The following is a 1,153,433-nucleotide window of genomic DNA, read 5'->3' as shown; positions in this document are numbered from 1 at the left end:
CATCAATCTGGAAAATGCCTCACAGTAAAATAATGGTCATCTCTTTCTAAATTAAAATGGTATCATAACACTGTGGGATGATATGCATAAAGTTGTTAACTCCTCTAAGTAAAACATTAAAAAAGGAAAAAACTCTTTCTCAGATTTGGTATTTATGAAGAAGCTATGCCTTAAAGAATTTCAAAGAGGCAAAGATAATTTATTTTACATTGGAAAATAATTAAGATGTAGCAGACCTCTTAATCCTGTTTTGACAGCAGATATAACTGGTAATTAAGTCAAAATAATGGAAAACGAAGAATGTAGTCACTACCTTTAAATGAAAGAATGAATAATTTTCAGTTAGACTTTTCTGAATAGAGAGTATGAATAATAAGCATAAGATAGATACCATGATCAAGGAGATGTCAAAAGAAAAATGTTTTACCGGTTCCCGGCGCGCCTTCCGCCCAGAGATGAACCAAGAGCCGCGGCACGAGAAGCAGAGCCTCCCGCCTACTGACTGTGATCCTGAGGTCTCCTAACCCATTTTGGCACCAGAGCAGATTCTTGCAGCCATGCATTTTGACTGCGAACTGAACTACAACCTCGTGCAGCCCGAGAAGGGATTTTTTCCCTCTCCACCCCATTTTTCTTAGCGAAAATGGCGGCAGCGGCGGCAGCCACGCGGTGAGAGCCACCCTCTAAGACCCCTCAACCAGGAGGTAGGACTCTCTTTAGTGACGTAGCCTGTAGGTGATCCTGGGAGGGGAGGTGTTCCCGGCGCGCCTTCCGCCCAGAGATGAACCAAGAGCCGCGGCACGAGAAGCAGAGCCTCCGCGCCTACTGACTGTGATCCTGAGGTCTCCTAACCCATTTTGGCACCAGAGCAGATTCTTGCAGCCATGCATTTTGACTGCGAACTGAGCTAAAATATTAGAAACCCAAAACCGCGCGGCCGCTATTGCGGCCGCGCGGACTCAAAGTCTTCACCTTTACCAAGGAAGAGAAATTATTAGATGATGCTTATTCAGCAGGCCTGATTGTTGGGGAAAATTTCTAATCAACAATAGTGAGTTCTGTATGGAAATATGAAATGTACTCAATATGTAGAGAGAATAATGGGAATATCATCAGCTACTTAGATGGGGGGAGGGGTGGGAGGGGGGTTTATTGGGGTTCTTGGTGGTGGAACGGGTGCACTGGTGAAGGGATGGTGGTTTAATCAGTATTTGACTGTGACTTAAACCTGAAAGCTTTGTATTTTTTTTGTTTTCACCGTGGTTCAATAAAATATTTCTTAAAAAAAAAAAAATGTTTTACCAGTTGATGTTGATCCAGAGCTCTGCAACTGGTTCTATTATTTCTGGTAAAGGATATAAGAAAGATATGAGATTTCATATACACTTTAGCTAAGTGTAAATGCAGTACATTTAGTGCCTGAATATGTCTATATAGGACATAATTAAAGTTATTAAATTAACACACAAATACCTCATTTGCCTACTAGTAACTGCACCTAACTCATCTGTCATGATATTCTGGAAATACTACCATTGGTAACATTATAGTTGTATAGTATCACATCTGAGAAAGAACACCTTGAGTAGAAAAGAATATGTAATTAATTCTTTACTGTATGAAATGGAATAGAGACCAGAGAATTTGATATATTTAAACATATCAAGGAATTCAGAAATATGCAATGAATTAATGAGCTGTCATCACAGAATAAATAAAGACCAGAAAAAAACAACTGTTGGAAATCATAAGGAGAAAAGGAAATCTCCCTGTAACATTAATGAGAATGTGACTTGATGAAGCCATGAAAAGAAAGCAGAATGAATATTTCTCTGAAATTTAAAAAATAAATACTTTATGGCCCAGTTATTTCACTTTTGGATATTTATCTGAAGTATATGTAAACATAGATTCAAAGAGAAATTTGCACACAAGCTCATTGCAACATTATGCCTACCAGCTAAAATCTAGAAGAAATCTGGGTCATCGTTACCAGATAAGTGAATTAATAAAATATATCATAAATACACAGATATAAACACACACTATGTCTCAGCAGTTCAAAAATATGTAACCACTGGCCATGACATGTGGAAAAGGAGAGTTCTGTAGTCAGTGAAACGAGGCAGGCAAAATCAAACATTATATGATTACACTCATAAGTGGTAGATAAAGAAACAAAGAAAATTTTTAAAAAGCCCCGCCAGATATATAAGAACAGTCAGGTGTGAACCCAAAGCAAACAAAACAAATACAAGCTGATTTATTTGGAGGTTAAAGATAGACCAATATCACTAAGGCCTCTGTCTAGAAATGATACAAGAAAAATTAAGCATTACAAAGGACTATATGTCAAAACCAGGTAAGAAATATAAACAACAAATGCAACTATCGGTGTTGTCTCTATTAATGAAATAAGTGTCTAAAATTAAGTGTAATAAAAAAATTTCACATCATTATTATAAGTCTAGTGATCATGAAGGATGTATGGGCTATTGAAGAATCACATACTTGATCATCAGCTACTAATACATTATATTGACAACTTATGTTAAGAGTTTTTCATTTAAAAATTACTAAGAATAAAATCAAATTCTTCTAAGAAATTATCATTAAGCATCCTAAAAGAATGTTTTAAATGTTGATCATTATTTTTCTAGTCAATGAAGTTATAAAGTCAGGCTTTGTATTCCAAATATGCCATCAATAAATAATAGAAATTTGTATGAAATTATGGGTATAAAAATTTTTTTCCAATAAAACATTGAGAAACTTATTGATACTTTATAATTGATGGCATATATTCTCATAATAAAATATGCAATATTCATATTGTTTTATAGCTTATATGTAATACAGCTACATTAAGAATGTTTTTAATTCACTTGTATCACTTGTCATCCTGTAGATCTCCGATTTGCTCGAGCGGGCGCCAGTAATGTCTCCATTTGTCCCTGTCGCATGCAAGTGTAGCCCAGTAGTATCTGCTCGACCCAGGAACACGAAGAGCATCAGACCATTGTTCAGGGTTTTGAGGAAGAAGTCTGACCATCTCGTAGGTGGGCGGCCACACGGTCTTTTGACATCCCATGGAATCCAGTTGATAACAGCTCTAGTCCAGTGGTCATATCTAAATCACATTACATGTCCGGCCCACTGATTTTCAATGTCTTGGCAAATGAGACAGTGTCTCTGATTCTTGATCATCAACGAAAGTCGGGACTCCAGATTCCTTCTCTCACTTGAGTGAAAGGTGATATTCCAAGCATAGCTCTTTCAATTCCTCTTTGGGATACCTGAATAGCGTTCTCGTCCTATTTTCATAGGATCCAGGTCTCTGAGGCATATGTTAATGCAGGAAGAATGGTGTAATCAAAGAGATGTGCCTAAAGCCAGAGGTTCTTCTTCCTTTTAACCACTTCTTAGAATCTTTTTAATGCATTCCACGCTGCTCTCTTCCTCCTGTGCAGTTCTGGCACCAAGTCGTTCCTCATGTTGAGTTCTCAACCCAGGTACACATAGCTGCTGCATTCGGAGATGTTCGTTCCGTTAAGAGCAAATGGAACATCAGGGACTAATTCGTTTTTCATGAACATAGTCTTAGTGAGATTCAGGTGTAGTCTGACCTTTCCACACTCATGATCGAATTAGGCCAGCATTTGTGCCGCCTGGCTAATGTTTGGTGTTATTAGATAATGTCATCAACAAAGCAAAGGTGATGTAGTTGCTGACTGTCTATCTTCACTTCCATTCCTTCCCATCAGTTGTCGCAACATATTCTTGAAGGTGGCACTGAAGAGTTTCAGTAAAAATGGTGTCGCCCTGCTGAGTCCCTTGTTTTACATCAATGATCACTTTCTTGTAGAATGGTGAGATCACGGTGGTGAATCCGTAATACAGTTTGTGGAGGATCCTGATGTACTGAGTTTGAACACCCTGTTTGGCTAGGGCTTCGATGATCACTTCAGTCTCAACAGAATCGAAGGTCTTCTTTAAATGGATGAACATTAGACAGAGCGGCATCTTGAACTCTCGTGAAACTTTAATGAGTTTTGTCACTGTGTGGATATGGTCGATTGTACTGAATACTTTTCGGAACCTGGCTTGCTCTCATGGTTGTCCTTCATCTAGTGTTCTGCCTATTCTATTCAGGATGACTCGAGTGAACCACTTGTAGACAATGGACAACAGCAGATTGGGCGATAGTTGCCCATGTCATGGATGTCTCCCTTCTTGTACAACAGGGTGGTCCTGCTGGTTTTCCATTGGGACAGAACCTTGCATACGGACAGGTAGCATGTGAAGAGCCTAGCCAATGTATTGACAAGTACTGGCGGTAGATTATTCAGGTGTTCCAGTCTGACCTTGTCTGGACCAGGTGCTGTATGCGTCTTTACTGTCTGTTGGGGACACTGTACTGCAGACAGGAATATTTTCCCCCTTTTCAGCTACCTTCTGGAAATAATTTCAGAGGCAGTTTTCCTTTTCTCACAGAAGCCTAGCTGGTCTTTGACATGCAGATCTTAGGTGCTAGCCAAGCCTGACTTTTGACATTGTAGATTCCAGGCTCTGGCCCAGCCTAGTCTTTGGGATGTAGATTTCAAGTGCTGCCTAGTCTCCTAGTCTGTAATTGACATGTAGATTTCCTGTGGCAGCCCTGACTGGTCTTTGGGATGTAAATCCAAGTGCTTTTAGCCCAAGGAAGGTTTTGGTTTTGGTTTTGTATCTTCTTTCTGGAAGCCTAGATTACTGGCCTGCAGATACAAGGAAATAATGTTGCCTCAATGTTCTTCCTGTAACATCTTTTGGTGCCTTTAATGACTCAATGTATTGCGCCCTTTAGAAGTGCCATGATCAATAAAAGGAGATGCCTTTGCCAAGAGCCAGAGAGAGCCTTAGTCCTCCATTCAAGACATTTTTTCTGTGTGCCTTATCTCAGCGCCTCCGACCACACGAATATTCACTCAACAACTGACGAAATGGCATGTCGGATTTCGGAAGGGAGAACATTGGGAACAACATATCTATCCTGCGTAATTTGGTATGTGGGCAGGTGAACGTGGCTATTGAAGAAATATAAGTAGAAATTGTGAATAAACCTCTCCATTGCCCTTCTGGAAGATGTGATAGATCCATCAGGAAGTTGCAGGGCAGTCATCATGCTCTTGTAGTTGGCGAAGGAGAGGCGAGCATTGCAAATACTTTTCCGGCTTCTGCTGCATCTGCCAACACTGCTGCTCTTATCTTTGAGGTCTTCCTTTATCGATTCTCTGCACAGCTTTGCGAGCTCAGACGTTAGCTTGTGATTGCCTGAGGCTCATGCCAAACCACATTGGCGAATAAACTCCAGGGTTTCTGAAAACAGGTGTCTGTTTGTGGCTTTCCCAGTCTTGGCATTCTTCGTGCAGTCATGGATGTGCTAAATTAGTCGATCGTATTCCTCATCAATGTTGTCAAAGATGGTATCTTCCCACATTGCCACAATGGTGCCAAAGAGCTCCCAGTTGGTGGCCATTCTGGGAGTTCTCTTCTTAAAGTTAAACTTTGCAGCCTTTCCCTCCCCCCCACTCTGTGAAGTAGAATTTTGCATGAAGGAGATGGTGGTCCAATCCTGTTCGGAATTTTCAGACAACAGTTATATTGGTCAAGCAAAACCATTGATTGAATATGGTGTGGTCAATTTCATTGTGAAACTGTTCACTGGGAGAGTCCCATGTCCAACGTTTAGATTTGGCCTTCTGGAACTGTGAGTTACCACAGATGGTCTTGGTTGACATGATGAACTCAGACAGTCTCTCATCCTGATCGTTCTATTCTAGGCCATGGGTCCCAATGTAGAGTTCTTCAAGCGACCTTCTCTGTCCTATCTTGATGTTAAAATCACCAACAATGATCTTGTAGAATGTGTGGTCTTCTTTATAGAACTTCTCAGCTCCATGTAGAACTTCTCAATTTCTTCTTCATCATAGTTAGATGTTATTGCGTAGATGATGAAAATAGAAACTGCTGGCAGTGAGCCACATCTATTCAACCATAATAGTCCAATTCGGGTTGTTAGACATTTGAATGAATCAATGCTTGTGGCCAAGTTCGTGTTGACAAGGACACCGACACCAATACCACCGACACCCCTATCGTCGCATGTTCTGAGGAACAGTTCTTCTCCAGCGTCAAAAATGGCGTGATGTGATCAACGCCTTCTTATCTCGGTCACACCAATGATGTCGTACTTGATCTTCCTCGCTTGCACCATCAGGTCCTCAATAGATGCTTCCAATGCCAGCATATGTACGTGTGTTGAAAGTACAGTCATTTTAATCTTTCATTTTGGCAGTCTAGTTCATCCCTGTGATTTTTATCAGCCTCTCCTTAATCATCCTTCTCAACACTACCATATTGGGGGCTCTTTTAGTGACAAGAGAATGAGGCCCATTTTTGTTACTGTTTTTGGCATTCAAATACACCCCGGGTAGCTTGCCAGGCTCTGCCGTGCGGGCAGGATACTCTTGGTAACTTGTCGAACTCTCTGAGAAGGATGGAGGCTGTTAGGGTTGCCTGTAATCGCCCTTACAGGTGTTCCCATGGTTCACACCATATTTGAACCCCATCAAATATGGTGCAGTAATTATGGAAAATGGGTATTGAGTGTCTTATGATGTGTCTGGACAGTGGCCCAGAGCATGGCATTGGCTGGGTAGTAGTTATGTTTTTAATTCATATATATTATTGAACTTTTGAAAATTTTACTTTTTAAATAATCTTGGATATAAATTGGGGAAAATTAATATAAACTTGATTAACATCAATGTTATAAATTTTCATAGGGGAAAAATGTGGTAGTTCTCTCTAACGCTATTGTACAGAGCAGTTTTTCCTTTACTGATGTTTTAGAACTTTTTTTTTGGGGGGTCACACCCGGCTATGCTTAGAGGTTACTAAGCATAACCTCTACAAAGAATTAATCCTGGCAGTGCTCGGGGAACCATATGGGATGCTGGGAATCAAACCTGGGTTGGCCACGTGCAAGGCAAACGCTCTACCTGCTGTACTATTGCTCCAGCCCCTGTTTTAGAACTCTTGAATTTTAACTTTACAAACTTGAGAAAAGTATACCAGTGATTTCTACTATAACAGTGTAGACAAATTTCTGAATGCTTACTGATTTTTTCTATGCTTGTTCAGTGAACTAGCAAACGAGAAATGCTGAAATGTTCTATGATAGTTTGGAATTTTTTTTTCTGGTTCTATATATCGCTGCTTTATTTTTTCTTAAATATATTTTATTAGAGACATAAATATTTAGTGCTACTATATCTATTTGCTCTGGAAAAGCTATTATTACAAAACCTCCTTTATTTCATTTAAATTCTTTGCTGTGAAAGCCATTTTGTTTAGTAATAATATAGTCACTTTATATCCTTCTTTAGATTAGTGTTAATATGATTTTTTCTATCCCCTTATTATGAATCCACAGAATCTAACAACCATGACTTTTAATTAAAGTGACTAAACATTTACATTTAATGTTATTATGAATATGCTTTAATTTTATTTTTTTATCTTGCACTTTTTTCCATTTGTCTCATCATTGCTATTTTTATCTTTTTCTACAGATGGGATTAATTACATTTTATAATTTATTTTATTTTAGTTGGTTTATTATAGTAGCACTTTATAAATTTAATGGTTTTCTGTCTCACAGTATATATCTTTAATTTATCAACTGCCCTTAATTTTATGGTATGAACCTTCTGTATAATGTAGGAGTATTGTAAAACATAATTCATTTTACTTCCTTTCTGGAGTTTTGCTCTGCATAGTTTGTTTTAATGTTTCTTTGAACCTTACAAACATTTTTACAACTTTCATTTTAAATAGTTTATTATTCATTAAATAATGAATAATTTGATAACAAGATATATCAATACCCAGTTACAATTTTCAGTCATTTTTTTTGTTTCTTTTGTAGATGTTTTTCCATTTGAAATTGTTTCCTTAATCCTTAAGTTCTTATTTATATTCAATTATATTAACTACACTTAATTATGTTATGCATACTTTTCAGCTAATTATTACTGTTAGCTAGATTTATAGCAAATGAAGTCTTTGTTTCATATTTAGTTTTACAAATATTTGGGCTAAAATTATATATTGACAGAATTAATTCCTTTATACATTAAATATTTTTAATCTATTTGAGATTGTTTTGTTTATGATGACAAATCTGATATTTTTGTTTCTTTGTATGTTTTGTTTTCTTTTTCTTTGGCAGCTTTTGTATTTTTCTCTTTATTACTGAGTTTAAAACAAGTGATAATGTTTTGCCTTGTAAGGTTCTTTCTATGCTTGTGTATGGAGGGCACTGGTCAGGATTTGTTTAGCTTTTTGGATTTGGAAATTTCTCCTTTGATCAAATTTTTACAAATTTGTCTGCAAATTATTCAAATAATTTTGGTGCCCCCCTCCTTTTCCTTCTCTTCTAACTACTCCAACAATATATACATCAACATACTGATGCTATCCCATCACGCTTTGCTCAAGTTTAATTACTTTCTTATTCTTTCACTGGATAATGTCCATTGCTCTACTTGCAGCAACATCTGCAATGTCTACTCAGCCATTTATCTTATTTTCATCTCAACATTATGTCTTTATCTTTCCTGTTTGGTTTCTTGCTTGGTTTTTTGTTTGTTTTAGAATTCAGGCCATAGCAGTGGTTCTCAGGACTTGCTCCTGGCTTTTTGCTCAGAAATAACTCTTGATGCACTCAGTGAATCATCCTGGGTGATGAGGATTGAACCTGGCTCACTTTTCTTCCCAAATATTCAGCCTAACTGCCCCATTCATGATAAGCACATTCATGTATCAGAAAGAGACTAAACTGTTGTACTCTCTCTCTGATGATACTAGAAATTATTTTTGTGTGTAACACATTTTATCTTAATTTGGATGAATATTCTATCGTGATATGAGTATATATTTGCATAAAATACATTTATTTTACATAAATATTTTATATAAATATATCATATTTAAGCACTTGACAATAAGTTGGAGACATGATGCCTAGTAAATAAAAAAACTAAATAATATTTTCATGCATTACTTTAGTTTAATTGCTAGTGTCCTACAACTGGTTTTAATTGACTTACAAACACAAGCTATGTACAGTTTTTCCAGCTCATTTTGTGATTACACACAAATAGCTTGAAATCAGCCACTTTGGGAATAATTATACCACAGATGTGAACAGTTTCTGAGATTGGTAAATGTTGCATATTGCTATCGTCTAGATAGAAGCAGTTTAAACCTATAACCAAATTTCGGAAATTAGTATTGCTATGACTACAGTAACCTAGAGGTTTTGTGTAAATATTGGAAATTCAGTAACAGTTCCTTAAAATAGCAAAATAAAAAAGTAGCATTTTCAGCTTCATGTCCTTTAGTATTCTTTAATCTGAGCAGTTTCACAGATTGTCTTTTATGACCACCACATTTTGGCTGAGCATATGCCAACTAATTTGTAGATTTCCTCACTGTTTGGATATACACAATTCATAACTAGGTTTGAGTTAAACTTAACTTTTTGGAACTCGGGGAAGTAATACCATGTTCTTCTCAGTGTGCCTTATTTGATGTTTATAATTATTCAATAACTAGTAATATTAATGTTGATTACATAGTTAAAATTATGCATATAAAGTTTCTAATCCTGCCAATTAATCCTGAGATAAAACAACAAATTTAATTTCCTTAAATGACACAGTCAACTGAAAATCCATGTCTCCCTCAAGCTTAATCTTGTCATTTGGTAAAGTAATTACCATAATCAGTCTTGTAAAATTTTAAGTCAAATTATTTTATTTTTATATAAAAATACTCACTTTTTATCTATAATGTAAATGTCAAAACTCCACAATTTATCCTTCCACTTTTCTTCCCAAATATTCAGCCTAACTGCCCCATTCATGACAAGCACATTCATATCTCAAAAGCTTTAGAATTCCTTATTCTTATGAGGCATTACCAGAAATTCACCAAAAGGTTGATTATTAATTTATTTTAACTTAAGACATCAATAGTTAAACCTTCCCTGTCAGTTTATATAAAATAGTGATTCTCACCTCATCCTTATTCTTCTGTTTCCTTATCGATTTTGCTATGGTTTGCACCCGTCAATGACATTAATCATCAGTAAGTAACTTTACTCTTTCTTCACATTTTTGTTTCTTTTACATGAAATGGTGCAATGTTTAGAAGACCTTTTTAGAAGAATTTTTTTATATTATACCATATTGCTATAATATAAGAAATTTATTTGGATACGTGACTAAAATGTTCAATAAATAAAGGGGTAGCACTGTTGCACTGTCATCCCGTTTTTCATTGAGTTGCTCAAGCGGGCACCAGTAACGTCTCCATTGTGAAACTTGTTACTGTTTTTGGCATATCAAATATGCCACGGGAAGCCTGCCAGGCTCTGCGATGCGGGTACTATACTGTCGGTAGCTTGCCGGGCTCTCCGAGAGGGACAGAGGTATTGAACCCTGGTCGGCCAAACTCCCTACCCACTGTGCTATCGCGCTAGTCAAATGCATTTATCTTTGAATTTTTCTTAAAGACTGATAACTCAATATGCTAATAACATCAAAGACTGCTCTTAAGATCCATGTTCAATTTTATTACATACCAATAAAGTCAACCATTGTGTTTTGTTTTGTGTGTATGTGTTTTAGGGCCACGTCTGGAGCTATAATTTACTTTGTAATGGTATGATTTTCCAGAACTTTACACTTAAGCTAAAGCTTAAAATATCTATCACTATATTGCACTATATATATTGCAATCCTTTCAAATGTTACTGGTGTCTATTAAATAATCCTTATGTATGTAATTAGTTAATTAAGAACTTTGCCCCTCCACACATAATTATTTTTAATACATAAAAATGGTATTTGTAGAAACTAGAAAAGTAATCAGTTTTTCGTGGTTAGACTTCCTAACTTTGCACCTGCCTATATTTACCTCCTCAGGGTTCCTTAAACCACAACTTTGACTTTAGAAAATAATATCAGAACTGTATAATAAAAGTTCCTACTTATAAATGGTAATACTGAATAGCAAATATCAACTTTGATATTTCCATATTTTTCTCTCATCTATGTCATGGGTAGATAGAATACAGCCTTCTTAAGCTGTTTTTTTGTAATCAATTTTCCATCTTTAGTAGGTTATAAAACAGTTAAAAGATTTTAGAAGTTAATTGATTTTTTTTCATTCAATTAAGTCACACTACTTTTACTGACTTTTAACCATAAATTCACTAGTTTTACTTTCTGAATAAAAAAAAATCCATTAGTTGTCCTTTTTCTTTTTCTAAAAAATGTGTTCTAATGCTTATATTGTTTTCTTGCTTCAAAATATGTTTGATTATTGAATGTCATTCACTTTTAGTTTCTTGGCGGAGCGGGGAGGGGGGTGGCCGGGGGGAGTGGGAAAGGGATTATTTAATCAGTATCATTCTCAACAGAACTCTAGTGCTTTGAGTATTCATGGGTCTAGTCCTCAAATCTCTGTTCTGTACTTGGTGATACTTACTATTCACCTAGTTTTAAATATCACCCATAATATTCTAACTCTCAAATTATTTTTCTAGCCCATACCTCTTTATTGAACACCTGGAACTATTTACCCAGATGACATTTGGATGCTTCTGCTTTGATAAATTATAGCATGCTGAAACTAAAGTATTGTTTTTCCCTCCAAAAATTGCTCTCTAGTCATTTTCTCTTCAGGGGATTTTAGCCTTTAATTTGTTCAAACTTGTCTTGTTTGTCCTCCATCTTTTTCTATATCGCACATCTACATTTTCACAAATTGCCACAGAAGAATGATTTCCAGCACAATTTTGAAGACCAGAACCTAAAAATAGCTTTCACTGGACAAAAAAATAAAATAACTGTCAGAGCTTTATTTCTTCTAGGCGATCTTGGAAGTAATCCAGTTCCTACATTTTCCAGACTCTTGCTTTCCTGCCTTCTTTGGCTCTTGTGTTGTTCCTCTACCATCAAAACCAACAATGAATCACCTTCAAATTTTTCACTCTTTCTAGCATCTGCTTATATAGTCACAAGTAAGTCACAGATCTCTTTGACTGACATTTCTGGTTTCCTCTTGATAGCATACTAATAATTACAATGGCCCCACCTGTATAATCTAAATAATCTCTCTTTCTCATAATCGTTAACCAAATTTAACTTTATTTGCCACATAACTAAACTCTACAACTGTGTAGCTATTCTATTCTTTATCTCGATCCATATTTTATTTTATTTTATTTTATTTTTTTGCTTTTTGGGTCACACCCAGTGATGCATAGGCATTACTCCTGGCTCTGCACTCAGGAATTACTCCTGACGGTGCTCAGGGGACCATATGGGATGCTGGGAATCGAACCCGGGTTGGCCGTGTGAAAGGCAAATGCCCTACCCACTGTGCTATTGCTCCAGCCCCCCATATTTTAAATTGAGATAAAACAAAAATGGACAAGACTCAATAAATCTCTCTTCATCATTGTCCATAGGACACTTCACTTTAACTGCACACAAACTTAGATGACTTTATTTGTCTTAATAGTCTAGAAGTTTTCCATTAGACATTGTCTATTTTCTTTCCTTCCTTTCTTCTTTCTTTCCATCCTTCCTTTCCTTATTTTAGTTATTTTAAAGTATTCTATGACTAATTGTTGTATGTGGTTGTTTCATCAGTAATTTTTTTCCTTTTACTTCTGAATGCTATTATATTGTGAGAATATACCATAACTTATCAATATTATAATTTTAATAGACATATAAACTGCTTCCAGAATTCAGTTTTTGTGAATAAACGTTATAAACATTCCTGTTTGATGGATATTTTTAGTTTCTTTTGAATAATTAGGAGCAAATTGATGAACCAAAGGAAAACTAGCAATATTTTGTTTTCAAGTTATTTGGAATACTTCAAATTAGAAAACATGTGGTCAGTGATAGTTCTTCTACCAGGTCTTTCCATTTTATTCATACTAATTGAAAAACTAAAATTTAAATAATATTTATGGTTATTTAATGTATTTAACACTTTCATATATTCCACACTATTTTTATTTTTTATGGGCTTCACTGACTAGTTCTCAGGGTTTACCCCTTGCTTTGTACAAAGGATCACTCCTAGAGATGCTTTGGTGACCAAATACCTTGCCGAGAGATCAAAACGCAGTTGGCCACAGGCAAAGCAAAAACTTTACCTCCTGTACTATCTCTGCAGACCCTAATGGTTGATCATTTTCATGTTAATTTGCTAAGTTGAAATTTAATTTTGTGTTTTTAAATGTTTTATTTTTGACTTGAAAATTCCCTGTTATTTTAGATAAAAGTTGTTTACCACATATTTGCATTATAAATATTTTCTTTGTCTATAGTAACTATTTTGTCAATGATGCTTTTGATGAAGTTTTGGTGTGTTTTTATACTTCTTTGCAGAAAAGGTGTTAGATGCATAATCATATTTATTATTACTATAATAGTTATAGGGGAACAGTTTATGCTTCATAGAAAAATATTGGGGATGGTATAGAGATTTCTCAAATGTCTTCTGCCCTACATCCCCCAATAAGATTCCTACTGTCCCTGTCACTGTAACTGTCATCCCGTTGCTCATAGATTTGTTCGAGTGGGCACCAGTAATGTCTCTCATTGTGAGACTTATTATTATAATAAGTCTTATTAATAATAAAATAATAAGATTCCTACAGTTGTTATAATTGACACATCACATTGACACATCGTTTTACACCCAGAGAACTGATGAACAGTCTACATGCTTTTGTTCATGCTTATGAAGTCTAATCCTTAATTTTCCATGAGTAGTTTTCCTATACTTTTAATAAAAACATACTTCTTTCACATTTATTTAGACAGCCATCCTGTTACACTCTCTTTTAAAACTTCAGTCTTAAATTCTTATGCTTAATATTATTATTCATATTCTTTTAAAACTTTTATTAAAATTAATAAGGTGGTGGATATTGGTGACACACTTTGCAGTGCTCAGGGCTTACTTTTGGTTCTGCATTCAGGGATCATTTCTTCAGGGCTCAGAGAACCGTATGGGGTGGTGAGTATGACCATATGGAAGGCAAGGCCCCTGCCTGCTGCCCTATCTCTCTGGTCCTAGGAAAATTATTTTGTACATTATGAGCAAACATAGTTTATTTTCTTTTTTCACTTGAAAATTTCTTCCTATTTGACTCCAATTATGGTTTTATTAATTCTTTTTCCCTATTTAGTTGCTTTTTCTTTGTTGATAAATATTTGGTCATTTTAGTGTTGATGTAAGTTGGTTTTTAAAAGATTTTGCCAGCCAAATAAAGTTTAAATTTGGCCTAAAGTCAGTAGTTTCAACTTTTTCCTTTAAAAGAATAAAAAGGTAACTTGCCTTTTGGGAATTCATATTTTGTGCCATGCTTGATACTGGTCACAAGATAATTTATCTTACTTGATTAAACTATATTTGGATTGCTTTAAATTTAATATTGGAATAATTTAACATACTATTAATATTAAACTATAATTAATATTAAAAAATCGCCACTTTCTGTGATTTTTCTGATCAATATAAAATAAAATATCATAGAGTCAACAACAATATAATGTCAAGCTTCTATTACTGAAAACACTGCTTGCTTATTTATATTCACTGTTTGTTCTATTCATAGAATTTTCCCCTTTATAGAAATTTGTAAGTACTGGAGCAACAGCACAGCAGGTAGGTCATTTGCATACAGCAGACCGGGCCTGATTCCTCCATCCCTCTCTGAGAGCCTGGCAAGCTACTGAGAGTATCTTTCCCGCACAGCAGAGACTGGCAAGCTCCCCGTGGGGTATTTGATATGCCAAATACAGTAACAATAAAGGGTCTCATTCCCTAGATTCTGAAAGAGCCCCTAGTAGGTCACCATCACCTTTGGGAAGGATGAATAAGGAGAGGCTGCTAAAATCTCAGGGCTGGGACAAATGGGAGATCTTACTGGCACCCTCAAGTAAATCGATGAACAACAGGATGACAGTGATACAGTGATACAGTGATTAGAAGGTATAAATTTATCATAGTTTTATCTAAATGATAATAATTTCATTAGGAATTCGGTTACATGTGAGATGAGAGAATCAAATATTTAAACTAGTATAATTGTTTAAATTGTATGAATTGATGAGTCATAATTTATAATACTATTATAAATATTTTTGTCTTACAATATATTGCACAATGCCCACCATCAGAGTGCCAATATCCCTCAAATACTGCCTATATCTCTAAGCTTTAGCTATCTGTTATGTTGACAATATCTCAGAGTTTTTATTTATTGGCCATATGTATTCCTTTGTTTTGCTTCTTTGTATGCCACATACAAGTCTCATCTTCTTGTATTTGTCCTTTTCCCTTTCTTTTTTTTTTAAATGATTTATTTATTTTTAATTAGAGAATCACCGTGAGGGTACAGTTACAGATTTATACACTTTTGTGCTTATACTTCCCTCATACAAAGTTCGGGAACCCATTCCTTCACCAGTGCCCATTCTCCACCACCCGTAAACCCAGCGTCCCTCCCACCCTCCCCAATCCCATCTTCCCCCCACCCCACCCTGCCACTGTGGCAGGGCATTCACTTCTGTTCTCTCTCTCTAATTAGCTGTTGTGGTTTGCAATAAAGGTGTTGAGTGGCCACTGTGCTCAGTCTCTCGCCCTCATTCAGCCCGCCACTCCCTTCCCCTACATGGCCTTCGACTACAATGTAGTTGGTGATCGCTTCTCTGAGTTGCCCTTTCCCCGGAACGTGAGGCCAGCCTCGAAGCCATGGGGTCAACCTCCTGGTACTTATTTCTACAGTTCTTGGGTATTAGTCTCCCACTCTGATATTCTATATATCATAGATGAGTGCAGTCTTTCTATGTCTGTCTCTCTCTTTCTGACTCATTTCACTCAGCATGAAACTTTTCATGCCCATCCACTTAACTACAAAATTCTTGACTTCCTTTTTTCTAACAGCTGCATAGTATTCCATTGTATAGATGTACCAAAGTTTCCTCAACCAGTCATCCGTTTTGGGGCATTCGGGTTTTTTCCAGATTCTGGCTATTGTAAACAGTGCTGCGATGAAAATACATGTGCAGATGTTGTTTCGATTGTACTTTTTTGCCTCTCTGGGATATATTCCCAGCAGTGGTATTGCTGGGTCAAATGGGAATTCAATATCTAATTTTTTGAGAATCGTCCAAATTGTTTTCCAGAAGGGCTGAACCAGTCGGCATTCCAACCAGCAGTGAAGAAGGGTCCCTTTCTCCCCACATCCTCTCCAACAGCGGTTGCTTTTGTTCTTTTGGATGTGTACTAGTCTCTGTGGTGTGAGGTGGTATCTCATGGTTGTTTTGATCTGCATCTCTCTGATGATTAGTGATGCAGAGCACTTTTTCATGTGCCTTTTGGCCATTCGTATTTCTTCCTTGGTAAAGTTTCTGTTCATTTCTTCGCCCCATTTTTTGATGGGGTTGGATGTTTTCTTCTTGTAGAGTTCAACCAGTGCCTTATATACCATTGATATCAACCCCTTATCTGATGGGTATTGTGTAAATATCCTTTCCCATTCTGTGGATAGTCTTTGTATTCTGGTCACTGTATCTCTTGCGGTGCAGAAGCTTTTTAGTTTAATGTAGTCCCATTTGTTGATCTCTGTTTTTACTAGATTGCTTAGTTCCGTGTCACCTTTGAAGATACCTTTATCTTCAATATCGTGGAGGGTTTTGCCGACCTTGTCTTCAATGTACCTTATGGTTTGTGGTCTAATGTTGAGGTCTTTAATCCATTTTGATCTGACTTTTGTGCATGGTGTTAGGTCAAGGTCTAAACCCATTTTTTTGCATGTGGTTGTCCAGTTGTGCCAGCACCATTTGTTAAAGAGGCTTTCTTTGCTCCACTTCACATCTCTTGCTCCCTTATCAAAGATTAGATGATCATACATTTGGGGTTGTGTGTAGGGATATTCCACCCTGTTCCATTGGTCTACGGCTCTGCCTTTGTTCCAGTACCATGCTGTTTTAATTGTTACTGCTTTGTAGTAAAGTGAGAGGTTGGGGAGGGTGATGCCTCCCATCATCTTTTTCCCAAGAATTGTTTTAGCTATTCTTGGACGTTTGTTTTTCCATATGAATTTTAGGATTGCTTGATCCATTTCTTTGAAGAATGGCATGGGTATACTTATAGGGATCGCATTGAATCTGTATAATGCTTTAGGGAGTATTGCCATTTTGACAACATTGATTCTCCCTATCCACGAGCAGGGTATATGTTTCCATTTCCTCATGTCCTCTTTGATTTCATGGAGTAGCGTTTTGTAGTTTTCTTTGTAAAGGTCTTTTACTTCCTTGGTTAAGCTGATTCCGAGGTACTTGATTTTCTGGGGCACGATTGTGAATGGGATTGCTTTTTTCATGTCCCTTTCCTCTGCCTCATTGTTTGCATATATGAAGGCCATGGATTTTTGGGTATTGATTTTGTAGCCTGCAACTTTACTGTATAAGTCTATTGTTTCTAAGAGTTTCTTAGTAGAGGTTTTAGGCTTCTCTAGATATAGTATCATGTCGTCTGCAAATAGTGAGAGTTTGATTTCTTCCTTTCCTATCTGGATGCCCTTAATCTCTTTTTCTTGTCTAATAGCTATCACAAGTACTTCCAGTACTATATTGAAGAGGAGTGGTGAGAGTGGGCATCCTTGTCTTGTGCCCGATCTCAGAGGAAAGGCCCTTAGTTTTTCCCCGTTGAGGATAATGCTTGCCCTCCCGGCCCCGCTTCCCGCCGCCTGGACTCCCCAAGACCCTCCAGCCACCCCAGCCCGTCTCCTCCGCGCCCCAGCTCCTGACCTAGCCCCCTAACTGCGGCCCGTCCTTTTCCCTTTCAACTTTCTTCATTTAACATGAAACCTTTCCATTCCATCCAGGTTGCAGCAAAATGTAAGATTTCATCTTTGGTTAAAGCTAAGTAGCAATCCATTGTGCATATATACAAAATATAGGTATGTACTTATCTGTCAGCAAATTTATAGTTCTGTGCTCTTGGTAGAGAATAAAATGTTGAATTTCTGGTAGTTCTAGTTTTAAATTTTGAATTCTCCATGGTGTTTTCCATATTCTTAACAAGATGACAATCCCAACAACTTCCTTTCTTCACCACCTTACTGAGAGCACTGGTTGTTCTCTGACTAGGGTCCAGGGCATGACAGTAAATGTTCCTTGATTCTCTGAGTGTCACTGTAGTGTTCACTATAAAAAAAATAATAGGAGCAGCTATTTTTATTAAGGGAGATATACAGAGGGTTCAATTGTAGCTATACTATGTGCTTTAGCCAATAGCCAACCTTCCTTCCTTCCTTCCTTCCTTCCTTCCTTCCTTCCTTCCTTCCTTCCTTCCTTCCTTCCTTCCTTCCTTCCTTCCTTCCTTCCTTCCTTCCTTCCTTTCTTCCTTCCTTTCTTCCTTCCTTCCATGTTGTGACATTAGATGAACTTACCTAGCATCTCCAGGTTTAGTGTCTCTGCAAGCTACCCAGTAATACACTCCAATGTTGGGATTTGGTTGCTGCTGCTACTTGTTTAATGAGAGAGAAGTTGCTAGACTTGATCACAACTCTCTTTGGTTTACATTTTTTCAATGGGGCCCGCATCCAATATTATACATTTAATTTAATTTGTTTCTTTCCCCCCATAGCTTTGTTAAGGGAACAAATAGAGAGTTCTCAGTTTACTCACTTTTCTGCCATCTTGGTCCTGACTTCGGGATGAGACAGCTTTAAGAAGGATTTTCTATTAAGGATGTGAAGAAGAGGCCCAATAGGACATAAATTGGTGATTAAGAGGAATATATGGTCTTAAATATTCTAACCAAAATTATTTTGCTATTATTCATACTTCCTATTAGCTTCTATAGGCAAAGAGAGATTTGACGTGTGACTTGTTTTTGGATTTGTATAAAAATGACTCTTTGGTGATTATCTAGATTTTAAATGTTAAGTAGACATTACAAGAAAGTATTAGATGGAAAATTAAAACTCAGTAAGTTAAAGCTGCGGAAGAGCAGAACCTATGTAGATTTTTTTAGTTTATTTGTTTATGGCAGAAACCCAGCAGTGCTCTGAGTTTACTCCTAGCTCTGTACTCAGGATCACAGAAAAAAAAAAAAAGAATACAAAGCTGAGGTGCAGGGGAAGGGACCAATAAACAAAGACAAGTACTGAAGCTAAGTCAGCCACATACAAGAGTCTTACCTGCTGTCCTGTCTCTCCAGCCCAAGATGTATGCTAATTAATAAAGAGAAAAAGGAAAAAAAATCAATAGCGGGGGCAGGGGGGAAGAAAGGAGTTAAAGGAAAAGAAAATAAGAAAGTTATCAAGGAAGCAAAAACAATAAAACCAGAAAGAAAAGAAGAGAATGAAAGAAGGAATAAAAGCAAAGAATGAAGAAATAGGAGATACAGAGGGAAGGAAAGAAAAAATGATTTCTTAATAATAAGACAAATTATTTTTAAAAATAAATATGTAATTATCATTTTCAATTTGGATTGTTTTATTTTCAAAGCTTTAAAGAAAAATTGAGGAAAATCAAAAGACAAATTATTGCTAAAAAAATTTGACTTTAGGACTATTGAGAAAAATAGTTTGTTCATTAAATGATTATCTGACACTACTGTTGAGAAACATGCTTACAGATTTACATGGCAATGGGAACTTCTTTTTTTTAAGATTTGTGAGCCAGGAGTTATGCCTGAGCACCACAAGGTATAAGCTTCCACTACTCTCTCCTCCCAGATATGCCATTTGACTTTTTCCTTTTATTATTTTGGTTCATTCTTTCATTAATATCAAAAATTAATTTTTCTTTGGAATGTTTTGAAATAAAGCATAATTTCCTTGCTTGAAGGCTTCAACTTAAAATAGAATTTCATTATAAGCAATTGATGTCGTAACCCTGTACTAATGTGAAATTGAGCTAATGAATGAGGATTAAAGGATTAAAATGTTTTTTTTTAAAGAATAAAAAGTTCTGGTTCATCAACCATGGTTTTACCTCATATTATGTTTATATAAAATACTCTTTCTGTTTGTAAAAACTCATTGATATGAAAGCTTTATGTGGATGGAAAACATATTATTTATGATGACATCTGCATTTGTATGTGACTGTGTATATTTCAATACAAATACATAAATGAATACTTACTATTTTTCAACGTAGGAATGATAGAAATGTTCAATAGTTTAGAAGAAATCTGATCTTAGTCCAGTATAAGGGCTGGAGTAATAGCACAGCAGGTAGGGCGTTTGCCTTGCATGCAGCCGACCCAGGTTCAGATTCCTCCGCCTTTCTTGGATAGCCTGGAAAGCTACCAAGAGTATCTCATCCTCACGGCAGAGCCTGGCAAGCTACCTGTGGCATATTTGATATGCCGAAAACAGTAACAGGAAGTCCCACAATGGAGATATTACTGGTACCCACTCGAGCAAATCGATGAGCAATAGGATGACAGTGATACAGTGATACAGTCCAGTATAAATAAAAAACAACAGAAAAATGTGATACAGCAGGGAATCCTGGAAGATAGCAGCTCACCAGAGATCTTTCTGGACCCAGTATGAGTCAGTTCCACCCACTGGAGCACCTCAGATGGAGCAGTTGTGCGCTCTCTTCCTGCTCCAGACGAAACCCCGATGGCCACGAGCTTCCAGAAGCAAAATCCAGGTATGCGGGTTCAAGGACTAAGACTCCAGGCCACACGGAGGCAGTGGAGGCAGGCCATCCCTTCCAGTCTTCCCCCTTTCCCTTGGGGTCCTGACTGTCATGCCCTCAATCTGCCTCTAGGCACCATCTCAGTATATCAATGGCCTTGAACCAGAGACTCCAAAAAGAATCTCGAAATGGATTAGCTCACTCCAGAGATGTCTCTGGACCCCAACCGTTTACAGTTTTAGAATCTAGACGCACATAGCCACTTTCACAGATGTGTGACCTCTCATGGTATTCATAATAAGCTATAGTAACTAAATTATCTATCGTCTGCCCTGGCAGACAGCCTTGAATGGTGGTGGGAAAATTAGAAATGATGGTGACGTGAAGGTGTAATGGTGGTGGGATTGGTATTAAAATATTGAATGTAATCATTAATGTGAACAAACTTATGAAAATAAAATTTAAAAAATAAACAGCAAAGTGTCCTGTATGTGTTTGCTTGCCCAGAGCACACAGACTCTGTCTAGCACAAAGCACTTTTACTTCTCAAGGGCGTATTTACTTTTTATTATTGGTTCATTTTAGTAAAATTAAGCTCTCATTTCTGAAAAGTGCTAGAATTCTTAACAATCATTCTGTGCTCACTTAAAATATCCTTATGTTAAACAAAGCCTGGAGCTTACTTTTGTTTTTAGGTGATTATCCCATATTTAGAATTTACTATAATAATGATTTTTCAGTGCCCTGATTAATAGTTACATATCTTTCTTATTTTTAGCACTCAAATTATTTTTGGAGATAACTACTTGGAAGAAAGTGACACAGAATCTTCTGACCCCATGCCAGGCTGTCTTCATGGGGTCCCCTCAGAGGGGTGGCGGGTTGAGTTTCCCTCTCCTCTCCAAGCAAAGCCCCGGCAGCCAAAAACCTCCAGAACCCAGCCTCAGCCTTGTTCAAGGCCACTCTCCACACACTTGGATGAGTCTCACACATGAAGGAACTGACAGGAACCAAGGTATGCGGGACACATGGATGAGATCTCCTACCCTGCTCTGATGGGGACTGGGCCTCTTCCAACCAGATTCCCGGTTTTCCTGTAGCTTGACAGCCACACCCACAAACTGCTCCCAGCACCACGTAATCTCATCAATGGTCAAGATCCAGAGACTGTAAAATAAAGCTCCCGGAAGAGAGTGATGCAGAATCTCTCATGGTAGAACCTGGCAAGCTACCCATGGCATATTCAATATGCCAAAAACAATAAGAATAATGGGCCTCATTCCCCTGACTCTGAACTAGACAGGGATGAACGGAGACCTTACTGGTGCCTGCTCAAGCAATTTGATTAACAACTGGAGGACAGTGATACAGTGATACTTGGCAATTGGGTAACACTCTTTTATTCTCTCATCTTCAAAGCAGATGATGTATGTAGCTAAATATGATTTGTATACTTGCATTTGTGATTAGCTTACAAATAGTATAGACTGTTTCTTTAGGAAGTCACAATACAAGAAAGTCAAATTAAGCAACTAGCACTTTAGCATTTTCTTGGGTAACTCATGTTAATGTCAATGACTATAGTTCAACAACAATAATTCTTTTAGGATAAATAGCATATACCCTATCAGTTCATTAGACTGGCATAATGACTCACTGAGTTAAAACTTCAGAATATATTGTTTTATGGTTTAAAAAATATCTTTGTGAATTGGTGATCCTTGTGACAATTGACTAGATGAGTTAGAAGTTGTTAGAAATTTATCAAAGTCCTTATTGTCCATAAATTGTTTTTACCCTCAGGATAATCTAAATATTTACTGAATAGGTTAGTATTATAATATGCAATAAGGGGATTCGATAGAACTCCATTATTTTATCATTCATTATTATAATAAATTATCCAGAACATTCATTGCTAAAGATTGGTAGTCTCAATAAGATTTGTGTTATGTGCCCTTGATGATTGATAACTGGGCAAGAAGTTCATGAGCACAAGCTTTAAGGTGGAAGCTCACATGCTATGAACAATCACTCATCAGTCTTGACTGAGAAACTGACCAGAGAAAATATCAACACTAAAGCAGGTTACCAGATAACTCAAAATCATATGAACAAGAATTGACTTATAGAAAAGTAAATATGGAGAGTGAGAACTTGTCAAATTACTTGCCATATTATTAGTCTTATTTTTGAAATCCTATTTTCTTATGAGCATGAAAAATACCCTTCTTTATAATTTTAATAGACTTGAGTCTGCTTACATAAAGTGAAAGGAACCTTTCTGAGTAGTGTCTTAATTCAAGTGATGGCTTAGAATTCAGGGGAAAGGTGTATCAATTTTGTTATACTAAAAATTCTGAGAGGCTGTTAACTGAAAATCTATGCTTTAACTGAAAATCTATGCTTAACGAAATAGTTTCTAGATAACTATACTCAGAATCTATATTATTTGACAGCTATTAACAGCTCTCTGAACTAAAATGGTCTCAAAAAATAAGTTGTGAAAATTAAACAGGGCTCAAACATTGCCAGATTTTCAGAAGTTCTTTTTTGACACAATTAACCTGTTTGGTGTTAAAATATGGTCACTTATTTTTAAAAAAGTTCCCTTATTTTAACCCTAAACCAAAACAAAAGGTTTAGGGAAAATTTGAATTTTTAATGTCAATGTATTTTCATTAATAATTGCTATAAAATTAGTTAAAACTTTTCATTGGTCTAAGATTGGTGATCAACTAATGCTAATCTGAAGACAAGTGGTTTTAAGCAGTTTTAAGAAACATTGAATCAGCATTAAAAATTAGCTAATTTTCTAAAAAAAAAAAAAAAACACAGGGATAAAACTCCCAAGTATAGTTGTCGTTGGGCTAAAATCTCTAGGACTTCTCAGATTGGGAGCAGGCAGTCCACCACCCATACTGCCAGAAGCCTCAGCAGCCACACCTACACCCCACAACTTCTGGCATATAAACTGCTCAGCTTCACAGCTTCATGACTAATGTCAAGAGACACCAAGCTATGGAATCATCCCAGTTTGACAGCTCTTAAAGGGCGCCGCCGCTTATGTGGCAACAGGACATCTTCGAATTCTACAATATTGACAGTCTACTAAAAGCACAACAAATTAGATGGGAGTGTAGAATAGAAGCCAAACGAAACTCAATAAGCAAAAGCAATAGACAGAAGGCTCAAGTAGCAACAAAAAGCTCTGTGAATCCTCAGACAATGACTTCAATGGCACCATTGTGAGATGTAACAATTTTCACAAGTTTCCTTTAACTGCACTATTTTTTTGATAATTGCATTTGCCATTTTTTGGTAAGAAGAAATATAAAATAAGTTATTTTGTTCCTGTTTAGAGGATGTGCTTGGGAGGCAGGTGGGAAACAGGCTGGGTAGAGGGAAGATAACACTGCTGGTGGGATTGGTATAGAAATCGAATCCTCAAACAACTATATTATGAATAACTTTGTAAACCATGATGTTTACGTAAGGTTAGTAGAAAATCAACTAATTCTCAACAAAATGCATATTTGGGCATGTTCTAATAAGTTATAGTATCTGCCAATGTTAATACTGCTTCACTCACGGCATCATTAGCCCTAGTGAAGGCGTGCCTCTTCTAAGATGGGGATGTGTAGGTTGACATCCTGCTTTTTCTGTGTTACCAGATCTCTACTTCAACTATTTGCGCTTGCAGTCTCTTATTTCATAGTAATTGACCCCTAACTTTGTCTCTAAACATCTACTAAATCTCTTCTCAATAAACAGAAAACACTCAGAACTGAAAATATCTGAAACTTGCAACCTCTGAAGAGATAATGAGTCAGTTACATCCCTCTTTTTCTGAACAACTTACAATATAACAGTGTGTCATATTAAAACAATGAAGCCTACTTCAGTCAATCAAATATTTGACAACTAGGAAGATAACATCTCATCTATGTAAGAAACAAAAATTAGCTGCACTACCAAGTTACAAAGATTCTTATTATGTCAGCACAAATTTGTCAGAGAGAAGGATAAAATTTAAGCTTATTCTTTCTTCATGTATCATTATATCAGTATATATCAGCACAGATCAATCAGTTATTGTTTGCTAGAAGCTTCTTCATGACACTATCCTAATGGAGATACTTGATTGGGTATATTTAGAAGTGATAAAAATGGAAAGTTCAGAGGGAATACTTTAAAAACATAATCTAAATTGCAATTAATCACTCTCAGTTATAAATCATCTACCAAAATGTATAAAGATTCCAAATGTAAAATTAATCATAAAAAAGTGTGAATGGCTATGGATCTAAAGAATTAATTTGTGTTCACTGAAACAGAATTAGTTTCACCTTTTGTTCTATTATATCTTGCCCAAATAAACTGTAGAAAAGATAAGTTGTAATAAAAACCAAGAAACATTTTCATCATTTCTGCATACATATTAAGCTCTGAGAATCTTGCTATGACCTAATTTATTAACATGGTCAGAGCACAAATTTTTATTTTAATAGTTTCTTTCATCCAAAATATATTAATGAGTAAAACATTAAAACAGAGAATCTATAAAAATATGGATGATGAATAAAAAGCTGTCATGGAACAGAAATTGAACTGTTTCTAAATAAAATACTTTTTCAAACTGTTCCGTGAAGAATCTGGCTTCCTTAATTCATTTTGAATATTTACAAACCACTCTAAACCTTTTGGGAACCTGAGCAACTGAATGAAAAGTTAGTTCTTTCTCCACTTTAATCAAACATTTCAGCATGAATTCATTTACTCAATTCTAAGGGTCATTTCCTCTGAAATTATCCATAAATCTTCTATGTCTTATGTTAGAGAACTGTAAAATTTAACAACATTTTTTAAAGTCTGGAAATTAAACTTTGCTGAATTTTTAATGGAACTCTACACAATCTTTTGAAAAGTTATTAAAATACTTGCAAAAACTTTTGGAGGAGACTTTGTGATATATTGATGATATACAGGTTTTTAGCCACTCTGATTTTTTCATTTCAAAAAAATTAAAAATCATTTCTTTACTCCTTTAGAATATTTTTTAAATATTCTTTAATCTTTTAAAATTAGACCATTAATCTTTAATAAATATTCTCTTCCCCATTACTAATATGCTCTATAACCAAGGATAAATTATTCACATATATAGGCTTTCAATAAAGATTATGGGTGTTTACCCTTTATAAAGATTCTGAAAATAGTTATGCATCAAAATGTAGGGGCCAGGAGCAAGTACAGCAGTTAGGGTACCTTGTTCTTGACCCGGGGTTCAATTCTAGGAACCAGCTGGCCTCCCAAGAATTGCCAAGGTATAACCCTGAAGGCCCCCAAGCATCTCTGTGTGTGGAATTGAAAATCCCTGAATACTGTAAGGATGTTTCTGGTGGTCCCAAACTCTACACTTTCTGAGCAGCAACTCAAACTTGCCTCCTTAGGCTCTAGCATTAAACAGAGGCTCCAATGAATGGATATCATTAGCAGTATCCTATAAACCCCCTAAGGAACACTTGGGAGACTCTTTCTGCATTTTTTTAATGACCGTGCATTTTTAACTTCCAAGCTTGAGGTTGTTAAATAAACAAAATAAGCAGCAAAGACAGTACTTACTGTATATTCCTCATTCAGCTTCCTTTCCTGTTAATATATTACACTGCTGATTTGTTTGTCAAAAGTCAGGTATTAGCATTACATAAATATTATTAAATAATTCTTTAGCATCTATTTAACTTTGCCAGCTTTCTCTAGACTCTTCTTCTATCTTTAAAACTAACCCCAGATCACAATTGCATTTAGTTATAATGTCCTCTGATTCTGTTAAACCAACATGCTTTATTGTGAGTTTCAAAATAAAAGGTGTGTGGGCAGGAGGCCATGTGGGGGACAAAAGCTTTCGGTGGCCAAGAGCCACCTCCCCAGGCCAGTCAATGACGGCGGTGACAGATGGACAGAAGACTGGGGGAATGGAGAAACTGGGCCTGGGACTTGGGCTGGTCGGCAGTCGGGTTATTTCTCACTCCTCCCCAGACATATTTCGATCTCTCCCTTTATGGCATGACCGTAGTCATCCTTTTGGTCGTAGTCCCAGTCATCATAGTTCCATCATCCTAGTCTCCTCCTAGACCTCAAAGTCCTCTCTTTCATTGCATCTTCTTCCTCATCTCGAAATAGTCTCATAGTCTCATAGTCCTCTTCTTCCAGCCATCGTCATCATCTAGTCTTCCTATTAGAACTCAAAGTCCCAAAGTCTCAGTGCTCTTCCTAGTCCCCAAATTCCCAAAGACCCAAAATCTCCAAAGTCTCAGTTCTCACCCTCCTAGTCCACAATGTCTAGTCCCCTCTTACCCCTTACAACATAGTTATGAAGAAATCATGAAGGGTGGGGATACACAAATATGGGGGTGAACATTATCATAGCAACAAACAGATGTAAAGCCTGTTCAGGAGATTAACTTCAAGAGATTAACTCAAGAACAAAATTTCATCTAAGGGTTCAGCACTCCAGATTCCTAGGAGATCCTCTCAAGGGCAGGATTCCATCCAGGGTATATTACTTTCTCTTTTCCTTAGCTAGTAATCCATTTAAACAATCATAGTAAATTTATTTCTTATAATATTTCTAGTCACTTTGTATGAACACAGTAAGAGATATATATTAAGCTTAAAGGTTGGCTCTTCCTGGGGACATCTTGCTATATATCCCAGACTACAGTCCTCAGGCCATGTTAGTATTTCCTAACCCTAGCAGTGTCCTTATTCAGTTACTTCTTTTTTGGGTCATGACAGAGTTTGTTCCATGACCATGCTCTTAACTTACTATACTTACAGCGCTTAGCTTGTCTTCTTTCGATGCCAAGGGTAGCTCACAGCTTGTCCTGGGTCCTTTGTCGGGTCCCTGCTTTTGAAGTGCTAGAAACTAAGGGCAACTGAGGCTTAAGTCAAGTAAATATGAATGCCTAGGAGTAAATATTATTTTGGAGTCAATTAACTCCCATGTTAAAAAGCATTGCATGAACTGTCTTCCTGTCACTGTCATCCCATTGCTCATCGAGTTGTTCGAGCGGGCACCAGTTACGTCTCTCATTGAGAGACTTATTGTTACTTTTTTTGGCATGTCCAATATGCACGGTACTCTCGGTAGCTTGCCGGGCTCTCCGAGAGTGGCGGAGGAATCGAACACGGGTCGGCCACATGAAAGGCAAACGCCCAACCACTGTGCTACTATACAAAAAGGACATTGCTAAATAAACCATGCAAATGACATGAAGGAAAGACAAAAGCCTATAGGATTATTAGTGCTTGATGGAATTGGGTGTGCCTTAGGGGCACTGTTGAGGGAGTAGTTCAATAAACCTAAGCTCCCTGTGGGAGGAGCAAGGACAACCCAATGTTATCCAATGCTTTATAAGTCCTTTTTTTTTAAAAAAAAACAACTTCATGATTTTGACAATTTTTAAGAAAATGGTATGGTTTTTACTAATTTTCTTTTCGTATATATCTAATTTTTTATGGATATGAGCTTACAGATTTTGAACAAGAATATTCACAGATATTATGTATTCATTTTATTATATAATATCAAGGGTAATTTGACATATGTATGACTTTTTTATGAAGATATTTACCTCGACTCATTAGCTAAAGTGTTTTCGGTCATATTTCTCCAACATGAAATTTTCATTTTTTTTCTTTCCATAACCTATTACAAAAATGTCACTAAATTTAGTCGGCATTAGACCTAAATAGAACATTCTCCAAATAATGCATCCAGGTGACCAATTTGCAAAAATTTTTATCAGCACATAATAGTAACACTAATAAAAATAAATAAGAATGAATCTATACCTTAGTATTAGAGAATTTGTGATTATAGGGCAGATCAATGTACAAAATGTAGCACACTTGTCTTACAAATGGCCTATTCAGGTTCTATTACTGGCACCACAAGTGGTTCTTCAAGCCCACCAAAAGTGATCCCCGAGAATAGAGCCAGGAGTAGTCCCTGAGCACAGCTGGTGTGGCCCCAAATCAAAGCAATTCACAATTTTATGATTGTACATGAAAATGATCAGTAAATTTTCAGGAAGAATCTTGGAATTAGAAAGCAACCCCTTTAAAATTTGTCTACTATTTTTAGCGTTAATCATGAATGTTGTATGCTAACAATTTTCAATGTTTGTTAGAATTCTATAAAAAAATAAATTGCCTCTTCTTTCCCATTGCTTTACTGAATCATTTATTTATATCTGCGTTTATACGCAATAGTTTTTTTTTATAATTTATTTATTTTTAATTAGAGAATCACCGTGAGGGTACAGTTACAGATTTGTACACTTTTGTGCTTATACTTCCTTCATACAAAGTTCGGGAACCCATCCCTTCACCAGTGCCCATTCTCCACCACCCGTAAACCCGGCGTCCCTCCCACCCTCCCCACTCCCATCTCCCCCCCACCCCACCCTGCCACTGTGGCAGGGCATTCCCTTCTGTTCTCTCTCTCTAATTAGCTGTTGTGGTTTATACGCAATAGTTTTTTTAATCAGTGCAGTTTCATGAACATTTGCTTTAATCTTTGTTTTATAATTTTATAATTTGAAATCGTCTTCATTTATTATGTTGTTCAATGATGTTTAAATTTGACCACTGAGCTATCTCATATTGGGTTCAGTTTCCTTTCAAGAGAACCCATCAGGACTCGTGCTACATGTTATATGCATGTATTTATATCTTTACTTTGTGTCCATAAAGAATAATACATCAGGCTTACCTTTTTAATCACCTGTCTTAGCCCTAAAAAATCCTCATATATCTATGAAGAACTGATCCCTTTTATTAAAAAAGCTATATGCATGAGTTTCCTAGAGCTTCCATAATCAGTATTTTTACGGTTCAGGAAGTAAGAGTTTCAAAATGAAGATAAGGAGTTATTACATTTAGGAGACTAAAAAGGAGATTTGTTCTAGATGCTCCTTTTGCTTGTTGCTCCATGGAAATTACTTGTTTGTTTCTTCATTACTCCATATTCTGCCTGTGTCAGCACACAGATTTTTTCACTAAATTTTTACTTATGTGTCACTCTATGTCTTCTAGGGTTTGTTTGCTTTATTTAGCCTCAACTCTCAAATGCTGCTCTGTGGGTGGAGGGCAAGCATGTTGGGTAATGAACTCAGTGCCTAATACATACAAGACATGTGCTTCCACACTTTTTATTTTGTGATTTTTGTACATTTTATTTTAATAAAGTAGTTCACAATAGTTCATTACAGATAATATTCAAACACCAAACCTACCAGTGAGCATCTTCCCACCATAATAAGAGGGAAGTGTGTGAAGGTTGTATTTCATTCTGGAGCCATTTAAGCCTTTATATAAGAAAATACAAGCAAGTATGTTAAAACCAAACAAATGTGTGCTACTTTAGGTACATCAGTGGGTTAGGTCACGTGCTCCAGGAAATACTGTGAGATTCTGCATCGCTCTCTTCTAGGAGCTTTGGTTTATAGTCTCTGGATCTTGGCTGTTGATAAGATTACATGGTGCTGGGGGGCAGTTTGTGGGTATAACTGCCAACCTACTGAAAAACTGGGGAACTGGGGGTAGGAGGCCCACTCCTGATCTGAGCAGGCTTGGAGATCTCAGCCTTGGGTCCCACATACCTGGGTTCCTCTGCTGGTTCCTTTATGGCTGAGGCTCATCCAAGCATGTGGAGAGTGGCCTTGAGCATGGCTGCGGCTGGGTTCTGTAGGTTTTTGGCTGCCAGGGCTCTGCTTGGGATGGGGAGGGAAACTCAACCCGCCCCCATCCAACGTGCCATGGTGAAGACAGCTTGGCACGGGGCCAGGAGATTCTGTGTTGCTCTCTTCCAGAGTGCTCCCACACTTTAAGCTATATCCTTATCTGTCCTCTCCTGTTCTGGAAAGAACATCAGTTATTGGATATAGAGCCTATACAAATATAGTACAACATCATCCTCAATAATGACAACTTCAAAAATGTTTCTTTTAAGCAATATCATCTTTTGAGATTCTGGTTGCTTTTGAATCTTTGAGCAGCATTAATCAATTCACTGCATTATTCAGAAAATGGGCTGGAGCAATAGCACAGCGGGTAGGGCGTTTGCCTGGCAAGTGGCCAACCGGGTTTGATTCCTCCGCCTCTCTCGGAGAGCCCAGAAAGCCATGGAAGATATCTCCCATGGTAAGCTACCCGTGGCATATTCCATATACCAAAAACAGTAACAACAAGTCTCACAATAGAGACATTACTGGTGCCCGCTCACCTGGGCCTGATGACTTAACTTGGTTCTGGGATAACTTTTGTATAGCAAACTATGGAGGACACAATATAGTGCTTATAGATCATATTTTACAAAGTAGTTTTTCTGTAATATATATAGTAATTTTTAACCTCATGATAGTATTTTTTTATTTCAGTTTTTTAATTTATTTTTGGGCCACACTCAGCTCTGCTCAGGGCTTGCTCCTGCCTCTTCACTCAGGGATTACTCCTGGTAGGATTTTGGGGACCATGTGGGGAGCTGGTATAGAACCCTGGTCAACCGCATACAAGGCAAGTGCTCTACCAGCTAAATCATGGCCCTAGTACTTAAACTTAGAGATTTTAAGGGGTAGGTGAGTACATTATTAATAATCATGTAATGTTAGACCTGTATCTTTTAAATTATAAAATTTTGATTTTTAAATGATATTTTTAAATGATAAAACTGAGAAAACTTTGATTTCCTCGGAGTATCATACATGACCTGGAATAGTTCTAAAATCAACAATTGAAGTTTTACTCTCTGTGTAAACTAGAGTATATTTTCTTAAAAATATATTAGCTGTTATTAGGGAATTAAAAATAATAACATTAATGTTAAAATTCTATTGAACATTATTTATTGTGTTTTGTATAGCTCTGATTACACTAAAGTATTTTAAAGTGCCCCCCAATTTTAGGAATATAAATTGATTCTGTGAAGAATGTGCAACAGAGCTTTGCAGCTGAACATATTTGCACATAAAAATCAGCTTTTATTGTGTTCTGATACTTCAAAAGAGCTCCAAATTCCTCCTCAAGTTATATTCTCATTTTATATTTGTCTCCAAAGCCCATTAGCACTCACCAAACTGTAAATAATTAGAGGTTTGGAACCTACTGATTAGCTCTGGTTTGAAGGGTTGATTCAGTATCAGGCAAGCACAGTTATAAGCAAGTACTTTGGGGTGATGGCTTGGAGTGGATAGTGAGTGGGCTGATTAGGCTATTTGTGAAAGTATCTATTTGTGAGTCATATCCACCTCATAGTAAAAATTGTCTTTGACTGCAATTCATCTTTCAAATTCCCGCTTTGCTGTCATGTCTGCTGTGAAGCCATTTCTGACATCTGCCAGAGGAAAATGTTTTGTAAATAACTTCATTCTTAAAGGAAAAAAATTACTGAAACTGTTTTATAATTGTATAAGAAATACCAGATTACTTTTAAAAAATATGCCACAAAAACCACACATTTTGAAAGATAAATAAAAATCTGAAGGATCTTTTGAAACAGATATTTTCTTCCTTTATCCTCAGGTATATATGTGTATTATTATAAAGCCAGTATATTCTTGATATTTTTTATTGCAAAAGATTTTATAGAGAAAAAATTCTATATGTATTGTTTACTCATTGGTACTTTTCTCAATAGTACACACCAGAGATTTGTGACTTCCAGTTCTTTTTGAAAAGCATCTACTTGCATAAGATTGAAAGATATTTCTGCTTTAAAGGTTGTATTTTTATTTATTATTGTTATTTTTTCTTTTTTGGTCACACCCAGCGATGCTCAGGAGTTACTCCTGACTCTGCACTCAGGAATCACTCCTGGCAGTGCTCAGGGGACCATATGGGATGCTGGGGATTGAACCCGGGTCAGCCTTGTGCAAGACAAACACCCTACCCGCTGTGATATTGCTCCAGCCCCAAGGTAGTATTTTTAGTAGGTTGTAACCAAATTAATTGGTGGAATTAGATGATTTATATTTATTTCCAGCTGAAAAGCTATTTTATCAATATGGAAACAAAATCCCTGAAGTTATATTAAGGATTATGTTAAAACAGTTACATATTTTGATGGAAAATATTTAGCAATATGAGTCAGCTTGACTCAGAGTCACTTGTGTGAGGTATTCTGACATCCAAATAAGCACATATGTAAAAGGAACTTTATGTTGTGCCTCCTATTATTCTCATAAAGAACACAGGTGTCTAATGATATTAAAGAAATAGATTTTAATTGTCAAAAAATAAGACAGGCTTTTCTGTAATTTATAATACTGTAGAGTTGCAAACTATTTTTGGAAATATATGGTCAAATTAATAGTGGTTCTAATGTATGATCAACCATCACTTACAACTAAACTCATTTCTTCACTCAGTTCTTACTAACACTAGAAAAATTACTTAAATATTTAATACCATATATAAAGCAAACAATTCTTAATTCATGTAGCTTCTATTAAAATTAAACATGATATCATAAATAAAAATTATTAGGTCATTTAGATATAGAAATATTTTTGTTATCTTCATTCTCCCCTTTCTACTCAGAAAAATATTGGGAAACAATCTTATAAAATTGCTTAAGACTTTATGATTTTCTTCCCCTGTATCTCTGAGGAAGAAGGATACAAGGCAATGTCACATCCGGATGACTACAGACAAGAAATCAGCCATCCATAAGGTAGTGAAATCACGGTGAAGACTACATTCTCCTGATACATGTAACTGAAGGATATCACGAAGGATTACACAGTGACTAAGAAGTCTTTGGAGCTGCAAAATTCTCTCAACTGCGAAACCACACATGGGAGCAAGAATGTCCATGGTGCTATAATGATGATGTTATCAAGTGGATGCAAAGGATGTTACTGTATTACCGACACCTGATCAGTTTATTCTAGAAAGCATGAGATGAGCGAGGAGCGGCTACATGACCCTGATGTGACTTTTAAATCCCACTAACTTAAACCACAAAACACAATGTACCAGGAAACATAAAAGTTCACCCTGTTCTGTTGGTTTTTTGTTTTGTTTTGTTTTGGGGCCACATGTGGTGGTCCTTAGGTATTACTCCTATTTTGTGTTCAGGAATCATTTGTGGCAGGCTCAGTGGATTTCATGGGGTGCTGGGGATTGAACCCAGGTCACCTAGCAAGGCAACTGCCCTTTCTGCTGTACTGGGGACCAAAGCTTGCCTTTCTGATCATAACCATAACGTGGCTGATAAAAATGCAAAGGAAATATGGAATTAAATATCCAAATTTTACTTTATAGAAAAACAAAAAATAATTTGACAGGTAAGATTTATTTTTCAATATAAACTTTTGTGTTATTTCCCAAATGAAACACTTTACTTCATAATTCCTTAAAATGATTGTAAAAAAATAAAAACATAGTTGCTTTAATCTATAGCAGCCTTCACCTATATTCTGATTTAAAGTTTATTTAAACAGTAGAATTAAAGGGAGAGTTGTTCAAAAACTAGAACAATTTTCAGAAAGTAATTTAAAATATTAAATACTCTCAAAATCAAGTGGCATGACCATAGAAACACCCTTTGTATTTGACTGATTCCACTTATCAGTAAAATATAGCATAGGTATTGAATGTCTCAAGTACAGAGTTCTACTTAAGGAACATTTAGTGTTTTCTTAGTACTGAAGCGCTCTAAAGCTCCTCCTACCCTAGAGAATTTGAGGTATTTTATATATTATATTATGAAGTAAGTCTTAGTCTTGCAAATTTAGAAAACTCTCTTGATCTACTATATTCCCCTTTTTTTCTATTACCATGCAAATAGGCAATCCTTCAAAGGATAATCAGAAATGGATACAAGACAAAACATCTAGGTAAAACAATTATCTAATTATGTCTTTTTTATTTAAAGAGCTTTCTCTGTTCACAGAGTAAATTGCAATATTCTTGATATAATATATTAAAATCTATGCAGACTCTATTAATGGCTTTTAAAAAAATGCCTTCTTCTGGAAGGTTGATGTGGCTCAATTGGTAGAGTTCATACAGTGAATATATGAAACCCTGGTTTTGAGCCCCTGAACTGAATTCACCCCTAAAAAAATGTCTGTTAAGTCTTTTGTCCTCTAGTTGATAACAATATCAGCAAAGAAAATGGATTTTCTCAGAATCAGTGTCCAGAGTTACTCCCAGCTCTGTGCTTAGGGATGCTATGCTCTGGTCAAACCTAGGGTACACTAAGCCTTTTGAACGATCTCTCTGTCCCCCTGATGAAGCATCTGATTAAAAACAAAACAGAGATTTTCTCTTTTTTCTTATATGACTTGAGGGATGTGTTGGATTATATTGAGAGGGATATCTGCTTAAGACCGATCATTTCTACACACTATGTGGTATATTACAGACCTTGAAAGGGGTATGGTTATGGACCGGAGGATAGTACAGTGGGTAGGGTGCTTACCTTTCAGGCAACCAACTGATTTTTATCTCTGGCATCCCAATGTGGTCCTCTGAGCACTGCCAGGAGTAGGTCCTGAGTGCAGAGGCAGAAGTAGCCCCTGGAAACTGCTGGGTGTGGAAAAAAATAAATAAATGAAAGCAAAACAAACAAAAAAGAAAGTAGTATGTCTTACTTTATGGGAAGATCAGCTGCAAGAGATATTGACGTTATGGAGCCTCATCTTCTCAGCAGTTATATTTCATGATGAAATATAAATAACATAGCAATATGGTTTTATGCAACAATTTCTGTGAAATTACCACATACTTACAAGAAAATGTCATACTCAGTAGACTATCAAATAAACTTTATAAATTAAAAGACTAGATGTTTACATCGTGGCAAATTCATCAAGAGAATTCCATTATATGCTACTGGTTCCAGGGCCCAGTTACTTTTTCCTCCGTGATGTTAGTTTCAATTCCATTATGCTCAAGTTTGCTCAGTTTTTGTTCCTCTAATTTTAACTTAAAAGAAATATGCTGAGAAATACGAATTTAATTTTTGAATATCTACATCAGCAAAATTATTCAGTGCAATTTCCTTAGTAATAAATGAAGCAACTGCTCCTTTATTTCCTAATTAACCAACATTATTTTTAATAAGCAGCCATCTTTTTTAGAAAAACTTAACTCACTATCTATGGTTTATCTTTCACTGGTTTAATTTTGTTTGTTTTATTTTGTTTTGGGACCACAGCTAGTGGTACTCAGAGCTTACTCCTGAGTCTGTGGCCCAGGATTCACTCTAGGTGGTGCTTGGGACACAATATGGAATTTTGGTGAACTCCCATAAGTCACATGAAAGGCAAGAACCCTACTTGCTATACTATCTCTCCTGCCTTACCTTGTCTCATCTTGTTTCAGTAAAGTCAATAATGTTTCAATTTCACTTTGATTGTGTATAATTATATCAGTTCTATATTAACGCATGCTTATATATTCTTGACCCACTATGCATATTATTTGTTGCTTTTGTTGTAGGTGTTTACACCTGGTGGTGGTAGTTTCTGTATGCCTTTAAACTAGAAAAGTAGCTAATTTGTTTCACATATAACATCAAATATTTAATTTCTATAAAATAGTCAGTTTTATATAGGATATATAGAAAAATATCCTAATTTTATAAGTGGAAATGATTCACATGTTTTATTGTTTCATGTATCCACTTTTGAGCAATTTAGAACTTACATTTAATTGTATAATGGTATATTTCAAATATATATACTGATTATTACAGCCATGCAAATTATCTTTTAATTTAGGCAAATAGAAAATAATTATCTTAAAATTTGTAATATTGATCGTAAATTCAAATTCTAAGCACAAATCAGTGCACTTTTAAAAGTCCAGACCTCTATTGCAGCTTCTCAGCTCTCATGGGGAAACAATTATGAACAGTATGCAAGCAGTAGGTGTGAGTCTGTTGTATTCATAAAACGAGCAGATTTTTTTCTGTGTAATTTGGCACACAAATCAATTAAAATTATACTGCTTCTTTACTTTTTCCTTTTTTATTTAGAGATGCAACAGTGGTCTTCTTAAGAATTTGAACTTTGTGATAGCTTCCATACTCAGGTTTTTTGTTTACTACTTTTTAGTGAAAGGTAAGTTTTAAACTTGACATGTACAGCTAGAACTTAATGATTTTTTTTCTAAAACTGGATTTTAAGGGGCATAAGAGAGAGGGTACAGAGAGTTGGACACAATCCATGCCTGCAGTTGACCCAGGATGAATCCCTGGACCACACACATGGTCCCTTATGTCCTGTCAGGAGGTACCTTTAGCACGAATCCAGTAGTAAGCCCTGAATACCAACTGGTGTGGCCCCCCAATGAATAATAATGGTGATAATTTTAAAAAAATAAATGGAATTTGAGTACTTGGGAGAAAATGGCAAAGTTGCTGCACTCAGCTGTGCTTAGGTCTTACTCCTGTCTTTGTACTCATGGATCACCGCTGGTGATGTTCTTTGAACCAAACGTCATACCAGAAATAAAACCAGGTCAACTGTGCACAAGAAAAGCACCCTACCTGTTGCATGATCTTTACAGCCTATAAATGATGTCATTAACCAAATGCTAATAGTTACTTGTAAAACAAAATTAGAAAAAAATCACTCAATGTGCTTTATTCTGTAGCACTGTAGCACTGTCGTCCTGTTGTTCATCGATTTGCTCGAGCAGGCATCAGTAACGTCTCCATTGTGAGACTTGTTGTTACTGTTTTTGGAATAGGAATCCATTAGGAGTGGATATATTGAAGACTGATGTGTAAAATATTTATGGCTCCTGGAGGAAGATGTGGGCAGAAACACAGTTACCATAGAGAAGGAAAAACTAGTGTAGTCAGTGCAGGGAGCTGTAGGCACATGTTTCAGAAACCCAGGTAAGTTTGCAGTCAGATGCTCGTGGGCGAGGATGTTTAGGAAACGAGGCCAAGGAGAATTCCTTATGGCGACAGGAAAACACTTGAGATCTCAAAGTTCGGGTGGTGAGAGGAGACGTGAAGTCAAAAATTCTTTCATGTGAGTTGATTGATGCAGCCTATGCAGATTTCTACTCTGCAGTTGAAGAACTCAGCAGTGAAGCAGAGGAAGATTGGGACGATCAGCTTGAGTAGGTTTGGGACTAATGGCTTTCTTTTGGCTTGTTCCCAGGCCGCTCAGGTTGTTTTAGGTTGAAATAGTGGGAATGGGGCTGGAGAGAGTGCAGAGAGGGCTCATGCTTTGCCTGCAGAAACCCTGCGTTTGATACCCCTGACTTGCTTCCCTAGACACTGAGATGGTAGTAAGCACAAAACAAGAAACAAATGGGGGGGGGGGGAGTGGAAATAGGAGCTAGTGGTCTGGTCTGACTGCAATAACTACTTTCTGCTAATTTTAAAATCATCATCTGGCCTGTTTGTTCTTTCAGGCGGGGCAGGGGAGGGGGGTCAGTTGGTCCATACAGGGTTTACTTTTGGCTCTGTGCTTACTGATCACTGCTGTGGGACTGCTGACCATTTGCAGTGCTGGGAATCAAACCAGAGTAGACTGCATGTGAGGGAAGTATGAGAGCCTCTGTATTTCTCCAGCCCCTCCTCTCCCCATTTGAGTGAGAGGAAGACGAATTCCAAAGTTGTCTTCCATGACTCTGATCTAAGTGACTTTGTCCTTTTCCTCCCAGTACTGAAGAAGCCAGTGAGCTCTTAACTGTAGGTTCAGGTCTACTATAGAAATTAATTTGCTCTCTTAATATGGGATTTTTCTCCTAATTTATCTTTGGAAATTTTCCCTCAAAATGCTGTTTTTCCTGACAGTGTTCTGTGCTGGGAATCAAACCCAGGCTCCTTGCATGCAAAGCACATTCCTTTGAGCTGTGCTTTATTATGACTATTAAAAATTCTACATATTTTTAAATTTTAAAAAATATGATCAAATAAACTTTGACAGTATAAATAGTAAGGACATTCCCAAATGTCAAATTCATTTTCCCCTTGTATATTAACTTCTATTGTTATTTAAAGTAATCAAAGAGCTTCATCACTAATAAAGTATTTTAGACTTTGTCCATTTAGCCAAGTATTTAAATGAATCACCAGAAATAAGGTTATGGATTAAATAGCTCGAATAACTCCTGGTGCATTTCTGTCTCTGTGGGTAAAATGTTAGTTTAAAGAATAGCTGAGCTGGTCTTTTTCTAATTTGATTCTAATAACTGTAAGCCAAAAACCAAGAAGGCTAAAATGTATAAATATGTAAACATGTGGTTAACCTCAAATATTTAAAGTTCTGGGGTTTTGCTAACAGAGGGGATCTAAGCTTTAATTAATTCAAAAACAAGGAAGGAATTAGTTAACATAATACAAAATAGAACCTTTTTAAAGAGCTAATGATCTAGTTACTCCACCTAAAGAGATGAAATTATTAATGACTATATACCTTTTTTCCAAAACAAATAAAAATAGACTTTAAACATCCTAAAACTTGCACTTTTCAATTTTAAGAGTTTTTAAATATGCATCCTGAAAAGTGGGCTGGAGCGATAGCACAGCGGGTAGGGCATTTGCCTTGCATGCGGCCAATCCAGGTTCGATTCCTCCTCCCCTCTTGGAGAGCCTGGCAAGCTACTGAGAGTATCTCCTCGGCACAGCAGAGTCTGGCAAGCTACCCATGGCGTATTCGATATGCCAAAAACAGTAACAAGTCTCACATGGAGATGTTACTGGTACCTGCTGGAGCAAATTGGGATGACAGTGACACAATGATACAGTGATCTTGAAAAGTGTTATTTGCAGGTTTGCTTGCAGTTTTGGTGATTTTAAATTTTTCATTAATAGATAACAAGAATTTAGGCAGCCTACTACGCTACTATCCTGGCCATGTCTTGCTGTTTTGAAGTCACTCATTGAAAAGAAGAGCTGAAAACATGTGCAAGGTGGCAATTCAACAAAACTACCTGAAGTGAGACAATGAAACAGGGTAAAGAACAATGTCTGGAGCTTGGGATGCTATGTTCCCCGTATCAGGAGAGTATTGTGTGCACCTACTTCCAGAACATACCATGACAATGTTGGTTGCTTAAAATTAGATCGTAAGATCCAAAGAGAGGGATACAGTGGGTAGGATGTTCACCTTCCACAGGATCAACCCAGGTCTTACCCCTCTGTGGTCCCTCGAGCCATACCAGGAGTGATCCCTGAGCACAGCTGAGTATGGCTCCCCCCCAAAAAAAATAAATAAAAGATTACATCAAAAATGCTTTCTCTCCTTTTCTTTTTCTTTTTTGTGGTGCTGGGAACAAAACCCAGGCCTCAGGCAAAGAAGGCAAGTGGTTTATACTGAGCTAAATCCTCACCAATTTCAGAGGTTGCATAGTAGTTAAGAAGAGAATAGAAAGAAAACTAAAGGCCAGAATATAGAACAGAGGGCAGGGCATTTCCTTTGCACACAGCCAACCTGAGTTCAACTTCTGACATTCCATATGATCACTGAGTACTCCCAGGAATAATCCCTGCGTGCAGAAAATAAAAAGAAAATAGTCTTATTTCAGGCAAAGTCACTTTACTTGAGGGAAAAGAAGGAAGGTCTTATCATGCAGATTATCACAGCAGTGCTGAGCAGGAAACTCTAAATCAATTCTTTAAAATCCCACTTTGGGAAGACACTGAAACCACAGTTTGACTAGTATTAAATGTTAGAAACGCATCATCAGTTACAGCATCTTGGGCCTCTTGGTTATATTTTTCTTTCTTTCTTTTTTTAAAATTTCCACCGGCTCAGCCTAGAGAAAGACACTTTGAAACCTGCATATGCAGTTCCACTGCCACCCCCTAGGGACTTGCCATCTCCACAATCCCAGGGAACCTCAACAAAAGACAACCTCCCCGACCTTGAAGCTAGTTAAGCAAGTCCATCCCGGGGCCTCTTTTATTTCTGTATAAATCCACCATAAAACACAGGCCAAATGATCCTCATTAGCCTCTCTAGGGCCTTGTGACATCCACCAGGGAGCGCTCTCTTTCCAATTAACACCAGTTCAGCCTAATTCTTCTCTTGCACTTTCTTTCTTTCCGTAACCCTGTCCCAGACTTTTCCCTTTCTAAACAAGAAAACTAAAATGATTTTCAACTTGTAAAATTTCCACCTCTTTTAAGGAGTGACACGTGTCCTGGATAATATTTGAGTGCAGAGAAGGATATCTTAATGGGAAAAGAAAAATTTACTGCTTGACAATAACAGAGGATTCTCTTTAAGAGTATCCAAGAGCATCATTCTTAAGGAGTATAATGTTTCCTGGTAATTTTAGATGATATATAGAGAAGGTAACAATAGAGTGAGCCTTCAAAAGGCAGGGGTGGGAGTGGGGGAAGAGAGATACTTTATACTTTCACTCAAAAGAAGATAGAAGAGAGTTAGCACATAATCAGTACAGGGAATGTGAGGGAGGCCATCAGTTAGGGGGCTCCTTAACAGCAAATTTCAGGAAGCCATAAAACCAAGAAATGTTTGGGAAGACAAAGTATAATCTGAAAAGTAGCTATCCTGCCACTCAAACCCAAATACCCTCCAGAAATAATTCACTGCAGGAACAATTGCCCTGATAAGAATGAGAGAATGAAGGAGCAACCAGAAACCAAGGTTCATTTTTTATTTTAATTTTTTAGGTTACACCCAGTGGTGCTCAGGGTTTATGTCTGGCTCTGTGCTCAAGGACCATTCTTGCAGGGGGTTAGGGGACCAATATGATTTGGCTGGTGGGTCATGCAAGAGCCCTCCCAACTGTACACCTCCTCAAAGTTCTTTTCTTTGATGACCTCTTAGCAAAGAATCCTGCCTACACAGAGCCTAAGCTAGGCACTGTGAAACCTATCATGGATATTCATCTTTCCAAAGCAATGCAGAGATTTTCTTTAGAGATCTTGTACCCCTCTTTACATACATACTCTTTAGTTTTCTTCTTTCAATAAAAAAAAAAAATCTCCATATTCAGTTGAATGGGTAGCATCATTTAAAAAGTAGTGGTTTCCATAACTCTTTTAGATAAATCCCTCAAGATGAAAGTTGGTACTGGCTTCTTTTCCTGAGAAGATCATAATCCTATCTCAAACTGAGAACCTCAGCACCCTGAAAATCCAAGTGGCAGGGACACATTCCAAGACTGTATAGGTAAAGTAGGTCAAGATGTAGCTGGATGTTCTTAGTTGGATTGGTAGGACCTTAGTGTCCCCATTATGTAGGAAGCTTGTGCTGACTTTACCTGACCTACCCATCGTAGGTACACATACGATCAGTAACATCATGGGGAACCATCCAGGAGTGATGTAACTATCTATATTACAGGAACTACTTCCCATTCTATGATGTTCATCTTCATGTTCTGGCTAACCATTGTTAGCAAATAGACAATTGAAAAAATAAGTGGAACAAGTAACTTGCAAAAATATCATGCTTTGAGAGGAATTTAAAAAGAGTCCACAAGACCAGAGCTGAAGCATACTACCTGGAACCAAGCTGCCAAAACATTGTGAAATAAAGACTTGAGGAAAGTAACATTCAGTGAGAAGAATGGAAAAGGTAACTAAAACCAAACAAAGATGATTAAATAGTTTTCAACTGTGACTGGAAATCATTATTTGGTATCACTGATGGCTGGTGGGTGTAATTTTATTATTATTATTTTCTGGCAGTGTTCAGTTTGGTGGTGCTTGGATGCCACAAGGGCCATACCCAGCAGTGCTGGAGAATAGGAGGGAGGGTGAGGGATTGAATGCAGAACCTCACATACGCCAGGCATTTTCTACCACTTGAGCTATCTCCTTTGATAGCTGCATGATTTTATTAAACAAAACTTCTAGAAAATTAGTTACAGAGAAATGGCATATAATACCGAGTCACAGTAGTAGTTTTGCCAGGTAGTTGCTGTGAAACATTGAAATACAAGTTTATTGATAGCGTCAACAAACAAACTTAAAGAAATGTGGGCTACACACACACATACACATACACACACAAAGGTGAGACCAGAACAATACTACATGTTGATTAAAAAAATGGAGGGATGTATGGATTATGATTATGGACTTGGAAAGTAATTGTATAGCAAATTATGTCCAAAATGAGAAAGGAATGGGGATTGATGGAATTGAAACATCTGTGTGTTTGTGTGTGTTTAGGGGTGTGTGTGTGGGTGTGTGTGTGTGTTTGTGTGTGCGCGTGCACGCACACATGCTTTTATTTAGGAGCTATTTTCTTAGCACTGATTCTTTGTCAAATATTCAAGGCATTTCCAAAATGTATATTTTATTACTTCACATTTAATTGAGGAGATTTAGTGCTTCCCTCTTTCAAACAAATCCCCTCAGATGTGTTTCATTTCAGAACAAGTACTGGGAGGCCTTTTAGCAAACAGCGGTTTCCTTAGATGCTGACTCAGCTTAGGTGATGAGGGTAATCTCTATGCACAACAAAACCATATGAAGACAAAACAAGTTTAACAGCTAAATTGTAGACAATTTGACACTCAATAGGTAAGCTTTGTAAGTCTTATACCCAGAGATTTTTAACTTTAAAGGTTGCCTGGTAGTCAGTACTGCACTAATTGGAATTGATTTCATGTTGTACTAGCTACTCTACATACTTTAAACCTTAGATACTTCTAACTGCTAGATTAAGGTCACTGCGTACAAAGTAAAGACTTTGGTTGGGCACTAATGTTCCAAAATGTAGCATAATATTAAGCACAAGCAAAATGTAAGTTGCATACAATGAAAGTGTATACCTATAGACTTTGAAATTGATAAAATACTCTTCTAATTTACTATTTCATGAAGTTATTTTATTCTGTAAGAAATATTGACATATATTTTATTTAAATACATATATTTCCTCCCCCCAGTTATCACTCACTTTTCTTGTTGACTCAATTACCTTTGTTTTACTTGCATTTTAAAATATCCTGGCTTAAGACAGAGACATAGGTCAGTGGTAGAACATTTACCTTGTATGAAGCCTTACCAATAGCAATGCTGCACAATTAACTTGATAAATAAAATTCAGTATCTTGGGCTATTCAGACTGCATTTAAATACAAAAAATATCACTCTTTTCAGGAGAGATGATATTAAATGAAACTTCCTTTGTTTTACTTCTTTCTCACTAGAAATGCATTCACCATAAACACTCATAACCAGTTAAATTATCTTTTTTTTTTTTTTTTTTGCTTTTTGGGTCACACCTGGCAATGCACAGTGATTACTCCTGGCTCTGCACTCAGAAATCACCCATGCCAGTGCTCAGAGGACCATATGAGATGCTGGGAATCGAACCTGGGTCGGCCACATGCAAGGCAAACGCCCTACCCGCTGTGCTATCTAAATTATCCTATTTTTGATAAATAATTTTGCTACATTCAATTATTTTTAACGATGAGATCTTAAATATTAAAATATATATTTATGGATTCTTTCTATAATCTCAATACTCTTCTAGATGTTTTAGAACTGAAATAATAAAATCTAGACCACAAACTCAAGATTTAGCAATCTAATTAAAACAAATTAGAAACATGCTGAGAATAATAAGGACCAACAAATATATGTTGTGGTGTGAAATGATAAATCTACTCTGGAGAGTCATTAATTCAGTAGATATCTACAAAGCTCATTTCAGCTATTGCTTAAGTGTTGAGCATTTGGTAGTGAACAAAATTGAGGACCATAAAGGCCTTAATGTGGTATATAGTGCTGGGGAACAAATAGTAGATAAACATATACATTGAAGTGTGGAGAATGTTAAATATAAACAGAAAGGAGAAAATAAATATATGGAATATCAACAAAGTGGGGTTTATAATTTTGATAGGATGTCCAGTGAATGATTCATTGAGTATAAATTTAATGGAAGAAAAAATTAAAATCTCTATAGCCAAAAAAGTACATTGTAGGAAGAGGGAGGGTCCAACCCAGAGGTAACATGGCAGGAATATGTTCAGGGGACAAAACAGTGGGAGTAGAATGAATGAAGAACGAATATTGTATAATCAAGTCAGGGAGGTAAAGGAAACAAGATTATACTTATGGAATGTAGGATAACATTGGTTTGCCATTTATCCCTGATTGCAGGGAGCTTAGGATTTTTGCGTTACACTATTCAAAGTGTTCCTGAAGCACTCCTATATCCTATATCTTTAACATCTTTGTGCTCTGCTTTCTCTATGTGTTAATCACTTATTTTCCCTAAGCAGTACCTGTGACTTCTAAAGTCAAATTTCTCAGAAATCTCTGATTTTATATTTTGTTGTTGTTGTTTTATTTTTTTATTTTATTGAGTCACTGTGACAAAAGTTACAAAGCTATCAGGTTTAAGTCTCAGTCATATAATGATCAAACCCCCATCCCTTCACCAGTGCACCTGTTCCCCCACCAGGAACCCCAACATACCCCCCATCCACCCATCCCCGAACCTGAGTGGCCAATGATCTTCACTTTATTCTCTCTATACTTTGGATACATTTAATATTTCAACAGAGAACTGACTATTATTATTTGAAATTTTCCCCCAACAATCAAACCTGCTGAAAAGGCATCATTTGGTAGTTTGTTTTCCATTGATGAGAATGAAGATTATAGGAGCTCGCACGGCCATGACAGCAGCCACATGGTTTTGGATTTCTGTTGCTTAAACTCAGTTTACAGTCTAGATGCATTTCTATAAGTCTCTGGGTGCCAAAATGGGTTAGTAGACCTCCCGGATCATAGTCTTTAAGGAGCAGAGGGGCCGTGTTGTGCGCAGCTGCTCCGGATCTCATCTGGGCCTGATTTTATATTTGTAAGTGGAAATTTTTTTTTTTTTTTGCTTTTTGGGTCACACCCGGCGATGCACAGGGGTTATTCCTGGCTCTTCACTCAGGAATTACTCCTGGCGTTGTTCAGGGGACCATATGGGATGCTGGGAATCGAACCCGGGTCGGCTGCTGTGCAAGGCAAACGCCCTACCTGCTGTGCTATTGCTCCAGCCCCTGTAAATGAAATATTGCTTTTCTCCTTCCCTTATGTCCTTTTGAATAATTTACTTTAGAGCAATGTCCTTTTTGTACAGACACAGGGCGATAGATAATGCTATGCTTTTTTAACTTGGGAGTTAATTGACTCCAAAAAATATTCACTCCTGGGCATCTGTTTTCTCATCTTAAGCCTCAGTTGCCCTAAATTCTTAGGACCCCAAAAGCAAGGTCCCAATGAGGGAGTGGATGGACCCAGGGCAAGCTGTGAGCTACCCTGGCATCGAAACAGGCTAGACCAAGAGCCATAATACTTAGCTATAAATTAAGAGCACCTTCATGGACAAATTCTGTCATGATCCAGAGAGTAACAACTGGATTAGTACTCTGCTAGGGTTAGGAAAGACTAATCTGGCCTGAACACTGTACTCTGGAATCTATAGCAAGATGTTCCCAGGAGAGCCACCCTACAAGCTTAACATATCTCTTACTGTGTCTGTACAAAATGACTAGAAATATTATTAAGAAGTAAATCTAGGATGATTGTTTATGGACTAAAAAAAGGAGAAACACCCCTAGATTGTATTTCGCCCTTAAGCAGATCTCCTGGCTGCATGAGATCTTTGTCTTATCTTAGAAGAGCTACCCTCAGAAAGAAGGGCTTTCGTATGTTGATTGTGCTAACTGACCTAGGTGTAGTTGCTACCCCCAGTCCTTGGATGTGAAGGCTAGACCAAGGCTACATGACAGAGTGCGGAGAGAAAAGCATGGGGGGCAGGAGGAGATGAGAATGTGGGGCAGTGTGAGACTGGAATGGGGCACTTAGTGAGACTGGAACGGGCGTGGAGAGAATGGAATAAAGGGCAGCTGATCACCAACCAGCCTGGCAGTCCTGTTTCCTCCATCCGTCTGTTGGCGCCAGCTGCAGTCCCAGGAGGTGAAGTGACTCATGGTCACCAAATATACATGGTGGGTAAGAGAGACCACCCCACAGCTGATGTTCACTGATTTATTTTGTGATTACACAGTGGAACATTCTCAGCGCTTGGAATAAAAGAATTTTGAGATGATCAGAGACAAAAATAATGAAGCAGATAAAGAAAAAAAATCTTTCTAAGGATTTGATATTTGAATTCAGTTTGGGGTTTTTTTTTTTTTTTTTTGCTTTTTTGGGGGGGACTCACACCCAGCACTGCACAGGGGTTACTCTTGGCTCATGCAATCCGTAATTACTCCTGGTGATGCTGGGGGGCCATATGGGATGCTGGGAATCAAACCCAGGTCAGCCACGTGCAAGGCAAAGGCCCTACCCACTGTGCTATCGCTCCAACCCCAATGTTTGAATTCAGTTTTGAGTGTAAATAGACTTTGAATTAGTCTACTACTTTTCGTTAAAGTCATAGGGGGAATTACTTTTGAGTCTTTGAAGGTAAGAACACAAATGTGAAATAGGAAAAGGAAACAGTCCAAGACTGAGTAGTCATAGTGAATATAATTTACTGGTGGCCTTGAAATACATAAAAAGAAGGTTCATATGGGATAAAATAGAAAAGGAGTGAATCTTAGTCATGTTAGATCTTGAGAGCTTGAATCAATTAGAGAAAATCAAGTAACTGCCCTAACCACACAAAAATATAGACCCAGAAGCCTAGTAATATGAAGAAAATAGAAAAAGAAAGCTGATTCTATAATAATTTAGAAATTCAGAATGTGTTGCTTAGTCCTCAAACAGACTTTTAATTTCTTTCCTTGGTTTGGAACAGGAATTGTTTTTGTATAGTCTGAATACAGCCATTAAGAACATGTAAGAAATGTATTTTGGGTAATAAATGACAGCAGAACTGAGGAAGTTCAAAGAAGGATAGGGGAGGTAGAAATAGGATAATAAATGCAAAAAGAATTTAGTAAGTCAGAAAAACTGGAGTTTTATTAAAACTTCCTAACAATTTGATATTAAGAATATTTCCATGTGTTAACATTTACTGCAGTATAGTAACATACACTTCAGGTTGCCTCCCACTGATTCTTCAGCTGTCAACATTTTGAGATAAACAGTGTTGTGAAGCCTGTTTTTCTAAAAGTAAAATAAAAAAGATACTTTAATGTTCACCTCCTACTGCCTCTCTGACATGGAAGGATTTTCACATAGGTTGAAACAGGAGGCAAAATAAAAATTGCTTTTACTGAGCCACTGGACTGCGAAATGCAGTAACTTTCTAAATGGCAACAGTAGAACAGTGTTTATGACTGTGGGGGATTGCCTTACTACAGGGTTCTCTTTTAGGTGAGCCCAAAACTTGTGAAATTCTGTTTTCTATATGTGACCTTCAGCAAGTAGAGAAGATGGAAGAAAACTTTTAATCTTAACTGGTTTACAAAGGAATCTCCATTAATTGGGTTGTCACTGTCACTGCATTTTTAAACTAAATGAAATCCAAAGCAGCTACATACATGTGTGAACAGAAAAGGTTTATATTTCCAGGCCAAATAAAAAAGTGGGGGCAGTTTTGTGAACAGGGATACAGAACAAGAGCATTTCCATTATGCTGAAAAAATTAGTCATAGTCTTTATATGTCAACAGTTTGCTGCAATCTTTAATGAAACAACCTTTACATGGTGTGACCTATGATTCAACAACCTCACATGTTGAATTACTGATTGGGAGAGAATGAAAAGAAATGTTCTAACATAAGGACTCTCAAAGTATAGTATACAGATCAAATCTGCTATCTCACCTCTATTTCCAAATATAAAGGTTTGTTGAAATACAGTCATATGTATTAATTTATTCATTTCTAATGTGTTATTTATACATGACTTATTTTACCACACACTGGTAGAGTTGAGTGGTGGCTATGGAAATTGCATGTCTTACAAAACTCTATAAATTTCCGATGGGTACTTATACAGAAAAAAGATACTTTCCCTCTCCTAAGAGGCTCACTACCTGTGAGAATCACTCTACTGAAAGGCAATATGAACATTCTGTTAATGGAGTGCAAAGGAAAAGGGAAGGAAAAGTAAGTGTTGGAGATAAAACAAGGAAAGAACTCGTTAACCTTGTGTAACAGTTTTTGAGTATTGCTGTCAATTTTTAGCTTATTTAAATATTCAACTCATCACTGTACTATTTTACTTCTTAAATAAAATAGGTTTGTTTCTGAAATTTTGATACTATATTTGTTTTGTTTTTATAAACCAAACTAATATAAATACAACTAGCATGTGATATCACAAATAATGGTTAGGAATACAATTCTTTATTAAGGCAATGAGAAATATGATGCTATTTTCTTACTCTAAGCCCTTTATACTATAATATCAATAGTGGTTTCAATCTATCACTGTATCACTGTATCACTATCATCCCGTTGTTTATCCATCTGCTCAAGCGGGTGCCAGTAACATCTCCATTGGTCCCAGCTCTGAGATTTTAGCAGCCTCTCCTTACACGTCTTTCCATGTGATTGGAGGCTCTTTCAGGGTAAGGGGAATGAGACCTGTTATTGTTACTATTTTTGGCATATCGAATATGCCACAGGGAGCTCGTCAGGCTCTGCCGTGTGGACAGGATATTTGCAAGGGTCTCTGAGAGGCCAACCCGGGTTCGATTCCTCTGTCCCTCTCGGAGAGCCCAGCAAGCTGCCGAAAGTATCCTGCCTGCACAGCAGAGCCTGGCAAGCTACCCGTGGCGTATTCAACATGCCAAAAACAGTAACAAATCTCACAATGGAGACATTACTGGTGCCCGCTTGAGCAAATCAATGAACAACGGGAAGACAGTGCTATGACAGTGCCACAGTGCTATTCTTGGCATATCAGTGACATTAAGTAGGAGATGTTGCACTGCTGCTTTCACAGTTGCATGCTCCAGAAATTATAAAATTTTAATTAGGGTGGTAGAGCTGGACTTGAATTTTTAACTGGGTGGTGATTCTGGAGTCCAGAAGCATCTCTGCAGCATGCTGCTCTCTTCCGAGATTTGTGACTGTTAATGTGCTTATATGGGCCCAGAGGCAGTTCATGGGCTTGACTGCCAGGGACCCGGAAATACAGGGAGTTGAGAGGCAGGGGCCTATTCCCAACTCTGGGAAAGCCTGGAGATTTCAGTCACAAAAACCACATATCTAGCTTTTTCATCAGATTTTTCTCATGTGTGGGAAACTCAGGATGAGCCTGTGAAGTGTCTGTGAGCATGGTGGTGATTGGATTCTGGAGGTTTGCACCTGTCAGGGTTCCTTTGGGGAAGGTTTAGAGACTCACCTGCTCCCGTCCAAGGTACCCAGATGAAGTCAGCCTGGCACTGGGTGAAGAGACATTTCTGCAGCGTGTTGTTCTCCTTGGACATTTATTTGTGAGTCTATTTTTCCAGTTTAAACCTTTTAAAGTATACAGTTAAGTGCTATTAACTAAATTCATACTATTGTGTATCAGACAACTAGATCTTTTAATCTTGCAGAACTGAAGTGCTTTTATATTGAACAACTGTATATAGCTTCTCCAAGTTGAGCTACAAATGTAATTACACACAGACTTATTTCTCTTGATATAATGTATCCAAGTTTCATCCAGGTTGTAACATGTGACAGGACTATGTGAATAACATTTGTCTATCCATTAGTTTGTTGGTAGATTTTAGAATTGCTTCTATCTCTTTGTATTTGTAAATAACACTAATAAACATGAGTCTGCAGATAAATTTAGGATGCTGTGCTCAATTATTTTAATCCCACATTAGAAATAGGATTGCTAATTATGATGTAAGAGAACTTTATTTATAATTTTGGAAGAATCTGAGTTTCACTTCCTACAGTGACTATACCATTTTAATTCCCTTTCACAGTACACAAAGTTCCTAAATTCCTCGTTTTTTTTTTTCAGAGTTTTTTTCTGTGTACCTTTGGTAGTAATATATTGCTGGCTATGACAAGTTGATCCCTCATCTTCATCTTAATTTACTTTTTTTCTAATTTAAAAGTTAATGATTTTTTCATGTGTTTGTTGGGAAATTATTGTTTTTGAAGAAATGTCATTTCAAGTCCTTTACCACTTTTAAACTGGATTATTAGCTTGTTTTTGAGCTTAATTCCCCCTTTCTACCCATATGTTAGTTTCCTTACCTCTAAGTGGATCTCTCATCCAATATCGATTAAGTGAAGTATCACCAGTATACCACCAAATGAAATGTTTTAATAATAGTTATTCCATAAAATGACAGCAGAAGCTATTTTTTAAAAATTGAGGTGGATATAAAAGCAACAAAAACTCATGTTGACTAGGATTACTAAAATGTTCAAAATCTCAATGAATATCTTGCTGACTTATAGCCTAGTTGATTATAAAATATATCAAATAACTGTAGCACTGTATCACTGTCATCCCATGCGAGTGGGTACCAGTAATGTCTCTATTACACTCAGCCCTGAGATTTTAGCATCCTCTCCTTACTTTTCTTTCCCAACGACTGGAGGCTCTTTCAGGGTCAGGGGAATGAGACCTATCATTACTGTTTTTGGCATATCAAATACACCACAGGTAGCTTGCCAGGCTCTGCTGTGTGGCTGGAATACTCTCGGTGGTAGCTTGCTCTCCGAGAGGTATGTATATATTTGTTACTGTATTTGGGGTATGATTATGCCACAGGGAGCTGGCCAGGCTCTCCCGAGCAGGTTCTTCAAGAGGGAGAATTAGCCTATTAGGTGCTTTCTGTAAGCGCTCCTTGGAGCTTGGTTTTATAGTCTCTAGATGTTGGCCCTGATGGGATTACACAGCTCCAGGGACAGTTTCTGGGTGTGACCGCCTAGCTACTGGAAAATGGGGGATCTGGGTGGAAGAAGCCCAGTCCCGATCTAAGCAGCCTTGGAGATCTCAGCCCAGCCCTGCACACCTGAGTTCCTCCACCAGCTCCCCCATGTGTGAGGCTCGTCCGAACGTGTGGAGAGTGGCCCTGAGCATGGTCATGGCTGCTCAAATAACTATTTTTTTATAATGTATGATTCTTAATAAGCTAAGCTCTCTCTCTCTCTCAAACACACACAGACACAGACACACAAACACATAAACGGACACAATTCTTATGGATACATGTGTTCCTGGAATTTGTTTTCTTTAAAAGTACAGAGATAATTTCCACAGAAGTTTTGAGTTTATTCTCGCCTATTACATATTTTCATACATTCAGTGGAAATTGGTAAATGTCTAAACAATTTGTGATGAAATACAATGATAATAAACATAGCTTTATTTAAAATATTTCTCTTTCAGGGGTATGGTCCTGCCAGCAGGTCAACCTGTACTTGCGGGGCAAATGCAAGAGCAACCTGATGGCACCATTAGTCTTCCTGATACCTCAAAATTGCCACTGTGATTTTGGCTGGACCCCAACAACTTGGGGCCAAGCTTACTAAAATATTAAACGGTCAAAGGTTAGATATGTGGGAGCCACACCCGCAAACCACCTCCAACTCAGCTACAAAAGCTCATTTGTTGGCCTTATTTCAGAGACCCATAAATCTTGAAAGAGATCAAAACCTGCAATTAAGGCTGCTGGTGGACTGCAGAGCATATAGCAATAGCTTATTTCTCTGGAAAAGATGGAAACAAGGGCCATGATCCAGAGACACACAAAAGAATCTCCGAGCTGAGCAGCTTACTGCAGAGATGCCTCCAGACTTTAAGCCAGGCCAACTTCGCCAAGATCCCTCAAACAGGAGCAGGCGTCATCCCTCCACCTGCCCCCTGAAAACCCCAGCAGCTGCCAACTTCCAGAACCCAATGTGAAGTGCATGTGCACCGCTTCAGTGACTGCAAACTCCAGGCCTCAAGGGATAGGGGATGCACTGGCCCCTTCTCATCCCCCTGTCCCCATGGGACCCTGGACGTCATACCCACACACTGCCTCTGGCTGCTACTTAAGCTCCTTAACGGCCATCATCCAGAGATACACAAAAGAATCTCTGAACTGAACAGCTCCCTGTAAAGATTTCTCCAGGCCCTAAGTACCTAAAATTTTAGAATTCTATGAGCACGTGACCGCTCTCGTGGCCACACAATATCTTCTGCTATTTATAATTAGCAATACAAAAGAAAGTATGGGGGAAGATTGTCTGCCGTAGAGGCAGGGAAAGGGGTCCCATGGGGGTCATACTGCAGACCTTAGTGGTGGAAGATGTGCACTGGTGGAGTGATCGATCAGTGTATGACTGAAACTCAAACAGGTAAGATTTATTAACTATCTCATGGTGATTAAAAAATAATTAAAAAATAATAAAATAAAATTAACATTCTGAATAAAAAAAGTAATGTGGAGCTCATGCCCATTTAATCAATGGCTGAATAAATAGCAGTGCTCCTACATTAAAAAACAATAAAAATAAAATATTTCTCTTTGTGAGTGAGAGAGATAAGATAATGGGTAAGGTCCCTGCCTTATTTCTGTCACAGGTTCAATCCTTGACACCACATATGATCCCCCAAGTCTTGTCTCCAGAATGATCCTTTTGTGAAGAGCCAGGAATAAGACTTCATAACAGTCAGGTATGGCTGAAACACAAAATAACAATAATGATAACAATAATGTATTGTTATTTAAATGGTTACAAATAATATTTGCTTAGATAAATGAAATTTTTCAAATTACACCTTTTTATTTTGAACATCTCCTTTTGGAGGACAGTCTAAGCTCTTTCATAGCGTGAGCCACAAATATCAAGGCATTAGATACTAGGAGGTAAACTGCAAGAAATTTCTGTAACTGAAAGAATTTATCACCAGCCTCTATGTACTTTGGGCTACAATATACAGTTATTTCCACTTGTTAGTTTATAGACATTTTGTTATATAGATTTAAGGATTATTAAAATAAGTAAAACTGAAATAAGACAGCTATAATCATCTTATTTTATTGAATAATTATAAGAGTGCTATGTACAGATAAACTATAAAATATAGATACTGGTCTACAAAACTGAAAACATACTATTTTAGCCAGAAATAACTTGGTGGGGTGGGGGTGGGCAAGGGGCATCATTATTTGGTTGGTTTTGTTTTATTTTAGCCTTGTTGACTATTCATATTCCTTCCTTGCAGATTTCTTTCTGATGTGAGAAGAGCTCTATGTGAAAGTCCTTATTAATAAAAAGGTTACTAAAAGGTTTGCATTTGGAGTAAAGTGCACATTGAAGTGCAGTTTTATAGTCTGAATTGAAAAGATTATCACTTAATATAATTATCTATAAAATTAAAGTGACATTTTATCATATATTATAGTTGGTCAAACATGCAAGGTTCTTTCAAATAAATTTGAAGAACATGCTTAGTGTAATTTGGTTTAATTAAAGAAAGATACCTGATATATGTGAAACAGAGTCAGACCTCCAGAGTCATCAAAAAGTGAAAGGTGATGTCATAGTGCCATTGGCCAGAAGGTAAGATATGTTCTTTGTCACACAGGAAGTCACTGGGAATAGTTCCAGATCCCACAAGTGGAAACAAGAGATTGGTGAAAATATGAGGGGTACCTTAAATATCCAAAGATCTATACCTTAAATACATTTTGTTTTTAGGAAATAAAATACATATTATGAAGGAGGAAAGAAAAGATTGGTAGCAGCTTAGTACTTGAGTTACAGCTAATTTAAATTCTTTTCTTTACACTTTTATCTTCTATATACTCTATAATATGTACTGCTTTCATAAAATAATTTTAAAAGTAGTAAAACTACAGAGAAGCCATTGTATCCATATTGTTGTAATCTTTTTATTGCCTTTAGAAACAATTAATTTACCCATTTTTATTACTTTGGGTCTCATTTAAAAATAACTATCTTCTATTTAGTATTGCTGGCTGAAATATAAAATGTAAGATGACAGATAGATTTTAAAATTGAACAACTTAGATAAAATGAAATGTGTCTGTCAACTTTATTGCAGAATACTTTTAAGTTTTTGCAAAAATCTATAAACAAAAATAAACCATTAAAATAAGAATCAAATGATAATAAACATGTATGGTAGGGGAGAAAATATAATGTGATAAAGTGAGAGAATCTAGGATAATAGTACAGTAGATAGGGCACTTGGATTGCATGCAGCCAACTTGGCTTTCATTCTTGGCATCTGAAATTGTTCCTCAAACACTCTTACGAGTTATTCCCAAGAACAGAGCTAGAAGCAAACCCTGTGACCTCCCAGATGTGGCCCAGAATAAAACAAACCAAAACATTAAATTATAAAAAATAGAGAATAGGGCTCAGATACAAACATAAGGAAAGATCATTGATATCTAACGTCAAAAATACCAAACTCGTGTCTGCTAAACATATGGAATGAAGATTGCCAAGTCTTTTTTATGGTAAAAATAAATTCCTCTAGTACAGCTCTCAAATTATATCAAGAGATCCAGATTGTTCTTCCTTGAGTTTTTTGCTGAGCTTGAATCATCTGAAGAATTCACTATTCTAGTCAAAAGGTCAGACATTTCTTCCTAATAGCAGGTGAGAAGTTCATTGATTGGTCAGTCTTTCTGTTGTGGATCTGCAAATATTCCCTTGGAGCACTTCAGAAAACTTACTCCCGCAAAATAATTTTTCATATATTTCACTGTTTCACCCATTTTCTTTTTAGAGTTGGAGTTTTTACTTTTGGGGTCACACCCGGTGATGCTCTGGGGTTACTCTTGAATTTGTGCTCAGGAATTACTCCTGGCGGTGCTCAGGGGACCATATGGGATGCTGGGAATCGAACCCAGGTCGGCCTTGTGCAAGGCAAATGCCCTACCTGCTGTGTTATTGCTCCAGCCCCTAGAGTTGGAGTTTTTAACAGAGCAACCTTCATAGACATTATTCCTAAATAATATCAATTATAAGGAAAATTTGATACCAAAAAGGCACCATTTTCTACACTTTCTTTATCCATTCCTCTTTTCTCTGTGGCTTTGAAACTAATCCAGTCAAGAGAAGTATTTATTCTTCTACTCCCTGAATCTGGGCTGGTTTTGTCTCCTGCTTTGGTCACTATGAGACGTTGCTAAGCCTCTGATGGTCTTGCACCCTTCTCTCTGTTTTACAAACCTGTAATTGCCATGTGAATAAGCCCAAACTACCTAGCTGAATGGAGACACACATCCCTGTTATCGAGCTCCATAATTAGTGAAGTCTCTAGAATAAACTCATCTCCAATCAGCCCATCAGAGAAACATGAGCAAGTTTAAGCAAAGTCTGTCTTGACTAGCCCAGAACAGCAGAGTCTCCTGATTAAACCATAGGTTCATGACCAAAAATAAATTATTGTTGTATTAAGTCATTAAGTTCTGGGATGATTTGGCATACAGAAAGCTAATCATTATTTACTCATCTCCACAAACATTTAGATCAATTCTTGGGAGTGCAGGGAGTAAGAACAAACAGTACCTTTCTTCATATTGAGTTCTGTACTGTAGTTTCCTTTTCTCCCAGTAGACAGTAGCTATTCAGCCAATTTGAACCACATAAGGGAGGAAATTAAGATCTAGGCCTCTGCTCCCAGAGGCTCTTTCCTTTCATTGCAAATTTACCAACCTCTCAGTAGTGAGTGTTGTTGTATGCCAAGTATTATAACACAAAAGGAAATAAGAACATTTTTAGAAATATGACAATGTTTAGCATCTTGACTGTAAAGATAGTATTATAGATATATGGATATATTGATATGCACATATAAAAATTTAATAAAATATGCACATTAAACATACACAATTTTTCATATCAGTTATAACTTAGTAAATATTAAAAACACTTTTAAACTGGGGGCTGAAAAGACAGTACAGAGGTTTAGGGTCTTTGTCTGGCACACCACTGACCTGGGTTCAATCTGTGGCTCCAAAGATGGTCACCTGAGCCCCACCAAAGTGACCCCTGAGTAGAGAGCCCGAAGTCTTGAGCAGCACTGATTGTACTCCAAAAGCAAAAGATAAAACAAAAGAAAAATCACTTTAAAAGTGCTATCATACTCTTTCCCAAGGGAACTAGACTTCACCTAAGTTGAACTCTACTAGCTGCATCTCAAAGTAACCTCCCATAACCAGATGGTGCAGATAACTTCTCTAAAAAATGTTAAAAACAAAATTGATCACCAGATTTAAAGGAGAGTAGAAATATCCTCTTACATTCCAAGGACTGCAATAAAAGAAATCCCATGGATCATGATGACTTAGTCCATCTGGGTAAAGTCATTCTATGTCACTGAATCGGAGGCCTCGTCTATTAAATAATCATGAAAATACAACTGACCTTTCTAGTGGATGAAAAAGGTAAACAATGTCTGGCACCAAAACACTGTGTCTACAATCTCCCTGTCTACAACCTGCCAACACTATATTAGAACTTAAAATTATATATCATTTGATTAAAAGAAATGGTACAGAAGTTAGGGTGCTGGTTTTGATTAAGCTAACCCCACAGGTCGCTCATCTGCCACCCAGTATCACCAGGAGTGAGCCCTGAGTTGGAAAATGCCCTAAATACCATATGGTGTGGCATATATCCTAAATATAAATTTTATATTATGCTTCATTGAGTGGGAATTGGGAACTCTGTTCCTCTTTGGTGAGTACCTTAACTATTTTTGTTGGAGGAGAGAATTAAAGCCTGTGTATACATAATGTGCATATGGCACTTCACATATAGTATGATTACATACATGTCGATGATGGAGATAGCAAGCATAGATAAATTTTACAGAAGTTGGAATCACTGAGAGTGAAATCCCAAATAGTTAAAAGCCAAAGTATGCAATTTTAAAGAATGTAATTTTAAACAAAGGTCTTAAAAATTTAAAAATATGCCACGGAGAACTTGTCAGGCTCTCCCATGCCAGGTACTCAGCATAATTAATTGAAACACATGGCAGGGGCCAGGAGAACTAACGCAGGGATTTAGAGAGTCTGCATGTAATTCTAAGATCATGAGTTCAATTCCCTGGTATCTCACATGCGCCAAGCATGGTCCCCACAGCTCTGCTCTTCGTGATCCCTCACCATAAGTAGTTTCCTGGCCAGAGTAGAGCCAGGTGTGTGTGCCTCATAGCCAGGTGTGTGTATCACTGGTCAACATGATATCTACAACAACAATGAAGGGAATGGGGCAGGGGAGGGAATGAAAACCAAATAAAAACTCATCCTTGGATATATCACCATGTTCTAGTTGAAGACCTTAAAATCTTCCAGGGAAGAAAACTAGTCACAAAGCGATCAGGAAGTTATCATAAACGTTGTAAATAAATATTAAATGTAATATCTAGATTTTTTCCAGACATTATGACTTTCTAACAGTTACATGAGGAATGGCTTATTATAGTTCATTAGGAGTATGAAACATATGTGAGAGCTATTCTGTCACTAATTTTAAGCAAGTTTTAGACCCTATATACAAGTATATGTATAGATACACACTATATATACACATGTGCATGTGTATGTATGTATACACACATGTATGTAGGTATTGCTAAAAAGAGTGCCCAGGAAACAATATAAGTTCTATGGATAGATAACTGGATAAGCAAGATGTCGCATCTATAAACAAGGAAATAATATTCCCTTAGAAATGAAACAAAATTCTAAATAAAAATTAAAAAAAGAAACACAAATTCAAAATAAAAGAAATAAAACAAATTCTGACATTTGCAACAATTTACATCAACCTAGAGAATATTATGTTTGATAAATTCATACAAAGATTGAAAGCAACATATAATTTCTCTCATGTTTACATAAATAATAAAACTGAATAAATTAAGAACATTTTTTTAGACTATAAATCTAAGTTATATACCAAATGGAAGGGGTGAGTAGGCTGGGTAAATTTGTTAAAAGCTGTAGAGTTAGGCTTTCAGTGGTGACCTTAATGTAGTAATTAGATGTTGATTAATAGTACTGTATACCTGACACCTATATTTTATAAATAATTACTAATTTAGTTGTCCAGACAGTGTCAAGGTTATGCTTTCTAAAAAAATGTGGTTATTTTGGCCAGAGCCATAGTATAATGGGTAGGGTTTTGCCTTGCATAGAGCTGACCTAGGTTCGATCCCTGGCACCCCTTATGGTCCTCTGAGCCCAGCCAGTAGTGATCCCTGAGTACAGAGTCTAAAGAAAGCCCTGAACACTGCCTGGTGTGGTCCAAATACAAAAACAAAAAAATTGAGAACAGTGGATTTTATTTCATTGTACTTCCCTTTATAAATTAAACTCTTAGCGACTCAGTTTATTGATTTATGAAATTAAGACTATAACTCTTATTTACAAATTGGATTATAGAATTAAAAGAGATAAATATGCACAATTTATTATATCAGTAGACGAAGAGGTAAGAACTAATTAAATGTTAACAATCATTGCTGTTTGAATGTGTAAATTAAAAACCAAAATATAATTATCATTAAATTTGTATAAAGGAAACACAATGTAAATGTACTTTATTTACATTGTTATCTAAAAATCCATTTCATTAAAAGATTATATATTTTCATTCCAGTTATTTGCTAACTTTTCTAATGGTTTAGAACCAGAGAGATAGTACAGTGGGTAGGGTGCTTGCCTTGCACACAGCTGGCCCAGGTTGAATTTCTGGCATCCCATGTGGTTCAACAAACAGTGCCAGATTAATTCCTGAGTGCAGACCCAGAAGTTACCCAAGAGCATCGCCAAGTATGGCCCCAAAACAAAACAATACAAAAAAGTTCAAAATGAGAAATTATTCTAACATTCAATTTGGTTGTATATACACACATAAATCTAAATTATATTAGGGACAAATAATTATACCAAGTTATTTACAGGTTTATTTTAGTAATATTTATGCTAAATATCAGCTTAAATATTTTATATGTAATAAACACTCAATGATAAATTTGTTAATTTCAGAACATTTTTATAGAATACTGTATCTGCATCATTTTATTTTTGAAATAACGTTTCTTACAATTTTAACAAGGAAAAACTAAATTACAGAAATAAAATAATTTTGCTAATACATTAAGTAAATGTCAGGTTCAGAATTTGATTTCTGATCTTTAAACTCCAGGACCGATGTTCTTTTCACCCTATAATGTTTTCCTTCATAATTATCACAATTAGCATTCTAAAAGAATGTTGATATATCAAGTTCTACATTCACTGGCAATTAACAGCATAAAATGCCATTAAATTAATATGAGTTATTATACTGCAATAATTGAAGTGAATTAATTATCCAACAAATCTAGTTCAGCTTGCTAGTCATCAATGATTATGCTTTTACTAGTGTCATATCAATTTAAATTGTATTTACCCAGAAAAAAAAACTTTTGTTGTATATTTTTCCTGTCCACCATTTTTTCACTAGGTGAAATAGAAGTTGCTGGTATAATATAATAGAATAGCCAAGAAAGTAAGACATATTTTCTTGATCATATACCAAGAATTAGAATTATGTATGTCTATCTATGTATTCATCCAACTGGATTATTTAATATAAAACTTTAATGTATGTCTTTGTATTTGAAAAATGCCATTAAAATTTTGATGTGAATGGCAGTGAATATAAAATAATTTATATAGAATTATTTTAACACTGTTGAGTCATTTAATAAATGAATACAGAATAGTTTGCCATTCGTGGTGTCTTCTGTTTCTTTTTGAAGTGATTTATAGGTCTCAATAACTTATTTTCTTTGTTAATTTAATTACTAGACATGGAACAAATGCTGATAAAATTTGTATAGATCCATAAAACTCCCAAATAGTCAAAGTAATTCTGAAAAAATTAAAGATGGGAGCAGGTGCACTCCATGAATTTATTTAACACTTTCATTTTCAAATGTGACACACTTTGTAAAAAATTTAAAACATTTATTTATACTTTACTGTAGTTTAGTTAACATGACTATAACAATGTTAGCACCATGACTATGATGTACAAAAGGATTTCAAATCCACTGCCGCACCAAGACACCCCCACCACTATCTTCATCACATTTAGTGATCCTTTTCCTTCTCCTCTACTCCCTTGCCCCAACATTTTCTAAATTTAAACTATACTGTTGCTATAGTATAGTAATTAAAACACTGTAGTACTGAAAAAAATCAGACTTTCAGATGAACAGAATAGACTTGAGATCACAGCAGTAAACCCTTAGTTACATGGACACTTAAATTATAGTAAAGGGGCTAAGAGCATAGAGGGATGAAACCTTTTTTTAAAAAAAATGGTGCTGGGAAAATTTGGTAGAAACATCAAAAAAAATGAAATGCAATTGGATTACAACCTCACCCTACACCCCAAAAGAATTCAAAATGAAAAAAAAGAAGTTGAGACTACAACAGAATCCATGAAACAATTTCAGGAAAACAAGAGTCTATGACAGTGACTTCAAAGGTGTCTTTAGTGATTCAATTTCATTGGCAAGTATATATATTTTCCAATTAAATGCTACATATAATGTTTATTATTAATATTCACATATTTATTAATTATATTTATGATATATTAAGAATTGAGAGTATTTTAATAGTGCTACACTTTATGCATGAATTATATATATAATAACTAAAAGCAGAAATAAACAAATAGGACTACCTCAAATTCAGAAGGTTCTACACTGCGGAAGAAAGTACAACTAAAATAAAGTTATCTTAGAAAATATTAGTACACTTTGTAACATCTGAAAAAAGATAATATCCAAGAAGTATAAATCATAAAAATCAACACAACAGATAGACACATGCACTCTCATTAGAAAAATGGAGAAAAGAGATGAACAGTCACTTCTCCAAGGAAAATATAGTGAGACAACAAACAGGTAAAAGTGTTCATCATTCCTGATTATCAGAAACTGAGAAGCAAAATGACAATGTCATATCACCTAATGTCAGGAAAATGGGTGTATATTCAGAAGTTCAGAAATAATCTGTGCTAGCATGGATATGGTAGAAAGGGAACCCTCATTCACTGCTGTGGGATTGCAAATTATTTTGGACTTGTGGAAAACAAAATAGAAACTTGTCAAAAATCTTTAATTAGAGACCCCATATCATCCAGTAACTGCTCTCCTAAGTAGCTAGTCCAAGAACAGAGAATCTCTAATTAAAGAAGTTATATACACAGCGCAGACCTATCTCTGGCAATATTTCTTTTTGGTCTTTTTGGGTCACATCCAGCAATGCTCAGGGGTTACTCCCGGCTCTGCACTCAGGAATTACTTCTGGAAGTACTCAGGAGGACTATATGCGAAGTCAGGGATTGAACCCAGCCCGGTCACATTCAAAGCAAGCGTCCTACCCACTGAACTATTTTTCTAGCTACCTGATAGCATTATTTAAAATTCCAAGATCAATATTCAGAGTCCCCAAACAGTAGAGAGTATAAAGAAATTGTGATGTGTGTATGTGTATATATTTATACATACATATACACACATGCACACACACATATCACAATGTTCTATTAACACAATCATATGATGAAATCTTATAAAAGGTTGGATGGAATTAGAAGGTATCAAGAATCATGTTAAGAGAAGTAAGTCCGAAGGAAAAGAAATAAAGCAAGGAAATAGACAACAGCCAATGTAAAACTCTTAGGCTCTCAACATTACTGCTTAACAAAGTGGGGCTAGGGGCAAGAGTTTAGGAGTGGGAAGGGAGAGGTACAGTGGTGGGAGGAAATTTACACTTTGGTGGTAAGAGTGCTGGGGTAAAATTTTATGCCTAAAATATAAGTATCAATTCTACTATAAACCATTTAAACTCAATTAAAATGAAATGGTGTATGTAGCTGACTAAAGAGAAGAGCCCACTTAAAGTGCTAGTATTTTCAAAAGTATTAGCCTCAATGCAACTTAGGATTCCATAAATTTTGTTGGGAAAAAAGTTAAACCGTGTCAGTTTATGAATCTGCCAGACATATGGATCTAAATATTGTTAAATATTTATGTTACATGGCCATTTAGGCTTCTATATTGAGTTAAGAATAAAAAGAGTAAATAGCATAATACAGTAGAAAGGAAAAGAACAAGATAAGCAAATTTGAATCCTAGATCTACCATCAATAAGATGATTTTTTGCAAGTCACTTAACTTTCTGAGAACTATTTGCCCTTGTATAAAATGATGCCATTAATCACTAAAAAATTTGCAAATATGTGTAGAAATATGTTTTGTCTTCACTCGGGGTGCCCCAGTGGGGGTGGATGAAAACACCTTCTACCCCAAGAGACCCAGCCCTGGCAGCCAACCTCCACTACCCAACCATCGCCATGCTCCAGGCCACTTTCCAAACTGCGCGGCTTCCTACTCATTTTTCATAATTACCACACCATATTTGATGGAGTTCAGACAGTAGGCAACAAATAGTAGAGAGTTATATATATATATATATAATACATATATACATACATATATACATACACACACTCATACACACACACATACACATACACCTCATGGAGAGCCCGGCAAGCTACCGAGAGTATCCTGCCTGCCTGCACGGGCAGAGCCTGGCAAGCTAACTGTGGCATATTCAATATACAAAAACAGTAACAATAGGCCTCATTCCCCTCACCCTGGAAGAGCCTCCAATCATTGGGAAAGATGAGAAAGGAGAGGCTGCTAAAATCTCAGGGCTGGGAGGAATAGAGACATTACTGGTACCTGCTCGAGTAAATTGACTAACAACAGGATGACAGTGATACAGTGACAGTGATGTGTAGAAGTGGCATATAAATCATATATCTGTTGATATATGTGTGCATAGCATTTTTATATGATTTAGGCATTATCTATAGTTATCATGACTACAAATGACTACAAACATCAGACTTTTGTGGTAAAGAAAAATGATTTTTGCATATAACTAAGTTACTAAATTTGGCTGAAAGTAATCTATCTGAAAATGCTCACCTAAGGACAACAGTGACATATATAGTTTTCACTTACTCATTGTAATCGCCAGTCACTGTTATTGCCAGTTTTAATTAAATAACTAAAACCTGCTCCAAAAAATATAATTGCTAAAAATTATAAATAGATGGGGGTTGGAGGACAAAAATTATAAACAGAAAATAATTACTTTAAAGTTTATTTATTTTTATTTACTTTACTCATGCTTTTATTAGATCTTTAAATATATTTATAGCAAATAATTTAAAGGTGTTTTTGTTGGTTTGTTTTTTAATTTTATTGAATCACTGTGAGATATTGAATATTGAATATGTATTCAATATGTAATCAATATGTATTCAACATGCCAAAAACAATACAACAAGTCTCACAATGGAGACCTTACTGGTGCCTGCTGGAGCAAATCAATGTACAATCGATGAGTGAGTGAGAGAGTGCAACACCGTGAGATAGTTACAAGATTTCATGTTTGTTACAATCACACAATGATCAAACACCCATCCCTCCACCAGTGCACATTTCCCACCACCAATATCCTCGGTATACCCCCCTTTCCCACCTTCCTACTGCTTCTATGGCAGGCAATATTCCCCATATTCTCTCCCTACTTATTTTCAGCATTATGGTTTGCAATACAGATATTGAGAGGTTATCATGTTTGGTCCATTATCTACTTTCAGTACACATCTCTCATCCCGACCGATTCCTCCAGCCATCATTTTCTTAGTGATCCCTTCTCTTCATCAAACAAAGAAGCTTCTGCACTTCAAAAGAAACAGTGACCAAAACACAGAAATAGCCCACAGAATGGGAAAGAATATTTACCCAATACCATATGATAAGGGATTAATATCCAGGATATACATGACACTAGTAGAATTGTATAAGAAAAAAACTTCCAACCCCATCAAAAAATGGGGAGAAGAAATGAACAGAAGTTTCCTCAAGAAAAAAATACAAATGGCTAAAAGGCACATGAAAAAATGTTCCACATTGCTAGTCATCAGGGAGATGCAAATCAAAACAACAATGAGATATCATCTCACACCACAGACACTAGCACACATTCAAAAAAAACAAAAGCAACCTGTGCTGGCTTGGATGTGGGGCGAAAAGGGATGCTCCTTCACTGTTGATGGGAATGCTGACTGGTCCAGCTTTCATGGAAAACAATATGGACAGTCCTTCAACAACTAAAAATTGAGCTTCCATATGACCCCGCAATACTACTTCGGGAATTTATCCTGAGGATGCAAAAAAAAGCACAGTAGAAATGACATCTGTACCTAAATATTCATTGCAACACTATTCACAATAGCCAAAATCTGGAAACAACCCAAGTGCCCTAGAACAGATGACTGGCTAAAGAAACTTTGGTACATCTACACAATGGATTACTACACAGCTGTTAGGAGAGATGAAGTCATGATATTTGCTAATAAATGGATAGACATAGAGAATATCATGCTAAGTGAAATGAGTCAGAAAGATAGGGACAAAAATAGAAGAACTGCACTCATTTGTGGAGTATAAAATAACATAACATGAGGCTGATACCCAAGGACAGAAGATACAAGGGCCAGGAAGATTGCTCTATAGCTGGAAGCCTGCCTCATGCGCAGAGGGTAGAAGGCAGTTAAAGTTTATTTTTTCTGGAGTCTTCTGAAATATGAGTCTTCTGAAATAATAGTTATTACATGCTGTTAATCAATGTGTTCATGTTTACAAAGTCAACGGAACAAAGCATTTATTATGTTATAGTTCTGTAGTTATAGTTCTAAAACACTTTTAGAAAGAAACTGTACTTTATTGTCTTACGTGAAGGAAGATGATCCAAGTATTACTTTTTTCATCATCTAAATATAACTATATGGCTCTGGATAACCTCAATAAGAAAATATAATTTAAGGTGCCCAAAATAATAGCATATTTTAAAAAGTAGCTCTAAATTATATTGTAAAGTAAACATGGTAAGTGAAATGAGTCAGAAAGAGAGGGATAGACATAGAATGATTGAACTCATCTGTGGGATATAAAGACAAAAACAAAAACATAATCTGAGACCAGTATCCAAGGACAGTAGAAACGAGGGCCAAGAGGATTGGTCCACAGTTGGAAGCCTTCTTAAAGTGCTGGGGAGAAGGCAGCTGGGATAGAGAAAGGACCACCATGAGAATGATAGTTGAAAATGATCACTCTGAATAAAAATTGTATGCTGAAAACTTAAACGAACAAACATGATAACCAAACGAAGACAGAGAGATGGAAACAGAGACAGAAAGAGACAGAGACAGAGGAAGGAAGAAGGAAAGTGCCTGCCATAGACACAGGATGGAGAGGAGGGTGGCGGGAGAGAAACTGGGGACATTGGTGGTGGGAAATGTACTCTGACGGAGGGATGGGTGCTGGAACACTGTATGACTGAAACTTGGGCCATGATCAGCTTTGTAACTGTATTTCACAGTGACTCAAAAATTTTAATTTAAGTTTAAAAAAATCAATACTATAGGAAGGAAAATTACTCTACATTCTTTTGTCTAACAATGAAATTGACAGGACACAAATTAACAGGAGAAGAAATGAAATTTAATAATTATGGTTTACCCAGAGACATACTATACAAAGAAGTAACCAAAGCATCACATTTTACTAGTTATATATGCAATTGTGAAAAATTGGCATGACAAGGAAATGGGGCTGGGTACTAAATAGTGAAGAAGCAGGATATACTTTATTTATATAATATTTTCTGTCTTAAATTTCCTATATCTTATCACAAATGTGTCTCTCTACTTTCTGGTACAGGGGAGATTTTTACATCTGGGGGACTTATTTCCTGTTTTCTGGGTGACAGAGGACTGTCAAAGTGTTCTTCTTTTCCCAATTGTTTCCCAAGCAATAAGCATACCAAAATGGCACATTTTTAGATAGCTTATTATGAATCACATCACATGCACAAAAATAATTTGACTGATTCATCATAGATGATTCCATGTTTGTGAAGTCATTGAAAGAATCCTGGGAAGAGATGCACAATAGCAGGCCACCACAGAGTAGAGAATATATTATTCATGCATAAGGTGTAGCTATATTAAAATACTCTCAATTCTTAATATTTTTATTTTGTTTTAGAAGAAAGAATAAAACATCTCTTGAGTGGTCTGTTAGAAAATTTTATATTCAAAATATGTAAGTTTTGGGGCCGGAGCGATAGCACAGCGGGTAGGGCGTTTGTCTTGCACGCGGCTGACCCGGGTAGGATCCCCGGCATCCCATATGGTCCCCCAAGCACTGCCAGGAGTAATTCCTGAGTGCAAAGCCAGGAGTAACCCCTGAGCATCGCTGGGTGTGACCCAAAAAGCAAAAAAAAAAAATGTAAGTTTTATCTGAAATCCTAGGTTTTAAAATAGTCTAATTTCTGTTCACCCTGAGAATGTCTGCTACATTTGACATTTGACTTTCATGCAGAGTCATGAATAAAAAAGTTGTTCATGCAGGACAGGTCAGAAATAATATTCTAAAAACATGCCTATATGTGTTATATGCTATATATCTGTCCAGATAAATTTTTCTTTCTTTATACTTTTCATTGTTCTACAATAAAATATATTAGCTATTATTAATAACCAAAACTAAAGCTATATAACTCAAAGTGCTACAGAAAATAATTATTAACTAGCTAGCATTCAAAGAATACTAATGATTGACTAACTAGTCACAAGTGGACACAAAGGATTCAACACAAATTGTCAAAGCATTTTTTATTCCTTAAACTTCCTATGACTATGAGTTGTTTTTTCCCCTCAATTCCAATCCAAACATATATACATATTTATAGAATTACCACATCCTAGTTATTGTGATGGGTTGGAGCCATAGCACAGCGTGTAAGGCATTTTTTTTGCCTTGCATGTGGCCGACTTGGGTTTGATTCCTCCGTACTTCTCGGAGAGCCGAGCAAGCTACCGAGAGTATCCCGTCCGTATGGCAGAGCCTGGCAAGCTACCCATGGTGTATTCAATATGCCAAAAACAGTAACAACAAGTCTCACAATGGAGACGTTACTGGTACCCGCTTGAGCAAATCGATGAGCAATGGAATGACAGTGACAGTGACAGTGATAGTGACATTTATTGTGATCATCATGGCATGAACATGTATTTTACAGTTGATTCAGTATAAAATCTTTTCAGAAGATTCTAATAGTTCCAGTGTAGGTAATGTGCCTTGCATGAACCCCACTTACTATAGTTTTGGAAATAGACTTTTCATACTGACCTTTATTGATCATATGTTCTCATGTACAGTAGGAATGGTTTACTAAAATTGCCATTTTTATAGAAGAGAAACATAATCACTTAGAGAAAGGTATGTTATTCATTAAATGCATGTTGTAGTTGTGAACGTGAAAGATAAATTGTTAACTAGAGGAGATAAGGCAAAAGGAGAGCACATAGAACAAAATATGTGTAAGAGTTGTGAATTATCTAAAACACAGGGAGCTATAAATATAGTCAATAAAAATTGGATTCAAAATGATCTCAATAGGCAGAAATGAGAAGCATAAGACAAGATGCAATTTCACAGGAGCAAATATAAATTCCTACATTTAGATTCAAACAGTTGGTTTTATATAAATAAAAAGTGGGAAAAAACAGGATTTATAGCAGTTCTACTGAAAAGAAAAATGTGAAGTTTTATTTAGCTTCAAGTTCAATAGGAACTGACAGCATGACACTGTAGCTAAAAAAGGTAATCTAGTTTTAGGCTGTTGTATGGTTCAGAACAAAAGAAATTACGGTCTCTGAGTGCTCTGTATTTATCATATTAAATCCAGATTATTGTTTCCAGTTTCATATTCCACACTTTCAGAATGACACTAACCAACTCAAGGGAATCCTGAGTTAGATGAATAAGGTGGAATAATATTTCAAAAATGACAGACAATGCTGGGAATATTTTTATCATGGAAGAGATGGCTTCAGGGGTATACAATAGCCTGTATCAATGAAAATATGAGATAATTAACTTTGGGTATACAAGAACAGAACTACACCATCAATACAGGTAAAACTAAAATAAATTCTGGCTCACTGGCAGGATGACATCTCTAATTGTGAGATGATAGTATCTTAAGGTAGTGTGTATGTCATTAGTGTAGCCAGCTGTATATTAGCTTTATGGTTTGAGAGAGAAAATAAATTTATAAGGAACAGGTAGGGCGTTTGCCTTGCATGCGGCTGATCCGGGTTCGATTCCTACGTCCCTTTGGAGAGTCAGGCAAACTACCGAGTGTATCCCGCCCGCACGGCAGAGCCTGGCAAGCTATCTGTGGTGTATTTGATATGCCAAAAACAGTAACAAGTCTCACAATGGAGACGTTACTGTTGTCCGCTCAAGCAAATCGATGAACTAACAGGTTGTCAGTGCTACAGTGCTACGAATAAGAGTAGAATGTTCTAGATTTTAGTCTTTAGTAAGACAATGAAAAAGTATTATTTATAATATATAATGTATTATTTATAATATATAATATATTATAAATTTCATTTGTCTTCTGCATTTTTAATTCATGCTCTTTTTTATTTTCATTTCTGCTTCTTGGGTCACACCTGGGAATCCTTAGGTGTTACTCCTTGCTCTGAATTCAGGAATTCCTCCTGGCAGAGCTTAGGAGATCATATGTGATGCTGAAGATCGAACTTGGGTCAGTCATGTGCAAGGCAAATGCCCTACCTGCTGTGTTATTACTCCAGCCCCAATTTATGCTCCTTTAATATCTGCTTTTACACTTTTATTTTTAAATAGTTCAATGAAGCTTGAGGGTAATATAAGTTGCACATAAAGTGTGTAATATGATTTATGATGTAAATGTGAAAAAACATTATCAGTAAAATGAATTAACTTTTAAAGTATTTTCACTCACCTTTCAAACTTCTCTACTAAAAGTGCTTGCATTCTTACACAAACACACTGATCTGTCACTATTTTCTTCGGTTGTTTCTTTTTTGGGGGGGAACACTTGGTTTGTACTCTGGGATTATGTTCAAGGATAACTCCTCATGGGGCTCTGGGGATAAGAGTGATGCTGAGAATTAAACCCGAGGCATGTGCATGCAAAGCAACTGCCCAAGTGCTGTACTATATCATCTCTAATAATATGTCACCATTAACTTATTAACATTTTTTATTGTTATATATGGATCCCGTTGCTCTTTGATTTGCTTGAGCAGGCACCAGTAACATCTCCATTGTGAGACTTGTTACTGCTTTTTGCATATTGAATACACCACGGGTAGCTTGCCAGGCTCTGCCATGCGGGCGAGATACTCTTGGTGGCTTGCTGGGCTCTCAGAGGGGGGCGGAGGAATTGAATCCAGGTCAGCCTCGTGCAAGGCAAATGCCCTACCGCTATGCTATCACTCCAGCCCGTTACATATGGATATAATCATAAATTTTTACTCTTTTTTAACTATATTCTTTCATTCAGCATAATTATTTTCTGATGAGTTCACATTATTATGAATATCCATAGTGCAGTCACTTTTGTTTCTCTGTAGTGTTTTTTTGTGGGGAGAACCTCTCAAGCAATGCACAGGGAGCCCAAGATTCACTCTTGGTGATACCCAATCAGCAAGGTCAGATAGTTCAATGTTAAGACACAGTGATGCAGGGCTGCTCAGGCACAGATAGAACTGGAATCACCAAGGCCGTGCCCAGGTTGCTAGAATGCCTCAGAACTTCCTGCAGAGTTGTTCGGAGGGACAATATATTGATAGAGATCAAACTTTAAGACTTCCTCATGCAAGGCATGCACTGGCCATTGCAGCTATCTTTTTGGCTCTCCTTATACTTCCAAGTAAATTAATTAGTCTACATATGGGGAAGACACAAATATGAACCACACCTCAAATATTTCATTCCTATGGAAGCTACGGCAGAGAGCCTCTTGCCCGCAGGCCTGGCTGTCTTCCCTGGGGCTCCTCAGAGGGGATGGGCTCCAGCTTCTCTCCCTGCCCCGAGAAGAGCTCCCGGAGGCCAAAGACCACTAGAACCTAGCCACAGCCATGCTCAAGGCCCCTCTCCACATGTTTGGATAGGCCTCACGCATGAAGGTACCAGCAGAGGAACCCAGGTGTGTGTAATCCCATCAATGGCCAACATAAAGAGACTTAAAAGCAAGCTCTCAGAAGTGATATCTTATAACCTATTTTTCTCTCTGGGAGAAACTTGCAAACTACTGAGAGCTTCTTGCCCAGATGGGACAGCCTCACAAGCTTCCCATGGTGTATCTATATGCCAAAGCCAGTAACCAGCTGAATCTCATTCCCCTGACCCTGAAAAAGCCTCCAATGTGGCATCGTTGGGATGGTCAAGAAGAGAGAGGCTTCTAAGATCTCAGGGATAGGAAGAACATAGAGGTGAGACCACTCGAGTCACTCGATGATCAACGGGATTTCGTGATTTGTGATTCGTGATGAAAGCTACATGTAATCTCAACATTGTATTGAATAGCCACAACTGTGACATTATTCTCTATATGAATCACTTAGTCCTTGGGCACAGAAGTCATCTTTTGTAGTTGGCTGGAATCTATTCCAATGCAGAACTCAAGCTCTGTTCTTCAGAGGTGCTGAAAAACTACATGCCATTGGTAATACTGTGCTTTATAATGCAATTACTGAACTGAGTAAATAACGCAGGCACCAAAATAAAGTGTATTAATGAAGTAATTATATATTGTATTATAGAAAACAAGGCACAAGAGACATACAAGCTGAGTTGTTCCAGGTAGGCCAGATCTCTGGACTGAGACCTTCGAAGTCTTCTCAGGATGAGGGTGGGCTGAAGCCCCAACATTGCCAAAGTCTCAGCAACCCCCCACCCCCACACCTGACTTCCTCTGACATAGAAATGGTCCACCTCCCCAACTAATTTCAAAGAGACAACAAGCTGCCAAATCATCCTGGTTGCACAGCCCTCGACTGTATGGTTGCAAAACTTCACAGTACTGACAACCCATAGGAACACGGTGAGTTAGATAGGAAAGTTGTGTATAAGGCCACTAAATTCAATGAGCAAAAACCATAATTCAGACGGATTGAATAGCTCAGTAGGTACTCAGATGATAGCTTTTGTAAAACCATTATAAGATACAGTTTGCAACAAGCAAAATAAATTATTTCATGCCTGCCAAGAAGGCAAGCTTAAGGGGATGGATGGGAAACATTGGTAAAGGTAAGGTCACACCAGTAGAAGAATTGGTATTTGAACATTAAAACCTAAAACACCCATATTATGAGCAACTTTGTAAATCACACTACTAAAATATTCAAACATTTTATTAAAAATTAAGTGTAAAAGTTACCTACTTTTGATGCCAATAAGTCCTAACTTCAAAGCAAATAGGCATATATGATTCTTTATCTCCATCCTCACCTATAAAGTCCCCACTTCAATCCATATATTAACTGTTACAGTTGTATTGAATATGGTTATTCATATTTCACTTTGCCTTTTTTTGTTGTTTATTTTGGGTTTTTGTTTGGGGTCACATCTGGCAGCACTTAAGGGGTCACCTTTGGCTCCATTGCTCAGAAATCACTTCTGAACTGGCATGGGAGACCACAGGTGGGGCCAGCAATCACAATTGGCTTGAGCACATACAAAACAAACACCTTACCTGCTGTACTATCTCTTTAGATCTCTCTAAACATGCTTATAAATTACTTCATTTGTTTACAAAATTATTTTTAATATGGGAATCATTTCCTTTATTATAGATGGAAAATATTATAAAGACATTAAGCAATTCGTGAAAAGTTACACAACTACTAAGTTTTGATTGACATTAAGGCTAGGTCGTTGGTTTCATCTCTGGGTTTCCATTATTTGTCATTCAACTTATTGCAAACTCACTATCACTTGTATCACTTGTCATCCTTCGTCGATTTTTTCGAGGAGGCACCAGTAATATCTCTATTCCTGGAAAAGGATTCAGCACAATTAACCATATCCACACAGTGACCAAATTCATTGAAGTTTCGTGAGAGTTCAAGATGCCGCTCTGTCTAATGTTCACCGATAAAAAGAAGGCCTTTGATTCTGCTGAGACTGAAGCGGTCATCAAAGCCCTAGACAAACAGGGTGGTCAAACTCAATACATCGGGATCCTCCGCAAGCTGTGTTATGGATTCACTACCAGGATCTCACTATTCTACAAAGAAGTGATCATCGACATAAAGAGAGGAGTTCAGCAGGGCGACACCATTTCACCAAAACTCTTCAGTGCCACCATTGAAAACATCATGTGATGACTGGAATAGGAAGGAATGGGAGTGAAGATAGACAGTAGGCAAACTACACCACCTCTGCTTCGCTGATGACATCGTTCTCATAACACCAAGTATTAGCCAAGTGGCATGAATGCTGGCCAACTTTGACTGTGAGTGTGGAAAAGTAGAACTGCAGCTGAATCTCATGAAGTCAATGTTCATGAGAAATAGACTAGTTCCTGATGCTCCATTTGCCTCAACGGAATGAATATCTCCAAATGCAGCAGTTATGTGTACCTAGGTCAAGAACTCAACATGACAAACAACCTGCCACCTGAACTGTGCAGGAGGAAGAGAAAAGTGTAGAATGCCTTCAAGAGCGCTGAATAAGTTTTTAAGAGGACTAAAAACCTCTGGCTCTGGCATATCTTGTCTACTCCACCATTCTTCCTGCACTAACATATGCCTCAGAAACCTGGGCCCTACAAAAACAGGATGAGAACACTATTCGAGTATCCCAAAGAGGAATGAAAGAGCTATGCTTGGAGTATCATATTTCACTCAAATAAGAGAAGGAATCCAGAGTTCAGACCTCCATCACCGATCAATAGTCAGGGACACTGTTTCATTTGCCAAGGTGTTGAAAATAAGATGAGCCGAACACATAATACGATTCAGAGATGACTGCTAGACTAGAGCTGTTACCAACTGGATTCCACAGGATGTCAAACGACCATGTGGCCACCCACCTACGAGATGGTCAGACTTCTTCCTCAAGACCCTGAATGAACAGTTTGATGCTCCTCGTGTTCCTGGTGTGAGCAGACACCATTAGGCTACACTAGCATGTGACAGGGATGAATGGAGACATTACTGGCTTGTGTTCTGCCAGTTTTATTCAAGATGACTTGAGTGAACAACTTGTAGATGATGGATAACAGGCAGATTGGGCTATAGTTGTCAATGTCATGGATGTCTCCCTGCTTGTACGACAGAATGGTCCTGCTGGTTTTCCATTGGGACAGAACCTTGCATTCAGACAGGTAGCGTGTGAAGAGCCAAGCCATGTATTGATGAGTACTGGCAGCAGATTCTTCAGGCGTTTGGGTCTGACCTTGTCTGGACTGAGTGCTGTATGCTTCTTTATTGACGAAATGGTGTGTTGGATTTCAGAAGGGAGAACACTGGGAATGATATATCTATCCTTTGGAATTTGGTATGTGTGCAGGTGGACGTGGCTATCAAAGAGATCCTAGTAGAAGTCGTAGATAATCTTTTCCATTGCCCTTCTGGAAGATGTGATAGATCCATCAGGATGTCAGAGGGCAGTCATCTTGGTCTTATAGTTGGCAAAGGACAGGCAGGTGTTGGGAATACTTTTCCAGGCTGTGGCCGCATCAGCCAATACCGCTTCTCTTTTCTCTTTGAAGTCTTTTTATCTCTTCTCTGCACAGCTTTGCAAACTCAAACATTACCTTGTGATTACCTGAGGCTAGCGCCAGAGCACGTTGGCAAATGTGCTTGAGAGTTTCTGAAGACAGGCAACTTTTTGTGGTTTTCTCTCTCTGCATTCCTCGCACAATCATGGAGGTGCTGGACCAGTCGATCATATTCCTTGTTGATGTTGTCAATGATGGCATCTTCCCATACTGCTGCAATTGTGACAAAGAGCTCCCAGTTGCTGGTTGTTCTGGGAGTTCTCTACTTAAACTTTGCAGCCCTTTCTCCCCACTCGGTGAAGTAGAATTTTGCATTAAGGAGACGGTGGTCTGATCCCGTTTGGGATTTTGGGACAACAGTGTCATCAGTCAGGCAAAACCCTCGACTGAATATGATGTGGCCAATTTTGTTGTGGAACTGTCCACTGGAAGATTACCATGTCCAATGTTTAGATTTGGCCTTCTGGAACTTCTAGTTACCGTGGATGGTCTTGGTCTACATGATGAACTCAGACAGGCTCTCACCCTGTTCATTCTATTCTAGGCCATGGCCTGGATGTGGAGCTCTTAAGAACGACTCAAAATCACTATCATCATATGAAAAATATGGAAACTGGATCAGATAGTTCTTTAGTAGGTGTCATCTTGCACACTCCATAAAAGGAAAAATAAAAGTCTAATACAAATGTAGCAGATGTGACATTAGCACAATGGGTAAACACTAAAGCACAAGGTCCATCTGCCTCTGAGACAGCATCCTATTCCCTAGATTTTCCAATAGCAAAATATTTTATCTACCCGAATTTTACTCATTTAAGTTTTTAAAATAAAGTTTTTATAGTGTGAAGAAAATAATAGATTTCATGTATAATTCTTTTAAAAATGATATAATGCTAGTGCACACTTTTCCAAAAGCAGAAAATATACCTTCCTCTTTCACTCGCCTGACTCATATATCTATATTAATTAAATATGGGACTGGAGCGATAGCACAGGGGTTAGGACATTTGCCTTGCATGCGGCCGACGTGGGTTCGATTTCTCTGTCCCTCTCGGAGAGCCCAGCAAGCTACCGAGAGTATCTCTCCCACATGGCAGAGCCTGGCAAGCTACCATGGCATATTCAATATGCCAAGAACAGTAACAACAAGTCTCACAATGAAGACATTACTGGTGCCCACTCAAGCAAATTGATGAACAACAGGACGATAGTGTTACAGTGCTAAATAATTATGGGGTTAATAGAACAATACATTTTATGGCTACAAATTCATGATCCATTTTCTAATTTTCAAAAATATAACTTTCCTAAATATGAAAAAAATTATATTAAAATCCATAGTAGGTTATGACCCATGCTTTGGTCACATAAGTTTTCAGCAGTTGAATTATACCTATAATTCATAGTTAATTGTTTGCTACTTCCATATTTAGTGTATATTTAAAGTATGTTTACTAAGCATGAAGATATAAGCATTTCTAAATTTATTTCTGTATTAGTTTTATAGGCCATTATCCTTGATGTGATATTATTTACTCAATGAATTAAAAGTGCAATGATTAGAAAACAAAAATGATGGAAAATGCAAGTTCAATTTCCCTGGACACACTTGCAGAGATGATTAGGAGTTACTAGTGATATTAACTGAGATACAGAGCATGGTCCATGGAGTTCCCTTCAAATCTTGTCACCATCATGGAATATCTGAATTTCTTTCAGTAGTAGAATTGTTTCTGGCGTAGGGTTGGGGGGTGAGTGAAGAATTCTCCGTAATTGTAAGATTGGCTAAATAGTCTTAATGATTGTTTGTAAAGTTAGCAATGCTGTGCACTTTTTCAACTGACCATGCTGGAGAAATTGTATATATATATTTAGTAAGCTTCATTTTAGGTTTCAGAATTTAATGACAGGTTCAAGTGATGTTTTATTAGCGAGTTATTTATACTTCTGCTTGCATGCATTCTAGTACTTTCTGCGAGATTTACCAGTGTCTTTATGTAATCAACAATAAAATGTGTTTTGTATAACAAATTGGTACCACATGACCTCCAAAGCAATGGGTTAGTACAACCAAGGTCCGTTGGCTGGTTGGAGATACAGAGTGAAACATAGATAGGTCAGGAAGACAGTCTCAGAGGTGGTAGAATTGGATTGATTGTTGAATGTTGAGAAGTCTGAGTGGGAGAATTCCAGGGTTAAGAAATAATAAGTGCAAATAAACTGAATAGAAACAAACAGCGTTTTCAAGAAATAGAAAAGAAAATTTCAGAGTGTGATTAAAAGGTTGAGACAGGAGGAGAAATTTAGAAAATAATGTTATAGAATGCCAGAATTTGCTGTGCAGGACACTGTGATTCATGGTAAAGAGTCTAGGTTTTATTTTAAATATTTTCCATGTGTATTTAACCCTTTTAACTCTGTAGCCTGAAGCCAAACTATCTCATAACCAAATAGTTAGAGGTTAGTCATAAAAGAATTCTGTACAAGAACTTATTGAGAAAGTACTAGGGACACTTATGGAGAATCAGGAGAATAATTTGTGAAATTAGAGTGAAAAGCATTAAAAATGATTTTGATATTTGTATCAAAATATTGAATAATACTAGGGCAAGAAAATGATGGCTAAAGTTTACAGCACAAAGCCTATTGAACAGGACTTGAAAGCACATTTTAAGAGGAATAGATTTGATACAAATTAGGGGTATTATAAATAGTATAAAATGAAAACCTGTATGCTTATGACCACAGAGTGGCAAGACTGAGCTTGCCACATGTAATTTTCATTTTTTTTAAATTCCTTTCTTTTATTTCCTATCCAGAGAATATAGAACAAGTAAAATACATTTTCCATTCTATATAAGTGGCTTAATATTGGTCTTTTTATTAATCCCCAGTTATTTTTATGCCTCTATAATTTTCTAGTCTAAATCTGTTGCTGTTCTTGTTGCTGTCTTCGTTCTTACTGTTGTCCTAGAGGCGACCCTGGGAACTTATGGGCTAATCTGTGCCTGGGACACAAGTCCAAGGCCTTGTGTATATAATGAATTGGACACTCTATCTCTGAGTCCACATCCCAGGACCTTACATTTTTATATGAATATAAAAGATTTTTAGCAATGTCTATCTATCAACTATTTTAGTACTCTTTTAGTCAAAGTAATACGGGCTTCACTAGTAATCTTTCTTTTTTTTTTTTTTTTTTACAGATCCATACATCTTTATGCTCATGCTTCCCCCATACAAAGTTCAATAACCCATCCCTTCACCAGTGCCCATTCTCCACCACCCGTAAACCCAACATCCCTCCCCCCCTCCCCAGGCCCGTCTCCCCCCACCCCATCCTGCCACTATGGCAGGGAATTCCCTTTTGTTCTCTCTCTCTGATTAGGTGTTGTGGTTTGCAATAGAGGTGTTGAGTGGCCATTGTGTTCAGTCTCTAGTCTGTATTCCGCCCGCCTCACCCTTCCCCCACATGACCTCCAACCACATTTTACTTGGTGGTCCCTTCCCTGAGTTACCCAGAATGAGAGACCAGCCTCCAAGCCATGGAAACAATCTCCTGGTACTTATTTCTACTATTCTTGTGCGTTAGTCTTATAGTCTGTTATTCTATATTCCACAGATGAGTGCAATCTTTCTATGTCTGTCTCTCTCTTTCTGACTCATTTCACTTAGCATGATACTTTCCATGTTGATCCACTTATATGCAAACGTCATGACCTCATTTTTTCTAACAGCTGCATAGTATTCCATTGTATAGATGTACCAAAGTTTCTTCAACCAGTCATCTGTTCTAGGGCACTCGGGTTTTTTCCAGATTCTGGCTATTGTAAACAGTGCTGCGGTGAACATATAAGTGCATATGTCACTTCGACTATACTTTTTGGCTTTTCTGGGATATATTCCCAGCAGTGGTATTGCTGGGTCAAATGGGAGCTCAACCTCTAGTTTTTTGAGAATCGTCCATATTGTTTTCCATAAGGGCTGAACTAGCCGGCATTCCCACCAGCAGTGTAGAAGGGTCCCTTTCTCCCCACATCCTCTCCAACAGCGGTTGCTTTTGTTCTTTTGGATGTGTGCTAGTCTCTGTGGTGTGAGGTGGTATCTCATGGTTGTTTTGATCTGCATCTCTCTGACGACTAGTGATGTAGAGCACTTTTTCATGTGCTTTTTGGCCATTCGTATCTCTTCCTTGGTAAAGTTTCTGTTCATTTCTTGGCCCCATTTTTTGATGGGGTTGGATGTTTTCTTCTTGTAGAGTTCAACCAGTGCTTTATATTCACTAGTAATCTTTCTTACTGCATAATGACGTTCCTTGAAATCTCGATATATTTTATTTGCAAAACCATAAAAGACAAGGACTGAAATAGTAGTAAGGTTTTTGGATTTATATCAAGTGGCAGAGCACTAGCTTATGTTCTAGGTTTTGAGTTTGTTCACTGGCACCTTATATCTTCTTATATATATATAGGATATATATATAATATATAATATATATATAATATATATAATACACCTTATATATATATTGGGAGTTTATATATATATTTGTTTTTCCATTTATATCAAGTGGCAGAGCACTACCTTATGTTCCAGGATTTTAGTTTGATCACTGGCACCTTATATCTTCTTATATATAATATATATAATACACCTTATATATATTGGGAGTTTATATATATATATATTTGTTTTTGGATTTATATCAAGTGGCAGAGCACTATCTTATGTTCCAGGATTTTAATTTGATCACTGGCACCTTATATCTTCTTATACATATATTGGATATATAGAAGGTGTATTATATATGTATATATATACACCTTATATATATATTGGGAGAGGCCCTGGTGACTTCTGAGCACCGTTTGATGTTGACTCGATTTTTATTGGAAGAATTTCCCAGTTACTATATAATATCTAACTGGCATCACAATAGAGCATATAATAATATGCTGCATATGACATTTATCTGTGTATATATAATTTGAATTTGACATAGCTTTGTTTTATCTCTTACAGAGAAATTGGAAATAATCAATTCTTTTATTTATCTTTTTTTGTTTTGTTTTGTCTTCAGAGCACATCTAGCAGTGCTTGGGGAATGCTGTGGCTGTTGCTCAGGGACCACTTCTGCAGTTATTGTTGCACAATGTACAGCTAGGGAGTGAAACCCGGGCTTCATGCATTCAGGATTTGGCCCTCATTATAATTCTTAAAATTCACGGGGAGGATAAATCACAAAACATGTTCTTTTGATTTTTAATATAGAAAGGTAAAGCTCCTTATGGATTTTACCTTTAATATGTAAATTAACAATATTTTCAACACTAAACAAAGATCACCTGTTTAGTAATCATATGTGCTAAGTTTGAATAAGCAAACTTTAAAAGCTTTATATATACTAGCAAATTTAGAAGAAAATGATGAGATTTTATCAAACATAACATTTAAAATGTTTCGTGTGAACTAAAAAAGTTGAATAATAAATTTAGTTACCACTCTAAAGCACAGCAGAGCCTGGCAAGCTACCCATGGTGTATTCGCTATGCCAAAAACAGTAATAACAAGTTTCACAATGGAGACGTTACTGGTGCTCACTCAAGCAAATCGATGAACAGTGGGATGACAGTGCTATGGTGCTACCACTCTAAAGTAGTAGAATAAATATAAACACTTTTTTAGCTCAAGTAAAGCTCAACTTTCACTTTTATTTGTTCAGTTATAAATGCATAATTATTACTGAGCCAAGGTAATTAAAAGATTATCTTCATGGACCAAAAATACAGTCCAGGACACCTACCTTGCATGTGACTGACCCAGGTTTGACAAGGTTTGATCACCCATATCACATAGAGGCTCTTAAACACTGTCAGGAGTGATCCCTAAACACAGGGCAGAGCTATGAGTAAGCCCTGGGTACCACCAGATGTGGCCCCCAAATAAATACGTAAATAAAATCTTAATTTAGAAAACTATAAAACACACATGCATACATACATGTGTAGATAGATAGATAGATAGATAGATAGATATTATATAATTTAAGGACACATTTGGCAGTGTCAGGGATGACTCCTGGTTCTGTGCTCAGGGGAAACTCTTCACGGTGCTTGGGGAAATCATATTTAGGTACTGGTGGTTAAACCCAGGGCAGCCAAGTAGAAGACAAATGCCTTACCTGCTATATTCTTTCTCCAGCTCCAGATCCAACAATTGACCATCAGAAAGAAAATGATGAACTTGGAAATGTTTGATAATTGGTATACAAATACTGACTTTTCATGCTATTATAGTTTTGGGTCACAATTTTGGGTTACTTTTTCTTGTTAAGGAGATCTATGTTATATGATTTCATAATTAATGTGACACTATCAAAAATTGCCATGTTTACCTTTTAGTTAATTTTAATTAAATATTATTTAATTTTTTAAAATTTTATTCACTTTAATTTTATTTTTGAGTTTTTTTATGCTAAAGATCATACCGAAGGCCTCAAACATGCCAGACATAGACTCTATATGTTGCTGCAGCTACAGCTCTGGGCTAATCATTTCTGACAGGTCCTTTTTAGAGCAAAATTTTACATTACTATGGAAGATAACTTTCTAAGTATTAAAATATTTAAGTATCTAACCCACTTTCAGTACAGATGGCTATGTGATGACTTACTGAAAGCATTAAGGAAGAATAAACCGATTCAATAGTCTGAGTTCGTGCTTTCTCCTCATGCATGGAGCCTGAGTTTGATCTCTGGTAACACATGGTTCCCTTCCAGTCAAAACTTGGATAGCTCCTGAGCACCACAGCTTGTGAACCAAGTAACAAGCACAAAACAGAAAGAGAAGAAGAGAGAAGAAAGAGAGAAGGAAGGAAGGAGGGAGGGAAAGAAGGAGGAAGGAGATGAGGGAAGAAAGGACCATGTGTTACCATGAACAGAGTAAATAGAGTCTTTAGGGTAATATGTTAATAATGAAAATAAATCATAAATAGCATGATAGTGGAGTTACATCATAGATAATTGCTATATAGAACTTAAATGAATCAGTCTAATTTCACTTAATTCACAAATATTTTTAATTGGCCTCAATTGTTATTAGCTTGATCATTCTTTTTGACAAAAAAAGTGTCTTAAACTTCTATGATCCAAATTATTTTAGTCGAATTTATCAAAGTAGTCATTACATGTGCACTTTTCAACAAAATACATCCATTGAATATGCAACTTTCATCATGAATTAAAAGGATAAAAACCTAAATATAATCTGCAAGTCAATTAAATAGTATCTGTTATTTATCCTAAAAAGATTACCAGTTAAATTCTTCATTTCTGAAAGAGACAGACATAGAAAGATTGCACTCATATGTGGAATATAAAGTAGCTGAGAGGTACAAGCTTACAATGATGCAATTTCTGGCAGATATTTCTCTGGACTTAGTTACTAAACTACTAAAATACAGAAATCCAAATCTGTGCGGCCGCTAGTGTGGCCTCTCGACCTCATATCTCTTCATTCTCAGCAATGGAAAACAAATTATCAAATGCTTTCTTTTCAGCAGGTCAACTTTAGGGGGGAGAAACTCCAAATCAATAATAGTGAGTTTTTTGTTCAAATATTGAATGTAATCAAAGTAAAGTGAAATTTACAAGTTACACATACAGGGTGGGGGGCTGGGGAGGTGAGGGGAAGTGGGGGAGGTATACTGTGATTCTTGGTGGTGGAATATGTGCACTGGTGAAGGGATGGGTGTTCAAGCATTGTATAACTGGGACTTAAACCTGAAAGCTTTGTAACTTTCACATGGTGATTCAATAAAAGAATAAATTTTAAAAAAAGAAAAATTGGATATTTGTACTTAGTGTAATAAAAAAATTCTTCATTTCTTAAATTTTTGGAATAATTGTTTTAATATTAGATCTTACAGAATCATCTGCTTATGAACAACTATTGCGCATATTTCAGATGCTATAAAAATAGTGATGGACTCACCTGAGTACTGAGGATGACAGTGCTTGCAGCTCTTACTTCCTATATTTGGAACAAAGCAAATGTTATTATTAGCCATTATTAAGCATTATTGATAGATCTTCATGATGTCACTTTGCCAGGATATTTTCAAGCCACTGTTGTCTAAGTAAAAGCTTTTACTTGAACTAGAATATAATTTTCAACCTTTAGGTATTTATATTTGGACACAACAAACCACTGATTCCCTGTTGGATGTCCAAATTATGAACGCTCCAGAAAAAACTTTGAGTATACTAAATTTTAGTGCTCATTTCCTAAGGAATTCATTACAACTGCTCAAACCCAAGTGAAAAATACCCAATTTGTTCAGAAAGAAAAAGAGTTTCGATCAGGACAAGGTTTGATTCCCTACCCATCTCCTCCTTACCCCCCCAAAAAAATAAAGTCATGCTTTTTAAAAAATAAACGTAATGGTTACTAATTTTGAAAAACATATTGTATCAATATGTTTAATGCCATTATACAAATTAGAGAGCGGTATTAACCTTAATTTTCACTTTAAAATATGAATTTTACTAGTAGAAATTGTTTTTTTAGGTTTCATGTGGCAGGCTAGTAGCTTGGCTTAAATCAGAACTAAGGCTTGCAAGCCACTTACCCAGAACCCATACAATAATTCTTGAAGTGTCTCCTTTATATAATCACAACAATGCAAATAAATCATATGAAAGATATTTGTCTTTGGTCCAGAAATATCTGCAATTATAAAAACCCTTTGCTTTCCAACCACAGTGACCATGAGATTTATGAGATTCATTGGGAAAGGGGTTGCACTTTAGAATATTGCAATACTCTGTCAGCACTAAAAAATTAATGATTCAAGAAAACGTCTGCAAGACAAAAAAGTAATGGAAACACTCCATCGTTCAATAATCACTCTGGTATTTAGTATTTCAAGATGGCTAAGATTGTTTCTAATGTATCATTCTTCTAAAATGAAAAAGTGCTTTTAAAAAAAGAGGAACCGAGGTGTTTTTTAACCAGAAATTGAAAAAGGTCTCAATATTGTCTCAGCAAATGAAGCAACCACAGCCAGTTTCCTCTTAAACTAGTATGCTGGGAGAGGTACAAAAGGCAGAAGCTTTCTATAATTACAGGATGCAAAAAGCTAATTGTTTAATATAGTGAAGTTTGATTAAGAGATTTGGAAAGGTAGAATTCAAATTAATATCTAATTATCTTAATTCATAAGGTACACTATTAAAGTTTCAAATATCATTGGATTGTTTTCAAAAGATGTTACTGTGTTATTGAATTTCTCGTCTATGTTTCAGACACAGTTCATGGAAACAGATCCATTTTATACTGAGTGCTTCCAAATAAAGGAACCAAGGATTGATAAAAACAAAAGAACTTTGAAAAGTTTGAAAAATTAGAAAACATGTTCACCCAGTAGCAGAAATAAAGTTGGTTTCTGTGTTCTAAAAGAAAGTAATAATACAATTATTGCTTGGATATAGGAACAACTACGTATAATACATATGTATACAATTAAAGATATGTGGAAAATATATTTTCCATAATGTCTAATGGAAACACCTATAACTGGATATCTAGACCAAACAGTAGCACTGTAGCACTGTCATCCTGTTGCTCGTGATTTGCTCGAGTGGGCACCAGTAACTTCTCCATTGTGAGATTTGTTGTTACTGTTTTTGACATATCAAAATACGCCATGCTACCAGAGTCTGGGAGCTTGCCAGGCTCTGCTGTGTGGGCAGGATACTCTCAGTAGCTTGCCAGACTCTCTGAGAGGGCTGGAATAATCAAACCCAGGTTGGCTGCGTGCAAGGCAAATGCCCTACACGCTGTGCTTCTATGTATAATGAAGATCTGTGCTTGTGTGATTAATAAAAATTCGGTGACTTTGATAATTCTTTTGAAAGGATATGATTTTATTAGAATCACCAGCATAAAAGTTATTTCTTTTGTGTAAATATATTATTAATCACTTATATTGTAGCTACTGCTTTAGGAGTCTAGATACAAAAGATCTAGGGATATAATTCAGACAAATTCCTTCATGGTGTGCATATTTAGTGGGAGAAAGCCAAAGAGAAAAAGTACTCGTATACCCGTAATTTCATGCAGTTGCAAGTGCACTGCTATTAAATAAAGCCAATTGAAATATGACTGGAGTAAAGGGCAAGGAAAGAGTGAAACTTTGTAATTCAGGAGAAAAGAACTCTATAGAGAATGATGTTGAAGCTGGATTATGAATGCTGATTATTATCTGATTATATTGCCCATGGAAGAACTGTGCAGTTAACTAAGGATCAAATATAAAAGTCCAGGAATAGGAAACAATTTAGGTTTTCTAAATGTCTATTTGAAACTTCAGCAAACTTCAGCTATTATTTGTTCTCTCATGAAACATAGGCATAGCATTACTATTGCAGGTCTAAAAATTCAGATTCTTTTGCTTAAAATAATTTTAAATGTTATAATTTCTTTGTTTCTGTTTTGGAGCCCCATCCAATGACACTCAGGGCTTACTCTGGATCCTGCTCTAAAACATCATTCCTAGCAGGTGCAAGGTATCAAACCCCAGTCTCCTATGGGCAAGACAAGTGCCTTATATGCTATACAATCTCTTTGGGTCTGGCATAATGTAATTTTAAATGATTTTTCCCATTCCTGGTTCTATATAATTCCACTAAAATAAATAACAATGTGCCCAAATACACTTAAATTTGGGAGGCAAAATAAAGTGGTACTATTGTCTTGGGAAGACACTTTATAATTAAGAATAAATTTTAGTTGTTCCATGTTTTGCTTAAACACATTAATATATAAATAATTTTCTACTATAACAGTACAGAAAATTAGCAGGGATATAGCTAATTAAAAATAATTTATCTATATTAATTTATCATATATCTATATAATTTTATAAATATAATTTTATGAATATAATTTGTGTACTTATATGTATGTTTAATGCAAATTAAAATAAGAAAATTAATTTGGTATCAATGATTGTAATGGTGATGTTTTCACTATGTGAAAAAAAAACACCTTAATTTGAAAATTTTAGAGCATTTTAAATGTATATTTTGATGGTTTGTCATGCAATATAATTTGTAATTTATAAAATTATCTTACTCAAGCAAAGTTTTATTTTCTGTAATTGCTTAACAACAGTCTACACACAAGTTTTTCCTTAAATTTCCTTTAATATAATTAATTAAAAGTTGCATGAAGAAATTTGAGAGATCAAAACAACTTTTAAATTTCATGTTGTGTTTAAAAATTTAGTAGACATATATTCTATGTTATATAAATAGAAAGTAAAAACTCTATTATGATCATATACTTCTTAAAAATTAATTTGTTTTTTTAAATGCACCATATGTTATTCCAATTTAAAATAGATGGAAAATCTAACAATTGTTCTAGTCTGTTATCCCACTAGTATTAAAAAAGTAAACAGGGCATTTTTTTTCTGTAATCAAGCAATCAGTAAGAGAAACTTCACATTGCACATGAAGCCATTTGATATTAATAAACATTTAATTCTAATAATTCCACAGTGAATTCCAAAAGTATATCTTCTATTAAATGTTTTATTAATTAGAGCACATCACACACAGTGAGGATGGATTAAACTTCTTTCTTCTACATCATTGAACTATAGAAGTTTAAAAACAAAGGTAGTTTTTAAAAAATAAAATCTATAATGGGAGATGAAAACTCACAGGAGATCAACAGAGCCAGTTTCACATGTCCCCCCGAGCTCTGATTCCTCCCCCATGCTCCCAGGTGACATTAATTTCCTAGCTGACATCTCAACATCTCGACTCATCAAATCTCACATTGTTCAAAGTCATACATTCTGTCATTGGGTGAAGATGGTAGGGAAAGAAAAAGCAATTCCCTGCGTAACCATTTAGAGACTGGCAGGAAGCATGGGTGGAGGAGGTGGGGAGGTAATATCTAATTACAAAAATTCATCCTCAGCACAGCATGAGCAAAGCAAAACCAAAGGTTTTTTTTTTTAAGCCCACTAGGTTGAATGAGTTAAAGCATTAATACAAAGATTCACCCAGCTTCAACCATTCTAAATTCACAAAGAATGACTTGAATAACACCATGGTGAGGGTGTTTAATGGGCTCAAAGAAACCGTAGTGCAGGTAGTTGATAAGAGTCAATGAAAGTATGAGAGCCGAAATGAAAAAAACTATAAACAGAAATGACAGAAATGAAGCGTACGATATCTGATACAAAAAGCTCAATGTAGGGGGCTGGAGTGATAGCACAGCGGGTAGGGCATTTGCCTTGCACGCGGCTGACCCGGGTTCGAATCCCAGCATCCCATATGGTCCCTTGAGCACCGCCAGGGATAATTCCTGAGTGCATGAGCCAGGAATGACTCCTGTGCATCGCCAGGTGTGACCCAATAAGAAAAAAAAAATTTAAAAAGCTCAATGGATAAAAAAAGTTCCTTTCTCAAAAGGAGAATAAGATTAAGGAGTTCCAAAATGACATGGGGAAACCTCCAGAAAACAATAGAAGTTGAAAAAAGTCTAAAAGGAAATGAAGGGCACCCCCGAGAACTATGGGAAAGTTTAAGAAGAACAATATAAGAATCATTGGAGTCCCTGAAGAATAAGGAGGTAAATTAATTGAAGAACTAACAACGTAATCCTGTGTTGTTATTTCCCAGATCTGTTACCCAGATCTAACAGGTGCAATAGTTAAAGTAGTCACAGCTAGGAATTTCCATGATCCAAAGAATACAGTTACCTGGATGTATGAGACACAAAAGTTCCCAGTAAAAATAGATTCAAATAGAAAAAAAAATCCAAGACATGGTTCAAAACCAAGGCAGTCAGAATGTTACAGCATCAAGATAAAAAAAAAGAGAAATTTACATACAATGAAGAACCCAGAATATTCACAGCTGATCTGGCAAACGGGACTCTCTGAGGCAGAAGAGAAAGAAGGTTTGATGAGTAGAGCTGTTGAGATGTTATCGAGGACATTAATTTTACCTAGAGGTTATGGGAGCAATAGAGATTATGGAGAGTGAAGCCTGTCCTGTTGACCCAATCTGCATGTTCATCTCTCAGTTTATGCTTTCTGTTTAAAAGTACCTTTGTGAGTGCAATTTCAGCTAATTAATAAAACATTTATGGATTGATAGCACAGTGAGTAGGGTGTTTGCTCTGCACATGGCCAACGCAGGTTCAATTTCTCAGTCCCTCTCAGAGAGCCCGGCAAGCTATCGAGAGTATCTCACCCTCAGGGCAGAGCCTGGCAAGATACCTGTGGCATTCGATATGCCTAAATCAGTAACAAGAAGTCTCACAATAGAGATGTTACTGGTGCCCGCTCAAGCAAATCAATGAACAATGGGAAAACAGTGCTACAGTGCAGTAAAAAACAAACAAACTAACTAACTAAAAACAACTCAGTGAAATGAACACCTCACCAAGAATACTCTATCCAGCTAGATTATCATTCAGATTTGAAGCATCAGTACAGAGCTTCATTGGCAGGCACAAGTAACTCATAGCCTTGAAATCAGTTTTGTAAGAAGCCTTTAAAGAGCTGTTTTTTAAAAGATGAACTTCTCAGCTTTTGAAACTGAGTGTGGCATTCACTCATGGCACTTGTGATCCCCCTCTAGTAGATTAAGGAAGGTTTGCTTGCTCCTAGTTTGCTATGGGATTTTATAGGTTTTTCCTAAAAAGTTGGGATTTAATTTATACTGAAAGTCTATATCTAATAATGTTTTTACATCTATAGAAATGTTTATTATAATTGTATAGTTATTAATGCATATAATTAAGCAATATTTAATATAATATTTTCTAACATAAATCCAATATCCTTTATTAGGATAAAACACACTTTTATACTTTTATATACCTATTCAGATTTTCCCCTTTAAGTGTTCTTCATTCTCTTCACTGGAACTAAGCTGTGAATTTGTTGGATTTGTCAAGGAAGAAAAGAAGGAAAGAAAGAGGGAAGGAAGGAGAGAAGAAAGGAGGGAGGGAGGGAGTAGGAAGGAAGGAAGGAAGGAAGGAAGGAAGGAAGGAAGGAAGGAAGGAAGGAAGGAAGGAAGGAAGGAAGGAAGGAAGGAAGGAAGGAAGGAAGGAAGGAAGGAAGGAAGGAAGGAAGAAATTATTGAACTCTGAAAACAAAGATTTATATTGCTCATTCTCCATTTCTATGCATAATCTAAGCTCATCTTGCCAGAAACTTACAGATGACTATGGTTAGAAACACAGATTCATGTTGTTTCTAAAGATTCACGTTAAATCATAATTAAGTCTCTGATTGAATACTATCTGACAATTCCTTATTCCCCACGTCAATTCATTCAGTATTCTCATTTCTATGTTATGTATCCTTCAAAATTCCATTTACGCTATTTTATTAATGGCTAATAACTTCTGTCTCACAGCCAAAACAGTAAATAGACATTAGCCAACTATAACAATCCATTTCCATTTGTGCTTCTTCTGTCTCCCTTCATTTTTGACTATGCTTCTCTCAAATCCAGCACCCATTCTGATGCTTTAGAACTTGTATTTAATGTTTTCTTAAAGAAATTTGCTCTGCAATTTTTTCCTCTCTCTAATGTCATTAGTATTCCAACTCATCTGTTTCTTCTTACGAGAACACAAACTGTCACTGTCATCCCGTTGTTCATCTATTTGCTCGAGAGGGAGCCTGTAACGTCTTCATTTGTCCCTGTAGTGTGATAGTGTAGCCCAATGGCGTTTGCTTGCTCCAGGAGCATGAAGAGCACATTGTTGTTACTGTTTTTGACATATCAAATACATCACGGGTAGCTTGCCTGGCTCTGCCGTGTAGCTTGCCAGGCTCTGCCATGGCAACACAAACTAAAATTATTTTTATAGTATAATAATTTCCTTCCCTTAATACATTTCACTATATTATATTTCAATTGCTATTAATAGTAAAACAATTCCCCAAAGGAAAGACTACGCTCATTATTTTCAATGTCTCATCTTTTGTTTTCTCTTTTGAATATTCTAATCATGCTTTGATACCAGGTGAAATACTCCTTTAAATTACTGCTTTGTAAAATTCAGTTGTAGATATTTAATTCATATCTTGCAAAAATTAGCAGCATGACTTGTTTTATTTTTTTAATTATAATTATTGCTTTGCTTATTTATTATCTTTGTAACAAGTAAATTCAAAGATGAATAAAGAAATAATGATCACCCACACATTTTTATCTCCTGATATAACTGAAAATGTAAACAGCTTTTATCTAAGTTTCATTATATTTCTTCATTGGTGTATCATTCAATCTTATATTATCATAAATAGAATCTGTACAATGCAATTTGGTTTTAAAAATTGGAACCATGCTTTCATATTTATGTAGATTTAACTTTGTCTTGAAATGTGAGAATAACATTTCAAACAAAGATATAACAGATTTATTTAAATTTTTTCTCTTTTGTAGGTCTTTCTTGATTTCCTGTATCAAGAACAATGTTGGCATAATTTATATCATTGTTAATAAATATACATACATGTCTGCATTACAGAAGTCAAAACTGAAAACAAAAGGCTAAATTCATGGTTCGCCATTTTAGGAGTAGGAGAAGAGGGTTAATAGAAAGGACTAAGAGGTAGAGATGAGCTACTGGATTGACCATGTTTAGTACCTTCTTTCTCAACCTTTTGAGACCCATTTTAGTTACTGTGTAGTTTTCTAAACATGAGGAAAAAAAACTATTTATCTACCAGGTCATCTTGCATGTTTAAAGAAGTTTGCTTTGCAGAGAATAGAGTCCCCCATCCTGTTGGGTTGACCATTAATAAATTTTTACTAATTCCCAAGGTATAAATGCCACCCTGGTATCAATTGTAAATCTCTGGAGTTACAAGTCAGAAGGATACAAAATTGGAGCCAAAGTGAAACATAGGCCAGCTCATAATTGTGTGGTCCTAGTAGTTTGCACAAAACTCACCACACAAATATGAATGATAAATTAAGACAACACAATCTAATATATGAAGAAGGGACACTCAGTAACATACATTGCCTGCACTACTCCTGTGATATTATCTATTTCTAGTGTCTTTTGGAAAAGGAGCTAGTGACAATCTTTTTAAAAAAGTTAAGATATGATAGTCATCAAAATAAATTATATTTCTCAGAACTTCAGCAGGTCCCAGAAGCATAAACTGTATTCAAATTATTCAAATTCTTCTTCACTTATTGTTTCTTGCATATTTAGTCAAGGCTTTAATGGAATGAACTATTAAGTACCAAGGGTTTGGCAAGCTGTAGTTCATGTATTTTCCCAACCATTATTATCTCTGAATACAAATAGCCCAGTTAATACTATGTGCCCCACACATATTCCTTCTTTACAGCCCAATGAGCAAAAGCAACATATTTGTTATGGTGATCTAGGCAGATATCCCTTCTCCCATTTAGTAGTTTCTTTTCTTTGGTCTATGGGCAAGTATAATCTAAAATAGTCAAATTATCATCACAGTTTCAAGTTCAACAAAGATTTCCTTAGATAGGAGCTGGAATTCCAGAGCAAGAAAAGCCTAAATTGTGGTGATTAGAGAACTATTAATGTGAGCTTATAAGAATAAACAATCTTTTATTCTTCGACTGATGTTTCTATTAGGAACAAGCACCACAGCATATTGCTTGTTCCCCCAGCACATCTTCTGCATTAGAAACTGTCAATTCTTTTTATTCTATTAAGATTCAATTCATTCTTCTGGGTAATAGAGCACAGACTTAGACTAAGAATCATGTGGCATTGTGTTCCTGTTTTTTCCTTCCTTTCCCTCATCAAATGAGATCATTGATGTGAAACAATATTATAGCAGAGGTAGTGGCTAAAAGTCAAAGTTTCCCCATCTACTTAAAGAGTTTTTTCTGTGATGGATGTCCTCTGCAGGGATGCACATACTTGCCTTATGGGCAGTCCCCCAATTCCACCCACCTATTTTTACCCAGATTTCCTTCTCCCAGATATTTTAATAAAACTAGAAATCCTTTTCCAAATAATAATGTATGTAATATCCTAAGGGCTTGCATTATAATTATCCTACTGAGGATTTTTGAAGCACTATACTATTTTCTTATCATTCATAAAGAACTATAAAATCATGGAAACTTCTTCATTATACAAGCAGTATTTAGAGAGCCTCTCCATAGACTTGTCTTGATCTCTTGCTCTGTGCTCACTGAAAATTGAATATGCTAATGATAATGAAAACTATTGTACTTAGAATTCTTATACTGGCCGTCTCCAAAGCCGGAGACTCCCACTATGCTCAGTTTCTTATTTTTAGTGGTAAATAATATAAGAGATTATAACCACCAGCATTCTCCAAATATTTAAAGTTCGAAATATTTCATATAAGTGGCAGGTTCTTAATTTTCTAAAGCATATTTGTAACATTCGTGTTTGTATCTAACTAGGGAGTTTAAGGCATTTGTCACTTCTCACCAGCTCCACTTTGCATAGTGTTAATATAGATGAAACTGTCATGTTCTAAGACAAAGGATAATGGTCTTTGATTTTTCCTGCAAAAATAGTATATTTCATTGCTCTTGGGCATTGAATTTTATACATACCACAGGTTTTTTACCACTTGGGCAACTCCCCGCCACCCGCCCTCCAAGAAAAGACCTGAATTACTTGATTCTTCATAAAATTGGAAATTGAAAAAACACACTTACTAATTTCGTAGCCACCCTCAAATTATAGAGATTGTATTATTTGTTCCAGTAAGATATTCCAGAAGCACTGGAGCCGTGATTAGATCTACTACTAGTTTAAATTTATGGCAGTATATTTTCATCCATTAAAACACACTCCTTTTTATTTTACAGAGGGCACGTAAATAAATTTAAATTTGAATGGTGAAATAAGGAACTCCTACTTGAGTCATTTACCTTTTTGCTTGTCATTTGGCAATGTTTTAGTAAAGTAAAGTGTAAATGAACGATTTTGTATTCAACTAAGCAGTCTTGCAAGCAAAAAGCTAAACACCAAAAATAATTGAGTCTGCAAAAAAACAGTGTTATTCATAAGATCACTTTGAGTAGAATATATTAGAGTTGTGCTATTATAAATACCCTAGTTACATGTAGCTATAAAACTTTAATTGAAATTAATTAAAATTAAATAAATATAAAATTCAGTGCCTCCATCATGCTAGTCAGACTTTAAGGTCCATTCACCAATGACCCATTCATAAGTGCCTACAGTATTAAAGAGCATACAATCTGAATATTTTCATTACCACAGAACAGTACGTTGTACATACTCTGTGCCAGAGTACAGGCTTCATTGAACACAAAAGATTAGGAAATTTCAACAGCTATGGAAAACTTTGAATATATTAAATAGCTGGAAAAAATTACATCCACTCAAAACTAAAAATATTATTTCTATTTGGAAATAAAACTAAACCAAGAGAGGACAAAAAGGCAAAATAGCAGTAATACAACATTTTATTTTTAATGAGAAGAAAATAGAAAAAGTGATGGGAAATACAAAACTCTAAATGACTGCTGTAAATAATAAGTGGAAAATAAAATATGTCATTGTAAACTTGGCTTATCAAATAGAATTTAAGTGTATGAATAGCCACTGAGATTTGGAGATATAACTCAGTGGTAGAGCATATACATTGCATGTGTGATACAAAATTTTTATAACGGATGAAAAGAATTAATAAAAATAAAAGATAAACATTAAGATAGACTCAGTAAATAAAATTTGTTGTTGTGAGATAATAAAATAGAGTTAGCTAGAGATAAATAGAAAACATACTTATTTTACATTGCTATCAATATGAAGTAGTACAAGTGTAGCATCTAGAATAAAAATGTAAGCTATAAGCTTTATCAAATATAAAACAAGAAACAAACCACATATTTAAACATTCTGTGGTGGAATTTTTGTTGTTTTTGTTGTGCCACACCCAGTGGTGCTCAGGGGTTACTCCCGGATCTGCACCCAGGAATTACTCCTGACAGTGCTCAGGGGGCATATGACATGTCAGGGATTAAATCCTAAGCAGCGATGAGCAAGGCAAAAGCCCTACCCTCTGTAGTATCGCTCTGGCTCCCAACAGTTTTTCATGAAAATAATATTCACATGTATACTGATGATATTATAAATAAGGATGAGATATTGATTAAAATAATAGTTTCCAGATTGTCTTTCAAAACATTGAAAAAAAACCCTGCTTTATGCTATACACATTCAAATAAAGCTTTTAATTTACATGTGTTAAGAATTAACAGGTGAAAAAAAGCTCAGAACAATTGCAAACAAAAGAGAATGGACTTATGTGTTATCAGACAGCCTAAATTTCAGTGAAAAGCCCTGGATGGTATACCATGAAATCTTTAGATGTACAAAGTTAAATGATCTCAGTATTAACTGATATGCTTCTAAAACATATTAAAAGAAAGAGAACTTTACATAAATTTTCTATAATTGATACCAGAGTTCTCTTAATATTGGAGGCAATTATTATTAATGTGATTATGACACAAGGATTGAAAATAAATTTCTTCATAGAATTGTGGAACTTATTTTAAGTTAAAATTTTCATTTTGCTTCTAAACTGCCATTTTTAGGACTTTCAGGTTAAAATTCAGCAGTCTAGCTCAGCAGCCCAGTTCAATTTCCTAACAGTTATCAGGAAACAATATTCACTCACTGATTTATCTTTTAAATGACGAGGAAGAACCAACACCTTGTTTTTCCCTTATTAATAATTAAGACAGAAACAGGAAGATCATGTGCAAGAGTTAAATAAAAATCCATACTCCAATTTTCTATCTATTGACTCTAGTCAATTACATAAAAGTTTCGAACAAATGTCCTCTGATTACCTAGCCCACTCCCCTCCTTGATTCTTTCAAATTTCCTGGCAGAACATATCTTAGCACTGTCTCTTTGTTTTGGAACCAAATTCTGGTTTCTGTTTCTGGGTATATGCCTTCTTTATTATATTATACATTATTTCTAAAAAGGCAAGAAGCACCTTGAACACATTTGTAATGACAACTGAAATTTTGCATTGAGAAGGATTCCAAGTGTATATCTAGATGAATATTTTCATAAAAAATATTCTTATCAAGACAGGTCAAAGCTGGTTTAGTTAAATAGTAACTCTTTGGTTGTGAAAAAGGAAATTATGAGAAAAAGAGACAATTCGGTTCCGGCTCGCGCTCCGCTGGGATTTGAACCAGGTGGCCATGTGTTTGCATGGCCGCTTTGCTGCTGAACGACCAACATCCAGAGCCAGCTAGATTACTTGTAAACCCAGCAAGTGCTCGCAGCCATGTCCCCAGACTGTGAACTAAGCTTTTGCTTTATGCTGCCCCAGGAAGGGAAATGATGAAATTTCCCACTTAAATCTCCATGTACTTAATTACTAAAACACAGAAATCCTAAACCGCACGGCGGTTTTAGTTCTCATTAGTGGAGAACTAATTATCAAATGTTTCCTTGTCAATAGGGCTGTATTTTGGGGGGATAAACTCCAAGAAGAATAGTGAGTTCTGTGTTGAAACCCCAACAACAATAGTGAGTTTTGGGTTGAAATATGGAATGTAATGAAGGTAAAGAGAAAATGAAGTGAATTTTATCAGTTATGCAGGTGGGGGTGGGGGGTGGGAGGTGTACTGGTTTCTTCTTTTCTTTCTTCTTTTGTTGGTGGAATATGAGCACTGGTGAAGGGATGGGTCTTTGAGCATTGTATAACTGAGACATAAGCCTGAGAACTTTGTAACTTTCCACATGGTGATTCAATAAAATAAATTAAAAAAAAGAGACAATTTTTATTTTATGTTTGTGTTTTTGCATGTATTCATATGTTATTTTGTGATAGTACTTACCATAGATAATCATAATGTACACTATAAATGTATTTCATAATAATAAATTTAAAGTTACTCAAAGTATCACTGTATCACTGTCATATATTCAAAATTTATTTCCCTTAAAAAGTATATTTCCGGGGCTGGAGTGATAGCACAGTGGGTAGGGCGATTGCCTTGCACGCAGCTGACATGGGTTTGAATCCCAGCATCCCATATGGTCCCCTGAGTACAGCCAGGAATAATTCCTGAGTTCAGAGCCAGGAGTAAGCCCTGTGCATTGCCGGGTGTGACCCAAAAAGCAAAAAAAAAAAAAAAAAGTATATTTCCCTTAAAATTTTACTAAACTTTAGTCCTGAATTAGGAAATGATGTATTTTATAAATAAGCAAGTCAGTTTTATCATATTTAAAAAAACGACTAACTTTGGAATTCAATCTTGGTTATTATATACATATTGAAATGACTGCTTAAAAATTCTAATTATTTATATTCACTTAAACATATTTCCTCACTTTTTATAGAAGAAAATTTTTTTTACTAAAAACCAAAATTCGGTGTGTGTTTGTGTGTGTGTTTGTGTGTGTGTGTCTGTCTGTCTGTGTGAGAGGGGAGGGGCTTAGTTCAATCAGTACAGCACATCCCTAGCATGCAACAGACCATTAGTTTCGTTCCCCAGCCTCATGGCACACTGAGAACTGACAAAGCGCATCAATGTCAGGCTAACACTACTGGTGGGGGTAAATCACTGGGATTAGCTCCAATCTTCCATCCCAAGAACCACTGGGGCAGCTCTATCTTTTTTTAATTTTATTGAATCACCGTGAGATAGTTACAAGCTTTACTATTGGGTTACAATCACACAATGATCAAACACCCATCCTTCCTCCAGTGCACATTCCCCACCACCAATATCCCTGGTATACGCCCCCTTTCCCACCCTACCCCTGCATCCATGGCAGACAATATCCCCCATACTCTCTATCTACTTTTGGGCATTATGGTTTGCAACACAGACAGTAAGAGGTCATCTTGTTTGGCCTGTTATCTACTTTTGGCACACATTGTGACCATGCAAGTGGAAGCTCTATTTTTTTTTTATTTTTATTTTTATTTTTTTTTTGCTTTTTGGGTCACACCCAGCGATGCTCAGGGGTTACTCCTGGTTCTGCACTCAGGAATTACTCCTGGCAGTGCTCGGGGGACCATATGGGATGCCGGGGATCGAACCCAGGTCGGCCGTGTGCAAGGCAAACGCCCTACCCACTGTGCTATCGATCCGGCCCCTCTATTTTTTTTTTAATGTGGAGTACAGTCATTACAGTTTAAACCTCAGCTCACCAACTTTAGTAACTTGGACAGATTACCTTTCTACTTCAGGATTCTCACCTGAAAAGTACTATAGTAAACCCTAAATTGTTGAGTTTTAGGAAAACTCAAGTTATAAAAAGTTTATGTTATTCTAGTAATGCCTAGCATTTAGTATGCACAGAATTTATGTGAGTAACAAGTAAATAAGATATAAGGCACAAATATGAATCCTTGCCTCATAAAGGTAACAATGGTCTTGCATATAAACATCTTCCTTTATTAGAAAGTGGTCATTCTCACCTTTTACAGAGAGAGGAAAAGATATTTACATAATCAACAACTTCAGATGATAATTATTTTGTTATTATACATTAAAAGTAAAATAGGGGCCAGAGAGATAATGCAAGCACACTTGCAAGGGTGCTTGCCTTGCAAGTGGTGACCTAGGTTAAATTTCCGGTATTCCATAATTGTCCCCCAAGCACTACCAGAGGGATCCCTGAGCAGAGAGCCAGAAATAGGTCCCAAGAAGCACTAGTTGTGACCAAAATCAAAACAACCTTTCCCCAAAGAGAATATAATACAAGCTTGACTGTCTTACAAATAAATGTTCACTGTACCACTGTATCACTGTCGTCCCATTGTTCATCTATTTGCTCTAGCAGGTGTCAGTAATGTCTCCATTCATCCCTGTCGTGTTCAGGGTCAGGGGAATGAGGCCCATTATTGTTACTGTTTTTGGCATATCGAATACACCATGGGTAGCTTGCCAGGCTCTGCCATGCAAGATTCTGCATCATCTCTTCTGGAAGCTTTGTTTTATAGTCTCTGGATCTTGGCTGTTGATGAGATTACTTGGGGAGGGAGGGCAGTTTGTGGGTGAGTGGGTGTGACCACTACGCTACTGGAAAACTGGGGATCTGGGTGGAGGAGGCCCAGTCCTGATCCCAGCAGGCTTGGAGATCTCAGCCACGGGTCCCACATACCTGAGTTCCTCTGCTGGTTCCTTCATGTGTAAGGTTTGTCCAAACGTGTGGAGAGTGGCCTCAGCATGACTGTGGCTGGGTTCTGGAAGTTTTCGGCTGCCAGGGCTCTGCTTGGGGCGGGGAGGAAAACTCAACCTTCCCCCCTCCACGGAGGTCCTGGTGAAGACACCCTGGTGTGGGGGCAAGAGATTCTGTTATAACAATAAATGTTATTGGGTAAAATACTTATGTAAAAATAAGATGTCAATAAGTGTTACAAAACAACTGCTGTCCTTTTGGTGAAGCACTGTAATGGGAGCCACAGCAGATGTGCTGAGATCATACTCCTAGCTCTTTGCTCAGGATTTACTCTTGGAAGTTCTCAGGGGTCCATGGATTGAAACTGGATTGGCAAATTACAAGGCAAACACCTTTTCTTCTGTATGTCTCTCTCTGTTCCTGGTCCTATTAACTTTTATAAGGTATTTTAAACTATGACAACTATATCTGATAAAATTTTAATACTGGAATAAGTTTAAGAAGATTGAATAAGTTACTTTTTGAAACAATTCCAGTTTTATCCCAAATATTGATAACATACACTACCCATAGGTAAATATTTTCTAGTGTACTTCATAAGACTTATTTTATATACATTATTTTATCTGAAGCTTAATTCTAAATTTTACTTTGGAATTGAAATTAAAATTTAAATTATTTTTAATTTCTTTTTAGTTTTAATTCATGTGTTATGTTGACATTTAATGCCGGAGAACAAAATTTCAATATATCCTCTATTATAGTAAAAAATGTAAATAGAGAATTTATATATGTTATTCACATTTTATAGAAAAAGGAAAATGACTAAGAGAAGACCACTCTTGTTTGTAAGATAAAGAAATTTGATTATGAAAAGAAACATAATAGTGTAGCAATTAAGGTACTTGCACTAAACAACAGCTGTTATGGCCCACCCACCAATCCCTGGTAAAGAAAAGGAACATTAAAGCAGGAATGTACTGAGGGGTAAAAAACTTGCCTTACATGTGTAAGGTTTTCCATTCAATCTTTGGTGCCACAAATAAGAGAAGACAGGAGAATAAAAAGGAGGGGAGGAAGGAGAGGGGAGAAGGAGGGACGGGAGAGCCAATGAGATAGTAAGGTGCTTGTTTCACCAAGAATGATCCTCGAACACAGAGGCAGCACAAGACCTGACCAAAGCTAGCTATGGCCCCCATCAACAAATGAAGAAACACATACAGAAGAACAACCTTGAGGTATTGAATCCGAAATGTTGATTTTCCTTCATTTTTTTTGTTTTTGGAATAAAAGAGGTTTATATAGGAAATATGGAAAAGAAAAGAAAGGGAAAGAGGGACTATATAAGGATAAAAAGAAAAATCCCAAGTTGATGTGAATAATTCTAAAATTAAATACACTGAAAAATTGTTTTTTCAACAGTAAGGATCTCAAGATTGAGGTGTAGTAGAGGAAAGTGGTTTATCACACATCATGTAAACTATATTTAATGATTAAAAAATGAATCATATGAACACCTAATATAATTTTTCCTACTTCCAAGGACTCATACCATGATGCTAACATAAATTGCATACCTGACTTCTCAGTTAATTCTTTGGTTCATATTTACCTGTAATGCTATTGCTTAATTTTATTTTATTATTATTCCAAAACAAGTAGAATTTCACCTTTCCTAATGGGTTTCTCCTGTTTAATAAAGTGATTTAATAGGCCATACTGAAAAGCTTATGCTTCACCCTGTTTTCATTAAAGAAACATTTCCTAATTGTCAATTGTACTAGGGAATGTGGGCAGGCATTTTTAAAAGCCCCATAGTGATATTGGGAAGAGAAATATACATCAGTGAAACACTAGAGACCAATTAAAAGGCAACAAATCAGTAAGCCCATGATTATGTGGTGTAATCAATATGCATGAGTACTAGGAGAATAAAAAATTAGGGAAAATAAGTCTGGGATGTAATTAGGTCTAATTACATTCCCTGATAATAAGCTTGATCGTCCGGTGGTGATTTTACATTTATTGTTTGAGGTCATGAGGATATGGTTTATCCATTATTCATTCTATGTTGTAAAGACTTCCCTGCAAAGTGTTATTTTATTCAAGTATAGAATGTTCTTCGTATTGTTCTCTATATTACTTCTTTCTTTATTGCTAATATGCAAGGCAATTTGGAGTTTTGAATAAATGCTTCGCATTTTCTTGATATACATGTTCTAAAATATCGATATAGGACTCATGTAAACATTAGAAATTTATGGAAATTATAGATGAAAAGATTTCTTTCCACTTAAACTAACCAGAAAAGCATAGATTAAAATGTAGGTAGGTATAAGTAAATTTCGAAGATAATGAACTCATCATAGTATAAAACAATGATAATTTCAAAAATATATTTACCTTTCAGTACCTTTCTTAGATTTGTCAATAAGTAACATATTTTATTTTATGGTAACAGAAACAGAAGGTTTGAAGTAAAAGTCATATTTCTCCTCTTGCCCTTCTTTTCTAAAATTAGAATTTCAGCTCTCTACAGTAACTCATTAAACCAAATTCATTGGTTTAAGGTATTTATTATATTTATATGAATATCTTTTAAGGCATATATTAAGAGAATTTGTATAATTCTATCCACTCCAATGTAAACTAGCAATTTATATTTTTTTCTTTTCCAAGCTATTTCTCAAAAAAATGATTTTTAAATCTATTTTAAATGAACATCTGATATTTTACATTCTTACCATATATACTTAATGTTTTTCTCAATATTATTCTTTTTAAATTTTCTATCATAAAATTGTGGACTGGAGCAATAGCACAGTGGGTAGGGTGTTTGCCTTGCATGCAGCTGACCCAGATTTGATTCCTCCGTATCTCTCAGAGAGTCTGGCAAACTACAGAGAGTATCCCGCCTGCATGGCAGAGCCTGGCAAGCTACCCGTGGCATATTCGATATGCTAAAAACAGTAACAATAAGTCTCACAATGGAGATGTTACTGGTTCCCACTCAAGCAAATCAATGAACAATGGGATGACAGTGCAACTGTGCTACATCATAAAATTACAGTGACATTAGATATCTTTTAAAGTCCATTCCCTTTATTTTTTATTTTCTTTGAGATTTCAATATTGAATTTTAATCCTTATCTTATATCTTCCATGTAAAGTATTTGGGCACTTACTTTTATGTTTTTCAAGTTTTCTCTAACTTTAGATAGTTATTTCATTTAAAAAAAATTAGCTTTAAATAATGAAAATTGAAGTTGTTTTTTAATATTATAAATAGCTATGTTTCCCTCAAACATAATGAACATATCATCTAAATACATTGGCAGTTCAAAGATGTCACTGTCACTGTCCTGTCATCACGTTGCTCATCGATTTGTTAGAGCAGGCACCACTAACATCTCCATCGTGAGGTTTATTATTACTGTTTTTGGCATATCGAATACACCATGAGTAGCTTGCTTGGCTCTGCTGTGCGGGTGAGATACTCTTGGTAGCTTTCCAGGCTCTCTGAGAGGGACCAAGGAATCAAACCCGGGTTGGCCTCGTGCAAGGCAAATATCCTACTTCTGTGCTATCATTCCAGCCCGAGTTCAAAGATAACATAAGTTATTCAAAAGTCCATTTTTTTTACATTTGTATTTCAAGTATTGAAAACAGTCTCCCAAGTGTAGACTTGTTTTCATAGGCCAGACAAAATTTACATAAATGACAGAAACCTGCCAATTATTAAGTTTTATGAATCATTGTGTAAGGCAGCAAACATGATTAAAAATGAAAAGACCATATCACGAAAAGTACTTTGTTCATTTATCTTGACAAATTTAGTTCAGAAGCATTTCTTTGATAATGCTTCAGGGTAGATTAGTAAATTTCTTCTAACACATTTTGTGAAAATAGTTTAGTGTGAGCGATAATGAAGTCTCACTCCACTTCTCAGCTAATGATTTGCTGCTGAGAAATGGAGGAATATTACTGGATATACACTGAGAATTATGGGGTTTTCAAGCTATGGAAATGACATTTAACAACTTTTACTTAATGGGGAACTATTTTATCTTCCTGGAGTAGGCCGTAATTTCATGACCATAACTTTAAAAGCCTGAGGTGAAATTTGAGTGTCACTATAGCCAAAACTGAAATATTAATGAATGAAACACATTTGCAATAACTAAATATGCTATGATAGCAGGAAGTAGTCAACTCAATAGACAAAGTATCTTTTTATAAGAGCTATAACACAAGAAATTAAATTCAATATCTATATTTTTCCTGTGAAATGAACATTTTTCTCTCTTTCCATTTATGCGAATCTGTCCAACAGCATTTTGTATTTTAGTTTTGTTAGTAGTTAATAAAAAATAATTTCGCAAATGTAATTTTGGGAAACAGACTTACAGAAAACAATTTACAGGTTATTACAGGATAAGACTTATCACCTGATTATGCACATGACTTCTCAAAATCATAGCTTGGTAATAAAGAATATTTTACTCAGGGAAGAATTAAGCTGGAGACTAGTAACAGACTAAAATAACATCTTACCGGCAAATTATATGTTCTGGGAACTACTATTTTTATTCAGTCCCTGTCTTACAATACAAATTAATTTGTTTTGTTTGTTTTGGAACCACACTTGGTAGCTATCAGGACTTACTGCTATCCTTACAACCCGAGGTCACTCCTTGAGTGTTCAGGGAACCACATGTGATGCCAGAGATCAAATCCGGGAAGGCTGCATGCAAGGCAATCTCACTCTGTACTCCTTCAAATCCCCCAAGACATACTAACTTAATTCAACCTTTCACTTAGTAAAAAGCAGACTATATAGTAATAAATATGACAGAATTATATAGTAATAAATAATAAAATTGCTATGCCTAGAAAATATAGGAACAAAAACTAAATTTCTTTTTGCTCTTCAAAAGTAATTATACTAGCTCTCATCATTTTGGGTTTCAAGTTTCTATTAAATTTGCTCTTTTCTACTCTTTTCTTCTTTTCTCTTTGCTATACACTGGCTTTCTTTTCAATTCACTATTTAAAATAAACTAAATATTTAAAAGTCAAAAATTTAAATATATTTGAATCAAAGAAGGTTGAATGCCTAATAACCCCCAAAGATGGTTGAACTCATGTGAACTCATCATCTAGAGGAAATCTACACTCATGTTAGATAGTACATTTGTAATACAAATGACTCTTATTTTCTCAGTGTCATGACAAGAATAATCCTTTGAAATTTCCTTTGACTCTCAAATATTTCCCAGTGGGAAAAGTTAATTACCTAGGAAGTTAATGAAAAACATTAATTATCTTTGAAACATAAAGATCAGGAATTGGTTTAGCTTGGTATTATTTCATCAGTGCTTTTACTTCTCCTGTCTATATCATATAACCCTCATTATTTCAAGCAACATAATTTTAAAATACTAGATTTTAGAAATAAGTAGGAAACTCTCATCTTAGAAGGTAGACTGGGGAATGGGAAGAACCTGGGGACACTGTGGAGAAAATTGACACTGGTGGTGGGATTGATATTGGAGACTGTATCCCTGAAAACTTACTAGAAATAACTTCATAGAAACTCTAGGAATAAGGAGGCAGTACATAGTATATATAGTATGAATGGAAAAGACCCCAACCACAATAACTGTTTCCAGTGCAGTTTTCACCTATTTGTGGGGTCGGAAAAAAAGGAAATGTCAAACAAACAGCAGTTAAAAGAATTCTTTTTTTCACTTAAAAACCACCTCCAATAAATATTTCAAGATCTTCTATCTAATAAAAGTAGTAACATACCTGTAAAAATGAAATATGAGAGAGGAGTAAAAATGGACTCGATTAATTTTATTAACGAGTTTCTTGTTATTTCCATTGTATTAAGTTTAGATAAGTTTAATATAGTTTCCTTTTTTCTTAAAATTTGGAATTGGCTCATTTTAAATAGATGTTATTTCTCTAGTTGTTGTTTGATATTATTTCTCAATTAAACATTTGGCTCAAATCAGTGTTGATCTAAAATGATTTTCCTTTTTCTTTTTTGGAATGGGTCATGCTTTCTGAATTCTTCTTTAGTTAAGTAATTTTTAATTGAATCCCAAATATTTTATGTATCATATTTTGCTTCTCTAGGTTCTATTTTAGTATTTTAGAGGAAAAAGAGAGTAGGCAATTAGATTATCACCTTGTTTTCAATGGTGACATTTCAGCGTAGCACTGCAGCACTATAGTCCAGTTGTTCATCAATTTGCTCGAGCAGGCACCACTAACGTCTCCATTGTGATACTTGTTGTTACTGTTTTTGTCATATAGAATATGCCAGGGGTAGCTTGCCAGGATCTGCCATGCGGGTGTGATACTCTCTATAGCTTGCCAGGCTCTCTGAGAGGGATGGGTATTTCAGCGTAGTACTCAAAATGATGCTTTTGATTGTAATTTAAATTATATTCTTTACTCTATACTTTTAAATAAAAGTGGGAAGATATTTTGAATTAAAATAAAATTCAAACAACATCAAGTATCTGTAATAGAAAACAGATGGATAATAAGTATATTATGATAACACAAATTAAAAGAAGAAAAAATGCTGGCAAAGATGTCAACAGTACAAATGCTGGGGAAGAAGGCAGTTGAATAGAGAAGGCACCACCATGACAAAGATATTTGGAAATGATCACTCTGGATAAGAACTGTGTGCTGAAAACAGGTAAAGGAACAAACATGATAACATCTCAGTACCTGTGTTGCAAACCACCACCACAATGCCCCAAAGGGAAGGGGGGAGGAAGAGAGAGAGAGAGAGAGAGAGAGAGAGAGAGAGAGAGAGAGAGAGAGAGAGAGAGAGAAGAAAAGTGTCTGCCATAGAAGCAGAGTGAGGTAAAGGGTAGTACAGATGGCAGGAGGGAAACTTGGGACATTTGTGGTAGGAAATGTACACTGGTGAAGGCATGGGTGTTGAAACATTGGATGACTGAAACCCAATCATGAACAACTTTGCAACTGTGTATCTCATGGTAATTGAATAAAAAGGTAAAAGAAGAGAGACAAGGTACAGGCAGGACTAAAAGAAATGAGAAGTATCTAAGGATTTCATTAAGCACTTCATGAAACATTTCCTAACTTTAGTAAAGGCCTGAGATATCCTACATTATCTCAGGATAAATCCACAATAGGTTATATCAAGTGGGTTTTTCCTGCAAGCCAATATGACTCCTGCAAAAACAGGAGGAAATGGGTGATTTAATATTAGTACATGTTACGGGTTTTGGAAAAGATAATAAATAGAATTTAGAGATCTGTTGAAATACCACTAGTTAAGTAAAAATTTTAAGGTGAGGAGAGAATTGAAGCTTAAGGGTGCTAATAAACTTATTACCCTTGGTTTTCAGGTGAAGCAGCTAGCTTTGATTCTGTTTCATTGAATAACAACAGAGCACAGAAGATTGGCTAGCTTTGTACTTTAGGTTAATTTTTTTTGTTGTTTTTTGGTGACCACACCCAGCAATGCTCAAGGACTACTCCTGACTCTGCACTTAGGAATTATTCCTGGCAGTTCTAGGGAGATCATATGGGATGCTGGCAATCAAACCCAGGTTTGCAATGTGCAAGGCAAATACCCTAACCTGCTGTTCTATTGCTCTGGCTCCTAAATTAAATTTCTTGAAAGAAGTGCTTAAAATAAAAATTTGGGGTTTTGAGGAACACAATCAGTGAACAAGAAAATCTATTGACTATAGAATTGAAATTGATTAACTATAAGCTTCTTAAATCCATTTCTTGAAATTTGTTACTGGTCTACACTATTTGAGTGTGCATTACAAAAAGCTGATGAAAATATATAACCTTGAAAAAGTGGGTGTCAATGTGTGGTATGCAATATGATTTTGAAACTATATGTGTTCCACACATGATTTAACAAAGGTAAAACCTCCATTTAAATTCTGAAACTCGGTAGACACCATAAATAACCTTCTTTGCTCATTAAAACTACCTCCTATGTGGGACTGGAGCGATAGTACAGCGGGTAGGGTGTTTGCCTTGCACGTGGCTGACCCGGGTTCGATTCCTAGCATCCCATATGGTCCCCTGAGCAACGCCAGGAGTAATTCCTGAGTGCAGAGCTAGGAGTAACCTCTGAGCATCGCCAGGTGTGACCCAAAAAGAAAAAAAAAAACTACCTCCGATGCAAAACTTTTGATTAAATAGAATTTATGTTTTTTTTCCCAATCTTATTTTCCTGATATCTATAAAGTATTGCCTGAACTGTATGGTTCAATATGACATACCATCATCTTGATGTTACTCTCATTAGACAAAGGAAATAAAAATAGAAAGTATTTCTTAGAAGTTGTGTTGTATGAATTAACAAAACCACATGTAGCTGGCCTGGAAGTTGGCAAATGTTAATCTAGATGTGGAAGTCCTGTGCAAAGCTGAAAAATGGGAGATGTATTATTCTGCAGAAGAGGAGAAAGAATATTGGGAAACACAGCATACTATGTCAAATTCTTCACTTTTATGTTTCCGCCTCCAAAATGATTTTCACTGTGTTCAGTAGATACTGACCGTGAGTCTAAATCCAGTGGGGCTATATAAAATGCATTCTTCTATGGCACATCTCAGCAACCTCTGGCATGGTTTATTTGTTACCTTCTATAAATATTATCCTAGAAATATTATCCTAAGGATAATTACATAGCTATCTCCTTGTTTTCTTTGACTTATCTGCCATCGACTTTAAAACTTTACTTTTCAATAAGCTAGAAAGTTCTGGAGTTTATTATGAGAGGTGCAATAGCACTCTTTGTTATTTCTTTTCACTGCATTTCATCCCCTATGGGAAAATATATTTCTTCTCACTCCTCTCCTTATTTATGGCACCACAATTCTCTGTACCTTCTAGTATTTCCCATTGCAACTAAAAGCACCAATGTGTTACCAGGTGGAACAATTTCAGTGCCTAACATAGTTTTTAATTTATGGTAGATACTTGAAAGATACTTTGGAAGAATAAATAAACCTCTGAACAAATTAGAGGCTAGCATATACATTCAACGTAATGTCCTTGCACTTATTAGAGATGAAAATTTAAGATCTAGAGGGATAAAGTCTTTTTACAGCAGCATATAATAGGCAAAGATGTAAACAAGGTTTACTGTTTGTAAACTATGGTCTTTGACAAATTTAGGTTATACATCATTGTAATTTTTATCTTTTTTTAGTGCCCATTTAACAAAAAAGAAGAATCTTCAAGAAGACAAGCAAGAAGAACACAGAGAAATAAGAAAGCGTAGGGACCAGGCAGTAGTACAATGGATTAGGGAAGCTGCTTGTATGTATTCAACCTGGATTTGACTCCCAACACCCCTAATGGTCTCCTGACCATGTCTAGGAGTGATATCTGAGCACAGAGTCAGGAATAAGTCTTGAGCATCACTTGGGTGTTATTCCCAATTTATTTTTAATTGTGAAACATAATTTTACAAAGTAGCATATGTGGGAAACAAAAAGAGAAAATGTGGACTTTTGAGAAAATGTGGAAATTGGGGAAATATTGGTGCTGTCAAAATAAAGGTAAAATAATAAGCCTACTGTGAAAGAATAAGCTTAAACTGGTAAAAATCTATGAAAGTTTTTCAATTAACTTTAGTGGGTGGTTCTTGATTCAAAATGAGAATTGGAATCTGAGTACAACAGCAAAAAAAGGGTGTGTTAATATAATAATTAAAAAACCACTACTGAGCTGGATCAATAGCACAGTGGGTAGGTAGGGCATTTGCCTTGCATGCTGCCGACCCAGGTTTGATTCCCAGCATCCCATATGGTTCCTCAAGCACTACCAGGAGTAATTCCTGAGTGCATGAGCTAGAAGTAGCCCCTGTGCATTGGCGGGTGTGACACCCCCCTGCTAAAAAAGAACAAAACACTACCTTAATGAGAATTTTTCTTGGCAATACTTATCTGTACTTTTATTAATAAAAGCTAAAAGTCACAATACTAGAAAGTCTAATAATGACCATCTTATAGAAAATTATTTTCATCAGCTCTGCCTCAGGGGTCTCAAACTTCCTTTGACCACAGTTTTATGATAATTATCCATTCTACGCATTGTATATATGTTCACATCTTATTGGTCTTTATAAATATGCTTATATGATTCTTCTGGGGTTTTGAAATAAAATGTTCATTTTCATAAGTCTGGGTTATTGCAATTGCACATTAATCCTTCTTTGAATGTATACACTGGCCATTCTTATGCCTTCTCCAAATTTGGTTGGAGAGATTGGTTGGAGAACTTTTCTGCTGGTGAAATTGTTCTTAGATTTGATAAAGTTTTTATAGTCCATCTGCTTCAGAAATACAGCAAACACTGTTGAGCAGAAGGTAGAAGAAAGTTGAAGTCTGGATTTAGTCATAAACATTGCAATGGAAAATTTAAGATCATGAATTATGTTGAATCTACAGGAAATCCCTCTGATTTGAAATGATTTCATGTGTAGGATTGTATCATACTAACTGTTGTCTTTTCAAGAGTTAACTCATTATCCGGAATAGAAAGGCACTTGATAGTTTTTATACTTTAACGTTTAACTATCATACATTTTATCTCTCACTACAAAATAAACATAATTTAAAGTTCAACTTCTACTAAAATAGAAACTTATCTATTGCCTTCATTTAATCATGAATTAAAACTCAAAAAGCTTTGGGAAAAAAAAAACTATCAAAGATTCCAGAACAAAATGCCTCTCTTTAGTATTTACAAAGTTAAAACCTGGCACGGATTTTTTTTGGTAACAAAAACAAACAAACAAAGAAGCAAAAACAACTAAACCAAGCAAATCAAAGCAAAATCAAAAACACACACATACACAAATGTAGACCCAGTGTGGACATCCTGTTCTAAAATATTAGAAATCTAGGGAATTATCTTGCTATTGAATAGTGTGCCACATAATTCATCACTATTGTGAAGTGCTTGTGTCTGCTTTTAGGGAAAATACAAAGCAGGACTAGCTATTATACCAACATAGCATGATCTCTGCAGGCAAATATATCAGCAGGTGGCAGAATGCCAAGCTGAAACAAACTGCCCAGTACAAGTCTGCAAAATGATAACTTTTAATCCTTCTGAGATATATGGTGGTATAACATTTTAACTATTTTCCTTTCCTTATTTTTAAAGGGTTGCTTTAAATTCCTGTAGATGACAGATTACAGATCCATATTGTTGGATACATTTTTTCATCCTTAAAACTTTTATTCCTCAATTGAATATTTTCCCAGCACAAACATTTTCTAAATTGCTATGGAAGCTCAGTATAAAGTTCAGAAATTGTAAAAGCCATTAGAAAGTTTATGTTTGGAAGCAAAGCAAAGAAAAAAGTGACAACTTAATCTGGGCTTACTTTATGAGGAAATAACCATCTCTCCTACACACATGTTTACTTTCCTGAGCCAATTTCATCATATTATTTTAGTTAACTTACATGCTGATATTTCTCAGTAGATGATTAATGTTTTTACAGGATTATTCCTGCACAGGAGAGCCTGTCAAGCTACCCGTGGTGTATTCATATGCCAAACCAGTAACAATGATGGGTCTCATTCTACTGACCTGAAAGAGCCTCCAATGCAGCATTCTTGAGACGGACGAGTAAAGAAAGGCTGCTAAAATCTCAGGGGTAGGACGAATGGAGACGTTACTGAGACCTGTCAAGAAAATTGATGATCAATGGGATGTATTGTGAATTTCAAATTCCTTAATAACTTCTCTATGATTATTTTCAATGAACATGAAAATATAAATGAATACTCATTAAAACACTAATGTTCAAGAAGACACATGTACGTGCATTATATATATATATATATTTAAATATATTCCATTTGAACTATATTCCTACATAGGTCTGTTTCCTTGCCGTTAATTTTACATAGTGGGCAATGTAGTATGAAAGTATTTGCACCCATGAGTACAGAAAAGTGAACTCTTACTGTAGTGTAGAAAATAGAATTTGCCCCTTTCAACTCTGTTGAAAAAAATTAATCATTTCTCTCAAGGCTCTCAAAGTGTGTCTCAAATTTGTGACTCAGCAGATAATTATATACTATGGATCTTTACATCTATTGTAGTATGTTGACATGAAAAAAAATCCTGCATTAGAGAAAAACCTTATATTAAATGAGGTCATCAATTTCAAAGAAGGGAAGTAACCTTTGCTGTCAAATGCTGTCCACTTCTTCCAGTCCATGACTCCTTCAGTTTCCTTCACAGCCTCTACAGCTCTGTAGTTCTTCATAGACATTATTATTCAGCCATGGATTTATTCATTCAGAAACTCATTGAGTGATTCTAAGTGCTAACAGGTGAATCAGAGTGGTGCACAAGGAGACATGACCACATAAATCCAAAAATCATGTTAAAGACTGTCATCATATTTAAAGGAAAACCCAGTGTAATAGATGAAAGAATAATTAAAATGGTAAAAACAATGAAACTGGCTGCCAAGAAAATCAGCGCTGAATTTAAAAAATTTTTAAGTGAAAATTATTCCTGAGGGGGTGATGAAATGTGAGAACATATTTCCTTCTTTCTCTTTTTCCTGAAAGCTATAATCTACAGGCCAAATAACCAATTAGAAACTTTGACTGAAATTGTAGATAGAATGAGGTATGCATCAGAAAATCCTCACCAGCAAGGGGATTTATTAATCACCTCAAATTCTACCACGTCAAAAACCTTCCTTTCATAAAAATTGGGTTTTCTTATTCATTTCTAAACAAACTTCTTCTTGAGGGAATTCAAGCATGAATTTTCCTTCTATGATATGAGTCCATTATCTTCCACTGCTATTAAAGATCTTTCTCCCCTACGGACCCAAGGGGCACTCTCCCATCGATTCCGGCTAAGGGAGGCTCCCCTGGAAACCCTGAACTGCCTGCGCTGCGTGGACGCGCCTCTGCTCCTCTGTAACGCCGAATCCCCAATCAGGTACTGACAAACAGGATGGGGACTCCGCCTACCGAACTGAGGGGCATTCTCCCACCCGCCTACCTCGCCCTGTCCCCCAAGAGATAACTGGGGGCGTGGTCTGTAGTGCAGGGGGCGTCACCTCAAAAGGGGGCGTGGCCACTTGCTGGAGTTTGAATTTTTCTTACTTTACATACTCTATAACCTGTTTCTTTGAAAATCACCCTGGCCAGCTAAAATCATTTTTCACAAAAATAGTCCTTTAGCTGAGTTGAACTTCACAAAAGCTGTCAGTGAACAACAGAATCTCCACAAACTCCTCGTAAAGACAGCATAGCCTTAAGTCATCACTAAAGGCCCCACAGAAACCAAGAGGAGCGCCTGAGAGTAAGGAAGTACTCTGGAACTGGAACAAAGCCTCCAACATCAACTTAGCACCAACAGAATCCCCCCTTCCCCCGGAAAAAGAGCGAATAGGGATAGACAACCTACAGGCTACAACTCTAGACTTCCACAACAATATGAAGAAACAGCAAAAATCCCCCCCACAAAGAGAAGATGAAGAAAAGATTACAGAAATCTCCAAAGGGTCTACCCACATACTGGACCTCTCAGAAAAAGAATTCAGAGAAGAAATCTTTTTTTTTTCTCAAAGTTCTCAGGTTTATGTCTCAGTTATACCATATTCAAACACCAACCCTTCACCAGTGCCCATATTCCACCACCAAAATCCCAGGTATACTCCCCGCCCCCCAACCTAACTGTATAACTGATGAATTTCACTTCATTTTCTCTTCACCTTGATTACGTTCCATATTTCAACACAAAACTCACTATTGTTGTGGGAGTTATGCCCCCAAACAAAATAACCCTACTAAGGAAGCATTTGATAATTAGTTTTCCATTAAAAGATTGTATGATTTTAGGTTTTAGAAAAGGTCACGCAGCTGCTAATGCGGCCCCGTGGTTCGGATGTGTCCCAGTCCCGAATCCCGGAGCCGTGTTAGTTGCTGCTCAGTGTCGCCAGGGCTCCATCTGGAGAAGGTGTGCTGGTTGCACCTCCTCCTTCCGGCTCCCCGGTGTTGCTGGCCCCAATTCGGATCCGGGACATTTTCCAGGCCGCGTTGCTCACCAGAATGCCTGGCCACTCAGAGAAGAAATCTTAAAGAGAGTCGATGTACTCAAAGCAACCATGGAGCAGACATCCAATAAATTAAGGGAGGAGATGAACGATGGTTTGGAATGGTCAACCAAGAAAATGCAAGAAGAAATGAGATCAGAAATTTCAAAAAAATAAAAATTAAAAAATTAAAAAAAAAGAAATTTCAAAGCTACAAACAGATGTCACAAAGCTACGAACAGAAGTCACACAAATAAAGGAGTCGGTAGATGAAATAAAAATCTCAGTAGGTGCCCTCAGCAGTAGAATGACTACAGCCGAAGACAGAATCAGTGACATTGAAGATGAGCTCCAGAAAGCTTACAGACAACAACAAATAATGGTAAAAGACCTCAAAATGGTTTTAGAGAGAATCAGAGTCCTTGGGGATGACTTCAAGAGGAACAACATAAGAATCATTGGAGTACCAGAAGCACAGGGAAGTAATCCCAATGAAAAAAAACACAGTCAAAGACATCATTGCCAAGAATTTCCCAGAGCTGAAGGAGGCAGGCATCCAGATCCAAGGAGTCCGAAGAGTACCAGCAAAAAGAGACCCGAATAAAAAGACTCCAAGGCATATTATAGTCAAAATGACGGATGCAGTGGATAGAGACACAATTCTGCAAGCAGCAAGGTCAAAGAAGGAAACCACATACAAAGGAGCACCCCTCAGATTTACAGCAGACCTATCAGAGGAAACCCTCCGAGCCCGAAGACAATGGTGGGACATAGTGAAAAAGCTCAACGAAATGAATGCCTCACCAATACTTTATCCGGCTAAACTCTCACTCAAACTCGAAGAAACCATACACTATTTCTTGAATAAACAACAGTTCAGGAACTTCATAGACTCAAAACCAAACTTAAAAGAAGGACTAAAGGGGCTATTGTAACTCAAGGAAGAACCCCACAAGAACAACAAACCCCACAGAAAGATGACAAAAAACACCATGACAATAATCTCTCTCAATGTCAATGGCCTAAATGCACCAATTAAGACACATAGAGTGACAAAGTGGATTCGGAAACTAAACCCAAGATTCTGCTGCCTGCAAGAAACACACCTGAACAGTCAGGGCAAACACAGACTCAAAGTCAAAGGATGGAAAACAATCCTGCAAGCAAACAACTCCCTCAAAAAAGCTGGGGTAGCAATACTAGTATCCGACAACATAGATTTCAGGTTGAAAAAGATTAGGAGGGACAACGAAGGTCACTTCCTATTTATCAAGGGATATGTGCAGCAGGAAGAAATCACACTCTTAAACGTATATGCACCTAAAGAGAGACCGGCTAAATACTTAACACAACTCCTAACAGACTTTAAGGAGGACATCACTAACAGCACAATAGTAGTCGGAGACTTCAACACTGCCCTATCACCTCTAGATAGATCAACAAGAACAAAACTCAGCAAGGAAACACGGACTCTGAAGGAAAAAATAGAAGAGAGAGGCGTAATAGACCTATACAGGGCTTTACACCCCAAAAAGAAAGAATACACATTCTTTTCCAGTGCACATGGAACATTCTCAAAAATAGACCATTTACTGGGACACAAAACATATCTCAATAAAATCAGAAAAATAGAAATTGTATCAACTATCTTCTCAGACCACGATGCACTGAAGATAGAAGATAATCACACACAGAAGCAGAGAATCAAAGCAAACACCTGGAAATTAAACAGCTCAATGTTGAACAATAAATGGGTCAGGAAGGAAATCAAGGAAGAAATCAAGAGATACCTCGAAACAAATGAGAATGAAGACACAAGCTACCAAAACCTATGTGACGCAGCCAAAGCTGTGTTAAGGGGAAAATTTATAGCTCTGCAAGCATTCCTTAGGAAGGAAGAAAGGGTCTACATAGATAGCTTGACTTCACAGCTCAAGGCCTTAGAAAAAATCAGAAAAAGGAACCCAAATCAGACCAAAGGAATGAAATAATAAAAATTAGAGCAGAAATTAACGACCTGGAAACCCAGAAAACAATCTGAAAGGTCAATGAAACCATGAGCTGGTTCTTTGAGAAAATAAACAAGATTGACAAACCACTAGCAAGACTCACAAAGAAAGAGAGAAAACCCTAATAAATCAAATATGCAATGAAAAGGGGATATCACAACAGAAACCAACGAAATTAAAAAGATTGTCAGAGACTACTTCGAAAGCCTGTATGCCATGAAACAAGAGAACCTAAAAGAAATGGATGAATTCCTTGATTCCTACAATCTCCCAAGACTGAACAAAGAAGACTTGTAATACCTGAATAGACCCATTAATATTAAGGAAATTGAAGCTGTAATCAAAAATCTCCCCAAAAATAAAAGCCCAGGTTCAGACGGATTCACTGGCGAATTCTTCCAAACGTTTAAAGAAGACCTGTTGCCAGTTCTCCTCAAGCTTTTCCAGGAAATTGAAAAAACAGGAACATTCCCAAACAGTTACTATTAAGCACACATCTCCCTAATACCAAATGGAAACAAAGACACCAGTAAGAAAGAAAATTATAGACCAATATCCCTGATGAACACTGATGCGAAGATCCTCAACAAAATATTAGCAAATAGGATCCAACAACTCATCAAGAAGATCATACACTATGACCAAGTGGGATTCATCCCAGTGATACAAGGATGGTTTAACATTCGAAAATCAATCAACATAATCCATCATATCAACAAAAGTACAGATAAAAACCATATGATCATATCTATACATGCAGAAAAAGCATTTGACAAGATCCAGCATCCGTTCATTATGAAAACCCTCACCAAAATGGGTTTTGGAGGAACTTTCCTCAAGATAGTCGAAGCCATCTACCACAAGCCTATGGCAAGCATTATCCTCAATGGGGAAAAACTAAGTGTCTTTCCTCTAAGATCAGGCACAAGACAAGGATGCCCACTCTCACCATTTCTCTTCAATATAGTACTGGAATTACTTGTGATAGCTATTAGACAAGAAAAATAGATTAAGGGCATCCAGATAGGAAAGGGAGAAATCAAACTCTCACTATTTGCGGACGATATGATACTATACCTAGAGAAGCCTAAAGCCTCAACAAAGAAACTCTTAGAAACAATAGACTTATATAGTACAGTTGCAGGCTACAAAATCAACACCCAAAAATCCATGGCCTTCCTATATACAAACAATGAGGCAGAGGAAAGGGACATGAAAAAAGCAATCCCATTCACAATCGTGCCTCAGAAAATCAAGTACCTCAGAATCAGCTTAACCAAGGAAGTAAAAGACCTCTACAAAGAAAACTATAAAACGCTACTCCATGAAATAAAGGAGGACATGAGGAAATGGAAACATATACCCTGTTCATGGATAGGGAGAATCAATGTTGTCAAAATGGAAATACTCCCCAAAGCATTATAAAGATTTAACGCGATCCCTATAAGGATACCCATGACATTCTTCAAAGAAACGGATCAAGCAATCATAAAATTCATATGGAACAACACATGCCCACGGATAGCTAAAACAATTCTTGGGAAAAGATGATGGGAGGCATCACCCTCCACAACCTCAAATTTTACTACAGAGCGGTAACAATTAAAACAACATGGTACTGGAACAAAGGCAGAGCTGCAGACCAATGGAACAGGGTGGAATATCCCTACACACAACCCCAAATGTATGATCATCTAATCTTTGATAAGTGAGCAAGAGATGTGAAGTGGAGCAAGGAAAGCCTCTTTAACAAATGGTGCTGGCACAACTGGACAACCACATGCAAAAAAATGGGCTTAGACCTCGACCTGACACCATGCACAAAAGTCAGATCAAAATGGATTAAAGATCTCAACATTAGACCACAAACAATAAGGAACATTGAAGACAAAGTCAGTAAAACCCTCCACGATATTGAAGATAAAGGTATCTTCAAAGATGACATGCAACTGGCCAACCAAGTGGAAACAGATCAACAAATGGGAGTACATTAAACTAAAAAGCTTCTGTACCACAAAAGATACAGTGACCAGAATACAAAGACTATCTACAGAATGGGAAAGGATATTTACACAATACCCATCGGATAAGGGGCTGATATCAATGGTATATAAAGCACTGGTTGAACTCTACAAGAAGAAAACATCCAACCCCATAAAAAAATGGGGCGAAGAAATGAACAGAAACTTTCCCAAGGAAGAGATACGAATGGCCAAAAGGCACATGAAAAAAGTGCTTTACATCACTAATCATCAGGGAGATGCAGATCAAAACAACCATGAGATACCACCTCAGACCATAGAGACTAGTACACATCCAAAAGAACAAAAGCAACCACTGTTGGAGAGGATGTGGGGAGAAAGGCACCCCACATTACACTGCTGGTGGGAATGCCGACTGGTTCAGCCCCTTTGGAAAACAATATGGACAATTCTCAAAGAATTACAAATTGAGCTCCCATTTGACCCAGCAATACCACTGCTGGTAATATATCCCAGAGAAGCAAAAAAGTATATTCGAAATGACATCTGCACTCATATGTTCATCGCAGCATTATTTACAATAGCCAGAATCTGGAAAAAACCCGAGTGCCCTAGAACAGATGACTGGTTGAAGAAACTTTGGTACATCTATACAATGGAATACTATGCAGCTGTTAGAAAAAATGAGGTCATGAACTTTGCATATAAGTGGATCGGCATGGAAAGTATCATGCTAAGTGAAATGAGTCAGAAAGAGAGAGACAGGCATAGAAAGATTGCACTCATCTGTGGAATATAGAATAACAGTTTAGGAGACTAACACCCAAGAATAGTAGAAATAAGTACCAGGAGGTTGACCCCATGGCTTGGAAGCTGTCCTCACATTCTGGGAAAAAGTCGGCTCAGATAGAGACGGGAACTCCAAGTAAAATGTGGTTGGATGCAAAGCTGGAGAAAGGTGAAGTGTGCTGAATGTAGACTAGAGACTGAATACAATGGCCACTCAACACCTTTATTCCAAATCACAACACCTAATTAGAGAGAGAGAACAAAAGGGAAGACCCTGCCACAGTGGCGGTGGGGTTGAGTGGGGAGGTGGGAAGGATGCTGGGTTTATTGGTGGTGGAGAATGGGCACTGGTGAAGGGATGTGTTCTCGAACTTTGTATGAGGGAAACATCAGCACGAAAATGTATAAATCTGTAACTATACCCTCACTGTGACTCACTAATAAATAAATTTTCAAAAAATTTTAAAAAATGCACTTAAAAAAACACCCCCCCCAAAAAAACACCCCCTCCAAAAAATAAAGATCTTTCTCCACTTATCATCTTGATCTTCCATTGTCATTTTTGAGCAGTAGTGGAATTGGATCTTCAAGGTTACATTTAGATAGAATAATTTGGAAAAATTTGCATCTGGCATATTTAAAAATGTTCTTGTTAATCGTTTAGAAGTAGATATATTCAGCAGGATATAAGCATTGTTTCTCTAAAAATGTTTGTGCCATATCTAAAAGTACTAAATTAAGACTTTCAATTTTAGTCACCATACTAGCTCTGTCCCCCTTGCCTCTTCCCTTTAAGTTTGTATGCCACAGCAAGTTCTCAAAAAAGAAACCCTTTAATGAAATATTTAATATTTGACCACCATCAGAAAATTTCAGTCTATTCATAGAAACATTGTTCCATCCCTGAGTTATCACTGACCCTGAATTGTATAACAAGTCTCAACCCAACCAACACAGTCTTTTTATACATTTTAAAAGGTACAACAGAACAAAGCGTTGACACATTCGAACTATGTTTCCTTCCTTTCTTACTCAATATCTATCTAAAATTCAAAATCAACATTGTTAATTGCTACTCTTTAGGTTTCAGAGATAAGTCTTATCTTTGAAGTCATCTCCTTAATGCTGTGCATTTCCAACTCTGAGAGATAGTCAGCAATTCTGGCAATTCCTTTTATAAAAATGTTTTTCAACATGATTAATATTTGACTTGTGGTCTGTGGGAGATTATTTTTAGGGAAAAGCCTTACTGCTAGAACAATATGAAATCACTTGTTAATATTCCTATGCTACTATTTGTTTTAATGAATCAAAGAAGTGAAGCAAGACTGTTGTCTATTCTATAGCATCAGTGTTTGCACTTTCAAATAATACTTTAATTTTCACTTGGCCCAGGTTAAGTTGTTTCCAGTAGTCAGTGCATTCAAAAACTGATGAGTATACAAAAGTATTCAAATACAGAAATATGAAAGTTGTATCCATAACTGAATTCCCCTTACTTTGGAAGTGAATATTTTTAACCTTGGTAGTCTCTAAGAATTACCAAAATATAAAATATTTCCAGTAAGATGCACCATCATTAGATCTGCAAGAGAAACACATTTATGATTAAAAACTAGTATTAAATCAAATATTCTTTTATTACCTGTCCAAAGACAAAACTAAGAAAAGAAAAGACAGCTACACATAGCATCAACATATTTCATTGCGCTTTTAATCTTCCCAAGACATGGAGTAATTAAGATACTCAGAACTTGCCAGAGACTTTTTTGAAATGAGTGAAAGGTTTGGTTAGAATATAGAAGCCTAGGTATCTTAGGGGAATGTTTCAGACTGACACTAGAAATACTGCCAGGCAATTTGAGAGAAGACAGTTTTCTGACCAAAGTTACAAAAATCACCAAGCTTGTGGCAGTTTTGTAAAGGTGACAAATTTACCCTTGATAACCTCTGGCAGCTATTTTTTCTGTTGCTTTCAGGAAATGGTAATAGATGAAGACATGGACACTGCGATTTAGATTTCTGCACATAGATACATAGGAGACTTTTAATCTCTTTTTGGTGAGCTGTGTGTCAAAGGATGAGGCAGTTAAATAAAAGGTAATGAGATGAATTTAAAGCAAGCATTTCTAAATTTTTGCATTGCATTGAACAGAATCAAATCAGGTTGAACTAATGTATTTTTCTGATGCTGATTTTATTACAAAAATATTTCAATACATTTAATGTTAATTTTCATAGTACATATAAAGATTGATTTTTGCTATCTTAACAAAACAGAATTTCCTTTATTCCTCATTTCTACATCCTTTATCACTATGTTGCCATTGCCTTTTGAGTTCTATTCCTTCTCAGGTAGAGTAAAACAATCAAGGATAGCTTATATTCCCTTGCTAATCTACTGTCTACATAGATATATATTCATTGTTAGCAAAGGGATAATCTATTCTAATTAAATGTTATTATTTTATTTTCATCAGTTTTTTCTTTTATGTATATTAATACCTTTCTTGTATATTTAGGTGCTCCTATATTGAGTTCATAAAATTTATTAAAATTTCATCCTGTTAATACAATAATCCCTTTCATCGTTATATAAAGACCTACTTTGTCTGTTATTTTATTCTTTATCTTAAAGCCTACTCTGTTTGGCAGAAATGTCGTTTTGACTATTTTGTTATATTCTATTTGCATGGAAAATCTTTTTCCATACATGTCTTTGCTTTCAATCTGTTTGATCTCAGAAATGAAGTGGGTCTCTTAAAAACAATTTACAGTTGAATATTGGTTGATTTTTGATCATCTACTCTGTCTCTGCATTAAAGAATTTAGGCCATTTAAAATCAAAATAGGTATTGGTATGTGTTGACTATAATTTTTATATTTTAATTATTTTTCGTATAATCTTTGTATTTTTAACTCCTTTATTTTATCTTCAAGTTTTTTATTTTATTATTTCCTATTTGGCTTACTTGGGTTTCTTTATCTTTCATGTATCCATAATACATTTTGATTTGGCAGTTACTATGAAGCATTTGGAAACTTCTCGAACTTGTAACTAAGTATTGTAATCAGATAATTACTTAATTTTGATAATATGCTTGATGATAATAATCCATGTTTGAAAATTTTATTCTCCTTATATATATATATTTTTGATCATACACACCAGTGTTCAGGGCTATGAATTCTGAGAGCATACCATGTGAGGTGCTAGAGATTAATTGCCTTTAACACTATACTAAATCTCTGGTCCCCATATTTTATATTTTTGGTATGACATATGTATATATCATATCTATGAACAAAAATCCAATAATTATTACTATTTAAATTTTATAATTTATAACTTTGATACTTTTATGCATTCACAATAGCTAAAACTAGTTTAGCTGTCTTCATTATAACATTCAAATACTCCAAATTTAATTATTATTTACCCTTTCCAGTGAGATTTATTTATGTTTTCTTATGTTTCCCTGTTACTCATTAGTATCCTTTCTTTTACTGCTTGTGAAAGTCATTTTACCATTTCTTCTAAGCCTGGTCTCCTAGCCTTGTGCTCCTTTAGTTTATACTTTTCTGAAAAATCTGTATACCTCTTCCAGTTTAGAAGGATGATTGAGCATACTTGCTGAGCAGCTTGTCACTCTGGCCTGAGAAGTTTCTGTTGAAAAATCTGATTATAGTATTAAGAACATTCGCTTCCATATGACAGTTTCTTTTTTACTATTGATTTCAACCTTCTCTTTCTCTCTCTGTCTCTCTGTCTCTGTCTCTCTCTCTCTCTTCTTTCTGAGACATCTAGAACAAACTTATCAATGATTGATAGTATCCCATAAATCCATTTTTCTCCACTATATTTTATTCTGTCCTGGGGTTTGGAAACCGTTTTTTTAAGGAATGTTTAAAAATCTGTTTCCAGGAGTTGGAGCGATAGTCCAGCAGGTAGGGTGTTTGCCTTGCTCCTGGCTGACCTGGGTTCAATTCCTGGCATCCCATATGGTCCCCTGGCTGGAGCAATAGAGCAGTGGGTAGGGCCTTTGCCTTGCATGAGGCTGACAGGGGTTGATTCATCCACCCCTCTCTGAAAGCCCAGCAAGCTACCGAGAGTATCCCACCCTCACAGCAGAGCCTGGCAAGCTATCTGTGGCATATTCAATATGCCAAAAACAGTAACAAGCCTCACAATGTAGACGTTACTGGTGCCTACTCGAGCAAATCGATGAACAATGGGATGACAGTGATACAGTGATATTTTATTTGTTATTCTTCTCTGACTGGATGAATTGCAGTGACCTCTATTGTAGTTCACTAATTCTTTCTTCATTTAACCCTGTTTAACTCCTCTGTTGATTTTATTTTTAGTTCAGTTATTGTACTTTTTAGTTTTGTGATTTATATTTAATGTTTTATTATATGAGTTTTGGGGTTTGGGAGGTGGGAGTACTTCTGCCACACCTACTAGTGCTCAGGGCTTGAACCAGCTTCTGCTCAGTAATCATTCCTGAGTGCTCGAAGGAACCTTTTGTAGTGCTAGGGACCAGTAGAGGCTATGTGCAAGGCAAATTTATTAACCCTTGAACTAACTCTTCAGCCCTCTATCTCACTTTTAAAATTAATAGTCTTAGTTCTTTAATCAATTTCCTTATTTTTTGAGCATCATTATGAATGCTAATCTAAATTGTTTATCAGGTGAATTGCTTATCTATGTTTAATTGAGAACTATTTCAGAATTTTACCTTATTTTGTGGTAATATATTTTTATTCATTTCATTTAATCTCTGTGTTGGGTTTGACACATTAGGTAAAAGAGTAATGCTCTGTAGATTAGTATTAGCAGGTAGCCTGGTTTGAGGTCACTTTTGTTTCTCAAGTATTTGTCATTTTCCAATTTGCCTGTGTTTTTTATTAGTGGCTCCCAACAGGTGAGAGTGTGCTACACTTTTTAATTAATCCCAAATGCAAGATTTCTGGCAGTTCCTAGGTGAAAAGTTATTGTAAACTGCCCCTGGGCAATACTTGGGAAGAATGTGGTGAAGACACTTCATAGGATGAACTGGGAGATGGTATTTTGTGTTTCCTCTACATTTGGTACACAATTAGAGCTGTGGGTTTGAAGTGTGCTCCTATGTCTACTAACAAGTGAGTCTTTGTTATAGTCCTGAAAAACCTGAATTGCAATTCTATTGACTATTTCTTTAAGAGAAGTTAGCAATTTGGAGCAAGAGTATGAAATTCAGGTGTATTTTGTGGACTTTGCAGGTTTATAAAGAGGATTAGATTCTTAGATATGTGCTAAGCCAGAAAACTGATTCTCAGATAACAGATCTTAGTAAGTGTGTTGATAGATTGTTTTTTCATGGAAAGATTGGAAAAATGATAAATTTCTTTTCCTGCCCCTACTGCATTGTGCATCAGATTAATAGCATTGTAGCATTCTTAAGAGGTCTTATGAGCTGCTTCTTTGCTTGCTGTATTCTTATGGTCTCAGATATCTGCCTTACTGGCTTTTAGTTAGGTGTTTGTGGGGCCCTTCTCTGATTTAAAAGTTGCAACTTGAGATGTGAAATCTCAACACTGCATCTCAGTGATTAACTGATATGTAATATAATGGTGATGGGTTTTCAGAAGGAGCAAGTTCCAACCATTTCTACCAAATTCAATATGGGTAATGGTGGCATTCATTTTCTCATTAACCAGTTGTTCAGAAATTCTTTATCTCGTTTCTAGAATTTTTAAAAAAGGTATTGCTCTGAGTCCGGATGTAAATTTATAGTGTGAATAGAAAAGAATGAACTCAAGAGACTCTAATAACACAATGTTTAACCAGAGAAGTTGGCAATATATTTATAGAATTAATTCCATATAGGGTAATAAAGGTGAAAGATAAAGATATAAAATATTCAATATCTGGGATTATACGTGTCACAGAGAATCTTGGTAGTACTTTAAGCTATCTCCTATTATTAAGGTTTAATGTATTAGTTATAATATATTTTTAAAGATTTCTTTTGAGACAATCTACAGAATGGGAAAGGATATTTACACAATACCCATCAGATAAGGGGTTAATATCAAGGGTATATAAAGCACTGGTTGAACTCTACAAGAAGAAAACATCCAACCCCATCAAAAAATGGGGCGAAGAAATGAACAGAAACTTTCCCAAGGAAGAGATACGAATGGCCAAAAGGCACATGAAAAAAGTGCTCTACATCACTAATCATCAGGGAGATGCAGATCAAAACAACCATGAGATACCACCTCACACCACAGAGACTTGCACACATCCAAAAGAACAAAAGTAACCACTGTTGGAGAGGATGTGGGGAGAAAGGCACCACACATTACACTGCTGGTGGGAATGCCAACTGGTTCAGCCCTTTTGGAAAACAATATGGACGATGCTCAAAAAATTAGAAATTGAGCTCCCATTTGACCCAGCAATACCACTGCTGGGAATATATTCCAGAGAAGCAAAAAAGTATCGTCGAAATGACATCTGCACTTATATGTTCATCGCAGCACTGTTTACAATAGCCAGAATCTGGAAAAAACCTGAATGCCCTAGAACAGACGACTGGTTGAAGAAACTTTGGTACATCTATACAATGGAATACTATGCAGCTGTTAGAAAAAATGAGGTCATGAACTTTGCATATAAGTGGATCGGCATGGAAAGTATCATGCTAAGTGAAATGAGTCAGAAAGAGAGAGACAGACATAGAAAGATTGCACTCATCTGTGGAATATAGAATAACAGAGTAGGAGACTAACACCCAAGGATAGTAGAGATAAGTACCAGGAGGTTGACTCCATGGCTTGGAAGCTGTCCTCACATTCTGGGGAGAGGGCAACTCAGATAGAGAAGGGGACACCAAGTAAAATGTGGTTCGAAGCCATGCGGGAGAAGGGTGATGGGTGCTGAATGTAGACTAGAGACTGAACACAATGGCCACTCAACATCTTTATTGCAAACCACAACACCTAATTAGAGAGAGAGAACAAAAGGGAAGACCCTGCCACAGTGACAGGGTGGGGTGTGGGGGAGATGGTATTGGGGAGGGTTGGAGGGATGCTGGGTTTATTTGTGGGAGAGAATGGGCACTGGTGAAAGGTTGGGTACTCGAACTTTGTATAAGGGAAACATGAGCACAAAAATGTATAAATCTGTAACTTATCACGGTGATTCACTTATTAGGAAATAAATTTAAAAAAAGATTTCTTTTGAGATTTATATTGGAAAACATCATGAAATCATCCAAAGACAAGCTGCAAACAAATTTAGAGTATCAGAAAAAAAATTATTAATTACCAGAACAAGCCCAGTATTCAAAGAGAATAAACAAATAATTCTACCAGATTGAGGACATTGAAATTATACTTGACATTTAGATTACACTTGCACCTTTGAGAAAGTGCAGGGTGAGATAATTCCAAAAGTCTACTGAAATGTAAGGATATAAGCGAAACTACTTACCAGATTCATGGAATATAGGGCAGAAGTGGCTCTGAATGGGGATTAGTTGAACTTGCTATAATATGCAGAATCTGTTTAAGAGTGTCAAGAGGGCTTATGTATGTATTCATTAGTAATAGAAGTTGGTAAGAGCAAGTGATGCTTGCTTTATAACAAATTAGAGTCATAAGAAAGACAGCATACTATTCTCAGAAGATAAAAGAAAAGTATACACCATAGAAATAAAATATCATTATTTATGCTTAGTGCCTTGAGGTCTCTGCTCAGGTCTCTGCTCACAATATGAGTGGAAATAGTTTTAGAACTATGACATTATATTATGTATAATTGTTTATATTAAAACACACAGATTAATACCAAATTCAGTGAATACCAAAACAAATATCAGAAACAAATGCTGATATTTCTAATCATGTGCATAGCTTTTCATCACTTAAAGCGAAAAGACAAAATATTATTCTACCGGGGCTGGAGCAATAGCACAGCGGGTATGACATTTGTCTTGCACGCAGCCGACCTGAGTTTGATTCCCAGCATCCCATATAGTCCCCTGAGCACTGCCAGGAGTAGTTCCTGAGTGCAAAGCCAGGAGTAACACCTGTGAACTGCCAGATGTGACCCAAAAAAAGCAAAAAATAAATAAAATAAAATAAAAAATATATATGTATATATATATGTTATTCTACTCTGTGAGTACAGAGATGCATGATAGCTTTGGCCACTTTGAAAGGAAATAGAAAGATAACACGAGGAAATAGAGGAAACTAATCACTACAAAGCTTGTCACATTAAGATTGGGTACTCCTTACCAAACTGCTATTATCACTATGTCATAGAAAACCCACTGGCCTCATAATGAATGCTGAGAGATTCTTATCAAATTTCTTGCTATAGAAAATGTTTATGAACAGATCATTTGTGCTGACAAAATTTTAACTTGGGATTTTTGTTTTATTGGAATGCCATATCTAGCAGTGCTCAGGACTTAATCCTTGCGATGAGCTCCAGAATAACACCGAGCACTATACAAAAGAGGGACCATGTGCAGTGCCTGAGATAGAGCCTAGGTTGGTTTGTGCAAACTAAGGGTATTCTACAACATATTTTATGGGCATTAAATAGGAAAACAACAATTAATCATTGAACAAACCAGAGAGAAAATGTCCGAGAGCTGCAATGTTTCTGGGAGGAACTAATAATTTCTCTGTTTTCTTAGGATTTATCAGTGGCCTAATATTTAAATCAATAAGGACCACAGTTTTCATTGACTGTAATTAATGTCAGTAATTATGATTTCTAGTTCTGATCATTATTATAGAACATGTGAGGTGGCAAAATCCGTTTCCTGATTCTTTACCCTGTAACAGATACAAGAATCATCTTTCCATGACTTCGTATACCTTCTGTTTATTTCTATCTCTCTGATTAGAATATTATATAGTTATACATTCCAATGTATTTATCTGATCTTTCTTTTCTTAAATTCTAAAGAATTTCTAATATTTAAAAGAAATTTAAATCTTTAAAAAGATTTGAAAAGTAAACTTTTAAAATCTTCCAGAACATTCCTACTGTTGGCAAGTTGCCTGCAGATGTCATTTAAGTGCATTAAAGGCCATAATCCAGAGACTCACAAGTGAATTCTAGAACCAAGCAGCTTGCTGCAGGGATGTCTCTGGACCCCAGTTATTTAAAATGTAAGGATTCCAGGAGCACACAGCCATGTGACATCACATAATATATATGTATATTTATGCATTTATATATGTATATATATATATTTACTTTTTTGTTGAATCACTGTGAGTTAGACCCTTACATACACCTCATACTATTCATAACAAGCAATACAAATAATAATGATGGTGAGAGGTATAATGGTGGTGGAACTGGTGTAGAAATATTGAATATAATCGATTTTTATGAACAACTTCGTGAAAATAAAGTTTAAAAATTAAAAAAACACTCCTAGTGATTCTCTCATATACATTATTAAATACATTTTAAGATTACCCTAATGTAATTTAATTTAAAAGAAGTTAAATTAAGCACCAAACTTGAGGGGGGGTGGGACAGAGATGTCCTATGCTCCCTGTAAGTATGGTTCATTTTCTATGATTAGACTTGAACTTATCATTATCACAAAATTATTATATACATAACAGCTCATGGTTAGCTTTGAATATTGTGTGGGGTTTAGACAAATGTCTCTTCACACATATTTTGTGCTAGGGTACAACACAGAATTTTTTGCCTGCTTTAAAATTGCTATTTCTCCCTTTCTCCCACTGCTACATAACTACTGATCATTTTTGTGACCATATTTTATCTTATTCAGAATGCAATATAGTTGGATTCATTTAATATATAGTGTTAAGATTAGTATTCTTTAGGTTTAAAGATGTGTTTCAATGGTGTTTACTTTTCCTATATAAGGCTCTTGGTTTGTTCTCAGGACCAGAAAAAAATTAGAATGAGATTCTTTATTTAATAATGTGCACTTAGGTTTTCTACATGTATTTTGTTGGCTTGATTATCTCTATCTATGTCTTATTCTCTTAACTGTCTTTCATGGAACATATGTTTTAAATTTTAATGAAGTGAAAATTATAAACTATGTGCCTTTTATATTTTATATAAAAAGTAATCAACATATCCAAGGTCATTTTTGTTTTTTCCTATATTTTCTTTTAGGTATGTTATCTATCATAAATATAAATAAATTTAACATTTAGGTTTATCAACAATTTAAAATTAACTTTTAATCTGCTATGTCAAGATTACTTTTTTGTATGTGGATATCCAATATTTTATAGTATTGTTTGTTCAAAATACTAATTTTTGTACACTATATTATTAGATTGTTTATCAGAGTTGAGTTTTCTGTATTTATGATGACCTGTTTCCAGGTTCTTTACTCTGTTCTATTGATGTGGGTTTTTTTTTTTATCCCTTTGCAGCAGCATGTTATCTTGACTTCTGTAACGTTATATTTTTTCCACCTTCCTTTTTTCTACCGCCCATCCCACTATCCATACATAGCAACCACCAAGCTGTCCTTAACCTCTATAAAAATGAGTTTAAAAAAAATCCCACGTGTAAAGAAGTAATATGGTGTTTGTATTTTGCTTATTCACCTAGTTTAAGTCCCTCAAGGTCATGGTATCACAAACAGCATGATATCACCAAATTTATGAACAATACTATTCTGTTGTACACATTTTCTTTTTTAAAGTTTGTTTTAGGCACTGCGGTTTACAAAATCATTAATGGTTAGGTTTCACCATTCACCCATAAATGGGCACTTAGTTTGTTATCATATCTTGGTTATTAAGAATAATGCTGCAATAAACATATGGGATAATATATCAGTTCAGTTGGTTTTTCGTTTTTTAGTTTTTTGATGAAGATCCAGAATTGATATTGGTATATTATATGCAGCTCTATTTTCAATTTTCTTAAGACCTTCCACTGTTTCCAATGATTATTTTACCAATTAACACTCTATAAGCAGTATACAGGGTTTCCTTTCTTCACATTCTTGCTAACAATTACTGTTTCTGGTATTTTGGATAATAGACATTATAAAAGGTGTGAGATGATATCCCATTATGGCTTTAACTTGCATTTTTAAATATTAATGATTTTAATCCTGCTTATGTTATCATTTTATATAAGCATTACAAATTGCCTATTCAAATATTCTGCTCTTTTTTTAATAGATTTTTTTTCATTAAGTTGTATGAGTTGGTGTACTTTGTATATTGATTAATACTATGGAGTTGGCAAACATTTTCTCCTATTCAGTAGTTTTCCATATTTTCTTAATGCAGAGGTCTTTTTTATTTAGTGTAGTCATTTTAGCTTTGCTTCTTTTGTATTTAGTGTGATCATTTTACTTTTGCTTCTTTTGACTGTAGTGTAGACTTTAAACGCCATCATCGCAGATACATATGTGTAGGACTTTACTACCTATGCTTTTGTTTTGGGATTAAGGTTTTGATCTTATATGCAAGGAGTTTTGTTTGTTTGTTTTGAACCCATTCCTGAGCGTACTCAGGGATTACTCCTGGCTCTGTGCTCAGGAATCCCTCCTGGTGGTACTCAAAGGGCCATATGTGCTGTGGGGGATTGAATTCTGGTCAACCATATGCAAGATAAGTACCTTTCCCCTGTAAAGTCTCTTCTCCATGGATTCTCTTTCAATCAACTTTAAAATTAAATTTCCGTGTATGGTATATTATGAATGTTTAGTTTCATTATGTGCTGGGGTGATAGCACAGCGGCAGGGCATTTGTCTTGCATGCGGCTGACCCAAGTTACAATTCCTCCGGCCCTCTAAGAGAGCCCGGCAAGCTACCGAGAGTATCCCTCCCACACGGCAGAGCTGGCAAGCTACCTGTGGTGTATTCAATATGCCAAAAACAGTAACAAGTCTCACAATGGTGACATTACTGGTTCCTGCTCGAGCAAATCGATGAAAAATGGGATGACAGTGACAGTGACAGTGATAGTTTCATTATTATGCATGCATTTGTCCCAGTTTCCTGAACATTTAATTGAATAAGCTATCCTTTTCCCCATTGGTTCATTTGTCTTAAATTACTTGATGCCTTTACATATGGGTTTATTTTTGTTATCTTTTATCTCCTCTATATATTCTTTTATTCAAGATCACACTTGTTTCTAAAAATTTTGGCTGAATATTTGACATGACTCAGAATGATCCCTCCAAATTTGTTCTATTTTCTAAAGATTTCTTTTTTTCTTTTTTTGAAAGTCTGCAACTTTTTATTTTAATCAAGGCATCACAATTTACAAAGTTATCATCAAATTCTAAAACAGCCTCTAGGACTATAAAGTTGCATTTGGTATGATGCATGATCCTTGCCCCCAAATTATAATACATATTAAAAAGATATCCATAGGCATGTGCTAAAGGTGATTCTTTTTTTTAATTTTTATTTTATTGAATCACCATGAAAAAAATACAAAGCCTTCAGGTTTAAGTCTCAGTCATACAATGATTAAACCCCCATCCCTTCACCAGTGCACATGTTCCACCACCAAGAACCCCAATATACCCCCCTCCCACCCACCCCCCACCTAAGTAGATAATGATCTTCACTTTATTCTCTCTATACTTTGAATACATTCAATATTTCAATAGAGAACTCACTATTATTGTCTGGAATTTTCTCCCAACAATCAGGCCTGTTGAAAAGGCATCATTTAATAATTTATTTTCATTGGTGAGAATGAAGACTCTATGAGCTTTAGGAGGTTTTGAATTTCTGATATTTTAGTTCAGTTCAAAGTCTAGATGCATTTCTGTAAGAAGCTGCTCTGGGTGCCAAGAAGGGTTAGAAGACCTCTCGGATCACAGTCTTTAGGAGCAGAGGGTCCATTCAAGAGTGGCAGCCCTGGATCATATCTGGGCAGAGGGCGTGCCCTATTTTCCAAAGATTTCTTTGACTATTTATGTTTGTTTGTTTTTTCAATTTTTGCGGTGTTATATAAAAGTTAGGATTGCTTTCCTACTCTTCTTTAAACTTCCTTTAGCATTTGATAAGTATTAAAATAAACTTGTCAATTGTTTTGGGGATTTGGGACATATTAGAAAATTAATTTTCTAAACACTGTCTTAAATGCTGCAACTTTTTGTGTAGCTGTGCTTAAAATTGGGTAGTATCAGTTTTCCAACAATGTTCTTCTCTTTCAAAATCATGTTAGCTACAATGGGTCTTTTGCTTCTGTGCATAATTTTAGAACTAGTTTTTAATTTTAAATCTCACTTGTTCATTTTAACTGATTTTCTTGTATTTGCCTTACATCTGACAGTTCAGATAAAATTTCATATATTGGTTTCAGAAATATATTAGCAATAATTTTTGAATTTTCTGTGTATACAATAAAAAATTTCTATGTATACATTAGAAAATATGTCATATTAACAAAGACAATGTTAGTTTTTTCTGCCTAGGCTGTGTATTTTTCTATTTATCTCTCTCTTACTGTATTTAATTAGGATGGTTTGGATAAAACATTAGTAAACAATTCACTATGCTTTTTGTTTAGTGGAAAAACACAATATTTTATAGTTAAATCATTTACTATGAATATTTCTTTATATATTGTCTATCAAATCAGAAAGCTCCCCTTCTATTCCATATTTATCATAAATTATTTCGAAGAAGTGTCAAGTTTGCTAAATTGTTTTCTGCATCTATGGAAAACCATGTGATTTTTATTCTTAAGACTACTAATATGATTTCGTGTTACATTAATTAATTTTCAAATGTCAAATTAACCTTCCATACCTAGGATGAATTCCACTTGCCTTTTTTTTTAATGCACTGTCAGATTCAATTTGCTAATATTTTGCTGAGAAATTTTGTCTATGTCCATCCATGAGAAAAATTGGTCAATAGTTTTATTTCTGTGTAATGTCTAAGTCTTGTTTTTATGTTAGAATAATAATGTTCTGATAAAAAAATTAGGAAGTATTCACACTTTCATCTTTTAAAGGACATTATAAACATTGTTATGACTTATATTTAAATGTTTGGTAGAATTTTTCAGTCAGCCCATCCAGATTTCTGTTTTGGAAAGTTTTTGATTACTGATGAAGCTTTAATTTTCTTAGCAGACATTGCTCTATTACATAGTCTTCTTGGTGAATTCTAGCACATTGTGTTTTTTAGGAAATTGACCCATTTCAACAAGATTATCAAAATTATGGGCAAAATTGTTCATCACTGTATCACTGTCACTGTCATCCCATTGCTTATCGATTTGCTTCAGTGGGCACCAGTAACATCTCCATTATGAGAGTTGTTGTTACTGTTTTTGGCATATTGAATACACCATAGATAGATTGCCAGGCTTTGCCGTGCAGGAGAAAAACTCTTGGTAGCTTGCCGTGCTCCCCCCGAGGAACATAGCATTCTTTAATTAACTTTGTAATATTCACAGACTCTGCAGAGAAATTCAGTTTTTCATTTCTGATACAAAGACCTAGTGTCTTTTCAAAGTGTATTTTTATTTATTTCTCTTAGCTACCTTAGTTAGAAACTTACTGATTTTGTTAAATTTTTCACAGCCAGTTTTTAGATTATTGATTCAAGCTAAAATATATTTTAAAATGTATTAATGTATTTTAAGTTATTTCCAATTTTTCAATTTTATGAATTGCTCTTGCTGTGGACTGGAGAGATAGCAAAGCAGGTAGGGTGTCTGCCTTGCACGGGGCCTACCCGGGTTCTATTCCTCCTTCATCCCTCTTGGAGAGCCTGGCAAGCTACTGAGAGTATCCTGCCCGCACGGCAGAGCCTGGCAAGCTCCCTGAGGCTTACTCGATATGCCTAAAATGTAACAAGTCTCACAATGGAAATATTACTGGTGCCCTCTACAGCAAATCAATGAACAACGGAACAACAGTGCTACAGTGCTACATGAATTGCTGCATTTTTTTTTAAACCCTCCCTTCTCAGTCCCCCTTCAACATGCTTTAAGCCTCCTCCGCCCGCCTCCTGGTTTTCAATGCTGTTTTGGTCCAAGTACAATTGTTGTAGTTATGACTTTGGGATGGTTCTGTTTATTAAAATCCTGTTGCTCCTACTAAAAAAATAAAAGCAAACAAACCTAATTTTGGATTAGCGGAAGGATCTGGTATTGCATATTTCCCTTACTTCAATTAAATGAGGCTCCGATAATACCCCCAGGATGTTAGGTAAATAGTTTCTCCTGAGGGCAAAGTGCCTGAAGAAAAGCAGAGCACTGCATTTTATTTATGAATTATTTCCTTCCCCTCCTTTTGCCAGAAGTTCAACGGGATTTTTTTTCTTTCTCCAGATTTCACAGAGAGAAACTGGTCAAACACTGGAGATGTAAAACTATGAAAGATTTCAGCGACTGTGTACTCCTGAAAGTTTTCTCTTAGATTTATTCATGATGAGTTTCCAGAAACTTGTTGGCAAATATTTCAATTCCCTGCCACCACCACCACCACTCTGGGTACAAATTTGTGCTCATGCGTTTTTGCTCCTTCAAGATTCTCTGCCTTGTCTATCAATTTTCTTAATTTGGTGAAGTGCGGCAGTAATTTGCCCTTTTCTATGGACCACACTCTGCACTGATGAATTTTAGGAATTGTTGATTTTTTTTTATCAATTTCTATAAGTTTTTACTTGTTTGGAGGATATGGTGACTTTCAGTTTCTTACATATTAGGTTACAGAAACTGGGTGTCTTGTGTAAATTTGAGTATGCATTTTGGATGCTCAGGGCTTACTCCTGGCTCTGCACTCGGGAATTACCCCTGGGGACCTTATGGGATGCTGGGAATTGAACCCAGGTCTGCCGTGTGCAAAGCAAATGACCTACCCACTGTACTACCACTCTAGCCCCTGGAATATTTATTTTTTCTTCCAGATGTTTGTAAATCTTTTTTTTTGCCCTTGTAATTACCCTTGTAATTTGCCCATGTAATTTTTTTTATAGTTTATTTTTAATTAGTGAGTCAACGTGAGGGTACAGTTACAGATTTATACATTTTTGTGCTCATGTTTCTCCCTTACAGAGTTTGATAACCCATCCCTTCACCAGTGCCCATTCTCCACCACCAGTAAACCCAACATCCCACCCCCCCTTCCCAGTCCCGTCTCCCCCCACCCCACCCTGCCACTATGGCAGGGAATTCCCTTTTGTTCTCTCTCTCTGGTTAGGTGTTGTGGTTTGCAATAAAGGTGTTGAGTGGCCATTGCGTTCAGTCTCTAGTCTATATTTGGCCCGCATCATCTTTCCCCCACATGACCAACAACCACATTTTACTTGCTGTTCCCTTCTCTGAGTTGCCCAGAGTGAGAGAACAGCCTCCAAGCCATGGTGACAACCTCCTGGTACTTATTTCTACTATTCTTGGGTGTTCGTCTTATAGTCTATTATTCTATATTCCACAGATGAGTGCAATCTTTCTATGTCTGTCTCTCTCTTTCTGACTCATTTCACTTAGCATGATACTTTCCATGTAGATCCACTTATATGCAAACGTCATGACCTCATTTTTTCTAACAGCTGCATAGTATTCCATTGTATATATGTACCAGAGTTTCTTCAACCAGTCATCTGTTCTAGGGCACTCGGGTTTTTTCCAGATTCTGGCTATTGTAAACAGTGCTGCGGTGAACATATAAGTGCATATGTCACTTCGACTATACTTTTTGGCTTTTCTGGGACATATTCCCAGCAGTGGTATTGCTGGGTCAAATGGGAGCTCAACCTCAAGTTTTTTGAGAGTCGTCCATACTGTTTTCCAAAAGGGCTGAACTAGCCGGCATTCCCACCAGCAGTGTAGAAGGGTCCCTTTCTCCCCACATCCTCTCCAACAGCGGTTGCTTTTGTTCTTTTGGATGTGTGCTAGCCTCTGTGGTGTGAGGTGGTATCTCATGGTTGTTTTGATCTGCATCTCTCTGACGATTAGTGATGTAGAGCACTTTTTCATGTGTCTTTTGGCCATTCGTATCTCTTCCTTGGGAAAGTTTCTGTTCATTTCTTCGCCCCATTTTTTGATGGGGTTGGATGTTTTCTTCTTGTAGAGTTCAACCAGTGCTTTATATACCCTTGATATCAACCCCTTATCTGATGGGTATTGTGTAAATATCCTTTCCCATTCTGTAGATAGTCTTTGTATTCTGGTCGCTGTTTCTTTTGCGGTGCAGAAGCTTTTTAGTTTAATGTAGTCCCATTTGTTGATCTCTGTTTTTACTAGATTGCTTAGTTCCGTGTCATCTTTGAAGATACCTTTATCTTCAATATCCTGGAGGGTTTTGCCTACCTTGTCTTCAATGTACCTTATGGTTTGTGGTCTGATGTTGAGGTCTTTAATCCATTTTGATCTGACTTTTGTGCATGGTGACAGATCGAGTTCTAAGCCCATTTTTTTGCATGTGGTTGTCCAGTTGTGCCAGCACCATTTGTTAAAGAGACTTTCCTTGCTCCACTTCACATCTCTTGCACCTTTATCAAAGATTAGATGATCATACATTTGAGGTTGTGTGTGGAGATATTCCACCCTGTTCCATTGGTCTGCAGTTCTGCTTTTGTTCCAGTACCATGCTGTTTTAATTGTTACCGCTTTGTAGTAGAGTTTAAGGTTGGGAAGGGTGATGCCTCCCATCATCTTTTTCCCAAGAATTGTTTTAGCTATCCGTGGGCGTTTATTGTTCCATATAAATTTCAGGATTGCTTGCTCCGCTTCTTTGAAGAATGCCATGGGTATCCCCATAGGGATCGCGTTAAATCTGTATAATGCTTTGGGGAGTATTGCCATTTTGACAATGTTTATTCTCCCTATCCATGAGCAGGGGATATTTTTCCATTTCCTCATGTCCTCTTTTATTTCATGAAGTAGCGTTTTATAGTTTTCTTTGTAGAGGTCCTTTACTTCTTTAGTTAAGCTGATTCCAAGGTATTTGATTTTCTGGGGCACAATTGTGAATGGGATTGCTTTTTTCATGTCCCTTTCCTCTGTCTCATTGTTTGCATATAGGAAGGCCATGGATTTTTGGGTATTGATTTTATAGCCTGCGACTTTACTGTATAGGTCAATTGTTTCTAAGAGTTTCTTACTAGAGCTTTTAGGTTTCTCTAGGTATAGTATCATATCGTCTGCGAATAGTGAGAGCTTGATTTCTTCCTTTCCAATCTGAATCCCCTTAATATCTTTTTCTTGCCTGATGGCTATTGCTAATACTTCCAGTACTATATTAAAGAGAAGTGGTGAGAGTGGACATCCTTGTCTTGTCCCCGATCTCAGAGGAAAAGCCCTTAGTTTTTCTCCATTGATGATAATGCTCGCCATAGGTTCATGGTAGATGGCTTTGACTATCTTGAGAAAAGTTCCTCCAAAACCCATTTTGGTGAGAGTTTTTATCACGAATGGGTGTTGGATCTTGTCAAATGCTTTTTCTGCATCTATGGATATGATCATATGGTTTTTATCTTTACTTTTGTTGATGTGATGGATTATGTTGATTGATTTCCGAATGTTAAACCAACCTTGCATCCCTGGGATGAATCCCACTTGGTCATGGTGTATGATCTTTTTGATGAGTTGTTGGATTCTATTTGCTAGTATTTTGTTGAGAATCTTCGCATCGGTATTCATCAAGGATATTGGTCTATAGTTTTCTTTGTTAGTGGTGTCTTTGTTTGCTTTTGGTATTAGGGAGATATGTGCCTCATAGAAACTGTTCGGAAGGGTTCCTGTCTTTTCGATTTCCTGGAAAAGCTTAAGGAGAACTGGCAACAAGTCTTCTTTGAATGTTTGGAAGAATTCGCCAGTGAATCCGTCTGGACCTGGGCTTTTGTTTTTGGGGAGACTTTTGATTACCGTTTCGATTTCCTTGATATTTATGGGCCTATTCAGGTATTTCACGTCTTCTTGGCTCAGTCTTGGGAGGTTGTAGGAGTCAAGGAATTCATCCATTTCTTTTAGGTTCTCTTGTTTTGTGGCATACAGACTTTCAAAGTAGTCTCTGATGATCCTTTGAATCTCCTTGGTTTCTGTTGTGATGTCCCCCTTTTCATTTCTGATTCGGTTTATTAGGGTTTTCTCTCTTTCTTTGTGAGTCTTGCTAGCGGTTTATCAATCTTATTTATTTTCTCGAAGAACCAGCTCTTTGTTTCATTGATCTTATGGATTGTTTTTCGGGTTTCCATATCGTTAATTTCTGCTCTAAGTTTTATTATTTCTTTCCTTCGATCTGGTTTGGGTTCCTTTTGCTGGTCCTCTTCTAAGATCTTGAGCTGCGAAGTCAAACTATCTATATAGGCCCTTTCTTCTTTTCTGAGGAAGGCTTGCAGAGCTATAAATTTTCCCCTTAACACAGCTTTAGCTGCGTCCCATAGGTTCTGGTAGCTTGTGTCTTCATTCTCATTTGTTTCGAGGTATCTCTTAATTTCTTTCTTGATTTCCTCCGTGACCCACTCATTGTTCAATAGTGAGTTGTTTAATTTCCAAGTGTTTGATTTGGTTCTCCGAGTCTGTGCATGATTAACTTCCATCTTCAGTGCATCATGGTCTGAAAAGATAGTTGATACAATTTCTATCTTTCCAATTCTATTAAGGTATAACTTGTGGCCCAGAACATGGTCTATTTTGGAAAATGTTTCGTGTGCACTGGAAAAGAATGTGTATTCTTTCTTTTGGGGGTATATAGCCCTGTATAGGTCTATTAGCCCTGTCTCCTCCATTTCTTCCTTCAGGGCCTTCGTTTCCTTGCTGAGTGTTGTTCTTGTCGATCTATCCAGAGGTGATAAGGCAGTGTTGAAATCTCCAACTACTATCGTGGTGCTAGTTATGTCCTCCTTAAATTCTGTTAGGAGTTCTTTTAAGTATTTCGCTGGTCGTTCATTAGGTGCGTATACATTTAGGAGTGTGATTTCTTCCTGTTGCACATATCCCTTGATGAATATAAAATGACCTTTGCTGTCCCTTCTGATCTTTTTCAGCCTGAAATCAATGCTATCGGATACTAGTATGGCCACCCCTGCTTTTTTTTTGAGGGGGCTGTTTGCTTGCAGGATTGTTTTCCATCCTTTGATTTTTAGTCTGTGTTTGTTCCGGCTATTCAGATGTGTTTCTTGTAGGCAGCAGAAGGTTGGGTTTAGTTTCCGAATCCATTTTGCCACTCTATGCCTCTTGATTGGTGCATTTAGCCCGTTAACATTAAGAGAGATTATTGTCATTGGATTTTGTGCCATTTTTCTGTAGGGTTTGTTGTTCTTATAGGTCTTTTTCCTTGTCTTATAGTAGCCCTTTGAGTCCTTCTTTTAAATTTGGTCTTGAGTCTATGAAGTTCCTGAGCTGTTGCTTGTCCATGAAATAATGTATGGTTCCTTCAAGTTTAACTGAGAGTTTAGCCGGGTAGAGTATTCTTGGTGAGGCATTCATTTCATGAAGTTTTTTCACTATATCCCACCATTGTCTTCGGGCTTGGAGGGTTTCTTCTGATAGGTCTGCTGTGAATCTAAGGGGTGCGCCTTTGTATATGATCTCCGTCTTTGATCTTGCTGCTTGCAGTATTGTGTCTCTATCCACGGCATCCATCATTCTGACTATGATATGCCTTGGGGATTTTCTATTTGGGTCCCTTTTAGCTGGCACCCTTCGGACTCCTTGTATCTGGATGTCCACATTCTCTAGCTCTGGGAATTTTTTAGCAATGATGTCTTTAATGGTGTTTTTTTCATTGGGATTGGTTCCGTGTGGTTCCGGCACTCCCATGATTCTTATGTTGTTTCTCCTGAGGTCGTCCCCTAGGACTCTAACTCGCTCTAGAGCCATTTTGAGGTCTTTTGCCATTATTTGCTGTTGTCTATATGCTTTGTGCAGCTCATCTTCAAGTTCACTGATTCTGTCTTCGGCTGTAGTCATTCTACTATTGAGGGCTCCTACGGAGATTTTCATTTCATCTACTGATTCTTTTAGTTGTGTGACTTCTGTTCGTAGCTTTGAAATTTCTGCTCTCATTTCTTCCTGGATTATCTTGGTGGAGCGTTCCAACGCGGCATCCATATCCTCCCTTAATTTATTGGGTGTTCGTTCCATAGTTGTGTTGAGTTCATGAATCATCCTCACAATTTCCTCTCTGAATTCTCTATCTGAGAGGAGGGTGTATTTCTGGGAGGTCGCTGCTGAGGTTAGTGAGATATTTTCTTGGCTCTCTCCTAGTGGTGGGGATTTTCTCAGTTTCTTCATGTTGTTATGGGCTTTACTATCTGGAGCTCTCGTTAACTTGGGAGGAACCTCGACTAAAGATTTTTGGTTATGCTCTTTTGACAAAGTACTTTTCCGTGCAAGTTGATGTGTTCATTGACAGTTTTTGTGAAGTTAGGATAGGCTAGGTTAGTTGAGTATCAACATATAGTAACTAAGATGATGAGGGAGTTCTTCAGAGAAATGGGTTCAATCAATTGTAGTCAAAGGACAATGCGTGGAATGGTAAGAAAAATATCTGCGGCCGCCGCCGCTCTGGAAACAGGCCACGCCCACTTTTAAGGCCACGCCCCCAAATGACAGGACACGCCCCTAACCTTTTCGGACACGGGAGGGCGGGATCAGGCGCGGTGGGCGAATGACTGGGACCTGCCCGGCGGGGAGGGGGTGCTCCGAGCTGTCCCGCTGCCGCGGGCGGGCACGGGACGCCTGCCCATGTAATTTTTTTAAATAAGTGTTTTCTTCTAAATGTCTGTATTAGCTCATCAAGTCATCTTTTAACTTTTATAAAAAGATACAATTTGCACATCAAAAATACTTAGATCTCAAGTTCCATTTTAAGAAATTGTGAAACTTTTATTCACTCAACCAATACCAAAAGCAAATGAGAAAACATTTTCTCTACTCATAAAATATGCTCCCTTCCTATATATTTTCCACAAACTTGTATGTATGGTAAGTTAATAAGAAAGTTTACATAATATTTATAACATAATACAGAGATTAGTTTGCCTTTGTTATATGTATTAACATTGTAGTTATCCTGACTGGTTCAGTTATTGCCAATTCTTGTCATTGCAATGACCTTAACTAAAAAAGAGGGAGGAGCAATTGAGATAGACTGACATTAGTTATCAATTTTAAAAGGGAATTACTTGTTTACAAAGACACTGGTGAAGAGACATGTAAAACGTAAATTAAGGGGCTAGAGCGATAGCACAGTGGGTAGGGCGTTTGCCTTGCACGTAGCTGATCCAGGTTCAATTCCCAGCAATCCATACGGTCCCCTGAGCATCACCAGGAGTAATTCCTGAGTGCAGAGCCAGGAGTAAACCCTGTGCATCGCTGGATGTGACCCGAAAAGCAAAAAAAAAAAAAAAAAGTGAATTAAGAAACAAATCTGTTCTGAGGCACCTCTAAAGTTAAAATTAATAAGTAATCCAATAACATACTGTGGCGGACTAGAGCAATAGTACATGTAGGTTGCTTGCCTTGCACGTGGCCAACACAGTTCGGTCCTGACAACCTAGAAAGTCTTCCAAGCACTGCAAGAGTAATTCTTGAATGCAAAGCCCCTTGGGTATGGTCCCCTAATAATAATAATAATAATAGTAATAATAATAATAATAATAATAATAGCAGCAATAACGTGCCTCTAAAATATGTTATAAATGTTGGTCCTAAGTACTGACTGTCAATTTGAAAATTAACCTGGATGTCACAATTCTGGATCTAAGGGCTTCTTCAGCTTTTTTTTTTTTTTTTTTTTTACTTTTTGGGTCACACCTGGCGATGCTCAGGAGTTCCTCCTGGCTTTGCACTCAGGAATTTCTCCTGGAGGTGCTCGGGGGACCATATGGGATGCTGGGAATTGAACCCGGGTTGGCAGCATGCAAGGCAACCACCCTACCCACTGTACTATCACCCCAGTCTCTTCTTCAGCTTTTAAAGTAAGCTACCAGGGACTTGAGTTCAGAGCAGTGGCTCTATATTCTCTGGGAATAACACTTCCAGAACTCTATTGTCACCCATCTCGAACCCAGATTCCTGAGGCTCATGAAATTTTCACAGCCTTTTCCCCCTTACTTTTAATTAAATTGAATATGTGTACTGTTGTAGTGTAGATGCCATCAAATATAATTAGAATGTAATTAGTATTGTTTTAAATCAGAAGGGAAACTTTCCTAATCAGGTCCAGCAGTTTTTGAGATCTAAAACTCATATTACAATTTTTTTCTTGAAATTGCCTAAATGTAATTATATAATATGTACTTTTTAGGAATCTGGCTTTTGTTATTAAAAATTCATATAAAATTAATCAACTTGTCTTATGTTTTCAAAATTAATGTTGTTTTTGCTACTGAGTGTAGTATATTCTAAGAATGCATTGCTATTCACATGCTAATAAAAATTTTGTTTGTTTTTAATTTGTAGTTATTTTGCATAAAACAACTATGAATATTCCTTTATAGATTATTTTGTGAGCAAGTATTTATTTACTTTGAGTAAATATCTATAAGTGGATTAGCTGTTTCATTAAATTTTAAATCTAAGACAAATAAAGTTCTCTAAAATCCCTCTACTTTTGTTCTTCTACTCCAATTAACATAAGATAAATTCAATAGCCTAACATCATTACCAGAATTAGTATTTTCAAAAACCCAGTAATAGAAAGCCAGAGGCATAATGTAACAGATAAGGTGTTTGCCTTACATATGACAAATCCAGCTTTGATCCTGGCACCCAAACACCAGTCAAAGATCCCTAATAGGGAGTATGTCTTTAGAATTACAGGTGTGACCCAAAAACAACAATAAGAATCAAGAAATGACAAATCAAAGCCACCAAATCAATAAATATTATTTGTTAAGAGCATGTAGGAACAGTTTGGAAGCTAGAAATTCTCAAATTCAAAAACTTAAGAGTAACATTGAATGACTGAAACCCAATATTGAACAACTTTGCAAGTGTCTATCTCATGGTGATTTAAAAAAAAAACATTAAAAATCTGGGGGGAAGGAACTTATAGAAAACTGTCTATAAAAGTTATATGATGGTTTGTAAAATAAAAATAAGAGGTATAAAAATAGTACAAGGACTATTGCACTTTCCTTTTTTGTGACCATCTTTCACCGTTCCAGAACCATATGTACACAGCTAGGAGTAAACCCTGGGCAATGCTGAGTGTGAACATCAAAAGCAAACAAAACATGAAATAAAAGTGAAAATGTTAAAGTTATTTATCTTTTACTTTGATTGCTTATTATAGTGGATGTTTTCAGATAGTACAGGATTGGTGAAAAATAATAATTTTCTATGTTTCTAGAAGCTAGCAAGTTTCTTTTGATTGCTATGTGCATTAATAAAAAGTAATCTAAATTATTTTTTGCTTGTTAACATGAAATAAAATGAACCTAGCTTAATTTGGTTTTAAATTTTTAGCGTTTTATTTTTTTTGCTAACTTAAATATCCTAGAGGCAATGAAATTATTTATTTGGAGTACTACTTTTAAACTTCCACTCGTTAATACCATGCTGGACATTATCAAAGACTAAGCATACAGCAAGTATTGAATTATAGCATATTTAAGACAAAAGGCACATTATCTTGACAAATCTAGACACTGGAACAAGCTTCTTGATTTTATAGATTGGTAGGCAAATTATTTTTACCTGTAATGCTTTTTAATTTCAAAGTCATAAAGATGAGGGAATGTAAATATTTAAAATTCCTAAATAAAATCATATCCTCAGAAATGTACGCTACCTGTTTCTTATGAGAGTCATTGTACGTTTTCTTATATCTTATAATACAATTGCTTATAATAATTTTAATATCCTAGGGGATGATCAAGACTCAATGCTTTTCCTCGGTGAATAATTTCAGGGCTTCATTTAGTTTGTTTATAGTATGATAAAGAAAATAAGGAAAAGATCTTGATTTTTTTAGAAGTTATAATACTTCAGATAATTAGCCAGAGGAAAGGTAAGGCAGTTGGGCAGAGGAAAACTGCATGAGATATGGATTGCCTTGCATTGCCTTGCATATGGCTTTCCCAGGTTCAATCCCTGGCACCACATATGGTCTTCCAAACCCCACCAGGAGTGATCCCTGAGTGCAGTCAGAATTAACTCAGCATCACTATGTATTATTCATAAAAACGAAAAAATATAAACACAAAATTTCACAAGTCTTTATTTTTACCATACACGTAGAAAGGAATATAATCTATTATTGTACCTTATAGCACAGAGGGTTTGCCTTGCACGAGGCCGACCAGGGTTCAATTCCTCTGTCCCTTTCGGAGAGCCTGGCAAGCTACCAAGAGTATCCCGCCCACACGGCAGAGCCTGGCAAGCTACCTGTGGCATATTCGATATGCCAAAAACAGTAACAACAAGTCTCACAATGGAGACGTTACTGGTGCCCACTCAAACAAATTGATGAACAACCAGAAGACAGTGTATGGTGTTATTGTACCTCATATTGTACTTTCAGCAATTGGCCTTGAGAAAAGAAATTATGAGCCATCCTTAGAGATTATGGAAACTACTAGAAGCTAGTTCTATCAGGAAAATTTTATAACAAAAAGGTAAAAGTTTACATGTAACCCAAAATTCAGACAAATGAGATGTAGATCAATTTTGTGGGAATCTCAGTGAATTTAATTACCAGATCAGGATATATTGCTATTTGCATTTTTTTCTGTCACTAATTTAAAAAACTTGTGACTGCAACATAAATAATGGACATCAAATAAATACTTTTAAAAACTGAGGAAGTATGTTCTTACATATCTGTTAGATTTCTTTTACTTTAAGTAAAATTATTATGACTAAATCACAACATGCCAGAAATTATGGAAATAAAAAAGTTAGAGTAGAGATTAAAAATGTCATTATATTTTCTATTTTAATATATATTTATCATTCTTTGATTTATCTATCCTATCCTATGGAATCTTGGGTATGATAATTCTGTAAATAAATTTTTGATAATTAGTACATAAAATCATGTCCTGAAATTTGACAGGATCTCTCATACACCTTAGCACAAACACATAACTCTTTTTATCGTTACATTTCTGTTTTTTTTTTAGGGGTCCCATCCAGCACAACTTACTCCTGGGTTTGCATTCATAAATCACTCCTGATGGGGCTTGGGAGATCATAAGGAATGCCAGAGTTGAACCCAGTTAAGCCACATGTAAAGCAGGCACCCAAACCCCTGTAGTACCCCTCTGGCCCTCATCTTTTACATTCTAGATTAGGATCTGGCTAGTCTTAAATACAAACAGCAGTCTCATTGCTTTGTGTGTTGATTTCTCTATTAAAAAATATTGCTTTATTGTCATTGATTCTTATAAGCATTGATCCGTTAAAACCAAAGCAAGGGCATTACAGACTATTGACCTAATATAGTTCTATGTTTGTAGTTTGAGATTTTACTGAAGTTCTTTTGTGGAGGTTCTTGAAGGCAATAGGTGGAGATCACATTATTCTCGAAGTTCTATGATAAAAGCATCATTTTACACTTTATATAAAATATCTCTCCACTCTGACAAATGACCTATAAAAAAAAGTATATGGGAAGGTATTGCTTTGTTTCCACTTAATCACCTGCTATGGTATCAGATGCCTCGGGACTTGCAATATTGTCCTGGAGTCATAAAGGTGAGGTGTGTTTTGTATTTGGGAACTAAAGGCCAATGCTTATAATATACTTTATGTACAACTGTAGAATAATAGCAAACTCCCAACGTAATATTTTTTGCTGATGTTGAAGATCGGAATTTTTCAAAAACAAAATAAACACTAAGAAAGCCAACTATAAATTCACTTCATTGCCAATGACCTGACAGTTAAGACTGTAACAGGATGTTGGTGTGCTTAGAGTACTATAGTTACAAATCCTGGATTCTCTTTTGATTCTTTGTTTTTCCAATATTTCACATCAAAAAATAATGTTATCTAACTTAATGAGTTACTACCTATACCATAATGGTCCAGAGAAATAATAATCTTTTGGCTATTCTAAATATGAGTAGAGGCTTCCTCAGTATATTGGTTAAAATATTAACATAAATATAAATTTATTATTTTAAAGATGAATATTGCTATTACAGAACATACAAGGCATTATTTATAAACTGCTATCTTCTGCATTCATCTAGAACACTATTTAGTCAGAAGTATATTTTGTGGGGCTGGAGCAATAGTAAACCAGGTAGGATATTTGTCTCCCATGTAGCTAAGCAGGTTTTGATCTCTGGCATCCCATAAGGTCCCTGAGTACTGCCAGGGCTAATTTCTGAATACAGATCCAGGAGTAACCCCGGAGCATCGTTGGATGTGACCAAAAAAAGTATGATTATTTTGCGTTGGGGTTTCAGAAACCTAGAATGGATCGGAGTATTTTGTTTCTAGTATTTCACAACTAAATGATAACATAGTGGGTGGGAGGCAAAACGATAGTGCAGAAGGTAGGGCACTTACCTTGAACACAGCTGACCCAGGATTGATTTTCCAGCACCCTGTATGTTCTCCCGATCCAGCCAGGAATAACCCTTGAGCACTCAGGAGAGTTCAGAGCCAGACTTGACCCCTGAGAGCTGCTGTGTGTGAATTCCCCTAAACTCCTAAGTAGCCACCGTGATGTTGTCTCACTCACCAGCCCTGCTCCTCAGATTAATGACCTAAATCTCTGAGATGCAGATCAAGCAACTAAAATTCATGGACCCACCAGTCCCCCAGCCTGAAAAATCTGGAGGACCCTCCGGAGAGGAGTCAACTATGTTTCCACCCTGCCAAAGCTCTGGCAGCTGAACCCCATGAACTGAACCCACATGCCACTGCCACCGACTTGCCAACCACCTATTGCCTAACTTCACAGGCGTCACTAAGATTGTGTAGACTCATCCCAGTTCTACAGATCCTGAAGTTTCTGGACCAACCAGCTGTGTATACACACCTCCAAATGCCACAGTACTGAAAGTCTCCTAGGAACATACCAAAGTAGATGAGAAAGTATCTTAAAGGCTTAACCACATGGTAAGATGCAACAACTTTCACAAATTTTCTTTCCCTGGAATATTTTGATAATTCCTTTGGCCATTTGGTTGTAACAAATACCATACAATGAATGACTGTGTGCCTGCTAAGGGTCAGGCTTGGGGGCTGGTTGGGAAAATGGGAACAATGGTGGAGGGAATGTCATTGAGGTAGTGGGATTGGTGTTGGAACATCAAAAGTCCACAACAACTGTATTATGAACAACTTTGTAAAACAGTTTATAAAGAAAAGAAAGAAGAATAAGAAGCAGGAGAAGAAGAAGAAGAAGAAGAAGAAGAAGAAGAAGAAGAAGAAGAAGAAGAAGAAGAAGAAGAAGAAGAAGAAGAAGAAGAAGAAGAAGAAGAAGAAGAAGAAGAAGAAGGAGAAGAAGAAGAAGGAGAAGAAGAAGAAGAAGAAGAAGAAGGAGAAGAAGAAGGAGAAGAAGAAGAAGAAGAAGGAGAAGAAGAAGGAGAAGAAGAAGAAGAAGGAGGAGGAGAGGAAGAAGAGGAGGGAGAGGAGGAGGAGGGAGAAGAGGAGGAGGAGAAGAAGAAGAAGGAGAAGAGAAGAAGTAGAGGAGGAGGAGAAGGAACAAAAGAAGAGAGAAGGCTTAAGTAATTTTAAGCAATTTTAGGTAATTAGGGGAATGGCCAAAATTTAAGTAACTTTGAAATAATAAGGATTGTTAAATGGATGAAAAAGTGTAAACAGGACTAGGCTTGTGATTTGTTTTTAATGAAAAAGTTAAGTGTAACTTAAGTAAAATTAAAATGAAGTAAAATGTCAGTGATAGATGTTAGGCAGGTACATGAATATCCACTTTACACTTCCTTTAGTATTTCTTTTTGAATTTATCATAGGGAAAAAATTTTAAATGTAAAAACATGCATCTTTGACATTTTATAGATAGCAAATATTGTATTCGTGCTCTGAGGAAAGTATTTTTAAGATATATAAAAATAAATACTTCAGTTAAAAATGTCAATGTCATATAAATGTGTACTGAAGAACTATTTTACTATAAATTCATTGTTTGGCCTTGGATTACAAAACTGAAATTCCCAAGATGTATAGGATGGAGTGTATGTGTGTGGGAGGGAGGAGGAGGAGGTGGGTGATAAGTAAATGGGCCAGAAGTAAAAAAAGTATTATAGTAGAGAGTCTTGGGTTCTTGATGGTGTTAGGGCAGTGGCATACATCAAAATCATAAACTTCAACACTATTATATTATGTTATTATATAATCTAAACTATAATAAATATAAATTGTTATAATAAGAGTTCTTAGGTACATTTTAAAAATATTTCCTTGAGGCTTTTAAATAAGCAGTATATCTTAAATGTGCAAACATGTATATATGTACCAATATTGTCTAGGTTACCCTTTTAAAAATATCAAAATTGTAATGTTTTTATATAAACAAATAATTTCAGATTTGAAGTCCTAGGCCAAATAATGAATTTATTGTAAAATAGTTCATTAGTATGCATTTGTATAACATTGAAGTTTTTAACTGAAATATTTCTTTTATATAGCAAAATAATGTAATCTTTTCATTGATGAAAAAGGAGAAAAATATTTTACTAAGCAATTTTTCAAGGATCCTGGGCACTTGCCCACATCCAGAGATTCTTGGAGCTTACTCTTAAGTTTTGCTCTCATGGATAACTCCTGGTAGGTTTGGGATCATATGGGGTGCCCTGGGTTGACCATGTGTGAAGCAAGCACTTTACGCACTGTACTATTATTCTGGTCCCAAATTCAGCAACTCTTTTTCTTTGGTGGATGGCTGGAGGCAAGGACGCAATGTTAGATGGTATGCATTAACTAGACTACCATAGCTGTAACTCAAATATTGATGTACAATACTCAGACATCGATAGACAACAATAAGTTGACCTTACTCAATAAAGAAAAACACTGGCTATTAGACAAGACTCATTAGAATGTCGTTAGGCCTTGAGATAAAACCTAGGGTTTCTCAAAGAAAGCAATTCAGACTTTGCATGATAGCACTAGACAACAAAACCAAGAATTTAGCCACAGTTATATTATATCAAGCTATAAAAGTTGAAATATTAACTCTGCAGTCATTTTAGATTTAGATGGACTTGATATCACTATTAAGTCTTTTTAGGCTCTAAATTTCTCCTGATTTACTTCACTGTTGGGACTACTGTCTACCAAAGTACACTGCATAACCTCTATTTGAGTTTTGTTTTTTTTTAATGGCCTCTTCTGTCAAGTGACTTGATGTCAATGGGGAGTGCACCTGTAGCCGAAGCCAGTGATAAAGAATCAATTTTCTGAGATATGCACAACTGGATAAATTATTCTGTACTCTGAAATTTAATTCCTTCAAGCTGCTAGAGAATCAGTGAGTTCATAAAACAACTTTCTACCAATGGCTGGCTCAGGCACAAATGCAGATCATTAATTTTCCAGGACCCTTGGAAAATCATATTAAATATATTTGAAGAACTGAAATAATAATGAGAAATAATTTTAGCAAGGAAGGTTAACTATTACCATCTTCAACACTTCTTCCTTGGAATTCTAGGTTTCAAAAGTAATCCTTTGATTCTGACAACCAACTTCATTAGCTTTGAAGTAAACAATGTGATTCTTTTAATTTTGAATCCTGTAATATGATCTCAAAATACAGATTATTTAGGGGTATATTTATGCACAAGAGGTAACATGAATAATGAATCTTCTAAAGAATTAATTTTATTTCTCATGAGTTCCTAAAATAAGCAATATTACTTAATTTTCAGATAAGGTAATGCAGTAACAGAAATATAATGTATTTTAAGATCATACAACAAGATAGCAGGAGAGTTAAGATTTAATTATAAATGCATATGACTCAGAAATTTATAGGCTATCAACTCACGAGATCAATAATTAATATTCCTTTTGTTTAACTATGATTCAAATGTTTTTATTCAAAACAATTTGGTTAATAACAATTTTTTTTTCGAAAAATTTAATCTTGTGTCAGGAAATTCTAAACATACAGAGACCTTCAATATAATGTGAATTACTTTCAAATGTGGAAAAATACTAAGTTTTAATGAAGCAACTCTCCCACTTTATCTTTTAAATAGAATTGTGATCAGGTGTATACATCTGCATGTGTGTTTATCATGTTATAATTTCTTTCCAATTGATTAATATTATTTTGTGCTCTTAGATTTAATAATAAATTTGTATTTATATCCAGATCATTTTAAATAATATTCTAAATTAGCTCATATGATGGTGTTATTAATGATGATTAATTTATTCTTACTCAATAAAATATCCTGTGGAGAAGGAAATTGAATTAAAATTTTTATATTTTTACACATGATTGAAACTTATTCAATAAGATTTTTTAATAAAAAGAAGACATTTTCTCTTACAGGTTGAATATTAAAAATACTTCAATCCTTATTAGAAAATGAAACTATCATCTCCAAGTAGTGCCATTGACAATGAATAAGATTTGAATAAGTTTAATTTTGAAAATAGAAACTTTCCTTCAGTCTATAAGTATTTTCAGACACATACTTACATCTTCGTTATAGAATTGCACTACTTATTATATACCATTTGTGGACTCTACTTTCATTTACCAATTTTTCCTGGTCTGTTCTCTTAATTTTTGAATATTAATTTGCACTGAATAGCAGTCTCTTATACAAATTGTGGTAAAGACAAAGGAATTCCCTACTCCAACCTGAATCACCATGTAAATGTTCTTGATTTCTGTTCTTTTTTATTGTCCAACTGCTATATCCTATTCTATAAAAAGAATCTCTAATAATTTTTAAAAGCACAAATAAATGGAACCAAATTTTAAAAAAGATGCCAGGCATCTATATACAATGACTGAAACATAATCTATGGTCAGATGCTTGTTTATAAAATAAATCAGAATTTCTAGTGTGTCAGGTCAGGAAATTGTGTCAGGAAATTCTAAACATTGTGATTAATTTGTTAAAATAGGGCTTCTTTTCTTTTTTCTAGTTTCTTAAATCTTTAGTTTTTATGCCGAATCTGGAGGCTTTCTCCTGGCTCTGTACTTTGGGATATACTCTTGGCAGGGTTTGGGGACAGTAAATCAGGGTGCACTATGTACAAAACAAGTGTCTGTACTAACTCTCCAGATCCTTAAATTTTTAACAAAATAGTAAAAAATACTCAAATTATATAGTAAATGTTATTTTAACATATTAAAATTAAATTTATTTAAGTTTAAATTATGACCATGAAATTAAAATATTAGACAGAATTTTAATGTTTTTTTACTTAGATAAAATTTATGGGGTTAAGCAATAGTGCAATGAGTAGGGCACTAGCGTTGAATGTAGTTGATCCAGGTCCAATCTCTAGTGTCCCATAAGGTTCCAAGAACCACCAGGAGTGATTCCTAAGATCGAAGTCAGGAGTAACCTTGAGTATCTTAGGGTGTAACCCCAAAACAAAATACAGATAGTTAAGAATTATTATTATTAGGAAAACTGTATATATTTTCTCAAAATCATATATATATGAGTTTTTTGTATTTTCAATATTCTACCTTTATTGTTGGTAAAATAATTTTGTGCACTAAAATTTAAATACTTTGACAAAAGGAAGTAAAGTTTCTACCTAGATTAAATTAGTTACTGAGAGATTTTCTCAATATACTACGTTTCTGAGAGTGTCTCTTTCTACTTTCTAAATACACAAGTAAATAAGTAACATTGTTCTTCTAAACTCTTGTTTTGTTCAAATATTTGTAAGATACCCATTTTGAAAATGACTTAGAAAAGATGCCATATTACTTGCACCCATTAGAAATAACCTTATGTACATGGCTAAAGTGATGAAATAATGTTTAAAACAATATTCTTCAGGCTTCTAATATTCAACTTGTAGGAGGTCTTTTGGTTTCCTCACTTAACTTCACAAAGAATTGACTTGACTTGAATTATTTAGATTCTATTTCCTTTTGACATAGATAATTTGGAAGGTTTTACCATTTTAATAATTGACTGTTCGTCAATGCAAATAACCATGTGAGAGTCTGGATAAAACATTTAGAGCACATGCAAACTCAACATGCTAAAATTCTTTTGAGCATATTCAATTCTTAAAACTTTCAGGTCCTATCTCTGTACCATGCCTTATAGCCTGCAAAGCAGCAAAGCTGTTTACTTCCTTGGGAGAAGAGGTGTTTTAATGCGAGATGCTGCCTTGCTTTTAAATGCATAATTATAGGTTTTTCATTTGACTGAAGATTTTAATAATTTAAAAGATGCTTTTCTAGTAATTAAAATGAAATATTTTTTTCTGATAATTACCTCACTTTTAAGAGTTAATGAACAACATATTCATTCTATAAGGTATAAAAAGGTAATTAAATAGAATTTAACATTGAATATATTTTTCTCTCTACAACAGATTGAAATCACTATTTGAATTTAATTTTTGTGAGTAACTGGCATTTTAATGGATTATAATAATAACATCTTTATAATTTCAGGAAGATAAATATTCAATATTTCTATCATGTATGATGTTACTGTGAGGAAGTCCTGAGCAAACATGAAGTGTGAAATCTAACAAAACCTTATGCTGTAGACTAACAACAAAGCAGGTGTATTGTAGACTGGATACACCTCTAAAGATGCAGAGATATCTTGAGTCTAAATCTGAGGGTACTGCTAAGGAGTAGTTAATATTAGAAACATAGCATAATATTTTTTTTCAATTTTATTGAATCACCAAGAGATAGTTACAAGCTTTCCTGTTTGGGTTACAATCTTGCAATGATCTCAAACACCCATCCCTCCAGCAGTGCACATTCCCCACCACCAATATCCCGGGTATATCCCCCCTTTCCCACCCTCCCCCTGCCTCTATGGAAAACAATATTTCCCATACTCTCTCTCTACTTTTCGGCATTATAGCTTGCAACACAGACACTGGGAGGTCATCATGTTTGGTCCATTATCTACTTTCAGCATGCATCTCCCAACCCAACTGGTTCCTAAAGCAATCATTTTCTTAGTGATCCCTACTCTATTCCATCTGCCTTCTCCCCTCCGCTCATGAAGCAGGCTTCCAGGCATAGCATAGTATTGGGGAAGCACTAGAGCAGGTAATGAGAATTCATTAAATACTACTAGAATCTTTTTTTAGCTTTCAACCCTGGATTAGAACACAAGGAGGATTCAATTCTAGTCCCCAAAAGAGTATGATGAAGCCTTGTGGGAAAAAAAATCCTAAACCCATATTTTAGTATTTGGGTAAATTGTAGGGAATGTTATAAATCTAGGTAATTGCTAAGGAATAATGTAAAGAGCAAGAAGATATTTACTCCTTTGTTGCTTTAAGTTAAGCTGGTGGGAGCTATATTTTGCAATGAGAATGAATAGAGGAAAATTTAGAGGATTGATTGATAAGGAGTAAGTATGACTACAAAATAACACAAAGTCAAAGATGTCTTCCTTAAGTGATTAGGCCAAGATCTCATCAGCAAAAAAAAAAAAAAAAATACACAGTGTATAATTGCAAACCTCAGAGGTCAAGACTAAATAACAATGTCTTAAACATTTAAATTGCTTAATTCTGAGTTTAATTTGAAAACATAGAAGATAACATTGGCTATTGTTATGAAAGTATATAGAAAAAGATATTAAGAGATGATGTTTTTAGATGATCTTCTCTAGCTATCACACTGTCTAGTGATACCCAAGCCTACACTGTTTATCAAATGCATTTAGAATTATGTAGTCTTCAAAGTTATCTTTAAAATCAAGCAATTAGGTTACATAAACAGCTTCCTTTTGAGGGAATAATCTAGTTCATCTAAAGAACTTCTTAACTCTATTTTATAAAAGTAAAATGATAATGAATTCAAATTCTCTATATGATTTTGAGTTTTTTATGTATAAATTTTTTTTGGCCCATATCCAGTGGGCCTCAGGATTTACGCCTGTCTCTGTGTTCAGGAATCAGAGGACCATCTGGGATGCAAGGGATCAAAGCCAGATTTTAGGCCAAGTGAGAGGTAAGGGTCTTAGCCAGTGTACTGTTTAGCCAGTTCAGTGATTCTTTCCTCTAATTATACAAGACTTCTACTACAATATCTGTTAGTTGTCACTGGCTAAAAAGAAATGAGTAGAAAAATTCAAGAAAATTATGACTTTGGTAAAAGACTAAATATGCATTTCTCTCAATGAATATTGGATAGATCTATTGTAAAGTAAGAGCAGAAAGTTTCAGTATTATGTAAAATACTGTACTCTCGTAGGTGTAATTAAATTCTCAATTTAAGTAAAATTGAGAATCCTTCATATTTTAATCCAATTAATGTCATTTAAAATTTTTCATAGGATTGATAACGACATGGCAGTCAACATAGTAAAAGATACACACAATGATTCTTACATTGCATTTAGTAGCATTCTTCCAGTGCTTAATTTTCTAGTTTTGACAAAGTAGCCACCAAAGGGAACTTGGTAGTATTGTTGCAAGTGGTTTAGTAAATGCTGTACAATCATCATTTATTTTAAAATTCAAAACAATTAGGTTAAGAAAAGCAAAATAGGGGGACCTGGTGACTGTCTTCACAGATGCTGCTAAATGAAACGTATTTGCATAACACTACGGTAATCTTTCATCACGTGACATGTAAGAAGGGGACTGTATTATTGTGTTGAAAATTCTATTATTCAAGTACCAGCATTTAACATTCACCTTTATTTTCACATCTATCTTTAAAACACAGGTACGTAAATATAATGCATATACATATGCAAATTATAAAAGGATAGCATCAACTTTCACAAATTTAACATTTAACAGAGAGAATAATAGTGATAATAATAATTAACAATATGAAAATTGACTATTTAATTTTAATTTTTATTATATAACATACAGTAATACACCAGGAAGGTAGGAAATCTTTGACTGAACTGCATACAACCAATGAAAATAGACAATCGAGTAGGAAGAATTGCGGGGTGCAAAATTGCTTTGACTGGGATGTGGTGGAATTTATTGAGCTAGAGCTGTCCATTGAAAGAGCTCCAGATCTGTAAGATTGAACACATTTCTACTACCCTTTGAAAGAGCTCCAGATCTGTAAGATTGAACACATTTCTACTACCCTTGACATTGAGATGTATTAGTCAATATGAAACAAACCACAAATGTGTTTTGGTTGGATCCAGTAGGACACAGCTGGGGCATCAAATCAGACTGGTCCCATAGAAGAAGGTCTGAATGAAGCACTTTCATGGCTACCACAATTCACTCCTAGAGTTATTCACATCTACCTCCACAAATATTTTCTTCAAGATCATTTCCTTTATATTTCATGTTGGTATATTTTTTGAGAAAATTTAGAAAACAGAAATTATTGGTATAAACTGCAAGTCTTATAACTAATGTTAATCTTAGAGCATAGAATCACAGATCTTCTTATTCCTCCATTATCCATTATCAATTATTCTCAAATTATACACTTACCTCAGCAGATGCAATAGGTATAGAAGGTTTCCATACTGCTGTAAACTGTGATACTTCCCAAACTGTCATTTCTGCAACTTCTGAGACCTCCACAGAAATAAATTGATCGATACACAGCAGGTAGGGCATTTGCCTTGCATGCAGCTGACCCGGGTTCAATTCCTCTATCCCTCTTGGAGAGGCCAGCAAGCGTCCGAGAGTATACCGCCAGCATGCCAGATATTCTTGCTAGGGTAGCCTGGCAAGCTACCCATGGCGTATTAATATGCCAAAAACAGTAACAACAAGTCTCATAATGGATTAAGTTACTGGTGTCCTCTAGAGCAAATCAATGAACAATGGGATGACAGTGCTACAGTGCTACACTGCTACTTTTTGCACACAACAATTTATGGTTACAATATGACAAGAATTATTAAAGTACATTTTCTGAGACCCAAACAAATACCTTTATGACCTCACTGTGTAATAGCTCTTCAGGCTTCTTTGCCGATCAGGTCCAAGCATTCATATCAATATAATGACAAGGATCTTCATATCATTATCCTGGAATATAAAAAATACAAATTACTCTGCATACACTCATAAATTACACTTTAATGAAATATTTGCCAATCCTTAGAGTGCAGTTCTTTGGTACTTTAGTACCTTGGGTCATTCAGAGATCCAGGTTAGGAGATGGGGTACTATATTGTATTTAGCCGAGGAACCCATGTGGAGGTTATTCTAACAGAAAAAAAACATAGTGGTTCCAATTATCAAGAGTATCTGGTGAGTTCACAATGTGACTGGATTTAGAAATTTGCTCAGCCTTTAGAAATAAAAAAGAGAACTATGACAGCTCTATGTTAGAGAGACATTTCTAATCCTCCTACCTCACTTTCCTGTTAAATTACAATCTTTTGAGCTGCCCTTTTCTATCCTAGGCATTCCATGATCTCCTTACCACCTCCACAACTTCATGCCAAGAAAATCTCATTTGTTCTTCCTCTAATTTTGCCAGTCACAGCAGTTTTTTTTCTGTTCTCCAAGTACAGTGATGAAATTAATCATCACTTTTTGACTTCCGCCACTAGGAATTTGAGGAGAGGAGTGAATATCATTTCCCTCCATATTGATGAATTCAGCTATGTGGTTATCTCTCTGTTATCACTGGTCTACCATTGAAGTACTTGGTTATAATTAAAGTCTCTGTACCAGCATTCTTAAAGGTCTTATATACTCTAGGCTCTCTGATAGAATATAGTTCTCTAAGGAGTCATGTGACCTTACCTGTCATTCCAGTATACTCAATTCTTTTATTCTTTTTTCTGCTCAAACCAACTCTTATTCTCTGCTCTGAACAACTTAAACTTTTCCACTTCAACATTAGTTCTAAATTTCTAAGCTCCTCCTATTGCTAATTTGTTCCATCCTCCCAGGTAAATTCCAGACTCCTAAGACCATAGTCCTTAGAATGTTCCGCTCAATTAATTAATGATAAATTCTTATTTATCAAGTTTTATGTTCTAGTTTCCTTGAATAACACACCTAATACTCTCATGGTTTCTCTGTCATTCTGGGTAATTGCTGGGGTATTTCTTTTGCCTTGGGAAGCAGGGGAGGATGCACTTCCTTTCTTATTAGGTAGAGCAATTCTGCAGCAAGTTGGGATTTAGAGTTGTTATAGACCAATCCTCAGAAAAGAGGTAGGTGTACTTCTTAAACAGAGAAATTTATTAACATGTAGCAAAGAAACCTCAATAGTAATCCAGCAAATTTTAGGTGCTAGGCAAAGGTAAGCCATTCCTGCAAGCATTGTATTCTATAGAGGCATCAGAGACATCTGTACCAATATCTCCATCCCATGTTTTATAATCCCAGGCTTTTATTCACCGGCATCCTAATCAGAGCACAAAGAATATACCTTGGATGATCTTTTAAATTTCACTAGAGATCTATAACTAATTGTCAGAAGCACAGTCCTGCTTGATTGCCCAAGTTCATTCGCCATGGGAATACTCTTTACTGCAGGTGCTTTTGTAAATGACTATAGACACATGAAAGTGATTTACAGGACAAGAGCCTACAAAAGATCAAATGGAGGTGTAAAAGCCAAAGAGGGGTGCCTTTAGATTTTAATGGGTCTCTTACAGTATTGAGTAAAAGAATATAAAGTCATTGTGCAGTACTAAATTGTGCCAAGGTTAATGAAGCTGCAGTCATCTGTTCAAAAGTCCTACATATTTCAAATATTTCTTAATATCTCTTCCATGTTCATTATATAGAAAGCCCTCCAGAAGAAATGTTGAATAATTTGGAAGGAAATCAGTGGGAACCATTGATTTTATTTTACCTTAATCAGCTGATGCAATCCCACATTTACCACGTTACCACAAAGCTCATTTCAGGCTACTTTTCAATCATGTACTTATTCAGTTTATTGATAGAAGACTAAGAGATGGCAGGGAATCACTCTCTCTTGCTTACTTTTGGCTTACTGTCCAGCATTAACTGCAGCTTTTACGTAGCTTCATTTCACATTAGTAAGAGTTCTTGTGCATGATACCTCAGCAGTTTGGAGGCTATTATTTCAGACAGTCCTAGTTTTTGCTTCCTGTACTGCCAGTGGGATCCTCCCATGACTCTTTATCCTAGAGGATATTGCAGTTTCCTACTCTCAGTCTCTAGATTTTGTTGTTACTCTCTTTTGGTGTTAAGAACCCACGTCTATTTTATAAAATATCATCTTAGGGCCAAATAGATAATATAGGGCTTTAAGGTGCATGGTGTATGCCTTGCATGTGGTGACCCCAGATTGATCACAGGTACCACTCAATTGTCCAAATACTATTGGCCATGGCCCTAAAAGCCTCTAGCACTGCCAATGTATCCTGAATGATCTCCAGCATATCAGAGTCCAAAGAACATTGCATCTTCAGGCTTTACATTTAAGTACCAGCCTGCTAAAATGAGAATCGCCTGGATCTCCTAAAAACTGTTTGGGAGTAATCCCCTCCCAAAACAGTATTCTTTTTCTTTCACATAACTTTAGGAAAACATAAATGATGCGATTTTCATTATAATACCTTCCAAATTTAATATATTAAGGCTAAAATAATTTGTGGATATATTTTCTCCTTGACATTGTTCTAATTAGCATGTTCTTAAAAATCACAGCAAAAATAATTTAAGAACAAGAATTCTAATCCATAAAACATGCTTACACGTTAAAAGTATAGAGTACATATACTTGAAAACATATCATTCTAATTCTAGACTGCTGAACCTAAAATTTTAAAATTTATTAATTAGTCTAAAAATTAAATCAATACACATATATTTCAAAGTTGAAATGTGTATTAATTTGGATATTTTTCTTTCCTTCTTATTGAGTTTTCAAGCCAATAGGTAAGGGTAATAAAATGCTCAATGATGCATTTAAAATTGTTAATGCCTTTTTTAATGGACTGTCCAAATACAGATTTATCTACCAGATAGATTCATGTTCACCATTTAGACTGAACTATAATGAACACATTTATCTGTATCTTGATCTCTACGGATACGTTTGATTAGACAAGTAACCTTTCTTAGTGTTTCTGATCAGTCTGCATTTCAAGCATTATATGTTAGCAAGGCTAGTATCATCTATAATAATAGTTCTTTTCATGTGAAAAACTTAAGAAGAGAAAAAAAGAAATGATGTTCAATGAAAATAAAACATTCTCAGTTCTACTTTATAAATCTACTTACTTGATGCATAGATTTTCACCATAATAATTGCTTTGACTATGTCAGAAATAGATTTCCCTCTTGTTATTCTCTAGAGGCTCCTAAAGAAGTAAGGGGAAAGGACTCCTTTTCTTTTTATGACAGAACTTTCCACTATCAGGATGTAAAAAGTAGACAGTTGCCCAGGGAATCAGGTATAAGATATCTGGTTTTCAGTCCCCTGCATTTCAACAAAAAGCAAGGAGAATGGAATTAAATCCGAGATTCAACTTAGAAGCAACTTATGGCTAACCTCTATGGCTCTTGAGAGATATACCGCTATTAAACCCTCTTATGTAATGAACAAAGCCACTTCATTCTTTCCCTTAATAAAGTAACTGTTTGTATGAATGTAGTTAAGTCTCAGATAAGGGGAAAATATGCAGACACAAAAGTACTACATCTTTGTGTGATGTCAAATTATTTGCTCCATCATCCAATAACTAATCACTATAGTAAGAAAACTAAAAGCTAAATTGTGCTTTCAAGTTCTACAAGACTTTACATAAAAGAGTAATATAAGGGAGAAATTAAATGATAAGTAAAATAGCTAATAAATACATACAATTGTATAAAATTGTAAAAAAAAGACATGCATATAATAAATTAAAATATGCATAAAATACATTAAAATTAAAAGAACTTCAAATCATTTGCAAGTTAGAAACACTATGTAGTTCTTTTCTACCAATGATTGCCTAATTATACTTTATATAAGTAGTTATAATTATGTACCATCAAGCACATTTCCATCAATAAAATGCTATATATATGCTGGATTTCCCTAAGTTTCTATTGTTTTTAGTGAAGCCTAACTCTATTAATATTGAGCTGCCTTGAGACAATAATATTTTATACGGTAGCAGTCTCACATATCTCCTCTGAGTATACTGTGTGTCTCAATTGTATCATTTTCTCTTCTGCTAGATTTACTCTCATTGCTTTGTTCATCATGGTTATTAAGCATACAGAATTCATGGCTAATGTTGTCAATAAGAGGTCACACAAGTGATTGACCTCGAAAAATATTAAAAGTCATTAAGGATTACAAAAGTAAAATCAGTGATGGCTATTATTTACTCCTTGGGCACTTCCCATTCTACTGTATTGTAATCTTGAAGTTCAATGTAATGAGAACTATTAAAAGATCTGCTGCAGAAATGAGAGTAACAAAAAATTGAGAAAAGTTTGTATCAGATGTGAGAAAACTTCTAATTAGCTGGACTGAAGACTAGAAAACAAAATGTATCCCTTTTAGTATAGGATAACTTCAGTTTGCCCTTCCTCTCTGGCTGCTGGGAGCTTGTGTTTGTTGATTGCCTCTCAACCTGTCAACTCCCTTTGTCTCCTGATCAGATTCTAACTTATAAATATTGTCTTTCTTTTCTCCTAAATGTCCTTTGCATGGTTAGTTATTTCAGAGCAATTGCTTTTTGTATGGATACAGGAAGAGAGTTAAAAAGACAAGCTGTGGTGCGGGAGTTGATTGACTCCAGATAATATTACCTCCTGGACATCTGCTCTCTCGACTAAAGCCTCAGTTGCCCTACTTCCTAGATCCCCAAAAGCAGGGTTGCAACGAGGGACTAGAAGGACCCAGGGCAAGTGGTGAGTTATGAGCTACCCTGACATCAAAATGGGCCTGGCCAAAGTGCCCTAATGCTTAACTATAAGTTAAGAGCTTGGTCATGGACAAATTCTGTAATGATCCAAAATTAATAACTAGATTTGGACCCTGCTGGAGTTAGGAATGATTAATCTGGCCTGAGCACTATAGTCTGAGTCTGTAGCGAGATGTTCCCAGGAGAGTCACCCTACAACCCTAAAAATGTCTATTACTATGTCTATATAGAATGGTAAATATTAGGAAGAATTAAAGATGTTAATCAGGTTGCAGGTCTAAGGAGAGGAGAAACACACCTTAAGGGCTGATTTGCCCTCGTGGACTGCAGGTGGTTGGGAGACTAAAAAAACATTTTGATTGCGCTTCCCATGGGGAGGCATGGTGGTGGAGGCGTGGTGAGAGAGAAGAAAAAAGAGTGGCTGCAGGGAGGAAAACAAAAAGAAGAGTGAGAGACAGGAGAGACAGAGATAGAGGAGACAGATAGAGCAGGAACAAAGGATTATGGCATTACAAAGAGACAGAGATATGGTTATGGACACAGAAAGAGGAAGAAAGTGTAGATTGAGTGAGACTGGGAGATCAAAGAGGACAGGAGATTGAGGAGAGACAGAGATGGAGAGAATAAGAGACACAGGATTAGAGGAGAAGATTGTGAGTTAGAGAAGGCTTAGAGCTGAGAGCAAGAGTGGCTGGGGTGATTGGAGAGGAGTCATGGAGAGCATTGTAGAGTGAGTCAGAGAGAGAGTTGGAGAGATCTGGGAGAGATGAGAGATTGAATAAATGACAACTAATCGGCAACCAGCTTGGCCCTCGTTCTTACTTCACCCGTTCAAGGCAATAGCCATCCTGGGAGGAGGAGTGGCTTGAGAGCACCGAACATTGGCAGCGAGGGCGGGCTGTCTGGAGAGCCCGCGTGCATCCTTTCCTGTGTAATCCCCCCTCACTCACCCCAGGGAACGAAGAGCAACCAGGTGGCAAAAAAGTAATTTTACATCTTAGCTTTTGGTTATGTGAATCATAACCAAAGGAAAAATAGTTTGCTAGTGTAAAAGGTAGCTGAAAATTTTGTTTTTGGAACTACATAGGTGAATGTTTAGTAAACTTGCCTGCTAGAGTGTATACTCTCTGGGCGGCTAGGGAAGGACCTGGTGGCTCTCCCTCTCACAGCTGTGGTGGGTGGGCTCAGGCCACTCCCCCAGCCGGGGCAGCCCATGCCAGGGGCAGAGGTATGAGGAAGCAAGGGCCAAGCCAGTTGATTGATCAGTTGTTGCTTATTCCATTCTCCCCAAGCACCATTCCAGTCTCACTAAGCTCCCTATTCTAGTATCACACTGCCCCTCATTCCTGTCTCCTCCTGTCTCTCCCACTCACAGCCTGGGCTCTCTCTCTCCACATGCCGGCTCCTGAATTCTTCTACATTCTTCTCCCTCTGTCCCCCTTGCTAGTCTTTCCATGCTCCATCTTGTTTTCCTGCTCTCTCTCTCTCATCTCGTCTCGCTCCAACTCCCCGACACTTGGGGTAGATGCCACACCCAGTCTAGTAGCAAAATCAACATAAGAAAGCCCATCCTAACCCCCCATCAGGCTCAAGAGCAGAAACATCACCTAGGGGTGTTCCTCTTCTCCTTAGTCCAATGACTTAGTTAACATCTTAATTCTACTTCTTAATGTTAGTTATTTTGTATGGACACAGAGATATATTGAGCTTGTAGGGTGGCTTTCCTGGGAACATCTCACCGCAAATTCAGACTACAGTACTTAGGCAAGATTAATCTTTCCTAACCCTAGCAGAGTTCAAATCTAGTTATTGCTTTTTGTATCATGACAGCATTTATCCATGGCCATGCTCTTAACTTATAGTTAAGCATTATGGCTCTTTGACCAGGCCCATTTTGATTCCAGGGTAGCACATAGATCACAGCTTGCCCTGGGTCCATCCAATCCCTCTTCGGGACCCTGCTTTTGGGGTGCTAGGAAGTAAGGGCAACTGAGGCTTAAGTCAAGAGAACAGATGTCCAGGAGGTAAATATCATTCAGAGTCAATTAACATTCAAGTTACAAAAGCATAGAATTAACTGTCTTCTTGTGTCCATACTAAAAGGACATACTCTGAATTAACTATGACTTAAGAAGAGAAAAACAACAATTACAAGTCAACAGAGCACAAAGAAAGAGATTACAAATAAACACAGACGAATGGGAGCACTGTAATGGGAGTAACCCAATAAACCTAAAATCCCTGTGGCAAGGTGGAAAGGACAAATCAATATTATCCTACACTAGGGCAACTCTTTAAGGTGCTAGATATTTTATGAACTTCCATCCATAAGGAAGGCAAGTCAACACCAGGTTTCAAGGCTTATGAGAACAAGGTAATCTAGCCTGGCAGCAAAGTTACCTCTTAAAATTAAAACTCTATTTGATTTCACATAGCAAAAACTCCAAGAACATCAAGTGTATAAGTAATCATGCATTTTCAGTGTAATAATAAAGTAATAAGCAGTTGTATATAACTCAGCTGTTCTTCCCTGGTGTCCTCCTTGAATTTCTATGGTAGCAAAATACTAAATATGTAGATATATGTATTATACATTATATAAAGTACTATGATATAGGACTGGAGCAATATCACAGCGAGTAGGGAGTTTGCATTGCATGCAGCCGACCCGGGTTCGATTCCTCCATCCCTCTCAGAGAGCCCAGCAAGCTGCCCATGGCGTATTCGATATGCCACAAACAGTAACAACAAGTTTCACAATTACTGGTGCCCGCTCGAGCAAATCAATGAACAAATATAGTGCTGCTATAAAAAAATCATACAAAGAGAACTAATTTTGTATAATTGTACCATGTATGCTTAAGCTGTGTTATTGCATGTTAAATGTTTAAAAACTATAACTGTAAAGTTAAAAACTTAAGTTGAAGGTATACTTAATAAATTTAACAGTTTATGTAGAATGTTCATAAAGTCATTGGCATGGAAATGGAATAAAAGATGAAAACTGGAGAATACTAATAGTTACATATTAAGAAGTATTTGGTAATCAGTGGTTTTAGAGAAATTTTGCTGCAGTTAAGTTTAAGAATATATAAGATTATGAACCCATAGCATAAAAAAATCATACAAGCAGATCCCACACAGATCCACACAGTATTTTTCAAATTCTTTCAGGTTTTCCTGACTCTGAAATCCATCAACTACTTACATTGGCTACAATGATTAACTGCAATTTTTCTAACCGAGGAAACTAAGTAAGATGATCTTATAAAGAAAAGACATTACAGCCTACATTGTTTTAGGGAATTTTACTCTATTTCTAAAAAAATTAAATTTTTTCTGAAAGTAAAATTGTCACAACAAAGCTGTAGGGAAGAGGGAAGGAACCCCAGTAATCTTTTTAATACAATTGGTCATTTTAAATCTTGCCATCATGAGACACCAGCAGTAGGATAGACCGTGAAAATGACCAAGAGGAGGGAATAGTAGTACTTGGAAGGGGGACGCAGGACAAGTAACTTTCTTTTTAAATCTCACCTGTCTGAACCAAACAGAGAGCAAGAAAGGGACAGTTCTCACCCACAAGGCCTAAGAACAAAGTAACACAGATTGTTCAAAAACCAATGAGTTAAGGGTTTGAGAGGCAGGAAACTGAGCCCCAGGCATACTATAGAGTTTCAGCAATAAACGAGGAGAAACCTGGCCTACTTCTACAGACAGAACCAGTGAGAGACCAGCATGGACTAAGAATAGTGTACACAGAATCAAGGGACTAAGAATGTTGTACACAGAATTCAGGGACTAAGAATGGTGTATACAGAATTCTAGAACTAAGAATTGTGTATACAGAATCTGGGCACTAAGAATGGTGTACACAGAATCCAGGCACCAATAATGGTATACACATGGGACTGGAGCAATAGCACAGCGGGTAGGGGATTTGCTTTGCAGGTGGCCGACCCAGGTTCGATTCCCAGCATCCTATATGGTCCCCTGAGCACTGCCAGGGGTGATTCCTGAGTGCAGAGCCAGGAGTAACCCCTGTGCATCGCCAGGTGTGACCCAAAAAAGCAAAAAAATAAATGCTATACACAGAATCCAGGGACTAAGAATGATGTACACAGACTCCAGGGACTAAGAATGGTGTACACAGAATCTAGCACTAAGAATGTTGTACACAGAATCCAGGCACCAAAAATGGTGAACACAGAATCCAGGGACTAAGAATGATGTATACAGAATCCAGGGACTATGAATGGTGCACACAGTATCCACTGGAGAACCCACAGGTAACAAGTGTGAGGCCTATACACATCATTGGGAGGTCCAAAACTAGCTTTTTAAAGCTGTTATAGATGTCACTTTAATATCTTAAACATCAGATTTCTTTGCTAATGTTCTATACAAAATTTAAGAACTCATTCAAGAATTAAACTAGTTTAATTAGTAAACTAATTAAATTTAATTAGTTTACTAATTAAACTAGTAACAAAATATCAGCAATATCAAAATCAGACTATTTACAAAATATTGGGGCTGGAGATATAGTATGTTCAGCAGGTAGGGCATTTGCCTTGTATGCTGTTCACCCTGACGCCTTGTATGGTCCCTGTGCATGCCAGAAGTGATCCCTGAGCACAGAGCTAACTCTGAGAATAGTCTGGTGTGGCCCCAAAACAACAAACACAAAATTAAAGAACAGGATTATATTCATAAATGCTACATCATCTCCGTAATATTCTGAATTTTACTTTTAGGCAACATAAAACTAAAGTCAAAGAATTTATTCAAATACTTTATAATAATTCAATTATTTCTTACAAACACATTTTATTTAGCTCATTTTAAAGCTGGTATATTTGGGAAATCCCTTTGTATTATAAGCTAACAATGCCAGAAAGCCTTTGGAGAAGAAGAATAAAGCTTCCTTTCTATGAAAAGTAATGTATTCATAAGATTCTGACACATGGAGAAGTATAGTTTCAATTTTCTTTGAAACTGCAGATCAAGCATTTTTTCTAGAGAAGTTTACTATCTTGTATTTTCACTTTCTAAAAAAATTTTTGTAGTCTCGGAATAGCAACAGACTATTAGATGTCTTCCCAGTATTTCTATAACTTGAAATCTTTAATTATAAGGTTGAAATCAAGCTTGTTCAATCTCAAATACTATAAATAATTTAATTACTTGGCCATTATATTGTTGCTGCCAAGGAATAGTCTATGTTGCCAAACTAGCAGAGGAAAGTAATTACCTGAAAGCAAGCACCTAGGAAAAATTATTTTACATTATCACCTGATTGAATTCATAAACTTAAGTAGGTTATTTGCAGTTTCAATACTTTTTTCAAGTTGCTTAAAGATATTGATTAATTTTTTCAGTATTAACATCCAAACATTCCAATCTCGGGTTTTGAAAACTCTTATTTTCTCTTCAGACATTTGCTTTTAACCAGGGACCAATGTTCCTTTGGTTTCAGATTAGGAGTTATTTGTGTTGGTAATAAGCTTAGTAGTCTTCTGTATATTACTCAGGTACTATACATAATTTATGAGTTAAGGTATTATTAAAACAAACTGCAAAGATTCTTCAGGGCCCTTTACATTTCCAATGTTATTCCTTGCTTTTATCTTCTCTAAGTTGAGAACCATAGGTTCTATTTTTTGGCATTTGCTATAGTTCTAAAATTTATACCTTCTCAGGGACTACTCAGTAGATATTTAGCAATGTAAAAATGTAAGATCTCTCCAGTCAGATCAGTAACCTCAGTTTAACCTTTCATGCAATATAATTTTTATCCTTTCTCTGAACCCATATCTGCTATCATCTCTCCTTTTTTTAAACTACCTCAGTTGTTATACTTAAGCTCTATCACATAGATTCAGTTAAACACCACCATAAACATCTTGCATAAATTTCCTTTTGGAATGTTAGCCATTCATCTCTTTAACTTGATTACAGGCAGAGATGTAGCCTCTGTTCTTTCGTAACCTCCTATAAACATGAAACATATTTTTATTATAAGTGAAATACATGTAATGAATAAGCCAAAGGCATAAAATTGTGAATGCTAGCTCTCTGCTGCTGCATGACCATGGCCCTGGAGGCCAGCTAACCTACTTAGGCACCAGCAGCTTCTTGCAGAAATGTCTCTAGAGAGTGAACTGAGCCACAGTCGCCATCTTATGATAACCACAAAAGGAAGGGAGGTATATCTCTTCATTGGCAGCAATGGAAAACAAATTATCAAATGCTTCCTTTTCAACAGGTCTGACTTGCTGGGGGGAGTGGGGAAACTCCAAACAATAATAGTGAGATTTTGTTGAAATATTGAATGTAATCAAAGTAAAGAGAAAAGTAAAGTGAAATTTATCAGCTACACAGGCAGGGAGTGGGGAGCAGGGTTCGGGGGAGGTATACTGTGGTTCTTAGTGGTGGAATATGTGCACTGTTGAAGGGATGGGTGTTTGAGCATTGTATAACTGAGATTTAATCCTGAAAGCTTTGTAACTTTCCACATGATGACACAATAAAAAATTGAAAAAAAAAAAGATTGTAAATACTAGAACTCTACTGATGGAATCAGATAATGGCACCAAAAGTTAAAATTCAAATAGTTAGTACTATGGTAGAAAAAAAAAGATTCAATGTTAAATTAAATAAAATGTCACTGATGTATGAATAAATAGGATATTGTTTTCTAGGGTTAAAGTTGAGGATTGTTCAGAGGAAGAATTTAATAGTTCTACTTTTCTACTTTCTTATCCCCATATAAACTCTAGTGGGTACACCTTAATGTTTTTCCTGCTAGGGCCTCAAACCAGGGCTTCATACATATCAGGTACTTACTCTATTATTGAACTACATCCTCATCCAGAGTAATTTTCAATAGGAAATTTTTTTAGCACAGCAGGTAGGCATTTGCCTTGCACGCGGCCGACCCAAGTTCAATTCCTCCGCCCCTCTCAGAGAGCCCAGCAAGCTACAGAGAGTATCTCACCCTCACAGCAGAGCCTGGCAAGCTACCCGTGGTGTATTAGATATGCCAAAAACAGTAACAAGTATCACAAAGGAGACATTACTGGTGCCCGCACGAGCAAATCGATGAGCAACAGGATGACAGTGATACAGTGATATGTTTTAAGTAAAAGTAGGAGACAAAGTTTTTGTCTTTTCATGGATCATTCCCAACTTCTTGGTGGAAGAAAAAAATGCATTTGAACTTCACGAATCTTACCTGAGGCAAAAGATATTTTAGGTTCAGAATATGCAAAATAAGAAACAACAGTTCTTTAACTAGATGGATGCTTGGCCTGGGTCTCAGTTATTATAGTCAACCTACTTTAGAATGGCCTCAGCAAAGGGCTTGAAAGTAATTAAATTGTGGGACTGCTCCAGCACTTTCAAAGTCAGAAAGGTTTGTTTTTATTTTTCCCTCTTTAGAAATGACAAAAGACTTCTGCAAAGTATAGACTCTGTACCTAAGCCTAAGTCTTATTCCAGAAATAGAATGAATAAGAGTTTAAGGATGTGAAGTTAAAATCTAAACTTCAATTCAATCGAGATTTTTATTTGATTACCTTGATTTGTATAAAATAAAATAACTCCTGGCTCATTGGTAAACTCTAATTCATCTATATTGTTTTTACCAATGGGACAGAATAATTTATTCACTTTAAAACTTATATTTATGCGATGGGCAACAACAATTTAAAATAATTAGATATTAGGTTTTTGGTTTTTTATGAGAAGAAAAAAATAATTGCATAGCTTCAATAGGAATCCATTCTTAATTCCAGAGCAGTTTATTTATTACTTTGCTTTCCTTCCCAGAAAGCAGCACAACCGAAATGCTCTACTTTCGGCTCTAGATGTCTTTCATTCAAGTAATATCAATGAGAACAAACTCAGTGAAGCTTTATTATCTAAGTTAATTTACTATAACTGCTAAACTTGAAAGGTAATCTGATATAACCAAATTTTAAAATTGCATTTTGAGTGCTGTAATAAACTAGCAAAGTGGTACTATTTAATTTCAATGCTAATTCATCATCATCATCATCATCATTATCATCATCACCTCGTTGATAGTCAAATTTCTCGAGCGGTTTCAGTAATGTCTCCATTTGTCCTAGACCTGAGATTTTCGAAGTCTCTCTTTATTCATTCTTCCCAATGATGCCGCTTTGGAGGCTCTTTCAGGGTCAGGGGAATGAGACCCAGCATGGTTACTAGATTTGGCATATGAATACACCAGGGGGGGTTTGCGAGGCTCTCCCATGTAGGCAGTAAACTGATGGTAGCTTGCCAGAGGGAGAACTAGGCTATAAGATGCTTCTGGGAGCATGGTTTTAAGTCTCTGGATGTTGGCCGTTGGTGGGATTACATGGTGCCGGGGGCAGTCCCTGGGTGTGACTGTCTAGCTACTGGGAAATGGGAAATCTGGGCAGAAGAGGCCCAGTCCTGATCCGAGCAGGCTTGGAGGTCTCAGCCCCAGGTCCCACACACCTGGGTTCCTCTGCCGGTACCTTCATGCGTGAGGCTCATCCAAACATGTAGAGAGGGGCCTTCAGCATGGCTGTGGATAGGCTCTGGAGGTCTTTGTCCAAGGGAGCTCTTCTAATTAGCATAACAACTTAATAACAGTAAAAACAGCATTATTTCTTATAACAAGTATACAATATTTAGAACTTTAAAATATTTCTACACTTTTACACTCCAGATCTGACTGAGGTGTTTTTTGTTTGTTTGTTTCTTTGTTTAAAATTTTATTTTATTGAATCACCGTTAGATGCAGTTACAAGCTTTCATGTTTGAGTTACAACCATACAATGATCAAACACCCATCCCTCTACCAGTGCACATTCCCCACCACCAATCTCCATGGTATACTCCCCCTTTCCCACCCTCCCCCTGCTTCCATGGCAGACAATTTCCTCCATACTCTCTCTCTACTTTTGGGCATTATGGTTTGCAACACAGATATCGAGAGGCCATCAAGTGGCTGGGATTTTATATGGAGTTTTAGAACAAGCTATATTACAGATTTGTTTTAGTTTATATTAAAATTTGGGTTAAACATTTGCTTTTTGATTTTTCATAAGTGTTGGAACTGCACCTTATCTAGTCAACCCTGGATATGGGTCCTATCAATCTAGCATCCTGGTTTAATCAACATCAAAATCAAGTTTCATTTCTGTTTTATAAGCAAGTTACTAAGGCAATAGACACTGTAGCACTGTCATCTCATTGTTGATCAATTTGCTTAAGTGTGAACCAGTAATGTCTCCATTGTGAGACTTGTTGTTACTGTTTTTGGCGTATCCAATATGCCATGGATAGCTTGCCAGGCTCTGACATGCAGGCGGGATACGTTCGGTAGCTTGCCGGGCTCTCCGAGAGGGACAGAGGAATAGAACCCAGGTCACCTGCACGCAAAGCAAACACCCAACCCACTGTGCTATCACTCCAGTCCAAGGCAATAGACACATAGACACACAGTAATATAATGGAAGAGACTTTTCCAGATTTCTCAATTATAACTGAGAACAATTTCCTTCATCCTTCCACACTCTAGAATTTTTATCTTATTGTTAATACTGTTGTTTTTACAGCTGCTTGTTCTGTACAAGAGCTGGCTTCTTATGGGATGAATGTTGTTAGCCTCAATACAAGCTTGGGAAGAGAACCAAGCTACTGTTCCAAACAAAGCATCTCTTAATACTGGGTTTATTGCTTAGCAGGAGAGGAACTCAGGCTCACCCTGATGTAGAGGAGATGAAGTGGTAGATATCAGACATTCTGTATCATTGTATCACTGTCATCCCATTGCTCATCGATTTGCTCAAGCGGGCACCAGTAATGTCTCCATTGAGACTTGTTACTGTTTTTGGCATATCGAATACGCCACAGGTAGCTTGCCAGGCTCTGCTGTGTGGGCGGGATACTCTCAGTAGCTTGCCAGGCTCTCTGAGAGGGGTGGAGGAATCGAACCTGGGTCGGCCGAGTGTAAGGCAAACTCCCTACCTGCTGTGCTATCACTGCAGCCCTATCAGCCATTCTAACCTCCATCTAATGGTCTCTTTTCCTTCCAACTTCAAGAGGCTGGAAAGTTATGTATTACTTCTTAACTTTGCTGTTTGAGCCCTGGATGCAAATTAGATTCTTTTAAATATGTTCCATAGAGGTTTGCAGAGCAGAAAAGAGACTGCAGATAGCTAACGTTTCTAGGGGAAAATGGGTTATGCCAATGAGAACATGATGAGACAGCATCCTAGCCAAAAGTTTTGGTGTTATTAAAAGTCAATCGAGTTGCCAATCCCAGACTCCTGGATCACTCCAACACCAATAAGTACTTGACCCAATAGCATAAGGAATAAGGCTTACAGATTCTTTATGTCTTCACGGTGACAGAGATAGCAACTCTAGAATTAGGGCAGTTAAGCGGCCTGTTCAGGGTGATTATTCCTAAACACAATTCTACAGTTCTTTTGGAAGGGTTCCTTCAGGATCTGTACTCAGGTTCACTCCTGCCAGATCTAGCGGACCATATGCATTGCTAGGATAAAATCCAGGTCAGCCATGTGCAAAGCAAGTGCCCTATTGCCTATACCATCTCTCAACCCCCAGCCTACCAGCCTATGGCTTTTGTGACAACATTCTCTTTGGAATTATCTTCTCCCTATATAACTAGGAAGATAGCTTTTTCCTAAATTTGAATAATAGCAGGTATTTAGTATGAGTTTTAACCATATGAGTTACCCAAAAGTGTATACTTTAGAGACTTTTTCTACTCAATTTCACTATATTTGCATCATAGCCAAGTTCAGGTCTGACCTTGTCTGGACTGGGAGATGTACGCTTCTTTACCTACGAAATGGCATGTCGGATTTCAGAAGGGAGAACACTGGCTTGGTCACATGCTACCTGTCTGAATGCAAGGTTCTCTCCCAATGGAAAGTCAGCAGGACTTTTCTGTTGTACAACAAGGGAGACATCCACGACATTGGCAACTATCGCCTGATCTGTCTACAAGTTGTTCACTCAAGTTTTCCTGAATAAGATTGGCAAAACACTAGACAAAGGACAACCATTCAAGCAATCCGGGTTCCAAAAAGGATTCAGCGTGACTGACCATATCCACACAGTGACCAAACTCATTGAAGTTTCTCGAAAGTTCAAGATGCCTCTTTGTCCAATGTTCATCGAATTAAAGAAGGTCTTTGATTCTGTTGAGACTGAAGTGGTCATCGAAGCCCTAGTCAAACAGGACATTCAAACTCTGCACATCAGGATCCTCCGTGAGCTGTATTACAGATTCACCACCAGGATCTCATCACTCTACAAGAAAGTGATCATTGACATAAAGAGAGGGGTTCAGTAGGGTGATACCATTTCACCAAAACTCTTCAGTGCCACCCTCAAGAATGTCATGTGATGACTGGAATGGGAAGGAATGAAAGTGAAGATAGACGGTTGGCAAATATCACCTCCCCTTCAAGATGACATTATTCTGATAATACCAAATATCAGCCAAGCGGCACGAATGCTGGCCAACTTGAGACCGCAAGTGTGGAAAGGTCAAACTGAAGCTGAATCTTTTCAAGACAATGTTCATGAGAAACAACTAATTCCTGATGTTCCATTTGCTCTTAGTGGAACAAACATCTCCGAATGCAGCAGTTATGTGTACTTGGGTCAAGAACTCAACATGAGGAACGATTTGGTGCCAGAACTGCTCAGGAGGAAGAGAGCGGCATGGAACGCCTTCAAGAGTGTTGAATAAGTTGTTAAGAGGACAAAGAACCTCTGGCTCTGGACACCTCTTTTTGACTCCACCATTCTTCCTGCACTAACATATGCCTCAGAGACCTGAGCTCTATGAAAACAAGATGAGAACACTATTTGGGGTCTCCCAAAGAGGAATCAAAAGAGTTATGCTTGGAGTATCATGTTTCACTCAAGTGAGAGAAGGAATCCGGAGTTCTGACTTCTATCAAAGATCAAGGATCAGGGATGCTGCCTCGTTTGCCAGGGTGTCAAAAATCAGATGGGTCGGACACATAATATGATTTTGAGATGACTGCTGGACTAGAGCTATTATGGACTGGATTCCACAGGACGTCAAAAGAATGCGTGGCCGCCCACCTACGAGATGGTCAGACTTCTTCGTCAAGACCCTGAACAAACAGTTTGAGGTTCTTCATGTTCCTGGACTGAACAGACACCATTGGGCTACACTAGTACATGACAGGAATGAATGGAGACGAGACGTTACTCGTGCCTGCTTGAGCAAATCAATGAGCAACGGGATGACAAGTGATACAAGTGACATAAGTGATGGAATAGTTGAGTAACATCTCTGAAGTGATCCTGGAAATAAATTGTCTTATCATTAGGGATCTATTAACACCATACAGATAGAAGTTTAAAAAAATACAAACAAACAAGAAAAAGCTTTATTTATTGTCCCAGAAATAAATCAAATAGTTGTGTTTGGAAACATGAATTTCTTTTCGTCTAACTTGAACTTCCCATTCAAAAGTTTTTATATATCCCCAAGATAATCATAATAAAAATAAATTTGTCCCGCCTTGACTCCCAGAGACCCTCCAGCCACCCCAGCCCGTCTCCTCCGCGCCCCAGCTCCTGACCTGGCCCCCTAACTGCGGCCCGCCCTCGCAGGTACCGTCCTAGACCCTCAGCTCCGCCCTCCCGGCCCCGCTTCCCCCCGCCTGGACTCCCAGAGACCCTCCAGCCACCCCAGCCCGTCTCCTCCGCGCCCCAGCTCCTGACCTGGCCCCCTAACTGCGGCCCGCCCTCGTAGGAAGACACTGGGGGCGTGTCCGTATCTTAGTGGGCGTGGTCTAAAAGTGGGCGTGGCATCCTCTCAGAGCGGCCAACGCTAACGCGGCCGCAGTTATTCATTGTTATCTCAGCTCACTCGGTACTTGTATTTTTTTGAAAATTCACTTTTGCGATCTCAAACATGCAAAATAGCCATTAGATTAGTCTAACACTATAAAAGCTGGCAGTTAATAAGGGAACTTTAGCACGATCAGAAACCTTCTTTCCACAAGAAGAAAAAGGAATAAATAACTACAAAGCTCCAACTCTATACCTCCAAACAATATGAAGAAGCAGCGAAAATCCCCTCCGAGAAGAGAGGGGGAAGAAAAGATAACAGAAACCTCAACAGGGGCTTCTCACATCTACGACCTCTCAGATAAACAATTCAGAGAGGAAATCTGGAGGAGAGTTGACCTACTCCAAGCAAATATGGAACAGACATCCAATAAATTAAGGGAGGAGATGAATGAAGCGCTGCAACGGTCTACCAAGAAAATCCAGGAAGAAATGAGAGCAGAAATGAAAGCAGAAATTTCAAACCTTCGAACGGAAGTCTCACAAATAAAGGAATCGGTAGATGAAATAAAAATCTCACTAGATGCCCTCAACAGTAGAATGACTACAGCGGAAGACAGAATCGTGATCTGGAAGATGAGCTGCAGAAAGCTTATAGACAACAACAAATCATGGCCAAAGACCTCAAAATGGCTATAGAGCGAATCAGAGCCCTGGGGGATAACTTCAAGAGGAACAACATAAGAATCATTGGAGTACCAGAACCGCAGGGAAGCAACACCAATGAAAAAAACACAGTCAAAGATATCATTGCTAAGAAATTCCCAGAGCTGGAGAAGGCAGGCATCCAGATACAAGGAGTCCGAAGAGTACCAGCAAAAAGAGACCCGAATAAAAAGACCCCAAGGCATATCATAGTCAGAATGACGGATACCATGGATAGAGACACAATTCTGCAAGCAGCAAGGTCAAGGAAGGAAATCACATACAAAGGAGCACCCCTCAGATTTACGGCCGATCTGTCAGAAGAAACCCTCCGAGCCCGAAGACAATGGTGGGACATAGTGAAAAAACTCAACGAAATGAATGCCTCACCAAGAATACTTTATCCGGCTAAACTCTCACTCAAACTCGAAGGAACCATACACTACTTCTCGGATAAACAACAGCTCAGGTCCTTCATAGACTCAAAACCAATCTTGAAAGAAGGTCTAAAGGGGCTACTGTAAGACAAGGAGGAGCCCCATAAGAACAACAAATACCACAGAAAGATGACACAAAACCACATCACAATAATCGCTCTCAATGTCAATGGCCTAAATGCACCTATCAAGAGACACAGAGTGGCTAAATGGATCCGGAAATTAAACCCAACATTCTGTTGCCTGCAAGAAACACACCTGAACAAACAGAGTAAACATAGACTCAAAGTCAAAGGATGGAAAACAATCCTCCAAGCAAACAACCCCCTTAAAAAAGCTGGAGTGGCCATCCTGGTATCCGACAACATAGATTTCAGGATGAAAAAGATCAAAAGGGACAGCAAAGGTCATTTTCTGTTTATCAAGGGATATGTACAACAGGAAGAAATCACACTCTTAAACGTATATGCTCCTAATGAACGACCGGCTAAATATTTAAAACAACTCCTTACAACTTCAAAGAGGACATCACTAACAGCACAACTGTAGTCGGAGACTTCAATACGGCCTTATCGCCTCTAGATAGATCCACAAGAACAAAACTCAACAAGGAAACACTGACTCTGAAAGAAGAAATTGAAGAGAGAGGCCTAATAGACCTATACAGGGCCTTACACCCCAAAAAGAAAGAATACACATTCTTTTCCAGTGCACATGGAACATTTTCAAAAATAGACCATGTACTGGGCCCCAGAACATACCTCAATAGAATCGGAAAAATAGGAATTGTATCAACCATCTTTTCAGAACACGATGCGCTGAAGATAGAAGCTAACCACTCACAAACACGGAAAATCAAATCAAACACCTGGAAATTAAACAATTCAATGTTGAACAATGAGTGGGTCAGGAAGGAAATCAAGAAAGAAATCAAAAGATACTTAGAAACAAATGAGAATGAAGACACGAGCTACCAAAACCTATGGGATGCAGCTAAAGCCGTGTTAAGGGGGAAATTTATAGCTCTCCAAGCATTCCTCAGGAAGGAAGAAAGGACCCACATAGATAGCTTGACTTCACGACTCAAGACCTTAGAAAAGGACCAGAAAAAGGACTCCAAACCAGACCGAAGGAAAGAAATAATAAAAATTAGAGCAGAAATTAATGACATCGAAACCAAAAAAACAATCCGAAAGATCAATGAAACAAAGAGTTGGTTCTTTGAGAAAATAAATAAGATTGATAAACCGCTAGCAAGACTCACAAAGAAAGAAAGAGAGAGAACTCTAATAAATAGAATCAGAAATGAAAAGGGGGACATCATAACAGAAACCAGTGAGATTCAAAAGATCATTAGAGACTACTTTGAAAGTCTTTACGCCACAAAAAAGGAGAACCTAAAAGAAATGGATGGATTCCTTGATTCCTACAATCTCCCAACACTGAAGAAAGAAGACCTGGAATACCTGAATAGACCCATCAATGTTAAGGAAATTGAAACGGTAATCAAAAACCTCCCCAAAAACAAAAGCCCAGGCCCAGATGGTTTCACTGGCGAATTCTTCCAAACATTTAAAGAAGACCTATTGCCTGTTTTCCTCAAACTTTTCCAGGAAATTGAAAAAACAGGAACTCTCCCAAACAGTTTCTATGAAGCACATATCTCCCTAATACCAAAAGCAAACAAAGACACCACTAAGAAAGAAAATTACAGACCAATTTCCCGGATGAACACCGATGCGAAGATCCTCAACAAAATACTAGCAAATAGGATCCAACAACTCATCAAAAAGATCATACATCACGACCAAGTGGGATTCATCCCAGGGATGCAAGGATGGTTTAACATTCGGAAATCAATCAACATAATCCAGCATATCAACAAAAGTAAAGACAAAAACCATATGATCATATCAATAGATGCAGAGAAAGCATTTGACAAGATCCAACATCCTTTCATGATGAAAACCCTCGCCAAAATGGGGTTTGGAGGAACTTTCCTCAAGATAGTCGAAGCCATCTATCACAAGCCTACGGCAAGCATTATCCTCAACGGGGAAAAACTAAGGGCCTTTCCTCTGACATCGGGCACAAGACAAGGATGCCCACTCTCACCACTCCTCTTCAATATAGTACTGGAAGTACTTGCGATAGCTATTAGACAAGAAAAAGAGATTAAGGGCATACAGATAGGAAAGGAAGAAATCAAACTCTCACTATTTGCAGACGACATGATACTATATCTAGAGAAGCCTAAAACCTCTACTAAGAAACTCTTAGAAACAATAGACTTATATAGTAAAGTTGCAGGCTACAAAATCAATACCCAAAAATCCATGGCCTTCATATATGCAAACAATGAGGCAGAGGAAAGGGACATGAAAAGAGCAATCCCATTCACAATCGTGCCCCTGAAAATCAAGTACATCGGAATCAGCTTAACCAAGGAAGTAAAAGACCTTTACAAAGAAAACTACAAAACGCTACTCCATGAAATCAAAGAGGACATGAGGAAATGGAAACATATACCCTGCTTGTGGATAGGGAGAATCAATGTTGTCAAAATGGCAATACTCCCTAAAGCATTATACAGATTCAATGCGATCCCTATAAGTATACCCATGACATTCTTCAAAGAAATGGATCAAGCAATCCTAAAATTCATATGGAATAACAAACGTCCAAGGATAGCTAAAACAATTCTTGGGAAAAAGATGATGGGAGGCATCACCATCCCCAACCTCAAACTTTACTACAAAGCAGTAACAATTAAAACAGCATGGTACTGGAACAAAGGCAGAGACGTAGACCAATGGAACAGGGTGGAATATCCCTACACACAACCCCAAATGTATGATCATCTAATCTTTGATAAGGGAGCAAGAGATGTGAAGTGGAGCAAGGAAAGCCTCTTTAACAAATGGTGCTGGCACAACTGGACAACCACATGCAAAAAAATGGGTTTAGACCTTGACCTGACACCATGCACAAAAGTCAGATCAAAATGGATTAAAGACCTCAACATTAGACCACAAACCATAAGGTACATTGAAGACAAGGTCGGCAAAACCCTCCACGATATTGAAGATAAAGGTATCTTCAAAGGTGACATGGAACTAAGCAATCTAGTAAAAACAGAGATCAACAAATGGGACTACATTAAACTTTGTAAAGTAAAAGACCTTTACAAAGAAAACTACAAAAAGCTTCTGCACCGCAAAAGATACAGTGACCAGAATACAAAGACTATCCACAGAATGGGAAAGGATATTTACACAATACCCATCAGATAAGGGGTTGATATCAATGGTATATAAAGCACTGGTTGAACTCTACAAGAAGAAAACATCCAACCCCATCAAAAAATGGGGCGAAGAAATGAACAGAAACTTTACCAAGGAAGAAATACGAATGGCCAAAAGGCACATGAAAAAGTGCTCTGCATCACTAATCATCAGAGAGATGCAGATCAAAACAACCATGAGATACCACCTCACACCACAGAGACTAGCACACATCCAAAAGAACAAAAGCAACCGCTGTTGGAGAGGATGTGGGGAGAAAGGGACCCTTCTTCACTGCTGGTGGGAATGCCGACTGGTTCAGCCCTTCTGGAAAACAATTTGGACGATTCTCAAAAAATTAGATATTGAATTCCCATTTGACCCAGCAATACCACTGCTGGGAATATATCCCAGAGAGGCAAAAAAGTACAATCAAAACAACATCTGCACATGTATGTTCATCGCAGCACTGCTTACAATAGCCAGAATCTGGAAAAAACCCGAATGCCCCAGAACGGATGACTGGTTGAGGAAACTTTGGTACATCTATACAATGGAATACTATGCAGCTGTTAGAAAAAAGGAGGTCAAGAATTTTGTAGTTAAGTGGATGGGCATGAAAAGTTTCATGCTGAGTAAAATGAGTCAGAAAGAGAGAGACAGACATAGAAAGATTGCACTCATCTATGGTATATAGAATAACAGAGTGGGAGACTAACACCCAAGAACTGTAGAAATAAGTACCAGGAGGTTGACTCCATGGCTTCGAGGCTGGCCTCACGTTCCGGGGAAAGGGCAACTCAGAGAAGAGATCACCAACTACATTGTAGTCGAAGGCCATGTGGGGGAAGGGAGTTGCGGGCTGAATGAGGGCTAGAGACTGAGCACAGCGGCCACTCAACACCTTTATTGCAAACCACAACAGCTAATTAGAGAGAGAGAACAGAAGGGAATGCCCTGCCACAGTGGCAGGGTAGGGTGGGGGGAGATGGGATTGGGGAGGATGGGAGGGAGGCTGGGTTTACGGGTGGTGGAGAATGGGCACTGGTGAAGGGATGGGTTCCCGAACTTTGTATGAGGGAAGTATAAGCACAAAAGTGTATAAATCTGTAACTGTACCCTCACGGTGATTCTCTAATTAAATATAAATAAATTAAAACAAAAAAAATAAATTTGTACACACTTGTAATCATAAATACCTTTTTATTTTGCCTCCATTTCCTTATAACACTGGTAATTTTCATATCAGAACAAACTGCATTTACGAACTTATACTCTTGGCAAAATTCTAAGCCAGATATGTACACTCTTGGGGTTTTTTTCCCCTGGATTCAAAATCCATTTCCTTAGTGATAGGCATATTAGTTAATGTTAAAACCAATATTATATCTATAATATTTTTGCTTTGAACTTTTACTAATTTCACCACAGATAAAGTAATCCTCATACCCTGATTAGGACTATTGTTACTGTGAAACTAAATGAAGGAGGGAGGAAGGATAGATAATATTGACAAGGGCTGTTTTTATCCTTGTTGTTATTTTGGTTCTGGGGCCACAACCAGCTGTGTTTCCTTTTCTGGGATCACACCTGAGGCTTTCTCCTTGCTGTGCAACTCAGGGATCACTTCTGGCAGTGCTCAGGATGGAACCCAGGTTAGAAGTATGCTAGGCAAGGGTCCTGCCAGTTTTTCTGTCTCTCTAGCCTTAGAGAAATCAATGAGTCACTTTACGTCCCTCTCGCCAATCAGATAGCAGCAGAAACAGCTTAGGATAGAAAATATATGTAAATACAAAGGCTGGAGCAATCGCACAGTGGGTAGGGCATTTGCCTTGCACACGGCTGACCCGGGTTCGTTTCCTCCGGCCCTTTCAGAGAGCCTGGCAAACTATCAAGAGTATCCCGCCAGCACAGCAGAGCCTGGCAAGCTCCCTGTGGCGTATTCTATACGCCAAACACAGTAACAAGTCTCACAATGGATACATTTACTGGTGCCCGCTCAAGCAAATCGATGAACAACGGGAAGACAGTGCTACTAATGTAAATACAAACTACACTGAAGCATCTATTCAGACTGAGAATGAGAAGAATACAGACACATTCTTTCAGTAGGGATTGCTACCATGATGACAGAAAGACAAAAGATACAGCAAGGAAGCTGCAAGACAAAGAGCCGCTCTAGAAACCTGCTTCTGTTTCCTGGAGCAGACACGAAACCAGTCAGTGACCTGTGACCCTTAATTAGAGGCTGGTTGGCAGCTGAGCAGTGGACATTCGAGCAGGGAGATTTAGGGAGAACCACAGGGATACACATGGCAAGCAGTAATGTAGCAAGCTGCAGAAGCCCTTATAGCTACTGTCCCAAGTGCAGCAGCCCCTATTTCTGTGGACACTGGAGTTTAAGATATATTTACATGAGAAGATAAGTTAAGAGCTGTTAAGTAAGAGTTAGACCACCCAAGGCATCTGGTAGTTCTTGCACTAATCTCACACAGTCCCCAGTAGTCAGCCGGTGTCTTCTATAATTCTAGGATTCACTCGCATAGAGATCTACCTTCAAATTTGGACTCCACAAAGCTATGGATCATTTATTTCATCTAAACCAATATGGTACCTGGTGTACATAAATTTTTAGTAATTTAAGGGGAATTTGCTTTGGTTTTGGGTTTTGTTTTTGTTTGTTTTTAATTTGGGGGCCATATCCAGAGGTATTCATGGCTTCTGGCTCAATGCTCAGGGAAAACTCTTGGAGATGCTTGGGACAATATATGGGTGGCTGGGGATTAAACCATGGTTGGCTACATGCAAGGCAATCACCTTACCCACTATACTATATTTCTCACTCCATAATAGTTTAACTTTTTGATTAAAATTGTTTAGCTATGAAATTTATGTACATTTTTTTCACTTTTTTGGTATTTTTTTCACAATTATGATTTTGATGTATAACTTGAAATATACCTATTAAATCTATACATTTATTTTAATTAGAAGTGCTACTCTGCTTATTAAAATCTTACTTTAATCCCTTTCACTTGAATTGATGCTAACTTTATGACTTCCTTATCTAATAAGTGCAGAGAAAGTGATATTCTGGGAATGTAAATCTAAGGTTATAAATAGTCTTGATGACTCTATCTAGAAATTTTGGTTGTTTTTTTATATGAATATCTTTTGGAGATTAGCTACCATGAGAGAGTAAAATAAAGCTAAAAATACTGTATGTTGAAGCAAGAGTCACCTAGAGATTCTCTGGAGGATAAATTACTACGTGGAGGGAGCAAGGCAGGGAGGAATAAGAATTGGCGGGAGAGAGGAATGAGAGAATAACAGAAAGAAAAATTGATGTTGTTAAATCAGGAATAAAATAGGAATGAGTCACTATGGAAACTAAATAAATGCTAGTGAGGGGTGTTAGAGGAGTCAAGGTGCTTGCTGTGTATACCTCTTACTCTATTTTAAGCCCCGGCACTAAATATGGTTCCTTGAGCCCCACCAGTTGTGGTGATCCCTGAGCACAGAACCTGGCACAGCCAGTGCACACAGCTCAGCGTGGCTCAGTCCTCTCCCTCAAATAAGAGGCACATATGATTGCCAGGAAACATTAACAGCTGTCTATAAGAAAATTAAATAATTTATACACAATTGAAAAATTCCAAGGAAGACACGTACTATCCAAGCTTACTAACAAAAATATGAAAAATATTCATAGACTTACAGGAAATAAAATGGTTAAAATGAGGGGCTGGAACAATAGTACATGGGGGTGGGTGGGGCAGCATTGCCTTGTACAAGACCAACCTGATTTAATCCCCAGCATCTTATATGGTCCCCTGTGCAACCACCAGGAGTAATTCCTGAGTGCAGAGCCAGGAGTAACCCCTGATCATTGCCAGGTGTGACCCAAAAAGAAAAATAAAGGAGTTTCAAACAAGAAATTCAAAATCTTCCACAGAGGGGGCAAGGGATACAATTCAGGGGTAAAGAATAACTTGCATTTTTCAGCCTTATGTGCTATTCTCTTGACTGAAACAGCCCAAAACTTCCTACAATGAGAATGTCAGTTATAGAAGACTTTACTCATGAATCCTACCAATGTGTAATGGAAAACTAATACCAGCATTCAAAAAATTCTTCAAAGACTTTATTTATTTTTTTTGTTTTTTTTTATTTTAATGCAAAACTAAATTTATTGGTTTATCACAACAAATAGTTCTTTAGCCTATAGAAGATCTACTCAACTTTCTGAGTTATAGAACATAAAATTCTTTCCTTGACAATTAAAACTTTATTACAGTGAGCTAGATTGAAGTAAAATGTGGAATTTTAAAATAAAGCATTTATAATTCATTCATTCTTATTATACAATTAGCTAACTCTATTTCCATATAATTTCATGTATTTAATATGGAGTCATCGATTAAGCCTAGTAATTATTTTTCACATTGCCTCTGCATTATTAAAAAGAAAAATTCCTTTTTTTAATTTTATTTTTTTAATTATTTATTTTTAATTAGTGAATCAACGTGAGGGTACAGTTACAGTTTTATACATTTTTGTGCTCGTGTTTTCCCCATACAAATTTCAAGAACCCATCCCTTCACCAGTGCCCATTCCCTACCACCAGTAAACCCAGCATCTCTCCCGCCCTCCCCAGTCCCGTCTCCCCCCACCCCACACTGCCACTATGGCAGGGTATACTTTAAAAAGAAGGAAAGTTCATAGCTTATTCTATGAAATAATTTTATTTTAATACCAAAGTGTTAAATATATATCAGAGAATAACATTATAAGAAATGAAAGGTATGCATGAATAATACTGATGTAACAATTCTCAATCAGATATTAATAAATCAAACTGATGAATATCTGAAAAGGCTGAACAAAACAACTACGAGGAATCTGTTCCATGAATACAGAATGGATTTAACATCTATGTTAAGGTCTAAAATCAATCTATGTAACAGACTATCTTAAAAAATGAAGGAAAATCATTTTGAAAATAGAGGAAGAGGGAATGGAGTGATAATACTGTAGGAAGGGCCACTTGCCTTGCAAGAGTCTGGCTCAGATTCAATCCTTAGCACTCCATGTGGTCCCTCAAGCACAGCAGAAATAAATCCTGAGTGCAAAGCCAGGGGTAAGATCTGAGCACCGTCAGGTGTGGCCAAAAAAACAAAAACAAAGAAAATGAAGAAATAATAATTTGACAAAATTCACAATCCATCCTTAATTATACAACCCAAACTAGAAATAGAAGAAAATTCTTCTAGTGGGATTAAGAAGTTGTGTGTTCATTGCACTATCTGCAATAGCCAACATCTGGAAACAACAAAGTGCCTGACAAGAGAAAAGTGCATTTTTTAAATGTGGTTTATATACATGATGGAATGTTTTTCAACTGCAAGAAAAATTGAAATCTTGCATTTTGCTGCAGCATGGATAGAACTAGAAAATGTCATGTGAAGGAGTAAGACAAATACAGACAAATATCTTATGTGATATACAAAGAAACAAAGCAAGGGAATGAATAGGTAATGTTCAACCAAACAATTTCTTACATTCTCACAACAGAACTGAGATTACCAAGTTGCATGGAGGATGATCTGGGTAGGGAGGGATTGAGAAATGAGAAGGAACCTTGAGACAATAGTAAAGAGATATTGAGCTTTGGTGGTGATTGTCGTGTAACAATATTATATGTCTAAGGCATAAATATTAATACTATTATAAACTTTGCCATATACCTCACTAATAATTTTAAAATTACCTATAAAAGTTCCACAACTGCATCAAATATTATGGCAAAAGAGGCTTTTTTATTAAAATCAGACACAAAACAAGATTGTCTGCCCTCATTAATGAGTACTGAATAGCAAAACCTGTTTGATGTGAGGGGGTGACAGTTATAAAGTGATTCAAACATACTCCTTGCTCTCAGGCAAACCAAAGATGCAGGAAACCTATGTGGTAATTACTAGTGGATAGGAATATTCTGTGGGGTGGAGCAATAGTCTAGCAGGTAGGATGTTTGCTTTGCAAGCAGCTGACATAAGTTTCAGACCTGGCACCCCATATGGCCTCTCCAGCCCTCCAGGATTGATCCCTGAGTGCAGAGCCAAGAGTAAGCCCTCAGCACTGTTGGGTGTGTCCCCAAAATACCACCACAATAATTACAACAAAGAGATATTCAAGATATTCTAGGCAATCACATATGGGAGATAAGCCCCCGTGTTTACCCCTCCAGGATGTCTTAGCAAGTTTGTATTCCCATGAAACAGAGCACTAGTTTAAAGTGTTAATTTACAGCACTGTAGAACTGAGCACTGTTGTCCCATTGTTCATCAGGTTGCTCGAAGAGCACCACTAGCTCATTGTGATACTTGTTGTTACTGTTTTTGGCATATCGAATATGCCATGGGTAGCTTGCCAGGCTCTGCCGTGCGGACAGGATACTCTTGGTAGCTTGCTGAGTAGCTTGCTCGAAGAGGGATGGAGGAATAGAACCTGGGTCGGCCGTGTACAAGGCAAACTCCCTATCCACTCCAGTCCAATTCTCATCAAAATATTTTTTCAGGATTCAGGTAGTGGCAGAGCAATGCAGAGACTGTCTTTCAGTCTGAGTCCCATGCCTAAGTGACATTCTAGGCATAAGACATATATATATGACCTCCTACAGGTCAGTTTCTGGTGGATGTGGCAGGCAGAACTGGGAGAGACAATATTCAAAAGAAGATATATAAACCCAGTCTTCATATTCTCTACATATGTACTCCATATACCTTTTCATTTCCCTCTGTTGTTCTTTTGTTTATCAAATCATTTTTTATACATTGTAAATTTAATATCAAAGCAAGAGTTAGTCTCAAAGAAACTGGAGAAAAGGTTACCATTTCCACTGGAGAGTGGCTCTGAGCTGAGCTGAGAGGTGGATGTCATAAAGAGATTGATATCGGAGGCCAGCTTCCAAGCTATGGAGCCAACCTCCTGGTATTATATATTACTATTCTTGGGTATTTGTCTCCTACTCTGCTGTTCTATATTCCACAGATGAGTGAAATATTTCTATGTCTGTCCCTCTCTTTCTGGCTCATTTCACTTAGCATGATACTTTCCATGTTGATCCACTTATATGCAAAGTTCATGACTTTATCCTTTCTAACCACTGCATAGTATTCCATTGTATAGATGTACCAAAGTTTCTTTAACCAGTCATCTGTTCTCTGGAACTTGGGTTTTTTTCCAGATTCTGGCTATTGCAAACAGTGCTGCGATGAACATATAAGTGCAGATGTCATTTCGACTATACTTTTTTGTTTCTCCAGAATATATTCCCAGAAGTGGTATTGCTGGATCAAATGGAAGCTCAATTTCTAATTTTTTGAGAAGCATTCATATTGTTTTCCAAAGGGGCTGGACCAGTCGGCATTCCTACAAGCAGTGTAGAAGGGTCCCTTTCTCCCCACATCCTCTCCAACAGCGGTTGCTTTTGTTCTTCTGGATGTGTGCCATTCTCTGTGGTGTGAGGTGGTATCTCATGGTTGTTTTGATTTGCATCTCCTTGATGATTAGTGATGCAGAGCATTTTTTTCATGTGCCTTTTGGCCATTCGTATCTCTTCCTTGGAAAAGTTTCTGTTCTCACACGCTGGGGGAAAGTCATCCCAGATAGAGAGGGGAACACCAAGTAATATGTGATTGGAGATCCTGCGCGGGAAGGGAGATGCGTGCTGAAAGTAGACTAGAGACTGAACAGGATGACCATGCAATACCCTTATTTCAAACCACAACACCCAAAAGGAAAGAGAGATATCAAATTGGAATGCCCCGACACAGAGGCTCTCTGAGAGGGGTGGACCTTTGAATTGATAAGACTAATAAATGAATCCAGAACAAATAAAAATAAATGATCTCTCTGGGTGATTCTGATATGTGACCGGTCTGAGATAAGTTCTTTAGAAAACACTTAATTGTTTTCTAATTGTTGTGACATTCTAATTGCTGTGACTTTCATTCAGAGAACTGTAATATATCAACACTAGCTCGCTGTTCCTGTAACACAGAAACTTCTGTTTCCATAACACATATTTTCTGACAATAACTATGATGTTGAGAGCAAGAAGCCCTCCAGGTATAAGGGCCCTTGTGAGAAACCAAATATAGAAACAAAAGTCAAAGAAGCAGGACTAGGGGCTGGAGCCTACAGCGGGTAGGGTGTTTGCTTTGCATGCACCCAACCCAGGTTCAATCCCCAGCATCCTATAGTGGTCCCTCGAGCACCACCAAGAGTAATTCCTGAGTGCAGAGCCAGGAATAACCCCTAAGCATCGCCAAGTGTGACCCAAAAAGGAAAAAAATAAAGGCAGGATTAACAACAAAGAACCTGGCAAGCTCCCCATGGCCTATGCCATATGCCAAATACAGTAACAATAACAGGTCTCATTTGTCCTGACCCTGAAAAAAGCCTCCAATCGTTGGGAAAAATGAGTAAGTACAAGCTGCTAAAATCTCAGGACTGGGACAAATGGAGATGTTACTACTGCCCACTAAAGTAAACTGATGAATAACTGAATGACAGTGATAAAGTGAACAAAAAAAAGCTTCCTTTCTGTCTGGACTTTGCACACATTATTTCTAAAGTCATTTTTACATTAACTAATCTGCATGGTCCTATTTGCAAATCATGATCTTTATTTTTAACAATTTGGCATGGCAAAACCACATAGGGTGTCCTTTTCATTTTTATAAATATCTATATAGATATAAAGAGTTTGAGTCTAGAGAGTTAATAAAGGGAGTGAAGTGCATTTGCCTTGCATGCCAAACCCAATGCTATTCTGTTCTCCGTGATTCTCTGAGCATTACCAGGAATAATCCTTGAGCACAGAGCCAGAAGTAACCCCTGCATACTATGGGACGTGGCCCAACCTCACCCACATCTCCAATCCCCAGAAAAAACTAGGAAATTGGTAAATTGTCAAAAGTAAATTTGATAGTGGCAAGGATTAATTGAATTCAGTCCCTCAGTCCCTTTTTTTCCTTCTTCTAACACTACGATAGTTTTCTGAGTTAAATATGTCTTAAAACATGAGTCCTTATTGTTTACTTATAAATGATAAAAATAAAAGCATTGATTGTTTTTATTGTAATCTGATATGCACTGTAGCACTGTAGCACGGTTGTCCCCTTGTTCATCCATTTACTTGAGCGGGCACCAGTAATGTCTCCATTGTGAGACTAGTTACTGTTTTCGACATATCGAATACACCACGGGTAGCTTGCCAGGCTCTTCTGTGCGGGTGGGATACTCTCAGTAGCTTGCCGGGTTCTCTGAGAGGGAATCTGAGCTGATCCTCAGAAAAATATTAACAAACAACATTCACTTAGCAAAAAGATCCTAAAAGATCTGCTATATTTAGCGAGTTTTGTTTTCTTCATTCAAAACACTAACTGATTTGCAGTACTAGCTAGAATGGCAAGGTTTAACATATCCCTCCTTGCTAATTTCTGATAGCTTCAATAGATGTTTTCTTCTGAACTTTGACAAATTACTCTGAACTTCTAAGATACAGTACTCATTTCCAGAATACATTATAATACTACTAAATAATTTACCCTATAATATATGTCTTCGCTCTGTTCAGTGTGGTGGCTCTAGGGATTTAAATATGCATGCTTAATCTATCTTAGTCCACCTAAAATAATATTCAGCAGAACATATAATGTAAGAACTTTAGAGTATAAAAGTACCTTCTCTTTCTTTTTTGTGCTATTTTGTGATGCATTTTATCTGATGTTTAAGTCTATTAGTCTATTATTCTTTAGCAGTTTTGCTTCAATCATTTATGCATTGTAGCTATGAAAATAAAAATATTAATCTTTATTAAATTTACTTTCATTTTTATATTTTTGTGTTTTACTTCTTTATGGAGATAAACATTTTTCCTACATACTTCATCTGCCTGAAAATTTGGACAGTAGAAGTTTACTGGGTATAAGTTATTTTAGTTTGTGTGTGTATAAGTCTTCATTTGCATGTAAATGTCTTCATACACTTTTATTTTCCTCATAAAGTATTCATTCTCTTAATATATTAAAAAGATACATCAAAACTTTATTGGGTATAAAATTCTGAATTGGCAATAGTTATTTTTCACTTTTTTAAATGTTTCTTTATTATCTCCTTAGAGTATGTCATTTCTTCTAGTTATTTGTTATAATTGCATTTTCCTTTTATTTTCAGAATGTATTTCATCCTGAATTACTTTATATTTTTTATCTTTTGTTTTTATCAGTAATACTATTTTATTTTTTCAGTAATTCTATATGTGGAATTTTTTGTTATTGGTTGCTTTAGTTTCTGTATTTATCTGTGATGGGCAATTTTATGAGTCAACTTGGATGGATAACAGAGCACTCAGATATTTGGTCATTCATTATTCCAAGTGTTTATATGATACTTTTGAGATATTAAAAGCTATATGGATTTTATATAAATTCTTGCCCTTCATAAGGTCACTGTGCTTTGATTAATAAATTGAAGATCAAAATAAGTAAATCCACCATCTCTGTGCAGAATAATTTCCAAAATACTTCCATTATACATAATTTGTAGCTTCAGCTCTGCTAGGTCTTACAGCAGACTGTTGCTAATCCCAAATTTAGATGTTCACCACATAAAATACAATTAATCAACAAACAAGTATTGATGCAGAAACAGAGTTTTATTCAAATGCCAGCAAACTGAAAAGATGGTGGACTTTTTGTCCTCAAAGATCTTCTTGTTTCTGTTGCTACAATAATATTTGCATGGAAAAGAGCAAGGAATGTTGCAGAGTCTAAAACTGTAAGGATTTGCAGAATAAATTTAAATTATTTTACTTGCTGTCCCAATTTTTAGGCTGTTAAATAATTGAATTAAATAAGGACCCAATTTTTTTATCAGGACTTTAAATATTTTATCTGAATGTGTGATGTTCATTTGTATTAATTTTATTAAAATGTTTTCATTGATTTGGGGTGGATCGCAACCTGCAGTGCTCAAGGTACATTCATGTCACTGTGATCAGGAACCCTGAGTAGTGCTGGAAGACTATATGCAGTTCTGCGGATGAAATTGGAGTCTGCTGCATGCAATATAAACACCTTACATCCTGTGCTGTCTCCCCAGCCCCACTTCTCCTGCATTGTCTTCTAGTACAGAGCAAGTCTATTCCTTCTAAAGACAAAGTATATTTTCAGAAGGAAATAAAACATTTAGAAACATGTGGAGAGTAAAATATAGTAAAAAAAGGAAAGAAACAATGTATAAACTTACAGGGGATAAGTTCCATTCAAAAAAATCTGCCTTTACGGGGGCCTGAGTTATAGTAGAGTGGTAGGGTATTTGCCTTGCTGGTCCAGGTTAAACCCACAGCATCCCATACGGTCCAGCAGATCCCACCAGAAGTAATTTCTGAGCTTACACCCACGAATAACCCCTGAGCACACTGGGAAAGGCCCCCAAATACAAACATAAACCCTGCCATTACAATGTCTTTGAAATAACAGACTTTATTAGAATAGGACTTAGGAGAAATCATCTTACATTATTTTCATGTCTACTATAATATAGCCAGATTTATATAGACCTACTCCTTTATTTTAAATTAACTTATTCCCATGATTTTTTTTTTATCTTCTAGAGTTATCTTTTGCTTGTAGAAGTAATTCAGGAGCCTCTAAAGAAGAAGCTGGAACATTTGTTGCTAAGGAGGTCTAGAATCTGACCGATACCAGTAGATTGGTAAGATTTGGGACCAATCTGTGGAAAGTTTGTCCCATTATAACATATTATAATTATAATTGTCCTAATTATAACTGTAGCACTGTAGCACTGTCGTCCCTTTGTTCATTGATTTGCTCGAGCGGGCACCAGTAACGTCTCCGTTGTGAGACTTGTTGTTACTGTTTTTGGCATGTCGAATATGCCACAGGTAGCTTGCCAGGCTCTGCCGTGCGGGCGGGATACTGTTGGTAGCTTGCCAGACTCCCTAAGAGGGACAGAGGAATCTAACCTGGGTCAGTCACGTGCAAGGCAAATGCCCTACCTGGTGTGCTATGGCTCCATTCTTATTTTAATACAGACTCGAAGGAAAAAGAGTGAAAAATTGAACAAATTTACATTCAAGATAAAAATGGAAACTTGCTATGGTAATTTCAGCTTAGAAGGTTAATCCTTCTGAAAATATAAAACTGTGTATGTTGTAAGTTCAAAATTTTTCATCATTCCATACTCACCATCTAAAGACTAATATTCTTTCACAATGACCTATTGGTCCTTTGATATGCCTCTTGCTTCCAGAGTCCCTGGGTCTGTTTTCACTTTATTTTGTCTACTCCCTTGCTTTGTTTCTTTATATTCAATGTGATAGAGGAGTGAAATTATAACATATTGTAATTTTTCATACTAAGAAGCACCGTACATGATATATTATAGAAAGTTAATCTTTTTGTTGTTGGTGGTGAGTTTATTTGTCTTGTTTTGGTTCGGTTTTGGGTCACTCCTGGCAGTGCTCAGGGATCACTCCTGGTGCTTCTTTGGGAAACATATGGGGTGCCAGGGACTGAACCCTGGTTGGCCATGTGCAAGACAAATTCCCTACCCACTGTGCCATCACATTAGCTCCTATAGAAAGGAAAGTTTAACTTGGACTATTTATAAGTCACTATCAGATCAACATTAGAAAATATGTGAATAACATAGCTTTGGGACTAGCACATAGAGTTGTTAAAAAAATAATATGTTTGTGCTTTTAAAAAATTATAATAGTAAACCTTTCTGAGAAAATATTTCCTTTTTTTTTCTTTTTTGCTTTTGGGTTACACCCGGTGATGCACAGGGTTTACTCCTGGCTCTGCACTCAGGAATTATCCCTGGCAGTGCTCAGAGGACCATATGGGATGCTGAGAATTGAACCCAGGTGGGCCTCGTGCAAGGCAAGCTCCCTACCCACTGTACAATTGCTCCAGCCCCAAGAAAATATTTTCTTACCAGTGTTAATAATGGGAATGATTCTAACACATTAAAGTTGAATTTATTTATAATGAAGATTTTTAAATAAAAGGAAATAAAGGAGGATCAATAACCAATCAATTTCAGTAAGTGTACTTATTTCTGAGATAGGATAGTACAATTTAAAACTTCAACTCTGCTATTTAGTGTAAGAAAGATATAAAGTGAAGTTTCCCACATGGGAAAATGTTTTAAATGTTTCAATTCTACTGACTAGAAAAGCCTTTTGTACCCTAGGTATCAGTTTCAGTTGTTCTGAGCATAAAAATAAAATCATAAGGACCGAAGTTTGAAAGATGTGGATATTTTGTGCTAACTGCAGAACTAAGCCTTTGGTCAAGCTGACCTGTCAAAAATTCAGAATATCAGAATACTCTCTCTGTGTCTGTCTTTCTGCCTCTGTCTGTCTGTATCTCTCTCTCTCTCTCTGCTTTCCAGGTGGTACATTATATTGCTCTACTGCCTTCACATTTTTCAAATCTGCTCATCACTTCTGATGATGGGGTGCAGTAAAAATATATTGTTCTTTAATTTGATGCTCTGTATATCTCCTCCAATTGCAAATTTCTGCATGAAGAGGCACTCAACTCACTATTCTAAATCAAAGGTTGGCGGTTACATAAATTGGATTTGTAAGCAGGAGGCATTTACAAGTCTTTTTTGCTTTTAGATTTTATCTAATGACAACGAACAAACACATAGTCAAGGTTACTTTATTACTTCTACCAGAATGGCGCAATATGATGCTGTAGCTAATGATGGAGCGGTATGAAGTGAGCCCAACAGTCAGCAGTTCCCTAGGAGCAGGATCTTCCTGTTCTAAATTTTTCTATTATTAAATTCTAATAGGTGTTGTTATCAGCGGGTTCATATTAAATTAGCTCTATAAGGTTAAGGCTGAGGGACTTTATTTTTGGGATAAATAATCCAGGCTCTTCTATTAAATTCCAGGCTCATGATTGTTTTAAAAGCTTTCTAGTTTGAAACAACTTTCATCTTTGGAACAATGGTTGGTTTTGGCCACAGATGTTTATTAAGAAGATGTGATTCTAGAAAGCATCTAATAAGAGCAGCAAATGGGAGCTCAATTTCTAGGTTTTTTTTTTTTTGAGAAATTTCCATATTGTTTTCCAAAAAGACTGGACAGATCAGCATTCCTACCAACAATGAAGGAGAAATTGAGCTCCCATTTGACCCAATACCACTTCTGGGAATGGGGACCTGGGGGGCCAAAAACACAACAGAAACACAATATGCACTCCTATGTTCACTGCAACACTATTCACCATAGTCATAATCTGGAAACAACCTGAGTGCCCAAGAACACATGGATGGGTAAAGAAACTATGGCACACCTACACAATAGAATACTATGCAGCTGTTAGGAAAAATGAAGTCATGAAATTTGCCTATGAATGGATGAACATGGAGAGTATCATGCTGAAGGAAATGAGTAAGAAGGAGAGGGACAGATATAGAATGACTGCATTTATTTGTGGTATAGAAAAATATATATAGAGAAAAATAATTTAAAAATAAATAAAAAGAGAACATTGCAAGCTACTTCAAGCCCAAGAAAAGCCAAAAATCAAGAGATAGTTTTCCCACCCCAGAATTTTGCTCAAGCCTAAAAAACAATGACATTAAACACTGGGTCAAATAATAACTTAGTGGTGGAGATGGGTTTTGGGGCCAGGGTTCACTCCTTGCTCAGTACCCAAAGATCATAACTGGTAGTGCTCATGGGACCATATTCAGTGCCAGGAATTGAACCCTCCTCTGGTCCATTTAAGGCAAGAGTCTTACATGCTCTATTATCGCTCTGGCCCTTATGTAATTGTTTTGAGAAGTCACACTGTAGTCACACCTGAAAAGGAGAGAGATGGATTCTTAAGACTGTGTGATGGAATCAAGCAAAGTAGATCTCAGTCTGTGCGCATCAAAAGGGACCTCAGAGCTGATAAAAGCTCTGAGAGGGGAGGATTGTGAAGGTGAGAGGGACTCAAAAGATTCAAAATGCACAATGGATGAAAGTCCACTCGTAGGCATTACCACACATATAGTTCATTTTATTCTGAAATTAATCTCTTATTGCATGTGTCATACTATTTTATTCAGAAAAATGAAGAAATAGCTCAAATTTCTTCACAGTGTCTCCCCATCCCACACCTACCCTTCTGTGGCAAGCTTCCTACTGAAGACCAGTTCTCAGTTTCTATTGCTTTCGGTAACTTGTTATTCCCTTTCTACGTTTTTGTCTGTGTTGGGGAGCAGTTTTTCCCCAAGGTTCCCAGACATGTTGCACACTGGGTCCCAGCAGACACAAGGCAAAGGATGACGGGTGCAGGGTGCATGTAGAAACCACTCTGAGAGACAGCGGATGGCTGCTCACTTTATTGCCAAATACACAAGTATTTTATAGGGAGTCTTGACCTAAGACCTAAGACGATGGTCCAATCACATAAAGTTTATTGCCAAATACACACATATTTCATAAAGTTTAGCATCATTGACCTTTCCAACTCTGTTTTGCCCCAGCCCAATCCCATTTAGGGCTAGGTGCTGCAGTTAGGTGACAATTCTAGGGTGAGGTTAGGTGAGACTCAAGGCTGGATACCTGGTGCTTGTAAAATGCACCCAGACTCCCCCTACTGGGTCTCTATGTAGGCACAGGTCTTATCTGCTATGCAGGGACAGATCTATCTGCTCTAGTGCCTGTTGTCATGCTCCACATATCTGACATGTGAGAGAGATCATTTTTTGTTCCTCTCCTAACTTGAGTCAGTATAGAACTCTCCATATCCATTCATGTGGTGGTAAATTGCAGAATTTCATCTTTTCCTTTAGTCGAGTAGTATTCCATTGTGTATGTACACCATAGTTGGTTTATTCAGTCATCTGTTATTAGACACTTGGGTTGTTTGCAGAGTTTGGATTTATGAACAGTGTCACAATGAATATAGAAGTTTGTTTTCTGAATAGCTTTGGTTCCTTGGTTATATGCCAAGAAGTAAAATTGCTGGGTTATATGTAAGTTCAATTCCTAGGGTTTTTTTGTTTGTTTTATTTTGAGAAGTATTCATAATGTTTTCCAAAAAGGATAAATCAATTTACATTAATAATCTTTTCTACTTCATTTGAAAATTTTCTGTATATGTATATATATATATATATAAATACTCAAACCTCTAGTACCCCAAACAGATGCACTTGGAAAAAATTCATCAAAACCAAAGAGAATTGCATAATACACACCATTCTTAAACATTTGTTAGCAATGAAAAATTTCTTAACATGAAAAAATATAGAATGCATTCTGTTGTAGTCTAAATTTATCTCACTACTTTTTAATTGAATTTTTTGGCATAAAAGAGCCACCATACCCTAATGTATCTGAGTAGCTCCTGGTTCTCTAGTTACATTTCATCAGAATCCATCATTTACCTCTCAGCCTAATATAGGTCAGCCATCTCTATCATTATCTTCAATTCTGGTTTCCTCACAGCATGTACTACAATCTGAATATGCAAATGATATGTAAATTTTGCGTATTTGTTACTCATTTATTTCTCTATGATGCCTACTAGAATACAAACTTGATCCTATTCACACTGGACTTGAAGCCTAGGACTAAAGCTGGCTAATAATGGGAAATAATTCCTTAGTGAGTAAATGACTGCACTTAATTACCTTCCAATAAAATATTTTCTAAATTATATCAGGATACAAGAAAAATGTAACCATATAATTTCAATTACTTTAATAATTCAGATAAATGTGTAAAAAATACCTGAGTCACTGGCTAAATAAAAGCATATGCGATTTTTTAAATGTTAGCAAACATTGCCTTCTGAAATTTGTAGCAGTATAACTTAACTTTTTCGACAACACTGGAGATATATTCTTTCTCATTGAAATGGAATAAACTCTTTTTAAAAAAACATTTACTCTCACGTACCCAATAAATGCACCTGTAGTTCTTTACAATTATGCTGCATTTATTATGATAGTTATACAACTTTCTACATTTTATTTATTTGTCTATAATCTCCACAGACTTATATCTTGCCTATTTTTTAATTAGTAATGTTTGAGGTATTATTTATTCATAGATAACTGTATAAATTGATTAATTTACCCAGATTTTCTTTTGCATCTGAAAATTCATTATGGTATTTTCTCATGAATGCATTCAAAATCCCTATAGAAAAACTTATCAATAGCTTCTATTTTAGTATATGTGCTGCCGAAGCAAGCACTATCAATAGCTTCTAATTCTTTACATTTTCTGTATTTTGTTTCAAATTTTATCATCATGATATATCAAATGCAAAAATTATCAGATAACAATACACATGTATTATTAACAAATCAATAATCACTAAAGAATAGAATTTGTGCAGGTAACAATGAAAATTTAAAGATAGTAGATTAAGTCATACGTTTTTGTAAACTCAATCATGCTAATATTTTTAAAACCTGATTTATTTAAAATAATTTAGAAAAAATATTAAATTTAGTAGTGTGAAAAATTTTAAATAATTTCCTTTCCTTTTCCTTCCCTCCCCAATAATTTTTTTAATAAGTAAAATACCTTGCAATTTATTTTAAGCTTACTATTTCATAGAGAAACATTTGAGACAAAAATCTGGACAAAAAAGTACTTTCTGAAAATTTATGTAACTTAGGTATGGTACAGGAATTCACTTCCAACAGTTTTTAGCACATAGTTTGTTTATAGTGAGTTAAGCTACAAAGGATTTAAAATGGTTTATAAAAAAAAACCAACAAAATAGCAAAATATAAGATATTAGAACCAAGGGAAATATAAATTAGATTAAGAGGAGTAGACCAATACAGGAAAAGTACAAAGATTAGCAAAATGGGGTCCAAAATAAGTGCTATAATTAAGATATAAATTTGTGACTCATATGCCAAAAAGTTAATGCAACTATAAAGTCTCTGTTATGGTAGTTTCATTATCTATGATTTAACAAAAATTCCAGTTCTTTGGAGGGAGCAAAGAGTTTACTAGGATGCATTTTGAAATTTGTTTCTCATTTAGAGACTATTCTTTTGAGTAATAAAAAAAGTTTTTTGTTCCGAACTTAAAAATTTTACCTGGAAATAAGAGTTATTTGTCATATAGTTGCCTCAACTATTGGTTTCACAGTTTATTTATTCATTAATAGTCATGATTTAATATGTCATGTTACCTCCCACCTTGCTCAGTCATTGGTTCAGTCTTTGTTTTATCTTAAATAAATAACTAGCAACTTTTGCCTCCATGAGCTCATAATCTGTTCTAGAAAAGAGTCCCCAAGGATAAATTAGAGAAAGAGAACTAGTCATAAAGAAATAGTCAGGGAACTTGAAGGTTTTTTAGAACTGGAAAGAACAGGTAAGGTTGTGTTTGTCGGGTTGGATGTGAGGTGAATATAAAAGAAACTATAAATTTTTCAAAATTAAAATAAGGAAAAATATTAGACTATAATATTATAATCTTATGAAGACAATTTTAATATGTGCATTAAAACATGCAAATTAAAACATTTATGTTTCAATTTTATAAGCAGATATAATCTTTCCTATAATTTTTTATATATTATAGGCAAACAGTATTTTCTCAATATGCTTTGACTAAACAAAAATGGCTAATAAATATTCAGGTTTTTTTGTTTGCTTGGTTGGTTTTTTGGCTTTTTGGATCACACCTGGCTATGCACAGGGGTTACTCCTGACTCTGTACTCAGGAATTACCCCTGTGGTGCTCAGGGAACCATTATGGGATGTTGGGAGTTGAACCTATCTGGGTGGGCCTCAGGCAAGGCAAATGCCCTACCTGCTGTGCTATTGCTCCAGCCCAGCTAATAAATATTAGGACAATGGGATAGTAGGTATTTGATTCAAATATTTGTCTAAATATTCTTTTGTTTGTGTGTAATTTTTAAATAGAGCTAATCCACTGGGTGGGGGGAAGCAATTTCCATGATAATGGAAACTAATGACTACTTTTAAAAAATAAGCCAACTGCTAGAATACAGACTTTTTTTCTAACTTAGAAAGTCATTTGAGTCAATTCAACTGCACTAGGAAAACTCTTGAAGCACCATAATGGTTATATAATCTGGTTTAAATTCTTTAAATTTAGATGAGACACTTATCATGTAAATGACAATAGTATGAATCCTCTTAAATGAAAAAAAAATTTAATTGAACAAAAAATATTGAAAAGAACAAAGGTTATGCCATACAATGTTGGTGCAAACATCAGTTTTAGGAGATAGAGAGATAGTACAGTAGGAGAGGCATTTGACTTGCTTGTGATCACTTCAGGTTTGATCTCTGGCACCTCATATGGACCCCTGAGCCAATCAGGAAAGATTCTGAGCAGAGAGCCAGGAATCTCTGGCTGTCAGAGTCTCAAGATTCTGAGCGAAGAGCCTAAACACTTTGACTTGTGGCCACAAAACCAAAAATATAAAATGAAATGTTATAACAAACATTGATTTTCACCTATAAAATGAGAAAAATAATTTTCCATGTCATGAGTATCCAAATTATTATATATTTTAATATTTTATATAATATTGATATTTTATTTGCCAATTTATTTTTGTTTCTCATCCTCATAAATAGATTCAATTGCTTATACTGAAAACTTGATGCTGCAAACACAAACACAGACAAGCTTCTATAGAAACTCTCCATAGAAGCTCTACTTAATTTTATTCTTTTTTTTTTTTTTTTTTTTGCTTTTTGGGTCACACCCGGCGATGCACAGGGGTCACTCCTGGCTCATGCGCTCAGGAATCACCCCTGGCGGTGCTCAGGGGACCATATGGGATGCTGGGATTCGAACCCGGGTCGGCCGAGTGCAAGGCAAACGCCCTACCCGCTGTGCTATCGCTCCAGCCCCTAATTTTATTCTTAATTTTATTTTCTTTACCATTCTGACTCTCTGAAGGTACCTTTAATAAATCATTGGTCATTTTTCTCCCACATAGTAATATACTGTTAATGAAGACACAAGTTTTATAACTGTGCCCAACAATGTTCAATAAGTGAGTTAACTAGACAAATTAACTTTAGAGATCCAAGGTGCAATTTTAAGAAGAAAAGTGTAAAAAGAGCGACAAGGTAAGTTTCAGATAGAGGAGAAGATGCCAGGACTCCTTTCAAGTGCATATTAATATTGATTATAATTATTGTCTGTGATTATTGTATCATAGATGTTTATATCTTTGTCACCTCTAGAATTTCTAATGTTGCCTAGGACTTAAAATTCAAGTTAGGAGTGCTTAACTGTACTTATATGCTGAAGAAGGCTTTCAACCTTAAAGTCTCCGCCCCTCCCTTTTTTTTTCTGCACTCCATATCTTTGACAACTAATAACCAGACTGAAGATAAGATAAGGGTATCTTGTAAAAGTCAATTGAAGAGGCTTTATTTGTTTTTTGTTTTCTAATCTTTTGTGGCCACACCCAGAAGTGGTCAAGGGCTTGCTTGACCTGTGCTGAGGGAGCGCTCTCGACTGTACTTAGGGGACCTTATGTGAGTGAGGGAAGTCAAATTTGGAAATTTGGTATGACCACATGCAAGGTAAGTATTGCCAGATGTATTATCTTGCAAGATGGAGGATGTTTTTGTTTGTTTGGTTTTTGTTTTGGGCTGCACCAGTGGTGCTCAAAGATTACTCCTGGGTTTTTTTTCAGGGATCATTCCTGGTGGGCTTAAGGGATCATATGGGGTGTTGGGGATTGAACCTAGGTTGGCTGAGAGGAAGGCAAGTACCTTATCTCTTCTTCTCTTTCTCTGGTCTCTGAGGTTCCATTTTTTACCTAGTGTTCACCCGGAGGAAAAACAAAGAGTAGATTTTTCAGTTACAGGGAAGTTGGAATTTACAAGATTAGTCACAAAGTGAGAGGCAAAACTTTAATGATTAAACTTGTTTAACAATACTAAGGAAATCTTCCATGAAGCCCCGACTCATAAATATTCAAGTAGAGATCAAGCACCCCCGTGTCTAGGTAAGGACTTTTTTTTTTTTTTTTTTTTTTTTGCTTTTTGGGTCACACCCGGCAATGCACAGGGGTCACTCCTGGCTCTGCACTCAGGAATCACCCCTGGCGGTGCTCAGGGGACCATATGGGATGCTGGGAATCGAACCCGGGTCGGCCGCATGCAAGGCAAACGCCCTACCCACTGAGCTATTGCTCCAGCCCCTCTAGGTAAGGACTTTTATGTAGTTTGAGAGATGCTGCTGCACCTGAGGGGTAATATGCCCACTAGTTACAGGCAATTGATCTTGTTGCAAATTATTTGTAGCTTAGCGATGTGTGTTTGTAAATATACAACAGACCACAACTAATTTGATTAAAAATCATAGACTGGGGTCTTGGACTGGGGGTTTTGGTTGTTTTTATTTTTTCCAATTAATTAGGTGCTGCTTGCCTATATGACAGATAAGACAAACCAGCTTCATAATTTTAATTCACTACTTTACCACATATTTATGCCTTTGCTTTCATCACCCATAGCACAGCTCTTGTCACAAACCACTGCATTTTATTTTCAATGTTAGACACCCTATGAGTCTGTCAACTTAGGAAGCAATTTGACCACGGTGTCCTCTAACTTTAAACAAGTTCATCTAGACCAACTAGGCAAGGATTTTAAACAATAGCCCCACTGAGATTTAACCTACATAGCAGCATCTTGTGATTTTTTTTGTTCTTTCCTCAGAACAAGGAAAGATTAGGAATTTGGTGAAGAATTATCACATGGTCACCTTTCTGTCATGGTGGATATGTTGCAGGCTGTTTTTGTTTTATCTCCCTAGTTTCATCTAAGACTAGAATTTTCTACTTTCCTCTTCTTTAGGGTAAGACTTTTTTTTCCCTGCTTTTTGAATCATACCCAGCTATGTTCAGGGGTTACTCCTGGCTCATGTACTCAGGAATTACTCCTGGCGGTGCTCGGAGGGCCAAGTGGGATGCTGGGAATCCGACGACCCGGGTTGGCCGTGCGCAAGGCAAATGCCCTACCTGCTGTGCTATTGCTGCAGCCCCGGGGTAAGACCTCTTAACTAAGACTTGAATAAGTGTAAATTCACCCATCACCCATGCAAACAATTCTCTGGTCTCTCCAGTCTAGTATGACTTGAGACTAAAAAATTATTATTTTGGCATTATTATTTTGCTGTTGCTTTCTGTGTTATAAGGAAATAGAATTGACAGTAATAACGTTCATAAATACATTTAGAACATTCTACCCTGACTGTTCAGATGCACTGAAGTATGGCAATGCAACCTCATTATACCAGTAGTGGTTCTCAAAGACTCTATAGCCACTATGCTGGGATCTAGTGACTATTTCTTGCTGTACAGTATATACTCAGCAAGAGTTATTCTGGCTCCTGACCTTCTGCTGGTGAACTTTATAACCAAGTTGTAGACACGTTTAATGTCACAGAACCTAAACTGGACCTCTCAACAAATGCTATCCAGCTTTTATGTATACACTTGGACTTTACAAGATAGTCCTCTGATCTTGAGAAATGCAGCATAAAAGTTAGACCTTGGTGTTGTAGACAACTAATATTTCTCTGACATCTGCATTACTGACTGAGAAGCTTGTATATATGCAAGAAGCTGATTAATCTTTGATTTCCAATTTTAGCTCCATCTTGCATTAAACAACATTGGCCACTTTGAATTGTGTGGATAAATAATTCATTGATTTCCTAATCTTCATATTTCATATAATTAAAAGTTTAATAAACTTCAAAGATCTATCTCTTATAGCATAAATGTATTACAATTTTGCAGCATGCATATCACTAGCATTGAAGTGGTACGCATACTTCAAAATTGAATCTTCAAATTCTGTTGAATCTTTCGGAATCTGTATTTTGATTAAGTTCCCAAATTGAATTGAATATTTCAGGATCTGTATTGTGATTAAGTTCCCAATTAACAGTCCTTCCTAAATGGACATTTTGTTGTTCTTTCTAAATCCACTGAGTATGAACAACTTTATAGATGGCCATCTTGTTTAAAGTATCTCCATATATATCTCATTATAAATGAAGACAAAGGGTAACAAATCATGCCAGATAATCCTTCCTGGCAGCACCTTTACAGGTGTGAATCAGAAATATAACATGAACTCCACATTCTTTTTAGCTATCACCAAATTGCCCTAAAATTATCTTAGCAATTCTTCAAGAATTTAGCAATATAGGGCTGGAGCGATAGCACAGTGGGTAGGGCGTTTGCCTTGCACTCGGCCAACCCGGGTTCGATTCCCAGCATCCCATATGGTCCCCTGAGCACCGCCAGGAGTGGTTCCTGAGTGCAGAGCCAGGAATAACCCCTGTGCATCGCCGGGTGTGACCCAAAAAGCAAAAAAAAAAAAAAAAGAATTTAGCAATATACTTAATTTTTTAAAATGTTTAGAATGCTGTAATTACATATGAATATATAATGAAATGCAATACATAGAAATCAGACATTTACACTTGTATGTAAAATGTTTCAATGTTAATTCGTTAAATAATATGTAAAAATATGCATTAAGAAAAAACTTACAAATACAATAAGATTCCAGGCATAATTTGATATAAAAGTATTTCATCTATATATATAGATAGAAAATATAGAATATAGGCTGAAAATAACTAATCAAACTTTTTGTATATCGCTGTCTTGAGAAGTACTAATAAGTTAGCTTTATTTATTTTTTATTTATTTTTTTTAACTTTTTGGGTCATACCTGGCGATGCACAGGGTTTACTCCTGGCTCTGCACTCAGGAATTACCCCTGGTGGTGCTCAGGAGACCATATGGGATGCTGGGAATTGAACCCAGGTTGACCACATGCAAGGCAAATGCCCTACCCTGTACTATCGCTCCAGCCCCCAAATTACTGTTTTTCAGATTTATTACATTGGTTTTACCATTTTCAGCAAGTGTATATTATGCATGATAGTGACAACACTTTTCAGTCTTGCACATAATAAATGATTTCTCTCTTTACCTTTCTTATTCTATCTTCTTTTCTTACTCCATCATCTTCTCCCCTCTCACTTCTTTGTATTTTATTTCTTCATCTTTTACTGTTCTGTTTTGCAGGCTTTAACACATGGTACATTTTGGTAAAAACTATTTCAATAAAATAAAAAACAATTTCAACCTCCAAAGCATTCTCTCTTCCTATGCTTTCGCACTCACCCTTCCTCTGTAATCCCTAATACTCCTCTGTTTTCTCTGATAGTTTTAACTTTTCCAGAAAAATCAAGCGAGTCGGTAATACTATTATTTGTATCACTTGTCATCCCGTTGATCTTCGATTTGCTCGAGCAGGCGCCAGTAACAGTTACTGGCCAGTTACTGGTGCCCGGTAATATTATATGTGCATTTATTATAAATATATTGATATTGGGATTGATGTCGGTGGGCCCCATGAGTGACTTCCGTGAAGCAGGGAGGAGAAAGACGTCACTTTCTCCCCAGCCGCCTCTACCACCCGGGACCCAGAGTTACCGGGTTCTTGTCTTCGCTCGCGGAAAAGAATTTCAGGAGTAGACAAGCAGTGAAGTAACAGATTTTATTTAGAGGTTTCTGAGGGAAGGAGGGAGGGATAAGTAGAAAGAAAAAAACAGTAGGAATAACACGCTCAAGAGAGACCTCGGGCTTCTCCAAGGGTGGAGGAAGCTCTACACACATCCTAGCACTGGACACGAAAGCATGAAAGTACACATCTCAAGGGGGGAGATGCGGGCGACACATGTGCTCGGCCACATGGTACAAGCAGCACATAGGCTCAGGCAGCATATGCGCGCACTTCCCTTGTTCACGGTGTCTTTTATAGGGTCTCTTCAACCTGCCCCCATGTGGGGCTTCTTCCCAGGCAAAAGTCCGTTGCTAAGGAGGTTATCAGGGAGGCTGGGTCTTCTTTAGGCTGGATCACATTTTAATCAGATTAAGGGAGAGGTCGATAGAATTCCAGGAACTTCATGGGGAGGGGTCCAACCTCCTCAGGGTCTGCTGAAGGTCTTATCAGGTCTGTTTTCTGTATCCACAAGGTGGGTCAGTCTCAGGATTCTCCTTCCCAGAGACTTTGTTAATCTGTTTCATTGCCAAGGGCCTTTCTCTATCTCCCTGCCTACATCAGGATGAGTTAAGAAAATAGGTATCTGCAGAATTATTCTTTGTGGGGCAAGAAAGACAGTACAGATGTTATGGCTCATGCGCTGATCCTAATTAAATTTCCAGCACTCACGTATCGTTCCACAAGCATCCTGAGATGCGACCTGGAGGCCTCTAACCATCAGCCTGTGTACCAACTGTAAAAAACTAAAGCTGACCTATGGGCATGTGCACTCTCAGGCTCTGTGAGCGGCTCTGTCTCACCATCCATGTTTGGTGCTCTGGAACCGCTGTGTGTGCTGTCCATCAAGAGAAGGCAACAGACGGAAGAAGGCCAAACTGGTTGCTTGATCAGTTTATTTCATTCTCTCTCTCTGCTTCTCTCTCGGCTCCCGATCTCTCTCTGGATCTGTGGATCTGGCCCCCAACCCACTCTTACAGCTTAGTTAAATTCCCCCAGCGTGAAAGGTTTGGGGCGTACACATAGGTGTGGTCACAATCAATAGGGTAAGGTTCCTTTCCCTCAGGGGATGCTTCTCCTAGGATTGACTCTCTTTCAGCAGGAGGATCCACCCAAGGGTGGAGTCCCATGAGTGTGTTTCTCCTCTCCTCAATCAGTAAACATATAAGCATTCATAATATTAATCAATTTGTATGGACACAGTAAGAGATGCATTAAAGCTTATAGAACTGCTCTCCTGGGGCCATCTCGATCTCATACTACAGTGCTCAGTCTGGATCAGTCTTTTCTATCCCTAGCAGGGTCCTAGTCTCGTCAGTACTTTTGGATCATGACAGCATTTGTCTACGATCAAGCTCTTATAGTTAAGAATTAGGCACTTTGGCCAGGCCCATCTCGATGCCATGGTAGCACATAACTCACCGCTTGCCCTGGATCCGTCCCGTCCTTCGTCGGGACCCTGCTTTTGGGGTGCTAGGAACTGAGGGCAACTGAGGCTTAAGTGGAGAAAGCAGATGCCCAGTAATGAATAATATTAGAAGCCAATTAAGTCCCAAGTTACAAAAGCATAATATTGTCTTCTCGTGTCTATACAAAAAGGACATTGCTTTAAAGTAAATTATTTAAGAGGCATAAGGGGAGGAGAATGGCAATATTAACTTATAATATAAGTTCAGTATCCTAGGGAGGTCTGACCTTACAAATTAGCAGAGTCAGATTAGGGGGAGAGGCTGATTAACTCTTTTTGGGGAAGAGAGCATAGAGAAGTGATTACAGCTAAACAAAGGGATGGGAGAGATTCGGGAACACCTTGATGGGTGAGACTGAGGTAAGCCTAAACTCCAGGAAAAACCAGGACAAGCTCCTCGTGGCAAGGGGGGAGAGGACACAACCAACCATCAGGGATGGCCTCGAAGCTCCCCGACATCACAGAACCTGAGTAGTACTGCATCCTACACTGGTCAGGTTAGCTAAGAAAAGCTAGGAGGGATTCCAGGCCCCCTGAGCACAACAGAGGAGGACTCTCTTTCCCCACCCCAAGAGGAATTATTTGTCTACTAAATACTGTCTAAGAATTGGTTGCTGATTTGGAACTGCTTAAGTGGCATGATTCTTAATTGTCAAATTGCTCTACAGCAACTTAGCATAAACCTCTGTCTCAACTATGAAAGTGCTTTTTGTGACTGTTGATTCTGTTTGTTCTGGCGAAGCATGGGCACACCTAGAAGTGCTGAGGAACTACTCCTATCTCAGTGCTCAGTAGTCATTTGCGGTAGTGCTCTAGGAACCATGTGGTGCCAAAATCAAACTCAAGATTCCCACATGCAAAAGATATACTCCAACCTCTTGAGTCATCTCTCCAGACCTAAAAAGGCTTTATCATGGATCAAAGCACTGTAGCACTCTCATCCCATTGTTTAGCAATTTGCTCAAGCGGGCACCAGTGACATCTCCATTGTGAGACTTGTTGTTACTCTTTTTGGCATATTGAATACACCACAGGTAGCTTGCCAGGCTCTGACGTGTGGGCAGATCAAAAATATATAAAATTTTACCCATCCCTCCACCAGTGATGGGTACTCAAGCATTGTATGACTGAAACACAAGCACGAAAAGTTGTAAGTCTGTAACTGTGCCTCACAGTGATTCACTAATAAAAAATTGAATTAAAAAATAAAAATTAAAAAATAAATAAAAAATAGAGAAACTTGTACCTGAACAATATATATATATATTTATGAAATTTTAAAAGACATTATAATTTGGTTGTTACTGTTTGGCAGCAGTGTTGGCTGATACAGCAGAAGCCGGGAAAAGTATTCACAATGCTTGCCTGTCCTTCACCAACTCCAAGACCAAGATGACTGCCCACAGATGTCTTGATGGATCTATCACATCTCCCAAAAAGGCAATGGAGAGGATTATTCACGACTTCTACTCAGATCTCTTCGACAGCCACGTCCACCTGCCCACATACAAAATTCTGCAGGATGGATATGTCCTTCCCAATGTCCTCCCTTCCGAAATCCGACAAACTATTTCATCAGTAAAGATGGGTACAACAACCGGCCCAGACAAGATCAGACCCAAACACCTGAAGAATCTGCCACCAGTACTCGTCAATAAACTGGCTCGGCTCTTCACATGCTACCTGTCTGAATGCAAGGTTCCTTCCGTGGAAAACCAGCAGGACTGTTCTGTTGTACAAGAAGGAAGACATCCACGACATCGACATCGGCAACTATCACCCAATCTGCCTGCTGTCTGTCATCTGCAAGTTGTTCACTCATGTCATCCTGAATAGAATAGGCAGAACACTAGATGAGGACAACCATGCGAGCAAGCCAGATTCTGAAAAGGATTCAGCGCGATTGACCATATCCACACAGTGACCAAACTCATTGAAGTTTCTCGAGAGTTCAAGATGCCGCTCTGTCTAACGCTTGTTGACTTAAAGAAGGCCTTCGATTCTGTTGAGACTGAAGTGGTCACCAAAGCCCTTGCCAAACAGGGCGTTCAAACTCAGTACATTAGGATCTTCCTCAAGCTGTATTACGGATTCACCACCAGGATCTCACCATTCTACAAGGAAGTGATTATTAATGTAAAGAGAGGGGTTTCAGCAGGGCAATACCATTTCACCAAAACTCTTCAGTGCCACCCTTGAGAACATCATTTGACGACTGGAATGGGAAGGTATGGGAGTGAAGATAGACGGTTGGCAACTACACCACCTCCGCTTCTCTGATGACATTGTTCTCATAATGCCAAACATTAGCCAAGCGGCAAAAATGCTGGCCAACTTCAACTGCAAGTGTGGAAAGGTCAGACTGTAGCTGAACCTCAACAACACGATGCTCATGAAAAACAAACATTTGCTCTCAGTGGAACAAACATCTCCGAATGCAGCAGCTATGTGTACCTGAGTCAAGAATTCAACATGAGAAAGGACTTGGCACCAGAACTGCACAAGAGAAAGAGCACAGAGTGGAATGCCTTCAAAAGCATCTAAGAAGTGGTTGAGAGGATGAAGGACTTCCGACTCCGGGCACATCTTTTCGATTCCACCGTTCTTCATGCACTAACGTACGCCTCAGAGACCTGGATCCTACGCAAACAGGATGAGAACGCTATTCGGTTATACCTAAGAGGAATCAAAAGAGCTGTGCTAGGATTATCACATTTCACTCAAGTGAGAGAAGGAATCTGGAGTTCTGACCTCTGTCTATGATCAAAAATCAGGGATGGTGTCTCGTTTGCCAAGGCATCAAAAATCAGATGGGCCAGACATGTAATGTGATTCAGAGATGACCGCTGGACTAGAGCTGTAACTGACTGGGTTCCACGGGACATCAAAAGACCACATGGTTGCACACCAACGAGATGGTCAGACATCTTTGTTAAAACCCTGAATGGACGGTTTGAAGCTCTTCCTGTTCCTGGAGTGAGCAGATATCATTGGGCTACACTAGCACACAACAGGGACAAATGGAGACATTACTGGTGCCCGCTCAAGCAAATCAAAGATCAATGGGAAGACAAGTGATACAAGTGATAAAAGTGATTATAATTTGGGACTTTGCTTTTGGTTTTTTATTACTGAATTGTTGAATTTTTTTCAAAACACAATTGTCAGTCATATATATTTTTCTGTGAACCATTATTTCCCTTGCTAGACTTTCTTTTTTAAAAAAAAAATTTTAATTTTATTGAATCTCCATGAGAGAGTTACAATCTTTCATGTTTGGGTTACAATCTCACAATGAACAAACACCCATCCCTCCACCAGTGCATATTCCCCACCACCAATATCCCGGGTATACCCCCCATTTCCCATCCTCCCCTGCCTCAAAGGCAGACAATATTCCCCATACTCTCTCTCTACTTTTGGACAATATAGCTTGCAACACAAACACTAAGAGGTCATTATGACTTTCCAGAATATTAGTGATATTTTAATTCTTCATTTATAGAAATCTGTAAAACAAGATCAATTTTATTTCCACTTGTAAATTGTGTTTTGTAAATTTCTTTGTTTTTATTTTTAACATAGATTTTTTTAGACCTATTGTTCTGATACTCTAACTTTTTAATGCCGATTTTGTTTTGAGAAAGATACTCTATCTTAAAGTCTTAGAATTTATATATATTTAAAAATTTTTCAAAATGTTAATTGAATCTTTTCTTCAAGGCAAGATAGAAAAGTAGATTGTTTTACCCATTTCCTTATTCATTATCCAATTGCTTACATGTATATATGTATTTAAATGACAAGTAGCATTCCATTCTCAGTCACTATCCATATATCAAATTCTAGTTCCTATAACTAACAATAATGCACTATAACACTCTTTGACAGCTACTGCAACTGCTTTTCCTTTGTCCCATCTTGCAAAAAAAATTTGATCCCAGACAAGCAATGTTATTAGGCATAAATAATGAATCATAATTGACTGAAAATAGTAATGACTGTCTTAATTGATTCTCTACTCTCACTGTAGGAGGCTTGCCATGAGACCAAATTAGGTTGGAAGACTGTCCAGTTAAATTTCTGATTTTATTTCTTTACACCACACCTGGCAATGCTCAGGATGACTCCAAAGTCTGTGCTCAAGAATAATTTCTGGTGGGGCTCCAGGGTCCATATGGATGACAGGGATTGAACTTTGATCAACCATGTGCAAGGCAAGCACCCTAAACACTGTTATATCACTCCTGTGTCTTTCAGTTCAATTTGCATCTCAGATTTAAAAAATGACGTATTTTAATGTCCAAAACATAAATATAAACTTCCAAATAGTTTCAAACTAATACTGAAATTATTATAGTGCCAGTAATATTTTATCCAAAGTTTAAATTTAATTACATGTCTTATCTATTTATTTACAAAATCTAATGTAAACCTACACACAGTTCTGCTCATTGAAATTGGAAGTATTTAAGGGAAAATTCTTGTTTTCCAGAAGATTAGTCTTTCCTTTTACATGTTCTTAACTGTTGTAGCAATATATGGAGGTAAAATATCTATCTTATGACAAACATCACTATCACACACATTAGAAATAAATGTCACATTAAGAATGAATAAAATGAGAAAGAAAATTGAAAAGCTAATTAAAACTGGGACTCTGACATCACACTGACTCACTCCTGACTCTGAATTTCGCTTTCCTCCACCAAAAACAATATAAACAAATAAAAAAAAAATTCCAAGTTAGTGAAACTACTTTAAGTTACATGTTATTGTGCTTTGAATTGAGTCAGACCTAATGACTGAACAATGACTGAAAATAATTTCTTCTTCTTTCAGTGCATAGAGTCTTTAACTATAGTGGTAATGAACAACCATTCATTTATTCAACTATGAAATTTTGAGTACTTATGCTTAGGAATATTTATTTATAAAACCACTTTCCCAGATGCCTTTGAATTACTTTCCAGGATTACCCTTCATAAACACATATAGCAGGTAGGGTGTTTGCCTTGCATGCACCCTACCAGCTTAGATTCCTCTGTCCCTCTCGGAGATCCCAGCAAGGTATGGAGAGTGTATCCCGTCTGCACAGCAGAGCCTGGCTGTGGCATATTCGTGGCATATTCGATGTGTCAAAAACAGTAACAACAAGTCTCACAATGGAGACATTACTGGGGCCTGCTCGAGCAAATCAATGAGCAAAGGGACGACAGTGATACAATGGCAGTGATATATCTATATATATATAGATATATGTTCATTAATGGAATTGCAAATATATTTTAAATTATTCAAAAAATATACCCACATATTAGATGCAATAATTAGGGCTCAGAGAATAAGAAATATTTTCCTAACAATTCAGGGCTAGTAAAACTCATTTTGACATGAAGTGAAAAATATGTGGTTCCTGGTGATTTTTCAATCCTATGTCTTTGGTCTTAAAAGCACTGAATTTCTTCCTGGGATCTGGAAACAGGCCACTGGTCATGATAATAGTATAAAGCCTCGCATTCACCATGTTCAATATCATTTAACAATTTAATGGGATTTCAAGATAGGCTGCGTTAGGAAATATCAGGCAATGCTACCTAAAAGATGGTATTCCTAACTTGTGAGAAATTTGGCATGGTTAGCTATCTCTAGTCATGCCATCTAGTAACAGTTGTTCGTAATTTTTGCTTCTATGTTTTGTAAAAGGTAATTTATTCACGAATCATATTTTCCCAAATGCTATGAGCTTTGTATCCTGATGTATTTTGAGGTCAAAGTGTATAAAATCATAGAAAATCAAACAGCCAGTTCTTTTTCAAACTAAACAGATACGTTCTACAAAATATTTCTAAGTAAATATTTTTTTTACTTTATTTTTCATCTTTGAATTGCATCTAGCTGTTCTCGGGGTTTATTACTAGCTCTGCACTTAGGGATTACTCCTGGTGGTGCTGCAGGACCATATGTGGTGCCAGGAATCAAACTCAAGACAATATATAACAATGGAAAATAAACTACAAGATCAATGAACAATAATAATTAAACATTAATTATTATTATTAATTATTAAATATTAATATTCACAGAATATTTTTATTAAAGAACTTTTAAAAAATCATATAACTGCTAAATACATAGTTGTTTTAGCTTTTCAATGTTTGCACATTTGAAGTTTGCTCAATTTCTACTCTGATATATTAGAATACACAGATTAAAAGTGAACTACATGTGGTAATCTGCATAATAGCTTCAAATAATGCCTATTCCCTAATTATGAAACAAGGGATGCAACCTTATGTGGCAAAAGGAACTTGGCATATATGATTAAAATGAAGACTTTAAATGGAGGATAATCTTAAAGTAATTTCTATAAGGGCTGAAGCAATAGCACAGCAGTTGGGCATTCGCCTTTCACGCGGCCGACCCGAGTTTGATTCCTCCGCCCCTCTCGGGGAGCCGGGCAAGTTACCAAGAATATGGAGCCCGCACGGCAGAGCCTGGCAAGCTACCCGTGTGTATTGAATATGCCAAAAACAGTAACAATAAATCTCTCAATGAGAGACATTACTGGTGCCCGGTCAACAACAGGATGACAGTGACAGTGACAGTGAATTTCTATAAATAATTACAGAAGTTTCTTTTTATATGTATTTTTATAAGGTTCCTTTTATAAGTAATGGATATCAAGTGTTCTGAACTTTAACAAAGATTTGAAACATTACACTTTCAGATTAAAGGTATAGGAAAGGGGTCCTGGGCTAAATAATGTGAAAAATGAGGAAATAAAAACAAGAAAGGATAACCTCCAGGAAGAGGCTGAAAAGTAATGCTTACTCCATAGGCTGGAGTGACAGCACAGTGGGGCTGACCCAGGTTCAATTCCTCCGTCCCTCACGGAAAGCCTGGCAAGCTACTGAGAGTATTTGATATGCCAAAAACAGTAGCAATAAGCCTCAAAATGGAGACGTTACTGGTACCCACTCAAGCAAATCGATAAGCAACGGGATGACAGTGATACAGTGACAGTGATACTCTATAGGTTTACCCCTCTCCTGTCCCCCCCAAAAAACTCATAGCATACTTTTAGTTTCATAAAAATTAGAAGATCAATTTGTGCTGTTTTAAATCAATTAATATGTGGTGAGTTTGATATAGAAACACAAAGAAAACCTACATTAGATAAAAATTAATTTCATCTCAGTCACAAGAAATAGGGAGTGGACAGAGAATCTGTTACATAAATAAATCGCTAAGGTAGGTATAGCAAGACACAAGCGTGGGAATGAGGTCTAAGTATTCAAATAATAAAACCTATAAGATTCAGGAGAAGTGAAAGTAATAGTGAAGATCAAAAATGTCATTTTGTAGCCAAAAAGGTGCAAGAGGGGTTAAGACACTTGTGTTGCACATAGTTAACTCTGGGTTTAAATGAATCACCAGAACCACATAAGATCTTCTCAGCTCTGTCACGAGTGATCCCTGAGCAGTCAGGACTCAGCGCTGAGCAAAACTAGGTATGGTCCAAATTCTCCCCACAAGTATGCCATTTTGAATAAAACTCTATGGTACAATGCTGGTAACATTAGAAAGCCCAAATTTCTCAAAAATTCTTGCCCAATAAGTATTGCTAATCAGTTGTGAATGCATTATTTACTTTTATTAGTAACAATGTTGTTTTCAGATAAAAAATTATTCAAATATAAGAACAGATTGTTAATTTAGAAATCAGAAAATCAAGTATATTTTATTCAAGTATATTTTAAAAGGTGATTTTATGGGCCTCTTCTCTACGATCATATGAGTTTTTTATTTATTTAGATATCATGATTTTTGGTAATATGAATATTCATGCACATAATGTGTTTTTTCCGTAGTAATCATCAGAGTCAATATTTCACCCTCACAAAGCCTTGGACTTGTCTCCACCCACACCTACTAGTATCCTTTAGGCTGCCTCAGCTCTGTTGGAAGTATCTGAGAGTTTGTTTTCCAGGGCAACTGCATATCCCTTCATTTTAATTAAACATTGTTTCATTTCTTTATACTCCACATAAATCAATCATCTAGCATGTCTTTCTCTTTCTGAATTACTTCACTTTGCATAACAGTCCAGTTTTTTGAAATTGTAGCTAAGTACAAGATTTCATATTCAATTACTGCTGGATAATGTACAATAACTTATTTATAAGTTATCTATATGCCACAATTTTCCCATCCAATAAGAGATTACTGAAGTGTGATAAAGTTGATGTGTAGAAATTTCAACATCAACTGCATGGGAAATCAAGATATTGGTAAAGAAATAAATTCATTTTGCTAAGTGGATCACAATTATGAGGAACCACATAAATCTGAAGAAACAAAATTTTTAATTATCAGAAACAGGGAGTGGAGATATAGCCAGTGGAAAAGTATATGGTTCACAGCCAAGGCCCCAGTTATATTCATTATACCAAAAAAATTAAAATTATCAAAAGAAAGCACACTTAGAAAATGAAATAAAACACGAATATCAAAAAAATAATGTGAATTAAGAAAAAAAGTAAACCAAGTTTTATTTCCATAAATATTAATATTTAAGCACAGCAGTTGGGCGTTCGCCTTTCATGAGGCCGACCCGAGTTCGATTCCTCCGCCACTCTCGGCGAGCCCGGCAAACTACCGAGAGTATGCAGCCCGCACAGCAGAGCCTGGCAAGCTACCCGTGCATATTGGATATGCCAAACACAGTAACAATAAGTCTCTCAATGAGAGACATTACTGGTGCCTGGTCGAACAAATCGATGAGCAACAGGATGACAGTGACAGTGATAAAAAATAAAGCTCACATTAGACAGTCAAACAAAATCCAACTATATGAACAAAAATCATAAAATAAATCAAAGACTGTAAGCCACAGCATAAATATAGCAGGAAATTGAAGATGGAAAATTTCTTAAGTATTAGAATACAAACAGCAACAGATACATAGCATAACAATGAATATAAATCAAATGTTTAATATAATATATGTTTAATAATGTTTAATATATTTATTAATATATCTATTCATATATTAAAGTGTTTTAATTTTAATTTTTAATATTTTTTAAAAGATTTTATTACTGAATCACTTTGAGATAAAAGCTGCTCATAATTTGGTTTCAGACATACAGTGTTCCAACAGCCATCCTTCTACCGATGTACATTCCCCAGGACTAGTGTCCCCAGTTTCTCTCCCATCACCTTCCCTACTTCCTCAGCCTGCCTCTATGGCAGACAATTTCTTCTCTCTCTCTCTCTCTCTCTCTCTCTCTCTCTCTCTCTCTCTCTCTCTCTCTCTCTCTCTCTCTCTCTCTCTCTCTCTCTCCCTCTCTTTCCTTTTGGGCATTGTGGTTTGCAGTACAGATACTGAAAGATTATCTGGTAAAACATCCCTTTGACTACTTTTAACACTCAGTACTTGTCCAGTGTGATCATTTACAGGTATCATTGTCATCCAATCCCTTTCCTATCATACCTATTCTCTGTCTCACACACACTAGTGGTTAATTCCAGGCATTGACCAGTTCTTCTAAGCCCTGGTTTCCCTGGCCATGGATATGTCTTCTATCTATCTATCTATCTATCTATCTATCTATCTATCTATCTATCTATCTATCTATCTATCTATCTATCTATCTATCTATCTATCTATCTATCTATCTACCTACCTATCTACCTATCTATCTACCTATCTCTCTCTCTATATATATATTTTATATACCACAAATTAAAGCAGTCATTAACCAAAAATTTTATAAAATGATAGCCCATTTTCTCCTGTACTATCTCTCAGACCCCTAGAATTTAATACTTTACCCAAGATTATATATCACACTTACAATTGAACAGACTAAATATAAACTTTTCTTCAATTTTGAAGGAAAAATAATAAGATTATACAGAGAAGTTTTTCCACAGTGTCTTAGTCAAACATTACATACCTTAATGTAGCATTCAAGATTCTTTAAAATGTCATCCTATTTTATATTCCTAGCATTAATTTCTGCCTTATCTGCTTCATACACCCTGTTTTTAGGCAAAGATTCATGGCTCCAAATTCTCATAGTTCATTGACACTATTTTTTTGTGATGTGATTTCTGTACACAGTAAATGAACTTATCTGTATTAGCCATCAACATGTCTCTCATTTTTAAAAGTTCATTTAAATGTTATTTAGTAATGTTTATGGGAAAATCAATCATTACTCTCTGAATTATTTTATACTACTAGAATTAAATCCACGTATATTTTATTATTCTGTGTTATGTAGTTGAATGTAGAGAAAGAGGAAGATAAAATAAAATTGATTAATGATCAATTTTTTAACATTGAGCTATTGTGTCAAATATGAGAGACTTAATAGAGTCTGAACATACTCAAATATAAACTTTTCTAATTATACACAATAAAGTTTTCTCAAATAGGTAAGATAGGTAACAATCTAACTTTCTGACAAACTTTAGTTGTTTGGGGAATTGCATTAAGATAATGCATAAACTGGCCAAATGTTATGAAATTAACTGTATTCTGGTGTCCTACATAGGGAAGTACAGCTACTTGTTATTTATTTGTTGTAGAGCAAGGCTTTCATTGGGGAATACATTCATATTCAATTCTACACAATGTTGCAATTTTTAAAATACTTATAAAATTAATATGCATTGACCTGAGCATTCTATACTAAAATTTCCCATCTTCTATACAATTTTTTTTGAGTATGTAAAAATCCACTTTGGTTACACTGATGCACAGACCACAAATTTGGCATAAATAATACTGATGATTATATAACAATGCCATTGCATAAGAATCTTCTTATCTAACTGTGACAAGATTATTTTTTAACTAGACAGCAATTTCTCTGATTTTATTTTAGGTAATTGTGGCTTTAGTTCATTTAAAGCTTCTAAAATTGTTTCAGTTGGAAAGAATGCTAATGCAGATGAATGATGCATTTATAAACTAAAATCTTCATCGTTGTCATATTGTATGTTCAACCCAATACTCTGAATTTTCTTGGCAAAAGCATTTAGACTAAATGAAAAAATGTAAAAACAAAAAAAATCCAAAAAATTCTTTCCCTGCCCAGAGAGATAGTTAAAGGGTGTCTGTGTGTGGTGGTGGGGGTGGGGGTGCTTGCCTTATACAAGACCATTCTTGATTCCATCTCTATCACTGCTTATGTTTCCCTGAGTTCCAGAAGTGGTTCCATGGAGCATTGCCAGGAGTGACCCCTGAGCACAGAGTGAGGTATAAGATCTGAGTATGATCAGTTGTGGCAATAATAATAATAACAAAGATAAACACAGAAAAACACTTTAATGATGTCACTTTGAAATTCACTTTAGAACGATTGATTACACCAAACTTCAAGTCTGGGTTTCTAATTCAATTTTGAGTACTTGACTGAAATTTCTTTAATTCCCACCAAATTTTCAAATAAGCATTTTGTAGTTTTTTACACTTTCCACTCATGAATACATAAATAAACATATAAAAAAATGTATAGCATTTTGGGATCCAATAGAGATTAGAGTTCTATTTTTGATGAAAAAAAACAAGCAATAGAGAAATTTCTGCATGTGCCATTCATTACAGAAAGTGAAGTATGAACTAGTTTTTCTATGTCTGATTTGATGCTGTGTAATCCCACCAACAGCCAACATTCAAAGACAATAAAACCAAGCTCCGAGAAGAGAGCAACACAGAGAGTCTCTTGCCCCTGCGCCTGGCTGTCTTCCTCAGGGGCCTCTCGGAGGGGGTGAACTTCAGTTTCCCTCCCCGCCCCAAGCAGAACTCCTGTGGCCGAAGACCTCCGGAGCCTAGCCACAGCCATGCTCAACGACCCTCTCTACACGTATGGATGAGCCTCAGGCATGAAGGTACTGGCAGAGGAACCCAGGTGTGTGGGACCCGGGGCTAAAACTTCCAGGCCTGTTCAGATTGGGACTGGGTCTCTTCCGCCCAGATTCCCCATTTTCCAGTAGCTAGACGGTCACACCCAGGGACTGCCCCCAGCGCCATGTAATCCCACCAATGGCCAACATCCAGAGACTACAAAACCAAGCTCCTGGAAGAAGCTTGTAGCCTAGTTCTCCCTCTGGGAGAACCTGGCAAGCTACCGAGAGTTTCCTGCCCACATGGGAGAGCCTTGCAAACTCCCCAAGGTGTACTCATATGCCAAAACCAGTAACAATGATGGGTCTCATTCCCCTGACCCTGAAAAAGCCTTCAATGTGGCACCGTTGGGAAGGACAAATAAAGAGAGGCTTTTAAAATCTCAGGCCTAGGACAAATGGAGATGTTACTGAGACCCTTCGAGAAATTTGCCGATCAATGGGATGATGATGATGATGATGATGATGATGATGATGATGATGGTGATTTGATGCTAAATGGAAGAAATGTATCTAGCCCAGTCCTTCAGTAACAACAGTTCACGATTTAATGGTTTTTTGTTTTGTTGTGTTTTTAACACTTCAGGAACTTATACATTTCATGTTGAGTTGAGAAGGCTGATGACCTTGTCAAATTATTTAAGGAAGGGCATTGCTAGAATTTTTTGTTGGTTTTGGGCTTGGGGTTATTTTTTTGTTGTTTCCTTTTGGTTTGTTTGATTTAAGTTTTTAAAGAAAACATAGTGTTTCATGCAAAGGGGCAAAAATTTCTGCTGAATAATCTTGGTAAGGGCAATTTCTTATGCATGCTGACTGCACATTTACTTCTCTTTTTGCTTTTAGGATTACAATTACTGTTTTGATGGGGCATTAGAGTGAGGGCCCCTCAGGTGATTCTTGGCCAACTAGGCAGATGTTTCCTTGCAAAGACCTGAGTACATGTTGTTGCTAAGTCAGGTCTTACACTGTAGAAAATTACCAACACAACCCAGTGGTTCTCAGGGGCCTTTAGGATAGCCCACATGTGCTCAGGGACTCCAGGATTGCACCAATGGAGCCATGCCTGGACGTACTAATCTCCTAACCCAGGTTTCACCATTTGAGATGCTTATTATTATGGGTTGAGATTTGAGAGATATTAGACTTTAGGGATTTGATCTTTGAGACAGTTTAACAACTGGGATTATGACATTCAGATTTCGTGTTTGAGTTTATGAATGGCAGGTGCAGCAATTTGTGAGACTCATGCTTTTATAGACATTTTATAACTTGGGTTGGTAAAGACCATGGAAAAAAGAACTATGATCTTGGAAAACAACCAGACTCAGACAGAACTGGAATGCAGATGATCCTTGAAAGAAACCTTTTACTGGATAATATTTGAGTTGATGTATCTTTTTTCTCTACATAATGGGGTATAGCCTGAACTCAGAAAAGAAAAAAATAATCAGGGTCCAATTAGTTTGAAAAGTCTGAGACCAGAGAGGCATCAATGAAATTAAATTCTAAAATGAGTATTGGCAAACAGTATCTAGAGAGTTCATAGTCCCAAAAGCTATGTATAAACTTTTCCTATATTCTTAGTTCTTGTATAAAATATACATGCATAGAACAGTATCAAATGTTCACTATATATAGCTAAGGATGGAATCTCATATTGAACAGACACAGACTTTTCTTTTTTATTGTTTTTTTTGGGGGGGGAGGGAGGGAGCAAGGGGAGATATCTGGCAGTGATCAGGAGTTACTCCTGGCTCTACACTTAGGAATCACTACTGACAGGATTGTGGGGACCATATAAAATGCGGATGATCAAACCCAAGTTGGCTACATCCAAGGACCAACTGTACTAGTAGTCCAGCCCCAGAGAAAGACTTTAAATCCAACCTTATTTACCTGAAAGAAGAAAATTCAGCATTCTTCAAAGAAAATGAACTGAACTCAGATTATCTGCTATATAATATTCATATTGCCCAGTTTATCAAAGCAAAGATGAACACTAAATGTGTAAAATGCACAAGATGAGAAATGACCAATAGTAATAAAATCTGAAATTACCCAAATGTTAAAGTCATAATTGGCAAATAATACCTTTATAATAGCTTTTATAAGAACATCTTGGCATAAAGCTAAAGTGTCATATAAAACATGGAGAATCCCATATAACAAAAATAATTTTCTAAACTTAAAAAAATCAGAAAACTAAAATGTAAATATGTGAAATGAATTTATTCCATTAATGGTCTTAATACTACATTGTAGATGGCATTAAAAATGGCAAATAACCTTAGAGAGAGAGTAATAGAAATTACTCAACCTGAAAATTAAAAAGACAAAATATTTTAAAACAATGAATAAAGCCTCAGTAACCTATCATATATTGAGCATTCAAGCATATGTGCAGTTGTTATTCCAAACCTGGAGAGGAATTGAGGAGAGAATATCAAATAAGTCAAAGTGCAAATAATTGATCAGTTTTGTAGGATAAGTTTCTTAGAATATTATTATTACATTCTCCCATTTTTCTAGTGGTTTAAAAAAAATTAAAAAACAGTTTAAATATTTGATTCTCCTCTATAAGTCAACACCTTTGTCTATTAAATAAGACACTTTAAAAAATTAAAGTATTTAAAGTGATGGTTCAAATTTCCATTATGAAATGGTCTAACAAGCAAATAAAGCATGATGGCAGAGCTCATTATTCAGATCCATAATAATCTTAGAAAATAATATTTTCATAACTTTATTTACAAAAACAATATTAAAAACAAAGATGAAGACTTTATTAAGTCTTCAAACAGATTCTGAAAATTGAAATGATTTTTTGAATTAATTTGGAAGGCAGAAAGCTGTTCTTTTGAGAAATATTAAATAAACACATTTTAAGTGTGCCAATGCCCTAAAGCCTTTATTTTCCCAGATTTAGACCAGTTTACTCCTGAGAGTTTGGCTAAATTTAAAGAGAAATTAAGAGTTAGATTCAGGTCAGATTTCTCAAGGATATTATTGCAAAAATAGAGTTATTTGCTTTTATTAAATTTCAAACTTTATGCAGAGTTGTTAACTCTCTCTCTCTTTTTTCCACGCTCCCTCCTTCTCTCTCTCCCTCTCTTTTTCTTTCTTTTTCTTTCTTTCTTTCTTTCTTTCTTTCTTTCTTTCTTTCTTTCTTTCTTTCTTTCTTTCTTTCAAGTACACACACAAATACACACAACTACAAAACAATTGAACAAATAGGTTGTTATTCTGATACAAAAAATTAATTGTTTTGAAGTTAGTACAATCCTTTTCTCTGAGAGTATACCTAATAGAAATGAAGACCTTTAAAGTAATAAAATATAACATGCTTTCTTTTAATTTTGGTGACCATGCTGGCAAGAAAATATTTCCTTATCATTATGGAAAGTATAGTAAAATCATAAGTGGTCTATTAATTTTAAATCAAGGGAAAAAATCATAGTAAGTATACTTTTCAGCAGATGCATCAATAGGTTCTTACCATAAGTATATTTGTATACATGAGCATATACGCAGAATAAGTCTAAATAAGAGTATATATGAAAAATTCAGCAAACATTATAATTTTATGGATCAAGTTATATCTATTTTTTCTACTTTCAACGTGTTTTAAAGTATACAAATTATAGTAAGTATGTACTTGTTAGAACTGTCAAATTGTCTATAAAATATAGAAACAAAATGGATACATAAATATAGAAACTGTAACTCTACAGTTTAATTTTTTCATCAACATCTGAGCATTATTAACATGTCTTAATTTTTCTAGAACCTCTAAATTATTACATATTCTCATTCATGAATAGCACTGTAGCACTATCCTGTTGTTCATCGATTTGCTCAAGCGGTCACCAGTAATGTCTTCATTGTGAGACTTGTTATTATTGTTTTGGGCATATCAAATACGCCACGAGTAGCTTGCCAGGCTTTGCTATGCGGGAGGGATACTCTCGGTAGTTTGCCAGGCTCTCCAAAAGGGGTGGAGGAATCGAAGCCGGGTTGGCCCCATGCAAAGCAAATGCCCTGCCCACTGTGCTATAGCTCCAACCCTAAATTATTACATATTCTCTAAATTATTACATATTCTAAATTATATAAATCATCACATATTCTAAATTATTACATATTCTTGTTCATGAATATGTATTTAATATACACATATATTCCTTTGATAAAAATTGCATAGTATTGTGAAGCTTGTTTTGACTTAATATTTCTGTGACACACATATCTTCACTGTCATCCCGTTGCTCGTTGATTTGTTCAAGTGGTCACCAGTAACATCTCTCATTGAGTGACTTATTGTTACTGTTTTTGGTATATCCAATACGCATGGGTAGCTTGCCAGGCTCTGCCGTGCGGGCTCCATACTCTCAGTAGCTTGCAGGGCTCTCCGAGAGGGGCAGAAGAATCGAACACAGGTCAGCCTCGTGAAAGGCGAAAGCCTAACCACTGTGCTATCACTCCAGCCCACACATATCTTAATAACCATTAAATATTTTACAGCTGAATCCCCTCTGTTGAACACAAAGAGCACTTATATAAAGATATTGAGGAAAATTTACATTAAATAGTAAAAATAGTTTTTATTTTTGAGAACACGGGTACAATTAATATGCTAATTCACATATATATTAGTGTATGTCAAACTTTTACTTTGAAAACTGACTCCAAAAATGTTTTTACTTAAACCTGAAGCACTAGTAGTAAATATAGCATTTGTCATACACTCATTTCACTATTATAGACGTGTTCATAATCCTAAAGGTCAAGAAAATACTTTGTTTTTGTTTCGGGGACAAACCAGCAGTACTCAAAGATTACTGCTGGTGGGTCTGAAGAGATGTATGGGGTGCTAGGGATCAAACCTGGGTCCGTTGCTTTCAAGGCAAGCTCTCTACTCATTGTACTCTTGCCCCAGCTCCAAATTTTAACTTTATAGTTATAGTTTAACTATATGTGGTTCTCCACTAATGTATCATTCTCAGTGATGTCCAGGGGCCAATATGGGGTGTTGGGGATCAAACCTGGGAAGACTGCATGCAAGGCAAATGCCTTAGCTGCTGTACTATTGCTTCGGCCTAATTCTTAGGATTTTCCCCCTCTCATTAATAACTTTGTTCTTACTGATTTTCTTTTGGTGGTGATGGTGGGAGGTTTTGGTCTACACCCAGTGGCTTTCAGGGATTACTCCTGATTCTGTGCTCAGGGTTTACTCCTGGAGGACTTAGGGAACCATATGGGGTGCTGGGGATTGAATCCATATCCACCATATGCAAGGCAAGTGTTCTACCCTCTGACTTATTGCTTAGGCTTCTGCTTTTAATGATTTTCAAAAATAGGTCTTTAGTTAGATTCTGTCTTTAGTCAGAATTTATTTTCTTAGTCGAAATTATTCTTTGTGGAGATTCTTGACATTTAAAGTTAATGATAAATTTTTAAAATATTACTGTATGAACTCATCTAACTTATTTTATGTGAAAAAAGATACTAAAAAGAAAACTTACAGAAAAAGATAATTCATCAACATATTGCAAAATCTTAAACACAGTATGAATATACAGAATCCAGCCATGTCTTCAATAAATAAAGACCATGATAAACTTATAAAATTCAGATATGTGCTTTTATACCAATAGAATAAATAATTTTAATTTAAATATACTAAAAATGTGGAAATATTGTCAATCAATGAGCAAATTCTACCATCTGAATTTTTACTCGACCTAAAAATCAATTGATACAGCAGAACATGTAGAAAAAAATCACACGATCACGGTCACGAAATCCCGTTGATTGTGAATTTTTCAAGCAGGCTCAGTAACCTCTCCATTCCTCCTATCCCTGAGATTTTAGAAGCCTCTCTCCATTCGGCCTTCCCAACGATGCCCCATTGGAGGCTCCTTCAGGGAGCTGAATGAGATCCAGCTTGTTACTAGCTTTAGCATATGAATACACCATGGGAAGCTTGCGAGGCTGTCCCATGTGGGCAGGAAACTCTCAGTAGCTTGCTAGTTTATCCCAGAGGGAGAAGTAGGTTACAAGATATCTGGAATATCTTCTGGAACCTTGCTTTTAAGTCTCTGGATGTTAGCCATTGATGGGATTACACACACCTGGGTTCCTCTGCCCGTCCCTTCATGCGTGAGGCTTGTCCGAACGTGTGGAGAGGGGCCTTGAGCATGGCTATGGCTAGGTTCCGATGGTCTTCAGGCCGCCGGGAACTCTGCTCAGGGTGGGGAGGGAAGCTGGAGCCCATCCCCTCCGAGGGGCCCTGGGTAAGACAACCAGGCGTGCTGTCAAGAAACTCTCTGTAGAAAAAATAATAAAAAAAATTCAAGGCTCTGAGTATTTAAGACTTTTTGGTTATGTACACATACAAATACAAACAAATCTTTAGGTAGTTCATTATGAGTAATAATTGATTAATTAAGAGTTTAGCAGTTTTGGCCGAGATGTGATCCCGGGGGCCGCACGCATGTGTGGCCTCTCCGCAGCTGTACAAGCGTGAATCCAGACCCAGCAAAACCTCTTTTTGGTGTGAGCAACTCCTCGCAGAATGTCTCCAGCCTGAGAACTAAGCCTCGGCCCCGTGCCCGCCCAGGAGGGGAAAGGTATTTCTCTCTCTCTCGCCTCTTTCTCTCCGGGGATGAAGGGCGCGGTGGCCGCCATATTAAGACGACCACAGATTGGGTTTTCAAGCCTGCAAATATCTAATGTCTGGAAGAAATCTCCCTGGGCTTCTTGTTAAAGTACAGAAATTCAAAACCGCGCAGTAGCGGCCGCGCTACCTTATTTGTCTTCACAGTAGGTCTGAATCTAGTGGGGTACTCCTAACAACAATAGTGAGGTTTGTGTTGAAATATTGAGTGTAACCAAAGTAAACAGAATGTAAAATGAAACTTATCAGTTACAAGGTAGGGGGTGGGGGGACGGGATGGGAGGTGTACTGTGTGGGGTTTTTTTTTTTTTTTTGGTGGTGGTATATGGGCACTGATGATGGGATGGTTGTTTCAGCATTGTATAACTGAGACCTAAGCCCGAAAGCATTGTAATCTTCCACACGGTGATTTAATAAAATAAAAAAATAAAAATAAAAATAAATTTAAAAAAAAAAAAGAGTTTAGCAGTTTTGCTGGAAAAGAACAAATAATCCAAAATTAAACAAAAAATATAATTATAATAGAATTTCATTTACAATTGAATATCTGAGGTTGTTTGGATTCAATGTTTTTATAATTGTATTATCATAATATTATGAGTATTAAAAGAGACTATTAAAATATCATCAAAGGAAGTTATAGAATCTAAATTGACCATTTAGATCAATTACTTAAATCCCTGTGATTATATGCATAAAGATCTACACTGGATCATGATTTAACAAACTAATGGTAATTATCTGTTTAAAAATATCATGTTACTATGCATTCATTTTATATACATTTAATTTTAAATTTTGCATAATTAATATTGAAATATCAATGATATAAAGCAAAATTGTTAAATGCAGCAAGGTACTTTTATTTTTTTACTAAAATTTTATTTTTTTAACTACAACAATTATGAAGTTTAAGTGGTTATTTATTGTTATTACAACAAAAATAGTTTTGGTCAATCATGAAATAAATCTGATCACCCCTGCAATAAAAAATTAAGCCATTCTATATATCTGTTTCAGAAATCACAACACAGTTACATGCATAAGAATAACAGCACAATCCTTTGTAAGTTAAAAAAGCCAAAATTTATTGATGAGGCAAAGACATCAAAGAAGCTGTCATGAAGACAAGGCATTTAACCTGTAATATCAATATAATCAGAGCATCATCTGTAAGAAATACATATTTGATGTGTTAGGAATCTGCCAATAAAGTGTACTAAAAGAAAATAGTGGAAGCTGCATAGCCTACATTAAGAAGAAACATTTGAAACCTATATATAGAAAATTAACAAATTATTTTTGTGGCATAGAAACATGCAATTTAAAAGAAATGGTTTCCGTTGAGGTGTAGTACACTCTATTGGGCCTCTTTGACACATACTCATTGAGTGTGTACTGAAGTATTCCAATCCATGGCCTCTGCCACTTTACACTCACAAGAAGCTGAAGTATTTAAGAAGAACTTCTCTCTGGGTTCCCCAAGTGCCCTAATCAACAACTGTGAAAGGTTAACGTATATGTAAATACCCAAGCACTCATTGCTTCTAAAGTGGATAACTTGAAAATGTATGTCCTACACCACTCTCTGGGATTTTCCCAAGTTTCTGAGTTCATGTTACTATAATATAGCTGGCTTCATAATCAGCACTTGGATGATTGTCTTCTCTTCTCCTAGTTTTCATTCTTCTGCCTGTGTAGAATTTCTACCACTTGCACTTGAATTAATTCTCTTTGTCTTTTAACCCTGCGTTCTTTCATTTTGATATCGATGCTATGATAAGAGGTTGCACACACCTGTCAATTAGAGGTGGTGCTCACTGGGAGTCACAGATCAAGTTGTTGCACTTATACACTTGGCCATTGTACTCATGAAAGGTGAACATCTTTCGTTGTAGTGCTCAAACACACACTCACCGGGTGGAATGGGGGTTGCTATGTTTTACTGAGATGCTGTCACCCCCATTCTGGTTTTAGTGCGTGACAGAGGTTGCTGCATTATTCAAACATATATTAAGTAGTTCACGTATTATATTGACTTTGGTGCTCATACATGAATAGCTGAGTAGCTAATTCATCTAGTCCTTATACCCGATCTCTTGTCTAAAGTCTACCTCTGAAGGAACAAAAATACAAACAGCAGAAAATCTATAAATAAACTCTAAGGGCTTACTTAGGAAAAGTGAAAAAGTTAATAATGTAAATATTGTTATTAATAAGGAAAGATCTTATCCTAATACAAAATTTTAAGTCTACTGTGGGAATATAGAGTAGTCAAGAGAATAAAAGTAGATGAAATAATAAAAACACTGTATGATAATTTGGGAGGAAGTACATTATGTAGAAAGAGTTAAGAAAAATATTAGGAACCTTTATTTGCCATTCCAGATTCTGTGTTGGGTGTCAGAATCCTTGCTGATCTTCACCCATTATACAATCTACATGCCTCCTCTTTGTTCTGCAGATAAATTTAAAAAATAGCTAGCCTCCAAATAAATTAGAGTTATTAGGAAGACTGATACAATCATAAGTTTCTCTTAATATCAGAGAGTAGAGTTCTCTATAGAATCTCTTTATAAGGCTAAATTGTGTAAGAGGAAAAAGCAGTTGTCATTTAATTATTGGGGTTGGGGGGTTAGTATCATTCCAAACTCAAGTGAACTAAATCATACCAAATAATACATAAGACTTAAGAAATACGAACAAAGAAGCAGGATACCATAAGGTAAAAATACAAGCACCCTGGGGCAGAAGCTAGCTGATGCAACACTATTGATGGTTAAGTGGTGCTCTGCCTCTAAAGCAACTGTTCCAGAGCAAGCAAATTTGGTTGCTATTTTTGTGTTTCAGCTTAAATTTAAACAGTGAAATTTCTTTTTGATAGCAAAAAAGAAAAAAAGAAAAGAAAGAAAGGAAAAAAGAAAGGAAAGAAAGGAAGGAAGGAAGGAAGGAAGGAAGGAAGGAAGGAAGGAAGGAAGGAAGGAAGGAAGGAAGGAAGAAAGAAAGAAAGAAAGAAAGAAAGAAAGAAAGAAAGAAAGAAAGAAAGAAAGAAAGAAAGAAAGAAAGAAAGAGAACCCAGTTACTAAAGAAAGTCTTTAATGAAAGCAAAGTGGTATGATGTGTAAACACCTTTAGCTCAGGTGACAGTAGGAGTGATCACACATTAACAGATGTTCATGGGCTCTCTCTTGCTGCCTGTGTTCAGTGCTCTGAACCACTTTCCTACCCGGGAAGACCGTTGCCATGGTGATAAGTTGCCATTTATTCCATCTCTTGTCTCTCACAAACTCTCTGCACAACTCTCACAACTCTCTTCCCAACTCACCCCCAACTCTCTCCAACTCTCTCCCAGCTCTCTCCAACTCTCTTTCTCTCTAACTTGCTCTACCATGTTCCCTCCCTCTTCTCTAACCATGCCTCCCAGACCATGACCCCCCAAGCACAATCAACATGTTTTTCAAACCTTCCTAACCACCTGAATCCCAAGAGGGCAAAACAGTACTTAAGGTGTGTTTCTCCCCTCCTTAGACCAGTAACTTAATTATCATCTTAATTCTACTTCCTAATATTTGCCATTCTGCATAGACACAGTAATAGATACATTTAAGCTTGTAGGGCTACTCTGCTGAGGATATCTCACCACAGACTCAGACTACAGTGCTCAGGCAGGATTAATCATTCCTAACCCTAGCAGGGTCAGAATCTAGTTATTACTTTTTGGGTCATGACAGAATTTGTCCATGTTCATGCTCTTAACTTATAGTTAAGTATTATGGAACTTTGGCCTGGCCCATTTTGATGCCAGGGTAACTCACAGCTTGCCCGGGTCCATCCAGTTCCTTGTCAGGACCAGGCTTTTGGGGATCTAAGAAGTAAGGACAACTGGGGCTTAAGTGGAGAGAGCAGATGTCCAGGCTGGAGTCAGTTAACTCCCGTGTTACAAGCTTATCTTTTTAACTGTCTTCCTATGTTTATACAAAAGGTATGTATGTATATAAAAACTCTGAAGTAACAAAACATGCAAAGTACATGAAGGAGAAGAGGAAAACAATATTTACAAGTCAACAGTGTCTGATCAGGAGGCAAAGGTAATTGATAGGTTGGGGGAGCAAGCAACAAACCCAAGCTCCCTGCTGTCAGGGGGAAGGGCAAACCATTGTTATCAGATAGTATGTCTCAAACGTAAATGCAGTGATAGCTTAAACACAAAGCTGTGAAACTACTAGGTGGCAACCAAAACAGTGGACAGAAAGGGCAAAGGAGAACAAGTCCAAGCACCCTTGGGGTTTCAACTTATATTGGTGGTGTTAGTATTCACTTTTATAGTTTAATAAAGACTTGTAAAATAATAATAATTTCTAAGCAAAGCAGTGGCTGGTTACACTGTGTCTGGTGGAAATACTAGCTATTGAAAATTTTGAAAAAGCGGCTTTCCTCTCTGACATAGACCAAGACGCTAGCGGTCCTGCTGTAGAAGGCCACTAGAGCTTTTTCAAAGCTATGTCATAGATCACAGATTAGTGGAGAGAAAGTATGCAGAGATTCACACATTGTGGTTCTTCAATTTCTAATATTATTTGTATTTTTGGTTTAGGGGACCAAACCTGGCTATTATAAGAGCTTTCTGCTGCTCTGTGCTCAGAGATCACTACCAGAAGCAATCAGGTGACCGTGTGAGATGTCAGGGATCAAACCCAGGTTGGCACAGGGAAGGCTTGTGCCCTACCAGCTGTACATCATTCTGGACCCCTCATTGTGTTTTGAAATAGATGAAGTACTTGAATTGTGAAAGATAACTTCATCTCCCTCTTTATTTTCAGTATCTTAGAAAACATCTCTCTACCTGCTTTGTAATCAATGCAGTCCTATTTGCAGACACACTAGTTTATTTTCTGTTTTTATTTTGTGTTGGGGGGCCATACCTGGAGATGTTCAGGGATCTTCCTTAGTAAACAAGCTATTTTTTAAATGCAATGTCATAATTAAAATCCTTAAAATTTTATATAACCTTTGGACAAAATATTTTTCTTTTCCAGAAAGTGTTGCGGTCTGGAGCACACTATTCGGATGCTTATTTCTAACATGAATTATTTATTTAGGGCACAATGACTTTTGAATTCTGAAACCAGTACTCAAAAATCACTTTTAATAAAGAATGGTCAAGACTTCTTTCTTGATTCAAGTACTTGCTGATGTTGAGATAAAATATTAGTACTAAATTTTTAAGTTACATTGTTGGATCAATTTAAACTATCATTGTAATGATATTGGAAGTCATAGGGTTTTTTTTAATAAGTAAGCTAAAAACCTAGTATTTAACTTACTGACTTGATTTGAATTTGAATGCAATAATTGATATCCTGCAACAGGATTTCTAGGTATCAATAAATAATGAATTTTACTTGATTTCATTTAGGTAATGGCTTCTTCAATCCTATTACCAAAGTTAAAGCAAAGCTTCTATTCCCTGCAATTATCATCCTTTAGGCCTCTAGGCCCTCCTAATTCATAGTTTTTCTATGCTCTGTTAGTAACAGGCTACCGATTAGGAGTTTGCAACATACCTCAGTAAGAGGCAGAATAAATTTTATTAAGAAAGAACCAGATAAAATAGTATCTGCACCATTTAAAAAAATTTTTTCTTGAGAAATAAGAATAAAGCATCATTAAAGATTCCAGAGTGTCTTAAAGAGGAGCAAAGATGTCTCTCTTATGTCTTCAAGCAGGCTTGTTTAAAAAAATTACCTGAAATAGCATAATCCACAATCTGCATAATGCAGCGTTGAAGTCATGGCTCATTACTAATTTGTCTTCCATATCATTCTTAGAACTGTTGTTCTAGTGACCCTATTACCCTTTTGACGACTGATATTTATCCTCGGCAGTCCATTGCTCTGAAATCCGGTTGCCTTAACCTTATCCCATCAGCAGTAAATTGGACTGAATGTATGGGCAATGAGGCCACACTTATGAGCAACTCAGAGGTAAGAAGTCTGCTTTAAAGTATGGTGAAAATAATGTGAGATGAAATAGACTTTTCAAGACACAATTTAAGAAAAGTCATCCTCTGAATCTTCCCAAGGGACTTAGCCTTCTGAAAATTGTCTTGCTGGAACAGAGCAGTGGAGTCTCTCAACGCTATTCTTTTGAGATAGGTAATGGCTGATTATTGCCCCCATTTAATCACCAGTATTCTTTAAAAGAAAATGAGCATTGTATAATCATGCAGCTAGACAATTTCTTACCTTTGAGAAATGATTCTCTTCAAGCAAGTTTTGTAAGTCCTTGAAAACTTATAGAGTAAAATACTACTAAAAATAGAATGAAATACTATTTTCAATGGCTTTAAATTCTCTATGTGCAGAATAACATTACATCAGAGATTATTAAGTGTGACTTACCAAGAACTTCTGAGAAGCGTGGTAAAAATTACATATAGATGTATAATGGGTGTGTGAATATATATATACATATATGCATGTGTGTATACATATGTATATATTTTTAAATATATATTTAAATTATATATCTAAAGACTCATTTAAAGTAGTAGATTTTAGCCCTGGCTCTTTGTTTTCCTTAATGTTAGAGCTGGGTTTTAAATGTCTCTTACTAATTAAAAAATATTTTGAAGGCACTGTTATTTACAAAGTTGTTCATGACCAAGTTTCAGGCATACAATGTTCTTAAAAGTAACTTTGGTAGGGCCAGAGTGATAGTACAGCAGGTAGAATGCATGTCTTGTAAGGGAATAACTTAGGTTTGAACCTCAGAACCCAATGTGATTTCTGTGCTGCCATGACTGATCACAGGACTGAGTACAGAGTCAGGAAAGAACCCTGAGCATGGCAGGTATTCACCATCCCTGCCCCCACCTCCCCCAAAAAACGTACCTTTGGTACCTCTCTTAAGGGGATAGGATAGGAAGTATAGAAATCAAACAGCTAGACAAATCAAAATTAGAAATAGTCACATATCACTCTTAAGTGTCACTTGATTTCAGAGATACAAATTACCATAGTTTAATGACAAAGAACAGAGCATGCCTTATTAAAGTATTAGTAGCTTGAAAAGGAATCTTGAGAATTGACAAGGGACCATACTTACACGCATAGCCTAGAGTGCCATGCATTTTAGACTAGTTTGATGCCCTCTTGGCAATAGCAGTCAATCCTAGATTGCTTTAGGAAGAACTATAAAAATGTAAATTACTGAGACCTGATTTGGTCTTATTTCCTTAGCTAAGCTCCAACACTTAAACTTAAAATATATGGCTGTTGGAGCTAATTAATACTGTTGAATTTGCATATTCAAGTCTTCCCATAGTACTCCTTCTCTCTCTTAACAAATATGAGATGTCGCTTTCAAAGCTCACGAGGCCATTTAAATGGTGAACTGGATTGAAATGTGTGCCTTTATTTAAAAAGCTTCAAATTTTCTTGAGTACAATATCCCAGTTCGAATTCTGTCTTATAGTCCTTATTAGTTTTCCTTCCCAATAAACAGAAGACAGGGGCTATTCTACATCAAATTGTGCAATTTAAACAGAAAGTAATGATTCAAATTAGCATAATAAAAAGTTTTGGAAGTAATTGTATACTTAAAAAATAAGTCAATCATTCATTTTAAAAACAGCTCAGAGCAAACAGAATATATATATATATATGTATATATATATATTTGCTATTGGTCATAAGAAAACATATACCAATGTAGATTCATATTAGAGTTGAGAGTTTTTAAAAATTATGTCATTAGAACAAAATAAAAGTTATTATTTGCAGGACAGGGGAGATAGCTCTGGGCTTAGGGGAGCATGTAAAGATCAGAGCTGAATTCAGCCAAATATTGCATAGCCCCCTGAGTATCCCAGATGTCATTCTGGATGTCTCTGAACACCACCCAAGTAACCCCTATGGCTTCTAGCACTGCACCATAGCCCCTGAGCATACCTATAGCACCTGGCTTGGCAGTGAACTGTGTAGCTATAACTTATGCTAAAGCTCTAAGAGATAATATATTTATAGTTTTCAAAATAAGCTAGATGTTAGCACATTCTAATTTTACAGCATATTAATAAGTTACTTATGAACAAGCTAAAATTCAGTTAAATTAGAAAATGTGTTAAATCATATATATTATTACATTATATAATATTATTATATATTAATTCCCTTCTTCTTCCTCCTACCATTCCTCTCTCACACTATTTTTCCAGTGGGCACATAGAACCAAATTCAGGACATCTGAACCACTGTCAAAAATGCTCACATTTGGGGCATTGGACCTGAAGTTAGTGTTCCAGTCCAAGGATGCAGAAATGTTGATCCCAGAAGTACTTGAAGGTCATCCTACGGTTCAGTTACCATGTGGTTCTAAGATCGAACTCTGAGCCCCACACTTCATGCTAGGTAGATGGTTTGTCATTGGAACTATCTCCCTGTCCCTCCAATTTTTTGGTATTGATGTTTTCATTGTTGTGATATGAAATGTGCACATCGTTTCAGGGTTCATGCACTTGACTGCAGTGTACTGAAGACTGCAGGGTAGTTGTGGCACTGGAAATCACAATGACAGTATTCCTGGGATTGCACTTAGCAATATAGGACAGTTCTGGGATTCCTGCCCTCCTGTACATAATATTGGTTTTGTACCACTAGCCTCATTCTCATGGTCAAGACTAGTAAACATTTACTATGATCTTCACTACCTAGATGAATAAAAACCGGACGTTTTACCCAGAAATAAAATTTTTACAAGAAATTGCCTTTTTATATAAGGGTTTTTATTTTTGCAGAGAATATGCAGGGTGTCTTAGTACAAAAGAAATCATCCTAGACAGGAGAGAATATAGCAGATGGGGGCTTTGCTTTGCAAGCGGTGACCCAAGTTTGATCCAAGGCACAACATAAGGTCTCTGAAGCCATGCTAGGAATGATCCTGAAGCACAGAACTATGAGTTAGCCCCTGAACACTGCCAAGTGTGGCCCAAAAGCCAAAAGAGAAAAAAAGTATCCTATACCCTCTGAATTCTTCAAAGCATAAACTAACGTGCTTTGAAAAAGCTCCTAAACACATGCTTAGTTTAAGTCCCTGTTTCAAAGGCCCTTTTAACTAAGAGAATCAATTGTGTCCAGGAGACTCTAGAGGCTCCAGTATTGCTCCATTTTGTCTCACGGTTCTTAGAACTGGCCGAGACACCCCTGGCTTGTCAAGTTAGCCCAGCAAGTCATACATTTTCTTTCTTTGCCACCAAATTCCTATAATCAACCACAGTGCTCCCTTCTCGGGAAAGGCTTAAATTATTTCATGCATATCTTATTATCTCTATATGATTGACTTAGAATATTTCATAGTTGATCCAAATTACTACATGTATTTCTTATCCTTTTTATATGATTGACTTAGAATACTTTATATACAATTTACTTTCTCCCTAAAATTGGTTTCATGCTCCCTGCTTCCCAGGACTAATTTATAGAAAATGGAAGTTTCACATCTGAAGCAATCCAAAACTATGTTATAAAAAGTGTCCTGTAAAAATGCCAGATGGGATGTGGCATTGAGCATGGCACTCACTAATGTTGCATGTGGTTGTCCTCTACTAGATTAAATTAAAAACATACAGCAATTAATCATCACGTATTGACTTTTATTGATTTATTTTCTGATAATTCTATCTGCTATTTCTCACAATGGAGATGTTACTAATGTCCACTAGAGCAAATCGATGACTACAGGATGACAGTGACAGTGATGTCTGCCAAGGGAGCAAGTTATAGTATGGGAGGGAACCAGGGGTTTTTGGTGGACAGGAAAGGGGACATTGGTGGAAGATTTAGTGTTGGAATATTGCATGCCTAAAACAACTCTATTTGAACAACTGGATAAATTATAGTATTTCTATAAATCACTGTCAATGTCATCCTGTTGCTCATCGATTTGTTCAAGCGGGCACCAGTAACAACTCCATTGTGAGACTTGTTACTTTTTTGGCATATCAAATACGCCACAGTAGCTTGCCAGGCTCTACCATGCAGTCAGGATACTCTTGGTAGCTTGCCGGGCTCTCAAAGAGGGGTGGAGGACTCAAAACCGGGTCGGCTGCATGTAAGGCAAATGCCCTACCCGCTGTGTTATCACTCCAGCCCGTTTCTATAAATATTAAAAATAATAAATGAACCACTGCTTTAAGAAAAATAATGCTAAATGTTTTTCTCTCTTTAGAGTTCTCTACTCTATCAGTCTGACCAGTGTATTCTTTCAATAGACTGATTTTGCTTTGCTTAAATAGTCTCACTTCTAGTCAATTATTTTACCACCCAAGGCTAAGTTTGGACCCTTATCAGGGTCGTAGCAGGACCTTAGCAATGTCTGTGTTTCAGCATCTTCTCCTAAGCCTTCATGAACAGGTAATTAAATAAACATGAGACAGATAATTAAGATAAAAGTTAAGAAGAAAGTTATTAATATCATCTATACCTCCTATGCATATTGGAGATACTCAGAAAAAACTCACTACATGATTTTAGTTGTCATATTATCTGGGAAGGTACACTAAGTAAAAGCTTGCAGATTTATGATTTGTCTTATTTCCTGGGACATGGGGGATGTTTACATTTAAATGCTTTTTCAAAGGCAACATCCATTCTGCCTTTTGGGATCTTTTACAGAAAATTAACCTCTTGCCAAAGACGTATTTTTGAAGGACAGGTTTTTTTTACTCTCCTAAATATGGAAGCATGTAAGTATAAAGCATCTGAAATTTTTATGAGTCACTCTCTCCTGACATATGGGTCCTACCCTCTTTACTTGAAGCCTAGATTCTTATGTCATTCATTAGCTTGAATATATGCACAAGTTTATAAACATTTAATAAATATCCAGTGCACTATCCTGTTGGTAACTTTTATACTTGTAGCATAAATATATTGATAAAACTAATTTCTATCAAATAATCATTGCTATTATCCATATTCAAGCAGAAAGCCAATAGACATAAATCTGGTGTCATTAGGAAGGATATCTGATAGACTGCAAACCATAGGATAACTCTGTCATCCCGTTACTCATTGACTTGTTCGAGCAGGCACCAGTAACGTCTCTCATTAAAAGACTTATTGTTACTTTTTTTGGCATATCCAACACGTACGGGTAGCTTGCCAGGCTCTGCCTCGAGGGCTCGATATTCTCAGTAGCTTACCAGGCTCTCCGAGAGGGGCAGAGGAATTGAACACGGGTTGAAAGGTGAAAGCCCAACCACTCTGATCTAACTAAATCAAATCTTTATATATGTTTTATAGTTTTATGGTAGAAACTCTATTTTATTGATTATTGCTTCTATTCCTGAATCTGAAAACGTTACTCATTCGTTCCTAAATGGCAAAGCCAAACTTGAACCCATAGGTTAAACAATTAAGGAAACATTTATCGAAAGTTATTGCAGTAGAGGAAAGAGTACAATTCTACAGTGTTAACTTGTCTGCAAAAAAGGAACATGATAGTTTGCACAAACCATAACAGGAGAATTGTTGGCCATCAGTTTATTCTCAATGATAAAACAAAAGGAAAACAAAACTTTCTCCTATCTTTAAGACAAAAGTGATTTTATGACTGGGAGCAAGGTCTATCAGTTCTTTTCCAACCCTTCCACAAAAAAAGAGATGGAGTGCTTGAGTACCTTAATGATTGCATTTCAAATAAAGTTCTAAGTTAGGAAACTATCAAGAGACTTTGAGAAAGATTTACATCTCAAGGAGACAGAGGAAAAGAAAATGCCATTTTAAATTTTAAAGAGAAAAGTTGTCCAAGGAGCAGAAATCTGTTTAAATATATTTCGGCAGAGAGGAGTGATGATATAAATGTCTAAGTGTACACAAGCATTTCTCATCTTATAACAACAAGCAAAATACTCACATATCTGTCTATGACAACTCATAGTATTTTCCTCTGCAGTGGTTTGGGGGAAAAATGTCTAATTATTTCTTCAGGAAATAAATGATCTAGACTGTCAGTGAAATGCCTTATTGTTAAATCAAATACCCAAAGATGAGAAAACCCAGTTGTTTGTTTGTTTGTTTTTCTCTCTCTTTTTAAATGCAGGAAACCTTTTTGAGAAATCCAGGCCCAATGAAAGAAGTGCAAGATCCAGAACCTTGTCTGGACCTCCTGGGAGGAAAGATTCCAAAGCAGAAACAAAGGCCATGATAAGAATATCAGAGAAGACCATTTACAAGGCAACCTCACCCCTCCCAGCAACCTCTAGCTATAGATTCAGGGAGCAGTTAGGGAAAACCTTATGAAAACCAACTTTGCCAAAGACAGCATATACATTTCCACCACCGTGGGTATCACCTGCATCTCTGCAAGAGGCACATTATTATTTTATTTTACTCTATGGAGCACATTTCTCATCTTGGGAATTCACTTGCATTTCTGCTTGGGATGTGCACTTAGTTCTCTTTACTCTTAGAAACCCATGTTCTCTTTTGAGCAATGGGTCACTCTGTCTTCTTATTTGCTCAAAAGTGCATTTCCCTACCCTGCACTAGTGGGTTTTGAGCAAGATGTAGGAGAGGTGAAAGCACCGGCGGGTCTCTGTGTTTGTTTGTGATACCCAGGTTTGATATTTTCAAGAATAAAAATATTGAATAATAAGGTTGCTCAGACTCAGAGTTGGAAAGTAGGAAAGTTTATTGGAAAGTAAAAGAGAAAAGTAAAGAAGGTCCCCAAGTGGGGAGGAACTTAGTATAGGACTAAATTAAGTTAAGGAGTTTTGTGAAGGTTGTTTTAAGGGCTTCTGGCATCCCTTACCCAGTTGGCAAGTATTTACAAACAGTGCCAGAAAATTACAACTATGTCTAACTGCTCTAAATTTTTCTCGGCATTATTGCCCCTTAACTTCGTCTTCATGTTGGCCTAGGCTCCAGGACAGGGTTTTATGGTCCTGAAAATCTTTCCCTCTCTTTTTTTTTTCTTTTTTGGGTAACACCTGGTGATGCACAGGGGTTACTCCTGGCTCATGCACTCAGGAAATACTCCTGGCACTGCTCAGGGACCATATAGATGTTAGGAATCAAATCCAGGTCAGCCGCATGCAAGGCAAAAGCTCTACCCACTGTGCTATCACTCCAACCCCGGTCCTGAAAATCTATCATCACTAGGGCAGAACTTCGGGAATGAAATATGTTAGGTCAATGGGGGAACGGTGGCAAGGGGAAACCGCCTTGAAGGTGGCTTCCTTGTTCACTGGCATCATCATCATCAACATCAACATTATCCCACTGATCATCAATTTTCTTGAGCAGTCTCGGTAAAGTCTCCATTAGTCCTAGCCCTGAGATTTTAGAAGCATCTCTTTACTTGTTCTTCTGAACGGTATCACATTGGAGGCTCTTTCAGGGGCAGGGGAATAAGACCCATTATTGTTACTGGTTTTGGCATATGAATATGCCACAGGGAGTTTGTGAGGCTCTCTCATGTTGGCAGAAAATTCTCAGTAGCTTATCAGGTTCTCCGAGAAGGAGAACTTGGCTATAAGATGTTGCGCAGCTGCTTTTGCGCTTCAGGAGCTTTGTTTTATAGTCTCTGGATGTTGGCTGTTGGTGGGATTACACGGCGCCGAGGTCAGTTTCCAGGTGTGGTCTCCTAGCCACTGGAAAATTGGGGATCTGGGCGGAAGAGACCCAGTCCTGATCTGAACAGGCTTGGAGATCTCAGCCCCGGGTCCCACACACCCGGTTTCCTCTGCTCGTTCCTTCATGCGTGAGGCTCGTCCGAACATGTGGAGAGGGGTCTTGAGCATGGCTGTGGCTGAACACAGCCAAAGCCATGTTCACTGGCAAAAGGAAACAAATCTTCCTTCCAGCTCAAATTGCCAATTTTCTGTTTCTCTATCAGCCTAGTCTCCAGGATTGCCCGTTATCTTAGTTTCCATCAGCCTAGACCAGGGCAGAGTTTATGTTCCTCGGAAGCCCTGAAATGCTGAGACAGACAGCCTTGGGGGTGGAACGTGTGTCAGGTTGATGGAGGAGAGATGGAACATCTGGAGAGAAGAAACTGTGGTTTCTCTCTCACTGGCAAGGGGAAAGTGAGGCTTCCTTTTTGAAGCATTATATGAAAGATTTGCTATCAACATTCAGTTGCTTCTGTAGTTAAAGTTTACTATGCAGTTCAGATAGATGGGTCCAGGTTCCTAGTATATGACATCATTCCTCTCTCTGTTCATTCTGGATTATCATGTCCTGGAGCACCAGGATCTGACACTGTCATTTGCTTTGTATGTGTATCAGTGTATGCATTTCTGATCTGGAATCTATCTAGTGGAGAGAAAACCCATCATCTAAGTCCATTTGCTGGGGCTTGCTGCGTCCTGTCTCTGGACCTCTACGACTGTACCGCAGCTATTCTGTGATCCTGACTGTCCTTGGCTTCCAGTTGCTGGTCCTCTCTAGGATGGACTCCAAGGGTTCCCTCTTTGTCTCTTTCCTGAGTATGCAACCATGGACACAGGGTTTCTGGTCAGACTCCTGTACTCAGTACTTTGTCACCGTCTGCGCATAGGAGCCTCCTGTCTTGTGAAAGAGCCCTGCCTGGTTCTGCCTTCTGTCATCCTACCTAGGGTCTTGTTGTCTGTCTAAGCATAGGGGAGTTATTCTTTGTGTGTCTATGTCCCCATTTCCTGGCCGGGGCTTCTTTTTATTTGTAGTTATTTCTCACCTGAATCATCCCGTTATCTATTCCTGATAGAATACCTTTTTTCAGGATACCTAAGATGAAAATGACTGGATTAGATGAATTTTAGATTCTTTAGTTAATCTGATGTTAAAAGCTTCCTCTCCCTCTGTATCACCTTCCTATTTACTAAGTAAGTTTATCTTAATTAACTATTTGTCATCTTTCTGAAATTCTTTTTTATGAGTGCTGGCAAGAGATCTGAGGAAATCTGGGCTGATGTTCAGCTTGACTTTCCTTCTCTTGAGAAGAGCAACTTCTTCCTACCAGCCTGAGTTCACGGCTCTTCAAGAAACCAGGTGATAAGGATTAATTCCCTTGCTCACAAGGCACGTGAAACTCAGGTGTGTTATGACAAGCAGTGCAGATGCAAATGTGCACCTGCTGAAGGGTGCACAGAGTGGACTTTGTGAGTTCTCACTTCCCCAGGCACTTTCTAGGTGACCAAGGTGGGTAAAGAAAGCAATAAATTCTTTTGGGGCTGGTACCACTGTACTCCCCACTTCACAACAGATTTTATAGACATTTAGTAACTAAGTGAGTATAGGTGAATCCACTATTTGGAGGTTTAATTTTAAATAAATATGGATTCGTGTTACATGTTATTAAATAACAGTAACAAGCTTCATTAATAATTCTACACTTATATATCATATTTGAACTTCCCACCAAAGCCTCCTCATTCCCACTAAAAAATTAGGAGCCTAAATGCTTGTCTAAGATCAACCTTGTTCCATGTTTCAATTATCTGTGTGATGCATCATCCTGAAATTTAGTTTACGTAGCAACTATTTTATTATCTGCCACTAGTCTTTGATTTTTACCTGTCAGCTGAAGTGTTTTCATCTTCAGCTGCTCTAGACTGGAAAGTAGTTTATTTACATAGCAGATCTAAGGGCAGAGGGAAAAATTGCAAATGTCCCATTAGGTTCTTGATAGACTGGTCAAGCAAGCAAATTAATAGGCAAATTAGTAGGAGATAAAAAATTAATGGTATATAGAGAGTTTACATGAATGTAGATCAAAAGTAAATATGATGAGAGTATTCAACAATGGAATGATGCTTCAAGGAGGAAGGGGACTTACTTGATGAGAAGGTATTGGTTAATATGATAGAGAACAAATGCTCTGCTATGTTTTTTCTGTTATACAGATAAATTTTTTTTCAGAAAAAAGTTTCTGGTAAAAATTCTAATTACAGTTAATATTCCTAAGTTTTACTCTAGTTATTAAGGGAATAGTTTTCTGTGAGCCTTTAGTACCAATTAGCAGTACAAATCCAATCAAAGCTTGTTTTCAGATTACTGGGAAGTCAACCATATTCAGAAACATTACCAGATTTTCTCCCCAACTTGCTGTTACTTTTTTATTGATTGTTGTCAGACACATTCCTGGCTCAGTGACTGGGGATGTCTCCTACTGATAATAGAGAGATCATGTGGTGCCAGGTATCAAAACTGGGACTCCTGTGGGCAAAGCGTACTTTCCAGTTTATTGAACTATCTCTGGCTCTGTGAATACTGTGTGAGTTCTTAAAGATTTTTTTTTTAAAAATCAATTTGAGAATATTATCTGTATTTTTAATTAAAATCTTTTAAAAATTAATAACATGTTATAAAAGTTTCCAAATTTCTCACTTCCCTGTGCCTTGATTTATAACTGTTATCTGGTTTTGGGTTTTGAATTTGAAATACATGTAAGTTTTGTGGACCTGGAGAGATAGTACAACAGGTAAGGTGCTTGCCTTGCATGTGGCTGACCAGCTGACCCATGTTCCATCCCTAGCACCCCATGTGGTCCCCTGAGGACACCAGGAGTTATTCTTGAGCACAGAGCCAGAAGTGAGACCCACTGCCAAATAAATATATGTAAGTTCTATACTATTCTTTGTATATTTTATCCTTTGTTGCTAATATAGTATATTAAATAGTTTTCTTTTTTTTAATGTTTGACCTACCCTAATTCCTGAGAAAATTCTAGTCAGTACTATTGTTTAATCCTATTTTGATATTCCTCAATTGTATTTGCTAATATTTTCTGAAGATTTTAGTAACTCTATGCATTGTGTATATTCATTTTTAGTTTTCATTTCATATGATATAAGTGAGTATATTTTTTGTATATCTTAATATCATTTTATTTATATGTTTCTACTTTATTATTTAATTCTTGGATTAATTTTCTATTCTGACATTTTCATTTCTTTATAACTTTTCACCATAATTAAAAAATATTTACTTAATGGCTTTTCTAGGATTTACAAATATACATCTTATCCTATACTTTTTTTAACTTTGAATTTATATTAAATTCTGTGACGTGTAGAAAATGTATTCCTGTGAAGGAATTTATTTTAATATATTTTACCCATTTTTAAGTTATATTACATTTCTGTTTTCTAGCCAGAAATGTTAGAAATTTAGTTAGAAATAACTAAATAAGTATTGCTTCCTGAAACAATATGTCTTTACAAAATTGAAAGAAGATTAGCAAATGCACAGGTAGCTTAAAACATTAAACATGTTCTGCTAAGATACAAAAGAAATCACCCTTAACTCCTCTGTGTTCTTTAGAGGCTGGACACATAATCAAATAAGGATCAGACTATTAATGAGAAAAAAGCAAAGACAAATTTATTAACAACATGCATACCTCCTTTACATATGAAGAGATTCAGGAAAGCTAAATAACTCATCATGTATGCCATCTTTCAATAACTAAGTTAATGCAAAAGACTTTGGGAGAGTGAAAAGAAAGATCAATAAGAAAAGTCATCAGTGAAAGTACTGTGAAATATTATATACAGATTTAAATTTTGCTCTCTGTGTTGATTAAATCCCTGAATATCCCTCTCCAGAAGATTTTTACATGTAAATATCTCTTTCAGCGAGGACCTCTGTCTTGGCTTTAGGTCTGCTCCTATAAGATCAACATTTTTTAAAGTAATATTTGTGGGTGACAGATTTTTGCTCCCCTACTTTTTAGTTCAATCTAAAAATTTGAATTCAATTTGAATTATCATTCAGAGAATTTCTCATTAATGCTTTGTTCTAACCCATTTTATGCTAGTTTTGTTAAATATATCATATTTCTTTCTCTTATGCCCATTTATGAAATTATATGTAGCTGCAAATACTTTTTCAATGAATTGGAAAAGAACAGTAAGTACACAACTATACTATTATCTGCAAGTACATAATTATAATTATCAATGCTGTTTGCCTTTTCATGAACATTTCATTTCTGCTTTAGTCTATTATTTTCTTGTTTAGTAAAATGAATTATTATTATTATTATTATTATTATTATTATTATTATTATTTAGTTTGGGGGCCACACCCAACAATGCTCAGGTATTTGGCTCCTGGCATGGTGTTCAGGAATTTCTGTTGCTTGGAGGACAATATGGTATGTTGGGGATCAAATCTGGATCGGCCAAAGGCACAGCAGATGCTGCACCTGCTGTAGGATTGCTCTGGCCCCTAGTCAAGAATTTCAATTAGCTTGAGTGATAGTAAAGCGGGCAAGGCATTTGTATTTTTATATGGCTTTTTATATGATCCAGGTTAAATCCTCGGCATCACATATGGTCCCTGCCCAAAGTGATCGCTGAGTGCAGAACATGAATAATCCCTGAGCATTACTGTATGTGGCCCCAAAACCAAAATAAAATAAATTCTTTTAGTATTTCTTTTAATGCAGAACTAAGATCAACACAATTCTCTTCAGTTTTGCTTATCTAGAAATTTTATTTTCCCTTCATTTTCTGAATGTAGTTTTGTTACCAAATTTAATGGGGTGTTTGGAGGTCGGAGGGGGGAATTTTCTCATTTTAAATATTTAATCTTATTCCTATATTTTTATTCTTTAGTTTAAGAAAACTATGACAAATTTTGAGTTTTCTGAATCACGAAATCTAGATCTTCTACATACTGGCATCTTTTACTATACTCCTTGTCTAACCAAATACTCTTGCCTAGCTAACAAAAACTCCAAACAGAGGCCTAATATAGAATAAAGAACATCTTAAACTCAGAAGCATCAATTAACCTTTTGTATTTCTCAAAGTAGCAGCAAAGACCAAGAGTATTAACCCAGGATGATCATTTTGGGTTATTTGCTTTTCACTACTAAATCTCACTTCTTCAAAAATATGGGTATTACCATTGTAAATGCATGGAATTTAGATATGATTATTCAGATGAAGAGAAGTTTTATATAAACATCATTTCTCTTATCCTAATTATTGTAACTAATTGAGGATTGAGAGTAGATAGCCAGTGGTCCCTTTCTCTATCAGAAAATTTAAATCCATATACTTAACATTACTTAATTTTAAATTTCCCCTCCAAAGCAAAATAAAGCATGCTTTCAAAATATTTTCACCATTGTTTTTATTTGCTTTTGGTTTTTTTGGCCACACTTGGTGATACTTAGGGCTAACTCCTGGCTCTGTGCTCAGGGATCACTCCTGGTAGAAATCAGAGGAGCATATGGTGCCGAGGATCAAACTTGGGTCTGCTGCATACAAGGCAAGCACTCTACCAATTCTTCTATTGCTCTGGCCCCTGTTTTCAAATTCTTTACGAAAAATTTACCTTTGTCCTATTTAATATGGAGTCAATGTGAAAGAAGTTACTTGCGTGCTTCTCATTCTGTATTGGACTTTCTATCTTAAATTATCATTATAGATTGAATTAATTAGACAATCTAGTTATTGAAGAGGGAAAAGATAAACTTCATGAACAATAAAATCTCTGAAATATTTATTAAGATATGCATATAATTTGATTGTTCCCCAATGTTTGCTTGGTCAGGGTAATGTGATAATAGTCTTTGATTACTTAACATTGATTACATATTTACATTTGATGTAAAAAATGTTGGTTTCTTAACTCTATTAAATTATTTCTTGATAACTATGTAAATATTTAGCTTTGAATGAACTTTTTAAAAAATTTCGATGATTTGTGCTCTTTATTTTTTTGTTATCAGGTTGATTAAACTTTATAAAACATAAGGAATTTTAGGGTAAATTAAGGACTATAAATACCCAAAATATTTCTGCCACAAAAGTTACCAACAGATATAAAATTTCTACATTTACTTCATAACACCATTTATAAAATATATTAAAGTATCATTTAATAAAAAAATCATTTATACAAAGTTTAGTTAAATATTTCATCTAGACCTGGAGAGAAAATACAATAGGTAAGTTGCTTGCTTTGCATACAGCAGATCCAAATTTGATTACTCGGCACCCCACTTATTCCTCCAAGGCTTGTCAGGATTAACTTTGAGTAAAATGTTCAAGAGTAAGCCCTGAGGACAGCCAAGTCGGTCCCAAATTTAAAAAAAATTAAAAATAAAAAATAATTGCAACACATAATCTATAAAATAAGAAAAGCAAAAGTATTTAACCTCAAAACAACTACTGTACATTTTTTAGATTCCAAACAATCAGATTTTGGAAGGTTTCTATAGTATGTCCATTGTTCCTTTTGTTAAATAAATAAATAAATTAGTTTGATTGTGTATTCATAGGAAAATTTTCCACTTGAATTATCACAATAAAAATGAACTTCTGTTGTATCTAGTAGCATTCTATTGAACATACATGTTATTGACATGGAATCTATTACACAATTTTAAAAGTGCACTGTTAAGGAAATTTAGTTCTCAAGAAAATATGTTTCAGTGAAAATTTTGTTATAGAATCTTATTTTATCTTAATTTATAGGAACTATCAACAGAGGTGCTTGGGAATTACTTGGGCCATACCTGTTGGTGCTGTAGGAGTGGGAATACTCTGCCAGTGATCAAACATGGGTTTTCATATGTGCCACACATATACTTAATCATTTGAGATATATTCTTTACTCTTGAATAAATGTGAAATTTGTCTGTTTAACTAATGAGTAGATAAAAATACCAGAGAAGCTTTTCTTAAGTATTACTCAAGTCACATCTTCTTTTTTTCTCTTCATTTGACTGTTGTTGCAATGAATGAGGTCAACCACACACTTGGTGAGGTACTCACAGATTCATTGTCGTACTCTCAGGGGATCACTTGTATCACTTGTCATCACTTGTCATCCCATTTATATTTGATTTGCTTGAGCGGCGCCAGTAACGTATCCATTTGTCCCTGTCATGTGTGAGTGTAGCCCAATGATATCTGCTTGCTCCAGGAACAGGAAGTGCCTCAAATCGTTCATTCAGGGTTTTGATGAAGAAGTCTGACCATCTCATTGGTAGGTGTCCACGTGGTCTTCTGACGTCTAGTGAAATCCAGTCGGTAACAGCTCTAGTCCAGCGGTCGTCTCTGAATCACTTTATGTGCCGGCCCATCTGATTTTCAACGCCTTGGCAAACGAGACAGTGTCCCTGATTCTTTTTTTTTTTTTAATTTATTTATTTTTAATTAGAGAATCACCGTGAGGGTACAGTTACAGATTTATACACTTTTGTGCTTATACTTCCCTCATACAAAGTTCGGGAACCCATCCCTTCACCAGTGCCCATTCTCCACCACCCGTAAACCCAGTGTCCCTCCCACCCTCCCCAATCCCATCTCCCCCCCACCCCACCCTGCCACTGTGGCAAGGCATTCCCTTCTGTTTTCTCTCTCTAATTAGCTGTTGTGGTTTGCAATAAAGGTGTTGAGTGGCCGCTGTGCTCAGTCTCTAGCCCTCATTCAGCCCGCAACTCCCTTCCCCCACATGGCCTTCGACTACAATGTAGTTGGTGATCGCTTCTCTGAGTTGACCTTTCCCCGGAACGTGAGGCCAGCCTCGAAGCCATGGAGTCAACCTCCTGGTACTTATTTCTACAGTTCTTGGGTGTTAGTCTCCCACTCTGTTATTCTATATACCATAGATGAGTGCAATCTTTCTATGTCTGTGTCCCTGATTCTTGATCATCAATAGAGGTCAGAACTCCAGATTCCTTCTCTCACTTGAGTGAAACGTGATACTCCTAGCATAGCTCTTTCGACTCCTCTTTGGGATACCCGAGTAGCTTTCTCATCCTGTTTGCGTAGGGCCCAGGTCTCTGAGGCATATGTTAGTGCAGGAAGAACGGTGGAGTCGAAGAGATGTCCCTGGAGCCAGAGGTTCTTGGTCCTCTTAACCACTTCTTTGACGCTCTTGAAGGAGTTCCATACTGCTCTCTTCCTCCTGCACAGTTCTGGTGCCAAGTCGTTCCTTATGTTGAGTTCTTTTTCTTTTTCTTTTTTTTTCTTTTTTTATTTATTAAAATTTATTTTTTAATTAGTGAGTCACAGTGAGGGTACAGTTACAGATTCACACATTTTTGTTCTTGTTATTCCCTCATGCAATGTTTAAGAGCCCATCCCTTCACCAGTGTCCATTCTCCACTACCAATGAACCCAGTATCCCTCCCACTCCCACCCCCGCATGTTGAGTTCTTGACCCAGGTACACATAGCTGCTGCATTCGGAGATGTTCGTTCCATTGAGAACAAATGGAATGTCAGGGACTAGTTTGTTTTTCATAAACATGGTTTCCATCTCAGGGGATAGTATACTTTAAATGTGGTATTTGTACACATACTCATTGGAGGTCACACTTCTTTAGTTGTGATGCTTTCGTGTAGTAGTAAAGTTGCTTATCTTGAATGCAACCTACTCTGGTTTCATCTCTAGCATCACTTATGGCCTCTTGAGCTCTACCAGGAATGATCCCTGACCACAGAGATAGGACTAAGGTCCTGAGTACTGCTGAATGTGGCCCTAGCTAACTCCCCTAAAAAAATATATAAAGAAATTTTTCTAAAATTAGCTCAGTAGCAGAAAATGCTTTTTAAAAATATATACAAAATAATCTTAATTTGTCTCACTCTTTATTAAATAAAAGATAAAATGATTAGTATCAATCATATAGTATATGCTATAATGTTACACTTACTTTCCATGATTAGTATATTATTAAGGACAATTAGTATATTATTAGTATATATTAGTATATTATTAAGGACAATGCACTAGTGAACAAAATACTACTGGCTTAACAATTCCTGGCACAAAGGATTCAATAAAGTATCAATGGTCTGTAATGTATGCTTAGCAATAAGAACTTATCTAAAATGTGGTTTGAATGTGTGTTTCACTATAAATATTCTTAATATTTATCCTATTCTTGTATATTTATTCATTTGTCTATTCTGTCAATGTATTTTTGTTGAACATCCAATAGGTACTGAGCTAGATGATTATAAACTGCTTACATAATATAGTTACAGGCCCTAATTTTGCCATTCGAGTTGCAGATACAGTAACAATAATATAGTATATATAAAGAAAGTAAAAATTTATGATCTATTCTAACCATACTAGAAAAATAAATATTCAATCAACTTTTCATTAGAGTTAGAAGTAAAAATTTCATTAGTTTACTTCATATGCTTCCATTTCATCTCTATAGAAATAGAGATTGGTTTATATGAATGCAACCTATATGCATGCATGAATATAGATTGATTTTATCTGATCAGAGTCTTTATTAGAAAAAATATATATGTGCAATTATAGCAGAAGGAAAGTTTTTCATTATTAGTATTAGACTAGATCAGAAAAAGAAATAGCTACCTCCTATCCAGAAACAAAAGAAGAAAAGAATTTATGATAAGTGCCTTGATGGGTTAGTGTGCTAGCCATTTTCGTATGCAATCTCGTTTCATATGTCTAATTTCATATAGCAAACTTGCCATTTATATTGTTTTACTGATTTTATATACCGGGGTTCAAATATTCAAAAAAGGTAACATTATTTTCTAAAGGACACACATTCAATAAGTATCAGCCAGGACATAAATTCAGGAGAGAAATCTTTGGATTACCTAATGGCTATATGGTTAATAGCACCAAGGTTGAGCAGGTTTATATCTAACAAATATAAACCATACTTAGACATCCCCAGCTGAGGAAGTGTCTTCAGAATAGTGGACATGTGAATCAAGGGATTTTGTCTATAGCAAGTGTAACAGTTTTGATGGAAAGTGGTTTATGTATTTAGCAAAAAATTCAAATATGTCCAGGAGTTAGTATGAATACCTTTCCTTCAGTATATAGGACAACTGAGGGGTTTCACTTTTGAAGAGAATAATATCACTTAAAAGAGATGTCATTGAAAAAGAGATAATAGATAGATATATATGTCCAGATGACAGATTCTCATGATAGATTATTGTGAAAATTTATTTCAGGAAAATAATACTATATTGGATTAATTAGCGTCAAGCTCTAGACCTCAGAGTTTCAGAATTCTTTTTTAGGAATTTAAATAACAATCTTGTCCGTGAATGTCCCTTTTCTCTGTCTTACAGCATGGATAAATTAGCACAAGATCAATTTACATAATTTTCTGTTCCTAAATGTTTTGTGGGAGGTTTGAATCTAATCAAGGATTAACAAGAACATCTCTTTGAAACTCAAGCTTACCTTCTTAGTTTCCATTTTGCATGCAAATATTTCTTTTAATTGTTTTAGCTTTACACAAGTTCTTTTTAGGTATACATTGGAAATATATAAATCTATACATATCTATAAATCTTATACAGTACTTTGGTTTCTTATTCAATAATTTCTGAATGCCTATTTTGTGCAAGGCAGCTGACCTATACTAGGAATATAGAAATTGCACAAAGAGGCATGATTCAGACTTCATGCAGTAATAACATAAGGGGAAAAATACTTCAGGATCAATGCATTTTAAAAAATAATAATAATCATCAACTTAATAAGCAATCCAAGATAATCCTTCCAAACTATGTACTGGCTATTTAGATAAACTAATTTGCATTGGTAAATCTAGAAAGAGTGACTCTTTTTCTTTTTTCAGGGAGCGGGAAGTTGGATTAGACCCAGTGGTGCTCAATTCTTTCCATTCAGGAATTACTTCTGCAAGTATTCAGTAACCATATGTGGTCCTTGGGATTGAACCAGGGTTGACCATATGCAAAAGAAACGTATTTAAGGGAATACATCATTTATTTAAAGGATTTTTCTGATATTGCTGTTGTCAAAAACTTTTCAGAGTATGGGACTGTCTGAATTCCTTGAACATAAAATTTTTACTTGTTGCTTTCTCTGTAATGGTCTGGTAACAGCATCTGTCTTTTCCTTGAAGATTTTTCTACCCTTCTATTCCACACAGCCTCAGTTCAGTCAATCAAGGTATATTTTGTCCATTTTGCCAAGATATAGGAAAGGGACCCATACCAGAACAATTTGGATTTTTTTTTCTGGGCATTTGAATCTTTAATTTGTACTTTAATACAAATACAAATTAGCTAGAGTCAATTTGTCCACTGTGATACTTTAATATGCCAGTCCTTAATTCTGCACCTTGCATTTTATCATTCTGGTCTTAAGTTTTCTACCAAACCCTTCTTTAAGTGTTGGGGGTAATTTTTTGGAAACAAAAAAAAAATAAACATAAAGAAGCAATTTTTTGTTGCTTTTGTTGTTGGGCTACACTGGTACTCAGATTTATTCTTGGGTCTATGTTTAGTAGTAACCTTTGGCAATGCTAGAGAGACCATATAAATAGAACTCCTTTTTTCTCATAACACTTGCAGGAAAATAGCAAAAGGTAGTTATTTCCCAAATAGTGACAAATTCAATTAATTACAAATAGAGATAAATAGTGCCAAAGAAAGATTGGGATTAGGCATAACATCAGCTCATATTTAATACTGTGGAAATCCCTCAGACCCTTCTCCTGTTTCTTGCAATGAAAAATTTTGAGATTTGTTGAGAATAATAGTTTAATTTTAAGTAGGAAACACATACATACATTACCTATAAACTCCCCAAAGAAAATAGTCTACAATCTGCATTTAGAGTTTTTGTCCTTCCTAAAGTGTTGCAATCACACAAAAAAGTTTTGTAGAAAACTAACATCAAAACGAAGTGATATGAATAAAAAAAGGTGAAGCAATTTTAACACTATTCAATGTAAATGAATGTAAGGCACTCAACATTTCAACATACTTAGAGCATAGGTATAACTAAGAGATAATTGAAGATTATATTATAGTAAAGCATCTGTCTTTGTGATTATAATAGATATTGCTTCACATCTGTAGTCTTTCTATTTAATTTAAGTGTTATGTCTTCATGAAAGATAGAAAGGTATGTTTATATATTTTTCTATAGAAATCATTTTTTATGCCATAAAAATTAAATGAACTGGAAAGTAGTCATCAAAAATGAAACTTTCTAAAGTTTGAAAATACATATTTAAGTAGAGAGAGGTAAAATTTGAAGCTGAATACTTCTCTCTGATATAGTATGCTCATAATAGCAAATAAAAGCTCTGGAAACAATGAAAAATCCTATAAGTTCTTAAGTTCCTTAGGTGGTTAAATTATTTATTGGTGATTTAATTACTGAAATGAATTTCTGGATTTATACTATTAATTATTAGTCATCAAAATAAATGTGTAGTATAATCTTATAAATAGTAACCATAACCAGTAATTAATCAGGAGTTGTTAATACAATTTTAAGAGGGAAATCAAAATTGATCAATACAAAATAATCGACTACATGTTTGATTTTTAACTTCAGCATTACATTCTTTCACCTTATATTTTCATCATATTTTAAAAGCTGGAGAAAATATAATTGCAGTCCTGAAATTTGAATTTGAACTTATTGTTCTCAAATTTCCCTTATTAAACCATAAAAATACACTTATGAACTAAAATTTACCAGCTACTAAAACAGGAGTTACTCTAGGTTGCTTTCTTTTTTTTTTTTGATGCAAAGCCTTTGATATTTTATTGTATCGTTTATTTATTTATTTACTTTGCTTTTGGGGTCACACCCGGTGATGCTCAGGGCTTACTTCTTGGCTCTGCACTCAGGAATAACTCCTGGAGGTGACCAGGGGGCCATATGGGATGCAGAGACTCAAACCTGGGTTGGCCGCATGGAAGGCAAACGCCCTCCCCACTGTGCTATTGCTCCAGCCCCTCTAGGTTGCTTTTTGATTACATTTTTTTTTAAGTTGGGGCTTTTTTTCACAGCTTACATTTGGTTTACTTTTTCGATGTAATAAAGAACAGAACTGTGGTTTTATCCCCCATCTTCTCCAATATATTTTATTTTGACCAAGTCTATTTCAAATTCCAAACAGTCCTCTAGTATGGCAGCCCAGAAATCTACATTCCAAAGACTAGGCTGGGCCAGAGCCTGGAATCTACAATGTAACAATTCAAGCCTTCAGCAGGACCCATCAATGTTGAAATCCCATGGTTGTGTTTCTCTTCTCCTTGTCCAACAAACATATGAGTTTTGTATGGGCATAGCAAGAGACGCATTAAACTTTTAGAATTGCTCTCCTGGGGTCATCTCAATCTCAGACTACAGTGCCCAGGCCAGATTAGTCTTTCCTATCCCTAGCAGGGTCCTAGTCTCATCATTACTTTAAGATCATGACTGCACTTGTTCATGATCAGACTCTTAACTTACAGTTAAGAATGAGGCACTTTGGCCAGGCCCATCTTGATGCCAGGGTAGCACATAACTTACCGCTTGCCCTGGGTCCGTCTTGTCCCATGGCGGGACCCTGCTTTGGGGATGCTAGGAAGTAAGGGCAGCTGAGGCTTAGGTCAAGAAAGCAGATGCCCGGGAATTAATAATATTCAAGGCCAATCAAATGTCTTTCTTTGTCCATACAAAAAGGACTTGCTCTGAATAAACTATGCAAAGGATTCAAGGAGAAGAGAAAAACATTATTTACAAGTTAACAGAACACTAAGAAAGAAGCTACAAATAAACACAGAGGAATGGGAGCACTGTGATGGGAGCAACCCAATAAACCTAAACTACCTGAAGCTATGTAATCCTACACTCTAGCACATAAGAATAGCTACGTTATTTTTGAAAAATATTAATTATTTCTATGAAAGGTATTTTTGTGTTTTGTCTTATAAAATTAACTTTAATAATTATAACAAAAGCTTTCTCTTATAACCTGCCTGTGTTACTAAAAACACAGGTGAGCACTCAAAGCAATAGGACAGTAGGAGGGGTGCTTGCTTTGCTCATGATGGGCTGGGTCCATGACCCACACATGAGTGATCTGAGTACAGATCCAGGAATAAACCCTGACCAGCATCTGGTGTTTACCTCACTCCAAGCAAAACATATTTTGGGAGCAGCTATTTAAAGTAGTAGAGCATGTGCCTAGCATGATCTAGAACCAGAGTTTAATTCTATGAGCACTAACCACATAACCTACAAGTGCAGCCCTTTTTGCTAAATAGATTGATAAAACATTATTTTAATGGGTGGATAGATCAGAATTTTAAAAATATATCTATTTAACCATCCTTGTATAATGAAAGTTTTCACTTTTTTTATAGTGATAAATTCACCATATAATTCCCCTCTCCCCAATTTTTATTGAGGCACTATGATTTAAAGAGGTATTAATTAATTGGACTGGAGCTATAGCACAGTGGGTAAGGCATTTGCCTTGCATGCAGCCGACCCAGTTTCAATTCCTTCGTCCTTCTTGGAGAGCCTGGCAAGGTACCTAGAGTATCCCACCTGCACGGCAGAGCCTGGCAAGCTACCCGAGGTGTATTCAATATGCCAAAAACAGTAACAAGTCTCACAATGGATACATTACTGGTGCCCACTCAAATTGATTAATTAATTAAGTACAGAAGTATTAATGCAGAGTTCTCTTACCATGCCCACCCTTTAATAATTTTAGAGGGTCTGCACCTGACCGTGTTCAGTAATACTTGGGGGGGGGGTGTCTGTGGAGGGGTGCGGGCAGTGCAGTACCAATTAAACTGGCAACTAGGCAAGGGCTCTACCAACTGAGCTAACTCCTTCACCTGCAACAAATACTTTTGAGCATTAACTATCTCTTAGAGATTAATATTTATTGTGCTTGCAAAATTTGGTACATTGGAACCAATTTGTTTCCTTCCATTTTTGTTTTTGTTTGAATGTATTTCTTTTTATTTAATTTTTATTTTTTTTAATTTTTTAAATTATTTTTAAGGGTACAGTTACAGATTTATACATTTTTGTGCTCATGTTTTCCCCATACAAAGTTCAAGAACCCATCCCTTCACCAGTGCCCATTCTCTACCACCAGTAAATCCAGCATCCCTCCCACCCTCCCCAGTCCCGTCTCCCCACTCCCCCACACACTGCCACTATGGCAGGGTATTCCCTTTTGTTCTCTCTCTCTGATTAGGTGTTTTTTTTTAATTTTTATTTTATTTTATTTTATTGAATCACCGTGTGGAAGATTACAATGCTTTCGGGCTTAGGTCTCAGTTATACAATGCTGAAACAACCATCCCTTCACCAGTGCCCATATACCACCACCAAAAAAAAAAAAAACCCACACAGTACACCTCCCATCCCGCCCCCCCACCCCCTACCTTGTAACTGATAAGTTTCATTTTACATTCTGTTTAGTTTGGTTACATTCTCTGATTAGGTGTTGTGGTTTGCAATAAAGGTGTTGCGTGGCCATTGCATTCCGTCTCTAGTCAATATTCGGCGCATATAACCCTTCCCCCGCATGACCTCCAACCACATTTTAATTGGTATTCCCTTCTCTGAGATGCCCAGAATGAGAGATCAGCCTCCAAGCCACGGAGTCAACCCTCTGGTATATATTTATCCTATTCATGGGTGTTAGTCTCCTAGTCTATTATTCTATATTCCACAGATGAGTGCAATCTTTTTATGTCTGTCTCTCTCTTTCTGACTCATTTCACTTAGCATTATATTTTCCATGTTGATCCACTTATATGCAAACTTCATGACCTCATTTTTTCTAACAGCTGCATAGTATTCTATTGTATAGATGTACCAAAGTTTCTTCAACCAGTCATCTGTTCTAGGGCACTCGGGTTTTTTCCAGATTATGGCTATTGTAAACAGTGCTGCGATGAACATATAAGTGCAGATGTCATTTCTACTATACTTTTTTGCTCCTCTGGGATATATTCCCAGCAGTGGTATTGCTGGATCAAATGGGAGCTAAACCTCTAAGTTTTTGAGAATCGTCCATATTGTTCTCTAAAAGGGCTGAACTAGTCGGCATTCCCACCAACAGTGTAGAAGGGTCCCTTTCTCCCCACATCCTCTCCAACAGCAGTTGCTTTTGTTCTTTTGGATGTGTGTTAGTTTCTGTGGAGTGAGGTGGTATCTCATGGTTGTTTTGATCTGCATCTCTCTGATGATTGGTGATGTAGAGCACTTTTTCATGTGCCTTTTGGCCATTCGTATCTTTTCCTTGGAAAAGTTTCTGTTCATTTCTTCGCCCCATTTTTTGATGGGGTTGGATGTTTTCTTCTTGTAGAGTTCAACTAGTGCTTTATATAGCATTGATATCAACTCCTTATCTGATGGGTATTGTGTAAATATTCTTTCCCATTCTGTAGATAGTCTTTGTATTCTGATCACTGTATCTTTTGCAGTGCAGAAGCTTTTTAGTTTAATGTTGTCCCATTTGTTGATCTCTGTTTTTACTAGATTGCTTAGTTCCGTGTCATCTTTCAAGATAACTTTATCATCAATATCGTGGAGAGTTTTGCCGACCTTGTCTTCAATGTACCTTATGGTTTGTGGTCTGATGTTGAGGTCTTTTATCCATTTTGATCTGGCTTTTGTGCATGGTGTCAGGCCGAGTTCTAAGCCCATTTCTTTTGCATGTGGTTGTCCACTTGTGCCAGCACCATTTGTTAAAGAGGCTTTCCTTGTTCCACTTCACATCTCTTGCTCCCTTATCAAAGATTAGATGATCATACATTTGAGGTTGTGTGTAGGGATATTCCACCCTGTTCCTTTGGTCTTCGGCTCTTCCTTTGTTCCAGTACCATGCTGTATTAATTGTTACCGCTTTGTAGTAGAGTTTAAGGTTGGGGAGGGTGATGCCTCCCATCATATTTTTCTCAAGAATTGTTTTAGCTATCCGTGGGTGTTTGTTGTTCCATATAAATTTCAGGATTGCTTGATCCGTTTCTTTGAAGAATGACATGGGTATCTTTATAGGGATAGTGTTAAATCTGTATAATGCTTTGTGGAGTATTGCCATTTTGACAAAATTTATTCTCCCTATCCATGAACAAGGGATATGTTTCCATTTCCTCATGTCCTCTTTTATTTCATGGAGTAGCGTTTTATAGTTTTCTTTGTAGAGGTCCTTTACTTCTTTAGTTAAGCTGATTCCAAGGTATTTGATTTTCTGGGGCACGATTGTGAGTGGGAATGCTTTTTTCATGAACCTTTCCTCTGTCTCATTGTTTACATATAGGAAGCCCATGGATTTTTGGGTGTTGATTTTATAGCCTGCCACTTTGCTGTACAGGTCAATTGTTTCCAAAAGTTTCTTACTAGAGCTTTTAGGCTTCTCTAGGTATAGTATCATATCATCTGCGAATAGTGAGAGTTTGATTTCTTCCTTTCCGATCTGAATCCCCTTAATATATTTTTCTTGCCTGATGGCTATTGCTAATACTTCCAGTACTATATTAAAGAGAAGTGGTAAGACTGGGCATCCTTGTCTTGTCCCCGATCTTGGAGGAAAGGCCCTTATTTTTTCTCCATTGATGATAATGCTTGCCTTAGGTTTGTGGTAAATGGCTTCGACAATCTTGAGGAAAGTTCCTCCAAAACCCATTTTGGTGAGAGTTTTTATCATGAATGGGTGTTGGGTCTTGTCAAATGCTTTCTCTGCATCTATTGATATGATCATATGGTTTTTATCTTACTTTTGTTGATATGATGGATTATGTTGATTGATTTCCGAATGTTAAACCATCCTTGCATCCCCGGGATGAATCCCACTTGGTCATGGTGTATGATCTTTTTGATGAGTTGTTAGATTCTATTTGCAAGTATTTTGTTGAGGATCTTTGCATCGGTGTTCATCAAGGATATTGGTCTATAGTTTTCTTTGTTAGTGGTGTCTTTGTTTGCTTTTGGTATTAGGGAGATATGTGCCTCGTAGAAACTGTTCGGAAGGGTTCCTGTCTTTTCAATTTCCTGGAAAAGCTTGAGGAAAACTGGCAACAAGTCTTCGTTAAATGTTTGGAAGAATTCGCCAGTGAATCCGTCTGGACCTGGGCTTTTGTTTTTGGGGAGACTTTTGATTACAGTTTCAATTTCCTTGATATTTATGGGCCTATTCAGAAATTTAAAGTCTTCTTGGTTCAGTCTTGGGAGATTGTAGGAGTCAAGGAATTTGTCCATTTCTTTTAGGTTCTTTTGTTTCGTGGCATATAGACTTTCAAAGTAGTCTCTGATGATCTTTTGAATCTCCTTGGTTTCTGTTGTGATGTCTCCCTTTTCATTCCTGATTCGGTATTTGGGTTTTCTCTCTTTCTTTCTTTGTGAGTCTTGTTAGCGGTTTATCAATCTTATTTATTTTCTTAAAGAACCAGCTCTTTGTTTCATTGATCTTTCAGATTGTTTTTCGGGTTTCCATATCGTTAATTTCTGCTCTAAGTTTTATTATTTCTTTCCTTTGATCTGGTTTGGGCTCCTTTTCCTGGTCCTCTTCTAAGATCTTGAGCTGCGAAGTCAAGCTATCTATATAGGCCCTTTCTTCCTTTCTGAGGAAAGATTGCAGAGCTATAAATTTTCCCCTTAACACAGCTTTAGCTGCATCCCATAGGTTCTGGTAGCTTATGTCTTCATTCTCATTTGTTTCGAAGTACCTCTTGATTTCTTCCTTGATTTCCTGCATGACCCACTCATTGTTCAATAGTGAGATGTTTAATTTCCAAGTGTTTGATTTGGTTCTCTGCTTCTGTGCATGATTAACTTTCATCTTCTGTGCATCATGGTCTGAGAAGATAGTTGATACAATTTCTATCTTCCCGACTCTATTAAGGTATAATTTGTGACCCAGAACATGGTCTATTTTGGAAAATTATCCATGTGCACTGGAAAAGAATGTGTATTCTTTCTTTTGGGGGTTTATAGCCTTGTATAGGTCTATTAGCCCTGTCTCTTCCATTTCTTCCTTCAGAGCCATTGTTTCTTTGCTGAGTGTTGTTCTTGTCAATCTATCCAGAGGTGACAAAGCAGTGTTGAAGTCTCCTACTACTATCGTGGTGTTAGTTATGTCCTCCTTAAATTCTGTTAGGAGTTCTTTTAAGTATTTAGCTGGTCGTTCATTAGGTGCGTATACGTTTAATAGTGTGATTTCTTCCTGTTGTACATATCCCTTGATGAATAGGAAATGACCTTCGCTGTCCCTTCTAATCTTTTTCAGCCTGAAATCTATGTTGTCAGATACTAATATGGCCACCCCTGCTTTTTTGAGGGAGCTGTTTGCTTGCAGGATTGTTTTCCATCCTTTGACTTTGAATCTGTGTTTGTTCTGACTATTCAGATGTGTTTCTTGTAGGCAGCAGAAAGTTGTGTTTAGTTGCCGAATCCATTTTGCCACTCTGTGCCTTTTGATTGGTGCATTTAGACCGTTAACATTAAGATAAATTATTGTCATGGGATTTTGTGCCATTTTTCTGAAGGGTTTGGTGTTGTTATAGGTTTTTTCCTTTGTCTTATAGTAGTACTTTGAGTCCTTCTTTTAAATTTGGTCTTGAGTCTATGAAGTTCCTGAGCTGTTGTTTCTCTGTGAAGTAGTGTATAGTTCCTTCATGTTTAATTGAGAGTTTAGCCGGGTAAAGTATTCTTGGTGAGGCATTCATTTCATTGAGTTTTTTTACTATATCCCACCATTGTCTTCGGGCTTGGAAGGTTTCTTCTGATAGGTCTGCTGTGAATCTAAGGGGTGCTCCTTTGTATATGATCTCTTTCTTTGATATTTCTGCTTGCAGTATTGTATCTATATCCATAGCATCCATCATTCTGACTATGATATGCCTTGGAGATTTTTTATTTGTGTCCCTTTTAGCTGGCACCCTTCGGACTCCTTGGATCTGGATGTCCATATTTTCTAGTTCTGGGAATTTCTTAGCGATGATGTCTTTAATTGTGTTTTTTTCATTTGGATTGGTTCCCTGTGGTTCTTGTACTCCAATGATTCTTATATTGTTTCTCTTGAGGTCATCCCCTAGGACTCTAATTCGCTCTAGAGCCATTTTGAGATCTTTTGCCATTATTTGTTGTTGCCTATGTGCTTTCTGCAGCTCGTCTTCAAGATCACTGATTCTTTCTTCGGCAGTAGTCATTCTACTGTTAAGGGCTCCTACTGAGTTTTTTATTTCATCTACTGATTCTTTTAATTGTGTCACTTCTGTTCGTAGCTTTGAAATTTCTGCTCTTATTTCTTCCTGGATTATCTTGGTAGATCGTTCCAATGCTGCATCCATATCTTCCATTAACTTATTGGATGTTCGCTCCATAGTTGTTTTGAGTTCTTCAACCATCTTCACGATTTCCTCTCTGAATTCTTTATCTGAGAGGAGACTGTATTTCTCGGAGGTCATTTTTGGGGTTGCTGAGATTCTCCCTTCCATCTCTGCTGGTGGTGGGGATTTTCGCTGTTTCTTCATGTTGTTATGGGTTTTATTATTAGGCGCTCTCCTTAGCTCGAAAGGGGTCTCAAGAGAAAACGTGGGGCTATGATCTTTTTACAAAGGACTTTATGTGCAGCTTGATGAGTTCATTGACAGTTTTTGAGAAATGAAGATAGTCTAGGTCAGTTGACTATTAACATAAAGTGACTAAGATGACCAGGGTATTCTTTAGAGGGATAGATTCAATCGATTATGGCCAAAGCACAATGCATTGAGTGGGAAAAATATCTTCGGCCGCTTGAACGGCCGCTGCTCCAGAATGATGCCACGCCCCTTTTGAGGCCACGCCCCTTTTGAGGCCACGCCACTTTTGAGACCACGCCCCCTGACGTGTGGACACTCCCCTAACAACCTGGTGGTGAGTGAGAGTCAGGGCTGTCGCGGGGACTCTGTGAGGCACGAGATGGGGGGCCTGTGAATGTATTTCTTAACTCAAAACTAGTTTACTTCACCCCATTGTAGTCATATTTTCTCCATTTATGTAATGGCTACATTATCCACTCTCTCATTCCACACATTTGTGTTCTTGAGATAATTTTGACTCAGTTTAAATTGAATGGGTTAAATGGGTTCAATATATCCTAAGGTAAAGAATGTTTTATCATTGGCATTGGAAAGTTGTTATGGTGGGATGAATTTTGCTGTTTCTTTTACTAATATCTCCATTTTATTCATTTCATGAAGCAGAAGGGAAATTGAGGAAAGTACTATCTGTTTAATAAAAAAATTCTAACTGAATGCTTACACAGTATATCTCACCCTTTACCTAAATAATTTCACCTATGTTTACTTGGAAATTAATGTTCTTTTCTGAACTTTATGATATTGAAGGATATCTTTAGATGGAAAATTTGGGAGGAGGGCAGAGAGAATATAGCAGATAAGTCTCCTGTTCTGCACAACAGCCAAACTGGATTTCACTCCCTGTACTACAAAACAAAGTTAATTATTTAACACAAAATTATTTTTCTGAGTTTGTTTTGTTTTCCATTGTTTTTGCTTTCGGGGAATCACACCAAGCTGTGCTCAGGGATTATTTCTGGCTTTACTCAGGGATTACTCCTGGTGGGGCTCTTTGAACCATACTATTTCTGGCTCTACTCAGGGATTTCTCCTGATGGGGCTCTTTGAACCATACGAGATGCTAGGAATTGAATCCAGGTTGGTTGCCTTCAAGGTACATGCTCTACCTGGTTACTGTCTCTACAGCCCCTCCATTTCTTTTCCTACCTTCACCTAGAATGCTTATTAACACTATCACATTTCTTTTTCCTCCTAGTTCACCACAATAACATTTAAGGTATTTTTATTTTTTTTATTTTTGAAAAACAGAACTTTGGGGCCTGTCTTCCTTATATCGACCCTCTCACCAGGTACTCAGACCACCCCCTGGCCACGCCTCACCAGGTTCCCGGTTCCCGAGGCCACCTGGGCTTCAGAGTCCTGCAGTCACCCCGCCCCTCATCCTGAGAACCCAACACAAAGATACTGGGCGTGTGGCCTGTATCTAAGGGGGCTTGGTCTCAAAAGGGGCGTGGCCTCCTGCTGGAGTGGTGGCCACATTAGCAGCTGCAGTTATTATTTTTTACCTTAGCACAATAGGTACTGTCTATTTCTTTGAAAATCACTTTAGCCATCTCAATCATGTATGCAAAATAGCCCATTAGCTTAGTTTAACTTTATAAGAGCTAACAGTGAATAAGAGAAGCTTAGCAAAACCTTCGTAAAGAGAACATAGCCTTAAGCCTTCATTAGAGGCCGCACATCAATCAGGAAGAGCGCCTGAGTAAAACAAAGAACTCTAGAATAGGAACAAAGCTGCCGTCAGCAATAGCACAACCAGAGCCCCTCCTTCCCACAACAAGAGAGAATAGGAAAAAAACAACTACAAAGTTCCAACTCTACACTTCCATAACAATATGACGAAGCAGCGAAAATCCCCTCTACGAAGAGAGGGAGAAGAAAAGCTTCCAGAAACATCAACAGGGTCTACTCACATCTACGATATCTCAGATAAAGAATTCAGAGAGGAAATCTGGAGGAGAGTCGACGTACTCCAAGCAACCATGGAACAGACATCCAATAAATTAAGGGAGGATATGAATGAAGCACTGAAATGGTCTACCAAAAAAATGCAGAAAGAAATGAGAGCAGAAATTTCAAAGCTACGAACAGAAGTCACACAAATAAAGGAATCGGTAGATGAATTAAAAATCTCAGTAGATGCCCTAAACAATAGAATGACTACAGCTGAAGATAGAATCAGCGACATTGAAGACTAGCTACAGAAAGCTTACAGACAACAAATAATGGCAAAAGACCTCAAAATGGCTAGGGAGCGAATCAGAGTCCTTGGGGATGACTTCAAGAGGAACAACATAAGAATCATTGGAGTACCTGAAGCACAGGGAAGTAACCCCAATGAACAAAACAGTCAAAGACATCATTGCTAAGAAATTCCCAGAGCTGGAGAAGGCAGGCATCCAGATGCAAGGAGTCCGAAGACTCCAAGGCTTATCATAGTCAGAATGACGGATGCTGTGGATAGAGACACAATTCTGGAAGCAGTAAGGTCAAAGAAGGAAATCACATACAAAGGAGCACCCCTCAGATTTACAGCAGACCTGTCGGAGGAAACTCTCCGAGCCTGAAGACAATGGTGGGACATAGTGAAAAAACTCAACAAAATGAATGCCTCACCAAGAATACTTTATCCGGCTAAACTCTCACTCAAACTCAAAGGAACCATACACAATTTCTTGGATAAACAACAGCTCAGGAACTTCATTGACTCAGAAACAAACTTAAAAGAAGGTCCAAAGGTGCTACTGTAAGACAAGGAGGAGCCCCATAAGAACAACAAAACCCATAGAAAGATGACACAAAACCCCATCACAATAATCTCTCTCAATGTCAACGACCTAAATGCACCTATCAAGAGACACAGAGTGGCAAAATGGATCCGGAAATTAAACCCAACAGTCTGCTGCTTGCAAGAAACACACCTGAACAAACAGAGTAAACACAGACTCAAAGTCAAAGGATGGAAAACAATCCTGCAAGCAAACAACTCCCTTAAAAAAGCTGGAGTGGCCATCCTACTATCCTACACATAGATTTCAGGTTGAAAAAGATTAAAACATACAGCTAAGGAAATTTTCTATTTATCAAGGGATATGTACAGCAGGAGGAAATCACACTCTTAAACGTATACGCACCTAATGAACGAATGGCTAAATATTTAAAACGACTCCTAACAGACTTTAAAGAAGACATAACTAACAGCACAATAGTAGTTGGAGACTTCAATACCGCCTTATCACCTCTGGATAGATCTACAAGAACAAAACTCAGCAAGGAAACACTGACTCTGAAAGAAGAAATTGAAGAGAAAGGCCTAATAGACCTATACAGGGCTTTACACCCCAAAACGAAAGAAAACACATTCTTTTCCAGTGCACCGGGAACATTTTCCAAAATAGACCATGTACTGGGCCCCAGAACATACCTCAATAGAACTGGATAAATAGAAATTGTATCAACCATCTATTCAGACCTAGATGCGCTGAAGATAGAAGCTAACCACACACCGACACAGAGAACCAAATCAAACACCTGGAAATTAAACAACTCAATGTTGAACAATGAGTGGGTCAGGAAGGAAATCAAGGGAGAAATCAAAAGATACTTAGAAACAAATGAAAATGAAGACACGAGCTACCAAAACATATGGGATGCAGCAAAAGCCATGTTAAGGGGGAAATTTATAGCTCTCCAAGCATTCCTCAGGAAGGAAGAAAGGGCTCACATAGATAGCTTGACTTCAAGGCTCAAGACCTTAGGAAAGGACCAGAAAAAGGAACCCAAACCAGACCGAGGAAAGAAATAATAAAAATTAAAGCAGAAATTAATGACATAGAAACCAAAAAAACAATCCAAAAGATCAATGAAACAAAGAGCTGGTTCTTCAAGAAAATAAATAAGATTGATAAACCACTAGCAAGACTCACAAAGAAAGAAAGAGAGAGAACCCTAATCAATTGAATCAGAAATGAAAAGGGGGATATCATAAAAGAAACCAGTGAGATTCAAAAGATCAATAGAGACTATTTTGAAGGTCTATAAACCACAAAACAAGAGAACCTAAAAGAAATGGGTGAATTCCTTGATTCCTACAATCTCCCAAGACTAAACAAAGAAGACTTGGAACACTTGAATAGACCCATTAATATTAAGGAAATTGAAACTGTAATCAAAAATCTCCCCAAACACAAAAGCCCAGGCGCAGATAGATTCACTGGCAAATTCTTCCAAACATTTAAAGAAGACCTGTTGCCAGTTCTTCTCAAGCTTTTCTAGGAAATTGAAAAAATAGGAACTCTCCCAAACAGTTTCTATGAAGCATACATCTCCCTAATACCAAAAGCAAACTAAGACACCACTAAGAAAAAAAAATATAGACCAATATCCCTGATGAACACCGATGCAAAGATCCTCAATAAAATACTAGCAAATAGGATCCAACAACTAATCAAAAAGATCATACATCATGACCAAGTGGGATTCATGGCGGGGATGCAAGAATGCTTTAATATTCGAAAATCAATCAACATAATTCATCATATCAACAAAAGTACAGAAAAAAACCATATTATCATATCAATAGATGCAGAGAAAGCATTTGACGAGATCCAAAATACTTTCATGATGAAAACCCTCACCAAAATGGGTTTTGGAGGAACTTTCCTCAAGATAGTCAAAGCCATCTACCACAAGCGTATGGCAAGCATTATCCTCAATAGGGAAAAAATAAAGGCCTTTCCTCTAAGATCAGGCACAAGACAAATATGCCCACTCTCACCACTTCTCTTCAATATAGTACTGGAAGTACTTGTGATAGCTATTAGAAAAGAAAAAGAGATTAAGGGCATCCAGATGGAAAAGGAAGAAATCAAACTCTCACTATTTGCAGACGATATGATACTATATCTAGAGAAACCTAAAGCCTCTACTAAGAAACTCTTAGAAACAATAGACTTATACAGTAAAGTTGCAGGATACAAAATAAATACCCAAAAATCCATGGCCTTCCTATATACAAACAATGAGAAAGAGGGAAGGGACATGAAAAAAGCAATCCTATTCACAATCGTGCCTCAGAAAATCAAGTACCCCAGAATCAGCTTAACCAAGGAAGTAAAAGACCTCTACAAAGAAAACTATAAAATGCTACTCCATGAAATAAAAGAGGACATGAGGAAATGGAAGCATATCCCTTGCTCATGGATAGGGAGAATAAATATTGTCAAAATGGCAATACTCCCCAAAGCATTATACAGATTCAACGCTATCCCTATAAGGATACCCATGACATTCTTCAAAGAAACGGACCAAGAAATCCTAAAAGTCATATGAAACAACAAACGCCCACGGATAGCTAAAACAATTCTTGGGAAAATGATGATGGGAGGCATCACCCTCCACAACCTCAAACTTTACTACAAAGCGGTAACAATTAAAACAGCATGGTACTGGAACAAAGGCAGAACCGCAGACCAACGGAATAGGGCAGAATATCCCTACACACAAGCCCAAATGTATGATCATCTAATCTTTGATAAGGGAGCATGAGATGTGAAGTGGAGCAAGGAAAGCCTCTATAACAAATGGTGCTGGTACAACTGGACAACCACATGCAAAAGAAATGGGCTTAGAACTCGACCGGACACCATGCACAAAAGTCAGATCAAAATGGATTAAAGATCTCAACATCAGACCACAAACCATAGGGTACATTGAAGACAAGGTCGGCAAAACCGTCCACGATATTGAAGATAAAGTTATATTCAAAGATGACATGCAACTGGCCAACCAAGTGGAAACAGATCAACAAATGGGAGTACATTAAACTAAAAAGTTTCTGCACTGCCAAAGATACAGTGACCAGAATACAAAGACAATCTACATAATAGGAAAGGATATTTACACAATACCCATCAGATAAGGGGTTGATATCAAGGGTATATAAAGCCCTGGTTGAACTCTACAAGAAGAAAACATCCAACCCCATCAGAAAACGGGGCGAAGAAATGAATAGAAACTTTCTCAAGGAAAAGATATGAATGGCCAAAAGGCACATAAAAAAGTGCTCTACATCACTAATCATCAGAGAGATGCAGATCAAAACAACCATGAGATACCACCTCACTCCACAGAGACTAGCACACATTCAAAAGAACAAAAGCAGCCACCGTTGGAGAGGATGGGGGAGAAAGGGACCCTCTACACTGCAGGTGGGAATGCCCACTGGTTCAGCCTTTTTGGAAACAAAATGGACAATTCTCAAAAAATTAGAAATTGAGTTCCTATTTGACCCAGCAATACCACTGCTGGGAATATATTCCAGAGAAGCAAAAAAGTATATTCGAAATGACATCTGCACTTATATGTTCATCGCAGCACTATTTACAATAGCCATAATCTGGAAAAAACCCGAGTGCCCTAGAACAGATGACTGGTTGAAGAAACTTTGGTACATCTATACAATGGAATACTATGCAGCTGTTAGAAAAAATGAGGTCATGAAGTTTGCATATAAGTGGATCAGCCTGTAAAGTATCATGCTAAGTGAAATGAGTCAGAAAGAGAGAGACAGACATAAAAAGATTGCACTCATCTGTGGAATATAGAATAAAGATTAGGAGACTAACACCCAAGAATAGCAGAAATAAGTACCAGGAGGTTGACTCCATGGCTTGGAGGCTGGCCTCACAGTCTGGGGTGAGGGCAACTCAGATAGAGAAGGGAACACCAAGTAAAATATGGTCGGAGGCCATGCAGGGGAAGGGTGATGCGTGCTGAATGTAGACTAGAGACTGAACACAATGGCCACTGAACACCTTTATTGCAAACCAAAACACCTAATTAGAGAGACAGAACAAAAGGGAATACCCTGCCACAGTGGTAGGGTGGGGTGGGGGGAGATGGGATTGGGGAGGGTGCGAGGGATGCTGGGTTTATTTGTGGTGGAAAATGGGCACTGGTGAAGGGATGGGTACTCGAACTTTGTATGAGGGAAACATGAGCACAAAAATGTATAAATCTGTAACTGTACCCTCACGGTGATTCACTAATTAAAAATAAATAAATTATAAAAAAAAGTCATCTAAATGAAAGAAAACAAAACAAAAACAAACGAACAAAAAACGAAAAACAGAACTTTGGGCTTACACTTGACTGTGTCTAGGACTTATTCCTGGTTCTACAAGGATCACTCCTAGTGGACTACGGGCTGCCAGGGATGAACCTGAATTAGTGTGTGCAAGGCAAGTGCATTACCTGCTGTACTACATCATTCTGGCCCACCTCTAAGTTTTTAATTTGCATTTTATTTCAAAAGCTTGCCAATCTTTTTTCTCATAGATTATTTTATTTTTCCATTGACAACTCTTTTTTTCTAATTACAAAAGGAATTTTGCATTGTCTAGTATAATTTGGGGTTACATAGATACGATTTTTCTTGACTTATTTTTTTCTCTTTCTTCACATCATGATTTCCAATGCTAGATAACTGTCAATTATAGAGTTTTTATAATTTTATAATTATAACTCAAAACAATAATAGAGTTTCAGGCACATTCCAACTCCAAGCTCATGACCCATGTGAGCATCCCAGTTTTATTTTACAATGTTATTTTATATTAGTACATGCTTTGATCATCTTACCTGTCACTGCTATCTTTTTAAAATCCATGTTTTCTTAAAGTTGACAAGATCACAAATTGAATATTACCTGAAATAAATTGATATTATTATATTATTAAAATTGTGCTTGTTCTCTATTTCACAGAAAATTACATTCATTATTGTTATTGGAGATGTTTTCCCAATGACCTCTATTTCAGTTGTCCATACTTTGACAGTGAAATGCTGCTCATCTTGAATATTCTTTTTTTTTTCTCTTTGGGTCACACCCGGTGATGGACAGGGGTTATTCCTGGCTCATGCACTCAGGAATTACTCCTAGTGGTGCTCAGGGGACCATATGGGATGCTGAGAATCGAACCTGGGTTGGCCACATGCAAGGCAAAGGCCCTACCCGCTGTGCTATTGCTCCAGCCTCATCATCTTGATTATTCTTAAACACTACTCAACCCTAATATAGACATTTCTATAAATTCAAAGACAACACATTTATATATTTTCAGGATCCTCTTAAGGAATTTAGGTTTTACTTTTTCCAACAAAATTAGAAATTTTACATTTTAAGTTAAATAGGTCATTACAAGAGCAATTTTCTAAGTTTGCTACCCAATGTCGGTTGCTTCAAAGTTCAATTTTTCTTTGCGAACTTTAAGCTTAGTGATCTAGATGGTGAAATATTAATTGCAGTATTTTTAAGTTCAACAAATATTAAGGCAAAAATTTTTAGACTCTAGAAACTCCGTGGGACTTGAATGAGAGCAATTAGTACAGTGGTCATGATATCAGTCATCTGAAGGTCAGAACTTAGTGAAGAAAGGCAATATTAAACAAAATATTCATAAGTAGTTTTGAAGACCTTCCTAATGGCATAAAGCAAAAAGGCATGATTATTTCTGGCTGTACAGCATAAATGATTAGCTTTGTCTGAAAGACCAGACAATTTTGATGAAGTGATCGATTTTTAGTGTTGGAGAAGAGGAGTAATGAAGTAAAGACAATCGGAAAGAGATATCCACCACCACCACCCTGACCCCGCAAAAAAACAAAAAGAAAAGTATATTTGTGTGGCATATCTGAAGAGTTTTATTTTGATAAGAATTGTGAGGTGAAAGTGGTGGAGCAGAGTAAAAATAAAAAGACTGGCATGAAATGATACTCAGAAGGTATTAACATGTACCAGATCATGCAATAATCCAGGTATCCATTAGAGACATGGTGAGCTGTATGAAAGAAGTGAACTATCTCACAGGTAAAGTTGGAGAATCTTTTCACGTTTTTCAGAAGCAATAGATTTATTCAGTTGCACAATGAGGCTATACATTTGAATTTTAAAATCACAATGTTGTTAATAATTCTGTCCTTAAAAAGAATGTTTTTTAAGGCATTGTTTGATTAAATTTCTACACAATTTTCAAATAAAACCCCCAATGTTCATAATGGAATAACCATTCTTATTCATCAGGAAGATACAGCAAAATAAGTTTGAGGATTCACTAAATTTTTGTGAAACTGTCTGATAAGAGTATATGATTCTATTAGAAAATCCCATTTTATAAATTCGGATTTAATGCATAAAAAAAATCCTAACATCTCTAATATTTAAATACTTACAGGTTCATTACACTAGTTTGGTTTTTCATTTTACTTAAAATAGCAATCTTCCATTTCTAAATAGTTATTTCCTTTATTAATTCAGTAAAGTAGTTACCTTCTTTATATTTTCCTTGCTAAGGAAAATGAGAATAATGTTCAACTTTCAGCACTGATAGTAAGACAAATCATATGATTTTTTTGTTTTGTATTCTTTTGTTTTGGAGAGACACCTGGCGTGTGCAGATCTTACTCTTGGCTTTGCACTCAAGGATCACTCCTGTCAGGCGTGGAGGATAATATAGGGTGCCAGAAATTGAACCTTTGTTAGATGCATGCAAAACAAATGCACAACACACCGTACTATCTCTTCAGCCCCAAATCAGATTATTTTTAATAACAGGTATGAAACCAGAAACATTGTTGGAGAAATTACTAGGAACTGAACTTCTTTTATGTTCATTCTTTAAACATTTAATTACTGGCTGCAAAGTATTTTAAAATTAAAAACAAAATAAAAAGTAATCAAGGGTCATATTACCAAAAATTTATAGACAAAAAGGTTATGTTACAACTTTAATTTCAATAATAAATGTCTAACTGTGTAAAGCATTTCATGTTCTTTGTGAAAATAAATATGGAAGAATCACGGTCTATTGCAGTATCAAGCATTGTATACATTAAGTAAATGTTAATCTAATTTAAAATAATTTTATTGAAATAATATTTTAATAAATCTCAAATAGTAAATTTAATAAGTTAGCACTATAGCACGGTAGCGCTGTCATCCTGTTGTTCATCGATTTGCTTGAGCGGGCATCACAATGTAATGTCTACATTGTGAGACTTGTTGTTACTGTTTTTGGCATATCAACTATGCCATGGGTAGCTTGCCAGGCTCTGCATGCGGGCGGGATACTCTCGGTAGCTTGCCAGGCTCTCTGAGAGGGACGGAGGAATCGAACCCAGATCGGCCACATGTAAGACAGGTGCCCTACCCACTGTGCTATTGATCCAGTCCAATAATTTAGATATTTTAATATTTAAATTAAATTTATACTAAGTAGATAGCACAATAGTAGGGCATTTGCCGTGATGTGGCTGACCCGGGTTTGATTCCTCCATCCCTCTCAGAGAGTTTGGCAAGCTTCTGAGAGTATCCTGCTCGCATGGCAGAGCCTGGCAAGCTACCTGTGGCATATTTGATATGCCAAAAAGACTAATAACGAAGTCTCACAAGGGAGATGTTACTGGTGCCTGCTCAAGCAAATTGATGAACTATGGGACCTCAGTGTTCCAGTCCTCCAGCGCTCCAGTGCTATACTAAGTATATATTAAGTAAATATGGTAACTAAATGATTATGTGCATAACACAGTCTCTTTTTAATCAAATTTTTTAAGGCTCCTTTGACATTTTTTTTGACCAGTGCTCACCCCCATGGGCCCTGCCTTCAGCCTGACCATCTAGTTGTACCAGAATACTGCCATATTTGTATTACAATAGTCTTCCTTTTGTAATATTCAAATAACCACTGGTATCATAATCTTAACATCTGATCATTCTGTCTGTCCTCGGAAAGACCTGCTAATATTCAGGTTCTTGACTTGGAACCTGAATATTAGCAAAAATGGCTCTACCTATCCTTATTAGCAATTTTCATCAAATCCTATTCTTTTGATAAGTATACTCACAGCAGCCAGATCCCCATCTTCTATTGTTACTTCAAGGATTAATTATTCTTCAGTCACCAAGATTTGGAGCAAAAAAAAGAAATAAAAATAGCTGAATCAAAGCAGATTGTATTAGATGTTTGGGAAAGAGAGAGGAAAGAAAGAGAAGGAAATAGGAGGGGAGGGGTGGAGAAGAATGTGAAGGGAAGGGGAAAAAAGGGAAGATTGGCCCAGATGAGATCCGGAGCAGCTGAGCGTGAAAACAGCCCCTCTGCTCCTTAAAGACTATGATCCAGGGTGTTTACTAACCCATTTTGGCACCCAGAGGCTTCTTATAGTAATGTACCTAGACTGTGAACTGAACTACAACCCCATGCCCCCCGGGGAAGGGAAAGGATTTTCTTTCTTAACTCTCTCTTTCTATGCGGGAGATGGCAGCAACGGCAGCAGCAGCAGCAGCACCCATGTGGCGTCCGCCATCTTCTAGAACTCACAATTCAGAGGTATGAGTTTGCAGTGACGGGGCTCACAGGAGATCATGGGATGGGGGTGTTACCGCATGCTCTCTGCCCAGATGAGATCCAGAGCAGCAGTGCATGAAAACGCCCCTCTGCTCCTTAAAGACTATGATCTGAGAGGTCTACTAACCCATTTTGGCACCTAGCTGCTTCTTATAGAAATGCATCTAGACTGTGTACTGAGCTAAAATATCAGAAATCCAAAACCGCGCAGCCATAAACTCATATAATCTTCATTCTCAGCAATGGAAAACAAATTATCAAATGATGCCTTTTCAGCAGGTTTGATTGTTGGGGGAAAATTCCAAATAATAGTGAGTTCTCTGTTGAAATATTGAAAGTATTCCAAGTATAGAGAGAATAAAGTGAAGATCATTAGCCACTCAGGTGGGGGTGTGTGTGGGGGAGGGGGGATATATTGGGTTCTTGGTGATGGAACATGTGCACTGGTGAAGGGATGGGGTTTGATCATTATATGACTGAGACTTAAACCTGAAAGCTTTGTAACTTTTTTTATGGTGATTCAATAAAATAAAAAATTTTTAAAAAGGGAAGATTACTAAGATTATTAATCTTAATTTTCAAGATTAGGACTAGGGCTAGGAATAGAGTTCACGTTAATCTTACGTGGTTAATTTTGCTATTTTCAAACTTCCAGAAGCAAGTAAAGTATTGCAATTATGTATTGTTGCCTAATTGATAGGGAAAGGCCAAGCATAGTTCTCCATTAGTAAAACCCTAGGGTCAGCATTTAGAGTAGGTTTAGGGTCAGTGCTTGGTTTGTGAAGGGTTAAGGAGCTTGGGTTTTTTTTGTGATCATATTTATAAGCAGAGGTTAAGTTTGGGGTTAGTATAATATTTGATCTAATTGATAGTTTTTGGCATCAGCAAATGTCAGGCTCATTGTATTTTAGGTTGGAATTAACAATTGGCTAGGGTTAGGCTTATGGATTGTGTAGGGTTTACATGTTAAGTATTTCTGTGTTCAAATAAAAAAGGGAAAGTGAAGGGCTGGCTAGTATAGTGTGTAAGGCATTTGCCTTGTACACAATTGACTCGGGTTTGATTTCCAGAATCGTATATGGTACTTGGAGCACTGCTGGGAGTAATTCTTGAGTGCAGAGCCCAGAGTAAGCCCAGAGCATTGGCGGATATGACTCAAATAGGCAAAAATAAGGCAGGAGGGAAGAATGAAGTATTGGACGATTGATACATTTCAGCTCATTGATAAGTGAAAGTCAAAGAATAGTATAAGGTTAGTGTGAACATTTGAGATAGGGGTAGTGCTAAGCTTAAATTAGGATTGTGAAGGATCCAGGTGCTAGATTTGTCTTTGTTCATAGCTAAAAACAGAAGTTAAGTATAATTGTTGCATTTGGTTAATTGGTAATTTTTGTCATCAGCTAACAGGCTTAGTAGGTTAGCATTAGAGTTAGGATTAGGAGTAGAGATAGGGTTAGGGTTAGAGTTCTTGTAGGGATTAGGAGGTTAATTTTGGTATTTTAAAATTTACAATTATCAGTAAGTATTGGGTGATTGCTACATTTTTACTAATTGGAAAGTTGATACCAAGGTAAGACAGGGTTAAGATATGGTTAGGATTAGCATTAAGATAGGGCTAAGACTAAATTGTGTATGGGATAGGTATTAACTTTTACTTAGATAATAGCTACAAACTTAATTTAAGCACAGTGATTGTTAAATTTGGTCATATTGATAGTTTGACCAGCTGTTGGCATATTACGGTTAGGTTTAAGCTAAAGGTAGGGTAAGATTTCATGTAGGGGTTAGGTGGATAATTTTCCTATATTCAAACTTATAAGGGAAAGTTAAGTATTGGGCAATTGTTAAATTTAGGGTAACTGATAGGTTAAGGGAGGGTTAGGGTTTGTATTTGGAATATATTTAGGGCTAGGGTTAGGGTTTGACTGTTTAGGGCTTAGATGTTAACTTTTACTGTGTTCATTCTAAAATAGTTTAGCATTGGACAACTGCTGCATTTCTTCTAATGTGTAGATTATGCAATGCAAAGTCAATTTATGACAGATTAGAGTTAGTTTCAAGATTAGGGCTAGGGTTAGGGTGATTAGGGTTAAAGTTTCCGTGACATTTAGGTTGATCATATTGCTAATTTCAAAGTTGCAAAGGCAAATTGATATTGGGTGACTGAAAATTTTCATCTAATTGATAGGGTAAGGACTGTATAGATATGTTAGTAAAGAGTTATGGTTAGTGTTAGGGGTATAATATCATTAGATTGTATATGTGTAAGATTTTGATATTTTTACTGTCTTAGGTGTAGAGCCATTGTTACATTTATCTAATTTTTATTTTGATGCTATGGTAATAGTACTCTTGTGATCAGATAGCATTAATTTTAAGATTAGGACTAAGGTTAGAGCTCCTGTAAGTGCTAGGTAGTTAATTTTGCTATTTTCTAATTTACAAAGGCAGGTAACTATTGGGCAATTGTGAATTTTAGTGTAATTGATAGAATAAGGTCTAGGATATGGCTGGGTTAGAATGGAGTTAGGGTTTGCATTAGAAATAGGGTTAGGGTGAAGGTTACATTTACATGTATGAAGGGGTCAGTTGCTAGATCTTTATTTGTATTTATAAATGGAAGTTAAGTAGAAGGTGATTGTGTCTAATTGGTATTTTACATGTATGAAGGGGTCAGTTGCTAGATCTTTATTTGTATTTAGAAATGAAAGTTAAGTAGAAGGTGATTACGTCTAATTGGTAGATTTTGGCATCAGATAATATTTGGCTTAGTGTAGGATATGGGTAGCACTGTGGCACTGTCATCCCATTGTTCATCGATTTGCTCTAGCGAGCACCAGCAACGTCTCCATTGTGAGACTTGTAATTGTTTTTGGCATATTGAATATGCCACGGGTAGCTTGCCAGGCTCTGCTGTGCTGGCGGGATACTCTCAGTAGCTTGCCAGGCTCTCTGAATAGGTCTAGGGTTAGGGTTCATATGCCTGTAGGGGTTAGGTGGTAAGTTTTGAATTTTCACACTTACAAAGACAAGTATTGGGCGATTGTGAACTTTCATCTAATTGGATAAAATATAGCATGGTCTCAGTGTGGGATGGAGCGATAGCACAGTGGGTAAGGAATTTGCCTTGTATGCAGCGACGCAGGTTTGATTCCTCCACCCCTCTTGGAGAGCCCAGTAAGCTACTGAGAGTATCTCGCCCGCATGGCAGAGCCTGACAAGCTACCTGTGGCGTATTCAATATGCCCAAAACAGTAACAAGTCTCACAATGTGTAGGATAACATAGCCTCAGGTAGTTTAGGTTTATTGGGTTACTCCCGTTACAGTGCTCCCACTCCTCTATGTTTATTTGTAACTTCTTTCTTAGTGTTCTGTTGACTTGCAAATACTGTTTTTCTCTTCTCCTTGAGTTCTTTGCATAGTTTATTCAGAGCAATGTCCTTTTTGTATGGACACAGGAAGACTTAGCAAATGCTATGCTTTTATAACCTGGGAGTCATTTGACTCTACATGATATTTTCCTCCTGGGCATCTGTTCTCTCAGCCTAAGCCTCAGCTGCCCTTACTTCCTAGCACCCCCAAAATCAGAATCCCGACGAGGGACAAGACGAACCCACGGCAAGCGGTGAGTTTTGTGCTACCCTTGCATAGAGATAGGCCTGGTCAGAGTGCCTAATGCTTAACTATAAGTTAAGAGCTTGATCATGGACAAATGTTGTCATGATCCAAACAGTGATAACTAGATTTGGACTCTCTAGGGTGAGGAATGATTAATCTGGCCTGAGTACTGTGGTCTGAGCCTGTGGCAAGATGTTGCCAGGAGAGCTGCCTTGCAAGCCTCAATGTATCCCTTGCTATGTCCATACAAAAATAACTAGTATTAAGATGTTAATAAGTGTTTGGACTAAGGAAAGGAAAAAAAACCCTTAAGAGTCAGGAAGGGCTTTGGAATGCCCTGCCCTCAGAAAGGGCTTTCTTGTGTTCTGGGTGTAGCCTGGAGGGCAAGGTTGGGAGAGAGAAGTAGGAGGAGAGACTAGAGAAGCCAGAGAGGCTGGAGTAGATTGAGAGAGAGGACTGAGCTGGGAGTAAGGGAGATGAGAAAGATGGAAGATTGAATAAACAGTAACTTATCAGCAACCAGTTTGGTCCTCGTTCTTCCTTCGCCCGTCCTTAACCACTGGCCATCCCGATCCAGCCCATACACAGCAGTTCCAGAGCACCGAATGCGGGTGGTGAGACAGAGCCGCCCGGAGAGCCCACAAGTGCACACACCCCTCAGCGTGCTTTAGTTTTTTATAACAATGGTGACGTTACTGGTGCCTGCTTGAGCAAATTGATGAGCAATGGGATCACAGTGACAGTGGGTTAAGTTAATCTCAGTGTAAGGTTAAGATTAGCATTAGGTTTAAGGTTAAGTTTAGTTGTGTAAGGGTTAGCTGACAACTTTTCTCTGTACATTGTTCACAAGCAAGGAAATTTTCATAGACCGATTGTTACTTTGCCTAATTTTTCATTTGAATCAATATGGATGTCAAGCTTATGAGAGATCAAGCGTTAGTTTTCAGATTAGGGCTAGGGTTAGTGTTAGTGTTCCTGCAAAGATTAGGTGGTTAATTTTACTATTTTCAGACCTAAAAAGGTTGTTTAAGCATTGGGCAATTGTGAACTTTTTGCCTAAATGATAGAGTAAGGCCTAGAATATGTCAGGGCAATTATTAGATTATGATTAGCATTACGAATAGGGTTATGATAGCACTAGGCTTAGCTGTGATAGATTCAGTTGCTAGATTTTTCTCTGTTCCTAATTAAAAATGGAGATTAAATCAAGTGTGATTGTTACATTTGGTCTGATTGGTAGATTTTTAGTTTTAGCTAATGTCAGATTTTCTGTAGGTTAAAGTTAGGATTAGAATTAGGCTAGGGGTTGGTTTAGAGTTCCCATAGAGTTTAGTGGTTAATTTTGCTATTTTCAAACTTATATAAGTGAGTAAGGTTAAACAATGCCTAGAATATGTCAGGGTTTGTTTTTTTTTTTTATAATTATTTTATTTTATTTTTTTATCAAATCACCATGTGGAAAGTTACAAAGCTTTCAGGCTTAACTCTCAGTTATACAATGCTTGAACACCCATCCCTTCACCAGTGCACATATTCCACCGCCAAGAATCACAGTATACCCCCCCTTGTAGCAGATAAATTTCACTCTACTTTCTCTTTACTTTGATTACATTCAATATTTCAACAAAAAACTCACTATTATTGTTTGGAGTTATGGACAAATTAGAAATTGAACTTCCATCTGACCTAGCAATACCACTCCTAGGAATATATCCCGGAGAGGCAAAAAGGTATAGTAGAAATGACATCTGCATTTCTTTTTTTTTTTTTTTAATTTTATCACCATGTGGAAAGTTACAGAGTTCTCAGGTTTATGTCTCATTTATACCGTATTCAAACACCATCCCTTCACCAGTGCCCATATTCCACCACCAAAATCCCCGGTATACCCCCCGCCCTCCACCCCAACTGTATAGCTGATGAACCTCACTTTATTTTCTCTTCACCTTGATTAAGTTCCATATTTCAACACAAAACTCACTATTGTTGTGGAAGTTATATCCCCAAAAAAGATAACCCTAATAAGGAGGCATTTGATAATTAGTTTTCCATTCAAAGATTGTATGTTCTCAGGTGTTAGAAAAGGTCGCGCGGCCGCGTTAGCGGCCGCGCAGCTCGGATCTGTCCCAGTCCCGAATCCTGGAGCCGTGTTAGTTGCTGCTCAGTGGCGCCAGGGTTCCATCTGGAGAAGGTGTGGTGGCGGCACCTCCTCCTTCCGGCCCCCCGGTGTTGCTGGCCCCGACTCGGGTCCGGAGCATTTTCCAGGCCGCGTTGCTCACCAGAATGCCTGCCGCTTCTCTGTGGATTGTGGCATGAAGATGGCGCCGAGGGTGGGTCGAGGGCGTGACTTCCAGCGGCCGGGACCACTTGGAGTTTTGGGCTGGCGCTGCCCCACTCCAGTGGCCCCCGCGGCTCAGATCTGTCCCAGTCCCGAATCCTGGAGCCGTGTTAGTTGCTGCTCAGTGGCGCCAGGGTTCCATCTGGAGAAGGTGTGGTGGCGGCACCTCCTCCTTCCGGCCCCCCGGTGTTGCTGGCCCCGACTCGGGTCCGGAGCATTTTCCAGGCCGCGTTGCTCACCAGAATGCCTGCCGCTTCTCTGTGGATTGTGGCATGAAGATGGCCAGGGTTTGTTTATATGATAAGTTTAGAGTTAACATTAGGCTTAGGGTTCTGCTTGGGGTTAAGACTAGGTTTAGGGTTAGGTTTGTGAAAGTTTCAGTTGCTAGATTTTTCTCTATTCCTGATTATAAATGGAGTTAATTATTGGACCATTGTTTCTTTTGGTCTAATTGGTATATTTTTTGGCAGCTGGTAATACCAGGCTTCATATAGATTAGGGTTAGAATTAAGAATATGAAGGCTAGGGTTAGGGTTAAAATTCACGTGGGGATTCGGTGGTAAATTTTGCTATTTTCAAACTTACAAAGAAAAGTTATGTTTATGTTGATTGTTAATTGTTGCCTAATTAATAGAGTAAGGCTTAGGTTAAGTCAATATTAGTATAAGATTACAGTTAGCATTAGAAAGGCCTTTACGGTTAGGGCTTGGGGTACATTGTTAAGGAGTTCAGTTTTAATTTTTACTGTGTTTACAGTTAAAAATGGAAATTACACATGAAATAATTGTTACCATTGTTCTCATTTGTAGTTTAATACAATGGTAATGTCAAATTTATGATAGGTTAGTTTAGTTTTAAGATAAGAGCTGGATTTAGGGTTAAAGTTTGTCTAAGGGTTAGGTGATGAATACTATTTTCAAACCAAAAAAGGCAACTTTAGTATTGGCTTGTGAATTTTTGCCTAATTTAAATAAGGCCTAGCTTATGTCAGGTTAGTATAAGGTTAGGGTTAATCTAGGCATTGGGTAAGGGCTAGTGTTAGGATTATATTTGTGAAGTGTTCAGCTGATAAAATTTTCTTTTTTCCTGTTTATATAGAAGTTAAGTGTAGGGCTATTGTTGTATTTGGTCTGATTGGTAGTTTGGGGCATCAGCTAAATTCTGGTTTAGTAAGGGTTAACATTAGGCTTAGGATTTGGCTTGGGGTTAGGGTTCATATTAGGGGTTTATATTAGGAATATGGCCAGGGTTAGGGTTGGAGTTATTGTGAGTTTTAGATGATTAATTTTGCTATTGTCAAAATTAAAATGATTAATTTTGCTATATATTGAGTTATATAGAGGTGATTGTGAACTTCTGAATAATTAATAGATGGGATAAAGCCTAAGGTAGGTCAATATTATTAGTATAAGCTTAGAGTGAACATTAAGAAAGGTTAGAGCATGGGTTACACTTTTAGTGTTAGGTTTAATTAGTTAGTTTATAGCTAAAATCAGAAGTTAAGCTTTGGGGAACTGTATTTTTCATCTAATTTCTAGTTTTTTGTAATGGTAAAGTTTGTCTTATGATAGGTTATGGTTACTTTTAAGATTAGGGTTTGGGTTTAGGTTAGAGTTTATGTAAGAGTTAGGTGGTTAATTTTGCTATTTTCAAACAAACAAAGTCAGGTTAAGTTCTAGGTGATTCTGAGCTTTTGCCTCTTTGATAGGTAAGAACGAGCACAGTTCTCCATAGTATAAAAGGGTCAGCATTAGTATTGGGGTAAGATTTAGATTGTGTATAGGTTAATATTTACAGAGATTATAGTTAAAAATGGGATGTTATACTTTGTTTAACCTACTTTGATACAATGATAATGGCAAACCTATGATAGAATAGTAACATTGTTAATTTTGCTGTTTTCAAACCTAAAAAGGCAATTTGAGAATTGTCTGATTATAAATTGTAAGAACAAGGCATAGAATATGTCACAGTTAATATAAAGTTAGCCCTACACATAGGGTTAGGGCTAGGATTAGTGTTAGTTTTGAAGGATTTAGTTGCTAGATTTTTCTCTGTTCCCATTTATAAATGGAAGTCAAGTCCAGAACGATCATTACATTTGGTCTAACTGGTGGTTTGGGGCATCTGGTAATGTTAGGCTTAGTGTAGGTGAGGGTTAGAATTAACAATAGGGCTAGGGTCAGGGTTAGAGTTTGTGTGGGTGTTCCATTGTTAATTTTACCATTTTCGTTCTTTTTTTAAAAAAAAAATTTATTTTATTAAATCACCATGTGGAAGATTACAATGCTTTCAGGCTTAGGTCTCAGTTATACAATGCTGAAATAACCATCCCTTCACCAGTGCCCATATACCACCACCAAAAAAAAATCAAAGCAAAAAACAAAATAAAAACCACACAGTACACCTCCCATCCCGCACCCCACCCCCCCCCGCCTAGTAACTGATAAGTTGCATTTTACTTTCTGTTTCCTTTGGTTACATTCAATATTTCAACACAAACCTCACTATTGTTGTTAGGAGTACCCCACTAGATTCAGACCTACTGTGAAGACAAATGAGGTCGCTACTGCGGCCGCGCGGTTTTGAATTTCTGCACTTTAACAACTAAGTCCAGGGAGATTTCTTCCAGATATTGGATCATTGCAGGCTTCAAAACCCAATCTGTGGTCGTCATAATATGGCGGACACCGCGCACTTCATCCCCGGACAGGAAGAGGCGAGAGAGAGAAATACCTTTCCTCTCCTGGGCGGGCATGGGGCCGAGGCTTAGTTCTCAGGCTGGAGACATTCTGCGAGGAGTTGCCCATGCTGAAAGAGGTTTTGCTGGGTCTGGATTCACGCTCGAGCAGCTGCGGAGAGGCCGCACACGTGTGCGGCCCCCGGGATCACATCTCGGCGGTGGGAGGGCCGGTGCCTCCCACCTTCCCAAGTGTCCTTTTGCTGCAGATTTTGTCGTAAATCTCATCTGTGGTCGTCTTAATATGGCGGACACCACGCCCATTTTTGTTCTTACAATGGCCTGTTATATATATAACACAATTGTGAATTTTTGTCTAATTGTCAGGGTAAGGCCTAGGATTGGTCAATGTTTGTACAACCTTATAGGTTAATTAGGAAAAACTTTAGTGTTAGAGCTTGGTTTTTATTGTTTTGGGATTAGGTATTAATTTTTACTGTGTTCGTGGTTAAAAGCAGAAGTTAAGCATTAGATGATTGTTACTTTTTATCAAATTTCTAGGTTTTTAAAAAAAAGTTCTTAAAACACTGTGATTTACAAAGTTATTCATAGTTGAGTTTTAGGCCTGATATACAGTATTGCAGCATCCATCCCACAACTAGTACCAGCTTTCCTCCACCAATGTTCCCAAGTTCCCTCCCATATCTCCTCCCCTCTCTTCAACCCCCACCCCAGCCGTCTTGACTAGGCACCTTTCTAAGTTCAGTCGTTAAATTATGGGTTACTTAATTTTAGTGTTGCTGACTCTATGGTTTGGATATTTGGCTCTATCGTTCCTTAATACCACCTGTGTAACTTAGTTGTCTGACCTGGTCCCTGTTGTGTCTCATCTGTCTCTTCTCTCCTCCCCTCTCCATTGTTTGCTTCTTTTTCCTCCCTATACTATGGGGTCAAGATTGATCAGGGCTCCCCCACACTTGAAAACATTACATTCTCTCATCCACTTACCCTAAATATCACATATAAGTGATGTCACCTTTATTTCCTGCTCACTTCTTTACCATGATGTCTTCCAGTTTTATCCAGTTTGCCATGAATTGCATGTTTTCATTATTCCTTACAGCTGTATAGTATTCCATTGTGTATGTATACCAATTTCTCATGATCCACTGATGTTATTGGACATCTAGATTGACTCCATATCTATTGTACCGAGTGCTACAGTGAATAATGGTTATACTTGTGTTCTAATTTCTAGTTTTATGCAATGCTAATGTCTGGCTTATGAAAAGTTAGTGCTTTAAAATTAGGCTTCGGTTAGGGTTAGAGTTCATATAAGGGTTAGGTGGTCAATTTTGCTATTTTCAAATGTATAGAGGCAAATTAAGCAATTGTGAACTCTAATGAGTTTTGCTGATACAAACTTTTCAGAAGGCAACTGAGGCATTTTAGTTCTTCACTGATGCATTATTTAAAATATAGTCTTCTAGAATTATTTGTTTCAAAGAATGCTAAACTCAATCATCAATTAATTAAAGAAAATCACAAATTATAAAGTTTTTGATAGGTTCATTATTTGATATGTTTGACAAATTTCATCAGTTTTTATATCACAACTATGTTCTCAAGAATACTTCTTCCCCCGCCGCCGAGATGTGATCCCGGGGGCCGCATGCGTGTGCGGCCTCTCCGCAGCTGCACAAGCGTGAATCCAGACCAACTAAACCACTTTTGGCATGGACAGCTCCTTGCAGAATGTCTCCAGCTTGAGAACTAAGCCACGACCCCATGCCCGCCCAGGAGGGGAAAGGTATTTCTCTCTCTCGCCTCTTCCTGTCCGGGAATGAAGGGCGTGGGGACCACCATATTATGACGAACACAGATGGGGTTTACAAGCTTGCAATGATCCAATATCCGGAAGAAATCTCCCTGGACTTAGTTGTTAAAGTACAGAAATACAAAACCTCATTTCTCTTCACAACAGGTCTGACTCTAGTGGGGTACTCCTAACAATAATGGTGAGGTTTGTGTTGAAATATTGAATGTAACCAAAGTAAATAGAAAGTAAAGTGAAATTTATCAGTTACAAGGCAGGGGGGGTGCGAGGCTGGGCGGGATGGGAGGTGTACTGTGGGGTTTGTTTTTTTTTTTGCCTTCGGTGGTGGGATATGGGCACTGGTGAAGGGATGGTTGTTTCAGCATTGTATGACTAAGACTTAAGCCTGAAAGCATTGTGATTTTCCACATGGTGGTTCAATAAAATAAAATTCTTATAAAAATAAAAGAATGCTTCTTCCTCTGAATTCTTCTTATTTAATTAATTCTATGTGAAACATAACTTTTCTCTAAACAATATTTGCAAAATTTTTATTACTTCCAAAACCAAAACATCCTAGTTTCATCCACTGTTACTATGATCCTATATTTTATCAAATAGAAACTTAGGTAAACACTTGCAAATGGTGTTACTTTCGATTTATTTATTTTTCTTAAACGTTGGAGTATTTCTGAAAATTACTGAGCAGCAGAAATTGTTTCAGGTATGAGTATGAAGAGATATAAAGTAATTATTTTATATGCACTCAAAATTCTACTCAGTATTAACCTAAGTTCTTTTTCTAGGCTCAGGGATATAGTTCTGGAGTCCAGCACTTTCCTTGCATGTGTGAGGTCCAGGGTTCAATCTCTAGCAATCACATAAAATCCAACCCAACCCTATGTTCTCTTTGGCCCAGATAAATTTCTCAGTCTATATCCTCTCCCTTTACCTTCACTTTGCACTTCCATTCTCACAAGTATTTTCTTCAAAATCTGCAGTATTAAGGGGTGGAGTGATTATCAGTCTAAATGTATTGCTTTACATCTAGTAATGTCTCCTTTAAAATAAAAGATTTAATTTTAAGGCTGACAAATAAGTATAGACTAGCTTTCAATAATGTCTGTGATTTATTTTATTTATTTAATGTTTGTGATTAATTTTACTACAAAGTGTTACTGCACTTACAGTGAATGGCCACAAGAGTGCTGCAAGTTTCCATTCAAGTTTGAATCCCCTGTGGATAGTATCAGTGGTTCAAATAAATGACATACCTCTTCGTAACTTAGGGGCAACAATCAATTAAAAAACACTGAGAATCGTTTAAACTACACACTAGTGATATCTATTTGTGCATTTGTACTGATAATTCTATTTGTGCATCACAGCCAGAAGGTAAAGAGAATTGAAACAAAGGGAATGTGTCATTATTCAGATTTAGTACCCATTTTACTGTATTTCCAGCACTTTTATAATTTAGTGGCTTTCCTTTAATGTAGATGCTTATTTTAATTGTGAGAATGTGTGTATACATGTATATATATGTAGTAATTTTTTATTTCTATTTATTAAGAATCTAGATCAAACCAGAAAAGAAATTTTGATTCATTTTTTTTTATAAGACATGATGTTCAGTGTATATATCCATTGACCTATATTGAACTGCATTTTTGTTTGTTTGGAGGACACATGCAGTGGTGCTTAGGTCTTACTCCTGGGTCTGCCTCCAGGGTCACTCCTGACAGTACTCAGGGAATCATATTGGGTGCTGGAGATCAAACCCTGCGTGTTAGCGACACGCAAGGCAATAGCTTCACCCTCTGTCCTCTTTCTCTGGTCTTACAAATTAAGTTTTGAAAAATCTTTAATCTTTAAAAAAAGTTTTGAAATTTAAAACTCAACCTATTACCTGAATGTATTTCATGTACTAAAGAGTACTCTTTATGGATTATGCAATAATTGTTGCCTCTTCATAGCTTTACCTACCATATATCTTTAAAATATAAATATTGATTTTAAAAAGATGAGTGAATTGTATTACTTTACAAACTTTAATAAATATGCTTACTTTGCATCTATTTTGTTCTTTACTATCAAGTAAAATAATGATTTTTCATTTTTAATGAAAATAAGATTATGGCATTTTTTTCAAATATTAATTATTGATATATATTATGCTGAATCTGTGTTTTCTAACTGAGAACTATTTTCATAGTACTCTCTTTTTTGATATAGTCTTCAATCTTGCAAAAATCAACTTGTCAAGTTGTGAAGTTAATTCATGTATGAACAAATTGTAATATCCTTTCCTTGTAAATAAGAGTTGCACATCAACTAAATCATATCAGATAGCTTAAAATTAATTAAGTATATTTTATATAAGATCTGGGACTAGTGCTTTCACCAAAAGCAAAAGGATAAACAAGAAACCTGAGTCCTTAAAATCTAACTTCTGCTCTTTTGTTTCTTTGATTGACAGATTATCCATTATCGCACAGTTAGAACCAATTGCTGAGATAGGCCATCATCTCCTGCACAAAACTCTCTGACTTCCTGCTGCTAACAACAGTACAGTCTGTCTTTCGCAAAACTTGAGGCAAAGCTGTAATTCCAGCTTTGGTTTTCATAAGAATCCTTCATAAATGCTACTACCATAATTCATTTCTGCTTGTCTCAGTAGCCATCGTGCGCTCTTATTCTGAAATACCCCATTTCCAAGACAGCTAACATCAGCTCATTGGTATGGTCTTCCATAGGTTCTCAAATCCAAAATAATGACTCCCTTACCTGGAATCCTACAGTCTGTTGTTTATAACATTAATTGCATTATTATTTTTATGTTTTCTCTGTTTAAATGTAATTTTTTTCTTGAAATGCCTCCTCTCAGTAGACTAATTGAATTATTTATTTACAATACAGGATGTGTTATTTACTGTGAACTCAGAATTAGGACCTAAGGATAAATTAGTAAATGGTAAAAAATTGCCACCAATATAGAGTTTTCTGTAATGAAGTGAAGGCAAATCATAATAAATATTTACATATGGAAGCATGATATACATTGGACGAAATACCTGGAATGGAAATGCATACCAGGTGGCTACAAGAATGGAGTAAAGACAAGCTATATAATTGTTTCTTTAAGGAGGAAACAGAAATAAGCAGTCCCCAGAGGTGAGGAGCAAGCCCTGCCACAATTAAGCCTTGCCTTAATCCAAATAGAAAAAAACAGAAAATGCAAAGCCTAGAGTTAGAAATAAACTTGCACAGGTCAGGAACTGAAAGAAGGTTAGCATCTTAGTGTGAAAGGAGACAAGTTCAGAGAAGGGAAATGGTAGTATTATACAGTATCTTTTTGATTGTTAAATTTTTTTATTTCATTAAATTCAGAGGTCGGCCGCGTGCAAGGCAAACACCCTACCCGCTGTGCTATCACTCCAGCTCCCTGACCAGAAATTTTATCCTAACCAAATTAATACTCCCAAATCAGACAAGGCTGTCAATTTTACTGGTAAAACTGTTAAGATACTTCACCACCTACTGCACAGAAAGTCAGCTCCAAGAGAAGAGTTCTCTTTTTATAAAGAACAAACCTTTTATTGTCCAATAAGAAAAATCATTAAATTGGATTCTAATTTTTTCCTTTTATCTTGATAAATGTTAATTTCTGAGCTTGGCTATATACATTGTATTTTTTCCTAAAATATTCTTTTAAAGTAACAATAGCTTTAAAAACTGCATTTGTCTTAGGGGTATAATTTCACTGCTTTGCAAAATATATATTACCACAGTACAACTACCATTACCAATTTCCCATATTTCTCCACTAGAAATTTTTTGACCTTTTCCCCAATTACACCTAGTTTACCTCTACCTGGTAAACTTAGCTTTGGGTTCTGAATTTAGGGGGGCTTGTTTCAATAGTCTCTTTATTGTCTTTTATTTCTCAATATGCCATATATGAGTGAGAACATCCAATATTTGTCTAAGGTTTTTGGGTTTTTTTTTTTTCTGAATTTCACTTAGCAAGACTTACTCCAGTACCATTCATGTTGTCAAAAAAGGAAAGATTTCTGGTTTTATTATGACTAAGTAGCATTCAGTTGAATAAATATACCACATTTTTTTAACCCATTGTTGTAATCTTGAACATTTGGGTTTTTTCCAGATCTTGACTATTATAGTGCTTCAGTGAACAGATTTGTGCATATATATGATTTCAAATTAGTATTTTTGTATTCTTTGATTAGACACCTATGAAAATCGATACCATAAAGTATAACAATATTTAAGAATACTCCATACTGCTATCTATTTACAAAAATAAGTTATAGTTCTTATTATTCTAGCCCCAGCTAATATTTGTTTCTGTACTTTTTAGTGTAGGAATCTCAAAATGTGGTGGCAATATTTTAATTTATATTACTCTAGTATTTAGGTATAAGGAACATTTTTTCATTTGCTAGTTGGCCATCTATGTCTTTGTTGATCAAGCATGTTTAGATATTCACCTCACTTTTGATCATATTAAAAAGTCTAAGTTCCTTATAGATCTTGGATTATATTATATTATACTGTGTGAAAATATTTTATCCCTTTCAGTCTGATTTGTGAGTGTGTGTCAGTTTCTTTTTCTGCAAAAGCTTTTTAGTATTTTTTTACTATAAAAATATATAATTATATTTGCATATTATTCTTATTTTCCTTGCCAAAGATACTGAATCAGTAAATATAGCACTCAAACAAATATCATAGAATGTTCTATTTTTCATGTATGTGTTTTATAGAGTTGGTTTAAAACATCCAAATCTTTCATCTATTTTGAACTAATTTGTGTCTGTAGTGTAAAAAAATGATTCATTCCTTTGTATGTGGTTATTCAGTTTTCCTGATGCCATTTATTGAGAAGCCTTTTTCTCCATTTTTAATATCATAAATACCATAAATATCAATATCTGTGACAATTTAGTCCTCGATTTATAGGACCAATCTATTTTGATTTGAGTACTATATTTTTAAAAATTTCTGATAACATTTTAGTATATGTAATGTTAGGAAAAATGTTACTTCCATTCTTTTCCTTTTGTTTCAGGCATAGGAAATCATATTCAATACATCTAAGCAAGAAAATTAATTAAGGGGTATGAAAAGGTATAAAATTATCACTGCTTATCTTTGTAGGTAACTAAAAAATGCTTAAAATTCCACTGAAAAGCTATTAGAAATAGAAAATCTGTATTAAAGTGGTAGATTATGAAATCTTATGAAAAAATTTCTTGACAGGTTAGACAGAGTACAGGGGTTAAGGCACTTGACTTGTACATCACTGGCCTCCGTTGACTCCTGGCACCACATATTTTCAAAATAATTATGATAATTGTGAAAAAACATATGTTTGCCTACTACCAGCAATCTATTCTGGAAATTACATTTTGGGAAATGTAATCTGTTTCTTTGTATGTCCATCCATTTGTATAATTTCCTTTGGTAGCTTCCTATTCCTTACCCTTCTAATTTTTGGCAATTGCTATTTTCATTGCTTTAGAACAAATATTCTGTCTTCTATGAAATCTTTTAATCTTTTGTCACCTCCATACTTCAGCATTATAATTAACTAGATGCCCAAATTTTGAAAAATTCTATCATCATGCTATTTTAATATTAGTAAATCAAAATTACTGTATTGAATGAAACTTAGAAAAATGCAAGTGAAGAGAAGGAAAAGAATATGTTTTCAAGGGAGAACTTGGGCTTGAAGAGCAAACCTCACTAATTTCAAAGATATTCTACAGCTTCTTAATCTCTGATATAGTTATGACTCCCAATATACATCAAACTTCATCTAGACTACAAAACATTCAGAGATATAGTCTTTTTTTTACTTTATTGTATTATTTACTGGTGAGACACATCGTACAATAGGATGTGATTAGTCGAAGTTCATTATAATAAGTATATAAGTTCACTACATTTAAGAAACTGTTGTTAGTAACAAAGTGATGCGACATTAATAGGTAATATTCTATAAAATCATTAAGACTGAGAAAATGGTGCAGGGAAATAGACATACTGATGGAGGATGGAGTGTTGGAACATTGTTTGCATGAGATCCTGTTATTAATATTGTAAATCACATGGCCTTAGGGGTAGTAGAGCAGGTCATGTGCTTGCCTTGTACAAGGCCTAACTGGTTCGATCTCTGGCAACCCTTAAGATCTCCTGAGTCCCCACTACTGATCCCTACTCATGGATCAGTAGTGAGCCATGAGTGTAGAGCTAAAAGCTCAGATCAGTCTCAATTGTAACCCAACCATTCCCCCACCCCTCTGCCCCTCCAGTTTTTTCTTTGTGATCAGTTCTGACAGTGCTCAACACTTACTCCTGGCTCTGCACTTGAGAATTGCTCCGGGCATGCTTCAGGGACTCTATAGGATGTCAGGGGTTCAACCTGGGTGAAACAAGGTAAATACCCTATCTGCTGTACTATTGCTCCAGCCCCTCCCCCAATTATTTGAAGTGTCTTTTATTTGAATGATGATAGAAGAATGAGTGATTGAAGGCAAAGGAAATTTGTAAGAGTCCGTACTGAATAAATTATATGCAGTCAGAGAGACAAAAATTTCTGCAGGAACTCTTCAAACCACTTTTCCAGAGTCACCAGAACTTATAGACAACATTTACAATAGTTAAGGAAATTTTATTTGCTCCTTAAAAGAATAATTTAGAATGCAAAATTGTAATAGTTTCCTTTAATATTTTCCAATTTATTTTTACAAACCTTGCATAACAAATCTCACCTCAAGTATATCTGCATTTTAGAAAAATGATTTAGGCACCATAGTATAAACAATGTGAATTGTACTAGCTCAGACATAAAATGTTGCTTCACCATAATCATCATCAGAATGTCATTCATACACAACTAGGTTCCCTCTTACCTGCACTACTACATCTTTTCTTATAGCTGAATAACATTCTTTTGTGTATCTCAGCCTCTCTATATAGCTTAGTCGCTCATCTGATCTCAGATCTTCAGGTTATTCCCAGTCTCTTGACTTTGTGAATAGTACTGCAAGAGTAGTGCAAATATAGATTTAAATTAACATTTTGTCCTCAGGATACACACCAAGAAGTGGAGTCACTGGGTCATGAGGAAACTCAATTCAAAATTGTTTAAGTCTCCACATTATTTTCCAAAGTGATAGGTGACATTTTGGAAGAGAGTCTCTCTTCTTCCTTATCTCCACCTGCTCTGGTTGTTTCAACTCTTTCTCGTGTCACTCACAGTCACTGTCATTGAGTTGCTCATCAATTTGCTCAAGCAGGTACCAGTAACATCTCCATTGTGAGACTTGTTGTTACTGTTCTTGGCATACCGAATATGCCACAGGTAGCTTGTGAGGCTCTTGCCGTGCAGGCCAGATACTCTCAGTAGCTTCCTGTGCTCTCCGAGAGGGACAAAGAAATCGAACCTGGGTCAGCTGCGTGCAAGGCAAACGCCCTACCTGTTGTGCTATCACTCCAGCCGCTTTCTCATGTATGCCATTCTAATGCATCCCATTGTCACTGTATTTTGCATTTTCTCAATGATAACCAACAAAGAGTAATTTTTTCATATACCTATTGTCCATCAGTATGGCTTCTTTCAGAAAGTGTACACCCCTTCACCCCATTTGTTGGTGGGGTTGTTTTCTGTGGTATTTTCTAAATATTGTTATTAGTCCTTAATCATATGTGTGGTGAATAAATATTTTCTCCCATTCAATAGTACCTATTCACCTATAAATAATTTGTTTCACTGTAGAATATTTTTTCAATCTTTCTTATTCCTTTATTTGTATTTTTTTATTGTTGATTTCATTGGCATCTTGGAATCATTGGAATAATGGGTCTCATTCCCCTGACTCTGAAAGAGCCTCCAATGTCCACCTCTGGGAAGAACAAGTAAAGAGAGGCTGCTAAAATCTCAGGGCTAGGATGGATGGAGACATTACTGGCACCCGCTCGAGAAAATCGATGATCAATGGGATGACAGTGATGATGATGACAGTGATTCATTGGCATTATGAATTATGTCTCTCGATACCATAGTGTCTATAGTATCTAGAGTTTTGACTTTGTTTTCCTCAAAATATTTTATAGACTTGGTTTAATCTGAAGGTCTTTAGACCACCTTGAATGAATTTTTGTTTATCGTGTTAGATATGAAACTAGTCTCATTTATTCTTTTTTGGCATGCAGTTACCCAGTTTTCCCATCACTATTTGATTAAAAGGCTTTCCTTGCTCCACCTCATGCACCCAGTTCCTCTGTTGCAGATTAACCGCCATATTTGAAGGTTTATCTCTGGAATCTTGATTCTTGTTTCCACAAAGTTTTGATTACTAGAGTTTTATATTATAATTTAAAGATGAGGAGAGAAAAGCCTTTTTCAATTTTTCTTAGAAATTCCTTAGTTTGTAGGGAGTAATTTATTATCCCACATATATTTTAGCAGTATGGATCCATGTCCATAAAAAGAGTACCACGAGATTTTTGTGTATTGCATTTAATCTGTATAGTGCTTTGAATAGAATTCTTATTTTAACAATGTCAATCTTTCCAACATATGAACAGAGACTGTTTTGATTTCTTTGTATCTTCTATTTCTTTTAACAATGTTTAATATTTTTCTTTGTCTGGGAACCTGATTTGGGGGGACACATTGTAAATGGAATTCTTTAAATTTTTTTACCTCTTTCATTTCATTGTTTTCATATTAAAAACCATGGTATGGTATCTGCATACTGGAATGCTTTCTATATTTTTTGTATTAGCACATGCTTTGTATATTTTAATTTATTAATTTATAAAGACAAGAACCATGTGGTGTCAGGAATTGAACCAGGTCAGCTGCATGCAAGGCATACGCCTTATCTCTTCAACCATTGTCTGTGGCTCTATGGCACAGCAGGTAGGGTATTTGCTTTGCACAAGGCCGTTATGGGTTCCATTCCTCCATCCCTCTTGGAGAGTCCGGCAAGCTACCGAGAGTATCCCACCTGCATGGCAGAGCCTGGCAAGCTACCCCTGGCATATTCTGTATGCCAAAACAGTAACAAGTCTCACAATGGAGACGTTACTGGTGCCCGCTCGAGCAAATCCATGAACAAAGGGATGACAGTGCTACAGTGCTAATATAAATAGATATACATTACTGGTTATTTGTAATAATAATAATCTTTAAAATTAGTTAAAAATATTTATCAACATTAGCCAAAATCTTTGCATGTAATAAAGTGAGAGAGAAAGAAAGAGAGAGAGAGAGAGAGGGAAAGAGAGAGAGAGAGAGAGAGGGAAAGAGAGAGAGAGAGAGAGAGAAAATTTGGTATTTAGCAAGGTTAGTTAAAATACCTAGCCAGCTGTCCCTCATACATTGCCCATGAGCTAGAATGATTTCTACATTTTAAAAAGTTGCAAAATAATAAAATCACTAAAATCACATAGTCATGGTCATCCATCCCGTTGCTTAGCGATTTGCTGGAGCGGGCCCCAGTAACGTCTCCATTGTGAGACTTGTTGTTACTGTTTTTGGCATATTGAATACGCCACAGGTAGCTTGCCAGGCTCTGCCTGTGGGAGAAACTCCCAGTAGTTTACCCGGCTCTCCAAGAGGGGTGTAGGAATCGAACTTGGGTCGGCCACGTGCAAGTCAAACACCCTACCTATTTTATGCCAAATGAAAATCACATGAAATTAAAATTTGTTTCCATAAATATTTTTTATTGGATAGCAGCAGCAATCATATACTTAGGTATTGTTTTGACTATTTTGATATTATAACAACAAAATTGAGTAATTTTAACATGTCTGACCCATAGTCATATAGTTACTGTCTGTCTCCTTGTAGAAAAAGCTTACTGACTCTTGTTATAATAGTTCTATAAAGAAACAAAACTTGATAAAGCAATATAAACATTCTACTTTTAATCTTTACAAAGCAGACTTTTTCAATCATTTCTGTAGTTTAATTTATGCAGCTTCATATTTTCCATAAATGTAGTTTAAAAATTCCACACATACAGGTAATATGTAGAATTTTTCCCTACAAGGTATTAAAATACATATTATATTGAAATTTAATAACCTATATGAAATCATTACAGTTTACGAATTGGATATTCATAGAATAACTCTTCTACTAGAAATTACTGACTTAGTATATAAATTTAATATAAGTTTAATCATTTTGAATACCTAGTACAGGTAAAACTTTAATATTCAAAATCCTCAGTCTTACTGATTTATTCTCCCCCCTGGACCCCTACTTTCTGCTGCAGTCAGGATCTTCTGTGTACATGTGCGTCATCACAGACTTAAATTTCGGGCTTCTCACTTATCCTAGTTACTTCCAAATCCACTGAGCCATCTTCCTGCACCCTTCTTCCTAATCCAGTAAAACATCTTCCTGAACCCTTGTTCCTGAATTTCTAACAACAAAGTTGCCAACTTGCCTCAACATGTGTGGGGAACAGCTTATTTGAACTCTAGATTTAGCATGTGCCAGGCTAACATAACACTTTAAGCCACTGAACTTCTAGGCTTTTAAATCTTACTGCTTTAAATTTAGAAGGGCTAATGCATGTGTTTATGTTCCTCCTGAATATTACATAAGCATATGAGAACAGGTCTAGCAGAAGTTACATTCTATCTACTTAATTAAAGAAGTTCCAAAGAATTTACTGTGCTACTTGAAATTCAGAGTTCCCCATTTGTCTAAAATACCTACTTTTGATTGTGCTCAATTATTTAAGGACAAAGTCAGATGAAGAAATTTCTGTTGGTAATTACCAGGAATGTTACAATAAAATAAACTGAATGACTCCATTTAAAACAATATGAAGTTAAATAGATGCACTCAATGCAACTACCTCTTTTCTTTTCCACCACAGGGGCATCTCCTAATAATTTCTTGGCTCAGCAGTCTAGCAAGCTCTAAGCAGCTAAATTTATGAAACAAAAGAAAATACTTAAGCAGCAGAGTTGAGTGGGTAATCTTCCTCTTTTAGCAATTGCATTGCTAATGGAATCTCTTATTTCCAGTGACAAACAGTGTAACTTTTGCCAACTTATAAACTGTGCGTGTGATGGTTTGCACAGCTAATATGGAAATGAAATTCTACCCCTGATTTCATTTATGTGTGTATTGAAGGAATTTGTTCTATTTTTGCAGTCATCTTAAACTTTTATTGCATGGCAAAGGTGCCATTAATGGTAATTATTCAAAAGTTGGTGCCCATGATTATTACTATTAATAAATCCATTAATATTTGACAACATTCAGATTTAGATCCTAGTTTTAATGTAGATAAAACTGTCTATGATACATGGTTATCTTCCTTTTTGAACTTATATGCACTCTTCATTCTTTACAATTTACATTAAATGTACTCTTACAACTTTCATACCTTGTATGCTTGATACCACCATTGGAGATGTAAAAGACCTTTTTTATTTGCTTAGCTCTACCAAACCATGACAAAATGACCCAAACAAAATTACTTCTCCATTTATTTTGTGATAAAGTATGTATTCATTAATCAAAATGTCAGTGCTATCATTTTATTCTGGGGAGAAATTAGGATGATTTATAAGCTATACCTACAAGTTAAACACATATAAACACATAAAAACACATATAATAATAGAACATGAATATTCAGTAACATGCAATAATTGGGTGGCAAAAGGGCATATTAAGAATTTCTCATAGTATGAAATTTCCAAGGTATTGCCATTAGAATTCTTATGACATAATTGGTTCTCACAATGTGAAATTGATCATTTGTAATGTTAGTTACTTTCTTAGGGCATTTTTGTTTAGTATGAAGAAAATATCAATCTCATTAAATCACCAAATCATTTAGAAAGAGCTCTACTCCATTACCATTCTCAAGCTTGTCTGACTAACCAAATAGTCTCAACATTTACAATACCATAATTTTATATATCTTGAGACTAAGGAAAACTGAATTATGTACTCAGAAACTAAATATTTCAAATATACGTTTATATCACTAAAATACTGACCAAGCAGTATTGTCACTGTCACTGTCATTGTCATCCATTGCTCATCGATTTGCTCGAGCGGGCACCTGTCACGTCTCCATTGTGAGACTTATTGTTACTGCTTTTGGCATATCAAATATGCCACGGGTAGCTTGCTAGGCTCTGCCATGCAGGCAGGATACTCTTGGTAGCTTGCTGGACTCTCCGAGAGGGGCGAAGGAATCAAACTCAGGTCAGCCTGGAATACTGCTGAAACCTACTCAACTATTTTCCTTTTAATACTAAACACTGAAAAGGACGTTCTTTCCCAGTAAATGAATATGTGAAAAAATTAAACAAACAAGACAACAAAATATCTGAGGAGGAATAAAACTAGAGGTGGATAAAGAGGTATTGATAACTGTCTGAAAGATTGATAGATATTGCTCCTCAGATTCTTTCAAAAAATGTCTGAAAGCTGAACATAGCAGACAGCAGTTGACATAGACATATAAATTAACCCAGCTGTGATCACAACTGTCAGCTAAACCCATCCATAGTGCTAATCCACAGAATCATAAGATCAATGGGTTTTTGCCTTAAGCAACTAAGCTTTTGATGTGATTTGTCACACAGCAAAGGTACAGATGTAATATAAACTCTGGTCCCTATCCATCTAGCTTCCTTCAAAAAGAACTAGAAAGGCAGTATGCACAAATGAATGTTTGGACAAGGATACATCAGATTTTTTTTTAACTAAAACACATTAACTTTTTATGTTCATTTAAGTTTTGTGTGTTATCTTATTCACAAATGCATTCCTTTGTTCCCTATCATATAACTGAGTGCACTGACTTTTTTCCTTTTACAAAATCCACTACAACTCTATATCTCATTTCTGCCTTCAAGTTATTCTCAACCCATTGCTTTCAGGCATTTTTCACCCTTTCCTTCATTGTCGATCACTGGACTGGAAGTCACATATACACAAAAGGTACTTCAAGTTTTGTTATACTGTTTGCTGTAAGTGAAACACCTTACTGGAGAGCTTGAACATCCAGTGGTGGTATTCTCCAGGGTTTGCACACTTTCAGTGGAAATGCCTGCAAATTTGCTTGCTGAGGTCACAGTACTACCCATGGTGCTCACACATCTACTTAGTTGTGTTTAAAGAGAAACAGAGCACCTTGCTCCCAGGGCTCAGGGCTGACACATTGTGCTGTAGTATTGGGGAATCCCCAAAAGCACAGATGTCAGGTCTATGATTTGAGCATATGAGTGGCACCAGGATTAAACTCAAAGCCTCATATTGACTGGGTAGATACTTTTGCCACTGAATTCTCCACCCAGGTTCCTAGAACTTAATTTTTTCTACTTATATCATTTCACTCTTTCAAGTTCTAAAAAAAGAAAATATTAGTTGTCTCCACTAGTTGTATTCTTAGATTTTTTCAATGTTCTCTGAATTTAATTTAAAAATCTCACACTGCAACTAATATAAAATAATTTTTATAGTATTAGTAACAATATTTTACTATAAAATATTATTTACATACAACCCAGTAATTATACTCTCTTCTGAACATCTAACTAAATGCTTCAACCACTATTCTCTACTTATTATTATTTTGTTAACTGACAAATACTAGCCTTCTGATGAATTTTAACTTTTATTTACTTTTTTTGTTTTCCCCAAGAACTTACTATTTGACTAATAAGAAATATTTTAATTTTTCATTTTATAATGTAGTTTGAAATATCTTAGAGCTTACTTGTGTTGGCTGAGAAGTTGAACTATAAAAATCTTAGAGCTACTTGTATATTTTAGAGCTTACTTTTGTTGACTGAGAAGTATAAAACTATATAAAATAAAGCATTCACACAAGAGTAGGGAGTCACAATCCAGATTGATAATTGAAGGATAGTCTGAAGGTATATTTGACCAGTGGGAATGAGAAATTTTTAAGTAGAGAAGTGATCTGAGCTTAAGTCAGTTGTTCTGAAACTTTTGAATCTGTTCTTAAGTACTTTAGTCTATGATTGATTGACAAGTCTTCACACAGAAGCTTCAGCGAGGGTCTTTTATAACAATCAGCAGATAGTCTCCTTTCCTGCTTGCCCATAAGGACAAAATAGAATTGCTGAGTTCAGCAACATTCAGCCTTTCACCCAGAATTCTCAGGATGGAAGTTGACAGAGACGCTGATTTATAATAAGTTCTGTATCTGTTCCACTTGATTCTCCTCTAGCATTTAAATGATTCTGGATATTTTTTTAAAGAAAATTTCTGTTATGTGACAAGTTCTGCAACAATACCCTCAGTAATTTGGTGTTTTTTTTAGCTTTTTGATAGAGATTTTGAGTCACAGCCAGCATTGCCCAGGGGCTACACCTGGCCCTTGATTGCTCAGGGTCAATAACTGACTTGGTGTTCAGTGGCTATACCTGGTTTGGAGCTCAGGGATCACCCCAGCCATGCCAGGCATTGAACAAAGGATTGGTCACATGCTTGGCGAGTGCCATAACACCTGTATTATCTCTTCAACCCCACAATTCAAAAATGTTATGGAAAATTTTAGGAGGACCAAATCAAGTAATTCGCTTTATAGATATCAGGAAGGCATATGACAAAATTCTGTATCAAGCTATGTTAAATCATTCGTACTTCCCCAGTTTAATAAAATCTACATAGTTCACTGCAATTGTTAGCATGTTGTAGTAGGGAATAACAAATTATCCTGCTAAAGTCAAGAAAAAAGATAAGATATAAATAAACTATTCTACTACTTAACATTCAGTTCAAGACCTTAGCCAATGCAATTGAATGAAAGAAACCAATTATAGATTTAATAATTATGTATAAATTTATAGATTAAAATGATTTAATCATATTAACATATTAATTTAATCATTAATCACACTTTATATATCTTTGTGAATACTTGCCTGACAAAATCTAAATTTTCTGAGCAGTTGGGGAAATATGACACAGTGACCTTTAGAAAATATTTTTACTATTTTAGGTGTAATGATCTATTTGCTACAGATTCTGAGGTATTTTCAGATAAAATTATGTGGTAACTCAAATTTCCTGCAAAGTAATCTGGAACAGTAAAAGAGGTAGTATAAATAAAACATAATTAGTCATGAATTAATAGTCAAGAGATTGGTAATGGTACATTGAGGTTAATTTTAATGTTTCTAATTTTCTGTTTGACTCCAGTATAAAACATATGCATGATTTTTCTCTTTGTTTTGTTTTATTTTTGGGGGATTCCATCCAGTGATGCTCTAGGGGCTATTCCTGGCTCTCTGCTCAGGGCAATATGCAGTGCCAGGAATCAAACTCGACCTCCTGCAGGCAAAAAAAAGCCCTTAGTCCAATGAGCTATCTCTATTCATGTTTTACCCAGGCACTGTAGCACTGTCCTCCCATTGTTCATTATTTCCTCAAGCTGGCACCATAACGTCTCCATTGTGAGACTTCTTGTTACTGTTTTTGGCATATGCCATGGGTAGCTTACCAGGCTCTGCCATGTGGGCGGTATACTCTCGGTAGCTTGCTGGGCTCTTCAAGAGGGACAGAGGAATCGAACTTGGGTCAATCCCGTGCAAGGCAAATGCCCTACCCACTGTGCTATCACTCCAGTCCTTATAAATCTTTACTCAGCCATGGCTATTAAATGTGTTAACTCTTCTATAAAACAATGGAGATGGGGCAGAGAAATTGTATAGCAGTCAGGCCACGTACATAGCATATTCTTGATGTTTGATTACTCCCTGGCACCATATGAGCTCTGAGAATTACTGGCCTCTCTACATCATGCGAGTGGCCCTGGAGGATCCTGACACTGCAGGACTGACCAGCACTGCATCTTCGAGCCCTTGCATTGTAACGAGGTTAGCTGAGTATCACAGCGAATGTCCTTCCAGGTCATCTGAGACCTGCCTGGAAAGTTCCTCTCAATAAACAAGAACAAAACAAAAACCAACCCCTGAGCAGACACCACTCAGTACCCTCCAGGTGCATATCTTTAGTAGTTTTCTTTTCTCTAAGTTTTTGTGCTGATAGGTCCTAGGTCATATAAATATGGTAAGAAAAATGAAAGTTAGAAAAAAAATCACAGAATTTGACAAGTTCACAAATTCACAAGTTCACAAATCAGAGTGATGGAATAAAGATGTACATATCTGAGAAAATTTCCTGTTTGAATAGATTCCATTGTTCATTAAAAGTTGATGTATTTTTATACATTTATCACAGTTGTTCTTGGCATTTAAGTTGAAGTCTCAGGAGCCATGGTATAAAATGTGAAAATAGAGACATAGTATCTCTTACTTTAAATAGCTCACATTTTGAAGCATGTCTTTTAGACATCTGCTTAAACTGGCGCCAAACTCCAATGTCATTAACAGAGTATAAAATTCCGCTCACAGTCTTTATGGCTTTACAAAATAATCTTGCTTTTTACTCCTTCCCTTAAATCCACTCCTATGTTTCCTTATATGCATGAGATTTTCTTGATCTTAATACTATTTCCAGGGGGAGTCTGCTCCTTTTTTATTTTGGTAAAAATGTGCTCTAATAAAATTTACTTGATGAGAACTTTTTAAAAAAATTTTTAATCTTGAAAATAAAGACCTGTAATATTGCTGAGATCACACGTATTCCTATCCTACAGCCCGTATTTTGTCTTCTATCCAGAGAAACTGATTTTTATCTCTTAACAAAAACATATTTCTTCCTACATTCAGACTCTGAAGATTCACATTCTAAAGGTCCACTGAGCCTAACAGGAGTGATGCTGGGAGAAGTCCCTGAGCATTACTGGATGTCACCCCCGATGTCCTAAAAGGTGGGGGCATAATGGCTGGGAAGGGGGAGAGGTAGGTGTGGGAACAAGGGTCTTCTTATATATTTTGGTAGTCTGGAGGTTACTATGTCTAAACCATAAGAGTCAACACTATTAGCAAGCAAATGACCTAAAATAAATATTTTTTAGTTTGAGATTGTAGGGGCTGGAGTGATAGTGCAGCTGGGAGGATATATGCCCTGAATGCAGCTAATCCATGTTCAACCCCTAGCACCCTATAAGGTTCCCAGAAAGCTCCAGGAGGGAGCCCTTAACACAAAGCCAGGAGTAATTTCTGAGCACAGCCAGGTATGATTCAAAAACCTGTAGCACTGTAGCACTGTCGTCCCATTGTTCATCGATTTGCTCTATCAGACATCAGTAATGTCTCCATTGCGAGACTTGTTACTGTTTTTGCCATATCGAATATGCTACTGGGTAGCTTGCCAGGCTTTGCCATGAGGGCAGGATACTCTCGGTAGCTTGCCAGGATCTCTGAGAGGGACGGAGGAGTCAAACCCAGGTTGGCCGCATGTAAGGCAAATGCCCTACCTGCTGTGCTATCGCTCCTGCCCAAATAAGTAAATTAGTTTGCTAAATAAGTAGGCCAGAAAGAGGGTGGCAACCTGGGAACTTAGTATAAACTGTGTTTTTAACAGCTTTGTAAATGACAAGGTCTAAATTAGAAATATTTTTAAAAGATAATCTGATCATCCTGTGAACTATGTGTAGAAGAATCCTTTTTAATGAGTCTTACACAAAATTACTTCTAGACTAAATTAGGGGGGAAAAGATCTACCAATGCAAAGAAATTACACAGAAACAGACTGGTTCTAGCTTTGCCAAAAACAAATTTCATAGAAATAATAGGACTGGAGAGAGCATTTTATTTGCACAGCATTCATTTGAGAACAAAATTCATAGGAAAAAAAGTTTTTCCAGTTAGATCACATTTTTGGAGAATAAAGTTAGACTAGAAAGTATATTTTATAACTGATGGTCCAAGTTGCTGGTATGTTGCCTCTAATACCAAGAGATACATCTTTCTCTCCTTCGGAAAATTTTAGTTGTTTTTTTTTTAAAAAAAGGAGAATATTTTCTCACTTAAGCACAAAGACAAAAATGTACCTTGAAGTATGAACAGAATAGCTATTGAGAACCATGGTAGTGACAGGTTTCAATCCCAGAGATTATAGCTTCTATTCTTTTCAGACTGGATAAATAATTAGGTTGGTAAGGCCTATTGATAGTGAAATTTGACAATTGGCAGGAAATAAAACAGTATAAAAGGTGAAATTGAAACTGTAGGATTTTTTAAAGATGGCATGCAAAGATATTTTTTTTCAACCAAGCAAGATGATTTTTGAGTCAAGGTTATTATTTCTCTGTGAGAATGCATTCAAGATAATAAATGAAAGGAACATCAAGGTGAAATCCACATACATTTACGCCATGTTATCAATTAGTATAATGAATAATGCCAAAGTTTTTTACAATGTGTCCCTTCTCATCCCACTTACAGCCTTAATTGCCCACATACTGACTCTCCAGGGCTAAGAAATTCTAAAACATATTGGGCTGAGGCCTATAGGTAAGAGGTATGACAATTTCTCCCTTGGAGACACAGCTTTCCTACATTCTTTTGTTTCTGATCGAGACAAAGCAAAACCTTGAGATTACTTTTACATAAAAACCCTATTTAAAAGGCACATGAAAAAATGCTCTTCATCAATAATCATCAGGGAAATGCAGATCAAAACAACAATGAGATATCACCTCACACCACAGAGACTGACCCACATCCAAAAGAACAAAAGCAACCGGTGTTGGCGTGGATGTGGGGAGAAGGGACTCCCCTTCACTGCTGGTGGAAATGCCGACTGGTTCAGCCCTTTTGGAAAAGAAATATGGACAATTCTCAAAAGATTAGAAATTGAGCTCCCATTTGACCCAGCAATACCACTTCTGGGAATATATCCCGGAGATGCAAAAATGTATAGTAGAAATGACATCTGCACTTATATGTTCGTCACAGCACTATTTACAATAGCCAGAATCTGGAAAATACCGGAGTGCCCTAGAACAGATGACTGACTAAAGAAACTCTTATACATCTACACAATGGAATACTATGCAGCTGTTAAAAAAGATGAAGTTGTGAAATTAGCATATAGATGGATCAACGTGGAAAATATCATGTTAAGCAAAATGAGTCAGAAAGAGAGGAACTGACAGAAAAATTGCACTCATTTGTGGAATATAAACAGAAGGGAGACTAACACCCAAGATTATTAAAGATAAGTACTGGAAGGATTACTCCACAGCTTAACAGCTGGCCTCACAGACTGAGGGAAAAGACAGTTCAGTGAGAGAAGGGATCACCAAGTAAATGGTGCCAGGAGGATCCGCTTGGGGTGGGAGACACACCCTGAAAGCAGACTATAGACTGAACATGTTGATTATTCAATACCTCTATTGCAAACCACAACACCCAAAGGAGAGAGAGAGCAAAAGGGAATGCCCTGCCACAGAGGTGGGGTGAGGGGAGGGGGAAAGGGTGGGGATGCTGGGAGGGATGCTGGGACCATTGGTGGTGGAAAATGGGCACTGGTGAAGGGATGGTTATTCAACCATTGTATGACTGAAATGTAAGAATGGGAGTTCGTAAGTCTGTAACTGTACCTCACGTGATTCACTAATAAAAAAAATAATAAAAATATATTTTTTTAAAAAGACCTAGTCCCATTGTATGGGACAGTTCCATACAGAGCCCTCCTTGATTTCCACTCATGTTCCTGTTCATTGCGATACTAAAATATATATTGATATTGATATTTCTTCATCATTTTCTGTACATGCAGAGTATGTTCATTATGTGTTTCTAAATTATGCATGATTAATAGTTTCCCTCATTAGTATGTCTGAATTTCCTGAAGGTAAAAAGAAAAGAGGAATATGTATAAGTTGTTATAATACCTTCTCTCTGCTGGGCATGAAAACAGACTTTGTCCTCCCTCACTCTGATGTTTGTTCTGTAGCTTGTGTGTCCTGGCTTCAGATGTTTTTTGTTTGGGAACCACACACAGTGCTCAGGGCTTACTCTTGGCTCAGTGCTCAGGGATTGCTCCTGGAGGAGCTACAGGGAGACCGTATTGATTGACTCTCAGGCTCCTACAGTTGTTTTTCTCACCAACAAAGCTCTTCTTCTCTACTCAATTGTCCTGCACTATTTCAGTTGTTCTGTACTTTTTCAGTACACAACAATAGGTTGAGAATCATATTAGTATAAAACATACTAATAATCAGAATGAAACAAATCAACTACTGCTATATTTTCAAACAGTTCTATAGGCAGTTCTGGAAACAAATGTAGAAAATATACACAAGATAGGTTTTCACAAACTTATTCACAGCAATGGCAGCAGGGAAAGTACTTATGCCTAGTTCCCATTCACCCACCTAATGCCTCAAAAATATCTGTGTAATGGCATCCAAACATGCTCATTTGAAAATATCAGAAGTCTGGGGCTGGAGCGACAGCACAGCAGGTTTGATTTGCACGTTTCCAACCCAGGTTCGATTCTCAGCATCCCATATGGTCCCCTGAGCAGTGCCAGAAGTAATTCCTGAGTGCAAAGCCAGAAGTAACCCCTATACAATGCCAGGTGGGACTCAAAAAGCAAAAAAAATAAATAAATAAAAAAGAAAGAAGGGAAATATCAGAAGTCTTTGCTATAACACCCTGATTAATTTTTAGTTTGAAAATACGATATTTGTGATAGACTGGAGTGATGGTAATATGAACAGGGTATTTGTCTTGTATGTAGCCAACCTGGGGTTGATCGCTGGTGCACTATGTGGTTCCCATTGCCTGCCTAGTGTGATCTCTGAGCACAGAGCCACAGGTAAGACCTGACCACTGCTGAATGTGCTGAATGTGATCCCAAACAGAAAACAACAACAACAAAAAACAAATAAAAGCAAAAATACCAAATGTGATAAACTCTGCTGCTCTACCAGAGAATATATTTTCACTCATTGTCTCTGACTTGACATACAATCCTTTCTCCAGATAGTGAAAACAGAACACAAGACATGTCTTCAAAGCCAGAGAATTTTTCTCTTGAATATCTTTTTTTTCCACCATCATCTGCATTTCAGAAAACCTGGTTCCTTTATTGTGTTGATTCATAGCAGTGTTCTCAAATGGTCCCTTATGGAATCCGAGGTGCCATAAGTAAACATTGTGTAAATGGGGAGTCAGAGCACAAGAATAAGGGACCAACTGGTAGGACAGGGGTCCACAGGATGAAAACTAGGTCAGAAGGTGGCTGTGCTTAGACAAAAAGCTGAGAAATGAGAAATGCTAATTTAGAGTGATCTGATCCCTACTAAAATGATTAAACCAAAAAGAGATGTTTATTATATGCAAACATATGCTGTACAGAAATAGAAATATGAATATATAGATGTAGCTATTACATCTACATATATATTTGAGATAAAAATAGAGACTAATGTTTATAAATTATAGCAGAAATAATTCCACAATTAAGTCAAGTGGGTCAGTAAGATAAACTTTTCTGAAATAACAAAAAGTTCTGACATTTTTGTGTATTATTATGTAGTTTTCAACCAATAATTAATAAACCTACAAACTGCTACCATAAATATGTTAAAGCACTTAGCAATGTTATATTTTAATATGATGTACATAAGAAATAACTGTAGAAAAATGAAAACTATAATTAAAATTATAGATTTCAGATCTAATAAGTACGATGACTTAAATAAACATTTTAATAGCTGCAATACATAGATGACACATAGTTCCTCACGTAGCCTCAAAGTCAGTCAGTCTTGGAAGAATGTATGGATCTACATATAAGGAGCTTTTCTAAAAAGCAAATTTGCCATATATCTTCTTGAAGCAACATTTCCTTTGAGAAAAGCTTCATATAGCTCTTTATTGCATAATATATTTTACAATTCTGTGCCCATTTCTTCATCTAAAATAATGATAACATTAAATGATCTTGTAATTTATTTGGTAATGATAATGAATTGATCTATACAAATTACTTCATAAGCATAATGAGCCATATTAATGGTAAGTACTGTGATTAATACTTTTGATTGTGATGAGAGCCAGTATGAGAGCTAGTAGGAATTTACAACTCCTAGAAAAATACTGTAGACAAAACGCTTTAATGACCCATCTTCATTCAGCAGAGAAAATTATGATTACCATTTATAACCATTATCTAACATTACTGTTAGTATATAAAACTTTAAGTGCTAAAATATTCAAATATTTTCCATTTTCCCTATTCCAGAACTTAAAATTCAAATGTAGACAAGATGATTTTTAGACTCAGGATAATTTCAATAATCTCACATCAACTGGTCAACATCATCTTAATAATTTTCTAATTTCTTCAACCATCTACAACTCGTTCTCTTTTATATGTTATATATAATATGTATATATATATTTTTTATAACTTTAAGTGCATACACACTGTAAAGCATATGTAAGATTTCTTTCTTTTGGGGTAGGGGGTCACACCAAGCTCTGCTGTGTGGGCGGGATTAGTATAAAAATTAAAATGGGTCTGAAGAAAGAGTCAAGGGGCTGGAAGAAGATAAAATGAGGCCCCCATAGCCATGCCACCGGACTGTTTTCACTCAGGGTGGCAGGTGAGGGCCTTCCCTGCCCCAAGGGACCCAGCCCAGGCAGCCGACCTCCACTACCCAACCACCGCCACACTCCAGGCTGCTCCCCACCTGCTCAGACGAGTGAAGTCCCATGGAACCCAGGTAATGCAGAACTTTGTGACCTTGGACACTGTGCTCAATGGGACCCAGAAGTGGAGATACTCTGACTATTTCCCCCAGTGTCTGGCAACCCAGGGGTCACTCCCATAAGCCACTTCCTGCTAGTGGCAAATAATCTCCTCATCAGCCACCCTGCAGATCCCACAGCTGCACCTCCTGGAAGGGAGCATAAAATGACGCCCCCATAGCCATGTCACTGGACTCCACGCCAGGCTGTTTTCACTCAGGGTGCCCCAGAGGGAAGTGAGTGAGAGTCCTCTCAGTCCCAAGGGACTCAGCCCCAGCTGCCGACTTCCACCACCCAACTGCCACCACACTTCAGACTGCTCCCCACCCACTTCGGGTCAAGCCTCATGCATGAGTGAACAGATACTTGGACTGCGCTGCCACTTTCAGAGCTGTGCGACCCATCATAAGACACTCCCTACCCATTCTCCATAATTACCATACCATATTTAATGGGGTTCAGACAGTAGGCAACAAATCACAGAAGGAAATATATATATATATATATGCATTTATACATGTTTATTTCCAGATACATATACCAAAGCTCACATCACCCAAACTTTAACATGTTAGTGATGTCCTATAGAATGTCTTAATGGCTCCTGCCGAAATAAAACAATCTTCACACTGTTTCCTATGTGAACACTTTTTTTAAAGCATGTTCAGCAGTTCTTCATAACAGACAATACCAAATATATTGTTTCAGTTGTGTTTGGGGACAGGGATTAGGGTTTGGGGATGGAAATATCCTGAATTTGGTGGTGGGAAGGTGCAATGGTGGTGGGATTAGTGTATAAATATTAAATGTAATCAAATATTGTGAACTAACTTATAAAATAAAAAAAATAAAAAGGGGGCTGGAACTCATGTATTACATTTTTTCAGATGAAATATGAGAGAGTTTGATGCCTAGCACAACCTGCCCCCACACAGCCAGCCCAGTCAAGTGTGATTCTGGAGGTGCCCAGTATTTCTGGGACTGATCAGCCTGCATCATTTGGGTCAAGCATTGATTTTGTATTGCCAGATTATTGATCCTCAGGTTCCCTGAACAGTGTATAGAAAGATCTCAAAGCCAAAGCAAAGCAAAACCAAGAGTTATAAACATATGCCTACTAAATAAATGGCCTAATTTTTAGTCACCAATTTCATGAAACATAAGTGAATAAAACTTAGTTTGGAATATAATAGGTTTATCCAAGGCAGAAAAAAAGGGAGAACTATTAGAAAGAAACAGTAGTATGTGGATAAAGTAAAACTATTTTAAGTGTGATGCATTTATCATAAAAATTTGTTTTATTTTAATTTATTTATTTGCTTTTTGACTTCTGTACCACACGCAGTGGTGCTTAGTTCTTACCCATGGCTCAATGCTCGGGGATCACTCCTGGCGAGGTTCTGGGGACTATATATGGTGTCAAGGATCAAACCCAGAATTGGTATGTGCAAGACAAGCATCTACTTACTGTATAAACTGCTCTCTGGTTTCTCAAAACTTTTAAAAGAGAGGTTACTATGTGCCAAAAATTATGTTTTGTATATATATGTATATATATATATGTATATATATCACTGTATCACTGTAATCCCATTGTTCATTAATTTGCTCAAGCCGGTGCCAGTAATGTCTTCATTTGTCCCTGTTGCATGCTAGTGTAGCCCGATGGCATCTGCTCACTCTAGGAACATGAAGAGCATGTTATTGTTACTGTTTTTGGTATATCAAATATGTCGGGTAGTTTACCAGGCTCTATACATACATATATATTTATATATGTACAGATGTAATGTCACTTTATTTATTTTTGAGTATATAAAGAGATTAAGGAAAACAAGTAAAGGTGATAGGGAAAGGGGAAAGATGAAAGGCAAGGAAAAGAGGAGGGAAGAAAAGAGAAATAAGTACACAAGTATGCAAGAAAAGAAGCAAGTTAGGAAAAAATGGAGGGAGGGAAGAAGCAAGGTTGTCTTGCAAGAAAATACCAAAGATATTTCTAGAATAAATGAGCCTATAGTTTATAGGAAAGGGGTGAAGATACAAAAGCATTATTTTTCTGTAGCATATTTGATGTTTAAAAATATCTTTACAGAGCATTCATTACAAAGTTACAGTAAAATATAATAAAGCCATGATGTTTGAAGACTTGGAAAGCAACCTTAAGAAGCTTACTAACTCAGATTAGAGAATTCTCCCCAAATAGTAGACTTGATTATTGTGGTGTTCCCAGGTGACTTATGTGAAGTAGGTATGAGTGAGACTGCAGCTTCATAAGGAAATCTGCCAATTTTTCTCTATACACATCTCTGTCATCCTGGTAACAGCTGGGGGAAAATCTAGGACTTAGCAGTGTCTGTTGTGAGTTTGACTCTTAGCAGGAAAGGAGTCAGGCCTTAGCCTTTTGCCTTTCAGAAAAGAATTTTAGGAAGAGACAAACAGTGAAGTGTAATGGTTTTACTTGGAAGTTGTGAGGAAGAGGGTGGGAAGGAGAGGGAAAGACACTTAAGAGAGAATGTTGTACTTCTCCTTAGTGGAGAGAGAGTCCCAGTACACATCCCAGCATTAAAGTATGAAAGAACACATCGCACGAAAGGAGACACGGGCATATATGGGTTCAGGCACCACCTGTGCTCAACAGCAACACATGTTCATGCACAATATGTGCATGACAGCAAAACAGGGTACAAGCAGCACACAAAATATGGGCACACTTCTTTTGTTCAGACTGGCTTGTATGGGGTTTCTCCCAAGCTGCCCCAAGCAAGGCTTTCTACCTAGGTAAGAGTTCTTTGCTAGGGTGCTTGCCAACAGTAAGAGTTGGGAGTTGTTCATGATCCTCTTTTGATATTCCTTTCTTGGTGTTTTTTCCTGCTTGAACTTCTCTTGGAATGGGGTAGGGGGGCTCCAATTTTCTCTGGGTTTGCGCTGGCTCCAGATAAAGGTCTTATCAGACTCAGTTCCTGTGCTCACAGGTGGATTTTTAGCATACATAGGGTTGTTGGTTTTATTACTTCCCCAAATCTTTTTTTGCCATGGAAGACTGCCTGCTTTAGACTCATCAAGTGATTGCATAGAATAAGTAAACTTTAGTATCTGATTTCAATTTAAAAGAATCAAGTTGAAATATGAACTAAGATTATAAACATTTTTATTCCTTCAGTTTTCTCAGAGTATGATTTTGTGTCTTGCTTCAGAAATTTCTGACTTTCTCTAGTAAAGCTAAAATTATGTTTTTTTCTAATCTGGCCTGTCACCGTATGAAAAGGATAAACCTGAAAAAATAGTGTCAATTAATCCATGCATTTGACAAAAGTTCTGAATAACATTTTTCAACATTTTGATTCTTCACTGAGAACCAGAAATTATATCCAACCTGTCAACTCACAAGCAATTAGTAGCAGAATTACAGATCAAAATCTAAGGCTCTCAATATCCACTCAATATGTCTTCTAAAATTTTTTTCTCTTGCCTTGAAGTTAGTTATCAAGCTTATAATTGTAAAACTTTAGATTTTGATGTCTAGTAACCACATTTCACCACCCTTAATGTGCCCAATACCCTCCATCACTGTCCTTATGTTTCTTCTGGCCCGTCTCTTTATTCTCTGCTCTACCCTCCCCTCACTGCCTCATATTCTCAGTTTTGTAATCTAGAGCCAAGGACTTGTTCCTATTCCTTTTTGTCGATCCTCTTGTTCTGTTTTTATATTGCAAATGAGTGAGAGCACCCTTTGTGTTTCTTCCACTGACTTACTTCACTTTATAGGATACCTGTCAGCTCCATCCAACTTGTAACAAACAGGAAGTTTTCATATTTCCCTAAGGTTGTATAGTATTTCACTGTGATACATATACATATACATATATATATGTACACACATATACTGGGCTGGAGTAATAGCACAGAGGGTAGGGTGTTTGCCTTGTACGATGCCGACCTGAGTTCGATTCCTCCATCCCTCTCGGAGAGCCCAGCAAGCTACCGAGAGTATCTCACTGACACAACAGAGCATGGCAAGCTACCCATGTATTCGATATGCCAAAAACAGTAACAAGTCTCACAATGGAGACATTACCAGTGCTCACTCAAGCAAATCAATGAGCAACGGGATGACAGTGTTACAGTGATACATATTCATCACTTGTCATTGAATTGATCTTCGATTCTCAAGCAGGCACCAGTAACATCTCCATTTGTCCCTATCGTGCGCTAATGTAGCCTAATGATATCTGCTCGCTTTAGGAACAGGAAGAGCTTCAAACCATTCATTCAGGGTTTTGACAAAGAAGTCAGACCATCTCATTGGTGGGTGGCCACAGGATCTTTGACATGCCGTGGAATCCAGTCAGTTACAGCTCTAGTCCAGCAGTCATCTCTGAATCGCATTATGTGTCTGGCCCATCTGGTTTTTGAAGTCTTGGCAAACAAGACAGCATCCCTGATTCTTGATCATCGACGGAGGTCGGAACTCCAGATTCCTTCTCTCACTTGTGTGAAACATGATACTCCAAGCATAACTCTTTTGATTCTTCTTTGGGATACCCAAATAGTGTTCTCATCCTGTTTGCATAAGGCCCAGATCTCTGAGGCATATGTTAGTGCAGGAAGAACGGTGGAGTCGAAAAGGTGTGCCTGGAGCCAGAGGTTCTTTGTCCTCTTAACCACTTCTCCGACTCTCTTGAAGGCATTCCATGCTGCTCTCTTCCTCCTGCACAGTTCTGATGCTAAGGCATTCCTCATGTTGAGTTCTTGACCCAGGTACACATAGCTGCTGCATTCGGAGATGTTCTTTCCATTGAAAGCAAATGGAACATCAGGGACTAGTTTGTTTTTCGTGAGCATTGTTTTGGTGAGATTCAGCTGAAGTCCGACCTTTCCAAACTCGGAGACGAAGTCAGCCAGCATTTGTGCCGCTTGGTCAATATTTGATGTCATGAGAACGATATCATCGGTAAATCAGAGGTGGTGTAGTTGCTGACCATCTATCTTCACTCCCATTCCTTCCCATTCCAGTGACATTCTTGAGGGTGGCACTGAAGAGTTTCGGTGAAATGGGATCACCCCGCTGAACCCCTCTCATTACATCAATGATCACTTCCTTGTAGAATGGTGAGATCCTAGTGGTGTATCCACAATACAGCTCATGGAGGATATTGATGTACTGAGTTTGAACACGCTGTTTGGCTAGGGCTTTGATGACCGCTTCCATCTAAAAAGAATGAAAGGCCTTCTTTAAATCGATGAATGGTAGAGTGGCATTTTGAACTCTCATGAAACTTCAATGAGTTTGGTCACAGTGTGATATGGTCTATCATGCTGAATCCTTTTTGGAACCCGGCTTGCTTGCATGGTTGCCCTTTGTCTAGTGTTCTGCCTATTCTATTCAGGATTACTTGAGTGAACAACTTGTAGGTGACAGATAACAGGCAGATTGGGCGATAGTTGCCGATGTTGTGGATGTCTTCCTTCTTGTACAACGAAACAGTCCTGCTGGTTTTCCATTGGGACGGAACCTTGCATATAGACAGATAGCTTATGAAGAGCTGAGCCAGTGTATTGATGAGTACATGGCAGCAGATTCTTCAGGTGTTCGGGTCTGACCTTGTCTGGACTGGGAGCTGTACGTGTCTTTACTGACGAAATGGCATGTCAGATTTTGGAAGGGAGGACGTTGGGAACGACATATCCATCCTTCAGAATTTGGTATGTGGGCAGGTGGACATGTCAAAGAGATATGAGCAGAAGTCATGAATAATCCTCTCTATTGCCTTTCTGGAAGGTATGATAGATCCATCAGGATGTCGGAGGGCTGTCATCTTGATCTTGTAGTTGGTTAAGGACAGGTGAGCATTGCGAATACCTTTCCCAGCTTCTGCTGCATCGGCCAACACTGCTGGTCTTCTCTCTTTGAGGTCTTCCTTTATGTATATATACATTACAAGGCCTTTATCCATTATTCTGCCTCTGGGCATTTGGGTTGTTTCCATATCCTCACTATTGTACTAAGTATTGCAATGAACATAGGTGTGCATACATCTTTTCTAATTAGTGTTTTTGTGTTCTTGGGACAGATGGAAAAAAATGGGATCATTGGATCATATGGAAACTCTATTCTTACTTTTCTAAGATGCCTACACACTGTTTCCAGAGCAAATGAACCAGACAACATTCCCACCAACAGTGAATGAGGGTTCAGTTTTACCACAACCTAGCTAATGCTAGCTGTATCCAGTCTTGGTTTATACTACTCTCACTGGTGTGAGGTAAAAATTCATTCTTGTTTTGATTTGTGTTTTCCTGAAAATAATTAATGTTGAGCTTTTTTTTATATAACTATTCTCCTCTGCAAAGTATCTTTTCAACTATTACCCCATTTCTTGATGAGGTTATTGAGTTATTGGCAGTGGTTCTTCATTTAGTTTGTATTTATTTGATTTGGTTGTTAAGTTTTGTGAGTGCTTTCTGTATCTTTGATATAAGCATTTTTTGTGTGTGTTCTTTTATTTTGCGTCCACATCCAGTAATGCTCAGGGATTATTCTCCTGGCTCTCCCCTTAGGAAATTATTCCTGGCGATGCTCAAAAGACTATATGGGGTGCCAGGATCGAACATGAGTCAACTATGTGCAAGGCAATCTTCCTACCCACTGTACTATTGCTCCAGCTCCTGATATACGCACGTTAGCTGATAAATAGTATATAAGTAGCTCCCTTTAATCATTAGCATATCTTCTGATTTTAGCCTGTCTGGTTTTATTTTTTTGCTATGTAAAAACTTTTAAATTTGATGTAGTTCCATTTATTTATTTTTGCCTGTGTTATCTATGCCAATGGAATGAAATCATGAAGACGCCTCTGAGATCCATATCGTGGATATTTCTGCCTCTTTTTAACCAATGTATTCTTCCCCTCTCTCTTTATGATGCTAATGAAAGGATCTCAGTTAACTTCATCATAGTAAGTTGCATAAGGTACATTTTATAACCTAAATATGGGGAAAGTGCTTTTAGTCAGAAGAATAAAGTCAACTTTGAGGCTCATGTTGGAAGTAAATGGTTTTCCATTACAAGAAATGAACCACTGAAATAGAGCATTAGGTACTACTAAAAAAACTATGCACTCTAAACTATGCATTCTCTTTTTCAGTGAAAAAAAGTCTTTCAAGTCTTTGGGTCCCAGATCTGAGCATAAATACTTATACAGAAGGACTGTTGATTACAGCTGTCCAAAGTTCTGTAAGTTGAAGATTTTATACAGGCAGAAAATGTATATTTCTACTGTGATTGAACCAAAATACATAGGCCTTAACTTTTTTTTAGATTTTTTTGACATTTATCTAAGAGATTGTTCATTTATAAATAAGACTAGGATTCTAAAATTTTTTTTCTGTTATAAGTCTGTAAATGCTACATTTCATTTTAATTATACACATGATCTTTTAAACAGATTAGTCACTTTTTGAAAATACTTTGTTTTTCTATCTAATCTGCTTTTAGCTTTGATACTGGTGTCATTAAAATTAATCAATAATATAAAAATATTTTTAAAAATTTAATCAATAACTCACTTAATACTTATTATAAAAGGAAGATATTGAAAATATAAATGATATAGATATTTTACTCAATTTTACTGTAAATCATGACAGCAAGTATTTAGAGCTTATTTTCATAATTTTATTTATTACTTTAGCTTCAGTATTGTTTACGAGTATTTTTGCCAGTTTTCAAAGCACATGAATAACTGCAAACTTTATGTTCAGGCATGGAGAATAAACCTAAATCTCACTATGTCACTTTATTCATGGATGCTTATTAAATGAGAAAATAAAAACAATGTGTATAAATTGCTAGAATGGTATTTTTCTTTCTAGGGTTCACATTTTCACTGACAAAAGAGAATAAATATTTAATAGAATATAATAGCCTTCGGGAAAATACATATATCTGTCCTAATTTTTTTCAGAGAACATATTTTAAGCTCCAAAAATATATATTATTCATAATTATATTGTATTTTATTTAAATTTTTTTAACTTGAACATTAAATTTTTTAAATATTTTCATAAAATACTTTAAAAATATATAGGTAAGAAATGAATGAATATTTAAGCTACTTTGATTTAATTGAACCCTATCTTATTTGTTTACCATTTGTAGGGCAAATTAAATTTCTATTTTGATAATATATCCCCATATGAAGTAATTTCTAATCCCAAATAATTTTTAATTTGCTATACAATTATATGTAGAGCATGTAAGATTTATTATATCCTTACATACACATATTAAAAGGGACACCTGAATTTTTTTTTTTTTTTTTTTTTTTTTGCTTTTTGGGTCCCACCTGGCGATGCACAGGGGTTACTCCTGTCTCTGCACTCAGGAATTACCCCTGGCCTTGATCAGGGGACCATATGGGATGCTGGGATTTGAACCCGGATCGGCCGCGTGCAAGGCAAACGCCCTACCCGCTGTGCTATCTCTCCAGCCCCCTGGACACCTGAATATTTTATAAGAAAAAATAAGCAGGATTATTAAAACAGCAATCTATTCTACACAAAATGATCACTTCTTTATTTTCCAACATATCCAGTTTTCCTCATATGAACAAAGAAACTGGACATGCATTTTACCATCAAGTAGTAGTCATTTAAAATTGTTGTTTCTGATATCAGCACATGTATAGTATATACCCAAAATAATAATTCAATTACCCTTTATAATTATTCTTCATGATATTTTTAAACTGGACTGGAGAAATAGGACAGTGGGTAGGGAGTTTGCCTTGCATGTAGCCGACCCACGTTCGATTCCTCTGTCCTGCTCGGAGAAACTGGCAAGCTATCAAGAGTATCCTGCCCGCAAGGCAGAGCCTGGCAAGCTACTTGTGGCATATTCGATATGCCAAAAACAGTAACAAGTCTCACAATGGAGACGTTACTGGTACTTGCTAGAGCAAATCGATGAACAGCAGGATGACAGTGTTATAGTGCTAATATTTTTTTTAAATATTCAAGAACCTTGACTTTACATGAAAAATAACCTTTCATAATATATATTTGTTGCAAATAAAATACTTATTTAAATACTTATTGTATAAATGAATGATATGCTGCTATATTTTAGCTTTAAAATTACCATTAAAGGCAGTATTTAAAAAAATTTTAAGACAAGGTTTCAAAATCAATTTATATATTATATATACATTGTTAAATATATTATTTTAAATGAACTGATAGATAACAGGTTCCAAATAGTAACAAAATAAATAAAATTAAATGTATTTGAAGATTCCTTAAAAATGGTTTAACTTGGGGCTGGAGCAATAGCACAGCGGGCAGGGCGTTTGCCTTGCACGCAGCCAACCCGAGTTCGATCCCCAGCATCCCATATGGTCCCCTGAGCACCGCCAGGAGTAATTCCTGAGTGTAGAGCCAGGAGTAACCTCTGTGCATCGCCAGGTGTGATCCAAAAAGCAAAAAAAAAAAAAAATGGTTTAACTTAATCATAGCGTGAAATCAAAAGTGTAGTTCTTTTATATTTTATGTTGGCTTCAGCTATCTAAAATTCCTTTGACAAAGGACACATGATTCAACAGATATTTATGACCATTAATGTTCAAAGCCTGTTCAATTTGCATAATTGCAGTATTGAATGATGTTCCCTCCCCTTTATTTAGTTTTCCTTAAAAGAATGTTACAAATTCACATAATCCAAACATAAATAGTCTGTGTGTGTGTATATGTATGTGTGTGTGTATGTGCATTTATCTTAGAGTGGAAGGAAGAAGGGAGAAAGAGAGAAGGAAGAGAAGGTAGAGAGGAAGAGGAGAGAGAGGGAGGGAGGGAGGGAGAGAGGGAGGGAGGATAAACACCTCTAGTCTATTCTCATATATAAACAAGAGATTAGTAATTTCAAAAACTATATTGAGAATAAAAATTTTTTAAAAAGGTAACATTTCCACACACAATAGCACTAAACTTTAATATTTTTAGGATTTCTGAATTATCTTAAAGATTTATTTTCTATTTTTATTTTTCTATTTTTCTAAGTCGAACAGATTTTATTTGGAGGTTTTTTTGAAGGTGAAAAGGGAGGGAAAAACTAGAGAGTGAGAGTGTGTGTGAGAGAGAGAGAGGGAGAGAGACATGCTCAAAGGAGAGCGTGGGGCTTCTACAAGGACAGAGTCTCTACACACACCCCAGCATTAGCTAGGAAAGTACACATGTCAAGAGGGGAGATGCTGGCAACACAGGTGTTCAAGCCCACATGTGCCCAGCCACGTGGGTGCAAGCCCAATATGTGCTTGGACAGCATATACCCCATCTTAGTTTTTCAATTCTTAGAAAATACTAACATAAATAACTGCAATTAATCCCAAGTTTAAAAAGTCAAAGATAAATATCTAAGTATGTTTGAAGGACATTCATTGGAATAAGATTTTGTTTTGTTTTCAAAACACATTTTGTTTTGAATTATTTGATATTGACCTGAATGAAAAATTAAGATAAATCTTAGTTTGTGATATCAAGAATAATAATTTAATATGGCTTTAAAGTATGTTTATGTCAGTGTTTATAGTGCAAAATATTTCTTTTTTTTATTCATAACCCACATTTTAACCTACCCTTAAAAGTTTTTCTTCTCCATAAACTATTTTTTTTAACCTGGGTATAATATAATGTCATTTTTTCTCTCCTTTGCCTTTGTGCTATTCCATATTTTTTTACTTTGCCTTTATCCAGGCCTATATTCTCTTTCATGGTTGATACTTAGGAAATTCATTTTCAATTAGATTGTATGATAATTGCTTAGCTTATGGATGTACTTGTAGAACTGTTTTCTATCATCTTTCTTTTGACAATATACAGTATGAGAAAATTATCCTCCTTTATTCTCACTATGCATGTCTCTGCTTTTATCACATTTTACATTTTGTCACAATAATTGATTTTCTCATCTATTTTTCTCCAATAATTTTAAGTTCATTGAACTAATCTATTGTTACTTACTCATCTTGGAATAGTAAGCACATAGAGTTCTGTATGATATTGTACTAGGAATTCAATCCATATTTGATATAATAAGTAAGTGAATGAGTGACTGACATGAACATAAAGGAAGAAAATAATGGAAAACTGTACTTTTTACAGGAAGCATATAGGAAGAGGATTTTTCAGCACTTCTGGGTCTATAATTTTTGCAGAGATAAAAATAGACTAATTTATGGCTCACTCTTTGTAAGAATTTTTCTGCCTTCACAAAATCTCTTAGAACATGCCATATATTAGGGCTTGGCATAATGGAAGAGTTCCAATAATTGGATTGGTTGAAAAAAAAAGTGGTGAATAAGTAGATTTCTCCACACAATAGTTCTTGTTAAGATAAATTTATTGCTATGTATTTTGTTGTTTCAGACTTTAAGGTTTCTTTTTCATCCTCATATACAATATAGGATCTGTTTAATCAATGACAATTTTTTAAGGTTCAAGTCAATGAAGAAGCATAAGAGAATCAATTTGCAAATTTATAATTCATGACTGGCTGGAACACTGCTCTTGTTTACAGCAATTTCTTCATGATGTTAACTAATTGGTACATGTAATAATTACTTTGGTTTCTGTCTGCTGATTCTAATAAAATTAAAATTGCGCAAAGTGAAGTTTCACTAGTTGGCTGTCAAAACACAGCATAATAGTATGAAATAAGCTAAGGTTAATTATACATTTAAAAGTTTTATATTAAGTCTCTATGGTTTACAAAATTATTTGTAGGTAAGATTCAGGCATATACCAATCCTAATACCAGTATCAACTTTCCTCCACTCATATCTCTAGTTTTCTTCCCACCTTGCAGAATGGCCTTGGCAGGCACACTTTTAAGTCTGGTTGTTGTAGTCTGGGTCTTACACTTTCAACTTCATTGATTCTGTGGTTCAGATGTAAAGACATAATGCAGCTTTACACAGTCAAAACAGTCACAGCCTTTACTTCATTCGGTTATCTGCTTTATTGCTATTATTACTCACCCTCCCTGCACCAACCGTATCTTTCCTTCCCGATCTTTCTCACTTCTATAACCTAAGAACAAGAGCAATCTACATATTCCCTTCTTGATAGCTTGAATTCCCTTGTCCTATTATAATTGAGATCACCTGGGATTTGTCTTTCTTCTTCTGATTTACTTTGTTTAACATGATATCCTTCAGTTCCATCCAAGTTGCAGCAAATTGCATAATTTCCTCTTTCCTTGCAATTGCATAATATTCCATTGTGAATATATATCACAGTTTCATTATCAAATCATCTGGCCTTGGGAACTTAGATGGATTTCATATCCTAGCTATTATGCTAAGTGCTGCAATAAGTAATGTTGTTCATAAGTTCCTTTGAATGATGTTTCTGTGGCTTATACCAGGAAGTGAAATTAACGGATCATATGGCTCTCTATTTTCACTTTTCTGAGAACTACTTATACTATTTCCTATAGGGTTTGAACCAAACTCCATTCTTACCTATCCCTGCCAACACAGATTTTTTCCCAAATTTTTTGATATGTGTCTTTCTCACTGGTATGAAATGATACCTCACTCTCATCTTGATTTGGGTTTCCTTGACAATAAGTGATGATGAACACTTTTTCATGTTCCTGTTTGCCATTCATCTGTCTTCTTTAGAGAACTGCCTTTTTATTTTCTCTCCCCATTTTTTGCTAGGGCTTTTTGTCTTATTTTTTTGATCTTTGTGAGTTCTTTATATATCTTGTATATTAGCACTTCACCTGATGTGTTGAGTGCAAATAAATCAAACACTGTTTGGCAACAGACAGACCATGAATATTGTTTGATATTGGAGCACTAAATCATCATTTAACTTTCAAAATCTTTGTTTACTTGGGTACATTTGGGAAGTAAAAGAACTATATGAATAGTTATAAGACACACTTATTTCAAGCAACTTTACTACTGCTACTGCTACTACTACTACTATAGTTTAGGTAACAAACAAAAATGGGTACACTAGTGTTAAGGCTTTTGGAATTGATATAAAATGATGCTATATTCCACCACCACCACAGTTTCCAAAATTCTCTATCATATTATTCTCTTTATTTATTTTATTTTATTTTATTTTTGTTTTTTGGGTCACACCCGACGATACGCAGGGTATATTCTGGCTCATGCACTCAGGAATTACTCCTGGCGGTGCTCAGGGGACCATATGGGATGCTGGGAATCGAACCTGGGGTCTGCCTCGTGCAAGGCAAACACATTATCCACTGTACTATCACTCCAGCCCCTCTTTCTTTCTTTCTTTCTTTCTTTCTTTCTTTCTTTCTTTCTTTCTTTCTTTCTTTCTTTCTTTCTTTCTTTCTTTCTTTCTTTCTTTCTTCCTTCCTTCCTTTCCTTCCTTCCTTCTTCCTTCCTTCCTTCCTTCCTTCCTTCCTTCTTTCCTTCCTTCCTTCCTTCCTTCCTTCCTTCCTTCCTTCCTTCCTTCCTTCCTTTCTTTCTTTCTTTCTTTCTTTCTTTCTTTCTTTCTTTCTTTCTTTCTTTCTTTCTTTCTTTCTTTCTTTCTTTCTTTCTTCTTTCTTTCTTTCTTTCTTTCTTTCTTTCTTTCTTTCTTTCTTTCTTTCTTTCTTTCTTTCTTTCTTTTTCTTTCTTTCCTTCTGCTCATCATGCTCTTCATGTCACTTTTATTCTGTTTCTTCATTTCCCCATCCCTCCCACCACTCCTTCACTGGTAGTTAGAGTTTTAAAATTCAGAACAAGGGTTTGTCATTTGGTCATTTTCTGATGCTGTCTATTCCCTTGTTTTGTCTCTCTATATACCACAAAATAGTGATACTCTCCTGTATTTATTCTTCTCCCTGTGATATATCCTCTTCCCTCTCCCTGTCTAACACAATACTCTCCAGGTTATCCATTTTGCAGTGTATTTCATAATTTCATTTTATAGCTGCACAATATCTCACTGGACATATATGGGTGTGTATAAAATTTCTTGATCTATTTATCTGTGATTGGAATTAGGTTGCTTCAGATCTTGATATCCTTACTATTGAACTAAGTATTGCATTAAATTCATGACCTGTCAAAATTTTCTTATTATTCAGTCATGAAGAAATAATAGTAGAGCCATAATATAGTGGGTAGGGCACTTGTCTTGCACATGGCTGACTCAGGTTAAATTCTGGGTATCCCCTATCATCCCCCAACCTTGCCAGGAGTAGTACCTGAGACAGAGCCAGGAGTAAGCCCTGAGCAATGCAATGTACATCCATAAAACAAAGCACACACAAAGAGATAATAGTAGAAAGCTATGAATATCCGTTGAAATAGCCTTATCAGATTATCAAAATCTTTGAGTGAATAACCAACATTAAGCTTAGTTATTTATTTTCACATTCACGGTAATAAATCATTTACTTTATTAACTGATTGATTCTCTTGCTGTGAATCTCAGATCTTGGGGCTTTCAGTATTGTCTACATGCTGAGGTGGTAGTAATAAGCTCATAATCTCATATTTGCCTAGTGGTTTTATGTCACTGAACAATCTCCTGAAAGTCTATAAGAAGATATACTTAATTTTGAATTTTGATATACTCTAAAAAAGTTTTTGTATAAAAAGTATTATTGATTACATATTTTTCTTACTTCATGGTCACTAAAGTTCAAAGAATTGTTGAAAGTTAGGTTTCCAGATAAAATATAAGGTACCCAGGGCCAGAGATCTAGTATATATATGTCACTTTTCTTGAACATGGCTAATGTGGATTTGATCTTGGTACCACATATGGTTTGCTTAAGCCCCACTGAGACTGATCCCTAAGTACAAATCCTGGAGTAATCACTGAGCACTTCAGGTTGTAGCCCCTAAAACCAAACAAAAAAATGCTTAAAGAACCCACTTTAATTAGATTTTATATAAATGCTATTTTTTAGGGTAAGTATGCATTAAAATTTGGAATATGTTAATGAAGTTATGTCAATTTTTTTGTAATTCAAATTTAAGTGGTAATCTTGTATTTTTGTTTGTTTGTTTTGGGGCCACACTCCACATGTTCAGGGTTTATTCCTGACCCAGTATTCAAGGGATCACACCTGTTGGTATTCAGAGGACCTTATAGTGCCAGGGGTAGAACCCAGGACTGCTGTGTACAATGCAAAGGTTTTACCTGCTGTAAGCAGCGCAAAATCTTGTAAATTTTAATTGCTCGACCTGGCAGCCTCAAATATGTAAGTTCTTTTAGACTGTATTATAATAATATTTACAAGAACATTTTACTTGGTTTAAAGTTCACTTGAAAATTAAACACTAAGATACTTTTGATGACATCTAAAATTATGTATTTAGAAACTGTCCCACATTATTTTAAAAGACATGGATATCACCAAGTCTTATGATTAGTCATGAGGAGAAGATAAAAGAAGTGGATTCATGATAGGATTGGGGTTATGCCAAACAGTGCAGTTTGTTTTTCTCTGAAGCAGCAGTTTAATAAAATGTGTTAGAAAATTCTGCCAACATACTAAAGCTAGAACAATCACTGGTACGGAATTTGAGCTTAAAACCAAGCCAAACCAACAAAAAATTGATCTGGATTTTGTCCCTTCTTTGTCTGAAATAATCTCTAAGTGTCCTTGTTTGTCTGGGGTGTCTTTGCCTGGGGACCTTGGTCATTCCAGGTAGTAACAATATGATTTGCGTTGGGTTGAGTCTTTGAGCCATAACAATGTATTAGAAGATATTGACTTTGGGTTGTGGGATGTCAACTCAGTTTCCTAAGGAATGAGGGGTTGGGATGAAAAAAATATCTTGGTAGTAAGAAGTGTGATGAAATCCCAATTAAAACTCTGGACATCAAAAATAAGGTGAGCTTCCTTAACTCCATTTGTATTGTCACACTTTGCCCTCAATTGAATTATGAAATCTGACTTCATGGGAAAAAGACACCCAAAGAATTCCTGATGCTTTTGTCTCGGGTTGGCTGTGTACACGGCATCTTACCTGCTGTACTATCATTTCTATAGTGTTCTCTTGGTTGATTTTTAAATTTAACCTATATAATTTGTAACACCATCTAACCATTATTTGAACAGCTTTCAGTGAGTTTTTTGAGTTCTTCTGGCAAGTTATAAAAATGAGGATGGTTTTGGAAACTCAATTCAGTATATAATTGAGATATAGTTTTGTGTGATCTGGACCCGTAAACATGGCAGTGTAGTTGTCTAACTCATGTAACCTCAGCCCTGTTTTACCACAAAGAGCACCTCTTATATTAGTTTTAAAAATAATGAACACCAAAGGGAATGAACTCAGTTTACAGGTCACATGTTATATAATATATAGTCTTAAAAAATGTTTTTGTCTCCCAATTTTTTAGATAGATTGCATTCTGCTAGTAATTGTTCTCCCATAATGAAACTAGACTAGGTTTATTTATAGAAAACTCAAATTAGTCAGACTTCTTATGATGGCAAACATTCCCCCTGAGCAAAAGCTGCAAGATTTCATATGGCACTGTTTTGTGTAACACAGCATCACATTTTCAGATATTTTTTGATAAAAAAATAATCACGTTTTCAGAACTGGTTCAAAGGAAATCATCTACATGAGTAAAAAACAAGAAGGCATCATTTACTGGTCAATGTTTTTGAGGTGTAAGAAATATTTTGTTATAGCAAGAAAATAACTGCTATAATTTTTAAAGACATTTTCAATGAGTAAAGGTATAAATATCTTCAAAAGAGCAAAAAATATTATCTAACTAGTAACTTCTCAGTAAATAAAATTTTAAAAAGTATGTTGGCGAGAAAGAAAAGAATCCCAGATGGAATATTGTGATATAGGCATGAAGAATAAGCAAGAATATTTATGAAGTTTTGCATATAAAATAAAAATACATTCGGAAAATAATATTTTATTTCATTTTGTTTGCTTTAATGTTTATTTTTGTCTTAATAGAACCACTTTTCAATGTCTTATATATTACATTTAAACAGCAATAGTAGATATAAAATTAGATATTCAAAGCAGATATGGTGACTGAAAAATATTAGTCATTTGATACAGTCTAGAATTAACTATTCTATAGTGATTATATTTTTCTAAGAAGAGAAAGATGGGATCTCAATATGTATAAAAGTTATAATCAATCAAATAGTAGTCAGTGTCATTTCTAAATACATACAGAAAGAAAAATAGAATATAAAATTCCACTCTATTGATTTCAATTATTAAGGGAAGATTCAAATAAAACAAAGTAAGAAACAAAATTCAAAATGCAGTATTTCAGCTAAAATAAATCTATAATTTGACCAGCTTTATGTTATTTACAAGTATATACTCAAAAATAAATATGCAAAATATTAATATTTAATATTAAAATTTAAAATTTTAATGATAAAACGAAAAGAACATATTTAATTCCAATTATAATAGCCTTTAAAAATTACTAAAAATAATGTGATCACAAAAATATTTTTAAATGTTTTGGTTTAGCTGGGCAGAATCTCATGCGCTCGCATCAGGCTGTCTTCACAGGGGCCTCTTTGTGGGGGGGGCTCGGGTTGAGTCTCCCTCCCCGCTCCAAGCAGAGTCCCGGCAGCCAAAAACCTCCAGAACCCAACCACAACCATGTCCAAGGCTATAAAAAACTAATGCACGCCGACGGGCATGTGCACTCGCGGGCTCTCTGGGAGGCTCTGTCTCACCGCCCACGTTTGGTGCTCTGGAACCGCTGTGTGTGGCTGTTGGTCAAGGGCAGGCGACTGAAGGAAGAAGTCCAAACTGGTTGCTTAATCAGTTTATTTCATTCTCTCTCTCTGCTTCTCTCCCGGTTCTGGATCTCTCTCCAATCTCACCCCCCAACCCACTCTTCCAGCCTAGTTAAATCCCCCCAGCATGAGAGGGTTGGGGCGTACACATAGGTTTGGTCACAATCAATAGGGGTAAGGTTCTTTTCCCTCAGGGGATGCTTCTCCTAGGACAGATTCTCTTTCAGCAGGAGGATCCACCCAAGGGTGGAGTCCCATGAGTGTGTTTCTCCTCTCCTCATCCAGCAAACATATAAGCATTCATAATATTAATCATTTTGTATGGACACAATAAGAAATACATTAAAGCTTATAGAATTGCTTTCCTGGGGACATCTCAATCTCAGACTACAGTGCTCAGGCCAGATTAGTCTTTCCTATCTCTAGCAGGGTCCTAGTCTCGTTATTTTTGGATCATGACAGCATTTGCCATGATCAAGCTCTTAACTTATAGTTAAGAATTAGGCACTTTGGCCAGGCCCATCTCGATGCCAGGGTAACACATAACTCACCGCTTGCCCTGGATCTGTCCTGTCCCTCATTGGGACCCTGCTTTTGGGGTTCTAGGAACTGAGGGCAACTGAGGCTTACATGGAGAAAGCAGATGCCCGGGAGGGAATAATATTTGAGGCCAATTAAATCCCAAGTTACAAAAGCATAATATTGTTTTCTTGTGTCTATACAAAAAGGACATTGTTTTAAAGTAAATTATTCAAAAGACATAAGGAGAGGAGAAAGGCAATATTAACTTATAAGTTCAGTATCTTAGGAAGGTCTGACCTTACAAATTAGCAGAGTCAAATTAGGGAAAAAGCTGACTAACTGTTTTGGGGACAAGAGCATAGAGAAGTAGTTACAGCTAAACAAAGGGATGGAAGTGACTCGGGAGCACCTTAATGGGTGTGACCAGTATGAACCTAAGCTCCTTATGGCAAGGGAGGAAAGGACGAAGCAATGTCATCCTATAGAAGGCCATTCTCCACATGCTCGAACAAGTCTCACACATGAAGGAACTGACAGAGGAACTCAGGTATTGGGGACCTGTGGCTGATATTTCCAAGCCTGCTTGGATCAGAACTGGGCCTCCTCCACCCAGATCCCCAGTTTTCCAATAGCTTGGCAGTCACACCCACAGACTGTCCTTGGCTCCATAATCTCATCAACGGCCCAGATCCAGAGACTATAAAACAAAATTCCAGGAAGAGACCGATACAAAATCTCCTGGAGATTGGGAGCTCCTGCAAGGGCAATTAGAGGCCACCCCAAAAGCCTCCATCCCTCTCAGAGAGCTCAGCAAGCTACTGAGGGTATCCCACCCACATGGCAGAGCCTGGCAAGCTAACTTAACAATAATGGGCCTCATTCCCCTTACCCTGAACAAGACAGGGACGAAAGGAGATGTTACTGGTGCCTGCTTGAGCAAATCGATGAGGGATGACAAGTGATACAAGTGAGTAGTTTAGCTGGGAATTACAATTCAAATCACATATAATTTATTAATAAAGTATTCTATCACATAACATCAGTGAAAAACAAAGAAAATTATAAAGATAAATAGATGACACACAAATACACTTTAACACACTTTCCTAGAAAGTGTCAGGTTAATTGGACAAAAATTATAGTTTATTAAACAATGCAATTACCTATTATCATTTGGAAGAGTTTAGAATTAAAGTAGTGTACATATATCAAATTCTAGTCAAGAAATTATCAGTACAAATCATATTCAAAAATATAAAATCAAATAACAATTTAAAATATAAAATTTTATCACTTTAAATATATCACTTGAATTTTGTCACTTGAAAAATAATATTTCATCACTTAGAAAATAATATTTCATCACTTGGAAAATAATATTCATCCTGAATAAAAGTGCTAAGTATTAATTATAATCATTTCTTGAACTAATATCCTATCTTACAATATTAAAGAGTGGAATAAATGACAAAAATTTTCTGAGATTTTAAGGTTTATAAAAATAAACTAACTAAAACTTTGTATACTTTTGGGTAAATCAATAGCAAAAGAAGATGAAAAGACAATTATTAAATAATCCTTTCCATAATGGCTCCAGGTAATACATTTTTAAGCTTAAATTATTTAAGACTTTCTAGAAAGCTCACATTATGATACATGGAGTAAAACACGAATAAGGGAATGCTATTCATCATAATATTGCATAAGACATGCAACATCTAGACCATAAAAAAATCAAAGCCTGGATTAGTGATAATGGGTTTCATTTCTCGTTTGACTCCAACACATTTGTTATAACTGCTTACATATATTATGTAAATAATAGATTTTAACCTTTATCTTTCACTATTTGCCACACACACACATGTGGCTCTAGATATTGTATTTTCTATTCTTGCTGTTAAATACTACTTTGAATAATACAAATTTAATTCACATATAATGTCCTTGGAATCAGTGTCAAGCCTGTAGAAAACTATCAGCTATTTTGATTAAGACGAAGTCATCTAGGAATGAAAACAAAATATTAGCTTGGTGAATCTATTACTATTTGCCAAATCAATACATTCCAAAAGAAAATCATATATGTATTTCAAATGACGATTTAAATCTTAGAAATGTACTGGTATGGTCAAGAGAAATAATACAGCAGACAGGGCTCTTGCTTTGCAGAATCAGGTTCAATTCCCATCACCATCTATGATTTCTGAACCTGCCAGCGGTGATTCCTGAGTGCAGAGCCAGAAGTAAACCCTGATTATCACCAGGTGTTGCACCCAACAAACAAATTATATATAGATACAGAACCTACTGCCCCTGCCCAGGCTGTCTTCACCACAGCCCCCTCGGAGGGGGGTGGGTTGAATTTCCCTCCCCACCCTAAGCAGTTTCCCGGCAGCCAAAAACCTCCAGAACCCAGCCACAGCCATGTTCAAGGCCATCCTCCACACACTCAGACGAGCCTCACCCATGAAGAAACTGACAGAGGAGCCCAGGTATGCGGGACCCGTGGCTGAGATCTCCAAGTCTGCTCAGATCAGGACTGAGCCTCCTCCACCCAGATCCCCAGTTTTCCAGTAGATTAGCAGTCACACCCACAAACTGCCCCTGGCTCCATAATCTCATCAACAGCCAAGATCCAGAGACTATAAAACAAAACTCCAGGACAAGAGCGATGCAGAATCTCACATGGCAGAGCCTGGCAAGCTACCTGTGGCATATTCAATATGCCAAAAGCAGTAACAATAATAGGCCTCATTCCCCTTATCCTGAACACAACAAGAATGAATGGAGACATTACTGGCGCCTACTTGCCCAAATTGATAAACATCAGGACGACAGTGATACAGTGATACAGTGATATAGATGTAGATATAGATATACTGATACATGACTCTTAAAAATTAGTAATCCAGGAACTTTCCTTAACATGAAGACATTTTTCCTATCACGACTTAATAGTCATTATTATAATTTTTGATGAATCTCTCCTGTTTCTCATTACAGTAACATGTTAAATATTGTATCTATCATGTTTTGTTCCATTTAAGATGTTCTGTCTTATGCTAAGTAACAAAATTAATGGATTAAGAAGAAATTCATTATCATAATTATCATAGTTACTAGAAATTATGATGCAAGTGACTTTTTAAAACAAATTAAAACTTGACATAGCAAATAATTATCCTAGCTGTATATCTGTAGAGTTCTTCCATCTAAAATATGGAAGGATGTGAAAGACATTTGTCTCAAAAAAATAAGAGAAAACATACAAGCAAAGAATAACAATACTATTTTATGTGTATTTAAAAGGCAATAATACACAGAAGAACTTAATTTCAGGTAAAAATATATCTTTTTAGCTACAGAACTTTTATACCTATAAATGGAGTATTGGTGCTGGGACAGGCAACTTGATGACTGGTCCTACAGCAATAGAGAATCTATGCTTGAGAGACAAATATCAGCAAATACTTGGCTTTTGTATGGGCCAATAGACTGGAATCAAATCAAGGTTAGCCCAGGTGCAAAAATAGTTATGCGACTGAGCAATTATTTTTCTACTGTGCACTCAAATTTTACCAAATAAGGGTGAGTCATGAGCAATTGCAAAATAAATAAATAAATTCATGGAACTAGCTTCCAGGACTTTCTGCCAGAATTGAAATGTCTCAAACTGCTGACCAACACTATCTGGCTCAAATACCTCGTACTGAGAAAATTGTGAAAGTCTGCACTTGATCCTAGGAGAAGTCATTCTGTCTTCAAATCAAGCTAACTTGAAGAAAAATCAGAATAATCAGCTGTTATACTAATGTACTGATCAAGGAAATGTTGGGATTATTTTCATAAAACAAAATTATTTAAATATAGGAAATGGCTCATAAACACCAGGGCTTTAAAAGCCAATTGATTTTACTATAATTCAATATATTAAAAATGAATTTGTATATAAACTCTGCCTGCTGAAAATATTTTGTGGAGAGAAAATGTAAAAACAAGGTTTAAAAGAGGTAATGTGCCAAAAATTCTTTTATATTTATGCACATGGATGCAATGATCTTGCTTTTAAAGTCTTTCCAATTCCTAATTAGAATATTAAAAGTATATTACCAGTTCGAATTAGAACTCTCAGCTCATTGATGAGTTTTATTTTTCTTTGAACTGTTATCATTGAGCTTTTTATTATTGTCTCTTTCCTATATTTAGCATGTCCCTTAGTGCTCTCTTAGTCTGAGCCCATAAAACTTCTGTTATTTTAGTTTTAACAGAGTCTCATTTCAGTAATTAAAATTTAGTCTTCTCCGTTTAAATACTTCACTGTAAATTTGATTAAAAACTCATTTTTCTTCTTAGACTGAGTTCCGGAAGTAGGAGCTGAAATAAATACACGGTTGGTCTGCTTCCCCTTACTCTCAGAACGGGTAGAAGTGGGCTTGGTTGTTAGACAGTGCAGCGTGGCCGGCCTTGTACTACAAGGTTGGTGAAGGGCTGAGTAGGTAGTCATTATTTCTGTGCTGTATTGGCGGGGTACTTTTGTGTGTTTTAATGCCTTCTGACTCCTATTGATGTATTTACTGGTTCTCTAAAATGCATCCTGATGATGCATTTGTTGGGGATTCTTATTACCATTTTGTAATCTTCTTATTACCATCTTATTACCATTTTGACCTCCTAGCTAGGAATTCATCTTTTTGTCCCAAATTTTATTTATTTTTCATTTTTCAAATCGAGGAATCATGGTTGACAATATGCTAGGTTTGCTCAGATCAAATGGTGGCCAGCTGATGAAATAGTGACATTCCCAGAACCAAATATCACTCTGTCCCATTGAGAAAACAGAACTTCTTGTTCGTCTGATGACAGGAAGCCACTAGGTTGCATTACATGCTTTCTCACATACATCTCCTACAGCTAACAGAAGGCCAGATCAAGCATACCTATCCCACCCATCTCTGTTCCATTTTCCCACCAAACACAACTTAAAATCCTCCTTAATCTCTTCCAGGGCTAGGTTCTACCCTAGCCTTGCCAGGGGCCTGTAGGGCCCGACCAGGAGTGTACCCTAAAAAAATTATACTTCTTCACTTTCCTCATCTCTGTCCCTTTGTTTGCACCAACTGTGATCAGCTATCTATCAAATAGTATTACTTTTGATATTTCATGCTTAAAATACTGCTGCACCATGCCCAGCCCCCAAGGGTCCACCATTGACTCAAAAATACTTCCTCCTCACCCCCCGCCCTCACCACCACCTCAACTCCCTCTTGCCAGCCTCTTTTCACAATTTCAATATTAATATCTGAGGATTTGCTTCTATTGGGCATTGTATAGCCCCTTACTATGTTTCTTCATAAGTCAACTGTGAGTGAGATTATCTGGCATTTGCATTTTCTTTCCCCTTCACTAAACATGACAATTTTCAATTCCTTCCAACTTTGAGCCATATGCAAGACTGTACATATATACACCATAATTTCTTCAATTCTGTTGTTGTTGGGCACATGGATTATTTTCAGATCTTTGCTACTGTAAATAATTGCCCATAACCGTAAGTTTACATATATCCTTACAAATTAGTGTGTTTGTGTTCTTGGAATAAATGCTCAGGATAGTTCTAATTTTAATTATTTTGAGTAGCCTAGGGCTGGAGCAATAGCACAGTGGTTGGGCGTTTGATTTTCATGTGGCCGATCCGTGTTCCATTCCTCCGCCCCTCTCAGAGAGCCCGGCAAGCTACTGAGAGTATCCTGCCTGCACAGCAAAGCCTGGCAAGCTACCCGTGAATATTGGATATGCCAAAACCAGTAACAATTAGTCTCTCAATGAGAGACATTACTGGAGCTCGCTCGAACAAATTGATGAGCAACGGGATGACAATGACAGTGACAGTGAGCAGCCTGCATACTAGTTTTCAAAAAGGTTGATAGTTCTATCACCAGTGAATGATAGTTCTGTTCCATAATATACTAGACAATGCTGATTGACTCTGGACTTTTTGATACTGATTAGTCTCATTGATATGAGGTAATATCTCATTGAGATTTTGATCTGTATTTCACTGATTATCAGGGATGATCAACATTTTTGTCATGCCTATTTACTCTATGCCTTCTTTGGAGAAGGGTGTGTTCTGCTCCTCTACCCATATTTTGATGAGGTTTTCTTATTATGTAAATTTATGATTGCTTTTTATATCTTGGCGATTAGTCCTCTGACCAAAATAAGATGTGCAATTTTGACACCCTACTAAATGAGATACTTCCATTTAGTATAGTGTTTTGATTTTTTGCCATCATTTCTTTATGATGTAGAAGTTTCTAGTTTAATATAACCCCTTTTGTTTATTTCCGTTTAAAATTTCTTTGCCCATGGATGCTTTTTCATTGAAGACTCCTCTGAAGTCAATATTATGGTAGTTCTTTCTGCTTTCTTCTCTGTATTTTACAAGCAAGTCTGATATAATGGCATGCAATCTATTTTGAGTTGACTTTTCTGTGTGCTTTAACATGGGATTCTTGTTAATCTGTTTGAGTGATTCCAACAGTTTTCAGTTGCACCATTTGTTTAGCAGACTTTCCTTGCTCCACTTACAATGTATCTGGTCCCTTTGTTACAAATGAATCACCCGTATATCTGAGGGTTTAACTCTGCACTTTAAGTTCCATTGTATCAAGACTCTATCTTTGCTTGAGTACCACTTTAAAAAATACTATAGCATCATAGTACAGTTTTTTCCCCTTCATTTCTTGACTATCCTGGGGGTTTTATACCTTCATACAAATTTACAAACATTTTTTTATATGTTCTTGAAAAAATGCCATGGAGCTTTAATGAGAACTTTGATGCCTAGGAACATTTGTAATTTTTGTGTGCAACTTTTATAACTAAGTTTCTAATATTGATTGATTTCTTTAGGTGTTGTACTTTCTGATTCAGTCTTACAAGATTGCAGAATTCTAAATATCCATTTATTTAGATTCTCAAATCTAGCTGTATAATGCTGCACATAATAATCTTTTGTTAACTTTGATGTTTCTGAGATACCTATTTCAACTTCTCCTCTTTAACTTATTACTAATTTTAAGAGTTTTCTCATTCTTTATGAGTCTAATTAAGGGTTTATTGATCTATTTATAGTTTTAGTTTCTTTGTTTTTGTTTGGGGAGCCACACCTGGCAGGTGTTGCTTCTGGCTGTGGACTCAATAATTAATCCTGGTGATGCCCATATGGAATGTGAGGGATCAAACCTGTACCTGCATACTTTGCTCATATGGAATGCCAGGGATCAATCCAGCGTCTGCATACTATTGCTCCAGCCCCTGATCTTGTTTATTCTTTTTTTTTTTGGAGTGGGGGGGGTCACATCTGGCGATGCACAGGGGTTACTCCTGGCTCTGCACTCAGGAATTACTCCTGGCAGTGCTCAGGGGACCATGTGGGATGCTGGGAATCAAACCTGGGTCGGTCGCGTGCAAGGCAAATGCCCTACCTGCTGTGCTATCGCTCCAGCCCCAGATCTTGTTTATTCTTTTGGGAAATAAAAAAACAAAAAAAAATTGACTCGACTTCACTGAAATTTCATATTGATTTTTTTTAAATTAACATGTTGTAATTCCCACTCTGATTTTAACAACTCCCCCCTCTTTTACTTGCTTTGGAATCCTTTCTGTTGTTTTTCTAGTTTTCTAATATGAAGGACTGGTTATTCATGTGTGACTTTCTTATTTCCTGATGAACGCCTATATTAATATGAGCTTTCCTCTTAAAACAGCATTTGCTGTGTAGCATCTGTTCTGACAGCTCATGTTCCTTCAACTTTATCCAGGAGTCTTTTTAGATTTTCCTTTTTTTATTTCTTCTTTGACATAATGATTGTTCAGTAGTAAGTTGTTCAGCTTTCAAGTGTATGCATTTTTTCCCCAGATGTTTGAAGGGTTTCTTCTTTTAACTTTCAAAGTATGTAATTTAAGAAGATAATTGCCATTGTTTCTAAATTATTGATTTAATGAAACTTGCTCTGTGTCCTAGTATGTGATGTGCCCTGGAGAATAGCCCATAACCAGAGAAGGATGTCTAGTCAACTGTTGGGGCTTTGTGAACGAAAATGAAGAAACTTGTGAATATCAGTTAAGCTCAATCCATTCACTTGCAGGGCACTGCATTTGCAAAAAAAAAAAAAAAAAAAAGACTTTTTTTTAGTCTTTTATTTTTCTGTGAAGATTTGTGGCACTCTCAACACCCAAAAGGAGAGAGAGAGAACAAATTGGAATGCCCTGCCACAGAGGCAGGGTGGGGTGGAAGGGATGGGACTGGGGGGTGGGAAGAATACTGTGTTTATTGGTGGTAGAGAATGGACACTGGTGGAGGGATGGGCTCCCGAACACTGCATGAAGGAAAAACAAGCATGAAATGTTTGAATCTGTAACTGTACCCTCACTGTGACTCACTAATTAAAAAATAAAAAATATATATATAAAAAAATCAATAAACATCTGCAAGAAAAAAAAACAATTTGTGGCACTCTTTCAAATTTCAATGATGACCCAGGTGTAATAGTTTTTTTTTTTTTCACATTTTGCTATGCCAAACCTAATTCCTGTCTGTCTATAGGGTTTTGTTTTATAGATATACTGTGAATCTTATGGGGACTCTCTTATAGATATTTTTGTTTGCTCTCTTCTTGCCCTTATGATTATATCTATACTCTGGCTACTTAATTACAATGTGCCTTAGTGATCTTATGCTTGGGTTTATTTAGTTTTGAACTTCTTGAGCTTCTTGAATCTGGTGTATGATCAAGTCTTCAAAATGAGAAGCTTCTCAGGTATAATTTTTCCCAACAAAGTTTAATCACTATTTTCTTTGTTTTCTCCTTCTGGGGCCCCTATAACTGGTTTATAGTTACTTTTAGGTCTGTCTCACAGGGCACTAATTTTTTTTTCATTGATAGATTTTCTTATTTATTCAGTTCTTTTTGACTGGTTTCATGCATCTTGTCGTCAAAAATACTGATTAATTCCTTTGTCTCTGTTGTTCATCCACTTACCTCACCATGCTATTTTTGTTTTTTTAGTTTACTCTATGCTATTCAGTTCTTGACTTCTTATTGACATTTTTTTAGACCTTATCCTTATTGGAGCTCTTTCCAACTATTCCTTAATTTAGTGGACATTCTTACACTATCAATTTGATTTCCTCATCAGGGAGCTTATAGAAATTGTGTGCTCTTGGAACTCTTCCCAGTTTTTGTCTTAATTAATTTTTAGCTGAATTCTTTTACTTTTTTGTATTTTATACATCATGGAAGGCTGCAGGGAGGATCTAGTTTTTTGCAGTCCTCAGTGGGCATATGTTTTCCATTCTCTGATTTCCACAAGACACAAGGCCACATCTAAGGATGTTCCATAACAAGATTTTTGGATCAGCTGGAACCCTTACAACACTACCCAGAGCAGTTGATTATGTTTACATCTCCTGATACTTGACTGCATTCATGGTGCCATCCTACTAGTTTGAGCCCAATTAACTGATGATTCTAGAATTACTCTGCCCCTTCAAACAGACCTGGTATTCATCAGGGGGCCCTCATTTGGTGATTCCCAGAGCTGTCATGTACTAGTAGTGGGAAGTATCCAGTGCCTGATATTTCCAAGTCAACCTGGGTTTGGTCTCTGGACAAATCATGTTCATTCATTCTACCATAATAGAATGTATGCATATTAGTCAGATGCTAAGAGGAAGAGGCATACTAGTCTCTTCAAAACTCATTAAACATTAAACACCCCAGAGGAGAGGTTCTTACATGTAAAGGGTTTCCTTTTGCTCCTACAACTTTCATCTCCCAGTGTTGCCACAAGGTATAAGTTTCACAACCTTATGAATTTAGGTCCTCCCCCAGGAGGTAGAGTACTTAACACTAGTGGTAAGAATACTTAAGTGATCATATACAAACAAAGCAGTACCATGGGGAGCATTTACTGTTACTGTGTTTGATGGAGTGAATGAATCCAGTCTGTATTTTCAGCTGCTATCCTCTTCCTGCCTCTTCTATGCCACAGTTGCAGAAGATAGCTGAGCTGTCTTGTAACAGCAATTTACTACTAAAAATATATCATTCCATCCTTAGAAAAATTTCAGACATAGTGTGGTGAATAAGGTAAAAGGAAAGGAGATAGTATATTTGTTGTCACAGAACAATCTCCTCTTCCTCCCCCTCTTCTTCCCCCTCCTCCTCCACTTCCTCTTCCTCCCTCTCTTCCTTCTGTTTTGGAGTAAGGAGGCCTCCAAAGTGATATTCAGCAAGCCCAGGATCCCTGTCCTAGAGATTCTTGACTAATGGGGTATTGTTCAATGAGGTTCTGGCTGGACCCTGAGGATTTTTTTTTTTTGCCAACTAAATGATCCTTGAAGCTCCGGGGCTGTTCACTGTGATGACTTACATGAGCTTACATGTGCCAGATATTAGGTCAGCGCTTGTCTCATGTAAGGCATGCATTTTTAATCTCTGTACTATATTTCTGGACCCCTTTTTTACAAAGACCACATTTTCCCATTTCTGATATCTTTGTATCTTTTGATAGGACACTGAAAGAATTTGACCTTCCATTTAGTGCTATTTTATATGAACATTCAGGTTTTATTCTGGCTCAGAAACGTTTAGAAATTTTCTCGTATTTTTTTTTCTAAAATCACTGCTTTATTTTTAGTTAGCTACCTCCATATCCTGTGAAAAACATTAATTTTAATCAGTACCTCCCAACCACTTTTATAAGGACAGTTTTGTGTTAAAGATTTATGAAAATAATTATACAGTATCTATGGGATTTTTTACTTTGAAATCATATATAAATACAAACTATATGTAAGACTGCATTTTAGACATTTCATATTGTCAAATGTGATACAGGGACATTTTACCTAAAGAGATATGTGGCTAATGTTACTTTTGGGCTGTTTGCAGTTGCTTAGTTGACATTTCTCATAAATAAATATTCAAAGTAGCATGAAAGGTGCAAATTAGAACTGGTAATAGTTCTGGCACCAGATATATTAATATTTTCAAAAGTTATTATCTCATACTAAATTCTCTTGAGAAAAACAAAGAATGAACTACATAATTACACAAAATATAGGAATCTTACAATTGCTTCTTGTGATGACTCTTAAAATGATTGTTCTACTCGTGAATATTTAAGTAGTTGTAGCTATCTAATTGAGTAATTAGGTATAATAAACTTAAAAGTTTATTCCTTATTATCTAACTCTTAAATAAATCACAGCAATAGTTAAATAAAGTAAAAGTAAGAGAACTAAATCAAGGTAAGATGTCCACTTTTAGTTTTATATTGCTTTTATAGTACTGAACATAGATTGGCAGATTAACATAACCACATCAATGCCTCTAAGAAACATGGATAGTTATCCCAATGTCAAGAAGTAGAAAATGTTTCTGGTATCAAATTAAAATTCATATCATTGATTCACATAAATTTAACAGAAATGAAGCACAGCATTCTACAATTTTCAAGAAAAAGTATAGCACTAGAGATGCCATGCAATCTTAAATTACCATCAGCTTTATTCCCTGAACTCAGGGTTTACTGCTAAAAATTCAAAACAGAAGATGAAATTATCTCACAATGATTGCATAGGATTTCTGTTAACACTTGGGATTCTGTGATTTTTAACAATACCTTTTTTGGAAAAATTACTAAGGCCACTACAAATAGACAAAACCTTGAGTATTACAGATTTTATATTTATTTTCTTAGAACAGACTATCTAGAAAGCCAATTTCCTATTGCAATCAAAGTATTGTGTATATATATATATGTATATATATATATACGCACACAAACACACACACACACACACACACACGCACACACACACACACACACACACACACACGGGCTGGAGCATAGCACAGTGGGTAGGGCGTTTGCCTTGCACACGACCAACCCAGCTCGATTCCTTTGCCCCTCTCTGAGAGCCCAGCAAGCTACTGAGAGTATCTCGCCCGCACGCAGAGTCTGGCAAGCTACCCGTGGTGTATTAGATATGCCAAAAACAGTAACAACAGGTCTCACATGGAGATGTTACTGGTTCCCACTTGAGCAAATCAATGAGCAACGGGATGACAGTGATACAGTGACAGTGAAATATATATACATATATGTGTGTATGTTGAATTCTATCTTGAGAGGCAAATGATTTTGCTCATACTATACAGAAAAAATGGAGACTGAAATATTATTTACTTTATTTAAAATTACAATGCTAGTAGCTGGCTGGCATGACATTTGAAATTAGGTCAATCTCAAGATTAATATCTTTTCTTATAGGCAAGATTTATCTCTACTTCATGGGCTGGAGCGATAGCACATCGGTTGGGCATTCGCCTTTCACGTGCCCGACCCAAGTTCGATTCCTCCGCCCCTCTCAGAGAGCCCGGCAAGCTACCAAGAGTATCGAGCCCGAGCGGCAGAGCCTGGCCAGCTACCCGTGCGTACTGGATATGCCAAAAACAGTAACAATTAGTCTCTCAATGAGAGACGTTACTGGTGCCTGCTTGAACAAATCAATGAGCAATGGGATGACAGTGACATGTAAGGTGCAAGTGGTAAATCGGTGGAGAGATATACTTTTCAGCCAAACTCAGATATCAGAGTAGATTACTGGGAAACACAATATATAGGTGGCTTTGAACAAACGTGTCTAAGAACACTAAAAGTCACTGGTTGATTTCATTAGAAACCAACGATGTGAACTTAGCGTGAAATCCGAAGGTAGAAATGTGGTTTCTGGGTACACTCTATTATTCATTGCATGGAACAGGAAATGTTATTGATACAATCTAAAGTCAGGTTTTATTTGCTGGATCCATATGTCATGTCTTACACAAAAGTCAATTCAAAATAGATCAAAGACCTTGAGATCAGACCAGAATTCGTAAAGTATACTGTGGAAAATATGGGCAAAATTCTCTAAGATTTGGACCTCAAAGGTATTTTTGAATGATATGATTCCATTAGCAAAGACAAAATAAACAAAATAAACAAGTGTGAGTACATCAAACTAAAGATTTTCTGTGCGACTAAAGAAACATGGGCTATTCTAAAAGACAATAAGTTGGATGAGAGAGAATATGTATACTCAGCACATCAGTTAAAGGGTTACTATCCATATAAAGTACTAACAAAGATTTACAATACTAAAATGATCCACATCATTATGTATTGTAAACCAGAAAATCTCCATCAATATAACAATTGTTTTTAACAAGTTTGAGGAAAAAATGCAAACTATCTTTGGATTTCTTTGTTATCTAAGTCAAATATAGAACAAAGCAATTGTCATATTTATCTTTTCCTAAGGTTAAAAGATTACCAAATGATGTCTTTTACTAAATCATTTTTAACCTAACATTTTCTTATTGTTCAAGTTTACATATCATCATATTGCAATTTAGAATCATGTCTAATTTCTAATTTTCAGAATTTTTGTTCGTTTTATTCTGAGGCCCGATCTGCCTGTGCTCAGGGCTTACTCTAGGCTCTGTGCATGGTCCTGGAGATAAAACCTGCATTGGCTGCACAGAAGACAGGCTCTTTACCTGCTGTACTCTCTCTTTGACCTCCAAATATTTCTTAATTTCTATTCTCTTATACTATATGACCAAAATAGAAGAAACATTTTTAAGTCAACAAGATATATGCAATAGTGTCAGAGAGGAAATTGACAGTTAATTAGCCATTTTCTTTCGGTCCTGCAATTTTTGAGTAAATCTTCCAATTGTGATATTCAACCTTTCTTTGACAATGAAGCCATATGGTCCTTCAAAAATAATTTGACAACGTTTCTGGATTTTGTAGTAAGCACCAAATGCTAGGGCAATCCTGCAATAATGATGCCTTGGGAGATAGTCAATAATATGGCACTAAACAAATGCTCACATACACTTGGCTTGACTTTACTCAAACCAAACATAAGCTCAGCAGTCACAGACAAGAACAAATTGCAAAAGGAAATACATTTTGAATAAGTAATAACAAGAAATAAAAACATTAAAGAACCAGGAATATTATGTATAGCAACTGGCAAGGAGAATGCTCAATTTGAGCTAAATTATCTGGACCTTGAGGCTTATTATGAATCAAACTTTGAAGGTTAAAGCCTGTTCATCTTTTCCATCATTATGTAGAACTTTATAATTTGAATAATAAATTCAAAGTCTGAATGTAAGGTATGTAAAACTCTTAATGATAGCAATGGTTACTAGATTATCAAATATGCTTCAATATGTAAGCAGCAAGTTTTATTTTGTACCTTTCAAGGAATAAGTGGACTGCCATTACAACATTTGACCTTAATGTTATTTTTTAAGGTTAGGGCTTTGTATAAACTTTAAATCAATGGTACATAATAATCAATAAGACCATATCTTGAGGGAGAATAAGTACTAAGAACCATATTATATTGTGAGGGTAGCACGTATAGCACATACTGAATATACCCATTATTTATGAAATAATAGTTCCCATTTTATCTATGCTATGTGGTTTTATTGGTACTCTGTGTTGTGCACTTATAGGTGTAGTTTTTCTCATTATTTCTTTTCTGTAAAGGCAGTCTTATCAAATTATTCCAATCTGGTTAGACATAGAATGGAATTGAACAAATGGCAGTTAAGTGAATGCTTTTTATTTATTTATTTATTTTTAATTAGCAGTGTCATAGGAGAGTTCTGTAGTCCTGTAAATGTTCTGGAAAATGCTACATCAGTTAGATTTGCCAAAATCTGCTGTCAATCAGCTTGAAGCAGAAAATTGTAAAAATGCATTTCAGTTGTACACTTTGCTCACGAATAAAATTTCCCTATTTTTATTGTAACCTGAATTATACATTTTTAAATTCACTAAGTGCAAGGTAATTTGTGAGTTATACAATCATATAAAATATTATTGTATTTATTTCACCTGGTATATTTCTAACTCATGGCCAGATTATTTAAGAGGACAACCTTGTAGTAAGCAGACTTCATTTATAAAGTGGACAAAATTACTTACCCCTCCTAATATAATATAGATTAAATAAGTTGATTCGCATTATGTTTTTTAATTTAGCTCTTACTTATACAATTAAACTTCCTATTGGCCTTATAATATTTTTGAAATCACTAAGTACTGAATTTAACTAAATTTCTTTTTAGATATTTTAAATAGTTTAGATTATTGAAGAATGATTTATAAATAATAAATAATAAAAATATTGACAAATCAGGGTAAAAATTGAATGTATTTAATGAAGTTATCAGTTAAATATAGTCCATATATCAAATGCTAGATTGTTAAATATCTTCTCGGATATAATAATTTAATTCAGGCTGATATTTTTTCCATTCTTAATTAAAGCATTGTGGTTTAAAAAGTAATTCATAGCTGAGTTTTAGACATACAATATTGCAGCACTGATTCCACCACCAGGATCAACTTTCCTCCACCAATGATCCCTCCCATAACACTTCCCATCCCCTACCCTGTCCGCCTCACAGGCACTTTTGAAGTTTGGTTGTTAAATTTTGGGTTTCTTGATTTCAGTGTTGTTGACTCTGTATTTTGGATATTTGGCTCTATTATTTTTTAACACCACCTTTGAAAAATATGAAAAATTTCAACATGAAGTCCTTGAGTTTTTAAAATGTGTTCTATTTAACTGCAACCAAAATCAAGACAAATAAAATTTTCATCATATAATAAAATCCCCTGTATCTATTTTCAAACAATCGCTCATTCTTTGAAGCTACTAATGTCCTAATTAATATTACTAGAGGTTAGTTTTACTATTCTAGAACTTTGTGTAGATGCAATTACACAGAATACACTCATTTATGCCTGACTTCCTTTGATCAGCATAATTTCTCATTATCACTAACACAACATAAGAAGGAAGTTGACATATTCATTTTTTGAAATTCCCTGAAGTTTCAAACCACTTGGTGGCTTTCTGAATTATTGCATTTACTTTCACTTTAGAAATATTTTCACCTATGGCATAACCAATGCTATAGAACTAACTGATTTGAAGTAAAGCAAACTGATGGATGTCATTTGGTAATTGAATGATATGTATAGCAATTTAAATTTTCTTAAACTCAGTTTTCTTGTGTATGAAACAGATGATTACGTTATACAGGAATTAATGCTTTGTATATTGTAAAAATATACAAAAATATATAAAAATATACATCACTACTCAAAAATGACACTTTGTTTTAACATCATCTTGTGATATTGGTGAAAGGAAAATAGATCATCCTAGGTCACTCTATGTATGAAATTTGTATCTTCTCTCTCTCTCTAGATACATATTATAGCTACCATAATACATAACATATAATCCATATATATAAGATAAGAGTTGACTTTGGATAATCTGTCTTCCTTTTATATCCGAACAATTCACAGAGTTAAGCCAATTTTTGGGTCCAGATTGTCCCAGTTTGAGTGAGTATAAGTGTATTGTTACTGTGAGGTAGATGAACACATATCCAGAATTTATCCCCAACTAACACTCAAAGATTCTCGGATAGGTCTAACCACTTACAGCTTTGATCTGGAATAAGGAAGCATGCAATCAAAGAATGAATTAAAATTATTTATATTGGAAGTATTTTGTATCTTTAGAAGTTTATGATGCTTTTGTCATCATAAACATGCCATAATATCTAGTCAACCTGGAATTCAAGAAAAGGAAAGCACTCTCAAGCAATCTTACGTAGGTCAGGGTACAGAAAGACAGTGACACTGTCATACAAATACAAAAAGAAAAACAATTCAGATAAATAGATATATACTAAGTCTTCCTTGGAAATTAATGTGAGTTTCTGGAATCCTGAAAAAGAAAGGATAAATTTATATTCACTCAGTGACTTTTCTAACAGAAAAACCTTCACTGAATACTCACAAAAAATACTACAGTGGATAAGACACTTGCCTTGCATTGGCTGATTCTGGTTCAATCTCCAACACTATATACTGTTCCCTTATCCACAGAGCATTGCCATGAGTGACCTTGAACAGAGAGCCAGGAGTAGTCTTTGAGAACCCCTCAGTGTGTGCCAAGCCTCCAAATTGGAAAGGAACTGGAGAGATAGTAATGGCATTAGGACTTATGTGTTATGTATTCAATCTCTGGCACTCCATGGCTTCCCAAGCATCATTGCACTGGAAGTCTCTAGACTGCCAACAGGTAGTTTCCAAGACCCAAGTAGCACTGTATCCTGGAACCCTAACATAGCAACCCAACTGATGGACTCTCTCCAGGAGTGTCCCCTAGAACCCTGAAGACTACTTTGGAGGCAGTCCCCAATAAGAAAGTAGAGAGTATTTGTTGACCTAGAGGAAAAGAGTATTGCCACTCGGGATATCTGGAGAATCCCAGTTTAATCTGTTTTCCTTACTAAATTTGCTTTATGTGGTGGGGGAAGGACAGTAAACACTACTGACTCAGTAACACATGGGAAGACCCACTGTGGAAGATGACTGTAAATAAGAATTATTTCCTTTTTACTTTTAACTTGAGAAAACAATTTGGGAATAGTTTCAATCCCAGAGTATCTAAAAATTTCTATAGCTGAAAACTGCAGTTTTATTCCAAACCCCTCCACTATGGATACAGATAGATGTATGATCTGCTTAGTAATGAGGATGGCTTAGTTTACCTTTCCTTGGTGTCACAGTCTGAGAAGTTCCATGAAAACTAGCAGCAGTTCAAAAGTGTTGAGAGAGACAAAGCCTGGAGAAAGATCATGATGCAGTGAGGGTGGAAAAGGAATACAACAAAATTTCCTAGCAACCAGATCCTCTGTCCAACTATGTCTTGGGTAGATAAATTTAAACCCAAAGTTACTCTCGTCTCACACACACACACACAGAAACACACACACACACACACACACATTCTGATATTCATTTTAAAATAATGAACAAAATTAGATTGAGAAATTACACATATACTAAAAGCATTGGACAAAAAATAGTTAAAGGCTATGTTAAAAAAATATATAGTTACAGAACACACAAGCAAAGTTGTGTGAGCCCCTGGATAATGTCAGAGGAGAGCCGAAAGCTACAAGAATATACTTCAAAAGTTAGTGGGAAATGTGGCAACACAAGTGTTCATAATATACGACACAGAGTTAGTAAAAATAATAACTTCCAATAAAGCAAGAGAAATTACCTAACCTTGAAAACTAAAGAAAGAGAAAAAGAGAAGCTGAGAGGAAAAGTATATACTGAAGCTGTAAGATGTTATTAAGTGGTATACCCAATAATTATATTTCAATAGAAGAAAGTAGCGAAGTTGAAATATATTGAACTGCTATAGATCAATAATTGAAGTTATAATGCCCAATAAGCATGCAAGAATAATGAAAGACACCAGATTGCAAATCTAACCTTAGAGAACTTCAAACAGGATTAAACATACAAACATACATGCATTCATATACACTATACGTCAACAAAAGAAAAATAAAATCAAAATTGTGTAGCACCCTTTGCAATATCTTAAAGGGATATATGACACATAGAGAAATAAAGACAAAAAGATAGCATATTTTGCAACAGAAGTTATATGAATAGGAAAAAAAAAGAACCTGCCATCTTTTAAGTATTGATATAAAGGTGGTGGTGCAATTACTAGTAGGTTACTGGCATGTGTGAGGTTCTGGTTTTACTCCCTGGGGCTCATAAAGGAAAGAAATGAGGTGCCCAAGAGATAGTACAGTGGTTAAGAAACTTGTCTTGAATGCACCTCACTCCAGTTTACAGTAGTAATTCCTGAGAACACAACCAGGAGGAGGCACAGAACACCTCCCGGTGTGGCCCAACATCACCCCCCTCCCCCCAAAAAAAGGGAAAATATTACATTAACAAAAGAAAACAAACCAATACTTTATAAACAAAAATAATCTTCCAGGGGAAGTATCATTCAAAAATAAAGGAGAAAAAAAACTAAGAATATCAATAACCAATCAAATTAATTACTAGCCGATATGTATTACAAATTAAAATCCTGCACACCAAGAAATATGTGTGAGATGACCCAAAGTTTATAAAAAGCTTTTATAGTGCAACAAGACTTTATTTATTTGTGTGTGTGTGATTTGAGCCACACTTGGTGGTGCAGAGTACTTATTCCTACTCTTTGTTTAGGGATCACTCCTGGTGAACCTCACAAGACCGATGTGCCAGGGATTGAACTTGAGTCAGTTTCATGTAAGAGAAACCCTACCAACTGTGGTATTGCTCCAGCCCCTCAGTAAGATTTTTTTAAAAGCTGTGATTTTATAAGTAGTCAAAAAGTTTGGACAGATATTCGAATGTATGTAATGTGAATAAGTAAACAAAGATTGGTTAGTATTTATTAGAGTTATTAAAATTATTTGAAGTAATAGTGTACACATGTCAATTAAAATAACTAAGTTGAAGAAAGTGATATTATCCAGTATTGTAGGAGGCAGAACAATTTGAACTCTCACTACACCTGAAAGAAGTCTTATATTTTAATAGCTTCTGGACATTTCTTATACAGTTGGAAATTAAACATTACATATGATCCCAAATTTTACCTTAGGGAAATGGAAAACATATATTCACGCAAAGGTTTGTGTGAATATAAATGTTTCTATATAAATATTTCATCAGTTTTACTGTTAAAGTTCTAAACTGAAAACAATCCAAATGTTCACTGACAAATAAATGACCGATGAAGAACTCATATATTACTCAAAACAGAAAGAATGAACATTGGTGCATGCAATAACTCTAGTGGATTCAAAATTATTTTGTAAGATGAAAGAAGAAAAACACATAAGTGTATGTACTCATATGCATAAAACTGTAGGAAAGAAAAATCTAATTTAAGCAAAAGAAATCTTATCAATAGTTTCCCGGTGCTATGAATGAGGATTAGTGATTATTCAGGTTGTGGCACAAACTAACTTAATATGATCATAGAAAGGGGCTCTATTGTGAACATGCAAGTAACTAACACATTTGTGTATATGTATGCGTGCGTATATGTGTGCGTATATGTACATATATATAATGTACATATATGTATATGTTGAAAATAGCATTTAATGCATGGCTTATAGAAACTTACCAAAATTCATATAATGCAATGAATTTTATTTTAATATGCCTTATAAAGTTATTTTGGAAAATATGCCAAATACTAATAAAGAAAGAATGTTTATAGGCTCAAGGAAAGCCTGTAACATGAAATATGACCTAAACTAAACTATTCTATTACTAGTTCCATTTTAAAGATTGTAAGAATTGTTAAATTATTTAAACCTTAATTTATCTAAGGTCACACAGGAGGTGGAACAGAAGCAATCAATACTGTGCAGCTTACTACTAGCAATTATACAGAACTAAAAGAATATATGAGAGAACTGTTTTTCTTATTTTGTCTAGAGTCATCTTGGTTGGCAGCTCAGTTACTTTAACAATATTTCAAAAGTTTTATTAATCACCTACATTTAAGAAAATATTTCTTGAAATAGGCAACTTGAATCATGAAATAAGTCAAATTATTTTAACAGTTAAAATACTACCATAGCTATTATTTTATTAATTTTATTGTTGCTGTCCTTATTTTGTACTGGGGACACATCAGGATTATCACTCAGGTAGCCGAAAACTGATCCCAGACTCCAGCATGCAAAGTAAGCTGCCAGCCCTTTGACCAATCTCCCAAACCTATCATGATGTTTTTATAAGTAATTTAGAGGACTGAGGGATTACAGGGGTTAAGACAGTTGTGTTGCATGTGGCTAGCGCTGATTGGATCTCCAGAATAGCCAACAGTGATTTCTAAGCAGTCAGTAGTAAACCCTGAGCAGAGAACCAGGAGAAAATCTGAAGCATTGCTGGGTTTGCCCAAGCCCCACTCCAAAATTTAAGCAATCTCAAGCATGTGGACCAAATTCAATCTTTTGTCAGCTTTTGTACATAAAACTGATTGTAACAGCTTCATTGTAGTTGTGATGTCTATTACATAACAATCATAAGTTTAAATATTTCCAACAGGGTTTATTTGGTCTACAAAATCTAATTTTTTTTCTTATTTGTTTATGGAAAAATTTTCAACATCTAAAATGCGGAGATAGTTTTTATATTTGATCTCCATACTATGAACCATATTTTATGATATTTTATGATATATTTAGTGATTGTTAAAGGAAAATACTGTGCATGGTTGACACTGCAACCTCTAATAATATACTAATTTTGCTTTCTGATATCCTGGCCATGTGAACCTTAGAAAATTATTTAAGCTCTGTGTTCTTCAGGTACCCTCTCAATAATTGGTTGTAAATTAACATTGGTCTGTCCTTTTCCCTGGTTGCAGTGAGCTTGAGTTTGTTGGATTGTACCCATTCACAGTGCTCCCGAGGCACAACTATTCCTTTGTGTTTATCTTTAACTTCTGTGTTCTGCTTTCTCTACCTGTTAACCACTCATTTCCCCTAAGCAGCACCTGTGATTTGTAAAGTCAAATTTCTCAGAAATCTCTGATTTTGCATTTGTAAGTGAAATATCGCTTTCCTCCCACTCTTATGTCCTTTTACATCATTTACTTCAGAGCAGTATCTTTTTTGTATAGACGCAGGAAGACTGTTAATGCTATGTTTTTGTAACTTGGTAGTTAATTGACTCAATGATATTCATTCCTGGGCATCTGATTTCTTGACTTAACCTTCAATTGCCCTGGATCCATCCAGTCCCTCGTTGGAACCCTGCTTTGGGGGTGACTGGATAAATCCTGAGAGCTAACCTGACATCAAAATGGGCCAGGCCAAGTGCCATAATACCTAACTATAAGTTAAGAGCATGGTCATGGACAAATTCTGTCATGGTCCAAAAAAGTAACAAGAGGATTAGGACCCTACTAGGGTTAGGAAAGACTAATCTGGCCTGAGCACTGTAGTCTGGGATCTATAGCGAGATGCCCCAGGAGAGCCACCCTATAAGGTTAATGTATCTCTTAATGTATCAATAGCACAGAGGGTGGGGAACTGGGGGGAGGAGACCCAGTCCCCACTCTAGCGGTCTTGGAGATCTCAGTCACGGTCCCCACATACCTGGGTTTTTCTGCCGGTTCCCTCTTAAGTGAAGCTCCTCTGAGCTTGTGGAGAATGGCCTTGAGCATGGCTACAGTTGGGTTCTGGAGGTTTTTGGCTGCCAGCTTGGGGCTGGAAAGGAAACTCAACCTGCGCCCCTCTGAGGTGCCCAGGTGAAGACAGCCTGGTGCATGGGGCTGTGGGGATGGGAAGAAAGGACATTCTGCCATTATTCATTATTTAATGGCTGATCAACAAAAGAATGAAGTAGATTGTAAAGACAAATTCTGGACTCAGGAGGAGCTATAAAAAAATTCCCCACTTGCTTGGATGTGTAAGCCTCTCACATGCACGGGGATTACATGTGAAAGGATGTTTGTGGGCTCTCTGGATGGCTTTGTAAATATTTGATCAGGAGACAAAGGTAATTGACAGGTTTGGGAACAATCAACAAACACAAGCTTCCAGTGGCCAGGGGGGAAGGGCAAACTAATCATTATCCTACAGTGGATGTCACCATTTATAGCACGGAACATTGAAAATGTTTATGTTTAACAGAAAGTTAATTGGATTAACTAGTTATTTTTGATTAAGTACCTTTGTTGGATATTTTAATCTTTTAGAAGCAATGAAGTTGGCTGTGATATAGTTGTGGTCATGAGCTAAGATACATTTGTTTAGATTTAATTAGGTGAGGGCCTCTAACTGTAGAAATTTTACTGAGTTCAAATGATAGTACTATTAGAAAATGAATGCTGAGTTTTCTTATTAAGAAGCCATTAAAATAATCATCATCTCATTATATCTTTAAATTGAAAGGTATAATTTTGTCAACACAACATATTAATTTGTTATAAATTTAATAAAATCAGTTAAATTTAATGTTTACAAAATAATTTTTAAAACATTTTAAACATTTCATTAAATTCTAAGATTAAGGGCTGGAGTAATAGCACAGCAGGTAGGGCATTTGCCTTGCACTCAGCCAACCTGGCTTTGATTCCCAGCATCTCATATGGTCCCCTAAGCACTGCCAGGTGTAATTCCTGAGTGTAGAACCAGGAGTAACCCCTGAACATTGCCAACTTGAGACCCAAAAAGAAAAAGAAATCTCTAAGATTAATTTTCTTCTCATAGAACATTGTCTATATGTTTTTCATTTTACTAATTTATGTTGAAAGTTTGTGAAAGGAATTTTTTTTATTTTTCCTTTTTTTAATAAATTATTTTTTTTACAGACTTACAACTTTTCGTTTGTGTTTCAGTCACTAAAACTTGTGTTTCAGTCATACAATGCTCAAGTACCCATCCTTCCACCAGTGCCCATTCTCCACCACCAATGATCCCAGTATCCCTCCCACCCACCCCCATCCCCCACCCGATCCCACCTCTGTGGCAGGGCATTTCCTTTTGTTCTCTCTCTCCTTTTGGGTGTTGTGGTTTGCAATAGAGGCATTGAGTGCCCATCGTGTTTGGTCTATAGTCTACTTTAAGCACACATCTTCCATCCCCAGTGGGTCCTCGAACCACACTTTACCTGGTCTTCCCTTCTCTATCTGAGCTGCCTTTTTCTCCAGTGTGTGAGGCCAGCTTCCAAGCTGTGGAGCCAACCTCCCGGTACTGATCTCTACTATTCTTGGATGCTAGTCTCCCATCCTGTTACTTTATATTCCACAGATGAGTGCAATATTTCTATGCCTGTCTCTCTCTTTTTTGACTCATGTGAGAGGGATTTTTCCATAAATTATTCTGCATAATAGATGGTAGTAACCAGCTTATTCATATACCAATTCCAAGAAAATTGCTCATCATATGAAATTAATTTTCCAGAGAGAAGATTCATCCTAAATTGTTACTCACAGGGGAATGTAATGTGTCTTTTCTTTTTTTTCTCTTCCTGAGTAGTAAGAGTATATTCATATCGATTTGCAACAGTCAATACCCTGGTAACATATGAGTGCTCACTCTTTCGTATAAAGCAATTACACTCTGAAATAATCTTTTGAGAAAACTGGAAGGCATCGAGGTGAATGTATCTTTGAGTGTAATGTTCTGTGCTAATGAGAAAAAGTAAGTGACCTATGCTTATAGTCTCTAAAATGTTCTGTGCAGTAAAATTAGAGACATGTTCAATATTCTGATATTTGCTTACTTATGAGGGGAAAACTTAGCATAGATTTCTAAAAGAGACACTGATAGGTATGGAAATGAGTGCTGGAAGGATTGCAAAAGGGTAGGTTGTGACAAGTGAAAATCTGTTCTGTGAAAGGACAAAGAAAATGTGTATTTATAAAAGAACAATCCAATCAAGAGTTCTAAAAAGTTTTTAACTATAAAAATGAGACATTTGATTTATAAATAGAATGACTAGAACATGAACAAACTCATTAAAAATAAGTGTCGGAGCCTATTACTCAGGAACATTGAAACATGTTTTAAATTTTATAAGGGTATGCAAAAAAATATTTCAAAATATTTTCTTCTACGGAAAATGACTATAAATTGATGTCATATTTTATTAGAATAAAGAGTTGAAGGCATAATAATTATTGAAATTGCTAGAATAAAAATAGGCTAAAATTTGTCTTATTAATTTCTTTTCAAAATTTTACTTTCTTTCTAATTTTAGATAATGAATATTTTTGTATATATAACATTATATATAAAACATGTATATACTTACCAAAATACCTATTACTCTGAGATGTACAAACATTAAGATATGTGGATATATGTGCATCTACTCTATATATTTTTCTTATTTTTAATACAAATTTAAAATTTCAATATTTTAAAATATTATTTATGTTATTATATTCCAAAATGTTCACATGATTGGAATATTTCAATTCTAGCTAAGCCTATACCTATAAATATTAGAATTGTTCTGGTTCTAACATGTCTGATTCTCAAATATTTTTCTTAACCATCAAACTTGTAGCTTCAGACCTTAATTTAATAGTCTATTGGTTCTTTGGTGTACTCTCAAGCGTGTTTCTCTTCCTACTCTAATCGGTGAGTCTTTTCTACAGTTTATTTACTTTCCTTTGCCCTGTATCTTGATTTTACACCATTGTCTTACTTTTTGAATGATCTTTTTTTTTTTTAAGAATTTTATTTTATTGAATCACCATGTGGAAACTTACAATGCTTTCAGGCTTAAGTCTCAGTTATGCAATGCTGAAACAACCATCCCTTCACCAGTGCCCATATCCCACCACCAAAAAAAAAAAAAACCAACACAGTACACCTCCCATCCTGCCCCCTGCATCTCCCCCCTCTTGTAACTGATAAATTTCACTTTACTTTCTATTTACTTTGGTTACATTCAATATTTCAACACAAACCCCACTGTTATTGTTAGGAGTACCCCACTAGAGTCAGACCTGTTGTAAAGAGATATGAGGTTTTGGATTTCTGTACTTTAGCAACTAAGTCCAGGGAGATTTCTTCCAGATATTGGATCATTGCAAGCTTGTAAACCTCATCTGTGGTCGTCATAATATGGTGGTCCCCACGCCCTTCATCCCCAAAGAGAAAGAGGCGAGAGAGAGAGAAATACCTTTCCCCTCCTGGGCGGGCATGGGGCCGCGGCTTAGTTCTCAGGCTGGAGACATTCTGCGAGGAGCTGCCCATGCCGAAAGTGGTTTAGCTGGGTCTGGAGTCACGCTCGTGCAGTTGCGGAGAGGCCGCACACACGTGCGGCCCCTGGGATCACATCTTGGCGGCCTTGAATGATTTTTAGTGACCAAGAACTTGAGTCAAGATGAAATAATATCCTAACATTTATTTCTGCTTTACTTCTTATTGTTCACGATGTCTTTACACAGTTCTAAATAGAATTAGCAGTATGAAATACTACCTACAATGTACCAGATATAGTTCTAAAACTTCACATTTCTTAGGTCTTTCACATTCTCAGACACATTTAGGTGCGAGGAATTTTAGGAAAATTATTAACTTGCAAATTCAGGGAAAGAAACCATTTGTGATTTTAATGTGACTTCTTGACCTACTTTTTCAGTAAGACTCCTCTATAAAGTCAATTATCTCATTAACCCAGTTCAACCAAAAATTGTAAGTATATTATCCTTGAACAACTTGTAATATGTGGTATTTGACAAAGCTGCTCTCTAAAATTATTTCTATTTCCTGTTTCTCTGATGTTGCTTCAATTTAGTTATTTTCTTTACCCTAAGTTCTTCTGATTCTATTTTTGTTTTGCTTGGGGGTTATATCACATGGTGGTCAGGGTTTACTCTTGGCTCTGTGCTCAGGGGTCACTCTTGACAGTAGTTTGGGTACCATATATGGAAAACCATATGCAGTACACGGGATAGAATCCAGGTCAACACCGAGTAAGGTGATGCTCTTAGCCCTTGCACTAACTCTCAACCCAAGTTTTCCACATTTTCTTACTCTCCCTCTCTTTCCTTAAATCAGGACATTCAGAAGTTTGTGCTTTGACCCATTAAACAAAAACAAAAGTCTCTCACAAATGAACAAATGCTGATTCCACCTCTGACATAAGGTCTCACTCTGGTAGACAGTTTGGAGCAACTTCAAACTTTTTGGTGTCTGTTTGTCCTGAGAGATAGTAAGATGGTAAATAGGGAGATACTAGATAGGAAGATACGAAATTCCCTGATGACCAACACTTCACTGGAAAAATCACTTCACTGAAAAATTTTCATAGGTTTATAAATTTTGGTGGAACTGAGCCCTGTTATCTACAACAGTAAATGTGGTAATATATTTTTATCTTGGTCTATTCTCCATCCCTGTCTAACTTTTTATGCTTTATTCTTCTTGCTTCCTGGGATCATCTTCCAACTAAATATCAAGCATTTCTCTTTGTTGTAGGTTCTGCTCTCATAATAATGCATCATAAATAAGCAGATGTACATTTTAAGATGCTTCTTTGACTCCTTAAATGTTGAGGAGAAAGCTCTATTTAAGGAAAAAAATGTTGTTTTCCAAAATTTATGAAAACACTATGGTCACATCAACATATTGAGATCAACTTATGCTCTTGAGCATCATTACTTCTTGGGCATATGTAAGCACTCCATGGTAATTACTTTTCTCTCTCGACACTCTTTTTTTCTTAGCAGTGCTAGGTATTGTGATTCATGTATATTTTTATCTGATTCTGCTTTAGATGTCAGTATAGAAAATGTCATGTCTATGCATAATTTCAGTTATCATATTGGGATTCAGGGATGTGCACAAATTCAGAACATTTTATTTCACAGGTTATTTAGTTCCAAATCACAATATTATTCCTTCAGTCTATATGTGTACTAGTTATACAATATTTTTAAATGACTTATTCCATTTCTAATTTCACCCCTCTGGAAATAGATTTGTAATGCCTATTGTCTACATTTAAGCATACTATAGCCTAATTGAGGCCATGAGCTACATTTTTTGTTTTACCAAAACAGCCAAGACATTGCTTTTACTTGAATGTTTCTTTTATGCAATTATAATCACATTATTTTCTCATATGTATTGAGGTATTCTTACTGCTTAAATTTAAATATTAATCTGCAACTCTCAATTTATCTATCTTCTATTCTTCCATACATCCATGCAAAGTCTTCACTTATATGACCAAAATGATGAAAACAACATTTTAAAACGACACAGAAATGTAAAGCCAGAAAGTGAAGTATTTTTTGCAAGGCTGTATCATTATTAGGTAGAATATTTAGTAACTTAACTGACCCACTTTGGTTCCAGAGAAGTGATTTTCACTCCTATTCTCCTTTTATTAAAATTTACTCAGAGAAAATTGATTATTGAGATATGTATATTTAAATTATACAGATTAGAATCCTGAGACAAAGAGACAAACAGAATAAAGATAATGTTTTAACTATGAGTGTGTGACTATGTATTTCTTTTTGCTTTTAATGATTAGTATTTATTAGACTTCCTCAAAATAAGAATTAGTACTTTTAATCAATTCTATTTGTACTTTTATTTAAATTTTTGAAATTATTAAACTTAAGTGACCTAGAGCTTGATTTCTGCCCAGTGACATATGATTTGCTTAACTACGTGAGTTTGTTATTATTGGAAAGATAGTGCCATATTGGTATTAATGTGTCTTCTGGAAATTGTTCAGGCAAAATGCTTGAACAACTTTTATGCAGTTTTTTAAATTAGTATTTTTATTGCATAAACATTGCTGTAAAGCCTGTGAGGTTTATATATTTTAAGAGTACCAGGTTACCAGATCATGACCAATAAAATAGTACAAATAGCCCTCCATAATATTCCATAATACATTTTCAGTTTCCTTTTTTTCAATGTTTTTTTTCCCACTATATTTAAATACCACGGTTCACAAAGTTGTTTTTAATGACTTGTTACAGGAATTCAATATTGCAACACCAATCCCACCATCACTGTCACTTCCCTTAATCATTTTCTCCAATTTGTCAACCACCCTTCAAGCCTGCCCTCACATCAGGCCCACAATAATTTATTTTATATTGCTTGGTTACCACTAAATGGTTAATGGAATGATGAAAAACACTTGAGTAAAAGAAAATTTGTGAAAATTGTTGTATCTCACCATGGGGGCACTAAGTCCTTGTCAGAGGGTTTACTAAGCTGTTGCAAGTTAAGCCTTCTGTGCTAATGTTTTTGCTAGTCAAGAGTAAGTTGGCTTCTGTTACATTCCCAAACAATCTGTTGTGCTCCTACTTGGATGTTATAGTGTTATAGATACTCCAGAAAATTTGGAGTTTGGAGTTGTCACTCCAGAAAACCCAGAATATTTAACTAGGCAGGCTGGCTGGAATCGTGGTGGCAGCTGAAGGTGTGAGTGTAATACTGGGACTTAGGTAGGGTAGTAAATTGGCCTGTCCCCTCCTGGGACTGCTCCAGAGGCCTCAGCCCAGACTGATTATCTGACAAATTTTTTTCAGCTAGTTGATCTTTCAAGATTTATTTATGATTTTTTGGAATAAAGCCAGAGATGAGCTTACATGGTGGCAGCAGTGGGACACGGGTGTAGCTGTCAGAACTTCTGTAAGTTCAATGAGGTGTAGGGAGGTCGCTCAGCCCAACTTTGAGAAAGCACAGTTTCCAGTCAAAGAAACCTAGTGTATCTAAAATCTTCTGTAGGTTAGCATCTCTGTGGAGCTCGGTTTTCTGAATCAACCCACTCAGTCCTTTTTCATCTTGGCAACCTCAATTCTCAGACTAGAGTCTAAGAATTTATTTTCATTAAAGATTATTTTTTCCTTGCTTTGTTTCTTTATATCTCACCTGATATCAACCAGTCTTTGTCTTTTTGCTTCTGATTGATTCATTGACAATAACATCCTCCAATTCCTTTTATTTTGTAGCAAAAGACACCACTTCGTCTTTTCTATCTTCTTCATTCAATTATCTTTTGACATTTGGTATTGTTTCCAGATCATGGCTATTTTAAGTACTGCTATAATGAACATAGGTGTGCACATATCATTTTGAATTTGCTTTTATGTGTTAAGTTACCTAGTTGAGTCAACTGGTAGGACAGGGTACCGCATGGTATTCCTTATTATTATTATTGTTTTGGTTTTGGAGACACAACTGACAGTGCTGAGAGCTGACTACTGTATCTGTAACTCAAGGATCACTCAGGTAGGGCTCCTGGGACCTTCAAATCTGGGTCACCTGTGTCCCAGACAAGCACTGTACCTATTGTACTATCTCTCCAGAACCATTTTTTAAAAACTATTATTTTGTTGAACAGGCACTATCAGTGACAAAACAACTGTCAGTATTTTCCACAGAGGCTAAGCCATACAATCAGGAACACTAGCAGAAAATAAGGCTTTCTGTTTGACCACATTCCCATTAGTTCCTGTTTTTTCCAGGGAGTTTTGGTATGTCCTTCCCACTAGTGTAAGAAAATATCTCATTCTCATTTTGATTTGCATTTTCCTTGCAAAATGAGGAGAAATTTTTGATGTTTCTCCTTGCCTTCTCCTTCTCTTCTTTGAGAAAGTACTTATTCAATTCTTTTCCTTTTCTTCTTTCTTTCATTATTTTTTTAAGTAAGGTAGTTTTAATCAAGACGTATTCAGAAATATGTCAGGGGAAAGGGGGGACGTATACATTTGTAAGAGAGCACAGACTTCTGATTGAAAATCAGAAAACGACAAAATAAGCAAGCAAGATATATTTTCAACGGGCTTGAAAATCAGCCAACCCTTGTTTGTTTGTTTGGTTGGTTGTTTGGTTTGGTTTGGGGTGCAAATATTAGCAGTCTGCAGGGCTACTTCTGCCTCTGCTCTCAGGGCTTGCTCCTGGCAGTGCTTAGGGAACCATATGGTATGCCTGTACTTGAATCCCGATTGTCTTGGAGCAAGGCAGGTACCTTACACGTTGTGCGACTGCTCTCGCTCCCACTTCGCTGTTCGTAAAAAAAAATTACAAAGGCGCTCGAGCTTGCAGGGGATATGTGATGTGTGTCTTGTGTTCTGTTGTTTGGGGCTCTCAGGGCAGTTCGCTCTCTAGCGCACCACTTGCGTTCGGTGCTCTCAAGCCATTGTGTATGACCAGATCCGGATGGCTCCTCCTTGTGCTCTGCTTCTGTGTGTGCCGCTGTTCTCTCTTCTGTCTGTCTCTCTATCTCTGATTCTGTCTCTGTAGTCTCTCCTCGGGTCTCTTCCGATCTCTCTCTGTCTCTGCTTTTGTGTCTTCTCTCTTGCCTCTATCTTTCTCCCTCGCTTCTATGTCTTCCTTGTCTGTGTTTTCTTCTGTCTGTGTCCTGCTGCCTCTTCTTCTGCCTCTGTTGTCTCCGTCTCTTTCCCCACAGTCTTAGTTTATACAGCTATCACATAGGGCAGTGACACAAAGGTGGGTTGACATTGACAAATCAACAAACAGAGGTAAGACCACTCCTCCAGGAGATTAACAAAAATCTCATCTAAGGAGATTACTCCAGATTACTAGGGATCCACTCAAGGGTGGGATCCAAACAAAGGTGTGTCCTTTTCTTCCTTCCTCAACTAGTAATCCACTTAAATAGTTGTAGTAAATCTACTTCAAATATTTCTAGCAATGTCATTCTGTATGAGCACAGTAAGAGATGTATCAAACTTAAAGTTTGGTTCTTTCTGAGGACATCTCACTATATTTTCTAGACCACAGTCCTCAGGTCAGATTAGTCTTCCTAACCCCAGCAGAGTCCTAATCTTGTCGTTACTTTTGGATCATGACAGTATTTGTCTATTACCATGTTCTCAACTTGTAGTTGAGTATTGTGGCACTTTGGCTTGGCCCATTTCGATGCCAACGTAGCTCACAGCTTGCCCTGGGTCCATTCTGTCCCTCTGTCGGGACCCTGCTTTGGAGGTGCTAGGAACTAAAAGCAACTGAGTCAAGAAAGCAGATGCCTGGGAGTAAGTATTATTGGAGTCAATCAATTCCCAAGTTACAAAGCATAATATTAACTGTCTTCCTGTGTCCATATAGAAAGAACAATGCTTTAAGGTAAACCAAGTTCCCTGCGGCAAGGCTAAAAGGACAAACCCAAAGTTATCCTACAACTATTGTTGAGTTTTATGATTTCTCTAGATATCTTGGTTACTAGTCCTTTGTTAGTTCTACCTTGTAAATCTATCCTAAAATAGATAGCACTCTTCTTCTAAAATGCTGGTCACTTGTAAGCAATTCACAATATACAATATTATGTTTTTGATTTTGAAATAGTCATTTATTTAATGCCTAATATAAAAATATTTGCCTCTTGTGAGAGAAATATTTTATAATCATTTGGAAAATGTCCTATTAAATAAACATTATTATTTAAAAATTGATTTATAAATACAAAATTTTGAGAACGATGCTTTATTCTCCCTTTATGTGTGTATATACAGGTAGACATGTATACATACATAATAATAAAAATAAACCCTTATATACAAAAGAAGTCCTATAAATCTACATTCATTTTGCTATAATAATTGTTTTCCTTCCCTTCTAAAACAAACTGGTGGTTACTAAAATAGCCTTTAATTTTAGCTTTGTTTCCATTCAAAATATATTGCACTAAGACAACACCCTTATTTCTATTTCTTATGTTACTATAGATAGATATTACTGTATTTGTATATCTATATCTATTACTATATGTATATAAGAGAAACAGTGGAGAAAATCCTAGGAACTATATCATACTTTTGGAAACACCATAACTATCCCCTTCACCACTATTATATAAGGAAGTTTATGCTAGTTCTTTCTTTATATATTTTAGTTCTTATTCCAGAGCACTAAATTAGTAGGCTTTAATTTTAAATAATTTAACCTTTTAATGGCTTTATTGGGGACCCCAAGAGTGCTCAGGGGGTCCTAGGACCACCTCAGTGATATTTACCTACTAATTCAATTGCGGAATGTTAGTATCAAAGAATTGGGCACTGCACAGTTTCTATAATGCTGGGGACCACCAGAAACATCCCTGTGGTGCTTGTGGGTAACCAGGGTTTTAGTCATTAATGAGTAGGACCATCGGATTAAAAGTATATGTCTCTAGCCCCTGTCCTAACTCCCAGGCCATTATAGTTTAAATATAATTCAAACATTGTTATTGAAATTTTCTGCCTTATAAAGGAAATTTTGTCTATATTTAATTTTTATTTATTATTTGAGTTTGTCCTGATATGCAGAAATGATGAAAGTTAAAATATATTCATGAGTCAGTTTTAGTCTTATAATAGTAGTCACTATTGGTACTAATTAATATTAATTTTTCAATATTTATCTTCTCAAAACAATATTTTATAATAATTTATATATTTAGGATTTTATAACATTTACTTTTAGGGTATTAGAAAAAAATCCCTCAACTTCCTTCAATCTCAATAATTACATTCATTTTTATGTAATATTTCTTCCTTACTGATAGCACAGAAATTGTCAAATAAAATACTATGTGAAGAGTTAACCTTAAATTTTGGCTTAAAAATTTTCATTTTCCATTTTCCTACTTCAAAGGTGTAGATCTATTTACCTAGCTAAAATATGACCTGATATTTATATCAAATTTATGCTGAAAATGCACAGACTACCTTTATAAATGATTAAGAAAGTATTAATGCCAAGAAATATAGAGAATACTTTCTCTCTTATTAGTGGTCAGTAGCCCGATTTACAGTATGGTACATAGTAAATATATTAGACATGGAAAAGAAATCATATTTTCCTTTGTAGGAGTATAAAATGAGCTCTAGTCTTTTCATTTCTGAATTTTATATGCCCCTTGTCTTCTTTTTTCTCAGCATGAATGTTCATTCATTATACTTGTACTTATTTTCTGTGCTTAGGACTTATGGTAATTCTTTCTCACTCTATTATCCTCACTCTGTTCTCAAGGATCACCTTGAAAAATGTTCAAAGGAATATATGTAGTGCTGGGGATTGAACCAGAATCAGTTACAAATAAGTGTCTTAACCTCTGTAAGGTTAAGACATCTCTGGCCCTTTAATATTTTTTCCTTAGGCATATAATGTAATTATAGCATGTGCATATTCAATATTCATATACCATGTACCTATGTCTTTTCTTGTCTGTTGTCTCCCTTCCCAGACCCCCCCCCCAAACCCACTAGCTTCCCTGACTTATAAATTGAAAGTCTGAAATAGATTTATTGAACTTTGTCTATTTCTTTGCATTGTTTCTTTATACCCCACCTATGAGTGATACTATCCAATGTCTGTCTTTCTGCGTCTAACACTTATACTATGATGACACCCTCCAGGTTATAGTGAAAAGCAAATTTTCATCTTTTATTATAGCTAACTTGTATTCTGTTCTGTATACCAAAATTACCCTCTTTAAAAATATGTTTTGGATTGCATGAGATGTTTCCAGATTTTGGCTATTGCAAATATTGCAACAATGAACATGGAAAAGATGTATATCGTTTTCAACCCATGATTTGTGTTCTTTGGACAGTGGTTAAGGAGCTGAATTACCAGATCAAGTGGAGATTCTGTTTTAAATGTTGCTGTCTCTATTTTCTTTTCTAAAGAGGCAAAATAGTTTACAAACCTAACAGAGATGTGAGTTCAGTTTTCATCACATTTTGACCATCATTTTTGTTTGTTTGTTTCTGCGCTTTTTGATAAAGGATATTCACGTTGATATAAGGTCACATCTCAAGGTCTGTTGATTTTTTTTTCTGAGGTAGACACACCTGACTGTGGTCCATGCTTACTCATGCCTCTAAGTTCAAAGATCACTCCAGGAAGTCTCAGGAAACATATGGGGTGCTGGGGATCTAACCCAGGTCAGTGGGAAGGACAGTGCAAATATAGTCAGATGCTCAACTAGGACAGTCAGTTTGGCATGTGAGTATAGTACATATCATTTCAGTCCTTCATTGTTGGTTTGATTTGTACTTCCCTAATGATTGGTGATACTGAACACTTTTTAGTGTAACTGTTTGCCATCTGTGAATTTGTGTGGGGGAGGAGGAGTGGGGGAGTGTCTGCTCAGCTCCTCTCCTAATATTTTGATTCAGTTATTTGTATTTTTGTGTTGAGTTTTGTGAGTACTTTGTGTACTCTGATCATTAGTCCCTTTGTCAGATAAAGATGTGCAAATATTTTTTTCATTTAGTAGGGTATTTTTTATCTTTAGCCATATTTTCTTTTATAGTAATTGTATTTGATGTTTGATTTTTTATGAGATTAAATATTTTCAGTCTCTTTTTTTTCCAGATATCTAGGAAAACCCTATTTTACCATACTTTTATGCCCTCAGTTAGTAAAGTTCATTACATAGCAATCCTGAGGCACAGATAACAAACGTACAAAATGCTCAATTGTGATTCTTGTTTAATAATACTATAACATTGCAGACATCTATTTTAATAGTGTAACTAATAAGCCTGCATCCCTTTCTGTAAGAGAAGTATGCTTGTTTTGTGTGTTGAGCCTTGATCCTGCTTACAGTTCAGCACAGACTTCCTTCCTTTACAAGAACCATCCCATTTCAGATTACTCACATGCCAGCTTGGCCTGCCTGTTGCTATGGTTTCCTAGCAGTCATTGGCTATGCTCTGTTGCTTAAAATTATGCTTAGGCATGTTCTCATAGAATTTCATCTCTCTGTCATGATTTCAGCTGTTCTCAGTTTTGCATACAGCAGAATTCATTTTTTTCCAGTCCATTTTTACAGTTTACTTGATTGCCACAAAATTGAAAGTGTCCCAAAGATTTGTTGGTACAGGATATATGGGGATTGTTTTGTTAATGGCAGACCTAAGACATGTAATAACCCTATAGCTCAAGTAGTTGAACAAATGGTACAATTCCTGACTCTATTTTAATGCCTTAATGGATCCGTGACATATTACCGACCTAGGATGAGTTTTAATAATGACACAGATGTTTCAAGACATTATCTTTTGTTTATTGCAACATGGAGAAACTACTGATATTTCGCAGCATATCTAAAAATCTAGTCCTGCCAGTCAAATTATAAATTGTCTACCAAGATTCCACAGGTTACATAGGTTGACCAGGAGCATTTAGCTCTGTTGATGTCATATTTTGTCAGCTAGTTTTTATGGAAACACACTGGCTTGCTTTATTTTGTTCTCCATTTCATGAGCAACATGCTGTTTAATATTTTGTCAAAATAGTAAAATTTAATTATTGATTTTTACTTTTCCTTGTTCAATAAATGTCTTAAGCTATGATGTAGTATACCATTTTATAGATTTCAAACTCATTATTATTTTTAATGTTATTAAATAACAATTACTAGAAATTCTTTAAAATAATATCCCTTTGAAAGAAAAGCATATAATCAAAGTAAGCAGGAGATACTTGATTTTTAACCATACCACTTAATTTGTTGGTTAGTTATTTTTTCCTAAAGGTTAATTTATACAGGGTACTCTTATGAATTGTAGATAATAAATAGAAAAAAATCCCCAGATACAGGTAAAATAAAAACAGGCTAGCTCCTCCCTTTCCCCCACTTCCCGCTGCCGTCTGCGTCTCCCGAGTTTCTGAAGTCACTCCCTGCTCACCCTGCGCACCCTGTCTCCCGAACCGGCTTGTAACTGGGCACGTCCATCAGGTACGAGGACCATCCCTCGGCCACGCCCTCCCTTTCCCCCACTTCCCGCTGCCATCTGGGTCTCCCGAGTTTCTGAAGTCACTCCCTGCTCGCCCTGCACACCCCATCTCCCAAACCGGCTTGTAACTGCGCACGTCCATCAGGTACGAGGACCATCCCTCGGCCACGCCCTCCCGTCCCCCCCATCAACAGGAAGACACTGGGAGCGTGGCCTGTGTCTTAGTGGGCGTGGTCTAAAAGTGGGCGTGGCCTCCTCTCAGAGCGGCCAACGCTAACGCGGCCGCAGTTATTCTTTGCTACCTCAGCTCAATCGGTACTGTGTATTCCTTTGAAAACTCACTTTTGCGATCTCAAACATTTACGCAAAATAGCCATTAGCTTAGGCTGACAGTATAAAAGCTACCAGTGAATAAGGGAAGTTTAGCACAATCGGAGCCCCTTCTTCCCACAAAAAGGAAGAGGAATAAATAACTACAAGGTTCCAACTCTGCACTTCCGTGACAATATGAAGAAGCAGCGAAAATCCCCTCCACGAAGAGAGGGAGAAGAAAAGATACTAGAAACCTCAAAAGAGTCTCCCAACATCTACGACCTCTCAGATAAACAATTCAGAGAGGAAATCTGGAGGAGAGTCGACCTACTCCAAGCAACTATGGAACAGACATCCAATAAATTAAGGGAGGAGATGAATCAAGCGCTGGAACGGTCTGCCAAGAAAATACAGGAAGAAATGAGAGCAGAAATGAGAGCAGAAATTTCAAACCTTCGAACGGAAGTCTCACAAATAAAGGAATCGGTAGATGAAATAAAAATCTCACTAGATGCCCTCAACAGCAGAATGACTACAGCCGAAGACAGAATCAGCGAGCTTGAGGATGAGCTGCAGAAAGCTTACAGACAGCAACAAATAATGGCGAAAGACCTCAAAATGGCTATAGAGCGAATCAGAGCCCTGGGGGATGACTTCAAGAGGAACAACATAAGAATCATTGGAGTACCAGAACCACAGGGAAGTAACCCCAATGAAAAAAACATAGTCAAAGACATCATTACTAAGAAATTCCCAGAGCTGGAGAAGGCAGGCGTCCAGATACAAGAAGTCCGAAGAGTGCCAGCAAAAAGAGACCCAAATAAAAAGACTCCAAGGCATATCATAGTCAGAATGGCGGATGCTGTAGATAGAGACACAATTCTACAAGTAGCAAGGTCAAAGAGGGAAATCACATACAAAGGAGCACCCCTCAGATTTACGGCCGATCTGTCAGAAGAAACCCTCCGAGCCCGAAGACAATGGTGGGACATAGTGAAAAAACTCAACGAAATGAATGCCTCACCAAGAATACTTTATCCAGCTAAACTCTCACTCAAACTCGAAGGAACCATACACTATTTCTCGGATAAACAACAGCTCAGGAACTTCATAGACTCAAAACCAATCTTGAGAGAAGGTCTAAAGGGGCTACTGTAAGACAAGGAGGAGCCCCATAAGAACAACAAATCCCACAGAAAGATGACACAAAACCACATCACAATAATCTCTCTCAATGTCAATGACCTAAATGTACCTATCAAGAGACACAGAGTGGCTAAATGGATCCGGAAATTAAACCCAACATTCTGTTGCCTGCAAGAAACACACCTGAACAAACAGAGTAAACATAGACTCAAAGTCAAAGGATGGAAAACAATCCTCCAAGCAAACAACCCCCTTAAAAAAGCTGGAGTGGCCATCCTGGTATCCGACAACATAGATTTTAGGATGAAAAAGATCAAAAGGGACAGCGAAGGTCATTTTCTGTTTATCAAGGGATATGTACAACAGGAAGAAATCACACTCTTAAACGTATATGCTCCTAACAAACGACCGGCTAAATATTTAAAACGACTCCTAACAGACTTCAAAGAGGACATCACTAACAGCACAATTGTAGTCGGAGACTTCAATACGGCCTTATCGCCTCTAGATAGATCCACAAGAACAAAACTCAACAAGGAAACACTGACTCTGAATGAAGAAATTGAAGAGAGAGGCCTAATAGACCTATACAGGGCCTTACACCCCAAAAAGAAAGAATACACATTCTTTTCCAGTGCACATGGAACATTTTCAAAAATAGACCATGTACTGGGCCCCAGAACATACCTCAATAGAATCGGAAAAATAGGAATTGTATCAACCATCTTTTCAGACCACGATGCGCTGAAGATAGAAGCTAACCACCCACAAATACGGAAAATCAAATCAAACACCTGGAAATTAAACAATTCCATGTTGAACAATGAGTGGGTCAAGAAGGAAATCAAGGAAGAAATCAAAAGATACTTAGAAACAAATGAGAATGAAGACACGAGCTACCAAAACCTATGGGACGCAGCTAAAGCCGTGTTAAGGGGAAAATTTATAGCTCTCCAAGCATTCCTCAGGAAGGAAGAAAGGACCCACATAGATAGCTTGACTTCACGACTCAAGACCCTAGAAAAGGACCAGAAAAAGGACCCCAAACCAGACCGAAGGAAAGAAATAATAAAAATTAGAGCAGAAATTAATGACATCGAAACCAAAAAAACAATCCGAAAGATCAATGAAACAAAGAGTTGGTTCTTTGAGAAAATAAATAAGATTGATAAACCGCTAGCAAGTCTCACAAAGAAAGAAAGAGAGAAAACTCTAATAAATCGAATCAGAAATGAAAAGGGGGACATCATAACAGAAACCAGTGAGATTCAAAAGATCATAGAGACTACTTTGAAGGTCTTTACGCCACAAAAAAGGAGAACCTAAAAGAAATGGATGGATTCCTTGATTCCTACAATCTCCCAACACTGAAGAAAGAAGACCTGGAATACCTGAATAGACCCATCAATATTAAGGAAATTGAAACTGTAATCAAAAACCTCCCCAAAAACAAAAGCCCAGGCCCAGATGGTTTCACTGGCGAATTCTTCCAAACATTTAAAGACCTATTGCCTGTTTTCCTCAAACTTTTCCAGGAAATTGAAAAAACAGGAACTCTCCCAAAGAGTTTCTATGAAGCACATATCTCCCTAATACCAAAAGCAAACAAAGACACCACTAAGAAAGAAAATTACAGACCAATTTCCCTGATGAACACCGATGCGAAGATCCTCAACAAAATACTAGCAAATAGGATCCAACAACTCATCAAAAAGATCATACATCACGACCAAGTGGGATTCATCCCAGGGATGCAAGGATGGTTTAACATTCGGAAATCAATCAACATAATCCAGCATATCAACAAAAGTAAAGATAAAAACCATATGATCATATCAATAGATGCAGAGAAAGCATTTGACAAGATCCAACATCCTTTCATGATGAAAACCCTCGCCAAAATGGGGTTTGGAGGAACTTTCCTCAAGATAGTCGAAGCCATCTATCACAAGCCTACGGGAAGCATTATCCTCAACGGGGAAAAACTAAGGGCCTTTCCTCTGAGATCAGGCACAAGACAAGGATGCCCACTCTCACCACTCCTCTTCAATATAGTACTGGAAGTACTTGCGATAGCTATTAGACAAGAAAAAGAGATTAAGGGCATCCAGATAGGAAGGGAAGAAATCAAACTCTCACTATTTGCAGACGACATGATACTATATCTAGAGAAGCCTAAAACCTCTACTAAGAAACTCTTAGAAACAATAGACTTATACAGTAAAGTTGCAGGCTACAAAATCAATACCCAAAAATCCATGGCCTTCATATATGCAAACAATGAGGCAGAGGAAAGGGACATGAAAAAAGCAATCCCATTCACAATCGTGCCCCAGAAAATCAAGTACCTCGGAATCAGCTTAACCAAGGAAGTAAAAGACCTTTACAAAGAAAACTACATAACGCTACTCCATGAAATCAAAGAGGACATGAGGAAATGGAAACATATACCCTGCTCGTGGATAGGGAGAATCAATGTTGTCAAAATGGCAATACTCCCTAAAGCATTATACAGATTCAATGCGATCCCTATAAATATACCCATGACACTCTTCAAAGAAATGGATCAAGCAATCCTAAAATTCATATGGAATAACAAACGTCCAAGGATAGCTAAAACAATTCTTGGGAAAAAGATGATGGGAGGCATCACCATCCCCAACCTCAAACTTTACTACAAAGCAGTAACAATTAAAACAGCATGGTACTGGAACAAAGGCAGAGCCGTAGACCAATGGAACAGGGTGGAATATCCCTACACACAACCCCAAATGTATGACCATCTAATCTTTGATAAGGGAGCAAGAGATGTGAAGTGGAGCAAGGAAAGCCTCTTTAACAAATGGTGCTGGCACAACTGGACAACCACATGCAAAAAAATGGGTTTAGACCTTGACCTGACACCATGCACAAAAGTCAGATCAAAATGGATTAAAGACCTCAACATTAGACCACAAACCATAAGGTACATTGAAGACAAGGTCGGCGAAACCCTCCACGATATTGAAGATAAAGGTATCTTCAAAGGTGACACGGAACTAAGCAATCTAGTAAAAACAGAGATCAACAAATGGGACTACATTAAACTAAAAAGCTTCTGCACCGCAAGAGATACATTGACCAGAATCCAAAGACTATCCACAGAATGGGAAAGGATATTTACACAATACCCATCAGATAAGGGGTTGATATCAATGATATATAAAGCACTGGTTGAACTCTACAAGAAGAAAACATCCAACCCCATCAAAAAATGGGGCGAAGAAATGAACAGAAACTTTACCAAGGAAGAAATACGAATGGCCAAAAGGCACATGAAAAAGTGCTCTGCATCACTAATCATCAGAGAGATGCAGATCAAAACAACTTTGAGATACCACCTCACACCACAGAGACTAGCACACATCCAAAAGAACAAAAGCAACCGCTGTTGGAGAGGATGTGGGGAGAAAGGGACCCTTCTTCACTGCTGGTGGGAATGCCGACTGGTTCAGCCCTTCTGGAAAACAATTTGGACGACTCTCAAAAAATTAGATATTGAATTCCCATTTGACCCAGCAATACCACTGCTGGGAATATATCCCAGAGAGGCAAAAAAGTACAATCGAAACAACATCTGCACATGTATGTTCATCGCAGCACTGTTTACAATAGCCAGAATCTGGAAAAAACCCGAATGCCCCAGAACGGATGACTGGTTGAGGAAACTTTGGTACATCTATACAATGGAATACTATGCAGCTGTTAGAAAAAAGGAGGTCAAGAATTTTGTAGTTAAGTGGATGGGCATGAAAAGTTTCATGCTGAGTGAAATGAGTCAGAAAGAGAGAGACAGACATAGAAAGATTGCACTCATCTATGGTATATAGAATAACAGAGTGGGAGACTAACACCCAAGAACTGTAGAAATAAGTACCAGGAGGTTGACTCCATGGCTTCGAGGCTGGCCTCACGTTCCGGGGAAAGGTCAACTCAGAGAAGCGATCACCAACTACATTGTAGTCGAAGGCCATGTGGGGGAAGGGAGTTGCGGGCTGAATGAGGGCTAGAGACTGAGCACAGCGGCCACTCAACACCTTTATTGCAAACCACAACAGCTAATTAGAGAGAGAGAACAGAAGGGAATGCCTTGCCACAGTGGCAGGGTGGGGTGGGGGGGAGATGGGATTGGGGAGGGTGGGAGGGACACTGGGTCTACGGGTGGTGGAGAATGGGCACTGGTGAAGGGATGGGTTCCCGAACTTTGTATGAGGGAAGTATAAGCACAAAAGTGTATAAATCTGTAACTGTACCCTCACGGTGATTCTCTAATTAAAAATAAATAAATTTAAAAAAAAATTTAAAAAAAATAAAAAAATAAAATAAAATAAAAATAAAATAAAATAAAATAAAATAATAAATTAATTAATTAAAAAAAATAAATAAAAAAAATAAAACCTTCCTGCTCTCTATCTCTATCCTACCTTATTTCCTACAACATTCAGTAGATGCTTACATCATTCATTCTCACTAGTCAGGATTTTCCTAAGGATTTTTAACACCCTAAGAGTATGGCAGCTATCATTCATTGTTATCCACACTAGTTACATAATGTATTTGCAACATCTGGGGAGAAAAACTGGTTAAATATGTGATGCTAAGGTGATTAATCATTAAAGAAACCAAATATAAAAAAAAACAGGCTAAATATTGATATTATTAGTCTATATGAGATATGTATTAGAAAAATTAGTATAATCACATGATTTGTTCCTATGAATTAATGTCAAATGTTTTTTGAAATGACTTTACAAGACATCTTACTTTCTCTAAAATACCACTCTCTCTGACTCATGCTCAACCACTCCCCTGGAGTATTTTAAAATTAAAATTTGCAAAAATAGCTTCAGCTGTAGAAAGACAAAATTACTCTTTATATTTTTTAATGTTTCTGTGACTGAAAAGTATAGCTTTGGTATTAGTTAGTAACAAAATATTAATAGCATGGAAGACTTTTATTTTTACATAGGAATTGGGAAAACAAACCCATGTACTGAACAGTTGACTAACTGAGATAGAGGTTGGCAAATACTTGCCTTACACTTCAACTTAAATTTAAATGAATTCTGAATCCTGGAATAATAAATTAGTTTGCATCTAAGTTCATTTGTTAATCAAGGTAAAAAGTATTCCTGGAATACAAAAATGCTATTAATATTATCGAGGATTATTGATTTGTAACCATTGTATGCTTACCTCCAGAGGGTGCCGGTAATAAAAAATTACATTCATTACAATATTTGTTATGTAAAATCATGTTTGCTCAAAGTTTTAAGCCATGTTTCTATAAGGATTACATTTTCACAACCAATCTGGTTGTTAAATTAATGCAACTTAGCTGTAACAAAGTCTGGTTCTAAAAAAAAAATGTACAAAATTTCTTTCAAGTGAGAATATGGCTAAAACTCCTTATCTCCTACTAGAACATTGCAACTAGTAAATAATAAAATAAGTAAAATTAAAATGACCTTGAAGTGATACAGGCTTTCAATATGTTCTGACACAGGGGCTTTATATTGAAATCTCTTAGAGTCAAAATCTAAGCACTGGCAGAGTTATATTAATGAACTGCTGTTAATCATGATGCTTTTATTAAAATAGACACCATTTTGTATTATTTTATGTGCACTTCCATTCCTTTGATTTTTTTAGATTTATTTATTTTTTAATTAGTGAGTCACCGTGAGGGTACAGTTACAGATTTATACATTTTCGTGCTCATGTTTCCCTCATACAAAGTTCGAGAGCCCATCCCTTCACCAGTGCCCATTCTCCACCACAAATAAACCCAGCATCCCCCCCACCCCCCCCAATCCCATCTTCCCCCACCCCACCCTGCCAATGTGGCAGGGTATTCCCTTTTGTTCTCTCTCTCTCTAATTAGCTGTTGTGGTTTGCAATAAAGGTGTTGAGTGGCCATTGTGTCCAGTCTCAAGTCTACTTTCAGCACGCATCACCCTTCCCCTGAATGGCCTCCAACCACATTTTACTTGATGTTCCCTACTCTATCTGAGCTGCCCTCTCCCAAGTATGTGAGGTCAGCTTCCAAGCCATGGAGTCAACCTCCTGGTACTTATCTCTACTATTCTTGGGTGTTAGTCTCCTACTCTGTTATTCTATGTTCCACAGATGAGTGCAATCTTTCTATGTCTGTCTCTCTCTTTCTGACTCATTTCACTTAGCATGATACTTTCCATTCTGACCCACTTATATACAAAGTTCATGGCCTATTTTTTTCTAACAGCTGCATAGTATTCCATTGTATAGATGTACCAAAGTTTCTTCAACCAGTCATCTGTTCTAGAGCACTCGGGTTTTTTCCAGATTCTGGCTATTGTAAACAGTGCTGAGATGAACATATAAGTGCAGATGTCATTTCGACGATACTTTTTTGTTCTCTAGGATATATTCCCAGCAGTGGTATTGCTGGATCAAATGGGAGCTCAATTTCTAATTTTTGAGTATCGTATATATTGTTTTCCAAAAGGGCTGACCCAGTCGACATTCCCACAAGCAGTGTAGAAGGGTCCCTTTCTCCCCACATCCTCTCCAACAGTGGTTGCTTTTGTTCTTTTGGATGTGTGTCAGTCTCTGTGGTGTGAAGTGGTATCTCATGGTTGTTTTGATCTGCATCTCCCTGGTGATTAGTGATGTAGAGCACTTTTTCATGTGCCTTTTGGCCATTCATATCTCTTCCTTGGGAAAGTTTCTGTTCATTTCTCGCCCCATTTTCTGATGGGGTTGGATGTTTTCTTCTTGTAGAGTTCAACCAGTGCTTTATATACCCTTGATATCAACCCCTTATCTGATGCGCATTGGGTAAATATCCTTTCCCATTCTGTTGATTGTCTTTGAATTCTGGTCACTGTATCTTTTGTGATGCAGAAGGTTTTTAGTTTAATGTAGTCCCATTTGTTATCTCTGTTTACACTTGGTTGGCCAGTTGCATGTCATCTTTGAAGATATCTTTATCTTCAATATCGTGGAGGGTTTCACCGACCTTGTCTTCAATGTACCCTATGGTTTGAGGTCTGATGTTGAGGTCTTTAATCCATCTTGATCTCACTTTTGTGCATGGTGTCAGGTCGAAATCTAAGCCTATTCTTTTGCATGTGGATGTCCAGTTGTGCCAGCACCATTTGTTAAAGAGGCTTTCATTGCTCCACTTCACATCTCTTGCTCCCTTCTCAAAGATTAGATGATCATACATTTGGGGTTCTGTGTAGGGATGTTCCACCCTGTACCATTGGTCTGCGGCTCTGCCTTTGTTCCAGTACCATGCTGTTTTAATTGTTACCGCTTTGTAGTAAAGTTTGAGGTTGTGGAGGGTGATGCCTCACATCATCTTTTTCCCAAGAATTGTTTTAGCTATCTGTGGGCATTTGTTGTTCCATATAAATTTTAGGATTGCTTGATCCGTTTCTTTGAAGAATGTCATGGGTATCCTTATAGGGATAGCGTTGAATTTGTATAATTCTTTGGGAAGTATTGCCATTTTGACAATATTGATTCTCCCTATCTGTAAAAAACTAAAAAACGCCGAGGGGCGAGTGCACTCGCGGGCTCTCCGGGCGGCTCTGTCTCACCACCCGCGTTCGGTGCTCTGGAACCGCAGTGTGTGGACTGGATCGGGACGGCCGGTGGTCAAGGACAGGCGAAGGAAGAACGAGGACCAAGCTGGTTGCTGATTAGTTACCGTTTATTCAATCTTTCATCTTTCTCATCTCCCGCACTCCCAGCTCCGGCCTCTCTCTGGATCTACTGCTCAACTGCTGCTTCTCTCTGGCTTCTCTCTCTCCTCCTACTTGTCTCTCCCACCTTGCCCTCTAGGCTACAACCAGCCAGGTAGCCAAATCAACATAAGAAAGCCCTTCCTGAGGGCAGGGCACTCCAAAGCCCTTCCTCACTCTTAAGGTTTTTTTCTTTTCCTTAGTCCAGGAACTTATTAACATCTCAATACTAGTTATTTTTGTATGGACATAGCAAGGGATACATTGAGGCTTTCAAGGTAGCTCTCCTGGCAACATCTTGCCACATGCTCAGACCACAGCACTCAGGCCAGATTAATCATTCCTCACCCTAGCAGGGTCCAAATCTAGTATCACTGTTTGGATCATGACAGCATTTGTCCATGATCAAGCTCTTAACTTATAGTTAAGCATTAGGCACTTTGGCCAGGCCCATCTCGATGCCAGGGTAGCACACAACTCACCGCTTGCCCTGGGTCCTTCTTGTCCTACGTCGGGACCGTGCTTTGGGGGTGCTAGGAAGTAAGGGCAGCTGAGGCTTAGGTCAAGAGAACAGATGCCCTGGAGGAAAATATCATGTAGAGTCAAATGACTCCCAGGTTACAAAAGCATAACATTTGTTAAGTCTTCCTGTGTCCATACAAAAAGGACTTGCTCTGAATAAACTATGCAAAGGACTCAAGGAGAAGAGAAAAACATTATTTACAAGTCAACAGAACACTAAGAAAGAAGCTACAAATAAACAAAGAGGAATAGGAGCACAGTAATGGGAGTAATCCAATAAACCTAAACTACTGAGGCTATGTTATCCTACACCTATCCATGAACAGGGTATATGTTTCCATTTCCTCATGCCCTCCTTTATTTCATGGAGTAGCATTTTATAGTTTTCTTTGTAGAGATTTTACTTCCTTGGTTAATCTGATTCCAAGGTACTTTTTTTCTGGGGCACAATTGTGAATGGGATTGCTTTTTACATGTCTCTTCGTCCCTTTCCTCTGCCTCATTGTTTGTATATAGGAAGGCCATGGATTTTTGGGTGTTGATTTTGTAGCCTGCACCTTTACTGTATAAGTCTATTGTTTCTAAGAGTTTCTTAGTAGAGGCTTTAGGCTTCTCTAGATATAGTATCATGTCGTCTGCAATTAGTGAGAGTTTGATTTCTTCCTTTCCTATCTGGATGCCCTTAATCTCTTTTTCTTGTCTGACAGCTATCGCTAGTGCTTCCAGTACTATATTGAACAGCAGTGGTGAGAGTGGGCATCCTTGTCTTGTGCCTGATCTTAGAGGAAAGGCCCTTAGTTTTTCCCCATTGAGGATAATGCTTGCCATAGGCTTGTGATAGATGGCTTCGACTATCTTGCGGAAAGTTCCTCCAAAACCCATTTTGGCGAGGGTTTTCATCATGAAAGGATGTTGGATCTTGTCAAATGCTTTCTCTGCATATATTGATATGATCATATGGTTTTTATATTTACTTTTGTTGATATGGTGGATTATGTTGACTGATTTTCGAATGTTAAACCATCCTTGCATCCCTGGGATGAATCCCACTTGGTCATGGTGTATGATCTTTTTGATGAGTTGCTGGATCCTATTTGCTAATATTTTGTTGAGGATCTTCGCATTGGTGTTCATTAGGGATATTGGTCTATAATTTTCTTTCTTAGTCGTGTCTTTGTTTGCTTTTGTTATTTTGGAGATGTGTGCTTCATAGAAACTGTTTGGGAGAGTTCCTGTTTTTACAATTTCCTGAAAAGCTTGACGATAACTGGCAACAGGTCTTCTTTAAATGTTTGGAAGAATTCACCAGTGAATCCATCTGGACCTGGGCTTTTGTTTTTGGGGAGATTTTTGATTACAGTTTCAATTTCCTTAATATTAATGGTTTTATTCAGGTATTCCAGGTCTTCTTTCTTCAGTGTTGGGAGATTGTAGGAATCAAGGAATTCATCCATTTCTTTTAGGTTCTCTTGTTTTGTGGCATACAGTCTTTCGAAGTAGTCTCTGACGATCTTTTGAATTTCGTTGGTTTCTGTTGTGATGTCCCCCTTTTCATTCCTGATTCAGTTTATTAGGGTTCTCTCTCTCTTTCTTTCTTTGTGAGTCTTGCTAGTGGTTTGTCAATCTTGTTTATTTTCTCAAAGAACCAGTTCTTGGTTTCATTGACCTTTTGGATTGTTTTCTGGGTTTCCATGTCATTAATTTCTGCTCTAGTATTTCTTATTTCTTTCCTTCGTTCTGGTTTGGGTTCTTTTCCTGGTCCTTTTCTAAGGCTGTGATGTCAAGCTATATATGTATGCCCTTTCTTCCTTCCTGAGGAATGCTTGCAGAGCTATAAATTTTCCCCTTAACACAGCTTTAGCTGCATCCCATAGGTTTTGGTAGCTTGTGTCTTAATTCTCATTTGTTTTGAGGTACCTTTTGATTTCTTCCTTGATTTCCTTCCTGATCCACTTATTGTTCAACATTGAGCTGTTTAATTTCCAGGTGTTTGTTTTGATTCTTTGTGTCTGTCTGTGATTAGCTTCTATCTTCAGCGCATTGTGGTCTGAGAAGATAGTTGATACAATTTCTATTTTTCTGATTTTATTGATGTATGTTTTGTGGCCCAGTACATGGTCTATTTTGGAAAATGTTCCATGTGCACTGGAAAAAATGTGTATTCTTTTTTTGGGGGGGTGTAAAGGCCTGTATAGGTCTATTAGGCTTCTCTCTTCCATTTCTTCCTTCAGAGTTCATGTTTTCTTGCTGAGTTTTGTTCTTGTCAATCTATCCATAGGTGATAGGGCAGTGTTAAAGTCTCCGACTACTATTGTGCTGTTACTGATGTCCTCCTTAAAGTCTGTTAGGAGTTCTTTTAAGTATTTAGCCGGTCTCTCATTAGGTGCATATACGTTTAAGAGTGTGATTTCTTCCTGTTGTACATATCCCTTGATAAATAGGAAGTGACCTTTGTTGTCCCTCCTAATCTTTTTCAACCTAAAATCTATGTTGTAGGATCCTAGTATTACCACCCCTGCTTTCTTGAGGGAGTTGTTTGCTTGAAGAATTGTTTTCCACCCTTTGACTTTTAGTCTGTGTTTGCCCTGACTCTTTAGGTGTGTTTCTTGCAGGCAGCAGAATGTTGGGTTTAGTTTCCGAATCCATTTTGCCACTCTATGTCTCTTAATTGGTGCATTTAGGCCATTGACATTGAGAGTGATTATTATCATGGGGTTTTGTATCATCTTTCTGTGTTGTTTCTTGTTCTTGTGGGGTTTTTCCTTGACTTACAATTGCCCCTTTAGTCCTTCTTTTAAGTTTGGTTTTGAGTCTATGAAGTTCCTGAGCTGTTGTTTATCCGAGAAATAGTGTGAGAGTTTCACTGGATAAAGTATTCTTGGTGAGGCGTCCATTTCGTTGAGTTTTTTCACTATGTCCCACCATTGTCTTCGGGCTCGGAGGGTTTCCTCTGATAGGTCTGCTGTAAATCTGAGGGATGCTCCTTTGTATGTGATTTCCTTCTTTGACCTTGCTGCTTGCAGAATTGTGTCTCTATACACCGCATCCGTCATTCTGACTATTATATGCCTTGGAGTCTTTTTATTTGGGTCTCTTTTTGCTGGTACTCTTTGGACTCCTTGGATCTGGATGCCTGCCTTCTCCAGCTCTGGGAATTTCTTGGCAATGATGTCTTTCACCGTGTTTTTTTTCATTGGGATTAGTTCCCTGTGCTTCTGGTACTCCAATGGTTCTTATGTTGTTCCTCTTGAAGTCATCCCCGAGGACTCTGATTCGCTCTATAGCCATTTTGAGGTCTTTTGCCATTATTTGTTGTTGTCTGTAAGCTTTCTGCAGCTCATCTTCAATCTCACTGATTCTGTCTTCTGCTGTAGTCATTCTACTGTTGAGGGAACCTACTGAGATTTTTAATTCATCTACCGACAACTTTATTTGTGTGACTTCTGTTCATAGCTTTGTGACATCTGTTTGTAGCTTTGAAATTTCTGATTTCATTTCTTCTTGCATTTTCTTGGTTGACTGTTCCAAAGCATCACTCATCTCCTACCTTAATTTATTGGATGTCTGTTCTATGGTTGCTTTGAGTACATCGACTCTCTTAAGATTTCTTCCCTGAATTCTTTTTCTGATAGGTCCAGTATGTGGGTAGACCCTGTGGAGATTTCTGGAATCTTTTCTTCATCTTCTCTTTGTGGAGGGCATTTTCGCTGTTTCTTCATAACATTATGGAAGTCTATAGTTGTAGTCTTCTAGCTGTCTATCCCTATTCCCTCTTACTGTGGGGGGGATTCAGTTTGTGCTAAGTTGATGATGGTGGCTTTGTTCCAATTCCAGAATACTTCCTTATTCTCAGGCTCTCCTCTTGGTTTATGTGGGGCCTTTAGTGATGACTTAAGGCTATTCTGTCTTTATGAGGAGTTTGTGCACATTCTATTGTTCACTGACAGCTTTTGTGAAGTTCAAGTCAGTTAAGGGACTATTTTGCAAAAAATGATTTAGATGGCCAGGGTGATTTTCGAAGAAATTGGTTATAGAGTATATAATGTAAGAAAAATTACAACTTCTGCTAGGCTGCCTCTCCGGAAAGTGGCCACACCCACTTTGAGGCCACACCCCCTAAACTACAGGTCATGCCCCCAGTAATCTCTTGGGGGACAGGGTGGGGTAGGTGGGTGGGAAAGTGCCCCTCGGGTCGGTAGGCAGAGTCCTGATCCTCTTTGTGAGTACCTGATTGGGAATTTTGGCGTTACAGAGGAGCTTAGAGGCGTGTCCACGCAGCACAGGGAGTTCGGGGGTTCCAGGGGAGCCCCCACAGCAGGAACCGGTGGGAGAGTCTCCTTTGATATTTTCAGTCTGTTTAAGCAGTATAAAACACAGAACTTAGAGTAAATATTACTAGATTGTATGTCATTCTACCATGTGCTTTTCTCTGATGTCAGTATTCACTAGAATTTTCTCATTTTGTGTTTTTTATCTGTAAAATAGAATCATTTTGTGACAATCAAACAAAATAATGTCTGTCAAAAATTTTAAACTATAAAATCAACACAGTGTTAATTGTTAGTTATGTAACTAAGGCTTATTTCATGGCTTTCTGAGAATGGCATATATTCTTCAGCTAACATGGTTTCCTGTGAGACCAGAAGAACAATACTAATTTTTGACTACATTTTAAAACAAATTTTATTAGTCAATACAGAAAGTGGATGAAATTTAGACAAATTAACATAATGCTTTAGTAGATAAAACACCTTTCTTTAGAAAATTTTTGTTCATTTGTAAATCATTTTCAACTTTTAGTTTCAACTTCTCAAAATAACTCAATACTATGTACATTTTTTTGTTTGATCTTAAACACACTCTATGCATCATAATATACAGCTGTCAGAAAATGTATATCTATCACAATAATATAAAATATATAAATATGAATAAGATAAAATATATTATTTTAGAATAACTATAAGTTAGAGAGCTAAGTATATTTCATTTAAAATTCTAATAATTTTACTCTGAACTTTGAGAATCATTATTAAGTTACTATGAATCTCAATTTGCCGGTTTTATGATACAGATGATAATATTCATTTTCCAAGTTTCTATACCTGGATGTCATGGTATTATACATGTATTTGATCTCAGTACATGTCAATAAATGAGAACTTCTATCCTTCAAAGACTCTTCTTCCTGGAACTATTGCTAATACATTCATTCTTAATACTTTATTGAAAGAGCTGGAAGTGTAGCACTCAATGATATGCAGAGCTTACTCCTTGTCCTGTAGTGAGGGATCTTTTCTGGTACTGCTTGGTGCCATAAGAAGCATCTGAGATAAAGCTGGAGTCAGCTGCATGTGAGGTTTTAGCCCATCTCCACTTCTCTGCAGCCATCATTGCTTAACATGTTAGAAGTTACTATTACCTTATTTCCTTTTCAAACAATATTCAGGTAACTGGAAGCAGTGATTCTATGTAAAATAAGTCAATGCAATATGAGAGGACTGTGCCCCGTTCTAAGTGGGAATATGGAGAAACAAATCAAAGGAAAGGACAAAAATAAATGAAAACAAACACGTCGATTCATAGAACTGAAGGAACCAATGAAGAAGGAAGGCTGAAAAGACAGAGGAGGCCTAATTGTGGTGGAGGGATATTGGTATGTTTCTGAGGAAACATATATTGTGGAAATATATTAAAGGCTTATGAGATTATAGCACTGCAGTTCTCTAAACCAAAATTGCCTCAAAAATTAAGTATTTTTTAGCAATAATGAAATAAGATCATTCAACTGTTGAAAAAAAATTAAAGTTTATCTGTCCTCTGAACTTTCTTTCCATATTATACACCTACTAATCTTCTAATTCACAGTTATGTAACTTTTGGATAATAACAGTTCTCAGGCATTTTTACCTTCAAAATATGCTTCTAGTTTTTACTATAATATCAAAAATGCAGAGTTTAGAATTTAATATACTATACTTAAAGTAGTTAGAATTTAGAATATTGGAATGGGGCTAATTTCTCTTTGCTTCCACAATATGTTTTTATTAATGAAAATTTATTGTATTTGTCAATTTGAATTTTACCCATACAACTACAAAAGAACACCATTTGATAAAGATTGAGTTCCTATGATTATACTAACTTGTAATATAGTATTTTTTTCTATATAACCCATATGCAGTTCAATTTGTTTTCTGTATTCATAGTAGAAATAAACTATTTATAAAGCAGTTACTCTATACATGGTTTACAAAACCAATTAAGGTTATATTCCAGTTAGGATAAAGCTAGTCAATTTAATTTGTTTATGATGTCTTTTAGTAAGCCAATATTGCTTTTGTATTATTTAATAGATCATTTATTTAACAATCTATTAGGAAAATTATCTTTATATAAAGCATATTATTTTGATATTAAGTAGGATTCATCCTAGGGGTGCAAGGATGGTTTAACATATGCAGGTCAATCAACATAATACACCATATCAATAAAAGAAATGACGAAAACCATACGATCATATCAATAGATGCAAAGAAAGCAGTTGACAAGATCCAGCTCCTGTTCATGATAGAAACTCTACAAAATTGCTAGGCACTGTGGGCTGAGAATAGGTAAAGGGACAAACATGATAATCTCTCAGTATTTGAGACCCCAAAAGGAGAGAGAGAGAGAGACAGAGAGAATGAGAGAGAGAATGCCTGACATTCTCTCCACCAGTACACATTTTTTTTTTTTTGGTATGAATCTCGTTTATTTAAAACACCTTTCTCAAATTGAAGACTGCGAAAATAAAAGCAGTGTTTTATTGTCATGAGCCGGGGGACACTGCTGCTCTATGTCCCCACTTCACGACCCCTGGGCTGGCAAGTGCCACACAGATCCCACCTCACACTCCCAAGCAGTCCTGAAGCTTAACTGGAAAGCGACTGTACAGACATTTACATTGGAAAGACAGCCCGGCCCAGGCTCCCTTTAACTAAAGGAGGCTCCGCAGTTGGGGCATCTTCGCTTCCTCAAGGCGAAACAGCAGATGAAACCGAAGGGGAACAAGATGATGGCCAAGAAGATGCCCAGGAAGGTGAAGGAATCCTCCAAGACGCCAACCCTGCACACGGGGCAGCCTCCGACGACCACGATGGAATTGGCGGGGTACCTGGTGACGGTCCGGCTCTGGATGTTGTACACTCGAGGCTGCGCGGTGGGGATCCCTGTGACGAGGTAGGGGTAGGGCGGCGGCGGGGGCGCCGAGGGGATGGCGCTGTAGCCCGGCGGGCCGCACGCGAAGTCGCCCTGGCCGGCCTCCAGGTTGTAGGCGGGCGGCCGCTCCCCCAGCAGGGGCTTGTGGGCCATGGCGGGGCGCCGCCCGGGTCGGCTCTCTCTCTCTCTCTCTCTCTCTCTCTCTCTCTCTCTCTCTCTCTCTCTCTCTCTCTCTCTCTCTCTCCTTTTGGGGTCTCAAATACTGAGAGAGTGAGAGAGAGAATGCCTGACATAGAGACAGATGGAGACATTGGTGGTGGGAAATGTGTACTGGTGGAGGGATGAGTGTTATAAAATTGTATGATTAAAAACTGACAATGAACAGCTTTGTAACTGTGTATCTCACAATGATTCAATTAAAAAAAGTTAAACATTAAAAAATTAAAAAATAAAACATACAGTCCCCTACGCTACTACTTAAAGGAAACATAAAAAGATGTAATAACCAGAAAAATCCTTAATACGTAAAATGAATATTTAAACTGCTATGAATAGATAGAATTGATAAAATATATAAACGCAAGAGGAAAAGTTAGAATGGTCAGTAATATTTGTAATATTTCAAGAAAAGACATATTAAATGAATACCTACAGTTCATTTTGCTTAAAAGAAAACGTGTCAAATGGAAATTGACTTGATAATTTTTAATTTAAAATAAATATGTTTAATGTACAATTTTTTGATATTTATCAACTAACTGAAAATGATACTTGCTAATAGTTTATATACTTTGTTGGAATTTGGTGTTTATAAGGAACATTGAGAATTCTTGAGACGTTCTAGTCAAGCAATTTATATTTTTGCAATTCTTCAACTATATTTAGGTAGTGGGATTTACAGTAATATTACTCATATTTTTCATGATTACATCACTCCCACACCAAACTACCACCAGAGAGCATATTTCCTTTCACCAGAGTCACAAGGACCCTTCTCACACCTCATGCTTTCTCTGTTCTGTAGACAAAAACTTCAGTTCAGATAACTTTGACCCTTTGTTATTCCCTTACTATGTTTTTTTCTTATCTCTTAGCTGGAATAGGTTTCCTATTTTAATTTAATTTTGGAGTTATTGGCATCTACACACACAGGTAAGTCAATCTAAATTCCTCGAATTTCACAAGATAGTAAATCAAAGATAATTGACAAAGTAAATTTTGTTTTCAAATGCTATCTTTTTAGTAAAAACTGGAGCAATAGCACAGCGGGTAAGGCGTTTGCCTTGCACATGGCTGACCCGGGTTCGATTCCTCCATCCCTCTCGGACAGCCCGGCAAGCTACTGAGGGTATCCCACCCGCACGGCAGAGCCTGGCAAGCTACAGATGGTGTATTCGATATGCCAAAAACAGTAACAACAGATCTCATAATGGAGACATCACTGGTCTCCACTCCAGCAAATTGATGAACAACGGGATGACAGTGCTACAATCTTTTTAGTAGATATATAAATTAAAATTTAATTTATAAATAATTCTGTGCTAACAGCGGGTAGGGCATTTGCCTTGCACGCGGCCGACCCGGGTTCGATTCCCAGCATCCCATATGGTCTCCTGAGCACCGCCAAGGGTGATTCCTGAGTGTAAAGCCAGGAGTAACCCCTGTGCATCGCCGGGTGTGACCCAAAAAAAAAAAAAAAAAAAAAATTCTGTGCTAATACATTCTAAGATTTACATGAAATAGATAAATCTTACAAATTTAAAATTAGTAAGAGTAAAGAGAAGTGAGAAAATTTTAAGAGGAGAATCTCAGTAGGCCTATAGAAGTATGAGGGTGTTTTATGCTAAGAAAAGTAATATTGTCTTTTTGTTAGAAAATATTATACATGCTGCTTAAGCCACTCTATTAGTAAATAAAGAATTATATAAAAATTTTCTATGTATATACAATTAGAAATACGGTCAGATATATAACACTAGATCTAAATGAAATGTTAATTTGTTTTTTGAATGTACAAAACCCCTTAGGAGAATAGGAACAGACAAACCTTTCTTAGTCTAATAGAGGGCAATTATAAGCACCTTGAGTAAATGCCATACTCATTGAAAAGTGCTGAGGAATTTTGCTTACGTTTTAAAGAAGCTTTTTTAATTTTTATTGCAATACTGGCTTTAAGGCTTTGAGTTCCTTAAATTATTACATGTCCCTGAAGCTCTGTATTATTTCTTCAAATTTGAATGATACTCTTGCTGGATAGAGTATTCTTGGTCATGTGTTTCATTCATTGAGTTTTTGTACTATATTCTTTCATTTTCTTCTCCCTTGTAGAGTCTCATTTGAGAGATCTGCTGCAAATTCTATAGACTTTCTTTTGTGTATATGTTTCTTTATTGATATTACTGCTTTAAATATCATATTTCTGTCTTTGGATTTTGTTAGTTCAGTCCAGTGTGTCTTGGAGTTTCCTATTTGAGTCTATTTTCACTGTTACCAACCAGGCCTTTTGGATATAGATGCTTGTAGTTCTCAAACCTGGAAAAAAAATTTTTTTAGGTTTTAGTAACCACACATTTTATTTAATAAATGTTTTTGTGTGCCTGCTTGTTACTCATTGATAACATAGCTTGTGAGAAAAACCTAAAATCCCTCAATCTTGTGACATCTACATTATAATGGAAGAGAGGAAAATATACAAACAAGTACAGTAGATCCCTACAATACACCAACATATTATAAATTCTGACATTATAGAAGGAAATATTTGCTCCCACTCATCACCCATCACACAGAAGAGTAAGCAGAAGGAGGAAGACAGATTTCTTTCCTTCCTAGATTAGGAAGACTAAGGCCCAAGGAGAATGGGAAAACCTTGCTTGAAAACCACATAAAACCCTGAGGAGATACAGAGTTTTGTATTCCAAAAGCTCAGTGAGCTCCCAGCTGAATGGTCTCAGAATGGGCCCACAAAACTGGCATCTTTTGCCAAGAATTTCCTGGAATCTCATTTCCTGAGGCCTACTGAGTTTCAGACCCTGTGGCTTCCTTCAGTATGAGTCAGAAATTACCACTAGGTGGTGCCAGATAGTCTCGGGGATCTGGCTGAGGTGACACCACAGCCCCAGGACCTGCAGGTGTCCTCATTTCATTAACCACTTACAGTTCTGCACTCTAGACAAGTTCTTTATCCTTTTTTTTTTTTAATTATTTTTGGGTCATACCCACCGACGCACAGGGGTTACTCCTGGCTCATGCTGCAAGCGATGCTCGGGGGACCATATGGGATGCTGGGAATCCAACCCGGGTTGGCAGCGTGCAAGGCAAACACCCTACCCACTGTGCTATCTATCGATCCAGCCCCAAGCCAAGTTCTTTAACATAGTTAAAGAACTTAAGTTGCAGGACCTCATCACACGTCCTTCAGAAGGGGGGCAAATAATCCAAATAGTGTCATAGACTTGTAAAGCTTTAGTTGCGCACCAGTTGGAGGTTTGTGTGCGCACAGGGACGCCAGATGTGTAATCACAAAAGGACAGTGGAGCTCTATCTCTCCCGCCACCCGCCTTCGGTGGTCTCACAGCACTTCCCCCACCCCGGGGAGGTCTATGGCGATGGGCAAGCGAAGGAAGGAGAGAGGGCCAGGCTGGTTGGTCTCAGTTGCAGTTTATTCCATTCCCATCTCCATTCTCCTCCAATTCTCCTCCTGCTTCTTCCTCCCACATGCTACTTCATTCTCCTTCTCCATCTCTCATCAATCTCCTTCTGCCTTTCTCATTCTCCTCCTCCTGGCTCCGGATCTCAAACCTGGAAAAGTCTTATCTATGGGTTTTTTTTAACTATTATTCATCAAATTAGCCTTCCTTCTCTGTAAAAAACTAAAGAACGCCGAGGGGGGGCGAGTGCACTCGCGGGCTCTCCGGGCGGCTCTGTCTCACCACCCGCGTTCGGTGCTCTGGAACCGCAGTGTGTAGACTGGATCGGGACGGCCGGTGGTCAAGGACAGGCGAAGGAAGAACGAGGACCAAGCTGGTTGCTGATTAGTTACCGTTTATTCAATCTTCAAGCTTTCTCATCTCCCGCACTCCCAGCTCCGGCCTCTCTCTGGATCTACTGCTCAACTGCTGCCTCTTTCTGGCTTCTCCCTCTTCTCCTCCTACTTCTCTCCCGATCTCTCTCTCAGTGGGTCTGGCCCTCGGAAACAAGATACAAAACCAAAACCGAAGCCTTCTTTGGGCTGAAAGCACTCGGATTTACATCCCAAAGACCAGGCTGGGCTGCAGCAAGAAATCTACATGTCAATTACAAACTAGACAGCACCTGAAATTTACATCCCAAAGACTAGGCTAGCACCTTAGATCTGCAGGTCAAAGATCAGCTAGGTTTCTGTGACAAAACTCCAGAAGGCAGCTGGAAAAGGGGAAATATTCCAACACTTCTCTTCAGTGTCTCCAATGATTTATATATAGTTCATCTTGAAGTCATCCCATACTTCTCTGGTTTGCTGTTTATTTCTCTTTGAACTACTTCCACCTCCTGTTGCTTTCTATCATTTTCCTCTATCTTATCTTGGAGCTTCTTGATAGGTTGCTCAGTTGTTGTTAATCTATTGTTCAGAACTTCCACTGAGTTGTTTGTTTGTTTGTTTTCCTTTTTGTCACCTACTATACTTTTCCTTCCTGCTTTTTTTTCATTTCAGCTCTCAGGATTTCTTGTGTTTTGCTGATTACCTGTGTCATCATTTATTTGAGCTCATTAAAGGGCCTCACAATAGCGTCAATAGAGTCACTTTCTGAGAATTTCCTGGATTGACTGGACCTTCTGTGTTGTTTTTACACATTGAGGTTGGGGGTCTTCTATGTGTCATATCCAATGACTTTGCTGTGTCCTTGCTATGCTGAGAGTAAATCTTTGTAGTTAGCCTCCCTGGAATTCTGAGGGCTTAGTCTAGATATTGCTTTTCCTTTTCTGCCCATCTTCACCCAATGTTAGGACATGTAGCTGTGAGTAGTGTGAATTTTGAAACGGTGCTGTCTATAGGCCACAGATGCAGCCCTGCACTTCAAACTCTATGAGACTGGGTCCAATTAAAATGGTAGATGTTGAGCATGGATGCTGCTGTTCCTAGTTTGAAGAAAGGGGTAGCCACCTGCCTCTCTGTTCAAAAAGGCCAAGGAGTTGTCAACCAGGACATCAGTCTACACAGACAGATGTGACAGCAAGCACAGCTTCAGAAGCTGTGGAGTTGAGCCTGTATTCATATTGAATTTTTAAATATTATGAAATATTTTACTCTTAAAAATCCAAAAAGCTAGGGCACTCCTGATATTTTACTATTCCATTTTTTTGGACAAAAAGAAGCTGTTTTCTATAATTCCAATGATAAATTCTGGGTATATATTCAATAGAGATTTTCAGGAAGGATAGAATTATCTAATCTATAAAATAGCAATGCTTACTACACATTATCCTATTTAACTCTCATCTCAACTACCAAATCCCCATTTTTTTAAAGAGTTCCATTTTGTTACTCATATTTCTGTACTATGGTTTGCAAATATACTAAAATATGTCTGCATGTATATGTGTATATTGCATTTTATTCTTAACCATGAATTCATTAAGGGCAGACAATGTATCATTTATTTTATATGTGCATCACAGTATCTGGAAATTACAAAGTACTCAGAAATACTTCTTTGCATTGCCTCATATCATTCCTAGCAATGACTTTTACTTGGATCCAGAGATAGTGCAGTTAGAGAGAGTGAGATAGTAGACTTGCCTTACATGCAGCCAACCTTCATTCCAGATTCAGCAGCACATATGGTCCCTGAGATCCACCAGGAGTGATTCCTGAATAAAGAGCTAGTAATAAGCCCTGAGTACAGCCCAGCGGTTGGACCAAAAACAAAAACAAAAAGCTTCTTGTCATCAAGATGCATATATAATTGTTGATCAATCAGGTGAAGAGGACCTTAAACTTTCAATCTCAAATCAAGGTTATATTTCCATCCTTAATAGTAACTTTTATTTTCACACCTGAAATTCAACTAAAAGTATAATATTTTGGTTAAACTCATTCATTCTTATTTTGTTTATTTCCAAAATTCTTTGACTTTTTAATGAAACCACAATTAAATGACAAATGCTGAGCTCAGAGCATTAAATTTGTGAAAAAGTCACGTCTGCCACACTTATCTGAAATTGCAACTTGCACCTGTGGTGCTAAAATTGATTTTATTCATTTTTGCATATGTCATCGAGATCAGCATGCATTTTGAACCATTACTTAAGATTTTGTTATGAAATGTTGCAAGTTGCAGTTGGTGAGGATGATTGAATTTCTGAAAAGCTTTTTGCTCATTTACACATAGACAAAGGGCATGTGTAAACTCCTCAGCAAAGCTACAAAGCCATAAACTTGGCATTATGCCATTATATCAGCGAAAATCCCAGAGATTTGTTTATTCCTGAGATTGAAATATTCTCTGAAACAATGTAAATGAAAATGAGTTTCATAATGTGAGCTAAGTTGATGCCATAAGAGATACCCTAGCATATGTAAGTAATTTAAAATAAAATAGAATGAGAATGAGCCTTCAAAACTCAGTAAGCATAATGCAAAGGTTAGATGTTTGAGTTATTTTTGAGCGTAAATGTACATGCAATAGATTTTTTAGTGTTTAAATCTCATTTAGGTATTCAGAAAGGTCCTATCTCATTTAGCAGTGCTAAGTCATAAAGGTTGAAGCAATATTAAAGATTTTGTGTTGGAAAGTTGCATTCAAGATTGCTTTACATTTTTTTATTTAACGATGTAACTTTCCAAGAAGAGATAAGGATTTTATCCAGTCAAGTTAGTTTATTATACATTCTTGATAAATAATGATGTGATTACTATGTTAATCTGCTGAATTATACTCAAAATTCAAGTAAGAATAATAATAATCTCTTTTAGATACTTTTGTCGGGCTGGAACGATAGCACAGTGGGTAAGGCACGCATATTGTTGAAAATTCAAAACTTAACATTTATAGTTGATGGACGATATAGAGCATTGTAATTTTTGAAACATTTGAAATGTTAATGGTTAGTGTAAAAAACTAAGGCACGCCGAGGGCGTGTGCACTCTCGAGGGCTCTCCAAGCAGCTCTGTCTCACCGCCCATGTTCGGTGCTCTGGAACCGCTGTGTGTGCTGTCAGTCAAGGCCAGGCGACAGAAGGAAGAAGGCCAAACTGGTTGCTCGATCAGTTTATTTTGTTCTCTCTCTCTGCTTCTTCTGAGTCTGGGATCTCTCTCTGGATCTTCTTCTATCTCCTTCTCTCTTCCCTGTCTTCTTCTTCTGTCTCTCCTATCTTCTTCTGCCCCCTCTCTGCCCCACAGTCTCAGTTTAAATAGCAAATTACATAGGGCAGTAGCACAAAGGTGGGTTTAACATCAACAAATCAACAAAGAAGGGTAAGACCATTTCTTGAGGAGATTAACAAAATCTCATCTAAGGGAATCTCATCTAAGGAGATCCGCTCAAGGGCATGATTCCAAACAAGGGTGTGTCAGGGTGTGAGCTAGTAATCTGCTTAAATAGTTACAGTAAATCTACTTCTAATATTTCTAATATTTCTAGCAATGCCATTCTGTATGAGCACAGTAAGAGATATAAAGTTTGGTTCTTCCTGAGGACATCGCACTATACTGTCCTCAGGCCAGGTTAGTCCTCCTAACCCCAGCAGGGTCCTAGTCTCGTCGTTACCTTTAGATCATGACAGCATTGTCCATGATCATGCCCTCAACTTATAGTTGAGTACTGTGGTGCTTTGGCCTGGCCCATTTTGATGACAGGATAGCTCAAAACTTGCCCTGGTTCCATTCTGTCCCTCTTTGGGACCCTGCTTTTGGGGTGTTAGGAACTGAGGGCAACTGAGTTGAGAAAGCAGATGCTCAGGAGTAAATATTATTGGAATCAATCAATTCCCATGTTACAAGCACAATATTAATTGTCTTCCTGTGTCCATACAGAAAGGACATTGCTTGAAGGTAAACTATGTTCCCTAAGGCAAGGCTAAAAGGACAAACCCTATGTTATCCTATAGGTTAGTTTTCATCTTTTCTCATAATTTTACAAAAAATAGATTTTCAGTGAACAAAATATGAACCAAAGTCTAGTATATTATCTCTAAAACGTGGACCACCTATAACTTCCATTAACAATAATGGAAATTTGCATGCAATAAATACTCTTTGGTGCCTGAGACAATATCACAGCTCTTTTAAACTGCCTGGTGCCTTAGTTCTGGGTATTTCCAAAGTGATGAGCCATCAGATACAGTGTTCCTAGAAAAAAATAGAAAAAATTTTGAGTTTTTTCAAATTTCTATTTTTGTATAAAAAGTTATTTCTATTCTTTCAGAAGTGTATGTGTCTTCACATACCTATGCAACCCCACTGTAGAGGAGCTCAGGAAAACAATTATTGCATCACATGAGAAAGACTATGGTTATTACTAATGGAACTTTCTGTAATTATAATTATAAAAAGGGTAACAAAAGGAAATTTATAACTATGTAATTTCTATTATATTTTAAACCAACATTTTTCTTATTTAATTTAATTTGGCCTCTGCTGTCGCATGTTGCGACAACATGTGGTGTTGGTGTCCTTGTCAATACGAACTTGGTCATGAGCATTGATTCATTCAAATGCCTAACAACCCAAATCAGACGATTGCACTTGAATAGATGTCGCTAATTCATTGTCTATGCACCAACACCCAACTACAATGAAGAAGAAATTGAGAAGTTCTAAATGGAGCTGGAGAAGTTCTATAAAGAAGACCACATCTTCTACAAGATCATTGTTGGTGATTTTAATGCCAAGATAGGTCTGAGAAGGTCGCCCGAAGAATTCCACATTGGGTTCCATGGCCTAGAATGGAATGAACAGGGTGAGAGACTGTCTGAATTCATCATGTCGACCAAGACCACCCATGGTAACTCACAGTTCCAGAAGGCTGAATCTAAATGTTGGACATGGGAGTCTCCCGGTGGACAGTCCACAACAAAATTGACCACACCATATTCAATCAAAGTTTTTGCCTGACTGATGTCGCTGTTGTCCCAAAATTCCAAACAGGATCAAACCACCGTCTTCTTTGTGCAAAATTCTACTTCACAGAGTGGGGAGAAAGGACTGCAAAGTGTAAGTTTAAGAAGAGAACTCCCAGAATGACCACCAACTGGGAGCTCTTTGGCATATTGCAGCAATGTGGGAAGATGCCATTGTTGACAACATCAATGAGAAATGTGATTGACTGGTTCAGCACCTCCATGGCTGTGTGAAAAATGCCGAGAGTGGGAAAGCCATAAACAGACACCTGTCTTCGGAAACTCTTGAGCTCACTTGCCAATGTGGTTTGGCCGGAGCCTCAGGCAACCACAAGCTAACGTCTGAGCTCACAAAGCTGTGCAGAGAAGCGATAAAGGAAGACCGCAAGGAGAGAACAGCAGCAGTGTTGATCGATATGGCAGAAGTGGGGACAAGTATTAGTAATGCTTGCCTGTCCTTCACCAACTACAAGACCAAGATGACTGCCCTCCAACATCCTGACGGATCTATCACATCTTCCAGAAGAGCAATGGAGAGGATTATTCACAACTACTCTGATCTCCTCGACAACCACATACCTGTCCACATACAAAATTTCACAGGATGGATATGTCCTTCCCAATGTCCTCCCTTCTGAAATCCGACACATCATTTCATCGGTAAAGACGAGTACAGCACCCGGTCCGGACAAGGTCAGACCCAAACACCTGAAGAATCTGCCATCAGTACTCGTCAATACACTGGCTCGGTTCTTCACACGCTACCAACTATCACGCAATCCGCCTGTTATCCATCGTCTAACGTTGTTCACTCGAGTCATCCTGAATAGAATAGGCAAAACAGTAGATGAAGGACAACCATGCGGGCAAGCCGGGTTCTGAAAAGGATTCATTGCAATCAACCATATCCACACGGTGACCAAATTCATTGAAGGTTCGAGAGAGTTCAAGATGCTGGTCTGTCTAAGGTTTATTGATTTAAAGAAGGCCTTTTATTCTGTTGAGACTGAAGCAGTCATCAAAACCCTAGCCAAACAGGGCATTCAAACTCAGTACATCAAGATCCTCCTCAAGCTGTATTACGGATTCACCACCAGGATCTCACCATTCTACAGGGAAGTTATCATTGACGTAAAGAGAGGGGTTCGACAGGGTGATATCATTTCACCGAAACTCTTTAGTCCACCCTCGAGAACATCATGCAATGACTGGAATGGAAAGGAATGAGAGTGAAGATAGACAGTCAGCAACTACACCACCTCCGCTTCTTTGATGACATTGTTCTCATAATGCCAAACATTAGCCAAGCAGCACAAATGCTGGCCGCCTTTGACTGTGAGTGTGGAAAAGATAGAATGCAGCTGAATCTCAGCAAAACAATGTTCATGAAAAATGAACTAGTCCCTGAAATTCCATTTGCTCTCAACAGAATGAACATCTCCGAATGCAGCAGCTATGTGTACCTGGGTCAAGAACTCAACATGGTGACTTGGTGCCAGAACTGTGCAGGAGGAAGAGAGCAGCGTAGAACACCTTCAAGAGTGTCAAACAAGTGGTTAAGAGGATGAAGAAACTCTGGCTCCGGGCACATCTTTTTTACTTCACCATTCTTCCTGCAGTAACATATGCATCAGAGACCTGGGCGCTACAAAAACAGGACGAGATATGCTATCTGGGTATCCTAAAGAGGAATCGAAAGAGCCATGCTAGGAGTATCACGTTTCACCCAAGTGAGAGAAGGAATCCAGAGTTCCAACCTCTGTCCACGATCCAGAATCAGGGACGCTGTCTCGTTTGCCAAGGCGTCTAATATCAGATGGGCCAATCACGTTACTCGATTCAGAGACGACCATTGGACTATTACCAACTGGATTCCATAGCACCTCAAAAGACCGTGTGGTCCCCCACCAATGAGATGGTCAGACTTCTTCGTCAAAACCCTGAATGAACGATTTGAGGCTTTTCCTATTCCTGGAGCAAGCAGATATCATTGGGCTACACTCGCACGTGGCAGGTACAAATGGAGATGTTACTTGCGCCTGCTTGAACAAATAGAAGATTAATGGGATGACAAGTGATACAAGTGAATTTAATTTGGAAAATTTTTCCCAAGGCATGTCAAATTTTAGTGCATTTTTTATTTTAAAGAGTAATTACATATAAACTACTTTTTGCCAATAAGACTGTTCTGAAATCTCTATACATATATTGCTTTGAATAATTTGCCAAATGAGTTCCAAAACACTGCTTCATATCAATTGAATTTTAGGACCTGGAGAGAATGCACAGTGGGCTTGACACTTGTTTTGTCCATGGACTTCCCAGATTTAATCCCTGGTAACTCATATGGTCCCAAGAGTCCACCGTAAGTGGATCCCTGAGCATAGAGGCAGGAATAAACCCTGAACATCTCTGGGAATCAACACATTTTTTAAAAAATTTATATAGCAAGACATTTTTTGAGGCTGAGAATTGAAAATTCCCTCAAAGGACACTCTGCTTCCCCAAGTTTTTAATGTAATAGAATATATATCATATTTATTAATTTATTTGATACAAAATCAAATGGTAAGTCATGATATGTGTATATGTTTTGTATATATCATATGAGTTATTTATTTAGTAAGGGGATGGCACTGTGATGCTCAGGGTTTACTGTTGACGCTGTACTCAGCTGTTATTCTTACTCGACTCAGAGGACCATTCAGGGTGCCAGGATAGCTGCAGGATCAGTCACATGCAAGGCAAACACCTTGTCTGCTCTAATATCTCTCTGCATCCCTAACCACATATGATTAATTTTTAAGAATACACATTTTATTAGTAAGTCTATGTAACCATCACCATGTCATCTCTACAATTCGTCTTATAAAAAGCAAAAGCTCTATATCCATTGAACAATGGTTCTTCATTCATAAAAACTGGTTTCCTAATCACCATTCTATTTACTCTCTGTAGCAATTTGCTGGGCTGGAGCGGTAACACGGCTGGTAGGGCATTTGCCTTGCATGCGGCTGACCTGGGTTTGATTCCTCCACCGCTCTTGGGGAGCCCGGCAAGCTACCGAGAATATACCACCCTCACGGAAGAGCCTGGCAAGCTACTCTGTGACGTATTTGATATCCCAAAACCAGTAACAAGAAGTCTCACAATGGAGACGTTACTGGCGCCCCACCCAAGCAAATTGAACTATGGAACGACAGTGCTACAGTGCTTCAGCAATTTGATTGTACTAGGTAACTCATGTGAGTAAAACCATATAGTATTTGTGAGTGGTTAATTTAGCTTATCATGTTCTTAAGATTTATCAATGTTTGACAAAATTTGCCTCTAGTTAGCCACACTGGAAGAATGCTTCTCTTTGAAAATGACTCGGCTCAGAGACTTTTGGGGAAAAACATTTTATGTTCTCTACACTACTTGTAGTTCTCTAATAATCAAATGTATATAAGACTGGACTTTTTTCAAAATCTAAGCTTGCCAACTTGTTATTCATTATAATATAAAGTTTGTTTACTTTCTTTAACTTTCTCAACTTCTCTAATTTGGATCTCATATTATTTAACTTCTTCAGCTAGAATCTCACTAAAAAAAGATTTATCAATGTTGAATTATTAGAATTTTATTTAATTTTGACAGAGAGAGAGAAAGGAAGAGAAAGAGAGGGGAGAGAGAGAGAGAGAGTGAGGAGTGTCTGACATCAAAGCAGGGTGGGGAAGGGACATTGGTGGTGGAAAATGAACACTGGTAAAGAGACAGGTGTTGAAAACAGTAAATGACTGAAACCAAATCATGAACAACTTTGTAACTGTGTATCTCACTATGATTCAATTAAAATTAAAAAGCAAATTAAAGTCAGTTGGTACAGAGGGTTCATTTTGAAATGTTTTTCTCATGTAAATGTTATATGTTCAGCTTTATTTTGATAAACTTTTATTTTTAAAAATAAGTTCTTTTTTTTCAAGTCTAAATAATGAATTATTTGTACATGTTAAACTATCCTGACTTTCCTAGGATGAGTCCTAGTTGGTCATGCTCTATGCTCTTTTTGATGTGTTGTTTGATTTAATTTACTAGTATTTCATTGAAGATCTTTGTCTTTGTGTCCTTTGGGATAAAGGTCTATAATTCTTCTTTTCTGCACTATTTTTGTTGGCTTTTGGCATCAGGGTAATATTTGCCTAATAGAAACTACTTGGAAGGGTTTATTTCTTTGATATCTAGAAAGATCCTTAAAGAATTACCAGTCGATCTTTAAAGGCTGAAAGAACTGACTAGTGGACCTGAAACCTGGACTTTTGTTTTGGAGAGGCGTTTGGTTACTATTTCAATTTCCTTGATCATAATCAGGCTTTTCAGGTGCTCTGTTCCCACTTGATTCAAACTTGGAAAGTTGTAGCAATTCTGAAATGTACATATTTCTTCTAAGTTCTTTATTTTAATGACATAAAACAGTGTTATAAAATACTCAAAGATACATGAGAAAGAGGCATAAAAGGTTTTGAAATCATCAACCAAAACTGCAAAGTTCAGTTGGCACAGGAGACCAATTTACCTCTGATTCATCAAATAACCAAATAACCAAAACTTTGCAGATCTCAGTAGACCAGATTTTATATATCAGCTTTTGCTGTTTTAGGGATATTCTGAATAATTCCTACCCTAAATTAAAATTTTTTTGCATGTTCAGGGCGATTAGTCACATCCAGCTGTGCTCAGGAGCAATTTCTAGCTTTTTGGTCAGGAGTAACCCTTGGTGATCCTTGGGGCACTATCTGCAGCCAAGGACTCAAGACAGGGTCAGTGGTGTGCAAGACAAGTACCTTTACCCCTGTACTATCTCTCTACACCTCAAATAACATTTCTAAAGTTTTGTGGTTCTTCCGATTGCTAATATATAGTTTAGGAACATTACATCTCTATAATAGTCCATTTATATATGATTTATTTGTGACAAGTAGAAATATTCTAATTCAATCCCTTAATTATTATAGGCAAAAGTCACATTCACATTATTATGGTACAAGACAATTTATTGGAAATATATTTCTATTCATTTCAGAAAATAAAATAACATTTAATATGCACATACTTTCTATATTATTTTTAGATATTGGTCTCAACTTAAAAAAAATGGCAAATACAATATAACTGGAGAGTTGGTAGACAGAACTGAATTTATTTATTTATTTGTTTTTTGTTTTTGGCTACACTCAGGCTCCTGGGACCATATGGGATACTAGGCATTGAACCCAGGTAGGTTGTGTGCAAAGTAAATACCTACCTACTGTTCTATTGTTCTGGCCCCCACAGAACTGAATATTTACAGAATGGGGGAAGGGAAGGAGGATGAAAGAATCATGAGGGGGGAGGTCTTTGTAACAATGATATTTCAAAAGTTTGTGTGTATATAATGCAAAAAGAATCTTCCATCATTAATATATTGCAAAAGGATTTTTTAGAAAATTATTTTTTACAAAATACTGAATTCATCTTTTCTATGTATGAAACATTAATGACAGTTTTTAACTAATAGAAACAGGACGGATTCTTCATTTTGGTTTTTGGGCCATACCCAGTGGTGTTCAGGGCTTACTCTAGGCCACACTCTTGGAAACCATATTGGGTCCAAGGGATTAAACCTAGGGCATCCTTGTGTAAGGTAAATGCCTTACCTGTTGTACTATCTCTCTGCCCCTTAGGACAATTTTAAATATTTTTTTTTAATCTTGGATAGTTTACACTTCCTGCATTCTATATACTTTTACTTTGTCTTGATTGAAAATTGATATATTGTCTGTCCAAGTTTAATGTTTATTAGCATCTTAGTATTTTTCTGAGCTTAAACATTTTAACAATTCTATTTCTACTAAAATGAAAATATAGCAAGACCAAGAGCCAATATTTTAAGTGTTACTTTATTCACACACTGGTATTTAATTACACAAAGAAGAAAACTGCACAGTGAGGACATGGTAGAATTATCCTATTTATTTGACAGCACTTATAAATTTAATCTATATCCTGATTTTAAATTGCTGTCACTCAAAAGTGACAGCAATTTTCTATAGGTCAGTGAAAAGTCTGCATTTTGAGGACTATTTGGTCTTGTTATTTCTGAATCCCTTGAAAGAGATTCTGAGAAAATGAGGATTATTAATTTGTCCAGTATATCAACCCTTTATTAACTTTTTAATTTTCTATTTGAAAATACAATATACTAAATCTATTTTTGAATGTGTTTGTATTAGTTCTTGAATATGAAAACACTCCACATTCAATCTTTTATAACTTGCATGATCTTGGAATTTTAAATTATATTAAGATGTCTATCACATTTCTCTTGAGAGTGTGCTTTCATCAAGGCAGACAGATATGATAATGATAGCAGGCCTCCTAGGGTAAGTCTTAACCCTGGACTTTCCAGTTAGCTATTTGGTTGAAAAAATTTACTACTCAAAAGAATATAGCATTCAACATTAATAGAAAAGAAACATATTTATCGTGGAATACAGAAGATGATGAAAAAGCAACTGAACAGTATTCTTAAAGGAATAATGCAACTTAATGCTTTATTATTTGGAGTCCCTAGCAACTGATTATGCAAGTTCAGGTTTTCTTCAACTGGGGATTTCCCACTTTTCATTTTAAATGTGATTAATTATTTCCATGTACATGGTGTTAATATCATAATTCTTTGTGTTTCTACAGAAGGAACAGTTCCCTATTGGTATTCTTCATATTTTCCTTTTATCTTTATTTTAAGAAGTTCCTTGTAGCTAAAGCTTAATAACTCAGAGACACAACCTTGACAAAAATCAGGTAGAAAAATAAAATTAGAAAGTAATATAAAAGGCTATAAATAAATAAAAGGCAGAGTTTTAAACTTTTTCTTAAGTAATAAGCTCTCTGGAGTTCTTTCTTGAGGAGAACATGCTAGTTACATTAGGCAAAATTGACTCAAATATTCCTATAGTTATAAACTAACTACACAAGATGCTTAAATAGCTACTTCAGAATTGGACCACAGTTGCCAATGCATGGACTATGGGAAGTACAGATAATGAGGACTAGGAAAAGGGGAAAACACTGCATTTCAGGCATACTGAACTGTTCAAATTCTTTCTGACAGTTTCTATTCAACAGTATCCAAACAAAAATCACAGGTACTCTTATCTACAGTGGACAAATAGGAGATATTGGCAGTAAGGAGGCATACAAAGGAAATCACCTAAACTATGAAGTCAGATCTGAACGCAATTCCAACATATTTTTGGAACTTCAGAAAACAAAAACATTCTATTCTGAGAATTAGTAGAAAGATTGACTTGGCCTTGAGAAAGTTCAAAATAAAGCCTTAGATTTTGAAGACAACAAAGTTTGCTTTTAATGATGAATTATATGGGAAAGAGTGATAAGACAGACTTGGAAAGGATAAAAAATTACATTATTTACCCAGAAAAATCCCTCTTTTAATCAATTAAAAACAATGTTATTTCTACATTTTTTATACTTAAGATAAATGAAGCTAATAATTTCATTTGGGAAGAAATATTTTATGTCATTTCTCTACTCTCTTGAATAGTTTTTCTTTAGCAAAAGACTAAATTATTTCTAGATTAAAATATTCTAGCAACTAGATTAAACTAGTCCTCTGTAATACTATGAGTATTTCAGGTCATTTAAATATTTATATTCAACTTCATTCTGGAAGTGTAAATTCTTTCAATAATGTATACATGTTAATTTATTCATATTTCAGGGATTTGGCCTCATTTTTGAACATTTAAAATGATTAAATTGTAATTTATAATGTTATTGAATAAATCCTCCCATACATGTAAAAAGATAACAAAGAGAACATGATGAAATTTCTCAAAAATATACATATAATCCTTAAGAACAGATTTTCTGCACGACAGATTAGTAGGATATATAGGATATAAAATATACACTTCCTATTCCTAAAAGATATTGATAGTGTCTTAGTTCTGTTTCTGTCTTTTCTTACTCTGAGCATCGAGTAAGGATTAAGCTTGGAGCAGCACTGGATCTGACCCCAAACCAAAAGACATAAAGTGAAATGGGCAAGTCTGACTTATAGCCACAGATACCCTGGTCACTTTGATCATCTGCCTGGGTTTGAAGACTATGTAGACAATTTTACTGCAAATTCCTGGAGTGGCACCAAAGATGATAGTTCAATTTAAAAATCTCATAGGAGACCAGAAGAAAATGGAGATAGATTTTTTTTCTTTCTTCATTCCCTAGAGGAAGCACTAATAGCTAATCATATTTTCAGGATGCTGAGAGTCCCACCATTCAGGGTAAGACTGCAATAAAGAGAACAGAGAAGTGGTTCTTACTCTTTGAACAGAAGATAAAAGGAGAAAAACATGGTTCAGGTTAAAGGACAGAAGCAGCAAGAATGTTTGTCTGGTAGGGAGTCAAGGGAGGGCAGAGCACAAATGGTATAGAGGCACATGCCTTTGACCCTGTTGAATTCCATTCGAAGGATGGAAGATAGACTGAGATTGAAGATAGACAGTGATAGACTGAGACCCCGGATAGGATTAGTGCTAGATAGCGGCAGCTAGGAGGGGTTAAAGAAGGTGCTTTCAATTACTCACCCTTTTCCTCATCTCTCATGACTGGTACTGACATCATGAAGTGCTCTGACAGCAGACAGTCCCAAACTATAGCCCTTTATCAGCAGTGGAAGTAGCCTTCCTTCTTCCTTCTTCACAAACTTTTTAACATTTCATTTATTATTTTTTTTATCCACAATAATGTATTACATTCAATGTCCCAACACCAGTCCCACCACCATTACAACTTCCCACCACCATTATTTGAATTTTTCCTTCATGACCCAAACCTACCCAAAATGTATATCCTAAATAATTTATTTTGTATTGCTTGTGATGAATAATCTGCTAGAAATGATACAAAGAGGTTTCCTTAGAGGAAAGTGTGTGAAAATTGTTGTATCTCACCTTGGAGTTATTAAATCCTTGTATAAGAGATTACCGCTCAAGCAAATCGATAATCAACAGGATAACAGTGATACAGTGACAGTGATAAGAGATTACCAATATTGTCACAGATTGAGTCTTCTTCACAAAATTTTTGACACAGCAACTTCAAGTACAAGTCTCTTAAACATCAGTCTTAGAAAGTAAAAAATGAAATAAAGCTATAGCTCCTCCTGCAGGAAATTGTGTAGTGATAAAGGAATCACTACAAAAGGGAAACTTTATAATTACTTACATTTATCCACCTAATATAGCAGCACCAAAGTACACAAAATAGGGCTGGAGAAATAAAGCAGGATTTAGCGTGCTTGCTTTGCATACAGATGACTGCAATTGAATCACTGGCACCACATATGGTTCCCTGAACTTCATTGAGAGAACCCCCTGAGTATTGAGGTGGAAGTATACACAAGTACCATGAGTGTATCTCAAGCTTCCTTCCAAATATATATATATATATAATATATATACACATATATTATATATAGTATAGCACTGTAGCACTGCACTGTCATCCGGTTGTTCATAGTTTTGCTCAAGTGGGCACCAGTAACGTCTCCATTGTGAGACTTGTTGTTACTGTTTTTGGCTTACTGAATATGACACAGGTAGCTCAACAGGCTTTGCTGAGAAGGTGAGATACTCTCGGTAGCTTGCCAGGCACTCTGAGAGGGACGGAGGAATCGAACCTGGGTCGGCCGCATGGAAGGTAAATTTACCTGCTGTGCTATAGCTCCAGTCCATAATAATATATAGTATATACATAATAAATATATATGTAATATACAATAAGAGTTAACTTACTAAAAGTGAAACATTAATAGTAATACAATTTAAAAAATAGTAAGGGACTTTAATATTACCAAACCTAAAGCAATAGACAGACATTCAGACAGAATCAAGGAATAAAAAACAAACAAAAAACACAAGTTAAGTGAAATACACTGTTGATATTTGAAAATCATTCAACCCACAAACACTAGAACATACAGTTTTGGTGGGTAGGGGGGACACACTGCATTCCTCAGGGATTACTCTTAACTGCACTCAGAAGTCACCCTGGAAGGACTCAGGTATATAGTGCTAGGTATAAAATCTGAGTGTTCTGCATTCAGGGCAAGTGCATTGCACACTGTCTTGTCTCTACACTCACAGAATGTACGTTTACTTTAGAACTCAAAAAAATTAACAAGGATATGATCACATGTTGGGACACATAAAACTGTTCTATGAATTCTAACAAGATTAAAATATCATCAACTACTCTTCCAGATAGTAATGGTATAAAACTAGAAATAGGGGCTGGAGCAATAGCACAGCGGGTAGGGCATTTGCCTTGCACGCAGCCAACCCGGGTTCGATTCCCAGCATCCCATATGGTCCCCTGAGCACCGCCAGGAGTAATTCCTGAGTGCAGAGTCAGTAGTAACCCCTGTGCATCCCCAGGTATGACCCAAAAAGCAAAAAAAAAAAAAAACAAAACAAAAAAACTAGAAATAACCAACAGAAGAATGAAAGAAACAGCATACATTTGAAAATAATACTCAGAATGCTACTTAAAAGTCATTGGGTCAATGAGAAAGTCAAAGAGCAAATTTTTAAAATATAAGATGCATATAAATTAAGACATAACATAAATAGAGATAGAATGCATCAAATAAAGTGGGCTAAATAAGGGAAGATTATAATAATACCAACCTTCATCAGTAAGCAAAAATTACAAATAAAATATTTAAGCTTACACTTAAAGGAATAAGGAAGGGGGAAAAAATCAATACCAGTTAATAGATCTCTGTCCAAAGATAAAAAGAAATAATAAAATTGGGGGGGAACTTTAAATAAATAAAAAATAATCATCAAAATATCAAAGGAATTAAGAACTGTATCTGGATCATATAGCAGTAATTTAGGTAAGCTAAAAGAAATGGAAATTCTTAAAAATATGCAATACTTCAGGACTTAAAAAAAGAGAAAATATGAAAATAACCATTATGAATAACAAAATTGAAACAAAATTCAAGTCTCAAAAAAATGCCCTACAGTTCAGGATGAGATGTCTTCAATAAAAATTTCTATCCAATTTTCGATGAAAAATCAATATTTTCCTTCTCAAACTCTTGAACTAAGAAAAGCAAGGAAACTCCTTAAATATATTATTTGGAACTATATAACTCTGATTTTGAAACTAGATATGAACCTCATGTAATAGAAAACTACAAAATGATATATACAATTAATATAGACAGAAAATTCTGATCAAAATATTGCTCAAGGGAATTCAACAATACTTTTATCAATGAGTATGATAATATGAAGCAATGAAATCTTTCCCTCTAAGACTAGGAACAAGCAAGCTAAAGATGTCCACTATCACCAATATTACTCAATATAGTTTTAGGAATCTTTACAAGAGCAATTTTACAAGAAAAGAATTATATAAAATTTATTCAGCTTCCAAAAGAAAAAGTAAACCTATCTCTATTTGATGATAATATGATGATGGACATAGAAAAATCCCAAGGATTCCAATAAACCATCCAGGAAATAATAGCTATGGAAAAATAGCAAACTGCAAACTAACATACAAAAATCAGTGTTTCTGTACACAAGTAATGAGCTAGTAGAAATAAATATCAAGAACTGATCCCATTTTAATTGGATTCAAAATATTAAATGTTTTAAAATAATTCTAGCAGAAGCAGGAAAAGAACCAATACTTAAGGTATTAAGGTAGGGGAGAGAGTTAGGGAGATAGATAGGTCAGGCAAAGGAGTTAGGGCACATGCAATCACTGATACCTGGGTTCAAACCCTGAGCCAGATGGCTCCCAGCATATCTCTGGGAATAGACGTAGAAGTTGCTAAGCACTCAAATGGCTCTGTTGGTTTCCAGTACTGTAGGTCCTGAGCAGTATCACATTCAGACTCTCACACTGGACCACTATATCTGTTGGCCACATATCAATGGGAGTTGCCCTCAACTTCCTGAGAATCACCTGGAATGCTCCCCCAAAAAAGAAAGAGAAGAAGAAACAGAGATGAAATTATAGTTGATGCTAATAGATGGAAAGAATTAACATTGTTAAAATGGCTGAAATACCTAAAGGAATTTATAGATTCACAGCAATTCCTATTGAAATCTAATGGTATTTTCCACAGAAATAGAACAAAAAAAGTCATGAAATTTATTGGGAGATATAAGAGACCCCAAATAGATTAGTGACTCCTGAGAAAAAGGAACTAACCTGGAATTATTATCCTTCACAACCTCAAATTACCCTATGAAGTGATAGTAATGAAAAGAGTGTAACATTGGACTAGAAACCCACAAATCAATGCAACAGTTTTGTAGCCCAGAAGGAAAACCACTCATATATGAACAACTCGTTTGCAGCTAAAAAGCCAAGAATCTAGAGGAATGTTATGCCTAGTGAAATAAGTCAGGCAGACAAAAACAAGCAGTTTATAATTTCACTTGTGTGACATACAGAGGAAACAAACAGACTAAATAAAGACAAAATAAACTTCCCAAAGATGCCGCATTGGATGCTCTTTCAGGGTCAGGGGAATGAGACCCAGCATTGTTACTGGTTTTGGCATATGAATACACCATGGGGAGTTTGCAAGGCTCTCCCATGTGGGCAGGAAACTCTCGGTAGTCTGCCAGCTCTCCCAGAGGGAGAAGTAGGCTATAAGATGTCACTCTCTTCTGAGAGCTTGGTTTTAAGTCTCTGGATGTGGGCCGTTGGTGGGATTACAGGATGCCGGGGGAAGTCCCTGGGTGTGACCGTCTAGCTACTGGAAAATGGGAAATCTGGGCAGAAGAGGCCCAGTCCTGATCCAAGCAGGCTTGGAGGTCTCAGCCCCGGGTCCCACACACCTGGGTTCCTCTGCCGGTTCCTTCATGTGTGAGGCTCGTCTGAATGTGTGAAGAGGGTCCTTGAGCATGGCTGTGGCTAAGGCTCCGGAGGTCTTTGGCCTCGGGAGCTCTGCTCGGGATGGGGAGAGAAGCTGGAGTCCATCCCCTCCAAGGGGCCCCAGGGAAGACAGCCAGTCTCTCAGGCCAGAGACTCTCTGCATCATTCTCTTCCAAAAGTTTGGTTTTAAGTCTCTGGATATTGGCCACTGGTGGGATTACAGGGTGCTGGGGGCCCTTTTTATTACTAAAACACCATTATTACTGTGCCTTGGTAAGCCCCCATTTTAACATTTATGCTAGTAACATGGCATATTTGTGAGAATAAAGATACAATACTGGAATTGTTTATTACTATTTAATAAATTCAAAATATATTTGGATTGTAGCAGCTTTTCTATTAATGTTATATTTCTTTCTTTTTAAATATTATTTACATTGAATCACCTTGAGGTATATATTTACAAAGTTGTTCATGATCGAGTTTTATTTTATTTTTTTTTTTGGAGGTTAAAACTGACTTTATTCTTTTTTTTTTTTAAAGAAATATTTTATTGAACCACCGTGAAAACAAGAAAAAAAATACAAAGCTTTCAGGTTTAAGTCACAGTCACATACTGATTAAACCACCATCCCTTCACCAGTGCTCCCGTTCCACCACCAAGAACCCCAATACACCCCCCTCCCACCCCACCCCCCATCTAAGTACCTAATGATATTCCCACTATTCTCTCTATATATTGAGTACATTTCATATTTCCATACAGAACTCACTATTGTTGATTGGAAATTTCCCCCAACAATCAGGCCTGCTGAATAAGCATCATCTAATAATTTCTCTTCCTTGGTAAAAGTGAAGACTTTGAGTCTTCACTTTTTTTTTTTGGTTTTAAGTCTCTGGATATTGGCCACTGGTGGGATTACAGGGTTTTGGGTTTCTAATATTTTAGCTCAGTTCACAGTCAAAATGCATGGCTGCAAGAATCTGCTCTGGTGCCAAAATGGGTTAGGAGACCTCAGGATCACAGTCAGTAGGCGCGGAGGCTCTGCTTCTCGTGCCGGGGCTCTTGGTTCATCCCATGATCGAGTTTTAAGTCATGCAATGTTCCGACACCCATCCTTTCACCAGTTTTCTTCCTGCCCCACCCCTGCTGCCTGCCTCTATGGCAGACACTTTTCTCCTCTCTCTCTCTCTCTCTCTCTCTCTCGCTCGCTCTTGCTCTCGCTCACTCTCGCTCTCACTGTCTCGCTCTCGCTCTCTTACTCTCACTCTCCTCTCTCTCACTCTCTCTTGCTCTCACTCTCTCTGTCTTTCTCTCTCTTATTTCCCTTTTAGATTTGCGATATCGTTACTGAAAGGGCATCATGCATAACACTTTACCTCCTTTCAGCACACAGTTTTTGTCTCGAGTGATCATTTCCAATTATCATTGTCATAGTATTCCCTTCTCTGTCCTAACTGATCTTCCCCTCCCTCTTTGTGGCAAGCTTCCTAATGTTCTATTTCCTTTCAGAATTCAATTTAAAGAACAAAAATGTATGAATTATTATCTGTTATGAGACATTCTTTTAGTGTTATTTTGTTTTACAAAGCTTTGGCAATTTTGAGTTCAATCCATATGTCCTGGAGAATGTTTTCCAAATAGATTTGTCTGATGTTTTTTATGCTTTGCCTGGGGTTATCAGCTTTTCGAGATGTAACACAGAAGTTAAGTTATTTTATGTCACATCACATTGGAAGTACATGGCTGTCCACATTGTATTACTGAGAATGCTAAATTTTATCACCTGGCAAAAGGAGTCTTTTATAGGTTTATTCACTATTCTCCTTTTTTTTTAACCTTATCAACAAATTGAAAGTTAGTCATTTGACCTAACTTGTTTTACTGAAGGGGAGTGGATTTATATGTATGATCTTAAGTGTTTTGATCAGAAAATTTTAGATTTAGTCCAAATTTATTTAATTTTAAATATTTTGTTTGTCAAATAGTCTATAGTTGTGTTATGTATAAAATAATGTGGTGACTTTAACAGACTTCCACTTCTGTAAAATGAAGTTTTATTCACCTATACTTGATTCATAAGAACTGTTTAATTTCCAATTCAGTGAACTTTGTGAAACAGTTATCTTTGAAATAAGGATGTAGAACATTAATATATCCCTGCAGAAGGGGAGATTTTTTTTATAAAATGAGACAACATTCATTTACAATAGTCCTCCACCAATCCCTCCTCCAAAAAATCACCAATATCTCTTCATCACTGTCTATGGAACCCTTGAAGACTGCCCATCCCCATCACTTTGGTAATATAAAAGTGTGAGTATAAGGACATGGCCCAGGAGATTTGGGGGGCCTGTAAATTTAAATTAAGGCAGGCCAGCAGTCTGAAAAAGCTCTTTATTCCTGTATTCCTAGGATGAAAGACTAAAGGACGGGTGAGCAAACAAGAAAGAAGTAAGATTACAACCATGTATTTTTTTAAGAAAAAATTATTAGTGAGTCACTGTGAGATAAAGTTAACATAAAAGTTTGTAACTTCAGCTGTGTATTTTAAAAACATTTTTATTGTATCACTATGAATTACAAAGGTACAAAGATATTTATGATTGAGTTTCAGACTACAATGTTCAAAAACCAATACCTTCCGCAATGTCTACTACTCTTCACTAATGTTCCCGGTTTTCCTCCCACCCCCAGCCCTCTATGGCAGGCATAAATCTTCCCTATTGTCCTAGTATTCCCTTCCCTCTTCCCTATTGTCCTAATGTTCCCTTCCCTAATTTATCTCTCCTGCACCCACCCCAGTGACATGTTATCTATTGAAGACCAGTTTTCCTACTCTTCCTTTCTATAGCCTTTGGGCATTTGATATTCCCATAAGAAGTATCTTTATATCCCACATATGATAGAGATTATCCTGAATCTATTCCTCTTCCTCTGATATTTCACGCAACATAATCATGCACTTTACAAGTAGGTTGCGAATGATAAATATCCAGTTCCCAAAGACCTTCCAAGGAATCATAAGATTGCCTCCCAGTGCCTACAGGTTAAGGGTAGCACCTGGCTCAAATAAATTGCTGTTAGCTTGAACATGCAAACTAGGCAAACCCATTTGAAACTGCGGTGAAGAAGGCTGGAGTGAGATAAATAGCTAATAGAGAAAACAAAGGCGCAGCTATGCATTGCTGAGCTCTTTTCCTAGGGACCATGTTCAACAATCACATCTCAATAAAAACCTATTTCCATGTCCATAGAAAACCTCTGTCATTGAAAATACAATCTTTCTCTTTGGGCTTGTTTGTTTGTTTGTTGTTGTTTTGTTTTACTTCTGAGCCAGAACCAGCTGTCTCCAGAACTAATTTCAGCCTCTGTGCTCAAGAATCACTCCTGAAAAGACTTAGCACACCATACCCATTACCTGACAATCAAACCAAAGTCGACTACATGCCCTGACCCTCAAAATATACTTTTTCTCAGAAGCAAAGATATTTATTTCCTTTTATGTTTGCTAGACGTCTGGGACCAGGAAAAAATTAAAACGTGAATGAGTAGTTAGGTATATTTTTCACATTGTAGTGCGTCAAATAATTTGTTGCGGACAATAAAGATTTATTACTTCAGTCGAGATTCTAGAGTTAGGATTATCATTTGAAGCTCCAGGTGACAGATTCTCCTATCTTATTACTGACTCTTACTGACTCTTCTTTTTAACACATTTGTTTATTCCATTTCTTTTGGACCGTTGAATGAATCTTACTGCTGTAGTTTTGGTAATCTTATAACTAATATTGAACATAACAACCAGATGTACAAGTGCTGGCAAACTTCACAATGAAATATCACAGCATACAACTGAGGATATACGTGACTCTCTTTCATTTCAACAGCAACATCAACAGGAGAAATGGAAGTTTCAGGGGCGGGAGAATAAAGCACAGGTTTGTCACTCTCCATAATCAGTGTGACCAGTCTAATTTCAGGGAACCATCATAAACTGATAGACTCTAAAAATGGTTTTCATTTCTGACTATAACACATCTTGGTCCACGTTCACTCACCCTGCATGTCTAAGCTTAGGTTATCTTAAGCTCACAGCTTGACAAGAGTTTCTGTGATTTTTCTCACAAGCTCAATGTCTTTCTTAATTTAAATATGGTTTTCTTTCTAGTCATCATAGTGGAAAAGTACATCTTATATCCTTATTGTTATTAAATACTACCACAAGTAGCTCATCATTAGTGGTTCTGTCTCCTCTGTTACTGTGGTTTTCTGTAACCAATTGGCCGACCACTACCAGCAGAAATGACCTGCTATTCCACAAAATAGTCACTGGCACTTAACAGCTGGGTGTGTTTTCATTTTATAGCATTATGTTTAAAATGGTTTAAAATGAATATGCAATATACTATTTGGCATCCTGTTTTACATTTTTTTCTCTGTGTTGCATGAAATGTTTCCATTCTCACTAGTCCATAGGTATAAAACAAGTTGAAAATCACTGCTAACACACATCACTTTGTATCCTCTTTCGAGTCATTGCATTCTTCTTTAGTTCTTTCTCTTCTATGCGAAATGATTTTGTGTAAATGTCTCCTATATTTTTAATGCCATTTGAGAATGATGACATGGCTTTAAGAATGGATTTACACTTTTTTGAGGCTTAAATAGATGGTGAGGACACTGAGTCTTAAGGTTAAAAATATCTGTAGTCCCAGTATTGTGAGACTTATAAGGGCAGAGGCACAGGAAGGTCTGAAGAGCAAAGTGGGGTTTAGATTAATAGAGAAGGCTAGAGGTAGTTGAAATTAAAGGGGAAAATGGGCAAAGGAGTAATGGCTTTGGAAACTAACAAAGACTAATGTCATTACTTTTAACAGCAGAGAGATGGAAAGAGAAAGTGGTTTTATTTCACAGAGTACTTCAAATTCTATAAAAGGTGGGGGTGGAGATTAAATTCAAAGTCTTGAAAGAACTAGGTATTCAATAAGAGGATAAGGTACTGGATGCTTCTGAAACATGTTTTTAGGTGAAAGTGAGTGGGACTGCAATAAAGAAAATCCAGAAAAAGAAATAATTACTGGAATACTCGATAATTTAAATGATAGGTAAAGCTAAGATTTTAAAGAAAAACTTTTGATTAATATTGGAAGATTGATGCCACATGAAGACCTTCATCATGCATAACTGACATAGAACCTGATTGTCCTTATAAAGGTCAGACACTTTTGAGACAATGAAAAATACTTTATAGTGTGATTTTGTTTTTAAAAAAATGTAAGAGAACTGCTATTTATTCAGCCATTGGTTAAGCTAATTGAGCTGGTCATGAACTCCTATTACTCTTTTGTTTTTATTCAGAATATGAATTTTATTTTATTATTGCTTAATATCATATTTTAATCACCGTGAGATACAGTTACAAAGTTTTTCTGTTTGAATTTCAGTCAGACATTGATCAATCACCCAACCTTTCACCAGTGTACATCTTCCACCACCAAGGTCCACAGTATCCACCCACCATTCCAACCTTCTCCCTGCCTCTATGACAGACAATCTCCCCCATACTCTCTTTTAAATTGCTTGTTCTATTGCATAAGATGTTGCATGGCCATAGGAGCAGCCAAGTGCTCCAGGAATTCTAAAATTTTAGATAATTAGGGTCTGGAGAAGTGTCTGCAGCAAGCTGCTCGATTTGTAGATTCTTTTGTGTGTCTCTGGATCATGGCCCTTGTTTCCATCTTTTCCAGAGTAATAAACTATTGGCATATGCCCTTCAGGGTGTGCCTGCATTGTGCCATTGGCCCTAACTAAGGCTTTTGATCTCTTTCAAAATTTATGGGTCTCTGAAATAAGGTCAATAAGTAAGCTTGTATAGCTGGGCCGGAGGTGGTTTGTGGGTGTGGCTCCCAGATACCTAACTTTTGGCCATTTAATTTCCTCATAAACTTGCCCTCAAGTTGTTGGGGTCAGGCCAAAGGTACAGCTACTATTTTGGGGTATCTAGAAGTCCAAAGGCACCATAAATCAGGCTGCTGGTGTACCCTGCAGATACACGTTGACCTGCTGGTGGCACCATACCCCCATATAATATGATTCTTGAAAGTTAGAAAATTTCTCAAGTTCTTTGGAAAAGAAAGGATGAATTTTGTAATCATTTATCTTTCAATTGAAATTCTAGAGGCATACACATTAGAATGTGGAAATTATTTCAGGTTGTAATGCATTTAAATGCATTTAATTTGTGTAAATTACTTGTATATTCAAATAGTTGACCTTTTGAGACTAGATCAATATCTCAAGGTGATCTTTAAATATCAGCCTCATTATCTGGATATCAGGATATCAACTTTTGGCTTTCAAATCAACTTGGGATTTTTGGTTGCTGTTTTGTTAACTCTTAGAAAAATTGAACTATAAAACTAATCTAATTAATAATAGAAAACTGACAAAATAAAGTTAAGATCTATGTATCTTTTTTTTTAATTTTATCAGAGCCTTGGCAGTTGAAGACCTCTGGAACCCAGTCACAGCCATTCTCAAGGCCAGTCTCCACACATTCGAACAATACAAGCCTCATGCATAAGGAACTGGCAGAGGAACCCAGGTGTGCGGGACTCTGGGCCAAGATCTCTAAGGCTGCTCGGAATGGGACTGGGCCTCTTCAACCCAGATTCCCCATTTTCCAGTACCTAGGCAGTCACACCCAGAAACTTCCCCTGGCACAGTGTAATCCCATCAACAGCCAACATCCAGAGACTATAAAACCAAGCTCCACGCAGAGAAGCCCCCTCCCCGTGCCCTGCCTGCAGTCTAGGGCTTGCCCCACTGCCCCCACCCCCGCCTGGCACCTTTGGGCCGCCGCCATCCTTTCCTGACCTCCCCCAACTCTGCAGGTAACTAGGAAATCCCCTCCAAGACACTGCCCAGCGTGGAGAAGCCCCTTCCCCCCGCCCTGCCTGCAGTCTGGGGCTTGCCCCATCGCCCCCACCCCTGCCTGGCACCTTTGAACCACCGCTGTCCGTTCCTGATCTCCCCCAACTCTGTAGGTTAGGGGCGTGTCCTCAAGGTAGGGGCGTGGCCTCAAAAGTGGGCGTGGCCAAATTTCGGAGCATTGGGCGCAGTTATTTCTTTACCTTTCCACGCATTATCTTTTGGCCATAACTGATAAAACCCACTACTCTGAATAATTCCTTAGTCATCTAAGCCACTATATGTTAATAGTCAACTAACCTACCCTACCCTAATTTCACGAAAACTGTCAGTGAACACATCAACTTGCACAGAAAAGTCCTTTGTAAAAAGAGCATAGCTCCACATCCTCAGTTGTGACCCCTCCCAAGCTAAGGAGACCACCGGATAGTAAAGCCCATAACAACATGAAAAAAACAGCGAAAATCCCCACCAACAGGAGAGATCCAAGAAAATATCTCATTAGCCTCAGCAGTGGTTCCCCAGAAATACAACCTCCTCTTGGATAAAGAATTCAGAGAGGAAATTGTGAGGATGGTTCACGAACTCAAAGAAAGTATGGAACGAACTTCCAATAAATTAAGGGAGGATATGGATGCAGCATTGGAACGCTTCACCAAGATAATCCAGGAAGAAATGAGAGCAGAAATCTCAAAGCTATGAACAGAAGTCACACAACTAAAAGAATCAGTAGATGAAATTAAAAACTCCGTAGGAGCCCTCAATTGTAGAATGACTACAGCCGAAGACAGAATAAGTGAGTTTGAAGATGAGCTGCACAAAGCATATAAGCAACAACAAATAATGGCAAAAGACCTCAAAATGGCTCTAGAGCGAATTAAAGTTCTAGGGGACGACCACAGGAGAAACAACATAAGAATCATGGGAGTGCCAGAACCACACGGAACCAATCCCAATGAAAAAAATACCATTAAAGTCATCATTGCTAAAAAATTCCCAGAGCTAGAGAATGCGGACATCCAGATACAAGGAGTCCGAAGGGTGCCAGCTAAAAGGGACCCAAATAGAAAATCCCCAAGGCATATCATAGTCAGAATGATGGATGCCTTGGATAGAGACACAATACTGCAAGCAGCAAGATCAAAGACGGAGATCATATACAAAGGCGCACCCCTTAGATTCACAGCAGACCTATCAGAAGAAACCCTCCAAGCCCGAAGACAATGGTGGGATATAGTGAAAAAACTTCATGAAATGAATGCCTCACCAAGAATACTCTACCCGGCTAAACTCTCAGTTAAACTTGAAGGAACCATACACTATTTAACGGACAAGCAACAGCTCAGGAACTTCATAGACTCAAGACCAAATTTAAAAGAAGGACTCAGAGGGCTACTATAAGACAAGGAAAAAACTTACAAGAACAACAAAACCTACAGAAAAATGATACAAAATCCCATGATAATAATCTCCCTTAATGTTAACGGTCTAAATGCACCAATCAAGAGGCACAGAGTGGCAAAATGGATTTGAAAATTTGAAAACTAAACCCAACTTTCTGCTGCCTACAAGAAACACATCTGAATAGTCAGAACAAACACAGACTCAAAATCAAAGGATGGAAAACAATTCTGCAAGCAAACAGCCCCCTCAAAAAAAAAGCGGGGGTGGCCATACTAGTATCCGATAGCATTGATTTCAGGCTGAAAAAGATCAGAAGGGACAGCGAAGGGCATTTTCTATTCATCAAGGGATATGTACAACAGGAAGAAATCACACTCCTAAACGTATACGCACCTAATGAACGACCAGCTAAATACTTAAAAGAACTCCTAACAGAATTTAAGGAGGACATAACTAGCACCACAATAGTAGTTGGAGAATTCAACACTGCCTTATCACCTCTGGATAGATCGACAAGAACAACACTCAGCAAGGAAATGATGGCTCTGAAGGAAGAAATGGAGGAGACAGGGCTGATAGACCTATATAGGGCTATACACCACAAAAAGAAAGAATACACATTCTTTTCCAGCACACACGGAAAGTTTTCCAAAATAGACCACGTTCTGGGCCACAAATTATACTTTAATAGTATCGGGAAGATAGAAATTGTATCAACTATCTTTTCAGACCATGATGCACTGAAGATCGAAGTTAATCACGCACAGACGTGAAAAACCAAATCAAACACTTGGAAATTAAACAACTCACTATTGAACAACGAGTGGGTCACGAAGGAAATTAAGGAAGAAATCAAGAGATACCTCGAAACAAATGAGAACGAAGACAGAAGCTACCAGAACCTATGGGACGCAGCTAACACTGTGTTAAGGGGAAAATTTATAGCTTTGCAAGCCTTCCTCAGAAAAGAAGAAAGGGCCTATACAGAGTGCTTGACTTCTCAGCTCAAGATTTTAGAAGAAGACCAGCAAAAGGAACCCAAACCAGATCGAAGGAAAGAAATAATAAAATTTAGAGCAGAAATTAATGATATGGAAACCCGAAAAACAATCTGAAAGATCAATGAGACAAAGAGCTGGTTCTTTGAGAAAATAAATAAGATTGATAAACCGCTAGCAAGACTCACAAAGGAAGAAAGAGAGAAAACCCTAATAAACCGAATCAGAAATGAAAAGGGGGACATCACAACAGAAACCAAGGAGATTCAAAGGATCATCAGAGACTACTTTGAAAGTCTGTATGCCACGAAACAAGAGAACCTAAAAGAAATGGATGTATTCCTTGACTCCTACAATCTCCCAAGACTGAACCAAGAAGACGTGAAATACCTGAATAGGCCCATAAATATCAAGGAAATCGAAACCGTAATCAAAAGTCTCTCCAAAAACAAAAGCCCAGGTCCAGACGGATTCACTGGCAAATTCTTCCAAACATTTAAATAAGACTTGCTGCCAGTTTTCCTCAAGCTTTTCAGGAAATTGAAAAGACAGGAACCCTTCCGAACAGTTTCTACGAGGCACATATCTCCCTAATACCAAAAGCAAACAAAGACACCACTAACAAAGAAAACTATAGACCAATATCCTTGATGAACACCGATGCAAAGATCCTCAACAAAATACTTGCAAATAGAATCTAACAACTCATCAAAAAGATCATACACCATGACCAAGTGGGATTCATCCCGGGGATGCAAGGATGGTTTAACATTCGTAAATCAATCAATATAATCCATCATATCAACAAAAGTAAAGATAAAAACCATATGATCATATCAATAGATGCTGAGAACGCATTTGACAAGATCCAACACCCATTCATGATAAAAACTCTCACCAAAATGGGTTTTGGAGGAACTTTTCTCAAGATAGTCAAAGCCATCTACCATGAACCTATGGCAAGCATTATCATCAATGGAGAAAAATTAAAGGCCTTTCCTCTAAGATCGGGGACAAGACAAGGATGCCCACTCTCACCACTTCTCTTTAATATAGTACTGGAAGTATTAGCAATAGCCATCAGGCAAGAAAAAGATATTAAGGGGATTCAGACTGGAAAGGAAGAAATCAAGCTCTCACTATTTGCAGACGATATGATACTATACCTTGAGAAGCCTAAAAGCTCTAGTAAGAAACTTTTAGAAACAATTGACCTGTACAAGGGCTGGAGAGATAGCACAGCGGGTAGGGCGTTTGCCTTGCACGCAGTCTACCCGGGTTCAAATCCCAGCATCCCATATGGTCCCCTGAGCACGGCCAGGGGTAATTCCTGAGTGCAGAGCCAGGAGTAACCCCTGTGCATCGCCAGGTGTGACCCAAAAAGCAAAAAACAAACAAACAAACAAAAATTGACCTGTACAGTAAAGTCGCAGGCTATAAAATCAATACACAAAAATCCATGGCCTTCCTATATGCAAACAATAAGACAGAGGAAAGGGACATGATAAAAGCAATCCCGTTCACAATCGTGCCCCAGAAAATCAAATACCTTGGAATCAACTTAACTAAAGAAGTAAAGGACCTCTACAAAGAAAACTATAAAACCCTACTCCATGAAATAAAAGAGGATATGGGGAAATGGAAACATATCCCCTGCTCATGGATAGGGAGAATAAACATCGTCAAAATGGCAATACTCCCCAAAGCATTATACAGATTTAACGCGATCCCTATAAGTATACCCATGGCATTCTTCAAAGAAATGGATCAAGCAATCCTGAAATTTATATGGAACAATAAATGCCCACGGATAGCTAAAACAATTCTTGGGAAAAAGATGATGGGAGGCATCACCCTCCCCAACCTTAAACTCTACTACAAAGCGGTAACAATTAAAACAGCATGGTACTGGAACAAAGGCGGAGCTGAAGACCAATGGAACAGGGTGGAATATCCCTACACACAACCTCAAATGTACGATCATCTAATCTTTGATAAGGGAGCAAGAGATGTGAAGTCGAGCAAGGAAAGCCTCTTTAACAAATGGTGCTGGCACAACTGTACAACCACATGTAAAAGAATGGGCTTAGACCTCGACCTGACACCCTGCACAAAAGTCAGATCAAAATGGATTAAAGACCTCAACATCAGACCACAAACCATAAGGTACGCTGAAGACAAGGTCAGCAAAACCCTCCACGATATTGAAGATAAAGGTATCTTCAAAGATGACACGGAACTAAGCAATCTAGTAAAAACAGAGATCAACAAATGGGACGACATTAAACTAAAAAGCTTCTGCACCTCAAAAGATACAGTGACCAAAATACAAAGACTATCTACAGAACGGGAAAGGATATTTCCACAATACCCATCTGATAAGGGGTTGATATCAATGGTATATAAAGCATTGGTTGAACTCTACAAGAAGAAAACATCCAATCCCATCAAAAAATGGGGCTAAGAAATGAACAGAAACTTTTCCAAGGAAGAGATACGAATGGCCAAAAGGCATATGAAAAAGTGCTCTGCATCACTAATCATCAGAGAGATGCAGATCAAAACGTCCATGAGATACCACCTCACCCCACAGAGACTAGCACACATCCAAAAGAACAAAAGCAACCGCTGTTGGAGAGGATGTGGGGAGAAAGGGACCCTTCTACACTGCTGGTGGGAATGCGGGCTAATTCAGCCCTTTTGGAAAACAATATAGACGATTCTCAAAAAACTAGAGGTTGAGCTCCCATTTGACCCAGCAATACCACTGCTGGGAATATATCCCAGAAAAGCCAAAAAGTATAGTCGAAGTATCATCTGCACTTACATGTTCATCGCAGCACTGTTTACAATAGCCAGAATCTGGAAAAAAAACCCGAGTGCCCTAGAACAGATGACTGGTTGAAGAAACTTTGGTACATCTATACAATGGAATACTATGCAGCTGTTAGAAAAAATGAGGTCATGACGTTTACATATAAGTGGATCAACATGGAAAGTATCATGCTAAGTGAAATGAGTCAGAAAGAGAGAGACAGACATAGAAAGATTGCACTCATCTGTGGAATATAGAATAACAGAGTAGGAGACTAACACCCAAGAATAGTAGAGATAAGTACCAGGAGGTTGACTCCAAGGCTTGGAGGCTGATCTCTCATTCTGGACAACTCAGAGAAGGGAGCACCAAGTAAAATGTGGTCGGAGGTCATGTGGGGGAGGAGTGACGCGAGCCGAATGTAGACTAGAGACTGAGCACAGTGGCCACTCAACACCTTTATTACAAACCACAACACCTAATCAGAGAGAGAGTACTAAAGGGAATACCCTGTCATAGTGGCAGTTTGGGGTGGGGGAAGACGGGACTGGGGAGGGTGGGACGGGACCCTGGGTTTACTGGTGGTGGGGAATGGGCACTGTTGAAGGGATGGGTTATCGAACTCTGTATGGGGGAAACATGAGCACAAAAATGTATAAATCTGTAACTGTACCCCCACGTTGATTTACTAATTAAAAATAAACTATTAAAAAAAAAAACAAGCTCAGAAGTGCGAGGCCTCTAATGCCTCAAGTGTCATCTGATAGCCTAGTTCTCCTTCTTGGGTAACCTGGCAAGCTACCAAGAGTTACTGCCCACACAAGAGATCTTGGCAAGCTCTCCAGTGCATATTCATATGCCAAATACAGTAACAATGATGGGTCTCATTCCCCTGACCCTGAAGAGCCTCTAATGCAGCACCTTTGGGAAAGATGAGTAAAGAGAGGCTGCTAAAATCTCAGAGTATGGAGACATTACTGGGCACACTCCAGCAAATCATTGATCAACGGGATGACAATTATATACATACCTCTTGGAGAGCCCAGCCAGCTACCGAGAGTATCCCACCCTTACAGGCAGAGCTTGGCAAGCTACCTGTGGCATATTTCATATGCCAAAAATAGTAACGGTAGGTCTCATTCCCCTGACCCTGAAAGAGACTCCAATCATTGGGAAAGACGAGTAAGGAGAGACTGTTAAAATCTCAGGGCTGAGAAGAATAGAGACTTCACTGATGCCCACTCAAGTAAATCAATGAACAATGGGATGACAGTGATACAGTGTGATAAATTTTATTGAATCACTGTGAGATAGTTACAAGCTTTCATGTTTGGGTTACAATCACACAATGATCTATGTATCTTAATCTCTACTATTTACTACTGTGCAGGTGGGATAACTCTCGGTAGCTTGCCGGGCTCTCTGAGAGGGACTGAGGAATCGAACCCAGGTAGGCTTCGTGCAAGGCAAACGCCCTACCCGCTGTGCTATCGCTCCAGTCCTTTTATATACTACAGTTGAGCAAAATTATTCAGTATTTTTCTGCTCTTCAGTTACATCCAAGTTGAAGAAAATAGTAAGAGTTCATCTTTTATAATGGTTGCACAATACTCCATTATATGTTTTTATATAAATATACATATGCACTTATATACTCAGAATTTTCATTTTTATACCTTAGGATACTATTAGACAATGACCTAAGAAAGTATGCCCTAGGAAAAAATCTCGAAGATTTCCAATAAATGACCAGAATCTTATCAGGACATTAAAATTTTCTAATGTCTTGCTTAATTTTTTAATAATCACAGATTTAATTCTCTTTAAAACACATAATATAGCCTAGTAATATTATATAGTACTGATATTCTGTTTTTGTAATTTAGAGACTACTGTTATGGAATTATAATGATATATTAAAATTTCGTTAATGATCATAAGATAGTTTTCAAGAATAAATTATAAGAATATATATTTTTAACATTCTTATACTTAAATATAAATAATCTCTTAAGCACTGTGTTGTAAATTCTAGAAAGAGTATAAAATCAATAAGTAGATGTTGATAATTTATAAGTGCTTTAATAATTTTAATACATATTCTTTAAACAAGTAGTATAAATTACTTTTATTTTTCAGTATGTCTTCTGACTATAACAATAAAAATTTACTAATTTGACAGTTCATTTATTATTATAAGTTAAAATTTTACTTTGGCACTATAGCATTGACTAAATATTCTTTTACTAAAACCAAGACTTCAGAGACATTTAAAAGGTCCTGTACATATTAAATTGTTAATTCCTAAAACCTGTAATTCTTTTTTGTTTGTTTGTTTTTTTGGTGGGGGTCACACCTGGCAATGCACAGGGGTTACTCCTGGCTCATGCACTCAGGAATTACTCTTGGCAGTGCTTGGGGGACCTTATAGGATGCTGGGAATCGAACCCGGATTAGCTGCGTGCAAAGCAAAAGCCCTACCTGACATGCTATTGCTCCAGCCCCCGAAACTGTAATTCTTGAGACAGATAGAGCGCACAGAGATAAAGAAACTTGCCTTGTATTTAACCAACGCATGTTCTATTCCTGACATCACCTGGTTCCACTAGAACCACCTAGAATTACCTCCAAGTACTAGAATTACCTCCAAGTACCTCCAAGTATGAGAGTTGCCCTTGAGTACTGTTTGATTGTGGTCCAATACTTCCCCATCAAAATGGTAATGCTTGTTCCTGAACTATAATCTGATATCTGAACACTTTTATCATATGAAAATAACCAAATAAGTATGTAATAGATGCAAATGGGCACATGCACTACTATACTTAGAGGATAGAAGGATGTTTTTTGATTACATATATTATAGTGTTCCAACTAAAAACAAATCCTAAAACAATTCAGAGAATAAATAATATCTAGCCAAATAAATGATCTCTTCTTTTCTTTTAAAGTTATAATTTGAAAATAACCATGTAAATGGTAAGATCCTACTACAAAGTTAAGTTTCATTCATCTTTCATTATATATAATGTTCTCCATGAACAGGGTATTTCTTAATGCTAAGAACTATGGTAATCAAAAGCAACCAGTGCTTGCATAGATGTGCGGAAAAAGGGACACTCTTTCACTGTTGGTGTGAATGCCGACTGGTCCAGCCTTTCTGGAAAACAATATGGACAGTCCTTCAAAAACTAGAAATTGAGCTTCCATATGACCCCACAATATTGCTTCTGGGAATATATCTCGAAGATGCAAAAAAGCACAGTAGAAATGACATCTGTACCTATATATTCATTGCAGCACTGTTTGGCTGTTCACAGCCAAAATCTGGAAACAATCCAAGTGCCCTAAAACAGATGACTGGTCCAAGAAACTTTGGTACATCTACACAATGGCATACTATGCAGCTGTTAGGAGAGATGAAGTCATGAAATTTGCTTATAAATGGATAGATATGGAGAGTATCATGCTAAGTGAAATGAGTCAGAAAAAGAGGGACAGACATAGAAGGACTGCACTCATTTGTGGAGTATAGAATAACATCACATGAGGCTGACACCCAAGGTGATACAAGGGCCAGTGGGATTGCTCCATAGCTGGAAGACTGCTTCATGAGCAGAGGGGAGAAGGCAGATGGAATAGAGAAGTGATCACTAAGAAAATGATGGCTGGAGGAACCAGCTGGGATGGGAGATGCATGCCGAAAGTAGATAATGGACCAAACATGATGACCTCTCAGTGTCTGTGTTGCAAGCCATAATGTCCAAAAATAGAGAAAGAGTATGGGGAATATTTTTTGCCATGGAGGCAGTGGGAGGGTAGGAAAGGGGGTTATACCTGGGATATCGGTGCTGGGGAATGTGCACTGGTGGAGGGATGGGTGTTTAATCATTGTGAGATTGAAACCCAAACATGAAAGCTTGTAACTATCTCACGGTGTTTCGATAAAATTAAAAAAAATAAAAAGAACTATGGTCGATATGAGAGTGTAGATTTGACTGCCCTAGAGAAAAAATTATCTCTACATAGATCATTCCAAAAAACAAATGCACATATAAATTTCATATTAGATTACAATTATAAGTAGCAATTTATTAACATTTATCTTGTGACCATCATATTCTCAAGGTCTTGTATATATCTGGCACATAATAGGCACTAAAAACTTAGCTGAGGAATAGTAAAATTATAAAATATGAATATATAATTTTGTATTTCACTATTGGATTATCAGAGGAAAATCACAATAACATTAGATGAGTAGAAAATGAATCAAGCTTGAAGGTAAAGTAAATATTTTACAATGAATTTAAGCTGCATAGAATTATTTGTTTTATTTATGGCCCTAGCCAGAAATACTCAGAGACAGCTCCTGGCTCTGTGATTGGGGCTTGGGGGATCATATGTAGTGCTGGGGATCAAACCTTCATAGGACATTTGCAAGGCAAGCACCTTACCTGCTGTACTATCTTCCCAACCTCAAATTTCTCAAAAGCTTTATGAGACCAGAAGTTTAGAACTTGCTAAACATAATGTAACTGGATAATTTTTGTTTTACTCACTTTCAGCAGAACTAGTAGGAAGGTTTTAAAAGACCCAAATCAATTTTGTTTAGACACCTGAGCTACATCTATATTTCTGCCCACATTCATGCTATGATCCATCCCACTACTCCAGTGAATTCTTTTGTAAAAATCCTGAAACAGTTTGCCTCTGTTAATACATTTCCTTTCCCTTAAGTTTCAACAGAAGCAAACAATAACAATTGTTCTAGGGGATGCAGAGAGAACCCTTAATACCCTTAGTACCCTATTAGTGGAGTGAAACTTGATACTGCTATAGAAAACAGTATGTTTATTTTCAAGAAAAATAAACCTGTGTAATCCACTTATTTCACTTCTATATATTCATCATGAAAATATAGAAACACTAGTTTTAATATAGTCATGCAGGCCTATGTTCATTGAAGCTTTGTTTATAGCAACCAGGAAAAAAAATTATCTGACTGCTCAACATCTGAGGAATAGATAGAAAAAAAAGTTATAGTAGATATACACAATGGAATACTATTCAGCTATAAGCAAAGATAAAAATTTGTATTTTTATATAACATGGATAGATTGAAAGATTATCATGCTTAGTGAAATATGCCAAATAAAGATAAATGCCAAATGATTAAACATAGGCACTAAAGAACAAAAAATAAGTTTTTTAACTATAGAACCAATTATTATTTACCAGGGGGAATGAGAAGTTTTATGTTGGACAAAAGAGACAACTTTATCATGAAGGATGTATCTGGATATTTAGTGGTATTTTTAAGGTACTATAGGCATGTTAACTTTTTCATGATACACACCAATAACTTTATATTAACTTAAAAGTTAAAATCCAATGTTAATTAAATTAAAAATAAATGATAAGCAGAGTCTATACAAGGGAAGAATTTGCTACTGAACTAAATTAAAATGAAGCAGGCCTTCTAATGATGTTTCATTTAGTTGTTCCTTGTTATGTTCATGTGCAAAAAACAATCAGCCAATGTTTTAGGAAAAGATGTTGTTTGAAGTCCTGACTTCCTTATATACTTTCCTCAAGGCTCTAATTTCCTATAATGTATTCAGGGTGCTAAGTGAGGACTTAAGGCACTGGCAATGGTTAGTGTTTTCTTCCCTTTTGTGTTTTTTTTTTTTTTTGTGGATTAAATTTGACTGTATCTTCCCATTCTTCGTAAATCCATGAGAGAATCATTAGGTTGATGATAACCACTATCTCTGTCATGATCAGCAATGTTTCATGAAGGAGTTGATCCCCTAATTTCTATTAAGATCTCTATTTGGGGCTAGGAAGAAAATTAGTGGGAATTAATATTTATAATATGAAAAAATATAATTTACAAAATAGCAATATCTTCATGTCACAAATATTCTCACTAAAATTGGACTAAATAAAAATAACACACTTTTTGAATCTAAGAAAATTATTAACTATGACAGCTTAATATCTCAAGTAACTACCAAGGTGACTTAAAAATACCCATTTTGGTAAATTTCTTTTAAAAATATCTGTTGTTTTTAAATATAGCGTCTCAAAACATCCCTAATTTCTTATACCTTTTTATTTTAAGGATTTCAACCTGATATACTGCTCTTGCTTCTCACCCATGTTACTAAAATTGTTTGCAGCTGGTCTCCATGTTGCTAATTTCTCAATTACAAAACATGCTAAATATAACTTACAGAATAATTTTCTTCAACATCCAATTTAAGTCACTGCATTTGTTCCAGTGGCTACTTCTTTAGTCAGCTAGAGAGGTAGAGGAAATAAGATGCACCACTGAACAGCCTGAAGTCTTTAAAAAAAAACAACCTTTGGAAACAAAAGAAATAACAATTCTTAGAAGTGGTAGCTGAAACACAGAAATTTATAACTTTTCCATAGTGTGGAATACTCTATAACAAGGGTAAGCAGTATGAAACAGGAATAAATTGAAGAAAATTTCTGTGGCCCAAAGAGCAAATTTAAACTGTTGGGTTAAGAATGATAGTATGGTCTAAGTAATCCTCTAAAAATTATTTGTCATAAAAAAGGTTGGATGCAGCAGAGTGACTGATAAGTGAAATAATTTCATCTAACTTATTAGGATACATTCTGATGTTGAGGGTGGGGAGAAGCCCTATGTATTATTTCATTGACATCATCAGTCACAAAAGAAATGTGTCCTCAGTTCCCTCAGTTGCTCTGTGAAAACACAGTCACACTTGTGGCTGGATTTTTAGTAAAAAATGAATTATGAGTGAACAAATTCAAGCAGATGTGGCAGATAATGGTGGCTCCACCACAGGGAAACCAAGAGGATTAGCTTTTGTATCCTCCACAGGAAATTTACATCAGGTAGAAACTTTAGGGACTAGACGAGGTGTGGTGATTCCTTTACTCTACCATTTATTCAGTTGGAGTTTTCTTTCCTCTCAAGACTTCAGCCTGTCCATGCAATTCTAGGATTTATATTGCTATCCCTGATTTGTAAAATGCATTTCAACTGCATAATAACTGCTCTACCTGTATGACCTACTTGTACCTTGATATCAGTATGAACAAACCCAAATTTATTACTTCAGTTCTAAAATCAGCAAGTCCTGTTGACTTGCATGTTTTGATTAATGGTAGACAGGCTACAACTTATTCAGAATGAAGCCTCTCAGACATCTTTGACATGCTCCTGCATCCACTTGATAAGTTTTATTTAAAAAGATCTGCTACCTCCAAAATGCCTTTTCCTTCCATGCTTTACTTTCTATTTTCACTTCCAGGACTGTTTAGTTAATATTACAGATGATCCCAATACCATTGAAGGTTTGGTAAATGTTACAATGTGCAAATAGTGTTCAAAGGGCCTTTTAAACCATGTGATACTGAACATAAAGCTATAAAAAAGATGCCATTTATATATTTTGTATTCCATATGAAGAAAATAAGTCTCAAAGAGATTTAATAAGTTGCATCAAGTCATCAAACTAATAAAAGTTAAGAATTGATCATTGACCATACTCCCTATCCAAATTCTTAAAAGTATGCTATTAACCTTCTAAGGATCCACGTTACTTTCCAAAAGAAACATTTAAACAGATTCTACCTATATTTGTGCTCCAAAACAGTCATTCTTAATGGTAATTTATCTGTAAGAAAAAAATTGTGATTACCTGAAGCTCCAATAAATCAGCCTCAGATAGAATATTTAGTAATTGTCTATTACCTTCACAATTAGGCAAAATTCTTCTGTCTGAAATTTCAGAGCTTTCATCATTTAGCTGTAGCATAGTTTCCACCATATTACGTTTTTCTATATGTTACTAAGAAATTGCTTTAATTTTATGATACCATATTTCACTTCCTACAATTCCTTCTACTTTTAGTGCCACCATACTGTTTTTCTATTTCATCTTGAAAATATTTTGAAATAAAAATTAAATTTCTAATAACTAATAAGCTCCCAAGGAAATATTTGTAGAGGGGCATTGCTCTCTGGGGCATGCTTTGGATTTTGTCTCTACATGACTATACACTCCTCACCTTCATTGTACTCACTTTAATATAGGTGCTATTTAATATACCAGAAAGTATATTCCAAAACATTGAACTTTATTATCATTAGTTATTTCCATTTTCTTCTTTTACATGTTGGTCAATTAACTCGCTATATACTAAATTGGACTGAGCTGATTAGTGAGTAAAAGAAAGCTGATGCATCATATGGGAAATAGTTGAGCGGAGGTGAAAAAAAGCAGTTCCAAGGCAAATGGTGATATTTGAAGAAGATTCATAATTTATTTTCCATTGCTGAGAATGAAGAGACATGACGTTGTGTGACCACAATAGCAAATTATCAAATGCTTTATAATTAACAAATTATTAAATGCTTTCTTTTCAGCAGGTCTGACTTGGGGGGGGGGAACTCCAAACAATAATAGTGAGTTTTTTGTTGAAATATTGAGAGTAATCAAAGTAAAGAGAAAGTAAAGTGAAATTTATCAGCTACATAGGCAGGTGGGGGGTAGGGGGTGGGCGGGGGAAGGTATACTGTGATTCTTGGTGGTGGAATATGTGCACTGGTGAAAGGATGGTTGTTCGAGCATTGTATAACTGAGACTTAAGCCTGAAAGCTTTGTAACTTTCCACATGGTGATTCAATAAAAAAAATTTTTTAAAAAAGAATATTGAGTCATACAGTGCATATGGGCTTCAAGACCGGAAAGGAATAGATCGGGGATGCAGCCCTATGGTGAAAGTCATGGGTAATGCCAATATTAAGCTATAGAAAAGAGGAAATAACAAATGAAGCAATCAAGATATTTTGTGACAGTACAATAAATGTTAGAACGTAGATGTTTTGAAGGAAAACAGAAATATGCAAGAGTCACACTGCATGATTAAGTTTTATAAATACATTTTCAACAACATCATTGAAGTTAAAGATGAAAGAGGAAACCAGTGACAACCAGAAGGGGACAAGTTTCCAGTAGACTCTATGGAAAAAAATAGTTCAACAGTAATAGTTGAAAATATTGAGCTTGGTTAGGAGATCCCTGTTGAAAGAAGTTAGTGAGAACAAATGTCTTACTTCACAATTCAAGGACAATTACAAATATTAATTTATTACATAACACTCCATAGTTTTCAAAGAAACCATTAATGTTGACATTGATATTAGCAAGCTATGCACAGGAAATACACAAGCAATACATAAGCAATGCATATGTTGTGTATCCAGTGTACATTTTGACACCATATTGTTAATTCTATCAAATAGCATATTACATAGAGTTAAGAAAAAAGCTATATGTGTATATTAATTATACATGATATAATTACCTGTACTTTAAAATTAAACATAACATATACTATATATATTAATCATAACAGATGCAACTGAAAGGTGACTTTTCTTAAAAACTGCTTTATGTTAATATTAGATTGCAGCTGCTTGTTATGAAAGTAGTATACTTCACTCAGAAGCTAAAGATCAAAATGACTCTGTTAGAATTTTTCTATAATGAAACATGACCTTTCTTATTGACAACAATATCTACATGGGTATAGATTATATGTTCATTTCTGGCTTCTAAACTTGGTCCCTCTTTCAGTTTTATATATAACAGCTATATTTACTTTACTTATTGGGGATGAGAGACACCTGGCAGTGTTCATAGCTTATTCCAGACCTTATGCTCAAGGATCACTCCTATCGGTTTTTGTGGTCCATTTGGCATGCTCGGGATCAAACCCAGTCAGCCATGTGCAAGACAAGCACCTTACTCACTATACTAGCTCTCTATGTGTACTTTGCTCTGTGTGTGTGTGTGTGTGTGTGTGTGTGTGTGTGTATTAGTTTTGGGGTCACACCTGGAAGTGCTCAGGGCTTAATCCTGGATCTGTGTTCAGGGATCACTCCTGAAGGACTCAGGAAAACATATGGGATGCCAGGGATTGAACCCAGGTCTGTCAATCTGCTAGGCAAGTGCCCCACCTGTTGGAGCACTGATACGTTCTTTTTCTCTCAGGCCCCTGATTCACACATTTTCCCCTTTTTTTTTTAAAAAAAAAGAGCTGATCACAGCAGTGCTATAACAGACAGTAAAGAAGACTCCCTTATATTCTCACCCCTTTTGGTCATAAAGTTCAGTGTTTAGGCTCAGAGAGTAGTGAGCCTAAACCCCTTCACTCTAGGTTTTAATTCTTTACCACCACCTGGTGACCTGGTGTCATTCTTTCTCTCTCTCTCTCTCTCTCTCTCTCTCTCTCTCTCTCTCTCTCTCTCCTCTTCCTCTTCCTCCTCCTCCTCCTCCTCCTCCTCCTCCTCCTCCTCCTCCTCCTCCTCCTCCTCCTCCCCATTCTCTCTGTTTTCTGTTTTTGTGTCACATTCAAGGCTCACTTCTGGTTCTGTCTGTGTTCAGGGGTCACTTCTAGTGGTGCTCAAGGGATTATATGTCTTGCTGGAGATCAAACTGAGGTTGGCTTCATATGAGGTAAGTACCTTTATCTATTATCCACAGAGATCAGAAATTTGAATTTTTCCTCCAAATACTCCAAAAATATAAGGCAATTCTATAAAGTTGTTTTCGATCCAAATTTTCAGATGTGATCTGCTGGCATATAATCTTCCATCTTACACTATTAATCTGCTTGTTCATTTATTTGAATGCGAATTGTGTTACTTGTTTAAATCATAATTGAACTTTTAAAAACATTCAGTCTGACATACTTTACCTTTCAACCAGGATGTTTTAGCTACTATTCTTTAATATTATTATACATGTTTCTGAATTTACACCTCTATTTTGCAATATATTTGCAATGTGTTTGGTCATTTTGTGACCTCTATATCTTTTTTGCTTTCTTTTACACTAAGTCAGTATTTTTATTGCACATTATTTCAATTATTTTTATTGCTTTTGAGTTTTTAATGGTTGCTATAGGGCTTAAAATAAACTTTCATGAGTTTTTAGTCACCTGAACTATTGGCAATCACATCATAATTAACTTACCAAAAAGTTCTTCAGATTTATATTTAGTTGCTATTATATACAGAAATTTACACAAAACATTTAGATATATATAGAGACTGTATGGAATGTCTTTATTGATTAGCATGCCTATATTTTTCTATAACCTACATAAGTATTTGGGAACACTAATGATAAAATATTTGAACATTTTTTTCTTGTTTCTTACGTGAGTCTGAAAATAGTTGAGTATTACCTTCATATATGCTGTTTCTGTTAAATAAAAACTCTAGATTTAAAAAGCTTGCTTTTACTTTTAGCTATTTAAAGATGTCATGTCATAATTTTGTATTCCATCATTATTTTACTGCTTATTTGTAAGTAATGCACTTTTTCCTCTAGCTATATTTAAGGTTTTATTTATCTTTTTTATTTCCATCGATGTGAAGCTTGTGCACATAGGTGCACTGATTTTATGGTTTTTATGTTTTGTTTTGTTGGGGGTGTGGGGTAGAGGCACCTCACCTGGTGTTGCTCAGGGTTTTTCAGGCATCATGCCTAGTAGGGCTTCAGGTGCCGTATGTGGTGCCAGGATTGAATCCTGTTTGGCCATATGCAAGACAACACCTGGCCTGCCATTCTATCTTAGCAGCGCCATTAGTGTGTATTTTCTAATCTGATACGAATTTTTGTTGCCTATTGAATCCTTGAGATAGTATTTTTCCTTCATATCTCAACTCTTTTCAGTGTCACTTTTCAGTATCACTGTATCACTGTCATCCTGTTGCTCATTGATTTGCTCCAGTGGGCACCAGTAACGTCTCCATTGTGATACTTGTTGTTACACCATGGGTAGCTTGCCAGGCTCTGTCATGAGGGAGAGATACTCTCGGTAGCTTGCCAGGTTCTCCGAGAGGGACAGAGGAATCGAACCCTGGATGGCTGCATGCAAGGCAAACGCCCAAACAAACACTATGCTATCGCTCCTGTCCTACTCTTTTCATTATATTTTCAAATATGGTTCCCATGCCATTCTTTTTAACATTTGCTTCAGGGAATCCAATTACAAAGATTTGAGATCCCCTGAGCATATGCCTCACATATTTCTTGCTTACTGACCATATCCCAAAAAAGTGACTTTGAAAACCTTAGCTAAATGTAATATCTCAATTTTGTTCTAGTTTATTTTATTACAATTTGACATTTTTTCCTGCTTTATAATTCTATTAATATTATATGCTGGATATTCAAGAAAAATCCCTTGTAGAGTTGGGGGTTATTATATCCTCTAGATGGTAATAAATTTATTTTGGGATACTTGAAAGTATTCACATTGAGGGACAGGTTTGCTTTGCTTGGTTGGTTTACTTCTAGATCATGAAACTTATTTTTGCAGTTTACTACTAATTTGTGCAATTTAACCCATAAGCATGGAAAACCTGGGTTGTTTCTCAAAACCTGCCTCATCTAGAAGGGCCAAGACTCTAAATTATATCTCTTCACCATTTTGCAAACTAATTATCTCTTCTATATTAGTTTGACTAGAAAAATATATAGAAGTTTTTCTACAAGCATTTCTTCCCACCTTTGCACTAACAGCTTGGATGCCAAACAAAAACAAAAGCAATGAGGAGGGCTGGAGTAGTAGAGAGTAGGACATTGGACTTGCATGTGACATATCTGTGTTCAATCCTTGCTATCTCATATGGTCCCCTGAGTACTGCCACGGGTAATTTCTGAATGCAGAACCAGGAGTAACCCCTGAGCATTACTGGGTGTGGCCAAAAAAATCAAGAAAAAATCAGACACTGAGGAAAGTTCATAGTCATTTTAAGATCATTTGAAGTTACTTCTCCTCAAACTCTCTTGGCATTCCTGAACTACTACTTCTGTCTTCACTGTCCAGAGAATATTGAATTTTCATAGGTCCTTTTTCTTTTAGCAGTAGTTTATTAAAAGTCTTTGCAAAACAAAGCTAAGTGATATGCACTATTTAACTTGTGCTTTTTCTTACTCTTTGGAGTAAAATATTCCATAAGTTATTAAATAGTTATTAAATAGCTTTTGTTAGATTTGTTATACATATTTAAAATGTGTACCTTGAATGGCTATTTGTCATGGAAGGGTTTCAATATGTATCATGTCAAATAGCAAGAGTTATAGCTATGAATGGAAGTCAAGAGGTTCTCTAGTGTTTTCTGGATTAGTATCTTGCTCATTTATTTTTTGCTCCATGTGGGTTGTATTCTGTATCTTGGACCAGGTATAAGTCAATCTTTCTCAAATACCATCTTACTGCATCACTGTATATTGTCTATTGCTAACTACATCCATACTATTATCTGCAATTTCATTCAATTTAATGCACAAGTATTTATTTCCACTATTTGACCAATTTTTAAAATACAATTATCACCCAGATTACCCAGATTATCTACTTAGGAGTAGAATCCTACTTTATCAGAATTGCTGTAATATATTGTTAATAAATTATATTGTTATATATATGCCCAACAGTGAAAACTCTTTGAAGCTTTCAGTACTTAAATTCCCAGTGTAAATGGACTTATCTTATTTGAAACTGGAGCTAAGAGTAAAGTGAGTGACCATATTTTCATTGTTTAAGTTAGAAGTGGCATATATTTTATTTAATTGATAGGAGTTACTTTAGTATAGGACGTGAACATCTCCGAATGCAGCAGCTATGTATACCTGGGTCGAGAAATCAACGTGAGGAATGACTTGGCGTCAGAACTGCAGAGGAGGAAGAGAGCAGCGTGGAACACCTTCAAGAGTGTTGAACAAGTGGTTAAGAGGACGAAGAACCTCCGACCCTGGGCACATCTTTTCGATTCCACCGTTCTTCCTGCACTGACATATGCCTCAGAGACCTGGGCCCTACGCAAACAGGATGAGAACGCTATTCAGATATCCCAAAGAGGAATCGAAAGAGCTATGCTAGGAGTATCACGTCTCACTCAAGTGAGAGAAGGAATCCGGAGTTCTGACCTCCGTCCATGGTCAAGAATCAGGGACGCTGTCTCATCTGCCAAGGCATCAAAGATCAGGTGGGCGGTCATGTAATGCGATTCAGAGACGACCACTGGACTAGAGCTGTTACCGACTGGATTCCACGGGACGTCAGAAGACCGCATGGCCGCCCACCAACTAGATGGTCAGATTTCTTCGTCAAATCCCTGAATGAACAATTTGAGGCTCTTCCTGTTCCTGGAGCAAGCAAATATCATTGGGCTGGACTAGCATGCAACAGGGATAAATGGAGACGTTACTGGTGCCCACTTGAGCAAATTGAAGATCAACGGGATGACAAGTGATACAAGTGGAGTGATACTTTAGTATAATAGCAAAGTAGAGGTTAGTTTTCTGGAAAATGAGAAATGAATGGAAATAATAATAAATAATAATAATAAATTTTAATCGATGAGCAATGGGGTGGCAGTGACAGTGACAGTGAATGAATTTTAATAATAAATAAAATAATTCTTTATAGATAATCTTTATGGATATTGTCAGTAGACATGTCAATTGAGGTATATGCAAATCATAAAATGATAAATTCATATTTTTCAAACTCCAAATTAATATTTTTGAATTCAATGCTATAAATCAGGCACTGAGAGACTATGTGAAAAGGAAGTGAGCATAAGAACTTTCTCTCATGGGACATATTTCAAGGGGAAGAAATGAGATGATAAACAAATAAAATATTAGATGATAATTGTGTAATTTGGAAAACATTACACTGTGGAAAGAAAATGATGAATATGAAAATGAATAGCATTTTTCGAAAAAGGATGATTTGAATAGGTTATGATAAGTTGAATATCAAGATACTATTGATAAGGTAACAATTAAGAGCTAAGGAGGATCAAAAAGTTATATGGAGACTTGTGAAAAGCAAGTTTATAGTTAAAGTACTTACAGGTAAATATTAATAGGTGTATGAACACTGGTCAGTTACAGAAGGGAAATCACTTGTATCACTTGTATCACTTGTCATCCCGTTGATCTTCTATTTTTTTCGAGCGGGCGCCTGTAACGTCTCCATTTGTCCCTGTTGCATGCTAATCCAGCCCAATGATATTTGCTTGCTCCAGGAACGGGAAGAGCCTCAAATCGTTCAATCAGGGATTTGATGAAGAAATCTGACCATCTAGTTGGTGGGCGGCCACGCGGTCTTCTGACGTCCCGTGGAATCCAGTCAGTAACAGCTCTGGTCCAGCGATCATCTCTGAATCGCATTACATGAACGGCCTATCTCATTTTTGATGTTTTGGCAAATGAGACAGCATCCCTGATTCTTGACTGTGGATGGAGGTCAGAACTCCGGATTCCTTCTCTCACTTGAGTGAGACGTGATACTCCTAGCATAGCTCTTTCGATTCCTCTTTGGGATATCCGAATAGCGTTCTCATCCTGTTTGCGTAGGGCACAGGTCTCTGAGGCATATGTTAGTGCAGGAAGAACGGTGGAATCGAAAAGATGTGCCCGGAGTCAGAGGTTCTTCGTTCTCTTAACCACTTCTTTGAAGCTCTTGAAGGCATTCCACAACCCAGCCACCGCCACGCTCCAGGCCTCTTGAACTCTAGGTTCAAAGAGACCTGGAAACAAGATCCTCTGTCTGCCTCCTCTGATCTCTGACATCTGAGGGAGGGGTCAAACCCAGACGCCCCACCCAACCCAAGCCAGATAAATACCTCACTGGCCGACCTCCACTACATCCACTACCCAGCCACCGCCAAGCTCCAGGCCACTCTCTGGACCACGCAGCCTCTTTGCGGCCGCATGACACACCATAAGATACTTTATACCCATTATTTCTGCACTATATTTGATAGGGTTTAAATTTGATGTGAACCATGGTAACACCTCTAAGAGCGATTCGAGGCTGCCCTAAAGTCCTCCGTCCCTCTCAGAGAGTCCGGCAAGCTACCGAGAGTATCCCGCCCACATGGCAGAGCCTAGCAAGCTACTTGTGGTGTATTCGATATGCCAACAACAGTAACAACAGTTGGCCTCATTCACCTGACACTGAAAGAGCCCCCAATATGGCAGCATTAAGAAAGATGAACAAGGAAAGGCTGAATAAATCTCGGGGATGAACTAGACTGCCAAAACGAAGAAAGACTAAACTGATTTTCTGTACTTTCAATGCACGTACGCTGGCATCAGTAACATCCATTGAGGACTTGATGGTGCAAGCGCAGCAGATCAAGTACGACATCATTGGTCTGACCGAATGAGAAGACATCAATCACATCACGCCATTTTCAACACTGGAGAAGAATTGTTCCTCGGAACATGTGACAACAGAGGCATCAGTGGCATTAGTGTCCTTGTCAACATGAACTTGGCCATGAGCATTGATTCATTCAAATGCCTAACAACCCAAATCAGACGATTATGCATGAATAGATGTGGCTCACTGCCTGCAGTTTTTGTCTTCGTTGTCTGTGCACCAACTTCCAACTACAATGAAGAAGAAATTGAGAGGTTCTACATGGAACTGGAGAAGTTCTATAAAGTAGACCACACCTTCTACAAGATCATTGTTGGTGATTTTAATGTCAAGATAGGTCTGAGAAGGTCACCCAAAGAACTCCACATTGGGACTCATGGCCTAGAATGGAACGATCAGGGTGAGAGACTGTCTGAATTCATCATCTCTACCAAGACCATCCATTGTAACTCACAGTTCCAGAAGGCCAAATCTAGATGCTGGAAATGGGAGTCTCCTGGTGGACAGTTCCACAATGAAATTGACCACATCATATTCAATTGAAGGTTTTGCCTGACCGATGTTGCTGTTGTCCCAAAATTCCAAATGGGATCGGACCACCATCTCCTTCATGCAAAATTCTACTTCACAGAGCAGGGAGAAAAGTCTGCAAAATTTAAGTCTAAGAAGACAACTCCCAGAATGACCACCAACTTGGAGCTCTTTGGCACTATTGCAGCAACGTGGGAAGATGCTTTCCTTTAGAACATCAATGAGGAATACGATCGACTGGTTCAGTACCTCCATGACTGTGCGAAGCATGCTGAGAGTGAGAAAGCCACAAAGAGACAGAAGGGAAATGAGAAACTAAAAACACTGCCAGTGGGATCCTTACCAGGATGTAAATTTGATGGGAGCCCACAAGCAGAAATTAGATGAAATGATTGGTTTTAGAGCAAAAAAGTGACAGAACAAATATTTGCATTTGGTTTCATGAAAATGATGATTCTTTCAGACTGGGTTAAACTTTTAAATGAATTATTTCCAGTAAGTTCCCACAAAAGTGCCCTAGGGACTTTTTATAAAACTTAGTTCTGATGATTCATTTTTTCCAGATGAAGACTCTGAGATCTGAGAAGTAACTGGTCCAAAATTAAGCTGAGAAGCAGTGAAACAGATAAAGCGCCAGAAATTCTGGAAAATATTAAACTTTTGGGAGAATGCAATATGAAGATAGGAGTAATGTTACAGGAATAAAATTTTAGCAAAGAAACTACAGTAGTAAGAACTGATAGGAAAGTAAGAATTGTGAGTACAAAACAAGCTTTATTATTTTTATTCACATTATCTGCTCTGTCCTAGACACAACAAATGAAAAGTTTTTGGCTGTTATAAATAAGTTAAGTGGAATTTGAACAATATTTTTGATTATCACTTGATATAAAAAGACTCAAATATATTCTCTACAACAAAAATTTACAAAGTAAAAGTACAGTATGATGTGTTTCATTGTGCACAAAAATAAAAATTGGATTAGAAACTGAATTAATTGATGGTTCACTAAGCAGTAAAGTGAATTAAGTATTGATTCCAGATTCTTCAAGAGTGAGAAACTAATTCACATCTGAATTTGATATAAGATATGACCTACATAAAATCAGCCTTTTATTAAGAGAAATAATAGAAAGATTTATTGAAGTAATTCTTACTTTAATGAGTACTAAAGAGGCATCAATTGGTTGAAATAAAAAACTAGTTCACACTGTAGAAAAAGAAGCAGAAGGTTGAAATAACAAACTAGTTTACACTGTAGGAAAAAATTATAACAAAGGAATGCTATTTGAAGGATTAGAATATGGGACTGGAGAGAAAGCACTGGCTGGTGAGGTGCTGGCCTTTCATCTGGCAGACTGGGGTTCGATTACCAGCTTACATATGGTCCAGAGCACCCCCAGGAGCGATTCCTGAGCAGGACTAAGCCCTGAGTACAGCAGGGTGTGACACTTAAACTAAAGAAAAACAACAAAAAGAAGCTCACGCTAAGTGTAAGGAAACAACGTTAACTGAAGTGTAGTAGTAGTAAGTTGTAGAAGAATCAAATATGTAACAGTTAAGTAGATTCGACATAATTAATGACAGCATTAAACATGAAGATGGAGAACTCTGGGGCATCGAACAAGCAGAGTTCATGCAACTGTTTCAGGAGGAATTCCCAAGTGCATCCCATGATGGCTATAATACATATAATTCATATTTTTTTCAAATCTAGTATTTGTTTTTCAAAATGCTGATCTATGTAAATTGACCCATGCTTTCACTTGCCTTTGAGCTTAAGGTTTTGATTCATCTCATAAGTGGAAGAAAGGAAGGAAGGAAGATCAGTGACATATTAGGATATTTCTATGACTCCTATCTAGCTCCTCAGAGTCACCTCTGCTAGTGGGTTTCACAAGGAAAACTTTTTTTTTTTTTTTTTGGTTTTTGGGTCATACCTGGCGGTGCACAGGGGTTACTCCTGGCTCTGCACTCAGGAATTACTCCTGGCGGTGCTCAGGGGACCATATGGGATGCTGGGATTTGAACCCGGGTCGGCCGCGTGCAAGGCAAACGCCCTACCCCTATGCTATCACTCCAGCCCCCTCACAAGGAAAACTTTTTTATCTATCCATCTCTTTGGACATCTTGTGACCACCTTTATCCTAGGAACAAAGAGACTAGAGTTATTTCCTGTTATTAGCCAAGGATTGCTATACTTGTGTGTGTGTGTGTGTGTGTGTGTGTGTGTGTCCACCGCTCTGCCACAAAACCTCTGTAAATAATTTTTTGGAATATAAACAACTATTTTTTGAAGGGGATCCTAAGTATTACTCAGTCAACTAGAGGCCCAACCCTAGGGATTCTAAGCTAGCCAGGATGGAGGGCCAATTCAAGGACCGAGAATGCAGCATTATTTGGAACACCCTTGCAGTGTTCTGGACCTCCAGATCCACAATAGCAATGCTTAAGAGCCTTTTGGTCTGCACCCAGTGATGTCTGGGAGAGTATGTGGAGCCATGGGTAGCACTGTAGTTAGCCACATGAAAAGTATGTGCCTTAAACCTGTGCCATCTCTCTCGCCCCAAACACAGTTTTTTTCATTGGTTTGCCATCCACCTCTATTAAGTCCACAACTAATTATTTCTCATATTTATAATTAAATATTTTAGTTGTAGAATTTATTCCACCAAATGGAGAAAAAATAGCTATATTCATCCTACTGCTGAAATAACAACCGCAACAAAAGTATCAGGTGTTATTAGAAAGCAGGAGATTGATGAGGAAATTTCTAAATCTAGACATGGGAAGAGTGCCCAGCTGGAGAGACAGATGAAATACAGAAGGATCAATGAAACAAGAGATCATGAGGCAGATTCCCTAAGAATGAGAAAATCCATATGACCCTGCAATACCACTTCTGGGAATATATCCCAAGGATGCAAAAAAAGCACAATAGAAATGACATCTGTACCTATAAGTTAATTGCAGAACTGTTCACAATAGCCAAAATCTGGAAACAATCCAAGCGCCCAAAAACAGATGACTGGTCCAAGAAACTTTGGTACAGCTACACAATAGAATACTATGCAGCTTTTAGGGAAGATGAAGTCATAAAATTTGCTTATAAATGGATAGACATGGAGAATATCATGCTAAGTGAAATGAGTCAGAAAGAGAGGGACAAACAGAAGGATGGCACTCATCTGTGGAGTATAGAATAACCTCAAATGAGGCTGACACCCAAAGACAGTAGATACAAGGGCCAGGAGGATTGCGCCATAGCTGGAAGACTGCTTCGTGAGCAAAGGGGAGAAGGCAGATGGAATAGAGAAGGGATCACTAAGAAAATGATGGCTGGAAGAATCAGTCAAGATGGGAGATGAGTGCCTAAAGTAGATAAAGGACCAAACATGATGACCTCTCAGTGTCTGTGTTTCAAGCCATAATGCCCCAAAGTAGAGAGAGAGAATGGGAAATATTGTCTGCCATGGAGGCAGGTGGAGGGTGGGAAAGGAGGGGCATACCGGGTTATTGGTGCTGGGGAATGTGCACTGGTGGAGGGATGGGTGTTTGATCATTGTGTGATTGTAACCCAAACATGAAAGCTTGTTACTATCTCACGGTGATTCAGTAAAAGTTGGAAAAAGAGAGAGAAAATCCCCATGATATCCATAGGGTTCATTTCAAGTATATGGAGAAAAATATTCTTAGCTCATGTGTGTAGAAACTAATCAGATCCTATAATAAAACCTGAAAGTATCAAAAGAGACAGAGCCCAGCCCCCAGATGTGTTAGGAATATTGCCTGTTCAAACCAGGCAAATAAAAAAAATCCTCATAATTTATGAAATATTTCTTTGGAAATCATATTTTGGTTAGAGAAAAACTAATCTTAGACTTAGCAAGGCTACAGGAATATAACAATTCACACCGAATGAAAAAGAAAACATGGATACGGGAAAATATGAAAACAGAAAAGAACCAGCAGGGAAGTTGATATAAGCCCATGTATATTGTAATTATGTTAAATTTGAATGGTATAATTATTCCTATTGAGTTTGGCAGATAACCTAAAATGCAACTTCATGCTGTCTATGCGTGACCCAATTTTAATATTAAAAATTAAATCAATATTAATATTCAAAAATGCTCAAAATGAAAGTTGAAAAGAGATTAACATGAAAAATTTTAATGAGAAATCTACACAGACATTATTATATAAGATGTGAAAGTATTATAGAGATGAAGGGAATAGATTTATAAAGATAAGGAAGTCAGCTTATCAATATGCCAAAATTATTGTGGATGTATATATTAAATAATTTAATTTAAATTTATCTGAAGAAAAATTTTAAAACTTAAAAAATTGAGCATTCTATAATTTAATTTTATTCTTTCAATGATTGATCAAATGCATAAGAAAAAGAAATCCCTATTAAAAGAACAGAAAATGTGCATAGAATATTTAGAGATTTACTCTACTAGAAACTTGCAAGTATATAAAGCATTTTAAAATGAATCTATCTTACAGTTATAGGGTTGCCCCCTGGCCACAGCTCCTCTTTTACTTTCATGCAACCCTCTGGAAGTCACTATTCTATTCTCAGTTGCTAACTGGTTGCCTTAAAAAAATAATGTATTCCTCATGTAAGTCAGATAATATATTTGTGTTCCTGTCTGGCATTTTGTCTTAGCAAAATATAGTCATCCATCCATGATATCAAAAGTAGCAGGACAATATTTTTTTTGTTCAGTATTATTTTGTTACATAGAACATCCACAGAATGCTTCTTTGCTTCAAAAATAATATATAAGATGACTTTTGTTTACTGATCTTGGTTCTTATGAATAATTTTAGAATTGATGAACACAAGATAAGCAGACATCTCTTTAAAATAAAGACTTTATTTCCATTGAGTATATATCCAAAAGTTGTACTGATGAATCAGATATGACAGTTTAAAAATAAAGGATTAGGCACCTCCATATTATTTTCCATAAAGATTACATCAATTTGCATTACCCCTATTAGTGCACTATGCTCTTGTTTTTTCCACGTTCTTAGAGGCATTTCTTGATTCTTGTTTATTTGATAATAATCACTATTTCAAGCATGTGGTGATATTTCATTGTGATATTGATTTACTTTTCCCTGATCATTTATGATGCATGACACTTTTCAAGACCCAAGGACAGTAGAAACAAAGGCCAGGATCAATTGTCCACAGTTGGAAGCCTTCCTCAAGGTTTGGGGTAGTTGCCATAGAGAAGGAACCATTAGGACAGTGATGGTTGGAAGTCCCTAGTGAGTTTTAGGTATTACAAACCTCCCTTCCTCCACTTACCCTACTCTTTTATTATTATTATTATTATTATTATTATTATTATTATTATTATTTTTGCTTTTTTTGGGTCACACCTGGCAATGCACAGGGGCCACTCCTGGCTCTGCACTCAGGAATTACCCCTGGCGGTGCTCAGGGGACCATGTGGGATGCTGGGAATCGAACCCGGGTCGGCCGCGTGCAAGGCAAATGCCCTACCCGCTGTGCTATCTCTCCAGCCTCCTACCCTACTCTTTTAAACCACCTTGTTTAGATAGAAGAATGGAGCCTGTTGAAGGAGAATTTAGGAATCAGGACCACTATTTCCTTGTACATTCCTTTGACCCTAGATCTCAGACTTTTTTTTATGTCTTCTTTGGAAAACTGTCTATTCAGATCCTCTAATCAATTTAAAATCATATTATTTAATTTTTTGCTATTGAATTGCATAATTTACTTATATATTTTAATTTTAATGCCTCATAAGTAACATGTTTTGTAAAAAACCTCTTATACTAGTTGTCTCTGAATTTTTGTTATTTTGTGTACTGTGCGTGCTTAAGCTTTTTTTTCTTTATTGAATCACCATGAGATAGAACATTACAAGGCTGTCATGATTAGTTTTCAGTCATACAATATTTCAACATTCATCCCTCCAATGTTCCTAGTTTCCCTCCTAACCTTGAAGTCCCTCCACCCCAGCCTTCCTTTATGAAAGGCACCTCTCTTCAATCTCTGTCTTGCTCTTTCTCTCTTTAATTTTAGGCATTATGGTTTGCAATACAGATGCTGAAAGGTATCTGATAAAAGTATTCATGATAACCTTTCAGTACCTTTCACCTGTGCATAAGCTTTTGGCTTAAATACTCACTTACTGATTATTGAATCTAAAGCTTAGGCTTTTGCAGTCCCTATTCTTAGATGGGATTATGTGATTGAATTTCCTGGATCCAAGAAATGTGCAAGGAAATGATATTCCTGATTCTTAGCCCTTCAAAATACTCCATTCTCCTGTCTAAATATAGACATTTTTTACTGGTGGGGTAATTGGAAGAAGAAAGGCAGTTGTAGCACAAGAAAATCACTATAATACTAAACCTGTAATATTATCTAAATCACTCATTTTGTATATTTGTACCTCTTAATGATAGTATAATGACTCAGGGATAAAGTGAAAGACTTTCCCATTGGTATGTTGGGATCCAGGGCCACTCTCAGTGGTACTTGTCCACCTTCAAGTTCAATTCTGGGATCAATGTAGATCCCTGAGAGTAATCAGGGTCACACCTGGCTATACTTGGAGACCTTCAGAACACCAAGTGGTGCTCTAGGATGCCATGAAATGCCAGAGATTCAACTCAATTCTTTGCAAGGTATGTGACCCTGAGCATGAGTTGTCTCCTGTAAGTAGATGTTTATTCATATTTATACTTATTGAATTACTTTTTCATTCCTGAGACTTACTGTGACAATAATTAAGAGGATGGGAATGGCTGAAATAATTTTCTCCCCAAGTGTACAGTCTGATAGTTCTTTGTGGGTGAGTTTAATTCAACTTTGGTAGTGCACCTTTATTTCTATAATATATTCTATAATATAATGTACTCTATTTCAGAATAATGATTAAGGTATTGCCATACTTTTAAAAATAAGAATTTTTCTATTCTTATAAAATTTTAGTTACAAAAACATAGGTTTATAATAGTTATAAAGAAAATACATGAAACATGTCAAAAAAATTTTACTCTGTGACTGGTGAGTAATTTCCAAATCATACATAAGTGTAGGGCAACTGTAAAATCTGTTAACAAAGTGTCTAATAAACTTAAGAATTATCATACTTAAAACACATTATAAGTTTATTATATTTAATTTAGTTTTTATACAGGTTTTATTTGTTTATTTTCTCAGTGAATTAAAATATGGTAAAGGAAGCAACAAACTGTAATTTACCTGGCTTGGAAAAATATTGCAATTTATCTTGTGGTGAAATAATAAGATCTAGTTAGGCATACTAATGTTTTAATATCCTAAAATTTTTATTTATTAAATAAATTTAAGTCACCATTATTCAAAAAATTATTCATAGTTGAGTTTCAGGTATACAATATTCCAACAGTAATTCCTCTCTCAGTGTCAACTTCCCTCCATCCATGTACCCAGTCACACTCCCAACACCCAGCCAGCCTCCTTGACAGGTACATTTTTAAGTTTGATTAGAGCTTGTTTCATACTTGCAGAGTTGTTGGTTCTGTGATTTAGATATAGAGAAATACCATACCTCTACACCTCTTCCCCACAGATATATTAGAAGCTTGAATTCTTGCCCCTGTCCATTTCTAAAAGTGCAGTTTTCTGATTCAGTAAAGAGGATAGAATAAAACAATGGCCTCATAGAAGCACAGAATAAAGAAACATAACCAAGAAGACAAAGTACAGAGTAAGGCAATAGTGGTAAGGCGTTGAGCTTGCACAAATTGTTTTATCAGCAGTTGAAAAGTCCTAAATTACAATTAAAAAAATTATACAATGTTCAAATGTACAAACTAAGTCAAACCCATGACCATTATATACATTAGTAACTTATTATTTCTAAACAATTCAACTATTGTTTATTTCTTTCACACAAATAGCAACAAACTCCAAGCCATTAAGTTTGTGAGAGTAAAGTTAGTTTTTGTTGGAAGAAATATAGCATAGGGCCAAGAGTTAAGGAACATGCTGTGGACTCCAGTTCAATGTCCCACACCACATGGTACCTTGTACCTTGGCCTCTGAGCATCACCAGGAGTGATCCTAAATGTCCCTGAACAGTCATTGTGGTTTAGGTAATCCCTGGCACCCCATGGTTTAAGCAGTACCTCATTCTCTGCCCTTTTGGTCAATAATCACCAGGAGTGATATTCGTGTCCAGCTTGAGAGTCCTCAAATTTCCCCAAAGAAATAAAGAATATGCACAATATCTATTTCTCTTGAGCATAGTTATTTGCATATATTGTGTGTGACTTTTACTGGGATATGAACTCTTTGAGATACTGAACTATTAATTTATTCTTTCATATCTTCTCATCGCTTAACAAAACTTTCATAAATGAGTTCCCAATAACAAAGCGTGATTTTGCTTTTGTTTAATATAACCTCATTACATTTGAATCAAATACTTAGGACAGTCATTTACATGATGGTTTATTCAGTGTAGATTGCAAAACAATTCAAGTCTAGGACATTGAGGGATGATATATTCACTGGAAAGCAGGAGATTTTAAAAATGAAACATCTCTGTGAAAAGAATTCTCTATATTGCTAAACTATTTTTTTTCTAAGAAAATGTATGCAAGCCTTCTCTCTAGTGGATACATTGTAATTTTTCTTGGCTGGAATTGGCAGTGCCCTTTTATTTACTCCTCTTACTTCTCATTTAAATATCATTCACTAGACTATCATTCCTTATTTTACTACTTTTTACTGCCTATGGGCTAGTTTTGAACTCATTTAAAAGGCATTATGCTTTGATAATGGACTATCTGAAAATGGAACTAAATTATGATTTTTAACTTCAATTTAATCAATGCCAGAGGCTACTCACAGATATGGTGCTTCTCATGCAAAGTTCTACTCTAGTATCACTCTTAATGTATAGGCCTTTATTGAAACTCTTCAGCATATATGCTGAAATGAATATGTGTGGATAAAAATGTAAATATATTTGCAAAAGTAATTTTCATCATTATAACCAGATAGCCTAAGACAGTATCTTAAAATTTTTTGGGATTTATGTATAGGATGAACTACAAAAAAGAAGTAGTTCTTAACAGTTAGGGATAGAATTTTAAATTTGACCAATCTAGCTTTGTATTCTCATTTTTCTATCTAAGAAATCTTTCCTTTGCTGCATTGCCCAACTTTCTTTGAATTACCCATCTGGAAAATGATGATGACAATCCCCACTACTAAGGTGTGAATTAGATATCATTGTAAATCAGGAGCCTCCAAAAACATTAGTATTCCCCTTAGAGAAAAATGAGAGAAGCTAGTCGTCTAAATATAGGTCTTGCTTTTATTCCACACCCTTCTTCCCATAATATGAACAGCAAAAAGAAAATGGCATGTTTGCACAGCAAGTCAATTTACATGTGAATAACACAAAGGAAAAAGAATTCCAGTTCACCGTGAATTCCTAAAATGGTTGCAGGTTTTCTGGTAATTATCATTAACTATGAATTTTATAATAAATTTAGCTGTATGTTTGTTTCTGAGTACATGCACACTGTTTAATGGATTTTCTTTTATAGATTTAAAGCAAATAAGAATTTAGTATTTCTGAGATGCACCCACAGTAAAGTCTTGTTTATTCTCTGTCTGAGAATCCTCTCAATTAATTATTTCATATTCAGCAATGATGACGCCATCTACCAAATGGTTGCTCAAAACATTTACCATTGTTTTATTTTGCTTTTGGGGACCACACTTGATGGTCCCAAGGGCTTAGTCTGGGCTCCATGATCAGGGATCACTCCTGGTGTTGTTAGGGGACCATATTTGGAGCTAAAGATGGAACCCAGATTATATGCAAGGCAAGTGACATACCCTCAGTATTATCTCTCTGTCCTCACATTTACGTAGAATACATTTTTTACATTTAAATTTTACTTATTCTTTCATATCCATTTTCAGTAATATTGATATGCAATGTTATTTTCTCCCCATATGCACTGCCAAGATAGTCCAAGCCATTCACCTCTCATTTGAACTTTAATCAATTTCCTAATTAGGTATTTGTTGCAATAACATAAATATACCCCAAATAGTTTTTGCTTTATAAGTTAGTTGTTTCCAATAGTCAAGAACTAGAGACAAGCCTGACGCCAAGATGTGATTCCCGGGGGCTGCACGTGTGTGCAGCCTCTCCGCAGCTGCACAAGTGTGACTCCAGATGCCAGCTAAATTTTTCGGCATGGGCAGTTCCTCGCAGAATGTCTCCAGACTGAGAACTAAGCTGCGGCCCCATGCCCGCCCAGGAGGGGAAAGGTATTTCTCTCTCTCTCGCCTCTTCCTTGCTGGGGGTGAAGGGCGTGGTGACCGCCATATTATGATGACCACAGATGGGGTTTACAAGTTTGCAATGATCCAATACCTGGAAGAAATCTCCCTGGACTTAGTTGCTAAAGTACAGAAATCCAAAACCACGTGGCTGCGGGTCTGACTCTAGTGGGGTACTCCTAACAATAATAGTGAGGTTTGTGTTGAAATTTTGAATGTAACCAAAGTAAATAGAAAGTAAAATGAAATTTATCAGTTCAAGGCGGGGGGGGGGGGTATGGGGGGTGGGATGGGAGGTGTACTGTGTTTTTTTTTTTTTTTTGGTGGTGGGATATGGGCACTTGTGAAGGGGTGCTTGTTTCAGCATTGTATAACTGAGACTTAAGCCTGAAAGCATTGTAATTTTCCATATGGTGATTCAATAAAAAAATAAAAATAAAAAAAGAACTAGAGACAAGCAAAATAACCAACAACGAACAATTGGATAAATATGTGGTTAATATAGCCAATGGAATAAATTTCTACATAAAAAGTACTTACTTATAACCCTGCTATTTGCAACACAGGTGGAGCTAAAGGATATAGGACTTAATGAAATGAGTCAGACAAAAGCACAGTGTGATTTCATTCATATGTGAAATATTAAGGCAAAAATTTAACTAAATAAAGCAAAATTAAGCTTTTTGAATATAAGGTCAATTAGTGGTTAGTACAAGAAAATAATGAAGGCAGTGTAGAGGGTAAGTAAATCAGAACAAAAAAACAATTATTGGTTGAAGGGCAGGTACTCTACAGGTAAAGAAAGTTATATGTATACATGTTATGTATCTTTAATGAAATATACCCAACACCCATATATTGTTGTAATATAATAGTCTTCTAATTAAAAATACTTAGCTGTTTCCTCCCTAAGATGAAAACAAATAGATTTATTATGCAAAATAAGCTTGATAGTTTTACAACACTGGGCAAAAACCAAATTTGCTTTAAAGTCACCATGTAGGTATAAATCTCAAGTCTCTAATCTGTGATGACAATGACAGTTCCAGTTCCTGTCATTGCAAACAGTGGCATGAAAGAATGAGGGCAAAAGGAGCTTTGCCTCCGTTTAACAGACTGCCAAAAACTACATGATACGTCAGTTAGCATAATATGGAGAAAAATTAATCCTATAACATTTTAATTGCAAGGAAGGACTGGCCAAGGTAGCTATGGCTACCAGATGAATTTTGTTTTTATCTGCTTTACCACTTCCTTTCTACATAATGTTGAACTCTACTCCCATTGTGCCTATAATTCTCTAAATTTATATTAAACAATATCCCACCTGATCATCTTGTCTCATAATCTTCTCTCTACCTAGAGGGTTCTTATTTGTTTTGTTTCATGCCCTGTATAACACTTTATATTTTAGATTTTACTTCTTGAAATGGATATTTACTGGTAAACCAACAAAAAAATTTCTTTCCATCAAACCGCTGCTTCTCTTTCTCAGGAAAATAACTTTCCCCCCTTTACAACATTAGTTACCGGTGATATTTATTTATGTTTCTTCAGTGTTATTATTGATTTTTGCCAGGGGGGGTACTTTTTGGGTCACATCCTGCAATGCTCAGGGGTTACTCCTGGCTCTGAACTCAGCAATTGTTCTTGGCAATGCTTAGGGAACCACACGGGATATCAGGGATCCAACCCTGGTCAGTCTCATGTAAAGGAAACACCCTAATCCTGTACTATTGATCCAGCACATATTTTATATTTCTGTCATGTTGTGATTATTTTGTTTATCATTTCTAAGTGTAAAGAAATATCTAGTAAAGAGAGAAGCTTAAAATGAACTATAGAGAATAATAAAGGAAAAAAATGGACAGGTGAAATTAAGAAAATCATTGAACCTCCATTGGTGCTAGTTTGATGTTGTTGTTTGGGGGTCACACCTGGAGGTGCTCAGGATTTACTGCTGGCTCTGAGCTCAAAGAACATTCCTGGTAAGGCTTGGGAGATACTATGGGGTGCCAAGACATCTAACATGGGTTGGCCACTTGCAAGACAAACATCTTTTTCACTGTACTATCACTGTTGCCCTAGGATGCTGAAGAATTTTATGGAATGATTGGTAGTTGGCTTTCTTCTCCTAACAGAATTTTTCCATTTTATTGTCTCAATGTTCATAGTCAGAAAAATATATATTCAATATCAACAGATATTCCCTGATTGAATAATTCATTTTAAAATGTCAGAATTTCTCTGTTTTGACATCCTAATGTGGCTTTTGTATTTATATTTAAGAATCAACATAAGTGTGTATTGCTATAAATCCACGCACTAAAATATGAAGATTTAATTGATGAGTGTTATATAAAGTGCCCTGCTTGCTGCTGCAAATTACAAGCAGATTACATGGCCATTTTCTTGCTTCATAATGTGTATAAAAATGTTCTACTGAATATAGTATCACTTATTTTTCCTAGGAATCAATACAATTGTATTAAAGGCTCCAGAATCCCTCAAGAAAGTTTGTCAATCTTAAACAAACATCTCTCTTAGACTGTTTTGTGACTATAAATAATAATAATTTGTTTTGCTTCTCCCTGAGTGAGACTTTTATATCCAATAATGAATATAAAAAGCTCATTGAAACGAATATTTGTCTTGAATAGCATTAGATTATTCTCAGTGCTCTTATCATTCTAGTCTGCACGTTGATTAGTTTCTTTTAAAGATTTTTCTGTCAGTCCATGTTGGTGTGCCATTTAGATTTTTCTCTCTTTTTTAAAATATCATCAATCTAGTTTCACTAAATTTTGTTTGATTTGTAGGAAACCAAAATTTCCCCTCATTTTTATTTTCACAAGCCATCTTTGAGATTTTAGTCCTTTTTTAAAAAAAAGCATGTCAAAGTGTGCCTCATAAACATTGGTGAAACAGTACACTGCCAATACTTTTTGCTGAGCTATATTTTATTTTTAATGAAAGGATGTATTAGTATTCATGAGAGAATATTATATATTTTGAGCTCAGTCTCATTTCCATTTGGCTGCTTTGTAGAAATAATTTTTCTTTTGATGGAAGATTTATTGGAGAATTTTAAAAAAGAGAAACAGCTTTTAAAAGCCAGTACCCTGATAAGCAGCAAAGTGAGTACATATTTTGATATAATAGTTATCATCATAAGTTAAAATTATTTCCTTAAATAAAATATAATTCTTTATTAAATAATAAAATTACAATAATGCATCCTATATAATTGATGCACCAAAGATAAAGTGCTGGTTCTGGAAAGAATAGTGGGTAGGATGCTTGCTTTGCTTGTGGCAGACCTGGGTTTGATTCCTAACATTGCATATGGCCTAGAAGACCCACCAGGAATGATTCCTGAGTAGAATCAGTAGTAAGCCCTGAGAACCAATGGGTGTGACCCAAAATTTAGTAGGCACATGGACTGTCTTCCATGTCCAAATTCTAATCCCCAAACATGGCAAATATGGTAAATTTCATTGCATTAGCTTCCTATAACCATTGTAATAATATTCCACAACTAGTAATATAAAACAACACAATTTTATAATTTCATAGATCTGGAAATCAGAGGTCTAAAATAGGTTCAGAATGCTCCAAATCTTTTAAAAACTCTATTGCAATTGGAAAACAAATTATCAAATGCTTCTTTTTCAGCAGGTCCGACTTTGGGGGTGGGGGAACTCCAAACAATAATAGTGAGTTTTTTGTTGAAATATTGAATGTAATCAAAGTAAATAGAAAGTAAAGTGAAATTTATCAGCTACACAGGCGGGGCGGGGGGGGCTGCGGGAGGTGGGGGCTGAGGGGGAGGTTTACTGTGATTCTTGGTGGTGGAATATGTGCACTGGTGAAGGGACGGGTGTTTGAGCATTGTATAACTGAGACTTAAACCCTAAAGCTTTGTAACTTTCCATATGGTGATTCAATAAAAATAAATAAATAAAGGAATAAATGAATAAATAAATAAAAACCCTCTATTGCAAGGCGGTTTTCTTTTTTCTATATGTTTTCTGTCTTTTTAGATTTTAGAGGCAACACTTATATATTGGTTGATTGTTCCTTCCTCTGACTTCAGAACTAGTAGCATACAGTTGTAAAAGTCTTTGCCTCTTCTGCTCTCCTATTGTTTCCTTCCTCTTGTTTTCCCTTTCCCTCTGTTTTCCTCTTCTTTCCTCCTCAGTATATGTATGCCTCTCTTTGCATCTCCATCGTTCACATTTACCAACTTTTTTTCTTACTCCTCTTTTCTATTTTACAAGGTTCGTAGTGATATTGTGCCCCTTATTTGGTAATGCAGGATAATATTCCTCCATTTAGCGTTCTTCATTTAAACACATCTGCAAAATATCTCTTTTTGCCATTAAGGCAACGTATTCACAAATTCTGGGCACGAGGACATGATTATTTTTTCAGGAAGTCTTATTTAGCCTACCAGGGTTGCAAATGAAATAAAGGGTGCTAATAAGCATATTTTAAAATAGAGAAATTATCCAGAATTACAAAAATAGATCTAGTGAAATTATGAGTCCTTGGAAATAGGGAGGGAGACAGAAAGGCCATACAACTATAATGTGAGGATATAGTCAACTGCTATTTTATTCGAAGAGAAAGAAAGGAGTGCAGGAACCACGGCATGCAAGGAATCTCTAGAAGCTGGAAAAGGCAGTTATCTCATAAGAAATATAAAAACACATTGATTTTAGTCCCCTGAGAACTAGGTAAAACTTCTGACATTAACTGAATTAACTAAAGCTGTCAGTTAATAACTGTAGAATAAAGCCACCCAGTCTAATGTCACAGAAGCTATAAATCCTAAAATACATGCCCATTTTTAAAGAACAATTTTAAAACATTAACAAATCTCACACTATTTCCAGGAAATTCATAATGCAAGTCAAATAAGAAGTCAGATTTTAGCAAGTATGTACTTACACAACACACAACAGCATAGTGAACATACATACATTTATGTGTATACACATACACATTAGGTTTTTCAAGCCACACGCAGTGGTACCTAGGGGTTACACAGGCTCTTAGGACTCATACTGGAGAACTCAGGAGATCATATGGAATTCCAGAGATGAAACCCGGGTAAGTTGTGTGTAAAGCAAATCCCTTACCTGAAAATATCATACCCAAACATTGAGTCATTGGTTTTGTGGTATTCATCACCATCTTCTTTGGAATAACATTCAAAGAGGATAAAGTAGCTACTTTGAAATTTTATGCATTTAATAGTTTTTGGAAACATTTTATTAGAATCTGATAATCTTTGACTTGTTGTCAAACAACATCAGGCAAAGAGAAAATTTCTACTCCTATAATTCAGTAATATGTTAAAGTAGTTCATTTTTAGTTAAAATAATAAACTATTAATATACCTGTTTTGATTTTATAATTTTTGACTACTTTCTTTCATATTATATGGTTATATGGCATTTGTCTGTTATTTAGCATGTAACCCCTAGCTCTGTGAAAATGGATGATATGGTTTATCTTGAAGATTGCTTATCCATACAGAGGTGGCCTTTAAACCAGCTTTGGTTGTAGGTAATATAAGAACCAGTTGCACTTTCTGCAAATACTGATAATTCAGTATATCATTATCACTGGCCACATTCAGTATATAATTTTCCAGTGCTTCTAAAGTACTCAGACTCTTGAATCCAATTGCTTCTGTTTGAATATATTATTCTGCTACATATTAGCTTTGAGACTTTGGGAAACTTAGACTTCTGTCTCAGATCTTCTCATTGTAAAAAAAGGAAAGTAGTTTGTGTGCACAGGAAATGAATTAAATGAGTTGCAATACTGAGTATCAAGGTTGGCCACTTATATTCCTGGACCCTGCTATTTGCAGACTTATAAAGTCCTGAAATTTATTATCTGCCATGTTACATAGTGAGCAACTATGTAAAGAGTCTCCTGTCAAAGAGACATGTTACCATTAGTTATGTGGGAAAGTTGAGATTTTAGTCAAGCCTGCAAGTGAATATAGCATTGGCTAGCACTTGACTACAATCTTCCAAATAACCATAAGGATAAGCCAGAACCACCCAGTAAATCTCATCCCAGATTCCTGAACCTCAGAAACTACTAAGCATAATCGTTATGTTTTAATTTCAAATAGGGGAAACATCCAGCAATGCTGAATATTCCAGGTCGCTCACCTAGAGGTGCCTGGGGACCACGTGGTCTTGGGAATGATGGAGGACTTTACACATGTTAGATCTTACACATATGGCCTGGACTTAGCCATATCCCTATACTACTTATTCTAACATGGGGCTAATTTCTCTGGTAATTTGTCACATAGTAGGTAACTCATACAAAAAAATCCAAAAATCAGAAAAAGAAGAGATAAAAATATTAGATGGAGGTTTTGTGCAACATAAGCCTTCCTGCTAACACAGGCATGTTGGTGTGTTAGTCTTACTTTAGAATTCTGCCCAGGTCAGCTTCTGAGGTGTCAGGATCACATTTCTAGTTATTGACCTCTGCCCGCTGAGTTAGATAATAGTTGCTTAGGTTTAGTCTGCCAAAAAGCGAGCATAAAAGTACACCAGCAGAAAAGTACATGAGGAAACTCATAATTAATGAAAAATAAATTGAGAGAAATAAAGCATATGAAGGTATGTGCATAGTTATGGTGAGTAAATGCATTGAGAATTCAACATTTTAGGATGGATTGCTGTATTTATTGGCACTCAGGGTAAAAGAACTTCAAAAACCACTAAATAGGTAAACAAATTCATATCCTAACAAAACTTACAAAATGTCTAATTATAGTAAAGTATAATTTAATTTTTTTGCTATAAAAGTAAATTTTTATCAGTGAGGTTTCTAAATAACTAAGGCAAATAAATGTGAAGGTTTTTAAATATTTGTTACTTTTCAGTTAGAGAAAATCAGGATCAAATTTGGAAGTATCATTCATATTTTATTTATTTTTCACTTAAGTGATATCTCATGAACTGAACATGAGGTTGATCTTACTCCTGTAAAATCCCTATTCCCAGAATCAATCTGGGCAAAACAGGTAAATTGAGTCAATTTTTTGACAAAGAAGTATCTAGTAATATCTATTTTTATATACTTTTATAATCTTAATCTAATATGCCATTAATTTTTTCTAATTGGAAACCACATTTCCCTTTTATTTGAGAGTAAGTTTTGAATGGGCAGAGTCTCTTGCCCCCTCGCCTGGCTGTCTTCACTGGGGCTTCTCGGAGGGGGTGAGTCAAGTTTCCCTTCCCGTCCCGAGCAAAGTCCTGGCAGCCAAACACCTCCGGAAACCAGCCACAGCCATGCTCAAGGCCCATCTCCACATGTTCCGATGAGCCTAACACATGAAGTAAACGGCAGAGGAACCCAGGTGTGTGGGACCCGGGGCTGAGATCTCCAAGCCTGCTTGGATTGGGACTGGGCCTCTTCCACCCAGATCCACCATTTTCCAGTAGCCAGACGGTCACACCCACAGTCACTGCCCCGGTGCTGCGTAATCCCCTCAACAGCCAACATCCAGAGACTATAAAACCAAGCTCCTGGAAGCATGTGGATGCATGTGGCTGCTTTGCAGCTCTGAGACATCTTATAGCCTAGTTCTCTTATAGCCTAGTTTCTCTTGGAGAACCTGGCAAGCTACTGAGAGTTTCCTGCCTGCATGGGAGAGCCTGGAAAACTCGCCATGGTGTATTCATATGCCAAAACCAGTAACAATGATGGGTCTCATTCCCCTGACCCTGAAAGTGCTTCTAATGTGGCACATTGGGAAGGACGAGTAAAGAGAGGCTTCTAAAATATCAGGGCTAGGACAAATGGAGACATTACTGAGACTTCTCGAGAAAATCGACGATCAATGGGATGATGATGATGTGATGATGAAGTTTTGAGTGATGAAACTTCATTTTGTATTGTGGTATACTAGAATATAACATATTATATTTGAACATATTATCCATGAATGCCTTTTATCTGCACATTGTACTTCAGTTATTGGTTGTCAGCAGAGCCAAGTTTCTATTCCCCTCTTCCTTTCTTCAAATCCTAAATATATCACAAAATGACATATAACTGACACTAGAACTGCTTTCATTTGCCCAGTTAGTATAGTAAAAGTAAACTGTATTAAAACAGCACCTTCTATATCATTGATTTTTCTATATAATTCATTAAATAAAATGAATCACTCAGTATTTCAATTTTTCATTAATCTTTGCTCTAGGCAACAGGTGTTTTAAATTAAACGTTAACATATTAAGTATTATCATTGAATAAATTATTGAGCCACTACAGTTTCTTCAAACCATTCTTCTAATTGTGAGTGGATTATATTGACTTCTTAGATAGTCAAGAAAGTGAGATTCTCCTTAATGTTGATAAAAATTATAAAATAGGACTGAGTTTTATTGATCAACATAGGTTGGAATTTTTTATTTGTTTGCAAAGATAAATACAATCAAATTCTGCTAAACAAATCTTATAAGGATATAAAAATTATTGAGTGTACAGTTTGTTCATTAACTAAAATTATATTCTAGAGTATAAGTCTTAGTCACTCTTCAAAGTGAAATTTCATGGACATGCAATTTTACATTTTATTATTAAGGTTACACTGTACTAACAAATAGAAAAAATAAAAGCCCTCTGATTTAGAACTTCCACTTAAAATTAGATACTACTTTAGAAAAACAAATCAGGACAATGGTGAATTTTGTTATTTTTATTATGTGTTAATTTTAAATTACTTGAAACAATAGAAAAAGAGGTTGACTTATCAGAAGTTATAATTTATTTAAATATAAGTGTATGCACCTTTCTATTCAACAAAATTTCAACATTTTATATTTATGCATATATGTGTCTTAGCTTAATAAAGTTGCTATGACAATGTTCTCTAAATAATTGTGGCACATATAAAATATTTATACATGAATGAATGGAAAACATGGTCTCATAAAGCCATACGGAAAACACATAGATCTGATGAGTGTAGGGCTCATTAATAATTTGCCTCTACTCAACAATATCCTGTTTGGAAATAAGTAATATTTGATGAATTGATTCAGAAGTATAACACTGTAGCACTTTAGCACTGTCATCCAGTTGTTCATATATTTGCTCGAGCGGGCACCAGTAACGTCTTCATTGTAAGACTTGTTACTGTTTTTAGCATATCAAATACGCCCCAGGGAGCTTGCCAGGCTCTGCTGTGCTGAGCTCTCCAAGAGGGAAAGAGGAATCGAACCCAGGTTGACCACATGCAAGGCAAATGTCCTGCCAGCTGTGCTATCACGCCAGCCCTGACTATTAGTTTTCCATGTAGTATATGTCTTTATATTTAACATATATCAGCTACTAAGCATACTCACTATCCTAGAATAAATATTGGTTAATATTCATCTAATTTAAAATTTTAACCCACTTAAACATTTTTTGTTAGAATTCCTTTTAGGTATTTTATGAGTTTATCCAAATAAAGTAACAAAACTTCAAATTCGATAATTAGAAAGGCTAGGCTGCTTATATATTCATGATTACATATACATATATATGGACACACTATGCTAACGTTAGCATTTGAGTAATTCTTGTTAGTGTACCTTTAATCATGGGAAAAGAAAACTGAGAATGGATAATGTAATTGCTATTACTGGTTTTATTACTGTATTCTCTGATTGATGAACTGTTTTTGTGTATGCAATTAACACACACTGTGGTTTTAGTGTCTTGTTATACGGAAAGAAAAATGTTATTGATATTATTACACTATACTCTTCTAAATCTATATTCATTTTCAAATGTTTACAATTCATAATCTAAGAGTTGGCATGTGACCCATCTTCTACTACTCCTGCTGCTTCAGAGAACCTTTGAAGATTTCCACTGATATTCCACTAGCCCATGATTTCCACTGATACTGTTGGAATCTAAACACAGAACTTACAGCCCTCTAAGTACTAAACATCTTGCACACATACCCAAATAAAATAGCAAGCACTCTCTGCATATATCTTCAATTATATTTTATAACTTCTTTGTGAAGTAAAACAGGAGACCAAAAAAGACATTTAAGCAGTTCATCCAAACAGTAATGACAATGATTTATGTTCTCTTATAACAAGAGAAATGAATATTTGTTCCTTCTCCTAGCAAGTTTGTATCATTTATCCTCCATCTTTATTTGTCCCGAGACCTGGTTAACTGAAATCATTTTGAAGATGTCAGTACTCCTAATCATACTCTTTTTAATCAAAAGCTTCTTTTGCATTGGTGAATTGGTGAGTTCCCCAACTGGAATGTCTGTCTGCTTATTTGATGTGGATAGCTCCCTGTGGCGTATTCGATATGCCAAAAACTGTAACTATAACAGGTCTCAATCCCCTGACCCTGAAAGAGCCTCCAGTCATTGGGAGAGATGAGTAAGGAGAGGCTGCTAAAAATCTCAGGGTTGGGACAAATGAAGATGTTACTGGTGCCCACTCGAGTAAATTGATGAACAATGGGATGACAGTGATACAGTGATACAGATTTGTGTTTATATTTAGCATTAGAGTTTGCCTTCAATGTCAACTACTTTGCAGAATGGGATATCCATCTTGATCAAAATAGAAAGAAGGAAAGAAAAAAAGAATTCTTCCCTTGTATTATCTTTAGTAACTACACTAACTATTGGACTGTTTTCTTTTTGACATTTCTTTCTTTTTCAGATAGCAATTATCAGTTCTCCTATGTATTTGGTTTTATACAACTTTTTCCGTTAGAAAATCTTCTCTAAAATTACAGGTAGTGAATGCATGCAGCTCATTCACCGACATTCTCTAATTTCTAGGAGAGTCCTTCTACTCTTTTCAATATTCCAAAAACATTTCTTGAATATATACAAGCATAAATAAATAAGCAGTGTACCAAAAAGGTGAGCTAAATCATTGCAATCTGGTGCTAAATGTTAATAAACATACTTGAATTTAGTTTAAATTTTAGCATAAATTAACAGGTCAATTGACCTTTGTTTCTGTCATAGCTTCCACATCCATAGAACAAGAATCTAATACCTGTCTATGTATTATAGATGTTTATGTGTGGAAAAAATTAAGATAGTAAATGTGAAACCTTACAACATACTAGGAGTAAAATATAATCTGTGTAAATTTTCTAAAATTATATATATGAAAACAATTTAAATAAGAACGATATGAAAAAGTTTCAGAATGCTGTATTGTAGGAAAATTAGACTACGATTACTACAGTTATTCCACAAAACAAGTTTTTTGGGTGAAAGGAATTTAAGAAGAATTATGAAGAGCGAGGGTGGGGAGATAGTTTTGAAGCATGCAAGTTAATATTTTGGGCCCCTGAGTAATAGGAGGATGGACAATGTTTAGTAGTGCAAACGATGTTTCCATTCCTGATACCTGAAGAATTTAACTTCTTCAAAAGGAACCAGAATAGTTATAAGAAGCTCAGCCACAGAATTTGGTGAAAGAATCAGTCACATCAGAATAAGGAGAAAGGGAACATTTTAGCAACCATAGTTGTGACTATTTTCTAGTCTCTTCTTTGACATCTTTTCAATCTCTTCCCAGAATGGCTAATTAATTGGTTGTGCTGCCTTTAATCATCCGCGACCTCCATCCCTTTCTCAAACCGTCTCATACACAGGAATTGAGTGCGTGTGTTCGTGTGTGCGTGTGTGGGGGGGGGGTACATTGGAGGGAAACAAGAACTAATTCGGTACCCCAATGATTGTACATTTTTTCGTACATTTATTGTACATTTTTCCATTCGAAAATCTTCTCTAAAATTACGGGTAGTGAATGCATGCAGCTCATTCACCGACATTCTCTAATTTCTAGCAGAGTCCTTCTACTCTTTTCAATATTCCAAAAACATTTATTGAATATATACAAGCATAAGTGATGCTGTACTACAAGATCGCCCCAGGAGCCGCTTTATTTCTTTATTAATGAGCATCCTAAGGCTTCCTGAGATGTAGGTCAGGCTCAATGGAAATACCAGCTAGCGATCATATGCAGTATTTTATATTTCCAGACGGGGTGCGCTGCTGATTCCTGCACACTGGGGTGCGTCGGAGCTGCATGAGGGACAGGAGACACCTGTGCCTTAGGGACGCAGGTGAGTCCCATCTACCGCTCCAAGACTTTCCCTGGCTCGTTCTCAGCCCCTCAGTGACTCACTCCTCATTTCCATCTCTCCTGACGTTCTAGGCTCGACCTTCTGTGTAACCGGTGCGTTTCCCGCTGTCTTCTCCACCTCCGCACCTCCGCTGAAGACGTAGAGGGCTCCACACAACTGGGCATGCCTAATAACCGGGGAAAGGCTTGGGCAGCCAGAAGAAAGCTTTTGCACCTTCGGCGCCCTCCTCCCCGCTGCAGCGGCTTCCTGCCAGTCAGGCGATCCGACGGGCGGCGCGCCCCAATGAGGAGCCCCCGGCTCCGCGAGGGTCCCGCCTCCCGCGGGCCCTTCGCCAATGAGGGCCCGGCGGAGGTGGGACCCGGCCAGTTCCCGCCTCTCCAGTTAAGGCAGCTGGTGTGAGTCTCAGCTCCCCGCCAGCGAGGGGCGACGGAAGGGACCGGGCAGGCGGGGGCGCGGGGCCGCGCAGCCCGACGGCGGCAGTGGCGAGGCGCTCGGTGCATGGGCCAGTGAGGACGCGCGCGGACATCCCCTGGCCGCGCCGGAGGCGGAGCAGCGCGGAGGCAGGCGCTGCCCGGCGACCCTGCGTCCCAGCGAGCGGAACCTTGCGCTTCGCTGGGGGAACGGTCCGAAGTCCGCGCTATGGAAGAGGAGAAATACTTGCCTGAGCTGATGGCCGAGAAAGATAGCCTGGATCCATCTTTTGTGCATGCCTCACGCCTTCTGGCGGAAGGTAGGACCGGCCGCTGCACTGGGGCACGGATGGGGGGCCGCGCCGGTTGGCGGCGGGAGTGAACTTGGGGAGGGACCGCGGGTCGCAGCCTCCGCTGCAAACTCCCCGGGTAAGGTGCCCGCTCGGACCCAGCCCCGGCCGGGGGCGGCCAGCCGCGCTCCCTGTCCAGGCACCGCGCAATTTGGGCAAGACCAGACCCAGCCGGGTCTCGTGGCAGGGGTGATGTGACCTGTTAGGATCCTCGAGAAAGAAACTCTTAAGTGGAATGCGGTCTTCGCGGGGGATATGGGCACTTCTTAAAGGGCAGGGAAATCAGTTTGCGAGTCAGTGATGACCAGTGTAGTATGCTAAGAGCTTCTGAGCGACAAATCGGCACTTCCCCCTCTACGCCTGCCAGCAGCTGGAAGGGTGGTTTTTTTTTTTTTTTTTGGTACCCCGTAATTTAATTATAAGTCTTTTCTATGAAAAGTCTTCCAGTGAATCTAGCTTAAACTGTGCAGGTTCGTCTGTGTTGGTGAATACGGCGGAGCTAATGTGCTTATAAATCTATTTGAAGTGAGATGATTGGGCACTCGGTGAAATTTGGTTCCCGACTCTACTTGACAATTGATCAACTGTTTGACCAAGTGTGAATTTTCTTTGTGTACCTGTAATGTTAAAGGAGATTTCATTCTCAGAGGAATCTCTCTATCTTGTCCTTTGTATTGCTTTGAACCGCTGTTTTAAAACACAGATATTTCTATATGACAGAAACATTGAAATATTATCCAAATTACTGTATTAACATTGAAAAAACGCAGTCTGATAACACTAGGTAGTGCCTACACATACCTTTCTAGATAACTCTAGATATTTTTGATGAATGCTTTCTTAGTAATGAATTATTTCATCATCAAATTGACAACAGCACACATTTGTAGCTTAGGTTGTATGAAATTTCCTCCAGTAGAACTAAAAGTGACAACTTCCTCTTCCCTAGCCCCTCAGCTTTGAAAAGAAATGTTTTTTTTTTTTATAAGACTTGGTTGCGCATAAAAAAAATTTCTGAGCTTCCATGTATGAGCCAAACAGGATTGGTTATTTTAATATTTTATTGGGACTATTATTCATAGCAGTCAAGTACAAGATATTTTTCATTTTTTCATTAAGGCTATTAAAAGATAAAAATATTAAATGAGCAAAACAACAACTATGGTTTTCAGGGAGCAAATTAATTTTGTGGAGGTTTAGAAAAGGTAAAATACAGTTAAGCTTACTACTTTCTTGGTTTTGACTGAAAACAGAAATTAAACTGGCAAATTTAAGTCAATTAAGGTTTAAACTATCCCTCTAATAACAGTTAAATGCAACTACATAAAACAGGTATATTGGAAACTTAAAAGTTAACAAATGCTTAAGTGTTTAAAAATGCAACTATGCCTTCTCCAATTGTTCAATACATTTTCCAGACATGCCTTTATTTATCTGAAATGTTTTAAAATGAAAAAAACAAGTTACAGCTGTTAATGTTTTCTGACCTGCTAATTGAAGTTCTCTTTGGGATAGCAGTCTCTATGGATAGTTTATCTCTGTTATAAATGAGATGGTAGTGTTAAGACCGTCAACTAATAGATGAATTTTAAAAGTTCTAAGTATAGTGCACAGGTAATTTAGTCACAGAACTCTATGCACCTGGTTCCTTAACATTTCATCTTTCCCAGGAACTTGATTTTTTGATACTTAAGAGCGAGTTAGATTTTTCTTGTAATTTAATTTTTTCCCAGTAGGGGGAGGCATGTACTGCTTTGGTAAAGAATTTGGAGGAAAAAGCTAAATAGCAAAACATCCAAGAAACAAAGAGAGGTACCCAAATTTCAGAGAGGAGGAAAAGACAACGAAGGAGACAGTAACATTGTCTTGGGATATATAACGACAAACACGAAGAAATATGTAGGGTTAAATTAAACCTTTAATTTTACCTGGGGCTTTTCCATGTGAGTGCCCTTTGAAATTTCCAATACGTCTTAGTGAACATTTTTCACATTATAGATTAGAAATAATTTTTCAAAGAGTATCTGCCAAGATTTCTAGGTTTCACTTCTGATTTCTATAGGCGAGTTTTATTGATATTTTTTCCCCTTCATACCTGAAAATGTACTGATTGAAGGCAGTAGCTATAAATAAATCTGACATAGATATTCATTTGGAAGGAAGGTGCACACAGAAGTACATTTCAGTAAGTACTCTGCAGACAGTCTCAAGACTGAGTGAGTAATAAAAATGATCCACATGATTCAGTTCTTTGGAATGATGTCCTGGAAGCTAATATATTTAAGGGTAGTGATATAAACCAATGAGCTTTCACAGTGATTTATTTTGCTTGTTTGATTGGTGATAAATGCAATCAATACTCAATTGTGAGACTTTGTTTTGATTTTAAGGCTGTGGTGTTAAAAGAGCGACTTTGTTACTTATAGTATGTTTCATTTCTGCTGTTTTTGCTGTGTGTTTCCAATAGGGTCATTCTGAGAAGGTAATGGAAGTACCCAGACATTTTATGAGTTTGGTTGTTGCTTAGAAAAGAATAATATGGTTTGAAGAGACTTTATAAAGTAGTTAATTAAAATAATTTTCTTCCTGTAATATTAATTACTCATTGTTATGGAAGGTGCTTTTGAATATGATAAAAAAAAGTAAACTGCATGATTTTTTGAAGTTCCACTCAGCCTCTGAATTTTCTTGCCAGATGAAATTAGATGGGATGATTGATATCTTTACTACTTCTGGGAAGTACACTAAACTCTGAACCCAGATACCTGAATTTTAATTCCAATTTTGCCTGAACTGAATCTTGGCAGATTCCTTCCTAGTTGCCCTGTTTTCTCAAATTAAGAAGTTAGACTAGGTGATCTATATTTTTCTTTAAAATTCTAATTCAGTCTGGTACTACAATTGATGTTAAGTAACCAGTATTATGAATTCACAATAACTGGTTGAATAGCTTTGAAACTTTTTTCATTCTCTTATAGTTTATTGACAAATATTGTATGTATTGAACTAAAATGTAAGTTGAGACACATCATTATTTTGGGCACTGGACTCAGATTTGCGTGCTAAAGTCTGTTGACCTATATTACTATAGCTTAGGGATAAACATATACGTAGAAATTTTGTTTGTAGACAAGCATACCTGTTTGTTGACAAGACATATCTGTTCAAATATTTATATTAAAAATATTACTCCATAGTTTTATATATATATATATGGCTGCCAAGGATTGAGCCCTGACTAAGACACATGCAAGGAAAATGACATACCCAGAGTACTATCTCTCTAAACCGATAGTCTACATCTTTTTTGTTTGTTTGTTTGTTTTGGACCAGGATTAGCTGTGGTCAGGGCTTACTCCTGTGCTCAGGGACCACTCCTGGTGGTGCTGGGAGGCCACATGGAGAGTCAGGAATCAAACCTCATCAGCCCTGTGCAGGGCAATTGCCCTCCCGACTCAACTGTCTTCAGGTCCCTTTATTCCATACTTTTAAAGAGGATTAGTATATTATCCAAATCAGCATGTTGGATTTGGTTGGCACAACTTCCTAATTTATCAAAGACTGGTAGATTTAGCATTGTTTTGACTTACTCATCATAAGATAAAATCGATTATTGCCAAATATCCAAATAATTCAATCTTTCAAAACTTAAAATGTATTTAAAATTTTGCTAAAAGCTTGGCCTTTCGTTTATTATTAGCCTTCGTTTTTGCAGGTATAGCTTAACTTTTAAAACCAGGAGAGGAGCAAGGATTAATGGCTTTCACAAATGTTAATTTGTAACAATAGGCATGTTAAGATTGTAAATAATATTGACATAAATATTAATTTTGTATTCCTTGTGTTTTTTTTTTGTTTCATAATACATAGTGGTAGTTCCTGACTCTGAGCTCAGGAATTAACTCCTGGTGGACTTGGGGGGGACCCTCTGGATCTGGGGGGTTGAACCAGAGTCAGTCGCATGCACAGCAAGTGCCTTTCCAATGTGCTGTCACTCTGACCCCTGGAACTTTTCATCCATCATGCTAGGTTTCTGTTTAGATATTATAATATTTTCATTAGAGTGGACCTGGGATGGAGCGATAGCACATCGGGTAGAGGGTGTTTACCTTGCATGTGGCCAACCCGGGTTCGATTCCTCCATCACTCTCGGAGAGCCCGGCAAGCTACCGAGAGTATCTCTCCCCGACGGCAGAGCCTGGCAAGTTCCCCGTGGTGTATTCGATATGCCAAAAACAAAACAACAAGTCTCACAATGGAGATGTTACTGGTGCCTGCTCGAGCAAATCGATGAACAATGGGACGGCAGTGCTACAGTGCTATAGTGGTAGTGAGTTCTTGTTTTTTTTTTTTTTTTGTTGTTGTTGTTTTTGTTTTTGGGTCACACCTGGCAATGCACAGGGGTTACTCCTGGCTCTGCACTCAGGAATTACTCCTGGCAGTGCTCAGGGGACCATATGGGATGCTGGGATTTGAACCCGGGTCGGCCGCATGCAAGGCAAACGCCCTACCCGCTGTGCTATCACTCCAGCCCCAGTGGTAGTGAGTTCTTACGATTTTTGTTTGTTTTCATATCCCACTGGTAGTGCTCAGGACTTCCAGGCTCTGCCCTATAGGGATCCCTCCTTCTGGGGCTCCAAGACCAAATGGATCAAACCTGGGTTGACCCCAGCAAGCAGGCAAGTGCCTCCCCCATTCTGTTATCACTTTAGTCCCCGCAGAGTGAGTTTTGAAAGAAAGTTGTTGCTAAGGCTATTAATAATAAGTACTCGGCTTTTTGAAAAACAATGGTGTGCATGTTCCTTTTCATCTTTTGTTTTGGGTCCACAGCCACCTGATTTCAGGACTTAACCCCTGGTTTTGTGATCAGGGATCACTCCAGGTGATATTCAGTGGATCACATGGGGGTATTGAGGATTGAACCTGGGTCAGCCACATGCAAGGCAAATGCCTGATCTGCTGCTCTAACTCCCCCCCTCCCGCCCACACACATGTGACTTTTATTTTTACTAAAATCCCTTTTTTACCTGTGAAGGTCATGTCTTCTTCCTCTCCATACACACATTACTCTGTTACTAAAAATCTGCTTTACTTTTTAGTAGCTCACCTCTGAGTTCAGGTCAACAAAGAAAGAATGTGCATCACCAGGTCCAGCCAGTTGCAGGAAATTCAGTCTCCCTGTGGCATGTATTGACTTGCTCCAGGACAGGAAGAAATTTGCTGCTCCCTATGTGGTCTCTGTCAGCATCAAGATGGGTAGACCTTCATTTCTTCTGGAAGGAGGTGAAAGTACTAAAAGTACTAATTAGTACTAAAACACTAATAATGAGACCTCTCCATTGTCGTCCTTTCTTGCTGGGAGAAGGGTGCTTTGTTACTATTATTGAGGTGTAAGTCCATGATTTCCTTGCAGCCTCTCCAGTACTAAAGGGGGCCCTTTCAAAGGGATTAAATTAAAATTCTGATTTTCCAGTCATTGATCTCTGATTCCGCAAGAAGGTAAAAGAGCTCCTTTTTACAGCAGATTAGGTTAGACATCAGGCTTACTAGCCAGATATCTTTGTCTGGGGCCAGTTGAGGCAAACTTGTATCCATATTTGACAGATGAAAGTAGTTTGTATCCTGAAGATTTTCTGCCTTACAACCAGGTGGTTCTTTCACTAGACCAGTCTTTTCTAAAATACAGGATATTGCCTCCAAAGTGGACCTGGAATAATTTAGGGGGCAGGAAGTAGCCCTCAGTGCTATGGGGGGGTGCACTTTCTGCTTGTTCATGTAAAGAATGTAGATTTCTAGAGTAGAGGCTGCTGTATTTTTTTTTCTCTTGCAAAATGGGTCTTAAGCCATATCAATTTGGAAACCTTTGTTGGGCTTGGCATTATCCCCCTGTCTGCTTCTATTGATGTTTCAGGTTTGTCAAATTTTCTGATATCTTCTACAGCAGTACTGGTAGAAGAAAATCTAGAACAGCCTTGTCAAGTCATTTGTGAATCTTTTGTTCAGGGTTGGGCCACACCCTGTGGTGGTCAGGGCTTACTCTGGCTTTGTGCTTAGTGGTCACTTCTGGAGACCTCAAAGGACCATATGGGATGCCAGAATTTGAACCCAGGTTGGCCGTGTTCAAGGTGGACACCCTTTCTAATGTACTTCAATTCCAGACGTCAGTTGTGAGTCTTGGGATCCCAGACCATCTTCCTCTTCCTCTCTTACTTTTCTCATGTTATCCCTATGCTTGTTAGATGTATAATATGTGGTCCTCCATTTATTTATATGTCTTAATTTTCTTGTGAATTCCAATGATGCCATATGCAGTAATTTTCATTAACTAGTTATATAATGATGAACATGACAGGGTAAATCCATCTGGGTAATAGGAACATTATTTTCTCTTTATCTAAATTCAGAAGACTTTGTGACATACACCTAAGAAAACAAATTGAAGTGTAAGCATTGTTCTTAGTTCTGTATACAAAATTGTATTGAAGTTTTGGTCATTTAGTTGCGTTGAAGGGAAAACAAAGTTGTTTACAGCTAGGCTTTCAGAAACTCTTAGAAATAACTTTATGGTATCAACAGTGTTCTTATGCAATTATCTATTTGAACACCTGATCTCCTTTTTTTAATACAAAATGTATCTTAGTTAGAATTATGTTCTGATGCCAGTATATATTTTGAAGTTATAAGCCTGATAAGATTGTTTATTTATAGAACAGAATGTCATCACTTTTCTCACATAAATGGTGAATTCAAGTTAAAAGTAAGAATTACATTAAAAAACAGTTTGTAACAATTACTAAGTGATGTAATAAATTAGTGTTAGCACATAACCATGTTATATGAAACCATTATTTTCTCAAGTAGAGAGTTCTGAAATGATTGAGTGCTTCATTAGTTAAAAATTTGAGAGGTCATAATTCAAGCATGCAGTTACTCAGCCGTTACTATTTGTGGTCATTTGTAGCATATACTCGATTGCTCACTTTGACTCGTGAACACTCCCTCCAAAACATTTTGCAGTAAAGATGGATAATAAAATATAATAAGATCCTGAAGATAAAAGTTATATCATTTGTCATTTTATACAAATAACATTTTGGTAAAACTACAGTTCGGGAGTGAATTGTATTGGACAAGCAGTCTTCTACATTTGAGTATATATTCACACATGTGCTCCAATGTGTGACGGTAGTAAACCTGTCTGAAAAATCCACTCTTTGTATATAAAGAGGCATTAGATGTTTAATTTCTTATTTTTAAAATCATTGTGGAGGGCTTTAACAGCATACAAAAGATACAAGACCAGGGCATAGTAAGGTCTGTTGAGCCTGGCAGATTGAAGATAATAGGATTTCAGAGGTCACGACTCCCATTGGTCATGGTAATCAGAGTTTGTTCTTTATTACCATCATCACCATCATCAGAATCATGGCATAGTAAACATTAATTCTTTTACAAAAAGCAGTGTGGTAGTGGAAGCAAAGTCAGATATATCCATATGGGAAGTATGATGGACCAATTAACATTGTTATTGCCATTAACTATTTCTTTTTTATTTAAAAGAAATTTTTGGTTACAGCCTGCAGTGCTCAGCTGTTATTCCTGGTTCTGTGCTCAGGGATCATTCCTGGTGGGATTAGGGGACCATAGATGGTGCTAGGCATCAATCCTGGGTTGGTCACATGCAAGGCACACACCCTACTTACTGAACACTTCATTTTGCTCTGCTTCATTCTGCCCCCAGCCGGAGAACACTTCTGTGTTCCTTGATCCAAACAAGTATTAGGTGAGATAAGCAATTTGATTTATAAACAGGCAAGTGTTCTAAATACAGAATATGGCTAAGGATCATTGAGACAGCCCAGATGTTCAACATTATATGTTGATTGATCCTGAGTGATTTAATCCAAATAGGAATTAGAGAAATTTATGATACTTTTTTTATTTGGATAGTGTTTTTCTTTCCATGTTTTCAAGGGACAGCTGATGTTTGCTGAAATCTTTTAGGAATGAATGAAAACTGTAGATCTCCTTTCTGTCTTGCGGCAGTTATCATTTTTGTTTAATATTTGGAAGATGAGTTGAAGTCACATGTGGTCAGAAGCAGATAAGTTGAAAATATAACTTGATAAAATGTCATCAATAAGCTCAGAGACTATAGGATTTAATAACCTTGAAGCATATTGTTCATTATTATAGCTCTGTTATAAATGGCACAACTGATGCCTGTTTCCCTTAAAAACATTAAAGATTAGATTTTTTTCTTTTCTGGTAGAAGAGCAGAATGAATGTTTTCTCTAGAGTGTAGGTATTTTTAGCAGTTTCATAGAATTGTATGTCAGATAATGATGGGTCCTGAGTACAACTCAGGAAAGGGAGCTTCCCTGATAGAAACATAGAAAAGAGTTTGAAGGGGAAGAAATTTATTAATTTTTAGACGAAAGGGATGTCTGAAGTAATAGCTACTTTTATTGAATATCCCTTCTGGCTGAGATTTTTAAATTATACCCAGAAAGACAGTCTAGTCTCTATTTTATCCGAAAACATAAGGAGGCTTATTAAAGGGCAGCATGTTAAATTTGTATTTTTGAAGCAGTAAATCAGAGGTTAGTTAAATGTCCAGTAAGAATGTGAAAATGTCATAAACCATTAAACATTGAAACATTAAACAATATTTAATACTTTAACAATATTTAAGACTTGATGAATGAGTTTAATAAGTAATAAATACCTGTTACCTAGAATTTGTGGTTTCCTTTTAAATAATTTTCTCTGGTAAATTAAAAGATTTGTGATGTTTTAGAACATTGATATTCATGCAGTAATACACTTCCCATGTAAAAGAAAACTAAAATGCAAATAGTGTATGAAGGATATTCAATAGAGTTTATTTCTTCTTGTATGTTAAGACATGTAAATTGGTAATTTGAGAAATTAAGTGAGTGTTAAGTTGAATGGAGGCTTATCTGATAGCCGAAGTTTTTTTTTCTGAAAAGCAAAAGTTAGAAGCTATTATTATTACTTTTTTACTCACCCATGGAATGGAGTGATAGCACAGTGGGTAGGGTGTTTGCCTTGCACGCCTGGGTTTTATTCCACTGCCCTTCTTGGAGAGCCCGGCAAGCTACCAAGAGTATCCTGCCCACACGGCAGAGCCTGGCAAGCTACCCATGGCGTATTCTATATGCCAAAAACAGTAACAAGTCTAACAATGGAGATTTTACTGGTGCCCGCTCGAGCAAATTGATGAACAATGGGATGACAGTGCTACTCACCCCAAATATGGTAGAATATGACCTTGTGTGAACATATAAAGACATTTGTTATACTGAGGCAAATAGTGTATTAGTATATGGTATTGTTTTGTGATGTATTCAAGAATAATATTTGAATATGCACTAAGCTAATAAAAATAGTGAAAAAATAGAAATTGCATACATATGTGACCTATTATAATAAAACATAGCAATAATTAGAAGGTACTTACTGAAATTAGATAAAAATGAGTATTTGAAATGAGTTTCAGTATGCGACATAGATTCCTTTTGAGAAAGTTAGTAGAAAATACACGTCTGTATAAACACGTGTGCATAACATTTGCTGTATATTCTTTGAGAAAAAGTATAGTCTTGTTCCAACTGGTTCTTTATTACTTACGTTACTGAGGCCTACATTTATATTAAGCAGGGAATGAAGAAACAGTTAAAGTCGATTAAATAGCATTTTAAAAATGATTTGTTAAGAATAGTGATAAACACTGGTTTTTTTTTTTTTTTTGGTGTATCGAAGATGCCATGGGTAGCTTGCCAGGCTCTGCCATATGTGTCTCACAATGGAGATGTTACTGGTGCCCACTCGGGCAAATCACTGAGCAATGAGATGACAGTTATACCATGATAAACAAAATATGTGATGTTCTAGGAGTCTTCTGTAGGGAACTGACATATGTCTGCCAGAGGTTATAGAAAACTTTATCCACCATGGTCATGTTAGTTAACATCTAATAAGTTAATCAGGTACTTTATAAAGGTGGTGCTATAATCTGGAAGAATTATATATGAGCATAGCAAACGACATTGCAAAATTGTCCCCCAAATGAAAATATTTATGTAAGTACATTAGAGGCTAGGTATTATTGGAAAATATAGTAAGAGAAATTATCTAGAAAAATGGGTCTAAACGAAAGGCAGAGAGCCTTATGACATTTTGTAAACTATTTCATGATGGTTGTATTTTATATCAAAAAGCAATAATAAATAATTTCTAGGGTTTTTTTTTTTTTTTGGACAGAAGGTGTGATATCAGAGTTTCATTTACAGTGTCATGCTCTTGTACTATTAGAGTGGATTTGGTATACAAGACATGGTCAGCTCATCAGCAAGAGAGCAGTACAGCAATCTTAGTCCACAAGAGAAACTCTTGTGACCTGAATTTAAATAACACATTGTGGAGAGTTAATAGGAATTTAGTAAGGAAAAAAGAAGATAAGATTGGATAGTAGAGATGAAAAATAAAGGTTAGTGAAGTTTTTGTCTAAGGTGTTCCTTGGTAATTGGCTTAAGATTGGTGTGAATAACCAAGATAGGAATTAAAAAGAGATTAGGGCTGTGTTTAGCTGGATATGTAATGAAAGACCTATGGGAAATGGGAAAAAAATGCAGATATGGAAGGATCTGATGTTGAGTTTCTCGGCATCTAAGTGATAACTGACCTAGAGAATAACACTCCAGAGAGAGTGTTTGGAGTGCAACAGGGAAGAAGATTTAGGATAAAATCCTGAGGAGTCTTAGTCTTCAATATGAAGACAGAAGAAAGACAGACTGGATACTTGACTGAAAGGAATTTCCTAAAGTATAGGAGAGAAAGCTCACATAATTCCAGTTTCCAGAAAATAGAATATATAGAAAATGAGGGTTTGTTAATATTTTAAAATCCTTCAAATATTAAATAAGAGTAAGATTAAAAATCTCTTTTGGACTTGAGCAGCAAAGAACAAATTGTGAGAGGAGTTGGGGAACCCCAATCATTGTCAGGAAGTGAAGTGAATAGAAAGTGATATTGTGATAGAGTAACAGAAAAATCTTTCAAGAACTTTGTCTTCATGAGAGAGGGAGGCAAGAAGTAATGAATGTTATAGTGTGTGAAATTGAGCATCAGTTTTACAAACCCAGCAATTTTCCGTATTTAACTCAGATTTCCAAACTTACTTAGCCTGTACTCCTTTTTCAGAAAAAAATCCACTTAGTTTTCCCTGGATGGATATCCACTGTCTTTTAGTGAAACAAACAGAAGGTGCTCCCTGCTCCCTAATTGCATCTGAGGCCACTGTATTTCCCTAGATCTCTCTAGTGTCCTGCATTTTGCCCACTTTGGGAAATATTGGTGACCTATGGTGTGGATAGTAGAAGGATAGCGGCATTTAAGTAATCCTAGTTAGTAGCACAGATGCTGGAGCTCATTGTCTAGTTTCCTATTGTATTTGCATTACCAAGGATTTGTATTATTTTAAATAACTTTAGCTTGCATATTTCTTTTGCTCATATATAAAAAAGGGTAATTCTAGTTCAATAAGCAAATCTGTTATCTAGGCTAGGTTTGTTTCTGTTGCTCACTACTGTCACTGTCATCCCTTTGCGCATCGATTTGTTCAAGCGGGCACCAGTAACGTCTCTCATTGAGAGACTTATTGTTACTGTTTTTGGCATATCCAATACGCACGGGTAGCTTGCCAGGCTCTGCTGTGCGGGCTTGATACTCTCGGTAGCTTGCTGGGCTCTCCGAGAGGGGCAGAGGAATCGAACACAGGTTGGCTCATTATTATAAACTATAAATTATATTTCTAGACTGCATTCTCTTCACTTCTTCAACTTTTCTTAAATTATCTTGGGGCACCCTTGTTCAGAGTTGCTTATCATATCCTAAACTTGTAAAATTTATTCATTCTTGTTGCTGCATTAAACTGGGAGTTCTTATTCCTCCCAAATCCATTGCATGTACCTGCTTTTCTTTCAGTTCTGAGAGACTTCTTGGGAAATATGCCTTTATTTATTATCACTGTCACTATAGCACTGTAGTCCTATTTTTCATTGATTTGCTTGAGTGGGCACAAGTAATGTTTCCATGGTAAGACTTGTTACTGTTTTTGGCATATCGAATATGCCATGGGTAGCTGGCCAGGCTCTGCCGTGCAGGTGGGATACTCTCGGTAGCTTGTTGGACTCTCTAAGAGAGATGGAGGAATTGAACCTGGGTCGGCTGCATGCAAGGCAAATGCCCTACCCACTGTACAATCGCTCCAGCCCATTATCACAACATTTTATTTTTTATTTATGCTTGTGATTATTCAGCCAGTATCAGATTTTCATAAGTGAAGTTTTTATTTACATTGAACTGAAATGGATATTTGCATCTGTTATACTTTTAAATCCTTGAAATGTCTTTGAGCATTTATTTTTAGTGAGATAATGGTAGTTAAATACTTGTTTATTATCTATTTTAGTTTGTTTTTAACTATGTTAAGGTTTTATTTAGATACTGTGATTTGCAGTACCATTAATAATAAAGTGTCCGGCATACATTGTTTCACACCACAGCCCCTGCAGACTGTGTCATTAAACCTATACCAATGTCTTTAGGTTCTTTCTGCTCTGCTCCCTGGCTGTTCCTTTCTATTATAGGTTGTTTGCAGTAATAGAGAATATAATCAACACATTAGACCTGAAAATATTGTGCTTGTGAAAACTTTTAATTTATTTTATATTTCAATTTTTACTTTGTATTCTATTTTTTTTTTGGTTCATTATAGTAGGATGAGGGTTTTTTTTTTTTTTTTGTGTGTGTGTGTGTGTGTGTGTGTGTGTGTGAGGGAGTCTTCAGAGGTGCTCTGGGAGACCCTGGGTTCCCTGCAGGGCAAGTGGCTCAATGCTAGGCTCTAAGGATGCAGTGCTCTGAGTAATATACATGGGTCTCCCACATGCAAGGAAGTCCTTATTTGATGAGTTTCTTTAATTGCGTATGGAGTATTTTTGGCAAGAGAGTGAGTTATTTCCATTATCCTAGAGATTTCCTTTGTACTCCACTAATTTCGTCTTTGGCAATCATTATTCTGGTTTCTATCAAAAATCACATTGGCTGTACTTTAACTTTACATAAATGGAGTAGTAGTTAAAAACTCTTCTTTCTTTTCAAGTGCAATATATTCTGAAAGTTATCCATGCTTGATTTATTAATAGTTTTAAAATTTTAATTCCTTTCATTTATTCTTTTTATTGAACTGGCTACCGAGAGTATGGAGCCCTCGCGGCAGAGCCTGGCGAGCTACTCATGCATATTGCATATGCCCAAACAGTAACAATAAGTCTCTCAATGAGAGACGTTACTGGTGCCCACTCGAACAAATTGGACTGGAGCTATAGCACAGTGGGTAGGGCGTCCCTCTCGAGAGACCGGCAAGCTATTGAGAGTATCCCACCCTTATGACAGGGCCTGCATATTTGATACGCCAAAAAGAGTAACAAGTCACACAATGGAGACGTTACTGGTGCCCGCTCGAGGAAATCGATGAACAACGGGATGACAGTGCTATGGTGCTATTATTTTTATTGCTGTCTAAGCTGTCAAGGGTGTGTGTGTGTGTGTGTGTGTGTGTGTGTGTGTGTGTGTGTTATGTGTGTTAGCTTGTTTATCTTATATCAGGTACATGGACATCTGGGTTTTCAGTATTAACTATTCTGAATAAGCTACTATGCATATATATATATAAGATTTTTGTGGCCCTATGTTGTCTTTATTTGGAGTGAAATCACTGGGTCTTAGAGCATATGTGAGACAGATTTTACATTATGTGAGATCAAGTTATTTCCTAAAGGGTCATACTATATTTACCACTTTCTTTCCAGTGATGTATGAAACTCTGGTTTTTCACTTGCAACATTTAATGTTCTCATTCTTTTAAACACTAAAATTCTAGTTAGAGTGGTAATTTACTGTGTTTTAAAACTTGTATTCCCTTTATGATTAATGATATTGAATGTGTTTTATGTATTTTTGCCCATTTGTATATGCTATTTGAATGCTTGTTTGGGATGTGGATAAATATTTCATAAAATTGTACTTTTTACTATCCTAGAAGTTGCTTGTATGTTCACATGTCATATCCTTTGTTAACTATGTGTGGAATGAATTTTTGCCCCATGATATAGTTTTAGCTTTTCCTGAAATTTTTTTTTCTTTTTCTTTTTGGGTCACACCTGGCGATGTACAGGGGTTACTCCTGGCTCATGCACTCAGGAATTACTCTTGGGGGTGCTCGGGGGACCATATGGTATGTTGGGAATCGAACCTGGGTCGGCCACATGCAAGGCAAACACACTACCCGCTGTGCTATTGCTCCAGGCCCCTGAAATATCTTTTGAAGATAAAACCTTATTAGTATTTCTGAAGTATGACTAATTGTATTCATAACTAGTGCTATTTGTGTCAGCTATAGAAATTCTTTGTATACTTTATCTCTTGAGAGCACAGTGGGTAGGGCATTTGCCTTGCACGAGGCCGACCCGGGCTTGATTCCTCTATTCGTCCCTCTTGGAGAGCCTGGCAAGCTACCGAGAATATCCTGCCCGCACGGCAGAGCCTGGCAAGCTACCCGTGGCATATTCCATATGCCAAAAACAGTAACAAGTCTCACAATGGAGACATTACTGGTGCCCGCTCGAGCAAATCAGTGAACAACGGGAAGACAGTGCTACAGTGCAGTGTATACTCTCTCTCTCTCTCTCTCTCTCTCTATATATATACATATATATATATATATTTCTCTCATAAAGAAAGAGATTGGGAGAGAGTGACACACTCAGGACTTACTTCTGGCTGCCATAGGACCATCCAGGATGCTGGGGATGGAATCCAGTTGCAAGCTAAGCACTTGCCAAGCACTTGGCCACGTGCAAACCAACTTACTGTACTATAACTCTGGTCCTTAGATATAGCTTTATACCCCTGCAGTAAGTAATTTTTGTATGTGGGGTGAAGATAACATCAAAACATTTTATTATTTGAATATGCAGTTGTTCTAGATTTTGCAAATATGCATTTGCTAGATTTTCCTTAGTTCATTATGTTCAATTATTTATGTAATCATAGTAAAGGTACAATGTTTAAATCATAACATGTAGCAAATCCAAAAAGTAATGCCTATGCCTAAAGATTATACAAACTACTGTGTGGTGCTGATGCTCCATACATCTGTGCCAATAAAAAACACTTCTACTGAATTAAACACAGTGAATATATCATTTGCAAATTACATTTGAATTATTTTTTTACCAATCAGAATTTAAAACATAATCCCTACAGAAAATTGGAATATAGTCATTTCGTTTTAGCTGAGTGGAATATATTAAATCCTAGAGTTTTTAGTATTTACTGAATCTGACAAATACAGCAATTCCACCACTAAAGAAGACATTTGCTGCTAGTGAGAAGTTCTTTGATCTAGTAAAGCCTAAATAATTATAATGCCTTAGTAGCAAGAAGGGTCTCCTCTCAATGATTACTAGGAAACATATACACAATTTAGTATTTAAATAAAAAAGAACTATACACTTTAATCTAGTGTATGATTTTTTCTGTTTTATTTCAAGAAAAATCTATCTTACAGAAGAAATGTATTGAATAGAATTCTCACCACTCTCCTGTCTGACAGATATACCCGAAGATGAGCAGTGAGACCTCAATCTGTACCCACAATGGTAACCCGCTTACATTTCTTGATCTTCAGTGGCACTCTTTCTGCCTACAATGCTCTCATCCTGAAATGTGACATTAGGTTTAAAAAATTGCCCGAGGGCTTCAGTGACTGGTGACTTTACACTGATCCCTTTAGCCAAACAACTATCATTTTGTAAATATGTAGGTACTATCGTGTCAGTTCCAATAACCAAAAGGACAATTTAACAATGATCCAGGCACAATTTATTTTTATTTTATTTTATTTTATTTTATTGGTCACACCCAGCAATGCTCAGGCTCTGAGCAATGGTCACACTCCAGGCTCTGCAGTCAGGAATCAATCCTGGCAGTACTCTGGGGACCATATGGGATGCCAGGGATTGAATCTGGGTTGGCAGCTTGCAAGGCAAACACCCAACCCACTGTACAATTGTTTAGCCTTTCCTTAAATTTATTTTGACATCTATTTTCATAGAATCCCAACTTCTCATAGCAATGCTTGGTCACCTAACTGCAGCCTGAAAGACAAGCGTAGTCACCACATTCCTGGGAAGAAATTGGCATTAAAATCAAGATTTTTGACATAAATATATGGGAAATGAGTACATTGGAACTATTAGTTTAATCTCAGTATGAAATAGATGTGGAGTAATGCTGTGATGAGAGAGAATTACTTGTTACCAGTGACCTTCTAAAGAATTTTTTCAAAGGACCCAGCTGACTTTGGTTTTTTGAGAACTCCTGGAATATTTCCAAGATGATAAATAACCTTAGATGCTTTCAACTAATTTGTTTTATTTGTGACCAGATAACTTTGATAAAGAGAAAACAAAATTGGTTTGAAGATATTAGTAATATCTTGTAATGATTTAGTATAATTTCTCCTAAAATCAGGCCCCGAGATAAGATTTGAATTAAAATTCATTGCCATCTAATAAGTAAAAAAGTTATCAAAGCATCTCTATTTTCAAAGAATAGGCATTTTTTGTGTGTATGACTCAAATCATAACCATATTCACTGTATCACTGTCATCCCGTTGTTCATTGATTTGCTCGAGTGGCACCAGTAACATCTCCATTCATCCCAGACCTGAGACTTTAGCAGCTTTGCCTTACTCGTCTTTCCCAACGATTGATGGCTCTTTCAGGGTCAGGGGTATGAGACCTGTTATCCTTACTGTATTTGGCAGATCGAATACACCATGGGGAGCTTGCCAGGCTCTTCCATGTGGGTGGGATACTCTCGGTAGTTTGCCAGGCTCTCCGAGAGGGACAGAGAATTTATGTCAGAGAATTAACATACTTGCATAACCATATAGTATATACCGTTACATTTTTGTCTTTGTTTTTGGGCTACACGCAGCAATGCTCAAAGCTTATTCCTGGTTCTGTGCTCAGGGATCACTCCAGGTAGTTCTCGGGGGACCAAATGGGATGCCAGAATTTGAACTCAGGTTGGCTGGGTGCAAGGCAAGTGCCCTGCTCAGTGAACTATCTCTCAGGCCCCGGCTGTTTAAAGTTTTTGTTTTAAAAAAATCAAACTCCCTTTAACTACAGTTATGGATGTAAGAAGACAGATAAATGATACTGCTATTTAGTTTTTTCTCTTCTCTGTTGATATTTTTATTGTTGACTGTATGTTACGGTAATATGTAACTTCATTTGGACCTAACTTTACCAAAAGGTAAAGTTAGGTCCAAACATTTTTAACTTGAGATGCATTATGTTTTTCAGTTTTCTTCTGAAATGGAGCTTGACACAAATATTAAAATGAAAGTTATTTACTTTGGAGGTGGTTTCAGGAGGGGGAGAAGTTAGATACATGGTAATACAGCCGGAAAGAGTTTGTATTCAGGCAGGAAACTACAATTGATAACTCTGCTTCATCACAATGGAGAGTTTGGGGAGCACATATAAAATATAAAAGAGCAAGGGATGAGAGGGCTGTACATTTATTTATACATTTATTATTATAATTATAAATTATAATATGTAATTTATAAACTTATTACAAATCTAATAAACTGTTGCTTGAGGGCAACTCTAGGGAGCATTATTTTCCAGACATTTCTTGCTCATCACTTAGGAGCAAAAAAACTGCTCCTGACCATGAGCTTGAGCCCTTAGCCAAGACATTTATAGGCTCTGACTACTGGAAGTTGAGCCAGTGTGCTGGCATTTGAAATGCAGAGGTGAGATAGGCTCTTGCTCGCACTGCACTACATGGGGCACTATATTATCAGATTGTTTTAATTCTGTTTTTTTTTTTTTCATTGTGCAAGTGTCCCAAGCGATTTTGCACAGAGGGAGCGATATTGGGAGGAAGATAGTTTAGGTTTGGTGAGGACTTCCTCTGAATGCTGCTTCTGTAGGAATGAAATTTAGAATAATGCAGCTCGCATTTAACCGAAGCAAAATATTGTAACTGCCTGATAACAACCTGCCACATTACAAATCACCACTTGCAAGGTTACACAAAGTGCCTTTAGAAAAAGCTTAAATGAATTACTCAAATGGCATGTTTGTATTTAAAAGGGAAATAGCTGGTAGTTTGGAAGTGACAGTCATTCTCTGGGTTTCAAAAGGGCCATTGCTGTGCTCAGCCCTTTCCTTCACTGCTGGCAGCTGAAAACCTGCAATGAACAGGTGAATTGAAGATATTTCCGATTGGGGCAGAAAATAGAAAATGGTATTTGTGATAAGTCACGAGTTCGCTCATTTTACTGTTGTAATATTTATAGATATTTTGGCTGGTTAAACTACATGTAATTTAAAGTAAAACACTTAGCAAATTCATCTTCTTAATCCTTCCCTCATTTACTGTCTTATTCAACAAAGTCCTCTTTAATCCGTATGTGATAAATCTGAGGCTGAATAAGTACTTAGGATAAGTCCTAAAAAGCAGGTAATGCACACTAGCACATACAAACACAGGGCATGTACGTCCATTTGTAAACTCACATAATCTCACTTATTTTTACAGTAGTTTTGTCATTCTTGCCCATGAAGTTGTCAAGTATAACAAAATTGTTTGGGTTGAGAGGAGAGAGTTGTTCTTTAGGTCAGGTTGGTTTTCAGGAGACAGTGTTTGCAGTGCTATGTTTCATCATTACTCTTACAGTTTAATAACATGTTGGGGAAGTACTGAATATGTTCTTTTCCTGTTGTTAGTGTTTTAGTATAAATTGCATCATGCATACTTTCAGGAGTCCCTTGTTATCTCTCTTAGTTTACCTAGGAATGGGTTTAAGTAAAACTTAGTTTTCTGAGAGTTTGCAAACTCAAGAGCATTCTATGTTTATTATGACTAGTAATGCAAATAAATATCTACATGGTTTATATTTGAAATGAATGTCATGTTATATATAAATTATACCTTAATGGAATCACCCATCTCTTTCATCATAATTACCAAATTGTACATTTCCTATATAGATTTGTTGAGTTTTAAAACTCATTAAATTTTTCAGATTGAATAGTAGGAATTTGAGATAATGATAAGATTTAGTGGGTGAGATAGTTACTTGAAACATTTGATATTCAGTTGTTAGTCATGCTAAATTATATTTGTAGAATTTCTTGGAAGACATTGTAACCCTGAGTGGCAGGTAATTTCTGTACTCTCTTTATACTTTCAGATTTTCTATTCTCACAAGAAATAAAGACTTAATAAACTGAATGAAAAGAGAAATAAGCAATGAGCTGAAATGATAGACTTGGTGAAGAAAGGCTGGATGATCAGTTCAGTGATGTAAAAATTTAGTTAAAAACGTCTCCAATAAATATCTCTTTCTTTGTTTTAACTTTGTTTTCTTTTTTTTTTGTTTTCTTTTGGATCACACCTGGAAGTGCTTAGGGCTTACTCCTGGCTCTGCACTGAGGAATTGCACTTGTCAGTGCTCAGGGGACATTATGGAATGCTGGGGATCGAACCCGGGCAAAACCCTCCACTCTGTACTATTGCTCTGACCCCACCAATAAATATACTAATAGTAAAGAGCCAGTTCACTCATTTTTCTAAGTAAGAATAAGATATTTGAAACTGTTAACAGTTCTATATGAGATTTTGACTAATAGGAAGTATGTAAGAATATATGAGAATGAAGAATAATACAGGAGAATAGAATATTCAACTTAGGCTTTAACGTTGTCAGCAGTGTTAGTGTATAGCTTTTCTAAGACATCGAGTTAAAAAATCTGTATACATGCAAACTCACTAAATTTCTACTGAAATAAATAGAAAAGCTATTTTAGAATGCACAAAATAAAAATCAACAAACATATTTCTTTAGATTACATTTATTTTGAAACAGGAAATAAGTAAAAAGCAATTTTGATGTTATATGTAATAGAAAAAGAGACATTTTGGAAGGTCTTTTAAATGCTGTAAAATTAGTTTTAAAACTAACATTAAAATGAGAGACTTAAAGAAAACGTAAAGTTACCAGCTCACATTTAAAAGGAATAACTCACTTTCCATACTTACTGATTTTATGTGATTATAAATGACATATATTAAGATTAGAACATGAACTATACTTACCTATTAGCCAAGGCCAAGAAGCAACAATATAGTATATGTCTTGTTAATGTCTTGGTTCTATTTATTTGATGGGCTGGAGCGATAGCACAGCGGTAGGGTGTGTGCCTTACACGTGGCTGACCCGGGTTCGGACCCGGGTTCAATTCCTCCACCCCTCTCGGAGAACCCGGCAAGCTACCGAGAGTATCTCGCCTCCATGGCAGAGCCTGGCAAACTACCCATGGTGTATTTGATATGCCAAAAACAGTAACAACAAGTCTAAAAATGGAGACGTTACTGGTGCCCACACGAGCAAATCGATGAACAACGGGATGACAGTGATACAGTGATACAGTGATTTATTTGATACCTAATTTAGTTGTCATGTTAGGTCAGATTTTCTTTAAATGAGAAATGAGAAATACCTTTTTTGATGTACATAATTACTTATCTGACTGTACTTTTAGAGAGTAAAATTTTCCTGTATGTTTTTATTTGGTATCTGTAAGGATAGGGATGGCCCATAATTTTCATCCTGAGGGTTTGGATTTTATCTCTGAAATTAATTTGCAACCTGTAAAATTGTGGACTCATCTTGGTGCATGATTTAATTGTAAATATTACCCTAAGGGCAAAGATACTCAAGTAGAAGTTTACTGCATAATTTTATAAATTATTTGAATATGAAACAGTAATTAATAAAACAAGTAAGTAAATATTTTTAAAGAAACACTATTAAATGAGTAAAATAAACCATTAATCATGCATATTTGTCACTGTCACTGTCATCCCATTGCTTGAGCAGTTACCAGTAATATCTCCATTGTGAGACTTGTTGTTACTGTTTTTGGCGTATCGAATACGCCACGGGTAGCTCGTCAGGCTCTGCCATGTGGACAGGATACTCTCGGTAGCTTCCTGGGCTCTCTGAGAGGGGTGGAGGAATCGAACCTAGGTTGGCCATATGCAAGGCGAATGCCCTACCTACTGCGCCATCCCCTGATTTTTTTTTTTTTTTGAGGGGGGTAACACTCAGTAGTCTCAGGTTTACTCCTGACTCTGTGCTCAGGGATTAATCTTGTCTGTACTCAGGGAACTGTATGGGTCCAACAATTGAACCCGTGTAGGCTGCATGCAAGAGAAATACCTTATCTGTTGTACTATATCTGTAGACAGAATTCTGCACACTTACAAAAATGATGGTCGTATTTCCATGTTTTAGTATGTAATTGAGGAAAGTCTGTGTGTATTATCTGTAGCTTGAGTTGTGGTGGTTTAAACTGCAATCTTTGAAAATAATTGACAATAATGATCTGTTTAAGAAAAAAAAAGTTTTTATTGCAGTGGACCACAATCATATACAGTTAATATTTGAACAATATGCAGTAAATCTTTTAAAATATTTTAAAAATATAGCTGATCCATGTAATGTAAATGAATGGGTTAATATAGTCTAGCTATATTCTGAACACAACTTAAGCATTCTGCATTTTGTTTTGAGTTATACATTTGTAAGACAAAATATGTACTAATGTCAAGCAGTTTGGGCAATGCCAATATGAAATTCTAAGTTACAAACAAGTCCTTTCTTTGAATTGTTTTTTTTTTCCCAAAGAGAAGGTATGACAGCACATTCATATTATAATTGTATAATTTCACTTGTATGCTTATCCATGTAGTCAAAGTTGATCTCTTTCTCTTGTGCCTTGATCATCTACACGTTTTAAATATAGGCGTGACACTTTATCAATGTGACATAGGTCAAAGCTAGCTAAGTTACCAGTTTGATTTCGGAGAGACGTTTTTTCCCTTTGGGAAAATTGTGGAATACATTTTCTAGGTATTTATAGCTAATTTTGTTTACAGACTCCCCTTAGTGAAAATTGGAGGTGTCTAGAGGGCACTACTGGTATTCTAAAAAAAAAAAAAAACTATTATTTTTCACTTGAGTTATTTTTAAGTGATATGTATATACTTATTGGTACTTTTGTTTATTAAATATGTTCTCAGTGATGATTAAATCAAGATTAAATTAATTTGTTTATTGAGTATAACAATGATTCAAGCATATCCAGGCCTGCGTATACAAAGATAAGAGAGTAATACTAGCTAAAACTAAAGCGCTCATTACTCACAAAATCAGAATATCAGAATTTCACATAATACAGGGAGGGTTTCTAAGGGGCGAGGGGTTTGTTGGAAATGACAATAAAACAGTAGTGGTGGAAGGAAGCAGACATTCTGGTGAAGGGTGTAGGGAGCACTGTGTGCTGGAGCCAAATCATAAATAGCATTTGAAATCATGGTCACTAATAAAAACTCAAATTAAAAAATCTTAAGATACACCTTTTAAAATTTTAAACATTTTAAATTTGATAATATTTGAACTCATCATGACAAAAATGACTAGCATGGTCATGTAATCTCAAATAATTGACTGGGGGTTTAGTGTAATTTCTTTTCATGTCAATTTCATTTGCATCTGTTAAGTATTGGAATCACACAAATGTACAATGGACCCTGATCCTCAGTATAAATATCTTGCAGTTACGTATTTCCAGGGTTCTCCACCTCAAATGGTGTTCTCCAGCTACTTGAGGCTTAAGAGCAGAGTATGCCATCTGCCTATTTTTGTTACATTAAATGATACAAATATCAAGAAGTTATATGTTTTTAAATTTTTAAGTAAACATCAAACTTTCAAGTGGAAAACACTGAAATATGCATGCCCATCTCTTTTAACTGTTTTTTACTGAAACTTGGAATGCAGGGAAGACTCATTTGTTACATAACTGTTTTCAGATATATCATCTGTTTCATAGACAATTTAATGCCCCAAACATAAGATTGTAATGCTTAGAATGCTTATTTAAGTGAATCCTTTAAATTTTCTGTATGCTATTAGCTAATTTCCACTAGATCAGATGTGTAACAAAAGATAAAAAAGTTATTACTTAAAAAAAATACATCTTATATGTGACATCAAGAAAATGTCAAATCAAGAAAACATTAAGAAACCAAAAGAAAACCAACCTATCAATGGACCCAGACTGCAGATTTGGGTTACCAGAGTAGGAGATGAGAGCGAAATTGACGTTGGAAAATGGTCCAAAGGACTTTGGTGGAGGGAGATTGGTATTTTTGTGGTTTTGTGATGTGGCAACATATACTTTGAAGAAATATATATAAAGTAGCACTGTAGCACTGTCCTCCCATTGTATATGGATTTGCTTGAGCAGGCTCCAGTAATGTCTCCATTGTGAGACTTGTTACAGTTTTTGGCATATCGAATATGCTTACCAGGCTCTGGTAATGGTTTACCAGGCTCTGCCATGCTGGCTAAAATTTGTAAACTGTTGCCTCAAAAAAATTAAAAATAGATTTCTTAGGTCTAATTTTGTTGCCTACAACGGTAGCAAAAGACATTGCTTTCTACTCTACTTCAAGAATACTTGTTTAGTTAGCCTGTGGTGGAAATGACCTTCTTGTCTCTTTAATTCATTTTTTTCACTTTCTTATTGCATTTGTAGGATTACAAAGGCCATACATCTCTGTAGTTATGTCAGTGATGTTGACTACTTAAGTCAAAATGATTAATAAGTAGGAACACATTTCTCATATTATAAAATGAAGCTGTGTTAATTATTTGGAACTCATTGAACAGTGGGATCCTGCCAATATTAAAAACACAGTCAACATTTCTCTGAATTCTTCTTACTTAGAACTGTTAAGTAGTTACATGTAGCTAGGTCATGGGCAATTAGGGTGCAACTGACACTTGACATGTATATGACCGAAGTTGACATATATAAAATTGAAAAAAAAAACCCTTATTCCCTAATTAGTTGAGTATTTATGTTTTTGGTGAAAAGGAACAATTATAGATCTGAAAGTAAAATTTTTGTATTTGCTTAAGTCCACTTTGCTACTACTAGTTTAACACGTTTTGAACATTAGTTTGGAATTCCTTTCATTTTTCACATGAGGAGCTATTATCATCCATTAAAAGCAAGTATATTGGTTTACCAGTTAAAATTTGATGTACTTCCAAGAAACTAGACTTTCGGAGAAGAAAATTGGCTGGGAAAATAAGAAAGAAAAGGCTATGCTAACTCTGGTATGGTTTATTACTACATAACTTTATCTCATGAAATTGTTTCTTAGGGCCTGTAATAGATCAGTGGTAGAACATATTACTTTAGGGTTAAATCCTCAACCTAGGAGATTAAGCTAGTTTATTCCTGGGATTTTAGGGTGAGAAAGTTTGCTGTAACTAGCTCAAGACTAGAAATTGAACCTGAATTTGTACTTTTAGAAAAAGTAAGATGTTTAATCTATGGTATTTGTATTTCAGAGCAACAGTTCGTTGGAAAATAGATTTGGCAAGTGATTTGAAACTCTTGAAGTAGGTCTTGAAGAGAGAAATTAGTAGCTGAAGGTAGATGTTCAACTTTTAAGCAAGCAATCTGTGCCTATTCTTATCCCTTTAGGCTGATGTGAGTCAAAGATGAAGGAAGATAAACTACCTGAAGGTTTTCTGGCATTGACTTAAAATTTAAATTGTTTTCAAAAGTAGGTATTAAAAGATAAATAAAAATTAGTAATGAGTGACTCAAAAGTTTGTTGTGGACTGTTTAGTTGCTTATATTGGTATAAAGTTAACCTAAGAGACACCTCTGTGCTCTCTCTCTCTCTCTCTCTCTCTCTCTCTCTCTCTCTCTCACACACACACACACACACACACACACACACACACACACACACGTTCTCTCTCCTTTTTTTGGCATTTTGGTTTGCAGGACAGATACTGAAAGGTTATCGTGTATATCTCTTTACCTATGTTCAACACTCAGTTCTTGTCCAGACTGATCATTTGCAACCTTTCTTGTCATACTGGACCCTTTTCTCTCTTACCTGCCCTCCACACCCCCACTCATTGATCAGTTCTCCTGGCCCCTGTTTCCCTCCCCATTCCCCCTGCACCTTGGATACTCTCATACTAGTTTTTTTTTTTTAAATATATATCCAACAAATGAATGTGGTCATTTTCTATCTGTACTCCTTCAGACTCGTTTCACTCAGCCTGACACTCTCCATGTTCATTCATTTGTAGGCAAATTTCATGAATTCATTTGTGCATCTCTTTTTTACTTATTAGTTAAATGAAATTTACATTTAATCTAACACTTAAGGTAGTTGTGAGGATGAATCCATATGAAACTTGGATAAAACCCATGGTAGGGAGAGCTCAGTGAAATAAATGCTGTTGCTTTTCTTCCTTCCTTGCCTCTTTTTCTTGTTGTTCATCTGCACAACAGCCTCATGTGTAGACACTGAGTTAGCACCATTTGAGAAGGCTGAGTATTAAGAAATGTAGGTAACTGACCTAAAGTCACACAATTTATATGAGTCTCAAGAATCTTTCCCACATATTTCATGTTGTTTTTTCTCCTATGAATATGAAAACACAGAAACAACTACTTTTATTTTCCCCTGATTACTGGATTATTAAGGCTACCCTCTGACAGTTTTTGAGAAAAAAATAATTTAAAGTTTTCAAAAATAGATGCAGGTAAGGAAATCTGCAACATATTAATAGGGATCAGAGTGATAATACAACGGGAAAGGCACTTTCTTTTATTTTTTTTGCTTTCTGGGTCACGCCTGGAGATGCACAGCGGTCACTCCTGGCTCTGCACTCAGGAATTACCCCTGGCGGTATATAATATATCTAAAAACCCAACTACAAATGACCATGTAAAGAACAGTGCTTTAATAAAATTGAATTATGGAAAAAATGGTAGGTTTGAACCGCGTGGATAACTTGCGCTGCAACAATGGACTGCTTGACTAATTGTTAACTTCTGCATTTCTTAATGTCCTTCATGAAGATGGAAGTAGCATTGGACTCTTGTTTCCCTTGTGTCATTTTAATGGGTGTATATTAAACTGATGCTGAAAACATTATCAGCGTTAGGTTGAATAACTAACATTATTAGCATTCATCAGTGGTGGCAGTTCTTTTTTCATTTGTACATCATAGCATTCTCTTGCTTCAGAGTCCAAACTGCAGAGTAACATGAACAGATATAGATTAAATAGAATTCTGTAGGCCAGAAATTTTCAACTGCCAGTCTGTGTGCCAATGCCAGTCTGTAGTATGGAAAAAAAAAACTTGGAAAGCACTCCTCTAGGCTACACAGGACAACTGACAGATATTCATTGCATGTTTGAGAAAGTGTACTCTGGACTTAAAATTGCAAATGTATGGGGAAAATTAGGAAAGATGAGTCAAATCAATTGGACATTGCCTGCTCATTATTTTCATTTTATAAAATGCTGCCATATGCAGTGATTATGTACATATGGCTTTGTGTGTATCAAGTGATCAGAAATCATAGGGAAGATAGCATTTTATGATGTATTTGAGGATTAAAAATAGGTCGTATGTGTTATTAGCTCTTTATATGCAGTATCAATTTAAATATAATTCATATTATTGTTCTTTCATAAAGTCTTTGTACAGCATTACTTCAGTTGTACTTGGAGGCTTGAGAAATTAGAGTATATTGTCAGCTTTCCCCCTACCACCCTCAGCAATCTGCTCATTGTAGAATGAAATGCAATTATGATTTACTCACTTCCATTTTTCTGCATTTTTAACAGGATTTCACAGCACTTTCAACTGCTCACTTTGTTCCAGAAGCTCTAGTTTCCTTTCTCCCACTTTACTTACGATTGGCTCTTTGCTATGTTAAGGCCTTTGTGCTAGCTGTTTATTTTTATGGGAAAAGCTTCATTTTGCATGGCTTATTTCATTCCTGCCTCAGCTCGAAGTGGCCTTGTGTAGCCAGTATAAATCAGGTTGTCTCCTCTATCACCCTCTTCTGTCCTATTTTCATCCTTTAGTGAAAACACTTGTCTGACTTAAATTTATTAACTTATACACATCTTTGGACTGGAGCGATAGCACAGTGGTAGGGCGTTAGCCTTTCATGCTGCGGACCCGTGTTTGAGTCCTCCGCCCCTCTCAGAGAGCCCAGCAAGCTACCGAGAGTATTGCGCCCGCATGGCAGAGCCTGGCAAGCTACCCGTGTGTATTGGATATGCCAAAAACAGTAACAATAAGTCTCACAGTAAGAGACGTTACTGGTGCCCTCTCGAACAAATCAATGAGCAACAGGATGACAGACAGACAGACAGGCACACATCTTCATTGCTGTCTCTTTTTGTGTATGTAAATTGCATGTTTTCAGGATCTTTTGTTCTTCTGTTTCATCTTACATAGAAAAGCACTTGGCATATGTTAAGCCTTCAAATATTTGTTGAGTAAATGGATGCATCTAGAAATGTTACAAAATGTACATTATCTTGGAGCAAGTGAACTGGAAACCCTCAATATATTTGAATGTAAGCCTACTGCTCTCTAGGTAGGATTCATAAAATGACAAGCAGCCCTTAAACAAAGCTATAAAGGTTTTGATGTAATAGTGTTTTGACATTTGTTTTATTTTGTCAACCTTTTTGTAAGGAAGAAATGTCATGTTCTACCTCTGGTTGCAACTTTACTCCCCATGTGTGTGGGTTTCTGTCAAAAGTGATGCTTAGGGTCACTCATTTTAGTATCTGCTAGAAGTTATCAATTTGTGTTTATGCTGTAGTGCTTGGCTGCTGACTAATGGGAGAATTTCCCAAATAAAGAAGCTTTGGCACCTGGACCAGAGGGCAGTGCAGACGGAGGAAAAATATCCTCACAGTTATACCAAAAAAAGCAGAATCAAGAAATATCACTCCAGAAAAATTGCTACTTGTGGTAGTTTCTAACTCTTTTTTTTTTTTTTTTTGCTTTTTGGGTCACACCTGGCGATGCACAGGGGTTACTCCTGGCTCATGCACTCAGGAATCACCCCTGGCGGTGCTCAGGGGACCATATGGGATGCTGGGATTAGAACCCGGGTCGGCCGCGTGCAAGGCAAATGCCCTACCCGCTGTGCTATCGCTCCAGCCCCAGTTTCTAACTCTTAATATTCAAGTTACTTAAGGAAAGATATGATGGGATTTGGGTGTTAGGATGATGTAGAAATATTGACTACAGAGACATGAACTATTTTTAAATTATTATTGAAATAATTCCATATTATTCTACAATAATATTATTATTTCTGAGGATATACAAATCTATTGCAGAAAAAGTAGGATTGTAGAACTAATTTTTCTCTTTTCTTTCTTCATGTGCCAGCTTTGTTTACTCATAAATATTTTTTTTCAGAGGAAATGGAACCTGAATGTCTGACATTTATGTGTTGTATATCTTGGAGTTTTAGTTGAGAGATGGGATTGAAGGAACAGGCAGGAGAAAGAGAGAGATCATTATAATGATTCCTTTCTGCCTTCCCCCACATTTGAATCTCAGAAAAGAGTTTTATTTACCATTTAACTTTTTTTCAACCAACTTTTTTTTCTGGGAATGAGGAAAAGGATGGCAAATTAAATACTACATGACTGTCCTTAATTTTGTGTGACTGTGCATAATTATGTTAAGCTTATGTAACTACATAGAGAGTATAATATCTCCCTTGATAAAAATGCATCAGGAAAACAAAGTCAAAAGATGCTCATTTTACTAACCGTAAAATACGTTGTCCTCAAAAAAAAAAAAAACTTAAAAAAACTTAGAGGAAAACTTCTAAATATATTCTCTCTTGAAGAACATATGATGTTCTTTTTTTTTTTTTTTTTTTTTTTTGCTTTTTGTGTCACACCAGCGATGCACAGGGGTTACTCCTACGCTTGGCGCTCAGGAATTACTCCTGACTGTGCTCAGGGGATGCTGGGAATTGAACCCAAGTTGGTCACATGCAAGGCAAACGCCCTAGCCGTGGTGCTATCACTCCAGTCCCAGAACATATGTTCTTATGTATGCTTTTTATTATATGTATATGTGAACAGGGGAGAGGAAATTATGGAAGAATATAGACAAAAGTGGAATGTTTTATTCTTGTGTTTATACCCAATAACCTTTAGTTTACATTTCATAATGTAGTTTGTTATCGTCATGACCATATTTTATATAAATTGTTTTATTGTTTTTAAGTAACATTTTAGATAAAAGTGTAATTCAGATTCAAAGTAATCTCTTCTGCAGTCAAGAGAAGACAACAGGGCCCAGAGAGTTAGCACGGAGGCCTGAATAGAAGTTGTTCATGAACGATCCCTGGCACTGCATGGTCCCTTGTGCCCTGACAGGAGGATCTCCTGAGCACAAGGATTAGAGTGGCGTCAGAGCACCAACAGGTGTGGTACACAACCACCTCAAAAGAAAATAAGAAAAGACACAGGAGATGACTAATAGCTGGAAACTTTCACAGTTTTCCTTGGAAATTTGCTTTCCAGAAAATGAGTATTTTAACTGGAGAGAAGAGTTAAGAATACTTATGCTGCTTCTCTTTAAGTAGTGAAAAACATTGACAAATAAGCTTTAAGGTCATCTACTAAACTTTGCGGTCAAATTAGAAAATAATATCCATAAACGTTGAATTGATTAATTTGGAAGCCATGAGACATTATCGATAATGCAAGTATATAATTTTTCTTGTGTTGGGGCCACACCTGAATGTGCTCAAGACTTACTCCTGGATCTGTGCTCAGAAGTCACTTCTGGTGGGCTTGGGGTACTGCCAGTAATTGAACCTGGGTCTGCCATGTGCAAGGCAAGTACTCTACCTATAGTATTATCGCTGTGGCCCTGCAAATATATCTTCCTTAGTCCCTGGTTTCAAGGAACGATATTAAATTTAGTTGGAAATGTTGGAATTGGAAAAAAAATCCAGTTTCAACAATAAGATTTAAGTTAGCTGTTCAAGGAAATGAGAAGGCATGCTAGCAGCTGCATTTATTTCCAAGAGAATGAAAATATTTGGACTGATAGAGTTGGGAAAATTTTTCCTCAAAGAGGTGAGAAAATTGCTTTCAACTGTTGGATAGAGAAGAGCAGTGATGTTATTGTGTCTGGCATGTTTGCTGGATGGAAGCAGAGAGACCCTGAAAGTAGGAAGCATTGCTGCCAACTCATCAAGCGTGAAATGTTCTCCTAGAGTAAATCTCACACTCATATTATTGAATGGTATCATCAAGCAATGAATATTATCTTTAGTGTTTGTCAAAACCTATTAAAATATCAAAACCGGAGGAAAAGAACACATTTCTAAGAAATTTATTACACCTCTCCTCTTATAAATTCAGTCAATAAACATTATTATGTGAAGCGTGTGCCAAGAATGTTCTGTTTCCTTGTAATAGGTAAGCTATTCAATCACTTTGCAGATGTCCCACTTTGAGATATTATAAATAGTGGTAGAATTGGATTTTAAGTTTAGTTACTTTGAACATTAAGTTTTTACTGTTCTTAGTTTTCTAACCGTTGAAAATGTTTTTCTGATTCTTGAGACTACATTCATTGTTTTCTTAATAATTATGACTTTGAAGTTAAAGGTTATGTCATACATGGGTGAAGGGAACATTGATTTTTTATTTTGTTGACGCTGTCTCTGAAAGTGATTTACATAATGTGTGATTGCATCGAATATCAAGTATTCTCTATATATGTAGTCATGTTGTTTAGTACCTGGAATTGTTACTGAGTAGGTATCCTCAATTTAAATAAGCTGTGATGGTAATTAGATACTTTATTGTTATCCTCATTTATTAAATGAGCTCCTTGATTATTTCTTCCAATGTGCTATTTTTGTTTTTGAATGAAAGGTAGTCATACAAATTGGAACTTCAGAATGGGCTTCCTAAGTTTGAATCTAAGCTGTATGATTTGGTGCTTTGTTGTAAACTTCTCTGACTCTCAGTTTTTTTCTTTATAAAATGAAAACATGCATCTCAAATTTCTGTTAAGAATTAAATGAGCAAAGAATGATGAATCTACTGTATTTTTTAAATGAGAACCAAATGCAGAAAGACACTGAAAGTACTAATCCATGTACCACAGCATTAAAAAATAAAAAGGAAAATAATCTCAAATGTATAGATAAATTGTTTCCTTAAAGTGAAGGAATAGTGTACTCTTTATCTACATTCACATACTTAAAAATATTATGGGTTTTCAGCCCTATATATGTTATTAGGCATTATTTAAGATTAGAAATATGTTTTTATGTAGTTATACTTCAGTAATTTACTTTGGATATACTACTCTAAGAATCTATTCTTCTTGTTGTAGTCTTTGACATAATGTCCTTCATAACATTTCCCTTCCTACTACAGGGCCCAATCTTAAGATATTTTTTCTGTTGGAGAATTGTATCCCTTTATACTCTTTTCTGGGACATTTTTATATTCCTGGTTTGATGGCTAATATTTTTCAAGAGCACAGTGGCATTGTCCCATTTCAGAAAATAGAAGTGCTCTTTATTTTGTCCCTTGCAGCCAGTAAGCAGTCTGTGGTGAGACACTTTAAGATTGTTATAGATTTTATATTCATTGGCAGTCCATGATGGAAATTTTTTGAACCAGGAAAAGTAAAAAATGATCTAATTCCCAAGTTGCCTCCAACTACATAAATATGGCTACCTCCAGATATTCTATATGTATTTTCTATATTAAGTTACAGTACTTCCCATTAGAAGTTACCTATTTAAGTAGAGTTATACAAGACTTGCCTATTACACTAATACAACTCAAGGGTAGTTATATTTGAATTCTGATGTATGCATTTTATGACATTATTTACTAGGAATCTCAACAAGAAAGAATTTCATATAAGCATAATAAAACATGTTTTTTAGTTATAGTGCTTAATTAGTATGATGATTCCCTTAGGAATTATTTTGTCCTTTTTTTAAAAAAAGATCTTTGGGACTATTCCTGACTGCTCAGGAGTGGCCCCTGGCATACTTAAAAGTACAGATGGGTGCTGGGAATCGAGCCAGAGTTGGCCACATACAAGTCAAGAGCCTTATTCCCTGTACTATTTCTCTAGCCCTGTCCTATTATTTAATTGAAACTTCAACATATGACAAGATTATCAGAATATGTTTTACATTTCCTGGAGTTGATTTTTAAAGGTTTTCTGAATGACAGACCATTGCGCCTGAAACTATTGACATTTAGCAACTTAAGCAATGCAAAAGTAATTTCTTCTAATTTAATTCTAGTCCTTAGTACAGGAACAGCTCTACAGTTAATAACAAGATAATTAAAAGACAACATGTGGGTAAAATTGGTGTGGATCTGTGGAACTTAACATCTGAGGAAGCTGCCTCTTTAAATATGAACTTTAATAAGAAGATTTTTAATGGAAATATGCAGCATTGCCTGAATCACTTAACAGAATATCAGAGAGCACATACTTTCATCATGTCTTAATAAAAATTTAAAAAAGGAAAAAATATAAAATGTTTTTTGAATTAATTCTCATGGATAATAACCCATTATAGAGAAACAGGAGGTATGTATTGCTTTGAACATGGAAAGTAGAAAGGTAGTTTTTAATCTCATTAAATGACAGCTTACATTTCATATGCTTTAGAAAATGTCACTATCGCTGTGCTTTAGAAAATAAAAAAAGAAAATTAAATTTTTAGGGCAGTGTTATATACTTATTCTCTTTTTATGAAATGATTAGATAGAGAGCAGTAATAGTTTCCCAGATTTTGTGGTTTCTTTTGAAAACTATAGTAAATTAGCTGTTTGTAACTTGATAATATTCTTAGTGATATGTGATTGGTGACATATTTTGGTGTTTTAGTTTTCTTAGAAAATGTCATTTAATGACATCTGTACCTATATATTCATTGCAGCACTGTTCACAATAGCCAAAATATGGAAACAACCCAAGTGCTCTAAAACAGATGACTGGTTAAAGAAACTTCGGTACATATACACTATGGAATACTGTGCAGCTGTTAGGAGAGATGAAGTCATGAAATTTGTTTATAAATGGATAAATATGGAGAGTATCATGCTAAGTGAAATGAGTCAGAGAGGGACAGACATAGAGGGACTGCACTCATTTGTGGAGTATAAAATAACATCACATGAGGTTGACACCCAAGGACAGTAGATACAAGGGCCAGGAGAATTGCCCTGTAGCTGGAAGCCTGCTTCATGAGCAGAGGGGAGAATGCAGATGGAATAGAGAAGGGCTCACTAAGAAAATGATGGCTGGAGGAACCAGTTGGGATGGGAGATGCGTGCTGAAAGTAGATAATGGACCAAACATGATGACCTCTCAGTGCCTGTGTTGCAAGCCATAATGCCCAAAAGTAGAGAGAGAGAATGGGGACTATTGTCTGCCATGGAGGCAGGGGGAGGGTGGGAATATCCGGGATATTGGTGGTGAGGAATGTGCACTGCTAGAGGGATGGGTGTTTGATCATTGTGAGATTGTAACCCAAATATGAAAGTTTGTAACTATCTCACGGTGATTTAATAGAATTAAAAAAAATTAAAAAAAAAGAAAATGTCATTTAAAAATAACTTTCATGGCAGTGATGCAATTTCTGACAGATATTTCTCTGGACTTAGTTACTAAAATACTTAAATACAGAAACCCAAAACCATGAGGCCGCTAAGTGCGGTCACTCGACCTCATACCTATTCATTCTCAGCACTGGAAAACAAATTATCAAATGCTTCCTTTTCAGCAGTTCCGACTTTAGGGGGGAGACTCTCCAAACAATAATAGTGAGTTTTGTTGAAATATTGAATGCAATCAAAGTGAAAGTAAAGCGAAATTTATCAGTTACACGGGGGGGGGGGGTGCTAGGGGTGGGAGGGTGTAGGGGAGTGGGGGGACGGGGTAAAGCTATACTTTGATTTTTGGTGGTGGAATAAGTGTACTGGTGAAGGGATGGGTGTTTTAGCATTGTATAACTGAGACTTAAACCTGAAAACTTTGTAACTTTCCACATGGTGACTCAATAAAAAAATTTTAAAAAAGTAAAAATAACTTTCAGGTTAATGTATTTCCATATACATGTAAAAATTTACTTTAAATATATTTTCAAAAACTACTTAGTGAAGCATGCATACAAGTAGTATGCATGTATACATCTTTATAGATACATGAACTATTTTGTATCTTTTATCACCAAGCATGTAGTTTAATATGTGGTAAACTATACATGTCTGAGTAATAATAGCAGTTAGGCAGTGGTGCGATACTTTCATAGAAGTTTTGTACATTATCTTATTGTTTAAGAGAATTTATTTATAAATGACAAGGTATGTTTAAAGCATCTCTAATATTTTCATCTTTGCATTATAAAAAATTGATGAGCCTCATATTTCTGAAACCTCATTTGCTCAACTATGCATGATTACTGTTTATCTAAAACTGTTGATGGTATTGCAGCTAGGTATTCTTTATTTTTGCTTTCCATACAGGGTTCTTTTGTTTGTTTGTTTGTTTTGGGTCACTCCTGGTGATGCACAGGGGTTTCAGGGATTTTTCCTGCCTTATGCACTCAGGAATTACTCCTGTGCTATCGCTCCAACCCCTACCATACAGGGTTCTTAACTATGTATACCACCATTATTTTTATACTATTGTTTAGTACAGTTCACTTCTCTGGTGGTTGCTTTTTAAACTAATTTCTGTTGCATTTCAAAGCATGTTTACATTTTATTATTTTATAATTTATCTTTGACCATTTTGTCATTTTCTTCAAAGTAAAATCAGAGAATTCAATTAAGCTCTCCATTATTCTCTTGACGTTGAAGATATATTGACATTAATAAAATTGAGACTAGATCAAACATCTTCCTTTACACAGGTTTAAAAAGTCCTTCTTTGTTTTAGTAACTTTATTTAATAATACAGATTGCCCATGCTTGTGTGTTTGTAATAACCAAACTCTCTTTTGGAATTCGATGGGAAAAAGAAAGTAGAACAAATGAAAATGGTGATTTGATTAAATTTATCTCTGATTACAAACATGACGCTATTTATTTCATATATGGAATAGCTCTTTGAGCCATCCCATAAGATATTTACATTTATTTTCAAAATAAACAAAATAAAGAATTTATTTTTATTTAGTCGTGAGTTAAAAAGTTATTCTTTTTTTATAATTTATTGATTTTTTAATTAGTGAGTCACACTGAGGGTACAGTTACAGATTCACACATTTTTGTGCTTGTTTGACCCCATGCAATATTTGAGAGCCCATCCCTCCACCAGTGTCCATTCTCCACCACCTATGAACCCAGTATCCCTCTCACCCCCCTAACCCATTCCCCCCACCCCACTCCGCCTCTGTGGCAGAGCATTCCAATTTGTTCTCTCTCTCTTTTTTTGGGTGTCGTGGTTTGCAATAGGGGTATTGAGTGGCCATCATGTACAGTCTCTAGTCTACTTTCAGCGTGTAACTCCCTCTCCGCTCGAGGTTTCCAATCACATATTACTTGGTGTTCCCTTCTCTATCTGGGATGATTTTCCCTCAACGTGTGAGGCTAGCTTTCAAGCCATGGAGACAACGTCCTGGTATTATAAACTACTATTCTTGGATATTAGTCTCCTACTCTGCCATTTTATATTCCACAGATGAGTGCAATCTTTCTATGTCTGTCCCTCTCTATCTGGCTCATTTCACTTAGCATGATACTTTCCATGTTGATCCACTTATATGTAAAGTTCATGACTTCATTTTTTCTAACAGCTGTATAGTATTCCATTGTATAGATGTACCAAAGTTTCTTTAACCAATCATCTGTTCTTGGGCACTCGAGTTTTTTTCCAGATTCTGGCTGTTGTAAACAGTGCCGCAATGAACATACAAGTGCAGATGTCATTTTGATTGTACTTTTTTGCCTCTCCAGGATATATTCCCAGAAGTGGTATTGCTGGATCAAATGGAAGTTCAATTTCTAATTTTTTGAGAAGTGTCCATATTGTTTTCCAAAGGGGCTGGACCAGTCAGCATTCCCACCAGCAGTGTAGAAGGGTTCCTTTCTCTCCACATCCTCTCCAACAGCGGTTGCTTTTGTTCTTTTGGATGTGTGCCATTCTCTGGTGTGAGTTGGTATCTAATAGTTGTTTTGATCTGCATCTCCCTGATGATCAGTGATGCAGAGCATTTTTTAATTGTATCTTTTAGCCATTCATATCTCTTTCTTGGAAAAGTTTCTGTTCATTTCTTCGGCCCATTTTCTGATGGGGTTGGATGTTTTCTTCTTGTAGAGTTAAACTAGTGCTTTTTTATACCCTTGATATCAATTCTTTATCGGATGGGTATTGGGTGAATATTCTTTCCCACTCTGTAGATTGCCTATGTATTCTGGTCCCTATGTCTTTTGCGGTGCAGAAACTTCTTAGTTTAATGTAGTCCCATTTGTTTCTCTGTTTTTACTTGATTGCTTAGTTCCGTGTCATCTTTGAAGATACCTTTATCTTCAATATCGTGGAGGGTTTTGCCGACCTTGTCTTCGATGTCCCTTATGGTTTGTGGTCTGATGTTGAGGTCTTTAATCCATTTTGATCTGATTTTTGTGCATGGTGTCAAGTCGAGGTCTAAGCCCATTCTTTTGCATGTGGTTTTCCAGTTATGCCAGCACCATTTGTTGAAGAGACTTTCCTTACTCCACTTCACGTTTTTTGCCCCCTTATCAAAGATTAGATGATCATACATTTGTGGTTGTGTGTTAGGGTATTCCACTCTGTTCCATTGGTCTGCGGTCCTGCCTTTGTTCCAGTACCATGCTGTTTTAATTGTTACTGCTTTGTAGTAAAGTTTAAGGTTGGGGAGGGTGATGCCTCCCATCATCAAAAAGTTATTCTTGATTGGATTGCAGTCATAAAATGTTTCTTTTCTTTATTTTATTGAATCATCATGAGATGCACAGTTATAAAGTTGTCTGTGATTGGGTTTCAGTCATACAGTATTCCAGTGTCCCTTTACCAGCGTGCATTTCCCTTCACCAATGTCCCCAGTTTTGCTCTCACGAACCCCATCAGAGTGCCTCTGTATAGAAAGCATTTTTCTTGTCTCTCTCTCTCTCTCTCTGTCTCTCCTCTCTCTCCTTCCCTCCCTTTTTTTGGCATATTGGTTTGCACTACAGGTACTGAAAGATTGTCATGTTTGTCCCTTTACCTACTTTCAGCACTCCTTATCCGTGATCCTCTTCAACTATTATTGTCGTAGTGGTCTTTCTCTGTCCTAACTTCAACCTTCACCCCCTTGTCCCCTCTGCTCGGGGTTGGGAGGGAAGCTGGAGCCCATCCTCTCCGAGGAGGCCCCAGGGAAGACAGCCAGGCGCGCTGGCAAGAGACTCTGCGTCGCTGTCTTCTGGGAGCTTGTTTTTAAGTCTCTGGATGCTGGCCCTTGATGGGATTACAGGGCCAGGGGGCAGTCACTGGGTGTGACCGCCTAGTTACTGGGAGATGGGAAATCAATAAACACACACACACACACACACACACGTATGGACTGGAATGATAGCGGGTAGGGTGTTTGTCTTGCACGCGGCCAACCTGGGTTGATTCCTCCATCCCTCTCAGAGAGCCCAGCAAGTTACCAAGAGTATCCCGCCCACACCTCAGAGCCTGGCAAGGTACCCTTGGTGTATTTGATATGCCAAAAACAGTAACAACAGCACTCACAATGGAGACAGTACTGGTCCCACCGGTGCAAATCTATGAACAAAGGGATGACAGTGCTACAGTGCTACATATGTGTGTGTGTGTGTGTGTGTGTGTGTGTGTGTATGTCCCATTATATGTTGAGTAAGTACTTTCTCCCAAATGAGGGGTGTCTTTGCATTTTGGTCGTCACTGCTTTTGAGGTACATAATTTTCTTAATTTTTACGTGTCTTATGAGTATGTTATTAGAAAGTGGTTTGAGTCCATTAAAAAAAAATATTTTTTGCACCTGCCGGGCCAGTTTTCCCAGTGCTGCTTATTGAAGGGGATTTCCTTGCTTCACATTTTACTTTTTGCTTCTTTATGAGAGATTTTCTTCAGTATTTTTTCTGCATTTTCAATTCTATTTAACTAATTTATATGACTGAGGTATTCCAGTACCATGCTGTTTGAATTCCTGCAGCTTTGTAGTGCACATTGATGCTGGGGAGAGGATTGCATCCCATCTTATTTTTCTCTAGTATTGCTTTAGCTCTCTGAGAGTACTGTTACTCCGTATGAATTTCAAGAGTGTTTGATCTGTTTCTTTAAAAGATGCCTTGGGTATTCTTATAGGCACTGAATTACATCTGTATAATGCTTCCTGGAGTAATTACCATTTCCTCAGTGTTAATTCTCCTGAGCCAGGAACAGGGAATGTGTTTCCATTTCCTTGTGCTCTTTTCTTTCCTTTAGTAGTGTTTTATAGTTCTCTTTGCTTGTCTTTCACCTCTTTTGTTAGGATTACTCCTGGGTAATTATACTTGTGGGGTATAATTGTGAATAGGATTGTTTTAATTTCTCTCTTTTCTGTCTTATGACTTGCTATAGAAATGCCATGGATTTTTGCATGTTGATTTTGTAGCCTGTCACTTTGCTATACAAGTCTGTTGTTTCCTGGAGCTTTTGTGTATAGAGTATTTTGGGCTTTCTATGTATATTGTCATTCACAAATAGAGAGAACTTCTTTTACTATCTGGATTCCCTTTTTATCTCTTTCTTGTCTAATTGCTAAGGCAAGAACTTACAATACTCTGTTGAGTAAGAGTGGTGAGAGTGGGAATTTTTGTCTTTTGCCTAATCTTAGAGGAAAGACTTTCAGTTTTTCCTCATTAAGTATAATGTTTGCTGTGGGCTTGTGGTAGATGATGTTAACTATGTTCAGGATAGGTTTTGTCAGGGAATGGGTGATGTATCTTGTCAAATGCTTTCTTTGCATTTATTCATATGATCACTTGATTTTTAATTTTACTTCTATTGATATGGTATATTATGTTGACTGACACACGTATTAAACCATTCTGTATCCCTGGAATGAATCCCACTTGATCATGGCTTTTGATCTTTTTGATGGGTTGTTGGATTTGATTTGCTGATGTTTCATTGAGGATCTTTGTATGATCATTTGGGATATAGGTATGTAGCTTTCTGTTTTGGTGCTGTTTTGTGCTGTTTCTGTCAGCTTTTGGTATCAGGGTGATGTTTCTTTCAGATAAGCTGTTTGGGAGTGTTTCTGTTTCTTTGGTTTACTGAAAGAGTCTGAAAAGAATTTGGCAATAGATCTTAGTTAAAGTTTTGAAAGAACCACTAATGAGTCCTCCTGGGCTTTTGTTTTGGGGGAGCTTTTTGCTTATCATTTCAGTTTCCTCCATAGTAATTGGCCTGCCCCATATCTTATTGTTTCAACCTTAGTTGGCTACAGGGGTCCACAAATTTATTCATTTGGTCTAGATTCTTCCTTTTCATGGCATAAATATTTTCAAAGTAATCCCTGGTGAGTTTTTGGATTTCTGTGCTTTCTGTTATTACATATCCCCTTTAGCTAATTTGTTTGTATACGGTTCTCTCTTTGTTTCTCTTGCTGGTGGTTTGATTATTTTATTTTTTCAAAGAACCAGTTCTTAATTTTCTTAATCTTTTTGCATTCAAATTTATTAATATATACCCCATATTTTATTATTTCCTTTCTTTTTATTTGTTTATTTTATTTGTTTTAGGCTTCATTTGTTGACTCCCAGGATTAGTTAATGTGTCTGAAGGCACTTGATCATATAGCATTCATATTTTTCATCAGTTGTTGGCAATATATCTTTCAAGTGATAATTTGGCATAGGATTCAGTTGTGTATAAAATTTCTAGGAAAAGATAAAAACAATTTACCATTGTAATCATTTACTGTTGCTATTTTTTATGACACACATGATAAATTAAATTTCTCTCTCTCTGTGGCCCCCAAATGCAATTAACCTTCCCCCCCCACACACACACAAAAAAAAAACACAGGGGTTTGCTTTATCTTTTGTTAGTATATTTCACTGTAATTGAAATTGACTGAAGGATTTATGACAGTTGATATTTTGATTTACCTAAATGGTCAAATATTTTTTAAAAAATGAAAAATCAGTACTACAGATAAAGATTTCCCTGAATAATTCATTTAGAATGCATGGGGGCTCATTTTATTTTGTTTACTTTGTCCGCATTTAAAAGTGACTCTATATCTTCTAAATTCTTACTGATAAAATACTGATAAAATGTACCATACACTGAAATATTTCTTTTCCTTTTATTTGAGAAAGTGGGATGTTTAAGATTGTATGCTGCCAATGATGAAGAATCAGAACAGAATCCTGTTATATTTAGATTTCTTTCTTTCCAGTCCAGCTGTTTAGAGATTTTGAAATGCCCCAGTTGGAAAATGAAGTTAACTGTGAGTTAAAAAGATAGGGGAGTAGAAGCTTATCTGACAGAAGTATCTGAGATTTATTTTATTTGAGAAATATATGATTAGTAAGAGACAAATTCATGTAATTCATGCTGGATTATATAACATATTGGATAATCAAGGAGATTGTGTCTGTATCATAGAACTCTTCAACCTGTCTTTGATTCTTTGTCCTGCTGATCTGACTGGTACAACTGACCTTTCCCTTTCTTGGAGACAGATCAATATACAAGGACTCCCTATTTTAATAATCATTTCTCCACTTTGATGAAGCACTTCCATAGAAGAAATGAGGCTAACATTGACTTATTGAGGTAATTACCAGTGATTTTTAGGTATCAAAGTAATTGCGTTAAAATCCATAAATTCTCCATTTAAATTATGTATGTAACTTGGAATGAGGCAATATGCAACAGTTTGTCGTTTTATAAATTACCCTAATCAGATGGCATTGGCACATAATATATTATGGTTTGGTGGTTTGTATTTTAAACACAGATGAACTCTTAATTGTGTGTATTGGTATTTGAGTCTATCCTGGCTACTGGATATTTTAATAATTAAAGTATTATTAAATTGTTAGTTCAGGGCATTTCTTTCAAATAAAAGTGCTTGAACTGGAAACAAAACAAAATTGAAACAAACCCAAAATTTATTTGATGTTGAATTTTTAAGAGATTTCAACTACAGTTTTGAAATTAGAACCAGTTAATCTAAAACAGTTGGCCACAAAGTCTCATTATGAGTAATGAACTTAAGATTTTTCTTTTAGTGATCTGCCTAGGGTTGAACATGTAATTAAAATTTCCTTTTTAAGATACTGAGTTTCAGATATGATACTCATGAGGTTAAAATGCCAGAAAATCAACCAGAAATTATGGGTTTAATGTAACAGAGAATAGAAAAAATGAAGAGATGCAACTTACCTCCTTATATGTTAAAATGATGGAAAACATTTCTGTTGATTCATTTTATTTTGTTTTGCTTTTTAATTCCCTTCCCTGCCTCTTTCCTTCATCACTGTTGCATTGTTATTGAGATGACTGCGAATTGTACCAGGCCTGACTGCAGTGTCCTCTCATTTAGTTGTGATGTTTGCTTCATTTTGTTGTGATGTTTGCCTGGGGTTGAACAGCAGATTGCTTGCATATGGAGGTTTACATTCTTTACTTTTGGTGCTTGCTGCAGAACATTTCTGAATTCCGCTTTCTGCCCTGTGTTCAGATATTTAGTAGCCTGCCTTTAAATCCCTTTCTCCACATAAGCATTTGCTGTGTTTTCAGCATTCAAAACTGTAGCGATATTGGAAATAATTTAGAAAGCACCATGGCTCTACCTCCTGTGGAACAGAAGGTCACCTTTAACTTCTGCTTGTGAGCAAGAACTGAATTAAACTGCTGTGTGGCCCCAAAGACCACAACACTGAGGTCTTGAGTTCAAGTGTACATTTACATTGCTGGCTCTGCCTGTGATTCCTTCCATTTTATAGTTACAGACTTTTCCAGATACGAAAGCTTGCACATGAAAAGACAAATGCAAACTTCTATGTTCCATAGAGATTCCTTAATAAACACGTAGAATTTGGTTGGATGTAGAGAGACTACTAGACTACTCAGAGATCTGTAAGGGAGAACTTTGGAAACAGATAACATAATATTGTTTATTCTGTTTAACCTATTGTTTAATCAGTTTTTGATTATCAGTCTGCAGTGAGTTGTTAGCTTAATTCTAGTGTGATTCAATTCACCTACTAACACAAATTAGGGTGTTGGATTTCAGAAAATGCATGTGCACTCTTGTGCACACAAACACACACACGCACACACACACACATACACACTTTTCCCTTTATATCTCAACTCTGCATTCCCTGAGGTCTAGACCATTGTCTATTAAGTTCCAAATAGTCTTTGTGTGTGTGTGTGCATAGTTTACTTTTATTTTTAATTTAAGTACCATTGAATAAATGTTATATAAACTTCAGCCATATGTCATTGAAAATTAAAATGTATTTCCTGTATGTCCTGAGTGATCCATCTCTTTCTCTTCTGATAATCACTAAGAAGAAAGAAATGAACTTTTGAATCAATTAAATAGAATTTTATTTGCCATTTGACAGTGCCTGTGTGCTTCATTGGTGCTTGAGAAATAGAAATTTACAAGAAGCCCCAACGTTTTTTCCAAACAAAGTTTTTTTATTGGGACACTGGACCCTTACAAGGACATGGGAGAGGGCTCTCTCGTGCTGAGGACCACGGAGGCAGCAGAGGTCAATATACTGTACTGGAGAAAGCCTCGACTGAGATTTTAAGCTCTTTAATGGAATTTAAAAATGTGTCCATTCAATCCAGAAAGTTCCTTCTTCATGACCAGGAGTTGCTCCAGGAACTGTGTATGACCTGCTGGCCTGCGCATTGTTAATTGGGCTCTGCTACAGGTGGCGATCGCTTAGTGGCAAACAGCCGATGGCCAAAGATGTTAGAACTGCTCATAATTGCACATAGCAGATAGGCTGCACAGATCCAGGGTTAGGAATTCTGTTCTGCCTTGCTGGAGAGGGGATAGTAATCAAAGGGCTGGCTAGCTTGCCCTCAAGAATTTTCAGGCTTGGCAGAGTTTTGCCTTGAGTCAAGGTTGCTAATATATACCTACATATATCTCTCTATATAGATCTATATCTATATCTATATATCTATATCTATATATAGAGAGAGCTTCTAGATTTGGGATGAGAGGCCAAGTTCAGTCTGCATTTTATCTTACATGCTTTTCTTGTGACCTCATATTGTTACTTTTCTTGTGACCTCATATTGCACTCCTTTCACTTCTTTCTCAGTCTTTTTTTTAAGAAATAATGAACCCGGGGTGAGGGATAAAGATAGTTTATTTTCTTCAGTATCAGAGTGGAAATTTTGAGAGTTGACACTATTGTAAAAAATAAACTGGAATTTCTGTGGTGATCATTTTATTTTGTTTATAGCTATTAAACCATTAGATTCTGACTACAGAGCAATATTATAAATCAATTATTAATCAGTCAGTAAAGATTTTTAAAAGGTGACTACTGCAATTCCATAAACATGGAAGATGACTTTTATAAGTAGGTAAATAATAAGTAGCTCTCCTTGAATTTACACTCTAAGCCTTACCTACTTCCTTAAAATAGAGCAGTATTTCAACTGATTTTCATGATAGTGAGCAAAAACCAGCAAAATAAAGCGATAAAGCAAGCAAGGCAAAGCAAAGCAAAGCAAAACGGGAATCATTTCATGTATAAATTTAGAGGCAAAAACTCTAAATAAATTATTAGCAGACTCAGCAATCTTTTTAAAAGTAGCAGATGACAGGAACAATTAATGTTTTGTTTGTTTTAGCTTTGTTCCGGGAATGGCAACGTACTTTAATGACAGAAAATATGATTCATATTATTTATCACAGTAATTGATTAAAAGGGTACAGATGATATTAAGAGATTCACTTAAACTTTAGTAATAGGGGGCTGCAGTGAAACTACAGCTGCTAGGGTACTTGGCTTGAAGAGGCCTATATTGATTCAATTCCCTGGTACTACCTATAATCGCCTGAACCTCAGGAGTGATTCATGAGCACAGAGGCAGGACTATGCCTCTAGAACAGCCAGGTGTGGCCCAAAGTACATAAATAAACTATGATTAAAAACATTCAAAGAACTTTGATAGATTCAGAGGACAGTATACTGAGGGCAAATTCTTAATTTTTTTTTAAAAGATTTGCTTCCATGTTTATTGAAATACGGTGTAGCCAGTTCTTCACAAATCTAACATGTTTTCCCAACAGTTTGATAAAAGTTGGTGATAATGTCTTTATATATATGAAAAATCCAAAGGGTTATGGTGGAGTTTTAACCCAGAGAGTGTACTCCAAATGACTTAAAAATTTATTTTCTTTTTACAGAACTTCTGTCTTTTTTGTTTTTGTTTTTGTTTTGCAATTAAAACTCATTCTATGCCATTGGACTGAAGGTTGTCTTTTTTCAGGTGGTTTTATGTCTTGTTTTTCAAGTCAGCAGAACACTGTGCATTTTCTTCACACTTCCAGATAAATGTATAATACAAAAATACAAAAATGTCAACCTGGAGAGTGGCCTCAGTATAATCACTTCACATGTCTTCAGTTGGTTTACCAGCCTGACCAGAAGTGTGTTTTCATTTTAGATTTCAATGTTGAGGCTGCTGACTCTATATTATTGTACAGGAATAATGTTTGCATTGTAACTTTGAAATGACCCACAGGTACTTATAACTGTATCTTGTCAATCTTGGTCAAGAGATACTCCAACCATTGTCAAAGTACTTAGAAAATAATCCTTACTATATAAAACACTAAAGATTTCACAGCAAAATTCTATTAAGATGTATGTATTGTACTGCTAGGACAGCTCATATGGTTCCCAGAGTATCTCATTTTGTATTCAGGTCATTATGTCACTTCCCTTTAGTTTAAGGCTCAGGGCTAAACTGAAACAAAGCTCACAGGATGGGAAGGTTTTTTTTTGGGGAAAAAAAAAGGTCCAAGTGTATACAGTGTTTCTTCTGTAACTTTTGTCATTCTGTGAGGGTTATTGTAGTTGTGACATCTGACACAATATATAAAATCAAAGAGGCACATCCTGCAGGCATAACTTTCTGTCCAACATCGGGATGGATTTTCAATTGTGTTTCTGCTAGAAGGACAAATGTCTTTAAAGAGAGAAGAAAACCCAAATTTTATGAAGAGAATACATTGTTCAGTTTTGTACTTGTGAAGATGTTATTTATTATAAAAAGTTTATTTTTTTAGTGTTACTGAGGTTGACACTTAAAAAAGTTAGTCAGTGAATGCCTGGTGTGGGGGAGAATGATAGTTTCAACTAGCATTACTCTATATTTTTTACTATATTATTGAGGGTTCTCCAAATTAAATTTAGTCAGTAGGATTTATTTAAAGTTTTGATTTTCACCCTAGATCCCATTCTCTCCACTGAAGACATTAGCGATTTCTGGAGATTTTTTTACTTGTCAAAAAAGGAGGATACTACTGTCAACAGGTGGATGCCTGAATTCTGCACAACGTTTTGTAGTATACAGAACAAGCACTACAACATAATTTCTTGCCTTAACATACCAGTAATTGAGACTTCCTGCTTAAAAAAAGTATCTTTGTATTTTAGTAAATGGAAGAGGAGTAACATATTCATAAAGCAATACGAATAACCTTGTTTTAAGGTAATAATAACCATTCCTAGGAATTTTATACAGGTACAGCTGAAATATTCAGAAACTTGAAGGTACTGAAACTTACTTGTAGAGAATGCCTGTTTAAGCAGGTTTACAGTCAACATTGTTTTATGTACATTGTCTTGATGGTATTTCTTTTGAATCATCTGTTTCTGCCTAAATTTTAGCAGTATGATATTATATATGAGTTTTTTGTTTGTTTGAAGTAAAAGAGCACCACACCCTGAGTAAAACAACTGCTCCCCCCAAAGAAATTTTAACTCATTGATTAGAGATACAGAGTTCAAGTTTTCACCTATCTTTTCAAAGTCTGTATCAGGGCAATATAAACTTCCTGATGTTTACATTGTACTACCTGGCTTTTCAAGACCCTTCATAAGCATTTTCTGGGGAAAAAAATCTATAATCTGGAGATTAGAAGACAAATACAGCAATGCATTATTTTCAGAGTGTGACATGCCCGTTGTTCTTCTGTTGCACTTGCCTCATAAGTCTGAGATTGTACATATTCAAGATGATTGTGAACATTTTTTATCAATAACTGTATCAGACCCTATAATGAGTTTTATCACTCCTATTTGCAAATAAAAATAGATGTACAGAATTGAAATGATTCATATAAAGTTATACTTTTAGGTAATGGTGGAACTGAGATTCAAGTCATCTGGTTCTAGAACCTGTGCTCTCACCTAAGATGGCATATTATCTCTCTGATTCAGTGCCCATTATCTGGCTTTAACACTCTTTTTTAGCATAATAGTACCAAAAGTGTGCTGGGGTGGAACTTAGAACAGGTGAAGAATATGTAGAAACTTCAACTAGTTTTTGGAATTCAATTTATTTTCTTTTCCTTCTGTTTTCAGATGGTCTGTTTCATGCTTTCATCATTTGTCCAAAGTTTATGCAGTGTTGCTTACTTCAGTTTATAAAAACGTCTTTTGTAATTGAAGGAAAAAAGTCATTGGATCTTGATGTTAATTATTAATAAACAGTTTTTTTGTATCCTTATGTGGTATATAGTCTCAATATCTTCAGTGTTTATAAAATTATCAGAAAATACCAAAAAGTCAATTGAGTATTTATTACAGGGTCATTCTTTCATATGTTCTCTTGAAAGGTGTTAGGAGGTCTCCCTGAAATGTGTTCTTATTGAATTATTTTATATACATTTTCTGATATAAAATGCTTTTACTTATTTCTACAATATTTTAATTTGAAACATTTCTAAACTTCTTCTTCTAACTCCTAAACGTCTAGGACACAATAAAGAAAACCATCTTGGAGCTATGATGTTGGGAATGGTGAGACTTCCTTTCATATAGATGCATGAAGCTAAACTGAAATTTCATAATATTGGCAATAATGTTAATGAAAAAAATAATCATGCTCATCTTAAATAAATTTGAAAATGAGTGAAGTATGTAATATTAAAGACAAACCTATTTGTACAATGCATTATCTCTATAAGGTGTTTCCTATAGTTTTTGAGCTGTTATACATAGGCAGAACTTCAACATTAAATTCAGTGTTTTGCTGATGGAAAGACCAACAGGGTTTTTTATTGTAAAGTAAGTTTGTGGACATGTAAAGGGAAAAATTGGATACCAGCATGGATTTATATTATATACTTTATTATGTTACATTATATTATATATTAGATATATTAGAGTTATATATGTATATATTTAGGTGCAGTTACTGAATATATTTGGTTCATATACAAATTTTCTTGCTCTTCCTTCTGTGAAATGGTAGGAGTAATGATAACTTATAAGCATTGTAGCACTGTTGTCTCGTTGTTCATCGATTTGCTCTAGCAGGCACCAGTAACAACTCTATTGTGAGAATTGTTGTTACTGTTTTTGGCATATCTAATACGCCACAGGTAGTTTGTCAGGCTCTGCCCTGTGGGTGGGATACTCTTGGTAGCTTGTCAGGTTCTCCAAGAGGGATGGAGGAATCAAACCTGGGTCGGCTGCGTGCAAGGCAAATTCCCTACCTGCTGTGCTGTTGCTCCAGTCCAACTTATAAGCAGCACGTATATATTTAGCACCCAGATCTAGTTTTCTTTTCTGGTTTTGGGCCACATCCAGTGGTGCCCAGGACTTACTCCTGGCTCTGCACTCAGAGATCAATTGGGACACCATATATGATTTCCAAGATCCAACCTGGATTGGTTGTGTACAAGTGTCTTACCTGATGTACTATGTATCAGTCCCTCAGTTGTACCTATTTTTTGTTTTGTTTTGTTTTGGGGCCACACCTGGTGGTGTTCAGAGCTTACTCCTTGCTCCTGATCCCTCTTCAGGGATCATTCTGGATGGTGCTTGTGGGACCATCTGAAGTACTGGCAATCAAACACCGGTAAGTTGCATGCAAGACAAACACTCTACCTGCTCTACTATCTCTCTAGCCCCTCAGATCTCACTATTTAAATAACTAATTGTTACATCCTGGGAATAATGACAGTCTTATTTTCCATTTTTAAATTTGTCTTATTATAACACTGTTTTCTCAGCATTTTATTTCTTAAACTTCCAACACTGTACTGAATAGTTTGCAGTGCAAGTTGACTTTGTTTCTTGTTCATAATCTTACAGAGAAAGATTCAGGTTTTTATCATTGAGTATGATGTTATTTGTGTATGTGTGTGTCAGAGATGTCTTTATTATATTGAATTTTGAAGCCATATTTGAGGATTTTTAACCATGATATTGAGTCTTGTAACATTTCTGCATCAATTGCTATAATCATATGATTTTTATTCTCTTATTGATGTGGTATGGACTGTTGATGATTTGCACTTTTTGACCCATACTTGCCTTTCTGGACTTGATTCAATCTGTCACTTTGTGAATTTAATATCTTGAAATATATTTGACAAAAGAAAGATCTATACAAGGAAAGCTATAAGACCATGTTGAAAATAATAGAATAAGACACAAACAGATGGAAAGATTTTATTATGGGATGGAAGAAGTAACATAATTTAAATAATTTTCCTGCCAAAAGTGATAAACATATTTGATGCAGTCTATAAGAGTCCCAAAGGCACTCTTCCCAGGAATAGAACAGAACCTTATGAAATTCATTTAGAAGAATGAAAGGACACAGTGTTCAAAAAAATGATGAAGCTGTTGAGAAATTATAAAACTGAGAAGCAAATTAAAATTATATTATAAAGTGATAATAGTTAAAGCACCATTGTATTAGAACAAAAACAGCTACACAGATCAATGGAATAAATTGAGAGTTTAGTAATAAAACTACTAATATTAAACAAGTAATTGATGATAAAGTAGCATAGAGCCGACACTGGAGAAAGGTTTATTTCTTCAGTGTTGATAGGAAAACTTGCTAGCCACATGAGAAAGTATAAAATCAATCTATTACTGTGTACAAAAGTTAGTGCAAAATGGAATATGTATTGGATGAAGATATAAGAAACCATTATTATCATCATCATCATCCCATTGATTGTCAATTTTCTTGAGCGGTCTCAGTAATGTTTCCATTTGTCCTAGCCCTGGTATTTTAGAAGCCTCTCTTTACTCGTCCTTCCTAATGGTGCCGCATTGGAGGCTCTTACAGAGTCAGGGGAAAGAGACCCATCATTGTTACTGGTTTTGGCATATGAATATACCACGGGGAGTTTGTCAGGCTCTCCCATGTGGGCAGGAAGCTCTTGGTAGCTTGCCAGGTTCTCTGAGAGGGAGAACTAGGCCAAGCTTCCTTGGTTTTATAGTCTCTGGGTGTTGGCCATTGATGGGATTACACAGCACAGGGGGTAGTTTCTGGGTGTGACTGCCTAACTACTGGAAAATGGGGGATCTGGGTGGAAGAGTCCCAGTCCCTAACCGAGCAGGCTTGGAGATCTCTGCCCCAGGTCCCACACACCTGGATTCCTCTGTGGGTTCCTTCAAGCATAAAGCTATTCCGAATGTGTGGAGTGGTCTTTGAGCATGGCTGTGGCTGGGTTCCAGAGGTGTTTGGCTGGTGGAGGCTCTTCTCGGGGTGGGGAGGTAAACTCAACCCACCCCCTCCGAGGGCCCCTGGTGAAGAAAGCCAAGCATGGAGGCAAGAGATTCTGCCTTGATCTCTTCCATCAAATGCATAAAAAATTAAAATAGGCAATATATTTCTTCACACCAGACTTAGAGCTGCATATAGAACTGGAATCTGTTGTGTATGGAAACAAAAGCAAAAACAAGTGAATGTAGTTATATCAAACTAAAAGCTTCTGCTAAGTGTTAAGAAATTTGAACTGAGCAGAAGATACTCTATTAGATTTTTATAATGTACTTGTAAATGTTATTTGACCAAAGATTAATATTATAAATCTATAATAATTTAGAAAACTGAATAGTAAAAAAGAATACCAAAAAAGAAAATAGGTGAACCTTTCTCCAAAGGAAAAGTACAAATGGTCAATAGGAACATAAGTGACGCACATCATATCTTAAAGGGATAATATGCAAATCAAAGCAACAATAACAACAAAAGCAACAAAAATAACCACACCTTATTTCTATATTTCTATGAGAATTATTATTATCCAAAAACAAGTGTTGGAATGGATGTAGAATAAAAGGAAACTTTATACTGTTGGTGGGAATATAAATTGGTAGAGCCATTATGGAAAACAGTGTACAAAACCTTAAAAAAAGGAACAAAGTTATCTAATCAGTGATTCTACTTCATTGGGAAGCAAAACAAAAGAGAAACAAATTGGACAACATTAAGCTAAAAGGCTGTACTTACAAAGAAAGAATTACTAAAATGAAAAGGCATTATTCTATTTACTTTGGTAATAATTTAACTTCCTTATAACAGATGAGTAGGTAAAAAGGTCAGAATTGTATATATGAACACAGTGCCTTACTACCAAGCTGTGCAGAAGTTGAAATCTTGCATTAGATACAACATTGATGAAATTGGTGGACATCAAGTTAAGGAAAATAGATCCAAAGAAGTCAGAATATGCCTGATTTTCTCACTCAAAAACAACATACGAGGAAATTAAAACAAGGGATTATGTAATGTCCTATGGAAACCTTTCGACTTTAGTGACAGAATTGAGTCATTTAGGAACATAGGTACGGGGGTACTGGGAATGTGTCCTGTGGAAACTAGTGGAGAAATATTGGTACTTTGATGGTAGTCTTGGTTTGGGAATATTGTACTTCTAAAATGTTCTTTTGCTTTTTGAACTTACATTATTGTAAATCATTGTTACCACAATAAAAGATAAAAAATGAATTTATTAATCGTGTCTTTATCCAGTGGTCTGTCAGTGGATCTTTAGGGGTTGTTTCTGATTCCTGCATATTGTAAATAGTGCTCCAGAGAACAGTGGTTAGGTTTGTATTTTCTAATAATCTCACTTCTGGTATACAAAAATAATAATTGAGAATTAGTAAGACATACGAAAATAGTAATCAAGTATTTTTTGAAAGTTAATGTCCTGTACTTAAAAAAATTGGTTTCCTGTATTGAGACAGCATAGAATTTGACAATTACTTTCATTAAATCAGCTCCATATTTCACTGTATCACTGTCATCTCATTGCTCATTGATTTTTTTCGAGCGGGCACCAGTAACACCTCCATTGCGATTCTTGTTATTACTGGTTTTGGCATATCCAATACGCCATGGGTAGCTTGCCAGGCTCTGCCGTGCAAGCGAGATACTCTCGGTAGCTTGCCAGGCTCTCCAAAAGGGGTGGAGGAATCGAACCTGGGTCGTCCACGTGCAAGGCAAATGCCTTACCTGTGGAGCTATTGCTCCTGTCCTTATTTTTGTTTCCATATTTAGAAAACAAAAATAAAACAAAAGCTGTAGTATGGCCTTAAAGCTATTCTAGTAATCCTATTCTCTAATAAAACAGATCAGTGCTGTGATTTACCTAAGATTATAATGGGAGTTAAAACAAAATGGAAAAAACTGTTTGATCTGTTATCTCTGTAGGATCAAAAATGATTTTTAAAGTAATTATTATAATTTCTCACATCTTATAAATCTTCAAATCATAACATGGAGTATATATGTTTTCTAGGGGAGTGTACATGGTTGTGAGGGAGGGGAGTACTTTGTTTACCTAGCCACTTATTTTGTTAAGTTTTTAAAATGTTTTTCTACTTTAATCTCTTAATTTATATTTTACAAAAGTGTTCTCCTATCAAGTTATCAGGGGTAAGTAAACAAGTTATCCCTGCCTTCTTAGGAAGGTTATTGGTAATACTCAGTGAGAAAAAGCAAGATAAATATACACAATATCTGCTCTTAACGAATACACTAAATTTGGGACCACGTGATAAAACTAAATACAATAATTTTTAAATCATTATTTTCATTAATGTTTGAGAAAATAATATAAGGTTTCAAGACTGCTATAATATAGGATGGATTTTGACTTTTATCTCGATAGGAAAGTTATGACAAGATTATGGTGTCAGCTGATTGAATACTAGGAACCAAACAGTATGGCTATCAAGAAGAATTGGAAAAATAAATATAGAAGAGAAATAAGAGGGGTATAGAAAAAGGGGGTGAGGATGTTAGAAAGCAGTAAAAAGTAGGATAAATTAGAAATTAGAAAATAAACCACTGAGTATATCAAGTCTGTGGTTGTGAGTTTTAAGGAAAAGCACAGATGCACGTGAGGGACTCAAGCATTCTGTTCTGTGGCCGAGAACTGTTCCCCTGGCCGGCCCATGACGACGGGGAGACTAAGGACCGGAGAACAGAGACAGTGGGCCCCAGGCTGGTTGCAGTGGGTTTTTTTTTTCTCTCTCCTTCTCGGCATAGTCCAATCTATCCCTTACAGCACAATCATAGTTGTAGTTTTGATTGTGGTCCCAGTCATAGTTCCATCATCTTGGTCTCCTCGTAGACCTCCATGTCCTTTCTTAATCCTCATCTTCCTCATAGTCCCTCTTTCCTCTTCAGTTGGCATAGTTATATAGAAATCATGAAGGGTGGGGATACACAAAGGTGCATTGAACATTGTTATAAAAACAAACAAAAGGAGGTAAAGCCACTCCTTCAGGGGAAGTTGTAGGAGATTAACTCAAGGAAAAAATCTCATTTGAAGGTTCAGCACTCCAGATTAATAGGGGATATGCTCAAGGGAGGGATTCCATCCAGGGTGTATTTGGCTTTCTCCTTTCTTCAGCTAGTAATCCATTTAAATAATCATATTATACTTCTTATAATATTTCTAATAATTTTGTATGAACACAGTAAGAGATATATTAAGCTTAAAGGTTGGCTCTTCCTGGGGACGTCTTGCTATGTATCCCAGACTATAGTCCTTGGGCCAGGTTTGTCTTTCCTAACCCCAGCAGGTTCCTTATTAAGTAAATTCTTTTTGGTCATTACAGTGTTTGTTCCATGAACATCTTCCTATTATATTTATGGTGCTTAGCTTGTCTCCTTTTGATGCCAGGGTAGCTTACAGCTTGCTCTGGGTCCATCCAGTCCCTTCATCAGGACCCTGCTTTTGGAGTGCTCGGAGCTAAGGGCAACTAAGACTTAAGTAAATATAGATGCCCAGGAGTAAATGTTATTTTAGAGTCAACTTCCATTACAAAGCATAGCATGAGCTGTCTTCCTGAGTCTATACAAAAGGGACATTGCTAAACCATGCAAGTGACATGAAAGAGAAAGAAAATATAGGATTATTAGTGCTTGATGGAATTGGATGTATCTCAGGGGCACTGTTATGGGAGTGGCTCAATAAACCTTAATCTCTCTGTGGGGGAGGAGCAAGGGAAACCCAATAGTATCCAGTACATGCTCATATATAAACTAAAATATATTTTAGAGAACCTCTAACATTGAAGTCTTAGACTAATGTTTTGTAATGGTTCAGGCTCAAAAAAGTCTAATGTAAATAGAAACATTCTTATTTTGTAATATAAAGTTCTTCCTATAATTTCATTCATGATTTGTTTTGAATCATCCATAAGGTGTTCAATATAAAGTGTACCAAATCACTTAGAGTATTCTAACATTTAAAAATTACTTTTTACAGTTGAAAAAAATTTTTTAAATGAAAACCTCAGAGGCTTCACCTGAACCATAAACTCAGCTTTAAATTTGTCAAATCCATTTCAGTCATTAGAAATTGTTATAAATAATCATTTGTGTGCTCTCCTGAATGATTTATTTTCAAGCACTACCATGAGCTAATCACCTCTTCTACCCAACTCAGTCCAATGTGAATTAAAACTTTTGATGGCATTAATTTCTATCTTCATTATAAAACTCATTTCCACCAATATGTGGCTGTTAGACACTTCAAAGTAGCACCATTTAATTTACTTTAAAGGTATTTTGAATATATTTCAAATACTATATTTACTTTTAAAATTTCAGACATACCATGAGAAACTCTGGATATTAAAGAATTTACCTTTCTTTTAAACTGTGCCTGTAGTATCTACCATATCATAATTGCTCATTAAGTGTTTGTTGAGCAAATTAACAGATTGTTTGCTTTAATTGTGCTGAACTTTACAACTTCAGTCTACTTAAATTTTTGCAACAATGGTCTGCTGTAATTTCTAGATTGTAAAGGCCCGTGTGTAATGAGAAGGTCTGCCTCATGTCACCCAGATGATGTGTAGCAAACTGGTAATTAGATACAGTCAGTGTCTAGAACTTTTAACTTCTAAAGCAAAGTGCTGTTTGAGGAGGTTGATGTTCTGGTATTGCTCTTAATGTTGCTATTTATTAAAGTAATCTGAGAGACATTTGATATTTAGGTAACATAATTTCTGAGAAAACTATGAGCCCTTCGATCTCTTCAGTTATACAGTGTAGTAATAATTCTCAAACTACATTGTGAGTTATGTGTAAGACACTTAACTCCAACTTTTCATTCAAGAAATTTTTTTTCATTTTTACATTTTACAAAATGCACCTATGTGTAAAGAGCAATTTTTTCCCCAGTATTTCTTTGGATTTTTCTCAACATACTAGTTTATTGGTCTAGTTCTGGACTTTGTGAGGTTCTCTCCCTGGAAGTTGACTGTAATCTGTCTGGTTCTTAATTCTATGGCTGTTTGTTTCAACTCCCATGCTACACGCTGTGCGAAAGTGTGTCTGCAGAGGGCTCAGGGCTCTCTCCAGAGGCACTCTCCACGTGCAGATTCAAGTGCATTCACCAAACAGTGCAAACTGCTTTCTCAGCATCCTTCAGCAATGAAGGTGATAAGATATTTTGACTTTCATCTATATATTTAATTTTAGCTAGCATCTTATTGATATCTGAATATAGAAACAAGGCACAATTTTCTTTTATTATCTCTTGCATATGCTAACATGGTTTGATTTCCTGGTAATTATTGGTTAATTATTAGCCAGAAACCTAGATTTCTAGTCATGTATCAGTTTTATTGGCTATCTATACATATTTTTGTTTGGGCGAGCAGTTCACACCCAGTGCTGCTATAAGCTCACTCCTGAATCTGCATTTAGGGATCTCTCCCGGTAGTGCTCTGGGGACCTTATGAGGTGCTGGGGATTGAACCTAAGTCAACTCTGCAAAGCAAATGTGCTATACTTTTTATATATCTCTGAACCACCATTGCTATCCTTTTGAAAACTATGTAATTCTAACGATAAATTATATTTCATTTTAACAGCACAAACCTCAATAATTAACTTGGGTGTTAAAGTTGAATTATCAATTTCTACAATAGAGATATATTTTGAGAAACCTTTATTAAATTTGTATTCAATTCTTTCAGAGTGAGGAGAGAAAACAGAAAAGGAGATGTATGAATGTGTAAATTACCTTCTATCCATTACACTTTCATTAGAAGTGCATTTCTCTCTGATTATCTGAGCGCCCTACACACGGTTCTGTGCTTTTTAGGATGCTGCTCCTATTACTGATTTCAAGAGTACTTCCCATATACTCTCAGTTCATCATCACATTACACATTGCCAGATATTATGGGCAACCTATTCAACTATATTAAAACTGAAGCATAATGAAGTTTCCAAGACGGTTTCTTTTCCTTCTGTAAGATGTGACAAAGAGCCAGATTATTTCATGTTTGTCTTTGGTGGCAAAACAGGATCAAACTCTCAGTAAGATAGCTCCATGTGTTGGTGAACTCTAGTTTTCTAGTGACTTACTTTGCTTCCCAATTTCTCTATGTCAGCAGTTTTCTTACTGAAAACCACTTGAGTTTGCTTTCTGTTACTTGCAGCAAAAATCAACCTAACCCATTCTTAAAAGACCTTTGGATCATTTATGAATACAAAGACACAAGGAAAAGTAGATAGAAGTTACTTATCTGGCTCAGTTTAGGCTTATTTGTGTAAAATATGAAGCACAGTTTAGTACAGTTACTGGGTGTCATGTGTGTTTCAAAGATGTGTGAATTTCAGGTACATGCATGTGCTCTGTGTGTGTGTGTGTGTGTGTGTGTGAGTGCTTAGTGGGAAAGTCGCTACTACTTCCTACTGTTTTAGGATTTCTTTCCTTAGAGTAGTAACTCTATAACTGGAAAATGGCTTATTCAAAAGAACATAATAATTTCATTGTAGTGTATTGGAGTTGGGTGGGATGAAAATCATTCACAGTTTAATGCAGAAATTACAATTAGACTTTGTTTTGACATTATTTATTCAATAAGTCCTCATTGATGACAGTATTTACCAAGCAGTATTTTGAACAGAGAAAATAGAGTTTTTAGTAAGACAGAAATAGTTATTTTATTAATGGAGATTATTATACTTAAACGCACACAATCTCTAATATAACATCATATTATCTTAATGATATTCTAAAATTTGTGTAAATAAAAATAAAAATATTATCTTTCCATAAAAATAATCATTTGTCCTAAATACTTTTATCATGGCTCAAAACGATAATGTAACTTGGATTCAGGAGTGTAGCTGCTTTCATGGTATACAGAAAATAAGCACATCGAAAGACAAATAATTTCAAATTATTAACCTAGGAAACCCTATATCAATTCATTACTCTGAAATATGATAAATAGTAGTTATAAGAAATATTTTAACAGTGCTTTATGTGAATTCATCATGAGGCAGGGCATTCAAAACAGATTGGTATCTTGAACAATCCATCATAACTTCGTATATCATTTATTCCACCTTATCTCAAATAAGCAAGTATATCCTTCCATAGAAGGAAAATTCTTTGGAAAAAACTTTATGAAAGAACAGATATTAATCTTTTATTTGCAAATTAAAATGTGTAAGTAACATTTTATATTTTTCTAATATTAAGCTATACCTTGATGTATATAACTTATTAGATTTGAGGTAAAATATTCTTGATGTATTTTTCTCCTACTGTGGAATATTCATGGCATATTTGATATAGTTGGTGAAATTTTACATGTAATTATTGAAATGCATGAATGCTGTTAAGTTAGAAAATTATGCTTAGTGTGTCAATAAATCCCATATAGTTTATAAAAATTTAACCTTTTCTTGGCTTGGAGGTCTCAGTCTCGGGTCCCACACACCTGGGTTCCTCTGCTGGTTCTTTCATGTGTGAGGCTTGTCTGAATGTGTGCAGAGGGGCCTTAAGCATGGCTGTGGCTGAGTTCTGGAGGTCTTCAGCTGCGGGAGCTCTGCTCGGGGTGGGGAGGGAAACTCAACCCACGCCCTCCTAGGGGCCCCGGTGAAGGCAGCCTGGTGTGGGGGCAAAAGACTCGAGACTCTTGTTACTCAGTTTTAAATATTTTCTAATTCATATCATTTAATTATTATGAAGTGTATTTCTTACTATGCAAATACTTTGTTATTTATATAGACATAGTAGTAGGTTGAAGATACACATGTATTATTTGTATTTGTTAATATTTGCACCAGTATAACTGTATTGACTTGTATTGAATTGCTATGGGTTAAATTCAGCTTAAGAACTTCCAATATATTCTTGATTATATTAGTTTGTTAGTCAATTAACGTTGCTAGTGTAAATGGCAATGAATTGTAGCTTGTAATTATTTGGCTTAAGCACGTTTTTCCTTTTGTTGTTGATGATGTTTTTGAATGCCTGTTAATACTCATGACTTACTCCTGGTTCTGTGTGAGGAGTCACTAAATACAGAGTCCAGGATTGAACTGGGATGGGTTAGACGGCATGTCGGGCAAGTGCCATACCCCATCTTTCTCCTCCTCCGTTTCTTTTTAATTCCTTTTAATATACTTATAAATATATTTCTATTTAATGTTATAATTAAGCATATGAGTTAAAATTATTAAATGGAATATTGATTGGGTGAATTAATACCTTCAATTTTGGAAACTTCTCAGCTAATATTTCTTAACAATTTTGCTTTTATCTAATTTCCTTATATACTTTTGGCACTACAGTTACATTTTTATTAGACTTTCCCCCTTTGCTTTTCTTTCTGTAGTACTTCTTTTATATAAATGTTCTTGATAATTTCTCCAAGTTCATTAGTTCTTAATTTAACTGTTTTATATCTGTTGTCAAATTTGCTAGTTTAATTTATAATTGAGTTTATGCTTAAAATGTATAATTTTACTATTTATGTAAATGTAGTAGCACTGTAGCACTGTCATCCCATTGTTCATCGATTTGCTCGAGTGGGCACCAGTAATGTCTCCATTGTGAGACTTGTTACAATGTTTGGCATATCTAATACACCACGGGTAGCCTGCCAGGCTCTGCCATGCGGCAGTCAAACCCAGGCCAGCCACACACAAGGCAAATGCCCTACTTCCTGTGCTATTATTCCTCTCTGTTGTTTTTCCTTTGTTGTCTTAAAGAAAATTTTATAAATTATAAATCCTGTAATTGAATTGGTTCAAAGTATCTAGCATGGCAAACTCTCTCTTAATGTCAATCCCTAATTAATTTGGGGAGCAGCATCCACAGTTCTCAGGGTTTACTGCCAGCACCGTGGGTGTCCTGGAAGTGTTCTGGGTACCGTGAGGTGCTGGGACTTGAAGCTGAACCTCCATAGATCAAAGTGTGTGCCTCAGCCCTTTGAACTATTTCTCAGCTACCAGTAATTAATTCAAAACTTCATTTTAGGAGTGTTTACTTTGATAATTTATAATTCAACTAGATATACTTTTTTCCTTTGGCAATTTTGTTGTCTTTTTCGAGGGGTTTTGGGAGGGGCAGAGGGACACAGCCCTAGCCCTGCTAAAGGGTCCCTGCCATGCTGGGGCTGGGGATGAACCTGGGACTTGAACATGCAAAGCTTGTGCTCCATTCCTGTGATAAGTCTTCCCAAGCCTCCCTTAACTTCAGAATTCTATAAAACATGACCTGTCATTCTTTTAATGAGCTTATCTCCAAATACTCAAGGAACTTTTTTATTTTTTTTGTGTTCTCAGTACTTTGCTCACTCTTATTATCAGACTATCACATTGTGGCACCAATTATATATTTTGAAAGACTCTCTTTAGTAATAGTGATTATCATTAATATTTGTATCCATAGAGTCTGCCACAACATCTGGAATTTTACAAGTCCCCAATGAATGCGTAGATAGATTAAATATATAATTATTACTTTAAAAGTCAGAAATATTAATTGAAAATAATGAATCACATCATATATACACATAAACATGTATATTGCATGAATACAAAATTTTAAAAAAAGTTGTAAAGGTTCTTTTTTTAAGTTATTCCCCCCTCCGCCAGCTCCTTTGATTACCGGGTTGATTGATCAGAAAGTGTCAAGTTGTGCTTTTCAGTATGTGATTTTAGCTTTGCAAGAGACTTCAGGTTCCTTTTGAAAAATATGTAGAGGCATTTCTCCTTCTGAATTATTTAAATATATGCATTATTCTCTTTGAGTTCATGTGCAGTTAAGAATAAATAAAAATGTAGGGACATTAAAGAGAACTGAAACAGAGTCTCAAATTTTATTCTTCGACACTTTATTTTTTAATCAGACCATATATTTTTGGTAGAATCTGAGCCCTTAGAACAAGCAGATTTATAGAGTTAGTCAATAAAACATATATAACCTATAAATGCTATCACACACTCTGCGTTCTTAATTTTGAAATAGTATGTGACTTTCCAAAGACTGAATGGTAAAGAATCCTGATTGGGGTTATCCAGCTGTGGAATGATGACATCATTGATCACCATGGTTCATTTGGCCCATCTGGCTGCCTAGGTGGGTGTCCCCTTCTGTGTATCACTGCTCCATTATGTCACTCTTGACACTGCGCACTTGGTAGGAAGAATGGCCTTCCCAGAACAGAAATGGACCATTTTGTTTTTCAGGTGAAATCACACAAGTAACGGCACTCTCATGCTAGGACCTCTGAACAAGCTCTCAAGAGAACTGGGAAAATTAGTTCAGATTCAAACTTCAGAACATGACCCAAATAAGGGTCAGGCCAGGCTTCTAATCTCCTCAAACTGACATTATTTTACTTGAATAAACTAGAATCAAGTCTACTTGAAACTTGTTATTTTTCCATTGAGGAAAAACCAGTGTGCTGAGTAAAAGAGAAGTGTTTCTGATTAACTTGTTCTTTTTAAGAGATAGAGGTCTCCACAGCACCAAAAGGAGTGATCCCTGAGCGCAGAGCTAGAAGTAAGCCCTGAGCACAGCTGGGTGTGGCCCCCAAAGCAAAAGCAAAAGAAAAACAGAGGGAGAAGCATTCATGTTTTCTAATAGAGCAGATCAAATTTTGTGTGGTTTAGGGGGTTGTTTTCAATGTCCATACAACAATGCAGTACATACCTGTAATGAAGCCTGTGGAATTTTAGACTCTGAAGGACCCTTATTTTAAATTCTGGAGGTGACTTATTTGACCCCATTCATTTCCTAACTTCTAAATGTTTTTAAGATTTTGTTCTTAATATTTGTATAGGTGTCTCCCAGTATTGATGGTGGACCTACAGGCCTCTCCTGATGATACTTGTTTCAGTGGTTTCAGATCTTACTGTTAGGTACTCAGACCAGTGAAAATTTTCTGTTTGCTGGTGTTAGGGACACCAAGTATATCTTGTTGGCACTCAGTGACCACTACCATTATACCTGGTGGTGTTGGGTGACCAGGCAGTTCCTTGAACCAACTTTGGACCTTGTGCATGAAAAGCATGTGTTCCTCTATTTCAGCAAACCCCTGATTTTCTTTTTAACATTCTCTGTACATTTTTATGTAGCACTGTAGCACTGTTGTGCTGTTGTTCATCAATTTGCTCGAGCAGGCACCAGTAACATCTCCATTGTGAGACTTGTTGTTGCTGTTTCTGGCATATCGAATATCCCACAGGTAGCTTGCCAGGCTCTGCCATGTGGGTGGGATACTCTCGGTAGCTTGCCGGGCTCGCCAAGAGGGATAGAGGAATTGAACCCAGTCGGCTGCGTGCAAGGCCAACGCCCTACCCACTGTGCCATCACTCCAGTCCAGTGATTACTGGTACTAAAAAAAAAAGTACATTTCTATGTACTTCATAAAAATTAGATTTCATTTTTAAAACAGATTTCATATGTTCTGCAAGAGGTTTTACAGAATAAATCAGTATGTCATTAGTTCTATTAAGAAGTATCACTCAACCTTGTTCCTCATCATATTCAACCTTTTGTTGAAATGTTGTAAATTATCTCTGGGTATTTTGTGCAGCAGTGCAAATGTTTTTATGTATTTCAAATTACTTGAAAGTCAGCTTTATAGAGTTTTTTAATTTAAATGTTAAATCTAAAGGAGTCTTCAATGCAGTCTTTTATAATTGTCTGGTTAGCAAAAGAATAAAATTTTATATCATCTCAGTACATAGCACATGTAACGTGAACAAATTTATTATGTTAAAAGTACTTAAAATACCTTGTAATAATGAAAATTTTATTCTTTGAATGATTTCTTTAAATTTTGTTTGCATCTAAATGAGACACAAATTTTTTGAAGAGTATGTCATAACAAATAATCATAAACATCATCATTTATCTTCAAATACTTACATTGATTTATAAGATAAAGTAAAGGTATGCCCAATTTTGAAAAGAAGAAACACATACTATAAAAACATGTGCATTGTTGAGATTTTAATGAGATATTTAAACTCAGAATGGATTGACTAGAGGAAAGAAAGCATTTTTAATTACATATATTAATCGCTGTATCACTGTATCATTGTCATCCCATTGCTTATTGATTTGTTCCAGCGGGCACCAGTAACATCTCTATTGTGAGACTTCTTGTTATTGTTTTTGGCATACTCCATGGGTAGCTTGCCAGTCTCTGCTTTGTGGGCGAGATACTCTCGTAGCTATATTTCATATTTTATTTGTTGGATTTGACTTCTTGCCACTACTTTTTTTTTAATGTGGTTGAATCTGCAATAATTCAACATACTGATCCCTGATTCCCCATGCATTTTTTCAGGGAAGAGGTATGACATGTTATTGAAGAATAAATAGGAAATGTCACCACCCAACCCCTTTCTCTTTTCTACAGAAAATTGCTCTTCCATAAGAAATACATTTTATTTAATTTTATGCTTCTTTATGCCCTAGTATTTAATGGTTAATGTTCTTCAGCCAAATGAGATTATGTAGTACATCTGTAATTAGTGAGGGTTCATACAGATAATCCGAATTTGAAAATTTACTTGTGAAAAAAATTACATCTTCGGATTTGAAATTAATAATATACAATTTTGATCTTTTGTACTTTCTGTTTTCTCATTATTTCTCAGCGGTTTTAAATTTTCTTGGAAAAAAGAACTCTCTTAGCTCTTTTGAAGCTTGTCTCGCTGTCTAATATAACAATGGTGAATTCATTTGATCATTGAGAATTTTGTACTTTTAGCTTTTTGTTTGTCTTGTATTGCCTATATAACACATTTTTGGTTAAATAGTTTCTTTATATTTTTGTTTATAATACTTTTAATAATAATTTTCATGAACACAACTCTAACACCAACTCCATCACCAGGATACCCATCTTTCTTCCTTAAAAACCTCAAATCCCCTCCCTTCCTCACATCCCTCCCTCCCATACCCATAATAGAGGAACTGATGCACACAGTATAACTCATTTTTTAAATTACAAATACGTAATTATTGTCCTTGCCACATGAAAAATAAATGTGCTTTGAATTTTTAAAGTCTTGCAAGCTTTCAATCATTCAAATTTGTAAAATGTGAATCTTAGTGGAAATAAGAGAAAATTGATTATTATAAAATATTTGAGAGGAGAGGAAAGTATTTTCAAAGTAACAATGGTTCAGATATTTTATTATTACTTTATCAAAATCTGTATGTGACAAATTCTTGTTAGCTGCCCCTAAGCCAAAGTACCTTAAAATTATTGCTCTACTTATTTGTTTATTTGAGGTTTTTTTTTTTTTTTGAGCAATCCCAGGTAGTGCTCATGGCTTACTCCTATCTCTGTGCTCAAAACTGCTCCTGGAATGCTTGGTTGATTATATGGAGTGCCAGAGATCAAGGCTGGGTTGGGTGCTAGCAAGTTAAGTGTATTCCCTCTTTGGCCCCATTCAAATTATTACTCTGTATTTTATTGAGTCCTAGATTTGTTTTCTGTATTTTATGGCAGGGTAAATCACTCTTCACCCTTGTCCACTTGTAAATAGATACATTATCATTTCAAGGAAGCTCTATTTTCAAAATATGCTATTTCAGCTTTTTTATGAAAGGGCTGCAATCCTGTTTAATAATAAAAGAAGGTCATATTTTTATACCTGTAGTTATATATCAACAATGGTTCTAATATGTAATATCCTTTCTGCCTCTGGTATAAATATCTATAGTGCTTTTAATTAAAAAAATACCAAAATAGTATATTATGTGCAAGAAAATTTTGCATGGGATGCATTTTCTGCAATATAAAATGAATTTCAAAAGTAAATAAATAGAACAACAAAGGCCAGAATGCAGGATTTGAGAATGTAGTAAGATTTGTAAAGGATCTAGGATAGGGCAGTCCAGTCGACCATGGATAGAGTATAGTAATTTGATTGTTATAAACACCTGTTAGTACTTAAATACAAAAGTATTTTTATGACATCTGTATTTCTTGGCAAAAAGGCTATTGAGAAAACAAGCACATGTGTCAGAATAAGAACTATATGCTACTCATATTTCAAATGTATATTATTTCCTTCACTGTTTCATCTTTGAAATATTATGTTTGCAATATTGATTTCTTTCCTTATTTTCCTGCTAAATCTTTTGTATGAAGGGCAGTTTTTCCCTAACTCATTTTACTTATGCAGTATAAGTATGCTTTCTTAAAATAATTAATTTCCCAGAATGTACTATATAATAAGGAGCATCTTTTATCTGTTTTGGTAAATATTAACTGACATTTATAAGAATTCAGATGTTTATGTAGCACCATGGCTTTCTTTTAGATATGTACCAATATAGCTGATGAACCTAAGTGTTGTTTCAAAGTTATTTTTTAGACTCATTTTTTTGCGTGCTTACATATGTTTATATTTGAGAGAGAAAGAACTTACGTTAAGTTTGAAATTCCTTCATTTTGAAGAATATTTTATCAAGATGAAAAATTTTGATCCATTAAGTTATGCTTAAGAATAATATATTGACTTGATGGCCTCTTCTTTCTTTTTATTTTAGAGAACAGCTGTGAGTATCTAAATAACATATTTAAAGTTACTGAGGGTCTATGACATAGCTCAAAGGCCTGGGTTATATGCCTGTTACTGTTGAGACCCAAAGATTCATCCCAACAGCACATGAGTCTTCTGAGCACTGCTGGTAGAGATCTGGTGATCCCTGAGCACCTCCAAGTGATGCTTCTGTGGCCATCACCTCTGCTAGTGTAGCTCTGGTGGTCCTACTTTCCCTTCAAATAAATAATTGAAATAAGTGAAAATTTAAAATTGTAAATTCTTTTAGCTTTCTTCGAAGCATAAATTTTCCTTGGTTTTACATTGTCTTTAAATGTTGATACCTAATAAATGTGATTTATGGGATCCGTTAAACTGCCTTTGCATTTTATTATGTGCTATACACTATTATTCTGATTAAGAATTATAAAAGAATTATAATTTTTTTCTTAAAACTTTTAAATGCCTTTCATATGTTTACCATATCTGCCACATTATAATTGTATCTTTTTTTTAATAAACTTTTTTGTCTGTTCATATAAGCTTTAGAATTTCTATCTATACTCCAAAATCAGTACTTGGAAATTCATAGACTTTATCTTTACTAGACATGCAAGAGTACTTTCATGATTTTTATTTGGAAAGTCTGGCCTCAAGAAAGTTCATTCTTAATATAATGTGATAAATACTTGCATTGGAAAATGTTTTACTAGAAGAATAAACCCCCTTAAGACCTATTATTCTTTGAAGCAATTTTCCTAGGGTAATTCTAAAGGACATTTCCTGTAAATTACTGGTGATATATATTATAGCAGTTAGAATTTAAGCTGATTTGATTGTGCCACAGTTTTTCCTCAGTATAGTATAGGGTTTTAGAAACAGTATTTGATCTTTGTTCAGAATTGAGTTTCTAAGTTTCAACTTGATTTTTTGGTACTTATCTTTATCACATTTGCCTCAGGTTGTGATGGAATTTTAGGGAAAACATGACCTAAATGTGGTTATATGTTCAAAGGATCTTGAAATCATTGCTGCAGAGGATAGTACAGGGGATAATGCATCTGCCATGCGTGGGACCAACTCTCATTCAATCCCAGGCATCATCTGGTCTCCTGAGCATTCCCAGAGTTATACCTATGCATAGAACTAGAAGTAATCCCTGAGCACTTACAGGGTGCTCCAAAAGAAAGCATCAACAACAACAAAAGCACCAAAGGTTTTTGAAAGGACGACATGGTTTATTCATTTTTTACAACTTAATGCTTCATATTTGAGTGAAATTTTCATGGTTTTCTTTTTCTGATTTTTTGTCACAAAATTAAAATTGCTCTAGTAGAGATTATTATTATTTTTCTCTTTTATGGACAGAGTAAAATATAGAATGGCCATCCTGGCTCCTTCCTCATAGCCTTGAGAGAACTGGACTTTCTCATCCCCTTTTATGGAAGTCCCTTGGGGTTGTCCTCTGACTTTCTCTTTTCCATTAGGAAATACTTCTTTTTTGGCTGAAAAGTTTTATTCATGCAGAGTCAGGATTTCCACCTCCTGTTCTCTAGAATATACTTTAAGTACCAGAAACCTTCAAATTCCATCCCCTTTGGATGAAAGCTCATTTGGTGGGCTATTTCATTTGATCCCAAGGTTCATCGTTTTCAGGATAAACTACATTGATTGGGTTTGTTTATATAGCCTTAAGGTATCTCAATGTAATTATAGGCAGAAGATAAGTCTTTTGCTTTTCATGTTGTAGAGTGTTCCTCTTTTCATAAATAACGTCACACCACAGATGTTCATATTCGTGGCTTATATGGTGAGAGCTGATGGTGTAGATAGGATGCCCATCTTCCCAAGATATAAATAACCCCTACTATAATTATGTATAAGAATAAGCTTGATGATATGGAATAGGTATCCACACAGTTGTGGACCTGACATCTTATACTACTAGATAAAACTGAGGATGAGACTGGCTCTTTCCATATCTTCTTTTCTGACAGAAAACATTGGCAGAAGTGTAGACATCCAAATTCTGTTGTAATAGTTATATAAATTACCAATCCTGATATTAAGTACAAAGTATGTTATGATGGGAGAATGGAATATATTTGATTTGCAATTTCTTTCCCTCCCTTTCTCCCTCTCTCTTTGCCTCCCTCCCTCTTCTTCTTCCTCTTTACCTCCTTCCCATACAGCAGTGCTCAGGGTTTACTCCTGGCTTCACTTAGTCCTTCTGTTGCTCAAGTGACCATTGCGGTTTCTGGCATTGAACTGGGCTTGGCTCTCTGCATAGCAAGCGCTTTAACCCTGTACTCTCTCTCTTTGAAACCTCTATTGGCAATTTATTGTCTTTTGTTTGAGCGGTCACCAGTAACGTCTCTCATTGTGAGACTTATTGTTACTGTTTTTGGCATCTCCAATATGCCACAGGTAGCTTGCCAGGCTCTGCCGTGTGGGCGGGATACTCTCGGTAGCTTGCCGGGCTCTCCGAGAGGGGCGGAGGAATCGAACACGGGTTGGCCACGTGAAAGGCAAACGTCCTACTGCTGTGCTATTGCTCCAGCCCATGTGTCTTTAATATTTTAAAATATTTAGACTTACATATCTGGGACAACTTGGTGTATTTACACTACCAGGCCCTAAAAATGGTTGCAGTTAAGCAATATATCACTGTTAGGAAACACTCAGATCTTGTATATTCCCCACAAATATTTCATAAGAATTGCAACTGGAAAACAAGCAGAGTGTTTATTGAACACAGGAAGTCTGTAGGGTGAGAGAGTGAGGTGTCCAAAAGAGGAATACTGCTCATCTCACTGCTTGACTCTTTTTACATATGTTGAGCTTTCTGATTCCTTTGATTTACTCTTCCATTGTCTCTTACTCTAATCATTTCTCAGAATTTAGTGGCGTTTTCTCAGGATCACCCAAGATCATGTATGCCCCTACTTGGTATCCACTGATCAGCTGTTTTGCACACCAGGGGGGCCGAAAGTATATAATTTATGAAATGCTAATTTATTGTGATTACCATGCAATCAATTTGAGGTCTTTACTAGGTCAGAATAGACCCACCTGTACCTGTGCTAGCAGTTGGTTAAAAGTGGATCACTGCAGCAGTCAGGGTACTTGCCTTGTACATGGCCTCCCTAGGTTAAAACCCGGAGCCCTGCTCAGCCCCCATTATTACAGAGCCAGAGTAAGTCCTGAGCACTGTTGGGTATGGCCCACAAAACAAAACAGGAATACAAAATGAAGCAAAATAATACTAATTCACTCTGTAGCTTGATAGAGATCATCAAGCCCAAAAAACCTAAGAAGCCAATAAGAGCTCTCTCGCCAGATAAATTCAGAGCTGCTGAGAGTGAAATGGACCCTCTGCGCCTAAAGACTTTTATTCTAGAGACCTAACACATTCGGGCATCCAACGCAGCTTCTAATAGCAATGCACTGGGACTGTGAACTGGGCTACAACTCCATACTGCCCGGGGGTGGATCTTCCCTCCCAGTCCTGTCTTCCTGCACGGAAAATGGCAGAAGCAGCAGCAGCAGCATGGCAGGAGCCATCTTTTAAGACTCCTAACCCAGAGGTATATGATTTTTACACTTGGGGCTCCTAGGGAATCATGGGAAGTGGGTGTAACCGGCACGCCCTCAGCCCAGATAAATTCGGAGCTGCTGAGAGTGAAATGGACCCTCTGCGCCTAAAGACTTTGATTCCAGAGACCTAACACATTTGGGCATCCAGCGCAGCTTCTAATAGCAATGCACTGGGACTGTGAACTGGGCTACAACTTCGTACTGCCCGGGGGTGGATCTTCCCTTCCCATCCTGTCTTCCTGCATGGAAAATGGTGGCGGCAGCAGCATCCACATGGCAGTAGCCATCTTTTAAGACTCCTAACCCAGAGGTATATGATTTTTATACTTGGGGCTCCTAGGGAATAATGGGAAGGGGGTGTAACCGGCACGCCCTCGGCCCAGATAAATTCGGAGCTGCTGAGAGTGAACCGGACCCTCTGTGCCTAAAGACTTTGATTCCAGAGACTTCTTAAAGCAATGCGCTGGGACTGTGAGCTGGGCTATGGAATTTCTGGCAGAATTTTCCCTGGACTTTATACAGAAATCCAAAACAGCGCGGACGCGGCAGCATCCTTGCGACTTAACATCTATAATTGTCAGCAATGTGAAATGGTTCCTTTTTAACAGGTTTGACTTTGGGGGGAATTTCCAAATAATAACAGTGAGTATTTGTTGAAATATTGAAGGTTATTAAAGTAGCAGCCACTTCGCTGGACTGTGAACTAAGCAACAGCCACACGCCGGCCAAGAAGAGGAAATATCTCTCTCTCCCGGTTGTTTCCCATTTTCAGGGAGAAATGCGGCGTGGCGTCCACCATACTATGAGGCGCGGGAAGGGGGATGAGGGGGAAAAAAAAGGAAAAGAAAAAAGGAAAATAAAAAAGAGTTATGTACTTGGATCAGTGGGGCTACATATATCTTCATTCTCAGCAATGGAAAACTAATTATCAAATGCTTCCTTGGTAGTAGGGCTGTCTTTCTTGGGGGAAACTCCAACAACAATAGTAAGTTTTGTGTTGAAATATGGAACGTAATCAAGGTAAAGAGAAAATGAAGTGAAATTCATCAGTTATACAGCCGTGGGTGGGGGGTGGGGGCGGGGGGTATACTGGGGTTTTTGGTGGTGGAATATGGGCTGGTGAAGGGACGGGTGTTTGAATATTGTATAACTGAGACATAAACCTGAGAACTTTGTAACTTTCCACATGGTGATTCAATAAAAATTAAAAAAAAAATTAGAGCTCTCTCTTTCTCTCTCGCTCATTGGCTCATCCATTCTCTTCTTTTTCTTTTCTTAGGGTTAGAGAAAAGTCCTTCTCCTTCTCCTCCTGCCCTTTGTTTTGTGTATCTGCTGCCAACTGCAGATCTAGACTTCAAATCCATCTTCTAAAAGCAATATTCCCTTTTTATTAGAGCCTTGAGTTTAGTTTGATTTATAGAATTAGAAATTCTACAGGGAACTTTAATTTTGTCTGATCTACTTGCCTACCTGAAATGGAAAGTCACTTTGTAAAATTCATGCCAGATGCTTATTATGCTTCTGTTAAAAAATTTTAAAACATGACTAGCTCAACAATTGCAAAGCCATGTCTAAAATAGTTTCATTAAATTAAAAAGGTAAAATAAATTTTAATACTAATTCTATTTTTTTTCTCTTTGTTCTTATGAAAGAAAGCTTCATGTCTCTCCTTTACATTCTAAGCCAGGGTTCAGTGCTGGGTTATCTTGTCTAAACCAAAACAGACTTTTGCGGATAACAATTTACTGTTGATTATTCCCAGGTGGACTCTGCACCTTTATATATTTTAATGTAATTCATTTTGTTTCCCTTTACTCATTGAAGATTTAGCAAATGTCTAATGCTCCTACTCTTTTTTTTATTCCTTAGCATGGAGAAAACTTTTCAGAGTTTTGTCATTATTTTATATCACCTTCATTTTTCTTAGAATAAAAATTATGCTTTTCTCTTTAGGAAGCATTTTTAGTTTATGATTGCTTTTTGGGTTATACCCAGCAGTGTTCAGGGCTTACTCCTGGCTCTGCATTCAGTGGTCACTTATGGTGGTGCATACCGGACCACATGTGGTGCCTGAGATAGAAAGGGAGTTTGTTGCAACAAAGGCCAAATGCCTTAAATTCTACACAATCTCTTCAGTCCCGTGTCTCACAGGCCTCAAATTCATAGGAATACATTTTTGTGTCTGAGTCAGAGAATGGATTCTTAGACATGATACAAAGTTAGGCAACAATAAGATAAATTGGACTGCATCAAAATCAAAACTTTTCATGCAGACAAAATTGTTACAGACTTGAGAGAAAATGCATTAAGTATGAGGTAATGTTTGCCAATTATTTGATAAGTGACACATGCATACAAGTGTAAAGAGCTTGTGCAGCTCAGTAATATGACAATCCAATTAAATCTGAGCCATGGATTTGATTAGACATGTTAGAGTAGAATAAATGCTAGTTATCAATGATCACTTTAAAAGATTTTCATCAATTTAATTATTAAAATTCATATGAGGGGATGGAGAAAACTTACTGGTTAACTTTGTACCCTCGCAAGAAATGGCCCCCTGATTACCACCAGGTATGAAGGTATGGCACAAGAGATCATCTTAGAACTGCCAGAATCCTGTGATGCACAGGGCTTGGGCTGTCTACATCCTCCGGCCCTCACACCGAACCTTCTGGCCTAGTTGGTTGAATATTACTGGAAGTGACCTCTAGGCTCCTAGAGTAATTGGAAGACTTCCTGCCCCCCAGAAAACCCTAAAATTAAAATTAATATGTAAACAAGATAATGAAATAGGATTTTTACATTCACTAGTACTGTAAAAAAATACAGAGAAAATAACTTTGGAGAAAATAACAGTTGGAGAGGTCAGAACCTTATACTTTGTCGATCTGAGTATGAAAGACACTTTGGAAAATGGTTCCTCAAAGTGAAAGGCACATAGGAAATATATGGCAAATTTTACTCCTATTAATCCCTTTAGAAATGATGAGCTATATGCCCAAATACTAATTTGTACATTCATTATTAAAGATTATGTATCAGGAAAATGTAGAGACTACTCAGATTTTCATTAACTAATAAATAACTAAAACTTATATTCATACAGTGGTTTATTACTTGGTCATAAGAAGAAATAAGGTACATCAGTGTTGCATCATGAATGATACTTGGGAAAATAATGCCAAGTAAGAGAGGCTAGACCCAAGAGGCTATATATTCATATTTTTATGAAAGGTTCCAAGTAGTCAAGTCCATTAAGATAGGAAGTAGATTCTTAGTTGCTGGGAACTGTGATAAGTAGGCAAAATAAATGACTATGAGCAGATATTTATTTTATAGCATATAAATGTTTTAAGATTAAGTAGCAATCATGATTGCACAACTATGCCAACATTTAAAAAGACTTCTGAACTGTATCCTGAAAGGATGAGTTTTGTGGTATAAATTTTATCTTTTTAAGGCTTTTGTTTATATATATATATATATATTTTTTTTGGAGGGGTGACTCACACTTGATTGTGGGCTTACTCTTGGCTTTGCACTCAGTGATCACTCCTGTTGGGGGTGGGGGAACTATATGTGTTGCTGGATATCAAATCCTGATTGGCCACCTGAAAGCTAATCTTCCACGCCCGTATTGTAGCTCTGTCCCCAGTGAAGCTTTTGTTTAAATTTCTGGCTTTCAGTATATTTTTTCTATATATCTATTTACCAACCTATTGTCTATCCTCCCTGAAAAATCTAAATCAAGATATCTTCCTTAACCTACTTGTCTTATGAAGATAAGTGTTAACTATTGCCTACAGATATAGTACACCTGGTAGTAAGGTGCTTGCCTTGTAAGTAGTAGACCTGAGTTAAATTTCTGACACTGCATGTGATCACAAGAGTGATCCCTAAGCATGGAACCAGGAGTAATTTTGAGCATAATTATGGTAGCTCAGGAATAGAAAGTAATGTCTGTCTATAAGATATTATTTAGTTACAGCAATATTTAATATTATTAGAGACTTACAAATCTTTTTGACTCTTCCTTTAGTTAGTGAGTCTCAGTTTAAGACAAGTGTGAGCAGGAATGTATTCTTCTATAGGTAGAATCGAAGAGAAGATTATAATAACTGATATCAGTATGTAAAGAAATATTCTCAATATTTTTTCTTTTCTCCATTTATGCCTCTGAGTGTAATTTGAGTGTATTATAGTGCACATAATAATGTACTATTATTATTTTTTTGATAGTGAAGGACAATAAGGCAGAATGATAAGCTTATGAGGCCACATTCTTAACTAATTCAAGATAGAATTGTATCGGGGCTGGAGCAATAGCACAGAGGGTAGGGTGTTTGCCTTGCATGCAGCCAACTGGAGTTCAATTCCCAGCATCCCGTATGGTCCCCTGAGCACCGCTAGGAGTAATTCCTGAGTGTACAGCCAGTGGTAATCCCTGTGCACCACTGGGTGTCACCCAAAAAGAAAATAAAAAGATAGAATTGGATCTGTAGAAAAAGTTGAAGAAAAAGAGGGAATATATGAAGTTACAAAAAAATAACTTAAAGCAAGTTAACTTTGGCTTTTTAATTAAGGTGCAAATAATTGCTTTGAACTGTTACTCCATTGTAGACATCACATTGTATTTTTGTATTATAGACTTAGATGCAATATATGTCAAAAGGAAAACTGCCTTTCAGATTCTTTAAAAAACTGATCATTTTCAGATTAATTGACTTGTTCAGTTTTATTCTTTTAGTTCTGGTAACAAAACTAAAAGAGGAAATCGACTTGCATGAGTACATTAATAAGGTAATACTACATCTTGTAATTCTGATTTTAAGATCACATAGATTTGATAAAATAGACAAAAATAGTTTTGTTGCTCCAGAGAGATAGTCCAGTGGGTAGAGCACTTGCATTGCATGTGATCAATTTTCCCTGCTTCATATATGGTCCTCTAAGCACTGCCAGGAATGATCCTTGAGTACAGAATAAGTACCTATTGGGCTCCCCGTCTTGAGCTCCCCAAATACATATGTTGGAGGACTCATGGAGATAACTCGAAATGTTTGCTTGTATTAGCAGTCTTGGCTACAGTCTCTGACACAAAGTAGTTCCATTGTAACACTGCCATCCCATTGTTACATCGATTTGCTCTAGCAGGCACCAGTAATGTCTTCATTGTGAGACTTGTTGTTACTGTTTTTGGCATATCGAATACACCATGGGGAGCTTGCCAGGCTCTGCCTGTGGGCAGGGTACTCTCGGTATCTTGTCAGGCTCTCCGAGAGGGACGAAGGAATCGAAACTGGGTCAGCTGCATGCAAGGCAAATACCCTACCGACTGTGCTATCACTCCAGTCCAGGCTAAAACATATGTGTATAAGAAAAAGGAATATGTGACAGGCTAGTGCAAAACCAGGATAAGTGGAAAGACAGAAAATGGTTATACCTTACTGGATTCTTAGTGGTGGAGCTATGTCTCTATAGAGAGAGATTGTAAGATGCAAATGTTGAAGCCCATAATGATCCACCTAGGTCCACTTTTCATTTTTTTCTAGGTGAAGGATGAAGAGAGATTATTTACTGGGGTTCAGTAACAAACCATTTCCAAGTTTTTCCCAGGATAAACTACATCTTCTGTGTTACTATGGAATCTTTGTCCCTAAAACTATTTTGAGATTAAATTTAGACTGAGTGGCAACCGGACATTGGTTCCTATCCCTTAGGTGCTTGATTTTGATCCTCATGGAATTCCTGCTTTGTGGTGAGGATAGAAAGAGTAAGATGGACTAAAATTAATGAAATAGTCCTCATGGCATTTAGAGAAGTACAGACGTGCAGAGAAGTCAGGTTCTTCATATGCACTTTGTCCGGGTCACCCCCATCATGGGAAGAGGCCTCTTTAAATTGAGACCATTTTGTTTGATCCTATCAGTTTCATAAGAATAACTACAAAGAGAATTATAAAAGTAAATGGAAAATATAATCTCTCTGAAGTAGTTCACCTTATTATCTGCTGTGACCACTGATTGTTTGACCTTTAATCATTAGTGGAATTTCCCTCATTAGAGTCGAGTAAAGATGTTTGGGGTGATAGGAAAAGATTGCTGATTTTATCGTCATAAAAAATCAGGAAATAGAAGTATGTAAGCTAAGCATACAAAATTAGAAGCCATATAACCTTTAAGCTTGCTAATTATATTGTGCCTCGTTTTTAAAAGTAAACAAACAACACAAAAGATTGTGCACACTCAGACATATACATGTCATTTCTTAATTCATTTTCTGTGTTAGTAAATAATTTGGTTGTATTTTTATATTTATTATTTACCAGAAACATTGATATTATAGAAGATGGGCTTCCAGTTTATATTTGTGATATTTATAAGTACTATAGATATATTGAAAGAACACATTTAGTTGACATAAATTTATTAAAATATACAGATTTAAGAATAGGTATGCTATGAACAACAGCAAAGGGCTATTTTACAGTAATGCTGACACTTAATCATCAGTTTACAATTAGCTATTGAAGGGAGTTTTTTCCTTTTTCCTTATTTATACAGAACAGGATAATTTCCCTAACATTTAATGAGTACACGAGTGTATTGGATGAAGGAATTGTGTCCTGAATCATGATGAAAGTGAATTAGGCAATATTAAATTGTATTTAAATAACTTGTGTTATTGCTATATTAGGAATGTTTAACTCCTATGAACAATATAGAATCCTATTTAAATAACTTGTGCTGTTGACATATTAGGACATTTTAACTGCTGCGAATAATAGCTCACTTTTATTCAATTCAAGAAAATGAATTTTTAAATGCAAGGAATTTCTAATGTAATTAGGCTTTTGAAAATCTTGGAGATAAATTAATATAAATTCAAACACATCTGGGACTATCATTTCTATACAATTAGAATAAATGCTGATTTAGATAATTCTCACAGTAAAAGTGGGTACAGAATGAGGTCATTTAATTAGTATCAAACCTGTGCAGCTTGAGCTGCTGATTTAAAATACGTTGCTTTTGTTTTGTTAAGATATATGCAGGGGTAGGGCACTTTTCTTGCATGGGGCCAACCTGGATCAATTTCCTGCATCCCTTATAGTACCCTTATAACCACAAAGGGTAATTCTTGAGTATATAGCCAGGAGTTAGCCCTGAGCTCTGCTGTATGTAGCAGGGGGGAAAAAATCAACCCATTTTATAAAATAAAATAAAAATTACAATTAAAAAGCAACCTACAGCACATATGCTGCCTGAGCCCATGTGCTGCTTGTGCCTATATAGCTGAGCACATGTGGTACCCAAGTACATGTGTCGCCCGCATCTTCCCTCCTGAGATGTGTACTTTCACGCTTTCCTGTCTAATGCTGGGATATGTGTAGGGGCTTTCTGTCCTTGGAAAGCCCGGGGTCTCTCTTGAGTGCGTTTCTCTCTCTCTCTCACTCTCTTCCCCTCCACATCTTCAAAAACCCTCCAAATAAAATCCATTTACTTCAAAAAAAAAAAAAGGAACCTACAAATCATAAGGTTTGTGTTAAGTTTGAAAGATTTAAAGTATTTAATAATCACAGAATATAGTGGTAAAAAGTTACTTTGAATATTTGTAGTTGTCACTTATATTTTTTATAATTTCCCCTCTATTTCCCATTGTTGTTGCTGTGATAACCTGGAGATGGGCACACACAATTGTGTTGCTTACACATTATTTGACAGTCTTTGCCAGGGTTCACAGTCCGTAAGTTTTGACGCCCGTGCATATTCTGATTGTCATACCCACCAGAAGTTGCTGTGGTGCACGAGTGGCTCTCACATCTGTAGGACTGGTGCTTGCTGGGAATCACATATTTTTGGTTGTGGTGCTTTTCACTCCGTTCATTCTGGACTGTACTGGGATTTGTGTACCCTGCTAAGCACCCAGAATAGTGAAATTGCTAACATTCAGCACATCTGGAGACCCTAAGGATCAAACTCAGGTCCTCAAATTATAAAGATTGGCAGTCTTCGTGTGCCACAGAACCAATGCCGAGGACCCCTAGGAAAAACTCTTTCTGAATTTCAAAACATGTAAATGGGAGTTGAACCACTCCACATTATAAAAAAAAAATGTTTTGCATTTTGTGGAAATTACAAGTTTGAGATTTTCTTTGTGGAAATAAATTTTCCCGTGCTTTTGCAATTCAAAATTTGTGCTTGTTTACATGTAGCATGTGAAATTTTATATTTATAATCAGTAAAATCCTTCAGTTAAAACTTAGTTTGATATGTAGGCCTAATTTTGAGGGTTTTTTTTTTTAATGAGTTTATTGTAGTGAGTTCTCGGAGGAAATACAATACATGTGGCATGGTTTCTGTTTTCAAGGAAATCACAATTTAATAGGAAAAACATATGTAAGTATCATAAAGTGATAAAGGTACCCTATTTTAAAAGTGCTAGGAAAAACTAGGATAGAGCAAGTCATACAAAATGATTGTTTGCACTGGGCCTGCACTGAAGAAAGAGCTTTTCTTTGATAGAGGAAGGGGGAAGGATCCAAAACAAGCACTATAGCACTGTCATCCCTTTGTTCATCAATTTGGTTGAGTTTTCATTGTGAGACTTCTTGTTATTGTTTTTGGCATATCGAAAACACTATGGGAGTTTGCCAGGCTCTGCCATGCGGGTGGGATACTCTTGGTAGCTTGCTGGGCTCTCTGAGAAGGAGGGAGGAATCGATCTTGGGTCAGCCGCATGCAAGGCAAACTCCCTACGCACTGGGCTATTGCTTCAGCCCATTCAGATCCAAAACAAAATTCTAAGAATCTTGAAAGAATGTGGTTTGCATAGATGATGTGTGAGTATAAAATGTTTGCTTCTGGATGACAAGGACAAGACTGGAATGTGACAGGAGACAAGAAAGTAATGGTTGATCAATTTTCACTGACAGTTTAAAAAAATAAGAATTGAACACTTGAGTCTGAAAAGCAGGTTCTTGTCAGAATAGTGACAGTCATTCAGTCAATAAAAAAGATTTGAATGTATAACCAAAAAATGAACACAATACAAATTCCGGTAGAAAATGGTTGTAGTTTATGAACAACTTGAATGTGAAAGACACACCCTGTGTAGATTTTTTAGGAAACTTATTGGATGATCTTTCATAGATAAAAATGGAGGGAAAGGGCATCTGGAGTAGGAAGACTGGACATGAAAGCAACTCCAGAGATAGAATTAGTGGAAGTTGATGATTAATAAATGTAGCCTCATGAGAATCACAGATTGGCTAATGGCTAAATGGCTAAGTGCTCTTGTTCTTGGATGACTAAGGAGATTGATAAAAGGAAAAACTAAAAGAGCTAAACCCAGAGTTAGGTGCAAATAGTTTATATTTTATATTTCTTAGACATTTTAAAGTGGAATTTTGTGGTAGGAAGTTGAAAAAAAGAGATTAAAATTTAGGACTGAAGTTTGGGCTTTATATCTGAGAAGGCAAAGAAGGGTGAGATGAGCATTGTGAGAATACAGGAGAGTATCTTGAACTGTATTATACAGTGTTCTACGAGAAAGTGATTAATTTACAAGCATAGAAAGCCCTCCTCTTTGATGGCTATTCCTTTTTCATTTGCTGTGTCTTCCTACTATTTCTTTCTTTTGTTCACTGGGCCCAGTCATGTAATGATCTTCCATTCTTCTAGCTGATTCAAACCCATGAATTTGCGTATCAGTCATATGCTCATGATTCAAAATTTAAATACCAAATCTAACCTTGTTAACCTTTCTCTTTAGCACCAGAACTGTCATTGTCACTGCCATCCCGCTGCTCATCGATTTGTTCGAGCAGGCACCAGTAACGTCTCTCATTGTGAGACTTATTGTTACTGTTTTTGGTATATCCAATATGCCATGGGTAGCTTGCCAGGCTCTGCCGTGCGGGTGTGATACTCTTGGTAGCTTGCTGGGCTCTCCGAGAGGGGTGGAGGAATCGAACATGGGTCAGCCGCATGAAAGGCCTTATCGCTGTGCTATCGCTCCAGCCCTCCAGAACTGTATATCCAGTATTCTACCATGTGTTTCCACTTAAGTATCACCTTGTACAGCACAAATACAGCTCATCCATTTTATCAAGCCTGCTCTCTGCCATTTTCCTCTCTTTAATATTAGTTTGCCTCCTTATTCAAGACATTCTGAGATCCAGTTATTATTATTATTATTATTATTATTATTTATTGACCATGAGATACACATTTAAAAAGCTTTCATGATCAGATTTCATTCATATAATGTTTCAACACCCATCTCTCCACCACTGTACATTTCCTACTACCAGTATTCCCCAAATCTCTCCTGCCATCCCCCACTACCCAGCCTGCCTATGGCAGGCAGCTTTCTGCTTTCTCTATCTCTCTCTACTTTTCGGCATTGTACTTTGCAATACAGATACCAAGAGGCCATCCTCTTTGTTCCTTTGTTCACCTCCATTCTTGATTGTTTCTTTTTACCTAAAGATTTGTTATAATCTACAGACTTCCACCTTAACCAGAATCCAACAAAAATAATATGGGGATTTCTTAAATTAGAATTATAATGATCATCACTGTATCACTGTCATCCTGTTGTTTGTCGATTTACTCAAGCGGGCAACAGTGATGTCTCTATTCCTCTGATCCCTGAGATTTTAGCAGCCTCTCCTTACTCATCTTTCCCAACGATTGTAGACTCTTTCAGGGTCAGGGGGATGAGACCTATCATTACTGTTTTTGGCATATCAAATACTCCACAGGTAGCTTGCCAGGCTTTGCCCGTATAATGATCATATGATCTAGAAATTTAATTTCTAAATACCCAAAGAACACAAAAGCACTGATTTGAAAAAGAGCACCTATGTTCATGATGACTTACAATAATCCAAGTTTGGAAAATTCCAAGTACTCAGTGGCAGATTAGTAGGTATAAGGAAGCTACAGGATATGAATAGACTGGGATGCCATTTTCCCTTTAGGAAATTTTTTAATTGTCTTGCAAATAAAACCCACAGTATCACATATCAACATATCAAGCCTGGTGTGCTACACTGAGCACTTTCTCCAGGCCACGTTCCTTTTTTTTTTTTTTTAGCTCTACCTTGGACACCTGGCTCTAAACTCTAGCTCAACTGTTGCCAGACTGCATTTGACAGGTTGGTTCTTAAGAGTTAGAGGAGAGGAACAGTGGCAAGTTAATGCGTTCGCACTGAACTCAGATGATCCCACATAATCTTACCCTTCCTGTAATGTTCCTATTACCAGAAGTACAAAATAAAATTAAATGCCATATATTTTAGGTACCAGAGTTGAAAATTTATCTATGTAAACCAGAGTAGGCATTTTATTATACCATATTAAATGGCTTTAGTTGATTATTTACATAAGTTATTTATATGGGCCTCATTGTGGTAATAACCCTGGCATTTTAAAATTAACTGCAATGCTCAATAATCTCCCCATAAGTAGAAATAATATACATAATGTGGGGTTTGGGTAAATACTGGTTTTTCATGTTGTGTGGTAACAGATTAGTACTAAAACATGCAATCATTATAACCTAAGTAAATTTTTTAAAAATAAGAAATATCTGTATGCATTTAAGGAAAAAGTGTTATTTCTATAATTATTGAATCAAATTAATCACTAATAGACTTTTATGTTATCTATAAGTGATAGAATGAAACTAATTACTTCCCATTTAATTCAGATATTTATAATATTTTGTCTGAATTTTATATCAATTGTTCAATGATTTCCTTATACTTGAGCCATATTTTTATATATTTATTTGATTTTTGGGCCACACCAGAAATGCTCAGGGCTTCCTCTTTTCTCTGCACTCAGGAATTGACCTTGCATTACAATGGGGACCATACGGGGTTCCAGGGATTGAACCTGGGTTTGCCAGATACAAGGCAACATCCTGCTTGCTGTAGAATCTCTCCAGTCTCTGAGATAGTTCTTTTAAGTAAAGTACTGAAGCATTCTTCATTAGTTTAGTAATTTTAGCATCAACTGCCTCTTCAGTGTAAAATTAAACTATTATATGAATGTATATATAATATATACATTACTTTGTAAATATATATCATTCAAAAATAAAACCTATTTAGGACTTAGGGAAAAAATAGTAGTAATTCTTCCTTTTACCACACCATGAGCATACTATACAGTGTCATTTAAAAAAAATAAGTCAGAAGGAAAAAGACAAATAATGATGATCTTCCTCATATATTATGCAGAAAGAAAGCAGAGGAACAGACAGTGTCCAATGAAAACATTCACTTAGACTCTGATGGCAGAACTAGGGTGGCGATTGCTCAGGATTACTCCTGACTCTGCCTCAGGGGTCACTCCTAGTCATGCTTGGGTGACCATATGCTGACCCTGGGATTGAGCTTGGATTGGTCAAGTGATTGCTCACAAGGCTGACACCATATTGCTGTGGTATCACACGAGCCCTGAACCTCTAAATATTTATGTGACTTGACCAAGTATACTAGGTTAGGATATATTCTTGCATGAGGACGGATGTGTAGTATAGATTAGCTATATAAAATAGAAATAAAGTGATAGAGTTCTCATGGTTATATCGCTGCAAGTTAATTTCATAGTGAACAAGATGTGAGGGATAAGATTGAAGAGTGACTGCAATTTGGATTAGCAGCCAGGAAAGTGAGGTGGTGGTGGTGGTAAATCAATTTAATGGCTTTATTTGATTCAGGACATTAAATAAATTTGCGGACTCTAAAGTAATCCTCATGCACTAATATTTTTCAACAGAAGTGAATTATTCTTAAATCAAGTTTAGTAACTATTTTGCTCATTAAAATAAGTAACCATTTTGCTCACATAATGATCAAACACCCATCCCTTCACAGTGCACATATTTCACCACCAAGAACCTCAGTATACCTACCATCCCACCCCCCCACCCCCGCCAGTGTGGCTGATGATTTTCACTTTACTTTCTCTTTACTTTGATTACATTCAATATTTCAACAGAAAACTCACTATTATTATTTGGAATTTTCCCCCCAAAATCAGACCTGCCGAAAAGGCAGCATTTGATAATTTGTTTTCCATTGCTGATAATGAAGAGCATATGAGGTCTCGTGATTTTGGATTTCTTGTATTTTAGTAACTAAGTCCAGAGAAATTTCTGCCAGAAATTGCATCATTGCAAGCATCACCCACTTCGTTTTGCATTTTAATAAAACACTTTTAAGTCATAGTTCCCCATTCTACTGCATTACTCACTGGTCTAATTAAGGGCTTATTAAGATGTCAGAAAAGAAGCCTATTCATTTCCTTATAGAGATATTGAAATTGAAATATCATAATATCAAAAGAATGTGATAACTGTTCCTAGAGAGATATGCACAAAACAAATTTGTATAATGCCACCATTAGTAGATTTCATTTTATATATATATATACATATATATTATTTTTTTTCTTTTTGGGTCACACCCAGCATTGCACAGGGGTTACTCCTGGCTCTACACTCAGGAATGACTCCTGGTGGTACTGGGGGACCATATAGGATGCTGGGAATCAAACCCTGGTCGGCCGCGTGCAAGGCTAACACCTTATCCACTGTGCTGTTGCTCCAGCCCCAGGAGTTAGCAAAAATGCCATACCCGCTGTGCTATCTATCACTCCAACCTCCTCATTATATTTTTTAAAGGTTGAACTAGCCTGTTTACCTGCAGAATTTTGGGAGCTAAAAGGGACAGAGCTGCTTTTAGCACATGCTTGATCTCCAAAATCCATACACAGGATTCATAAATTTTATGTTAGTAGAGATTGCTCACTTAGTTGTTATTAAAGCAGAATATCACAAAATAAAATAATCATGAACAAATAAGATTTTGTGCTTCTATGGTAGATTTGAGGGAGCTTAAGATAATAGTATGTATGAACCAATGGCAAGAATATTATAGGTAAAACAAAAAGTTGTAAAGAGAGTGAAAAAAATTACTCAAGAATTCCTTATCCAGGGCAGGGTAGGGCTATTTAAAGACACACTTAGCTCTAGCTTTCTAAATGGCAATTGAGTAAAAGCATAAATCTTAAAGAACAAATTTATAAATAGCATTTTAAAGTAAAATCTGAGTCTTTTAAATTTTTCTTTGCATTATTATTTGTGTAACTACACTAAGAAATGCTTTTCATATATTTTAAAATCCAATTTACTTTTTTTCTGCAGTGATATATTACTTTTGCATTTTGAATTGTTTCTTTTTTTAATGTAAGATTTGTGTTACAACTCCATAGGGTCTTGATGCTGAAGAAAACTGTATTTTTTATGCCTTCGTTTTATTATATTGATTTATTTTAAATGTTTAATTAAATCACTATAAGGTGCACAGTTATGAAGTTTTTTATCATTGAGTTTCAATCATACAGTGTTCTAATACTCATTCTTTCACCAGTGCACTTTTCTGTCTACTTGTAAAAAATCAGAGTATTTTAAAATGGTAAATTCCACTGTTGTTTCTTTAACCAACTATTTGAGATATTTATTTCTAATTAAGAGTAAAATTTGTACCAGTTTTTTTCCTCTTATTCTTTTACTATATTTTTTTGCCACATGAAGATTGATGCCAGAGCCTCATATATGCAAGACACATGCTCAACTTCTTAGTATATCTCCAGTACACATTTAGGTTGACATTTTATGACAAATTATTTTTATTTGTAATCTATTTATCCTTTTATTCCAGATCTAGAATTTGAATGCTGATATCCAACTGCCTTATAGTAATTTGATTTCTGAAATTTTATGTCGGGGAATTTTAGAAAGAAAATAAAGATTTTACTGTGGTGTATACTGCCTTTTGGGCTGGAGCGATAGCACAGAGGTTGAGCTTTCGCCTTTCACGCCAACCCGGGTTGGATTCCTCCATTCCTCTTGGAGAGCCTGGCAAGCTACCAAGAGTATGGAGCCCGCACGGCAGAGCCTGGCAAGCTACGGTGTGTACTGGATATGCCAAAAACAGTAACAATAAGTCTCCCAATGAGAGATGTTACTGGTGCCTGCGCGAACAAATGGATGAGCAATGGGATGACAGTGATTATATACTGCCTTTTAATGCAAATTCTTAAAAGTTTGGGACTGTATTTAAATACATTGAGTAGAAACAAAAAAACCCACAAAAATTGCATGATTTGGAGGCCAATTACAATCAATAACCTTTGGTCTATTATATTAGGTAAATATATCATTCATGCTCCATTTATAGTAAAGGGTCTTGAACCGGGCACTTGCACATTATTTGTATTATAAAGTCCTTTGGAAAATATTGAAAGATATTTTACAGCCTTCTGTTGACTTTTAGGTTTAAATGAGAACATACTTCAAAAGAACTCAATAGCACAACCATTTCCTATTGTTATATTTTAGAATTATATACATACATATGTTCCTGAGAATAATTTTCTTTCAAGACTAATTCCATGCTTTTTTACTTTAATATGTTTTTTCTATTATAACTTGCATATAATGTTTTTTAATTTAATTGAAAAGTTATTTTAAAAGTCTGTTTGGATCTTTAAAATTTCTCTAGATCTGGAGGGTTTGTTTACTTTTTAATTTTCTCTTTCTTCTGTTTAATTTCAGAATGTTAAGAACTTGAAATACACCTTATTTCCCCTTATGTAAATTAATGAATTAATTAGTTTTTGGTCATGCTTAGAGATGCCCAGGGGTTATGCTGAGCTCTGCACTCAGTCATTACTCCAGATGGCTGTCCTCGGGGAACTATATGGTATGCTGGGGATCAAACCCTCTTTAACTGCTTTCAAGACCTTACCTGTTGTGCTATCTTTCTAGTCTTATAAATTATCATTCTAGCCTTGTAAAAACTTCGTAATTTGCTTGATTAATTATATATTTAGAGTGATTCAGTATTTTATTTGGACATATTGATATGTTCTTTCTTTTCTTGATCACACTTGGTGATGCTCCTGGCTTACTCTTCCCTCAGTGCTCAGGAATCACTAGGATGAACATCGTGGCTCAGGATTGAACCCATGCAAGGCAAGCGCCCTAACTACTAAACTACCCCTCTCTTCTGGGTATATGATTTTTGTTGAAGTCAAGTAGGGTACACTGAGAATTAGTAATAATTCCACCAGGATAAAATACTACTATCTGAAATAATTTACACAGATAAGTAAGCAACACGTATTATGCAACTGAACATTTGATCAGGTAAATATTTTAAACATTCTGGGTCTCTCTATTTCTCTCCCTCTTTTTCCAACCCCTACCTTCTCTCTCACACACACACTCTCTTTATCACACACAATTATTAATCTTAATTCTTAATTTAAGAGCCAGTAATTTATGCACTATAGTCTATTCTCGCACTCTCCCTTTAATTCTGATATTATGGTAGGATCTTACCTTTGAGATTTATTCCAAGTCTGGTTATCTAGTTACTAGTTAATTCTCAATGTCCAAAACCTCATCTTTATTCTCTGGTTTTCACTCTGTCCTTTGCATATATTTAACCCTTCACCCAGGATGTTGACAATAACTCAGTAGTATATTCTGAACTATGAAAACACCATTGCTGTTATTTTCATTTTATTAGCATGATAAAATAACTGACAGAATCATAAAATCTTGAATAATGCAGCATACTTTTTCTTTAAATTCATTGAAAAAATAGTAATTAATTTTACAAGGATTGTTTAATTTTTATTTTCAGAAAAAATATATTTTAATACTGCATTTGCACATGGAACCAGAAAATTGCTATTTGTTTTCATATGAGCTTCTATTATGTGCTTGCTGCAAAAGTAGATATAAGCAAAATTAAGTAACTTACATGTAGCATCAGTATACTGACAGTCTTACATGTGCTTTATTAGTATGAAAATTCCATTGTTTTTTCCCTCCCCCCAATTTTATTAAGCATTGTTATTTACAGCACTATTAATAATAGAATTTTAGGCATTCAGTGGTCTAACACCACACATTACTAACAGTGTAAGTATACCTCCAACCCCTTGCCAGTCTAGGCAGACTGTTCTGTAGTCCAGTTCTCAGAGTTTGTTACTGTTTCTCAACTGTTATTCCATTAATATATTTCTTTATATTCCATATATGAGAGTGATCAGTCTCTCTCCATGTGATTTGTTTTTTCCATGTGATTTTCCCATTTCCATGTTAGAGCAGATTGCATGTTTTCATCTTTTCCTATTGGTGAATAATATTTCATTGTGTGTGCATTCCACAATTGATTTATTCACTCTTCTTGTCTTGGGCTCTCGGTTGTTTCCATATTGGTCTATTATGAATGGCACTGCAAAAAGATGGTGTGCAAATAGATACCAACAAGTGAAATATTTGGGTCATATGGAAACTTTTCTTTTTTTGAGGTGTTTTCATGCTATTTTTCCATACCAGCGAACCGGAAGGAATATTTTCCAAGAGTGGATGAGAATTCTCCTTTCTCCGAATTCCTGTCAGCACTACTTGATTCTTCTCTTTTTCGTTGGTGTGAGGTGATAAATCGTTGTTGATCTGCATTTCCCTGGTGATAAATGATGTGGAACACTTTTTAATATACCTTACCATTCTGTAAAGTTGTTGAAGACGTGTCTAGTTAACTTTTCACTACATATTTTGATGCATTTCTTTGTGGGTGGGGTTAATTTTTGCAGGTGCTTTCCATATCATATAGTGCTTTTTAGCTCATTGTTAGATGTGTGATGCATGAATATTTTCTCCCAGCCTGTAGGGTGTCTTTTTATTCTAGTCATTTTTCCTTTAACTTGCAGCAGCTTCTTAAATTGATGAAGTCTCATTTGTTTATTTTTACTTCTAATATAACTTTAATCTGTTTTGAATTGAATTTTACAAACAGTAGAAAATAAGGATCCAAGTCTATTTATTTATTTTATTTTTGCTTGAAGCTAGCCAGTTTTCCCAACTTTATTTGAAGAGTCTTTCCATCCACTGCTTCATCCTCCGAGATCCTCTGTTGAAGGTTAGCTATCCATATACCTGTGTGTCTGTCTCTGGACTCTGAATTCTGTTCCATTAGTCTGAGAAACCCCTCAAATAAAGGGGCTCATTTTCGTAGTGTATATATCTGATCACTGTAGCTTTTGTATAATTTAAAGCTGAGCAAAGAAAAGCCTACTATTCTCTTTATACTCCAGTGTTGGCTTTGGCTGTTCTGGGAGTTTTATTACTCCGTATAAGTTTTAACAGCAATTATTATGTATCCTTAAAATATGTCATAGGAATATCTTTGGGAAATTCATTGAGCGTATATAATTTATTGGGCAGGATAGTCATTTTAACAGTGTTTAACCTTCCAATTCATGGACAGCAGATGCTTTTCCTTTTCTTTGTATCTTCTGCTTCTTTTAATAGTGCTTCATAAATTTATTTGTAAGTCTTTCCCCCTCCTTTTTAAGTTGTTTCCCAGATAAAGTTGTGAAGGGTATCTTTTTAAAATTTCTCTTTTGCTTCATTGTTTGCATATAGAAAAGATAAAAACTTCTATATATATTTTAGCTTGCCACTATTCTATACAAATTTCTTGTTTCTAGGAATCACTCGTATAGTCTTTAGAGAAAATATGTTATTTTAATATCACAAATCATGAAATCATGTTGATCATCGAGTGGCTTGAGCGGTCTCAGTAACCTCTACATTCGTCCTATCCCTGAGATTTTAGAAGCCTCTAAAGGCTTCAGGGTCAGGGGGATGAGATTCAGCTTGTTACTGGCTTTGACATATACATACACCATGGTAAGCTTGTGAGGCTGTCCCATGTGGACAGGAAGCTATCAGTAGCTTGCGAGTTTCTTCCAGAGGGAAAAGTAGGTTATAAGATATTGCGTGTCTGCAAAGCAGCCGCGCACTTCTGGGAGCTTGCTTTTAAGTCTCTGGATGTTGGCCGTTGATGGAATTACACACACCTGGGTTCCTCTGCCGGTGCCTTCATGCATGAGGCCTGTCCAAACGTGTGGAGAGGGGCCTTGAGCATGGCTGTGGCTAGGTTCCAGTGGTCTTCGGCTGCTGGGAGCTCTGCTCAGGGCAGGGAGGGAAGCTGGAGCCCATCCCCTCCGAGGGGCCCCGGGGAAGACAGCCAGGCGTGCGGGCAAGAGACTCTCTGGCACTCACTTATTATATTACTTATATTTTTTATGGCACTCAAAGTATTTAAGTGCCATAAAAACGTACTCTTTAAAATATTTCCATTTTTATTCCAAAATATAAGAATAATTCAATTTAATTATTTTCTTTATTATATTAACACTTTCTAAACTGACAATAAACTGAATTTTGTATATAAGAAAATGAAAGAAATTTTGCAAAGAAATAGTTAAAATTGAACTAAATATAATGTATGGATACTGCCAAAGATATTTGACAAATAAAGCATATGACACAAAATAATTTATTAAAGTATCTTAAATAAAATTAATTAAGTACACAATGTAGCTCTGTAGCACTTTCATCCCATTGTTCATTGATTTGCTTGAGCGGGCACCAGTAACGTCTGCATTGTAAGACTTGTTACTGTTTTTGGCATACTGAAAACACCACCGGTAGCGTGCCAGGCTCTGCCATGTGGGCGGGATACTCTTGGTAGCCTGTCGGTCTCTTTGAGAAGAGCAGAGGAATTGAACCTGGGGAAGCTGCGTGCAAGGCAAATGCCCTACTTGCTGTGCTATTGCTTCAGTCCAGGTACACAAGTGAAAGTACATAAAACATAAAGCCAAGTGAAGAGACAATTACTGCAAGAAAATAAGGGAGAAATGAGGAAATAAATATTAGAACTAAAGTTTATCTTAGTTAAAACTAAAAAATATTAAAAGACTTCTAATAAATAGCAGTAAATTCAAAGGAATACTATATTTGTGAATTGGAAATCGCAGTGTTTATAAATTTCCATAATGCCTCACATAGTCTAAAAATTCAGTATCCCAGTAACATTTTTTCAGGAATTGTAAAACATACTAAAGATCATGTAGTATATTAGAACTTTAAATTGTTAAAACAATGTTGAAACAGAAGGGAGCAGTTGGTTCAAAACATATAATATGGAATAGTAGTAATTGGTGCAGTTTGATATTGGCAGACAATAGTAATATAGACCAATGTAACAGATTGGTGATAAATATAGGCATGATCAAAAGTGAACTCTTTTGTGATCCTCAAATGATTCTAATACTACTGTGATAACCATCAAAATAACTTAATGAATTTTAAAATAAAATGTAATGACTATGTGTATTAAAACACAGATGAAAGGAGCAGAAAGCACTATACATGTCATTTAACATGTTCTCAACAACAGGTCAGCTTGTTATAATGTATTGAAAATATTTTTTCAAATAATAAGGCAGTTGAATTGTATCACTATTATAAAGTATGACATCACTATAGAAAGCAGTTATCAGCTATTTCTATACAGTAATGTGTACTTTTTAATTTTATGAATCATTATGTAGTTAAATGTTCTACAATTTTCATTAATACTTATGAAGTAAAAATTTAAGTCAAAATTAAGAGGGAATGATATTCCATACATTGCTATCCATTGTTAATAATTCTGGTATATACCATTCTCTGTACAATTGACAAATGCAATTACTGAACTGCTACACATTTTGTTATAGCTGGGAAGAGAAGACAACTCCTGAAAGCATCTTAAGGGCAAATGAAATAATAAAAAAAAATTAAAAGGGAAGTTTTGAGATGAATAGAAAAACTAGTGAAAAAGGTGTTTTATTCAACTCCATTTCTTGATGAAAAAGTTATCAGGGTTAATCATGGATTTATCAAATTCAAATGTATATATAGAAAAAGCCTAAGGTAGTATTTTTGTGGTGGGAAGATACTACTGTCAAACAAATTCAATTTATTTTTATGACGGAATGACTAGGGAGAAATCATACACTCAATAGGCTGGAAATTGAATCAGCTTCTTCAGTGTGTTTCACATAACAAGTTCTTCAGCAAGCGAAGGTTGTGGTATTAGATATGTACAACTACCCAAAGGGCAGTGATAAGAAGTTCGTTGTTGGTATTTGAGATTTTAATGAATATACTTTGCAGTTGTCAGAGTGTGTTTGTAATAATGATACAAAGAGTTGAAAGGCCCAAATAGAAAATGTTTCTCAATTTGAAAATTGAGATAAATTGACTTGCTAATATTATAAAGAAGAATTTAATACACTTATACTAAATAGAAATTGTATACATAAGTCACAAGTCACATACAATGTTTTTTCAAAACACATCTCAGTTTATTTTAAGATAATTGTCTCAAGGGAATTACAGAAATAATTGATACAATTACGAGAAATGTCTTTGTAAAGATAGAAGTGTTGTATTTATTCAGACATTATTGATATACAAAGTGCAGTCTTACTTCAAATAGAGTTTTAAATAAAATTCCACAGGAGTCAAGTAAATAATGCTCTTAACGTTTACTTATATTGAATGTTTCAGGGATTTTATATTAACTATAGGATAACATTAACTATTATAATTTTTACCTGTGTAATCAACTATGTAATGGGATAGCCTTTCATGAGTGATGCTAATTAAAAAAAAAATAAAGAACTTAGTCCCAGTGTGCAGTTCAGAAATCTTACCTCCACAATTAGACTTAAATTTTTTTTTGTTCAAAATACTGCATTTATTGTGAGTTAAGCATAGCTCTTGGTACCTTTATTTGAAAACAATAGGGGTGGAATGTTCTTTCTTTTTTTTTTCTGAAAGGTGTGTTGTGCGGGGGTTAGGGTGTACCTGGTGGGATAGTGCTCAGGTCTTACTGCTGAACCTGCCCAGGATTGCTCATAGTGAGACCCTGGGGGCTGTATTTGGTGTCATGAATCAAACTTAGATGGGGTATGTGCAAGATAAAAGCCCTACTTCTTGTACTATATCTCCATCCTAAGAGCAAAGTGTTCTTGTTCTATATATTATGTCACTGTCATCCCGTTGCTCATTGATTTGTTCGAGCGGGCACCAGTAATGTCTCTCATTGAGAGACTTATTGTTACTGTTTTTGGCATATCCAATACGCACAGGTAGCTTGCCAGGCTCTGCTGTGCAGGCAGGATACGCTCGGTAGCTTGCCGGGCTCTCCGAGAGGGGCAGAGGAATCGAACCGGGGTTTGCTGCGTGAAAGGCGAATGCCCAACTGCTGTACTCCATATATTATATAGACTGAAAATAAAATATAGATTGAAAATAGAATAAGTAACAAAACAAAATAGGGGTCAGAAAGTTAGTGCCCTGTGTCCCACTGGGGTTTGATCCCTGGTACCACAGATGGCCCTCTGGGCACAAAGCAAGCCAGATTTGATTCCTGAACATGGCTGGGCGTGGCTCCAATAAAACAAAACAATTCAGAAAGACCACATTGAATTCTACCTTTATTGGAGGGTGAGGATGTCACACCTGGTGATGCACAGGGGTTACCCCTGGCTCATGCACTCAGGAATTACTAAGGCATTGGCAGTGCAGGCCCATATGGGATGGCCCAGACCCTTGTATTCTACCTTGACGTTTATTATATTCTCACCATTTCATTTCTGTTTTGTTAAACTGCTAGTATAATTTGATGGTTATACAAATGCAAGTTAGCTTCTCCATTTGTATATTGTCTGCTTAGTATGATTAGTTTTGCATATCACAAAATAACATATTTGCAAGTAAAAGTATTTATAACAATATTTAACCACACAAAACATCCAGTAGCTTCCCATTACATTTGTAATAAATAAATATGTATACAATATATATGTAATGATATATACATGGTCTTTTGTGGCTTTGTCTTGTGGCCTCTTTTAACCTCCTCTATATATTTGCTATTCTTCACACAAACTTTCTTATTTACTGCAAATCTTAGAGTACATCGAGATTATTTTTCTCTAAAGTTGTACAACTTCACTCCTCACTCCTGTGGCTTAATTTTTTTTTATTCAGTGTTCTACTCAGGTGTTTCTAGTAAACCTAAGTAGTTCCAACCAGTAGTTACTATTCTTCATTTCTAGATATTCATTTTTTGAGGGGGAAGACTCCAGGGTTTCATATGTTCAGGGTATTAACTAATACCACTGAACTACTTTGCCATACTCTCCTTTATATTGTTATTTTTTTGTGTTTCTGGATATGTTCAGCAGTGCATTTAGGAACAAATACTTGTAGCTTGATGCTCAGGGGACCATGAGCTATGGAGTGAACCCAGGTCTTTTGCATACAGAGCATCCATAGTATCCCACTAAAAAATCTCTATCTCTACCATCACTTCTATATATTATTTATAGCTTTGTTTACTTATAATAAACATAATAATAGTTATTTCCCTAATGCATTTAAATTATTATATATTATCTTATAATTGTTCTTTTTCTGATCACAGAATAGATTACATAAAAGCACTCTTATTTTGTTTTTCTGTTTTATATGTGAAACTTATAATGGATAGATGGTATCTTTTGTGGAATAATTATTTTTTTGTATGTGAAACAAAACATTTTTATTAAAAGAAATTTGGAGAAGGAAGAAACTTAGGCGTGAGTGGAGAAAAAGAAATAGAGATTGATATTCCAAAGAGAACACAGGCTTTTCCATAGGGGTATTTAAATGAATAAATTAATGTTAAAAAATGAATAGTGTATATTTGCTCATTAATAGCCATTTTGGGAGCATTCTCTTGGGGAAAGTTAATAATTCTGTTCATATATATAGACATAATTTTATGGTGATGAATATCAGTAATGGTATTTCATACATATGTGTGATTGTAGTTGGAGGTTCACATAATTTATATGACTTTTGTGATTCCCTGTATAATTGGTTTTAAATTTGTTTAAGCTTAAAATTAAGTGTAATTAAAATTAAAAAAAGTAAAAATTAAGAAATGGCAAAATAATTGCTTATTTCTTTGGTCTAACATATTTTAGTTAATGAATGGGTTATTATTTACTATGATTCATTTTCCTTAGGAGCTATTCTTAATAAAATGAAACATAAAATGTAAAATATGTTATTCTGTGTTTTTCTCATAGGAAGATTTTTTAAAATATTTTAAATAGGTAAAGCCATAGTATTGTTAATATTTTGTTTTAAAAGTTAAATGCATCATTTGATTCATAGAGGAGTCTCATTTTCAATTGTCACTTGAACATTTTAGTTGGTCGAAGTAATATTATAAACATTCATGTTATTATAATAGCTTCTGTTTTCAGTCATTTTATCAAGATTCTTCAACACCAATTTTAGAAGGGGAGTAATAAAAAAGACCAGTATACTTATGATGACTTATTACTTCATTTGTGCCTTTTTGTGAATTTTTTTCAGAAATTGAAAAATTTCAAGGTTCTGATATAAAAAAGGAAGATGAAGAAAAGAAATACCTTGATGTCATCAGCAACAAAAATATAAAACTCTCAGAAAGGGTACTGATTCCTGTCAAACAATATCCAAAGGTACTGCAATATATGCTTTGTTCTTTTTAAGAAAAAATGATAAAAGTAAGACCATTTGATTATGCATTATCTTTTTTGAATGTAAAATACCTTATCATATCTATGTATATATATGATTGTTAGCTGGATGAAGAAATATTTGTAAAATGAAGAATACTTTTCTACTAGAGACAAGTATTTTTAATTTTTGAATGTGGGAAACCTATTTAGGTACTTTATATAGAACACATAATGATTCAGAATCTGAATTTGTTATAAATGTGTACTAACTTGAGTATAATTTGGACCTTATTAAGAATATGTATTCTTATAAAGGTAATATAATTAAACATGTTAATAAAATTATACATAATTAAATTCATATTTATAAATATACTGATATTTATAAATAAACGTAAATGTATATAAATGTATATATCATTAACTAAACAGAATTATGCAGGATACTGCTATCACATTTTTAGACTCTTTGATATTAACTTCTATATTCAAATTAATAATTATGATATAATCCTTTTGAAAATCATTGGCACTTGAGTGATGTAGTACAGTGGGTAGGGAGCTTGAATTGCACACAGCCATCCTCGTTTCTATCCCCAGCATCACATACGAGTCGCCCAGGAATAAGCCCTGAGTACCACTGGTAGTGGTCCAAAAATCAAAAATAAATAAATAAATCCTTCTTTGCTAGACATTTGTAACAATAGGAGCGCTCCATTACCAAAATAGTAATTGTAAAATATAGAATTTAGTTGCAGTATGAATTCCTCAAATGTACTAATATATTCTAATGCTTAAAATAAGTTTGTAACTAACTCACATAAGATGGAATTGAAAACTCAGTTCTTCAAATTAATGATTTATTTTTTGAGTGGTGAATTTGAAGCAGGGACCATGTAATCATTCTGGTACTAAAACTTACAGAATAAATGCTGTAGTTTACTAATTTTCTTCTAACATGGTGAATTTTAGTGGATATAATTAAGTAGAATGTTGTATTTATAATTATTTCAAATAGGGCTAAAACTACTATAAATCACAGAATCATAAAATTTTAACTTGAAATGAGTTTTTCTGGAATGAAGATATGTGTGTGTGAGAGTGTGACTGTGTGAGTATATGTGTGTGGTGTGAGTGTGTATGCGCTCGTGTGTGTGTGTGTATGTGTGTGTGTATACAAGTAAATCATGAACTACACTTTGTCTTCTGCAGGAATGATGCATTTGTCATGCACATATAGATGTTTACTTTTCAAAAATAAACTTGTTTATTTGTTTGTTTGTATTTCTTAGTTCTGGAAAAGCTTGTGACTTTTTTTGTGCTTCTCATTGAAAAGCAATCCCCGTCACTTAACAAATTAACTTGGCCAAGTATGATAGGCAATTCAAGTATGAGTGATTCTTCAATTGGCAGTCCGAGTGATTTTGTGCCGAATATTACAATAATCTATGTCTGATTTGTAATCATCAATATTAAATGAGAACATTTTCTGGTATCAAATTTTGTAAAATTAATTTTATAACTTATTGAAAGATGGGCAAGGAAAAATATGCCAAGTCATACTGAAATCAATCATGCCTCACTGTTAATATGTGAATCTCTTAGGAGTGTTAGCCTCAATAAGCCGGGACTAATCTTGGAAATTTTATTTTATAGATGGGGTAATTGGAATATTAATTGCAAAGACATACCTTTGTTACAAATGGGGATACTTAATATGGTTGTTTTTTAGATTCTTAATTCTTGTGTTCTTTTTTTGGGGGGGTCACACCAGGGGTGCTCATGCTTTGCTCAGTGATCTCGGTTGGCCATGCTCAAGGAACTATATGTGGTGCAGTGGATTTAAACCTTGGCTAGCTACACACAAGGCAAGTGCTTTACCCATAGTGCTATCTCTCTGCCCCATAGATTTTACATTTTTATGACCAGTATTTTAATAATATTTCCCAATAAATACATTTACACTAACTTTCGTAGTTCAACATATATTTTTTCAAATGTTCCTTTCTCGAACTTGCATGTATATTACAGTCAACACTTTTTTACTGTCTCTCTAGACAGTGGCCATAAGTTATTGTTTTTGTTATAAAATTTACACACCAACGTGTGACTTACATCTTTGTATATATAATGCCCACTTTTCTATATGGTTAGTATTTAGATATTTGTGTAATAATTTATTATATTATTCTCTTCATTTAGGTGCAAAAATGTTAGATATTTGTAAGGAATACTATCCAGTTAAATTTATATATCAGAAATTTCTCACTTTTAATTGATACCTTAAAAATAAGTTAATCAGTTTAACTTATTTTAACATGTTTTCAGTGCTGTGTATTTAATACATCTTATCATCACACCTTAAACCTCTTTTCAGAGGAGCCCTGAGAATCAATATAGAATCACCTATTAAATTGACTTATGTTTTTTAATTTTTTTTTACAATTTAACAACAAAAGTATTCTATCTTTCTGAAAATCAACTATGTCTTACTTCATAGGTGGTGTTTGTCTCCTGCTGGGTGATTATTATCCACTAACAACAAACTTTTGGTGGGTCTCAATTGAGATTACGTTTCCTAAAGATAAGCCATAATTGGTGTATGAACTGTAAAATATGTGGAATGCATGATGTTGAGAGGTGCACATCAGTATTTGTGCATTTAAAATATAGTCATTTATAATAAAAAAAGATTTATACCTCGGGGGTACACTGTTGAGAAGCCTACTTTTTACATTTTCTCTCAGAACATTTTCTTCCTTTGATGTCTCTGTCTGTTTGAGCTGGTGATTAATATGGTGACAGCCCTTCTTCTCCAACAAAGGGCCGTGAAATACTGTGGGATTTTTTGAGCAATCCACCCATCTTGACTTTGCTGTATGACCTTTTGGGGATATATTTTGTTTTAATTGGACTCCAGTTCTGAATTAATTCGCTGACTTAATTGAGTAATACAAAGAATCTGAATACTAGTTTAAGATTTTAAATTGGAGATAAGGTAAGAATGCTGCTGTTCAAGTACATTGAGAATGATTTTCTAGTTCCCGTCACTTATGTTTAGTCACTTAAGATAGTTATGCCCATATGTAGTTAATTTGATATCATTATTATTGAAGTAACAAGGTTTACAATATTAATGATTATAAAATTATTGCATCACAACCACCGAAGCTCCAGAAACCACCACTATCTTTGTGTCTTTACTAGTCTGTCCCATCACTCCTGTTCTTTGATCAGAACCTCAGTTCTTTTGTCAGAGTCCAAGGGTTTGTTTTCAGTGGACACCATTGATTGTCCTGCTTTGTTTTTTTTCTTTCTTATTTTCTGTGGGGGCTAGAGGCTGTTGCCACAAACAGCACCTCTCAGGGCTTTCTCCCTGCTCTGAGCTCAGATCACCCCCTGGTGGTGCTCTGTGGACCATGTAGTGCTGGGGATTGAACCAGGGTCAGCTGCAAACAACTCAACTTGCTGTACTTTCACTCAGGTCCTGCTTCGTTTCTTTATATATCATGTTTGAGGAGGATCATCGAGCATTTGTCCTCCCTCTGATTTGTTTTGCTTAAAGTGACACTCTAGTTCCATTTAAGTTGTCATTAAAGGCCAGTGCGTCAATTTTTCCTATAACTGTGTGACATTTCATTGTGTCTGTATGCCGCAGTTTCTTTACTCATTCTCCTGCCTTTGTCTTGTTTTCAGATCTTGGTTATAGTAAACATTGCTGCTGACATAGGTGTGTATATATTATTGCATGTTAATGTTTTGTACTCTTGGGATTGGAGTTCGAGTAGAACTCATGCGTATATAGTAGTTATATTTTAAATTTTTGATGAAGTCTTGACACTGTTTTCCATAGAGACTGAACCTGACACCTGTCTTATAGAAAAGTAATATAAAGGGTCCTTTTGTACTACATCCCTGTCAGCAACATTCTGGTTGTTTATTTTTATTTTTTGACTTTCTGCTATCTACGATTCTCACTGGTGTAACATATGGTATCTTGATATTAATTTTCTAGATAATTTTCATGAACACTTTACATATGTCTTTTGATCATGAGTTTGTTTCTGGTAAGGAAATTTCAGATCAGCTCTTTTACCGGTAATTATTTATGTTTGCTTTCTTTGATTGTTTTTGGGCCACATCCAGTGGTGTGTAGCATGACAAGATTCAAGGGCTCATGTGTCATTTGGGGGATTAAATGTGGGTTAGTCATACTAAGGCAAGTTGTTAACCCACTGTACTACGTCTCCAGTAGCACTTTGCTCATATTTTATGAAATTTTTTACTGTCAATTGTTATATAGTTTTGTAAATTATGAGTATATCTCTGTTGTTAGCCTTTTGAAAGATCAGAACATTTTATCCTTTTATAAGATATGCATTTGTTTTTTTTTTAAATATTTAACCCTAGTTTTTACCACAGTGTAGGAAGTGTTTAAGTTTGATGTAGTCTCATTTCTTTTTGCTTTATTTTCCCTGCAAGTGAAGTAAAATTATTGAAGAAACCTTCGAAATCAATATATGGATATTTTTGGATATGTTTTCAATGTATTTTGTGGGTTTGAATGTAATATCAAGATTTTAAACCATTTTGAATTCTTTGTGTGGTATGAAATAGAAACTTATTTCTGAGGGTTTATTTCTGGACTCTCAGTTGTAATTCATGATTTTTTTTTCAGTATCATATTGTTTTTCCTACTGTAGTTTTATAGTGTACTTTAAAGCCAAGGAGTGCAATAACTGTCACCTTTTTTTCTCAGAATTGTTTTGGGTATTGGGGAGGTTTATGGTCACATAAATTTTATTAGCATTTGCTTCTGGCTAAATAATGCCATTAAAATTTTGATAGTGATTGCATTGAACCTGTATAATGCTTTGAGCAGGATGATCATTTAACAGTACTAATTTTTCCAACAATGAACATAAGGTGATTTTCTAGTGTGTTCTGTTCTTTAAGTTTTGACTTTCACTTTTACATGTGTAAGTCTTCCATCCCTTTGTTGAGTTGATTTCTAGGTACTTTTTACTTTTTGCATGCAATTGTAAATTCTTAAATTTTTCTTTTCTTTTTTTTCTTTTTTAAACATGATAGATTTATGGAGCTTAGTATTTTAGACTACTGCTTTTTTCTGGACTGGAGCGATAGCACAGTGGGTAGGGAGTTTGCCTTGCACGAGGCTCGCCCGGGTTCGATTCCTCTGTCCCTCTCATAGAGCTTGGCAAGCTACCAAGAGTATCCCACCTGCACGGTAGAGCCTGGCAAGCTTCCCGTGGCGTATTCGATATTCCCATAACAGTAACAAGTCTCACAATGGAGATGTTACTGATGGCCGCTCGAGCAACTCGATGAACAATGGGGGCGACAGTGCTACAGTGCTACTGCTTTTTTCTATGGTTTATTGTTTCTAAGAGTTTTATGAATGAGATCCTTAGAGTCTTTTCTGTTTTACATTTTTCTCTACCATATATACTTGCAGGCAATTGTAGTTCGACTACATTTTCTCTGATTTTATTCCCTATAATTGCTCTTTTTAGTATAATTTCTGTTGACTGAACTTCCAGTATTATGTTGAATAATGGTGGTACAAATGGAAATTCTTGCTTTAAACCTATCATAAAGGAAAGATTTTTGAAGTTTTTGTAATTGAGTATCATGTGAGGTGTAGATTTGCATATATGACTTTTACTGTATTTTTCGAAGGTGCTTCTATCTCCACTGTCGGGACTTTTTAATCAAACATGGAATATTGAATCTCTTTCTGTTTTTTTTTTCTTATGGAGTGCCATATTTGTAAACTGCCATTGGTGTTCAGGACCTATTCTTGGTTCTTTGGTCCAAACTTATCCCTGGTAGTGCTCAGGAACTCATCTGTCATATCAGTGGATCTAACTGGGTCCACTACATGTAAGCACGTAAACATACCTCCTGTAATACCTTTTCAGCCCACAGTGTTGGATGTGGAAACTCCTCAAACACTCTGCATCAATTTATATGATAAGGTGAGTTTAGTCTTTTGTTTATAGGTTATTTTACATTAATTGACTTACATATATTAAGCATACTTAAATCACTGTAAAAGAACCCAGAAGAACCCAGTTGATCATGATATGTGTTTTTTAAAAGAAATTTTATTTGTGACATGGTAGGTTACAATACTGGTAATGCTACTGTTTTCATGCATACTATGACCCAGCACCATTCTCTTCACCAAATGTCTACTCTCTGACATTTTGTATGAGTGCTTCCTCCTCTCCTGTGCCCACCATCAGTAAGCTCTGTTCTGTAGAGCTGTTCATGTATTCTGTTGCCTTTGGTTATGTGTTATTCTTTCACCATGCTTTTTTATATCCTACTTATCCCACATTATGCAATAGCTCATTTTGAATCCATTCCTTCTGCGTAACTTCACTCAGCATGATGCTCTCCTGATCCAACTCATGTAATAACAGATTACATGTTGTTGTTTCTTGTAGCCAAGTATTATTCCATTATGTCTTTGTAACATATCATTTAAGGCAATGTTGACTTTTATTCCTTAAGGCTGTTGAGACTCTGTATCTGTGCTCATCAGATATTCCTTTTCAGCAATGTCTTTGACTTCTTTTGAATTAAGACAATGTGACCTCATAAAAACTGAAAAAGATCCTTCTTTTTGAATTTTGTGAAAGAGCTTGAGATAAGTAGGTAATAGGTCCTTTTTTACCTATTACTATTTGTTGATTACTGTTTTAATTTCCTTACTAATAAATGTTCTGTTCAGTTTTTTTTTATTTCCTCTTAATTCACTCTTAATAAGTTGTGTGATTCTAAAACTTCACACATTTATTTTAGGGTCTCAATTCAGTGGCATGATGTTGATAGTCTCTTAGGATCTTTTTATTTTTGGAAGTATTCATTATAAATTATCCCTTCATTATGATCTGATTTAGACTTTTCTGTCATGACTTTGTATCTGTCTATGGTTTGCCAGTATTCTTGTGCAATAAAATGGTCATTTCATTTGTTTTTGTGTTTGAAGCTTGTTCTTAATACTTTGGCAACAAAATTGATATAGAAGTAGACCTTGCACATCTGTTATTTGCATTTGAAATATTTTAGAATGTAAGCAATGTTTTGTGATAATTAAGTCATAAGTGAGACCACATGTGACAATATATTTCCTTAAAATTCCTTTAAATTTTAAGAGTTTATGAAGAAAACATACTGTCCTTAACATTAACTCTTCTTTCCTATGTGCACATTGAAGTTTATATATATATATATATTTTTTTTCAAATGTCACATCTTTAACCAACAGAGATATTATCAGAATCTTTTTTGTGTGTGTGCGCGTGTGGTGTTTTGGTCTATACCATCTTTTTCTCAGGCCTTACTCCTGGCTCTGTGCTTGTAAATAATCCCTACTGGTGTTTGGAAGACCTTATGCACTGCTGGGAATTGATCCCAGTGTACCTCATGCAAGGCAAGCATCCTATAGACTATACTATCGCTCCAGCCCCACAACTCCAATGAATGAAACATTAATATTTTATTACTGTTTGTTTTACAAACTTTGCTTGTGTAAACTTGATCATAATTTCCTATATGTCAAGTTGTTCACAGTAGTAGAACTTTGTATATTTATAGCTCAATTGCTGTTTAAAATGCCATCAGTGATTACTTTGTGATTAGTATTGACATGCAATGTTATCACATTTATAAGAAAATAAGTAAATAATAGAAAAGGCGTTTTAGTATACTTTTTATAACAATGAAAATAATATTAGTTCTTGGAGGAATGAGATGGTTTCCTTAGTAGCTTGTAAGTCAACAAAACAGGTGCTTTAACAAAAAAACTGTTGTTTTAATGTTGAAAACCTGTGTTGTTTTAATATTGCAATACATGCAAAAGGAATGTCTGTCGCAGCTTGTTTACCTGAGAGAACAGTAGGTGGCTTGAAAGTCCTCTGCTTCCTACTGCAGGAGTTCTACTCATTACCTGGAATATAGTATCTATTTGTCCACATGGCCAAATATATTGAGAGGTTGCCCACAATCTTTCAGTTCATTTCAAATATATATATTTTAATGTTACCTTTAGAATCCTTTCAAACTTATCAGAACTTTCTTCAATTAAATATATCCCCTGGCTCTTCAGCCCCCCTCAATTTAAGTTATGGTCAACTTTTTAAAGCAATCAATTGCCAGGAATGTATTTGGCCCTGAATTTGGCCTTTTTAAAAGATCAAGTGCAAGGAAATTCCCTTGTGCTGCTTTTCCAATCAATTTCTTATGTAGATGAATGCTGAAAATTAATGTTCCAGGGTATGTTCAAAAGCAGCATACTTGCTCAGCATTTGGTCTCTTTCTGCTCAGTACACAGAGAAGGGCCACCTTCCCTGCCAGCTCTGAATTCATTTCCTTTGTTTGTTGTTTCCTCCCACAGAGTTTGTTTGTTTCTGTCTTTCTACTTTGTAGAAAGAGGGGGTATTCAAATGCAACTCCTTGATGATATTTTACTAATATTCTAAATAATCCTCAGATTTAAAATGACTCACAAGGATCCAGGTTACTAACTGTGAAAATAATCACACTTTTTTTCAAAGCGAAATAAAGCACACAAACTTAGGAACACTTTTCTATTTTTCTTAGCTTTTTATGTTGTTTTCCATAAGCCAATATACACTTTATATCTTAAATCTGGTTTACCTTAAGCATACAATGAACATTATAAAATATCACTTGTTATTTTTATAAAGGTAATGGAAAGTAGGATTGACACAATTTGGTTTCATTAATATATATTTTATAGTCTCTCACCTGTGAATTTAAACCTCACTTGAGAAAATGATATGCACTTAGATGCCCTCTGAGAAAGAAAGAAAATATGAAGTGATTGTTATCTACATTACTTCCAGTAAAACAACACCTGGAACAACAGTCTTATTCTCTAGCAAATTAAAATTTTACTGTGTTATTATGTCTGCTGTTTGTCTTTGGTGATTCTAAATGATCGTCCTATAAACTTAATTACTGTGTTTTTCATTTTGTTGATTTTTCAATCTATTTATTGTATCACATGGAACTAATCCTGAATTACTTGTGCTTCTCTACACGTTGGTGTTGAGGAAACTTAATGCAAAATACATCTTTATATTTTTCTAAGTAAACTGGATTTTCTGTATTTGAGTATCTTTAGTCTCCTTTAACAAGTTAATTGCATCCCCTGAGGTTATTTTATATTTATCCTCAACTGGAAATCTTCAAATGATTTTTGAAGATGTGCAAACCTATATGCTTATTCAATAATTCATTAAGAAATCCTGCACTTCTTCATTACATTATAATTTAGTCTTCCCCTCCTCAGCTTTTGTGTTACACCAGGGAGTGTTCAGGGCTTACTCTTGGCTATGTGCTCAGGGATAATTGCCCACATGTAAGGCAAGCATCGTACTTGCAATGCTATTGTTTAGGCTCCAATTTGGCATTTTAATTTTCTTGTTTGTTTAATTCAGTGGGCCTTTATTGAGTTTCTCTGTATATGCTGTTTTAGAGTATAGCCTTACCTTCTATCAAGGTTTTAGGTTTTTTGGTAGAAATAACTTGATTTTGGGGTATTCACACCAAGCGTGCTCAGGGCTTGCTCCTGCTTTGTGCTCAAGGATCACTTCTGGTGATGCTTGGGGGTCCATTTGTGGTGCCAGGGATTGATTTTAATCAGCTGGATGTCAGACAGGCACCTTATTGGTTTTACTATTCCTTTAGCTCCAGACATAACTTTTTATACAGATAGAATGAAAAAGTTTAGAGAGGATCATATCAACACCCCTTTTCACCATGTTACTTAAACTTCATTAAAATTAAACAGTAACATGGTATAGAGAGGCAATACATTACCAATAAAATATTTCCCCAGGCTATTATTAACCCTAAAAGAACTAATGAGTTAATTTGGGAGAAAGTAAATTTTATATACATTCAGAAGTTGCATACTTTAAGACTAGCAGAGAAAGAACACTTACTATTGAAAGTTTTATCACATAAAAATTTTGTATACCCCAAGCTGTAGATAAGGGATTATTATTTATGTTACTAAGTTAGACCTAAGTCCTGCTAATTATTTAAAATAAAAATTAGATTTACATTTAAAACTTGAGTGACATTTATCTGTCTTTTCAGTGTTGTCATTAATAGAAGGAATTTGCAGAATACACATTCATTTTTACATATCTGTAAGAAATTTATTTAAAATATATTTGTTTCATAAAATATAGAAATTAGTAATTGCAATACCAATTATTATTCATGAAAAGGCTTAAAATGTTGCAAAATATTATGACTAGTGTGCACAAAATCATAATACACTGCAGCTTAGAGGTTGAAATAGTCCAAATATCCTTAATAGATATATGGATCTATAAGACATGGTTATTACATGCAATGAGACATTCACCCATAGTAAATATATATATATTGTTCCATGTATGAATATTGAAAGCATCATTGCATTTAAATAAACCAGACACAAAAGGAGCAATATTGTATGATTACCTTTAGATGCAGTAATTAGAATTGAAAAACTCATAGCTGCACAAAGTGGAAAGAGATTACCAGGGGCTATGGATGAGGAAGAATAGAGTGCTACTGTTTAATGCATCTGTATATTTTCTGGTTGGGAATATGAAAAATTCTGGAAATGTAGTATTGGTTGCACATTCCTTATGTGTACTTTTATGCAGGTGAATTACACATTGAAAAGAAGTGGACAATTTTATGTGTATTTTACACAGGAGAACATACTGTTACAAAATATTGCGTAATGAATTTCCATAGCATTTTACATTCAAGATGTTATTTTCAAAGATACTTCAGCAATGTAAGTGTGACTTACAAAGGTCAATACTCTTAAGCAGTGGTTTTTAAATTTTTTCTATTTGGTACTCAGCACTGATCTATGAACTAGTGGTTGAAAATCACTGATAATAATGAATATAGAAGAAAATATTCTCAGCAAAATTTTGTCATCCAAATAAGATTTATTCTAAAGATGCAGGAAAAGTTCAGCCTACATGGTTTAATCAATATACCAAATCAACAAAAAGAATGATAAAAATTACATATTAATAATAGATGCTAAAAACAAAGTTGGCAAGATTCAGCTTTCACTTACAATGAGAAGACTCAAATGATTGGGAAAGGAAGAACAGCACGATGAGGGCCATATATAGCATTTTTCCTTAAATCTGGTACATTATAATTAGAGGATTCAAATTTGTGTTTCGAGTATGTGCTGGATATCATCACTAAGAAAAATAGTGAACAGACCAGTGTGTCACTCTTAAAATACTTTTTCCAAAATTTTATTTTTATTAAAGTGCCATGAATTACAAAGTTATTCATAGTTGGTATATTGACATGCAGTGTTCTGTCACCAGTCCAACCACCCTTGTCAATTTCCCTTCACCAGTATTCTCAGATTCCTTCTTCTACCCACCCACTCCAGCCCCAACTTGTCTCTTGACAGGCCCCTTTTAAATTGGGCTATTAATGGCTGGAGCAATAGCACAGTGTATAGGGCATTTGCCTTGCACGCAGTGGGCCCGGGTTCGATTCCCAGCATCCCATATGGTCCCCTGAGCACCACCAGGAGTAATTCCTGAGTGCATGAGACAGGAGTAACCTCTGTGCAATGCTGAGTGTGACCCAAAACAACAACAAAAAATGGGTTATTAGAGTTAAGTTCTTGTAAATCAGTGTTGTTTACTTTGTGGTTTGGATATTTAGCTCTATTATTATTTAACACCATCAATGTACCTGGGTCTTCTTGACCCATACTCCCGTTGCTTCCTATCTACCTCTTCTGTTCTCTCTTTCCCTTTCACTATTTCTTTCCTTCTCTTCCATACACTGTAGGGCTAAGGGTGATCTAGGCATTCCATCCATCTTTCTTCCTCCCCTTCAACCTTTTTCCTTATCCAGTTACTCTAAATACCACATATAAGAGATATCATCCTGTTTGTTTCTCTTTTCCTAGCTCACTTCGCTTAGCATGGTATTTTCCAGTTTCATCCATGTTGCACCAAGTTGCATGATTTCATTGAAGTTCCTTATTGCTGGATAATATTCCATTGTGGATATGTCCCTCATCTCGATGGTCCTCTGATCTACTCTTGAACATCTGAATTGTTTTCAGATCTAGCTATTGTACTAAGTGCTGCAATGAACAGTAGTTTGAATGAGTGTTAGAATGAGTGATTTTCTGCCTTGGGGGTAGATACACTATAAAGTGGAATTGTTTCAAAACTAAACAAAATTTAATTTAGAATATTACTTTAAAATTATCTGAGGAACTTTTGTGAAGCTGCAAAATACATCAGTGATAACATAAACATTGGAATTCGGATTTTTGTACTCTTTGCATTGAACCACTGTTATGATTCACTTTCCTATACATTAGGAAGCAATGAGATAATTCTGGACATAGCCTGCTAACATCGCAAAGTCCCACAGATGGAAAAACAGATGTGTTTCTCCTCTGGCGTTAAGTGAGGCAGAAATAATGCAGTCATTAGTTGGAGTGTATCTTAAAGGTTTTATGGTTTAATCTTTGTACTCAATTCAGGAATCATTTCTACAATATCTTTGATATTTATCTAATTGTCTATGAATACCAGGGCTGATTAAAATGAAAGTTCACTGTATTAAAAAAGCAGCCTGATCTAATATTGAATATAGATAGCCATTTAGTATTTTTCTCATTAAAATAGGATCTTTATCTTTTTAAATTGCCAACTGTCTTGTGTTTGCATTTTTTGTACTAAAAAACTCACTTGAAATACTTGAGTAGGGTATTACATGAACTGTTGTTGGTATATTGTCTTCATTTTACCTCTGCACACCACAGTTTATTTTTAACTCCTATTATGAAACTGCTTACATCTTATAAACTCCTCTAATGGTTTCATCCCTTCTACACTACTGTTAATATTTTACCAGCAATTAGCCACAGTAAATTTTTTTTTCCATCTACATTCACACTCTCCTGACCATCTCATCAGTAGTCTGACATTTAAAGTCTCTAGTCTGCTGATCTGTCCCAGACAAAGATGGTGCTGCTATCTGATGTCACCACCTGGTTTCCTGGGCATCTCAGACTATGCTTCTCAACCAAAGTCTCTTTAACTTGTTGGCTTGTTTAGGTCAAAAACTGTGGACAGTTCTCTGTTTCCTGTGTATAAGTCCCAGACAAAGCTCTTACTTATACACACACACACATACTCCTCAAAAAGTTTTTTTTTTATTTTGCTTTTTGGGTTACACCTAGCAAAGCTCATCTTTACACACACACACACATACACACCTCAAAACTTTAAAAAAATTTTTTTCTTTTTGGGGCCTGGAGCAATAGCACAGCGGTAGGGCGTTTGCCTTGCATGCGACCGACCCAGGTTCGATTCCTCCGCCCCTCTCTGAGAGCCCGGCAAGCTACCAAGAGTATCTCGCCCGCACAGCAGAGCCTGGCAAACTCCCCACGGCGTATTCCATATGCCAAAAACAGTAACAAGTCTCACAATGGAGAAGTTACTGATGCCCGCTCAAGCAAATCGATGAGCAATGGGATGACAGGGACAGTGACAGTTTCTTTTTAGTTCACACCCGGCAATGGATAGGGGATACTCCTAGCTCTGCACTCAGGAGTTACTCCTGGCAGTGCTCGGCGGACCATATGGGATGCTGAGAATCAAACCCGGGTTGGCTGTGTGCAAGGCAAACTACCTACCTGCTGTGCTATTGTTCCAGCCCCCACTTCAAAACTTTTATCAACGGTCAGCTAGATCTTACTTCCTTCACCTGGATCACTGTTACAGTCTTTCATCCACCCCTTTCTCAATACAATCACCTTTACTTTTTCTGTAACTCATTTTTTTTCTAGTAATGTGCTTTGTATTTTTTTGTTTCTTAACATCAGAATATAAACTGCAAAATTCTAAGTTTCTATGTCTTTATCAGTTACATATGAATCACCTAGAATAATATCTTGGACTTACTAGGTGATTCATTACTGCTTGTTAAAAGGGTAGCAAAGTAAATATATGTTTTCTTTTCTAAGACTCTCTTGCTGAAATAAATATAGTTAAAGTAAATGGTACATGAAGCTTGAATCCGTCCACTTACCTTATCCTACAGTCTTTCCACGGCATCTCTCAATACTGCAGCAGTGGTTATCCCAGAACCTCTGAAGTAAAGTGCTGTATTAATAACCTCATTGATGCCATACTGCTACTTTCTTTTGGCAGAGAGAATCCCAGTACAAGGGGAAAGCAATTACAGTGAAAATCGGACTTCCAAGGTCTAGATAATCAGTTACTTTGCTTAACCAAACTTTCTAATTAAAATGAAGCTAAAAGGTTAACTCAGGAATTGCTTTCAACTCATTTCTAAATATCATCTTATGGTTTTATTATTTAATTATCCATTTTTAGTGAGTGCAGCATATTGAACATTGGTTGACCTTTTACAAAAGAGCCTACAAGGCCTCCACATCATAATTCTGAATAGTTACTTCAGTTAATGCATTCAACCATTCATGAGATATTTATTAGGTCTATACGGCAACTGCTTGGTGTTTGACACTTAAATATGAAAATAAAAGGGATGCTTTCATTGGTTTGAAGAAGTCCTGTAGTAGATTTAACAGTTATCCTTAAGTAATTTCATATTAGGATATATACAGAAGCATCAGATTTGTGTTACTTCATAGTGAAGCCTGAAATCAGATTGCTGTTATCAATTTTCCTAAATTCTAGTGCTAAGTTTGGAGAGACAAAGTGAAAATAGAGGAAATACAAATTATTATTTAAAAAAGAGCTTAGAAGAACAGGTAGAGGAGAGTATTTGGATTGTAGTGTTTAAAAGTGAACGGGAGATTGGTTGTAATGTTTATCTTGGTGTTAAGTTAAATAGAGGGACCTGGAGAGATCACTTCTGGGGTAGGAACTCAAATCTTGCTGAGAAAAGGCCATGAGTACACTTCCTGACACTGCATGACCTCAGCACTTCTGTGTGTTACCCTGAGCGTGTGACTCCTAATTTGGTGCTCTTGGCACTCATGGCTGAGCAGTGTCACATCATCAGGCCTTATAATTGAGTTGTCCAAGCTGGTTGACTAAGTATCACCAAGTGTGGCTCCAGCCTCCAGAGCACTGATTAGGAGCCCCCCTCAAACAAAAACGAAAACAAAACAAAACAAAATTCTAAATAGACAAGCCTCTTAATTTATATGAATTTTTTTGGTAACCTGATAATTTTGGAGTTATTTGCCTATAGCTTCTCTGTGGAAAGAAATCTGTAAGAATATATTAAGATGTAAAGTTTCTTAAGATGCTAGTGATAGAATGAAGAGACAGCATAATAGGAAAAATCGAATTTAAACCAGATAAGTCAAAATGTTAGTCACAACTCCACTTTCATTCAACTATGGAAATTTCCATAGCTCTTTTATGATCTCTTTTTCAGGTGTAACACGAGTATAATGACATACCATGAAGTTTTATTCAAAATACCAGAATGCACACAGACTCTTGATGTAATATCAGCATGATTTGTCAGCTTCTACAACTATAATCACTAATTATATATGTTTCCTTTCTCTTTTCCATGGAGAAGCATCTATATTCTGCCAGACACTGTGTGATAAAGTAAATGGAATTTTTTCCCTAGTAGTGCTGAAGAGGGGAAATAAGTAAAAGTAACTTTAATGAAAATTGAGATTCAGAATAATTAAGGATAATGACTGTATTGGCATTTATAAGTTTCTATTGTTTACTTGCAGTGTACCAAGAGATTTTTTGATGATTTATATTTGATAACCTGATTTAGTCCACTGAACATCTCTATGCCTACATGATATTTAGAAGGAGAAAAATTGGCACAGATAATTTGTTCAAAGTTGTAAACACTGAATAATGAATTAAGACTGAAAATGAGAAAGCTTAGCCATAAATGTTATGTACAACATCTACAATGGTTTTTTACAAATGAAATGTTATTCCCTGCATTTGAAAGTCAATCTAAAGCTTTATTCACATACATGCTTCTTGTACAAATATTTGCAGTTTCAGATTGAAATTTGTGAAATGCTATGAATTAGAAATGAATACATATATTAACTTGCAAAATAAACAAGGACATTTGTTGTTACTGTAGTTTTCCAAATTTGATCTTTACTAAACATTTCTTTCTGTTAGAACATATGCATATATGTATTTATCACATCAACATACTCTAATTCCTATGTTGTAATCTGATGAAACATCTCTTGAGGTAGCAATTGATACTACTGCTATTTTCATTTTAAGTGTGTGTACTAATGAGGGTAAGTTGTTTTTGTGTTTAAGTTAGTAGATATTTAATGAGCACTTTTAGAACTATTGAACAAATATTGATGCTTCACAAACTCTTTAATATTCTTTGCTAATAGTAACTTGTTATGTAAAAGGCTGTGAAATATGAAATTTAAAATTGTAACTCATTTTGGGTATAGCTAGAATCTTTTTTCTTTTAGAATTAAGTTTTTTAGTTAGCCTAATGGAAAATTTATCAATTCTGTAATATCATGAAAGCTACAAAATTAATATTTCAGAGGTTATTGTGAGTGCAAGAAAAACTGAGTAACATATTTCAGTTGTTTTATGACTTGAGCAGTGGATTCTAATTGAATGCTTAGAGGAATATTTCCTTTTCTGCACTTTTAATACAATGTTAATGTTAGGCCAAAATGGAATTTTTAACTTAAAGGTGAAATTTGAATGCTGAAAATTGAATTTCTCAAGGAGCTAATAATCCTAATTTTCATCAAAATACCCCTTCAAATTTTTGAACACTGGTTATTTATTAACATTTTGTAAAAGTTGAACTCGTTAAAGAAAAATATACTTTTTCAATGGCATTTAAATGGATTCTTCCCCAAAAACCCTTTGAAATGGAATATCAAACCTGGTTAAACAGTTTTACACAACACCAGAAAAGCAATTTGTTGAATTTCATAACCATTTTTAAGATGTTTATCATTTTTATCTTTTATAATTTATTCATCACTTGAATTTATTAAACCTACTTTATACAAAGTGATTCTGTGCCTAAAGGATGTGGATTAATGGTATTTCTAAAACGCTTTTTATTTTTAATATACTTAGAGTTATCTCTGACTATGTGTTGGAGAATGTATGGGAAATTTATTAAATAACATAAAAATTCTGTTGCTAAATACTTTCTGGTCTGATTAGACAAGGATATTGCTGAAATTTTATTACACAAGTTTGAAAAGATGAATGAGCCCATTACGTACTCTAAAACTATTATGGGATTTTCCCCAGTGTATATCAAAGGGATCAAAGAGTTAGACTTCTCAAACATTTCTAAAAATGAAAAAATATATATACAGAAATGATCACTTTCCCATCCTGTTTTCATTCTTCTTGCAAATAAGTGTGTGAAATCTTACCTATCTGCAGACTTTGGATGACAACGTGGTAATAGTTTGTTCTTTTTATTCTAAAAACAATGTGGCTGGCCTGGATTCGATTCCTTTGCCCCTCTTGGAGAGCCCAGCAAGCTTCTGAGAGTGTCTTGCCCACATTGCAGAGCCTGGCAAGCTCCCCGTGGCGTATTCGATATGCCAAAAAACAGTAACAGGAGACGTTACTGGTGCCCGCTTGAGCAAATCGATGAGCAACGGGTGACAGTGATACAGTGATATTTGATTTTGTCAATATTCACACATTAAAGCAAAATAGTAGCTTAGCAATTTAATTGAATAAAATGATACATATGCATCTTATGTATTTGAGGCAGTATTGGGAATAGAGCTGAAAGTAGTAACTTTAATCTCTGTATGTGAGGCAGAAGCATGTATATTGTCCTGACACAGGTCCCTTCTAAACTTCTACACATGTCTATTCCTGGGATTTTACTTATTGCCTTGCTCTTTAAGACCTCACATGTGCTTATCATACCCAAGTATGTCCTCCAGTTATTTTATTTCTTGATTTTAAATCTATGTATATAACGCCTGATTATTTAATACTATCACCTGAATGTGTCTGAGATAATTTCAACTCGGCAAGATCAAAATAAATTTAATTTTCTTTACTACTCTTACTGCTTTGTTCCCACCACAGTGAAAGGAACATCATTCTCCTTGTTGTAAAACAGAAATTTGGCATCATAGTTACTTTTACCTTGACTTTACATTCATCTCTCAAACACAGTTTAAATCCAATCAGTTTCATCTAATTTTCTTTTAGAACAAAAACAAATCTAGTGGGATTGAATATCTCCTTCTATATTCCATGTTTCCTCTTCAATTACTCTTGATGGAATTTCTGTTTTGAGGTATTCAGGTTTTCCTCTTCAATTTTCCTCTAAACTTTGTGCACTTGTTTAAATATCAGTTTTCTTCTGTGTAAGATCTTCAGTATTCTCTACAGCCTTGGTGGTACTTCTTGTTCACTTGAGAAATTCACTTTCATTTGACCTTACTCTCATATGTTAATAACCTTTGGTATATTAACTTTTATAATCATACATACTTATATGATCATATATCCAGAATATAAATGAAATAAATTCACATGATCTAGTACACTTATAGCAGCCTTCAGTTGACATTATCCTCAACATTATTGTGTGCCATTTATTCTTTTTGTTTTCTTGTGATCATGGGAACTGTTAGTTATCTATAAATCTTTAATTTTATTTTTCTTTTTCTACCCCTTAACTCTTTACAATGGTTATGAGAAGCTGAGGAGATTTTACAAAGTAAATTCCACTACATCTGTCTTTTGTTCTAAGAAGAAAAACTAGCTGATATTGAGAAAGTGTGTAAGAACTTAGCTATCGTTCTAGTAACCAGCTTCTTAGTTCAAACCCATTATTTTATATTTTTAGCTAATGTTAAATGTTTTACATATTCTTAAGTTATTCTGTCCAGACAGTCTATAAAATATCTTTGGTTAAATAGTGTGTGGGCTTTCTATTTGTCTTTGTCTTTGTTTCAAATACATGTTAGAAAGACACGCAAGGGTGAAATAGCACTGTAGCACTATATTGTCGCGTTGTTCATCAATTTGCTTAAGCAGGCACCAGTAACATCTCCATTGTGAAGACTTGTTACTGTTTTTGGCATATTGAATTCATCACAGGTAGCTTGCCAGACTTTGCCATGCAGGCGATACACACTCAGTAGCTTCCCAGGCTCTCCGAGAGGGAAATGGGTGAAATAAGGTAGAAGAAAATAGGAACGGTAGAGAATATATTGAGAAGATTCGCAGATAGAATCCAAATGTCACGAGTTGTTGTGTCTCTGGAATTATGGCATATTATGCTTCTGACACTAGCTTGATGTCATCTCTGAGAACTTCTCATGTATGTCATCTGTGTGTGCCGTCTCCACTCCTTGGCTTCCCACATTTTGCTGTTTCCAGGTTGTATGGTGGTCATTGTTATTGCAAGGATAATTAGACCAGTAATAATACAGTATTTATTCAAGAGTAAGAAGCCAATACTTAGTCTTCTTAACCTCTTGCCTTAAGAAATTTCATTTTTGTACTTCTAGAACAGATGGGTGAAGTCCTGGTAAAATTGTTTGCCTAAGAAGTATTTGAAACTTTGAGCAGGCACGAATGACATTGTACACATGCACAAAACCATGTAAATCAATGTTATGTCAGTATAAAAAATAAAAAAGAAAAATCAGAAGTACTTTAAAACATATTCTCAATACTAAAAGCAATATTTTAATCAATACTCATACTTCCAGAGACCAGGCATAATTATGCCAGGCATTTTAAGAAAAGGAAAAGAGTTAGTAGGTTTGTGGAATGAAAAAAACAAGTGTCTCCAAATAAAGATGATTAGTGTGTTTGAAATAGTGATTCTCAGATTCCTGCTTCTCTGCCCAACACATCAGGAAGTAAGCATGGCTGTACAAAAAATATATGGTCTCATTTATTATTTTCTCCCCATTTAACATTTTCAATGATATAAATATTTGAATATTTATTTGAATATTTATATCATCCTTTTAAATGCCTTATTAAAAAGGAAACTGTTTGGATTACTATTTTTTATTATAATATAAAGAACAAACCTTATCTAAGGACTATGCAGTATACTTTTTCATTACACCACTTATAGCTCAATGTGGAAAGGAAGAGTTCTTTTTCCATTTAAGATAAAATATTAATGAACTCTAAAAGTGCTAGTCCATGCTCATATTTTTTTCTTCTTTTGTTTTAAGGAGTAAATGAGGCAGAAGATTTGAGTGACCCATTCTAGGGCCTGGGCAAAGATAAATAGGTTGTAAATCACAAAGATACAGAAGCCTAGGATGGTTTCATGAAGTGAGGAGTGAGAGAGGTAAACTTGGAAATTGAGTGCTACCGTCTCTTCGGTCCACTATCTCAGCTGCAATCCCCGAGGGAAATGCCAGGTCAGGACTGTTAAAGTTTGCTGTGGCCTAATAGCCCACCCGTCCTGAGTCCACTTGCTCTACAAGATATGGTTCATGGTCCCTGCACCATAGTTCTTGGGGGAGCTATGGACTCAGGCTGGAATGAAGAATTGTTCGTTCGAAGAAAAGGAAAGTCAGTCTTCATCTTGACACAGGTATTGTGTCTGTCACCTTTCCCTCAAAGAAAAGAATTTCAGGAGGAAGCTCCTGATGAATCAAGATAGTTTTTATTGAAACTTACTTAGAAAGATAAGAGGGAGGAGGTAGGGAGTAAGTACATGTTTGATTCTACAGAGTAGAAAAAAGCAAAGAAACATAAGAAAAAGCATGCAACAGACATGTTCAAGGGAGAACATGGGCTTGGAAGAGCAAGCCTTAGAATTTTCTTTTATTAATCATATTTTATTCAATTAACAGTCATAAGGGTTTTCAGGGTTTCTTCAGTGTTGTGAACAGATAAGGATCTGGAATTTTACTGTACAGTTTGTTCTGCTTAAAACATTAAATATGTTGTTCTCTAGTGTTTGGTTCATTCATAGCTTATGGTGATAAATTTATGTTTTGCAAATAAGGAACCTATCCCTTCTAATTTGACCTTTAAATGTGACGTTTATGTATGGGCCAGAGAAAGAGAACAGTGAGTAAGGCACTTGCCACTAGTAATACCTAATACAGGGGTTTGTTGTGGCCCCAAACCATTCTCCAAGTAGAAATGTGACAGTTATCCAATTGAGAATGCTATACTGTGAAATAATGTTTAAGAAAAAACAGGGGTTCCCCTACAGGAACTCCATCATAAACATTATTACCAACGTACCTTATGTGTAAGGTCCCAGTGCTATTTGTTGGACCCTGGGACCCGTATATTTACCCTACTGTGTTCATAGAATGTAGCTGTGTTCATAGAATTTGCGTTCAGGGGCTTGTATCAGGTTGAAGATATTAATGCACTTATTTTAGCTGTGAGTTGTGTTCCCTGATGTTCCTTGTCATGCCTAACTTCTCATTCATTTCTAAAGATGTTATGAGAGAGAAAAAGAGAATGAATGAATGAATGAATAAATGAATGAATTATGCTACCTGTACAGGACCAGGCAGGTGGCAAAGGGGAATTTAGTTAAAACTCAAATATAGTTTTCTTCATAATATCTTAATTTTTGACTGTATTATGTGGAAATTAATACATCTTTAAGTCATTTTACTGGGTGTCTATATATCACAGTAAAATGTCTCCATGTTGTGTTCATAAGAATCAATAGATTATTAAGTAAATAAATTGATTTCTTTCCTTAAAGTAAGGATACGGGGATGGGGCTGGTGGAAATATTGTGCTGTAAGGTATTTGATCCCTGGAACCCATAAGGTCCCCTGAGCCTGCCAATAGTTATTGCTGAGTACAAAGTCAGGGTAAGCTTTGAGCATCACAGGTTTTGGCTCCAAAACCAAGTAAAATAAAGTAAGGTATTCAACCTCATTTGTATTATGATGCATATGATTTGACATTTGACTTCCTTGTGAGTGGCAGGCAGTTCCAGTGCTAACTTCTTGTATTTTCACAAGCTTCACATAAATCTGTGGGCTGGTATTATTCTCATTTAATACATGAGGGCACTAGAAATAGGTAAGAAAAGTGTATTGTTAATCTCATGGTCTCATAGTTATCAGCAGGTTTCACAGTCAGTCTAGCAGACTTCAGATTACTTGTTAAATTATTTTGTCTATTCTGTGTGCATATGTTCTCTCTTCATACATTTGAAAACATATATTAAATAATTTTTGTTTAAAATATTAATGTTTTATACTGTTTTTACAACATATGATAAAAAAGAATTCAGTTAGCCACTGAAAACCTTGAGAATCTTGCTGCTTATTTTTTCAGAATTAAGTAAATCTGTGATATATGTCATTGACCGTCTTGAATTATATAACCAGGAAATGATAAAGTAACATTTTAATTTCTATATATTGAATTTTTCTTCTTCCTTAAAATAAATTTTAAGGAACGCCTTATCACTGAAGAAAGAAAAGACTTAAATCTATCATTATAGAAATTATTTAATTTTTTCTTTTTAGAAAGTAGGAAAGTTTATAGAAGAGTAGAGGAGAAAGGAAAAGAAGCTCCGTATGTGAGGTGAAACTTAGTATAAACAAATTCTGTTTAATATTTTTTTTAAAAAACAGAATTTTAGGAATATTCTGAGTGCTACTAATTCTGCAGCTATGATTGTGAAGTGTAAAAGATACATTTTTTTGTTTTTTTTGTTTGTTTTGGGGTCACACCTCATGATGCTCAATTGTTACTCCTGGCCCTTCACTCAGGAATTACTTGTGGTGGGACCCACAGAACAATATGGGATTCTGGGGTTGAACCCAGGGTCAGTCACATACAATGAATACAGTGTCCTATTTCCAGCTCTAAGAAACATTATTATGTGATAGAATATTAATTCAATATTTTTCTGCCATAAGAAAGAGTTGCTAATATTTTCTAGTTTGGATAATAAGTGTCAAGTTTTGGTGTAGTCTGTGTGAGTTCACAAAATAAGTAAGTCAACCGTGGCAGTGTGGTCTCTCTCTCCAGCCCTTTTGGCAGGCATGAGCAGCTCCCCCCACGCCCCAATTGCAGCCCTAGCCAACAGAAGCTTGAAGGAGGAAACAGGGCTGCCAGGCTGGTTGGTGATCAGTTGCCATTTATTCCAATCTGGTCTTCCTCTGTCTCCTTCCAGTCTCGCCCCTTTCAGTATTCCTCCTGTGCCCCCACCCCCGTGCTAGTCTTCCACACCCTCAGTTTGCAAGTCTTGGTCTGGCACCCAACCTCTCAAGGTTGGGGGTCGCACCTACACCCAGGTGAGGGAGCACAATCAACGTGTGAAAGCCCTTCCTTCAGAGGGAAGCTCTTCTAAGACAAAGATCTCCTGCAGCCAGGAGATCTGCTCAAGGGTGAAGTACCACCTAGGGGTGTGTTTCTCCTTTCCTTAGTCCAACAACCATCTTAGATTTACTTCTAAATAATCTTTCTAGACATTTTGTATGGACACAGTAAGCTTGTAGGGTGGCTGTCCTGGGGACATCTCATTATAGACTCCATACTACAATGCTCAGACCAGATTAGTCTTTCCTAACCCCAAACGGCTCCTAATCCAGTTGTTACTCTTTGGATCATGACAAAATTTGTTCATGACCATGCTCTTAATTTATAGTTAACTATTATGGTGCTTAGCCTGGTCCGTTTCAATGCCAGGGTAGCTCACAGCTTCCCTGGGTCCATCCAGTCCCTTGTTGGGACCCTGCATTTGGGGTGCTAGAAATTCAGGGCAACTGAAGCTTAAGTTGAGAAAATAGATGTCCAGGAATGAATATTATTTGGAGTCAATTAACTCCCAAGTTACAAAAGCATAGCATCAACTGTCTTCCTGTGTCTGTGCAAAAAGGACATTGCTCTGAAGTAAACTATACAAAAAGACATAATGAAAGGAGAAAAGCAATATTTCACTTACAAATACAAAATTAGATTACTGAGGAGTTTTATTTTACAAGTCACACTATGGTTTAGCGGTTTAGGGGAAATAGGTGATTAACCTGTTGAGGGAAGAGATCACAGAGAACATAAAAATAAACAGAGAGGAATGGGAGTGCCTTGGGAGTACTGTGAATGGTGTAACCCAATATACCTAAGCTCCTTGTGGCAAGGAAATAAAGACAAAACCAGTGTTATTCTACAGTAGTCTATCCTTATATCCAAGTTAAAGATGAAAAACTAAAACTAAAGAAAATTAAATATTTTTCATTTTATCAGTCATATATGACTGGATGCATGGCAGAGCCAGGAAAGCTACCCATGGTGTACTCGTTATGCCAAAAACAGTAACAATGATGGTCCTCATTACCCTAATCCTGAAACAGCCCCCAATATGCCATCACGCTACACTAGCAAGTGGCAGGAATGAATAGAATTGTTACTGGTGCCAGCTCGAGCAAATCGATGAACAATGGGAAGGACAGGGATACAGTGATATGACTGGGTAATACTGAAAGTATGATCTGAATCTAGAGCATATATTAGCTCCCTCTTTTCTTTCTGATGTTAGCTTGAAACAAAAAAGCAGGTAGAGGGGCTGGAGTGATAGCACAGTGGGTAGGTTGTTTGCCTTGCATGCGGCCGACCCGGGTTTGATTCCCAGCATCCCATATGGTCCCGTAAGCACGGCCAGGGGTAATTACTGAGTGCAGAGCCAGGAGTAACCCTGAGCATCGCTAGGTGTAACCTAAAAAGCAAAAAAAAAAACAAAACAAAAAAAAACGCAGGTAGAAATACTTTGTATTGAAAATGACAGTTGCAAACTGAAGCTGGAAGAAAGATTGTTGGTTTACTGATTATCACATGGTGGGATGAGGAGCAGAGGGCCAGTGTCCAGACTAGAGGTGACATAGAACAGATGCTAGAGGGTCCTGTGGGCACTTTGGTGGTGGTGGGGCACAATAACTTTGTACATCAATAATTGTCCAGATGGTTTTTACCTTTCACTCCTTTTTTAGAATAATAAAAAAAGTTGAAAAAGATTGTTATGAAAAAATCGAGACAAAATTAAGATCAGGTGTGAATTATAAAAATTGGTATCCTTTAAACATATTGCAGGAAAGTACAGACATCACTCAGTTGCTTATTGTCTGTAAATTAAAATTCCTGACACATTGTACACATTGATTTTAGGGCTTCTAAGAGATGTTCAGGGGATCCAGGGCCCCCACAGCACTGGGATTCTGTGGGCCACCCTCTAATTGGGGCTGCTGGGGCTCCACTCAGAGATGCACCAGATCTCATGCAGGGGCATGTCGAACCAGATTGGCCATGTCCACTGTATAATCTCAGGCTCGACACATTGATTTTAGGTCTTTTAAAATACATTTCTACTGAATTCTTGGAACATAAAGACTTCTATTGATGAGGAAAAAAATAAAAACATGTGCATATTTCAAATAGGCTAACACAGAGAGCAAGTCCTGGCAAAGGTTAGCTGGGTCTAGGAGACATAATATAGCATCGCATCACATCACATCACATGACATCATATCACATCACATCACATCACATCACATCACATCACATCACATCACATCAATGATGGAGTGCATTCACGATGTCCTTGATGTGGTCAGAGTCTTACTTTGTAACCTTGGTAAACTGTAAACATATGCCAAATGCCTTCATATCCTTAAGATGACCCAGACCCTGGTTTGTAATATGACATGCTTTGGGATTTTTGCTTCTTTACTTTCCTGCTAGCTGCCTATAGATGCCACAATCCCCATCAGGTATTCTATAAATCTAATGAATCCAAGCCAAGTTTAATTTCTAGTGCTACATAAGAACCCCTGAACACTGCCAGGAATGATACCTAAGGACAGAGTCAGGAGTAAAGGGACTCAGCTCTGAGCACTTCTAAGTGTGACCATCACAGTTGTGCTAGTGTTTTGCGTTGGGGACTAGAATCCAGAATGCTAGAGCCTCTGAAATGGAGTGCTGCCACCTGGGCAGATCTAGTAGAAGAATTTCCTGTGAAGGAAGGGCTTTACATCTATTTATCATTTATCTCTCTCTTTTTTTTTTTTTTTTTAGATTTTTGGGCCATACCCAGCAATGCTTAGGTATGCTTACTCCTGGCTTTGCACTCAGGAATCAACCTGGCAGTGCTCAGGGGACCATATGGGATACTGGGGATCGAATCCAGGTCGGCCTCGTGCAAGGCAAACACCCTCCCCACTATCTGTCGCTTCAGCCCTACATCTTTATGTTGAACCAAGTCCGTGTTTATATTTATGTTCAACCAAAGCCATGTTAATCTCTCTTCCCTTACACCCTTACACTTTTCCTATATAATCTGTCTGATTTCAGTAAAAATGTTACTGGCCACCAGCCTATAACCCGTTTTCTTCAGTCCATCAGCCTCAGTGGAGTGGGAGGAAATGGAGGGAATGACTGTTTCTCCCCTGGAAGGAACCAGGGAAACCTGTCATGGAGGGGTGGTGACAGTTTGAACAAAAGGACCCTTTTATATGTATGGAAAGGGAAGTTTGACATCTGGTTTTTGAGAGATACCTAAATTGATTGGTAAATAGTATAAAGTACCTGAGAATTTTTTGTTGTTGTTGAGTCCTTTGGACTGGAGCGATTGCACAGCGGGTAGGGCATTTGCCTTGAACGAGGCTGACCCAGGTTCTACTCGTCCGTCCCACTTGGAGAGCCCGACAAGCTACCGAGAGTATCCTGCCCGCATAGCAGAGCCTGGAAAGCTACCCGTGGCATATTCAATATGCCAAAAATGTAACAAGTCTCTCAATGGAAACCTTACTGGTGCCTGCTTGAGCAAACCAATGAGCAATGGGATGATGTTACTATAGTACTTCAGTAAATTGAAGCAAAAAATCCAAGTTAGTAGAGAGATACTGAAATTTTTTGAGTGCTTTGAAATTTATCACAAAATAAATGGTTTCATGATAACTCAGATTTCAATTTTAGTGGGATAAATTTAGAAGGATATTGCAGTATTAGGGCTTTGTGTTCAATCCTAGATAATCTTGCTCTGTGTGTAAATATCTGTCTACGATGGTCATGCTGTGTTGTCTAGGCAAAATATTGCCACGCGTCTTATTTCATAGATTTCCTCTAAAATGGGGATATAGACAGTATCTCTTCCCAAGATTTTATTTCTTTCATTTTTATTTTTGGTTTGCTTTCTGCTGTTCTATTAAAAGAGGTTATGCATATCAAGCATATAATGCATCGTCTCTATCATGGGAAACAAACTCCTGACATATACCATTTGATATTTGATATCAGACCTAAATCCATAAGGTCACTGTCACTCTCATCCTGTTGCTCATCAATTTGTTCGAGCGGGTACCAGTAATGTCTGTCATTGAGAGACTTATTGTTACTGTTTTTGGCATATCTAATATGCACAGGTAGCTTGCCAGGCTCTGCCGTGTGGGCTCTATACTCTCGGTAGCTTGCCGGGCGGAGGAATCGAACTCGGGTCGGCCTAGTGAAAGGCGAACACCCAACCACTGTGCTATGGAGGAAAGCATATACCATACTTTCTTTCTTTTTTTTTTTTAACAAAATATTTTAATAACTTCTTAGCTTGTCCACTTTTATATAAATCTTTTCTTTTTTTTAATTCTTTTATTAATTCACCATGTGGAAAGTTACAAAGCGTTCAGGTTAAAGTCTCAGTTATACAATGCTCAAACACCCATCCCTTCACCAGTGTACATATTCCACCACCAAGAATCACGATATATCTCCCCCCTTCCCCCCCACCTCCCCAGCCCCCCACCCCGCATGTGTAACTGGTAAATTTCACTTTACTTTCACTTTACTTTGATTACATTCAATATTTAAACAAAAAAAATTCACTATTACTGATTTGGAGTTTCTCCCCCCTAAAGTCGATCTGCTAAAAAGAAAGCATTTGGTAATTTGTTTTCCATTGCTGAGAATGAAGAGATATGAGGTCAGGAGGCCGCACTAGCAGCAGCATAGTTTTGGATTTCTGTATTTTAGTATTTTAGTAACTAAGTCCAGAGAAATGTCTGCCAGGAATCGCAACATTGTAAGCTTGTACCTCTCAGCTACTTTATATTCCACATATGAGTGCGATCTTTCTATGTCTGTCTCTTTCTTTCTGACTCATTTCACTCAGCATGATACTTTCCATGTTGATCCACTTATATGCAAATTTCATGACTTCATGTTTTCTGACAGCTACGTAGTATTTCATTGTGTAAAAATACCAGAGTTTCTTTAGCCAATCATCTGTTTTGGGGCACTCTGGTTTTTTCCATATTGTGGCTATTGTAGACAGAGCGGCAATGAACATGGAAAAGCTTTCTAAAAAATGCTTTTTAAAATAATCTCTTCAGTTGAACCCTGAATGAATGCCACCAGCCACCTGGTGGCAGCAAATATACTATTAGGGCCATTATTGAAAGGAGGCATTTAGTTCCCCGAAGGCTAAACTGGAATGTGGCAATACATAATCTAGTCCAATATAGTAGAATTCAGTGAAGAGTTTTGCTTGACTTCGTGACTTGAGAAGTAGACGGACCGCTGCAACCGAAATTCGTAAACTGTGGGTAACATGCCTGAATTAGGAGGCCATTTTTAAATAGGTTTCTTTGTGGCTTATTATCGTGAAATTCTTGATTTTTTTTACTTCTTTTATAGTCAAATACCAGGATACCAGGTGTCACACACAAATAATCAAGCAAAATGGAGTTTAGGCTTGACAACTTTTTAGCACGGGGGGGGGGAAGAAGGGGGGGGAGAGGGAGAGGGAGAGAGAGAGAGAGAGAGAGAGAGAGAGAGAGAGAGAGAGAGAGAGAGAGAGAGAGAGAGAGAGAGGGAGGGAGAGAGGGAGGGAGAGAGGGAGAGAGACCGACCCCTACAGACATGGGAAAGAGAGGGACAGAGGACAAAAGAGGAAGTGGTGGGAGGAAAAAGAGACAGTATATGAGAAAGAGTGCTGCCATAGATAGACACAGGTGAAGGGGTGGGTGTTGGAACATTGTATGACAGAAACCAAGTCACAAACAACTTTTCAACTGTGTACCTCATGGTGAATCAATAATATTTTTAAAAGGAGTTTAGGAATTGTAAAAGCTTAAATCCTGAATTCCAGTTCATGCCGTGATGTGAACATTTTGAATCTTGTACTTTGTATTTGATATTAATATGAACTAGAGGTATAATCCATGATCAGAGAATAAACTGTTTTAAAAGAGGACAAGAGGACTTTAATTATATATGTTTGCTGTTATCAATTAAGAAATATGATCAGAGATAATCTAATTACAAACAACTTCTTATTAATTTCTAAAGTCAGTGCATAATGTCCATCTGTTCTGTAAATGTTAACATAATTTTTTTAAAACCATCTGTCTCGAGTATTGCTTATAATTACAATTTTCTGGCTTCTGAACATTTAAACCTTTTGCTATAGCCTATTGAACATGTTTGTGTTTGTTCTTTTGCTCTTTTTTGTTTCATTTTTTCTTTTCCTTTTGGGGCCATGGCTGGCAGTGATCAAAACTTAATCCTGCACAGCACCCAGGAATCATTCCTCGGGAGGAATTGAGGGACTGTATGGGATGCTGGGGATCAAATCAGGGTCATTATTGCAAGGCAAGTGCCATACTCACTAAACTATCTTTTTGGCCCCCTTTCTTTGCTCATAACTCCAAAATGGATAACAATCACAAGAACTTTGTGTTATTTTTTTCATATACAGACAATTTTAAATTGAAAAGAATTGCTTTTTCAATGGGCATTTGACTTCCTCAGAGACCAGGTAGAGTGAAGAGCAGAGAACTTTTTATGCAAAGAATATAAAATGGTAATATCATTAGCACTATTAGCAAATACAGACTTTATCAAGACACTGTAAATGGATTAATGCATTTGTCATCTCTATCCATTTCACTTTCCATATTATCCAATTGACAATATGAGTCTTTCTCAGAAACATTAACAGTTTTTATGTCTTTTAGAATTCTTTAAGGGACCAGAGAGTATCGCAGTTGTAGTACTTCTTCTGCCTTGTATTCTTCAATCCATATGTCAGATTCCTTCACTACCCTAAAGCATCAAATTGCTGCTGCCACAAGTGTATGCTTTTTGATGTTCCAAGACAGCATGTGTGACCACCACAACAGAAATGAACTGCAGCGAAATCAACATCAGTCTTTGTTTCTATGCATCCATTTTCTAGCATGTTATTACTGTAAAGGGTCTTTGAATAGAAGAAGTTTCTTTGGTCTTTTTAATTAATAGTCAATAACTGCCATTGATCAGGATCTTTTAAAAAATACTAGAAATCTTTATGAAATTAAATGAAGTGAAATTATACATCATCGATGACTGGTGACTTTTAGCAAGTGGGACAGTTTTTTTTAAAGTTATAGTGATAAAGTAATTTATGATAGAGTATTAATTTGCTAATTATAGTCCTATGATTTAACAGCTTTAAGAAGGGATAGAAGAAACAAGTATTGGTTATTGAGTTTTGATTCATCTACAAAGTCTTTGAATCCTTAGAATTGATTTAACTAGGATAATTAAGCTAATATACACTACTAGTCCGTCAAAACCCCAAATAAGTGAGCGATATCCAAAATATAATTGTGCAAAGAAACCAATAAAATAAATATGAAGGCTAAATTAGCAGGGGTATAAATATTGCTTCTGGGAATATTAATATAGGCATAACAGTTGTAGATTCTAAATATTTTACTTTTGTTCTTGTAATTGGGCTATGTTCACCTGGTCACAGGTCACAGTTATTTACCAGTGTGGCATCTTTGCATATTTTACAAAAGATATTTTCCTTTTTCTTGCCATATACTTAATATGCAGCCCTGTAGATGTAATTTAAGTTGCATGGCATACATATTATGAAAGATTGCTGAGTAAATTTAGTCCACAACAATAACCTCAAATAAATACAAAAGATGCATCAGCTACAGAATAGGTAAGGGAAAAATTGTTCCTTGTGATAAGAACTCTTTAAGATTTACTGTTAAGAAGTTCCGTATATCAGTGGAGCAATATGTACAACAGTCATCATGCTGGACATTAAATCTGTAGAATTTGAACAGCTTAGTCTAATTAAATGGAACCATAATATCTTTTGCACCCTCATATGAATTTTCTTTGTCATTCTAAAAAGTTTGTGTTGTCATAAAATATGCCGACTTGTTCTTTTTACTAAGTTTTGCTTTGAGTTTGGCATAGAGGAGATAAGTCTGTCTTCTCTGCTCCTTGAACAAAAGTGCTTTGATTTCAGTAATGCAAAATTGCAATAATTTATATAGAAATGCTAGTAAAAGATGTACTTCTATTAGGATACACATTTTGGGGGGCATTTTATTTATGTTGATGTGTAAATGGAAGTTTTGTGCTGTTTTTATCTTAAGGAAAATAATTTATTAATTACTATGTGGATAAAACATGTTACTATATAAAAGCCTTCTGTAAATAATATAAAATAGGCATAACATTTCTGGAGTGAAAATTATACTTTCTCTGGAGTGAAAATTAAAAGCACACACCCAAGGAGCTATAGCACAGCAGTAGGGCGTTTGCCTTTCACGCGGCCAACCTGTTCGATTCCTCCTCCCCTCTTGGAGAGCCCTGCAAGCTACCAAATATCTCGCCTGCACGGCAGAGCCTGGCAAGCTACCCCTGGCGCTGTACAATATGGCAAAAACAGTAACAATAAGTCTCACAACGAGAGACATTACTGGTGCCTGCTCGAACAAATTGATGAGCAACGGAATAACAGTGAGAGTGATCCAAGGTAAAAATAGTGAGGAATCTCAAAACCTTTTTATTTTCTGCTTTTAAAATCAGTTTCTAAAATAATTGTTTAAAAATGATATTTAAAGAAACAGGGATTGCCGTGAAAAAAGACTGCAGCCAGAGGTTTCTTAAATATTTTATTTTACTTAAGTGATTAGGAAAATGATCCACTAAGCAACTATTGGATTCCATGTCAGTGTGAGGTGAGATAATGGAAAAGAAAATTAAGAGGATTAAGGGGCATGTTTAAAAGTTTCAAAAATTTTTTTCCTGTTGTTTCATTTTGGGCTGATGTGTATTTGTATCCCCCAGCACACACATGTACAAAATACTTGATGCATGTGTTGAAGCTCTAAGTGGTATCAACTTGCTTGTGAATGTTTTAGATAGGACCCTTGAAGAGGTGATTGATTAATATAAAGAATGTTAGGTGGGTCCTAATTCAATCTGTTTGGCCACTATGGAAGGGAATTTGAACATGCAGAATCACCAGTGATTCCTGTATATAGAAATTAGGCCTTATGAGGGCCCAGAGAGGATGACAGTAACCAAGTAAAGGGGAGAGAACTCTGAAGAAACCAACTGATTATACTTTGACCAAGAGTGTTAGACTCTAGATCTATTAGTAAACACATTTCACTGTTTGTGACACAGTGATATTTTGTTATGTTAACCCTAGCCAACTGACACTTTTGCCTTACACAAAGCAGTTTCATATGAGGTCAATTTTAAATCAATTTATTTCTCACCAGAAGTCTCACACTCAAGTTGCTTTTGTTGTTATTTGGGCCACAGCAGCAGTACCCAGGGCTTACTCCTGACTCTGCTCAGGGATCATCCTGGTGGGCTTGGAGGACCATATGAGGCATTGGGGATCACACCAGGTCCAGCTGCATACAAGGCAAACCCAGTTCAGCTGCATGCAAGGCAAGTGTCTTACTCACTGTGCTATTGTTAAGGCCTTTTAATTTTGTTTTTAAATAAAAAAAAATTGCCACTAGAATGGGAGGAAAATTAACACTTCCAAATCATCATGGGGAATGGAAAATTGGAAAATAAGCAAAACTTTAGATATGTCTACCTCAGGTTTCAGATGAAACTCATTTTTATAAATGCATCCCTGAGACAAAAATATATCACTGTCACTGTCACTGTCATCCCGTTGCTCATCGATTTGCTTGAGTGGGCACCAGTAACATCTCCATCTTGAGACTTGTTACTGTTTTTGGCATATCAAATTTGCCACGGGTAGCTTGCCAGGCTAGGCTCTGGAGTTCTTCGGCCCTCGGGAGTGCTGCTCGGGGTGGGGAGGGAAACTGGAGCCCATCCTCTCCAAGGGGCCCCCAGGGAAGACAGCCAGGTGCGCAGGCAAGAGACTCTCTGTGTGGAAGACCTCCGGAACCCAGCCACAGACATTCTCAAGGCCCCTCTCCACACGTTCGGACGAGCCTCATGCATGAAGGAACTGGCAGAGGAACCCAGGTGTGTGGGACCTGGAACTGAGACCTCCAAACCTGATGGGATCGGGACTTGGCCTCCTCTGCCCAGGTTTCCCATTTCCCAGTAGCTAGGTGGTCACACCCAGGGACTGCCCCTGGTGCCTTGTAATCTCATTGACAGCCAGCTTCCAGAGACTTAAAAGCAAGCTCCTGGAAGAAAAAGAAGCAGAGAGTCCCTTGGCTGTGCACCTGACTGTCCCCGGGGCCCCTTGGAGGGGGTGGGCTCCAGCTTCCCTCCCTGCCCGGAGCAGAGCTCCCTGCAGCTGAAGATTTAAAAACATATGTGAATAAAAAGAAGAAGCAAATATGAATATGTTAACATATTTCTGGGGGTTCGGGGTTGTGATTTGTGCTACACCTAGGTGTGCTCAGGTTTTACTCCTGACTCTATGCTTAGGGAACACTCCTGACAGAATCTGGGTACCTGGCAGTGGAACTGGGGCAGCTTTAAATTCAGAAGTTGACTGTTGTATTTCATAACTGATTTAATCAATATTTATCTTTGAAATTAAAAAGATAGATTTCACAAATGATAAATAGAAGATCATTTCATTTCCCACAAAAATATATTATGCACTGTCAAGATTAATCATTGTTGTAGGATAGCTATAAGATCAGTGTGTAAATCAGAACATAAGAATTATGTAATTTAATAATTTGGATTAGTAATCCTACTCGGCCCTGCTCACACTTCTAGAAAAGCTCTAACATTTTGAAATAGAGGAAAAATATTCTTGGGCCTAACCAAAAAAGAATAAATCTAACAAGATCATGAGTTGCTTAAATAACCTCTTATAAAGAAGATGTGTGAAATTTGTTATTTATCTTAGAAAATACAAGAGACTGTATTTCAAATACAAGACTGTTTTTCAGATATTCAAGCCTGAAACCTGAGTATGGAATAAATGTGCTCCATAAAGTTCGTGTGTTTATCTGAGATAAATGTATGTTAAATAAGCAGCCCCTTTCCCCCACCCCATCCCACTGCCCCCAAAGATATGAAGGATAGTGACTTATTTTTTGTTTTGTTTTGGGGGTCACACCTAGTTGTGCTCAGGGCTTCTGGAAATTTTTTGATTTTTGAAATACGATTTTAGATTACAGTACTTGAGCTACTTTTAATTTTATCCAGGCATTTAAAATATCCGGCATGAATGTTTAATAGTCAATATAATAGGTAGTTGGGAATAACACTTAGAAAGGTGAAACCTTATATGGCAAAGTTGAAAATGTGGAACTTACATTAGGGGGCAGTAATAACACAAACCACCTGCAGAGAAACAGGGTTAATTACATATTACTAAGGAGGCCTTTGCTTGATTGTCAGTGAATGGTTTGGCTTACGTCATGTAACTCCGACAGTTTAAAAGTCAGAGACCTTCTCATTGTTCTCATCAGCTCTGATTAAGTGTGCATTATACTGATGAAGGAGCTGCATAATGAGAGCTGTGCAGATTGAATCAATATTTAGGAGATGGGGCAATGATGATAATCCCGATGTATTACTTTCATATCTGTCATTGTGTGTAAAGGATTAGAATAACTTTTAAACTTAAATTATGAAAATTATTTTATGTGGGAATTTATATTCCTTTATTTTCCCTTGTGCATTTAGTGGAATCAGATTACATTCTGAATTTTTTTCAGTGATTCTTTGAAAAAAATCTTATAGATTTAATATCCTAAAAATCTGAATTTAGAGAGATAGTAGAGTGGGTTGGGTGCCTGCCGTGCACATGGCCAACTCAGTTTGATGACACTTTGATCCGGCACCACTTCTGGTCTCTGGCCTTCTCAGGAGAGGCTCTCGAGTAGAGAGAGAGGACGGAGGCCTTACCACCCTCTGCTGGGACCCACCCACTTACCAGATTTTAAAAATGGATCTTACAGAGTTAAAGTTCAATGTTTTCAAATAGTTTTCTATTGAGTAGTCAAGTAGTTTGTTTCTAGCACTCCCAGGGGGGGAAAAAAAAAAGAGCAGCATTGTATCTGCTAAGTGAAAAGTGCCAGGCAGATAATTGCTTATATATTGCGAATGAACCTTTTTTTATACCCTACATTGTCATAATTCTGAATGACAAAATTTGACATGGTCAACCTGGTTTTGATCTGTACTACATATGATCCTCTGGGCAATGCCAGGAGTAATTCCAGAGGACAGAGCTAGTATTAAGCCCTCAGCATACCAATCCCTTCCTCTCCCCCTACACATCAAAATTTATACTTCCTTTAGTGCATGAGGTTAGTTTTATGTGATAAAACATTAAAGATGCATTATTTGGTTACATTTTACCTTATAATTTTTTTTATAATGCCCACACCTATACATTTTGTTACTATATCTCTATTTTCCTTTTAGTTTTCATGAAGGAATAATCTGTGTAACTCATACCTGCAAAGTATAATGGGATGTAAATTTTGGTTCACAGTCAATTTCATGTGGAACCATTTCCAGGTTTAATCAGCTTTCTAGATGGCCTTGATAAGCCCCAGTGATGCTGTTATTCCTATTGTTTAGCAATGGGCTGCTATTTTAGGAATAAGTGAAAATGAGAAACTCTCTGTGTAATCACATTTTTTTTTTTACTAGTCTGAATTGGACTCAGCTATAAAAGATAACATTTTTGGTTAAATTTTACAGAAGTAGAAATTTAGAGACTACTTACTTTGCAAATAATAGAAAGTTCCCATGAATCAAAGTAGAAAGTCTAATTTTATTCTGGAGTATGAATCCTTTAAAATACCCAATGACTCTTGTCAATATTGGTTTTATTGCAGAGGTAGCACTGCATTTTTAAGTTATCTGATTAGTCAGAAGAGCAAATGCATTCCAAAGACATTAAGTGTTGAAAAACGGTTGCAATTACAGAATAATTGAAGCTTGTCAAGATCACCTACATGGCTGAAGAGGAGTGTATGATAACCTTTATGCATACTCTATTTGGAATCAAGAAGATAGAAGGTTATTGAGTGTGTTTGCATGCTATTGCCTGACTGTACTCTTGTTCTGACATAGTGATCAATCATGGTTTTGCTTCTAGACCATAGAGGAGTTAGCCCACAAGTCAGTCATTAGCATCTGTCAGCTGTTGGCCTGAGCAATGAGGGGACAAGAAATGTGCCGTTGTAAAGTTATTGTGTAGGAAAGCAAACTTGAAAGACAATATATTGTGAACAGCTTGAGGTAATTTATATCCAAGGTAAATCTTACTGAACTATAATTAAAGAGCTATAAGAAACTCTTCATTTATTTTAAAGAACATTCAAATATAAACTCAGGTATTTAAAATCATGTATTAAACCTTAAATCAGAGTTTGTAAAGTTTTTTGGTCTGTGAGTTTAAGTTTCCCAGTGTAAGTTCTGATGGGTTGATTGGTTTTGCTTACTCCTAGCTCTGTGCTCAGGAATTACTTCTAGTAGTGCTCAGGAAACTTCTGTGGTGTCAGGGATACCCTGGTTGGCCACACATGTGCTATACATGCCGGAATGTTGCAGTGTTTATTACTTATTTAAAACCTAACATTGACCCATACACTTTTTTTTATTTAAAAAAAGGTTACTAGGGGATACTCCCATCAGACAGTTCAATGCTCTGACCCCATGATGTAGTTTTGTAGTCCTAGCGGTGCATGGTGGCTACTGGGGTGGTTCATAGGGGCCTTTATGGAGCCACAATTCAAACTTGGCACCTCATACATGCAGAGCATGTACTCTAGTCTTTTGAGCTATTTGCCCTACCTCACAATTTTTTAAAAGTATGTATTCATACTTAGCATTTGCATTCATTATTATTTGTATTACCTTAGGATAACTTGTATTTATAATTCTGCTCTAATTACAGATAATTTTGAAATTATTTGCTTAATATGTATATAAATTAAGAATATATTTTATATATGGAATATTTTTTTCATATATGAAATCATATATATTATAAAAGAAGTTATATGTTTAATATCTATTGAGCATCATATACAGAAGACTGTTTACTTCAGATAACTGAAATAGATAAATTAGAGACAGTAGCTAAGACTGGATAAAATAAATTGGTACAAGAAAGGATACCGGAAAAAGCCAAGAGATGATCAAATGAGTTTTAGCATACATGATTTCGGAACAAGCAGTAGGAAATAGGGAGGAATCCATTTTAAATATTCAGGCGAGGTCAGCTTTGCAGGTGCTTTTTAAAAAGTCACATATGCCACCAAAGAGCTATAAGCTTTGCCTTAGAGAAAAGGTAAAAGTCTAAGATTCTATATTTTTTAGTCTTGGCAGTCATTTCCAAAAAAGTAGTCATGAATTTCACTTGTAGCTGTTCACTGACTGGTATTTTTTAACATTATTATTAGTCTTATAATTAATTTTCTGATTTTAATATGGGGATACACAATGAAATATTTAATATTATGCAATTAAGTTTGAGAAACCACATCTTCACCAAAGCGAAAAGCAAACACTATTATGCAATTGTTACACAAAATTAAGATTACCTTGAGTAAACTTTAAAGAATATAAATATATTTATATATTGTAAAATGGTGTTGAATCTGAAATCATAATGAAATCAATTTTATACTTAAAGGTGTCTATACTGTTAGTAAACATTTATTACAAATGTTTCATACTAAGATTTATGATTGAAGGAAATTATTTACCTGCTTTAGTTTTATTTTTTATGCATAAACTGTCATAAATTAGTTTGCATTCTAGTTCAAGATCATTGAGAAGACTATGTATGGATTTTAGACCAAGCCATTTACATGTTTCAGTAAAAGCACATATACTGAAATTGGAATGGTACGAGGAGATTAGCATGGCCCCTGTGCAAGGATAACACGCAAATATGTGAATCATTCCATATTTTTGGGCTGGAGCCATTGCACAGTGGGTAGGGCGTTTACCTTGCACGCAGCTGAACTGGTTTGATTCTTCCCTCACTCTCGGAGAGCCAGACAAGCTACTGAGAGTATCCCGCCCACACGGCAGAGCCTGGCAAGCTACCCATGGCGTATTCCATATGCTGAAAACAGTAACAAGTCTCACAATGGAGATGTTACTGGTGCCCACTCAAACAAATCCACGAGCAAGGGGATGACAATGAAAGTGACAGTTCCTTACAACACATCATGATAATTTGTGTATGCATTGTTTACTTCTACTTTGTGTTCCAATGTTTCAAAATAGTTTCAAGGATTTATAAAATCTGAAGAACCCAATATATCTACTATCAAGAACTGATTTTTGGTTTGTTATTTTTTTGTTTTGGAGGCCACATTGGGAAGTGCTCAGGGCTTCTTTTCTTTTCTTTTGTTTGTTTTTTAATTTTTATTTTTTTTTTTATGAATGAGTCACCGTGAGGGTGCAGTTACAGAGTTTCATGCCTGTGTTACAGTCATACAATACTCGAGTACCCATTCCTCCACCAGTGCCCATTCTCCTCCATCGATGGATGGCCCCAGGGTCTCTCCCCCCCTTGTGCTGCCTGCCCCCCCTCCCTTGACAGGGAATTCCAGACTATAGATTGAACATGATAGCTACCCAGTATCTCCATTCAAATCATAACACCCAAAAGGAGAGAGAGAATATTAAGGAATTCAGGGCTTATTTCTGACTCTGCTGTCAGGGATTACTCTTGTCCCCTAACAGGAACTTTGCTAAAGATCAAACCCAGATTGGTCAAATGCAAGGCAGGTGCCCTACCCTCTGGACCGTCACTACTGCCCCTCTCTAGAACCTTTTATTGAAGAAATATAGCAGTCTGTTCTTTAGAGTTTCAATCTATTTGATAAAAAAATCAGGCCAAGTTAAGCCATGTTAATGTGAGTCAGACATATTTTGAATTCATGTTAAGATGTGTAGTTCTGCTCTTGATCCTGATACGTAGAGAAATTCTTCAAATTTTTTTAAAACCAAATGAAGTAAGAGATTATCCCTTAAAGTTAGATCATATTCAATTACATAATGAAAAGAATAAAACCAAGTTGTATTTTTTACTAGATATAATTCTGGAATGCACAGATATACGTCAGTAGGTTAACAGAGTGACAGGTTTATTATTAAATCAGGTTAACACACAGTCATTTTCCATTAGTTTGCTTTGGTTCCTTCCAGATACCCAGGTTTTACATGTTGGTTGGAGGCTTTTAAGTAAAGGTAAACATTTACATGGTTGTGTTTTTTACTTTAATTACATCAGTATACCTTAAATTGCTTATAAAGAGACAGATTCTTGACCTCAGAATTTATGATTCTGCAGGGAATGTTATAAAGGAGGTTCACAGAAAACAGATGAGTGCATACTCAGAGGCTGAACAGGAGTCTTTATTGCAGAAGCTGGTGATCATGAGTAGATTATCATCCCAAAGAACTCACAGCCCTTAGGACAGTCGGGGATGAATTTATAAAAGCAAATACCTCATCCTAGTCAGAAAACAGATACAATGGGCAAGGGACTGTAAGGGCTCCGATTAGTCAAACAATTTACCAAAGCAAAATACGCTAGTTAATAGTTAAAGTAGCTTATGGTCAAGAAGAAGAATTAGCTTGGGTTATGGGGGCAGTCACAGTTAGGACTGTGATGATTCTGGGAGCTGAAGAGTTTATGGGTTTACTTGTTAGTGGATTAGACCTGACCCTTGGAATAATGGAGAGGCATTTCCTTCAGGTTGAGGACTAGGAGGGGATTGGAGTCCCTATTTCAATAGTCCTTCACTGAGACTGAAGAAGGAATTTCCATCCAGACGTAATTTACAGACGATCCTGACTCAGCAACTTGATCAAGAAACCATATTTTAAGAATATTTATTCAGTGATAGCATATAGTCACTTGTTCATTTTTTAGAATGATTTTTGATGACAAATAGATTCATTGTTTAGATATTAATGTAACAACAAAGCTTTGAATCTTTAGTCCTGACTCACTATTCATCAAATTAAAATGTTTTCTCATAAATAGTGTAGATTAATTTATATATCTGTAAAACCTCTCAATGAGAGATGTTACTTGTGCCCGCTCGAACAAATCGATGAGCAACAGGATGACAGTGACACAATGACAGTGAAGGTGTATTATTGGTTAGTTAGCAATCTGGAAATTACTGTTTAATGCAGCACATTTACAGACATTTCATGAATAATAACCAGGATTTGGGGGTGTCATTCATACAGATATATTAGACCATTTTATACATTTCTATTCAGAGCTGTCTTTCTCGATATTTTGTTAGTGAACACAAACTATTAGATAATTAGAAAATCTCATTTACTCCAAACCCAGTTCACTATAAAAATAACAAGCCGTTCTTTTAAAATTAGACAATACAGTAGGCATTGTCTTATATGGAAGACATCTGTCTCCCATTTAGGTTTTTTTTTCCCCCAAGTATTTACTGCTCTCCTCTATTCTGCTAAATGTAACTGACAAACATGTATTACTTTAATTGCTCCAGTGGCCTCTGGATTCCTATTGCATTCTATCAGGACCCCAGCAGGCAATAAAAGATGGAGAGGGGAATGAGGAATGAGCTGAGGATATCTTTTCCCCATAGAATGACTGTGCCACATCAATTTCAGCATTTCTCACAGAAACTGGTTCTGTTGGACTTTTTTCCCATTTAACCTTGCAGCCTCCTTCCTTAAAATCTGCTTGGGTTATAGCGTGATGCAACATCTCCAGTCAGAAAATTTCCTAAGCCTTCTAATATCTTACTTTAAGATTCTCTTTCAGCCCTTAAGTAAATAACGTCCTTGAAATATTATAATTTTTGTGTTTTTCATTGAGTTAACTAGCAGTAACTCTTCCATGGATATCTTATGAACTAAATGTTATTCTACCACTTTACAGATGAGGGAACTAAGGATCCAGGAAATGGCCAGTTTTAGATTCAAATGCAGTCCTCACTCCCAGTATGCCATTGCTGCTATGGGTTTTCAGTATTGGTGTAAACAAGCATTACTTGGGGAGCCTAAAAAACATTGATTAGCAAGTTTCATTAAAAACCCAGGACTGGAGTGATAGCACAGTGGGTAGAGCGTTTGCCTTGCATGCAGCCAACGGGTTCAATTCCTCCATCCCTTTCAGAGAGCCCAGCAAGCTACCGAGAGTATCCTGCCTGCATCTGCATGGCAGAGCCTGGCAAGCTGCCTGTGGCATATTTGATATGCCAAAATCAGTAACAACAAGTTTCACAATGGAGACATTACTGGTGCCCAATCCAGCAAATCGATGAACAATGGGATGACAGTGTTACAGTGCATTAAAAACAATCTGATTCACCTTGTGGTAAGTTTTGATTATTGTATTTTTGTAAGCGTGGGTTTTTTAAAACTAATAACAATAATAATAATCTTTTATAAGTGCCACTGTCAATGAATTTTCTTTGTGTTCTACTATTTAGCTGGTAGCTTCATAGCAAACACAGTGAAGGTGTATTATTTTATCCTACTTTGTACAGATGAAAAAAGGGATGAATAGAGAAGTGACCTGACTGAAATGATTTATCTTAACTCTCTTTAAAATGTTGATTCCACAGTCCATGCTCTGGAATACCACATTCTGCAGCTGGTTTTGAATGGTTCAACATTCTTGATGAACTGCAGCCAACTACCAATAAGTCTCCAGTGCCTTCTAATGTTACCATACCTCTAGTTATTTTTATAAAGGGGTTAGACTGTAGTACTCGATGGATGAGGCCACTAACCATACAGCTTCATCTTAGTTTCCTGGAACTATCAAGGGAACACCCAGCAGGGCTGAGGTATGTAGTGCAGTGCGAGTGAACCCTCTCTCTCTTGCACATGCGCTAGTGCTTGAGACATCTTTGTGGTTCCTTCAAGTTACTCTTTAAAGGGAATGGTTTTCCTTTGTGCTATATATTCCTTCTCTTCTCTGGTAATCTCAGTTATGCAGTCTGTCCTGAGGACTTCTCTTTTCTTTTGCCTTTTTTTTTCTTAGTTTGATTCTTTGGAACTCACATCTGAATGAGATCTCATATTTGCCCCATGAATAGTAGCTAGAGGAATATTAATACTCTGGTTGTGAGTGTGAGGTGGTGCTCTATTTTTGGAAGAGGTGTGAAATGGTATCTCTGAAACAAATACAGTCATGTAAACAATGCTGTGTTAACAAAAAAATAAGAAGAGCTGATAGTACTATGAATGTTATTCTTGTATTTAGAGCATGCATTTATGACACAAACTCTGGAATGAGTGATCACACTATTTGTCTGCTTGTTTTTTAGTTTTAATAAACATAATTATATCTCTAGTGAGCAGTTGAGAGCTTATAAAAAGTGATCAGTGACTAGGTTTTTTTTAATATATGGTATTTGAAGTCACATATAGATACATGCCTGTTTGGAAAATGCACAGTAGTTTTCTCTGTTAATTAAAACAAAGACCCTGGATGATTTTCCTCAATTTTTAAATGTAATAAATATGGGAACTTTGCTTCAGGGACTAATGACAGTGTAATTGTTTTTCTGATTCTCTGGAGCAATACTTTCTTAAACCTCTAGGGAAACTGCCCCCAGTCATACTGTTCTGTCTACACTATTATTCAGATGCCACATGTCCACTATTGAGCACTTGATGTAAGGCTTATATGATTAATTGAAATTATTCTCAGGAATTTGCTACTTTCTTATTTTTTCAGTGACAAGTTGGTTTGTAATAATGTGAAATTTCAGAGGTTTAACTTCATACTGTTGTTTGTATGTGTAATCTTGACCCTACCAACTCCAAAGTTCCAGTGCCATTCTTCTGTCTGCAACTTTCCTGCTTATGTCTCTCTCCCCTGACCTTTATCTTGGTTCTCAACTATCTTTGTATTAGTTTTGCTGTGTGTCATCAGTTTTTTTTTTAATGTTTCACTTTCCGAAGGTGTGCATAATTCATTTAGTGATCATGTCCATTTTGTTATTAGAAAAATCATCACAGTCTACCCATTTTCCCCCAAAGGGCTGAATTTCCTCTTTAGTATTGTCACACTAGTGTTACATTGAGTATTTCTATCACAGTTTCTTTATCCACTCATGGAATGATTGACATTCAGGTTGGTTCTCTTCTATTTGATTATTCTGAGCCATGATGATGTGAATCCAGGACAGCAAATATACTTTCAAGTGAGTCTTTTCATGTTCTCAGAGAATGGTTTCTATATGGTATAGCTAGCTCCTATGGAATTCCCACTTTTCTTTTTTTCTTTTCTAAGCATTTTTCATTGGACTGGAGCGATAGCACAGCAAGTAGGGCGTTTGCCTTGTACTCGGCCGACCCAGGTTCAATTCCTCTGTCCCTCTTGGAGAGCCCGGTAAGCTACCGAGAGTATCCCACTCGCATGGCAGAGCCTGGCAAACTACTCTTGGCATATTTGATATTCCAAAAACAGTAACATTACGGTGCCTACTTGAGCAAATTGATGAGCAAAATGGGATGACAGTGCTACAGTGCTAAGCATTCTTCATACTGTTTTCTACTGAAGCTGTCCTATTTTAAGGTATGCATTTTTTGGTTTAATTTTTCATTTTAGGCGTCAGATAGTCCCATCTGTGCTCAGAGATTACTCCTGCAGGTGATTTAGGGACCATATGCAGGGATTAAACCAGGGTTGGCCAGATGCAAGTCAAGTGCCTTAACCTCTGTACTAACTCTTTGATCCTTAGTATTTATTCAATTTTTAATGTTACTTAATTTCAATCAATTTAAATGTGGGTATTCATATGTAATTAAACAGCATCTTATTGCCAACTAAGATCTATAAAAAGCAATTAAAACATTCTTTGGTCACTGCTACTTTAGTTGACATTTAAAGAATATTTTACAACTGGTTGAGTACTTTTTAAACTTGGACGTGGCTAAAATTTAAGTTATGATAAAAATTTAGATCTTGGTGCTGGAGAGCTTGTCCAGGGGGTAAGGCGCTTGCCTTTTGTGCGGCATACTGGAGTTCAATCTCTAGCATCATATGGTTTCCCGAGCCCACCAGGAGTGATTCCTGAGTGCTGAGCCAGCAGTTATACCTGACCACTGCTGGGTGTGGCCCAAAATTCTAAAAATATAAAATTAGTATATTTTGTTCCCTATTAATGACTATTACTTATTTCTTTTTAAGCTCAGTGTTTTAAAAAGTATAGTTCTCTGAGTTTCCTGTCTTATAACTTTTTGTTCCTGTTATATTTTTATTACTAAATTTTTTTTTCTACCTTAGAATAGTTCTTTCTGTGCCTGTGATAGATATTGTGAGAGTAATCCAGTTTTGGAGCAGTTCTGCATGAAATGATAGTACCTGTATGGATTCAGTACCGTGTATCTTTCATAATCTTTAATCAAATATATAACTTACATTTTTTGATAAAGTTATAAACATAGGGTGCTTAAAGTCATCATTTCATTGTGTTTTAATCCAGAAAACATAGAAGAGTAGTTGTTATTTTAACCATCTTCAGCAAAATAGAGCAATTTTAGAAGCCTTGGCATAAATGCACTGAATATAATACACATTTTTCATCTGAGCCCTACATTAGACTTCATGAATAAAAAAGGTCCTATTTATCATGCAGTGATAGTCTCACATATATTTATCATGTATAAGAAAGACAAATTATTTTTTGAAATATTTCTATGGCTATCATTTAACAGTTAAATATTATGAGTAATTACAATCATGTTAGGTATTTAAGAATAGTAAAATACCTTTGAGTATATACTTAATTTTATATTAGTCAGTTTTTGGTTATTGTGCCCTTTTAGAGCCTTCATATATTTTTTTTAAGTCATTTTTTTTTTTTTACAATTTAAAAAATCTTTTTTTTTTTTAATAACCACATTTAAATTTTATTGAATCACCATGTGGAGGGTTACAAAGTTCTCAGGATTATGTCAGTTATACAGTACTCAAACACCCTTCCCTTCACCCGTGCCCATATTCCATCACCAACCACCCCATTATACCTCCCGCCCCCTCCCGCCCCCCCAGTCCCCGCCCTTGTAAGTGATAAGTTTCACTTCGTTTACGCTTTATCTTGGTTACAGTCCATGTTTCAACACATAACTCACTATTGTTGCTAGGGTTTCCCCCCAAAAAAGAGAAGACAGTCCCACTGTCAAGGAAGCATTTCATGACTCTCCATTGCTGAGAATGTAGAGATATTAAGTCCCGCTGTTTGTTACATAACTTTTCTATTTTTTTCCCCCCCTCGTCCCGCGCCACCGAGATCACGCCTGTTTAGTAATCACCACGCTGCCTGACAAAGGGAAAACAAACCAAAAGAGATGGTTATTTCTCGTCATCAGCCGGCATGGGGCTCTGGCTTAGTTGATAGTCTGGTAGAATGTCTGCAAGCAGTTTCTGGAACCAAAAGTAATACGCTGGTATCGGCCCCAGCTCAAGATTCCACCAGCGTCCCGCTGTTCCAAGTACATAATAATTTATTCCCTTGTATCCCATTCCCACGCCACCAGGTCCTTGTCAGCTTAATGGACATCATACTATGGTTAACGCCACGCCGCGTTTCTTCCCGAGAAAGAAGGATATTTCTTCTCAGCCGGCGTGGGGATATGGCTTAGTTCAGTCTATAGAGATGGCTACCACTTTGGTGGCCTTCAATATTTCAGCAAAAGACTTACTATTCTTGTTAGGATTTCCCACCAAAGTCCGACCCGCTAAAAAGGAACCATTTCATATTGGTGATGATTAAATGACAATAGGTTGCGCGGCCATGGCAGCGGCCTCGCGGCTTTGAATTTCTATATAAAGTCCAGGGAAAGTACAGCCAGAAATTACACGTCGCTACAAACTTTAACCCTATTATGGTCCCCCCAAAGTCCAACCCATTACAAAGGAACCATTTCATATTGCTGATGATTAGATGACATTAGGCTGCCGCGGCCGCGCGGTTTTGGGTTTCTGTATAAAGTCCAGGAAAAATTCTGCCTAAAATTCTATCGCTACAGTCTTTTACCCTTCAACAAAAAACTTAGTACTATTGTTTGGAGTTTCCCCCCACGGTAAGCCCTGCCAAAAAGGAACATTAACACGTTGCTGACAATCAAGAGATATTAAGTCCGGGGTTTTGGATTTCTATATGAAGTCCAAGGAAAATTCTTTTGGTAATTACATCACTCGCTGGCAGCACCTGGGCCAGAAGCTCCCAGCACACAGTTTGGAGGCATTTTGGGGGCGCCGCTCGTGTCCAAAGTGGTTCAGTTGCCTCCGGGGTCGATCTCGCGAGGGGCCGCAAAGGAGCGTCCCCACATGGCTCTGTGCTTAAATGTCCGCCTTCATATTTTTTTACATGTGCTCATGTGCTTTGGGGACCATATACAGTTCTGAGGATAATAAAGAGAAGTGCTCATTAATTATTTTTATCAAGAGTAAGCTTTTGTGACATAAATATGTGCATTAAATATATGAAACACATTAAGGTGACTGTCAAATTGAATGAAATTAGTGCAGTCATTGATTAATATGAAAGGGAGATGCTAATTAAGTAGATCTTTATATTTTTATTTTAAGTTCTCTATGCTTATAATATTTAAGATAAATTTGATGTCATTCATATACTAACTTCTCTCATAATAGCAGTAATACTCATTGAAACACATGCTGTTCAAAAAGATAAGACTGAGCAATATATGCCTGGTCTAATAATGCATCTGGATCTATAAATAAAGATATTTATATTAAGAACAATTCTATAAAGTGAAGAATAAAAGTTACATTATCAGAATTAATCATAGCATTGCGTGTAGTAGCTTCTGATGTATTCCACTTGGGCAGATAGGGGAATGGGAGCACAGAGTAATAGTCTTCAGGCAACAGGGTCTAAGGGGGAGGTAGACAATCTTGCTTAGAAATTCATGCTCTTAATCATAAATCAATATAAATACAAAATTTCCCTGATTTTGTGGAAATTACAGATTAATAAGAATATATATTTTTCAAGCTTTAAATGTATGCAAATAATTGGTTTTATTAGACTCATGTAATCTGACATAGAATCATAAAATTAAAAGTTGTGAATTCTACAAATGATGTGGAAGATTTAACAATAACTGATTTAATACCACTGACAAGCTATTGTCACTGGTTTCTTTTTACAGTCCATCATGCCTGACAGATTCTAGACATATAATTTGCCTGACTGAATAAATGAATCAGTTAATCTATTAATGAATCAACCAGTCAATGAGAGAAATTTTTTAAAAAGCAGGATATATTTAAATGTTATCACTGTGTCATTGTATTGCTGTCATCCCATTGTTCATCGATTTGCTCGAGCGGGCACCAGTAACATCACATGCTAACATAGCCCGATGGCGTATTGGGGTCTCTTTCAGGATCAGGGGAATGAGGACCATTGTTGCTGTTTTCAGCATATCGAGTATGCCATGGGTAGCTTGCCAGGGTCTGCCATGCTGGCGGGATACTATCAGCTTCCCGGACTCTCTGAGAGGAACAGAGGCTTTCAGGGAAAAGGCTTTCCGGGCGGTCTTTAATCGCCTTTACAGGTGTTCCCAGTCTACTAAATTTAAGATTTTGGTCAACTGGCATGTTTTGCACACTGACAAACATGCATCTGCTTGCATCTCTTGGCAGCACCTGGGACATCTGTGGTTTCATGATCTCTTTGAGGTTGATGGGGTGTGCCTGGAGGTTGCTGACCAGCTGGCAGGGCAGGACCCTATATTGGAGGGTCTGTGCCAGGTTGAACACCTGCACCAAGTCCCAGGTCACTTGGTGGTTGGCTGGCAGCACCCCCCAGTGGATGAGCCATTGGGTGCTCTACCACCCAGTTTCTATGTGCCATGGTGCTGTTACTCGGCCTGACCAGGGTAGGAGGTGATGCTGTGGCTACCACCGTGGTTTCTCCATGACCCACCAATGCCACTGTGTCCGAATCTTGCAAAACATCTGGCGATGTTCATCAGGAATCACGAGTAGAGTTCCAGCGGGGATCTTGTGTCTGACATGTGTGTCTAAGGCAAGATGGTTAGCTGGGTTCGGGAGAGTGTAGGGTTTCGGGCAGCATCAGTGCCATCTTGCCTCCAACCTATAGCTGAGCTGGAGGTGGTTTGTGGGTGTGTCTCCCACATACCTAACTTTTGGGGTATGGTGCCGCCAGCAGGTCTGTACCTGTACCTGTGGGCCGAGTGCATCAGCAGCCTAATAGTGCCTTCAGACTTCCAGATGCTCCAGAATTGCTGTTCTGCCTTTGGCCAGACCCCAACAACTTGGGGCCAAGTTTACCAAGAAATTTAAATGTTATAAGGAAACTAAATGTTTAAGGAAACTAGAACTAATAAACTTGAAAGAAGAGTTAACAATATTCTAGAAAGGTACCTTTTGGGGTGTCTTTTAGAATACAATGTTACTACACTGCATTAACCTGCAAAATGCTACTGGACTTAACACCTTTGTTCTTAGGACCTTTCTAATCTATTCTTGTCTACCCACCTTAGAAACTTCAGTTCTGTCATGAGTATGAGGATCTGTTTCCATTGGGCAGTTTCTTTGTTCATGTCTGGGTTCTTTATTCATCATATATGTATAGTTTATGTATTCTGTCTTGCTATTTCTGACCTATTTTAACATAATATCCTTTCCCAGCCACACTATAGCAAAATATTAAGATTTATGTATTAACATTTTAATATCATAGCTAATAATCTATTGCATATGCATAACTCAAGAACTTTAATATATTTTTTATTTACTGGAGTAACATTGATTTACAAAAAAGTATATTTCATAAGAATATTCTTTTCATGCCACTTATATCTTCAAAGTTTGATGTATCTCCACTCCTACCTAAATGACCCACTTGTCCTAACCTGAAGTAACCCTGTTTCATGGTTAAAATTTCACTGCTATTGTCTGTCACCTTTCTTAGTTTCTTTATATACCAATTTAAATCAAATCATCTGGTACTTCTCTTTCTCCTTCTGAATTATTTTGCTTAATATGACATCTACTAATTTCACCCATGTTGCAACAGAATGCCATGTTTAATCTCTTATTCCTAAGTCCTGTTACATTGCATAGATATATAGCAAAATTTTTAAAATTTTATTTCACTACTTTGTTATTGGGCTTTTGTGTTATTTCCAGATCTTAGCTGTGGTAATTCAGGCTGCACAAAACCATAAGTAGGAAATACATATATTTTTAAATTACTGATTTTTATTCTTGGGGATTATACTATATCATATGATAATTTTATTTTTACTCAATGAAAGATAATCTTAGTGTTTTCCTCAGTTCTTGAATCAGTTTACATTTTCTTTTGCTTTTTGGGTCACACCTGGCAATGCAAAGGGGTTACTCCTGGCTCTGCACTCAGGAATTACTCCTGGCAGTGCTCAGGGGACCATATGGGATGCTGGGAATTGAACCCGGGTCGGCTGCATGCAAGGCAAATGCCCTACCCGCTGTGTTGTCGATCCAGCCCCAAGTTTACATTTTCATCAAGAGTAAATGAAGCCCACCCTATTACTACTAGCACTTGATTTTGCCCCTTTGATAAAAATCCCCCTCTCGAAGAGCCCGGCAAGCCCGTTGCTCATCCATTTGTTTGAGCGGGCACCAGTAACGTCTCTCATTGTGAGACTTATTGTTACGGTTTTTGGCATATCCAATATGCACGGGTAGCTTGCCAGGCTCTGACGCGCCAGCTCAATACTATCGGTAGCTTGCCAGGCTCTTCGAGAGAGGCGAAGGAAATGAACACTGGTTGGCCACGTGAAAGGTGAATGCCATCTCACCCCTCTTTTAGAAGAAAAGATTACCTAGCATATCCCTGGAAACATACTTTCTTTAAATTGCTTTTTTTGTTTGTTTGAAGTTTTAGGTACACACCCGTAGGTATTCAGGGCTTACTCCAGACTTTATACTTAGGTATCAATCTTGTTGGTACTGAGGGGATTGTATTTGGTACCACTAATTAACATGGGGTCAGTCACATACAAAGCATTTGCCTTAACTCATGTACTACTCTGGCCCTGGAACGCTACGTTCTTTAAACAAATAGAAAGTGTCCCCATCCCAACTTCACACAAAGATACTACCAAGCATCTCCATCCCCTACAATTCCTTCACTCCAGCAGGGGTATTATCTTTACTTCTAAAACAAACGTTAAAGACTATTCACACTAGTTTTAAGTTATGTCGCATTGTCCTCTTGATTTGTATTTCCCTGAAAATTAGGGATTTAACATTTTTCCATTTGATGATGGGTCATTTCTTTATTTCTTGATTGATGTTTGTGCAGGTCTTACTCCTATTTTTGATGAAGCTATTTGTGAATTTTTATATATCTTGGATGTTATTTTTTATTTATTTATTTATTTTGCTTTTTGAGTCACACCTGGTGATGCACAGGGGTTACTCCTAGCTCTGCACTCAGGAATTGCTCCTGGCAGTGCTCAGGGGACCATATGGGATGCTGGGATTAGAACCCAGGCTGGCCATGTGCAAGGTAAATCTCACCCCTCACCCCTCACCCTCTGTGCTATTGCTCCATCCCCAGATATTATATCTTTATCAGATGCATTTTGTGCAATTATTTTCATCATTTCATAGAATATCTTTTTGTTTTAGTGAGTTTCAGAATACATATTTGTTTGATTTTATGCAATCCCAGTTGTTTACATATGGTGATTTTTCTTACCATTGAAACTGAGTCATTGAAGATCCACCACTGAATATGTCATGTACTTTACAAATTTGGTTATAATAACTAAATGTTGCACTAATTTTTAGTTGCTTTTGTGCATTGTTGAGACAGTGGCCTATTTTGATTCTCTCACATGTGGCTGATAATTTTCTCTAAAAATCCTTTTTTGATGAGGCTTTTTTCCCTTCTTAATTTTACGTTCATTCTTATTTGTTATAAAACAACTGTCCATGTATGTGGGATTTTATCCTGGAGTTCTCAATTGTACTCCATTGGTATGATTCTGCTTTTATTCCAGTACCATATTGTGTTTGTTTGGTTTTTGTATTTGGACACACCAATAGTACTCAGGGTTTACTTGTTGCTCTCTGATCCGTGATCACTCCAGATGGGTTTCTAAAGACTATGTGGTGTCAGGGATCAAACCCAGGTCTATTGCGTGCAAGACAAGTGTAGTACTGTCCGGTCTGCACTATCTCTGTGGCCCATTGTCATGCTACTGTAACTTTATAGCAAAATTTAGTTTTTTTTTTGACTTTTTGGGTCACACCTGGTGATGCTGAGGGGATACTCCTGGCTCTCTACTCAGGAATTACTCCTGGCAGTGCTCAGGAAACCACATGGGATACTGGGAAACCATATGGGACCTCTATTGGCCACATGCAAGGCAAACACCCTATCTCCTATACTATTTCTCTGCCCTATAGTAAGACTTCAAATCAGTGTCCGCAATGGCTCCCATTGTGAATTGCATCTGCTTTCCCTGAGTTTTGAGGTTTCATACAAATATTAGTGACATTTTCCCTGTATTTTATTTTTATTTTTTTAATTTTATTTTTTAATTTTTATTTTTTTAATTAATCTTTTATTGAATCACCATGTAGAAAGTTACAAAGCTTTCAGGTTTAAGTCTCAGTTATACAATGCTCGAACACCCATCCATTCACCAGTGCACATATTCCACCACCAAGAATCACAGTATACCTCCCCCCTCCCTCCCACCTCCCCAGCCCCCCACCCGCCTGTGTAACTGATAAATTTCACTTTACTTTCACTGTACTTTGATTATATTCAATATTTCAATAAAAAACTCACTATTATTGTTTGGAGTTTCTCCCCCCTAAAGTCGGACCTGCTGAAAAGGAAGCATTTGATAATTTGTTTTCCATTGTTGAGAATGAAGAGATATGAAGTTGAATGGCCGCACTAGTGGCTGCACGGTTTTGGATTTCTGTATTTTAGTATTTAAGTAACTAAGTCCAAAGAAATATCTGCCAGAAATTGCATCATTGCAAGCTTGTACCTCTCAGCTACTTTATATTCCACATATGAGTGCAATCTTTCTATGTCTGTCTCTTTCTTTTTGACTCATTTTACTCAGCCTGATACTTTCCATGTTGATCCACTTATATGCAAATTTCATGAATTCATGTTTTCTGACAGCTACATAATATTCCATTGTGTAGATGTACCAGAGTTTCTTTAACCAGTCATCTGTTTTGGGGCACTCAGGTTTTGTCCAGATTCTGGCTATTGTAAACAGTGCTGCAATGAACATAGAAATTCAGATGTCATCTGTATTATACCTTTTTGCCTCTCCAGGATATATTCCCAGGAGTGTATTGCTGGGTCAAATTGAAGCTCAATTTCTAATTTTTTGAGAATTGTCCATATTGTTTTCCAAAAGGGCTGGACCAGTTGGCATTCCCACCAGCAATGAAGGAGAGTCCCGTTCTCCCCACATCCACGCCAACAGTGGTTGCTTTTGTTTTTTGGGATGTGGGCCAGTCTCTGTGGTGTGAGATGATATCTCATTGTTGTTTTGATCTGCATCTCCCTGATGATTAGTGATGTGGAACATTTTCCCATGTGCCTCTCAGCCATTCGGATTTCTTCTTTGGGAAAGTTTCTGTTCATTTCATTACCCCATTTTTTGATCGGGTCGGCAGTTTTCTTCTTTTGGAGTTCAACCAGTGCATTGTATATCCTTGATATCAACCCTTTATCAGATGGACACTTCGTAAATATCCTTTCCCATTCTGTATATTGTCTTTGTATTTTGGTCACTTTTTCTTTTGAGGTGCAGAAACTTCTTAGATTGAGATAGTCCCATTTATTTATCTCTGTTTTCACTTGCTTAGCCAGTGGTGTGTCACCTTTGAAGATACCATTGGTTTCAGTGTCGTAGAGGGTTTTGCCAACCTTGTCTTCAATATACCTTAGGGATTCTGGTCTGATATTGAGGTCTTTAAGCCATTTTGATCTGACTTTCGTACATGGTGATAGGTGGAAGTCTAAGCCCATTTTTTTTTTTTGCACGTAGCTGTCCCTGTGTTTTAAATAGGCTCTGAATTGAATCTTTATACTGCTTTGGGTAAGATAGCTATTTTAACAATGTTGAATATTCTGATCTAAATATTTAAATATAAATACCTAAAATATTTTCCCATCTTCGGTTCTAATTTCTTAAATTCTGACTCCGTTATCAGTGTGTATGTGTTCTTTACCTGTAAATCTTGTCCTAGTCATTTCATATCTTTTACAATAGTAAGAGATCTTTCTTTTCAAATTTGTTACTCACTTATGACTGCAATCATATTTAGCTTGTCATATTGTCATTTATGTTTAAGATTTGGAAACAAGCTTTCAATCAGTAATGATTATTAAAAATTAGCATGTAGTCAGTGTATTTACAGGAAACATTAGGCCTACAAAAACGTTTGACTATTCTAAATTATTTGTGCTTATCTTAAATTTTGTGGTTATGTCTTTTTTAGAAGACTTGAGTATCTGTGTTTAAAATCAACCCAAGTTTTGTAATTCCTGAACATTTATGCATAATTCTGTACTAATATTCTGACCATAAAGGTGGAAATAAAAGAGTAATCCCTGACCTTATACATTTGCTAGGTTTAAAATGAAGTGATACATATACACACCACAGAGACTGGCACACATCCAAAAGAACAAAAGCAACCGCTGTTGGAGAGGATGTGGGGAGAAAGGGACCCTTCTACACTGCTGGTGGGAATGCCGGCTAGTTCAGCCCTTTTGGAAAACAGTATGGACGATTCTCAGAAAACTAGAGGTTGAGCTCCCATTTGACCCAGCAATACCACTGCTGGGAATATATCCCAGAGAGGCAAAAAAATACAATCGAAACAACATCTGCACATGTATGTTCATCGCAGCACTGTTTACAATAGCCAGAATCTGGAAAAAACCCGAATGCCCCAAAACGGATGACTGGCTGAGGAAACTTTGGTACATCTATACAATGGAATACTATGCAGCTGTTAGAAAAAAGGAAGTCAAGAATTTTGTAGTTAAGTGGATGGGCATGAAAAGTTTCATGCTGAGTGAAATGAGTCAGAAAGAGAGAGACAGACATAGAAAGACTGCACTCATCTATGGTATATAGAATATCAGAGTGGGAGACTAATACCCAAGAACCGTAGAAATAAGTACCAGGAGGTTGACCCCATGGCTTCGCGGCTGGCCTCACGTTCCGGGGAAAGGGCAACTCAGAGAAGCGATCACCAACTACATTGTAATTGAAGGCCATGTGGGGGAAGGGAGTTGCGGGCTGAATGAGGGCTAGAGACTGAGCACAGAGGCCACTCAACACCTTTATTGCAAACCACAACAGCTAATTAGAGAGAGAGAACAGAAGGGAATGCCTTGCCACAGTGGCAGGGTGGGGTGGGGGGGAGATGGGATTGGGGAGGTTGGGAGGGACACCGGGTTTACGGGTGGTGGAGAATGGGCACTGGTGAAGGGATGGGTTCCCGAACTTTGTATGAGGGAAGTATAAGCACAAAAGTGTATAAATCTGTAACTGTACCCTCACAGTGATTCTCTAATTAAAAATAAATAAATTATAAAAAAAAACCTTAAAAACGAAAGCCAATATGGTGGCTCTGAGCACACACAGGAGTAATGTGGAGGAGGCCTTGAAAATATAGTATATTACACCTACATCTTAAATTGACAGAATTCCCATTACAGTTAGAGGATGAAAAGAAGGAAAGGTGTAAATTTTTATTGGATTTTTCTAATAAACTTTTTTTTTTTTTTGGTTTGGAGGTGGGTGTGAATATAGGACTATACCCATCAGTGTTTAGGGCTTACGCCTAACTCTGTACTCAGGTATCACTCTTGGAAAAGTTCACTGGAGCTTATGTTATTCTAGGGATTGAATCCTGGCTGACCACATCCAAGGTAAGCACCCTACCAAATGGAATATAAGTGTTGATTTGGCCGCAAGTTCTGTTAATTGAGCACAATACTGGAGAGATGCGCAAAGGAGAACAAATTCATCCAAGAACCGTGTATCTATCTTCAAAAACTTGGCGTTATCTTATTGGCAGTTAGATAGACTATCACTATCTAAGTTATTGGTTCCTTGAGACTAGTCTGAGGGTTTAGGCTCCAACTAAACATTTCCTATGTAAACCTTCAGGCTAAGGAGATCAAGATGCTCACTAACATGACATGAAAGAAAATGGATTTGCTTCACATCCATTTTTATTGATATACTGTGATACAAAATACTGTTAATGATTCTTTCATGAATGTAATCATTCCAGTACTATAGTTACCACTCCTGTGTTCGTTCCTTTCCATCGTGTCCCAGGTATCCCTTTCACCCTCTCTCCTCACTCTTTGTGATAAACCTTCTAAAGATAATTTCTATAGGCAACCTTTTAGGTTCTATTGCCTTTGGTCATTTGTTGTCTTCTATGTTCCTTTTTATCATGCATCACGATCACAAAATCACAAAATCCCTTTGATTGTCAAATTTCTTTTTTTTTTTTTTGCATTTCCAGCCCATGGGACTTACTTTCTTTTTTTTTTTATTAGTTTATTTTTAGTTAGAGAGTCATCGTGAGGGTACAGTTGCAGATTTATGCATTTTTGTGCTCATGTTTCCCCCATACAAAGTTCGATAACCCATCCCTTCACTAGAGAGGTCTCAGTAACCTCTCCATTCGTCCTATTCCTGAGATTTGTGAAACGTTTCTCCACTTGGCTTCCCAACGATGCTGCATTGGAGGCTCTTTCAGGGTCAGGGGAATGAGATCCAGCTTGTTACTGGCTTTGGCATATGAGAGAGAATTACATACTTGTTCTTTTCCTTCTGACTTCACTGAACATTATAACCACAGTTTCATCCATGTTTTGGAAAATTGTATGATTTTTGTCTTAAAGATAGTAGTATTGCAATTGTAATATATTATTATTAATGCTGAAATGAACATAGGGGCATACATGTCTATTGAAAATAGTGTTTTGGGGCCCATGGGATAGCTGCTGAGAAGTGGAAATTCTGGGTTATAAGGAAGCTCAATTCTTAGATCTTGGGGAAAGTTTCTATATTGTTTTAAAGGAGGTGGGACCAATATTCTTTTAGATCAGAAATAGGAGAATAGAAAAATATTTATCTAACTGGGCTATTTATGAAGTCAGTGTAATTTTACCAAACACTTAAAAGGACATGTGTGAGTAGAAAATATAAATCACTTCATGTTACATATTTTTGAATCAATGTTTTTTAATCTATCCTACACCACATCCATATCTATCCTACATCACATCCAGATTCATAAAGACAGCTGATTTATAAAGATGCATCTCATGTATTTGGATTTATGTGTGCAGAAATCTGTCAGAAAATAAATACAAAACTTCATGGTATTTTCTACGGTGGTTGCACCAGTTTATTCCCATACCATGAGTACTTAAGGGTTTTCTTTTCTCTGTATTTTCTCTAACATATCTTTCCTTCCTTCCTTCCTTCCTTCCTTCCTTCCTTCCTTCCTTCCTTCCTTCCTTCCTTCCTTCCTTCCTTCCTTCCTTCCATCCTTCCTTCCTTCCTTCCTTCCTTCCTTCCTTCCTTCCTTCCTTCCTTCCTTCCTTCCTTCCTTCCATCCTTCCTTCCTTCCTTCCTTCCTTCCTTCCTTCCTTCCTTCCTTCCTTCCTTCCTTCCTTCCTTCCTTCCTTCCTTCCTTCCTTCCTTCCCTCTCTCTCTCTCTCTCTCTCTCTCTCTCTTTCTCTCCTGTTATCTGAGGATAGACTTTGGGATGATATCTCATTGTATTTTTTATATACATATCAAAAATAGTGATACTGAATACATTCTATTAGACTGTTAACCATCAGTATTTCTTTTTTTGCAAAAGTTTCTCCAGTGCTTTGCCCAAACTTAGTTTTTTTTTTTAGGCCACACCCAATTGTGTTCAGGGCTTACTCCTACTTCTGCACTTTGAGATCACTCCTAGATGTGCATGGGAAAACATATGTAATGCTGGGGATCAAAGCATGCAAAGCAAATGCCTTATCTGCTGTATTATCATCTCTATAGGACCAACTCTGCCTATTTTCAAAGCATTTTAGTTTAATGTTTTTGCTATTTAGTTGTAATTTTCCTATATTTTGGATATGCCTGTAACTATAGATCACAATATTTTTTTCTTTCTTTAGATTACCTTTTTCATTTTGTGAATGATTTCTCATGCTGTACACCATCTTTGTATCGCTATAGTCCTAATTGTGTGTGGTTTTTAAATGAGTTCATAACATGGCTTAGTGAGTTGCCCTGGGTGGATTGCATCCTTGGTGCCATTGTGTAAGAGATCTGTACTGTGAGGGAAAAATGGACGTTTTTGTCAGTGTGTGGTACATTTGTAGAAACTAGGTGTTTACTTGTTATTTTTTATGATAGAAATAATGGACTGAGAATTTTTCTCTTGGTTCTGAACTATAGGCTTAGAGAATGATATAGATAAAGACAGCTATTTGTGCTATTTTCTTTAGGGAACGAGTGCATGTATATTTTCATATATTTTCCCAACAGTGTGCTGACAATTGTCTGCTGAAAAACTAGACCTACTGATAAAGCTCTCTCACCATGGTTTACTGATTAGGGCAAAGTTTTCCAGAGAATTCTGGGCCTTAGCTGAGAGAGATTGTAGTGAGTTTAGGGCCATTCAGAATGCACTCTGGGGTTGAGATGTGGATGTTTAATACCTGTTGCATTGGTGGATGAGTAAGCCTCTCTCCTGCATTTGTGGATAGTAAAATTTACAGAGCTCTCCAGAAGATAACCTTCTTTTGTCTATGCATAGAGGATTAGTGTTTGAAGTGAAGTTTTACTTAGTTATACTACTCTAGAGAATAGGTATCTGGTCATATTTTTGGCTTCAAAGAGTCATCATTAAGTGTAGAGTTTTATAATTGAAAATTCTGTTAGTGAAAATTCTATTAGTGAATCAAATTTATCAAATTTGATTTTTCTGATATATCAGAAATTTGATATTTTGTGTCATGTAGCTTTTTCCAACTAGACATTTCACAGCTTTAAGAATTCTTTAGTCAGATATATACATTATTACACAGTTATGAACACAGAATGTTCAACTTCTTAAGAACTAGTTATGAAGAAATGAGAGTATGATTGGTTACCTATAAAAACAATTTACTATGTATTTCTCAAGGATCTCAGCAAAATTTTTATTGTATATGTATTTTCTATTAATCCAAAATCAGTTTTTTTAGCATTTATCCAAATTAGAAATTTATATATTTCAGGTTTTCTAAGCATTCATTATGTGGTAATATATTTTAACCACATTAAAACCCTATCAGACAGAAGTAATTTTAGCCTGTCTATAATACTTGTCCTCTTCTAGTATTAGATAATAGCTTTTGTGAGTTTATAGAGAACTCAGTAAATTCTGTGAAACCTTTGTTCAAATATCACCTGAAATATGCGACAGAATTTCTGCTTAAATAATGTTATTTAGAGCATGAGGTGCCTTCTGTATTCCAGTCTGTAATGTACCACAGCAAGGCACAATCCCATTATATTACTTGAGTCACTTCATCACTGGGCAACCTCATTGTTCAACCATGTAACATAATGCAATTTGCATTCTATGCTGTAGAAAAAAAATGCCACTTCAGGAAAAATACTAAAACTCAATAGACATTTCTATAGATGGTTGGGTAGAGGACTGATGAATGGATAGAGATATCACAATATTTTTTTTTAAGATCCTTTTTGAAATAGTTCAACATTTACAAACCCAAGGGAGATTTCCAGTTAAAGACACTTTTGATATGATGGTTGCTCAGTATTCTAAAAACGTATTCCTCTGTTTTGCTTAAGGCATGAAATCTGCTGAACTCTGGTTTAAAGTAATTCCTTTTTTCTCACCAAAATAGTCTGCATCAGTGATTGAAAATACACATGAAGCTTACAAAGTAATTTAGCATCTTTATTAGGTTTTTCTACCACCCTTTCATTATATAAGACTTTTCATTTTTAGAAAGGGTCATTATATAAGGTGGGGGTTGGTTTTATTACTTTTTTCTATTTAAGTTCCAGTCTTCTATTTTATTCTCTTCCTCATGGGAAGTTAGTGTATAAATCCCAGTAGAGATGCCCTATTTGTTCACTGTTGCCTGAATCTTTTGTGACAAAATGGTTTCTTTTAATTCTTTTGCTCCACTGTGATACATTGATATTCCTTGAGCAGCAATATAGAAAACTGAAGTCACAAGAGTGCTCAAATAATGGGCTAATCATCTGCACCACAAAGCTCTTTTAATGTGCAACGCCTTTTAACTGAGGAAAATGGCTAGATTGAGTTAGTATAGGTTTTAACCAATTTCTGTAAAGAAATGTTGCATGTGTACAGGACGTATTTAAGTATGCTAGTTCAGGTTTATTATAGCTTTTCACTTTTTTCCATTAAGGTGTATTATGTGAGAAAATATTTAAGAGTAACACTTTCTATGTACCTTGTTCATGTTACTTTTGTGTTTGAATCATACTGTCTAGTTATTCACCTGACAGGTAAAAAAACTTTATTACAAACCAGTGCATTCCTAAGTACTGTTTTGGGGCTGCCAATCTGTATTTCACTGGAAATTTACTAAAATTGCAGTAACTCAGATTTTCTAACATGTCGAAAATGTGTCCAACATACAGAACAGACTTTCAAGTATGATCAATACATTTTGTATAGATGTAGATCATGTAGGATTCATAATATTATATAAAATCTGTCACTATAGGATTCATAATATTATATAAAATCTAGAATTTAAAATATGTAGCTAAAGAAATTCAAAGTAATTTTGATAACAAAACACCTGGTACTGGTACTTTTTTTTGAATGTTAGTAAATATTGATATATTTGTGAATTTTAGGTACATATAATACTTTATATTCTAAAAAGAACAAAATATTTACAAAATAGTGCATATAAAAATGTACTAATTTGAAATTATAACTGATTATTTGAATTTGTATGCAGTCATACCAGTTGCAAAATTGCTACAATATAAAGATATTGTATGATAGCTATCACAGAATAATTAAATTCATATTTTAATAGAATAACACAAAATATACACTGTACTTAAATTACAAGATTTAAAATTTATTATGCAAATGTTAGTTCAGTGGGGAATAATTGTTATGCTTCTGAGATCAGAAAGTACAGTGGATAAGATGCCTTGTGCATGGCCAACCAGGGTTCGCTCCAAGCCTCTGTATATATGAGTCCACCAGAAGTGATTCCTGAGTACAGAACCAGGGTTCCCTTTGCACAACCCAGTGTGGCCCAAAATATAAAAAAACAAAAGTTACCAATTTTCTTCTTACAGTGTGTTTTAATTGACAATAGAACAAAACTTCTTGTATACAATATCACAAGTTAGTAGGATTTTATACATGCATGTTAGAAATTCTTTCTATTGTACATCACCACTTAATTTGGTCCTACATCAACTGCTGTTACGATTTCTGTCGTCATAAGTAAGTTTGTATTATCTCAGAGTTTATATACACATATATAAGATATTAAGTTTCAAAAATATTTTCAAAATTTTGGTGTCTTCTACCCCATTTAATTATTTTGAGGTTTATCCATCTTTTATTATTTGTTAATATGCCATTTTTATCATGTAGTATTTTATGTACGAATATTTCACAGATTATCCATTGAGTTAGAGATGAACACTTAGGTCATTTAACATTGTCTCCTATAAATAATGTTTGCATAAGCATGAGTGTGCAGGTATGGAGACTAAAATTGAATTCTTTAAAAAAAATAAAACTTGGATGAATAATTAGTTACATCTTAGTTGCATGTTAGTGTATTAAGATTGATGCCAAAAGAAATGACCTTTCACAGTTGATGTGATGATGTAGAAAGGTTAAAAGCCCGTGGTATACCACAATAGTTGTAACTGCATGCAGACAAGTGCCAGTTTACATATATATATATATATATATATATATGTCTATATGAATTTTGGTTTTGGGACCACACACAGTGATGCTCAGGGTTTGTTCCTAGCTTTGTACTCAGGGATCACTACTGACAGGATGATCATACAATATGGGATATGGGGAGCCAAACGTGGGTCAGCTGCTGCCAGGTGAGCACCCTGCTTCCTGAACTCACACTACAGGCCCTATTATTTCATACTTCTATCAGCAGAGAATATTCACATCATTATCAGCCTTTAATTAGAACATTCATTTAAATTTTAACTATTCTGCTCTGTAGATTGTAGTCCCATACTGTGCATTTAATAGGAAATTTCCTAATAATTATTTGTATGTATTTTTTACGCATATTCAACATCTCTAGTTTTTATTCAAGGCTATCTCTTCAAATTTTTGTCTATTTTTAAAGTTGCTTTATTGTTTTTTGTGTTTCTTTATTCTGGATACATGTTCAATTTAGATGTATTCTTTTAACATGTGTTCTCCCAATGTCAATGTCACTTTCCTTTTTTAATACCCATATAATAGTATTTTCAGAAGATAAAGTATGAAGTTTAACATATCAATGAATGTATCATTGTTTGCTTTTGTCAACTTGGCTTTTGTTTTCATAGTTGAGAGAGTGTTTTTCTAATCTCAGGTCACAAAGGATATTCTTGTTTATTTTTACTAGAAATTTAAAAGTTTTTAAGATATTGAAGTTCTAGGATAAATTTGTGCACTGTAATTTTGATGTAGTGTAAGATTTTTATCTTGTTCTTAACACATCCTTCTTTTCTTTCTCAATTCATACCCTCTTTCCAGCTCTCATGTCCTTATTATTGTCCTATTATTTCTTTCTTCTTTCGCTCCCTCCTAGATTCATTCTTTCAATTTGTTGATCTTCCCCACAGTCCCTTCTATTTATTTTTATTTTATTAATTTTTTTCTATATACCTTACATTCTTCTAGGTAATTTTTATGGTAGTAAAATAAAGAAATTTTTAATGGTTAAGGTTTCTTTGGTATTTATCACAGTGATTTATTCTCATCTAAAAGTTATGGAATCGGGGAGTGTTAAAATGTAATTCATATAAGCAGGATAATACCTGGGATGGGTGAAAGTAAAGAGCAATGAAGAGCAGTGTTTTAGAACAGTTTAGAGATAGATGATATAGGTAGCAGACTTAATAGATTTTATTATGCATTAGTGTCCTCACACTGATATTCTCTTTAAGAGTTTTAGGATGGAAACAATATTAATTCTTTAAAAATCATATAGAAAGGCATGTAGTATTACAAATTTTAAAAAGGGAGAGAACCTGATAAAACATATCTGGGGTATAATTCAGAGTGTCAGGCAAAAGAAGATGGTGGATATAAAAGCAATTGAATGTATGTGAGATAAAATAAGCGTGACTGAAGAGAATTGTAAAACATATTTTAAGAATATAGTTTGGGAATAGCACTCAGAACATGGGGGGAAATTTACTGTACCAGGGATTGAGTTAGGGTTTGCTGTGTGGAGACAAGCTTCTTATCCTTGTAATATGCTTTCAGGCCCATAAAACAATGTCAAAGGGACATACAGATGGGAAAACTCTTGAACTGTGTAGGGGTTTTACAATATTACAGTACAGTTACATTACAGGTAAGGTACAGGTTACATTACAATAGAGGGTACATTATATCACAGCATTTCAATACATATAAGAGAATTATTCTATCTATAGAGGTTTTACAGCACTGGGATGTTGGAGAACAATATTTAGCTGACAAGAATACTAGTTTAGTTTTGTTGAATGTAGACACTTAATATTGAAACCTGGATAAGGCCATTGTCAAATAAAAATTCTTATGTGTTGCTTAGGGTAGGTCATTTTAATGAAAATATAAATTTGGAGTCATCAGCACAGAGTAATTAATGTCTGGAGCTGATTAAATGGCCTGTTTTTGAATAATGAAAAAAGAAAATATCTCATTTTAAATTGATTAATTTAAAAATTTAAAACTCTTGAAACTGGGCTTCTATCCAAGTAACATGGTTATTGTTCTAGCGTAGATTGATTTTTATGTGAATTTCATTTAGTGGTTAAAAATCTTCTTCTCTTCCAAGAATATACCCTTAGCTAAGATCAGGAAAGCATTGGCATATCTGTTTTGATACTGGTCTGTGTTATACTCAGATTACAGTGGATTATCTTTCAAGAACAAATATATTCTGATTTGTAACATTTCCTGACCTTCCCTGGGCCTTTAAGGTGTAAACAGGTTTGGTGTTTGACTAAGAGTTTTATATGAACACCTGATGCTTTAGAATCTTTGTTTTAAGTACCAGAATCTTTTCTGGTGTGTGATAAGAGAGTATTGAAAATAGCATTATATTTTTCAGAGTTGCAACTATACCTGCCATTTTTTTTTTGTTTAATGTGGGAATTAAATCCTTGACTTCTTATTAGGTGAACAGTACCTTAACTTTATCCTTTCTTCTCACACTCTAAGATCTCAGAATCATATTTTTTCTTGAATTAATGTTGTATCTTAGTTGTGTTTTTAATATGCATTCATTAGGGACTTTAAGATAAGATTATGTAAATGATATAAATCGCTTAGCAAAGATACCCATGTATATATATTTATTAATTTTTATTATTTTATTTATGATGATGGCTGGGATAACGTGGTGGTAATTAGAGCTCTAGGTCCTTGAATTTGAGTATGTCATTTTTTGTTGAAATAATTAAATTTTAGAGTAGTATTATATCCCTTATATATAAAATATCTATTTCACCATAAAATTAGCTGACTCATCAATTCAGATTTAATTCTTTATGAGAATATTCATTTTTCATTTTTATAGCACAGAATGCCAGACTTTGACACTGCTACTAACCCCGTTAGACAGATGAATCTGTCCTTAATCATTAACTAAGAATTTCAGAATTTCTGATATTAGTCATATGTTATAATCTAACATTGCTGAGGTTTATTGGTTAGTAGGCACAAGAGTTAGGGGGAGGTGGCGGTTCTCCATGCGGGTAGGTGTTGCCTTGCACGAGGCCGACCTGGGCTCAATTCCTTCCTTCATCCCTCTTGGAAAGCCCGGCAAACTACCGAGAGTATCCCACCCACATAGTAGAGCCTGGTAAGCTACCCATGGCGTCTTCGATGCCAAAAACAGTAACATTTCTCACAATGAAGACATTACTGGTGCCCGCTTGAGTAAATCAATGAGCAAGGGATGACAGTGATACAGGGATGCAAGGCATGTTGTTTAATTTTTGTGTTCAGAGCTTTTGTATTTTTCCATGTCCAGTTAACCGTTATTTTATAACTATCAATAACTTACTTGGATATAATGGTATTTATAAAGACATTCTTGATATATAGTGATCCATGTAGAAAACTGTCTTTTACACTGGAGTTTGAGTAAGCCACATGGGTCTTAAGTGTCAGGGCAGGTTTTTGCTTGGTTTGATCTTACATTATAGTATGTATTGTTAAAGTTGCTTTATTATTTCTTTAATGAGTTTGCACCTCCTTAATTGAATAAAAGACAGATTGCCTTAATTTATCATTTTCTCACAGTTAAGTAGAATATCCATTTGTCAGCATCTACATAGAGAAAAATTTTATAAAATGTTTCAAATTACTGAGTTCTCAATATTAAAGTACTGGTATAAAATTCTCTAAATTGTTCCATCAGCTCTTTAATAATTAAAGTGCCTGATGGTCCATAGTGGTTTTATCTAAATTAACACCTGAATGAAAGCTAGAGGGAGAGTAGTGTGGAGTCTTTATTTTATCTTTATCCGGCATTCATGTGCCTTACAAATTAATTGCTAATTGAAGCTAAAAGTAGAATTTCTTTTTTCTTCAGTGGAAATTAAATGATTAGCTTGCCCTTTCATTGTTCAACACATTTTTCACTTTTCCTTATAAATTAGATTCAGAAAAGTATGATAAAGATAAAGGTCATTTATAAATTCATATCTATTACAGAGAAAAATTAGGAAAATATAATAGGAAAGGGAGAAGTACAGTGAGACATATTATATTCCCTCACATCAGGTAGGTAAGTTTTGTAAGATTAATAATTTTTTTTATTTTTAAAGTTGTTTTAGGAAAGGTTCAAAACAAAATTGAGCAGAATGGCCCGTATAACCTCATGGATAGGCAGTTTTGATGAGCATGAAATACCATTTTAACCCCAGGCATAGGCCATTCACTGTCATTGTCACTGTCTTTTCACTGTCATCCCCTTGCTCATCGATTTATTCGAGCAGGCACCAGTAACATCTACATTGTGAGACTTGTTGTTACTGTTTTTGGCATAACAAATATGCCACGAGGAACATGTGAGGCTCTGCTGTGTGGGTGGGATACTCTTGGTAGCTTGCCTGGCTCTCTGACAGAGACGTAGGAGTCGAACACGGGTCGGCTGCTGCGTGCAAAGCAAATGCCCTACCCGCTGTGCTGTGGTTCTTATCCAGAGGCATAGACCATAGTGGAATTAAAATAGCATGCTGATTCTTAGTAATCCAGCCTTAAAGAAAGCTTGTTTAGAATTTAATAAAGTTGATCAAATGTGACATTTTACTTAATAATTCCCATTGTTTTCTTTTCCTTTTTTCTTTCTTTTTTTTGTTTTCTCTGCCTCTATAAATGTTAATTCTTAACAGTATAAATCTTGCCAACTTGTGTGTACATTTCGATTACTTGCAGTTTTTTTTAAGACTTCAGGGTGAAGAAAGACTATTAGGTCTATTTTGCTGTTTGAGTCTGTCAGTGACTTTCTTCTGGCACAGTCTTCCCCTTACTTTTTATTTGACCACATTGGCATCTATACCCAAAATATTGATCAGATTTACCTATAAGCATTTTTGCAGGAGTACCACTATATGTAAAGATATAACTTCCTGTATTTTAGTGTCAGCAGATGTTGATTTCAGTACCTGAAAATAATTATTCATGGGAGAGTACAAGTTGAAGTATATTAAATCCATTATTACCTTTCTTTAAAAATATAATCATTAGAATTATCAATATTTCTAAATATCTAGTAACTGGCGACATAAAAGCATTGGAGTTTTTCACTTTTTATATTTTCAGTGTAATAAATTGACCTCCTGTTGTCATATCTGTATAGTTTCCTCTTGCATTAAAATATTTTTGAAGGGTGCATCAGAATTATATTGGGCTTATAGGTGGTGTGCTTGCATATGGCTGACTCTGATTTGATCTCTTGAACCACATATTGTCATCTAAACACTTCCAATAGTGGCTATTTGAGTAGAGTCAAAAGTTAACAGTTAAAGCCAAAATGCAATAAGTAAATAATAAATGTTTGAATGGTTTCAATGTTTTATAATATGTTACAGTATATATTGCCATTATTGACGTTATAATAGTCTTAAGATTAGTCAAATATTTTTCAAGTTGTAAGTTGTCTCTGGGTTGTTTGGACATCACTTTGGTATTCTTTGATAACTTCCTTATTGTGTACATGATAGAATTTTACGTGTTTTATATTTATTAATTTGTTATTATATCCTCATACAAACTCTTTGTACAATAAATACTGTTTTAGGGACTAGAGGGATAGTACAGATCATAAGGCATTTGTCTTGCTTGAGGTGGACCATGTTCCAATCCCCTTTACCTCATATAGTCCCGCAAACCTGCCAAGAGTGATCCTTAAGCTCAGAGGAAGGAGTAAGCCCTGAGTGCCACTAGGTTTGGCAAAAAATTAAAAATGAAATTACTGATTTACATGGAAGAAAATGGTATGCAAAAACAGCTGTCTTGGCGTCATGTATACTCTATGCTGATTGTTATTTCTGAGCCTTTTCAATAGCCGACACAAACTGGACAAAACAAGATATACAAACGTCTGATATTTATAGCTCTCTACTGGTAGCCTTATTTCAAGTTAGTACTATGAAGTTTTTTTTTTTTGAACTTTTAAGAGACCCGCTTCTGATCACTAGAATTTGACCCAGGGGAAAGGGATAGTCTGTTGCTTATTTGATTACGTTGTGATTATTTTATGTAAGATGTCATTTCATTAGCAGATTTACTTTAGGCATTTCTCTGCGAGCTTTTAAAGAATGTGACAGTGTTGGGAGGGCAGATTATTTTGCCTTCTAGGAATTGCAGATGGTCTCTTACAGTTCAGGGTGACCACTTTACAACATGCACAGAGTACAAAAGGATGCTGCTGGTATTAGAGCCTCAAAGAGGTGAAGGTTAACTAACTGTATGAGGATTTATCCCAAATCAAGTCTTCTAAATTCAGAACTCAGCTTTAGCTAACCATTTAGTTCTAATTCAGTGATGTCCAGAGCAGTGAGTCTCACACCCCAACCCATGCCAGTGGTAGAATGCACGGACCCAAAGTCAAAGCTTGTTAGACTCTGTGTTACCAAGGATTACATCATGCACCTTGGTAGTTCTGGGGACCTCCACTTAGGCACCTCTCCATGATTGCTTCCATTTTTCTGAAGGCCTTTACTATTAATTTTTTCTTATTAGTCACCCTATTTGGCATATTCGGGGGTTTCCCTGGAAGGGGCGAGTTGCCTTCTCCTCCCTGCTCCAAGGATAGCCTTGACAGTTGAAGACCTCCAGAACCCAGCCACAGCCATTCTCAAGGCCACTCTCCACAGGTCCAGACAAGCCTCACACATGAAGGTGAAGGGACCAGCAGAGGAACCCAGGTGTGCTGGACCTGGGGTTGACATCTCCAAGCCTGCTTGGATTGGGACTGAGCCATCTCCATCCAGACGCCCCATTTTCCAGTAGCTTAGTAGCCACACCCACAAACTGCCCCCTGTGCCGTGTAATCCCACCAATGGCCAACATCCAGAGACTATAAGACCAAACTCCTGGAAGACATCTAATAGCCTTGTTCTCCTTCTTGGAGAACCTGACAAGCTATCAAGAGTCTGTTGCCTGCATGGGAGAGCCTTGCAAGCTCCCCATGGCGTATTCATATCCCAGATACAGTAAAAGATATATACATATCTCTTGGTGAGCCCTGCAAGCTACTGCGAGTATCCCTCTCACATAGCAGAGCCGGGATGTATTCGATATGACAAAAACAGTAACTATAGGTCTCATTCCCTTGACCCTGAAAGAGCCTCCAATTGTTGGGAAAGACAAGTAAGGAGAGGCTGCTAAAATCTTGAGTGTAATAGAGATATTACTGGTGCCTGCTCAAGTAAATCGACAAACAATGGGATGACAGTGATACAGTGATACAATCACCACTTTATTTTTGGTTTTTTTTTTCATTGGGGGTCACATCTGGTAGTGCTCAGTGCTTACTTCTGACTCTGCACTCAGAGATCACTTATGGTGGGGCTAGTGTGACCATCTGGAGTGCAAGGGCTGAACCCAGGTTGGCACATCACTTTACTTCCTGTACTACCTCTTCAGCCCCATCCAATAAGATTCTTCACAGAATAAGTAGGATTTGAACTCTGTTACTTGAGAGTCGTAAAAGTAGTGTATAAGTTGTGATTTCTAGAAATTTAATAATATGCAAAGAGTTGTATTTTTTATCATATATTTGAATTTCACCTGCATGCACTTTGCTGTAGTTTTTGTATGGTCATGAGTGTTATTTTGTGTTCAATATAAGAATTCAGAATTTATTGAATCACTCATATTTCATCAAGAAAAAGGTAAAGTTCGAACTTAATTTGTCATGAAATCATGTTTCTATAGTAGGTGAAATAAATTTAATGAACTATTTTATGAGAGTACTTGTCTTAGCTGAGGCATCTTTTGATAAATGTGAGAAACATGATTATGAATTCACACAATGCTTCATTAAGACTATTTACAGAAAACATATTTTTCATCTTAAGGATGTAGCAGGAATAATTTCATGTCTTTTCATCCTTATTGTTAACTCAGTATAACTGAATTGATTCAAGATACTTTTTAAGCAACTTAAACTTTGATTTTTTGTGGTGTTAATCAGATCTTCACCGTATTTCTGTCAATTTATATATATATATATAAAAATATATATATAGTGTGTGTGTGTGTGTGTGTGTGTGTTCATGGCAGACCGCGCTGTAATACGGCTTATTCATGACTCTGTGCCCAGAATCATTCCTGGTGATGGTTGGGGGACCAAACAGATATGTGGTGCTGCTGATACAACTCAGGTCAGCTGTGTACAAGGTCTCAGTCTTCTGTAAATATTCTCACTTTAAAGCTTTTTACCTCCAGCAAAGTGCTGAAACTTTGACTCTAGCTACTGATCCAATTATGGGTGCTCAGCTTTGTTCCACACAGAACTGGAAATAACATCTTCCATCAGCTGTAGTGGGGCTTTGTTTTTGAGCTAGCTAAAGCTTTCATCATCATCATTTATCACTAAATTTCAAAAACATAATCATTTTTCTGTGTTCTTTTTCTTCAGAAGCTAATTCCTAATGCATGAAAAGCCATGGAAGATAAAAAACCATTATAGTTCATTTTATTTCTTCCCACAAATCATGTGCCCAACTCTTTTATCAAATCTACATATAAATGGATACCAAGGTAGAGGATAAGCTTTTACAATAATGTGTGTTGTGCATTATCTTGGATATGTACCGTATTTAATAATCAACCACTCAGAAATATGCACTGATTATAGGAGTGTAAGAAGGAGTAACCAAACACATTGTTAGTACCCTTTCCTAACATATAGAAGTTATAAATATGTACATTTGATTATATGTTTGATTTATGGCTATTGTTAGAATTCAAAAACTGTTTGTACCTTCCATTTTCTATTGGGAGAATTCAAAATGAATTGCTATGATGAAGTACTTTGGTGATAATTGAAGCACAGCCTATAAAACATAATACTGATTCTAATTTTTCAAATTTTAGAATTTTTTAATTGCAAGTGAAAGATTTAATATAAGGTTGTTTTATAATAGTGATATTTAATCAGTGACATCGATTGTTACGCATTTGCTTCATGGAAAGATTGAATAAATTGAATAAATTATGTTCAATGATTGAATGAAACTGGTCTTTAGAAATATGACTCAGAGGTATGATCCAAACAGCATTAGAGTTCATTATTAGTATTTTTTTGACTCAGAGGTATGACCCAAAGAGCATTAGAGTCATTATTAGTATTTCATTTTCTTTTATCTAAAGATATGTGTACACATACATACTCTACCCATTAACTTATTTGATTAAGTAGGAATTTTAACTTGGGCTACTCTTTTGTGTCAAGAGTGATAGCACAGCGGGTAGGGCATTTGCCTTGCACGTGGTCGACCTGGGTTTGATTCCTCCACTTCTCTTGGAGAGCCCGGCAAGCTACCAAGAGTATCTCGCCAGCATGGCAGAGACTGGCAAGCTCCCCATGGCGTATTCAAGATGCCGAAAACAGTAACAACAAGTCTCACAATGGAGACGTTACTGGTGCCTGCTTGAGCAAATCGATGAGCAATGGGATGACAGTGACAGTGACAATGTTGATTTTAACAATCTCTAATGGTTTGTTATTTGTCTTAAAGTGCATGTCAGTGTCTGGGTAAGTAATCCAGTGCCAGTCTTAGAATGTCTTTATTTCCTGTTTCCCATTTAAGACTGGAGCAATAGCACAGTGGGTAGGGCGTTTGCCTTGCACAAGGTCGACCCGGGTTTGATTCCTCCACCCTCAGAGAGTGGCAAGCTACCGAGAGTATCCTGCCCGTATGACAGAGCCTGGCTAGCTACCCGTGGCGTATTCAGTATGCCCAAAACAGTAACAACAAGTCTCACAATGGAGACGTTACTGGTGCCTGTTCTAACAAATCGATGACCAGCGGGACGACAGTGCTACAGTGCTACAATACTTTAACTCACATCACATACTAGCGTAGCTGTTTTGAATTCTCCATTGAATGTCCCTTAGTTTTTGTGATGTGTTTTGATTTAATTTCTTCTATTCTTTTCAACAGTGGCAATTATAATAGTTTTAATTTCTAAAGATGATGGTTTCTATTCTTTTTATTATCCTTTTACATAAACTTAAATATGGTAAATTAAGATAATGGAAGATTAAAAACTATCCATATATAACTTTTTTTCACTTATGCATAAACTATTGTGAGCATCAAAATCTTAAATAGTTGCATTAGAGAGATTGTTCAAAGGATTGGAATGTGTTTCTTGAATATATGAGGCCACAGCATTAATTCCCAGTACTTCCTGCACCTCAGAGCACTTGCTGATGTGGTATTTGTGTGACATCACTAGGTCAAGCATTAAATCATCTGGTCTGTTTGACCAAGTATGGTATGGAGGATAAACCCTTCCAAAAAGTGATCCGTGCAATAAAATAAAACAACAACCTGACATTAGTTACAATTTCAAAGATATAAATGAAAAACAAAGGATGAATTTGATTATATAATTTTCACTATTAGCAAATAACTTTATAAAGTTTTTAAAAACTTTCAATAGGGACTTATTTAAAAGCATCATAGTCTGGGACCAGAGAGTATAGCAGCTACAGCACTTATCTTGTATGAAACTGAGCAGCCTTGATTCCTATACTTCATATGGTCTCGGGAGCCTCAGTAGGAATGATCTCTGAGCTCAGGAGTAAACGCTACGCATAGCTGCTTATGGCCCAAATCACTTCCTTCCCCCAAAATGGTGCTCTGGACTTGTGAAGTTGTGCTTCTGAGTCCTGCACTGCTCAGAGTCACCATTACCTTAATTAGCTGTCCTTGGGGTTGCATAGGATGCTGAAAATCAAACTCAGAGCCTTAAGCATGTGATGTATGCATTCCACCTCTTGGAATCAGTAATGCCGTTTCATTGTCACTGTCATCCCGTTGCTCATCGATTTATTCGAGCAGGCACCAGTAATGTCTCCATTGTGAGACTTGCTTTTACTGTTTTTGGCATATCCAGTACACCAACGGTAGCTTGCCAGGCTCTGCCGTGTGGGCAGGATACTCTCGGGAGCCTGCCAAGCTCTCCGGGAGGGGCGGAGGAATCGAACCCCGGTCAGCTGTGTGCAAGGCAAACTCCCTTTCCACTGTGCTATTGCTCCAGCTCAGTAATGCCATTTAGCTCTAGAAAATTATGGTTTAGCTTGAATAATTCATTCCCATTTGATACAATTTGTATCTCAATGTTCTCTTCGCTGATCTCCCATAGTAGATCCCATTTTCTTTGCTCTGTGCTAACAGAAAATACATTTTCTATTTCTTCAGAAATTGTGGTCGATTTCATTGTTCTTAGTGTCCATTCTATTTTATTCTCTTTAAGAAGCTTCAGCAAAATGTTTTTCCAAAATTGTTTCCTGACAGAATATTTTTTATGAGTTCCATGTTTACCATTTTGATAGTTCAATAATTTAAAAAAAATCTACTTGATAGCAGAAAAAATGCTCTCTCCGAGGATGAAATCTTTTTTCTAGAAGGTTGTCCATAGTAGTCCAACTATAACTAGTCTAATTTAAACATTTTTTATATTTAGGAGCTAGTTTTATGTTCCCTTTGTAATTACTGCATTGTATTCCTGGAATGACACTAGAATAGTGGTTCCCAAATTTATTTTTGTTACACTTGCTTTTCAGGAAAAAAAATCCCTTCAGGACCACCTTGGAAGTTCACAATTATTTAAAAAATATATGCATATATATTATTATTACAGCACCATGACTTGCAAAGTTATTCACAGTTGGGCTTAATATATACAGTAGCCTATCACTGATCTCACCAAGAGTGTCAACGTTCTCCACTAATGTTCCTACATTCTCTTCCTAGCCCCCACTCCCAGTCTGCCACCTTGACAAACACTTTTAAGTTTGGTTTTTAAAGTTTGGGCCTCATGATATAAGTGTTTGGATAATTAGTTCTATCATTCGTTTTTGTGTGTGTGTGTGTGTTGTTTGATTTTGGAGAAAGACTTTATAAAGGAATAAGAATCCTTTATAAAGGCAGGGGGGCTCCTAGATTATGGGAGGAACTCTTGAAGGACTACGATAGTTCTTTCACTCCTTGAACCACTGTTTTACCTGAATCCCCTTGAACTATACCCTTATTGCTTCTCATCTGCCTCTTCTCCCCTCTCCTCTATTCTATTTGTTCCTTCTCCTTCCTAAACTTTGGGACCAGGGTGATCTAGGCACCCCTTCTCCCATTTAAACCATTGTATTCTCTGATCAAATTATTCTAAGTTCCGCATATAAGTGATATCATCCTGCGTTTATCCTTTTTATGGCTTACTTCATTTAACATATATTCCAGTTCCGTCCATACTGAAGCAATGTGCTTGATTTTATCATTCCACAGAGCTATATGGTATTCCATTGTGCATATATGCCATGTCTTCATGATCCACTTATCTGCCCGGAGCTATCTAAGTTGATTCCAAATTTTAGTTATTTTGTTGTGAGTGCTGCAGTGAATAATGATGTGCATATGTCCTGTCCTTTGGAATAAATGTTTTTGTTTCCTGGGGATAGATACACAAAAGTAGAGTTGTTGGGACATATGGCAGCTCAGTTCTGAATTTACTGAGCATCCTCCATACTGTTTTCCATAAGGGTTGATACCACATTCCACTGGCAGTGGAGGGAAGTTCTTTTTTTCATCACATCCCATCAATACAGTTTGTTCCCACTATTTTTGATATGCGCCATTCATATTGTTGCACAATATCTCATTGTCATCCTGATTTAGCTTTCCCTAATAATAAAAATTCCCAACAGTAAGTTTCTTCATGTGCCTGTTGGCAATCGGCTGCCCATCTCAAACAAGTGTCTGTTCATTTTCTCTCCTAGTTTTGTGATGAGGTTTTTAGATTTTTTTGACTGATAGTTGTATTTTATATATATTGGACATCAACTCTTTATCGGTTGTGTTGCGTGTAAATATTTTCTGCTACTCAGCTGTCTTATAGTTTTAGCCTGGGTTTCTTTTGCCATACAGAAACATTTCAATTTGACGTAGTTCCATTTGTTCAGTTTTAAATCTGGAGCCTTTTCTAGTAGCATTGTGTCATTGAAGACTTCTTTGAGATCTAGGTCTTATTGTATTCTGCCTATACTTGCCTCAGTGGACTTTATAAATTCATGTCTGATCTTTGTGCGTCTTAGATAAACTTTTTTAATTGACTTTTGTGTAAGTTGTGAGGTGTGTATTCCGCTTTAATTTCTTAAACATGAGGGGGCTGGAATGATAGCGCAGCGTGTAGGGCGTTTGCCTTGCACGCAACCGAACCTGGTTCGAATCCCAGCTTCTCATATGATTGCTGAGCACTGCCAGAAGTGATTCCTGCCTACATGAGCAAGAGAGTGACCCCTCTGCATTGCTGTGTGTGACCCCCCAAAATAATAATAATTATAATTTAAAAATTTGCAGCCCTTTTCTTTAAAAAAAAATCTTAAACATGAATACCAGTTTTTGCATTTGTTGAAAAGGCTCTCTTTATTCCATTTCATGCTCTCAGCTCCTTTGTCAAAAATTAGCTGACCATTATTTTTGAATATTGTATTCTGAGACATTAGTCAGAGAATGTGTCTTTATTCCAGTATTATGCTCTTTCGATCACAATGGTTTTATATTATAGCTTTAAGTTAGAGAATGAGATGCCTCCCAGTTTCTTATTTTTCAGTATGATTTTTCCTATTGGAGGATTTTTATGATTCCTTGCAAGCTTAATAATTGACCATTATAAGTCTTGAATAATACAGTCTGAATTTGAATAGGGGTTGCATTGAATGTATACAGTAGTTTCAGTAGGATTGTTTAGTATAACCAGTAGAGCTCTTGAATCACACCCAATGTACTGCTGTTGCAGAAGATCTAACCATATTTCTGTGAATTGTATGGAAGATTAGCATGTATTACAGATCTTTATTTTATATAGATGTATCTTTCATGGCTAATTTCTCTATATAATCATAAAAAGCAGCCCTTAGCCTCCATACCTCCCTCTTTTTCCTCCTCCTTTTCTCTTCTCTGTCCTCCTCCCCCCCTTTCCTTTGTCCTTCCTTCCTACTTCACTTTCCCTCCTCTTTCAGTTACAAAAGTTTTATATCCCTGACCCTTATCTGTTTTTGAAATTTAACTGGTTGTGCTCGTTGACTAATAGAATAATGCATGTAAATAAGGGATTAGCTGAAGACCCCCTCCTACCCTAGCAGTCATACCTCTTACAACAGTCTGAAATATGGATACCAAGTTGTCTCTGCTATTTGATTATGAGCCAGCAGGTTGCTATTCTCCATGCATGTGAGCACTTGGAAACCAACCAATAAATTTGTGTATGTAAATGGTTTTGATTATCTACTTTCTTCCTTTTCATTCACTTCTCCTCTGGTCACTCTTTCATTATTTCTTTCATATCACTAACATTCTCATGTGTCTGAGATGAAACAGAGAGATAGTCCAGTGATTAATGGGCATGCTACATGCTCCAGTTCAGTCTTTGGTACATGGTTTTTCTAGCACCACCATGAATGATCCCTAAGAGTCCAGAGTTATACCTAAGCACTACCAGATGGGGTCTCTCACCCAAAATAACACACTTTTAAAGTATATGGAAGAAACTAACTTCTAGGTTCCATTGTCTCAACTATGAGAAACTGCCTTAGATAAATATACTGTGTCCGTCAATTGGGTAAAAACTTTTATTGGGTATCCAAAGTGGACTATTGGATGACCTAGAATAGAAACAAACATTATTATTGCCTTAAGTGTACTAAGAATAAACTAGGAAGATTACCCTTCAAATTTGTTTTCCCACATTCAGATTTATTTATTTGTCTCATTGAGCCCAAGGGATAGGGGACATAGAGACTGCCTCTTTGGAGCTCCAGAGTTTTGTGTCACAGAACAAGACACAAAAGGTCAGTGGACCTGAATGGAGAAAAAGATTCTGCAGAAAATAACTAATATACAACATCTTCAGCCACATTTTTTTGCCATAAAAGAAAACCACAAAGCAGGTGAAGTACAAGCTTTATCATACAGTTGACTGAGGAAAATGATCTTGGTTATGATCTGGAGATTATTTCCAACTGCACATGGCATCCTTGAGATCACTAGATAAAATCTTGGAGGCTCCAAGTACTGCCTTGGTGGCCCTGCTTGTCCCCAACACCACAAGGGCCCAAGCTTCAGGGCATCCTGGGACCATTGAGAAAAGCATGGGAGGCTCACATTAAAACGGCCTGCAGATACAAGAGAATTATGTTGCCTCAATGTTCTTCCTGTAAGATCTTTTGGTGCCTTTGGTGACGTCAATGTATTGCACCCTTTGGAAGGGCCATGATCAATAAAAAGGGTTCGGAGAGAAGGTGAGGGGGGCGGAAAGTGTATATAGGGGGAGAGTGTATAGAGGGAAGATTGGAATAAACTGCAAGTGAGACCAACAACAAAAAAAAAAACAGAAACCACCACCACCAACAAAAAAATCAGTGTGGCTTAGAAATCAGATAACAGATAAGAAACTTAACGTTGTTCTTCGCATATTACAGACTTTTTATAACTAGGTTATTGGGTTTTTGAATTACATTGAGAAATGCTACAGTGATCCATATTTTGAAAACTGTCTCTGAATATGTCGCAATTTATAGTTGAAAATCTTTTATGTACATAGAATATTTTATACACATAAAATTTATATACATAGAAAATTATCTCCCATTTCAGTATATATATATATTTGTAAGTGTATTTAAATGTTAATTGTTACAATTTTCAATGAAGCATGCATGCTCTGAATTTTATACCTTATTGGTTCTCACTTTTGAAATATTGTCTGATATTTATTTGTAAAACCCACTCTAGTAAATTTAAAAGTCAGAAATTTAAAACCTAATATTCTTTTCCAAGCCCAGAATTTTTAATTTTTTGCATATTTGGAAAGCTGTATATTTCATTGTCAGTCTTCTTAGCATAATTATTAAGGGTAAAATCAATATTTGTCAAATTCAATTAGATGTCACTCTTCTAATGACAATAAATTTATATTTTCAAAGTGTCACTAAAATAAAAAGAAACAAATATTTTAAGCAGGTTAGATTAAAATTTCACTCTTTCAAATGAGGTTCCTTTTCTGTTTAAATTTAAACAACTAACTCCAATAACATTAAATTCCTAAAATGTGTGCTGTTTTTCTAAAACTGCATACAATATCAAATGTTACAGTTTAGTGATGGGGAATGAGATAATATAGGTGTTTGTAAGTTTTGGACAAGTGATTATATGATTCTAGACTGTATATTAGGGCTAGCTGTATAGTACTTGTCTATATCTAGACAAATGTTTAGTGTTTGTAGTATTTGTAATTTATATTTTTAGTTTATATTCAAGTCATCATTTACTAAAATAAAGCCTTTTTTATCCTCAGTTTTTGGGCCAGACCCAGTGGGGCTCAGGCTTACTCCCAGCTCTGCACACAGGGATCACTCAAGGTGGTGCTCATGTGATGTCAGGAAATGAATCTGGGTCAGCTGTCTGCAAGAAGGCCTGTCCGCACATTATCTGTTTGTTCCCTGAAGAAATCCATCTTTTTGATTGTATACTTTGCATACCACAGTTAATGTGTTAACTTTTAAATAATAGTAAATTATACTCATAAACATACTAGTTTAAAATTTCATAACAACAGTTTAAAAATGTATGAAACATCATTTGCACAGAGAGAAGCACATGCCTTACTGTTCTCAGTGGCTAAGTAGGTTATGGATTATAGATAATTATTAGTGTTGCTTAAGTCACAATTTAAAGTGATTATTTTGAAACATATTTCAAAATATGCACAGAATATTTTAGTAGATTTCCCTCATTATTTGTTGGCAAGTCAGTTTTGTGTGCAGTTTGCTCATGGAGAAGCAAGATATTATGTGAAAGATTTTGAGAAGAATTGGTTAAAAATATAGCTGTCTTGTCTCTGAGTAAGTCTCCAAACAGTGACATACAAAAATGTTACCTTTTAGCAGCAAATGCAAAAAATATTGATTGTCTCTAAAGTATGTCATTTGCCATTTTGCATCAAAGCACTTTAAAACCTTTTAACATTGTGGAAGTAGAAACTGAAGTACATTAAATGTACTTTCTGTACTGTGGTATAATTTTCTTGAGAATATTAAATCTTAGATTTAGAATAATTATTATACTTCATGAACACTTTTGTGAATTTAGTACTTATTTCTATCAGCAAGTTGCTCAACTTTTTTCAGTTATATAAAAAGCCACAAAGATATAATCCTTTGGTTTCTTCTTTTGATCAAGAGAAAATGAAAACTTGAGGTGCTGTTCATTTAAAAATAAAATTATCAACAGGTTCATTTTTGGTTTTGAGAAAATACTTAAAATTTTCCCTACATATTTGGAAAATATATTTCTGTGGATTTTAATATTTGATAGATTATTATCAAATTAAATTAAATCAAATTAAATTAAAGCAACTTTTTATAGTGGATTATATGAATGGTTTATATTCGTGATAAAGTGGTCCTGTTGATTCATATGTGAACTGCAGAAACAAAAGAAACGTTTTTTACTGACAAAAATGTTTTAAATCTTGTTTATTATTTTATATTATGTTATTATATTATTCTAAAGATACTAAGGCAAAAATTAATAAATTTTTATATTTATTCGAGGACTGAAGTAATAGCACAGCAGATAGGCATTTGCCTTGCACATGGACCACCTGGGTTTGATTCCTCCGTCCCACTCAGAGAGCCCAGCAAGCTATGGAGAGTATCTGGCCCCTAAGACAGAGCCTGGCAAGCTACCTGTGGCGTATTTGATATGCCAAAAATAGTAAAAACAAGTTTCACAATGGAGACGTTACTAGTGCTTGCTCAAGCAAATCGATGAACAATGGGATGACAGTGTTACTATTTCTTGGAATTAATTTTTGGGCACTTTATATTCATAAGTATGTCATGGCATTATTTTCTCAGCACACATTGCAAAAGTTTTGGAGATTTTTTAGGTTATTTTGGAACCAAGATGTTGTACATATTTTTGTTTCACTATTATTTGCTTATTTTACTGAAAGTACAAAAATGTGCTATTATAAGCATGACATACATGAATTTTTAAGATTTTGGTGCCCTGTCCTTCCTTCATGATATAAATTTACTTGAATAAATGTTGCATCTATTATGTTGTTTTTACTTTTGGGAATTGGTGTGCCCAAGATGTGCCCAGAGCTCACTCCTGGCTCTGGACTTAGGGATCAGACCTTGTTGTGCATAGTGTGTTGGAGACTGAGCCTGAATTGGCTGCATGTAAGGCAAGCTTCTTAACTGCACTAGTATCTTGTCTGACTCCTTTATCCCTTAGGCTTTGCCTGTTGATATTGTGTGTTGCTAAGGTGGGTCAATTTTCTCTCATATAATTTGCCCTCTGATGAATTTTATAATTAAGTCATTGCCAATTTATTCATCAATTCATTGCTCCTTCAATTTAATGAATAGCTTACGTGCTATATGTTGAACTACCAAAGTTAAGGTGGTTAATTTTGAAAATCAGTCCATTTAAAGAAAGCAGTTAGGTCTTCTTTTCTTCTGACAGTGCAATCAAGAGAAAAAAACTGGGCTGTAGCCATTTTTCTTAATTGAATGACACTAGGCAAGAGTCAAATGTATGTGACATTTGTGGGGAAATTTGGTTCAACTATCAAGAAACTCAGAGACTCATGTCTTTTTGTATACCCTGAGTCTTAAATGAAGTGGAGGGAATGATAATAAGTCTGGACAGTACTAAATGGGACCTGGGAAAGTTGCCTTACTCATGACACAGATAAATAGTATGCATAATGTGACTTAGAAGATGAGTGAGGCATCCATATGTGTATAAGAGTAACGTTATTCTAGTGAATTTGGGTTTGTGATTGGAACGCCTTCTATTAATCTTCAGAGCACTAGCTGTGAACCTAATCTGGTGTAGAAAGGGCAGCTTCCCCACAAAAGCCTGCCAGGGAAAGCCTTGTAACTGTCAATTTTCAAGTTTAAATGATCAGTAATTATACCTGGGACCATGAATACTTTCCACATAATAAAAATGAGATCACAGATGTTATGCTAGCTGGACGAAATTACCCAAAGATATCTTAATCCTTATTGAAGCTAACATGGGGAAAAAAGTCACTTACAAGAAATAGAAATGCTAATCCTGTTTCAATGCAAGTCAAGATACTATATATCTTTATAATCAGATACGTATATATACATATGTACATAGGTGATATGTGAAACTTACACTTGCAAAATTAGCATAATACCTAAGAGGGACCAGTATATCCAAAATGCAAACATAAGCAAATATTAAATTAATCTGTACCGTATTTATAAAATTTATAAAATCCAAGTTTGACTCACTGTGTCCCAAACGCTGTCTCTCTGGCATTTTGTTTAATAAATTAAATGAAATAGTAATCAAAATACTAAAATATGTAAATTAATTATAAAAAAGTGGTCTAAAAATTAAGATATTAATCAAAAAATGATGTAGCTGAATATAATTAAATGTCTATGTAATCTTAAAAATTCATCTGGGAGAGGATTAGAAGCTGGGAAAAATGTTGACCTTGACAATATTTAGATTGCCAGGGAATATACTGAGTCTTAGATTCTTTCCTTTTTATTCATTTATTTTGAAAATAAAAATAGATAATTAGATAAAATTATATTTTATACTAGTATACAATACATACATGTATACTTCACTCACCACTCAAGTTCTCATGTTACCACACAATGTTTTTTTAATCTTTTTTTTTTTTGCCATTCGGGTCACACCCAGTGATGCACAGGGGTTACTCCTGGCTCTGCACTCAGGAATTACTCCTGGCAGTGCTCAGGGGACCATATGGAATGCTGGGAATCGAACCTGGGTCGGCCGCGTGCAAGGCAAACGCCCTACCTGCTGTGCTCCAACCCCTCTAATCTTTTTTTAAAACCCCATTTCCATTTATATCTATAATCATTATCCCATTATATTTTTTTAGAGACTAAAGAATGTATTTTGGCCAGGTTATTTAAGAGTGTTATTTATTTCAGTTATGAGTGAAACCATCTTATAACTGTTTTTCACTTCTTTAACAGCATAAACTCAAAATCGGTCCATTTTGTTTTCAAAAGTCATTGTTTCGGGTTTTTCTTTCCCTTTCTTCTCTAAAATTTTGTTGTGGTTCCTTTCTGAAGTGATTTTTTTTTTTTGTGAGGGAAAGCTCACACAGTTTTGCTGACCAGTTACTCAGTTACTCCTGGTAAAACACTCAGGACCACTCCTTCACTCCTATATGTATATGGGGGCTAGGGGAGAGCTAAGAGGACCATAAGTGTTGCTGGGAGTGAATGATTGCATTCAAGGCCAGTGCCTTACCTGCTGTATTATTTTTCTGCCACTATTTCATCTTTTTTTTTTTTTAATGAAGAAGGTTTTTTTTTTTTTCTTTTTTTGTCGCACTCGGCGATGCACAGTGTTTACTCTGGCTCTGCACTCAGGATTACTCCTGGCGGTGTTCAGGGGACCATATGGGATGCTGGGAATCAAACTCGGGTCTGCCGTGTGCAAGGCAAACACCCTACCTCCTGTGCTATCGCTCCAGCCCCGAAGGAGAAGTGTTCTTTTAAATATCTGTGTCACAACTTCCTTATTCAGTCATATGATGATGGGCATTTAGGTTTTATGTTTTGACTGTTACGGCGATTACTGTAGTGATCACGGTGGGGGTGGCAGGAGTATCCTTCCATAATATATTTTCAGAAAAGCCAGATTTTACTTATTCTAAATTTTTATAATCTGTTGTTTACATATGAAATATTTTTTTCCAATTTTCATTACTATCCCCAGTTTAATGATTTTATTAGTAAAATTGCCAAACTTATTAGTAATTTTAAAATTTGATATTTCAAAAGTTTAAATATTGTTTTTAAAATTGAATTAATTGGAAAATGTTAAAAAAATTCATTGAGGATAGACCAGGCATGGAGGAATGTTGACTTTGACAGCATTAGCTTACTGGGGAATTTTTTTTGTATCCCAGAGGAGATTTTAATTTTTATCGTTCCTTTTTATATTTCTCCTTTGATATCTTGACTCAATAATTATTCAGAAATCTGTTATTTAGTTTTGATACATATGATTTGAGTTTTTTTTCTAGTTTTCTTCTCATTATTGATATCTAGCCTCATACCTGAAAAAAAAGATACTAATTTCAATATTCCCATATCAATAACTTTTCTTTTGTGTCCAAATATACCCTGTCAGGATCCTTGAGGATGTTCTGTGTATATATGGGGAGAATGTCTATTTATATTTAGTGCATGGAAATTTCTATTAAGTCCACTTCTTCAAATACTTCATTTAAATGCCATTATTTTTTGATTGGACTGGAGCAATAGCACAGGGGGTAGGGTGTTTGCCTTGCATGCGACTGACCTGGGTTCGATTCCTCTGTCCCTCTTGGAAAGCCCGGCAAGCTACCGAGAGTATTCCACCTGAATGGCAGACCTAGCAAGCTACCTGTGGCATATTTGATATGCCAAAAACAGTAACAGGTCTCACAATGGAGATGTTACTGGTGCCTCTTGAGTAAATCGATTAACACCGGGACAGCAGTGCTATTTTCTGGTTAAATAATGTTTTCTACATTACCTCCACTATCACTGTTGTTGCTATTAGTGTATTGTGTAGGTTTGTTATTTTTTAAATGTATTTTGCTATATCTGTGTTGGTATATAGATATTCGCAGTCATGTTCTTGATGGATTGTCTTTTTGGTTTCCCTTATTTGTCTATTATTACCTCTTTGTTCTGAATGTGTAATTTATCACCTGTGTGAATAACATTATCTTCCCTTTTTCTTGTGCTAATGGCTTGAAATAACTTCAGTTTTTCACAATGAATCTGTTTATCTTTAGATATGATGTGAGTCTCTTGCATTCCAATATGATGATGTCTTAGATTATAAATTCAAATAGCCTTTTTGCCTTTGGTTGTTGCTTTCAAACCATTTACATTTGGGGTTTTCATTTATTTTACTTTGCTCATTATTTCAGGATCTTAATTGCTGACATTTTTTTTCCTCACATTGCTTTATTTTTCTGTTTTCTCATGATTTTTTATCTGCATTTTCATTTGGACATTTTCTCTGGTGATTCTGTTCTCTTCATTTCTTTATTTTCCCTCCCTTATTAATATCTCTACTCTAGATTTTCATTCGGGGATACTATCAGATTTTATCAAACTTTTAAAAATAGTTGTTTATGAGTGTGTGAAATGTCTATGCAGCTTCTGGTACAGTTTTCCTTCCTTGTAATGTTTATCATTTTCTCAGCTTGTTATATGTGCTTCTGATTTGTATTGCTATTTATTCCCTTGTTTAAGGTTTTATTTTTTTCTTTTTGTTCTTTTAATATCATAGAGCCCTGTTCAACATTTCCTGTAATGCAGGTTTGGTGGTCTTCAACTCCATTAACATTTGTCTGGGAGTGCCTGTATTACTCCATCTCATTTGACTGATAACTCTGTGAGATGGATAATTCTTGTCTAAAAGGGTTTTTATCTTTTCATACTATGATTATGTCATTCCACTTTATCTGGCAGTGTTTAATACTGAGAAGTCAGTTGAAACTCTTTTTTTTTTAGATGCTTTTATTGATTAGGTGTCCCACCTCCCACCCCCCAACCCCAGTAAAATGTAATTTTTTCATTTATACTTGCTTTTGAGCATTTACCAATAATGTGGCTTGTACAGGTCTTCTTGCATGTGACAATTTTAGTGTTCTGCCAGCTTACAGACATCTATGGTTATTTTTTCCCACTTAAGTTTGAGAAGTTCTCAGGTATTATTACCTTAAACAGAATCGTAGCTTTTATTTCTCTTCACTTCTAGCAGACACATTATCCTTATGTTTCAACTCTTTTAGTGTAGTTTTCTGTTTCTTCTAGCATTTCTTCTTCATTTTTTTCTAAATGTTATTTCTCTTCTTCATTTGAGATATTTCTGTAATTTCATCCTCAATTTCACTAATTCTTTCCTCTTTAAGATTGAACCTGTCTGTTAAGCATCCCATAGCAGATTTTTAAAATTCACTTTTCATTCTAAGCACCTCCTTAAAATCTTTTCATAATTCCAATTTCTTTGGTAAAGAGCTCCTTTTGTTCAGTATCTAGGTTGATATTTCAGATCTCCTTTTTATTTGATTGCTAGAGATTATCTATTATGTTGAGTTTTGTTGTAGCACTCTTTTTTTTGTATCCATGCAAGGTTTAAATTTTTATCTTTGGAGAATTATTATTTTCCTAAAGCACTTCCATTCCATTTCATATTTACTTATTTTGGATATCTTTTTGAGATATTGTTGACTTATAAAATTGTAGATGATGAGAAAATTGAAATAATGTTTGATTTATAAAACCTTATAAAACATTTGCAAAGCCAGTAATATTTTGATAATGAAGCAAAATACCAAGATATAAGTATAGCTCAAACTGTCTCATGAATATATATACACATATATATGTATATATATATAAAAATTTAAGTTTAATATCAAGAAATATGCAATAAGGATTGTACACCTTGAGAAAGGTATATTTAGGGATGGAGAAATAGTATGATAGGTAACATGTTTGCCTAGCACGTGGTTGCCCTGTATCAGGTCTGGCACCAGATTAAATCTCCTGAGTACCACCAGTAAGAGTGAATTCTGTGCACAGTGCCTAGAGAAAAATGCTGCACTCTCCACCAGGAGTAGCCCCAACACTGTAAAAGAAAATAAGACTTAAAGGAGGAATAAAGTATATTTGTTTCAGTAGAATTTCAGTATAATGCAAATTGATTAAATCACTTGTATCACTTGTCATCCCATTGATCTTCGATGTGCTCAAGCGGGTGCAAGTAACGTTGCCATTTGTCCCTGTCGTGTGCTAGTGCAGCCCAATGATAACTACTTTCTCCAGGAACAGGAAGAGCCTCAAATCGTTCATTCAGGGATTTGAGGAAGAAATCTGACCATCTAGTTGGTGGGCGGCCACGAGGTCTTCTGACATCCCATGGAATCCATTTAGTAACAGCTATAGGCCAGCGGTCGTCTCTGAATTTCATTACATGACCGCCCATCTGATCTTTGATGCCTTGGCAAACGAGACAGCAACCCTGATTCTTGACCGTCAACGAAGGGTCAGAAATCCGGATTCCTTCTCTCACTTGAGTGAGACGTGAATACTCCTAGCATAGCTCTTTCAATTCCTCTTTGGGATACCCTAATAGCGTTCTCATACTGTTTGCATAGGGCCCAGGTCTCTGAGGCATATGTTAGTGCAGGAAGAACTGTGGAATTGAAAAGATGTGACTGGATTCGGAGGTTCTTCGTTCTCTTAACCACTTGTTCGATGTTCTTGAAGGCGTTCCATGCTGCTCTCTTCCTCCTGCACAGTTCTGGTACCAAGTCGTTCCTCATGTTGATTTCTCGACCCAGGTACACATAGCTGCTGCATTCGGAGATGTTCGTCCCATTGAGAGCAAATAGAGCTTCAGGGACTAGTTTGTTTTTCATGAGCATCGTCTTGTTGAGGTTCAGCTGCAATCCGACCTTTCCACATTCGAGGTCGAAGTTGGCTAGCATTTGTGCCATGTGGCTAATGTTTGGCATTATGAGGACGATGTCATCAGCGAAGTGGAGGTAGGTAGTTGCCTACTATCTATCTTCACTCCCATTCCTTTCCATTCCAGTCATCGCATGACGTTCTCGATGGTGGCACTGAAGAGTTTTAGTGAAATGGTATCGCCCTGCCAAACCCCTCTCTTTACATCAATGATTACTTCCTTGTAGAATGGTGAGATCCTGGTGGTGAATCCATAATACAGCTCGTGGAAGATCTTGATGTACTGAGTTTGAATGCCCTGTTTGGCTAGGGCTTCGATGACCAATTCACTCTCAACAGAATAGAAGGCCTTCTTTAAGTCGATGAACGTTAGACAGAGCGGCATCTTGACCTCTCACGAAACTTCAGTGAGTTGGTCACTGTGGATATGGTCAATCGTGCTGAATCCTTTTCGGAACCTGGCTTGCTTGCATGGTTGTCCTTCATCTAGTATTCTGCCTATTCTATTCAGGATGACTCGAGTGAATACCTTGTAGAGGACGGATAACAGGAAGATTGGACGATATTTGCCAATGTCGTGGATGTCTCCCTTCTTGTACAACTGATTAAATATGGAAAAATAATACTATCTTAGCAGACACAACAAAAGCTTTTGACAAAATCAATATTTTCATTATTGAAAAAATATAACTATTACAGTAACATTATAAAGTTATATCTTAAGTTTACCTGATGGTATCTGTGAACAATAAAATAGATAGACCAAAGAAGGCAGATGGATCGTGAAATAGTATGGAGATTAAAATAACTAATATACATCTGAACATAATATCTATAGTAAAGGAACCATGTCCATATTACAGAGATAAAATTGTTCCTTCAACAAATGGTAATAGGAAAATGGGACCATATTAAATCATTAACCTTTAGTGGTTAAAAATTTAGATGTCAGAGCCAAATCATGAAATAGATGAAACAAAGAAGCCACATTCTAAGACCTGAAAATTGTGATAGATGTAACTACTCAATTCCAATTTTGTATTCCAAGAATACAAAAAAAAGAAAAGAAATTACATTATAGCTAAATGATTTTATAGCTAAAAAAATTTATACTGAAAAATGACAAAAACAGTGTCAAAGTTCTAGTAGTTGCAGTTTAAATCTCGTGTTTTTAGTTTCGTTGAGTCTTTTTATTGGGTATATGACTACACCCATATATATGTTATATATTGTATATTATATATAATACATGCACATGTAAATTTACCCATTTTTAAAAAATATTTTATTATTATAAAGGTCACAATAATTTGTTTAATTTAACATTCAAACATCAATCCCTCTATGATTACACTTACCACCACCATATTTCTAATATTTCCACCCTGAGCCCCAAAACTTGCTCCCAAAGCAGATCTGAAATAATTTATTCTGTATTGTTGGATAGGAATTCCAAATTTTATTTTATTTTATTTATTTTTTTAGACCCTAAATTCCTTTTATAATTAGTTTTTTCTTCAACAATCTTATTAATTCTCTGATGTAAAATGCCTGATGATGTATGCTTTCAACACTCAGATATAAAAACAAATTTGATTACTTTTTTCATTTTTTATACATGCAGCCATTTTACTGAAAAGGTAAAATTCATTGTCAAGTTTTGTTAAGGATACCATCCTTGTCTTTTATCTTCTGTCTGTAATCAGCCATCTCTATTCTATATGAAGGCTTTGTTATTATTTAACAAGATCACTGCAGATAGCTACCAATGGGCTTATTTATCTAGTTTCTCCTCACCCCACTGCATCTTTCTGTTTCCCTTGTTGATTTGAAAAAAAAAAAAACTGTCATTTTTCATGCCTAAATTCTACAACTCTCTTCTCAATATTCTACAAAAATATCTTCTATATTTGCCATGCAGACATCATTTTTCCCCTCTGAGATATAGCCTTTCATATATACTTATCCTGTCACACTTCTTCAGTTCTTTAAAATTTAAATTGGAATTTTATTTTTACCCCAAAGGAGTATACATTTCATAAAGTCTAGAGTGATCTCTCCTCTTCTCTTCTCCTCTCTCCTCTCCTCTCTTCTCTTTTTTCTTCTGTGTGTGTGTATGGATGTGTGTGTGCCCGCTCAAGTCTGTTTTGACCACACCCTTGGCTCTGCACTCTGGAATTACTTCTGTGGATCACTCCTGGTGACACTCACAGGTCCTTATATGGTGCCAGAGATCACAATTGTTTTGGCACAGGGACACCAGAACCCTAATTGGTGTACTATTATTTGGTCCAAATTTTAGGTGGTTTAGATCATTTGTAATTATGGTATTACGGTGAAGTATGTTTAAGAAATAATTTAGAGCAACAAATTGATATTGTTAGATGGTTAATTCTCAAACATTTCCTTTCCCCCTTTTGTGGAGTAACCATCATTTTCTATTCTGTTATATTGATATTGGTTTTCTTTGATATGGTTCTATGTTAGTTCTAAATAACATTTTAATTCTACATAGTTAATATTTCAGTGATTGAATGGATCTCTGTTCTCCTGCTCACCAAAATTCTATTTTTGCTGAGATAAATATCTGAAGTCTTATCTTTTCCTGTCTATTTATACAAGGTTTATGTTTTCAGACCTGCAGTTTTTCTTTTTGTACAGAATCCCCCAAATTATTTTGTTTGAATAGAATCAAACACAAAGAGAAACATTAAAATTGATTTAACATTGAATCCTCCAAACAAAAAGAGACTGAATTTCTGCAGATTAAGATGAATCATGAGCTGGAGCTAAAGTACAGTGGGTAGGGTACCTGCCTAGCACACCGCCAACTTGAATTCAGTCTCCAACATTCTGTGCCATCACCTTAGGCCCTCTAGTAATGATCCCTAAAGCTAGAGCTAGGAGTTAGCCCTGAACACTGCTGGCAGGACCCCAAAACTAAAGGGGGGGGAAGGAAGTGAATATATCCCCATGTTTTACATAAGATATAAAGATAGGGCTCTAATATTAAATATGATGATGATACATAAATGTCAGTAAAGTAAATTCAAGTTTACCTGTATCATGTGCAGATAAAGGTGAAGGTACAGAGCATATGTAATGGTGACTCCAAGTACTGGAAATACCGTGATTCTATACATATGACTTTTGGTTGCCTTCCATCACAAAGAATAAATCATCCAAGGGAGGGAGAGAATGAAAAAGGGGCCAACTGTACTGCTATTTTAAAAGGGTCAGAGTTGTTGAAAAAATTGCTGATATAAACATGTTAATAGGAAAGTGCCATATGTGAAAATAAAATCTGTTGCAAACAAGTATTGGTTGAATATTTTTAACCATAAGAAAATATTTAACCAATTAGGAAGTGTGAAATTGGAATCTATAGGCAAGAAGATATTCTGAGCTATCCTGTGGTTGGAGGATGCACGGGAAATTTTGATACATGTATGCTTCTAGGATGGAGAGATATCTTAATAGACACATGTATACCCCCTCAGATGGGGAGATAGCTAAAAGGATTGGAATGCTTTCTTTGCATGTCCAGGCCAAATTTTAATATTCAGTAACAAAGGGGCCCCTGAGCACAGCCAGAAATAGCCCTCAAACATTGCCAAGAAGAGCGTCTCAGTAGATGCTATTGTGTTCCCATCAAATAAAACATGTATACTCAATGGGATTGAGATTTATTTCACTTATATTTGAATGGATCTTGGGTAATTTTATGAATGTCTCTAAAATATTTTTTTAAATGAACCTGTGTTTATGATGAAATCTTTTTTTTCTTTTCTTTAGTGTTTTGTTTCTTTGTTTTCTCCTTCCTTCCTTCCTTCCTTCCTTCCTTCCTTCCTTCCTTCCTTCCTTCCTTCCTTCCTTCCTTCCTTCCTTCCTTCCTTCTTCCCTTCCTTCCTTTTTCTTTCTTTTTTTTTGAGGGATGGGAAAGCAGGCTTTGCTCAGGGTTTATACCTTGGCTACATTGTGTTCAAGGAACACTACTGGCAGACTAAGGATTTAGGTTGCTGGGGATTGCCAGGATGGCTGCTCGCAAGGTATCCAATCCGCTGTACTATCCCTCCAGCTCTGGGAGTTTCCTATGTGTCCTGGAGTATTAATCAGATGCATAGTATTCATTATATATTAAGCAATTCAATTTGCTAATAATTTGTTGAGAATCACTGCATCTGTGTTTATTACAGAACTCAATCTGTGTGTAGGTTTACTTTTTGTTTTTATTTTCATTTCTGTCTTTTTAATCACCATGTCTTCTTTTGGTGTCAGTGAAAAGTTTGGTCTCAGAAAATTCCCTATACCTCTATTATGTTTTTAAAGCTTTGCAAGGATTCATGAATCACCTTAATGGCATATTTAAATTCAGTACTAAAAAAATCACCTCATGTGCTTTTTTTGGTGTAACTTTTGAATATTATTTTAGTTTTATTGCTTATAATATCTTTATTCACATTGTTTATTTCTTTTCTTTTTTCACATTGTCTATTAATCCAAACTGGGATTGCTGGAGGAGTCTAAGAATACTGTGTTTTTTCCAGATCTTAAACAGTGGATTTATGGTGTTTGTTTTTCAATCTGTTGATGCTTTGTATTTATCTACCATCATTATATTTCCCCTTTTTCTTCTGATGTTATTTTTTCAGGTTATTTTTTCTATTTCTTTCGTTAGTGAGCTTAGCTGTAAGTATCGCCTGAGTACTACATATATACATATATTTTTTTGCTGTTTGGGTCACACCTGGCTATGCTCAGGGGTAACTCCTGGCTCTGCACTTAGGAACTTCTCCTGGCAGTGTTCTGGGGACCATATGGGATGCTGGGAATCGAACCTGGGTCGGCTGCATGCAAGGCAAATGCCCTACCCGCTATGCTATCGCTCCAGCTCCAAAGCCCTACATCTTTATGTTGAACCAAATCCGTGTTTATATTTATGTTCACCCAAACCCATGTTAATCTCTGTTCCCTGCACCCTTATACCCTTACACTTTTTCTATATTATTTCTGATTTTAATAAAAATGTTACTGGCCACCAGCCCATAACCCGTTTTCTTCAGTCCATCAGCCTCAGCGGACCGGGACGGGGGTGGGGGTGGATGTTGGGGGATGACTATTTCCCCCCGGAAGGAACTAGGGAAGGGGTGGTGACAGTTTGGACAAAAGCACCTTTTATATTTATGGAAAGGGAAGCTTGACATCTGTTTTTTAAGAGATGCCCTAAATTGATTGGTAAATAGTATAAAGAACTTGAAAATTTTGCGCTGTTGTTGAGTCCTTTGGACTGGAGTGATAGCACAGGGGGTAGGGCATTTGCCTTGCACACGGCCGACCCAGGTTCAATTCCTCTCTCCCTCTCGGAGACCCTGGCAAGCTACCAAGTGTATCTCGCCTGCACAGTAGAGCCTGGCAAGCTACCCCTGGCATATTCGATCTGCCAAAAGCAGTAGCAAGTCTCACAATGGAAACGTTACTGGTACCCGCTCGAGCAAATCAATGAGCAACGGGATGGCACTGCTACAGTGAGTTTGGCTAAGTGTTGTAAATTTAGTTTATCTTTTGAAAACACACTCTTTCTTTCATTGGTTCTTATCTTTTTGAACCCTAGTGCATTTAATTCTATTCTAACTTAACTAATTTATTCCTGTGACTTATTTTAGGTTTCATCTGTTCATTTGCTACTTACTTTAGGTATGAGCTTATTTTTTTAAAAATCTGGGATTTAAAAAAATCTGTTTTCTGATATACTCTGCATTGCAAAGAGTCTTCATTTTTTTCTGAGGACCATATGTCCTCTTAGTTCATGTTTTTATTCCTGTTTCTAGGAAATTTTCCATTTCCCTCTGGTTTCAACATTGATCCAATATTTAGGTGCATTTATTTACCTTCCATACATTTGAGTTTTCTTTTTCAACTTTCTTTATGTTTGATTTTTAGTTTCGCAGCACTAAAAGTACAAAAAAATAGTGGCTAAGATTTTGATTTTTTCTGACTTTATTGCCATTTGTTTTGTGTCACAGATAGTCTTTCTACTGATTATCTACTGAATAAATGCTGGTTATTCAGTATTTTTCTGGGTGGGTTACCTACCAATGTTCTTTCAATTCTTCTGTTTTGACTGCAGAACAATTTTTTTATTGGCTCTTTTTAGGGTTTATGTTAAAACTAATTTTCAATAATAAAGCACAACATCAAATGTACTTAATTAGTTTTATAATTATTTCTGATTTCCCTAAAAATATCAAACAAATATCCAATTTGCCTTATAAAAAGTTCAAAGCCCTTCATCAGTCAACCATTCATCATGTTGACTATAGAAACACAGAGATAAAAGATAAAATTGTATAAATTAATTAAACTACAAAAAATTCATACTTGTTCATAAAAGCAAATGATATCTTGTACATTTGTCATTGTGAAAAATGCACACATTACAAAGTACTCTGCTTCCCTGAGATAATACTCAATATCATAACTCATACAATGTATTTTTCATCTATTTAGAAGATTAATCTCTGATTATTCAATGCCATCTTTCTGCTAAATAACATATGTTCAAGTTCAAAAGGCAGAGCTTCTGGATAATTAAATTATTAAATTTATTTTGATGTCACTCTTACAGTGTCAATACAATTTTTTTTTTCTCGGCTGCTGTGAACAGCTATCTATGACCAAGTCTTATGCCTGGCTGTACATTTAAAGATTACACCTGGTGATTTTACAAATAAGGTAAAAGATATTTTTAGTGGAAACTTAAATTACTACTGAATGAAGTGCAATAAGACATCAGGAAATTGAAGTACAACCCTTATTCTTGGATTTGCAGACGCAGTATCATTAAAATGACCCTCCTACTTAAAATATTTTACTGGTTCAGTAAATTCTCATCAAAAACTGATACAAGATTCTTAATAAACACAGAAGAAATTCTGCTAAAATTTTTACAGAACCATAAAACTCCCAATATAGCTATGAGAATAATAATAATAAAATGGGTAACATTGCATTTCCTCATTTTATTGTTGTTTAGTCTATATCACAAAGCTGTAGTTACCAAAACTGTGTAATTCTGGAGTAAAGACAGATTCACAGATCCCTATGATAGAATTGATTGCATAAAAGTGACCTCTAAAACAAAGGTACATCTGAAACAAAGGTCAAAGTGCATGAAGTGGAGCAAGAAACGTTTCTTCAACAAATGGGCTGTGAAATTAATTAATTAATTAAAAATTAAACTATCTCTTTGTCTCACACTATCCCCAGAATTAATTGAAACAGATTAAAAGCATTGATATCAATCCCAAGACTGTATTCATTAAACACCTTGAGGAAATCATGGGCAGAATATTCTAGATACTGGAAAATGAACTAAAGCTCTGTCCCACTGGAAAATAAGGTACAGCCAAAGAAAACAAGTAGGGCTAGAGAAAACTCAAAAGTCGACTTTGTGTAAGTCAAGCACACCACCTACTATGCCCTACCTACTGTATTGTTACTCCAGAGTTCCAAAAGTTGTAGTATTTTTAGCTGCCAACAGTGATACAACACATAATTCTGTGTTCTTAATGTTAGATCTTTTTTTGGAATTGTCTGCTGAGTGTGTTTGTGTTGTTTAGTATTGTCTGCTGAGTACATTATTGACGATGTATTTCTTTATGGATTCTAGACACTATTGTTTGTAATGAGTGCTGATTTTTATATTCTCACTTTGTGACATGTTAATTCAATTTATAAGTGTTTTTTTATCAGTATAGATTTTAATTATCTTTGCTTATGACTTTGTAGTTTGAATTTGAAGAGCTAGTTTTGTATATTTTCTTAAAGAATATTTTTTGCTTTTTTAAAATTTTCTGTTATGCCCCTCAATATAATAAGACTTGTATAATTTTTTTAAAAAGTGTATTTTCGCTTGGCAACTTTAAAAAAAATAGACAAACATTTCAACATGATGTCTTACATAAGAATTTGCATTTCAAATTTTACTGCTTAGGCACTTATGTTGAAAAGTCAAGTAACTAAGTTGGTCTTCCTGAACATCATGATGTCTATTGACTTATTTGTTTATATACTCAACAATTCATAGTCTAGCAATATATTGAATAGAGCCACTGAAACTAGACATCAGTCTCCATTCTGTACTTAGATGAAAATCACTTAGTTTCTCACCATAAAGGATTATATATGCATTTCTTAATATGGAAATATGGATGTAATAATAGAAAAATATCAATTTAGAAGGTATTTTATTTGGTTCTGTTTATCTTTATTGTTCATACTCTGAGCTTAGTTTGTGCTGCAGCCTAAAATCTCTGTATTTTTATTTTTATTTTTGGAGGGGTGGGGAGGTCACACCTGGTTGTGATTAACTACTCTATCCTTTTAACGAAATCAGGGATCACTCCTTCATGTTGTTTTCAAAATAATTCACCAAATGCTTATCTGAGCCATTTGATTTGACTATTAGAAGCAGACTTCCAACTCTGATAATTGATTTTACCTCACTGGGTTTTACTGATACTTTTGGATGAATAAATCAATTAAGTATCTCCCCTCCTTGATTTTTCCACTGTGATACATTGTTTTGTTTGTAGGCTCTATATGTAGTGCATTGCACATTTCCTTGTATATGTATATATTATCACTTACATAGAGAATATCAGGTTGAAGTAAAATTGGTTTTCATTTTCCTTAAATTCAGGAAAGATGCAATAAAGTATTATGGATATACTCATTATTAAAAAACTTTAATATTAAGATAGAAATGTGCCCAACCCCAAGACAATCCCCACCATCACCAGGAGTAGCCTTGGAGGCTACCAAGTACTGTAAGAACATCCCTAGGGTCTTCTAATACCACTGGGTGGTCCTGGTGTCCTCAGCACTATAGATATTTAACAGCACTTATCTGCAGGCCCTAGCATTGCATAGAGAGTGAACCCCAGGTCCCCTGAATACCACTTGGTTATTCAACTCCAAAACATGAATGTTACATTTTATTTAACAAATAGTCAAGATGGAAAATTTTTCCCAGTTTTGAAGGTGCGTAGACTTATGTCAAAATAATGTATTTCAGTAACTGATTAGATAGAAAAAGTCTAGATATTTTATAGTGCTCTTTTCAAATTAATTTAGCTATATCTATAAATTATGTGCAGTCATAATATTAATGATTTTTAAATTCACGATCACAATCACTATCACGAAATCCCCATTAGTCGTCGATTTCTCGAGCGGGCTCAGTAACCTCTCCATTCATCCTTTCCCTGAGATCTTAGAAGTTTCTCTCCACTGGGCCCTCCCAAAGATGTCCCACTGGAGTCTCTTTCAGGGTCAGGGGAATGAGATCCAGCTTGTTACTGGGTTTAGCATATGGATACACCATGGGAAGCTTGCAAGGCTGTCCCTTGTAGGCAGGAAACTCTCAGAAGCTTGCCAGTTTCTCCCAGAGGGAGAAGTAGGCTACAAGATATCTGGGAGCTTGTTTTTAAGTCTCTGGATGTTGGCCATTGATGGAATTACACACACCTGGGTTCCTCTGCCGGTACATTCATGCATGAGGCCTGTACGAACGTGTGGAGAGGGGCATCCAGCATGGCTGTAGCTAGGTTCTGGTGGTCTTTGGCCTCCGGGAGCTCTGCTCGGAGTTGGGAGGGAAGCTGGAGCCCATCCCCTCCGAGCAGCCCCAGAGAAGACAGCCAGGCATGCGGGCAAGAGACTCTCTTTTAAATTGCTAAGAAAAAAAATGTCATTAAAAATAGATGGTATATTATAACTTTAAAATGTAGGGGCTGGAGAGATAGTTCAGTGCATACTTGCCTCGCACGCATCCTGATCTGGTTCTATTTGACCTGCAAGGCTGCCAGGAGTGATCCCTGAGCTCAGAACCTGGAGTGAGCACTGAGTACAGCCACTTGTTTTCCTGCATCCAAAAATAAAATAAATTTTGTAGGGGAAGTTTCACAGGGACCCTGAGACGGTGTAGGAAAGTTGTCATTCTTGTGGATCACCGGTGGGGTGGAACACTGTAAGAAAGACACTGTATTATACTAGTGTTGCAAAGCCTGTGGACTCAAATAAAATTTGAAAATAATAAAAATAATAAAATAATTAACAAGAGTAATAACCAAACACTTTTTCCCTTTTTATGTGGGTGCTGTGCATGGCATAATTCTCAGCCTTAAAAGTTGAAGAACCCAAAACACTCCCTATGTTCTTAGCTCAAACTGTCATTTTTTTCTTTTTAACCCCCAAATTCTTATGGATTTGTTTTCTAGTTCAACTTTGTGGGGAAATTGCTTGGACCAAGAGGAAACTCCTTGAAGAGGCTACAAGAAGAAACTGGCGCTAAAATGTCTATCCTGGGCAAAGGATCAATGAGAGATAAAGCAAAGGTACTAGCACATACAACTGACTAAATACAACTTACTACAGCATATTTAACCATAACATATTTAACATATACAACTTCTCACACACATCAGTAAATATACAACCATATCTTCACTATTACTTTTTTCTCTGGGATATTTACTTTTTGAGAATATTCTGTTGCATTTTCTCATGTTTCCTCTGTTTCTATAAAAATCAATTAGTGACTTATTTTTCAGAACATGATATTATTCTGTAATTTTATTTGCTTTCAATTCTTTGTGTGCATTGCTACTATTTTTACTTATGCTGTGTTCTGTCTAGTTTTTGCTTTTTAAATATTAACGTTCATCTATTTTTCTTCTTCAGTTATCATGAATCATGTTCATGTTATTATTCTCTTATTGTAGCTATATGATCTGTTTTACTTTTGTACTCTTGCATGCTTAAATTTATTTCAAATGTTTATCTGCAATCCTGAGAATTATTTCATTTTTGAAACATTTTAATATTAAACAGCTCTTCTGACCTAAAGAAAAATAAGCTAAAAAATATATTCTTTTCTTTGTTTGAAATTGTTTATTTCACACCTGAGCTACATTTCACATCACATAAATTGAGTCCATTCTTCTTTGTGCTGAATACGATAATTTTGAAAAATTAAAGCAATACTTTAAGTATATATCCTTAGAGGATCTTTTGAAGATACTTACAGAGGGTGGATATGATATATCATTTAACAAGATCAGACTTCCCTGATTTAGTAATTTATTTTGGAAATATCATATTCAAACATTTCTTACTATAGTTTTTTTAAAGTGATGTTGATTTTTATCTTTTTTCTTCTTTGCTATCATAAATCACATCCACATTATTATTTTTTTGTTGTAGTTATATGATCTGTTTCACTCTTTTTCTGTTTCTCTATATTTTGCTTTTGTTTTTGGGGTCACACACCCAGGTGTTTCCAGGGCTTTTATTGACAGTTTGTTCTTAGGGATCATTCCTGGAATTATGAAACAATTGCAGTATCAGGGGTGCAAAGCTGGTTGGTCAGGTGCAATAAGTGTTCTTACAGCTTTACTATCTCTTTGACTTTTGGTTACTTTCAACTCTATTTCTAAACCATAACTGCTTTCCTGCCAGTTCTCTTCCATCTTGTTTCTTTTAGTACATTTAGAAGAAATAACGAGATAAATTATCTATCTGAGAGGCAATCCTGCTTTTTTCTAGATAGGTGATTAACTTAGAATTCTTCCACTAATCAATTTACATAATCTCTGGATATGTGAGAATCATATAATCTCTCTCTTTATTTATATTCATTTTAATATTTTTGTGATTTAGTTGGCAAGTACTTCATAATCTACATTACGACTTCACATTGAATATATTTATGTTGCTTCACTTTCTTTAATGTTTGCATCAGACATTTGTTTCTCTATCGGTTCTTCTTCTGTAAATGTCTGTTACAGGAAATAATCTTTTAAAATACTCTTTCTTCTTTTCTTTCTTTCTTGCTTTATTTTGGGGGTGGGGAGATTGGGGCCACACCCGGCAATGCTCAGGTGTTACTCCTGTCCTGTATTGATGAATCAATCCTGGCAAACACCTTAACCACTGCACTATTATCTCTGGTTCCCTGTTGCTTTGTTTTTAAACCACACCTAGCAGTGCTCAGGACTTACTTCTGATTCTGTACTCAGGAATCACTTTTCATATGTTTGCATATTACAGCTTAAACTGAATTCTGTTTGTTCTGTGATCATGACAAAACCTACCATAAATATTTGAGATGTAGTAAAAAAATATTTCTTCTTTTAACTTTTCACCACATTTAATTTACTGAGATTAATTTTTATTTAAAATTTTGTTTTATTATTGATTACGTTTTTGTGAGGCATCATATTTGTCTGTGATTTGCTTATTTTGATTCTAATGTCACAAAAATGAATAAAAATAAAAGCATTCAATAATGCAGTAGCAGCAACATTAATGTATTGCAGGTAGAATGGATCATTTTTAATCTCAAGATGCTACTTGTTAGGAGTGTAGAATACACAGCCAAAATAAATCACATACATCACATCTCTGAAAAAACTTTGGTTTAGGGGTGACACTCAGCCATGCTCAGGGCTTACTCCCTATTCTGTGCTCAGGGCTCACTCCTGGTGGTGTTCAGGGAACTAAATATGGTGCTGGGAACAGAACCCAGCTGTGGCACAAATTCCTTACCCACTGTCTGATCTCTCTGGCCCCTATTTGAAAATCATATCTTTGATAATCACTTGATTAAAATAAAAGTAAGTCTGGGAAATAATTTATTGGTATGTTTCTCTTTTGCTCATAAACATAGGAGTGACAAACTTTTTTTTTCTGCCAGGGGGTGTTATTATATTTAGACATCATTTATGAGCAATCCAATACAGGCAGACTGGGCTTAGGCAGCCAACAAGAAGTATATGTGTCAGTTCCTTTATAGACCTGGCCCTAGCCAGATGATAAAGTCTACAGGCTGTTTTTTTCCCCACCCATGACATAACATTACATGAGAAGAAAAGTTGTAATGAATTAATTAATCTGAAATTGCAATGGCACTGTATATGTGTGCATATGTACATGTACTAATGCCAAATGGGCATATGTCTGCATGTAAATTAGAGATATTTATTAATCATTCTACTTGTTCATAGTCATAATGCACTGTGATTAATTTAACAGAAAATATTTGCCTTTTTGAGTTTATATTCTAACTGGAGAGATGTAAATCAATAATTGAATAACAATGCAGTTTATGCTTTCAGCTTTGGTAATTGTCATGAGTTAAATAAAATAATAAGAGAAAAGGGTCCATAGTCTTTGGAGGAATATTTTATCAAAGTATCAGAGGATATTGTGGTGAAACTAGCTTAGAAATATGTGCAGAAAGAACACAAAAATACAAAAATGTGAATATAATCCTTGGGAAATACCATTTGTATTGATAATCACATCTGCATTTGTAGTTATATGACAACTGTTATCTTTACTTGTAATATGTGTTCATATTATTAGATTATCCCCATTTGATTGTATTCTGATTTTTTTGTCAACTTTTTAGGTATTTACCAAGAAAGATATTTGTAATCATTTACTCTCATGCTTTCTTTATTTCCTTCAGTCCTGTGAATAAATCATATTTCTCTTCTAGACATTCCATGCCCATGAGATGATATTCAAAAATTTCTCCTCTTCACCGATGCTTGCCATAGATGTTTTTCAGAACCTCAAATATTTATGTCCAAACTCTCTTATGTTCTAGATTTATAAATTTACATAAAGAACATGACCATGTGGCTTTCTAATATATATTTCAACATAAAATATATGAAAATGAAAATCTGTGTTTGTATATATGTATATGTGTAGACATGTATTGATATATATAGATAAAAATTTATATTCATATACCATATTGTTGTATTTACTTATACATATAAAACCATGCACAAAGAAAAGAGAAAAAAATCCAAAGCTTTGGAAATATTATATGTTCTAGGCATGGATGATTCTATAAAGTCAATTTACTATAAATATACAAAAGAATACCACTCACCTGTAAACAAGATGATTTTTTTGTCATTTGTGACCACATGGATAGAATGTGAGGGTGTAATGTGGGTGACATAACTAAAAAAGGATAAGGATTAAAACCTCCCCCTAAAAAGTCTCATGTGGATGGTGTTTCACTCATAAGTTTAGTAAAAGGGGTGGGGCAGCAGCAAAGAAATAGGACCAAATCAAAACCATGTATTTCGATAGTGGGTATGATGTTCCGTGCACAGACAAAGGGTGCAGGAGTTTTAGTAGGCTCCGCTGCTGGGTTTGGCACGCTTTTGTGGTGGTACGTTACATCTGAAAAAACATAAACCTGAGTTCCTAAAGCAAGTGCAGTGCAGTTTACCAGTCCCCTGGCAATAGGGGAGAAAAAAAAAGATTGAGAAAACCTGAAGGTCTGGTAATATGACTCAGAGATAGAGAAATTTGCCTTCAATATGTAAGCCCCAGGTGTTCCCAGCATGATAGAAAGAGAAAAAGGGAGGCAGGGAGAGAGTTGGAGAGGGAGGGAGGATTGGAGGGATAGAAGGACGGAAGGAAGGAAGGAAGGAAGGAAGGAAGGAAGGAAGGAAGGAAGGAAGGAAGGAAGGAAGGAAGGAAGGAAGGAAGGAAGGAAGGAAGGAAGGAAGGAAGGAAGGAAGGAAGGAAGGAAGGAAGGAAGGAAGGAAGGAAGGAAGGAAGGAAGGAAGGAAGGAAGGAAGGAAGGAAATCAAAATATATTAAAGAAAGGAAACAAAGAAGGAAGAAAGGAGGGTAATGGATATTGAGATATGACCTAGGGCTTCACGCATCTCAAAGCTTACAGATACCCGTTTCCTTTTGTCCTGTATTTGTTCATCCCAAATCTCATTGAAAGTATAATGAAAATCATTCTGCTATCAGTGTAAGGGTGTTTGGTGTTTTAATTCTACAAAGGTTAGTTGTGTTTACATAAAGATTATACCTATAGTTAGAAAAGATATTGTGTTTACATCAAGATTATACCTAAAGTTAGAAAAGATATAAATATACTGCTGCAATTAAAAAAAAGTTATTCCACATATTAAAAATATATGAATAACTAGCTGAAGCATTGCAAGGAGCTACTTGTCCTCCTGCTTCCAAAACCTGGGTCAGCAGCTTGCTCTGCAGTATCAGAAGTTTCTTTGCAGACAGATTTGTTTAATGACCTTGTCTGCAAATACTGGCTCACCTCAACTTTCTAGGAAATCAACATTGTGTTTCTAGGCTGTTGCAGTCTGCTAAATTTTATTTTACTTCACGATTAAAGGAAAGCAGAGAATTTTCTAAATCAGAATAAAATGACTTTACACATAGTTCTTTTACACTTGCTATGTTCTGAAATATGATTAAATTTGATATTAAGTAAAAATAAAACAAATAGGGGATAGAGTTCAAAACCTCATAAAGCTTCTAGCTGAATAAATCAGTGCAATAGATTCAATACTTTTGAAAAGCAATTAAGAAATGAAAAAAAATTTGAGTTAGTAGGTGTAAAAAATGACAAACTCATTTATTTGTGTTTTATAGAAATAGACTTCTCAATCTATAGAAATCTCAGTTTTCAGATTACGCATAATCTTATGATATAGAAAAATAATTTGAAGGTCTGAGTATAGTAGAGTCAGTAGGGCGCTTGCCTTGCATGTGGGAAACCTGGATTTGATCCTTGGCTCTCTATATGGACTCCTGAGCACTGCCAGGAGTGATACCTGAGTACAGAGTTAGGGTTAACCCTGAGAACCTCCAGATATGGCCCATCTTCCCCCAAAAAAGCCAAAATAAAAGGTAATTTGAGCAGTATGCTATATTAAGACGGGTCTAAGGAATATAAATTTGTTTTTGAATAATGTTGGGAAATACTCATTTTTTTTAGACCTAACAGATGACTGTGTAAGCAAATGAACAATTAAAAAATGCAGAAACATTGTAATATTAGAGGAAGTAATGTAAGTAAAAATTCTACCCTAAAGTCATTATTTTGTCCATAATCATCAGAATATATGAACGCTCCTAGTCTTCCTCAACCTCTTCAGAATTAGTTGAGCAGAAACAGACTTTGAAACGGTGATGATAAAAATATTCTTAAAGCTATACAGAGTTAAATACACCATTTATTTGCCCTGTTTCAAAGTACCTCCAAAAATTAACTGGCATTTTAGAAACTTGTTTTAAATTGAAGTCCTTCATGCACCATCTGGTCAACCAGTTCTAAATAGCCAAGCAGATGTTGACTTCACTAGTACTTGCTTGCGAGGATTCTTCAGTGTTAACTTACTGGAGCTTTGGAGAGAATGAATGTTCTTATTTTCAGTGGGGCTAATGGCAAGTATCAGTGAGGGAGAGCTGTAGAAGCAGTGGTTCTACAGGCTTAACTTTGAAAACAGCGAGGAGCCAACTTATTATCTCTGAGAAAAAAAGATTAGAAAAGTTAGAGATAATCAGACAGCTGCACACAACAAGAGAAGAGTGAGGAAATAGCATGAATGCACACAATGCATTCCTTGCACACTGGTTTATTTTCCTCAAATGGAAATCAGACCATGTGTGAGTAAATCATAATGTAATGAAAGACATTTTGGCATTTTTGTTAATAAAGTTGAAATGATGGCCCTGAGTTTCAGTCATGGCCCTGAGTTTCAAACATGATGCTGATTATCTGTTAAGTGTGGAGTATTACCTGATGGAGCTGCTGCATTTGAAAAACATGAGAATTCTCAAGGCATGCCTTTCTCTCTTTGATGTGCTAATTGCATGCTGTTTCTGTATTATAATATATCTTCTGTATTTGGTGGTGACTACTGTAGTAAATCCTTTCTGATTTGGTGGAGAGATTGATTTTTATCAACAGCAAAATCAACTGAAACCCATCAAAGTGATGTGGCTGCCTGGTGGGCAATGTAGGTGTGATCCCTGCTCCCATCACCCTTTTCTCCTTTTAGCTTCTGGGCTATGCCTCACATCAAAGACACAGCAGCCTCTTAAATCCTGAATGGGAGAATCCATGCTTCCTGCTTCTCAGACTGTAATTGTTTACAGAGTTTTGTTTCGATTATCTGATATCCCAATCAACAACTTAATTTGTAACCCACAAAATCAAGAGTCCAGACACTTGTATTTTAATTTTAACCATGACCTTAATAAACTGCACGGGTCACTGATATTTCTTTTTCATGGTTTGTTCTGTTGGTAGATTATCTGGATGATTTTGGCTTCCACAGATAGTAAAAGAGCATTTATGTTTGTAAAGAATAAGGAGTGTGTTATAATCACAGCTAGGTAAGGTCTTACTTTCGCTCTTCACTTCATTCTCCAGTCTCTTTGTTAAATGATTCTGAAAAATTAGAGCAACATATAAATAGTCCTACCTGAACTATGTGATAAGGAACAATGCATTACAAATCTGTACTTTATGAGAATACGCCAACACTCATGTTTGAATAGTAAATCAATACAAGTATATTTTGACCTATGATATATTTAGATACCACATGGCCAAGTAATTTTATAGATCTGGATTAAAGAGAGAATACATAGCGATATTAGTGAGACATGATTGTGCATGTTATCATATTCACTAATTTTAGGTGTAAATAAGTTTTCACTAACTTTAGAATAAAAGTCTTGCATTAAATTCTTCATATATTCCAACAACAGATCATGAAGTAGTAAAGTTTTGTGTATGACTACAAATTATTTGCCATTTCATCCAGAGAGGTCTAGCATCATATGTTCTTTTCCTTCTATCTGGATAGATTGTGTGGCTTTTTTCTTTTTTTTTTCAGTTAGGAGGCATAGAATGTACTGCTTTATGTTTTCAAAAGTACACTGTAAGAAACTGTATATTTTCTCTATCATTTGCAAGAACAGTTTCTTTGAACAATACAGCCTTACACAGATGCTGACTCTCCTGGCCTGTTTCCTGTGACAGAACCAATGTTAAATAGGGAGATCTTGATATATATGGGTAAATGCTTATGAAAGTCCTCTTTGAGCACAACCTTGGAATGATTCTAGCCCAGGTACCACACATCCAAGTTAAGAATCTCTAGATAACAGCCTACAGCCATTTTTTCGTCAGAAGCTGCTTGAGTCTATAGCACAGGGGCAGATATGATTTATCCCTTTTGTACTTTGTGTGATTCTCACAGTATCTATTACCACGGCAATAATAATAAAATTCCCAGTATATTAGATATGCTTGGCATGGAAAAATTATGCCACACTATAAAAACATATTCTTGCTACTTTCAAAATTAAATGATTTTCAGTGCACATAATTATTTCCTGAATATTTGATTCTTTCTCTTCTTTGTTTCTAATTGTTTTTCATGGCAAAAAAATCACAAAATCATTGAAGTTCTGAAGGTGCTTATGTTTAGCATTGTGTTTTTGTTTGTTCTTACTTGCAAATAATATTGAGTTTGCTGAAGCATAATCTCAAATGTTTGAAACACATCAGTTTTTACATCAGAGTTAATAGTATGGACTTCTAAGAAAATCAATTTAAAGATTTTTTTTGCTGGTAGAAAAATTTTATGAGATCAGATACCAAAATAGAGCATTCTAGCAAAATGTGCTAGACTAGTTGTAAAACTGGCTTAGGATTTCTGCACTTTTGAATGTCTCGTTTAATGTCATGAGATTCAAGGTTAATTGGGTAGGTAATTGTAATTTCTCTATAAGACTTCTTAATTTTATTGCCAACTGACAAAGCAAATGCTCCAGTATTTTATTGGGGAAGCTCAATGGATCCCAGAAGGTGAAGTAAATTACTTGGTATAGAAAGGTTCTGCCCTAGACCATGATAAGGTCAGTTTTCTTTTTTAGTTCATCTTTGGGAATAAATCACTTGTTGAAGATGTCTTATCTGAAAAGCAAATAACATAGCATTTTTTTTTTTGGTGCTTAGAATACTGATTTGCTGATTTTTAGCCATTACAAGATCTCTTAGAGTTAGTAGCAAGCCATCCAGTACACACACCATAAGGATTACCTGCAGCACCTGTGCGATTGAAGATACTGTTTTTTTATTATTTTTTTAACTATTAAAGGACTCTATATTTTTCTCAAGGAAATACACAGTAAAACTTATAGGTGACATTATGTCATGGTCAAATTGTTGATTTTCTTATGTGATCAAGAAACAGCAGATTCCAGGAACACATACAACATTTCATTCAAAATTCTACTAAAGAGACCAAAAATTTCAGCATTCAAGTCAAAGGCATATACATTGGAATAAGAGAAAATAATTGATTTTTTAAAAATTCAATATATAAGATAAAATTTATTTACATCATTGTAAGTTTCAGAAGTGTATTTTATAGTGTACTTTTAAAAATTGTATCACCATGAGAAAGAGCCTTACAAAATTGTTCATGATTGCGTTTCAGTCATAAAATGTTCCAATACCCATCCCTCTGCCAAGTGTAATTTCCAAGCACTACTGTCCCTAGTTTCTCTCCCACCCCTTCAAGCCACCCCCTACCCAGCGTGCACCTATTGCAGGCACTTCTCTCTTCTCTCTCTCTTCCTCCCTCTCTCTTCTCTCTCTTTCTCACTTTCTCTCTCTCATTGTAGGCATAATGGTTTACTATATAGATGCTAAAGGTTATCATGCATATCCCTTTATCTGTATATACCTTTATGTGTGTATCCTTTTTGCTGAAAAAAAAATAGCAATTGAGTTCCCATTTGACCCAACAATACCACTTCTGGGAATATACCCTGGTGGATCCAAAAACACTCAGCAGAAACATTGTCTGCTGTGTTCATTGCAGCACTATTCATAATAGTCAGAATCTGAAAATAACCTGAATGCCTCAGAACAGATGAATGGATTAAGAAACTTTGGTACATCTACACAGTGGAATACTACACAGAAGTTAGGAAAAATGAAATTTTGCCTATAAATCATTAGATTTGGAGTGTATTATACTGAGTAAATGAGTCATAAGGAGAGGGGCAGATATAGAAAGACTGCATTTATTTGTGAGATTAAAAAAAAGCATGAAACTAATATCCAACATCAGGTAAAGCAGTCCAGGAGGACGGGTCAGTGGTTGGGTCAATGGTGTGGGAGATGGAGGGTGATTAAGATAGAGGAGTGTGGGGCTGGAGCGATAGCACAGCGGGTAGGGCGTTTGCCTTGCACGGCTGACCCGGGTTCTAATCCCAGCATCCCATATGGTCCCCTGAGCACCACCAGGGGTAATTCCTGAGTGAAGAGCCAGGAGTAACCCCTGTGCATCGCCGGGTGTGACCCAAAAACCAAAAAAAAAAAAAAGATAGAGGAGGGTCCGTTATGACAGTACTAGTTGGAAATGATCACTCTGGACAAGAATTGCATATTGAAAGCAGGGTAAAAGAGGCTGCGATCATCTGTGTGGAATCCTAAAGTATCCATGAAAAAACCCTCCAGAGAACTAATGATCCTTTTGAGGAATTTTGCTAACCAATTTCCTAGGGGTGAATTCCTAAGCAGAATTGTAGGATGATATAGGTTTCCAAAGACCATTATTATTCCCTGCATATTTTACATATAAACTGAGGGAGAGGTGATTCCCAAGTCAGGCTCCTGATGATTCACACAGAGGCCAAAGAATGTGGTGCCATCAGACACTGTTGGATGGGGATTATCTGGTTCATTCTTTGACTCTGGGGGCCCCTTGAGCCACATACTTCATGGTGCTTGGGAAGCTTCTAGGCTGTTCCCAGTGAAGTATAGAGAAGCATGCAGTGCTGGGAATAGATTCTCGCTTGAACACAGGTAAGTATGCACTTTATTCCTTGTACTGCCTCTCTGACCTCTAGTCATATATTTAAAATTATTCAAAGCTACAAAGATTGAATATTTGGTTGTCCATCTTTCATATATTTCATATACTAACATTAGATTGATTTTCTTTTTACATTGGGCCCTATTATTGCTTTGATCCTGTATTTGATAGCCAAAACATTTGACCCATATGGATGTATCATTATTGTAATAGGACACAAATGAAATTAAGGGACATTTTCAATATGACTTTTTTTAATTTGTAATAAAATGGCTTTCTAATTTCTGTTTGATTTTAATGCTAACGTTAGTGAGGATGGTTTTCTAAAAGACAAATGATGTTTTTGAATGTCTGGGAAAAGCTTTTGAAAAAAAAGGGTCTTTCTTATTTGTATATTTTTAGAAAGATGCTGATAAATGTTTCAGATATTTGAAACATGACCCTAATCTAAGTCATGTTCTTTGAAGAAAAACTTGTAGGACTTGTTTTAGCACAGCTTAGGGAATTTAGAGCTGCAGTTAAGAGGATAATGGGCCCAGAGTGGGAATGCTAGTGAGAAAAATCCTGCACTTAACTCAAGTGCACTATCAGCACTAATTTAGATTCTGAATTTCATTAGTTGTATTGATGTTTATTTGACTTAGTATTCTGTTTGTTCCTTATTAGTTTTTTTAACTTCCCAAGTTATTCTATAGTGAATGGTAGTTGTATCACTCATAAATTTCTTGAGTCCTTCCTTTGAAGTAGAATTGTCATAAATATTTTAAATTTTGTTTGAGTTCTTGACAATACTTAATAAAAAGTAAAGAGCTCTCTTTCTCACTATTTCTATCTCTCTTTTTTTGACTGATGCCAACAGAGTGAAGAATAAAGCAAAACTCTACAGTTTCTTGGTCTAGTGAATAGCAGCATCAGGGTTCAGTTTTTAATTCTGCGTATTGTTCATTCACAAAGAGTGAAGTGAAAAAAAAGAGCCATGCGCAGATATAAATAAAACTGTATATTTTTCCATAAACACAATTGTTTGCATCATTTAACTTTTTGCAGCCAGGAATGATTTCTCTGTTCCCTTTTTGGCTTTTTGGGTCACACCCGGTACTGCACAGGGGTTACTCCTGGCTTTGCACTCAGGAATTACTCCTGGCAGTTCTCAGGGGGTCATATGGGTTGCTGGGAATTGAACCCGGGTCAACTAAGTGCAAGGCAAGTGCCCTACCTGCTGTGCTATCACTCCAGCCCCTATGTTCCCTTTCATAAGGGACTCTGTACAAACTGTGTCCCTGTTGCCCACCTCTGTCAACAAGGCTTAGGCTAAGTAAAGTCTTTTTTTTTTTTTTAATTTTTTATTGAGTCACCATGTGGAAAGTTACAAAGTTTTCAGATTTAAATCTCAGTTATACAATGCTCGAATACCCATCCCTTCACCAGTGCTCATATTCCACCACCAAGAATCCCAGTATAGCTCCACCCCGCCCCCTCACACCCCAAACCCCCCCACGCCCCTAGCCCCCCCCACCCTAAGCACCCCCCATCTGTGTAACTAATAAATTTCACTTTACTTTCATTTTGATTGCATACAATATTTCAACAAAACTCACTATTATTGTTTGGAGAGTCTCTCCCCTAAAGTCAGACCTGCTGAAAAGGAAGCATTAGATAATTTGTTTTCCATTGCTGAGGATGAAGAGGTATGAGGTCGAGTGACCACACTTAGCGGCCTCTCAGTTTTGGGTTTCTGTAATTTAGTATTTTAGTAACTAAGTCCAGAGAGACATCTGCCAGAAGTTGCATCGTTGCCAACTTGTACTTCTCAGTTACATTATATTCCACATATGAGTGCAATCTTTCTATGTCTGTCTCTTTCTGACTCATTTCACTCAACATGATACTTTCCATGTTGATCCACTTATATGCAAATTTCATGACTTCATGTTTCCTGACAGCTACATAGTATTCCATTCTTCACACCTAAGTATCAGGAATTATCTTACATTCTTTATAAAAATATTAGCTTTCTAATTTTTTTTTTGTAAAAAGCTATTGTTTTGCATTATTTTTGTAGAAACTAGGACTTTTTAATTTTGAGAGCATAATTCTAATAGTTTGGTAAAATTAGAATGTTTAGATTTACTATAAATTGGTATGCAATTATTTTTGTGCCTAGTTTATTGTATAAAAAAGACATCCCTAACTTTTATAGGGATATCATTGCCAATTCAATCCTTTCAGCTTCAAAGAAAGGTTTGAAAACTGGAGACAAACAAAATGTGACTTTTAACTAAGACAATTTGATATATTTCTAAGACTTTAGTCGTTATTATATTTTGGAGCCCTATCTTTCTGTACTCAGGACTTACCTTATGCCTTTGTGGTTATTATATTTTGGAGCCCTATCTTTCTGTACTCAGGACTTACCTTATGCCTTTGTGTGCAGGGATCATGTATAGTGGTCCTAAGGAAATCATAAGCAGAGCCTGGGATGGAATAGATGTCATCCCTACGCAAACATCTTAGTCACCCTGTCATCTACATTCCTGTCTTTAAAAACATAAAGGTTTATCTTCCTATGCTTATAACATCCTCTATTTACTACTTTTTGTTTTTCAAGAGTAGATGTATGGCTTTCTCTTCCCTTTGTATTTTGAAAAGTAATTTATTGTTATTATTTGCAAGTTTTATTGAGTAATTTCTGAAGGATTTATTCATTTTCTGCATGTTGTCTATTGACAAAACTTTAAATGCAAAATAATTTAAAATTAAAAAAAAATAAGTGAATTGTGAATAGTTTTTATTTCTGTTATCTTGATTATTATGTGGTCTGTAACCAGTGTCCTTTTCCTCAGTTGTTCCACGTAAATGAAACTTGTAAGTCAATACTAGCACCTGCCAATCTAGAATAATCAATAAGAAAAGAGATTAAGCCATTCACCTAGTATCTGTAGCCTTCCCTTTTGATAGTTCAAATATTTTCAGCATCCCAACTTTTTATATTTTCATTGAAAAGTTTCATTGATACTTTATATAGTAACATTACTATAATAATTAAACTATGTGGAGACTTTTAGCATGATTATCGTTTTCCTTAAGGAAGATTTCTTGACTAAGGCAAAGCTAGGTATTTCGCTTTCACAATTTTACCATAAAACTTGAGACATAATAACTAAACCTGACCACTTGTAATATTATGGAGGTGAATTTTGGGTTAAGCAGGTTAATTCAACTGATCAGAGATACAAAATTTTTTCCAAATTATTTGCACACACATACAAATAGTTACTGGTATTTATTTTTTTAAGTTATCTGTGAAGATAGATATTCATTTAGTTTATTGTTTTAACCCCCTTACTCTCCTTTACTCTTTGTCGTTGTTGACATTGTACGACTTTAGGTTACACATGCCTGACTGGTGCCTCCACCTTTATGCACTTGCAGTGTGATGGTGCTCATACATTCTCTGGTAGAGCACACCAAGGGTTGTCATTTCTCATTATGTTTCTTGCACATGATTCATTGTTATCCTCACCGGGAAACATGCCTTACTGTTGTGCCTTCACACAACTAACCTCAGTGCCTGCAGACATATCTGGTGGTGTAGGTGACAGCAGGCAGTAGAACAGGGCCAAGCAGCAAAGTGGCCTTGATCATCCTTGGCCATGTGGTCACAATGGACATTCACTCATGACCTTATACAGATTGCAAGGCAGGCTTTCTAAGTTACTGAGCCCTTTTCTTCTGAATCCCTAATTCCTAAATTTTGACTAACCAAAATAGATTATGTCCAAGAGACAGCCATTTGCTTCAGAGTATTGGAGTTTACTCAGAGCTATGCCATTACTCCACATCAAAAAATGGAGCAGAAAGCTAAGAATGTATTTTCTGAAGATAGCTTGCATAAGCTACCTCTTCAGTTTCAAGGAGCCGTATATGGAAAGAAATAGAATTTGCCTTGATGTTTTCTCGATGTTTTTAAAACTCTTACCCATGAGAAAAGTAGAACAGAAACAAAGTATTTTTACAGTATATCTTTAGGATATGGAGGTTTGAGTTAACTATGCTCCTGATTTATAATCTAGGCTTTATGCATTAGGTATATTTATTAAAATATTATGAATCTTCCTTTTACCTACTTTAGCGAATATTCTTCACCTGGATGGAATAGGGACAGATAGCACTTTGTGCTTAAGATACCTGATTTAAGTGCCTATACATTGGGGTTTGATAATATATATTATGTATAGAGATGTGAGTACCTGATTCACCTCTATGTTAATCCTGCTAAAAGCAGCATGGAATTTTGGAGAAGACATTTTGTAGCTTGAAACCTTTGATTCGTTTTTCAAATGAATTTTTCCTCTCCTCAACCTTACATAGTTTTATGGTTATGCAGTTGATCACAGCCTGTTTTACTGAATGTTATAGAAAATCCCCTTTCAGTTTTCTATACATTATTCTGAAAATTATAAGCCAGAATGAAATTATATAAATATATTTTTCATAAGCATTGTTTTATATAAACCAGCAGTGCCAGATTGTTGCAGTCATCTGTCTTAAGGTAAATTTCTGCACTAGCTCTTACCTGCCTTGATTTCCTCTGGGCCTCGTTCTACCCTTGGTTCCAATGTACTACAGAACTATTACTAACATTTAAACATATTTTTCCTGGAATAAAAATTAGTTGATATATCATATAGACTTGCCCTTGCCCTCTTTATTTTTTTTTTATTTTTACTTACAGGGTATTTAAGAATTACTCATGCTACAAATACCAGTATAGTAACTTGTTCTTTTGTAATTCTCAGTTGATTTTTATTCTGTGACTTTATCACAGTGTGTTTATTTATTCCTCCTCTGTGAAAAAGTCCTTGTTTCAGCAATTATGACTACAGTTTCTTGGAACATGAATGAACGCTTCTTTGTATGATAATATTACCATCCAAAGATAGAGGTTTGGGAAATTATTTGTGAAAAAAAAGTATAAAGCATCTTTTCATTACTATTCTTACTGACGGACCATATATCTTTACCCTCTGTACTGTCATTCTGAGAACTGGGTAATATATTCTTTACAAACTTAGAAAGAAATACTACTAATGCATTGGTTTGATATTTGCTAGCAGTAGGGGAGGAAGGCAGGAGGAGAGTTGGGCAGATAGGACTTACTCTGGGCTCAGTGATCATGCAGGGTGGTATCAGAGAACTGTATGTATTGCTGGGGATCAAACTGGGATTAACTAGAAACAAACTAATTAATTAACCTGTGTACTATATATTGAGCCCCATCATTGGTTCAATATAAACTTAAGAATTCTTGATATTAGTAACTTCTAATTCTGAAAAAAAATCTAATTATTCTAATTTGCAAATAATCATTTCTACATTAAAGTTGGAGAGAGTCTCTTTCTAGTGGTGCCCTACATTTGGATATCAGAGTTCAGAAGCAAACTGGAGACACTGATTTCCTAGTCAGAGAGATTAGACTTTCTAACTGAATGAAGCCTGCGTTGTGTAAATAGTTCTACCAAATTGATTCATGAAGTGTCTAATATTTTCATGTAATTAGCAATGGCATTTAAAAAATCTGTAGCTAAAATGAAATTTTAACTTCCTCAGAAGAACTGCACACTCTGGGGTTGATGCTTTAGAAAATTACATTGTTCTAAGGGAATACTCAGCAAAGAATTACATCAGATTTTGAACAGATGCTGCAAGATCCCTGTTTTATTGCTGGTGCATCAGAGTAGTGATATTAAAAGTCTTCATCTCCTCCCTCGCATCTGATGTTAAAGCAGATTTCCTGTTTCTCAACTCTGACATGTTAGTGGTGAATCTCCTGTGGTTGTTCCAAAAAATTTGCTTTGTCTGTTATTTTCTCCTTTGCTGTAAAATTTAACTTTACTCATTAACTTCAGTGTTACCAACTTTTTGTTGCTTCTCTAAGAGAATTGTATTCTAATAAAAGAGGACTTATTTCTACAGTAATACCATTTTTCTTCTTACTCAAATCATTTACTTTCTTAAAGTATTACATATATGCATGTCCACATAAGAGCAAATAAAACAAAAATTTATGTATGATATAATAGCATTTAATTTGTTTCAATCTACTGAACAAATTTTAATCTTTACTGGTAGACATTTTAGGCAGAGATTTATTATAAGATCTACAAATCTTGTAATATACCATTCTTAGTGTTTAAACTTAGATATTTAAATTTCTGATATCTTATTTTTTCTTTGTATTATAATAGTGATACTGAATGCAGTTGAACCATTAAGCTCTTTTGTGTAATGGAGGATAGATACACAGATAATTAAGCTGGAGAATATAATTTATGGCCTACAAGATGGGAATTACAAATTTATTCTTGTGACTGGTTATATCTTTTCAAAATGGCATATATTCATAATTTGGTATAGTATGTGGCAAAATATCAATGAGATAGAAAATATTTAGTCCATTTTCTGAAATGTGAAATGGTTTCATAGGAAATTTTGGATAAATTTGCATACCTAAAAATTATTTGAAGCTGTTCGGTTTTTTTTATTGTTATATATCTATTCTTAAAAAAAAAAACAACTACCCATCCCAGATATGTAACTCAATGGTAGAGCATTTTGTTTTCAGGTGTGAAGTCACAGTTCCAGTCCCTGCAGTGACCTCTTACCACCATTGAGTGTTATCCCTCCCTGTTCTACCAATCTTTTTCTCCGCCCAGCACCAAGTAAATGTCCCCAGTGCACTGCAAAGCAATGTGTGTCCCCACCCCTGAGACCACCACAGTGACAACATGTGGTAGGGAAGAAAAGACATGTATATATTCATTCTTTATTCTCAGAGATTTGTTCTTCATTCTCAGAGATGCTCAGCCAGGAGTGGCAGGTTTTGGGGTCCAGGAGGAAGCAGCTGCCTGTAGTTTGCACAGTGGGGGGCTGGCTGCAGGCACTGGGTCCCCCCACGTTGAGGGCCCGCACGGAGATGGTGTAAATATATAAATATATATATATATACATATATATATTTGATGACATTGCCCTATTTCAGTTAGTACACATCAGTTCATTTTAATGTTGCCAAATGACAAGTTTTATTCTTTAATTTTTTTAATTGAATTATGTGGGAAATACAGTTACAAAGTTGTTCATGACTGAGTCTCAGTCATATGTTTCAATACTCATCTCCTCACCAGTGCACATTTCCCATCACCAGTGCATATTCCCAGTTTCCCTTCTGCCCACCCCCCAAGCCCCTTCCTTGAAGCCTGTCTTTATAGCAGACACTTTTCTATCCCAACCCACCCCTCTCTATTTTCAATTTAGCCGCTATGGTTTCTAATACTGTCACTCAAAGTGTATCATGCATATAACTTTACCTCCTTTCAGCACTCCGTTTTTTTCCTGAGTGATTCTTTCCAGCTATCATTGTCATTGTGGTCCCTTCTCTGTCCTAATTGCAGTCCTCCTCCCTCTTGTTGGAATGGTTCTTAACACAGAACAGTACTCCTGGCCCTCATTTCTACTATGTTTGGGCGTTCTTCACATACTATGTTTGTTTGTTTTTTATCTCAAAATGAATGCATGAATGCAATTATTTTATGTTTGTTCCTTTCCATTTGACTTGATTTCACTCAGCGTGATACTATCCATGTCCATCTGTGTATAAGCATATTTTATTATTTTATTTTACAATTTTATTTGTAAACATAATTTTTATTTCTAAAATTTATTGCATTGTTACAAACTTTTGTTGTAATAAATGTGTCATGTTCCAATTGAATATAGTCATATATGCAGACAAAATCCTGTATTAAAAGTATCATGCATATCACTTTAACTCCTTTCAGCACTCAGTTTGTGTCCTGTTTCCCGAGTGGTTATTGACAACTAGCATTTATCATTTTGTTTTTAGGTGTGCAGTTTTTTGTAGTTCTTTAAAAACCAAACATGAATTACCCTTGAACATTTCTCTATTTACTTGGTAGCTATATGCCTAATGAATACAATTGTTAAATAATATAAACCAGATATTTTTCTATAGTTTTATGAACTTTATTATATTCTTCAATATATTCTTCATACATATCAACCACAATAAAACATTGATCTCTCAGGCTATTACTAATTCTTTTTAAAAAGTACTTAATGGAATATCATTTTCAAAGTGAATAGATGTTTTTTTCTTTCTTTAGATCCCATGTATGAGACTCTTTTCTGGTATATAGCTTTCTGAACTATTCAGTATTTGATTTTTATTTTTAATGTAAGTAATTCTTTCAACATGAGAAGACTTTTAATATGTGTTATTCATGTAGCAGTTAATTTTAAAATAAGACCATTTTTTTATCTATTTAGAGATCAAGTTCTCCTTAAAGCTTGGAGATATTATGGTATGAATACATAATAAAAGAGAAAATTAAAATGTATAAGATAGGGAATCAAAAGTAGATCCATATCCATATTTACCAAAATTTAGTGAAAGTTATTTTCCACAAATGCTCAATTCCAGTAGCTAGGGATAAAATATGCAAAAATTAATTGCTATCATATACATTTTCAAGAAAAGAACAGATCCAAGGGCATCGTGGTCGTTTTTGCCCAAGAAAAGGAAAACTGTCAAGTCACAATATTATTTAGTTTATCGTTTATTTCAGTTTTAACTTTATTTTACATAAAATAAGAAATTTAAAATGAAAAGGTATATATTTTATGAAGCTTTTAAAGCCTTTCAATGAAAAAAAAAATAAAACTTTGAGACTGGAAAGATAGTTCAATGGGTAAGGCACTTGCCTTGCACATGGCTAACCCCATTTGCATCCCTGGCACCCCATGTGGTCTTGTGAGTGTGCCAGGAGTGATCCCAGAACACAAAGCTTGGATAAAGCCCTGAGCACAGCAGAATATGCTGCACCCTCACCCCCAGCCTCCCGAAAATGTTCTTAAAGCTTTTTATTTCCCCCTTGAAATAGAAAGGTTCATTGAAAATTAGAAGAGGAAGAGACTTCTTAGCTAACTAGGTGAGGAATTAGTGTAAGACTAAGTTAAGAATGCTTCACTTTGTGGGTCTTTTAAGGGAAATCTTGGTCTTTGTGTTTCTTACCAAGTGATGGGAAGTTTGTAGGAAATGTAATGATTGTACAGATTGTATCTTGCCAGCTAGTTGGAGAGTTGGGCATTTGGGATTTTATATTTGGCCAGGTGCCTTAGACTTTAGGTGTCACCATTGCCTCTCAGACTATGTGAGCCTCAAGCTGGGTCATTGTTAGCTCAGACAATAGGAGATCTTGGTGAATCACTAACTTCCCATTTGTCACTTCATAAGAAAAGTCATTGGATTCATTTTAAGATAAAAAGTTCCTGTAGTTCCTGCTGTGATCCCGGGGGCCTCACGCGTGTGCGGCCTCTCCGCAGCTGCACGAGCGTGAATCCAGACCCAGCAAAACTACTTCCTGCATGGGCAGCTCCTCGCAGAATGTCTCCAGCCTGAGAACTAAGCCGTGGCCCCGTGCCCGCCCAGGAGGGGAAAGGTATTTCTCTCTCTCGCCTCTTCCTTTCCGGGGATGAAGGGCGTGGTGTCCGCCATATTATGACGACCACAGATGGGGTTTACAAGCTTGCAATGATCCAGTATCTGGAAGAAATCTCCCTGGACTTAGTTGTTAAAGTACAGAAATACAAAACCGTGTGGCCGCAGTAGCGCTGCCGCATGACCTTATTTCTCTTCACAACAGGTCTGACTCTAGTGGGGTACTCCTAACAATAATAGTGAGGTTTGTGTTGAAATATTGAATGTAACCAAAGTAAACAGAAAGTGAAACTTATCAGTTATAACTGTGTTTTTTTTTTTTCGTGGTGGGATATGGGCACTGGTGAAGGGATGGTTGTTTTAGCATTGTATAACTGAGACTTAAGCCTGAAAGCATTGCAACTTTCCACATGGTGATTCAATAAAATAAAATTCTTATTAAAAAAAATAAGAAAAAAAAAGTTCCTGTAGGGGCTGGAGTGATAGCACAGCAGGTTGGGCGTTTGCCTTGCATGAGGCCGACCCTGGTTCAAATCCCAGCATCCCATATGGTCCCCTGAGCACCGCCAGGGATAATTCCTGAGTGCATGAGCCAGGAATGACCCCTGTGCATCGCCAGGAGTGACCCAAAAAGAAAAAAAAAAGTTCCTGTAAAAGTCTGTGCCTTGTGATCTTTGTAATTTTGAGACAGAGATACACAATGACAAAATATTCTGGGGATGAGACTAGACTGCTGGGTGTTTGTTAGATTACTGGAAGCCAAATGGTGGATGGTTTATATTTTTGAAAGAATATAATAAAGAGTGAATGGAAGTGCTTATTCATTTCATATACTAAAAACAAATGATCTTTCTGTTGCTCTTTTTCACTTAAGAAATAGCAGCAGAAAAGTATCTTGAGGGAGAGAGAATGAGAGATAGAGAGATGAGAGAGAGGGAGAGCAAGAGCGCGAGAGCGAGCAAGAGTGAGAAATACCAGCCATTGAGGCTTAGGGAGGTTGGAGTTTGGGGATATTAGGAGGAAAACTGGGGACATTTTTACTGGGAATTGCACAGTGGTGGAGGGACGGGTGTTGGAACACTGTGATTGCTCAACCACAATCATGATGAGCTTTGTAATTGGCTACCTCAGTGATTCACAAAAACGATTTTTTTTAAATGGAAAAAAGAATCTTAGCTAAATATTAGTAGAAGCCATTTTAAGAAAAAGTACAGAAACCTCGACACGAAAGTAAAATAAGTCACAAATGAAAAATACATGCTGGTGATTAATGGAAAACTAAAACACACAGCATTGAAATAACTTTGAAGTAGAAAACCTCCAAATAATTTTATTGGAGAAAAAAATGAGTAGGTTGATGAAATAATTACAGATAATAGAAAATACATATTAAGAGTAAAAACATTCAAACATAGGTGGTAATATTTTAAATTTAAGTATAAATGGAGAGAGATGACTACAATCTGAGGGAATAATGGGTTGAGAGTACAGTAAAGGTCTGTCTACCATATGTACGGTAGGAGTTCTCGAACAGACAATTTAAGGAAACATTACCTGGCAATTTTTCTTTTCTTGGTAAAGGAATAAAACTCAATCTGAGATAATTTTTGTTCTGCAATTAAATGAAATAGTGAAATTACAATTTTTTAAAAAAGAGTGCACTGTATTTCTAGGGTAGGTGGTCATAGGCATTATGCAAATACTAATAAATCAGTTAGTATTTACCAAAATAAGGTATGCTTGAATACAAAAATACCAAGTCATTTGCAAGATTAAAGCAAGCTCAGATTCGGATCAGGGATACTGTACAGCAGGCATAGCACTTATTTTATTTGGGACCAACCTGAGTTTTAATCCTGACATCTGATATAGTGCCCAGAGCCCCTCCAGGAGATTATCCCTGAGAAAAGAGCCAGCGATAAGCCCTGAGGATAGTCAGATGTTACCCCAGACTAAGAAAGATGAAAATAATACTACCTGACTGGATTATTCCAGAGACAACCAGATAAATTATTTGAGCTTCCTGGGAAAGTGTGAACCATTATTATTTTTTCAGACATATTAACCTTTATGCAAATAAATCCTCATATTTTATTAGTAATATGCAGAAGTAAAATAATGTTTATATATATTTTTGAATACAGTGGCCAGGTGTAATGGGCTATTGAATCATGATAATGGCATATTGCCAAATACCCTAAGATTAAGTGAGAAATGCTTATATGGTGTCAATGCTTCTCTAATAAAAATACAGTTGGTTATTAAGAAAAATGGACACTTTAAATGAGGAAGGGGATTTTCAAATGGAAGTTGATAAACATATTTGCTTAGAGGTGTATTTATATCTACATAGCAGAGCTGTTAGAGCACGTGTTAGAGCTGTATTCAATCCCCAGCACTCCGTATGGTTCCCCAAGTGAACCAGGAATGATCCCTGATCACAAGAGCCAAGAGTAAGCCATAAGAATTTTAGGTTTGGCCCCAAAACCAGATTTTTTTTTTATAATAAAGAACATGAAAGTCTTTGTTCACCAGGAAGCATGCCACTTGGGCATGAGGGAAGAAAGGGATTGGAGACTAAGACAAGGAATTCCATTCCTAACTAGAATGTTGTCAATGTGGGGGAGGAAAGAGAGCTAAAAGGTAGTAAAGTGTTGCGCAATGACGAACTGTCAGTAATGATACTGTAAATTACAGTATCAAAAGTTATAAAAAGAAAACAGTCACTCTCATCGAGACAAACTGATACGTGGAAGGAAATGGGTGAGGGAAGAAGTGGGCATGATGGATGGAAATAGAAACTGGTAAAGAGATCGGTGTTGAAACATTGTATGTCTGAAACCCAATCTTGAGTAATTATAATTCTCACTGACTAAAATTGAAATGAAAAACAATAACAATATAATATTGCTCCCAAAGATGGAAAATCGCCAGTATCTTTAAATTTAAATTTAGGCTATGTTAAAGGTTCAGAAGACAAAAATTATGAGCCTGTGATGAATGCACATGGAGAACATAAGATTATGATTATCTTAGTACTTTCAGGATAAATTTATCTCTTAGTACACTTTCTCTGAAGTCTGAAACTGAGACGCATGTACAGCAAAATTAAATTACTGTTTAGTGCATTTTTTCACAGTATTGGACTGTTTAGACAAATTTCCTACTAATGCATTGATTTTTTTCTCACGTTTAGATATTAACCAATTATTTCTCATGCTTTAGTTTTTTAATGTTTCTTTTGATTTGGGGGCATGCCAAGCTCTTTCTACTTCTTACTCCTAACTCTGCACTCAACAATCATTTCTGAGAGGCTTAGAGGACCATATGTGTGCCAGGGATAGAATCTAGGTTGACTTTTTGCTACATAAGCACCTTGTCCCATGTACTGTCTCTCCAGACTAACTACATTTTTATAAAACAAACTCTTAATATGTTCTTTACATTAGTTGCTGTTCTATGTTTTTTGCATGCAGACAAATGAAGGATTTTTCTGAATTATTTGTACTGATTATGCATCCCAGGTTCCTATTTGTTTGTAATTAGTACTCATGAGGATCATGATGAATATTTTTAATATACTTCAATGGGTTATAGTTACAAGAAATTTTATATTTCCATAGTAGAGACAGCATCTACATTAAATTAAATTACAGATTACAATTACATAGAATGAAGAAAAAATAACAGCTCACAGAAGCAATTTTATGGACCTCAGAGACATTCGATTCCGTGGTCAACTATTTTGGAACAAAGTGAACAGATTTTACATAATTATCAAAAGTATTTTAACTCTGATTTCACTGTTAAATATTAAGTATTCTTTAGAAATATTGATATGTATGACTTCTTTAAATTTTGAATAAATTCCTATAGTAACAGATTTGTTTGCAAAAGTTATCTTTGTGAATCATTTTGACATATACTATTACTTTAAATACAAAATCGGAATAATTTACTGTTTCCCTAAAAATTTGAAGGATTTTCATCCTGTGCTTTAGTTACCTTGACTGTGCTTAAAATAATTTGGAAATTCTGTCATATGATTTCAGTTTTCTAAGAAAATATATTTATAGATAATAGAGATTTTTGGATTGGAGCAGTAGCACAGCTACCTTGCACGCAGCCGACCCGGGTTTAATTCCTCCGTCCCTCTCGGAAAGCCTGGCAAAATATCAAGAGTACACTGCCCACACACAGAGCCTGGCAAACTACCCTTGGCATATTCAGTATGCCAAAAACAGTAACAACAAGTCTCACACAAGTCTCACATTGGAGACATTTCTGGTGCTACTTCCAGCAAATCGATGAACAAACGAACAACGGTGCTACAGTGCAGAGATTTTTTGTACTTTTATATCTACATTATTTTCTGATTTCTCTGTGCATTACAATCAGAGATCATTACTTATTTTTTATAGGAAGGAAATAGAAAAATGGCAACTACATATTTCACAAAAAATAAACTTGTTCTAAAAGTATAAATTACATTTTTGACAGAATCCCGACAGATCTTTTGGTTATGGACTCAATATTCTTAGTAAATATCCTTTTATATTTGCTTTGTTAGAAATTCAAAATGGCAATGCTATCAAGTATCTTGGATATTTCTAGGTAAATTCGAAAGTTCACCATAAAAATTTTGTTTATGGTGAATTATAAATTAGAATCATAGGTAATAACTCAGAGGAGAAAGTGAGAAATAGAACCAGATGAAATAGAGAATAACTCAAAAAATCTTAAGGAAAAATGACAGCTAAAACCAAAATAAATAATGTATTAGTTGCAATTTAAATATCTGTATATAATCTAAATATTTTCGTTTTTAATATACTCTGGGGTGAAGTTCACCCAAATGTTACTCCCCTCAAGGTAAGCAATATTATGTTAATGAGGAGTTATCTAGAAGTTTTACTTGTTTTGGGGGATATAACTGTTGTGCTCAGGGACTAGATCTGGTTCTCTGTTATGGATCCATGATTGCCTCTGGTCTCTGGGACCATACCTGAAGGTACCCAGGAGACCATGTAGATGACAGAAGCATTTGGACCAGGGGTCAATCACATCTGTATGCTAGGAAAACAACGTAACATTTTTATTGTTAGTCCTCTCCCAAGAAATTTAAACACAGAAAGGTAAAAAAAAAATGATATGGAGTAACTATTCAGAGATAGATGTATTGGGTGACCACCGGGCCTTTGTAAAATCTAATGATATTTTAAAATTTGACAAATTCTCTTTGCTATTATACAGTTTTGCTTCACATGAGAATTTTCTTTTGCATCTCCATAGACAATCTGTTTTCACAGTGAAGTCCAAAAATTTTTGAAGGTCCTTTGTAACACCAGAAGTGAACTAAAAAAGAATAATTTTGTTTCAGTTCTAACGTTACCTAATTTTCAAATACTATGAATTATTTGCCTCAAAGTCCCTCATATTTTGCTGAATTTTTTTGCTGTTTACTTTGTACTCCTGTTTCCTTTTTCTATTTTATATACTCTGTTTCTGTACTATGAATAGCATTCAAAGGATTATTATAGGTGTTCTATTATTTTTATATTAACCCACTTTAGAATTTAGTTTTCATCCATATTCGCTTTCAAAATGAAAATGTAGCATATTATTGCATTTTCTGTGGCATCATTTGTGACATTAAAGAGCATGGATGAGTCATTTTTTGGCAAGCATATGACTGCTCTTGAACATGATTCATTGTTCTGTCACAGGCATACTATTTACATAGCTCAAGAACCTCACACTATCTATATCTTCCATCCTTGCAAATAAAACTCTTCAGTGTTCCATTTTATTATAATTACAGGATGCTGTTATTCAGAGACAAATCACTAATTAGACCAGATTCATAATATATTTCAATTCAGGCATTAACAAGGTGCATTATTTTTTTAAATTAAATTATTTTGAAGTTGAAAATATGAGGATTATTAGTTTACCTTGAGTCTGGCGCCTTAGACCACTCGGCCATTCCTCACATGGTCATGCACTCAGAACATTTATTGTTCACTTAGATTCATGTACATGCACAATTACCTCATTTTTTTCACCTTCTAACACACCCACATCTTATCCATCATTCCACAGTACTTTCCCTCAAAATGCCTTGAGGACCTGGTAGTATATTCCTGGTGATATTTAGCCACATGGATGAACAGTTTAATGCTTGGAGCTGGTAATGACATGCTTCTCAGACCCAGTGGAGTTGGGTGCCATGAGGGTCGCACACAGCTGTGCGTGTGGGAGAACATGTATTTTGGGAGATTAAATTCAGGGACTTGCACATATGATGAATGTGCTCCAGCCATGTGAAGGTCTCCCCAGACCTTCAAAATTTGTTCATGTCACCTTTCATATAGAACTTCTTGGAGAATAAATTAAAAAGTAGACCTAAGAAACTAATAAATATAGACAAATAAAATTGGATCTAATAATAAACTAAAAAATTCACAACATTTAAAGTATTGATATGTTACAAAAATCCACCCCAAAAGCCAGTGAAAAAGTGTTTATCCACTGAAGGACATTCTGATTTCTTATGCTTTTGTTTCCATTATGGCTCATGTGACTTCATAATTTAGTGCTAGTTTCTATTTATACAAAGTATCAAAGTGTGTAAATGGTAGAGAAGTCTTGTTGCATCCTCAGTTGAGACCAAGCTGTTGTTTTACCTTCTGTCCCTTTGAAGGGCTCTAGGAAAGAGAGGCAAAGCTCAGAAGTTCTTTTTTTTTTTTTTTTGGGTCACACCCAGCTATGCTAAGGGGTTACTCCTGGCTCATGCACTCAGGAATTACTCCTGGTAGTGCTCAGGGGACCATATGGGATGCTGGCAATCGAACCCAGGTCAGCTGCATGCAAGGCAAATGCCCTACCTGCTGTGCTATCGCTCCAGCCCCCAGAAGTTCATTTTTTTTTCTTTCATCTTTTTTCTGTTTTGGTAGGGAGGGAGGACAACTTGCCCTGCCCTTAACTGTCTTCTCTAGGGTTCCCAGAGGTTTCTTGACATCATTTTGCTAGTATCTCTTAAAGGGTGTAATTTAATTTCTCTATATTTTCTGTCAGTCGTCCTAGATTAGTTCTTCAGTGCTGCGCAGATGGTGCCAGGCTGGGAAGCCTAGGGTTTCACATAGGTTTCCAAATAGTAGATGAAGCACACATTTGAGAGAATTCTCTTACTGTCCTGTTTCATCTGTTCCCACTGAAGATCATTTCTACTAATGTTTTAAAGCGTCTATACCTACATGGGAAGCCTCATGTCATTCTTGAAGTCTGTTTCACTACATTGTACCAAGAATAAATCGTTTCTCTCCTTTCATAAAATGTGCATCAATTCCCCTTTGCCTTTGTCAATCTTCTTGACATGGGCATCATTCCTCTCCCTCACAGTTTCTGGCTTCATCTAAATATTTTTTGTATGTGGTATATGTCCCATGTATAACAGTCTATTGCCCTCTTGGGAGAACCTGGTAAGCTACCCTTGGCATATTCATATTCCAATTATAGTAACAGATATATACATATCACTCGGAGAGCCCTGCAAGCTATCTAGAGTATCCTGCCCAAACGGCAGAGCCTGGCAAGGTACCCGGAGTGTATTCGATATGCCAACAACAGTAATGATAGGTCTCATTCCCCTGATCCTGAGAGAGCCTCTAATCATTGGGAAAGATGAGTAACAAGAGGCTGCTAAAATCTCAGGGCTGAGTCTAATAGAGACATTACTGGTGCCTGCTCGAGTAAATTGACGAACAATGTGATGACAGTGATTAGTTTTCCCAATATTTTGGTTTTTAATGCTTATATTATCTTTTCATAAAATCTAAATAAGTTTCCTAAATAATGAAACTGGATATAAGTTGAAAAATGCACAGCATAAAGCTTTTCCGTTTTAAAGAGGTTGTTATTAAAATTGAAATATTATCCTTTAATATTTACTTGATTAGAAATTCAAAATGGCAATGCTATCAAATATCTGGATTTTCCTAGGTAAATTGGAAAGTATACGTTTAAGAATGTGATTGAATGGGTGGAGATAGTGCCAAATATTAGAGCACAAATATCTCATGCATGACCCCAAAAATTCAATCCCTAGCTTCCAAAATGAAATATGATAATGAATAACTGAACATAACAAGCAGATGGTTATCTATAAGCTGTGTTACAAATACATATTACATTAATTACTGGTCAGAGGACTTCATTAAGTTCAGAAAATAAAGTTTAATATAGTGCCTGTACATAGCCTCTGGCTATTGAGCTAAAACAAAATTGCTCCTGTAAGTGTAAAAGGAGGATTGTGAATATAAGACTGGGTATGGCCCTAAAATTTTCAAAAAAAATTGAGAAATATTTCGCTTATGCATAGCCTCAGGCTTGATCTCTGGTACCACATGTCCCTTGAACATTGTCAGCTGCAATAGCTGTGTCGGTCCACTGCATCTCCATTTAGCATTGAACCATGGGGATTGTAACACCAAATCTAGTATCACCCATAGTCAACCCTGAGCCCTCTAACACTAAAATGAAACTCCCCAAATTTAGGATGATATTTGTAGGCCAGTATATTTATTTCTGATGACATCTTCTGATTTAGAAATCTTCTATTTAAATGGAATTATGCTTTTTTATAATTTAGTCCATATACTACCTAGGAAATGAGTGAAAATTTAAATGAAGTGTGCTGGCTTCACTCGTGATGTGATTTAATTGGCATAGCTTTGCTGATATTGAGATGCACTGGTGTGATAACAAATAAATTGATATAGAATAACTGAGAGTGGACTCTGGTAAGCTAAAGATATTTGCCTAAAATAGAAAAACTTAAAGATTCATAAACTCTGATCTCAAAATGCATAAACTATAATAACCTCAAATATAGAAATAAGGCAATTAGAGTAAGGAAATAATATGGTTAAAAATATTTATTAGTACAAATATAGAAACAAAGTTTAGGAGCCCCAAATGACAGATGAATTGAATAAAAAATGTCAGTGTGTTAGATTTAACCTCATTATATGAAAATTTATACTAAAATCATACTAAATACAAATAGTCTAACTACCCCAGATATTTCCAAATTGGATATTTAACAATTCTAGTTCTAAACTTTAGACAAGCTTCCAATATTTATTTAATAAGAAAGATAAACTTACAGATAATTTCTGACTAAGCATTTTGAGTTCAGTGGCTGGAAAGATAGTACATTGGGTTTTGGTGTTTTCCTTGCATATAGCCAACCATAGTTTATTCCCCTGTACAGCTTATGGTTCTCTGAGAGCAACCAGGAAGAATCAACAAGCACAATGCCAGAGTCCTGAGCACTGCTGACTGTGCCCCAAACTCCTCCAAGTCCAGTATAAAGAGAAAAAAAAATAACTTTGTACTATAAAGACTTTTTGTGAATGAGGAACTTTGTGATCTTGGACTCTGGGTTCAACAGGAACCGGGAGCAGAGATCCTCTGCCTGCTTCCCCCAGTCTCCCACCACCCCAGGTCACACCCATAAGCCACCTCCTGCCAGCGCCAGATAATCTCCTCATGCATTGGCCACCCTCCAGAACTCACGGCTGCTTCTCCCGGCTCCCATTGACCAAAATACAGAAAGAGCCCACAGAGTGGGAAATAATATTTACCTAATACTATCTGATAAGAGATTAATATCCACAATATACAAGACACTATTAGAATTGCATAAGAAAGAAAGTTTCCAACCCCATCAAAAAAAGGGCAGAAGAAATTATTAGAAGTTTCCTCAAAAAAGAAGTACAAATGGTCAAGAGGCACATGAAAAAATGCTCTACATCGCAGTCATAAGGGAGATGCAAATCAAAACAACAATGAGTTATCATGTCACACCACAGAGACTGGCACACATTCAAAAGAACAAGAGCAACCAGTGCTGGCATGGATGTGGGGAAAAAGGGACACTCTTTCACTTTTGTTGGGAATGGCAACTGGTCCAGCCTTTCTGGAAAGCAATATCGACAGTCCTTCAAAAACTAGAAATTGAGCTTTTTCCATATGACCCTGCAATACCACTTCTGGGAATATATCCCGAGGATGCAAAAAAGCACAGTAGAAATGACATCTGTACCTATATATTCATTGCAGCACTGTTCACAATAGCCCAAATCTGGAAACAACCCAAGTGCCTTAGAGCAGATGACTGGTTAAAGAAATTTTGGTACATCTGCACAGTGGAATACTATGCAGCTGTTAGGAGAGATGAAGTCATGAAATTTGCTTATAAATGGATAGACATGAAGAGTATCATGCTAAGTGAAATGAGTCAGAAAGACAGGGACAAACATAGAAGGACTGCACTCATTTGTGGAGTACAGAAGAACATCACATGAGGCTGACACCCAAGGACAGTAGTTACAAGGGCTAGGAGGATTGGCCCATAGCTGGAAGACTGTTTCATAAGTGGAGGGGGCAAGGCAGATGGAATAGAGAAGGGATCATTAAGAAAATGATGGCTGGAGGAATCGGTCAGGATGGGAGATGTGTGCCGAGAGTAGATAACCAAACATGATGACCTCTCAGTGTCTGTGTTGCAAGCCATAATGCCCAAAAGTAGAGAGAGAGTATGGGGAATATTGTCTGCCATGGAGGCAGGCTGAAGGTGGGAAAGGTTCGATACACTGCAAATATTGGTGGTGGGGAATGTGCACTGGTGGAAGGATGAGTGTTTGATCATTGTGTGATTGTAACCTAGACATGAAAGCTTGTAACTATCTCACGGTGATTCAATAAAAATTAAAAAAAAAATTGAGGCTCCCATGACCCTGCCACCAGACTGTTTCCACTAGAGACACCCCGGAGTGGGGCGGCAAGGGCCCTCCCTGCCCTATGGTCCCAGCCCTGGTAGCCGACCTCCACTATCCAACCTCTGCCAAGCTCCTTGCTGCTTTCCACATGCTCAGGTGGAGCCTCATGCATGAGTGAATATTTTCCTGGACCTGGGGGCTGCAAAGCGACCGTGCAACACATCATAATACACTCCCTACCCGTTTTCCATAAAATCGTAGAGGGAGAGATACCTGCCTCTTGGAGAGCCCAGCAAGCTACCAAGAACATCCCGCCCACACAGCAGAGGCTGTCAAGCTCCCTGTGGTGTATTCAATATGTCAAAAACAGTAACAATAACCCTGAAATAGCCTCTGGTTGTTGGGAAAGACGAGTAAGGAAAGGCTGCTAAAATCTAAGGGCTGGGACGAATGGAATCTTTACTGGCGTCCACATGAGTAAATCAATGAACAACAGAATGACAGTGATACAGTGATACTATAGAGACTTATTGGTTTACCTGATATACAAATCTAATAAAATATAATACCAATTTTGCAAAAATTCTGCAAGAATATTCAGTAATGGATAATATTTACAGTTGGTTTTAAGATCAGAAATTACCTGATTCTAAAACCTAGAAATGAATGTTACCAGATGGAACAAACTATAACGATAATGTCAATACGTGATAGACATCTTAAGAGCATTTCAGAATCTAACACCCAAATTAGAATAAAATCAAACTTCCTCATCTTTACCAAAAACATATGGAACAATCTAAGATTTTAATTTTGTACTACTCGTATATCAAGAGACACTGATGTAATATTAAGTTGAAAAGAATTATGTGTTAATCTTTTTATAACTTGGTGAATGGTGAATGTTTTAATATCACATTTAAAAATGATATATTAAAGTACCTGTGAAATTACCCTTCATAATCATATATCTCAAATAAAATTAATGTACAGAACACATTAAAATGGGAAATGTATACTATTTTGTCATTACATTTATCTTGTAGAAGAATGTTCATCAAGTAAATTATCTGAAATTGTAATTTGAATTTCTATTTTTAGATTTTAATCCTAAAATTTCTAAATGCCAAACTGGAAACATTATATGGAGGTTCAGATGTTTGACTTTCACTCATCAGACCTCTGCTCAAACTTGTCACCCTATATGGTCTCCTGAGTAAAGGCCAGGAATGATCTCAGAACACAGGACCAGAGTAAGCCCTAAGTCCTACCGGGTGTGACCCCAAAGTGCAAAACAATAAAACAACATATTCTAAATGATGACATATATGAAGCAAATTTAAATGCTTATTTATGTGTATTTTCCTTTCAGGAAAAATTAAAATTAGATAATTCTAATCAATAGTAGAAATTTTTCAAATTGTGCCCTGATACTGAAAGACATAAAATCACTTCCATCGCATACAAATTTATGCATTCCTCCTCCTTAGTCTTCTGTTTCAACATTTTTGAATATGTAAATTATGGACAATGAATGCATAATCATAATTTTCTTCCTCAAAAACTCAGCCTTATTCACTAAAATTTTAAGAATTTATAAATATAAAAATAAATATTTTATTTTGCATTCATACCCCCAATGATAAAGTTTTATTTGGGGAAAATTTTATTTATTTTTTGCTGCTTCTTCTGTTGAGTTTATTATGTATTTTTAGCCAGTCTGAATTTTCTATTTTGACAATTACCTAGTTCCTACTCAATTCATCTTTGTAAATGGATTTTAGAATGCTAGTAAAGTTCACCATTGTCATGTAACTTTAGTACAATTTCTTACAAATGTAATCCATCAACTGAAAAATTGTGGGTATGGGGCATAATCCATTTAGTTGATTCTTTTTCATGTGTAAGTTTTAGGTTTTTGCTATAGACTTCAAAATCAAATGCATGGACAAAGAGAAGATAGAGGAAAATGAAAATTATGTATAAAAAAGTGTTAAATTGGTTGTACCACCGTTTCCTTTGGATATTTTCTTTTTACCCTTGATTGTATTGAGATTTGATGAATATTTTCTATTGGGAAATATTCTTTCATGAGGGTAAATTTCACTATAGTGAAATGAGACCTTTTTTCATACTTCATATAATGATAGGGTTGGATGTATTGCCTTAAAAGTATTATCAGTCTATCCACTATGACATGTAAAGAACACATAGTTATGGACACTTGATGACTAGCATCATTTTGGATTCCTTTATCAGGGACATTTGTTTGCCTAGTCAGCTTCACTGATTGACCACTACCTGTACTGAATTGGCTCTTAAATATTCAACTTCAGTGTTTTTGATCCAACATTTGGTCATTCTCTCTTATTCAGAAATAGAAATTATAATATGTACATATATAATTGTATCATGTACATATTATATTTGTGTATATTAATTATAATTATACATATGATGCATGTTGGTGTGCATTTTTTACCCCTTTGACAAAATCATCTGCCATCGTATATTTTCTTTTTTTTCTTTTTTTTTTTTTTAAATTTATTTATTTTTAATTAGAGAATCACCGTGAGGGTACAGTTACAGATTTATACACTTCTGTGCTCACACTTCCCTCATACAAAGTTTGGGAACCCATCCCTTCACCAGTGCCCATTCTCCACCACCCGTAAACCCAGTGTCCCTCCCACCCTGCCATCGTATATTTTCTGTGTACTTACAAAGACAATAATGTGTTAGTCTCTCTATTTCTGCTCTTATAAATAGCAAAATTTTGTATCCTAATACATGGATTCTGATAATTGAACTTTCCAAATCAGTTTTAGAAATTATCAATGTTATAATTACTCTTAGAATGGCTGAAACTGATTTTCTTACCTCAGTTTGCAGTTAAATATATATCCTTGGGTTTTATATTTGAAATTTCTTTGTGGAAATTAAAATATTGGTGATGGGGAGAAGGGTGATTTGCAATAAATTATAATTTCTTTTTCAGAACTTATGAGTTATGATTATTGTGTACCGTAATAGTATGAGGGGTTCTCAAGTTGTGCTCAAGGCACCTTGGGCCTCTGCTGACAATTATGCGCCAACCAAATCTTGTAAGAGCTTGAGAAGGTACTCCCGCTTCGGCCCACAGTGTGGAGGGGTTTCTGTGCCAGTTTAGAACTGACCATCCTCTCCAGGGCTACACGCAGTGGTACTCAGATCACCATGTCATGACGGGAATAGCATGGAGGTTGACCTCATGCAAGACCTGCAAATAAACCACTGTTACTTTCTCTCCATATATTGTTTGTGTTCCTTTCTTTACATTCTGGCCACTTAGATTAATGCCTTCTTTAAAAAACATATATGGAAATCTAAGCCTGAATAGTAGATGACCAGCCTGAGTGAATGCACAAGAAAGGCTTATAACTTAGAGCATAAATAGCACCATCTGGATCTGTTCATAATGGAGTGGATATATTGAAATCATCAGAGCAAGATGGGAAAATCCTCACATCATTTCAGTTTCGCCTCTATAATTTATGGGACTGGTCATTGTACTTTTCCTAAGATACAGGAATGGCCTTCAATTCATCTGCTTTTTGATCTGTAGATAATAGTTGTGATTAGTAGCAGTATTCTGTTGTCAGCGGTAGAGTTGAAAATACAAAGACTTCACTCGTTTTCAAATATTTTTAATTTACAGATTACATAAATAAAATATGAATTTTTAAATTCATATTTAAATAAAATATGTGGAGGTACTAAAGGGGTTACCTCTGGCTGTATGCTGTGATAACTCTTGGTAGTGCTCATGGGATCATATGTGATTCTGGGATTGAGCTGGATTTGTCTCAGCTAACACACATGCCTTGAACCCTGTATTATCTTTCTGGTCCTGTTTTTGAACATTTTAAAAGTAGATGCAATCCCTAGTCTGTGTGTAAGCTCTTCTGTTTATCTCTAAGTACCTAACCATGAAAATAGAAGCAGAACAAATGAGAATACAAGGATTTCTGGAGCTAGTGACTTATTTTTTTAATTAAGATAATATGATTCACAAAGCTGTTATGAATAAAGAGGCATACAGTGTTCCACAGTCCTATTAAAGTTTCAGAAATTGTCACTGTCTTAGAAAGAGGATCAAAGTACCTCTGATAAAAGGCTGATGTGAGCTGATATGAGTTTGATATAGTGTTTTTACTAGGAAAAGGTAGGATTTTAGTTCAGATAAAATTAGAGAGGAAGGTATGAGAATACCACAGAAGGCATTGATGACTCTCCCATGCTACACTTCATTTTTTAAATTTTTAAATTTTATTTTATTGAATCACCGTGAGTTAGTTACAAGCTTTCATATTTGGGTTACAGTCACATAATGATCAAACACCCATCCCTCCACCAGTGCACATTCCCCACCACCAATATCCCTGGTATACCCCCACTTTCCCAACCTCCCCCAGCCTCCATGGCAGACAATATTCCCCATACTCTCTACTTTTGGACATTATAGTTTGCAGCACAGACACTGAGACGTTATCATGTTTGGTCCATTATTTACTTTCAGCACACATCTCCCATCCTGACCGATCCTCCAGCCATAATTTTCTTAGTGATTCCTTCTCTATTTCAGCTGTCTTCTCCCCTACGCTCATGAAGCAGGATTCCAGCTATGGAGTAGTCTTTTTGGCCCTTGTATCTACTGTCCTCAACTACCCTTACGTCTAATTAATCTAGGTGTACCAGGATGTGGATTTTGTCTGGGTTCTAACTCTTTCAAGCTACTTGTCTTTAAGCAAACAGTTTTCCACCATTAGGCCTACCTGGCTTTTCTTTTTAAACATAAATGGGATATTTTTAAAAACCCTATTATTATCTGTACCTTCTGTTTATTCATCTGTGATTATTGTACCTTTGAATATTGTGCTAGCAATGTATAATTATTATATTAATTGCTTTGAAAATGCAAAAACATGACAACTTTTGAAGTGTTCCCCTTTTTGTTAGTATCAAACCCTGACTGCATTTCATATTCATGTTTGTTATCACAAGCAGTTCAACATTCCCTCAGTAATTTTTCTTGTTTATCAAACTTCACTGTATCAATGTCATTCCGTTGTTCATCAATTTACTCAAGTTGCCACCAGTAGCGTCTCTATTCCTCCCAGCCCTGAGATTTTAGCAGCCTGTCCTTACTTGCTTTCACAACCATTGGAGGCTCCTTCAGGTTCAGGGGAATGAGACCTATCATTACTGTTGTTGGCATATCGAATATACCACGGGTGGCTTGCCAGGCTTTAACTGTGCGGGCAGGATACTCTTGGTAGCTTGCCGGGCTTTCCAAGAGGCAGGTATATTTTCCTCTATGATTTTGTGGGGCTGAGACCGCCAGGGTTGCTTGGATCGGAACTGGGCCTGCTCCGTCCAGATTTCCCATTTTCCAGTAGCGAGGCGGTCACACTCAGGGACTGCCCCCAGTGCTGTGTAATCCCATCTACAGCCAGCATCCAGAGACTTAAAATCAAGCTCCTGGAAGAAAGTGACACAGAGTCTCTTGCCTATGCGCCTGGCTGTCTTCCCTGGGGCCCCTCGGAGGGGATGGGCTCCAGCTTCCCTCCCTGCCCCGAGCAGAGCTCCCATCGGCCGAAGACCTCTGGATCCTAGCCACAGCCATGCTCAAGGCCCCTCTCCACACGTTTGGACAAGCCTCATGCATGAAGGTACCAGCAGAGGAATCCAGGTGTGTGGGACCTGGGGCTGAGACCTCCAAGCCTGCTCGGAATTGGACTGGGCCTCTGCCACCCAGATTTCCCATTTCGCAGTAGCTAGGTGGTCACACCCAGGGACTGCCCCCAGAGCCTTGTAATCCCATCCACGGCCAGCATCCAAAGACTTAAAAGGCAAGCTCCTGGAAGCGCTCGGCCTCTGGGAGAAATTTGCAAACAGCCGGGAGTTTCCTGTCCACATGCGAGAGCCTTGCAAGATCCCCATGGTATATTAATGTGCCAAAACCAGTATTAAGCTGGGTTTCGTTCTCCTGACCCTTAAAGAGTCTCCAATGCAGCATTGCTGGGAAGGAGGAGTAAAGAGAGGCTTCTGAAAATCAGGGCTAGGATGAATGGAGATGTTACTGAGACCCTTCGAAAAATTAAATGATCAGCGGTATAATGATGAAGATGATTTTGTGGAAAATGTGTAGGGTGTGTATTATGATGTTTACAATGTTAATTATAAAATTACAACATATTACTCTATGATTTAGAACTTATCCACATGAAACTAATAAAGGTAAACACAAAGAAAATAGATTTTTAATAAGATCACTTTGTATAATTGAGAATCTTTATAAGCAAAATCAGATTCTTATTGATTTTTTATACAACTTACACAATTCATAAAATCACAGTCTTACAGACATCTGTCAAAATAATTGCATTCAGATATAAATATTTTGAATGTCATATTACTGGACAAATTAAAAATCTATATTTTTCATTTCAGTAAAAAAGTGACTTTAGAATCACTATCACTGTCATCCTGTTGTTCATCAATTTACTCAAGCGGGCACCAGTAACTTCTCTATTACACTCAACCCTGAGATTTTTTTTTTTTTTGCTTTTTTTGGGTCACACCCAGCGATGCTCAGGGGTTACTCCTGGCTTTGCACTCAGGAATTACTCCTGGCGGTGCTTGGGGGACCATATGGGATGCCGGGGATCGAACCCAGGTCGGCCGCGTGCAAGGCAAACGCCCTACCTGCTGTGCTATCGCTCTGGTCCCTCAACCCTGAGGTTTTAGCAGCCTCTCGCTACTTTCCCAATGATTGGAGGCTCTTTCAGTGTCATGAGAATGTGATTTTTCATTACTGTTTTCTGCATATTGAAAGTGCCATCGGTAGCTTGCCAGGCTCTGCCGTGCGGGTGGGATACTCTCAGTAGCTTGCCGGGCTTTGAAAGGTTTGTATATATCTGCTACTATATTTGGGATATTCATATTTGGGATATGAATATGCCACGGGGACCCTTCAGGCTCTCCCGAGTGGGCAATAGATTCTCTGTAGCTTGTCAGGTTCTCCAAGAGGGAGAACTAGGCTACTAGATGTCAGTGAGATTACAGTGAGTAGGGTATTTGCCTTGTATGTGGTCAATCTGGGTTTGATTTCCTGACCCCACATGTGGTCTCCCAAGCCCTGCCAAGAGTGATACCTAAGGACAAAGCAAGGATAAAGCCCAGAGCACAGCCAGGTATGGCCTAAAAACAACAAAAAATCAACCCAGAAAGAAAGCTTTTCTATCCCTAAAAAGACAAAAATCCGTCTCTCAGTATATATAAACTAATCAATTCTTAAGACAAAGAGAGGGCAGAAGTGATATTGCAGCAGGCAGGACACCTGCCTTCTCACAGCCCATGTTCAGTCCCCAGCATTGCATATGGTGTCCTCAACCCACCAAGTCTGACCCTTGAGCACAGAGCCAGAAACCCTGAGTACTGTCATGTGTGGCCCCCAAAACCAAAACAAAAGGAAAAATATAAACTTATAACATATAAAATATTAGCTTATTAAAGGCTGGGACAAATGTAATGAATTCATGAATGCTGGAGATGACACCAAGAATTAAAGAAGTCCTTTATTAAAAAAAAAAAGTTACATCTTTTATTATAGCCTAAGTGTTATTTCTTGTTGTACTTGGACTGTGGTCTCTTTATCCAGTCATCTGTTCTTAAACACGTCTGTTTCCCGATTTCACTTATTGAGAATAGTGCTGCAGTGAAACTCGGAGTGCAAATGTTTTTTTCTGAGTATAATTTTTGGGACTTTAAGTAGGTTCCAAGAATGTAATTGCTGGGTCATATGTAAGCAAATTTCCTAGGTTTTGGAGATGTGTCCATATAGTTTTTAGAAAGGCTGGACCAGTTGGCATTCGCACCAGTTTAGGATGAGGCCCTCTTTCCCTTCATATCCATGGCAAACCTGGTTGTTTTGTTCTTTTTAATGTATGCCAGTCTCACTAGTGTGAGATCATATCTCATTATTTTGATTTGCACTTCTCAAGTGCTGCAGAGCATTTTTTAATACTTTTTTTTTTGAGAAAGCTTTTGTTCATCTCCTCCCCCTACTTTTGGATGAAGTCAGAGCAATAATATACAGAGGGTATGGCGAATGTTTTGCATGTATTCAAACCAGTTCAATTCCTGGCATTCTATGTGTTTGCCCAAGACTAATCAGGAGTAATCCTTGAGCACAGAGCCAAGATAAGACCTGAGCATCACCAGGTGTGCTTCAAAAATGAATAAACAAGGCAAAAACAGAGAAGAGGGGCAGATACATAATGATCTTTCTCCCACATGGGATTTAAAGAAACAATAGGGAATATCAAATGCCCAAAAGCAACAGAAATTAAGAGCAGGTCTTACTGTAGGGGTTGAGGAATAGGATGAGGGTTCGACTGAGACATTGGTGTAAGGTACTGGGCACTATGGTGGAGAATGATGCTAAATTATTATGCATGCAACCCTACCATTAAAAGTTCTGCAAGCCACACTATAAAAAAAAAGGTTTGAAATTACTACACACCATGCTTTTGTTTGTATTTTAACATTATTTCTTTAGAAATAATAATCATTGTGTCTGTCCTCCTGTTGTTCATTGATTTCCTCGAGTGGGGACCAGCAACATTTCCATTGTGAGACTGGTTGTTACTGTTTTTGGAATATCAAATATGCCACAGGGAGCTTTCCAGGCTCTGACTGTGGGCGGGATACTCTCGGTAGCTTGCCGGGCTCTGCAAAAGGGACAGCCAAACTCGGGGTGGCCGAGTGCAAGGCAAATGGCTCCAGTTCAGGTGTCATTCATATCTCGCATAAAATAACCATTTATTTTTCGTTAAAATTAGGAGGTGAGACTCTGCACACATTAATTAGCCTACGAAAAAGTTCTCAGCATTGTTCGGGGAATGGAAAGTCCTTATCTCCTTTACATCATCCCCAGCTCCTTTCTGGCCTGCTTGTAGTTTTTGCAACTTGCTCTATTATTTAGCTGCTGCAATAGTGATCTTAGGTGAAGCATTTGATATTTCTGTGTAGATGATAAGGTTATTAGTTGCAGGTGGTATTGTGTAACCTGTGTCTGGTGTCAGATACTGCCAGCTTCAGTGAATTACTCTGCTTTCTTTACTCTTGTTTTGGGACCATGCCTGGTAACTTAGGGCTGCTTTCTGCTCACAAGAACTAATGGCTCACTGGACCTAACTAAGGCCTCTCCAACCAGATTTTTTTTTAATGGTCAAGCTATTAAACTTCTTAGCATATAATTCATGGCATGGCCTTCTTCTGAATGTCACCTTTGTCCCAGTTCTCCACTGTACCATCCATTCATTTCTTCAACCCAATATTTATTGAAACTATTACATTCTACAATATTTTATACTTAGATGCTAAAAATATTTCCTGAGAAAAACAATTCCCCTACTCTGATAAACTTGAATTCTATTTTGGGAAAAAGATAAAAAAACAACGAGCAGATAGGCAAGAAATCAGATCAGGTTGTGGTAAGTACACTGTAGGTAACGGAATAGTGTAATTCCTAGGAATGCTCTATGTAGGGAGGGTGGTTAAGGAAGACTTTTCTGTAATAGTGGCATCAATGTTAAGATAATTAAGCTAATCACTGGGCAGTGGTAGTCACAGGAGAGTCAGAAGACCATTCTATAGGGAGAAAAGAGTTACCTTAAGGACTCCAATTAAGTACTTGCTTGGTTGGTCTTCCTTAACTATAACAAAGAAGGAGTGGCATGTCACAAGTTGAAATCTAGGATATTGTTAATTATTTAAAACAAGTAGGACATTGAGGAGAAAAAAAGAATTTGGATTACAGAATGAAAAATAAAATGGAAAAATTTGAATAAAGCAGTAAAAGGGAAATAGGTCACTGGTAAGAGGACAGAGACCAGATAATCTCTCGTGCCTTAAAGAAAGAACGAATAGTAACAAATAAGCACAGATCTTTTTCCTGAGTTACAAAACTCAGATTACCAAGCAATGGTGGGTGGAATGGGAGGGAATACAGAATTGGACTAGAGTTAACAAAGGCACAGTGGTAGAAGCTATTGGGCACTTTATTGGTGGTGGCATGTAGTAACTTCGTATATCAATACCATATATTTTGACACTGTTCTACCCATGTAAAATGAACTGTAATAATAAATATGTAAATAATTAAAAGAAGTTTCTTTGAAAAAGAAAACACTCCCTCTTTCATGAAAATATTTATGGCTCAGCACAAGTAAAGACCACATAATGATAAAAAAAAATATGGCACAATTAACACACAGTATATGTTGTCACTGTCACTGTCATCCCATTGCTCATCGATTTGTTCGAGCGGGCACCAGTAACATCTCTTATTTTGAGACTTATTGTGACTGTTTTTGGCATGTCGAATATGCCATGGGTAGCTTGCCAGGCTCTACCATGCAGGCGCGATACTCTTGGTAGCTTGCTGGGCTCTCCAAGAGGGGCAGAGGAATCGAACATGGGTCAACCACGTGACAGGCGAACGCCGTCTTTGTCTAGTAAGAATAATATTCTTTTAGGATTGGACTGATATATTTAGTTTTTAGTGACTTGCAATTACCCATGTTCACATATGATGAGGGACTCATTATATGATTTTAACAGATGTCATTTTCTGTTTGTCTATTTTATACAAAGTCCCTATTTATGTTTTATGTTAGAATTTACCAAATTTTTGTCATTTAAAATCAATGCTATTTCTAGGGACAACTTTTTATGTTTAACAGCTATTTTCTGACCTCATTTTCTCATAGTATATTTGATAATGTTTATAACAAATAACATAATTAACTAAAACAAATAGTAATAATGAGCACATAGTTAATATATTTGGGACACCTTATGTGTGTTTGGCCACTATAATATTTTGAAGTCTGTTAGCAAATGTAATCATATTCACAGTTCTAAAAGTAACCTCTAATAAAAATAAAAAACAAGACCATGAATGTAAAGAAGTTTGCTAACCAGCTATATTAATAGAATCATTATTGTTGATGTCATTATAACCAAGTATCTTTTAATATGTTTGTTTTAATTTTTGCTGTCAAAGTGTAAATATACTAGTTATCTTAAGAGACAAATATTTTGACACTATCAAAAAGAAAGATTGGAAAATTTTTATTTCTTGGTCTAGAAAATTACAAGAAAGTGTGTTTTGAAGAAAGTGCTTGTGACAATAGGAAGGCACATTTTTGAAAACTGTTCATTTATCCATCATTTTTGTGGGCACAGTACAGAACATGATTGTGGTGCAGTTGACCAGTCATCTTGCTCATTCTTCATCTTTGTATCCACCCGTTTTCCAGAGTAACAATGTAGTAGTAAATCATGATGAGTATATGTTGTCTGGACCTTGGAACTGAGCTGTTATTTCACCAGTAAAGAATTAATGTATATAGTGTTAACTGATGTTTGAGAAGGGATCTTGTTCCCTTGCATTTCTGCATCAACTTTAAAATAACCTGAGAATAGCCTGCCGAAGATAGGGCATTTTCAGAGATGAGACATAAGGCCCAAGTCAATCTGCATGACCCATTAAGCAGTTAACATCCAACTGTCTATTAAAGCTAAATAAAATCAGCAAGTTCATCAAGACAAAACTTAGCTGACTATAAAGATTTAGCTTGAATATTTTTTCATGTGTAGAATTTAGTTTGGTCTGTTTGTTATTTGTACAAAGTTTATTAATACTTGGAATGGGGGAAGTAGGCAGTGATGGGATTCAGAAAATTGATGTGGTGCTGGAGTGATTGTACATTGGGTAAATTGCTTGACTGCATGTAGCCAATGTGACTGACCCGTGTTTGATTCCTGGCATCCCATCTGGTTATTGGAGCAATGTCAGGAGTTATTTCTTTGTTAAAAACCAGGAGTAATGCATGAGTATTGCTTGGTATGCCCCCCTCTCCGGAGACAAATGAACAATTTGTGCTCTGAGAGGTATTGGGAATACCTGACCAAATTAATTTTACTATTGTTATTTTTTGCTTTTGCATGAGAAATCTCCGATTTAAACAAAACGTTAAGTTTCAAGGGGCATCTTCCAAAATTTTTTTAATAAAATAAAACTTTTGAGAAAGAAGAAAACACTTTATAAGATGGTATTGCAGCATTGAAACATAGAACTAATAGCACACTTATATTACTCATAAACATGTGATTTTTGTCATTTCCTTGTTAATATATTATTTGTAAATCAAGCTTCATCTGATCTGTATCCTTGGATTGATCTGACCTTTCCTTCTGACTTGCACATAATTAAATCAATAATATCTTCCTATTTTTTTCCATAGGGCAAAGCATAAATTAACATGTCCTCCTCCATATTCCTTTTCACATACTTGAAAAGACTTCAGTGTTAAATAGAATAATGTTAGATGTTTAGTGTGCTTTCACTGTGGCAGGATTAGTGAGGGATAAATAGAAGGTGGAAGTTGTTCAAGACATTTATTTTAATTATTCAAGATATATTTTGTACATTTAATTTTGATATAACATGTGAGAAATCATTAAGTAAATTGTATTCTCTGCATCGTGAAATACTCCTCTTTGGCTGAAAACTATTAAGATTCATGTATCACTGTCATCCCGTTGCTCATCGATTTGCTTGAGCAGGATGCCAGTAATGTCTCCATTCATCCCTGTCGCATTCATGGTCAGGGGAATGAAGCTTGTTATTGTTACTGTTTTTGGCATATCGAATACACCATTAGTAAGTTGCCAGGCTCTGCTGTGCAAGATTCTGCATCGCTTTGTTTTATAGTCTTTGTCTTATAGTCTTTGAATCTTGGCCATTGATGAGATTACATGGCACCGGGGCAGTTTGTGGGTGTGACTGCCACATTACTGGAAAACTGGGGATCTGGGTGGATGAGGCGCCATTCCAATCTGAGCAGGCTTGGAGATCTCAGCGCCAGGTCCAGCATACCTGGGTTCCTCTGCTGGTTCCTTCATGCGTGAGGCTTTTCCAAGTGTGTGGAGAGTGGCTTTGAGCAAGGCTGTGGTTGGGCTCCGGAGGTTTTGGCTGCCGGGGTTCTGCTTGGTGTGGGGAGGGAAGCTCAGCCCACGCCCCTCCGAGGGACCCCAGTGAAGACAGCCTTGCATGGGGCCAGGAGATATTCATGTATGTTTTCATTTAAAAAATATGTACATAGTATTATTGCTTTGTAATTTTGTTTTTGAATATAGTGATCATGTTTGTAAATAGTATTACTTGCTTTTCATGATGGCTTTTGTCCCCGCAACATGAAGATGTGCAGATTATTTCCATTCCATTCAACTAGTGTCCTAGTGCTTCATGAATGAAGCATTTGTTGTTAGATGGCAGAAGAATTTTCAGATTAAGTTAAATAATTGCATTCAAAAAAGCCTCACATGTGTTTAGAAAAATAATCAGTACTGATCTGAAATAGTTGCTTATTATTTAATAATGAACTCTATTAGAAAATCACACAAAGTGGGGCCAAAGTGATAATACAGAAGGTAGGACATTTGCCTTGCCAATATTTGCCCAGCCGTGGCTTGATCCATGGCACTCCATTTGGTCCCCTGAGTACTCCAGGAGTAATTCCTGAGTGCACAGCCAGGAGTAATCCCCGAGCATTGCCTGGTGTGGTCCTCAAACAAAACAATAAAAATACATCACAAAAATGAAGACATGTGTTATCAAAATATCTTAAAATGATATTTGATCTATTTGGAGACAAAATTTTGTCCAAAAAGTTCCCTACTGGTGAGTGTTTAACAGATTTTTAGAAGTATTTAAAATATTTAATGTATTTTACTCACTGTCACTGTCATCCCCTTGCTCATCGATTTGCTTGAGCGGGCACCAGTAATGTCTCCATTGTGAGACTTGTTACTGTTTTTGGCATATTGAATACGCCAATATGCCAAAAAGTGGGTAGCTTTCCAGGCTCTGCAGTGCAGGTAAGATACTCTTGGTAGAGTGCCTGGCTCTCTGAGAGGGGTGGAGGAATCAAACCCAGGTTGGCTGCATACAAGGCATATGCCGTACCCGATGCGCTATGGCTCCAGTTCGATATACCATTGTATCAAGGAAAACTATGTACACCCAGTGTAATAATCATTTACACATCCAGTTTTAATAACAGAAGTTTTGCAGATTCATGAAAAAAATAGATGCCTCTGACCTTAAAAAAGAAAAAAAGCTGTGGTTAGTATAGCTGTGGTTAGTATGCAACTTATTCTTGAAAAGGAAATTGTAAATGGCAAAATTGAATGGCTTCAGTAGTGTTCACTTTCTGATTTCTCAAGGAAAGTGCTTTATTCAGAAAATGCTTTTCAGGGATCAAGGATTATTAAACTGCTATCCCTCAGCTAAAGTGAGTACAGTATCATAACTTGTTAAAATTGATATTCTCTTTGATCTGCTTTGCAAGTTCACTTCTTTCAAATAATTCCTCACATAACCTTCTTTCAGTAAAAGATGCCTAATATAATCCACCTATCTTCAACCTAGAATGTAATAGATAATGTCAGTTGTAAGCACAAAGAAAATTGAATTATAGATCTAATAACTTCTCATGTTTATTTCACCCCAGTGTTGTTTTAGTTCAACTTCTGTATATGACATTAATATTTGTGCAGATCTTAGCTTGCTTATCTTTCATGGTAAGGACAAGTTATTCTATTGATATTCAACAAATTTGAAAAGTAATGGAATTGTGAGTGATTGTTTTTAACATTTAGAATAAATGTGTACAAACCTGGGTTCAGTCTTCTGCACTAAATATGGATCCTAGAGTACCCTCAGGAGTGATTACTGAGAGACAGGAGAAAATCCTAAGAGCACCTTTATCTGACCCTCAAACCAAAAACCAAAAACAAACAAACAAAAAAAACACACACACACAAAATCACTGAAGTGAATGTGTTTACCAAATGTCCAAAATTGAATCTTACAGATTGTGATTCATACTAATATCGACAATGATGGACTTACTATTTTTTTATGTCTGTATCTTATTTAGTATTTTACCAACTTGGGCAATATTAACTTTTTATTTTCTGCTATTCCCTCAGATGTGGTTTATTTCTAAAATACTTTTAGTTCTCTGGGCTGCCTGGTATTCTTTTAGGATATGGACAAAGAGAGATGCATGAGGCCCTGGGTTAAATCCCTGGCACTCTAAATTATTTTTTTTTTCAAGTATGTGCACTCTTTCTATTTATAGTGCCCAAGAGAAACCTGAAAGTGTAAGAGAATAAAGAATTGTAAAGATTACAAATTTCGTCCACTTAAAATAATAATTTCCTTAGTTAATGCTTCATGGAGAATAGGCTTTGTGTTTTGTGAAACTTGAGGTGCTCATGTGTTGTTGTTTTAAATTTTATATTTTTATTTTCTTAAATAACTATGAGATGTTGATAATTGAGCTTTACACATACTATGTTCTAACACCAGGCTCACCACCAGAGTCGATTTTCTTCTTTTAATGTTCCCGTGTTTCTCCTACATTCCATCACCAAGCTTAGTGGTGTTCAATTTCTGAGTCTTTACATTTATTTTAACCCCACAACACTACCACTCAGTCATCTCGACAGGCACATTTTTTTAAATAAATTTATTTATTTTTAATTAATGAATCACCATGAGGGTACAGTTACGGATTTATACACATCTGTGCTTATGCTTCCCCCATACAAAGTTCGGGACCCCATCCCTTCACCAGTGCCCATACTCCACCACCAGTAAACCCAGCATCCCTCCCATCCTCCCCAATCCCATCTCCCCCCACCCCACCCTGTCACTGTGGCAGGGCATTCCCTTCTGTTCTCTCCCTCTAATTAGCTATTGTGGTTTGCAATAAAGGTGTTGAGTGGCCACTGTGCTCAGTCTCTAGCCCTCATTCAGCCCGCAACTCCCTTCTCCCACATGGCCTTCGACTACATTATAGTTGGTGATCCCTTCTCTGAGTTGCCCTTTCCCCAGAATGTGAGGCCAGCCTCCTAGCCATGGAGTCAACCTCCTGGTAGTTGTTTCTACAATTCTTGGGTGTTAGTCTCTCACTCTGTTATTCTATATGTCATAGATGAGTGCAATCTTTCTATGTCTGTCTCTCTCTTTCTGACTCATTTCACTTAGCATGAAACTTTTCATGCCGATCCACTTAAATAAAAAATTTGTGACCTCCTTTTTTCTAACAGCTGCATAGTATTCCATTGTATAGATGTACCAAAGTTTCCTCAACCAGTCATCCGTTCTAGGGCATTTGGGTTTTTTCCAGATTCTGGCTATTGTAAACAGTGCTGCGATGAACATACATGTGCAGATGTTGTTTTGATTGTAGTTTTTTTGCCTCTCTGGGATATATTCCCAGCAGTGGTATTGCTGGGTCAAATGGGAATTCAATATCTAATTTTTTGAGAGTCGTCCAAATTGTTTTCCAGAAGGGCTGAACCAGTCGGCATTCCCACCAGCAGTGAAGAAGGGTCCCTTTCTCCCCACATCCTCTCCAACAGCGGTTGCTTTTGTTCTTTTGGATGTGTGCTAGTCTCTGTGGTGTGAGGTGGTATCTCATGGTTGTTTTGATCTGCATCTCTCTGATGATTAGTGATGCAGAGCACTTTTTCATGTGCCTTTTGGCCATTCGTATTTCTTCCTTGGTAAAGTTTCTGTTCATTTCTTCGCCCCATTTTTTGATGGGGTTGGATGTTTTCTTCTTGTAGAGTTCAACCAGTGCTTTATATACCATTGATATCAACCCCTTATCTGATGGGTATTGTGTAAATATCCTTTCCCATTCTGTGGATAGTCTTTGGATTCTGGTCACTGTATCTCTTGCGGTGCAGAAGCTTTTTAGTTTAATGTAGCCCCATTTGTTGATCTCTGTTTTTACTAGATTGCTTAGTTCCGTGTCACCTTTGAAGATACCTTTATCTTCAATATCGTGGAGGGTTTTGCCGACCTTGTCTTCAATGTACCTTATGGTTTGTGGTCTAATGTTGAGGTCTTTAATCCATTTTGATCTGACTTTTGTGCATGGTGTCAGGTCAAGGTCTAAATCCATTTTTTTGCAAGTGGTTGTCCAGTTGTGCCAGCAGCATTTGTTAAAGAGGCTTTCCTTGCTCCACTTCACATCTCTTGCTCCCTTATCAAAGATTAGATGATCATACATTTGGGGTTGTGTGTAGGGATATTCCACCCTGTTCCATTGGTCTACGGCTCTGCCTTTGTTCCAGTACCATGCTGTTTTAATTGTTACTGCTTTGTAGTAAAGTTTGAGGTTGGGGAGGGTAATGCCTCCCATCATCATTTTCCCAAGAATTGTTTTAGCTATCCTTGGACGTTTGTTATTCCATACGAATTTTAGGATTGCTTGATCCATTTCTTTGAAGAATATCATGGGTATACTTATAGGGATTGCATTGAATCTGTATAATGCTTTAGGGAGTATTGCCATTTTGACAACATTGATTCTCCCTATCCACAAGCAGGGTATATGTTTCCATTTCCTCATGTCCTCTTTGGTTTCATGGAGTAGCGTTTTGTAGTTTTCTTTGTAAAGGTCTTTTACTTCCTTGGTTAAGCTGATTCCAAGGTACTTGATTTTCTGGGGCACGATTGTGAATGGGATTGCTTTTTCATGTCGCTCAGGGTTTACTTCTGTCTCTACACTTAGGGATAACTCCTGGCAAAGTTTGGGAAGTATTTAGAGTACTGGGGAATGAACCTGGGTTGGTCATATTCAAGACAAGTGCCATACACACTGTACTATTCTCTCAGCCCCAGATTCCTATATTCCTATATTTTGCTTCGTCAAGTCTTATTCACGATTGTGAATGGGATTGCTTTTTTTATGTCCCTTTTCTCTGCCTCATTGTTTGCATATATGAAGGCCATGGATTTTTGGGTATTGATTTTGTAGCCTGCAACTTTACTGTATAAGTCTATTGTTTCTAAGAGTTTCTTAGTAGAGGTTTTAGGCTTCTCTAGATATAGTATCATATCGTCTGCAAATAGTGAGAGTTTGATTTCTTCCTTTCCTATCTGGATGCCCTTAATCTCTTTTTCTTGTCTAATAGCTATCGCAAGTACTTCCAGTACTATATTGAAAGGAGTGGTGAGAGTGGGCATCCTTGTCTTGTGTCGACAGGCACATTTTTATGTTTGGTTTTTGTAGTTTGCATCTCATGATTTCAGTGTTGTTCAGACTTGAGTTTGGATATATAATTACATCCCTCCCTCCCATTACCAACATACCCAGACTACTGACATGTGCTCCCCAGTTACTTCCATTTCTCATCTTATCCCCCATTTCACTTTCTACTTTTGTCCTTCTCCTCCATTTATTCTATGTTCAAGGGTGATCTAGACATCCGTGCGTTACTACATTGCATTCCTTGGTCCAGCATTTTTCCCTTTATTGTTTTTCAGTGGGTCTAAATGAGTAATTCTTTTTCCTTTTTTTATACTATATCTTACAGTAAGAAGTGTATTTTAGAGTATAATCATGTATGTGTGTGTCTGCTATTTGTGGTAGACTGAGTAATGGCCCAAACAGGTCAATATCTTAATTCTGCAGTCTATAAAGATGTTACCTGACATTGTAAAAGGGTGTAATTAAATTAAGGGTTATAAACTAGAATATCTCTGAAATCCAACACTACCAGTATTAATAACCCTGGGTAATACTGTTATTAACACTGGGTAGTGTTGGATATAATTATGAGAACTAGCATTATGAGGAGAAATTGGAAGAGCAATTAGAATTAGTTAACGCAGAAACAGAAGAGGAAATATAAAGATGCTAAAATAAATTGGGGCAGCAGACATTTTAAGATAGAAGGTCCCAACACACTGAATGAAGCCAGCCTCTAGAAATTTAAAACAGCAACAAAATCTTTTCCCCCTAAATGTATCCAGAAGCAATGCAGACCTAATAATATATTGATTTAAGCTTCTGACTTAAATATATGTAGAATGATAATTTATATTGTTTTAAGTCACTAAGTATGTAGTAATATATTAGGGGACCAAATGGAAATGTGAATAAAAGTGTTTTCAACTTATATTTCCTACAGCTGCATATGTTTGTATGCTTATACCCTACTGTATGGCATGGTATCTGATTTAATAATTCTTTAGTATTTTATTGCATTTAAATTTCAAAGTTCCACTTGAAACCATGTTTACTTCACTCACCTTCAGTTTGTCTTGATCTGCATTTTGACGAACTTGCGATAGTAGGCTTATATTTTAAAAATTAAATACAATTTTTTAAATTTTCTGTTACAAAATCTACTGTATATTTAAATTTGCATAAATATTTTTTGGATCAATATATTCTACTGCTTTAAAAATGACAATGTGGAAACTGAGAGAAAATGCTTTATTTTTTGCCTTGTAAGCATATGGTCACAGGTCAATCCCAAGTAATGCCACATGAACTGAGCATGATTCTTGTGGCTCGGGTGCTTGATCTTGGGATTCTGTTTTTAGTACCATGCCTATAGCTATATATATATATATATATATATATATATATATATATATATATATGTATGTAAGCAATCCTTACCGAGCATCATGAGAACTAATTGTGTAAGCACCACATCCTAACTTGTGGTCAACCCTGTTCTTGTAAAAACATTAGTAGCATTGCAGGGAAAGGTCACAAGGATGATAAACATTAAAAATAAAAAAAGAAACTCTGGGCTGGAGCAATAGCACAGTGGGTAGGGCGTTTGCCTTGCATGCGGCTGACCTGGGTTCGATTCCCAGCATCCCATATGGTCCCCTGAGCACTGCCAGGGGTGATTTCTGAGTGCAGAGCCAGGAGTAAACCTTGTTCATTGCCAACTGTGACCCCCCCAAAAAAAAACTGATGGAGACTCCTTTCAGTTTTTAATTTGTAACATATACAGATGTCTGCTTATAAAAAAGAAAACTTTTAAACTAGTATATTTTTACAGCACATATGCTATGAATATACAATTCTGATTTGAGGAGTTAGGTCCAAATGATGTATCTATTCATTAAAAAGAATATAAATATATGTTATCAAATCTCTGTTTCACAGCGAAGAGCTGATGTTGAACAAGATTATGACCCTGATAGTCATCAATCATATATTTAGTAAGAATTAAACTATTCTTTGTTTATAGATAATTATTTTTCTTTCATTTACATTTTACCTCTATTTCCATTTATATTGTTTATTCACGTGGACTCAGGTGAAGTCATGTTATTGTTTATTTTTGGTATTGATGGAATATAACATTGAACATCCTTTGATTTCTATAACTGTATAACACTTTTGCTTAATAATAAAGATATGAGACCCATGAGCTACTACAGCAGTCAACCACAGAAAAACCATGTGGTTGACATTGCTTATCTTCTACAAAACTTGGCATCACATGATCTACCCCCTGCCCCTCCCCTCGCATAGTATTGCCATAGTAGCCATAGGTTGTTCTCGAACAACCCCAGAATGTTTCCTGGTGGTCAACGTACCACCACAAGACTCAGGCAGCTCTGAGCCTCAAGGTCCTTGCAATAAGTTATTTTACCAAGAAGGCTGTGAGAATCCCAGATCTCCTGAGTAACACACAAGAGGCCCACTCCCCAAAATAATGAAGACTGCTATATTTTACTTCTGTAGTACTATAGCTCTGTCGTCCTGTTGCCCATCGATTTGCTCGAGTGGGCACAAGTAATGTGTCCATTGTGAAACTTATTGTTACTGTTTTTGGCATATCGAGTACACCAGGGGTAGCTTGCCAAGCTCTGCCTTGTGGACAGGATACTCTCAGTAGCTTTCCTGGCTCTCTGAGAGGGACGGAGGAATTGAACACAGGCCGGCTGCGTACAAGGCAAAAGCCTTACTTGCTGTGCTGTTGCTCCAGTTCATATTGTACTTCATTAGTATAATTTTTTTTTCATTTTTTTGAGAGCTACTTTGGACCACACGTGGAAATAATCATTACTTTTTCCTTAATCCCTACTCAAGAAATTCTGTGGTCAGTGCCCAGGGCAATTTATGTGGCCCTGGGATAAAAACTGGGTTCACTATGTGGAGGGCAAGTACCTTACTGTACTAAATCTGAGGTCACTATTATCTAAATTTTTAAAGAAATAGACACCACACTGAGTTTGACAGACTAAAAACATACTAAAAATGGAAGTATAGCTAGCTGTACTTAATATTTAATAGATTTACCATTTTAACAGGCTTTAGAAATCACTTTGTTCTAATCTTACCAAACCTTTCTTGGGTTAATGATTTAGACTGTGACTTTAGTTATACAATTTAAAATATATCGGAGGGACATTACTGGTGCTCGCGCAAGCAAATCAATGAGCAACGGGATGACAGTGACATTACAGTGACAGTGATGGGGGCTGGAGTGATAGCACAGTAGGTAGGGCATTTGCCTTGCAAGTGGCAATCGAACTCAGGTTCGATTCCCAATAATTCTTTATGATCCCCCGGGCACCTCCAGGAGTAACTCCTGAGTGCAGAGCCAGGAATAACCCCTGAGCATCACCGGGTACAACCCAAAAAGCAAAAAAAATGAAATAAAATATAGTAAAATAATAAATTATATATGCCTAATGAAGTTATTTCCATATTTAAGCACTGTAGAGATACATGTTGAAATTTAACAAACAGTTCTTTTACATGTGTCAGTAGTATCTAAAGGGAGTGCTATAGAGAAAATATCATTGAAGTATATCAAGGGATTGTTGCTTCTTGTACTTTAGTTTGCCACATTTTAGTTTCAGAAAGAGGTTCTACAGGTAAGTGTTAATATTAAATGCTAATTTCCATAACTGAATTTAATTGAAACTTATATATGATAACATTTGCTGATATAGAGAGCAAAGATTATTTTGTGAAAGTACATTTTAAAAGTTAGTAAATATTTTGATTGGTTTTGTAGTTAGTTGATCTTGGTACAATAAAAAGGTTACTGAAGGATCGATAACCATATACTTATCCAACTGTAAATTAGTTCGTTATATAGATCAGTTTGTAAACTTCCTTCCTTATAAACTTCTTGCACTTTGTGAAGGGGGCTGGGTAGATAATACAGGGTTTAAGATACTTGAATTGCATAGGGCCAACCCCTTTTCAATTGCAGGCACAATGAATGGTCTTCCAAGTACCATAAGGGTAATACTACAGAGCCAGGAATAAGCATGGAATACTGCTGAGTGTGACCCATCCCCTGCCCAACTAAATAGAATTGGTGAATACTCTTTCTTTCTAACTGATTCATAATATACCTTAGTGAAAAAGAACTTTAGCCATTTTGTAAATACACAAAATTTATTCTGTTCATCAGATGTAAAACCTTGATGAACAGAATAAATTTTAAAATGTGATGAAAGAAAACAGATTCTATAAGTATTACTAGGCCTGAAACTGATTAGTTACAGTTAATAAACTTATGTGTATATATGTTTTTAATCTATATGAATAGATTAAAATAGTTATAAAACAGACATTATTCTTAGATGAACATGTACCAACCTGCATTAATTTGATGTGAAAGTTGAAATGATAGTTCAAGAGGAGAAAAGAGTGAGCATTTTGTCCTATAGTCTTTGAGATGAAATTCAAGTGTACCTATATATTTTCTGTAAAATAAAGGTTATAATAAAATTCTTGACATGGATTTATAAAACAGAAGGCAAAAGAAAATATTCAAAGCACAACACAAAGAAAATGTGTTTTAAAATATGAAAAAATAGACCAAAACTATATTTTGGGTCATCTCTATAATAATCATTTGACTTAATACTATTTACTCAAAAATGTTCAATAAATAATTTTCTATGTTATTAACAAAATCATTACTTTTATTGAAAAAATAAGTTTTTCAATTTGGCTGATAGGTTTTTTTCACAAGAGAGAGAGGAGAATAAGAGTTATCTAAGACAAAAATACAAATGCTATGGGGTGTATGTGTCTGTCTTATTTTTGCTGGAGGGAATTGGATGCCTTCCAGAAACTTCTAACAAGAATCTTTCAGGAGTTTAAGAAATAGCAACAATATATTACAAGTAAAATTTTTGTTAATGAAGTGGGATTACAAAATGGTTGATTGAAATACTTATTCACTGAATTAATTTAATTGCTTTACACTCTTTAAAATTGCCTTAATGAATCTGCCTTAATGACTTTATTTCACTCATAATCTTTCAGAATGCCTTGAAGTTTTCAATGAATTGCTGTCATTCAGATTTTGCTTTGATTGAATAGACTGAAGACAAAGTATATTTTATTTCTAGTACCATTCCATATTAACTAATTAAACTTGTGTGATTAATAACTAATTCACATTTAATTATGATTACTATATCTCCAAACTGTTTTAGAGACTTTGTCAAATATTAACAAATAATACTTAATGATTCTACTTTACCAGACATTCCAGCTTCTGTGACCAAAGGATTTTCCTTAGATTTAGCGGGGATATTTTGAAAGTCTTATGACATTTTGTTCTCTGCTACTACTTTTCATGTCTTGTGGAAGGTGATGATGTTCATCTTGACAGCATACCAACTGAATGTCAGTGAAGTTTATGGAAGGTACATATAATCTTGGCTGAACATTAATTGGAAAAAAGGTTTGTAAGAGAATTTTGCCCAGGATGTTTATATATATATACATATATATATACATGCATATATATTTGTATATAGAAAATGTACAAATTTATATATATTATATAATATATTATATATCATGTATATATATATATGTCTCTGTCACTGTCGTCTCATTGTTCATCAGTTTGCTTGAGTGGGCATCAGTAATGTCCCCATTGTGAGACTTGTCATTACTGTTTTTGGCATATCAAATACGTGCGGGTGGGATACCCTCTACCGAGCTTGCAGGGCTCTCCGAGAGGGACAGAGGAATCGGACCCGAGTTGGCTTCATAAGGCAAATGCCCTACCCACTGTGTTATCGCTCCATTTGTGTGTATACTATATATATATATATATACACATATATGTGTGTGCGTGTATATATATATATATATATATATAATGCCTCTCTCACTGGGTCAAAGTGATAGTACAGCTGGTAGAGTGCTTGCTTTGCTTTGCTTGTGGCTGATCCATTTGCTTGTGTGCAGCCCAATGGATTGGTGTTAAATTGAAACAAAATTCTATATTGAAAGATCAGTGAACTTAGATGGGAATGTCAATAACACACCAAATTTCCAAGTGGGTGATCTTGCAGAGAAATGTTTGGGACAAACAAACAAGAATAGGTAAATGAAATAATGAACTTCATTTGCCTGGTTCTTTCAATTACAATTATATCAGCTAATTTGAAAATGTTTATAAGCTTTTGGTTATCCCTGTGAGATAGTTCTCCATGTCTTCAGTGATAGTCATTAAATAATCAAGGTCAATAGAAAATTCTTGCCTTCCATTTTGAAAAAAAATATTCATTTAATAGGGTGATATATAAAGACAAATGTACCTATCATTGTGGAAATATCCATTGACACAAAACTATGTCTCCTTGTTTTTAAACTCTTCGATAGACTACAAACTACATGCTTAAGATCAGAACTCATTTGCCTCCACATTCTACATTTTTTTGGCAAGCCCCACTAACATCTATACATTCTCCCAGAATGCCCACAATTTTGCTTCCTGAGACATTTCTTTCTAGTCCTCGTAGGCAGTGCTGTACCCACCCACTAATGCATTCCCTTTTCTGTACATCTGAGTGCCTGGCATTACTCAGTGCTGAACTTGGAGAAGCCTCCACACTTTACACTTCCTCCAAGCTTTCTCTATTTTTACTGCACCAGTGATATGAACTATATGTGGGTATATATTTGTGTCACTATTTATCTACTAAAATGTGAACCCAGAGAACAGACAGTTTCTCTTGTTCACTGTTGTGAACTTACTTTGGACCAACATTCCCAACGGTGAACTTGCTGAATTTATGTGTGTACTCAGAAATGAACTCTCATAACTTTTGTCTGGCCTTTCTGAAAACAATCTATCACATGCACCTGTGCCTGTTTTCTTGTAAAAAGTGAGCTCCCTGAGGTCAAGGCGCTGAGCTCAAAACATATAGAGCAGAGTCTTAATATAAAGGCGCATCTTAATATAACATTTTTTCATTGAAGTAAATTAACATTTATGTTACTTTTTAGAACAGGATGCATCAGTGCAGGTTTTGTCAGATCATTAGATAACTCAGGTTAGAGTCTGAGTATTCATAAACAGGTGATTATATACCCTATTACCAGAATGTACCTCTGGAATATTAGTAATCATTCCATGCCGACCTTGAGAGACATAATCTGAGGTGAATTCTATTGTAGTTCTGATGTTTGTTCCGTGTGGGTTATCTCACAACTTGGCAGAAATCATCTCCATGCAGAAATCTTGTGGCATTAGAATTTCTGTGACTGTTGAAAGCACAAAACACAACTTATCAGGAACATAACCTTTCATTTCCTCTAGTAAATAGAGTCAGCAAAACTCACCCTCACCACATACTTTCTCTAATAGTTGACTGAGGTCCAGTGAGACAGAGTTCAGAAAACTGAGCTTCAGGCTAGACTTCACTGATTTTTGTGATATTGGGTAAGAAATGAGAATCAATAGTGAACTTGACAGTTATCTCTGAGGCAAATGTTATGAGTCAATTCTGTTTCTAAAATTTTATTCGACTCATTCAAATAATCAATTATTTCCTTAAAAAGATGAACTGTCATTAATATTAATTGACAATGTGGTTTAAATAGATCACATGTGTAAAACTCCATGGTATAATTTCCACACATTGGAGATGATCAATATACTTTTCCCCACCCAGCCTTACTAGCAGTCTTAATACTTTGGGCAAATCACTAAGTACATACAGACTTACATCAGAGAGCTATACTTGATATCTGTCTATCTATCTGTCTGTGTGTCTGTATCTCTATCTAAAGGTTTAAGGACAGTCCAGTGTTTTAATTCTTTAGACTGTTCTCTCTCTCTCTCCATATATATATATATATATATATATATATATATACATATATATTTATATACGGTCACCAATGCTGACTGCCACAGTCTGAGACATCTTCATACGATTAGCAGTGGTAGGAATGTGAAAGTTATACTGAGAAGAGATTGGGTAGACACGGTACACAAACTCAAAAGAAAACTCACCATAGTGCTATGTCTGACTAGATTATCATTTAGATTTGAAGTAATGATGCAGAGCTTCTTGGACAGGCAACAGTTTAGGGAATTACAGCCTTAAAACAAGTTTTGCAGAAGGCATTAAAAGAAATTCTTTAAGAAACGGGGCAAACTTCCCATCATGTGGCACTGAGTATGACATTCTCTCATGGTGCTTATGGTTGACCTGTATTAGATTAAGAAATGTATGTTTATTTATGACTTGCTAGTGGCTTTTCTACATTTTCTATAATGAATTAACATATGATTTATATTGCAAAAGTCATCTAGAAAAGATATTTTTTCTGAGTGATATGTGGCCAAAGAAATTAATAATAAACCAAGTACATATTCTTAGCTCTTCTTTTTCCACACTGTACCATATGCCTTTCCCAAAAGAATCTTTTTAAAAAGATTTTTTTTACAAAAAGACTTCCCAGATCCAAGAGAAATGGCATAGTGGTTCCAGTGTCATATATCCAAAGTCAGACTTCTGGTAAATAGTGGTGTTAGACTCTTAGTTATATAGGCTATGTATACCCTTCTCTGAGGCTCTCTAGCTGTTATGCAGTTATGGCTTCTCTGGTGCAGGATTTTTATTTTGTAGCATTGGTAGATAATTTTTTATGACAGCAAAAACAAAGCAAAATTGAATTTTCTTTAAAAATAGACTTGGAAATGAACATTCACTACCATAATAATTCCAATGTAATTGATTGCTTTTATAATGTAAGAGTATGCTCCCTCCCATTTTTTTATCAACTGAGTGTGCCTAGGACAGTATGAAATATATTTTGTTAAAACAGAGTAAAGAACACAAAGGGAAATTAAACATGTGATTCAGATTTCTAAAAGATCAAATTCCAGTCTCCTTTCTTCTACCTAGGTATTACTGTCCAGGTAAATGAAACTATAACTGCTTACTTAATATAAAAATTAAGACCAAAGAATAAAATATACTGTACTTCTTATTAATATCTCTATCTGATCTAAGAAGCATTATTAAATTATCATTTGTCTTAATACACACAAACACAGAACACACATTCTTGCCTACATTAGGGAACTACCCTGTGTATCAGAAGATTCCTCATCTCAAATATTTTGATGGAAGATAATCTATTAGTAATGCAATAACAAATAATCATACTGTGTCATTTGAAATATGTTACAGTTAAGATTCTATGGAGTAATGATTCTACTTTTCTGACTGTAGATTCTAGCTGAATATGGAAAACACTCTCTAGGGTTTTGAAAAAGGATGATGGTTTCAGAGAAGGTTGAGCATTTTCTTTAGATTATGGAATACTTATTCAAAGGAGATGGTCTGAGATGAAATTGTTGAGTAAAATCAGTACCACGTTTCAAAGACCCTGAATGCCTTATTAACATGGTTGAATTTTAGGTGAATAGAATTTTAGCAGTGGCTTCTAAGCAGCAACCAATATAGGGCTTAGATTTGTTTCCTTAAGGCTAAATGTGGTAGCAATACATATTTTTTCTGTATGTAGCTTTTATTCACCTTAAGTCTATCTTGTAAATTCAGATGCCCTTTTCGGATGCAATTCACACTGAACTGGTATTTTCTAGTCAGTGGTCAGCCTACTTTGTAGGCCAGAATGGTGTTTGCTTCTCAGCCTGCTGGCTTGATGAAGAGAGTAATGCATTTGTTCAAAGGCGAGCTCTCTCTAACACTTCTTCAAGGACAGAATCGATCTGTCTGTTGCAATTGCATTCCCAGTAGGCACTATCTCTACAACTCTGCAGAAACTTCTCCAGCAGCTTTTAAGACCCTTTGTTCTCTGTTTTCTTCCAGCCATGAGTAGCACTTCTCTTCAGCATCCTGGATCAGAGATGCTTAGGCAGAGCACTGTTGTCTCCTTCACAAACAGGTTCAGTTGCATAAGCTATCCCTTCACAACTTGATAACCCACTTCTAAATTTTCTTGCAGCACTGGGCATTTGACCTGTTGCTCCCTGCCAACTGGGATCCACTAGTATTGCTTTTCTGTTATTGGAAGGCAGTGACAGTTTGCCCTTTGGGTAGATTGTGGGGCTCAGAAGCAATTCTGGCAATATCTTTCAGGTTAGCGATGGCTTGACTGAGATCCTCATACGACTGCTCCTCTCCACTTCTTAATTGGTTCATAGCTCTCTTTCCAGCACAGTTTTCTTCCCAGGCTTTATTCCAAATTCAAAAGCTGCTGTCTCAGACTTTATTAAGCCTTTTTTCCCCATGACGATGCCCCTTCTTAAAATAGTAAACAGACCTAGATACCCTGAGAATCAACATACAAAGTAAAATTATTAATAAAATATTCTTTCTCACCCACAGTCTTGGCAAACATATTTTTTTTTTACTTATTGCTTTAGTGAGCATTCTCAGAGAATTCTTACTCATTAGACTCTCGAGCCTTTCTTGCCTTTTGGTTCTGGTTTTGGTTTTTGACCACACCAGAATTGCTCAGGAATTGCTCCTGTATTTTCATTTAGAAGTCACACCTGGCAGGGCTCAGGGAACCATATTGACACAGGAGTCAACCCTGGGTCAGCTGCCTGCTGTACTCTCTCCCTGACCCAGACTTTGCTTTTTTACTCTAATGAATTTTTCTAGCATATTTAATTCTACATAGCCTAAGCATGTAATTCTTGAAAAAACATGATAAATACTATAATGATTTATAAAAAAATGTGCTATTTTATTGCAGCATAAGCAGTCGAGACTGGGATATCTTTAGCTATACAGTTGTCAATTCATGAAAAGGGTTATCAAATGCTGTATATCATTTTTGAAGAATGACATAAGATTATACATGTAAATAACTCAACACAGAGTCTGTGTAGTATTTATTGGTAATCATACTACTGTATTCCTACATTCAAAGTTTAATAGATGAATTGTCTAATGACTTATTTTTCTCCTTTAAGATTGGTTCTAGAAGACTATAAAGTCTGTTTGTTTGTTTTTGTTTGCATGTCTCTTATTTAACTTCAATTTCAGGAATTTTTTGAAATATGTCCTAATTAGGGCCTTTTCCTCTTTAACAGGGAATGAAATTGAGCCCTACTGATCCACATGTGAGCATTAATAATGGATATTCTAAAAATATTGTATCATTTTTAATTTAGTAATTCCAATATTGAATTGTTGTGTGTAAAATTTCTGTTATTTTCATATTAAATTTCTGTTTCTATCATCCACATTTCTAACTCACTCATAATACTTATATACTCATGTATTAGTGCCCCAAAACAGATGACTGGTTAAAGAAACTTTAGTACATTTACATAATACAATACTGTGCAGCTGTTAGTAAAGATGAAATCATGAAATTTTGCTTATACGTGGATAGTCATGGCTCATGCTAAGTGAAATGAGTCAGAAAGAGAGGGACAGACACAGAATGACTGCACTCATTTGTGGAATTATAAAATAACAATGAGGACAGTAGAGACAAGGTCTAGGAATATTGCTCCATGATTTGAAGTCTGATGATGAGCTGGGGGAGAAGGCAGCCGGGATAGAGAAGGGATTAAGTCTATGATGATTGGAGGGATCGTCTGGGATAGTCAATGTGTGTTGAAAATAAATAAAGGACCATATGTGATAGTCTCTTAGTATCTGTAGTGCAAACCATAATGCCCCAAAGTAGAAAGAGATTATTGAGGAAATTGCATTCAAAGAGTATTGAGAAAAAATAGAGACAGGGAGAGGGGTGGGATGGTGGCAGGAGAGTGGGGGCATTGGTGCTGGAAAATGTGCATTAGTGAAGAGATCGGTGTTCCATCAGACTAAAACTCAAATAAGAAAGCTTTATAACTATCTCACAGTGATTCACTGCACTGTCATCCCATTGCTCATCAATTTGCTTGAGCGGGCACCAGTAATGTCTCCATCGTGAGACTTGTTACTGTTTTTGTCATATCGAATATGCCACGGGTAGCTTGCCAGGCTCTGCCATGAGGACGGGATACTCTCATTAGCTTTCCGGGCTCTCCAAGAGGGGCGGAGAAATCGAACCCAGGTTGCCCATGTGCAAGGTGAACGCCCTACCCTCAGCGCTATCACTTCAGCCTGCAGTGATTGAATGAAAAAAAATTTAAAAAACCCAAAGTTTGTCTTCTTGCAACCCACAGAAAATGGGAAGTAGGGAGGCTGTTTATTACAATGCTTGCCTTGCAGTACTGTTTCTGAGTTCTTAAGATCGATATTCCCAGATCATAAAATTGACAAAAATATTTCTGCTTTTCAAAGGATTCTCATCTTTCATAGAGAGCAGAGTCTAATAATTATAAATATTTTAAAAGAAGGGCTGGAGAAATAGCACAGCAGGTAGGGTATTCTCCATGCACATGGCTGACATGGGTTTGATTCCTTTGCCCCTCTAGGAGAGCCCGGCAAGCTGCCAAGAGTATCTGGCCCTCATGGCATAGCCTGGTAAGCTACCCATGGCATATTCAATATGACAAAAACAGTAACAACAAGTCTCACGATGGAGACGTTACTGGTGCCTGCTCGAGCAAATCGATGAGCAACGGTATGACAGTGACAGTGATTTATTCACCCATTGATTTTAAAAGAAATAAGAAGAGAAAAGTGTTGAAAAATTCCTTTATTTCTAACAGGGAATTAACAACTTATTTTTTTTTTAGTTTATATGTCTTCCTATGTTCAAAATCATGTCTTTTAAAACCAGAAATATTTGTGACTGAATTTGATCTTAACTATCTCCTGAAGTTTAGCTATAGTTATTCACTACTCTCTTTTTGCAAATCAATTGACATATATTCAAATGGCATATACTATAATGGTCTGCCTGATTCACCTCATCTCTGGCACTATTAATAGTTTTTTTATTAATGCCTGATTCCCTTTTGTCTGACATTATTAATAGTTTATTATCATTATTATTCATTTTATAGGTAAAGTGGTTAAGATCAAATAATGATGAAATTCTTTCAATGAGTGGAAAACAGAGAGATTCTCACTCATGTTGTTTTGTTTATCCTTTCTCCCAAATGAGAAGACAATGAATATAACTATGGCCTTGTTTTTGTCAATTTCTGAAGTCATGGTTGGCCCTTACCTTCACATTTCTCTTCTCTATGAAGACTACATCTCTCTAAATGTTAATTTTTTTCTAGGATTTTATTCTTCTCTTCCAGAAACTTATTCTTGGGACCCCTAGCTGTTATATAAATATGTTCATCTTCTTTAATATTGATCATATTTTAATTAAGAAGAGTGGCCTATAATCATTCAGTCAATTTGGATAGTTTCCTTTAGATAATGAAATGGTTATTTTATTGTATTCATATTCATCATTTATTTGGATAACAAATTTTACAGTATGAACTATACATTCTTGATGTAACCTATAATACATTATTTAATACTCCTGAATTTTGGTTCATGGCCTAATAAATCTTCCACTTCCAAACTCATGCCAAGAATTTCTGTTTGGGACAAACTACTTCTGTCTGCACTGTAGTACTGTCATCCCTTTGTTCATTGATTTGCTCGAGTGGGCACCAGTAATGTCTCCATTGTGAGACTTGTTGTTACTGTTTATGGCATATTGAATATGCCATGAGTAGCTTGCCAGGCTCTGCAGTGCGGGCGGGATACTCTTGGTAACTTGCCAGGCTCTCTGAGAAGGATGGAGGAACCAAACCCGGGTCAGCTTCGTGCGAGGCAAATGCCCTACCCGCTGTGCTATCACTCCAGTCCTATCCTTTCAAAATCTTCATCTGCCCTGTTTTTACTGGTTATTCTGGAATATTATCTTTGATCTATCTATGTATAGCTATAATTGGTATTGATCAGTGCTAAGATTTTGCTTCTATAGTTGACCACTTGAAGTATGGATAACTATTATTTTGATGAATCCATACCACATTTATTTCAGGAAAGCAGGAATATTTATGTGAAAGCAATAACAACTTGAGTTGTTCCCTAGGACCACTGTTTCACTATGAAGCCTCTCAAGACATTATTAATCACCATATATTTACATCTATTCTCTTGTGTGAAAACCCTTTCTGAAGATAACTTTTAGATAACTAATTTCAACTGGCATAAAATATTCACATATGTGAGTTTTAAAATGCTTTTTCAATTGACGAATCAGACTAATACCATTAGAGCCAAATATAATTATTTGTCTGTTGGAGTTTTTATTTAGAAAACTGTGCAGAACATACTTATTTATATCTCAAGAGAAATTTTCTTAAAAGTTTCTTGAGACATTAAGAAGCAAAAGTCTGCAAAAAAGCTCAGTAGTAAATTATAACTCCAAGTATAATATTTAATGATAATTGCTAAAGTTGAAGGTGAACTATGAACATTGAGTCACTCTGGATCATGTGTTTTCAACATTTAAAAATTATTTTATTTATTCTGATCACTAGAAGAACCACTCCAAGAAAATAATTGGAATCTTTGAATATATTATTATAGTTTATATATAATTTAGTGTTTTGTTTTTAGTCAGTTATTTACCACAATTTCTTTTCCTAATAGTCATTTTTGATTAATGCTACATTATCATTGCCATTATCACTATTATAGTTATACAGGGGTTATGAATTAAAATAGCGAGGTCACTCGCCCAGATTTGTATGATGCAAGGTGGGGGGCTGGGAGAAAGAATGGTAGGCACATACCTTCATGCAGGTCACTTGAATTTGATCCTTTTCACACACATGGTCCTTTAAGCCACACCAGCACTATGTAGTACTATTCAAAAACCAGAATCCAAAACAAATAAAAAATAGCAAAATGGAAAAGTTGGAGTTGTAATCCTGGGCATCATAAACATATCTGAGACTTAATCATCATGATACATGCTCTTAAATGTAATAGTATCCATCTAAAATACTGCAGATATTTCATTTATAGTCCTGTTGAAAATTAAAATTTAAGAAATTGCACATGGTTCTCTAGGTAGAGTAATTTTTAAATATACATTATGTTCTTAGAGTAAAGTTATACATTTAAATTAACTTAATAAGGTAACTAGCACAATGTGATGTGCTTCGTTACTTTACAGCAACTGTTAATTTGGAAATTTTGTAATTATATTCATCCAAATGAATTCAGGATTCATAATATACCCCCATTAATATAAATGTGACTTTAGCAGACCAAAATCAAGTATCTTGTTATCTGAATAACTTGTAACCAAAGTACTTAGCTCCTTCTAGAGCAAACCTTAGTGTTTATACTGTTCCTGCCACTATACCTGCAATTTATGTATGTAACCTCATTTTGGTTTTATAATAAAGGTATAGATTCATGTCTTTCTAGATTAGGATACTAAAATTAAAGAATACTTTCTTCAAATACTATATTTGTATTATTGAATATTGAAAGTAGCAATGAAATACCTCAAGTGTCACAGGAATTTCATTAATCTAGATATCTCTATCTCTACAGTGTTTTTCTTTCCACTACATTTTGCTATTTTCAGTGCCCTACTATCTCAGTATGTATATAAGTAATATATGTACTCATATATTATGTATACAATATGCAACAGTAGCCTCACTGTAGCTGCTCAAAGATTAACATAAATAATTGCCATTTGAGTTTTTAATTTTTGTGTAATATGTTCTGAATTTTGCATTTCCATATGCAAACAGTCTCAGTTTACCTTGACTAGGATTGGGGAGAGTGCTCATTTTTCTGTATGAGGGTTCAGGACACATTTTTGAAAGCCATGCGATTTTATATTGTACTGTTTGCAATTTACTAGAATCCCTGCTTCTTGTTCTTATGAAGAAGCTGAAGGCAACAAGTGCAAAGTTTCAACAGACGTTTAGAGTAATTGAATTCTTGACTAGACGAAAAAATTTTACTTGGAAACTCTTATGTTCTAATCTATGACATTTTCCTGGACCCACAATTCTGTATGTGTCCAGTAAAATCCAAAGAGATAATATACTGGGTAAAGTGCTTCCCTTGCATGTTACTGACTTGGGTTCAGTCTCTGACTCCATATGGTTTCCCCAAACTTGACAATATAATTCCTGAGTGCAGATACAGGATTAAGCCCTGATTACCAATGTTTGTGGCCCCCAAACCAAAAATACTTATTATTTGTTCTTAGAATTTTTGATTGATGTATGCATTCTGATAAACACAACATAATATCAAAGTATTAATTTACCTCTGCAATGATGGGATTTATTCCTAAAACATGACTATAAATATCAAATATTAAGATGCTCTCTGGATTCTTTTAAGCTTTTTAGGTTTGACTCCTGAGTGCAATGTATAGAACTTCAGTATTCAGACAGTGTTTGCTTATCCTGAAAAAGCTTACTACTGAAAATCCCAGCATATAATAACATAATAAGTGATAAACTAGACTAAATTGAAGGAGTATTGTCAGAAATAGTGTTTAGAGTGTGTCAGTAAACCCCACCTTGCTATTTCTTAGTGTGGTAAGTATATAGCATATGCCAGTGGTGATATAGAGTGTCAGATGTAGCCAGCAGAGTACATAGTTTGACTGAATCATCTTATTCCCACATACTGTACCTGGACCTCTAGATTTTAACTTAGGATTTCCTAATATCATGTTCTTTGTGTGTTTATATATTTCAGCAGTTCACGGGTTGCTTTCTGTTGCCATGGGTCAGACCAGGTAGTTTATATATAATTTTTTTTCTGTTCTTCACTCTATCACTCTATCACTGTCATCCCATTATTCATTGATTTGCTCTAGCAGGCACCAGTAACATCTCCATTCATCCCTGTCGCATGCTAGTGTAGCCTGATGGCATATTGGGGGTTCTTTCAGGGTCAGAGGAATGAGGACCATCGTTGTTACTGTTTTTGGCATATTGAATATGCCATGGGTAGCTTGCCAGTCTCTGTTGTGCAGGCGGGACACTCTCAGTAGCTTGCTGGGACATCTCGTCTTGTCTCCGTCTTGTCTCGGAGAGGAGAGGGACGGAGGCTTTTGGGGCGACCTCTAATCATTTAATTTATAAACTAAACTCCTCTTCTGTTCTTAGCTATATAAAATATATAAGTATATAGAATATATAAAAACATAATATTTCTGTTTTAAAATTTATTGTTATTTACATATTATGGATTACACTAATTCTTTGGCTAACGTATAGACTTTCTCAAAGGTTTGTGGCTGAAATTAAGTCAGTGCTACACAAAATATAAAATCAAATTATTTTTTCTCCTAGTATATCTTCATGAGAAGTATTGCAATTGTTTCTTGAATTAGAATTTCCTATAGTTTTACTTAACCTAATGCAGAATATTTTCACTTAAAATAAATTTATGAATTATTTTGGATGTACCCTGTTACATGCTAGTGCAATATGAATAATAGCTAGAATCATAACAGACTATCTATGATGATGATACATGTATGAAGTTAAATCGAAAACTGTAATGATACTATTGTAATAGATTTAAAAAATACTTTGTGGAAAAAATAAAGTGAAGATATTTACTGCAGAACTTACATATGAAGTATTATAATATATCTTTCTTTTTTTAACTTATTTTATTTTATTGAAACACCATGTGGAAAGTTACAAAGTTCTCAGGCTTATGTCTCAGTTATACAATGCTCAAACACCCGTCCTTTCACCAGTGCTCATATTCCACCACCTAAAACAAACAAACAAAGAACCAAAGAAAGAAAAATCCCAGTATACCTTTCACCCCCCCACCCCCGAACCCCCCCCCTGCATAACTGATAAATTTCACTTCCTTTTCTCTTTATCTTGATTACATTCCATATTTTAACACAAAACTCACTATTGATATTGGAGTTTCAACACAGAACTGACTATTCTTGTTGGAGTTTATCCCCCAAGAATACGACCCTATTGACAAGGAAACATTTGATAATTAGTTTTCCACTGATGAGAATGAAGAGAGATAAAGTCTAGGTTTAGGATTTCTGTATTTTAGTAATTAAGTCCAGGGAGATTTAACTTGGAAATTGCATCATTTCCCTTCCTGGGGCAGCATGGAGCAAAAGCTTAGTTCACAATCTGGAGCCATGGCTGCAAGTACTTGCTGGAACCCCAAGTAATATAGCTGGCTCTAGATCCTGGTCGTTCAGCAGCAAAGTGGGTGTGCAAAGGCATGGCCACCCGGGTCTAATCTCGGTGAAGCGTGAGCCGGCACCGGCCCCGGCTCGAGACTGCCCAAGCGTCCTGCTGTTTCAAGTTCAAAACACAATTTTTTTTTCCCGAGCCACCAAGTTCATACCTGTTTAAAAGTTCCATAATATGGCATATGCCACACTGCTTCCTCCCGGAGGGAAGAAAAACCAAGGAAGAAGGATATTTTCCCCCTTAGCCAGCATGGGGCAAAAGCATCGTTCACAGTCTGGAGACACGGCTGCAAGCACTTGCTGGGACTCCAAGTAATATAGCTGGCTCTGGATCCTGGACCTTCAGCAGCAAAGCGGCTGTGCAAAGGCATGGCCACCCGGGTTGAATCTTGGCGGAGTGCGAGCCGGCACCATTCCTGGCCCGAGACTGTATTATAATATATCTTAACCTACATGTTTTTGCTCCAGAATTTTTTAAAAAGTTATGAGTTGGGGGCCAAAAAGATAAGGTAAGGGTCTGATCTTGCATGCAGCCAACCTGCGTTTGATTGATGCGATCATATGTGGTTCCCAAACACAAACAATCTTAAAACTCAAAAAAATTTCATCATAGCAACATAAATTAACCAAAAAAGTATATATCAGTGTGGGTTGGAAGAAAATGGCTGCACTTCATATGAACAAAAGGCCAAATCCAATGAAGTAAATAATTCATAGAAATAAGTCACCAAAAGCAAGACACTTCTTTTTTTGGGGGGGCGTGGAGGTCATACCTGGTGATTCACAGGGGTTACTTCTGGCTCTGAACTCAGGAATTATCCCTGGCAGTGCTCAGGGGACCATATGGGATGCTGGGAATCTAATCTGGGTCGGCTTTGTGCAAGGCAAACACCCTACCCAATGTGCTATTGCTCTGGCCCCCAAAAACAAGACACTTCTTAAGTTTTTCCGGTATTTTGGGCCACACATGGTGGTACTCAGGGCTTACTTTTGGGACTAGACTCACAGATAACTCATGGAGGAGTTCATATGGGGTACCATGGGCTCATAAGGGGTACTAGGTCATCTGTGAGATAGTTGTTGCCCTCTCTGCTATCTCTCTGGTACCAGTTAACTACCTAATATTTAAGTATGAGAGATCTGAATTGGTATTTCTCAAAGAAATGCATATGGCCATCAAGCACATGAAAAATGCTTGATGCCACTTATTATGAAGCAGTACAAATAAAAACACAGTGAATTATCACTACACCCATGCCCCAAATTTTAAAACATAAAATGTTGACATTAGAGGAAAAATAAGTTGGTACAGTTTCTTTGGAAAATGTTATGGATATCTACAACAGAAAATTAAAAATAGAAATAACAGTAGATAAGATTATGCTCCTAGGTATTTTTCTGAAGAATCTAAAAACACTAATTTGAAAAAATATTTGTACCTGATATTTATTACAGCTTTATTGGCAATTGCTAGGGGTTGGAAAACAACCTAAATGCTCATTAACATATGATTGGATAAAGAAATTGTGTAGATACACAATGGAAACTGGTCAACTATATAAAAATTATGTACTACTCATGTATATAAGAGTAAATTGTCTCTTTATGATAACACTGATGGTACTTGATGTGATTATACTCATCAAGCTATGTCAGAAAGGGAAAGAGAGCAGATGGCTTCACTTACATGTGAAACATAAAAAGAGTAAATGAACTATTAACACTTGCACACCACAGACACACACACATGAATACACACACACACACTGTTCAAACTCTGGTAGCAAAATTGTAGGCACAGAGAAGACAGAGAGGATTACGCTGCTTAGAGGTTGCAGTTATAAATGTGGTTAGAGTAGATCAGTCAAGGAAGAGCTTATGGTATCTAAATATTAGTGGTGAGTGTGATGTGATGTATGCATTTATAGTATCATAAACCTAGTAAACAGTGAAAGATAAGTAATAAGTATAATACCATGAAAAATTAACACAATAGCTATAAGCAAGTTTGGAAAGAAATTTCGCAGAATCCTGGGTAAAGAATAAGTGAAGCTCAACTATCAGTTTTACTTGAACATTTGCTTAGGTATTTTATGGGGTAGTAATGTTTAGTCAACCTGGTGAGGTACTTAAATTGAAGAAATTGAAGGCTATATCTCCTCTAATTAGCAACTAACAAACAACCCCCATATAAATAAATTACAGTAAAGTACATCACCCATTTATAATTCTGCAAGATGAAAAATTAAGTGTCAAAAATAATGACTGTCATCAACTCAATTTCCTAGGTGTTCTCTGTACTCATAGTATGTGTTTTCAGGAAACTTTAGATGGACAAACTTAAATAATATTAAGAGTAGCATTAGAAAGAGACACATGAATTATGTCACATTATAAACAATCACACACTCTGATTTTTTTCCAATAACTACTTAATTTGGAAAATAGAACACTTAATTTTACTAGATATAACATTGCCTTTGGTATGATCGTGTGTGTGTTCTTTTAAGATAAATATTGGTCGCCATTCTGTCTTTTTGGATAAGAAGATAAATTATCTGATGTCTCTCCTATTTTACTGTACTCCACAATGGGTTGTACATAAAAGTTTTTGTATTAGAATTCTATAACTGAATTTCTGTGTTTAAAAGGTAATAAAGTGATTTCAAAGTATATAGAAAATTTCAGATAGCAGGGGAAAGAAATAGAAAAAGTATAGACCTGGGGTAGGGTTTTGAGAGAGAAGGTAAATTATGTTATGTTAGGGAGGGACTTGTGACTAGTCAAATGATGATTTTTAGTTAACTGTAATGAAATTGTCAATGTGACCCTTTTTTTAAACTGTCCCTCTGACAGCTTATGTGAACTCAGTGTCATACATAAGTTATCTTGAAAGTAAGGATATTTCAGGATATTCAGATTGCAACTGGCAAATCCAGAGAATAAATGATTGCCTGTGGGATTGGAGCATAAGAGGAAAAACTCTTCCTATATACATCTTGAGGGAATTCAGTTTCTTTGAATTATGATGAAATTTTCAGTGAGACCTCACCTGGATATCTCACTCCCAGAGTTGAATCGATACTGAAGAACCTCACCATCCTGCCTTCCATTATTGGACAATTTGTGCAGAGGAAAAATAATCACCCTCATGGAACACATTTGTTTTAGGGATGATGTGAATATTCATGAGAAATTGCACCAGTGAATCTAAGATTAACCTCAAAATATTGGGTGAATATCTTCTTTGAAACTGATTGTGTCAAACATAATTTGGTATAATCAGTGCAATGCCAGATCACTAGTTTGTTTAGGAAAGTCTTAAGTAAGAAGAAGATGAAAGATAACCTTGAAAATAACACTTTCCAGCACTGATGGGTTACTAACAAATTGGAATAACCTGTGGTACGGAGAAATAAAATGTGCTGAAGACGTGCTTAATGAATTAAAACCTAATACTTGTTTTAGAATTCTCTTATTTTTTAAAAAAAAAATTATTGAATCACTGTGAGATAGTTACAAGCTTTCATGTTTGGGTTACAATCACACAATGATCAAACACCTATCCCCCCACCAGTGTACATTTCCCTTCACCAGTATCCTCGGTATATGCTCCCCAACTGCACCCTCCTCCTGCCTCCATGGCAGATAATATTCCCCATACTCTCCCTCTACTTTTGGGCATTATGGCTTGCAACAGAGACACTGAGAGGTCATCATGTTTGGTCTATTATCTACTTTTGGCATGCATCTCCCATCCCGTCTGATTCTTCCAGCCATCATTTTCTTAGTGATCCCTAAAGAAAAAAAAAATTCTCTAAATTGCTTAGTGTTGCTTGGTGCTAGATTGCCGGAAACAGGCAGAGCTGGCCAGAGGCTACCAGTACCAGGAGGTAGAGGCTATCAGTGGGGAATTCTGGATAAATTAAATGTTTGCTTACATAAAGTTCTTCTATCAGTTACAGATCCATAGTTCTGAATACCTTAACCTTTGATATGTAATTACTGGATTATAATTCTAATTGTATTAAAATTGTGGTCTATGAAACTCTGAAGTTTTCTTCCAGTGATTCATTTCCCTCAAAAGCAATAGAAGGAGAATAAAATAATCTATTTTCAAATGCAGTTGTTTAGATATAATTAGATAATAATGTAGAGAAATGATTTTCAGCTATTTCATAAAAGAAGCAATAGAACACATGCAAAATTTATCATCAAAAAACCTAAATAACTACATAAAATGCTTAGAAGAGATGAATATACCCGTCCTTAAAGAAGGCATATTTATAAAAATTTGGTTGACTAAAAAAAAAAAAGCTCTGTATCTCTTATCAAGTTAATGTAAATTAAAACAATGTGATTTTCTCATACCAATGAGATTAGCAAACATTAAACAGGACAAAAATGATCAATTCTGTCATGTGTATGGGAAAAAAGGCACCATTATTCACTGTTACTGGTATGTTGATAGGTTCAGGTTCATCCGCTTCTTTAAACAACATGGACACTCCAGATAACTAAGATTTTTAGCTTACGGTGTTCTGTGGGGGACCATACAACACAGAAATTCCAATTCTTGGCATTTATCGCAGTGTCCCCAAAGTGTTATTTCAAAAAGTGTGGTGCACTTATGCTTATTACATCACTATTCAAAGAGGCCAAGATCTAGTATTGCCCAAGACCATTGGACTGTGTATCATATTTGTGGCTTATGTATGCACAAAGGAGTACTACTTAGCTATAAGGAAAGATGAAATGCATCTTGATGCTACATGAATGAAATAAGATCGGGCTGAGTGAAGGCAGTCATAAGGACAGATACAGAATGATCTCTGTTATGTGAAGGATATAGAGAAATAGAGAGCAACAAATTGACAAAGTTGGCAGAATATGGAGCTCTGATTTACAGAACTGATTAAACCTGGTAGGGCAGGATGATACAGAAGGGATCTCTGGGACATTGATGAAGAGATCAAAACAAGTACATTTTTTTGTCTTGGATGTAGATTTGGAACAACAAATGTCGAATGTATAAAACTATCATAAACAGTATTACCAAGTCATGGTTTTAAAAGTAAAAATTGGAAAAAAAATAAAAGTAAAAATTGGAAAAATCAATTAAAAGGCGATTAAAGTGCATTGTGGTAGGAAAGGAATCCATAGCATAAACTTGGGAGAATATATAGGGGCGGGTGCTTACTTCCCTACACCTGACCCCAGTACCAGTGACCTCCTAAAGCATGGTCTGGTGTTCCCCTAGTAGCCCTCAAATCCTGCTGGCATTGCTGTAGTAATCCTGGGCACCAGAGTCCTGATATTACCAAATACCTGGTCCATGGCACCAACCTGTTTGCGAGCTATCAACAGGAGTGGAACCTGAACTCTGTGTGGGGCATACCCCAGAAGATGCAATAGAAACATGTGACTTAAAGATTTTGTGTTGTTTGTTTTTTTGGTTTTTGCTTTTTTGGTCACACCCGGAAATGCACAGGAATTATTCCTGGATTGCACTCAGGAATTACTGGTTGCAATGCTCGGGGGACCATATGGGTTACTGGGAATCGAACCCAGGTTTGCCTCGTCCAAGGCAAACACCCTACCCTCTGTGCTATCGGATATCAGCCCTTAAATAAAGTTTTGACTCAGAGATATGTTACTGCCAAATAAGAAATATCCTTTGGTGGTATGAGCTGGTAATTCCCATGAGAATATTTCCTTCAAAACCAATTAAATGTGCTTATGCAATTCAATTTAGATCTTAGTTCTTTTTTTTTCTCCAGAATAACTGATAGAAGCTGCTGTATATTATATTTCATCTTAGGTTTGTTCAACCTATTCATAACCAATACATTGAACGGTGTTATCTATTCTTATTTAGATATCTATTAAAGTCAAATGGGATGTTATTTACAATCAATTGTATTTTATTGCTTCTTGGTCTTTTGGCTAAGGTCAAGTGTAGAATCAATTTTATATTACACTAGTAGTTCTATATAAGGATAAATAATGAAAGTAAGTGAATAAAAAATGAGGAATACACATACACACGTACACATATAAATATATTCACACCAATAAATTTCATTACTACCAATGCTATTAGTAGTAATGACACCCTACAGTTTGCTGCAACCTAGATCCATAGTGATCATGACAAGTAGCATAAAAAGAAGACAAATATCAAGTGAACTTACTCATTTGGTATGTAAAGAAAGCAAACAAGCTCAGGGAATGGCCAAACAAAACAAACTCTCCGACTCTGACTCTTGGAGTTTCCCAAGGTGGGGTTGGGATTGAATGGAAAGTGGATGACTGAAGGAGGGATCTTCTCTCGATGAATGCAACCTCTGATGTGTGTCCATGAAGACGGTATTTTTGTTGGCTACCTTTTATCTTCTCCTTACAGAGAGTGGAATTCAGAAGTGATCTTGGACTGCCTCCTTTATTAACACATGTGGGATCTTTTGCATTAAGAGAGGAAGAATCTGAATCATTGAGCATAGAGAGGGCCACTTCCTCTAACTACAGCTTAGACTTCACTTGAGAGTTAAAGAGATCAACATGCTCATGTCTCACGCACTTGGTCTGAAGTCAAACAGCCAAAGGTTATCTTTAAAGTACTTTATGAGACTATAGCTAATACTGGTTTATTATAATTGTGCAGATATTAATACATTTAATAAATTCAATGTATAATAATATATAATTTAGTCAATATTATATGGCAAACAATAATTTAATATTGATATTAATAATAATTATTATGAACATTTTATTAATTGAATATTCATGAATGCATGTTCAGTTTTCTCATAACTCAAAAACCCTGTGATTTTAGTGTTCTTAATTGGGCAGAGAAACTAAAACTAAGTATTGAGAAATTTCCCTGTATCAAGTACCCCTAAATATAATATGTGCTCTTAACTATATACCACCATTTAATACACAAAGTCTCATTCTGAAAATAATTTTAGTAGGTTCCCAATTTTTTCCATTTTAAATAAATTTCCATTTTTGAAATTTTCAGCAGTGTCATCACTTGTATCACCTGGTTCAGATCCTCTCCCCTCCCCTCCCTTCCCCTCTCCCCTCCCTTCCTCTCCCCTCCCCTCCGCTCCCCTCCCCTCCCCTCCCCTCCCCTCCCCTCCTCTCCTCTCCTCTCCTCTCCTCTCCTCTCCTCTCCTCTCATCTCCTCTCCTCTTCCCTCCCTCCCTTCTCCTCTCCTGTCCTCTCTCCTCCCCTTCTCTCCCCTCCCCTCCTCCCCTCCCCTCCTCCCCTCCCCTCCCGGGTTACCGCTGGCTCTGCCCTCAGGAAACACTCCTGGCATTGCTGGAGGACCTTATGGGATGCCAGGGATTGAACCCCAGTCAGTCGCTTGCAAGGCGAACACCCTACCTGCTGTACTCTCGCTCCAGTTCTACTTACTATCACCAATTTTTTATTAACCTCTGTTTAGAAAATTCTTTAGTCTAAGGACCTGTTTTCTCACCTGCTTATTTAAGTGGGGGAGGGTGAGGTTGACATATGAGCTTTAAATGATTATTATCAATATTAGTCTGTTGGACAAATTGCAGATATATTCACATTCATTTTGTATACTTGGGTGGGGCATTGTTTGGAGCCACACCCAACATTGGTCAGGGGTTCCTAGTTTTGTATTCAGGTATCACTCCTGGTGAGGTTCAGGTGCCATATGTGGTGGTGGGAACTGAACCTGGGTCAGACATATGAAAGGCAAGTGCCTTACCTGCTGTACTAGCTCTCTGGTCCTCCTATATCTGAACTATCAGAGTTACAATTTCTTTAAGTGCTTAATTTTTAGTACACAGACCTTATAAAATTTGGAAAGCAAGTAAACATTAATATTCAGCTGGAAATAAGCTAAGGAAATGTTGAGAAAGATAAGTATTAGAAAATCATTTACTAACCCATGGCAATATACAAACGAAGATGACTCTGAATCGACAATTGCTTATCAACAACAGCTAGCAGGAGGCTGCAGGTGAAATACATATTTACTACAGCCCATGTATGTGTGTAAGTTAATTACGTTGGTCGGATTTTAGTTCTCCTTCCTGGCTGAGAACTGCACAGTAGATAAAACCCTCTTAAGCACGAGTTCTTGGAGTTTGAGAGTGTGCTTGGGCAAGTGAGGGAACATACACAGATTGGAGGAAATTGCTTGTAGAAAGGTAGGAGTAGGCAGGAGAGCAGGAATGCTGCCTTAATTTTATGGTTCTTTCAGCCATGAAAGATAAGGCTTTTAATCAGATAAACCCTTTTTAAATTAGTAATACAGTGGCCATCTTATGAAATTGATAGAAAGTTTGCTTTTGATTATTTAGTTAAGATCTATTCATATCACTCTTCCATTTAGTCCATGTAAACCTAAGAATTACTTGTTTATGTACAGCCTTTGAAATTTAGCCCAACAAGAAAAGGAAAAAAAAAAAACCTCTACCCAAACACAACTGGTGTTTTATTGGAGAGGCACTTAGGAAAGGTAAAACATAACTGGTTTCTTCCTTAACTCTTATAAAATGCATCTTGTTTTGCCCATAGGACTTTTATTTGGATCCCAACTTTGTTGAAAATGCTCAGTTGTTTAAGCTTCTTTTTCTGAGCTGAAGTACATAAAGAATGTGCAAAGTCATTTTGAAGTTAAATATAATATGTGTAAAATATCTGTCAGAAATGAACAAAGTATATGTATCATATGCTGATTTGCTCTGCACCTGTGTTGAATTAATCCGTTTTTAATAATCATAGAAGCACTGTACTATAAAAATCAGATTCAATAAAAATATGTTGTTGATTAAACAGGGCATATGTTTAATGCAGAATCAATGGAACTATAATTAATTCTTAACCGGCATATTTGTATTATATTCTTATTTACCAGAGTTATACCACAAATGTAAGCTTATGGTTTGGTAATAATCTGAGCCAGTGGGAATATTGGGTAGGAGAAAAGTTTTAGTTGTATATATTTTGCTCATTTTTACCCTAATTAAGAAATTTATATTTTCTTAAAGAACAGTGATATTCTTTGAGTTATCTGCAAAAGAGTACTCAAAATCACACACACACACACACACAAAAATCACTTCAGTGACATAGTGGTGTTTAGTAAAAGAATTCATGGCATTTCTGTAACTTTTCTGTATTTTCAGGGGAATATCCTCTTCATTTAGCTGATTAAAATCAGTGTAACTGAGATTTATTCCACACTTTTTTCCCCCTAATCAATCAGACTCTCAAAATGATTTTTAAACCTATAAATGGCATGTACTAGATTTTTATTTCTCAAAGGGTTTCTACTTAGGGAAAATTCACTTAGATTATACCCTTTTGTCAAATTTTCAGTAAAAGTTAAATCAATGCAAAATGAGTGAATTTGTATTTCTAAAAATAACTGTTTTCACAGGAAGAAGAACTAAGGAAGAGTGGGGAAGCCAAATATGCCCACTTGAGTGATGAGCTTCATGTATTAATTGAAGTGTTTGCTCCACCTGGGGAAGCTTATTCACGTATGAGTCATGCACTGGAAGAAATTAAAAAATTCCTCGTTCCCGTAAGTGATTTTCCCATTTTAGAAAGATATTTTTCATCAGTTTCTGTTTTTTCAAATGTGCCTTTAATATTTACTGACATTCTTGAAGAAAACTCACATTGTGAACTAATTATCTGTAGAGTTAATGTGAAGGTAAAATAAAATAATACAAAAATATTATTGTACCGGGAATGCTGCCACATTATAATGCTTTGACAATAGTATTTGTCTTCAGTGTATTACATTCCATGAAACAGTTCATGCAATGAAGATTAGAAATATTAACAGATAAATGCAAATACACAATTAAAATTATATTCTTTTATATTTTAATCACTTTGTAGTTGACACATTGTTGACAAATTTCAATGAACAGAATGCATTTACATGTTTAATGGGAAAGGGAAGAGATTAAATATCTAGTATTTTAATAACATATTTTTATTTCTTGAGAATGTCAAACATATTCATGTGATAATATGCCCAGTGTTATTTTAAAATGTAATATAATATTACTAATATTAATAATTTGGACATTTGTGGACATCATAAAAAAACAAAAAACAATATTATAATGAGCACAACCAAAAATGTTTTTTTTTTTTAGTAAGGAACTGAATTCAGAATTGCAGAGTGAATAGAATTCTCTGCTGATTTTCTAATAGAGGAAAGGTTAAGTGAATGAAACTTTTCTAAAGGTTGGCAATTTCGCATTCAAGGAAGAGGTCATTCAAATAGAAATCTTGGCATTAGAATTCGATCTGGGAATAATATAATTAGAAGAGAATGCTGAGTAAACTTTTCTGAAGTGCCTGAGTAGAAGGTTTTGGCAGGGGTTAGAGATGGATGGTGAGAGGGGAGGAGGGTAAGGAGAGAAAATAAAAGGAAGTGAGCTGTGATAATATGAAATTTTTTGAAAAACTTTAATTTCTAAACTAATCAGCAGATTCAGAAGAAATGGAAAATTTATTGATAATAGTTTTGAGGATGGGGAGAAAGTCATGTAATGTAGAAGCATCAAAATATACTCCCCTAAAGTATATGACTAATTAAAATAATTGTGTTAAAACTGGTTATAGAATAATTAGATAGCAGTTACTCATAAATAATTAGTAATTTCCTAATTCATACGCACACAACAACATCTGCACAATTTATTATAGTTTCATCTAAACACCTACTTAAATGGATCTCATGTTTTCCAGGAATGAGATTGCTATCTTCTCTTGCTTTCACCTATGAGTTCAATAACTACTGCTTTAGAGTAAGTTATTTCAGTGTTTAGCTTAGACCCAATATTTCGTGATAATTGATGTTAGAGAAAAGACTAGAACTCTAGATTGCTGACATACTTCCTGACTTTAGACAGGTCATTTCAATAATTAGAGTTTGATCTTATTCTTCCTAATGGAAAGATCATTATGATTGACCTTTCTTACATTTATTTTGAATATTAAATGGGATTATTGCACATGAAATGATGTAGAAAAGCACAATATAAGTGGGTATTTTAATGGTTTATAGTATATATTAGAATGACTTTGTAGAGATAACTTTATGATGAAATTACTACATGTATATTGAATCTAGCCTGTAGGCTATATAAACTGCTTTTATATGAGCCTGTATTTATATTCTATACTAGAAAATCATGATACTTTTAATCAATTTATATAGATAGATACATAGATATACATACATGTGTGTCTATATGTACAGATATTACAGATATATGGACTGTATATTTATGCGTGCAGGGCTAGCAGCATTTATCTTGTTTGGTCATTCATCATCAAACCTGGTGCGGTGTTTGTTTAACTGTGTAACTGAAGGAGTGACAGAATGGCAGGAGTCAGGAATGATTTGGAGGAGAGGGAAATAATTTTCTGAGTCAGTTTTGGGGAATAGTATATGGCTTACAAGGTTTCTCTCTCTCCTTTCCTGGCTGCTTCCCCTCATTCCCTCTAGATAACGATAGAAAACCTTATTTTGACCCAGTGTAACCTGTTCTCCCCTGTCTTTAAGATTTTGTTTCTGTCTCTCCCTCTCTGCTACTGACATGCTAACCTTCAGTTTATCCTAACACACAGCTTACTACTTGCTTGGGGCTTGTGAAAATTCTCCAAAATTTCAACATGGCTATCTCTCATTCTGGCCTTATTTCAGTGTTATCTCTGCAGGAAGTTCTCCCCCATGTGGTCACAGACAATCTGAAGTGTCCACCTTACATTTCTGCAATACTATTACATTTCTTTCTAATAATACTAAACACCCTATTCTTGCAACTTTGCAATTGATTGTCTAATTATTTCCTAACCCTATTCACTTGAATATTTTCTTCATAGCTCTTAGCACTTCCAGTTATATTTTGTATATATTTAGTTATTTGTTCATTTTTTTTATTAAAATACTGCTGTTTGGAAGGCAGGGACTATTATCTAATCTCTGATTTAAGTTGCGATATTGATTTAATCCAAATATATAGATGAAATTAATACTTTTCTAAGGGTTAATAAATGAATGAATTATTAAGACTTTGAACTGAGCTTTTATTTTTAAACTCAATATAATATATACATATGCTTATTTTTCAATGACACATCTGTAGCTTTTATAATGCAATATTACTCTTATAAAACACATATTTTGATGCATCTTAACATTGGATTGACAATTTTGCAGTGAAAATCATTTTTGATAAAATTTTTACATATGCCTTTGCTTGTTTCATCACCAAGTAATGTTTTCTTTCATCTTCACCAGGTTCAGAAAGAGGAAATGAACCAATATTTTTATTATATGAAATTTGATGATCTTAATTTCTTTTGACTTTTTATCCTAAAATCCACATAAGTGACTGTATTTGGAGATTAAGAGACATCATATTTGAGGAATTATAAACAGTAATCATAATGCTAGAAATGCAAAGATATCTAATGTAGATTAGAACATGTGCGTTTGACATACATGCACTTCCTTTAAAAAATGAAGTCTTTCTGTGCTTAGAACTGTCACCTTTCTTCTCTTGCTCTAGCTTTGAGAACATAGGCCTAACTTCCTAAGTCCAGATGTTGTAACCCTCTAAGACTGCCTACTTTGGAGCATATAACTCCTCATTGAATGCCTTCTTGCTATTAGTAAGATGGAAAACAAGAATGGTTTTGGCACTCCAGATGAATTTTTAAAGACAAAAGAATATTTGTTTTGTAGGAAAAATTCTCATAATTCTTGCCTTTATCTAATCACTACTTAGCAAAAATCAATAGAAGTACATGTCAAAGAAACATCAGAGTTTGACAGTACTTTAGACTAATTCATTTATTCATGCTTGCTAACATATCTTCCAAACAGGTAAGTAGTATTAAATTTTGACAAATCAAAGGGATCTAAAATACTCAAGTTCAGTAATGTTTCATTGATATGAGTATCCCTTATAAACTGTAGAAGAGTAAACAAATACTGTAATTACTATATTTTATATTTTATTGTTATTCATAGTTCAGACAACACTGCCAAGTAATTTTTCAAGGTATGCCATGTGTAATGGCTAATATTTTCATCACGGTTAGTGTCACCCCCAGTATCACTTAATACGACTTCCCTTTATGTCCCTAATTAGCAGTTTACCTCAAAGTAATGAGTTTCATTTTCTTAAGTTGACTGACTCAATTAGTTAAGTTTTACTAATGCTTTATAAGTACTTTCTGATTAAAACATAATACATTTTCTCATAATTAGAATTTATGAAGTATTCAGCAAAAATCTTAATGGGTTTATATAACCTTTCATTAAAAACGATGAAAGAGGGATTTCCACATAAATAGGAAATTAGAGTAAGGTCAGATTAAACAATGAGATTATTATAAAAAATATCGCATTGCTCCTTTCTACCATTTCCTGTCATAAACTTAGAATCTTTTCCAACGTGGTATATTACACATTAAACATTGTACCCCCTTTTTTTGGAGGGTGGGCGTTGGTTCATACCTAGCAGTGCTTAGGGATCACTCCTCACTGTGCTCACTCTGTGCTCAGGGATACCTCCTGGGAGATTGAGGAGACCATATTGGAGCCAGATATCAAATCAGGCTGGCCAAGTGCAAGGTCAGTGCCCTACCACAGTACTATCACTCCAGCCCTTCATATTATGCCATTTAAAGAAAATATGCATTATACTTCTGTACGTATATAACATTTTATATATGTCTGTGTCATTTTTGGTAGTATTCCAGGTATCAAAATATGACTCAAGATTTTAAATCAGTTCAAAGCAACACACGCACACACACACACACACACACACACACACTCTCTCTCTCTCTCTCTCTTTCTCTCTCTCTCTCTCTCTCTGCATTATTCGAGTTTTTTCCCCTGTATTAGATCAATGCATGGGCTATTAGAGCATATTACATTATTTCAAATTTGAGATACTGGAAATCTATATAGGAAATAACCGACTATGAAGGAAAAATGAAACCTTTTTTATATGGTAAAAGCAAATGGATGACATTCTTGTCTTCTGTTCTTCAAAGACTCACCCGAGTTTTGTAATGGGAAAATTACACTGACTGGTAATAATAATCAGAGAGGAAAGTAAATAGGAGAAACATATCACAGAAAACTGGGTATTTTCAGCTGAGGAGATGTAAGAAGATCTAGACTTTCATGCACTGGAAATGTTTTATAAAGTAGTTCTAGAAGATAACCAATATGTCTCTCAAATTTACACTATACTTGGATCAGATGCAAAAATTTGCCAAAAGCCTTTTATGCAGCTCTGTAAATGGGAAAAAAGATACATCAAGAAAATTCACCAGCAAAAAAAAAACAAAAAAAAAAACAAAAAACAGCAACATTGATAAATGCTAAGTGTGTAAATGGAAGAAGAATTTTGATGTTATGGCTTCAGAATTTTATCAAAAATATCCTATTAGCAAAAGAAGCATCAGTAGTAAAACAAAAAACTAATCAGCCATATATAAAAAACACCACTCATAGCCTATGTATATGTTGTGATAATTATTAATATGTGATCTGCTTCCTTGAAATCCTATCATTTACAACTAGTTTCATTTTCTTTCAGATAATTAGTCATATTCTAACAATGTGGCAGCTTCCACACTGAGCCTAAAGCCATACATGTTTTTGTAATTATTATTATTAAATTTGGTTTTGAGGCCACACTATACATTTTTCAGGTCTCACTCCTTGCCTTTGCTTAAAGCTCATTCTTCATTCCTGGTGTACCATATGCAATGCCAGGAATCAAACCCGTGTCAGCCACATGCATCTTAAACCCTGTGCTATATTCTTGTCCCCTTTTTTTGTAATTATCATCCCTTGCTTGTCAATCACTATTCTTCTAGTTTAGGGATGAATTTAATATTGAGTATTCACTTTATGTGATAAATTGCAATAGATAATATGTGCCTGTGAATTAAGTAAAATTTTTGCCTATTCCTAAGATCTATGTAGTGTAATTAATTACAGTATTAATTTTCAAATGTACTTTATTATTGCTATTACTACAAATCCCACTGAAAACCACTTTACCATTGCTGTAATTGCCATAATCTAAAAGAAAAATGAAAGAAGCAGATTGTTTTCGATAAATGCTAGCACAATTGATTGTTTACTCCTTGCTAGTACAGTTAATCAAGTTACCACTTTTGAATCCAAGAAATTATCATATAATTTCTATAGTTCATTATGAATTATTTCTTGCCTTCTTTAATACTCTAGCCCTGAGTTCTCCAAGGCCACTTTTTTTTAAGCAGCTTTTATTGCTTTTTAGATGCCTAGAGTCATCCTCCTGTTTTTATCAGCAGCTTAATGTTATCTTGGTGAGACATATATTCTTTCAATTCTTCCTCATTAACTGTCATTACAATCAGAAGAATTACTTGTGTCATTTTATATGTAGTCTTTTTAGAGGAGCTCTTAATTTTACTTAGGGACCCCAGAACCAGGGTGTTTGAGTTCATTAAGGAGGGTTCATCCAATAGTACTCAGAGGACTGTGCAGTTCTAGAAATCAAACTTGGAGCCTCCACTTACAGAAATGCACTTCAAACCTCTGAACATTTTCTCTGGACCTGTTTCATATATAACCATTAATATAAAAAATTCTGAAATATTACTTGTGTTATTCAAGATTGGTAGTTCCTATGATATACATTTTAAAATAAAAATCTCACCTGTTAATCTTATCAGTTTCTGGTATAAGGAAACTCACAGAGTATCAATAAGAAATTTTATATAATATTTAGAATATTTATTGACTGTCAATCCTATATATCTACATAGAAAATTAATATGCATATGTCAGCAGTGACAGGCAAATATTTTCATAGATGTAAGTAACTTGAAATGAGTCATGATTGCAGAATAATTTGGTACCAAAGATATGAATCAAGACATAACAGTCCAATAACCAGATTTTGTTAAATGAAGTATTTAATTTGAAGCAGTAAATAATTTTAGCACAAATAATGATACTAATTAATGTAAAGGAAAAGGTTTCTTTTCATTCAACTCAATAATTATGTCAGAGCATTAAACATATGCCAGTAATTCTTCTAGGAATTTGTGTTACATGAACTACTTCCCTGATAGAATGAAAGTACCATTTTTTCTCTAGATTTAAATGATAAACAGTAAGGATAAATACGTGAGGGTTGCAGTTGAGACCACAGTGAATGGCTATGAAGAAATATTTGATGGTTTGACATGTTAACCAGACTGGATAGTAAGTAAGTAGAATGCAGACCCATGGTAAACTAAACATTACTAATTCAGCATAAATTTCTATTTCTACTGTAAGAAAAATCAATTTCAAAGAAAAACTATAAACACATAGATATGAGTAGAAACTGAGAAAAAGTCAAAGAAGTAGCATTGGGTTTGTAGATGGAAAAAGAAACAGATGAAGAGTGTGTTTTGATTAGCTTTACTGAGGCTTTGATAACCTACAGCATGGATTCTAGTTTATACTGAAAAATTTATAAAAATGAAACAAGAACAACTTACATCAATAATAGCATATTTTTTAATTTATTATTTTTAATAGTTTTGTATTCCTCAATTGTGTTCTTCAACTGGTATTGGAGTCATTGACTTAATTTTTAGACACATAATTTTGTACCTGAATATGATATAATGCATAATTATTGTCAATTGCCCTTTTTTGATTAGCTGATTTCATTTTACTATTAAAGAGTTCTTTTTTAGAAAATTGTAATGGAAAATGGTTCCATTACAATGAATGGTTTCATTCATCCAGGCTGTATTTAAACTAGAGATCCAGAAAACACAGAGGAATCCATTTTCTTTAAAAAGACATTTTTTCTTCTACTTTAATTTTAATCTTTCTTTTGTTGTTATTGTTTTTTTTATTAGTTTATTTTTAATTAGAGAGTCATCGTGAGGGTACATTTACAGATCCATACATCTTTATGCTCATGCTTCCCCCATACAAAGTTCAATAACCCATCCCTTCACCAGTGCCCATTCTCCACCACCCTTAAACCCAACATCCCTCCCCCCCCTCCCCAGACCCGACTCCCCCCACCCCACCCTGCCACTATGGCAGGGAATTCCCTTTTGTTCTCTCTCTCTGATTAGGTGTTGTGGTTTGCAATAGAGGTATTGAGTGGCCATTGTGTTCAGTCTCTAGTCTGTATTCCGCCCGCCTCACCCTTCCCCCACATGACCTCCAACCACATTTTAATTGGTGGTCCCTTCCCTGAGTTACCCAGAATGAGAGACCAGCCTCCAAGCCATGGAAACAATCTCCTGGTACTTATTTCTACTATTCTTGGGCGTTAGTCTTATAGTCTATTATTCTATATTCCACAGATGAGTGCAATCTTTCTATGTCTGTCTCTCTCTTTCTGACTCATTTCACTTAGCATGATACTTTCCATGTTGATCCACTTATATGCAAACGTCATGACCTCATTTTTTCTAACAGCTGCATAGTATTCCATTGTATAGATGTACCAGAGTTTCTTCAACCAGTCATCTGTTCTAGGGCACTCGGGTTTTTTCCAGATTCTGGCTATTGTAAACAGTGCTGCGGTGAACATATAAGTGCATATGTCACTTCGACTATACTTTTTGGCTTTTCTGGGATATATTCCCAGCAGTGGTATTGCTGGGTCAAATGGGAGCTCAAACTCTAGTTTTTTGAGAATCGTCCATACTGTTTTCCAAAAGGGCTGAACTAGCCGGCATTCCCACCAGCAGTGTAGAAGGGTCCCTTTCTCCCCACATCCTCTCCAACAGCGGTTGCTTTTGTTCTTTTGGATGTGTGCTAGTCTCTGTGGTGTGAGGTGGTATCTCATGGTTGTTTTGATCTGCATCTCTCTGACGACTAGTGATGTAGAGCACTTTTTCATGTGCTTTTTGGCCATTCGTATCTCTTCCTTGGTAAAGTTTCTGTTCATTTCTTCGCCCCATTTTTTGATGGGGTTGGATGTTTTCTTCTTGTAGAGTTCAACCAGTGCTTTATATACCCTTGATATCAACCCCTTATCTGATGGGTATTGTGTAAATATCCTTTCCCATTCTGTAGATAGTCTTTGTATTCTGGTCACCGTATCTTTTGCGGTGCAGAAGCTTTTTAGTTTAATGTAGTCCCATTTGTTGATCTCTGTTTTTACTAGATTGCTTAGTTCCGTGTCATCTTTGAAGATACCTTTATCTTCAATATCCTGGAGGGTTTTGCCGACCTTGTCTTCAATGTACCTTATGGTTTGTGGTCTGATGTTGAGGTCTTTAATCCATTTTGATCTGACTTTTGTGCATGGTGTCAGGTCGAGTTCTAAGCCCATTTTTTTGCATGTGATTGTCCAGTTGTGCCAGCACCATTTGTTAAAGAGACTTTCCTTGCTCCACTTCACATCTCTTGCTCCTTTATCAAAGATTAGGTGATCATACATTTGAGGTTGTGTGTGGGGATATTCCACCCTGTTCCATTGGTCTGCAGCTCTGCCTTTGTTCCAGTACCATGCTGTTTTAATTGTTACTGCTTTGTAGTAGAGTTTAAGGTTGGGGAGGGTAATGCCTCCCATCATCTTTTTCCCAAGAATTGTTTTAGCTATCCGTGGGCGTTTATTGTTCCATATAAATTTCAGGATTGCTTGCTCCGCTTCTTTGAAGATTGCCATGGGTATCCCCATAGGGATCGCGTTAAATCTGTATAATGCTTTTGGGAGTATTGCCATTTTGACAATGTTTATTCTCCCTATCCATGAGCAGGGGATATGTTTCCATTTCCTCATGTCCTCTTTGATTTCATGGAGTAGAGTTATATAGTTTTCTTTGTAGAGGTCCTTTACTTCTTTAGTTAAGCTGATTCCAAGATATTTGATTTTCTGGGGCACAATTTTGAATGGGATTGCTTTTTTCATGTCCCTTTCCTCTGTCTCATTGTTTGCATATAGGAAGGCCATGGACTTTTGGGTATTGATTTTATAGCCTGCGACTTTACTGTATAGGTCAATTGTTTCTAAGAGTTTCTTACTAGAGCTTTTAGGTTTCTCTAGGTATAGTATCATATCGTCTGCGAATAGTGAGAGCTTGATTTCTTCCTTTCCGATCTGAATCCCCTTAATATCTTTTTCTTGCCTGATGGCTATTGCTAATACTTCCAATACTATATTAAAGAGAAGTGGTGAGAGTGGGCATCCTTGTCTTGTCCCCGATCTTAGAGGAAAAGCCCTTAGTTTTTCTCCATTGATGATAATGCTTGCCCTAGGTTCGTGGTAGGTGGCTTTGACTATCTTGAGAAAAGTTCCTCCAAAACCCATTTTGGTGAGAGTTTTTATCATGAATGGGTGCTGGATCTTGTCAAATGCTTTCTCTGCATCTATTGATATGATCATATGGTTTTTATCTTTACTTTTGTTGATGTGATGGATTATGTTGATTGATTTCCGAATGTTAAACCATCCTTGCATCCCCGGGATGAATCCCACTTGGTCATGGTGTATGATCTTTTTGATGAGCTGTTGGATTCTATTTGCTAGTATTTTGTTGAGGATCTTTGCATCGGTGTTCATCAAGGATATTGGTCTATAGTTTTCTTTGTTAGTGGTGTCTTTGTTTGCTTTTGGTATTAGGGAGATATGTGCCTCGTAGAAACTGTTCGGAAGGGTTCCTGTCTTTTCAATTTCCTGGAAAAGCTTGTGGAGAACTGGCAGCAAGTCTTCTTTAAATGTTTGGAAGAATTCACCAGTGAATCCATCTGGACCTGGGCTTTTGTTTTTGGGGAGACTTTTGATTACAGTTTCGATTTCCTTGATATTTATGGGCCTATTGAGGTATTTCACGTCTTCTTGGCTCAGTCTTGGGAGATTGTAGGAGTCAAGGAATTCGTCCATTTCTTTTAGGTTCTCTTGCTTCGTGGCATACAGACTTTCAAAGTAGTCTCTGATGATCCTTTGAATCTCCTTGGTTTCTGTTGTGATGTCCCCCTTTTCATTTCTGATTCTGTTTATTAGGGTTTTCTCTTTTTCTTTCTTTGTGAGTCTTGCTAGCGGTTTATCAATCTTATTTATTTTCTCGAAGAACCAGCTCTTTGTTTCATTGATCTTACGGATTGTTTTTCGGGTTTCCATATCGTTAATTTCTGCTCTAAGTTTTATTATTTCTTTCCTTCGATCTGGTTTGGGTTCCTTTTGCTGGTCCTCTTCTAAGATCTTGAGCTGCGAAGTCAAGCTATCTATATAGGCCCTTTCTTCCTTTCTGAGGAAGGCTTGGAGAGCTATAAATTTTCCCCATTGTTGTTATTGTTGTTCTATGTTCTGTCGGCTTTCTACATCAGATATACAAGAGTGAAATTAAAATTAACCCATAAAATGCCTTGCAGATGATTTGCTATATGGTTTGTACCAAATAATTTACACACAGGGATTACTTTTATTTTTTGTTATCTATGATCATATCTCATTGCTAACAACTTGAACAAATAATATAGCTTTTGCTCCATTTTATCGTTATACTTTCAAGTCCAATCAAGGTTGCACTCTACAACTTTATGACTTGGGAGCGAGGTGGGTTAGGAGGTGTCTCAATGACCTCCTCTCACTTGTTCCTTCCTCTGACCTCTTGTGATTAAAGAGTTTTGAGAATGATTCTGAAGGTAACAGAATAGTTGTTGGCAAGCTGAAAAATTTCACAGTAATCTAGGCAGTTTATTTGGTTTGACTCTCATTTCCACAATTTCCTCTAAAATAATCTTTTCATAACTCCATAGATGTTCTGCTCCCATCTTTCTGCTTTCATTGTTGCAGGAGAGCTTGGCGTGGAGCTCCTTTTGTCTTTATCTCTGGGAGTTTAAATTTAACCAAAGGAGTATATGTAGAAATGTCAGATGAGAGAGTATAGGGGTTAAAATGCTTGCCTATACCATGTAAGATTCCCTGAGGACCACTGGAAACAACTCCTGAACATAGGGCCATTGTCATAATCAGCCCTGAACAAATGTGGTGTGCTTGTAAAAGCAAGCAAACAAACAAAAAAACCCTGCAAGCTGGGAAGAGATAGTACAGCAAGTAAGGCGTTGGCATTGCTTGTGGTCACTTCACCTATGGCCCTTTTTCAATCCCCAGTACTGCTATGGATCCCTGATTACCAGCAAGATTGATTCCAGAGCACGGAGCCAGAAATAAGCCCTGAGCACTTCCAGGTGTGGCCCAACATAAACAATAAAATGTATGTGTCACAGAAAGGATCATTATATGATCATTATATGATGTAGTGTACTACTATACATAAATATACATTGTACATAAATATAATCTGTGAGTTATTTTAGAATTATTATCAGGAATTTTTCCAGGATATTCCCAGAATTGTGTTTTCTTATCAATTCATAAAAACAACTTTTTCATCTTTTCATTGTGTTACATGAACTACTTCCCTGATAGAATGAAAGGAAATCTTTTCAAGGAATTCTCTTCCTGTCACTTGTCGTTTTTTTTGCCTCCATATTTTCCTGTGTCACATTTTGTGATGCCTGTTATTTGTGGAAACTATTCCAGATCTCTTCTTTCCTTCCCCCGCATAAAGTGTCATGCCTCGCACCCTGTTGTTGTGTATCCAGAGCTCTCTTCAGCAAGATCCTTTGAGCCACATACTCAGGTTTCAGTAGTGCTGATGCTCACATTTCATTCCCTTGATCTAGTTGGGAAATATTTTGTTTCTCTTTTTTTTTTCCTTTTAGAAATTCTGTAATTGTATTGGTTTAGGCTTTTCTTGTTGATATTTTGTTGCTGAGCTTCATGTATGTCTTTTCTAGCTGTTTTATTTCCTGAGCAGTTTCTCTAACCGCTCTTGTACTCCTGAGAGTTTGCCCTCATTGACCAAAACTGTAGAAGCTGGCAGGCCTCAAAAATAATTGGTTAGGAGTTGGAGCTATAGCACAGAAAGTACTTCTCGTACCTTGCATGCCTTGGGCCCGGGTTTGATCCCAGCCACCCCATATGGTTTTCTGAGACCCTCCAGGAGAGATCCTTGACAACATCCCTGGTGTAGTCTACCCCCAGATCACCCTTCCAAAAAAAGCTTGTAAAAATCAGAAAAAAGTCATTTCCTTCCTTCCTTCCTTCCTTCATTCCTTCCTTCCTTTCTTCCTTCCTTCCTTCCTTCCTTCCTTCCTTCCTTCCTTCCTTCCTTCCTTCCTTCCTTCCTTCCTTCCTTCCTTCCTTCTTCCTTCCTTCCTTCTCTTTCTTTCTCTTCCTTTCTTTCTCCCTTCCTTTCTGTCCCTTTCTTTATTTCTTCCATCCTTCCTTCCTTCCTTCCTTCCTTCCTTCCTTCCTTCCTTCCTTCCTTCCTTCCTTCCTTCCTTCCTTCCTTCCTTCCTTCCTTCCTTCCTTCCTTCTTATCTTTCTTTCTTTCTTTCTTTCTTTTCTTTCTTTCTTTCTTTCTTTCTTTCTTTCTTTCTTTCTTTCTTTTCTTTTCTTTCTTTCTTTCTCTCTTTCTCCTTCCTTCCTTCCTTCCTTCCTTCTCCTTCCTTCCTTCCTTCCTTCCTTCCTTCCTTCCTTCTTTCTTTCTTTCTTTCTTTCTTTCTTTCTTTCTTTCTTTCTTTCACTTTCCTTCTTTTTCTTTCTCTCTCTTACTGTGTTTCTTTTTCTCCTCCCTCTCTCCTCCCACCTTCCTTCCTTCCTCCCACCCACCTTCCTTCTTTCCTCCCACCCCTCCATCCTTCCTTCCTTCCCTCCCTCCGTCCCTCTCTCTCTCTCTTTCTTTCTTTCCTTCCTTCTTTCTTTCTTTCTTTCTTTCTTCTTTCTTTCTTTCTTTCTTTCTTTCTTTCTTTCTTTTTCTTTCTTTCTATCTTTCCTTCTTTCTTTCTTCCTTACTTCCTTCCTTTCTTTCTTCTTTCTTTCTTTCTTTCTTTCTTTCTTTCTTTCTTCTTTTCTTTCTTTCTTTCTTTCTTTCTTTCTTTCTATCTTTCTTTCTCTCTTTCCTTCTTTTTCTTTCTCTCTTACTCTGTTTCTTTTTCTCTTCCCCTCCCTCCCTTCCTCCCTCCCACCTTCCTTCCTTCCTCCCACCCACCTTCCTTCCTTCCTCCCACCTTCCTTCCTTCCTTCCTTCCTTCCTTCCTTCCTTCCTTCCTTCCTTCCTTCCTTCCTTCCTTCCTTCCTTCCTTCCTTCCTTCCTTTCTCTCTTTCTCTCTTTCTCTCTTTCTCTCATTCTTTCTTTCTTTCTTTCTTTCTTTCTTTTCTTTCTTTCTTTCTTTCTTTCTTTCTTTCTTTCTTTCTTTCTTTCTTTCTTCTTTCTTTTCTTTCTTTCTGTTTGTCCCTTTTCTTACCTGTGGGTTTATCTGTTCTGGTCATTTACTGATCTTACACTGACTAGGAAGAAGGGACATTTTCTAGTAGATTTCTTGGCAACTTTTCACTTTCATAAATATAGATCTTTGCAAACCAAACTGTTTCCCAAATGTATATGTCACTATTAACACTCTAGACTTACTCAATGCTCTGTGAACCCATAAAGACCTATATTGTCATTTCTCTATCATAGGCTTCCAGAAAATCTCCAGATCTGATGTTCACAAAAATTTCTGGGGATCCCAATCCTAAATATATATTTATTTTATCCTCAGTTTATTTTTATCCTCTCTGTTAAAGTTAGTAAATATTAAAAGAGGAGAGAGCTGTATTTAGGTCACCGCCTTTGCAGAATTGCTGGCCTTCACAGTTTGTCTAATTAGTTCCCTTTAAATTTAGCATGTATAAAAAAACATTCAAAGTGCCATTGTTTGCCCTCAAAGTTTTATTCTTTTTAATTTCATTATTTAAAATTCTTTTTTTTTTTTTTTTTTTTTTTTTGCTGCTATTGCTGTTGCACTGCCCTTATGTCGCAGTCACACTGAGCTGTAATGCTCCCACACTGCAGGTTTAGACACCTTGGCGACCATGTTCAAACTCAGATGCCCATTTCATCTCCGCTGCTTACAAAAGTGATTTCTAAGCTTCGTAGTCTAGTTGATGTCCTTGCCTTTTGACTCCAGTGTGCCAAAGCTCTGCGCCTAGCTGTGGGCACGAGCAGAGAGCAGTGTCCAAAACGGCAGAACCTCTAGGACCCTGTGGGCACCAGTTGGATCTAAATACCTTCAAGGGTTTTTTTGTTTGTTTGTTTTGTTTTGTTTTGTTTTCTGCCCCTGAGTCATATGAGCTCCTCACCTAAAGTTTAGGATGGATATTCCGAATATTATGGGATAGTACATTCGTACAATAACAAATAGTTTGTGATGGATCTGAGATTAACTATTTAAAATAAAGTACTACAGTTATTTCATGAGAGAAGTGGATATATCCCATGAGCAGCTGCATCTGTGAAGATGAGATACCCAGACATTTCTGTATACTTTTATAATGATGTTTCAAGCTAATGCGTTCAAATATTTTTTTTTTTTTGGCTTTCTGGTTCATAGCCAGCGATGCTCAGGGCTGACTCCTGGCCTCCTGGCTCTGCACTTAGGAATCACTCCTGGCTGGCGGTGCTCGGTGGACCATAGGAGATGCTAGGAATCGAACCCGGGTCGGCCATGTGCAAGGCAAACACCCTACCCGCTGTACTATCACTCCAGCCCCTAGTGTGTTCAAATATTAAGGAAAAACTTTTCTTCCCTCCCTTCCCCCCTCCCTCCCTTCCTTCCTCCCTTTTTCCTTGCCTGCCTGCATTCTTGCCTTCCTGCCTTCCTGCCTTCGTTCCTTCTTGCCTTTCCTTTTATAGCTGTTTTTGGAGCCACACCTATTGGTACTCATGGCTTACTGTAGTTTCTACACTGAGAATTCACTCCAGGCAGTGCTCGGGGAACCATATGGGGTGCTCAGGATCAAACCAAGGTCTGAGGAGTACAAGGCCAGCACTTTACCTGCTCTACCATCATTCTGGCCTAGGAAGACATTTTCTTAATAGCAGAACAAATATGATAAACATTTTTGGAAATTCAGAGCATTTATTTAAGTGATAAACATGTCAGTAACAATTTTCATTAGCTACTAAGGAGTGAATGTGAGGAGGTCAGTTATTTTTAATAATGATGTTTAATAGGAAATTTTAAATTCCGGTGATCTGTATCCTAGGTTCACATTTTACATATATATTTTTTCTTTTGTGAAGACAGTGAAATCTGTTTAGAATCTGTAATCACTAAGTATTCCAGTGAACAGCTTATATCACCTTTTGTTATCCTCATGAACCTGAGTCTGAGAAGGGTATTTTTGTTCTTGTCTTTGAAACACACCCAGATGTGCCCCCAGATGTGCCCAGGGCTTACTTCTGGCTCTGTGCTCATCTCTCACTCCTGGCGGGGATCAGGAGAGCATCTGCAGTATTGAGGATTAAACCTAGGTTGGCGAGGTATAGGGCACGAGCACTATTCACTTGACTTGGAAGACAACATACTGTATGAAGGATCAAACCTAGCTGACCTGCCTAAAGCAGATGTTTATCTATGCAGTCTCTCTGCCTACTTCTTTGATTTTATTTCTGCTTCACTACATGAAATGAGCAAAAAAAAAAATGAGAAGCATAAAAGAAATGACTTTTTTGGTGAAATCAGGTAGTTTTCATTAAAATTTATTTAGAATGATGTGAGGGGAGAGAAAGAGAGAAGTATGTATTTGAGAGAGAAAACAGGCTTGTCTAGAGTGGAAATTAGCAAAGAAACATCTAGACAAGGAATTGATATTAATTCAAGGAAGAACACAGGCTTGAAGAGCAGAAAAGAGGTAACAGTTTCATGATTAAAATAGTTGATGATTGCAAACATTTCATGGTATATAAGATATAAAAATACAGATTATTTCAGTTTAATATTGGAATTCTGAGATACCTGAAATTTTTTGTTACTTCTAAAATTAATTAAGAAAAATACTTTGATTTCTATGTATCAATGTATTAATTTCTATGTATTAATGTATCATGATATTAAAATATTAAAAACTAAAATAGGCAATCATTTTAGCTCATTAGTTCTCTGTACTACTTATATAAGTTAGAAACTTATGTAAGTAAGTATGAAATCATGTGGAAGATTGGGGCATTTTACATACATATTTATAATGTATGACTATATATTAACACTAAAAATGGAAAATTTTCAGTATCTATCCCTTAGATCTTTCAAAATAAATTTCAATTAAATGATGTTTGTACTTTTATTAAGATTTATTTTTAGTTTAAACCACATATGGAAATATGCCAATATATTATATATACATCTGTTGTAGTCATATATGTAGAGAGAGGAACAGAACAGAGACAGGAGATAAAGAAGAAACCAAGAGATACTGAAGGTAAATTCTCATGGATAATCAGGAAAAGTAGTAATAGTAATATGGGAATTCAAAAGAAAGGTACCCAGGTGCTGTTGGCAAAGAATCAAATCTAGAAAATGTTTTTAACACAGAAATTCTCCACTTTTGACTGTCTATTCACTTCTCAACGTATTCCCAGCTAACAATCTTTAGCTACCATTCAGTTTCCTTTCTCCTTTCTTCTTCCCTTTCTTTCTTTTGCCTTCTTTTCCTTCCCTTTTGCTTTCCTTCCTTCTTTATCCTTTTTATTCTTTCTTACATCCATATCTTCAGTTTATTAATTTTTAACTTTTTATGGTGGGACTATTTCTTGTAAACACAGAGTAAATATATCTTACACTAAGACTTCAATATTTTAATTTTATTTTCCTTTACATTATTATTATAAATTGTATGTCCTTCTGTATTTGTATAAACCGAAGAAAAAAATTACTTTAAAAATACAGATCCTATCTTCTACTAAAATAAGTGCCAAACAAAAACATATATTCTTAATGAAAAATCACATTCACCATTAAATAGGTATTAAAAATGTATAATATTCACATATTTTACTTAAATTAACTTGACATTTAAAATTATAAATATATAAATTAATGTTTCTAATCATATTTCTAATTTGGAGATGCTTTCTCTAAATAGAAAATAAGAAATGAGATTAGAGCAAGGCAGAATTAAATAAAGTGCTTAAACAAGAAATACTAACCTTTCCCTTGGTTGCACTCAATTTTAGTTCTCTTAAAATGCACATTTTAGAAAGACAGAGGCTGTATTCAAATGGCCACAAAATACTGTTGAATGTGATACGACTAAGAACATAATAATTGGGCTGTCACATATGTGTTCATAGAATTCTGGCTTTTTAAGCTACTGTGTTTATATTATTGTTGTTGTTATTGTTATTATTATTATTATTTTTCCTTTTGGGGTCACACCTGGCAATGCACAGGGGTTACTCCTGGCTCTGCACTCAGGATTACTTCTTGCGGTGCTTGGGGGTACATATGGGATGCTGGGAATCGAACCCGGGTTGGCCGCATACAAAGCAAATGCCCTGCCCGCTATGTTGTCACTCCAGCCCCGTTAATATTATTTTCATAGAACTCCCTGGTAGATCATTGATACTTTGAGATCATTTATATAATTTGTATTGAAGAGCTGAAGTCCTTCTGCGTAAAAAAACTAAATATAATTTTAATCATAGTGATTTATGTTTTCTTGATGTTGTCTTCTTAAATGAATGAATAAATTATCTTGCAGTGATGTAATTTCCCACCCCTCCATATTTTTCCATAACTTGAAGACATATTTTATTTCTACTTTTCATGTGGGTCTTTGTTTGTTTATGTTTTAGACTTTTTGTTTTGTTTTTTGGCCACACTTTGCAATGCTGAAAGGTTACTCCTCTCTCTTTGCTCAAGGATGATTTCTGGCAGTGCTTAGGGGACCATGTGGGGGATCCTGGGGATCAAGCTATGGACAAGGCAAATACCTTGTCTGCTGTATTATTGCTTTGGCCTCTAGATTTCATGTTAAATGAGATGTAATATATTAATTATAGTGCATTTAAAATTATTTTTATCTATTGATTTATTCCCCCAATATTAACTGTAAAGTTTGATTACCTATGAATACAATTATGTATACAACAAATAAGTATAAAGCTCTGCTTTCTATTGTTAAATGACCTTAAAATTCTTATCTAAAAATTATCTGAAAAATTTGCTCATTGTAAAAATATACACAATGGCAAAGAAATCTGAAAAAAAAAAAAACTGGATAGGCATGTCTATGACATGTGGTGAAAGCTTTTGCAGTCTCATGCTTCCTAGTCCAGTTCAAGTCATTCTCTGGTCAGACTTTATCAGAATAACAGTACCATTGTTGTTTACTCGCCTGCACAGGAAAGAGCTTTAACTTCCTCTAAAAATAGTAAGCAGTCCAACGTTTCCATGTGTGCAAATAATGCATTATTTGTTTATAAGTAATTATGTATAATATAGTTCCATAATGCTAGAAGAGAATCAGTGATTTCAGTATATCACTGGTAATTCTCTTGATTTTTTTAATTCTAACACTGTGACTTAACAAGTTATTCATAATAGACTTGTTTCAGGTCTTAAATGTTCCACCATCAGTCCAACCACCAAACCTATTACCAGTTTGACATTTTCTCCACCACTGTTTCCAGTTTGTCCCTTGCAGCCACACAGAATTACTTCATATTGTTTGTGACAACACAAAGACAATTGAAAATATACCTTAGATGAATAGTAGTCAATTTGTGATAATTGTTGTATCCCTCTGTGGTGCTTCTGAAGTCACTGAGGATTCTGTGCTGGCTAGTGCCACTTGAGCCTTCTGTGTTATTGTTTAGGCTCACTGAGTTTGGTTTTCTATGCAACTTCCTCATCAGATTTCTTGTGATCCTACTGGGCTGACACTACTATGAAATTTTGAAGTGTTGCGTGGCTGTGTTTGTGGCTGCATGGTAAAGTAATCATAGACCTGGAAGAATTTGGTGGCTTGGCAGTTTGATAGGGATCAGTTGTTTCCCTGGCCATTTCTATGAAAATAAATTTTTTAAATATAAGATTTATATTCTCTCATATGTAGTAGGTCCTGGAATTATTCAGTCCTCTCAAGATTTGTTGGACACATTTACATGTATAATGCATGACGTAAAGCAGTGGGAGTAACCTTAGTAAATACTTATCTAATAATTAAACTGCTATCCAAATTCCAGTAGATCTTTATTATCTGTATGTAAATAATGAGGTATTGGGCCAAATAGGAATTCGATTATTTTCCCTTCATTCCAGGAGACAATCTGGTCTGGAACTACAGCTATTGAATCTCTAACTTTTTTCATCTTTCTAAGGCCTTTCAACTTATACACACTTAAGTATTTTAATTGATTTAGTATTTCCAATGCCTGGAAAGTTGTGGATATAATAAGACTGTGTCTATATCTTCCTAAAGTGCTACAGAAATATTCATGATTTCTCTCTTAATTTCAGTATTTTTTCTCTTTTCTTTCTATCTTAGCTCGAGAAGGCTAAAATCCTCTATCCATATAGCAATAAAATTCAGCTTACCATCAGCCAAGTTCAAGAATTAATAAATTGTCTATATTAAATAATGATATTCATGAATTACATGTGCATTGAAGTATATTAAACATAAAAATGCCTAAATATTTCTAGGTATCCAGATGTTTACTCATATGTAGAACAAAATATCAACTTATTTGACTAAAGATTGTTTTTTATCCTGTTGACAGATTCTATTTTCGCCTAAACACCTGTGTGGAAATCTGCTTAAGCAGTTTTCTTTAGAAGCACATTTCTATTACTGCTTTTTCTTTTTTATGTTATGACTTGAATGTCAGAATCACTTGAAAGCTTAACCAAGACAATGATTTCTTAATTTACTTTTTGGATAACTCAATGTCTCTAAATCACATTAGCTAACTAAATTTGTTAGACTACTGTGACTTTTAAAAATGTAATAATCCAATCTAAACAAGTAATAATAAGATGGTAATTTCATGAAGAAAGAAAGTTTATCTTTCCAAAATATGAAATCTCCATTTAGGAATTAAAAGGTTTGATTAGGATGCCTTACATATGTACTGGGCCAGCCATTGACAGTGGATGCCCTGTCTGCACATGTATCTATCCTCTTCCCATCTGGATTCAGCTCTGAAGTCAGAAATCAGTGATCAAGTACACTTCACGAGTTCCATGCTGTTTTATACCATCTACTACCTTGGGGCTGTCTATATATACTGTTCGATGGCTTTACTATAACTTTCTACAATTAAAAACAGTTAAAAATATTTCACTAATTTTTGTTTGTCAAAATTCTCACATATAAATTCTCTATGGTTAAGAGTACATTTCTGGGAAGCTGTGGTACTCCTTTTTATCTCAGTTTTGATACAGTGAACTGTGTACCAGGAGGTACAGATATAGCTCTTGTTCTAAGTAAATCCCTTAACTCTCAAATTGTACCTACAAGTGAATGAACTTCACCAAGGAGTACTTAGTCTTTTGCTTCAAAATTTGTATTATGTTGCCTTCAGGGAGAAAGAAATTTAGTGATAGATCTGGAATCTATCTTTCAGTATCATTACACTGCATAAAGGAAACTGGAAAAGAGCAAAAATTAGCCATTTCACAGGGCAAAGATGGAGATTTTTAAAAGTTGAGTTGTTTGTTTTAAATAAAAAGGCCCATTTAATTTCATATGAAGAAACAAAATGTTCTTTTTACTTACAAATATATTTTCTTAGAAATTATTCTAATCCAGTTATTGTTATAATGAAAAAGAAAAAAAAAACTTTTCAATGTATCAAGACCCATATGTACATTTTAACATAAATGTGGAGGATGTGATATACCTATACTCTTAATTTACAAATTACATGCATAAATATCACTTCCCAAAACATGTTGTGAAACATTCATTAGCATAGTAGTATGTGGGAAATGAATAAGTCATTATGTCCCTGATGTCAGTCAAGTCCAAAAGTATTGATCCTTATTCATTTCTTTATTAAACATTTATAACTCAAGTTACTGTGTAAAGGACCCTGATGTGAGGTTCAGCTGCCTTTATTAATTTTTTGGGAGAAACACTCACATCTGACTGTGATCAGGGTATACTCGTTACTCTGCTCAATGATCACTCACTCCTGGTGTGGATCATTTGAAAATTTGTGCTGCAAGGGGTTGAACCAGGGTCTGCAGCATGCAAAGCAAGTGCCTGACCTACTGTATTATATATCTTGTCCTTTAGCTCAACTTTTTAACCTATTGTTCATGCTAGCTGGCCACTTATCTCTTGATTCAGGTAAATGTTTCATTTATTATAAATTTGTGTGATTAAATATTTTATTAAAATTTATGTATATTGAACTCTTAAATCATGTTGTTTATTGGTTTTTTGGGGTTTTTTTGGACCAAACCCAGTGGTGCTCAGGGTTTATTAATGGTTTTTACTCAGGAGCCTCTTAGCAATGTTTGGGAGATCATGTGGGATGCAGGAGATCAAACCCAGATTGGTTATGTGCAAGGCACATGACCTATTCACTGTACTATCACCCTGGTCCCTTAAAACAGTGTTTTTTAACTCATGCTGATATTACATTTGTGAATGCCATTATTCACGTCTCCCCTCCCCCCACCCACTCATAGCATGTTACATAATGCTGAATGCCATGCTTTATAATTAACCTTAACCCAGGCCTTCATCACTTGTTCTACACCTATGCAATCTTACGTAATAAATTTGCCTTTTGTCTGCAATTGACTGCTCCAGTGGTCTCTTCAACGTGTTTACTGTCATGACTTACTTCATTGCAAAATAGTAACTGACTAAAATCATGTTTGAGAATTTACATATCTGCATTTACCTTTGTGAGAAATTACAATAGAGTGGTTAACAAGTATAGCAGCAGTTATTTCTTTTTAGTCATTGTTTCCTCTTTAAGAACTGACTTATTCACACACTTGTTATCACATTAAAATGTAAATTAGTTTTCATTTTGATGAGTTGAAATCTTGGCTCCCTGAGCCAGTAGTCTACATAAATAGCAGGCGAAATATAGATTGTACATCTGATGCATAAAATTATGTACTACAACTTTAATTTAATAAAAGCTAAGAGTTACCTGGCCTAAATAATTCTCTTATTATCTAGTTTTTATTAGAAAGCAAAGTTACAAATGGATGCTGAACCTGACATACTTATCAGCTATTCTCCAAATTTATTTGGCATTCTTGGTAAAATTTGTCCATACATACTATGAACATGTTTAATGTCAGATACCTAATGTAGTATAGAAGATTGTATGTTGATATTAATTCAAAGATCCAGTGCAAATATAAATATATATCTTTCAAAACCTTTGAATAAGAAAGATAGCCATCCAGCTTTTTGTATCCAGGAATGGGAAACAAAGTGTAGAGCATCAAACTGGGGGACAAGCATATAATAACTGTATCACTATTATCACTGTCATTCATTGGTCATCAATTATCTTGAGTGGGTGCCATTAACATCTCTATTCCTTCTAGCCCTGAGATTTTACAGCCTCTCTTTACTCATACTTCCCAGCGGTGCCGCATCAGAGGCTTTTTCAGAGTAAGGGGAATAAAACCCATCATTGTTATACTTATTATAAGAAGAACAAAATATGTGTGAAAACAGCTCTTTTACATGCTCAGAGAAACTTATAACAAATTCAAGAAATGGTTCCTGAAAGTAGAGTCTTGGAAACAGCTGTTTTAACACAATCAAAAATCTTTCTGTTTGGAAAGCCCAGTTGCTGTTTTCTTTCCAAGCTGATTGAGGTGTGAAGTCATGTTCTTACTACCAAGGCAGGAATCCTAGGGAGATCCCGTATTATATTTAGAGCTATTTATCATTTATGCCAACTGTTCTGTAAATCACTGATATCAAAAACTATTCCTCTGTCAGTCAATTTAAAGAAGAGCATTTTTGAAATTAACAGCAAACCTTGAAAGCATTGGTTCTAAGTTTGATTGACAAGTAAATAGACATACTCTTGAGATCCTGCTAGAGATTAGAAACTCAAATGCTTGACTGCCCAGTTCCTATCAGAGCTTAGTTGTGGGACACAGTGTTTATTGAAGATTGCCTATAAGATATGTTTGCTTTCGGATCACAAGTGATTTTATGAATTAAATTTCCTGAAGTATTTTTCATGGAATACTTGTCTGAGTTAGTTCTCCACAAATAATACACATATATACTGTATATATATGTTATTAATTTTTTCTATATGCAAAGACATATATGTATAGGTGGTCTGTTCATATAGGTCACACATACATGTGTATAGTTCAGAAGCCTATATATTTGCATATGATCACATTTACTATTTAACATATTTATATAATAACACAATAATGCATGTTACTGCACATATTACATTATTTATTCTATGATCTCCACATCCTCTATTTTAAACACAACAACCAAACTAATTAATTCAGTTAAGCTGTCATCCAAGTCATATTAATCCATTAATCGAAGTCTTTTAGTGACTGCTTTATACTGCGTGAAATTTAGACAACTTTCAATCAATATATTTCCAGACCCTACGTAATTTGCTCATTATTTGTTCGTTCTTTTAGTCACAAGACCATTCTGTATTAAACTTAAATGTGTTAGGTTTGCTCCCACTTTTGAGTAAGGTTTTCCTCTCTATGAAACCACTCGTCCTTAATTTAACACTAAATTTTCTTGCCCCTTTCAAATCTTTGTTGAGATGCCATATATTCCAGGTGAATACTTACCAAAACCACAGTTGAAGCTTTAGGTTGTTGCCTCCTTTGCATTTCTGAATAACCTCTATGCTTGCTGCTTGACCTAGTGTTTTATGTAACAGTAAGCATTTTCTAGAAAGCATATAATTTGCTTAATTATTAGATTTCTTGCTTGTTGTATTTCTTTTTTATTAGAATATAAGATCCAGTGATCTGTCTTTTATTTATTGACTATTGTCAGAGCGGAAAGAAATGAAACATTTTAAGCACTAAAGTGAATACTTAATGGATAAGTCAATGATTGAAATTGCAGGATTATTGCCCAATAAAATATATTGTTCTCTTATGAGAATTCATGGAAAATTTTTATAATTTTTCTATCCAAAATCATGTTCACTTAAAAGATTTTGGTTAATTTGAATCTAGCCCTGGGTCAAAGAAAGGGACGGGAAGGCTGAATTCAGCAACAGTTCAGAGTTTTTTTCATTGAGGATCTTGTTCCTCAATCCACATTATACTTTTATAAATCCTCAATTATCCATTTTATGCATTGTATTGGAGTCACAGTACCTGACTTTATTTATTCATTTTAAGCTGTAATCCCTGAACTCATTTATTTTGTACTTCATTAAGCCACATGGCTCAGAATTTTTTCTTAAATGTATATAATGCCTATAAAAACCAAATGTATTTAAGAAAAGAACAAACATTTTAAAAAGATCGAAAATGTTTAGATACTTTGAATATTTTATAGCTGACTTGTTAATGGAGACACTGCTTCAGATATCACATCCATGTTTACAATATAGAACCTATCAGTATAAACTAGGAATGCCTTAACTGATCTGAAATTAAGTGTTTCGATTGTTTCTGAATTATCCCTTTAAATTTAATAACATTATTGACAAAAAGATCAGGACATAAAAAATTGTAATTATTAGCAGTTAGTTGAGTATAAACACAACTGTTTACATGTTTTTTACTTTATTTCAAAAATATAAATTTTAAGAAGCAGCTTAATATTATTATTTGTAATTGTTCCCAAGAGTATTAATGAAGATAGCATTTGATATTATTAAAATATTCTTTAATGAAATGGTTTAACATTTTTCTAATGGTTTACATAACATTATAAACTTCCAGAGGTTTTAGTGGTATTTTTTGTACTGTATTATTTTTTGATATAAATTTAAAATGATTTAAAATTTTTCAGTGTGTTTAGTTTTTTTATAAAATAAGCCATAAAGATATGAATATTTTAGATGTTATTCTCAAATTATGCAACTCTCTTTTAAAACATTCATTAGAATTTATCATATTAGTTTGAGACTCTGAGTTTAGTTTTAACAAATAGGTAAACCTGAATAATAGTTTCCATGAAAACTGTCTAGTTGTATCTGTTAATATGTACTAAAATATTCTTCTTTTATAAATTAAGATTTTCAATATAAAATAACAATTAGAAAAGTAATGAAACCAATTGCTCCTAATACTGTTAATGTAAATATTGCATAATTTGTCTAAAACTGTGTTGATTACAATTTGAAATGTATAAAAATTGTATTGAGACAAGAGTACATCTGTGTTATTCTTATAAAGCAAGTAAAATTTATTTCATTATGCAAATTAAAAAATTTAATACGAAGGCTGGTTAAATTAGCCTTGTAAATAAACTAAAAATTTTATTCTTAGTTACATAATTGTGTTAACTGTAATATATAAATTAGTAAACATCTGCCTGTTATTCTGGTTTATTATAAAAGTTTTTATGTAGAGTCTTAGGTGATTCTTTTTGAAGTTGGGTAGTTTTAACTAGCTGATTCATATCAATAGAAGGATATATATCTAAAGATATCAAAGGTGGGGCTGGAGCAATAGCACAGTGGGTAGGGCATTTGCCTTGCATGTGGCCGACCCAGTTTCAATTCCCAGCATCCCATATGGTTCCCCGAGCACTGCCAGGAGTAAGTCCTTAGTGCATGAGCCAGGAATAACCCCTGTGCATTGCCGGGTGTGACCCCCCCAAAAAATATATCGAAGGTTAAGGTCTATCCTTGACCAATAAAGATCACTCTATGAACAGAAATGAAATGCGCAGCTAAATCTAATTGAGGAAACAGATTTCAGAGTGCTGGAAACCTACTCCAACAAAAATGTATTAAGAATCTAAAGAGATTCTTATGAATCTCTTTAGAATCTCTTTAGAATCTAAATTTATTAAGAGATTCATAAGAGATTCTTATGAATCTCTTATGAATCTCTTTAGAATCTAAAGAGATGCAGAGAAATCATTCTGCATCTATCCCTTCTGATTGACTTAAGTCAGCATGGTATCCTCTAGTTCCATCCTTCTTGTTGCAGATTTCAACATATTGTTCTTTCTTAGAGCTACGTTGTATCTATTTGTATATATATGCCACATCTTCATGATACACAACCAAATAGCAACATAGGTCCAAAGGCAGCATAATAGAACTGATCAACACAGTTGAAATGGTATATATGAGTAACCATTATTTATAGTATTAGAAATTGTGAAATCACAATTAAAAATAATTTAGAGGAGAGTCTGTTGTGAACCCTTGAGTTCATCACTGAGATCTATGAAGCCAAGCCAGGTAGGTAGTTAATAAATTCAGAGATACATTTGACAAGAGTCAAGAGAAATAAACACTATTTGTAGAATCCATGTGTCATTGACTAGTCTTCATAGTGATATAGTATTTTATAAGATAAGGATCTAGGCCTTTTGTTGTTGATAATGTTTAATGGAAGTAGGAACATGTCCTTAAGTGAAACAGAAAATTTTAATGTTTTCCTCTTCAATATTATACCCCTTCTGGAATGTCAAAATGCAGAAGCGTGGAGTCTCACAGTTGTGACAGAAACATATAAACATATTCAATATTTTATCATAGGGCTTAGATTTTATTTTATGAGTTTTTTATTATATCACTGCTGTTATTTTTGTATGAAATTAATAAATGTACAACATTTCTCCTAGCCCATAACTATCTTCATATTTTTGTTTACACTTGGAAAACTATAACTTATGTTACAATTTTATTTTAGTTTAGTCTTATCATATAATTAAGTATAGTTGAAGTATCAAAAACTAGATGATATAATCTTATGGAAGCCTTAATTGGCTTTCCTATTAACTTTTTCAATTTCCCTGCAGAAATTGTTACTGTCGATATTTTAATTTCATGTGAGTCAAATGACAGGAAGTAAAGAGATTTCAGCAGATGGTTGCCACAAACTACATTCTGCATTTCAGAATTGGTCTACAAAACTCTGCAGCTTGGCACTGTGTGGTGGATCATTTTATTGCCTGTTAATGCCAAAAGAAATCTGGCTGAAATGTGTGTTTTTCCATTTAATTTATTCTCTGACTTTATTAAGAACCACCAGTCGTGATTTGCTTGTGTCTGATGGTATCTATAAAATTTAAATTAAAGAAATTTCACAAGTCAGTGTTTCCCATTTGCATTAGTAAAATTTCTTGACATCTAAGATGAAATATTTAAAGTAACACTGGTGGTTTTAAATATTCTTTTCAATATTCAGTCTTTAAAGGGCAGGTAGTTCAGAGTATTGGCTAGTAATATAAAACGATGTGTTATTTGTTAGTTCTTTTTTTAGTAATATAAAACTGTGTACTATTTTTTGCATACAAACCATGGTCCATGGTTGAGAATCTTGTCAAATAACTTTGTTTATGATTCACCCCTAGCAATATTTAAGGATTATGCCTGTGCCTGAACTCGTTAATTACTACTGTTTGTGCTTGGGGATTGTATGAAATGCCAGGGAACAAATCCACCTTTTATGCATCAAATGCTAGCACCTTACCCACTGTATTATCTCTCCGGCCCTCAAATAACTTTTTATGAAGTGAGGCAGGCTTTTCTGCTAACTGTATAGAAGAAATACCAGGTTATAAGGCTAGAGAGAAATTAAAAGAAACATTTAAAAAAAATTTATTGACAAGCAGAAGGGACTAAAACATTAAATGGCCAGATGCTGCTAGAGCGGCATCAGTTGAAGGTATAACTGATGCTGAAGTCTTTTCTTTACCCCCCGCTATCTTGCCACTTCAGCAAGCCATGGCGACCTGAGTACAGATTCTAAGAGGCAGATTGGAATTGATCCAGAGTTGGATATGTGTCAGGTGAGTTTGATGTAGAGACAAGAGCCAAGATAATTGAAGACATTGTCAAGGGCATCGATTGAATTATAGATCATGAGGTCAAGTATAATAGACGAGGGAGTAAATACAAAGATGAACCACAATGAATAGATAATATTAAATAGAAGATACTGCAGATGGAATATTTGTAATATAATAGTATTGAATTTGGTTCTCAAAAAAGAAAATACGATTTTTCTAGGAACTCAAGAATAGCTTCTATAAAGAGTACCTTTACCTCATATTTGTCACTTTGGTATGTTGAATTAACACTGTAGCACTGTCTGTAGCACTGTCTTCCCATTGTTCATCGATTTGCTCTAGCAGGCACCAGTAACATCTCCATTGGCAGACTTGTTTTTACTGTTTTTGGCATAATGAATACACCATTGGTAGCTTGCCAGGCTCTGCTGTGCAGGCGGGATACTTTCAGTAGCTTGCCGGGCTCTCCGAGAGGGACAAAGGAATTGAACCTGGGTCGGCCACCTGCAAGGCAAACACCCTACGCAGTGTGCTATCGCTCCAGTCCTTGATGGAGTGTATCTTTACAAGATCAAGAACATAACAATATGTGTCTATTGGCTCAATTTTTTCTTTTTAAAATTAGCTTTGTTAGATCATGCTGGACTTGTTAAGTATGTGAAAGGGCTGAAAGGGAAGGTGGGGTTTTGTGATCTCTTCACTAAGGTCTCACTGTGCTCCTGATACTGATTATAGTAGTTAGCCTCCAAGAGTAGCTATACAGGAGGTACTGGTGGGAAGATGATTGACATGAGTAACAACATCACCCCATGACCTTTTAAATCGAAGAGAAAGAAGACATAGCCTATTATAATTCTCATTTAATCAGTTAATGATATGCTGGGAGGTTACACTTATACCCTAAGATATCTTCCAAATGTACTAGGTGACATTACACAATAGAGGTAATTAGAAGTTAATGCAAATCTAAGTTTCATGTACTACAGAAGTGATATAATATGGTATACTATGAATTAAACATAAGAACATGCCAAGAACATGAAGCCAGACATTTAAATAGTTTTTTATTTGTTTGGAGGCTTCCTAGTTGACTATGCAGGACTTATTCCTGGCTCTTCTCAGGAATCAATCCTGGTGATGCTCAGGGGAACATATGTGGGCCCAGGGATCCAACCAAGGTAGGCATTGCACAGGATAAGCATCTTAACTCCTGTACTAATTTCTGTCTCTGTTTGTACCATGACTGTGGGTTAATTAATTTGTTATGGATGACAGTTTCCACATACATACCTGATTTTACTTTTCCAGCTATATTAAAAAGCAAGCACTGAAGACACTGCCAGTATTTGAAAATTTGACAGATGCTTCTGGAAACAAAGGCATAACTATCAACGTTATTCTTGTTGTTATGCCTTGTGGCACTCGGATGACTGTGCAGTATTGCTTCACCAGAATTGTTCCCTACGGCTACGGCATACCGACATACCTAGTTTTAGGGCAACGTGAACTTTATGTCTTTCTTATTCACTGTTTCCAGCATCTTCTCTGTTCTTTTCCACACACCTCAGTTTTTGGTTTTGTTTCGGTTTTCAGTAAAGGAAACTTGTCCTAGGTCTTCTTTAAGTTATATTCCCAGCATGTTCTTTCTCTCTGCTAGCTATAGCTTTAACTGTGACAATTTGGTGAGGTTTTATATGCCTTTGGGCCATGCCCTTCGCCCTTTCTCTTTTTGAGCCAGCCTTTTCATTTGTTCTCTCTCATGCTGCACTTGTGTCTTTTAAGAAGGCAAAAAGGTCGTGCCACTATATCCCTTCAACAGCATCAGCAAATTGTTTTGATTTCTAGAGCATAGGTGGGTCAGATACTCTGTATTTTTCTTATATAAGAATGTGTTTTGTGAACACGGAGGAACTTATTTTTTTCCCCTCAATTTTATTGCTGAGAGCAGTAATCTTTCTGGTTGTCTGTTTTCAGTTAATGACCAAATGGCTTCATCTTCATCTTCATCAGTTAGGAAAGCAACTCCCTTGAAATGTGAGCTATGCTAAGTAAAGCTTTTGCCCTTCTTTAAAAGCTAAGCTTGTACAGTAGGCCTTTTCCTCAATCTTAATATTGAGAAGATGCTCCCGTCTTCTTTTTCAGTTCTAATTCAGAGTTCTAATTCAGTTCACTTCTAATTCAGTTAACTCTCTCAGTTCAGCTGGCTAGTCACCATAATTCTAGTATATTGAGAGGGGGGGTTGGGCAGATTGCAAAAAGATTTTTCAGTATCTTTCTAATATTTATCAAAATGTATATTAAAGAGTACTCTATGAATTATTAGCCATGCAGACTTTTTTAGAATAGTCATACTGGATTTGGCAAATTTAGTTTACATATAGTCTGAGCGTTATCTCTGTAGCCATGATCTCCTCACCCTTGAAAGACAAAAAAATAATTCCCTTCTCTTTCATGGGGCCTTTGTGAATCTCTAGTTACTTAGTGTATTAAGTGATTTGCAAATCTCAATAAATAAAATATCTTATCATGAATTAAGTTTGTCACTCATTTTGTCGGTGTTCTTACTTGAACCAGATTTATTTAAACTTTTAGTGGCATTAATACACTCATGTATTTTACAAATATAGCCAAAATAATATGGGGGATGGAGTGATAGGGGAGTCAGTAGGGAATGTGTCCTTCTGGGTTTGATCCTTAGAAACCCATTTGATCCCCAGAGCCCTACTAGAGGGGATCCCTGAGTGCAGAGCCAAAAGTCCTGAGAACAAGTAGGTGCATCGCCTCCGTACCCCCCTCAAAAAAACAATGTAATGTTAAGGTACACATTTCAAGGTAGGCATGATAACCAAATGGCTGCAATAAAGTTCCCTTAATAGAAATTGAATGGAGAAGATGGCTTATGTCTGCATAGTTGTTCTTAGTTGAAATACGGCAAAATGATTAGCTTGGAGACTAAACTGATGTATGGGCTTAATTTTACTAATGGAAAATGTAAGAAAGAGCAATACCTTAGAAACATGTGTAATGTGTCTGACATATTAGGCTATTAATCATTATGAACTCACCATATTTCTTTTTCCATTACTTACTGACAGTCCTGTGAAAATTGCACTCGGTTTGAGGATATGGTACACGGAGGAACTATGTGCAAGTCATGGTATAATCTGTGAATTTGTACATGTTTCAGTAGCAAATTTTCATTTTGAAATTATATTTAGTGGCTTCACTGCATAGTCTTAAAAGTGGAAACTTAAGAAAATAAAAGCACCACCATAACAAGATTAAAAAATAGTTTTATTAAGAGATCCAGAATTTTCTTGTGGTTACAGTGTTCAGTGTATGTCGGTTGGATATTAGAACCAACGATATTATCCCAAGTCAAGTCACTTCATTATGCTTCTAAGTTGATATCTTCGTATCCCATCTTAATATAATTTTAACAGAAGCATTCTCCTAACCAATCCTTTAAAAATAATTAAAGTCATCACTCAAAAGTGAAGAATAGAGCAAAGTGCTGTGCTGTGTATTCTTATGATTGATTGTCAATAAAAAATAAGGGGAAAATATTTAAGTTAGGCTTATAAATTTTACTTTAATTATGATAATCAAATTTGTAAAATATTACTGCCAGTAGTTACCTCATTATTCTACAGTACAGTGTGGTGGGTATAACTTCAGAATTCTGGTGAAAAGCTTGGCTCTCAGTCTAGAATGCTTTTGATTTTAGAAAAAATATTTTATTTCTTTTTAGAAGGCTATTTGAACTGCCAAAACTATAGTCATAGCATCTCTCTAGTGTATTTTGAACTTCACTTAAAATATGCAAAAATAAAAGGAAAGAAAAAAATCTTTAACAAGAGGGTGGTGATACTTATGTAAATATTATGTGATATTATGTAAACATTGGTGTGATAAACATTTTATTCAGTTCAGATTATATTGTGCATTTTAGACATAACTCAGCAGCTCTCTGAAGGTCACTGTATGGACACTAATACAGGAATAGTGCACCTTACAAAACTGTTGAGTAATTTACACTGCTTGCTGATTTCTGTAATTCTGCCTTTGAATGTCATAGAGTACCTTCCTGTGTTAATGGTTTTCAAAAACTTAGATGAGTAAGCAATTAAAACATTTTTGTGTGGCAGGATGTACAAATGTCTAATATCATTGACTGTTACATTAAGACACAAAAGTTATAAGCATCTTCTTAAGAAATGCATGTGCTCTCTGGCCCAAGATACAGTACAGAGGGCGAGAAGCTTGCCTTGCATATGGCTGACTAGACGTTGATCCCTGGCATCCCAGATGGTTTCCCAAGCTCCATCAGGAGTGATTGCAGATTGCAAACCCTAGAATAAGCCCTGAGCACATTCAGGAATCCTCACCCCAGCCACCCTGAAAAGAAATGAAATGTTATATGATTTTTTAAAGTAATTTTTGACTGTCATAATACTAGTACAGAGTCTCTTGCCTGCATGCCTGGCAGTCTTCCCTGGGGCCCCTCGGAGGGGATGGGTTCCAGCTTCCCTCCCCACCCCGAGCAGAGCTCCCGGCACCTGAAGACCACCAGAACCTAGCTGCAGCCATGCCCGAGGCCCCTCTCCACACATTCGGACAGGCCTCACGCATGAAGGTACCTGCAGAGGAGCCCAGGTGAGTGTAATTCCATCAACGGCCAACATCCAGAGACTTAAAAGCAGCCGTGAGATATCTTGTAGCCTACTTCTCCCTCTGGGAGAAACTGGCAAGCTTCTGAGAGTTTCCTGCCCACATGGGACAGCCTTGCAAGCTTCCCATGGTGTATTCATATATGCTAAATCCAGTAACAAGCTGGATCCCGTTCCCCTGACTCTGCAAGAGACTCCAGTGCAACATCCTTGGGAGGGCTGAGACAAGAGAGACTTCTAAGATCTCAGGGAAAGGATGAATGGAGAGGTTACTGAGCCCGCTTGAGGAATCGATGATTAATGGGATTTCCTGATCATGATCGTGATAATACTAGTACAAAAAAATTTTTATAAATAGTTTAAATAACTGATTTTTTTCATGTCAACTAAAATGATTAGTAGGTTGTATAATCTCCGGGCCCAGTGGCTCTACCTCTCACTGCCCGGGTTCAGTGGGCTTGGGCCACACCTGAAAGAAACAAGGGCCCTTGCCATGGTGCAGGCAGAGGAAGAAACGAGGACCAGCTGGTTGGTTGGTCAGTTGCCATTTATTCCATTCTCCTCATGCACCTGTTCAAGTCTCTCTGAGTCCCCCATTCTAGTCTCACACTGCCCCTCATTTGTGTCTCCTCCTGTCTCTCCGGCTCATCTCTCTGCACTCCATCTCATATCCTGGGCTCTCTCTCTCCACATGCTTGCTCCTGTATTCTACATTCTTCTTGCTAGTCTCTCCATACCCCATCTAGCTGCTCTGCTCTCTCTCTCTTGTCTCCCTTCTACTCTGTCTCCTCTTTCCAGCTCTCTTGTCTCTACTCAAGTCCCCAGCACCGGGGGTAGATGCAATATCAAAATCAACATAAGAAAGCCTTTCCTGAATTCCCATCAAGCTCAAGGGCTAAAACACCACCCAGGGGTATTCCTCTTCTCCTTAATCCAATAACTTAATTAACATCTTAATTCTACTTCTTAATATTATTTTGTATTGACACAATAAGATACACACTGAGCTTGTAGAGTGGCTGGTAACATTTTACCACAGATTCAGACTACAGTGATCAGTCCGGATTAATTATTCCTAACCCTAGCAGCGTTTGAATCTAGTTATTACTTTTTGGATCATGACAGAATTTGTCCATGACCATGCTTTTAACTTATAGGTAAGCATTAAGGGCACTTTGGCCAGGCCCATTTTGATGCCAGGGTAGCACATAGCTCACAGCTTTCCCTGGATCCATTTATTTCCTCATTGGAACCCTGCTTTGGGGGTGCTAGAAACTAAGGGAAATTGAGACTTAAGTTGAGAGAACAGATGTCCAAGAGGAACATATCATTCAGAGTGAGTTAACTCCCAAGTTAGAAATGCATAGCATTAACTGCCATCTTGTGTCCATATAAAATGGACATTGCCCAGAATTAACTATGCAAAGGACTTAAGGAGAGAGAAAAGCAATATTTACAAGTCAACAGAGCACAAAGAAAGAAGTTACAAATAAACACAGAGGAATGGGAGCACTGTGATGGAAGTAACCCAGTAAACCTAAGCTCCCTGTGTGCAAGGCAGAAAGGAGAAACCAATGTTATCCTACAGTAGGTTTTTACCTGTGAATCAACTACTCAGACACATTTGAGAGTCTCTTAAGAATCATAGAAGGGCCTCTTTTCCAAAGGAATTGCACGGTGAAACATTTATCAGTTTCAACTGCACATTTTTAGAATAGCAAAGATACCTTATTTATAGAAGTGATCTTTGTATGACAAAATTCTCTTCCTAATCCTGAGTAATTGACACCAGTGTTTCTCTCTTATTCATACCTGTCCATAACATTCAGTGTTATTTACTGTCATGTACCTTAAGAGAGAGAAAAAGGAAAAAAAAGAGACCAGAACAGAGATAACAAGAATCTCAAACATATTCCTAATACCTCATGCTCCTTGCTTCTTAGAGTTTGGGAGGATCCAAAAGATGACACCTCACAGGTAATTTCTTGGCATCTGGTATGACTGCACTAATGCCTACTTCATTCACCTCGAACATGTACCTTGTAAAATTCTGAACTTTAACAACAGTATGAGTTATCTACTCACTTACAAACATAAATCAATTTGAGTATATGATATCGATAATCACAGCAGGGAAAGCTACATGCAAAAACAAAGATTGTCTTCTATAAATGGAAGTTTGATATTCTGTGTGATTCAGGGAAAATGAACTTATATTAAATATCACTTAACATCCTCAAAGGATATGCTATTTTCTATACTCTAAGTCTTGCTAATAAAAATGACCCTATGCCAAGAGAACATAAAGCAAAATCTAGGATAGTTGAAATGAATAAAGATAATTTCAAGGGAAAAACAAGTCTTTCATAGCAGTCAATTTGAAGTGTTGTGGATGAAGTTGATAAGAAAGAAGTGGCAGCCTCAGAAAGGGATGCTACTACCTTCTTCTCTCCCCACCTGGTTCCCCTCACCCGGAGGAGGTTTAACACTGATGAGAGTCTGCTCCAAGCACCTGCACACTATAGACCTCGTGTCTCGCCAGCCAGCCGGGCTTTTGTCAAACTACATGTGGGTTCCACCTGTTTTGTCCCTAGTGGGAAGCAATTCCTGCCACCTGATTTCTTGCAGGAATTGTGAAACATGGGGTGGAGCAATGAAATGCCTTTTTCAGGAAAGGAAAGTCCTAGTCTTACCCAGACTTTTTCAGGTGTGTTGCCTTCCCTCCTAGGAAAGAATTTCCAGAGGAGAAACAGTGAAGTCCGACAGTTTTCTTTCGAGATCATGAGGAAGGAAAGAAAGAAAGAGAGAGAAATGTGCTGAAGAGAGAACATAGGCTACTCCAGAGAAGCAAGCCTAGAGTACATTTTTTAAGCAGATATGCCAACCACCCTCCAGATTGGGGGAACACCCCACCTGCCTTTGCAGAGTTGGTTTTAGAGGATTTCTTACCAGCTCTGCCCACGTGGTACTTTCTGTAGAGATAAGAGTGTATTGCTTTGATACTGCCAAGGAGAAGAACCTGGACCATTCAGTGATTCATCTTTATGGGGTTATGATGACGTGTTTACCTGCGGAAGCTTCTTTCCAGAAAGAATTTCTTTCAGCTTTCTCTGAGACAGGATTGTTGTCATTTGGAATTCTTGGGCATGGTTCTTATGCCCACAAAGTGGGTTCAGTTTCAATGGTTTTTGTTACTTAAGGGACAGTGACAGAGCAATTTCTTTAGATTGCATCATAGTTTTATTATGTCCATAGAACTCATTGCCAAGGCACCTCTATTGATCTGCCTATTTCAGAAGTATAACAACGATTCCAAAAAGCACATCTATGCTATTGGTTGATAAGGGATGCAGATGGTTGTTCTGTTACTATGGGAAAATAAGTCTAGGATTAAAAGAATCATGGAACATCTGGAATGTGAACTTTTAGTGAGCATTCAACTCTCTATGATCTTAATTTAGAAAATTCATCTGTCAGCATCTGTTTCAGAGGGAAGTTGGTGATATCAGTAGTGATTACTGTACAATCATTTACACTAGAAAAATATATTGAATTTGAACATAAGCACTTACTGTTAAATAGTAAGCTATTGATTTCCTGGAGTTGCACTGCATCCAAGAGAGGAGAGTTAACATGTAAGAAAATAAAACTCTTTACATAGACTCTTCCAAAAATTGTGTCAGTTGTCTGAAGTCAGCTTGGCAAAGACAGCCCTTTTTCATGATGCAGAAATTTTCAATCATATAAACACCTATAATCCTAGTATTATGCTTTCTTTAAAAAGAAATGACATTAATTACAAGAATATTTTATTCATTTCCAACGTTTTAAGTGTAATTGTATTCCACATTGTGACTTTGTTTGCAAAGTCTCTAACTTTTGAAACACATGATCTTATTTTTCCAATTTTACTACCTATTGGTGGTATTGCCTGTTTCTATTTCAAGTTTAACAAAGGTAAAACAATGGTATATAAAAAAAGTTAGGTATCAGGCCCTTAGTAATTTTTTCTTTACTTGTAAACTAGGAATATCTGAAAATGTATACAAGTTGTTGGTAGTATAAGATAATTTTTAACTTTTATTCTGGATATCTTTATGGCCTGTTCAAGAATTATCAATTTCACTAACAAATATATACACTAACTTACAATTAAAAGTAAAAACTGTTTTTTGTAGTTTCCTGCATTTACTACTCTTTGACAATCAACAGGAACAATTTAAGAAGCAACATGAATGTTTAAGCAAAATAATGTTTTGTAAAAGTATCATGCTGTGTCTTAAAGTGATGATACTTTAAGCATAAGTGGATATGAGTAACCTACAGTAATGAAAATACATAGAACTGAAGAGTTGTGAAATACACCCTTTGACTTCTAGTGAGTGCTTTCAAGTTTCCCACTTGATAAAGTGTCTTTTACTAGGGAAAGTTTATTCTGTGTGACCACTTCTACAAAATATGAACTGTGTGGTAAAAATGGAAGTATTAATCAGTGATTAGTAACAAAGGATTAATAACCCCCCCCTTTTCCTCATCTAAATTCAAATAAGTTTAAAATCCATCAAACCACTGGGAGCAGTAGTAGGTAGGGCATTTGCCTTGATTGAGGCCAACGCGGGTTCGATTTCTACATCTGTCTCAGAGAGCCTGGCAAGGTACTCGTGGTGTATTTGATATGCCAAAAACAGTAACAAGTCTCACAATGTAGACCTTGTACCAGTGCCCACTCGAGCAAATCGATGAACAATGGGATGACAGTGCTCCAGTGCTACAACTGAAATATTCAGAAAGTTGAAGTTACTGAAACTTACTGGTTGAGAATCCCTGCTTAAGCTAGTTTAAATCAGTCAACTGTGTGACAGTGCTGCAATGTACCTATGATGGTGGATGAAGAGTAGGAATTTTCATAGCAAGCTTTTCCATACAGAAACCTGTTTGCCCCACCTTTCAGGCTTCTGTGTGGAAAAGCTCACACTTTTCTCACCATAAACACTCACATGGCAAACACTTATCCATAAGGGTTTATATGCTTGTGAAGTAAACCAAAAGCAGAATGACAAATTCTGGATTGTCTCACTTATCTGTGGTATATAAAGGTAAGAGGATAGGGAACTTGATGTAACAAAAGAGGGGTAGCAAGATTACAATTCACCCTAGATTATGTAAATGGAAGGACAGAAAAAGTAAAGCAATCAAGGGTAAAAGAAATGGTCAGTAGCCAACGAAGGACATTGCTCCAGTCACTTAGTACTGTGGAGGTATATTATATAGCTCAACCCCAGAGCCAACAGCACTTTAAACTGAGACCGGATAATAATAAGTGAACTATAAAATGTGCTTGTTAAGGAGGCAGATTGGGGGATGGGATGAGACATGGAGACATTTATGTTGGTGAAAGAAGTGAAACCAATCATAGAATTGGTGTTGAAACATTACATGCCTGAAAGTCTGCTATAATTTAGTAAAAGCATGGTGGTGCCTTGATGTAAAAAAGAAATATGAGGAGGAACAGAGGATGGGAGGGAGAGGAACGTAGGCAGGCATCAAAATAAAATATATGTATCAACTAGTTCCATGCATTATTGCTTTATTTAATTTTTGGTTTTGGTGCCGTATGGTTAGAGCTGACTCCTTGCTCTGTGCTAAGGAATCACTTCTGATGGTATTTTGGATTCCACATGTGGTGCTGGTTATTAACTGAGAGTTGGCTAAAAGCAAGGCAAGTGCCTTAACCCCTGTACTATCTGTCAAGTACCATGCATTATTTCTTTCTTTGTTTTTTTTGGTATGCCTGGCAATGCTCGGGGATACTCCTGCCTCTGCACTCAGGAATTACTCCTGGCACTTCTCAGGGGATGATATGGGATGCCGGGGATCGAACCCAGATCTGCAGCATGCAAACCAAATGCCCTAGCATTTTATTATTGCCCCGCATCTCCATGCAATGTTTCTAATTTAATCTTCACAGTGATAATTTATGATATGAATTCAACTCTCAATTTAGCAAAACAAAGGTAGGAAGGATAGGAAGGAAGGAAGGAAGGAAGGAAGGAAGGAAGGAAGGAAGGAAGGAAGGAAGGAAGGAAGGAAGGAAGGAAGGAAGGAAGGAAGGAAGGAAGGAAGGAGGGAAGGAGGGAGGTTGGATTTAGGAAACTTACTCAATTGCATTGGTCATTGTGTATGTCAGTCTCATGCCTTTCATTTTTCAGTCACCGTTGATATAATTAATATATATTTAAATTCAATATACTTTATTCATCTAAAATAGAAATATCAATTTACATCAATATTTCCAAAAATAATTAATTATTGGTTATAATTTACTGTTTTGAATTTCAGAAATGAAATAATTTATACTTATGTGCAAAATTTGATTCAATAACCTCTTGAATATAAATGTATTAATATTTACTTAAATTTTATGGAATTTGTAACAGTATTTCCCCCCAAATAATTTTACCTTTATGCTCTATACTGTAAATTTTTTTTCTAAAATTTGAGATTTATTTACTTTCTCAAATATTACTCTTAAGTGAATTATTGAGAGAAAAATTTATATTTATGTTCTTAATTTTCTGCAGCAAAAGAAAATATACCCTATTTCTGCAGAAAAATAATTTTGTTTTCTCATTGTTTTCCATGCTATGTAAAGAGATTTGTTTTTTTCTTAAATTAAGGGTCTGTTTCTCCAGGTACTATATGCCAGGTGATTTTTATGTTTTAAGTGATAACTACACTAATATGTGCACTTCATGTGTTTATGGTATATTCAGTTTCATTAATATAATTTAAAGTCATATAACATAAGATCTCTATTCTTACTAATTAAAAAGCTTCTGCACCGCAAGAGATACAGTGACCAGAATCCAAAGACTATCCACAGAATGGGAAAGGATATTTACACAATACCCATCAGATAAGGGGTTGATATCAATGGTATATAAAGCACTGGTTGAACTCTACAAGAAGAAAACATCCAACCCCATCAAAAAATGGGGCGAAGAAATGAACAGAAAATTTACCAAGGAAGAAATACGAATGGCCAAAAGGCACATGAAAAAGTGCTCTGCATCACTAATCATCAGAGAGATGCAGATCAAAACAACCATGAGATACCACCTCACACCACAGAGACTAGCACACATCCAAAAGAACAAAAGCAACCGCTGTTGGAGAGGATGTGGGGAGAAAGGGACCCTTCTTCACTGCTCTGGGAATGCCGACTGGTTCAGCCCTTCTGGAAAACAATTTGGACGACTCTCAAAAAATTAGATATTGAATTCCCATTTGACCCAGCAATACCACTGCTGGGAATATATCCCAGAGAGGCAAAAAAGTACAATCGAAACAACATCTGCACATGTATGTTCATCGCAGCACTGTTTACAATAGCCAGAATCTGGAAAAAACCCGAATGCCCCAGAACGGATGACTGGTTGAGGAAACTTTGGTACATCTATACAATGGAATACTATGCAGCTGTTAGAAAAAAGGAGGTCAAGAATTTTGTAGTTAAGTGGATGGGCATGAAAAGTTTCATGCTGAGTGAAATGAGTCAGAAAGAGAGAGACAGACATAGAAAGATTGCACTCATCTATGGTATATAGAATAACAGAGTGGGAGACTAACACCCAAGAACTGTAGAAATAAGTACCAGGAGGTTGACTCCATGGCTTCGAGGCTGGCCTCACGTTCCGGGGAAAGGTCAACTCAGAGAAGCGATCACCAACTACATTGTAGTCGAAGGCCATGTGGGGGAAGGGAGTTGCGGGCTGAATGAGGGCTAGAGACTGAGCACAGCGGCCACTCAACACCTATATTGCAAACCACAACAGCTAATTAGAGAGAGAGAACAGAAGGGAATGCCTTGCCACAGTGGCGGGGGGGGGGGGGGGATATGGGATTGGGGAGGGTGGGAGGGACACTGGGTTTACGGGTGGTGGAGAATGGGCACTGGTGAAGGGATGGGTTCCCGAACTTTGTATGAGGGAAGTATAAGCACAAAAGTGTATAAATCTGTAACTGTACCCTCACGGTGATTCTCTAATTAAAAATAAATAAATTAAAAAAATAATTTTCAATATATGAAAATTCCATATTTTTAATTTACTGTTAACGTTTAAAATTTTAGTACTGGCAACTGATGGAAATTTTGTTTTGTTTTTTTGGGCTACCACTACAGTGCTCAGAGTTTATTCCTTAATATGTGCTCAGTGTTCACTCATGGTAGGCTCAGATAATTGTATGGAGTGCCTGGGATTGAACTTGGAGTGACTGCATGCAAAGCAAGCTCCCTATCTGCTATATGATAGCTGCAACCCCAATTTTTCTGCTACTGAGGTTTCCAATTAATCCTTCATGACAATTTTTAGTTCCTCTTCTGGGGTCAACTTGTTACAAAACCAGGTGCCACATAATCCTTAGCTTTCCCGTCCCTGTTTTGCTTTCCTTGAGAAAAAACTAATCTGTTCATTCTACCTTATACTAAAAATACACTTCAACAAATACGTAATAACTTTTCTATTTTTGTTGGGACCATGCAAGGAAATGCATATATTAGAATGTTAGTATCTGTGCCCTCAAACTGAGCATGAATTTGGAAATCTGGTTAAGAATGAAATTGAATAACTTTAAGAACTATTTTGCGAGCATTAATACAGAGTACTTGTGTGTAGTTGGGGTTTTGTTTGTCACTCTACATTAACAAATACATGAACCCCTTCCTCAATATTTGAGATGTCTGTGAGAGTGATTGTCATCTGTCTCATGCCCATGAGTAGGTAGCAAAGGGCAAGACTCACATCTTAACTGCTTTATTCAGCCTCCCTACTTTATTCTCTACACATATGATGTGATTACATGTAATCCTATAGTAGATTCAAGAAAGTAATTATAAAACTAGATATCTCTATTGACATTTTGTCCATCTCTCTACTTCATACCTGTTCTTTCTTTTGTTTTTTTATCTTGGGGCATTGTAGGAAAGTCACACCTGGCTGAGTTCATGACTTACTCCTGCATGTATGTCCAAAGAAAACACATGGCTGTGCTGGGGGGGTGGTGGGGTCAGTGATCAAAGTCGATTGACCATTAGCATGGCAGTTTCCCTAGTCACTCATTGTACTGTCTCTCCTCCCTAATGTCCTTCTCAAGACCTTGGAACTTGGCCCCTACACCTTTTACCCAATTTACTGGCTACCTTTTTGTTTGCTAGAGTGCTGATTTTCTTAAGAAGACATATGTGCATACATATAATGGGGAATGAGGCAAAAGGCTAATAGGAAAACAATGGTTTTAAAGCATAATGATTAAAATAAATAATTATTGAAATAAAAAATAATGAGGACAAATGGAGAGATGATGTATGTAACAGAATAAAATATAGATCAGTACTCAAATGAAAAAACTTTAAAATGTGTTGTCATTGTAGTGTAAATTACAAGCAAATTTCAAAGTGATAGAAACATAAATTTATCTCTGTGGGTAGATTAAATAAGTTTACAAATGTTATAATTTTGTTGAATATTTTAAATTTACTTTGCATATTTAAAATATAGCACATATAATTTAAATTTTAAGAGTTGGGAGAGAGTGTTATAAGTTCGACAGCAATATGAAGAATTGTGAGCATAGATTGAAAAGTAAATGTATGAGTACATAATTATTTGTCAATATAGATATGTATGTTAATATACTATTGACTAGAAGCATTTACTAAAAGAATAAGAGTGTACATGATTTTCTTATTAGTAAGTACATAGATGATAAAATATAGGTAGACTAAAAATTTTTTAGTATGAATGGGAAGCATGTACATGTCCCCCAAAATGTAGGATATAAAATGAACGTAGAATACTAAGATGTTTTCTCTATAACATATACTCTTTAACATATATGAATATAAGTAAAGCAGAATTTCTATTCCACTGTTCTATAGTTAGATATTCAAAATATAGTTAAATTGTCAGAATATTATCCTGTTAACTTCTCTGTATTAATTTTTGCTTCTAAAAATATACAAGAATGAGGAACCATGCATTCTGATTCCAAAATTGGCCTCAGGTAAATGCCTTCTTACCTTACCATCCCTCAAATGTCATTAACTTTAAAATGACTACATTGCGTTAAATAGTCTCATAAGGCTCATTCAGTCTTAATGCATTGTAAAGAATTACAAATAAATATTGAGGATTTAGTAACATACAGCTAAACAGTTTCACTCAGGGGAATCTCTTTACCCAATGCGGAATAAAGAACATTATTCCCATTATAAAATTGTAAAAACTCCAATAACACATTCTGTGTCTGTAGCTTTTGAGATAATATAAAAAGTATTAAGTATCTATTCCTATTCTGTCAGTCTGACACAGTACGTTATGCAGGAATATCTTCAGGATGTCTCGCTAATTGGGTATAAAATCTCCCTTTCTCCAGTCACCCCTAGGCTTGCTCCCTACTCTCTAGCTTATCCTTTGCTGCCTGAGTACTACTCAGTCTATCCTCTCTTACTGTTATTCAAGGACAGTATGACATAGGCAAGACTGTTCACGACAAAAGAAAAATAAAGTGTAAACTTAAGATATGTATCCTATTCAAAATTAAGTAGCTTATGTCAAATCAGGAATTTTGGCTCTCAGGCCATGTTTAATGTCTTCTGCATGCTACCCCACTCCTAAAGTGTCTAACTAAAAGGTTCTAACAAAGAAAAAAAAGGTGGGCAGGGGGCTTAGGAAACAAGAGGGGAGATGTATTATAATACATATTTCTGTTCTACCTCCTCTGCTTTTATCAATCTCCTAAATATTTGCCCCAGTAAATCTAATCCATTTCCTGAATTCCAAGTTTTTAATCACCCAACTTGAAGTTTTATTTGGATTTTTTTCATCAAAATAATAATAATAATAATATAGCAAAAATAATAGCTGCAACAAACTAGCAATTTGAATTTAATATTGCTTCAGTTTATAATATGTTGAATTACTTTTAAATATTTTTGTTTATTTGCTTATTACAGCTGCTGTGCCATGCATAGTTTTGCTGAGAGAGCCATGCAATGCATAGGATTGAAGTCAGGATCTGAACATTCAAAGCATATATTTACACATCTCCACCCACTTTCTGGCGTTCTTTCATTTTTTTTTAAATTAACCCCAACCTGTTCGATATTAAATGCAAATACATAATCCTGTGTTAGGCAGGATTACAAAATTTAAAGAGAAAAGAGAATCTACATCTTTTGAAGGGTATTTATTTGATGTGTTTCTGCATGCCCTAGAAAGAGTGAGCTTTTGTAGGTGGTCAGGCTGCTGAACATCTGGAAGTACTTAAGTGTTGTTTTGTGTCCTTGATGTTGTTCAGGGTACCATCCTGGAGTACCAGGGACTGAACATGAGCCTCCTGAACAGTCTCTAGAACCCTGGAGGGACCCCTCTCCCTATCTCCCTTGCCCTCTCTCCCTCTCTTCCTTTTCCCTCTCCCACTGTGAATTACAGAGTTCTAGAATTATTCACATTGGGCCTCTGGCATATAATATTCCAGTACCAATCCCTTCACCAGTATATACTTCTTGTTCACCAATACCCCAGTTTCCTTCTAGCCTTTATGGTAGGCACTTTTCCCTTTTTCTCTTAAATAAGACGATTTGCAGAGCAGTTACTCAAGGGATACATGCATATCACTTTCCCTCCTTTGAGCACCCAGTTTTCATCAAGAGTGACTTTTCCCCCCAATCATTGTCATTGGACTCTATAATGTCTCATACAAATAGATTATCTTATAATTTTCTTTAAGAGTTAAGTCTGCAGTGCTCTCTTTAAAGAATTAATTATAATACTTAAAACTCTTTGGAGCTAACCATATCCTTTTAAATGATATAAAATGGCTTATTTGACTGTCTATATATGTACATCTTTCTCTACCGGATCACTGTCATCCCATTGCTCATTGATTTGCTACAAGGGACCAGTAAAGTCTCTATTGTGAGACTTGTTACTGTTTTTGGCATATTGAATATGCCACGGGTAGATTCCCAGGCTCTGCCATGCGGGTGGAATACTCTCTGTAGCTTGTCAGGCTCTCAGAGAGGGACGGAAGAATCGAACCCGGGTCGGCTGCATGCAAGCCAAACACCCTACCCACTGTGCTATAGCATACCAGGTATCCCTACATGTAATCTATATAATCATTTTCTCATCTCTGTTCTTAAAATTTTTAATAGAACAGCAGTTTGTTGCTTGCCTTACACACAGCCAATCAAGGTTCAACTTCTGGCACTGCAGTGTGGTCCCATAAACTCAGGGCCAATCCCTGAGCACAGATCCGGCAATAAACTCTGACCATCTGTGGGTGTCTGGGTGTAGCGCAACACACACACACACACACACACACACACACACACACACACACACACACACACACACCCCACCCCACACCACCCCCAAATGGAAATTATTAGAAGTTGACAGTAGTTTCTGAACACTTCTGTTTTCATGCTTTTGCAAATAGAAATGACAAAAAAATTGGATACCAGATTAGGGAAATAGATAGTTAAGAAATAAAGAAATGTTGACATAAATTTAGTGACTTTGAGTATAGCGGTGTCTGAGACAGAAAGCATGCCCATGGAGGCAGGAAGTAGGGGTAGGGGGATGCGGTTAAAAAGCCTTTGTCCTTTTATTTTCAAGATTTAATACACACTCAGGCATATATACATGTAGTAGACATAGCTTAAATTATCTCCATTTAAACATTTGCTAAATGACAGCTATATTCTTTATAACCTGTTTTTGCTTTTTATCAAATTTGGATCACAGTGTTTTGTTACATTTTGAAATACTTATTAAAATTTAGTAGTTCTACTTAATTTTGAACAAGCAATCCTGTCTCTCTCTCTCTGTGTTACATTATAAATTTTCAAAATATTCCTTGTATCTCTAGATCCTCCATCCCACTCACTTCTCAGTAAACTGAATGTGAACTGTTGAGGAGAATTTAATAACTCTTATATATCCATCAAGATGCTAGAAAGTGGTATTTAGACAGGTATTTCCTTTCTACTAAGATGACTAAGTTATCAAAGTTAAGTACAATAATGAAGTATCCCTAACCTGAAATCATGAAGTATGAAAAACTCCTACTAGCTTTTGATTTGGACTCCCAGAATGCATGTTAAGGGAATCTATGTGAAGTCATTCTGAAGATTTTTTTTAAAGTACAGTTATCCATAAAATCAACATTTGCATTCTAAAGTTATTTTTTCTGATAATTTTTATGAAAATAAAGTATTTCAATACCATCTTACTCAAAAAATGATATTTGTACATGTTTTTAACATTTGATTGCTTTATAAAAACAGACAATTAGATAATTTATTGATAAAGCATCAGGCAACAAAGGAACATAGATGTCACTGACATTTATGATTTGAATCACTTTCTTAAAGTTAATTTCATAAATATGGTCTATTATTCTAGAAAATGTTGAGAAGAATCATCCCCTAAAATCAAACCACAAAAAAGAAGATACATGAGTATTATTGGCCAGTACTTTGGAGTTGAATATTTAAGTAGAATTATTATAATTGCATGCAGTAGAAAATTATCATTCACTAAGGTATCATTTGGTAACAGATGGGAAATTTATTATTCACTCAAGTGCCAAGCTGGCACATGTAATTCCAATAAAATGATAAACTCCTGAGTTTTAATTTCTAATCATCCATGGCTGTTTTCTTTATAGCTTCTTACATCCACTCTTCTACCCTCTTTCTTTCTGCTAATGTTGACAGTCACACAGGAGCAAAACTGTGCTTTATTAAACATCTCTATAGATTGGTATTTTACTTTCTTATCTACTTTGATTCTGTTGTCAGTCATCTTTAAAGGAATCTTGTAAGTAGATTCATGATTCATTGTGTTAAAAGTACAGTTTATAAAAATACTAGAATACGCTTTCAAATTATATTAGTAAGAGCTGTTAAGAGTTATCATTTTAATAATAGTGCCAACACTGGAGGAAAGAATCAGAAAGAAATAATTTTATAGACCAAAAAGAAACCTTAGTTTTATAATATTTTTGAAGCATTGTAATCCATTAGGCTGTAGATATGGTAAGGCCTAAATTATGTTCGACTTAAACATATAACAGAAATACCAAGCATAATAAAAACTAAGAGCCTGTCTAGGCCCATTGTAATTGTTCTTAATATAGTGTTAAAATCTAATCTGTTTAAGCAATCTTTTAAATTCATGTCATGGAATAGCACCTACCACATTGAAATATTATTTGTTAGAATACACTGGAAAGTTATTGTGAGTCAGATTTAAAAAAAGTAACCATATCACAAATAACTATGAATAACAGAATTTCGAATAATCATGCCTCAACAAAATTGGAATAATACAAACAGCAGACTCATATTTCCTCTTCACTAATCTGTTTCCACATAGCAATTTTATAATTTTTATCTTGAAAATAGTGTTTATCTCCCCTGGAGATTAGAGAGTTGTAAATAAGGAGGAGGAAAAAGGAATGATTTCTTTTAGAATTCATTCAGCTCTACAGAGTACTTTACATTAAATAAGTACCAGGAACCACAATTACTAAGAAGTATAAATTTGAATGTAGAAGTCAAAATGAATTGCTATATTATATACTGAATTTGAATAGGCAATCAAAATGCCAATTTGTAAGAATCACATTGTTTTGTATAGGAAATTCCTATTTTTTTATGTAGAACTTTTAGCATTTTATATTATAAGTCTAACATACCATTGCTCACTCCCTAACGCAACGAACAAACTTAGTATTTTCCTTACATCCTAAAGTGTCCAAGTGTTGAAAGTGGGAGAAGCCAATCATATATAATTCTCTGTCTGTGAGACAAACCCTCGTAATACCTGCTCTCTTAGCTTGTCTTATTTTAGAAGCAGAACTATCACATGCTACAACTCCACAGATGATTGAGAAACTAATGTATGTGATTCTAAATGGACATATAATTGTTTTCCTGTATGACAGATGAGTATTATATAGTATTATTCATTTAAACATGTTTGATTTGTGACTGGAGCTATAGCACAGCGGGTAGGGCATTTGCCTTGCACGCGGTCGACCCAGGTTTGATTCCTCCTTCCCTCTTGGAGAGCCCTGCAAACTACTGAGAGTACCTCACCCACTCGGGAGAGTCTGGCAAGCTACTCGTGACATATTCAATATGCCAAAATCAGTAACAAGTGTCACAATGGAGACGTTACTGGTGCCCATTTGAGCAAATCGTTAAGCAACAGGATGACAGCGATATAGTGATTGAAAATTGAATTACCTGCATTTTAAGTTGCCGTTTATTTCTATACAACCACCAATGATACAGTTGTATTTAATATATAAAAAATTTTCATTTGAATTACCAGTCATCAACTAATGAATTCTGAATAAAATAATATAAAAATATAAATAGATTGAATGGAATGTGTAAAAGTATTTACTTTATAACCCTATTTTCCAATATTTTAATTTTATCCAGTGATTCTAGATTTTATAGATTGAAATATCTAGATTAATAGACATAATACAAGTTCATATTCTTTTTTTTGGAAAGAAAATAATGGATTCAGTTATTTAAATGTGTATGTAAACTAAGCAAGAAGTTGATATAATTTATTGTATCTGGAGTTATGAGTGGTCCCCTGAGCCTACCAAGTGTGATCCCTGAGCACAGAGCCTCTAGTAAGCTCTGAGTATCATGGGGTATTCCCCACCCACAAAAATATGTTGTGTGGAATTATTTAAGAAGTTAGCACATATATGATATAAAAATTCTTGCTGAAAAGTATAATTATACATATCCTGTAGCTCTTCATTGGTCTATGTCCAAGGATACTGATATTCAATTTAAAGTGAGATTAATCATATAAAATAACATTTAAAAAAATTACTTTGTAATATGTCATCGCTAAATAGATTTTATTTAAATTTTTCCTTAAGTGTTTTATATTTATTCTTTTTTTTGTAATTTGGGGGCCACATCCAGCAGTGTTCTGAAGTTACTTCTAGCTCTGCACTCAGGAATCACTCCTAATTGTGCTTGGGGGTACCATATGTGTTGCCAGGGATTGAATCCAAGTTGATCACATGAAAGCCAAATGTCCCGCCTACTGACCTATCTTTCTGCGCCCTCTAGAATATTTATTTTTATTTAAAAATCCTCTTTGCTTGCCACTTTTGCTCCTCTTTTTTTATTTTTTTTTTATTTTTTTTTTTATTTTTTTGCTTTTTGGGTCACACCCAGCGATGCTCAGGGGTTACTCCTGGCTTTGCACTCAGGAACTACTCCTGGCGGTGCTTGGGGGACCATATGGGATGCCGGGGATCGAACCCAGGTCGGCCGCGTGCAAGGCAAACGCCCTACCCGCTGTGCTATCGCTCCGGCCCCTGCTCCTCTTTTTTTAATAAAAGGCATCTAATTTTTGCTAAATTGTATCCCCCTGCCACATCTGTCTTCCCCTAATAACTCTTTTTACTGATACTATTTTTTTTGTTTGTTTGTTTCTTGGGTCACACTCAGTGATGCTCAGGGGTTACTTCTGCCTCTGCACTCAGGAATCACTCCTGGCGGTGCTTGGGGGACCATACGGGATGCTGGGAGTCAAACCTGGGTTGGCTGAGTGAGTGCAAGGCAAATGCCCTACCCTCTGCACTTATGCTCCAGCCCCTTTTTACTGATACTTTTACTGACATTTTAGTTTTCCTTTAATTGAGTGACTTTCACAATTTTAATTTCATTATTTTTCACTCTTAATCTGTATTTTCTGCAAAATATTGAAAAGTAGTTTTATTTCATCCGTCTTCCATAGACTTTTATTTTATACAATGATATTATGAACAGTAATTGCTCTGGCTGACACCTATTCAAGATTGGATATTTCTCAGTGGTAGGAATAATTTTAGATGTGAATGTTGATCAGATCAAATTTACTATAGAAACAAGGAGTTCTAAACTGATACATGACTATGAGCCTTCCTGAATTTCTCAAATCATGATGTTTATCTATAATACATTCTAACTTTTCTTTGGTACATTTTCACTTGATACCTTAACCATTTAAGGGCATGCAGACAAAAAAATCTTTTTCTTATTTTATATATGACATAGTTTTTCCACTTTGAAGAACTATAGAATTAAATGTGTCATTATCAATTTGATAAGTCAGAGTTTTCTTTGTAGCTAAAATTCCTGAAAGAAATAAGATGAATGTAAAAGATATGCGTTATCACTTAAAATAGTATAAGGAGAATATAAATCTCCATTGGAAAATAATAGCTGTCATTCATAACATGATCACCAGTTGCTAAGAAACCATCTTAAACAAGTTACTTCTGTGTATTTTTATCCTCCCATTAATCATTTTATTGTTTTTATCATTTTCATTTATAGATTACAAAATTTACAGCAGGCTTAGCTTTTTCTATGGAGCCAGAGAAATCATAAGTTTGAGGAATGGAGCAATTGCACAGTGGGTAGGGCGCTTTCCTTGTACTTGGCCAACCTGGGTTCAGTTCCTCCTTCCCTCTTGGAGAGCCCAGCAAGCTACCGAGAGTATCCTGCCCGTAGGGCAGAGCTTGGCAAGCTACCCATGGTGTATTCAATATGCCAAAAACAGTAACAACAGGTCGCACAATGGAGACATTACTGGTGCCCGCTCCAGCAAATCGATGAACAATGGGACGACCGTGCTACAGTGCTACCTGAAGCTGATTCAGATGTTGAGACAACACAGTAATTTATAATTGCTCTAAGATATCATATTCCATGAGAAATTGATATAAATACAAATATAGATAATTCTCTTTTTTTTTGAGGGGGGGGTGGTTGTCACACTCAGTGATGTTCAGGGCATACTCCTGGCTCCACACTCAGGAAATACTCCTGCTAGTATTTCCTGGCAGTGACCGAGGGACCATATGGGATGCCAAAGATTAAATCCAGGTTAGCCATGTGCAAGGCAAACACCCTACCGGCTGTACTATAGCTCCAGCCCCAAACCCCCCCCCCCTATATTTTTAATGCTCAGTATTAAAACAAATTTTCTAAAAAATTGACACAGTGCCTAATCTTACAAAATTAAACAAATGCTACTACAGCACTACTATGGTTTTACCCTTTTTGTTATTGTCGTTTTTTTGTTTTGGTTTGGTTTTGGAACCACACCTGGCAGTGTTCAGGCCATATTCCTGGCTATGTATCCAGGGATCACTCCTGGCAAGCTTGGGAGAACATAGTAATACCAAGGATTGAACCTGGGTCAGCTCCTTGCAAGGCAAGAACTCTACCTGCTTCCTGTATTATTGCTCTAGCCTCATGATTTTATCATTTTTAAGGTTCCAGGGTCATACCGTTTTTAAAAAGTAGATACTGGTTTTTATTCCAATAAAAAATGCATAAATATAGGTCTTCTCATGATACTTTCAGAATTGTTAAGGGGGAGTAAACTTACTAAAGTGATATTTTAGTAATTCCTGTGTCCGTCTGTCTCAGATACCAAGTAGTAAGACCCATCCTCCACTCGTCCCTGCCTGTGGGCAATACAGATGTGGACACAAACTCCCACGGAGACTGAAGATTCTTTTTTAATTTCTTACATAGACCAAAGGTTCTAAAACTATGAAGAGGTGTGATGGTTTTGCGGTTATTCTTAAATCGCATGAAGCATGACAAGAAACAATTTAAAAAGAGGAAACCAGTCAAAAGGTTGCCTATCGAGACGATGACGAAGGAAATTTCAGGTCGGAGTTGGGTCTTTACACTAAAAGTTTTGCGAATGGCAGTATATGAAAGAGCAAGGGGAAACATGCCTTATGAGCTAAATGGTTTCCCTGAATGATGTTAACATAGGAGTTTTCTACACACATTCTAAAGTTATGTTGACAGAGATTATACAATTGATTGGGCAATTGCCTTCCATGCAGCTGGCCTTTGTTTGATCTTTCACCCTGTATTGTCCCCTGAGCCTACAGGAGTGATCCCTGAGCACAGATCCAGGAATAAGCCCTAAGTACAACAGGGTGTGACTGTGAAGTTAGATCTCATCAAGCTTTCTGCAGTCAGTTTTCAATTACTAACAAATGACTCTGCTGTGATTTACTAGTCCACTTAGTTTCAATGTGAACTACTAATCCCATTACTCTATCTTACCGACACTTCTGGTGTTCTTGGTAAACCTTTTCCAAATTCTTTAAACTGTATTTTGTAGCTTTAAAATTATTTTCAGTTATATGTCTTCTTTAATTCTAGTCTGATGTAATATCTACTTTCTATTTACTTGAGCCCTGCCTTTCTCATTTGAGAGATATGGACATAATTCAGACATGTGCTAGATAAACACTTATGTATAGAGATACATATGTGTGAGAATAGTATAATTTATGTTGTATTATAATTTCTAAAATTAGAATCAGGTTTTATTTAATATCATGTAGAGATAATAAATATCTAACATTTATCATTTAATATTTAATATCATGTAGAGATAATAAAATAGTTAAATTAATTCTATAACTTAATAGAAATTATTGAAGTGTTATTAATATATTTATAATTTATAAATCATTTATAAATTATAATTTATAAATTATTTAGTAGAGTAGAGAAAGGCTTCTAAAATCTCAGGGCTTGGACAAATGGAGATATTACTGAGACCTCTCGAAAAATTTGACGATCAACGGGATGATGATCATGATGATGATCATGATGATGATGATGATGATGATATAAACAAGATTCAAGTAATTGCTCATAATTTGTCTCTCTAGACCATAATAGTAAGTCTGACAACTCCATTTGTCTATTAATTTTCTTGCCTCCTATCAATTTATTAGGAAAACCCCTACCATACACAAGCTTTATGTGCCTGTCAAAGATATATGTATTAGCAACAATAGCAAAAATATTTGTATAGTAAGAAAGTCAGTGTGTCATACTTTGATTGCCTTTTCCACTTTAAAAAGACACAATGATTCCAAAGGATGGCTGTCTTACAGCCCTGTCCCATATGGTTAGAGTAAGGGAATTGAGGCTCTGATTTGAAATTTATATATTTTTGAGTTCAGCATGCTAAATTTCAGAGCAGGTCTAGACTGACAGAATCTCAGAACAAGAGGGAAATTAAAAAGGAATAATTTAACAAGGATAAAGATGAGAAATGTAAAGCATTTCAGATATTTTCTAGTACTAAATCCCCTGCTTGTCACTCGCCTCACATTTATCATTTAACCTCTGAGTCTGTAAATGGGGGTAATAATCCTTCAACCCTTCATCATTCACCCAGGTGCCATAAAGATGAATTTAGTCTGTTCACGATGTATTTAGGGCTCCTTAGAGATCGGCGGTGCATATGGAGGAATTTTCAACAGCCTCCTACCTCTGATGGTGAGAAAAAAAATCTTATCCATTCTTCTGGTTTTTTTTTTTTAATCTTGGTATAGATAGTTTAGACGTGATGAAAATGTTTTTATTTCCTAGCCTTGTAGCCCTGCCATGTCGTTGTTCATCGATTTGCTCAAGTAAGCACCAGTCCATCTCCATTGTGAGACTTGTTACTGTTTTTGGTGTAATGAATACGCCACAGGTAGCTTGCCAGGCTCTGTCGTGCGGGTGGGGTACTCTTGGTAGCTTGACGAGCTGTCCAAGAAGGACAGAGGAATCAAACCCAGGTCAGCTGTGTGCATATGCTATCAAAATCAAAAACTTATTTTATAAAAGACAAGCTTTATATTTAGAACAGTTTTAGCTTCAGGCCAAAATTGTGAAGTAGGTTTTCCATATAATTCTCACACACCATTGCATTATCTGTGCTTGTCTTTTGGGTTTGTATGTTTTGGAACATACCCGTCAGTTGTCAGAGTGTACTTCAAAAACCACATGTAGGAAAGTAACATGAGTCTGTGAAACTCATCAGAAACTCATCTACCACAGCTTTTCCCCTATCCACATTGCAAACCATTAGATAGATGATAGATAGATGGTGGATAGATATAAAGCCAGAGTGTGGTATCTTCTCAGAAGTCTGAATGGATCTAAGACATATCCACTAATGTCAAAGATAGGACTCTATTTTTGCACAAAGCCAACAAAGGTTCAATCTAAAGCACTTTATTTTGCCCTCTGAGTATGATCAGAATCCTGAGTCCTAAGTACAGAGCCAGGAATAATCCTTGAGCACAGAGGATGTATCTCCCTAACAACCAAAAAAGGGAGTGTCCATTAAACCTTTTAATCACTAAATAAATACATTGAAATCTCTAATCAGATTATTCAGAATAGTTCCCTTGCCCTATAAATCCTCTTTGCTCCCTGGAGAAGTACTGGTCCTTTTACTATCTCCATGTACTGGCCTCATGTGAATGTCAAATATTTGGAATCATATAATACATAGTTCTTTTTTGATCCACTTCCTTCACTCAGCAATACATAGTTAAGTTATAGTCTTTTCTTTTCATGGATTGATTGCTCATTTGTTCTATAAGCTACATAGTACTCTCTTGTCTGACTATACCACCAATTATTTATTCATTCACCTTCTAAAGGACAACTTGAGTGCTTTTAAAGTTTGATAATTATGAATAAGGCTGCTGTAAACATCCATGTGCCAGTTTTTGTGACACATTTTAATCTCTTTGAGTAAATATAAAGAGATCGATTGCTAGATTATATGCTAAGAATATAGTTAGTTTTGTAAGAAACTCCAGAACTCGACTCAAGTGCCTGTCATAGTTTTCATTCCTGCTCATAATAAATGAGAGATTTGTTAATGCACACCCTAGCTATAATTTGGTGCTGCTATTGTTTTGAATATTTTTGTGCTGGTTGAAAAATTGCACTTCATGTGTTTTCATTTGCAGTTACCTACTGCCATGAAGGTTTAGTAACTTTTCTTTTATTTGGCAATAATTAATGGCAATATGCATCACGTATTTGGTGAAGTATCTGTTCAGATCCTGTCATCCTTTTGAATTTTTTGTAATGAGTTCAAAAATTAATAATTTTCTATTCTAACAATTTATTGTATGCTTGATATTGCATTCCTTTATCAGACATACCTTTAGAAATATTTTTCAAGACTTTGTCTTTTAGTTCTCTGAAAATCATGATTGGCTTTTTAGGTTATTCCCCAGTATTTTCCAAGCAGAGCCAGGAATAACTCCTGTGCATGGCAAGGTGTGACTCCCCAAAAAATAGAAAAAAAGAAAAAGAAAGGACTTGAAAATAATTCTAAAATTCATTGCATATGGAAATATTCTAAAGATGCTTTCAACAGAACTGAGATATAAAGTTCATGTAGCGACCCCAAACTCTAGTTATGCTTAACTAATTTAGGGAAAGAGCAAGAGTATTTGGTGAAAGTAGAAATCCTCTGACTTCATGTGCACACTTTCATTCATATAAACATTAACAACAAGGGTGCGGTGCTGCCAGCAGGTCAACTTGTACCCCTGGGGTGAGTGCATCAGGCTCCCTGACCCCCCAAAATGCCACTGTTCCCAACAAATCAAGACAGTTTCCCAAGAAATTAAATGGCTAAAAGTTAGGTATGTGAGAGCCTCTGGCTCAGCTGTCCAAGCTCATGTATTGGTCTTGCTTCAGAGACCCATAAATAAATCTTGAAAGGGATCAAAAGCCATAGTTAATCTTGGACTGTGCAAGGCTGAACAGACCAGGCGTTCTTGGGCCCAGGAAGGCTCCCCGGCCCACCTCCCTGTACTTCTGGAAGCCTTGAAAGTCAGATCTACACCCCAAAGCTGCCACCTAGATAAAAATGTACTCCAGCTTCACCATCCCAGTGCAAATACTACAAACAAAGATGATCTCTTGGTGCTTGTATTGCAAAACATAATACACAAAAGGAAAAGTAGAGAGGAAGAAGTGCCTGGTGGGTGGGGTGTTGGATCATTGTATGACTGAAACCCAATCATGAACAGCTTTGTAATGGTCTGTCTTATGAATATGCAACAGAAAAAATTAGAAAAATATTAGCAAGTTAATATTCTATAGATGTATAAACCAACAAAATTTTGCAAATATTGTTTTAGTTCTTCAAGACTATATAAAATGCACTCAAATTGGTTTAAAGACTCAAAATGATTAATTTGAAAACATTAGGGTAAACTAAGTTTATAAGTGTATTATAGAAACTTAACCTTTCTGGAAGAATATCTTTATTAGAAAAACTAAATTTAGGTTTATATTTATTTAAGTCAGCTGAGGGTCAAAAGAAAAGGAAACTGATATATTTTGTTTTTATAGAGCTCTGGAAGCAATATCACTAACCGTACCGAAGAGCCAATGAATGGCTTTCTTGGGTTTGCTAAATGCCTGAATAAAGTTAAGGTGTTTAATGATCACAAAAGCCTTTAATGATCTCACTTGTATATAACAGTACTTCAGTTGCCTTTGATACTCTATACTAGCATTAAAATTACTATCAAAAAGAAAATAATAAAAGAAAAATCTCCATTAAAAATATTCTCTTTATCCTCAAGTTTTATTTACACGATTTTTAAATCTTTTTATTTTTTTTCTCTCTGTGACCTTGTAACAAAAACTTACATAAAACAAGATGACTCACAAAGTGTCATTTGAGTTTTTTATTTTTTTCTTAAGATTTAATGGTAAAATCAAGCATGCAACAAAATTTGCGTATGCATGTGAAAATATAACCCTTTGTATTTCAGTTCTACTAATGGAAAGTGAAAAATCAGTATAGTGTTCTTCTTTCCATGTCCATAACAATATTTTTATACTTATTTATTTATTTATTTATTTATTTATTTATTTATTTTGTGGCGCATCCTGTGTCTGGCTCAGCACTCAAGAATTACTCCTGGCGATGCTGGGGTTTTGGGGGGGACCATATGGGATACTGGGAATCAAACCAGGTCGGCTGTGTGCAAGGCAAACACCCTACCCACTGTGCGATTGCTACAGCCCCTGTAGTACTATTTTTAATGAAGATTCTTTTGGGAAAATGTTGAGGATTATTTAGTTGTATCATTGCCACTGCCTTTCATTTTTCCAGATAAGAGAAGTTAAAAATTACTTATCTAAAGGGACAAAAATTATTAAGCGAAAACTTGAATTATACCTATCCCAACATTTATTGCTTCATGTATAGACCTCGGTAAGAATCATATACAGTAATTATTGTTTTCATACAGTAGCTAAATGTCATCCTTTCAGCTCCAATCCTGCATTCACATTCTGAGAGATCTTTCCAAAGAGACATCATCTCTGGTAACACCAGTCTGGGACTACTTCAGTCCCCCAACCTGTTTTCCATCCACACTGAATCTACTGACCACTTTAGACATAGTGTTAGAAGAATAATGTAAAATTTATTCCCAACTCTATTGCTTTTTTATGACTTTATATCTCAGTACTTGGAATTCTTCCTTTCTTTTTACCACTCAAAAGAGAAATCCCATATCTCTCTTTTTACTCCCTGGATTTCTTTTTGTAAAGGTACTTGTTTTCCATTCTGTGATTAGCAGACTTTTTTTCATTTCTTTTCAACTTTCTTTTTCTTAATGGATCCCCATAAGGTGCAGTTACAGACTTACGAACTTTTGTGATTATGTTTCAGTCATACAATGCTCAGCACCCATCCCTCCACCAGTCCCAGTTCTCCACCACCAATTATCCCAGTGCACCCCACCACTTGCTTCTGTGGAAGGGCATACCCCTTTGCTCTATCTCTCATTTTGGGTGTTGTGCTTTGCTCCACAGCTTGGAAGCCGGCCTCACATGCTTTGGGAAAAGGCAGCTCAGATAGATAGGGACGGCCAAGTAAAGGGTTCTTGGAGGGCCCACTCAGGATGGGGGATGCATTCTAAAAATAGACTATAGACTTTATTTCATTTTTTATGTTTTTTTTCTTAGTAGAGTGTTTTTTTTTTGGGGGGGTCACATCTGGTGATGCACAGGGGTTACTCCTGGCTCATACACTCAGGAATTACTCATGTACTCCTGGCCGTGCTCAGGGGACCTTATGGGATGCTGGAATCAAACCCGGGTTGGCCGCATACAAGGCAAATGCCTTACCCGCTGTGCTATCACTCCAGCCCCAGAGTTCTTAAATATTTATATATCTCCCTAAAAAGATGGTACTATGTTAAGTGACACACAGTATCTCTATAAAAAGTTCATTGAGAGAAGATTCATTTGCCTAGTATTAATGTTCTTTTCTCTCTTGGGAGCAGCATAACCAGAAGTGTACGAGGATTACTCCCAGCACGTTGCTCAGGGACTGTCCTGGCAGTGTCAGGGTATCAGGTAGTTCTGGTAAAAAGATCCAACTCAGGCATCTTCCTGTGTCACTACCTAATAGCCCTTTGAGCTATCTGAAATACAAGCAGGAAACTCATATCCATTTTCTTTCCTGCCTCAATGTTTGCGCTTTAGTCATTTCAATCAAAATCTAGGAGTTAGTTTTTTTTTTTTTTTTTTTTTTTTTTGCTTTTTGGGTCACACCCAGCTATGCACAGGGGTTACTCCTGGCTCTGCACTCAGAAATTACTCCTGGTGATGCTCAGGGGACCATATGGGATGCTGGGAATCGAATCAGGATCGGCTGCATGCAAGACAAACACCCTACCCGCTGTGCTGTTGCTCCAGCCTCAGGAGTTAGTTTTGAAGTAACTTTTTTTATGCCATTATTAATAGCTCCTTATCTAATCTTTCAGCATTCTCCAACTCTCTACCACTTCTTCCACTAGTCACAACCAGTTAACTCACAGCTTTTCCTCTGCCCTTTCCATAATAGCAAATGAGTAGTTACAGTAGCTACTACAGTTTTCCCATTTCTGCTCTAGTTCTGGTCAAGTTCACTTTCTTCATTGCATTGGGAATATTTCTTTTATGTATAAAACTGGTTACTTCACTATCCAGTCCAATGATTCTTAGGTCTGTTATGTTTAAAGAACAAAGGAATCATGGTGATCTTCCCGGTTTACTAGTCTGATCTAACATCACTGTCTCTTTTGCTTACTAAATTTTTTTTTTTCCCTTAGCACTGCCTGGAGTAATTTCTTTTCTTTTTTTTTTTTTAAATCTAACACTGCCAGTACTTTATTTTTTTTTATTCTTTTATTAATTCACCATGTGCAAAGTTACAAAGCTTTCAGGTTAAAGTCTCAGTTATACAATGCTCAAACACCCATCCCTTCACCAGTGCACATATTCCACCACCAAGAATCACGATATACCTCCCCCCTTCCCCCCGCCTCCCCAGCCCCCCACCCCAGATGTGTAACTGGTAAATTTCACTTTACTTTCACTTTACTTTGATTACATTCAATATTTAAACAAAAAAATTCACTATTATTGATTTGGAGTTTCTCCCCCCAAAGTCGATCTGATGAAAAGAAAGCATTTGGTAATTTGTTTTCCATTGCTGAGAATGAAGAGATATGAGGTCAGGAGGCCGCACTAGCAGCAGCATAGTTTTGGATTTCTGTATTTTAGTATTTTAGTAACTAAGTCCAGAGAAATGTCTGCCAGGAATCGCAACATTGTAAGCTTGTACCTCTCAGCTACTTTATATTCCACATATGAGTGCGATCTTTCTATGTCTGTCTCTTTCTTTCTGACTTTCTTGCTTACTAAATTTTTGACGTATATGCCCTTGTGTTCTCTAAGTTCCTTAAAGATGCTCTGCTCCTTCCTGAGCTGCTGCCTTTGTATCCAGTTACCTTAAAAGCTAGTAATCCAGATCCTCACAGGGCAGGTCCCTGTGTATCCAGGGCTCAGTTCATATTGTATCTGTAGATATATCACATTTGTCTTCCCATGTAAAAGCTGACTTCTGCAGTTCCTCAGTCATTTTTCTAGTCTCTGTTTTTGTCATCACATATTGCTACATGAAAAGAGCTTGCTAATTATTTTATGAACTTCCTCCCCATCACCTATTGGATTTTGCTTATATTTTGGCTCTTTTGTTTGCTGTATTCATTCCCTGGGACAACTGTATAAATAGGTAATCATATTTATAACACTTAATATATTTATTTCATGGCAGTACATTTCATCACAGAGGGAAGAATAAGAAGGTTCTCAAGTGTTCTCTTTGGATCTCTTGGAATACTGCCTATTATGCTTGCATAATGTTTGGTGAAAACCATGTTTCAATCCCCAGGGATTTGTGGAATAAGTCTCTGCTGGAACCCCAGACCTTTACAACAAATATCAATCACATCTGATTCCAAAGTAGGAATCATCATAGTATCCAGATCTTATTTTTGCTTCATGTAACAGGAAATAAATGACCTCCACCTTCTAGTATTTATCATTTTTTCTCATTAGTATGAGTAGGTATACATGCATAACTATTCACAGACCATGAAAACAAAGTTGAGTCTGAAAGCTTTTCCAAATACCTTTGTAGTACAATTAAGTAGATGATGTCTCTCCAACAGAATTTGCAAATTAAATCTTAAAAAATAATGTAGAAGAAAATTGATTTAAGATTGATATAAAAATGCTAAGTTTTGACACTACTATACTATTTCTCCCATATATTTCATGAAAGATTTTGACAAGTTTTAGCACCTTGGTTGGAATTCTGAACCATCTAAGGAATCTGATACTGGATTACGGTTCCAAGAAAGCAGACGTCACCTTCACTTTTTGGGAAATATTTGTAGAGAGAGATCTGAGTGGGCCTAAAAGGAACTAAAAGGTAGGTAAACATGTACCTAAATCCCACAGCACTGGGACTGGAGCGATAGCACAGTAGGTAGAGTGCTTGCCTTGCATGTGGCCTACCCGGATACGATTCCCGGCATCCTATATGGTTCCCCAAGCATCACCAGGAGTAATTCCTGAGGCAAGAGCCAGGAGTAACCCCTCTACATCACCCAGTGTGACCCAAAAAGAATTTTTTTTTCTTAAATCCTACAGTCCTTTGGTTTTAAGGATTTATCTGGTAGTAACCAGATAAATAACATAATAAATAACAAGGGCCTGTTATATTCAGAAAGGGATATACTCTGACTCCTTGCCATGTATATTTGTTGTGTAAATAGGGTAGACTGGATCACGTGTTCTTGAGGAGAACCATGTAGCTGAGCTGTTGGATTTGGGAATTAGAGCAAAGGCTTAGAGCAGACATGCCCTGCCCTTTTCAGAGAAGTCCTATACTTCTCGCCACGGGCTGACAAGAGCAAAGAATCCATGTTTTCCTCCACTGTTTGTCACTAATAGAAGGATTTCAATATAAGAAGACACTTTGAATATGGAACTAGTTTGCCCCACAGATAGATAAGTTCAATTTGCAGTCAGTTCTAGGTCCTTCAAAAGATGAGTCAGGCAGAAAAAAAAAAAAGAGCACAGAAAGGGATATGATTTTTCTAGAAAGACAAAAATAGGATGGAAAGAGCTTCTCTCCTCCCTTTCTCCTCTCTGCTCTCTGGACTTCAAAAATTTACCATGAGTGAGTGGCTGAGTAAGTTGTTTCTTATTAAAAGATAGCCTGAGGAATAGTCTTAGCATTTTAATTTGGAAGCAAACAAACTTTAAGCATATTTATGTCAGGAGCCATATGCCTTGTTCTTTTTTCTTTTTAAAAGTGTTTTCCCCCCTAAACAGAAAAGAAGAGTTCAGAATTTGGAGGGATGTGGTGGGTTAATTCACACCAGGAGCTGCATGTCACTAATCTTAGCTGAAAGTTTGGTGTAACCCCTGGAGGTGTTAAAGGGACCATATGATACTTTTGTTTCTGTTTATCCAGGCCTCTCCAAAACTAACCTGTGTTCAATCAGTTAAATTATTTCCCCAGCCCTCAGAATTTTGTGTTTGGGTAGGGGCTTACTCCTGTCTCAGGGAACCATATGGGGTGTCAAAGATCAAGCTTGGGTTGGCAGTGTGCAAGGCAAGTATCCTAAATACTGGATTACAACTCTGCCCTCAGAGTTAGAAGTAGCCACTGCTAAATGTAAAAATAAAAAATTAGAAGGTCCTCTTTATTACCACATGGATGATGTCGTGCTTGTAATTTTAATGCAATGACACAGATTCTTAACTTTATATATATATTAATATGCATGCATATAAATATGCATACACATACATCTTGTCTATAATTGAGGCATAATTATTTACAATATCATTTATATACTTTATCCATTTAACTAAGATATAGTATACAATATTACTATTTTAGACACAATAGTGTCAATGCTCTCCATGAATCACTTTGCCACCATGTCTACTGCCCTTATCTGTCATTCCTCCTCACCCTGCTAAATGATTCATTTTTTGGAGTTTGCTTTATATTCAGACTGGACAGATAGCATAGCAGGTAGGGCATTTGCCTTGCATATGGCCGACCCAGGTATGATTCCTCCGTCCCTCTCGGAGACCCCAGCAAGCTACCGAGAGTATCCTGCCCGCATGGCAGAGCCTGGCAAGCTACCCATGGCATATTCGATATGCCAAAAACAGTAACAACGAGTCTCACAATGGAGAGGTTACTGGTGCCCGCTCGAGCAAATCCATGAACAACTGGATGATAGTGCTACAGACCATGATTTATATTCATTTATTTTATAATAATCATCAAGGCACCATGATTTATATAATTATTCATAGTTGAGTTTCAAGAGTACAGTATTCCAACACCAATTCCACCACCAACTCACTCCTTGGCTAGCACATATTAAAGTTTGATTATTTTTATTTTTTTTTTAGATTTTTTATTTATTTTTTACTAATGAATCACCGTGAGGTACTGTTACATACTTACTTACAAACGTTCGTGTTCGAATTTCAGTCATACAGTGATTGACCACCTGTCCCTCCACCAGTGCCCATTCTCGATACCCAATGATCCCAGTATCCCTTCCACCGCCCCACCCCCAAACCCCTCCCCATCCTGCCTCTGTGGCAGGGCATTCCCTTTTGTTCTCTCTCTCCTTTTGGGTATCGTGGTTTGCAATAGAGTTATTGAGTGGCCATCATCCATTGCTGTTTAGATGTCAGGTTTTCAGTATTGTCTCTCTCTACTTCATATACATATGTATATATAAACATATATATAATACAGATACACATGCACATATACATGTGTGTATCTGTGTATATGTGTATATATACATAGAAAAAATTACTTTTAAAACAAATTTTTTTATTTTAGTATACAGTGATTCATGGGATATTAAGAAAATTGATTATTTCCTAGATTTTGAAATGTTGCTTGCTATCACAAATATAGGTAGTTTAGTGATTTATATGCATTTAAGCTTTATTGGTTTATGGACTTTTCCTCTCCTGTGGCCTCAATACTTGCATCAGTATTTAAGCATTTAATTTCTGCTCATGCATACTAATATATTTATGTATGCATTATATATTATTCTATCATACATAAATATATCTATTTAAGATGCTTTATTTTAGTTAAACTCCTTTAAACCCTTAAAAAATGGACTGGTTAGGGCCAGAACGATAGTAGAGTGTATTGGGAAAAGGCTCTTCCTTGCATGCATCTAACTCAGGTTCTAGCCTCAGGACCACATGTGGTCTTTAAGTACAACTGTGAGAGATCTTTGAGCACAGAGCCAAGAGTAAGCCCTGAGCACAGAGCCAAGAGTAAGACGAGCACATCTGGGTTACTCACAACCTCTCACAATTTTGACTGGTTACATACAGTATCTATTGAGTATATCAGTATTCCTCATACAGAGTAAGGTCTGTAATTTCAAGATCGTTAGTAAAAATCACCTACATATTCCGGTATTCCCTCATTTTGGGTGAATGGGGAAGAAAGTTGGCAGCTCAAATTTCAGAGGCAATTGTGGCCCAGTGATTCTCAACCAGTCAGACAGGTGATTCAGTATAAGGGCCTGAAGATCTAGTACTGCTGATTTTCTATAGTTGGGCTATAACCTGGCTACCCCAACAGTGCTGGGAGACCCCCACACCCACATCTGAATGTGTTTGGGTACCTTCAGGGCTACATCAGATAGTGCTTGCAGGCCATGTAGTGTAGAAGTTCAAACTGGCATCAGCCATATGCAAGGAAATGTGACATAACCCCTGTGTTATCTCTTTGTGACTTTTTCATATATTTTGTTTCTTAAATATAGCCTTATCATGATTATTTCTTTATAGGGTAGAGTTCACTTCCAGCTATGCTCAAGGGTCCAGGCAGTGCCAGAAATAAAAACCAGGACTTCTACATATAAAATATACGCTCTTGACTTTAAAATATTTACTAATGTCAGTGTTGTGTTGTTGTTGTTCTTTACTTGCTTCGATTTTCCACTGGTTACTGTGATTTAACAATTTTTAGATAGTTGTTTCAGGAAGACCGTACTTCAGCATTACACCTACCACCTGTGTGCCAGTGTCCCTCCACCAGCATGTCTAAGCCTCCTTCTATGCCCTCCCCCTGAAGAATCTGTGCCCTGTGCATTAGAGTTACATGCATGTTATTGTCCATGTTATCATCTAATGTTTATAAAGATTACTTTTTATTTTTTATCCAAGGCACCATTAACAGTACCGTTAATGAGAGGAGTAGAGATGCACAATGTTCCCATCCTCCACTGGTGTCCTCTTTTTCTCCTCCATTATTTCAGCACCCCTAAGTTCCACTCCCTGCCAAAGAAAATTTGATTTAGTTTTGTACTTACGAATCCAGATAATATAAAATGTCAAACTATTAAGGTTCTTTTCAACTTAAAATGTATATATAGCTCCCATATCACATATAGTATGTTGCCAAGAAAATGTGCTGGAGAGAATATATTCTTTTTAAATCTACTGAAAAAAAGGAAACTGGTGTTTTTAGAATAACAGTTTAACTCTGCCATTTAATATTATCTGTCATTTGCTATTATCTAAATGTGTGTCACACTTTATCTAACAGGAGGTCATATATCACATATGAGCACTTTATTTATACATCAAATTGCCTGACTCCAAAAATTGATGTTAGTAGTCAATATTTTACTAATGTAAAACATGATAGAAAATAACTTTACAATAATCCAATGAAACACCAACATAATATCTATATAATTTTTCTCTTTTCTGATACTGTACTATGAAATATGACCTTCATAAGTGAGAAAAAATATTCATGATGAACCAAAGAGATATATTGTAGTAGGTAGGTCGTTTGCCTTGCATGCAGCCTACCCTGTTTTTATCTTCAGCATCACTCACATATGTTCTTTGGAGCCCCATCAGGAATGATCTGTGAGGACAGATCCAGGAATAATCCCTGAGAATCACAGTGTGTGCCCACCCAAAAAAATAATAATATATTTTGAGTAGCAGAAAATGCCATATACAATAGTATCTCAATAAATAAGTTATATATTTTACTTTGTAATACTCAAACACTTGTGATAAGATTTCAATGCCTTTATATAGACCTTACATGAAATTATATACCAGATTTTTTTAACACCAGGTTCATAGTAAATATTAACTCTTGCTTGACCACATTTTATAAATCTTTTTTGTTCCCAAACATAGATGATTAAAATTCACCTTCATTTAAAAGTTGTTATTTGACAGCCTGTGATGGTTTGTGAAGAAATATTCAATATATCACTAGTTTTTTTAGCCTCCTATCATTTCCTATTCAGGTACAGATTAGATTCTGGCATAAAGTCTATTCATTCATGCTCTTTCTTATTTATGTGACTGTGTGCTACTTTAACTGTTCAGAGGACCTGGGAACATCTCAATTCTCTTATTATGGCTCGGATTGTAATCTGAATTTCATCCTCTCCTGATGTTGTAGGACAGTTTTGGCACTGGAAGAGCAAAATACCTTAACATGCTACTAGTGGCTATCATCACAATTTTAAATTTACCACCCCGGTGCCCATTGGAAGCTCAGAGGTGAATTTGGCAGGCAGAAGATCTCTCCCTATGCCCCCACGTAGCTTACCTACACCTGCCATTACCTGGCATGTATATGCGAATGAAATAATCTTTCCAATTTGTATTTGGGCAAAGTGCCATTAGAACAGATGGACAGGAGTGCATATAAGTTGGAAATTATGCATATACATTAAGTACACAGGCTATGAACATGAGTCCTATCTAGGAACATCCAAACATCTGTCTGCTCTAAGCATCAGTGTATGCTGTTTACGCCATATGCTGCCACGGTAGGAGGGCATTGTCAAAGATGCAAAGAAGAACTCATGAATTTCATGGAATTGCTTCATAGAACAGAGTTGCCTCACCACAGACACCTTGTTTTTAAAAATATTTAAATTTTGCATACAAATTACATATGCATGTTAAGTTGTATTTTTTGTTTATTGTAAATATCATAAAGCTGTATTTTCTATTCTTGTTTATCCTGATTTTATCATAACCTTATGGTTCTTCTTTCTGTGTAAAATTTTTCAAGTGCTAGGGTGATTATTTGACTATTTCTCAAGGAGAATAGAACAGTTTTATTTTGGGACTACACCATGTGGTGTTCAGGGCTTACTCCTGGCTCTGTGCTCAGGGATCATTCCTGGAGAGGTTATAATTGAATTCCACATTAGTAAATGGAACGGAAGTATTGTAAATGCCAGAAAATTATTGCCACTCATTCAAACAAAAACTGTTTTGGGACCACAAAATGTTTGAACTCCAATATTCAATTGAAGTGCTTTTTTATTATTAAGTAATATTTACAAGGTATACTCACATTGTTTGGTTTACTCATTACTTTAACATTTTATATATAAAATTATTGCAATATGTGCTAAAGTTGGATAATATGTTCTAACTTCAGCTGAAATGAAGTGCTAGATTTCAAAGATTAATTTAGAGCTATTTAAGTGCTTACTGGACATGAACACAATAATTTAAAATAATAAACTCTGGTACAAAGAAAATGATACTTATGCAATAAAATAGTACAAGAATCTAGTTATTCTACAGATAATATTTAGAGATTCAACTAAACTCAGATTTTGATGGTTCATAAAATTTTTCTGTTATATACGGATGTTTCATTTCGATTAAAAGGATTCATCATTTAACATTTAATCATCTTATACTGCAATTGATATCATGATTATTTTTATGACATACATTTGAAACAAAAGGATCATTATAGATACCCTGCCAGTACATTAATTTATCATGGTTTTGTGCAGTCTCCATATTTTAGTTATCAGAAATATCTGAAAATCACAGACATTCACTCTCAAACATACTTGAATTTCTTAGATAACCCAAATGGTTTTGTTTTTATGTCTGCTAATATAACATAAACTTGCAGCTGGTGAATCAAGGAGTGATTTTCACTTTTAAGTTTTGTTATTTAAGGAATATATTTTGGAAATTTGTAATTTACATGAAATTGATTTCTTAGACGGATCTGAAAAATTGAAAATTGTCTTAAAAGATTTACCATTCTTGGGACAAAGCGAGTACAGTGTGTAGGGTGGGCAGTTGGTATTGCATGAAGCTGACTCTGGTTCAATCTCCGTACCAATATGGTTCCCTGAGATCTTCCAGAAATGATCCCTGAACACAGTGGCACAAGTAAGTCCTGGGTACTGCCAGTTGTGTCCCCAACCCCTACCAAAATATATTAAAAAGAAAGTTTCACTATTGTACACGTCACAAACATCATTCCTTGGAGGAACTTAATGTATCAACATTTGGGCTAAAGATATAATACAGGGGTTAAGATACTTGCCGTGCATGTGGTTTTAATACCTCACATCACATATAGTACCACCTGTCACTTCCAGAAGTCATTCCTCAACAGAGTCAGAAATCCTTAAGCACTGTCAGGGATTTATACATAAATAAATATCAACATTCGGTGCTGAAGAGATAGTCATTGACTAAGGCACTTGCCTTGCATATGACAAATCCTATTTCAGTCCCCAGAAATGTGTATGGTCCTCCTAAGCAAGAGTAGCAGTGATCCTTGAGTATGGAATCAGACCTAGATCTTGAGCACTTATGGGTGTTGTCCACCCCCCAAAAGAATAATAAAATACAATGTCAGACAGGAGTTTGGGAAAGTTGATTGCCACCCTCTTAGGTACTTTTCAAAATTTCAACTTCAGTGAAGGTAAAAAGTGGAAATGGAAGAAATAGAAAACAAATTAGTATTAGAAATAACATCTGAAGATATTCTTCAATTTCTGAAAATTCATGGTTAAGTTAAGGGCTGGAGTAATAGCACAGTGGGTAGGGTGTTTGCCTTGCATGCAGCTGACCCAGGTTAGATTCCTTCACCCCATTCGGAGAGCCCAGCAAGCTACAGAGAGTATCCCGCCCTCACAGCAGAGCCTGGCAAGGTACCCATGGCGTATTCAATATGGCAAAAAACAGTAACTACAAGTCTCACAATGGAGACATTACTGGTCCCCGCTCAAGCAAATCTATGAGCAATGGGGTGACAGTTACAGTGACAGTGACATGGGTTAAATCTTTAATAGAGGAGGACTTGTTTCTTCTAAATGAACAAAAGGAAAAAAGTGTGTGTGTGTGTGTGTGTGTGTGTGTGTGATTTTTGCTGTTTGAGCTAAAATTTACTGCTGTCGAAGGACTGTAAAAGTTGTTAAAAATCCCAATATTCCTTAAGGTATGTAGGGAACCAAGGAATACTAGAGAACCCTCACACTTTAAGAAATAAGAAAGTGGATTTTTGTATAATATCCTAATATAAAGGTTAAGGGAAAATTAGAAACATTGGCAAGAAATATCTAAGGCACAATCAGAGGATTTCCGAGATTCAGAAAGTGCTTGATTTAGCACCTTGACCACATTCGGTTATCCTCTGGGAGGAGCTCTTAGTATTTTCTTGAGACCAAGTCCGGAAAAGAGCAATGGGGATTCTTTTGCATTCTTCTGTCCAAAACAACCCTGGGATATAGTTTGTTTCTTAAAACAAAGCTAAGTGATTATAAAGCAACAACATTTATAAGGCTTCCACTTGAAATTAATCTGTAGTTCCTTATCTTGGATACAGATTTGACTTTATATGGATAAAAATGATTTTTTTTTTTGCTTTTTGAGTCACACCCATTAATGCACAGGGGCTACTCCTGGCTCATGCACTCAGGAATTATTCCTGGCGGTGCTTGGGGGACCATATGGGATGTTGGGAATCAAACCTGGGTGAGCCACGTGCAAGGCAAATGACCTACCTGCTATGCTACTGCTCCAGCCCCCCACCCTGCCCCCGCCCCATGCCAAATGAACAGAACTCTGTATGCTAGCAAATGTCTATATAAAAGTTGTATTACAATCTGCAGTTGAATTGGTGAGAGCTGACTCAGAAGGAAGAACTTGTGTTTACTCCTGGCTTTCCTCTCTGGGACCACTATTGACAGATTCCATACGTGGTGCTCAAACTACGTGGCTGTTTGCAAAGCATACCCCTTCCCTGCTCTGATATCTCTATGGCTACAGAAGGAAGAACACAAAATGGACAATTCACTTTCATGATGTCAGAATATAATATTCTGTCATACCCTATAGGAATGCCTGAAGTCTCACTTCACTTGACCTCTGATATACTACAAAATTAGCTGGAGATTCTTCCCCAGGTGTCAAAAGGATTCCCAGTGATAAGATTTTCTTCTGATGGGGATGCACTTTCAAGTCCCTACATTTGTAACATGTTTTTATTTCCCTGTTTACTAAGGAAATTCGTAATTCCATTTGCACAGACATGTTGCTGGGACCTATTCAATGGTATGGATGCAAAGAGGCCTGAGCATACTGGGAATGATATAAACCATCTGATTTTTTTTTATATTTATCTTCCTATTTCATCCAACCTTCTAATCTCCCTGGTATTTTCTCCTAATTTTGAAGAGATAATAGATAAGACTACATTTTAAGAACACACTTTGATCATCTTGCATAAAATATTTATAGTGCAAGGTAAAACTTTGCAAAGTTTGCCTATGTCTGCAGTTCATTTATTTGTTTATCAGCCCTCCGTGTTTCTCAGTAAAAATCCATATCTGTTAACGTCTCATCAATATACCTAGATTCTGTGAGTTTTACTCAGATGAGAAAGCATCTATTGTGGGCTGGAGAGATAGGACAGCAGATAAGGCACTTGCTTTGCATGGAGCCAACCCTGGTTTGATCCTCAGCTCTTCTTCTGGTCCTCTGGAATGACCAGGAGTAAGTCCTGAGCACAGCTGGGCATGGCCATCCAAACCAAAAGATAAGGAAAAGGTAGCATATCTAAGTGTTCCCTTCATATTTGGGAAAGTTATAAAATTAAAATTTTGTTTTGATTCTGGCTAATTAGTTCACTCAAAACCAAAGATTCCTCACTTTCACTAATACTAATAAATAATATATATTTGATGTACATGTCAGATGTATTTTATGCTGCATTTTGTTGTTGGCTGAATTGCCAAATTAAGAGGTAGACTTTGAGGGCCAGAGTGATAGTATAATACCTAGGGCACTTGTCTTGTATATAGCAGACTAGGGCTTGATTCCCAGCATCTGATATTGTCCCAAAACTTTCCAGGAAGCAGTCCTGAGCTCAGAGTCAGGTAAGTGCTGAGCATAGCTGGGTATGGCCCAAAGCACCACAACCCCCTCCCAAAAAAATGGTAAAATTTAAATAATATATCATTAGTACAAAACAGCAATTTCCATTTTGTAGTTTTGTCAGCCAGCATGTTGTGTCCAATATCACTAAAATCTGGTGCTGAATAGGATAAATATAAAACTGACAAGTTGTAAAAAGAAAATAATGCTTTGGAGTCACTAGTCCTTTTTCTGGTATTCAAAGTAGTGTAGGGAACTGCATTGAAATGCTAATGGTTGAATACAGTTCTGCATCTTAGAGATGACCTGAATGGGTGAGTGTCCACATTCTTTGTTTAATATTAGTGTGATACATGTATACAGAGCTAGCTAGCATTGTTGGGTGAGATTGTGTACTCTGGTTATAAAGGGTTAAAAAAAGAAACAGAAAACTGACATGTTTTTTTGAGGGTAACTTTCTTCTCTTGTGACTCAAATTAGTTATTTGGTTCTATGGAAGTCAATGATATATTTGTATACCAATAAAGAATAGACATAGTCCCTTTGATTACTGTGAAACTGCCTTTTACTATGTCTGTGTCTTTCTAGCAATTTAATGCTTGAACATATTAGAAATGTTCTTATTTCTAAACATTGTCTGTCAGATTGGTTGTCTGTCAGATTGGTTGATTGTATGTGTACTTTTCCATTTGTCTGAAACTTCAATATTACCTGCCTTTATTGCAGTTTTGAGCATTTAGTAATGGACTTCAGATACTGTCCTTTCTGTTTATAATCAAAATCTATTTGAATATTATACAGTCATTCCTAATTTACAAATATGTACTCAGTAAAAAGTTGATTTTTCAGTAACAGTAATATTTTTTATCTATTCCATGGATTTATACTGTATCTCTTTCTTCTCTTTCTGGTTAACACATCTAGTCATGCACCAGAAAAATCTGTGGGTCCCTGGTTAGTACTTCCTTATTAAAAGAGGCAACTTCAGTTTTCCTATATTAAAAAATGGAACTGAAAATATATACCCTTTTTTACATCATTTTGTATTTTTCTACATAAAACTTCAGAAAATGAATGACATATTATCTCTCTTACTGTTTATTCTTCTTTAAGTACCTCATGCCTTCTTTGAATTCATTGGGTCATCTTTATTTTATTTTAGGACTACAATGATGAAATCCGCCAGGAACAACTACGTGAATTATCTTATTTAAATGGCTCAGAAGATTCTGGTCGTGGCAGAGGTATTAGAGGCAGAGGGATGAGAGTAGCACCCACAACTCCTTCAAGGTACATCTGTTCTTATTTTAAGTGATGATAATGCTTTACTATCTTCCCTCCTGTTGTATTGATAGCAGCCTATTCAATAAAAGAAATTTAATTTTAAAAAGAATAAACATTAGCCACCAGAGCCATGAACGTTTACATAGCACTTAATACCTTCAAAAATTAACTCAGCAAATTCTCCATGTGAAGAATAGGTGGAATTTATTAGTTTGAACAGAAAGATGAAAGGACTTTGCCCAAAGTCATACAGCAGACTGACTCCATGTGAAAAACTAAAGCATGCTGAGGGGTGTGTGCAATGGCTTTCGGTGCTCTGTAACCACTGTGTATGGGCTGGATCGGGACGGCCTTTGTCCAAGGACAGGCAAAGGAAGAATGAGGACCAAACTGGCTGGTGATTAGTTACCGTTTATTCAGTCTTCCATCTTTCCCATCTCTTGCACTTCTAGCTCCATCCTCTCTCTCAATCTACTGCCAAGAGGATTCTCTAGTCTCTCCCAGCTACTTGTCTCTCCCACCTTGCCTGCTGGGCTACACATAGCCAGGTAGCAAAATCAACATAAGAAAGCCCTTTCTCTAAACAATCAAGTAGAAACAGAGATAAACAAATCAGACTATATTAAACTAAAAAGCTTCTGCACCTCAGAAGACACAGTGATCAGAATACAAAGACAATCTACAGAATGGGAAAGGATATTCACCCAATACCCATCTGATAAAGGGTTGATATCAAGGGTATATAAAGCACTGGTTGAACTCTACAAGAAGAAAACATCCAACCCCATCAGAAAATGGGGCAAAGAAATGAACAGAAACTTTCCCAAGGAAGAGATACGAATGGCCAAAAGGCACATGAAAAAATGCTCTGCATCACTAATTATCAGGGAGATGCAAATCAAACCAACCATGAGATACCACCTCACACCACAGAGAATGGCACACATCCAAAAGAACAAAAGCAACCACTGTTGGAGAGGATGTGGGGAGAAAGGGACCCTCCTGCACTGCTGGTGGGAATGCCGAATGGTCCAGCCCCTTTGGAAAACAATATGGATGCTTCTCAAAAAATTAGAAATTGAGCTTCCATTTGATCCAGCAATACCACTTCTGGGAATATATCCTGGAGAAAGAAAAAAAGTATAGTCGAAATGACATCTGCACTTATATGTTCATCGTGGCACTGTTTACAATAGCCAGAATCTGGAAAAAACCTGAGTGCCCCAGAACAGACGACTGGTTAAAGAAACTTTGGTACGTCTACACAATGGAATACTATGCAGCTTTTAGAAAGGACGAAGTCATGACGTTTGCATATAAGTGGATTAACATGGAAAGTATCATGCTAAGTGAAATGAGCCAGAAAGAGAGGGACAGACATAGAAAGATTGCACTCATCTGTGGAATATAGAACAACAGAATACAAGACTAATACCTAAGAATGGTAGTATATTATACCAGGAGGTTGGCTCCATAGCTTGGAAGCTGGCCTCAAACACTGGGGGAAAGTCATACCAGACAGAGAGGGGAACACCAAGTAATACGTGATTGGAGATACTGCGCAGGAAGGGAGATGCATGCTGAAAGTAAACTAGAGACTGACAGGATGACCACTCAATACCCCTATTTCAAACCACAACACCCAAAAGGAAAGAGAGATATCAAATTGGAATGCCCTGCCACAGAGGCGGGGTGGGGTGGGGGGATGAGACTGGGGGGTGGGAGGGATACTGGGTTCATTGGTGGTGGTGAATGGACACTGGTGGAGGGATGGGCTCTTAAACATTGCATGAGGGAAAAACAAGAACAAAAATGTGTGAATCTGTAACTGTACCCTCACTGTGACTCACTAATTAAAAAATAAATTAAAAAAAAATTAAAAAAAAAGAAAGCCCTTCCTGAGGGGCCACCTGGTTAAAAGGGAACACAACCTCAAGGCATTGCAAAGCCCTTCCTAACTCTTAAGGTGTTTTTCTCTTTCCCTTAGTCCAAACACTCATTAACATCTTAATACTAGTTATCTAGTTATTTTTGTAAGGACATAGCAAGAGATACATTGAGGCTTATAAGGCTGCTCTCCTGGCAACATCTTGCCACAGACTCAGACTCAGCGCTCAGGCCAAATTAATCATTCCTAACCCTATCAGGGTCCAAATCTAGGTATCACTGTTTGGATCATGACAGCATTTGTCCAGGACCAATAATATAGTTAAGCATTAGGCACTTTGGCCAGGCCCATCTCGATGCCAGGGTAGCATACAACTCATCACTTGCCCTGGGTCCATCTCATCCCTCATCAGGACCCTGCTTTTGGGGGTGCTAGGAAGTAAGGGCAGCTGAGGCTTAGGTCTAGAGAATAGATGTCCAGGAGGAAAATACCATTAGAGTCAAATGACTCCCAGGTTACAAAAGCATGGCATTTGCTAAGTCTTCCTGTGTCCATACAAAACGACATGCAAAGGACTCAAGAAGAGAAAAACAACATGTACAAGTCAACAGAACATTAAGAAAGAAGCTACAAATAAACACAGAGGAATGGGAGCACTGTGACGGGAGTAACCCAATAAACCTAAACTACCTGAGGCTATGTTATCCTACAACTCCAGGATTCATGAATTGAACAACTGAGTTTCACTAGTTTGATTCTGTTCTGGGGTGAGGTTACACAGCAATGTAGTCATTTGTCTGTCTAATCTAAAATGATCTTGGAGGTAGTCTAGCAATATAGCTAGAGGATATATAGATACATAAATAGACAGAAATACAAACAATCTACTAAATGCTAGTCTAGAAATCCATAAGCAGATTTCTTGCATGACTGATACTAATGGTAATTAAAACTAAGTTAGATTTTGAGTTTGCAATGCCATTGATCATCAGAGAGGATTTAACTGGATGCTGTTTACATTGAAAAGAAGCTGGAATCTTTCTACATCAAAATCTGTCTGAATTTCCCAAGTTTTCAATGAAAAATTGGTTGGCTAAGAGGTAAAGTAAAAAATACTCATAGCCTTCACAACCAGATTGTGTAATTCATTCTCTTCACCCTGTTATAGATGGCCTTCAAATCTCTAAAGGACACAGATCATAATATAGTTTTGTATAATATATAAATCATTTTCAGAGATTCTAAGAAGGTTTGCTGACTCAATTTATTTCCTAGATTATGTTCCAAATAGTTTCAAGCACTGCTGTCAAAACATGTGTTTTTAATGTTGAAATAACCATCAAAAAAGTTTTGCGCTTACCAGAAAAAAAAGAAATGTAAAGTGTTTCTTAAATAAAATATCAAGGAAATAACAGGCTATTAAAGATAAATTGTGACAATTCTGGCAAATTACATTTGAGTAAAGGAAAAAGTTCTAAATATGTTTGCCAGCTTATTTTGATATTCTAATATGAAAAAGTAGAGCTCTTTCTAATGCTATTTAAAACTATATTTATTGCTAAAAATTAATGACACAACATTTTATAGACATCCATTTATATGAAATCAGCATTTTATAAAACTCATATATACCTAACCTTATAAGAATAAGAAATGCATGATTGAAAGCAATTTTAAATTGATTAAATCATATGACTTAAATCATAAAATTTCACTTTGGTACTTTAAAAAGTGCTGATTTCATAAAGTACGTAAGTATGTGGTTTTGATACTACAAGGGAAGTATGCATGGAAAAAAGTGGTTTATCTTATGTAAATAAGAATGCTTATTAAGTTATTTTTATATGTAATTAGAAATTAGAGTAAATGAAAGGGAGCTAGAGATAGAGATAGATACAGAGAAAACTGATGGGTCAAGGCAGGGCAGTCAGTGTGCATTTTCCAAAATAGAAATGATTACCATTTGGAGTACAGAGATATGTGACTAGATTATGGATTAGAGTTTGTGAGAATTATATCCAATTCGATGTTAGGGTAGCTTTCTGATGTCTATCCTAGTTAGAGATTAATGATATCATCAACTAAAATTAAGTGAAAGGCCAAGCTAAATGAAATACATAATTATATTTATAATTAGTCTTAGCTTTATAGATTGCTAGCATAACCTTTGACAGGGGACTAGAATTTTCTGTGCCTTGAAAATAGCTTAGAAATGACTATGTGACAAGCTTGTCAAGATTTTTAAATTAGGGTATGCATACAAAGTAGTGATTTTGAAACTGGTGTGTACATTGTTATCATTGAGAGTATCTTACCTCTAGAAGTTGTGATTTATGGCTCTAGAGGATGGCACTGGATATATGGACATAGCACTGTAGCACTGTCATCTCACTGTTCATCAATTTGTTCCAGCGGGCACCAATAATGTCTCCATTGTGAGACTTGTTGTTACTGTTTTTGGCGTATCGAATACGCCACTGGTAGCTTGCCAGGCTCTGCCGTGTGGGCAGGATACTCTCAGTAGCTTGCCAGGCTCTTTGAGAGGGATGGAGGAATCGAACTCCGGTCGGCCGAGTGAAAGGCAAATGCCCTACCCACTGTGCTATTGCTCCAGTCCAAGGGATGACATAGGAAACATTTTTTAAAGGAAGTTTTGGTAATTTTAATATGGAGTCAAATTAAGGAAGATGACATAAGACAGGTAAGGATGTGGCAGGTGTTCTGAAGCAAATGTGTGATGACCATTATAAAAGACTGCTGAGTACCTTATGAGAAGGAAAATTAGAGTTAAGGGCCTAGAGCAAAAGAGGTTTTATTCCATGGGAAAAGAGAAGTCAGTGAAATAAATTTTAGAATTAAAAATGATCAAGGAGGAAATGTGGAGAGAAACAGACATGAAAGTCTAAAGAGTGCATATTACACAGAGTAATTAAGATGATCAGTAGAAAAGAATGAAGTATGATAGAATGATGACTATAAGCGAATCCAGTGTCCATGTAGATCAGTAGGATTTACAGTTAAGGTAATTTTTAGTCAAGTGGGAAAAGCAACAACTAGATTGCATTTAGTTTGGGATGAACAGGAAATGAAAATCTTGGTAATAAAAACTTTATAAAAGTCAGAAAAACTAAGTAAAGAATATGGAAGTGTGTTTAGCTATTAGCAATATCCTAAAATAGGTAAGATTAGATCTTGGGGGACTGAGCAACTGACTCAATATTCTTTATTAATATTGTAAAGGAAAAACCACACAGATATTTCATTTATAAACAAATATAAACAAGGCAAAACAAGCAGAATATAAAGGCAAAGTCCCTGTATTTATTACAAATTTATTATAAATAGTGCAAAGGAAGTAATAGGTCAGATTTAGGAGACAGATTTGCTGGCCTCTCTCTGAGTCAGCTGATGAAGGACGAAATGAAAAATTACAGTTGAAGCAAGCATCATATAATTTTAAGCAATAAGAAATGTTAAATATTGGGAATGGAGCAATAGCACAGTGGGTAGGACATTTGCCTTGCATGTGGCCAACCCGGGTTCGATTCCCAGCATTCCATATGGTCCCCTGAGCACTGCCCGGAGTAATTCCTGAGTGCAGAGCCAGGAGTAACCCCTGAGCATCACAGGGTGTGACCCAAAAAGCAAAAAAAAAAAAAGTTTAATATTCTGAACTTGGATTGTATTCATTAGGAATAATGAATATGCATCTTAGGCTCTTAGCGTGACAGTACTGGCCTACAATTATTTACTGGTATAGCCATAACTAAAAGCTATAGTTTAAAGTAGGGTGACCATGTAATTTGCTACTCATAAACAGATATTGTTGAGAGTGTCAAAATAATAAAACAGAACACCAGATAAGTTTAAATTAAAAATATTCTAGAAAAACTTGTATAGGATCAACTAGTAATGAGGAAACAGGCATGTGGAAGCCCAGTGAAGGTAAGATTATTTCATCAGTATTCTTATAGATTTGTTTTCATATCATGATGAGATCAGTATTGTGTTCTCAGTTATTCAGTGGCTACTTCCAGTAGCCACTGCATCTTTTTTTTCTGTATTTTTGTATTTTTCCCTTTTTCTAAGCAAGGACGGTGTCTATATACAAGACATATGATACATTCTTTGATAATTTCTCTTTTCATCAACTCTATCATCTATTTAAAACTTTAAAAAGCTTTACCAGCATCCGTACTGTTCACTCAAAAAGCTCATTTTCTGCAGGCAAGTAAGAGCCAGCTGACTGCTATTCATAGTGAAAAGCATCACCTACATCCCCATATGTGGGTACTGCCAAACAGTGTGATTTGATTGTTGACATCCCAATGATCATCATTTTCCCCAAAGCTTTAGTGTTCCTGCTGAAAGCAGTGCTTTCTGGAGACCAACCTTTCAGACATAATAAAAAAAAAGTAAAATAACTATGCTTTTGCCCAGCGACTTCAGACAAACACTCAACCTTCTAAAGACCTCTGAATGCCATAAAAGTTGGCAGCAAGCATTTGATCTTAGGCTTTTAGTACAAGTTACTTTTGTGTCAAGCATTGCAGTATGGACTATTCAGTGTATTCTGTTTATTGCAGAATACAAATGGTTTCCCCTAGCACCATAGAATCAGAAGAAAAGTTATAACAGCAGCTATACAAATTCAGCAGCTGTATTTATGATGAGAAATCAGTGACAATGAGTTGTAATTTCACTTGACTTCACAATCAAATAGCTATAATAAATGAGATTGTATCAGCATGGTTAGAGGTTCACATTCTCCATAAGTGAAGATTTATTTATTTATTTATTTAGTTATGAAGGACAACATTGCACATCACTATCAATGAACTCCAGCATGGAAAATACACTGACTGTGTAACAGATGATCCAGGGTGTGATATATCAGAAAAAAACGAATTTGGATCTTTTTAGCAAATTTGTAATAAATTGAGGGACTTTGTATTTTATATTCTATTTATTTTGCTTTTTTTATTTGTTTGTAAATGAAATATATGTGGCCTTTTTGCTTTTTTTTTTTTTCGGGTCACACCTGGTCACACTCAGGGGTTACTCCTGGCTCTGCACTCAGGAATTACTCCTGGCAGTGCTCGAGGGACCACATAAGATGTCGAGGATCCAACCTGGGTCTGCTATGTGCAAGGAAAATGCCCTACTCACTGCACTATTACTCCAGACCCCAAATATCTGTTGTTTAATAGTTTTTATAAATAATAAGCAGTACTTGAACATTTTGTTCTAAAACGGAGGTGGAAATGTTTCACATCTTAAATAATCTAAACAGGAGACACATACTTAGACATGAAAATTTTGCAGATATAATTTGTGTTTTTATGCATCATGAAGGTTGTGAGATGAGAACGTTGTTTCATTCTCTTTCTCTTATGTGTTTTTCGTCTGTACATCATGCCTTTCCTAGGGGCCGTGGGGGTGCCATTCCTCCTCCCCCACCTCCTGGACGAGGTGTCCTCACTCCTCGAGGGACCACTGTGACCCGCGGAGCTCTTCCTGTGCCCCCTGTAGCAAGAGGTGTCCCTACTCCACGTTCCCGAGGAGCACCAGCGGTGCCAGGATACAGGGCACCTCCTCCTCCAGCCCATGAAGCGTATGAAGAATATGTAAGTACCCTAAAAAAAATCAGTTGTTAGGATAGACACATGGATTAAATAATAAGCTAAGCCTCAAATATGTTGTAGGATTTTGAATGCAGCTACAATGTGTTTTTGGAAAGCAAGTATTTGAAACATAATTTAAGAAGCACAGTTTAAAGGAGAGCATTTTGAGCATGGCTTCCATTCTACAGGAGCCAACACTATTGTAAGCATCAGGTAATTCTCTTGTCTTTCAAGAATCAAACTATTCTGATTCTTTATTAATCTCATGAGGCAATAATTATTAACATGTAAATGTTCATCTTCTCAGAAGATTTTCCAATATCTCCAGAAGACAAATACTGTCATAAAGCTTACTTAAAATATTTAACAAATATTCCAATCTTTAATTTTAATTTAAGACCATGTGTCTGTAACTCCATTAAGATATCTTTAAGTTCTCTTTAATTCACATCTCCTACTGGATTGGTAAATATGAAAAACTCAAAAAATATAGAATGTATATGAAATGCATTTACTCGAAGCATCTCTACCTTTCCATCCACTGTATATCTTTAGTTTTCAGTTTTGGGGCCACAGCCAGCAGTGCTCAGAGCTTATTCCAAACTCTGCTCAAGGACCAATATTGGGGAGTACTTGGGGGCCCATATTCCCAGGCATACTGGGGATTGAACCCAGTTGGCTGCATTCTATGCAAGTACCCTGCCCACTGCACTGTTTCTCTACCCCCTCATACTCTATATTTATTTTTACATACTTTGATTTCATCCAAGCCAAAATCTTCTTTTAATAGTCTTCCAACACTGGTCATATTGTACACTAGTTCCCGTGTCTGTTTCTTTTCCTAGCATGTGAAATTAAAATAATAATTGTTTTTTATTCACTTGTGTAACTATAACAAGTCCATCATAAATGTTAAATTAAATTTATTTAAATCAGGCCATTGTTCCATGAAATACTCTTAATTTATCTTTAACCTCTTTACTGTGTTCATCCTTTGAGTTAGATTTTTCTTTTACTCAACCTTTCACAGTCTGCCTTCATCTTAAATACCATCTGTATTCTATTATGAATTAAATACAAGTTTTACAATGACACTTCATATCTCATTATGGGCACAAAACACTTTTTGATTTTTCTTTAGTAACCAAGTAAAAATCCCAACGTAATGTGGAAAGTATTGATAGACTCTCTAAGAATATATTGAGGGGCTAGAGAGATAGTATATTGGATTGGATGCTAGTCTTGCACACAGTCAACCCAGGTTCAATCCCTGGCAGTGCATATAATCTCGCAGGATCACCAGATGTGATCTTTCTGCACAGGACCAGAAGTAAACCTTGAGCACTGGGTGTGTCAAAAAGCAAAACAAAGATGGATATGTTCAAATTAAACAGTATGTTATTTCTTAAAATGTTCTTGCCCCTAAACTATAAAATACTGACACAATAAAAATAATGTCTGTAAATTCCTTTTTGTTGGAAAATATGACACTCAGTTATTTGACATATTTTAAAACATGCGATAATATTTAAAATCTAAGTTACCGAATTTAAAAAAATGATGCAGCAAATAGCCCACTTTTAATTTAGCTCACAGGTCAGGATTTTGAGAGAGTAATTTGATTGGTCTCTTTGTACAAAATAAATATGAAATCAGTGAATTACAAACCCTCCACACAAAGTCAGAGAAGTGAAAGGGCTGGAGCTTATGCCTCGTGCTACAGGGTCAGAAGTCACTGAAGCATTTCTCTTCCCTCACGTAACACTAGGAGAAACCTATTAAAAAAATCTACTATACAGATGATGGAACCATTTATTTGCCTGGGGAAACTTCTTATCCTACTATATTTCTAATGCCCATCACCACCTCGGTGTTTCCATCTTCCTTCTAGAGGCTTAAACCAATCTTTACCAAAACTTGGAAGCAAAGCTTTCCAGGTAAGGTTGAGCCACTTATCAATCAGAGGATGTTTTTCTGCAATGTGGAAAGCTGATGTGAAAGAGAACAAGGTTGACATAAAAGAAGCCTTTGACTTCCATTCCAATTATACTGAGCAAATCATCGGAATACAAGGCAAATAAGGAGATGCTTCAAACTGTATGAGTTTATAGGAACATGGGTGAAAGGTTATATTCTGTTTGGTTGTTGCTTTTGCCCAATGTTGTGGGTGCTACACTCTCCTCTGCTCAGGGTTAAATGATGACTGAAGGTGGGGGCTGGAATTTGGTGCTGGGTTTGAAACCCGGGCCCTCACCATGCAAAGCAAGTGGCTACCACTCCTGATACTAGTACTAATAAGTATATTCTGAATGGAGAAATCTGAGGTAGAAGTGAGTCTTTGAATAAGTAAAAAAGAAAAATAATTAAAACTAGGTCACCTGTGTTTTTTATTTGGATTTGAAGTATCTAATTCCTTTTTACTCTAGTTCAATCTTCGAGTGGGCTCCTTACTTAATATGCTATTCTGAAAACCCTGGAGATGGTTTTGAATAAAGCACAATAACTAACTTGCTTTCATCAACTTATATTTTCTGTGAGAGACATAATGATATGAATGTATAAATAAATAACTGAAGGTATTCCAAATAGAGATAAGAACATGATAACGGAAAAACAGTAGGAGTTTCAGTTCAATATACTTGGGTCAACTATCACCCACAGAGTGGTCTCTTGATAGCAACACCGACTTCAGGCAGCAAGCGCTTTATATAGAGTTTGATTACATAAGCAGTACATGCCTTATTGTTTCAAAAAAGAATCTTAATTACCAAACAAAGGTGTTTCGGCAAGTGTCTAGAGTAACAGTGGTTAGGCAACAATTAAACAATAATTTCCAGTATCAGTACCAATTGTATGATTACATAGACTTCTCATTCTTTTACGGTTAACAAAAAGCAACTTCTGGGGCATTGTGAGAATTGATTAATTGAGCCCACTTGCTGAGCCCAGGAACTTTCCCAAGTGGGTTCAGGTTGGCTAGCAACCCTTGTTTTATTGCTGGGAAACTGAATCTGTTTGAGTTCCAGGAACTGAACCTGAGGCCTACTTGATTCTTCTCAGTTCTGCCACCTGTCATGGTGTCAGTTTTGCCCTAATCATTGATACGGTCAAGGAATGGAAAGACCAACTCACTCTACCCTGTTACTTGAAAGCTTTGAGCAGGGGAGTGATGTGTTCAAATTTATATTTTAAAAGTTTTACCAAGTCCATATCTCAAAGTATTTTGTTAGTGCTGGGCACAAGATTGGAAAGAGGAACATGGGTGAGAAACGCACAGTGATCTCCCCCACTATCAGAATGATTATTCCAGGGTCTGAGGGTTGGTGAGCTGGCAATGGACTGTGGACAAGACGTTGGGACGTAGTGGTGGAACGGAAATGGAAAGTGTAAGAATAGAAGGAAGTAAGCGATCATTTCTATATATTAACTGTGAAATGAAAATTAAATCATGGGCTAGATAGCTTTGTTAGGAGGAAATATCACTTATGAAAATGAGGAGTGCTATCGCTGGAAATTTACTTTGAAATCCTATTGAAGATGCTTGGTCTTCAGGATAGTGCTGCCTTTCTGGGTTCACAGACATTGCTTTCTTTAAAATAACATCCCGAGGTTTGAATTTCATCTTTGTCACTTTATAAACACTTTGAGACTCAGATTCCTCTGCTATATGTAATGTGGCTCATCATTATACCTTCTGGAGCTGCACTGGAGATTAGGAATAAATATTCATAAGTTCTTAGAGAAAAAGCATGTTAAAAGTATATAGAACATTGTAGACATTCAAATGAAAAGTAAGTATGACATCAAATTTTATCATATATAATAGTCTTTTTATTTCTTCCCAGAATAGGAAAACTGTCAGTCCATAAAAGAAAGGAACTTTCTCCTACATTTTGTAATTGAATTAGACACTTTTGACTATAAATAACAAAGGCAATTTAATCTTTCATAATGTGTAAGCAAACCTGGAGTGTAAATGAATAAGGTTCATAAAATCCAGTAATAGGAATGCCTCAGGTCTTAAGGAAAAGCCTGGACTATGGAACTAGAATTCTATCAGGAATAGCTCCAAATATCTTTTTTAAATATGTCTTTTGATTTCATTTTAATGCACATGCAGATTTGTTTTGCTCTCTCTTACTAATATGGCACAACACTTGGTTAAATATGTCAATGTTTTGCTTGTCCAGTTCTTGATATATCTACATATGGCTGCTGATTGGCTGAATGTTTCTTATGTGGGATAATTACTCTCACCTGTGGTTGCCATACATCTAACACTAGACAGCATTTAATTATGGAAGAGGATGAATAAAAAAATCTAGAAATCAGCTCTAGTACCTACCACCCTCAGACACCAGCAGAGAGCGTGTATAGGGTGTAAAGTTTATTCTGCTGTAGTGTATTCGTGGACAACCCTTTCCAAAGATAATATGTAGTGGAAGGTTGTCCAGTTTCCAGGGAGAAAAATACACTAGTTTTTCAGTTTTATCTCAAAGTAAATCATGAGCAGTATTTTCATGAAAACACGGAAAGAGTGCATCAATTTTAAAACATTCTATGCTTTTTGTAAAAAAAACCTAAAAGTTACATATATTATTATAATTGCTTTTCCTAACTGCAATCAATGATTACATATAAATTTCAGCAGGTGACTGACGGACTGCTTATAGCAATGTTCAGAGTCCTCTTATAAAACCGTATTAACACTCAAGAGATGCTTCTTTTTGCTATAATTTTAAGCTCTTGATTCCTCTGTAAGGAGTGAAAAAAAACCAGAAGTTTAAGTGTCTCAATAATGAAATAATAGCACCATATTGAGTTGCTGGTGAAAATCTCAAAGGACTTCTTAACTTTCAGATAAAATTTCATAGAAAAGGTTTCCTTTATTATAAATGACACTCTGAGCCAGTTCATTCTTCAGACTTCTCTTTCTCCCCTGCCGAGTCTTAGCATTAAGTTTCTGACCACATAGAATGAATATAGGTAATCAAATCCATTCCTCGTAGTCTGTTTGACAAGAAATTGCTAACTGTAAATGAGATTGCTGTTTAAAACCATCGTTAGTGTTAGCTGAGCTTAAACTAATGTGATTTTATTTTGTTACTCATTCTAATCCAGACTTTAAATATTTTAAAGCTTCTTTTTACTGACCTTCTGCTAAGAACGGTACATTTACATTTTACAGCGCCATCATCATTATTGAAGTAGTAGGAGGATTGGAAAGTAGATTTCAAGAAAAACGCCCACACAACAAAATATTAATCTAATCAACCTTATCTATGAATAATATGTCACAAGAGAACAAACTGAAACTTATGTATCCAAATATCCAGTACCCCACCCTCACGGCATATGTATTTATTTAATCACATGTCACAACCCCAAAGTTATTGATCAGTTATTTTAAAGATACAGAAACTGAAGTTTGGAATAGAGATTTGTACCATTATATATGTATTAAAATAGTGTGGCACTATTTTATATATTTAATAGTGTGGCACTATTAAATGCCTTATATATTATATATTTTATATAGTTTATATATAATATATAATTATATATATTTAATAGTGTGGCAGTATTAAACACCTTATATAGTATATGACTCAAGCAAACTTGTGTAGCTACAAATAATTTCATACTTCCTATCTAGAAAACTAGTTAATGCTGGAACTCTTAGAAAATATTTAGGGTAGTTCTTTGCCTCTATAGGAACAATTCCAACTGCAGAGTATTCAATGTTTCTAGAATCTCAGTACTGGAAATACAAATCTGTTTTTAAAAAGAGACAGTGTCTCCTCTCAGAAATATGTGTTCTACTAGGAAAAACAGAGCAACAATTAAAAGATAATACTTAACTGTGCTTTAGGACTCTTATCTTCCTCTATCCACTATTAGAAGTAATTTTTACTCGACTCACTTGCAAAATTTAAACATCCTAAAAGCAGAGTGTGTCAAATTTATTTTATCTTTACTGTTCTAGTAAAAGTGCTTGGTAACTGTGATTAAACTGAAGTTAAACTACCTATTGATATTGTTGGAAAGGCATTGTACATAATGTACACTCACCTGGATCTGCACACTTTATATGAATGTTACATGAATGGAAGTATGATATAACATGTATTAAGTATCAAATAGAGACTATCCATGCCTCAGCAGAGAATTGTCACTATGGGTGTTTTAGAAAATCTTTAACAGCAGACCAAGATCTATGTGTCTAACTTTGACAAGTGACAAGATAAAAACAGGAAGGCCCATGCAATATTAGATGACAGTGGGGAAGGCAAGGATGGATATCTGTCTAAGGAAATTTTATATATTTTAAATTTGAGAATTTAAAATTAGAACATCCACTTGGTTTGGGGGCGATTCCTCCACCCCTCTCAGAGAGCCTGACAAGCTACCAAGAGTATATCGCTCACACAGCAGAGCCTGGCAAGCTCCCCGTGGTATATTGGATATGCAAAAAACAGCAACAAGTCTCACAATGGAGATGTTACTGGTGCCCACTTGAGCAAATCAATGAGCAACGGGATGACAGTGCTACAGTAAAAAATTTGAGAAAACAGTTCAAGTTAGAAGTAGAGTTACACATGACCTCAAATGTCAAAAGTAATAATTTACTTATACTAAAACAATTACAAGAAAGATTTTCAGCAGAAATAAACTAAGGTTTGGCGTTATTTTGTAACTGTCAGTCGCTTATGAGTGATTAGAAAATAATGTGAAAAAGAGAGAAACTTAGGGACACCACAGCAGTGAAGCTTTTGCAGTTATGACCTTGGCTGGGAACATAGAAATGTATTCAGAAAGTATCAAGGCCAAAGACAACACTGACAGTGGGTTTGATGATAAGTGGATGTGGGAGGAATATGGAAAAAAAAAAGTTAAGGTTCAATCAGAGGTTTGTCTGTGTGAGGGGGATGAGTTGTGGGATAGGAGGGAACGCTGTGGTGGGGGCGGGTTGGGCTGTGAAAGATTGGTCTTGAAGCTAAAGAAGCCTCTTTCCAAGGCTCTGGGAGGCCGGTTTTGACAGGACCATGTTTCATGTCACCAATGTATTTTACCTGCAGTCAGTTTCTATCCGTTTTGCACCTCTTACATTCCTCCTTGTCAGATGGTGTTACAGTGGGAACAACTATTTGTGAGACTGGTTTAAGTGGAGTCTGTATTGGAGATTCCTTTGATTGGGTCTCCTGAATTTTTCTTTTGAGTAATTTTGGTATTGCTAACACCACTTGTTGTAGTGGTGGTTTTAGAAATATTTACCATCTCACTGGATATCATGATAAAAGTATTCATGGATTGAGATCTGCCTGCTGCTCCCTTGTTGCTAGTGATGAGCGAAAATATTGTGCATTGTATTGGGTTACCTCTGTTGCATGAATGATACTTTCACCTCAGTTATGAAAGGAACTTGATAGCAATATCTCTGTATATGACAGTATTACTAACAATCTGCAATATAACCAGTAGAATTGTAAAACTGAAAGAAACTTCCAAACTATTGATAATAGCAATACTATTTATCTAAACATGGATACTCAAAAAAATCACATTAATTTCACCCCTTTACTATAGGACATGTTATAAAATTACTGTTACATTAAAAGATGATCAAAACCATGCCCCCAGGAGTAAGAAATAATGATGCAGAGATATATTAGTTAGTAGTAGAAGTCCTCTACTATATTTCAGATTCTGTGGTGTTTGTACTGAGGTCAGATTTTAAATATTTCCAGTTGATCATTATTTTATAAATTAAAAATTCACATTCATGTCTATTTTCTTTGTATTCCTATTTCTGTAATTTAGTGGTACACATGAAGGCAAAGTTGCAAAATCTTCATAACTACAAACTATCCAGTGAAGAAAAATGGTAGCCACAGTTATTGGAAGGTGTTTTTGTAAGGCTGTTTGATGGGGCAAAGTGCAGTTTAAGGGAAAAAGCTGACATTGTAACAGTTATTTCTAGTCCTCAGATGTTGACCTACTATGTTTTTTACAACTTGGTTGGTGCTGTTGGTAAGTATGACTTCCTTCTACAAAGGTTTGCCTTTTAACAAAGGCTGGGTTGCGAACTAAATATACAAATAAGGAATATGATTTCTGGGAATACCACCACTATATCACATCCTATGAAATATACTGACAACATAATTATTTCATTAAGTGCTCTATTTTTATCTACGTGACTAAAGAGCAAAAGTGAAACGCAAAAGAAATATGAAATTGTTTCCTGTTTTCAAAGATAAAAAATATATAATTTATTTAATAGTATTTCATGTATTTTCTAGTCAGTGGTAGCCTGACATTAAGAAGGCATATGAAGGTCATGCCAAGGCAGGAATAGATCCAAGTTCAATATCAAATGAGAAATTTTGACCATGTATAATCAGTCATGTTAAACTAATTCATAAAATTAATTTTGACAAATTTTGAGAAGTGTTTCTTTCTTCCAGACTTAAGTAAGCCTATCGATGTTTTAGTGCATCCTATCATCTTATTCAGACTCTGAGGCATCCTTCCAGTAACAATGAGAGAACTAGAAAATTCACTAGTAAATCAATAGTCCTTAAAAGTTCCATAAATGAGTTCAGCCTACCAACCTTCAATTTCATGTGTATGGTCCATTTTTTGACAGGAGAGGGAAATAAGTATTAAATGATAATTGAAATCAATTCTTGTGCCATTTTTGTGGAGAGAAAGATTATGAGCCTAATCTATAATGCATTTCAAGGAGAGTCACGTGTGGTGTTTCTGTGTGTGATAGCCAGGAGCCTTTACAGAATGAAGGGAGATTTTTATAGAATTTCTGGACTGAATATTTGTATTCCATTAAACATTCTCTTTTGAGTTTCGTGCTCTACAATCTTCTTAGAGTCTTCTTAGGAATAACTAATTTGCCGGAATGCATTATACATTTTGGTTTTTGAAATCTCACTAATGTTTTAAATAACCAGAGTATGTAAGGTTAGTAAATATGTTTGAAATTATGTAGGGAAAAATATCACTGTGGATCAACTCTCCACAGAAATATCGTAGTACTTAGGTGTTATTAAAATAGCAAATGATCCTCAGGATAATATAAAAGTACCTTCTTATTCAAATTATGTGCAATTTTTCAACATAGATGCTGAATAAAACATCTTCATGCAATATGTTTTCTAGTTTAAGTGGTTTTAGAGCATATGATGTTTTTTCTATTGAACATAGTGTTTAGGATTATGGAAAAACCTGTACTTTATAATCACTGTGATGAATAATGTCCTTTATAACAATTGTAGGATGAAAATAGGTTTTCTCTCTGCACATTTTAGATGTGATTCCCGGCTGCTAGAAAATATATTGTAATGTGCATTAAAGTTTCCTCTAAGCTCAGGTGAGAGGGGGGGAAAAATTGCCATGATCTATTTGGAGTGTCTTCTACTCCATGGTGAGGAAAGAAGTGGCAAAAATGTCCCAAACAGCTTAACTAGCCTTAAGGAGTTCTGTTAATTTTTAGTTTTAAACATTGATTGTATATTTTATGTTACATTTATTTTATATATTTGCTTCCTATACATGACTTAAAGATTAATAATAGAAGCGAGTTCAACCTTAACTTACTCATTCAAATATTTTCCTGAAAGGCTTTTCAGGATGAGAAATAACTGTGTTTAGTATTTTTCTTATTTAAAAAAATATTATTTCAGGCATTTGGGGTCACACCTAGTAGCATTCAGGGCTATACTCCTGGCTCTGCACTCAAGGAATTACTCCTTGATGTGCTCAGGGGACCATACAGGATGCCAGGATTCAAACCCTGGCTGGCCACATGCAAGGCAAAAGCCCTACCTGTCATGCTGTTGTTTGCTATTGTTCCGGTCCCATGTCCAGTATTTTTCATGTGCTGCATTGATTATGATTTTGGTAATTACTTCCACACTGCGAATAAAGGATCTTCTAGAGGATGACATATCAAACCTAAAATCCCAAATTTCATTTTTATAATTTGCTAAAAAGCATTGTTCTGGCTCTCAGGAAGGTGGGCAGCACCGGCCCCGCTTTCTGCTGAGATGTGATCCCAGGGGCCACACATGTGTGGCCTCACCGCAGCTGCATGAGCATGATTCCAGAGGTCAGCTAAACTACTTTTGATACCGGCAGCTCCTTGCAAAATGTCTCCAGACTGAGAACTAAGCTGAGGCTCCATGCCTGCCAGGAAGGGAAAGGTTTTTCTCTCTTGCCTTTTCCTTGGGCGGAGGGGTGGGGGTGGAATGGCGTGGTGACCGCCATATTATGAGGACCACAGATCGGATTTACAAGCTTGGAATGATCCAATTTCTGGAAGAAATTTCCCTGGACTTAGTTGCTAAAATACAGAAATCCAAGACCTCATTTCTCTTCTCTTCACAGCAGGTCTGACTCTAGTGGGGAACTCCTAACAATAATAGTGATTTTTTGTTGAAATATTGAATGTAACCAAAGTAAAGAGAAAGTAAAGTGAAATTTATCAGTTACACAGGCTGGGAGGGCGGGGGGGAGGTATCCTGGGTTTTTTGGGGTTTTTTTTTGGTGGTGGAATATGGGCACTGGTGAAGGGATGGTTGTTTCAGCATTGTATAACTGAGACTTAAGCCTGAAAGCATTGTTATTTTCCACATGGTAATTCAATAATAATAATAATAAAAAAGATTAAATAAGTTTGGGGAACTCTAGACTGTGTGTACCAAAGATCAAAACTAGCTGATTTGCAAAACTAAAAATATCTCACGGGTAGGAACCCAGAGAGGTGGGCATTGGGTATGAGTAGATGCTGCCTTGTCCAACTACCAACCTCCTTTCTCTCGGCTCTCCCAAAGTGGCAACCAACTACTCACTTTCCAAACCACAGAGATATTAAGGATTCATTTTCTAATTTCAACCTGAATCAGCTCTGAATAGGCAATGAAAGATTATCTTCTAGGAAATTTTCACGTGATTCAGTGATTTTTTTTTAAATGTATGTTTTCCAAAAAGCTAAATTTCTAGAACATCAACAATAAAGAGTAATAAAAGAAAAAAAAAGCATTGAAGCATTGTTCTTTGTTTTGCCAATGGCATCTTTACTATTTTATGACAAAAAAAATTTAACATGCTAATCAATTGGTGCTTCTTGTAGATAGAAAATATGAAAGATTAAAGAGAGTTGACTTATTTGATAACATGTTGATTCTCTTCTTTTGCCAATTCCTAATGCAGCGATTTGCTGCCATCATTCTATAAGACATAAAACCCTGTGAATATCTTATGCAGTAACTTTATTAACTAATGAAACTGGAAGGCATGTTTTTTCAGAAAAAAATAATATCCTTCTAGGAGAGTAATCTGAATCTGTAGAAACCCACACTACCAATAGGTTTCCATCCCATATGCTCGTATCTCAGTGGTTGGTACCTGAACTTTTCTTTTAATTTCTTATTTTATTTAATTGAATCACTGTGAGATACACAGTTACAGAGCTATTAATGATCAGGTTTCAGTCATATACTATTCCAACACCTATTCCTTCACCAGTGTATGTTTCCCTCCTCCAAGGTCCTCAATTTCCCTCCCACCTGCCCACACCCCTCCCTGTCTCTCTGATAAGCACTTTATTTCTCTCTCTCTTTCTCTTACTCTCTCTCTCTCTCTCTCTCTCTCTCTTTCCTTTTGGACATTATAGTTTGCAGTACATACTGGGAGGTTATCATGTCTGTTCCTTTACCAACTTTCAGCATGCAGTTCCTATCCAGAGTGATCATTTCCAACTATCTTTGTCATAGTGGTCCATTCTCTATTCCAGCTGCCTTTCCTCCCAGTACTTGAAGCAAGCTTCCAGCCATGGACCAATTCTCCTGGCCCTTCATTCTGCTATCTTTGGGTTTCAGTTTCATTATGGTTTTTTTTTTATATCCCACAAATGAGTGCAGTTGTTCTATGTCTGTTATTCCCTCTTAGGCTCATTTCACTCAGCATGATACTCACCATGTCCATCCATTTATAAGCAAATTTCATGACTTCATTTTTTCCCTAACAACTGCATAGTATTCCACTGTATAGATGTACCATAGTTTCTTTTGTCAGTCCTCTGTTCTTTGCCACTGGGTTGTCTCTAGATTCTGATTATTGTGAATTGTGCTGCAAAGAACATTGAAGAGTATATTCCCAGAAGTTATATTGTTGGGTCATATGTAAGTTAGCTTTTGAGATATGCCCAAATTGTTCTTCAAAAAGGCTGGACCAGTTGGTATTCTCACCAACAGTGAAAGGGAGTCCCTTTTTCCCTGCATTAATGCCAGTTCTGGTTGCTCTTTTTCTTTTTGTTGTGTGCCATCTCTGTGGTGTGAGATGATACCTCATTGTCGTTTTGATTTGCATCTCCCTGATGATTTGCAATGTAAAACATTTTTTCATGTGTTTTTTGGCCATTTGTATTTCTTCTATGAAGTTTCTGTTTACTTTTCTCCCCATTTTGATTGGGTTTGATTTTTTTTCTTGTAAAGTTCTACCAGTGCCCTAAGTCATATATCTTGGATATTAACCTCTTATCAGATGGGAATTGGGTAAATACTATTTCCCAATCTGTGGAATGTTTTTGGATCTTGGTCATTTTTCTTCTTAATTTAATGAGCTTCTTAGTTTAATGTAGTCCCATCTTTGCTTCCACTTGGTTGGTCAGTTGTGTTTCATCTTTGAAGATGCTTTTAACTTCAATGTCTGGGAGGGTTCTGCCCATATTTTCCCAATGTACCTTGTGGATTTATATTGAGGGCTTTAATCCATTTTGGTCTGTTTCCTGAGTTTTCTGATGGTTAAATATTTCCCTGTATACTTCTGCATTCTAGTTAAACTACATTATAACATATTTCCCAAATATAGATGTTAATTCACTTTTACTTTCAGATTAGGATGATTGCTTATGCAATCCTGTGGGGCCATTATCCAAGCCAGGTGATTTTGCAGCATCCAGACTTCTTTTGATCAAGATTAGATAAGTGGACAGTGAATTTCCATCACTTCAGAATTTCCATCACTCTGGGGCCAGAGAGATAATAGGGCCAGTAAGGCATTTGCCTTGCAGTTACTGACCATGGTTTGATCCCTGGCACTCTGATCAAAGTTAAAAGTGATCTCTAAGCGCAGATCCAGGAGTAAGTTTTAAATACAGTTCACCAGTGGCCCCCCAAAAATACAAACAAAAAAACAGAATTACTATCAGTCTGCTTATTGTTATGTTAAACTTTATCACAGTCTCTTTCCAGTCACTTAATATGCTCTGTATTTGTACAAAGCTCTGTCATACCTCACCTGCCATACCCCACCATTAAATCAAAATAGTCTTCTTGGTATTACAAAGCACCATTTTTCACTGTGCAGTGTTATAAAGAGCATCTACTTTGTTCCCTTCACCACTTACTTTCTTGAAGAAATTGTTTCAGAGATATATGACATAAGTTACATACCTGATAATGCCAGTCAAAGGATTTCTAGCCTATCTCAATTGCCATTTACTGAGGGCTGTTACAAGGAGTGGAATGGGAAAAAATGAAGAACAAATTCAGTCAAGCATGTATCTCTCAAGCAACTGGATTCTAGGGTGCTCAGACTGTGCTGAATTTCATACTTTTCTAAATTTTATAGGTAGTAGGTTAAAAAGCTGATACATGAAAATATTACAGGAGCAAAACATAAACATAAAAAGGAATACTACTATATAATCATTCTAGTAGATCCTTCTTAGACGAAAGACAAAATAAAGACTGTTTCTCCCCATTAACTTTTTCCCTTCTAATGTTGTGTCCATAATAGAAGTATAACATACTGTATTGTATTAGATATATGCTGGAAATTAGAAGATTTGTATGAAGATACCTTTCAACATTTAGTAGGGTAAAAAGTACTTACTTATTAAGCAAGAACTAACTCCAACTGTCTTTGGAGCCAGATTTTCAGCAAATATATCTGTTCTGCTTCACATACCAAATGTAACTTAAATTATTTTAAGCAATATACTAAAATCAGAATGACACATATAAATCTAAAATATAATGGAGAAAATATATTACTCAATGTCTAATTATCACTTAACATTTCCCTTAGAAAAGAAAGTATATTACAGTAATTTAGACAGCACAGTCTTGAGTTCTCATATATATTTTAATCAAAGAATTTTCTCCCAAATGATTCTACAATTTACCTTCCCTTTCAGAAAACAGTCTCCATTAAATTTGCCTTTTAAACAAGTTTTATCCAGCTATATCCCCCACTTTTCTGTCATAAACTCCTTATAAATAAGTCTTTTATAACAGCACAATTTTTACTTTATAGTAAATGGTTATTTTTTTTAGTTTCCAATTATTTGTGGCTTCTTCTGTTCAAGCAGTATCTCTTTCATATATCTGTGCATCTAATCCCAGTTTCACCAATATCTCCTAATTAGGATTCTATTTACCTTGCCTACTTCACTTTATACATTAAAAGTCACTTTTTGGTTCTTTATTTGCTTACTTTCAGATACTATATTTTGATTCACAAGAAAAAAACATTACACTTGTATGGATGACTAGGGGCTGGAGAGATAGCACAGCAGGTAGGGCCTTTGCCTTGCATGTGGCCGACCCAGGTTCAATTCCTCCATCCCTCTCAGAGAGTCCTGCAAACTCCTGAGAGTATCTCGCCTGCATGGCAGAGCCTGGCAAGCTACCCGTGGCATATTCAATATGCCAAAAACAATAACAACAAGTCTCACAATGGAGACTACTGGTGCCCGCTTGAGCAAAACAATGAGCATCTGGATGACAGTGATACAGTGATACAGTGATGGATGACTAAGTTATCAGAAACTCTATATTCTTTAATAGAATAAAATATTTTGTGCTATTTGATTCAAAATCAATTTAATTCTGTTAAACACCCATTCTAAAGTATGCCAATTTATAGATAAATACAATCAGTAATAAGAAAGACCATGATTAGATATCAGTATTCTAGCAGGGCAATGTTATTGTGAGGATATATAATCTCACCATTATTTTTTATACTCATGAATTTTGCAATCAAATAAATGATAGGTGTCAACAACCAGTCTGATAGCAGTGCAGGGATATCTGATTTCAAATATAATACTATGTTGGTTATAAATATTACAAAGGTGCAACTCCTAGCTGAGAGAGTCAGCAGTAACACACCTGCAGGGAAAATCAAAATTAGAATATTAAGGGAGGGGCTGGAGTGATATTGTAGTGAGTAAGGTGCTTGCTTATATTCAACCAAGCCGGGTTTGATTCCAGGTATCTCCGATGGTTCCCCAAGTCCTGCCGATAAGGATCCCTGACCAAGCAGAATCAGGAGTAAGCCCTGAGCAGCGCTAAGAGGAACCTCAAAACAAAGCAATAAAAAAACAAAATGCTAAGGCAAATTACGGTTTGCAGGAGAGGGCTCAGACTTCATTCTTTTACATATATATATATATATATATATATATATATATATATATATATTCGTTTCAGATTCTGTACATATATGTACATATATACAAATATTCAATTTTCCCAACCTTCCTCTCAATTTTTATTTGTAATATGTCTGGGTATCATGTGTTTTGATACTGGCTGGAAATACCACTAACCAGAACTTATCTGTTTCACTTTTACAGTTTTAAGGAATTAAATAAAATTCATGTGATTGCTATTTGATATAGTAAGAATAGAAACAATGGAGAAAAACAACTTATGGTCTTCAACTTCATTAAAATAATGATAAAAATGACTAGGACAGGTAGGTGTGATTGCAAATTATTTCAAAGTTTAGAATATTGAATATGTCAATAGAATGAGCATGGTGATAAGAGTTAATATAACAGAAATCACTTCTGTAATAAAGCTCATATTAAGATCCTGGAACTCTGCCTACATTTTTTACATTTTGCAATCAAATTTTAATTTTTGTGGTTCCTTTCCCCCTTTGTGATATTCACTATAGACGACATACTTTGTGGTGCTACTCCTGGTTCAGTGAAGCCTTGAGGTCTCCCTGTGTCACTCCCCCACTGACCCAGGGATGGAATGGTTTACAAGTGTTGTCCTCTTCCTCCCTGCCCTCCCAGTCTAGTTTTATAACACATTTAATGTTTTTGTATTATTCCCTTTTTCATAGTTGAGGAAACTAAAATTGAAAGAGGTCAAGTAATATTCCCAAAGTTTATTTCGTAAATGTAGTGTTACTGGGTGCAACTAACCTCTAAACTCTAGCAAATGACCCTTTACGTATGACAGATTCTTGACTAAGCACTTTGTACACATAGTTGCTTGTTATTCTCTTGAAGAATTTATGAATTAAAGGCTGTTATTTTATTAGATACCAAAGCTGATTTGTAGGAGTAAATTGAACCGCTGAGCTAACATCATGCAGGTAACAAGCAGGGATTTCAAACAAAGCAGGCTAGCTCCAATCTACCTTTCCTCATTATCGCTGTGAGTAAAAACTACCATAATTTTAACAGCTTCTTGTAACATCAGTGAAAAAAAAAAATCTGGCTTACTTTACAAAATCACCTAATCTATCTGGATTGTAGTGAATAAATAAAAAGAAAAAGAGAGATTTGAGGGGTGGGAGGCTTTAATCATGAATTGGAGCAAAGTAATTGTAGGTAAAACATGTCTGGAAGGGAATTTAAAATTAAGCTAATAGTAGTTGTGTAAATGCTTGAAAATTTATGAGACATCTGAGGAATAATGTAGCTGTGTATGTTAGCAGGCACAAGGAAGCTAGAAACCAGAGGCAGAAAGTGCCATTTAAAGCTCATGTCATACTCCCACCATGAGTGGAATGAAGAAGGACACTGAAAACACCATGAAAGATACAGCAAATTAGACCAAGTGTCTGGACCTCGTTCTAGCATTTCAGTTACTATCCAGAATACTTTATGGAATCCAAAAATGTAATGTTATTCACAAGCATTTTTTTGCTTGATTTTTTGGCTCAAATATTTTTATTCCAGAAAATACTTGTCCATTAAAAAATGTTGGCATATGGCATTTAGTTCCCACTTTTCAAACTCCATTGACAAATAATTTCATATTGCACATACAAATATATAAAATGTGATGATTAACTGCCTATATGTTTTGTATCATAAGGATAGTTTGAAACTGCCTTCATCTACTCACATGATTACAATTCTCTCTGGACATGGAGCATCACTGCATGTGGCCCTCGAGGTCCACACTCATTGGTGGGGGGGGGGGGTAATCCTCAGCACCACAGGGTTCAAGCAGCACCATATTCTTTGGCTCTTGGATTAAACTATTACTTCATTCACTATGAATCATGGGAAGGGATTCCATGTGAGCACCAAATGGTGGTCAGGGAGCTCAGGGTCACTCTGGGTAGTGTTCGCTATGACAGACCAGTATTTCCGTCAAGGGCCCAAAGATGCAGTGCTGTTTCAGCACTTTGGTTCCAGTGCCTGGAATTACCACCAGTGCTCAAAGACCTCCAGAGACATAACGAGTGATGCTCCAGGTACCATGTATTGTTAGAAGTCAAACCAGGTGTCTACAGTGTGTCTAAAGTGCCACAATTTACACTCTTCACAACTTTTCTATATATGTGTGTGTGTGTGTGTATCACTGTCATCATCATCACTGTCATCTCGTTGCTCATCAATTTGCTATATGTATGTATGTGTGTATGTATACACACACACGCACTTTCTCGCACTTTCTCTCTCGCTCTCTTATCTCTATGCTTGGCATTACACCTTGGATATGATCTTATAGTTTAGAGTTTATAATCTTATCCGACCTCTCTGCATTTCCATTATCCTCCATATTATTTCTTTATCAAAATTGTTTCTAGGGCAATCTTTTTTTTTAGTTTAGTTTAGTTTTTTTAGTTTTAAAAAAATAATACTATGAGATTGAAATTTCCATGAGGAAAAAAATTTGGGAATTGTCTGTGCAAAACCTACAATTGGCCAGGAGAGAATTAGCAAAAAGATTTACAGAGACAAATGATCTTTATTTGGGTATTAAGTAAAATAAAATAATGTAGTCATACAATGACTACAGATTTTCTTTCAGCACATGATTAAAACACTTTTCTAAAGAGATATTTTAAACACTATATCACTACCACACAGTGGTTTTTACAGGATTCTTATTTAGAGGCATCCATCTGTCAAAGGCAGTTTTAGCCCTTGTGCTAGTTCCATAATAGTGAGGGGCCTGTTTTTTTTTTTTTTCCATGCTTGTTTTCTTTAGTAATGTTACCTTATCATTAGTAAAAAGTCACTGCCTGCAAGACTTCTGCAGCTCTGGAGGGAAGCACTATAGGAAACTGTACAATGAACTGTAATTACAAGGAATGAGAAGAGGGTGAGTTCAAGTGACTGGAGCACAGGCTCAGAGCAAAGGAGGCAAAGTAGAAGAGGGAGTCAGTCAGCCTTTTGGTGATGTTGCTCTTCTTGAAAAGTATGTGTGGTTGTATACAACAAAAGTAGCATTGTTTCAATGAAACTTCCCAAATGGTTGACAAGGTGGGATCAGAAGTGCTAACTCTTCACCTACTAGAGAGTATTGTGTTTATCTCATAACTGCATGAGAGTCGAATTTACCAGGATCCTCATTCTGCAATAGTGACAAAATGAAGACCCCCAAAATTAGTTTATGTGAATGACCCGAGGACTGTTGTTTCCTTTCAGAATCTGCATGTCAAAGTACGGATAAAGCTGGAACATAGCTTATAACCATATCTAAATTCTTCCATCAATTCTCAGAGATGGTGCTTTGCATAGAATTATTTTCCTTTCAAGCCCCGTCTGTAGTTTCAACTTGAAGATATGTGTCTGATGCAGCACACTGCCAAATTGCTCCCTACAAAGGCTGAATAGCACTAAAGGAAAAAATATTTCATTTTTAGCCGAGCTTCTGAAGACTAGGTGACGGATCCACTATGCAGGAGAGTATCTTTCCCAAATGATAAATGAGCTTGGATCCTCATATTTTTTTAGAAGAATGTAGGTACAGTAATACCAATATTCTCTAAAGCTACCTACTTCTGATGATAAATTCTCCTGTGTCACCTCACTGGTAGTGCTATGTTCCTGCCATTTGTAATAATCTAGTATTGTGAGCTACTGTCAGATAAATATTCACACAAGTGCACTACTTGTTTTCTTCTGAAAGAACCTGTTTCGCCACCGTGCCTCAGACAGACTCAAATTTAATGCATCCTTTAAAAATGTATTTGGCAGTAAAAATGTTGTGGAAATTGATCTTGTTATAAAATTTAGCACCTCAGATTTGACATTAGGGCCACTTAGAGACTTCAGCAATCAGTAAGGCAGAGAGTGAACAACTGAATTTCAAGGTAATGGTTTGGAGGCCATAAAGTGATAAATTGGAACTGGTTATAAAACCTAATATTTCAACTTGGTCATTTATTTGTCAACTACTTATGCTCTAGGATACACCACATTGACAAACAAATAAATAAATAATGTCTTCCTCTCTGACATTCTTTAATGTAAATCATGTAGAGTTAAGTCTTTTAAGATTATCTCAACTAAACAAATCAACTAGAAAAAAATCAGAACCATGTAGTAAATGATGACAAAAAGAAAATAATGATCAAACAAATAAACATCACAACGTGATTGTAATTATATTTTAATTTGAAAAGTTATCACCAATTTGACTTCAAATGTGGAGTAATTAAAATTAATTTTTATGGACATAGATTAGTATAATTATCAACCTGATGAGTTAACTCTTATGTTTGTTCTTCATGTTTGCTAGAATAGTGATTTTAATGACATTGTAATTATGACACACTTCATTTTAAGGATAGACTTAGTCCTTTCTGAGTTTGTGGAAAGTTGCTATTTGAAATCTCCCTTAAATCTGAGAAGGACAGGTGATTGTAGTAATGTAATTGTAACCAATTTCTCAGAGTGAAATTTAAATCAATCTTGATAGTGTTGATGGAGATAGTACATTTTTTTTAAGTCTATCACCATTAGCGAGTGAGATTGCAAGGACTGCCATGCATTGCACATGTAGTAATCAAACCATTTCCTTTTATTTTGGGCCTCAGTTTTCATAAGCAACCTTCACTTGTTTAATGATTTTTCTCTCATATCTGATTTTATAATTTCAGCTTCAGTTTAATCTATTTATTACCCAAGGACATACCCTTTATTTCCATCACACCATTGATATACCAAGAGTAGCACACAATATTTTGATGAGGTTTAAAGTACAAGGCAACCAATCTCAGGGGTAAATATATTTATACAAACATATACATGTATGTTTATGTATATGTTTGTATAATACAAACATATACATAAACATATTATACATGTTTGTATAATACAAACATATTGCTGGAGTGATAGCACAGCAGCTGGGCGTTTGCCTTTCACTCGGCCGACCGGAGTTTGATTCCTCTGCCCCTCTCGGAGAGCACGGCAAGCTACTGAGAGTATCGAGCCCACGCGGCAGAGCCTGGCAAGCTACCCGTGCATATTGGATATGCCAAAAACAGTAACAATAAGTCTCTCAATGAGAGACATTACTGGTTCCCGCTCGAATAAATTGATGAGCAACGGGATGACAGTGACAGTTATATATAAATGTGCTATGTGCTTATATTGTGTGTGGTTTTATATATATATATATATATATATATATATATATATATATATATATATATATATATAAGCACACAAGGTTCAACCTTTTACAACATGTTATGAGTGGAATAGTTAGCACATTGAATTTCTATTTATAAATTTCTGATGAATCTCCATATTCTCTTTATTTTTGTTCCCACCAATAGTGTACAGAAAGAGTTTTCTTCTCTCCTTATCCTCACCAGTCCTTGTTTCTGGTTTATCAATGTTGACTGTTTTCACGGGTGTGAGATATTAATGACACCTGTCCTTAACAATAAGAAATGATAAATATCTTTTCACATGCCTGTTGGTCATTTCTATGTCTTCAAAGTAGTACCTTTAGATCTTCCTTTTTTAAAAAAAATTTGGGTTGTTTGTTAGGGGGTTCTTTCTTTTTTAACTTTGATTTTCAGACCACACTTGGAAGTAATTAGAGATTATTCTCTGCTGTCTACTTAGGAATACTTTTGGCAGTGCTCAGTTGGCTAGGTCCAAGCACTTTACTGTGTCTTTGTTTGTATACTATGTCTCTGGCCCAAAAGTTTATGTTTTAGGTATACCTCTTATAGACTTATAGAACACATAATTTGCCAATATTCTCTCCCATTCGGTAGGATGCCCTTTCATTTTAATGATAATTTGGCTTTCTGGAAATTAATTTAGTTAGTTGTAGTCCCATTTTTACATTTTTGCTTTCCTCTCTCTTGCCATACAAGTCAAATTCCAAGAGAAACTTCCTAGGCCATCACCAAGTAGATTTTTTGTGTGTGTTTTGGCTTATGCGTTTTTGTTTCAGAACTTGAATCAAAGCCTTTTCTTCATTTTGAATCATTTTAATTTATAGTCATAGGTAATAATTTAGTTTTATTCAGTTTTTCTTGTGACCATTCAGTTTTTCTCATACCATTTATTAAAGAGACTTTTCCTTGTTCCAATACATGCTTTTGACTCTGTCATAAATCAGAAATAACGCATACTTGAAAAGACTATTTTTAGTTTTAGAGTTTATTAATACTGGTCAGGTAGTTTTAGATTATTTTCACTGAGAAAATTATATGGAAAATTAAAAATTTCATTGCCTTTATGTTTACACTGGGATTGTTTATCAGTTTTTGTTTTTTGTATAATAGTTATGTGTGGTTTTGTATTGCTTCATGATCTTGGGCCATGAGAAGTGAAAATTTTTACTTTCTGATATAAGTTGTTCTTCTAAGCAGAGCCAATGAATCACCTAGTCTGTTATTAGAATTTTTATTTCTACATATTTTTGCCAACTAATCACATTTGAAATCAAATTATATTTAGTTTTAATATGCATTTTAATGCTTGCTAATGAGATTTTTAAATTTTTGTATATTTATTAGATATTACTATTTTCTCCTCTGGGAAATGCTTTGTATAAGTTTTGCTTGCTTTGTATGGATTGCCTTTTGCATTTGTAAGATTTCTTTATTTAAAAAGTGCAGATACTGACCCTTTATCATTTTTTTAAGTCATCCAGTAGTTTGTAATTCATGTTTCATTCTCTTTTATGATGATTTAGTGAATTGCTTTTTCTCTTAATGTGACAGGCATTATCAGATTTTCATTCACAGAATGTAATAGTGTTTCATATAATAAAGTTTCAAATGTTGAGATATAAAACTCTTACCCTACGTTTTCCTTTAAAATGTTTTTATTTTTCCTTCCACATGAATGGACTTGGAGCAGTTTTACATATGGTTTTTTAAAGATTTAGATTTTAATATTTTTTTCAAATCAATTGCCAATTAAATTAGAGCGATATATAAAGTAGTGTTTGATTTCTACCCAAATGTGTAATAACAACTCTTCTCTAAGTCAGGTTTTTTACATTTGTGCAGATATTTTCCCAGACATTCTGATCTTCATCTTTTTTATATGGAAACTGATAGAGCACTAACATATTTTCATAGCTTTCTAATTAAATCCTGGCATCTAGTCACTTAAGGGCTATTGTTTCTTCTCAGAACTATACTAGATTTTATTGTTCTAGTTTTCTTTCAAATAAATTGAGTTGATATGTTATTTGGGAAAAATGAACATCTTTATGTTAGTGAACATTATAACTGTATGCATGGTATATCTCTATTTGTATAGCTCTAAGTTCCTTTAAATGTTTCATGTTTGTATATATTTCTTATATTCACTCTAGACATCTTATAGTTTTGTTAGTTTACTGTATAAAATATAAATGTTAATGGATTTACTATTGTTAATCTATATACCAAGTTAGTTAAATATTTGTATAGTATCTGCTGTAATATTTTAAAATTTTTATTGCTAGTTCATATAGTGTATCTGAAGATTCTTTGACATCCTACATTTGAATCTATATGCTTAAAATTTAATATAACAGGACTGTAGATGTAGAACAGTGAGTAAGGTGTTTGCCTATCATGCAGTCAACCCAGTTTCAATTACCAGTACCTGATAATGCTGCTCTGATGCTCTTGATTCCTTCCATGATCCCTTAGAATACAGCCAAGAGTAAGCCTTGAGTACCACCAGGGGTAGCCACCCATATAAACAAAAACAATATATAACATAAGAAAACTTACATTATATTAATGTCATAAACTTTCAGAATAACATTATGAACACGAAGTAAATATCACTGTTCCTGTCAATTATTTATGTTGTTTCCTCCTTAACTAATAAATTTGATTTGTTATTTTCTATGCTATCTTTCAGGAACATATGTTTTTTTCTTTTTTTTCTTTTTGGGTTACACCCAGCAATGCACAGGGGTTACTCCTGGCTCTGCACTGCACTCAGGAATTACTCCTGGCGGTGGTCAGGGGACCATATGGGATGCTGGGAATCGAATCCAGGTCAGCCATGTGCAAGGCAAATGCCCTACCTGCTGTACTATTGCTCCAACCCCTCATGAATATTTTTGATAGGTATTTTTCTACCTTTTTAGACTCTGTAATAATTTCTTAATGCTCACACTTTTTTCTTTTGAAAAATTTCTTCCTGACACATATATCCTTTAGAAGTGTATTTTCTCAACCTACTAACATGAAAAAAAATTCTATTTTTATTTATGATGACTTTATCTTGCCTTTGCTTACTGTGAGACTATTTTTTTCTGTATATGGAATTTTATATTGCCAAATATATTGTCATGTTAAAAATACTTGACTTGCTCTTAATATTGAGAAGTCAATTATAATAGTCCCTGCTTGTAGCAAATTTATTTCCCTAACTATTTTTAAGGCTTTTACTTTCAGGATTAGAGACAGAGTTAAGTACGGCAATTGCTGTGAACATGTGCAGAGCTAGGAGTTGGTCATGAGCACTGCAGGGATCCCCACCCTCTCCCCTAAAAATAAACATTTTCACTTTGTCTTTGATATTCTACAACTTTTTTCTATAAATAGGTTTGTTTATATAATGTATTTTGAATTTTTAAGTTTTGCTAATTTGGGGGTGTATTTTATTTATTTATTTATTTTTTATTTTAGAAGTTCTCATTTCAAAAACTAGTTTCCAAGAAAACCAAGTTCAGTTCTTAACATCTTATGTTCCTCTGGACATCACTGCATGCAGCCCTGGAGTTTCCACAAAACCATCAGGGTAGCACACATATCCACACACAGCACTGCAGGGCTCAAGCAGCATTGCATCCTCAGGCTCTTGAATCAAACCACTGACTCGATTATCCGAGAATTCCCAGTGGGTCCCTGAGCACTGCTTGGAATACTTTCTCCATGATCACCATTTCTCTTTCTCTTCTGATGTGATGTCTTCTCAAACTTTGTAATAAGTTAAACTTTCTCATTTTTATTCTGTATCTGGTAAAAACTCCCATTTATTCTTCTTGTTTGCAAGAATCTGTGATTTTGGGGGTATTCTATTTAACTGTTTTAATTTTTTGTCTTTATAATTATTATTTCATTAAGCAGTTCTCATTAAATGAAATTATTTTCCCTCTTGGTACTCTTCAGTTGCCAACTTCCATTTAGGTAAACATATTAATCATAATATGAATTCCTTCTATAGTTTCAATAATGCAGGTTTTCTAATTATTATTCTATGCATTGACGTGTGCATCAATTCATACTTGCAAGAATTCTATTATCATGCATTTAAGTATGAACTCTGATGCCTTGGGCTTACAAAGATGCATGTGATTAAATTTTCTCTATATAGTCATACTTCTCAAGCTTGTCAGCGCAGTGCTAAATGTGACTATTGAACCAAATTTTGATTTAAGGAACTTAGATTTTATTGTTATTATGGGTATAGTCTCAAACTGGATATGAATAGGAAAATACTTCTTTTCTGCTTCACTCAGTGACAGTATTTGGAACAGTTCTATTGGTTTTTTTTAGTTGATATTTACCTACTTTTCTAGTGCAAAATTTTCTGGATCTCTTTCTCCAGTCATTATGCAGCTGGCGAAATTCAAGTATTAAGCAACATGAGTAAGACTATGTTCTAATAATTTTTTTCAATTTTTTATTTCATTGAAGAGCCATAATTCACAATCTGATTGACTAATGGGTTTCATATAACATCATATAACATCAGTCCCACCACCAGTGTGAACTTCCCTCTTCACCTGTGTTCCTATGTTCTTACCTGCAACCTTGACAAGCACATTTCAAAGTTGTAACACATATATTTACTGCAGGGTTTTTCAAATTTGGGGTGATGATTTTCTAACAATGTTCCGAGGAATTCCTTTATTTACTTACCAATCCTGCCCTCTCATGTGCTTGCCTAGCATACAGCTCTGGGCACACAGCTGAACCCCAAGCACCACCAATGTCACTCCTGAGTGCAGAGCCAGGGGAGAGCCTCTGAGCACAGCAGAATATAAATATAATATATATATATATATATAATCCCAAAATATAAAATAAAATATTTTTAAATGTCGACCTAATGTGTTCTTTCTATTAATTTTAATACATAAGAAGTATTCATTGATTTTCCATATTATGGTAGAATATTTCACTTTTTATTCTGTTTTCTCTTTGAGAGCTAATTTTCAATTATAAATTGTAATATATATGAAAGAATGAGTTCAATATGATAATATAGCTTGTAGCCCTTGTTTCTAGAGTATATGATTAATATGTCACTCTTACATGCGAACTGTTAAAAATGTTGATTAGTGAGTAAATGACTCTGTTATAAAGTTAGCAATATTTTTAAATTTTTTATTAGTGAATCACCGTGAGGTACAGTTACAGACTTACAAACTTTCTGCTTGTGTTTCAGTCATACAAATTGTCGAGTGCCCATCCACCACCAGTGCCCATTTTCCACCACCAATGACCCAAGCATCCCTCCCACCATCCCCACTCCATCCTCCCCCAACCCCACCCCTCCTCCTTGGCAGGGCATTCCCTTTTGCTCTCTTTCTCTCCTTTTGGGTGTTGTGGTTTGCAGTAGAGGTATTAAGTGGCCACCATTTTCAATCTATAGTCTACTTTCAGCCCGCATCTCCCATCCCCAACGAGCCCTCTTAGCATCCTTTACTTGGTGGTCCCTTCCTATCTGATCTGCTTTTTCCCCCAGCATGCAAGGCCGGCTTCTAAGCTGTGGAGTAAGTCTCCTGGTACTTATCTCTACTGTTCTTGGGTGTTAGTCTCCCATTCTGTGACTTTATATTACACAAATGAGTGAAATCGTTCTATGTCTGTCCCTCTCTTTCTGACTCATATCACTTAACATGATACTTTCCATGTTGATCTATCTATATGCAAATTTTATGACTTCATCTTTTCTAACAGCTGCATAGTATTTCATTGTGTAGATGTAGCAAAGTTTCTTTAACCAGTCATCTGTTCTTGGGTACACGGGTTTTTTCCAGATACTGGCTATTGTAAACAGTGCTGCAATGAACATATTAGTGCAGATGTCATTTCTACTCTACTTTTTTGCCTCTCCGGGATATATTCCCAGAAGTGGTATTGCTGGGTCAAGTGGGAGCTCAATTTCTAATTGTTTGAGAATCGTCCATTCTGTTTTCCAAAAGGGCTAAACCAGTCAGCATTTCTACCAGCAATGAAGGAGAGTCCCTTTCTCCCCACATCCACCCCAACACCAGTTGCTTTTGTTCTTTCTGATGTGGGCCAGTCTCTGTGGTGTGAGATGGCAATTTTGAAATATTTTGAATATGAAGCTTAATTTTGAGTGTAAATTTGTCTTTATTACAAACAAAAGTTGACTGTTGTACTTTCCGGTATATTTTAGTGAAAGTATACTGTGAACAGCTCAGAAGTTTATATGGCTCAGCGTGTTGTTAGATTAATACAGCAAACTATAATTTGTAAGGGAGATGACCATAATACAAGATATTAAAATTAAAAAGTGTAGGTGCATAACTTTCAAAAAAAATTAAATAGATTACATTTAATGTAGTTCATAATTCAAAAATTTTGCTAAAATTCAGAGTTATTGCTTAAATATTGAGATAAGATACAGAGAAAATATATAGCAAATATTAAATTAAATTTACTCCCAGTGAAAAATTCACAGTATGTTTTCTCTATCATCTAATAAAGGTAGTTAATGGATACTAAGAATTTCAAATCATTACTGAGAACAGCATTTGTTTCAAAGACTTATAATTACATTGTCATTGCCCTAATTGAGATTTATTAAATGATAATAAACTCTTCAATTAGTTGCAAGAACTTTAAAGGGAAACTCAGTGTCTATAGGCATCTGGAGTTCATTTTGGCAATGAAATATCTATGTTGCTGAAATGACTTATTCTTAAATAGATAGTGCCGATTTATATTGCTATCATTAGTTGTGAAGTTTTGAAGACTAGTTGTAGATTCTATCAGAATCCAAAGATAATTTTTAAGAGACATGGACAAAGGTAATTATGCCAGTTTCGATTTTTTTTTCCATTACCATACATGACTGTACCTCACTATTAATACCAGTAGATCAGTTGTGATAATTTTTGGGTACAATATAGTTTACTAGATAACTTTAACAAAATGAAAATTGTCATATCAAAATATTTTAAGATATACTCAAACATTAATTTATTTACTAAGAGCCATTTTTTTCATTACTTTTTAGTCCCCTTGTGTAGTCATTTGTACATTAAAATTAGTCTGTGTCTGGAGAGGTATTAAGGGCAATTGCTTTGCAACAAGCCATGCTAGATTTGATTTATGGTACCATATATGGTCTCCAGAACCCTTTAAGAAATTACCACTAAGAACAGAACCAGGAGTTAGTCCTGAACACAGCCAGATACTACCCCAAAACAAAGAAAAACCCTAAAGATCGAAACTGACCCCCAACTTTGACATTTATTTTAAAATTACGTCATTTGAAAGAGTACTGAAATTACTAAGTGATAAATTCTTAGCAGGCTGGAGTGATAGCACAGCGGTTGGGCATTCGCCTTTCACTTGGCCAACCCATGTTCAATACCTCCGCCCCTCTTGGAGAGCCTGGCAAGCTACTGAGAGTATCAATCCCACGCAATAGAGCCTGGCAAGCGACCCGTGCGTATTGGATATTGGATATGCCAAAAACAGTAACAATAAGTCTCTCAATGAGAGACGTTACTGGTGCCCGCTCGAAAAAATCGATGAGCAATGGGAAGCATATATATCCAGGAAAACAAGTAATTCTATACAAATATTTGTTACTATCTTCAAATTATCTTATTGTATTGTTAAATGTGGAATTGCTTTATTGTATTATTAAATGGGTCACAAAGCAACCCCCCACATGACTACCCTCGATGACTTCTCCACATTGAAGCTGAGCTTATCTGACGGTATTTGAAGAAGGCCAGAGATTTGTCATTGTTCTCATCTTCCATGCAAATAAATACTTCCTTCCAATGGTGTTATGCCAGCAGCATGTAAAAAAATACCAAAGGATTAACAAAACTACTGCACTATTTTATTCACTCTACCTCCAGCAATCCCTGGAGTGTGTTTTGACTTCCTTAAGTACTAAACAAGACTGAAAACTCACTACTATTACAGTGATCATCAGAAATACGACTTATACACCTGAGGAGAAGCAGCAGCAGGGGGGAAATATAGTTTTACAAAACCACACACAAACTCAGTTCTTCTATTTGTCTTTTTTTTTTTTCAGTCTAAAAAGCCAAAGAAACTATTCCAATAAGATATATCCTAGAACCAATTTTTTTACATGTCTCCTTTAAAATAAATAGGTCATCAAAGACATAATAAAAGGGTTTTGTTTTGTTGTGTTTGTTTCATTTTGTTTAAATTTTATTTTATTTTTATAAAGTTGTTCACAATAACATTGCAGATAATTTTCAAACACCAATCCCACCACCGTTCACTTTCCCACCACCATAAGAGGAAAGTATGTGAAGATTGTTGTGTTTCATCCTGGAGCTATTTAAGTCTTTGTATAAAAGATTACAAACATATATATTAAGCCCAAACAAATGAGTGTTACTTTTGGTACATCAGTGGGCTAGGGTATAAAAGGTCGCATGGCCCATTCGAGGCCATGCACCCAGGATGTTCTGTGTGGCTCTCTTCCAGGAGCTTTATTTCATAGTCTCTGAGTTTGGGCCATTGATGAGATTATAGGGCGCTGGGGGCAGTTTGTGGGTGTGACTGCCAAGCTACTTGAAAACTGAGAGGCTGAGGGGAGGAGGCCCCCCAGATTGGAGATCTTGGATATCCAGTCACGGGTTCCACATACCTGGGTTTTTCTGCAGGTTACCCCATAGGTGAGGCTGGTCTGAGCCTGTGGACAGCGGCCTTGAGTATGGCTGTGTGTTGGGTTCTGGGGGTTTTTGGCTGCCAGGGTTCTAATGCGGTGAGGAGGAAAACTCAACCCGCCTCCCTCCAAGCCCCTGTGAAGACAGCCTGGAGCAGGGTCAGGATATTCTGTGTTTGTTTTTTTGTTGCTGTTACTGTTTTTACATACTCTGTAATAATCTTAAATATTATTTTTTCAGGTAAATTAAAACCATGAAACATATAAAAGGGTTTATAAAGATGGACTTCTTTTAGAGTCCATCATATTCCTTTGCTAAAGTTAATATTTAAGTAGTTTAATTGTTTGCCTTGCACACGACCAACCCGGGTTTGTTTCTTCCATCTCTCTCAGAGAGCCCGGAGAGCTACCAAGACTATCCCACGCACATGGCAGAGCCTGGATAGCTCCCTGTGGCGTATTCAGTATGCCAAAAACAGTAACAATAAGTCTCACAATGGAGACGTTACTGGTGCCTGCTCCAGCAAATCGATGAACAACAGGAGGACAGTGCTACAATAATTTAAGTAGATCTATAAGAAAAGCAGAAAGTGGGAGTGGGGAGGATAGAGAGACTGTTTCTTTTATTAGCAGGGATTTTTTTAAATTTTTTTTTTTTTTTTTATTGAGTCACCATGTGGAAAGTTACAAAGTTTTCAGGTTTAAATCTCAGTTATACAATGCTCGAATACCCATCCCTTCACCAGTGCACATATTCCACCACCAAGAATCCCAGTATAGCTCCACCCCGCACCCCCACACCCCTAACCCCCCACGCCCCTAGCCCCCCCACCCTTAGCCCTCCCCGCCTGTGTAACTAATAAATTTCACTTTACTTTCACTTTGATTGCATACAATATTTCAACAAAACTCACTATTATTGTTTGGAGAGTCTCTCACCTAAAGTCAGACCTGCTGAAAAGGAAGTATTAGATAATTTGTTTTCCATTGCTGAGGATGAAGAGGTATGAGGTCGAGTGACCACACTTAGCGGCCTCTCGGTTTTGGGTTTCTGTATTTTAGTATTTTAGTAACTAAGTCCAGAGACATATCTGCCAGAAGTTGCATCGTTGCCAACTTGTACTTCTCAGTTACATTATATTCGACATATGAGTGCAATCTTCCTATGTCTGTCTCTTTCTTTCTGACTCATTTCACTCAACATGATACTTTCCATGTTGATCCATTTATATGCAAATTTCATGACTTCATGTTTTCTGACGGCTACATAGTATTCCATTGTGTAGATGTACCAGAGTTTCTTTAACCAGTCATCTGTTTTGGGGCACTCTGGTTTTTTCCAGATTCTGGCTATTGTAAACAGTGCTGCAATGAACATAGAAATACATATGCCATCTCTACTATACCGTTTTGCCTCTCCGGGATATATTCCCAGGAGTGGTATTGCTGGGTCAAATGGAAGCAGGTTTTAACATTTGGGTCTGCAGATTTCAGAAGATAAATCATTACTTTTTTCCACCAGTTGGAGGCACTAGTAGGGAAAAGTAATTACTGAAGTGAAAGGCAATGACTGTAATCACACATAATAGAAATTCCAACATTGATGCTGGGTATAACACACTGGCTAGGAAAACAAAGACACAGACAAATGGAAATAATGAAAAGAAGAATGAAAGCAGAAATTAAATATCTTTTGTCAAACAGAGTAAATGGGGTGAAGGAGAAATAAGCTGACTGAGAAAATATATTCAACATAATTGAAGTCAGTAGTGAAACCATAAGATAGAATCAAATTCACAACATAAGGCAAACTGACAAAGATTACAATGCATGTCCTAGTTTTTGTTCCAAAGTAAGGATGTAAGTACAAGTGTTAATTTAAAAGGTGGTTCCAAGAATGAAAATTTAAGAAGTAGAACCGAACCTACTTTCTTAAGACAAGAGTCAATAAAAATGTTGTTAATGACCAGGTTACTACATTAGGAAAACAACTCATTCGCAGTAAGGGCTCTTTCAAGAATCCTGTGAAAAAAATCTCAAAATTGTATGCTACTAGGGCCAAAAGGAGAAGCTGTCTGGGGCTTAAGTACAGTTTTTGCATGCAGGAGCCACAACTCGACCAATTGTGGACCTCACTAAAAATTGTGTCACTACAATTTTTGAAAATTGCAAGTAGGGTGCTGGCCTTGTACAAGGCCAACCTGGATTAGGTCACCAGGAGTGATTCCTGAATGCAGAGCCTGGAGTAAGCCCTGAGCACTGCCAGATGTGCCACATCAATACCACTCTCCACCACTCCCCCGGAAAGAAAATTATGTCACCAAACAAAATGTAGATTGGGACATTTACATGTGAACTGCTATTCCTCAGGTTATCAAATTCCCTGAGCATCCAGGTTGTGTTTGTATTAATGGTTTTATTAATGTTTGGGAAATACCAACTCCAAAAGATACATTATTAGCAGTGAGTCTGTCAGTGTGTATACAACTATCAATTTTAGCTGTACTGAGGTCATTGATACCAAGAGGTTGCAACATGTGTCACAGTTACCATATACACCTAAATCTGTGCTATACCACATACATATAGAAATGCATGCACATATAAGCATAGATTTAGAAAACAAGGCAAACCCAATCTGCCTTGATTTTTGGGGAAAGGAACAATGAATTTTTTCTTTATTTGAAACCATGTCTATTGGACTTTCATGTTTCCTGTCCTAGAATCTAACACAACTGGATACAGAGACAAAATTCAGCAAATATAAAATGTTGCTACTCTTACTGAAGATGTATATCAAAGCATATTTAACATTAAATACAAATGATATACATCCAATAATGAAATTTATTATGTTTATATAGGATGTCTATCTCAATTATGTGATATCTATACATTTGATTTTTATTTAATGTGTATTAAATTGCTCAGATTTCCTTTTCCTTTCAACATATTTTGCATACATTGGATTCCAAAATGCTATGTGAGTAAAAAAGGCACAAATAAACCTTGTTAAAATGTAGTTGGGGCTGGAGCAATAGCACAGTAGGTAGGGTGTTTGCCTTGCATGCGGCCAACCCTGGCTCAATTCCCAGCATCCCATATGGTCCCCCAAATACCACCAGGAGTAATTCCTGAGTGCAGAGCCAGGAGTAACCCCTGAGCATTGCTGGGTGTGACCCAAAAAGCAAAAATAAAACAAAACAAAAATGTAGTCATTTCATTCTGGTATTTTTACCCAAATGTCTATACTTTTGATTACGTGAGTATAATTATGTTCATGCCACTTGTTTTGAAGTAAAACAAGTCTACTTAGCAACTAAAGAGAGAGAGGAGAGAGAGAGAGAGAGAGAGAGAGAGAGAGAGAGAGAGAGAGAGAGAGTGAGAGAGAGAGAGAATCTCCCAAGTGGAAAGGAAAGTGAAGTACACATCCCAAGTAGATCTGTGGTGAATTCCCAGGTGGAGAATACATGCCATTGAGTAGGAAGATGCACAACTCAGACAGATAGTGGCCACTTTCCCAGAATGGTGAAATATACCTTAAATAAGTACGTATCTCAAGGGGAAATACAGTAAGAATACAACTCACAGAGAGTGATTGGGTAAAAAGTGTCCTAAAATAAAATAATAAAAATAACACATCTCAGAAATAGATCTGGGCAAAAGAACCTATGCAGTTTTTCAAGTATCTTTCTATGGTATTATGTAGCTTATAAAATGTTTTTAGTGAAAATAAAATGCTAGATTAATTGGCAAATAAGGCTTATATAAGAAAGGCATTGCTAGACAAGGAACTGATTAAAGGTAAACTCTAGAGAAATATATGCTAAAATACTTTCACCAGAACAACCTAAACCCCAAGGATTAGGATATAATAAAGATGAATCCAGGGAGGAAGAAAGTAGAAATAAAAAATATCAGATCTATAAAGGTCAAAAGCAGAGCAATCTGAGGCCACAGCAGGAGCTCACGGCTCGAGGTCAAAAGCTCAAGATAATAATGCATCATCTCAGAGTATGTAAGTGTGCATGTGTGTGCGCACACACGCGCGCGCGTGTCTGTGTGTGTGTGTGTGGTGTGTACACATGCATGCATGTGTATAATGGTGGCTATGGTGTATGAGTGTATGGAGAAAACAGATTCATAACACTGAAACAGTTTGTTCTGATTTTAGTGATTTGGTGTGAGACGCATAGTTAAGAATATAGTAAGTAATCTTTCAAATACTATGCCTATATTTGTAAGAGACTTAATTTTTTATCATAGGTAAACTTCAACAAAGAAAAGTGAGCATAACCCTGTAGCAACATACATCAACATACATGCATTACATACACATACACGCTCATTTTTTTAAAAAATTGCTTCAATAAATTATTTAAGAGAAGTAGAATTGCTAGTACACTGTCTATTTTAGGTCCTTTCTTAAATCTCTTTGTAAAATATCCTTAATTACTTCCCATAATAGATGTAGCAAATAAGACTGCCACTGGTAATGAGTTTGACCTTTGTAAATCACATGGGGTATTTTTAGATATTATTTAAAAGGAAAGAAAATTGGTTAGTTGATATGATCAATATTATAGTAGTTTATGTTTCCTTGATTAATAATGAAAGTGTACATATTCATAAAATGATATGCTAACTTCATTTGTACAACAAATTCTATATTAATAGCTTTAACTTATCTGATTAACACATGCATTCTAGTTCACTTATACAGTAGAACATACAGAATATTGTCAGTAGTTCTTCATTTAGGATGTCTCTATTAATTTGCTAGAAGATCTGAAAAAAATGCCACAGATTGGCAACTTAAACTGCAGAACTTTATTATCACACAGCAAAACTAAACTGAAAACTAAAAACCTTCAATCAAAATAACTGATCATTCTCTTCCAAGTGACTCTCCCTGGCTTCCCGACTTTCACCTCTCTCCTGTATTTTTTCCTGGTGATCTTACAGCTTGTGACATATATGTGTTCAAGTTTCTTGTTCATATTTGTTACTTACAGACTGAATTAAGGCCTCAGTTGACTGTTGTTGCCTCTTTAAAACCCTAACTAGCCTCTTTAAAACCCTAACTAACCCTAAATGGAGCATATGAGTTATATGGAGAACCAATTGAGCTGATAACCATATCCAAATCCACAAATTCAGGATTTACATTATAGTAAAAAAAAAAAAAAACCTTCGGAGGTAGTTTATCCAAACAACTTGGTAGAGGTAGACCGAATTAGAGAAAAAGTTGTTAAAATTGTTAGTGACCAGTTGGGAAGCTGGAAGAGCAGTCCCACAAAGAAACTATAAAAGTCTGAAACACCCTGTGCCCCGGTCTCAGGGGTAGATGATTATTAAGAAGGCATATTTCTCTTCCTTAGGTAAATTACTAGAACCTTCTCCAACAAGCACAGGATTGGAAAATGCGACATAAACTTCCTGGTTATGAGGGTTTCTGTCTGCAGAGAACTTATGTTTCTCATCTGCTGTTTTCCTATTGGTTCTCCTAGTCTCTCCCCTCTGCCCCCCACTGCCCCTCTTTTCAGAGACATTGCTTTAGCCTGCTTTCCATAGTTGTCTATGCTAGATTGACAGGAGCTTTTTGTGAGATGGTTGACAATTTGAAAGATGACTAGAGAAATTATAGTCATTTTATTTTAATAGAAAAGACCTCTGTATGCTTCAGATATATTTTGTGCCAAATGACCCTAACAGTTAACTCTAATCTGTACATGGAAAAGATGCCTTAAATTCTTTTTGACAATGTGATTAATATAAATTAACATTAAATTATTTTGAATATTGAATCAATATCGCATCAGTAGGCAACCCTGGGAATATTAAAAATAAGTCTTCAGGCTATTATAGATTTGTTTTTAGAAGTAATTTTCTCCTTGATAATTCCTTATAAGAAATTAATATGTATTTCCCAATGGTATGATAAAAATGACTTTTTCCTCAAATACTAGATCTTCACATTTGATTACAATATAATAAAAGAGTTGGGCTCTTTAAAAAGGGGCTGCAGAGGGTTGGAGCTATAGTTCATCGAATATGTTTGTCTTGCATGTGGCCGATACAAGTTTGATCTCCAGCATCTCATATGATCCCCCGAGCACTGACCATAGTAAGTTCTTAGTAAAGAGCCAGGGGTAATCCCTGAGCATCGCTGGGTGTAAAAGACTAAGGCTCGCCAAGGGGCAAGTGTACTTGCGGGCTCTCGGGCGGCTCTGTCTCACCGCCCACGTTCGGTACCCTGGAACCGCAGTGTGTGGATTGGATCGGGAAGGCCGGTGGTCAAGGAAAGACGAAGGAAGAACGAGGACCAAGCTAGTTGCTGATTAGTTACCGTTTATTCAATCTCCCATCTTTCTCATCTCCCACACTCCCAGCTCCGCTCCGGCCTCTCTCTGGATCAACTGCTGCTTCTTTCTGGCTTCTCTCATCTCTCCTCCTTCTCTCTCCCACCTTGCCTTCTAGGCTACCCCCAGCCAGGTAGCAAAATCAACATAAGAAAGCCCTTCCTGAGGGCAGGGCATTCCAGAGCCCTTCCCGACTCTTAAGGTTCTTTTCTTTTCCTTAGTCCAGGAACTTATTAACATCCTAATACTAGTTATTTTTGTATGGACATAGCAAGGGATACATTGAGGCTTGCAAGGCAGCTCTCCCGGCAACATCTTGCCACAGGCTCAGACCACAGCACTCAGGCCAGATTAATCATTCCTCACCCTAGCAGGGTCTAAATCTAGTTATCACTGTTTGGATCATGACAGCATTTGTCCATGATCAAGCTCTTAACTTATAGTTAAGCATTAGGCACTTTGGCCAGGCCCATCTCGATGCCAGGGTAGCACACAACTCACCGCTTGCCCTGGGTCCTTCTCGTCCCACGTTGTCGGGACCCTGCTTTGGGGGGAGCTAGGAAGTAAGGGCAGCTGAGGCTTAGGTCAAGAGAACAGATGCCCTGGAGGAAAATATCATGTAGAGTCAAATGACTCCCAGGTTACAAAAGCATAACATTTGTTAAGTCTTCCTGTGTCCATACAAAAAGGACTTGCTCTGAATAAACTATGCAAAGGACTCAAGGAGAAGAGAAAAACATTATTTACAAGTCAACAGAACACTAAGAAAGAAGCTACAAATAAACAAAGAGGAATAGGAGCACTGTAATGGGAGTAACCCAATAAACCTAAACTACCTGAAGCTATGTTATCCTACAGCCCAGCCGGGTGTGACCCAAAAGCCAAAAGGAAAAAAAGTATGTGTAAAGAATTTATGAAAAGTAATTTTAGGGACCAGCGTGATAATTCAGTGGTCAGGACACTATCCTGCATGCAGCTGACCTGGGTTCAATCCCCAGCACAAAATGTGGTCCTCAGACCCCACCAGGAGTCATTCCTGAGTGCAAAGTCAAGAGTGAGCCTTGATCTTTCCTGGGTGTGGCCTAAAAGACAAATAATCATATTTTAAAAATCAGAGATATATTGGAAATTCTGACCTTTCATTAGCAGGTTTGGTTAGGTATGCATTCTCGTCTTTATACTCTCAGGGGACTGATTAGAATTCAGGTTTATAACTGCATCCTACCTGGAAGGAGACAGGATCTAAAATGTTAGCTGAGAATGGACAGTTAATAAGTGGCAAGGGTTTGATGCAAGTCTCTGGGTGACAAAGAAATTTGTATCCTGAGAAGCTGCAACTTTAGAAACTGCTTATATTTGAAAATTCTTGTTTTTAAGAATTCAGACACACTAAAATGCTAAAAAAGATGACTTCTATTAATCTGATCAATGATATTGGTACTTAAGTCCTAGTGAAAGCTCAATTTTCCATTTTAAAGCTCATCATAGGGATATGAAGTTAGAATAAATCATAATTTTTTGTACTTTGTAATGTTTGTTTTTGGCAAGAGAAATATTCATATATGTGTTGTTTTAGAAACCTCTAAGTAAGAAGTGTTCAGGAACATAAATGATTATTTTAATAAAAGTATTTTCTACAGAGGTAAAATTATATTCAGGTAAGTGTATCAAATACAAAGATTGTATTTAATTCACTGCATTGTGAAGGAAGCAATTATTTAGTGAGGTTAGTTGTGATCAACACAAGGAATTTCATTAAGTTAGGGTAGTTTTGCACAGCTTAGCAAATGTTAAGATTAGTTACAAATGGTAAAATAGATGTACAAGCATTGCTAAGAGCTCATCGATCTTTATGCTTATCTATTCTACTGTATATAAACTATTTGTGTCTGGTAGAGAAAACCTGCAGCTAAGAAGCAAAGTTTGGTCTTGTTAGCTCAGAATACATAGTGAAAAGAGCCAATTTCATACCTAAACAATCCTGGGATACTCATATTTTCATGCGATATTTCAATGTTGTACTGCCCATAATTTTCTTTCAAAAATGTTATTTTTTTCCAGCAACAAAACGATCACATTCAAATTTTTGTATGTTTATCTATTCAAAGAAGTACATCTTAGACCTGCTTTCTGAAAAAAGAGGTTGAATTATTGATTTATTGAGCCACACCCAACTGTGCATTGGGATTACTCCTTGCAGTGCTTAGGGAACATATGTGGTGTCAGGGATCCAATCCAAGTTGACCGCGTGCAAGATTAGTACCATACCCACTGAACTATCTGTCTGGCCCATGATAGCAAATTTTCTATAGGAATACTAAGTTGAAGCATGGATGAGGAAGGAGATAGAGACATAAAAGCTCATTTGTTAAGTGTGTTTCATAAATGTAGGCTCACAGGACCTCCATCAGACTTGGGAAACTTGTTAAAAGACAGTGCCTGGATCACTTTTTATCGTCTACTTTGCCTTGTACCTGAAGCCTTGTTTATAAAGCAGTTGCTTTCAAAGCTGAACTTTAGGAGTGGGTATGGTAACGACTATTTAACTAAGTTCCTGGTGATTCCTAAAATTGTTGGTTAATAGACAGCAAGAAAGTGAAGCAAAACTATATAACAAATTCCAGTTATGAGATGACAGTTAGTCTCAACAGTATGATATTAATATTAAGTTGAAGCAATAATTTAAAAACTTTCTCAAACTTAGTCAAATTATAAAATACAATTATTTTATTCTGCATGGTATTTCAAAATAACGTGTCTATACATTTCAATAACTCCTGGGGGAAGTATAATGAACACAAAATCTCTTAGCAACCTAAATTCCTTTCCACAAATATAGTAGTGAAAAAATAACACTTTATCATTGAGTAATCAGTAAGCTAGAAAATGATGCACATCATAGTCAGATCACTAAGAAACTGAAATACAGAAAGAAATCTTGAGTATTTATATGATTTATATGACCAACTAGATACAGCCGTTGCATATTTATTTCCAAAGTGAGTGGTAACTAATCAGCAAGTGAGGGGGATTGACAGCACCATGTCACACAGAGTTCACTCATTTTTTTATCAGGTAACTGGGGTCATCATTCATATATTTGTCTTATGTAGAAAAGGGTACCGAAACTTCTGCCCACCAAGTTACACTCCCACCTACCTACAGGGTCTGGAGAACGGGGTAGGGGGGCGCTATATTCTTTGATGCTGATGTTTCATTTCTCAAAGGGACTGTTTTTTTTTTTTCTGCTGACATTTAACCTTTTGAAGTTTAAGAGTTTGAACATATTTTCATCAGTTCCAGAAATTATCTTGTTATAGTTTTATTTATTTATGTACATATATATCTACATATACTGTTGTACTTATATCTGACTTCTGAAATCATGTGACTTACATACATGTATGGTGGTGAATATTAGTGTTATTTATCCATTAAGAGATTCAAAAGAAATTTAAATAAATTTAGCCCATTAATTACATTGCACAGTTAATTTTTATTAGTCTTTTTCCTCAGATTCAAAATTTTTCAACCTCATATACATCATGATTATTTTCTTCAGAAGGAATAGTATTTAAATAAAGTTTATTGTAAAAAAACAAATTCTGGCAAAATTTCCTAAGTTTATTGCCAACAGGAATACATCAGTTTGCACTGTGCTACCAATTAAGAAACTAGAAAAACATGCGAGGAACAAGATAAATGCTATGAACACATGTGAAAAACAATGCTATGAAAACTTATGCCGAATAAGATCAATACTATGAAACAATAGCCATTTTTCAGTAAGTAAAGGTAACAACTATGATTTATATTTTATTTTTAACAAGGAATACTTCTTTATGAATTTCCACATGAAGTATTTTGCATGTAGAATGTAATGTGATCAGATGTCAATTATTTTTCAGTACTGTCCTTATTTAGAAATAATACAGTAATAATGAGTAGTGAGAGATGCACAGTTGCTATGAAAGTGACATATTCCTTTGAAAGAATGGTAGATGGAGAGGCTTTCTCAAATTAGTCTGCCCTATTTATCACCACCATAATCCCACAATAGGAATTAGAAAAAAGTGTTCTAAAATGTCATTGCCATTCACTTATACAAAAATATTAGTTAGAATTATAAAGGAAAATTATCACCCATCATAGATTTGGTAAGGAAGATAAATACTCGGGGCTGGAGTGATAGCACAGCGGGTAGGGCGTTTGCCTTGCACGTGGCCAACCCTGGTTCGATTCCCAGCATCCCATATGGTCCTCTGAGCACCGCCAGGGATAATTCCTGAGTGCAGAACCAGGAGTAACCCCTGTGCAGAGCCAGGTGTGATCCAAAAAGCAAAAAAAAAAAAAAAATACTAAAATATACATGACTGTCTTCAAAATCCATGTTTTTAATATTTGTGTTGGTGTTCATTTGTCAGTCATACTCATTTTTAATAGATACTTCATGACAATTCAAATTTTCCCAACAAAATATATCACAAAATATGCAATTTTAATGAAAACTAAATTACAACTGCCACTTTACCTTGTTTATGGGTTTTTTCTCTTTCTAAGATTATGATTTTTATGTAAATAATCTATTGGAAAAATCTGCAAGGCAGATACAATTTCCAAAGTGGGAATATTGAACTCTCCCAATCAATTTAATTCAGAGTATTGACTGAGGAGAGACCAAATTAAAGCGAGATACAATAATATAGGAGTTAATAAATGTGTAGGAGTCAAAGACAATAGATATAAATGCTCAAGTAGCTCAAACAGATAACAGAATAGTTAAGTCTAATGAAAAAGTAGTTCTACACAACTAGAGGAGAAAAAATTGATCTGTCAAGAAATATATGTAGAAATTACTATTCGCCATTTAAAATAAAACATAACTATATATTGAAAGTTATTTCTTCTTTGAATGTCTAATTTGTATGAGCACTGCTGCTTGGACTAAACTAAGATAAAAAGCAAACTTCCTGGCCAGCTTGAACTTCGCCGAGATTCGACCCGGGTGGCCATGCCTTTGCACAGCTGGTTTGCTACTGAACGACCAAGATCCAGAGCCTGCTATATGACTTGGGGTCCCAGGGAGTGCTTGCAACCATGTCTCCAGACTGTGAACTAAGCTTTTGCCCCACGCTGGCCAACGGGGAAAATATCCTTCTCCCTTGGTTTTTCTTCCCTCCGGGAGGAAGCAGTGCAGTGTCCACAATTTTAGGGAACTTTTAAACAGGTATGAACTTGGTGGCTCGGAAACAAAAAAAAGCAAACTTCCTGCTTTCATCATATTACCATGTTGACTGACTCATAAACCTTAAGGAATTGATTTGATTTCAATTTTATTTCAATTTCAAATTTCAATTTGATTCAGATTTTCAATCTCAACTTGATTTCAGGTGAATAAATCATCCTAAGCAGTGGTGGATCCCTCTATCATGGGAAAATGTTTTTTAAAACAAGTGGAAGGAGGTAGTTCTCTATATAAGTAAATGTTGAATGAAAGTTCATGTAATCTTCTAAGAAAGAAGATAAAATTAGATCCACTCTCTTCATCTAGGTAAATTATTGTGGTTTGTATTAAATGACCATATTATATTTTATACAAAATAAAGGCTTTTATGAAATACATGTATGAAACTGGGGTATATTTCTGAGAAAGTAAAACAACTTCGAGAAATAAAATTAATTAACCTCATTTCAATGACAAAAAACTGTCAATCACAAATTGCCTAAACTCTCATTTTACTGAAACAAAATTACATTTTAAAGAAGCTTCAAAGAAAGAAATTATAATTGCAATTTTTAAATGTTTTGTTATTTTATGCAAAAAAAATCATTCAGTGATGATGATATTTATCAGACGTTTTTAAAATTATTTGAGGTGGGAAATAGAAAAAGAAGTCAAAATACCATGCAGAAATGACACAAAAATCAATCTGAAAGCCTGTTTTATTGAAGATTTTGGAGGAAAACACTATACAATATAGTAAATGATAGATTGCTTTCTGTAACACAAAGGATTGAATTGTTTATCCATTCATCAGGTGATGAAAATTTGAGCTATTTTCACTTTGGAGCTGAAACAAATACAGCTGAACATTTGCATATAAGTTTTCCTATGGACACATGTTTTCAGTTATCTGAGTGAGATAACTGAAAGCAGAACTGCTGAATCACATTATAATTATGTTTAATTCTTTGAAGGGCTGCTAAACTGTCTCCCAGAGCAGCTGCACCACCTCACATACCTACTAGCAGTGTCCAGAGCTTCCAGTTACTCCATGTTCTTTCCAGCACTTATTATTACATGTCTTACATCCATATTCTATTCAGAAATTTAGAAGCATAGTTATGCTATTTTACACTCTGACCTTTATCAGTTCTTCAGACACGTAATTTACAGCTAATAAGTTAGTCCAGGGAAACAGTTGAAAATGTGGCTCAGATGTCCAAAGGTAATATACATTGACATTATTCGAAACATTTCATGTGTGTCTCCTTGAATAATGAAAACATGCGTCACAATGGTAGGATGCCAGGTGCTGTCAGCCTACTCAGGAGTAACCAGTTTTAATCTTCAATGTGTATGAATATCACATAAGTAATTGCTATTAGATTCCCATGCTAACCTGGTGTTCTGACCTTGTCTTGTCATAGGTGGTAGCACAAAGAACCTTAGCAGCTTTCAGACTGGGTAGCTAAGTAAACATTGCTTTCTGTTAAGATCCAGCAGGAAAGTAATAAGGCAGCAATTCCAGTGTCATAGGAACCAAGCACACATACGGTACAGTGCATTTTCTATCCACAGCTAAGATTATAAAGGACATATCCTTCATCTGCCAATTCACTAGGAAAGAGCAAAAATGTAACATTGTTTAAAGCTCATAAACTGTTACCATAAATCAACAAATTAGCTAATGATTGCCTGTGGGTAGTGATACATGATAAATAACAAATGAGAAAAGGTGCTCAAGCTTCACACTTGGTAGATACTAAAAAATAAGGAACTAAAATAAGTTCCATATTCACACAAGCTCTGTTTAAGAGATGTTATAAAAGGCTGTGCACTGGTAGCAGAACAATTACTACTTCCGGTGAGTATCACTGTATCACTGTCATCCTTTTGCTCCAGCGGGCACCAATAACATCTCCATGTGAGACTTGTTGTTACTGTTTTTGGCATATCTAATGCGCCATGGGTAGCTTGCCAGGCTTTGCCATGCGGGAGGAATACTCTCGGAAGCTTGCTGGGCTCTTTGAAAGGGATAGAGGGATTGAACCCGGGTCAGCCGAGTGCAAGGCAAACACCCTGCCCTCTGTGCTATCGCTCCAGCCCCTCAGTGAGTATCTTTTATAATAAATACTACCATATCAACTGTGGTCATTGATTCTAACTTACATAAATGATTCGTCCTGTTCTCTGGAGGATGCATATGTGAACTTACTTGTCTACTCTTTAGAGAGCTAAGAATCTAGTAAGCATATGAAAATAGAGACAGTTTGGTTCCAGGCAAGCTTGCTAAATGTTTATGTTTAAAAAAGAAAAAGAAAAAAGAGAAAATCACCATTTCTTTAGTACTAAGTCCAGTAGAGTTCAAGTACCTTGAGATTTCAGGACAGTTAGTTATTTGAAGGACTGCTTTAGTGGTACAAATTCATATCATCATGTTAAAAAATAATAATACCTAAGAAAACAAACCCAAACAATTCTAAACACATATGAAGAAATATGTGGCCCCATGAGGCCCGTTGCATGGGCTGCATGTCTTTATTTCAATTTATAAAAATAATTTTCTCTTTAATCAGGATATAAAAAAGAAGACCTTAAAACTAGAAAGCTATTTTTTCCTCCTGCAGAAAAGTAGAATAAGAATATATTTCTCATTAGTTAAATCTCTGAGCTTAATGAGCTCAATTGGGATGCTAAAGTGATCACCATAGATTGAAGCTGGAACAGAAGCTACCAGTTATGCCCAGCTCACCACGGGCTTCACACTTGTCAGGATGAATGAAAGCCTGCTTCTTAGACCTTAGTGGTTTGCTTTTTCTTACACCCAGGACTTCTAAAGGAAAGCCAGCAGAGTAGAGACGAGTATTATAATTTACTAGTATTATTACTTGTATCTTGTTCTTATTATAGATTTTAAGCTTCAAATTCTCCTTTCCTTGTGTTTTTGGGTTTTTTTTGCTTGTTTGGATCTTTTTGTTTGAATTTGGAGAGACTACTGTGCAAGAACTGAAAGAAGTTTTAACTATATTTTTACATCATTTAATAAGAGAAAGTTTTTGTCATAGAAATATAGAAGATCCTGTGTATCACTCAGTCTTAATTATACAATCTGAGATGACGCACGCACCAAACTCTCAATATCTGCTGATCTCAGTTTGAATCCCTGGTACTAGGAGGTCTGCCCCACAGATTGGAAACTGGCCTCACATGCTGGAGGAAAAGGCAGCAGAGACAGAGAAGGGAACACCTAGTAGAGAATATTGGGAGGACCCACTCCAGTTGAAAGCCCTGTACCAAAAGTGGACTATAGACCAAACATGGTGGCCACTCAATACCTCTGTTGCAAACTGCAACATCCAACAGAGAGAGAACAGAAGGGATTGCCCTGCCACAGAGGCAGGGTGGGGTGGTGGGGGTGGGGGTGGTGGGTGGGATACTGGGAAAATTGGTGGAGGAAAATGGGCACTGGTGGAGGGATGTAAACCAAATACAAACATGAAAGTTCATAAGTTTGTAACTGTACCCCACAGTAATGTACTAATAAAAATTAAAAAAAAAAAAAAATCCCTGGTACTATATATGTTCTCCCAAGTACCGCCAGGGGTCACTCATGAGGATAGAGGCTATAGTAGTTCCTAAGCACCTCCAGGTGTGACCTCTATTAACTAACCCTCATCCCTCACCAATAATATCCCACATACTCCTCATTATCTCAGTAGCTACTAAAATTTAAAATGATGACACATAGTTTGAAAATATATCAAAAGTAATGATACATCTTTTTGGCTAGCAATAAAAGAATGAGAAATTTAAAATCTCATTTTAAATTTTTTATTGTTGATTTTAAAAATCCAACATGTACTAGCATAGACATTTGTGTGCAGAAATTTAAAAAACAGAGACAATATCTTAAAAGGAGTGTGTGCATAAGGGATACCTTGGAATAGATATGGAATATGTGAACTAGATTTTCTGCATTTAGGGTTAAACAAAGAATTCTATTCCACAACCAAATGCTTATTAGTACCTTTTATTATATATTTAATATATTTTAAGTGCTTATAACCTTATAAAAGTCCTTATAAAATATATCATATATTTATTATCTTTTTATAAAAGTCCATATTCTAGAAGAAATGTGAATGAATATATTCAGCTACTACTAAGATGATTATTTTTATATTTTGAATAACATTTTCTAGTATATAAATGTGTAAAGAAAAATAGCATACTATCTGCATAATATGATAGAGAATTTTTCAACATTAACTGAAGGATAGTTTCCTAAAGGTAACATGGTGATTATGGATTGTTTAACCTTCAGTATTATTAATCTATTATGTGTATGTGTGTTTATGTGCATATTCCATCCAGGACTTCTATCTAATAGGTACAACACTAAATATAGCCACGACATCATTACTTTAAGCCAATTGACACTTCATCCTTACTAAATAATTGAAGAGAGGTCATAGACATCCATTTTATTTCTCTAGTTAGTTATAGCACTGATGTCGGAATACAAATTAGATTCATCTGTTTCAAATAACACAAGGCACTCACAGGATTTTTTATGCTGCTGGCACATTTTTCTTATTTATTGGAAGCATTAAATATATGTCCCGCATAATTTTCCCTGAGTAGATAGATAATAAAACATGAACATTTTTATAAAGTTAAAAAAATGGTGTGCTGCCTGATTGTGTCATTTCTGTCACCTTTTTTCAGATCCATCGTAGGATGCATATATCTTCCATGGAAAAAAATATGAAATTTTCTTTACATTGAGTTTGTGTAAGAGAAATCTGATGAAGTGTGGGAAATATATGAACTAAGGTTGCTGCTCTTACCACTAAGTCTGTATATATAGAAAGCAGAATCCCGGCATAGTTAACTCCTTTGTGTCAAATAAAATGAGAGACAATGTTAATTGACCTTATTGTGAAGTTACATACATCACCTGCACAGTTTGATTCCTTTCTGTCAAATGAGTGATAGTAAAAGGAGTGCATTCTGGTTGAGAACATAAGATAATGCCTTTCCATTTTTATTTCTTTTTATTTTATTTCTGCATTTGAGGCCATACCTGGCTGTAATCAGAGACTACTCCTGACTCTGTGCTCGGGGATCACTTTTGGCAATGCTCGGGGCATAATTTGCTGTCGTGAAGATCTAAACGAGTTGGCTATATGCAAGGCTAGTATATTACCCCTATCTCTTAGACTCTTGCTCTAATTCTATGCTACCAATTCCCTTTGTGCATTGTGCTTTACCACTTCTGAATCTCAGGATATAATTTTAAAAACTAAGCATTTCTTTACATAAATGATTTATGAATTTCATTAGCATTTTTTGTTATAGGAAACATCTCCAATTTAAAAAAATAAAATGATAAAACAACAATGTTTTCTTAATGGGGTACATGAAAAGGAAAGGATAGGTATTAGTCTTTAGATTTGTAAAATTAAATATGTGCATTGATTCATTAATTAGGCTAATTAAGTGAACATGCTGATGCATATTCATTTGCATAGTATTTTAATTCTTAGTATTAGTGTTGGTGGCAGAAGTGTGGATTGTAGATTGATAAATATTTAGATTAAGTAACTGAAACATTTACATATATATAGTTTTTCCAAATCTAGAAATTATGTCATTACTATGTATTTTTATACTAGAGGAGTAAACCAAATTTTCTCTGGAGTTTGAGACTATATATATATAGAGAGAGAGACATATATATATACATATATATACGTTATTGAAATAAGCCCTTGCCTTTTTAAAGTACCCTATATATTCAGATCCTTTTCATACTACTAACATCACTGGATCCTGGTAATGGCACTGAGATGGCTTCAGCTATTGACAGTAGCTCTATTCCATGCAAGAGAAATATGGATCTATAATTAATAAGCTTTGTCTATATTTTACATACCACAACTGATATCCCTGACAGTGACTCTTATGTCTCCTAGCTACTGCAATTAAAGCACATTAATAAGAAAAATCTCCTATAGAATTCTCGGCAGTCACGAGAAAAAAAATTTTAATGAACATTCTGCAATTGATGCAGTTTGAAGTTATCATTTCCATCTGCCTTAGTCAAAAATGACAGCAGAAAATTTTCCTTCTGTCTCTAAAGACTAAAAATCTCAAGATTCAAAATATGAATTCCAAGCTTTTCTTACTATAATAATCATATTGGCAAATATGAAATCTCATGAGAGTCAACTGTGTGACAGTAAAGATATTATTCTGGCAGAAAAAGTTCCACTTAGAGTCCTTGACAGATACTCTTTACATAGTTTTGCTCTTCTCTTGCGAGTTATTAATTATTTGAGAGAGGAAGGAAGATATTGAGATCAAGGAAGGAAGGGAGGAAGGAAAAAATGATAAGTGGAGTGAAGGGAAGAGGGGGCAGGAAGTTACGGTGAGGTAGAGGAAGGAGAATATTAAATACCATTTACATTTTCCATCAACAAATCATATATGTCATCTTAAAAATATCAAAGCCACCAAATTTTAATAGATCTGTTCGTAATGCATACCTCATTTATAACTAAATATATAGAATTATGTTTCCTATGAAATTATCCTTTTTAACAAAAGAAACTTTTGCATTAATATCATTTTGACTCGGCTTAATTTTTAGTGTATCCTTCCAAATGAGGAAAAATTAAATGATAGAGAACCATAGGAAGAAACTCAAGTCTACCTTATAATTCTTGGCTGCTAAGGAATTTAGCACAGTAACAGCTATGCCTTTATTTCTAGAAGAACAAACATTAAAAATGCAGATACAGTAGATGCCCTTAAACCAAAAGGAATTAGCTTTGAGAGTATTCCTTACTTCAATTATGATAAAGAAAATTAAAACAGAATCGGTACTACCAAAGGTTAAAAAATCATCCTGTTGCTGTTAGTTTTATGATGTAAGTGACTATATTTATTTTCTCTTCACTTTGTTGTTTTATTTTATCACATATTTCATATGCTGGTTAAACACCTGTTTTTATTTTTAAATAATAATATTGAAGAAAATAAACGGAAAATGTGGGTTTGCCCCAGTAAGATAATTACATTTGGGCATACAAAATACTTCTTATAACTTAATTGATTCAATTTGATGATTTATCCAAGACATTTATTTTGTGGAGTCTATTAATATTTAGTAATATGTACAGAAATAATATGAATAGTTTTAAAAGGAAGAGAGAATTACTCATAGGTTAATGCAACTTAGGTGAAAGTTATGTTTGCCTGCAAAGTAAAGGTAAACCAGTTTTCATTTAGAAATGCTACCAACAGTATGACAATTTTTTGAACTGTCCATTTCTATTTATGTGTAAGTGTAGGTTTCAAAATAATGGATTTCTAGACTTCCTGGTACCAGTTGTTACAAGAAGATTCAAATAAGAGATGTGGGATAGAGACAGGGAGGAGGGGGGTGAAGAATGGAGAGTAAAAAAAGGAAGGCGATTATTTAATATTAAAGAAGTTGAGAGAGTCCCTAAGGAATATTATGTTGTTTCAATAGATTTTTTCACAAAATCCCTGAAGTATACATTACTGGAAAAAAAAAAAAAAACTGGGATCAAGTTCAGTGTAATGATAGTTTTGCTTTTTTTTTTTTTCTCCCACACCAAAATGTCTGGATTTGCACTTGCCCTTGGAGGAGCTTTTCAAGTATTTAAGGCCTGTCTTGTCCAACTACCTCGAATGATGAATGATGGGAAAGATATTCTGGGATTTCATTTAATTTGTATCTGGAAGGACTGTTACAGCTCACGACCAAATGTCTTCCAAATAAGCACCTTGTTGATTGATGCAATGCGTCATAAGACAGAAGGTTTTTTGAATTGGGAATATATGATAGAAACTAAACATATGGTATTATATAGGACAAGAAATTCTTCCAGAATGTGTGAATGAAATAGCATTTTCAAAAGCTATTTCAAAAATATTACATTTCAGAAATGTTAGCAATTTCCTGGCCTAGAATTTAATCAACAGCAAGAGTTTTGGAAAAAAAACTCCAGGACAAAGAATGTAGGTAATGTGAAAAATGTCATTCAGGCCAGAAAGTATTGCTAACAAATTGTCAGGACTCTGTGCTGCAGATATCATTCATACTATTGTCAATAATAGCTCCACACACTGTAATTTCATAGATATACTGTGATATCTAATGTAAACAGCCTGCCCATTTTGTCTTTTAAGCATCTATTCTGGTAAATCTGTTGCCATATTAAAAAAGAGATGGTGCTTTATGGGAAAGTTGTAACACAACAAAATTCATCAAATTGTAACTCTTGTGTAAATAAGGATAAATATAAACTACATATGTTTGATCTAGACACATAATCTAGTAAGTACTTTAAAGTATGCTTTACTAATTTTCAGTTACAATTAACTTAAGTGTTCCTTTTGTCAAGATAAATATGAACCCAAATCTGATCTTTGAAAACACTTTGAAGGTGTATTATTTGCTATAAACATAAAAACGAACATATGATGCCCTGATTCTATACTTAGTGCCCTGCCTTTAGACATGTGGGGTTTTTAGATGTATTTTTAAATAATCAAGAGGACTCTTAGGTTACAAATACACCAAGAACAGCAGAAACCAGCATTCTAACTAGGGTTCAATTGTTCATTCTCTTCATCTGAACAAGGCTGTGGAATTTGCTTGTCATTCAGCTATTCCTAATTCCAAGGAATGCTGCTTTGCATTTTGAACAGTTTTTTTTTCAGCACTCCTTTGAGGTAAGTACTATAATTATCTGGCTTGAGGGTAATAAACTATGACTTTCTCATGGCAGAAAGGACATATAAACTCAAATTTCCTTAAAAATAAATTAAGATTTCCTTTGCAGCCTTTTTTATCAACATATTTAAAGGTACTTAACCACTTAAAATTTACACAGAATATAAATGGGAGATTACTATTAAATTAGAAGTGTCCAGTCCACACTCCAAATTTTAATTTAAATGGCCTTGTTTCTAAAGACATCTGTATATAAAATATTCAGTAAAATATTTAGAACTAATTAATAATGTTCATTACTTTTCCATTTATTAGTACACAAATACCTTTATTTCATATAGTGACTTTCTATCTCTAATTATGCTTAGAATATATGTGCAGTTTATTATGATTGAGAATATCCTTATACATTATAATGAAAAATTGCTATTTATTTTTCAGTCTATTTTATATTGACATATTTTTAATAGTAAATATTTTCAATCATATCTGCCTATAATCAAAATGTTGTTAGTTTAAATGCACTATCATTAAAAAATTTAAGAGGCTATTTGTGAGATTAAAGAAAAATCCATTTCATATTATTATGTGCTTTTAGTGTGCATTGAATATATTAAACATATAAATGTACAGGAAGCTCAAATTTTAATTGGACTCTACTAGAAAATTTTTACATTAATCAGTTGCTAAATTTTGTCTATTCTGTGTAAAATTGTGTTTTAGTATTCACAGTATGTATGAGTGATACAGAAATAATGATAATGTTTGGTAGAATACTAGAGTGTTTAATTATTTAAAACTAAGAGAATTTTATAGAAAATGTTTCAGAACCTAAGGTGTGTATCATATCCTAGCTTACATGCAGGCACACACATTCACATATTCTTTTTGTTGCCTTCAGGAATTACATAGTTAGTGACATGTTAAGTATAAATGGATGTTACCTTTAATAATTTCTGGTTTTAAACCGATTTTGTAATAATGTTAGTTACAAGTCACCTATTTGGTTATATATAGAGAGCAAAAAAGAAAGTTGCTAGGTCTTCTATGTAGCTAAGCATTCCTTTGATAGGGTAACTATCTAAAGGTCTAAGAAACAGTAATGATAAAAATGGTGATTTATCTGCTTTAGAAATATGGAAACTGAGCTTCACACCTGTCACTGTGCATTTTTCAGTATGTTAGGGAATAAGTCATCTTGATTAAACTATAGATACCCTTATGTTGTTGGATGCATATTTTTCATATTCACATCTTTGAGGAATGTATGTATGGGACTGGGAGATAGCATAGACCTTCCTTCATACTTCTCTGTGCAGCAGTGTTGCCTGGGAGACCCCTGAACATTGTTGGGGTGGCTGGTATGATCCCTGGCACAAGACCCAAGCAGCACTGCATCCTCAAGCATCTGAATGAAACCACATGCCAAATTGCCCAAGAATCACCATTGCCTGTCCAGCAAAAAAGTATGATAGTATATGGTAGAAGACATATAGATAGCCAGCGAAAACAGGGTCTAGGAGGAATGATCAGTGGTTGAAATCAACCATAAGTGTGTGTGTGGGGGGGGACAGAGGGTAGGTAAAATAGAGAAGGGACCAGGATGACAATAATAGCCGGGAATGATCACGCTGGAAAAGTACTGAGTGTTAAAAGTAGGTAAAGGGATATACCGGATAACCTTTCAGTACTGCAAACCACAATGCTCAAAAGGAAAAAGAGAGGGAGGTTGAGAGGGAGGGGGAAGAAAAGAAAAATTCCTGCCATAGAGGCAGGCAGATGAGGGGGTAGGGGAGGTGATGGGAAGGAAACTGGGGATATCGGGGCTGGTGGAGGGATGTACTGTGGTGGAAGATGGGTGTTGAAACAGTGTGACTGAAACCAAATTATGAACAGCTTTGTTAAGATCTATCTCACAGTGATTCAATAATAAAATCTTAAGAAAAAAGAAAGAGAAGGAAGGAAGGAAGGAAGGAAGGAAGGAAGGAGGGAGGGAGGGAGGGAGGGAGGGAGGGAGGGAGGGAGGGAGGGAGGGAGGGAGGGAGGGAGGGAGGGAGGGAGGGAGGGAGGGAGGGAGGGAGGAAGAGAAAGCAAGCAAGCAAGCAAGCAAGAAACAAACAAAGAAAGAGAAGACACTGTGGAAGGTGTTCAGGACATAGCTGAGCAACAGTTTTTCCCTTCCTTAATGGTAAATAGTGTAATGGCATATTTTACAGTCATTTTAAATTTGAATAAATAGAATATTATTTGCCCAGATAATGTCCAAGTAATCTATAGTACTATGTTATGTTGTTTTTTATTATAATATAGATTATGATAATATGGCTTTAGAATATACTGCTGTAATAAATATCCATGTCTTTTAACTTTCACACTTCAGCCCAGAAGGAAGATCATAAGCTAGATTGATTGGGACTCAGACCATGACATGAGACCTTTAAATGGGAAGCTGGGGACAGCGATGTCAATTTATATGGCAGACTTATGAAGCAGAATGGGGAAATGTTCGACTGTCTCTTTGTCAATCAGAAGATATAGCAACAGGAATTAAAAGCTTTAAAAAAGCAAATTCTGTACAGAATGAAGAAAGGCATAATTCAAAAATAACTGAACAATTCAATATTCATCTCTCTATATAACTATAGAAAAAAAATAAAGGGACAGAGGACATAGAACAGATTAAGGGGTTCACTTTGCATATGTCTGACACTGGTTTGACTCCTGGTACTACATATGTCCCCTAACTTCCTCCAAGATTGATCTCAAAGCACAGATCCGAGAGTAAACTGTGAGTACTGCCAAGCGTGGCACTAAAACAAACTAAAACTAGTAATAGACTTCCAGCATGGTCTACTTCTCACAATTTTTTTTACTCCAATTTTCATTACTCATGCAGTGATGAAGGATACATAGAAAAAAGATTTGGATCTTAATGATCTTTAACAAAAGCTCTTGAATTTATAGCTTTTAGCATCTAATTTCTATACCTCAACCTAGATCTCGACAGGGAAAGACAACAAATATTAAGCATTCATATCAATGCTGAAACTGACTCACATTCCTCTTTGAGCACTGGTTCCCACATCCATTTCCTCAGTCTCCTTGTATTATACGGTTCAAGGATTTGCCTAGAAAGGTTGTGGGAAGCTTAGTTTCACAGTGGAATATTCCATATATCTTTCTCTTCAGGCTCCTCACCTCATAGGCAACATGAGTTTGTTTGTTTGTTTGTTCAGCTTAGTATGGAATTGATTCAGAGTGCTAGCAACTTGAATAGGGGCTGTGAGAAATTCCCTTGCAGTTATTTCAGTCCAGTTTTGAATTTGTAAGAGAAAAAAAATCAGATTGTAAAATGGACTTTTGTTCTTCGTGTTGTTTTCCGTTGTGTTTCAGTCACAGCAGCTTTTGTTCTTTCATTAATCATAAAATCTCTTTAAGGTCTGGGCGATGGTCCTAAATCTTGCCCAAGCCATCTTTACTACACCAAGCAGTGAATGTCATGTATGACTCTAGTTTTAAATCAATATGTTGCTATATAGTTATATATGATCTTTTGGTATCTGTGCTTATACACTGTCGCACTGTAGCACTGCCTGTTGTTCATTGATTTAGTTGAGCAGGCACCAGTAACGTCTGCATTATGAGACTTGTTGTTACTGTGTTTTGGCATACCTAATACACCACGGGTAGCTTGCCAGGCTCTGCTCTGCGGGCAGGATACTCTCAGTAGCTTGCCAGGCTCTCCAAGAGGGGAAGAGGAATTGAACCCGGGTCAGCATGTGCAAGGCAAGTGCCCTACCCACTGTGCTGTTGCTCCAGTCTTTATGTGTGCTTATGAGTATCATGTTTTATATTACTGGTAACATTAAGTATTTTATCATTATGCAATTACTTTCCACACAGTTTCATATATTCAGTGTATCCAATTATCATACATTGTTGTTTTTTTTTGTTTTTTTTTTTTTGCTTTTTGGGTCACACCTGGCGATGCACAGGGGTTACTCCTGGCTCTGCACTCAGGAATTACTCCTGGCGATGCTCAGGGGACCATATGGGATGCTGGGAATTGAACCCGGGTCGGCCGCGTGCAAGGCAAACGCCCTACCCGCTGTGCTATTGCTCCAGCCCCTATCATACATTCTTTAATTAGATTTTTATTTCTAAACATCTTGGTTTTATCCTCAATTCAGTTTAATTTTTAAAAATTGTTTAAAGGTAGAGAGGGGACGTCTAGGAGATAATGCAATGACTCAAAGCACATGCAGGGACACAAGTTTGATCTCTGACACCATTTGGATCACGAAGCACCATAATGTATCACCTTGGTGGCTCTAAACACATCTGATGCACCTCTGGTAACTCCCAAGTAGTGACTTCAACCCTAGAATTCCACCATCCAACCTGCTCCACTGAGCCACGCATAGTCAGAAGTTTATTCAGGCCTCCTAAGTATTGCTTGCACCTTCCATTTCCTTGCAAAAAAAAAAAAAAAAAGGTAAATCAGTAGTGAAGAAAACTACTTAAAACCACTAGTCTTCACTACATGCATGCACACACAAACTGCATGTGTGTGTCTCTGTGTGTGTATAATCCAATGTTGCATTAACAGATATTTTCAAATTAATGCGAATACAGAATTTTCCTTTGACCTTGCCTGGAATCAGACAAGAGCTTTTAAATAATCCCTTGTTTATTTGGGAACAACTCAGTTTCCAGGATAATTTAATAAGCCTAACCATGACGTATTACTGAATATAAGTGTCTCTAATATTTATTATCTAAGATTTGTTTTTAGATAAAATTTGCAGAGCATCACTTTGTACAGAGTTTATAACAAACCTCAAGTATAAATAAAAACCACATGGGGGAAATAAGAAATAGCAAATGTATATAACAATAAGTAAAAAACTGCCTAAGACACAGAGTTCTTATAGCAAAAGCAGCATATTACAGGATAGGTAAAGGACAGAATCTATTTAATGGGTGCGTTAGTGTGAAAAAAGGTTTCCTCCAAATCTCCTGGGGTGTACAGACAAGGTACATAGAAGGGAAAAAATTTGGACTCAGAGCTAAAGAATGAATAATACTTGTAAGGATTTAATCACCAATTATATGTTCTTGACATTTTAGTTTCTTAATGAAGCAGAGTAGTCTTGATAAAAATTCACCATCCAGTGCTAAATTCCCTCCCCAGTACCAAGCCTGTAATCCTCTCTACTAATCTGAACCTAATACCCAAACCTTCATTCTCAAATTGCCTCTTTGACTAAGTGTGGCACCCACATTTAAACTCTGTCCTCTGCTCATACATACCATATTTTTCTAACCTTTATCAGAATGTGTAATGGAATATTGTTTATGTACGTATTTGTGTCCTGCCTTGCCACTACTTACAGGTTTCAGATTTTCAATCAGATCTATTGATGAAAGATTGTGTGTGTGTATGCAGCATGAAGAATACAGGCAATCCAGAGCCAGGAAAACACAGCTTAAGAGCATTTATCTTGCTAGTATAAGACCATCCAAGCTACTAGTTCAATTCTTGGTACCACTTCACATGCCTTGGTGCAGTCCTTCCTGAGGGGATGACACTGCTGTTTAGATTCTCTGGCAATGCAACCAAATCTGTGAGCCCTGGCAAGCCCTGCAAAAAAGCCTATGTGTCCTCCAAGCATTACACACACATACACAGAAAAAAAAAGGAAGGGAAAGGGAAAAGTAGCTATTGGGTTTTTAAACTCTGAAAAAAAAAATACAGGCTGGGCCAGAGAAATAGCTCAGAAGTCTATAGCAGATGCTTTACATGCAAGTGGATTAGACTGACTAATTCATAGATAGACTTTGTCCCCTAAAGCACTGCCAGGAACTGTTCCCAAGACCTGAAAAAGGTCTATTCCATGAGCTCTGTCCTGATGTGCCTCCATGATCCCTTAAATGAACAGCATATAGCAATAAAAAATGGAAAAGGGGCAGTAAGATTTCTCATATGTGAGGCATGTCCCTTCAGACATATTACAGGTTAGGCAGTGATGTCTCTGATTCAGGTCCTCAGTATTTCCTTATAGAACAGGGAGCATCTAAATTATGGAGCAAATCTATTTTTATGATCTATGAACTGAATTCTATCTGTTCAAAATTCATATGCTGAACTCCTAACGTTTCAAGGTTTGGGGATGTTTGGGGTTGGGATTTTAGAAGATGGATGGTTTATTTACATGTTGTCTTGAGGATGAGACCTTTTGTGTTGGGGTTATGATGTGTGGAAGTGATCTAAGAGGGCCTGCCTTCTCTATTCTGTGAGAACCTAGTGAGAAGGCACCAGCATAATTCAGAAACAGAGCTTCTGCCCTGAATCCCACTCTGCTGACACTCAATTTTGGACTTCTAGCCTATGTCTAAACCATAGGAACCCAAATGTCTGTTATTTAAGTCACCCACTGAATAATATTTTTATTTGGCATCTCAAGCAAATTAATACGATTTTCCAAGCCACACAGTCTGTGGGGAACCGTGAGTCTATTGATTCTAGATTTATTGACTCTAGGGGATCTGCCCATTACTTTCAATAGAACTGAATTCTTCCCCTCAGGAAGTGCATGCTTTGCTTCTAGGAGTTTATGTCGAACAAGAATGTGAAAACTGGCCTTTCTGTTGTCTTTTCTTTGCCTATGGATCCCAACATGCATTCCCACAGAGTGATGGGATCATAAGCAGGCTGTTTAACTCTTTCTTCAACTCTGACCCTGAGAGTACCGACAATGTGCTTAGTTCAAGTGCTGTATCCAGCACTTTGAACACAGCTAATACAGAACTATTGAAATAGTAATTATGTGGATTAAATGAGGGCTGAAACTATTACATATCTGTGTTTTTTTTTCAAAATATGCTTTTGTGAAGTCCAAGGAATATGTACTCTTTCTAGTACTTAGAGATGAAATTCATCATAGAACTTATTGTTCTACATTTTCTAATGAAGTAACCAGTTGGCATAATTGCTTGGTGAAGTTATGTTCTTGCAAATTTAGTGTAATTGAACAAAAGAGTGCAGGTTTGGTATCCTCCAGCAAGCTAGCACTTTTTCTCTATTATTTTACGTCACTTTTTGTTCTGTATCTAATATTAGAAAAATGATTTAAGGCTTGTACTTTAAAAATTCCTTTTATATTATTTATTAAAGCGTATAATGGGTAGTAAATATCTCTCTGAAGAATCACTCCTTTTTATACAAATAAGCACTTCAAAAGTGGATATATTGAGATATGCTGTTACTTTGAAAATTCAGTGTGAATTTCTGGAAAACTGTCAGTCAAGGTCAAGTTTACCTTTAGAAAAGGTAAAATTTAGAACTTGTTGAGTAGCACTATCTATGTGATCCAGGTAACCATCACTAACCATATGGCACATTCATAGAAGAAATTCAAAAGAGAAAAATCAAGAGGCCACTCAACTAGGGAGTGGGGAAGTAGTTGGGAACTAGTAAGTGCAGAACCCTTTGAAACTTTCATGGAAAAAACCATCAGTGTGCACTGTTAATGGAATCTAGGAAAGCGGCCATGTGGAGGGAAGGAATTGTATTATATGAAACCTTGTCAATCAATGGTCCAATAGCAGGAATGGTGTTGATAATTAATTTCCTCATCTATTTTTCTTCCTGCCCTTGATTTTCTTGACTCCTGTTGGTATGCCTTAAGAGAAAGCCATGTGGCAGGGATGATGTGTGATGAAATCTGTATAAGTCAATCTCCTAAGAGAGGGAGGGACAGTGGGGGAAGTAGAAACTGAGGGGAGACTAATAGAAAATAATCTTAATCAGAAATTCTACTAAAGTGGCACAAGTCTTATTTATGGCAAAAAAACATATATACAGATACAGGCTTCAAAAATAAAATAGAGGAGAAGGAGAGCATTTGATAAAAACCTTTTATTGTTTGAAACGCTGTCTTAAACGTGTCTTACCAAGTGACGGATAGCTGGCCTTCCATTTCGTCTGATATTCAAAAGTAAAATAGGAACTGGAGAAATAGTACAAGAGTTAAGGCCCTTGCCGTACAGGCGGTTGATCCCAAAGCCCAGTTCAATCCCTGGTGTTGCATATGATTCTCCCAAGTACTGACAAAAGTGACCCTGAGAACTGAGCCCTAAGCACTGTTGGATGTGATGTAGATGTAAAGAACTTTAAGATAATGAAGAAAGAAGAAAATGATTGTATCTGAAGTGTTTGTTTATGTCTAGACTCTGTTCTTTATAGTTTGCATCCCTAAAACATCTATTTTCAGGATGGGAAGAAGAGGTGCCTAGGAAGTGCTTACGCAAAAATTGGACTGCTGAGACAAGAGCCCGAGGATGATGTTGTTCAGTCAGTGCAGTGCCTACCCATGAGGGCTTCCCCAGCAGTGCTAGGGGCCCACCAGGCTTACCCCAGTGATGTGGAGAGTGCCATGTAGTACAGGGTATCAAACCCAAGTAATGCACATGCTGCAAATGAAACCCAGATGTGTATGGTATGTGTGTATATGTATGTGTGTATATGCATGTATGTATATATGTATGTGTAGATATAGATATATATGTGTTAATATAGATACAGATAAATATATGTATGGGGTGGGCTATAGTAAATCAAGGTACATACTTAGCATGTGGATGTATATAGATATACACAACATATATGTATGCAAATATATATACACAGATGTATATAGACACACAAACATATACACAAATGGACTGTATTATATATGGGGAAGTAATCTAGTACATAATTAATAATATTGGTTCTAAAACCAGGCCTGAACTTGGTTCACTTTCACTCTGGTATACCAGTTAACTATGTAAGTTTGGACGGATTCAATTCTCCGGATGACTTCTTTGTTTATGAAAGAAACTAGATAGGCCATCACTAAGGTATTTTGGAGGTTTTGTTTAATATAGTTGTTGAGAATAAAATAGTTCACAAATCTGAGCCACAGGGGGGCGATGCACTGGAGTGGGGTGGCGGCAGCCCAGCCTCCAAGTGGTCCCGGCCGCCAGAAGTCACACCCTCGACCCACCCTTGGCACCATCTTGCCACATTCAACAGAGAAGAGGCCAGGCATTCTGGTGAGCAACGCGGCCCAGAAAATGCTCCAGACCCGAATTGGGGCCAGCAACACCGGGGAGCCGGACGGAGGAGGTGCAGCCAGCACACCTTCTCCAGATGGAGCCCTGGCGACACTGAGCAGCAACTAACACGGCTCCGGGATTCGGGATTGGCTATCTCGGCCGCACGACCTTTTCTAAAACCTGAAAACATACAATCTTTTAATGGAAAACTAATTATCAAATGCTTCCTTAGTAGGGTTATCTTGTTTGGTGGTATAACTCCCACAACAATAGTGAGTTTTGTGTTGAAATATGGAACATAATCAAGGTAAAGAGAAAATGAAGTGAAATTCATCAGTTATACAGTTGGGGTGGGGGGCGGGGCCGGGGGGTATACTGGGGATTTTGGTGGTAGAATATGGGCACTGGTGAAGGGATGGTGTTTGAATACGGTATAACTGAGACATAAACCTGAGAACTTTGTAACTTTCCACATGGTGATAAAATAAAAAAAAATAATTAAAATAAAATAAAATAAAATAGTTCACAAAAAATGACATGTGACATATAAGTCTAATAGCTTAATAAATATTAGCTGTATTGAGGTCAGAGAGAGTACAGTGTGTTAGGCTCTTGATTGCACAAGGCCTATGAGGTTCGATCCTCAACATCCCTTAGGGTTGCATGAGCTCACCAGGAGCAGTCCCTAAGTATATATCTAGGCACAAACCCCGTGCCAGGCAGGTGTGACCGAAAACCAAAGTAATAAAATAAATCAGTAAATAGATGTAGAAATGGGCTGGAGTGATAGCACAGTGGTAGGGTGTTCGCCTTGCACGCTGTCGACCCAGGTTCGATTCCTCTGCCCCTCTAGGCAAGCCCGCAAGCTACGGAGAGTATCTCGCCCACACAGCAGAGCCTAGCAAGCTACCCATGGCATATTTGACATGCCCAAAACAGTAACAAGCATGTCTCACAATGGAGACGTTACTGGTGCCTGCTCGAGCAAATCAATGAGCAACAGATGACAGTACAGATGTAGAAATATTAGGCTTCTATCAGTACAGATGTAGAAATATCTACAGACAGTACAGATGTAGAAATATCCATCTTCCTTTAAGCTAAGTCACCGTCAATGGGTACTCTGTTACTATAGAAATACAGATATATATTTCTAAGGACCCTTTTTTCCTTCTTTCCTATTATCATTCAGTGCCTTCAAACACAAAAATATAATGAATTATATAAATGAGGGCAAGACCGTAAAAAAGACTTAAAATTCTTTGAATGACAAAATCTGTTCTGAAATGAATTGCAGTCTTATTTACATCCAAAATCTGGTAGGGTTTAAAAAGAAGTAAAAAATTCAAAGCTGAAAATAAACCATGTTAAAACCACAAGAAGTCCAATAGCATGAAATCTTAGAGCTAGTCCAAAGAAGATAATGAAATTCTCAAAGTTGAGGGTAAAAAGAATTAGCACATACCAACTCTTTTAATTTGCATACATACTTGGAGCTTCATTTGCAATGTAGTTTACATTTTGCTCTTTACAAGCTGTCTTACATAGACCATTTAATGAATATGTCCCCTCTAGGGTCAATCTATTTTTGGAAGAGAGAAACTTTTGAAGTCTTGAAATCCTAATTCACCAATATTTCTTTAAAAGTTATGTATTCATCAGTTTTATAGTGTTTTATGTGGCAGTTGCTCTCTCAAAAGCTTTTACAAGCACCAACTAATTTAGTCCTCAGTGATGGAAAATGGACCTGGTTTCTCATCACCCACATTTTAAAGGTGAGGTCTTAAGACCTAAAGGTCTGAGCTAGCTTGCCAAACAGACAATAGGTGGCAGAACTGCTGTTAGAACACAGGGTTTTGAGTAATTAGTGACTACAGTGTCCCACTTCTTTATGTATATGGGACTTACTGTGTGGCCAAATTACAATACAAATAAATTTCTAATGATTTAAGTCATGCCAGCAAATTAGAATGAGTTTTTCCCCAAGCATTTTCTTAGCTCTCAGCTGTATTAACTGACATGTAAGATTGTTAGAGAAGATGTATTTTCTACTCACCATCAGAAATTCTGCAAAATCTACTGAAACTCTTTGTCAAAACTGGAGATTTAGAGGCACATTAGAAGATTAAACATGATTAGATACAGAATTATGGCAGCTATTTTTGTGACCAAACCCAGCATGTATATTATCAATCCCAAAGGCTCAGAGTGCTTTTTCCAATCCGGAAACAAAATTTTAAACTGGTAGCTAATTTTCTTTCTTAGAAAGAAAATGTATGAACAGATAAGAGTTGTTTGACAAATGTATTTTTAAATTCTTCAAAGGCAATTTTGAGGTTAGTAACAAAAATTAAACCTACTATTGAAACTGAGCTACATTCCTAGATGCTTCAAAAGTTTTCTATAAAAATACCCTTTAACAAGATGACTTTAGACCTTAAGTAGTGTTATTTTCCAAGTGTTATTTTGCTTACCTTGATCTCAACCAAAATATTAACCCAGGGTGTTGAATTTTATCTCTAGTGATAGCATGAGTTTTTATTAAATATTCCTGAATAAGAACTATTGAATTATTTATTCAAAACCCTTAAGAACAATAAGATGACCCTTTAATGCTTTCAAAGTGGACAACTAGTTATTTGACATGAGTGATTAATGCATCACATTCACAAAAATATATTAATTTCAGTAAACTTCCTTTTTATAAAATGTCCAGTAAATACATAGCAGTTTTGCACAAACAGCGTTTGCAAGCAGGCTAACAACTGATTATCAATCTCACTATAGTATCAAATTAAGACAAATGAAATAAATTCATTTATTACTACTGAAACTTAGGGGCCAAAGAGTTAGAACAGGAATTAAGCTGCATTCCCTGCACACTGACGATTTCTCAGCACCAAATATAGCCCCCAAGCACCGCTGTCTGTATCCCTAAAACAAAAAGACAAACAAAACTTGAAATCAGGCCTCCTTCCAAATAATGTATGTTATATACATTAAGGGGCAACTTTATTTTTCTGTGTATTTGGAAATAATGTAAGTTTTCAAATGTTCAAGTTCTGCTACAGAGTAGAGTACTGGTCTTTCAATGGATATTGGCTAGACAAGGTGAATAAAAATAGAAACATAAACTTTACTTGATTTAGAGTCCTAAATAAAATTGCTTAATGGTCTTAAAATACTCTCTGAACTTTACAACCATGCGTCTCTTTTATTATTAAAATAAGAACAAACACCTGTCTTCTGGGAAAACTTCAAAAATAAAACTAAATTCTTTTTCATATCACCAAACTAAGAAAGGATCAATAATAAACATTTCTACATGATTTGACCTGGGTTATAGAACTGATATTTTGGGGCATGTTATTTTAGACATCATTTTTCACTTAGAGACCTAATATCTATTTCATCTCTACTTAGTCTTTCTATTTTAGTTTTTCCATGTCCCTATTTTATGGTACGATGAATTTTCAAAAACTGCAACTTGAGCTAAATTTTCCCTGTAAACACAGTCATGTGAACACACACAAACTCAACCACAAATTATTTAATTAGGAAGTGATTATTCAGACATTCTTCCCAATAGTCAGAAAATGAAAATAATAGAAAACCATTTTGAAGCAATTACCATTGATGTAAAGAATCATTAAACTGAACTTGTTTGTTTTTTTTTTTTGTGCATCATATCATGAAAGAAATAATCTATGTTAGAGCAATGATCTAGACTCCTCAAAATATTTCAAATAAAAATTCCTGATTCTACTTTTGGGAATCTAGCTCAAGAACACAAAAAGTAATCTAAAAATAGATGTACACCTATGTTCAATGCAGCACGATTTAAAATAACGAACATCTATGACCAAAGATGAAATGCAACTTGAATATAGTTGGAGGTGGTCATGCTGAGTAAGATGAGTCTCAAAGTAAAAGATAAATAAAAGATGATGTTTCTCATTTGTAAAATGTAAAGAAACAGAGGGAAGGATTAGATCATCCCCACTGAAAACAAATACTGAAACATGATGAAAAGAACTTTGAACTTGAGGAGGTAGGGGAAGAGTAGAAAGGAATAATGGTGGAGGGATGTGGAATCATTGGTGGAGGAATTAGTGTAGTGTTCTGAAAGTAAAAATACTGATTCTTATATTCAAGTATAGTGTCTCAATAGTAATTAAAAATAGATACATGATAAATAAAATAACTAGATGCCATTTAGTGCTTAATAGCATATAATCTATGAAGACAATAAAATGTTGGTGAGGATGAAGGGAAATCAGAAGACTCATACATTACTGGTAGAACTATAAATTGGTTTGAAAAGCAGTTTGTTTACTCAGAAAGAAAAAAGTGTTTTAGAAAATATTCTAGAAAAACAATTACCAATTTCTGTATATGGGCATGGGATTTTTATTTTACGTAGGGCCATGTGGCGCAGATCAGAGAATGAAGACATTTTTCTGATGGAGTGGGAGAATTCTCCAGTGTAAGCTTTATTGCAGACCAGGTACTTTCCAAGAACTGAAGATTAATGCACAAAGCAGGCAATGCAAACATGTTATTCTGGACAATTCTGAACTGGGGCCACACACTTGTTAAGTATTTTGGAGGAATTCTAAGAAGCTAAATCTTTATCCTACAGATAATGAAGACCATTAAATAGGTGTGTGTGTGTGTGTGTGTATGTGTGGTGTATGTGTGTATGAGTGTACATACATATGCATATATATATATAAATGTATATACACACTTTGACATTTATGTTGAGAATGAAGGAAAAGGATAAGAGAAATATACCTGGAGACTGAGATGCAGGTCAGGTGGAAGAACAATGATAAGAATTCTGAGACCAATTGCATGACGATAAAGTGAAATGAAGAAATTGGTGAGACAGGATAAACTTAACAGTCAGTTGATCTAAAAAGGACAGGTTCAAAGATAATGTTAAATTTTCTGATTTGGAACACTTGTATTAATGTTGGTGTTTTCCATTAGCATATGCTGTACCAGAAGAGGAATAAATAGCAAGAAAGAAGATGAACTCAGTTTTGGACAAACTGATTTGACGAATTGTGTAGAGTCCGGGAAATATTTAATCAAAAGTTTGAAATAAAGGCTTAAAATTTATTGGGAAAGACTGTATTAGATCCATTTAACTGGGATTTTTCTATAGAGATAGACAAAGGCAGTGAGATTATGAGATCATTTTGAGGATTTTTTTAAGAATTCAGAAAAGAAACTATTCCATGATAAAAACATTCAATAGGTTTCATGAAAATTCTCCACAAAACAAAAAATCACTAAATGAAACAACTGTGTGTTTGGATTACATCAATGAGTAAGTCTTATCAGGGGTGAGCAATTTGAAGTTAAAACCCTGTTTATTTTTGCTTTTTTGGGTCACACCTGGCAATGCTCAGGGTTTACTCCAGGCTTTGCACTCAGGAATTACTCCTGGCGGTGCCCGGGGGACCATATGGGATGCTGGGAATCGAACCCGGGTCGGCGGCATGTAGGGTAAACGCCTTACCCACTGTGCTATTGCTCCAGCCCCTAAAACCCTGTTTAATTGATTGAATTATTCATTTGTCAGGATTGTTGATGAATAATTATAGTCAGAATTGTTTTCTTTCTTCCTTTCTTCCTTTCTTTCTTTCTTTCTTTCTTTCTTTCTTTCTTTCTTTCTTTCTTTCTTTCTTTCTTTTCTTTCTTTTTCTTTCTTTCTTTCTTTCTTTCTTTCTTTTCTTTCTTTTTCTTTCTTTCTTTCTTTCTTTCTTTCTTCCTTTTCTTTCTTTCTCTCTCTCTTTCTTTCTTTCTTTTTCTTCCTTTTCTTTCTTTCTATATTTTTTTCCATCTATCTCTCCCATCTTTCCTTTCTTTCACCTGGCTGTGCTCAGGATTGACACTTGACTCTGTGCTCATAGCCAGACTTGGGGGAATCATACGGAATACTAGCAATCAAACTGAGAGAGGTCTTGTGATGAGTAAGTACTCTACTGGCTGTACTCTCTGTCTCCAGCCCATGTGCATTCTTAGTCCTTAGGTGTGGTGCTGTGGAGTTTTGAAATTATAAAGAATATAATATAATATAATATAATATAATATAATATAATATAATATAATATAATATAATATAATATAATATAATTAAGGGCTGGAGCGATAGTACAGCAGGTAGGGCATTTGCCTTGATGCGGCCGACCTGTGTTCAATTCCTCCCCCCCTCTTGCAGAGTCCAGCAAGCTACCGAGAGTATCTAGCCTACACAGCAAAGCCTGGCAAGCTACCCATGGCATATTTGATATCCCAAAAACAGTAGCAAGTCTCAAAATGGAGACGTTACTGGTGCCTGCTTGAGCAAATCGATGAGCAACGGGATGACAGTGATACAGTGATATATTAATGACATATACATATATCATGAATGGTCTGCAATAATATAAGCAGATTATAAAATACTTAAAATATAACTTAAGGGAATTCAGAGGTAACATATGTGTAGATATGTGTGCATATGTGAAAACATAATTAAGAAGAGATATAAAGAGTAAGCAGCAAATAAATTTTTCATCTCCAGTGCAGAAATAGATTATCATAGTTTATTGTTACCTTTTATATATTGTCAGCAATTTATGTTATAGATCTATGTCCATTAGCATTGAAAGTTTCAAGATGGATTGGTCTGAATCATCATTCATATCCTGTATCCATTAATAAGACAAAACAACTGTATGCATTTTACAGGTTATATAAAGTAGCTTCCAAATTTTAGTAATAACAGTAAGACTTAACTCAGATCTCTATTTAGAATGCAACTTTCCAAGTCCTAAATCTAGACTTGTTTATTTGGGTTGAGCCTTGATTTGTTAATTTTGTTCAAAAATTACCTAGTATTTTGACAGAGTGCCCCCCAAAAAACTATTTTGAAGTGCTCTGTAGTGGAGGAAAATTGAAAGTTAAATATTCCAGGACACAAGTGATTTGGGTTCTGAACGAGGGTTAGGGGTGGGGTAGAAGTCAAATTTATTTATTGATTAATCTTAGGAAACCAAGAGGGAAGAAACATAATATTAGGTTCAAGCTGCAGTCTGTAATGTTTTCCCAATTCAAAATAAAATTCTTTCATAATTCTTAAGAAGCTTTTAATTCCATCAAGTTTACTTGTACAATCTTGTGAGGGTCATAGACACATGACCATGTGAGTAGCAGTTTGCTTCCTCACAGCTATCGGCTGATTACAGTCATTTAATTTATCTCCAAAAATTATTATGAAAAATTATAGCCATAGTGATTACTTTCATTAAGTGTATCTCACATGCACAGAAGAGACTATAAGAAATTAGATCCCTTCTGCATAGATGGTTTATGATACACAAATTTCCTTCAAAACAGTTGCAGGTACAAATGTGACTTCCAGAGACTCCCTAAGGACAAAAATTACACCCGATAGGAAGTGTGGATTGATTTGAACCTCTAAATAGTTTATCTTTCATCAAGCCTAAATTGTCTTTCCAGAATTAAACTTTTCCCAAGATGAACATTTGTTCATACAATTTCCTGCTTAGCAGATCAAAGCCAGAATTTCTCTTCTATAATCTCAGACAGGGTCAGACTTACACCTCTCTCCCTCTATCTTTCATATTCCTTAGAGCACTTCCATGTGTCCTTTCCTCAACCTCAAATAGTGGAAGCATCTTACATTTTTCTTTTCATCTTCCTCTTTAAACTGTCAGAAAATTTTGTTGATTATACATACAAAACATATCCTAAACCCTCCCTTGTGTGTGTGTGTGTGTGTGATTTGCTCTGTGCCTTCATTATTTTTTACCTAAACTCCATCAAACCTCCTCTGCCCTTTTGCTGTTGTTACTGTAACTGGGTAACACACAGACTTGATGGTGCCATTTCTGTACTGAGTTGTACCCCTTACGGAGTCAGACATCTACTTGCAATGCTCACACACTTGGCTGCAGAACTCAGATTGGTTACCATTCCTCTACTTTTGTTCATCCGGCATATTCACTGCTTCTCACCATCATTATAGTGCTGTCACCCATGCTTGAGGACAGTCTTGTTCTAGCTGCATTGCTAGCCCATGTTCATTGTGGTGCCCCACTAGAATCGTATGTTAGCTGTGATACTGGCACAGGAATGTTCCAACTTCCCAGATATTCCACACTGCATCTTAATGCAAGGGCCTTGAAGACAATAGAACCACATGAATCTCTCTTATTGCATGTGGGTGGTACCAGCGATCAGATTCTCACTCTCATGCCTTCTATGCAGACATTTCCACTGATCCAACTTCTTCTAGGCCTCTCTTACATGAAAGATTAGTTAATGGCTTTTCACTTGTAATCTCCACTAAAGTTATTCCCGCACTGCGGTAGGAATCATCCTTCTCAAAAATTAATCACAGATCACCCATTAGCTACAATTCTTAAATATCTTTCATTGCAATTTCAAAAACCAATTAAGAACCAATGCAGTCTCTTTACAAAGGAAACCAAGACATTTTGCTGCCATTCCTAGAACATCTCCAAGAATTCTTTTGTATACTCAGCCAAATAACAGGAAGGGTATTAAGAGCCACTTTCAGGATGTAAACTATTTTATCTTATATCTAAGCTTTACCAGTTTCCTGCTTGGGCAATTTAATGAACTTTGTTGATGACCATTGCATATTACCTTAAAATTTATATTATTGAAATGTACTTTGAGTGTTCTTGAACATGTATTTTGCTTCTTTACAGCTCACTTATGCTCACCCTTCAAGGCTTTAGCACCTGTATCCTTTATCAGATCTTGGCCTAAATCTTTAAAAGATATTTCCTTTTTTTTTCTTTTTTGGGGGTCACACCTGGTGATGCACAGTGGTTACTCCTGGCTCTGCACTCAGGAATCACTCCTGGCGGTGCTCAGGGGACCATATGGGATGCTGGGAATTGAACCCACGTCGGCTGCGTGTAAGGCAAACGCCCTACCTGCTGTGCTATTGCTCCAGCCCCCTAAAAGATATTTTCATATCTAGACTTGGATTCCTCTTCCCTTTCAGTCAGTTTTAGTTAGAAGTCAGTTCCTAATAGTCTTTCTCATCAGCCTCCTTACTTCCCTTAAATTTTTAACTTCAACAATTATCAAGATAGCTGCTTATATTCTTCTATTTATTTATCTAAATTATACACAAGTGTAAATTATACTTCCCCTAATATCTAAAACAATTTATAGGAGCAAAAATAGAATGTCCTGTAAAATCCTATTTGAAGTAAGGACGTGTTTAATTTCAGGAGTAACAATACCCTTAATTTCAAAGCAATAAAACAAGGAGCAGAATGTTGAAAACATAATATAGTTGCTATAGATATAGATATATCCATCTATATATAGATATAGATATAATTATCTAGCATAAAATCATGAGTATAAAATATACATATCTTGGGGCTGAAGCCATAGCACAGCTGGTAGGTTGTTTGCCTCTCATGCGCCCAGTCGGGTTTGATTCCCAACATCCCATATGATCCCTCGAACACTGCCAGGAGTGACTTTTGAGGGCAAAGCCAGGAGAAACCCCTAAGCTTGCTGGGTGTGACCCAAAAAGCAAAAAAAATAAATATATGTATATGTGTGTATGTATACATATCAGAGACATAATTTTTACTTTCAGGAAAGAGGTGAGGTAATAACAGTAGGCACAAAGTGAATTCCAGAATTATCTTTTAAAGTTTCCTTAATTTACTTGTGAGTAGACAAAATTTTAAAGAAGAAAAATTACTATTTAGATGATTTTCCACAAGTTATCCAATAAAATATTATTAAAAACCCTTTCATTACCTATCATTTATATTATTTTAACTTCCTCAGTCACGATCATTTCCCTAAGATTTTATGGAGAAAGATACTTTTTTTTTACTTTTTGTAGATAAATGATGCCCACTTTACAAGAAGGCTAGAGTTTCTCTGATTGTTAAAATGCACTTCAATATTGTAGATAAAAAAATCATTAAAAGCAAATAATATTGTGAATAATTAAGAGAGAGCTTTGGAGTCATGAGTTAATTGAGTTCTATTCTAAATATACTGCTAACAGTATTAGACTTGTTCAAACCTTTTTTGTTTCCTGATTCATAATCTAATTTTAATCATGGGAAGGCTGTTTGTTGTAGTATGTGGGTTGTTTTGTTTGGGATGGTTTCTGTTTGGATGGGGATCTTAGGCCACACCCAATAGTGCTCAGAGGCTACTCCCATCTCAATGCTTTGTGGTCACTCCCAGTGGCACAGGGGGTAATATAATTCATAAAGCCTAGGAGATTGAACGGTAGCTTCCCACATGGAGAGCTTAGACTCCAGCCTTTTAAAATATTTCCTGGCACTTGTTTTAAGCAGTCAACAAGATATTTTTATAAATTGGAACTGATGTGGAGAACAATGTATTCATATACATTCATATGAATACTATGGTGTATTCATATGCCAAATACAGTAACAAAGATGGGTCTCATTCCCTGACCCTGAAGAGCCTCTAATGCGGTACCATTGGGAAGGGCGAGTAAAGAGAGACAGAGAATGGGGCTGGAGCGATAGCACATTGGGTAGGGCATTTGCCTTGCACGCGGCCGACCCAGGTTCAAATCTCAGCATCCCATATGGTTCCCTGAACACCGCCAGGAGTGATTCCTTAGTGCAGAGCCAGGAGTAACCCCTGTGCATCGCCAGGTGTAACCCAAAAAGCAAAAAAAAAAAAAAAAAAAAGAGACAGAGACTGCTAAAATCTCAGGGGTAGGTTGAATAGAGACTTTACTGGGCCTGCTCGAGCAAATCAATGATTAATGGGATGACAGGGACGCAGTGTGGAGAACAATACAGTGAATAGTATTGATCACATTATACTTATAGAAATATATATATATTATCCTGTTCCTATCTAGATGAATATGAGATCATTAATAAAATTTCTACTGTATAGCATGTGACATGCTTTAGAAATTTCTCCCTCTGAACAAAGTCTCTCGATTTTGAGATGGGACATAAGAACACTGTATTTTAAAAATTAATGCCTTTAATCCGGGGAAGTTGTCAGTCAAAACATAGATTGCCTTGGGCACATCAGCACCCTAATTACAAAAATTCTGGCTCTTCACCAGTGTTTTAACACTTGATTTATTTCCTGTTCAATTTGTTCAATGATGCCAGAGTTAATTGGTTTTCCAAATGAGTGTTAAAAATATAAAGATCTGGCTTCATTTAGTAGAGGCTGTTCTTATTATGTACTTGTGACTTATAAGTGTATGTAAAGGTTAAGAGGGTGAGTTTTCAGGGCAGCATATACAAAGCCAAAACTTTGACTTGGTTCTAGTATAGCTAATAATTAATAGATTTCTTAAGCAACAGTTGCTCATACATATAGTTTGTTTAGAAAAAAAATCACCTCATACAAATATGTAGTCTTTTTAGTAAAGGGATTAAAGAGGATCTGGAGAATGGAAATAGAGTTTATATGGTGAGTAAGGCACTTGCCATGTGTGTGGCTGTCCTTGATGAGATTTGTAATACCACACATGGTCCCCTGAGCACCACCAGGAGTGATCCCTGAGCAAAGGGCTAGGAATAAACACTGATCACTGATTACTGCTAGTGACCCAAACATACTTTATTCCCAAAAGTAAATAGAGGAGCCAGAGAGATAGTAGGATGTAAGGAACTTGCCTTTCATGTAGCTATAGAACCTATAACCCTGGTTTTAGTTCAGGTTGCTACATTTGGTCCATTGAGCAGCACGTGGAATCAGTAAACCACAAAGCCAGGAATAACCCCTAAACACTCCTGAGTGTGTCCCATTCTCCCCTCACTCTCAAGAATAACATGGAGCTTATTTATTAAATCCAACATATTTTGTATTTCTTCAGGAAAAATATTAATTTCTTACTGTTGAATGGCTGAGAAAACTCAACAGGATGAGTGCATATTTTGCATATAGGAGGTCTTGGTTCAATCTTTGGCACCACTAAGCACAGAGCAAGGTGTTGACCCCAAAAAAATATATATATAATTTTATTACCAAAAGTAAAGTTATTAAGTTATTAACAGCAGTGGGCATTTGGCATGCTATGCATAAAAAAATCTTAGTATTTTTTGTTTTGTTTTATGTTTTATTTTGAAAATTTTTTTTTTTTTTTTTTTTTTGCTTTTTGGGTCACACCCGGCGATGCACAGGGGTTACTCCTGGCTCTGCACTCAGGAATTACCCCTGGCCGTGCTCAGGGGACCATATGGGATGCTGGGATTTGAACCTGGGTCGGCCGCGTGCAAGGCAAACGCCCTACCCGCTGTGCTATCTCTCCAGCCCCTGAAAATTTCTTTTTATCTAACAATTTTATTATGTTTTATCACATCAGACCCAAATAGATTGAAACATTTTTTAAAAATGACCCTTTGCCACAGATAGTTTGAGAAGCACTAGTTTAATATTCTCTTTTTTATTTTTTTAAATTTATTCTTTTATTGAATCACCATGTGGAAAGTTACAAAGCTTTCAGGTTTAAGTTTCAGTTATACAGTGCTCAAACACCCATCCCTTCACCAGTGCACGTATTCCACCACCAAGAATCACAGTATACCTCCCCTCCACCTCCCCACCTCTCCAGCCCCACTCCCCGCCCGTGTAACTGATAAATTTCACTTTACTTTAACTTTACTTTGATTACATTCAATATTTCAACAACAACAAAAAAAAACCTCACTATTATTATTTGGAATTTCTCTCCCCAAATTCGGACCTGCTGAAAAGGAAGCATTTGATAATTTGTTTTCCATTGCTAGTATTTTTATAATCAACATTTTTATAGTACATAAATGTTCTTATCTTTGCTTTAAAATTGTAAATGGAAAATTGAGGACTAAATAAGGCAAGCTTGAAATGTGTTGTAATAGTTATAAACTTCAGCTTGGGCAAAAGAAAATTTTAATACAGTTATTTTCATCTTATTTTTCAAAATAAATGTCTTGTTTTTAACTTTATCACCTTCATTAGTAACTATGATTTTTATTATCGTGAAATAAATTCTCAAGAAATGCCATCATCATGTTGTTTTACAGTGGAATATTTATTTAGAGTAAAAAAGTTATATTCTTTGTAGACAAACAACAGAACTGACGTGATGGTGGGGATTTTATTCAGAAAAGCTGATATTATCCGTATGAATAAGCATACTGATTCTTACCTCTATGCCCCTGCTTAGTATTTCAAAAGTAAGGTTTCTTGTTTTGTTTTGTTTTGTTTTCCTTTTTGGGTCACACCTGGCAATGCACAGCGGTTATTCCTGGCTCTGCACTCAGGAATTATTCCTGGCAGTGCTCAGGGGACCATATGGGGTGCTGGGAATCGAACCTGGGTTGGCCAAGGCAAACGCCCTACCCACTGTGCAAAACAGCCCCAAGGTTTCTTGTTTTGGAGACCAGGGCAAAAATATCAGGTAAACTGTGGAAATAATACACCAAAACTGAAGTCTACTTACTTCTAATTGTGATCTCAATTGCAAAAAATACATTATTTTAAAGAGAATAACTCCCATAGAAGAAAGAGGACTATTCATCACATAAAATACTCTTTTAAAGAAAACTAATAAGAAAGGATTGTCATTTAAATATACTGAATATAGTTCATTTTCTTTCATTACATTGGACATTCCATATTTTAATAAATTTATTTGTATTGAAGTAAACTAGATTCTCTTTGAAAAATTTGATTGAAAAATTTATTGATTTTGTTAGATAATGATACAAAATACCACACACTGGGTGACTAAAATCCATATGAGCGTGTTATCTAGTAGGCTAGAAACTGAAACGAGGTATCAGCATATCTGACACATTACATGGAATCCTTCTTTCTTCCTAGATTCCAGAGATGTCTGCCAATCTTTGGATTTCTTTAGCATGCAGTTGCTTCATTTTAGTATCTTCATATGTGGACATATATAATTCTCCTCCTATATTTTCTATATTTTCATGTTAATTTCTTCTAAGGATACCACCATTTTTGAATATCTGATCATTCAGACCTATCAGACCAGAAACCTACAGAATGCATTTTGGGAGAGTCCTCCCAAACTCACAGGATCTGAACAAAATGTCCTTATCTGAGAAAAAATTTTAACCAATGGCTTCCAGTTAACTTGTCTAGTTATGTGGTCTCCATTGCAGCAGCAAGGTGATAAACTCAGTTCCGTTTGAATACCTTTCGTGGTTAGTGGGTTTTAATGTGTAACAGCAAAAATGATTTCAAACACAATATTCTCACTCAATGAAAGTATCACTCTTCAGAGTAATATATATCTCATTCATTTAACTAATCCTAGTCTGTTTATCTTGAATCACTTTTTCTTTCCTCTTTCATGCTGTTCTCAAAATGCCACAATGCCTTTTTCTTTTGAAATTATGTATTTTCATAGATATGTTTTTCTTGCAATTTTTGTGTTTTCAATTCCTTTTCTCAGCAATTCTACATATTTCCCATATATAATATGTGCATTTATGCATATTTATGTGTATATGCAAGCATTTGTATATGGTGTGATAAATACCAAACAATAAAATATCTTCAGGTCATTTGAAAAGATTATATTGTAGGCAGGGCACATTAACTTCTGTGCAGTGAAGCCTGGTTTGATCCCCAGCATTTATTCTGTCCCCAGCATTCATTCTGTCCCATGAGACCAAAAGTGATCCCTGAGAGTAAAAGGAGTAAAAGTAGGTGTAAGCCCTGATGTTGTTCAAAAACAAACAAAAATCATGAAGTGTTTCAAGAGGAAAGAACCATTAAGAATTCTAAGGTCAAAATTGGATATATTGTTTTCCAAAATGGCTGAACCAGTTGGTATTCCCACCATCAGTGAAGAAGGGTCCCTTTCCCCCCACATCCACACCAACACCTGTTGCTATTGTTTTTTGGGATGTGGGCCAGTCTCTGTGGTGTGAGATGATATCTCATTGTTGTTTTGATCTGCATTTCCCTGATGATTAGTGATGTCGAGCATTTTTTCCTGTGCCTCTCAGCCATTCGGATTTCTTCTGAAGAAGTTAACAGAAAGTTTCTGTTCATTTCATCATCCCATTTTTTGATCAGGTCGGCAGTTTTCTTCTTATGGAGTTCAACCAGTGCATTGTATATCCTTGATATCAACCCTTTATCGGATGGGTACTGCCTAAATATCCTTACCCATTCTGTAGATTGTCTTTGTATTTTGGTCACTGTTTCTTTTGAGGTGCAGAAGCTTCTTAGCTTGAGATAGTCCCATTTATTTATCTCTGTTTTCACTTGTTTGGCCAGTGGCGTGTCATCTTTGAAGATATCGTTGGCTTCAATGTTGTGGAGGGTTTTGCCGGCCTTGTCTTCAGTGTACCTAAGGGATATATGGATGATTCTCAAAATATTATAAATTGAACTTCCATTTGACCCAGCAATACCACTCCTGGGTATATATCCCAGAGAGGCAAAAAAGGTATAGTAGAAATGACATCTCCATTTCTATGTTTATTGCAGCACTGTTTACAATAGCCACAATCTAGAAAAAACTAGAGTGCCCAAAAACAGATGACTGGTTAAAGAAACTTTGGTACATCTACACAATGGAATACTAGGCAGCTGTTAGAAAAGATGAAGTCATGAACTTTGCATATAAGTGGACCAACATGGAAAGTATCATGTTGAATGAAATAAGTCAGAAAGAAAGAGACAGACATAGAAAGGTTGCACTCATATGTGGAATATAAAGTAGCAGAAAGGTACAAGCTTCCAATGATGCAATTTCTGGCAGAAATTTCTCTGGTCTTAGTTACTAAAATACTAAAATACAGAAATCCAAAACCACGTGGCTGCTATTGCAGCTCATTGACCTCATATCTCTTCATTCTCAGCAATGGAAGAAAATTATCAAATGCTTCCTTTCCAGCAGGTCCAACTTTGCGGGGAGAAACTCCAAACAATTCTAGTGAGTTTTTTCTTGAAATATTGAATGTAATCAAAGTAAAGTGAAAGTAAAGTGAAATTTATCAGCTACACAGGCGGGGTGGGGGTCTGGGGACGTGGGGGTGTGAGGAGGGAAGTATACTGCGATTCTTGGTATTGAAATATGTGAACTGGTGAAGGGATGGGTGTTCAAGCATTGTATAACTGAGACTTAAACCTGAAAGCTTTGTAACTTTCCACATGGTGATTCAATTAAAAAAAAAATGGATATATTAGAAAGGTGAGATGTGAATAGTCTTAAATTCTCAAACAATAGTTAATGTTTTACTTCTGTTTTCTTGAATGAAGGTGTTACGCTTTTTGATGTTTATGTTTGTTTTCCAAAATAGTGATTGCTTTTATATATTAACATTTTATCCATATATAAATTGCTTATAAAATACATTAAGAATCACTGTGACTGTCATCCTCTTGCTCATCAATTTGCTTGAGTGGGCACTAGTGACATCTCCATCTTGAGACTTGTTACTGTTTTTTGGCATATAAAATATGCCACGGGTAGCTTGCCAGACCCTGCCATGGGGGCAAGATACTCTCGGTAGCTTGCCGGGCTCTCCGAGAGGGGCAGAGGAATCAAACCCAGGTCAGCCACATGCAAGGCAAACTCCCTACTGTGGTACTATTGCTCCCGCCCAGATTACAAGTATTCTGTTATTTCCTTAATTATTCAAGTATGTGATTCATTAAATTATAAGTGAGCTGCTTGGTGAACATTCTTTTTTTCATAATGCTTTTGTACTAGTTCTACAAATTTCTTGTTGTATTTTAATAAGTTAATATTTCTCATCTTTAGTTTTCTCATAGGTTGATAGATTAGACTAGGTCATCATTAATTTTTCTTGTACCAGACATCACTACTCAGAAGGTAACAAAATTAAAGATACCTCTAAGTGATTAACATTTCATGACCTCATAATAATGATGATCCAAAATCACAAGGGTTATTTTTGAGCAGGTCAAAAGATTGACTTAAATGTCTTGGTGGTTGAAAAATGTTTTTGTTTTTTTTCACAGATATTGGAGGGGGGATAGATATATTGCAGAGTGAATTTTTCAATTACTGTAATTGTAACTAAAGGAAAAATAAAGTATAGTTCTTTAAATAAAATATCACAAAAACATGATAAAATATTCAGATTGTCATTTGATGTATTCTCAGTTGTTATTTTTAATTAAATTCAAAAGTGTTTTCTCTCTTACTGACTAAATGGATTGTTTGAAAAAAAAACATACATATTCCTGTTCCTTGTAAAGAAATAGAAAATTTAATTTGGCATAAAAAGACATTAAAAGTAAGGGAAGTGAAATTAGTCATTATGGTTATAAATGAACATAGAACTTCTAGCATTATCATGATTACAACAGTGTCAAAATAGAATGAAAAGCTAATTCATAACAGAATCATGAAGAATACCAAGTTTTCTTTTTATCCTCTATGATAGGGAAATATGACCTGTATTGAATTTTAAAATAATACTTAGAGATAATAACTTTTTCCTATTAAAAAGACAGACTCTGATAGTAGCCATTTTATTTTCCTGATATGCAGCCCCTGGTAGAGCTGTGCAATGCCCGTTGATAATCCAGGGCCTCGCACATGCAAGCTCTGCACTCTCCAACTTGATATAGGCATTTTAATTAAGAATATAGAGATTATTAATACAGTATTTTGGAACTGAATAACATTACACTATATGAGGAAACTTCGGATTTGTTAGTGGACTGAATACTTACTTCAGTGTGAAAAGTAGGCTTTTCATGACATTTACTTATCTAAGATGATACAATTCCAAAAGGCCATGAAAAGTGTATTGGATAAATAAGGTATTCAGGATACAGGAAGGTGACTCTTTCCTTTGATGCTGCTGACCTAAAATTGATCCTGGCAGCTCATCTGATCCCCTGAGCACCATCAGGATTGAGCTCTGAGCACATAGCCAGGAGAAGGACCTGAGCAATACTGCGTGCAGTCCAGTCACACCCATCCCCATCACGAAAAAGAAAGTAAGAAATACAAGTTTTGAAAAGAACGAGACTGAGCAAATAATTGTAGCACTGTCAGTCTGTTGTTCATTGATTTGCTTGAGTGGGCACCAGTAACGTCTCCATTGTGAAACTTGTTGTTACTGTTTTTAGCATATTGAATACACCACAGATAACTTGCCAGGCTCTGCCATGCGGGCAGGCTACTCTAAGTAGCTTGCTGGGCTCTCTGAGAGGGACAGAAGAATGGAACCCGGGTCGGTTGCATATAAGGCAAACACCCTTTTCTGCTACTTATAATATATATATATATATATATGTATATATATATAAAATGTTCTGGTATATACATAATTTTCTGCTACATTGAAGTTAATCTCGCAAGACAATATTGGATCTATAGGTCCTCTATAATCTTTCAAAAATTTGATTCATGGCTCTTTAGATCAAATTGCCTAATTTTATTGTATCCTGATTTCATTTTCATCATCATCATCATCATCATCATCATCATCCCGTTGATCATTGAATTTCTCAAGTGGTCTCAGTAATGTCTCCATTCATCCTAGCCCTGAGATTTTAGAAGCCTCTCTTTGCTCATCCTTCCCAACGATGCCACATTGGAGGCTCTTTCACAGTCAGGAGAATGAGACCCAGCACTGTTACTGGTTTTGGCATATGAATACACCATAGGGAGTTTTTGAGATTCTCCCATGTGGGCAGGAAACTCTTGGTAGCTCACCAAGTTCTCCCAGATGGAGAAGTAGGCTATAAGATGTCCAGGAGCTTGGTATTAAGTCTCTGGATGTTGGCCGTTGGTGGGATTATATGGTGCCGGGGGCAGTCCCTGGGAGTGACCACCTAACTACTGAAAATGGGAAATCTGGGTGGAAGAGGCCCAGTCCCATCCAGGCAGGCTTGGAGGTCTCATCCCCAGGTCCCTCACACCTGGGTTCCTCTGCCAGTACTTATTATGATTTATGAAAAAATATTGTATTGCTGCTCTAAATGTTTTAGAAGCTTTTATTCCTAAATTAGTATGTTACAGTAAGCAGTTATCTGATGAAAATATGTCTAAAATATCTTATTTTCATTAGTATAATTTTATATGAAGTTTCTTGAGTAAAATATTTGCATCGTAAGTGCTTTGTTTTTTTGAATGATGAAGCTTAAGCTATTCAGTGATTTCCCTAATGACTTGTATGTTTAAACTCTTACCATGTATGGGTCTCTGCAGTAGTACCCTGGGTGCTTTCCTTGTACATGGTGAACCCTGGTTCAGCTCCTGGCACCCCATATGGTATCCTGAGCCCTGCCATGTATGATGATCTCGGAGTGCAGAGCTAAGAGTAACCCCTGAGCACTGCTGGATGTGGCCCCAAAGCAAACAAACACATCTTATAATTTAAGGGACAGAGAGAGAGAGAGAGAGAGAGAGAGAGAGAGAGTGTAGAGGTTAAGACCCCAGCTTTGCACAGTACAGAACCAGGTTTGATCACTAGCAATACCCATCATTCCCTGAGCAACACAGGATGCGATCCCTGACACAGGGTCAGTTGTATGCCCTGAAACAAAACAATACCAAAACTTAAAGTATAATAATTGTTCCAATATTTACTCAAAGTCTCAAAGTTATTAAAAGAAGTTGGTATCGGAATAGAGTCTTGATAACAATGTGTTGAACAAACTATTTTTTTTTTTTGTCTAATAGTTTCTGGTCACAAGAGTTTAACAAAACGGTGGTTTGAGAAGCTTAATATAGATATACAGTCGTTAAAACCTCAATTAAATATTAGTTTGGGGTTTCAATACGGATTTGACATCAACTTAAATGAAAGCAGGAATTTGAAGGTCAGTGTTTTCTTAAGCTCTCTTGCTGGCACCTGTTCTATGAAATGGCTCAGTCATTAGAATATCTAAACATTTCAGACTTATGTTTAATAACATTGTATTGGATGAAAAGTTGCCCAAGTTTTTTGCTAGGCAAGTGTCAAAGAATGTACTTGGGCAGTAAACTAATTGGTAGCAAACCTCATTAAGAATTCTGAGTGCAGTAATAGCTTTTCTTCAATTGCCTCTGCCTTTAATGAGAAGCAGAACAACAGAAGCCACATTACTGGTCTGACAATTTGTTCTATTGATTTATTATGCTTGCTCTGCTGCCATCTACATGAAGGGACTGCAAAACATTAGTCTGATATTAGTGCATTTTGACTTCTACAAATACAGTAAAAGGAAGTTAGTGCTTAAGTTTGACAATAGTGCTTGGTAGTTTCTTTCTTCCCCAGTAGAATCCACTTATTCCTGATTTAAAGTTTAAAAAAAAGATAGCACAGCAGGTAGGGCATTTACCTTGCATGCAGCCGACCTGGATTCGATTCCCAGCATCCCATATGGTCCGCCTAGTACCGCCAGGTACAATTGCTGAGTACATGAGCCAGGAGTAACCCCTGTGCATTGCTGGGTGTGACCCAAAAACAAACAAAAATAGAACTCTGTTTATTTGGGGGTTTGGGGTCATACCTATTGGGGCTCAGGGTTTACCTCTGGCTCTGCACTCAAGGATCACTCTCAGTGGGACTCAAAGAATAATATATAATGCCAGGGATTGAACACTGGTCTGCCACATGCAAGTGCATTAGCCATTTCTCTGTCACTCCTAAAAACTTAACAACAAATTATTTCTATTTCAGTCCTCAAAAAAAAGAGACTTTAGTATTCAAAATACAAAATTTTCCATTTTTATCCAAAAATTCTGCAAAGAATGCAGATCTTTTCATGTCCCCTATTCCATCCTTAAGGAGCATATAGTCTAAAGATATGACTCTGGAAGTGACCCCTAGATGTCATTTTGCAGAGTTACATTTAGGAAAAGATAGATCATGCCACCAAAATAAATCACATTTTCCTTTCATTGAACATCTTTTAGAAACAAAAAGCTCCATTTCTTTGTAGTTATTCTGACATCTAATATAACATAAATTTTTTAAATGTTAATGATCTAAAGTTTTGACTATTTTAACCTCATGATAGCCCAATTCCATGTAAACTCTGAGCTTTGTATTTTATTTTCAGGCCTATTTGAATAGTTCAGATTCATATTGACAAATTAATATCAATTTCTCTATTTCTCAATCACACATAGAAAACAGTAACTTTTTGTGATTATGTGCTGGAAATAATGTTACTTTCATTTTGTTGTTGCTGTTGTTTGTTGCCATACCCAGCTTTTACTAAGGTTGATTTCTGGGTCTTCCTTAGGGATCGCCCTGTAATTGCTCAGGAGGCCTTATCTGGTACCAGGGATAGAACCAGGGTCACCCATGTGCTGCACAAGTGCCTTAGCTGCTATGCAGTCATTCTGCTCTTATCCTCAAATTATTTGTGGTGAATTAACCTTACAGATTGATACTCATAATGATAATTGGGCCTGTGCACTTAACATTTTACTTGACATATGTATTTACAATCATAAAGTAAATAATTTTGTCAGTGTGACTATTCCTTCTTAAATAAGATGCCCACTGAGTGATGAGATGATGCTTACTGAGTGAGAATTCAGGCAATTGCATTGAGTGACTAAATTTAATTTAATTTCTTCTTCACATCTCCCCTTAACATGACAGTTGACTTAATATTGTCTTCCACTAGGGGTTTTCTCTCTGAATTATTTATACTGAGTTGTGTTATCTTATTCACAAAGCAAAAAGTGTTACACACAGAGAAGTATATTTTGCAGTAATGTAAAATTCTTTTATCCTACATAATGTGTGTGGCCGGAGCAACAGCACAGCTAAACCTTGTGTAGTGCTGACTCGGGTTCAATGCCCAGATCCTGTATTCCTGTATGGTCCTCTGAGGACTACTAGGAGTAACTCTTGAAAGTAGAGCCATGAGCATTCTGGTGTGACAATAATAATAATAACAATAAATAATAATAATAATAATAATAATAATAATATATTGGCTATAGGAAAGATAGGGAATGCAATGTATTGACTTTAAACATTAGAAGTGTTAGTCCATTTACTTTCTGTAGAAATAACCCATAAAGAAGTTAAAAATAAGGTAATTACAAATTAAAAGAAATTTTGAAAACCAAAGGATATAATAGTGAGAACCTCTCCTTTTAGAAAATCTACTCATATCATTTTAAACTAATAAGTAAAACACACTTAATCTGTGTCATGCAGCGTAGTAATTATATGTGATTTATTTTTAATTGAATCTGTGTATATCCTATAGAAATGTACATTACAGCTGAGCCATAGTGCAGTGGGTAAGGTGCTTGCCTTGCATGCTGTCAACCCAGGTTTAATTTCCCAGTATCCCATATGGTCTCCTAAGAACTGACAGGAATTATCATTAAGCAGAGATCCAGGAACATGTCCTTAGAACTGCTAGGCATAACCACAAAACAAACAAACCTAATAGTTATTTTTTTACTAGTTATTATTTTTACATAAAATTGCCTTAAAAGATTTTGTCTTAGAATATTTTTTTTAAATATCTCTGAAGGTCATTGTGAGCTTTGGGGAGGGGTCGCAAATTTGGAAATTTTGCTGGAAGTTCTGTATAAAATAATATTCTGAAATGAGATGGTGACTGGAGATGGAGTGGGGATGCTAAAGAAACAGGAAAGGCCCTGATCATCTCTCCATTTTTATACAAAGACTGTCTTTCTGTGGTCTCTGTGGTCTTTTGCTGAGGATGGATCAATCTGGCATGGGTTGTATTTCCTCATGAGCATGGCAGCACATGGCTTCAAAGGTGACAAGCCTGTTAGCAAACTCTGTCATCTTTTACATCTTGGCTGACAAAGTTACATTGTGTCATTTCAGCTTAATCCAAAATCCAATCCAAATTTTTGAAAAAGGAATATTCCCTCTTAAGTATGTTGTTCTTTCATTAAAATGGAAGAAGTCAGATATGGAATATTTTGGTGTATATCTTCCTGGACTGGAGCGATAGAACAGGGTGTAGGGCGTTTGCCTTGCACGCAGCCGACCCAGATTCCATTCCTCCATCACTCTTGGAGAGCCCAGAAAGCTACTCAGAGTATCCCACCCGCAAGCTACCTGTGGCGTATTCAATATGCCAAAAACAGTAACAACAAGTCTCACAGTGGAGACGTTACTGGTGCTCGCTCGAGTAAATGAACAACAGGATGACAGTGCTAGTGCTACAGTGCTATATCTTAATAAATTGAATTATAGTATCAGTGATCTAAGTGTATTGGCTGAATTCTTTCTTCTTTGATTCATTACCTACACCATTAACTGCTTATGTAGCCATGCACAAATTGTTTAACCACTGTAAATGTTTTTATCTACAAAGCTGGAATAATAGTATGACCTCACTATTCAAGTGTCATCATGAAGATATTATAATATGATGAGATAATATGTTATATCAGTATAAAAAGCCCTGAGCAGTGACAAGTTAACTGAAAATATGATTGTCTGAATTTTATTATTGTTCATTTATATTTGTTCAGGTAGCATTGAATATAAAAGATTAAATATTTGCTTAATTCTTACTTAGTGGGCAATATATCTAATTACCATAACTCTGGTGTCAGTAAACTTACAGTACTTTTTATTTTTTATTTATTTTTATTTTTATTTTTTTATTATTTTATTTTTTAATTTATTTATTTTTAATTAGTGAATCACCGTGAGGGTACAGTTACAGATTTATACATTTTTTTGTTCATGTTTCCCTCATACAAAGTTCAAGAACCCATCCCTTCACCAGTGCCCATTCTCCACCACCGGTAGACCCAGCATCCCTCCTACCCTTTCCAATCCCATCTCCCCCCACCCCACCCTGCCACTGTGGCAGGGTATTCCCCTTTGTTCTCCCTCTCTAATTAGGTGTTGTGGTTCTCAATAGAGGTGTTGAGTGGCCATTGTGTTCAGTCTCTAGTCTACATTCAGCCTGAATCACCCTTCCCCAACATGGCCTCCAACCACATTATACTTGGTGATCCCTTCTCTGAGTTGCCCTCTCCCTAGAATGAGAGGCCAGCCTCCAAACCATGGAGTCAACCTTCTGGTACTTATTTCTACTATTCTTCTATTCTTGGGTGTTAGTCTCCTACTCAGTAAACTTACAGTACTTTTTAATTGAAATAATGCCCAGTGGCTATTCAGTCTTCTGCAGAAGGGGTGCTAAAAGCCAGCTTGATTTTTTTATATTTATTTGACATATTGATTACTGAAAAGAATTTATTGTGTCTGAAAACACCTCACAAATATGTTATTTCCAATCCACACTCACATAGAGTGATCAGAGTGGAGGAGAAGGAGGAAGTAAAGGAGAGATACGACCCAGCAGTAGAATTCATCTTTGATTTAGAAAATACATTTTGAATCTGTGAGAATAAGGACAAGATTTAAATGATCAATTCTGTAGACACAATGGCACACTACAGGATATTTTCTTTCTTATTACTTTGTCCATTTTGTTAAATATTTACATATGCAACTAAGAAAAATGTAGAGAGCCGTAACTGTAACTCTCCCTTTTTCTCTCTCTCCCTCTTTTTTTGCTCTCTTTTCATACCCGTACAAGCACATACACATGCATTTCATTAACCAGATGACCTGCCATTCATCCATTTGCTAAGGGGATGGCAAAGGCATTTGTGTGACTCTCTCACATGCCTTATCCTTGAATGTAAAGATATCTCAATGAATAAATGATAACGAAAAATTCTGAAGCCCTAGGCTACAACTTGTGTTGAAGACATATATAGTGTCATAAATAAAACATTAAAAAGGAAATTTATTACCATCTATCTCACATAAAAGAAAATTTAGAAAAATTTTAAATATTCTGTGTAATTAGGAACATAACAGTTTAGAAAATTTGGGAACTCTGCATTTTTATAACTAGAATTTGGGTTAAAAACATGTTATTTCTTTTGAACTCAATTAGGAAAAAATTCTTGGTTTTAGAATTGAAAATGTAACTGGAATAATACGAATACATTACTTTAAAATATTGAAGAACTTGAGCTTGCTTTTCAAGCCTGTGTTCTCTCTTGAACTTGTATCCTGCTTGTTTGTCTGTGAGTCTCTTTGCTTGCTTTTTCGCTCTTCTAAGCTAGTATTCTCTTGAATATATATTCTTTTCCTTCTCCCATCCTTTACACCCTTCCAAACAAGTTGCATTTGATAAAAATATCTTGAGTCACTAAAACGTAAAATAAAATAAAATATTGAAGAATGTGGGCTAGAGATCGTACAGGGGCTAAGCCACTTACTTTGCCTACAGTTGACCTGGGTCTAAGCTCTGGTACTTCAGGAGTGATTTTTGAGCACAGACCCAGGAGTAATCCCTGTGCACCACTAAGTGTGATTCCAAAATTTAAATAAATGGGTGGGAGGACAATAATACAGCAGGTAGGGCACCTTGGCTTGCACACACCACATTCCGGTTCAGTCCCTGGTATGATCCCCTGAGCTTACCAGGCTGACTCCTAGTCTCAGATCCAGGAGTAACCACTGAGCATGGCTATATGTTGTCTAAATAAAAACAAAACCATGCCAAAACAATAATCAGTGAACAAAATAATGCAGTGAAGGGGTCAGAGATAATACAAAGGGTAAGGTGCTTGGCTTGCATATGTCTGCCTGGGTTCAATCACTGGCATCACAAGTGATCCTCAGAGCACTTCAGGAGTACTCCCTGAGCACAGAGACAGGTGTAAATACGATAGTCAAGTATGGCAAGAAGTAATAATAAAATACATAAAATATTTAAGAGTAAATATGTTTTGCATTATCAACCAGACTGTCCCCTTGTAACTAGATGCCAATTAGATAAAGTTCTTAAATTTAGTTTACTGCATCTTGAAATAAGTTTGATGGTACTATCAATGATTTGTATATATGTCTTTGATATACATACATATATAGGTTTTCTTTTTTTTACAAATTAAGTAGTCAATACAATATCACTTGTTTTTCCACCACTCTATAGGTCTGGACAAACCTCTTATCTGTTCAGTGTCACCCATAGCTAAAACTATGCTGCCAGTCTTCATCTCATCTAGAATTCAGAATTTCTGTTTGAGCTCATGTAGTCATGGACAAGTTTAGTTTTTACTGGAATTGACTCAGAGCCTTCTGTTTTCTTGCTGGTAGTCAGCCAGAGGTCATTCTCAGCTGTGGATTCCTTCATCATCAAAGCCCACAATGATACTTTGGATTTTACACATGCATTAAATCTCTAACTTCCACTCTCTCAGAACATAGACCTGTATTTTTTTTTGTTTATTTTGTTTTGTTTTGTTTTTTACTCATCTGCTTCAAGTCCACCTTGATGATTTCCTTATGTCATGGTCAACTGATTGGAGATAATAATTATGTCTGCAAAATGCCTTTCTATTATATACCTAGATTAGTGTTTGGTAAACTATGGAATGATCTGTGTGTATATCAATGGTTCTCAACCCTGTAGAACATACTGAGATTCTTCCTGCTACAAGGATCAAATTAAATCAAGCATAGAAAGTCATTTTAGCTGATTGCCTATATATATATATGCATATATATATATATGAACACTTGAATAGTGTTTGCTATCATCAGCAACTCTCTTACCGTGATAATTTTCAGCAGCAGCCAAAAGGAGGGGATAGTGATACCTGCTATTAAATTTCATTAAAGTGTTGTAAAATTTAATAAGACCAAATAGCTACTTATTGATGTCATTTTTTACTCAATACAATATTTATAAATTATCAATTTAGATAGACACAGCAATAGATATAATTTCTTTGAACAGAGTCAAATTACTAATGGTCAGTGATAAAATTATCACCACCTCTTCTAGATAATTCTGACACATGCCATTGACTTTTACATACATGGTTTATTAGGCTACCTTTCTTATGTTTGTTAAGAGCCATCTGCTATTACCATATGCTATATTCCAAGTAGTGTTTGAACTACTTGAGAATGAAAAAAATCAATGCTGCCTATTCCCAGGAAATGTGCTGTCACCACAAAAATATTTTGAAATTATTTGCTAAATAAAAATAAATGTTAATTTCAAAAAGAATTAAAATTACTAATGGAAATTTGTTAATATATGTTATGTACTATACACAATCTAAAATTAAATAAAACATTGATATAGTATGATATAAAATACATAAATTGAAAATGTAAGAATAGTAATAATTGTTATTGTTCCTACTATCATTGTTATGCATGTGTTCATGCATTTAGCTAGTTTACATTTAAAAACATCCTGTACAGACCCCTGGTTGCCCTAACAGGCAAGTGAGTAAGCTACCAAAACACCAATTCTAAGCTACCATAACACCAATTCTAAGAACAATAATATTTAGATATTTTAGATAAGATCTGCACCAGGAAGAAGTGAGGGATCATGTGAAGGACTGGCAAGAACAAGATCCCGAATAGAAACATATAGGTAAGAATCTGAAAGAGGAACATTAGCAAAGGTGAGTTAAAATGTGAAGCTCCATATCAGACTGTAGTATGGCGATACTTAGGTCAGAAAATAAGGTGGCAAGTAAAGACTTTACCTCCTTTCTGCCACCCAAGATGAACCAACCTCTTTTGTAGAACAAGACTCAAAATACTAAAGGTGCAGTATCAGGAGAATCCTCACAATGGTATATCACAGTAAGACAGTCACCGATTTTGATCCTCCTTTTCTACTGTACAGAAACTCTCTAGCTCAGAACCAGCTTAGTTTGAACAAAATGATATTGAGGCATGATTAGCATTTGTTTCATTGCTTCTGGAGAAGGAGAAACTGGAGTCTAAGTTCCTCAGAAAGCAGCAGATGTGTCAGTGAAACATCTGGGTTTACTAGTGAGAGAAGCTTCTATGAAAATGTATTTTTATACAAGGACATCTGACTTTCATTTCCAACAGTAAGATACATAGCAGAATTCAGTTCAACTGTATAGGATGTTAATATTTTAAAACATAAAATTACCTTTTTAATTATCCCATTTATTGAATTTCATGTAAGATTTATTGGAGACTAGGGATCTTATTTTTAGCTTAATGAAATGGGCAGCTCATGGACACTAGGAAAAGTCCAACATACTCCTTACAGTTCTAGACTTACACTTAGTATGTTAAAAAAAACGTGTAACTTGCAGTTTTTTCTTGTAGATTTAGAGGAAATCGTACTAGTTAGTAATGTATTTATGAACAGATCTTACTACATGTTGTCATAGGTTTGATCCTTGACACTGCATGTGGTTGCCAGAACACATAGCCAGGATATATATATATATTTTATTTATGTGTGTATGTTTGTGTGTATAAACTTATACATATATGTATATATAATATATATAATTTCTATTTGATAAACAAAAATTCCTCACTATAACTGAGATAAGCATCACAAAAATAAAAGATAACCATTTGCCTTATGATGATTGTAATTACAAAGAATACTGTGAAATTTGTAATTTAGAACATTATATCTGAACTTGATTATATTATTCTGTAGTTTTTAATATCTAATGAAGTAGAAGATACATTGTAGTTGCCGGAGTAATAGTACGGTGGGCAGGGTGTTTCACTTGCATTCAACTGACCTGAGTGTGATCCACAGCATCCGATATGGTCCCTCATGCAACTCTAGGAGTAACCCCTGAGCACTGCTGGCTGTGGCCCCCAAACAAACAGTATTGACCCAGGGAGATATCCGTTCTCAAGAGAAAATTAACAGAAGTCCATCCTTCCCTAAGGAATATTCCCATACACAACTGAAAAAAAAAAAAGGATAAGTTCATTATAGAGAGGCAGCAATAAGAAAAAAAAAAAATTCCCAGCAGTACTACTTACCCCTAATCTTTCTGGAAGCTATGATCTTTCCCCAAAGGTGGAAAAATAAGCAGAGATGGACAGTTAGTTTATGCACAAGTTAAGAGCATGCAATGCAACAAAGAGAGTTGCTTAATTAAATGATGCTGTGAAAACTGAATAACAGTCTACTGCAAAAGAATGGAACTGGATCAGTGTCTCACATAACACAAAAAAAATTTACTCAAAATGGATATGGACTTGTACATTTGACCTCAGTCTCTAAAAGTGTTGAACAAAACTTTGGCAAAGCACTCTATAATATTGGTTTGTTTATCTTTTGGTAAATGTGCTCAGAGACTCTACTCCAATGGCAAGGAAAACAAAAAGCAAAATATAAACAAATTCTATCAAAATTGAAAGCTAATGTACAGTAAATTATAAAAGAAAGAACAGTTTTCTGAAGGAGAGAAAACATTCACACATATACCTCTGATATAGGACTAATATCCAAAATATGTAAAGCACTCAGAAAGCTCAACAAGACAGTTCTTAACCTTACCAAAAGGTTGGAGAAAGAATTGAACTTCACCAAAGCAGAAATGTACATGGCCAAGAGGCACATGAACAAAATACTCATTAAGGAAGTGAATGTTACATTGGCAAACTATTACCCCTCTCTGTGAAAATTACCTATATTCCAAGGCCTAGGAACAATAATTGTTAGTGGGGGGTGGAGAAATGGTAGCTCTTATTCCCTGTTGGGCAGGGTACAAATGGATTCAGTCTCTATGGATAGCAGACTCACAGATTATTTAAAACTGTTTGGAGTTAGAGGAGATAGGCCAAAATGTCAGATTACCTGATTTGCATCCAACAGTCCCAGCACCCACTTTTGGCTATGGAACCAAAAACAAACAACAAAAACATGTCATTATTTATATATTTTGTATTAAATATCCATTAACACAATAGAGTAGACATTGTTTTTATTATGTTTCCTTTGACCTTTATGCATTAATCAGACTGAAGTCTGGCCTTATCTGTACTTTTAGTAGTTTGTCTACGAAAATATTTCTGTTTCATACCAGAACAAAAACTTTGCTGGATGAAGTATTTTAGGTTAGCATCTATTACTGTAAACACTTTAATATACTATTTTCTCTCTTACTCCCTACATGATTTCTGCTAATAGTCTAATGATGATTTAATAGATTACTATCTCCATTTATCGATTGCCTTACAAGTTCTTTATCCTTAATTTGGACAGATTCATCATGGTACATTTTGAAGAAGGTTATTTTTGCATTGAGATAAGGTACACCCATTTCTTGAATGCCTAGCTCTCACCACCACCACTCTCCCCGTCCCCACAGTTTAAGACTTTCTCAGTTTTATGGTTTTGTTTTTGTTTCAAATAAATGTTCTGCTCCTTCTTCCCTCCCTTCTCCATCTGGTTCACCAATTATTTTAACATTTGTAATTTTCCTAGAATGTCATATATCATATAAGGCTATCTTTGCTCATTTACATTTTTCTTTGTTCTCTGAGTTATTTCAATATGCTGATATATTAATTTGATGTTACAAAATTTCATGTTCTTTACTGCATATGCTCTCTATTGGATTTTTATTTATCTCATTTGCTGAGTTCTTCAATCCAAGAATCTGTTTCTTTTCCCTTCCCCTCATCATTTTTTTGCTATTTTCTTTGTCACAGTGGGGCATCACACACATGCCTGGTTGTGGCACTGGTACATTTGGGATTCTATAACTATTTTAAATATTCCCATGCTCATCCATGATTCTTATCAGAGACCAACCACCTCTAGTTTCATTGATGAAACACAGCATAGCTCATACACCTGCCTATGGTACTTACACAGCATTTAGTTGAGGGGTTCACCAGAGTTCACATACACTTTTGGGATGCTGCTTGCCTGCATGTAGCTGCATTGTTCTGGAGGCTCTCACTTCACTTTTTGTGTGCTTAGCTCAAGTGACCTTGCTGCACTCTTGCCAGGTGAGTGCTCTGTTCCCTCCTATTTGATTATGTTTTATGATTTCCATTTCTTTGGAGAAAAATCTCACTGTGCTCTTCTTTTTCTTTTTATATATTTTACTGAATAGTTAGTATTTTCTTACAGCTTGGAATTTTTCTTCCATGGCTTTATTTTTAATTTGTATTGGTTACAGAATTCTCTGCATTTAAACTTGGTTGTTGGATAATGTGTTGCATGGTTTTCCTTGAGTTTACATGTACCTTGGAGTTTTGCTTGAAACTTACATTTTTGAAATAGCAAACAACTCTTTAAATGCTCTCTTGTTGCATTCATATGGTGTATTCTGTACTATAGTGTTATTAATTGGAGTTTTATCTCTTTGGATTGTTAACTGTTCCACTGTTCTTACTCAAGGTTAAGTTGGCATTGTTTATTTTTTATGGCTTTGATTATTAAAACTCACCGGGTTGACTTGTAGAAATCAGTCTTTTGTTTTACAGAAGGCTGCATTGCAGTTTGGTTTATGGGTTTTCACCATGATCTATTTTCTTTTCTTTAATTTTGACTCTACCCAGGAAACATGGGGGTAATTTATACACAACCAGGCCAGCATTCCACTGTTAGGATATGAGGATGTAGAGCTACCACCCCATAGTTCTGTGTGTTTATGGGGCCCAGAGGACTACACTTAGAGGTGTTTAGGGACCCTTCAGGGCTCCACCCAGAGATGTTAGAAGCACCAAGTGGTGACACATATTTTACCAGATTTGGATGCATGCAAGTCATGTGGTTTAATCTCTGCCATATATCTGTGCCTATCTTTAACTTTTTTATATGTGAACATCATTTCATGTCCACATTCATACATACCTTACTATGCTCACCACTAAAACTCTAATCTTGTCCTTTGACCTATAATCATTCCTTTTTTCTGATTTGCCAACCTCTCCCTTTTCTTGTCACCACTCATTAGTCTTTGGTTACAAAGTTCATTTTTGTTTCCTTTAGCTTGCTTTCTCAGTGTTTTCCACAAATAAAGTTACATGATATGTCTTTGCCTTATTTTACCCAGTATTATCTCTAGGCTCATCCATTTTGTTACAGTTAGCAGAATTCACACGTATTTTATAGCCACATAGGACTCAGTTGTGATTGTGCAAGGCATATTCTGATTATTTGTCAATGGGGACATATATTTTTATCCACTTCTTGACTATTTCCAACAAAGCTATATAATATATAATCACAAGACCATGTATGTATATAATACATACATGGTCTCTAATTGTAGATTTGGCATTTTTTTCAGGTAAATAGCCAGATAGAGAGTAAGTAGATTGTGTGAAATTTCCATTTCTAATTTTTTGATGAATCTCCATAGTGTTTTCTATAATGGCTGAACCAATTTACAGTCCCACCAGCAGTGTACAAGAGTTCCTTTTTTATTCATCTTCTTCATGAATTGTATTTTTTTGGTCAATTGGATAAAAAGCATTCTCACATATGGGAGGTGATATTTTGTTTTGATTGCATTTTCCTGATAACAAGTGATTATAATGATTTTTTAAGTGCCTTGGGCCATTTCAGACAAGTGTCTATATAGATCCTTGCCTGTTTTTAAATGTGCTATGTGTATTGTTCTCTGTTGCTATTAAGTTTTAAAGCCTTATTTGAACATATTTTTCATTCAGTGAGGATTCATTCATTTATATCATTTCATGTTTCCATTTGTTGAAAGATTCTTTTTCTGTGGAGAATCAGTGGCTTTTTTTAGTTCAGTGTAGGCCATTTGGTTTTTTGTTTGTTTCTGTTATCCTTGCCTTCCGAGTCCAATCCCAAAGATAGCTCTAAAATCAGTGTCAAGGACATATCACCCATAACTCTGTGTTTCTTATAGATTCAAGTTCAACATGTAACTCTTCATTTTTGAGTAAATTGTTATGTGTGGTACCAGTGGTTTAACTTTATTCTTTTTCAAATGGCTAGTTAGTAGTTGCACCACCATTTATTGAAGAAACTATTCTTAACTCCATCACATGCTCCTTACTCCTTTCGTCCTTTAGTATAAATTGAATGTCAATATATATGTGGATTTATTTCTAAGTTCACAGTACCATTCTATTCATCTGTGTGTTTATTATAATTCAATGCAATTCTGCTTTTATTATTATAGCTTTATAGTATTAAGGGAGGAAGCATAACTACATTTCTCTTTGCTTATTTCAGAATTTTATACTTGTGGATCCACACTAATTACAGTATTGCTTGTTGCTTTAAAAAATAAAATCATTTTATTTATGAAATATGAGGGGGGAGAGAGAAAGATGTAATATATTCGAGACAGACATGGGTTTCTCTGAAGGGGAGAGAACTAAAGTATACCATAATGTAAAAGAAAGTAATTTCAGATTTCAGGTTGAGATACTAGACAATCTAGAGTAGGGAAAACATCTAGTTTTTTAAAGAATGTCATTTGAAAGTTTAAGGGATTACATTGAATCTGTATATTTTGAGTGTAATAGTTATTTTTACAATGTATGAGCCTTTCAATCTATGAGCATGGAATGTTTTCCCACCTCTTTGTATCTTCTGTTTTTTGTTAAATAGTGATAGAAACATTTCTGCCACATTTTCCAGCAATTTATTTCATAGATTCCTATCCATAAAATACAAAAACACTTAATTTGAAATGATATATACACACCTGTACTCATTGTATCACTGTTTACAATAGCCAAGATGTTGAAATGAACCCAACAAAAATGAACAAGTATGGGTTCAATCTCTGGCACTGTAGGATCTCCTGAGCACCAATCAGGGATTAACCCTGACCCTAAAGCCAGGAACAACTTCTGAGCATTTTGGGGTGTGGCCTCAAGCCTTACAAATGTGTAATGAATATGTTGTATATGTACACAATGGAATAATAGCTATTAAGCATAATGAAATTTTTATTTTTGCAAACATTCATGAACTGGAGGGATTATGTTAAACAAACTAGGTCAGAAAGAGAAAGGCAAATATTGAATGAATTCACTCCAATTGGTATATAGAGAAAGCAAGAATGGAAACACAATACCAACAAAAGTAAATGCTTGGACATGGACTTTGATCTGTGGTTACTGGAAAGAGAGGAGAATCAAAGCTGAGAGGAAATCCAATGTATTGTAGCAGATGGGTATTGAAATTCTGGCAAAACAGTGCCCATATAATCACTGTCACTGTCATCCCATTGCTCATCAATTTGTTCGAGCGGGCACCAGTAACATCTCTCATTGAGAGACTTATTATTACTGTTTTTGGCATATCCAATACATACGGGTAGCTTGCCAGGCTCTACTGCACAGGTTCGATACTCTCCATAGCTTGCCGGGCTCTCAGAGAGGGGCAGAGGAACTGAACTCATGTTGGCCGCGTCAAAGGCGAACGCCCAACTGCTGTGCTATCGCTCCAGCCCAGTGCCCATATAATACATACAATAATCTGTACTAATGCCACAGTTATAACATATAAAATGATAATAAAAATATAAAGTGAAAAGTAAAGGTGTATGATCTCCGTGGTGGCTAGGTGAGTTCCCGATGGCTCTCCCCCTTGCCACCCGGGTTGGGTGGTCTTGGGCCACTCGCCCAGCTGGGGCAGCCCAAGTCATGGGGCAGACGAAAGAGGAAATGAGGGCCAAGTCGGTTGGTTGATCAGTTGCCACTTATTCCATCCTCCCCATGCGCCTGTTCCAATCTCTCTGAGCCCCCCATTCTAGCCTCACAGTGCCTCTCATTGCTGTCTTCTTCTGTCCCTTCTGCTCATCTCTCTGCGCTCCATCTTGCTCCCTGCTCTCTCTCCCAACAACTCCCTTGCTCTCCACTCCCAGCACTCTAGGCCAATGCTACACCCAGCAGGTAGCAAAATCAACATAAGAAAGCCCTTGCTGACTGCCCATCAGGCTTAAAGGCTGAACCACCACCTAGTGGTGTTCCTCTTCACTTGAGTCCAATAACTTTATTAACATCTTAATTACCATCTTGATATTGGTTATTTTTATATGGATACCTTAAGAGATACTTAAGAGGCTGACAGGGCAGCTCTTCTGGGAATGTCTTGCTACAGACTCAGACTATGCTGCTCAGGCCAGATTAATCATTTCTAACTCTAGCAGAGTCCAAATCTAGTTATTGCTCTTTGGATCATGACAGAATTTTTCCATGACCAAGCTCTTAACTTTTAGTTAAGCATTATGGCACTTTGGCCAGGCCCATCTTGATGCCAGGGTAGCACATAGCTCACCGCTTGTCCTGCATCTATCCAGTCCCTCATCAGACCCTGCTTTTGGGGGTGCTAGGAAGTTAGAGCAGTTGAGGCTTAAGTCAAGAGAACAGATGCCCAGGAGGTAAATATCATTGAGAGTCAATTAACTCCCAAGTTATAAAAGCTCAGCATTTACTGTCTTCTTGTGCCCATACAAAAAGGCCATTGCTCTGAATTAACTTTGCAAAGGACTCAAGGAGAAGAGAAAAACAATATTTACAAGGCAACAGAGCACAAAAAAAGAAGTTACAAATAAACACAGAGGTATGGGATCACTGTGATGGGCGCAACCCAATAAACCTAAGCTCCCTGCGGCAAGACAGAAAGGAAAAGCCAATGTTATCCTACATAAAGGTATAATAGTTGCTGTAGGTATTTAAAACAAAATTGCAGATGGACTTGCCTTCACTCCACACCCACCTATGAGCTATCTTATCTGAGACTCATGGTAAATACCAAGTAAAATTTGGAACAAGAGCCCAGGAAGATTGCCAGTGGCTTATAGCACTTTCCCAGCAAACATAAGGCTGCAAATGAAAATGCATTTGTTACCTGTGGGCACTGAGGTGATCCTCACTGCTCTACTATTTGTAATTCCTGGAAAGAAGTTCTGGAACTTCTCTGTGCCGTGAAAAGCATCCAGTGCAGAGCTGGGGAGATAGAATTTCATTGTTGCCACTGCAGTAGCCCTCTAAGTGCTGCTAGGTATACTTTTGTGGCTCTCAGTACCACCAGATATGGCCTTCATGGTCCCTGAGCACCACAGGTTCCAGGCAATACTGCTTGACTAGGCCCGAGTCCTATATCCTCAGAATACTGCAGTTAGGCCAAGTAGACCCCTGCATCCCCTGAGGACTGTTGGAGTTGTCTTAAATTAAAAATAAATAAAATTTAATAAACATCCAGGGAAAGTCGTGAACTCAAATCCCCTGTGTAACTGCAGGTGCTCAGCTGATCTCGACAGTTCCAATCTGGCAATGGAAAAAGTTAAAACATGAAATTTGAACAGATGCACAGAAAATAAAGAAAGAGAAAACAGTGCATACCACAAGGGGAAATCACACATTTATAAAGTAGACAGTAACAGTGTGAGAATCTGTTCTGTCTAGAGTCTCTACTAAGAATCTAATAAATGGAAATTTTGAAAAGTAGAGGAAAAAATAATGAGATGGTGTATGGAAGTCCTTCATATCAATTATAATTGCAAATGACTATTTTTACCAAAGGACATTGAGTGGATGGATAAAGTAAAAAGACCCAAGTATATGCTATCTACATAAAACTTTCTTCAACTTTAAAGACAAACATAAGTTCAAACTGAGGGATGAAAAATGATGTTCTTGAAAGTTGAAACCAAACATAACAGGGCTGACTCTAGTTAGTTATCAAAGTGAACTTTGAATCAAAAACAATAAAAAGCAAAGAATTACATTGGGTCAAAGCAACAAAATCATTTAACAATTTTATATTTACCCTTTTTTGAGCACAAAATATAGGATTCAAATATTAAAAGATATCAAAGGAAATATATAATAATTAAAAAGTAATTGACTTTGTTACCATATTTTCAACAATCACTTACCCAAACAAAATCAACAAGAAAATAATGGAGTTGAAATCCACATTAGAACAATGGATCTGATGAGTTTTTGTCGAACATTTCATCCAAAGATGCAAAGTCAGGTTGTTTATGAATGTACCAGGAAAATCTTCTAGCATAGATCACATAAGCCATAAAATTAGTTTTTCAAATTTAATATCAAATTATTACGAGAATATTTTACATCAGCTATAGTATGAAACTAGGTTTCAGCAATGGAAAAATGTAGGGAAATTTATAAATAGGTGAAAATTGGACAACAAATTGCAGAAAAAAAACTGGCCATCGGATAAAACAATATCAATTTTTTTAAAATACTGAAACAGGAGCCAGAGGGACAGTAAAGGTGTTAAGACTCTTGCTTTGCACACGACTGATTCCAGTTTGAGATCTGACACTGCGCATGGTCCCCCAAACCCTGCCAGGAGTGACCCCCAAGCTCAATGTCATGAGACTGAGGACTGCGAGGTGTGACAAAAAAAAAAAAAAACACCTAAATTGAAACAAATGAAATGCCAATAACAGATATCAAACCTATTGTGATACTTAAATCAGTAAAAGAGAAAAGATGGCATATTTATAAACAGAAAGATTAAATAAATAACCTAACTTTATACCACAAGTAACCAGGAAAAGAACAAAGCCAAAACCTAGCAAATAGGAGGAAATTACGTAGATTTAAACAAGCAAACTATTACATTTAAAAGAAAGGAAAAATGCAACAGAAAAGAAATAAAACTAAGAGCAGGTTTATTAAGAAGACAGATGAAATTAGCAGTTTTATCCAGATTGAGTAAAGCAGAAATGTATAGAAAACTGAAGTAAGTAAAATTGAAAAATGAGGAGAGATTCTAGCTGGTACTAGAGAAATACATAGGCTCAGGAAAGATAAAAATCAAAGTTCATATGCCGACAATTAGTTAAACCAGCAGAAAGAAGTTCCAAGATATATACAACCTACCAAATCTGAATTATAAGAAATACAAAATCTAAGTAGGCCAATTATAATAAAGCTTGAATAAACAATCAAAACCTTCCACTTTCAGGAAAACTCAGAACTAGATGACTTTAAAGGTGAATTCTACAAAGTATATGAAAAAGAATCTTTCTAAATGTTACTCATTGTGTAATCTTTTTCTTAGATTTTTTGTACCACTCAGTGATTTTGCTTTAATTGGATGTGGCTTTTGATATCTCTTTCCATTGTCAAAGATGAGTTTCTCTTTCTGCTTCATTTTATGGTATTAGATATGATACGTTCCTTTATTGTATGTTTAGATAGTTCTTATTTGTCTGTTTCTGGGCCGTACCCAGTGGTGCTCAGGGGCTTATTCCTGATCCACAGAATAACTCCTACCAGTACTCAGGGCATCAAACCTGAGTCAGCTGCACAGGAGGTAAATGCCCTGCCCTCTCTACTATCTCTCTGACCCCAATTATAATGTACTTTTCTGTTGCTGTTCTCATTGTTGTTGCTGGTTCACTTCTTCCAATACTGGTGGAAGGGCCAAGGCAACTGCCAGTGGTATTGAAAGTCATGTTAGCATCTGTGAGCCATCTTCAATGCTATTTATTGTACTTTTAAATTTTTCTCATTTACAAAGAAATTATTTAAGAAGTATCCAGAGGGTTCCAATCATAAAGTATATGCCTCATATTTGCAAAGCCCTGAATTTAATCCCAGGACCCATGTAGCCCATGAATCTGATGCGGTTCTTCTGATATCACAGGGATTTGAACAAGATAATGTAAATAAGTCAGACGAAACAAAACCCCAAAGAATATACAACTTGGTGCTTATAGATATACTCTTCAGTAAGATCTACAATATAAAAACAATCATCAGGACAACAGCTTATAAGTTAAATTGATCTGGAGAAGTTATACATAAAAAATAAGTGGTAAGTAAAGCTTCCATAAAACCAAGGAAAAAAATAAAATTGATGTCTTCCTTTGAATTGTTTTTGTCTTGAATATACCCTAACTTGCAAATCCTGCCTATCCGTTCATTTTTTTTAATTTTGATATTTCAAAAGAATATATTATTCGATACTAGTGTATAAATAAGACTTATATATGTGTAACAACATGCAAACAAAAATCATTTTTATTATTCACTGAAGAAGACAAGTCTGACCATCTCCTAGGTGGGTGGCCAGGTGTTCTTTTGACATCCCATGGAATCCATTTGGTAACAGTTCTAGTCCAGCGATCATCTCCAAATTGCATTGTATGTCTGGCCTATCTGATTTTTGTCTCCTTGGCAAATGAGGCAGTGTCCCTGATCAGACTTCTTCATCAAGACCCTGAAGGAACGGTTTGATGCTCTCCATGTTTTTGGAGCAAGCAGACACCATTGGGCAACACTAGCACGTAACAGGGACAAACGGAGACATTCCTGGTGCCCACTGGTATGACAAGTGATACAAGTGATTATTCACTGAGTAATTTGTCAGACTTAATAAGTCCCCAATTGGTCTTTAGAGATATAACATACTTGTATGAAAATTTGGAATTATTTCAAATTTCTAGTACTTCTATAACTTACTAAGATCCCAACGTTCTGATTCCATGATATTTTTAACTTGAAGTTTTAAATATTTCTAAGATTTAAAATACCATTTACAAAGTAACTTTGTGGGGATGGGGGTCATATCCAGCGGAGCTCTTGACTTTGTGCTCAGGAGAACATATGTTGTATTTGGGATCAAACATTAAGGCAAGACAAGCACTTTATCTGCTGTACTACCTCTTCAGTCCCCTTTTCTAAAATATCATCATTAGTTTACTTTAATGTAGTCAATGAAAACTGCTTTATTTAAGTAATGTCTTTTAAGTTTTATGTTTGGGAAAAATTATATTTGGTAGATGTCAAAGTTACAGGTATTATAAGGCACAATTAGCTAAGATATCATAGAAACTGTCATTCTCTTTTCTGGAGAAAACAAGAACTCTGATAATTATAAATTGTAATTTCTATTTAAAATATTGAATTGACTGCATTTATCGGGCTTGGTCACTCTAGAATCTCACGTACAGTATGAATCACTAAGCCTCAGTTTTCCCATCAGTGAAATATTATGAATGATAGAATTTCATCTTTCTTGTGATTCTACAGCATAATGTTATTATATTATGTGCATATACTAGATTACATTTATCCACCATATGTTTTTGCCAGTTATTGGCTATTATAAATAATGCTTCACTAATAGAAAAATGTATATTTATCTTTTAGAAGCTGAAAGAAGCAAGGTATCTAAATATATATATACCATAAATGTATATGTATACACTATATATAGTGCAGTATATGTACATCACTATAATAAAGTCTACATATGATAAACCCACAAGTAACATCACACTCAATGATGAAATCTCCCAACATCTGGAATAAGACAGGCATGTGTAGCCTTACTGCTATTTAACACCATGTTTGAAAGTCCTTGAAAGACAGAGAAAAAGAGTAGTCAAGTTGGAAAGGAATGATTAAAACTATTTTTATTTGCTATTTTTATTTTATTTATTTATATTTATTTTATAAGACATAATATGCATAGATAGCTCCACATATTCTGGTAAAAATACAGAAGAAATAATTAATACTACAATAAAATGACAGATTAAAATTTAATTTGCCTGGAGCAAAGTGATATTTCAGCTTGCCTTGCTGACAAGTTGTTGACCAGAGTTCTGTCACAGGCATCACATACTGTTCCCCAGCACTGCATGAAGTAATCCCTGAGCACAAAACAAGCAGTAAACCCTGAATACCCCCAGAAGTGGCACAAAGCCCCCCAAATAACTAAAATTTATATGCAAGAATGTGTTTATATGCAAATAGTTAAGTTCATCATTCCATGGTACTATTTTTGTTATTTATATAAATGATTGTTCTCCCTTATGGTAATTCATTATTTTCATATAGAATCAAACGCAAAAACATGCATACAAAGCATACATATGTGTGGAAAGCCGGTAAATGTAAATGATATTGTTAAAATAAATAGGAGACACAGAGAGGAAAAGTTAGACTGGAAGAATTTTACATCATTAAATTTTACAATTTTACATCATTAAAATGACCATTGCCTAAAATAATACACAATTTCAGTGCAGCCCCTATCAAAATAATAATAATATTCCTCATAAAAAAGAAAAAATAATTAAATGTATTTGGAACTACAAAAGACCCCCCAAAAAAGCACCCTGAGTGGGGAAAAAAAAATCCTCAAACTCAAAGTTTATCACAAATCTTTAGTTTTGAAAAGAGCATCAGATTGAAGCAAGTCAAAAAGTGGACTCACAGTCCAGTGGAATATAATTGAGAGCCAGAAATAAAATCTCACGTAGATATAGTGATAGTTTACAAGCAAAGGATGAAGCTCATACAGTAAAGCAATTTGTCCTTAATAAATGTGCTGGAAAAACTGAATGGCCATATTCATTAAATTATGCTACTATTTAGGACTTTACACACAAATTAATAAAAAAATGATTAAATATTTAGATGGAACATTGAAATTCTAAAATACATAGAAAAACTGCAAAGCTATGCAATCCTTAGCATTCACCTTTGAATCATATTTCGGACTCCATTCTAACAATAAGACAGACAAAACTAAAGCAAATGGGACAAGACCTAGATTATTCTTGTTTTGAAAAGTTTTTCTTTAAAAAAAATAGAAAATTTTTGCTTTAGTATTTTGCATAATTAGCACATTTATTAACCACTGGCATAGTAAGGCATATTTCTCTTTGTGGTATGCCAAAGTTTATTTTTAAAGGTATGTTGAAATTATCAAATAGGTAAGTTGTCATTGCTGTTGTCATGTGAATTGTTCTCAATAAATAACATCACCACTCTTGTAACTCAGAAATAATACTACAGGGGCTGGAGCAATAGCACAGTGGGTAGGGCATTTGCCTTGCACGCGGCCAACCCGGGTTTGATTCCCAGCATCCCATATGGTCCCCTGAGCACCGCCAGGAGTAATTCCTGAGTGCAGAAGTAATTCCTGAGTGCAGAGGTAATTCCTGAGTGCCAGGAGTAACCCCTCTGCATCACCGGGTGTGACCCCCCAAAAAAAATCAAAAGTAATACTGCACCTGAGATTACAACTACAATTATGACTATCATCTTTTTATGACATAACATCTAAAATTGCAATGAGTATATTAGGAGCAAAATTACTATATGCACATAGCCATGACAAAATGAAGAATTGATTTGGTTTGTGGCATCCAGTATACTTTGGAGAGTGAACCTGTATTTCTTAGTTGCAATAAATTTTTAGCACATATGTTAGGAAAAGACATAAGTGTGTAGAATTAAAAACATTTAAAACATCTTTTCAAAGAAGTTATTATGGATATTATATAACCTCAAACATTCAGAAATTAAATATACATTTTTAGAAATTAGAAAACAATTGAAACAGGAATATTTTCCGAAGTGTCACTGTCACTGACATCCCTTTCATCAATTTGCTGGAGCGGACACCAGTAACGTCTCCATTGTGAGACTTGTTACTGTTTTCGGCATATCGAATATGCCATGGGTAGCTTGCCAGGCTCTAATGTGCATGTGTAATATTCTCAGTAGCTTGCCGGGCTCTCCAAGGAGAGGGACGGAGGAATTGAACCTCGGTTGGCCACATGCAAGACAAATGCCCTACCCACTGTGCTATCGAAAAGCACAGAATAAAGAAAAATATGTCTATCAGATTTAATATAGAAGAACACAAAGAACATAAAAGAAGACAAGAAAGAAGAAAATAAAAGGGTAGTAATCAAATCTAAATAATTATAATTGCTTAATAACTAAATTTAAAACTATAATAATATATGTGTTCAGGTAATTTCTTGAGAAGATAAAGGAGCTATTCAGCAGAATGACTGTTAAGGGAGAAAAAAGCACTGTGAGGAAAAAAGGAGTAATTTCAAATCTTAAAAACATCAACATAAATGTCACAAACCTATACCATTGAAATAATTTTTAACACTTTCATATTGTAATTAGCAACAGTAGGATAATTATCTGTTTATTCATATGAAATAATTTAGAAAAAAGTTCAATAAAATGGCTAAAGCAAATCCATCCCATTTAGTAGGCTAAGAATCCCTGAAGCATCCCCAGTCTTATGAAATCCTTTTGGGAAGCCCAGTATATAATAAGCATATTAAAAAGAAGATTAATTTGCTAAAGATAAATATTATAAATTGTCCACCGACTTAAGGAAGAAAAATCTCACTTATTAACAAATTCACCAAGAAAGCCAAACAATGGATATTCGAGTGATAAAAGTGCATGTAGCTTGGGGCCGGAGCGATAGCACAGCGGGTAGGGCGTTTGCCTTGCACGCGGCCGACCCGGGTTCGATCCCCAGCATCCCATGTGGTCCCCCAAGCACTGCCAGGAGCAATTCCTGAGTGCAAAGCCAGGAGTAACCCCTGAGCATCGCTGGGTGTGACCCCCCCAAAAAAGTACATGTAGCTAATATCATCCCAATAGATCATAAACATTGCAAACAGTTAACAAATTGCATAAAATATATAATACAAATGTCTCAGGAATTAAGCATGATAGCAGTCCTAAATTGTTAAAGATACACTAAGAAATATGCTTAGCACATTCATAAGCCTACTTATTGGCTTCACTGATGCATTGTCTGAAACAGTTATAGTACAAATATCTCTGCTGACTCAAAATATTCCAGTACAGGTGATGGTAGTTATACAGTAGTTCTGAACAACAAAAGCACAAACATTAACTCTGTTGTAAACTGTGTCATCAAAATTAAAAATTAAAAAACATAATTTTTTAAAAATGAAATCATGTGACTGACCGTGGTTCAATCCCCTGCACTACTTAGTTCCTCAATCCTCATCCACTGTCTTCAAGTGTGGTTTAAACCCTTCCCTTCCAAATTATAGAGCATTGTGGGTCTGGGGAAACAGGAGAGTTCAAGGCACTTGTCTTGCATGAGGCTGCAGCCACAACAGTGGTTCAAATTTTGGCGCAGCATTATGGTTCCCTTAGCACAACCAGGAGTGGCTGTTAGTGCAGAACCACATGTGGCCCTGAGCATGCCAGTTTGTCCATGCCCCTGACAAATGAATAGATTATAAGAAAAATAAATGATTCAGTTGGAGTTGTGCTCTACAAAGTTCTCACATAGAGCAGTGCAGGTGAAGACATTTTAATTGGAACTGCTGTTAAATCATTACTTTTGCTGGTCTAGGATGCTGTTGTTTGCCTCTACTTTTGTCAAAACAATCATAAATTAGGTACTTTTTGAGATTTTTAATTAATTTCTGTAGTAATTGTACAATTTACATTATGCACACTTCAGCATATTTCAGACCTAAAAGATTAGAAATCTAGAAAAAAAATTTAATTTCAGGCAAACCTTGCAAAATAAGAAAGAGAAGCACTGTGATGAGCATTCAATGAGTAAGTTCTGACAACATTTTATAAAGATTTATCTTCATTTTAAGTAAAGATTTCTTTAAATGCATTCTTTATATAAGAATCGCATTTCTTTATTTGGTCAGTATAATCTGTTGTCTTATTCTCGATCTAAAACACCATCAGTTTTTCAAAGGTTTATATGCTCAAGTCAACTAAGGAGTATCCTAACACAATGAATAATACATATTTGTACTGACATTCTCTAAAATATACTTACCATGAATTTCACTAACTTGATAATAGTAATCTTAAACAAGTTTATAATCTCTGGCTAGCAACTGGTCTATCTTTTTGTTTCATGAAAATTAATAATTATAATTCATTTGACTGCATTTGTTGTTTCAGCACTTTGTTTGAAAATACTTTTTTTAGTCTATGCATTTGTTTTGATAAACAATGGTTTTTAAATTTACAACTGTTTCTTTTTTCTTCTCCTTTATATTCCCTATGACTTCTATAGTATATAGTTTGGGTTTTGGTTTTTTTTTTTTTTGAATTAAGTTTTACTGTGTACTTCCAAAAAAAATACTATTAGATGAGCTATTAGAAGTTAGGCAGAACTTCAGATAATTTCTTTTGCATTAGTGAGCCATAAGAGTTTGAGCACATAAAAAATGTGTTTCCTTAACAATATAATAAGCATAATGATGCCTTTCCTGGATACCTATGAGGAATAAATGAAATAAATAGATTCATGTACGTTTTCAATGGCAACAAATATAGATATAATAATGCATCCATTAAAGATACTTTATTAACAAAACTCTGAAGTTTAAACTCTAAAAACTACAATGGAAGTAATTTGTCTGTTCACAGAGATTTTAGAGTGACATGATTATAAAAATCCAGCACCATTCCTATAATACCAACTCAAAAGCCTGACAGTTTGTGTATAACCAAAAATATTTCAAACATGATTTATAGTATCTAATTTATTTTTATTTTCATTTGGCTAGTCACTATAGGTCTTTAAAACATTTATTACTAACATAAAACATAGTTTAAAAAAAACAACACTGCATTTTCCTTAATTCTGTGTGTATGATTAGCAGCTTCATTTTTGAAATTCACAGCTTTAGTCTTTCTTATTTAATATCAATCTCATCATCATTATCATCATCATCCCCATCATCCTCATCCTATTGATTGTCGATTTTCTCGAGCCTTCTCAGTAACATCTCCATTTGTCCTATCCATGAGATTTTAGAAACCTCTCTTTACTCCTTCCCAAAGGTGCCAGCCACATCGAAGGCTCTTTCAGGGTCAGGGGAATGAGATCCATCATTGTTACTAGTTTTAGCATATGAATACGCCACTGGGAGCTTGCCAGGCTCTCTGAGAGGGAGAACTAGGATATAAGTATGTAATTTTCATTTGGGAGTATTTAGGCTACACATGGTGTTTTTCAGGGTTATTCCTGACTCTGTGCTCAGGGATCACTCCTTATGGAGCTCCAGTAACCATACGGGGTATTGGGGATCCAACCCAGGTTGGGTGCATACAAGGGTGAGCTCCTGACTCATGATACTAGAGCTCTAGCAACATAAGGAGGGTTTGGTTCCAGCTTCAAACCCTCCTTAAGTGTTGACTGCTCCACAGCGTTCCAGGTTCCTTCCCACTCCCAGCCTGCCTTCTTGACAGGCACGTTTTTGAGTCTGGTTATTGTAGTTTGGCTCTTGTGCTTGCAGTGATGTTAACTCTGTGGTTACTGTACTCTATCCCACTGATGTGCTGAAGGTTCCTAGCGCTTACCCCTACTACCTGCCATACATCCCCCATCCTCAGTTTCTTCCCATGCCTTTCCTCATTTCTATAATCTAGGTTATTCTAGGTAGCCCCCTTCGGTGCCTTGCATCCCTTCTACTGTTATTCTTCTATATATCATAAATAAGTGAGATCATCCACTATTTGTTCTTATTCTGACTCATATCACTTAAAATGATATCCTCCAGTTCCATCCAAGAGATTTGATGGATTTTATACAGAGAATTGTCTGATGCCATTATTCCTTGCAGGTGCTCGGCAATTTTAAAAGCTTAATTCTCAAGATTTGCCTTCATGATTTATATTTCCAAATTGCTAATATAAATCCATATTCTGAATTTTATGAGATTTCCAGAGTATTACTACTGAGAGCCTCTGTAAAATTTAAATTGCTACTGGTATGATAATCAATATGTACTGAAAGTTATTTGATGCCATACGGTTTTGTTTATATGAATTGCAAGATAACTACTCTTATGATAAAGCATTTTTAGATAAAACCGAAGTGGTTAAGAGTGTGTAACTAAGTGTTTAAATTTATGATATCAGCGAAACACATGATTCAAACCCATTATCTGATTTTTTAAATCTCAATTAACTTAATCTTCTGTATCCCTAACTTATTTCATCATTATGGCATGAGCCCTGGGTTTAATACGTAAAACAATTGACGGGGGCTACTAGAGAGATAGTACAGCGGGGAGGGTGCTTGCCTTGCACTTGGCTAACCCAGTTTGATCCCCAGCACCCATACGGTCAGCCAGGCCCTGCCAGGATTGATCTCTTGTGTGCAGTACAAAGAACAAGCCCTGAGCACTGCCAGAGAGTCAAATCAAGAAACAGTAGCAAAAATATTGTTTGGCAGGGTATGTGCTTAGGGAGATCAGGAATGCAATGAAAGCTACAGGCTCCTGCCCACATGGAATAAAGTCCTGGCAGTCTCAATGGAGAAGTGCCATACACATGAAAGCCATTTGCTCTGCATGGCCTGTATGGTGAGGGAGCTGGTGCATACCATTTTCAGGTTGCTATGGTTCTCGGAAGGAGGAGTTTATGCTCTCTGCACTTAAAGAAGTCGGTATTTCCTTCCTGCACCACTTTCGAGTTACTTTTCGATTCTCACACAAAAACAATATCAAGAGAGAGTGGATGGTGAAGTAGGTAACTGTTTTACTAAGGGAAACAGTATGTGTCCAAGAAAGCATGAAGGCTTCTCCAAAGAAACAACAGAGTCCCTTAGAGTGAAAGAAATGATTATTACACCATGCCTGCAGTAGGGGTGCAGCGCTCTCTCCAAATGGAGTACTCTGAATTGCCTGGGGAAGTTTAGCCTGTTGGTTTATTCCCTAAGTGGTGCCTTAGTTTGAGACTTTCTATGACTCTTATGCAGATAAGAGTCATTGCTAAGGCATTGTCAAGAACAAAGATGAGCCCAGCACTTCTCAGCTCTCCTATGATCCCCCAGACCCTGCCTCCCATTGCCACGCCTCTCTGCTCACTCCCCAACCACGCTGTCCCTGTCCTGCAAGTAATCAGCCCACCCTGAGCACTGCCAGTGTCCCAAGTGGTTACTGGGGACATGGCCTGTATCTCAGGGGATGTGGTCTCAAAAGGGGCATGGCTTCCTGCCCCAGCAATGGCCGTGGCCCGTGGCCACAGTTATTATTACTTTTTAAGCATAATCTGTATAACCTGTTTCTTTGAAAAATACACTGGCCATCTCAATCACTCTATGTTAATAGTCTATTATCTTATTCTAACTTCACAAAAACTATCCATGAACAATAGAAACTTTGTAAGGAGAGCATAGCCTTAAACCTTCACTAGAGGCCCCCCATAAATCAGGATGAATGCCTGAGAGTAAGGAAGAAATCTAGAACAGGAACAATGCTACCATTATCAATTTAGAACAGAGCCCCTCCTCCCACAGCATGAGGGAATGGGGATAGACAACTAGACCGTTCCAACTCTATACTTCCATACTAATGTGAAGAAACAGCGAAAGTCCCCTCCATGAAGACAAGGTGAAGAAAAGACTCAAGAAACCTCAACAGGGGCTACCCACATACATGACCATTCAGAAAAAGAATTCAGAGAGGAAATCTTGAGGAGAGTCGATGTACTCCAAGCAACCATGGAACAGACATCCAATAAATTTAGGCAGGATATAAATGAAGCATTGGATCGGTCCACCAAGAAAATGCAGGAAGAAATGAGAGCAGAAATTTCAAAGCTATGAAGGGAAGTCACACAACTAAAGGAATCAGTAGATGAATTAAAAATCTCAGTATGAGCCCTCAAGAGTAGAATGGCTACAACCAAAGACAAAATCAGCGAGCTTGAAGATGAGCTGCACAAAGCTTACAGACAAGAACAAATAAAGGCAAAACACCTCAAAATGGCTATAGAGCGAATCAGAGTCCTAGGGGATGACCTCAAAAGGAACAACATAAGAATCATTGGAGTACCAGAAGCATAGGGAAGTAACTCAAATGCAAAAAACACAGTGAAAGACATCATTGCTAAGAAATTCCCAGAGCTGGAAAAGGCAGGCATCCATATCCAAGGAACCCAAAGAGTACCAGCAAAAAGAGACCTGAATAAGAAGACTCCAAGGCACATCATAATCAGAATGATGGATGCTGTGGATAGAGACACAATACTGAAAGCAGCAAGGTCAAAGAAGGAAATCACATACAAAGGAGCACCCCTTAGATTCACAGCAGACCTATCAGAGGACACCTTCCAAGCCCAAAGACAATGGTGGGACATAGTGAAAAAACTCAACAAAATGAACACCTCACCAAGAATACTTTATCCGGCTAAAGTCTCACTCAAACTCGAAGGACCAAACACTATCTCTAGGATAAACAACAGCTCAGGAACTTCATAGACTCAAAACCAAACTTAAAATAAGGACTAAAGGGACTATTGTAAGACAAAGAAGAAGCCCGCAAGAACAACAAACCCGAGAGGAAGATGACACAAAACCCCATGACAATAATCTCTCTCAATGTCAGTGGCCTAAATGCACTATTTAAGAGACACAGAGTGGCAAAATGGATCCAGAAACTAAACCCAACATTCTGCTGCCTGCAAGAAACACACCTGAACAGTCAGAACAAACACAGACTCAAAGTCTAAGGATCGAAAACAATCCTGCAGGCATACAATTCCGTCAAAAAAGCTGGGTAGCCATACTAGTATCTGAAAATATAGATTTCAGGTTGAAAAAGATTCAAAGGGACACGAAAGGTCATTTTCTATTTATCAAGGGATATGTACAACAGGAAGAAATCACACTTCTAAACATATACGCACCTAATGAATGACCACCTAAATACTTAAAACAACACCTAACAGACTTTAAAGAGGATATGGCTAGCAGCACAATAATAGTTGGAGACATCAACACTGCCTTATCACCTCTGGATAGATCTATAAGAACAAAACTCATCAAGGAAACACTGACTCTGAAAGAAGAAATGGAAGAGAGAGGCCTAATAGACCTATACAGGGCTTTATACCCCAAAAAGAAAGAATGCACATTCTTTTCCAGTGCACATGGAACATTTTCCAAAATAGACCATGTGCTGGGTCACAAAACATACCTCACTACAATTGGAAAAATAGAAATTGTGTCAACTATCTTCTCAGACCACGAGGCGCTGAAGATAGAAGCTAATCACACACAGAGACGAGAACCAAAGCAAACACCTGGAAATTAAACTCAGTGTTGAAAAATGAGTGGGTCAGGAAGGAAATCAAAGAAGAAATCAAGAGATACCTCGAAACAAACGAGAATGAAGACATGGGCTACCAAAACCTATGGGATGCAGCTAAAGCCGTATAAAAGGGAAAATTTATAGCTCTGCAAGCATTCCTTAGGAAGGAAGAAAGGGCCTACATAGATAGATTGACTTCACAGCTCAGGACCTTAGAAAAGGACCAGAAAAAGGAACCCAAACCTGACCAAAGGAAAGAAATAATAAAACTTAGAGAGAAATTAACGACATGGAAACCCAGAAAACAATCCAAAAGGTCAATGAAACCAAGAGCTGGTTCTTTGAGAAAACAAACAAGATTGATAAACCACTAGCAAGACTGACAAAGAAAGAGAGAGAGAGAGAACCCTGATAAACTGAATCAGAAATGAAAAGGGGAACTTCACAACAGAAACCAAGAAGATTCAAAAGATCATCAGAGACTACTTTGAAAGTCAGTATGCCACGAAACAAGAGAACCTACAAGAAACGAATGAATTCCTTAATTGCTACAATCTCCCAAGACTGAACAAAGAAGACCTGGAATACCTGAATAGACCCATTAATATCAAGGAAATCGAAACTGTAATCAAAAGTCTTCCCCACAACAAAAGCTCAAGTGCAGATGGATTCACTGGCGAATTCTTCCAAACATTTAAAGAAGACGTGTTGCCAGTTCTTCTCAAGATTTTCCAGGAAATTGAAAAAACAGGAACCCTCCCAAACAGTTTCTATGAGGCCCATATCTCCCTTATACCAAAAGCAAACAAAGACACCACAAAGAAAGAAAACTATAAACCAATATCCCTGATGAATACCGATGTGAATATCCTCAACAAAATATTAGCAAATAGAATCCAACAACTCATCAAAAAGATCATACACCATGACCAAGTGGGATGCATCCCGAGGATGCAAGGATGGTTTAACATTCAGAAATCAAACAATATAATCCATCATATTAACAAAAGTAAAGATAAAAACCATATGATCATATCAATAGATGCAGAGAAAGCATTTGACAAGATCCAGCATCCGTTCATGATAAAAATTCTCACCAAAATGGGTTTTGGAGGAACTTTCCTCAAGATAGTCAAAGCCATCTACCACAAACCTATGGCAAGTATTTCCTCAATGGGGAAAAGCTAAGGGCCTTTCTTATAAGATCAGGGACAAGACAAGGATGCCCACTCTCGCCACTGGTGTTCAATATAATACTGGAAGTACTTGCAATTTGGTCAGGCAAGAAAAAGATTTTAAGGGCATCCGGGTAGGAAAGGAAGAAATCAAACTCTCACTATTCGCAGACAATATGATACTATATCTAGAGAAACCTAAAACCTCTACTAGAAACAATAGACTTGTACAATAAATTCACAGCCTATAAAATCAATACCCAAAAAATCCATGGCCTTCCTATTTGCAAACAATGAGACAGAGGAAAAGGACATGAAGACAGCAATCCCATTCACAATCGTGCCCCAGAAAATCAAGTACCTTGGAGTCAGCTTAACTAAAGAAGTAAGGGACCTCTACAAAGAAAACTATACAACGCTACTCCATGGAATAAAAGAGGAGATGAGGAAATGGAAACATATCCCCTGCTCATGGATAAGGAGAGTCAACATTGTCAAAATAGCAATACTTCTCAAAGCATTATACAGATTCAATGCGATCCCTATAAAAATACCCATGAAATTCTTTAAAGAAATAGATCATGTAATCCTGAAATTGATATGGAACAACAAACGCCCAGGGATAGCTAAAACAAATATTGGGAAAAAGATGATGGAAGGTATCACCTTCCCCAACCTTAAACTTTCCTACAAAGCGGTAACAATTAAACAGCATGGTACTGGAAAAAAGGCAGATCCATAGACTAGTGGAACAAGGTGGAATATCCCTATACACAACCTCAAATGTATGATCATCTAATCTTTGATAAGGGAGCAAGAAATGTGAAGTGGAACAAGGAAAGTCTCTTCAACAAATGGTGCTGACATAACTGGACAACCACATGCAAAAGAATGGGCTTAGACGTCAACCTGACAACATGCACAAAAATCAGATCAAAATGGATTAAAGAGCTCAATATCAGACAACAATCCATAAGGTACATCAAAGACAAGGTCGGCAAAACCCTCCCTGATATTGAAGATGCAGGTATCTTCAAAGATGACATGCAACTGACCAAACCAGTGGAAACAGAGATAAACAAATGGGACTATATTAAACTAAGAAGCTTCTGCACCACAAAAGATACAGTGACCAAAATACAAAGACAATCTACAGAATGGGAAAGGATATTCACCCAATACCCATTCAATAAGGGGTTGATATCAAGTGTATATTAAGCACTGGTTGAACTCTAAAAGAAGAAAGCATCCAACCCCATCAGAAAATGGGCCGAAGAAATGAACAGAAACTTTTCTAAGGAAGAGATACGAATAGCCAAAAGGTACATGAAAAAATGCTCTGCATCACTAATTATCAGGGAGATTCAGATAAAAACAACTATGAGATACCACCTGACACCACAGAGAATGGCACACATCCAAAAGAACAAAAGCAACTGCTGTTGGAGAGGATGTGGGGATAAAGGGACCCCTCTACACTGCTGGTGGGAATGCCGACTGGTTCAGCCTTTTTAGAAAACAATATGGACGCTTCTCAAAAAATTAGACATTGAGCTCCCATTTGATCCAGCAATACCACTTCTGGGAATATATCCTGGAGAAACAAAAAAGTATAGTCGAAATGACATCTGCACTTATATGTTCATCGCGGCACTGTTTACAATAGCCAGAATCTGGAAAAAACCTGAGTGCCCGAGAACAGATGACTGGTTAAAGAAATTTTGGTACAACTGTACAATGGAATACAATGCAGCAGTTAGAAAAGATGAAGTCATGAACTTTGCATGTAAGTGGATCAACATGGAAAGTATCATGTTTAGTGAAATGAATGAGAAAGTGAGGGACAGACATAGAAAGATTGCATTCATCTGTGGAATATAAAATAACAGAGTAGGAGACTAACACCCTAGAATAGTAGTATATAATACAAGGAGGTTGGCTCCATGGCTTGGAAGCTGGCCTCACATGCTGGGGGAAAGGCAGCTCGGATAGAGAAGGGGACACCTAGTAATATGTGGTTGGAGATCCTGCATGGGAAGGGAGATGCATGCTGAATGTAGACTAGAGACTGAACACGATGGCCACTCAATACCCCTATCGCAAATCACAACACCCAAAAGGAGAGAGAGAACAAAATGGAATACCCTGCCACAGAGGCGGGGTGGGGTGGGGTGGAGACGGGATTGGAGGGTTGGAGATTTCATTGGTGGTGGAGAATGGACACTGGTGGAGGGATGGGTTCTTGAACATTGTATGAGGGAAACACAAGCATGATGATGGGTAAATTTGTAACTGTACCTTCATGGTGACTTACTAATAAGAAAAATAAATAATTTTTTTTTTTAAAAAAAGAACAAAGATAAATTCCTGTGGTCTTCCCTTTCAGGTAGTCTTTCAAGCCCATTGTTCTTTTTGAATTGTCTCCTCCTTCCTGTCTTCTGGTCTTGTTTGAGCTGGTGTCTTAAATTTGGAGCTCTAGGCTGGTAGCATGTCACTGTATCTCTCCAAACATTTCAGGATTCTATGGCTTCCAGAAATTCATTGCTTATTTCCCTTCACCAGGCTGCCTACTTCAGTATTTAAGGAAAATTTTTTTGTGTGTCTTTTATGCTTTAACAGTATTATGGGAAAGTTTCTCAAAAGACAAAGACTTTGACGTATGATTTCTATTAAGATAATTAAGGGATATTTCTCATATTAGGAATAATATATTTTGTGTACGTACCAGTCAGTTCGGTTTTAGTAAAATACTTTTTCGAAATTATCCATTTAGAAAGAACATGCCTGCTTAGAGAAGGAAAAGAATTAAAAATTCGGAGTTTTAAATTTAAGTAAAATTGAACTATATGAATTTCCTCCACAATTGAGTTTTAGTTAATTAGACATTGCTTTCTGGCTTTGAAAACAGGGGAAAGTTACATTTGCATAAAATATGCAAGACTCTTTTACCAAAGCCAAATAGGAATATGTGTGAGATACAACATAAATATCTCACAATTAAATGTCAAATGTATATCAACAAATTATTCTCACACTGATATTTTGCATGATAAAATAAAGCAACATTTAAACTCCAGCTGGAAAAGCCTATTCTCTTCCCTCATTAAAATACAATGGTGTTAAGCAAATGATTTGTGTGCAATGACAATAAGCTAGAAATAATCACCATTCCATCGAACAGCTTTATGTAAGAGAAGTTTTCAGTAATTTGTGTTCCCCAGTATTTCTCTTTGTACATAAATGATATGAGTCATAAGTCAAGAACAGGCAATATTTTCGAAAATTGAAGTAGCTGAGTAAGCCTCTCTTTCCCAACAATATTTAATAGAAATTTTTACTTTCAGTAACTTCTAAGATTGTTTTTATGCTTCTTAGAGAAAACTACCGAAATATTTGACCAGCATCTCTTTCAAGCACATGTATAGAGTTATGTCTTATAAAGTTAAGAATACAATTATATTAAAATGTAGTGTTCCAGTAAAAGACTAGGATATATCTAACAGCAGTATATCATAAAGTATCATACACATCATTTTGTTTTAATTCAGAACAACATAAATAACAACATCCTAGAATCATGCAATGTATACAATATTCTGTGGTCTTAGCAGAGTTGATGATGGTAAACCTTCACTGCTTAAAATCCAGCTTACTCTTTTTGGTTTATTTGTTTTGTATTGAGTCACACCTACAAGTGCTCAGGACTTACTCCTGGCTTTTTGCTTGGGGAACACTCTGGAATTTCTGAGTATCGTATGGAGTGCCTGGTATAGAAAAAGGGTCAGCTGCGTGCAGGGCAAGTGCTTAAATCCCTATATTGTCAGTCAGCCCCATAAATTTTGTCTACATTTAAATGGCATGTGTTTTCAGGAAAAGTAACATACTGTTACTTAAAAGAAAAGAATTATTTCCCTTAATGAATCTGAATGGAAGTATTATCACTGTCACTGTCATACCATTGCTCATCGATTTGCTCAAGCAGGCACCAGTAACATCTCCATTGTGAGACTTGTTGTTACTGTTTTTGGCATGTCGAATACACCACGGGTAGCTTGCCAGGCTCTGCCATGCAGGTGAGATATTCTCGATAGCTTGCCGGGCTCTCCGAGAGGGGTGGAAGAATTGAACCTGGGTTGGCTGTGTGCTAGACAAACATCCTACTGCTGTGCTATTACTCCACCCAATGGAAGTATTAGCTAAGATAAAGTCATTTCTACACATATGAATAAAGGAATTTTAATTTTTTCAAGTTTCAGAGTGCCTAGAGGAAGGAGTTAATAGAATTCTGTTTGGCTGTTTCCCCAGATCCCCCAATATAGATTTAAGAAATTTACATTTTAAGTAATTCTTAGAAAGAAGCAAAGCCTTTGTCTTTTGAGAAACTTTCCCATCATACTGTTAGAGCATAAAGAAGAAATTGGACTTTGGAGTCCTAAACCAGGAGAAAGTCTCAGTTTAAGGAAATGCTAATGCTAACCAAAAGATGAAGATTGGTGCCAGAGAGATAGTACGGTGAGCAGGGCAATTGCTTAGCATGTGGCCAACCCATGTTTGATACCAGCACCTCATATGGTCCCTCAATACTCCCAAGGAGTGATCCCTGAGCATGGAGTCAGGAGTAATCCCTGAGTATTACTGGGCATCCCCGACATCCCAAAATCAAGATAGATGATTCTTATAGTGTTATTTAGAAAGATGCCACCTCTTTCAAAAAACAGTCTCAGTCTCAAGTTGCTAAATATGTTCCTTTGCCTTATCTATGACTGAGAAGTACTTTGCCAAAATCCATCTTTGTCTAAATTTCAATCTATAGAAGATTACTGGAAATAGACAGTTACTCAGATTGGCATTGGATCAAAATTCTGGTGAAGTCTTTGAGATTAGTGACCTACACGTGGTTTTCTGAAAGGATTTTAAGTTAAACCAATGTACAAAGTAAGTAAATCAGAAGGAAACAAAAGTTTAATAGGAGGGTTAATGAAGTGCTTAATCTGATACCTCTGACCCTTATAAAATGAGAGGCTGAGAGAAAACTGAATAATCACTTTATAAAGAAAAAACATAGTTTTCACCTGTAATGAAAAAAATCACAAGACTTAAATTGCTTACATTAGTCATTGTAAAGCCGCCATGTGATATTCTCAGAAACTACTAGATGATTGAAACTGTGATCATGGTGAAGTCATATAGAATATCAGTTTATATAATATTAGTTTATTTTAGACACTTTGCTACTATAAATAATGATATAATAAACATTTGTGTATACCAATCTTTAGCCTCAACAATCATCATATCCTTATAATATTATGGTTTTTAGAAATAAAATTAACTGTAAAACAGTATCCTATCTCCATTTGGTAAAACATTAACTGTCTAATAATAAAGGGAACCCAAGTGTCTGATACATTTAACTAAACATTTAATTGTCTGTAGCTCACTATGTGCACCAAGTCAGTATACTTTTAGAAATAATGAATACGGAACACTTCACTTGATATATACGTATATGCAATTGAATATTATGTGTACTATGTGTCTATGTAATTATGATATATAATTAACAGGGTTATAAAATACATTTTCTCTTTAATGTATTTTAAAATAAATAAGCCAACTTCATTAAAATATATGAATTTTTGTGAAAATATAGTAATGAAAACTGTTCAAAAATTTTTTTGTGATTTTGTTTTTTTAGCTCTGGTTTTGGTTTTTGGTTTGAGGGCCACAACCTGCAATGCCTGAGACTCGCTGCTGGCTCTCTGTTCAGGGACCTCTCCTGGCCAGCCTCAGTGTATTGCAGGGGATTAAAGGCAGGTTGGACACAAGCAAGGAAAGTGCCTTACCTACTGAAATTGGCTCTCCCCAACCCCAGGTGAAGGATAAACTGCCAGGCCATTGTGCTGTATTTCTCTGGTCCCACATTTTTTTAAAAGATATCCCAAAATTATGATATCTCTGTGCTAAACAATTTGGTGACAAAGCATTAGAGCATGATTTCTAGGTCATGTGTGTGTGTGTGTGTGTGTGTGTGTGTGTGTGTGTGTGTGTGTAAAGTCATCCTCCGCATAGAAAAAAAATTACCAAAGTTACTATTTCTTTGTAATTAATTTCCTTGTTGGAAATTAAAAGACAACCAAACAAAATTTGCTTGCAAGACCCACTGCCTACACAGAAAGACAAAATTCAAAACCTTCCATGTCCAACCACTAATTGAACGATAGGATTTAATTTCAAGTGTCATTATTTGAAAGACTCACCTCAAAATCCCTCAGTCAGTTTCCTGAGTTTCTGTGCATGCTTTTTATTCTAATTATGCATCTTAATACACTAATAAATGCTGCTTAATCTTACTATTCTTTGATCTTTAGCTTTGAACAGCCTCAAGAATTATTTTAATTTTCAAAATATTATACAAATTTCTTCAGTGAATGTGTTAACATTTATTAATGGAGATTTCTATTAGCAGTCAATACCTTCTGTTGTGTGAGTAAATATGGTATTTTTGTTTGGTTTGTTTTGGGGCCACACTCTGCAGTGCTCAGGACTTAACTCCTGGCTCTGTCCTCAGGAATCACTCTTGGCAGACTCCTGGGTACCATATGGGGTGCCAGGAATCAAATCTATGTCAGCTCCATGCAAGGCAAGCACTGCATGTTCTCAACTCCCTAAATATGGTCTTTTATAATAAAATATTTTTCTAGTAATAAATACCTTGATTATTCAAAAATATATTTGGGAGATATGAAATATTTTCAACATGTTACAATTGATTTAGGAGTAATTTTACTTCCAAATTTTTAGATTGTTTTAAGCGAATATTTGGAAAGTGTTTCTACATGATAGATCGATGGATTGGGTGTTTGGGTATGTCTGTGTGGGCATACATAGTGTCTTGGTATAGTTTTACCCAAGGAACTAGTTAACAGGAAAGGAGATTTAAGTAGAAGAAGTTTGTTCTTGTATTACATAGTTAGGAAATTTATACATGCTTATCCACTTTTTCAACTGGTTCTAAACTTTCTCAATTGTTTCTGTTTGCTAAAGAAATCTCAGTATGGACAAGGCATTCGAATCATATGTTTAAAAAAATAAGAAGGTAAATGACCACCATATTTTATTTCTCTTTAGTCTGTGGTATATAATTAAAATATTTTTGACTTTTTAAAATTTTTAATATACTAATTTTTCTGTTTGGATCACAGTGATGCTCAGGAGTTACACCTGCTCTGCATTCATTAATTACTCCTGGGCGGTACCTGGGTGACCTTATGGGATGCTGGGTATAAAACTCGGGTCAGACATTTGCATGGCAAATGCCCCACCAGCTGTACTGTTGCTCTGCCCCAATACTCTTATTTAGTTGGTTTTAGAGTAGCACCAGGCACTGCCTCTGCACTCAGTGAGTTACGCCTGGCAGTTCTTGAGGGACTATTTGGGATTCTGGGGATCAAACCAGGTTCAGCTGCATGCAAGGCAAACTACTTACTCACTTTTCTATGACTTTGGCTCCTTAATTTTTTTAAAATGTTTACACATATTATTTAAAAAAAATCACAGGTCCAAATATACTTCACTCTAGTAATGTTGTAGGCAAGAATTTGGTAAACATTCTGATAAATAACCAATTACTCTTCCAAATAAGTATACAAATTTGTACTCCAACAATTAAATAAGAAATATATTACTTTTTGTACATTGTAAATAGCAGCACTATTTCCATTTTATTGTGTGAGATGTAAAAGGAAATATTTTTATTAAATGTGCCCTTTTTGAATATCAGATTGAGAGTATGCTTTTAAAAATTTTTTGCCTAACTTTATACAGTATTTTTTAAACTGGAAATTTTCACACTAGCTTAAAATCCAAATACTGATAAAATTTAAAATATTAGGACTACCACTTCTGTATGAATTCATGTATGCATAGTGGTTCATTAAAAATATTTTAGAATCAAGACAAATTATCTTACAAAACTTTTTCTAACATGAGTAGGAAAAATAAATTGGGTATTATCAACTCCACATGCTTTAAACTAACACATTTATCAGAAGTTATATGAGAAGAGTTATGGTGGCACAGTCCACATTTATACATTTAGGTGTATTAAATATTCACATCATATAGTGTCTGAAGATTTACCACATTCTTTTCTATATCCCGAATTAAACTGATTGATAAAATAACTTTCTGAGTGATGAATAGAATCAGATTTTCAAAAAGGCACTCAATTATATGTTGATCTTTTTCTCACACTGTATGGTTTTGATATATATTTTTAATTACAACTTCAAAATAATACTAAAGAGGTATTCTTTATGGACTATATGTATAACAAAGGGTATTTATAATAAAGTCCTTAAATAAGTAGATTGTTTCTGAGAAGTCATTTTTTATGATAAAATGATAAATATTTCCAGATTCTTGATGAGATCATATATCCCAGAATATGAAGCTAAGATAGTATGTACTGGAAATTTTTAAGTATATGTGTGTGTATATTTATAATATGTATAATCATATGATTATTTAATTTGAAAGAATAAACATATATTTGTGTATATGTGTGTATATAAGTGTATCCTTTCAAATTAAATAATCATATATTAATCTCAGACTAAGTATTACTATAATTTTAGTTTGGGTTATATATGTAAAATTTTTCTGTCTGGGAAGTAGTAATTTATTGCTACATTTAATCTTATGAGTTCTTTTAAATCTGAAAAATGAAACTTCTTTGATAGTTATTTTCAAGGTTTGCATTCATTATCTTTAATGAGATTGAGTGCTGTGATTTAATTGCTTCAATGCTTCACGTTTTATAATTTAATAGGTTGATATTATCTGATATTATCAAGTAACTCAAAACAACCATTCATAATATTTAAATGTTGCATTTTCCTTGTAATATAATAGTATTTAGTAATAATATTTTAGTAGTTCAGTAGTTTTCATGTGATTAACAGCCAAACTCAGTAATGGCTACTCATTAATATTCTGCATATATTACAGTTCTAGGCAAAATGAAAATGCAATTACTTTCATGGAAAAAAAACAAGACATGTTATTTTGTCTTAAATAGCTAACAGGATACTAATACTTTCAATGGAATTAAATTTATATGACTTCATTTTATCAAGAAAACGTTCTTATGATTCATATTTACTTGAATGGAACTCTTGAGAAAATAGTTTTTAGAGGTAGGCCATGTCTTGGGATGACAGAGACTATGTCTCTTTTTTAGTTTTATTGTCTTCCTTAAATATATAATGAACACTTGCTACATGCAAGAAGCAGAGTTAAGAATTCAATGTCCAAAGGATCTTTCAGTCTTTAGGGTAGCATAATGTACCCTAGACTGCAAAAGGTATGGCACAAAAGGGCATGAACATGTAGTGACCTTAACAAGGAAGGTCAAGATATTCCTTCTATATGTTGAGTGTGTTGAGCTTAAAGGATAAATAAATGGGCCAGAAAGATAGTAAGGCATGTGTGTTGCACATGGCCTAACCAAGTTATATCCCCAGCACTGCACCTTGTCTATGAGAACTTCCAAAATTATCACTGAGCACAGAGCCAGGAGTAATCCTAGAGAACTTCCAGGTGTGACCTAAAGAGCCAAAACAAAAAGTAAAGAAAAAGTATAATTGCTCCAGTATATGTGCTGGAACAATAGTACAGTGGGGAGGGTGCAAGTATTGCATTTGCGTGCAACTCTTCCGGGAGTGATTCCTGGGCACAGAACCAGGAACAAGCCCTGAGCACTGCCAGGTGTGCCCAACCCACTTCAAATAAAAAAATAAATAAAAGATAAGTAAATTGCACTAAAAGAGGAAGCAAGGCATGAGAGGAGAGGGGACTCCATCAGGAATGAATAGGAAACTGATGAAAGAGAGAAGATGATTATAAATAAATTGTACAAAGATAAAGGCTGAGGACCAACAGTGATTTTCCAACAGTGATTTTCGTTATTTAAAATTTCCATTTCTCTCCCATGTTATACTAGATTGAGGCATTATGCCAATTATTGTTTACTTCCCCCTAGGAATGATGTATCCATATTTTTACACAGCTATGTACAACTCATAAACACATAGTGAAAATACATGCATATAGCTGGATTAGACAATAATGTTCATGGTGTCTCTTATGTGTCAGTGGCAAAGTATTATAGAATTTGGTATATAAATAGTGTCCATTTAGTGGAATAAACAAGTTTCCTGAATGTAGAAAAGAGATTTAGTTCATATTGTCTTTTTGAAAATCGAATATAATGTACCTAAAATTTTAAAAAATCGTATGAAATTCTCATGCAATTTCCCTGGAACTGAAAAAAAAAAGATTCTAGTGCAAAAAGTATTATATCTGTACCATTAAGAAATAGCATTTAATAATTTATAAAAAGGATGCAAATTTAGAAACTAAAATCATTTTATTTATTTTCAAATCATGAAGTGACAAATCTGTCATGACCACCCAATTTGATGACAAGGATGGAAGTAGGAACCTGCCAAAATAATTATTCAACTAACTAATGACTTTTTTATAGAGCAAACAAACTCCTGATTTTAAAAATAAACAAAAAACAGGCAGCTTACTGGTTAATATCTGACAGACCAGACTTTCATGATATCACCAAACAGTAATATATATAGTAGCCAGAAAGTTCACTGTACTAGTTTTTGGAAAGACTAGCAGCTATTTCTCTGACGATTCTCAGCCATCTAGGCTGGTGGGTCAATGCTAGGGACAGAGGTCAGGGTATTGTTTAGGGCCTGTGGTACCAGGGTCCACCAGAGATGCCCCAGCACTGCTCTGGCATCTCGAAAACCTCTCTCCAGTTCCCTGTCTTAAAATTCTTAGTATCATTCGAGTATCTTAATAGAGACTGAAAGGGATGTTAGATAATCGAGTGCATAAAATTGAAGTTCTCAACTCTGTGCGATTGCTTCATGTTAAAATGATTGAATATAATTTCCAAAAATGTGTACTATATAGTTGTCTTGTTGTGTTTTTGTTTGTTTGTTTTTTTGAGGGGGGGTCACACCCAGCGATGCACAGGGATTTCTCCTGGCTCTGCACTCAGGAATTACCCCTGGCAATGCTCAGGGGACCATATGGGATACTGGGAACCGAACCTGGGTGGGCTGCATGCAAGGCAAATGCCCTACCTGCTGTGCTATCATTCCCGCCCTTGTACTGTATATTTGAGATGAACTATTTTTTAAACACTGGCTAGTGCCTTGCAAGATTATCATTTTAGAAACTTTACCAGAAATTTCAAAGAATAAGACCATTATTTTCTGCAACAAATAAATTTGAAGTACAGAGAAAGGTCCATATGTTTGTAACTAGGATAGCTGCCTCATACTCTTGAAAATGTCCCCAAGATTATACAAAATGGTTCATATATGTCTCCCAAGGCTATCCACTCTGCTTGTAGTAAGTTGCTTTTCATATGGCCAGTAATCAGAAGTTATATTTTATTATACTTTAAAATTTTTTCAAACACTTAAAATATAGACTTCCTACAGAGGATTTATATTTTTGTTAAAACATATGTTATTTGTTAAATGGAAATTACTAGAGGGCTATCAGTGGATTCATTTGGGGGGAATGAAAATGATTCTAGATAGTGAATTCAAGGAAGAAATTTTAGTGACTTATACTAGAATATAGTGTACCTATTTTCCAAATGCCATAATTGTTTGCATTTTGGTATTGAAAACAGATTCTTCAATTTCACCCTGAAAAAAATGTATCTTAATATAACTGAATTTTACCCATACTACTACTTAAATCATTGTATAAAATCCTCAATGTTCTGGATGAAAACATGCACTGGATATATAATAAGTTTAAAAGATCTCTAGCATCTTTCCTGCTTTAATAAGGTATGCAGAGGGTTAATGTACTATTACCTAATTTAGGATATGAAGTAAATAAATATCAAACACTTAAGGGATTCACTACAAATATACATATTCTAGGTCTATGTTTTGGACTTTATACTTATGTTTAAAGAACAGGAGAAAGTTGAGCCATGCTTTATAATTGAACTAATTACAAATAGTTGTGGTAAAAAAAAATAATGCCTGGAACATTAAATGTAATGGTTGTTAGCTGTTGCTAAATTAATAGAAAAATGCTATGCAGCTGATTGTTTTCTGGTTTAATGGTTTTCAAAAAGCATTTTATATATTTTGTAGTCAAATCCTGTTGTAAATTATTAAATTCATTTATCAAATTGATCTCAGTAATAAATTCTTTGCCACCACCTTATATGCTTCACATCCCTTGGATGTAGAGCTTACATTTTCTTTATTTTATTTTGATACTAGTTAATACTACTGATTTGATACTACTCACATCCAAAATTGACTTTCTTTATTATTTGCATGATATTATGCCTGATAATAGTGACATGTTTATTAAGATAAATATCTAGGTTTCATTATTATTTTATCCCACACATTGAAATTCTGAAGGATATATTTTTTAATATTCTTATAAGAGGAGAATTAGTGGGACTGGAGCGATAGCACAGTGGGTAGGGTGTTTGCCTTTCACTCGGCTGACCCCGGTTCAATTCCCAGCATCCCATATGGTCCCCGGAGCACCGCTGGGAGTAATTCCTGAGTGCATGAGCCAGGACTAACCCCTGTGCATCACTGGGTGTGACCCAAAAAGAATAGAAAAAAAAGGGGGGGGAATTGGGAGCTGGGAAATTTCAGATAGCTGTGTAATGAATGAACCCATAAATGATTGTACAAATATTTTTGTTTTAACTAAAATAAAATATTAGATATTATTTTATGATATCGCATTAATGTATTTAAATTAATACTATTATCTATAGTGGTTTTTTTCTCTACTTTGTTGGTGGATGAAAAAATACAAGGATAATGAGTTTAGAAGTTGAATAAGGCTCAAGAAAATGTCCTGATATTTTCAGATTTCCAAGTAAGCTCTCTTTCTTCTTAAAATTGCTTGAAGCATAACATACTTAGTAGAGAGAAAGACAGTGTCAATTTGGACATGACTGATATTGCATGGGTTAGGCAGGAAATAAGTAGTGGATTGACAGTGACTAAAATACTAGGAAATAAGATTACAAAAATAAATGCAACAAAATCACTGCAGGTCTGAATCAGGCACATGGGTTTGGCCTCTGGTCATAATCTATTCTTTCTGACACTGTGTCCTTTAGATGGACTGAAAAAGAAATAAAAATATCATCTTAACATATCTTGACATTAGTGGAGTATGTCACTTATGACTGAATGAAGAAATGAATGAAAACACAAGATGTAGCAAGGTGGAAGTTTATAACACAAAAGAAGTTTTCTGGAGTCTGACTTTAGAAAACTTTTTTTTTTTTTTGTAAAAAAGCTCTTTGGTATATAATGACACCTGTATCTATAGAAACTAAATTTCAATTATTTTCTCTTATAAGCGCCTTTCCTGTAAGAAATGTTTATCCTGCACTCTGTTTAGAGAAACACATAGTTTTTGAATTCCCCATTAGATTATCCAGTTGTGCATTCTTGGCTAATGTATCAAAAACTCTCTATGTTGTTTCCACTTTCATTTTAATTGTTGTTGGTTTGGTTTTTGTTTGGGGGCCACACCTGGCGATGCTCAGGGTTTACTCTTGATTCTGCACTCAGAAATCACTCCTAGTGGGGCTTGGACAGCATTTGGGGTACATGGGATTGAACCTGTGCAGGCTTCCTGAGCAAAGCAAAGTCAAGCACTGCAACCTGTGCTATTGCTCTGGCAATACTCCACTTTAATTTGAGGGAATGACTATTCAGTTCGTTGAGTTATAACAGGGAGCTACATTTGAAATTGAGGATCAGAGAACCTTATGTAAATAAGTGCATAATAAATGGTTCCCACGAAACTCAGATGTCTTCATGCCAAATACTGTATTAGTCTATAGAATTAAATTGGTACCCAGAAGGCCAGAGCAATAGTGCAGCAGGTTCTATCCCTGGTACCACCTAGGTCCTCTGAATCCCACCTGGATTGACCACTGAGTACAGAGCTAGTACTAAGTCCTGAGCACAACCAGTATAGGAAAATGGTAGTACTCAGAAGTTTGAACTTTATAGTCAACATTGCTATATTTTAAGTTTCTCATTGGTTAATGATCATTGTATGACTGAAATGCAACCACTAAAGTTTGTAATTTTGTACGGTGATTCACTAATAAAAATTTTAAAATAAATAAAGACATGTTCTGGTAAATGATTTTATTAAACAGTATGACAACTGATACAAAATTTAAATCTTGCAATCTTTCATTATAGCTATGTGATAGTATATTCCAAACCTCAATATAAGTATGTTGCAATCCTGGAATTATACCAAACATATGCTCTTTTCCAAATTAAATAGGATATTTCCTTTGAGGTTTCTATCACAGAAAAAATAGACATCATTCTTTTATTCTGTACACAAGGATCTCTCTCTGTACGCTTTCATTGTTCCATCAATTTAAATTCCACTCTGTTCTTTCCCGAAGGAGTAAAAGGATGAATTTTTAAAATGTTTTCCCAGGGTTTCTCAGAATTCTCTACTTCAATGTTCATTTGCAAATGGGAAGCAAAATAACTTCATTACTCTCTGGGTACTGACATTATTGGCTAGCATGGCTGCTTCTTTGTCATGGGTTAATAGTACAACATTGAAAAAACACTTTTATCTTTCATATATTCAGGGTGTCTCCTGAAAATAAAAGTGGAAATTTTTAATTTAGTAAATTCCATGAATTCTTTCCTTAGGAAGTTTAGATGCCCTCTTTCATCATATCAGCCAGAAACACAGCATTCCATGTGTAATGTGGTCACCTATTGCATAAACTCTGTATGGAAATTTGTTTTGTAGATGAATGTAAAAGATACTTACAAAAGACAAGACAGATACCAATATGATTCTTTCACTATTCAAGGATGTTTTGAATTGCAAAGAAATTTCATTCAAAATTTCCTGCAAGTTGAATCACATTTTCCAATTCTTGACTTCTCCATTTAAGATTTTCAGTATTCTTTTGTTGACTCTTGAGACATATAATTTATCTTGACTAGCTCTGTTTTACTAGTCTGTAATGAGTATTTTCAATTTAAATTTTATATATATTTTAATTTTTTTAATTTTGGAATAAGTAAATCAAGGTACAGAGAATATTATGTGGAAATATAAACTAAAATATAGTCTCTACCAACTTAGGTCTGCACTGGAATTCAGTATTATTTATCTTCTGAGAAGAATCTCAAAATAATAGAAGACTTTAATGTAACTCTGTAGTATGTGAGCTCTCCCACGTGTATTTTACAAATGTGATACTTCATCTTTATTAGTTTGGTTTCAGTAATGCATTGAAATCATGTGCTTTCAATGTTAAAACACCAAAAGGGATTTTCCTAATATTTTTATTTTAGAAATTTTCCCCAGTTTCATTATTTCATCTCTGTAAAAGTTCCAATTAATCTTCCTGCCTTGGGGGAAAGGTAGTGGTGTTGTTTGGACAAACCAGATTCTGTTCAGAGCAAACGCCTGTCTCTGTGCTCAGGGATCACGCCTGGGTATACTTGAGGGACCTATGTGGTGCTTTTCAAGCATCTCAAGCATCTCTGGCTCTAATTTCACTATTGAGCCTGGTGAGAAATTCATGTATTGAGCTGTACATTAAATTCTTTAAGAAAGTCTTGATCTCTCATTCTATTATCTTCTTCTATCTCTTTACAGACAGTGTTCCCAAGTTATTTAAAATAATCTCTGGGGGCTGGAGCGATAGCACAGAGAGTAGGGCGTTTGCCTTGCACACGGCCCACCCTGGTTCGAGTTCCAGCATCCCATATGGTCCCTTGAGCACCGTCAGGAGTGATTCCTGAGTGCAGAGCCAGGAGTAACCCCTGAGCATCACAGGGTGTGACCTGAAAAGCAAAAAAAAAAAGTAATAATAATAATCGCTGAGAGACCTATATATCCTGCCTTCATATTATAGAATGTAAAGAGTGATAAGAATTAAATCAGTAATATTTAAATACTATTATGTAATCACTCCAGCCCAGCGATTGGGTGGTCACCTTTCACGTGGCCAACCCAAGTTCGATTCCTCCATCCCTCTGGGAGAGCCCGGCAAGCTACCCAGAGTATCAAGCCTGTGCAGCAGAGCCTGGCAAGCTACCCCTGCATATTGGATATGCCAAAAACAGTAACAATAAGTCTCTCAATGAAAGACGTTACTGGTGCCCACTCAAATAAATTATGTAATCACTTATCCACTACATACTTATTGGCCTTTTCTATGCATCAGGACTGAGAGAATAGACAGGTGAACAAAACAGATACAGCTTTGCTCTTTATCTCATACTTGATATCCATGCGTTTATATTCTGTCATGAATAGATCACAAATCAGAAGTCTTGTTCCCTGATACTTAGTAGAATAGCTTATATATTATTCTTTAGATAGAGCTCAATGTACAAAAGCCATTAGTAGTTGCAGCATGTGTAAAAAACAGTGAAAATAAATTCTAGAAAAGTATGACGTAAAATATAAGATTATTCGAGAACTTCAATTTTTTTATGAAGCCATGATTTTATTTTTAGAAATGCAAGAGTACATTCAATTTTAGGCTGGGAATAATAAAGTAACACCTTCATAATAATAAATAAGATTGTTTATATAAAGTTTTTAGCAAAGGCCTCAAAATATGACATTAGAAATTCCTTAACTATATTACCATGACATAATATAAAATTAGGTATTTATTTGAGTTGTATATGACAATAGTAACAGTAACATTATAATTACTAAGATTGCTTAGTCTGTTCTTTGTGAAGTCTTATAACACCAATTATATGCTAGGATACTCAAGATAAACTCAGAAATGAACTATGATCTTGGAAAGAATTACATTTGTCAAGTTTGACTATTCTTTTGATGATTAAAGTCATAGATTTTTTTTCTTTTTGTTATAAATGAGAAGAAAGGCAAATCCTTCCTGGTAAAAAGGCAGGGTATGAGAGTGAAATAAATAAATTTTAAAATCGTAGGAAGGAAGAAGAGAGCCATAAAATCATAGAATGGGTGTATGTGTAAGGACACCAGATTCTTTATCTGAGAAGTTGAGTACCACTGGTAGATTAATTATCCATGGTTAAACCCTTGTAAATTGTTGGTCCAGTTTTCCTTATTGATCATTTTCCTTAGCAATATTTATACCAGCTTCACCATCATCATTCTCCTTCTCAATTCTGTTTTTATTTGTCACTTTTTTAAGAACAAAAGTAACTCTTATTCATTGAGTTGAGATTTTAGTAAATCTCTGACTTTCAAAGACGACTTTTTTTACTTGAAATGTTCTTTTCAATTCCTATTTCTTCTTCCTATAGTTAAAACACTCTGTGGAAAAATGCTATTTTTTTATTATTTTTTTAAATGCACAATATCACATGAAGTATTTCTGGTATATTCTACACTTTCCACACAGTAGTCTCACAACTTTATTATCAATTTTCTGAGTGTTGAAAAGCCTCCTTAAGCATAAAACACAGAGGTCATTCTACTAGTTTAAAGAAACAATAAGTAATTAACATAAATGATAAGTAAAGATTTGACTTTAAAATAGTCTTTATGTCATCCAGTATTTGGAATATGTGTCTGTTTTCCTTTTGTTTTGTTTATTTTTACGTGATTAGAAAATGTGCAGAGTGAAGCAGTGTTTCTTATTTTTTTCCTAAACTCATTACTGTCTTCTTTTGTTGGGATGTTTGCATTTTAAATTTTCTGAGAACTATCAAAGATTATCATGTCATTAATGGTTTATTTTATTTTTGAATACTTTCAAAGAAGTGAGTCTATAGAAAATACTCTTCAAGCTCTCAGACCTTCTCTTTCATTGTGAAGCAAAATCACTCAAAATTACAAAAGAGAAAATTGAGGGTAATTTTTACAATGGATCAGAAAAAGATAAAGAGGAAATGGATGGCATATTGGAAAAAAAAACATTATTTTTGCTATCAAAATGGCATTTATAAAATTCATATCCTTTGACTTTTTCTCTCTCATTGGTTAAGTATGAACTGAAAAATAAAACAGATATTACATGAATTTCTGTACAGGTTAGTAGTTTTTACATACTTATTTATTCACTACTGTTTCAGTGTCCAATATGGGAACCAGCAGCTACATATGTCTATTTACGTTTAAAATTAATTAAGTCAGGGGCTGGAGAGATGTTACAGTGGTTAAGGTGCTTACCTTGCTTATAGCTAATCTAGGATATATCCCGGCATCCCATATGGTCCCCTTTGTACTGCCAGGAGTGATCCCTGAATACAGAGCTAGGTGTAAGCCACTTATGTGTCTTAAAAGCCAAAACCAAACAAAAATAACAATAAAAAAGTAAAATTGGATAAAATTAATATAGTTTAGTACAATTAAATGGGCTGGAGCAATAGCACAGCAGTTGGGCTTTTGCCTTTCATGCAGCCAACCCATGTTTGATTCCTCCACCCCTCTCGGAGAGCCTGCAAGCTACTGAGAGTATGGAGCCCACACTGCAGAGCCTGGCAAGCAAGCTATCCATGCGTATTGGATATGCCAATAACAGTAACAATAAGTCTCTCAATGAGACGTTACTGGTGCCCGCTCTAACAAATCAATGAGCAATGGGATGACAGTGATATGACTGTGATGACAATTAAATATCCACTCCTCATTTCCTCTAGCCACATCTGTGTGGTCAGATCTTACTAGTTAATACCATTTAAACACACAATATAGAAAACACTTATCTATTGTCACAGCAAGATTTATTGGATAGCATTGCACTAGTATATGTGAAGTCTCAAGTACAAAATAAAGCAGGTTATTTTAACATTATAAACCTACTCAATGCTGAATTTAGAAATAGACTGCTCTAGGTAAAATGAACAGTTATAATAACATGGCAACTGGAATTATCCTTTGAAAAGTGGGTTTCCTTATACAGACATGCTTTAGCCCAAGTTATTTACAACAGTTATGATATGTGAACATGTTTCATCAAGTAATACTGTACAACATACATATAGATCATTTAGGTTAAAGTCATCCTAATAAAGGAAATCTCATGTGAAACTTAAATGTAGATAGTCTGCTTATAGTGAAGATAGAAGACATTGGTTTTATAATAAAATTATCCTTCATAGGTAGTCCTAAAATGCTCAACCCTAAGGAGACCCTGAGCTAGTTTTAATACATTTTAAATAAGGATCCCTTAACCTGAGTGAAAGAGAATAGTTTAAAAAGTAGAATGTATAGGAGCCAGAGCAATATATATCTCACAGTACCAGTGAGAATGGTGCTGTCTTGCATGCAGCCAACCAAAATTGTCTCCCCAGCACCCATATGGTTCCTTGAGCCCACCAACAGACATCCCTGAGTAAAGAGTCAGGTGTAAGCCCTGAGCATAGTTGGATGTGGCAATAATAATAATAATAACAATGATGATGATGATGATGATGATGATGATGATGATGATGATGATGATGCCTAATTCATCAGTGAAACCTTATTACTCAAACCACTAAAAATGTTTTTATTGTAACTTAGTTAAGTTGAATTTTGATGTCTTCTCCATGAAGATGTCTTCTCCATGAAAATAAGTACTACAAAACAAAACTTTCCAGAAAAATACAGCTGGCTATATGAACATGACTAAGGTCAAAATCAATTTCCAGAGCACAACTGATGTTTTTCATTAAGTCCCAAAGGCTAGCTATGAAAATTAGGGCACTTCTGCTTAATATTTTTCAAGTCTTAACAAAAATGAAAAGATTACAAATAATTTTGTTTCAGGATAAAAAGTGTATTTTAATTATGTGTGGTACCAATCGATGAGCAATGGGATGACAGTGACAGTAAGTGACAGTGACCACATCATAGCTAACAGCACCATAAATATAAGGACTATTTACTTGGCTTATGTGGAAATGTTTAATTTTGATACACAATTCCCTGATGAGTGATTTATTAAGAAATGATAGTTGTATAAAACAAATATAAAAACTTACTATTATAAGTGATAGGCTCATAAATTACATGTATTTTAAAAAACATTAGTATCATTGCTCAAATACTTTCGTAGAAGAAATATTGATAAAATTAAAAAGGTATTTTATGTTATCATACTGTTTAAAATAAATTGCAAAGTTCCCATTTCCTAAATCATAGTACCATGAAGTGTGGTGAGAGTAATTATATAATGTTGAATTTTGTGATGTTTTAGTTCTTGAATCAGATCAGTTCAAATTATGTTTACAAATAATAGGCTGGTTTCCTATAGCCTAAGATAGGAATATAAGATACAATATAAAATACACAGTATCAACCTCAAGGCATTACACTTACTACAGGTAATTGTATGTGAAAAGGCTCTTAAAAGAAAATTCTCCCCTGTGTAGCCAGCCCAATGGATTCTGATAATTAGAAGTTTATTAAGATATGCCAGTGCCCTCCTATTCATCTTTAACCTTTTGGTACTTGGGTGTGATAAAAAATGAATTATCTTCTAATACTTGATCTTGTTCTTAAGCCATGACATCATTTACAGTTTTACCTGTCTTTTTCTATTAAGTGACTGGGAAGTCCTCAGAGACGTTTACCACTGATTTTGAAAGTATTTGCTTTGGGCTCTATTCTGAAGTAGTAAAAAATGCCTACAATGAGAAGTATTTAAAGCATTAGCATATTTATAAGAACCCATTAGCCAACTAGCAGTCATTAATATATAACTGGGAACTTCCAGTTTCATCAGTCATAGTCTGTTCATTAGCTGGATTGAAAAATTGCTGTCTGATTTCTGAAATAAAGGCATTTATGAAAATGCCTTTGGAGGAAGAAGAAAATGGAAGTGAGGTACTCTATGGAAAATGATCTTTATATGTATTTCTAATTTTTACCTCATAATTTTTTAAATACCTAAAACATTATAGGGAACCTAATTTGTACTATAGATTCAGCATTTGATAAATAGCCACTACTCTCTCTGTCCTCACTTCAATCAAATTTTATTATTTTTGTTAATCTAATATTTATGATATACTTTGTTTTATTGTATAATTTTAGGAGAAAGTCAGTACATGATCTTAATCATAATCATGGGCTAAATCATCTAAAAAAATAAAATCATATCAAATGTTACTTGTAAAAAACTAAAGCACGCCGAAGGGCTTGTGCACGCGCAGGCTCTCAGGGCGGCTCTGTCTCACCACCAAATGCTCTGGAACCTCTGGAACCGCTGTATATGGGCTGGATCGGGATGGCTGTTGGCTAAGGACTGGCGAAGGAAGAACGAAGAACGAGGACCAGGCTGGTTGCTGATCAGTTGTGTTTATTCAATCTTCCATCTTTCTCATCTCCTGCACTCCCAGCTCTGTCCTCTCTCTGGATCTACCACCTCTGATCTCTTGTCTCTCTCCTTACTTTTTCTCTCTCACCCTTGCCCCTAGGCTACACTCAGCCAGGCAGAGGCAGCAAAATCAACATAAGAAAGCCTTTCTAAGGGCCTGGCATTCCAAAGCCCTTCCTGACTGCCAGGAGGCAAAATACCTCTTAAGGTTTTTCTCCTTTCCCCAGTCCAAGAACTTATTCACATCTTAATACTAGTTATTTTTGTATGGAGATGGCAAGAGATACATTGAGGCTTGCAAGGCAGCTCTTTTGGCAACATCTTGCCACAGACTCAGATTACAGCACTCAGGCCAGATTAATCATTCCTCACCCTAGCAGGGTCCAGATCTAGTTATCACTGTTTGGATCATGACAACATTTGTCCATGACTAAGCTCTTATAGTTAAGCATTAGGCACTTTGGCCAGGCCCATCTCAATGCCAGGGTAGCACACAACTCATGGCTTGCTCTGGGTCTGTCCCGTCCCTCATCGGGACCCTGCTTTGGGGGGTGCTAGGAAGGGAAACTGAGGCTTAGGTCAAAAGAACAGATGCCCAGGAGGAAAATATCATGTAGAGTCTAATGACTCCCAGGTTACAAAACCATAGCATTTGCTAAGTCTTCCTGTGTCCATACAAAAGGACATGGCTCTGAATAAACTATGCAAAGCACTCAAGGAGAAAAGAAAAGCAATATTTACAAGTCAACAAAAAACTAAGAAAGAAGCTACAAATAAACACAGAGGGATGGGAGCACTGTGATGGGAGTAACCCAATAAACCCAAACTTCCTGAGGCTATGTTATCCGACAGTTACTGATCATGAAAAATATGACTAGATAATGAAACTTGTCAAACTTTGGAAAATGAGCCATTCTTTCTAGTTGAGGGAAGCATATTTGAAAACATTATAGTAGAAAAGGTTGTATTCTGTAGGAATGATGGAACATTATTGGAAAAAAACACATATGCATGTATATATGTGTGCTTTAAAAGGAAGTGTGTAAAATTTAGCAGTGTCTCGTGAATGGAAGTGGATTTATGAATTGTACCACCCCTATGGAAAGCAGAAATCTATGAGATAGAAAGATTGTATATATAAATAGGAGAAATCTCTTTAAATTTTACTGAAGAGATGGAAAACAGACTAGAAGGACTGGTCAATGGTTGTTCAATGTTGTGGGAGATGGATAGTGGTTAAGATAGAGAGGATCCACTATAACAGCACTAATTAGAAATGGTCACCGTAGACAAGAACTAAGTCTTAAAAGCAGGTAAAACGATACACAGGATAACCTTTCAGCATCTGTATCGCAAACCATAATGCCAAAAATGAGAGAGAGAAAGAGAAAGAGTATGAGAGAAGAGAGATTCCTGCCATAGAGGCAGGCTGGGGTGACGGATGGCTTGAAGGGGTGGGAGGGAAACTGGGGACACTGGTGCTGGGAAATGACACTGGTAGAGTGATGGGTGTTGAAAGAGTGTATGATTGAAACACAATCTTAAACAATTTTGTAATGCTCTATCTCACAGTGATCCAATATTTTTTTTAATTATCTGAAAAGAAAAAAAATTGAAGTCACAAACTATCTTCTGTTGGCCAATCTGTTAGATATTAAATAAAAGAGAAAATGCTTTATAACACTCCTTCGGTACTGTGACTTGTTTTTCAGCAACTCCTAGAATTCACACATTTTGCATCTTGTGTTGGGAGAAATAATCTGCCCTGAACCTGTTTTCTTTCTGGCTGGGTTCACCAATAGAAAATGTTGATTCTTCACAAGACAGTACTTCACATAGCAAAAATACAGAGGGATGAAATAGTGTTTCCCCAAAGTGTGGGTTTGCTACCACTTGCTCTAAGATTTCTAGGATTTCTAAGATTTATTACTCCTCTGTCATATAGTCCAGGAGAGTGTAAACATCCTAGTTAGCCCCAAGAGCACTGCCTCTTCAGGTGTGAGACACGAGAAACTGCCATAGCCTGGGTGAAACCCTGACTATTATCTTCCTGTGAGTCCTCAGGTCCCTTGTTTCTAACATAGGACACTCATGACTTATACTTGCATTTGTGAAACATCAGTAACTGATAAGTACATTAAAATCCAGAGGCTATATTAGAGTTTGTAAAATGTCATTCCTTAAAAAATTCATTTTAAAATACATAAAGGGTGCCAGAGTGATAGTACAGTGGGTAGGATGTTTGCCTTGCATGCAGCTGACCTGGGTTTGATCCCTGAAATCCCATATGGTCCCTTGAGCACCGACAGTTGTTGTTCCTGAGTATAGAGACAGGTCTAACCCCTAAGCATCTCTGGATGTGACCCAAAAAGACTAACTAACTAAATACACACACACACACACACACACACACACACACACACACACACACACACACACACACACACACACACACATATATATATATATATATATATATATATATATATATAAATAAAATCACGAAATCCCGTTAATCACCGATTTCTCGGGCGGGCTCAGTAACATCTCATTTCGTCCTTTCCCTGAGATCTTAGAAGTCTGTCTTGACTCGGCCCTCCTAATGATGTTGCTCTGGGGGCTCTTCAGGGCCACAGGGATGAGATCCAGCTTGTTACTGGATTTTACATATGAATACACCATGGGAAGCTTGCAAGGCTGTCACATGTGGGCAGGAAACTCTTTCAGAAGATTGCCAGTTTCTCCCAGAGGGAGAAGTAGACTACAAGATATCGCACGGCTGCTTCTGAGAGCTTGCTTTTAAGTCTCTCTCTGGATGTTGGCCTTGATGTGATTACACACACCTGGGTTCCTCTGCCGGTACCCTCATGCATGAGGCCTGTCCGAACGTGTGGAGAGGGGCCTCCAGCACGGCTGTAGCTAGGTTCAGGTGGCTTCAGCCGCCGGAAGCTCTGCTCGGGGTGGGGAGGAAAGCTGGAGCCCATCCCCTCCAATGGGTCCCGAGGAAAACAGCCAGGCGTGCGGGCAAGAGACTCTGCATCACTCTCTTCTGAGAGCTTGCTTTTAAGTGTCTGGATGTTGGCCGTTGATGGGATTACACACACCTGGGTTCCACTGCCAGTACCTTCATGCATGAGACTTGTCCGAACATATGGAGAGGGGCCTCCAGTATGGCTGTAGCTAGGTTCGGGTGGTCTTCGGCCGCCGGGAGCTCTGCTCCGGGTGGGGAGGGAAGCTGGAGCCCATCCCCTCCGAGGGGCCCTGGGGAAGACAGTCAGGCATTCGGGCAAGAGACTCTCTTTGGCAAAGAGAACTTTGATATTTCTACCCAGTGTAAGAATTTTCCTCTCTAGGGGCTTACTGAGAGATGGGGCAATCCTCCTGTCCTTTGTATCAACTGTCCTTGGGTGTCAGCCTCATGTGACATTATTCTATACTCCACAAATGAGTGCAGTCCTTCTATGTCTGTCCCTCTCTTTCGGACTCACTTCAATTGGCATGATACTCTCCATGTTTACCCATTTATAAGCAATTTTTATGATTTCATCTCTCCTAACAGCTGCATATTATTCCCTTGTGTAGATGTACCAATGTTTCTTTAGCCAGTCATCTGTTCTAAGGCACTTGGGTTGTTTCCAGATTTTGGCTATTGTAAAAAGTGCTGCAATGAAAATATAGGTACAAATGTCATTTCTACTGTGCTTTTTTGCATCCTCGGCATATATTCCCAGAAGTGATATTGTGGGGTATTATGGAAGCTCAATTTCTAGTTTTTGAAGGACTGTCCATATTGTTTTCCAGAAAGGCTGGACCAGTCAGCATTCCCACCAGCAGTGAAAGAGTGTCCCTTTTCCCCCACATCCATACCAGCACTGGTTGCTTTTGTTCTTTTGAATAACTGCCAGTCTCTGTGGTGTGAGATGGTATCTCATTGTTGTTTTGATTTGCATCTCCCTGATGACTAGCAATGTGGAGCATTTTTTCATGTTCCTTTTCGTCATTTATCTTTCTTTTTTGAGGGAACTTCTGTTCTTCTCCCCATTTTTTGATGGAGTCGGAGGTTTTTATTCTTGTACAGTACTACTAGTGTCTTGTATATCCTGGATATTAATCTCTTATCAGATGGGTATTGGGTAAATATTCTTTCTCTTTCTGTGAGCTCTTTCTATATTTTGGTCACTGTTTCTTTTAAAGTGAAGAAGCTTCTTAGTTTGATGTAGTCTCATTTGTTTATGTTTGCTTCCACTTGCACGGTCAGTGCTGTTTCATCCTTAAAGATGCTTTTGTCTTCAATATTATGGAGGGTTCTGCCTACATTTTCTTGTATGTATCTTATAGATTCGTATCTGTTATTGAGGTCTTTAATCCACTTTGATCTGACTTTTGTGCCTGGCATTAGGCAGATGTCAGAGTTCATTTTTTTGAAAGTAGCTATCCAGTTTTCCCAGCACCACTTGTTGAAGAGGCTTTTCTTGTTCCACTTTGCATTTCTTGATCCTTTGTCAAAGATTAAGTGGCCATATATTTGGGGATCCGTAACAGGATATTCAGTTCTGTTCTATGGCCTGCAGGTCTGTTTCTAGCCCAATACCATGCTGTTTTAATTACGACTGCTTTGTAGTACAGTTTTAAGTTGGGGAAAGTGATGCCACCCATCTTCTTTCTCCCAAGGATTGCTTTAGCTATTTGTGGGGGTTTATTGTTCAACATGAATTTCAGGAGTGTTTTATCTGTTTTTTTTTCTAAAATATCATGGGTATCCTGATAGGGACAGCATTAAATTTGTGTAGTGCTTTGGGCAGTATTGCCATGTTGATAATGTTAATTCTCCCTATCCATGAGCAGGGAATGTGTCTCCATTCCCTCTTTTATTTCTTGAAGTAGTGTTTTGAAATTTTCCTTGTATAGGTCCTTTACCTCTTTGGTTAAGCTGATTCCGAGGTACCTGATTATCTGAGGTACTATTGTGAACGGGATTGTTTTTTGAATGTCTCTTTCTTCTCTTTCATTTTTTGTATATAAGAAAGCCATGGACTTTTGGGTGTTGATTTTGTAGCCTGCCACTTTACTATATCAACCTGTTGTTTCTACGAGCTTTTCTGTAGAGTCTACAGTTTTCCAAGTATAGCATCATATCATCTGCAAATAGTGATAACTTGCCCTCTTCCTTTCCTGTCTGTATGCTCTTAATATCTTTTTCTTGTCTAACTGCTATGGCCAGGACTTCCAGTACTTTATTGAATAGGAGTGGCAAAAGCTGGCAACCTTGTCTTGTGCCCTATCTTAGAAGGAAGGCTTTTAGCTTGAGATTGAGAATGATACTTGCTGTGGGGTTATAGTAGATGGCTTTGACTGTATTAATGAAAGTTCCTTCAATTCCCATTTTGCTGAGAGTTTTCATCATAAACTGGTGCTGGATCTTGCCAAATGCTTTTTCTGCATCTATTAATATGATCATATGGTTTTTATTATTTCTTTCATTGATTTGATGAATTATGTTGATTGACTTGTGAATGTTAAACCATCCTTGCACCCCTGGGGTGAATCCTACTTGGTTATGGTGTATGATCTTTTTAATGAGTCATTGGATTCTATTTGCTAATATTTTCTTGAGGATCTTTGCGTCTGTGTTCATTAGGGATATCGGTCTGTAGTTCTCTTTCTTTGTGGTATTCCTGTCTGCTTTTGATATCTGGGGGATATTTGCTTCATAGAAACTGTTTGGAATTTTGATACTTCATTTTCCTGGAAAAGCTTATAGAGGATTGGGTGTAAGTCCTCTTTAAAGATTTGGAAGAATTCACTAGTGAATCCATCTGTGCCAGGGCTTTTGTGCTTGGGGAGACTTTTTATTACCGTTTCAATTTCCTTGATGGTTATACGTCTGTTCAGGTATTCCAGGTCTTCTGGGTTCAGCCTTAGGAGACAATGGGAATCTAGGAATTTGTACATTTTCTCGAGGTTTTTTTGGCATAAAGATTCTCAAAGTAATCTCTGAGTATCCTTTAATTTCTGTAGTTTCTGTTGTAATGGCCCCCATTTAATCTCTGATTTGGTTTATTAGGGTTTTCTCTCTCCTTTTTGTTGTGAGTCTTGCTAGAGGTTTATCGATCTTGTTTATTTTCTCAAAGAACCAGCTCTTGGTTTCATTGATCATTTGGATTGTTTTTTTGGGTTTCCGTCTCATTGATTTCTGCTCTGAGTTTTATTATTTCCTTCCTCCTGTTCAGATTGTGCTCTTTTTTGGATCATTTTCCAAGCTCTTAAGCTGTGAGGTTAGTTTACTTATATGCGTTTGCTCCTCCTTCCTAAGGAATGCTTGCAGAGCTATAAACTTTCCTCTTAACAACAGCTTTAGCTTTGTCCCATAAGTTTGATAACTCTGTCCTCATTTTCATTTATTTCCAGGAATCTTTTGATTTCCTCTTTGATTTCCTTTCTAACTCCAATAGTGAGCTGCTTAATTTCCAGGTGTTTGATTTATTTTTCTGTTTGTGTGTGTGATTTACATCTACTTTCAGTGCATTGTGGTCTGAGAAAATCATTGATACAATCTCTATCTTCTTACTTTTATAGAGGTATGTTTTGTGGCTCAACATGTGATCTGTCTTGGAGAATGTTCCATGCACACTTGAGAAGAAAGTGTATTCAGCTTTTTGAGGATGAAGTGTCCTGTATATATCTACTAAGTCCCTTTCTTCCATTTCTTCCCTCAAATGAAGTACGTCCTTGCTAAACTTGAGTCTGGTTGATCTATCAAGAGGTGATAAAGCAGTGTTGAAGTCTCCCACTAGTATTGTGTTGCTATCCATGTCTTTCTTTGAGTCTATGAGTAGGTGTTTTAAATACTTTGCTGGTCCCTCGTTAGGAGCATATATATTAAGTATTGTAAGTTCTTCCTGTTGTACAGATCCCTTTGTCAATAAGAAATGAACTTCACTGTCTCTTCTGACATTATTCAGTTTGAAATCAATGGCTACCCCAGCTTTTTTATGGGAATTGTTTGCCTGCAGGATTGTTTTCCAGCCTTTGACTTTGAGCCTGTATTTGCTCTGACAGTTGAGATGTTGTTTTATGCAAGCAGCAGAATGTTGGCTTCAATTTTCTAATTCATCCTGCCATTCTGTGTCTTTTAATTGGTGCATTTAGCCCATTGATGTTGAGAGAGATTATTGTTATGGGGTTTTTTTCCCATTTTTCTGCTGAAATTTGGTGTATTTGACGGGCCTGTCTGTTCTTAAAGTAGCACATTCAGTTGTTCTTGTAACCATGGTCTTGAGTTACATGGTTTTGAGCTATTGTTTAACTGTGTGTTCTTCCTTCTGTTATGAATGAGAGTCTAGCCGGGTAAAGTATTTTTGGTGAGGCATTTATTTCATTGAGTGTTTTCACTATATCCCACCACTGGTTTTGGGCCATGAGAGTTTTGTCAGACAAGTTGGCTGTGAATCTTAAGGATGCTCCATTTTAGGCAATTTCTTTCTTTGATCTTGCTGCTTTCAGCATTTTGTCTTTATCTAAGGTTTTGGTCACTTTGATCAGGATATGTGTCTTAGTTATTTTTATCTGGATTTCTTCTAGCTGGTACCCTTCTGGCCTCCTGAATGTGGTCACAAGTTTTCTTCAGCTCTGGTAATATCATAGCAATGATGCCTTTGACAGTTTATTCTTCATCAGGGTTTTCTTCCTGTCTCTCTGGAACTCCAATAATTCTTATGTTACTCCTCTTGGCTTCATCACGATCTTCTCTTGCCATCTATCTCCGGATTGTCACTCTCTTTTCCATTTTCTTTTCTTTTCTAGAGAGTCTCTGAACTTTATCTTTGAGCTCACTGATTCTGTCTTCAGCACCAGTTACTCTGTTGTTGAGGCCATCCAGTGAGTTTTTTTTAATTCTCCTACCAGGTTTTTCAGGTCTGACATTTCCATTTGTAATTTTGTTTGCATTTTCCATATTTCTACCTTCAAATCCTCTTGTATTGCTTTCCATTGTTTCTTTTAGCTCTCTACGCATTCTCAGTAGCTCCCTTCAAAATTCCTTGTCAGAGAAGTTGTCTAGAACTACATTGCTGATGGGGTCTTCTGGGCTAGCCTCTTCAATAAGTAGGGTTGGTGGGGTTCTTAGTTGCTTTACCATAGTGACCTATGTGGTTTAGCCCTTAATGCTCACTGTTACTATTTTGCTTATCATGTAGTATTAATTGCAGTGGACTTAATGAGTTATTGGCTAATGTGTTTCTGGTGATTAAGCTAACCTTGTGAAAGTTCCAAATAAGAGGTTAACTTATGGTTCTTATGGAGTATGAGGGAGACGCAGCTCTGGGGAGGAGCCCTGACAAGGGCCGGGTACCTGAATGGGATGAGCAGAAGGTGCCCAGAACATTGCAGCTTCAGGTGCGTGTCCTGTGCTTCAGTTCCTGTCCTCCACAGATCATGGATGAAAACCGGCTTCCCTGGGGTCTAGTTAGAATCGCAGCTCCAGGAAGGAGCCCTGACAAGGGCCAGATACCTGAATGGGCTCTACCTGACTTATTAAATATACTGAAGGTCAATTGCAAATTGCATTTATACCTAATGTTGTAACATGTGGTGACAAGTGAATGAGTTTGACCCTCATAATGAAATTGCCTAAATCTAGAATATTTTGTTATTATTGAGTGTATAGCTGATTTTAGTTTTTTTCCCTCTGAATTGTATTAGAAAAGACCACATTATTCCTTTTTATTTTGTTTAAGACCTGCTGACCTTTTAGAGAAAATAAAACCTTCAATCAAAATGGCTACTAAATCTTACATCCCTGCCTGTTAAATGTAAAAGTCTTTGATGAAAGTATGAGTGCATAATACAGTCAGAATGATATTTGGATTTCTAGATGCTTTTCTTCTGGAAACCACAATATATTGCTAATATCACAAGGTAGAATTGTTTCCCTTTAGCTGACAGAAGCATATGCATTTTACAGTTGCTAACAGTTTTTATACATGTGTGTTTGTATATATACCTATATAAACATATATAAATATATTTGACCTAAAATGAAAATTTCATGAAATTCAGCTTTTTTTTTAAATTTTCAAGGAGTTGTTCACAGTAATTAATTACATTCAAAATTTCAACACCAATCCCACCACTATTATACCTTCCCCTCACCATTATTTTGAGTTTTCCCACCACCGCCCAAGCCTGCCCAAAATGCAGATGCTAAGTAATTGATTCTGTGTTGCTTGTTACGAATAGTTGACTTAGTCAGAAATTCAACTTTTTAACTAGGTACATTGATTCAACAATCATTCCACAAACTGTCCCACCAGAATACTTTGGAAACATCTATATTCTAAAATGTGTTGTGAGAGGCCATGGGGAAAGCTCAGTGATAGAGTGGATGATTTGCAAGTATGAGGCAACAAGTTCAGTCCTCAGCATGGACCTCCTGACTGATAACTACCCCCGTGTTTCTTCTTTTTTGGGATCCCTCATGCCACACAATAAAGCATGTAAACTGTAAACCCTGCAGAGGACTGCCACCAAAATGTACATGGGCATCGCAACTAAAGTATGTTAACCCCTGGCAAACATATATGCAAACCCTGCAGCCAGTGAGCAAGTGTCAAAATCAAGTGTGAGAGCCCTGTAATGAGTTGTTTACCGTCCCAGACTTCACAACCAGAAGAAAACTAAAGGGGAAGGGAAAACCAAATTCTGAAACAGTAAGAATGAAGGATATAATATCTGGTTGAGATAGACTGAAACTGTTAAATATGATGATTCCTTTCTCTGAGTTATGAGAAATCTAGAAGAAATCTACACCTGGGCTTTTGTTTTGGAGGGATTTTTGATTATGGTTTCCATTTCCTTTCTTGTAATTGGCTTGTTGAGGTTTTCTATTTCTTCCTGATCTAATCTTGAGAGGTTATAAAATTTTATAATTTCATCCACTTCTTCTCAGTTGGCCAATTGAGTTGCTTAGAGTTGTTCATAGTAGTCTCTTAGGATTTTTATATTTCTGTGATATCTGATGCAATTCCTCTAGCTACTTCTGATCCTATTTATTAAGTTTGCTTATATTTTTTTCTAATGAGTCTAGCTACAGGACTGCCAAACTGGTATATTTTTTCAGAGAGCCAGCTCTTGGTTTTATTGATCCCATTTTGTTTGCTGTCCTAAATATTCTTTTCCTCCTTCTACTTACCTTACTATTCTTTTTCCAGTCCTTAAAATATGAGTTTAGATTATACATTTCATTCTTTTCTTTCCTGCTATAAGTGTGTACTGCTATGAACTTTTAATATAGTCATTTCTGTGTCTCCTTTGTTTTGATAATTGATATCTTTATTCTTTATACCTGAGATCTTCATGCCATGCCACTCTTTATAATATACCCAAAAGAAATTGTAGAAGACATTTAAACATCCAGAATACATTCAAAACTGTATTTCAAAGTACTTCAAGAATCTGTTTTTTATTTACCAAAGAACAGAAATCTAGGGATGGACAACTTTATAGATGTGGAGAAATTCAAAATAGAATAGACATTCTTCATGATTGTGTTCAGAAATAAATGATTTTTTTTTTCTGTTTGTTTCTGGTGGCTCAAAGGATCTAACCCAGACCTTGTGCATATGGGACAAGCATTTTTCTACTGAACTGCAAACCTGGTCCCAAATAAATGAGAGTTCTTGGGTATTTTTTTTATATCTTTCTTATCACAGGGTGCCAGATATGGAGCTAAATAGATGGTATAGGTGTGCCTAGCCTGAATTCAGTTACCAGAACCACACTAGCTCCCAAACATCACTCGGTATAGCATGGAATGCCTGTGACCACAGCTGGGAGGTTTCCTGTACCTGAGGTCCTGAGCAGCACCATAGCCTCAGGACCTGGCATTGAACTGCAGGCCTGGTTGGCCAAGAATCACCTGGAATGGTCCTCTGGATCTGAGACCCCCTCTTCCCTACTCTCCTCCCAAAATGTCAGTTCATGTGTTTTTAGCTAGAAGAAAATAAAGTTAAACATTTTCATTCAAGGAGGACTGATCATTGCTTGCCACAAGTTTCTGTGTGGCGAAGGGCAGTTAGCATAGAGAAGGGACCAGTATGACAATAATAGTTGGAAATGATCCCTTTGAGCAGGAACTGAGTGTTGAAAGTAGATAACCTTTAAGTATCTGTATTACAAACCATAATGCCAAAAGGAGAGAGAGGTGTATGTGTGTGTGTGTGTGTGTGTGTGTGTGTGTGTGTGTGTGTGTGTGTGTGTGTGTGTAGAGAGAGAAAGAGAGACAGAGAGAGAGAGAGAGAGAAAGAGAGAGAGAGAGAACTACCTGCTATTAGAGGTGGGGTGGGAGAAGGAAGGAAACTGGGGAAATTGTTGATGGGAAATGTACATTTTTTTTAAATTGAATTGAATCATCTAAGGAGCCATTACTACTTTAGGAAAGTCTGCCTTGAGACCTTCATAATTTAAGTAGAATTTAAAATAGTGTTAATCTGGGGGAAGAAGAGAGAGTACCATAGGTAAGATCTAAAGGCAGAAGTAAAGAAAAATTGCTTTTCAGTAGAAATGTGCTAATAGCTTCGGCAATAAAAGATATGGTTTTTCAAAAAAAATATATATGGTTCTTCAAAGGTGGATCAATAAAGACAAAAGCAGAAAAAGAATTGCCATTTATATAGTTTTGATCAAATTTTGATTTACTAGTTTAATATTCATTGAATTTGAATCTTTTGACAATACTGCTTTTACAGAATTATGTTTTAATTAGTAAATATTTATTACATCTTAAAACATCACAATGATGATTTATTTTTAACTTGTCCTATGGGAAAAAACAAAAATATGTTTATGTGAAACATTTTAAAAAGTGTATCAACTACACAAACCCACAGTTATATTATCTTTTATAGCTAATTTCAATAACCTGGGGACCACTGAATAATATACTTTATAAAATTTTGGATTTCCAGTGATATTTCAATCCTGTGTGTTTGCTATGAAATCTTTTAAAAAGTGCCAGCGACCAAATAGTAACATTGTTTTAAAGAGATTGAGGACTGCTCTATACTCATCAATTGAAAATGCTCTCTTTTATCTGTGCTTGATTTGAATAATTCCATATATCCACCAAAAGAGCTAATTTAGTACCTCAATATAAGTAGAAAATAGTGAATTTATTGAGTTAATGTTTTATCCTGTTTAGCATATGCCATGGTAAAGACAAAGCATAAAAAAAGTGATCACTATAAGATATGCCTTGTTTTTCAGGAATATCTATTTTCAAAAGATAAAATCAGGGGAAAACAGCACATTTTTGATCATCTAAATACTGTTGAGAAAAAAGCTACAAGCTACTAGAATTCAGAGCTTTGTAGGAACAGGGAAAGCTTCCTGAATATCATATAATGTAAAATGACCTTTAAAATTAGTAGCATTTCAACAGATGGAGACAGAGCAAACAGGAAAGGTTTGCTGCCTCCCTCTCCAGTTTTCTTGCTAGGCCATTGTCCTGGGAAGAAAACTAAAAATAAAATGGAGCAAGACAGTCATAGCTTGATTCCATGATTCTTTTTTTCAAAGTTATCTCTCTTGCCATTCTCTGTACACACACATACATTCGTGCACACCACACACACACACACACACACACACACACACACACATACACATACACACACACATATTAGCACTCAAGTTTTAGTAAGAAGTAAATGTAAGTTAAGTCATTTTTTAATCTTGGTAGAAAAACAACTAGCTAGATTGCCAGAAGAGAAAATTGGTCTGCACTACCTATTAGAACTCATGAAAATTTCAACTGTGGTATTATCCCCTTTTTCCAAAAGGGATATGAAGCATAAAAGTTCTGAAAACAGTTAAACTTTACCTGAGGACACAGAAATTTTCTTTCTACATCTTAATAATTGTTAAACATGTGTACATTTTGCATGAGTTCAGTGTTATATATAATAATTAGAAGATTAAATTATATTTATATTAAGTGTATGAATATAATAAGAGGCGTTCCATAGGACTTAGAGGGAGGAAAATGCCTCACCAATCTAGATGATCAAAGCCTCATTAGAACAGTTCTAGAAAGGAGACAAATAGAGTCATATTTTTCAAACTGGAAAATTTAACCTCAGCCAGGTATGGCCCCCAAATACAAAATAAATAATAAATAAAATAAAAAATTGTTATCAGAAAGATGTTCAATATAATCTATGTTTCACTCTTCTGTAATAAGAGAAAAGCAGACAAATTCTGCTTTTTTGTTTGAGGGAAAATATTTAGATATAGGTACTTTAATGTATTAAAATATTTAAAAATAATCTATTAAATCTATAATAAAAGAGCTAATAAAGAAACTTATACTACAGGAAAAAAGTATTATGAAATTGGGGGTGGAGAGAAAGGTCCAGGTTATAGCACTTGCTTTGCATGCATCCAATTCTAGTTGGATCCTTGGTACCACACATGGTCCCTCAAGCACTGCCTAAAGAGATCCCTGAGCACAGAACCAGCAGTCAGCCCTGAGCATTGCCTCGATGACCCAACCTCCCTCTCCCCAAATACATAAGGAAACAGAAATCATGAATGGATAAAGAGAAGAAATTTATGCTATACTCAGAAAACCTCATATACAAATCAAATAGCATTACATAAAAGGTAAATGAAATGAAGGGGCAATAAAGTAATGTTTTTGTTTTTTGCTTATAGGGGGGACAGGTGTGATAGCACAGCGGGTAGGGTGTTTGCCTTGCATGCAGCCAACTCAGGTTCTATTCCTCTGTCCCTCTCTGAGAGCCCAGCAAGCTACCGAGAGTATCCCGCCCGCACAGCAGAGCCTGGCAAGCTACCCGTAGCTTATTCAGTATGCCAAAAACAGTAACAAGTCTCAAGATGGAGATGTTACTGGTGCCCGCTTGAGCAAATCAATGAATGATGGGAAGACAGTGCTACAGAGCTACTTTGGGGGGAGGGGCACCCTGGGCTCACTCTTGGCTCTGTTCTCAGGAATCTTTCCTGCTGGGTTCAGGTTACCACAGGAATTCCAGGGATCAAACATGGGTCAGCTGCATACTATATTGCCCTGGTCCCATGAGACTGTTTTTATTACCATTCTTATGTTGATTAGAAATATCAATCTTCTTAGTTACCCATTCAAAGGGAGGGAAGAACTACTTCTTCTGAGGTGAGGGACAAAAGCTGGCTGTCCTTCTGGAGAAGACTTCAGGACCATGGGTATAGTGTCCAGAAAGTCTACCAACTATGGCACAATTCAGTAATTAACTTTATAACATATTTCTTTCTATCTTTATAACATAGCTCTTTCAACAGCTATGTTTTTTATTTGTTTTGCTTATATATATTTATCTGTTTATCATATCTTCATAAGGATGGACAGTCTTCTCATGCATAGCATTGCATTTCAGTCTTTAGAGATATTCCATGTCAAAACATAAAACAACTTTCTGTTTTCTGGGTCTATTCATGACTCTGTGCTTAGTCCCCATAGTGGTGCCGAGTGGTTCATGTCATGATGGAAATCAAACCAGTGTTGACCACATACTAGGCAAATGCCTTAAACCTTATACTATCTCTCTAATCCCCATAAAATTAACATTTTTGTTCAAATTTCTGAACAAGAGAGCAGGAGGTATGGTTCATTTGTAGTGCTCTTGACTTGTATATGTGAAATCCTGAGTTCAAAGCCCAGCATCTCAAATGAATGAATTAATAATAAACACATATATGCACAAGACAGATTTACAAACTTCCAGGATATTAAGTTGTGAATTGGCAGGGTAGAATAGAAGTACATTATAGAAAGAACATACCAACAAAAATTTCAGAGACAGAAAAACTAGTAAATTTTTGTTTCTTATTCAGATGTAAGAGGTAATCAAAATAAATAACTAGAGTTTATAGTCAAGACAATGGCCATAAAGGGAAATATAACTAAATCAGTCACAGAGTGATTGATAACTGGAATTTATAGTTGCTAGTTTGCTTATACATTCTGCAGTGACAAATGTGCATTAGCTTTGTTAGCAATAATTTAGTCAGGTAACCAAACTTACCACACAGCTTTATTTTATTTACAAAATTTGAAAAATATAGCAGTTCTTTTACCTTCTGAAAATTGTATTCTCTTTGAAAATGTATCTGTCTTCTCTCTCCTCAGTTTTCTAAGCAAATTTTTTTGTATAATACTATCTTACTTCACTAATAAAATAAAAAGTATGACATGCACAACAAAACAAAGGTTTTTATTTTGAATTTCTCAGTTTGTCTTCTTTTTTTCATTCTTGTTGTCTTTTAAAATTTTATTTACAATAACAACTACATTGTTTTTACTGAGAATTGATGCACAATTTCAGGATATTGTATTTTATAGTTTTCATCTTAATTTTAGTTATTATTCAAAGGAGAGACAAAAAATCTCATGGAGTTATTTCAAATGTGTTTAGTCATATTTATCATCAGGTTATCATGATTGTTTACATCTATACATAGTATTTTCAAAATAAAAACCTTCTTTGAATTTCTTGAAATTTGTTCACTTATGTCAATCAAAATTTGAGATAAATCCTGCTTCAGTAATATGCTACATTCAATAATTAAACACCGCCATCTGATTCATGAAATATTTACAGTTATGTGAAAATTATTACTCTGATAGAAAGTGATACAAACTAAGCAAACATAAAACTCCACTAAGGTCACATTATATAAAATTTCATTAACTAAGAACACTATAGTCCAATTCATTGTTAATAGGTCTTTCTACCATTTTCTGCCTCAGGGGTATGATGATGGCTACGGGGGTGAATATGATGACCAGACCTATGAGGCTTATGATAACAGCTATGCCACGCAAACACAAAGGTAAGGCATTTGCTGTCTCAAGTGTTCTTTCAGGATCATCTTGAATCCTGCCATTTTGTTTCTTGTACCTGATCATTATATTTTTCTGAGAGTTTCTAAGAGTGTTTTCCCTACATTGTCTTTCTGAATTATTAACAGGATGACCCCACTGTGAGAGGTTAAAGGCAATCACCTTGCTATTGCCAATAATTAAGTAGTAAAGTAGTAAAGTGAGATTTCAAGCCGAGGTGCTCTTCACAGCCAGACAATTTATGAAGGTGGTATATAAATGTTGTTATTCTTAGATATTATTTAAGTCATTTCATAGTTAAGAAATTAACAGCAAGGCACTTCTTTAACATGTCATCTCTAAAAATGTAATTTTTTTCTCAAACAGAAGAAAATTGGGGCTGGAGCGATAGTACAATGGATAGGGCGTTTGCCTTGCACACAGCTGAACCGGTTTCAATTCCCAGCATCCCATATGGTCCCCTGAGCACTGCCAGGAGTAATTCCTGAGTGCACAGCCAGGAATAACCCCTGTGCATTGCCTGGCATGACCCAAAAAGCAAACATCCCCCCAAAAAATAAAAAATAAAATAAAAATAAACAATAGAAGAAAATTGTATTGGGGTTCTGAAAAGAGGAAATCTAAAAATTATAAAACAGGACACTTTTTCCTGTCTTCATGAATACCTTAGTGACTAGTTTAACTGCTTAAATGGACTCAAATTTACTGATATCAAGCAAGTTTTAGTTTTTAAAAGTCAGATTTATTAAGACAATTTTTATATACAGTAGATTTTATTTATTTAGAGGTATACGAGTTTGGCAAATGCAGCCAAATGCTATCACATAATAATCACCAAAATTAAACAATAAGTTATTTCAGTCAACCCAGCATGTTTCCTTATGCCTTTTACAGGTGACTATCCCTACTTCTGTTCTGAAAACCACAGTCTGGTTTCCCTTTTTGATTCTCGTTTTTCTTGTTTTTATTTTTTTTCTTTCAGTTTAATTTTTATCTGATGACTTTATAGTCATACAAGTAGAAAAAAATAATCTGTGGCCTTTTGTGTCTGCCTCCTTTCCTTAGTGTTTATTCATGTTGCTGATTTATTCAAAATACTACATAGTATCTCATTTTAATAATGTGTCATTGTTTCCTTTCATTATTCTATTTTTTTAATTGTGAATGAAATTGACATAATTTCATTATGGCTTTTGGAAAAAATAGATCACCTATGATTTTTTTTCTAAAGAAAAAATTACAAGTATTCTAAGGCAAGTAGGAATCCATGCTATACTTAAGAAGTTTTCTCCTTTACTTGTGTTTGATAGAAATAGAAATAATTAAATTCATAATCAAATTGACAATTTACTGGATTAATACTAATGATGCAAAGCTATTGGATACTTTATTAAGTAATATTAAGAACAGAAGTGGCAAGAATAAAATAGCTTTAAGATCATAATAGAGGGGCTGGAGCAATAGCAGAGCGGGTAGGGCATTTGCCTTGCACGCAGCAGACCCAGATTCGATTCCCAGCATCCCATATGGTCCCCTGAGCACCGCCAGGAGTAATTCCTGAGTGCAGAGCCAGGGGTAACCCCTGTGCATTGCTGGGTGTGACCCAAAAAAAGCAAAAAAAAAATCATAATAGAGTGCAGAAATCCATAGATGACTACGTAAGTGCAGATTTTTTTTATAGTCTAAGAAAAAGATAGGATTGGAAGAAAATTCTATTTAGAAAGCATACTGTAAACAGTAGCAAATAGATGTGTGTGAGGTGATACGTCGAGAGCTAAGCATAATTTAGTATATCATGAAAATGACCATCTTAACTTTGAGTAATTGGTTAATTTGCAGTAGCTTAAGTAGAAAAATCTTTGTGATTCAAGAGCTTCTCTGGATAATATCCTAATTTGACAATTATATATTAGAACTTAGCACAGTTATTCAAGAGAAAATTTTGTATCATATCACAGGCATGAGCTAGAGTAATATATAAATATAGACTGCATATTTTAGCATCTATTAATATTTTCAAATTGTTAGTTAACCATTTATTTACTACTTAAAATGATAATAATGTTCTGTAACTTGTATTACCAAGCTGTTGATAAAAGACTTAAATTTCACATAATTCCAGGACCACTAGAATAGAATACAATTACTTCTTAATGTAGGTATTAGAGCTACATTCAATTTGTGGAGACTTAGGGGTAATTTTCTGAAATTGAAGAAATTTTTTACATCTTCTGGTCAGACGTAATTAGGGTTAATTCTTGGTAAGAGACACAGAGAAGAAAAAGGGAGGATTTGAATAATTTAAACTTTAAATGTTTGAAATTTAATACTAGAAAAATTGAACTTAATTATGTGTAAGTTATTGATAACATGAATAGCTGAGATTAAATATTTTGCTCATTTAAATATATAATTTCTATATTAAACCCCTTTTAGGTGCCTGAGATAGATAGTACAGGGGTGAAAGTATTCACCTGGTATATGGTGGACACTACTTAGAACCCCAGCACCAAATATAGTCTCCCAAGCACCACCATGAGTGATCTCTGAGCACAGTGCCAGAAGTAAGCCCTGAGCATATTGGGATAGTCCCTGCCCCCCCTCCAAGACATTTTCTATTCATTTCTACTATCTTCTGTTTTACCTTTTCTAAGTGTTCAGTTATGACTAAATCTTACATCTATATCTAGCTCAAGGGTTCATTTCCTTTTTAAAAATCACCTACTCTTAACCAGTTACTTGAAAATAACCTACTTCTGCCCTGGATTTCCTTAGCACCATGTCTTCATTCTCTATGCCATGCTTATTCTCTGGAATATATACTTTGGGATCATTGGTGTCCATGTCCCATATGATGCTTACAGTTTTCTTGGAATCTGTCTAATGTACCCACATGACCTTCACAGTGTCTTGTATTGAGTTTTTCACAAGTGTGTATTTTAAAGATGATTCTTGGTACATCATTCAAGTGTAATCTCCATCTAAAGGGTATGGATCAGGGGATAAAAAATTAAAGTCTGATCCTTCAGGGCCGGAGCGATAGCACAGCGGGTAGGGCGTTTGCCTTGCACGAGGCCGACCCGGGTTCGATCCCCAGCATCCCATATGGTCCCCCAAGCACCGCCAGGAGTAATTTCTGAGTGCAAAGCCAGGAGTAACCCCTGAGTATTGCTGGGTGTGACCCAAAAAGCAAAAAAAAAAAAAAAGACTGATCCTTCAAAGAGAGTGCAGTGTTCAAGATCATATGCATTATATTACCTGACAGTATTTGTTTTTGTTACAAATCTTAGAACTAAGCCAGAAGACATAAGGAAAGCAGGTCACAAAACTAGTTATAGTGATACTATTATTCTGTTTTGTGAAAGTTAATTAATATATTCCAATGTATATATTTTGTTGAAATCATCATCAATACTAGTACCCAGTTGGGTACATAAGATGTTCTCAATAAAGGTTTGCTCAATAAATGAATAAGAAATAACATGAATGATAAAAATTTATGAAATAAATTACACTGTTAATTTAAAAATCTTAGAATTTAATTGGTGGGGCACACCCCAAATAAGATTTAGGCCACAGTCAGCCAGACTCAGGGCTTCTCCTGATTTGTGCTCAGGGATCATTCCTGGTGGGATTCAGTGGAATTTATAAGGTGCTGGGTCAGGTTTGTGCAAAGCAAGCACCCTAGCCATTGTTCAGGCTCCAGCCTGAAGACTAAGAGATTTCAGTGTATGCAATTTGTAAAGGAAATGGAAAAGTGCTCAGAAACTATTACATAATATATCATCCATCATTTAAAATGGTTTGTATTGATCCAAGTGTGGCAGCAAAAGGTAAGATGAACAGTTCAGTTCAGTGAGCACTTATTTGGTGAGAATGTGTGCCAGAAATCAATGAGACTAGCCCTAAAGTGATTGCTAATTTTTAAACTGTAAGTTTATTTAAATATTTTATGATTTATATGTTTAATAATTTTAGGAAAATTCATTTGCAAATATATCACCTACTACAAAGTAAAAGAGCTATAAGTTAACCAAATATTGTGAATCGGAAATAAAAGGATATTGTATACAAGAATCAGTTCAAAGTTAGATTTGTTTTGGCTTTAGTTTCTTTTAACTATTAGTTCTTCAGTCAGACTTCAATAATATGTGGTAAGGGAGATACCTGGGATGCATGTTTTGCACACAGTATGCCAGATTAATTCACTGGTATCACATAGTCCCTCAAGTAATGTTGGAAACAATCCCTCTGAACACTAAACCAGGAGTAGATCCTGAGCATTACTGCACATGACCCCAAAATTAAAACTCAAAAAAGAACAGAGAGAGTGAATGATATGTGGGACTGGGAAGAGGGTTCAAAAAGAATACCTTAAATGTATGAGGCCTGAGCAAGCAGGTGCTGCCCCCTTTAGCACCTGCTTCGTCTGGCCCTGGAGGAGCACAAACTGGATATAGCGCTAGCGGTCCCTCAGATTAGCTATTGTGACTTTAGGGTCCCCCAACACTGCTGGAATTGAAAAATATCTAGGTACCAGTCCAGAGCATTAATGTTTAGGCAACTTGGCAGTGTTTTACAGGATTGTTCCTGGGGCCCCCAATCCTTGAACCTTGCTTAGGAAGTTCACCCCCAATTTGCTATCTCTCTTTCTATATATAATATTTATATTTTATATTTAAATTTTAATATATAAATATTTATATTTTATATAATTTTGCATAATATATAAAAGAAATTTAAAATAGTTTCTTAAAAATAGTGAAACAAAGAAAAATGCATTAACATGAAGCATTCATCATTTGCAAACAATTTTAATAATTATTTTTTACAATTTTAATAATATTAGGGCATTGTTGTGGTCAAAAACATGAGAAATACCAATATGGAATCTTGAAGGTAGTGCAATTGATTGTGTGATGTAGCAAAATGTATATAAAAGATAATGATCTTCAGAGAAAATGGTCTTTAATTGACTAGTCAGCATAGGTGTATGCAGAATTTGTGATGCTAAAGTTAAACCTGGCAGGTGCATAAATGGAATAATATCATATTCAATAGAGTCTTGGGAAGTTCACAAGGTAACAACCCTACAAAGGTTCACATGGAGTTCAGAAGCTCTAACAAGTTTAATTAATCCCCAGTTATCTTGTAAGGTGTTGTTCTAAAAAAAATTTTTGAATGTAGCAGAAAGGGACTTTTCACAAGATTTTCTCAGGTGGCAAATCAATTCGGTGACATATTAAGGTCTGGTAAAGATGGTAATGATATGAGTAGTCTCTGATCATCTTTTTTCTTGTTCAGTGTCTATAAGGATATTAAAGAAATAGGTTGAAGATCTTATTATTCAGGTCTAAAATTGTAGGATGAATATTGTAATTTTCAGGAAAATTCAATGATTCTGAGACTTTGGAATGAGAAAAGTTATATCCTATGAATAATATTTTAATTGAATCATTCATTGAATATGATCTATGTGGATCTTCAAGTTTGTTTAATTATAGTTTAATGAAGAGATATATTAGTTCCCAACAATTTTTTTTTGGCTTTTTGGGTCACACCCCTCAATGCTCAGGGCTGACTCCTGGCTTTGTACTCAGGGATCACTCCTGGAGGTGCTCGGGGGACCATATGGGATGCTGGGAATCAAACCCGGGTCGGCCACATGCAAGGCAGACATCCTACCCACTGTACTACTGCTCCAGCCCCAGTTCCCAACAATTTTCTAGAGTCATGTCCCTTTTCAAAACTCTCTGAATGTCAGGGTCTACATATGTATACAGCAAAAGTTAAGACACTTAAACAGGGTACTGTAGCACTGTAGCACTGTAGCACTGTCATCCCGTTGTTCATCGATTTGCTTGAGCGGGCACCGAGTAACGTCTCCATTGTGAGACTTCTAGTTACTGGTTTTGGCATATCAAATATGCCATGGTTAGCTTGCCAGGCTGTGCTTTGTGAGCAGGATACTCTCAGTAGCTTGCCCAGCTCTCCGAGAGGACAGAGGAATTAAACCTAGGTCAGCCTCGTGCCAGGCACTTTGAGAATATTTTAAGAAGGGAATGATTTTTACATATAAGAAAACCATAAAAGGCAATGCAGACTTTAAGGGCTAGAGTCTCTAATGTAAGAAAGTTTGCACCAAAAGTAAAAGTGAAATGACTCAGCTGCCAAAGGGACCTCTTGGCAGAACTGAAGCATGTTTTTCAAAATGGCAGCATTGGTCATCCCACAAGAAGGAAACTCAGGGAGTTAAGACCCAGACTCACTGCATCCTTTCAGTCTTCTTATTTTGCTCCCATAGTCTGAACTGAGTAGATGAAATTATCATCAGTTATTTGGTCATTCAATGATGAAAAGCACGTGAGAACAGATAGAAGATCTAGTACGTTTTTTTTTTTTTTATCATGTTCCACATAATAGTGTTGCTTGCTTCACCATGTAAGCAATGACTTGAAGATGCAATAGAAACAGTAATGCTTTTAGGTGAACTTGCATGTTATTCTTGAGAAAGCATAGATATGCTAACATTTAAATGTCTGGTAAATAAATATTTTGGCTCTCTTGAACATCTTTCATTTTTTTTTTTTTGGCTTTTTGGGTCACACCCGGCAATGCTCAGGGCTGACTCCTGGCTCTGCACTCAGGAATCACTACTGGTGGTGCTCAGCAGACCATATGGGATGCTGGGAATCGAACCCAGGTTGGCTGCGTGCAAGGCAAATGCCCTACCCGCTGTGCTATTGCTCCAGTGCCCCCATCTTTCAATTTTTTAAGGTGAAAAATGATAGGAACTATTGTTCCTAAGTTTGAATGCTGAGTAGAACTAGTGATTCAGTTTCCTGTGAGATCTATGAGGTAAATTACCTTGGACATTTTATCTCCTTTAATTCTTACAACAATATCTTGAAAGATTTACCCAATTCTTACAACATCTAAGACATAAAAATGAAGCTTAAAATTGTTCCTCTCTTCATTCGAACAGTAAATACTGAGTTCAAAATCATAAATCCAACCCTTCAACATAAACACTAACAGATACAGTCTGAAATCTAGATCCTACTGTTGTGAAGATGAATGGGTAAGAAAAGTGAAAATTTAAAGTTATGAAAGTATAACAAGTTGTTTGAAAGTTTTACTAAAGGATAACAAACTAAACTACTAAGCACGTATAAGGGTAAATTTTAGTGCTTTTGGCCAGCCCAAAATGAAATTGGTGAGAGAAACGTTTAAGACAATGACAAATTAAATTTTGTAGACAATGAGGTTGATTGGGTATGGAACATACTTAAATTACCCAAACAGCCAGATTATATTTTAGGCAACAAAAGATGAAAGTTGTGGGGTCACAGTGATAATACAGTGGATGGAGCATCTACCTTGCACGAAGCTGACCTGGGTTTGAACCCCAGCATCCCATATGGTCCTTTGAGCACCATAGGGATCGTGAGTGCAGATCCAGGAGTAACCCCTGAACAGTATATTCTCCAGGTGTTACCAAAAAAGCCAAAAGAAAAAATAAGATGAAGATGGTTCTACCTGTGATGCATCCACAGGAGAAAGAAATTCTTGAAAGTTCGGGTTTGTACAAAGTCAGTGAGCTAAGCAGAGGATGTTTGTATATCTTTCCATCCCTGGCTATGATTAACAGAGTGTCCTTCTTCAGCTCTCTGAGGGTTGGTATTCTACAAACAGAGATTTATTTCCTGCTAGCAAAAGTAAGAGAAGGGAGATTCAAAAAAAATCCAATAAAATAAAGGAAGGATTATTTCTTTCATTCAAATTCATCTATATTATAGAATGCTTTGATACTTGAGGCAGAGTGATCTGGAATGCCACACAAGATTTTAAAAAAAAGTTACTTCACTATTGGTTTTAGGCTATAAATTTAGTGTGAGCTCTTATTTTGATACTGAAAATCTCCAGTAACTCTTCTCATAAGCACTGCAGTTACCCAGTAATTCAATAGTTATAAAATTACATATGTAATAGCTTGTCCTATTCATTTAAGTGGTACTATTCACTATAAAGTGACTCACCCTCAATTTGTAATTCAATTCTCTTATGTCTTAAACTATAGGGAATGATGAGATTGAATTTGCAGAAGGTTATTGAATTTGAGACTTTTTTCCCACAGTTATTCTACAAGTTAGTTGTATTTTCATGCTATCTGTGAACCCTGCATGCATAAACATTGAATTTGATATTGTTTGAATTTACCTCAACAGGATGAGGAGTCAACTTTTGATGCACATATTTCTTTGCTCTTATCTGACATATTTATTTTGCACATCTAAGATTACTGCAGCTAGTTTTAGGCAAGTGTTTACTTAAATAATCACTACTGTGGTGGAAATGAAAGATTATTATTTTTCAGAGTTGAAGCTGACAATAAAATCCAACACAGAGAAAACTTTGATTTACTCATTTACTCTTTTCTTCTCTTTACAATCAAAACATATTCCACATATGTGGAATTGGAACAGTTGGTTTATTCTCACTTGAGTAAAATGTTACATCCATCTATTAAAACTACAATGTATTTTTCTTTGACAGGTACATGTTAATTTTGTTTGTTTCTTTTTGTTTGGGGCCATACTTGACTCTGTGCAGAGAGATCACACCTGGCAGGCTTAGATGTCTGAAATGATCTAATCCATTCTATTTTATTTATTTGGTTTTGGAGTCATACCCAGAAGTGCTTAGGGATCACTCCTGGAGGACCAGATATGGTCTTATTTACAATAAGAAAGAAACCTACCTACAAACATTTCAGAACATACTTAAGGGTCAGGAGTGTTCACCAGTGTATATGATTATAAAGATACACAGTAAGGAATGAGGGAACTATGGCAGCTGGAAAATGGCCTGTGCTCTGTCTAAAACAGGGTCCAATGGTGCTAAATTCTTTCCCCCAAGAAAATCTGATAATCAAGGTCTTCTATTTACTAGGACATTAAAACAATGTATTCCAAAGTCTCACAATGGAGATGTTACTTGTGCCCGCTTGAGCAAATCGATGAGCAACTGGATGACAGTGATACAGTGCTACAGTGATTCAAAAACCAAGTGGCATAAAAATATATTTACTGTGCTGGGGGTTTTGTGCATTAAGCGTTTTAATAGTGCATAGAAGTAGCCACTTTGGTGTGCTCTATGCTTAGAGGCGGTTTGGAATGGTAAAATCCACTTGAGCTCCAAGCTCCAGAGAACACTGAGGTTCTGCCAAGGTTCACTAAGGCAACTGCCAAGCTGTATCAGGGACCCAATTTTCCTACACAGCCTTGAGGTCTTCTCTGTATCATTAACATCTTCCAGAAGCTGTGGCTGTCAGCCTGATGCAAGGTTCCTCATTTTCACAGAAATGAAGATAGTAGGCCAACCACCTTTTGGGGGCCAGGTGCTTTTCATTTGCCATTGAAAAGATTTTTATGAAAAGATAGTGAAACAGAAAAGCTTATTCCATCTCCAAAGAAAACATGTGGGATTCAAGGAAAAGAGGATTTCAAACCCAAGAAAAGTATGCCTGGAGTGCTTTTAGAATGCAAATTGCATAGATGTGTTTTTCCAAGTGCTTTAATTAGAGGTCTCTGTGTGCAAATAAGTTTCTTCCTTGGGCACTGTCAGTAAAAAGGACTTCAAAGCCCAATGGTCCCTTAATTCTCTGGGTCTTAAAGATCATTGGTTAACACCCTCCTATGGGATCTAGTCTTTGTTTTGAGCTGGCCACAGGAATATTCCTTTTCAGATTATTTCTTATCTTTGCAGCAGCTCCTTGCTTTTATGGATTCTTGAAATTTTCTGGTTTACATCAACATCCTACCTGACTCCTTACCTCACTTGTTTCCTTTCCTCTGTGACTGGGACCCCATCTGGAAAGTCTCAAAAGATAAGAATAACTCAGTAGCTGAAGGCTGAAATCACAGTGATGTGTCTAGCATGCTAGTCACAGCTGACACCTTTATCAAGCCCCTTATGCATGGCTCTTTCAATGTTCTTCATGTTGCTTGAATTGCCTCAATCATGATTGCTCAGAGAGAGTAACCCAAAGAGGAAAGCAGAAGCTCTTTTGTTTGGATGGATGCAGAAGTATTTATGACTTCACCTCATCTTATCTTTTTAGTTACATGTCCATGTAGAATCCAGAGAGGATATAGTGACTTAAATATTAAAGATGTAGTGGCATAGTTCAAGGAAAATATAATGGCCACACTCATTTTTTTCAGGGATTTATCCAGATTTTTACATCCTGGCAACTATTATTTTTTAATTTAATAGTTTAGAGATTTAAACAATAATACCTACATGTAGTCACAGCCATTGATTCCTAAACTCTGCAAAATCATCAAGATAGAAAACTAATTTTAATGAGAAAGCTGAAGAAATAGTAAGCACTTACATTGTATGTGGCAGACTTTAGTTTGATCCCATTGCATATAATGCCCTGAACATCATGAGAGCATAGAGCCGAAATAGTCCTTAAACTCCCTTGAGTGTGGCTCAAAAAACAAGCAAAGATAGCACAGCGGGTAGGAGGACTTGCCTTGCATGTGGCCAACCCGGGTTCGACTCCTCCATCCCTCTCAGAGAGCCCGGCAAGCTACCGAGAGTATCCTGCCCCCATGGCAGAATGTGGCAAGCTACCCATGGTGTATTCGATATGCCAAAAACAGTAACAACAAGTCTCACAATAGAGACGTTTGTGGTGCCCGCTCGAGCAAATCAATGAACAACAGGACGACAGTGCATACAGAAAATACTTTAAAGTGAATAATATGAAAACATCCAGTGTCTTCATTTCTGTTTTTGTTGGCTTTCTGTTCTAATTTTTCAGTCTTTTAATAAGAAAAATGGTGGGGCTGGAGCGATTGCACAGTGAGTAGGGCATTTTCCTTGCATGAGGCCTGCCCAGGTTCGATTCCCAGCATCCCATACAGTTCCCCACGCACCGCCAGAAGTGATTTCTGAGTGCAGAGCCAGGAGTAACCCCTGTGCATCACTCGGTTTGACCCAAAAAGTAAAAAAAAAAAAAAAGGTAGGAGCAGAGTATGTTTTCCTGATGCATCACTATCCTATATCATGACTTTAAGATATTCTTTGTACTTACCACTTAACCCTTGCTGTTGACATGAGTGTTGCCAGGTAGTATCTGTGCCGTTAGTCCAGGCTTCAAAATGAGCACTTGAAAACCCAAAACTCAGGGAGAACTGTGAGTTTCAAAATGCGTGGGCCTGTGCTGAGGTCCATTCTCCTGGCTGACCGATAGCAACAGAAAAAGGATAGGGGGTTCGGGGAACAGAGGAACAGGGCGCCAGGCTAGTTAGTAATCAGGGACCGTTTATTTCATTTTCATCCTCATCCTTACAGCTTCATTCTCCTCCTTCTCTCTTACAGCATAGTTATTTCTTCCCCAACATAGTTAGATTCCTCCTCCTTTACAGTGTCAATATTTTCTCCTACATAGTTAGATCTCTTCCCCATTAGAGTGTCAATATTTTTCCCTGTTTACAGCGTGACTGTTTCTCCCTTTTCCCCAACCTAGTTTTGATCTCTTCCCTTCAGTATAGCAATTTCCCTTCCTCTCCCTCCTTATGACATAGTTATATAGAAATCATGAAGGGAGGCGGTACACAAAGGTGGGGCTGAACATTGTCATAACAACAAACAGGTGTAAAGTTACTCCTTCAGGTCAAGTTCTCGGAGATTAACTCAAGGACAAAAATCTCATCTGAGAGTTCAACAATTTCTGATTGTCATGTTAATACATTCATCATCATCATCACCATCATTATTATATTATTATTGATGACAAATAATATATTATTATTTATGATATTCTTTTATTATTTATAAATATATTATTATTGATAAATAATATTATTGTTAGGCTGGAGCAATAGCACAGTGGGTAGGGCATTTGCTTTGTATGCGGTTGACCCCAGTTTGATTCTTCCACCCCTCTCAGAGAGCTTGGCAAGCTACCGAGAGTATCTTACCCTCACAGCAGAGCCTGGAAAGCTACCTGTGGTGTATTTGATATGCCAAGAATAGTAATAACAAGTCTCACAATGGAGACCTTACTGGTGCTCACTTGAGCAAATTGATGAGCAATGGGATGACAGTGATAGTGACAATATTATTGTACCAGTAACAAGCTAATGCCCATAGTAACTGCTTTGTATTCTAAGCAAAATTGACTTCTCTTTTTTATACTGTGTCTGTCTTAAGTCGGGAAGTTGGTGCATCCATCTCAAAAGGTCATCTACTTCGAAGAGATATTCTCAGGAACATTCTGGGAACTAAATAAGAGAGCCAAGCTGCCTCCCCTTATTGAAGCACCTATATTTTTCAGATCCTAATTGTTTTAGATAAATGATCACTCGGGAATTTCTATCCATTTAGCATTATCATAAATAAGCTGAAACCAAGATAAACATGTCTATTTAGATATGGCTTTCCTACACTATCCTTGGAATATTTAAAATCCCATTTACCAAATAACCGTTCTTCTATTCCATTTGTCCAAGTGTTCATCTGTAAGTGCAGCATAGTACATTTGTGAGGTACATTATATCAGATGAGAGTTGACTGCTGCAAAGAAATAACATTATTACATCCTGTGCTTCTTGTCTTTGAACCCTTCAATATCATCTGACTGGGTAGCTTTCTTAAGGGACTATGTCACATTATTGGGTTTTATTGAATTTGTTTTCAACTGTAAACCTAGGTTATTTCTAAATGAACTACTGTCAAGCCAGTTCTACCATCATCCTGCATCTTTACAATTTTTTAATCTAAAGTCAAAAGTTGTCATTTATTTCTGTGACATTTCACTTTGTTAGACCTTTTCATTGCTGATTTATTATCTTTTTATAATAATTTTTAAAACCAGGCTATTTATTAGAGTTTCTAGAATATCTTTATCAAGTATTTAAAACATGTTTTGGAAAGCAATATTGAGGTTTAGTAGCAACTTTTAACTGACAATATGTTGATCCCATCACATATTGTCCCCTGAACATCACCAGGAACCCCAGAGCACAGAGCCCCAGTAACCCACTACCCTTGAGTGTGGCTGAAAAAACAAACAAAAAGAAAATAATATGATTCAGTATAAAGAAAATACTTAAACTGAACAGAGTCTTTGAGATAGTATAACAAGGAGGCTGTTTACTTTCTGCAAGCCCAGCCTAGCTAGGTTCGATCCCTAGCATCCTTGAGTACCTCCAGGAGTGATTCCTGAGCATAGAACCAGAAGTAAATCTTGAGCACCACGGGGTCTGCTCCCCACCAAAATAAATAAATAAAACTTAAATAAACACCATAATTTCATTTTTCTCATAACAGAGAGCTACAGGCTTACTCATTGTATTATCTGGTAGCTTATAAATTATTATCAATATATTAGATGTTAGGTTTAAGGTGTTCGTATTGTTCATACACCATAAAACTAGCATCTAATAACTTGATAATAATTTATAAGGTACCAGATGACACGAGTAAGCCTGTATCTTTCTGATATCAGAGAACTGAATAGGGATGAATTCGACAGGGATGATTGGAGAGGTTACTGGCGCTCACTCGAGCTAATCGATGAGCAGTGGGATGACAAGTGATACACAAATGATAGTTTTATGGACCTATATATTCAAAATAAGACATACCTCAGACTTTGGTATATTTCCAATATACTTTCATTTTTATAAAGTGTGATCCTCAAATTCTGCATCAGAAATATCTGCAAATAAACTTATACTTTACTGGGACCCATCTTGCTCTCAAATAGGAGCAAGGTGTTTAAATATGACTAATTTAAATAATCAGATTATAAGATAGATGTGATAGCGGGGTCACGGGATAAAGAGGTCCAGTCTCAAGACAGTTTGAGCTGGCATCAGTGGTTAAAAAAAGCTCAAGAGATGATGGTCTCTTCCTTGTAAAACTTTGAGATACCATCTCAATGTTCTGCATGACAAACAGATGTCCTTCCATTTACTCTTTACCCCTCCATGTAATTTAGAAATAAGTATATGTGGAGTAAGGTGGAGTCTATAATGCTTGCTAACTTAATGTAAACAGAGTTTCTCCTGGGGCCCATAGGATCTGATTTATTTTAGTCTCACATATCAAGGTATTAAGAATGGTGAACAACCTACTCTGAATGTTGTGGAAAAGATTATTAGAGAGATAGCACAGGAATTAGATAAATTCCCTTGATTCAGCGACTCCTGATTTGATCCCAAGTTCCATTTATAGTCTCCCAAGCACCACTAAGAGTAATCCCTGAGCACTTTTAGGGGTTGGGAGATTCTTGTTTCACAGGTAAGGTACACAGAGGCACTCACCAACTTGTTATGTAATGAGTTTTCTGTCTGTCTATAGTCCTGTTTCCTCAAATAAAGAAAGCACATATTGGAATGGAATCATCGTTACTAGTTCATATATTCTTTCTGTAAACTGTTTTATCCATTCAAATTTCTGAAGTCTAGTACATGAAAGTAATATTAATTTGTAGCAACTAGTTCTGGAACATTACACAACATAGGTGAGATTACATTTGTGATTTGAATAGGGAAGACTATAAATCACCATTAACATACAGACATAATGCAGCCTGCACCAGTGAACTAAGTCTCAAAGTCAACTCGATTAAATATTGAAATAATGAGAAATTATACTGATGTTTACAGCTCAGAATTCTTGGTAATACTGGTGAATTATGACTTAGCAAAAACAGTATATGTGTACTGTAAAAATTATGTCCATTGCAAACTAGGGTTCAATAACTTCTATGTATTTGTACCAAAGCATGTAACACTTCATTTAATAATGTCATGTACCACCAAGCCTAATTAGCCAGTTGAAGGTCTTATTTATAGAAAATAATTACTATGTTCAATGACAATTCTACATGATAAAACAGAAGATTAATGTTTTTCTAATAAAGTTGCTCACCCCTCATTTATGTAATAATGGGTCAAAGTAAGCAAAAGTATGAACATAACTATTTTTTAAAATGATTAAAGAGTCTATAAAGAGAAACCATTAGTAGAAATTTGTGCATAATATTAAATCCAGAAAAAAAACCCTAAATGTATTGCTTTCTCATTTGGGTCATGCGGTTATTCTCTTAAACCATCCATTTTCTCTAAAGGAGATCATGACAAAGCTGATCATAATTCTACACTAGATACCTTCTATAGATCATCTATCTAGATCTTTAATCTATGAGCAGAACAAATATGTCACTTCCTTCATGAATAATCAGCCTATATTTCATCCTGCAGACATTAAATATCATCAACTGAGACTAAAGAGGGCATGTATGGTTATTTCATGTTTCAGAATATTTTAAGAAGATGAAATCTCTATCAGCATTGAAACCTTTATGAATATAAAAAATAAGAACAGTATTTTTATAACATCATTGATTGGAGGATCACTCATCATTAATATTTATTGGGTGCCTTATATGTACTATTCACTTATCATGGGGCTGTCGCAGCTTATCACATTAATACTTGAAGTAGCTATCATTATTTCTGCCTTAAAGGTGAAGAATCTAGAGTGCAGAAAGATTTAATGATTTGTACAAAATGACACAATCAATGAAAATGAAAATAGAAGCTCTCAATTTTAATTTCAAATACCACTTTTATGTGTTCTGTAGAGCCTTTTTTTGTTTGAAGAAACACTGATTTTTCTCCAGATGTGTCAGAGAATGGAGACCCCACTGTTTTCAAAACTCTTGAGATTGTAAACTTTCTATCAGTGAGTTACCTTTGATTTATACCTTTAATGTGAAGATAAGCTAGCCAGAAAAACAACTACAGAGTATTATTACGTTGTCTAGCTAGTTATCTAGCTGTCTAGTTTCCTCTCTCTACATATGTGTTTGTATTTAGTTTACTAGTAAATTTTAGAACACAAATTTATATTAATTTTACAATCACAGCTGCTCTATAAAACAATGCTTTCTCAGTGATGCTTTGGGGTGCAAGCAATGTATAAAAATCAGAAAATTCCAAAAGTATTCTAAAATTTTAATATTAATCACATTCAAATGTCATTTAGAAATATACCATGCAAAGCATTATACTTTGAGATCTGCAAAAGTGATTGCTATTGGAGCATGAAAAGGGGCATGTTTTGAGTATGTACACACACTGATCAACATATTTTAAATCTTGAATATTTTTTTTAAATACTGGGAATTTTTTAAATTCTTCCCATCAAGCACATACTTTAATTTCCAATGTCAATCCTTGGTATCTCCTGGGCCCCAAGCATCTCTACTAGCCCTGAAGTACTGAATCATCAGGTGTGCATAATAAATCAATAATAGAAGTACTGAATCATCAGGTGTGCATAATAAGTCAATAATCGCCAAGAAAGTGGCCTCTAGTCCTCTGAGCACTGCTTGAGGGACCAGTTGGAATATTTCAAGAAGGCAAGATGTTTGGTTTATCTTCATGACATATTTTTATTGTAGATTCTCAACAAAACAAATGATAATATGGTAAATGTTAATTCCTAATACCAGAGAGCTGAAGTAGTATACTTTAATTTTCCATTTGCCAACAGGAAAATAACCAATTTTTAAATGAAAAAATTTTGAGTGAAATATATGAAATCTGCACATTTAATGATAGATAAGCCATACTTTTCTCATTTTTACACCTCTTCTTATAACATTATTGGTACTTGTGGAGCCTTTCCTTCCTTTTTTTCATTTTTTCCTTTCTTCCTCTCTCTTTCCTTCTTTCTTTTTGTTTTTGTTTTTGGGCCATATTTAGCAATACTCAGAAGTTACTTTTGGCAGTGCTCAGGAGACCATATAGGATGCTGGAGTTTGAACCCAAGCCAGCTGGTGTACATGGTAAATGCCCTATCCACCATACTATCTCTTCAACTCAGAGTATTTATGTTCTGAATATAAATTGTGGGATTGAGAATTTAAATGCATATGTTCATAAGTAGCAGTTACAAGTAGTATACATTTTGTTTCTTACACTTTCTTTATATGACTGGATATTCCGTGCTTTTATATTTCATTCAGTGTTTTGAAGATTTAAAGTCTTTAATTTTTAAACTCAAAATCGACAGCAGTTCTAATATTGTGAGACTTCACTCCCATCTACATAACTATTAATTGTGTGAGTGGACTCAGAGATCACCACTCATCTATCTAATTCAGTTATCAGAATTCAAGCACATTTGGTTGTACCCAAATAAATTAATGTTTCCTATAAGTCATTATATTACCTTACACAAAACTAAAATAATGAGATTTTAGTGTTTGAGTGAAAAATAGACTTTTCAACCTTTAGAATATTATACTATTTAAAAAATTTCTTCTACTTGGGCTGGAGCGATAGCGCAACAGGTAGGGCATTTGCCTTGCATGCGGCCGACCTGGGTTTGATTCCTCCACCCCTCTAGGAGAGCCCAGCAAGCTACCGAGAGTGTCTTGCCCACACAGCAGAGATTGGCAAGCTACCCATGGCATATTCAATAAGCGAAAAACAGTAACAAGTCTCACAATGAAGATGTTACTGGTGCCCGCTTGAGCAAATCGATGAGTAACTGGATGACAGTGACAGTGATAACTAACCTATAAATTGTTATTTTTATGTAAGAATTTCTTTTAAAAATAATTCAGTTTATGACCAGTAAAATCTTGTGATTATAAACGTAAAGAATGCAGAGAAAGATGGAAGTGATTTCAAGAGACTTCAAGCTTGATAAAATGGGTTAAGGCTCATGGAGCCACTTTGGCAGAACCTGGTTTGATTCCTGACACTCCAGGAGTCACTCTATGCAGAGCCAGGGGTAGCTCCTGACCACTGTTGGGTTAGGAGCAACCCCACCATTGCCAAATAACAATGAAACAGGTGGAAAATGGAATTTGAAAGACTTGGTGAATATTGAAACAAGTGACTAAGTCATATGTGATTAGGAAGGTCACCTGGGTTTGAATTTCCTTACTTCTACCTGTTCTCTTTTTCCTCAGGCACAAAATTGATTTTTTAACTACTGACTGAACTTGAAGGAGAATGATCCTTTTCCTTTTTTTTTCAATCTCTTCGAACTTGGGTGGAAAAATAAATAAATCTTTTTTTTTAATTGTATCACCATTAATTACAGTTTCAGGTGTATAATACTCCAAAATGAATTCCTTCACCAGTGTGCACTTCCTTCCACCAAAGTTTCCAGTCTTCCTCCCACCCCCAGCCTGCCTTTATGGTAGGCTTATTTTTTTTTCACTTTTAGGCATTGTGTTTTACAATACTGTATTAATAGGCTATCATGCATGTCTCTGTATGTACCCAATCCTCATTCATAATGACCACTTCCCCCTATTGTCTATTATCCCTTCACTCTCCCTCACAAGTGGCAAGCTACTTCTTTTTTTCATTTTGGATCACACCCGGAGATGCACAGTGGTTACTCCTGGCTTTGCACTCAGGAATTACTTCTAGCAATGCTCCGGGGACCATATGGGATGCTGGGAATTGAACCCAGGTCGGCCACGTGCAAGGCAAACACCCTGCCCACTGAACTATCACTCCAGCCCCAAGCCACCACTTAAGTATCAGTTTTCCTGCTCTAGTTTTCCATTGTCTTTGAGCATTAGTTGTTCCCCTGCTACTTTTTGCAAGTAGATATATCTTAATTTTACTGCAGACACTATGAAATGAAATAATTATGTGTTAAATTCATAAATAATTTATCATAATTTACAGACTTTCTTACATGTTTTAACAGAAAAAATGGACAATACAGAATATAAAGGAAATTGTGTTATAAAACACACAAGAGAAAGCCTATATCAGTATAAATATTTTATATATAATAGAAAATAGATATTTCACATCTATAAAATATAATCACTTCCTAAAGCCTTCATTTCTTTCAATGCCTAATAAGATAACATCTAAACTCCTTGCCTTGAGTAAATCATGAGCCTTTTAAATGCTCTGCCAAGACATCTCAAGCTCTAATGTCTTCTATACTTATACCCTGGAGTGTCTGGGAGAGTTGCTGATAAGACATTTTCTTACCTCTGCACCTTGGTTCTTTTTAAATTTCATCATTTGTTGAATGAAAGAAAAGGGGGAATAAATGACTTCTTATCACTTATTTAATAAAGTTTCTGATAGACTATAATTTTTATGAAGGCTTTCTCAGTTCTACCTATTTGATTTTTAGTGTTTTGCAAAATGGACATAATGCATCTATGTGTACACTCAGTCTAAGGCTTTTATGGTTATTAGGCTATTATATAGCATAGCTGGGAGTAATACGAATGAAAGCATATGTTGGGAAAGATAAGAGAAGAGGCATGCAAACTCGATTTTGCAGTAAGACATGAACTGTTGAAGAGAAGCTAAAAGTATGAAAATGATTCTCTAAACATGATTCGCAGTGCAGGAAAAACAGTACAATAGTCTGCATGCTTGTTTGCATGTGGGAGGTTTATGCACCACATGGTCCTTTGAACACTTCCAAGAGGGACTCACCTGTGCAGAGCCAGAAGAGGTTCCTGAGCACAACCAGGTGTGGCCCCAAAACAAAACCAAAAAAATTGTAGGAAAAAAAATTCTGTTTGCAGATAGACATTTTCTAAAATAACATTAAATTCTATGTCTCTTTGTAGTCTCATTTTTAAATTATTTTTCCAAATGTTTATTAGTTTATGAGTTTTTCATGTCAAAAAACTACAATGCTGGGGTGAATTTTGCTAAACTGTAACAGAGATACAAAGTTCTATTGGTCAGGTGGTTACAATTTTTTTCTCCTAACAGGCCTGAGGCAGGTAGTGGTATAGGGTAAGTCTGCACCATGTACAAATTGAAATTCAGGTGTTCATTCCATGGTGTGGTTCAGGGATTCAGGAATAATCATTATTTTCCGCACTTTGAGATATCTACTTATTGAAGTGCTGATAGTTACAAATTCAGACGGAGGAGTTTGGTCTCAAATTTGAAATGATTTCAGGATTTCAACTCTCACTTCTGTGAACTTCCCAGAGTTTCTAAATTAGTTGCAAGAGTACATCTAGATATCGGGATAATTTTATAATAGATAGCTCTAAAGCTCTTTGCCATGTAAAATAGTTTCTTAAAAAATCAATAGTTATATAAACAAAACCATCTAATATAGCATTTTATAGTGATAATTATTCAATATACATTATGATCCTCTATTATACAAATGCATTACACATTAATACTCATCCTTTATAGAATTTTTTGAAAGTTAAAACCCACCTTGCTTGTGTGGATCCTTTATAATACAAAATAGTCTCTTTTTCAGTCTTTCTCACTCTTGTTCTTTTTCCCTCTTATATTTCTATCAATTGATATTGTATGGCAGTGCCTCTTGGTGATTTTGGTACTATTGTTCATATAACATACTCTGGGGAACATAATCAGGCTTACTCACAAAAGCCATTGTCAGTGCCTCCATTTTTTTCTACATCCCTATTAGAGATGCCATTTATTAAATCACATCATGACTGTTCACTTGATCATCCAGGGAATCATTCTAAAAATTTAATTTTACTTCCCAGGTATCAGGGTTCTTGATTGAGGTATATCATTTCTATTGTAATGAGTAAAGGAGCACAGAGCCAAAAGTAACCTGAGCACCACTGGGTGTGGTACAGAAAAAAAATGAAAAAAAGAAGAAGAACAACAACAACAAAAGAAAAAAGATGAGAAAGATAAAAATAAGCACTCAGGCTTCAGCAAACAGCGTTAGTATTCTACCATCTCAAGTAATTAGTTGGATATGAAAAAGAGCATACAATATACAATTATATATGCACATAAATATCTTGACAATAGGGGTTGAACAAGGTGATCATATTTTCAACCACTTTTCCTTCAGAATTGAATTAGTACATTACCAGAAGCTTCCTAGAAAGATTAAGATGACAAAGCTTCATTTCTCTTGATCTCTAATACAGAGATGTTTAATTTCCCTTTTTGTTTTTCTCTTTTCTTATTAGCAATGGATTATCTCCAGTGTGTAATATAATGAGACTTATGGAATTGACTGAGGGCTGTGTCAACCAAATAATGTTTGGTATTTTTATCTTTCTTTCCAGTCAACCCTGTGACATCTATCACCCAACCTCAGCCTTTGTACTATTTAGAATTTCATAACTGTTTAGTCTTTCATCTTAAACTATTTTTGCTAGACTTTATTTAAATTCATAATATTGAGACAATATATCATTTTGCAAATGTATGCATAATTTATAAATGTATATATTTGCATATATGTGTATAATATAAAAATTAATATTTCAAGGACTTTAAATAAAAAGCTTATCTGAGGAGAAATGTACTGCATCACAACCATTTATAGACACCTTAAGTAAGATTGAAATACACATTAATTATCCAAATACCTACACCAAAACAATTTCCAGTTTTAAATGTCATTTTTAAAATTTGATTTGTTTACATTATGCCACTCATGTAAGTGGTATTTAATCTTATGTGTAATCATTGTTTTATTTAATAAATGTTCACTAAGTGGCCATTGTGTTTCAAGAATGTGCTAATCTGTGTGGAACAATGAGAGCAAATAAACTAAGATGAGATCAGGTCCCATACCAAGGATAGTTTGCAATCTAGAAGTGGGAAACAGTCCAAAAGTAAACAAATATGTTTATATGTTTGATTATATAACATATACAGTGGTTATTGATGATCTCTGAGACAATCAAAACCTGGTAAGAATGAGTGAATTCTTGCTTAAAAATATTAGTAAGGAAAAACTCTCATACGTAACATAAAATGGGGAATGAGGAAATGGACAATAGAATAATTAGTAAAATTAGATCCCTCTAGAGGAACAATAGTATAAGAGCCTTAGAGAGCAATGTAGTTGTCATATTCAGTGTGCTAAGACCTTAATGAGACAAAGAGACTATTGACAGAGAGACAAACCTAAAATATTTTGTGTTAACAAAATAATAATTCTTGACTTTTCCCTTTAGAATATGAAGCTATTGATGAATCATTAAGAATTGAATTTATATGATTTAGTTGGTTTCCATAAGACTTGACTGCTCTGTGGAAAATTAAAAGATAGAGAAAGCAGAATGCATAGAAAATTCAAAATGTTTAACAAAAGATGGTGATAACTTTAACTACATTTATAAATGGACATCTGTAGAAATACTCAAATTCTGGATATATTGTGTAAGTAGAAGTGAAAGAATTATCTGTAGATTCAACATTATATGTCAGAGAAAGGAGAGGACTCTACTGTTCTAGGTATAAATAATTCCACAGCATTGTTATTTACATAAATGAAAAAGATGAAAATGGAGCAGGTCTAATTCAGAAAGAAAATAAGACATTCGTTCTAATGGAATTTTATGTTCGGTAGTTTGACATATGATCCAGAGTAAAAGGTGGCAAAGCTGGTCATATAATTTGGAAATCACTGGAGAAGACATGATATCCAAATTGTGGGCAGAGATTAGAATTTCTGGCAAGTCTGAAACAAAACGAAGAAATTATAAGAACAGTACCAGTGATCTCTAGGATTAGAGGATGAGAAAATACAGAGTTAAAATAGACAGAAGCTAAAGAGAACCAAGAGTCATGCAGCATTTCAGCAGAGTAAAATGTTTGAAGGAACAGGAAATCAGCTAAGTGCTGCTAAAATGTAACAGAGCCATGTTTGAAAAATATCAAGATATTGTCAAGAGCTGTTTTAGTGGGTATCACAGTCAGATTGGTTATCACTCTTTTCAAGACAGTTTGCTGTAAACAAGCAGAGGAAGAGTTACTTACTAGGAGAAAATATACATCAAAAGAGAATTTCTTGTGGTTTAAAGATAAATAATAAGATGCTTGGATTATAATAAAGAGTGATGTAACAATTGGTGTAGGAAAAAATAATTTCAGTAAGAAAATGGAAGAAAAACATCTTTTTTGTCAATTGTAGAAATGTAAAAACATTAGCAAAATATTAAGTACAAAGAAATAGCTTATACATTTAGGAAATATAGGAGCTTATTGTGATATGGCTAACGGGAGAATAAATATAATTTCAATTGTTGGAAGTGAGAATAAAAGTGATGCATATTTCTTAAGGTAAGAAGTCATACACAATTGAATAGATTATCATCTATTTGACACTTTTTCTTGGAAAGAGATCCTTAGTAACTCCATTAGACACAGTCTGAAATAGTATACTTGCATTTTAGGGAAAATTTAATTTATAAGAAAGTAGAACATACATAAAGTACAGAGGCGGCATGAGAAAATGATGTCACTCTTTGTCAGTGACCTATTTTTTTCTTACTAAGCATTAATTTAGGCTTGTGTTTTATGCCTGCAGGTTCTTGGGATAGTACGTTAATATGTATTGTGCTTTCAAATTCAATAGAGTTTCTGGATTGACTCTTCCTGATTGCAGTAACGGTGATTGCTCTCTAATCTGTTGCAGTGTGCCTGAGTACTATGACTATGGTCATGGAGTAAATGACGATGCCTATGACAACTACGGTAAGACCTTTTCTTTACTAAAACTGCAAAATCAGAACATCTACCAGTAACTGACAATTCAGAAATTACTTCTATCCCTCCACCCCCGCCCCAACAGTTTTTATAAAAGTCCAAACTAAATTGATTTATGTAATACTAGGGTGAGATTTGACATACAGAACCAGTGCCAGAAAATTGGACAGATCAATTTTGATCAAAATTTCAAAAGCAATTAATCATAATCATTGATCATTTTCAACAGCATTCTGAATAATGACTCATGTTTCACTGTGTCCATTGTCTGACTCACTGATTCAATAACAATGATGTGTCATGTGTGCTTTCTAAAGATCATTATTAGAATATACATTTAAAGCCTTTTAAAATATCCCAAGGCAGATGTGGTGGTTTTCAGGATATTTTTATAGCATCGCAAGCTTTGAAAGTGCCAGGTAATGCTTAGCACATAAGAAATAATGAACCATAAGGGTGTCATTCTGCAACTTTTTAAAATAAATTATTTAATTAAAATCAACTTAAAATTAGCCAGAATCCAGTTATTATTTTAAAGGACAATATAAATGTAATATATTACTTTTGAAGGAGACTTTATTTCTGCTAAATAAATATTCAGTCTTAAAAAATAAAATCATTAAATGTTTATAGTCCCTGATCATTAGTAAACTAATACCCAGGCCTCTCTCTTTTTTTTTTTTTCAGAGAGATGATTTTATTTATTTATTTATTTTTTTACAGTTACAGATTTATATACTTTTGTGCTTATACTTCCCTCATACAAAGTTCGGGAACCCATCCCTTCACCAGTGCCCATTCTCGACCACCCGTAAACCCAGCGTCCCTCCCACCCTCCCCAATGCCAGCTCCCCCCCACCCCACCCTGCCACTGTGGCAGGGCATTCCCTTCTGTTCTCTCTCTCTAATTAGCTGTTGTGGTTTGCAATAAAGGTGTTGAGTGGCTGCTGTGCTCAGTCTCTAGCCCTCATTCAGCCCGCAACTCCCTTCCCCCACATGGCCTTCGACTACAATGTAGTTGGTGATCGCTTCTCTGAGTTGACCTTTCCCCGGAACGTGAGGCCAGCCTCGAAGCCATGGAGTCAACCTCCTGGTACTTATTTCTACTATTCTTGGGTGTTAGTCTCCCACTCTGTTATTCTATATACCATAGATGAGTGCAATCTTTCTATGTCTGTCTCTCTCTTTCTGACTCATTTCACTCAGCATGAAACTTTTCATGCCCATCCACTTAACTACAAAATCCTTGACCTCCTTTTTTCTAACAGCTGCATAGTATTCCATTGTATAGATGTACCAAAGTTTCCTCAACCAGTCATCCGTTCTGGGGCATTCGGATTTTTTCCAGATTCTGGCTATTGTAAACAGTGCTGCGATGAACATACATGTGCAGATGTTGTTTCGATTGTACTTTTTTGCCTCTCTGGGATATATTCCCAGCAGTGGTATTGCTGGGTCAAATGGGAGCTCAACCTCTAATTTTTTGAGAGTCGTCCAAATTGTTTTCCAAAAGGGCTGAACCAGTCGGCATTCCCACCAGCAGTGTAGAAGGGTCCCTTTCTCCCCACATCCTCTCCAACAGCGGTTGCTTTTGTTCTTTTGGATGTGTGCTAGTCTCTGTGGTGTGAGGTGGTATCTCATGGTTGTTTTGATCTGCATCTCTCTGATGATTAGTGATGCAGAGCACTTTTTCATGTGCCTTTTGGCCATTCGTATTTCTTCCTTGGTAAAGTTTCTGTTCATTTCTTCGCCCCATTTTTTGATGGGGTTGGATGTTTTCTTCTTGTAGAGTTCAACCAGTGCTTTATATACCATTGATATCAACCCCTTATCTGATGGGTATTGTGTAAATATCCTTTCCCATTCTGTGGATAGTCTTTGGATTCTGGTCACTGTATCTCTTGCGGTGCAGAAGCTTTTTAGTTTAATGTAGTCCCATTTGTTTATCTCTGTTTTTACTAGATTGCTTAGTTCCGTGTCACCTTTGAAGATACCTTTATCTTCAATATCGTGGAGGGTTTCGCTGACCTTGGCTGGGGCGGCTGGAAGGTCTCGGGAGCCTCTCTCTTTTTTATGAGAAGTAATGTAGATAGTAAATGTTGTCTCTGTGCTCAGGACTCCATTTAATAAAGATATTGTGCTGTGTCAGAATGGTAAGAGGAAGGTCCATAGATCTGGAGGTAAAGGAAAGAATACCCTTTTAAAAACTGTCACCAGATCAACTAGTTTTCTGGATGTAGTATTATGAGAAGGAACTTAGAAAAAGTAGTAGAAAAATAAACAACCTCAATGATTGTCATTCATGAGCTATTATTTACAGATATATAATTCACCATTTTTTCAATCAATTGATATATTAAGTATCTTTCTCTCCAACTTATGATGAGATAGTTGTACATTGGTAATTGAATCAATAATTCATTGTAAAATTCTGACCGTGAGACTCGGTTTCTGTTTTACATGGTCCAAAGTGGCTAGATTGCTAATAATTGCAATTTCCACACATTTAAAATACCTATTATGGATTGTACTAAATTTTATAATGAAGATTAAAATATATAGATATCTTCATTTGAATTTATATGTATACCTAGATAACTATTCTGCATAGACTCCTACAGGTACATACTCACATTGTCACTACTTACATTTTACAAATAAAAAGCCAAGGATTATAGTATTAAGTGAACTCTCTAAAAAACAGATTAAGAGCAAGAGTATAAACTCAAATATATCTATATTTTTCCCCTACTGATGTTGTTAGAGGCTGTGATAAAATCTTTTGATTCTGTGAGAAGGCAAATGATCTAGTAACTTAAGAATAGTATCTAGTATTGAAGATAAAGGTATCTTCAAAGATGACACGGAACTAAGCAATTTGGTAAAAACAGAGATCAACAAATGGGACTACATTAAACTAAAAAGCTTCTGCACCGCAAAAGATACAGTGACCAGAATACAAAGACTATCTACAGAATGGGAAAGGATATTTACACAATACCCATCAGATAAGGGGTTGATATCAATGGTATATAAAGCACTGGTTGAACTCTACAAGAAGAAAACATCCAACCCCATCAAAAAATGGGGCGAAGAAATGAACAGAAACTTTACCAAGGAAGAGATACGAATGGCCAAAAGGCACATGAAAAAGTGCTCTACATAACTAATCATCAGAGAGATGCAGATCAAAACAACCATGAGATACCACCTCACACCACAGAGGCTAACACACATCCAAAAGAACAAAAGCAACCGCTGTTGGAGAGGATGTGGGGAGAAAGGGACCCTTCTACACTGCTGGTGGGAATGCCAGCTAGTTCAGCCCTTTTGGAAAACAATATGGACGATTCTCAAAAAACTAGAGGTTGAGCTCCCATTTGACCTAGCAATACTGCTGCTGGGAATATATCCCAGAGGAGCAAAAAAGTATAGTAGAAATGACATCTGCACTTATATGTTCATTGCGGCACTGTTTACAATAGCCAGAATCTGGAAAAAACCCGAGTGCCCTAGAACAGATGACTGGTTGAAGAAACTCTGGTGCATCTATACAATGGAATACTATGCAGCTGCTAGAAAGAATGAGGTCATGACGTTTGCATATAAGTGGATCAGCATGGAAAGTATCATGCTAAGTGAAATGAGTCAGAAAGAGAGAGACAGACATAGAAAGATTGCACTCATCTGTGGAATATAGAATAATATACTATAAGACTAACACCCAAGAATAGTAGAAATAAGTACCAGGAGGTTGTCTCCATGGCTTGGAGGCTGGTCTCTCATTCTGGGAAACTCAGAGAAGGGAACACCAAGTAAAATGTGGTTGGAGGTCATGTGGGGAAAAGATGATGCGGGCCAGATATAGACTAGAGACTGAACACAATGGCCACTCAACACCTTTACTGCAAACCACAATACCTAATCAGAGAGAGAGAACAAAAGGGAATGCCCTGCCATAGTGGCAGTGTGGGGTGGGGGGAGACGGGACTGGGGAGTGGGGGAGGGATGTTGGGTTTACTGGTGGTGGATGGGCGAATTTGTGGGGCTTTCATCAAAACGTCACAGGCCTCCCACGTTGCTTTCATCCACCAGAATGGGCACTGGTGAAGGGATGGGTTTTCGAACTTTGTAAGGGAGAAACATGAGCACAAAAATGTATAAATCTGTAACTGTACCCTCACGTTGACTCACTAATTAAAAATAAACTATTAATTTAAAAATAAAGAAATAAATAAATAAATAAAAATAAAAATACTCTTAAAGAGAAAAAAAAAGAATAGTATCTAGTAATTTTAGTTTAAAAAGGATCTCCAGTTTAGTAAGATTCTTTAAATCCTGCTTTTTGCTGCCCCATTAAGCTAAAGGATACAGGTATTTTGTGGCATTTAACATGTAGCACTGTAGCACTGCCATCATGTTGTTCATCAATTTGCTGAAGCGGGCACAAGTAACGTCTCTATTGTGAGACTTGTTACTGCTTTTGGCATATCAAATATGCCACAGGTAGTTTGCCAGGCTCTGCCATGCGGGTGGGATGCTTTAGGTAGCTTGCCAGGCTCTCCAAGAGGGACAGAGGAATAGCTGTGCTGGAGCGATGCACAGCGGGCAGGGCATCTGCCTTGCACATGGCCGACCTGGGTTCGATTCCCAGCATCCCATATGGTCCCCCAAGCACCGCCAGGAGTAATTCCTGAGTGCAGAGCCAGGAGTAATCCCTGAGCATCGCTCAGTGTGAACCAAAAAAATAAAATAAATTAATTAATTAAAAAATAAAAAGAAGAACCTAATTTTCCATTTTACATGTAAAAATACATAATCCAAGATGAGCACACGGCTCACCATCTTCCAGACTTCAACTTACTCAGCACCACTCGACCTGACCTCATGGCCATGAAAGATGGAAATATTCTACAAGACAGTTTAAACATATTTTCAGACATTATTTCATAGGGAAAGCAGATCACAGACGAATTTGCACTACTCTGTCTCAGCTGGATGCTTCCATAAAAATGCACATTTAATTTATATATGTGTATATCTGTATACATATGTATGTATACATATATATTGTATATATGTATATATATCTGTATACACACACATATATATATGTGTGTGTATATATGCATATGTATACATTAACTTACTAAAAGAAGAGGGTAAAACACATCATATGGTGTTTAATGAGTGCAGTTTAATCAGAGCAAAATTGAGCACATCTAAAAGTCTTATCAGGTGAGAGACTGAACTGAGTAAAATATGTCTTCCTCCTAGGGCACATCAGAATGCTAACAGTCTAGCATTCTCTGAATTTAACAGAGCAATAAATTCCCTTCTGTAGTTCCAAGCACACTCTTAACTAAATGGATCTCAAAGCTTTTATGACTATTATTGAGGAGAGATAAATATAACATAGCCTCTATCTTTTCAGTAATTTATTCGTTTTTGTTAAATGTGGTATTCTTGTACTCAAGGAATGTTGCATTGTGCATTTTAGACATTGCTCTTCCATGGTTACATATAAAAATTACATATTACATGTATATTTATATATAAAATAGCAGAATGTTATGCAACTATATTTGTCCTTACTATTCAACTCTTATTTGTCCTTTTGAAAGGACAGAATCAAGCAATTTTTTGTTACATGGATGAAACTAGGGGTTACCATGTTGAGTAAAGTCACTCAGAAGAAAAGGGGTAGATATAGAAGATCTCTTTCATACGCAGCATTTAAAGACACACAGTCAGAAGCATCAAACAGCCTGAGGCAGTAAAACTGAGTTGGAGGAGGTAGGAATCAAGGAGAGGAAAATTAACAGAAGATGTCTTTGGAGCCTCAGCGAAGGGAAGTGGTTACTCTGCTGTGGTTGTGGTATTCAAAGCATTTGTGCATCAAGCCATCATTAACAGTATTGTAAATCATAGAACCTCAGTAAAGATTCAAAAGCACTGTCAGATTATAGACAGGTAATGAAGCAGTTATACAGAAAAGAATCTTTTAACAATACTTATTAAATGAGGAATATATATGAGGAATATATATGCCTTTGTTCTCAATTCTGAAGATATTACTTAGATTTTAGTGAAAAAACATTAACTTTCATAAATAAGTTTAAATGGAGCTTTCATTTGCAAAATATAGTCATTTATTTTTAAGTGGCCACATCAGTTTGGACTGGAGCGATAGCACAGCGGTAGAGCATTGGCCTTTCACATGGCCGACCCGTGTTCAATTCCTCTGCCCCTCTCGGAGAGCCCGGCAAGCTACCGAGTGTATCGCACCCATATGGCAGAGCCTGGGAAGCTACCCGTGGCATATTGGATATGCCAAAAACAGTAACAATAAGTCTCACAATGAGAGACGTTACTAGTGCCCGCTTGAACAAATCGATAAGCAACGGGATGACAGTGATAATGACATCAATTTGAGAAAAATCAGACCTATGTGTTTTACTTTCTAGAATTGCATGTATTTAAATCAGAAAAAACTCAATTTAAGGCTATCTGACAATTGGTAATAGAAGCTGAAGTTATATCTCAGTTATTTATATTGAAAATGTTGATTCCATGTAAAGCAATAGATAAAAGTATGAATGTGAATTATTTCTCTTCCTTGTGAAGATGTACAAGCATGACCAGGAAGGCCAGAGGTCATTGCTGCTATTGATCTGACATTCTCTTTCTTCTGCTCCAAGAAATCATAAAAATAAATTTTTTTTTACAAGTTACACCTTCCAAATAACTTAATTTGACTGTGGGTCAAAGTTTAACTTAGCAACAAGCAATTCTTTGCATAAAGATATCAGTTAATATTCTTTTTAATAAGGCAAAGAGGAAAATCCAAAAACAAAATTTCCCATTGGAGCAGAGTAAGGGAGTATTAAGCATTTTTTTTACTTAATAACATTGCCCACTTGACTCAAAATCTTACCCAAATTGACCTTATCTCTAATATTGGAAGACTATATATATCATCTAAAAACAGACTGATCTTTAGCCCATGATTTTTACTTTGGCCCGTACTAGAATGTATTCACATTTTACAGTATTATTGAACAAGTTTTGGTTCAAGAATCAACTTCACATTCAAGATAATTTAACTCCATGTTTGGAAATGTTGATTTGGGGGCCAGAGTGATAGTACAGCGGGGAGGGTGTTTACCTTGCACGCAGCCAACCCAGGTTCAATCCACAGCAGCCCTGAGCACCACCAGGAGTGATTCCTGAATACAAAGCCAGGAGTAAACCCTGAACATTAGCAGCTGTGAACCAAAAAGAAAAAGAAAGAAAGAAAATGTTAATTTGTCAACTTTCAGTGATTTCTAATTTGTTTTCATTCTTTGGTTTTGGAAATAAGAATTTTATTCTGGGAAATTCTTGATTTTTATGTCAGGATAATTAGTCTGGACAGAACATGTAATTATTTGGTTCAGAGAAGATGACATTTCAGGGGCTGAGGCAAAGAAACCTTTCTAATGCATAAAACTTGGCTATAATCCAAAAACAACAATAAAAAACACAATACGTGCAACCTCTTTCCACAGGATAGATTCTATCTTATACCATATGTTCATGTATACTATCATCCATGCTGTATTTGTTCTTTCTTTATTTTTTCCTCTCCAAAGAAAATTGAATTGTCTCTAATGTTTATTTTATACCTCTTAGAATTCAAGCTAACTGAAAAGGGACAATTGCTATACATTGTATTTTATCTGCTGCCAGATTGGGGGGAATCTCTTTTGAGTCTATGTCTCATGTTAAAGTAACAAATACATTGACTTAGAGAAAGCCAGGTGACATTTTGGGCTTAATCACAATGAAAATATTCAAGGCATCTCTAATGTAATATTAAGCATTAAACTTAAGCTGCACCTATTGAAAGGAAAAACTACGCACATAGGTGTAGTTAAAAAAAATATGACTACATGGGCCAGAGTACAGTGAGTTGGGCACTTGTTTTGAATGCGGCAGACCCAGGTTGATCCGCAGCATGCCATTTGGGTAGATCCCCCAAGCACCGTCAGAAGTAATTCCTGAATGCAAAGTCAGGATTAACCTTTGAGCATTGACAGGTGTTGCAAAAACAAAATTCAAAGGAAAAAAACCCTAACCCTGCATTAACATTTAATGCATTTTTTATTTTCACTTGAATTGGCATTTAATCTTAATGTTATTTATATTGCTATAAATATGTTGTATATTTAAATATATAATTATGATTTAAAAAACTTATTTTTCATTTGACTCATATGAATCCCAAATACATATCTGAATTTCAAAATATTTTTAATTTATCTGTCTCATTATAATTGTTTTGATGAGTATTAATAGTTCATAAGGCGCATTTTGAATACAGTGCAGTGTCTCATAAGAAAACACCCTCCAAATTCTCTCTGAGACTGACAGCTTAAAAATGGACAGCAATAGTCTCTTCTCAGAGAAAAGAGCTGTTTATTATAATGTATTTAATGTATGAACTGAAGAGCTAATTATGCACCCATTCTTCAGTGGCATTTTAGATGACAGCTGTGTGGAAGCAAGGAAAATAATATTAGTACAGTGTCTTGAAATGAATCAAAGCATAAAGAATTTTTGTGCTGTATTCTAGGGCATTTGAGTGCCTCACTTCAAGTCAATTGCAGAACATGAACATATTCATTTTGTGTTGAGGAGCTAGAATGATTATTATCCCAGTGTGAAAATAAGCCCTGCATTGATTAATCTGTGAAAACAGAAAAGGAAAATAGAGTGAACTGGCAATCATGCCAGCCTTGTGATTCAAGAACAAAGACTGCCCATTTTTAATAGTAAATAGAAATAGGAATTTGAGAAAATTGATTTTACAAACAAAGACGAATTTTCTTAATACAGGGAGAGTGATCGCAGACATTTTAAAGCCAAAAAGCACTATTTCCCAATAATTTATTAACATTATATTTGTTACATTGTAGACTATTGAGAAAAATATCATTGACAATTTTAATATTGATATTTTAATTTTCTTTTCAACTCATGAAGGTTTTATGAAATTGTCCTTTTGAAGTATTTTAAAATTTAGTTGTGAAGTTAACGAGAAGTAGCTAATTTTCTCTTACCATTTCAGAGGTTACAATGATGTGAGTATCTATTTTAGCTAGGCTTGATTATGCAGATTATGTTGCCTAGGGGAAAAAAAACAATCAAAATGAGCAGTGCTCTTCTATTTCATTGCTTGCATAGCTAATTTTAAATCAGATCTCTTTACAGTTTTAATTCTATATTGCATTATGCACTCCCAAATTCAACAGATTTAGGCAAAATTTGAAGCTGCTCTCCACTTTCTAGATCACAGATTCTTAAAGTTAATTAACCATTTCAGAATTTAAAAGAAAGAAAAGAAGAATGTCCAGATACCACCCCAATCAGCTCTTTCACAACCTGTGGAGTTGAGAACTAGACACCAATTTTGAATGGTTCTGCTGGAGCTGAAGGTTAAGAATAAGTTTTAGGTATCTCTCTATAAAGAAGCAGGAGAAGAAGTGTTTTGTAATCATAAGTTTGGATGACCAAAATAGGACCACACATTTTCTTTCTTGAAATCAGCTTGCAAATTACATTAAGACCACTTTTAGAGCAAAGAGTGAATAATATCATAAGCAAAACTAGTGTTATGAAACTTGACATTCTATTTATGTTAAAAAAGAAACTGTACATTTAGTTTATAATGTACAATTTAGTTTGTAATGTAAAATTGAATTTAGTTTTTATCCAACAGTTTGTTTTGAATAGTTAAATGTGAAGCATTACTTTGTCTAACGTTTGTCTAAAGTTTAGACAAATGTAACAGATTTTTTAAAAAATTTACTGTACATGCATTCAAGATCTTTCTTGTTGAGACAATGAAACAAGAGATGGGGAGGGGGACTTGGGTAGGGGCCTGCTGGAGTATGGAGGGATAGCACAGTGGTTAGGGCACTTACCTTGCACATGGCCAACCTAGGTTCAAACACAGCACCCATATGGACCCCTAAGCCCTGCCAGAAGTGATACTTTAGTGCAGAGCCAGGAGAGAAGGGCTAAAGTGATACTACAGCAGGTAGAATGTTCGCCTTGTTTTGATCCTGGTTTCGATCCCAGCACCACGTATGCTCTGTTAAGCTCCTCCAGGAGTGATCCCTGAACACAGCAGAATATGGTTGAAAAGCTACAACAAATAATAGAGATAATAGTAGGGTGGAGGATATGACTTCCCAGTAAAATGCAGATTTTGCATTCATGAAATCTTGGTTGGATCCCAACACCAAAAGGAATAGGAGAAGCAGGGAGGAGAGAAGGGGAGGGAGAGAGAGAGAGAGAGAGAGAGAGAGAGAGAGGAGGTATAGGAGAGAGAGGGAGAGAGAGAGAGGGAGAGAGAGAAGCACTAACTAGTTGAATTACAGCTATATTTCAGAATTTAATCAACAAGTTTCTACAATTTTCTTCAATCTATAAATATATATTATACTAAGTAATAAAATAATATATATAAGGAAAAAATATAAAAAAGAAGAATATTTCTCTGGACTTAGTTACTAAAATACAGAAATCCAAACCTGTGCGGCTGCTAGTGAGGCCTCTCGACCTCATATCTCTTCATTCTCAGCAATGGAAAACAAATTATCAAATGCTTTCTTTTCAGCAGGTCGACTTTAGGGGGGAGAAACTCCAAATCAATAATAGTGAATTTTTTGTTGAAATATTGAATGTAATCAAAGTAAAGTGAAAGTAAAGTGAAATTTACCAGTTACACATGCAGGGTGGGGGGCTGGGGAGGTCAGGGGGATGGGGGGAGGTATACTGTGATTCTTGGTGGTGAAATATGTGCACTGGTGAAGGGATGGATGTTCAAGCATTCTATAACTGAGACTTAAACCTGAAAGCTTTGTAACTTTCCACATGGTGATTCTATAAAAGAATAATTTTTTTTTTTAAAAAAAGAAGAAGAATATCTTGGGGGGCCAGAGCTATAGTAAAGTTGGTAAGCCCAATCCCTGCTATCACATATATCCCTTGAACACAAATCTAGGAGTGAGCTCTGAGTACCATGGGGCTTGGCCCCAAAACAAAACAAACATTTTTTTCATTATTTAATTTAAAGTAAATTATTCATTTCTCAAAACATAGTACTAAAGCTCAGATGTTTTGTTCTTGTGCAACTAAACTGAGTAGTTTAAGTGAAACCTTAAACTGACTTAATTCCTGCCCCAAATGACTTTATGTTCATTTCTATGCATAGATTAAATGACCTTTCTTTTGAGATATTTAAAAATCTTGACTACTTTATCAATAGTATTACTTGTATTTTTAGGATCTCCATTGTTTTGTTTGTTTTTTTTTAGTGGTGCATAATATGGTTGTCTTTTAGGTAATCGACCAGACTATCAACTCTAATTATCTTAAATTAAGTCAGGAGTCAAATCATGTTAGGCTTACATAAAATCCCTCATTAAGGAATTCGGAGGTGATCTAAGTGTGCTACAAATGCCACTGTGCTACAATTGATCATTTGAACAGAAATGATCAATTGTACTTAGAAAATAAACTTCTAATGCTTTCTAGACTCTCTAGAAAAAAAATAGAGGAGTCTACATACATATCTAGATGTACACATGTATGGTAGACAGTAGCTGGTATATATGTGATATATGTGTATGCAAAATATATTTTAGTATATATAACATTGTATGATATAGATATGTTTATATATACATATTTAGAATCAAGAAAGGAGATAAAGAAGTAACTGTGTACTGTAGACGAAGATAATGTTTTGCTGTAGAGTAGGATTACTAGTGATGGGAGGAAAGGATGGGTTAAACTCATTACTCTGGGTAGCACTATAGCACTATAGCACTGTCATCCCATTGTTCATCAATTTGCTCGAGTGGGTACCAGTAATGTCTTCATTGTGAGACTTGTTGTTACTGTTTTTGGCATATAGACTATGCCACGAGTAGCTTGCCAGGCTCTCCGAGAGGGACAGAGTGATCGAACCCGGGTCGACCGCATGCAAGGCAAACACCCTACCCGCTGTGCTATCACTCCAATCCACTGTGGGTAAAGAAGGACAAATATTTAGTCATTGCTTAGGTAGATTAGGTGCAATTGAAATAAGTTCATGAAGATATCAAAAGTTTGGGTAGGGTACTAGGATGGCTGTAGAAAGTAGCACTGAATATCTGGAATAGAATAAGAAATATAGAGGAAAAAAGGTAAGTATAGTTTTAAAGGCAGAGAGTCTCTTGCTCGCATGTCTGGCTGTCTTCCCCAGGGCCCCTCGGAGGGGATGGGCTCTAGCTTCCCTCCCCACCCCGAGCAGAGCTCCCGGCGGCCAAAGACCACCCGAACCTAGCTACAGCCATGCTGGAGGCTCCTCTCTACACATTCAGACAGGCCTCATGCATGAAGGTACCAGCAGAGGAACCCAGGTGTGTGTAATCCCATCAAGGCCAACATCCAGAGAGAGACTTAAAAGCAAGCTCTCAGAAGCGGTATCTTTAGCCTACTTCTCCCTCTAGGAGAAACTGGCAATCTTCTGAGAGTTTCCTGCCCACATGGGACAGCCTTGCAAGCTTTCCGTGGTGTATTTATATGCAAACTCCAGTAACAAGCTGGATCTCATTCCCCTGACCCTGAAGAGCCCCCAGTGCAACATCGTTAGGAGGGCCAAGTCGAGATAGACTTCTAAGATCCCAGGGAAAGGACGAAATGAGATGTTACTGAGCCCGCCCGAGAAATCGGTGATTAATGGGATATTTTGTGTGTGTGTGTGTGTGTGTGTGTGTGTGTGTGTGTGTGTGATAGTTTTAGAAAATGCTAAATTTGAGATGGCTGAGAGATGTTCATCCAGATAATGAGATATGCACATCAGAAATTCAGGACAGGTTTTCATGATGAAAAAGTGCCACTTAGTATTTAAAGTACGAGATCTAACAAAGAAGTTTTTCTACAAGAAAGAGGTCAGAATCAGAATTCAAGTGTAGGCCTGGCTGTTAGACCCTGGGACTCACTTTCAAAGTGAAGTGGTCCATTGAGAGAAGAACATGGCTTCTTTTGTGAGTATAAAATAAAGAGGTAAAGTATTTAAATATTATTAATCTTTTTTTAACAAAAATTTATAATGTTTTAAAAATAAATTAGGATGTGTGTGCTATTCTGAATTTCTAGAATTGAGGAAATAGAACCTAGAAAATCCAGCTCTTTATTATTCTCTAAATGGGATATATCAAGTATTTTTTTCTAACAGAGATAGCTAATTAAAACATTTGAAACAGTGATGAAAGGATGAAGGCCCTAAATCCTTTCCAGAAGCTGACTGGATTTCCTGAGAGCGTAACTGATGATAAACTGGAAATTAACTCTTCTCAGAGCATAATTCATAGCATTCATCTGTGAAAACAGATGCTGGTTATTCTTTCTCCTTTGATACTGTTTCGCTTTACCTTCTGCATCTTAAAACAGTAAACTTTGCAGTGAAAAATAATGGCAGTAAGACTTCCGTGGGGGAAAGAGTTGAGCCATCCCATTCTAAAATGCCATTATTAGTTTTAAATGTGTAGAGCAGAGACGATATGCCTGACTTCTATTCTGGATGAATAAACATGAGGTCTGTTCCTAAGCAAATGTGGTACAAGCAGCTCACAGTCCTGTTAACAAAATCAAAGCTTAATCTCGCTCATTTGGTTAATTAATTGTTTGTTGTTGGAATAGCCAATTATTATATAATCCAAGGGGAGTAGTATAAATTAAGCCCTGTTTTCTAAGCAAGAAAAGAAAAAGAGAAGAAGAAAATGGAAATCATGAGCGTCTTACCAGTGAACCAGGAACAGCAAAGATCGTGACAGGGGTATAAGTAAAATCATTGCACCTTTCCCAAAACTAAAATACCTGAGTGACAGTTTTCTCATTAATAAAAGGAGATTAACATTTGTAGCTACCCTAAAAAAGTATGATTATTTTCTGATGGTGGTTATAAAATGCCTGTCACTGTGCCTATCTGTATACATGTGGTTGTCTCTTCATTTTAAAGAAATGGCACCGTTATTTTTTACTGATATACTATTTTCATTTATACACTTTGGCTTACAATACTGTTAATAAGGGAATCTCCTGGACATAAGTTCCACACACCCACCACCAATGTACCTTTCTCCCTCTCAAACCCACCCTCCCTCTCACTAGTCCCCGAACTCAATTGTGTATCTGTTCCCCTTCTTTAACCCCTGTTATGTTTCCTTTGGATCTTTATTGCTGCCTCCGGGACAGTTACCTGAAAATTAAATTTAAAAGATGAATGCTATTGTAGTAAGTTATTGCTACAACTAAACATCTAACTCAATAAGTGTTCTTGTGGAATAAATAGCCAAAAAGTAAATAAATAACCATTTAAGTTTGGAAAAAAATATTTTTTAAAGAGTTGTATTGAATCACCATGAGATACACAGTGACAAAATTGTTCATAATTGGGTTTCAGTCATAAGGTGTTCCAACACCCATCTCTTCACCAGTATACATTTTCCAGCACCAGTGTCCTCAGTTCCCTCCCATAACCACCTAACCCCCTCATCCCCCTGCCATCCAGCCTGCCTCTATGGCAGGTGCTCTCTCTCTCTCTCTCTCTCTCTCTCTCTCTCTCTCTCTCTCTCTCCTTTCCTTCTTCCCCTCCCTTCCTCCCTTCCTCCCTCTCCTCCCCTTTCCCCCTCTCCCCATTCCCATTCCTCTCTTATCCCCTACTCCTTTCTCTTCTGGGCCTTATGGGTTGCAATTAGTTTATTATGTATATCCCTTTATCATGTATATCCCTTTACCTATTCTCAGCACTCAATTCTTGTACAGAGTGGTCACTTCCATCTATCATTATCATATTACCATAGTGGTTTCTTCTCTATCTTAACTGCCCCCCTCTACTTGTAGGAAGTTTGCAACAGTGGAACAGTCATCCTGGTCCTTGTTTGCACTGTTCTTGGATATTAGTTTCACACTGTCCTTTTCTTTTTTAACTGAGACCTACAGACTGACTCAGAGAAAGGAGGCATTTCAGACCACAATATGGTAATACTCTTTCTTAAGTGATTGACAGCCAGACACTTGTGCCTTGTAAAACAGAGATTTCAAACATATAGTATCTTGTAATATATATTTTTGTGGCAAAAAGGGTACTATGTACCCTTTGTGGGGAGAGGAAAGGCTACCGAGCAGTGCTCTGGGGGACCAGGACACTCCCTCACAGTGATTCTCTGTTGACAGGCCTGAGGCCAAAGTTTATTGATAGATTAGATACCTCACCTGGCACAGATGGGGGGACAGAGAACGTTAAGTTTAGAAATATTGTAGCACTGTAGTCCTGTTCATCTATTTGCTTGAGCAGGCATATCAAATATGCCACAGGTAGCTTGCCAGGCTCTGCCATGTAGGCAGGATATTCTCGGTAGCTTGACGGGCTCTCCAAGAGGGACGGAGGAATCGAACCTGGGTCGGCCACCTGCAAGGCAAATGTCCTACCCGCTGTGCTATTGCTCCCTCCCCCACCACCCTCTGCCCCTGTCAAAGCTGGGGTAGAGTCTTTCCTGGGAGAGAGTCTGGTGGGGTAGGGGGAAGCTAACGTCTTATTGGCATAAAGGGGGACAAGGGACAGTATGGTTTCTCTGGTGTGAAGGGGACAAAAGGAAGGTGTGCTCTTTGGCAGGAAACAGGTAGGAGAGATGTGCTTGGTCTGGCCTACCTTTGTTCACAGAGGGCTGGGCAATGCAGCCTGGTGGAATACAGTCTTTTGGAGGAGGGACCTGGGAATTGGAGCAAACCTTGCAGTTCTAGTCAGTACTCATCAGGCTCTATGGCCTGGAAGAAAACTGTGCACTCAGTGATGTCTGGGGGCCTCCAGGGTTACACTCTGGGATGTTTTGGCTGGAGAGTAGCATGTGTTGAGGAAATTAAATGCATTGGTCTGTGCTGTTTCTCTGATCTTAGGATGGCCTTTAATTTTTTTAAGTTTAAAAAATAAATTTGAGATTCTTTTTCTAAGATCCCCAAATATAAACCACCAGCTTTATAGCTCTAGCCAAATATAGCCTCAGATGTGTGCCCTCAATAACTTATGTGACATCCTCTAGGCTAAACTGCTCTCTTGAAACTTTGAAGGTGACATGTTAAACCTCCTTCCCAAAAGATCTACATTTAAAATGCACTTTCTAGATTCCAAAATAATAGATTCTTTCTAAATTGTAGGGGGTTTCCTGTCCTCATTTTCCCCCTACAGAGTCTTAATATTTATATTATCTCTGAAACAGAGAAGAGTTTTATAATCCTGAGAATCATCCAGATTTTCTTTGTCCTTCTGAGTGCTCCCCCAAATATCTGGGCCCACAACAGGACTGAGAGCAAAATGAGAAATGAATACCACTTAATAGGCCCAGTTCTTCTGAGAACAGAGTATTTGAAATGCAAAGACTTTAAAGTAACATTTAATTTACAAATTATGTTAGCACTAATTTACAAATAATGTTAGATAATTTACACTACTTTATCAAAGAAAAATGACCTTCAGTGATGGTTATTTCTATAAAACTTGACCCAACAAGGTAAAAAAAAAAATTCTTGGGCCTAGTAAATTTATTAGGGAGGACGTTTTCCTAGCAGATGGCCAATTCTGGTTTGATCCTTGGCATCCTATGAGTCCTAAGTCCTGCTAGGAGTGCTCCAGGACGCTGTGCCTAGATTAAGTCATGAGCGTGACCAGGTGTGGCCCAGAAACAAACAAAAAAGGCTCTGTTAATTAAAAATAATAGAAGTGGGGTCATTTTTAAAAGAACCATTTCTACATTTCACTCAGATACAGCACTACTACCGAATTGCAAGCGTGTGTTTCTGAATAGGAGTCTGATTTCTGCATCACTGACTTTTAAGCTCCTTTGAGGTAACTGCCATTTGAAGGGTGTGAATGTTGCTCCTGTTCCGTGTCTGCCACTGCAAGGTTCTCCTTGTATGTGTCCTAAATAGGATACACTTTAAGAAAACAAGGTCAGATGAGGCAAAATAATTCGTATAGAAGTTCTCTATTTAAGATAAGCTAAATAGCACCTGAATTTGTAGCCGTCCTGTATATTCGACCAAAGCGTTATTTCTTGGGGAAAAGACATAGAGGGAAGGCTCCCAACTGGTCTTCAAGAGGCCTGTGCACCCCACCAGCAGCTCTGAGGAGAATGGGCCTCAGTTCAAAGGAAGAAGATGTGTTGTGGCTTGGGCCTGCGGTGCTGGGGATACCGGCTGTACCTGGCAATGCTTAGGAGAGTAGATGGTGTGAGGAACAAAACCTAGGCCTGGAGCATGACAGACATGATCCCTAACCACTGTATTATCCACTGGAGATGATTAAATGTTAGGGTTCAATCCAAGTTCAATTAAATTTTGGACCTGATAGTACCTCCTTCCTCCAGGATTTCCCAAGTGCTTTCTTCAAATATCAATTTTAATGGTGTCATAATCTATGAAATTTCATGTTTGTTTTGTCCTTGGTTTTCCTTAAGGTTCCTAAAATGATCTCCCATGCAGAGCTTAGTAGAATTACTGGCACATAGGACAGCTTCAGTTAATATATATGGAATGAATGTATTATCTTCCTCTTCCTTCCTTATTCTGTCTACGCTATGGTATACTATATGGCACATTAAAATCTGAATTGGTGGGACGGGAAATGGTGAACATTTGATCAAGTTCCTTCAGCTCTGTTTCTTATCTCTTCAGTTGTTTTTTCCAGACTCTCAATTTTGTGAACCATTCCAGTAATTTTAATTTGTCAGACAGTTATTTTGCACCTTCCCCAAGGAACAATTTGTTATTTATTTGTTTGATTCACATGCAGTGTAGCTAGCTCTTCTCAAATGAAAATGATCCTGATAGCATTTTTTTTTGCTTTAATGCTTCAGAAAGGATAAAGAATTATGACCTCTAAATTTCACTGTCTAATAACATCCTAGACCAAATCATGGCATTAAGAACAATTGATCAGAATTCCAAAACTTGTATGAAGCACCATATTTTTAAGACTTGTCTCCAGAATAGTAGAACTCCTGACAGAGCGATTTTCAATTCATCCCTACATCTTTATAATTTTAAATCTATAATTATTTCATTGAATGTAGTAGCAAAAGGTTTTTGGTACTTACGCATCTTCATAAGGACCCTAGCCTGATTCTAAGAGATATTTAATTTCTGGTTCTACAAGTTGTTTACATGGAAAGGGGGAAGGTTGGGATACAACCAGCACTGCTAGAACTACTCCTCGCTCTGTGCTCCGTGGTGGCACTGGGGCCAGAGGGTTGGTTTGGGGGAGTTGACCATACAGTGATGGAAGTCAGACTTGTCACATTCAAAGCAAGAGCCTTACCCCTACACTTTCTCTCTGACCGAAGAACTTTTACCATTAAAGGCAGATTTCTTCAGCTCAGTTTTTTTTTGTTTCTTTGCGTTAGTTTGGGATAGGGATTGGGGTTTTAGCCATACCCTTCAATGTGGTCTAGGGTTTGAACTCAAGGTGGCCACAAACAAAGCAGATGCTTCTTCCTAAGTACTGAACTCAAGATGCTTCTACCTAAGTGCTGTCTCTCCAGTCCCACCAACACCTATTGTTTAAGGTTACTTATTACACATATTCATCCATTTCTCCTTTTGTTTATGCAGTCTCCCATTGCATCCATTCCCTACTATGTACTTTTTAGCAAAAAATGAAAGGTTTGGGCTTCCGCTTTTCTTTTTCCCTCAAATTTTAGATAAAAATCAGGTAAAACGTCATGGCTTTGAGTTACATTTCTGTAGCAGATAGCCAAGATTTTAACAGACAAATGTTCTAATAAATCTGGAAGTAAATGTCATAGATATTGCTGTGATTTTGTTCATGATTATTTTGCTATTTTTGCATAACCAGAAATATTCACCTTCTAATAAAGGGTCATGGACCTCCAGTACGAGAAAAAAGCTTAAAAGCTATTATTATTGCCTCAACTTTTAAACTCTGCAAACTTCAACTATGAATCTCTAACACTCTAGAAAAGAATAAAGAAAAAAATTACATTCTCTTTTCATAAACCTGTAGTGATACTGCTGGAGGATTGGGACATTGGATATCCTTGATCTAGACAAAGTTCAAAAATAATATGCAAGAGCAAGAGAGATCGAGGTACATTGGTTTGCACTGGCCAACTCCAGTTTGGTCTCTGGCCCTCGAATACTTCACTTGAGCACTGTCAGGTGTATCCCATAAACCAAAAGAATATATTCCTTTTTTTTTTTTTTTTTGCTTTCTGGGTCACGCCTGGCGATGCACAGAGGTTATTCCTGGCTTTGCACTCAGGAATTACCCCTGGCGGTGCTCAGGGGACCACATGGGATTCTGGGATTCGAACCCGGGTCGGCAGCGTGCAAGGCAAACCCCCTACCCGCTGTGCTATTGCCCCAGCCCCAAGAATATATTCCATTTTTCTGAGAATATGCATTTAAGTTTGAAAGCAAATGTTTTCCCCTCAGAGTCCATAAAACAAAATCTTAATTCCAGTGAGGATGTACATGCAGAGAATTTTTCTCAAAATATCTGCACTGCACTGTAGCACTGTTGTCCCATTGTTCATCGATTTGCTCAAGCAGCCACCAGTAGCTTCTCCATCGTGAGACTTGTTGTTACTGTTTTTGGCATATAGAATATGCCACGGAAATTCTGGCAGTCTAGGACTAAATTTCTGTCTCCCCTTAGATTAATCAGTATTCAGTATTTCTAATTAAAGACAGTACATAGATTAGGGGTCTGTAAGTCTTTCTATAAAGACCTGTAGTCTGTTTTAGAGCTTTGCTGAAGTATGATGTGTTTCACAATTAAATCAACCTCTGTTTAGATGTTTTTTTAACTGGGGCAGGGGGTGGGGTGGGCAACCACACACAGTAATTCTCAGGGCCACTCCCAGTAGTGCTATCCTACATGCAAAGAACGAAACTCAGCACACTGAACTAGCTCTCTGTCTCCTCAACTCTACTTGTTAAATTAAAAGGCTTAAATAGATAATGTTAAGAAATAAGCACACCTGTGTTTCAGTAGTTTTTGTTCTTTGATTTAGTTGCTACTCTACATCCTGCTTCTTTCTTCGAACTTTGCCTCAGACACTGTAACACAGTGAATCCCATCCAGCCCTAAACTAAAAAGAATCCATTAGGAAAGCATTTGAAAAATACAAAACTCTAACTTCCACCCTATACAATTTTCTTTTATTTCCTTTAGTTTCATTATGTTTTCTAGATAATTCTAAAGTCAGACAAGACTGTCACTAGGAGACGATATCCAATTTACCTTAGACTTCTGTATATGGAATTATATGAGATCTGGTTTACACTGTTACACATCTTTCAATTTGCTGGCACAGAAATTATTGTTTTTAATTTTAAAATTTTATTGAATCACCGTGAGATGGTTACAAGCTTTCATGATTGGGTTACAATCTCACAATGATCAAACACCCATCCCTCCACCAGTGCACATTCCCCACCACCAATATCCCAGGTATACCACCCTTTCCCACTCTTCCCCTGCCTCTAAGGCAGACAATATTCCCCATACTCTCTCTCTCCATTTGGGCATTATAGCTTGCAACACAGATACTGAGAGGTAATCATGTTTGGTCTATTATCTACTTTCGGTATGCATCTCCCATCCCAACTGGTTCTTCCAGCCATCATTTTCTTAGTAATCCCTTCTCTATTCCATCTGCCTTCTCCCCTCCACTGATGAAGCAGTCCAGTCTTCCAGCAAAGGGGCAATCCCCCTGGCCCTTGTATCTATAGTCCTCGGGAGTCAGCCTCATGTGATGCTACCCTACACTCCACAAATGAGTGGCACAGAAATTTTATACACACACAAACATACACAGACACACATACATACATATACATATATATATACATATATATGTGTGTGTAATCAATGTGAGCTCACTCAAGAAATTTTACATTTGCTTCTTGGAAAAATGATATGCAAGTTTAAATCCAAGTGGCTACATTTCAAAATCTGTGAATCTATGGATGATCTGACCATGTGAAAATGATAGGTTTTTACCATTAGAATTGAAATCTTCCTCTGCCAACTACTGCATCTCCGGTGACTGTTCGAATACTCAAGAAGTCACATGAATGTTACTATCTTTCTCTTGTTCATAGCACCAGAAGAATGGGCCACGACCCGCACCAGCTTGAAGGCAGCACCTCCAAGGTCAGCCAGAGGGGGATACAGGGAGCACCCCTATGGTAGATATTGAAGGTCCTCCTCACCTGTGACCTCACTTCAAAGACAATTCATAGCCTGTGGTCTCCAAATAAACAGCAACAAGACAAGTAATAGTCCTTTTTTTCTATTATAGGGATAATTATTTATGATTATGCCCATATATTTCTTGTATTTCCCCCTATACTGTTGACGTGACATTGACATTAGTATTATTTTTCAATATGATCAATATGAACTAAAAAAGGCATTGGCAAGCATTGTCTATAAACTATTCAGTAGGATGATATTCTCTTGGTTGTTTTTCATTGTTGTGTGTAATCTTTTTTTTTCCTTTTTTTTTAAAAAAAAGAGCATGAATCTGTTGACAGATTTTGAGTCTCAATCAACTAGCAAAAACTTTGTTTAGGGTTGCTAAAAGACTGTAATATGATTTTTGAACTAGCTGATAATAAAGTTGTAGATAAGATGTTTTAACCTGTCTTTTAATATCTGTTAGTTAGATGAAGATGTTCTATATTAAGTTTGTAAATTTAATTTTAAATGCTGTTTTAATGGGGTGGAGAACAAGCAGCTACTGTATGTATGTAGCTAACTGAATTTGTTCAGTGTTTTAACCTGTATTTGTTAAAAAAGAAAAAAAACACACATAAAGTTCCATGTGTAAGCTTCTCTAAATAGGAAACCACAATTTGTCAAATATGTTTGCCATAATTTGTCAATAAAGCTGAAAACTTTTGTAAAAACTAAATTTGGAATTACTTGTTTTCTAGCTCTAAATGCCTGCTTTATTTCTTCTTCAAGAGATGCCTAAAATGTTTTCTATTTAAAAATTACAAAAATGAACCCAAGCCTGTTTTAAGATATTTGTGTAATACTTAAAAACTGTATTAATAACTTATGGTTGTTAAATAATTTAAAAGTTAACAAACTAAACTGTTACATGAATCATGGTTAGTAAACACTAATGTATAACATGTTAATGGAAAGAATGGATTTAGAATAATAAATGGATTTTAAACTATCCTCTAAGCTTTATCTTGCTAAACACAAATTCTGATTGACTTGTTTGCATTAGCATGTCTCTCGTGAGAAAGAGTAATGGAGTATAAAGAGGTAAGATTACCACTTACCACTGTCTAAATGCCTAGTTCTTCAACCTTTGAGTTTCCCCGCACATTAAATATCCCATCCAACATGTAAGCATTGCGTAGATTCACTTTGTTTTCACTCAAAAGAGTGCGTGGACTTCATTTGCGTAGTTTATAACAATTTGTTTTGACAAACAAATCATCAGTGTCACTGGCCAGTTGTTGCTATTCAACCTCAAAAACTTTATTTGTAATTTTCAGTGCTAAATATCACCGCCCTTGAAGGCAGTTTAGAGGGCTGATATTTCTTTTGAGACTATCAGACTTGATGGCTGATGATTATTAAGGAAATATGTCGCAGGACTCAAAGGATGACTAAACGTTAAACAGGTAACACTAATAGTAACTCTGTAATTTTGCCTATGCACCAGTAATGTTAAATATTCTCAGTTATTAAGTTCCTGATAGTTAAAAAAGTAAACCTACAAAAATATAACAAATAGGTCTATAGGTTATTAAAACAACTAATTAACATTAACTAGAGGCATCAAACTTATTTTACAATATATAACCCTCAAGGTAATAAACAGATCTAAAATTAACAATAATAGTAATGCAACTCTTGCTAACATCAAACGTAAGCTAAATTTTGATGCAAAAGAGAAAGTGAAAAACTTGATGGTAGGAATGAATGCCAAAACCGTTAATCTTTTAAATATAGCTTTTTTGTTTATGGTGGCTTTTGTCAATGTGATTGGTTTACTTTTTTGCTGCTAACCAGCGTAGGCATATTGCTGTTCAATTTTTGCAGCTGGAGTTGCATGCTAATAGTTTTACAAGTGTGTGTCTGTCATCAATTAAAATTGTAAATATTTGCCTTTGGAAAATGCTGTTGAGGTATATTTAAATTTCTATTTGTATTCTTTCTCACTATTTCAGGCACCCACAAACAAAGAGCACATAATTGAACAGCAGATGTGATGGCTAAGAAGGTTAGAGGTAAGCTCAGTTTTGTCTTCTCTGAAATTGTTTTTCGCCAACGTGAAGCCAATGGCAAGATCTAAAAACCAAATACCACTTGTGGAAAATATAGAAAAGGTTTAAGTCATTGTCTTGGAACTGAATTATTCTGTCTTCTTCAAAATAAATAGATATGACTTATTATTTTGTTGCAAATAAATAGGTAACCATTTGGCCATTTATTTGCTATGAAATACTATATATGCAAATATTAATATAATAAAAAAAACTTGTACAAGGAAAGATCATTAAAGCCTTAACAGTTGAGGTATAAGAAAATTCCAATTTGTGTCTGCTAGGAAGGATATATGGAATCTCATAAAACACCATCTCCAATATCTTGTCAGTGATATAACATTACTGCTTATTTTACCAAGTAAACTAATTAATCATTCCTATTATTCTCTCCATCTGTTTCACTGGATTGACCAACAGGCTTTTCCCCCCTCATCTACCATTCAAATTGATTCAGCAATTATTTATCAAGCAGAGACACTATTGGATATTGAGACTTGTACTATTCACTAGTTGTTGATGAAACTTCTAGTCACTAAAATTCAGAGTAATTTTATGAAATCCATAGACTGATCTGATATTAAGAATTGAAATAACCTTGCCATCTTCATTTTGAAAGTCTTAAATTGCAAGACTTCTCTGGATTTGCTTCTTATTTTACTACGAAATATAGTTCTTTATTTTGAGGGAGCCTCACCTTCACCTCCTAACCTTCAGATTGGCAGTGCTCAGAGTTTACTCCTGGTTCTATGCTTAGGGCTCACTCCTGGCAGGACTCAGGAGACCATATGTGGTTCCAGGGATTGGACCTAGGTTGGCCGTGTATAAGACATGTGCTCTACCTGCTGTGCTGTTATTGCTCTGGCCCCAATGTATATTTAACGACCAAGGAGATGTGAGAGGAGAGATCTGAAAACCTGGGAATCCTCAAGATAGGAGGTAAGATAGCTACTGAGAGTCACAAAATTAAGGGTGAAGCCTGTTCATTGATGAGAAAGGGAGTAGTACCACCTGATGAATGAAATGGGTTGTGTCTGTTGGTAGAGTTTAAAATATTCTAGAAATGTTTGAGAGAACAGTGAAAGGTAGGCTCAGAGCACCAGATGGCTAAAGGCATAGAGGAAAGGCAAATTCAGAAGAGGTAGATGTAGGTCAGGTCCTGGTTGTGCCTGAGTAAAATTGTTTGGATTTTACAGGAAAAGCAAAAAGAAGCCAGGAGGTAAAGAATAAGAGCTCTTCTAAGGACATATCCCAAGGAAACAAAGCCAAAACCTTAAGCCAACATTATAATTACTGCCTTTTCATCTGAGATCAAGTTTCTAAACATCAAAGGTGTAACTATTTCATACTGCCTATGTTTCATCTAGTCATGTCATGGTTAAACTACAGATTCAAAGATCAGAAGTTACAGAAAAGGTAATGCTGAAATTTCAACTTGTCAGTGTCATTCCATTTCTGTTTGTCACGTAAAAAGCAGAGGAGACAATTTCCAGGGAAAACGAACCCTTAGACTGACCACAAAACTCAACTAATGGGATTGGGGGGAGTGTCCAGTGGATCATGGTGGACACATATACTAGCATTTTGTTGGTGGATATGCTGGCAACATTGTAACCCAAACATAAATATTTATACCCCTATAAACCCATTTCACCTCAATAAAATATAAATTGAGAGTGATTTGTTGTTCCAGTAAACCAAGGGGAGAAGGAATTTCTATTTCAGATATCCTATTTTTCTATCTGCTTTGATCCTTCACACACAATAGACTTGATCTAAACAATGAAGGAGAAACCAATGATAGTTTGTTGATTTTTGTAATTTTGTAATGCTCAATCATTTTTTTAAGGGACTCAACTTGATAAAATAGAAACAACTTACATTTTTATTATTTTATTGTTGCTGTGATTTTTGTTTTATTGGATGTGCGGGGCGGGGGGGGGGGGGTTAGTTCACTTATAGCAAACAATAGTTGCCAAACCCAGCAAGGCTGCTCAGTGGAGGGATCTGAGACTGTGAGGTGTCTCAACATCCACAGGTCATGCTGGCTTCTCCCGGGTAACATACTGTGACTCTGGGTGCAAGGGGAGGTGCGACTGCTGGGCTAGAGCAGGACCGGCCCCATGTTATTATTGTCTTATATCCCTGCAGCTCTCTCACCGTTCAAACTAAACCTTTGCTGTATTAAGGGCAGGACTTTCACAGCAGAAACACCAGTGCTGAACAAGAGAAGAGATCATTCTTGCCAGTTGAATTTAAAAGTAAGAGTTTTTAAATTGAATTTTATTTTTATTTCAATACTGCAACTTACATAATTGTTTATAATGGGTTTAACAGGTGTACACTGTACCCACCACCCTGTGTTCCCCTGCCCTAAACTGACTCCTTGGCAGTTACATTTCTTAGTTTAATTGTTGTGGCATGGGTCCCATGCTTATTTGGGCTTGAATCTAGTGGTTTCAACATACTCAGATCATTTGTTTCCATGCTGTAGAGCAGCCCAGCTCCTCACCCTTATTCCTACACTATTTCCAGACTCCTCTTCTGGGTTCTCTATTTATCTCTTTCCTTATCTCGTTCCTTGGCATTACTATTTCTGTGATCTAGAGCCAGTGTTTTGTTCACCTTTGTTATATACTATTTCCTAGTCCTGATATACTATATTCCTTAGGTTAGTGAGAACAGATGGTGTTTGACTTGTAAGTAAAGGATTTTTAAAGCTCAAGACTGGTGATTCGGGTCAGAGAGATGGTACAGCGGGTCAGGCTCCTACCTTTCACAAGGCCGATCCTGACTCAATCCTCAGCACAGTGTGTGATCCCTGAACACAGGGCAATGTGGTCCTAAAAGAAAACAAACCAAAAGACAGTGATATGTTGAGTTTCTAAAGCTTGAATTTTGAGCAATCTGATGGACTTTAGGATCAGAGAGATAGTCCAGGAAGTAAAGCTCTTTCCCTGCTTGGCAGTCAACCCATGTTCAATCTATTGCACTAAATATGGTTTCCCAGTTCACCACCAGGAATGATCCCTGGAACAAAACCAGAAAGATTTCTCGAGGACCACCAGGGATAGCCCCCAAACAATAAAAAAAAAGAAGGGCTGAAGCAATAGCACAGCAGGTAGGCGTTTGCCTTGCACGCGACCGACCAGGATTCAATGCCCAGCATTCCATATGGTCCCCTAAGCACTGACAGGAGTAATTTCTGAGTGCATGAGCCAGGAGTAACCCCTGTGCATTGCCAGGTGTGACCCAAAAAGCAAAAAAAAAAATTTAATGAACTTTAGAAAATAATGTTGTATGCTAATAGAAATGCCATGGCAAAATAAATAAATAAATCCATGAACTCAGTCTGGAAAGCTATAAGATATATTCGAGACTAAGAAGAAATACTAAAATGCTAAACTTATTAAATAAATGCTAAAATACTGTAACATATTATCATGATCCAGATGATGAGTCCTCAATATTTCTTGAGCATTCCCTAATCACGGTCCCTTTCAGTTCTTGTTTTCTTGCAATGGTCCCCATGTCTTACATGTTAGCACCAGGGTCTTATGTCATAAACTGCCATAGACTCTAATTTACATTGTTTTCACGAAAGGCACCTTTGGATTTTCTGAAGGGCTCAAAGGGGACCTTGAGGCTAGAGCAGCATACAGAGCATATGCCACTTGCCTTGCATTCAGCAACACAGGTCTGATCCCAAGCATCCTATAGGTTCCCCCCAAGCCCTGTTAGGAGTGATCCCCAAATGCAAAGCCATAAGTAAGCCCGGAACACTGACAAATATGAATCCTCCACTAAAAAACAAAAAGAAAAATGGGATATTTTGACCCTCAGTTGAAAAACACCACTCTAGACTGAGATATGTTTAGACTAACACGAAAGTTTGGAACCTTTTGTCATGTGAAACCTGAGAAGGCAGCAAGTTTCACAGAGTTCCCCCTGCACAACTGTATTCAGCTGTATTCAGTCCTGTAGAAGTGATCAGAAAATGTTTCTTCATACCAGCAGGATTATATTAGGTGGAGCAGAGAGGGGTACACACACAGTCACCTCTACAAGTCACCTCTACACATCATGTAGATCCATGATGATGACACTGACAATGGTACTATGTCATCGTCATGGATCTTCACACTAACCAGGGTGCAGGTCTATAGATGAATAGAATGCGAAAACTAAGAAAATTTGACTGCTTCTTGCCATCAACACATCCAGGAATAAATCAAATACAGAAAAATATAATAATATTAGGAAAGAAAATACATCCCTAAATTGACAGAGAAATACCTCACAAAGTTTATCAGAATTGGTAGAGATTTTTTTTCTTCCAACCTGGCAGTAGAAGAACTCGAGATTAAAACTGCATATGTAAAATTATAATTATAAATATAATTATAAATAAAATGATAACTATAAATTATAAAATGATAATTATAAATCCCAGACACTTGTTGAGTAACTTGTCTGATTCTTAAAATTATAAGAAATTAATACATTTCTGACAATTAGCTAAGCATTTAGAATAAATTAAACATTTCCCTATTGGCCTCTCAGCAGAAATATTTGGCACAACAAAAACTTGGGCAAAGAATGGCTCTAACAAACCCTTGCCCTAGCAGAGAATTCCTTCTTTATTTTCAATATCACAAAATAATGCCTGACCCCACCTGGATCCCATCTCTTCTGGCATCACGTGTACTCTCACGCATTCCTAAGTAATTACTCCCCAAATAGCAGAAAAATGTATTTTGTCAACCTGGAGAAATTATTTATATACATATATGTATATATACATACATATGTATATATAATTATGTAGACATATATATTATATATAAACGTCCTCATGTCTGACATCCAACTGTGCAAATCATGAAACTTTCATGACAAATTAATTTTTGATTTGTCAGTTGTGCATTTTGCATATATTTCTTTCGATAACGTTGTAACTCTTGGGACATTGATAAAACTGTGAAAACTGGGAATTCCCCAGAACGCCAGACATCTAGCATGGACACTAAGTATTTTAAATAGTTTCATCATGAATAAGCAATAAAGTCTCTGTGCCTCATAACAACTGTCCAACAAAAAACTTTTATTACCTTCAAATATGATTAAATCAGAAATAATTTTATGCTATTTAGAAGACCAAATAGTGCATTTAGTTCTTATCTGCAATTTAAAAATAATTTTTACTTTCAATATATTAATGGAACCAAGGCCACTTAGCTTAATAACATGTGAATTACTAATAGTTTTTAAATAAATTTGACACAGAGTAACATATTAGAGGGCATATTGAGTTCTTTTAGTGGAGTAGGTTTTTTTAAACTATAATGAAAATATTGTCTTATTCCTTTAGTTATTCACTTTAAACTCGGAACCAGAGAGATATTACAGTGGGTAGGGCACTTGCCTTGCTCGTGGCATTGGCAGACTAGGTTCAATTCCTGGCAAAACACATGGTGCCAGGAGTGATCCCTGAGTGTGGAGCCAGAGGAAGTCCTGAGCACTGCTGGGTGTTGCCCCGGCACCCAAAACAATATGTGTGTGTGTATATAAATAATGGGTAGGCACACACATAGAAGCATATTTTGGCAAACCATAAAAGTTACTTAAAATGCATCACTGCTACCATATCACTGTCATCCCGTTGTTCATCAATTTGATCGAGCGGGCACCAGTAACGTCTCCATTGTGAGGCTTGTTGCTACTGTTTTTGGCATATCGAATACACCACGGATAGCTTGCCTGGCTCTGCCGTGGGGGCTAGATGCTCTCGGTAGCTTGCCAGGCTCTCCAAGAAGGATGGAGGAATCGAACCCAGGTTGGTTGCATGCCAGGCAAACACCCTACCCACTGTGCTTCAGTCCATTACTCACCTGCATCGCCTACTTAAAATGTAACATTTTAAATAGTCTCCTTACGTGTTTATGTATTCACTTACATACACACCTGTCTCTTTTTAGTTTTTTTATATTTTGTATTTCTTTAAAGGAATAAAAATAGTGATCAATCATATCAGTTGGCTGAATATCAACAGTCAGCTCCAGTAACAAGGAGCTCCTGTAACTAAAAATTCCATTGTTTTCTACTCTTGCAGTTTTCACAGAAGTTTAGTTCTTACTGAGAAATTTTATATTGTAAATTAATGAAAATTGTATTATTATTAACTTGATCATATGTTTTAAGTTTGTTAAGAGGAAAGACTCTTAATTATAATAATAATAGTAACAATGGCCATAATTTTCCAAGCATTAATTAATACCATGTGGCGTCCTGGAATTTGTATATAAAAATGTATAAAGCATCTATAATTCTTTCAACAAGCTTGGAAAGGAATACAATTACCACCCTTTTATGGAGGAGGAGGTTGAAGTTCAAGAAGTTTATCAGATGATGATAAGATTTACTGACAATATATAGCAAACCCAATATTTAAAACAAATAGCCTACATATTTTCTTCAATAATCTGTTATTTCAGTGTTTAATGAATTTTATTGAAAAATGAGTAAAATCTCAAATAATCTTAACATAATTTCTTTTCCATAGTAATATAATGAATATTGTTTAGAAACATTTTGATTAGATAATTTAATTGGAAGTGCCTCTTTGATCTTCCTGAAACTTACGATTTTTTTAAAATTTATGATTGTCCCAGAAAATGTAGCTGAAAGCATCACATATTGTCATAGAGTGATGACAGTTTCTGTTACCCAGATGAATTAATCTATAATCAAAATTCTACTTTGACATTAGAAAGCATGATTAAGCATGAAAGCAAATTCAAGATCTTATTCTTCAAACTATAAAAAGAACTCTGCTTTTAAATATTATTCACATTCAAAGAAATATCTTTGTATAAGCCACATAGTTATTAAACACCAAAAACAGGTGTCACTCAGTGTAAAATATTTTAAAATAAAGTATTTCCTATGGCCAACATAATGTGCACCATTTGTCTGGACACTCTAACTATTAAAACATCTGAGTTTACAATATAATAGCTATTCTTGACTGGCAGCCACTAATATTCCACATCCATCATGAAGATTTATATCCTTGTCTTTTACATAGAGTTTGCTAATTGGTACTCAAAAGATTATTTGCAGGAGGGTCAAGGTCACTCAAGTGATAATGCTGCCTTACATCTCAGCCTCTTGAACATTATTGTGAGCAGCATTGAGAAAATAGGACATGAAGAATGAACCATTTGGAAAAAGTTGGCGAAGCCTTCCTATACAAGCATTTGCTTGAGTTTTAAATCCACAATGCTTCAAACTTCACAGTAGCACATAGAGAGTGGTTTATTTTCAAGAGAAATTTGGAGACTCCTGCATCCTCTTTGGAGAACTTCTTTTCGACAAATGTTACCTCTGACACAGCTTCCTTTCCCTTGATGTCTGCCTCTCAGGATGACTTCTGTCATTAGGAGATGCTCCTTCCCTCTGCCCTGCCCCTCGGCTGCCCTAGGATACACAGCCTGTATTCCTGTCTTCTGCCTTGTGCCTTGTTTTTGACATCAGGACACTTTTGAATTTTTTTTAACCATCTGGTCCCTTTCTTCCCGATGTCTTCTATTATTTTCCCAAGTGCACAAGAGGACATAACAGGAAAGGCAATCATGACTAAGGGTAAGGAGCACTGTACAAACTTGTCCTCAGAAACGCTAGCAAAGAAATGCCTTTTCCCTTCATTATGAAGCCAAGACATGTCTGTCCACTGCAAACCAAGAATGTCTGAAAAGAGGAAACAATAGAGGCACACTTGGTTCTGTAAGCTTCCAATTACTCTGAGTTCTATATTTTCAAATTTCATATCTCACAATTAGTAGCAAATATGTGGAACTTAATGAGATCAATAACCAAAGGATGTAACTAGAATGGAACCAGTTTAAATGTCCGTATGATTGTACTTACATGTTGCATAAAGAACCATACCTTGAGGAAATCTGTGACTCTTTTCTATGTGTATGGAGTAATCTTAGCTTAGAGATTGCAAGACGCCAAGGAAAGAGGGACAGAGACAGGCAAATGAGATATTGCGTGCTTGGATGGGCAAGCCAGATCAAAGTTCTGAACTTGATGCTTACTCAAACAGCAAGCTTTTTAAAAATAAACATCAATGGCATGAGAGAAACTTTTTTAATACCATTTTTGAATGATGATTTCAAAAGTATAATTGGTTAACTTTCTAAAGATTTTTTTCATTTCTGGGGCTGAAGAGATAGTACAGTGGATAATACAGTACAGATAGTACAGATAGTACAGTACACTTGCCTTGAACATGTCCTTCTTGGGTTTGATACCCTGCTTCTCCTATGGTCCTTTCACCCACCGTCCCACCAGCACCTTCAGGAGAATTCCTGAGCACAGAGCCAGGAGTAAGCCCAGAGCACTGCTGGGTGTGGCCCACCCAAGACCAAAACAATATATATTTTTCATTTCTGTTAAGAAAATTTATAGGTATAAATAGTAATTGAGTTAGAATATAACAGACACATATTTTGGAAGGTTTTTTTTCGAGTTAAATGCTATCTACTAATTTTAATTTTTAAAATCCATATCAGAATTAAATAAATTAGAGTGTATTTTATAAATATGTGATAAGAATTTAAAGTCCATAACACTACTCAGACATATCTGCTATTGATTAGTTTATATTTTTTTCTTTCCTACCATTTTCCATCTTCCTCAACCATTTATTTAATTCATTTTAAATCGTGTTGTGATATTTTAGAAGTGATCTGAAGGACTGAAGCAATAGTACAGCAGGTAGGGCATTTGCCTTGCATGCGGTCAACTCAGGTTCGATTCCCAGCATCCCATATGGTCCCTTGAGCACCACCAGGAGTAACTCCTGAGTGCAAAGCCAGGAGTAATCCCTGTGTGTCATCAGGTGTGACCCAAAAAGAAAGAGAGAGAAAGAGAAATGATCTGAAATTTGTTTTTTGATGAAAATTTAGCTGTCATTTCCAAAGATTGATTTATTTGTGATAAATTATATAATTGCATTATGAACCTTTGATCTACAGTGTGGCTTTAGAATACAAGGTTACTTGAATTTCTTAAGCTTCAGGTTTTTTTAATTTTTACACCTTACTTCTCCCCTTCCCTCCTTACATTTCTGTGGCCACACCTGGCAGTGCTCAGGCGTCACTTATAGTGGTGTTCAGGGGACCTCATGTAGTGCCAGGGTTTCAACTGGGGTGAGCGGTACTGTATAAACGACCCCTTTATATTCATTTTTCTTATAAGTAAAATGAGAATAATATTTCTCCTCTTTGGTGAATTTTATGTACAAAAATAATAGAAGTTCCTGCATATTCTCTGCAAACTTAGTTATTATTTTCCATGAGATTACTTTCCCTAGACTAAAACTGTTTACTTTCAGAAATAATCATGGTTCCCATATATCAAATATAGAAATAAAACGTACTTAACCTATAAAGCAATTCATATTTCCAAATCAATTTGCATGTTAAGCATCATCATTCTTAAACTAAAGTATGTTTAGTTTAAAAATCTTATGCAGGCTTTAGAAGATAGTTTTAAAATGCTTGTCATTATATTCATAAGCAGAATATTGGGCATCTTCACAACAGGTACTATAAGATATATTAATAGATAAAATTCTTACATAGCATTGTACTGTACTGTTCGCATCAAAATAATCAGGACTAGAAATGAAAGAGACTAGCAGTAATCTGATGGATATTTTAATATGTACAGAAAAAGCATGTGCAGCAATGAACCATAGAATTTATGTTAAGCACTGCTTTCATTGTTTTTAAGAATTGTTCATTTATTACATCAAAATCCTATGATACAAGTTCAAAGATATCATCTTCTTTTTCTAAATAGGAAAATTGGGTCACTGAATGACTGGTCACTGAACACGAAGTGGACTTTGAAGCCAGATCACAGTGTCCTCAATCCAAAATCTCACCTTCCTACTATCCCTGGCTTAAAAAGTTTTATAATAGATAAATTTTGAGAGGAAACTAAATTGAAGTGTATAATTAACTCTTCAGGAGGTAAAGGAATTCGAAAAAAAATTTTGATATGTGTATGACAAGATTCATACTAACTCTGAAGCTTGATGTTGAATTCCTATGCCTAAATCAAGATATTCAGAATAAATCTTTTCTACGAATGATCTAGAAATCAAGTCTTACACAGTACCCTAAACTTTGCATATGTTATGCCTATCTTTGCCCAAATTACCATTGATTAAATGAAAGCTATATGTATCTATGAAATTAAGTTTGCACAAAGGTTAATATAACTATTATAGAACATTTATAATATAATATAATATTTATAACGAAATATAAATAACATATTACAATAAAATTAAAATGAACTGGATAAAAATACTTATAGAAAATTAACATGGCTATTATTTGTTATGGTGTGCTCTCTGTCTGCATTTTTTTCTCACCTGTGTAACATAAAAAATAAAATGGAGGTTTTCTGTGTTATCTGTTGTCCTATGTAGATAATATGCACCATTGAAATGTATTTTTATACTTTATTATCCTTACTAATAATAGGATATCAGAATGAAGGTGAACATCAGAATAAGGAAAAATCAATTAAGATCAAAGAGCAATGCAGCTTGAAGAACAAAAAAGGTAAATTAGAAGTGCCAAAAAATATATAAAAATATAGAGAAACTTTAAAAACAAAATATGACAGGTGATCCTTAAAACCTCAAATAACTTAATTTTTATAGATATAAAATCATTATTATAAATTTCCATCATGAGTAACTTATATAAGGCAGTAACTACAGAGAGTAAAATATGATTTCTGATTATATCAGTATAATCCAACTATTTTTTATACCTGGAATTTCAATTGCGAATCTCAGAATGATTTCTTTAGTAGACCAGTGCATTTTCCCTTCAGTTCCCTCAGAAGGTCTTTTTTTAAGTAGCAATTTCAGAAAATATTTATTTGATTGAACAACATCAGTTTGCACCACCCATATATATATATATGTATATATGTGTGTGTATGTGTATATCTCAATTATATACTTACAGAAAATTGCCTATTACTACATACCACTGAGATTTCAACTTGTTCAGATACTAAAAGCAGAATTATTAATCTTTGGACTCTAAAGATATACCAAAGTATTTTTTTCACAATGAAATATAAATATTTATACTAAAGTCCTTCAACCTAAGTTTTGAAAATCCTGTAATTTGTTATACTATATGTTATTTGTTGTATATTTATAGGAAGATGTCTAAGAATATTGTAAATGGTCAGTTGTTAACAGATGAAACTCATTGACTTGATTTGATTTCTTATAAGTTTAAAAGAACTGTTAATTCCTTACAATTTAAGACCAAGGTGTCTGTGTATTTTAGGTAATATCCATATGATTTACTGGTGCCAGAAAAATAGCACAGCAGATAGCACAGCTTATCTTGCATGTGACCAACCTAGGTTCAATCCCCAGCACCACTATATAGTTTCTTGAGCCACACTAGGAGTGATCCCTGAACCCAGAGCCAAGAGCAAACCTTGAGCACCACCAGTGTAGTCCAAATACAAAATAAAACGAACAAAAAGCCAATTTACTGAATCCATATTGTTTTCTCTTGCAAATTCATAATTTTATTAGTGAAGGAAATATTTTAATATAGAACTGATAGCCTGTGACTAAATAGAACTAAAAGAGAGTGACCTTACAAACATTTTCAAGTGAAAAAATAAAATATTTGGCAGATGCCACATAATCTCTTAAGCTAACTACCTTGCTAGCTGTCACATTAGAAAAATGGCTCTAAATGCAGCATCTTGTTGCATTTTATTTGACTGGGGGGATTTTTAGGCCATACCTGGCAGTGCTTGGGATCTGCTTCCATCTCTGTGCTGGGGGATGGAGCCAGACAGGAGGGGGTCACCTCTAGTGACCATCCTATACAGGGACCAAATCCAGCATGCTACAAGCAAGGCAAGCACCATAACCCCAGTTTCTCACTGACTCTGCATCTTGTTATTAAAATGTCCAAGAAGTAGTTTGGGAAAGAATAGCCAAACATTGTCTCTCAAATAGGGAAAAAAAAAGGTGTTTCTCAGGAAAAGGCTTAACATTTGTATCTTAAATCATATACTGGTCCAAACTGATGGGAGGCATTTATAAAATATAATTATAGAGTAAATATGAAATTTGCTTGGTATTTTATATATATTTACAATGTACTGTTCATGTATGTATACATTATATATGAATTATAGCTGATTTATCTTTAAAATGATATATTGTACACATATATGCTTAATTTAATACCTGTTGAGACTTCTAAATGCTTTTTAAATCATATTAGTGATCACAACAAATCTATAAAGAAATCAAGACAGATTTTCTTACTTGTATTCAAGATAAGGAAATAAAATGTGATGAAATTGAAAGAGTTATCCAAAATCACATGAATTCTAAATAGTGGGACCTGACCAAATCACTAAGCTCTCCAAAATAACACTTTTGTAACTACCTACACTAAATAAATTTTAAAGGAAAGTACAAATAAGAAATAACTTAAAGTTTCAAAGACCACATAAACATATAATTGGGCATATTTTATTCTCTTCTGTAATTGGATTTGTACTTAGGAATGTGAAAATATATCATATGCTTTGTTTCATTTTCTAATTAGTATTTATCATTACTATGGTAAAAGTATATTTCCAAAATAGCCCCGATTGTTAACTTTAATATACTTTAGCTCTATTCAGTCATTTTATTTACTAATCAGGCTGTAGAAAAGGCACGTATGTCATTTCTCAAATCAGAACTTTTTGTACATAAAGCTAATAGTTTTATTTCTAATAACACAATAGACAGCATCAAAATGAACTAACTTACCACACACGACTGGTTCATGCATATATTGCATTTTTATGTGTTCTTAAACATATTACATACATATGTAGGCAAGAATAAATTTGAAAAGCAAATTAGAACAAAGGACAATTTTCTCATTTATAGACTAGCTTATTATGATGTAATTAATCTTGCAAACTATTGTACTAGAAAGTAAGCTACAGATGATTTATTCAAATCTTATTACTTGTCTATTCACTTTTATTTTTCCCTCCTTTTCTTTGTTGAGTAGTCAGGAGTCACACTTGCTCAACTGTGTGACAGTCCCTCATTTGGTGTGGCTCTTGTCAGTCACACACTTTAGTTGCATTGCTTGCAAACATGTTCTCCAGTTACACACTCCTTTAGTCGTTTCCGTTTTTGTACATATTCTTATTGCACGGCTTGCCAGAGGTTTCACTTCTAGCCACAATATTCACCTGCCTTTACTTGTGGTGCGCACACACACACACACACATACACACACACACGCGTGCGCGCGCGTGCGCGCGCGCACTGGCAATCTCAAACTCTGTCAAGGCAATTGGAACCTCCGACAGCAGAATATCCGAGACCATGCATGCCTGGTGCCTGTAAGCAGCATCCAGGGATCAAACTCAGGCTTCTTTCAGCCACCAAGTCATTCCTTGGACTTTAAGCTGTGAATCATTTTTATGATTAAAAGAGAAAAATAGGTTCTGCAGATATTTTTTTAAGCCCCAAGTTTGATCCTTCATACCACATGAGCACCCCCGGGTATAGCCTTGCTGGCTGCCAGCACCATGTGGCCTGAGCAGTACCCCATCACTGGGCCTGAGCAAGTGCCAGGACCACTGAATCCACGCCAGCCTGCTGAGCCCTGCCGGAAATGATTCCATGCTGCTCCAGTTCCATGCTCTTTGTCCCCAAGAAATAAATAACAAATGAAACATAATAACAACTGATTTTTAATCAGAAGCAACATTAAATATTATGCCATTGGTCATCAGTTTAGAAGGCAAATTTCCTTCAAATGTTTGCACACTTCACCTTCCCCCCTTCCCTTTTTTGCTTCTGCTGTGATGATCATGAGTCATGCACACTTGGTTGTTGTAGTTGTGCACTTGGCCATGGTGCTGGTCTGGGCCACACATATTTGTTCAGGTGCTGACACATATTCTGGTAGCAATACTCTCGAAGTTTCTGTGACACTTGTATTTGTTCTCACTGGTGGGTTTACTATCCTAGTAGTAGAATTCTCTCATGCTTTTTGTCATGGTGCTCACTGGGAGTTGCACATTTTCAGATTCAGTGCTTGCATGCAGGTTGTCATGACTCTGATGGGTACATGTGACAACAATGGAGATTGAACTCACTCGTGGCCTCACACTTACCAGCAAGGGCTTTTAGTCCAAGTTACCCTAAGGACCATATTTTAACATTTTTCATGCCACATGTTACTTGCTTGGTTGCTTCAAAAGTAGACTACGTATAAATTAGGATATTAATAACTTACCTCACAATATGTAGATTCAGACATAGCATAGCCTATTTCAATTGATTTATTTTTCATATAAAATAATGATTATATTTTACTTGCCAAAAAAGGTCAATTGTTCTGCTAATGCGTCACCTGATATCCTATATCATCGAGTCCCCATTTATAACAACTAAAGCTATACAATGAAATGAAAATTTCAACCTAGTTATACACATTTCAGTAAAATGTAATCGTGTTTATGAAACAATATAAATCAAAAATGTATTTGTTCCCTTTTAATAAGCAGTTAGCATTTAAATTTCAGCCAAGCACATAATCAGTGTGGCATTTCTTTATTGTGTTCATAGTGGGGTATTGTCAAGAATATTTGCCATCTCTTAAGCTTGCCATCTCTTTTATTCCTATGAAATATGTTTTCATGTGCCAAGCCCCATTAGAGAAATAAATGGACAGTCACAGTTCTATTAAAATGCATACATCTGTGTTTGAGAATATCAATCATATGTGAAAGGACCCAGAATTTCCAAAAGGAAAAGTACACTTTCCTTTTTTCCTTAGTTCTTTTGCTTTTCTCTTTCATTTTTTTCCTTGTATCTAATAGTTCCCAACTAATTTTTGACAATTTAGAGTACAAGTAGATAGTTGTCTTCTAGTATGAGATATGCACTTTCTTATGTTACAATGAAAAAGAGTAAATTACTTAATGCTTCAATGTCAATAACTACACATATCAGAAATGACTTTTGGTATGCTTAAGAGTAGCAATATTTCAGTGAAAATATATTTCCGTAAACTCACAAAACTTCTATTAAAGGATGTGTCTTAAATCAATACATTCAATCACAGATGATTGACTTTCGAAGTGTGACATTCTTAAAAATATCAATGGCTATGATGTTCTAAATTAATAATGCGAATGAAATAAGACAACTGAGACTAGCACAGTAAAGCAAGTCTAATATTTGTCTTGGTCTGACTGAGTCATTTCTATTTGAACTCTCTTTTGATCTTCAAATTGAAGGCATTAAGGTTCAAGCTATGTAGAAAACTTTTCCCAATACTTGACTTACCTGAAAGAAGAAAAAATTATCCAATATCTAGGGATACTATATATTTCCCTAGATGAGAGTTGAAACTACCAAAGCATCTTCAGTATTTTTAAATAACAATTGAGGTTTCATTAAAGTCTTGTTCTAAAATTATAAAGGTATAAAGGTATAAAATAAAATACCTTTAAGAGTTCATCATATAGCACATTGTGTAAAGCACTACAGAAACATTAATTGAATAGCCATTAAGCAGTTTGGTTTGGGTTGATAGAGGACATAAAGCTTCGTACCCTGTGGTGGGAAACAATTAAATCTTATGATGTACATGTCATTAGATATACTGCTAGCGGACTTAAACAGGTTCACTTTATAGAATTGCAGTGAGCTCCAGTTAGAAGCTTGTCCAAGTCATAGGAAGTCAGTCATATTTTTACTATCCTGGCTTAGTTGCTTATGCTTATAAATATTATAGTGTGCCTTATGCTAATGGCAATGACTAATGGTTGTCGTTATCTTCATTCAATCTCATAAAAAATGTCCTCAGGAGAGATTGTACATAGCTAGAATGCTACTTACACATAAACGGTTTTTCTAAATCAGAGTAGGAAAAGCACTTAAGTACAAGAGGTTGGATGGGTAATTTATTTTGTTTGGAGTATGTTTGACAGTTGCTACTGTTCTTAAATTTACCCTGAGCCAAATTGATATCCCTGATACCCCATATGTGAATGCCATATAGATGCTTGTGTGTGTGATTACATAATGCTTTAAAGTTGTTCTGTTCATCTGGGACTTTAGGTGAAAATGTATGATAGAAGACACGGAGACAGGAATCTGACATGACCAATATGGAGGTTCATTGTTTTTCTAAATAAAGGTGAGTCTCCTCATTAGTGATTTCATTTATATAATCTGCTTAAAAGCCAGATAACAAGTAATTCATTATAAGCCTAAATATATTGTAAGGCATGAAGCTTTTTGCACTAGATAGAAGTTAAGTGGGTCATTAAATTTCTATCAAGAAGTGAGAAAATTTTGTGCACTCCACATTATATTTCATAGTGTTTAGACTATGAAATATGTGATTTCTGTATAATATCAGTATGTGTATGTGATTTCTGTATAATATCAGTAGAACTTGAGGTTGTGCATTGCATTTTTTTAATGTTTTGTTTGTTGGCCATAGCTAGCTATGCTCGGGAGAGTGACTACGGGACTGAAACTCAGGGACTAAACCCAGAGTGGCTGCATGCAAGGCAAATGCTTTTCCCCCGTGATAGTTTTCAAACCCCCAAACGTTTAATATATGTATTACAGAGAAAAGAAAAATAAATTAATAAAATATTTGAGAGAAAAACCACTTTCAGAGAATTTATTATTCACTTAATTTTTGGATTGTGAGGGTCAGTATAAGAACAGATATCACTGAGAAGAGTAAATATCACCCACCACATTAATGGATCTTTACAGGACCTTTGTCATTAATCCTTTTTGTGTCATCTGTTTTGTACTAGATTAGTTTGTTCAGTTCGTGGGTTACTATATAGAAGATTTTCAATAAATGTTTATAGAATGAAATGTATGAAAAGAAGCATAGTCCTTTAGACTAGAACCATGGTTTGTTCCCTCCAAAATCTCTAATCTGTCCTAAGACAAAATGAGAAGAAATTGTTTGGTTGGGCAGTGAGGAGTAAATTTCAAACTCAAATATATCTTCAATTTGAAAGGGAAATTTATTTGTTTCTTTCTGTATACATTTATTACAAAAAAGAAGCTTCAAGAGTATGAATTACAGTGTGTTTGTTTAATGAGGTAGAAGACTATATAAGAGAATTCAGAAAGCTTCTCTTAAAAATATTTAAAATTAAAAAAATAAATAAATAAAAGTGCACTTTCCAGGACCTTCATTATGGAGAGACTGTAGGAAAGACTTCAACTGAGTTAAAATGCTCCCAAAATACAATGCCATTTTTCATTTTGTCTCAGGAGACAGCATCATGATTTTCTGCACAACTTGAATCTGATCGATACATAACATTGTTCCAAGAGTTCCATGTAAATTCTCTTGCACAATATCCCACTCCCTTCGGAATTTGCTTTCAGCTAGAAAATATATTATAGAGAAGGTGACTATACACCTGGCTTACACCTGCTTTCCCGGCGTAATTATTAATAGCATCACCTCTCATTTTCAGGTTTGTCCCTGTGTAGATGACAAACTACACAAAGTATAAACAAGAACTTGGGGAAACTCACTATTTTCAGAAATTTTGAAATATAGTGCACATAAAATCAAATGTTATTGCAATAATACATTAATGAGGGAAAGGAAGCCAAGAAAGAATGCAATTATATGGCCTCTCCTTGGGTGGTGGGGGGACCTGAGTGCAGATGAACACCTGATTCTATAATAGCATAATCTTAAGATGATATACATCTTCTTATGTGCATCTCAATATGTCTACCATGGTTTTAGTTATATATTCTAAGATTCTTCCTTATAAAATTTTTGTATTCTATATTTTATTACGACTCTGAATTTTAAGAGCAAAAAGATACAAACTCCACTAGTACTCAACCAGGATGCAGTTAAGGATATTATTATTTCATAATTACATATATCATATGTTATATCATAATAACAATAACATATCATAATAACATAATAACAATGTCCTATTACATGAAATATTTATGCCACATACTATACGGGATTTTTTTCTTAGGTTTCCTCACTGACCCTTAAAAACAGTTCTGCAGAGCTGAATCGTTGAATCTCAGTGGTACATGCATGATGTTTGTTGCTGCCCTAACAGGGTTATAGGCTAAAAATGAAGACTGGAAAATTTTAGTTTAGCAAGTCTCCCTTAACCTGACACTCTGTCTAGTTTATATATTTCTGGAAGAGAGGGTCACAGGGTAAGGCCTAATACTGGTATGCAGAGGATAATTCTTGAGGACGTGGAGACTTCCTTAATACTTGTTATTTACTTTAGTTGTCATGCATTAAGTGCATTCAGTGCTTTCTGAGAGCAGCACTTCACAAACTTTCATCTTTTATTTTTTCTTGCCTTCATAGGCAAAGTGAGAAGACAAATTTGGATTTGAATCAAGGTAAGTTCACGTTCACTTGTGATAGCATGTTTCTTTGAAACTCTATAGGGAATGACCAGATTTTGAGACCTTTCTAAAACGCAGTATTAAACATCTGTCACTGGCTCATAATATTGTTCCACCACTATGTGAAGAATAGAAGGAAAGTATATCTGATGGCATTATATACAGGTTGTTGAAAAGAGATTCCTTGTCTTTTTTTTTTTTTTAAGAGGATATGGGAAATGTATGAGTGCACAGTTCTGTGTGCTGAAGAGGACAAAGTAAATGTATTTCCCTGCATATAACCAACAATTACAAGCTAGTTGGGAATATAGTAATATAAATGCACAAAAATGAATTCTTTGCTATTTTTAAATGTAAATTAATATAATGTAATTTGAACAGTGATTTTTATTAAGGCATTCCTATGTGCAGTTGTAAAAAGAAAGTCAGGACTGGGGATAAAGCACTTGTCTTGCATTCATAAGGTGTTAGGTTTGATTCTTAACACTGAAAAAATATTTATAAAACCTAAAAGCAATAAATAAATCACAGCTGCCAACACCATTCTTGTATTGCTACATAAATTTCTGAGGCTGAGGCTTGAAAATATAATATTTTAAATTTCAAGTTGATTATGAAATACAGTATGAACCACTAGATGAAAACATATGTGGAACATATTATTGTATTAATTACTCAAATTAAAGAAGAGGTTAGATTGATTGGCCTGAGTTTTAGGGAGTTGTGTGAATGTTTATGCTGGTATTTTTGTTGCTGTTGTTTTTGTTTACTGTGGTACTAAGGATCAAACTCTAGACTTCAAGCATGCAGAGGTAATGATCTCCTAGTAAGTTACATGCCAGACTCTGGGCTGGGATTTTGATATATGGCTTCAAGAAAAGGCTACATATGTGTGGAAAGTAGGAGATGCACAATATTTTTAAATTTTTTTTCTAGTTAGTTCAAAATTACATTTTTCCTATAAACTTTTTTCTTCACTTCAGATTTCTCTAGAATAAATAATAAATATGTAGCAATAAATAATTGGAAATGTTTGGTTACCTTATGAAATATCCATGACATGGCTACAAATAACTCATATTTAAAGTTTTATTTGAATATCATGATTAAAAAATGCATCATAATAAGCAAACAAAATTAAGATTAAAATCTTCCATAGGACAAAACATATTTTATTAAAAAATATATTCTTAGAATATAAATTGATTTAAATTTCTAAATTGCTTTAAATTTACATTCTCAGAAATTTTAATTTATTTCAATTTAGAATATTAATGGGTTTTTAGAACACACCTAATAAAGAGCATACTTGTTTGTTGAATGTAATATTTGAACTTTTAGTTTACTCATTGTACCTCGTTTCTGGAATAGATTTCAATGATCTCTATTTGAGGGATCAGCCATTTTCCTTAGGAAGGTTTTGATTTAATTGTTCATTTTTTTTTCCTTTTTGGATCACACCTGACGACGCACAGGGGTAACTCCTGGCAGTGCTCAGGGAATCACATGGGACGCTGGGAATTGAACCCGGGTTGGCCGGATGCAAGGCAAATGCCCTACCCGCTGTGCTATAGCTCCAGCCCTTAGTTGTTCATTTCTTGACTAAGAACCAAGTTGCTGGCAAAAACCTTCCACCATCATTAGTTTGTAAGATTTTAGGCTCCTATTTCCCAGTTTGAAAATAATAAAGGGAAATAAGATAATTAGGCAAAGCAAAGAAATACAAGCAGCTTAACAGGAGGGAAATTCAGTATATTTCTTAAAGCCCAGAATAACAAGTACTTAATGGTCTATTCCCAGACCTCTTCATGCAGGAGAGCAAGCCCAGCCATTAGACCTGTCAGTGGGAAGGAATAAGGCTTTGAAACATTAGCAAGCTCTTTCTACTGACCTGATTTATTTAGTTATTTTTATTTTATATGTTGTAAAACAGGGTTGTTTTACCCTGGTTTTAAAGGCATGATGGCTGGAGGGAAAGTTGCTAAGCATTTTTATTTTAAGGCATAACATCTCACCGACACCAATCCAGCCAAGTTTTCTCAGCGATTTTTGTTGTGAGAAAAGTTCAGGATATTCATATTCCTCAGTGAAATTTTATTATACCTTTAAAAACAGTCTCATATCTCTCATATACCAAAAGGGAAAGCTAGGGCAAAAGTGCATTGAGCATATGATAGACATTATATTTATTACCCATGTATGTGTTCTGGAAAATAGAGGTATGAGGTGAAGGCATTGTATAATATTTAGCTGTGCATATATATTTGTAAAATTTTTGTTTTTGGTTTTGAGAGGCCACACCTGGCCATGCTCAGGAATTACATCTGGCTCTATATTCATGGATCACTCCTGGCAGGGGTTAGGACATATATGTTGCCAGGGACAGGTTAACTGTGTACAGGACAAGTGTCCTGCTTAGTGTTCTATCTCTCCAGCTTCTGTAAAATATTTTTGGTGTTAGACAGTCAATAATAAAACCCTTGATTTGGTAATAGGGAAGGGTAGGGAGGATCCAGAAAAGGGAGGTTATGCAGAAGTAACTCACATGTATTGAGGGCTTAAGTTTAAGTTGTTCCCAGTTTCTAGTCCAGTTGGCATTACTCCAGCAAGAGGGACTTAAACACACTAACTGGCCACTGGATAAACTCTAGTGACTATCTGTACCAGACACAGAGAATCTTTGGGATGGACCAAAACCTAACTTACAAATTGCTAATTGGAATATTGGTAACCAAATTTGCTGCAAAATAACTTTGGGGAAATATCTAGTACCTGGTTCAAGGCTGACACATGAGTCATTGCACTTTTTTAGTTTTTCTCTTCTCTCTCCAGCTGCAATGTGATTAACTCATCCCGAAAAAAAGCCTGATTATCATAGTGAAAAATATATCCAAAATAAATATGATTGCATAATTTTTATAAGCAATGATTGAGCATGAACGTATCTAACAGTCTAATTCACAATGAGTTGGATAAAGCAGCCGAAAATAAAGTGAGTTCATATTTAGAAAGTATTTCAAGAGTAGATCATCACATCCATGGCATAGATGTCATCTTGAGCACAGCAGTAATTATAATCAGCCAGTGTTATGCTGGAGCCATAGGCGTGTGACATACAAATATTTGCAGCTCTTCTCTGCTAGGCAGGCAGTGGCTTTATTAGCTGAAAGTGGATCCTGATAGGACAGCTTATACCATGGAAATTGATGAATGCTCTGTTTTTATCCATTTGGATGGATATAATAAAATACTACAGAATATTATAAGCATCAGCAATTATTTTCTCACATATTGGCTGTTGGAAGTCTGAGAGAAGTCAGCATGGTCTCCTAAGGGCTTATTTCTAGGTCAGAGACTTACATCCTCACATGGTAAAAGTTGCTGGGAAACTCTGTGGGATCTCCTTTACAGAAGCATTAATTCCATCGGGGAGGGCTCTCCTGTCACAACCTAATCACCCTCCCAGACCTCTCCTTTCCACACCACTTGCTGGATGTTAGTTTTTCAATATATTAGCTCTGAGGGGACAGATACATTGAGACTATAGATCATGACCCGAGTTGCTAAAATTACAACCAAAAATTTTAGTGTTTGGGGTTTGTGCATACAGATGTTTATATTTCATTTTGACCTCCTGCCAAAGTTAAAATTTTTTTTCTTTTGCAGAGAGCTAGAGAAACCATTTACTGGCAGACATTGATATACATGCACATTTTAGAAGAAACCAAATACAAATTTTTTTAAGCAAAAACATTGCATATTGAGCAAACACTAAAGGAAGACACTGCTTGAGATGATATTTTTGTTAAAATGACAAGGCTTAAACTTATTAGCTATGAGTTAACTTCCCTATTACTTGATCTGCCTATAGTTTAAAGGAGAATATAATAATACCTCACAGCAATCCTCTGATCTTTAAATGAGTGATAATATATGTGTGTTGTTCTTTTTAGAAAAATGCTAGGCATAGAGAGCATTTCTGAGTATCAACAAGCTATAAGACTATGTTTTTTACCATCTTCTGAAAGACTAGCTAATTTGTGTTACTTTCCTTATAGAGGTTTTATATCTTTTGGAAAGCTCTATACAGCTTCCACAAGTTTTGTGAAATCCTTTAAATGAAAGCACATCAAATCGCTTTGAAATGCATGAAGCACTGTGTAAATGAAAGGTGGAATAATTATGTTAAGGCATCATCTTGAATTTTGTTTATACTGCATCTTTGAAATGAGCATCAGATTTCTCTCAAGGCAGTTACTGCGCCTACAGAAACAAACACAGATGGTGCCCAAGCCTCCTACTGAATAGTTTTAGGCAATGGCATTTATCAAAATACTGCAGGTCACTAAATGTACAAAGACTCAAAACAAACCCCACATTTCAGTGTCAAGCCAGCATGATAATTTAGGCAAATAAACCTTTGTTTGATAATTCAAGGTTTTTCAAATGTGTAGAATGCACTAGCCCAACAAATAGAAAATTTTGCTAGGCTAAAATTTACAAAATATAATTTTCAATGTAATTTTTAGATAAAAACAAAAACAAATTTGTCTTTTCTGACCTGATTGTTTCTAATTCAATAAAAACTCTTTGTTTTGATACTCCAAGCCTTTCAGAATTAATCCTAGGATTTAGGCCTGCTCAGCTCCTGTGCCCCAAAACCAAAATCAACAACCACCACCAAACACTTGTTTGGTTATTCATGTTGATAAATCCTTATTACTTTCACCTCTCAACCAAGCAAGGCATTCTGTGACATTTGTAACCTGTTCTCTTAATTGTCTCATGCATGTTTATCCTTGAAGCAACTCCTTGCCCATCCCCTGGCTCAATGCTGGATGAAGATCTGACTCATAAGACTTGCTTATCCTGAGAACCATGTTTTTTTTTCTTTTAACTTTTTTTTTTATCTAATCACTGTGAAATAGACCATTACAAAGCTGTTCACGATTGGATTTCAGTCATACAGTATTCCAACACCAGTATACATTTCCCAGCACCAGTGTTCCCAGGTTCCCTCCCATCAACCCCCACACACATCTGCCTCTATGGCAGGTGCCTTGTTTTTCTCTTCCTCTCCCTCTCTTTCTCCTTCTCTCTCTCCCCCTCCTCTTGGGTATTGTGGTTTGCAATATAAATACTGAAAGGTTATCAAGAATATTCCTTACCTGCTTTTAACCTTCATAACTTGTGCAGTGTGATCATTCCCAGCTATTATTATTGTAGTGGTCTCTTCTCCTTCTTACCTACCCTCAGCCCCTCCATGCCCTTGCGTTAGTCAGGGGCGATCAAGAGGTAGATGCAATGGTAGGAAACAGGAGATTGGGAGTAATAGAACATTCCCAACACTCATGTGCCTCCTGTCCCTTCTTAGACAACAGCTCTCCCTTTGCCATTCTCTAATTCCCATGTTTAAAGGTTGGTTGGCTACAGTGCTCACCAGATAACCCTGGGTTGCCTTGTTACAATAGCATCTCTGCATCCTTCCTATCTCCACTATGGGTTGCTCCTCTTGTGAGAGCAGGCTTATTTTATTTCCCTCTGGTTGATTTTTGTGCAACTTTTCATAATTACTTTAGTCTCTTTCAGAGGGTACTACAGTGTAAATATTCCAGGTGAACCCTGTTTTCCTTGACTGGAACTTGATTGGCCCAACATATAACACAGGACGTCCTGCTTCACTGAATACTTAGGAGTGCAGTTAAAAACTTATTTCCAGGCCTTGAAAGTGTACAGCAGGTAGGGTGTTCATCTTGAATGCAGCTGACCCAGATTTGAGCCTTGGCACCACACACGGTCCCCAGAGACACACCAAGAGTGATCACAGAGCACAGAGCCAAGAGAAAGCCCTAGACACTGCCAATGTGACCCCAAAACCAAAACAGGAAAATTAATGTAATCCCTCTAAGCTCATTCTAAGACTCAGAGACACTTTTGAGCATGAATTTCTACCATGCTTGAGCCAACCCTGGTTTAGCCTACCCAGTACCACACCCCCTGGAAGGATAGCACAGTGGGTAGGGCGTTTGCCTTGCACTCGGCCAACCCGGGTTCAATTCCTTCGTCCCTCTTGGAGAGCCCAGCAAGCTACCGAGAGTATTCTGCCCGCACGACAGAGCCTGGCAAGCTCCCTGTGGCGTATTCAATATGCCAAAAACAGGAACAAGTCTCACAATGGAGACATAACCTGTGCCCGCTCGAGCAAATCCATGAACAACTGGAGGACAGTGCTACCACACCCCTTGTCCCTTAGGCATCCCCAGAAGAAGCTCTGGTGATTCTTGAGCATCACTAATTAAATTGCTGACTCAGTTGACAGGGTATCACAAGTAGGGACCCTCAGGTCATCTGACGTCTGCTTTAGAGTTCCCCCAGCAACTGCCCCCCACAACTAAATCTATTCTAAGACTATACTCTCAATCCAAATGTATCAAACTAGGATTGTATGACTCATGCTAAACTTATTTATATTTTTTGACTATTCATACCCCCACCCTTTCCCCCACCCCCTAATTGTCCCCTGGGCACAAAGCCAGTAGTAAGTCCTAACCACCTGTTGGTGTCACCCCAAAACAAATAAATCATGTATTGTCAAATTTTAAAGGCAAATGTCTCATGTTTTTTACACTTTACCCTACACCTCATCCTATTGTATTGCTCATGCTACATTCCCTTCCTGAAATGTTATTTTTCCTCCCTTTTTATGTGTTATCATTAATCAGCCAAATAACCGTCTTCCAAAGAGTGTTGTCTAAATTTTTGTACCGACTCTCTGGGTAACTCTGTTTACTCCTGGTGAAGTTGTATCACATGAAATATATTTCTGTCTCTCTCTGCCTTGAGTTAAACATTACGCTGCATAATGATAGAACTGTATCTTATTTTTGCTTCTCTAGTCATCCTGAATTTACTCAGCACTTGACAATCACTCAAAATATATTTGTAAAACTGTTTCAGAACAATACTCTGAATTTTCCGAGGCCTCTTATGCCTGACAAATATTAGCAGTAAGATCTTGAAATAGAAGGTTTCACAGTTGGTTTGCTGTGAATCTTTTGTATCAAGAATATTTTGCTAACATATCAGTCACTGCTTATTTCACAAAATGACTAGTGTTGCTGACCCTTAAACAGAATATTTATATTTTTGTTGACCAGCATTGATAACTGAAGAAATAGACACATAAGAGAATCTATAGCATTTTAACAAGTTTAGGGCAGTTTCTTGAATCTTTTCCTTGTTTATGTTCTCTACCACTGGAAATTGTATTTCATTCTATTGTTTTCTTAAATTTAGACCTTTATTTTTAGTGTCCATCTAAATACATTCTTACTGCCTGCCATCAATTAAGTAAATGCCATGTCTCTAACTCATTTCCTTTTAAAGGATGAGTCCAACATGCTCTGTTTATTCCGTTTATAATGGCCCTCTTTGCACATTTTGGTCCATTGCCTCCAGTGTCATTTCTCATGCATCTGTTTATTCTACCCAATTAAACTCAGAGCTTTGCGGTCAGAGGTACTTTTTCTTTTATATTTCTTCACAGCATGTTCTTGCATAAGCTTTCAAGCTAAATATCTGCTAGATTTCACCAATATCTGTGCTGATAATCTTTAGTTCCATCAAACGAAAGCATCGTTGTGCTACCTCTGCCTCTGAGAGCTTGAACATCTGCTCACCCATATAAGCGACTTGTTCTGGGTGATTCCTTTAGTCCAGATCAAAGGTAATGTAGATTAGCCTATGTAGCATGAAACTCTAAGGCCCCTTTTTTACTTTTCTTTGAAACCAGGGATATTCTAAGATTAGTGCCTTAGGCATTCACTCTGGCCTTTCTAGCAGTACCCTGCATTGGTATTTGGGTCTCCACCTGTTCATTTCCTTCATAACTACTCATAAGCATATAGGTGCTATATAGTAAATGCATGTCCGTTGGCAGTAAATTTTTTGAATGCCAACATGTGTAAGTATGATATAGATATAGATATACACATTTTATGTTTCCATTTTCTCTTCGCCTCCACTGATTTTATTTGCCACAAGTTGACTCATCACTCATCCCCTAATATGCAGAAATATTTATTGAATAAATATTGTGAATGAGTGACTTGATGAGAGCAAAGAATTATTTTCACACTTAGTCACATCATATCTTAAGTTTTGCTAACCAGAATGAGGAAAAACTGAAGAGTGAATAAAGGAAAAATCTTCGAAGCATAAAAACAAAGAGACAAAGTCTTTTCTCCCAAACTATTTTGTAGACTCATAGCCTATCTCATCTCAGAAATGGGCTCTAAAATTTTCATTTTTTTTAGTGGAGTAGAAAGAAAAGAGTACAAGAAAGTTCTGCTATCCACTAAAAAAAATAATATGTTTTAGTCAAAAAATTTAATGATTTTCAAATCTTGCCAAAACGTGTTGGAATTCTTGCATTTATGATTGCAACCTTTTGTGAGTAGAATTATCATGTCTTTATATATCCATAAATGTGCAAATCTTCTTTCTAAATAAAAAAACTTAATGACTCAAGAAATAGAAATGAGGAATACTTAGAGGAATGAAGCACAGAGTGTGGTGGGTTGACAGCAAGGGTTGTGAGACAGATTGCCTGGCTTCAACTACTGGCTTCTCTGTTTTCTAGCTGTGAAATCATAAATCATAGGCAAGTTATATAACTGCGTGGTTTCTGTTTTTTCATTTATAAAATAAAAATAATAATAATACCTCAGTGATAGGAATTCTTATTAGAATAAAATAAATTAGAACATATTAAAGGTTTTTAGAATAATGTCTGGCAAATAGTAAACATCTGTGTAATTTTTTTTCTTTTTATAATTATTTTGCCACCTCTCCAGCCTCTGTAATCAAATAGATCAACTACATTAAGAGTAAGCAATGATAAAACCAGAATACACACAGTATAGTAAGTAGCAATAATAGTAATAAGCGAACAGGGACGTACAGATATCATTGAATCATTGATATGCATTGGAAAGGTTAAAAAACATGGGAGAATGTCAGTGTTTTAAGACTTTGTTATGCTCTCTTGAAAAGTAGTTTTATTTCATTTATACTCCTGACAGAAAGTGTTCCCTCATGTATCTTTGAAACATTCTATGATTTTTCTTATTTCATCTTTGATCTGAAAAACAGCTGACAACAATCTACTTTGTAATAATTCCCATTCTTGCTAAAGAAGTACAAGTAATAACAACTCAATAACTTTCAGAACCATTTACTCCAAGGTCATTTATCCTAATAGTTGTTAAAAAATGTTTTCCTAATCAATGAGGGCATTTAAATTTTTTCCACTTTGTGTAACATTAGAGATAAAAAGCAAAACAATCCCCTTACCTGCTTCTAAGTCCTTCATGAACATATGTATGACTTCCATTTAAAAATATTTTCATTTCTATTATGCATTAGACTCTATAAATTAGGTAAAAAACAAAAGACAGCGAGCAAGACAAAGTCTGCTTTCATGAAGTTTAGAGTCAGGAAAGAAATTGAAGCAAGAAACAAAACACTATCTTAATTACAAATTATGTCAGAAATTAAATGGAGCACTTGAAAAACATCGCAAGAGTGGGTAATAGAAAGAATAATGTGAGCCCAAGTACAGAGGTCTCTTGAGAAATGGATATTTAAGTAATACCTGAAGTAGGAAAAGGAATTTTTATTCAAATTGCTGAATTTTATTCTAGGCATAAAAACCAAGAATGTAGATCTTGTATGGAAAAGAACATGCTCACATCACAGGATCATTAACTGTACACACGGACAATAGGGAAGATGGGCTGAAAAGATGGTGGGAGACATAAAAGGCCTTGAATGTTTGGAATTTTTTGATTAGGTTAATCTCGATGTTAGACCAGACACTGGTAAAAGTTATAATCAGGAACTAAAATGATCATGATAGGATACATGTTTTTCAAAAGATGACTCTGATTATTATTTAAAAATACATGTAAATTATATATGAGCAAAATAAGCATAATGTAAATAAATGAGCAGAATAGGATAATTCAAGCAAGAAATATTTGTAGCTTAGACTTGAGAGTTGACAATGGAAATGCAGACAACAAGTATTAAAGATGCTTGAAAGCAGAATATTTGACAACAGAGTAGAGTATAAATAGAGAAACCATGGACCACTCAGTCTAGTTCAAGTATTGGATGCTAATTCCATTTATTGAGTCAATAAAACTGGAGGAAGTTCTGTCTTGATCAGGCTAATTTTACTATATATATATATATATATATATATATATATATGATGACATCCCAATGAAGATATTTTAAATTAATCTTGGCTATGCTGATGTGGAGCTGTTTGAGTCAAAGACGGATTCTGTGCACTGACCTGGGCTATTAGGTTCTTCACTGCAGGCTCAAAAGTCTGCCAAGTACAAAATTCAAAATTTTGTGAATCCATTTCTTTTATAAGTAGGTCAGCCAAGTGTCCTTTTTAACCTTTTGGAGACTAATGTTTTGCCTCTCCTTTGAATTCCCACCCCATGTCCGTTGGCAGTAGATAAACCCATTCTGTAAAGTCACTGAGCTCTGACCAGGAGAACAACCTCCTGCTATACTGAAAAGCAGCAAATCAGACACAAACTGGCCTCTTTGCAGCACTCTCTTACCAAGGAGTGTCCTTACTACGTCTCTGCTTTTCTGAGAAGTAGCCAGTGCCTTTTCTTTGGGCAGGCTCTGGAAGTGTGAGATTTATTCCCCATAATGAACCTGTTCAACCAGGTCCAGTTCAAGTTTGTTTGTGTAAGCTACTGCCACCTTGTGGTCACATCGTTTTCCTTACTCCGCTGCAAAATCTCTTGAACCCCCTACACAGAAGCTCAAAAAAAAGATCTGCTCTCAGATGTCTACGTGGAAAGAATTAGCATCAATAGGGTAGGACATTGCAGCAATATACAGCAATGATATCCCTTCAGGAGTCATGTCAGGAAATAAGACAATGGAACCCAAGACTAAAATCTATACTTGACAAAATGTGAGCTGTGATGAAGAGTTAAGTATGCCAATATAATCTCGTGTAGGTTTCAGCTCGTTCTACCTTTCAAGTCAAATATTGGTTCCTTTAAGACCAAATTATCCTCCAGTACTAAGTCAAATTGTGCTACCATAACCCATATCTTCTCTGCCTCACCTTATTTTCCATTTTAGTGCTTTCAAGGTGTATTATTGAAAGTATCCAGATATTATCTTTCTCCATGTGAGAATGTTCTAAGTTCCAAGGACCTTTCACAGAACCTGATAGAGACAAATGCCATTTTGTTTTTAGAGACTGAACAAATGAATGAGTTAACTGTCTGACTGCATTAGACTGATTATGGAGCAGGGTAGTGCTGATACTGCAAGAAAGATTTCAGATAGCTAAGGAATAATAAGACACTTTTGATTCTTAATGATGATATTTTTTTCCATTCCTCCTGTATCTGAAGTCAGAGTCTGCTCTGACCCTAAATAAAGATACTGGGATATTGAATGTATATTTATCATACTAAAGGAACATTGTATGGGGGAGATAATGGAATAATGACTAGTATAGAGGTAATGAAATAATATAGATATTTCAGCTTTAAAAGTATTTTGAAATATTGTTATAATATTTTTGTTTTTGCTTCTTTTTGGAGAAATATAAAATAAAAATATGCACTTTATGGCGGTGCAGGGGAGACACCAGGACAGTGGCAGAAGGAAGTGGACACTCTGGAGGAAGTGTGGTGAGGAATTTTGTTAAGCTTGAAACTCTTCCGTGACATGAATATAAACCCTGTCATTACAGTATTGCAAACTACGTCAACTTTAAAATTGTAATAAACATGCACTTTGCATCAAGATGTATAAGATCTAGATGAGTCATCCCTGGGACTATTTTCTCTGCTTAATTAGAATTGCTTTCTATGCTCCCAATGCTGTTATCTTTTGATTTTCATTTAAGGGATCAAGCCTGGAGAAGATGGTAAGGGTTGCATTACCACTCTGCATTTATATGCCTTTTACTCGGATACGCATTCATTACTCACAGTTTGGCCTTCACATAAGCTAATATTGGAGAAGACTATAGCTTCTATATCACAAAATTTAATTGTATAGTAAGCATTATTTAATACCTTATGGAAAAAAATAACTAGAATGCATCAAAGATCAAAGAGGCAAATTGAATAACATAAACTTATACCCACAAAATATATGATAGTTTAATATCATCCACTTCCTTAATTTTAGGACCAAATTTGTAACCACACATCATTAGTGAAGATTTTCAATATAACAGATAATTCACGTGGGGGGAGGGGCTGGGAGAGTGATGATAATTTAAATTTTTAATTAGTATAAAACTAATCTTTAAAATCCCATGTGTCACAACTAATAACTAAACTGCATTAATTCTGTGGTTAACAAATGTTTTAGAATTCTGTACTTATGTAATTATCTATAATTATATGTAACTGCAGATAATTACACGTTACCTTACATAAGCATTATGTTTCACTGACTTACTGGTATTTGGAAAATACTGATGAGGTTGGTCCCTCCTTTGAGACATAAAACAAGTGAAATTGGAAATGTAACATGAAAATTTCCATATGCTAATTCAATGCTATGCTATCAGTCAACATATATTCATGATGATTTACCACTCACAGAATGCTTTCACAATCATTTCTCAGTGATGCTATTTTATCTTTAGCTTCATAAAAGTAAGTGTTAAAATAATTATAGAGGGTCATCTAAATACATACATATCCACTAATTTTCTACTTACAGTTTGCTGATTAAAGGTTAGAAACCTAACTCGAAATCCCTAATGCATCTTTTCCATAGGTGAATAAAGTGTTTTTATGGAAGGTGAAGATGGAATTATGGTTTTCAGGGAACATTGGGGACATTTATGAACATATGTAAAAAATAATTAAAACCATATTATTCACACATTTTTAAGTTCAAGAAAACAATAATTATCTTCCTAATAACAGGTAAACCAGTACTATTGTGTCTGCATAATGTTTCCTCCTATGTAATAAATTATACTCTCAAGGTAAGAAGGAGTGCATGTAATATTTTTAATACACAGAAAGCAACACAGAATAAAGCAAAAGATATTCCATCTGCAGATTCCAGAGCTACATGAACTATTCAAATCCACATTTCCTTCACAAAAACTCTGGTTCCTCTCAATCCCAGATAAAAAAATTTTAAATGTTTTGAAGTCTTTGATATTAACAGATTTATAATTTATACTAAATTATTTCAACATGAGTTTTTGAAATTTGTGTGTATTAGATAACAAATACACATATATGTATATGTATATACGAAGATCAAAATAAACACATACAAATAGATCTCAGAATTTTATCTCAGAATTTTACCTCAGACTTAAAACAAGCTCTTTTTTAGCATGGGGAATCAAGGATCGATCAGAAAATTTTGTAAATTACTCTTGGACTTCTTTAAAGAAATATGTTTTTAAGTATCTTCACAATTACCCTTTATTTTCAATGTTTAAGAATTTATAGGAAGAACCAAAACTTTTAGGATCAAGTTGAAATTGAGACTACCAAGTAGTGAAATTGATTTTCTTATGAAACTCCAAGATTGGGTCTGAGTACAATTATAAAAGTGGATTAGAATATATGTGCTAGAATCTCATTGTATTGCTTACAGGCACAGAGGCTCATGATATACCTTATTTGTAGAAATAAATGTTACATTAAGTAGGGACTCAGTATTTCTATGCCTGCAGGTAAAATGGATATGTGAAATCCCTGTGTGTAAGACAATAGGTAATAAAATAATGAAACTAAGAAAATGAAAATAAGAAAATAATAATGTGTTCCACCTTAAAGGTAAAAGTATAAAATTAAAAAGGAATACTGCAACAAAATAGAAGCTTGTATTATTAAGATAGGGGATAGGAAAAAGAAAAAAAAACATCTGAGTCCTTTTTTATTTCATTTGTTTAGGGACCTTTAAAGTTTTTCCTCTAAATCCTCAAACTTTTGGAAGATATTTGATAAGAGAAAGGAACCATGCTTTACTTTAAGTAGACCTGGATTTGAATCAGAAAGACTAGATACTGACAATATCTTTAATCTTTTCAACTCTGGGTTTTATCATCTGCTTATTAAATTAAGGGGACTGACCATGACATTGAAAAGAATGCAATTAGCCAAATACTTGTGGAGCTAATAAATTTAATAGCAAAAACTTAATTATCGCAATGTTCTATTTTTGTAGAAAAGCACTGCCTTTAAGTGTTTATCCATGGAATTGCATAGAAATTTTAATTAAAATTTGGTTTTGGAGTGCCTGCCGTAGAGGCAGGCAAGGAGGGGGAGGTGGGGGATGATGGGAGGGAACCTGGGGACACTGGTGCTGAGAAATGTACGCTGGTGGGGGGATGGGGTTGGAATACTGTATGACTGAAATCCAATCATTAACAGCTTTGTAATGATGTATTAATGATTCAATTAAAAAAATTTAAAGTTTAATTTTTGGTAGCATCCTATGGTGCTCAGGGCTTATTCTTGCTCAGGGTTCAGGGGTCATGCTTGGTGGTACTTGGGCAACCACACCAAAGACTGATGGTGGTTGAACCTACCTGGGTTGAACCCATGCAAGGCAAACACCTTTACCACTGTATGATCTTTTCAGCTCTGCATAGAATTTTTTTTCTTCTTGGATCACACCCAGCGATGCACAGGGGTCACTCCTGGCTCTGCACTCAGGAATTACCCCTGGCGGTGCTCAGGGGACCATATGGGATACTGGGATTCGAACCTGGGTTGGCGGCATGCAAAGCAAATGCCCTATCCGCTGTGATATCACTCTAGCCCTTTGTATAAAATTTTTAATAGTCTGTTTATCAGACTTTTAAGCAATATTAACAATATAATCATATCCTAAGCACAGACTATTCTTCAATGACTAGATACAGAAAGATAAAATAAGATGAAATATGTTCTTGAAAGCTTAGGGTTAATTGGAGAAATAAAGTGTTATCTGAGTATAGTAACATTGAGAGGACATTCTCCAAGAAAGATGCATGTAAAAAATTATGTATGTTTCCAGGAAAGTGACTGATTCTGACAAGGACTTGGTAAGACTGTTAGTGAGTTATAAAAGAAAAATTGGACATGCCTCAAGTAATGAAGACCCCACCCCCACTGACACCCTAAGAGAAGGATATTTTCAGGGAAGTACAATTATTTCTATTCATTCACAGTTTCAAGAGCTTTAAAAAAAAGCCACATTTAGAGGCCAAAGTGACAGTAAATCAGAAGTGATACCAAAGTGGGTGGGGTGCTTGCCTTGCATGGGTTTGATCCCTGGTACCCCAAATGGTTCCCAGAGCCCACCAGGAGTTATCTCAGAAAGCAGAGTCAGGGGAAGTCCAGAGCATTGCTGAGTCTGCCCCCCCCCAAATAAAACCAAAACAAACCCCCCAAAGTAGTCACAATTACAATATTGACTCCAGACAGATTTGTGAGCCTGAAATGCTGATGAATGAACAAGAATAGACATTGTTTGACAAGCAACGGGGAGCCACAGAATGCTTTGAACATAGAAGTCACTTGATCAATGCTGTTTTAGGAAGCCTAATCTGAAAACACCTTTCTTTCTGTCAGAAAGAAAAGATTAAAAGCGAAGAAATGGCAAGTAACTGCAGGATGTATGTGCTGTCAATGGAAGGAAGGACAGAATAGTATTTGAGAGCTAGGACAGTGTAAACTTTTTTTTTTTCTGGCAGTTTGTTAGATTTAAAAAATTTATTATTGGTTAGTAATCTGTGGATTGGAGCGATAGCACAGCAGGTAGGGTGTTTGCCTTGCACACTACCGACCTGGGTTTGATTCCTCCATCCCTCTCAGAGTCTGGCAAGCTACTGAGAGTGTCTTGCCCACATGGCAGAGCCTGGCAAGCTACCCATGACGTATTGGATATGCCAAAAACAGTAACATCAAGTTTCACAATGGAGACATTACTGGTGCCCACTGGAGCAAATCGATGAACAATAGGAAAACAGTGCTACAGTGCAGTTCTAGGAATCTGTGGGAATATAAAAGATTATGGTCCCAATAAACAAAGTTACTTACCTCTACCACTACCATCAAAGTGCCTGTAACTCTTCACTGGTGTACCTGTGTCTTCTCTAGTCTGGTTTATTTTTCCCACAAACACCCAATTCTCTTTAGAAATTGGTTCTGTATTCCCATACTAAGCTTTTGTCACTGTTCAACACTCTATTCTCCTATTTCTTAAAGGTTGTATTTCCATATAAAGCACAGAGTATGACAGCTTAAGCTTTGCATGGTAAATTTGGGCATGCTACTAGAAATAACCACAGCTAAAATCTTTGCATCATCAGCTGACAGAATCATGAAAAGGAGCTTATCTAGAAAAGTGGCACACAAAGATGGATAGACAGAAATAAGTATGAGAGAAAGACTTGGCAGTAGTGAAGTCCAGTGTTCAGATGATCAATCCCATCAGTGTTTAAGGGCAATTTTTCTTTTTCTACTCAGTCTGTTTTCTATGCACTACAATTTCTGTCTCAACTAATTTTTCCATGTCTAGTAAAGTTTTTTCACATGTTTGTCCCACGGCATTAAGGCATGAGTGAGTTCAATTGAGCTATCAAAGGAAAATTTATATACATGTATATGTATATATACATACATAGAAATATTATGTGCTTTTTACAGAGCTATTGGTCACTAGCAAGATTAAAGATAATTTTGGATTAGTAGCTACTCTGCATTTGCACTCAGGAATGACTGAATGTCTCCTGGCGGTGCTTTGGGGGACCATATAGGATGCTGGGAATCAAACCCGGGTAAGCCACGTGCAAGGCAAACGCCCTCTCCGCTGTGCTATCGCTCCAGCCCCTGGTTTTCAGTTTTGATGAAAATTTTAAGTTACATTGAAGGAAATATATAGTTAACTGAAAACTTTTTTTATTCTGCATCAGTAATCAGTATTTTGCCAAGTGTTGCCATCATTTTTATACTTTATGTATAAAAGTATACAAAAGCAAGCCATTAATAAATAATTTGGGATAATAAATTTCTAATAAAGTTAGAAATTATAAGAATGCTTTTGATAATGAGTTTGCATTTGTAATACCATTTGGTATTAATTATTTTTCTTACCCATTCTATGCACACATTTCTCCAATTATGGCAGCTGTTTGTTTAAGTCAGTATCCAAACAAGATCCACCCATCACTTTTGTTATTACATTTGTAACAGTTTCCTGTTTTCTCTAAACATTTCTCAGTAAAATGAATTCTATTTCATATTTTATATCTAGGTGGGCATACTATTTTATAGTTTAAAAATCAGTATATTCAGCATTTATTTAGTCATTGTACAGTTATTATATAGACAGTACTGTATTGGTGCTGTGATCAAAGACACCTCTGCATGTTTGTCATGATGACATTACATCTGAAGAAAAATAAAAAATAATCATGCATACATATAATGACAATAGTACTTCAGTAATAGCAAACTGAGTGACATAGAAGCCATAATTTTAAAAGCATAGACATAGCTTGAAAGATGAAGGGAATTTTTTTTGAGACGTTGGTATCTGAAATAACAGATAAAGAGATATGGAAGTGAACAGCATTCATAAGTATTTGAGTTGTGAGAAAGGTATAAAGAGAAAGCCCATTTTATGATTGAATGAAAACAAAGAAAATATAGTAAATATAAAAACCCAGAAGCAAAAGAAATAAGGGGTACTTTCAAGGGAATGTAAATGAAATAACAGCTGTAGCAGATCCTTGTGAGAGAGTTTTACATTACTAGGTAACAAATTTGGGGGCATCATGAGTGGTAGGCTAAAGAACTTGAACAGTGTCACCTACAGTCCTATTCACATTTCCACATATTACAATTTATTATATATAATATATAGATATTCCATTGGTAAGCAAAATGTATCAGATCGTTTTATAAGGAAATTTTTTAAACTATTTATGTATTCCAATAGCAATCATTTTTAGATATTTAGAGCAAGTGCACAAGATAATTTAGTGTTTTATTTTGCCTAAGAGCTAGATACACCACTTAGAAGAGCACAAACAAATTGGAACTGATTTACCAAGAAATACTACGAGCAGCTGACAGATATTCATAACCATAAGAATAATTATAGCATATTGTAGAAACAAAACAGCAGCTCAACAAATCTATTACAGACATGAGATATTCTTTTTCAAATAGACATATGAAAATTATGAAATTCAGTACATTTTCTTCTTAGCCTATCATGTATAAGTTTTTCTTTGCCATCAAAATGTTAATTGATCTTTATTCCTTAAAATTCTCAAAAAATGAATTATCAAAACTATCCCCCAAAATACATATTTTACTCAGTCTAACTTGATTATTTTCCTCTTGCATTCTTATTTTCTTGTAAATAATGATCCAGGTACTTCATATTTTTTCTAATGTTTTTGAATGACCACTTCTGATTAATTGTGCTCTACACTTTAAGGGAATAAATGTATGCATAGGACATGGCCTTGATATGTACAGATGACTAATCACATACAAACACAAGTAAAATGATAGTAAGAACCATAGTAAAGATAAAAATTGAATTGAAATAGGGCTTCTAAGTAGCATCACTACTATTCTGAATAGATCATTCTTAATTGTAGTGAGCTGTGCTCATATTATTTATGTAAGGTGTTTAATAGCATCCCTGATTTGGATCTCCTAGATACTGATAAATCTCCCCAGGTGTTACAACTAAAAACATCTTCAATAATTCTTAAATATCCTCTTGAGTACTGAGTTAAAAGTGAGCTACAGTTATGAACCACTAGATTAGACGGACGATCCTAAGTGCATTTTGCTAAATTAAGTAATTTTTATTTGTCTGTTTGGGGGCCATGCTCAGGACTTTCAGGGATCACTCCTGACCCTGCACTCAAGGATCACTCCTGGTGGTTCAGGGGATCATGTGAGGTGTTGGGGATAGAACCTGGGTAAGATGCAAGTGCAACTACCTGCTGTACTTTCTCTCTGGCCCTAGAAATTAAGTTCTAATTGGAATAATCATATTTAGAGAGAAGTAAAGGGCTGAAAAAAATAGGTCATAAAAAAGCATTTACTTAATGAGATAATCTGTTAGCATCTAGAGAGTATATTAATGGAAAATGTATTTCTCAAAGGGAGATCATCATAAATTGTAACTAGTTTTTCTATGGAATTGTTATTGAAATTGTCTTTACATATTAATCTTGACACTTAATGAAGAGCAGATTAGCAATAATCCCAGATTTCCTGGAGTCTATGAATTGGAGTTATAAATGAAGTTACGGATTTGTAAAGATGGATATTATATGCTAAAATAATTACATAGTGACACACAAACTATAGATCTATGCCTCCAGATAACCTTGTTTGAAAATGTTTTAACTTATGTTTCAACTCTGGCACAGAAAAGATACTCAATTCCTGTTGAATGTCAACAAATTTAATATTTGTCTCTAAAATTAATATTTATCCACATTTAAGGTTTTATTTATCCACCCCACTACAAGTACACTTTTGAGAGTCGTATCCCTCGCTTCTTGTGAGAGTTTAATTCTAAGTCTGTCTTAGTTTTTCCCACTTGGAACATGAAAAAACTAGAACAGGACATAATTCAATTTCATGTGCATTGCAAATATATCCCTGAAAATCTCTTCTAAAGAGGTTAAAATGTTTAATATACTGGGTAAATTCCTCTTAATCAGAAATTACACTGTTTATTTGCTCTGAAAAGATTTATTATCTCTTTAAACATGAAGAGCTCTCACTTACAGACAATATATTTTTGCATCCATAGAGATTTTTATTAATGCAGACACAAGCAGTGTCTATGATATTTTCTAACATAGAGCCAATATTCCCTTTCTTGAATAAAACACAGTTTTATATTTCCATTGGCTTATTCAAATTCTCCTCCTTAAATTTTAAACTCTTACTAACTTTACTTTTGTAGGATTTATCTATTGCATATATGTCTGAAATGTATTAGCACAGCTTCCTCTTCAAACCATTGAACATCTCTCTTGCTTATATCTTTGCTCTTTCCCCACACACACACATTAGAGAAGCCAAACTTTTACATACTTCCTCTCCTCCTCTATCCTCACATGATTCTAAGTAGCTTTAAATAAAAACTGTCATGCTTCACTGAAAAAAATTGTTAGTACAAAATTCTTCAGAATTTTATTTTAAAATGCACTGTACTGTAGCCCTGTTGTCCTGTTCACTGATTTGCTCAAGCGGGCACCAGTAATGTCCTTGAGCAAATCAATGAATCTCTGTCATTGTGAGACTTGTTGTTACTGTTTTTGGCATATTGAATATGCCACGGGGAGCTTGCCAGGCTCTGCCATTTGGGCGGGCTTGCCCGGCTCTCTGAGAGGAAAGGAGAAATCAAACCTTGGCCAGCCGGGTGCAAGGCAAACACCCTACCAGCTGTCCTATTGTTCTAGTCCTGCTATTTTAAAATATATGCCTATAAAAATTATATATTTTTAAATAGGAAGTTGGGAGGGTCCTTGGGACGCTTGTGGAGGAGATTGGGTTCTCTGGTGTCGGGGATGGTGTTGGAATGATGTATCCCTAAACAGTATGAGCAGCAATATTGTAAATCCCAGTACCTAAGTTAAAAAAATCTAATGGGGAGAGAAAGATTCAACTGTCAGGAAGAGACACTAGATAAGTTACCCCTTTTCTTCTACCTCCACATCAATCTTTCACTCTTGCTTTAGTCAGCACTGACATGGATCCAAGAAAGAGATATTTTCTAAAATCACAGACACCTTTTGTGCTTTGTTTTCCAGTAGGGAAGTATATTTATTTTAGAAATTATTTTTTGGGGGAGTAACACTCAGTAATGCTTAGGCATTATCTCTGGTTCTGCACTCAAGAATTACTCCTAGTGGTACTCAGGGGACTATATGTGATGCCGGGGATCAAACCTAGGTTGGCTGTGTATAAGGCAAATGCCTACACACTGTACTATCACTCCATCCATATTTTAGAAATTCTTAAACTTTTGGTGATGAGATATTGAGTTTATACAAAATATTAAAATGACATAATTTGGTGTATTAATAATTGGTATATTAAAATAATATTTTAATATTTGATATATACTACATATATCAAATACCAAAATATTAAATTAGTCTGGAATTTTTTTAAAAATGCAGAAAAGTAAAGAGCTAATTAGATGGTAAAAAAGGAGAAACTAGTGAAACTGGTGAAGAAAATTTAGTACCAGGTATAGGAATTTTTCTTATGTGAAACAAGCAAACCCTAGTCTCAGAAGCAGGGAATGCAATACACTAAAATTAAAGAGAAGTTTTTATGGGAGTTAGATATAAAACGTGTAATGATTAAATGAAACTTGAATATGTGAGACAAATTATGAAACTGCTATAATAATCCAGATGTTGTTCACTTATCAAAAGTAATTTTATAAGTGTCCGCCATATTAAATGACAGTTTATTACAGACAGATTAATGCTTACTTGAGCTAGGGCAGTGACTATGGAAAATGAAACAAGCCCACTGAATATTAATAAAATGATTAATCTCACCCATTTTTTCCCTTGAGGCCTTTATTCCTACATGTACTACACTTTACGTGTTTGAAAGAGATCCACAGTTTTTGAATGCTTTCTTAAAATAAATGGCATTAAGAATTGTTGGGAGAATTTTGATAAGAATTACAATCAACTGTCTGGCTTTCCTGTCCTCAATATAACAGGCTTTTCTGAGTTAAATAGCAGCAACGTGTAAAGATGCGAGGAAAGAAGTGGGGAGTAATGCAACTCCCTCAAGGTTTTTTCAAGTCTCTATTTCTGACAGTCGCCAGAGAATTGAAATCCATCCCTGTCCTGCAAGAATGCATTTAGTGAGTTGTGAGCGTGTTCATTAAAAGAAATGAATGACCCAAATGCCTACGATTATTGATCACTTCTGCCCTTGTGGCTCTAGACTGGAAGTGATTTTCAAGGGTCCCAAAAGCCATTTGGATTTTTTTTTTCTTTTTTTGATCTGTAGCATGTGGTCACAACTCATTCTGCATCTGAAAGGAGCTGCTTTTGAAAGTCTGTTGGATCCTTTTACATCCCTTTATATAATTTTTGATGTATATTGAACTAAATAAGAGACTTTAGATTTGTTGCTTTTAGATTTTGTTACAAAATTTAACTATTTAAATCTCACAATTTAAATCACATTTCTGACTTTCATTAAAAGCATAGATCTCAAACCTCCAAAATATTAAAAATATAAAATACCTTGAGCAAATTAATTTCTCAGGTTTCATTATTACTTGGAATTTTAAAAGTCATAGTAGCTACAATTATTTGTTTCCATTCTTTACAAAACTCTTAAGGGGAGTTTTGTGTAGGTTTTTTTTGGCTTTAAATATTATCAGTGGTCATAGAGCGATAGCACAGTAGTTAGGGCGTTTGCCTTGCATGCGGCCGATCCGGGTTTGATTCCTCTGTCCCTCTCGAGAGTATCCCGCTCACACAGCAGGCCTGGCAAGCTACCCATGGTGTATTCTATATGCCAAAAATAGTAACAACAAGTTTCACAATTGAGACATTACTGGTGCCCGCTTGAGCAAATTGATGAACAATGGGACAAAAGTGCCATAGTGCTATTATAAAAGTATCTCAGTGCTGTATGCACTAGTATAATTTTTTTATGAATAATTGTCTGTGGACTTATTTTTGTTTCCATGTTCTTAATGTTCAACAATCATTTGTGGACACAGATCTTAGTATTATGTGCAGTACAAAGACTGGGCACATGAGGCAGAACTCCCCATATTCAAAGGTTTGAAAATCTAATAGAGAACAATTAAAATAGTGCATGCAGAGGGACTCGAGTGATAGCACAGCGGGTAGGGCGTTTGTCTTGCATACAGCCAACCCAGGATCGATTCCCAGCATCCCATATGGTCCCCCAGCACCACCAGAGTGCAGAGTTACTCCTGAGTGCAGAGCCAGGAGTAACCCCTGTGCATCTCCTGGTATGACCCAAAAAAAGCAATAAATAAATAAATAAATGAATAGGGCATGCAGAAAGATACAGAAACTGGTACCATACAATTAGCACTCAGAAGAATTTTGTAGGCCAAAATAAATTTTTGGACTCAATGTTGTGATTTTTCCAGTATATTAAAGATCTTGACAAAAATCTTAGGTGTTACTTATGAAAAATGACAACATGAACACATAGCTTCTATAAACTGTTGCATATCCTTACAGTATCTAAAAGACCTGAAGGAGTCAACAGGAAATTTACATAAACTCATCAGATTTACCATATTTTAGCATTCATATTTTAAAATACACCACATTTTATCTGTATAGTTTTCAATCAAAATTCTTATTTTCCCTTCTGTTTTTTTCTCCCAGTTTCCTTCTAAATAAGTATAAATGCCATTCTTTTCTTTTTATAAGTAAATATGATTTTGTTTAAATAAATAAATAAAAAAAAACAGAAAAACCAGTGGCATATTTTCTGACTCGGTAAGTGGGTCACACTTTGTCAAATTCTGAATGCATAAAGCTTTGTGAGGTTCTGTTTTTCTCAAATAGTAAGCTGCTCCTCTGGATATCAGAGGGCAATTTATTTGGGTCTCAATATTTTTTTACTCAGTTCATTTGTGTGAAGTACTGAAATTATAAGTACTTCAAAAAAGATACCCAGATAAATTAGAAGGTTTAAGGAAGCAAAATATCATTTTTCATTTATAATGGCCAATTTCATGCTACCCTTTATATATGCTAAATTATTTTGTTGACTGAGATCTGAACGATAGCTGCTTCGTTAATTTTCTTGTTCTAGTAATAATTTGAGGTGATCTAACTGAGGAAATGATTCTGCCAGGAAGCATTTTATACCTACAGAAAGATAAAAACTAGTCATTCTTAGAGGAAAAGAACCTAGAAGACGCACACCAATACATTTAACTACTTAGCCACAAATGCAGAACATATGTATTATCAAGAATATGCCACACACCTCATATCTCTTCATTTTCAGCAATGGAAAACAAATTATCAAATGCTTCCTTTCCAGCAGGTCCGACTCTGGGGGCAGGCGAGGGGGTGGGGAACTCCAAACAATAATAGTGAATTTATTTGTTTGTATGTAATCAAAGTAAAGAGAAAGTAAAGTGAAATTTATCAACTACACAGGCAGAGTGGGGGGTTGGGGGGCAGGGGGGCTGGGGGGGGAGGTTTACCGTGGTTTTTGGTGGTGGAATATGTGCGCTGGTGAAGGGATGGGTGTTTGAGCATTATGTAAGTGAGACTTAAGCCTAAAAGCTTTGTAACTTTCCACATGGTGATTCAATAAAAAAAAAAAAAGAATATGCCAAGATTCTTGATAATATATGCCAAGATAGTTAAGAATTTTGACTCTAGTTTTTAAAAATTTTTATACTACAACCTTATTTGTTAAGATGAATCAATTCCATTCTTTTGAACTTCTGTTTTCATCCTTTTCTCCATAACATTTATCATAAGAAATTATTTTAAAGTTGCTTAAACTATTTTACTAGGACAATTCTTAGTACCATATTACATTCTTCTAAGGATCATTTGGTATTTAAATAATATTTAACCATTAATATATGTTAACATTTATTTTAACTCAATTTTTTTACAGATGTACATTTGGTGCCAATATTTTCCCAGTGATACTCATTTTAATTTTCTTCTAGAAAATTTTCATATTCAAATACTCAACCATTTTGTTAAATAAAATAAATGAGCATTATCAATTTTATCTGGAGCTAACTTTTACCTTTCTGTTTACATTTTCCATTACTTTTAAATTCTGTATTTACATCTCAAGAATTTCATAGTTTTTAGTTATCAGTTGGTTGTTCTTACTGATTTCATTATGGGTGTCTTAACTAGTTTTAATCAAACAACCTTCCTTCCCACCCCCCCCCCAAAAAAAAAACAGCAAAAACATTTGAGGCAAACACAGAATCTAGACCATTTTTTTACCATTTTTGTTTTTTTCTGGAGACAGGGCTTCATTGTCTTACACAAACTATTAACAGAAATCTTACTAATTTTTTCTATTTCTCCAGGTCCCTATCACATGATTACCTTTGACAGAAAGTCTTACAGACATCGCCCTGCTTAATAGCTTAATTTTTCACAGGGGGAGAGGGAGATTACAGTGGGTGAAGTTACTTGCTGGCCGCCAAACAATACCAAAAGTCAAAATTAAACAAAACATAAAAAACCCTTTATATTCTCCCATTCCCATCTAATCAAAACTGGAGTTTAACGCTCAAGTCCCAACACTAACTCAGGTTTCAAAATGACAGTATCCTTACTTGTTACAACTCAGTCACCCTAAATGCAAAGTTGCAAGCACTTAACATTTGCTATTAAAACTTGGCTCAGCCACTAGAACTTTTTGTTCTTCATTTTTGATGTGTTTAGGGGACCACACAAACTGATCGTCAGGGTTTTCTCCTGGCTCTTCAGGCAGTGATCACTCCTGGCAATGCTCAAGAGACCCTGTGGTATTCTGGGGATTGAACCCAGGTCTGCCACATGCAAGGGATCGCCCTGTATGAGCTCTCCAGCTCCTAAGCCACTCAATTATTGAAAATATTTTCTGATACTATCCTATAATCCTTGATGTGAATTAGTTATATGTTCTATCCTAGAATGCCCCAGCAGATCATAAGAGAAACACATTGCATTGTCATTTTAAGAAACTTACCTATATTGTGGCAGAAATGTCTTCTCTCCCCCCCCCGCAAAAAAGATTAAAGCTCAAATACCTACCATAATATTAGCTGATAAAGAATCTAAAATTCGTTCTGAATGAATTTTACTGAATTATATATTGTGTTCTGATGTTGAAAACTTATTGATGTATCATTTCTAGGTAAGATGCTATCTCTATCACTTTTCTTCTCCTTCTCCCCACCTTTAAAATGTTTATCAAACTTAACATTTTTTGTCGTCAATATTCATGCAGGAAAGGGAGAGGCATGACTTAGAATTTCTGAATTTGAAGCTTAAAACTGTTCCTAAAATATCAAGATTTCTAAAGAATCCTGCCTCTCACTAAGGATTCTAACAAAGATCAGAAAACCAGAGAAGACACGGGTAGAGTATGCTCACTTCTGCCATAAAGCTTTACCATTGAACTGAGCTCTACTCACATGCTCTTAACTCCAAGATGTAGTTCTTCGGTATGGTTTATAGTCACTCTAAAGGAATTCCCAGCTTTCCTTCTTGGTGACATAATTAAGTCCTTATCTGCTCACTGCACAGAATTTCCTTGCCAACTCTCCCCAAATCCAATGACCAAGATCCCTAGAACAAGCACCCATGTTAGTAAGAGACTTTTCTCTTACTTATTTTTATATTGTAAAAATACAGTGTATTTTTACTGAACTGTAAAGAACATTTTATTGCATGTGAGACATTTTCCAAAAGCTCTTTCTCAATCATGTACCTCTGGTTTGATTCTAGGATCCTTTGAAGACAATTTTGTGTACAACAGAAGACAGAACATGCAGTGCCTAAGTGGTAGCCTTCACAAAATGGAGTCATTCAAATGATGTTCCTGGTCTACCTGCAGAGAGTATTCATTGGCTCACTTTTAAAATCAACTTTGATCAAAGTATGGTCCTCAGCTATCAGATACTTGCATGCATCTTAATGAACTGAAAATAAAAGAAAACATATACATGTCTGTATTTCTTTTGGCTAGTCTCATTTCTTACCAGCTCAATATAATGCTTTGCAGCTAATTCAGGATACCAGGATGTGAAGGTAAAATTGCTGATTGCTTCAATCACCATCTCATTCTGTAGACTGTTGTATCCAACATAATTTGCTATATCTTGTTAATAGGACTTTTTTTTGCTTTTTTTGGGTCACACCTGGCGATGCACAGGGGTTACTCCTGGCTCTGCACTCAAGAATTACCCCTGGCCATGCTCAGGGGACCATATGGAATGCTGGGATTTGAACCCGGGTTGGCCGAGTGCAAGGCAAACGCCCTACCCGCTGTGCTATCTCTCCAGCCCCAATAGGACTTTATTTTAAAATTTTCTACTGAATACTTTCAAGTGTGTGTTAAACTATGAACGGGTAAATATTTTAAAGCACTATATGAGAAAACTATTAACTATTAACCTATAGGGGAATGGAACCACTATAATATTACACTCAACAAAGTAGGATCTGTAATATTTCATTGGCAATAAGTAATATCAGGTAGAACTCATAAGGAAATTTTATTTTATATGGAGTTTTAGGCAGTAGGGGCTGGAGCGATAGTACAGAGGGTAGGGCATTTGCCTTGCATGCCGCAGACCTGGGTTTGATCCCCTGCATCCCATATGATCTCCCCAGCACTGCCAGGAGTAATTCCTGAGTGCAGAGCCAGGAGTAACCCCTGAGCATTGCTGGGTATGACTCCCCCAAAAAAAGTTTTAGGGAATTTTTTTCACTATTCTCCGTCTTTTTTTCAAACATTAAATCTATTAAGATTGGTGTTCTTTAAAATTCAGATTTATAACATCTTGCGTTTTTAAGTATTGCTATTTATCAGTCAATCTCAGGCCATATAAATCTCTTTCAAGCCAATGTAGATGTGTTCCAGGACCCATAAGTTTCAAAAGACTTAGTAAACTCTTTGCTGTCACTCCAAGAGTTGATATTTTTAAAGTGTATTATCTCACAAAATGGCCATTTCTTTCCAAGGACTACCTTTCTCCAGTGAAAGCTGAATTCTGTATTCTACTAGATTAGAGGTACATGGTTTTTCTCCTTTCCCCAATAAAGAGTAATTGTGGCTAAAGAGACAGTACAGCAGGTAGGGCACTTGCTTTGCATATGACCACCCAAATTCAATTCCCAGTATTCTGTCTAGTCCCTTGAGCCCTGACTGAGTGCAGAGCCAGGAGTAAGCACTGAGCTCTGATGGGTGCCTTAAAAGCAAAACAAAATTATATATTTAATGCCAACATTTAGTCTTCAATTACATAAACAGAAGTATAGTATAAAAAGATAGGCCAATAAATGATTGCAAACTACTTGAGATCATCCTACAGTTAAGCAGTATGAGATCATCATGCTGCATAACTAATGTTCGAGGCACAGTTCCTTTCCTTTGTGAAAATAGTGAAGACCATATTTTTATGCTTATAGGTACTTTTAGCTTTGTTCTATGGTGAGAAATATGAGCCTCTGTTGACCTTGAATATTTAGTCAAGAAGTTTGGATTAAGCAAGTAAGTTGAAAATAATACATGCCCCACTGAACAATTCTAATGAGGTATCAGTTTTCTTATAATTATTTTAACAGGATAGAGTGGACAATATTACCTCTAAAATTTCAAGAACATTTAAAATTTTTTGAGTTGATAAGAACAGCCTCAGAACTGGAAATGGACTGGAGGGATAGTATACAGCTTAAGATGCTTGCCTCATAATGCTTCTAACCCTAGTTTTATCCCTTGGCATCCCCTACCCTTACTGCCTTTCATTTCAGCCTGCTAGAGGGTCATTTTTGAGCACAGAGCAGGAAACATTGCACTGTCTCTCTCTGTACCCTTAGCTTTCACTTTTACATCACAGGAAATTATTTGCCAGTTTTCAAAAAAGGCTGTTGTATTATTTTCCTAAACCCTGAATAATAAAAAATAAAACTCTTGGGTAATCTAGATAGAAGACAAATGAAAACTACATATTTAGCACCAGCACACATACAACATGTGCTGAAAATTCAGAGCTCTCAGAAAACTCCATAGAATGGGGAGATCCTAGAAGACAGTAGGTATGTGACCTGGATAAGTAGAGAGTGAAAGAGCAAACAGTCAAGACATGCAGAGTTTATTCAGTGGAATGGAGATGGATCCCTATTGTTTGTATACAGTATAATAAGAAAATTAATTGGGCTGTAACACATGATTTATTTATAGAAGTATAAGAACTTAGAGTGAAAAAATGCCCACAGAACAATTTACATGTTTTCAGGGAGGATCAACAGAGTTTGACGAGCAGGAAGACATTTATTAAATATTGCCTGGTACATGAAAAGGTGACAATGAACACTAAACAGATTTTTCTGACAAAGGTTGTTGGAGCCTGAGGTGAATGTAAATGGGATAAACTGAATCATACAAAATAGTTTGTAAGGAGGATGGACCCATTTAAGTTGAACTAAAACAGTTGAGACGAAAAGAATTTATTTGACAGGAACACTAACTAAAATAGATCATGTGAAAGATGTTAATAGACCATGTGAAAGAAGTTGAACTGAATGGGTAATATTGTTGCGAAAAAAAGGGAAATTTAAGCAGATAAAATGTTTTGATAATGGAAGAATTCTGTTTTATCAATTAAAAAATGTAAAACTCACTTCTGATGCCAGGCAGTCATTAGGTCAAATTTCAAGGATGAAGAACACAATCCTCCAGCAATACCACTTCTGGGAATATACCCTGGGGACCCAAAAACACAAAGCAGAAATATCATCTGCACTTTAGTGTTCATTTCAGCACTACTATACAATAGCCAGAATCTGGAAACAACCCATGTTCCCAAGAAGTGGATAAATAAAATATGGTACATCTACGCAATGGAATGCTACACAGTCATTAGTAAAAATTAAGTCATGAACTTTTCTTATAAATGGATGGACATGGGGAGTATTATGCTGAGTAAAATGAGTCAGCAGGAGAGGGATAGATATAGAATGACTGTATTTATTTGTGGGATATAAAAAAATATATAATATGAGCCTACTATCCAAGACCAGAGAAAACAGGGACCAATGGTTGAAAGCTTGCCACAGAGTTGGGGGGTTGAAGGGCAATTAGAATAGTGACAATAAGAGTTGGAAATAATAATAATAATAATAATAATAGTTGGAAATGATCATTTTGGAGAGGAAATAAGTGTTGATAGTAGGTAAAGGGATATATCTGATAATCTTTCAGTGTCTGTATTGCAAAGCCCAAAAGGAGAGAGAGAGAGAGACAGAGGAGTGAGAGAAAAGAAGAAAAAAAACTTCCTGACATAGAAGCAGGTGGGGTACGGGGGGCGGGAGGGAAACTGAGGACATTGATGGTGGGAAATGTACACTGGTGAAGGGATGGATGTTGGAACATTATATGACTGAACCAATCATGGACAACTTGGTAGCTGTGTATCTGATTAAAACAGTTTTTAAAAAAGGAACACAATCTCCCACACAACTGTCACCACTTTAGATTCCAACCACAAGCTCTAGGATCGCTAGGACATTCATAATTGGGACCAATTTGCTACCAAATTTTAGGAAATCCCCCCTACACACACACATATCTTGGGACACTTGGGTTCAATAATTCATAAGAACCTACACACACAGTATATAAAATCACTATACTGGTGTTAAAATCTTAACAAATGGTAAAATCCAGAACCAGGCAAATGAAGAAACAAATATGAAACTTTGTACCCTCAAGATGTATAACATTTTTCTCTGAATATTAATGTATATCACCAACCAATAACCAGTTGAGCATAATTTCAGTTTTACTAGAATGTTAGTATTTAGACATTGAGTCATTGACCACAAAATCAAAATTATGTCCATCTTTTTTGATCCTCCTAGATGACAAGCTAACAAGAAACTCAAAGAGCCAGCTTTTTAATCAAATAACATGGTAGCCCCAACTTCAATTACAATGCTGGAGGCAGGCACTCAATAAGTCATCTTGTTAACAAAAACTCATATGAGGTCTAAGAGGGCTTATCATAGATAACAAAAATAGTACTGTCACATGGGAAGTGTGAGCACTGAGATAATCTCTAATAGGACCCAGGTTCAAATGCCCGACTGACAAAAACAAATACAGAGGTATCACGAAGTATCTAATAAGATGACCTATGCTCTTTGCTCCCTTTTTGATAAAAGGAGCCTGATCTCATTTTGAAAATCAGATTCAGTTACTCCTAGTAAAACAATCTTTCTGGCTTTTCCCTGGCAGCAGTCTAATCTTTGCAAAGGAGAGACCTCTACTACAAAACAGAACCCCACAGTGGATCAATAGGAGTAATGTTTGGTGATAAGTGGCACCATTCCATTTCAGTCTTTTGGTCCTTAGGGCAAAAATGTCCTTTTGTCCTTCCTGTTTAGATCTATAACTGAGTATATGTATTATATCTTGAAATATGTCAGGCTATCATTTCACAGGATTGCCATCCAACTGATACTTTACATAGACCTTTAGAAGAGGATTCTGGCATTATGTGTAAACATCTACTTCTGGGTGCTGTGATATGTCACTCAACAGTGATTATTGGCTCACCTAAGTATCCTGTATTTGGTGAAGTTACGTCCCCTAGTAGGTGTTATTATAAGGGATTCTATATATGTGGACAAAACTTTTGGCTAATCTCCAGAAGTGGTCCTAATTAAAGCACTGAGGAAAGTCAACCCTCTAGATGTTCCTAAACTCACAGCAAATGTCTATTGCCATGAGGGGGAAATACTAGAATGGAAGAGTTCTATTCTTCCATTAAATAATAAAATACTTGAATTATTAACAAATGTTCACTTGATATTTGATGATGCAAAGTAGGTGTCCATGCTATAGCACCACTTTGTGCCCTCAGTGTACAACTGTAGTTGCTTTCTATGCTCACAATTCCATGACAATGACGCAGTTATTGTAAAATCAATTTCTACTTGTATAAGACACTTCCCACCCATTTTCCATAATTACCACACCATATTTGATGGAGTTCAGACAGTAGGAAATAAATCATAGATATTAATGTGTATATACACCTCTATATAATCTATCTATCTATCTATCTATCTATCTATCTATCTATCTATATCACTGTCACTGGTCACTGTCATCCCGTTGCTCATCGATTTGTTCGAGCGGACACCAGTAACATCTCTCATTGAGAGACTTATTGTTACTGTTTTTGGCATATCCAATATGCAATATCCAATATGCATATCCAATAGGCTGGAGTGATAGCACAGCGGTTGGGCATTCGCCTTTCACGCGGCCGACCCAAGTTCGATTCCTCCGCCCCTCTAGGAAAGCCCGGCAAGCTACCGAGAGTATCGAGCCCGCTTGGCAGAGCCTGGCAAGCTACCCGTGCATATTGGATATTGGATATATATATATGTATATGTATATACCTCTTGGAGAGCCCAGCAAGCTACCGAGAGTATCCCACCCACATGGACAGAGCCTGGCAAGGTACCTGTGGCATATTCAGTATGCCAAAAATAGTAACACTAGGTCCCATTCCCCTTACCCCGAAAGAGCCTCCAAATGTTGGGAAAGACGAATGAGGAAAGGCTGCTAAAATCTCAGGACTTGGAGGAATAGAGATGTTACTGGTGCCCACTTGAGTAAATCAAGGAACAATGGGATGACAGTGATACAGTGATACAGTGATACTTTGTCATTCAATATCTTTTCAGTGAAGGAAAATTTTTGCTGACATTGACTTGTACAAAGATCTTCACACTTTTCATTTTCACCATTCTATTTGCACACCTTTCTCCTCCCAAATTCTCTATTAAAAATAATTAAATAAAGCTGGAGATATGGTATAGTCAGTTGAGGCTTAGTTTACCTGGATTCAATCCCTGGCATCCCATATAGTACCCTGACTGCCAGAAATAATTCCTAAACTCAGAGTCAGAAGTAACCCCTGAGCATCAGGTGTGGTCCCAAAATGACCAAAAAAAAAGTTACTGTTCAAATCATTGCATTTTCAACCCCAGACCTCTGACCTTTGCGTCTGACCAAGTATTTGTATATATTTCCACCTTAAACAACTTTTCCTTCCATACAAGGAAGAAAATTAACCTCATTGACTCTGGCTTCATCAGTTAGGAAGGACTGGACTTTCCACAAAATTTCTAAGCACACTTGGATATTGCTATAATATTGGTATTAATTTTTCAGCTTATTCCTGTATATTGAACTGACCTACTCAAATGCCAAAGTCAAATATTTTTCCTTTTTCAGTTACTCATATCGAATTCCTTCATCAGAATTTAGGTATAACCTGGTGGAGAAGCATTGATGCAGGTCATAGTGGATGATGTCATCATTCTAGCTCCCTGATTATGCATAATCTCACTCAATTTAGTATATGTTGCAATGTTAATAGGCCTGTTTAACTTTATGAGTTGGTAGGTACAACAAATCTCATTTTGGGTTATTTATATTTTTTAATTGGTGGGGATTGTGAGAGGTGTCTTAGGAGCTCCAAGGTCTCCTCCTAGCAATTCCTATCCACCAGGTAGTAGGTGATTAAATGTATGGGACGAAAGGGGTGATGCTACCAGACACTGAGATGCCAGAGATAATACAGTACTTCAAGGGTCTTTAGGATTGTAATCAGTGATGTTAAGAAGACCATGTGATTCTAGGAATTGAAATCATGTTTGACTACATGCATAGCACATAGCTTCATTCATGTACTATCTCTATGGTCCCCCAAAATGGGTAATTCTAAAATCATGGTCACTTGCTACCTCATGGACTCAGCAGCACATCAGAAGTTTCTCAGAAGCATGCACTCTTTTGAGAAATTTCAGATGCAGATGGCCTCGCTTTAACTGCAGAACTCTATGACCAGGGTTGCAATTTTCCCTCTGGTGTTTATAAACTACACACTGTTATTTTACACACCAATGACATCTCCCACATTGCAATATTTGCCACAGAAGCAGAAGTCATCCTTAATTTCAATATTTGCTGCCCTGCTACAATATTCTTCGTCTTTGAAGTACCTTTTTAGTAAGTGATTTTTTTCCCATAAAAAACATTTTTCAGTAGTAACTGAATGAGGTGTTGGTGCCTGCTGTCAGAATCATGCTTCTTCATTTTAAGGAAAAGGAAAATATTTTGTCCAATGCACCACTGAAAGCAAAATAACATAAAATAAAGCATATAGAAACCTGTCCTTCAAGAGCTTAAATTCTAAAGAGTGTAAACAAACATAAATGAGTCAAGGCATTAGTTTTACACATGGAAACAATGAAGATAAATTATGTTGAACAGATGCATGCTAAGAGGTGAAATTTCCTGAGTAACCAAGTAGACCTCAAAAGACTAATCCCACTAACAATTATCTAACAGATTAAATATAATATATGTTCAAAGTCTCAAACAACATTCTCTCTGAAAATTGCTCTGTTGTCACTTAGAGAATGAATTTTAGGACTCCTAGGTAACTAGAGACCAAAGCTGTTTCCCAAAGTTATAGCCCATGATTCTACTGGGTTCAAAATATGTCTACATGTGTTCATTGATTCAGAAATAAAAGAAAGATTCACCTTCAACAATGCTAGCATTGTTAAGGGTATCATTACTTACTATTGTCACTTTCTGCTCTAGTTCAAATTTCTTCCTAATTAAAAATTTTACCTTTTTTGAGATGAGAACAAAATAATCATAAAATTAGCATAACATTTTATGAGAAAAATTGAAAGAATAAGTAAATGATGACAAATTGATTATAAAATATTATTAAATTTACTTGGAAATGATGACAATTTGGTGAAAAAAATATTGTGTCCGTTGCTTATTCCACAACTAAACTGTTTGTGGTGTTCTTAAAAATTCAAAAAGTAAGCAATAACTTAAATTCTTGAATTATTTCTAGAAAAATTGTTGAAATTAATGATTAACCATACTCTAAATAAAGGCAAACACTTCATCCAAATTCAATTTTATTTGTCCTTTTATAAGTTATTACCATTCATTTAGACACAATTTTTTGTTAAATTACTTAATGAGGTGTGCTATGAACATGATATTGCTGACACAAGATACTCAAAATAGGTTTTAAGAAATCAGTATTCTTCAGATTATAAGATTTCAGAACAAAATAAATTAACATTCTTCTTAATTTGTAGTTTTAGTATTTAATTCTGATCACATACTCAGTCTGCTTAGCATATTAAAATAAATGTAGTTTGTAAGATATTGGAATGCTAAAAAGCATTGTTGCACCAAAACATTCAGAGGTAATTACTTTAATAATAGGTAGCATTTTTGAAAGAAGATCATCAAAATAAGATAATTATGGGGATAACAAACTAAATAATTTGATTGAAAGCATAACTATCCTTCAAATTGATACCCAGAATCTATGCAGACAGTCACATTGATCATTGAGATGGCTGAAGTGAATGGATTTTTCATGCATCAGTTTTTCATTCCAAGAGGACAGATCTGTAGAGACACTATAATCTAAAATGTATGGAATTACTTCTGAGGTAAAACAAAACCTAACAATTGCATATGCCAAAACAGAAAAGTTAATTTAAAATTTGATAATCCAATTATTTCTTACAAATATTCTTGATTGCTCCACATCTGCATACACATTATTGTTTTGGATTTGGATTAACTGGCAAACTATTGGTTGAGATCTTTTTCTTATTTTCTGAATATATGAAAAAAAAGATAGAAAAGGAAGGAAGGAAGGAAGGAAGGAAGGAAGGAAGGAAGGAAGGAAGGAAGGAAGGAAGGAAGGAAGGAAGGAAGGAAGGAAGGAAGGAAGGAAGGAAGGATAAAGAGCTATGCAATTAAATTGTACTTGAAAATTAAAGGTGAATTTAAGTACAATATCATCATGATATTGATGATTTAGGTAAGTTCAAATCTACTTTAACAGAAGGATTCTTCTTGAATGTCTGACAATTAATTTTATTTAAATGAAAATGTTAGGAAGTAAATCATCTTGAGGGAATTCAGGGACCTTATCTGGTTTAAGCCTGTTATTAATTGGTTAATGAACTTTGCAAGTCACTTCATTCCTATGAGTCTTAGCCTTTAATTAATATGCTTCCTGGAAGAATTAAGATCAAACAAAAGAATAAAAGAAACTCTATGGAAACTGCATATCAATTTTATACATTTACCATTCATGTTTTGCTCTAGTCAATGTTAATGGTCCTTTTTAGTGTATCAGTAAAATTATTAAGTCATTTCATTTTAAGTATTATAAGAAGTTTTGTTATTGTTAGAATACAACGATATGTTATACATATCCTCCATTTCATAAGTAAGATGTAACTTTCCTACTACAGAATTATCTCAATTTTTTTCAGTAAGCTACTCTTCAGTGATCATTACTTTTAGCTACTGAGTACTATGACCACTGAGTACTATTATTATGATAGCATTGTAGTAATCAGAACATGTATTTTTTAATCTTATAGAGGTATTCAAATTGGGAAGGATTTATATATTAAATAAACCAATATCCTAGGTCACATTTTTGTTTTTATTACTTTTGGTTCCCTAACTAGGAATCTTTTTTAGAGTCATATATCTTTTGCACCTAAAACTGTCACCTAGTCTATGCTCTGACTCTCAATGGTATTCCTGTTCCTGGTTTAGGAGACACAGAAGCATAAACATTTGTCTATAGCAAACTCCTTTAAGGAAGGAAGTGCCATTTTATATAGAACCATAATTTACCCAACTCAGAATTCTGTCTCTTAACAGTTATAAAATGTGACATTTGGAGGGAAAAGTGGCTGTCATCCTTTACAATATACCTGGAATAGTCTTAAATGTACATTTTATAGACTTTTATGGATTGGTCAACTTCGAAATATCCAACTGACATTACAATCGCTTAGAAAAACAAAGTTGAGTATATTTGGGGCAATTTCTCTGATTTCTTTAGTAGATAATACTGCAGGATTTGGTGGTTCCTGAGGAAAAGGAATATAATTAAATTTCAGGATGACTATAAGAAAAGCAGCATGGTTTATGGTGTCTCCATTTGTTTCAGGTCTGTTTGCATATCTTTTTTTACTTTAGAATGATATTCCTCTACAATATTTCAACATAAAGAACAAAGAAGACTAAGCAGAGTCTTAACTAGGTTAAAATTACATCTTATATTTTGTTCATGTATCATGCACTCTTATCTTTTAATCTTTGTATTAAACATGCAAAGCTTATTATTGTGGTGGTTGTTCCCATTTGGAAGTTGAGAATACTGAGGTTCCTGGGGTCTAATATGTTCAAGGTCACAGAGCCTGTGTGTCACAGATGTAGGTTCCAAACCAAATTCATATTGCTCTGGATACCAAGGTTTTACCACTGAAGCAAATTTCCAGCATACAAGTTGAAAAGAAAAGTAGAGAAAAGGAAACATCACTGAGTGGAGGCAATGAAAGAAAAATATTCATGATAATATTTTCATTTAGAATGAAAATTTTGAAGGATAAACCTTATCTCACCATTATTTTTCTGGTTGTATATAATCCAAAATGTCATTACTGGCCAAGAAAATTTAAATTATTCTCTAAAATATTAAAATGGACAGTATTAAATAGATTTATCATTCCATAGAATTAAGTCAACCTATTTAATCACAGGAAATAAAAATAAAGTTTATTTTATAGTTAATTGAGATTTTCACATTGGGAAATGTTTTGAAGCATGTTTTCCATAGCAAGGGAGTCTAGAAAAACAGATTATATATCCATCCTGATAAATCAATGCAGGGAAATTAAAAGATGAGTCTTCTTGATATTATATGTATCATTAAAATCAACAATGATATCTATATGCTTCCAACCCAATATTTCCATAACAATTGGGATAGTACAGAAAGAGAGACTGTGATATATTTAGTAGAAAAATGGAGCAAACTGATTTTGAGCATTGACAAGCCTCATGTCTAAAATAGATTTAATGGAGTGAATGAAATACTCTATTTTATAAACATAAATACTCTACATCAGTAAATATAAATATTTTCTGTATTAAAATTCTTCTGATTTGAATCAATATAATCTTTAGTACAAATAGACTTATTTTTGGTCAAGATAATGAATTAGCAATGAGATAGGTTAATTAATTTAGATGAGTGATTATGTCATGAGATTAACATCTCAAAAAGAAGAGAAAAATACCTGCAAAATCACTATTTGTTTGCAAATTCAAGGGAAGTCTCTCTGAAATGCCAAAAATCTTCTGACATCAATTGCTAAATACATCCTATTATAGATTTCCTTTATTCATCTTAAGCAGAAATTTGATTTTCTAATAAGCCAAATAATAATGAGTTTAAAAAAACAGCTTTATTTACAGATACGTAAGACAAAATTGAGTTTGTAGATTTTAGATTTGTAAGAAACAAGTTTACAGTGATTGTGCAGAGATCATGGTAAATAATATGTGCTAAGTATCACTGTCACTGTCATCCTGTTGCTCACTGATTTGCTCGAGTAGGCACCAGTAACTTCTCCAAGTGAGACTTGTTACTGTTTTTGGCATGTTGAAAACGCCATGGGTAGCTTGCCAGGCTCTGTTGTGAGGGTGGGATACTCTCAGTAGCTTGCCAGGCTCTCTGAGAGGGGCGGAGAAATGAAACCTGGGTCAGCTGTGTGCAAGGCAAATGCCCTATTGCTATGCCAAGTATAAGGAAATAGTAAATATTAGTAAAAGAGATTCTGAAAATCTGGACGCGTCAGGAAGATCTGACCACTTCAGATCTGATTCCTCTTCTAAGCATTACAATAACCGGTATGTAATTTTGTATAACTAATATAATCTCTCTGGACCACAGCTGCCTTATCTGAAAATGAATGAAATAGACTCACAAGACTTAATCCCATGGTCTTTTCTATTCTATGCTTTTCTTTCATTTTGACAAAGCAATTTTGTAAAATTAAATGTTATAAACTATTGACAACCATTCCCTCAAGTATCAAGAAAATAATGAAGCTATTTCTAAGTGTTACAAGCCATTGATATTTTTCTTAAATTTGAGACACTGTAGTTTATAATACAATTAATAACAAGATTTTCTGCATAAAACATGCAGTTTTTGCCACACCTTCCATCAGAATGTCCATTTCCCTCACCATTATTCCAGTATTCCCCAACAAACTACAAGCCCACTCTTTCCAAACTCTCCCTGTGTTAACTTTGCACTGAAGACAAACTTTCAGGTTTTTTTTGCCTTGGGGCATTAGTTATTCCCTACTGTGTTTCTTATAAGAGTTTACAATAGGAAATAAGTCAAGCAAAAGTTGCTGTCATCAAGCTATTCTATTTAGATTGCTTTTGTTTTTATTGGGGGGCTGGGAGGGGAGTACAATGAACTGTTCCAGGTGTTACTCCTGCCTCTATGCTGAAAGATCATTTCTGTGGGACCACATGTAGTTTTGGGAATCAATTTTATGTCTGCTATACATGCAAGGAAAATAGATTGCCCACTGCCATTTGCCACAATGACCTCAAGAGTATTATCTAGTAAAATCAGCCAGATAAAGGAAGGTGAACACCATATGCTTTCATTTATGTGTGATATATATAGGAACAAAGCAAAAGAATAAAATCAAGAAACCATTAGTGGCTCTGTGTCCCAGGCCCGCCCGCGGCAGCGGGACAGCTCAGAGCACCCCCTCCCCGCCGGGCAGGTCCCAGTCATTCGCCCACCGCGCCTGATCCCGCCCTCCCGTGTCCGAAAAGGTTAGGGGCGTGTCCTGTCATTTGGGGGCGTGGCCTTAAAAGTGGGCGTGGCCTGTTTCCAGAGCAGATATTTTTCTTACCATTCCACACATTGTCCTTTGGCTACAATTGATTGAACTCATTTCTCCGAAGAACTCTCTCATCATCTTAGTTACTATATGTTGATACTCAACTAACCTAGCCTATCCTAACTTCACAAAAACTGTCAATGAACACATCAACTTGCACGGAAAAGTACTTTGTCAAAAGAGCATAACCAAAAATCTTTAGTCGAGGTTCCTCCCAAGTTAACGAGAGCTCCAGATAGTAAAGCCCATAACAACATGAAGAAACTGAGAAAATCCCCACCACTAGGAGAGAGCCAAGAAAATATCTCACTAACCTCAGCAGCGACCTCCCAGAAATACACCCTCCTCTCAGATAGAGAATTCAGAGAGGAAATTGTGAGGATGATTCATGAACTCAACACAACTATGGAACGAACATCCAATAAATTAAGGGAGGATATGGATGCCGCGTTGGAACGCTCCACCAAGATAATCCAGGAAGAAATGAGAGCAGAAATTTCAAAGCTACGAACAGAAGTCACACAACTAAAAGAATCAGTAGATGAAATGAAAATCTCCGTAGGAGCCCTCAATAGTAGAATGACTACAGCCGAAGACAGAATCAGTGAACTTGAAGATGAGCTGCACAAAGCATATAGACAACAGCAAATAATGGCAAAAGACCTCAAAATGGCTCTAGAGCGAGTTAGAGTCCTAGGGGACGACCTCAGGAGAAACAACATAAGAATCATGGGAGTGCCGGAACCACACGGAACCAATCCCAATGAAAAAAACACCATTAAAGACATCATTGCTAAAAAATTCCCAGAGCTAGAGAATGTGGACATCCAGATACAAGGAGTCCGAAGGGTGCCAGCTAAAAGGGACCCAAATAGAAAATCCCCAAGGCATATCATAGTCAGAATGATGGATGCCGTGGATAGAGACACAATACTGCAAGCAGCAAGATCAAAGAAGGAGATCATATACAAAGGCGCACCCCTTAGATTCACAGCAGACCTATCAGAAGAAACCCTCCAAGCCCGAAGACAATGGTGGGATATAGTGAAAAAACTTCATGAAATGAATGCCTCACCAAGAATACTCTACCCGGCTAAACTCTCAGTTAAACTTGAAGGAACCATACATTATTTCATGGACAAGCAACAGCTCCGGAACTTCATAGACTCAAGACCAAATTTAAAAGAAGGACTCAAAGGGCTACTATAAGACAAGGAAAAAGACCTATAAGAACAACAAACCCTACAAAAAAATGGCACAAAATCCAATGACAATAATCTCTCTTAATGTTAACGGGCTAAATGCACCAATCAAGAGGCATAGAGTGGCAAAATGGATTCGGAAACTAAACCCAACCTTCTGCTGCCTACAAGAAACACATCTGAATAGCCGGAACAAACACAGACTAAAAATCAAAGGATGGAAAACAATCCTGCAAGCAAACAGCCCCCTCAAAAAAAAAGCAGGGGTGGCCATACTAGTATCCGATAGCATTGATTTCAGGCTGAAAAAGATCAGAAGGGACAGCAAAGGTCATTTTATATTCATCAAGGGATATGTGCAACAGGAAGAAATCACACTCCTAAATGTATACGCACCTAATGAACGACCAGCGAAATACTTAAAAGAACTCCTAACAGAATTTAAGGAGGACATAACTAGCACCACGATAGTAGTTGGAGATTTCAACACTGCCTTATCACCTCTGGATAGATCGACAAGAACAACACTCAGCAAGGAAACGAAGGCCCTGAAGGAAGAAATGGAGGAGACAGGGCTAATAGACCTATACAGGGCTATATACCCCCAAAAGAAAGAATACACATTCTTTTCCAGTGCACACGGAACATTTTCCAAAATAGACCATGTTCTGGGCCACAAGTTATACCTTAATAGAATTGGAAAGATAGAAATTGTATCAACTATCTTTTCAGACCATGATGCACTGAAGATGGAAGTTAATCATGCACAGACTCGGAGAACCAAATCAAACACTTGGAAATTAAACAACTCACTATTGAACAATGAGTGGGTCACGGAGGAAATCAAGAAAGAAATTAAGAGATACCTCGAAACAAATGAGAATGAAGACACAAGCTACCAGAACCTATGGGTCGCAGCTAAAGCTGTGTTAAGGGGAAAATTTATAGCTCTGCAAGCCTTCCTCAGAAAGGAAGAAAGGGCCTATATAGATAGTTTGACTTCGCAGCTCAAGATCTTAGAAGAGGACCAGCAAAAGGAACCCAAACCAGATCGAAGGAAAGAAATAATAAAACTTAGAGCAGAAATTAACGATATGGAAACCCGAAAAACAATCCATAAGATCAATGAAACAAAGAGCTGGTTCTTCGAGAAAATAAATAAGATTGATAAACCGCTAGCAAGACTCACAAAGAAAGAAAGAGAGAAAACCCTAATAAACCGAATCAGAAATGAAAAGGGGGACATCACAACAGAAACCAAGGAGATTCAAAGGATCATCAGAGACTACTTTGAAAGTCTGTATGCCACAAAACAAGAGAACCTAAAAGAAATGGATGAATTCCTTGACTCCTACAACCTCCCAAGACTGAGCCAAGAAGACGTGAAATACCTGAATAGGCCCATAAATATCAAGGAAATCGAAACGGTAATCAAAAGTCTCCCCAAAAACAAAAGCCCAGGTCCAGACGGATTCACTGGCGAATTCTTCCAAACATTCAAAGAAGACTTGTTGCCAGTTCTCCTTAAGCTTTTCCAGGAAATTGAAAAGACAGGAACCCTGCCGAACAGTTTCTATGAGGCACATATCTCCCTAATACCAAAAGCAAACAAAGACACCACTAACAAAGAAAACTATAGACCAATATCCTTGATGAATACCGATGCGAAGATTCTCAACAAAATACTAGCAAATAGAATCCAACAACTCATCAAAAAGATCATACACCATGACCAAGTGGGATTCATCCCAGGGATGCAAGGTTGGTTTAACATTCGGAAATCAATCAACATAATCCATCACATCAACAAAAGTAAAGATAAAAACCATATGATCATATCCATAGATGCAGAAAAAGCATTTGACAAGATCCAACACCCATTCATGATAAAAACTCTCACCAAAATGGGTTTTGGAGGAACTTTTCTCAAGATAGTCAAAGCCATCTACCATGAACCTATGGCGAGCATTATCATCAATGGAGAAAAACTAAGGGCTTTTCCTCTGAGATCGGGGACAAGACAAGGATGTCCACTCTCACCACTTCTCTTTAATATAGTACTGGAAGTATTAGCAATAGCCATCAGGCAAGAAAAAGATATTAAGGGGATTCAGTTTGGAAAGGAAGAAATCAAGCTCTCACTATTCGCAGACGATATGATACTATACCTAGAGAAACCTAAAAGCTCTAGTAAGAAACTCTTAGAAACAATTGACCTATACAGTAAAGTCGCAGGCTATAAAATCAATACCCAAAAATCCATGGCCTTCCTATATGCAAACAATGAGACAGAGGAAAGGGACATGAAAAAAGCAATCCCATTCACAATTGTGCCCCAGAAAATCAAATACCTTGGAATCAGCTTAACTAAAGAAGTAAAGGACCTCTACAAAGAAAACTATAAAACGCTACTTCATGAAATAAAAGAGGACATGAGGAAATGGAAAAATATCCCCTGCTCATGGATAGGGAGAATCAACATTGTCAAAATGGCAATACTCCCCAAAGCATTATACAGATTTAACGCGATCCCTATGGGGATACCCATGGCATTCTTCAAAGAAGCGGAGCAAGCAATCCTGAAATTTATATGGAACAATAAACGCCCACGGATAGCTAAAACAATTCTTGGGAAAAAGATGATGGGAGGCATCACCCTTCCCAACCTTAAACTCTACTACAAAGCGGTAACAATTAAAACAGCATGGTACTGGAACAAAAGCAGAACTGCAGACCAATGGAACAGGGTGGAATATCCCCACACACAACCTCAAATGTATGATCATCTAATCTTTGATAAAGGTGCAAGAGATGTGAAGTGGAGCAAGGAAAGTCTCTTTAACAAATGGTGCTGGCACAACTGGACAACCACATGCAAAAAAATGGGCTTAGAACTCGATCTGTCACCATGCACAAAAGTCAGATCAAAATGGATTAAAGACCTCAACATCAGACCACAAACCATAAGGTACATTGAAGACAAGGTAGGCAAAACCCTCCAGGATATTGAAGATAAAGGTATCTTCAAAGATGACACGGAACTAAGCAATCTAGTAAAAACAGAGATCAACAAATGGGACTACATTAAACTAAAAAGCTTCTGCACCGCAAGAGATACAGTGACCAGAATACAAAGACTATCCACAGAATGGGAAAGGATATTTACACAATACCCATCAGATAAGGGGTTGATATCAATGGTATATAAAGCACTGGTTGAACTCTACAAGAAGAAAACATCCAACCCCATCAAAAAATGGGGCGAAGAAATGAACAGAAACTTTACCAAGGAAGAGATACGAATGGCCAAAAGACACATGAAAAAGTGCTCTACATCACTAATCGTCAGAGAGATGCAGATCAAAACAACCATGAGATACCACCTCACACCACAGAGGCTAGCACACATCCAAAAGAACAAAAGCAACCGCTGTTGGAGAGGATGTGGGGAGAAAGGGACCCTTCTACACTGCTGGTGGGAATGCCGGCTAGTTCAGCCCTTTTGGAAAACAGTATGGACGACTCTCAAAAAACTTGAGGTTGAGCTCCCATTTGACCCAGCAATACCACTGCTGGGAATATATCCCAGAAAAGCCAAAAAGTATAGTCGAAGTGACATATGCACTTATATGTTCACCGCAGCACTGTTTACAATAGGCAGAATCTGGAAAAAACCCGAGTGCCCTAGAACAGATGACTGGTTGAAGAAACTCTGGTACATATATACAATGGAATACTATGCAGCTGTCAGAAAAAATGAGGTCATGACGTTTGCATATAAGTGGATCTACATGGAAAGTATCATGCTAAGTGAAATGAGTCAGAAAGAGAGAGACAGACATAGAAAGATTGCACTCATCTGTGGAATATAGAATAATAGACTATAAGACGAACACCCAAGAATAGTAGAAATAAGTACCAGGAGGTTGTCACCATGGCTTGGAGGCTGTTCTCTCATTCTGGGCAACTCAGAGAAGGGAACAGCAAGTAAAATGTGGTTGTTGGTCATGTGGGGGAAAGATGATGCAGGCCAAATATAGACTAGAGACTGAACGCAATGGCCACTCAACACCTTTATTGCAAACCACAACACCTAACCAGAGAGAGAGAACAAAAGGGAATTCCCTGCCATAATGGCAGGGTGGGGTGGGGGGAGACGGGACTGGGAAGGGGGGGTGGGATGTTGGGTTTACTGGTGGTGGAGAATGGGCACTGGTGAAGGGATGGGTTATCAAACTTTGTAAGGGAGAAACATGAGCACAAAAATGTATAAATCTGTAACTGTACCCTCACGTTGACTCACTAATTAAAAATAAACTATTAATAAAAAAAAAAAAGAAACCATTAGTGATTGCCAAAAAGAAGGAATGAGACAGGTATATAGATTGAGTAGAAGTAAACAAATGGGGGCAAGAACAATAATAGAGCTAATAGGGCACCTGCCTACGATGCAGCTGACCTGGTTTGGATTTCTAAACAGGAGGGATCCCTAAGCAGAGTCAAAAGTAATCACTAAGTACTGATGAGCATGGCCACCCTCCCCACCCCACCCTGGACGATTCCACAGGTAAAGGGAATAACATAAGATGAAATATGGAATTGGAAGTTTCAGCAGATGGAAAGTTCAATGGAATCTATACATGTGTTCATCTTCAGTGATGCACACCTTAAACTATATAGTGTTGTGATACAATGTAATTTCAAGATACACAATATTACACAATAAATATAAAATAAATTTTAACTGAGAAATGTCAGAGTAATGACAAATATTGATTAAAACATTTAAAGTTCTTTTTAAAAATTAAAGAAAGAGGAAATAAAAAGTCTAAGTGACAACCCGGAGGTAAAACCCAAAAATAAATCTCTAAGAGATGACAAAAAGGATCATATTGAACGTTCTTTTACCCTTGGCTCTATAATAGAAATTTTCTTTTGAGTTTGGCTGGGGAAAAGGTAGTTTGACTATGAATCTTTTTTTTCTGATTATTATAGCAAAATATTATTAAAAATAAAAGGAAATGACCCCATTCCCTACATCTAAAGCTACTTTCAAGGATTGTGATGATTTATCAGCCCATGTAGAAAGTTACTAATAATAAAGGAAACAAAGAAATTTCCTGGATATGACAGTCTCTACAGTGCTCACAAAAGCAACAACTACTTGGTAGTTACACCTATGTCAATGCTAAGCTGTGATTCCATTGTTTCATGCCTGGTGGCAAGATCTTACATCTTACTTAGTTTGTTTCCTGGTACAACAGATTTTTAAAATAATGTATATCAAGTTATTGACACAGTAGCTGTAATAAAGCAAGTACTCATTATATTATACTTACTGCATAGTTGAGAAAACTGAGACTTGTGCAATTTAAGTAATAGTGCTAAAAGTGTAAGCAACATCAAATTGGTTAGGAAGTGATTTTTAAATCCACAGATCCAATTCCTTCCCAAAATCTGTCACTTCGCTTTTATGCTTTCCTCTCACCCTAGTTTTATAACAATACCTATTATGTGAGCTTTCTGTGGTCACTGCTAAAAAATGAGAAAATGTGCAATTCTGTAGGTCTAGAAATAATGGTGGACTGGAACGATAGCACAGCAGGTAGGGTGTTTGCCTTGCACATGGCCAACCCGGGTATGATTCGTCCATCCCTCTCAGAGATCCCAGCAAGCTACCAAGAGTATTCCGCCCACAGGGCAGAGCCTGGAAAGCTACCCTTGGCATATGCCAAAAACAGTAACAATAAGTCTCACAAAAAACATTGCTGGTGCCCATTCAAACAAATCAATGAACAATGGGATGACAGTGCTACAGTGCAGAAATAATGGTATCCTTATTAGTTTAGGGAACTGAAATAGAAATCAAGCTTCTATAAAGTGCCAGTATTTTAGATACTTAAAGGATCCACTATTATAAAAATTAAAAAAATTATGAGGTAATGCCGCTTTTCTAGCACTTTAAACTTCTAAATTTTATGTCATACAAGTTTATTCATTCAACTAACAAGAACAATAACAGCGAAGACCCAATTAGCAACAATCAACTGAGTAAATTCTTATATATGACTTAATAACCTCATGATGAAATATAACAGTTTTCACATAACGTTATTTTTCGCACTTATTGATTTTAATTTTGAAACTCTGTTAATCAATATCAACTCTTGAAGTGTATCAACAGTTTGAGACTTTGTGTACATTACAATAAATTTTTTAAAAAATTAAATTTTAATTTTAAAAAGTTCATTCATTAAATGACATTATTAAAATGAAATACAGTTCTGTAGACAAACTCACCAGTTGTTGCCTTCAGTCATTTGTTGTTCTTTTACTATGTTTATTTGTCTCTCACATATGAGAAATATCATTTTCAAATGCGAGATAGGTTGGGGGAAGGATACACCCTAGTGGTAGATGTGGTATTGTATTAGCCTAAACAAGAATTAGCAGTATTGTAAATCATGGTACTTCAATAAAAAGTAAAGAAACTACTGTTCTATTAAAAGGTTAAAAATAAGTTTTATTTATTTTATTAATAAAATTACTAATTTTATTAATTTCTCCTACATTTGTTAAATGAACATGTATGTTACCCTATTACCTTGCTGTTCCAACATGATTTTTTTAAACAAATTCATTCTTTCCTCTCCCGATTTGAATACCATATCAAAGAAAATAGTTCTCTGTGCTCAAAGATTTGCTTTTTACATCTTCATTATGTTAATATAATTTTGTAAATGCTATATACCTACGATATGTAGTCTGGTTTTTTTAACTCATAATAAATGCTTCTTTCCTTGTTAACCTTTACAAAACTTATTTGTACGATTTTTGGAATTTTTCTTCTTCCTTTGAAGATTGAGTCCAGTCTATCAAGTGTATTTAAAATAGCACATTGGATTTTAAGTAGAGATTACATTGAGTTTAAAGATCAATTTTCAACTAAATCATTAGCTACATTTCTTTTATTTCTTCAATAATTATTGGTCCATTCATAAATTCTGCATTTTATTGAGTCAGTTTCAATAGGTTTTAATTATTTTGCAAAGGTATCTTTTTTGTCTGAATTATCTAGTATATTTGCATAACATTGCATAGAATGAATTTTCTCTCAATCTATATTAAACTCTATTCATATTTTCAATACTATATGTAAGGAAATATTTCCTTCATTAGAGAAGGGCATGACAAATATATCTCCTCTACTGAAAGTTTTCAGTCTTTCAGTTTGGTTCACTCTACCAATTACTGATAGTTTTTGAGAGGAAAACTGAAATTTATTAATTATGGACTTCTGACTCATATTATTTCTCCAGAACTTTAAGTCCCTAGAGTACAGATTCATAAATAGTGCATAATTATATTACCTTTGTCTGAGTCCATTATCGTAACATAATTTGTATGTGCCTGGTTTTCCACAGTGCTCATCCTAGAATGGAAAAAATGCTTAAATAAAGCACTTCAAATAGTCTGGTCTCGATGATACCAATGAATTATTGTAACATAGAAAGAAAAATGCTCTGGTTTAAAATATTTATGTCTCTAACAATATGGACATACCCCAAAAACTAGAAATTGAGCTGCCATATGACCCAGCAATACTATTCCTGGGAATATATCCTAGATATGCAAAAAATGCAGTAGAAATGATATCTGTACTTGTATATTTATTGCAGCACAGTTTACAATAGCCAGAATCTGAGTGCCCAAGAACAGATGACTGGTTAAAGAAACTTTGGTGCATCTACAAAATGGACTACTATGCATATTAGAAGAGATGAAATAATAAAATTCACATAAAGTGAATGGACATGGAGAGTATCATGGTTAGTGAATGACTACACCCATTTGTGGAATATAAAGTAGCATAATATGGGACTAACATCTAAGGGCATAGAGATAAAGGCCAGGAGGATCACAACATGGTTTGGAAGTCAGCCCACATGCTTTGAGAAAAGGCAGTTGGGATGGAGAAGGAACCACTAAGTAAATGATGATTGGAGAAATTTCCCAGAATGGTAGACGTGTGCTGAAAGTAAACTAACAAATAAATATGATGACCTCTTAGTATCTGTATTGCAAATAATAATGCCCCAAATTAGAGAGAGAATAAGAAGGATTGTACCTACCATAAAGGCAGGGAGTGGGGTGTGGTGGGGGTTGGTGTTGATATATTGACATCGACATCATTTTATAAATATTGACATAAACAAGTCAAAGCAAACTTACATAAGACACCATTTTCTAATGGAACCTGCAGAATATCACTCAGCTCAAAGAAGGGAAGTTTATAATGCATGAGATTATAATAAAATATATAATTATGTATGCATAATATATAATATATGATAAAATTAAGATATACACTCATTTAACTTAAGCTTAACCGATCTATTTATTTTATGGCTTCTTGGATCCTTCAATGTGTTATGTGCAACAGATTTGTCTTTAATAGTGAGATATGGAAATCAATTTATATGACTCCACATTTTTTTTTTATTTCAAAGTATCTCACAGAATTTCTTTCCTTGGTAAAGTTTCGGGGGAAAAAATGTGCTCTGAGGTAAATCAGATTATTTGTTGTCTCTGGGGAGACCTTAGAACTGTCCTATGTTAAAAAAAAACCATATAATGAGGTCTTCACATTTGTGGTAATCATAAATATTAGACAAATACGACTTTATGAAGTATATACTCTACACCAAAAGAGTCTTATCACAAATGCTTCACAATTTTAATGTCCTTTTTTATTTTTGAGTCACAGATTATTTTTGGATTAGTTGTTTTGATCCCTGCCCACAAGATTTATGATCAAAACAACTAATCCAAAAACATAAAAGAAGGGAACAAAAATAGGTTTGTAGATTGAATACTTTTGGAATTCCTCAGTGAATGTTTCTATTGTGGCTGTGATTCAACTTTTCAACGGATGCTTTGTGGATAGTCATTGCCTTCTCAGCAATCAGACGGAAGCCATGCATGCTACCTTGACAGAACTATTTTTGAGAAGTAGAACATTTGGGAACATGAAAGGATACCATAAGTTTTGCCCCCTTCCACTGTTTGTGTTTGAGACTGATCATAACCCCCACAGGGAATGTGGGAGGAATTATTTATACACTTTGTGAAGAAAATAAAAATCTGGGCAAAATGTAACTCAATGATTACTTCCATAATCCACAAGACTTTTTCTCAAGTAAACAAATTTCTCCTCTTTACACTGTCAAATATCCACCGCTGGCGTTGGGAGGTCTTACTTTCTTAACTTTTCCCACATACCCTTGAGATCTGTTGCCGTTTATATCCAAAAGATAAAATAAACCCTAGTACTGACTTCACTCATAAAGTGAGTCTAGGGCATAATATATTTTAGAAAACCCCCCAAAAAATATTGTGAATCATAGAACTTTGATCAAAAAATTAAAATTTTAAAAGTGCACTATAGTACTTTTGAATCTGCCTGAGCGAGGTAGCCAGTTAATAGGAACTTTCAGGTTGTATTATCCCCAGAAACATCACAAGAAGACATTAGCACTGTAGCACTGGTTTTGTCATATCAAATATGCCACGAGTAGCTTGCCAGGCTCTGCCTCTCGGGTGGGATACTCTCAGTAGCTTGCCAGGCTCTCTAAGAGGGACGGGGGAATCAAACCCGGGTCAGCCACGTGCAAGGCCAACACCCTAGTACAGTGGGTAGGGCGTTCACCTTGCACGAGGCCGGCCTGGGTTCAATCCCTTGCATCCCATATGGTCCCCCAAGCACTGCAATCCCTTGCATCCCATATGGTCCCCCAAGCAATTCCTGAGTGCAGAGCCAGGAGTAATCCCTGAGCATCACTGGGTGTGGCTTAAAAATTAAAAAAAAAAAAGAAAAAAGAAAAAGGTCTTCACACTCTCACATTCTGAGAAGATTACAGGAGAAGAAAATATTATGGATAAAAAAAATTAAGTAACATCCCTACTCACACTTAATTTCTAGAATTTATATTCATTTTCAATAATGGGAAGGATATTTGATACTATTCCAAAATAGTCAAACTGTCCTCTAAATGGTCCCCAAACTATCATTCTCCTTGAAACTCCAGAATGTCACCTCTAGGAAGATCTCAAACATGTAACAGAGAATTGGATATCTATAAAATCTTGGTCATCAAATGCAAATATATACAAAGAGAGCATATATTTCATCTGATAGAGTTTTGGGGTTTTTCCAATTTCAAACACAGTGATCTATAAATTCGAATATTCACTACCCAGCATGGTGACAGTAATCACAGTGTCTATAAGTTACTGTGGGAGAATGAATTGTGTGTTCCCTCTAGCCTGTACATGTGCTTCAAATACTGGCGCATCTCCCAGAACCTGTTTGAAGAGAAGGAGATTAAAATGTTGTCTCTTCATAATTTTCCTAGCACCAGATGACTGGCAGGGGCACCTGATCAGCAAAATGATGGTCGGAGTTCACTTTAATCAATTTCCATACAGGCCAGTAAGTTTGATTTGGCAGTTCCAAAGCAATGTCTCCTAAGTCTAGTTGATCTAAGGCCAAAGGTATGACTCAAAAGGCCAGTTACAAAAGCTTTATCAGTATCCTTGCTCTTTGCGTGTGGGGAGAGGGGATAAAATGCTATTAGTTTTTTCAAAATCACAAAAACTAGGAAAAAAATAAACAACAAGGAGAATAGGAAATTATTAAATAAGTCTGGTAGCATTTTGATGTAAAAAGAAATCTGAAAAGGTTTACTAACGCAGAGAGATCTTGAAAACACAGGAATCCCTTTCAATGCTATATTAACCCCATAAAGGCCTTACGGACCAGAGAACAGAGGTTCAAGGATAAAACTAACTTAAGGTGGGTTAGGTATATTGACATGAATGCTATTGACTGGGTTCCTTCTTTCCCTATTTCATCTTGTCTAGGATGGCTTTATTCTTTCTTACTTTATATGCATTTTCTTTCAATGATATAGACATGGCCTCTGGGAGTCTCAATGTCAAGTCCTCACAACCTAGAATCCTAACGCAGGAACAAAAATTCTTTTCATGTTTCATAGATAGATAACAAAAAAACTGCTGATTCCTCTTCTGTGCGATTCTAAGTGTAGCCTGGTACCTGTCGGTCTGCCAAGAGTGTTGGATACTTTGACCTAAGCTGCAGAAACGAGTTGAATATCATTATTAGAGGAATTATCAAAGCTACATGCAGAAAGTTACGAAGATCTCTGAAGTAAAGCAGGAGTTGGTCCCAAGACACACAAAGGAGAAAATATGGAAGATATTTCCAAAGGAAAAGAATTACAGTGCAGAGTTACAAAGCTGATCAGGGTCAGGTTTCAGTCTAACACCCATCTCTCCACCTGCGTGTGTTTCCTACCACCAATATCCCCAGTTTCGGGATTGGAGCGATAGCACAGCGGGTAGGGCACTTGCCTTGCACGCAGCCAACCAAGGTTCGATCCCCAGCATTCCACATGGTCCCCTGAGCACCGCCGGGAGTAATTCCTGAGTGCAAAACCAAGAGTAACCCCTGTGCATTACCAGGTGAACTAAAAAGCAAAATAAAAAAATCCCGTTTCTTTCCTGCCACCCCTCCCACCCGCTTTAACAAGCACTTCCCTTCTCTTTCTGTCTTTCTGTCTCTCTGTCTCTCTGTCTCTGTCTCTCTCTCTCTCTCTCAGTCTCTCTCTTTCTCTTTGTGTCTGCTACCAATTTTTAATGGGTTTGGGGATTTTTTGCGGTAGTTGATCTTTGTGACTACTTTATATATCATGAGTATCAACCCTTTATCTGGTGTGTTAAATGCAAACATTCCCCACCATTCAGTTAGCTGGGTTTTTATTCCAGCCTATGTTCCTTTTGCCATGTAGGAACCCTTATATGATGTGGTGCCATTTGTATAGTTTTGATTCTGCTGCCTTTGCCATGGCATTGTATCATTGAAGATACCTTTCAAGTCCAGATCTTGTAGCATTTTACCTATACTTTGATGAATGTGTTTTATTAATTCCAGTATGATCTCACATACTGGAGATATGTGATATCTTCTAATTGACTTTTGTATAAGGTGTAAGATAAATATCTGTCTTTAATTTTTTACACATGGCTATCCACTTTTACCAGTAGCTTTATTAAAGAAGTTATCTTTACTCCATTTCTTGTCCTATCAGAAGATGGGAAGAGGAAATGAATAGAGACGGCCTATTCAGACATCCAACAGGTACATGAAAAAACACTCATCATCACATATTATTAGGAAAATCAAAACCAAGATGACAATGGTCTATCATCTCACACCAGTGAAAATGGAATAAACCAAAGATACTGGGAGCAAGCTGTGTTGTTGAGGGTGTAGTGAAAAAGAAATGCTTATCCACTTTTGGTAGTGAAAAAGAAATGCTTATTTACTTTTGGTAGGAATGTTTCTTTGTTTTTACATGCAAAGGCATTTTATTTATTTTGTTTATTTATTTATTTATTAAATTTTATTAAATCACCGTGGGATAGTTGCAAGCTTTCATATTTGGAGCACTGTTCACAATAGCCAAAATCTGGAAACAACCAGAGTGCCCTAAAACAGATGAATGGCTAAAGAAACTTTGGTAGGGATGTTTCATGGCTCAACCTTTATGGAAAACAGTATGGAGATTTCTAAGTAAAATAATAATTGAGCTTCCATATGATCCAATAATTCTACTTCTAGGTATCTATTCTTGAGACATAAAAACACTCCTTCAAAAGGACTTAGTAATACAATTATTCAATGTAGCACTTAGTATCATAGATAAGATGTGGAATCAACCTAGGTGTTCAATGAAAGATAAATATATCAATAAGCCATGATATTTCACAAAGTGAAATACTATGTAGCTGTAGGAAAGATGAAAAGCATTCAATTCACTTCAACATGTATGGAACTGAAGATATCATGTTAAATGAAGTAAGCCAGAAGAAAGATAAACACAAAATGGTATCACTTAGAGGTGGTATATATAATAACTGCATGAGAAAATACAATCTTTTAAGGGGAAAATATTGGGACTGGAGTGATAGCACAGTGGGTAGGGCATTTCCCTTGCACATGGCCAACCTGGGTTCGATTTTTCTGTCCCTTTTGGAGGGCCAGGCAAGCTACCGAGAGTATCTCGCCCATATAGCAGAGCCTGGCAAGCTACTCATGGCGTATTCGATGTGCCAAAAACAGTAATAACAAGTCTCACAATGGAGAGGTTACTGGTGCTCACTTGAGCAAATTGATGAACAATGGGATGACAGTGCTACAGTGCTACCTTGATTAGTGTTGGCCCCAGAGTATAGGGAAGAGATGGGGAAAATTCAAGGGAGGGTCAAAGGAGAGATAGCTAGGAGGCCACAGGGGATAGGAGTCAAGTGGATTTGGGTACAAGGGTGATGTAAAAGAGCGATAGAGCTAAATAACCAAACCACAGGATCAAAAACTCTGAGAACATAATAAAAACTTCAAAAATCAAAGTAAAAAAAATGTACTTGTCAAGGTGGCAGGTTGTGGATGGTGTGGGGAGATAGAGAAGGGAAGAAACCTGGTAAAAGGAAGTTGACACTGGTAGTGGGCTTCGTGCAAGAACACTGTATGTCTAAAGCTCAACTATGAATAACTTTGTAAATCATGGTGTTTTAATAAAATTCTTAAAAAATTAAACAATGTACAGTACTGATACCAGGACAATTAACACACACAGGGGGATAGACAACTTTGGCCTCTCTCTATAACCGAGTTAAAAACAAAGCCATTCCTCAATAAATAACAGCAAGGTATTGATAATTAATGGTAACAAATACCCAAACAAAACTATCCTATAAAAAAGGGATCTAATAACTAAAGAAATGCAAAGCTTTTATTGTTTTCTATTTCAAACGCTCTATTTCAAAGCTTAAATAAAGTGACTATGCCATTGCTCCACTGAAGAACGTTGATTCTGGCTCTTCATTTTTCAGCTCTCAATGTGCATCCCATTATCAGGAAGTTTCATTCTGTGATCGTAGATGGCTACAGAATGGGGTCAGGGAGGGAGCTCCACATCAAAGGTCATGTGTTGCATGCATGAGACCTAGATTCAGTTCCAGCAAGACAGAGAAACAGACAGACAGACAGACACACACACACACACACAGCGTGCACACACAACAACCTTCCATTTTTATGAGCGCCCCTTCAGCACTAGCTGGGAGTAGCCCCTGGGTACTCTGTGTTTGGCCCCCTCCACCCTGGCTGCAGATGGATATCAGAGTGACACACTTCCTCATTTATAATAGAAAACTTAATCTTTCTCTAATTAGAGATATAAAACATGAGATATAAAATTTAGCCCATTTGATTTAATTAGATTGTTTTTCTATACCCAAAGAATGACTGAAGTCTGGTGAATGAAATTACACAAATAATCTTAACTTTGAGCCTTATATATCATCTCCCTTAAAACAATGAATTATTTGGAAGAGGAATGAATCTCCAAGTAAATAGTGGGAGCTATTCTCAAGAAAAGTGGGAATTGATGCTGGGGAAAGCAGATGTAAAAACAAACAAATTCTTTGATGGTTCAAAATATTTTGATACTTTGATTACTCTTAATTACCATATTTAAGGTCTGGTATTATAGATGAAGTCAGGAAAGGACATTGCAAATCGTATTTTTTAGGTTACTCTTAGAAAACAGGAAAAAAGATTGAGAAAAGTAAAATTACTTCTCCCAAATTACAGTTAGCATGTGCCAGAATTATAATTTTGTCAAAATTTCCTTACATTTTCCTCCCAGCATGACTGAACTACTATTGCAAGAATTTTGTGACACTCTAAAATGCTTTCATTACTGGATGAAGGCTTAAAAATGATGGTGTGCCATTTTTCTCTATTTTATGATTTTTAGAGACCTTTTAAGAAACCACAGTTGCGCCTAATAATTTCTGTAGTTTTGATGGGCCATTTCATCATCACTCTTGTATGCAACTGAATGAAAGATGGACCCAGGTACAAATACACAGTGACTTTGAAAAAAATGATTAGTTATCCTTATCCAGCATTGTACGAGAGTTGCTATGCTGCAACTCTCTGTATGCTTCATAAAAATCACACGAATTATAATTTCTACATTATATTACTTCCTAAAAAAGACCACAGCTTAGTTTCAAAGAAAATCTATCATTTGGAATAAATTTACTCTGCAATTTTGAACAATACAAAGCATACATGTAAATATGAAAGAGAAATGTAATTTTTTAAAAATTTCTTTAAAGTTTTCATTAGAAAAGAGGTGTAAAGACAGTATAGGGACTGTAACCCAAACATGAAAGCTTGTAACTATCTCACGGTGATTCAATAAAATTTTTTAAAAATTTTTTTAAAAGATAGTGTAGGGATTAAGGTGATGCCTTATATGCAGATGACCTCAAGCACTGTCAAGAATGAATTGGTGGTGGAAAATAGTCACTGGTGGAGGGATGGGTACTCAATCATTGTATGCACGAAGTCAATGTAAGCACGAAAGTTTGCAAGTCCGTAACTGTAGCTCACGGTGATTCATTAAAAAAATAAAAATAAATACAAAAAAGAAAAAACTATGCCCCCCCATGCTTAGTGTCAGAAGCAGACCCTAAATACTGCCAAGTGTGGTCCCAAAGGAAGGAAAAGTAAAAATCTTTCATTAAAAAAATAGTATGGGGCCAGAGCAATAGTCCAGCTAGTAGGATGCTTGTCTTGCATGTGGTCAACCTGGGTTTGATCTCCAGCACCCCTGTAGTTCACTGAGCCCTGAAATGAGTGATCCCTGAGCACAGAGCCAGGACGAAGCCCTGGACACTATCTTGTGTTGCCCAAAAACAAAAACAAATAAGAAGAAACCACTAGAGTAAATTTTTATATTGTTAAATTTGGTACCAAGTCATACTTCTAATGCTGTGTGTAAATATAATAAGCTTCTTATCCAGAGGTCCATTTCACAAATGCAAGATCAGCTTAATGAATGTAACTCCACAGATTGAAAAGAGTCATGAAATTTTTACATAATTTTTCGAGACATGCTTTGATAAACTTTCAGTTTTATAAACACTTCCCAAAAAGTTTGCTTTAATTCCCTCTGTACATTAATCAATCACATCACTTGACTTATTCAGGTATGTTACCAGCATTGAGCAATGGGCTTCACACTGCATTACTAAGAAAGGGTTGAGAATCACTTGCATAACTCAGCAGGTTACAAACTAAGAGCATGAAGAAGATTCTGAAGAAAGTTAGGGAAACGACTGGAATTTTCCGGAATGGTAAAAACAGTTCTCTTGGCCACTATGAACCATAAACCTGCTCTTGCTCTTTTTCTATCATTTTCCCACATTTTGCCTTATATTACATTTAAACTTAGACCTGTCAGTCCACTCCCTTCTCTCCCTGCTTTAGAGACAGGCTCAAACTAATAATTTGTGACGTGCTGTCACACTCTGTACTAGTTTAAATAGGGATAAAACTATTATCATTCTTCCTCCGGGGCTGAGAAAGGCAGCAACCAGTAACATGTAAATCTCAGGGAAAGCAGAAGGTACTAGATACAAATGGAAAGGGCTAAATAAAGTGTTAAGGAGGGAAAAAAAGAAAAACAAAATACTTTTCCCCTTGTCTTCAATAAATTGCTCCTTTATTAATTGATAAGGAGTTCAGTTAACCAAGCATCAGGTTCTAACAACTTTATTAAGCCCAAATCTGTAAAAAGATAATTTTACTGCATTAAAACTACCTTGTTACTGTAACAATAATATATGTGCAGTGGAGCATCCACACTTTTTTATTTGATGAATGCAATTTGGACTTCACAGGACCAATTTTACTGACAGATAAAAGAATTTTTAAGTGAACTATAGAACACAAGGACTATGGAATCTGGAATGCTTTATTTTACAGAAAGCTTTATGGCTCTGGAATACAAGTAAGTGACCTAATAAACTAGAGATTTCCAAAACTCATGTTATTACATTGGAACTTTAACAGCAACACTCTTTCCAATTCCAAGTGCAGTCATGACATATAACTGTCAGTATAATGGTCTAGCCACACGTATAATTTCAGCTACTGTAATGGTTTTCAGTATGATCACTCCACATTCTGTAGGGGAGATACGTGAGTAATATCACACATAATCAAAATGTTGAGGCAAGGTGCCACTGTAGAGACCTATCACTTTCCCTTTTTGTCCTGACACCTCACCCCCCTACCTGAACCTACCCCAACATCTCCATATGTTTTCTTTGCTTTAACACAGCTAAGGTCATTTTGCTTTCAATATCCCCCTTTGCTGGGAAAACCTACCCTCATTACATAAAATCTCTTGATATTTCAAAGGTAAGAATTACATATTTTTTCAGTAAAATAAGTTAGTGTAAACTTAACTTTTGGTTTTTTGTGGGTCAGACCCAGTGGTGCTCAGGGCTTACTCTGACTCAATGTTTAGAGTTCACTCCTGATGATGCTCCAAGACCTGAGGTGTAGGGATTGAACCACTGTACTGTGTACCAGGAAATCACTTAGCCCTGTACTATCTCTTTGACTTCTTCAGTAAAATAATAAAAGTGACATTTTATTAGCAAAAGCAGACTCTATCTGTAAGTTTTCAAGTGTCTGTCATTATGTTTGATGATACTAATTTTGCTGTCAAGTTTGACTTCTGTGAAATTAAATTAGAAAGTCTAGGGAAAATAGTTTTATTTCTCGATTTTTATAGTCCTGTGAGTGTAGCCCTGTGAGTTTGAGACAAAAAAGTGTAGAATTTGAGCTGCCCCTCAAAAGTTACTCCTAAATGTCCATAGATATTTTATTATGAGGGGAGTATTTCAGTACTTTATTCTTAATTATATAAAAGTCAGGATCCAGAGCAATATCCCAGTGGGTAAGGTGTTTTCCTTGCACGTGGCTAACCAGGGTTTGATCTCATGCATCCTATATGGTCCCCAGAGCACCTCCAGGAGGAACTATTTCCCCAGTGCATTGATGGGTGTGACCATTAAAAAAAAAGTCATTACCTTTACAAAGAAAACTACAAAACGCTACTCCATGAAATCAAAGAGGACATGAGGAAATGGAAACATACACCCTGCTCGTGGATAGGGAGAATCAATGTTGTCAAAATGGCAATACTCCCTAAAGCATTATACAGATTCAATGCGATCCCTATAAGTATACCCATGACATTCTTCAAAGAAATGGATCAAGCAATCCTAAATTTCATATGGAATAAAAAACGTCCAAGGATAGCTAAAACAATTCTTGGGAAAAAGATGATGGGAGGCATCACCCTCCCCAACCTCAATCTTTACTACAAAGCAGTAACAATTAAAACAGCATGGTACTGGAACAAAGGCAGAGCCGTAGACCAATGGAACAGGGTGGAATATCCCTACACACAACCCCAAATGTATGATCATCTAATCTTTGATAAGGGAGCAAGAGATGTGAAGTGGAGCAAGGAAAGCCTCTTTAACAAATGGTGCTGGCACAACTGGACAACCACATGCAAAAAAATGGGTTTAGACCTTGACCTGACACCATGCACAAACGTCAGATCAAAATGGATTAAAGACCTCAACATTAGACCACAAACCATAAGGTACATTGAAGACAAGGTCGGCGAAACCCTCCACGATATTGAAGATAAAGGTATCTTCAAAGGTGACACGGAACTAAGCAATCTAGTAAAAACAGAGATCAACAAATGGGACTACATTAAACTAAAAAGCTTCTGCACCACAAGAGATACAATGACCAGAATCCAAAGACTATCCACAGAATGGGAAAGGATATTTACACAATACCCATCAGATAAGGGGTTGATATCAATGGTATATAAAGCACTGGTTGAACTCTACAAGAAGAAAACATCCAACCCCATCAAAAAATGGGGCGAAGAAATGAACAGAAACTTTACCAAGGAAGAAATACGAATGGCCAAAAGGCACATGAAAAATTGCTCTGCATCACTAATCATCAGAGAGATGCAGATCAAAACAACCATGAGATACCACCTCACACCACAGAGATTAGCACACATCCAAAAGAACAAAAGCAACCGCTGTTGGAGAGGATGTGGGGAGAAAGGGACCCTTCTTCACTGCTGGTGGGAATGCCGACTGGTTCAGCCCTTCTGGAAAACAATTTGGACGACTCTCAAAAAATTAGATATTGAATTCCCATTTGACCCAGCAATACCACTGCTGGGAATATATCCCAGAGAGGCAAAAAAGTACAATCGAAACAACATCTGCACATGTATTTTCATCGCAGCACTGTTTACAATAGCCAGAATCTGGAAAAAACCCGAATGCCCCCAAATGGATGACTGGTTGAGGAAACTTTGGTACATCTATACAATGGAATACTATGCAGCTGTTAGAAAAAAGGAAGTCAAGAATTTTGTAGTTAAGTGTATGGGCATGAAAAGTTTCATGCTGAGTGAAATGAGTCAGAAAGAGAGAGACAGACATAGAAAGACTGCACTCATCTATGGTATATAGAATACCAGAGTGGGAGACTAATACCCAAGAACTGTAGAAATAAGTACCAGGAGGTTGACCCCATGGCTTCGAGGCTGGCCTCACGTTCCGGGGAAAGGGCAACTCAGAGAAGCGATCACCAACTACATTGTAGTCGAAGGCCATGTGGGGGAAGGGAGTTGCGGGCTGAATGAGGGCTAGAGACTGAGCACAGCGGCCACTCAACACCTTTATTGCAAACCACAACAGCTAATTAGAGAGAGAGAACAGAAGGGAATGCCCTGCCACAGTGGCAGGGTGGGTTGGGGGGGAGATGGGATTGGGGAGGGTGGGAGGGACGCTGGGTTTACGGGTGGTGGAGAATGGGCACTGGTGAAGGAATGGGTTCCCGAACTTTGTATGAGGGAAGTATATGCACAAAAGTGTATAAATCTGTAACTGTACCCTCACGGTGATTCTCTAATTAAAAATAAATAAATTATTAAAAAAAAGAGGTGAGAAAAATAAAGCAATACTCAATTCTTGAAAAAAAAAGTCATTACCATTATTAGCAAAATTATGAGTTTAGTTTTATCAGCTCACATATTGTAGTCTTGTTAAAAGTTCTTTAAGTCACTGCATAAATTATTTCTGCGAAAAAAGCTCATATCAGTTATATATGTTAACTTAGATCTCCAAAAATCTTACAAAATCCAATCAGAATGTTTTGTTTTATTGGGGCTCAGGGGAGAGGGTTTGGAGGCGCATACAAGTAGCACTAGGGATTTCTCCCTGTTTTCTACTCAGGTTCACTCCCACCTATGCTAGGGGTATTCTTTGCTGTCAGAAATAGAACCAGGGTTAGCTTCATGCAAGGCAAGCACATTAACTCCTGTACTATCTCTCCTGCCCATGTAAGAAGATACTGTTCTCTTCAAAATGAAAAATCAAGGCTAATAGAAATGGGGTTGCTAGAATCGAGTCATTGACTCCACAATAACATTGCTGATGTCCTGATCTCAGGACCTTGCTCTCAACACAAGAGACATAAGGGTCAATGTTTATTCCCTAAGTTGAGCATGGAAACTCAAGTACTTATTATGAATCTTATTAGTGCGCATAAAGGAAGAAGATGGTTTAGATGGAGTTGTTGATTCTTGTTGTACAAACACATTACATGCTATTTTTCATAGTAGTAAGCTAAATCACTTCTTTGAACAAATATTAGAAGAATTAATAGGAGAAAAATGCCATATTTTAAGTACTGTAGCCATAGTTTTCTGAGAATAAAATTAAGAAACAAATTGCAGAAATTAAAATAAAGACACTTATCTTTGCCAGAGACTATAAAAGACCACATTTAAAAGTTTTTGTATGACTTGAAGAAAATAGGGCATTTTACATATGCCAATTGTTTCAGATAATCTGTCAACCTAACTTGATTCAAACCAGATTGATTTTGCATTTGTTAATCTGTCTAAACTCCAGCTAGGAAAAGTAAATAAACCCCTAATGGAGAGATAAATAGGCAAAATTAAATAAAGTACAGAGAGCAATTGAATGTTAGAAAACCAAAAATACCCAATTGGAAATAAGAATATGACTAATGGCTATTAGTCAATCAGTTATGTGAAGACAATTGGAGAACTATAAAGCCTTGAATGGGAAAGTGATGGTAAGAATAGTAAGGCTGCTAATTCTATGGCTTATTTTTACCTCAAAAATAAATTTTAAGATAAAAAATTAACAAAAAATAATAAAAAATGTGTGAAGTAAAAAACATTCTGAATGTTGGAGGCCTCTGAATGTTAAATGAGATATAAACTCTGTGTGTGAAGTAAAAAATGTGTGAAGTAAAAAACACTCTGAATGTTAAATGAGATATAAACACTACAGCAATAACAATCAGATAGTTTGATAGTACATTGTTTTAGTCAGGATGTAAGGAAACAGAATCCTTGAAAAATTGTTTGATTATGGAAGCATAATTAATACACACTTTGGAGAGCAACTTGTGATAGTCAGGCTAACACTTCCTTAGAAGGACCCTGCAGTTGGGCTGATGGAGAGTAATAGCCCCATTTTGCTTTTTCCCCACACTTTACAGAACCACCACAATAAATCTCTTGGATGCATGATACTGTCCTGTGAATGGCTCACTGGAAGATCTGAATGATTCAAATAGCACATTAGCACTTGGATTGGTACAGACATTTGGGGTTTGGGGAATAGTTCACTCTAACTGATTTACAAAAAGAAACCTGTGTTTAGTAGAACATATGCCATGGATAATCCTGGAACAAGATAGTAACTGAAGAATTTATCAATGATGTCTTGGGGGGAAATGTCTGTTATAGAGAGATGATCTTGTGGGTACAAAGATTCCAGTATCTGCAAGATATATGGAGAGAAACTCCTTCAAGAACATTATAAAATTGTATTGTAACTTCTTAGAGAGCCTGGCAAGCTCCTCGTGGTGTATTCATATGCCAAAACCAGTAACAATGATGAGCCTCATTCCCCTGACCCTGAAAGAGCCTCCAATGTGGCACCGTTATGAAGGACGAGTAAAGAGAGGTTTCTAAAATCTCAGGGCTACAACAAATAGAGACGTTTTTGAGACCTCTTGAGAAAATTGATGATCAATGGGATGATGATGATGGTGATGATGAGTATGCATTATAACTGTATACATCTCTAGATTATATGGGCCACTAAGGAATAGAGATTTACATTATCAAAAGTAAGAATTTCTTTTCTTGTTTGTGAAAGTGACAACCAAAAAAGTATGCTAAGGAAATGTGTTATGAAATCTGTGAGTATTTAAGGTAAATTTAAACTATTTGGGAGCATTATTTAAATGGTAATAAATTTTCATTCATTCTGCATGACAGTCCATTATATAATTAAAATAACAAGTAAGTAAAATAAGCATTGACAATAATTAGTCTCATCTCACACTGGAAAATATAATTTTATCACAAACATAAAAGTAATTCTCTCACTTAAAATGAGTATGACTACAAATATCCACAATAATTGGAAATAAAGAAAAAATTGTAGACTGGAGAGACAGTACAGAGGGTAGGTCATGAACCTTGCATGGGGCCATCCCTGGTTAGATCCGTGGCACCATGTATGTTCCCTTGAGCCTTTCAGGAGTAATCCTTGAATGCAGAGCCAGGACTAAGGACTATGAGAACTACCAGCTGTAGCCCAAATCACCCCTCCTAAAAAAGGAAAGAAAAAAGAAAGAAAAGAAAAAATGTAAAGATGATTCAGAAATAAGATGTGAGAGAAATGTGTATACAATTGCTCCTTACTATTCAAACAGTGTGAAGAGTATAGATCATTTAAAAAAATTTATAAGTAAAGCTTGAGATCTTTCATATTGGTGAGATTATATATTGAGAGGTTTTTGTTCTTTAGTCAATTTAACAAAAACGTATGAAAATTTTGTGTAATTTATAGAGCCAAGATCAATATTTCCCTAAGTAAATAATACTTTTAACTTTGAAAGCCTTGTTTTGTGAGTCCAAGTCTATCTTTGCACCAAACCTCTGGTTACTCTGCCATTAGAAGCCCAGCACTAAAGGTCAAGATTCTGAACGATGTTGTCTATCTCCTGAAATAATTTCACTCATCTATATAAATCCTACCTGTCTTCAAGGACGATCACCTTTTAACACTTCCTTTCCACCTTTATCCTTTGGGAGAGAGTGACTCACCTTTAAATGCGGAGTCAATGCCAATACATTATGTCAATACATAACCAATATGTCAACTAAAAGAAACATGATCAATAGGGAAAGAAACCTCTGAGACAAATGCATCCTATATTTTCTTCTTCATATTTCTCAGGTTATTATACAAACTGAAAAATTGACAAAGTATTTGTAGAAGTTTATGCTCTACAAAATGTTCTAGATGAACTCATTTTTCTTAGTCTAATGAAACAGTCAAATAATTGACTATGTTTGACTATCGTCTATGGAGAGTGAATTAGACTCAGTCTAATGAAGAAACATAGTCAAACTTATTTGACTCTGTTTTAATGAAGTCTAATGAAGAAATAGTCTTGAGTCTAATGAAGAAATATAGTCAAAAATTTATTATTTCCATGTGTATAAATACACTGTTCATTCATTCAATAAATACTATCTAAGCATCATTTATATGCTAGACACCTTGCTAGGAACTGAGAAAAGTCCGTATTCTGAGACCATTCCTTTAAGCTGCGACATAACACTCTTACAACTATATGTGATGCAGAAGCCTCTCTTAGCCTGTAAACTTCTGAACTTGTGGAAGTCTGCCACTCTCTATAAGGTTAGATTTGAAAATCAACCAATAATGGAGGGAATTATCTACCATAGAGTCATGGAGAGGGTAAGAAAGTGGGGGGTTTACTGGGGACCCTGGTGGAGGAGAATATGCACTGGTGAAGGGATGGGTGTTTGATCATTATATGACCAAAATTCAAACATGAAAGTTTTGTAGTTGTATCTCACAGTGATTCAATAAAAAAAAAATCAACCAATAAACAGAACTTGAAGTGAGAGAACTGAAAGTCATTTTCCAACAGTGCAGAAATAAACACTATCTTCCACTGCCTGCCTCTCCAGAGAAGGTCTACCTTGTTCTTAGGGTTTATAAAAAAATAAAATTACTTTAATCTACTTTGTCCTTCTTTATACCACCCGTAAAAAGACTTTTAGAGGTTGGAAGATAGCACAGAAGTTAGGTTTTGATCCCCAGTACCACCAGGCCCTCAAACATTGTCAAGTGTTGCCCTAGAAAGTCCCACGCACTGCCTGGGTTGACATGTGATCCCAGTGCCACTGGGCCAGAGCAGCGCAGCATTCTTGGGCCCTGGCCTTGAAACATGCAGAGCAGCTGACTGAGTTATCACTAGGCATTGCCCCCAGGTACCTAAGCAATGCTGGGAAATTTCCCTCGCCTCCATACATAATAAACTTATTATGAGATTATGAGATTATGAGATTGAAGAAGATATATTTGGGAGCAGATCTGGGCATTCAACTTAAGATCTGAGCTATTAAGAGACACCAAGGAAGAAATGACAGGTGAGTCTTCACAGTTATCTCTTATAGGGTAGATTTGGAGGCAGGAAGTGGAGCATTTTAAGGAAAAGATTTCCTTCCAAGCAGAGTTCCATTCCTTGCTGATGAATTTAAGCTAAAAGCTTGGAAGTGTCCTATTTGTGGAATTAGAGCATGCATTTGTCCTCTCTTTTTATTTCTTTCAGATACAGTAGAAAGAAAGATTCATGGCCAGGGAAAACAGGGGCTAGGAGGACTAGTCAATGGTTGGAATCAACCATAAGTGGGGAGGAGGCAAAGGGTAAGATAGAAAAGGGACCAGTATGACAATAATAGCTGGAAATGATCATGCAGAAAAGGAATGAAGTGTTAAAAGTAGGTAAATGGATATTTCTAATAACCTTTCAATATCTGTATTGCAAACCATAATGCACAAAAAGGAGAGGGAGAGGGAAGGGGAGAGGAGGAAGGAAAAAAGGGGGAGAAGGAAAGAGGGAGAGATGGAGAGAGGAAAAGAGAGAGATGCGGGACAGAGGGAGTGGGAGACGGAGAGATAGATAGAGGAGAAAGAGAGAGAGAGAGAAGAAAAGTGCTGGCCATAAGGGAAGGGTGGGGGTGTGGAGGGGGTTGATGGGAGGGAACCTGGGGACACTGGTGCTGAAAAATGTACATTGATGGAGGGATGGGTATTGGAACACTGTAGGACTGAAACTTAATCATAAACAGCTTTGTAAGGGTCTCTCACAGTGACTCAATTAAAAAAAAACAATCAAGGAATGTTCCTGTCTTTCCATTATGCATCCCACAAACACACCCCTGCACCACCCGGCCCCTCACTCAGCTCCATACTGTGCTTTATGTTACCATATGTAAGTATTTATCTAAAAGTTTGTTGTGCAATTTAAAAGTTTCATGTGGAGCACAGTAAGCGCTTAAAAGAAGAGGTGTTATATCAATTCAATAATGAGTAAATATTTGATGATCCACATGTAGTTTGTCAGCAGTGCTCCTGTCAGCATGAATAAAATAAATAAGCTCAGAAAGCAACTGACCCAAAGGGAGTCACTGCCCATAACACTATAAATATGTAGGACCCATTGAGCAGTAATTACATCTATTATCATAGCCTTAGTTCTATGTCTTCCCCATTTTTTAAAACTAGTAGAGCCTTTGAACAAGAGACGCATACACATTGATTATCAATGTGTTTGCTCGAAATTGTGTTTCTAGTTCAATCGCTGTATAGTAATTCACATAAGGGAAAAGACATCCATCTTCAGTTATTTCTGTTGAAAGGAATTTCACTATGCTCCATTTTCCATTGAAAGTCAAGACTACAATTCATATGCTTTGTGTCTCCAAATCTGGTGCTCTTCTCCCTCCTTGCATATTAAATTCTTCAAGATAAAAATTAAATTGTAACTTGCAGTTCAATTTATATTAATACAAAAATTTTTCTTTATTTTCTAGTTTGAGACACACATACATGTATACATATATACGTACATATATATGCATATATGATATAGCCATAGTGTATAGATACTCATATATAAAATATATATAGCAATACTTTTTATATTTGCCTGTGAGAGACTTTAGTTACTCTAACAGAAAGTGTTTTAAGAGATGCCATTTTATTAAGTAATTAAAACATCTGAATGATGGAATTCCATACTCTATACGACTAAAATGGTTAGTCAGAATGGTTGTATCAATGAGCAAATGGGACACAAGTGTGGAAGTACAAAAGGGCAGTGTGATCTGAGAGATTCCAGATATTTACTGTTCAATGCATGAAAGAGTCAAAAGACAGAAGTAAATCAGAAAAAAGTCCAGAGATACATCAACAAAAACAACACTGAAGTCAAACGTGAATCAGAAATTAATTTGACAGAAAGATGCCTCCGTGATACAAAAGAATTATGCAAAGTGGTATTTCAAAACTTCAGAAAATCAATGGGCAAGATAAAACTCAAAAAGAAGCATATAAGGGCTACATGCCTATGTTTAAATAGATTCTCAAACTGGTTAACTTTAAAGGTTCATGTAGAAGCCTGTAGGAAGATTATTAAAATAGAACAAAATAGAAAGCACAAAAGATGGGTTTGTGTTTATTGTGTGCTTCTTATTTGTCTGTTTACTTTGTGTGCTATATGTAGTGGTGCTCGGGGCTTAGTCCTGGATTGGGGCTTAGGAAAAACTCCTAGCAGGGCTCAGGGGACCATGTGTAGTGCCTGGAATTGAAGAAGAGTCAGCTGCATGCAAGGCAAGTTGCAATGGCAAGCAGGTAAAGATGTGCTTTTCTATGTCTCTGGCACTTACTGAGTGTTTATGTGTCAGTTAAATTTTTCACTGCTTTTGATTCACCAAATATTCATTGAATAGGATAAACTCCTGAGACAAAACCAGGATGCAAGTTGTTTGTCTTATTCCCCTTTCTATGCAATGTGCTCTACTAGGGGTTATTTTCTTTCCAAGGGAAGAAGGGCGGGGCAGGGGGGAGAGAGACAACAGTGACAAAATAAGCAGAAACTTGGGTGGGTCTTAAAAGTTTTTAGTGACTGGTTATAAATACATGCTCAGGTTAATGGACAAGCACTGTCCTCCTGTTGTTCATCAATTTTGCTTGAGCGGACAGTGCTCAGGTTAATAAATTTAAAAAAATATTTTTTCTTGTAGTAATCATGTTTCACTAAGAAATAGGAGAAACCATGAAAGGTAAATGGGTCAGGGAAGTTTTATGTGAACAGAGGTCTCTTAATGGTCTGACCTCAGTGTGTGCTTACCAGCATCACATACCTGTAGGATAACATTGGTTTGTACTTTCTCCTCTGCCACAAGGAGCTTAGGTTTATTTGGTTATACCCATCACAATGCTCCTGAGGCACTCCCATTTCTTCCATTCATCTTTAACTCCTCTGTGCTCTGTTTTCTCTAACTGTTAATCACTCACTTCCGCTAGCCAGAACCTGTGACTTGTAGGGTCAGATCCTCCTAAGAACTCTGAATTTTTTATTTGTAAGTGAAATATTGCTTTTCTTTTTCCATTATGCCCTTTGCATAGTTTACTTTAGAGCAATGTCCTTTTTTGTATAGACACAGGAAGACAGTTAACTCTATAATTTTGTAAGTTGGGAATTAATTGACTCTAGATAACATTTACTCCTGGGCATCTGTCATATTTACTCAACTTAAGCCTCAGTTGCCCTTAGTTCCTAGCAACCCCAAACAGGGTCCTAACAAAGGGACTAGAGGGATCCAGGGCAAGATGTAAGCTACCCTAACATCGAAACAGGACAGGACAACTGCCATAAAACTTATAGTTTAAGAGTACAGTCATGAACAAATTCTTTCATGACCCAAAGAAAAGTGACTGGAAAAGGACCCTTGCTAGGCTAGGAAGAACTAATCTGGCCTGAGAACTATAGTCTGAGATCTATAGCAAGATATCCCAAGGAGAGCCACCCTATAAACTTAATATATCTCTTACTGTGTCCATACAAAATGGCTAGAAAGGTTATTAAGAAGTAAATCAGGGACCCTCTGCGCCTAAAGACTTTGATTCCAAAGATGTAACACATTTGGGCATCCAGCGCAGCACCCCATAGCAATGCATTGGGACACCGAACTGTGCTACAACTCTGTGCTGCCGGGGGTGGATTTTTTTTCCTCCCCACCCTGTCTTCCTGCACGGAAAGCGGCGGGCTGGCGGCACCCATGTGGCAGGCGCCATCTTCTGTGACTCCAAACCCACAGGTATTCGGATTTTACTTTGGGGGCTCCCAGGAACTCATGGGAAGGGGGCGTAACCGGCACACCCTCGGCCCAGATAAATCCGGAGCCGCTGAGCGCGAATCGGACCCTCTGCGCCTAAAGACTTTGAATTCAGAGACTTCTTACAGCAATGCACTGGGACTGTGAGCTGGGCTATGTAATTTCTGGCAGAATTTTCCCTGGACTTTATATAGAAATCCAAAACTGACTTAACATTTATAATTGTCAGCAATGTGAAACGGTTCCTTTTGAACAGGTCTGACTTGGGGGGGAAACTCCAAATAATAACAGTAAGTTTTTGTTGAAATATTGAAGGTTTTTAATGTAGCAGCCACCTCTGGACTGTGAACTAAGCAAAAGCCCCATGCTGGCCGACGCGGCGTGGCGTACACCAAACTATGAGGCGCAGGAAGGGGGATGAGGGGGAAAAAGAAAAAAAAAAAGGGAAAAGGAAAAAGGAAAAAAAAAAGAGAGAGATTGGGTTATGTACTTGTAGCAATGGGGCTACATATCTCTTCATTTCCAGCAATGAAAAACTAATTATCAAATGTAGTAGGTCTGTCTCTCTTGGTTGGAAACTCCAACAACTATAGTGAGTTTTGTGTTGAATTATGGAATGTAATCAAGGTAAAGAAAAAATGAAGTGAAATTCATTAGTTATACAGTAGGGGGTGGGGGGTGGGGGCAGGGGGTATACTGGGGTTTCTGGTGGTGGAATATGGGCACTGGTGAAGGGATGGGTGTTTGAATATTGTATAACTGACATATAAACCTGAGAACTTTGTAACTTTCCACATGGCGATTTAATAAAAATTTTAAAAAAATTAAAAAAAAAGAAGTAAATCAAAGATGATTGTTTATGGACTAAGGAAAGGAGAAGTATGCCCTTAGATGAAATTCTTCCCTTGAGCAGATCTCCTAGAAGGAGATCTTCGTCTTAGAAGAGCTTCCCTGGAAGGAAGGGAAGGCTTTACATATGTTGGTTGTGCTTCTGACCTACATGTAGTCACTACCCACAACCTGTGTGGTTGGGTTCTTGACTAAGACTGCGAGACTATGAGTGGAAAGAGTAGCATGGAGGAGGTAAGAGACGAGAATGAGGAGCAGTGTGAGACTGGAATGGGGCGTGCAGTGAGACTGGAACAGGTGCACCGGAAGAATGGACTAAACAGTGGGACTGAGATTGGAATAAGTGGCAACTAAGCACTAACCAGCCCGGCATCCCTGTTCCTTCCTTCATCCGTCAGTTGGCAGCAGCTGCAGGTCTAGGTGGGGATGTGGCTCATGGCCACTGAACTACATGGCAAGATGATCGCATTTATTTTGTGATTACACCCGTACTGAAATCCTTATAGAACTACTAGTGATTGCTTCCTCAGTGTCCCTTAGTCTGCAGAAAAATAATCTGTCTTAGATCACTTCCTCTTTCCTTAGTACCTAGAAACCCTATGGTTCATAGTCAGCTGCTCTCATGTTGAGGGCAAATGGTTCTCCATGCTGTCCTTTTGGACAACATCTACCGATACATACCCAGTCTACATCTAATGTACCAGAAATATTTATGCATTTATTTTAATTATTTTGTTTTGTTTTAGGGCCACATTCGGTGGTGTGCTCAGGAATCACTCCTGGTAGTGTCTGGGGACCATATGGGATACCAGGGATTGAACCCTCATCATCTGCATGCAAGGCAAGTACCTTATCCACTGTACTATCTCTCTGGCCCCAATGCATTTTTTTGAATGGGTATTAGAAATATGAGAGAGCTGGGGAAAATTTTCAATTGGATTTCAATTTGCCATCATTATTTCTAAGATTAGGAATAAGATGCCAAATAATTGTATTGCTCAAATTAAATCTTTTTTCTAGACTACGGGAAATGTGGAAGCATTCACACTCTTTCACATTGCATCTTGTAGAACACCAAATACTAGGACAGAAGTAAAATCTAATAAAAATGTGCTTCATCTTTAGAAGTCAGACACATATGCCAAATGTATATCCTCATCGAATTTACTTTGAAATTCCTATAACATTTCTTACCTAAAAAAATCATTTTGCACCTATTTTCACTAATGCAATTTCTAAAGTGACATCCTGCTTGTTAGAGAATTATTGCTTTTATTGGTAGGTGTTGGTGTGGGCTCAGGGAGCCTGAGATCAAACCAGGTTCGGCCATGTGCAAATCAAGTGCCTTTATTCCCCTAACCCAGCTCTCCAGCCCCACACTTACTACTTTATTTGGATTTCATTAAAACTATGCCATATGGGTACTTCTACCTATACTGTGGGAGATAAGAATTCTCTGGTTAAGCAATTTACTTAGATCATAAAGTTAGTCATAGTGCTAAAATTCATTTTCAGGTACTCTGTCTCCAAAGCCTTTACTTTTGTGCATCATTATTATTGTGTCTTCCAAATATCCAATTGGGAAGTAAAAGTATCAGAGTCTAATGTCATTTTTTATGTTAAATTTTTTTTTAAAGAATTCCGCACTACATCACTTTCAACATCAGTCCAAGTCCAAGGCACTGGTCATTTTAAAACTCAATTCAGTGAAATATGAAAGACAAAACTATACTTCTGTCAGCTAAGCTAATGGATTACAAAAGTGAACTGCTAACTTAGTTAACTTAAGTAAATCTGCTAAGTATAGGTTTTTCTCCTCAAGTGTTTAAAATACTTTAAAGACTTCACTTTTTAAAAATTCTGCAACTGTTAATTTATTCCTACTTTGTTTTTCTTTGTTGACTGAGCTGTTATAAATAAAAATTTTCATCTAGTTTTTGGCCATTATATTTAACTACTTGGATTTCTTCTGGTTAAATTTATTAATAGAGAATAAGTAACCTAGTACTGATTTTGTAGGAACCAATAAAGAGTTTAATACAACAAGCTTGTATTTTTCATTATAAGAAAATAGAATTGAAAATGTTCCAGAGTGCAAACAGAGTCCTGGAAGCTAAAAACCTCTACATTCCAGTCACCCTTATGCTCACGGCTGGACTCTACAGGCTCTGAACAGCCTCGTCTAGAAATGAATCTGCTGAAACACACAGGTAAGCCAGTTTTATGATTGAAATCTCCAGGCTCTTGTGGAGTTTGGGATGGCATACCTTCCCCTATCTCCCTATTCTTCCAAAAGCTTAGCAGTCATGCCCATGAACTGCCTCTGGCACCAAATAAGCTCATTTACCTGCCATGATCCAGAGAATCATATATAAATCTCAAAAATGAGCGACAAGTTGCAGAGATGCTTCAGGACACATGTCACAATCCAGTTAAAATTTAACTCTAGCTGCATCACTCCATTCAAAGTTTTTGAATTCTTGGAGTATGTGGCTGCAAATGCAGCCATGCAACATTTTTTTTTTCAATCTTTTGATCATTTTTACTGAATTATTTATGACAAGCAATATAAAAGAAATTATTCAGGGCCTGCTATACTGGCAGGCTTGACAGATGGTTGAGAAAATCGGAAATAATGTTAGTTGGAGGTTGTAATGTTGTGGGATTGGTGTTGGAATATTGAGTGTAACAAACCATCATAAAGAGCTTAATTAAAAGCACTGTAGCACTGCAGCACTGTCGTCCATTGTTCATCAATTTGCTCAAGGCACTGGTAATGTCTCCATTGTGAGACTTGTTGTTTCTGTTTTTGGCATATTGAGTATGCCAAATATGGACTGGAGTGATAGCACAGTGGGTAGGGCATTTGCCTTGCAAGTGGCCAACCTGGGTTCAATTCCTCTGTCTCTCTCGGAGAGCCTGGAAAGCTACCTAGAGTTTCCTACCCACACCACAGAGCCTGGCAAACTACCTGTGGCATATTCGATATGCCAAAAACAATAAAAAGTCTTATTAAAAATATATTTTTTAAAAGTTCTGGTTTGAGGGACTGAAGGTATAGTACAATAAGGAAAGTTCATGCCTTGCACACAGCCAACCTGAAATAGATACGCGGAGAATCACAGAAGTGATTCCTGAGCACAGAGGCAGGAGTAAGCCCTGAGCATAGTCTGGTGTGGCCCCAAAATAAACGATAAAAATATTCCAGATCCTGGTGATTACTATGCATTTTTAATATGAAACTTAGTCAATGGAATAAACTTTTCTAAGATGGAAAACCCATGGCCTTTCCAGATATGGATCTATAATTGAATATGCAAGTCAAACAATATAATTACCTTGAATCAAAGTATGTAATGGATATTTTGAAATACACTTGATTGAATTATTTATTTGATATTAAATCTTATTTGGATCTCAACAACATTTAGTACATTAAAATGATCTCAGGGCTGGAGCAATAGCACAGCAGATAGGTTTTTTTTTTTTTTTTTGGTTTTTGGATCTCACCCAGTAATACACAGAAGTTACTCCTGGCTCATGCACTCAGGAGTCACTCCTGGTGGTGCTCAGGGGACCATATGGGATGCTGAGAATGGAACCTGAGTCAACCGTGTGCAAGGCAAACACCCTACCCGCTATGCTATCACTCCAGCCCCAGCACAGCAGACAGGGTGTTTGCCTTGCACGTAGTCAACCTGGGTTTGATTCCCAGCATCACATATGGTCCCCCATGAGCCAGGATTAACCCCTGTGTATCATTGGATGTGACCCATAAAGCAAAGTAAATTAATTAATTAATTAAAATAATTTCATATTTTATACTAACACTATGAAAGAGAAGTCAATTTTTCATGTAACACTTAGGAAAATAGAATTATTTCTCATTAACAGTTTTCACAATTTGTGCTACCAAACTAAATAATTTTTGTATACTCTATTTGAAATCTCTAATAATATGAAATAAACATATTTAGTTTAGGATATTAAAGTTATGCAGGTAATGACACTTTTTATTTATATACACAAAACTCTTAAAAATAAGTAATCAGTTAACTCAGTTATTTGTGTTATTTTGTATTGCTGTGATACACTTTTAATGGTATTGTATTTCATCCTGCTTTGACTACTACTTATTTTATTGATATTATAATTTACTCTAGGTCAAATGTCCATTTTCATATCACAAAGGTTATAATCAAAATGTTAATTACTTGATGTAATCATAAATTACATTAGATATGTCGTTACCTAAGAACTTTGCTTCAAAGGCAAGTGAGAGAGAGAAAGAAAGAGACAGAAAGAGAGACAGAGGAATTTGTGATATAGAGAAGGAGGGAAGATAGTAAGGGGAGAAAAAGAGCAAGAGAGACAGAGGAGGGAAAGAAACAAGAAAGAAAATCACTACATTTTACTTTTTTTTTTTTTGGTTTTTGGGTCACACCTAGCGATGCACAGGGGTTCCTCCTGGTTTTGCACTCAGGAATTACTCCTGGCGGTGCTCAGAGGACCATATGGGATGCTGGGAATCGAACCCGGGTCAGCCACGTGCAAGGCAAACGCCCTACACCCTACCCTATTGCTCCAGCCCCTACATTTTGTTTTTTTATGAACAAAGCAAATTTAACATTTCAGCCTGACTGAAACTTAGCCTTCTTCTTGACAATGACCTCTTATCTCTTTTCTTAGAACTTTTATACTTAAGCACACATCCAAAAGAACAAAAGCAACCGCTGTTGGAGAGGATGTGGGGAGAAAGGGACCCTTCTTCACTGCTGGTGGGAATGCCGACTGGTTCAGCCCTTCTGGAAAACAATTTGGACGACTCTCAAAAAATTAGATATTGAATTCCCATTTGACCCAGCAATACCACTGCTGGGAATATATCCCAGAGAGGCAAAAAAGTACAATCGAAACAACATCTGCACATGTATGTTCATCGCAGCACTGTTTACAATAGCCAGAATCTGGAAAAAACCCGAATGCCCCAGAACGGATGACTGGTTGAGGAAACTTTGGTACATCTATACAATGGAATACTATGCAGCTTTTAGAAAAAAGGAGGTCAAGAATTTTGTATTTAAGTGGATGGGCATGAAAAGTTTCATGCTGAGTGAAATGAGTCAGAAAGAGAGAGACAGACATAGAAAGATTGCACTCATCTATGGTATATAGAATAACAGAGTGGGAGACTAACACCCAAGAACTGTAGAAATAAGTACCAGGAGGTTGACTCCATGGCTTCGAGGCTGGCCTCACGTTCCGGGGAAAGGTCAACTCAGAGAAGCGATCACCAACTACATTGTAGTCGAAGGCCATGTGGGGGAAGGGAGTTGCGGGCTGAATGAGGGCTAGAGACTGAGCACAGCGGCCACTCAACACCTTTATTGCAAACCACAACAGCTAATTAGAGAGAGAAAACAGAAGGGAATGCCTTGCCACAGTGGCAGGGTGGGGTGGGGGGGAGATGGGATTGGGGAGGGTGGGAGGGACACTGGGTTTATGGGTGGTGGAGAATGGGCACTGGTGAAGGGATGGGCTCCCAAACTTTGTATGAGGGAAGTATAAGCACAAAAGTGTATAAATCTGTAACTGTAAAAAAAAAAAAAAAAAGAACTTCCAATTTAAAAATATTTGTATTCTTTGTATTGTAAATCTTTCATGATATAGAAATGTCTTTTTCTTTCTTGATTGCTTGCTTTTGGGCAACACTCAGTGCTCAGGCCTTACGCCTGGTTCTGCCTCAGGGGTCACTCCTGGTGGGTGTAATGAACCATATGGGGTGCTCCAAGGTACTCAACCCAGGTCTGTGGGATGCAAGGCAAAGCCTTAACCACTACACTTTCTCTCTGGCCCCTAGAAATGTCTTTCTTAAGGACATGGATGCCCTCCCATTAAGGTGTAATCATCCTCAGGAGGCTAGGGGAGGAAACAGAGGAGCTAGTCCTTGGAAAAATGGTGGAGGAATCTTGAAACATTGGTGGAAGGATTGGTTTAGTAGTTCTGCAACTGCAAAAAGAAAAAATTACTTCAATAGTATTTTGAACTATGGTACCTCAATTAAAAATTAAAATAATTAAGATTTTAAAATAAGGGCCTGAGAGATAAGTGCAGTGTTTAAGGCTCTTACTTTGTATGCAGTCAACCCTGCCAGTTAGATACCTGCCACCACATATTGTCCATCAAGTGCTACCAAGAGTGATTCCTGAATGTAGAAACAAGAGGAAAACTCTAATCACATCCAGTGTGTCCTTGAAACCTACTTAAATACACCAATTAAGTGTAATCATGAAAGGAGATAGGGTACCTCTCTTCCTGTCTCTCTAGAGCGAAGGCAGGTTTCATCACTTATTTGTTCCCTAGCTGTGGTTCCATGAATATGAATAACTTCCCAAAGACATGGTCTGATTGACTCAAAAATCAGTGCAACCTTACCTATCAATTGTGAGCCTGACCTCAAAATCGAAAATACCAATACCACTCAACATTTATACAATAATCCCTTAAACTTTCTGATCTCATCTTTACTACTACAGCCCCCCCTTTGTTAAAAATCTAACATAAAAAATGAGTGGATATTTCTTTTCCTAACTTCAACTTTTTCACTCATGTATCACAGAGACAGTATTCTCAACTTCCAGGAACCACCTTCACCTTTAGAATGATCCAAATCACTGACATTTTTCATAAGGAGGAGGTACTTATCAGAGAATCATAAAATGATATGGACAAGAAATTGCTTAAGACAACAGAAGAAATAAATTTAAATCCATTACCATTAAGAAGGTAAGCCATTTTAAATTAGTACCACCAAGAGATGAAAACATTTTTGCACACCTTAAGGTTGAAAATAAATTTCTCTAATTTTTGTTCAATTCATTTTATTTTTAATTATTAAACACTTTCATAGACAAGAATTTAATCATTTCCAAACTTTGACAAAGAAATATGACAGGCAATTACTGAAATTTTCCTCAACCAATTTATAACAAAGTTATATATTTTTTTAATTTTTAATTTTTTTTATTTTATTGAATCATTGTCAGATATATTTACAGACATACAGACTTTCATGATTGCATTTCAGTCAAACAATGTTTAAGTACCCATCCCTCCACCAGTGCCCATTCTCCACCCACAATATTCCCAGTATCCCCCGCCAACCCTCATCCCTTACCACCTCCTTCCTTTGTGGCATGCACAATCCCTCTTAGTCTGTCCTTTTGGGTGTTATTAACCAAGTTATATTATAATAAAGAAGACGTTTGTTGGTGACCAGAAACCATGATTTGTGTCCACAACCAATAAGTTTATTAAAATTTTAAATGTCAAAGTGTATTTCACCAGGAACCATTAATAATGGTTAGGTGCTAAAGGTCAATCATGGAACTGCTAAAGTTTTTAGGTAATCTGACACTTTCAGATAAGTTGATAAGACTCTTTAGACAGAAAGTTGTCCTGTGGAGTCTTTTGTAATATTTGGAATTGGCCTTTCTGTTTTTTCCCTAAGCATTAAAAAGTAGATAATATTCTGTTACCGTTCTTAGGTAGTCATCATTTAAGAAAAATTAGTGTTGGTGTTCTTTGCACAGTTAAGTCAGGCTACTGAGTCTGTTGAGGAAAATGACTGTCAGTATACAGTTATTTCTCACCCAGAATTCTCAACATGGTAGCTAGAACAAGATGAAGTTTATCTGACTTAAAATAGATTTCATGGAACTGGAGTGATAATACAGCAGGTTGACCCAAATTTGGTCAGCACTCCATATGGTCCCTCTGAGTCTGCCAGGTGTAATCCTTAAATGCCTTGCTAGAATTAAGCCCTGAGCTGGTACCACTGGGTGTAGCCCCCATACAAACAAACAATAACAATAAAAGATTTCCTATTATCCAATAAACTGAATTGAGCTATCAATATCAAAGTTAGATAGGTGATGAGGCTGATTAGTGTTTTGAAAAATATTTTGACAGAATATATTTTGTCTTTGGCTAAAATATTAGCTGAGGTAATGATTTGTTTCCTCCAAAAGTTTTTCTGATAAACTTTTCATGGCATTAACAATAGAGGGAGAGAAATTGTGCTTATGCGACCTGACTTTATAGATCATGATATGAAAAATAAGATAGACTAGTGGCTCTAACAGACCATCCAATAGCAGTACCAGACTTTCTTTTCTCTCTTCTGCATGTTTCAAAACTTTAACAAGTAGTAGTGGAGAAGCGAACTCTTCATTTATGTGCAAATGACCTTCAAAATGCAATTTCATGTGCTACTGTGAGTTCCTTTAGTTCAAGTTAACTATCCTATTGCCTCTTACTGCTAACACACATTATGTAAAATATTTTCTATAAGAGGGTCTAAGTCATAAGAGCGTTAGAGTATCAATAGATACATTTTTACTGTGGATATTTTGAAACAGAGGTACAGCTGCCAGTCTGTTTAAAAAGAAATATTATTTGAAAGTACAAAAGTTTGTGGTTTAGATTACCTTCAATTCCTGAAAATCCATATTCTATTAACTATGAGCCTTATTTAGATTGTCTGTTCCTTTCTTCCATTGGCTAACATATTAAATTAATTCTATTGGTGTTTATCTTCATAGGGTATAAAGGTCAGTAATCTTAGATTTTAATCCAATATTAGCAATTAACATTTAACCCTTGAAACTATAATCACTTTAAGACTGAGAACTTTGAAGTTGTATTTTCTACATAAAATTAAAGGGGTTTTTAAAAATGCCTAACTGAAGAGTGTAAAGAGGAGGGGAATTCAGAGAAGCTATTTGCAGAACTTATTCTTTTTTGAACTATAACTTCCTGAGTTCCTGTTGTGGCCATTATGAAATACAGTTAAGAAAGTAGTAACTGTGAAGATTTCATTTTGAAAGCATGAGCTATTACTGACAAGAAAGTGAACCATCTGGGATCAAATGGTTCAGCAGACTAGCATTAAGAAAATAAAATTTAAAGCAATATAATTTTGCAACCCAGAAATTTTCTTCACAAAGATGAAGGGGGAGTCCCTTCATTTTTTCCGGAGTCCCCAAACCCAAAGAAGATAAATAACAAAATTATTTTTATTCTTAATCAACATTAAAGGAGAAATCACACACAAAAATAGATGTCACACTATACGGTTAAACAACCCTTTCTGCATATCTTCGAGGTGAACAATAGCTAGTATGCAAGTAAGTTTTGGCAGCACCATTTGTCACACATAGTTCATCCTACATTTATTGAATAATTGAGGTGAACGCCTGTGTTAATTGACTAACACCAGAATAAGACAGAACTTCTTATATTCTTATGACAGAAAGTAATTGTCCAACGTGGAGCCAGTGCCCACAAAAGTACGCTTGTCCCTTCCCACAACACTAGATGATAGGAAGCCATCTTCCATGATGTTTTACATTTCAGAGAGTTGTCTTTTCTGTCCTTAAGAAAAGCTTCCTGGATCTTAAAGCTGACAAATGACCTACTTAGCTTTCTATGGGATTTAAAACATATTAAAGATAAGCAATAGTATAAAGTTTTCTGAAGTAGACTCTAAGGGGAAAAGAAGGAGAGAACTCTCTGGCCTCATTTTCAAGAGACAAAATGAATTTGTGTTTGTCTGCCTGCCAGAAACAGATTTATAAACGAACCTGGGAGGAAGTCTCTGAAAAAACAGGCACAAGTACTGCCTTATTCACTAGGCTGCCTGAATCCCCCAAACCCAAACAAGATATATTAAGTTTCCTTCCTTTTTGGTTGTCCCCGATTTTGCTTTATATCAGGACCAACTAGCTGCACCATCCCATATTGTTGATTTGAAGAAAAACTATAAGCAATTTTAAGCCTTTCACTCCTGCACATGCACAAGAAAAGTTTACTGGATACACAAAGTCTGATTGCATTATGAAAATCAATGTTTGCAGGCATTCAAGAATATCAAGGTTTCTTTATAACTCATTAAGATGCAATCCTTTTGGTCATTTTATTGTACTTATAATTATCATATCTGTGAAATTATTATGCAACCTGTTTGCCAGGAAATAGTTGGGAGTATGTATTAGGAGGAAACATGAGTTTTTATTGGCATAGCACAGTATCTAAAGGCTAAAATGGTCAGACAGACTGTGGATGTGCAATTAGAACCAAATCTCTAGTAGAAAAAAACTGTAGAAAGCTTGTGTGTATTGGTACCACCATTAACAACTCAACCAATAACATTAGCAGTGCACAGTTATCACCTTAATGCAGAGCTCTTCCAAACCATAAATCTCCTAAGTGAAAGTTGCCTTTGAATTATAAAATACTTTATTCATTCTTTAGTCTTTTTATTAATCATTTTGCATTTTTTCAGATCAAAGCACTAGCCTCAAGGCTTAAATAGTAACTAAGAACAGAGCAAAGAGAGTTCATTGTTTCAAGTGTTATTCCTCTCCCAGCTGTGCTTATGTGGGAAAGATGATAAGGTAAAGGCCTTGACAAATTCTAGTTTCTGATTCTCCCACTGTAACTGAGTGATTGACAGCCCATAAAATGAACTGGACACTACACCAGATAAGAGACTAAGCAGTGAGTTATCAAGAATATTGGAAGGGAGACACTGCTCAGTGATGGAATATAGTGTACAAATTTCTTGCTAATTTTCACATGTGACTAACATTCTCTACTCCTCTCCCCAAACAATATTTTAGCTGCTGTTTGTGCATTTTTGTGAGAAAGGAGATGTGAGCAGAATAAGTGAGGAAAGAGAATTCTCTTAAGAAAAGACAATGCTATTGGCAGGGCCTCTGATGCTTGTTTCTGGATCTCAGTCTGGCTTGTACCACACTGAGAAATTATTTTAAACACCAATACTTGGAAACAATGTTGGATCAATTAGTTCAGAACCTATATGCAGTAAAGGCTTAGCAGATAATTCTAAAGTGCAGTTTGGGTACAATCAACTGCCCTCATTAAAACTTGTTTAAACTCCTATGTTTATTAATATATTTCAGTTGCAGTCCTATTCCCCAAAGATGTTTAATTTCTTTGTCAATCTGCTCAACTTAATAAGCATAAATTATGTTAGCCTTTATAGCCAATGGGCTAGGGATGATTCAGCAAGTCTAAAAGCACAACTTTTTAACACTAAACTAATTTAGTGACTCCAAATGAACAGAGAAGAAAAATGTATGCATCAACTCTGACTTTTCATTCCACAAAGAATTTATGCATCAATATTTTCAAGGAGACAAACACTCAAGTAGGAACTAAAGTGATGAATCTCACGCTGCAACAATGAACAAGAATTATAGGTTTAAAGAAACTAGACATGTAGGACTATTTCAGCATTTGAAAAGAGACTTCCACTGAGTTTTAGAGAGAGAGAGTATGAGGAATACTGTCTGCCATGGAGGCAGGGGGAGGGTGGGAAAGGGGGGGTTATACCGGGGATATAAGTGGGGGGGGGAATGGGTGTTCGATCATTGTGTGATTCTAACCCAAACATAAAAGCTTGTAAATATTTCATGGTGATTCATTAAAATAAAAAAAGTGGGAGAAAAAAAAGAGACAACTTCAATTAACTAGAAAATAAAACAATATTGAGGACAAACTAAAAAACAAAAAAAAAATGGAATGGATTGTCAAAATTCCTGAAATGTGATATATTTTATATTTGTGTTAGTGTTACATATGTATAGTAACTATATGCTAATAAGTGTCCTGAGATCATTAGGGCTTAAATTACCCTAATCCAGTTATCATAAACCTTGAGTCCATAAGAATGAACTGTGGGGGCCAGAGTGATAGTACAGTGGGTAGGCTGTTTGCCTTGCATATGATGGTCTGGGGTTGGAACCCCCAGCATCCCATATGATCCCCTGTGTACTGCCAGAAGTAATTCCTGGGTGCAGAATCAGGAATAGCCGCTCAACATCACCAGGTGTGAGCAAATAAGCCAATAAATAAATAAACCTGATCAATTGTGGATCATGGTGAAATAAGGATTTTTATGAAGTCTGAGGTGAGGCCAGAGATTCTGCATTTCCAACAGACTCCCCTCAAATGCATGTTTCAGTCCAAGCAATACATTTCATTTAGTAAGATAATCTTCAAAATTCTCACTAATAGGCACCAAGGGAGATGGCTCAATGGACTACTAAGAGCAGGCTTTGCATGAAAGAAGCCCAGGTTTAACCTCCTGTACCAAATGTTCCCTGAAGCACCAGAAGGAACAATTTCTAGCACAGGGCCAGCAGTAGCACTCAAACACTGCAGGTGATGGCTGATGAAGAAAACACGTGCCCCCCCCCCAAAAAAAAAAAACCAGCCCGGAGTAATAAGACCATAAGTAGGGAATTTGCCCTGCATGAGGTTGACCTGGGTTGATCCCTGGCAACACATAAGGTCCCCTGGGTACCACCACCTCCCCTGAGCACAGAGCAAGGAGTCAGCCCTGAACATCGTCTGATGTAGCCCAAAATTCATACACACAGAAAAACTCTCACTAAATAAAGTTATCCAGATGATGGTCAAATTCAAAATTTAAGGTGAATTATGTGAACCTCTTCTTCCAGAGCAGAAAATAGTCAACATTTTAAAAACTTTGTATAGATAACAGGCACTGTTATTTTCACATCCCAAGTTTCCAGGTTGCTGACTACTAGATCTAGAGAGGTCAAACAAACACAAAGCAAAAACAGATCCTGACATTTCATGGTCTCCTGATAATTTTTGGGTACAGTCCGCAAGGACTGGGCCCAGCCTAGCCCCAAAGCACTACTGGGTATGAACCAAACACAGTGAATAAATAAAATAACAGAAATAACTTGTCACTGATAATTTCATGATCCAAGAATGTGCTGGAATCAGTTCTTACATTCAAGAGAGTACAGATGACCTGTGTAGCATTTCTCAACTATAGCTCTGTATAGACTAATAGCAGCTTGGTAGAATAAAGGCTATAATAGTCAAAAGTTCAATTCAGGGTATTTGTTTTTCCAGAGTATGTTTGCCACCATTCTCTGGCATGTGGCTTCTGATTTACCACTTGATTCTAGAATAAAAGAAATATAACCAATGCCAAACCCATAGAAAAATGCAACAGCCTTAATAAATTGCTAAGACTTTCTTTCACCTAACAGTAAAAGAAGATTAAAGAGAGCATATACTTAGCTGATTAGAGAACAAAATTCAAATATGGGACATATGGAAGAATACAAAAGTGATGGATCAAAGTTTAACTCAGATTAATCATTAATTGGTTAATGGCATGATATCAAGTAATATGCTTTGATAGTTTTTTTTTGTAGCAGGGGTTCACAAACATTTGTTCTCAGGACTGTTTGATAGTCTTAAAAGTATTGAATTCTCCAGATGCTCTAGAGAACATGAGTCCATAAAAACCATTACAAGTATCTGAGTTCTTCAAAGGAGATATTCTGATGCCTGTCAGAACTCCCAGGATCACTGGATATTTGTTAAAATATATTTTTATGTTTATTTTAGTTTGCTATTGTCTACATTGTCTCAACTACCTTGCAGTTACTTAAGGAAAAACCTCAAATATATGTATATATATATATGCGTGTGTGTATATATATATATATATTTGCTTTTTGGATCACACCTGGTGATGCACAGGGGTTACTCCTGGCCCTGCACTCAGGAATCACCCCTAGCGGTGCTCAGGGGACCATATGGGATGCTGGGATTCGAACCTGGGTCAGCCACGTGCAAGGCAAATGCCCTACCCGCTGTGCTATTCCTCCAGCCCCCTCAAGTATATTTCTTAACTTTCTTGAAATTAATTTGTTTTTTGTCTCAAGTTTTTAATTAAAGTATTTATGTTGTGTTAATTTATGGTAATTCAAAGTAGAAACTTTAAATCCAAACTTTCAATGCTCAAATATAATTTCTACCATTAATAAATCTATAAACCTGAAAAAAGTATTGAATTCTCCAATGATATGATTATATCAATTAATAAACTAATTATTTGAAACTAAAATAGAGAAATTTTAAATTTCTCTATTGATATGATTGTATCAATTAATAAACTAATTATTTGAAACAAAATAGAGACATTTTAAAGCCCATTAAGCAACTCACAAATAACATTAATAAGTCAATGTATGTTGACATGAAAATACTTTATAAAAATGACTATTTTCCAATGTTAACAAAAATTCTGAATTTATAAGTATATATTACCATAAATTTTAATGCAAATCTATGGGTATGAGTGAGGATACACACACTATGTGCTAGAACATAACAAGCTTTTGCTGTTAGTTTTTGTCTTTCGGGGATATCTAACTGTGTTCAAGTTTACTTCAAGCTCTGTTCTCAGTGATTACTTCTGGCAGGTCAGGGGGATTTGATGTGGTACCCAGGATAAAACTCCCATCAGGTGCATGCAAGGCAAAGCACTTTCCCCACCATACTATCTCTCTAGCTCCCCAGCTCCTAAAACTCAAGCAATTTAATATCAGAAGTTCAATTTTTACGTGTTGTACTTTTGTCTAATACTTTATTTGATCATGATAATTTGAAATACCTTCAGTTCTTTTAAACTTATGTTCTCATTTTATTCCCTCAACAACCCAGTGAGACTGGACAATTTAACAATGATCCTTCTCCTTTTTTATCAGAAACTCTAATTTTAGTCTAAGTAGATTGTGTTTGGGGGTGGGATGGAGTAGGACTGTCCAAGTGGTACTCAATAGCTTTGACGGCCTCACCCAGTGATACTCGGGTAAACAGGATAGTGGTTCAATGCAAGGACCTGAAGATGCAGTTCTTCATGAGCGCTGGGAACTAGGGATGACCATGGCCATCTGTTGGGTACTCTAAAGCCTCCAGGGCTGCCTCTGGCTTTGCTAGAAGGATCAACGAAGGTCACACAGTCCCATGCAAGAGTGCACCTTAACCTCATGTACTCTTTCTACCTCCTTCTCAGTTTTTTTAAATTGTTTTGTTGTGTTCTATTTTGTTTTCGAGTCACACCATAATATGCTCCAGGCTTACTCTTGGGTCTGTGTTCAGGGATCACTGTTAACAGTGCTCAGGAGACTGTGTGTAGTACTGGTGGGATCGAATGCATGCATGCATGGCATCTTGTTTAATGTCCCTGCTGCCCCAGACTCAACATTCTTGAACTAGTCACACCGCTTTAGTTTGTCCTTATAGTTCCCGAATAATAAAAATATACTCCTTTTTGTTGTAGGCAATCAAATTAATTTCCTAATTGACATACGCAGTGTTATGAATTTATTATATAGATAATAAAACTGAGATAAATTTACTTTGTAGCTATATAGTTGGTACATGACAAAACTTAATTAGTGGGATTTTGTTTGTTTGTTTGTTTGTTTTTGGGTCACACCTGGCGATGCACAGAGGTTACTCCTGGCTCTGCACTCAGGAATTACTCCTGGCGGTGCTCAGGGGACCATATGGGATGCTGTGATTTGAACCCCGGTCGGCCGCGTGCAAGGCAAACGCCCTACCCGCTATGCTATCACTCCAGCCCCAATTAGTGGGATTTTTAAAAAGAGTAAAAATCAGTCCTGTATATTTAAAAGGCACACCAAAAAAGCTCATCTAATAAATGTTATTTTGAGAATTTATAAAAATTAAATCTAATCTGTTTCTGAAGCAAATTTTTACAGCTTTAATTTCACTTGTGTTAAAAAGGGGTATGAAAGCCAAGAAGAAATCCCTGATATATCTAATAGATGAATAGTTATTTGTGATGGATGGGTCATAACTTCCCCACCAATGTCTCTGTCCACTTGTCCTTAAGCCATTGCTTTTTTTCAAACCACTATAAACTTTAGTGCTGTTCATAATTTTCTTATGCAGTTCTCATTTACTTTTCAAAATCCTACTATTAATGATCATGATTTAGTTAAAGTATCACTTCCTTAGGGAAATCTTTACGGTGCTCTCTAAGTTTTATACCTATCCTACAGAAGCTATCTTTCTATGTTTCTTTTATATGGGTTATATAGTTACTAACCTTGGACTTCATAGATATCTTAATCTGTATAATTAGCTCAAAGCACCAAAGTTAAAATACACCTAGCACACAAAATATTTCTAATAAACTCTAATTACTTTTCATAAGAAAAAGGAACATATTTAAGGCTTAAAAATATTGTTTACACAGTCTCACATTTGCTAATAGATATTTTCAAATTTTAGGTCATGAAATTAATTTGGTGGGTCACAATTAGCATTTATAAAAATGCAGCAAAAAAGAATACAATAAAGTTTAACAGTGGAATCTGAGTACATAATCAGGCATTGTCAGTCAATATGTTCATTTATCAATTTAATAAATATTGTGGATCACCTATGTTTTGTTCTGTGTACAGGGATGTACTGGATTATTTAACCACATGTTTGTGTAATTTTAGTGGTGTTTATTTCAAGTGACTATGATTTATTTTTGTCAAGCCACTGCTTATGAGATAATTATATTCCCTGCCCCATTGTCATTAAGTTTGGCCCTATTATTTGACCAATTAAATATAAGTGAAGTGTAATATTTTTAAGCACAAGATTGATTTAAAAATCATCTTATGTTTTCACTTGTATTTCCTCTGTCAGAATTTTATAAGATTCCATGTAGGCACAAATGCATAAGTCTGAGTATTGAAGTAATGATTTTTTTTTAAATTGAATCATCGTGAGATAGTTACAGGGTTTCATGTTTGGGTTACAATCACACAATGATCAAACACCCATCCCTCCACCAGTGCACATTCCCCACCACCAATATCCCCTGTACACCCCTCACTTTCCCACCCTCCCCTGATCTCTTTTACATATGGGCCATAAAGAAACAGCATAGGAGTAATAAGTGGTCAAAGGCAATAGAACCTTAAAATTGCTTTAAAGAACTGGGATTAACATGATAAAGTGAGAAGATGTTGCTAAGAGGCTGAAACAATGGGGGAGGGAAGAGGACACTCTGATAGAAGGTGTGGTGTTAGATCATTTTACTCATGCAAACAACAGCATTATAAATAAAGTACTTAAAGAAAAAGAGTGTAAAACTATCCTTTCAGCTTCAATGAAAATATAATAGGATCAATAAATATTTTTCTCTAAGGAAAAAAAAAAGAAGACATGAGCTAGAAACAGCAAGATAGTCCAGAAATAAAGAGCTTGCGTTGTATACTATTGACCATGGTTTGATCCCAGCACCACACAGTCCATTGAGTATCACCAGGAGTAGCCTAAAAAAGTTTGGGGCTGAGAGACAGTTCAAGGATATAAGGCATTTTTCTCATTCAAGGATGAATGACCCAGTCTGATCTGAGGTACTGCCTATGGTCCCCTGGACACTGCCGGAAGTGGTCCCTGAGCACAGAGGTGGAAGAAGCTGCAGAGCCCCAGCAGGTGTTGCCCAAAATATAATTTAGTCTAATTCAAAAAAAGTTTTCTAAAAAAAAGGAACTTGGAAATAATTTGCAACTAAAACCTGCTGATAGTGGAGAACTCTGTGGTCCGAGGGCAAACCAGTATGAGTGTGTCTGAACAAAAAATGTAGGACTCCTATTCTCAGTAATTGGGACAGAATCCCAAGCAAAGTAAGTCCAGATATAAGGAATAAGGTAAACATAAATACGTTTTATGTAAGACTGTGGGGCTGGAGTGATAGCACGGTGGGTAGGGTGTTTGCCTTGCATGTGGCCCACTCAGGTTTGATTCCTTTGCCCCTCTCGGAGAGCCTGGCAAGCTACCCGTGGCATATTTGATATGCCAAAAAACAGTAACAAATCTCACAATAGAGATGTTACTGGTGCCCACTTGAGAAAATCCAGGAGCAACGGCATGAGAGTGACAGTGATACAGTGATACAAGAGTGTGATAAATATATGCCTTTATAATTCAGAGAGGCTCTTGCCTGCATGCCTGGCTGTCTTCCCCAGGGCCCCTTGGAGGGGATGGGCTCCAGCTTCCCTCCCGACCCCGAGCAGAGCTCCCGGCGGCCGAAGACCACTGGATCCTAGCCACAGCCATGCTCAAGGCCCCTCTCCACACGTTCAGACAGGCCTCACGCATGAAGGTACCAGCAGAGGAACCCAGGTGTGTGTAATCCCATCAACGGCCAACATCCAGAAACTTAAGAGCAAGCTCCCAGAAGCAATATCTTATAACCTACTTTTCCCTCTGGGAGAAACTAGCAAGCTACTGAGAGCTTCCTGCCCACATGGGACAGCCTCTCAAGCTTCCCATGGTGTATCCATATGCCAAAGCCAGTAACCAACTGAATCTTATTCCTCTGACCCTGAAAGAGCCTCCAATGCAGCATCGTTGGGAAGGCCGAGAAGAGAAAGGCTTGCTTCTAAAATCTCAGGGATAGGATGAATGTAGAGGTTACTGAGACCACTCGAGCAACTCGACGATCAATGGGATTTCGTGATTCGTGATTTGTGATAATTCTGGTAGTCATAAAGAAATATTCTTATCACCGATGTTAATTATGGGTATGTGAAAAAATGGGGAGAAAAGAGAACTGGCATCTGTTTGCATATAAAAATTCAAATTAAAGTTATTTATGTGATCATCTTATCTCTGCTACTAATCTTTCCACGCAACCATTATGTATATATTAGAAATGCCAGATTTACTTTATTTATGTTACTATCAAAACAAACTCTGAACATGTAAAATGTTGAACATAGTTTTTACAGTTTCTGTCTTGGATCATCTAATCTTTTGATTATAGTACAAAAACATCATAAGGGATAATTATTAGGCTGAAATTCCTCTAATACATAAAAAATCTACATTTCTTCTTTTTGGAACCTAGTAACATATGAATACTTATCAGGTTTACGAGGCCAACTCTATCAACCTGACAGGTCTCCAAATTTGCATTGATACAAGTATTAGTTAATGAAATGTAAAGCAACCTCATTTACATCTTTAAACACACACACACACACACACATGCACACACAAATTATGTATTAGAAATCTGGCAGAGTGTTCTGTCAAATTGAACTATTGAACTCAGGGCAGTAAAAGTCCCTCCCCAGGCAAGAGATTTAAATCATTTTCAAAGTTAATTTCCTGTTCCCAGATGGGGAACAAATCTAATCGGGTTTACTCCATTCTTCAGATGAACAGGAAAATGTCACTTGCATACACAAAAAGGGAAAAATGAAAATTTCAGGAAAGGCAGTTTCTGATCCACTTCACAACAAACAAACACGGTGATTTTTGTTTCAAATTTGTTTAAAGTTGAATAATGGGGTGATTTTGAAATATGAAAACACATCTGAATTTAATGTAGACAAGTCTTCAAACTTACACCCTACCTTGTTTTGTTCTGGTTATACCTGTTTACACTTGACATATACTTATCACTTTAAAATCATTCACCTTAAAAAGAGAGAGCAGTTTCCAGTTCTAAGAAGGATTCTGCATAAACAGTCTGAGTTTTATCTGTGTGATGAGGCTCAGACCTTCTCAAAGTCCTGTGAACTTTAGGATAAATTAATTAGAATAATTTTGCTCGCTATTGGTTAGTTATAATTTAAAAATACAATAGGATGAGTTAACGTTTATAGGTTAAATCACAGCACGATGGGACTATTTAAAAAATATAAAATAAGTATCCTTATTCTTGTTCTTAATTCAAGAAGTGTTAGATTCTATTTAAAGATTTGTTGCTATGTACCTGTTAGAAAGGATGCATGTCTGCTGTTAGATGGGGATTTCCTACATCTTTCAATTGTGTTGTTTCTTGGTAACAAAAGCAATCTCAGTAAAGAGGCAGGTATATCATTACATCTTCATGAGTCAGATTGACACTGGCTGAGCTTCTCTCAATTTACCGTACCGCATATGGCTTTGCAGGGCTTCCAATGAAAAGCAAAGCAGTAGGTTGCAATCTAAAATGGCAGACATTTTCCTAAGTAACCTATTTAACTTTATCTGTTTGAAGGACAAATTACCCCTGAAGTCAACGATACAAAGACATTCTTTCGAAAGGGTTTGCAATGGACTTGATATTAAAGTTCATCTTTTCTTATGAATATAAAGCAGGAAAACAGTTATGCTTCAAATTGATGTTAAGCAAAAGACCTTTAGAATTTAAAGGCGATTTCACTCTCCTTTGTTTTAAATGTCAGCTTAAGTCACAGGACTCCAATTTATTGTTTAAAATAAGTCTGTCTTACTCCATTGCTTAATCTAAAGCATGTCTAGGCAATTAAAGGAAAATTATGTCTACTGAGCCTAATAGTCAAAATCAAAACCAGAAAAATTGATATGGTAAAAAGAGGACAACAGGATCTTGACTCTCTTTTGAAATGCAGATACTGCTCTGTCAAAACAAGGTAAATTTTAAGGTATGCTCACAAGTCATGGATCGTCACAGGCACTTCATCAAACCAGAGGGAGAAAGCTAAGTAACGCACAAGAAGAATTTTTAAGAACCTCATTCTGTGCAAGGTAGGGGGTGAAGCACATTTTGCCTGCAAAATTTAATACTTATCTTATCGCAATCCCCAGTATGCGAAATTCACAGTCAGCAGCTCCAAGTTCATAAAATACTGAACAGTGAGAGCAGCCCAACTCCTTACTAAAAAAGTGCTAAGACTTTGTATGGCATTGTAACCTTTTACAAAGATCAAATCAGAATATTTCTGCTTTCCAAAATCAGTACAGAAATATACATGACATACTGAAAAATTAAAATAAAGGTGCTAAAGCAGCACACTGGTCAAGGTGCTTGCTATTTTTATTTTAGCACTGGAAAATTCTATAATTTATTTTAAATGAATAAAAAAATAAGACCACGATAAGATGTCACCTAATTTTATTTTGAATTTTTAACCAAATTTTAAAATCTTATTTTTTGCCCATTTATTGAGTGCTTATAGTATGACAGGCATTCCTCTAATAAAAATTAGAGCTCTCCTGCAGCCTATCCCCAGCAGAAGTGATGCCTGAGTAGAGAAAAGAGCATGACCTAAGCACAGCAGTGTGTAGCCCAATCCCCTCCAAGTATACTTAAATCTTAGTACTACACATCAGTTAGCAGCTGACAACTGACTGCCCTTGCTTGGACTTCTACTTGTGGATGCATTCAGTTATGATGGCTTCTCTAGCATGGCTGTAAATACGATATTAATAATAATATATTTAATCACATTTATATTTAAATAATATTAATATCACTATTACGTGATATTAACAGACATACCAAAGCATACCCATTTTTTAACTATTTTTTCTTTTGGATTTTTGGATCACAGCCAGCAATGCTTATATAAATGTTTCCCAGGGGCTCTCCTTGCTGGTAATAGTGCTTGCTATTTGTGCTACTTGCAGCACCGGCATCCCTTGGTTCTGGTGTGTTCACACCCCTGGTTGTGGTGAGGTGAGAGATAAATTATGGCTGCAGGGATCATTTACAGCAGAGCTGCCAGGTTCCAACTGCGAAGCTGCCAGGGTCATGCTCAGCACATATAGTCGCTCTGGGGAGTAGACTTACAACCCTGTGCTTCGAAGGCAGTTGTTCTATGCTACTGTACTATCACTCTTGGTCCCAAGTAAATTTTTAAACTGACACTTAATTTTCCCAATGGCCACATTCAAAATAATTTGCAAGTGATTTGGAATTATTGGTATCTGGTCAGAATAATTCTTTGGTGGTGTAGGTGGGAGATCCTGTAAATATTGTATAATATAAGATACAGTCAATTATGTATCATAAACTCTATATGCTAGATGATAGCAGCATCCCGTCTAATATGACATTCAAATTGTCTAACATTGCCAATTACAATCTTGCCCTGAGTTGAGAAACAGTACACTAGGTATTTAAAGGTTCTTCTACAGAATGATATGTGATCATTTAAAGTATATTTGTACATGACACATTAAAATATCTTTCTGAAATTTCCTAAAGTTTACATTTAAATAATATTTAGGAAGATGACATAGACTGTCTGGAGAACAGATTACATATATTTATGTCTCTTTTACTTAAAATAATATTGGCTCTATTGTCCATGTACTATAAATTATTTAAATATAGAAAAAATTGTTTTAAGTTTACAGCAAAATTATTTACCTAAAAAATCCTGAAAAGTATGTTCTTAGAAGTATCCAAGTATTAAATGTAATTCTGTGCTCCTTAGCAATCAGAGTGTATCCAAACTGTGCTTCATTATTCACTAAAATCCTTAGACATGAGGCCTTTTCTAGTTCTTTCTCTTTGCTACTGTGCTGGCTTTTATCCTCATACCTGGTCAAAAGATGGCTGCTGTACCAGATTCCTATTAGAGGAGTGTAAGGGGCTATGCCAAGCACATATTTTACAAAGTATTTAAACTCACAGAAACCTCATAAGATGACTCTTTATCTATTTATTGCTGTTTGGGTAGCTCTGCACTCAGGAATTACCCATGACGGTGCTCAGGGGACCATGTGGGATGCTAGGAATTGAATCTGGTTCGGCCACATGCAAGGCAAATGCCCTTCCCACTCTGCTATTGCTCCATCACCTCCATCAGAAAACTCTTCATATCTTACTGGTTTTTCTTGAGTGCATCGGCTGCACAGTATGACAGGAATTTGGGGAAATGAAAGGGAAAAAAATAAGGCATTTTTACTATGACTAATAATAAACACTGACTTTGATTTCAAGTGAAACTTCTGTTTTCCAGGAAGAAAGGGGAAATCTGTAGCAATTAACCAAACATGATAACACAAATAGCGAATAAAAAAGTACTATTAATTTCCTTAGTATCAGAGCACATTTATTGAGTGCTAGTAATATGACAGTCATTTCTCTAATAAGAAATGTTAGATTGTATAATCTCTTTCATTTTACAAATACAGATAACAAAGATATTACTAGAGCAAATTGTGTAATTTGTGTGATTTGTCCACTTAGAATTCTTTGTCTTTTATGAAGAATTAGTTTTGGTGCTTCATTACTAATAAACTACTTATGTTAGCCAGTAATAAACAGCTTAATCATTTATATAAAATACATATTTAATTTGCACAGCGGGTAGGGCGTTTGCCTTGCATGCGGCTGACCCAGGTTCGATTCCTCTTCCCTCTCAGAGAAACCAGCAAGCTACCTAGAGTATCCTGCACACATGGCAGAGCCTGGCAAGCTACCCATAGTGTATTTGATATGCTAAAAACAGTAACAACAAGTCTCACAATGGAGACTTTACTGGTGCCCGCTCAAACAAATCAATGAACAATGGGATGACAGTGCAACAGTGCTACCATGTGTTTTAGGAAAATACATGTGACAATTTGATGTAAGCCATCAATATATAATACCCAGTTATATTATAATAATACATATATATTTTATTAATACTATTAAAATGATTTTTGGTATTCTTATTATGTGCACTAAAAAAGAAAAAATTTTAATAAAGATTAGCATCTTAGGTTGATGTTCCAAGATGTAAAACTGCTGAATTGTACTTTTTGCATATAATTCATTGGTGATTAAATATGAGTCAAGAGCTAATTAAGTATGAATAACAGCCACCATGTGTGGCATTGGAGTAACACAAGATGTTTTTAAAAAATTCTTCCCAATCATAAAAAAGATAAATATGAGAAATAAGTAAACAATTCTTGCAGCAAAAACACATTGATTCAGAGTAAAAGACCTTTTTGAACTGAAGAAATCTTACCTAAATGAAGAAGGCTAGCTTAGGGTTCTATTCTATTTTGCTAGAGCTGATTAATAGAAAATCAATTGTGCCAATGGGAAATGTAACATGATGAAATTTAAAAGAATTAAATGCAACATTCTGTATTTAGGTATAAAGAAAATTGAACAAAACAACCCATAAAATCTTGAACACATGGAATCAGAATGGGAAATTGGTCTCAGACCATGATGAAGACAATATACATGAAAGTGAGGGACTTGGCTCACAAACTTTCTAATAGTCAAAAGAATGGAGAGGAATAAAACAAAACGGGCAATATCCAAGGATAGCAGTAGAGTTTGTGGGATCCAGTAGAAAATGAACATGGGAGACTTCTTATTCAAGACAGGAAAAGGTGGTGTAAGTATATAGATAACATAAAGTATTTTCTCTTTCCTCAAAAGTCCAAAGGATTCTCATGTTTTTAAAATTTCATTAATTTGCTTTTGGTGTTATTTTAAGTAAAAAATAGGAATTTGTATTATGGACACTAATTTTACCACTCATTGAGCAGTACCAGATTTAAATGCAAATATAAGACAATTTAATTTGAAAAGTAGGATCATGAAAATTACACTATATATATTTCTGTTTCTTCATGCATATGTATTTTGCTTTATGAAACAGTGGAAATTACATGAAATAAACACTATGAAACTGCATTAAAATAAACTCAATTGTTTTCATTTCTTGATATCACATATTTGAACAAATCTACTTCAGGGGTATTATTAAATAAGGAAGAACTGAAAGAATATCTCTCCCCATTTTCTTCTAATATATATTATGGCAATTTTTGTTTGTTTGGGGGCAACACCCAGAAATGTTTGGGATTATTCCTGGCTCTGTGCTCAGGAATTACTTCTGGCAGTGGTCAAGGAACCATATGGGATGCTCGAACTGAACCAGAGTTGACCACATGCAAGGCAAGTGCTCTAACTGCTGTACTATGTTTCCGGCCCCAATATCATAACAATTTTTACATATTTACATTGAGATAACACCACTTTTTATCATACGTTCAAAAATCTATTTCCTAATACAGGAAATTAATAAAATTAAGAAATGATATAGCAGCATTTCATGATGTTTGAATGTCATTTGCCTTCTTTCTTCATTTGAAACAAATTTTAGTCCAAACAGAAATCATGACCTCTTAGAACCTTTACAGCCACCAATTACTCAGTTGTTGATGTAAAATACTTACTTTATATTTCCTTGAGCACTTTCTAAATTTTTATGTTTCCTTGTTCACCAGGATTCTCTACTTGTGGGGCAAAAGTAAGGCAACAAAGAATGCAATCGGGATGGGAGATGTGCCGAAAGTAGATTATGGACCAAACATGATGACCTCTCAGTGTCTGTGTTGCAAGCCATAATTCCCAAAAGTAGAGAGAGAGTATGGGGAATATTGTCTGCCATAGAGGCAGGGGGAGGGTGGGAAAGGGGGGTATACCGGGGATATTGGTGGTGGGGAATGTGCACTGGTAGAGGGATTGGTATTGGATCATTGTGTAATTGTAATCCAAACATGAAAGCTTGTATCTCATGGTGATTCAATGAAATTTAAAAAAAAGAGAGAGAGAGAGAGACAGAATAAAAAAAAAAATGTGTGTCTCTTCTACTGACTTTCCATTATCCTAGCCAATTTCACTTACAAAAGGCATTTAAAAATGACTAAAACTTTCAAGACATTATTAGCAGAGCAATAAACCCAGGGTAAGAGTCTTCTTAGCATAGGACTGGCCCTGTTGAGTTACAACGTGCTCATAAAGCTAGCTTTGATAAAATCTTAATGTAAGAAAATTAATTTTTATCTGATAATATTAATATCCAGTAGTAATATAGAAAAGGTTAATGCTCTTTGCTATTATAATATTTTATTTTAGAAAATTTAATGGTTTTCAAACAAATGTTAAATGTCAAGGTTTTATTCTTCTGTATGTTTTTGACTCGGGGGTCACACCCAGCAGTGCTCAAAAGCTATTCCCAGCATGTTTCTCATGGTGTATGTGTGTGTGGGGGTTCCTGCTGATGCTCAGATCCTAGGCATATGTGGTGCCTAGGATCAACCTGGGCCACATGGATGCAAAGCATGTGCTTGGCCCATTGGGCTCTTTCTCCAGCAGTGCTTCAGATCCATCTGGGGAATCTAGGCTGGAACCTGAGTGGACAGGCCACATGCAAGGTGAGTTCATTAACCCCTTTAATATCTCTCACCTCACTCCACTGCTTTTGTTTTCCTCAACATAACTTTACAAAGCTGCTCCATTATATGCAGAGTAATTTGAGTTCTCAGAAAAATCCTTATTTCTAGAAAATAATGGTTAAAACATGGTAAGGGTCTAAAGGAGGAGTTCAGAGTCATGCCTTATAAATTATAATCTTGTAATTTTAATGTCTTTCTACTTCATCAATTGGACTTTTTAATGCTATATCTATCACTGTACTTTAAATATCTTTAAAAGTATTATGCATTATAATTTCCGAAGTGCATACAGATTTCATATCCAAAGTTTATGAAAGAGTCACGATGAGAACTTACACTTCATACTAATAAACTGTATGTGAATCTAAACTATACAATAATAATAGATGCATTCTGAAGCAATTGATTGATTGGTTTGTATTTCATATAGTGTTCTTTTAAAAATATGCCTGCTCCCTGTCTTATTGTAAAAGCACTAATTGATACATTATGTTCAATTTATTTCTGCTCTGTCACAGCTACCTTCTAAGGAGGCTCTAATAAGAGAGAATGGCTAAGTTTTTAAGAATTTTTATCCACTGTGTTTTATTCACTGTGTTTCAGTGAAATAAAAGACTCTCCTTCCTGTAACGGCAATGCCATGAAAGGACTGGAGTTTTCTTAGTGTTTTAATTCAAAGGTAGTTATAAAACTTTTACTTTACTAAGGAAACATTAAAATTAAATCAAAACTAAAAATAAAAGTGAGTTATGAAATTGGAATGCTCAATATATAATTTAGAACTCCATGAATATAAGTATTATTTAAATATGCAAGACAGAAGAATCTTTATCAATATCTAAAAATATAACAAGTCATTTTAATACTTTACATATATCTAAAGACATATTTTCTAGAAATAAGGATTTTTTTGAGAACTTGTAAAGCAACAGTAACAAATAGGATAAGAAAATATATAGCAATAGCTTTTCATATGGAATTATACTTCCCATGGAGAATTATACCCAATGAGACCATAAGAGGGTGATAGAGTGGAAAATCAGTAAATATGAAAAAAAAAAAAAAACCAGACACACCGAGGCATCCACAAAGCACTGTGGTGGGTGGGTGTGATGTTGGATAATTGCATGCCTGAATACTGTTATCACAGTGCATTAATAAAAATAAAAAATAAAGGTCTATACTTTGCATTTGTTCCTCCAATTATGTATCTTTATGATTGTTTTCTGGAGTCTTTTTCTTTTCTCTGAGGAATTTATTCTCAGTTTTTAGTTGTCCGATGGCAACTTTTTGCTCAGGCCCCTTGGTTAGATTTATGGGTGATGCTGTAGCTTCAGTATTGGAATTATTCTTTGACTGCAATAGTGAGGGGGTTGTAGGGGAGAAGCTTCAAGTGAGCAACATTCTTCCTCTAGATCTCTGATTCCATTCCTAATCCCTATTCATGAGAAAAGTCTGCATTACAGTTCTCTTCTTCTGAACCACAGCTAATCTCTTGGATCTTCCTTGAAGGGCTGCAGAAAAGGATTCAGCTAGCCCCGTCTGTTAGCCTAAAACACTACGATTTCATTTTATTCTTATCTCAACAGTTATACAACTGCAGTCTTTCACCCCTATCTGCAATGTCACTATTTTATGGAGTATTATTTTCAGTCTTGTTTCTTCCCCAGTGGGCCAGCTCTTCTTACAGCCATTACGACTGACGTGTACCATGCATACCTCACTGTGCTACAGATCTATTCACTAACTTATCATCCTCCAATTCAATGTTGTGTTCATCTGTCTTTAGATATATGTAAACATGTGCCTCTCAAGCAAATCAAGCTGAACTATTAAGGTTTTCATATATGTAGTTGATGTCTGGTTGTACTTTAATGAGGAGAGTTGCTGATTGCTTCTAGTATGTTGTTTCTCCAGATGTCCTGATTGATTTTTTTTTTAAAGAAACTTAGACTTTATTTTAAGGATTTCAACTGATTAGATGACATACAATTTATCTAGGGTAATCTGCTTGACTTAAATTCAACTGACTGCATATATTAATTACATCTATATGTACCTTCAGAGCAACACATAGATTCTTGCTTGATTTAATTAATGACTGCAAAAAACCAAGTTGACACATATAATTTACCATAACCCAATAAAGAGAAAGTAATATATAATTAATGATTATATACTTGCCCTAGGAAAACATTCCAGTAGAACTAAGATTGAACTGCATTGCATTACAATAAAAAATAAATAGCAATTTCTTAGGACATTGTTTTTAATTTAGTAAATAAAAATATAGATCAATATTTATCCATTTATAACAATAGCAACTGTGGAGTGACAAGAAAAAAGTATTCAATTTGATATATGGTTCTATACCTCATACCAAATCATAACCAGCTAAACATTTTCCTCAAGATTTGAACTATGTTATACAAAATATGGGAAAAAATTGTATTATCATGAGAAGAGAACAACCTACTCATAAAAAGATGATATTATTCAAATAGCAGATATACAACAGAGTGTACAAGCAAAAGACAGAATTATGGATCAATTAGAAACATCATAGTCCTCACCTCTATACTTCTACCTTCACTCCATGTTTTCCTTAGTTCCGTAAGTAGAATATAGATTTTGAAACCTATCTTCTCAATCACTAGTGAATCATTACTCTAAAATAAAGAGAATTCAATGTCATATCCCATTTAAAACCCATCAGCAACTATGACAATTCTCTTCCAATTTTGGTTTGGGGGTCACATCCAACAGTGCTCAATCTTATTCCTGGCTCTGTACACAGAAATCATTCCTAAAAGCACTCAAGAGACCAAACATGGTGCGAGGAAGTGAACTAGGGTCTGGCACATGCAAAGTAAACAGCTTAATTCCTGCACGCTCTTTCCAGGACCCCAAACCTTTTGACATGTAAAGTTGGAAGCTGGAGAGATAGTATAGTAAGTAAGGTGCTTGACTTGCATGAGGTTGACCCAAATTTCTTCCCCAGCACCCATATGAGTCCCACTAAAAGTGATCCCCAAGCAAAGAGCCAGAAGTAAGCTCTGATCATAGTCTGGTGAGGCCCTGAACTAAATAAAATAAAATGTGAAGTCTATAGCCATCCAGTCCAGCCCTGCCTATTTTGCTTCATTTTCAGCTGTTTCTCTTTCCTTTTGCATTCTAACATATATTGAATTCATTTTTACTTCTACAAAATATTCTCCATCAATTTTGATTGTTTCTCCTTCAACATGCTTGTATTTTCCCTTCCCTAATATAATGCTCTACTAACATTTAAACTGCTTAAGGCAAACACTATTTTTTTCTCACTGTATCTCTAATGCCTACATACAGGTGCATAACAATGCTCTCCTTCCCTTTCACATACTAAATTCTCTGAGTATACAGAACCAGATCTATTTCATCCTTTATAACTCTCATGGTGTCACTACTAATGTATGCTGTATTTAGTTTCTTCAATAAATTTTTTGCTAAATTCAGTAGAATTCATAATAGAACTATAAATCCCCATGATCATTTAAAATAGGGATGTTATATTCAAGTATTACAAAATGGGTATAAGTGAACCATATGGACTGATTATATAAGGGTACTTAATATGCTATAAAGTGTACATATGGTAACAAGAACACAACTCAACTGTAATATTCAATATGTATAACGTAAAACTAATATGCTTGAAATAAATGTTAATTAAACATTCAATAAACAATTTTCATGTCATTTTGAAACAGAATGAATGGTTTGAAGGGAGTTATTTGGGTCTCTTAAAGGCTCTTTCTTACAAATTTAAATTGGTGTTTTTATTCTCTTCATTAATTTTTGTAAACTGTAGAGACAGCACAATTATATTGACCTTAAAGATTGTTTCATTTTAAAAGGCTTACATGGTATTTAGAGTAAAGTCTACACATAATCACACACAATCTCTAATTTCAAAAGGTCTTAAATTTTTGTTCCTCGGCTAGAATTCTGTGTAATTCTGGTCACCCTTAATATAACTAAATATATATATAGATTTATGCATATATTTACATATACTCACACATAAATACAACACCAAGGCTATCTGGCAGAAATTAGTATTTCAGTGAATTAATTGGGAATGTTTTTATGCTAGCATTCTTCCAAATCAGTTATTATGTGATCAGCATTCATAGAAACTTTCTATTGGGTCAGAAATGATGTGTTTGTTCATAGTATTATATATCATAGCCAGGAAGTGCTCAGATAAGCATGCATTCACTGCAAAAGAGAGTATATAGAGATAAGTAAGGTTTAAAATATGCAAACTATTAATTTTAATAACTCTCAAGAATGCTCTGAAGAATACGGACTTTGATGTCTTTTTAGGAAAAAATAAAAAAAAATTCAAACTAATCCTGCCATAGTTTTTTATCATCCGTAGAAAGGAATGCAATCTAGAGTCAGAAAGACAGTACAGCAACAGTTTGACTCCTGACATTCCATGTGGTCCTCAAGCTCCTCCAGAAGTGATCCCTGAGGGCAGAGCCAGGAATAAGCACTGCCAGATGCGGACATAAAAAGGCAGTTTAATCCAAAGAACTATATATGGACAGAGTTTCAGTAAGGATTTTATTCATGACTTAAGCTAGATAAAATGAATAGAAAGAAGGAAAAATCAAATGACAGGCAACTGCACGAATTCTAAGATGTGATGTCACCTGCAACTTGGCATTTGCTCCCTTAAAGAAAAACTGATTTTATATTAGTATTTATTGAATCAACAAGGTCTGAAGGAATAAAAGTGTATTCCTTAGAAACAAGGTCACTGTCACTGCCATCCCGTTGCTTATCAATTTGCTCGAGTGGGCACCAGTAACATCTCCATGTGAGACTTCTTGTTACTGTTTTTTGGTATATTGAATACTCCACAGGTAGCTTGCCAGGCTCTGCGATGGGGGCGAGATTCTCTCGGCAGCTTGCCAGGGTCTCTGAGAGGGGTGAAGGAATCGAACCCTGATCGGCCGCGTGCAAGGCAAACGCCCTACCCTCTGTGCTATCGCTCCAACCCAGAAACAACGTACCGGGGAATAGAGAAACTTTGAATTACTTCAAAGTTCTTATGCAAGGATGTCATTTTTAGGACTTTTTGCATCTTTTTCTTGGTATAGGGGAGCTGAGATACAGAACTATTTTGTAACAAGTAATCAAAAGTTGAGAACAGCTAGAAGTTTTAAGTTTCTACTATACATGTAGAGAGCTTTCTATTACACAGAGTATAGTGTATGTTTGCTGTAATTAAAAGTTAATAAGTTCATAGGGGCCCCACAGTTTTCCTAGAGAAAAACAGAAGTGGTTTTTCTCAGTACGTTTCTTTATCTCAGGATAATGCTAATCCAGGTGGAATTTTTCCAGCTGGTGTGGATAAGCTTTAGGAAAGTGTTAAAAGAATTGAGGATTTAACGTAAAAATCATACTTTTTCCTACAACATGAGTGGGTCTTGAAAAATTTATACCAAGTGAAAAGTGTTGGGCAGAGAATCAACTGTAGGATGATGGCTAGAAATTAGATTTTTGGTGCTGATAATAGAAGTAGGGGTAAAACAGTTGTCAAAACATATGCAGCATTACAAACCAAGATTGCTTAAAATTTAAAAAGCATTTAAAAAACATTATCATATAAAATAAAAGATAAAGATGTTTCCAGAAATTGTTGACAGCTTACTGTCTTTCTCAGTCAGGTGCCAGTAATGATAAAGTGGCATAACTGCTACATAAACAAACTTGACCATAGGTATTCATATTATCATTTAAATTGAGTTATGTTAATACTCCAGGTGGTATGGTGAATTATCACTTAAAATGCCTTTATTAAACACATAAATTGCCCAACGGATGACTAAAATATGATTTCTAAAATGTGTGTATACACACACACACACATATATATGTATGTATATATATATATTCAGTGGGATGCTGCACAACTATTTTCTATAATATTTAAACAATTAAATTGTAGCACAGTACAATAAGTAAGGCGCTTATCTTTCACACAGTGATAGGATTTGATCTCTGTGACTACATATGGTCCCCTGAACACTGTAAGGAGTGATCTCTGAGCACAGAACCGGGAGCAGTACCATGTGTGCCCACCTTACCCCCAAAAGGAAAAAAAAGTGTAGAAAGTGTTTCCTTTGCAACAAGATGAGCAGAACTTGAGTAATTATACTAAGTGAGTCAGGAAGTGAAAAAATTGTCAAATAGTTTCACTCCTACATGGCATATAATGAAAGAAATGAACTGACCGAAAACAACGGAAGTACCTCTGAGCTTCTGTGAAAAGTAAGGTGATTACCTGAGGGGGAAGAGGAAAGAGGGTGCAAGTATAGCCAAAGGGTCACTTGAGAGTGGAATGACACTATGCTAGAATTTGGTAGTTGGTAGGGTGAGGATTATTTACATATAGGGGTGCAAAACTGATACTAAATTTGGTTTGGTTTTGTTTGGGGGCCACATGCTTAGGGGTTACTCCTGGCAATGTTTGGGGGACCATATCAAAAGCCAGGGTTTGAACTCAGTGGTCTGTGTGCAAGGGAAGTGCCCTGCCTACTATATTATCGCTCCAGCCCTAATCCTAAAATTTTAAGTACTAAAAATCAAGTGTAAATCAGCACAGTTTGAATGCAAAAGATAAGATTCTTCCTAAAATGAAAAGTTGTATTCATAAAATCAGAGAACGCATGTGATAGGACATATATTTAATAATCCAGAAGAAAAATTTCTTCCTAAAATTAATGAGAGCATGGGGCAGCTGATAATACAAGAATAGGGTACATACCTTTCATGGCTGACCTTGGGTTCTCTCGCCAGCACTACATATGGTTTCCCCAAGCACCACCAGGAGTGATCCCTGATCACAGAGCCAAGAGTAAACCCTGATAACTGTCATGTGTGGTCCAGATTACTGTCCCTGCTATATGCGTGCATTTGCATACACACACACTACCCCTGCTATATGCACACACAACACACACATACGCATGCATGCACGAATGCACACACAAACAAGGAATGAGAGCAACTAGTATTTTCAGGTAAAAATTAAGTGATTTATAACTGCTAAGAAGAAAGCCCTATAAGACAGAGAAGTGTTATTTTATTGCTTCCAGTGACTATTACATGCCAAGCAAGAGTTTATCAGAAACAAATTTTGTAGCTTTTGAGAAAACAGTAACTTATTTTCTTATTTTCATAAAAAAAAAACCCTTATTTTTCTCTGATTTTTTTTTTAAGAATCACTCACTTCCTTTTGTAGGTGTTATGATGAGCATGGGGTACCATGCATTTGGCTGTGGAGGTTGGACACTTGGTTGTGGAACTCCTGCAGGTATAGTTGTGTGTCTTGTATGTCAGAGATTCCACACTCTGTTGCAGTGTCAGACAGAGCTGCTGGGGCATCACTTGGTGCATGTGGACAGCAGCAAGGAATGAAGTGGTCTCACACACTTGTAAAGCAGATGCTCTGGTTAGTAATCCATCTCTCAGACACCTTACTTTTGCTATTGTTGTGATAATAATAGCAACGGTAGATGGTGTTCAGGAACTACTAAGGCTTCACTTGACAGTGCTGTGTGGTGGGCCAAAAAGGACAAGAATCAAACCTGAGGCCTCACACGTAAGGCCTCTTAGTATCCTGGTCCTTGAGCATTTTTAAGGAAATACTGTTGGAGCTGGAGGGATAGCACAGCAGGTAGGGCTCTGCTCTTGACTTGTATGCCAGCCGACCCGGGTTTGATTCCCAGCATCCCATATGGTCCCCGAGCACTGTCAGTAGTAACTCCTGAGTGCATGAACGACAAGGAACTCCTGTGCATCGCCGGGTGTGACCCCAAAAAAGCAAAAAAGAAATCTGTAGGTTTTGGAGAAATAATATAGCTGGTAAGGCATGAGGCCAACTCAATTCAGAGCCCTGGCATCCCATACGGTCCCCAGAGCACCACCAGGAGAGATTCCTGTACACTAGGAGTAAACCCCACGCATTGTTCAGTATGACCTAAAACCAAAATAAACCAATAACTAAGAAATTTGTATCACTAATGATCTTTCTGGCACAGAGATCATATTTTTTGACAAACCACAGACATATGAACAACTCGAGCTTTAAAAAAGTTTGAAATAGAACTGTGCTTGGAATATGAGAATATTTCATGACTCTTAAGCAATTTATTTCACCAACTTTAGAATATACAAAGACATAATTAATGTTAAGACATCTATAGCCCCAAATTTTTAAGCTACCTCAATAAGCATAAGATTAAAATTCTAAAGATAAAATAACATGTATAATTTTATGAGAAGCATGTGGTTTTCTTTCTGAGTCATAATGATGGGATATGAATAAACTTACATTTCATTTTATATTAATGCTGTTTGGTTCCTGAACTAACTGGAATATCTGGGTGTAAAGTGGAAAAGAAATTGCATCATAAATGCCAAATTAATTCTGGTTTTAAGAGAAGTGGATGAATTAGAAAAGGCATTTAAAAGAAACATTTCATGTGACCTAAAAAACCAACCATTACCAGTAATGAAAATTAAATAAACAGGAGCTGGTCCCCAAAGCATTTTCAATTTTGTAATTATACTTTGTATGTATTTACCCTAAAAACAGCCTACTTTAAAACTTATCTGCTTTTTTTGGGGGGGGGGCTTTGGAAGAGACATATAAGACAAAAAGGGATGTTCATATCTAGGCAGCTGGATCATGTAAAGCAACCCTCTGATTTCTTGGACTTGGAAAAGCTGCAACCATATAGTAACCCTTTCTGTTTTAAACAGTTGTTTTGGCCTTGTATTGGATTTATAGGAGACTAGACTTCATTGACATTAGTGATGGTATGTGAAGAGGTGAACCATTTTAAAAGTAACAGAACATATCTATTGCAGTGCTTTTAAACCCTGCCCCGTACCTAGGACAGTACTTGACTGTACTACAAAATTAACTCATATTGACTTTCATGACTCCACATTTTTCACTTCCTTTTCGGTTGCCACACCCTCTGGGAATCTGTAGCTCGAAATGACTAGAGCAATGAGGCTTCCATTTCTTTCCCTGGGGAGCTAATGTACAGTCTAATAGGCTGTTAGGAAATTGTTTCTGATATTCAGACTACATTTTATTTTTTCTAATTGCATCTCATTACTACAATCTAAACAATTTTTCTTTCTCCTTTATACCCTGCAGATTCTTGTCTAGGACCATTCCAATTTGGCCAAGTGTTATAAATTGAATTGTTTCATTCTTTGTTTCTATTGGAATCCAAATGTACTTGTTTCCAGTTACTTGTTTGACAGTCTGCAAATCCCCTTGCTGATGGCTGTTACTGCCATTGTCAAAAGTCTATCACTTAGGAGGTATGGTCTGACCAGACAAGCATAGAAAACAGTTTGCCTTCTATTGTGTACATAGACATTCAGTTGAAGTGTTGTTTTACGTTACCATTTCTATTTTCAAACCAGTCTACTACTAAGCCATCTTTTCTATCTACATATAGGCCTTTAAAGTTGATATTCTAATTATTCATCTTCTAAATAATTTTACTTCTTATACACTCTTGTGTTATACTATTATTCTATGTCTCTGTATGCATTTTAATAGGCCATGGTTTACAATACACACCATACATTTTTAAAAATCCATGTTTGAGCCCAATAGTACATTGAGATAGTATGATGGGTAGGGTAATTGCTTTTCATGCGGCTGACCTGGGTTTGATTCCCAGTACCCCATATGGACCCCAGAGTGCTACCAGAAGTGAATCCCAAGCACAGAAGAAGGAATAACCACTGAACATAATCAAGTGTGGTCCCCACCACCCCCTGCAAATAATTATAAAATAAAAAATGTTTTTAAAAGTCCAGTTTTATATTAAAAATCTATAAAAATAAAAATATGCCATGAATAAGTACTGCTAATCCAAAAGCTTCTTTTTGCTAAATGCTAATTTTCCTTTTTTTTGAGAAGGGGATAAATATAAATTTAAAACTTCCATAGCACTTTTTAATATCTATAACCACTTTTACCTTAATATAGACCTTAACTTTATTATTGATTTTTATGTGCCACAAAAGTTAGCCAGTAGCCATGCTGATTTTCAGAGATGTGTGCATACTGCTAGAAGCAAAACAAAAAAGTACCTTTCTCTACATCTTGCCTTCTAATAATGCATTAAATATAATTTATTAGACGCTAACTTGAAATTTGGTTACTATAAATAATGGGTAAAGAGTATTCCAGATTCCAGTCATCCTCCAAAATTGAAATAGAGAAAAAAATACTAATGAAAAAGACTCATCCACTGCAGAGAGAAAAATATCCCAAGGGAAGATTTGTTATGTGTTGTTAATAGAACTACCGTTTCTTCAGAATCTCATTAAGAAGAAAGGGGATACTTCTGAAAAATCTCCCACTTACTAAATAATATTGTAAAGTGCCAAAGATAAATGTGTGCTTGTAACTGAAGGCTAATTATCTGACTTAAGTCTAGAAATACTGATATATGAGCATTTTCTCCTCAGAATTTGAAATATTGTTTGAAATATTGACTGCAGTATTCATGACACAAAACTTCCCATTATGCTTTCTCAGTGTCTCTGATTACTTTTGTTGCCTAGTAATGGGAGAGAACCTTAGAAGCACAATCCTATGAACCACATTTGCCAAAATGGTCTCAGAGCAGTAAGAGCACCATATTGCAGCTTGAAAATAATCATAGATTGTTTTTTAGTTTTTAAAGTTGTAAGGGCGGAAGACTTTTTGGATTGGAGAGATAGTATAGCAGTTAAGGCTCTTGCTTTATCTGCAGCCAACCCTGATGTGAATCTCTGACATTATGTAGATGTGCCATGGTTTCTTTATCCATTCATTTGTTCTCAGGCACTTAGGTTGTTTCCAGATTCTGGCTATTGTGAATAGTCCTGCAATGAACATATGCAGTTGTTAGAAAAAATTAAGTCATGAAATTTACCTAAAAATGGATGGACTTGGAGACTATCATGTTGAGTGAAATGAATCAGAAAGAGAGGAACAGATATAGAATGACTGCATGCATTCATTTGTGGTATATATATATATATATATATATATATCTTATATGTGTGTGTATTAGAAGACAAATATCTATGGCCAGGGAAAACAGGGGCTAGGAGGACTGGTCAATGGTTGGGATCAATCACAAGTGTGTGTGGCACAGAGGGTAAGATAGAGAAGGGACCAGTATGACAATAATAGCTGAAAATGATCACACAGGACAGGAATGGAGTATAAAAGTAGGTAAGGGGATATACTGACTAACCTTTCAGTATCTGTATAGCAAACCACCATGTCCAAAATGGGGAAAAGGGAGAGAGAGGAAGAGAGAGGAGAGACACACAGACAGAGAAGTTGGGGGTGGGAGGGGGACAGAGGGAGAGGGAGAGGGAGAGGGAGAGAGAGGGAGAAGAGAGAGAGAGAGAGAGAGAGAGAGAGAGAGAGAGAGAGAGAGAGAGAGAGAGAGAGAGAGAGAGAGAGAGAGAGAGAGAGAGATGCCTGCCATGGGGGGAAACTGGGGACACTGAGCTGGGAGACGTACACTGGTGTTGGAACACTGAATGACTGAAACCTAATCATGAACAGCTTTGTAAGAGTCTAACTCACAGTGATTCAGTTAAAAAATATTTAAAAAAAAAGTGAATCCTTGACACTGAATTTGAGTCTCTGACCTCTGAGCAATTTCAAAGTTCACTCCTGTGCACAGAGCCAAAAATAGTCAAAAATAGACCAAAAATAGCACCACTGGATGTGACCCAAACCTAGAAGTAAAAAAATAAATCTACATTTAACTAAGCATTAATAAGATATTACAGAATCAAAAATAGATAAGGTAATTTGTACATGTTGTTTTTTCTAATCCTCAAAATAAGCCAAATAAATAGATATTTCACCTATTTATTGGGGGGATGGTTAGCACTGCTCAGAGTTTACTCCTGGTTCTATTCAATGCTTGGGAAATCATATATGCTTTTGGGGTAAATGGGGATTGTCACATACAAAGCACATGCTTTAACCACCATACTCTCTCTTCAACCCCTATTTTGTCTATTGGTTTTATTGAAAACATTACACTATAATATTGTTTTATATTTTCATCTCTAAAAATAAAAATCTGTAAATTCTACATTTAGTTCACCACTAAAAGTTCAGTTCTATTCCTTAAAAATTCCGTTCTACTCCTTAACAAATACAATTGTCCCTTTCCGTAATTTACCAATTTTCCTTTGCCCTCCCATTCTGATAATCACTACTCTTCTAGTCTATAAGTTTACTTTTATTTAGTTCATTCATTTGCTTGTCTTCTCTATAAATAATATATTAATCAAATCATAAGATTTTTATCTTTCTCTTTTGGATTTTTTAAATTAAGCATATTACACTTTAGGTACGATAGCACAGTGGTTGGGCATTCGCCTTTCACGCAGCTGACCAGTGTTCGATTCCTCTATCCCTCTCGGAGAGCCTGGCAAGCTACCAAGAGTATGGAGCCTGTACAGCAGAGCCTGGTAAGCTACCCGTGCATATTGTATATGCCAAAAACAGTAACAATAAGTGTCTCAATGAGAGACGTTACTGGTGCCTGCTCGAACGAATCGATGAGCAACGGGATGACAGTGACAGTGATACTTTAGGTACTTCCAGGTAGCAGCAATTGGAAAGTTTTTTGTTTATTCAAACTTTTTGAGTAGTATTCCATATCTTCTTTAGCTATAAATGTCTCGGACTGTTAAACTGTTTACCTCTCCTGTTTATGTAATTCTGCACCACTATCAACCCTCACCACCTCTGGCCCCAATAGCTGTGTTCCAGTGTGGCGAGCAATTAGACCATAAAATTCAGTTTTATACTTGGACTCATGTAATTGTAAAAAGTCTTAAGAACTCTTAAAGTAGATAAAGGACAAAACATTATAACCTCTCAGTATCTGTATTGTAAACCATAACACCCAAAAGTAGCGAGACAGTATGGGGAAAATTGTTTGCTATAGAGGCAGTGGGAGGGTGGGAAAGGGGAGATATATTGGGGATATGGTGGTGGGGAATGTGCACTGGTGGAGGGATAGATGTTTGATCATTGTGTAATTGTAACTCAAACATGGAACCTTGTAACTATATCTTATGGTGATTCAATAAAATTTTTTAAAAATTTTAAAAGAATTGTTAAATCCAACAAATGGTGTTGGCAGACCTGCCTTGGATTAGAAGCAATTATTTCTGAGGTGGGCCCCATTAAGCAGGGCCATAGTCTCAGCCATGTCCTAACAGAGCCACAGCCTAGTCACACCTATAGCTTATGTACACATATATACATATATGTATTTGTACATGTATATATACATCATATGTATGTACCTGTATGCGTACTTTATTTATGTACATGAATATGTATATATGCACATGTGCTATCTTGCAATTTAAAAATCACACATAAACATGTACATACATACCTATACATATGTACATATATATGTACATTTTTGGAGCCACACCCACAATATTCAGGGGTTACTCCAGTCTCTATGCTCAGGAATTTCTCCCGGCAGTGCTTGGAGTACCATATGGGATGCTGGGGATCTAACCTGGGTTCATTTGCATGCAAAGCAAGTGCCCTACAACTGTACTGTGTACCTAACCACAAAAGAATTATATCTTGTGGTTACACTTTATCCTAAAGTCTTCCTCACCTGTTTCATTCTCCTGGGATTTAATTTGTTCAGCTTAGCTATTTTTTTTTCAGTTTCTTTTTCCTTCTTAAGGAACATTTATTAGATGCTTTTGAACTCTTTATGGCTTAGGTTCTTCCCTAGTTCTAGATTCTAAGAAAGTGCTTAATGATTTTGTATCGATTTATTCTCTACTCTGAAGAATAGGTTGTGTAGAATTTTCTGTTTCAATGATTCTTCCTTATTTTACTAGTCTTCTGTGTTGAATGTTGCTAAAACCCCTGAAATGTGAAGTTTGTGGTATTCTGTTCAAGTTTAGGTGAAAAAAAATCATCCATGTGGTTTTATTTTTACAAACCTAATTAAATTTAAAGTTTTTCATAAGATTAATTTTTAATGTCACTTTCACTGCTGTCATATTCTTTCTGTCAGAGTCAATTTATGCTTTTTAATTTAAAAAATATAGTTGGTCTATAGAATTAGAAGCATGATGTCCATGAATTTGATGATTGGGTGAATCAAAATTACCTTCCTAATTAAAAATTAATTTAAAATATGCAATATTGGAGAATACTCAATTTAATTAAATCAAAGGAGAATTTGTCAATATACACAAGAAGAGTTAATAAAAGATTAGATTTTCATAAACCATAATGTCACTCTTCAAATTCCTTATATTTTAAGAGATCCACTAAAACACACTATAGACAATTCATGACAGGTTATTAGAGATCATTCTAGGTATCTTTAAATGAACATCTTATGTAAGAAAAAATTACTTTTACCAGAAGAAGAAAGAGGGATTAGAGGGATGACTAACATTTCAATAATTTCACTTCAATAACCTTAAGAATTAGTAAAAGATAAAATTTTGGCTTTAGAATATAAGTAGTAATTCCAAGAGCAGAGGCAAAGAAATACAAAATAAAATATGGCTGTGATTCTTTTGTAGTTTGTAGCAGTGCGTAGACATAACTTGTTGAGGGTAAGAGAATCCTTTAAAACATGTTATTTGAAGTATTTCAGAGAAACATTTCCCAAAATATTGCATCAAAAATTATTTGGATAAGTACCATTGCATTGAACAACTCCAGCTAGATATGGTGTAATATTTTATTAGACATCAATTGTAGCACTGTTGTAGCACTGTCATCCCATTATTCATCGATTTTCTTGAGCAGGCACCAGTAACGTCTCCATTGTGAGACTTCTTGTTATTGTTTTTTTTTTCTTTTTGGGTCACACCCAGCAATGCACAGGGGTTACTCCTGGCTCATGCACTCAGGAATTACTCCTGGCGGTACCCAGGGGACCATATGGGATGCTGGGAATTGAACCCGGGTCGGCCGTGTGCAAGGTAAACGCCCTACCTGCTGTGCTATTACTCCAGCCCCTTGTTATTGTTTTTGGCATATCAAATACACCACAGGGAGCTTGCCAGGCTCTGCCATGCGGACGGGATACTCTTGGTAGCTTACCAAGCTCTCGGAGAGGGACAGAGGAATCGAGCCCAGGGTCGGCTGCATGAAGGCAAATGCCCTATCTGCTGTGCTATCGCTAAAATTTTATTTTTATTTGGGCACCATGTGAGTAGGCCACACCCAGTGTTGCACTGGAGCTACTTTTGGCTCTATGATCAAGAGTGACCCCCGTGGGTGTGGTGCTGGGGGTTTTAATCAGGGCTGGGGCCTCTGCAGCTGAATTCGAAGCAAGGGACCCAACTCCCGTACATTTCTCTCTAGACTCATCCCCAATGTAAAAATTTCTATGGAAATTTCTTTTTCACCTTAAGAGTTCACAAGAAATCATTGTGAGATTCAGAGTTTCTGTATGTCTTTAGAGGATTGAATAGATAAACATTTATCCTCAACTTTAAATGTCATTTATGAAATAAGTATGTATGAAATGCTCACTATTTTGAGGGGAGATGGATGCCTCCAGGATGATGGCAAGGAGGTTTTTCCATGAATTCTTGAATAACCAAGTCAATCAAAAATTGTTTGATTCTGGGACTGGAGCAATAGTACAGTGGCTAGGCCGTTTGCTTTGCTTTCAGCCAACTCGGGTTCAATCCCCGGCATCCCATATGGTCCCCCAAATGCTAGGAGTTATTCCTGAGTGCATGAGCCAGGAATAACCCTTGAGCATCACTGAGCGTGACCCAAAAAGAAAAAAAAATTCTGATTCCTCAGCTGTGTATTAATTCACAACATTCAGAGATGGAATCCAGATTAGATTGTTCATAAAAATTTTGTACAATGGTGCTAATATGAAGCAAGGAATAAGGCTCTTTTTATAAAAAAAAAGACAAACAAAAAAACCCTGGAAAGACACAGAACCTATGTGGATGTATTTATTAGGGTAACTTTTATCAGTACTAATTTTTAGTCCTGCTTTTTAAAACAACAACAACAACAACAACAACAACACAAAAAACTACACCTCTTGAGCAAAAGAGATAGTGCAGTACTTAACAGGCGCTGACCTTGCATTTGGCCTATAAGGGTTTGCTCCCCAGCACCACATAAGGTCCCCTGAGTACAGACAATAGTGATCCCTAAAGCACAGAGCAAGAAATAAGCCTTGAGCACCACAGGATGTGGCCCTAAAGACAAACAAAATAAAGTACATCTATTCCTCACATAGCCATGACAGATATTTCTGAAGCAGCAGTTTAGGAGTGCAATCTACAGTCATGGCACAGGAAAAGGACTATTGGCTTGATCTTCATCAAATAAATGAGTGGATTAAAAAAATCCAGACTTAGGACACAGAGGTAATAAGACCATAGTCACAATTTTACAAAGGATCATTGACATTAATCTAGCTCATCATCACAATATTCCCCAATCTTTCCTTTTGTCCCTTAAAAATATCTGGTAATGAGTAGCGACTAACACTGCAAATCTATCCTAAAAAAGAGTTATTAGTCAAGAGCATTATTTTCACCTGTGAGGTACAATGCAAACTCGAAGGTTGATAAAGTGGAATCAAGCATCTAAGATATTCACTCAGGTAAAAATCAAGTACAAATGATCTATAAGTCAGAATAAGCACTTAGGAAGTATAATTTTCCTGTATCTTCCTACCCAAAGCATCATGCATATATCAAATGTATTGAAGTTATTTGAAATTTGATTCAAAATGAAGTTCAGATTGCATTCCAGATATGCTAAATCAAAATTTGACTTAATCAGAATTGGATGGTGATCTGAATGTACAATGTAAAATCTGAGTAGTAGGTCAGATCTTTGCAACATTTGCAAATTTGCAATTTTATCTTTCATGTATTTGCCAAACTTTGAGATTGCTTAATCTATCTTTTTTATTAAGGCAATATAGTTTTTTGAACAAAACTTTCTTAGAAAGATGTGAAAGGAGATTAAGAGGAAATACACACTCAAAGAGAGAACATTGGCTTCTCCAGATTAGAAAAAGCAAGCAAAGAGACATAGAGTAAAACAAGTAAGAGTTCAAGGGAGAATACAGGCTTGAAGAGCAAGCCTCAAAGTTTTATACTGTACTAATAAAAGAAAAATCTAGGTCAAATGGGAGCTCAATTTCTAACTTTTTGAGAATCGTCCATATTGTTTTCCAAAAGGGCTGAACTAGTCGGCATTCCCACCAGCAGTGAAGGAGAGTCCCTTTCTCCCCACATCCACGCAAACACCGGTTGCTTTTGTTTTTGGGGATGTGGGCCAGTCTCTGTGGTGTGAGATGATATCTCATTGTTGTTTTGATCTGCATCTCCCTGATGATTAGTGATGTTGAACATTTTCTCATGTGCCTCTTAGCCATTCGGATTTCTTCTTTGGAAAAGTTTCTGTTCATTTCATCAGCCCATTTTTTGATCGGGTTGGCAGTTTTCTTCTTGTGGAGTTCAACCAGTGCATTGTATATCCTTGGTAATATATTCCGGAGAGGCAAAAAGGTATAGTAGAGATGACATCTGCATTTCCATGTTCATTGCCGCTCTATTCACAATAGCCACAATACGGAAAAAACCAGAGTGCCCGAAAACAGATGATTGGCTAAAGAAACTCTGGTATATTTACACAATGGAATACTATGTAGCTGTCAGAAAACATGAAGTCATGAAATTTGCATATAAGTGGATCAACATGGAAAGTATCATGCTGAGTGAAATGAGTCAGAAAGAAAGAGACAGACATAGAAAGATCGCACTCATATGTGGAATATAAAGTAGCTGAAAGGTACAAGCTTACAATATTGTGATTCCTGGCAGACATTTCACTAGACTTAGTTACTAAAATACAGAAATCCAAAACTATGCTGCTGCTAGTGCGGCCTCCTGACCTCATATCTCTTCATTCTCAGCAATGGAAAACAAATTACCAAATGCTTTCTTTTCAGCAGATCGACTTTAGAGGGGAGAAACTCCAAATCAATAATAGTGAATTTTTTTTATTGAAATATTGAATGTAATCAAAGTAGAGTGAAAGTAAAGTGAAATTTACCAGTTACACATGCGGGGTGGGGGGTTGGGGAAGTGGGGGAAAGGGGGGAGGTATATTATGATTCTTGGTGGTGGAATATGTGCACTGGTGAAGGGACGGGTGTTTGAGCATTGTATAACTGAGACTTAAACCTGAAAGCTTTGTAACTTTCCACATGGTGAATTAATAAAAGAAAAAAAAAACTAAAATAAAAATAAAAATAAAAAAAAGAAAAATCTATAAGCTACAGTGTTGAGTGAAGTAAGCCAGAGGAAGACAAATACATGATGCTCGCACAGTTCTGTGGTATATATAATAAAATGGACAAGGGTGTACAAGATAGTGGAGGAGACATACCTGTATCACCATTGACCCGAGTCTGGAGAAGAAAAAGAAAGAGAAGGAAAGGAATCAATAGGGAGAGTAAGATGAGGAGGAAGGGAAATAATGGGTGAGCAGGGGTCAGGGGTCTCAGGTACCTCAGTAATGTGGGGGACTGGTATAGTTAAATACCCAAGCCGCAGACTCAACAATATTAAAAACATGAGACCAAAAAGACAACAACCAAATTTTAAAATGTTCCTGTCAAGGTGACAGGCTAGTGGTGTGGAAGGGAACTTGGGAACACTGGCGGAAGTAAGCTTGCATTTGTGGTGGGCTTCGTGCTAGAATATGCTATGGATTTTCTCCTAATACTTCAAGACTTAAGAAAACAATTGGCAGATGTCTTAGTTTACTCTGTTGCTTAGTTCTTTTAAGTATTTAGTTATATTGTAGAGCTTTGGTTGCTCTTGTGGTGCCTGATATTGCAAGAACCTAAAATTACCACTTCCCCAGACTTTCAATATGGAACTTGATGACCAAATTGGCTAAGAATCACAAGGAGTAGCCCTGGGCCTACTGAGCAACACTTCAAGTAAACTCTACTCCCTTTCCTTGGCAAGAGAATGAGACAGGAACACTATCTCTTATCATTTACAAATCACTGTCACTGTATTACTGTCATGCCGTTGCTCATGGATTTGCTTGAGCAGGCACCAGTAACGTCTCTGTTGTAAGACTTGTTACTGTTTTTGGCATATCAAATACGTCACGGCTAGCTTGCCAGGATGTGCCATGAGGGCGAGATACTCTTGGTAGATTGCTTGGCTCTCCAAGAGGGCGGGGGAATTGAACCCGGGTCTGTGGCGTGCAAGGTCCTACCCGCTGTGCTATCATTCCAGCCCAAGCATGTACAAAGTTAGCTTGAAATGAAGACCATGATATTAAACCAAAATCCATAAAATACTCGAAGAAAATACACATACAAAACTCCATGATATTGATTTCAGATTTGTCACAGCCTGTAGTGAACATGTTTTAGTTTTTGTGAATGGCAAATAAGATTACCCTGCTGACCACTGGAGCTGTTCCGTGTTAACAGTTCTTTTATTTATACTTGAGTTGGTATATTTCTGCTGGCTGGAAGAATGGCAGAAACGGGAATATGTCCATTCTGGACAGCACTTCTGTCTTCTACATTTAGGCACCTCCCTTCCTCTATTCTATAGACACATCCCCAACCTCCAAGCCTCATTAGACAGTGACCTGGCTTTAGATTCTGTATCTACATCATTTGCTTATTTCTCTCATTGGATTGATTGTGAGTGTGTGTAGAGGGAGTGGGGAGAGGGGGTGTTTTAAGAGAAATTCTCAGCTGCCATAACTGTCACTTCTATCCTACAATGGCTGGAAATCTCCATCCCTAGTTATTTTTGCTATTTGATTGGTTTGTGAGACTATCAAATTAGATTATAGGAAACTAACTTAAGGCTTAGATTATCCAGCCCCTCCTCCTCCTTTCTTCCTTATATGACCTCTCCCTTCTTGCTTTGTCCTTATGTGATCCCTCCATATTTTCCTCCTAATATGACCCCTCCCTTATTATTTTCTCTTAACAGTCCCTTCTCTAAGTAAGTAAGCAGTGAACGATCTAACTACTTTTGGGAATATGGGTAAAGATCTGGCTCCTGAAACTACTTTCTGCTCAAAATGGACATTGATTTCCTCTGTTTTCTGTCAGAAGTGTCATTGCAGGGAGAGTAAGATTGTAGGATGGTCACTCCAGAAGGTTATAGCAGATGAAGTAGTTGGTAACGTGGTTGAAGGAGCAGTATCCCTTTTGAAGAACTTGAATTATGAGTAGACAATTGTTGCTATACAAATATTATTCTGAAAATGGCAGCAAAATAGTAGAAGATATATATCTCTGCTAGGAAGGTTGCCATTTTTTAGTATAAAGTAGATTGAGAGATTATCCACCAAGCCCATGGCAGAACAACAACAAAACCCACCTATTTACTTCAAAGTGACTTAAGCCACCAACAATTTAGTGGTTGATCTTGCATGCCATGTCCCTGGAAAAACCTCCCAGGCAATGGTATTCAAGCTGAGATAAAGGGAGCAATCATTCCTGAGACAAGTCAAGGCATTAGGGTTTTTAGCTCTGCCCTAAGGCAAGGAGGGTGAACTACTGACCCCACCCTGGCATGAGAATGAAGGACCCTCAGCTGCACCCTGGTTCAAGAAACTCAAGTCTAGACTATTCCCCTGAACCAAGCATGGCAACTTTTGCCTTTGAATTTGCAAAAGTGTTGGTAACTTTTGACCCTAACACTGCAAAAAAGTGGGACAGGGTTTGAGAGATAGCACAGTGGGTAGGGCATTTTCCTTGCATGCAGCCAACCCGGGTTCAATTCCCAGCATCCCATATGTCCCCTGAGCACTGCTGGGAGTAATTCCTGAGTGCATGATCCAGGAGTAACTCCAGGCTGGGTGTGACCCAAAAACCAAAAAGTGGGGCAGCTTTAGGTTCAACATCCACCTAGGGGACCTCTGGCTCAATTTTGGATGCATAATGCCCTGATGCCATGTGCTTCAAAGCAATGATGGCTTCATCATCACTTGCACACCCGGTGAAAACAACTTCCTGGCCATATGTGTGCCTGGAGAAGTGGCAGTTTTCTGAGTTGGCCTCTGGATGGTAGCTCTAGGCCAGGTCCAAGCATGCAGGTCTGAAGAAGTGAGACTTCTCACTAGAGAGCCTTTTCTGCTTGGGGACTTGGATTAGCAACTTGGCAGAGGATGGTTCGGAGAGAGTCTCCACATAGTGTTACTCTTCCAGTAGGACAAAGGCAGGGGACACCCCCTAAAATCTAAGTTTTAAGATTATTTTCTAGGGGCTCAATGGCATCTAGTCAGACCCAATGAAACACAGAAGTACCTCATCCATGAGATGCATGCCAATGGGTTCTCACCCATTTGGTGGAAAGTCCCAAGTAGAGGTGGCAAACTTCAACATAAGGATGCCTCTTCCGCAGAAGCTGGGTTAAAAGAAGTGGTTTAAAGATGTAAGCCCTGGGTGTGGCTCCCAAACAAAAACAAAACAAACAGAAAATCCCCAAGAAGTTGGTTTAGAAGAGTGCCACTATCTATAGCTTCCTTGGGTATACTGTAGGCAAGGGATGTCCCCTCCATTTCAGACCTTGGGCCCACACTCAGCCCTGAAAAATTACTTTAGGTAGCAGACTGCCCTCAGGGTTTCATGCAGGGTGATATCTCTGCTTGAAGCCCATGGATTTCCACCACTAGTGGTGATTCTCTGCATCACACCAATTGGTCATTATCCACAGAATAATGGTTCTATGTGTCACTTGCATGGGGTTTCACCCATGAGGCACCAGCTCTTTGGCTTATGCTTTCAGCCACTTGGTAGGGACTTGCTGACCTAGGAGGTACAGAAGCACCTTGTTCATGGGTTCTCACCCATTCAGAAATGGTCTTGAGGTGAGAAAGGGTTGACACCAAAGACACCTTTTGTCCTTGTGTGTTTCAAGTGGTAACCATGAATCAGTTCCTGTTTATTCATGCTTAAAGTGTGTAGTGAAAAAATGGGGAGAAAAGTTATTCATGCTTTCCTAATAAGGAAGCATCTTATCCATACATGTACCAAGCCTTGGCCACACAATAAGATTTGAAACTTCCCAAGGAGTGGAAAACAAATGGAAACTTAAATTACAATACAATATGGAAATGGGTCAATCTTGCAGAAAGACTGGCAAGGATATATAAGTCCCAAATATAAACTTATTCTTTTCCCCCAGGGTTGGGGTGGACAAAATTGTCTTGCTAATGTTGAAGTCTGTATCCAGATTTATGGGCAGCTGGTCAAAACAAGGATATTCTCATCTAGAGCCTAAAGAGCCAACTTAACCTCCTTCTCATCAGGGCATGTAAACACCCAGTAAGAAGGAGAGTGCAAAGCCAAGACCTTTTTGCTCCCTGCAGAAATCATGCCCAGAAGAACTTGGGATAACTAGACTTCTCTTATCCTTGAAAAATTTAAAACAGATAAAATAAGACCTATGAAAATTTTCAGCTGACCAGATTAATGCACAGAAAAATTCCAAAGTCTGGCATAACCATTTGAAATGACAGAGAAAGACCTAATGCTCATATTGAGTCCAACCTTAATGATAAATGAGAAACAGTGTTGGAAAATTCAGAGGTCCTTGGAGACCAGTTACATTTGACAAATGTTATTTCTCCAACAGGGGCTATAGCACTACTCCAAATAGATCCAGAATAGACTCACAACAGGGAAGATGACAAAAGTCTTTGAAACATTTTCAGACTTGTCAAGTGGAGAGGTTTATAGGAATTAGGGCAAAACCCCTTGATTATACAAAATTCAACAGTATTGAATGAAAATGTAATGAAAAACCTACTTTTGGCAGGGGGGAGCACATTACTGAGGAAGATGATCAGGAAAGATAGCATTTAATCCTAATTCTGCAGAGTTTATTCGTAGGGATAAGTTTATAAGGCAGGCTGCTGGACATTAGATAAAATGCTTCAAAAACGGACCCTAGTTCCCAAAGTTAGCCTAGGAAAGATAATATTAGTAACTTCCTTGGTTTATTAAAACTCAGAAGGAAGATCAAAGGATCTTACAAAGGGACAAAGGGAGGGAGGATATCATATAGTAGCTCTAAGAACCAATGCAGGTAATTCTGGTATTCTGCAGGGTCTTTAAAAAGAAAAAGGCTACCATTTCCACTAAGAAAGTCATTGGAGAAGCAGGTACCCAAATTAGTCCCCACTACTAGTACCCTGCAAATGGTGTGGGAAGGATCATTGGTTGTAAGACTGCTCTCCAGATCAAAAATGCAGAAGAGAACAATTGTTATCGAGAGAATTTTGCCAAAGATTAATATAGCTTCCACTAGCACCTAAACTGTCAGTATTATACTGATATGGAAGGCAACCTAGGTAATAGTAGAGATAGAAGGCAAGAGAATGAAAATCAATTTCCTCTTTGACAATGCAATGGCTTGCTCCATTTAAAATTCTCACTTAAGACCTTTATCATCCAAGACCAGTCATCAGACACAAAACTATGCCCATCCCCTTTCTGTTTGTAAAATCTCCTTTTTCATCACTCCTTTTTAGAAATAGATACATGCTTACAAAATTTGTTAAAGAAAGACATTCCGAAACACATGAAGTCTTCAGTCTCCTTCAGAAAACTTGGGACAACCATGAGTTTGTCCAAACTGAGGAATCAGGTGTTGAAATAGACCTTCCATTTGGGCAAGGATCACTCCAAGGAGAGCCATAGAGGCAAAACCAGTGAGCATCATCCAAGGGAACCCAGCTATTTCCCAAATATACATGCCAGCATCTCTTAAAATCAAAAGCAAAGAGAGTCCTGAAACCCATCATCCACAAGTGTTATGCATCTGAAATCCCCATGTAAGTCTCTGAGACTGGTGATAAAAACAAAACAAAACAAAACAAAAATCACTTAGAAGGGAATGAAGGATAGCCCACTGGAATGGTGGATGGTATCACTGTCATCCTCTTGTTTATCGATTTACTCAAGTGGTGCCAGTAACATCTCCATTCATCCCAGCCCTGAGATTTTAGCAGCCTCTCCTTTCTCCAGCTATCTTTCCCAATAGCTGGAGGCTCTTTTAGGATCAGAGGAATGAGACATGTTATTGTTACTGTTTTTGACATATCAAATATGCCACCAGTAGCTTGCCAGACTCTGCTGTGTGGGCAAGATACTCTCAATAGCTTTCTGGGCTCTCCAAGAGGAGAAATATATATAATTATATATATTGCATATATATAATTCCCCCCTATGATTTTATAGAAAATCGGTAGGGAGTGTCTTATGATGTGTCTTCGCGGCTGTGCAGTCCAAAAATATGTTCACTCATGCATAAAGCTTGGCCTGAGTATGTGGAAAGCAGCCTTGAATGTGATGGCAGTTGGGTAGTGGAGTCGGCTGCTGGGGCTGGGTCCCTTGGGGCAGGGAGGGCTCTCACCCGCCCCCCTATGGGGTGCCCCAAGTGGAAAAAGCCTCTGGCACACAGTCAGGTGCCATGGTTATGGGAGCCTCAATTTATGCTCCCTTCCAGGAAAAGCAGCCATGAGTTCTGAAGAGTGGCTGATGAGATTATCTGAAACCAGCAGGAGATGGCTTATGGGTATCACCCGGTCTTAACTTATAGTTAAGCATTAGGCACTTTGGCCAGGCCCATCTCGATGCCAGGGTAGCACACAACTCACCGCTTGCCCTGGGTCCTTCTCCTTCCACGTTGTCGGGACCCTGCTCTGGGGATGCTAGGAGCAAAGGCAGCTGAGGCTTAGGTCAAGAGAACAGATGCCCTGGAGGAAAATATCATGTAGAGTCAAATGACCCCCAGGTTACAAAAGCATAACATTTGTTAAGTCTTCCTGTGTCCATACAAAAAGGACTTGCTATGAATAAACTATGCAAAGGACTCAAGGAGAAGAGAAAAACATTATTTACAAGTCAACAGAACACTAAGAAAGAAGCTACAAACAAACAAAGAGGAATAGGAGCACTGTAATGGGTGTAACCCAATAAACCTAAACTACCTGAGGCTATGTTATCCTACAACCCCTGGGTAGCTGGAGACTGGGGGAAGCAGGTAGAGGATCTCTGCTCCTGGGTCCCATTTAGCCCAGAGCCCAAGATCACAAAGTTCCACATTACCTGGGTTCCATGGCACTTCACTCATGCTTGAGGCTCCACCTGAGCATGTGGAAAGCGTTCTGGAGTGTGGTGGCATCTAGGTAGTGGAGGTCGGCTGCCAGGGATGGGTCCCTTGGGGCGGGGAGGGCTCTCACCCACCCCAACAACCCATCATCGACAAGTGTTAGGCATCTGAAATCACCATGTAAGTCTCTGACATTGGTGATAACACTTAGCAGGAAATGGAGGATGGCCCAAGATTCGAGGGCAATAAATAAAATTGTTGTAATAATCTTTCTCATATTACCAAACCCATAAATCCTCTTGGGAAATATATATGGTGGCTCAGTATTTTGGGTCTACTGAATGCTTTCTTTGCATATCAGTAGGAAAAGTCTCCCGATACTTGTTTATCTTTGAGTGAGATATAGGAAAATGGCCCACACATTTCACCCAACTATACATCTGTAAGGTTTTCACAGCACAGCCTATTTTAAACAAGCTCTTAGTAGAGATTTTGATAATATGCCTTTAAAAGGGCAAACCAGGAATTATCCAATATGTAGATAATCTGTTAATATGCTTACCTATGGAAGAAAATTCACAAGATAATTGTTGAGATGCACAATTTACTAATTTTTAGAGTATATAAAATTACAAGGAAGAAAACTCATCCTACAGCAAGCCCAGCAACAAGAAAAGTACCTGGGAGTGATTTTAACTTTGGGAAGTAAGAAAAGAATTCAAACTATACTTGACATTCCCATATCCACAAACAAAAGAAAACTCCCAGCATTATGGAGAAGAGTAGCTAATAATGGGATCTTGATAATTGTGGAATATAAAATATGGAGAAATATCTGTTGGAAACCTACAGGATGCAGTAGACAACATCTTATTCTTTGGGGAACATAAACAGGAGACTCTCGTTTAAGTCTTAAAAATAAAAAGCCTTTAACATAAGACCCAGCATAGGCTTTGCCACAGCCCTATTGAGTCATTCCAGCTATTTTGGAAAGGGTAGGCATAGCTTTGGGGGGGTCTTAGCTTAGTTGCTATTATGCAAAGGAAAGAAACCATTGTTATTTGAGTAAAAAGATCTGGTCACAGCACAATGTACTAGTTGCTTGATAGCAATAGCTCTTATTGCTTCATTGGCATAGGAGGTTCATAAATTGCTTGGAAGGACTTTAATCATCTATACCTCTCACCAAATAATGCCACTCCTAGAAAACAAGGACAACTCTTAGTAGACAATGGTTCTCTCAGGCATCATGATTCTTTTTCAGATGATCCAGACCAGACTTTGAATTCAGGCACTAATTTAAACCCAGCCACTTCACTGTCCATGCAAGAACTCCACAAAATTACAAGAATCTACTCTCCAAGTACATATGGCAGGAGACCTGATCTGTCCAATATTCCTTTGGAAAATGCAGACTGCATTCTGTTTAAGGATGGCAGTTTCTCTGTAGTAACAAAGCCCCGGGTAAACCTTGGCATATGATGGCCAGCTCTACTGCAGTGCTGAAGAGTGAACCCAGGATATTCAGCCCAACTAATTGTACTTATAGCTGAAACCTAAGACTTAGAACTAAGTTAAGGCAATTATGCTATTATCTACACAGCCTCCATGTCCTTTTGGTACTCAAGCTCATTCTGCCATTTGGAAGCAAAGGAGATATTTGAGTACCAAAGAATACTCCATAAAGCATAATATACAGATATTAAAACTACTTAAAGCTACATATATTCCTACAAGAATTATGTGACTGTCAACATCATCAACTAGACAATAAGTGGCTTTGGGAAATAAAAGATCAGGAAGACAAAAGGGCAGTAAAAAAAAAAAAAAACCACAAATAGTGCAGTTTTAGCTTAAATCCCTTAACCAGGCCTCAGAAACATGTGTTCTTTCTACAAAGAGGAGAATCAGTCTTAAAAGAGGACATGAGAAGAAGAGACCCAGGAAAGGACTGGGCAGCTTTAGCAAAGTGAAGACTTTGCATCTTCCCCAATCTTTACCTTTGAACCCTACCAAGGGCCCGTCAAGGACCTGCATGACATAATTCTTGTCATTTATGGATAGAAAAACTCCATTATCCTAAGTCTTGCTGTCTTTACTGAAAGGGACCTAAGGCTGTGAAACAGGTATGCAGGAGATGGGAAAATTGTGCAGTGACTGTCAGGGAACTCAAACTCACACCACACTATTGCACAAAGACATGGCACATATCCTTGAGGAAACAGCTAAACTTTATGCAATTATCCCCCCCCCAAGTTGGTTCAAGTATTTGGTCCTGGTGGATACCAGATGGATAGAGGCATTCCCCATCAAGACAGAACATAAAGTGACTAAGGAAACAATTCACAGATTTGGGCTGACCTGCAAAATGAAAAAGGCCTCTCTCTCACTGCAGAGGTAGCTCAGTAGATGATCAAAGCTCTGAGAATTCACTTTTTTCCATGTTTTTTCCCCTGGAGGACTCAATCATCAGGAAATGTGATAACAGTAAATCATACCATAAGGTACAAGTCAGAAGGTTAAGTCAGGAAACACCTTAAAATGGAGGATAGATTCCTCCTTTGTCTTTGCTCTGAATGGGCTTTATCCCATCCAGTCACTTGTATATTAACATCTTGCAAGTCCTAGATGGGCAACTTGAGTTTTCCTTGCTGCAAGGGCCCATTCTCCTTCAGTTCTATTCAACATGTTCTCAGAGTTTGGCCAGCAGGTATTCTAAGAACCCCAGTGTCCTCTTGGGAAACTTTCTTTTCCCAGTGCAACTTGGTATTAGTTCACTGAGATGGAGAAGTTTCACAATATTTACAAATCATCTGAAGGGCCTATTCCTTGTCCTTGTCCCTACCTCCACATCCATCAAGTTTCCTTAGTCAGAGTCTCATGTAAAGAGATGGCCAGGCCCCACACCTAGAAGGTAATGGCCCAAACTCTGAGGGTCAGAGGGCTCTACATAATTGAAGGTGAGAACCCGGACTCTAATGGTGACAGAAAGGACAAAGGTATCAACCCCAAGATTTGAAAAACATGCATTATCTCTTCAAAATTTCTATTTAAAGTATATGAGCGGTGGCCTCTTCTGATTTGTAATACCTACAATTCCCACATTCCCTCTACCTGTAGTCATGAAAAATGGACCCCTTCCTAGTGGAGATGGGTACAGTCACTACTGTTCTACTGCAATTGTCAGTATTACAGCTCTTACAATCAACACCTCCAATAGCTCAACTTATTATATCTCTACTGGCTGGAACAACTGCAAGATCAGGAATCTGTGTTGACTGTCTCCCCACCCTCTGTTTGTTCTCTATCCATTTGGCTCTGGTCCAGTTAGTCATTTATACTCAGTAAGATCGTGTGTTTATGATGAACTAACTGAACTAACTGCCTGTCTTGTCACTTCAATATTACAGTGACCTTAAAAAAGGCCCTTTGTTATTTCTGCATTTGATTGGTTTATAGGACAAACCAATTAGACTGAGTATCAGGAGCTAATTGAAGGCATGGTTATCCAGTCCTTTCCCATCTCATTTCCTTTGTATTTGACCTCTTTCTCTTTAAGCAGACCCTTCTTTATAATTTTCTCTGTAAAAACTTCAGTTCCATTGACAAGGACAATAAAACTAAATATAAACAAATCAAACTCCACACTAAAAAGCTTCTGTACTACAAAGAAAACTATTGCTAAGATAAAAAGATACTCTGTTTAGTAGGATAAAACATTCATTCAACAAAGGGCTAACACATAATAAAATGCAAAATTTAACAACAACAACAAAAAAACAATAGAAGTGGAAAGATCTACTTCAGATACTTTAAAGAAGACATTCATATAACTTACAGGGCTTTTGAGTAATACCTATTAATGCTCAAGGGGTCACTCCTGACTCTGAACTCAGGAACTTCTCCTGACAGTGTTTGGGAGACCATGTGGAATGCTGGGGATTTGAACCTGGATTAGCTTCTTGCAAGGTAAAAACCATAATCACTGCATATCTTGTCTTGTTAGGGATCCCTAATAGTCACGTTAAAAATACTCAGCATCACTATCAGAGAAATGTAAATCAAAATGACAATATGATAACACATCTCATCTGTTATCTTATATCAGTATTAGCTTATATTGGAAAGACAAAAACCAATACGTGCTGTGAAAAAGGGATCCTCATTCACTATTGGTAATAATGTAAATTCTCCAAAAAGCACAGTATTTCCGGAAATAATAGAAGTAGAACATAATCCAACAATTTTATTTCTTAATATATAATCCAACCATATATTCTAACAATACTTACACAAAAATCCACTAATTTGAATATATATACATATATACAGCATATATATATATATATACATATATATATAAAGCTATGCTGAAAGCAGCAATATTTACAACAGCCAAAATCTGGAAAAAGTGTCCAACAACAGATGGGTGGATAAAGAAATCATGGCCTTACATACATATGGAATACTACTCAGTTACAAGAAAAGATAAAATACTGCACTTTACTACAACAATGGAACTGGAAGGGTCATATTATCAAAACAATACAGAAGGAGAAAGAAACATTCCAGATGATTGCATTCATAACTGCTGGTTAAAAAAAAAAATCAGGAACCTTGACAATGTCTATTGGAAATAAGCCCTTAGACTCTTTTTTTAATGGTCTAAATTGATCAAACAGAAACATTTTATTAGGGGAAAATCATATGCTACAGCATATTCTCTCTCTCTATATATATATATATGCATGTACAAGTGCTACACACTAGTAAATTATTATGATAGAAATTCACTAAAATTCATATATGTTAGATAACATAACATTGACATTTTTGAGAATGATAGTCTGGGATTCTAATGAAACTTGGCTTATACTGAATAATTCCAAAGCCCTGCAAAATGTAAGCTGCTGCTGCACACAGGCTGATTTTGCAAATCTCCACCATCTGGGAATTTGCAAGCCTAACCCTTAGATTCTTTAGAACAGAAGTGAGGTTCCCTATATTGCCACAAATGTTACCTCACAACAAAAGTTACTTGGTTTTTTAAAAATCTCACCTTAATCTAGAACACACCTGTTTTGATGTTTAAGTATCATATGTATATATATATACAATGAAATATATGTTTTATTTGTGACCCAATGTGTGTGCTTTTTTTCCTGTTTATTTTTGGTTATGTATTTTTTCCAAAGGAATTTGAAGTGTGGGTACTGATCAGATAGCTAAAAAGTTGAGAAAATAAAATGTCTGGAACTGTTTTACCAGTGATCACCTTACTTAAAATCGTTTGGTCATTCTCAGTTCTTAATTTACTCATTCAGTTGCATTTAGTACATTTTACAATTTCTTGATTGCTGAATCATAATTTCCTCTTCTAAATAAATTTCTTCTACATCCAGAAGTGTCAGACTTGTTGCTAGCTCTGTATTTAGGAGTGTTTTCTGCCAATGCTTAGATAGGGGATCATATATAGTGGCAGGATTTGAACCAGGGTGACAATAGGCTACAAATAAAGCATGTCTTACTTCCTGTGCTATCTCTCTGCCCCATTACTCCACACCCACCTCATTTCCCTTCAATAATACTTGTTTGGGGCTCTTCTTTTTATGCTTGATTCTCCTAGTATATGAATTACCATTTATGGCATAAGTTAAGAAATTTCTCAAACCTCACACAATCTTTAAGATAGAGAAATTCTTTTGGAGCTAGAGAGATAGTACAGAGATTAAGGCAACTGCCATGAGTACAACTAACCCTGGTTCAATCTCTGGCATCCAAGCATCTCAGACAAATCCAGGAATTATCTCTCAGTAAGGTAGTAAACTCTGATCTGTCCTGAAATTCAAAACAAAACAAAACAAAGCAAAACAAAACCCTAAAAGTATGATGCCAATAGTGGCCTTACTATTTCTAAAACTTCATACCATGTTCTCATTATTGCCTCCCTCAACCCCTCCAATTCTGTATCTTCTGAACTATTCCACTGGTATGCCAAGCATGCTCCACGCTCAGAACTTATGCATTTGTTCTATTTTTTCTTGTCCAAATGCCTTCAATTTACTCATTTAAAGTTTCTGTTCAAATACTCATTTTTTAGAATCACTTTGATGTACTGTCTCTTCATTACCACAAAATAGTTATGTTTTTCCTCAATTGGTATATGAAGCTTTGCAAGAATCTAAATGTGTTCAAGTTTCGGGTTTACTATATCATGCCTGCCATCAAAGTGCAATATCCCTCATTTATTATCCTAGGGACCCTTCTCTTAGAATCCTGTTATCCTAATTTGTTGTCCTTCTTAGCCCTTATCACTAATGATATATTATGGCCTTAATTGCTTATTTCCCAAATTTCCAACAGAAAGAATGTGTTTTCAACAGAATGAAAGAGAAGTTCCTATGCCTTCCTCACGACTATTCTAGAACTGTAGAGAACCCCTGAAAAAAAATATAAAGAAAATTCTGAATAGTGTGAAGTATGAAGTGAACATAAAAACCTTAGCTGAGGGACCAGAGACAAAGTACAGCAAGTAGGGCATTTGCCTTGCACATGTCCTATTCTCAGCAGCACATGTGGTCCCGTCCCCAGAGTCTTTCTGGCAGTGATCCCTTAGTGGAGAGTAATAGTAAGCCCTGAGCACCACTGAGTGTGGCCCTCAACGCCCACTCACACAAAAAAACCAAACCAAAAAACCTCCTCTGAAATTCATGTGTAGAGTGTAAGTTATGTCACATTAGTGTACTAGTTATGATTAGTGAATTTCTGTAAATATGTCTTAAGTCCTTGTACTTTCTCTTAAAGTATACACTAGTACGACAGAATTACATTTAAAAAAATAGACCAAATTTAGTATAAAGTAACTACAAATTACTGATTATACAAATATCGGTTAAGTTTGTGTGTGTGTGTCATTTATTTTCTCTGTTCTTATTACTGTTTCTCTGACATGCCAAGCATGCTCCACTCTCTGAGCCTATGCATTTGTTCTATTTTTTTCCTGTCCAAATGCATTATTATTACAAGTAAGGAAGCTGAGTTCATCTGACAATAAATTGGGATGGGTAACATAAGTTTAAAAATAGCTAAAAAAATAAATTGACTTTGTGGGGCCAGAGAGATTGTACAGTGTTTTTCAGAGATGCACCTCTATAAAATTTGATCACACTTGCCACCAGTATCGTTTATCTAGCAATGCAATGGATCTTCTGCCATTATTTTTATATTACCTGAGTTGTGTCTCATCATATTGCATGAGAACTGGAGGGTATGTGTTGGCATGGTAACTAGATAAGCTAGTATTCAATATATTATTGTTGCTTAGTTTGAATTAGGAACTTGAGAAAAATAACTAGTATAGCCATAAACAACATTCTGAGCCAATAATATCATCAGTTGACTTTTCTCCTATTATTTAGTTTTTCATAATATCTTACCCATGGGAGTAAGCACTTTTTATAGAGCAAAATATCAACAGAAGACAAAACTAGAATTATTATTTTTTTTCCCAACCAAGTGTTAACATGAGTCAAGAACATGCACGTGTCAAAATGATATGTTGGATATGGACTTCAAGTAATATTGTACTCTCATATTTATCTCTAACATCATCCTCCCATTTTAGACTTTCAGTGAAAGTTGGGGATGCAAAATTGCTCATTCATATTTTAATTCAGTTAAAGAGATGGAGTTATTCTAAATCTTCACTTACAGTTGTGTTATGAATTTGTAACAGCAGCCTCATAATTTATATAGGTTTCCAGGATGAATTTCCAAAAACAACATGGCATGACTAATAAAACTGTGTCACAGTTCAGCAACTGAGTAGGTAAAGTTGCTACAGAGCTTGATTTCTAAATCACTGTACCTACGGTGATAGGTGATTAGATAAGTGATAAGATAAGGGACATATGGTATAAACTCCAAGAGCATTAAGTTTGAGTAGTATGTATCAAATGTCCATATACGTTTGAGGAGATATCAAAGAGAATATTAGAAGAGACACAAAGCAAATAAAACACCCACATAGATTTGTGTCTAGGATAACTCTAGGAGTTCTCAGAATAGAGGCAGACAGCGTCCCCTGCACTCTGCTGTGGACCAGCAGTTCCACCCATACCCCATATCCTCCAGCATATAAGCCTCCAGCTTTACAGCTTCAAGACTAATCATGGAAAATATGCCAAGCTACTGAGTCATCTAGGACTACTGTCACTGTCATCCCGTTGCTCATTGATTTGCTTGAGCAGGTACCAGTAACGTCTCGGTAGCTTACCGGGCTTTCTGAGGGGGCGGAGGAATCGAACCCTGGTCGGCCACGTGCAAGGAAAACGCCTTACCCACTATACTATCGCTTCAGCCCATCTAGGACCACAGCCCCTGGAAACCTTCCAATTTCTCAATATTGACAGTCCAGTTAATATTTGGAGGAGCACACACACTTCCAAATTTCACAATACTGACAACCCAGTCGGAGCACAGCAAGTTAGATTAGAAAGTTGCATTGAATCCCACTAAGCTCAATAAGTTTTGAAAATGGTGACACAGACGGCTCAATTAGTACCAAACAGTTCATAAAATCCTCAGAGAACAACTTTAATAACACCACTGTGCTATATTACAATTTTCACAAATTTCCTTTTACTGAACTATTTTTGGAGAATTCTATTTTCCTTTTTTTTGTATCAAGCAATATAAAGTGAATAAATTTGTGCCTGACTCGGGGACAGGTTTGGGGGATAGGGTGGGAAACTGGGAACATCAACATCGGTGGAGGGAAGGTCATATGTCAAATTGGTAGTGGCATTGGTATTGGAATATTGAATGGCTAAAATGAAAACTTTTGTAAACCATGGTTTCAAAAAACTTTAAAAATAGATCAAATAAGCCTTTTTTAAATTTTGATTTTGGCAAATGTTATTCCGGGACAGGTTGTCATGATGGAAACTTACATGTATCTTTGGTTTTATAATTGACTTGTAGTATGTACTCTTAGAGATGATATTGCTTGTGGATGGAAAACTCTAAGATACCCATTCTGGCTGTACTGAGGATGAACTTCCCTGCTCCAAGCAAACACAATGCTGATTGTAGGAAACTCCCTGTAGCCATACCAATAAAATGTCATGATATACATGTGTCCCTGTGTTGCTTGAGCAGAAAGCAAAGTAATAGCAAGTTTGCAGTAATGCCCTATAAATACAGGCATTTTGACCCCTGATTTTTATCTAAGGTTTCAGGGGATTCCCTATTCTAGACCCACTGATCTGATCAACTAGTGCAATCAAGATCTACCTATTCTCCTGCCACAGATTGTCCCGGTGTGCTTGATTAAGTGAACGCCCATTACAACATTTCAAAACTCCAGAAAGATCTCCAAGACATTGAGGAACCCCTGGAACCCCTGGTTCAATGGGTGTATGGGAACCTGGATCTGTAGGGGAGAAGAGCTCCCGCAGATTCGATCCCTGAGGAAACAAGGTTCCCTGACACTGCACTGCCTTCAGGAAAGGCTTTAGCTGATGGAGAAAAAGCAAAGTTCAATTATTGCAAGATTATTACAATATTAATCAAAAAATGGTAATATTGACTCATCAGCTGAGCATTTATTAGATGTCAAGAACTTTAAGATTACTAACAAATATATTCTGGTGCTCAAAAAAGAACAGCAAGGTATTAATAACTCCTGATTCATCTTTAAAGAAAACTCCTGCAATTGAACAAGTTGAACAACTTCTCTTCCATTCACATATTTAAGTCATTGTCATTGACCTTGATATTATTACGGCATTAATTGATTTTTTTTCTAACTTCACATCACTTTCTGATTTCTAGCTTTTACTACTTCTTTCCTTTTCCTGGCAACTTCGACCTTTATTATCTTTGAATCCCCATTAGTAATAAGCAGATTATACATAATTTTGCCAATAGGGAATTCTCAAATTAACAATAATTTGAAAGATGATGTTTTCCAGTTTGAATGTAGGAAGTACATAAATTTAAAAAGTATTTCTCATCCAAGACATTTCCAAGAAAAAGAAAATAGCATAGGCTCTCTGGTTTCAAAGTTATCCCATACCCTGAAGCTAGAATCTTTGTAAACAAATACATATACCTTTCAAACAAGCCCTATGAGGATCATTGAAGATAGAAATCTTCAAATTAATTTGTTCTCCCATTTAGGCCATATATGGAAATTATTACTTTTTTTAAGGGTGGTGGAACAAATAACATCTGTCATCAGGAAAACAAAATATTCCCTGGATGGGGACACTTAAATAATCACTCTCTAGTGATGTTTTTAATCTAACTTTGAGCTGGTCAGCATTTGAAGAAGTGAGCAGAAGAAATCAGACATTAGATTCTTTTCGTATGTTCTTTAGATTCTTATACTTAAAATTGAGCTGATAGGAACAGCTGTTTAATCAGTGAGAGGCTAAGAGTTTCAACAAAAATATCTCCTCTCATTTACATGTAGAAAATGATTGGTTTAGTGGCACATAAATTTTAAAAATATGCCTAAAAGAGGCTTCTTTTTTCTTTAATCAGAAGAAACATATGAATTAATCTACCAAAGAAGAACTAATCATAAAATAATTTTTATTAATAACAATTTTATTAAATTGTTTTGCCCAAAAACTCCAAATGCATGGTCCTCATGGTCAAGTCAACAGAAATAAAGTTCATAAACCAGACCAGACAGCATATGCAGAATTAATCTAGATTAATGTTCAAATTAATCATAAGCTATTCAGCATTGGAAAATAATTAAAATGAGATATTTGGATTAAAATACAATTTTTTCATATGTCTATTTGAATAATCAACAGTTATATAAAGCACTGGAGAGGTCAAAAGATTCAGTCTAAGACAAGAGAAATAATCTATTTTTCAAATTTTATGGACATGATTAAAAAATGAAGTTTTGTAATGAAATTAAATTTCTGATATTGTCAAAATTGCAAAAATTGTAGATAATATGAAAATTAATTAAAACAATTAAAATCACATGTGTTAGACACTATGATTGCTTCTTTCCATTCATATTATCTAAAAATGGACATACAGGGCGAGTAACATTTTTATGTTGGCTAGAGATAAGAAAACAAAGTACGGCATAAGGAATAGCTGCAGTAATCAAATGTTCTGTATCTTCAGCATATTACTGAAGATGTTAGAATCCTGTGATGAGTATACATGATCTCAGCAATTATGTAAATCTTAAATTGTTTCAAAATTAAAGGTATAAAATGAAAGGTCTATGTAAGGGTCTCCTATCTTCTCATCAATAGTTAAGTCAATGACCAGAGAGATAATACAAGATTAAAGTCTTTGCCTTGCACATGGCAGACCATGGTTAGATCTCTGGCACTGCATATGGTATCCCACACTGCCAGGACTGATTCCTGAGCAGAACCAGGAGTTAGCCCTGAGAACCACTGGGTATTGGCTCCAGAAAACAACAGCTAAGTCTATAAGAACACAAAAATTCTCAGAAAACTTTCCAGAGAATATATTTTTCATCACTAATAAGGTGATAATTTATGCTAATTTTAAAACATGGGGCCAGAGAGACAGTTCAGTGGCTATGGCAATGGCTTTGCACACAGCAGACCTGGGTTTGCACAAATATGATTCTCCAAGCCCCACCAGAAAGGAGCCAGGAGTAAGAATTGAGCTACAGTTGGGTGTAGCCCAAATTCTAAAAGGGAGAAAAAAACCCACATTACTTTAAAACAACCCACTAAATAAGCTTTACAGAGTACTAACCATTTTACAGTTGAGTAGTAAACTTACAATAAACTTATATATACTAGTCCTTACTACACATGCTAAGGTTGTATCCATTAACTTACGATTTTCTGCATGGTTTAGAACACAAATAAAATTTATCTTATAAAACATAAGAAAATAGAAGTCAAAAGAATTCAAACAGGTTGGCCTCCTGGGAGAAATTTGAAGCATAACTAATTTTTCTCTTTGACCTATAGTTGTAAAAATTGACTGTATAGTTTTATGCCACATATTTGCAGTTTTTCTATGTTTCTTTGGTGATTTATTTCTTATTTCACCATTCTGTGATCAGAAAAGATATGTCAAATGATTTGAACAATTTAAAATGTACCTGCATTGGTTTGATAACCTAATATACTATTTATCCTAGACAATGATGTTTGATATTTTGAGAAAAAAAGTATACTCTGCTGTTGTTGGATATAGTTATGTCTGTTAGGTTCAATAGGTCTAATGTTGGATAAAATTCTGGATATACCTATTAGGTTTGATTGGTTTTCATTTCTGTACTCCTTTAGTGATCTTCTGATTGCTTTGCATATTGATTATTTTAAATGGGATCTAAAATTCTGTTATCATAGAAGTAGACTTTAATTATGTAAGTGGTTCATCACACAATTTTGTATAATCTTTCTATTTCTCTTTTGGAAGATTTTCATTTAATTTTTTTAGAAGGTAACATGATTTACAACAGTTTATGTTTTTGTTATACAATGTCACAGAAGCAGCACCACCCCAGAGTATCACAAAACCTCCACTGCTATCCTTAATACTAATCCTATGATTATGTATTATTTTCTTAAGGTGTGAATGTGGGTATGCTGTGTCATGCTTTTAACACATGAAGTATAGAAGCTGAAAATCTATTCACAACTTTGGTGGTTATGTAGGTGTCTCATTGCCAGAAGAAACAAAGTTCACTGGCAAACTCAGTTGCTGTTCCTTTAGATTTTTCAGTGAACAAACTTCCTTGGGCAGTCCCCATCCAGTTAACTGAATACTGTAAGCATGCTAGAGCTAAAATTTGTAAAATTTAGGGTTCCTTCAATGATTAGCTTTTACTTAGGGATTCTGAAATAATTTGGTTGGGGCTTTCTCATTAATGCCCTATAACCTGAAGCTATACTTATCCAAATCTCCTTGTATTTTTCTTTTCACAAATATCAAGCCTACATTGTAATCAGAAAGTCTTCCTTCACTAATCCTGCCCCATTTTTCTTTTATAGGTGCAGCACTCAATTAATCTCCTGCACTAAAATCCTGTCTTAAGAGTTTTCTTCTGAGGATTTGAAATGATACAGATTCTCACTCAGAAATGAGAAAAACAGTGGCTTTCTATAGTGAATGTAATATTTTGTTACAAGACCTTGATTCTTATTTCTCAGTATAAAAAGGATAGGAGAAAGGCTTAGGCTTAACCTTATCTGTTTCTTACGTTTATAATATTTGTTCTAGTTGAGAGTTAAGTCCTTAACTGGGTTTCCTTAAATAAAAATTTATAAATGATTCAATCTTTCTAAATAAAAAAGACTTCCATACTCTCTCCTCCAAAATAATATTGCCAGAATGCATTAGTACTTTGTTTTTATTCTAGTAGAGATAATAATAATGAAAAAATAGCGATCATGGTAGTAGTGTTAATAACATTTATTCAGATATTTCTAAGATTCCCCAAACCATTTTAACTGATTTACTACTTGTAATTATCCCATGATATATGTTCCTTGGAACTCAGCTTATTCAGTGCTTTTATTTTTTTTGCAGATTAAAAAGACAAGGATGTCAGGCGCAATGCACTGAGTGCATGCTTTGCAAGCACGAGCTTTGGATTTAATCCTCTCTACCCTAAGGTCTTTTCCTAAGCATGGTTGGGAGAAACTTATGAACATAAAGCCAGGAGTAGCCCCTGAACACCACTGTGCATGGTCTAAGAACCAAATTAAGCATCAAAAGACAAAATATCTGGTCCTTTCTAAAATAAGTTACTTCCATATGTCATAATACTATTGTTGTATATTGATTTCCTTAGAATAAGACAAAGTACTGCCATTTGTTAGGGCCTTCTTGTAAAATAAATATATAAACTATATTGTTTTTAATTGAATGGAGACTTTCTTGATATGACAACCTCATGCAGTCTACTATGTAAACATGGACATAGTGGCCTTAAGCTAGCAACTAATACTTCCTAGCAGAGCATTTTCTCTTCTGTTGTTGTGATTGCAGTGGTGGTTGAGAGCTAGGGAGTGTTTTTTGTCAAGAAATGAAAACCACATAATCATAGTGGTTTCAAAATATTGTGCCAATTACATATGCTTAATTAACTTATTGGTTTTGACTCTGGTGTGAGTAAATAGTTTCTTATTTACTAGTTCTTCATTTTAGAAAAGTTTTAGCTTAAATAAATGCTTGCACTGCAGCATATTCATATATCTTACAAATTTGATCAATTTCCAAATTAAAGTACGATGAGTTCTATTTCGTCAGAACTATTTTAAAAAAGGAATAAGACGGCAATTTTTATTATGCAAGTTATCAAATATGACCGCATTCTCCACACATGAATGACCAGTTTAGAAAGCAATTGAGCACAAGTATACTGGACATAATTTAATTTGTTGCTTATACTTCCAGAGACACTTGAGTAGCATATTTTCCCCCAAATCATGTTTATTTACCAAAAAATATGAAATTAAATCTATGTTTAAAATACTGTGTTTGCGTTTTATGACTATTAGGGACTATACCATATTCCTTCCATTTATAACTATATCCCTTTAATTTGTAACTATAATCCTTAGCTTCCAATGTTGGAACAGAGCCTTTAAAGAGATATTAAAGCAACATGATACTGTGAGGGTGAGGTCTTAAGTCAACAGAATTGTTGATCTTATAAGATGAGGAAGAAAGAAATACTAGGCTCATAAAGAAGAAATCATGTGAGCACACAGAGAAGGTAGTCATCTGCTATTCAAGGAATAGCTTTCACCAAATACCAATTCTCCTGGGACCTATTTATTTAACTGCTAGTTTTCAGAGCTGTCAGAGAAATCCATAGTGGTGAAGCTATCTTATATCTAGTGCTTTCGTTATGGTAGCCCGAGCACATTTTTCTTATTTAAATTTGAATCAATGAGATTTTACTATTCACTTTACCTAGAAATTTGTTTCCATTTTACTTTTGAGACAGATATCTGATATGGATAAATTTAAAATTTAAAAGAACTTTTTATTTCAATCAATATTTTTAAATTGTATATCAAGAAAATATGAGATATATGTAAAAATACATCCATGTCTAGAATTTATTGATTTTTAAAATATGTATCAAATGCAATGTTACAACTCACATTTAAATAGAAGCATTTATCTGAAATAAATATAATATTTTCCAGGACAATATTTTGACTAATAGGGAGAAATATACAAACAATAAATATACAAATCTAGTTAGCCTTAATAGGCTCCTAACTTAATTTCTTAGTCTGCTGAAATTTTAGCATCACCTCACTGATGACCTCTTTCTCCCTCCATCCCTATTCTTAAAATACAATTTTGTTTACTTTATGGGAGAAGAATATGACATGTATTCCCATGGTTTAAGACATCATTGTCATGCATGGATTCTAATATTATATTAATATATGGTGGTCTTGCTATAATACATACTTTCTCATTGTATGTTGGCAGACATCCGTTGGTCTGTGAGGTAATGTCCATTGACAGCCAAGTGAGTAGATGTCCTATTGGCATTCTATGTTGAATTCAATTGATTACTCATGACTCTTTCTGAAGCCCGGTGAAGCTTCCAGAGGTTTTCCTCTTTGAAGTTGATAGTAACTCTGTTGTGTGCTCTAATTTTGAGTCTCATTATTTTTAGCTCAAGGCATCTTTTCCATGCCACTCTCTAGAGTTTTATAAAAACAGATTTCTCCTCTCTAAATATTCCTAGCCAACTCTGTTACTTTTGGGTATGTTTAGTGCCACTTAGAAAACCAAGGCAAGCTCAATGAAGCTAAACATATCTTATCACTCTATGTCTTACTATAGCTGAATAGCATATGCAAAGCTACAATAACTGGCACTGCTAATATTAACTTTCTCATTGAACCACCAAGGAATAATACTTTTAAATAAAAATACAATAATGTAGAAATTGTATATATTCACAATAATCACAATAAAAACTATAGAATTTAAAAAATTCACAACAGTTCTTTTATAACCCCCAAATTGAAAATACTTTCCCTGTATGAACTTTATTTCAAGTCACTTAAATTTACTCTAAAAAAATAAAAAATAAGTCATCTGGTTAAAAAGAGGAAACCAATAATATGCAATTCTGCTCACAATGGATTTTTACAAGCCTCACTGAAATAATAACTGAAAATATGTACTTCAAAGTAATTAATTGTATGGTATTCAGTATCATCTATAGATATTTTCATTCAGTATAATTAATATAAATCATATTGTATAATTGATATAAAATTAAAATTTTAAATTTTAAGAAAGCAAAAATCTTTAGATCTTTGTTTTATATTATACAATTATACAATGAACTTACACATTTATAAAAGTTTAAAATTCCACTGAATTAACTTTAAAATTCATGTCAAGATTAAACCAAAACTCTTAATATTGACCTCTACCTCCAAAGATTATTTAAACCTATTTTAGGTTGCACTGCAGCATTGCACTGTAGCACTGTCATCTGTAGTTCATTGATTTGCTCTAGTGGGTACCAGTAACGTCTCCATTGCCATCCAGCTAAAATACTATATAGAGAATTCAAAACTCCAAGACTTACACTTTTCTACAACTTACAAAGTTGTATTATTTTCATTCAGTATTAACAGTTTCTAGCTACCATTCCTACAATGCTGATGTATGGAAATATCAGTATTCTTTTCATGCTTATATTCTCTATAGTCTGTTCCCTAGACCTTGATTTAAAAAACAAAAAGTAATCAAAGAGAGTATTAAGGGAAGTAAAATATATTACTCTTTTCTGAGGTTTCATGCCTGATCTTTATTAGTTCCGTTGTGTCTTGTGAGACTTTCCTAATTTATTTAATACTGTAGGCATATTAATTAGTACTCTACCATATAAATACTAACCAGACCAATACTAGGAAGCTTTCAAGACCAGACAAAATATGTTGTGTTAAGGCTGTTTTTACTGTAGACAAGGTTTAGTGCTCTGGCTTCACAACTGACAAGTATGCAGGTAGACCTTGCTAGACCACAATCCACCCTACGGAGAATTATCAGAGTGTAGATAGGTCTATGGCCTCATTTAAAAACTGTAACAAAACAGTTGAAGATCAAGGACATGATTGGAATACTATGCAGCACCAGAAAAAATGAAGTCATGGAATTTGCTTATAAATGAGTAGACATAGAGAATACTATGCTAAGTGAAATGAGTCAGAAGGAGAGGGACTGGCATAGAATGATTGAACTTGTCTGTGGGATATAAAAAAACATAATTTGAGACTAACACCCATGTACAGTAGAAAGAAGGGCCAGAAGGACTGGTTCACCATTTCAAGCCTGCTTCAAGCGCTGTGGGAGAAGGCACTGGGACAGAGAAAGAACCACTAGGACAGAGACAGTTAGAAAGATCACTCAAATAAGTACTGAGTCCTGAAAGTAGGTAAAGGAGCAAACATGATAACCTCTCAGTATCTGTTGCAAACCATAATGCCCAAAAGGAGAGAGAAAGGGAAAGATAAGTGCCTACCATAGAAACAGGCTGAGGGTGGGGATTGGGCAGGCGGAAAAGTGGGAAGACTGGTGTTAGGACATGTAATCTGGTGGGGGGGTGGGAGTTGGGAGTGTGTGTGACTGAAACCCAACCATGAACAGCTTTGTAACTGTGTATCGCATGGTGATTCAATTAAAAAAATAAGAGATCAAAGATGTGGAATTGTGTTGCTCCATGTCTCTCTTAAAGGACAGTAAATCCTCTGCTAAAGATTCAGAAACATCTCATCCACAGAAAGAAAAAAAGACCCATTTTCATTCATGTACTTAAAATCATTAAGTGGTAGAAAAGTTGTGTTGTCGCATGGCAAAGCATAAGACCCACTGTAATATGTTCTTACCTGTTCTTCCCTTAAGGGAACAAATGTATGTGCGTTTGGAGAAAAACGATATTCTTAAGTGAAGCAGAAAGTGTTTTTCTTAAACTAGTATCATTCACTACTGCAAAAGTGTTTTAAATCCTTTACAGGCAGACACACACATTTTTATAGGTATAACACATATCGCTTTATAAAAAAATCCTAACCTTTAACAGTACAAATATATGATTGGCTTATGAATTTTTTCATATATATATTTTCATCACTTTTTTGCTGTAGGGGAACTCCTAATCAGAGTTTACTGGGACTAATCTCAGCAAAGCCAAATCATTAAACCAAGGCAAATGGTTCCATGCTAGGTTCCAGCAATGTGCCACTGCTGGCGATTACAGTGCTCAAGGGTTGGGGGAGTATTTAGTATTTTAGTTTAGTATTTAGTATTTTATTTAGCATTTATTTAGTATTTAGTATTTTATTTGCTTTTGGTCTCTTACCTGTGTATATTCTGTTAGAATTACTTATCTTCATACACTCTGGAGTGAGTTGGCATAAAGTAAAAACCATGAGTGTTTCCTTTTTTTCTTAAAAAAAAAACCAACTAATTAGGAAAACCATATAAGCCATATCTTTGTGATAGGGAGAGAAAATAATGAAAATTAAATGATTAGATATGAGATAATTTTTGTTAAAGGGTTATTAATAACTTCCTCACTATTTACATGGCTGATGTATCTGTGAACTTTCAAATCATTTTAATTAAAGAAATATTCATAAAAATATAAAGGTGAGAACAGAACAAATTCTAGGGCTCTGCATGTAATTTAGTCTGATGGGCGAAGTAATTCATAGCAATTCTAATGCCACTCTTTGTAACAGAAAATCATGTTGTTGTAGACATTTATTTAACTGACATTTATGGTAGGAAATTTCGCCTAGAAACCTTAGAAATGTGAAAACATGATAACTCATCCATTTCTCTTTCTCGTACAGGTAATTTGATCTTTATCTCATTCTTTCACACTTGAACACCAGAATGAAGTCTTTGTACTTTTTAAACTAAATGATAAGACTGAAGGAAACAAAGTCAAAAGGCTCATGAAGGCCAATTCCTGTGAGAGTGATAAAATCATCCAAAACTAAATGTTGTTACTGAACTAACCTGACACAATTTAACACTGATTTTGGCATTAGGAGACTAAAGTTCATGAAATATTTTATGCTTTAAGGAACAAATCTATGATCTTTGCTGAAAAACAGTTTGATTTTCTTTTTATCAGTGTTGTATGGACCCATTTATTTATTTTAAATGGTAAACTATAGCTGTAAACACTGGTTACAAATTTTAATTTGCATGATTTACCTTACAACTTTTTTTTCAGCACATGAAAATCATTCCATAGGCCATATTTTGAAATGAAAATGTTCGTATAGATATTGTCTAAAGTATTTCTAAGCAAGAGAAATGCTAAAAAATGCTATTTCAAAAATAATATTCATGGATTTGAGATTATCTTGCCTTTTGTGCTTTGACATGTTAACAGTGAAGTAATATGAGTATAAAAATAGATTCCCATTAAATGTGGCAAACATATCCCTCTTTCTCTCCCCAAGAGTTCCAGGAAAATGAAAGTAAATAACTAAAATAGATATAAGCCCTCAAGGATGAGAGAACAGAAGAGTCAGCATGAGATGTCAAGAACATTTTGGAAGATGGAAAACTCAGAGATAACTGCAATAACAGAGCAAAGGAAGTTGAAAATCAAGTATTTGTAGAAAGAAGCATACCATCAATTACCAGTGTTTGCCACTGATCTATTTGTCACCTCAGAATGCCCAAAGAACAAAGTTGAAGGCTGTGGCAGCTACTACAGAAGACAAGAGTAAAACAAGATGGTCAAGAACTGGAATGGAATACCCCCCAGGCCGTGTCAGTCCTCTCCTTGACCCCAGTTAGCAGGTTGCTACTACTTTCTTGAACTGGAGTGATAGCACAGCAGGTAGGGCTTTTGCTTTGCATGTGGCTGACATGGGTTCGATTCCTCTGCCCCTCTCTGAGAGCCCTACAAGCTACCAACACGGCAGAGCCTAGCAAGGTACCCATGGTGTATGGGATATGCCAAAAGCAGTAACAAGTCTCACAATGGAGACGTTACTGGTGCCCGCTCAAGCAAATTGATGAACAACGGGATGACAGTGCTACAGTGCTACTATTTTCTTCTATTAGAAAAGACAGAGAATCTCTCTTCTGAATTATTTGAATAAAATAGGTGATGGACTCAGGGACACCAAGTCCAGCAGAGGTGTCAATAACAAGAACTAAAATGTGATATTCACCGGATGATTCCGTATTCAGTGTTGAGACGCCCGCACCCCCACCATCTTCCCTAGCTGTAATCATCCTGTTCCTAATACAGAAGATTTAAAGAAAGTTTTCTTGAATTGAAAGGTTCCAGAGATAGAAATGGAGAGATAGTACTCTTTGTGAGTTTGTTGGAGGACAAAATATAGCAAAAATGCCCACACTGTTCTCATAATTCTCTACTATATGTAAATTCCTAGGCATACAACTTCCAGCCATCATCTCGGTTAACAGGCTATTAACAGGTATTAAAATCTACCAGACATTTGACAGTGGTCCTTAAATGAAGGAAATACACCAACATTAACCAAAATATGAGAAATTGTAAGACAAAAAGAAACAATATAAAATGATCACAAGAAAATGATTGGTCACATATTAACTTCTGAAACCAAAAATAATTTTATCTGTATAAAAAAAATGAAGTGCTATTTAAAATAAAATGTTATAAAAATATAGATGGCATATACTCAATAGAAAGAGTAGATATTGAGAAAATCTCACAAATAATAGCAAAATAAAATGTAAGAAAACTAGAAAGAAAATACTTATGTAATTAAACAATTTAACACTTGATTAGTAGCAATCAGTGAAAGATAACAGAAGATAAAATGATAAAATATAAAAATGTATAAAAGTAATCCATGATAAAGTAAGAAATTTTATGTACTAAAGGGCTCACTCAGGTCATCAAATCTAAAAGGTCTATTGAGAACAACATAAATATAAAGTCAGTGGAACATATTTTATTACAATTCCATAATATCAAAGATAAAGAAAACACTGGCAGAAAATTATGTGTGTGCACAAAAATTATTACTCAAATTTTAGATAAGAACTACCTCCAAGCATTGACCATTTTTGAAAGCTACTATGAAAGATCTATCATTACATTTTTGAATCTAAAACCAAGAGAAATAATGGATATAAGTATTCAGTTAACAAAAAAAAAAAAGGTTGAGAGCCATTCCCAAGACAGGCAAAGTTTAAAACATGTCTAAACGTCAGTTGATATAAGACTAGTTTACCAGAAAAAGAAATGAAGGAACATAATTGATCATAAAGTGGACAGATAACTCTGACTATTGTTAGGTGCATCAATAGATTCAATCTTCTAGAAAATGTTAAGCTACTGCAAAAAAATTAAAATCGAATTAAAAAACTAGTGAATACAAAATAAAGAAATATAAACAAAAATTATATTTTTAAAAGTTTAATAAAATAAATGGGCTTGATTGTTAATAGTATCCACTTAGTTCTAGAACTGCAATATTATTGAGGACTAATATTATAAGTGCCTTCCTAATCTCATAGGCAAGGATCCATGAGAATAGTTAAAGAAAATTTGTCTTGGATATAAATGTTTTTAATATTTGTCTTCTTAAGTAATGTGCATGCATTGTTGTTATAAATAAATATTTTGGGGCCATAAGAGATAGTACAGCTTGTAAGGTAATTATCTTGTACATTGCTTGATCCCAGTTTTCCAAGCCCATCAGGAGTGATCCCTGAGCACCTAGATGTGGCCCCAAAATTTAAAAAAAAGTTAAGGGCCAGAAGATAGTATAGGAGTTAAGGTCTTAAATATAATCTAGAATCTATACAAGCAAGACTAAGTTATCAGTATCATGAAAAAGCAACCTATATTTTAAAAGTGCGTGAACTATATTTAAATATAATCTTTCTCAAGTCAGTAACACTAAAACTTTTGCTAAAAGTGTATCTGAGGAAAATATGTTAATTTCAGGTTTATAAATTCTTGGAATAGAGAACAATATAGAATGAGTTTGATGGTTAGATAGTTAAAAATAGGCATGAAAGTGATTTGAACACAAACTGGAGATTTTCAAAATAATAAAGTAATACTGCCCAGTTACATATTTTGGATTTTCTGTAGCAACATCTCCAAACTCCACAACACTGACATCCCAGTGGTAACACACTAGATTAGACAGGATATACTATAAAAAGCCAACCAATCTTGACTAACAAAAATATTAACACAGAAGGTTCAACTTGTCACATCTTTGTAAACCTTCAGCCAAGGACTTAATGTCCACATAGTGAGATACAAAAATTTTCACTCACTTTCTTCCATGGAAATATTTTTTGATCATTCCATTAGCCATTTACTGATAATAAGCAATATAAAATAATTTGCTGTGGGCCTGCTACAGAGGTAGGCTTGAAGGGTGGTTGGGAAAATGGAGACAATGATCGAGGGAAAGTCACAGTGGTGGTGGAATTAGTGTTGAAATTCTGAATGCCTCTAAGAAATCAACATGTACGTCTTGCAAACCATAGTGTTTAAATAATGGGGGTGGAGAGAAGGGGAGAAGAAATTACTTGAGTGGCACTGTGGTATAATTTCCCACCATTATTATTTTTGCTGAAGGATAAAAACAAATACAAATAAATGAAAGGAGAAATTTCTTATTAAATACTTCTGAAATTTAGAGAGAAAATGAGTATGGCTTTCTGGTATAGAAAATTTTAAAATAAAAGTTAATTTCTTCAAAATCTGAAATTCATTGTACTTTATCGAAAATCACCTTCATGGTGATGGGGAAAATATACATAAATATAGAGAGAGTGAGAGAGAGAGCAATGAAAGCAAAGACATTTATGAATTCCACCAATTCTCACAAAAAAATGATCCCCAGAATAAGACATGAAATAGGAGAAATTACTTTAAGCTTTACACACATCTATTTTTATAGATATTGCAAAGAAAATAGGCTAAAATAAGCCACATTCCATCACATCAAATTTTATCAAATCCCTCAATCTTCAAGTAGACTGTGAAAGTGTTTAGTAGAATTATTTATTATTTATGTGTATGAGATATGATTGTACACATTTCTACTTTTTGTTTCTGTAATTCCCCTTGTTTACCTGGTGGCATGGTATTTCAGTTTTACTGAAGAGAAATACAAACTCAGATACACTAAAAGACTTAAATAAAATCATATAAAGCTACTAAGTGAGCAGAATTAAAGCTCAAACCAGATCATCAAACATTTAAATCTAATTTTCTTTTCACTACATTCTCTGAAAGTTTGAATATGGGTACCCACCTCCAATTGTATAGTCATATAGGTCATAGAGCTATTTGGTTACTCATGTATTTTTTCATACAGTAGTTAGAATTCCTACCCAATTATATTAAAAAATTTGATACAATGTATATAGATTTCTGGTACCGTAGCACTCATTAAAATTAACACCTAAATATGAAAAATACTCAAATATGCCCTCCTTCAACCATAGTTTTCATCCTTTTTTTTTTTTTTGGCTTTTTGTGTCACACTCAGCAATGCTCAGGGAGTACTCCTAGCTCTGGACTCAGGAATCACTCCAGGAGGTGCTCGGGGGACTATATGGCATTCCAGAGATCAAACCCAGGTTGGCAGGATGTAGGGCAAATGCCCTACCCACTGTACTATCACTCTGGTTCCAAGTTTTCAACTTGAATTGCTTCTGCTACTTAATGGCAAGATTATTACTTACATAAAAATAATTCTTAGTATCTGCTGCATGCTTTATACAGAAAATCAAATATTGAATTTCTGGTTTGTTTCTTTGATTAAGGTCTTGCTGAGTTTAGACAAATGAGAAAAAATAAAAGTTAGCTAATATGCTTCATGACATAATGAGTAAAATGGATGTTTCTACTTGAATTTGACTTTAAATTGTAATATAAAATCTAGTTATTGTTCTCTAGGTTTTCTACTGCAGTTCATATTTTATATGTTTTTAATAGACTAGTTCATTTGGTTCAAAGATGTTCTCAGCTTGAAGTAATACCTTTGATTACCATATACTCCAGTTAACTCTATTCCATGAGTTAATTTCATACATGTTAACTTTATATTTAACTTCATATTACTTCATTTGTAGCTGGCAGACGTACTTCTAGTAATCAGTTCAGACATGTAAGACACGTCATTATTATCTCATCTTGATGTTACTGAAATATTTTGTCAAAACTAATAGGCTACAAAATTTCTAGGTACCTGAAAACAAAATAAATCCATATCTTTCTATCAACATTAACTCTGACAAAATGCTCTTATAATCTATAAGGCTCATAGTTTCATTTGATAAAACTTTTTGGCAAACTAGGCATTTGAATAACGTATCATTTGTAGGGTACTGAATAAAACCTAACCCGGATGGACTGTGTGGAAGGCAAATACTCTATCTGCCATATATTGCTCTGTGCCTGAATTTTAGTTTTTAATATTTGTTACACTTGTATTATTATTTACTGGCTGTCATACAATTCAGAAACAATTTAAATTTCAATTATGGTGCTAATTTATACTGTATTTTAATCACTTTTTAAGCACATGCATTCCTGCCTTTGTATGCTGGAATTCCCGAAATGCACAATCCACTCTCCTGCCAACAGCTAAGGTTTGTCATTAGAGTTGACCACTGACAAGTTATGACTTGCATTTTCTGTGTTTCTATGAAAAATAAAGGATCCAACTTTAATTTTATATTACATAACAGATATAACATGAACACAGTTTTTTCATAATTTTCATTTCTCTATGCTTTCACTATACCCTTATATTTATTCAGTACCCCTTAATTACACTCAATGCCACAACCACCATCATTGTTCCAGTTCCCCTCAGGTAACACATTTTGGGAAGCTCTACCTATAACATTGGTAGCAGAGGAAGAAAGAAGAAAAATTAATTTAAATGAAATAGGTTGAAATTTGGAATAGACACTGAATGTAAATACGTATTTTAATAGACTTGGAGGCAGAATCTCCTGTCCCTGCACCAGGCTGTCTTCACCAGGGCTCCCTTGGTAGGGGGCAGGTTGAGTTCCCCTCCTCACTCCAAGCAGAGCCCTGGCAGCCAAAAACCTCCAGAACCCAGCCAAGCCATGTTCAAGGTCACTCTCCACACGCTTGGACGAGCCTCACCCATGAGGGAACCGACAAAGGAACCCAGGCATGTGGGACCTGTAGCTGAGATCTCCAAGCCTGGACTGGGCCTCCTCCACCAAGATCCCCAGTTTTCCAGTAGCTTGGCAGTCACGCCCACAAACTGCCCCTGACTCCATGTAATCTCATCAAGGCCAAGATCCAGAGACTATAAAACAAAACTCCCAGAAGAGAACAACACAGTTTTTCCTGGAGCTCACAACCTCTTATAATCTAACCCACTGATGTACATAAAGCAGCACACATGTGTTTGGTTTTAACATACTTCCTTGTATCCTCTTATATACCGGCTTAAAGGGCACCAGAATGAAATCAACAACCTTCACACTTCCCTCTTATTGTGACTGGAAGATGCTTGCTGGTTGGGTAGGTGTTTGAATATTATCTGTAATGAACTATTGTGAACTACTTAATGAAAATTAAATGTATAAAAATTGCAAAAATGAAAAAAATAAAGGACTTGGAATAGTGTAGTTTCTTTTGATGATTTAAATCCCCACATATTTTTTTCTAAAGTTCTGAAAAATTTCATGAGTAACTTTCAAACTGGTTATTTTTTTTTAAATTTATTTATTTTTAATTAGAGAATCACCGTGAGGGTACAGTTACAGATTTATACACTTTTGTGCTTATACTTCCCTCATACAAAGTTCGGGAACCCATCCCTTCACCAGTGCCCATTCTCCACCACCCGTAAACCCAGTGTCCCTCCCACCCTCCCCAATCCCATCTCCCCCCAACCCCACCCTGCCACTGTGGCAAGGCATTCCCTTCTGTTTTCTCTCTCTAATTAGCTGTTGTGGTTTGCAATAAAGGTGTTGAGTGGCCGCTGTGCTCAGTCTCTAGCCCTCATTCAGCCCGCAACTCCCTTCCCCCACATGGCCTTCGACTACAATGTAGTTGGTGATCGCTTCTCTGAGCTGACCTTTCCCCGGAACGTGAGGCCAGCCTCGAAGCCATGGAGTCAACCTCCTGGTACTTATTTCTACAGTTCTTGGGTGTTAGTCTCCCACTCTGTTATTCTATATACCATAGATGAGTGCAATCTTTCTATGTCTGTCTCTCTCTTTCTGACTCATTTCTCTCAGCATGAAACTTTTCATGCCCATCCACTTAACTACAAAATTCTTGACCTCCTTTTTTCTAACAGCTGCATAGTATTCCATTGTATAGATGTACCAAAGTTTCCTCAACCAGTCATCCGTTCTGGGGCATTTGGGTTTTTTCCAGATTCTGGCTATTGTAAACAGTGCTGCGATGAACATACATGTGCAGATGTTGTTTCGATTGTACTTTCAAACTGGTTATTTTTTTATTGCATGCTAAAAAGAAGCTATAATAAATTTTAGAAACAAAAAATTTATATCAGTTATTTTTCTTGTAGAAATTTTTTTTTCTGTCTTAAGGTTTGAATAAAATAAGTACATGTAATCTTTAAATTTCCTTTTTCACTGAGTCACTCATTTCTTTATCAACAGATCACTGAGCACTTCCTCAGAAATAGAAATAACAATATCAACAAAAATGTATCCATGAAACAGATGGAAACAAAATGCAGGTCAAATGCACAGGCAGCAATATAGATGATCAGAGGTTAGGCTCTGTAGTCTGTTACAGGATCAGGCTGGAACAGAATGGAGTGAGAATATGGCTTGCTCTTACTTGGGATACGATGCAGAGGAAGTACTTGAATGCTGTGTACCTTGGATTCTTCCCTTTTAATACAGGGCTTTATTTGCCTCATAAGGATATTATAAGTATTGCATTTAATGACTCATATCTCACATCCAGTGGAGCAGCTCATTTACTCATTCTTTAGTTGTACTTTTTATGTGGATCCTGATTTTTTGTGGGTGCAGAGCTCTTTACTACCCAGTTGTATTAGAGATTAAAATAACAGCATGAATACTCAATAACTGTAAACTATTGTTGTTGTTCTTCTTGTTATTATTTAAGTGATGAATCAAGCACATCATTTCCTAAGGGAACAAGGCATACTCAATTGTAATGTTTCACCCAGGAAGTAGTAGTAGGTATATGTGAGGATGGAGAGATGTAGTTGCCCCTCAGAACTTATTGTAATCATCAAAAATTTAATATTTTAATAAAATAATTTGAATTTTAAAAATATATTAAATAAATTTAATATCTAAATTGGAATATCAAAAAAGTCTGCACAGGGTTCAATTTTGAAAAATGCATAGGATTTTTCATGTGTAAGAGCCATTTGGAACAGAATACCTGACTGTTGAGAGGGAGTTGGAGTCAAATTTGGAAAGTTAGGTGGATTTCAGAACACAGACTGAACACGTTGACTTTAGAGTTTAGAATTCTAGAATGCAAAATTGTTGCTGATATTTAGAGGAGGGTTTAGTGTACATGGGGGGCAATATGCCAAAGTTTAACGTAGCAGGAGCTAGAGAGATAGAACAAGGGGCAGGGCACTTCCCTTGCAAGAAGCCAACATGGGCTCCATGCTCAGCACCAAACTATGGTCCTTTGAGCTCCATCAAGAGTGATCCTTCCAGGTTCTGGCTATCGTAAACAGTGCTGCGATGAACATACAAGTGCAGATGCCATTTCAACTATATTTTTTTGCTTCTCCGGGATATATTCCCAGAAGTGATATTGCTGGATCAAATGGGAGCTCCATATCTATTTTTTTGAGGAGCGTCCATATTGTTTTCCAAAGGGGCTGAACCAGACGGCATTCCCACCAGCAGTGGAGAAGGGTCCCTTTATCCCCACATCCTCTTCAACAGCGGTTGCTTTTGTTCTTCTGGATGTGGGCTAGTCTCTTCGGTATGAGGTGGTAACTCATGGTTGTTTTGATCTGCATCTCCCACACATGCTGTGGGAAAGGCATCCCAAATAGAGATGGATAAAGTAAAATGTGATTGGAGAGCCCACTCATGAAGGGAGGTGCGTGCTGAAAGTAGACTAGAGACTGAACAAGACGGCCACTCAATACCCCTGTTGCAAACCACAACATCAAAAAAAGGAGGGAGAGAACAAAATGGAATGCCCTGCCACAGAGGTGGGGTGGGGTGAGGGGGGATAGGATTGGGGGGTGGGAGGGATACTGGTGGAGGGATGGGCTCGCAAACACTGTATGAGGGAAACACAAGCATGAGAATGTGTAAATATATAACTGTTTCCTCATGGTGACTCGCTAATTAAAAATTTTTTTTAAAAAAAAAGAGTGATCCTTGAGCTCAGAGTCAGAAGGAAGCCTTGAGTGTAGCCAGATGTGAGCTTCAAACAAACACACACAAAAAAAGAGAAATTTTAATGTAGTAGAAAAACAGAAAGGAAAAAGGACAAAGTCAAGATGTTTTGTAAAACTTGATGCTAAAGACAAAAATGAGAAGTGGGTTAATATAGTATATTTATGTATAGAGTCCTGTTATTAATTAGAAGGAAAACCTAGTAAAACTATGAACCACTACCCAAATTGAAGATAGGTGATATCCACAGATGAGTGCAGATTTTCTATTGGACTCAATATTTTCTCATACTCCAAAACATACCACCCTTTTTTCTTCTTTTCCAAAATAGAAATAGTTTTGGCGATGTTAATCTTACATTATTGTTTCTATGCTCTTAAACTTAACCTAAGCCTTACTGTTCAAGATCATATATATGTTTATGGGTTAAAACTATAATAGGATAAGGGTTAAACCTATAAAAGAATAAGGGTTTTAAGTTTACTTCAAATTTGATTAAAGTTTTTAAAATACCACCTAACTTCTTGAGGAGAACAATAGTAATCAACTATATCTGACTGTGACACACCATAATTTTAATCAATCTTTGAGAGCACTAGAAACATTGACTTTTTTAAATTGATATATAGGATATACATATATGATAGGAATAAATAAGCTTTAAAAATAGGATATTTTTTCAAAAGATGTAATCAAAAAGAATTATTTTTTATCCATAAAAAATCCATATAGGCCTCTTTTTCATATATACACAAAATAATCTTGATATATTGGAGAATCAAGATAAAAGGTAAATTGACTTGTATTTTTAAAGACCATGAATCAATATTTATGGCCTCAGGGATTGCAATTTTCACATTTATCTGAGATAGTATTCAACATGTTAGCATTAAATTAATTTTTACTTGTCAGCTCTCTTTCTTGTCTATTTTCTTACACTTTGACTCTTAGAAATTTGACAACTATATCATCTTTTCTCTATTCTTGTGTATTTTGTTTTGATGCAATGCCTAACTCATATCATCACATAGTATTAGTGCTTGATTGAAAAACAAAAATTAGATTTAATTGCTGGATATATTTATGTATTTGGTTTTTTTTTTACATTGACTTTTAGCTACAGGTGTAAAATATCTTGTATAGGTTTATATTTTAAAACATATTTAATATATTTTAGAAATGAAATGAGCCATGAATTCTATATTACATACTCATGCTGATTCTTGCGGCAGTTCCACATCTGAAAAGACTAAGATATTTTGAAATCATTCTTAAGAAACATGCTTACAATCCTGTCTATCAGCAACTGACTGACCTATAGAGACAT

The 1,153,433-nt window shown here is 36.3% G+C and overlaps 2 protein-coding genes and 1 non-coding gene across 10 annotated transcripts; 2 read left to right on the top strand and 1 right to left on the bottom strand.

The window, feature by feature from the left end:
• Window positions 1–370,471: 370,471 nt before the first annotated feature.
• Window positions 370,472–371,105, bottom strand: LOC129404289 (brain protein I3-like). The gene has a single exon (XM_055136318.1). It carries the CDS (start codon window positions 371,084–371,086, stop codon window positions 370,709–370,711), a length of 378 nt encoding a protein of 125 aa, XP_054992293.1. The 5' UTR covers window positions 371,087–371,105; the 3' UTR covers window positions 370,472–370,708.
• A 73,727-nt stretch (window positions 371,106–444,832) lies between these two features.
• Window positions 444,833–1,029,270, top strand: KHDRBS2 (KH RNA binding domain containing, signal transduction associated 2). Of its 8 annotated transcripts, none has more exons than XM_055136313.1 (17): window positions 444,833–445,186; window positions 537,635–537,762; window positions 633,946–634,062; window positions 710,497–710,643; window positions 782,313–782,440; window positions 789,751–789,949; window positions 936,885–936,967; window positions 960,456–960,514; window positions 981,746–981,919; window positions 983,840–983,899; window positions 985,132–985,351; window positions 986,125–986,196; window positions 994,501–994,581; window positions 1,000,155–1,000,233; window positions 1,002,436–1,002,470; window positions 1,014,128–1,014,217; window positions 1,029,052–1,029,270. In XM_055136313.1, exons 1-9 carry the CDS (start codon window positions 445,096–445,098, stop codon window positions 981,841–981,843), a joined length of 1,050 nt encoding a protein of 349 aa, XP_054992288.1. In that variant the 5' UTR covers window positions 444,833–445,095; the 3' UTR covers window positions 981,844–981,919; window positions 983,840–983,899; window positions 985,132–985,351; window positions 986,125–986,196; window positions 994,501–994,581; window positions 1,000,155–1,000,233; window positions 1,002,436–1,002,470; window positions 1,014,128–1,014,217; window positions 1,029,052–1,029,270. The 8 variants fall into 8 exon arrangements, with proteins under 8 accessions (XP_054992288.1, XP_054992287.1, XP_054992284.1 ...); XM_055136312.1 differs by having other exon boundaries at window positions 986,087–986,196; window positions 1,014,166–1,014,217; XM_055136309.1 differs by having other exon boundaries at window positions 986,087–986,196.
• On the top strand, window positions 575,873–575,977 carry LOC129404563 (U6 spliceosomal RNA). The gene has a single exon (XR_008629957.1). It is a non-coding gene; the product is annotated as a U6 spliceosomal RNA (small nuclear RNA).
• Window positions 1,029,271–1,153,433: the final 124,163 nt, after the last annotated feature.

Source organism: Sorex araneus, chromosome 4 (genome assembly GCF_027595985.1).
Source record: "Sorex araneus isolate mSorAra2 chromosome 4, mSorAra2.pri, whole genome shotgun sequence".
NCBI lineage: Eukaryota > Metazoa > Chordata > Mammalia > Eulipotyphla > Soricidae > Sorex > Sorex araneus.
This window is presented reverse-complemented; position numbering and strand designations above follow the sequence as displayed.

What these genes read in the sequence shown, in the direction of transcription:
- LOC129404289 (XM_055136318.1), bottom strand. Translation starts at nt 371,086, where the DNA reads ATGGCCCACAAGCCCCTGCTGGGGGAGCGGCCGCCCGCCTACAACCTG.
- KHDRBS2 (XM_055136314.1), top strand. Translation starts at nt 445,096, where the DNA reads ATGGAAGAGGAGAAATACTTGCCTGAGCTGATGGCCGAGAAAGATAGC. An exon ending in CAATGAGAGATAAAGCAAAG is followed by an intron (nt 634,063 to 710,496) that starts GTACTAGCACAT and finishes CTGTTTTCACAG; the next exon opens with GAAGAAGAACTAAGGAAGAG. An exon ending in TTAAAAAATTCCTCGTTCCC is followed by an intron (nt 710,644 to 782,312) that starts GTAAGTGATTTT and finishes ATTTTATTTTAG; the next exon opens with GACTACAATGATGAAATCCG.